The sequence below is a fragment of the Rhopilema esculentum genome, chromosome 3 (genome assembly GCF_057945365.1).
Source record: "Rhopilema esculentum isolate cy_ngs chromosome 3, ASM5794536v1, whole genome shotgun sequence".
Classification (NCBI taxonomy): Eukaryota; Metazoa; Cnidaria; class Scyphozoa; order Rhizostomeae; family Rhizostomatidae; genus Rhopilema; species Rhopilema esculentum.
In genome coordinates this window covers 3166626-4320058 of record NC_142817.1, presented here as the reverse complement: position 1 = coordinate 4320058, position 1153433 = coordinate 3166626, and the positions used below count along the sequence as shown (strand labels likewise).

The following is a 1153433-nucleotide window of genomic DNA, read 5'->3' as shown; positions in this document are numbered from 1 at the left end:
AACAAATCTTTTATATCTGTGAACAGAAACAATATACCTTTAATGCTTCATCGACTCCAGGTACCTCAGTTTTTGCCACGCCGATTGAATTCTTGAGGCGATTAGAAACAAGCCTATAGACAATCCCTGGAGCTTTAAGTGGGTTGAGAAGGGATCTAAAGAAAATGAAGGATACTGATTAAAGGATTAGGCACCAAATAAGAGGAAACTGTGGAAAAAATTGGATCTTGAAACGTAGTGTAGAGATTGCTATACAGTTTCCTCAAATCGAGCTGCGTTCTAAGGGGCACAGTTGTCAGATGGTTATTCATTGGGAAAATTGCAGCACAGTGTTTATATAGATCTTTTCATCTTATTCGCCTAGCTTACAATCGTATTTTTTCTTATGCCGAAATAGTGGAAAAGCAGTTTTTAAACCACATTGAATTGTATCCTACAGTATCTATCCTTATAAGGAAAGATCAAAAATGAGGGGTGTTGGCCCTCATTTATCGGGATTTGGCAACCAGACAGGTTTTATTCAACAGTCTTATTGCTATACCTGACCCATAAATGTCAACATTAGCAAAGCTACAAGGTTTTTCTATCAGCTGCAGGAAAACTTGGTTTTAAGTTATGAATCTACAGTGATCATTTAGCGTTAAAAATAACCATCAGACAGACCTCATCATCTTTTTAAGCTCCTTTCCAGCGTGTTGCATACCAGTCAGAGCAATAAACATCCTTAGAATTTCATTCGTTCCCTGTTGGTAAAAAAAGATAAATTCTTTGCATGGATCAATTTCTAACGAACCCAGGAAAATGCTGCTATGAAGATGTAGTTACGAGGATTATGTTAGAGAAGGTTGAATACCAAACCTCAGAAGCGAAGAAGTCAAATTACAAAATCAATTTACATTCAGCTTCTCCTTCCTGCCTGTAAACAATAACATTAGATTGGAAATTGATCTTATAGCAAAAACAGAGTAAGGCCATGGCGATTTCGAAATGAGGGCTTACACTGAAGGCAAGTAAAGTAAGCCAAAAGTGGAGATACTCGCGTATTTTCACCTCGCAATCTATTTTAATTGCAGTAGTCCTAATCGGTAAACCAGCTGTTACAATTGGAAATCAACGATTTATCAAAATTATTCCCACAAAGAGGGGTCCTTTAAAACCCCTACTGATTGGGGCCCATCGAGCTGCAGCCCGCCCCTGTCCCAGAATGTCGATTTTCTTTATGTTTATAGCTGCTTTGTAAATAAATCGAGCGCATGGGTTGTCAATTCTGCCAAAAAAGGAGCAGCATCCTAACGCCGTATTTATGCAACAACTTTTTAGGTAGAAAAGCAAAAACCCCTCAAGATCACTAGGTGTTTTTGTGTCGAATGCAAGCTCCGAGTGACATAAAACAATTGTCTCTGTGTCCGGTTACATACCTCGTAAATTAAAAGAATTCTGGTATCACGTAAAATTCTCTCATACGGATATGTCTTCATGTATCCCATCCCTTAAAATATAAACAGAGATGAGCAAATAATGCACAAAAAGAAGGTTTTTGTCAGAAAGTCACTGAGTCAAGTTTCCCCCTGGTGCAAATTTTAGAAAATATTTACCTGTTTACATCAAGTCATTAGATATTATGGGTTAAGACATTGGGAGGGGGGGCAATGGTTCCTTCCAAAAAACATAATAAAGATGAAGCTGAAGAAGATAGCTGTTAAGGACAAAAACGAAGGCAGAAGAAAAAGAAAGGATAAGAAGTAGAAGAAATAGAAGTAAAAGAAGGACAAGAAATAGTGGGACAAAAATGGAAGCTGAAGAATATTGTAGAAGCAATTTCACTTAAGTCTAAATAAAAATGGATTTATTCCTTTAGCATTCGAAACCTCATGTTAGGACAGGAAACCAAGATATCTGCTCCAATCCTTCAATATTTTTCTTAGCGAATCTTTTGGTGCTATCAATCAAGTAGCGAAAAACAAGGGATACAGAGAATTATTTAAGTTTCTTCGACTAGAAACGTCGTTATGCAAAAATGAAAATTGTTAACAACAAAAGACAAGCATCAACACAAGTGGCAACCATGACGCAGCCAAATAAGAACAAGTTGTTTGCCCCCTTCAAATTCATATCACTTTCGTTATAAACCATATTGAGCCCCATAGCCTACCTCCAAGAATTTGCAATGCCTCATTAACACCACTCCAAACGCCTTCTGATCCGTAGACCTATTTCAAAGAAGGATCATCAGCAAAGTGAAATGCAAAAAGAATAATAAAGGCATTTTTTTGGCTCAGAGCTAACAGAAAGTCCAATAATGACTTTGTAACAATTTTTGTAGGCCAAGAAAGTTTCCTCTTCAATGAGGATGGAATCAAATAATGTGTAGCAGTCGAAACAATGCCACAAAGAAGCACTGAAAAGTGACAAATATCTTGTGAGATGAAGATTACTAAAAACTTAATGAATCTTCTTTAGATTAGGCAACGAAAGCATAACAAGCTGTACAAAATTATACTTGTGTGTCAAAATCATTAAGAATAGTGCCAAAAGGAAAGCCTATAAAAGACAAAGGAAACGAGAAAATTCACTTTTGTTTAGGAGAGAGAGAGAAATAATCAGAGGTAAAAGAGTGGGGTTACTAGCAGACCGACGAGTCAAGATTAGATAATTTACACCGATTACCGATTGATGTTTATGCTCTAAATGAAAGAGAAAGGTAACTAAGAAATTTGCAGGTCTTTGCTTCACCTTGCACATAGCAGCTTCTATTGAGCAGTCGTTTTCACCCAAGTCTATCATTGATGACGTCATATAAGCCATTGACTCGATGGCATATGCAGAGAGAGACATTCTGGCAAACTTTTCCTAGAGGAAAAAGAAAATAGGGCTTTTTGGTAATATGAATTCCAGAATCATTTCGTGTGGAAAACTAGAAATCTATTCAAATAGAAATTATAACCAACACAAGATTAAAAGATTCGTACTTAAATGTCGATGGGACCAAAGGAACAAAAGGACGTCAAAATTTTCAGAATGTACGTACTTTGATTTGGCCGAATTCTGATAATGTTTTTCCAAACTGTTTTCTTGTTGTTGCATGTTCAGATGCCATAGCTAGGGAATGAATAATTTTCATCATCATTAGTGCAAAAGTATGCTAGTTCTAAGCTTGAAAATTTTGCATCTAAAACTATATTTGCTTACATGTAAAATGTGTAGAATTTATTCAAGCAGATAGTTGTTTGTGGATAGCAATAACGATAACAAAACGAGTTTTGATAAAAGATTATCTAGCAGTGCCAAACAACCATTGTAACTTGAATTATGATTTAAACTGGCAATATAATAAAAATGCCTTAAACGTATCAAATTAGCTTTTAGCGTGAATATGATTTTACAATGAACCTAGCATTATTCTTCGTTTTAGAATCTTTACAGTTCCTACAAACCAGTGCTTATGGGCAAGCCAGGAGGTTGCTGGAATATAAGATAAAGACTAGATTCAAAGTAAATGCATCACCTATTAACCTTCTGAGGCCACCGGCTGCTCCTGCTGCCATTCCAAAACGACCACTGTTCAGGATATTCATTGCTACCTATGAAATAGGAAATTGAAAACTCGAAACAAGATAGCCAATAAATAGACAATGGGCAATTAATGGTTTTATTTACAAACACTATGATAGATAAAACAGGGCAGCTCTAGTTTGCTATAAATGTTATTTATCACCTATTTCTATATTCATTCATTCATTCATTCATTCATTTATTTATTACTATCTAGTTCAGGACAATGAATAGCTGTGCTTATCCAGCAGTGCCCTGGTCTTTCCTCTTACTGTGGCCACAACTCGTAAGTCCTTAACCTAAAATTACAGAGAGCTGGCGACTCTCCTCATTCTAAGTGAATTTGCTCAAATCAGTGTTCTGAACAGCAGACCCATAGAGATCTATTTACTGCGACCTTTACCACTGAGCTATTCTTGGTACTTCAAGCTAGCTGTTTGACGTGATAATCGGATACGTCTACAGCCTGCCTATGTGGTGTTGAGAGGTTCTGAACAGAGTGGCTAACATAGTGTTCATTAATAAAAGATATTGCTGACATCGACTATATCCAATACCAACGACTTCGAACTGTCAATATATGGAAGGATTTCTCAATTCCCGTTCGTCTTAAGCATCAGAATAACTATATATATATAAGCTGCTCTCTATTTAGATCACTTGCTATCGCAAACAAAGAGCAAATATCGATTTCCTATCAGTGTTGGAGTGATATTAAATCTGTCGGTTATGAATGTCGTTAAGCTAGAAAATGGGGGTGGTTATCAAATGACATCGGGCATGATGGACGAGGTGTGTGGATGATGTCACAATTTTCTTCATATGTTTTTTGTTTGTTTGTTTGTTTGTTTGTTTGTTTGCTTGTTTGTTTTAGTGCCATATCATTTGAGATCTTTCCAAATCTAGCTAATACATATGTCTAAAGATAAATAATGTAATGTTATAAGGCAAAGAAAACTTAAATGTTTTAAATTGGAGGCTACATAGTAAAAAATTGATAATCGAACAGCTACCAGATTTCCATTAGGCCTGAAATTCGACAGTGATACTAAGAACCGTCCAGTTTTACATACCATGGTTTCTCTTGGCAGGTATTGCGATTACAGTTTAGACTGTCTCACTGTTTGATCAAGAGTTTGAAAATATCTATGTTAGGGAATTTATAAAGTCGTCCAGCAATGTCTTTGTAATGTAAATTCTACTTTACTACGTCTAGCAGGTCGAGATGGTTTTGCCACTTCATATATCGTCAATTCCTTTAATTCAGGCATGCTATGTTTGCCTATGTACAGTAGATTTTCGCTTTTTGCTAGGTTTCATCGATTGTGCTTTATTTGATATAAAAATTGGTAATTGAGGAAATAAGGCACCTGGATTTATATGCAGAGAAATGTATAAGGTAGCAGAAAGAAACCTACAGTTCTGAGTAAAATAGCTAATATATAAAACTTAAATTTCGAAAGTCATTTTTGCTGAACTTTAAATTCAAATTTACCTTAAATCCACCTCCAACTTCCCCAAGGACATTCTCAACAGGAACTGGGGTGTTATCAAAATAAAGTTCACATGTGTTTGATCCTCTTATGCCTAGTTTATCTTCAGGTTTTCCGCTTTCCAGCCCACCAAAAGCTCTTTCAACTATAAAAGCAGTCACTTTATCTTTTTTGTCCCCTTTCTTGTCAGTTACTTCTGTTTTTGCAAATACTGTGAAAACATCAGCCCATCCTCCATTTGAAATCCAAATCTTTGCGCCATTTAGAAGAAAGTGCTTTCCATCAGGACTTAAAGTAGCTCTTGTCTGAATTGAAGCTGCATCACTCCCACTCGAGGGCTCTGTAAGAGCAAAAGCAGCCATTTCCTCTCCAGTAGCAAGCTTTGGTAGATATTTTTGCTTTTGGGTATCCGTTCCAAAAAGCAGTATTCCTTTCAAGCCAATGGATTGGTGAGCCATTAGTGTTGTTGAAATCGCAGGGTCACTACAAATTGCTTCTACAACTCTTGCATATGCAGTATTGGAGAGGGCAAGTCCACCTAGCAATAAATTCTTTTGATAAGTTGGTTTATCACATTGCAGTGTAACAAACAAGAAAAAAGTGGAACACTGCATTTACTAGCTTCTTGCTTGATAGTAAAATCTAGTACATTCAGCTTCCTAGAAACAGGCCTTGCAAAAAGAGGGGCTTCAGCTCGATCAAGCGCCTCCACAGGTGCCTAGAAAGTTCTAGGAGCTTGATTGATCAAGCACCTAGCATGTTTATGCTGTCTAAAAACTAAATGCAAAAATCAAACTTTCTGATAGTTGGTGGCTCCATAGCTTCAAACAGAAAGAAAACAATGAGTACCACAGCGAGTACTGATTTAGAACAGAGAAATAGATTTAAAAAAATTTGCATACTGATATTTCAACCTGGCACACAGATTATCCATAACCTTGATAGTCTGATTTCTTTACTCACCAAACTTCAAAACACAGCAATGTAAAAAATCAACAAACTCTACTATGGTCACAAGAAGATACAATAGCAAAAGTGATTAGGAAATGATAGTTATCACTTTGAGATAACTCACCAAAATCTTCAGGGATCTGCAGTCCAAAAAGTCCCATTTCACGCATACCTTGCATTATATCTTCTGGAATTTTACTTTCTTGATCAATCTTTGTAGAGTCAACTGTTTAAAAAAGAGACAAAACTTAGTAAGTAAGTATGGCATAAAGATTTCTCAGTAAATGCAGAAACATAGATAGTATGTATAATTGAGAATGTCTCAAAAGACACACAGTTACTTGATGATCCCAATAGGCATGAAACTCTTAGTAGCAAGTAAAAAGGATTCTGATCTACATGCAAAAACCATCATTGATATTCCAAACTTGTGTTTCATGCCCTTTTCCCTCTTTGCTTAACAGTAAATGACACAATATATTATTGCTTAAAGAGATAAGAAGTGGTGTAATAACTATGAATGTAAGTTAATTGTACCAGGAAAAAATAATAGACTTAATGAATAATGACACTTCGAGCATAGCCTGTTATCAAGTGGAGCATATCATTAAATCTCTATAATTTATTCCTGGTACAATTTACTTACATTCATAGTTATCACATTAATATATTGTACCGCACGCAATCTAGTATATTTATAAAAATGTTGTCTTTACAAGCATCATGTTTCTTTTGGAACATGATACAGTAAAAGCCTGTGTAGCAGTAGCACCTCTTTTTCCTTATTTCATCAAATGAAATTTTAATAGTAGGAGGTGAATTTCAGGTTTTCATTTAGGGGGGCCGGGCCAATGATTTTCTGATATGGCCTTGGAGGGGCTGTTGGCCACTTTAATTATTGTCAAATATCCAACAAAAGCACAAGATTTCTGACAAGAATGTGATTGGTAGGGGACACAACCTGTTTAGGCCCCCACAATTTCTCCCATTGGAAAATCACAGGCCTTTTTGTTTGATGTGAGCGATCACTTGCAATCATGCACTCATGCAAACAAAACCAGGTGAGAGTTTGATCGCTCATGCAAAATGGTAAATTGTGGGGAATAAATGTCTCATCAATTAACACATCTCTAGTCATCTTTTGTTGCCCAAGTAAGCGACACAGCCAATACCAAGCCAGTAAATCAAAACTCAGGAAATATAAATAAGCTAAATTAACCATATCTCAACGGAAAAATGCAACAGGTTTGGAACAACATTTTGCAATCATCCAGCAATAACGAATATATGGCTTTTGTGATGTAGATAAAATTTAAAAAAACACATTTTTATTGAGTACTTCTTAGAGTGCATTAAAGATCATTTGTAACCATTTGTTTTCATTTGGTATTGCCTTCAACAAAAGAACCTTAAAACAAAATCATATGTTTTTATAAAAGTTATGGACGCTATAGCATTGTTGATTATTATTATGAGCTTTAGAGTGATCACTCCTACAAGAGAAATCATGCCAGCGCTGGGTAACTTGTGTGGGCTTCTTTTTATGAAAAGGCCTGCCATGAATATGAGTGAATATCCAATATTTACCTTTTTCAGTGAAAAACTTCTCTACTGGCTCAACCAATGACTCAAGCAATTTGCTCTGCTCCTCGTCTAGCGCTTTTGGGTATGGTATGACTTTTTCCTAGGAAAATTAAGTCTTTTTTTTAGAAATATAGCAAGTTTGAAAATGATCTATATTTGTTTTGACTTGGTTTTTGCAAATTTTAAAAAGTAGAAACTAAACAAACAACTTTTGTTTTTTGATAAAAAACTTGTGAACATTTGTTCTGACAAAAACACTGCTTAGGGTAGATTATGCGAGTAAGCATTTTGTCAACTGCATATTTTGACATTAATTAAATACACACTGTCCTTCATAGCTACACTGAGTAGTATCAGAAATGCAATGAATAATAATAGTAAAGAAATATAGTAGCACAGTAACCAATATCTTATCTTTCTCTAAATTGATAGCAAGAAATCTCTCTAACAACTATCATTGGAATAACTTAAATGGAATTGTAAGTGTCATACAAAGTGAGAGTTCACTGAAGTCCATTCCCACTAAGGATTGCACAAAGTTAAACTTACTTGCTAAGTAGTTTGTTTTAAATGAATAAAGGGAAGAAAATCTCAGAAAAAACTCTTCTGGCCAAGATAGGATGGTGAAGAGCCCAAGAAAATACCAGAGCCATATGATACCAAAATCCCAGAAAATAGCAGAAGTTTTCTAAACTAATTTTGATATTTGATCTTGGAATTGGTATAAACTATCAGCTGTACTTTAAGGTTAACAACATATTATCTTTATTTTCAAGAATAAAGATTGATCAAACCGCTTCTAAATCAAAACTAGGATCTACAAAAATATGTCAACATGAAATAAAGCATCATATGCAGTCAAAAATAAGTGGCAAACACTTAATTGACTGGGCATTGTACCTAAAAGCAATAAGTTACTGTTCAAATAATGAAAATCTGACTTAAATTCGGCAAGGAGAGAGAGCCCAACAATTTTCAGCCTCCAAGATTTCCAAGAGACAAAGCACAACTGCGCGACATATATCCGAGCTTGTTCTTCAAGGAGGGAGGAAACTGTCTCTAGCGGCAAAAGTTGCCATTGGGACGCGACAAGAAGCATGTGTGCCATGTCACAAACCAAAACATTTGGTCGAACTTTCAGACTCCTTAATATGTCTATATGATCACCAGGGCTTTCTGCTCTCAAAAGAAATTGTTCTGCATAGTTTACTCCAATCGTAAGATTAATGCTAGTTTCATCATTTCCAAGTGAAAATTTGAAAATTTTTAATTAATTGGAAAATTAATTTTCACTCTTAAAAATAAAGATAATATGTTAAACTAAAAGTACAGCTGGCAGCTTTTACCAATTCCAAGACCAATATAAAAAGAATTAGTTTAGAAAAAATTTCTGCTATTTTCTGGGATTCTGGAATTCTATGGCTCTAGTATTTTCTGGAGCTAGGTGTCAGGATGGTTGTTCTGACCCACCTAAAAGCTTCCCATTCTCAAATGTCTATGCAGCTAAAACAACAACTTAATATACAATGAAGCTTGCATGCCACAATAAAATGATGACAACAGTAACACATAACCAGATCTTCCCTTCATTTCAATGTGGCCATCAACAATTGTATACAAAACAGTAGAATTACGCAAAACTATGCAGCTCTGCTCTTTTGCTTAAATGTTGCTGTGACTACAGTGGCACAGTCTAGTCAGTTCTGAAAGTTCCAATGACAAAAACATACTTAAATAAAAAGGGTCCAAAAAAGCAAACACACTAAAACGTATTTTCTACACATTTGGCTATGCAAATTCATATTTGATGACAAAACTGATAATTCAATAGACATTAAATCTTATTTTGTCGTTGAGCATCAAAAGAAGCAAATACCTTGTTGAATTTCCCCAAAAAGAGGTCCTTTGCAAAAGCACTTTTTTGTACAGTCTGACTAAAATCCCGTTTTGAATTGCTAAAATTAGAATACAGGAAGGGTGTAGGTCCATTTTTATACGCTGAATTGCACTTAAGCAAAACTACTCTTGTTCTTCTTGCCAAAACTCCAGAACCACATCGTCCACAAGTTGCATAACTTCGGCTGTAAAACCTCCATGCACCCTCTTTCGGAACGCAGTCAATCAGTCTTGTATACAAAAAATCTAAATTTGAGATCCTGGAATACATTTCAGCTAGTCTTCTTTTTAATAAAAATGAACGAACGATCTTTTTAAAATCTTTTCTTCTGTTTTCTGATATTAGATTTTGACTGCACTTTGACCCTTGAATTTGCGCGAACTAAAATAACGTTGCTGTTGTTGTGAGCAAGCCTCGTATCTATTTTCAGTTTTGGCTCGAATTGAATCATGGGATAAGCGCACTGCTTTCTGGGAGTTTCTGCTTTCTGATCAGTCTTTCTATCCTCGTGTTCAAAATGGCTTCGGTAGGTCCCTGTAGAATCAGCGAAGTTTTTTCCATGTTTTGTAACGATAATCTCACATTTACTTAAAAATATGAAACAGAAAAGGATTTTCATAGTAAACGTAATGCACTTTTTCACTTTTGTGTAATTTGTTCCAAATAAATTTGCTACAGATCGAGCCTTAAAATTGGCAAACTTGTGTGGCACTTGGTTTTGTGGGATTTAGGCCGGTGGAACTTATATACTTGATGTAGGTCAATAAAAAGAATAAGTTGTCATTTTCATACACTACAGTTTATGTAAATTGACTGCATCATATAAGGTGCTTCTTTAACAATTTTTCCAGCCATCACTTCATTTCAATTCATGTATTTTTTCTGCAAGGCATTATTAAATTAAAATAATGTAAAAGGATGCTACCACAGCTAGATACAATTCTTAGAATAGGAATATATAATTTGCAATACAATTAGCACCAGTTAAAGCATTTTTGCTAAAGAGGTTAAGTCAAATGATGCTTCACATCCTTAAAGAATCTTTTGAAGTGTCTTTTCAATAGACTTGTATCAGAAATGTATCAAATGTTTAACTGTTGTTAAGCGATAAACATACTGTTAAACATATGCTAGATAAGCAAGGAGCTAAAAATAATTCAAAATTCTTTATAGAATGAAATGAAAAATCATTGAAAATCAAAATATGATTGCAATATGTGTGTTCAAGTATAAGTATTGAAAAATGCTTGCAAGGAATTTTTTTGGAAACTGAACTTAAAACAGCATGCATCTTCAGATGAATTGAATAAAGTTAAGCAAGTCAATTGGGCAGAGGACAGAATGTTTGTATCTGAGCCTCAATTATTGCTTGCAAAATTGATATCATCTAGATTTTGATGGGTCATCTCTGCAATGATTTGATCTTTTCTTGGATGATAACATTATTTATTGTTTTCTTAGACTGTTGATGATTTTATTATCCTGGACATGTCAAAAACTATCCTTAGATCTGTCATAGAACTTTTCATCAAACTCATCCCATTTTGTCTGATTTTCAATACCAAATTTTTCTTGTCTTTTAATTTTCAACCATCCTATTACAGCTCAAAGAGTACAAGATTGTTGGCCGCCATTTGCCAACTGATTCTGCCCCAAAGCCTGCTCTTTATAGAATGAGGATTTTTGCCAAAAACAAGACCATTGCTATTTCCCGATTTTGGTATTTCCTCTCCCAGGCTAAGAAGGTGAAGAAAGCAAGTGGGCAAATTGTTTGTTGTCAACAGGTAAATATGTGCTTTACAAAATCTTCCTGTTTGTCAAAAGCAAACAAAAGCAAAACAAATTTTTTTTAAATGAAGTAGATATATAGCAAGAAACAAGAAATATGCCATCTCACATTTTTTGCAGAGTCATTACACCTTTGTCAGAATTTCCCAAAAGCGGCATCAAGCACTTCAACCAGATTAACTTGCTCTTTAATTTGAGGGCTGTGTCCCAACACAATAGGCCAGATATGCATAATGTTTCCAGATATCATAATGAATCCAGATATGAAGATGTGCATTTTATGCATAATGTCTTACTGTTTCCTCCTGTTATTTCCATTTAGGACAAATAGCTTTCTTGTTGAAAAGCTTTAGGTAGAAATGATTTTTAATGATAAAATAGATGCAAGACAATTGGGCAGAGGTCAGTTTGGCATGTCATAGCTGAAACTCAATTATTGCTTGCAAAATCAATTTCTTATCTAGCAGAATGAAGAGTTTGTTTCCTTGCAAACTTAGTCTGCTGGATTGGGAACATTTTGTCAATGAATTGTTGTTTGCAAGTTGTCTCAGGCTATATTAGTAGGTTAAACAGTAGTTCTATTTTTATCCTCTCCACAGCATCCCTGCTGTACAGTCTTATAGATTTGTATGAAATATGTATATTTATTCTCCTACAAGCAAATAATTTTTATGTTATATACCGAATTTATTCGATTATAAGTCACCCTTGAAAAACACAATAGGATGTAAAGTTTTTCTCTGTTTTGAAAGGGAAATTACAAGTATACATACCTTGGTACTGCTTTTTATTCTGTCTACTTTTTTGTCCATTTTAGTTTTAAATATGTATATATATATATTTATTTAGAATATTTTAAGTCAGTTTTTTTCTTATCCATTGTATTGAAACTTTTTAGGTACATGAGAAAAACCCATCATCTGTGAAGAATTTTGGTGTTTGGCTCCGATATGATTCACGAAGTGGTACCCATAACATGTACAGAGAATACAGAGACACAACAGTTTGTGGAGCTGTTAGCCAGTGTTGTAAGTATATATAAATATATACAAAACTGTAAGACATTTTATGCATAATGTCTTACTGTTTCCTCCTGTTACTTCCATTTAGGACAAATAGCTTTCTTGTTGAAAAGCTTTAGGTAGAAATGATTGTTAATGATAAAATAGATGCAAGACAATTGGGCAGAGGTCAGTTTGGCATGTCATAGCTGAAACTCAATTATTGCTTGCAAAATCAATTTCTTATCTAGCAGAATGAAGAGTTTGTTTCCCTGCAAACTTAGTCTGCTGGATTGGGAACATTTTGTCAATGAATTGTTGTTTGCAAGTTGTTTCAGGCTATATTAGTAGGTTAAACAGAAGTTCTATTTTTATCCTCTCCACAGCATCCCTGCTGTACAGTCTTATAGATTTGTATGAAATATATAAAGATTTATTCTCCTGCAAGCAAAGAATTTTTATGTTATCTACCGAATTTATTCGATTATAAGTCACCCTTGATTATAAGCTGCAGCAAATTGGGTTCTTAAAAGATTTGAGCTGCTCTTGATTATAATCTGCATCAACCAAACCATACAGAGATACTTGGTTTAGAAAGGTGTACCGAAAACTGATAAAAACCTGAGTATGTACTTATACCAAAAAATTGCCCCCCATAAGTTCAAGCAAAAACAATATTGTCCAGAAGTATTTCTTCCTCATCTTGGACATTATCAACCTCAGCTTCAAGGAAGCAGGAAAGCTTGGCAGGATTTGGGCAAAGCACTGTAAGCCACCCTCTTTTATAAGCCCCCCCCCCCCCCCACTGATTATAAACCACAGCAAATTGAGCCTACACATAATTGAATAAATACAGCTTATATTTGAATGAATACGGTAAAGCCATTCAGAATTATTGAAATGTAAAATTATTAAATTTCAGATTTGGATATGGCTGCACGTCACAGGGCCCGTGCCTCATCAATTCAATTAATCAAAGTTGAGGTGATTCCAGCATCAAAATGCAAGAGACCAAGCATCACTCAATTCCATGTGAGTTGACACATTAAATGGTCATGTTTTGTCTGCAGTGTTTGCTTTGGATATGTGATAGAGGATGGTTGCGGTCATAATAACATTAAAAAATTTTAATATTTTTTACACAAGAGAGTTCAGCAGGCAATGTTTTTAAGTTAATTGTCTAGTTAAGTTAAGTTAATTAGTATATACAGCAGTTAATCTAACTGCATAATAATTGAATTTCCCTAGAGTGATTGCTCTTCAAATACGCCTGTGCTTGTATTCTCTACTGAACCACAAGGAACAGTTTTTATGGATCTGCTAGCCATACTGAACTGAATCCACAAACAAATTAGAACCTTGTGGAACTGTATATAGCTATAGTGTTAGGTTTATTGGTGCCCAATGGCTATTATTAGAGATTAAAACAATGTAATATCTTGCTTTTGCATTTTATAAGCTTGTATGGCGTGTGACTCCAGCTTAATCTTTGGCAAATCTTAATTTCAAGCAAAACAAGTTCTTTTGAAGGCCACATTGAAAAACCCCATTTTTAGAAGCTGCATTAAGGGATTGTCAATTGTTAAGCTATTTCAGTTGAATGTAAATAGTTGAATAACTGGCAATTTCCAAAATTATATTTTTTGTTACAATCTCCAAAAGTTCAGTATTGTACAAAAAGCACCAGCAAAGTTCAAGTTTTTATTTTGCTTTATTTATTCTGTCTGCTTTATGATGACTGATAACACAAGTTTTTACCCTGTTTTAATTTTGTATATTTGATCTTGCCTAGCTTTTTACACCACTTTTTTTCTTCATACAAAGTTTTGATATTTTTGTTCCACAGAACTCGAAGATCAGATTCCCACTGACTCACAGGGTTGTCAAATCGCAGTTCAAATCAACTTTTGTTGCCAAAAGACCTTCCACATTCATGTAAAAGATTCTGTGAATACAGAAGAATGTGCTTCAATATTCAAATTGCCTTTTTCTGTTGTTGATCTTCAATTGATTAATTCCTTTAAAATGACAACCAAGCAATTGTTCTAATGTTCCATGGATCAAGGTTAACAATATTCCTCAAAGAAGAATGAAAACTTCTTTAATTCGGTGACAGCATATGGGAAGCATATGGGAAATTGTCTCTTTGTTTTGGTAAGGGGAGTTCTTGTCATTCTTTTGTTTTGCAGAATTCTTGTCCATGTGTATTGATCTCAAGTAACAAACTAGGTAGTATTGTGTCATTTTTTAATATTAACTGATGGGAACAGCATTGTTAGAACAGTGGTACTGACCTTCTGCATAGAAAAAGACTATTGTCTTGACGATCCCCTGTTTGTCTAAGCTTATTAGGATTCAATCAGACAGAAAGTGGCGCAAAACACACTGCTGTGGTTGCCACTAGTCCTTGACTTCTGTTTTTGTCCATTACCAGAGATGTTATAGCTGAAATTGTCAGTACTGTCCAAATCTGGTTGTCTCTAAACCAAGTCATTTATGGTCTCTTGCCTCCGTCTTTTCCTGTTAGCAGTTCGCTTATTCTTATAGCGGAAACAATATGCTTCCTGGGGTCTTTAAGCAAAAGAACGCAATTATTTTTAATTCGCTAATGGATGTCCCAACCTTCTGCAGTATCTACTTCTTTGTTTGTATTTCTGTTGAGTTTATCCTTAGAAGGCTTATTCAGGCAGATGTTTAGAAGTAGGCCAAAATATCTGGTAAGGATTTTCCCATTACCTTATGACTTGGTGGTTATGGTCCTCTGTTCTTAAGCTAGAGTTTGTCGATGTCGCATGAATCAAGGCGACTAAACAGATATTTCAAACAAAGATATTTCAAACTCGTCTTGCCTATCAGATGACGTTAAGGATGTTTCAGAATGCTGATTAGCATACGAAAGTTCAATTGGGTTTTTGGTTGAGCATTCTGAACAATAAGTGTTGCATAGGCTCAGGGGCGGATCCAGAGCAAACTTGAAGGAGGCGCTGAAAAATTGGTGGTGGTGGGGGCGCTGAAGAATTTTAAAAAATTGATGACGAGAGTACGCTGTATGCAACATTTTAGATCCATTTTCGGAATAAACAACATAACTTTGAGGTAATCCTTGAAGCAAATTAACCTATCGGTCTCAGAAACTTTTTCACCTGATTCTCATTCTTCAAAAGGGGCGTACAATTTCTAAAAAGGGGGGCCAGACTTGCTTCAACTCGTCGAGGGAGGGGCAACTGCCCATAGTTGCCCCCTTAAATTCGCCACTGCATGGGCTGGTAATTTCGTCACTTTTTTGACGAATTTGATACACATTCAGTCCTAGGTAATAATCTTGGACAAGGTTCACGTACACTAGAAATGAAAAGGGGATACTGCTATTTGGACAAGAATCACTGCTTCCTAAAACACTTGCACCTTTCTTTTCTGGCTATAGAAACGAGTACTGGACAGTCATAAAAAATTGAGAAACTTCAGTACTCGATGCAAAAAAATTAAGAAACTATTAAATCGTGATAAAACTGAGAACAACGAAATTTTGTAAAATCCAAGAACAAGATTGCCCTGTTGGCCTGGAACTTAAGACACGAGGGATAAAAATACACTTCCCACATCTAAATTCAGCATCGGAACGGAAGCGAATCTCTTGACGTGATAAAAAGGTCAATAACATTTCATAACAACATTCATGACATCATAATTTAGAAAGTCTCAAGAAACAACGAGTATTAAAATTTCCAGAACATTAAGAAACTGGAGTACTCAACATCGACCTTTGTTTCTTATAAAAAATGAGTGTAAATGATGTAGTGCTGAAGTATATAATCAACTAATCTGCTCTCTCTTTAACGTTGGGATGATATCAGATTCCATTTCATAAAAAGTCCAATGTCCTAGTCATCATGTATCTCTTTCCTTCACCTCTGTAACTCTCCTTTTGTCATAAACACATAAGAAAAAATTCAAAAAAGGTTGAAAAGTTTAAATTATGATACAAGGTTCAGGGCACCTCTTCAGATCTATTTCTTGGCTGATGAGTTTTTGTGCTTTTAAGCACAGTTTAAAACAGGGTGGGGGTGGGTTGATGGGTTACACCTTTCAAAAGAAACCCCCGACAATTTAATTCCTGGTTATCTTTGGAATATTGTTGTAGCTTTGTTCAGCAAAACGTGTTTGCAAAAGCAAATACTTTCTTTTTTACTCACAACAATATCGGAGATAGCCAATCAGTTCTAACTATTTGTACCGCGTGACCTTGAATGCTCCTCCCATAATGTAAGCGTCGTTCAATGGGTATGAGTCATTTCATGGTTATGTAGGGAACGGAACCCAAAATAGCAAAATAACATTTGCTGTTCCAAACTTGTCCACCGATTGCATAGTTGGAAAAGTATTCTGCAGAAACTTTCAGGTACATGTCTTTTTGTTGGCTTTTAATTCCGTTTAAAGTGAGTATTGATGAGTAAGTAAAAGTTGAAATATTTGGCCTAACCATGCTGAAGGTGATTCCGATAAGAGGTAGATTAAGTTACTTTGCGTTTGCGAGATTTTCCTGGTTAACCAAGTCCAACGACCACGATGACATTGCAACCCAATCATAGTTGATTTCCACATATGAAATGTTTGGTTTGACCTACTGCCTAGAAGTATAGGCCTAGAAAGTGAAGCCATTGTTTGTAAAGTGGGGAATGTTGACACGGATCCGATCATGTATTTATAGTATCGTATAATTTCCAAGTGCATGCACAGGTACGTTAATCAGTTATATAGACTCTAAAAAGCTCCACTAAATTTTATATACATTATTGCTTTCTAATCGCATCTCGATTAAAACATTAACGGGGTATACAGGCAGAAGGCCGGAAGCGTAGCTAACTTAGAATTCAGCGCGCGTAAACAGATTTATATAGGAGGCCTAGCCGGCTATGACGATGCAAGTTCTTTATCGGTTCTGAATTGCCTTGGACGGGTCTAATTCAAATTTAATTGTCAGTATCCAAACAAACGTAGGTTTTTCGCAGTTTCTGTAAGTTTAGGAGGTTCAGGATAGCCCTGTTTCAAAACTCGACGGAATTATCACACTTAATTTTTAGGAGGTTCAGGATAGCCCTGTTTCAAAACTCGACGGAATTATCACACTTAATTTATTGTAATACACTCAATCAATCTTGTGTGGATTAGTTTTGAACCTAAACCTCCAAAACTATAAGCGTAGGGGCTGTGTGGCTTTGTACGTAGAAGAGATCTGGCATGTGATAAGCTGCTAGCATTTTAATGTCATTTCAATTCGAAAAACAAATTCATAGAAGCTGTAAACATAGTATTTTAAAAAGAATTATAAGTAATAGCTAATTTTGTAATTTTTGATCAAACGTTCTTGCTATAAAACATCAAGTGTATTTTCCCAGAGGTTTTTCCCTATTGACTGCATGAAAATTTTGCTGCAAAAAAGAGGAAAAAAGATGTTAGGCTGACCCACCCAACCCCTCCCCCATAATTTGTGTTGAAGCAGATAAAGTGATGAAAATTATAACTTCTCAAACAATCGCAGGAAGAGATCTAGGCTGTTTTGCCAATTCACCAAAATTTAAGTATACGCCATGCCAAGTAACAAAACCTACGCAAAAGATCTGCTACTCGGGCATGTAGGCAACATCACAAATGCAGGCTGCTGTTGCTCTAAGATACAAGTAGGCAAAATATGGTAATACTTCTCAGGCAGTTAGACACTCTAACCATCAGAATTTTGCTGTCTTGAAAAACAAGCAGAATTTTTCCTTAAATAAATCTCTTTGGATTGAAAAATGTGTCTTCTAACACTGACATTAAGATTGGATATGGCTCATGATCAAACATTGCAAACAGTACTTTTTACTGGATGGAAAAATTCTTCAATTCCTCCCTCTAGATTCCATAATAATGTGAAATGAATTTTGAAAATTGATATTAGCCTGGTTTTTATATTCTATGGTAATCCTTCAATGATACATATTCATCATCAAAATTAATTTTTTTTGCCACATTTCTTCCATAGAGTATATATATACCAGATGCAGGGTGACAATAAGATAATGATTTTTTATTAGTTCTAGCATAAATAGAAATGCATTTGTTTTGAAACACAATAGCTTTAAAGTGACAAATACTTGATTGGACATATTTGTACATTTCAACTTTGTTTTATTTCTTGTATCTGACAACAAGATTGAAGAAACCACAGTTATACATTTTCAAGTATACACGGTATTCCACACCATTGCAAAGACATTGTATACTTTTATTTCATGTTTTACAGTAGACCTTGGTTATATTCAAACAAAAGTTGCTGAAAGGACTGTAAGTGGAATGTGACTGTCAATGGCTCTTAATTTAACAGCTTTGAGTATTTGGGTCTAAATTCCATTTGACTTTAAACAGCAGTGTAATTTTTAGTGAAGTGATTATTATTGGAGTCAACTGTAGAAATGATCTAGTGGTCAATAGAAATGAAAATAATATTGACATAATCTTAATTGACATAAATATCAACCTTGACATTAACCAATTTGTCTAGTTTCTTGATTGTGAAAATCCAATCATGGAACTGTATTTATTCAAATATATAAATACTGTTCCATGATTGGATTTTTATATACATGCTTCCATAGTCAGAATCTTCATGAAAGCTCATTAAGGGCAAAATAATGTTCCTTTCAGTTCATATATCCACAATAAAATTAACAGAGCAGGACTCTCACTTTTAAAAATTCTCCATAAACTGAGGAAGTTTGGAGACTCTTAAATAATTTTTTGTGGACTTTTCATATTCAAATGTTTCTCTAGGAGTTATAAAGTTGATGAATAAAATGAAATGATGTTTATCCAAGACCTAAAAGGACACTTTCAAATACTAATGTTCAGTAATGCCAGTAAAGTCCTGTTGAATTCTTTCTTAAGCTTGACTGTCAATTGCAGTACTCTCTAGACACAGGTACACACTGTCTTGCTTTAGTTGTTGAGCATAAAATGCTCAAAAGACTATACTTTCTATGAGGGAATAATTCTCTATAAAAGAGTCAGACTCATACTAAAGCAGCTTTGGAGAGCTGTAATATTCTATTTTCTGACAGAATTTGCAAATTTAGAAATAAATGAGAGGAATTTTCATGAAATCTGAGGATTTTTCATGCACTTATTAGGATTTCTACAAGTTCAAAGTGAGAGCCCTGAAGGGGATTTTTCTTTCCAACATAATGCCATTTATTTCTTTTCAACATTGTGCCATATATCATATCCTGCTTTGTATCATTTTCTAGATGAAAAGCTTTGAATAACAATCACTAAACATGGAAGAGAACCTGCCAATGATGCACTGGATTCTGTTGATGGCCTTGACCTTGTCAGTTGTGGTAAAAGGTCGGTAACATGGGTGTATCTGCAAATGTGTATATTTAATAAAACATGCCTTTTAAAAGCAAGACAGAAGAAAAAAGCCCATGGCCATATCATGGCCTAAGACAGCAAAACCTGACCATGTTTAATAAATATATATTAACAGAAAAGTACAGTGTATGTGACAATCCAGACTGATTCCAGTGTAGATGACAATCCAGACTGAATTAAATGAAGAGTTAACCAACATTTTGTTTTTCAGGTACACCACCTCAAGTAGACGATTTTGTGATTCGAAAACCAATTCCAAGAATTGAAAGTGATCTCACCCCCGTAGTTATGTACCTTGATTGCAGTGGCTCTGGAGACCCACCTCCAACATTTTCATTCCAACGAAATGGTGTTGTCATCACCGATGCTTACCCAGATAAAAGAGTTACTTTCAAAGACAATACTCTTACAATAAAAAATCTTAACATATCTGATGGTGGCGTTTACATTTGCTCAGCATCAAACGCAGATGGCACAGTCATTAGAGAGTTGGATGTCAAGATACGAGGTAAAGTTTTTTTTATTTTCCTTACCCATACACATCAGCTGTTGGGACCGCTATTTCTAGCGGTGCCACTATCTTAAAATTTAATGATGGACGAAGTGTAAGATGCAGATTCAGAGAAAAATCACCATTTTGTATAAACCGTTTAGTATCAAATCCAAAAGTGTTTTATTTTACATATTCGTCGATCACAATCCTTACTTCAACTCTAACTCCAACCAACTCCTCAACTACTTTCGTGTTACCACATACATAATCATGATCACTGTTACTTGTTGATTGACATTTACCATGTGTATGTCCTTATTGGGTATGGAGAATCAAAACATGTAAGCTAGTACTGTTTTAAATCAGATATTAAATCAACATTTAAATTATAACGCTACATGATGGCGTGTACATCAACACGTATTACACTACTGAATGTAATAATAATAACCATGTGGTGTCTTATGAAGATACCAAGGAGGGTCTGGGCCCCAACAATCTCTTATTTCTATTCTATTTTTTCTTCTATTTCATTCCAATCAGATTCATCCTATGGTTTTGTAAATATCAATGTGTTATCAGAGATTATAGAGTCCTAAGGTGGTTAAGATTCTCAACCATTTGTTTGCTGACAATTTATCTTGTGGAGCTCATCCTAATTTCTTTGATATTATCCCAACTTTAGCCCTGTTGTGCCAATGTTAACCCCTTTGACCACCTATAATTTGGCTCCATACTTTTACCAAGAAGACCAAGGCTGTCATCACTTTTATGATATTTTTAATGTCTAGCATTTCTTGGTTTTCAGTGATTTTAGATGTTTCTTTCGTTTGTCTGAGAAGTTTTCCAGCGAGAGTTATACATATAAATTTACTGTTCTGTAGTGCAAATGGGTTTATCTTTGATTCATTTGAGCTTTTAAACCTTTGAACATGGTCTTCTTATCTCACATTTCTTGTCGCATTTTGCATATTGAAGATCAATATATTCAGTTACTGGATTATCTCATGTGTGCATAATTTTGCAATTACTTTTTAATAACACTTATCTATTTTTCTATCATTCAAAATATTTTCCATTGTTTGTTTAATTCAAGCCTTACCAAAAAAGGCTCTTTGAATTTTGGGTATTTTCAGACAAGAGCCTATCAATGCTCTAAATTTCATTTTTAGTTCTTGGTCAGTTTGTGCCCGAATCAAGAGCTGAGCGAGACTCTAGGAACCATCCAGTAACACTGTATTACCACACATCAATGAAATGCCCAAAACACAGCTATACATACCCATCTATCATTGAATGGGGCAGTGTACCAGGTGCAGATAACCCAAGGGCACGTATAAAACGTATTCCTATCAGCAATCGTGTCTTCTATGGAAACGATGGTAGCCTTAACTTTGCAAACGTGCTTCAAGAAGACTTGGAGTTAATAAACGATGATTATCGTGGTATTCAATGTCTCCTCAGTGTTGGTTTGGGAACAAGAGCTTCAAACAGATTCAAAATGAGAAAGGACAGAGATTTCGGTAACTATCTTTGTCGTTTATATCTTCTTTCTGAATAGCAGGAGTAGCCTTGAGGGAGTGGGTCGAGTGACAAATATACATTTTTAGCGAAGCTTAGAATAATTCAGAGGAGATGTAGGAGGATTTTAAAGATAAATTCAGTACTATGTTTAACAAGAATCATTTGTAGTATGGTAGAAATTGGAAATTGTATTTATATTAATGGCTGTTTGTTTTATTTTATCGAGATTTATTTCTGTTCTGTTTAGGATCCTCTTACACAAAGGAACCAAATTTTGCCTCTCACATGGTTGACAACACTGTCATTTTGAAAGACCAGGAATCAATTTTCACTTGTGGTGGATTTGGCACGTAAGGGAGCTTACTGCTTTGTTCGTGCCTTTCTTTGTCTATTTCCACATTGCAGGCCAATATGTCACGTTTGAATATTTTGCGTTGAATTGTAGGTATTTGACATGGTTTCAGTACAATGATGTCATTTCTCAAGCAGTTAATTTGATAGATTATTTTTTTTACGATGTTTGTAATACATTAGCAATTGGGTGGGGTGGGGGGGGGGGGGGGATTCAGCATGTATCTCGCCAAACTTAAATTCTTTAGCTTTCAAAATTTGAATCGCCACTTCACTTCATTTGCGGTCTGCATTTCGCAAGGAATTTGCAGATTGCGAGCAAGTGCAAATTCAAAGCATGCATCATTCGATCAAATTTGATGCGAATCCGATTTGTGAGAGCTGTTTTTGTTAAATTATACTGTAGATTTCCATAAGCCTTAGCGACTTGAATACCCTAGTATTTCTTTTTGGATTGTTGAGAAATTTGAATGTGTTCCTGTTGAAAAAATTTGATGCTTTTGGAGAAGATTGAATTTATTTGCTACATCCGCTGTCAAGAAATTTCTATACTTCCAAGCACTTTCTACAAATTTTAGTTGAATGAATTTCCACTTTTTTTCTGTAGCTGTTTCTTCGAATTTGCGAATTGCGAATTAAGTGGAAATGGACCTTAACTCGATTCATAACATATCGTGTATACGGCTAAATGCAGGCAATGGAATACATAACAACAGGATTGCAGTACTTTGAAAATTGATTTTTAACGGACAGCAAGAAGGAGTGTCCCAAAAACGTCCATATATGAAGGATCATAAGAATTGACGTAGACCTGAAAAATTCGCCTAGTCCTAAAAAATTCGCAAAGATGCATGCCAATTTTTTTTGTTCTTGAAGACACTTTCTCCTTTCTAATGATATTTGATCATTTCCTTTCAGCCCCACTCCGACTGTTGAATGGTATAAAGATGGTGTTAGAATACAGAATTTGGACAAAACTGGCCGTACAAATTTTATCGGGTACACTCTTAGCCACAATGACGTAGAACTTAGAATTGTGCGGCCTCGCAAGGAGGACGAGGGTGTTTACAGATGCTGGATAAGAAATTCTATGGGTGCTAAATATGTGGATTCAAATTTGCTAGTTCACTGTGAGTTTATTCGTCGGCTTCTTATTGGCTGAACTAAATACTGATAAATGCCTAGAGTTCAAAACGAATGCCTTTCACAAACAAATGAATGTGTTTTATTGTCAAAGGTTCTAATAAACTTCTTTTATCGTAAATTCATTTGCTTATCTTGCAACAAATGTCACGCAAGTTTGTAAAAGATATGTCCACTTTCTTATGCGATCTAAATTTTCTTAGAAGCAAAAGTATATATATTTTCTCATGCTACCTATATACGTATATGAATGCTGTGTAACGGGTATTTATTTTAATAAGTCTTCAGATAGTAGGTATTCTGTGATCAAGTCGTTTTTTTCTTTGATAGAATTGTATTCCCAATCGCACTTCCAAATTTCGCAGTGCTGCTGTAGCATTTCAATAACAGACCTGTGGGAGGTTATAATTCCGTCTTAATAATCAATGCTGGTGACACATTATAAAGTGCAAAATCTCCATTGAAATTTACATTGATCCTTTCAATTTGTCCTGGTCTAAAGAATTATCGTGTCGATACGATACGATTCGTTTTCTTTTTACTGTCGATTTGTTCGTCATTTTCCTGCTGGTTTAGACTTTCATTTTAAATTGTTTTAGTCCTGCCATATTGGGATAAAGAGATTAAAGACATCACGCTCCCTGTACAGTCATCGACGATGTTCAACTGCTCGGCAACAGGCAAACCTGTTCCAACATATGAGTGGTACAAGAATGGAACACGCTTGGTTGAGTCGTAAGTTATTTATTTCTTCTTCCTTGATTTGATATTTTATTGCTTCAGGCTCATGCAATAACTGGTGAAGATGTTTAAATTGAAAACCAACAAGATGACTGATCCAACAGTAATCTATAAAGACGAACTGGACAGGAGGGGGGAGGCAGACGTACCTTTTTAGAGGACATATTCAAGCATTTGAGTCTTGATTTATTAATCGTCTGTAATATAAGGTGCCTTTTTCAAACGCCAGTTAACACGTCTTGAATATTAGAATATTTTCAAGCCACTTGCAGTCTTCTTGCTCGTTAATCTCGTTGATATTAAGTGTGATGTTGTTTTAGTTTGTATAATATGTGGTATGATGTATTTAGATTTCTGGTGTTAATTGATATTTATATCAATTATTAATAATACTGCTCTATAATTATGTGGTAACCTTTGAATTTTCTATGTAATTGGTAAATTTTACAGTAAACTGGTCTCAACGACAATTGCTTGTCAATTGCAATTGAGATTTTTGTAGACAGAAAGTTACAATTTTCTTGCTTCATGCGAGCTTAGAGCGGGTTCGCTTCGACGAATTAGAATGTCTCTTGTTTTTGCTAACATTATTGCTCGTCAATTTCTTATTTTCTCGTGACCCCGAACGTGTTTTGCTTTTCCGTGATAGTTCAAATACGTTGATTGCATTTTTATTTGAAATTTTAGCAACTCATAATGTGGTGTTGTTTTATTTGAAATTCTAGTGATCACATCAAAATCGACCGTAGTGTTCTAAGGATTATAAATGCGAGGCTGATCGACAAAGGCATGTACATCTGCATGGCCAGGAACAAACATGGCACAATCACTACCCAATCTTTCATTGATGTTCAAGGTTCGTTCCCGTCCTTGCTAGGCTTTTGTGGCGTTCTATTTCTCACCAAACAACAGGATGTAAGAATTAATTAAAGCAATGCATAGTTTTCTGCCAGGCCAAACGTTCACTTCAAAGCACTCACCAAATATTGTATATAGGATGTGTCTCTTGATTTCTGGTTCGGCAATGCCTGCGATGGAATGGCTCTTGACTTTAACGTTCGTAGATATTTTGAGCAAGCCCTGCCCCCAGAAAGAGACGTCTTTGTAAGGCTAGAATAAAAACAGTAGATTTTTTGTAGAAAATAACATCTCGCTTTATCTTACAACAGCCGTAAAGCCTGAATTCTTGAAGCCACTGCCGGATCCTATGTTTATCTTCCGCGGCAGGGTTGGCCGCATACCGTGCAATCCGCGCGGCGGACCTATTCCAAAAAAGACTTGGTACAAGAACAATCAGATTGTCAACCTCAACACGGGGCGGATCTCTCAAGATGTGAACGGCACGCTCGTGATTAATAACGTGGAAGATAGCGATAAAGGCCGTTACAAATGTGTTGCTCAAAACATTAGAGGCAGTGCTGAAACTTCGGCAGATGTTCAAGTTGTCGGTAAGAGAGCACTTGATGCATGAATTTCGGCGCTGCATTGACACTTTTCTTTCTTTATTTGAGTATGAAATTAGTAAATTGAATTCTGCATATGGGTCAGAGTTAGTATCCGTTTTAGGTGCTGTCAGTCGTCTGAGAGCTTTTTTAAAAGACTTTGTCCATAAGAAAGAAATATGGGACAAAATTATTTGTCCTTTGCTGGAGGCGGACGTTTTCGGAAAATGCTTGTTAACTAGGGCTACGTTGCATATTGTTAGAGTGATATTTACGAACATAGACAATGCCATTTTTTGTACAATCAGTCCAATGGAGAAGACCAGGTGAAATATACTTTGATTTTCCCCTAATACACTGCAAACCACATTGCTGAAATTTTTGAAATGTATATAATATTTCCTTGTTACATTTTAGTTCCCACGACAATTGTTGTTCCCCCGGAAGCCCCAAATGGAGGTAGCACAATCAAAGAAGGCAGAGATTTAGTTCTTGTCTGTAACGCCACGTATGATCAGAGACTGCAATTGCGTATACATTGGGAGAAAGATGGGGAGCGTATAAAAGCATTTGATGGCCGTTTCATGCTAGAGCAGCGTGTTAGTGATGCCGCTCCAAGACTTCTTATAATCAAGAAATTGAAGTTCGAGGATAGAGGAAATTACACCTGCAAAGCATATACAATCCTAAGCACGACAGCCAACGTGAGGTCTGAAGATGTTGCAACCAGATATCTTTCTGTCTCAGGTAAAAAAATTGCCATTGAATCGCATTATTAAATGCAAAATATTGTGAAAACTACGCGGCTGTGTTTATTTTCATGCGGTTTTGATAAGGATTATAATAATAATAATAATAATAATTCATTTATTTGCAGTAGGCGTTCTTTACAGTAGTAGCTAAAACGATAAGCTAATTAAAGCCTACTATTTACAGGAATAAAAATGATAATATTATACAGTGATATAAAAGCTATTTAAAGAAATAAATCAAAATACCTAGGATTTAATTAGATAAATAGCTCGCCCAATCTTTAAAATGATCATTTTTGAGTGATTCTTTACTGTTGAGGGCAGTGGCGGCGCAAGCTACTAGACCTTTGAAAGAACAACATTAAAGATTCTAAGCCACGTCCTTTTTAGTGGCAGAGATCGCCTTTCACCAGCTGGAACGCTAATTTTACCACTTGCAAACGCCGTTGACTAAAGTTTGGATATGCAAAGGAAGTTTTAATAAATTCACGTCGCAAAAAATACCTTCAGTATTACCTCCAACCCCAACATTTTCTAATCGAATTAGACGAAATACAAAATCGTTCCTGATGACATTGTTTGAAGGTGATCAGTTCAATGGTTGCTTATTAACTTCTTTACCATCCTAAAGGTCGGTTTCTTATCTGCAGTTCCTTTTTAAAAGGGTACACTCCTTTTTATAAGAATATAGTCTATGAGAGCATTAAGGCTCAAAATCTCTGGAATTTAAGAATAACCCGAGGCTTAAGCTCCATCAAGAATTAATTTTTTTGTTTATTTGAGCTTTTTTGGAAACAAATTGCAAGTTTCACGCTATATGTCTTGAAAAAGGCGCATTCGGCCTTGAAGTCATTAACACTGTAATGCGACTCAGTTACACCCTGTGTCGCTAAAGAATAATTCAAGACTAATCTGAGGCTCTAAAGTAAAAAGAATTAAGAATATAGAGGCTCAGCAAAAAATTATGTATTCTTTTAAAAAAAGTGTGTATAAGCTTTTCATAAAATTTTGTTTGTTCTTGTCATAGCGGCACCAGATTCACCAACAAGTTTGACACTTCCTGTTAGCTGCGCAAATTACCGACCAACTGTAGAGTGGAGAGTTGGCGAGGCAAACAACGATCCAATGAAGTTTGTGAAAGTAGAGTATTCGTCTGATTATCCGGACGATACCAATATATGGTATGAAGCTGGTATTGTCAAGGGAGAGAGTGCTAATCAGTTTCAATTTGGTTCAAGTCTCAATCCAGTTGTGCTGCCCGGGAATGCAGCTATCAAATTCAGGGCGACAGCTGTCAATCAAGTGGGTGCAAGCCAACCCAGCAAGCCATCTCTCTCCTCATTGTGTGTAACTGCTTCAAAGCAACCGTCTACAAATCCTGAAAACTTAACATTGGTTGTGAAAAATAGACAGGACTCTGATATTGTCTGGAGTGTAAGTGGATAGGTTTTAAGATGGTTGTAATATGTTGTCTCTTCTTGTCAAAGTTATCCTTAGCTTTTTATCTGACATTCACAAATCGTAGAGGCTTCGAAGGTTTCTTGCTTTCTTTGCCATCGATAATCTTGTAGTGGAATTAATCGATTAGGAATGAGACATATCCCAATCTTTTGCACTTCTTAATTTGTTGCCCAGTCCTTATTTAAGCCTGGCTCTAGGTATTCTGAAGATTGATTGCGAAATGAACAGTCTGATAATTTTGTACACGAATCGCCTCAAAAAAGAATGCTCATAAGTATATAAAGATATATCTTCCATTGTGTGATTTTTCAGAGAATGAAGATTATTTTCCAAGAAGGCAAACAATTTCGGTATGAAGTCAGTTACAGAATTGTTGGTACGGCGAAGTGGACTTCAAGAAACTTCACAAATTCTACCCACAAATGGCCAATTAAACCTTCAGAATTTACGAATTACGAGATATGTGTACTTGCCTACAACGAAAGAGGACCCTCAACCGCCCCCAAAAAGTGCATCACAGCCTATTCCTATCAACAAAGTAAGTAGCTTTTTGCTATGAATTTACTGATTATTTCAACAGAAGGTTTTAACGTGCTTTGATATTCACAAATTGTCCTAGAACTGAATTTATTACGATTGCTTGAAAGCTTTTCATTACGTTCATCAACATGTAAAGTGTCATTTGTTTGTTTCCAAGCTCGTGCCAAGGAAAGGTTCATGTTAGATTAGAAAATGGCTGGATCGATGTTATCCAGAAAGAAAATTCAAAGTGACGTGGAAATAACTAAAAACTAAAGGGATATCTCTATTCAGGTGTTAATGTAACGTCAGAGGAGAAACGGTGCGTTAGAGAATGAAAGTCTTTCTACGAAGTGTTGTTGAGCTTTACTGATATCTGTAATAGTATTCTTTCGCTTCCAGAACTCACCATTGCACCAACGGGCCTTAGGCCAACAAAGATTGGATACACAGATGTTGATATTACTTGGAATCAAATCACCGCTCCTTCCCCTGGCAATATTGACGGTTATAGGGTAATCTCTTGTTTTAATTTATGCCTTAAACGAAATGTAAAATCAAAAGCATATTTTGTGGAGTCATTAGTACTAGTATTTATTGCGTCCCAATCTCGTTCAATGCGTGTAAAAACATTATTCTCCTTCTCTGAAGAAGTTCTCAAAGGTACTTTGTTTCGGTGAATTTCTGGAATCACCTGAAATCTCATTGGGTTGGTATTACAATAGGAACAATAGGATATTGTTAATGTCCCAATCGGTACCCCGCCTCTTGTTTCTCACTTCAAAACGCGCCGCATAGCTTACTGTTTACATGAACAGTAAACAAACAGAACGCTTGGCCATAGGATTATTTTTATAATCGTTGATTTGTTTCTATGATTTAAAATAATGTTGTTTTGAATTTTATAATAAATGGGAAAATCAATCTAGATATTTACCGAAATCTGGCTAGGAAAATTATACATTTGAAGATTTTTGTATTTTATGTTGTATGGGTTATTACACGAATTGACCATGAGCAAGATTTTTATATTAAGGTTTTAAATCCTGTACGGAATAGACAACCTATAATTCAACTGCATTTTCTGCCGATTTTCTTGCCTCAACCTGAATTATCAGTCATTGATCTGTTGATATTCATAGATATACTACTGGAATATCACCAAGCCGTATCGTCCAGAAATCAAGAGAGGCGTGGACCGCAGGCGGAAACGAAGATCTGTGGTGTTTGGACAATACCCTACTGAGCAAAAGCCGTATGTTGTAGAGTACCTTGTTGGTTCGGATACGAAGTTGTTGAGGAATGTGTCCGAACTGATACCGGCTTTAAGGTACCGGGCATATATAACTGCCTTCAATAGTGGCGGAGAGGGGCCAAAAAGTGATGCTATTGTGTTTGAAACCCGAGCTACAAGTGAGTAAAATTTACATTATTTTGATCGTATTTTTGTATTTGTAGTTTGGCTCAAAGGCCATTTACCATCAGATTCGTTTCTCATCGTTTTGTTAACACTGAAGAAAAGACATGGGTGCCAAAGGCGAAGAAACTGATAATGGAATTTTACTTTTGTTCGGTTGTAGAATCTGGCATCCCTGATAACATCAAGATGACGATATACGGTGATGTTCTACACGTGCAATGGGAGCCGCCACTAGAGCCGAACGGTGTCACGACAGGCTACATAATGCAGCTGAGACCAAAGAGAGACTTCCAGAAGAAGAAGAAACTCGATCATATTGTTGTCGACAAAATTGAGCGCGAATACTACATCAGGGGAATGACACCATGTGTGTTCTATGAGGTGTGGATCGCAGCGATGAATCAAGCAGGAGAAGGGCAATATTTTAGACGGCGAATGACCGTCAGTATTCCTGACAGTATGTGCATCACTTATTATTTGCCCATTTCAGTTCTTCCTTGTTAATAAAAAGTTATTGCTTTCTAGTTTATAAATAAGAGATTTTTTTCTGTAGAAAGTTTTCAAGCCTGACAGAAAAGAGGCCTGGGACATGGTCCCTATATATCATTTTCTTATTGGGACCCTGCCGTCATCTTTTTTTTGTTTCAAGAGCTTAATAAAAATAATTAAATCCTTTTTAATTCTTAGCATTCGTTCTGAACACTCAATCACCTCCTCCTTTAATCTAGTAAGCTATCTGGGGAGATGGTCGCTGTTCTGGATTATGCAGGTCTAGAAACGAGCTAGTAAGGGGTTTGGCTTCCTTTGTTACATTTTAAGCGCCAGTTACAACCTATGATGAATTTCTCATTTTTATTTCAGAACCTGGAAGGCCGAGTTTGCCAAGGGTTGTTCCTTACGATGCAAATGCTGTTAACATCACATACAAGCTGCCTGGCTATGGTGGCCTTCCAACGAGTTTTACAGTATACTACAAACACAAAGGTAACGAGGCAGCTCTAATTTAATTTGTTTCATCTGTTTACTTTTTGTACTATGGATATGTGCCCAGTCGAACTTTGAGAGGGCCTGATAATTTTTTATATGGATTAATGGTTGAACAGTTCAAGTTGTGTAGAAAATTGTGAAGAGAAGTGAAATTCAAACTAGATTTTAAAAGATATATATAAATGCACTGGGTTTCCACTATAAATGTTATATAATTGTTAACGCAATTTTTTTGCCACCATTGGTGCAATTAATTGCCTCTGTGCTGTTGGTATGCTTTTCCTGTGCTTTGTGATTTGTGAATAAATCTCTTTTTAAATAATCGATTTTTGCTCTGAACGTGAAATTCATGAACTGTCAGTTCATATTCTGTTAGTGAAATCCCTATTCGATTATTAATGTTCACTAATCGTGAGTCAATATTTAATTCGAAATGCGTTACCCCAGTTTGATACGTTATAATCTCTGCTTCTTCTGAAACAGAAACCGTAAGTGATTAAATCTTTTATTTAACAGATGGTTCCTATTATGACGCCGATCCCTACTTCAACTCGTTGACTGTAAAAGGCGACAACTTCAGGAAAAGGCCTTGGCAAACAGTTAAGGGATTGCCAGAATTGGAATATTACTTTTGGACAGTTGGTCATAACAGCATGGGCGACAGCATCAATAGTGACAGGGCTATTTCTCAGGTCATGCCATACACAAGTAAGTGTTTTGTATAAACAGGTAGCTTTGCATTGCTGCGGCCAGCAATGATAGAGAGAGACATCTGACCTGCATATTTTTCTTCATAGTTAAAGGCAGTGTGTCCACATACATTGCAGTTCCATGCATGGTCGTCAAAGTGCTGATGAAAAGCTATTCCTGTGCTATTCCTGTGATTTGAGCCTCGTGAATAAATTTCGTTGTTACGAATTGGTTTTCGCTCCAAAAGTTATTTTCATTAACTTCCCGGTTCACGGACCTACAGTGAAATTCACGATTTGTTTAGATTATACTCCTTGTTTGTGATAATTCTTCAATTATGGCTCCTTGTACTTTGTTTCTTCTGACCGAATCACACCCTTGTGAAGAATGCTACTTGTAAAGGCATACTGGCTTTGGAACTTCTAGCCACTGGTCACTGGTATGTTTTTTGGTAACTTTTTGTATACATACACGTTTATCCGGATATCTTGTCAAAATCTCTGAAAGAGGGCCTAAACGATCTAGATGAAAGCTGTTTTTTGAGGTGTGTCGCTTGAACCGTAGGTATATTTCAGACTTACAATAGTATAGTCTACACACTAGTTATGTCAGATCATTGCTTTAACTTGCACAACTGTTTTAAATTACAATTTATAAGAACACTGAGGCTTGATTTGCCAAAATTAAGAACAGCATAAAAACATGCCCAGCCTTCAAAGAGTTTGAAGAAGAAAGTAATGTTTTTGAAACACCAAGGCTCGATTGTTGAAAATTTGTTCTTATGTTAACAAATCAGATTTTGTCAGCTAGTCAGCCGTGCTACAAAAAGTATTATTCAAAACTGTCATTTCGTTGAATCAGAAACAATTTAAGACATTGTGTTGTTGAAAACTCAATATTGAATAGGGAACAACATTGAAAACGCTTAATCCTCAAAAGTATCCAAAAAATAGGAACAGAGTATGACAGGGGTTTGTAAAAAGAGTATGACAGGGGTTGTGCTATTGGATTCTATGAGAAGCCATTAGACATGTTTCGAGCACCAACTTATATGAAAAACCTTCAATGGTTAAGCCTCCAATAAAAGGTAAGCAAAGCATGGTAGAACTTGTGACCCCCGTCGTCCTTAGACATTAAAAATCTTATTATTGTCAAGAACCTGTAATTTGGCAAAGCTATCTCTGAATCATAGCGATATTCCTGCAGTATTCTAGTTTCAAATACACACAGTACCTCCACTGCTTTGCTTTTGTGCTTATGTATTTGTTAAAGACTATAATTTGGTTTTTTCTTGCCAGTATTCAAACACATCACATTGCACTTGCTTGTTCCATTAACCACACTTATTAACTGTCATGTCAACCTTTCTGCCTTCCTTTATGCACATAACCCATTCAATCTCTGCACTTACACATTAACAACTTAAAGCTAAGCTTGTCTGTGTCTACGCGACTACAAAATGCCGTGTAGAGTTTGGCACACTCTTGTTTCATTTTGCCTTAGCGCCATTAACAACAACTGGCAGTACCACGCTCCCTCGCAACATTACCAGCGTTGTGAACGTAACTACAGCTGCAATCTTGCCCAAAGGTAACGCTCTGTTTAGGTGTAATTGTACGATCATTGATCACAAGCCATATTTGATCGCTATTGATCAATGCTTTGCTTGGTTAGATCAATGCTATGCTTGGGTATATCAATGCTATGCTTGGGTGGCATTGTACGATCATTGATCAGTGATCGTGCAATATCGCCTGCAATTGTACGATCGTTGCGTTTTCTTGTTTCAAACTCCCGTATAATGTGATCAATTTGATGACAGACTGCTCAATAACATTCGAAAACAAAGTGAAACGACAAGCTAGAGAAGTTCTTTCTTGAGTAGGCAGACTGGTCTCTGGTTAAACCAAGACATAAGTTTAGTCTTGCTAAACGAAATAAAGGGCGTCCCCCATAAACGCTTGAATGCTCAACCTGAAAACAAGCGCTAAAAACACTCTTAGCTTGTAGCGAACAATTAATATGAATTTTTAATATTAGAACCAGCTTTAACTTTTATAACTTAAATTTACATTAAAATTTAAAACTTCAGTTATAAACCTTAAATTACTCATAACTTTTAAAGCTATAAACCAACCGTAAATTATAAGCCAACCATAAATTGTAAGCCCTAAATTCTTCTGTACACTAAAATGCACCGCACTCTTTCTTCACTTCTTCATCCACTGCATTCAATCTTCTTCCATCTCTTCCTGATATTATTTGTAGTTCTCAGAATAAGATTTATATGTAGTTCTTAGAATAGGATGGTGTAATTTTTTCTTAGGAAACTCGGTGAGGTGAGTATGTATTTTTTGTAGTTCGCTAAAATTGAATTTTTAGCTTAGTGTAAGTAGCAGATTAAATACTGTTCCGTTGTAATATAGTAATAAACACTGGACAATGTACAGTCCTTGCCAAAAATAACTGGAACGCCTTCCCATTGCAGCATGCAAATAAACAAAGCAAGTCTAAAACTACCTCACCAAAATATCACTGCCGCTTCAAAATATCGACCCTCTCCCCCCGTACAATGTTGATTTATTTTCTCAATACCTTCATACAGCTTTCAGTGAAGAAATTTTTACCTTCAGGATCAAACAGCCCAATTGAACAACATTGTTATGGGGGGTAGGGGGGATTTTTCAAAAAAAGCTTCAGCTTTGCGCAAGTGTTCCAATAATTTTGGCAAGGATTGTAGTTTCCGACAAGATTATGGTGGAACCGTTTATTTTGTTTTTCAGCAAGACAATTCAAAGCTAATTTTTTATGCATGCATTTTTTATTGTGAGAAAGGGGGTGGATGCAGAATTATATTTTATTATGATTGGAGGTGCAGAGGCTCTCACATCCCTAGATACTTAGCCATTTGTGCTTTATACACCAGACAAACAATATCCTGCGACGGACCACATCCTACAACGGACAACATTCTACAACAGACAACATCCTACAACGGACAACATCCTACAACATAAATTTGTGTACCAGACCAGTGTCCAACATTTGAATATTTGAATGAACATTTGAATATGTTGAGGTAGACCCGAGAAAGGACCCCTTTCTACTTGAAGTCATTTCGCTCTCTGGAATCTAGTAACGAACAGACTAATAGACCTGTGTAAACTATGATAAAATCGCCTCCTTTGATTCGTGCGTTTTTCGATACACTATAAAACAGTTTGTGTTGACTCATGCTGCTTTTACCGTCCGTTACCCATCCTGAACTAGGGTTCTTTTTTTTATTTTCACTTTATAGTCGTAAATGTTTAACTTATTATATATTTTGACAACTGCGTTTCTTTAACTTTGAATAACCTCTGCCAGTGTTTGATAGAAATCTGGTTACCAGCTTCAATCGCTTTCCAGGACCTGGTGCAAGAACAAACGAAGGGCCATGGTACTCTAGCAGATGGTTCGTCGGCGCCCTTGCTTGTACCATCTTCGTTTTAATACTCTTGCTTGTCATTCTTCTTCTGGTAAACAAGAAGGGCAGCAAATACAGTGGTAAGGAGCACCTTCAATATTGCTTTTTCTCTTTATTTGCCTTTTCACTACAGCTTCTTCATAATTTTGTAAATCCAATTTATTTGCTAGTCTCAAATGTTTATGCTGCCCTGTATGTAGATTTGTATATGCAAACGTCATCCGATTCTTGGAAGTATAGTGGAGGTTTCTCAAAGACGTGTCCAGATTTGCATACATTAAGTACCAAAAATTTCGAGGGATTTATTTTAGTAAAATTATTTACACTGTCGTTTTGCACTGATAGACTTTGAAAATAACAAAAAATTATTTTATATTGTTTGAATTTTACTACACATCCACAGCATATCAATTTGCAGTTTTTGATTCTCCATCGTCATCAACAAATAAAATATTCAGCTCATCTTCACTTTCTTCTCTTTCGCCCTCTACTTCCAAGAAATTTGAGTTAAATATGGGCTGAACTGATTCTTCCGCTCGTTCTTCATAATTTCTCTCAATTATTCTTTTTAACACTCCAGCGGTTTCATTTTGGACGCCTCAATTTTTAACCCACAATCAGTCAGAATTTCTAATCCCCTCCTTTCTTTATATTGAAGATAGAATAACTGACAGAGTGTTTCATTTCTTTACACACCAAATTTTTTTCTTTCCACCGAGATTTACACCGAAATTTCAAAAATGTGACTGAAAGTTTTTCCACCGAAAATTAATCCACCGAAATTTTTGGCACCGGGTTTTTCGGTACTTAATGTAGTAGGAAAAACGGACCATAAGGTCGTCAGAGTCAAAGTAAAGTACACTCCCCTGAAAAAAGTTTCCTCGTATTCCATGGCTTTTGAAATGTGTGTGAATAAAATTGCTAGTTTCCAGATAACACTCTGGGGTGCATAGATTAGTCTAAGAGATGTTCAGGGTAGCTTGAAATGTCACTGTAGATCGTGAATTGAAATAGGGTGTATGATTTGCTACACGTGTCGAACTCGACTGCATAAAGTCTAGAGTGCGTCATTTGAAAACGTAATATAGAAATCGGCAAATAAAGAAGCCTTCATCAAGTTATGATACTTAGATTTTCTCTAAAATGCAACACAGATCTCAATCTTTTTTTGCATATTTGTACTAAAGGGCCCATCACTAGACACTCAAGTTTCTCATACCTACCCAGAGGGTCTGAAAAGTAGTGTCTGTGCGCTGTGAGAAAGGTCGTTGAACGCAAAGTTTATAGCCATGCCCATGTCTTAGTTCCATTGTTGGTTGGTGCGGAAGGCGGGGATCTCTGAGAACAAGGCTTGTTTGTTGGAGGAAGTACAAAAAATTTGGTTTTGTGTAGTAAACAAGATGATATCAGAAATGCATTGACAACAACAGCAAGTTAAAAAGGTTATAAGAATACCATGGTATTTTAGCGCCCTCTGAAAACATTTCTCGACTTAAGTTCTTTTCAAGAGGTATCATCCCTTCTTTTCTTTGATTTGTTGTAATTTTTTGTGAAAGAGTTTTATTTTATTGTAATGCGGTGTATAATTGATATTTCGATAGAGTTTGCAAGTTTTCTATTACTACTTCCTACATATATCATCAAACAGATTTTGATTTTAGTTTGCCTTCATTCTTCAGCAATGCTGATTTTCAAGGGGCCCTCCCTTTAAATTAATACAAGTTGACTAACTAGTTATAAGAAATAAAATGAATTAATTGTAAGTGAGAGCTTAAGTATTAAATAGCTAACTACAATTTAAAAACCAAGTACTAAAAATTATGCGGGATGTGTTTTCTATTTGAAAACACAACATACTTTTTGAGTCCACAGAATGGTGGATTTTCGTGTGTGCAATTGATGATTTTTTTTGTCTCATAGTTTCGGCGAGAGAAAAAGATCTTGCGGGTTGGAATGGCCAGGCCTCTTCTGAGTTTCATCGTATCGAGAAAGAGCCATACCACGAACCCCAGGCGACTCCAATGGCGTAAGTGAAATGTTTAAAGCTAAAATGTAAAACCGTTTAATAGATAAGATCGGGTGAAATGATGCAAAATATGCTGTAAAACGTTAATCCTTATCACAGTATCTTTGCACATTTTTAAATTTGTTTTGTGGCGATGTTCATTTGATAAATCATCCCCTCTACTCTGATTCTTAAGGTTATCTTAGTAAGGTACGCCTTAAGAATATTTCGTTTGTTTGCATTTAATTAGCAGCGACTGTAGGTTCTCACTTTATTTTCAGAGAAGGGGTCTTCCAAAATTGCTGTTATATCATCTGACTTTAAAAACCTGGTAGCTTTCCAGAAATCATTAAGAATTTAGCATATCGCTGTTTAGCTTTGCAATGCTATCAAGTGTCTCAATATTCTCGGAATTTTTTGCTTAATCAGTGTTTCAGCTGCTGTTCTACAAAGCTTTAGCATAATGCAGAATTGTCTCCTCATTATTTAACAAGATGGCTTTTTGAATTTTATAAGCTGCCAAATTTATTCCCTACTTTCGTCTGGCCGATAATAGGATTTTATAAAAAGTGAAGAGTTTGCAAGCGATATTTAATGGTATTGATGTTATGAACTAATTAATGATTCAAAAACAGCGATCAAAATATTTTAAAAGCATCATGTCTTATGTCACAGTCCCGTCGTTTCCCTAGACTCAGCGGTTTCCTGCAGCCCCAGCTGCGAATCCCAAAGACAGTGTCCTTTTGCGACTGTTAATCGGATAGATTTTCTGGGCTACAAGTAATTTAAAGAGCAGCCCTTTTTGCAGTTTCTATGAAAACCAGCAGAAAACGATTTATAGCACATATCTCCAGGCAACAGGCAAACATTTCGCGTATGCGCCTGGTGAAAATGATCCCCAGACAACAAATACCGTCTTGTAATGGGCAGTAGAGCACTAGAACTACAACTGCCTGGAGCTTCTGTTGCATGTATACACCTTGACATCTTCATTGAGATGCTAAAATGGCCCAAGATAAGCGAGCTTAAGAGACGAGTAGATCCTTTGTTTCTTATTGAGACTTGACGATGTCCTACTCTATTTTTCTGACTTCTTTGATTTTTATCCTGTCAGATATCTATCTAGCGTAGAATAACCCTCAAGACTTAGGGGGTAGAGGAGTAAAATTTACCTACGAAAGCATCATCGTATCGAAAACATTACGTACGAAAACATCATCGATTTTGCTGACGAAGTAACGACTTTGTGTATTTACCGACCAATTCATAAAACACTGAGGGTCACACCCCTAAGCCCTTCGCTCTCTTGACCTTGGCCAAGTTTTCTAGGGCGGGGGGGGGGGGTGTTACAGAAAGAAGATGATTCCTTGAACAGCTCTTTTAATTCTTGTTGAGCGGCTTGAGCTTTTGGTCTCCATACATTTTAATCACAGAGTGAGATTTACAGATTAGTAGACAGATGTCGCTTTCTTTTCACCCATGTTTCTAGAGGTTTCTTCTAAAGTAGCGGTCTCCGTCAGTGGATTCCTCTTAAGAACTCGTATCGACATCTTTCGGTAATAGAAATTGGTTGCTGTTTGTGTGTGCGTTCTCACGCTCCAGGCTAGGGCAGAATAGCCTGTGAGAACATTTTTCCGTTGCCCATGCGCTTTTAGACGTTTGTCTCGCTGTTCAGAGCGACTTATCAGTTTTTCGCAAGACATTAATGACAGGGATTCGAAATTAAGACTATTGTCAGCAGAAACCAATTAATAACGATAAATATCTCCCTGGAAGCCACGTCGGCTTAATTTACTTTCATTAACCCGGTTCCTATTATCTCAGTGCCTCCCTCGTATCGCTATGAGCAGATTTAGAGCAAAAGTAGATATTTGCTCTATATCTACTCATAATAGCGCAGTGAAGGAGAGTCGTTGTAAAAAACGCAATTGAAATACTAAGAATGCCTTGCTCATCCCAGTTATAGGCGGAAAATATATCAGTCAGTATGTATCATATTTGTATCGCGTCGGGTTGGTTTTTCAGATGCTCATTGTCCTATATTTCCAATTTCGTCGTTTCTGCATAGAGCATAAATTTGATTATCATGTTAATTAGAATTTGAACGTTAAAGAGACAAGTTGCAATTTGGCTCCTTGTTCGTTATCGTTGATTTACAGTTTTTGTGCGCTAGATGGCCTTAGCCCTCCAGTATGAATGCAATATATATTTGCATGTGTTTATGATTGGTTAAATTATATCTTTCTATCGAAAATAGCCAATCAAAATGCTAATTGTTATTTTGCTCATCAGATCCACCTTTTGATTGACTGGACAAGAGCTGTTCACCCCATATATACATTGACTTAGCTTTATCTGTTTATTGGTACAGGTCTCTGCATATGCAGTTCGCTAACCCTTCTATTCTCACCCTAGTATGAACGACCTTGAGGATGCTCCTCTGCCGCCGCAGTATCAGAGCCAAGGGTCAATAGAAAAGAAACCACCCAGCGATGAGCCGGACCAGGATAGTTTTGATGAGTATGGAGAAGACAGCAGGTTCCAAGAAGACAGTTCGTTTATTGGTCAATATGGTGAAGAGAAGCGCCGCGAAGCAGAAGAAGAAGAGAGTGATGAAGACCCTAACATGTCAATGTTTGTATGATCATGTGATCAAGTTTCATTTCATACACACTCTTCAAGAGACTGCTAAAGAATGCCATTTGATCACATTCAAGCTATTGATTAAACTTGGAACACAAGTTCTTGTTGCGATATATTCACCGTGATTTTGACCACGGGACTTCATTTTGTGACTTACAGTCGCCCAGTTATTTAATCGACGATCTATTGTAATATTTTGATCAGACATGTAGATTTTAGCACAGCAGGTAACATGGTTTCGTTTAGCTTCCCATTTCGGCTTGTATTCAATAGCTGACTATGACTATAGAACCATCTGCCTTTGCGCAATTTGTATCTCTTTTTAGTCAATGGTAGTTAGGAATATATTATTTTGTCTGATATAAAAATGCTTGCTTGGTAAAGTTTACTTTGGTTCCTTGCTAGGCCTAATCGATTTTAAGTTTTAGAATATGGTCGTTTTGTCAGATTTTTCCCAATTATACATCCACTATTTCACCTATAATGACACTTTTTTACAACGAAGCAACCTTTCTTTACGCTTCTGAATTTGATTGTAAACCGCCCAAAGCGTACCATTTTATTACCTTTAATTATTTTGTCAAGCCACTTTTATAGCGAGACATTTTATACTCAATTTGATTTTGCCTTACAAGCAAGCACTCCAGGCTTTTTCATACATCTTATCATTTTGCACTCATTACTTTTTGCTTTAAAGGTGTTGCGTATAAGTGTAACCTCGTTGGGCGCCAATTGAGTTGTTAGAAGTTATAGAGTATATTTTATCACAGTTTGTAGGGGCAGTCGTTTTTCGGTAGGGTAGAAGAACTATCATGAAGGGTATGTTAGGGTAAATATTTGCACACTTTGTTTCGTTATTACGATTATTTATGTAGCGGATCATGGACTCGTTTACAGTGCTACATAGAAATTGAATCACGTTCCTTTCAGGTGATTCTCTGTAGCTGGATTTCAGACCTTGTGTTTATTTTGAATTTGCTATTGGTTCTCCTCAACTACCATGACAATTTTTGCTATATAGGGAACTATTACTGTCTTATTCACAGAGATTGTCCCTGCACTCCAAAATCTCCGACTTATTGTAGCTGAAAGCTAAAGCTAAAGAGCCGAGAATTGCTGAAAATGAGAGTTTCCACGCGAAGTCCTGAAAAAGTTGGACAAAACATCGCGATATGTTGGGAAAGGATTTTTTTATATATCGATTTTCATACGTCTTTGTAATTATTTATCATGGTGTGGTCTTCACTTTCACTTTTATTGCATATCTCTAACACAGAATGTGAATGTAAATCCGGGGAAGGAAAATGGGTTTACTATTTCTTTTCCTCCAGCGTCCCTGGATTGATTGCCCAGCATAGATGTAAACAATGTCGCCACATTATGATCTATGAAACAAATCTATGAATCTAAAACTCCCATTGAAAGCCGGTTTTAAGCACATGGTACTATCCATACATGGGAAATAGATTGTCTTGAAAGTTCACATTCGGCTTTGGGTTTACTCGGAGCAGCGTAAGCTTGTCTTTGTGTCTCATCTGTAGATCTTTGTTCATGCTTATATCGGTTTGAGAGTCTAGGCTGAGGAAGATAAACCTGCAAAAGATTTGTTTTCCTGAATTTTAGTATGTATCTATCGATTACATGTCATTTAAACATTACTTTTTTTCTAAAAGATTTCCATTGTTGCTCTTATAGTAATGTGTAAATTTAGCTTCATGATTAACTAGGTGTATTTTGATACTAGCCCTGTATTTCGTTGTCTCTTTTCCTGTTTATTTTCCAACTATAAAAGTATATTTGCTGAATGTTTGCAATTAGAATTATCAACGCCGCAGTCCGTTTTTGAGGTTTTCGTGCAATTTTTTCGTATATTTTTGATGTTTTTCCTTTAAAAACCCTACACTACGCTTTGAAACCATCGTTTATAAAACCCAATTGTTTATCAAACTAAATGGTCCTTCCGAGCTCTAAAATTTGAAGTCTTGTTCCATGATTGAATGCCTGGACTTTTAGGATCAACTTCGACCCACCCGAGTACCCAAGTCTTTTACAACGACGAGCTGTCGGTTGTTTTGTTGAAACTCAAACCGATTAGAATTCCATCAAAAGTATTTACAGACATTGCGACTGCTAATAAACTTTTTAAACACTCACTGCCACTTATATTCCTCCAAGTAGTGTACTTACTAACTTCGAGTGAATCAGCCATGTTAAGAAAAGTTGTTCAAATTGGCGCCGTCTAAGCATTTTGCTGTGTTGTTGTTGTTGCTGTTGTTGTTATCGTTTTCAAAAGTATCCGTTTTCGGTGTTCACACTGCGTTTTCGAAAGTCTCAGTTTTCAAAAGTATTCGTTTTCAAAGTGCGTTTTCAAGTCTCCGTTTTCGCAGCGGAGCAGTGCCTTATTATGAGCAAAACATGTTCAATGTTTGATCAAAATTTTTACTAGATCCAGGCATGGAGGGGTTTCCTCGCTCCACAAAACCGTCTAAAGAAAATGGTGTTGCTTGTAGAAATAAATGCAAGCATGCTTCGTTGGTAGCTTGTTAACACTTTTGCTTACGTTTCCTGGCCTACGCTGTGTGCCTATATTTGATTATGTTCGCTTTGAAGTTTACGTTATTATGTTTTCTCCAATGTTTGTATGGGTATGTTTGCTTCAATGTTTTCCTTGATTGTGTTTGCTTGAAAGTTTCCTTATGTTTGCTTCAATGTTTGTGTGTGTTTGCTGTCATGTTTGGTTGCTTGTTTGCAATGTACGCTTTTTGTTTTTGTTCAACGTGCGCCATCCGGCTTCTGTATATTTCAAATGCAAAGGCGGGGAAGATACAATTGGAGGCACTGTACGGCAATAGGAAACCATGGGATAATGCCAGTAAAAATAAGGAGGTTTTGCATTAAAAGTTGACTGCAGGGGTAATAAAAAATGTAAGGGGGTTAGAATAGGTGAGCGGCACTGATTGGTCAACCTCAACAGTCATGTGCTCGCGTTTCTGATTGGCCTATTTCGATCCACAACTGGGTATAAATATATTTCCTAGCGTAGAGTTTTTATCTATGTTCTGACGTTTTACACTCTGGAGAGTGTTAGACGAAAAGCTTATGTATGTTTCAAAATGTTTGCTTTTTCAACGCCATTATTAATTCATAGCAAGACCGCAAGCATTGTTTTCAAACTGGAGAAATAAAAAAATCAAGATTTTTATGACAAACTAAAAGGGTTGGTAGATGTCCTGCTATGAAGAATATACCACAAGCTCTTGGGAATGGTTTAGGAAAGAACACAGAAGTGATACTTCTTAACTTAGATCTTCATTTCAAAATCTGAAAGATCCAGCCTAGGGCGGTAGTTACAGAATGACCTTTTGCTGTCAGGTCGAGCTTTTTAAGGGTGATGTCATAAGATAAATCATCTTATATCCTGCGTTTATGCGTTTCAATTTCAAAATTCATACTCTAGTGCCAAACTTTGATAGCCTGTGTCCCAGACCCCTAGCTTGGAAGTAGAGTCTACTTTCAAGTTAGGGGTCTGGGGCACAGGCTGTGCTTTGAAAGTTCAACTGCTGCAGAAATGTTAGCACGTTGCAATTGTCGCAAAAGGTTTCAATTGTACTACAGGGTGAAAAAAAATTCCTTATTTTACCCGACAAAGATCCTTCATGTGTTGGGGTTACAGCGCCTCGTACCCCTCTTTGGCGACGCCCCTGTTTAAAGCCACTCTGTTTTTTAAATAATCCCATAAAAATTTTGCAATTACATATCACAAAATACTTTACATACAGGAAATTACTCTACAACATTACTAAGGACGATACCCTGGAGAGCAAAGTGCTATGTCTACCCCGGGGCCATTAAGCATAATAAAGAAAATAGTTTCGTGAAACTTTAACATACATCTAACTACATACATGTGTTATGCTAAATGAGTACAAAATTTAAGGTGGTGGCAAGTGACAAGTTAGGGACGATCTTAAGCAAGTCGACCAGTTTTACAGATAAACTGCAACGTTAATTGTAATATATTTCTTTTAATATAATTGGGTAAGTCTTTCTCGCCATACAGTAATAGCTCAAAAAAAATATTATTTGAAGGATTGGTATATCCATATGGTCGCAGTAGTGCAAATACTCCAACTTCGTTCGAGGGGCAAATCATTCTTGGGAAGTCTGTCCCCTTCGTGATGCTCAGGGAAATTAGACTATTGAGGTTCTTCATTCTGATTGTTTATTTGTGCATTGAATCAACGATGCATGAATATCGTGGCCATGAAAAGAGGCTCTGAGAACAATGGAGGACATACTGCCTATTTGTGATTAAATCAATTTTGTGTGTGATTAGTTTGATTTGTAATGATGAAAGTGATTAGTTTTTCATTAATTAGTGTTTTTTAGGAATTGAATCATAGATTCAAAAGTGCTCTCAAATGGATTCATGCGCAATAAACGTCGTTTGAACACATGACGGTAAACCAAATTATAAGCTAGATTAAACAACAATGTTTCATAAGTTAAATGACAAACTATCATGCCAGTTTGGCAACGATTTTGCAATTCACTATATGAAATTGAAAAAGAGAAATTAAGCACAGGGAGGATAAAGAAAAGAATTTGACCATTGCAGATTTGCAATAGAAAAAAGGTGCAAAAGTTTAATAACATTGACAACTAAAAACAGATATATCTTTTCCAAACAGCAGCATAAGCAAAATTTTACATCAATATTATAAGTTTTCTACATCATGGAAGCAGGGTGATAGTAGCCTGAAGTGACGAAACAGTGAAAAGTTGTTGATCACCTTGAATGAGACATTAAGATAAATGCATATCCTCTTTTCTACGGGCTGCTACTTTCGTCCTAAGAATTATATTATGCATCAAAAGAGCTATCTTTTCTGTACAGTAGCATGTATGCAAATAGCCTAGGATGAGAAACAGTGAACAGTTGTTGAACACCTTGTGCAAGACATTAAGGCAAATGCATGTTTTCTGTTATGTGGACCCTCTACGCTCTTTATCAGAATTTTAATATGTATCAAAAGAGCCATCTCTCCTGTAACAGTTGTTGAACACCTTGTGAAAGACATTAACGCAAATGCATGTTTTCTGTTATGTGGACCTCCTACGCTCCTTATCAAAATTTCATTATGCATCAAAAGAGCTATCTTTCCTGTAACAGTTGTTGAACACTTTGTGAAAGACATTAAGACAAATGCATGTACACTGTTCTCTGCCCCCGCAAGTGATGTCGCTATTGGGAAATCAAACTGTCCTTCCTGAAACTTTCAACGATATAAAAAACTACAAGTTCCAGAAATATGAAACTTGATTATCAAACTTTATCTGTGGAGATTACAAGAATCTGACTTAAATCATTTCCCATAAATGTAACAGTTGCAACATCCAGAACTGTCTGGATCCACCCCTGTAGCAATCAACGAGGAATGAGTGAAAAATGACTGCTATCAGGCGTGGTTCTCGGTCAGATCAACTTCAGTGGCATGTGAGCAACAAAAGCAGCAATGGCTTTTTCAGTGACCCCGGCATCATAACGAGGCCTTAATTTCTGCCCCATCGTAGAGTACTTATAAAAGCTTGTTGCAAGCCTGTAGCCAGGCCTGTGGAGTAGGAGTGGCAAACTCCCCGTGTCCAATGCAGGCGAAGTTTTTATAGGGGTGCTGGGGCGCTGAGCTGGTGGTAGAGTTAGTGGGGACAAAGAAGCAAACAAGTTTTGAAACGTCAGCAACCAAACAACTTTCTCCCTCTTAATTTCTTTTCAGATAAAAAGTTTTCAGTTGTTATCTCTTCCACAAGGATCTTATTTTCAAATGCCAGACATTCAGGATTGCACTCCCTCTCCGTCCGCAAAGAATTCTCCTTAGGGAAATCTACCCCTGTTAATGCACAAAAAACACTCTTCAAAGTCCCTATTGCAACTTATGTTTGGTGTGAAGCCAACTGCAACTTATGAAAATTAATAAAAATTTGCAAGTATCAGTGCGCTTCCTTTATGCAGACGCTAAATCTATCTTTCCAAAAGCCCTTTCTGACCATTTCACGTCTTTGAATACTCTAGATAAGATTTTGCACAGTGCTTGCAAAAAAACACCAGGCTTCTCCAACATTTTCTCCAGAACAGGAAACTATTCGCAGCTTTCAGGTCCTCTCTTGCAGCTTTCAGTACAAACAGCGTATGTGATTTTAAGCAGTGATTTGCCCCTCGACTTCGTTCTTTGTCAAAAGAGGGGCAGTTGAACAAAAAGTGCTCAGTATCGTCAATGCCATCATTTGTTGGGCACATTGGGTTTAATGTATCCCTAATATTGTGTTTGAATTTGTGAGATTTCAATTTACTAAGGCCAATCCTAAGTTGTGTAATATAAGATATTCCTAATGGGTCGTAGAGGCCAAAAACGGATTTCGCAGGAGGACGTATTATGGATCAGTGGCGTGCTGGCAGGAGGGCAATGGGGTAATTGCCCCCTCTGCCAATCAAATAACAGGGGCGCCAAAATGAATTTTGATTTTACAGGGGCACAAAAAACACTCTAGCCAAATAATAAAGAAACGAAGACCATTAAACCCGATTTACACAATCAATGCTTTCAGCTTGTGGATATTCATTTAAGAGAAAGCTTGAATTATTAAAATTGCTTCAAAAAGTGAATTTTCCTGCAAATTGGAAGCATCAAAATTCGAAAGTGTTGGCCTCGTAATGGCCCTTGGGCCATGTTTTTAAGAATATTTATGGGTATTGCCCAGGGTCTTTCATTGGTCTAGAGCGATATTGTAAATATTTAGATGAATTTTCAGACAATCACTAGAACGTCTTCCTTGCAATTTTTTTGCCGCCAACAGTGATGGATAATCTCAAGTGCTGAGAATAATCTCAGCACCCCCTTCATACCCCAACCCCCCTCAATAGTTACATTCTTGAATATGATTGTTGAGCAGTTCGATGATATAGCCGCTACAATAACACTTAAAAATACTGTTATGTTTGACAAATAAATACATATTCATACTCTATTAGAAAATTCTCTTTCACAACATGTCGGTAATTGACCCTCCCCCTCATTTGAAGATAAAGATCGACGTGCTTCCGAATTCTTCTACTTTACTGCGTATTTCTGAAAGATTGAATGAAATTTAAAGGAAAGCTAAATACGGGGCGGCATTATGACTCTTTGCCCCCCTGCAATACCATCCCCAGCACACCACTGTTATGGATAGCAAAGAAACTTTACTTTCTTTGGAGAGAAACTAAAGATTATACATAACGATGACGAACTGCATTTTCAAACTGCCTTGTTCAGTCATAGACAATTTTATCTTCTAGGTTAGGGGTTTAAATAATTACATGCGAGTGGAAAATTTTCTTTTGAGATCAAGGAAAACAGTATGTACCACGTCCTACGTTGCCTTGTAGCCCTGTGGTAGGATGAAGCGGGAAAATGATGTGATCTCATGAGCGTCTCTCTCAGGTTTGTTTACAGATTCATCGCTGAAATGGTTAACACTAAAGACAATTTTTTACTCTTAACAATATGCAGTAATATGGAAATCAAAGATTTTATCTCTGTAATGGGCTGGTAAGTTTATTTGATAAAGATTTGTGCATTCTTCTATTTGGATTTATGAAAAATAGTTTAGCTCGATCCTAGACCTAACTTGTAAACAAACGACCTGCACTAGGCCCGACCTGCAGTAAGATATCTTGTTGTATCCATGAATTTAAGCTAAAAGTTCTCCCTGACAAGCAATAAATATTGCCTTTTAAATATTTCCAGAGATATATCTTGAATAGTCGTGATTTCAGAGATTGAAACTCGCAAGGGCTGGCAAGCTTCGATTCGAGATAAAACCTGGCAAGGACCGAGATACCAGATGGCCTTGGCCCCCCCAAAAAACTTAAATATTATAAGTAAAATACTTTTTTGTTGTAAAATATGACTGTTACTCACTTATTAATTAGGGCTGCCCCCCCCCCCCGAAACAAAAAATTGTATCTCGGTTTTTGCAACCTGGCCTGGATCAAGCAGTCGAATTACCTGGCCTCGGCTGTTTATTGATATAGAATTGTACTGCTTCTTGGGTTCTAAAATTTGTCAAAAATTTACACTTTTCTTCAGTAACAGATAAATGTTCAAAAAGCTCTTACTTTCCCTAAGTATTCACCGAAAAATTATTTTTTGTCTGTTAATTGCGAATTCAGGGTAAAAATGATTGAAATTATTGAACTTTCATTCCTAATGACATTGAAAAGTAATCTTTATGATTTAGCAGCTTGTTAAATCATAAAGGTATCTTTTCAACTGTAGCTATAAAAACCACAGACCAGTTTTCCCTAGCTGTAGTATTTAGGCCTATTATGTGATGAAAGTGAAATCACCTGTTAAGAGAGGGGTATACATCATCAACCAGATTCTGTTTTCTTGGGTGAAAAGTTTAATTGATGACCCCTTAATACTTACCACTGTATAGCAAATTAGTTTTGCACATTCGCCATTGACAGATGGACAGTGATAACGAAACAGTTAGATATTGCGACAGGAGTTTATAGGAGATTGAAAATTTTACCCTTGCTTGAGATTGTTGAAGCATTTCTAATGTTATTTTACACTTATGTCTTATAAAAAATCAAATCAATAGTTCTGGAAAGTTTAAAAAGTTATTTAAGTCATCTACCATATAGATTAATGTTTAATGGCCCCAGTTTTTTTATGTTTAATGGCCCTGGGGTAGACATAGTACTTTGCTCTCTGGGGTATCATCCTCAGTAGCATTGTAGAGTAATTTCCTGTATGTAAAGTATTTTGTGATATGTACTTGTAAAACTTTTATTGGATTATATAGAAAAACCACATAGTACAGCTTTTTCCAATTCATACTGTTTTATAACTACTGTAATGTTTGAGATTTTATTTTCAGTTGTGTACATTGGATTTTGGATTAACACCAAATCAAGCTAGTTATTCAAATGATCCTAAGAATGAAGAAAATGGCAGAAAATAATAATGGCAGAAAATTATAATTTCATTATTAAAGGCTCTTGCGCAGCCAGAACGATTTGCATATAATTTAAAGAACCAGCCTTATATCGTATTGCATGAAAATTCAAGACACAGTCAATTTCTCAAGACAACTGCCGTAAGGCATGACAGTGGCACAAGAGCTTTTAATGTCAAATCTTTATCATCAGTTTGATATTTCTGATGGCCTTTCTATAGATTTTGCTACACATTCATTGCCAGGTCTCACAATAGATTTGAAAAATGTATAAGAGTTTTATGTTCACTATTTTTACTCTGCTAAAGTCCTATATGTGGAGCAGAATATTAAACTATTAAACTTTGTTTTTAAATTTTTTATTTTTAAATTCGGAATATTTATATTGGATTGGCCCTTGTTGTTTTGCATTTTCCCTGCCCATTGCTGCATCTCCAGATTCATATAGTTTGGCAGAAGGCTTCATGAAGTGTCAATTCCTTCTAGTATGTTCATGCTCATTCCAGGGATAAAGATGAACGCTGGAAATGTTTGAAATTAAAATATTTTTTTGAATTTTTGCTTTCAACTGATGGGATAAATTGCACATTTTCTTATCCTATGAACATTCAAATTCTTTTCAATAAGTACTGTTTTATTTCAATTTAGCTCTACATGAAATTTCTGTCTTGAAAGCTCTAGCTAAAAAACTGACTCTGAAATGAGGAGAACATTGCTTGAGGATGAAGGTATGAATTACAAATACATTATCTTTGATCTATTTATCAAACAATTAATTTCATGATATATACATAAACACCACTTGTAACTAGACTTCATCTCTTTTGAGCTGCTCAACAGATAAGATGATTAAGCGAAAGTTTATTTAATTTCTCTTCCATTTCTTAATATGTTTCAATTGTCAGCCTGATAATTTCAAATATCTAGCATCAAATTATTGTTGGCAAGGCTTATTGAAATTTTCTCGGTTCATGCCAAAAACACTTTTCAAAAACCTCAAATAATATTCAGGGCTATTACATGTTTTAAAAAATTCAAGAGAAGGCACAAATTTTCCATTTTTTGGAATGATCAATTTTGTAGTAAGTAAGCAGTATATCAACAAGTCATTTCTTTTATGATATATATTCATTTTCTATAGTGATATTCTGTTTTCATTATTAAGCCATGCAGATGGTGAAAGATTTTTGCTTCTTATTATGCATTCCACTCTGTGTTTTGGTGCCAATGAAATGACAGTCTGAATTATGCTTATTTGAGTGGTTAGGGATAATTTTTTTTGTCAGGCTAGGTATTTGAGCAGCTTATGTGAGCAACTTGTGAAATAACCTTTTTAAAGAACATATTGTTAGCAGAGATCAGTTTTTTTCACTGAATGCTGACATGCTACCAACAATTTAAATTTTTTTTCTGTTAATTTTGAGTCTTAACTGTGCAGTTTAAAACTATGCAGCTCTTAACTGCAAAGACTTGACAATATAAACTTGCAAGGTCTCATTGATCTCTCATATTATCTGCATCTATCTTTTATAAGGTTTACTATTTTCTCAGTTTACCCAGTTTTATTGGGCAAGGTAACCTTGAAAATTGGCATTTTCGACTAATATATGTATGAAAAACTCACCACTGCCTTGTTAGTCTTTACACTTCACATTTACTTTTCAGTTTTGCATACAAAACAGATCTCAGTTACCATAAAATAACTTTGATTATACCAAAATTGTACCATTTTCTAAATAGTTTATGGATAGCATGCATTATTATACCTTAATATATATTAACCTTTTTAGTATTAACCTTCAATATGTAAAATCTGAACTGATTTATCATGAACCTTTCTGAGTTTTAGTTATAAATGAAATTGGTTTTTTGAGCTCCCTTTTAAAGATCTTGGTATCAAAATCAAATAGCCTCATGTTGGAAGGACAAGATGCCAACATATTCTACTTCATTTATTATTATTTTGCTTTAACAAGAGTGTGTTTTTTTACAACTCAAAGACTAGACTGAATCCCATTTGCCACCTGATCACATCTACCTTCTTTTGCCCTAGCTAATCTCTTTTTTGATTAAGCAAATAACCTGATGTTGTATCTAGTTTATCCATTTGATGCATTCGTTTATCAGGAAAAAACCACGATGATCACTAATACTGTTGCTAATATATGACAAAACTTGAATATTTTATTTTGAGTTTTATTTGGCCATTTAGATCACCCACCAGATAACCTTTTAATTGAGAATGATAAATGCTCTTTAGTCATAATTAAAATTTAAAACTTATCATTTGCTTCGTTTTACTTCAAAGACACATTTATGCAAAAGCAATTGCATGGAAAATGGCACAAAGTTCGACACAACAATGGAACCCAGTAAGTAGCAGCTCTTTTATCAAAGAAAGATGATGTTGAAATAAGGAAGCTCAGAGAATATTACATATTGGCATGATGCTAAATACTTTTTAAAGGATTGCATGCTGTAGGCCAAGATCAATGTTCTTTATTGCATTGTTTTAAGTATATACATTTTGAGAATTAGAGGACAGGGTGTGCTGTTGCAGCCAGCCAGCTTGCTGTAAACGATGTTTTGAATGAGAACTCATTGTAATACTTTATGTTACCTGCCTCTTGCTAGTAAACAATATCATACTAGAGAATGACTGAGAACTGATAAGCAAATGATTAACTTAAGAGATAATTGTTTACCAGTCCGTTTTTAAGTGTTTGGTGCCACAAATACAAAGATGTAATCCGTATGTGTGTAGAACAACTTTGAAGTTTTACACTTTATGCCAACAGCAGTCTACTATCTGAAAAACATTGAGACAAATTGAAAATATGTATCTGACAAATGGAAATAAAAGTCAGCGTCTTCACTAAGATAACAGTTGAATCCCCTAAATTTCGACCTTCAAGGGATGTAAGGAAATTGTCTAACTTAGGGGATGCTCAACATATCCACAGTTTGACTTGATTTGAATAACATGGGAGAATACAACGTGAATCAAAATTCAATCCGACTTGGTGCCAGTCTAATTAACCTTAGTTTGGTATGACTTTGTTTACATAAAAGAGAGGAGGATTGTCTATTGCTGGACAGAATAGAAGGAAAATGGCCCCGTTTTTAGCATGCTAAAAACCTTGCCTTAGGCTAATTCGTTCAGTGATAAATCATTATTAGAAACAAAACTAGTGTCGCAATATTAGTGCTTTGTAGATGCTTCACTTTGCTATGCTAGTTTCAATTCTCATTCCATTCATTTTTTTGCTTCTTTGAGGTCCATGGCATTAATATTTCAAGACCTTGTATCAGTTGTCTCAAGGCTTGTGCTTGTCAAGGTGTCTTTGTACCTCTTCCTTCTTGTCAAAGCGTTTTCTTGATGGCCTGCTGAGATGGAACTCTGTTGGATTGCCTCTTATTGCGACATATATCATTTCTGCAAAAATACTTTTGCATTTTTGGTGATTTAACTAATGAGACGCTGTAGTGTAATTCTACATGAATGGGCATGTTTGTTTCTGCTTTGATTTAGGTCGAAACAAGGTTTTCTCTCTATGTACTGTTTAATTATTAACACAAGTCTAAAAAACGCAGCTTTGAAGCAGACATTTCCATTTCATTGTCTCTTAAGTTTTCTTTTAAACAGAAAGCTTGTACATGAAGGATATAGATAATCAAACTTCTAGCCTCTTTATAGCAAATTGAAAATGTTCAAAAATAGTCATTGAATAGATTTGTGTTGTTGATATTCCTTCCTGATTCCTTCCTGTCAATATTGCTCTAAAAATCTGAAAATCTATTCCTCTCATTTGCTTTTGGAAATTATTGAAATATCGTGCATTTAAGGTCATTAACGTTTAAATATATTGTTTTAAAAACTATATTTCATACTTTGGGTTTATTTTAGCTCATCAATAATCTAAAAACTATCTAGAAAGTGCAAGAGCTTGCTTTCTCCTCTGTTTCGGGCTTTCTCGTGAATTGGTTATTTTGTTGGACTCAACCAGTAACTTTATAGGACTTTAACAGTTGCCAAAAGAATTGACAGGACTTTAGCTTTGACGTTCTTTAAGGATTTTTTTCTAATGATACATTCCCTTCTGCTATGCTGTAATTTTGGTTCTCATTGACAAATGGTTTGGTTCCACTTTTTCATTAACTTTATGACTACACAACATAGAACTTTTTTGTTCCTGTTATCATGACCAATTCGAAGATGCTTTCAATGTTTCATTTCTAATTCAGCTATATGGCCGAATAGATTCAAGTTTCTCCCAGTGGTGCAGAAATTCTCATCTAAAAACTCGTAACGAGAAAGTGTTAATTAATTTTCCAAGATAGGTTTCTTGAAACCATAAAGAAACTATTTATAGAAGAAGCAACAAGGTAATGCGAATTAATTCCTTAGTGTACTCTGTTTAATATCGTGTTGAACTAGTTAGAAGCTGAAAAATATGCGAGAGGGAAGGAGATGGTTTAATTTAGGAGGCTAATAAGGTTTGAGGAAGGTTAAACTGAAAATGGTTATGAAAATAAGATAAAGGGTAAAAAGTAATGCTAAAAAACTGTGACAGGTTTGGGTATCTGATACCGTTGTCAAGTTCTCTCTGATTCTTTTTTCAGATTTGGCGAAACATACCATGAAGAAATACCTCTACTTTCAAAGTCTCGTGTTTTTCTCCTTAACATTTCCTGGTTTGGTATGAGCGTTATGTTTCTGGTTCTATCTGTCGAAGGTTCGTATTTGATTCAATATTTAAACATTCTAGCTGAAATTTACGTTTGATTCACATTTTACCATTTTTTCGCATTTTACCAAATTCTTTAAAACATTTTTGAACATTCACAGAATAATACATAACCACCACCTTTTTCTCTTTTAAGCAATTTATTTTGTTTTTTTACAAAGCAATGTATGAGGGTAAATGTTCTCTTGTATGATTTGGATCATGTTTACTTTACTTATTGGCGTTGTCTTTTTGGATGGGTAAAGCAGAAAAAGTAGTAAAATGAAGAACAGATCGAATTTCATGACGTAGGGAATGCTAGACACCATCTACTTAGTAATGAAATGAGGGTGTTTCCATGGAAATTTATCTTATAAAGCAGCAAAAAATGTTTGATTAAGGAGCTAGTCTATACAAAAACGTTTTAAAAGAAGGACTCCCATCAAAAAAGGAGCTTCAAACACTTCTTATGTGATTTTTCAAAACATAGACAGGTGTTCTCAATTTCCAACTGTATCTGCTAATACAGATCATTCCAAAGGAGCCCAGCAAAGTGCTCATTGTTTTTTCGGCCCATAAGCCAAATTTTTGCCAGCTATTCTTTATATATCAGCTGAATGATTTTATTCCGCTCATTCATAAAGGTAGAAAATATCCGCTACAGAAATGAATGACAAAACTAGTCAGCTTATCATATAGCAGCTTATTCTACACTACCTGATTTTAATCTAGTGAATTTAAACATATTTTAGTTGAAAGCTATTTGATAAAATCTTCTTCCTAGATCTACTTTGATTCAATATTCACTTAAATGCGCAGTTTTTCTTCTTATCTCATTTTTTTCCCAAAATCGTGGAAGTTAGAGTCAGAGGAAGAAGTTACCAGCAGTTGAAATCCACAATTATCTACATTCGTGTCGCCTCAGTTGTTTCAATTCTGTACTTCTGGGAAAACATTGGTTCGAAATATCGTTTGATGTTTGTTTTCCAAAGTTCGTATTTGATGAAGCTTGCTTGAAAATTTAAACAAAGATAAAACTTTAATTCAAACATTTTTACCTAGAAAATAGAAAAAAAATTGCAACACGAGGTTTTTTTCTAAGTACGCAGTTCATTTCAGTCTATTCATATGATTTCCTCATGTGCAATGCAAACCACACAACAAACAACAAAGTAATAACCTGTTCCCAAATACGTAAATTAGACTGCAAGGAGACTTTGGACCGATACTGAAACCCGAAACTGGATTTCATGTGTACTTTAAGTATCGTAGAGCTAAAATGCTCTTAAAGACCTCGTTGCCACTGTGGTGTCAATGCCCTGAGAATCTGTTTGAGCAACGGGAGTTGTGCAAGGGGACGTGGAGCCTGTTCCCCCTTGCATCATACTGTCTGAAAATTTTGTCCGGTATGAGTCGCAACACAAACTGTGTTAGTGTGGTTTTCGAATTTTTACTTTTATAGGTTGTCACTGAAAGTTTCCGCAAAGTTTTATCAAATGAACAATGGCTTTTTATAAAATATTAGTTTCATCCTCATGAAAGTAATTCCACGACTCTTCTGGTCTTGTCCAAACCAGCTTTGATAATCCTTCATCACCACATAAAATTATTTTCGTTTGTAGTGCTTCCTAGTCAAGTACATGCATTGGCAGGATCGCAGATGAAAGGGCAGGTCATGGGAGCAATGGTTGCTGGAGGGGCAAGTGCGTTTTTCATTAAAGATTTCAACATTATCTTAAAATTAGTTTTCGTTATCAACAGACTGTTGCTACTCGCCAACATTATGGTCCTAACCACCTCCAGTAGCGGCCTCCCTACTTTACGAGTTTGTATTTTGTCTAAATTCGACAAGAAGTTGTTGGGGGAGGGGTGCTTTTTGGAAAGGTATTTTTTATGGTGTTTGCAATTCGCAAATTAGCGTTCACTGTTGGTAAAAGTGCGTTTCCTGCCAGAACAAATGGCGTGGCCTAGATTAATTTTGTCCCCCCCCCAAAGCCTTTTGGTTGGCGCCGCCACTGACCACCTCCATTGACATTATGATCATCCCAAGTCAGGGTTTGAATTATATAAAATTATGATAGGGAACTATCAATTATATAAAACTATCAATAGAAAAACCAATCTTTATCTTTCCCACATTGGTGCAGCCAGTCGCCGCCATCGTTATTATCATTATTATCTTTTCACCCTCAATCATAATTATAATCAACCCATGCCGGATAGATCAACAAATCAGTTTTGCTCAAATTAAAGATTACCCCACAGGCTCTGCATTATCACAACCATAGTGCAATCAGTTGCCTTAATCATTGTTATCAATTACTACCTTCATAATTGTCACCAACTCACTGGTTCTGATAGACTTGAAATCGACAAACATCGTTAATACCCCTTGCTTCTTTCCGCAGAAGCGATGCATCATAACAATATTTTCTTCCTTCCTTAATTTCTGATGCTACGAAAGCTGTTCCCGCTGATACTAAGTTATTCAGAAAATCTAATGCAATTTATGTTTATATACACTGGCTAGTTTTTTCCTTTTAGTCTGCAATATTAAAAGAGATTGATTTAAGGAAAAAACTTCAATACTAGATATGTAATCTTAAAAGCAGTCTGTTCCCTGTTGTGCTTAATTCTATTTTCATTGGACTTAAAACTCATCCTTGCGTGACATTGATGAATAATTCACTATATCATCCAATCAGAGACTATGTTTGACAACATGATAATCCGGTATGTTACCCAATGAGTGAAGATGTTGGATGGTCCAAAGCTCATTGTTTGAATCTCATTGTTCAAATCAGCCAATCGCTGACTGAGAGGACATACTGCTTTTAAATTTCGTAAGGGAACCTGCCCCTGAAAGCTGAAATTACCAAATTTGGCAACCCTTGTATTAAACCCCAACAAATGAAAATTATTCTTGTAATACCTGAAAGAATGCATATTGAAGTAATCCGATTTCTTTTGTAGTTGTGACGCTGTTTTGTAGTCCATTGGTTGGTCTTAAAAGGTTGGGAAATGCTACGTAATAATAAATACAGAAAGAACTATGAATTAGGTTCACCCACCGAGTTATTGTCACTTTTTTCATATGTTTCCAAATATAGATAGGATTGCTAAGCGTTATATACAAGAATTTACAATTATCTAATAGAAGCCACATACAATATAAGTTGAAAATCATTTTATTTTAAAAATATCTTAAGTGGTATAGAAGAGCCTATTATAGGATATATCCTATAATAGATGTTATTCGCACAGAGGTAAATAATAGCTTCAAAAGTAAAATATTTCATGACTCAATGAAGGTATTTTATCGAAAAGCAGAAAAAATGATAAATGCCTTCTCTCTAGACCACATAAGAGATGCTACTAAGGCACATCTGTGCATGCTTTGCAAATATATCACGAATAAAGCATTCTCAACATTTTACTGAAACTTAATTATGAAGTTCGTTTATAAAATTTAGTCAACTGAAGGTCTGTCTTTCTAACTGATGTGTGCTTGTTGATTTTTTGTTTGCTAAGGTCTATTCGTCTCTTACTTTTAGTAAAATTATAGATGTTATTTGACCTAATTGTTCTGAGATGCTAGAAATCTTCCATTAAGATCCAGCAAAGATTTTTCACTTTGTGGCAATGAAGTAGGGCTGAAGTTGAGTTGTAACTTCAAAGAGTGCTTATGTGTAAAATATGTGTGACAGTCAGGTTATAATTCTAGTTCGAGTCAGTATATGTTTCTTGAGCTCTAACCTAAGGATCATTTTGATTTATCACCCCAATTTTTTGCTGGTAGGGGGCTGTTGCTAGCACAAAACTTGCAAGATAGTATTTTTGAAGGTTTCGGAGCACTGACCCGTATGCTCCAAAAAGCTATTTCCAGGCTAACTGAAGTAATAGTTAGACTAATGGTCTGATGCAAGGATGGCTCAGTGATCGCGGCATACAGATCCAAGAATCTGGGAGTCCCTGTGATGACCAATCTTTTACCCAGAGTGAAGTGAGTCGCTAAGTTCTCTGTAATTCCAAGCTTTGGAATCACGAGGTGTTGTCGCGCGAGAGCGAGGGACCAGGAAAGCACAACTTCTGAGTGTCCTGAGAACTTAGCTCACTTTAATTCCAAAGGTCGGAATTATGAGATGTAGTTACATCAAGAGAGAGAGCCAGGATACTGCTAGAAAAGAATAGCTACTAAGTGTTCTAAAAACTATATTCGGATGCTAGGTTGTAGCAAATACAGATGCAAAAAACGTGTTCTAAAAAAAATGAAGAAAACGATTTTGATTTATGTCTAATGCTATCTTTTATTGAATAGTGATCGCCTTGCTTCGCCATATGGCAAGCGGAGACCCCTTATGCTTGGAGGAACTGTCCTTCTTTGGTAAGCTTGCTTGGATTTATAATCGATTATCGAGTTCGTTAATGTTACCGTATTGTTTAAAATGATACATTTCTGTGTGACGAAGCCAAGTTGAAGTCAAACAGGTAGACATTTTTAAATCTAGCATCCATAAGACTATTTTTAAAAAGCCATATGCAGTTTAATTGATAAGGCTCCATTCTTTCTTGCAAGTTTTTAATTGTAATTATGGACTAAAAGACACGATGCTTCAGCTATCAATGTCTCCCCTTGTCGGTCAATTCACGACATAAGTACCCCTTGTCAGTCATGATTGTGTTTTATAGCTTAGCTACCTGAGTTTTTAGCAATCAAAATCTTATCATATTTCTAATTTATTACTGATTTTAAGAATCCTCATAGAATCCTTTTAGTATGATATGTTACATTTTTCATCATATCGATGATTTTATTTCATTCACAGTATTTCTTTGTTTGGAATGGCATTTAGTGCTCCTGATGTTGAGAGGTATTTTAATGCTGCTTAACTTGCAATATATCAGAGATATGCCTGTCTCAGATGCTTCTTACATCTCACAGTTGCTATCAAACAATATTTCATAATAATATTTCATGTGCTCATCAAGCAATATTTCACGTGCTCTCAAAACAATATTTCATGTGCTCATCAAGCAATATTTCACGTGCTAAACAAAAAAAAATTTAACATGCTCATTAGGCAATATTTCATAAGCTCATAAAACAATACTTCATATGCTTATCTAAAAATATTTCATATATCTATATTGCACTTGTTCATAAAACAATCTGATTCTTTGACTTAACTCATTCTGAACCTGAAAATGTAAAATTGAAAGCTACTTAAAAACATCTTTAATTAAATATAAGCAACTAATAAATTTGCACTTTTACGAAAGAATTAGATTTGGACCACGATCGATGAAATGATTTTGTTCCATCATAAAACAGATAATTTCAATATTCAGATATTAAACTCTAAACTGTACGTTTTCTTCGCCGACGGATGATCATAATCTTAAATCTATGTGTAGAATCGGATATGAGAAAATAAGCAATGAAAAATTATGAGCCACATACACGACCAGGTCAGGACTCAATCTCTGCTGGACGGGAAAGTTACTGTGTGGTGACGTACAGTTTCACTTGTCCATGTGGTTAAGCTCATTCCCTGGTCGTGTCGGTTGCTCAACTCTTTTCTCAGTATAATTAAATGATTATACTTGAAAAGTCTAAACAGTCACCTTGTCATCTTTACTGACAATCTAATCGTATATTATCGTGATAGTTAAAGGCTTAATATTTTAAAAATACTATAGCATAGCTATAATTTTTAATTGGTACACAAGATAAATCGCTTGCCATCGCGATCTTCGTTAAAACACCAGCCATTCCGATAATACTCGCGTCATTGCCAACAATTCCGATCAACATAAGTAGATCGAAATGGAATGAATATCAAATCTTTACAGAAACTGAATTAAAGTTCTATTATTTAATTTTCAGCTTTAGAGGAAACGCAACTGTGAGTAAATACCATACTTGCTTATAGGCTTTAAATAAGAACACTAGCTTGACATTCAAACTAAATTTTTCAAAATTATAATTAACCATTCTCTGTCGAATTAAATTAACATTTTAAACAACACTGATAAAATTTCAGCCGACTGGAAATTATTAACCGTCCTTAACAGTGCTTAAATCAAGTGCTAAATGAATCCATCTACTAAAACCAAAGCAACTCTTCTCCTGTGTACAGTTAATCATTAAAAACGAAAAAAAGTTTTGCATGGAGATATCGTTATAAATCTTTGAAATGTTATGGGTATTAAACGCCCCATCATATAGAAATCTACATCGTGCTTTCGCACCATATAGGGGTCTACATAATGCAGCATTCTTCATGCCTTTCACTACATTATGCAGCATCACGTCTTTCATTATGATCATACAGAATTAGCTATACACAGGCCGGTCGAGCACCAGCACTGGCCCTGGTGCTATTAACAACACGGGCTCTTGTGCAGGAGTAGTGGTGCAGGGGCAAAGTTGATAAAACATCAAATCAAACGCCAAACAAAGATTAAACTTGACAGACAAACAATCCTCAAAAGAGATAACCTATGAGCGTCAAACAAGCGGATTGTTTAAAAATGTTTTGCATAAGTAAAACTTTTCGCGGGCCCTTCTTGTGACCCGGGCTTCGGCAATTTACCCCGGCTACCCTCTCCTCTCTCGACAGTACTGGCTATTCATCCTACAGCCCTACTGTTGCAGAGGCATATGTATCGAATTCATGCCTCGTCTTTGTTCCGTCACCCTTGCAGCTATATCAGCAGTTTATTTATAATCGTAAATTTAGGCACCAATATTTTAACATAACAGCTCTGTTAAAAGCAGATAGGGTATTTGAGATTATTGAAAAGACTTTGAGGTAATCATTTCATTTTCCAGTGCTTCGTTGACCTGGAGCTTCGAAGGTGTGCCCCGTATGTGAACATTACTAGCCTGGAAAGTAATGCCAATGCCACGAATAAAGACGAGACAATATTTATCTTAAACTTATTGAAGCAGAAACCAAACTCAAGAGGAAGCTTATGTATGTGACAACATTCATTTATGTTTACATGAATTTATTAATAAATTTGGAAGTCCAATTTTTACCTTACCCCAGTTGCAACAAGAGAAGAGCGTTAAGAAGTCTACCAACAATCACGATAGGCCCCACCCAAACCCTTAAATACCCTCATCAGAGCCAAGGGACCAACAACTCCGTGTAGAAACCCAAAATACAGAACTCCTACTTCCCTATATCCCAAATGCATCGATAAAGGGCACATAAGAACCAACTACCAGAATGAAAGCATGATAATTGACACGTAAAGGGGATAAAATTTCATTTTATCCGCATGTTATTGCCTTCTGAAATATGTTTTGTATAGATCGGCATAGCTTTTTATATAGAAAAATCATCCCAAAGCCAGCCAACCTTCTATATCTAAGCGAGATGAAATTATTGATTGGAGAGCAGTATGCCCAAATCGTTTTACACATATTGACTGCCCTGTCCTCATTGGTATATATTTTCTAATTCGTATTTAGCGAGGATTAAACATTTAAGTAATAACATGCGGTGATATAGTGTTAGAATATGTAGCCTTTTCAGCAGGCTCCCTTTCTTTCAGGAATCTTGCAATATCAATAAAGGCATACACAGGTTCTGCCTATATCAGCAATATTTGTATATTCTTTTGGATTTCGCTATAATTGTTTCTGGAGCGAGGGCAAAGATAGTTAAATTTGTCCTGTTGATCCTGTCCGGATGAAATATTGTTTATAAAAACGAAGGAATTTTGCAATGGAATAAACGCAGGAATGTTACAGATATCGTCATTTTGAAATTTATCATATTTTAGAGAGCATTTCTCCTGCAAGGCATACAACATTTTCCATTTTACTGTCCCACATAGCCAGATTCAATAAAACTGTCTGTCACATATTTCTTATGTAATGTACCAGATCTGTCCTTCTTATGTAATATACTTTCTTATTTCCAACCTTGTAATTCTTAAGAACTGGATCAAGTTGAATAATTGATGTTTCATTTGTTTTAGGCATGTACAGCATATTTTATTTATGTGTTGTGGCCTGTTACGCGTTAATTAGCGTGCCTTATAATGGATTGATCGCTGACAAGACTCCTGCCGCACAGCGAGGTTCGTGCTTTTTCAGTCACAACTGTGCAGTCTCGTTACATGCTTCTTGATTACATGAAATATGGAAATTTCTTCTCAGAGGCAATAGAAAATATCATGCTTTTCTGAGGTCTAACTTAAATCAAGCAATTTAAGGTGAACGAATTTTTGCATCCAGACTCCTTGATACAGTGGCTTTGTGATGCATGACTCTTCATATGTGGTGTATAGCATCATGTATATTGACAGTAGAAGAAACAAAATCAATTTTATAAAGTACAATGGCAGTTTGTAGAAGACCGTCAAAAGGCAACTTGTGTGGCTATGGCTATGTTGGCTTTATCATTGTAAGCACACCGTCAGGATGATTTGTAAACATTTTTGGCTGTACAAAGGTTCGAAATAGATTTGAAAAAAGGAAACATTTGAAACATACTTGAGCTTTTCATTTGACACTCTTCAGAGCATAAAACGGTTAGAGAAAAACGAAATTTCTGGGTTAGGGAAAAAGGTTTATATCTGGAAATATTTAATTACATTGACACAGAATGTCATTGTAGAATGATATTGGCATTCACATTTCAAATAAGTAAAATAGTACTTGTCCCTTGCTCAGGAGATATTTATATACATGAATGCTCTGGATCCATATTTCCTGAGTTTATTCACCTTCAGTCAATGCCAATTCAGCTGCTTCTTGTGCATTGAAACTCAGCTTTTTATGCAACAGCCTTGAATGCGTGATGATTGCTCAGAAGTCGGGGTCATTGACTACAGAACCAAGGGTCGTAGAATCGAGTCCCTGTCGTGACTAATCTTTCACTTAATGTAAGGCCCAGGGGGGTGGGGTGGGATTCATCAGCATCGATTTTTTGTGTTCTTAGAACGATTTGTTATAAAATGAATTTCTGGGTTCTCAAAACTACAATATAAATTAAGTACCAAATTGAAAAAGATTGTAAAATCACGACGTTTCGAGCATCTACTCGTTATCAAGTGGCTCGAAAATAAACGAGCCATACAAAGAGAGGACAAGATTCGACAAATGCAAAGAATGCGGAATACGACGTAGCCAAAACCAGTATAGGAAATAGGAGGAACATAAGAATAGAGAAGAAAATAGAGTAGAAAAACACCTATTGTAGAAAATTGAAATGCATATTCAGTAAATTAGGATAAAGAGTTTTTGGGCTCAAAATTGAACATTTCTTGAAGGTCTTGCGTTTGGTTGTGTCTTGAGGTGCATGCAATAAGCCAAGGATTGACATCATATTGTCCTTATTAGGAAAAAGTACCATACACAACTTATATACTTTATTGGATTTTTTAAAAACTGCCTTCAAATGCTAAGAAGATACATGAGCAAAATGCAAATGGCATAATTAGTGGTGATATCGTCCATCAACATTTTTCATTTGACAGGATTCAGTTCAGGGGTGATTGGGGCAATGACCTTGCTTGGAAATGTCTCGGGTGCAACAATTGGCGTATTTTTTACAGTAAGGATAATTTTTCTTATTTTTTTGTTATAAAAGTTTTAATGTAAAGATTTTATCCCCCTTTTCACATAAACATTGAGCATCAAAGCAATATATGTCCCTTTATCTGGTTTCAAAGGTCTATATACCAGGATGTAAGTTTTTCCTAATTTCTTATGTGAGTAAACTCTTTTTTAAATTGCACTATTCTATTTTGCAGTCGTACATATTTCGCAAATTTTGCTTAGATTTAATAGCACAAAGTGGATCTATGCTCCGGTTTATTAAGTTCAAAAGGAGCCGTTTCTTTACACGTCAACTGTTTTTTGTAAGAGGGACATTTTGTATAGTCTCCTTGAAGATATAGTATCCTTGATCTGTCATGTTGGGCTATTTATAGCTATAAAGATATTCATAATTCTTTTTCTGTCCCGGCAGAGTCTTGGTGTTGTTTGGACCCATGTTGGGCTATTTATAGCTATAAAGATATTCATAATTCTTTTTCTGTCCCGGCAGAGTCTTGGTGTTGTTTGGACCCATGTTGGGCTATTTATAGCTATAAAGATATTCATAATTCTTTTTCTGTCCCTGCAGAGCCTTGGTGTTGTTTAGACCTAAAGCATTCATAGCTATAAAGATTTTTTGTAATTCTTTTTCTGTCCCTGCAGAGCCTTGGTGTTGTTTGGACCTATGCTATAATAGCTAGCTTAGTATTCATCTGTGTTCTTGCGACTATACTTTCATGTCCTGAGAGAGCAACTCATTACGAGAAGAGTCCTTCTATAGGTATGCTGTTTAATTTAACTTAATCATTAAATGATATCATTTGTTGGCATTAAGCGATTGATGGATAAGACTCTGGCTTCAGTACAACTTTATACCCCGTTAAGAAGAAACTATGTTAAATGAATCTATATTATATCATATAATTTGGGTCTCTGTTTAAGCGGAAACCTAATGACAACAGTATGATATCATATCGTATTGGTCCTTTTTTTATTCAAACATTACGATTTCCGCATGGTATCATAACATATTGGTCCTCTGTTCGTGGAAAGACCCTTTTGATCGATATCTCTAATCTCGAAGCATGTTGGCCCCCTTTTTGGGCAATACCTATTTTCAAGATATTTTTAATGTCGTTCAATATATTCTAGATCTGAAGACAATTTTCTTGGCCTACTGGGAACCTTTACGAGGTAAAACTTATCAACTGGTCATCGACTTTTTTCGCATTTGTAGCTTAAAACAAAAATTGACAGCTCGTTAATGCAGATAGCAATCTACTGACTCACCTACCAGTTTACTAACTTGCCTATTTTCCTGCAGAGTAAGATACATGCTGAATTGGTAAACCATCTAACCGATTAATCTACTTGTCTACTTTCTTATTAAGTTACCTACTTTCTAATTGACTTAGTCACTATGTTACTTACTAACTTACTAAAATACGTTCCTGTGTAGGAATAGTGGCGCTCTTTTTTAATCGAGTATTAAACTAACTATTTAATAAGTCATCCTACTTACCAGCTTTCTCACTTGCTTGCTTATTTATGTACTTTCTTTTATACTTATTCACTTTTCTTCCTGCTTGCTACAACTAACACCTAAATTCGACAGAGTAATATGGGTAGTATACTCAAAGAATTTTAAGTTGCGAAACAATCTCAATTGACATCGAATCCAACTTCGGGTGGTATTTCATTGGATCCTTCGCTTCCGTACGCGTTATTTCGAATCCACCTGGATACATCGACCCCATTCCTGAGTATATTTCTTCCAGTTTATTTGCATTCTTCTTTAAACGTCTTATTGACTTTATTTCTACGGCCTTTAAAGGCCCTGTTCCCAATTCTTCATTTCATATGCCTCCGTATGTCTTTTTACGAAAACGGAATAATTGAACAGGGCCAAACTTTGGATTTGAAGCAAGAAACCGTTTCCGTTTGAATAGCTCTCCAAGAAACAAGCTGCGTATTTGAGTCCCCGTTAACTAGTTTCTCTTTGCAAGTAAAGTTTCTTTTTTCTTTTAGAGCATGATTTTCGATGGGTGTTTATAACTCGATTTCTGATGCAACAAGGCCTTTCTACTGTCACTGGTTTCCTTGAGTTTTGGCTCGGTGACATGGTCTACCTTCCTAACTGCTGGCAACCAGAAAATGCTATCGCAATCATACTTCTCCCATTGCTTCTTGCTGCAGCAATCTTGTAAGCATTCTTTTTGAGATTTATCAATCATTTGATTGAGCGATGCACAGCATCGATTGCAATCAATACTAGGTGAAAGAAACATGATGATCGTTTTATAGTATTCTTTTTGCTTATTAACTAATCATTTAGAATGTGATTTAATGATGCACATTAGTGTTTAACATATTCATCATCAGTATATCTGGATGAAGTGGTTTGTATTACATGCCAAAGTGTCAGATGATGTATTAGGGTTTTTTCTGTATAGTGGTAGCGGGTATGAGTGGGAAGGGAAGGATTGGTATGGAACGTGGTTGATCAAAACAGTTACTGGGATGAGTTGCATTGCAGACATTTATTCGTTCTACAACCTCTTCAGTTCTACACAGAAAAGTGTCTTTTATTACATACCTAGTGTGTTTTTCTTTGTTTTCCTATTCATGAAATCCCCCCTTTTTTATTCAAAATTGCTAGGACTTAAACTAAGATTCTAGTCCCCTTGTAGACTTAACGGCGATTTTTCAGTTCTCACCTTCTTTATTCTAACCAAAAACCAGGTATTTTATACATATTACAAAAACGTAGATTTTTTGAGAAAAAGTACAGTCGTTACAAACATGTATTTGGAAGTTCTTTGTCACATGTACCTATGGCTACCGATATTTTATATTGCTAACTTTAAGTAGAAAATTGTTTCTTTTACTTTTGTCTCGTGCTTCATTCATCCTATTGCTGGCTGGTGCAATTTCTTGATTCCTAATGCTCCATTATTTGCTTAGTTTGTAATCAAATAGGCAAAACTACGATAATTGTTTGAAAGAATTCCTTCTTAAATATGCCAAAGTCATATATTTTAATGTGCTAAATTCGCCTTCCGTGCATTGCTTGTGTTACAAACCAATTTACAGCTGTTTGACTCAGAGTGAGTCAGTTTTAGTTAACTAGATTCTTAGTTTGCGCAAATACAACTCAAAAACTCGCCTTATCAACTGCGTACTTAAGAATATCCGCAATTCGGATCTCACTAATCTACTTTAAAAGTTCTCCTATTTCCTCTTCACCAACCTTTATCTTGTCATCAAAGGATTCTCAAATCTTTCCCCTAAACTTTTTTCATCAGACATCCATACATTCATTCATATAGTGATCAAATAATTCTCAAAAAAGGATAAGATTTCAATCGGAGCGGCAATGTAAAAGCCATGAAAACCCCATTTTCCTTCAATGCAGTCATTTTTAAACTCCAAGTCACTTGATATTCATCTATTTGTCTGACATGAAGTGATTTTTTTTCTGTTGTTCATTTTAAGTTTCATCTTGTCGATAGACAGTTCATGTATTTCATTATAATATCGATCGTAGTTCGGTCATCGGCGGCTTTCTGTCTGACAAACTACGAAGAAGAAAACCACTTGTGATTGGATCAGGTACGCTAATTTCTGTCAAATTGACGAATTTTTCTTTCCGGACATTCTTTATCAGTTTATCAGTCCATTTAAAATTCAATATTTCAATTTTGAACAATGAAAAATAGGAAATATTTGACTACTAGAACAAGTTTTATTTAATAAAACAAGGTATTACAACGAAATTTAATTTTCTCTTGACATAAGTGGGTAATCTTAGTTAGCCGCCACCCCAATTGCTCATTTTATCATTGCCTTATCCGAAAATTCCGTTGTCCTTTTTAAGCTAAACTCTGTTAGCAAGTCTGAGAATATACCAAAGCCTTTGTGGTGAACTGGACCTTTCTAGTAAATTTTTAATAATGCTAAATAAGTAGAACACGCTAGACAAGTTAACTAATAAGAAAATAATTCTAGAAACTTCTAGAGTTAGCCTTATGTAAGATGCTGTAACTTGCTTATTCAAGATTGTATTCCTCCAAACGTGATATTGTACGAGTTTATTCTAGAAATTTCTTGTTGAAGAGTGTAAAAGGGTAACGTAGCTTGCTGTAGGCATTCAGTTTTTAGTTGAGGATTCGATGGATACATAAACACGACGCATTGTTTATATCTTTGGAGAATAACTTTACGGGCCTAAGCTGGAAAACGTACCTTATCATAGCGTTGAAAGAGACGCACTTTTGTGAATCTATTCAGTGTGTCACAGGGAATAAACATTTACACCAACGCGGCCTTGGATTCTCCACACCTTCTCGTAGGGGAATCTTACCCAGACTCTACTCGTTTTGCAGCCGACCAAAGTACGATTTTATCAACCAACTATCACGTCCATAAACCTGTCAGCCGGGTATTTTTCGTCTTATTTGTCTAAAGCCTGATTTAGACGAGCCTAATTTTTCGTGCGAAGCGAATTTTTCGCGACGAATTTTTCAACTGCGAATTGTTCTCTCCAATTCGAAGTTCATTTGACACTGGCAGAAATTTTTATGCGAATTCGCTGCGAATATTACAAAAAATATAGCGACTGTCCGAAGAGTGATCTTATCAGAAAGCTTAAAATTTTAAATTTATCAAAAAAGCGAGCAAAACACCAAAAAGCGATACTGGATTAGAAAAATGTATTCAGGACGTCTTCAGAAGGGGGAATTCCATCTTTCGGTAAGAGAGGATCACGTTTACATTTATAAGACCAGTATAACTTCTTCAAATACTTTCAAAGGTCGCTATCGAAGCTTGCAAGAGCATGTGAGATCCTGTTAGTGCATCTTCTTAAAACTGTTGCTGTTGAGCAGGCCAAAAAGCAGCCGAAAAATCAGCAATTTGAAGAAATTCTTGCCTAATTATTTATTTCCGACATATTGGTAGAACGATGAAACTTTCAAGCCAATTTTCGTCAATTTGAAATTCAAATGTTTGAATAATAATCTGATATGAATCCACTTACATGGATTATGTACGAGGAACAGGAAATGAATAATTACCAACTAATTTTATTGACGTTTTAAAGGGGAGAGTGTCTGAGAAAAAGAATACGGAAAGACGTAGGCCATCTGAAAACAAAACAGAATTCAGGTGTCTTCAAATGCTGTTCTGATTGGTTTATTTTTCAAGGCGAAAAATTTTGCAGCGAAAAAGTAGGAATGGTTGCTACTTTTTCGCTGCGAATTTTCTAATCTCTACCTTTGAGCTTATTTTTTGCGCACTCGCGGCGAAAAATTTGCTTCGCACGAAAAAATTCGTCTCGTGTAAATCAGGCTTAAGAGATGATAGAATGAATCTTTATTGAATGAAGTATCCAGAAGCTATTGAATGGAGCCCTGATGAGCAAGAGGGTGCTTGTAATGTCTTGCAAGAGGGTCGTTTGTCTTTCTTTCCCCCAAAAATAACATAAAGGTTTCTTCTGCTTCCGGCGAAATTTGTGACATTTTATTGCGTTTCTGCAAATTAGCGCCTGTTTTTTCACAATATTTCTATTGATTCTGGCTGACCAGCCACCAAGGGTATTGTTAAACTTAAAGTGCTTTTGCTTATAAAAATAACGATTTTTTTCTTTATTAATTCCAGCTGTTCTGATGGCTATTTGTTCGCTCATACTCAGTGGGCTCAAAGGAAAATACGCTTTCTATGCAGCTGTACCCGTTTTCCTGACATTCGGTAAGGCTTTGATAATCTAAACAGGACCCCGAATAGAAGCTTTCAATGCCATATCTTACTTCATATTCTACTCCCTAAGCTATTTTGTTTTTTGCTTGTATATACGAATAAATCTATTCCAATTGTAATATTTGATATTCCACTCCCCGACGCTAGTTAGGAAGCTCACTCTGTGTAGAGACACTCAATTCCAACAGTGCTATTTAGGTCCTAAACTGACACATCTGTCAATTGGTTGCTCTGGTATTTAGCGTAGGATAAGTAGCAGTCGAACTTCAACAGTGGAACTGTTACAAATGAAGATTGATTGAACAAATCTCGTGATTGTGAAGAATTCAAAACTCTACGTCTCTGTTCTATTTTTTGCATTAAATTTCTCAACGTAGAATTATTTCATTCATTATTTCATTAAAGGGTCATTGAATGAGACATCATCTTAATTTGAAAGGATCCTCTGAAGCCTTCTTGTGTCTTTGTTGTTTTGTCTTTAGTCAAGCAGATGGTCTTGTTCTCAGTCAAGCCTCTTAAGTAGTTCTGTTTTTGCACCCCTCTAAAGTAGTTCTGATGCGGTATCCTTGAAAATATTTGCACCAGAAGTTGAAGCATGTCTTGTTCTATTAGCTTTTAAACTATTGTGATCTAGACATTTGTCCTTAATTTCCCTGACTTAAAAACCGACAAAGTAAAGAACGTTGATAAAATTCAGTTTAAATCTGTTTACTGCATAAATTTCTCTATCAACCTCCCTCGAAGATATTTTCATATAAATGCGCGGCGACCATGTTCCAGGAAGATACTGCCTGCATCTTTGAAGACATTTTCTCACCAACACTCTGTCCAGCTGCTCTTGGTTTTGTTGAAAAGTGCAGTAGCCTGCCATAGAAATTCCGAACAAGATTGAGCTCAAAGCCTAGTTTTGCTACAGAAATCTTGCTAGATCGGTTAAAAAAATAATATGAGTTAGAGGTAGATGTCTCCAAAGAACGAAATGTCAGGCAAATTTTGCCAGTGGAACTTAGAATTTCCATTCATAGAGACAAGTCAAACGTCATTCTGAGTTTTTGCAAGTATATTATTTTATATTGAGAAATTATAGCTTATATATAAACATCAAATCTAGCCCATGAATTGTATTTTTGTCATATATGAACATATGATAAATGCTGTTAAATTCACAATTTTAAACCCTATTCAGAATATATTTGATGTTTGTAACTCCACAGGTTTCCAATAGTAGTGATCTTATTGTACCGTAATTAAACATATAAATTGTTGCTACTATCATAATATGATCTGCTCTTCTCACTTTTTAGGTGTCGGCTTCGGAGCCTACTCTGCCGTTGATTTCGCTTTGGTTATGGATGTTCTACCCGAAGAGAAGGACAAAGCGAAAGATTTAGCAGTCTGGCACCAGGTATGTCAAAATGATCTCCTTGATAAGCATCCTTCCTCATGATTATATTCCAGTCGTAAAAACACATGCAATTTTCAGAAGATAAAAACTTTAGATAACACTTACTTAAATTCTACATTTCTGCACTCTTTATTATATAAACCAGATAATTTATGTAGAGGCTGGATGTTCTTATTTTTTGGATATTGGAATCTCTGTTCTTCCTGATATTGTCTTATTTCAACATTGATTTTTATACAGCTACATACTATCAAATGCTTCTAAGACCACTGAATAACAGTTTTGCCTGACATTTTTAGTAGCAAAGTTGATTTTTGAATAAAATCTAACAATTGGAGAAAATGTTTAATAAAATTGTTTTTTTTCCACATTTTTCATCATTTCTTATTTTTTTTGGAAATGGGGCTCCGGTGCTCTTATAAAGTATGTTCTTGTAAAAACGAGTGTTTTCTTCATGATAAAATGCAGCGTTAGTTCCTGGCTGTGTTGAGCCTTTGCTACTAATTTCTTTTAAAAGCTAGCCCAGATGTTACACGATTTGTCAAGCCCCAGTCATACACCCTCAAAGCTTCTCAATTGATGTAGACCTGATGGTGTTTGCTCTTTTCAAATTAAATGTTTTTTTCTAGGCACTGGTTCTGCCTCAAGCAATCGCAACACCGATTGGTGGAATCGTTTTGGACACTTTCGAACACTATGGTTGTCGTATTGGCCTCGGCTATATTGCTTTGTTCATCATTACATCGGTTTATTTTGCTGTGAGTGGCTACTTTGTAACGAAAATCAGACGCGCTAAATGATAATTGGAAGGTGAATGAAAGTGTAAATGTTAGCCATGTATTTTAACATGAATTTTATTCTATTTAAGGTCATGTTTTTATAACACGCAATAAATGATTTAAGTCTTTTGTAAAGGTATAAACACCAAATGAAGTTATAAATGGAGCAGAGAAAGTTTTTCTTTCAAGCGTGTGATTACGTCTTTGGAAATATGAAAAAGATACCGATCCAAGATTGTCGATTTTCCCAAGCCATGAGGCTCACATTTTGATAGTTTTTTGAAGAAAAACATTTGGAAAAATTTGATCATTTTTTAAGCCTATTGTCTTTCTTCTTTCACAATGATTGAAGCTTCCACAATGTCGCTGGTTTTTTTCGAAAAAAACGATATTTACTCCAAAATTAAATTTAATTTCTGTTTATTTTAAAGTTATGTATCCAAAATTAACTAGTTTCTACAATTTTGTTGTTGAAAAAATGATGATTTTCCAAAGCCTATAGTTTCACTTTTTTATCAAAACTGATCCATCCACGATATCGTTGTTTTTAAGGAAAAATGATATTTATTCAAGAACTAAAGTTAATTTCTGGTAATTCTAATTAGATCGAAGCAAATTAACTAATTTTTAGGAAAAATTTTTTTGAAGCATTTCCTTGTTTTTCCTAAGTCAATAAACCTTACTTTTTTACGAAGACTGATCCATCAATTATATCGTTGGTCTTTTCAAGAAAATGATATTCATTCAAGAACCAAAGTTAATTTCTTTCAATTCTAATTATATAAAAGCGAATAAACTAGTCTATAGGAAAAAGATTTATAGATAATTTTCATGATTTTCATAAACCTATAGCCCTACTTTTTTGCCAATACTGTTCCATGCATTATATCTATGTTTTCTCAAAACGATTATTTTCATTGAAGCACTTTATTTAATTTCTTTTTAGTCTAATGATCTTAGAGCAAATTGACTAGTTTTTTGTTACATTTTTACCGAAACTGATCTATCTATTTTATCGTTGCTTTTTCGAAAAAAGGATTTTATTCTAGAACCAAAGTTAATTTCTGTATATTCTAATTATGTTAATGAAAACTAACAACTTTCCAGGAATTTTTTTTTGGAAAAATTAGATGATTTTTTTAAGCCTATAGTCTTACTTTTTTACCGAAACTGACCTATGCATTTTATCGTTTTTTTTCTTCAAAAAAGCTATTTATCCAAGAACAAAAAACTAATTCCTGTTTATTCTAATTAGATTAAATCAAATTAACAAGATTATAAAAACAATTTGTTTGAAAATTTTTGTCCTACTTTTTTACCCAAACTGACCTACATTAACTACATAAAATTTCATCGTGACAAAATTTTGGAAAAATATTTTGATGAAATTTTCTTCGATGAAGTTTATCCGACGAAAATTTATTATATTTTTGTTGTTGATGTATGTTATATCGTTGTTTTCTCAGAAACAGGATACATGATAATTAGCTAATTCCTGTTTATTCTAATTAGATTAAATCAAATTAACAAGATTATAAAAACAATTTTTTTGAAAATTTTTGTCCTACTTTTTTACCCAAACTGACCTACATTAACTACATAAAATTTCGTCGTGACAAAATTTTGGAAAAATATTTTGATGAAATTTTCTTCGATGCAGTTTATCCGACGAAAATTTATTATATTTTTGTTGTTGATGTATGTTATATCGTTGTTTTCTCAGAAACAGGATACATGATAATTAGCTGTTTATTCTAATAATAAAAAAGCAAATTAGAAAGTTTTTAGAAAAAAAGATCTTTGGAGAAATTTGATGATTTTTCGAAGCTTTTAGCCTTACTTTTTTTACCGAAACTGACCTGTGTTATATCGTTGTTTTTTGAAAAAAAATGATATTTATTGAAGAGCTAAAGCTAATTTATTTTATTCTGATTATAGTTAAGCAAATAATTAAGTTTTTAGAAACAATTTCTTTTTAAATTTGATGGTTTTCCTTAGCCTATAGTCTTACTTTTTTACCGAAACTGACCTATGTGTTATATCATTGTTTTCTCGAGAACAGGATATTTATTCAACAACTAAAGTTATTTTCTGTTTATTCTAATCATAATAAAGCAAACTAAAAAGTTTTTTGAAAAAAGATTTTTGGAATAATTTGATGATTTTCCTGGGTCTATAGTTGCACTTTTTTGCCAAAACTAATCCATGCATAAAATCGTTTTTTCCAAAAAAGGTATTTATACAAGAACTAAAGATAATTTCTATTTATTCTAATTATATTAAAGTAAATTAACATGTTTTTAGAAAAAAATTTTTGGAAAAATTTGGTGATTTTCCTAAGCTTATGGCCTTATTTTTGTGCCAAAACTGATCCACCCACGATATCGTTGTTTTTTAGAAAAAATGATATTTATTCAAGAACTAAAGATAATTTCTGGTAATTCTAATTAGATCAAAGACTAAAGTTATTTTCTGTTTATTCTAATCATAATAACGCAAATAAAAAGTTTTTTGAAAAAACATTTTTGGAAAAATTTGATGATTTTCTGAAGTCTATCCATTATATCGTTGTTTTCAGGAAAAAAATTTTTTGGAGAACTCCATTTAATTTGTTTCTGTTCTAATGGTATTAAAGCAAATAAACTAGTTTCTATTACAAAAAAGTTTGAAAAATTGATCGATTTGCTTAATGATGTATCGTTACCAAGATTAATCCATCCAATTTTTTGTTGTTTTTTTCGAAAAAATTACTTTTATTGGAGATCTAAAAAGTAAATGTCTGGTTATTCTAATGACCAAAAAGCACATTAATTAGTTTCTAGGAATGCAGACTGATCCATCTATTATATCGTTCTAAAATACTGCTGTTTTCTAAGGAAAGTACTTCTTTTAAAAGGCTAAATACAGCCTCTAATGATATAAATTCTTAAAATTTCCTTGAAAACGATTTTTAGCCAATATCCTTACTTTTTGATCAATAATTGACCCGTCTAAAAGATAGTTGTTTTTCAAAAAATATCACTTCAATTCCTAAACAAAGTTAAATTCATGTTTTCTCTGATGATATTTAAAAGGCAAACTAAGCAGATTTTAAGTGAATAAAAATTTTGGAAAAATTTGACTATTTTTCTAAGCCTTTAGCCTTGCCTTTTCAGCAAAAATCACTCCTTTTAAAATGTCGTAGTTTCTTTAAAAAATACGACTTCTATTCTAGATGTAAATTCAACGAACCAGGAAAAAATCTTTATCAACATACTGCCACAGTAGTTGCATGCATCTTTTCTAGTCATCTATTTTCATTACTTTTGTTTGAAGGTGATTTGATTTTGATCAGCTTTTCAATTTGTTTCCATCCGAATTTTCGAGTTATTTTAAGACAAACGTTTCTCGAAAAAAATTGTTTAGAATTTTTCATGAAAATAGTTTCTGACGTCAAAATTGGTTCATTTTGTTTCTCTAGTGATCCATTTTGTTGTTTGTAACTTTAAAGTGAAATTGTGAAAGGTTTTATTCAGAAAAAAGGATCTAAAAGCTCATTAAATTAGCTATTTCTAGTCTCAAATTTGTTTGTTTTACCAAACCTAACGGCTCTCTTGCCAAAAAATCTTGAAGTTAATATTCTGATTTGATTTGTTTTACATAATAGCTGGCTTTTCCTAAAACCTACTTGTTTTTTTATGAGAACCAATTTGTTAGAGTACAAACCTCAATTTGGCAAAATTTTAGAGCAAGTAAAGAACGGTCTAATTGTGAACTACGCTTACACAGGTTTTTCAATTTTTTGCCATGACCTGTTAAACATTGTTTGTAAAATCATTGTAATGTAAATAATTATTGAGGCTATTATCTTGCAAAACATTCTAGTTCGGGATATACCTTTCATGGCAGGATATATCATTATCTTATGTTATCAAAAACAATAAATTTGTTATACTCTTTCTATATTGTTTCCCAGGAAAATATAATTTCTTTCCAAATTCTGCCCATTAATAGTTTAGAATCAAATTTAGACCAATCTAGCTTGAAATTTGGGCAGTTTCATGAACAGCTGGCCTAGTCATCACTGCTCGTTCTCACGTAGAAGAGATTAACATATGCGTCTGTTTTTCTACGTATTCAGTTCAGTTCAGTTCAGTTCAGATTTTAAATTCCATTACATACAATTCAAGAATATTATTGACAATACAGACAGAAAAAGAAAAAAAAACTACAAAGATATAAGTCATGTTACTGAATGAGGACAAGTTACTGTTACTGAAAGAGGAACAAATGAATTGTAAGCAATGAAATACTTAAAAGAGGAGCCTCCTCAATAGGTGAACTAATCGAGGAGGGAGCCCCACTATCCTAAAATGTTATTAAATGAGTAAGGGTGGATTTGAATAATCTGAAAAATAGACACTTAAGCAATTCCTACGTAAAATTGTACAATATATCAACATAGCTCATGTATAACTAAGTGGATACACATATCAACAGATGAAAAGTTTTCTTTGAAAATTGATAGCAACTTCAGCTACTGGTTTCTACTGGTTAGTATAAACGTCTTACCTTAGATTTTTACAAATTCTCATCTGACAATCCTAAGATAATCTTTGCAATGCATCTTTGAATTCGGTTTGCTTTCCTTCTCCGTGGCATCCGAAACAGGAGTTGCTTTGTACCAGGGAAATCAGAGAACGACAGGTCATTTCTTCTTTGAAATTTCTAAGACCCATTTTTAGATGAAAGCATTTACGGAAATTTTAGGCATGCGAGGGTATCGTGAAATCTCCTTGTTTCGACCACCGACAAAATCTCTGGAATATGAGTACATTCCTCCAGGTCAGACATCTTTAGGTCTAGTAGAGTCGATTTAAATATTTAAAAATTTAATCCTAACCTAGCCGATATCTAATTTGCAAGGGCAGCCCGGCAAAAAAGCACCTTTCTGCTGAGAATTGGTTGTCTCGGCAACCTGCTACTCCACACATCTCTCAACTTGTGGCAGAAAGTGATGCAACCAAAGGTCTTCAGCCCAGCTGCAAAGAAAAGGATACCTTATGTCATAATAGCGCAGGGTTTCTATTTTCAAACGAGGGAGGGGAGAAAGAAGGTAGTAGCAATTTACCAAATATGACATTAAGGCCGCATTAGACACAAGGGTAAGCAGTGGCGCAGTATTACCTAGGGTGCACCAAACATAGAGCCTATGGACCATAGGAACTTTTGCTTAGGCCTAGGTGCTTATTATGACACCTAATTTGCTTTATGTACAATATGTGTACAAAATTCACCACAATCAAGCGATTTCTCAGCATATTTCTACAGAAAGCACGGGGCCAAGCCGCCTTCTTTGAAAGGGAACAAACAACGCCAGAAAGATTGTGAATTCTTAAGTCTTCATTTCATCAGCATCAATAGTATCAACGTATTATATTACGAAAGTATGTAACATAAAATTATTACATTTAAATGTCGGCTGAATCACTGAAAGGAGCAGACAGAAACAGCCCAAGATCTGTGAAAAAAACAATGAAATTATGTAATATGAAGGGTCGCTAATCGGTTTTCAAAGGCTTAGATCATGTCTTGACACAAACGACCAGTGAACTTAAACAAATTTATGAAACACATTTTAGGCATATTGGCTTAACTGTCCATAAAATGATGGCTTTGTGTGTAACAATAAAAGGTTTCTTTCGAATCGGTTAATCTTCGAATTTAAGGGACTATGATATAAATGATTTGATCAAGAAGACACATTCTTAAATACACTCAATTCCTTAAAGCAAACTGGAAATCGTTCATTTGATGCCTAGAATTACAAAAAGTTTTGAAATTTTTTTGGTATATTTTTCAGTAAAAACCAAAATGGCACAGAAGATACTGAGAAAATTGAGTGTGACTTTATTTGGAGGGTTTAGCAACATTATCAAAACATGTTTTTGAGCACCTTAATGGCAGCACCAGGCAACTTTATAAAAAAGGTGTCATTGAGCCTAAGCAGATAGATGATGAAAAAACTCTTACCCACCCGTTAACGAATAACGAAATAAAGATACAAAATTGAATGGTTCGAACTTTGGCATCGACAAAAAATGAACTTCAAATTTTGAAAACAAAATGAACATGATTCACAATAACGACAAACCTGGCATATCCAATTTAATGTCTACCTTTTCAAGATCGATTCTAGATCTTCTGTAAACATCACTTATCCAGGAGCTTCAGTTTTCAATTTCCCTAAAAATGGATCAAGCAATATTCAGAAATTCGCCATTCTCTGTTTTTATTGTGAACTGAGAAGATCTTAAAACATTTCCGAAACTGTAAGTAATTTGACTATCAGCGTTACATAGGAGAGTGATTGGATTATAAGACAATGTATTCTATTTTAGGATTGACATTTGAGGTATAAAAATGCTAGATTTCGTATTAGTCACGTGCCAGATCAGGGAATTATTAGACAGAGCTCTCCAAAGATGATACAAAACAAAAGCTGAAAATCTTAAGGCTCTGTCAGATTGAGATTATGAGAGCACCTGTTCACAATGAGAATCTGTCCCATAGAAAATTAAAAACTAAATTGGAAAAAGTAGCTTGTAGAAGTGAGAGAGCCAATAACCCGGCTATTAAAAATCTCGCTGCCATAACACTCCTGTAAGTGTAAAAACTAAACTACAGAGATATTCACCTGAAGTTCAATCGGCTTTCTGAATTTCGTGTTGCCTTTTGTCGGAGCCAACGTTGCAGAAGAACAGGCATAGTTGGTGGGAGATCAATTAAATTGAAAAATCCACGAATTCCTTGCCCAAATCGATCCATGCTGGAATAAATCAAACACTTAAAACAAGTAGATATTCTTCTTAAACAAAAAAGTAGATGAGAATCTTATGGCTGAAAGAAAGGCTGCAGATAGGCAATAGACACTGATGAAAATCAGTACTGAAAAGTATAAAGACTGTTGCTTTACAAATAGTTTTAACACAAAAAAATCCTCATTAAATTCGATTAAACCAAAAAGTTCATATCCGAACTGAGACCAAGAACACTTGCACAATATGAAAGTGTTGAAATGTCTTTCTTTGGCAATCTAGATCTGAAACCAACGTTCTCTAAAAAATAAATCTGGAATCTATCGATGCTACCTTTCTTAGTCGCATGAGAAAGATTACACCACAGCCCATGTACGTTCTGAAGACAATTTTGGGTAGCTTCAGTGAATTTTATGCCTATATTTTGGAAAAAAGGCCTCAGTGATTTTTGAAAAAATCCATGACCCCAGACCAGAAAAAAGTTCAAAAATTTTGAAATTTTTTAAAAATTTTTTTTACTCGAAACAAACTAAAAAGCCTTAATGTACGTTCCAAACACCATTTCGGGTAGTTTCAGTGACTTTCACGCTCACATTTTGAAAATAAGGACGGAGTGATTTTTGAAATAATCAATGACCCTGGACCTGCAAAAAAAATTCAAAAACTTTCAAATTTTTCAAAATAACGTTTTTTACTCAAAAAGACCTATGAAGCCTTAATGTACGTTCCGAACACCATTTCGGGTAGCTTCGGTGAAACTTTTGCTTATATTTTGAAAATAAGGACTAAGTGATTTTGGAAAATTCCATGACCCCAAACCTGCAAAAAGTTCAAAGACCTTGAAATTTTTCAAAAAATTTCTTTACTCGAAAGGACCTAAAAAGGCTTAATGTACGTTCCAAACACCATTTCTGGTAGTTTCGGTGAAATTTTTACTTATATTTTGAAAATAAGGACTGAGTGATTTTTGGAAAAATCCATGACACAAGACCTTCAAAAAAGTTCAAAAATTTTGAAATTTTTTAAATTTTTTTTGCTTGAAACAAACTAAAAACTGCTTGAAAAAGTCTTAATGTACATTGCAAACACCATTTTGGGTAGTTAAAGTGAATTCTATGCTGATATTATAAAAATAAGGACTTAGTGATTTTTGAAAAAATCCATGACACCGGACTTACAAGAAAGCACAAATATTATGAAATTTTTTAAAAAAATTTTTTTGCTTGAAACAAACTAAAACCCTTAATGTACATTTCGAACACCATTTTGTGTAGTTACAGTGAATTCTATGCTGATATTTTGAAAATATAGACTTAGTGGTTTTTGAAAAAATCCATGACCATGGACCTACAAAAAAGTTCAAAAATTTTGCCAACAATTGTCAGGCTAAATATTCATAAAACCTTTCAAATTGAAAAAAAACTTAATCTTTTATGACTCAAGGAACAAGGAAATGTGTCCACAAAACAAAACTAGTGAAATTAAACTATTCAATGTGAGAGCTTTTTGCCATTTTGTGAAAAGTCAGTTGAGAAATGAACCAGGGTGGAATCCATGTGAAGCTCACACCCAACATAGCCAAGAAAACAATAGAAAGACAATAAAAATTGTTAGTCTATGCCGGATGTCTCCAGCATTAGCTACATGGATTCCACACTGGAACTAACCATGGTTCAGCAATGGGACAGCAATGGTCAGGCTTTGACCTAGTCATTCATGGTAAAATGATAACAAATACAGAAAATTGTTCTATTTTCTTTTTTTTTCTATTTAGGGTAACTTCTTACACAGTCCAGAATAATTATTCTCAAAGAACAAACAAGTTAAGTTCATTGCAGGCAAAATCTTTTTTCATTGATCAACCATTGTCACTAATCGTGGTCAGAACTTGTCAGAATCATGGCTCAACCATGGTAGGACCATTGCAAACTATGGTTAGGCCATGAACTATTGTTGGGTTTTTGTAGGGGTAAAAGTGTAACCTCAGTGAATTTGTTGTCTTTCAAGAATCAAACTGCTAGCCAATGACAAAATTTAGTTATTACAGCTAAATATATGCAAAATGTAACAAAATGTCTCTTAGTAACTAAAAACATAAATGTTACTGCTGATTTTAAGCTGCAAGGTAGGTTGTAACATTTGGTAGATAATTTTCTTACATTGGACATTCTATGTCAACCATTTCCAGCAACATAAAGTTTAGGACCAGTGCATGATGCAGTATAAGCAGAAATTTAATGTAAAGAACCGGCCTTCCTCAATTGCTATTCCAATTTTCCCTCTTAATGCAATAATAAAGGAACTGTTAGAAAAAAAGAGTCAGTCGAAATGTGATGCTGCTTCGCGCTTCTCAGTGAACTGGTTTGAACCTCGCACCCTGGCAACCTTAGCCACAAATGCCAGTTTGCAGGTTGCGTTTTGGGTTCCCTTTTCATAATCAACTACCGGCATTAAAAATACCATAATTTGCACAAATGCCACTTTGCCAAAAATAATAAGGTGAGAAAATAAGTTGGCAACATACCGCAACGAAATTGCTGAGATTTTCTTCATGATGATACCAAGCTCGTGTCGCAAGCGCCCTCTTTTAAATCCTTACCAGAGCAGCATTCTTCGTACTATATAGCATTTTGCGTTTAAGTTAATTGTGAATAGATGTGTCCAAGATTGGTCGATAAGAACAAGGGAATGAAACTGCAATCTCGACCTTCGTCCATGGCCGCCTCGTGCAATGGAACACCATGTTGTTAATTCCCGCCCTTTTCGTTGGCTGAAAGGCTGGAACCGAGGCTACAACAATTTAAAGGATATTCTAAGATATTTTTAAACTTAAAAAAGGTTCATATTCACGTAAGAAAAGTTTCTTCTTCTCTTAATCTTTATCTTCTTCTTAGTTTTCTTCTTCCGTAGACGCAGAATTTTTTAAAACAGATAAAAGTAATGGCGTTTTAAAAAAAATCCACCACCGTGTCCACTTATTTTAGTTCCTTGGTTTTGCTAACTTAGGGTACTATGATATTCTTCAATCGGTATAAACGATAAAAAGTGCTCACTTAATGTCACAGTAGCTGTTGTTGAATTCCTTACTTTATATCCTGAAAGAGGAAATAACTGGAAACAACTACAAATGACACTTTCATGCAACATGCTGACAGAGAATGTCGAAAATATTCACGTAGGGAATTACATGCAGCTGTTAATACTTTGTGGAATGAATTCCAAGCCCTTTTACCAAAGGCAGCATTGAAGATAGTGAGCACATAACTGCACATCAACATAATGGTGATCAAAGCCTACTTTCCACTGAGCGAAATATTGTAGTGGAATTAGATACAAAAACGGTCTAACCCGGATAAAAATAATATAAAGCTGTAATTTGGCACAGATGTTCTATACTAAGTTGGAAATGACCAGAAAAAAAGCTCTATCAATTGGACATTGGGAATCCCTTCTTTGGGCAAATACCATAATGGCGCACTGATCAGAAGTGGTTCAAAATTTTAATGTTGCTAGAACCACATAGTATTAACATCTTTTGAAAGATGATTTCATGCTGAATAACTTTTATTTAACATACGTACCCTTAGAATATGAAAATTTAGTGGTGATTGGGCAAAAACAGAAAGCGTGAGGAAAAAATGGCTGATCCTCTTGCTCGATATTTTCATTTGATATCGCAAATTCTATCGATGCAAAATCATTAAGTGTGTGAATAAGATAAAGTATGAAAATACCCACTCAGCCCGGGCTGATTCAACCCGGGCTGACTCAACCCGGGCTGACTCAACCCGGGCTGACTCAACCCGGGCCTACTCAGCCCTGGTCCACTCAGCCCGGGCTGACTCAATCCTGGTCCACTCAGCCCGGGCCCACTCAGCCCGGGCTGACTCAACCCAGGCCCACTCAGCCCGGGCTGACTCAACCCGGGCCCACTCAGCCCGGGCTGACTCAACCCGTGCCCACTCAGCCCGGGCTGACTCTAGTGAAATTGTTTCACTGCAGCAGCAAATTCCGATCAAATCTAATAAAAATATCTAAATATTCAAAACAAAGTAACTCGCGACCGAACCGTCCAAACAACATGATTTTTTCATTACAAACTAATTTAAAGATTAAGATTTCAATTCTGTTAGTTTTTCAAATTTTTTCATTGACATCCTCCATCTTAGTAATTTTTGTTACTAAGACGTAAAAAACACTGCCAAATTCAGTGCAAATTCAAAATGGCTGCACAAAACTACAGCTTGATGCTGGGCCAGTAATATTCCCTTTATGCCCTTCTTTACCAGAAAAAGAGATAACTTCCAAGTCGTAGATTGCGGAAATCTGGCAATTTATCAACGAAACGAGGGAATTCTACACACTTGCCGGACGCAGATTTTCTCAAAATAATACACGGATTGCAGAAATTTCAAAATGTTTAGCGGGATTCTTAACCTGATCCTTGTTGGATAGGATTTCATCATCGCATGTTTTGATTTTGTTAATATATAAGTTGTTCATAAATAAACTTATATACATTCAGAGGTGGCGCCAGAAATCTTCCGACAGAGGGGTTGGAGCTTCCAACAAGGGGGCTAAATTGACTATAATATGTAGTTTTCGTACGCTATTTTGTCAAATTTGCTCTGACAATAGCCTAAAATATCTTCCGATAGGGGGGCTAGATGCTTCCGATGGAGGGACTGTAGCGCCCTAGCCCCCTCTGGCGCCACCACTGTATACATTCTATTGCCCAGTTGCCCCCTTTCTGCTATTTTTACCAGAAAGTACTTATTTCCACATTGTAAGGGCATGTGTGTTGAATAAAAGTTGTTCAGCATGAAACTGTCTTTCAGAATGTGTACATACAATGTGGTTTTAGCGACATCAAAATTTGAACCCCTGCTGATCAGTGCGCCATATAGGATTTGCCCAAATCACGAATTCTCAATGTCCAATTTATGTGGTTTTTTCTGGTTATTCCCAGTATCGTATGGAACCTCTGTGCCAAATTACAGCTTTTTATTATTTTTGTCCGGGTAAAATCGCAATTCCACCACACTAGACGTGTAATGCACATTGAGCCAATCCCACCAGCATCTAGCCAGCACCATGTCCTTCAAAGTCAGTACTGCCTCCCTCGTTCCCTTCTGTCAGCCACCTTTCCAAGACTTACTTTCTGAAAATAAGCACACTGGAAAGATTTTATGAATAAAAAATAGTTGACCGGTCTATCTTTATCTCTAATAAAGCATGGTAACAATAAAATGAAAAATCATTGGCCCACGAAAAAATCTACATGTTTTTCTGGCCAGGCACTCGAAATACTTGAGAACCCCTGGTCTAGGGAATTCTCTGCGTGTTCGTGACTGATCTCCATACGACATTGAGTAGTTTGATTTGCGATACTACCCTCTCAAAATTCCCAGCTTCCAGACACTTTAACTATGTTTTTATTTCTGTGAATTTCATGTTACTTTGAATCTGTACCGAAGCCAACATATTGAAAGGCAACAAAATTAGTCACAAACAATTATCACCAAGCATTTTTAGATTACTAAAATTTCACTTCATTTTGATCTCAGGGTATTCACTTAGTACCCTGAATACCCGGACACTACGCCACTGATGTCGCAACAATCTGGGTCAAGCTAACTAATACTGGCCGAAGCAAAATTGGCTACTAGGGTTTCTTATTACCCATGTAGGACTTAAGATAGTGCTTTGAGCTGAAAATACCTGTTAGCTGACAAAAAACATGGCGCTCCTTTGGTGCTACTTTGGCGGTACTTTGGCGCTTTTCAGAACATTTCCTAAATTTCTGCCTGAAACACGTTGGTCAGAGCATTTCAAAATCACAAATAATGTCAATAACAATTTTGGGGGCAATATTGCAGTATCTAGACACGCACTCCTTTAATCAGGAGCTGTCGAAGTAGGAATGTTCTGTTATGTTTAAAACATGCAATTCTTGAGTGAGCCTACAGAAATATAGAATATTGCAAAAACAAGCGCTGAAAACTGATTCAAAGTCAAGATCATTGAGTCTTAAATGCGAATACAGCAACTTTGGCAAAGGATTGCTGTATTGGCTCGAAGAGGATGAGGAAAATAAGATGTTAAGTTTTGTAAATTGCTTGCTGGTGGACATTCTAAACCCAGTAAACAGTCGTGAAGCAGCTGCAATCTTCCAGTCAAAATCATGCCACAGTATTGTCTATAGTTTAAGCAGTGCGTGAGGAGCTCAAGGAACGATGTGTAAACTTGACTGAGGCCCGATGCATGGAAATGGTTGCAGCGCTCAGCGAAAAGGGGGCTTTGTTCCCCAGCGCTTTGATGATTTTGTCCCTAGTACTCTCCGTCAGAAAGTCAGTAATAAAGGCTGAAAGCTTCCAATATTTCTGAATCGTAAAAGGTCCTTATACCTCTATACAAATGTGCAGCGAAAGTTTCCTGTTCTGGCAAAATGTTGGAGGAGGTTGGTAAGCAAAATCTTCCCTTGAGTGCTAAATGACGAGAAGCGGCCAGAAGGTGGCAATCCTGGACAAAAATAGTTGAGACTTTTTACATTAAAAATACCTACTTACGATTCCCCTTAAATAGCGATATGGCAACTAAACGAAAATTATGTTAACTCTAAGCAACACAAGGCATGACCTATTCAAACACAAAGTTAAGAATGTGACAAACAAGCAAAAATTAATGAACTTCTAAACTAATGCTCACGAACTGCTTCTCCTTATTCACAACAAGTTTGTTGTCCATGCTTAAACTACGTATTGGCCTTCTTCTTACCTTTCCACTCGAAATCTTTACAATTTGAGCCACGTTAAAAACTGCTCTGTTGGAACTGCACCCTGCCATTCCTCAATTGTGAAAAACAGCACTTTTTATTCAACGGAACTCTCCAAGGACCAATGGCTGATCTGCAAAACACAGAAAAAGTAAAAAGTGCAGCAATACCTCCAATTGGCATGGTACGAGTACGAGTCAATTGTCCAAGGAGAAGTTTCCACGACACAACACCAAACATCAGTTTTTAGGCTTTATAAATACTGAATATTCTCGAAAAGGGGACTTTTTTAACAGCCATAAAAGCCTTCAAGTCCGGTCACATTCTGCCAGTTCTGGTCTAGTCCTTGGTCCCGGTCCAGAATTATCATACAACGTTAGGTGTCTCGAGGCAATTATAATTTGAACTGCCTAAGTAGAGTCCTTGTCTTTTACTTTATACTGTCTTGTAGGAATTGAGTGGCTCTAAAGCGAAAACAGGAGTCATCACCTATTAGCAATATATTTCATCACTTTCTGTGTCCCACCATTTTCTTTGTTTTGGCGCGTGGTAAGTTGATTTCAACAGCAGAAGAGACCACCTAAAGCCAGCACATCACTTCTTTTTCCATAATGATCTTAGAGCCAGAAAAAGGGGACAAGCAGAATAAATTTGGTAGAGAAAGACAAGTTAATTTTTGCAAAATAAAACGACAAGTTGTTTGTTGAAATTTTCAGCAGGGTAGCTTTTCTACAATAAACGATTAATAAACGTAAAAATAACAGAGTTTATAGGAAAATACCTGCAATGGGAGAGAAGGCAATTTTTCCTAGGCATAAGGCCTAAGGTAGTCCACAATCATCAGAGATGGTCATCATAATTCTTGGCACCACTCTCTTGGATCTGCTAGTATCCTCTCTTGATACAGCAAAGTTGCCAAAGCTAAGGATCTATCTGACAGGAATGGTCTTGAAATTTAAAAAAATATAGTATTGTGCTCTATCATCACAAAAATCTAGACAAATTTTTCTGTATGTTATAGGTCAAATAGATAAATTTTATAGGTCTTATTAACAGTATGTCAAGGTCTGACACTATGTTTTTTTCATTATTCATGTCTCCTGTTTCATCAGGAGTTTAGTAACTTATTCTTCCAAACCCACCCTTTTTATTACTTATTTTTCAGAAGCAACGCTGAATCTGGAATTTTTTGCAATTCCTGCCACCCCTAAAATACAATCAATCAGTTCATTATTGCTGCAATGGCTCAAAACTCATGTTTTAACCCTCTTACAAAATCTTGAACATCGAACTCAAAGAATCTCACAGGATAAACAAGCTATTTTTTATGTCTTGTAAAAGATTCAACACTCGAACCAACGATTCACTTACATACAAGAGGATTACTGTACGGATTGTAAAAATGTTTGCTGTGCAGAAATCACTGCCGATGTTAAAGGTGCTTAAGTGCTTTCTATTCATTCCCGTAAATGGCTTACCGGTTTTTCTTGTTGTCTAATAATCAAGATCCCTGTTATAATCACGCACCGTTCAAATGTTTCTAGGGTTTTGGATTTTAAAAATTGATGCACTGTATTGTAAGCAAATTGTGATCTTGTTTATGAGAGCAGGGAAATGGCTGTTTGTTTTGCAGAAGTAAAGGCAGTATTGTGGTAAAAACAAGACAGAGACTTGGATGAAACCTGTCCATAAGAAACTAACATGGATTACTGAACAAGAAGTCGCGATATCATGTTTAACAAAAGTCAAAGCCTTAATAGTGGAACCCAACAATTTGTAATGAAAGGAAAACATATTTTTTTGGAATAGGAGGGGGTTAGATTTTAGAACAGTTTCTGCAAAAAGAAAATTACTTGTGTTGTAGTTGTAGCTATAGGTATTATTTAGAGCTACTTTTGCAAAAATTTAGAGATAAGTTGCTAAGATTGTCAAACAGTGGTCAAGACTGAACACGATTTTAGTTCTCTCAACCTTTTGAAAAGGACGTCTTTTCCAAATTTGAATGTGTACTATCAAATAGAAAGAAATAATTAATAAGTCTGCCCTTGTTTGCTGATCATGATATCGACCATGAAAGTTTCTTTTACCTATTTGCACCTTAGGCTCAAGAGCACCTGCTCACAAGATTCTTAAAGACGCGGCAAAGTTTCGTTCTATCGATTGAAACACAATCGTATATTGTAAATCCTTTACAGTTTCTTGCAATGCAAAAAAGTATACATGCAGCAACAGAGATGCTTGCAGCAACGGAGACACTACCTAGGCACTGGGCATCGATGTGAAACAACTTACTATCGCATTTATGGATAAACTATTTTTCGTTACGCTTTGCAAATAATTTGCTTATATTTTACGATTCCCACAAAAACAAAACGTCCCAAAGTACAGATATTTTTTTGATAAAATACAATTTCTTAAAGAATTGGATTTTCCTTTGCCATAAATGAGTTTGTGATTGAATCAAATTCTTGATTTTCGTGGTATGTAAAGGCTCTTAGTGGGCTGAATTATAGCCTTATCAAAACAAGCACGATGTGCAAATCTGTGCCTAGGACATGACACCAGCACAGAAAATAACTGAATCTTGAGAGGTCTGGAGATCCTAAATAGTCAGGTAACGTGGAGATCCTAAATTGTCTCTGAAGCCTGCCGTTCAGTCTAGGTCCGGGCCCAGGCCACAAAGTTTAACGTAGGGGAGGGGGAGGCTAACAAACGTGGGGGGGGGGGGTCAAGGCTTCTTTCATCTTTTATTACAGCCTGGTAATCAATTGTTTCGGAAAAAAGTAGGGAGGCTATGGCCACCCTGCCCCTCTCTCGGTGGCGTGGGCCTGTTGTGTAAAGTATCTGCAGTGCATGTTCCCATTTTCTTAACCTTACTGGATTATTTTATGCTTGCTTGCTTCAATGCCTTTCGTATTTTGTACAGTACTTGCTAAAAACACCTGAAGCCTCCAATAATTGGAGCCATACAGCTTTTTCTATTTTTACGGAAATAATGGTAGCATTTCAGGCAAATATCATCATTGACTTTCTAATATACCACGCCATTTTGTAGTCAACTGACATTGCTTAATTAAAGGGGGTGGCTGAATTCTTCTTTGAAAGCCAACTTAGTCTACCCAGATTGCCTTGCGTAAACACAAGATCTATAATGCATAGAACTGCTGAGTGGATCCGTCTTGGTCCCATCCCAACGAGGTTTCGTGTTTATCCCCATTCAGTACATTGATCCGATTCTATTTGATATTAGATCATGTAAACGGCGTCTAAGATACACAATAAAATGCTGTTATTCCCTATTAAATGACACAGTCTTGATAAAAAACAAAGATTCATTCCCACAAGAGTTTTTATTCTCAGATACACCATTACCTTTATTTACAATCTGTTAGATAACTAAATCGAAAAACATAATAAGTTGAATCACTAACTATCACTAGCTATTATATAAAACGTAATATACACTGTACATGATCGGTGCGTCGATCTACGTGCGTTATTCTCTTGACTGGTTATGATATGCAATCGACGATCAAGAAAAAATGTACTGGCGTGATTGATTTCAGCAATCGAGCAATGATTCGGTTGATTATAATGATTTGATTAACCGATGACTGATCGCAATTCGCAATTGCCAAAGACCAGAGATATCTAGTGCTTCGTAAGGAGGAAGTGACAGCTAACTTTACAAGTAAAATGAGAGCCCGAAAAAACGGCTCACCACATCTGAATACAGAAAATTCTTAAAATGTATTTACTTTGCTTAAATGTTGCACTTTACTTATTAAGACATCGTCTTGAATAAACAGGTTTATGAAACATTCTTAGATGTATCTTCAAGTTCAAGAGGTTGGAATTGTTAGGAGGTATGCATGGACTCCTACGGCACAAAAAATTCAATGTATGCATATGAGTTATCAATGTATCAGATGTTGCGGCCTGAATCAATCCGAGCGACTGGTTAGTGTTTATGCATATCAGCTCCGCTCTGAAGATAAGCACACGTGGAAAAGACAAATAGGTCCTTTAAAATGTACAGTTAGCATGTATCAGGGGCTTGGTCGCCCACCGGGATTCGGGAAATTTCCCAATAGGCCCCTTAAAAAATTTCATATGGGCCTCTTGGATTTGTCTTTTTTTAAAGCTTTCATCATTTGTTACATCAGATTTGGGAAAAAGCAAGTGAAGTAAGGCCCCACGCTGCCTCCGCGACATTCATTTCCAACATATTATAAATGATGACAATCGGCATTAAAATTGATGTGTCCCTAAAAATCTTGATTTTCCCGGTCAATGAAAATTCCCATCACCCTCTTTGGGTGTATCGCGTTAAAATGGCAACTGTGAAATGAATCCTCGTTACATGGAAAATTTCAGCAATGTAGAAAAGGTTTCCAGCAATATAGGGCGAGGTAGGGTGAGGTTGGGCGAGGTTGGGCGCAGTTGTGCGAGGTTTGGCAAGGTTTGAAAAATTTGACGGAAGGTTTCCGAGATGTGCAGGCAATAAACCCACTGATCGTGATGGTTTTTATCTAATCATTAAAGATCTTAACTGTACATTACAACATGACAGAACATTTTTAATAACCAAGTATGTTATTTGGTCAGAAAAGCAAATGATGTTCTAGTCAATTTTGGTTTGCTTACAATCCATTCAAGTTTTGTTTTTTCGTTCATGTTATCAGCATGTTCACTGAATCACCTGATGCAACCTCTCTTCAGATCGCAACGAATCATGGAAGATAGAACATTAGGATTCTCAATAACCGATTGATAGCTATTGAGCAAGATTTTCGAAAGCCACTGGGTCCTCACATTGTAGACACGACTAAATTTATGACCTTGATCAAGATAGAATATTTTGCCACGATCTATGCGGCATCAAAGCACAGTTGTCATGGTAGATTAAAATGCTGCAAGCTACAGCTAGGCCTAGCTAAAGGCAGCGCTAAAACCACAGACAAGCTTTAACCTGGAATTATCTTGCAGATCAGTCGATTATCTACAGTTTCATTAGTTTTTCAGTCAATACAGGCTACCTCCACTTAAAATGGAGGGATTTGCCTAGCCAAAAATTTCTTAATTAAAGCCAAGAACCTTCGTTCCTACCCTGAAAGCTAACCCCTTAAAGATTATTTTGATAATAAGGATGCGACTAGATTAGTTATAAGTCCATGAATGCTTCACTTTTGAATCCCTAAATTACTGTCTTAGGGAAAATGGCGCCAAACCTCTTACGTCAATTCTTGATTTTTTTAAAAATGTGAAAATCAAGTTAGTTTACATTTTATTTCCCAAATCTGCAGAAGATCGGGACTATTTAAGGGAATTTGTGCTCCTCCATATTTCTATTTCAAATGGAAATCCTAGCTTACAATAAACATATGGTGTTTATAAGTAACAACCTCTATCCAGATGAGAAATTCTCCTTAAACAAACAGCGTGCATAATGCCTTTCCATCTGAAAAACATTCCAGTCTTTGTTTGGGTTTATGCAAACATGATAGAGCGGCTTAAAGCAAATTTCCAGCTTTGTAAATGAGCCCAAACGCCAAACACTATTTCTCTTTTGGTCTTGGATTAGGATTAAGGAAATCTACGAGGTGTGTTCTATAATCACAATGACCATTTGTGCTTTGATGAAATCACAAGCTGTATAAACGTCAATGCATATGATGATTGATGGTCTGGACTTCACTGTTTGTTTCTCTTACTTAGCAATGCCGTTCTGACATTAGGCAACGTATAAATCGGCGTGTAGCTCACTATGTCTCGTTAGTCAACTATGTACACAAACAATAGCTTTTGTGCACATTTACTGTAGAGAATGGCTTTTAAATAAGCAAACATTTTACAACATCCTAAAAGCTTTTTTGCCAGACACACTGAATAAGGGTCTGAACGCACAAGATGAAAAATATAATGAATGTATACTTTCATAACTGGGTCCGAAAACACAGCTGGGTACATCTTTTGCATTTTGTACTTTCGGGTACTTATTCTAACGGTTCATACTCCGAGGACTGCCAGAAGAAAAGGCTTTAAGTATATTGTATAGTGTTTGCTTTTTTCAAAGCCATTTGCCAATTTTGTACCGCCAAAATTTCTAAAAGTTGAGAAACTTTGAAGAATAAGTGCCACGTTGCCGATTAGAAGATAAACAATAGCCTGTTGATTAATGCAAGCAATGAGAATTCAAGTGACCACCGAAATTCAGCGAGAAAATGCATCACTGCATTCAACATACAACGCGCCCTTAAATAGTAGAACTAGCATAACTACATCAAGCCCACTATGATTTGTTTAAACAGTCTGAAATGAATCATACTTTATCATTATGGTGCTTATATAGAAGACTCTTTATTCCCAAAACTTTGGCCTTTATGTTCTTAGTCTGCAGTTCTTGCTCTGCAGGTTTAACTAATTAACGTTGAGCCCAGCAATATTACAAGTAAATATTTTATATGTACAATCAACAGAATGTTTAACATTCAAATTACAACCATTTTTGTTGGCCTAGCATTAAAAATGAAATACTCAAACGTTGCTTGAAACAGCAAAAAATCCTGAGCCCGTTTAATACATTTTAAATACAAGACAAGTTTTTGTTATCAAGTTAAGATTAATTACCCTAAAACTACCATAGATTATGAAACGCCGTGAAAGTAAATTTCGTATTTTACGATACAAAACCTAGTTAACTTGACGGAAAAATTGTCAATAAGATAAGTTAAATACAAATAGGAACAGATGTTGTGGCTGAACTAAGATTCCCACCATGATTTAGCAGTCGCGTTATTTTAATGTTTCTCTGTAATGGTGGCATAACTTTACTATGGAAATGTGATGTCCGATTAGCCGGAGACATTTACCGAAGCAGTAATGTTCGCAATTAATTTAGGCAACAGAGAAACGGCTTATCTCACAACGCAGAGAAACAATTTATCTCCGAACGCATGTCTTTCACAGTTCCTGTTTGATCAAATGATTGAATGCATCTTCGAAGGACTGAAAATGATCATTCATAGTGATGTCATCGTTCCAACCGTATAGATCAATCAAACAATTCTTTATTGTTTGAACATTGATGTCAATAAGTTGATCAACAGTTGGCTCATCAAATCAATACCCAACTGATCTTACAGAGTGAGCTTTGAATTTAAATTTCAAGTTATTATATTGTCATTTCTGAAAGTTTTGTCATAGGCCGTTGGACGAAATCAGCTCCGTTGCCCATAAAAGTGATGATTACCCAGTAACATCATCCTAATTGGTTAGTTTATTTTAGGCATTATCTTTTTATATTTTTTAGATTAAAACACGACATCGTAAATACAGTGAGTAATCCATAGGTTCAGCTAAATCATAGCCTTGTGGATTGGTGGACTGTTAGCCTATGGTTTCCATTAGTTGAAACGTGGTCTTTCTTAGCCAGAAATGGTTTAGTCTGTGGCGCCATATCAACTAGGCCAGTTTCGGAGCCAGCCTTCTTTAGCGTTGTCAGATGCGTTCCAAACGAGGCGAAGATCTCCTTGGTGCATGTTTCATTTCCTTCTCCATTTGGTACTTGAGCAGTGTCGTGACAATGCTTGCAAAAGAACGTAAAGAGGAAAGAAGCTCTGACAGTACGCCTGAAGTCTTGCTTATACAGGGTGTAGATGAACGGGTTAACACCGGAAGCAAGATAACGTGCTAGGACAAACGTTTCGATTACTTGGTTGGGAACATCAAGCACCATTTTCAGTCCGATCATCATTTTCAGATCCAACGCGAGCCGTATACTGAAGAAAGGCACACATAACACGATGAATACGAGATACATCATGAAATACATAAAAAGGATCTTCAATTCTTTGTTGACTGTGTTTCTTCTTGCCAGCAGATTGTCAGGTGCTTCACGAATCAGTTTCTTGCACATTAGAAACATTCTGACGTAGGCAACTGCAAGTAGAATGAGGGGAGCGAAAGCAAAAGTTACTGTGATTATAACCGTGTAGTAAAACAGGATTTTGTGATTTTTGCTCCAAATCCAAATAAACTGAACGACGGCTATGATGCATGATATTGACCAAGCTGAGATTATGAAATAACGAACCCTACGTGTTGTAACCAAACCTTTAAATTGAAGAGCGTAGAATATCGAAAGATAGCGCTCTGCTGCCAGCAAACAAAGATGAATAACACTGTTAACTGACAGTATGGTAATGGATACGTCTAGGCCTATGTTGTACTGTCTCATGAGCCCTCCGTAGAGGAAAACCTGTTGTTTCAAGTAAGGTAGCACCTGAAGCAGACTGGCTATGCCTGTAAGGAAATCATTTACAGCCAGGCTTAACAGCAAATTGTTAGCCGGCGTCCTCTTCAGTAGTTTCTTGTCGGACTTAAAAACGAAGAAAACCAACGTATTTGCAAGTATTATCCCACAAGCAAAACACAGCCATGTTACGTGATATTCAGGGTCAAATGTCAAGCCCCTTCGCCTTGGAATCGTGTTGTTGGTCAATGACATTGTATTGTTGATAATGCCACTCGAAATCAATCCGATAAGATCTGAATTATTCCAGGCAGCAGTGGTATTGCTCCATTTATGTAATGTGCTATTCAGGTTCATCACCATGCTTGATAAATCAGCTTGTGAGATGCTATCCTGGAGGTCCGACGTCTCTGTTCCGGCCATTTTCCACAATAACAATAGTCACCACAGAAATGCCCGATGCCTACAAAAATCTCTTAGGCAGAAAACGTTGAGATCTCGATCGTTTCTTTAAATCTAGCAAACAGCATGTCAGTTTTGAAAAGAATAACATTGAAACAGCAAATAGCGACGTGTTTAATGCATATTCTAAGTTTTATGCGCCGACAAAAGAATATTCTGCTAAAATATTAATGCGGGTCACAGTTTTGAAGAATCTGTTTCACAGTTTTTTCCACACATTTATCCTCATCGGTAACTGTTCTGATTCTCCACTTTGTCCTCCAGTTCGTAGGGAAATGCAAATTAATTTGATTTGCAGGCTAAGAACCGTGGCTTCACAAGGCAGATGTGTTATTATGATGTTTTTGATCCCTCCTTCACTCGTACCTGTCTTCCTTACCGTCTCGCAAATAATGACGACATAGAAAAAGTCAACACTTTCATGATTTGCTGCTTTCCGATATTGACATTTCAGTTGTCTTAGCACAACATGAGCAGCTTTGCGAAAGTTATCATCTAAATAAGCAGTATTTCGTCCGCAATCTAGTTTGTTATAGCTGTCGAATCTTCTTGTTGCGCTAAATGGAATTGATAAATAATCGAGTAATACAAAAATCTAAAAGAAGATTTGTCACGATTGAAGACAATTTTGTCAACAACTTTGCAGTCAGATTCTAGGCGGTTTATATCATGACCAAACGGTCTTCAGTTCGCACTGCCTCCAGTTTCTTCGCGCAGGAGTTTGCCCAGTTGAGAGATAAATATTAGTTCAGAGCGACAAGAATGCTGCGCTCTCCTTCCGTGCAGGCTGTGAGAAGCAGTCAAGGAGAATTATCTTTGCCAATCTTTAAAATCTCTGCTTTTTAGCACAAGTTGGCTCTGTATTTGGACAAACGGCCTTCGTTGCGCAAATCACCTGTTTTCGCTATTTGCAGATACAACAAAGCAGTAAGATTACTAAAATTGTACTTACATCGTTTGTATTTGATTTATAACCGTACTCAACAGGTTTGAAAAAGTAATGCTCCCATTTTTGCAATCACATCGCATTGATCCGGTGTATGTATCTTGGCTACTCTGATATTTGTTTTGGACCTTCCAGCACCTCATCAAGTTCAAGGACTACTGCATTTCATCCACACCCCCTTTTATCGGCAGCTGCCTTGCATTAATCCTTGAAATTACTGTTGCTGAAGAACATTATTCAAACTACAGCTCTATTGAATAATCAAATTAAAGAGCAAGCATTTTGCATACAGACTACGCAAAAGTGATGAACAATGACGACAAAATTCTTCTTAATTACACAGGCGATTGCAATGCCGACAGTACCCTTAACATATCGCTTACAATATTTTGAGGCACTGTTAATCCCTTTCAGAAGAAAATGTGTAATGCGTGTAGGATGTTTGTTCCATTCGTGCAGTATCACTTATCTGATAAAACTCATGCCTCTCATTTTTTATGAAAAATTAATACCAGATAATTAATTCTGCCCAGAAGCTATTTTGAGTCAGCAATGTTCGTTGAGGGATTACTGAAACTGGACAGACCAGCGGCGTTCTTTCAGATACCGGCCAATGTGATCCGCAAGTCTACTCAGCCATCAATTTATTCTATTTGGCGTTGGAACTGGGTCCTACAAAAAAAATAAAGTTACTTTTAATCCCTTGATTTTCCTTGCTAAAAAGCTTGAAGTATTTCAATAAATTCAACTTTCCTTTCGATTGTGAGCTATTTCCTCAGATCATAAATGCACACACATTCGAGCTATTTTCTAGAGGCCAACGCATTGACACTGTAAATGTCGGAAGCAGATACAATTTGGTTATTACTGCAACTGAATTAAGAAATTGTCAATGTGAGACGCTTTTTAAATTGTTTCACCATGTTGGTCGGAATGTACCAAACGGAACTCAGGTGTAATAAACATCATTGTAAAAATTAAACGGAATTGCAACCTTTTCCAAATGTGTAGCTGCTTGTGCTTGTTTTAAGAAGCGTCCCAACTTGATAAGTATTAGCTCAAAAACAGCCTGATCTGGCTGGGGTGCTTTGTTGGTCATTTACAGATATGTGACTTTCTTAAGTTTTGTCAGCTGACAAAATCCCAATTAACAATTGGAAAAATTCAAGCACTCAATCACACTTTCTCGAGTATCAATTATTTAAGGGGATAACGAGAATAAGTATGCAGTTGAAAAAGTTTTGACAGATGGTTGTTTCTTGAAATGTTCAAAATGAAACTCTGCCTCAAATTTTAATGAATTTTGGACAACATGAGGACAGAATGGTGCTTCCAAGAGCAGTCGGTGTTTGACATTCAGTGCAAAATTGACAGCTGCGTCAACCTTAAAACTTGCAGCTTATGCTTATAGCATGGTAAAAGCACGAACAGATAATTACGTCGCTGTGCCTCTGAAATACTAAGCTTTCCAAAAGCTGTGGCTCGGTCTCGCGCATTGCCTCGGTCCCGCGCATTGCCTCGGTCTCGCGCTTTGCCTCGTCATCAATCGATCAGCGACGTTCACTTTGATATTATACACACAGGCACAATGCGAAATTGAAGAAGATGCACAAATCGTTAAACTAGTCATTGAATAAGCATACTTATTTTGTAATTTTGCTGTTATATAGGTTTAATCAAGAATTTCATAAAGTTGCATTGCGGATTAGAAAATGGCGTATAACCTTCATCAATGGGTGGTGGCCTAAGATTCACTTTAAGAGCCAGGACGCATTGAAAGTTTCATGGTTCAGGTCCTAAAATTCCTCTAAAATAGCGCTTCTGTAAGCGCTGCTATGTCCTGCAATTATTTTGTGAATTACGTATTATAGAAATTTACAAGATTCACTTTTGAAATAAGCTGTAATAAGGAGCACTTTGCTCTTCAGTTCATCGTTATAATATATTTTTCACAGGTCTGACTTCACTTTAAGGGCAAGGCACAGGTTTTATGGATATATACACTTTTAAAACTGGATGATAATTCGTGATAATGCAAGGGGGCCTACAAAGACAACCAAATTCATATGCAAGCAAACACGGATATGATAAAGCCTCCACTTGAAAACCAGGGTAATAATAAAATGTAGTAAATAAGGAACACCGCAATGCGCCGAGAATAAACAACATCAAACACACGTAAATCAGTTATGGCTAATGTTTCATCCCGGCATACGGAGCTTCATCACTTATGCTTTGCTCTAGTGTTTTAAGCAAGATGGTGTTTTTGAGCTTCTATCGAAAAGGTAATGCAAATGAGGAAAAAAGGGGGTGTGTTCAAACCCACTAATTATCTTTCAACTGCGCTGGTTTAATGGAACAGAGCTTGTCAAAATAAACTTAGAAAAATAGGACGTTGGCAGAAAATTTTCTACAAACAGGAGGGTTTGAATGAATTTCAATTTGCTCAAAGAAGATTTCAAAAATTGCTTGAAGTCACCTTATAAATATATTATAACCAAATAAGCTTTTGGCATCGTAAAACTTGAAATGCAGGCATCCTAACGCAGGAACAAAAATCTTTATATCTCCTTTCGATTTATTTCGATTTATTTCTCTTGCAGTTTATTTAATCATAAAAGTCGTTTGTTAATATTGTGATTTTTGTATTTGTCTAGTGCTAGGAGGTAGTCATGATATATTGCTCCTCCTGGCCGTTCTTGTAATGTAGTATAGTGTTTTCCGTTCGGTATAGTTTTAGGTGATCATGTTTGTAACTTTTTATATCGAATAAAAAAAATTGAAATGTTTCCGGTAAATTTGGAAAGAAAAATGTTTCCGTAGTAGGGTCACTATTATTGCTTCGATGTGATACGGGTATCTAAAAAGTCGGAAAGATGACTATTGAAGGCGGACAAATCAGTTTGAATTTAGGTAAGTTTCAGGGCTCGGCTTCAGACGTTAAGGAATAGAACAATATGTAAGACTCGTGTTTTCAAATATCAGTATCTACCCAAGCAAGTGTCATGTTTATTGAGCGTCTGATTGCTCCATCATGGGCTCCACCGCAGGTTAGAAAAGGGGGACCTAGGGAGATTTAAAAAATCATAACAAAATATTTTTGAAAAAGATCTATTGTTTTGCAAAAAAGTGGGGGGAGGGGGGGGGGGCATTGCCCCGGCCCTTCTTTGTCGGGAGGTCCTGTCCATTCATTCTGTCATTACATTTGAGATGATTTTGCGCCTTTAAAAATCGAAGTATTTTTTTTTAGTGGAGAGGGGAAACCAACAGCAATTTGCAAAAACAAGAGTTAACAAAGCGAGGCTTTAACAGAAGGAAGCTTTAACAGGTGCTTTGCACGGTTACAGGAACAGCTTCAAACTACCTTGAGTACAAAGAGCCAATCAGTTGGAGATGTTTAGAGTCATTCAAGCCTCGTTAAGAGAAAAAACCTCCAAACCTCCTCTCTGGCATAGCGGAAGTCCAGTCAAGAAAAGCTATGTAGGATAACGATGGTTGTGGGATAGTTAGAAAAAACACTTCAATCTCAAATTTTAGGACATTTGTTGGGATGAAAGTTTATTATATATTATATCCTATTTATTATATTCATAAATAATAATTTCAAAATAGAAAGTGAGCAATAGGAACAAAAATTGAAGCAAGTTTAGAAAAATTATTAGCTTTTGATGTTCTTATTATCTTAGCAAGCAAAATTGGCGAAAAGTCTCCATATAGATTTCAACTTGAGAACGAACTTTACCCGCAAAAAGATCGTCCGCGGTCAGTCTGTATTGTGAAGTAGATAATACAAGAATCTGTTTGATCGGCAGAATTGATCTTTCTGTTATAAAGCGGCTTTTATCAATGACTTTAAAATAATTCGAATAAGCATTAATGAAACTGTACTTTAAAAATTTCCGACAGAAGGACAGCTTTCCTACGAGCGTGGCACCCCTTAGCACCGTTGTCGGCAAAACCTTGACTGGTCTATCTCCCCAATGATTTGAAATCCCTAAAGGACCAATGTGACGAGTATTCAAGCAGATTTTCTCCAGAATCTTTTAAAAAAACAATTAAAAACCGTCTCGTTTTTCCTCTATGATGGACAAAATTAAGACCCGGCCAAAATAGACTGCTATCACTCCAAACTACAATCTTTCAAATTTTAAAGAAAAAGCAGAAATCAACGATCTTGTTTCAAAATCTTTCAATCTTTCCAGGGTACAATAAAACGTAAGATAGGTGAACGGAAGGTTCATATCCAAGCGTGGATAAAAGAAGACGCAGGTGGAAGGAGGTGCGTTTGATTTGTGTCTTGCTTAGACTGACATGTTTGGTCTGTCCCTTTTTTGATTGACATGTTTGTATGGTTGCTTTTAACGATCATAAACAACTCAACCTCAACTAAGCTGAAGGCATAAACAATACGTATACGGATAACAAAGCTCTAAATGTGTAACGTCTATTGCTTGGAGGGTGACTTAAATATAATCAATAGAGAAAAGACAACACTTTTAGTTGTTTCAATTGACTATTGTCTACAAAAGTTCCAAACGAAAAACGAAATATTCAGACCAGTTTAGTTGTTCATAGCTTGCAAGTGTCCAGCAAAGTAAAAAGCCTGCAAGCCAGGATTCAAGCAAGTTTCAAACAACCACACAGGTGAGCAAGTCACAAGATGTCAATACTGCAAAGAACCAGCAAACAGGCCAGTAAACAAAACAAACACAAGGAAACACACCTGAAAGAATGTAATAAAAGGAAACATATAGGTATGCAAACCTAAATGTTGAGAACTGCGCGGATATTTGCAAGAACTCGACTAAATAAATTGAAATACGAGGGAATAAATCTGCAACGACGTAGTTGAAAAAGGAAGGTAGCAAACAAACTAGAAAACTTACAACATACCAACAGACATGTTTGCAAACATGCGATAGAAACAAAAAACAAGCGATTCTGAAAGGTTTTCCTGGCCAGAACAGGTTTTCAAACAAGCGCACAAGCAAGCAGGTTGCAAGCTGACAAAAATGGGAAGAAACATGTCTGCAAAGACACAGCGAAACGAGCATGTGCAGTGGAATAAGCAAACAGGCAAGCAAACCAGGAGGTGGACACCGATGCAAAGAAATAGGTTTGCACAAATGTAAGTTAATAAACTGAAACGCAAAAAAATCTGCAAGGAATTAACTTGCAAAAGAGAGGGTTCAAACAAACTGAGAAGCCTTCATCAATGCAAACAAACATGCTTTCAAATATGTAAGTAAATAGACACAAACACAAGCAAGCACATATACAAGAACGTAATTAGGAAAGGAAGAGGGCAAACAAATTGGGAAGCCTACAACAATGCAAACAAACATGCTTGCAAACATGCAAGTAAATAAACACAAACGCAAGGAAACACATCTACAAAGACGTCACTAGCAAAGGAAGAGGGATAATAAACTGAGAAGCCTGCAACAATGCAAACATTCATGTTTGCAAACACGCCAGTAAACAGACACAAACGCAAGGAAATACATCTGTAAGAATGTAATGGAAGAAGCACTTAGACAAGGAGACAAAGAGGCAAATAGCTACGGAGGTGAAATTGCTGCCAGACAAAGTAGAAATGCAAGAGAAGTTCAAAAGAAGCATAACTGGATAAAGCTATTCGAAGGTTGGAGCAGTAAGCAAGACAGCTGATACAGCCATGCAAACACAACTAAGCAAGCAGAAAATTTAGAACCAAAGAAATGTCCGTGTTACTGGCAAACGCATTTACTGTTACTTTCAGCAAAATATAATTGAGTGAACAAGGAGGCCGGCATGCGAGCATTTAGATAAGGAAGAATATTTAAGAGTAAACACAGACAACCACGGATAAAGTAACTAAACAGGTATCTTTGCAAACAGCAAACATCACCACAGCCACAAACGAAAGCTTGCAAATTGACATCTACGGAAGTAAGTGAGCAAGTTAGCCTTGCCTCAAGTGAACAAACGTGGATATTTACCTGAAGGGAAGCAAACAGACGCGGTAACGAACAAGCAAACATGCCACTATTTGGCAACATAATGATGCGGTAAACCAGTAAACAGGAGAACCATTAAAAGCTGGTGGCTTTAAACAGGTGGCAAGGGAGCTAGGTCGGAAGCTTTAAAATTTATTCAAGCACATTCGATGTCAGAAGAATATCGTTTTAGGAAACGACTTCAAACACATTGTCTGGTCAAGAACTTTCACACACGCCTACCTAGAGAAAAACAGAGTGTCTACCCAGAGGATTTTGTTAAACAGAACGTCTACCCAGAAGATTTCTTTTAACACAATGTCTATCAAGAAGATTAATTCAAATACCATATTGTCAGAAAACGTTCTAACACACAATGTTTATCTCTTGAAAAATAGAAAATTGGCTGCTAAAAAACTACTGACTGAGCTAGAGATAACTGCAATAAAACGATCTTTTTAATTACCATGATTTTATGGATGATGTCTATGCTTTATCATATTTCTATGTTCTATGGATTAATTCTGATCGTTGCAGATTTGCCAAAGAAAATTGGCGTGCTCAAGGATGTGCCCAGACATCAGAGCCACACCCTATTGTGATGCAATTAATCAGGTTTCCAAAGTTAAATCCCATAAACAACTAAAAACGGAGCTATTTTTCCTGAACTGCATGTGACAAAAGCATTAATTGTGCTTGCATGTATCATTAGACACATGGGTGCATGTGACAAAAGCTTGAAATAAAAGACAATGAACAGTTGAAGAACACCCTGTAAGAGACATAAAGACAAATGCATGTATCAGCATTTAAGTAGCCCATGCCGTCAGGATTTTTCAAGCCACTATAATGAATATGTAATGTCTACAACAATTTCAGTATCTTAGTATCCGGTTGTATCCTTGATTCGACTGGCTTACAACTCTGAAGGTATTTCTGGATGGCTTGCAACGGTCAGAACTTTTTTTATTAGCTTGCTTTCAACACGTCGAATGGCTGATTGCATCTAGCTTTCGCAAGAAATGTCGCTATTGACAATCGAGTCTAGGGATCAGAAGTTGCAGAAGGAACTGTCCTTGCTAAAATGATATTGATAGAAAAAAGTAAGTCGAGTTTACTAAATATGGAACATTGTTAAGCTTTAGTGTGGAAATGCAAAAAAATCTGACAGTTGCAACTACAGCGGTCACAGCAGTTTGGATCCGCCCCTGCTAACATATAATATTGTTCCAAAATAAATCAGCTTCTCCCTCTAACTGTTTGTCACATGGTCACCACATAAGTTTACAAGAAGAAAATAATACAAGCTCTCCGGCAAAAATACTATAAGACAAGCCATGCATTTTGCTCCAAAACAAAATATACATTGATGGCAGTTTCATCTAAACTTTCAATGCTTGCTACGTGAAAATAAGGCATATTTCCGAAGTTGCGTCAACAAAGGGGAAAATAGCAAAAACAATCTCATACAAATAGGTCATACCGCTTGGAAAAAGTTTCCTTGACAAGAAAACATAAATCAAAGTGTTTAAGAAGAATTCTCCTTGTCTTGAAAGGGTATGTTCCAGTGATTGGGATAAATTGACAATCTCCGTTGTGCTTATGTCTCAGTCTTTGCAAAAGCTGCGAATATCAGCGATTTTTGAATGCTGAACTTTGTCGTAATTGTTAGAAACAACTTTTGAAGGAGTGTTTACTATATTGAACTCGAGCAAAAGTTTTCGGTAGAAGCGTATTACATTGACGATTATCTATGAGACAAAAATGTGAGCACATTACTACTTTTCGTCAAAATGTTGCATTTTCCAAAGGAAAACTTGGTATATGTCATTGCGAAATTACTAAACATTGTTTTATCCTTCTCGATTGCTATAAACCTTACTCTCTGGAACAGAAGCTAAAGCGCTAGAAGGCGCTTAAGATGAGTTGCGCATCTGTGACCATAAGATAAAGCAATCAGCGATCTGGTTTGTTAAAGTAACACGAAAGAATTTCACAACAACTGGGATATTTGTGAATTCTACCAGCTCTTTCACAACTGCAATTGAGAGCACCTGCATCACGAATGCAAATGCTAATAGCATTTGAAGTCTGATGTAGCAAAAGATACTTGATGCCACGTGTCTGGTATGAAATTTGATCCAAATCATGAGAATGCTACATATGCCAACAAATCTCAAAATGAAGCCAAAATTACGTTATTGGAGCGTTTCGAAATGCACGTAAAACCTTGTCTATACCACAAGAGGCTGTGTTGATTATAAAACATCGAAAAAGTTTCAGAAGTTGCCTATTTTAGCAATTGATGTGTAAAGTAGCATGAAATAGCAATTAAAAAGGTATTTATTAAGAATATACTTAAGAGATGCATTGGGAAGGAATAAAAGAGTTAAAAAAAATGAAAAAAAACAACATACGATTTCACAAAGCTACTCAAAGCTACATACGATTTCAAGCTGTTATTCGAAGCTGCAAACTATCTTGAGTTACTGCTCTGAGTTTCAAAGCTAGTGTTATTGTTGGTTTGAGATCAATTGATATTTCCACTAAAATAGCAAGGTTTGAGCTTGAACTTGAGAAAGCATTTTTTGACAATTCAACAATTATCGAAATCTTTCTAGAAGCTTAGTTTTGAGAGTTATACTCCAATACCTGTCACCTATTCTCCAACCTTCTTCTGAGGGCCTATCCTTAACCGTGGAAATTAGAGAGTCTGACTAGCAGTCTCTCAAAGTCAAAGAGATCAAGCTACAAAGCAGGAGACTATCTTATCAAGATTCAGATTGTCAGGAAAGACGTAGTTTGGCGAAAACTAATTATGTAGTAGTGTTGATTCATTGAAAATTAAGAGTGTTTCAATACAGCATATTCCATAATCTTGTAAAGACTGTCAAACAACCTCATTCTACAGAGATTTTAGGTACTGATAGCAAAACTCCGGCAGAAAAAATTAGGTGGAAAATGCTACCAGGACAAATCCCATGATTTTCTGTAAGCTTCAAACACTGACGAATGCTGACCTTATGAGAAGATAAACCTACTTTTAAATAATGCAAAATGTGGTGCATGTGTTTTCGTGTACTAAAACTTTCTTTTCATCACAAAAGTAAGCTGGGAACATTTTCAACAAGTTGAAAGACGCAAAGCAGTTTGACCCGATGGATGTTTGCCAGGTGTGCATGTTTAGATATTTTCAATGAATGGTATTAGCCAGTGTTTGGTGGGCATGCAAAACTAAGCCCTAGCATAGAAAAACAGCCAACAGACAATGGAATTTAGCAATAAATGATAGTGTAGGATAAATGCTTATGATCGTGTTGTACTGACTGTTCTTGAATATGTATATAGCGTAGGTACATACAAAGTAGCCTTGAAAAGAAAAGCTTTGAACTGTGAATATTGAATAGCAATCAATGTATTTGAATCGGTTTTAATCCTATGTTTTTTAGCAACCAGCATGAATACGAGTAAACTGTAGTGCTGGCTAGCTATAGAAAACATTAAAGATGCAGCCTTTTTGAATTAAAGGAAAACACACAAGACAAGAAGAACATTTTCATTCCGTGTAAATACTCAAACTCAAGACGCTTTATCCTCTTTGTAGCTGAAGCATATTTAAAGTCGAAAAGATCATAAGCACCTAAAAAATCTGCATTTTACATTAAGGCACAACATGCATCACAAGCCAAGGGGATCCAAAGCATGTTGTTGGGTATGAGTTTACATGTTAAACAATGAATCTTTTATCGAATAAATCATGACAGCAGATTAACAAGATTCTCATCTCTCCCCTGGCTAGAATGACATAACCTCCTTGGCCAAAATCTGCCTTGAAAAAGTTAGATCAGAACATGGTCTAAATGCATTTTCACAAATTTTTCTAGACCCTGTCAAGAATAAAATAGACACTCATAGATTGCATTAAGTGAACCAGCATTAAGTGAACCATCAAGAGCATAGAATCAGCAAAGAGCAGGACCAGCACAAAATTAATCTTCACAAAAAGGACCAGTACACATTTTAAAAGCACAAAATAGACCTACAGACAATTGAACAGCACCCAAATGAATCAGTACACAATGGGGCACAGTGCCGTCGGAGCGAAATTCATATGGGGGGGGGGAGGCTGCCCATTGTATTCTTTTTAATTTATTATTCTGTTATAAAGGAAATATACTACAGTTTGAAAAGCATAGCCCCCCCCCCCCTCCAGCTCCTCCGGTTCCGATGGGCCTGGGACAGTAAAATGGTCCAGCAGAAAGTAAACAAGCACAAAAAAGGTCAAAAAACGGAGCAGCACAAAATGAAACAAAAAAATGGCGGAATACAAAATGAACTGGCAAAAAGCAGACCGCCACAAAATATCAGCACAAAATTGAATGGCCCACCAAAGGGACCAGCACAAAATGGACCAGGGTGAGCTAGCACAAATTGGAACAGCACAAAACGGAACAGCACAAAATGAAACAACAAAAAATGGCGGAACACAAAATGAACTGGCAGAAAGCAGACCGCCACAAAATATCAGCACAAAATTGAATGGCACACCAAAGGGACCAGCACAAAATGGACCAGAGTGAACTAGCACAAAATGAAACAGCACAAAACGGAACAGCACAAAATGAAACAACATAAAATGGCGGAACACAGAATGAACTGGCAGAAAGCAGACCGCCACAAAATATCAGCACAAAATTGAATGGCACACCAAAGGGTCCAGCAGAAAATGGACCAGGGCGAACAAGCACAAAATGGAACAGCACAAAATGGAACAGCACAAAATGGAACAGCACAAAACGGAACAGCACAAAACGGAGCAGCACAAATTTGACCAGCACAAAATTGACCAGCACAAAATTGACCAGCACAAAATTGACAAACAAATAATGTTCAATTTTGAAAGTATCTAGTTTATTTACATCAAATGTACATCACTATAGACTTTTCCAGCAAGACAATGAGGTTGTAAGATGAGGAGGGAATTTCAAATGATGCTATTTGCTCATAATCAATAGGCAAACAAAATTTGGGAAAAGCATAAAACTTCTAGCATATAGGGCATATTTCAGAAACCTTTTCTTCTACGAAGCAATACCCCTTTAATGTAGATAGAATATAATTATCAATTCTCGACGCATAGAATTGGTATAAATGAAATGCAAAAACTACGCAATTGCTGATTCATAATTTGTTTTCTAGATATATCACGATCCAACGATTGATTGGCAGTTAGCATGTTTTTACTAGAGTAAAAAAAAGTTTACAGAAAGATTAAAGCAGTTAACTTTTGTTTAATGTGTTTGTTGATAGATTTTTCCAGTGTGAACTTAAGGTTATCAACTAATCAATAGGTAGAAACAACAGAAAAGCCTATTTTAGCAAGTAGCGATATGGCAAAGCTCCATAGTAGAGGAAAACTCTACGTATCATTTCATGGTCTACAATTAATGAAGAGCAGAGACTAAAATGATGCATCGCATGGATAAAATTTATGGTGTTTGAAACCAAATCCAATCACACAAAGAGATTTTTCAAACCAGCAGTGCATAGAATCCAGGTGATTATCAATCTATATGCACACCAAGTAATGAAATGAAGATTTTGAACAAAATCCATTTACAGTTTCCATATTAAGAGCTTATTATTGGATGGACAATGGAATTCTACTACAATTATCAGATATTGTAATTGAGGTTAGTGAAGCTACTTTAATTATTTAGGTTTATTTAGGGAGGGGTCATGTTTGATATAAAACAACTTGAACTTAGTTGGTGAAAGAATGGTAATAAGCATCTGATCAGAACATTCGCAGATCAACAATAAAAAGTGCGAGACCAAATGTTGAAAAACTATATGTTGAAAACACTAGCTAAAATGGTTTAATAGCACGATTGGACATGTTGACTGCTTAAAGAATGCTTTCCATTGCATTTACTCGTTTAGATTACTTTGCAACACGCAATACTTTGAGTGTCATTCATTGTGAAAAGCATTGTTAAGCTATTAAGACTATTAAGTATTGTTCAACTGTGTACTTGCAAATTATGACCGATACAACGAATATTTTGATGGTTGTATAAGATTTAGACTTGACATAAAGTGCTTTAAAATTGCTTAGAAAATCAAGCTCACAATGACGTACCACAAGAGTCACGTATAAGACTATTTCTATTCATGTCATGCTTCACTGTTTTAAGAGGATTCTCAAGAACAGTGCCGCTGCCATCTTTGCTAGCAAATATAATACAACAGCTTCTTACCGTGACAATGAAGCTTAGGAAACCTGTTTAGCCGAATATCTTTACTGACAATAAAAACTGCCACAGACAAAATACGGTTATCTGATATGTATGTAGATCACCATAGAAAACAGTAAATAACGGATTATGTTTAATTCTAGTAGCGAGAGCTGGATAGGTGATAAGGGCTTTTACATTGATACAAACGCTTAGACGGGCAGAAAACGATTATTACGTCGAGAGATAGCATGGTACTGAGAAGGGTCACAAAGTCAGGTCGGTGCCGTGTTTAAGTACAAACGTGCGGGTTTAAGAAGGTCTATGACGATGCTGACTAAAGTTACAATAAAAATAAAATTTGTGTTTGTTAAAGATATGAGCTGTTGTGTGGAACATTGGTATTAATCGAATGTCCCAAAAAGTAGAGGATATCTTCTGGCAGGTATAGACTGGTTTTCGAATATACTTGAATTTTTAGCAAACATGTCATACCTTAGAATAGCTACAAATCCTTTCTTTCTATCTCTCTTGAACTTATAGAGGCAAATGTCACAGCGCAGTTGAAGAAAGCTATACAAAAGTACAGTTTTGCTCAAAACTAATTTTAAGTCCGAGGCTTTAGAAAAGTACGGAGGCGTAATTTCTCTGCTGAAGCCTCAAGCTTAGTTCATCATGTAGATGATCTTTTAATAGGATTTTTTGTGTCCCAAGTTAGCAGGCAAATTGATATAAGCAGCAAGGCGTGCACTGTACCCATTGTTAAACTGATGGAAGACAAATGCCATAATACACAATTTCAGATACTCAATTCACCATTTCGCAAAAAATTTATGGTATTCATAAAACCAAAAAACCACAGTAGAAACTTTGTTTGATATTTGAATAAATTAGCACAAATGCCGATGTAGGTAGATTATGGAAATTTTAGCAATGTTTTGTGACATTACGAGCACGATAAAATCAAGGAGCAGCTGTAGACACGACTCGCTGTTTGGCAGGTGCGAGAATGTTCGTTGCAAACTACTCAAAAGTCTCATCAAAAATACATAATTCACTGTGCGTCGATTATAAGATACAAGCAAATAAAGAATATGGGTTAGGCTGTGCTAATCTATGGGGACTCAACATTTTTGGTTTACGAGGATGAGAGCCAAATAAAAAGATACAAGCCAACACTGGGCTATCTGTTCTAGTATTGAATTAGATTCTTTACGTAGGAATTCTATATACGCTAAAAGAATGTCATCACTAGTCGCTAAAGCTGGCTAGATCTTGATAACATACAACCTAACTGTGCACCTACAATAACTATTGAAATTAGCAACAGTAAACAGGAGTTTTATGGAATAGTTTAAAGAGCCGGTCATCCGTTTGAGCCTAAATCTCCAAATGTTTAGTGAGGTAATTATAGCTCGGAATAATAAGAACAAAGAAAAGACCAATGTTAAAGAATGAAGGATATGACGTTAAGTGTTCGTTAAAAGTGCTCCGCTTCCATGTGTTTACAGAGCTAAGCGATCTTGTTTTATGGAAAAAATAATCACGCGATCAGATTATAGTCAATAAAAATGAAATTAATTACGGTCTTATTGATCAAGCTGTCTTTCATTGTATTCGATAATAAGACAGAGTGATTCCTTTTTTCGGTAAAAAGACAGATGGGCTAAGTAAAAGTACGTAGAATGCGTGGAAGATAAACAGTTTATCGAGTATTTATCGCAGTGCATTCGAGCTGGGTCCTGCTCACTGGCTTATACAAGATTATCATAGGGAATTCGGTGCCATTAAGAGAATTTGAGGAAAATATGGACTCATTCAAGATCTGTTTCAGTGTTTTCTGAGGCTGTTTTTTTTAATTAAAGGTCTTTATGTGTTGAAAAAACATGAACGATAAAGGAAAGCGGTAATATAGTCAGGCTAAGTTAGAGAAAGCTAGAACATTAAGTTTCGTTAAGATCTGTTATTCAAAATGCATGAATACACAGATATGTTGCTTTTGTCGGTAAATGATGAATCGTTGTAACTATTCCAAAAAGGACCTTGATCACAGTAGTGATTATCGCTTGCTTACTGTAGAGAAGACAACAGCTTTGAATTGGGAGTAGATAGTTTACTGTTCGCAGTAGATTTAAGTCTACAGATCAAACTGAGGCCCAATGACGAAGAGGTGATCATAAGCTTCCTAAACATCTAAACTTCCTTTCTCTTCTTATACAGCAAATGTATCGATATTGTCGATACGGACATTTGAAAGAGCTGGCACGTTCAAAAAGTTAGTGCTGCTGTTAAAAGCAACTTGCTATGCGATATTTGATGTTTAGCCAACAGAATCCTAGTCAAAAATTTGTATCGATGTGTCAGATATTCATTGCTGCAGGGAACCTTTTTTTGACTGATTAAAAGCAAGCAGACGTAGCTGGTTTGTATAAAACACCGATACACTGAGTTTGTTTGTCGGAATCAGTCACTTGACCCAATCCAAGATACAACCTCTAGAGCGTATTGTGCGCAGTTCAGGTATCAATTTTTGCGTATTTGCAACTAGAATTGATGAATGAATAGGGCTTTAAAAAGGAGACGCTAGAAAACGCCAGGAAGAATCGACAAGTTCCTTCGTAGGAGTCCAACCAAATCTTTCTAGGAGCATAATAACAAAATGAAGCAAATCTTTCATACCTGTTGTTTATAACAAATCTACTTACGAGGAAATAGAACGGGCTTTCAAATAAGGCAGAAGTGTTCGTATATCTGATTATAAAGAATACACAGAAAGCAAACTTTCACTGTGGAAGATGAAGTTATCAATTTTGGATTATCGACTACTTTCATTGGACTCACCGGGCTTGATCATTGTCACGTATTTCTTCATAACGAATGTTTGCATAGTCTATTGCGATTCCATGGCAAGAAATTTGAACCATTTGTGAATATCCGTATTCAAGCTAAGCGGAAATTGTACTATTTTGGGGATTATAAGATTTTCCAGGTGACTGCATTTTAACCAAAATAAATCAATTTAAGCCAAATGGAATGCTAAAGAAAGCTAGAAGTGACTGTTAAATGAATCGTAAGAAACACTTTTTCGAATCAGAAGATCATTCTGGCCAGGCAGCAACCTGAAGAAACCGACAAATAAACCTTGCAGATAAAAGGTTCAGGCCGGATCTTATTGATGGTCTTTTCTCAAACAAACAAATTGATTTATTGTTAAAAAGCCATTTCACAATCGTTTTCAGCTGATCTGGTACACAGGAAGCAAAATCTGATAGTTCGATTTCATAAATAACTTACCAGTGAAGCTCAAATGACCTCGTCTGTTCCGGCTACCATAGTATTCTTCTGAAAACATACAGTTTCGCCAAGATATCACCATCAATATTGCACAAAGCTTCCGGAAAAGCTTTAAAAGAAGAAACCTTCCATTAAGAAACAATTGGATAGATTTGGATACTTCTATGGAGCCTTCTTGTACCGCAGTTAGTGCCTTGTTGGCACATTTGCCAGCAAACTGTGTCTTTAAAGTTGTAGCAATGGTCACCTCAGAAGACAAGTCTCGTATGCAGCCGTTCCTGATACAGCACTCCTGCTACTGCCCGCTTTCTGAGCAAGTTCGATCATCTGTAGGTGACGGATGCAGTGCAGCTGACTGCAACGAGATTGGTCAATTCAGAAATATGCGTCATGAATAATTCAGGCCATGCAAATATCGATTGTGCAGTTAGCCAAGAATTCACCTGTGTTCGAAAAAAAAACTCTAAATTTTTGGTTCAGCTGGCCTCGTTTAGTTACAACCAAAACTGTCACCGAATATCAAATGATTCAGTATTCGCTACGCAGATAAAAAAGCTGCTCAATGTTTAATACAATGATATTATGCGATCAACTATTAGCCCTGAGATGAACTGCAAATCAAGGAAAGCGCACAGGCCCAAAACAATAGAGGAATTTAAAAAATAAGTTTTGTATTTAAGCAAAAGCGCACAATAATTAATTAACTGCTTAGTTCTTCAACTTATTTAATCCAATATGACAAAATATGCTTTCCCACGAAAACAAAGCTCCAAAAAGGATTTAAAGACTGAAATAGATTCAAATTATTGTAAGCATGTTATTTAAGCGCAATCATCAGTTTCTATCTATAGGATCGGGCGGTTTTGAGTTAAAAAATAAATGGTTTCGGCCGTACTTCAAAACGCTATTGACTTCAAAACACTGCAGACGAAACTTAGTGAATCTTTCATGCGGAAATTTGAGCTTATAAAGTAAACAAATGCACAATGAGTTTTAGAGTAACAGTTTCTTCTGTAACAAGACTAAAGATACTAACTTCCGTGTTTGCTGCGTCTAATTTCTTCATCTCCTATATGCAAAAAGGTGTAAAATAAGCAATTAGCCGCTGAAGGACACGATTCGATTCAACTGTTATGACGTATTTGATTACAGACGTTGACGATCAGTGACTTCCAGTTTTTGCTGTCATCAGCTTTTCGAATTAAAGTCCAAGCGTTCTTCCTTTTTGTCAGCAGCTTCAAACAATCCAAAAAGGTTTTTCTTTGCCTTCCCCTGCCTTTTTGAATTGAAGTCCCAGCGTTTTTCTTATTGTTCAGCAGCTTCAAACAATCCATGAGTGTTATTCTTTGCATTCCCCTGTGTCTTTTACCTTCAACTTTTCCCATCAAAAGCTGAAATTCTAAACGTTTCTTTCTTGAAGGACACGATAGAAACGTTAAAGAACATAAACTACATAGCAATATTACAGATGAACAGAAAATAAATCAAAGGTAAAAAATTATCGTTTTTATAAATCTTACGGGTTGGAAAGGAACGGCAGGGGTAGCAAAGGCAATGTGTTCAACCTTATCAGCAAAAGGGGTTTCTCATCGACGACAATTTAATTGTTTGGTTTTAGGCCGTATTAATTACATGGGGCTATTTTTGTCGAATGCATGTCTGTTTTTTGGAAATTAATCTTTATTAGTTGGTGTCCTTAAACGGACACTTGCTGTAAATAGCCTGAATTTTAGACATGTGAACTTAAGAACGTCAGTCTTAAACTTGTAAATGTCCTAAATAACTATCAGTCAAACAGCTGCAAATTGCTACAAGGCAATTACATACGGCTATACCATTTTTACGTAAAACTTTTACCTGGCCTCATACTTTGTAGCTTTTTGTTCGAGCATTAAAGTATTGCAAGTCTCTATATGACATTTTTGGTGTGCTCCTATTAGCTTTCATCTCTTTGGAAGGTGAGATTCAATGCTATTTTAATGCCTTCAACATAGCAACTAATTATGGGGAAAAAATTGAGCTAGATTTGTAAATATCGTGAAAAAGCTAATCAATTTTGACATAGCTTGTTGTCACTGTTTCATTAAAGATATTTTTGAAGGACTTGAGAAACAGTAACACATGTTCCATTGCATTACCAATCACACCAACAGTGATAGTGCAATACTTACATAATTTAGCATTAATCATCATTCGAATTTAGAGATGTTAGTGAAATCTTATCTGGAATTACACACGAAACCTGCAAAATATGAAAAAATCAAGTAATTATATTCGGCAAACAATACGAGTATTGATGTTGAAACAAAATGAATCAAAAAGATAGGTGCTTAATCTGTTATTACCTAAATTTTGTTAGTTCAAGCATAACTTTATAATGCCGATCTCTATCGTTATCTGACTGAATTTATAAAATCTCATTTTTGAAAATGCGCGTCACTAGCGTATTTAGTCTACCAAATTACAAACATCGATTGGTAGCAATTCTACGAATACGTAGTCTTTCTCATAGTCAAGCAAATTTATCAATTATGGTGTAAATTAAATAAATCTTGAATAGCTGTGGGTATAAGTGTCCTGTTAAAAATATGTCCAGACAGACAGAATACACCGAAAAAAGTGCTAGTTGGTGAAAAGCCTGGCTATAATATTGAAGAGATTGCAACGTCCCAGTTTTTGCCGGAACCCCCCCCCCCCCCGTTTTTAAAAATTCCTCCTGCTTTCCCTTCTTGAGGGCATGCTCTCCCGTCTCTCCTCAGCTTGACTTTGAGAAATTTGATTTATGACAGTTTGGTCATAAATCCTTCAAATAAGGTAACAAAAAGTACTATCCTGGGTCAAGGCTGTAGTGATAGGGGGGCATAGGGACTGAGCCCCAATTGCTAACGCCAATAAATACCAAATGTCTTCTTATGCTATTATTTTTAATTATGCTATTTTTCTTAAGCAACATTTTGCGCAAAAGCCCCCTTTTTTGACAACCCTTGATCCCATCGTTATTCTTTTCGATTTTTGGCTCACTTTGCTTCTAGTCTCCACTACCATTACAAACCTTTGCTAACAGTAACAGCAACTTGAAAGGTCGTCTGTTCCATTCAAAAGTGACACACAATGCTCTTGCCATTCATGCAGCATCGCTAAAAAGAAATGCAGCAAAACGAATGATAAATGATCACTAGTGATGTGTTTCTTACTACGAATCGAGTACAAAACGAAATGTCTACACTTGATATCTCAACTGGCGTTATTGCTGTTTTTGAGTTGGTTTCAAGGTATATATTACAAAAAAAGTCTCGTCTCGTCAAGATCCATGCTCTCAGGTTTTTACAACAGGCCTCCCCAATCATTCAACGGCTGTGATGTCACAGTTTCATGCACATCAAAGGACACGTAGTTTTTTTAAATCAATTAAGTACAAAGAAGTTATCAATAGATAGATAATATAAATAAATACAAGTTAGCAAACCAAAATTGAAAACATTTCCAAAGCCAAATACATTTTATCAATTAAGCCAGTGCGAAATTAAAGGCATATATAATTGGGACTGTTAAAATGTGGGGAAAGATAAACAGGAGGCAGCCCAAATAACGATTGAGTTATACTCTAGAAAAAATATACAATAACAAGCTACCAAAATGGTAAGATCTTACAAGAAGGAAAATAAAAAACGCTTGAAAGTTAAAATTATTAAAAATCGGTCGTAGCTAGCTGCTATAGCCCCCTAAATTGATGTAAATTCCTAGTTTCCAGTGAACAATCTCTTTTGCCCCTTTTGGTCCTCAGCAATGGTGTCCCTAATAAATCTATCCGTTTTCACGGTACTGCTAAAACCTAAAATCAAACACCAAAGTAAAGTATTGCTCAAATGTTTTGGTCAAATGAATTCCTTTGCCGACAGTCCTTAAATCAAATAATGTTTATACTATTTTTGATATTAGCCAACCAAAAAGATTTAACCTGTAAAGTGACTAGCTGCATCAATAAAAATAGGCGTCAATACGATTTCAGCTAAAGATAGCATTTCGATGAAAGGCGACAAGCAAAATTGTTTTTCATTGCAGTTACATGTTCTTTAGCACATTAAAAGCCTGTTGATGTTGTGAAAATCACACACGTGTAAATTCAGGTCATGTTGCAAGCTACAAAATATCACAGTCCTACTTTCGAATAGAAAAACAACGTGTTATGTTGAATGTGCAGGTGTTTACTCCTTGCTGGGTTTTTATATTTGGAAAAACAAAATATATGTTTATGGCTGCCATCCCTGCTAAACGTACACGTGCACCAAATTTCTACATATTTTCTGTTGCATCAGCTTTCTGATATTTATGATATTTAACTCTATCACACTCTTCTTTTTATAAGAAAAAGTAAATTTAAGTTCAGGCTGACTGTTCTTAATTTTTTCGAAATTCTGAGGCTGAATTGTTCTTAATTTGTTCTTAAATTACGAGGGTGTAAGCAGTGCTATTGCTAGCTTTTTGCTCTAAGGAGGTGTTCAGGCCTCATTTGCCAACAAAGTGAGTGAGACAGCCTTAATTTGCTGACAAATTTGAATATTCGCCGAAAAAGCACCCACACATCGCTAAAAATCCTCGATTTTGAGAAAAAGCGTTGTTCAAGATTGCATTTGGCAGAAGGTCAGCCTCAGCTTGTTCTTAATTTGGTCTTAACTTTTGACCAGTTTTGAGGCTCGTGTTCTTATAAAATTGTTCTTATAAAAAAAAGAGTGTATTTATGATAAATCAATATGTTTTTGGGGAAAAAGGGATGCGGTGTCAATCGTTTCTACCACAAACAGCAAATGTTTACAGCTAACACTTTGTTAGGGGTTGTTGCTTGAAATGTAATAGTAAGCAATGGTAATGATAGAGTCACATGAAATTTTTGACGAGGCTTATCGAGATTTCCTTGAGAATATCACTGACATCGCCGATTTTACATTGATAGTTTATTCATAAGTAATTAGCGATCAAGCGACTATTTCATGATAACTTACTTTATTTTGGATCAAACTTTTGGACAACAGCCTTATCATATAAATCCGGGTAAGCCGCTAATTATTTTGAAATGAAATCGGTTTATCCTACGAATATTTCCAGCCCAACTTTTATAGATAAATTGCGGTCATATTGTGTTTGCTTAAAAATTTTAGTGAATGATTGATCGATTCAAAGCTTGGTCAGGCAGGCTGAAACCTCTTTTCCGGGATCCTGGCTGAAGAAGATCAGAACCAATGCTTCCCGGCTAGCCCATATATCAAATGATAGCAAGTTGTGTTTCAATACAATTCGATAAGAAAGCCGAGATCCCGGTAAACCTGGCCCGCCCTTCGGGATTCGTCAAGCTGGGATTCTTTATACAATATGCCATCTGTTAAAAAAAATGTTCCAAATCACAACACGGAAAAATATTTGGCTCAATACTCAAGCAGGAATTGCGCAACCATTCAAAGATCTTAAAGCGCATAATCTGCAACTTTTTGTTTACAAGAATAAAACTGGTTTGTGGATCAAAATTATGTATAAGGATCCTTCCATGAGAATGGGTGTATGTTTGATTAAAGATACCGTGGTTGCTGGAGACAGGTAGAGAAAATTCATACTTGTGTTCTTTCTATTTTCAGTATCGTAATGCCATGTCAAAAATTGAAATGCAGCATTATGACGGATGTTCTATACAAAATTAAAGCCTTGGTTAGTAGGCGAAGCAAAAAAAGGTGATGAATGCGCGATGGTTTTGGAAATCTGTTCATGTACAGCGGGGAGTGTCACCATCGTGCGTAAAATCTGATTTCCAACAGATTAAAGAGAGAGTTAATGCACGTTTGACGCGCAGCTCCCTAAAATTCGATGAATTATTTAGCATTCTTTGAAAATCAAAAGATATTGTTTGCATGAAAATGGTTGCAAATGCAGTAGGTAGCTACTGTAGTTGAGAAAAAACCACATCTTGCCTCAAGTCCTTCAGAAAGAGTAAAAAATGGGCTGCGTGTTAATTTAAGGCGACGTTTATTCCCAAGATGATTTATACCGATGGACGAGGAGACATCAGCAAAAAAGTGAAGCTTAAGACGCCATAATCGAAATCATTGCCACTTTTGGGATAAAAAAGGATTTATATATATCTAAAAAAGACAGTTTCATAAACAAGAAGATCTTATTGTTATCAATGAAAGTTTTTCTTTTTGTAGACGACTTGATAGCTGCAGATATCCTTAAATTTTTAATCATTTATGCAAAGTGACACATAAGTTCCAAATCTTTTAGCAGATGCTATCGTGTTCCATTAACTTTATACGGCCCAGCGTCCCAGCACGGGGAGATGATTACGCGGGAGAAGTTGTCTGGGACGAGTGACAGATCACAAGTCGAGCCTACCCTCAATTTGACCATACATTCTTCAGCAGTGCGGCCAAAGTTGCTCTGAATACTTACCCACCCAACTCACCTATTGCGACTTAACATTTCGGAGTGATTGTTAAAGGAAAATATTTTACTTCTCGACCGAGGAACAGCTTTGTCGAATTTTGGTCTGAAATATTAAGAGTAATATTAAAAAAACTAGCGCTTTATAAAATCTACCTTGATTTCGTCCTAAATAAATTCTATTAAAAGCTATTTATTGCAAGACAATTTTAAACATGTGTGCGATAACTATTTTAAACTTGCATCTAACACCAAACGGTAGTAAGAATAGGAAGTCAGCCGCATTTTGATACTGCATCTTCTGCTTAAGTCACCGCAACTTCTGCCTAGTACCGCATTTCAATCAAAAACACTTTGGTCGTGAAAGATGCAATCATCTGCATTCATTTTGACAATAATTGAATTTGCGGAAACTAAGTTAAATTTGTCTTTAGGACTTTAAATAGACTGCACAGTTAACGTTAAATTATTGCCTCTGTGCCAAATTATCTCAACTTAGGAGTTTTCAAAATTAGTCTACCGGAATTGTAACCATTATCTTATCAGAAATATGACACGAGACATTGTCTCCATTGGCTGAGACACAATTGTCTTATCGCAACCTCTACCTAGTTATACAGCATGATATCATTGTAACTTAATAACTTAAATTGCGGATCTAACGTGAAAATAACATTTTCAAATAGATTAAGTAGCAGCAGGCTAAAAATACGCGCTTGTGGCAAACCAGTGACTAAGTTGTTTTACGATGATAGATTCATCTTGATATTTGTAGATAAATTAGATTAAAAAGGCGACTGTTTACCTGTCTGCTGAAGGGTAATAACTGCCGCCTGAGACTAAAAGTCGGTTCTACAAAATAACTCTCAGCTCATTGAAATTCAGGCATGAGCGCGTTAGCTGTGGCGATAATTGATGAAAGAGACTTTTTAATGAACGTCTGTTGACGCATTTTGATGGGATGATTATCACATCTATTTTTTGCAAACAGGAAATGATGGGGGTATCCTCTTTTAAACTACGGTCTTTGACATGCATAAGTACAGCGAATCCAAGAATAATTTAGGCCAAATTGATCAGAGCACGTGCGTCTGAAAGGAATTGGAAACTGCTCGAGTGAAACCACTGTGCGCTGCTCCAGGATTTCGCCGATTTGCAGGAAGGCGAAAAGTGTTCGCATGTTTTTCTCTGTGTATAATTTGATTGGTAAACCGCTGGTGATCAAGTGGCTATAAGGCTTTTTTTCCTGTGTGAAATGCCTTTAAACTACTTCCTTATGAAATGAATGCGCAAAATGAAGAAGCTATCTACATTGAATGGACTTCAAGCTAGATTTAATATTTTTTCATTAGCAAGTTTAGAACTAGAAAGAACGGTGATTGACAGGGAAAAAATTGGCTTAATTGGTGTGAAGTGTGTGCATCTGATCTTTTAGCATTACTCACTTCAACAGAAGTTTTTTCAAAAGAAATATTCTTACATTTTTGACGTTTCCGAAACAGCTGAATTCTTCTTTTCTTGGAGAAGCTTCTTCTTTATTGCACCATAAGGTTAAACTTGCTGCTGTTATCGCTAGCATCACAGCACGATTCAAGTTCACATGCAAAAACAAAATCGGTGTTACATGTCATTGCTATCATGCATTCTCAAACTCGGATTCTCGGTGAAACCATTTCTTTGGCTTACAAGTTGAAGAGCCCTATGGTCTATTGCTGCTTCAGCGTGAACACCATGTTTTAACTCCTTCAATGTTTTAATACTTTAAAGGAGTAGCTTTTGGCTTTTCGAAAAAACTGCCTGCTGGTCGCTCAAAGCCATCTTTGATTCTCTTTACTGAATATTTACTTGGGCTTTCTCGATTCTTTTTTGACGCGGTACTATAGCGCACCAGCTTCTATATAAAGCCATTAAAATCGCACTAAGAATCCAAAAAGGAGTCTATCTTCCAGTCTTTCTCATCTCAAGCTCATTTTCAAACAAGAAAGCAAAATCAGAGCAAAAATGGCCTTTTAATGTCGGAAGACAGAGGGTACAAAGCTGGTAGAAAGCATGTTGATCAAAGCCACTAAGGATCAATTTAATCACAGCTTTTCTGCTACGGAATAAATACATTCATTATTTTTGCTATAACTTATCTCTACCAACTTCCCTTTACAATCTACCTCTCGTGGTGGGCAAAAAAATTAATAGCCAATGATTTCGTTAAAGATGTAAAACAGCAACAACAACAGCAACAGCAACAACAATAGAAGCCAAAATTGGAAGAGAAACTTCATTGATTGTGAAGGACAGAAGTTATGGTTTTTGAATGTAGTAATGATTTACTTTCTAACGAGAATATCTTCAGGCAATGCTTTTATGTTCCTTTTACAAAAAGTCGCCAATAAGAAGATTTTATTACAAAGAAGATCAGCGCTCCATTGCTATTAGACAGCCTGCCCGCACGATAATCTTTGAACAAATCCGTGACCCCTCCTTCTTCTAACCACACCAATGAATCCAGGACGCTTCGCATCATTTCGCATCACGTGATAAAAAAAGAATAACCAGATCGATCTTAAACTGGCGGCTAAATAGTAGGACTGTGGAAACAGATACTGCATTTCGGACAATTGCACAGTTTTGGATAGAGGATTAAGACTATAGATCTTATGTTCGAGCAAAGTAATTTAGTTGTTCTCCATTCGATGAAAACATATGAAATAGTGTCATTATGAAATAGTGTAGATTCGATGAGATAGTGTTATTAAAAATGCCTTCCTCTCAATCTCTTCAGAAAATTATTTTCTGAACAATGGTTAGAAGCGAGTTCCGGGCATTATCTAAAACGTGCCAACAAAAGTTGTTTCAAAATACTAGCCTTTGGGATTTCATAGAGTCACTTTCGATAGAGTAATGTTTATGGAGTTTTTTAGTGGAATAGAAGTAGCTGTATGGCAAGCTGAAAAACAATGAATGAAAATTGTTTACAATATTACCCCGTTAGCTTTTGTAGGCCATAGTTCTGTTTCGCTACACACCACATGCGCATGTTGAATCCAAGACTACAAAAAATCACAAGACATTTTCCCTTTTAACAACGAAAGTTCATGATGCTCTCAAGTGAATAAAGTGCAATAAACCTATTTCCATAATTCTTCTTTAACCGAGAGAAGTTGACAATTAATCAGCCAGGAAGCACGTTTACAATTAATCAGCCAGGAAGCACGTTTACAATTAAACAGCCAGGAAGCACTGCGAATCAAGTGCGTTTGCCAGTGCTGTAAGAGGGCTCTACAGCTACTAAAGGGCCAGACCTACGTATATACCAGTAAACATAGGGGTACAACGGCTATGTACGAAAAAAATTTCTGGTGCGTAATATGAGCAGAAACCGTGTCATTTCGTTGGTTAGTTAGTTACTTACTTACAGGGTCCCCCACCACTGCTATATGTACTCATTCTTCGTACATAAAAATGAACATACACCGAGTCCTGTTATTAGGGTACCTAATTTTTGCACTAATCCTCTTCAAAGAGTTATTGAACTGCCCCTGACACGAAATAGAAAAATTGCTCTTCAAGCAAAAGAAGGTCGAGCTTTTCATATATCATGTTTAAATCATACTGCAGTGACAATTCTATAGCAACTGGGGACTTAAACCTTCCAAAATCTAACGACAAAATGGCCAGTGGCCTGGTAACTAAACCTATGGGAAGTAAGGCAAAGAGCAGAAAGGCAAGAGCATAACGTAGCTTTCATGAATATCTGGAGAGGGGGGGGGGGGGGTTTATACTTTTATGTTTCTGAAAATTTTTATGTCCGAGGCACTTTAAAATACTAATTTCAGCACGTGTTTGTGACTTTTGTGGAAGAGATTTCGAATCTTCTTCTGTATGCACTACAGATTAGACAGACAGGTAAACCTTTGAAAAAAGAAACATAGTACGCATTCTCCTTTAATTTGTACAAGAAGTGTCCTATATTTCCAATCTTTTCCTATCGCATTTTCTTCGCAGCTTCGTATTTTCTTATCATACCCTTTCTTAGGCCTCTAGCAGCAAACACGTACATCAAACAATCAACCGAACTAGAAAGAGAGCAAGGGGCGATAGCAGGAGAAAGGACGAGTATACATCGAGCAGTAATCAATGAAACCGTTTTTGCAGTCTTTCAGTTATTAAATGTCTCTCTCGAGAAAGAGGTAAACCTGCCTCTTTCACCTGAAAACTGTTTTTCCTTGTCTTTGTTCATTTCCGGCAGCATCAAATCATCTCAGGCCAATTTATGCGTGTACTTGCGATGATTTAATTTTCTACGCACCTGTAAAAACTTTAATTTGTCAAGCAGCAGAGGACAAGGCTTAAAGATTTCCGTGCACCAGAAACAGTGCACACCCACTTTCCTCCCGACTGGGACTGTGATTGAGAAAAAGGATTGCATGCAAATTTAGCGGAAATTCAACCTACGACAGATCACCAATCTTAAGGCTGATTTCCACTAGGCGAATTCTTTCGCGCGAATCGAATTTTTGCCAATGTGAGCATGCGTGGTGTCATGTTCTCAGATTTCGCAGCGAAAAAATTCGATTCGCAGAAAGTAGATCACGGTCCTACTCTATCGCTAGGAGAATTTATTCGATTCGCGCGAAAGAAGTCGCCTAGTGGAAATCGGCCTTTAACCATTCCTTACAAGACAGCAAGACAGCGTATTCCAGTTAGCCTGGCGAAACTTATACTGGGCATTGCCAAAGTTAATCAGCTTTGTGGAGACTGATATTGAAATAAGATGTGCTCTTTTTGGACTTGAAATGAAAAAGCGCCTAATAGGACCTGAGTTGAGATTTATGGTACCTAGCCCTTATAATTACGGGGAGTCACTGCTTTCTCCCTTGGTAAATAAACACTAATGTCCCAGAAATAATAAGGGATTTACTGTTAGTTTATACGCGCCACTATCAGCTGCTGAATTAAAAGTCGATAAAACCATTCTATAAGACAACTCTGACCAACATAATGATAATGAACCTCCAATACTAAGATCAGAAGTAGAAGAAGCGATCAAAGTTTCAAAAATTGGAAAGGCTCCGGGACTTGATAAAATTTCAGCTGAACTAATTAAAGCAGGAGGGGAAGATATGATAAACGTTATGCTTAAAAAACATGTAACGAATGCTTATTCAAACAAGGTTGGCCAACCCAATGGAAGGAAGCCTTTCTTCTGCACGAAGGGCAATATGAAATTGTGTGAAAACTACAGAACAATTAGCCTTATCAGTCATTCAAGGAGGGTATTGCTTCGAATACTTCAGAGGGCACTTGAGCCTCGCATTGAAAAAATATTAAAAGAGAAACAGGCTGGCTTCCGGAAAGACAGAAGTACAGCAGAGCAGATAGGAAACCTGAGAGCATTATGTGAGAAATACCGCAATCACCAGAAATATATTTTCCATTGACTTTAAAAAGCGTTGGGCCGGGAATGGCACGATGCTTGTGGCTCGCTATCGAAAAGTACAAAATTGGGAAAAGCATTACCACCTTGATCAGAACTTTTTATGAACGAGCAAAGAGCACGGTTCTGGTAAATAACGATTACAGCAGTTAGTTTACATCCAAATTAGGGGTAAGACAGGGCTGCATTCTTTCATCAATGCTGTTTAATCTCTTTCTTGAAAGAATAATAACTGGTGCACCGGGGAGCCGTGTAAGAGAAATCAAATGCGGGGGATTGTGACTTTGTAATTTGAGGTTTGCGGATGACATCGACATCATTGCCAGTTCTGAAGAAGAACTAAAAGAACTGACAGAGAGGATCAATAGTGCTGCCAACAGATATGGTAAGCATAATAATAATAACAGGACCAACACCAATAAATTTGAATGCACCAAGTAAATGGTGAAGATCTGGAACAGGATAGAATAGGTGCTTCAAATACGTTGGCTCAAAGATAACTGAAGAAGGAACACCAACAACAGAGGTAATGTCAAGAATTGGAATTGCAACAAGTGCATTATCTAATCTGATTAAATTTGGAGAGAAAGAAAGTTATCAATTGAAATCAAAGTGAATCTTCTACGTGCAATCGTTAGCTCAACAGCACTCTACGGATGTGAAACATGGACACTTAACAGAAAGTTAGAGAAACGAATTGATGCATTCGATATGGCATGTTTTCGGAGAATTCTCGTAATATCCTGGAGGGATCAGAAATCAATTGAATTGGTTAGAGATGAAGGTTAACGACAATATGGCAAAATTGAAAACCTTCTGGACATACGCAGAAACTGTAAAAAACGCAAAAACTTCAATGGCTTGAACACGTTACAAGGAAAAAGTCCGTCATGCACGGACAAGTAGAAGGAAGAAGGAAAGTGGGAAGACCCCAGGCGTGTGGAGCGACGATGGAGTAGTTTGGGCATAACGGAAGTATTGAGGAGAACTGAATAGAGGGTGAGATGGGAGACGGATGTCAATAAGTGGGTGCACCAACGACCTCCACAGGGGCTAGGGTCTCGACAATGATTATGATGATGATGACTATAAGTTGGCTTTTAACAGCTAATTTTAAACTTGCATTAATTACATTTTACTATCTTATCTATTTATGCCGACATGTACACAAAGTGATAATAAGAATGAAGAAAATAGTGTGTTTTTGTGTACCTATACTGATAAAGAAATTAAATAGGTGGATATCGAATACGAAATTTACGACTCCTTTGACGCAAAACCATCCAACAATGCAAAGCGCACAATCCTTATCCTTTTTTGCAGCGGTGACCCGCCACAACATGCGGCAAAGCATGAGAGAAAGCAAAAACTGTTAATCCTGATTCTTCTGAGTTTTATTAAAGAAAAAGCCTACGCAATTAATTTTGTCCACGTACAAATACAATTTCATGGAAGAAATGCAAGAGACCGTTTAGTTCAAAATTCGATGCAGAGACTGCCACAGCCGAGAAGAAATTCTAAATTATTAGGACCATAAGCAAGAAATTAAATGGTCTTTTATTTGCTTAAGGCCGATCCCTGGTGCCATGGCAAAAGGGTTTGCAAACTCAAACTGTGTTTTCTCCTTGCTTTCTTTCTGCAAAAGTACATGTACATTGCTACGAGTAGCAAACTTCGACTTGCTGCCGTTTTATTCTGTTTTGAATTTGCGCCAGAATTTTCGTAGATCTTTTCATTCGTCCGTGTCTACTCTAAACAATTGTTTTGATAAACGCGCACAGCAAAGATTTAACCACTGGGATTGCTATAAATTGTCTTAGAAGATTGGGAGAGTCTGAGAAACTATCTAGAGTTAACAAAGTCTTAGTGACTCTGATGGCCAGAGTGAGTATCTGCAGAAGCTTCAATCAAAATTTGAAATGTGAAAGTGCAGCATCTTCATAAAAACAGACATCAGAAAAGCAGAAGAAACATTTTGAAACTGTTACCAAAGATGCTGTTATGTCATCCAATGTCATCAATACGCTATATATATACTTTGTGTACGCACTAGCAAGACCGCCGAGAGGTTTTGAAGGCGCTTGGGCAAAACGGAAAAACGAGGCACAAAACTTTTTGCAACCACGTCCTTTAGAAAAGCATTAAATGCATTTCAGAATATTTCTTGCAGTCATTTTCTGCAATCGTTTAAAAGTAAAAGTTTTTTGATGTCTTCTTTAACGTGTTACCATTTTTAAGAATAATTAGGTGCGAGGATGGCTTAGTAGTCAGGGTCGCAAACTACTGATCCAAAGGTGGTTGTGCCCTTGGCATGAGAAGAGTTGTCAGATCTCTACAATTACAGGCGTAGGAATCACGAGGGATGGTCACATCGAGAAGAAGGACCAGGAAACTGCTCAATAAGCACAGCTTTTCGGGGTCCTAAAAACTACTTTCGGATGCTAGGTAGAAACAAATATATATTAAATTCTTTAAATGGAACTCAATACTTTAAGTGGCCTTCTAGATCTCGATGCCCTTGGGAAACTTGCCCACCTTGCCCCCTTTTGGCGGCCCTATATACTTGCAATTTGACCCCCTCCAGTTAACAGTGGTGGAAGTGAGAGCGAAATCGCAACTTCAGTTTCTTTCATCAAAGACTTCGTGGGGCTCGTAAGCAAGCATGTGTAGCGATAACGACAGAAGTACTTTAATGTATTCTTACAAAAGTGTAGAATCGACCCTTGCTATTGAAAAACGGTAATAATTGTCTAAGTTCATCCTTTGTAACAAATCTACCGCTACCTACGCTTTCCCTACAACCGCATCTGACCATTTTCATTTTCGTCACCCGCATCTTCACTCTCTTTGTAGCAGGCAAACACCAAAACAAAATAAATCGTCGAGGACAGCATCCTCGAGGTAGCAAAACGGTCCCTCATTCATACCTACTCTTCTTCTGCATATCCATTTAATCTGTTGATTCTTGCTAAAACATTAAGGCCCAAGGTCTTTTGCATTCGCACTCGCCGTGATCACGGAACCAACCATCACTTGGGTAGTCCTCAAGAATTCTGCGACGAACGGGATCTCAAGAAAGCACAAGCTTTTCAATATAGTAAAGCTATTTGTGCCACCGCCATCGACATGGTTGAAAATTCTCACAATATTAACGATCTCCGCAAACGTCAGAGCTGAGATATCTGATTGAAGGTTGCCAGGTTTTCTTGATTTCAAGAGGTAACAAATTGTCTAAAGTCTTTAATACCAGTATGTAGTTATCAAAACTAAATCTATAACTTTGGAAGTATATTCTACATTAGATAAACAATATGAGCAAACTTTCTTCACAAAGAAAAGCGTTCAAATAACACCTAATGCAAAACTGCACGTGAAGGCAATATCGTCATAATCTTGTTGCAAGGACACCATCGAACAAGAAACTTTTCTTTAATGAATATCTTTGTGCAGGTATTACCCTACCGCTGCTGAAGGCAGATCGAATTTCGCTTAACACCGGATAGCTTACTTGAAAAGTAGATGAAAAAAACCTAAAAACAATGAACATAAAAAACAAACAAAAAACATTAAAAGAAAGGGCGACGTAACAGATAATGGAGAAAGTACCACTGGGGAAAAAAGTTTTCGTTAACATGGGCTCCTTGGTGCCTCATTAGAGATGTTGCTACTGAAGATTGCATATGTTTTAGGAAATGATAGAAGGGACAGACTCTAGATTTTGTATCTCGCTGAAGACCAAGAAAGACAACCCAAAGAAAATCATGAAAAGTAGAGAGCGAGTGGACGACTGTTTGATACCAATTTATCGCTGTCTGTTTTTGTCGGCTTACAGAATATACTTGCAGTGGAAACCATGAATAGTTAAAAAGCCAACTGCACTCAAGTCTTATTAAAGGCTTTAGCTAGCAGGCAACAGCAGACACATTAGGTCAAATCATTCATTCTTAGCTAAAAAGCAGCTGCTTGCATTTTCATATAGGAAAAACATCTTTGCACAAGTTTTTTAGCATTCAAACAACTATGAATCAAGGGGATGGGTGGTTGGAAAAGACCAATAATGCCATGAAACAGAACAAAAAAACACAAAACACACACTTAAAGCTTGCTTTTCCGGCTAGGAATTCGACTGCCTTCTTTATTGCAGCGGTAGGAATTACCCTCAGCATCCAGCTACTTCTGTTTCCATCCCAGAGCTCTTCGTAGTTTCCATTGTTGTGAATACCTAAACGAAGAGCAAAGAAAATCAGTCCCGCAAACAAAGACTGACCCGCAATAGTTGCAATATTGCTTACTATTTCCATTAGATAAAATAGTATTGATTAGGAGGCAACAATACATCCAAACCCTAGTAGGAATTTCTTTCCGACGACACTTGGATCTTTTCAAAGACCCTATATATAAGAAAATAAAATCTGCCTCGAGTGTTCCAATTCTTTTGATTAAAAGTACCAATCAATTAACAATCCTCTATTCAATCAATTAACATGCTTCGAGTTCAAAGCTGTGCCCGTTGACAACTGTTGATAACATAAAAAATAACAGGAATAAGGTTTTTTTAATGGTCGGGTTAAAACTGAACATAAAAGAATTACGTCGCTCCTGAAATTAGGACATGTCCGTGCATTGGGAAAAGGTAGTTTTGTACTGTTTACAAGGAGGAATATACGGACGATACGACCATAATTAGAATGCGCGTTGCCGTAAGAGTGTCTGTGGTTGCTTATTCTTGACAAGCATCGTCTTTACAACGGCTTTTTTAATGTAAGAAAGCGTCAGCACAGCAACCTTCATACGAGGCCAGGTCATAATGACCAGCATTAAAATTTAGGGAGAAGAAACTGCGAAATTGCAAAATACTTCAGAGGCTTCACATACATGACATACCAAGGTTGATTCCCCGTTTAACTAAACGTGGACAACAGAAATAGACTAATTTCATAAAAGTGTACTTAGAATTAACTAAGAATACTGTTATGTGTTTTACTAGCGTATAGTATTATAATGAAATCCAGTATTTAAGCATTATCAAGAGTGAACTTGTTCCGATGACCTCAAGTATGTACCATACACAATCCATATAATTCTAACAAAATCCATATAATTCATTTTATCAAGCCAATATGTCCCTGTTAAAATCCAAGTTAATCCCCTCATTTGGTTGTGACTTGGACAGGACACCTTAACAGGACATCAATATGGCCGATTGTTCAGAGCGGAGAGATCAATACAACTTTCAAAGAGCAGAAATTCGATTTCAAATGAAACATGTTCGCTACAAGCTTTTATTGGCTTTATATCTGTCCGTTTAAATTGATTACTTTTACATTAAATAAGCTTTGCGGTATGCACAGATAGGTTCACTGAAATTGCACCAGAATGGAAGCATACGAGAACATCCGCCTATGAAACCAATCCTACACAGTCACAGCCATACGATTATGAAAAACTGGCCAAGTAATTTTGGGCGTAAAATTATTTTTGTATAGAAGTTGATCGGTTGTAGATGAAAGTTAAGTCGGTTGTACATCTATTTGGCACAAAACTCATTGTAGAACAATTTTAGCTAAAGGCAGTTCCAAAGTATCCGAAATTGCTCGCAATGTCATCCTTGGAATGCGTTTTAATATTTAGATAGCTTTTGGCAAAAAATATCCATTCCTAACGGCGAAGTAACTTGGGATTGCTTGAGTTTCACAGTTAAGTTTGTTTCACAGAAAATTTGTCATGACTTTAATCTTAGTATCATTTGCGTAGTTGCATTTTCTGTATCCTTTGGGAACACCAATACGTCGTTTAAAAAATACTGAAAAAGATCGGTCCCAAAACAAGGGCTGGCGGTACTCCAAATTCAGTCGCGATTGTGGAATTGAAGGTACTGTTCATAACAGCGCTTCCCTGCTGTAAACGTATTCTTTGACACGCCTCTATCATCCATTGTTTTTCCTAAGTTATTATCTCTGAAATAAACAAAGAAGCTGGGAGAAAAAGAAAGCCATTTGTTCCTCGCTGAGCTCTCATAAACGTGCTACTGAGCCCTCATGACTGTCCCTTACAAAGGTTATAATCTATTCAAGAAACTTCAGAGACATGACTCAACTTGAAAAGGAAAACGTTTTACGAAACAATAAATTGGAGGTTTTTTACTAGAGTCGGAGGTTTGTAGGCCCTACTGCGCCCCAAGCAGAAAATTTCGTCACTGGCACGAAATTTCATCAAGGTGAACGTGACAATTTAAGGGAGCAAAGGAAGTGCAAAAGCCAGGAAGGAGAATTCTAAGCTCGTAACTGACATTAAGAATGGATTTGGAGCACGGCAGTTGGCACGTACGCTGAAACCACGAAAAGAGTTCAAATGGCCTTAATCTCAATGAAGATTTGAAATAGATAGGTATTTCGTTCTTTCCTGGCTTAGATGGAGATAACGTAATATGATAAACTTCCAAGCACTGTTTCAGCACTGCAGATCAAATCGATGCGTGAGTTTGAGAATAAGGTTTGCGATTTCGCGTTGTTGTTGGTGGAAAGCGCGATAGAGTCAGCTTACGGAATCTCTTTGTACAAAACAGTTTCCGATCAGTTGCACAGATGAAAGAGATCATAAGCTATTGGAAAGGCAATGATCGAGTTATGTCTTCTTTGACTAGGAAACCGAAGCAGCGAGCTATAAAGTATAGGATGCCTTCATATTCATTATTCATAATTTTTGCAGGTAGAGCTTCGAGTGATGCGCCCGAAGCTAGTATGGCTGAACAAAATCGCCGAGTTTTTTACACTTATTTACTCCATTTGACCGAGAAAAAATAAGAGAACTAAGATAGCCTAACTAAAACCCCTCGATTTACCTCCTTTTCGCATTCTGATTCTCGGTTGAACGGAATCGGGATGCGAAAAGGGAGGTAAATCGCGGGGTTTTAGTTAGGCTATCTTAGTTCTCTTATTTATCTTGATTTGACAGGATCAAAGTGCGAAGCTAGGAAAAAGGAATTTTCAGGCACGTCACCAGCGCATCTCGAGGTTTCAAGCGACAGCCCTGCCAATTTCTCAGTTTTTTTAAGCGAGCTTAAAGTTTGGATGGGGGTGGTGTTTAAAACGATGTCCTTGTATAAGAGCATCACTATGCTCAAAAATGCATTTGCTTCATCTCGCGAACAAAGCAAACCCCCAGGAAGCCACATCAGCGCATTGCCATATACAGGGCATCCTGAGTGACAAGTGCAAGATAGATTGACTGAAATGATTGATTTATTTATTCATTTATCAATCTATTGGTTAAAAGCAGAGGGTACTAGATGAAACTATGTAATATATATACAATCAAATAATCTCCGAAAAGTATACATTCTAGCTGGTAATGTAAGGGAAAGGCACGGGGGATATCATGTTGATCTACATGGGGAAAGGGGGAGGGATTAGGAAGAAAGGCAGCGAAGATCAACTTATTGTTACATATCGTTACAATTTTTTGATAATTCAGAGAGAAATCAAAATACGTTAACAGATTAAGAAATTAACTAGTAAAACGAAATTAGGTCAGTTCTATTTCAGGAAACCACGAAAGCAACTAATGTGCGAGAATATTGCATAACACAAAACCGAAATTTCGCAATTGATATTTGTATTCTAGCGTATGATAGCGTAAACGATGTTGAAGAGGCAATGCTAGAAGGGAATTACTTCCTTGTTTTGTTGACTTGCTTATGAAAAGATACACGTTCACACGTGACTTGTCACTATAAAAAGTGGGAAACATTTTTAATCATGGTATAATATAGAATTTCTCTGTGTGTGTAAAATTAACTAGTCTTCCACATATAAAGACATGCCTGTGGGCAAATGTGGTCCAAAGATGCAGATCTTGAAAAAAGAAAAACCTTGTACTTCTGAACAATATAGATTTGAAAAGCTGCAAACTGACTTTAGATATAAAGACGTTCTTTTTCATTTCCTCGCTGTCTTGGCAAAATCTTGTTGCACTCACAATAACTCCGTAGCTATCTGTTATTTAGACGTTCTTGTGGCTCGGATACGTGTAACAGCCCGGAAACGTTTCCAACGTCAAAAACTAGTTAAGTAAAAAGTTAAGCGAAAGACAGTTGTGAAGACTTTTCTACAAGGCAAACTACAAAAGGTGACAATCAACTCTTTTAGTTTCAAGGATCGTTCAATCACACCCACTTTACGTTTAACCAGAGGTCTTTTAATGAAGATGTCAGAGGTACTTTGCGGAATCAGTTAGAATTCGGGCTGTTGTGATCACCAAAAGAACGAAAAAAATGCATTGCAAAGGTCCCCTTATCTATGCTAAACTAAACAAATAGGAGTGAAAAACAAAGTATAATTCCTCAACATACAGATTAGCAATCCGTACAAATGCTAGAATTCTTCGCAAGGTACCTGTCTAGGCTAGCCCTACGTAAAGTCATTAATATATTTACGAAGAGAGGAGATGATCGACTAAATTCTCTGGGAAAAATATAGACAATCCTCAAAAGATTCAGTAAAAACCTATTAAGGTCGCACTGATGATTAAGGAAGGTAGAGTTTTAAGAAAAGACGGACCTCTAACTATCGCTGGATTAGAATTTCTGATCATTTTTCGAGATAAACGCCTCAAGAAGCTTTTACATGCACAAAAAACCACTGTATTCATGCTTATACTAGTTGTTCTACAAACATTAGGCTAATTATGTAATTTTACTCATTCTTAGATTTCACGAAAGGCACTGTAAGCAAAAATCTGGAAAGCATCTTGCTTTACTATCGCAATAAATTCCAATTTAAAGATTCCACTTGTACAGTTTTATAGAAAGAAATGTCTGCTAAAGATGGATCTCTTGACCGGAGGTGTCTGCTTTAGGTGTATGGAGGTATTCAGGCCAACTTTTTTACAAAAGGTGTATACAAAAGAAATACATAATAATTACAAAAACCAAAAACATATATATAAGTTTTGCAAATCCTACAGTTGCAATGTTTGCATTTTGTTGTCTTAAAATGTTTTATAAAAACAGTCAAAGAGACTGAAGTTTTCACTTCTACAGGTAATTTTACCCATATTCGTTGACCCATGAACCTTACGGTATCTGTACCATAACATTTGGTTCTCACTTTTGGTTGGTTTTAATTGCTCGAGCTTCTTAGTTGATACAGTATTGCCTTTTTCTAAAAAAATTCCATCATAAACGAGGGATTCAAGTGATTCCTTGTTTTGTAAATTTCAACCATGAGCGACTGTAGGTTCTTCTGAAGCATAGATACCGAAATATCATTTTCTAACAATTTCTCGTAAGGAGAAGTGTTGTCTTTATATGCGATTCGAAGGGCTCTTTCCTGTATCCTGTTTATCTTTTTATTAATATTTTTGTCATGGAACATCCAGATTAATGGGCAGTAGCTGAATTGTAACATTATAAAAGTGTTCATCATCAGTTTTATTTTTTGGATTCCATGAAAATCGAAATGCGAGATAAAGCAAGCAGTTTTTGGCTTGCCTTTTTACAAAGAGTCTGAACATGAGTTTTGAAGTTAAGTTTGTAGGTGTCCGTGGTAGGTTGATGTCTGTTGAAAGGAGGTATTCGTAGTCTAGAGGGAAGTAACCTCTAGAAAAATTGATTTTTCTGCTGTCCGGGAGTGTCCGTTTTTGGGTGGTGTTCGTTAAGGAGGATTTCACTGAATTCATAAGCACCTTTACGTGCATCATGTTTCAAGCCCGCATATTTTACTGCTGGTTCGACAGCTTAGACTTTGTTTCTCAAATGTGAGATGTCTATAAGGCCCTTTTCTAAACCTACATGGAAAGCTTTCCTCTTTGTATTCTTCCTTTCGATTTAAGGCATTCTTGACGGGACCATTGGCAAATTATATAGCTTGAGCATGCATTTTCTTGAAATGCTCTTTTTCTAACGATAGATGTTTCTCACAATAGAGATAAATAGATGGCCTTCTTGTGATGTACCAAATGAATGACCTTTTTCTTTCAAACGACGCAGCCCTTGCAGAATCCCACACAAAATGCTTTAGAAATACCTGAAAATCCGTTTCAACGTAGCAACTGGCTCTGAGGACAACACTTTAAAAGCTTAAGTGCTGTGACACACGCCTTCTATTAAAATTTTCTCACGAAAGAAGAAGCATTGATTGCAGACAGGTTTTAAGAGAAGCGTTGACCATACCACCGTACAGGTTACGTCACGAGCAAACCGAGTCGGCGCTTTAGATAGGATATGTTTCAAATCAGACAAGACGAAGCGTCTCGGTGTTTTAGCATATCTTGTCCTACACAGTATTGCCCTGTTCGATCTATTCAGCTTCAATTCTCGTTCCCAAAAGTACAAAAAAGATCAACAGATAAGCCACATCTTTCGGAACTGTTCAGTACAGGAACAGAAAAGCTGTCCAACTAGACGAGCTTAAACACGGGAAAGCTTTTTGGGACAATCCTCGCACTGATTGAGGATCACTTCATTGGATCATTGCAATGCAGTCCAATCAGCTGTCACTTCAGAACCTTAATTTGAGCTTTAGCCTTTGTGCAATGGTCAAAGCCTGTTCTACGAGGCTCTGCTTTTTCAAACAAGCAGACAAATGGCATAAAAAGTTATTCGATAGAGCGGCATTGCATATGCATTGGATCTGAGAATTCGATACAAAATATTCCAAAAATTCCTGTGTGCTGTACGGACGGCCTTGAAACAAACCCAGGGAACGATTCTGAGCTGAAATTTAAATGTCGTACCCTTATCCAAAAAACCTTTGCCAGCAGTCAAATACAAAGCAGTTCTATCAATTTCAAAGACCGTGTCGAAACAATTTCCAAACAAGTTTCCAAAATGTTTACTTTGAAACCACTTCGGCGTCAGCGCTACCATGACCAAGGCTTTAAAAATTTTTTCCTGGTCTTAGCAGCAGGACAAGGCATTACGCTTTTCAGGAAAATGAATCATCCTTGGTTGGCGGCGATAAAACTTGAACATCTTGGAGAGCTGTTTGTTTTATACCTGAATATCATTTAAATGCTTTTTCACTCCAATTTCATTTTGGTATAAATTTGCGGCTATACTTTTTAAGGTTTCAGAGCAGCTGCAATATTTTAGCATATTCTATACAAGAAACAAGAGAAAGCCCTATTAAAGTAAAATTATTATCCCAGTTTAAGTATCAATTTTTGTAGTATTTCAATAAAACGCCAAAGGCAACCTCAGGGGAAAAATCAACAAATCGAGGGGGGCCAATTCGAAGATTTATGGTAACAGTGTGGGCTTATTGACAATTTGTAGTTCTATGGTGGGGGCTTATTCGAGGGGGAGGGCTTTTTTTTTGGGGGGGGGGGGCAATTCGAGAATTTACGCTAAGTTCTATGAGGGGAAGCAGTCACAATGTCATATGTTGAAATCCTAGGAATGACTTTAATATTCTGTTATGTTTTTAAAAGAAAGTTAACACACTGAGATGCACGAAAAAGTTTGCCTCTTCGTATTTAATCCAGTTACTATTTGTTGTTTTCTTGAAAAGCGAAACATTATTGGAAATAGCAGTACAATTTGCTATACTCCTGACAAAGTATGCAACGTCTGCCCTACTAGAAACGGAAAAGCAATTCCTTTACTGTTTCGCGCTTTGCCCCTGTACAACCAGTTTGCAGAGTATTCTAGATGCATGCACGTGGTCAGTTTAGTTAAACGCAAAAATTGGGCACGTATCTTTTGGTTCATTACACGTGAAGGGCAAAAAATTGACAACATGGTAGAGCAGTGACTTTTTTCCTAAACACAAATTGTTAATAAGTTATTTATTTGTTACTTTGTATTTTTCAAGCTCAAAGGTATTCGTGTGTAAATATTGATAAATAATCACACCGAATTAAAAATAGCACTTTTATAGTAAACCTCTGAAAGAGAAAAGATCCAAGCAGAAAACGTGCCTATAAAGATTGTGTACCCGCGATACGTGGATGTAAATTCCAACACACCTAAAGCTACGTTAGTTTCGAGGATAGTTATAACTAATAAATACTAACATTAAACTGGATCGGAGACTGTATGTCAGCCTGGTGCAGAAATAGCAGACAGATTCAGCTAGAAAACAAACCGTCTTTATCAAACTTCAAAATGCTTGTGAAAATAGATTGCGTAGATAAAATACAAACTTTTCGCCCCTTGACCAAAATTTCACTAGATTGGCTTTGATTTGTTGCTTTGAACGACATTAATTTTGAATTATTCATTAATTTTCAGTCAGAAGAAAAAATCATTTTCATCATCTTCAAAAAGCATCGGCTGATTTCGTTATCTTGCCCTCAACTTTTGGTTATACTGAGAATATGAAGCTGATTTGATAAGAAACTTCCTCAATGTAGCCAAGTCCTTTCATTTTAAAATTTCGTTGCAGGTTAGCATGTAGCTTTTGATCTCAGCAACATTTTCGACGTGCAAGCTTTTGTGCAAGGCTGTTTTTATAAAATAAAAAAGTGGTGATAATTTCCAACTGTTAGAAAAGTTCCAGTGTTTAAAAACCTTTCTTTAACTTTAAAGGCAACTGATTTTCACCATCTTTAAGAAAATATTCTATCTTTGTGAGGCTGTTCATCACTGGTGTGAAACCTGTAAGTGAGGCTCGGGCATTGCAAAATACAGCAATGTGAGGCTGGTATTCAAGAGAGGTATTTGGGTCATTGTAACGATTAACTGACAAGACGATTTCGTGTTATAGAAAAGTGTATCTTAGTGTCATAACTGAATGGTCGGAAGAGGACAGCCAGTAAAAATATCTTGTTGTTTAAAAAGTTATTGTTGTAAAAACATCACTGCATGACATATTTTTTAACCAGCTATTCTGTCCGAAAGTGTGACAGAGAAAGGTGCGGGCTGAACTATGTTGGAATTGGTAATCGCTGAAAATGACTGGCAGATTTGAGAAACACGGACAAATGGCCTTTCTTCTGCAAACAGACGCAGATTTTTGCTATGAAATGTGAAACCAATGGCGTCAAACTGACGCAGATTCTCTATATCGCTTGGAATTTATATAAAGGATTCACATCTATGCCATACCCTGCTTACTATAAGAATTATCATAAGAGCATGAGCTTATCTTTATTTGAATTAATTTAGGCATGTTGGCACGTAAACAATTGGCACGTACAAACATATGTCACCTTGTCACATAGAAAAAATTATAAGAGCATGTACAAACGTATGGGACGTTGGCATTCAACAAAAAATTGCACGCTTGAACAATTGCACGTTCTAAGCTTTGGCACGTTGACACCTCCAATCCTATGGCATGTTGGCACTAAAAAAATTATGCACGCTTGAACAAAGGCAAGTACCAAGCTTTGGCACATTGACACGCAAAGACCTATGGCACACACGCAAGTAGCAAAAAAGCACGTAGGAACTTACCAAGCTTAGGCGCGTTTGCACTTTTGGTATGTACGACGCGATATGTTTGGTAAGTTGGCAGACACTAAAGCTACGAAGAGTTAGCATAGGTTCCAAATCTTTGATTGGCTGAGCGACCAAAATTCTCAATACTCCATTAGCCAATCAGAATTCAAGAATATGACAACAAACGTGCCTCGCAGCTAGTTTTAGGCCTATTTTGCACGATGCTACCACTACCCAGTAAAAACAATAGCGTAAAATGTGCTGAAAGATAAACTAAATCTTTTTTGAAATATTGAATCTGTGGTAATTTTTTGAAAAAACTGCCCTTGTACTCAGACAAATCCGAGATCTTTCTATTCAAGTGATTATTAATACTTAACGATTTTCACTTCTCCATTGACCTGCACAACACGTTTACGTGCTTTAAGACCTTCTACTGCAAAAACAACCGAATACATGTCACATGACCTATAAAGTAGTTTGAATGATTAATTAATTATTGGCTGATTAAATAACATTTTAAAGCCGGACGAAAATCTGAAGTTGAATGCCAAACCAAAAGCACGTTGGCGCCAAATAAATATGCCTTTATTTTTCGATGGACCTCAAAATCGCAGCAGATGAAGTTTGCACTTTCGCTGTTTAGGGCTATTTAGGAGTCGGTTTCAATTGCATTCCAATCAACCATCTATGCTACTACAATTCGTTTAAGTGCACAATTGTATTAAAAAGCGAACAGCCTTTCGTCTAGGAAAAATATTCCATTTTTGATAAATAAAAACCTAAAAAATTTGATTTGCGCGACTTCGACAAACCCTTGCAACATCTGCCGTTAACTGATGACAACAGGGGAACGGCGTGAACCGAAACTTGAAGATACAGTCTTTTTTTCTGGCCTTCTCAAATAGGTGGCCAGGGGGAGTTGATAGGACTTCCACATTAGTGTAAACAAATGCCCAGAATTTATATTTGTTTTACTTCATAAGGATCAAAATGGGCCTTTCCGTGTTTTAAAACTACAAGTTGGTTATAATTGCAAAACAAAAGAGTATTGGCGGTGTGAATAGTTTGGTTAATGAATGGAAATAGGAGGGTGGAAGTAGATTGAATGTAAGTAGATAGGCGTTTAAAAATGGCTTTAATTCGAGATATGCGGCGTCTGGGGATACGGTGATAATCAGCCGCATAGTCACTCACGGCCAAACATTATAAAGTCAGGAGGCGTCATTTTCTACTATATCCTCATGCAGTCTATGACGTATCGATGTCCTATCTAGAATTTTCGAATGTGAAATGTAATTTGTGAGTCAAAGCATTTTACTGAGAAATGAGAACTTACCTCGGCGTTGGTAGGGTGAATGCCAATAAGATTGTTAAAATCCTTTTTCTTGGCACCAAGTTTCAAGCCAATTGCGAAACCTTGGGTAACTTCACCAGCGTTAGGCCCCAGCACATGGAAACCGACGACCCTTTCCTGAAAACAAACACACAATAATAAGCTTGCTACACCATATGCTAACTAACAAAAATGGACATGAATTTACCAGAAACCTCAGTTTGCCGCGTCTTTTTAGGCGGACATCGGAAGGCTTTGCTACTCTGAAGCTAAAAGGGGAAGACGCATTTGAGATTACCCCTGTCAGGCAGCCTCTAATTGGATTCATGCGATACTTGAATTAGAGGCGACGTAAGACCAGCTGTCTAAAACGATAATTTTGTTAAGCACTGTTCATGGTTTTGATTCTGTTAAAAACTGTTACTTCATGAAGAAGTGCGAGCAAAGAAGGAGGCGGTTCTAACAGGCCGAACCCAAAATATTAAGGCAGATTTCGCTAATAGCCAGATATTCGTAATTAATTGCTGGATGTGATAAACTTGCTTCAAGCCATGCGCTTGGCGACACTGAAGTCGTTGCCTTATCAGCTGACTTGCGACACTGTAGTCGTTGCCTTACCAAATATAACCCAAAGCAACGACGTATGTGTCGCTAGTCGCTGATTCGAACACGCCTGTCTAACAAGGCCAGTCAAGATAGCTTTTGAATTTCCAAGCCGAGATCCTTCTTCAAATGATCCGGGAATTTTCCATTTCCCCACGTCCTCTACAAGCTCATATAATCTATCCCAAGCCAGTCTCAAGTTCCCTTTCTGGCACGACATCCTATCTCCTGCCAGTCCGAGACACATTTCGCCGCACCTTCATAAAAATTGTCCTTGAAGAAAAAAGCTCGCCAGGTTCGTCACACAAGGCTGTATTCGAAACTTGTCTTGGTATTGTCACTTCTTCACATTTTCTGCTTGTATAATTTCCAAAACCCTGCTACACTCTATTCATATCTTACCGTATATTGTGTTGCAAGGTCGATGAGGCTATAGTGTTAAAATATGTATACACTTCATGTAGGTCTTTTAAACATAAAGCTGCCCCTTTATCAAGAATTCAATAGCTTTTACTAGGTGAAAAAGTTTCTCTGTTTCTTTAACTACCAGATTAGAATCATCAATGCCTCTGGCAATTCTTCGCAGAGTTCTAGCCAACACCTCGGCGACGCAGACGTGAGACAGCCATTGATATAATTGACATAAAGAATTATTGGTTTTCAAAGATATAAAGAATTTTGAAGATAACGCTTATTTCTCGAGCATTAAAAAACGTTAATGCCAGTAATCAGCAATTCATCTTCTTAGCAATCCAGCATTAATTATTTGAAATTGCAAAGTCTTCGAAATAAATTTGTTTGGTTTAAAGTCAGTCACAAAATGTTACAAATGGGATTGCATAAGTTGTGGTTGTAACTAGTTGTAGTATGGGCACTTGGCAAAGCCATGATCACGAACGTTGGAAAGTAAACAGCTTTATGCGAATCTTTTCTCTTTGAGTTTGTAAAATAGCCGAACTACAAGTGAAGGTGTTCCAATCCTTCAGACTGCGATCAAGATGTAAACAACGGTTTTGTGAAGACCACAGACTCAAATGAGCTGATCCGACCATCTGCTGTTAATTCAAACAAATGGTGTATGTGAACCAAAACGTGTCCTAACTTCCATGGACTACTCTTAACATTGCCTGCCAACTTTCATTATTGTACGTGTGCAGGGCACACGAAGCTGAGATAAGTCGGCGAACTTGATTGAAGAAGTTAAGAGTGTATGTACACTTACGTGATCAAAAATAAAATGGACGGAAAGGCTGAAATGATAGATGGAATGAGCAACGGAGAAACAAAAAGTGACAAATAGGGATCGTGAATACATGACATTGAGTGACGTAAAGAATATCAACGCTAGGGTGCGAAAATAAGAAAAAAGGAATAAGAGGGGAAAGAAGGGTATACAGACATATTGGAAAATGAAACTGCATCGACAAGAATACTAATATTTAAAGTCTATTGGAACCACTTTACAAGGAACCTACATTTAGAAGGCCGAAATATTTGAAGAACTTATACTACTAAAAAAAAAGGAACTTTTCGATTTGAAAATTTTTTATAATTGCAAGCATCAAAAACTAAAAAGCCGGTTCCATTCATTTGCAGTCAATACTCGCATAGATTGTTTGTTATTCATGTGTCAAGTGCTTCATTGAGTAGTTTCCGCATATGCTGTCTCGCCCCTCTCTCTCTATTTTCGATAAAAAGAGGTAGAGCAGTAACAATTTATTAGGATGAAGCCACAAAAAGCTGCAAGTAAATATGAGCAGGATCAAGGCACGGAGCCCATCGCAGGAACTTAAGCAAACGAAGAAAAAAAGCTTTTACTGAAATCATCAGTTTCAAATGAATCGCCATCAAGACGCAGGTGAAATTTAATCAAAACAGCAGAAAATCTTTCAAGGCCTGATGTGTTTTTGGAAAAAGCATCAAAAAATTCAAACTTTTTGGCTTATACCAGCTCTAAAAAAAGGTCATTAGAGAGAATTATCCAGCAAAAGTACTCGGTTCTCGTCTGTTCCCATCCCTTTCGGCTGTACTGACGTCATAGCTCTTTAGAAATCTCAGAACGAAGTTAAAGATACTTTAAAGACAACTTTGAAAAAATGCTTTTTGACTGATAAGTAGTTAAAACGTGACATCTGAGTAGGTCATCAATTACAAAATGTAGGGAATACGTTTCAAGAAGGCAATACTAGAATCTCAAATTTTGCGCGGTTGTGGCTAAAGCGAGCAAACAAAATTAGCAAGCCGGCCAACTGAGTGACTACTGATGACTACATACAAAAATATGACAGCGCATTCGATTAGTCGCGTAACCAGTGCAAATCTTGTAAACTCGCGGTCAAAGAAGCAGATAACAAGTTTAAATCTCCTCAAGTAAAATCTGTGAGTATGAGTTAGAACAAGTGAAAAACGACGAAGCTAACGAGCGACCTTTGCTACGAGCCTGTTTGGCGGTACCCGGCATTTCAATATGCTAACATAAAGCGACAAAACAGTAGGAGCAAAAAGCCTAGACAAAAAGCAACGGCGGATGACAACAAAGAGAATCTTCTGACCAATTAACAAATCCTGCTTCGCTTTGCCAGCATAAAGCTTCTTTCCTTGTTGGAGAGAAGAACAAGCGTAACCCTAAACAAATTGGAGAGAAGAACAAGCGATCACCCGTCCTTGTAATAAAAGAGTAGGAGCAAAACGGGGGGCATTCAATAAAAGATTCTCATTCACTCATCCTCAGAACTATTTCCTTCCTTGTCATGCCTGCTGAAAGCGACTAAAAGTCAATATCTCCTTCCATCCAGCCACAGCTGCTGCTCAGCCAGCCACAAATTCTGTTTCTTCAACCCGTCCATGAAACATAAGAGTAAAAAACATCAAAACATTGGCTAACAAGTAAATGCCAAAGAAGAGCAGCCAACAGAGAACTTCAAAAAATCAATACTTGCCTCGTCCGCCTTATTGCAGATAATTTTTGCATAACAGTCATTGTTATCTCTTTCTGCAACGGTAAATTCCAAAGGAAAGAAATTTGTATGGTAAACTTCAATATTGTCTTCACCAAATTTCGAAATGGCATCCTCTTCAGAGAAACCACAGCAGCCATACTCAAGTGGCGTGAAGACAGTCGTAGGCACATTGATGTAATCCGTCTAAAATTGAAATAAAGTTTTTAGCTTATACTTTCAATAAAAATACTTTTCTTTTTAAAGGAAAAGGGAAATTTTGTACATGAATTTCAGCTACCCGTTATGCTAGACATTGCAAAAACTATACCTGAAAATACAAAAAATGCAAAATCAACAGCAAGATTTGGGTCAAAATTACCCGAGATAAATGGAATGTAAGATTTTACAGTTGAAGTAAGAAATTCATAAATAATTATTCAAAGATTTCGAAAATGATATATTTCTATGAATTCTGTAAGGATATTTCACAGAAAAGCTTCGAAAACAAAACTAATTAAATGGGTATCAATAAAAAATACAGCTGGAGAGACATACTGGAGGCTGAGACTTTTTTGTGGTAATATATAAAACAAGCCATTCAGTGATTCCCGACGCCATTAGTCTATAAGGGGCAATACAGCACTAAACACAATGGCTGCCTATTTCACAAATGTTTTGACACTCGCATCCTGCCAAGGTATTCGATATATCTCCAGATAATTACAATTTGATAAAAAAAGTTTCAAGTATCATCACTATAAGGTTTCATACCAAATTAATCGCGCTTATCCTCTACTCACAATCAATCTTCATGAGTTAGTCCTTATTGACATCATCAAAGCGCAATAGAATTCAATGTGACGTCGATAACACTGAAATAGTCTACTAGCCTAGTGTTGTAGAGAATTTATTTGTGTAACCAAAAGTTTATGTAAAACTTTACAGAAACAAGAAGATTCAGATGGCCGAATGATGCAAGCAGGCTTATCACAACGCTTGTGAAAAACAACTCAAAAACAAGTGAAAAACAAGTGACTGCTGACCGATAACATTCACTCAAACAAGCTCCGTGAAAGCCGAGAACAAGCTGTCATGGTGTGGAAAATGTGATTTACACGAGGCCTAAGCTCTGGCATGATCTTCAAAACAACATTAATCAACCATCAAATCTCACAAGATTTAAGAATAGATTAAAAACTTAACGATGAAAAGAAGAACAAATTCAAGTTATGCAAACATCTACCAGCCCAGGTTGAATTTTTGACATAATTATCTATCTATCGAAGAACAACTTTGAGTTGTTTTGGAAAAATAATTTATCTTCCAGGAAATATTTTCTTTCAATTTTAGCATGGGTTTTGGAAAATTGTTTTTTATTCTTTGTTATACCTATAATTGATATCAGTACAGTAAATTGCAAATAGTAGGCTTAGATCGGCTTGTATTCTTACTATAATTATGTTAAGCTTGTTGCACAGAAATAATAGTGAAAAGTTTTTATTGCAATTCAATTTCATTATAATTAGAAATTCCCATTACGTAGAAAGTCTGCACTGGCCAGCCAGGGATAACAAGATAAGACTTTAAAAACTTTAAATAAACAGAATTAAAAAGGACCAAACTCCGGGAATTATTATATAAAAGCAACAAAATATGACGAGGAATCTTAAAAAATTGCAAAACAAGGTAAATTAATAAAAAAGAGCCTTTTTCAGATGCTGCAATTTGATGAAATCAGAACACAGCAATACAATCTGCTATCTAATTTAATCATGCTGCACGAAATGCAACAGAAACTTCTCTTCAGAGATAACTTATCGCAAAAATCAGGAGAAATCCGAGTTTGCTAAAAGGGTGGAAATTACGAACAGCCTATCCATTAACTGAAGCAAAAATTGGTCAAAAGATCCTGATGTCATTTCCTGTGTTTGACAAAGATGATTCTGAAGTTTAAAATATTAAAAAAAGCATTAGCCTGTCTTGCTTTGCAGACACAATGTTTTCAGAAGGCTCTCTGCTTAGCTTTGGTACCAAAAGATGACTAGAAAAGAGTGCAGATTAATGAACATTAAAAAAGATTCTGTATGGAAATGTAGTTTGAAACAGGTTGAATGCAAATAAAAATTTTCCAATTAAGTTTATGAAGGAGGAGAAATTATCCATACAATCATGGTTGACAATAACGTCTGATGAAAACTGATTTGAAAAGCTGAGGAGAGGATAGAGTTTTTACAATTTCTTTGTTTAAAAGAACATATTCGGCCAATTCTCAAATTCTGCAAAAATGGAACATCGGAATTCCATCAAAGTAATACGTTACATTGGTTTACATTGGGCAAACATTAGAAAAATTAAACGCTGATAAAAGCAAGATTGGTGAAAATATAAAAATCATATTATACGTAAAACAGAAGAAATAAAGAACAAAAAAATTAACTGGTAGCAATCTTCCGAAATTATCATTCTGTCTCCGCTGAAAACTTTTATGTCCATTGTTTTTTGGTTTGAAATTTGTATTGAAGACAACAGTGTCTTGTGAATCGTTCCGTCAAATTACAAAGAATATAAGGATTGATAAAAAACTATGCTCACTTTTTCTGTTCCTCCGCCAAACAATCGTCGTGCAAGCAATCTTCCTGCTTGGATGGCAACAGGTGTGAGCTGCAACTTGCCCTCTAAGATATCGCCTATCGCATGTATGTTCGGGATATTCGTTTGCTCGAAGTCATCAACAAAAACTCTGCCTCTAGGATACAAATAATGAAAATCAAATGAATTTTTGTCTCAAACATCACCCCTAAAAACATGTAAAAGTTAACAAGGAAATAATTATTTAACTCTGTCCCTGTGAATTCAACCACACTTTAACACTGAGATACAAACAATCTAAATCAAGTGACTATATGCCTGTAAATTAGTACCCATGAAAGTACAACATTTTTAGAGAAACTTTAATGAAAGTTGGAAATAGGAAAGGCAGTATTCAGTCAATTCAGCGCCAACAAATTCCATCAGACAATACTCTTAACATAAAAAGAAAATGGAGGGATTCCAGAAATGGGTAGAGACCAGATCCAAATGTGGACATATTGCTGTTCTTTCCATTCATATCGATTTTCAACTAATAGAGGTAACCTTATGAATGAACAGGTTATTTGAGTCCTGTGTAGCCTTGAGGAGTCATGGGAAACTCTGTAAGTAAAATAAATGCGTGACATTACTTACCTTTTGTAAATAAACCTACTTTATCACATAATAAAAAGCGAAGTGTAGATCTCGAATTAATGCTAGCATAAACTAGCATATTTGGGGTTCGATTTGAAGCGTTCAAGAAGATTCTACAGCAGAAAAGAAATACACTAGTAATGTTAATATTTAACATGGAATCTACGTCACAAGACTGTATAAAATAAAGGGAAAATGTCATACTTAGAGGTCAGCTTTACGCCAACTTTTTCCAACCCAATACCTGACGTGCAAGGATCTCGACCTATACCAATTAAAATCTATAAAAAAGCAAAAAACATACATTGCGTAAGGAGTAAAAAATCTAAATATTGCTCCAACATTCTAATAATTTGGATTTTCTCACGATCCCAAAATTATTGAAAAAGGGGCTTTGAAATAGAATTTTATCATCTATCATTAGCAAAGCACTGTATTGACGAAGATGCAGAGGGAAATTGATGAAGTACTATATTGACGAAGGAAAGCGATTTCTACACGATTAAGAATCAGAGTTACCTCAGCACATTACGTCACACACTTATGACGATCAAAGAAGTCGGATAATGACAAAAGTTAAACAGAAACCTTAAACCAGACGTGAACAAAAAATTACTTGCATTATTCCCTTCAGGTATAGATACCTGCTTATCGTAACTTATTATCTAGCATTTATACATTGAGAAAAATTTGATAAAAAGTTGAACAATTGGATCAAAAGTACTCAAAATGTTACATTTCCATTATTCTGTGTTATTTTAAAATTTACTTGATTAGGACATTGAAACAGCCAGCAGTTATATTAAAATTTAGTCTTTATGATGACACGTCAAGACCTATTTCTAATTTCGCTCATCACTCACGCAAATCATCTGAAACGTCAAAAACTCTCGATCAACGCCTAACTTCGCTTAACTCCGTTATTCAGAAAAACTATATAGCTGCCCTGCCCTACAGCTTTTTAAACTTCAGGTCTAATTCTAAACACAAGAACATTCCATAAAAATCGTAAATCATGAGGTATCCTAATTACAATGAAGGAACAACTACAACTGTAAATAAAATATGGGTTTTGATATCAGTATTGTAAATAGGGGCGGACACTTGGTCAAATATTGGGGGGGCAAGCCTATTGTTTTAATACGATGACGTCACATTTCCCATTGTTTTGGGAACAAAAGACCATTGTCCTCTAAAGTATTGGAGGGGCGGTCGCCCCCCTCGCCCCCCCCCCCACAGGTGTCCGCCGCTGATTGTAAAGGTCAGCAACTTGAAGGATAAGGACCTCCACCCGCGTCTAGAGAAAGAGAGCATCTCCAAGATGAAAAACTCAAACTTGCGTTAATACAGAAACAGCCCCAAAACTCGAATCACGCTGTGGCTACCGAATTGTTCACCATGGTAAAAAAGAAATTGTTGGGCCTCAGTTTAATTATTAACTACAGTCAACATGTTGTCAATCCAACTATGTCAAAACTCCTTTGATATCCTACAGTTTAAACGCTCTTTTGGAGAATTAACAGATCCCACTAATCGTAAAGTCACAGCAACCTTTATTCCAGAAAACAATGCTGGTTCAAGACATGGGGATATTCAGAAGTTGGTGGGTTGTAGGGAAAACCTAAGGGATAAATAAAAGAAGTGGATAGTTTTCTTGAAATTTTAGGGATTTATATTTTTTTGTAGCGAAATAATTAAATTTCTTGCTTTTTATAGCTTTGAACATCAATCACCATCGCAAATGCAAAAAGAAGTTATGAAAAAAATATTAAGCGAAAGAACCCGAAGCTGTAACACTTTTGTTTATATATCGTCAACGATTATTTTAACCAGAAACTGATGTAAACAAAAAATTCTAAAAAAACAATTACATACAATAAAAGTAAATCGTAACTCGTCATAATAACAACGGATCGCAACAAGAGAAGGTTTTACGATGACACATCTGAGCATTCGAGACAAAAACGCGAGATTGCTAAAATCAAACGGACTTTTAAGCATCATTTATCTGTTATGTGGTAGAACAAATACCGCAGAATAACTAGTCACGTGGAAATTTGGAGTTTATGTATGTGAGTGATGTCACTGTAAAATGTAGAATTTGGGGGTATGATGAAAACCGTGGCAATTGCTGTTCCAGTGTTAACTCTGAATTAGACAATCGATTCTCTAAAGCATTGCTGGTAACAGGAGACAGGCTCCCGGGCATAAATTGAAAAAATTTAGGTATTGGAACATTCGACTAACACTTACCGTATTGAATTCCTCCGATCGTACTTCTCCAGTTTCGATATGTTTGTAGGTAACTTTGTATCGTGGTGGAGTTCCATCTTCTAATTTCTCGATCTAAAAGTACAAAAACCGCAAAGTTCCTGAAAACTTACTATAGCAAAATTAGAACAGTGGAAAGATGATCAAATTTGGTGAGAAACATGCAACTAATAGCTATCCGGTTCTACACACGAGATTGTGTCGGCTCTGCCTTCCGGGTATCGAAAGTTATAGGGTAAATATAGAAACCGGCATCCTCATAATTTTGATGAATCAATTTCTAACAGTTCAACAATAAATATGAATTTTACACTAAATATGAATTTATAAATAGGACGTTTTACACTGAGTAGTCCTGCTTTTTGAAGCTGCGGTTATTCAAAAGCTCTTCCCGTTGGTTAAATACCCATTAAAATTTTATTTTTCTTTCAAATGACTAAAATTATTTTGTCACAACAAACATTCGTGTAGCTAATCCAACCACATGAAAACGACAGTTCCGTAAAAAAGTACTGAAAATACAATATGCAATCAAATAGACTTCGATCTAAAATATTCAAATGACAGGTTGGAAAAAACCGGTTCCCTGCCTACTGTATAAGGAGTAAGGAAATCTAGCATATTCCCCGACCATGCTGAAAAGTACACCATTCTCACTTTAAGAAGCTTTATTGTGTCGATGAAGGCGTTGCTTGACTTTTTCAGCATTCTGTTACCAATTTGAGCGACTTTAAAACATCGTTCAAACCTGCTTTACCATGGTGGTTGGTGATTTGTTGTTTTTTGGTGATTAAAGGCTGAATTCAACTTGATATTTTTTGTGCGCGCGGGCGTAGCGCCTAAATCTGAGCATGCGTAGTTGAAATCAAGTGGTCTCGATTTTGCGTCCGCTGTGAGCGCCAGAAAGTGATAGGGTCTCAACTTTTTTGTGAACTCGGCCACTTGACAGCATCACTTAACTAGGCATGCTCAGATTTGGGTGCTACCCCCGCGCGCACAAAAAATGTCAAATGGAAATGGGCCTTAAAGATGAGCTAGGAGAATGGCATTTACCCCCCACAATGGAGAAATCACAATTTACAAAGCCTTAATCTGATAGAAAATGAGACTCTCAACAATATGATACGAAAGTGTTCGTTCTCTTTAGGGTTGCACTATCATAACTGCAACTTGTTTGTTTCAACCTAATAATTTAAGTCTGCTTTATAAATTTGTTTTCAGCTATTTATTTTTCATATTTCATACTAATAATACTTATTTGTAGTCATCATTAAACTTTTGCTATACTTACGTTTGTTGGCAAAAATTGTCGAAGAAATTTCACACCATGCTTTTCCATATAATTTCCAACTTTGTTTGCCATATCCTAAAAAACAAGAAACTATCACTTACATAAGCATTTTTATAAAAAACCCTTGCTCAGCTTTGGCAATTTTATCGTCCCACAAATAGTCTGGAAATTCCATATTAATTGAATAAATACCTAATTTATAACGTTTTTACAATGGAAATTTGGTTAACATAATATTCCGGTTAAAATATATGATATTTAAGTATCCGGTCAAGGTCTCCAGGGTGTAAAAATTTTTAATAAAGTCCCCAGCAAACTACAAAGTGAAACATCTATACTGAAGTTCAAGAGTTGCTGCAAGGATATCGACTTTGATTTTTTAACTTTTTCTCTAGATTTAATTATTGTAAAAACTTTTTTAATTATTGTAAAAACTTTTTTAATTATTGTAAAAACTTTTTTAATTATTGTAAAAACTTTTTTAAACTATATTGTTGTAACATTTATATCGTAGGTACATTAGTTTCACAGGTCCTTGATTGATAGCAGCAAACTCATTTTTGCTGAACAAGTTTACCTGTATAAATATGGTCTTATTATTATTATTATTATTAAAATCAAAAGAGCACGAGTAAACAAATCAATCAGTATCGATCAGTCATTAGATCAAAAATGTAGAAATACCCATTTAATTGAAGCTAAAAGTTAATGCCTACACGATGCAAAAAACTCTGTAATTGAACACTTGCAAATCAATTACAAAAATATTGCAACGTCACCTAAGGGTTCTAAATGCGGTCAAAATTCCATACCAATAATTTGAACTCTCGAAGATTACCTTACAAATGCTATCAATTTGTACCTGAAAAAATTGATTCAAGGGTTCTTGGACTCTAGGGGAAGACATCTTTTAACCCCCTATCAAAATAAACAAATGAACACACCTGGTCAAAACCACGCAACAGAATTGACCTGACCATGACAGAGACATCCAGGCCGATTCCCTTGAGAAATCCTGCGCACTCCAAAGCAACGTAAGATGCGCCAACGACTAACGTCTTACCAGGGCAATAGGGCAACGAGAAAACATCGTCACTACAAGAAAGCAATTAGAAATCAAGTTGTTTCAACTAAGATTTGCCTAGAACCAAGCATCGCCTCAAATGGGGTTCTTTGGGAGCCCAAATTTTCTTGAGAAAGGGATATTTAGAAACATTTATATCTAGTTTAAAATTTCATGTCAAAATGTTAACATGGCATACTCAAGTATATTTTTCCCACATTTATAAGGTATGGACCATCAGATAATGTCCCTAAGATAAGCGATAATAAATACCAAAGTACGGATCGAAAGTAACTAAGAAAAAGAAGGGCGTGTTGATTTGTTCTTTGCTTTTAAATTTATAGGATTATTTGCACAATGCTTTTAAAAAAGCACGAATTGTGGAACAGGGAACTACCAAGTTGCTAAAATGGCTTTTATTTCTAATTTTCTCCCCGACAAGGTCAATGCCTTGTCTATACAACAACGATATTGGTTAAAATAAAGTTTTTCTCCAAAGAACAAACTATGGTCGAAGTTCATTCTTTTTTTAATAAAGCTATGACACAAAGCAGTAGTTTCATTTAATTTTATATTAAATTCTTTAGGGAGGGTGGCCCATCAGCGGCGAAGCTGATTTTCAAGGGGCCCTAATCTACATTACATACCTACTCAACTCCAATTTTTTAAAAAAAAGATTTCTCATTTACAATAAAAACAGTGTTTATAGTAGAACGTAAAATAAAGTAGAATAATTAGCTTGATATTACAAAACAAGAACAAAAAAACAACAAAAAGTAAAATTCCTTAAATAAGATTTTCAAAGATCCTTAGTAGAGCCATATTTAGCAACGTATGCCATTGAAGCATCAAAAATGGTGCCCGCGTTGTTTAATATATTTTTTCTTTTCAAACTTCAATTTCTTTCACAAATTTTTCTCTCCGAATGAATTTCTATAAAAATATTTTAACATCCAGACAAAGTCTTTAAATAAAGTCACATTTTGATACAAACCTTGTTATCCCATAGTCCTTTGCACACTTGACATCTGGATATCGAGGTCTTTCGCCTATGATGATAGCAAAAAAGCATAAAATTGACTATAAAATATATCAATTTAAGATCTTCAAAAGCTGTTTGATCCGAGCCTTGACAATTTAACAAGTTTCGCGGGCTATAATTTCACTACCTGGTGACCTTATTAAACATAATAGCTACCCTTGTGCAATATCAATAAAGATAAAAACATACAATTTACTACAAAACAAGAAAAGGAAGATTTGGCAAAAATACGTAAGAAACATTATACAAAGAATATTTAAGAAATATCTGAAAATTTTCTTAAAAAACATTTAGAAAAATGTCTGAGAAATATTTTACAATAAAATTTAAGAAATATCTTATGAACAAATTTTGGAAATATATTTAAAAAATAAAAGAAATATAAATGTATCCAAGAAATACATTACAAAAAATTGAGAAACACTTCATAATGTATAACAAATATTAAATACAAAAAATATATGACTATTTTACAAAAATGTTTAAAAATATTTTACTTAGATGTTTAGGAAATGGTTTACTAAAAAATTTAGGAAATATCTTTCTAAAATATTTGGGAACTATTAAGGAAGAATGTTACAAAAATATTTTGCTAATATTCTACAAAAATATTTTGCTAATATTCTACAAAAATATTTTGCTAATATTCTACAAAAATATTTTGCTAATATTCTACACAAATATTTTGCTAATATTCTACAAAAATATTTTGCTAATATTCTACAAAAATATTTTACTAATATTCTACAAAAATATTTTGCTAATATTCTACAAAAATATTTTGCTAATATTCTACAAAAATATTTTGCTAATATTCTACAAAAATATTTTGCTAATATTCTACAAAAAAATTTTCGTTCTATTTTACAAAAATATTTTAAGAAATGTTTAACGAATAATTAACAAAAACATCTAAGAAATACATATGAAAACATTTAAGAGTAATATTTACAAAAATATTTGCGAAATATTTCCACTTATAGTTATAAAAAATTTGCAAAAAGTCATAACTATTTCAAGGAAAAATTTTTTAAATGTTAAAAAAGTAATCTGGAAATATTTACACCAAACTTTTAAAAATATATACAAAACATACTTTAGAAAAGCAATAAATTATTTCCAAAATAAATGGAAAAAATTATAGAAACCTATAGAAAACATGCTAGAAATATTTGTAAAAAAAGATTTCGGAAATATTGTTAAGAAAATATTTGGCAAATATTGTAACATTACCCTCTGGCTTTTGAGAATCACATAACAAATGATTGTGGCATTAGCTCAAAAATTTTCAATAATTATTGATACTAAGAAAGAATAATCATCCTCCTACGAATTATTTGTCGAATTTTTAATGGAAAAACTAGACAGATTTAAATGAGATACATTAAAAACATGGCTGGTTTTTCTACAGAAAGAGAATCTCTTTTAAGAATTTGTCTAAATACAACCTATTCGATTGGCATTCGTCTTTTTTTTGTATTTTAACATTGTATTGATTTTCCGGTTTGATGTATCAATGTACTGCAATATAGTCTTACAACCTTGAATTTTTTTCAATTTCTTTGCAACGTTAGCCTTAAGAAATCATAGGTAATGGAAAATTAACACAAATGAAACTGAACTGGAACTAGACCGATCATGGTCATATGTAGAAACATATTTCCAACCTGTCGTTAAGGATGTTCAAAAAAGAAGCGAAAAAAGGAGTAAGTGGACAGTTCCGATTATTTCAAAGAATCATGGTAAGAAACATTGACGCAAAGAGAAGTTGTTTTAAAATCAAATGGAAGAAGATGTTTCAAAATCGAATGAAAATAAGTTAACATAAAGGCCAATAAAGCAAAGTTTAATGAAAATATTTTTTGTATAAACAGTCGATAATAAGAGTAAAAAATACTGAGACACACCTGTAGCAATTACAATTTTATTAGCAGTTGCAATCTGTTCCTTGCCTTTCTTGTCAACCATCTAAAAAGTATTTGAAGAAAAAGTCTTAAGCATACTTCGGCTCAAAATCCACTGAGAATTTTATAAAATTAGTGATACTAAATTTGATAAGAAACAGTTATAGATTGGATTTATAAACAAAAAAACTCATTTTTACAAGACAGGTCAAATAAATTAGCTCCTTGCATTTCTTGTCAACCATCGAAAAAGTATTTGAAGAAAAAGTCTTAAGCAATCTTCAGCTCAAAATCCACTGAGAATTTTATAAAATTTGTGATACTAAATTTGATAAGAAACAGTTATAGATTGGATCAATAAACAAAAAAACTCATTTTTACAAGACAGGTCAAATAAATTAGCTCCTTGCCTTTCTTGTCAACCATCGAAAAAGTATTTGAAGAAAAAGTCTTAAGCAATCTTCAGCTCAAAATCCACTGAGAATTTTATAAAATTTGTGATACCAATTTTGATAAGAAACAGTTATAGATTGGATCAATAAACAAAAACTCATTTTTACAAGACAAGTCAAATCATATTTGCCTTTGCCTTTCTTGTCAACCTTCTTAAAAGTATTTGAAGAAAAATTCTTCAGCAATCTTCAGCTCAAAATCCACTGAGAATTTTATAAAATTTTTGATACTAAATTTGATAAGAAACAGTTATAGATTGGATTTATAAACAAAAAAACTCATTTTTACAAGACAGATCAAATCAATTGGCTCCTTGCATTTCTTGTCAACCACCTTGGAAAAGTCTTAAAAGTAATTTTGGCTTAATATCCACTGAACCTTATCCCGAGAGAAACTTAGAACAATATAAAGGCGACATAGCTTAAGGCCCATTTCCACTTCGTTCGGATTTCGGATTTCGGATTTCGGATTTCGAATCCGATCTCCGACTTCCGAACGACGAACGTTTTCCGATTTCAATTCACACTTCCACAACGTTCGGACGAATCTTTTGTTAATGAGTCCAAAAATTGACAATTTTGCTGCGCTTTTCAATTGTTGTTTATCGAAATCGAAAATGGCTGCTTTTAATCGACGAAGACTGTTGATTTTGATGCTGATGAGAAGAAGACAGCTCAGAAGAAAAGACAAATACCGAAAGAGATTTTGGGTACGACCAATCCTTCAACAGAGGAAACAACAAGGAGAGTATTTCAACTTGGTGAGAGAAATGCAACTGGCAGATCACGAGAGCTTTTTTAAATATTTCCGTATGTCTCCACACTTCTTTGAGAATTTTCTGCGTTTGGTTGATCCTATGATCTTGAAGTCTGATCAAAAGAGCGAACCTATTAGCCCTGCTGAAAGACTGGCAGTTACGCTACGTTATTTAGCTACGGGAGATTCCCATCAAACAATTGCTTTCATTGGACTTCCCGTGTTCCAATTTCATTTTCGTGCACTTGCTCAATTAACGCACCAACTAAATCGCTATTCCAATTAGTTTTTGAAGACGCCATCTTTGAATCTGTGTGCACAGAAGTGGTGGTCGTCGAGAAGTGCAGTGTTCTGATTGGCTAGCAATATCCGGGACTTTTCTGTTCGCAATGCGAATTCGGATGAAAATCAAAACTTTCGAACGCGTCAAATTCGGATGCGAACGAAATCCTACAAGTTTGATATGATACCCTTTATGCTGTATTAGTTTGAAAATATCTTGGCTCGTATTTACAGCACACATGCTCAGGCTCCGGGATTTTCACTTATCTCTCTTGTCAGGTATCTCATCTTCTTACTAATCTTCTAAAACTATTACCGCCTATATACACATAAATAAACAAAAATAAAACAATAAATAAAAAAAGAAATAAATAAATAAATGAAAAAATAAATAAATAAATAAATCGAATTTTTATACAGGATAATCTATCAGTGCAAAATTGTACTGTTATCAATAGAGTCCTGTTCCTAAAGTTAAACAAAACGTAAAATCTTACAAAACAATAACAATAAAGTTATAAAGATAATTGAAACCAGTTAAAAGTATATGCCTATTTACAATAAATTGACATGGGTACGCAGCTCTTGGCGCCCATTCACAGACAGACACAGTGTCTTAGAATATGAAGACATAACTTGGCATTATTCATCACTTTATTTTGCCAGGCACAATAAGGCCAAAAAATTCCACAGTTTAAGCATGTTTAGGCAGCTTCGACATTTACTTAAACTATCAATTGAAACAAGACACAATTTTCAAACGATGAGCGGCCGATAGGAATTTTTAAATACTTTATTGACAACAACAGCAAGAATCGCCATTTCAATTTAGTAGGCAGACATTCATATTATGTCCACTCTATTCTCGAAGAACAAAATAATACCCGAAATTTATCACAACTACCTAAAAAGTTTGAAGTTTATTTTTCTATATTCATGGGATTTTAGAGTATACGGGATCAATCCAGCTGTTGCTTTTATTGCATGGTGCTGGCACCCTGACGGAAAAGATCCAGATGTGCCAGTTTGAAGGTGTTTGGTGCGTTGGCGAATGTTGAAGAAACTTGAAGTGGCTATTCTGAGCTTTTAATTAAGCACAAAAATTTAAATGATTTATGCCAAAAAAGGAATTCTTCATAAAAGGTGGGATAACTCCAGTATAATTACTTTCTTTGGCCCACACATTTCCAACATAGACGAAAACCAGATACAATAAGATACAGGGCCAAGCTGAAGTACAGCAACATCGCCTAACAGCAGGACTAATTCGAAGTGAAAAGAAAGCTAAGATATTACGGACTACCTTGACAGTGTGATTGTCAACCAATTCAGCGTAAGCATTCAAATACTTGACAGATTTCTCTCTCAACTGAACCCTGTAGTTCCAATTGAGAGAGCCAATGTGATTCTACAAAAGAAAATTTTCCTTCATTAACAAGAAAAAACAAAATGAAAAATCATTTATTGACATTAGAGACAAAATATATAAATACAAAAATAACAGGCAATTGTCAGACGACTGAATAAAATGGAGGTGCTCGTTACCAAACAAGAGTCAAAGATACATAGTCCTTGGAGCACCCTGCCTTATAGCTTAAAGGAGCACCCTGCCTTATAGCTTAAAGGAGCACCCTGCCTTATAACTTAAAGGAGCACCCTGCCTTATAGCTTAAAGGAGCACCCTGCCTTATAACTTAAAGGAGCACCCTGCCTTAGAGCTTGAAGGAGCACCCTGCCTTATAACTTAAAGAAGCACCCTGCCTTATAACTTAAAGGAGCAATTTATTTGTACAGATAAAAACGAGTGAAGAAGATGGCCCGTTTGATTTAACACCTTGTTTCAAGCGATCGATGACCAAAACCCTTCGTATCGTTGAAAACTTTAAATGAGAAACGAGCCTGGCCTGTTTTTACAAATCTGGATTTTGTCGTCATTAAGGTAGGCTCAAAAACTGGAAAGGCTACCTTGTATGGCCAATGATTCGAAATTCTCCCTACTATGTGTTAAGGTGACCCGCTTACCTATTAACGACACTGTACTATGACAGCAACTGCTACCAAATTGCTTTTAAGAAACTTAATTTTCCACAACAGCGCATTAGCCACATGGTTATCTGAAAATCTTAGCAAAGTCTCTTTTTTAAGATAAAAGATCATCAGCTTCCTATGGAGAGTAAAATATCCTCCGGCTGTTCGTATTGAAAACGAGCAGATCCCGTGCGTAGGATTATGCAAACAAGTCATTTGGATACATCACTTTAGAGTTGTTTTTAAACACATATTGACCAAGGCGTGTAGCTTATGCATTCGTTGACGTTATGAATTCGACTTGAGACATGTTTGTTTTAAAAAAGCTTAGAAACTATCAATATTTCCATGTTTCCTTCAGCGGTAAGTTTTTAAAAATTTGGAGGTTTTTGGCAAATAGCTGATTAGTGTGAAAACTCGGAATAGTGTTCCTGAGTGATGACGTCATAAAATTGTTCACCTTGAAATACTTTTAAATGTTGAATTGAATTTTTTAAATTGAATTGAATTTAATTAATTACGAATTGGCTGAGGTATGGCCTCGTGAGCACATGCTCTTTCCCCATCGAATCATTGTTCGTTAAACGCCAAAAACTTTTGAAGTTGATTTGTTTAATATCGTACGAGATTCGTGAAACAACGTACACAATTTTATTTCGAATACATTTTGTTCTAAATTTATTCGTCTGAAACTTTGGTGTTTAATGTAATTTGGTCTCTTTTCTAAACCTTATAAGCAAAATAACAATAATCTGTTTGCTAACTTCCAGTACGTGAATAGTTAGCAAACTAGCAGTTTGCCAAAACTCACCCGATTTCTGACATATTAAACGATTTGCAATTTCAGAGATACTTTAAGGTGTTCTGTCATACTCTTTCAAGGGAATAAAAGTGAAGAGCATCAAAAATACCTTGTTCCTACTGTCACATTCAAGAATACTTTTGCAAATAACATTTTAACGAACTCACCTGTACCGCTTCAGTCATTTTAGCCCAGCTGTGGTTCACTAAAAAGAAAATATTCAGTAAAAACGAATGATCACCATGGACAATCATCAGGAGGAGCTTTGGAGGATTACCGACACAAGTAGGGCTACAGAGATCAGATATTCCTATTCTTGATTCTGAATTCGCAGAAATGATTCGAAACGTAAAATTGGTGATACATTCCTCCAGAGAAACAAAGGGAGGCAGCGCTAAGAAAAATTCTAAATGCTACTCTACCGAAATCATTTTGTCTGTGCCATAATACTCATATATCTAAATATTTACATTAAATAAATGATAATCGAAAGCACTTGGAGAAACGTAGAAAGGATATTAAGAAAAACGGAATTTTTCTAGGACGTTTTTTCTTTCTATGAAAAAGAGCTATACAAGCTAATTGTTTGGTAAAAGTAAGGGATGGTAAAAAGGTCATTTGCTTTCGGCGTGATAGCTGTAGTTTCATGTAATATCGGCATCCGTTTTTGGCAATATTGCGATTGGCGGAAGCTGTTTTGTAAATCAGAATGTAGTGAGTTCATGTGATCAGTGTCAGACCCACCAACAGTATTGTAGCGGGAAAATAATGACTCGGCGTGTTTTGGTCTACCCTCTCCTTTATCATGACTCAATGCCTTTAAATTCAGTTCAAATGTGTTCATTTTCTCGGCAAAAGCATTGCAGATAGACATAATGATACCATGAAACGCATAGCAGACATAAATAAGGAAGAAAGTTTTATGACTTTCTTTGCGACTTTTTTCACCAACAACGTCAGAATATAATAAGAAATAATATATGGACTCACTGCATCTTGGGCCCAAAGATGGTAAGGAATGCATCACGGAGAGATTAAAGGTAGGAGGAGTTGGGAAGGGCTCTCAGTAGATATTATCAAAAGCATGTTCCTTCGGTAAAAATTTTCAATTACAGTTTAATTTTCTTTTGTGTAGCCAGATTGTGTAAGACTTTTTTACCTTGTTCTGAAAACTCCCAGCCAAATTTTCGAGCATCTTTGACAGCTTCACCTAAAAGCAAGAGAAATAGGATTGAAAGACGGAATATTTTTTAATAGCAACAAAATCTAAAAAATGCGAAAAGACTTTGCATAGCATTAAGTTACATACTAGAAGTGCACTCATTTATTCCAAAAAGGCAATAACTACGAGTCTATCATCTTTACCTATATAGGATAATTTTTAATCGACTTGCAGCTTTGTGGAGGGCCTGACGAACCATGCCTTGCCTTTAGCCAAATAGCATTCAATATGTATGACAAATTAACATCAATAAACCGGAACTTCCTAGCAAAAAGGCGCTGCAGTACTTATCTATAAAAAAGCAAAAATGTGCATAACGTAATATACACATATATATTAACATAAATTAACATAAATAAAAGATAGCAAGCTACCTAACAAAGCAGCCTGGTGCATCAACTTCTTGGGGATGCAGCCAACATTCACACAAGTTCCTCCAAGCCCTAGGTAAAGTAACATCAATTAATGAAAACAATTTTCTATTGTCAAAATTACAGATAAAAATTGGATGAAACCATGTTGCAGTGAAACAAATTTCCTGATTCGCCTAAAATAAGAATGTGAACCGATTGAGATACAGATTATGGGTGTAGAGGAGTTGACAGTAATCAAAAGAAACGAAAAAGATTATATTGGTGGGTGGGTCGAGATTAGGCAAAATTAGTGTTCTTTAAGGAATGTGTGAATGGAACAGATCAAAGGCGCAACAAGGGCGATGAAAATTGAACATGCAACAGAATATTCATGGCTGAAAATAGAATTCTTTAAACGGTTAAGGTAGAAAAAAGAAGTGACGGTAAATGCAATGCTGAAGGGAATTTGGAAAGGTGAGAAAATTAAGACCTACAATAAATCATGATTACAGGAATAAGACTGAGGAAATCGCAGAGGATCTTTGTTGTTACAGCATATTAGAATACGTCATCTACAGGGTTGGCAAAATTGTGCGAAGCTACTTCCTTGGAAGCTTAGTCATCTAAAGGGAAATGCGAATAGAGTGAGGGAAAACAAGAAGAAAGAAAGGGGGAGGGGGAGAAAATGACGAGTACTTTAAAGGACTGCAAGAAACTCTTTAGTTATGATCGTTAGTTACGGTTGCTTGGAATTGGCCGCTCTCAACTCTCCTAATATTTAGGGGGTTTGAGTATGAAAAACCTACACAGCCGAAAAGTTATAAACTATTCAATTTACATAATTCATAAATATGAGCTCAAGGCGACAAGTAAATGATAACATTATCACATGTTGATATTGGTGCTTGTGTGATTGATCTTAAAAACGCTACATGTCACTAAGATAAAATGCAGTCCTTCTCTCTCACAAAATAACTACCATGGTATCATTTCTTTCACATTCCAGATCTTGACAAGCTGATGTACACTGCCTGTCTACAACTTTCGCCTTACAAAGGCTGCAGTAATTGGTGAACGATAAAAAATGTTAGGATTGATTATGAATGAAAAGCACGATTGGAAGACGTCAGAGCAGAAAGAGCAGACTAACTTGGCAAAAATGAGATCATCTCAGATGACGTTAATGGTATTATATATGATAAGTGTATGTCCTTCCTTGCATAGATTGAATGCTAGCATCTGCAGGATAATCATTAGGCCAAAGTTAAAGTATGGTGCAGTAACCTGGAAGCTTAGAAGCAATAAAAGTTAGCTCTCAGACGATCTATGAAGTGAATGAGAGGCAAAAGCATTAGTCAGGAACTTGTACAGAGGGCAAAAGAGATATGATAAGGTTTGGAAAACATCTAAGGATGCCCAATAAGAAGTGGACAGACAATTTCCAAGCAGAAAATAGAGAAGTTGGGGTGAGAAATAAGGACTAAGCCACTAAATAAAAGAGTGAACATCAAAATAAACAGAGTTAAGCTTTATGGTACATAAAAACATATAAAACAGTCAAATTTGTAAAAATATTATGGTTAATAATATCTAAGAAACAAATTAATGATCTACAATTCATAGTTCAGTTTGTAAAGGTTCAGCTTGGTTTAGGAGATTTCAGTTCTGAAATGAATTCAAAGCTGTAAGTATTAGGAAGAGGCATCAAACTTTTCAATGCTTAACAGATCCATAAAAAGACCTTAACCAGGCATGTATAAGTCAGCTTCCACTGTAAATATACACATGAAAGGATAAAGATCCTGTCTACAAACAACCATCAACATGCTGTGTATAAACATCAGATGCATACCCCAAGAGGTTCCTTTAGGTGTTGGCTTCACAAAATCACAAACTGCAACTTTTGCTCCTAAGGCAGCAGCTTCCTGTAAAATTAGAAACGAACTGGCTATCAATTCGCAACTTTTGACATAACTGCGACAAATGATATACCTAACTTATCTTTCCACAAAACAAGAATGCGTTTTCAGCAATATAATTCATTTGAAAAATACTATACCACAACTTTCTAAAGGCCAATTTGTACACCAAAAGTGTGAGCAAGCAAGCATAAAAATCCATTGCTTAACTAGTGACCATAAAACTTCATGCTTTAACTGATGACCATTACATTAACTACTGATGATGATCATTATATTGTATATTTTAATACAATATATATAATTTGCCCAAAAAGCATTTTAAGCATAATACAATATAATTTGCCCAAAATTTGTTCAAAAACTAGCCAAAACTGGCTGCACAAGCAACTACTAGTGTATTAGGCATACCCACAGGATTCAGTGTACCATTGATTGCAGTTTTGTTATCAGTGTTAGTTCAAATATATTTTTGACAATTTTTTTTACTCATGGACACCGTCACTTTGCCGCTAGTTATAACATAAGTTTCTTTCAACTTTACCTCATTTCTAGCTTATTTTGTCCGGTATTTGTATCTATAATGTATTGTATATATTTTGTATTATTAGCTTAAAAATTTGTTTGTATTCTTAACAAATAAATTGTATGTTGAGAATTTAAAATGTGAAACTGAACTCAAACTGGACTGAGTTATTTAAGACAACTACATTGCCAATTAAAACCATAGCAATCAAGGTTTTTTTTAAAATTAACTTGGTACACAGTAGCAAGTGTCATAAACCAAATACCTATGATTACATTAGAGTCAAACATGTGAAGATGTTATGGAAGTTATAGGTTATAATGTGTAAGTTCAGTTGAAATCAAATCAAAGATAAATTTACACATATATATCAAAATATTGAGAATAATAGCATACCTTGGAGCAAGCTAAACCTCCTGACCCTCCACCAATGACAAGCAAATCATACTCATATTTGTCATCTCTAACCATTGGCCATAGTTGTCCTTGATTATGCATTGTTACAACATTGTCAGCCCCACCAATATGAGTTCCTTTGGCAAAAACATTTGGTACTGTTTTTTGGCCAGTCTTCTCTGCAAGAGCATTCTGTATTGCATCCCCATTGGCTGAAAAAAAGAAAAATTGATCGATTATATATTATACAATTAAATATAGAAATGGAAATAATTAAAGGCTTCTGATTTTTTGGCTTCAACCTGGGGGATTTTTCTCAAAAATTAAAAAAAAGACAAGTGCTGATAGCAAAAAACATATATAACTGGAGAAAGTTAAAAACAAATTCATACAATCAAAAGTTTGGAATCTTGTCATTATACAGCCCATTATTACCATTATACCAAATTGAAAACTTATAATGATAAAGATAAAAATGTTGTAAAACACCTGCTAAGTGATACACATATACGGAACAATTAATCAATGGCATATCATTGCTTATTAATAAATAATGACTCATGTGGCTCATTTTTTAAAGAACATCAGATGCTTTCCCAAGCACTTTGTGAATATTTCATGAGAACAGCCTCAGAAAGAGGCCGATATGTGCAAAATTAGCATATAAAATTGCAGGTTTCATGGTGAAGTATGGAGTGTGAACTGGAAAACTGAAATCTATCAATAAAAAAACATTTGAGGCTACCGCATGAATCATTAAACAGGAACTTTAATACAGTGTCAAGGTAGAAAAACTACTGGTAGCTTGCAAAAGAACAGCAATGATTTGAACAGCAACACATACCAAAAAAACTGACATTCTACCAGATCACGGAAATCATGACAGCAAAAAATACAAACTACAGATCATTCTTGCACTATTAAAACAGGTAACGGGTTGTAAGGTAACTATGTCAGATTATCCTTGAAGGAACAATGTCACCATGCTCATTGGTCATTTTGTAAGTTGTCTTTTGAATTAAAGCAATATTGAGAAAATGTGATGCATTGTTTTGTTTTGGTAGAGCAATACCATCCTTTTGTAAGGAAATACAATTGTAGTCATCATTGTTTAATTCATGCAATCACATGAGCAGGGATCAGCACACGCAAAGAGCAAATAATGCTAGCGATTTGTCACACACATGAGTCATATATTTGATTGTTGTTTTGATCTTTCTAGGACAGTAGTTCTTCAAAAAATGTTGGACATGGCTCAATGATGTTACGTTTTTTGCCTCCATCTCAACAATAATAACTGTTGAGTCCTGCATTTGTTTTTAGTGTTATAGATAAAAAAGCCAATGATTCTTTCAGATGATTTGAGACCTGCAACCGAAACTGAAAGTGAGTGTGATTTCCAATTCCCAAAAATACATGCAAAGCTGAAAACAGTTTTGAAAGTAACAGTTTCAAAAATAAAGCCAGATAGGTAGTATAAGCTCTGACACAACCTTGAAAGTGGGACAAGAGAAATTGAGAACTCATAGCAAAATATAGTGCAAAAAATAACTTTGAAAAGTAGGGGGCATGGTGCACTGGTCCCCTGTTGTTAAGGGGGCTGGGAAACAGTATCAACCCCACACATGAAAGATATAATGTATGTGATGTACCACAAACATGACAATATCTTTATGCTATTGATTTGGTAGATGAATACTGTTGCTTTGATAGACAAATAAACAGCATGACAATATGTCTTTAATATTCAGGCACTAATAAATTCAAAAAATACCTTCTTTGTCTAGCTCTAATGCAGTAAACTGTATTCCAAGGGATGTAAACAGTTCTTTAACCTAGAAAAAACACAACAATGTCTTTGAATTGCACATATACACAAAAAATTAAAATCAAGCACAGCTTTCATTATATCATTTTTTCAAAAGCAGTTTACAAAACTTCCAACCATGTTTACAGCTAGAAATTAATTTTTACTTATTATGTCAGATAAAATTATACCTAGAGAAAGCACAATTAAATAAACATACCATATAAGTAATTTTTCCATTCAGAAGGATAAGCAAATTTAGAAGGAAGAAACAATCAGCATTAAAACAGCAAAATAGCTGAAAATAGGGGACAAAAAATAAAACCAACTGACAAGATTGATCTAGCCTTTTTATCCAAAAACATGGAATGTGAGCACACAACACAACATGTACCTTCAAGACTTGGATGTACATTTCCCTAAACAAATTATTCTTGAATGTTAACAAAGCTTGACCAGTTTTAACTTCAGGCCTTCCTGGGAATAAATTAGTATAAGTGTGGCATTTTGCACCCCTAGACTGTTTTAGGTGTGTGATGGAGTGCTAATGATGCTTTGTCATATTTCTACAAAGGTACATTTCTACCAAATTTACAAGGGTAGGCCAGAAGAAATACAGCACAAATCTTGTCTAAACTGGAAGCCTTTTGTTTAAAAATTCAACTTAATGGACTGAACTGAACAAAACAGAACCGAACCAAACTGAGCCAAACTGGACTGAACTGCCTTGATGAGCTCTAATAAAAGCTGATTGAGAGAAAACTGTTACTACAGTGACAATTTACTTATTCTGTGCAAGCTTTGGCACTTTGGCACTTTGGCAGCTAGGAGATGGAAAAAAGGCAGTTCCAATGTGAAAAGCCTGAAAATTTCCCACTTCCCCACACCACTAAAAATGCTGACTCACATGCACTATAGTCATATTGTTTCAATTTTGTTACTATTGGTTTTCCATTAAAATCTCCTGTCTTTATGTATCCTTATGCAAAGGCAAATAACGGAAAAAAGATATATTCCACTTAAATGGTGCAAGAAAACTGTCTATTTGCACTTTCCAAACTGTTTGTTTTCACTCTATTTATACATCATATTTCTATTTTCATTTTGATCTATTTTCCAGGGATTTTATCAGAAGCTAGCAACAGATGAAAATCCATTGCTTACTCACAAGACCTTTGCTGTATGTTTTCACCCCCAGTTTAGTAGGACTGTACAAAATTTAGTAAACTTATAGACGCCTACTTTTAGATGAGATTTTTCTACTTGAATAAATAAATCAAAACCCTGATGATCCACTTTTCTCTGCTTTCAAACTTGTCTCCAATGCTTTAAATCCATGTGTTTTCACAGCAGGGCAACAACATAGTAAGTATAGTTAGTATAGTAAGTAAGTATAGGTGGTAGAAGATGGCCTAAACTATACTTGCTGTATATACCTTAACAGGTATAGCCTTCTTGAGTCATTTCATTCGATATGACATTTGAATATTATCAGTATTATCTAACTCTTCTCAAAATAAAGTTTTGAAAATCATGATGAATAAAGCTTTTTCAGTTCATTATTAATCATTAAAATCGTGACATGAAAGATTTGATTTCCTAACTTCATAACCACTGAGAATATTCTAAACCTGCACACCTCTTTGTCTAGGGTTTAGAAGACTAAAGGATACAATCCAGGTTGGAAAAGATATATGATTTTGCAGATACGCCAATCGGACCAACGGCACATTATCAGCTGAGACCTGCAAGCATGTGAGCTACAAGCAACAATGCCCATATATACATTTCTAAAGTAAAATATAAGACTTCCTTGATATTATGGGTTGCTAGAAGTGAGAATTCTGAGCTCAACACACATCTACTCTTGAGGAGCTGATGACTTTAACATTTGAAAGTACTTGAAAGCCCATGAAAGCTGCACAGAAAGATATGGAACAATTTGATAACATTAATTCTTGATAGAGTGCAGGTCCATCCAAGCTATTGTGCTCAAGGGGGGTTTCAAAGTAACTTGCAGATAGAGAGGGTGGGCAGTCTTTTATTTACTGACAAATTATGCAAATTGATGACTAAGCACCCCCAGATGGCAAGAATTGGATTTTTTTCAAGGGGGCGTCACACATCCCTTTATCTTACAGGCCTACTAGAGTGACCGAATTTTTCATAGAATAATTAGTATATAAATAGTTATAGTAGATGGCTTGCGAAATTACGCAATTGATGAACAGGATTTTGCAGCATTATGATACATTCAGTTTTTTGTTTTTTCTTTTATACTTATATGTAAGATGAAAACACTCTGTGATCTCAAATGTCTGTTTCAATTTTAGTGCCAAAAACTTCTTGATAAAATACCTGGCTGCTCTTGACAATTTGCACAGAGAAGTCATTACCAACATTTGATTATTAGTTGTAAACATTTTTTCAAGACCTGGCCGGGATTCTTAGGCAATCTGTAACAAACATAATGAAATGGGAAATTGAATTGTCACTGAAATCATTCAGTGAAATGAGCCGTATAAGCAGCAAGCTTTCGAGCCAGTAATTAGAAGAGGGCCTAAAATATCTTCGAGCCTTTAATTTGTAACATTGCGATTCGGTTTGGAACTGAATGACTGATTAATATAAAAAGTACTAACCTTTTTGCAAAAGGGACAGTAGCTTTTTGAGAATATCATAACCGCATTTTCGTGTATATACTTCTCTACCAAAGTGACAATATTTTCCGGAACTGGTGCCATGGTTAGGCCTCGGTTGTTGTCGGCAAACAAACCTTTAACTGATTATAATTTTTCCTAAACAGCTTTCCAAATTGCTTTATCAAGCAAATGATAACATTGCAGTTAACGTATGTGTGAGCAGGGGCGGCTGTATAACAGAAAATTCTGCAGCCTGTGGCTGTATTAAAAACCTATTCCAAGGCCTGTACTGTGTACACGCGCGACAAACATTGAGAACCCCACGTGATAAATATCACGTGATCCAAAGAATGCCGAGAAGAAATGCTGCGTCATGCAGTCGCAATCAGCATTGCATGAAAAAAGCACTTTGTTGTTTTTAGCGTCACGAAAATTAATGCAATCGTTAATTAACGCTTATATGATGCAGAAATTCTTACGCGATATTGAAATAATGTGAAACTTTGAAACGAAGCGCAAAAGTGTGTCCTGTACCATATAAACGCGATAAAAGGCAGGTCCTAAAATAAGAAATTTTTATAGATCCACATATTCTTTTGAAATGTAGGTGTGGTACTTCGTTTGCATTCACACAGTGGGAGTGGCAATACAATAAATATCCAGCAACTACTACCTTACAAAAAACACTTTTAGCAGTATTTTGTTGAAGTCTTTTTTACCAGAAATAAAATTTCATGCCACAGCACTGTCAAAATTGTCTTTTTCTTTTGCTTCGTTACTTATGCCCACCTAAAATTCAGCTGTTTCTTAGATTTGACTTTAGCGGTATTTTATTTTAACTCTTCCCGATTTAACTCTGATTTCTGATTTCTTATAGCAATCTTCTTAAAAATGATGAAATTCGTTAGGCTGCGATTTGGCTTTCATTTTGCATCGAGAAATATTTTCCAAATGCTATTATTCAATTTTCCAAAATTGTTCCTCCCTTTGGCAACACCCTTGCAACCAATGCTATTTCTGAAAGTAGCTTTTCCGGACTAGAAGGAATGAAAATATAGTTACGTATTACTAGCAGTCCAGGTTGAATCATTTAATCTCACTACACGCCCACAAGGAAATAACAGACACTGGGTTTGATATCGGTAGCAAATGAGTTGGTTTCTTAAAATGACAAATGAGATTATAATTTGATTGGATTTTCGCCCAGTTATTTGTCACATTTGCTGAAAAATTTTCACATTTATGTATAATATACATCTGTAGTACATATTAAACTCCCATTCATCAGGACCTCAAGGGGCCAAAGAAACTCTGTCCCACATAGCGAATGCCCCAGTTAAACAAAACTCCTGGTGAATGGGACAAAGACAGGCATTTGCTGTTTAAAACCTTCAGGGAATCAATTTTGACAGAAACATTGTTTGACAAAAGCGCTGCGAAAGTTTCACTTATCGAGGGTCTCACCATAGTCTCACTTATCGATTGCTATGTTGTTTGGGTACTTAAATTTAAAAAAAACCATTCACGAGAAAACATATCAACTCCAATCCTGAGAAAAATTCATTTAGGAGACTTTTAAGATCATTAAGACTAAAAAATCTTATGGCATTTCTTCATTTAATTTCTAATAATCCCAAGAAACTCTCAGTACAGAAGAAAATACCTGCTTTTGCCACATATATTGATAAAAAGTGTTTCAAAATTAACAAAAGATTTGTTGTTTGTTAAATTTTGCTTTGTTGAACCCGAAAAGGTAACTTATTCATCATCAGCCTTTTGTTGTTCTTTGTTAAAATAAAGTAAATAAAGTACTGCATATTCAAGGAGAGCGTCCCTTGGTGGCAAAAACTCCTCGCTTTGAAACATGGATTTTTCTCAAAGGAGGTGTAACACCCCTCACGCTCCAATTGTTCTGGCCCTGCTGCGCCCCCCCCCCCTCTCTCCAAGAAAAAAGTTGTATCTCGGTCCTTGGAGAAAGTGGGCTCTTTTCCAAAAGTTCCTTAATCGCGATAAAAGCCACTTTTCTGACAAACATCGAGACTTTTGTAAAGAGCGGCATTCTTTTGATTTCTAGTAAAGAGAGAGAGGCATACACCGCATCAATATATCTTGTTTACGATTTTTGCCAAATAGAACTTCCTTTTAATGGGAAGTAGGAGAGCACCCATTAGCACGTATTAGAATTAGGAATTTCGGCAACTTCAATAGTCGTTTTAAGGGGTCCAGTAGGGCAATGATCCCAGATCTGGGTTCATGGTTGCAAGATAGGGCCTTGCACCTAAGAAAGAAAAATATAAAAGTCCTAAAGATGAAGGGCCCGGCTTTCAAAACTGCAAGATTATATATTACCTGTAATTTGTAAACGCAGCTGCATAAAATCAAGTTTTAGTCATTCGAGCACAATCCAGAAGTCATCCATCTTGCCAGGCAGGGCATAAGACAATTGTCCCCAAATATTATAAAAATCATTAAGACAAAAATTGTTGGAAAAAATAAAAAATCTCGTTACAGCAGGTTTGATGCAAGATGTAAACTTAAGAAAAAAACGAGTCTTTCCAATACTACAATTTCTTACTCTTTAAAAAGAAATAACATACTTTATGCCCTTATTACACTTTTCTAGTTACCGCACTTAAAACTAACAATGCAATTGAAAAGTACAGTTCAAGTTCAGAGACAAAAAGCACTTTCAAATTATAATTCTATTAGGCTAAGAACTTTGGCAGTGTACACGAAAAAACTACACAATATCAGAAGCTTAAGCTGTTAGCTTGTGTTATATTGCTAGCGTTGTCTAATAGTGGCTGAACAAGAGCAGCGTGCTTTTTAAAAAAGAGATTGGGTCCTGATACGTCATCACATTTCTACTGCTACCTAGCACCTATACGAGCAAGCTTATATACTGTACAAAACTCAGATAGGTAAGCATTGTGGGTAACAATGCTTATGACTAATATCCAAACAATTGTCATATCATTCTAAATCCCAAAATTCCTTTCGTCGGAAAAAATCCTTGTGGGGGAGGTAGTGAAAAACTCTATACAGAACTGTCTGGTTCAACAGATTTCTGATTTGAGGAGCTTGTACTGTATTTTCGACCTTTAGCTATGGCTAAACTCGAATAACTGTAGGAAAGATGTGTCTAATTGGAAAGTGATTTTAGTCAGCTTTAAAGTCTCTGTAAAAACTCTTTTGTCTTGCCTTTCTCTTGCTGCACTGCAAATACAATCAAAAAATAACTTTTTTTAAGTCCTTCTCTGTGACTACTTAAAAATGGTAGCTGATTTTACTAAATGGGATATTTACAAGAGACTTTGTTTTCAAAGTTCTTTTGGCCTTTAAAATATTATCAAAAATTAAAAAATGTAACTTAAGCTTATAAAAAGAAGCTTGTGTTCAACACAGCACAAAATTGATAAATGATATGACTTTGCTAAACCCTTAAGGTGCAAAAAATTAAACATTACTAGAACTAGAGTACGAATTACATGATGAAACCTAAGCTATCTACGATTAGTGCAAAATCTTTTTACAACAGCTGCTTTGTGAGCAACTTTGAGAAATCCTTTGAGTTAGTAAAACTAAGCTAAAACAGAAATAAAAAAGATCAACAGATTACACCAACCTACAATATACCGTTGTAAATGAATACAGACAAAGTTGTCTTGCATGAAAGTCTTCAAAAAAGTGTTAAGCTTTCTCACACCTTTGCCTCTCCGCAAGGTTTGTGATTGGCTTTGCTTTCAATACGCTTGCGCCATTTTCGACACACTTGCTTGACGTCATCCACAAACGCAGCCTCCACTTCATCCATTGTCATTGCGTTATCCTTATCTTCTTTTCCATTGCAAAAGTCAAACCCCTTTGTAGCTGAAAATCATATATTCCTTATCTCATCAAAACTTCAAAATACCAAATTGCTACGTATTTTTTTCAAAAAATCGAAAAAGATGTAAAGCAAATATTAAATCTTCCCTCAGCATAAATTTTCGATATTTCCTTCGAAATAAAAAGTGGTTGTTCAAAAATTGACGGCTTGTTGTGCTTCAGATTGAGATAAATGAAAATTTACACTTTTGTAAAACTAATGAAACTTTTCTCAATAGGCGTAGACTTGCATTTTTCAGGGGGGGGGGGGGCTCAAAAAAATAAATGACAATTCCTAATGGCAGCTGCTGATGTCAATTTGTCCATAGCTATTATCACGTCAGCAAAGATCGCACGTTGCTTTTCTCTTAAGCTTCCAGCCTCTCTGAAGGATTGGCCTCGAGTTGGATCTGACCTTATGTTCGCAATAATTTCATATTCTATTTTGCTGTAAACGCAATTATCTAATGCAACCAATATTATGCGTGAAACCAATAATATAACAAACTTATCTAAAAATTGGTAAAGCACTTCCTTATTTTCCAGGGGGGCTCAGCCCTAGAGCCCCCCTGAGTTTATGCCTATGCTTCTCTCCATACTAGTCACAAACGATTACAGCTACACAATGACAATAGCAATATTTGTTTCCTCTTTTCAAGCTTATGAAACAGGTTTTAAGAACATAACATAAAGCATCTTACTCTTCGGCATTTCAATCAGATATCTTTCATCTGAAAAAAACGTCAAATGCGAGTATTAAGATTATTTGGCTTATTGTAGACTTTTTGAATTTTAAAGTTAAATTTCATAATTCGAAACAACTTCTCATAGAGCAATGCAGTGGAACCTCCATATAACGGACACCAGTGGGACCAATGTTATTGTCCGTTGTAAAGAGGTGTCCGCTGTATGGAGGTGTCATCTTTTTTTAACTTTTGTTTTGGGACTCAGAAATCTGTCCGTTATTTTGAGGTGTCCGTTGTATAGAGGTGTCCGTTGTATAGAGGTGTCCGTTGATGGAGGTTCCACTGTAAATGCTTTTAAAAACGGATGGAAAGCCTATTAATTCTTGTTTTTTTATTTATTTTTATTCGATAATAGCGTTTCATTCGAAGAATGAGTGTCGAAAAAAGAGTACACCGATAAAAAAGAATAGACGTTCCTCGAGCTTCATCCTAGGTTCATCCCACATGATGCGAGCAAGCTTTATACAGAGAACAATGACATAGAGAAATGGAGGGCAAAATGGAGAGCAAACGGATAATTACCAGAGGTAAAAGTGACTAACTCGTCACAAAGAAAGCTTTGCCAAGTTTTGTCATTGAGTTATTCGTAATATGAAGTGCTATTAGAAAGATAATATCGGGATTCATCAGTTCCTAGCCATGTGAATATTCGCTAGAAAGTGTTTAACTTTGCCGTGTTCAACAAATACACACGCCCAATTGAGAATGAAATGGTTACACCGTTTCTTGTTGCATTACCACAACCGACAGGAAATGTCACAAGCGATGGAAGCATTTTTACATATTTCATCTCAACCAGAACTATGTTTATTGACTTACCTTTGGGCTTCGGAGCTCTCTTCTTCTTTCGGAACACTATGAACTGGATGAACAACCCACCGACGAACAAACAGCCACCAATGCCAAGAAGACAGAACAATGTGACAATGAAGATTGGCGATTCATGGCTGAACACAGAGGTTGTTTCCTCGGTCTGCTTGCTTTCGATTTTCTTTAGGATGAAATTAAGAAATTTGTATTAGAAGACACAAGATTTTGAATTATATAAGCAAGTGGAGAGAGAAAGAGTGCCATTTGAAAACGTTTAGGGAACCTTTTTTTCTGGAGACCTAGACGAGCAATCCTTCTTGTTATAGTGCTTTCGTGCATTCTTTTGATAAATCAAATTCTTCATATTGTTTCGATAAAGTTTAAAGATAAAAATTATTCTTATCTTCTTAAAAATAATTTGTCATTTTTGAATTTTCATGCTTCGAGGTTCGAAGATAAAATATTGTTGTTTAATGAGTAATTTTTGTCTCCTTCATGTCTTCATAAATTTCTGTATTTTTTCCACACCAGCAGCCACAAAAAAGTCTTAGATACCAAACAACGGAATACAAAGGACATTGACAAGTAAATAAATGACGCAAAACCAAGTAAGGAAAAATATTAGGCGAAACTATTAGACTTTGTGGCTTATAGATAGAGAAGAATAGTTCTGTTATTTTCCTATCGACAATGTTTTCTTTTCGAGCATTGGGTATTCCGATGCCTGCTTGTTTAAAACAAAAACAAGTACAGCTTGTCAGAAAACTAAGAAAAAATGGTGTAATTAAACAAACCGAGCCTTAATGCACTTGAGCAGGTAGGGATCCAAGGTCCTGTTTGTTTTGAAGAAGAGTGCCCAATTTAAAGGGGTGTGTATCAGTACAGACACGCTATACTGTTCTATTTCTATAGCTCCATGTATCATTGCTAGCTCCTCAGTCAATCCACCTGTTAGAGTATTTTAGGGCTTACGATCGTATGCCCCCTTCGCCCCTTTAATCAGGGATGGTGCCAGCAAAATTATATTAGTGTGTTGTAGCGCTGTATATAAAACAAGAGAACTTCATACGAATGTGTGTCTGATTTACTGCTATAGGGCAGCCGTAGAGGTAATACGATACTTTATATATAGAGAAATCAATTCAAAAGGTTATGCCCCCCTCCCCCATGAAAAAGACAAAATTGGAGCTGGGTTTGATGCGATAGATCTATTTAATAAAGACATTTTGCAATGCCATGTGATGCTCAAGATTTGAATGCTCAATCTTCAAGATTTGAATGCTTCTTTAGGACTGGAACAGGAGTTCCGACCATTTGTTTGGCTTTACTTGTCTTTTGTAACATTTTCCCAGTTTTTTTCAAGAATTTGACTGTGTATGGTGCTATTGCCATATGGTATAATGAAGGGTAAGACAGGGACCATCGATGTAAACAGATCGCTGTCTTCTTTTATATTAGACTTGAGCAGCTGTGACTGCGAAAGTTTGACGACTTTCTTGAAATGTTTACTTATATCATTTATCTGATAATTTTGTTGTTTTGCAAATATTTAATTTTTAGATATAGTTATTGGTGATAACTCCTCTACAACGTAATGTCTTGCTGTAAATGATTCTGACAAGCTATGCTTGTTTTTGTATGAAAATAAAAAAATAAGTTAACATCTTGCTTAGGCCTGCTGGTTTTATTGAAGCGATGATAATAACTTAAATTCATAAACAATATTGTTGTAGTGAATGATTGGTAGAAGGAGTTAAAGGCAATCTGTCTCGTTGTGGATTGGTTAACGAGAACAATAGCTGGAACAATAGCCTAAACACAATTCCAGCGCTCCGCCATATTTTTCTCAATGCGATTAATTAAAGGACTGGAAACAATGAAAAAATCCCTTTGTTCTTATAATCAATCAACGTCGTGACAATTTGCCTTTAAGTTTAACTGTCGCGCAGGTAAGCCTGTAAGATAGAGATACACAGTAGAAGTGGAAGATTAGGGAGAGAATTGCTAATCGATTCATGAGCGTAGGAACTTTGGGTAGTAAAGGACCTTACAGACTAACTCTACTACCTTCACACCAGCCATCGCTTGGGCTATGATTGCCTCTCTCTGGTCCTCATTGTTGTCGAAAAAGGTCTTGAAGAAATACTTCATGGAGCCTTTGGGCAAACCAACATCCTTGATTGTTATTCCATACGCTGTACCAGACATCGCGACACGGTGACGGAACTCAAAGTCAGGCAGGGCTTTCTTTATTTTCGCTGAGAAAAAGTTAGCAACGTTGTCGTCAAAAGCAGCTCCTGAAAGAAAATAGACAGGATTGCTAGTAAACTGTACGCTTTAAGCTAAAAATAAACTATTGAAGAAACGCGTTAGAATATACAACGAACCTCGAGATCGTTCTTTCACAGTCGATTATGATTTTTTAAGTCCATAATTGTAATCAACAGCAACATTATTTTACGAATTTTAGCTTTGCAAAGAAGGTAAGAGCTTACATCTCTAAACAGGTTCAACATACAAGGAGAAAAGGTACATAAATAAAAAAAGGCAGCTTTGAAGGGGTCATTTTTAGATATAATTGTACTTTTAAATATTCTACAGGAATCAGTAATTTTTATTGGGAAGTTTTAGTGTTACTGTTTTACATGGGTCATAATAAAACATAAAATGAAAGGCATATTCCAATACCTTGAGGAGTGTTCCCTGGAAAAATTTCCTCAAAAATCAAATCGTTTGCAGACCAACGAAATCAATGAAATTTGTCAGTTAGTGTGTGTTTCAATATATTCGTATACATGAAAGAGTTGTTTTAAGTTTATTGTTCTTTTTATTTGATAACGTCTATCCTATTCCCAATCCCCTTTTCAATTTAACTTGCTTCAAAATCAAGAAGATTTGTTTTATCTCTAAATGTACGGCTGCTAAATTCTCCCCCCCCCCGTGCATAATAGAAAAACGTCTGTTTTCAAGGACCTTTTATAGAAAGAAGTTTCTCAAAAAAACATCCCTTCAAGACAACTATTGCATTCAGTGGATATTCAGAAGTAACTCATCAAAAGAAATTCATTTATGAAATTCAACAAACAAACCATCAGCTTCTCCTTTCTTTAAAGCACGGATGATCTCATCAATACCCCCATACCCTGATAAGAAAGGGAAATAATTATAGGAAAAATCTCACATTCATCTCACTAGCTGATGCAGTCTAAAATGCTATATTAGTGTTTAAAGACTCATTGCTAATAATGAGCCTTTGCGAGGGTGGCAAATATCCAGGCGACAATCCAAACAATGGCAGTAAACTTTTACGGATTAATCATAATTGATTTCAGACTGTCTGAAAATGCATTATGGGATGCTTGCGTAGCGCAATGGCTCATTGTTAGTAATGAGTCTTAAAGATCTCGAAAAAATAGCTTTTCTAGAAAGATATAGCACATATCCAACAGTAAATATCTCTAGAACGTTAATAGGTATAAATTTTATCACTTCCATTTGTTGTGGGGGAGGGGGTGAAAAACTTTGGTTGATAACAAGGACATATTGCATTCGATATGAAATGTCATACCAATACAAGACAAAGAGCATCATACTGCAGAAAATTATTTTAAATTTAGCGCAATCAACAGCTTTCAGATTTGTAGCCAATCTAGAGAGGACCAGTGATGAGCTTTTATAAGAACCAAACAGAACCAAATTCTTTCCTTAAATACGTATCACATGAAAAAAGAAAATAGGCAGTTGGTTTCAGGGAATTTTTCAATAACTAAAAGCCGTATTACACCCATTTTTAGAAGAACCAGGCGGCTAGATTGTTCTAAATACGTCCTTGAGTAATAGAATGAAAATGTCGAGTAAATTTAGACTGGAGAAAACAATTTACTTCAGAGCAACATTTTTTGTATAAAATGCAGGAATTTTTTTTCAATAACACGAGTAAAATATATACAATACGAGTAAGAAGATAAATTATTGACAAAAATGTTTTAACAGATAAACTTCCTCAAATATAATCTATGTAACAATTCTCAAAAAGCCATGTTCTTAACAATGTTTTGACAAGTCAGGTTCATAATCGGAAAAGCGTATGCAAGAAAACGTTTTTACAATTACGTTTTAAAGTACCTCAGCTTGTTTTTTTATCAACTACAATGAGGTAATTAGTCTACCTCCGATATTTACAAATATACAAAGTGACATTTTTGATAAATACTAAAGAAAATTGCTGAAAATTAAAGAATCTGCGTAGGTATGCACTGCATCTGCTGGCCCCGCCCAAATTAAAGTAAGACCTTTGTCAAACACGGCCCATGGAATCCAAGAGATTGCGTTTCAAAATTCTTGACTCAAAGCAAACTTTTATCGTGTTTTTGCAAAAAATGGAAGCTCAAAGCCGATGTTTCCTCTGGTTCCTGATTGCTTATAGCAATGTGCGAGGATGGCTCAGTTAATAGAGGCGCTGACTACAGACCCAAGGGTCCGTGGTGTGAGACCCTGGCATGACCAAACTCTCATCCAGAGTGAGGAGAGTAGGAATCACGAGGTGTGGTCACATCGAGAGGAAGGACCAGGACACTGCTCGTTAAGCATAGCTTCTCATTGTTCCAAAAAACTACCTTCGGATGTTTGGTAGAAGTAAATAAAGATACAAAAGTTGCAAAAGTGAATAAACAATATCAAAACTACAAAACTAATTATGAACTGAAATTATCTTTTGAGCACAGTTTTGACAAGAGATGAAGGCTTTTTCGCCAAAAGATTTATCTAGCTCGCAGAAAGTTGTGTTTGAAAAAAGGTTGCTTTCCCCGCTAGAAAATATTTCTTAGCTTACCTTTGATTTCAGCATTTTCTCTCCTGGCAGCAGCATGTGACGCTGCAGTGGTGTTGACAACTGCTATCTAAAATAAAAAGTTTTAATGCATATTAGAAACAATCTAAAAAAATACATAACCTAGAATTTCCGTAAAGAAAGAGAACATGGGGCTGTGGTCACTCACTTCCAAATTGCCATTGAAAAATGTTCATGCCATGTTATATTATCCAATTCAAAATATGAGGGGTGAGCGGGTTAGGATGCCTTTTTCCTGTGACAAACTTCCGGAATCTTTATTCTGTCTTTGGGTCAGTTTTGCTCCTGTAATATTCGATGCCTGCGTACGTGACTAAATACGTGGCAAAAGGGGTGTGTTATATTGGCAGTAAATTGCCATGTGCAATGGGTAATCTGTGGCAGAGAGACTGAGAAGGAACAGATTTCTAACAGTGGTTGGAATTCAATAAAAGAAGCTCACTGAAGTAATTTGCTGTGCTAGGTGTGATCTTCCGTGCTAGCTATTATTTGCGTTGTATTTAATAATATGCTGATATCTAATCGTTTTAATATGATTTTATCGCCATGGAACTGCCTATCATCATAGTACTGCCAGAATAGAAGGAAAATACTGGCAAGTGACTGCCAAATAGCTTTTTTCCAAATTCAAGGATCCTTAGAAATAGTCTTTTTGAATAGAAAAAAGGTTTTTTGCTAAATCTGTACAAGCACCTCTAACTGTCAGAATCCCAATTGAAGAATCTTAGGTACAAATTTTATATACAGTTTGTCTTTCGTGAAAGTCTTATATGAATAGCAATTTATTCCAAATGAAAAATTTAAACATATGGTAGAGAATTTCTATCAATTCACCTGGGTCAGGAAGAAATGGGGGCTAACAGTAGTTAACATAGCGAACTAACAATTCGCCAGCCAAATATTAGAAATTTGGAGACTGTCACACCCCTTCAAAATCTCTCATCAGATACGAAAAGATTGTTTCCCAGAACATTTTGTCATTCATTTTTATATAAACACTAATCTCGCAAAAGTAAGCCCCTTTCCTTGCTCAGGTTTGAATGAGAAGTCGCACTTTTACATTCATAATGTCTTTCACAAGGTCATCATTTCATCTCTTTTACTTGGCGAACTTAATTAAATCAACAGCTTTGTACAATATCATCAAAATTCAGCAATAGGCTCACAGTGAACGTGTATCTATGATGCCGCATTTGTGAGTTTCAAGGCAATAATTGAGATTCAGACATTAGCAAAGGGAAAACATCGTTTACTGTAGAAGTAAAAGTCGACCTGGGAATAATCTGCTTATCTGTTGAGATAATTATACGCTATATCTCGTTTATGCACTAATTTAATATAGATTGGGCCTGCCAAAGAAACTGGATATCTCAGCAAGGTCAAACCTGATCAACACTTTTTTCGAACATTGAATCCCTTCGAAGGTAAGCACCAGTATGACCCAAAGGGTTTATCTGGAGCACAAAAAACAGAGGTTGGTTTATTCCTTTCTATCCTCCATTTGAGTCATTTTTTAAACGGTTTAAAAGCTTATTGAGGTGCAAAAAGAACAACAAGGCGTTATTTGTTTGCCAGAGCTTTCGTTATATGGACTATATATACTTTATTGCCTTCTATTGCATCATTCAAAAAGATTGTCTGCTGTATTCTAAAAAATAGGAATCTCTTGCACGTGTAAAAGTTAAACATGTGCTCAAACGCAACACCTTTATCAAATTCACAGCAACAAAATTGCACCAAAACTTGCAGAACAAAGAAATGACATGGTACAGGATGCAATATCTCTTTCCTTCATCCTTTGCAATTAAATTGTTTATTACTTAGTATTACAATGCTTCGCCTGAGAGATAGAAAGAAGATTATGAAAGGTGATTGATTTCATTTGTTTTTTAAAGCGAGCCCTTGTAGATGGTTTGTCGAAAAGGGTATGCTCTAATGGAGAAAGACCTACCGATACAAGATGTGGTCTAATCTTAGCTATAACTAACTGCTCCATTGCTAAGAATTAATCAGCACATGAAGTAAATAGAGCCTTGATATGGAAGAATACCTTAAATCTGAATTTTTGGATGGGGGCTTATTCGAGGGAGGGGGGCTTTTTCGAGGGGGGGGGCTTATTTCAAAGTTTAGTATTTTCCACAAAGGTCAACATAGAAACGACATAATTTTTTCAATGAAGTAAAGTGAAAAATTACAAAAAGGCTTTTTTGCAAAGGAAGCTTAACAGTCAATGATGATTTCTGATATCATTAAAAGAGTTAAAAAGTGCTGTGTGAAGATCTAAAAAATATTCTAATTTTTCACCATCACATAAGTCGCTTATTTGCTTTTTGGTCTCCAATCAAAGGAAGTAATACTATAAAGCTATTGTCCTGTGGGGCTTTCTTGAAATAAGATATTATTCTGCAATTATGCTTTCCTCGAATAAGACTCAATGGAATAAGTAGCGAAAAGTAATTTTTTGTAGTTTATGCTTTAATCGATAACAAAATATAGGATTTAAACATTTATTGGAATGATGTAACTCTTTCTAGTTCCACCTTTCTCAAGCTAACCTCCCAATAATATTCAATGGTCATATAAAAATTACTTGAAATTCCTCAATTGGCAAAGATCTTCTTAATCACATTCTGTTTGTTTTGCACTCGAAAAACTACAGACCGCTATAAATCATATAAACATCAACGTACCTTTTTCCCTGAAAGGGAATCACGAGTGACGACAACCTTTTTGGTCAATGCTGAAGTGAGTGCAGCTGAATACATGGAGAAGATGGTCACGCCCAGGAAAATCCAAATAACAGCAAAGATTCTTGCGATGTATGACTTTGGCGCTCTATCACCGTAGCTACGAAAAAAATCGAGACCTCAGTCAATACTCATGGCATACATCTGACCAATCCCTGTCCTTAACAAAACGGTTATACAGAGGAATGGTGATCATAATTTAGAGAATTTGAGAGCATCAGTGTTCTTTGTTGTGACGTATATGAAAACATCATTAACCTCTTGAAATTGTACCACATAACCTTAAAAAGCAAGATAAACTACCAATAAATGTGCAATATCAGTCAAACATGTTATAAATTGGCTGAGGTCTTGCAACAAGAGTACAAGCTCGTTCCCCATCAATGCACGATAATTTGGTCTTGGTCCTAAAATCCATGAACGAGGTCAAAACAGCAGTAATTCATTAGCAAAATTCAGTTATTTGCTATATATCAGTCAATATAGACGAAATTGAAACATACTTTGAAGCTTCATGGTGTTTCTTTAAGTATGATGGTGATAAGTCAAAAATAGTGAAATTGGAATTTTCTTTACTTTAGAACCTTAAATGGTTACCTATCAGAAAGAAACTTGTTTTAAGATGTTAATAAGTCAGAAACTTTTCAGTTAGGATGGGTGGAAGGATGGATTGGCCTTTCGTGTCAATAAAGCATTTCTCTTTCTCTCCCTATCTCGCAATTTGATATACTGGCCGGAATTCATAATTTTGTTAACGTTTGCGACTCTAAGCTTGGTACAATCAATGTGTTCCATATCTGCCAGCATTCTTCAGTACATTCTCTATTCAAACAAAGAGAAATTCATTGAAATTCAGGAGTTAAAGTGACCTCATCAGGAAAAGATGCTTTATCAGTTTGGGCTTTTCAACCTAAGTTGTCTGGGACTCGAAATTTCAGAAATCAGAAGATCTATCGGTATTTTTCAGAGCCACGTGAAATGAGAATAAAAGCAAACTGGGCCTTTTCTATCTATGAATTCAAGATTCGTCTGAAGAAGGATTGTTTGTTAAAAGAGGAAATGTCACTTTGGTCAAAGGGAGCTAGAAGCTTCAGCTAGAAAAAAGAATCACTCAAACTGCTCCAGCAATAGGAAGTTGGGTTATGCTTAAGACTGAAAACGATGCTTTGTACAAGCAGCTTTTCTAATCACGCATTTGATCGTGGCGAAACCATAAGGAAAACTTAACCAAACAGAAAGCCTATCTAAGTGTGCATAAATATCAGTGAGGTTGAATACCTCTACGATGCAGTTGGTTGCAATATATTGACGTTGGTTTAGACAATGTTGGATAGCTAGTGTAAATAAAGTTTAAAATGCTAACCAAAAATTTCAACTTTTGCCATCAAAGCTTAATTGTGATAAAAAATTAGTTTGAAAATTTTGATTTTCGGTAAACAATGAACTTTTTTATCTTCAAAGCAAATTTTTTTTCGCAAAACTAAAACATGGTTAATATTATTTATTTAAAAGAGTAGTGTTTGGTTGCAAAGAAAAACAGACCTTTATTTTTATCAATAAAGACGATGAGAGGGATAGATTAAATATCATATAAAATTGCTGAAGTGGCGCCAAGAATTTATCAGCTTGCTTCTGCGGCTGCAGACATCTGAACAAAACGTGCATGCGACTCAGATAGAGTGAGGCAGAGTTGGGAAAGTTTGAGCTTGGGCGCCCTGAAAACGATGATTATCAAAATCAGTTACAATCTAAACCCTACTTTTATTGTACTAAGATTGAAAATATAGGGTATTCTTGTCAACTGAGCAGAAAATTTTTCATTTCTGTTTCGACTTGAGGACTGAACTTTCTCATCACATCAAAGAGGACTCAAAGCATCTTGAATAGAGCAGAATGGCTTAAATTTGAGATCAGTGCCAAAACCTAAACTAACGATCTGTCCACATGAATTCGTTTTTAAAAGAAAATACAATTTTTTCTTCGCGCTTTTACCTCCCGTCAAATGGCAACGATGCATATAAAACTTAAAACATAAACCGTGCCAATTTTTAATCTCTTTTCAAAAGGGTTTTCAAATTGATTATTATACGCTACCATGTCCCAAAATAAAGTTTTTTATCGTATTAAAGACCAGGATCGTATTAAAGGGTTTCTGCATTCCATAATTCTGATGGTAACCTTTGCTACAGGTAAAGATTTTTAACTCGGACGCTTTTTGTCCCATTGCTGACGAATGTCACTTTAGGTTAAGTATATTTGTTATTATTTTGCAAACTGGCGCAGGTTAGAGAGAGTGAAATCTTTGAAAAGGAATGATTTGAAAACAAACTATTTTCTTGTCAAAGCCAAAGATTGGGTTATTGATGTAGATAAACAACAGTCTTTGTAGAACGAGAATATATAGACAGTACCACAGGGCTCAATACTTGGACCTATCCTCTTTAATATTTTCCTAAAACTAGTTTTGCAATGATAGTAATGGACCTTAGTGTACGTTTACTGCTGACACACATTATCTGTATCCGCAAGCAATCCTTATTAACTACTGATCGATAAAATCTGTAAAAATCAGCCAAAAAGTAAATTCCTTTCAAGACTAGCGAGGCATGCAGGTCAAAGAAAAAACATAATTTTAAATTCCTTTGAACCATGTCATTTCAATTAGTCCATATTAATATGATGAGTAGCAAAGAAATCAACGAGAGGGCGTTACCACTAGCGTACACTGACTATTCACCTTCGTCACCTACCAAAGATTCAGTCTAGCTCGAAAGGAACTGCCAAGTATGAGTTGAATCTTAAAATGTTAGCACATAAGGAGGCATCAATAAGCTTTCAAACGAGGCTTTTGTACTTAAGAAATAACTCACCCCACTGTCGTCATGGAAACAAACGCCCACCAAAAGCCTTCAAATGGACCTCTTAGGAATGACCTCGGGAATTCAAGGACATTGAACCATGTATCCTGAAACACCAAATGAATAAACATATGAGAATAACATGCAATGACATATATCTTAGTCATGTATGATCCAAGTAGAATTTTCATTACCATAATTAAGTGACTAAAACATAAACGAGTTGATACCATATACTCATATCAATCCATTAGGACGCTTCAAGACGAGCTCGTAGGGGCCTCATACTGAAGTTTAAATTAAATATTGGGCTTTTTTCAAAATGACAATCACTATTTCAATGCCTCAAAATGGCTTTGAAAAAAGCCATCATTTTATGACATTCTAAAAGCTTTTTAGTCTGACTCCCCTTAGAGTATATTCCAAAGCCATTTTCAAATTTTGCACCGCCAAAAAACCATATTATAATTTACAATAGTATTTTGATAATTGAAAGTTGTAAGCAAATTGGAAATGGTTGCGATAATATTACTAGTAACGAAAGCATTAACGTTGTTCCACAAATCAAAATGATACAGGGAGAATTTTTAACTTTGTTTTCGAAAACTCAAGATAAATCCCACGTTCTTTGGGGCTCCACCTTCAGAGAATCTAGGGACAAAACATGCTCTTCATCGAATTCCTTGGACGATAATTCTTTCAATATAGAATTGATTTGTAATTAAGGGTTCAGTGTAGCCTACAGAGTTTTGGGGCATTTGCTACAAAGTTTGGTAAAGCAGATTTCAGGACGCAAACAAACTAAATAATTTGCAGGCCATAATACATGTAAGGCTGAGATTTAAAAGATCTTAAAGAACTTTCAGCAAATTCAATCAAAACAGGGGACGATTAATACCATATTTCCCTTATGTATGTAGAATTACAAGCAACCGGCAAAGGCAAGCAAAAGCAATGTCAATGATACACATATTGTAATATCTTGTTTTTACATCAAATCAGTAAAGACGATGTGTCAAAGTTAGGATGCATCTTACCATCATCCAAATTGCGATTCCAGCAATGATGGCCATGAGCAAGGCTGTGATAAAAAGCGGCCACGTTGATAGAACGGACTTGAATAAGTCAGCAGTCAACTCACTGGCACTGTGTCTCTGTGGCTTGAGCAAGAAACTTACAGCCGGGACTTCCAAGAAATAGATGAACTCCCTACTGAAGAACTGGGTGCTTGACTTCGAGGTTTCAATGGGCATGACAATAGAAGCATTTTTGTTGTGGAACTTTGTGAGGTAGGTAGCTGGGCCAACGAACTTTAGCTTGTTACAGCCAAGGCAGCATGTCGACATGATAGATCGAAGCATGTCTGAAAAATAATTTAAAAAAACATTTCATGATTTGAATCAATGTAACCAAAGAGTTTCAGTATTAAGGGAATATGTAGCCTATTGGATAATTCAGCTCGGTTTTTAGAGTAAAATGTTCACAGAAGTTTGAGATAGCCTAAACAAGCCCACCAAAGTTTCTCCCGGTTTAAACGAGAGAAAACAAGTGAAAAAAAAGAGAATGTCCGGAAAAGTTTACTAAAATTTTGATAGGAAATGTAGTATTCTCAGCGAAAAAGAAATCAAAAATCCATCTCAATTAGAGAAGCAAAAAATTAATAAAAAGTAAAACAATGAAAAATATGCAGCTACAGTTTTCAAGCATATATGTGTTATCGTTTCAAGTTAGATTTGAATCCATCCATGCGAAACACTTAATTAACTATGATTCAGACACGAGGCACAATCAAGACAAGAAAAACACTGATCAAAATAACTGAAATGTCATATGGTTAGATTAGTGGTCACTGCTTTAATTGGTGGTCCATTCCTTAGAATGAATTTGAAGCACTCGATCTAAATTAAATTCCTATCTTGCTGAATAAAAATCAACAATTTGGTTTTTTTAATCATATCGAAATAATAGAGTCGAGGCAACGAAAGGAAAAGTCACTTTGTTCCCGATTAAGTAGAAGGTTTGTGACAGGTTTTCTGAAATATATCCTACTCAGACAAAAGCTAGCAATAATAGCTACTCCAGAGGCTTTCTCAACTATAGGTTACTTAAAGAAGTTTTCACAACTGTTATTGAACTTCATATTTTGTTTTAAGTTGTTCAAAACTCATCACAGCCGGATCAAAAAAGAATTTAGGGCCTGTTTATATAAGCAAATTCATCCCACCTCACAGCCCATAATCTGGCAGGTGGGATGAAATCATCGAATGTTTACATGCAGATTCTAGCCCACCTTCTAGCTGTATATTGAGAAAATCACCCCACCTTCCAGCTTGTGTGCTGACAAGCTGGACGAAATTTGATCACGTTTATATGAACATTTCATCCCATCTTCTAGCTTCACCCCACCTTCCAGCGCTGATATGGAAAAAATTCATCCCACTTCAGTAAGGTCCCATCTCTCATGAAGTGGGACCTCACTTAACCGGGATCTCGCATGTTTTCCATATAGCTAAACGCAAAACACAAAGGATTCTATAGAAGAGTGGAATCTCACCTCTCAGCTCACAGGCTGAAGGGTGGGATGATTTTTCCACATAAACAGGCCTTTGGATGCTTGAAATTAGACTTTGCATATAAACGTCTCAAATTGTTTGCGGTATTCTGAAATTTCACAGTACAACCGGCTCATTTGTCTATTCTTATAAGATTAGAAGGTGCATTACCTATCTACAGAAAACACTTGAATTCGCTCTATGTATTTAAAGCCATACTTTCCACTATATGGCACTTTTAGAAATTTTGACGTTCATACGTTGTTTCTTATCGTCAACGCGTTACTCACAATGCTTACAGGTAACACGAGAATGTTAACACAAGATGAACAGTCGCTAAAACCAAGTTCCCAATTTTAAAGAGCTAGGAATAATTAGGAATAATTAGGTAAAGGCGCATACTTGATTAAATGTTCACTTGATTGATGCGAATTCAGACCGAAATTACGTTAGCTGGGTTTTGGTGCTAATTTAAAACACCTTGCCGACCATAGAAAGACTCCTGTGTTACTTTCTCATTTTCCAGTCATAACATAAATTTATATAATCAAAAGCTGTCTTCAATTTCATTAATCCATGACAGTCTAGACAAGAAAACTTAAATTATTCCAGGAATATCTAAAAACATTTAAGAACGAGTTACCCGTGTCTCGACTCTTGTTAAAATCCTTAACCTAGGAATTAATTATTTACCTCTCTAATTAACGCTCCTCTTCTATAAACTCCCCCATAAAATCAAAGTTTTTAAATAAAAATATTTTCTCTAATAAGCCCCCAGGAGTATCATTAGAAATATATCAAAAAAGCAAGTTAGTGTTTTTGTGTCGTTTTTACTGTATCGCCAATATCTAAAAAGACGTCATCATCATAAAATCATTTCGAAGTTGCGCATTGCTCTTGTCGACTTACCAGTTCAGATGAGTAAACAGACTACTGGGAAGGATTCTAGTATTTCAACAGGTGATGGGGGGGACGGGCATTGGCCTTCCACAAAACTTTGGTAGCATATGTAAATTACTTTCATTTTGTAAAATATGGCTGTTGTTAGACTAAGTTATCAGGGCTGCCCCCCCAAACAAAAGTTGTTTCTCGGTCTTTGCCATGTTATAAAAAACTAAAAAACAGCCACGCCCTGTGAAGAAAACGAGAAATAGAATCCATTTGAAATAGCAAATTTCCGAGGTAGAGGGATATAAAAAAGACTAAGATTGATTCAGATAAAAAGAAGATGATTTTTTAACAGTTGAATCGATATTATTCTTTTCAGATTTAGCATGGATTGACTTGCAAAAAAAAATTCGATAGACACCTCTCTATTAAAAACGCCCCGCCCTTATAGTTGACCCTCCTAAACCTCAAAATTCTCAATAAATACTAAGGCGTTAGATTAATAAATAAACATACGAAATTACCAGTGAAAAGCATGTGTTTGGCTAAAATATCATTGTTGTTTTTACCTGGTTCACAGATGTAAGAAACAGGACAAAATTACAAGACGCCGTGCTTATGTGACAATATCTCCGTCGATTTGTAACAGATATAACTGATTTTGCCCATCTAAAAGTATTTTGTGGTGTTCTCTTAGATTACTGAGACATAATTCTGAAACGCTAAAAATATGATTCTTTAATGACGTCAATTCTGCCACTGTGCCTTTCTGGAAGAGACTTGCAATGAACTTATATCAGTTAAGGTAATGAATAAGAGGCTGCTGATGACGTATTTTTACTTGTTTTCGCGAGGTATATCACTTTGACAATAGATATTTTAGTGTGACATTCCAAAATAAACTTTTGAAAAATGCGAACTGTTTTCCCTTAACAGGGGGGAACATAATAAAATATATTTTAAATTTGTGAATATCTCATAAGTTGGACAAGATATGGCTATATTAACATTTGAAGTCAGCTAACGGAGTTGGCTTGGTTGGCAAAGTGTAGAACAAAGTCTAAATTACAGTGATAGGCCTATGCTTACAATGCTCATGTAGGCTCATCTTGGCAAATTTGTGACACGCTTAACAGATTTGTCACATTTAGCTACTGGATAGGCCCATTCTAGTTATTCCCTACGTAGATTTGCAAAGACAAAGAACTTTATCTTGATTTTTGACAACAACAAAAATCGTGCAAAAAGGGACACAGAATGTCCTTTTCTGCCATTTTAATTTTTGATCATTAGTGTATGTATGTTGGTGTCCGAGAAGGTTTGTCAATCACAAAACAGAAAATGAACGTAACAAGCCAATGGAAACTCTGTCTCTAAAAATTGTTCTATAAAAAGAGAACATTAGTTTCGTGTTATATGTATACAGAAGCAAATTTGAGCTCATCAGAGAGGTAAAGCAACTTTTGTAGAGCAACTCCCTATGCACGCAGCATGGAAAATCGTGGATAATTGTAAAGACTGCTCTGCTCATGTTAAAATTAATTAAAATAATTTCAAATGCAAACTTTTTCAATATAACACTACAACAAGTTTCTACGACCTTCTCGTTGCTAGTCATGTAGGATTGCATTAATTACATAACTACCATAACATTCATTAACCAACTGTTTTCTATCACCAAATATTAAGCCTTCTACCAGATAACTCTAAATTGCAATCAAAATATTGCAATTGCTTTTAATAGGAAAAGGGATCATAGCAATGTAATATGAAAATTAATTTCATCGAGTTTGAATGTAGAGAAAAGTTCAGCGTTTTGAACAAAGTTTTGCTGTTATATGACCTTTAATGTACGCAGTTCTAGATGTTCATGGAATTTAATAACTTGCACTCTCCAACATAATAAATTTCAACAGTGTAGAAAGAACATTGTCTATCTAAGAGGTTGAAACAGTATGAAAGCCACAAGCAATAGATGTTGTACATTAAATAAAATGTTTTCGAATAATCTTAAATCAGCAAAAAAAGTCAACTGAAGGTTAAGGTATAAAGAGCTATCATTGGGGACCAGGAGCTGGGGGAGGGGGCTATAGCCCTGTCACCATTTCACTGAACTATAATATTCAGGTAATGACATGAAAGCTAATGTGTGAAAAACTAACATAAATGTTCCCAATTTGTCTCAACCAACATTCCCCCCCCCCCCCCACTCCAAAATGTGCCTAGGGACATGTAATTTATGGCCTTTTCCATCAATGCTGAAAGTATGATCAACGAACAAGAGGGAGGCAAGTCACTCTAAAGCACAGAACTTTTACCTAGGGTTGATCCCTTCCTGGACTTTCATTGAAGAGAGTTACCGTATCATTAGCAATTGAATGGTATTATCTCTGTAATTCATTTTCACCATTACTTCATTTAAAAATTAGGTGCTACGTGACGCAATCGTAGCCCAACAAAATGCTACACGTTGGTCAAGATCAGGACGTCTCTTTCAACAATTTGAGATCATTTTTAAAATTCTAGACACTGACTCGTTCTCTTCCATATTTTTAGCAATTATCAAGACGACATGACAACAATACAGAAATTTTTTAAGATCTTTCTCGGTTTTTATAATGTAAATAAAAAAGTACAACGCGTGCAAAAATTTAAAGCATTTTTAGTTCAACCTTATTTTGCGCTCCAGCAAGATAAAACTTTCCTTGGTCAAAAGATGGCGAGATATAAAGCTAAATTTCCTCATTCGTTCGCTGTTTTAACCACAAAATTACCCAAAAGACACGAAAATTCGATTCTCAAAGGAAGCAAAAGCGAATTTAGTAATCCTTTGACAAGGTGTTCAAGTTGAAAAAAGATATTAATCTGTGAGGAAAGTTCTAGTTTCCTCAACCTCTTCCATTGATAATTAAAAGAAGGTCCATTTATGGAAAAAAATCTTTGAAAATACCTTCTTATAAGATCTTTGACACATTGCTGTGGATTTGCAGAGCTAATGGGCAATCAGATTTCTTTCGTTCAAGCGATGTGGGATACGGGGAGCATTCAGAACCATTATAAGATGACGGGGGGTATTATTACCGTAAGCCCTCAAAAACACCCCCTAGAATATGACCCCACCAAATAAGCCCCCAACCTGGAAGTAAAATTTGTTAATAGGCCCACACCCTCTAATAAGCCGTCACCTTGCATGACACTTTTTGTTGCCTAATAAACCCCAGTATTGGTTTAATAGAGACAGCAGAAAAATATGCCACTTTATTCCATGATCAATCAATGCATCAGTGGAGAATGGAATAAAACTAAAGTAAAGTACGTTAGCAAAAAGACTGCTAAAAACCAATATTTTGGACTAAGACATCTTTTTCTGCATTGAAGTCTGACATGTTCTCGAATGTTAACTTTCAGGCTGAAGCTTAATCCTGGAACAAACTAACAGACCTTGCAGGGACACCAAATGATGTCACAATGCCTGTGAAAGCTATGCGAGTTATTTTTAGAATCTAAAGTCAAGAGAGTGCAACAGCGAAGAAATGTTTTTCCTTCTGCATTGAAACAAAAAGATCACGAATGGCCTTGTAATTACAAGTAAAAGCGTGATTAAAAGGTAAGGGGCCAAGGTTGAAATGTAGGGAGCCAGGGCTTCTTACCCCTTTTACTGCAGCTTCAAAACTACTTGCTTCGCAAAAAAGTGGGGGAGGGGGCATGGCCACCCCGGCCCCCCGGTTGCGCCTGCCCTGAAATAGGGTCCAGTAACTGATAGCTAGTCAGAGATCGTTATGCTAAATAAAATAAACTAGTTTTTTTATGAAAAAAAAAACAAATTTTGTGTGTTCTATATAAATTAGAAGAGCACTCCCAATGAAAGTCTCTAAAGCCTGTTCTGTTAGCCATCATGTCAAAAAGCGCACCTGCGAAGGCATGGAGACGCCAGGAGATGGAAAACAAAGATTGTTGCTACGGACGAACGATGAACATAAAGATTTTGCTATTCTAGTAACTCTTGCTTGATATAAAATATAAATTCATGAAATGAATTTTTATAGTGAAGCTCTCAGTACGGTGCGGTAATGAAGAGGGTCTACTCTATGTTATATGATAATTTCTCACGTTTATTTCTGTATAAAAGATAAGCAACATAGCATGGTAACAGAGAAAAAGACATAACCGAAAAGCATAGACTTGAAAACTGAATATAGGATAAAATAATGCGGTGCCGTTAGAAAACTGAACGAGAAAACAACAAATTTCAGAAAAGTGACGTCACCACCTGCAGCTTCAAACTTTTACCGACTCAAGATCTTTGGCGATCCTCTTACCCCAGCCGTGGTATATTGTCTTACAAAGCGGTAGGCGAATAACATACGTAAGTCTTAAGGCAAATTTCAACATTTAATTAGCAAAAGAGTTTGAGCAATGAGAAATTCAGCAGCACCAAACATACGGTTCTTTTCGGAAAAACAATCTGATTTTGAATAAGTCAAAAGCAGCTTTCCGGCTCAATGTCGTTAACAATGAATTATAGTACTATAGATTTATGCCATACAGGCACAAAGCAGGATGTTTCAGGTGACCCAACATGTTTTCAGCCGATAGAATAGTTGTGTTAAACAAATGAAAATAAAGAGGAATAAAACTTTACACAGATGGAAATCTCGATAAAGAAAAGCTGAGAAAGTTAATATGGTGCACATTGTGGTACAAACAAGGCCACTGAGGCGCTGAAGACATAGAGGTTGGAAGGGCTGTAACTTTTATTGCATGTCATGCTCCATTCCAACAGTTCTATCTCAATGAAGCACAAGTAATCGGGCAAGATCCGGACTTAGGCCCATACAGGTTTTGCATCCAAAAAAGACAGGATTGCAGGCATTTCAGCGCTCATGTTCAAACATTTCATATCCACGAAAGATCATGAAACACATTTTTCCCCGCCTGTTGAATTACAATACCCAAAATGAACGAGATTCAGACAAAATAGATTGATTAAAGTAAAGATTTACATAAAACGGTCACTTTTCATAGAGTACCGAAGTGTTACTTAATCGAAAATCTCTTTTTAAAATTTTAAAAATAAAATACCTCTCAATATGCAAAATCATTAGATATTTTCAAAACTGAGAAAGATATTGGCAATAGAAGATTTCAAGTTTGCTGACGGATTACAGCTGTTCATGCCTGATTCGTTAGAGTTATTTATAAAGCTTTTTTGGGTCATAAAGCAAGATAATACCAAAATGCTTGAAAGGAAACAGTATGGACATGATCATGTTAACAAAAATGTGCAGAAACATGGAGTCTCACCTGAAATCAAGAGAGAAGCTGACAGTGGCCCAGGTATTGAACGATCAATGCTGAATATCATCACAAAGGAAAAAGTTAGAAATGAAAGAATACGAGATAAAATCAACATAAAAGACATGATAGAAGTGGTCAATGAGAGGAAAGCATGAGGGGAAAGTGAGCATGACATCTGGCCAGCATGCAGAGCAGCAGATAGGCAAAGAGAGTAACAAAATGGACATCAAGACAAGGAAAGAGACTCAAAGAAAGACCCAGGAGAAGACGGATAGAAGAGATTAAGAGGAAAAATGGAAGCGTGTGGGTGTTGAAGGCAATTGATGAAGATGTTGGTGAAGTCTCTTTTCTTAGCTTTCAAAGTCATGATCTTACTCTGTGTTACTAGGAAACCCAAGAAGTCCCCGCCGACTCCATCCCTCCAATAGGATAATGGTATGACAAAGAAAATCCTTTTCATTAGCTGGCTTTCAATAGATGTATAAATGCTTTCAGCGTAACAATCACGTTACTGCAAGCAAGACAACCAGCCACAAGGTAAATGTACCCAGTAAAAAAATTAAGTTGGCGAGAAACAGATAATGACGAGAGATTCATGGAAAAGAAAGAGTCAAGGTGTGTCATTTTTACAAGGAAAAACTTTGAAAGAACTACAATTGTCCAGAAAATCCTTGCAATAAGCTCTCCTCTTGAATAAGCCCTTATTTTAGCAAAGAATATTGCACTGGACCCACTTTATAAACTTTCAATGTTTGAAAACATCAGCAATTTCAATAAAACTTCATGTGCATTAAAGCACATAATTTCATATAGGTTGACTTAATAGCTCGCTATTTCAGATTCTGTTCGAAAAAACGTGTTCTTTTAAAACTATATTCTGCCTGTTATAATGGAATAAGCCCCTCCCCGCCATTCATAAATAAGCCAACCTCTCGAATAAGCTCCCTTTTCAGTACCAACTTCATTCAAATTATTACGTAAATTTTTCACAAGAGAGGCTCCATCCATATCCCTTACATTTTTGAAAGGCGCACCGGGACGTAAGCCTATCAGAGAGTTACTTGAGTCAATTAAAGCGATAAATCACATTCAGGGCCATGGTCTTATCAATTAGTTAGATATCCTGTTTTTGCGACCATAACAGAACAACAAAGACTACCTCTTCTTCGCCTCCTCTCCGCATCGAGGCTCACACGGCACAGCACATTGCGCTGTAGCAAGATATGTACTCTTTTAATATACTCCAACTCGCCACTGACAGCAATAAATCAAAAAATAGTATATCTACCCCTTACATGCTCATTTTTTCATAATACTTTGGTTTGATTTCTGGCGATAATGACTTGTTATGAACGCTGAATTTCAGTTGGGAATTTATGGAGCGAAATCAGAAGAATTTGTGACTACACATGTCATCGAAAAAACATTTAACGATAAGTGTGTGAAATTCCCTCTTCTACTGACGTAAAATCCTCATGATTAATGTTATCTGACATAGACTAATGCCAACCACAAGTTGAGAAGAGTTTTGTTACTGGAAACGCTTTAATATGCAGATTGGCATTAAGATTAGATTCAGACATTGATCATTTGATTAAAAATATTTCGAAATGCAAAGTCTGTAGTACAATGTCAAACTTTGATATTTTAACAAGATGGCCACCGCACAGCCATAATATAACTGTTGCACCTTTAAATGCAATAACAAATATAGGTCAAAATGCTACCATAATGTGCTTCCGGAATATACAACCAAACGGCGCTATCTGATTCATTGAGCAATGTTGTATTTTTCCGTTGTAGAATATTTCTCCCAATGCCAGAAGAAAATTTAAATGTTAACCCCCGCAGACTAGCGATTTTAGTCGCCTGCGACAAAAAACGCCGTCGCCTGCGACAAAAATCGCCGTCGCTGACGACAAAAATCGCCGTCGCTGGCGACAAAAATCGCTAATGTGCGCTAGGTATAAGCCACTGAAAGTTGTATTATGTTGAGGAGGAGTTTGTTCAACTGTGCTCTTTTTTATAATTTTGCGGTACCAAGGGCTTACTATCTTATCCTTGATTGTTTGATCCTGATTTCCAAAATATAAATTTCCTGCGTAAAGTGGTAAGAAAGAAATACATTGTGTCGCAAACCGCTTGTATGTAGTTCCTGGTTACACATTTTTCACAACTTTGGATCCCGACCCCAAAAAAAATTTGTTGGATTTAACGATCTAAATCAGTTTGCTTTGGCACTGAGGCCAAGCTTGAACGTTTCCTTTAACTGCTTTCCCTGAAAGCTGAAAGCATCTTGATTTTAAATGCTGGAAGCGAGGCCATACTACTAACGATGGAACTGGGGGTTGTGCTGCATCTGGTTTTCATTTGAGAAATTTTGTTTTTCTATTTCTATTTTTCCTTTTTTACTGTTCTCGTGGTTAAGGATGGCAGTTCTATTTGAAACGGATCTAGCAAGCCCAATAGAAAAGGAAGTTTACATGTCCTCGTTAATAAAAACATATCTGTTTCGATCCGTGTAAGGGGGGGGGGTGTCTTACAAGGGGGTCTTACAAGGGAGGCTTTATGGTTTTAATGACAGATGTGGTGATTTAACAAAGATTTATTAGTTATGGTAGCACAAATCTAGATAAGCCAAGCTATAGAGGATTGATAAGATGAAAGTTAGAAAGTGTACTTTACTTAGCGTTCGTCAATAAAGGAAAATGCAAAACTAAGTTTTACTGAAAATTTATCGCAGGGGATAAAGGAAGATCTGGCAAGAGCAGCTAAAAATAAAATCTGCATATTACAATCATAAGAGCTGTCCCAGCATTTGAATAAGTGGTTCTGTGGAAATTTTTCATGGCGTCCTCTTCAAACAATGTTTAGACTGTTGTTACAATCTATTTCTTGCACTTCGAGCTTACTTCAGAATTTAGCAGCGAAAAAATATTACAGATTCAAGAAGTCTGTAAGATATCACAAAAATGGATCGATTTGAGGGGACAGAGAGGCTTTTAGAAATATGCACCCAATACATGTGACATAAACATCAGCTGACAAATTGAATAATTGTCTATCAGAAAAAAAATTTAATGAATTTACAAAAAAATGCATTGGCTATCAAAACTTAGCTTCTGACGGCAAAAGAAATTGAACCTTTGGTTTTGTACCTGAGAATATGTAAATATAGCATCTAGAAAATTGATAGGTGCATTTGAAAAGAAATTCTAGCGGGCATTTGTGAATTTGAAGAAACTTTCTAAAAACCTTCAAACCTAAGAATCTATTCTGGCAAAAATCATACTTTGATTGCTGAAAACACTGTACGCATTCAATCTGAACGCCTGCAGGAAACCTTGCTGTTTGTTTTTCTAAGATAACATCTTTGCTGTCAATTGTACTCTCAATTACAGCAACACGAAGATCGTGCGCAGAGCATGAGAGGTTGATGTCCCAATTGAAATTTCCGCATAATAGTTTCCGGGTTATAATGTCCGGTGCTCAAATCTTTGAAAGGAAAATTTTTTTCCTATAGTCATTAGAAGTTCACTTAACCGGGGATAATTTTGAAAATCAAAAACATTTTCCTCGTTTTAAGAAGAATTCGAGTAAGAAGATGCTAGAAGCATTGGACATTGGTCGTGTCCTGGGCTGGTGTACAAAGGAGCAGTAAAACAGCGGGTTAACTTCACTTACCTGGAAGAATTCCACGGACAGTGGTATTATCAAGGAAAACATATGGATATGCTTCCACATATGTCACTTCAAAGTTGTGTTTGCACATCTTATACTTATATGTCCACATGTTACATGCCCCTTCCTCTCGAAATATATCTGTCATTTCCATTCGCGATGCGCACCCGTCGTCTTCGGTAAAACGCTTCGTTTGCACCCTATCACCTCCAAAGAAGATGCCAAGAAATACAAATATAGTATTTCTCAATTTCATCTTCATGTTTTCTAGAGCCTATCTTGCCTCAACTGTGCAATTCCTGCTTTAAAGAAACTTCAGAGAGCCAATGCAAAGAAACTTCAGAGAGCCTTTGATGCTCAATCCTGTACCATAGCTGGGTTTAACAAGACCCTTGATCAGCTGCTATATATGTACTGAAACTGTCAACCATCTGTAGGTAGCTTGAGTTTTAGCTTGTTAGCAAATCTAAGTCATTAATGCGATATAAGTGACTGGTGTTCTTGACTGGCAGGAGCTTTAAGTTGGTAATTCTGCGAATTGTTTTATGTTCCCCGTCTCTGTGAGTGCGTAAAGTCAAGCAGAATTATATATTTAAAACGCTTGACTAAACGTTGTCGATTTATTACGAGCATTGACGAGCAAAGTAGCTATGAAACTCAGCGTCAGACTCCGCGTGATGGTATCTTTGCTGCAGTTGAGATTGTCGTATTGAAGCAAAAATATATATAGAACATGCTATGATCTTCCTCCACGAAGGAATAACCTACTTACGTATCTGAAAGTGTATGAATCAAGAAAACAATACGTGAACAATGAATTCAGCGAAAAACATTCATGATCGCTGTGGTTTAAAATGAATTTTCGGGGGGTCGGGTCTTGTTAAAACAGTTTAATATTCCAAAATGATCAACAAAGGAAATAAACAGCTTATCTGCCGTAAAATACTGAACTGCAAGTTTATGTTGCGTAGAACATCTCCCAATTACTTTATAAGAATTTGCTGTATATTATATACTGTAAGATAAATATATATATGTCAATAATAGGTGCGATGGGGGGCTAAAAGTCACAAACATCAGTAAAGTTGTGCTAAGTTAAATTTTTTCCAAGCAAATCACAATTTTGCGAGAATTGCACCTTAAAATCGCCAGTTTCACATTGGAAAATTGTAAACCCTCGATCGATTCAGTTTTGCAGATTGCTCGATTAAACACACTTACACAAATTGAAAGGGGAGGCACGTGCCAGCTATATTTTTCACCCCCTCCCGACCACCTTCCGTGAAAGTCTCATCAGCAAAATATTCTAATCATACCCTTTTGGATTTCAATTTATTAGTTAGTGAGATGCAGACAAATTACTTCTTAACAGGCGTTCAAATCAAACAGTGAAACTTTGAAAATAGTTAGGCTTATGTCAACAAGGCCAGAAACATCTTGATTTTCATTGAACAGCAAATATCTGTTGATTCAAACTGTGAACTCATTACATTACTTTCAGTGTTTTTGAAAGTTTAATAAACTACGTGACCACAAAAGCTTATTTTAGAACTTTCATAAAACTAATAGTTTTACAGCTGAAGTTGCTTTGGAATAGCTGAAATTTAAATTTTAACAATGCTAAAATATTCTGATTGCATTAGCGTAGTGTAATGCTGCCAAAATGTACTCAGTAGATAAAAACTTGCACACCCCCCCCCCTCCCTAGAAAAATTTCCTGAAACCGGGCTTGGGTGCATGACCACGTATGATAGTTCTTGAACGTCACCAAAGCACAGTTACTATGCTATGATGTTTCAATTTGCTATATGTGACGGTGTTTTGCTTGCCAACGCTTTCTATTAAGGCATTTTGTTCTACTGTATATACCGTAAATCCTCGAATCAGCCCCCTGGGGGCCTACTTATTTTTCGATATTTTTGGATAGAGGCTCATTCGAGGGGAGGGGGGGCTTATACGAGAGGGGATTATAATATTATTGAAGACATTAAAAGTTTCTTTATGGGCATTTAACTGATTATTACCTAAAGTATGAATTTGTTTTGTTAATTTAATAAAACGCCATAGGCAACCTCAGATGGCAAAAATCATCAAATGGAGGGGTCAATTAGAGGATTTACAGAAGAAGTGGGGCTTATTCGAAGGGGGGGGGCTTTTCGAGAGGGGGCCAATTCAAGAATTTACGGTAATGGTGTATGGCCATGTATGATGGTTTCTTGGACATCACCCAATATATTCGGGGTTTCATCATGTAAACTTACTTGGCTTGATACTAAACATTTTTTTGCAAATTTGACAATGTAGGAAACTATAGAGCTTTATCATCCATATTGCTAATGTATCAGAAATTGATATTTGGCCTAGGGGAATCATGATTTCAAGTCAACTGACAAGATATTTTCGCCTGCAATAAGTAATAATATGACGTCAGAGGATAAAAGGAAAATGACGTCAGAGGATCGAAAGAACCAAGCGATGCCTGCCACAAAGACATGTTTTTCTCATTGATTAACCCAATTTAGTCCTCAAGTCCATATTCCACCTTTTTTGGACACAGAAGTAACCCAAATCCTACCTTTACTTTCAGAGACAAAATCTTAAATTTTTCCAAAATCTTTAATTGGTGGATCTCTTGCTCCACCACACCCTACATTTTCCACTTCTGTAATTTATAATTTTATTACAGGTATTTTTTTATTTTCTAGATGCAGTAGCGTAGTCAGGGTGGTAAGATAGGAGCGGGGCAAAGACGAGTTGAACGAAGCAAAAAAAGAGGTCGACCCCCTTTGAAACGCCAGATAACACACTTTTCAAAGACACTCTTTTCCATTGAGGGCGCCGGTCCCATGTTCCTCCCCCCTAACTATGCTACCGACTAGATGGTGTGAACATAGAATAAATTACCCATAAGGAGCAAAGAATTAAGCTGAAAGAACAGTTAAACATAATTACAAGCTTGGACAATTATATAGATCATGATTTGTGGATTTAGGAACGCGTAATTTCTGTTTCTTCTGAAAGAAATTAAAAGCGAACTAACACACTTGTGGTTAGATTACGTTTTAAAACTATGTCTTTGAAACGCCCAAAACAGCAGGCTTTCAATGTTATATTTCTTGATCTATTCCTTAAGGTTAATCAGGCCATCAGTTTCCGTCACCAAATGAATTTAGATTTCGATATCTCTAAAAGGGTTTAAGCTGCCATATACCGCCAAACAGGTTGTTACCCAAGGCTCATTACTCAGTCCAATACTATCTGTGGCAACTCAAAGTCGTAGATACCTGCTATCATTTGTGCAAGTATGAATGTTTTTCAGAGACTGCTGAATCAAAGCAATTTAAATTTCTGCAGCAAGTTTAATTATTTAAAGACATTTCTTATAGCAGTTGTAGAATTTTTCGGCAGGCCCTTAGTACCTTTTGATTGGAAAATAATTGATGCGGCAATCTGGACAGCTAGAGCATCATTGAGATTAGATCAAAGAAAATACGAGAATCTTAGAAAAATTCATCTCCAATATATAGTTAATTACTAATAATACTTTTTCATTCCTTTATTAGCTTGATTAAGATATTTTCAAAATTTACTGGCGACTCAGTTAATAGGACCATGCCCACTCTATAGTTTTTGAAGTAGTTAATTTACAGAATTTGAAAAAGGTTGTTTAAATATGACCACCCAAATTCTGAATTTTAAACAAACTGGAATTCTATATGTTAAAATAGAAGTGAAAGTGCACATGCGACAATATTCTTACTGAATACAGTTTTTGACTTTACATATTTGTTTTCGATGCGAGTCTTATTGAAAACATCCTTACATTTCGTATTCGCTCAAAGAGCCAAAGACCTTGAGCTTTTTACCTTACATACTCTTGTTACTTGTTACTTGCATACTCAAAGTTTTTCGTTTTTCAGGACAAACGCCTTCCATGGATTTCATAGACCTTATGAACAAAATTTGTAACATTCTCATTGCTTTTTAAGTAGACTATGGTCCACAGAGACATATTTACGGTGCTTTCTTCAAATTTCTTTGATTTTCCAAATTTTGTCATTGATTCAAATCGTAAAGGATTTTTACTGATATTTACGACAACTCTGTATGAAAACGTCAAATATTTTCCTAGAAAAAAGCTGATGCATGTAAAGTTAATCACGGATAAGTAGGTCTTAAGCACCACCACCCAAAGACCGAGATGCAACTTTTCGTTTAAGGGAGGGGGGCAGCCCTGATAAATAAGTGTAACGACAGCTATATTTTACAAAGAAAAAGTATTTCATTTATGTCACTTAAGCTTTTGGGGGGCCAAAACTCCCTGCCCCCCCCGTATCTCTGTACACTAACACCACCAAACCAATCAGAAAATCTCACAAGTACATAAAAACTGTATGTCCAAGCCTTTGGAGTCCAAGCTACATTCGTAATAAAAATAAAGCACTTTCAAAATATTATTGCATCTATGTGAGTTTGTCATCAGCAGACAATAAGCATCTTGGGTGAGTGAAACAATAAGTTTTAAATCTCTGTTTCTAGCGTAATTAGGGAAGCCCTTAACTTTATACCTAAAGAATATTTTCTTTAAGCTTTCAGTCAGCACTGATTTGACAATACGCTATTCTCTGCCATTCTGCACACGCTAAAGCAGCTGCGTTTTAAGCTTCACATCAAATTAAAAGTTTGCGGGTAGCTATCCGAGCGACTGTGTCGAAAATTAGGTAGACTTTTTAACTGAGAAAATGGGTTGTTCGCCTTCAGCACCTGAAGGAGAATTTCTGTTCGCAGACAGCATAAAGTCTATCATACTCGCATGAAACCATGGCGTGGTGTTCCACCAAGATACTAATTAACGCTGAATTTGAAGAGTACACGATCATAAAATCATAATGACAGTTGTAGCTAGGGTTTCTTAAATTGACATATATTTAGCGAACACATGAAATATAGTCCGGACGCCAGTTTGACGTGAAAAATGTGGAAAAAATTCTGAATTTTACAAAGTCGTTGCATTACTTTCTTGATTTCAAATTTGGAGAAACCTTGAAATACAAAGAACTGAATTAAACGTAGAAAAGCTTTGGGCTTACTTCGGAAATTTCCAGATGCAATTCTAAGGCCATTTAAATTAACATTGGTTGGATATTAATAATATTAACAATGTTATGTAGCCAATCGGCAAAGTAAGACTAATTTTCGAAGTTATCTCAATCTTAAACGCAACACAGTGCTTATTGTCGCCCTTTAACTGTTGACTGACTGGAAAAAGTGCATGAAATGCAAACAATACACGATGCTAGCATTATCAACAAAAACTGCATTACCTACATACAACTTTTCTTTCAGCAATAAAATGTTCCTAAATTTCTGCTTGAACTTTGAGTTGTCTAGTTCAGCTAACAATACCATATAGGTCAAATCTTCAACACCATCTTTATGATAAATCGAGTAGAGATACAAATAAGTCGCCTCAATGACACACTTAATCTTAAAGTTAGTTGCTATTTTTGGGCAATGTGCACTGGCCTCTCTATTGGTTCTAAACGCAAACACTATTTTTTTCTTTATACAATCCTGGAAATAATCAAAAGCATATTAAGATTAAAATTTCCTTCAAAACAGTTTTTTGAATCAAACTTTTTGAATTATTTTTATTGAATAAAACTTTTCAAACAGATTCTTTACATTCTCTACATACTCTCAGAAAGCCTAACTTCCTAGTTTCCGAAAAATTGCTAAAAAATTAAAACAAACTTGAAAGAGCTGTCGTACGATCGAATCAAGAGCCTCGACAAGGCTCCATTCTCTGTTCTTTCCTGTTTAGCGTTTTTCGACTAACCGCATATTTCGAACGAAAATAGCATGTATTACATGCGTCATAATGTATTGCTTGAAGGGACTTCTGTGTCACGATAAATCAGTAGACAGTCAAGTCTATTTATCAGGGGTGACAAACCAGATATAAAATATCAAATTTATTACGGAAAGAAAACGCTGCTATTTAGGAACACGCTGGAAATGAATGGAAGAATTAAAGATAAATTAGAAGTAGTTAAGTAAATCAAACTTTAAAAACGTTTGGTGGCAAATCAGTTAAAATCTTAAAATATGTTTGAATTAGCATTGAAGGAGGGAGGATTAAAGTTGAATTAAAAATCAAAGGTAGAGGAGAGATCTGATGGAGATAAAGATGAGCGATCTGATGATACAGATGAAAGAGACATAAATTTACAACTTTGTACAATTATTTTGTCTCTAAATTTGTCAATGAATAGTATGAAATGGTTTTTTGGTCACAAGCAGCTGTTGTCACGTGTAAGGAAATCGTTCACAAGACACAACATCACACAGGTGCTTTTTAAATTTGACGAAGAGTTTCCTCCCAACTTGCAAACAAAATAAAGTCATTTTAAAACTTTCTCCTAGCTCTGCATCTCTAAAGACTGAAAGTCATAAACTCTGAATATGCTGCAGAGTTAATATTTTCAAGCTGTTGCTTATGAGAATATAAGAAGTACACAATCAATTAAAATCAGTTTCCTTACTCGCTGCTCTTTTTCTATGTTTATATTAGAAAAATTCACCCTTTTTACTTAGATCACAGGTGAAACAATAGGTCAATAAATAATTGATGACAAGTGCATTAAAGCATTATACCTCATTTCCTAGCATAAAGAGCAGTTTGAAAGTTAAGTGATGGAAAGAAATTATTTTTGTTTCGCATGCTCTCCCCACGAATCACTCTTCGCCTTAATTAATGACTTTATTGATGTGCTTTGACAACTGCTATAAATATTTTGACTTACTAATTCCTTGAAATAATAAGCAATATAAATATGGGATTTTTGTAAAATTATTAATGATAGGTAATGAGTTTAAATATTTAAATAATGAATGTGGAAAATATTTTATGCTTCAAAGAACCTCTTTCTATAAAATCTCAACATTCAATGTTTACTTAGAAAATGTAAACACTATAGATTCATGGACAAAATTACTTCCTAACAATAAATTGATTTTGGCATTACTAAATCAGAAAATTTCAAAACAAAATAAATGTTTGTTTTGAAAGGAAAAGCACATAAAACATAAAACAATACGAAAAACTGAATGCACCTGTTGAACTGTGGAGAAGAGAAAAATTAGGTTAACAGTAATCGAGATCAAAATACGTATGAACAGCCAAAGATACGAATGAGCGTACTTTATGGGATGTTTTCTTGGCGTTTGTTTGGGAGACGAACTAAAAGGTTTTCGAAAGTCCTTTAGCTTTCAAAATTTTGCATCATATAGATAGTAGAAACATTTGTGGCACTTATTGGAATACATTTAACTCCAAATGACTCGAGCCTTCCGATAACTTGAACATGAAATTTAAGTTGAGCTGATATTTCATTCCCCTTGAAAAATACCTCCATATAGCCCCACCCCCACCCTGGTGTCTCGAACATTCCCTATCTGGAGCCGTTTCATTGGTCCTTTGGAGGTTCGAGTTTATCATGAGTTTACTGTCTGCATGTCTTTGATCAAAAAATGAATAAAATTTAGATAAAAACGGTGTAAAAATATCAATGAAACTCTGGTTGATATAATATATAATATATAATATATAATATACTGTAAATATAATATATGATGGTTTTTATTGAATGCTTTGAAGTGTTATGAACAGGAAATTTTTTCTGCGAGCCCATCCCCAAATGCGCATGCGCATATGACGCACTTTCTCCTTGGTCCGGAGAATTGGATAAAACAATTAACCTAAACAATTGGAATCTAAATTCATCTCCCGAAAAAGTCTGGTTTCTCAGGACGAAGTTTTGTTAAAAAGTAATGGGAGGATTGTGGGTTTAACGTTCTATGGGACGAAAAATCGGTTGTGGTTGCAAATTCTTCATCGCCAGCTTGTTTTGAAACTGGCAGTTCTTCAGGATCAATTGACCAAAAAACACAGAACACAAGAATTGTGTTGGTTACAATCGTAGTTGTTGTGATCGAGCAAAAGCACCGAGAACGCTTTTAAGAGCTGAACTGTACAAAAGCAATAACAAGTAGTCCTTTATAACATATTTGAAAGCAGGCCTGCTTCGGGGAAGATCTAAATGGTAATTACTATTAACGATGATAACTTAATGGTGAATTGCAATGAGGACTTCATATTCCTACAATATTGTGAGAATCAGGCAAAAAATTTAATTTCTTCGTTCACGCTTAGAACGAATTTGAATGCCCCCCTCCCCCCAAAATGACAGGAAAGACTTGTATCTGATAGCAAAAGTTATTTCCAAAGGAAAATGTTGTAACACAAAATTTCTTCTTTTAGTGCCCTATCAGTCCCCCAGTCCCCCATTCTCCCACATTACTACCGTCCCTTTTTATCGGAAGGCTGCATAGCAGTGTGTCACCCAAATTAATAGTTAAATGGAAATATTTTAAATGTTTAACGTCACATTTCTATGAATGTGGCGGAGCCAAACGATTTAGACGATAAGAAATCGGACGATCAGAAAGGGCTGCGTTTGACCCCGTGTGGCACTCTTTCTCCACAGTTACGGATTATGGAAGTAAAGCTCTCTGTTATGCGATATATCAAGGGTTACCACAAAGGTCAATACATTTCTGTTACCTAAAAGTGCACCTTGTTTACTGAAGTTAGGAATTACAGTGGACTTTTACATGAATTTGAAACACGGCGTAGTTGAAATTGTAATTTGTGACTTGCAATCGTTAAAACTTTCGAAAATCTACTTTTAAGCTATACCATTGTACACTACGCTACACCATTGTACACTAAGCTACACCATTGTACTATTGTATTGTACACTATTGTACACCTTTTTGAAGATTCTTAAAGAACTAATGAGACAGTTAGAAATACTCGCATTTGAGCGGGCGTTGCTCGCATAGTAGTGTGTACGAATTTAAATAGTACGAGGTACCCTTTTAATGCCATCGATTTAATCTAAAGATCCCGACGTTGATAGCAGGGTTGCATAAATTATTTGAATGTCTAAATTGAGGTATCTAGCTTCAAAAATCTATTCTCAAAACAATTGAATTTCGTTCTCATATTCACAAGTAGCACTTTGAAATAACTCTCAAAATGCAAAATCTGTTCAAATTTGGTAAGATATCGTCAACGAAAGATTTCAGGTTTGATAGTTGATAGGTTTGACCTTGGCTTGCTTCATATAAGCCCGGAAAATATTCTGTGATTTAGGTTAGAACCAAGGGTAAGTAACAGTGATATGATGGGGAAGAACCTGTGTTCATTGTCTCTTAGCCAAAGATGCAAAGGAGTGCTCAACCCCCTTGTTAGAATCAAGAGAGATTTTTTGGGGGGGGGGGGAGGGAGCTCAGCTTCCTTAACAAAGCCAGTACATTTTCAAATTAACGCATTTCTTACCTGGCAATGTGATGTTAATCGAATGAGATTTTCAACGCTCAACCAGTTACATGTCCAGTTTTCCTTTAATTTAGCGCTTGGTCTTTACATCAAAACTCTTTTATGTTAACCTTTTATGGTAGCCCGCAAAATAACTTTCCTGGGAATATAAATGCTTTTTATTGTTTCTTGCTACCTATTTTTTTGCACATGATAATTTTTACCAAATAGAAAAATCTGCATGTAGGAGCAATACCTACAGCATGCCACATGCATGTTGCATTCTTCCACTTCTGATGAGAATCGTTAGAGATGATTTAACACTCTCTTTGAAACATCGGTCGAGCACCTATACATTTTCTCAAAAAAATTGAGAAGTATATTTCTGTCAATTTTTTTGCCTTAGGTAGCAACTGTCATCAAACAAATAATTAAAATTTCGAACTTTTCAATTTTGGACTTTTGATTTTCGGATAGAAACTTTCGGACAAAAAATTTTGATTTCGGACGATTTCGGCATAAAAATTTTCTAGCAAATGTAAAAGACACCAAGAAATTTGGGATAAGATTTTTAAGTTTATATCACAATATAAGAATAAGATATTGAACAAAACACTAACTATTGAGTATATAAAAGCAGTTTTAATTTGTTTCAAGATCGAGGGATGGTCATTTGGTTCACTTATTGATTCCAGACACATCGATATCTTTTTGATCAGATCTGATAGGTTTTTCAAATGGTCATACAAACAAACCAATCAACCGGATTTGGTAAATTGCAGGAACTGACTTGGTAGATATAATTCCGAACTCCTTGCCTACAGCAGTAACAGTTCTTAGTTTTATCGAAATAAGTAAAAACACCATCTTGAGATCTGAAAATGCAATCAAGCTTTCAGAAAGTTATTGTCTGCAAAGGCTGGCATGTATACATGGTAAAAGTGTGTTGATCAACGTACCCAAACAAGGAGAATTTCTCAATGAAATAAAGGAACCGGAGGCCTTGATGGTAGATCTATATTCAATGGCACAGATGCTCAAAGGGCTGGAAAAAATTGAACCCTACATTGCGGTCCATAACCCGACATTGCAGTACATAACCCGACATTGCAGTACATAACCCGACATTACGGTCCATAACCCAATATTACGGTCCATAACCCAACATTGCGGTCCATAACCCGACATTGCGGTCCATAACCCGACATTGCGATCCATAACCCGACATTGCGATGCATAACCCAACATTACGGTCCATATACCTCAGACGATCTCACCATTTGTATGGCTTTTTAATGGAGTATGGGGGAACGGTCAATGTTGAAGTTGTAGATGGGAAATGTCACAGGTCTCGATTGCTTACGGTGGTTTTGAAAAACATCTTGCCGGTTCAGCTACTTTTGAAGTAGCTAGTATGTAACGAAGATATTTAGAACAGCTTATGTGTTTGATCAACAAGAAAATAAAAATGACCTGCGATGTCAGCTGTATATTGGTACTGCAGTCTCGCATCATCTTTCTGCATTGCTTGGTCAATGCTTTTTAGGGAATCTTAGTGAAATATGAATTATGAATTACAATTTTCTTGAAATCATGCTGAAAATCTGAAACGACTTCGACACGACAACCAATAATAAAGATCTCAGTAAGGTGAACTGTTCCCTTCCACCTCAAATGATGATTTTTAATAAATTTCAAATTGAATAAAAAACACTCTTGAATTGTTCTTTAATTTACTTGATTGTATCAATGACACAGAAATACAGTTTCCTTTTTTGTTAAGTTGAGATCTGGGCTCATCTCTCCAGGACGAAAGAAAACTGCTGGATACAACCAAAAAACAACATAGTTTTTCGATCTCGCTGTTAAGCACAGCAATCACTAGCCATCAAAGCAAACATCAGCGATGATAGACTTATTAATACAGTGAATTGGGCAGACCTAAAATTAAAAATGTCCCTAGCTCTTTTCTTAAAATGGAGTAATACTTTAAAGATACCTTTCTCGGTTACGTTAAAAATAATGGTAATGGTAAAATAAAAATAATCTCTCGTCTCATTTTGACCGCCAAATATTTTGCTTTCTAAGTATAATTCTAAATAGAGATGTTCAAAAAATGTGATTGATTATGATTATTATTATGATTAAAAATGATTATGATTATGCTTAATTTTGTTAACGACCAAAATTACAAAGTGATGGTGAACCTAAAATATGTTTTAGCAAATTCTATGCTAGAAACTCAAATACTGATAGAGAAATTACAGTGGAAAAAGTCTGAAATATGAACACAGCAGTCGAGTATCTTGTCCTGCTGAAAATTTTGTCCAATGAAGTTGTTTGCGGCTAATATGCTGTCATCTATAGTAGCCTCCCTACCGGAAAACCTCCATACAACAGACGGTAAGTCTAGTGCTGCACGTAGTTAGATGTAATTATGAGCGAAAAGTTCAGTAATTATACGCGAAAAAATATCGAAATTTATCGTTCTATTATTCCTTGAGTTTCCAATTCATCTAAAGAGTTTAATAATTGAAAACGTGATCATCATTCTTTGTAGAGAAGTCTAAGATTTCACAAATTTCCAAGCTTGATATCAAAGGAAGCAGAATTAATTGGCAAACACCTTAGAGATATACGTAATTTTATTAGGAGAAGTATCACGAAAGCGGATGTGCACTGGCCCTACCCACGTTTATAAACAGCAGATAACCATTTCGGCACCGACGGAGTTTGTTCAGAGTGTTTTTAGTAAATAGCAGCACAGAAACTACAGTGATTTAGATCACAAAAGTGAAACACTATCACTAAAACAGAGGCGTTCGTGTTAAATTAACCTTGCAAGAAGATTCATGAGGATCTTGGAAAAAAATTTGTCTAATGTTTGATATTCCCCATCTACAAAATCCCACTACACCCCGTATACTGATTCTCAACCACATTGACATTATGGCTACGTGAAATTGGTTTGACATGACATTACTGTATCACAAAAGGATAAAGTATAGACAGAGAGGATAATCTACTACTAAGGAAGATGAAAGAACTACGGTGTTTAGAGAATACTTTGAAATGAGAGACACGACAGCTAAAGGGTTTTCTATCTTTGAGGCTATTAGAGCTATCACTGTAGGGTGATACACATTAATCTTGATAAGCAAAATCTTCACAAAGCCAAAAATCAGTGGGTAGACATATTAACACCACATTTTATATCTCAGTTTTTGACACTTCAGTGTAACATCGCATGCACTTTCTTACATAAAAAAGTCTGTAACAAATCATAATTGAGAAGCAAAGGCAGTTGTCATCGATAAATAGCAGCATGATCCTGATGTCTTAAATGAAAGAATGATTTACAAAATAAAGCTTGCCGGTACAATCGTGAAGAAGCTCAGATTAGAAAATTCATTGAAATTATAACTGTCTGTACTGATTATAAAAGAACGGTAAAGTAAAAGCAATAGAGTATGAGATAAGAGAAGAATGAATTTCAATTTAGACCAATTTAGACTGCCTTCCTATGTTTTCAATTGTCATTAACGCTGCCTTCCTATGTCCTTATTTTGCCCCCACTGTTCATAGTATTGTCTTTAAGTGTCATTAACGCTGTCTTCCATCCCCATTAACGCTGTCTTCCATCATCATTAAAGTTGTTTTCCATTCATTTTGTCGCCTTCCATTCGTCCATACGTTGCCTCTCATTTGTCAATTTGTCGCCTTCCATTCGTCAATACGTTGCCTTTCATTCGTCAATACGTTGCCTTCCATTCGTCAATACGTTGCCTTTCATTTGTCAATACGTTGTCTTCCATTCGTCAATACGTTGCCTTCCATTCTTCAATGCGTTGCCTTCCATTCGTCCATACGTTGCCTCTCATTCGTCAATTTGTCGCCTTCCATTCGTCCATACGTTGCCTCTCATTCGTCAATTTGTCGCCTTCCATTCGTCAATACGTTGCCTTCCATTCGTCAATACGTTGCCTTCCATTCGTCCATTAGTTGCCTCCCATTCATCAATTTGTCGCCTTCCATTCGTCAATACGTTGCCTTCCATTCGTCAATACGTTTCCTTCCATTCGTCAATGCGTTGCTTCCATTCGTCCATACGTTGCCTCCCATTCATCAATTTGTCGCCTTCCATTCGTCAATACGTTGCCCTCCATTCGTCAATACATTGCCTTCAATTCGTCCATACGTTACCTCCCATTCATCAATTTTTCGCCTTCCATTCGTCAATACGTTGCCTTCCATTCGTCAATACGTTGCCTTCCATTCGTCCATACGTTGCCTCCCATTCATCAATTTGTCGCCTTTCATTCCTCAATACGTTTCCTTCCATCAACCATGACAATTTCGTTTATTGCTATTAACGCTGTCTTCTATCGCCATTAAAGCTGTATACCATTTATTATGTTGCATTCCATTCATCATTACGTTGCCTTCCATCGTCTTTAACATTGTCTTCCATCATCAATTTTTACGAAAATTGTCCTTTATTGTCATAAACATGGCCCTTCAGTCGTCATGATCTATCGCCTTAAGTTCTATCGCCTTAAGTTCTATCGCCTTATCACAACGTTATCTTGCTCAGTCACGAGCGTTGTTGAGCCCTGAAACAAACGTTACCTTGGTATCGTCAATTGTCACTAAAATTCTATTGTATTGTCACAAACGTTTTCTTTCCTTGTCCCTTGCATTTTCTCGTCTGGTCACAAACGTTATCTTCCTCAGTCATGAACGCAGTCTTGCATAGTTATTAACATTTTCGTGTCTTGTCAATAACGTTATCTAACTTTAAGCTCTCTCTAACGTTGCTTTTAGTTGTCACTAAATTCGCCTGTCGTTGCTATCAACACCGCTTTGCTTCATTAACGAGGTTGTCTAGCATTGCCAGGTATGTTACTAGCCTTTAACTTAAATGGCATACAGCAGAATCTGATTTTTAGTGCCGTCTCTTATCTTCCTTGTCTACTACAAAGCAAGGGATTGATAATTTAATTTGCACGGTAGTAAAAATTCATGAAGCAGAACTCTAATGTCACCATACAGTTTGATTCCACTCTGAACGATTTACTGTAATAGCCATCTACTAAAGAGACATATGCCTTTGAACGTTGTCTTGCACTGCCATTTTTGTTGTCTTGCATAGTCTTTAACGTTGTCTTGACTGCACAAATGTTATTATTGTTTACATATCATTGGATGGTATTGAGAACTCTCTAGCCTTTTCAATACAGCCACATTTAATTCTCACTAGCATTGTATCGAAATGGTGCTTATGTTGAATTGGATTGTGGTCACATGATACCATACTTATTCCTTCAACTATCTCAGTAAAACCAACTAATTCGGACTATCTCAGTAAAACCAACTAATTCGGACTAGCTGAAGCAAAATCAATTGCAATGTAGATAGAAAACATAGTCAAGCATTTCCTGCAAATCTTAACTGTTGTCAAGGACTGACTGCTTGCAATTATTCATTGTTTGCGTTGTGCTTATAGCAATCACATATAAAATTGCGACACAATGTAATGCTGAATTGACTAGAGTCACGGTGACAGTTAACTTCACGATGGAAAATGAATACACAAAGTGAAGTTATGTTTGCAAAACTATCAACAGGTTCTTGGGACAGAGGCGGTAGTGGGGGCACTAAAAATTTTACAAAAATTGGTGACGAGAGTACGCTGTATACAACAATATAAGATCCATTTTAAGAATAACCAACATAACTTTGAGGTAATCCTTGAAAAAGATTAACCTATCGATCTCAGAAACTTTTCCCCCTGATTCTCATTCTTCAAAAGGGGCGCAAAATTTCCAAAAAGGGGCGCCAGACTTGCTTCAACTCGTCGAGGGGGTGGGGCAACCGCCACTGATTGCCCCCCCCTCCTTAAATCCGCCACTGGCTTTGGAGCTGGGACAACCGCAAGCAAAGAGTAAAACTGTAGAACAAGAATAATCAACACAAAAAATGTGCAGGTGTATTATACATTAACTTTAAACATTTATTTTGCCCATACCGAGCTTTGCATGGCTTAAATAGTATCAGTAGAGCCTGGAAGATTGCAGGTGCATTGGTTAAACATTGGAAAAGGAATAGAATTTATCGCTAGAGCTTTCGTTGCCACTTTAATTAATAAGAAGTGAGTAAATATTGCATTAAATTTTGAATGTGGTTAAGAAGCATAAAATCGATTTAAGAGGATAGTTTTTTTGCTAAGACGATTTCTGCGAGCAAGGCCAGGATAAAAAATGAAATTAATTATCAGACGGTTTATAACTGTATTTTCTTGCCTTTAAGTTGAAGACCAGAGCCCCAACCTTGGAAAATGAGTACCAGCTCACTAGCCTATTCATGGGCAAGAAGCATTCCAAATATCAATTTCAAGCAATCTGGATTGACCAATTTGAAAATTACACCAAATCACTTATTTTATAGATGGATAGCACTTCAAAATATGAGTAAAAAGTTTACGCAAGAGTACTGAGAAGCTATGTTGTACTTCCAAGTCAGGCGAGTTTTTCATTGCAGTCTTGATATACGATGCTCAGTTTAATTTTTAAGTATTTCACTGGAAAAAATATATTGAATAGCTGTTTTCAACCGTATTAAGCTGACAATTTTGCATATTCACATAAAAAGCGACTTTAAATCAGCTCAATGCATCTTATCCACCTTGGGGAGTCACCAAGCTCTTGAGTGAAGAGGCAAATAAACAGAGGGTCTTAGACGGGATTTGAAATAAACTACAACTGAAAAGACCCTAAGCCAAAAAAATTAGGCATGTCTGCTCTCTATTCCCTGATCATAATTTACATTATGTATATTAACTCCCATGTATTATCGATTCATACAAGTGTTTGTCGTCTGATGGCCAATATGAGCCTTGGAGTTTCAAATTTGTTAAAAAATTGTATAGAGATTAAATTTTTCCATTTACTGTCCAAGGAGCTAGAAATTATTAAAACTGTTTGTCTCTAAAATAACTGTTTGTTGGACTTGTTTGTCTTTTGTGGTAAAATTATCCATAATTCGCAGCGTCTGGTTGCGTAAGATTCTTATTCCAAACTAGAGTTTTTTTATTCTACACACCATTTTTAGATTTTCGTCTGACTACTGTCTTTTCCTTAAATCCTTAATTCTGCCCAGTTCTCGACTATCGTCTTTCATTCATTTCCAAGTAAAAAGTTACACAATATTGACTAAAACAGATTCTATAGAGCGCCATCCCTTATCAAGACCTTCAAATTTTCCCGCAAACAATCAGCGAATGCAGGGCGTGGTCTGGGTGGCAACTAAAATTCCTTTGTTTTCAATAACTTCTTGACGGTCATCAGCTGAAAAATCGCCCATTTTTCTAGACAACAGAGTAACAAATGATGGTACCGGTCGCTTAAGATTTGGAAGCTTCAAAACTTCTTTAACACACGTACGGTATCATTTTCTTGAATGGAACACCAAATTAGCTGACTCCGCTGAGACTTAAGGATCAATAGCTACCGGGGACTGATTGTTGGGGATTTAAAAAGGAAAAGTACTACCGCTTTAATGTAGTTATTAAGTCTTTAAACATTTCATAAAGATATAGAAGTATCAAACGGCGGATAACAAAATGATGTTGAACAAAAGTTAAAATCTATAGATACAAGGCGAAAGTAGACTTAATAGATTGCCAGGTTTTGAAAGACCCCATGTTTTTGACTTTCGGTAAAAATCCCTTGTTTAGAAGTTCCAGAAACAATTTAATAGAAAAGATATCGAGGCAGTCATAAATACACAGAAGGTATATAGCAAAACTCAGAATGATACGAAATAGCCGAAACATAGCAAGCAAAGCGAACACATGTTATGTTTCCGGTTTTGTGTACCATTTAAAAAATAAAAGACGCATTAACTGCTGTGATACGAATGATGAAAAGACAATAGCTTCTAAATTAGTATCAAAGTGGCCGTCTTTTTAGAAAAAATTCAAGGAATCTCAGTCTAAACTTAAATGATTGTATTGAGAACAATTACGGCTATCCTTACTGTATTTTTTTCAAAAATATCGCTACTTTCTGCTTAGGCGCACTCGCTATTGTCCAATAAATGCAATGCTATGGCTGAAACACATTTGTTTGGTATAATGAATTGAATAGAAACCAAGGTAGCCATTTTCTTATCTGTTTCTTGTACTTTTCTTGCCTGAGATTCACGAGAAAATACTGCATCATTTTTTTAAAGAATTACAACATCGACCCTGAAATAATACTATACGCTTTTATGATTTATAAGAAACTTGTTTATAAGAAGTTAATACTAAGATGCACATAAATTTAAGAAACTTTAGTACTAGTCCCAAGAAAAATTAAGAATTTATAATATTTTCATTTTTATTAAAAGAGTCCAAAAGATTATATCTATTCTTTTTTATTTGGAAAAGATTTTGGTTGATTCTTTTTCGCGACGATCTGCATTTTTATTCTTCCGAAAATGCTCAACTTCAAAACAAAAAGGCAATTTGGGTCCCTAAATAAGAAAGCAACTAAGAAAATTTTTAGTACTAAAATGCAAAAATTTGGATGCCAAATTAAGAATATAATAGTACTGATTCAAGAATCTTATGAAATTAAAACGTGTATATGACGAACCTCGCCTGTCTGTTGGGCCTAGCTAACATGTAGACAAAGGTGTATGCATTTAATTATTTTTTGCAGCAAAATGGCAATGTGACATAAATCTAAGGCACTGTGCTACAGATGACAAGTTACTTGACCCCGTCTACTGGGTACCCAAAATAAAACAAGAGATTCGCTTAGTCGTAACAGGAGAGAGGCTAAACCAACAAAAAGAGAGGTTGGCTATTCACACAAGGCGCTCTAAATAGAACTTTTCTGCTTATGAAACTTGAGTTGTTTCTATATAAGCAGTTAAGTTTACATGAATGCTTTACTTCAAAGAAAAGAGAGCAACTTTAAGTATATACGTTTGACCTAAACTGCTTAAGATACTTCGGGTATCGTTTTAAAGTGACAGTTTCAGAAACGTTTGCAATCAGTACTGTGCTTTCGTCAGCTGATCAAATACATTACATTGCCGATGCTTTTTTGCTGTATTTACAGGTCACGAGTAAAATGGTATTTAAAAAGAAGCTATTTCTACCAGATAGCAAATCAACAGATAGCGGTTCTCTTAGGTATTCTGTTCAGCAAGACGTGCCAAGCTTGCAATATTTAATTAATTAGCAACAGAAAAGGAAGAGTGAACGTTTATCACAAATCGTTTGTTCCATTTATTGCATCTAAGCTAGTGAGACAGCGTCTTTATTTCACGCTGCTATCTTCTACATCAATAAAAACACGATACAGCTGGGCAGAGGTCGTAGATTTAAATAATTTTTTCATCAAGTTTTTATCTAGATAACAAAATGAATAGCCGCATTTTTGTGAAAGCAGCATTTAGCACTCTATTCTTTAAAACGATCCTACTCTTTTGAATATTGTTTTCATTTCGTTGCAAATAAAATTTGAAATTTCCTGTAGCTGTTTGTCTGAAGTTTATCGAATAGATGTAGAGAGGTTGTCGGTGAAAGTAACTGTTCAGAATTGCTTCGCTTTTGAAAAGGCTTGCTCTTTACTGGGCTTCATTGCAATTTTCGAAGTCAAATGGGCACTGGTTTGTCAGGAACTGCTCCGATCATCCAGCTAGTTTTATGATAATTGAAAATAGCAATAAAATCACCCAACAAACAATAGCGGAGAGCATTATAAAACTAATTTTCAAAACTCTACCGATCTCCCGAAGAATATCTATTCTCCATCCTCATTCCCACTTAAATTCTGACTTTGATAACCAATAAATTGAAGCAATCTTGCATAGACACGTTTTGACATAGAAAGAAATTAAGGAATATGTAGAAGGAAGACTAGACTGACAAAGTTATAAAAATTCTGCAACCGATAGGAGCTTAATCAATGTAACCGAAAGATGTGCGCTTATCAAACCCTAAGGGTTAAGCAACTACTATCAACATGTACCTTTGCTGAAGTGATGGTTACCTTGCTTTAAACGAAAGGCCTCAGGAAATGGAGTGAACATGTCAAAATAGCTGTCTTTCAAGATACAAGAAACGATTACTCCCTTTTTAGACAATATCATACAATCTTTGGTCTTTAAACTCTGGGAGACTAAAGATCGGCATGTTCTGTAGAATATGAATGAAAAGCCAGATATTTTGCCATAAGACAAATTGACATTCGCACTGATGTGCCCTTCGCTCCGCTAAAGGTAGCAGACAAAACGGGCTTTATTGCTAAATAATTCACCCATTACTGGAAAAAAATTGTTTTTGCGTGGGATAATCGCCAGAGTAGAGACAGATGTTGACCTACTCCACGACAAGAAGTAAAGCATGGAAGTTCAAGATCGATTCGAGGAGCAGTTTTCTCTAACCAGTAGCACTAAGCCTCGACGGCTTTACATCTCTGCGTCAGAAAAAGCTAAAATCCAGCCTTAAATACAGCTGGTTAGATAGACATATGCAATGGAAAGATTGAAAGCAGGGACAAATAGACTTGGCTCAAGAGCATAAGTATTTACTCCTGGTGTGAAAGGAGCAAAGAACGTTGCCATGAGCACAAAAAGGACGACCCTATGCGATTTTTAGTCTTTCTTTGCAAGTCTTTGCGAGATTTGGTACTGTTTTGTAAAAACATCTTGATACTTTCCCTAGCCTGAGTCGTGATCTTCATAACTTCAAAGATTCACATGAATCTATTTGAAGTATACCCTGTAAAATATATCTTTACATCACCAACAGATGTCATGGGTCTCAGGTTTCTTAACCAACTTTATTTCATTTGAATGATATGCTTTTGTTCTTTGTGAGGCACAAACTTTCTACTCACATCGTAAAGGAGCTGTATAGAAAAAATCGAGTTATTCGATCAGCATTGTTTGCATCTTTCAAATCTTTCACACGTCAAAACAATTCTACCATCTAGCAGATATTCAAATATAATATGTGCATTTTGGAATTCCTGCTCTTCCCGGTATGTTCTTCAAATCTACATTAAGAATCAAGGGTCTTTGTTTCCACATTCAAAATAATCTCATCAACTAGTATATATTATCAGTGCAGTTGTTGACCTGTTACGTCATTCGCCTTCCAGAAGGTAAGCACAAGCAAGTACTATTTACTAATCAATCGTGGCAAAAGAAGCCTAAATCTCCAGATATACATTTTAGTTTTCAATTTTGAAGGGGCTCCCATAAGTTAATAAACAGCAATATAATAAATAGAAAATTCAAGTTCTTTTCTATCTATAAAATTCATCACTAGTTGGTGTCAAAATCTTAGCAGGAAAGAGTAATGTAGAACAGTGCAGGTAAATTATGATGTCTTGTGTTTCGAAGTTTTTTGAGCCTCAACTTCTCCTTTGGATATATAATTTTAGGTACTTCGATTATATTTTTGTTCTGCAGATACATAAACAGATCAAATTTACTTGCATTCACGCTGCAATTATAAGCTGCCAGCCCAAGAATGTTATTGATAGTGGCACTTAGTTTAGGGATTTAGGAAGCCAAATCTCCAAGTTGTGTGAAAGTTATGCATAGAATCTCAACTATAGCCCCTTATTAGTCCAAACGAATCATTCTAAACTTTTTCCCTCAAAATATTTCTTTTAGCCATCTTAACATCTTTTTGCTATTATATCTTCCTGAACCTAATTTTACGGAAGTATTGATGTTTATTTCTTCGGTTGTTCCAATTTCGATATCAGGTAATTCGTGCCGTCATTACCAGCCTATTGCCGGATGACGACGTCATCCAAGGTCTAAAGAACATTTCAGTTTGACGTTTTTCTGCATTTCTTTTATCAATTCAGTTATTTTTCATCATTTCGACAGTCCAGAGCTTGAAGCGTCAGCTGTCAAAAATTACCTTCAAGGCTGCTTTTCTTCTAGACAGAAGTAATTTACTTTCTTTGTGGCAATTTAAAGGTAGCATTGTGCACATGCCTTCCATTAGCGCAAAATTTTCGCTGATTCGTTGCATGACGTCTCGCTTATCATCCTTTTGTCAATATTCCAACCGGCTATTCGAGCGCAAAATTGTTTCATTTACAGAGCATAGTTATTTTTTGTTCACGGCTACTTTCGTGACTAAACTTTTTTTGAAATGGGAGAAAGAAGTCCAAATAGGATAAATTCCCATCTACAATCAAATCTAAAACAATCTTATCCCTTTCCATCAATTGATAGTAATGAAACATATTGAAACCGATATGAAAACCTACCAACAAAGCGTTTTTAACAAGTTTTTTTAAAGGTTGTTATCATGAAAAAATTACCAATATGCTTTGTGTGCACCTGAAATTCATAAAGTTGAGGCACTGACTTTTGGAAGCAACCAGTATACCACTGTTGACCTCTTCTTGCAAGCCCCTCAGCACTTATCAAGTTAACCCTGTTGGCTACATATTTGCACAGTTTGGGGGTAATTTTCGGTCATAAGAAATCTGGAATAGATCAGTAACGAGGAACAGAATAATCGAAACAATGTAATAATCTTGTCATTTGTCTAACAGCTAATGATAATGGTGTGTAATTTCTACAACCCATCATACCTTATTTTGACTTCAGCAATCATTTACAGTATAGAACGTGATGACGTCATGAAAGTTATCGTGCATAACTTTGTGAATAACCGTCTGTTCGAAAGCGATAATGACATAGACATGATAAAGATCTTCCGACTATTGCCGAAGATGTTAACATTTCTGAGATCTTGATTCTCAAGAACCTTCCTTTGGCTTCGAATTAATATTAATACTGTCAGCAGCAATTTCCTTCTTTTACTGTCTTGTATTTCAGAATGAGTTTGAGAACACATCACAGAGGTGATGTTTTTAAAACGAAGCTTGTCAAAAGCAATATAGCAAGAAAGCGCAAGAAACCACCTGTCTTTAGCAGACGAAAATATACTGTTTTGGATTTGTCCTAGGAAAGTAAAGATCGAATTATGTTGAATTTCTAAAGCTCTCTCTTGTCAAGAAGAATCTAGTTTCCTGGAAGGCAGAAGAAATAAATACGGATTCTGTTAGGAGAGCAGTCAAGGGCTAGACGCGCCAAGGCTCTCCGGGGATATCAAAACTATTCGAATGACAGCCAAACTAAAGGCCACAAAATTCTTAATTTTCTCAAGACAATGCTTCTTTAATAATAGACGTAGCAAAGCATTAAAAACACGAATATTTGCGTACTACGTAATGGAAGATAATTTGCCTTGCTATACATTAATGGTTATCAAATCATGCGGAAGATTAGTCTTAGTAAAAAGTTAGCAACGGGCCAAAGTAAAATTTGTAGAATCATCAAACATGAACTTGATAACAATTATTTTTTATTTTCGATGGAAGCAGCTAATCTTTTGAATTCGATTTGTGGTGAGTGTTCAGTTGCTAATTGAAGAGTTTTGATGGGTCAGTAGGTAAATACAAGCTTTAAATAGCCTTTAAATAGTTTTGAATCGAAAATATTGCCTAAACGCATCAGCCCAAATCACTAGACATGGAAAGCCTTAGTCAAAACACAGTGTATCAGCCCACTAAAAAGACAGAACTAAGCTCAAGTTTGTTGGTGCAAATTTATCTTCCTGTGAAAACTTCTATGAAAATCGAATCGCAATGAGCGAAAGTATATTGGGGTATTCTTGAAGTTGGAATGATAAATTCGTGGGCGTAGCAGATACAAAATGGTTAAGAGGAGGCTTAGTATAGATCTTGCCCGAATACTATTTCTTCATTGGAATAGAACAGCCCGAATGGAGCTGAAATGTGACAAAAATGTGCCTGATAGGGCTGCAGCTTGCCCGGCCCCCATGTCATCAACGCCTATGGGTGAATAACGATGCTTTAGCTTTAGTCGTGATATAAAAGACTGTTATGGGCATTTACACGGGTGAGTGCGTAGATTGTTACAATTGAAGACCTATTAGCAAAAATTTATAGTTTTTTCTTTGATTAGCTTATGTCAGTTGCATTAAGTGAGTCGGGCCATGTTGGCCTTGGATTTTAAGCATGAGCCCATATGTGCCTTAGATTCTATTATAGAAACATAAACAGATCATGGAAAACAATCCCCTATTAATTGATACTGACTTTTTCACATCTGTAACCAGTCCAAACGGAGATATCTAAGAACATACTTTAAAAATTTAAACTTATCCAAGCTTGAAAATCCCTGCAAATCAACCTTACATATAAATCTAGCTATATGCGGTTTCAATTTTTCTAGAAACGAAAAGACGGTGCTTACAAAAGAGGATAACTCCTAAAACAGCTTCGGGAACGTTTCGAGGATCAACACAGAGTACAGGGTATTATATAACACCGGCGGGCTCTACACCAATCACATGTAGAATAGACAGCACCTCGGAATATAGATTTAATTCTGTAGAAATTCCCGGTACATATGCTAAAGTTATACAAAAACATGTTGTTTTTTTGAATAGCTTAAAGCAGTCAGGCATGCGTGCAACTATGGGAAATCTTCTGTTGAATCTCAAAGATTTGCAGACGGCTTAAAATTCTTTAGCAAAACATACAGCTCCGCTGACACCAAGGATACTCTAGAAATGTTTCCTAGATTGCATAATGCCGAATCAAAACCAGAAAGAAAGTTCTTTTTGAAATATCTCAAACCGTGCTCTGTATTTATTTTGAAGGTAATCACCGACCAAGCAAAAGGATGAATTTTTCATCACCTAACTGTTCTACTTTGACTAGAATAAAAGCCCTAAACTGAGTTACCAGAGCTGAGTGTGGTTATCATGATTTTAATCCCTGAAATACGCTTGGGGTTACCTGCATCAAAGCACGAGAATGGGTCGTGACCCATTGAAAACGACAGAGTGATAAAATATCAGATTCGATTGCATCAGCAAAACCACCCTTTGACTTTCTATTAAAGAAAGAATATCAATTTAACGCTTGCTGACAATAGAATCATGAACATGTTTCTGAAATATCTTTCAATCCAGCCATGCCAGAATAGCCTGAATCGTTTTATGTATTGGCTCGACTAGACCTGTTTCTGGGCAATTTGGAATGTTATTGATTTTTTCATGATATTTTGATTTGACAAGAACCTCGGCTAATTCAGCAAAAATGTGTAGATATAAAGTGAAGTTAAACTGAGCTTTTATCTTGAATCTTCAACGCAAGTTGGCGTTTTCTTTTACTTGCAGAGAAGCTTTTGACCGAGTCATCTACATACAAATGAATAGCACATACATAGCCCGGATTACGGTGGGTTTTGCTTATAAGTGCGTGCTACCCTATAATTTTAATAAAAAGAATAGATAGAACGTATCCAAAAACGTTTCTTCACAGGAATTGATTCTCCTAGTGTCATTAACTTCAAGAAAATTCAAGACATTAAGGAATACCTGGTATTACTCCATGGACCTCGCCATCCTTGGAATGGACATATGGAGCAGCTTCGGAGTAAGCAACAACGATGTTTCTCTTGCAAAGAGGATGCAGCTCTGTCCATTGCGTGCAAACTCCTTCCCTCTTCAAGGCTGCCGCTAACTCATACCGGACACCGCATTTGAAGTTCTCTAAATTAGAACCCGAAGCTGCGATGCCACCGAAAATGTAGAAGAGAAACAGAACGGCAAATGCCATGTTCATCTAAAAGAAGAGAATCAAAATTTTTAGAACACGAGAGGCCTTTCATAACAGCACAGCAAACAAGCCAAAACATTTTGAAACAATCGCAAATTCTGCCAAAAAATTCCGATGTACTTCTACCTGTAAAACAGCGATATTCACAGACACTGCTCTAGATATGAGCACTTGCCCAACTGCTCAATGTGAACAAGACACAAAAAGCCAAATCATATATAAGCACTCTATCACCTGCTCACGTGTGCTTCGATATATCTGTGGTTTAAGCTGATAGATTATACGACGGCCGGAATCCAAAAAGCGCACTTTTTGCATCATTATCATTATCACCTTTATCATCATCAGCATCATTGTCAGAATCATTACAAATCGTATCATAACTTAAATCATTAAGTGCTCCCCTCTCGTATGAGCCCCATCCTAAAATATGACACCATCCTGACATGCCAACTTTTACAACAAACATATTCAACGGAAATGTAAAACAAAATATATATAAAGCCCGATAATGACTTGCGAAACATCTCGTTAAGGGTTTGAATGCTTTAGAAATGAGCCATGGCGACTTTCAGATTATTTTTGTCAGCCCCCACCCTCGTTTAAGCTAACTTTGAATTAGCCCCGAACCAAAGACGTCTCGAATCTGCAATATATCGTATTATGTCATATCATGTCATGTCATTTCATGTCATGTCATATCATGTCATATCACGTCATCTCATCTTAATTTTCATTAATTGCCATCATTTTGAGCACCTCCCCTCCCAATTATTATCATCTATCAACATCATCATTATAATAATCATCATCATCTAGAAACTTTTAAAAAATTCCTCTCAAATGGTAAACGCTGTCAAACAGCATATTTTTGATCACCTCCACAATAATCGAGGTAGATAAAAAGCAACTTATCGAAACCAGATTCAATTATTGCACACGGTCTACTGCCTACATTAGCCATGATTTATTCATTCCTTCCCATAAGAGCTGTGTAGCCTACATAAGCATTGCGAGAGTGTTAGATTAATTGAATATTTTGGATAATTGAATAGTAATTGTGGATTAGAGGTGGATAGAAACAGTGATATGATGAAGACAGGTATTTTGGCTGACTTACACATAACAGGATACTGCAAAATACAATATAATTTGCTAGACCGTATTCAAAAGCAAATTTCTGCGAATACGTCTAAAAAGGTGCTCTTATTGTAAACAATAGATTTCCTATCTCCAATCTAACAGCTTGAACCTAAAAACCAAACTTAAAGCAGTCTATTATTAGATGTACAGTTATCTTTGTAATACACACTAAATAAAAAATGTAATTTGAAATAGTTTATTTTGCTTAAAATGACGAACTCAAGGCATAACAAAATGAAAAACCATTTTGGGTAAAACTATAGAGTTGATATCGACAAAGATGTACAAACTAAATAAGATATATTTGTGACAGTTTATGAAAAGGGTTAAGAAAGTCGAATAAAAAAGCAAAACAAAAACGATGGTAACTGATCATTTGCCCTAAGAATATGATGATCACTGACAACTTCCCTAGAAACACTATTATTATTGGACATTTATGTAGAGAAGTGATCTTCATTGAACACTTCCCTGGAAACATGTTGACTGCTGACAACTTCTTTGCAAACATAATGATCACTGATAAATTACCAAAACACACGATGGTCACTGATCATTTGCCTAAAAATATGATGATCACTGACAACTTCCCTAGAAAAATACCCACTGCTTAATACTTCTCTGGAAAGATGGTCGTTACTTAACACCTCTCTAGAAAGATGATAGTCACAAATCGCTCTTCTGATCACTAATCGCTCTTCTGATCACTAATCGCTCTTCTGATCACTAATCGCTTTTCTGATCACTAATCGCTACAAGCATGATGACGAATGATCAGTTCTCTACAAACATGATGATCACATTTGAAGTCTCCAGAGCAAGGACAATCACTGATCACTTTCCTAGAAACATGATAGTCATTTACATTTCTTTTGAAAACGCGATGACCAGATAACAATGATAACTTCTCTAAAAACACGAAGATCATTGATCATTTCCCCAAGAAACAATTGCAAAATGATTTACAGTTGCAAAGAATCTCTTGAGCTTGCACGGAGGACATCTACTTTGGTCTTTAACCCACTTTGCACCTTAGTTGTTCAAAACACCTTTATAGGCAGAAAAACGTTCTGGAGGAAAAGCAAGCGCCTTTAAATTGAAGATTGTAGATTGAGCATTCAAATTGTAAATGATCGGTTTAACCGGTGCCAGGACCTAAGCATGAATGAATTAAAAGTATATTTTGAGCAAAAATAAATTACTGGAGAAAAATCCACAAAGCCTAAATCGGAGTCTTGTGGTACTTATTTTAAACAATGGAAGGGCATATGGACTGGAGGGGCAATTGCCTCCTGGTTCCTCATCAGCAAGAACGGAGAGCTCGGTTCCGAGGAGCCGTGGCTCTCTTCAAAAGCTGTTTCCATTAGTTCAGATCTTGTGCAAGTCTGTCAATCTCCAGCTGTGTCCATCTGCAAATTCCTTAATGTGGTCGCTCAGTCGAGTTTTTGGTCTTCTTCTTCTATCTCGCTTGCTGTGAACCATGCCAAAGATGAGAGTCTTGTGAGCTTGCCATGTCTCATTATATAGCCGATTAAAGTTAGCTGCCGAGTGTAGATCATGTTCAGCAGTTTGGTTTAATTTTTTGAAACATAACTTCGTTCGATTTCTTCTCTGTCCAACTGATGCAGAGGATTCGTCAATAACACCATAATTCAAAACTTTCTAACCTTTTCCTGTCTGATGACTTGAGGACTAAGGCAAAATGCGTCGATGTGGCATTTCCGATGATCCATAGATTGTAATAGGAAAGATGAATAAATGTTTAAAAGGGTCCTGGTAATCGAAATATTCATACAATGGCTTTTCGAAATCATCTTTACAATAAAATGCCCGCTTTATACTGTTGAAAAGTTTTCCTTTCCTTTCTATAAGATTTTGTTTGAGGCATCAGTGCCCATTGAGAAACGTAAGTCTTGCACGTTTTAAACACTTGAGCTCAATATGACTGTAAAATAAACAATTGAAATCGGCTTGAAAAAAGCAAACAATTACAGCACAACAAAAGGCAATCTGTCACGAAGTTGATTAATTATAAGAACAAAGGGTTTTTTATTGTTTCCAGTTCCCCTTATCGCATTGTAAAAAATATGGCGGAGCGCTGGAATCGTATTTAGGCTATTGTTCCAGCTATTGTTCTCGTTAACCAATCCACAACGTGACAGATTGCCTTTAAGCATTTCGTATGAGATTGTTTAGAGTATAAACCCTGGGTACCAGACCCACAAAATATTGAGCGCGGAAATTGAAGAAAGAAGCTCCTCCGCTTCTCTATTCCCCTCCTTTATTCCTGAGCTCGGATTTATGTGGCTCGAGTACTCAGGGTAATAAACCGTAAAAATACAGCGTTCAACATTTACCGCGCAAACGATGTTAAACATAGCAATAAAGTTTTATGCTCTGAAAAGTGTATGACGAAAATCTTAAGTATGCTGTAAAATGTTTGCCTTTTCGAAGCCATTTTCAAGTAGATTGGGACCTAGCTTTTGAAGCTGCTGCTGGTGACCCTAACATGATCTTTCAATGATCTTTTAGGCTCGATCCTTCAGGTGCATGCTCCACTAAAACGTAGGAAAGTTCCAAGTAACAACACACCCTGGATTTCACCCTTAATCAAAAAATCAATGAGAGAGAGTAAACAGGCAAAGAAAGAGCCGAAAAAGATCACAATTCATGGCCTAGGTATAAGAAATTAAGGAATAAGGTAACAAAAGTGAGCTACGAAACAGTGTGCAAGATTACTATCACAATTTAATCGAAAAAAACTCAGGTAATCTAAAGGCGATGTAGAAGACGATAAATAAACTGTTAAAAAAATGTAAAACTTTTGATCCTTTAAATTCAGTCACACTGAACAGTCGAAAGTATGTTCGTCCAGAAGAATCTTATGTCAAGCAAGAGATTAACAAAGTGAAGACCTCAAAATCGCAAGGTCCAGATAAACTACCTATTAAAATACGAAAAGATGTTGTCGATATTATAAGTGGGACTTTGTCAGCAATATTTAACAGATCCTTCGACACAAGTATTTTTCCAGATCTTTGGAAACTGGCAAGAGTGTCACCGATCTTTAAGGCAGGCCAAAAAATTAAAGTTAACAAACTACAGACCAATCTCTGTCGTTTCGATACTGTCAAAATTCCTTGAAAAGGTGGCCCATGATCTACTTATTGCTCATATGAAAGATTTTGGTCTTCTTTCAAACAGCCAATTCGCCTTCCGTAAACTACATAACACGCAAACATGAAAGAGACTTGGTTCAGGAACATCAATGAGCAAAAAACGAATTTAAGCGTATTTTTGGATCTAAAAAAGCATTTGATACTGTCGACCATGATGCTCTGTTAATGAAGTTATTAGCCTACGGAGTCACTGATTTTGCACACTGCTGGTTCATTTCATACCTTACCGGAAGAGAGCAGTATCCTTATATAGATGGTAAATCGTCAAACAAGCGTTTAGTTCAGTGCGGAATATCACAGGGGTCGTGTTTTGGTCCCTTACTTTTCATCATTTATATGAATGATTTTGAAAAATGTTTGAAAAAATCTAAACCAAATATGCACGCAGATGACACAAGGATTTCTCATGCCTCCATAGAGATCAACGAGCTCTTTAACGACATAAAGGGCGAACTTGATCTTGTATCATCCTTGGTGAGGCAAAACAAACTTAGCCTAAATGCTGAAAAAAGTGAATATAGGGCACCCAAAACAACTGAACAGAGTCAAAGACTTCCCTGACCTCGAGGTAGAAGATGAAAAATTATTCAGAGTTAAAAAAACAAAATAACTAGGTGTCATAATTGACAAAAGCATGAATTGGGAAGAGCAACTCAAAACCATAAAACGAAAGATGAAAAACGGTTTAGGGGCGATATGTAAACTCAAAAGTATCATTTCACAGAAGCAATTAAAACTATTTATCGAGCATTAATTGAAAGCCATGTGAGATATTGCAGCGCCATTTGGGGAAGTCTGTCAAACTCTAAAATGAAATCCTTGTAGAGGTCGGAAAACAGGACACGCAGACTGATTGAATGTGCAAAGCACAAAGATGGCTGGGTATGTGATTGGCTCAATGTACAAAATCTAATATAACATGACAGGCTAATAACTATATACAAAGTAAACAATGGACTCTGCTCAGAGAACCTCAAAAATAAATTCACTCCTGGGTCGAACATTTCGAAATATAACACAAGAAAAATTGATGATTTCGAAATTCCTTGGCTTCGTCCTGAATACAGCAAAAAGTCTTTTGGATACCAGGGAGCAAGTACCTGGAACAAGATCGCAAAACAAATACGAGATTCTGCCTCATTGTGCTCATTTAAAGTAAGATCTTTCCGTCTTAAATAGTTCTGTACAACATGGGCCTACAAGTGTTCGGACCTTCATGTTTTTACAATTCATTGAGTACACGTTCTCTAGATTTTTTGCACATTACCCAATCCTGGAAAAATTATGTAACAAGTTGACCCATACTTGGGTGAAATGAAAGATAAAGAAAAAGGCAAAGTTACCAAAATTTTAAACTTACAAATTAGCAAGAGTCTTTTAGGAGAAAGCGCTTAGAACTTGTCTTACCAGAACCCATATTATTTTCATATTTATCACTTAAAAACCAAAAAATAGCACGAATCTTCAATAACATTACATATTACTTCTTTTCGATCGCAATTATCTTGATAAATCACGAATCCTGGGCAAAGCCACTGTTGCAATCTTAATCTAACTTTTCATGTTCTGCTGCTCCGAATGTTTATCAAATAAAAGCATATTCTGCAATTTTTCGAATAAGGTACTGAAAACACTTAGGCTCAACTCAAAAAAAGCCATTCAACAGTGGCTTTTTTGGCGTTCTTGTTTGTAGAAAAGTTGAAGCATTGAATTATTAATGGATACAAAAAAGGCAAAATCTCTAAACAACAATCACCATATGTTTGCTAATTGCAATACCTTAGGGAGAATCATAAATGAGCTAATTATCTAGTAATGAATTAGATATGAGCTACCAATTGCACAAACAGTGACGTACAATCAAGTACAAAATAAACTTACATTGTTTGCTTCAAAAGCCACTTGCTTCAGGGTAATGTTTTAAGAGACTAAATTACCGAAAAAATTATTTTTATAGAGCAGATTGGTGCCAGGTTATGGCGATTAGAGGAGCAAGAAGAACTGAATTCCTAGTTCTAAATCATAACATGGTGCTTCTTCGGTTCAAAAAAGCTGCACCTGATTGCATTCGAAGCTATGAGCTTTGAGATACTTCAAAGGTGTGTTGGTCATTTGCATGTATCCTGAGAAAAAACCCGTGGAGAAAAATCTTTACAAAGCCCTAATGATCGTGTTACGTACCACCGATGGAGATATGACCTCAAGAATGTTAGACTACAAACAGTTTTTGATGATCAAGGAACATTTGGCAAAACGTAAACACAACGGACACTCAAAAAATTGCCAAGCTTGAAGCAGCACGAGCCTCAGACGATAATTTCCTTGCAGGACCTCGCAGCGTGGCCACAAAGAAACTAATTACAGTCACTGTCGAAAACGCTTGCAACAGCAGATGCTTCTTTTTAACGGACTACTTGATCAAGATAACCAAAGCCAGGTCAAGCGATTCACCCTGACACGAATCTCCGAAATTGACCGCAGAAGGCTTAGGCGTTATCTCAAACAGACCGCCAAACTATATCAGCTAGTATTATGACAACGTCTTGCACAAATGCTTAGAGAAGACTGTTGCTTACATGGAAAAAAGTTTAGGGCTTATCTGACGGTTTAAGGGCATATCACAGTTAGGTCATAAGAGCAGTGCTAGAAGTGTGCAGTTTACTTCAAAAGTAATGTCAAAAGAACCTAGAGAGCAATACAAGAAGCATATATCCTGAAGAATGATAAAGATTACTATGTATAGGTCTGTCATAGAGTGCTAGATGGCTTAGTTTGATAACCACATGCCTTCGATCAAAAGGGGGGCCCAAAAGTATTTGTAAATACATGTTCTTAAGACTTTGGTCAAGTTCACCTTATTTTCAAAAACTTTGATAGTTCGTTTACTGAAGCATATAACTCAGCTTCCTTAGATTACGAGGAATAACTCTCATTTCCGCATCTTGCTATTTTGTTTCACATGCTATACACCACTTGACGGGGACTCCTTGCAGGCCAAAGATAGGTGTATTGTTTCAATTTAATTTCTAAGGGCCCAAGATGCCTTTGTTACGCCCTGAGGCAGAGCTGTACAAAGCTTTGAATAAACAGAGGATAAACAAGACTATGATGTTTTTATGTTAATGTGCACAAAAAAGTTATTTATTGCTCCTTCAGTTTTCGAACAAAATCTACTTAGACTAAAATCTAGAAAATTAGCTATGAAACAAATAAAAGGATTGACAAACTATATATTTCATGAAACTGTTGCCTACGAGTTGATCTGAGGTCTAATTGTTTAAAAAACAGATTACTTTCTTCTTAAAAAGGTCGAGATATTAAAGCTTAAGAAATTATAAGACATTATCAAAAGATATAAACATAAAATTTTTTTGCAAGGAGTTGTGTACAAAGGCTACAAGTAGGAAGGAAATTAGTTGATCTTGCCATTTAAAACAAATATATTGCTGAAGCTATTAGATAACTGCTAAAATGATTAAATTTCTTACCCTTTTTGGTACATGTATTTTGATTTGTCTGTGGTACAGAGCTTAATATACATACAAGTGCATGATAAATGTTGCAATTGCAATAAAATCAGACAATGATTTCCACCAGAAACTTTCACGTATCCTACCATTCCCATTAAGTCTATCTATAATCGTTACTTTGATACCTCCGAGAAACCCATGATGATCCTTCCCTTCAAAAGGCCGGAAAAAATCAGCCTGAGGTATACCCGAAGAGCCCCCGATAAACTTACGATTGCACGCCTTGTAGTTATTAAACCTAAGCCTAAACAGCATGCAAGTGCTACCCACATACTGTACACCACAGACTTTACATTCCAAAAGATACACAACATTGGACGAATCACAGTTAAACGATAAATTTATCTTATATTCCTTATCAGTTATATGGAAAGTAAAAGTATCACTGTCACATATAACATTACACACTTGACATCGAGACTTGCCACATTGAGTACAACCCTCCCTATGCGAAACCCCTGCCCCCTCACTATGAAGTTTAGCCCTAACTAGTATATCTTTAAGATTCTTACACCTCTTAAATGATATCAAAGGTGGCTGAGGAAACACCTTCCTATGCTCTTTTGATACTGTAAGCATAGAATGAAGTCTCCTGGCCACCTTGCCCAAATTATTCAAGGCTGGATGGTATGTGGTAACAAACGGAACCCACCCATTCCCATTGTGTTCATGTTTCCCATTAGCCTTATCCAGTAGTGTAACCCTATCCTGCCTATGTGCCTTATTTATCTCTTCTGTTATAATTCATTCTTCATACCCCCTTGCCTTTAAACATCCATCATCAATGAATTTCATCCAGACAATGGGTGTGTCCACTGATTTCTTCAACAATCTTTCTTCCAACCAAGTAAACAATTTGGTTTTCTAAACAAGCTGATTCCTTCAACAATCTTTCTTCCAACCCAGTAAACAAGTAAACATAAACAAGTTGTTTTTTATTGAGCATCTATTTAATATTTCAAAAAACTTTAAAGTTAGGAGCTATGTAATATATATATATATATATATACAGTAAATCATTGAATTGCCCTCCCTCAAAAAAGCACCCCTCGAATAAGCCCCCACCCTATAGCTACAAATTGTCAATAAGCCCTCCCTTCGAATAAGCCCCCACTGCTTTCATAAATTCGCGAATTGGACCCCTCTATTTGATGATTTTTGCCAGGTGAGGTTGCCTGTGGCATTTTATTGAATTACCACAAACAAATTCATACTTTTGGTAGTAATCAATTAAATGCTCATAATGAAATTTCTACTAAAATAAACAAGATCTTTTAATAATGTCTTCTTAATGTTTACAATAATTTTATAAGCCCCTCCCCCCTCAAATAAGCCCCCATCCAAAAGTATCCAAAAAAGATAAGAGGATTTACGGTATATATATATTTATATGGGCTGTTTGGCTCAGTGAAATGAGCATGGGTTTTTGAAGCAGCAAACTGGAGTTCGATTCCGACCAACAGTGGTTTGATACAATTGGGCAGCACCCTTGTATATATTTATATATATATGACTATTTGGAAAAAATTGATTTTCCTAAAAAACAGATCATTAACAATACCACCATCTCCTAATCAACTGTCAGGATTATCAATTACTAACATTATAGATACTGGGCCTGGAGAACAACTGTAAATTGCAGTAAAGAGCTAAGTGGAGTTTAACAGAACCTAGCTTTTGATGGCCAAAGAAGAGCAATTATATTACATAAGCATGGTATTTATTTTCTCATTCATGAGATGCCGTAGAGAACAAAAGTTCAACAAGTAAGACAATATGTAACAGGCAAAAAGGATGCAGGGTGAATATTGTTGGCAGCTTTATTTAAAAAAGCTAAATTTTTGAATTTATCTTTCAACTGTCTAATTAGACGATAAGAAACATTTCAAGGTTATTCAAAAGCCAGGGGCTACCTCTAAATGCAGATTTCAACAAAGTTTACTTGATAAAATGAAGATGGAATTTTGCAATAGCTAGACCTTGCACCCTACCCAGGCCTCTAACTTAAAGGATACCCAATTAATCTCAGCTTGATTGCCTCAGTGTTCATCTGAGGATATTTGGGAGAGTTTTTTCCAAATTCTATTTTCCATATCGAAAATTGCAGATATCTGTGTTCTGTTTCATAGGAGATACCCTCCCCCGATGATGGTGAGAAGATTTGGATTATCTCATTAAACATTCTTTACAGCAGAAAGAATAGTATGGCGAGCTTAATGTGATTATAATAGCTTTCATCAATGTTTTTAATGTTTTGAGATAACAAGAAACAACATTTCCAGTAAAACGATTATTCTGATTATAGATGAAAATGGCGAAAATGACATATGAAGATCTCACGCATTGGGCATAAATATTAAAGTAAAAATATTAGTGCCAATCATTGAGTCAAGTCAATCAAGTCACCAGCAACAGCCTTTATCACGAGAAGCTATGGAATGTTGAACCCCTCCCCCCCCCCCTTTTCTATCTATTTACAACTGTACAGAACCCAAATCGAGGGCACTGCACATAAAATGCATAGTTAATTTTTAAATACTTTTAGTATTTCAGATAGCTTCCTAAAAATGAAAATTGTCAGAAAATACTAAATTATTGGCTAGACTATACGTGTCGCTTGTAAGAAAGTAAAAATAATCTAGAGAAAAACATTGCTGTCAATTATTGAAGTTAAACAAGTAATTTTGTGCAGTGAAGGAAACGTTTAAGCTGGCTATGATAAACTCGCACTTCACCTGTTGAATTAGCAACTTTGGGGAGATCTGATTTCGTTGTTTGGTAATTATCAGCATGCTGACGTACCTTATCCAATGCCAATCAAATTCCCCAAATATTTGTTGAGATTGCCTGGTTCTAAACGGCTTTTTTGCCTGATCCTGGTCCTGGAGGCGGCCATTTTAAAAAAACCTTCAAGGAGGTCGAGATGCAGTTCAAAAATCGCGGTTTTGCGCCAGTGCAGCGACAAAGTGACCTTGAGGCAACGCTATTTCGTTTGGGATCCACCGACCCAATTTGTGATTCCTACGCCTGGAATTACAGAGAGCTGGCGACTCTCACCACTCTGGGTGAAAGTTTGGTCATGCCAGAGACTCGAACCACGGACCCTTGGGTCTGTAGTCAGCGCCTCTAACATCTGAGCCATCCTCGCACATCAATCAATGTTAGATACCGTCAATCACAGGGCCCACGCCACCGGGGGGAGGGCATGGTCCCCCACTTATGGTCCCCACTTTCTTGGTAAACAATAATATTTTCAAAGAGGCCCTGTTTTGAAGCACTTAACTCAATTTCGACTTATAGAACTTGGCCCCTCCACCTTGAAATTCGTGGCGTGGGCCCTGAGTCATCGAGTCCTCGTATAAGCCCCCCCCTCCCCCATTCTATTTAGCCCCAATCTGAAATTGATACGTCTCGGGGATTCAAGGATTCATAATGGCCATCGTCAAACGCATTTTTGCAAGTACCGTACTATGGTTTAAAATCCAATGTTCGAAATCTGGTAATCACAAGGTTCCAGCATTCCTAACTAAACTAGCAAAACTAAATTTCATTCGGCTCTTTCAATCGACTATGGTTAAAGTGAATATCAAATTCGAGGGTGGAGTCATGCAAACAGAAGAGTCATCTGTATGAGAATTAAGCTGATATGAAACTAATTTAATGTCGTAGGAGCGAAGACTGTGCCCAAGGGCAAAGCATGAATGTTTTGATTATGGGAGGGGGCAAAATGACTTTTTGCATCCATAATGAATCCTGTAGGATTTGGCATAGCTATTGGCAATTTTACAAATTACAAAATTATTGGTGGCAACGCAACACCCCTAAGATATCTGGAAAATGTGTCGACCCTCATCTCAAACCTGCTACTCATATATCAGCGTATAAACAAATCGTTTTTAGCTGCTAACTATAATACAAATTGAGAATAATGTTATAGCTTAGGTCCTTGAGCAAGATATCCCGTTGACTCGCGATAAATCTTAATATCCTCGATGGCAATTGTTTGTTTCAATGCAATACCTGAAAATCGTTTTTTGAAAGTAACTTAGCCGATGTTTGCGATCCCTTAACAAGGTTTTCATTTTTCCAATAAAAAGAATCAGTCAAAAACGTTTTTAAGTGTAAAGCTCTTGCTTGCTGAGATAAGATACTTATTTCAAGATGAAATGATAACGCTTAAAACGCCAGCCAAGTTTGCAAGTTTACGATCAACAATATGCCAAAGAAGGAAAATTTTGACCACATGTAATCTCCGGAGCGAACGTGTAATCAAAAATATACCAGAGATTGTTAAGTTTTGCGAAAACACTGTTAAGGCTGTAATCCCTTTACCATTGGCTCTTGCACCATTAAATAAAATTACCTTCAATGTACATCGATGTATATGCATGATAAAAAGCATCGATTAAAACAATACAGCAAGGCTTTATGGTTTACTGATTAATGAAAACATATCATACCCTTATATTGTTTATTAGCTTTAAGATTACAGTGATTCAAATAAGCATAAGGTTGTCAGCACCCTTAAATCTGCTTTCATTTATATCATATTAATACTTTCATTTCTGCTGTATAATAATTGAACCAAGTAGAGGTACAGTCAAGAATTCTTCTTCATAGCCAGGCCTAAGTAGCCAATAATCAGCAAAAACTGCAGGTATAACCAGTAAGTTATGCCTCTTCGTACTCTCTATACTTCTCACAAACTTATTCATACACTTTAATACCGAGAGAAGGGTACTTATTACCATTTCTGATAGAATACAAAATAATTGTTTCAAACAATTTACAACAAAATCAGTTGCAACATTTGAGTTGGGGGACTGGACACTAGTGTAATGAAAATGCAAAGGACACAGGGGCGTCGTGGCCGGGGGGGTCGGGGGCCCGTGGCCCCCTCTGCTCTCAAACCTTGATGGATTTTCGGAAAAATCATTGTTTTGTCGGACTCAAACTTGAGCTGTGGGTAATTCTCAAACTTTTTGCAAAATGAATTACTTGGACTAAAGTACTTATCGTAAATTAGAGAGGCAATTCACTTTTGTAAAGAAAATACTAGATTTCCACAAAACAAAATGATTCCTCATGATTCACCGATACCCCCCATAGAGTGTTTTGCTGTTCGGATTTTGTCAGTTAAAATCCTAAAATTCAAGGGCCAAATTTGGTTATTGAGATTGGTCAAAATTGGTATAAATTATATCTTTATTTGATATTTAAGACCGGGACAGTACCAATTTTGTGCCTATCATCAGATTTTTGAAAATTGTGTCCCAAATTTGAAGATTTATGCACTCATGTTGCGTAAGGTAAAAAAGGTAGACGTCGATCAAAACCATCAATTTCCCCCAGTGGATATTCAATTTTAAGAATAAGATTTTATCATCAAAATTTGCTTCAAATAATGCGATTTCCGACGAATTTGCAGCATTAGATAAAGAAAATTTTTTCCTTCGGCGGCAACCATGGTGCAGCCTCAGGTAGTAACTTCATCTACCCTTGTGCTAATCTACGGATATCAGGGGCGTTCACTGTAAGTATGAAGAAACAGAGACAAGATAAAATGGGAATTTTAAATTTCTTTCCAGCTACGGCACAAGGTATGAGTTTTTCTGCCTCAGCCCCCTTTATATTTACATGAAATGCGTCTCATTGTGATGTGAATAGAATTATAATTGCATATCACGGTACAATTTTTGGCACTTTTCTCATGGACTAATTTTTCAAAAGAGGTTTTCCAAGAACTAGCATTCGCAGTTTTTGTCTATGTGATGCAAAATCAGTTGTTTTGAAAAAAACTGCTAGATATATACATATTGCATTGTTTTTGTTGCAAATGAAGATTAAAATTAAAGCACAATTAATGGACTCCAAAATTATGATGAAAACGCTGCGATATAACTTTCTTTTTAGGTCAAATTTTGAGTCAATCTTGACTGTAGCCAATAATGCTTTGCACTAGTATGACAATAGGTCACTGAGTAGCTCACAAAAACACGCAAGATTATGAGAGACCACTCAAATCTAAGCGTGAACAGTTGCAAATTTTTGGTTTCTGAACACCTGGTATACACAGAGGATTGCGCAGTTTTGGCTTCCTTTTACCCAGTTTCTTTCACCAATATTAGCAAGGATTAGAGATAAAACCATAGAATTGATAAAACCCACGTTTTATAAGTAACTTAAATTGGCCAGAACTGGTGGCTTCTTAATTTTATGCCTATTTACAAAGAAAATTATTTTTACAAATCACATTCTTACTATTAATATCAAGCAAGGTTAACATCGCGACCAAAAAACAGTGAAAATTACTGGGTCATGATAATAGCTGAAAGGTGTGTATGCTCTATACCGTAATCACAATGTGCGAAGCCGAAGCATAGGCCATAGATTTCTAATGTTTGGCTATGCCAAAATGCATCTGTATCAACTCCACTACAAGTATTAACAAAATTCTTTTGATTTTCATACTAAGTATGTGCATTTATAATCAAATATAACTTCATATTAAATCCTTTGACAAGCTAAATTCAAAACAACAATCCATTTTAATTTATTAATAAAAACGTGAGCACTCCATTGAATATAAACTTCCAATTTTAAGACAATAATCGCTCTAACAACCATTGGACTTATTTGAAACAATTAAATCAAAGAAGAAAGCAAATGTTTCTCCAGTTTCTTGGTGGCACAGATTTAATTTTACCCATGCAAACATGTCGAATAATATCAAGTGGCCTAATAAATTTAATCAAACTGTTCTGCATAAGTTGTTCTGTCTTTACACCATCATCTTCTACTCTATTTGTAAACTACGCCAGTCGTTTAGAATGTAGCTGGATCATAGAAGCTGAAAAATTGCATGTTCTGATTCAGGTAAAGCAAAAAGACGACTCCTTCAACTCAAACGCTTTCACAGTGGACTGTTATCGCTGCTGTCTTTCCAACTAATTGCATTTATGACAAAGTTTTTCAAACAATACGCACTTCTGAAGTTAGCAATCTTTAAAAGACTTTCTGAAACATTGGCCTTACTGAATAACGGAAATCAGTTTCAGTCCATTCTTCCTATTATTTTCTTTTTACCCAGATACTAAGAAACACACAGTTCTTTACAATGAATAATGGTTTGCCTGTTTTTCAGATCCAGACTTGAAAGTTCAATTTGATTGATTAGGCCTCTTGATATCATTCCACATGTTTGCATGGATAAAATAAAACGTGCGCAACCATTTAACAAACTGAAGAAACCTTTCATTGCGACATCAGCCTAAGACAGAAATACCGATTTTTAGGCAAGGGCACTTGGAGGAACGATGACATCATAACAACCACAACATAAACCATTGTACTACTAACTTTTACTACTATTTCCTGCGCAGCTTCACCCTGCTCTCTTTCCAATCCCCTTAGATTACACTGCCTTCATGATGAAGTAAGCGGAACGAGGTTGAGCCTCATTTTGTTGATTGTATGTCTTTGAGCTTGTTAGAATGAGGTAGTATCTCTGGCTATACTTTTCAATCCTTGTATTATCTGTTCAAAGTAGATTTCTAAAAACTACCAAACAGCCCCAAGATTTCCATCGCCCTCACATGGGGCTACGGTTTTGGACTTATATACATTACCATAGTGCTTTATAAAACCTTGCAAAGAAAAGTACGATTTTTTCGCGTTGTTATTTACTTTCACGGAGTCAAAAATTTCCAACATTGCCGCTATACTAAAGTTTTGCAAAATCTGATGAAAGAAAACAACACAAATTTACCTTATAAATATTTTGCGTCTGAAAGCAAAGTTTCATCTTTCTCTATGCGGGTGCTTGCTAAACGTAATTAAAAAATATATCGTTCAAATTTGATTCTGTGATGCCTCTACTGGAAGAAGCCGCTCGTAACTGATATGGGTGACTACAATCTTGAACAAGAAGGAGTTTCTTTGGATTTTTCAACAAAACATCGCATCAAGCTCAATTTCTTTTAACTAATGAAGCTGTTAAAAGTCGCGTCAAGTCGAGTAAAGGTTTTTCCATTACTACGAGGAAGCCCCGCGCTGTTTTAGTGAAGATATAAAGCGAGAATGACCCAATAACATAACCTTTCTGAACAAAGTTCTTTGGTGGGAAATTTTGTCGATTAATGATTTTTCATTCTAAACAGGGGTCGTTCGCTTGTGAAATTTATCTTTCAATGCGTTACTAGTGAGAACCATTAAGGCTCGTTTTCGGATCAGCCAAAAAACAAAAGTTTGCACTAAACCTTGTCGAACAACTAGAATTCATGCAAGACCCATGAACTCACCAGCAACAATATTTCCTCTTCCGTCCCCCTCCCCCCGCCATTCCTTATTAGGTTCTGTTATAAAGGGCAAGAGAAAACGAATAGAGCCAGAAACAAGCAAACTCAACTGTACCAACGCCCAAAATTGATTAATTAATTAATTAAATTAATTTTGTTCACATAACGTAAATTTTATGATGGTGGTACGTGTAATTTTTCTGAATTGAAATTCTAAGCAAAACTTCAGCATTCAAATAACCTCTACCTAGAAAACTAAAGCATATACCAGCTTGTGAAATAAATAATAAATACAAAAATAAAATTAAACCCTTAGCACCCTTAGCCCTAGTTTAAGCATATATACTTAATGTCAACACCAGTTAATTGTCATTGTCTAAAGAGGAGATTTCAAAATGTGTGAATTTTGTTTCAAAAATCTCCTATAAAAGAACAAGGCTTGTGCGCAATGACAAAATCTCCCAACATTATCACATCAATTCAACGTCGATTTCTCCAAAAAGGAGATTCATCTCATAAAACTTTTACCAACAAGGAATGCATTCTCTCAATTCAAAGAAGGCACTGTAGGTTCAATTAATTTTCCGGCAACGATAGGTTTGGAAATTCGAAAGGATTCAGTGGACAACATCCTGCAAATTCCCAGATCCAGACATTGAGATATAAAGAATCACGGCAAGGAGGCTACTTATCAGGTGACATCTAGAAACATCATGTGAAGAGAATAGCACGTGAGAAAATTTCAGTTGGATAGTGACAAGATGTACACGAAAAAACGCCCGCTCAGTTTTGAAATGTACTGGAGAAAACAATAGAGGGTGTAGATCCTTATCTCTACAGGTGCTATTTCAATAAAAAATCTGGTTTAACAAACGAGCCGAAGATTTTAAGATTAGTTTTATAATCTTTAGTAGTGTTTCCAGCTCCAAACGGAAAACACGGATAGATGCTTTTTGGCTGTTTTTTTAAAACACAATATTACTAAACATTTTCAAACGTGAAGCAAGCATAAAAATAAGCCAGAAAACATAATTATCATGGTTATGAGAAATGCACGAAAAATGGAATTCCATATTAAGCTATGCTACAAGTAATACATTGCAATGATCAAGAGTTATCTAAAAGTCATGTTTCCCAAGACATTGATTAAGTGTTATCTAAAAGTCGTGTTTCTCAAGACATGACTGTGATCGGCATTCTGTTAGTAGCTTCCATATTCTCTTTGCAATACATTCGGCAATCGCAGCTGTCAGTACAAACTGGATGCAACTTGGGAAGGCCAGCTTCTTGCCAAACTTCATCCAAAGATTCAACAAGTTCACCGATAAGAGCCATGCTATGCCACGGGGTTGGAGCAATTCGCAGCTTCTCACTGCCACGTGGCACAGTAGGGTAATTGATTGCTTGTATGTAAATGTTGTGCTTGTCTTGAAGCGCGTTTGAAACGTATGTACAAAGATCTGGGTCCCCTACCTAAAATCAACGATCAAACTTCATTTAGAAATTACAGTAACCGCCACAGTGTTTAGGTACTAAGTTTAAAAGAAAAGATCTTCGAGGTCCGTGTGGACCAGAATGTGGCAACATATCACAGCTAGTGGCAACAGGGAACGGGTCTTTGAGAGGAACGTGAATAATACTGTCGGCATTGGTGTAATATTTCCGATTTTAGGAATTAAAGAGCGAAAGAAACATTTAAGATTAACAACACAACACTTAAACAGTAACGATTGAAGAAACCTGAAAGAAACTTTAGATTAACAGCACAATATTTGCATCTTACGTGGCACAAAAGTGACAAAAACTACTTTTTCCGGCTCTGTCTTAAAGTTCTTGATATCGTTTAGAATGAAATGCACACTGAAGTGTTGTGGACATGTCATATAAGAAGACAAATTATGGATGTTGGACAAAAGAAAAGACAAAAATATTGTCTTGGGATCTGGTCTTTTTGTAACATATAGTCTGATCTCCATGAAATCGAATCTCAGCGAAAGGCAGCGAACAGCAAGCATGCGCACTTGATTATTTCAAGCTATACGCTGGCCGCCGCTTTTTGGTATGTTCTTCATTTTGGTTGAACTTTTCAGCGAGGGCCAGGAAAAGAGTAATGAAATTATGTGCACATTGCAAGGTGGCGAACTATCCTCGTTGCTCAGACAGTTTCGAGGCAAAATTGTCGACCGCATGGAGCAAACGTCAAGAGATCGAAATGATTGGTCTTTTACTTTATATAATATATGAAATATCGAAAGAATATTTACATGATCGTAAAGTTTCATCTTCAGACCAAGTTGAATTTCATTTTGATTTTTCTTTGCCTTAGCGCTACAAGGAACGCTAAATGGTGAAAATCTACGATGTTTGCCGTTGATTAGGCGCACCTGAAGGCGCCAAAATAAGGGTAAAACCTTTCTATGCGGTCGCTGGCGATCTGGCGAACGAACGGAGATTCAAATTCGAATTGATCACTGGCAGCTCGAAGTATCGCTTAGATTCGATCGTATGGAGATTGACCATGATAATTTTCAGCTATGACTGGAAAATTACGTATATAGGTGTATTTTAGATTGCATAAGTTGTATAAATTATAACTATTGTATTTCATATTAAAACTCGCGTGTTAAGAATTTTAAAAATGTGATGATAAGATTCGACAAGAAGACAAAGGTGCCGCATCTTCTCATCACAATGCAGTTTGTAACAAAGCAAAGTTCACTTACAGCAACTGGAATGATATGACTTGGTGCGAAGCAAACCGGAAGGCCACGCCGAAGAAGCTGATTTCTAACTGTAGCAACGGCCTTTTGATGACGTTCTCTGAGTTCCACTCCTTCTGCAGACTTTAGGATTTGAAGAGAGGTCAAAGCAGCGGCGGCCTTGTCTGGCGGCAACGCAGTGGTAAAAATGAACCCTGATCCATAACTAAAAAAATTCAAGGCTTGATGGGTCATGGCAAACAGAAGCTATGTTTCCTTCTTCTGTTAAAACTGGTACCAATTACCATAAAGCTAGCCAAGGTGGCTACCTTAGAATGTATATTTGTGTCAGACGACAAAGTTGGGAAAAAAATTTGAAAGTGCGGAAAAACAAGTGCGATAAATTTCGGGCAATACGATGTTGTCTAGTTTTCGCATGACAATGTTGTCTAGTTTAGACAGGCCTAAATTGGTGTTTTAAGATGATAATCACCCTTAAACTCCCCCTCCCCCTCAAGCTCCCCTTCCCCCTCCCCCTCCCCCTCCCCCTCCCCCTCCCCTTCCCCCTCTCCCTCCCCCTTCCCCTCTTTCCCAATTTCAGAGGCTCTGAACATTAGGCAGCGTATTGTCAATTCATAATCAAAATGACAAAGTACCTTCTGATAGTATCGACTAGTGCGGCGCTTCCGGCAATATATCCGCCAATAACTCCAACGGCCTTTCCAAGTGTCCCGCTTATGATGTCCATCTTATCCAACACACAGTCACGTTCACCGATTCCTGCACCACGTTCTCCATACAACCCGACGGCATGGACCTAGATAGATATAGACAAATTGGTAAATAAAGTAGAGCAAAACTCGGGTCCAGTAAAATGCTCGGTCCGAAAAGTCAGGGTCAAAAGGTCGGGTTGATAAGATTGGCTGGGAAGCTCGGGTCAGAAAAGTAATCACCTAAAAATTCATGTAGCCTTCCAGTAATAAATGCGTTAGGAAAATTTTCCTCATTCTTTTCTTTCGATTCAATTGGATTCTTTTAATGCCTTGAACTTATTCTGGTCACTACACAAGTAATCAAAATTGCGTGCAATGGCTTCTGGCTTTCATAGCTGCACGACCTTCTGACGACAAATCCTTGCATGAATAAGATAGCTCAAATGAAATGAATGAAAATAAAATTTAAATCTAAGATGGATACAGTTTTAGACCTTTTACGTTTTTATCAGCCATACTGTAGACACAAAATCAAGGGAGAAGCTATGTCAAAATGGATGTAAAGACATAACGAGGTATTATATAGAAATTCTTGACAAAGCGGGAGTCTTTGTAATAGATAGCCTGCTAGACAATTGCCCAAACCACGTGGTTTTTGTAAATTATGGGGTATGGCCCTGGGCGCACAGGTTTCTGACATAAAACTCATTATCTTTGTCAAAATGGAAAATCGATAATACTTTTCCAAGTTTGACAAAGATAATCCGATTTTCGCTTGGAAATTCGAGCGTAGTGCAGTTCGTGTGTGAAATGGTTGTTTGCTGTTTAGTTAATGGAAAGTGGTTTAAAACAAAGAATGACTTGACTTTGGGTATTGTGTGGCGCCAGAAAAATGCGTTAATTGCTTTTTTTCCAAAGTTCGTCCTGTTTTGGGGCAGGACGACGGAACCTTTGAGGGATTAGTGAATTTGGTTCAGTGGGAATTTGGGTGGGCGCACTGGAAAAACAGCATTTGTTTACTAACAAGCTTAATTCCTTTTGTCTATGATCAATAGAGATTAAGTTCGTCACAAGTTTTTCCTGAAATCTTGTTCAGTGCGCTAAGGGCCTATACCCAAGACGCATGCCCTCTTACTGTTGTTGTGTCAATCAATAAAATAACATCCCATCTCAACATGAGCAACTGAAATAAGCGAAATTAAGGTAAAAAGAAATGACAACTAAAACGGTGCGTGTACTTGAAATGACACATATAATATAAGCTCTACCTCATCCACGAAGGTCAGGGCACCATACTTGTGAGCAACATCACAAAGCTCCTCCACAGGGCAAACAGAGCCAGACATGGAATGCACACTTTCAAATGCAACAATTTTTGGTGCCTTCGGATCGGCTTTCTTCAAAAGGTCTTCAAGCGAGGCGGGATCGTTGTGCTTATATATTTGTTTCTCTGCTTTGCTTGTTCTAATACCTTACAAAATAAGAATTTTTGACATACAAACGTCAAACGTATAATTCAGGTAGGCGGAGTGGCGATAGGTTGCCCTTTATAATCAGGATACCTAGCATGTATATGGCACGTGTCTCACGAGCCTGGTCCCGGATTGTAGACTGCAAGGTCTGTGACACTGGATCTTGCTACCTGCACTTGAATACTCTAACGTATCAAAAGTTTAAAGAAAATTAAGGGATGCAATCATTTTTTACAAGAAACTTGAAGCAAAAACAATAATTTAAAATTGAATTTGACAAAAACCCAAAAATCAGAAGATTTTAGGCAGCAAATGGAAAAATACTTCCCTCATCTAAATACAGCATTAGAACGGAAGCGAATCTCCTGGATACTTATTGATAGATGCCAAGATCACCATTTCTATATCACAGGACATGAAAACCCACCCGACCATGTGACCGGGCGGTCGCAGGAAATTTTCCATGAATACAGTTCTACAGGAATTTTTTAAAATATACACTTTTGCAAGAAGCGCCTTTGTTTCTTTCATGTTCATCAAAAGAAAAATAAGAAGACAAAACAAATGTAGCTCCTATTCTCGCAAGAAAAATTTATGCATGTCTTTTATCTGGTCGCAAGATGGAAAAATTTTTTCGTGCCCTGCTATATCAATTGATTTTCTTTATCTTTGGCATTACTGGAAGTTGGTTTCGATTGGCACGTTGATAGGCACATTATTATCACTGTATATTTGATAGAAACAGTTTCTGATGTAAAAAGACGTACTGAAGCAGTACTTTAACGTAAATGAGGCCCATTCATTCACATCAATACGACATAATGTCACAATTAAACTCAAATTAAATGGTATTGACCTACAGACAACTCCGTAAAAGACATATCAGTCTGGACTAGCAATATCAAATTCGCGACATTTGACTTTTGGAAAATTGCTAAAATTCGCATTGGAAAAATGTGGACCTTCATTTGAACTCGACATAAGGGGTTGCCCGACAATCAGGAGTTCGACTTAAGCAGAGGTATAGTCAATGAAGCTAGCTTCTTAGGTGAAAACTGTTATGTCATCAGCATATCAAATTATTATGCCGAAACATGGCATTGGACGTGAAAAAGTACTTGTTGATGAGAAGAAAACAACGTACCATGTATCATAGAGGCATGGTTTCCCTCATCTGAGAAGATAATACATCCAGGCATCATACTGCCAATTGTAAACAAGGTAGTATCGTTGGCAACATAGCAGGATGTAAACAGAAGTGCTGATTCCTTGTTGTGCCAGTCAGCTAAAGACCTCTCGAGGGCATTATGGAATAAACTGGTGCCTGAGATGTTTCGAGTGCCCCCTGCACCAACACCATGATTATTAATAACATCCCTACAAAAAAATTAAAATATACTGTATATCTATACTGGTTTAACTGCAAACTGCAATTGTGTTGATTTTTTAACTGTGCAAAGAGGAAACAACTATGGCATGAGACTAAAACGACTTAAATTTAGAGGGATGTTATGTAAAAACATTACATAATATCTTAATATAAATATTATGTGTATCAAAGTTGTAGCAACATATTAGTACAACAAAATATGAGAATGTTTAATGATTTAAATCTATTCAAGATTTTGACAGAACTTGTTTATGTTCGGATGTTCGACTGAGAAAAAGACGAGTGACGTTAATCTCGCACCGTCTTAAAATTTTCCCCTTTCAACTTTTAATTGTTTGTTTATTCCGATATTGGGCGGCTTATGATATTTTCTCAAACTAAACAAACATGAAATTTGCAAATTATTTGCAAGTAATCAAAGGAACTACAAAATCTTGAAACAAGAAGGGGACATATACCAGACCTCTGAAAGGCTTCATTAAGTAGTTTTATAAATCTTCTCTCCTATGTAATTTGTCTTTCATTGTTCTTGTTTTGTTTTGTCAATGTAGTTTGTCCTTGTTTTTGTTTTAACATCCAAATTGTAAATGTTTTTGTTATTAGTAATCAGTAACATGTAATTTGCAACATTTAATGCAACTCTAATTTGAATCAAATATGTTTAATGTAATGGCCACAGGGTTGCTATGTATTTCCATGCTCCCTGTGGTATCGTCTTGTAGTTGTCTGTTTTGTAAAATTTTATGAGAATATAAAAAAAAACATATACCAGCAAAAAAAGGGAATTACGCCTTGCAAATATCATTGCGTATCACCAGGTATCAAAACAAATATATATATATAAATATAAATTTTGATACAACACATATTAATATATATATTTATATATATATATCATAGATAGAAGAAAGTAAAACTACATGGTTTATCTCTACAAGCCTGTTTCGTGAGTAACTCACTCTTCAGGAGATGTTGATATACTCTCCTGAAGACATATATCAACATCTCCTGAAGAGTGAGTTACTCACGAAACAGGCTTGTAGAGATAAACCATGTAGTTTTACTTTCTTCTATCTATGATATATCACGCTCTACGTGCTAACGTATTGAGCACTGTGCTACGGAAGTATCAAAAGACAAATTTCTATTTATATATATATATATATATATATATATATATATATATATATTACTAACACCGCAAGCGGTTTTTGTTACGAAGTTCGTATGGAAATGAGTTCAGCAGAAAGCGAGGGTGACGATGACAAACTCTGAACCATGTCGTAAAAGCCATACCGCAAACTTACAAAAAGTTCATTATCTGGAGACGAATAACATCAAGGATGTTATTTAAAAGCCATCAGCTAAATTACTACCGTCATAAACAGTGTTATCTTTACCGAAAAAATAGTGTGCCTTGTTTGAACAATGCGTGTCTTCTGCCAAACATCCAATAAAAAAACAACAAGGATAGACGTAAAGAGTTGAACAGCCTCAATAGACATCTAGCATTTCACACCTTGACAGCTATTATACGATGTAATTTTGAAGGCATATTTTCCACATCGTAATATTAACATATGCCACAGATTTCAATTTTTTTTTAAATTCAAACAATATTTTTCACTTTTGAATGCAGGGCGTTTAAACGTGCTCTCCAAAGCCCTTCTAAAGAATAATGTGGTGGTGGTGTAATACACACAAAAGGGAAACTAGCAATAATATCAGCTTTGGTAGACCCTTAAAACGAATATAATATAACGTATAATATAACGCACCACATACACTTTTTTACACTCTCATTACGAAAACTAATAAAGATATTTCATAGCCAGTCACTTAAGCAGAATTTTATTACATTCCCTTTCAAGGATTCCACTAAAGATCTGGTTCCTTTTCACATATTCTGATACCAGATAATTCATAGACCTCTCCCTTTAAATCTCGTTGAATCAGTTGAATCTTACTTGCACAATTGTTCAGATCTTGGTTAGATGTTTCTTCCCCCAAGAGGACGGGATATATGCGTCATGACATAAAGATGATATTCAAAATTCAACATTTTCGTCAAAGAATGTCAGTATTTGGCAGGCTATAGAGGGCCAATCGTAATTTTAAAGTTCGTTTGGCAGTTGCCTGGGTGCTTGGTATCTCGTTTTACATTGAAACCTTTTCACTCCTCTGCCTCAAGTCTATCGCACAACATACATGTCTCAACATGAGGCCTTTACGTGCTATCTATTTCGACATCAATCTTAGAAATACTTTCAAGGAATAATAAAAGAGAAAAAATTTGTGAAAGAAAAGATTTCTCAACCAATGGAAACAGTGGATTAGGAGCGTAAAGAAGACTTTCTTTGGAGAAGAACAACAGCCTCCAAGAAAACGAAAGTGATTGAAAAGGAAGTCAGTCAAATGATGACGAATTGAGAACGGTAACAAACATTTTTCATTGATTCTGATGTGAAAGAAATACCTTCTAATCTTTGCTGACACGAAAGGACAGTACTTTCAAAATAAATTACAAGGGAATTATTGTCCATCTCAGATTAGATGTCAGACAATGAAAATTCAAGAATAGGAAAATTGAAAATGACCAGAAAAATCAGTATATACAATGGCAAAAAGAACTGGCATTACCTGGCAGACTGGACAACATCTGGGTGCCGGCTCATGCCAAGGTAATCGTTGCTGCACCAGACTGCAACCTTTTTTGTTTCCTTTGAACTGAAGTCGTCTGCATAAGGAAACTGAGTAGCAAGGCGATTTACTTTCTTGAAAACTCTGTAGGAGTGGTCATCCTTTTTCTCTTTAATCTTCTCATTAAAGAATGCATTGTAATTAAAATGGGATGCAAGATACCCAAATCCATTCGAATCTGCAAATAACACACACATAATTAAATGCATATACTTAAACATGTGTTTTAACAACTTTGCAATGTGTACAGACATCTTCTGAGAAAATTTGCACCTAAAACTCACAATTATGACTGATTCCTACAGTTCTTACAGACTTTTTCCAACATATTAATCCCTGTATTTGTTTGACAAAATTCATAATGCAATATTGTAAAAAAATTGATTGCATTCTACGTTAGGAGCACAAACTTTTAGTGGGTTTAAGTCTTGTTTTTGCAAGTTTTGAAGACAAGGTTTATTTGAATTTGATATGGTTGAAATGTAAAGATATATATACAGTATAATCCGGTTATAACGTACTTTAAGGGACCAGCATATTAAGTATGTTATATCCAAAGTATGTTGTAACGAGGGTAAGTAAAAGTTGACTAAAACCAAGCACACCTTTTGCCAGGACCAAACACACCAGTACGTTATATCCGAAAGTACGTAATAACCGAGTACGTTATAACGGGATTCTACTGTATATATATACAAGTGTTAGACAAACGGAAGGAAAACTTGATTGGACAATGTCTTAGAAATATACTAAGACAGAAAAATGTATTGGGAAGCAAAAAATAAAATATTGCTGACAATATATACCTTGTTTATCTACCCTGTCCAAACTCTTGGTTTCATTCTCTACAACATTCTTTTTGCCATCAAATGCATTTTCGACGTCATCCAAGCTTTTAAGCACATATTTTCCACTTTTAAATGGACATGTCCCTACACAAATTAAAAGTGACTCAGAAATCATTATTAGCAAAATTGTAGATAAAACTTTCATTCATTCACAGGGTAGAATATTTTTCCTAAACCATACCTTTATACTCTATATTTACCCTTTAATTTAACATCTGATAAACCATAAGGAGTATTATTTGTCAATTGTTTATCTCAGTTCTAAGGTTTAATCGACAGCTAAGATAATAATCAGCTGAAGACTTTCCTAGCAGCTACATCAAAAAGGTGAAGATATATTACAATACATAAAATATCAAAGGTATTTGGAATACATCACAAAAATACATTCATAAAAATACTGGAATAAAAGGAAATTGTATTATCAATGTTATGGTTAAAAAAAGAGGTAATATTAACTATTTTATTTACGTTTTTCACATCTGCATTTCTTGTCTAATTTAATCAAATATAGATATATATATATATGGTTCTAATTTTCTAATTTTGAAATATTTTATATATACATGTCTAAAGGGGATCTGCAACCTAAACTTACAAGCCTCTTCATTTTATAGAGCTCAACCAGTTGATAATCAAAATGTCACTTTACAGTCAAAAACTTGAGAAATAAGCTGTAGTGCCTGGGCCAAAGCCCGTAGCTCAGCAGGTCAGATTTGTTACCAAAAAGAGCCTTCAGATGCATAATAACTTTAAAGCAAGCGAGGTGCTTTTTTGTAAACAAGAGCCAGACATTGCTATGTAAGAGTGTCACTAAATGGTACTGGAACTGGTTGACAACTGATATGCAGCAGAAACAAGCCTCAAAACCCAAAATTGAAACAATGTACATAATGCCAGGCAAGGAATAAATAGTTCTAAGCAACAAGATTCTTTCAAAGTTATCCTTCACAGTCTGTTCAAATTTATGTACAATTCTCAATTTTTGTGTAAAATTTTGCAATAAAAGTGGCAATTTTTTTTAAATTCGACATTTCAAAGAATTTCTATCTTGGACTAAAACGTGGCACTTTGTCAAAAAATCAAAAACATTTATACAAGGATTTCTAGCTTTGGATTAACAAGTGGAGATCTGTTGATCAATTTGAAAATTCATGTTAATTTTATGCTGAAATCATAAATCATAATCCAGCTAGAATACTTACTGGCATCTTTCCCATCTGCATGACCAGCATTTCCAGGCTTAATATTTGGATCATTTGATGATACAGCTATTTCTGGATTTATCAATGGTTTACCAGTATATGTTGACTTAAATGGGCACTCTGCAAATGACAGATCCCACTTTTAACATAGAAATGATTATAGAACATATCCTAATTCAACTGCCTTAAATTCAAATAATCCAGAAAAATAGAAAAGTTAAGAAAGCAGATACAGCAGTTTTGTTGATTACAATGATGAAACAAAATAATCAACTGAGACTGATTTTCTTTTGAAAGCAACTAGTAATTAATGTTCTTTACATGATAGGATAAGAACATTAAACAATAACAAACAAGTTGCTTTAGATTTGAAAAGGCAGTTTAGACACAACCTTGCCAATAATTATGCTTTGATTAAGAAAAATAAAGCTTTTATTTCCATACAATTTGGCAAAGTGAAACATCAGCTGTCACATATATGATCAGTTTCAAGACAGATGTTTAATAATTAATCATTTGAAGTGTTTGCAAACGTTTCTGAGCAGATGGATCTTGATAATAAGCTGGATGCTTCTTCTATTTTACATTAGGGATAAAAGAAAAACTTGCCATATCAATTCAACACCAAACATAAAAGTATCACAAAAAAACACTTTACGAACAAATGTCTCATTATTTATAAACATCTTCAAGCTGAAAGTGCCTGTTCTTTGCGAGTATTACAATGACTTAAATAATTGATGAATTTGCTCCCACTCAACAAGACATGGACAGCTTTTAAAAACAATGTGGGAGAATGCACATACATAAATTGGGCAATATGAATACAGAAAGAACTCCTCATAATTTTGCTTTTTCCCACTTATTTTGTTGATTACTTTTCCAAAGAATGTTTATTGAGATTAGAATTAAGCTTTAATCAAAATCTCACTGTATATTCCTTATAAAAGTAATTAATAAAACAAAACTAAAATAAAACGAAACCAAATAATGCAGAAACAATTTTTAATGACAAACATGATAAATCAATGAGAAACAACAGACAAAAAGGTTATACCTTTTACGAAGAATGTGACAAATCTATCGCGAAACATGGTCTAAGTGCATCTCAGCAGGTGCAAATACTTTACTGGAAAATGTGATTTGCTTTACAGCAAAATCAGGCAGCTGTGACACTGAATCAAAACAAATTCCACAGAGTTATAAAACATATGCTAATTTACCTTTGCCATTTTCAGTTGCTTTGCCAGATGTTTTGACACCTAGAATAATGAAAAATGTTTCACTGTGTCCTCGCCCGCCATCATATACAAAAATTATAAACACTTGATAGACACACTGTTTAAGTTGAATGCAGCTAAGACCATATGTACAAATATTGCCATGGTAACATACCTGTTGATAAAAATTAGTGTTCTTTTGTTTTATTTCAACACATTTATGGTACAATATTAGCTGCTCAAGATATTACCCAAAGAGAAGAAGACTATTGGCTTTGTTACGTTTGGAACTGCCTGCTCAGAGAACCTTCTATACATAAAAACAATTAAAAGAAGGTCTTAGGAACACAGTGAGGGCATAACAAACCTTTTTACCTAACATGATTATAGTTAGCAAGGAGCTTGCAAACACATTGGCTGTCCTATTTAGTTACCATAATTTTTTGAGAAACCCTTCAAAAATGAAGCAAGGCATTAAAATTTTGCAAAACACAGGCAATTTTCATCTGCTTAAATGAGTAACCTTTGCCGACAAGCCTTACGCAAATCAGCCAATGTCAAATCAACAAAGAATAGTAAAGTATTACTGGGACTCAGTTCAAATGGGTCAATGAAACATAGTAAATTTTTACATAGCATTCTTGAGACAAATATTTTCAAATAGTGGGAAATTCATGCTGTTTTCTTTGAGGTGGAAAAAATATTTGCATGTAGATGCCACCGATAAATTAAAAAACAAGCATAGCATTTGGCATTTTTCCAAATCCAAAACAGCATATAGAATTTGGCCACTGGTCATTATTTTTCTTTGCAACATTTACAGACAGCTTTTGAAAATTCAATTCTCTGTGAATATTTGTTGCAATTTTTTGTAATGATGCAAACCTGTTTTGATACAAATCAGCCATGGTTGAACATTTGGGGTTTAGTGTCACCAGTGTTCTTGCTCTTTCTGGCCATGACAATTCTTTATGCTTCTTGTTTTTTTAAAACTTTTCGCATATGTCAAAAAAACAGTCTTTGAGCATCCAGTTAGGTTAACAATTTAATGATAGCTTTCACCAACATTATGATAGAACATTATTTCATTTTGGTTGCTATCAACTTGACAAAAACGACATACACTTACATACATTTGACAAATATAAATTTCAAAGGCCAAAGAAACTTCAAGAAAGAGGAAATTTGTACAAAGGTTTTATTGAAATCAGCTTTAAATGTTGTAAAAAAACATTTTCTAATAACAGATTCGCAACTAAATTCAAAACTGTCTGGATAATTTCACGAGGGGAGTGTCTTTGGATTAAGTCAACAGCAGCTTGATGGTTGCATATCTTTATAAAGATCTGAGAAGCAGCTTTGAATAGTGCAGAAGTGCCTTTCCACATAATGCACTGAAAACATACTGATTGACAGCAATTATCATTGCAGTACACAGGTATATATATAACTTATTTTTATTTGGAAATAACCTGTAATTTGTGCTTTGGTGATTGAAGTTCTCTATAGATATCATCCATTTTGCTTGATTCTAAGCCATAAAGTCATGAAAATATTGTCTTGTAAATAACAAATTATTTTATTACTATACATCTAGTTCACATCCTATATTGAAAACACTGTAAAAAAATAAAAATTTATACTTTGCATGGATACAACTTATTACAAGAGAATTGTGACATCAAGGGAGTTTTAACTCAGGGTTTTGGACTTTGAAAAGTATTGACATTATATATATTTTATTGTTAATAAAGTGTATAATAATCACATTCACTATTGCACTGCACATATCTAATTCAATAGCCCACTCTATAATTTCCAACCCTGGATGACACTAATTAAGTTGCTGTTTCTATACATGATTAGGCTATACATCATCCCTCATGGGGAATTAACAAATTAAGAACTGATGTGTTAATTCAGTAATTAGTTCTTCTACTTCCTTGAGATTACATTACTTGCTATTGACTAATATACATATATCTAGGAATTCGAAGGAAGCTGGTAGAGCTAGCATTCATAGACGGGCTTCAAGACGTCCTTGGGTGAAATTTGTGATGATTTTAACAGCGAAATTAATTATATTCTCTCTTGTTTTCAAAACTGAAGTGAATGTAATACCAAAACATTGTGAGATTTGATAAAAAAAACAGTTTTACAATATATATAATGGAAGCTATTGACACTATTGAGCTGTTTTTTTGTTCAGTAAATAACTGGCTTTGTTAAGTTGCACTGGATTCAACGGAACTGTCCACCTAGGGAACTTTCCAAGGGTTATATAAGCAAGGCACCTCTCAGTTTGCGAACGATACCAGACGTAACCGATAAGTATTATTTATGTAGTCTTAGTCTGTCTTTAGAACTTAGCTTAGTCTGTAAAATATAATGAGAATTCGCTCCTGGCGCAGGTTCAATGATGTACGTGATTTCAAATGAAATACGTCAAAATTAGCTAAATTACAACGGGCCTAAGACAAACTTACCTTCTTCAGGCAGCTTTGGGCTAGCGACCTTGGACGTTAGAACCTGAGACATCACAGGACATTTCTCGGCATAAGCGATTATAGATGGCCCAGATTTCCGGAGAAACGATGAAGGAACTCGCTTCAAAAAAGGGCATTTCTTTGCGAGTTCCATCATCGACTGCGCTTTCCTCTTCAGTAGAACCCAAACAAATCCAACGCAATGAAGTGTTTAAATCTCCTCCTCCTGTCCTTATCTCGTTTTCGAACACTTGGAAAAAGAGCACGAAAGGGCTCATGCCTCGATTTCATCGGGCACTTTCCGGACGCTTTCGACGCTGTGGTTTCTGGGAGCTAAATTCCGAGACCTCCACATAAACTTGGCCTCTTCAGAAGGAAACTTCACAACAAAACCCAATATGATAACACAATGATTGTTAACCTTTTTTGGTTCACGGCACATCTTTTTCATTGAAAAAATCACGAGACTCACCACCAACATAAAATATTAAAAAATGAATCTCTGTTTACTATATTGACAAAATCGCTAATAAGATTGTCAATTTCCCTGCTTAATATAATTTTACATAAATAAATCAATTTTGTGTTTAAATTACAAATTTCTGGCTTTTAACTTTTATTTTATCGATAAATTCATTTTTATTGTTAAAATAAATTGCAAAATCTTTCTATTGTAAAACGACACTGTTTTACAGTTGCCCTGGTTAGTCCAGTACAAAAGAAACAACAGTTGATTCCAACAAGAACCAGAATATATGAATAGTTGGCGATATAAACCATAAGCAATAATTCAGCAATTTAATTTTCCAAGCAATATTCGTCGGCGGCAATAATGTTCGGCGGGTACACTGTACTGTATTTAACGGTTAACTGCAACTTCATAAAACGGAACGGCTTCGACACGACTTTCCTTGACGGCTTTAACTAACGACTGCCTCAACATAAAACAGCATGGCAATATAATGAGTAACACATAACCAAGAGACAATAGGACGCTGACAACAAGTGATGGCAACTAATGAGAAATGGCATGGTAACGGATTACAGATTAACAAGAGGAACACCACTGACACGCAACAGGAAAATCTATTATTTAACACTATTTAGAGGCTGGGAGCGAATTTCATCAGCGAACAAAATTCACATAATCGGGTATTACCGCCCCAAGATAAATGGAATGCCCTGCAAGCAACTCTAAAAATTTGATACTGTTATCCCCCTTCCAAATCTCCCAAGTTTTCCTGTGTCCCAAGTAAAAAGAAAGAGCTAGAATAATTTAGCAATTACGCTCTGTTTTATCTTGTATACCGAATGTTCTGTCTTCGCAACACAGCACCACGCAGCATTACACAGCATTCTGTTCTTTTGTGTAGGATTACCCCTCATTAGGATTACGTCATATTGTGTATTCATCTGCTTCTAGAATTATCTATCAGTCTATTCTTAAGCCCAATCTCCAGTGAGAAAAAGTCTTGCGAAATTTCGCTGCGAAATACTTCACGCGACAAATTCCTTTGAATGCTTTTGTTGACCTCACGACATTGGAATGTAAAGTTTGGAAGCGTGACAAAGGAATACGGAATATGATTGGCTGTTGAAGGATTTCGCAAGCGAAAAGCGAAAAAGTTAAGCCCAATCTCCAGTGAGAAAAAGTCTTGCGAAATTTCGCTGCGAAATACTTCACGCGACAAATTCCTTTGAATGCTTTTGTTGACCTCACGGCATTGGAATGTAAAGTTTGGAAGCGTGACAAAAGAATACGGAATATGATTGGCTGTTGAAGGATTTCGCAAGCGAAAAGCGAAAAAGTTAAGCCCAATCTCCAGTGAGAAAAAGTCTTGCGAAATTTCGCTGCGAAATACTTCACACGACAAATTCCTTTGAATGCTTTTGTTGACCTCACGACATTGGAATGTAAAGTTTGGAAGCGTGACAAAGGAATACGGAATATGATTGGCTGTTGAAGGATTTCGCAAGCGAAAAGCGAAAAAGTTAAGCCCAATCTCCAGTGAGAAAAAGTCTTGCGAAATTTCGCTGCGAAATACTTCACGCGACAAATTCCTTTGAATGCTTTTGTTGACCTCACGACATTGGAATGTAAAGTTTGGAAGCGTGACAAAGGAATACGGAATATGATTGGCTGTTGAAGGATTTCGCAAGCGAAAAGCGAAAAAGTTAAGCCCAATCTCCAGTGAGAAAAAGTCTTGCGAAATTTCGCTGCGAAATACTTCACGCGACAAATTCCTTTGAATGCTTTTGTTGACCTCACGGCATTGGAATGTAAAGTTTGGAAGCGTGACAAAAGAATACGGAATATGATTGGCTGTTGAAGGATTTCGCAAGCGAAAAGCGAAAAAGTTAAGCCCAATCTCCAGTGAGAAAAAGTCTTGCGAAATTTCGCTGCGAAATACTTCACACGACAAATTCCTTTGAATGCTTTTGTTGACCTCACGACATTGGAATGTAAAGTTTGGAAGCGTGACAAAGGGATACGGAATATGATTGGCTGTTGAAGGATTTCGCAAGCGAAAAGCGAAAAAAGTTAAACTCATTTTAACTTTTTTTCGCAGAGAAATTCTTCGCGAGAAATCCCAGCAAAAGATTACTGCGCATGCCTAGGACGTATTTCGCGAGAACTTTTTCGCATTTCGCAGTTTTCTTTCTCACTGGAGATTGGGCTTTAGTAACATTTTATGGTTAATAATCAGGACCTGCGCCACGAATTTGAAAATGGGGGTGCCAAGGCTAAAAATGTAGGGGGCCAAGGCTTTTTACCCTTTATACTACAGCTTTAAAACTACTGTTAGAACACAGGGTTCCCATTCATTGCAGGACATCACATGACAATTGCATCATTGCGCTGCAATTGCATCAGCTTCTGTAAATTGTATTATTCTTAGGGTATAAAAGGGGTGGCTTTATAGTTAGGTGGAGTCTTGCCGTAAGCTTTGTCGAACTCAGTGTACCTTGTCGCTAGCTTGAAGAATTGTGTTTGCCGTTACATTTTCGCCGTTAGCCATTTAAGATATTTTTAGTCGTTTGACGTGAACTGATGAATTAGAAGAAGTGTATAGAGAATTGGATAACAGTTTTTGCCGTATTTATCGTGTACGTTTCTGCGAACGACATACGAACTCACGTTTGTAAAACCCCCTTTTTAAGTGGTTTTACACTACTTGCTTCGCAAAAAAGTGGGGGGCCATGGCCACCCCGGCCCCCCGGTGGCGCGGGCTCTGCTAATGCTTTTCTGTTATTTTCTTTGTACATATAAATATACGTAGTAAGTTAGATTCAAGAGATTCGGAGAGAGATTTCAGAGTTATTAGAGTTCGCGAAGGACAGTCTGTTGTAAAGTCTAGGCCGGAGCATAGAGAAAATTCATTTGTGAGATTATGTATGTAATTTTCGTAATAAAAACGTGCTTACTACACACTCAGCCACAATAACCAACTAACTAACTCCTGAGGTCATGTGCCGAAGCGATTTATCACGAAAGACATGTCAACGCAGTGGTCGACGGGAGAAAGGCTGGGCACCACCCTATTCCCAAGACTACACAATCGTCGTTCATGTTACCCTGGATACCAGAGCCGCAAAAATGAGCTCTCATTATTTTTTAATTTTTGCGGCTCTGGTACCCAGGGTACGGTCATGTAAGCTGTTTTGATTAAAGTTTAGCCTTGGAATGTTAAAGGGTGGACTTGGAAAGAAATGCCAAGCCGCTCGCAGAAATCGTCATTTCTTTAAAGCTTCATTCTGTACAGGCTACAAGAACATCTTATGCTCAGGCTACCAAACAAAAAAAAGTAACTCGATGGCGAGGCGAATCAAATCAGTGTTCAGTGTTATTGGTTTTATTGCATGTTTTTGTCAGGTGATTGAAGGAACGAGGGGGCAGAAATTAAAGGAGTCCGAATTATTAATCAGCTTCCTGTTATTTTCTAAATTCTGTTTGGCAACGTCAAGCACGGTATGATAGAAAAATATTTTACCGGCGAATTTGGCAACGTGTTGTCTTCAAAGGCCCCTCTTCAGAAAATGTTCGCGGTTCAAATGGAAACGCTGTTAAACGCCGTGTTTTTTATAAAAAAAGATCATTTAAAAGAAAATAGAAAGCCATGGTTGCAGAAAAAATTGATTTTGTACTGATATATACTTTATTTTCGTTTGAGTATTATTTTGGTAAATTGCTTTGAAAAAACAAACATTTTAGAACATACGTCCGATACCAGGCACCGCGCAGCCATTTAGCTAGCAGGGGCTATAGCCCCCCCCCCCCCGCGCGCAATGTTTTGCGATAATAGGTTAGACATTTTTTAGAAGGTTTTTTCTAGCGCAACTTTAGAAAGTTTACTCTAACGGATTCTTAGAAGTAGCAGTTCGTCTTGGCTGGGAACCCATTTTTTTCATTTTCTTGGTGTTTGTCTTGGTTGAATCTGTTTTATAGTAATTGATATCTTCTCTGAATCGGGCTTTTTATAAAAAATCAGTGGAAAAAAGCAAATCAAACTAAAAGGGGCGTTTTACTAAAAAATTCTTGGTCACACCCTTTCCAACCCATCCACTTTTAGAATTGTGCGTGGTGCCATTAGGCCAATCGATCTACAACTGGGTATATGTGTTTTCTAGCGTGAAGCTTTCGATCTATGTTCTGACGTTTTATACTCCGTCAGACGGAAAGATTTAATGACATGTTGTTTTCAAATGTATTTTTTCAAAGTCACTCTGTACCATGGAAAGGTTATTGTCTTTATGTTTAACAAATTGTAATCTTTGTAATATTGTACACTGCTAAATTAATTATGTTTTAATTTCAATGTTTTAAGGTTTTTTACATGTAAAACAAACATAATTATAAGGTTTGAAGGGTATAAATGAATGTATTAGTCACATCTGTTAGACACCTTGTATAAATGTTTAAGACTAAAATTAAATGAAAAGTCTTCTTGTGCCGATGTTTGTTTTTATTATATAAAATACTGAGCCTGCTGTTATTCTCAACATTTCATCTTAGAATAAGTATATATTCAAATTTCGAAAACTTACAACAGCATCGTACGACGTCATCCGTCTGCAATGTTGCGATGCTGGCCTGCTCTCCTTTGGAAAATGGGCACCGTCTCAGCAGCTCAAGGCGTTGAGAGATCGACTTGGAAAGGAAAAGTCCTTTATTGAATTCCTTTATAAGCCAAGGGCACTTTTCCAAATTGCCCATAGTCTTCTAAGGCACAGCAGACAACCTGGTGTATGATGCCCTGCTTATGACCATCGAGATGCTAATGACTCTCCTTGGGAAGATTCGACAATTAAATATGAGAAAACAATGCTCTCTAGAAATGACGTAGGAAAATTGGTTCGTCGCATTAAACAACAAGCACTCACTGGCTTTCCCCTTCCATATAAACCAGGTTTTGGGCACCCCCAGTTTTTGCTAACTTATGTAAGAAGGAAGATATGCTGGATAGGCTGTCCTTCGGATCTGTAAATCTTGCAACGAGTTTTGATGAAATAAAAGCCCTGATAAAAATCTGTTTGAAGGGGCAAAACATTACATACACATTTTATTATTTCAAAGTTCGATCTTCCACGAATTAAATTCTCGTCGTAATTTTGCTTTGTTTCTTTTCTGTTGGCTTTGCTAAATTTTTGGTTAAAACACAGTTTTTAGCGCGTTTCGGTAAGTTTTGTCATTTGTCGGCAAAGCTTTTTTTGGTATGTTTTAAACCCCCCCCTCCCCCCACCGATATATTTGATGATTTCCGCCACTAATTAAAACATTAGAATAAGCGCTTCCATTTGAAAATACTGCAGAGAACAGTGAGGTACTATGTCAGAAAATTGGAGGAAATGCAAGATTGAAAAGTGTATAACAAGTTTCCATATATCATTTCTGATCCTCTTTTTTCTATTCAACTCCAGCACTTTTATTTTATGTTGATTATACATATGTACGTACGGGTGCTTAGAACATTGTGTAGAACTTGTTATCAATTGAGTATTCAAAACTTGATGCTCAAAAGAGGGCTTATTCCAAAATGGGGTTTTTTCGGGAAAAAAAGTCTTTTTGCCCTAAACGAAGCCGGAGGAAGTGAAGCGAAGCAAAGAGCTGGTGAAATAAACGGAGTCTTTGAAAATGAAGCCAGTTCTTCCAACTAAACCCTGTAATTAATCTCGAACAAAACTAAAACTGCCCCAACGTAGCAATGACCTAGTCTCAGTTTCATAACGAAGCACTTATGATTTTCCAGCCCGAGATCAATAGGTATTCAGTAATTCTTTCTGTAAACCTACATCAAAAATAATCTTCCGGTAGGTAACAAGATTGCGAGCCCAGACTACCAATTCTAAACTTGGGTGGCAGCAATGTAAATAAAATTGGCCTTTAACCATTCCCAACCCCCTGCGCCAAATGTTATACTGATGCTGTTTTACTTTTAGATTTTATTTTTGTTGTATTCTACAGGTTAAACTTTACAGAAATTTCCGCTAAAATTCAATCTTTTATTTACCAAAAAGACTAGGACCATCACCCCTCTGTGACGTGTGACTTGGCACTAATGTCAAACTAAAATGACTCGTTTTTAAATTCCGACTCCTTTTTGACCATACTGTTCTAATATCCCACGGCTGTTCACTCATAATAAGAAATTTTATTGCCTCAAATATGTCTATAATTTCCAAATAGAAGTGATATGAAATATTGTCGGGTGCGGTGTCTTATGGCACTGCGTCGTCCCATGCTTGCTATGCTGAATTAAAGCACTGAAATGTTTCCGTATCATATGCAATGATTAAGCCACCGCCATTCGTACCAAAAATACGTCTACTAGAATAAACCATGCAGCCTCTTTCTCGAAAAACAAAAGAGGCTCTAAACCCTAACTATATCTAAACAAAGTCACTATGTTGGACATATTCTTTTATAAGAATACCTAATTTTTTGCTGAGCTTCAATATTCTTAATTTTTCAAGATTTTGCGCCTAAGATTATTCTTGAAGTATTTTTAAACGACATAAGGTGTAACTATAAGTCGCATTATAGGGTTAATGACCGAAAAGGCGGATAATTGTATTCTAAAACATAGCGTGAAACTCGCATATGATTTGCTTTCCAAAAAACTCAAATAAACAAAAAATTAAACTCTTGATGAAACTTGAAAATTCCTTTATTTTTAAATTATTCTTAAATTATTCTTAAATTATTCTTAAATTTTAGCGATTTTGAGCCTTGATATTTTTATAGGCTATATTCTTATATAAAAAGTGTGAGGGTAGAGAAATTTGAGCACTGCATACATTCCAGCAATGTACAAATTTCTTTAAATGAATAAAATAATATACAAGAACTCTATTTTCTTTAGGCAAATGTTTTTGGATCAACTTTCAATGCAAGATCGGATCTTCCTCATCAAAACCCCTGTCATTATAATTTCACAGCCAGCCCAGACAGTTGAAGCAACAACACTAAGTTTGATTATCGTTAGATAATAATAATGGAAACTTTTCATTTTGAATTCCAGTTAAAACTACAATTACAAATCTCACTATTACAAGGTAATTTGTAACTGGCTAGCCTGATTTTACAAAATAAGACTATTACAATCGTAAGAAAAAAAAACGTTAAAAGGGAAGTAGCTCTGGGTTCGTCCATGTTTTCTTCCTACAGCAAAAAATGTAATAGGTGGTACGAATGGATATCGTAGAAAGCTTAGAAATGAGATATCGTTTGTGTTGATCATCGATGGAAAGAGAGTCACACATTTCAAGGAATGAGCTGCATGAGTCGCTGAAGATGCCAAGAGCTGATGGAGAGATTTACAAATATGACAGATTTGAACCTTGTTCTTAGATCTGAGACAAAGCGAGCATATTTTAAACGTTTCCTTTCTGCATTGCAGTTAAGGTTAGTTTCAAATCCTATCGTTAGTTCCAAAACATAAAGAATGTTTTCCTTTGTACGCAGAAGTAGATCTGGGCGCAGATTGTCTCCAGTTATGATGGAAGGTGAGGAGAAGCAGGGTATATCGGCAAAAAGAGAGGATCCCTCTATTGCTTTCAAGGAGGTTGCAAGAAAATTTAGAGCAGAATTATGACGCCAGGTATAACGACCTTGTTCGAGATAAACTTTGCAACCTGCAACGACATGGAGTAGAGTTTCAGGAAGAAGGCAGAATTCGCAATCAGATGACTGGTTTAGGTTCCAAAGGCTTAGATTTTTGCGCGTAGGGAGAGTATTGTTCAGGTATTTGATGGTGAAGTTGAAGATGTTCGTGGGTAGGTTGCTCAGCACAACAGACCAAACACCATTGAGCTTTTTAAGAGAGTGGTCCAACAGAAATGAAATGATAGCACCCTGGGATAGTAATTGGTGTGCCAAGCGCTCTCTACTGTCTGATTTTACTGCTTTCAGTACATCTTTGGTGTTACGGTAAATGTCGTATTGTAGATTCATCCGACTACTGGTGTTTTTCCATAAAGCTTGAATGTTTGTGTTAGGAAAAGTTTGGAGGGCATTGCGTGAAACAGTTTGGCATTGAGTGAATTTGACAGAAGGTAGCTGAAGATCGAGACCAAATTGATTTTTGGAAAGAACTATACTAGTTAAAATAGCACTTATGGGAAGATCAAGCCACTGGCGAATGTATTTAGAGACAAGATTATCGAGGTTCTCAATGAACCAGGTCTTCGATAGGTCTGCAACAGTGAAGTGCCAAGAAACTTTGGACAATAAATATCTGTGGTACAATAGAAGTTTATTTTTGGGATGCAGAGGCAAGTCATCAATTTCTTTCAGAAGGCTGGGAAACATTGATAGCAGTTTTTCTTTATGACTGCCATTGGTCATTTCGAAGTCAAAGAAGCGGCCGAGGTATTTGAAAGATTCTCCATTTTAACAACAGGCACGCTTTGGTTGTTCACGAAAAGCTTTGGCTGGAACTGAAGAGATCTTGTTGAGTATTTCTTAATGCCAAAGGTGACACATTTATCCACCCTTATTACAAAGTTTGCCCACTGACACCATCTTGTAAAGCAGTTTAACAGGAGCTGGTTCTCCTTTTCACCACTAGTAACAACCGCAGCATCGTCAGCAAATTGGAACCAATGCACTGGTTGGAACATGCGGTCGTTTTCGATAATAATAATGATAATAATAATAATAATGGAAACATTTCATTTTCAATTCAACTTAAACTACAACTACAAATCTCACTATTACAAGGTAATTTGCAATTGGCTAGCCTGGTTTTACAAGAAAAAACTATAACAATCGTGAGGTAAAAGGAAAAACTGAGAAAAATAAAGTAAAACAACTAAAGTTAAAAAGGATGTAATTCCGGATTTGTCCATGGCTTATTTTTGCAACAAAATATGTAGTACGTACTACGAATGGCAATGTTGGAAAGTTTAGAGATGAGATACCGTTTTTGTTGTTGATCGATGGAGAGAGAGTCACACATTTTGAAGAAAGAGATGCAGGAATTGCCAAAGATGCCAAGAGAGCTCATAGAAAGATTCACAAAAGAGACACATTTGAACTTTCGCTGTAAGTCAGTTAGGAGAGGAGCATACTTGCTGTGTTTTCTTGTTGCATTTGTGTCAAGATAATAATAATAATAATAATAATATATAATATATAATAATAATAATCAATTTATTTAAAGTTGGCGCTACATAGCTATTTACAGTGAAATGAGCTAATCCAAGCCAACTGATAGATGTATAACATAAAGAATCTATTCAACTTATGAAAATGAAAAACGGGTTTGACTCAAGTATCCATGCTAGTTTTCCTTGCAATCTTGTGTAGGAATTTACGCTACAAACTACAATCCTTGCCAAGAGTCCTTGGGGCGTCCAGTTGCTTAACTATTCCGACACCGCATCTTCTCTCTCCAAGAACAATGTTGGATAGACAAATTTATCATCAACATAATCTTGATAAGAACTACCCTGGGTACCAAACTCACTATATATATAGTGAGTCTTGTACCCAGGGTCGATAAGAACCAACTGGATGGCTCTTATTGAGGGCTCAGTGGCTAGGGTCGATGACTATTGATCCAAGGGTCCCTGACACGAACAAAATTTCTCTCAGAATCGTCAGCTCTCTGATATTCCAGGCGTAGGAACCACGAGGTGTGGTCACATCGAGAGAAAGGACCAAAATACTGCTCGATAAGCATAGCCTTTCTTACCCTGGGTACAGGGCCGTCGCTAGCAGGGGTGCGAGGGGTGCGGCACCCCCCCTAGAAAATTCTTGTCGGCAAATTTTCTAAAAGTAGAGTTTTGTCGGGTTTTGCTTTCAAAGTTCCCAAAGCAATAGCTTTAGTGAACAGTTGGGATAAGATGAGGATGTGAAGTTAAAAGTATTGCCCAAAAGCTCTCAGCAATTCAAAACAGGAAAAGATAGCGCCATGGGTGTCACGGAGGGGCAAATATCCCCCAAAAACTTCAAATGACTTCCTTTCGGCAGCCGGAGTCTAGAATCTAATGTCCAATATCCAGGGCGACCTAATTTCTACCTAAAGTTTGGGGTTTAGGTAAGGGTCAAAGTTTATTAAAAAATTCTGAACGTTGATCCTGGAGGTACTGGAAGCCACTGTAAGCAAGGAAAGGGGGCAAAGTGCCTCAGGGCCTTGAGGTCGAGGGGGCTTCAAGTAGTAATGAACTCCATTTTAAGAATGAAATCAATGAAACGTAGGTATGCCTAAAAATAGTTAAAAGTTCTAAACGATTGCAGAAAATGACTGCAAGAAATATTCTGAAATGCATTTTAAGTCAATCTGAAGGGCGTGGTCGCAAAAATTTCCTGCTCGCTCCGCTCGCACAGGGACCTCGTCTTTCGGTTTTGTTTCAAAGCGAGAACATCCTCTTTGTCTTTGTCTCATGATTGACTAACGAGAACATCCTCTTTGATAAACAAAATCAATTGCGTCAAAATGTCACACCCCACATGGAAATATCTTAGGCCACGCCCCATTTTGTCGGCAAATTGGTTACTGGCACCCCCCTAAGTGAAAGTGCTTAGCGACGGCCCTGCCTGGGTAGCAGTCTGGTAGGCCTTTCAGTGCTCCAAAACTACCTTCGGGTGCTAGGTAGCAAACGAACAATCACAATGAAATTCACTGGAGAAGAAGAAGCTCTTAAAATTATAAAAAACATAATTATTTAAAGATGAGAGGGCGATGCTCTTGGCAATTCGCAAAAACCAAGTGAAAAGTGAAATTTCGGCAGGCTTTGTGAGAGGCTGGGTTAGTAAGAAGGGTTTACGATCTTCCCAAGATTTTAGGTCTTAAAATTGCATTCGGAATTCATTGGTATCAAAATCGGCCTTGGCACGAAGAGGCTAAAACAATCATCAGTTCCCAACCAATTCCATCGAAATATGGAGTACGATTAACACTTGCACGATGAAAATATTGAGTACGATGAAAATTTCAGCTTTCGCCGTTAAAATAACATTAAATGGAATGAAGTTATATAATTTAGGAACAGGTATCAACTATCTATTATATCTGTTCTACACAATTTTCTATTGTCTAAGACAATTTTCTATTGTCTAAGACAATTTTCTATTGTCTAAGACAATTTTCTATTGTCTAAGACAATTTTCTATTGTCTAAGACAATTTTCTATTGTCTAAGACAATTTTCTATTGTCTAAGACAATTTTCTATTGTCTAAGACAATTTTCTATTGTCTAAGACAATTTTCTATTGTCTAAGACAATTTTCTATCTTATTATCTTACTATCTAAATTACTAGTTCAAAGTAACTTTTATCTCTCTAATAATAAAGAAATTTAGAATAGATACTTTTAAACCTCCATAAAAGGCAAACATATTATACAAGAGAAGCAGACATCTGTCAGTCGACTATTGGCCAATCAGTAAGTGGGATAGCAATAACACGCTCATCAAAATAAAGACCTTGGAGAGCGGCCCTGTGTAAAACAACACTGTTTTACAGTTGCCCTGGTTAGTCCAGTACAAAGGAAACAACAGTTGATTCCAACAAGAACCAGAATATATGTATAATCGGCGATATAAACCATAAGCAATAGTTCAGCAAATTAAAACTACAAGCAATATTCGTCGGCGGCAATAATGTTCGGCGGGTACACTGTACTGAATTTAACGGTTAACTGCAACTTCATAAAACGGAACGGCTTCGACACGACTTCACTTCTCGGCTCTCAATATAACGACTTTCCTTGACGGCTTTAAGGCCCCGTTTACATTGCTCCGGATTCAAATGAAAACGGATAAAAAAGTATCCGTTTGTGCCTTGCGTTCACACTGCTCCACCTTGAAAACGGAGACTTTTGAAAACGCACTTTGAAAACGGATACTTTTGAAAACGGAGTCTTTTGAAAAAGCAAAAACGCAGTGTGAACACCGAAAACGGGTACTTTTGAAAACGCCAACAACAACAACAATACAGCAAGCAGCTTAGACTGCGCCAATTTGAACAATATTTCTTAACATGGCTGATTCACTCGAAGTTAGTACACTACTCGGAGGAATGTTATTGGCAGTGAGTCGTTCAAAATGTTTTTTAGCAGTCGCGAGTGCTGTAAACCAGTTCGTGGCGTTTTCCTTTTTATACAGAGCAATGTGAACGCGTCATCGTTTTTATACCGTTTTCAAATGTACCCGGAGCAGTGTGAGCAGGCAAACTGGATCGATATGAAAACGCATAAAAACGAGTACGGAGCAATGTGAACATAGCCTAAGTAACGACTGACTCAACATAAAACAGCATGGCAATATAATGAATAACACATGGCCAAAAGACAATAGGACGCTGATAACAAGTGATGGCAACTAATGAGAAATGGCATGGCAACGGATTACAGATAAACAAGAGGAACACCACTGACACGCAACAGGAAAATCTATTGTTTAACACCTGAAAATATCTATATCGCAAAAATTGGTCTGTCGTGGTGAAAACTCGATCCCTTCAAAGAACACCCCCCTAAAAAAAATTTGCATTTGCGTCCCTGCGTCCATTATATAAAGGTTTAGCAGTTGTTTGATTGATCTTAACTTACAATAAATGTTTGACTATCACTAAATTCAGCCATTGATAATGTAACAGGATATTTCTTATATTGTATAACCTCGTTTTCATTTGTACCTCGTTTAGTTTTATGTCAATCATGTAATTAATCTATTGTATGCCGTTAGTATAAATATCATGAGATTTTGTAAATAAAGACTTTTTGATATGCACGATAACAAGAATGTAAGCAAAGAACAAGATCTCATTCCTTCGTTTCTCACATGGAATCCTCTCGCATAAGTCTGCGCAATACAGCGTAAAACCTTTACAATAAGAAGGGGGAGGGGGGGGGGGGTTCTCGATTACATAGCTATACGGGAGAAGTGTTGCATCCCCGAAAAGATTGGTTCATTTTGGAAAAATATTGCCTGGGAAGGGTTATTTGAAACAAATTAGGTATATAGACCTTACAAGTCTTTCATGGTTGATTAGCAAACTATGTGCATTGGATTTTTTATCTCATTCCAGTTTTTTCGGCATTTATAAGTAGTATAAATTTTTTGTTTTGTTTCATTATGTTTTATTTAGGAGCCCCGCCTTCCACTATAATTAAAAAGCGATCTTTCTTATTTGCCTTCAAGGGAACCCTTCGAAATACCGGCGCCTCAGTAAATATGCAAAAATATTCTTAAAATAAAGACCTGATTATTACTTCAATTTAAACAAAAAAAGAATAGCGTGGAATAAATGTGACAGAAATACATGTAAAAGATGGTTAACAAGGTATGAGGATAAAGTCAATTATGATACTCAATGTTCTTGCAGAAGAAATTTCAAGCAAATATATTTAATAGATCTGCCACTGATTGTGCGAGGGAATCGACAATCTGATCTGAATAGCTGCATCCTGTATATCCACCATTTGCAATACAGTAATCCAAGACCCTGGGAAACGAATGAGAATGGTTATCTTCATTGATGGATCAGCTGGCACAGTTCCTAGTAGTGCGTACTTCTTCAAAATTGTTTTTGCCCGCCCATTGGTTACTTATAACCAAGCGATAAAATGAGCTCCCAAAGATTGATGCTCTTGAAATTCACAAAGGCTTAATTAATGTAAAACAATTTTCAGCTCTCCTTAGATTCTGGTGAAAAAGGACACCTCTTGATCGCTGGCGCAACTAATGTGTGAATGGATGGACTTCAAGAAACGAGATATTTTACTCGACAAGCAAATAAATTTTCTTCACCTTATTGACCTCTTTTGAAACGAATTTTACTGAATATATAAGCAACAACTTTTAAGCTTCTTTTCAACAATTTATTTCGATTTCTCGGGAATACGCGCGTCTCGTAGCATTTCTTGTGAATCTCAAAAATCATAACCTCAAGAAACGAGATACCGGGGAGGCCAAAAAACGTAAGTAGCATAAGTAAAATGCTTTTATTTTGTAAAATATCCTTTGAAGGGGGGCTTATAAAAAAGAGGGGGCTAAATTGAGAGAAAGGGCTTAATAAAAATTTGTAATAAAAAAACAAGTGGTAAATTTCTTTATTATTTGCGAAATAAAAAACATCAAATCAGCCTTCTATATCAATAATATTGTCATCGTCATCATCATCAATTATTAATTCTAGAATATCTTCTTGGGCCATGTCGCCCTTCTGAAATCGAGCATTCGAAAAGGTCGACTTCATTCCTTGAAGTACCAATGGCCTGTAATTTTGGTAAAAGGCTCTCACATGGCCCGTGCTTAATGCAAATTAAATCTTTGTCTCCAAATCTGTCGTGACGTGACTGGAAGAGACATGGTGTGAATTTTGATTTGATGCGAAGTATTCAACAAAATGAAAATGAATAAAATGAAAATCACTGTTTTTTGTCAAGTTTACTTATTTCAGCATCAGTGAAAAGTTGGGGGGGGCTAAATTGAGAGGGGGGGGGGCTAATTAAACTTTTCCTTCTGAAAATGGGTGGGGGGCTAAAACGAGAGGGGGCTTAATTGAGAGAGGAGCTAAAAGGAGAATTTACGGTAAGTAAAATGCTTTTATTTTGTAATAAAATATGGCTTTTAATACACTTATTTATCAGGGCTGGCCCCCTCAAAAAAAAGTTGTATTTCGGTCTTTGTGTCTGATGGCTGTTTAAGTAAGGATAAACCAAATGTCAAAATTCTTACACTCAAGGCTGTTTAAAGGAGACTTCGAGTTTGAGAGCAACATTTTGAGTTTCTGGTGAACTGGTTACTGCTTACAAGCTTTTAAATGGCTTTTCATCGATAGGTGTTCTGCCTGGGTTGCTAAAACTGTATCAGTTATGGTTCTAGCAGCTTGGAATTTTTGTTAGTGGCGATTTAATGTCACAAATATCAAGTTCATGAGAATTCAGAGAACGAGGAACGGGAAACAGAAAAAGGAAAACGCTAATTGCCAGATATTTCATATAATTTTAGCAGGCATTGTATTGATAGCGAAACTCCAAAGAGCGGGCACCCTCAATGATGGATGCCCCCCAAAAGTTGACAAATGATTTTACACTTGAATTTCTATCATCTATTTATTCAAAATCACAGTAAACAATGGTTATACAGTAAGTCTTAAGGCAACAAAAACCTTACAATGGATTCAAATTAAAGTCCCAAAAATATGTAAGTTCTACTATAAGGCTAAAAAAGGAATATTGCCATGGCTAAGCTAATGGGCAAATACTGCAACGTGAAAATTTTTTCGAGAAATCACTTACCCTTTCCAATACTTATCTTTTGAAAGAACGAATGGATTTCCAATCATTACCAAAAGTGCTTGGGCACGAGTTATGGCCACATTGAATCGCTATAGGAGAAACACAGTAGTAACTCTATCATTATTCAACCAGTCTCCAGGCAATTCATCCACATTTCATACTGAAATCAGTTTTTAGTATAGTAGGATACAGCGCCAGGGCCTAACACAATGCAATCTTATCTATTGATATGGGAGTTGACAATACACAGTGGAAAAAAAACTAAACTTAGGCTATGTTCACATTGCTCCGTATTCGTTTTTATCCGTTTTCATATCGATCCGTTTTACCAGTTCACACTGCTCCGGATACGTTTGCTAACGGTATGAAAACGATAAAGCGTTCACATTGCTCCGCTCTGGATAAAAAGGAAAACGCCACGAACTGGTTTACAGACCTTGCGACTACTAATAAACTTTTCAAACACCTCACTGCCACTAATATTCCTCCAAGTAGTGTACTAACTTCGAGTGAATCAACCATGTTAAGAGAAGTTGTTCAAATTAGCGTGGTCTAAGCATTTTGCTGTGCTGTTGTTGTTGTTATCGTTTTCAAAAGAATTCGTTTTCGGTGTTCACACTGCGTTTTACGTTTTCGAAAGTCTCCGTTTTCAAAAGTTTCCGTTTTCAAAGTGCGTTTTCAAAAGTCTCCGTTTTCGCAGCGGAGCAAGAGGATACTTTTTTATCCGTTTTCATTCGAATCCGGAGCAATGTGAACGGGGTCTTAAGTATGTAAAAATTCAAATTGTTCATAAATGAAAATCAACTTAACAATACATTATCTTGAATGAACTCGAGAAAAGGGAAGTTCTTCGAAAAAAAACTGGGTTGCATCACGAGAAATTGAAAGCAGAAAATATTTTGATTTTTGAACGACTTTGCGAAAGCTGATAAGAAAAAAAAGAAGCTAAATGTTGAATCCTTCCTTTTTAAAAATGACTGAAAATAAAACAAATAATGTAGACCTGAAAAGTGAAAAGGAAAAATTATGATTGTTAAGTACTTTTTATTGCCGTAGACAACCAAATCAGATAAGGCCTGTGTTCCTCGCTTTAATGACAGAAGTATTTCAACATTTTCCGAAGTATTCCTTTGAATTATAAAAATCAAAATAAAATCTCAAAATTAATCAAAAGAAGATATATCCCAAAGGAAACACCCGATGCCAGCAGCAATTCAGTTTCTCAAAAGCAGGCTGTGTAGTGTTACGGGCAAAAATATCCTAAATATTTAGAGATTAAACTGGAAGAAAATTTCACCCATATCGCAAAGTGGAAAATAATTTACCGTGGCACGGTTATGGGGTTAAATGTAAGAGCTGTAAGGCTAACCAACCTTAGGGTTCTTTAAAAAGCCAAGTCGAAATGCGGAGTCAGTCTTAAGATATTCTTCGTTGCTTCGAACGGTTGAAATAATAATGATTCTTCGCTCCTGGCCTTGAAATTCTTCAACAGATCCGACTTTGATCTCGTCAATTCTTGGCGATTTAATCTTTTTCTCTAAAAGCTTGCGAATCTTCGAAACCTGTATGATTTATTGGTATTAATTACGCTTAAAGGTTAACTTAAATGTATGATTTAAAATATGGATGCATTTTCGGTGAAGATGGAAAGAGTCTAAAGCTAAGAGTCTTGATTTTTTGATGTTATTTAATGTTCAGGAAAGCGTTTCTAACGGCAATAAGTGTAGTGAATTTAGATTAAGAAATAAATTAAAATTCTTGTTGTGTTAGAAAGACACCATTAATTGGAGTAAAAGTCAATGTTAAAAATATCCCACTTGAAAAAACTGATAGAGTAGCAAATGCTTTCTAACAAGCTAGAACCTTTTTAAATTTCAGAAAAGTGTACTGGCCTGTTTATGGTAAGGTGAAATTATACCAATCTCATCTGGAGTGACACCAAGCTTTCGCTCTTCGAGTAGAGATTGTGCATACTTCACTACTACAGCTGCCTCCTGGGGATTGAAGAATGACGGACTATTGCCTTCTCGTTGATCTTCGCCAGTAACTCCATGAAATATGATGGGGAAATCCTTGGCAGGAAGCTCTGCCCATTTACAGAGAGTTGTCGTCTTGAAAGTGTCTGCCTCCGGAATCAGTTCGTTGTCATAAAAGTACTCATTTGGTTTCTAAGAAAATTGAAATCTCTTAGGCTTTTAAGATATGGATCATAATTACCTTGGAGGTACAGGTATACCACCTTAATCATGATTCCCATGAAATACGAAAGGGGGCTCAATTTTCAGGAAGTCGGTACCTACGGAACCCAGTATTTAGAAAATAGTGTTGCTCTTTCTTTTACAACATGGGTAGTATGCTCTTATCCATGGCGGGCTCGCGCCCCTTAAAAATATATCAAACCCCTTTGCTTCCCAACGGACAATTCCTCTTTTTTCTACTACTTTCAAACAATGGTCCCCTCTAATAATCCTTTCAACGGTGCTATTTTACATTTGCTGTATTAAGATCTACGAGGAAATTTTGAACAGTTTCCAAACATTTTTCGACAATGTTTATTCGCCGAAAATTTATACGACGCAATTTGTGGGCTATTTACTTAGGAATACAAATAAATTTGAGACTTAATGCAATTTCAACAGAGTGGTGGGTCCTGTCAGGGGACTCAGGAATGGTCCATTCAACAAATTGCAAAACAGAACTACTATCATTATTGGCTCTCTACACTTCACGGAAGTTTTTGTCTGTGACGCAGGCTAGATGATAACATATTTCTGAGAAGATATTAATCGGGATGAAAAACAAGTAATTAATACTGTAATTAGAGAGGCATCGCATTTGGGGTCCCTCATGACTCTGCTCCTGTAACTATTTTGTTCATATTAAAGGATGTTTTCATAGTTATAGCTACTAAAATATTCGAAAGTATGTTGGCAAAAGCCAGTGCTTACCTTGAGAATAGCAGGGTGTGAACGATAGTTCTTGATTAGTTTGGTGATGAATTTGGAATCATAACTTCCTTCTGCAGATTTTTGGTAAATAGGTCCCGAGGCCATCAATCTCTCGAGCATTGAAAGCGACAAACCATGCTAACAAGAAAACCACAACTCGTATGCAAGGAGGCAATTCAAGCAGTTTGAGGACGATGACATTAAAAACAGTGGAAAACCTTAAGCATAACACAATAATGAAAATGATCATAAAAGCTCAAATTCCCAACTGCCCGTGGCAAGTTGCTTCCATACATGATATTGTGGAAGCTACCTCTGCCTAAGAATTTTGTAGAATTCTTGTTGATTACAAGGGTTTCTTAATTCAAAATCAGCCCATGATAGGTGTGGAGGGCTGTCAATAAAAGTCACTTCGTGCAGCCTGGTTTACCTGGATAAGGAAAGAGTTCCATTGAAAAGACATGTGTCATAAGCGGCTACCTTAGACAAAGACCGAGATACAACTCTTTGTTTGGGGGGGGGGGCAGTTGGGAATCTCGGTCCTTGATCTTAGACATAAATTATGGAATGCTCTCACTTTACATTCACACCTATAATAAGAAACTATGTATCCTCTGCAAACAACACCACAACACCATAATCTACAAGTTTTACTTTTCACTGTTAAAAGTAGAATATCATACCTCAATGGCAATTGGTGACCGCAGAACAGGGCCAAGCTGCCGAGGGTCTCCCGCCAGCACAATTTGTCCTCCCTTCTCATTCTCTGGAGATAGCAGCCCAGCTAGTGGTATCAATGCTTCGGGTTCAACTGACTGGCCACATTCATCAAGGAAAATGTGGGTAAAGAACATTTTTCCGACACCCATACTGACAATTCTTTAGCAAAAAGGATAGAATAATTATAAAATTAGCACAGATTGCAGAATGAAAAAGATAACAAGAAATAATTGGCTCTAGAGGGAGCTGACAGTAATACTCCCTTCTAGATAAACATTGAAGTACCTTTTACAATGTCAAAAATTGCAAGAAGAAATGACTTAACCCTTAGAGATCCAGAGGGAAAGTACTGTCAAATTAATTTGTGATGATATAAAGGGTCCACCCCAGTAGTCTTTCCATCGACCTGCAAAATACGTCGGCTGGTCTGCTGGCAATCCTTTTAATGACAAGAAATGCATGTGCTAAAATAAACATTGAACAAAAACTGAAGCTGCAACGGGCAAGAGAATGACTTGGGGCATCGCACTAGGGTATTCCAAATTACAAGTTGAATAAACTAACATGTAAAGGAAGTAAAAATAGCGATTCACCTTCCTGCCGTTGTCATCGTACAAACAACAGCTCGATAATTGTCGATTTCTTCAAGTGAAGGCATTGCAAACAAGTTATTTTCGATTTTGCAGTAGCTCTGTGTATAATATCAGAAGAGAATGAATAATTGATCATCACCATAAAAATGAATGAAAATGACGATTGATGACCAATAAGTGTCGAGGGAGGTCGAAACAAGAAGATCAAATATCATGGCTTAATAGTAACGTTACAAAATCTACATATTTTTGAAGTTTTGAATTTCGACAACACAACCTCAAGAAACCATGACTTTACCTTAATAACCTTTAGAAAACGTTTTGATGAAATTTCAATTCTTGGGAACTTCTCGAAGAACGATTTATTGGAAAGTTGTCCTTCTTTACAAGAAAGATCTAAATCGCTTACAGAAAAGAATATCAAATATGATACCTGAAACCATTACCCTCTTATTCAAAATTAAATTAAAAATGGCAAGAGTTTACATGTATGCTTTTTAACTGCAAGAAAGCATTTGATTCTGCCTCTCACTTGATGGCAGCAAATGAAAGTGAATTTTAAAAATTCAAAGCAATGGTCTTTAAGACAATGCAAAGAGGATAACATGGCTTTTGAGAGATAAAGTAATAGAAGTGGGTGAATCCTTTGAATATCTTGGAGCAACAATCAGGTCAAATGCTCCTTCACAGAGGATGTTAATATTCAACAAAAATTGAACGAAGCTTACTACTCCAATAAGTAAGTGCAATGAATTTAACGGTTAACAACCAGGACTATTTCTATATTTTCTCAATCTATATTTGATCAAACGATTATTCCAATTCTTTATTATAAGTTCGAGATCTTTTTGGCCTAGAGAACTTAATTTATAAAAAAAAGGAAATACACGATTTGATCATATATCAAAATTGATTGCATGCTTTAGTGCAGAGGTGTCCAAATTATTTTTTGGGTTGGCCATGGACAAAAACTTACTGCACATGCGGGCCAAATGAATGATTACGTAAATCATCGGCAAATTTTGTATAGAACAGTAAATATATTATATATATAGTTACATGAAATATTACATGAAAAGTAACATAAACAGTTGCATTAAAAAGTTATCAATATGAAGTGTAACATTTATTGTTTGCAGAAAATTTATTCACATCAAACATTAAATGTGTAGTTGACGTGCAAAGAAAGTCATGAAAATGTTTCTCTGCATGCTTTGATTGTAGCTTTTACTTGCTCTGTTCAGCTTCGTAATAGAAACTTTTGCTTATAATTATAAGAATGTAATATTTCTTCATTGACTAAGCACGGGCCACAGTATAAAGTGGCCACATCTGGCCGGCGGACCGTACGTTGGACACACTGCTTTAGTGTGTAGAACACGACCGTTCTGACAACTCTAGATGCAGTGGATTCGTGTAGCACCGTCATTCAAACAGTTTCGGTCTAGCTTTTAAGCTTGTAGCATATGCAAGCTTATCATGTGAGTGAACGTTACAACAAGATAAATGTCATTTGGAAACTTCTTCTCAAAGGAACCTTCAAGCTTTATGGCAGACGGAAGTCTAGCAAGATACAATAATAAATACATTGATGATGACTAAAGCTCACCTTTAGGTCATACTCGTCAGGCAATGAGTCCACAGATCGTGAAATGGCGTTCAGGCGAAACATTTTCTTCTTCAAAATAGGACATGGGTTGAGAAGCCTGTGGAAAATCAAATCAGCGGCACTGTTGGATGGTGCACATGCCAGAATACGGCTATTTGGAATGAATCGTAAGACCTGTAAAAGCAAAACTGAATCTTGAACGGACAATACAGTGACAAAAAGGGACAGCTAAACTGGATATAGGTCAGTGGCATAGATAGAGTGGGTCAGAGGGTGCGAAAAAACCCCCTGTAAAGCTTATGAGTAATAGCTACTGCGGAAAAATAAAATGTTTGTCTATATTTTAATTGTGTTACATTTTGAGAGGAAAGATTTTAAAGCTGAATAAAACGATTTCCTACGTTGTCTTAAATCAGATGGGTAATCTCATTTGGTACTTAAAAATTCCCTATTCATTTGAAAAGAACGAATATCCACAAAGGTCCTTTTCTTTGCATGTAAGAAGTATTCAACAAGAGGCAAAAAGACAATAAGTTACCTGTCGCATTGCTTCGACCGATGTAACGGTTTTTCCAGTTCCGGGTGGTCCAAATATGATATATGGATAAGGCATCGAGACACCCCATAAGATATTTTTGACCGCAGTAAGCTGCTGTGGGTTTGATTCAATCTTTCTATCAAAAACTCTGAAAAAATAAAAATTCTCGTCTTCTTAGGAAAAATTAACCTAAAATCAAACTTAGGATAAAAGAGTGAATTCCCATATTCCTTTGCAAAAGTGGAAGGACTCGTGGCGACAGTGTAGGGCTATCCCATACTTTATGAGAATCGAATCGTTTTACTTCGAAATCTTTAAGAAGAGATGACACGCATGTTCACATGAGCAAAACTTCGATTGGCGCGAAAGATTTCGCCTAGTGGAAATCCAGCTACAGAACATCATGTCTGTTCTAGGCCAATCGATGTAAAGCAGACCCACGCACCGAGAGAGGGGGCAGGGGGTAGTTGCGCCCGGCCCCAGTAAGCAAAGAGGGACCCGCTGGTAATTAAAAATATGAACCTTGATAATATGGTGATTTCAAGTAAACAATGTTAAAAACATAATCCTTGAACAAAATGGTGATTTGGAGATAAAAAACCATATCTGTACTGGGAATATCTTTTAAATATGAATAGAAGTAAACAAGAATTCTATGCGTTATCCTTGCAAAAGTTATGTTAGGTTTATTGCTATTTTAGGTTTATGCTTTGGCTAAGACGGGGTCAGATGTTACCCTAGGTACCAGATGTGGATAATCTATAGAAAACCATACTAGAATTAAAGGAACACTAGAGTTACGCCACGGAGCCTAGATTTTCAGGGTTCATATGTCTCTGAGTTGCTAGAATTGCTAGAAACATTCACTGATTTCCAACGTTAGCTGTCACTATTGGCATGTAATGCCGGTACTTTGAAGTAATTCTCAAATAGAAGTCGAAAGAAAGAATATACATTTGATGAAGAGAAATTTTCAAAATATTTATTTGTCTCAACTTCAGTAATCAGCAGGCATCTTTAGCTATTGTTTATTGGTCCAATCAGAGTCGCCCAATCTATGAAAAATATGCTTAATCTTTGCTTCCTTTTCATATTTCATTTCCACTTCTTCAATATTTAAAACAAACAAAGCTTTGTTCTAAGACAGCGATAAAAATGGCCTAGCAATAGCACTAATGGAAATTACTGTCTACAGGTAAAAGTGTCCGATGTTGCATAGGCAGAGCTGTCCACGCTTTTGGTGTATAGAACATCACCGTCTAAGTTGATGCGGTCATCAGGCAACTCTTTTCCAAACGGTGGGGTGGTTTCCTATTTTGTCAGCACCCCCGTACTACATTCCTTAACCAATGACTAGCTATAATGTATTTCTTTTGTTGTCTTTAGCCAATCACTTTTCGTCTCGCAAATCAGGGTTGGGCGAAACATAAATATTTAACGGGGGAGCGCTGGAAACACTTTTTACTAGAAAGACCATAATGGTACACTCCGCGAATAAAAAATACATTTATCGTTGAATAAAAAGCTTTGCAAATCACAATGGATAAAAAGTCAACGAACGAAGAACAACACAAAATTATTAAAGTTTTAAACTGCAGAAAAGAAAGCCAAATAATATGTTGAAGAGACAAATGTCTCTGACATTCTAATAGCTCCTAAAGATTAATAAAAAAACTCCGCCCACGCAGTCAATGAGCACGCACATTCCAGTCAACCAGCATGTTCTTAGAATGTATTGGCGGGGGGTTTTCCCCTAAAAGAATTGGTCTTCAAAAGAATCGGTACCTTATATTAGAGACTGCTACCTCAGGAAGAAGAGGTTCAGATTGCATTTCCCATTTGCCTTCAATAAAAGGAAATTCATTTTCCTCCATCATATCGCTCGCTATGTCAACAGCACGGTGCTGAAGACGAATTGGTCCACGGTTGAACGAAAACCGGACATCGTGTAATCGGCCAGGGATGAAACTATCAAAAAAGAAGATATAACATGCAACGAAAACAAGACTATCTCGACATAATAAGTTTGGAATAAATTTTAATGTTCGTTGTTTATGGCATGGATAAAATTGCGTAAACTTAAAATCTTCAAGGTGATATGGCATATTCTCAGGCAATGGTAAAAACTTTCTACAGTCAAGAAGCCAAAATTCTGTAACTGGATTTCGGACAACATACTAGCAACAAACCATGAAGAAAAATTTGTGGTCGTAATCCCACTTCATTCTAATGCCAGCATCATCTGTACTGACATTAGAAAACGCAGTACTAATACCAATCTTAATAACCGGGCAGCAATATTTTTCAAACCAACATTTTCAAAGATCAAGACTCTTTTTCAAATCGATTTCCCAGCCAGAACTATGAAGCATAACTTATCCTCGGTGACCAAACCACATCAAGCACCCCCGACTTGCCTTCCTAATTTTGAGATTAACCGTTTATCTTCTGCATGTTTAAGACTACAGAGCCTATAATGCCAGGAGGTTCCTGAAGGTCACCATTCTGGTACAGAAGGAATTACCTGGCATGAAACTTCAACAGCACTCTGTCTCTTTCTACAACATGTACATAGCCTTCATACTCCTTTTTATTTGCACTTTCTTGTGACCCAGAGGATTTGTGGCGTGCATAGACTTTGTCCCCGATGATAAGAGAAGGCTTTCCTTCTGCAAGTCCAGGGACCTATGAAAGAAAACTATCATATGAGTCATACGAAAGACAATAGCCAGTATTAAACATGTCAAAATTATTACGTATCAGTTTATTGTTACCTCGAAGAAGTCAGGCGTGTGCCTTAATCGAATATGGCCCATATAGAGGACATATTAACTCAATACAGTAGAATCCCGTTATATCGTACTCGGTTATTACGTACTTTCGGATATAACGTACTGGTGTGCTTGCTCCCGGCAAAATATGTGCTTGGTTTTTACTTACCCTCGTTACAACGTACTTCGGATATAACGTACTCAATACACTGGTCCCTTAAAGTACGTTATAACCGGATTAAACTGTACATTAGAATAAGTTTGAAGCTATGAAATCGTCCACATAGCAGTTACTTTGAATTTCAGACATTCATTCTAGCTTAATTCCCCTTTGTTGATATAAGCACGGGTAGTCTACATAAGACATTGACATGTAGAGGCGTTTATTTCTCTCAAAACCCAGAAGCAGGAGAAATAGCGAATTTGAGGGTGTGCATTGCAGCTGTACAAAGCTCTCGTCTAATAAAAATTTATGTTTGGCTTAGAGTTATGTTTGGCTTTCTATCACATTGCATTAGTTTGTATGCTATCTTTAGGTCATTTATATGTTTTAAGAAGTCATTCATTCTAGCTTAATTCCCCAAAAATTCAACACAGACTGAGATTCACATGAAGGAGCGGAAGCGGTGAATTTTTGGGACACTTCTCAACATTTTTTTTCTTACTAGAGAGTTCTGAGATCATTTAACCTCTGGGCTCCGCTAAAGCGCGGCCCGTCAAGTGCATACCTCTAGTGCCACATTGGTCGAGCATTTTTTCATTCCAACATCATGCATGTCGTATCTTCGAATATCAACCTCCATTTGAAGCTCTTCAAGAAAAAGAAGATTATGGAAGCGTTTTCTGTAGCTGTCGGGACTGTCAGATTCTTTCAACAAAGCTTTGAGACCTGAAAATTCTTTGGACTTTTGGTTGTTGATAGCGTGATGAATGTATCGTGGAATTTTAAACTGATCCAGGCTGACTGTTGATCTCGAGCTTGAACCACTGAAAAATATCAATTAATCACCAATTAATCACCAAATTGTGATTCCATAGAAAAGTCCCTAAATTTAAGCGACAAATAATCTACTATTCAGAATAGGATACTAAACAAATTTGCAAAGAGGCCGTAAGCTTAAGGTTAGAGCATCGTTGAAAAATTTTCTTTGCCCAATCCCATGTTTAACAGTAGGAAATTTGAAATTGGATAGGACTGCAAGCAGAGGAAGGTCCTAGGAATCTTCCATTGTCCATTTTAGATTGAGTTTTAGAAACAATTCAATATTTACTGGGAAATTAGTTTGGCAATTTAAGTAGTAGGCATCAGTGTCTTGCATGGGTTGTGATAGGAACTGGTTATAATAAGCCTCACTACCAACTTTGATTGATAGGTCACATGGCTACAATAGGCTTCCGCTTTATACATGAATTAATTCTGTTTTGTTTTGTGAAAACTAAGTGAAAATTGAAAACATTCATTCCTGAGGATTTTAACATACCGTAAATCCTCGAATTAGCCCCCTGGGGGCTTGTTTATTCTTGGTATTTTTGGATGGGGGGTTTTTCAAGAGGGGGGAAGCTTATAAAATTATAGTGGACATCAAGAAGACATCATCAAAACACCAAATCGAGGGGGGGCAATTCGAAGATTTACGGTAGCAGTGGGGGCTTATTCGAAAGGGGGCTCATTGAAAATTTGTATTTCTATGGTGGGGGCTTATTCGAGGGGGGCCTTTTTCAAGGGTGGGGAGCGAATGCGAGGATTTACAGTATTGCCCCTGTGATTCCATAAGCCTTATGAAACCCCTGTGGGCAATTCACTAATGATTCGGCCACCGTGGGAAGCAATTTACATGGCGAAAAAAAGGCCAAAAAGTCCACCCCAAAAATCTTGACACACTGTCTAGTCTAAATAACTAAGTTTAAGCACAAAAAAGTGATTTATCAACATGATGGCTGATTGATTAAGCAAAAAACTTCTTCAGCATCTACCTGAACTATGAGCAAACAAAGCAAAACCAATTGCTTTCAGTCAGTGAGATTGAAACCCTGGCTTAATTCGAGAATACAAATCTGTATAAAGCTGTTACCTCTTACCTATCAGGAGGGATGCCAGGGATGATTTCCACAGCAGGATCATATATGGTCTGCCTTGAGCCTAAGGGCTGGTACTTGTCATTTGACCTCATTTCATCAATATCTGGATTTGTTGTCTCAGCATGCAAAAATATGCAATGTTTAAACTTTCCAGGTATATTATCGTTTTCAAAGTTTAAAACCAATGGGCATTTGCTCTTTCCAATTCGTTTGTTGTTATACCAGATGCTTAGCTGGTAACTTTCTCCAGGTGAGAGACATAAACTCTGAAGAAAACAGAAAAAAATTTTAGGGAGAAAAATATTGCATTTTGCAACTTTTAAAGAGATAACTGTACTGAAGCTTTAATTTTATTTCTGTAGTTAAGACAAGTCAAAAAGAAGACTTTGAAAGGCAAAACACCACTTGGACTTGCATAGTGGAACCCCCCACATTCCATTGAAATCCTCATTGATTAAATTTGTGGAAAATTTATTGAAAACCGGAATATTTGGGAAAATTTTTTTGATACCCCCCCCCCCAATACTTGAGGTGTTAGTACACTCCTGGTCTAGCCCCCATGCCCCCATGGTAAATTCCTAAACAGTTATATTCAGGGATAAAACAAAAGGTTGCTTGATTATTTGCTGAGATTATAAGTTGCTATACTTGAAGCTTTTCTGTACACTTCTGCAATTACCCCCTGGTCCCTCATTCATGAGGGTTACTGAAACACATATCCGTTAGAGGGAACACTTTTGCATGAGAGACCGTTAGAGGGGACACCTTTGCATGGGGGACTGATGAACATACTACACCTGCATATCATATCAGACTTTTTGGGTTTACGTTCTCCTAAACAAATACTATGTTAATTTCCATATGAAAAATTCGAAAAAATAAAAAAATTTCCTCTTTTTTGCTGTCGGTCTTTGTTAACGCAAAATTCTTTTTCAGAAGACAGTAAGAAACTTCAAAAACTAACTGCGTCTTATAAGATACTGACTATTTTGTCCATCATCAGAACGAGGATGTAAAGCTTATTTTATGTCAAAAAATTCTTTGATTTGCATTTTATTATTTTCCTTTTAACACTCTCAATGATTCTGCAACAATGGAGTATTGCCACAAAGCAGACAATCAAGGTTTTACCATCAGCCCATTTATAATTGCCATAATTTTAGTAAAACCAAACATTTTGATTAATGATAACGCCATTTAATACCCACTTGCATGGAGAATTTTGTCAACATTATGCTTAGGCATAGAGTCTTTGATTCCAAAATTCCCAGAAGTAGGGGTGGAACAGACCCATGCTAATATTTCATTTTGCATCCCCCCACTCCTCACAAATAATCAATAATAGTAGTGAAAAAATTCTACTATTTTGCCCTCAGCACCAACACTGCCCCTTTGCCCTAGTCTTTTGCAGACGTCCATGACAAATGCCAGATTAATAACTTACTTAAGGTAGGATTTCCACTAAATAAATAAAATCGTAGCTGCAGTTGACGTCTTTCCTACCAGTTTCTGCATATTTCATATGTTTCATACTTGCCTGTTCTTGTTTCCTACTTGCCTCTTCTTGTTTCCTACCGGATTCTACTCATTTACTGTTGAAAAAACTATGAATTGTGAAAGGAAAGTTAGTGACCTATTGGAGTAGCCTAGTTTGCAGGGAAAATATTATGTTTTTTATCCTATAATTTCAAAATATATAGATATATTACCGTCAGTTTCTCTGCTATGTTCATTTTATCTTTGACTGTAAATTCACCATCAAAGTTGTCCAGTAGCTTGTAACCAGTGAAGTAAATAATGTCAGACAGATTTTTCGAAGTAGCATTTTTCATAGTAACTACTACTTTTTGTCCCTCTGCCCCTTTGGAAAAAGTGATAACTCCTCCATTAGATATGACACCTTCATCATGGTCTGATGTTATCTGTATGCCATCATCTCTTTGAAGCTGGCTGAAATTGTGATAAAATTAATAAAAAATCAGCTTAAAAGCTTAGGGAGGTCTTTGAAACCATAATAAAAACTGCAAATAATAACTTTTGAGAGAAAAACTAAGTTAAAAAATAAACAACAAGTTGGGAGAAATCTAGAAAAACTCATAACAAATGTTAAGCATTTAAGAATTATACTATTACTAAAAATGATCTTGAAAAAAAGCCATTGGCCTGTGCGACAGTCTCTTGACTAGGTTCAGGTCTGCTCTTGTTATCCTAAGAGTAGGCAATTTAGTTCAGAATAGAAAACTGGTTGTACGATCCACTTTGAAGTGATACATTTTACTAGCATTTATCAATACAAAACCATATTATATGTAAATTTTCAGAGCTATATGGATCTTCAAGGTAACTGTAATTTACAGTAATTTAAGTAAATTAACCAGGTTAAATCAATAAAATTGTATCCCTTCAAAGATTTTGAATTTTTATATGCAAAGATGGTATTAAGTTACCTTCTGCTGCCAAAAATGCCGTTCATTTTCCTAATATCAAGACTGGAGATTGCAGGGGTTGGTGTTGACTGACTTCGTCCAGCTTTGGCAAAGTGCTGGTTTGTCGCTATCTTCTTGGCCTTCAAGTAAATTATTCTTGCATGCCCACTTGTGAACTTCAAAAACTTCTTATTTTTCATTTTTTGAACCACCCGGGTAAAGTCTTCGCTGTTATGGGGAAACATTCTATTGAATTCATCGAGCAGCTCTGCCCGGTCCTCTGGTTTACTGTCGCCCAAATCTTTCAGGTGCGCTGTAAACTTACCATATAACAAGTTAGGATTAAATCCAGGCATCTTTTTTTCTTCTTTCTTGTATCTCATTTCTAAGACACCGTGTTTGATTAACTTCACAATTACATCTTTCAGGGCAACTCCTTGATAGGTGTATTCATCCTTTCGTTTTAATGCTGCAAACATTTCTTCTAGCGTCTTAATAGAATGCCAGGATCTTGTTCGTGCAAAACGACAGAAAAACTCATTGCAGACTTTGTTGAAAACTCTTGTTTCTACCAATTCGAAATCTAAGTCGACCTTTGCTCTAAAAACTACCTTGCCTTCAAGTATCTCCTGGAACATACACACTAGATCCCTTGAAACACAGAAAAGCTCTTGATAATAAGACAGACTGTCATTTACGCAAAATCTTGTGGAGATTCTTTGAAAAAAATTCTCAATAAAGAGTTGGAACGAAGCTGGGTCGCAATATTTTTCCTCGTCCCATGCTGAACGCAATGTTCTAACAGCTTCATCGCGTGGCAAAAATGCTCTCATCGCCATTACTTCTGTTGCCAGAATAGCGTATTTTTGAGTATTTTCTCAACTGCTAATGAATATTTCGATCACCCAATTTAAACGTCTTCAGCAGGAAAGCATAATTAAATCTGATCTGGTAAGCTTCTTGAATAAGATTGATTCAAAGAGACAATTTACCAGTCTGAACAGGACTGGAGTGACTTCTACTCTTGCAAAATTTTATGCCATGCTCTGTAATAGGGTACTTATCAGGAACAGGACGGGGGGCTGTAGGAACTTCCTGTTGTCAAATACTCAAGGGACAGGACAGAGAAATAAAGTTCCAAATGTGTATGCTTGCGTACGTAGGTAGGTGAACGCAAATAAGTACGGTTAGACAGGTTTTGTGTAAACAGAATGCCTGAGTGAACTCAAATGGATACGGATCTTTTTGGAACCGGTTTGGGCTCGAACCAGTGGCGGCTCCAGCCTGGGATAAGTGGGGGGGGGGGGGGACAAAAGGTCTCCCAAGAAATGTCATTTACATGTGACGATCTAGATAACGTACATACCCCCCTCTGAAGTTTTCTCATCAGGTTTGCAAGAATCTCAAGGACCAACTCTCTGAAAAAGTGGGGGGGGGGACTAATCCCCCCCATTCCACTGGCTCGAATTTTGAAGTAGACAAATAACATAGAGATGACAAATACTCACAATGCTTTTTTGATAGCATTATTCGGGGGACGGACTTCACAAGTAATGAGAGAAGCCAGGGCCGCCGCTAGGTGGAACGGGCCCCGGGGCATAAGAGCCACGAGCCCCCACCTTCTTGGGTTTATAACTTGCCTAGGCTAGAATGGGCTTTATACCTCACTTTGTTGTTTCATTCATTCAGACCAACAGCTACGTGATCCGTAGGCCTCTAACCATTATATCCACCAAGCCGTATCCTTATCCCTTAGACTATCTTTTCAGCATACCATAACCCCAGACGTTCGCCCACTCTTTTACATCATCTATCCATAGCATTCTTAGTCTTTCACGAGATCTTCTACCTGGAATAAACCCCTCCATCATGTTACAAATTACTGTGCCACTTGATCCTCTCGCAACATGCCCACAAAGCGTAGCTTTCCTTTTTTTAATGGTGTCGTTCAGCTTAGGGAATGTATGCATTTTCTGCAATAATTCCTCATTTCTAATTCTATCTGTCCATTTGATTTTCAACGTTCTCCTGTAACACCATAGCTCAAATGCATGTATATATTCTTTTATCACTTTTCCTATAGTACATGCCTTGCATCTATGAGTAAAAACTGACCATATATTCGTTGTTAGGGTGTTCATTTTTGTGTTTATGTTTATATTACTGACTAACAATTCTTTATGGCGTTGGAATGCCAGTTTTGCTGTCGCGTTTCTTTTCCTTATTTCATCTAATCATTGCCCATCCTCGGCAATCAATGTTCCAAGATAACAGTAGCTTTTTACTTGTTCCAAGACTACTTTCTCAGGTATTATTTGAATCTTTGTTCAGGGCCCAAGCCACCAGGGGGCCGGAGGGGCCATGCCCCCCACTTTCCTCGAGAAGCAAGTAGTTTTAAAGTTGCAGTAAAAGGAGGAAAAGCCTTGGCCCCCCACTTTTTTTGCGAAGTAAGTAGTTATAAAGTTGCAGTAAAAGGGGTAAAAGCCTTGGCCCCCCTACTTTTGAAATCGTGGTGTAGGTTGTTTTCTTCGCGTTTAATTCCATTCCATAGATTTTGCATTCTTCATTAATAAGCCTTACTATCATAGATTGGAGCTCTTCTTCTGTTTCCGTAGTAATGATGGTGTTGTCTGCGTATCTGATGCTTGTCATTTTGATGTCATTTACTTTGATTCCTGCTGTGTCCTCTAGAGCTTCTTGTATAAGTTCTTTGCTGTACATATTGAACAGAATTGGTGATAGAATACAGCCCTGCTGGACCCCTTTCTTGATCTTAAAACATCTTGATTCACCATTTTTTGTTTTAACTATAGCTATTTGATTCCAATAAAGGTTATTGATTAGTCTTATTTCTTCCCGTAGTATTTCGTATTTCTCAAAGATTTCAATTAACTTGTTGTGTTTACCTCTGTCCAAGTCTTTCGTGTAGTCAACAAAGTATATAAACAATTTCTTCTCTTTTCAATCATCTTTTCGCTGAGTATTTGAAGCAGGCAGATACCGTCTCGAGTTCCTTTCCCTTTTCTGAAACCGAGTTGATTTTCATCCAGTTTTCACTCTGCTAAGGGTGAAGTTCGTCTCTTCATAATCTGTAATAATATTTTGGAGGCATGGGATATAAGACTGTGTTAACTACTTTTAGCTTGGTGATAAAGGTGAACTTTAAGAAATCTTCGAGCCAAGTACTTGTATTGTATGTAGCAATCATTTATGATGGTTTTAATGATTTTTAATCCGTCTTCTCTCATGTGTTGCAGTAGTTCTGCAGGGGTTTGGTCGACTCCAGTTGCTTTGTTTTTTGGTAGACGTTTGATAGTTTCAACCATTTCGCCATTCTCTATTTTGACTTTGATAATTATTGCCCTTTTCTATATAATCTGGTCGTTCATCTTTTTAGATATTTCTCCCTATCAGCCGGTCTGGGGTTATTTTATGCAAAATACCCTAGGCTCGGGGGGTAAACAAAGCGTAATTTTTGACGAGGACGTGCCATTTTGGTTGAAAAATTTGGACCCATAATTCCGCAAATGTCTGAAAAATGTGACCCATAATTCCGCAAACAAGATGAAAACTATGCCCATAATTCCGCAAAGCAAATAAAATCTTTAAAGCACATAAAAATTATTAAACAAATTTTGCATGTCCTTTTCCCCAAAATCTCAACATTACATTTAATCACAATAAATGTAAGTAAACTTCTGCGCCCCTCTCTATCCGATATGGTTTTTCAAAACTTTTTTAGTATCACTTTACGGGCTTTTTCAGGCAAAAGCGTTGATGAAATCACGAAAGTAAATCTTTTTAGCATTATTAGTTTCAATTAGCATTATTATTAGTCCGAAAATTGTACCATCTGCAAATTTTACAGTCCGAGACTTTTGACCTTCCAAAAATTTTACTGGAATAAAAAACGTAATACAATTTAATAAATCATCCAAACATCCATTGACCTACGGTATTTCCCATTATATACTTTCCACAATGTTTCCTCCACGTTCCATGAAAGAGCAGACAAGGCGCGAAAATTATTAAGGAACATGACCGATTAAATCTGGTGTACGCTTGTCTTTTTTTAGCATTACCGTAAATCCTCGAATTGGGCCCCCCTTCGAAAAAGCCCCACTCGAATAAGCCCCCCACCCCAGAACTACAAATTATCAATAAGCCCCCCCCCTCGAATAAGCTCCCACTGCTACCGTAAATTCTCGAATTGGAACCCCTCAATTTGATGATTCAATAAGGCCCCCTCCCTCGTATAAGCCCCTCTCTTGAATAAGCCCCCCTCTTGAATAAGCCCCCCTCTTGAATAAGCCCCCATCCAAAAATACCGAAAATAAATAAGCCCCTCTGGGGGCTAGTCCGAGGATTAATGGTAAGGCAATTCAATATGGATCAACAACCAGGGCCTCCAGATTCATTTTCTTCAATGCAAATAGGCAGTCCCCCTTTTTTGGATTTTACCACGCGCTTTTACCAAAATTATCTCAACCATAGTCATCAAGTGAAAAGGACAAAGATAGAGAGCGATTTTTTCCTAGAATCTTGACAGATATCGCTTCTTCATCATATCCTGCAAATATGTCCGAAATTTTGGCACGAATCACTGAACATGCCAGGAGAGCTATTGGAGAGATTTTGGAGAGATAGAAAGGATCCCTCTATTCCTATAATACTACTAATAACTAGAAATAGCTCTTGCTAGTACTGCCCGCAAACAATTAGTTCCTTGATAGTGATTGTTTTGAAAATGTAGGTCAGGATATTCGAAGAAGACACCATCTTGGGTTTTCACAATTCTATAAAAACAGCTGCTCTAGTTGAAGCTAAACTATTCTTTTTATCAAGAATTTTTGGTTTTCAGTTTGCCTTTGATTTGAGTCCAACGCCCTTTTGAAAATCATGAAGTTTTTCGAGGGTTTGACATTTATTTTTCGATAATCACGACAATCATAACTTTTGCTCGTACGGTCTCGAGTTTTTGGGAGAAAAGTGTGGCATTCGACTGGTTTTGATTCCCAAAACTTCGAATCAAAACTTCCATCCATTGCGGAGAACCGAGCTGTGATGCAGCACCGTTTTCGTGCCAAAAAAACCGAAGGCCTTTAACAGAGTCCTGGCAGAGCAACGCTCCGAAGATAATTCCCTTCCGCACAAAGAGGTGGCGGTTAACGACCTCCTCGACAAAGCCGATTGATTGACAATGAAATTGATTGACAGTTGTCATGGCAGCAGAAAAGTGACAAAATCTGCTGAAAAAGTGCTGACAACATGAACTGAAGCTTCCATATGCTACTTATACGCGGGGCAGACTATAAGCCCTTCACTCGCGCGCTATCGCGCGCGAGTTGCGGGCAATAATATTTGAAAGCACCCGCATACTGAGAAAAACGCTGTCCATCAAATGAATACTTTCCCAGAAAATATTTTGCGCAACCCCCTGAAAATTTCTTTTTCAATTTATAACACGTCACCAGACACTCCTCATTCTGGAGCATGTCATGATGTTTTTCCTAGAAAACAAATCTAAATTAGGCTGAGTGACATCATGTGATCACGTTGCATAGAGCAAAGATACTGGAATAGTGACTGGATAGGAAACTGCGCAGACAACAATAGGCGATTACGTTTATCTTCCAATCGCGTGTTTTGGAAAAGTTGTAGGGTATAGTCATTTCCGGTTTTAGTCTCACGACCAGGACATTCACCGAAAAAAGCAACATCCAAGAATGGATTTCACCTATTTTAATGGCCAAATCGACGAAGAATTACTTGAACTTGTTGTCGAGGTAATGTAGTCCGTTTCTTTGTGTACTTTAAAGGCGCTGCAGCCATTATCTCTGTCTCCGCGAATAAGAATTTAAGTCATGGCGATGTAGTCCCTTCTATCAAACTTCAATATTTCATTTTCTAACGAGTAATTGCAAGAATGCCGATTGAACATAATGTATGTTCGATGAACCAGGGATAATGCTAGTGAAAATGTTGATTTACATTATAATTAGGCCTAGGAAGATACTTGTTTTAAATTAATGATGTTGGCTTTGGCTTGATTTTTCATCGACACGGCAGCAGCACCAGTCAACATATAAACAAATCACGAAACAATAAAATGGAAAGTTTCTCGTCTAATCATGTTTCCCGTTTTTGTTATACTTTTGAGGGTACAGAGCTGTGCACCCCTGTAGCAGGTGTACGTCTGGTTAAATTATTATTGATGTTTTCCTTTTAGGAAACCACTATTAAATTTTGTGATGACAGTCAAATTTTGTTATTCACCAACAAACGAGGAGCAATGCAAAGAAAAGGAAAGTTAAAGAGCCATATCGTAAGAAAAAGGGGGTGACTTTAAAGGAGAAAGAACATGATGCCCCTCAGATTTGTATGAATTCAATCATTAAGGGTGCTTTAGAATCGATGGCCAACAAGACGGTTTTGATGGAAATGTATGGAAAGTTCTTCAGAGGCTACTGGAACTTGCAGGACCTGCTGATACAATAGGCTTCCCAAGAGGTCTTTTTAAGAACAAATTGGAAAGCAAAACCAATTATCTGGATTCCATGTGGGAAAATTTCCAGAAAGTATGGAGGATGAAAATGTTAGAACAAATGTGCAAGCCCACTTGAAATGCTCAGCTATCAGGCAAAAGTTAATATTTCTTAAAATACTTCAACAATTGAATATGGATGAAATATGAACTAAACAGCTTGAAATATAGCTAATATTACAAAAATAATTCTAATAGAGAAATATTCATTTTCTGGTCTTTTTAACAATATACAAAACTCGTTATGCCAAAATTGCTGGTATTCTAGTTTTTATTACTAGCCCCCTCTATTACTGAAGCATTGAAACACTTTCCTCGCTTTCCAAATAAGAGGAAAGCTACATCTCTTTCTTTTCTTCAGAGGATTTCTCAGAGAGAACAAAATTTGTATCATTCGAAAAGGGGTCCACAGAAACTTTGTTCCGAATATTACCAGTTTTGTCAGCAAGACCTAAGGGTACAGTCTCATCAGAGCTATGTAAAATGACCCAGGGCTGTTTTATTTTGCCAATGCTCTTTTTGAAATCTGTGAAACCTCTTCATTTGTAAAGCACTGGTAAGGGCACCTCTTGAAAAAGTCTTTCAAGCTCATGCCTTTGTTTCCCTTGGTTATTTTCATGACTTCTTTTATGTAAGAACTGTGTAGGCAAACTTCCAACAAGGAGGTCTTTTCTTCCAGTCTTTCCTACAAACAACATTATGAAATAATTTATTGTCAATATGAATACAAGATAAAGAAAATTTGAGTTGCCCCCCAACTTTGCTTCTAATTTTGTTAGATATTTTTGTCTCAATGACAGTTGATGATTTTGACACTTTTCTCAGGGGGACTTTCGTCCCATCAGACTATTGCCTGCTTTGTTTATTCAACGGTGACACTGTTGATATTCTCAGTCGACCTATCACCAGCAACTGATTGATAGGAGTTGTGGGGGTCGTGACAGCTCCCCCCAATAATAAGTCAAAAATCGATTGAATTCCTAAGTAATATTTATATAACCTATTTCGTAGCCCCCCTACCCCCGAAAGGATTTTTTAATGAGATCTGCATCCAATCTTAATAATAAAACTCTTATAAAATAATAGGCAAAAATAATAATCAATGAAAGAAGTAATGAAAGTTACAGTGACTTACCGATCCTAAAGCAATGTTGATCAAAATGCCTTGCGCAGATGTAGGCCCTCTCTGCGTTGAAACTCCTATCGCATCTTTTTACTTTACACAAAAGCTGCGTTCTCCACTCCTTTTTTCTTTCATTTTTCGTTGAAAACGTAACAAGGGACAAATTAGCTTATCTTGGTAAGTCTACAATAGTTAACTACCGTGCCGAATAGCTGCGAAGCTCGTCATTATCAGTCAAAACCAAACAAACCGGAAATGATCATTCCCTACAAGTTTGAATAAGCAGTGATGCGTAACATGTTCTATTGTCCGCTTCGCAGTTTCCTATCCAGTCACTATTCGAGTATCTTTGCATAGAGGACGTGGCGCTCAAGAAAGATCTTCCACCTGCACGCTCACGCCATAACGTTGCAAAATATCTACCCAAGTAATTTTTCAAAAAATTTGATTAACGGTATTTAAAATCTCAAGAGGCGTTGCAAAATGGCCTGAAGAAAGACTCAACCATACAAACCTAACGGGCGTGTTCTAAGGATACTAGCCCCTCAACTCCCTAGTTAGATTTTCCCTGGACCTGCTTCGGAAACATGGTTTACTGTCTAATTGACTTTCAAGCGCCGAAATCAGGGAATGCAAGTTTGGTTTGAGACATCGCATGCTTGACCGCTATGTTTGAAAGTAGCAGGTCATTAAATTAATAAAAAAACTCAAGGGATTATATGTGATTCAATCTTGACGCAAGGCGTGCGCCAAACAGAGCATGCAGGAGGGCATTTGGTCGACGCACTTTTCACCAGGGCCCCGTTACTTTGTGGTGCAGTGCAAGGTGAAGCAGCCCAGAGGCAGATTAAGAGTGTGGAAGTCCTAGGCACTCCCTGATCTTGATGGTCCCTTTCACGTTTTAACAATGAAACATTCTAATTATGTTGTTGACTTGCTTGTCAGATATACAATTTAGGTTGCAGCAATACAAACGATTTTTATATGAATACAAAATAAGTGGATTGCGGAATGTACTGCGGAACTGCAGTACCCTTTTCTGAGTAAACACCAGCCACTAAGCTCTGGGGGGGACAAACCAAAAAAATTTAGGCCACGCCCTTTTAACCACCAGAAAACGCCCTTTTATCAACAGGGAACGCCAATTTTATCCGAAGGGAACGCCTAAGACTAACTTTTGTTTGAAAATTGGCTGTTTAAAAATCATAGGATTACATCACAAAAAGTACGGTGTCAAAATATTACCCCTACCCCAACATTTTCTCATTGAATTTGGACGAAATACAAAATCGGTTCTGCTGAGAACTGGGGGGGGACGTGTCCCCCCAGTCCCCCCCACCCCCGTGGCGCCGCTACTGATGACAGCCCCTCTATCTTAATTGCAAATTCCTTCCGTCGCCCATGCAATATACTGTACAAACTAAGCCAAGCTTAGGCAACCAGGGGCATCCTGGCTGAGGGGCATCCTGGCTGGCGATAGGTATTACTAGATACAAGTGCGCCTTTTTGAAGCGCAAGTGTGTAAAAACAGGCTGCGATCAACAATGGACCAAGAGAGACAAAAGTGATGCTGCAAAAGATACATTTTAGTTGCCAGGCCATTCTGCCTTTAAAAACTGCGCATGCGCTTGACGTCATAATTTTAATGTAAAAACGTTGCCGGAAAATTTGCAAGCCGTAAGAGTCACTATCCACAACGCCTCTCTGGACAACATTAACAAATACAAAAAGGCATCTGACCTAATATTTGAAAGCTTGATGTATCAAAGTCAGTTAAATGTTTCCAATATTAATGATCTGAAAGGCATTTTTCTATATTTCATTCTCCCTGGGTCACTGATAACCGTGAGTATAGCCTTTCTTGAAGCATAACTGAGATCTTTTTGGGTTTTTGACATGTCTCAGTTGTGAAAAAGACTTCTCTGCTTACGCAGATGTTTACCATCAATTTTAAAAAAATTCAACAATTTCAACAACTGGAAAAGTACTCTCTTGTTTTCTTCTGTTATTGCAAAATTAATTTTAATGTGAGTAGCAGATGCTTATGAGAGACACGTGAATGAAATGGTTGGTTTTCAGATTTTGGCAGATGTAATCGAAAGCATGAAGTTCCATTCGATAAATGTCCAGTTTGATCAAGATCTTTGCTGGATGCTGATGTTCTCAATCGGTTGCATAATATTAATCAAATTTATGTAACAGGTATATAGATGCAAGTTGGGAAATGGGAGGGGGATGGCAAGGACAAATCTAATAATAATAACAAATAATTTTGCAAAAAGGCTCGATCTTTTTATTAGAAATAGCACTTAAAAATGTATTGTAAGTAATGATGTAACCCCCGTCTAGCCTCGTTCTAGGGTAGTTAGCAAAACACGTGGCGGTCAAGCTCTTACTCGTTAGCTTATGCAAACAATTTTTACTTTAATTTTTAATACTTTTTGCAAAAAAATTGGGGCCATGCCCTGAAACCTATTCACATTCTCATCAGAGGCCATGTGCTGTGAATAGCCAAAGCCTTTCTTCTATGATAGAGTTTTCGTCAGATAAGGCTACCGAAGGCTGTAACAAAAGCAAGTCCATCAAGAAGATCAAAGGTTGATCAAAACACCGAGGTGCTGGGAAATGTGACAACAGAGCAAATCGATAGGGGTCCTGGATCTCTTCATCTCTACAGCAGAATCCCAATCAATATAATAGGACCTTGGTAGGACCTCTATCACAGAGTATCTCAACTCAGACTCGAAATACGTTTACCCTAAAAAATTAACGTAGACTCAACCCAAGTATGCGAGTTTGTTGCTGGCCCAAAGAAATTAACCCTAGATCCATCAAGACATCAAATACCTTGGGCCTGACAAGGTCAACACAAATACCTTGGGCCTGACAAGGTCAACACAAACCAATATAAGGAGAATTAATAATGAGAGAGGGTGCACAAGCTTTTCCAAAATTTAAAAAAAAAAGTGCTATTCCATATCCTTATGTGTTATACCAGTTACTGACGATTAATTTTCAAAATATCTAGAATTTTTACATTTGAAAAATATTTTGGGGTATGACTTTGACAAATTTATCATATTTCTTGACTGATAATTTGGAATTTAGATTCAGACATATGAGCCCCCGTTTTATCATTATGAAGTACCCTGCCTCCTGGGGGTTGTAAATCCCAGAAATGTTGTGAAAAATTAAAAATATTTTGTGACAAGAATTATCTCCAACAGTTCCCAAGTCATAGACTTACATGCAAGTTAAAATATGCAGATAGAATATAAGCAAAAGAACTAAAACTGAGTGTATTTCTTTCTGCCAAAAAGCAATCCCCAAAGTTAGTAGCAGACATATAATTTTCACCACCTCATTATTCTGTGTCTTGATGCAATTAACATGGAGAAATACTGAAATTGGACTGGCAAAATTTTATAATGATCCCTTCAGAACCTCCCTTCTGTTTGGAAAATCAGAAATTATTTTGATGAAATTTTTTTACAAACTTGTCTGACAGCCAACTAAAAATAAAGTAGACTAATGTAATCTCAATCAAGCCTTTCCCATAGTGTTGGAAATCTTCAATAACCAATGATTATTGCAGAAAATATTATTCTAAGAAACAAAAGACACCTTTGAAATGACTGCATGAAATCTAAGAACATCAAACTACTAGTTCATGTCATACTTTCTTCGTATTATCTTATATTTTATACCGGGGCAGTCTTGAACTCTTCCCCCTTCAAACAAAACCACACCATGTTCTTGTAATGTACCTTTTTCGCCTGGTATATAAGCAGTTATCAATTTTCCATTACTAAGCCTGAGGATGGCACATTTTCTTTGTGCTGAGTTCGGTTTCTTTGGAGTGCGAACAACAAGTTTAACACAAACTCCCTTACGTTGGGGTCCTAACAAAATTTGCTTGTCCTTTGGAAGTTGAGCCTTTGGCCTCTTCTTTTTTGTTCTGGGCTTCTGTCTGCGAACTTGATTCAATGTAGGTAGATGTCTCACTTGAAAATTTGTCACACTTTTCATTAGCTTCAATTGCAAGACGGTTGCTTCATGTATTTTTGAAACAACAGAAATATTTCTTGTAGGCTGCAGAAGTGCTAATGTCTTTTCTAAGCTGGTTAAACAGCTATATGATGTCTTTGGAAAGAGTCCTACAATAAAAATACAAAAAACTTAAATTGATGCCTATCGACAGCAATGAAAGAAAAACAGAAATTACTATTTGAAAAGAGTCTTTATCGCTTGCTTTTAACCTGAACTTGCTAACTTAAAAAAGGAAAACCTAAAACCTTATCTATCAAAGAAATGTCAGAGAAAATTTATAATTTGCTAATGGAAATGGCAAAATGATAAGGGTAATTTCTCAATTTAGGGGATCTCAGTGCTTTCAAGTTATTAAAGCATTCATAAAATCAAAAATTGTTTGCTATAAAGTGGAACAAATCAAGGAATTATAGTACAAAAATTTTAAGTATGATTAGTTATGATAATATTGTGTAAAGCAACACCTTGGGTTCCTCTTGCATTTGAAAATCTAAATGGTGTAAGACAATGCCCATTAATTAATACAAGACATCTGCATCTGTTTTCACCTTTGCAATGAAAAAGTATTAAAGGATACAGATCATTCCTTGTTTTTATATGGAATCAGTGGCAGACACTTGGGGGGGGCAAGGGGGGGCGACCGCCCCCCAAATGCTTTAGAGGACAATGGTTTTTTGTTTTAAAACAATGGGAAATGTGACATCATCTTATTAAAACAATAGGCTTGCTCCCCCCAATATTTGATCAAGTGTCTGCCCCTGTATGGAATGTGGCAGGAACAAGCACAAAGGTGTTTGTTACAATTCAAAAGGAATTTGCTTTTTACAGAATTGAAATGGATAGAAACTTTTGTATAAGATTAAAAATGACAGTAACACGAAGAAGGGGTATTGTGGTTACAAATTACCTTCTTTAGGGATGCTTGGAAAATATGTTGTAGAATATTTCTGCAAAGAAAAACAAAATTTTCAAATACGGAACTTGTGAACCAGAGTGCAAAGTATTTTTTGTGCGCGGGGAATTATTTTCTGTCGCTTATGTGTGGCTATGTGCGGAATTCACGCGAAAGTCCATGCTCCAACTGCTCGGAACGCCTTCCCCGCACATACCCAAACTTTGCAGTCTGGCTTGTGAATGTTTAAATTGTGTTCCTCCCTTATTTTATTCCTACTTGTTCCGTTACTGAATAACATTTATCCAATGTAAGTAGCCTTTTAGCCTAAAATTTGCTCCTTTATATATTTATGCCTTCTGTACACCATCAAAAAGTGTTGCTGTGATTCCTAGCTTCAAAGCATTTTGACATTAAACATCTAACAAATTTCTTCATTAACTCGTTACTTTATCTAGCATTTTGAATACCCCCTAATATAAGACAAGCCGATAAATCCGCCCCACGATATGGTTCGCAAATTCGGCTATAGTCATGCAATATCAACATTTATTGAATATCTATATTCATTAACATATTTATTTAGCTGTAAACCATATATACTCTTGCAAATCGACTCTGCCACGTAAATTGCAAACTTCCCATCTGGATAGGGGCTATTCAGAAAATATCTCAGGAGAATAAAAAATAAACAGCAAATAACAAATTTTTACCATTCGAATATTTCTTGAAGCTACTGTAAATCCTTGATTTGTCAAATGGTGCACCTTTCCGAAACATATTTCTGCAAAACCTCCCATCAATCTGATCGCCATTTTGCCTTTGCCTTGCGTCCTGTTCCATTGACCTCGAGTTCATCGAACCCTCCTTTTGGAACAATGCAAGGAAAACTACAAGCCAAGGCAAGCTGATGTCTAGTTGTTGTTTTTTGACGATAAAGAGATCCTGGATAATAAAAAGATAGTATGGTTTGGTACAAAAGGTAAGAAAACATTGGGTTTATTGATATGGATTAAGTAATATATGATAGCCCTATACTCTTATCTTTAATCTTTGCACATCTGGTCCGTCCCCAAAATTAAACTGTACACCAAGCAAAATGGACGTGGAGAAAGGCATGGCAGTTAGCCTTTTGGGAAAAATTTGTCTGAGCAGCCAAGCCAAGTTTGGCATTGCATGTTTGTACAAACAATTGTTTAGTGCTGTAAATCCTTGAATAAGCATCCCCTTTGAATGAGCACCCATCTAAAATGAATGGTCCCTAAACAGTCAGAAATTTAAAGAGCAACTTAACGCCTATAAACCAGGCACCTATAAAAGTGAGGGGTCTAAAAAATGTCGGGGGGCTGAAACCGTATAAAAAGAGGCTTTACTGGTAGTTTATTACTTAGTACCTGGCATTTTTAGCAAAAAGGGGGGCTAAAGCCCCCCACCCCCTGCTCCGCTGTGCCTGTAAACAGAATACCCTGTTTCTCAACACTAAGACTAAGCCTTTGATAGACAAAGCATCTAATCGGACTGCAGAGTACAGCAGTTTCCAACTAGATCTTGGGTGTGCAAGTGTAACATTTCAAGTGTTCAAGTTTGCACTTCAGTTGTCTATATAGTTGGCAAAACATGAACAAATATCAGAAGATTGACATAATTTATAGTTCTTTTGTATCTATCAAACCAATGCAAGATTATGTCAATCTTGAAAACATTATTCTTCATTTGACCTTAGCAATTGTACACATCCATGTCACATCCAGATTTCAAAATGCCACACCCTCTACAAGGTTTGCAGGGACATTTTAGAAAAAATATCTTGAGTGTGCACTTACCATTCTCTGCAGTCTAGGTGTCTAACCTCTCTTCTACCTTTAGGATAATGGTGCTTCAATATCACTCTTCGCTAATCTAATGGCCAAAATAATTGCTGAAAGCTTCACAGAAACTGCTGTTTTGAAGAATATGATAGACTCTCACTTGGTAAGTGTAAATCCTTCTCCTAAGAAGGGGTCTGCCAAAAATCAAAATGAAGCACCATGCTTAAGGTCTTTTGATCCTGAAACTCATTATAAAGTCAGAAAAATAACAACAAAAATCAATGATTCCTTGCAAATGCTTGCAAATGAACCATCATTGGGACTTTACAGAATCCAAGAGCATATACACAGAACAACCCCTGCCCTTATTGACAGAAAAAGAGAATTAGAGGGCAACAAGAAGAAAATTGAAGGGGTTTCTTATGACATTGATTATTCAATCTCAGCTGTGGATACAATGGGCAATATAAAACAATTTACAAATATATCAGAGGCACTTAAATGTGCTATTGAAATGAAGAAGCAGTTAGACGAAAAAGAAAAACAAGAAGAAGAAGTCAAATTGAAAGAGTCTTCTGCAGCTAAGCAAGCAAACAAGTCAATTTCAGAGAATGAGATTGCAGAAGGATACATTTGCCCAATTTGCTATTTTGCCCATGAAAATCAAGATGCTCTGCTGCTGCATTGGAAAACAGAACATAGTTTAGAAACGTATGAAAATGAAGTCTTTGGAAGCATTGAGCTTACATCATCTTCAGCAGAAAGTGGTCAAGAAAATGGAAGAAACACCAAACTACCAAGTGAAGGTGAGGAAGCATCAGAGCAGTAAAATCCCCAATGCTTTAGGGAAAAGCAACCATTGCAATACAAATACATTTACTACACTTTTGAAGTATAGATTCAATTTGGATAGCTTTTTGTTAAATGGCTTTTGTTTGAGTAATAATGTATATTCACGAATATAAAAAGTAGCTATGCATAATATATAAAGTCTTTGTAGGTTCTGAAGACTTCCTCGCTATCTGAATGATCATCACATTTTTCTGAGGAAAATCTGCAAGGCTATAATCAGGCCTGGGCATTTGAGGAGAGCCATAGCTCTTGTTCCACTCCAGGCTCTCCACAAACACTAGAGGGGAGCTACAGATTTCTCTCCTAAATTGTTCTAAAAAGCGACACTTCTCTTTTTGAAATCAATTTTTCCTTTGCTTCTATTTATATAGCTCACCTGAATACTACTAGGAGAGCTGTTTACTTCTCCCCTGGTGAATGTTTTATGGCCAGGCCTGTATAATCTCATAAAATTCCATGATTAGGTCAACTAAATCAAGGTTGTTATATTGTCAACCAGAATGCCTAAAACAAAAGTTTACTCCCATGCCTGATTTTACACCACAATGACTATTGACAAATTGGCAATTTTTTAATTAGGAGATAGAAGAGGAATAATGAGCACTCAAAGTTTTAATGGAATCAAAATAAGTTAAGTTCATCCTAGGACGCAATGTACATTTAACAAACTTGCTGATAATTATTTACAAAAGAAGTTTGGTAACCAGCCCAAAAACGGAAAGATACAGCTTGCATTACAGACAGTTAAAGAAATGTAAAAAAGTATGGTGTCTGGGTAACCAGACTTTGGCTCTTTCATATCTTGAATTTAGAAAGTATAGCTAAACAATTGTTTCAAAGAATTAATAATTTTTTAGAAAGCATTATTTGGTAAATGAAATCATCTAGCAGCCATGTCACAATGCTGGTTCAGGTTGATCCATACACTCCAAGGTCTGATAAAGCTGGATGATAGTTCTTTAAGTGTGGTATTGTTAATGAAGCTGGTGGATAGTTCATGAGAGTGGAGCTCCTGCAAACTAGTCAAGTGAGCAAACAAGGGGGACCTCTGTAATTGCTTGTTTTTTAAATTTTCTGGAAATATATTGACAAATAAGTTTTTACAATAGGTCTTATTTGATCACCAATAAACTTTGCACTGATATCATTAGGCAGGGGCAAGGAGGGGGGGGGTGGTTAGAAAAGGGCAAAAGTTTTGGGGCCCGTGCTCTGATGGGCCCGTAATAAAGTAATAAGATGTATTTACAATGCAAAAAAGCTACTATTTCAGCTATTTATATGGAATCAATGTCCTGAAGTTTATTGCAGTGAAAAGCCCACATGTCCTTGATTGATGTAAGTTTTTGCACATTCTTGTAAAAATCCTTAAAAAACTTTTTCAACAATTGTACCTAATAAGGGTATTTCCCTTGTTCTCCAGGAGACTGAAGGGCATGGCCACATGAAATTTTCTTAAAGGGGTCCAGTTTTGTGAAATATGAATAGCCCCTGGGCCCGAGCTTCCTCTTGACAGCCCTGTCATTAGGTTATCTACCTTTATATACCAGCATCTAGATGCCTTTACCTTCAGGTTTCAATGTCACAAAGGTCTGTTTCTAACTGTCTGCTATACAGGCTGTATAAAAACTGTACACCTTATGTTTATGTTCATGATTATGTTGTCTCTTGCTCTTGTTCTCTGAGCTCTTGTGCATCAGTCTCTGCAATACCACCAGTTTTATTCTTTCTGAGTTTCTTTTTCTCTTTCTGTCGATCTTTCAGTTTTTGGATTTGCATCTTTTGGTCGAGCTTTCCTCCACCTTGCGGAGCTGATGCCTGATCTTCTTGCTCTTCAGTTTCATCAAATTCCATTTGCTTCTGAAAAATGATGTTTAAAGAAATGTTGCAGTTATTTGTGTGCTTTTAGTACTTTTGTTGCTGTTTTGTTTATTGGAAGACAGATCAGGGCACAGGTAATCAAGAAATATCGTGTTATATTTATCTGATAGTATGATAAAAATAACTTGCTAAAAATAGCCTTGTACTTGAAACATGTTGAACACTACATGTAAATAACTTTTAGAAATTGTGACAATGGTATATGGTTTGAAAGCCTAGTTCATAAATATATGGAAACCTCGCCTAACCTAGCAAAAACCCAATTTCTGGAATTTTAGAACAAAGCTAACAAAGTTTGTTGAATATAGACCCCTAGAATGGCTCCTAAGAGTTTTAAGATGTATATTTGATAAGAATAATGGGGCTTGTGCCTCTAGGGTGCTGCACCCCCCTCCCAATCTTCAAAAAAGCAGATTTTGTCAGGCAAATTTATGGCTGCCAGCATATCGGTCGGGCAAATAAGGAAATTTTGTTTAGGTCGCACATATATAAATTTCTGTCTTTTGTCTCGAGCTCGACGTGCACATGTTTATCTTCGCCTCGAGATGCAGAAGTAGAGTCTGAAGTATTGGTCGACAGCGAAAGTATAGATGGAAAGTAAAGTGTGTTTGATGCAAGAAGGAAATTAACACAGGGCATGCCCCCCCCCCACTTTTTGCAAAACAAGAGAGCTTTTTTCAAAATCTTTTGTTGTGATTGCTAAATTTTCCCTTGACCCGCCCCCCTTTCCATCCTGCCTCGGAGCCCATGGAACACTGACAATTTTAGAAGCATCATAAATCAAAGCATGAAGGATATGCCATCTCGGATTAAGTTTGAGAAAAATCAAGGAATACTTTCTTTTCCAAATGTATGAAAATTTCATTATTGGTTCATCATAACGGTCCGAAAGTATTGCACCCTTCGCCAAAAATGGCCGTACAGCTACCAAAGTTAATTAATTAAAAAAATTCAAATGGCTGTGACAAATAACAGAAAGTTTTAAGCCTAGAGTTCAAGCGGAAAATAATATAAAATTTATCAAGGAATTGTAATTAAGATATGAATTGCAAAAAAACTTTCGAGTTGCTTCTATTTCTGAACAATATCCATGATTATGAAAACACGAAAATTGAGCTTTGATGATAGGTGTACCTGTCAAATATTTCCAATAAAAAACTTTTCTTTGCTTGAAGGTTTTTGTTATGGTGAATTCAGAGATACTGACTTTGTGATTTGGTGTCTAAAATATTTTAAATTCCTTACGGAGCAACTGAAAGTTGAAAATCAAAATCAAAAAATGCAACCGAAGCTCTTTTTGGTTAAAACATTGTAGTCTGCGCAGCTGTTTCTAAATTTCGAAATTTCCAAGCTGTGTTTTGTTGTTCCACTTTGATAAAATTGAGACCCTACTTCAATCTCTTTTTGAAATTGCTTTCTTAATAGATAGGTGATTTAGAAAGTGAAAACTATTTTTCTTTTATAGAAAAGATAGGCCTTACAAATGCTTGCTTTTCGGAAACAAATGTTTATAGCCAATACCAGAAAAACTAGAAGCATATTTTTTGACTTTAAACAAATAGCCTGAGTCTAAAGGCCTTACATATTTAGTGACCCTCTCGAGGTCCCCGATGATTTCAGCCCTTGAGGCGATGTGCCCTAAAATGAAGTTAATACATGACACGCCCTTTCATCAAGCATGGCACGCCCTTTCGTCGGGCATCTAAGCTTCATACCCCCCAAAAGAAATAGTGAAGTTTCGCCTCTGATTGTTATTTACAGAAATGGTCTCGTTTTTGTATATTGTTCCATAGCTTCTAAACCTTTTCTGTCTTTGCTTGCTGCCTTCATCTTTGCACATGTTCTTGTGGGAAACAGACAAAAGTAAATAAATGCGGGAAGGGCCGAATAATGATATCATCGTTGGACTCTTCTGTAAAAGAATAAGTGTCCTGGGACGATTGTTAGATATTTCTGAAAAGCTTACAGATTCGGCTGGCTGGTTTCCTTCTTCTTTAAATTTCATTTCCATCTTCTTTGCGATCCGAGCCATCTTCTCATCCTCTGTCAGCCCTTCAATCTCTTCCTCATCTAACAGACTCTCAAATCCGGCTGCTGTCTGGTCCTCGGGCTCCTTCACAGTCATTGTTCTTTCATACTTAATTCGTTTAACCCTGTCTTTTATTGACTGGATCTGTCGTTCTCTTTCATTCTGTTGGGAATCAAAACTTAACAAATGAAAATTTTGCAAGAGCGACTTTCCTTTGAATAAGCAAACTTAAATTCATGAAGAAAAGCCCTTGAAGAGCACATCAATCCCATAACAAAGGCTAATAGAAAACAATTTACATCGAGTTAAAAAGTAAAACTGATCTTAACTCTGGAAGAGTTTTCACGTCTACAGTGATAATGGATGCTAGATAGCTATCAAAAGATGTTTTGGAAGGAAAACTAGCTTTGCAAGGGAGGTCATCGCCCTGCATACAATACATCTTTTGCAACTGAATGCTTTTTGAAAGATAATAAACAGAGACAAACTTTGGGCCCTGAGACCTGCCAAGTCAATCTACATCTGGAGGATGCTATGTATGGTACAAATTTCGAGCTATAAAGCATACACAGATGGGTATACCTTTGCCTGTGCAGCAACTATGGTTTTCTGTCTTTCACCAATACCTAAGATCTTTGCCGCTTCTTGTTCCCTTTGTTCTTGCTTTTGGCGTCGCTTTGAGCGGAGAGCTTTCACCTGGAATTTTCAAAATTAAGAAATTTAAAAACTAAGGCCTTCAAAGGACAATCAAGATTCTTAAGTCATAAAGTTTCACTAAAAAGTCAAGTTACAAGTAACACTTTTTAAGCCGAAAAGAAAGAATGGTAACAACGACGAAGTGCTTATAACTGCGAATTGTGTCCAAAAATAGTGAGATAGATAAAAGCATTCGAATGACAAAGTCATTATGACCAGGAAAAATTTTTGTCTTTATAAGTTTGCTATAAAGCATGAAAAACAAAGAAAATTTGCTCATGAAATAATGAAAGTTAGAAAATAACGAACCATTTCTTCTTGTCGTGTCTGTTCACGATTAAGCCTCATCGCCAAACTTGTTTGCTCCCTCATTAGCACACCAACAATTTCATTCTTTTCCGAATCATCCATCTCTGCAGCTTGTTCCACTACCGTTTTCTCTCGCCGCAAGCCACCGCCAGGCTGCAGGATACAAAACATTTCTCTTAAACTGTGATGAGTATATGGAATAACTATGGTCAAATTTGTAAATTAACAAAACAGTTTTTAGAAGTTCACACTGTGCTTTACACCTCAAGGTATCTGTTTAACAATTGCGTCATTTATAGACCATTGGCATGCCTTAATTGTTACTGCAATAGGGGGCTGAAACAGGGGGCTGCAACAGGGGTTAAAACAGGGGGCTTGTTCCAGCGAAATGTTTTAATATATAGTTCATAAACACCAAATAATATCTATCCATGGGTAACTCGATTTCACGAAAGAGGTCGATGACTAAAGAAAACAAAAATAATTTTTGGATGAAAAAGGAGAAGAATATGTCTGATAAATAAAACAAGATGACAAAGATACTGATAATGAAAGTGAGGAAAATATTACCCTGAATTTGGGAAGGATTTATTAAAGTTTTCAAATGAAGGGTTCATGCCTTGGAACATTTATTTTGTTTTCTCTTTACCAGCTGAGCCAACTAATCCCAGCTTTTCTTATTCATAATTTGTCTTCTTGTCTTCGATGAAGGGAATTATTCATAATTTGTCTTCGATGAAGGGAAGGTAGGTCAGCTCCAGACTTCTTCGTGTTCAAGAGAAGTATTGAAAAATTTTGCAAAACTTTTAGCGTTTTTCCAGTTACATGTGCCAGCAAACTAGTGGATGTCCCATCTAGAGAAGCGACAGAGCAAGCGTTGCAAAGGAGATTAGCGAAACTAATTACTTTCTGCATAACAGAATCTGCCCAATAAAGGACGTTTGCAGATGTTGCGAAGGGCGTGTCCAAAATATCCTGATTAGGCTGTCGGACCTGTTGGATTCCTAACACGTCACGGAATCAAGTATTGGACTTACCAGTGGCGGCATGATCTTCTTCTTCTCCTTCTCTTTCTCTTCTTCCAATTTTCTTTCCTCCGCCTCTTCTTCCTCTCTTTGCTCCCTCGCCTCCTCCTCAGCTTTCTTCTTCCTTTGTTCTCGTCGCTGCCGCAAACGATCTTCCAGCTAGGGGAAAATAGCGAGGCATTGTCACAAAACAGTGATGAAAATGTGAGCTCACTAATCTATGGGACTGTTCAATGTTTCATAACGCGTGAGAGACCCTTGCAACTTCCTCTTGGTAAAACCTGCATGCAGCCGGGTTCTGGGGTCTGCATTCTATCCATGATTAAGACTCAGGCGCTAAAAGTTGCATTGGTTGGCGGGGCTTCCATTCTATAAATTTAGTGTGTTCCAAAAACACAAACAATGAAAAATTGATTTGCTGCATTATTGAAAAACTGTTCTGTAATTGGAATCATTTCCTTTATAAATGCTTGCATCTCATTTTCCTCGGCTTTATATATGATTAAGTCATTTTCATACAATGCAATACCATGGTCAGGATGCCTGGGTAACCAGCAAATATCACTTTCAAGCTATGATTTTTTTTATCCCAGTAAACGGTATTATTATTAATCGCAGGCTCACTTTCAGTAGATTTATATTCAATATACAAATGCAATAGCCTGGCTGGGGCATAGAGGAAACGCACACGCAATTTATGAACAATTCTTTTTAGATTGTTTAGGGGCTTAAGTTTGTTTTCTTTGAGGAATAGCATGAAAATTTGTGTTACTTTGAAATAAGATGACAACACATCTATTGCAAAGCGAGATAAAGAAGCCGAAATTTATAAAAACATTCAGGTTATGAAATGTCTATACTTAATTCAAAGACAACTCACCGTATCTTGTTGCTTGCTTTTCTGGAGAGTTGATTTTTCTCTCATCATTTTGAAGTTCTGGTTCGCATCAGAAAGAATTGTAAGTGCAAGATCTTCTTCATATTGCTTCTCGTCTCGTTTTCGCCTTTTCTCTTCTATTCTTCTCTTTGCAGCCTCTCTTTGCCTTTCAATGGACATCTGAACAGCCTGTGTATAACAAGAGAAAACAATTCACATTACACTATGCAATCTCCCTGCATCGATTTTCTTGGAAGGTTGCTACCTGTCGGACAGCATCACGACAGCAATATGCAGTCCCGGATGTTCACTCAAATTGCAGGTACTCGGAAACAAATCTAATAATACATTTCACCAAGGAATGCTCGCTGTTGTCACCTAAGTAATACCATCTATAAATTTATCTTCAACTATAATACAATTTTCACTATGTTGTTATTCAGTACTTGGCGGAGCTAGAATACCCCACAGATAAGTTCCAATATGGGTCGATACCAACCCAGTCTTGTCGTTCATCAATTCCCAAAGGAATTTTTAAACTTGTATGCGAAACGCTAGCCCCTTGGGCTAAAATCCAAGATGTCGCATGCAAGAACACTGAACAATACACCAGTTAATAAACACACGTTCGCTGTACCTTTCTCTTTGCCTCTTGTTGCTGTTGCAGCTCAGCCATGACCCTCGTAATTTCATCCTCTGATAAGCCTTGCTTCTTCTTGTTTTCTTTTTCTTTTTCCAGTTCTTCTTCCAAAGCCGCCATCTCTTTATTTTCTTGTTCCTCAAGGCGTTCCTCTAGCTCCTCTGTTTCTTCTGAAATCTCAATCATGTCTGGTCGCTGCAGAGTGACAAAGAACCTTACCAATCGACATGTATCGAAATCGGCTTTCTCTACACAGTTTATATGTACGAAAACAGGCAAAGGAATGAAGACGCACAACCATATCAAGACATTCTAGGGTACCAATCTGGTGATTTATGTAAGATCCTTACCTTGCGATTGCATACATAATCTAATACTAACTAGTTTCATCCGATGAAATCAGAAGACCCGGAAGATACTGAAAACAACTATTCTGCTCTTGAATGCTAGTTTATGGTTGCAAATATGAATCACCAAAGACTCAAAGGTGTTCAAAATTGAAGAAAGTGTGTGATAGGATGTATCAAGCCAGGGAATAAAACATTTGTAAGAACGAAATGCTTAAGATAAACTTGCGACATATTGTTTTATTACAAGTGATTGCTGAGATGATAATGTTCAATAGTGATGGAATATCCTTATTTGCTCCTTTTAACGATACAAGTTGATTTTTTCACCATCTTCAGGGATGAAATAGTACATATTTGGCTATCCTTTCATGCTATTTGTCACAGGAGGAGAGGGGGAGAGACTATAAGTTCGGGCTAAAATCGAACCTTTATCAAACCTTTAAAGGTAATGTGTCCAGCTAAAGCAAGCGACTATGCGGGGGTTTTAGAAACACGTGATTTTTCATATCATCACCCCAATCATTACGGTCGTTCTGTTTATCTATCTTGCTGCGAAGTCAGCTTTTCATGTGAGCAGTTTTGCATCGCAAGAATACTAACCAATCGCAAACCGTTATTTTGATGGGTGGCTTGACAAGTTGGGTATACGCATTCCCTTAATATGGACACATTACCTTTAAAATAATAATTACAAGCTCTCTTATATTCTCCCTCAACGGTGATGCCCTACTTTCTAAAATTTTTCTTTTACATTATCTTATGCCTCAAGTGATTGGGTAAGCTTGTTGAGGAAAGCGTTCAGCCCTATGGAAGCGAATAATACCTTAGATGTGCTCCGTTTGCGTGACTGCGCAGCAGCAGCAGACCCAAGGATGGTGTTTGCTAAGTTCTCCATCCATGCCTCGCGGCGTGCCTTTCTTTGCTCTTGTTTGACCTTCATCAAGAAATCGTGTTTCTAAAAAAAGACATGATCGATTAGTGCTCAATCCTACATCACTTTGTGAAGAAATCAATTATCAATACAGTTGTAGATTTTTAGGAGGAAAGAATAAGTAGAGGAGGTTTGAAAAAAGGACAATGGTGGCTGTTTGCCAATGAAAGTATCCCATCTGGCTTTAGGCTAAAAAGAAAAGACATATAAGGGATAATGTAATAATAGTAAGAAGTTCATCGCAATAACCGTGTCAGTAATGTTACGGATAGATTTCTACGAAAACCGTTTTTAAATAGTAAAGTAACTTATAAGCAGCATTATAAGATTTTTACATTTCCCAGTTCAAGGTTCCGATCTGCAAATTAGGGTAGGTGTATTGAGGAGTGGAGTAGGGTGCGGTGGTGTAGGTTGACTTTGAATAGGGTGAGGTGGGTTGGGATGAAATATGGTGAAAATGGATAAATAGGAAAGGTGGTGGAGTAGAATGGAGTGGGGTGAGTAGGGGTGTGGTAGATGAGGTAGGCTGGGGTTGGTTAAGGTATGATGCGACTGTTTGCTCTAGGTGAGATTGGCATAGCTGAGTTGGGAAGGATGGAAGGAGGTACGGTGTGGTGAAGTGTGTTGAGGTGATGTGAATTGCGGTAAGATGGGTGGAGATGGGATTGGTCGAGGTGAGGCAGGTTTAGGTCAGTAAGGAAAGATTGGATAAAGTGTGGTAGAAGGTTCAGTTCCAAAGAGGCTGATATCTACCTTGTCACTGATAACAGTACACATCGCATTGGTTTCCGATGTTTGTTTCTCTTGTAAGTCAGCAAGCAAAATGATTGACATTTCTTCGGCAAGCTTCTCTGCTGGGTATCCTCTGCCTAACAAATCTTGCTTGATATTTTCAGATCGAATAACAAGTCCATCCATGAGAATTTTGCGGTAGGCCTCCCAGTTTTTGGAGATGCGATTTGCATTTTCTTTCTTCTCTTCCTAGAGGTTAAAGAAATGTTAAAAACAAAAAAGTTAAAGATGAAATCAACAAAGAAAGTTAGTTGAATGAATGGACAGGCAAAAGAAATTAGAGCATGAGTTTTAAACTTTAAATGAATGTTAAATTTAGCTTCTAATTTTTTCTGTTACTAAAAGACTAGAAATCTTAAAGTAATGAAGTAAATTCTTCTTCTTCTTCTTCTTCTTACTGGGTCTTCCGTCTTAATTCAAGACATTAGCCTTGCCACTGTTTTCTTCCATTCCTTTCGCTCATAATGAAGTAAATTGAAATTCATAAAAGAGGTGTAAATGATTTTGTAAGTGTGTATTAATGTCTGCCTTAACTATAAAAGCAAAATCCTTATCTGTATCAATGCCAAAGCGTCATGCTAGATTCCTTAATATGTTTCTTCGACCAATGGTTAACATGAGCTAAAAGCATTGTGCCAATGAAAACGGTTAAGTTCACCTCAGTAAGTTCAGATTCTGGTGGCGCTGCGTTGGCTGCACGTGCGGCCTCGTTCTTCCAATTATCTCGCTGCTTCCGTATTTCAGCCAATTTTTCGTTCCTTTGCACCTCAGAAAGATAGGCTGCAGCAGCAACAGCATCGGCGTCGGATTCCACAGTTGAAAGAAGTTCAACGAGAGACTGAAAAAAATGTCAACACATAAAACCATGGTTCTAAATGTTTCAGTGAAAATAATTTTTAAAATTGAGAACATTCTGTGTTTCAGTTACTGTAGGGCTCTACAATCTTGTTAAATAGCTATCAAACTTCGCGTTAATAAAATATTTGCATCAACGGTTACGTCATACCTCTTGCTCCGACCGATGTTTTTTCTCCATCTCGTCCAAAACAGAATTCTGCACCGCCATGCTCCCTTCACGTTCCATTTGATCTGAACTTCTGACGTCATCTTCAAGGTCTTTCTGTTGCTCTTCGAGGACTTTTTCTGCATGACTTTTAGATTTTGCTTGTCTTTTCTGACGTATCGCTGCTAGTCGATCACGGGCAAGCTGTTCTTGCCTAGCTCGTTCTGCTCCATAACTAAACAAAAAGCAAATGTTTATGTGAATGGACAGATAAGCTTTAAGAACAATCATCTAGGATGCCAGAGACACATAAACCCACAAAGGTTTCTGTGAATTAACAAACAAACGTCACGGTGAACATCTAGGTTGCAGGAGACACGCTAACCCACAAACGTACAAGCCTAGTTTAGAAAAAGGTTTTGGCCACAAATTTTGCAACAACAAAAATTTCATATTTACTATTGTCAATTCAAGTGTGGATAACAAATCATCAATGAATACCTATAAACATTAAAAATCATGTCAAATGAATGTTTGATTTGACCTGACAAAAGATCACAGCCCAGCTATTTCTTCAGTAATTTTACAGCGTGCAGAATGAGGAGATTCGAAGTCATGAAATTCTTGTTTGGAGGAAAATGACCAATTACTTGATACACTGTGAGATTCATCGACCCACGTAATTATGTGAATCGATAAAATCTCAAACAGATTCATTCCACAGAAAATTCATCAAATGAGGTTGAAAAAGCAGTAATGATTTTGGCGAAGATAGCAAAGTGCGCTACCGTCGTTTGCATTCTTCTTCTCGTTTACAAATCACCAAACGTGAAAAACTTTCAAATCTTTTACCCTGTTTTTACGAAAATTGATGTAAGAAAGGCAACACATACGGAACAACAGTAACAAGACCATGGTCGTCTAACTGACTTAATTCAAAGGAGTAGTAAAATTCTCTTGACTGGTGGTGTAGCCGTGAACGTTCAAGTGCAAAATGCTTTCTGTCTTGCATGAGCCAAGGCAATCTAACGGTTGTTCGTACTTTTGTTATAAACTGTAATACCAATACATCGAGGATTTGCTACTTAATACGTAATAAGTTGCACTAACACCAGTAACTGATCGATCAGTATATTGGCTGCATGATAAGCATCATAATTCATACCTTTCTTCCTGTTGCTTTTTGTTTTCTTTGGCCATGTTGAATATAATAGCAGCGCTATCAAACTTATCTTCCCTCTTGATCTTTTGTTTTTCTCTCCTTAGTTTTATGAGAGCTAGTTGTCTCTCTCGCTCGCTTGCCAGCTTAGCATTGGCTCCTTTGAGATTGGCTAGCAGTGCATCCTTCTCTGCCTCGTACTGGCTCTGTTGACAGAAAACAAATTCAGAACACTGAAACCAAACTCCGAAACCAATTTATTTACGGTGCAGCCATTTACAACCAGCATAAAAGTATATTATTCAGATATGACTGTAAAATGAAAACTGCATGTGGCTTGATACACATTGAATCTGATCAAATTTCTTAGATCTAATCTAATACTTGCATCACTTTATAAAAGCGAATGCATGATCACAAGTGTATAAACCGTACAAATAAACGCAATAAATGAGTGAAAATCTGAGGCAGGACACTCCCAGTGACCAGTGATCTCACAAGATGCCAGCATTCGTTACCTACAGCAGCGACACATTTACAAGCATTCTAGTGCCTAAATGAAATTGTTTGTTAATTTAGGCTCTTCACCTACCTGCAAGTCTTTCAACATGTCGGAAGTCGACACTGATTTCTCCTCTTCATCATCAGCTTCTTCCCCTTCTTGTTTTGCGAGTTCTTCCTCAGTAATCCCCAACTCTCTTGCCCTCTTCCTCCTCTCCATGCGCTTCTTCAGCTTCTGTTCTTTCTTTTGGCGCGAATTTTCCAAATAAGAGTCCATTTTCTTCATCGTTATCTCATTAAAAACACTATAGATGAAAAAAAAAATGTTAAAACGATAATAATTTCTTCTTCGAAAATTCATCATGATTTTAGCTTAGACTTCTAGCAAATTAAGCTATTGCACTAAAAATCATCGATGCACAAGCACGTCAAGTCTCCAAGATGTTTGTCTAGTTTTGGACCCTATATCATAAAAGAGGAACGGCTACAAAAGAAACACTCCTACTTTCTTAATATGTTATTCATCATTCCTTTATTGCTCCCAAAACATTCAACATTAAATGTTTTGCAAAAAATGGCTTTGGGCTCGGTTCAGGGTTAAGGTTGGCTGTAGGGTTAAGGTTGTAGTTAGGGTTAGGATAAGCGCCGAGAGTTTTATTACAGTTGAAGTGCTTATATGATAATTTGAGCCTAATAAAACTAGCTCATAATTAAAAACCAAATTCCAATTTTGTTTATTTTAACAATGTTCTGTTATCTTAACTTACTTGCTGCCAGGTTCTTCACCAGCTCTTATTTTGGCATCCTCTGCACGAAGGTTCTCCAGATGCTCTTGCTGTTCTTTGCGCGACATATTATTCAACTCTTCTTCCCCAAATTTCCTAAATTAAGCAAAATCGTCAACAGTGAGAAGACAAAGTAATAAGCTCCATAGTAAAGAGCAACGTAAATTGTTGAATATTTTTTTGGAAAAACATTTCTGACTTTCATTTTGATCTATTTATGCAAAGAGGTTCTACGTGCAGTGCAACGTTCGGTAGAAAAGTTAAAAACTCTTTCGTTTTACAAAAGGAATTATACGATTGCTTACATATAAAAAACGAATTAAGCTTTGTAATGGCTAAATACGACGACCAACGACGACCAACGACGACCAACGGCGACCAATGGCGACCAATGGCGACCAATGGCGACGAACGACGACCAACGGCGACGATTATGATAGAAAAACTAAATAATTTCTTGACTTAGTTTGACAAGACAACGACAATTCCATTGAAGCACCAGATATAAGCTTGAACATGAATGCAAGAAAAGCAACGAGTTCTAAAAACATTTCAAAAAAACTTACTTCTTCAATACTTCGATAAAGAGCTTCTCCTTCAGTTCGTTGTATTTTGAATCTAAAGCATCTACAAGATCGTCTCCCGATGTGTCACTTTGGCCGGCATGTTGTCTCTTGATGCCGAGAAGGCTGGCTGCCACGTTATCGTACCATTTCTCGTTTCTAGCCATGCTCTGCACCTTGCAAAGTTGCTTTAGTGTAGCAACGGCCTAAAGCAAGCAAAAAACGAGACGATATCTTATTTTGTTTCAATACCAGTTTAAAAGGTTTTCCCCAAATAGAATCCAGCTAAAACACTGGTTTACAACTGTCCTTGCAAAGAGAAATTTATTTCCACAATTTGCAAAAGATGGAGTGAAACTAAAAGTAAAATTAGTGCAAAGTGAACTTAAAATTTAAAGCTTTTAAGGATAATGACCGCATTATAAAGATATTGGGAAAAGAATAGCTATGAAAAAGAATAAAATTATTTAAATTTAATGTAAGATAATATCCGTTTTGATCAAACAAGCCCTTTCTATACCACAATGGGTCAATATCGAACCGAAAAGCAGTAGTATTTTGCTTTACAACACTGTAGCAGTTTTCGTCCGACACTCCTTCAATTATGCGCCCATATATCAGAACTCATTTGCCCTAATGATTGTGATTTAACGAGAGACTCATTTTAGCTAGAGTTTTAAGTAGTGGCTGAGTTGACGATGCAAACCTTATTAGACAGATCTTTCATAAGATACGAGGCCTCTGTGTCTTGGTTTTCTTGCAAATCGGCAAGAATCTTTACTGATGCGTTCTCGAACTTGTCGTTTCCCTCAGCCTCTCCAAACTCATCAATGAGCAGCTGCAATTTAAGACTGGCTGCTTCCTTGAAAATGTCGATTTGTTCATCGATGGTTTCCGCCATCTCGGCAGGGCCAGCTTCTCGCCAATGTGTTCTCAGTACCTAAGAACAATGCAAATCAACTTTATTACAGATAATCAGACCAATGGATTTTGTAAATTTAAAAGCGATTTCAAATTCGTTAATATATAAGACCTTCAGATCCCGACTGTGCACTTGAAATTTTACAGCAGTCAAGGTTAAAACTTTCACTGAGAACATCGTTTGAGCTTGTTACGAAATTTTACACAGGTTTTTTACAATCCACAAATAGAAAAATCCACACAATCACGTACAGTATTGAAGGAGATACAGAACAGTGTCTTTCGTGTTAGTTTCTAGGTAATCATAAGATGAAAAAATGTTGAATGCTGAAATATTTTCACACAATAATATCAATCACGTCTCACTTCAAATAATTTAACATCTCTCGTTTTATTCCATCCTCAATGGAATAATAGCAATAAGACATTGTGACTAAATATTGTAAGTCAAGTTGGGGCTTTTCAAATAAACACGCATTGAAATTGGGGGTCTATATATCAGAATTTGTGCCTCTATCACATACAAAAAGGCCTCGATACTGATAGTTTTGATTTAAATTCGTGTTAAAAAGTCTTGGACAAACACAAATAGGTTGGACATTGTTCCTGGTTCCCCCACAGTTTTGTAAACAGAATCACCTTTAACTCATCAAGCCTCCTTTGCTTGGAAATGACATCCATGTTTTTGGCTTTTTCCTCCCACTCACTTTTTGAATTTCCATGCAATATTTCAACGAGTAGATCTCTTTCAGCAGTGTGCTTCTTTTCCATCTCACTGAGGACAACCTCCTAAAAACATAACAAAATAGGTAGAAAAAATCTCAAGACAACGAGCTTAAAGGAAAGACAGTCATTATCTTTTTTTATGAAAACATTTGGCATGAAAGGTCTCTTCAGTTACGTTTGAAACAGGTCTATGGCAAAAGGGGTCGGAATTTCAAGGCTCCAGCAGGTGTTAGGCGCTAAATAAACTCATGCTAAAAAGAAAGTTGGGGGCCATACAGGGCCAATTTTAGAAGGTGACTCTATGTTTGGCTGGAAGCCAAATGTGTTAAAAGAGGTTAGAAGAGAAGTGAGGCTAATGCTCGAAGAGGGTTGAAGCAAGATATCTGGTGTGCATTCGGTCAAATCTTGTATGCATATGTCTTTATAAATTGATTATGATTAAATACAAACAAAAGATTTTGTTATCCAGAAGTTCCTAATTACAGTTTAAAACGCAGGATACCTGCAATTTGCTAGCATCATTTATCTCTTCCAGATTTTCTTCAGACTCCTCTGCATTCTTGGCCTGGTTGCGCTTGTTTCTCCTTGCTAATAAACGAGCTTTTGCAAGCTTCTCTTGCCGTTCACGGTCACTCTTGAGCCTTAGAAAGAGTGACAATAGTGAAACAGTTGCACATATAGCTACGTATGCTATTAATCACCAATGGCAATGAAGTATTCACAAACTTTTATAAAGCATTAGTAGACCCCTAAATATTATAAGAACACTTACTGGACAGAATCAGGGTTAACTTCTCAGGGAAGGGGCAACTGAGCAGGTATACTGAGAAAGGGGGAAAGAGAATGGTGTGTCCTGGAGCATTGTCATCTGTTAGTTTGAACTGAGATAGAAATTTTTAAATAGGAAAAAGAAATAATTATTTTACTAATCTGAGTTTCTTTTATTTTCAGTTCATTTCATTATTAGTTATCTATACAGTTAAGGATGTTTTTAGTTGAAACTGTTAGAAATATTTGGCCTAATAAATATCTAATAAAAGCGGGACCGTCATGCCTGAGCTTCCAAAGGGCCCATCGGGGCTCAATGGAACAAAGCAAACAAACCCGTTCTCTCAGGCTGCTATTAAGCTCACAGCTTATTCAGGCTGCTATTAAGCCCCATTCTCGCAGACTGCCTTGCAATACTTACTTGCTTTCTAATTCTGCTTGCTGTGTTTTTGCAACCGATAAAACCAGGGCTGCCGACTCAAATTTGTCTTCTTTGCGTGCTCTGCGTTGCTCGCGTTTTAACCGCGCGAGCTCGGCTTGCCGCTCTCGCTCGCTAAGAAACTTTGCATTAGCTCCTCTAAGGGTCGCAAGAAGAGCTTCTTTCTCAGCTTCAAAGTTGTGCTAAAATTGAAAACAAAACGTGAGTGAACAGTGCTTTAGATTTATGATTCGCTGCAGTCCTCTTCGGAGGAGGTGTGGGTTGGCATATACTTGATAAACAATCCAGGAGAATGTGTACAAATATGAAGTTGGTGTTGATAAGAGACCTAAAATCTCGCAAATTCCCTTTCAATGCGTCATTTTTTATTAGTTCTAAAGGATCAATACACAATTGGGATGAACTTTTGTCGCCAAAGTGTTTTGAGAACAGCTGTGCTTTCTTGTTTCTCTTGATACCAACTGATTTGCCAATAGTTATAGAAACATTTATAGTCATTTACGTTAGTCATCAGTTAAAGTAAACACAATATTCTTGAGCTGCACAAAAGTAGGAATGTTTACAAAATATAACGTTAGCATGCCAACACAAATTAAAAACTCTCTTATCATTCCAGTTTAAAGAATCTTTATTAAACGCACGAAAAACTTGATAGGATTTAGGTAGAACAATTTTTTTTAAATATGAAATATTTAGCTACCACTTTTTAAGTAAGGCCTATCTCGTATGTCTAAATTGTATAAACCCTTACGTCTAAATCCAACAATAGATTCTTTGTTGACTTCTTTTTCAGTTCTTCTTCAAACTCCCTGTCTTCCTCCTTCTCAAGGGCTTCAATCTCCTCCTCTCTCATCCCAGCGGCTCTTCTCTCCTCTCTCAGCCTTTCACGGTCCTTCATTCGCTTTTCTTGCTCCTCCACACTAGCACCCAACAGCACTTGAATATCCATACCATCCGGAAACAACTCAGCCATCAATTTTTGCAATTCCTCTGTTTTTCCTACAAACAAAACAAGTTATCATGCTACAAAAATAGAGAGAGATAATGTATGAAAATTTACTGGTTTTGAAAAACATCAATGACAGCAACTGAACTGCGAGCAAACATTACCTTCTTCTTGTAACTTCTGTATTCTTAGTTTTATTTCCATCATTTTCTCGTATTTTTCTTCATCAGTCAATTTGTTCCATTCTTCAGAACCAATATTTCTTTCCAACGCCTCATATATCAACTTCTCTTTTAAAGTATCATATTTGCTCCTAAGTGCGTCCACCAGCTCGTCGTCATCCGCATGCGCAGTGTCCTCGGGTGCTGATACAGTTATTGTTATGTTAGGCCATTTCTCTGTTTCCCGTACTTCCATTTCATGTTTCTGTTCATTAATCAACTGCTCCTTGCCCTGGAATTAAATTATCGTAATGCGTGTTTATTATATGCATCTGTTATCGTTTCTAGTGAAATTACTGTTTACGGGTAAGTGCTCGATGCCGTATAGTCAGAGTTGTCTGATGATCGCACCAAGCGTGAAACTCGAAGTAGCAATTTAGAACAGTCCTGTACTATACACCGAAAGCATGTGATGATTTCTAGGTATTGTTGGGTGACGACAGTATTCATGACGTCACAAAAACAAAATTATTAGCAATATGAAGTGTATCTAGATTCTAAATCATTCACAGTGTTGAATGCAGCAATATTTGACAGTTTCTTGCTTTTCATGTGCACCCAACATTAGTTTTATAAATCCAACCAACAATATCTTAAAAATCTGTCGATGAGTGCACAAGCATTGAACTAAGAGCAACAGTAAAAATGTTTGACCTTCAGTCTGCTGTACTTGAAAAGTCTCTAGGCAATGCCACCTTGAATGAGCAAGAGGTGTGAAAATCTGGCTGATTTTACACCATCATATAGGCTGAAAAATCTAAATAATCTTACTTTATTCAAAATAGTTTGATTATAAAACTCAATAGAAAGATTTAACAACTATTTGAGATGCATTTTGTCTCGCCATATCACAAAAATATGAATAACTCGCATTGAATTATTTCAAATGGATTTGTCTTTCCATAAATGAAAGCATCTCGACGTATGAGCAATGCACACAAAGGCAATTATTGAGGTCATGAACCGTATATGACCCGCTGTGCGAACGGGCGTCCTTGTAGTAGTGGGATAGCGAGAAAAAATTCACAATTTACCATTTCATTCATTTGTTTCATCCTCAGATCACTTTCTTTGTCTTGATATTGCTGCAAATCAGCAATTATGGAAATTATTACATCATTCTTCGATGCTTCTTTGCTATCGTTTGATTTGAGTTTAGATGAGCGATTGACAATTTTAAGCATTGTCATTTCTTGAAGAATTTTCGTCCATTGTTCGCGATCAACTGTTTCTTCGATATTCGTAATCTTTTCAGCAAGTTCCTTTAAACGCTCTTCACGATTTCCCATCGTCATGCACTGGGCTCTTTCAAAAACTGATGCATCTTCATATTGTAAAAGTTCCAACAAAGCCTGCAACCAAAGTTTAGGTGTTGAAAATATACAAGAAGACAAGAAAATAACAAGCAAAACAAGAAGATCATAATTTTTTCTAGGTTTCTTTATTCTCTGGATTGGAACAAAGCGTGCAAAAAATTGTAAACAATAAACAAAATGATGAGCTCGATGGGAAAAGTAGCCATCTAAATATAAAAATTGCTTTTTTTTATTTCGCACTTATGCATAGATAAAAGATATACATATGACCGTATTACAAACAAATTTCTTTGAGTGACTCAGTGCAGAATAGAAAAATCGATAGAAGGCGGTCACACCAAGAAAATCAGGGAAATTTTTTGGCCACGTCATAGGAAAGACACCTACTTACAGTCCAATAGAAACCAGAGAAGGGTTGTCGATAATTTGCACTACGATCCAATTTCCAACATCCAATTTCAAATTACTTACAGATTTACTCAAAAGCGTGCATAACATACCTCTCGCTCAAGAGAATGCCGGTGCTCGATGTGTTGTAACAACGCATCTCGTAATTTGACTTCATTGCCATCCGTTACAAGCTCAACCTTCTGGACTTTTGCCTTGCGTTTTTCTTTCATCCTCTCAAGTCGCTCCCGCGCAAGCTGCTCCTGCCGGGCACGGTCTGTTTTTAAACGGTTCTCAACCGCGGCCTGGTTCCGCTCAGCTAGCCCTAGAACCAAAGCAGCAGCCCCGAATTTCTCCTCTTGCTGTGCTTTCCGCTGCTCCCTTTTCAATCTGGTCAGTTCGGCCTGTCTCTCTTTTTCGCTCAGAAAGCGTGCATCTGCACCCTTAAGTTTGGCCATCAAGGCTTCTTTCTCATCTTCGTACCTATAAAAACACGGTTAAAGGTACTGTCCGAACTATCGTAGTGCAGCTGATACTCACAAAAAGGACCAAAGTGTCTTCTTGGTTAAGCACCTTGTATCTAAGGGCCTATTTAGGCGAAGAAATACATAATTTTCTCTATATAACAAAAGATTCAGGAAATTTAGCATGCTGACAATAGTCAGTTTGTAATATTATTCTGTGTGTTGACAGACAAACCTCTAAAAAGCTAAATCGTTTATTTCTAGCTATTTGTGTCTCGGAGAAAAAATTAAATCAAAATTCCGTATATTAGTTGTTTTGTCTTATCTCCCTTGGAATAAGAACCTTAGACCTTTTTCTAGCAATATTAATAACGCGAATATCATGCCTTTTCTGTAAATCCTCAAGTAGGCTTTTGGCGTCAACCGTTCCTTCTTCTCCGCCTTCTTCAAACTCTGCCAGAAGCTCATCATCTTCTTCCTCGTCGTCAGCCTGCAGGCCCATTTTAATTCTTTCCCGTCTCCTTGCCAATTTTTCTTTCATCATTTCTTCATATCGAGCGCGATTCTGGCCCATCAGCTTCTTTAAATTCGCATCCGCTGCGAAGCCTTCCCCGAGAACTCTAGCGGCTTCTTCTAGCTTCCCTTCGCGTAAAAGCCGCTTCTGCTCCAGCCTTCTGCGAAGGAGCTCTGCTTGTCGCTCCTTCTCAGACAAAGCCGCCCATTCTGCAGCCCCTACAAACAGACGACGAAAAAATCACACTTGTGATGAAATCATTAACGTGAGGGTATCTTTACGCCCAAAACCACGAACAATAATATTGATTACGATACAAAGTGTAAATGAAATATTATTTAACTTTTTGATAAACTTAAATGAGCTATATATTATACGAGGAATGACATTTTAGTACGACTGAAAACAGCATTAGACTAGTAGAAACACATTTGGTCTGAGCCAGCAACATTTAACAAGACAAATATTAACTGACTTTGCAATGAACCATGATAAAGACTGCAAATTAACTCGAAATACCAAGGATTTATAAGCAAGTGAATATCAAACAAATACGCAGAAAATGAGTGCTTTTTCCGTTTGGAACAACGTCATTTTAATGGAGGGCCAAAACACTCCGTAATCTAGCTCATACTAGGCCATTAGCCGTCAATTATCAAACGCATGAAAGCCTGAATACTCACCAAGTTGTTTTTTAAGTGAATCCAAAATAAGCTTATCAAGAAGCGTGTCATACTTCTTGTCAAGAGCTTTTGTGATTTCTTGATCTGTGCCAGCCCCTTCGTACGAGAAGACAACTTCAGCAACATTCGATAGCTCCTCGTATCGCCTCTGGTTAATCTGCCGGATGCGTAACTCTGCAAGTTCTTCTTGAGGCTGTTAAAGATTTGAAATGCATCAGTTACAAAAAAAATACCAGTTAATGAAAACAGTAGAGAGTATTTTTTCTTGAGATGTAAACTGTTTCATGGACTCACAAATTACATCAAACAGTCCCTGAATATTACTATTTACAAGTGTGGACGGGCGATGAGTGCAACTACTGATTATGGAAAACTTATGAAGCAGACAATGCCTACCAAAAATCATGGGACACTGACGTCAGTTTCCAAGGTCAAAATCAATCATCCCCCTCTCCCCCACGGAACAATGTTGGTTTACTATGAAACGGATTAGGATTTTAGGAAGCACTTCCTTTTGCGCTTCTTTTATGATATTTCTCTAAATTATCAATATTGTCTTAGGGGGAAGGGGGCATAAGAAGTAATTTTTTTTCGGATAAGGAATGAAAGATATAAAATGCAATGCAAATTGCTGGGTGTTCCAAGTACTTTTGACAGGCATCGGAGAGTGGACGTAGGCTGATCTTGCCTACTAGTGTTAAAAACTCATATGTAAAACTAAATCACAGTAAATCATAGTCTTCATCCATCGTAAATCTTATTAGAAATCTCTGTTATCAATAATAACTTGTTCATAAGTTTCGTTTTAGTAGGCATCATTTAAAGTAACTCAGTCATCTTTTTAACGCCTTCTATGAGCTATAACCTTAATAGCAAAAAGAATTAAGCGATTTTGTTATCAATCATGGTCTGTGAAATCCCAATTGCTGACTGAAAAATGCGAAGGAAGAGTTGCTTTTGGCTGTTGCAATGTCCTGTCCAATTCAGTTGCCATTTTTTCCCAGGGCACCAGAGCCTAAAAAAGTCGAGCGAGTCCAACAGTCCGAAGAGGAGGGTCAACCAATGAAAGTCACCCCCCCCCCTTACAGCATTCTACTGATCTACCCCATTTCTTAACAGAGGCTCTGGTACCCAGGATACAGCAAAACCAGAGCTACTGTTTTGTTCTTGAAAGGTATCTATTGTCTAGAGGCTACTACTACATGTTTTCACAGCGGAAATCAAATTGTGGAAATGATTTATTGGCGAATGTTTGGGTGTGTCAGCTATTGGAAGGTGTCCATTAATAGAGTTTTCACTGAACTCAAGGTACCTTTTCTTGGACTTTCTCTAGCATTGCCTCACTCTCTTTGTCTTGCACCTGCTGTAAGTCAGCCATCAGTGACACTATGACGTCATCAACATCAATGTTTTCAACTTCCGCTTCTTTTCCTTGTTTTTTAGCTAATGCCAGTTGTCTAATAGCCATCTTTACTGAAGCAGCCATTTCTAAAATAGCTCCGTGCTCTTCTTGATCAGCTGTCAACAAAAAAGCATAATCATCAACATTCTCTGACGTAATCTTCAAACTTTCTTCTATTAAACATAGATAATGAAAATATAATAAAGAAAGCCATTAGAGTGGAACTTCCTTTGAGTTGCTGATAGATCTCAACTCCAGGTCACAACCCACACCCCCCCCCCTCCCCTGAACGATTCAATCTAGGAAAAACGTAGAAATAAGAACTAGTATCTTGACAGATCCAGTTAACACTAAATTCCCAAAAACTTTAAACAGATTGATGAACATTCAACTTCATAAATTGACAATTATGCTTCGAGTAAAAAAGTCTATAAATTTAGACTACCAATACACTTGAAGATAGATTTACTAAACGTCGTCAGAAACTTACAACTGTCCTCAAAATCCAGTTCCTCTCTTTTATCCTTTAGTTGAGCTATTCTCTTGTGTCTATCGTCTTCAGACATCGACTTCGCTTCATCTCTCAAGTCCTCCATGTCTGGATCTTTTAAAAGGTCAACGAAGAAATCTCTTTCCTGGGCATGCCTCTTTTCGAGTTCTCTCATTACACTGTCTTGCCACCCAAGGATATCATCTAGCATTGGTAAATAAATCATTAGGATTGACACTCGAAAAAGATTCCATCTTTTTAGTGCTATGTTGTAATGTTGCATCATATAATTATAATTCACCAGTTAATTTGATTAATATGAATCACAAAATCGACAGAGAAGGGAAAAGGGACTAGTTTGTCTTAAATAAAAAAGTAAAAAGCGTCTTGATAAAACAATAAGGTATTTTTGTTAGAAAATAATACAGTAAAAACCCGCTTATAAGAACCTGGATTTCAAGAACCTGTTAAGCTAAAATTTCAAATTTAGGCCTCCTCCACATATGAATCTTTTCAGGCTAAAATTTAAAGTTAGGTTCTTAACAGTGGAGCTGCTGTAAAGGTTTCTAGATAGAAACTGTTGAAATGACTTGGCAAAACAAGTCAAAAGAAGCCGAATTACTGTGTCTTTGTTTTCAGCATTCAAATAAATCCTCTTGATATTCAGCATTTTCAAAGTACAAAATTTCAATTTTCATTTATTCAAAGTTTTCCACATATACACCTTGTCTTTAAATGACACTGCAGAGATTTTGTTCGAGTATATATTTCTGGACCGTCTTTAGGTATAATATTAGTGCATGATGTAAAAATTATGATTTTGCTACATAAATATAAGAACATATTTTAAGAACCTTAATAACCTAAATTCACTTTAAAAGCACCATTAATATAAGAACCTGTTCAGGCTAACTGAAACAACCAGGTTCTTATACGCGGGTTTTAACTGTATATTAGAAGACGTTTTATATAATTCTGGTCTCGAACAGAGATTTTTTTCTCAAATTATGAAATATTTTCCCGCTTTTAGAGCATCAAAAGGTTTTCCATAAAGGCGTTTTAAAAAGCAACAGGGTCATAGTGATGATTATATTCAGAAGCATTAAGCAAGGAGCCGAAAAAAATACAACACTGAAACGGATCTCTAAAAGACAGAACAAGAAACAAGAACAAGAAAATATAAAGAACAAGAAACACACACGTCACAAAAACAAAGGAAGCTTTCATAACAAAATTTCTGATGCTTGCAAACGTCTTAATTTGACAAAGTTATTTTCTAAATTGTAGTAAAAATGAAAAGGAAAACACGACGAAAAACCAATGATTACCTTTATCGGGTTCTGGTTCCTCCTCTATCTTCCCTTTCTTCTTTCTAGCATTCCTACGCGCTTCCAGCCTCTCCCGAGCAAGCTGTTCTTGCCTCTCTCTGTCTTTTTTAAGCCTATAAGAATCAGTTGATATCAGAAATTATGCTATAAGTAAATGATGCACATAAGTGTAAGACTGGCTTTAAATTAGAATTATTCACTTAGGACAAAACATTACCAATTTAAAAAAATGTTTTCAGAACTATTTTTTACCAAGCGTCAAAATGCAACAAAGATACAATAATGTGTATTACTAGTGACCAAGATATATTCTTGACAACGATATAAGGTTACAAACTTTGCAGAGACAAAGACTTAACCTTAATTGATCTGCTATACAAAATATCCTTACAATTTGGCAAAGTCATCACTAAACCGATAATAAAAGCATATCAAACATGAAAATGTGAATAATTTTTGGCGGTACAGAACTTGAAAATTGTCTTGAAAAAAGCAAATATTTTACAACATATTGGCTAAAAGCTTTTTCGTCTGACACTGCTCAGAGCATAAAACATCAGAATGAGGATCAGAAAGAACACGATGGAAAATATATACCCAGTGGTGGATCGAAATAGGCCAATCAGAAAGACGCAAGCACAAGACTGGTATAGTAGACCAATCAGTGCCGCGTGCCTAAAGAAAAATGACCACTGGAGTCCAAGAGAGAAAACGAACTCCTTCTGTCTACACAATGGTGGCTTCTTCGTTTGTATGTAGATCGATTCCAAAACTGCTAGATGGAAAGACGACCGGGCTCGGCCAATTATCCGAAACATGTCTTCATTATAGAGTTTTGCACAATCTGGGTTGCCTAAAAGATGCTGACCAATGGCAGAATCACTTGTTTTAACAGTATTTCTAGACCTACAAGATCGAAGAGGCTGTTCTCTTTGAGGGGCAGTTTTGTTTCTTATGTTAGAAGGAACATGCTGTTTTATCCTATCCCCCAATCTTTCGGTTGTGAGTCCTACGTAGCCAGAATCACACTGGCACGTAAATTCAAAAATAAGGGAACTTTTTTGGTTGGTAGGAGCGTAATCCTTTTGAATGGATGGAAGGGCTCTCCTAGTGCTGTAAACAATACGAGGATTGACAGGAAAGAAACATTTAGTTATGGCTTGCCTAATTTGTCTCTCGAATCGCAAGAAAGTGGTACCAATCCATGGTAGTTTCAAATAAACTGGGCACTTTTGTGGACCAAAGTTCTGAACAGCCGAAAAACTTGCGATCTTCTCTTTAGTATAAGATAAAATGACGTCTTCTGGATAGCTGTTGTCCAGAAAGATGGATTGGTAAAACCTTTTAGCCAATATGTTGTAAAATGTTTGCTTTTTTCAAAGCCATTTCCAAGCATGAAAATCTACTGTGCGCTAAACAGGTCAACGGTTACTTTGTGTGTGGGGCTTTAGAAAAATTCACGATTGGTGGTCACCTGAATTTGCTTTGCGGTAAGTTTCATGTAGCTTGAAATGCTTAAGGTCAAAGGAAGCTGATGATCAAAGCAACTGAAAGCAATAACATACTGTTCTTCCTTCGTAGCTTGATTTCTTTCGGCTAGGCCAAGAACAAGAGCAGCGCTTTCAAAGTTGCCTTCTCGCTCCGCTCTCCTTTTTTCAAGTTTTAACCTCATAAGCTCTGCCTGTCTCTCTCTTTCACTTTGAAATCTTCCTTCGCCTTCCTACAGTAACGCAAAGAATTGTCAATATAATACGATTTGTGGAGTGTTTCAGAACAATGTTAAAAAAAATTAAAAAAAAAACAGGTTTTTTAGCATATTTTCAATTTCTCATTCTCATTCACTCCACCTAAAACACTGTTTATTGTTAGGGCGAATTCCATGCTAATCACACGAAATAATATACTTCCAGACATTCTACGTTGTTCTGTAGTGAATCAAAATTGTTTCTAGGTGGATAAAGGGATGGCTAAATCAAATCCTGAAAATTGAAGTTATTGTTCCACGACTTTGGCAGTTATTGTCGTTACTGAAATATCCTTTACGCTCAAATTTAAATAAACCCTTAATATTTTGATTGTTTATCATTCAACCTTATGTTGATGGATCTCATTCGATTCCTGGCTTTTTAAATGGTGACGCGACGCTAGCTCTCGCTAGATGACGCACTGCGCCGTGACTGGTACTGCATCAGACCAGCTTTAGGGTAGTTTTAAACAAATATTCAATAATGCTAAGAGGCCGCTATCAATAATAAGGATGAAGAGTCATAAACAGCAAACAGTAAAGACGTTTATATAAATTGTAATTTAGTAGAACAAGAAGGAAAACATTTCAAACATTCGAGCGGACAGATAGTTGCAATTTCTGTTTTTTATTGTAAAGAGAATTTGTTTAACAAAACCAGACAAGAAAACTTGTAAAAAAAAGAAGGAATTGTCTTTAAATAATCTAAGAAAAAAAAGACTGAAAGCAAAAAAAAATTAGATAATGAAAATTTGAAAGGAAAACAAACTACCTGGAGTTTCCGTAGCAGAGCTTCTTTTTCTTGCTCGTATCGCAACTGTAGATCTTTCAGTATATTGCCAGTTGTTTTTGCTTCATCGTCATCCATTAAAATTTCTTCATCTTCATCAACCTCTTCGCCATCTTGAATTCGCTTCTTTCTAGCCTTTAGCCTCTCTTGCAATTTGTCAAGATATCGTTGACGGTTCTCTCCCATGAGTGACTAAAAGTAATTTTATAAAGATAGTGTCATGTGCAATAGCAAGTAGGCCGTGTTGATGTAGGAATAAAGAGCATATTAAAGAATAAAAGAATAATGAAACATATAGAAAGATACTAACAAAACAAAACACAAGCGATATTAGCAAGTTTGGTAGGTAAAAACTTAAGCAACGGTTAATATAAAACAAAAGTGCGACAATATATCTATAAAATAAAAGATTTCGACTGGCCACTGCTTGGGTTTTTGAGCCCTGGATCTCATGAAGTGCCAAGAGATGTTTACTTTCAACAGCTCGATTCTCGGAGAAATGTTGTCAATTAATGCTTAAAATAGCTACGTATGCAAGTTTTATCTGCATTTCCATATTATGTAAAATGAAAGGCTTCTAACAGATGGCTCATTGGCAAACATGCATGAATTTTAACAAGTTCGCAACTCTTCTCAACATAGCAAAATAACCTTTGATTAGAAGAAGCGCAGTAATTTCCAATGTTCATTCTGCTATTCAAATAAGTCTTTACATTCTTCTCCTTTCTCATCCCCGAGTTGCGACATTTCGTGGTCATTTTAAACAATAAAGGTTGAAGCATGGGTAGAAATCAATTCTCCTCTGCTTCAATGATGATTGTTTTAATTATATCCTCTATTAATAGCGTAACAAGTGGATCACTTAACAATATAACGATTAAGAAAAGTACATGGTTTATTTCAAAAATGTTGTTTGAAAACGGTTCAACCGCAGCTAAAACGATGACTTTACTTCTAATGTATTTACCTGGAGCAAATCAGAGTCTTTCATCATATCACCAAGAAGTGCAGCGGCCTCATCATATTTTCCTTCTTTCCTAAGCCTCCTTTCCATCAACTTCAGCTTGGTCAGCCTCGCTTGCCTTTCTTGCTCCGACAGTTTAGCCCATTCAGCGTCACTAAGCTGCTTCTTCAATGCCTCCAAAAGCAACTGATCGCGTAGTGCATCATATTTATCATTCAGCGCTTTTATAACTTCTTCCTCTTCATTTGACACTTCCCTTATTCCGAAAATCACAGCTGCAATGTTGTCAAACCACTCTTCTTCTTGTGCTCTTACTTCTCTACCAGACATTCGTATTATATCTGATTTGTCCTAAAACCAAGAAACATTCACTTCAGTGAAAAATTTCGTCTAGAAGCAACGATACTAACGTGAATATGAGGATAAAAGACTATCAAAATATCTTAAGCATTTAGAAGACCTTGTTTACTTGCTGCCCTATTGTATGGAACAATGTCTTTTTAAGGGCAGAGGCCTGGGAAAATCTATAACAGAAATCAAAGGAAGATTTGGTTGGAAATCAATTAATAAGCATTAAGAAGACCTTTTAGGTTTGACGGACAAGAAATAAGAAGCAAGATGGTGTTTATTACCAATAAGTTGGGTTTTCACTGCAAATGTAGCAAGTTTACGTGGATAAGAAAAATTTGCCTTTCTGGGCAGTAATGAGGATTTACAAACGATAGGTATTAAAATGTCTTATGTTTTAAGGGCAAGATAAAGGTCTACTGACTTATTCAAGTTCACGGGTAAACTGCTTAAGACCAGTGAAATATTTGACAGTAATTGACAAAGCTACCATCATTAGGTCTAAGCCAGTTAACTTTTCAGATATAGTCTTAATTCAATACATACATATCTTTCGGTTTTTTAAAGTGTTTGAGCGTGCGCTGAAAATTCTACCCCTGGTCGGAATTTTACGTACGCTGATAAATTCTAGATTATGAAACCAAGCTTTGAGCGGTAAGAATAGTAATGTCTTATTTGATAAAGTTCCTGGCTATCTGGGAACTTTTAGGCTCTTTAATCGTGTAAGTAATGGCTTTTGATAAAATTATGTCACAAAACCAAGAACAGTAACTCTTAAAAATCATTCCTTTTGTAGCAAAAATCTGATACTAGAAAAATTATAACTTACAAAGCAAAATGATACCTTGCCTCGTAAGTATTCGTGGAAATCTTGAAAACATGAGTTCAAATAGTTCTAAACGTAATGACTTAGAGACAGACTGAACATAGACAATGGCAATCATGAATAGCGATATACGGTCATTGAGAAATGCATTGCACTTCGAAATGAAAAAGCCAAAGCCTACCTTATCTAAGAAGTTAACAAGGTTTCTGCATTCACTATCTTGATACTTTTGCAATTCTGCCAACAGACTTGTCGCGATGCTCAAATCATCAAAGTTCATTGACATCAGCCTTGCCTCTTCCTTTTTGCTTTCAAAAACAATAGCAGTTGCCTCATGCAAAAGAGCACGGTGCTGTTCCAATGAGCCTAATTTGTCCTCGCTGTTTCGTTCTCGCCAGCCTTGCCATTGTGTCTTCAGAACAAGAGACTGGTTGGCTCTGCCATCTTCAAAACAAAGGCAGGGCGCTTTAAATAACTGTTTCTAACGCATTAGACTAGATATTTTGAGCATACATTTATGACCTATTGCATCCGTAACATGGTACTTTGGAATTGCCATATGAGCCAAGAGTACCTCTAGCCCATCCAACTTATAGGTGAAAAGCTATCCCACTGAACAGAGAATAGTAATCAACCGTAATAATTTTGAAGGCCTCCAAATTCATGATTAACAAAAACCTGAAAACAGTAGCCTAAAGTTCCCAGTTCTACTAAGTCAACTAAAGCTTCCTGTTCCATTGCATCAAATATTACGTCACCTAGGGGCTGGATGCAGCAAGCTTTCTCCAGGAATAGATAAAACGAACTACCAAGTTCAGAATAATTTACCTGTGCCAAGTTTCTTTGCATTTACACGGTGCTTTGTATCTCGACTCTGCAAAATGCCGATGAGCACCTCCCGCTCGATCATTAAACGCTTCTCCATGTTTTGAATGAACTCAAGCTCAACATCAACTTTTCCGGTGATCTTCTTAACACGTGACACAACCGGAACAAACAACTTGCTCTCTGCTCTTACCCTGTGACCCTTACGGAGCATTAGGCGATTTTTAGCCAGGCGCTCGTTCCGCTTCTTGTCTTTTTCAATGCTGAAACAAAATAATATAAAGTCATTGATGTCTAAAGGTTGTAAGTTTAAAAATAGCTGAATACGTAGATTTCAATGAAAAGGGTACATGAGCACATCCAGAATAAAGGGTACACAACCAGAATAAAAATGTTTTTAAGCAAGTTTCAATTATTCTAAAGCTTGAACATGAGCGAAATTTCACCTACAACACCACCAGTCTACAACGTAAGTGATTTAGTCTTCACTTCTTATCAAAAATGGATATAAATAACAAATTTAATTTCTCAACATTTGCTATATCTTTTAATGCAGTTCTGTTGTTAAAAACATCCAAACTTCACAGCAAGTATCAAGGCTATGTTGCTGCAGTGGTTGAAATTTGTAAATTTCTGAGCATTGGTGATTTTTATCTTGTCGAAGAACAGCATCCTGGAAGTTTCTGAACTAGGGCTTATTTCGATCTATTAAAAATTGTTTTCAGTTTCAAGAATAAGCATGACAAACCTCCCGACAACTACACTCCGGTGTAGCAAGCCTGGTAACCTTTTCTAAGGAGGATAGCAGGTAAACCGTAAAGGGGATGATAGGGGACTGCAAAAATTGTTTGAAACTTAGGGAATGGATCAAATTTGCAATGTTTGGCGCGCTCGGCGAAAATAGGTAAATCGGGGACAATCATTAGAAACTTTTTCGCAGGGGACGGTTTTCACGGGGCTTGTTACACAGTGATGTATATCTGGTTCAGATAAACTGCGCGCCTACAACTTGATTGAGTATAATCGCCAAGTCATAACAGTTCATCTATTGTCCAGAAATGACATCTGCTTATGAATTCCCAAGCCTTAATTCCTTTCAGGGATTCAAGTAGAAAGATCAGGTCTTAAAACAATAGAACCATTTTGATCAAGTGCTTTTTGAACACAGACTGATACATACATTTCGTGTGTATGATGATGCAGTCGCTCTGCTAGCCCTACACTCAATGCAGCGCTCTCAAAACTCATTTCATTTAATCCACGTATGTGCATCATTAACAGCAACGCAAGAAGGTTCTCTCTCTCTGCAGGAGTCATCGTCTTTAGGCCTCCGATCCCTTGTAATCTATTTGCAAGGTGTTCTCGTTCTGAAATCAATCGCTCATTCAACGTAATCAAATGCTGATCAGTTGTCAACTTGGTTTTTTCGGTGAACTCAAGTTTTTTCAAAAACTCCTGCTCAATTTCTTCATAGCTCAGTCCTAGAAAAGAAAATAAGTAAATGTAAACTTGTACGTTCAGGAAGCAAAAGATGCCACCACATTGCATGCCTTTTTCCATCTCTCAAGAAACGAAGGTACACAGGACGGAACTGTAAGGTTACTTAGTTTCGAAATTTCTTTAGCTAGCTCTGATGCAACGAAAGAAACAGCTGCACAGGCTGTACAAAACTGAGGGTTACCTTCCAGAATTCTGCACTTTTCATAACGATTGACTGCGTTACATAGGTAAAAGGATTGGAAATTTTTAGCCAACTTCATTAGGTTGTGCATCACTTTTTAATATCAATTAACTTCAATTATAATGATTCAGACTTATGAAGATCTTTGCTAGTTCAGGATTTTCAAAACTGAACTTAGTTGTTTCTTATAAATCAATAAAAATGGCTTTGGAAGGAAAGATTCGAGTTAACTGAAGCTTCTCGTCTGACACTCTTCAATGTTTAAAACTTGATTGAGATAGGCAAGCAGCACAGATTGGACAACCTCAACAGTCATGTGATCGCGTTTCTGATTGGCCTATTTCGATATATTCGACCACAACTGGGTATATATGCTTCCTAGGGTAGAGTTTTTTACCTATGTTCTGACGTCTTTAACTCTGAAAAGTGTCAGGCGAAAAGCTTTAATGTACTCAACTGTTTGCTTTTTTATAAATAAATGAATCAAAATCGACAAATAAATTCTGCACTAGGAGAAATTTACTTCTCAAAAAAACCTACCACTCTCTTTAATCTTCTCTGACATTTTCTGCTCCCTCAGTTCCATCTCTGCATGACTTTCATCCATGATATACAAAAGACTAAAACCAGTTTCATGTTTTGCACCTGGAAATCTTTTAGTTAGTTCCAGTTTCCCTTCCTTTCTCAGTCTTTCTTCTTCGACCTTCAGATGTGATAGTCTTTCATTCTGCTCTTTGCTGGACAATGCTGCCCACATGCCCTCTCCAACCTGAATTTTCAGCATTTTCAAAAGCAAATGCTCTCTTATTGAATCGTATCTAGGGCAGAATTGATATAATTGTTTTACACAAGTCTCCATAATAGAACTAAGTTTCATTATATGGACTTAGGGGAGCAATTCCCATGCAAAACAAGACAAAGAATATAGATATGGGGTTTCTCTGGACTCAAACACTAGGTATCTCATAAAATAAAAAAAATGATACTAACACTGACTATAAAACTAGCTTAAACAAGGAGTTTATGCCAAGGAGACCCTTTGCTGAAGAAACACTAGCTAAAGGCCAAAAACAAGTTTTGCAGCTATTTGTCTAAACACTGCAAATATAGGTAGCTCAAAGCTAAAACTTGAACTCTTGTTCTTCAAATCCAGTTATAGCAGCTACTTACATTACCATCTCCTGCAGAGAGGCGTGTAGCAAGGTTCCTTAAGAATTGAAATCAGATCCTTTTTATGATGCATAATACCTGAATTTCCCAAAGTTCTTTTAAGGAGGGTCATATTTTGGAAAATATGTCCCTCCTCATTCTATGTCATAAGGAGGGTCATATTTTGGAGATCAAAAGTTGCAAAAAATTCCAGTTTCAAAAAACCTGCTCAGAAAATAGGCTAAACTATGTACAGTCTTACCCTAAATGTTGCTGAAGATGTGTAGTTAGAGCCATAAATTCTAAGTTACTTCAGTTTTCAAAAAATCAACTAATAGCACAAATTTTAGGTTGACCCTTTCATCTATGTGTGAATCTGAACTAAACGCTGGACGATGCACAAAAAATAGAGGAAGGGCATCAATTTCAGGTAACCTGGCTATAGTTGAAATTGAAATATCCTACTTCACTACAATCCTTACTGGTAATTCAAAACTTCTTAAGAATTGAAAAGTTATTTGCATTGAATAATAGCTTTATGTTGTTAAACAAAGAGCAATGTGAAAGTAACATGAAAGTAAAAAATACTCTCAGTTGAGGCAAAAAACAGTTGAAGATAGCCTTTTCAGTAAAGATAATACTGCTATCACTAAGGGTCCTGTTAAAATAAAAGTTTATAAAGTAAAAGGTTCAAAATTATATCTTATCCTTTTATACTTACTTGTTTTTCATTGCATCTAGCAGGTCAGTGGCATTTACTCTTTCTATTGGCCGTTCCCAAGCATTACCTTGGAAGTCATCGTCTTCCTCAAGAAGTGCCTGAAAACTAATTTCGTCAAGCCTATCAATCAAGTGATCTGCTTTATTCTTCAATTTTTCCACTCGTGCTTTCTTATCCTTTTCCTTTTGCACAACAGCAGCTTCATCCTCCTACAAACAATCAAGTCTAAAAAATTTAGAAATTAACACATGGGGTTAAACTACTATTAGAGTTGTCAAATAACATATTACAGAGAGGTCTTTGGCTATTCAAGCTATGTTCTTAATAATATTTTAGCAACATCTTTATTAGAATTTTATATTTAGTTTTATTTTAAGGAAATTAAAATGATAAGCAGAAACTGTTTGTGCTGAGTTGTCTTTACCATCCTGCTCTCATGTGCGTAATTGATCATATGCAATCAGCTAAAGCAACTGACTTTTTTTTACTAATTTATTTAAACTGAAGGTCATTCTTTTTTAAAAGCAGCAATAAAATTTTTCTGCACAGACCTGCCAGGCAACTAAGCTTTGGTGAAGGTTATAATCCCTTTCTTTCTGATTTTCTCGAACTTGAATGCTATAATGAGTATACTCTCTCTCCTCAGATGGCTCAAATTCTGGAATGTTACAAAGAAACATTCTGATCTCATCAAATGCTACGTCATCTTCTGGCCTGTACCGTGAGCTTAGAAAGCTGTTCCAGAGTTTGAGTGAGAACCTTTTGTCGTGAACTGTTTTGCACAAAAATAGTGCAGATTGTAGTGAAATTCTGCCATCTTTGTCTAAGTCCAGGGCTTTGAAATCCCATAAAACCTTTGCTTCGAGCGAACGACGACGCTCCAATTCTTGCAGCAATGCTGCAAATTCACCCCTTGTGCACTTCCCATTTTCATTTCCACAAACTGTTTTGAAAGCTGCTGATATTTGCACTAAATCGAGTGCCTCAAAGAAAGTGCTTTCATCAAATAATTGGACTTCTTCGACAGTAAGGTGGCCCTTAAAGTCTGTATCAATTATATCAAATAATAAATCAAAATCCTGAACAACCATCCTGTCGATCCAAAGCTGGGCCTAGCCGAATCGGTTTGACCTTTTTATCGTAATATACATATTTTACATTTGCAAGTTAGAATTACTATTCTATATAATAGAATCCGTTTTCACAAGCACCAAATTTCTTGAAATCGAGAACAACGCTGGGTATTTTTTCTTTACGTGGGTTGCTCCTCCATGACTTTTTCGATGCCGCAAATATCGTTGTCAAAACAAATGAAATCCTTTGTCGACGATCATTTTCTATCAGCCTCGCTTCGGTGAAATTGCGATTCAATCAAAACTCAATCAAGGCTCACTCTGCTACAATTTTATAACCCCGGGGTGGGGGTGGGGGGATGGGTACTCCAATTAAGGCCTGACAGGGGGTCCAGTAAGTTTGAGGGTCTTACCAAATTTTCGATAGTAACTTAACTGCTCAGTTTAGCTTGCGATTTGTTATAGATAATGAACAAGATTTATCTTTCCCCAAACAACAAATTTGTCAAAAAAGGACCAGGAGAGTACAAAGAAATGGATGCTAGCAAGGAAATATTTTCGGTTTTTGTCAAAAAGTACTACCATTTGAGGGTAATTTTCTAAAATTTTAGCGTTGGCCCTCTTTGACCCTGACCGGACCCCCCTGTCAGGCAATAATGGGAGTACTCCCCCGGGTTTATAGCATATCCAAAACAATTGCTAAGCTCAGACTCTACCAGAGATTTTGCCTAAGATTTCCCGAATTTTCAGCAAAGGAAAGACTTAGCTTAGCGATAATACAACCTTTGCCTGAAGCTTCTGACATCTGACTTGTTTCCTCTTAAAAACAAGTTTTCCGTTTTGAAAGAGAACTGACCTCGGTTTCACCCCACGTTTAATAATTGGTTAAGAAGGAACATAGATTCAAAGTAAAAACTTTTAAGATGATCGAGGATCAACAGAAGCTTAAGTATTCTTATACAGTAAAGTTGTAATGAATAAGCAGGGAAGCTCAAATGTGGAGTTCAAATGCCAGAAGCTATTATTTGGAAGACATAAAAGCAGTTTTCAAAATTGCCACTGCTTAGACTGAAAGGGCATTTGCAAGTTTTGCAACGATGCTCACTCAAACAGCGAGCTAGGAAATATTGAAAGTCATTTGACTAGGAAACAATAATTGTGTTTTCCCACAATTGCATACCTCTTATCCTATGTTAAAGTTATGCTTCGGTCGAATGGAAGTGATGCGGATCTGGACTAAGATCTTACAGCCTCCTTGTTAAACTTTTATGGCTACATCCCAGGTAAAGCAGGAGGGCTAAAGCCTCTCTAAAGCCTCTTCTGAAGCCAAAATTGGTTGAACAACTTCGATAGCTTTGCTACTCTGTCGGAATTTTGGGGCAAAGTATTGTATCTAGCCCCTTTCCAGAAATCAAACTCCCACTGCGCGCCTGTAATCTAAACATAGTAAATCTAAACATAGAGGTAGAAATATTTCTATCTCTATGAATCTAAATTACTTTTGGTGCAGCAAAAAACGGTTTTTAAAAATTTGTCATTTTAAAACATGCTTAAGCTTATCGTCTGTCTCTTTTCATCAGAGTGTAAAACATCAGAATAATGATGGAAAACAACAAGCTACGAAATACAAATACCAATTTTTTGATACAAATAGGTCAATCAGCACTGCGAGTTTGTTATGGCTATTAAGGTTGACCAGATCACTGCCACTTGCCGAAAGAAAAAACACTAGAAATGGAGTCAAATGAACTTCTTTTGCATCCACAATACTAGAAAACACTAGAAATGGCGGTTTTTTCATTGTATGTACATGGGTTCTAAAACAGTTAGATGAAATGACGACCTGACTCTGCCTATGAATCAAAATAGCGTGAATTCCAAATTCCAATTAAATATACCCTTATTACATTTACAATGTCATAAATACACAAAGTAGCGCTTCAAAGTTATGCATAGAATGTATATGTTTTATGAAATCCTTGGGTAAATTTTATTCTGGAATGTTTAAAGCTTACACAAGAAATTTCTAAACGGTTCCAAATGGTACTTTTTTCTTAGGGATCCCGTTTTTTTACGGCTAGTAGTTCCATTTGGAACGGTTCCGACGGGTCCCGTGTAAACGGAAGGCCTAACCGTGCTCATTTTAGTACGGTTTCAAGTGGAACCGGTCTCGTGTTAACGCTGCCTAAAAGTGAGGAAGCTAAGTAAAGCTCTTTAGAAATGCATCTAAGCACGTAGATTCTTCGACTCTAACTGCATAATATTAACATGCCCAAAAGTGTGTGTTTTTCAACACAGGCCGTTCATTTTGATTTTTCATTCTTCATATCTCAAACCCTGTTTGTGACGTCAGAGGGCACATCTAGCTTGGCTTTTAGACCTTGAACGTGATTTTGATAAACTACCATCAGCATAAATGTCACAAAGGAAATATGATTCTCAACTGTGTTCATGATAGAAATGGACTGCTTTATCTTTGCCACCTGAACAAATTTTGACCCTCTTGAATTTTGAAAACCCTCGTTTGAATTAATAAAGCAAATAACAAGACCAGAACATTTGGAAGAAATTTTTATAATTGCATTGGTTATGCCAAATATATTTTTATTCAGGACTAAGCATAATCTTGTTTGAGGGAAAGCCTCTCCCTAAAATATTTTTTTAATAACGCCCTATTTTTAAAGAAACGCTTTAAAGATATTTGGATTATCTTTGGGATCTTTAGGAAAGTAATTAAGAGACGGATACCTCTGTGATCACTTTTGAAAAATTAACTTATTCTTTGTGCCATTGATAATGTTATGCTTTATTAATGCAAACTCAAAAAAGATCATTATGTGAAAAATGAGAAAAAATTGACGTCGAGGTGTTTTTTAGTAAGAAAGTTAGACTGCAACGCGACGAGAATGAACAACAACAAACACACATAAATCAGTAATGGCTGATATTTCGCCCCGGTAAACAGGGCCTCATCAGAGCAAAATTCGAGGTGTTTTTCTACTGACGAATGGTCAAATGTTCATCTCATCCATTCTCTATGTGAAAATTTATTGTAACATTGAATGGGTTTCTAGGATATATGGATATAAAATCCTTGTTAGTGAACAGATCCCCATTTGGTATTCTTTGGCCTCCAAATATTGAATGAAAAGACACTGGGTAACACTTGTCTTGTTGTCGAAGTGACACAGTAAACAAAGAATTTTTAAATTGAATTGGATGAAACTCTCTATTTTCGCTTGCATTTGCTTCAGAATTCTATCCAGTAGAAACTGAGAGAAACATCACGTGATTTGCTTTTATACTTTGCGCATTCGCAATCATCGTGAAGCAGTAAAGTAAGATGGCGTAGCCTTCACAAGTCAAACCGCTGTACGTAGGCCTGGCGTTTTCTCAAGAATATGTACTCGGAGGGAGAAAGAGTCACATTCATTCAACCACCGGAGGCTCCAGTATTCGAGCCAAATGAAGAAGAATTTAAAGATCCTTTGGCATTTATCGCAAAGATTCGTCCTTTTGCCGAAAAAATCGGAATATGCAAAATTAGACCACCACCGGTCAGCTGAGTGTTTCAATCTATTCATCCGGTCGTTTTTCGAGAAGTACTTTGCAGATTTTGTTAGATATGAATAAAGTACAAAGTTTGTTCCTTGCATTTTAGGAATGGCAGCCACCATTCTGTGTTGATGTAGAGAAATTCAAGTTCACCCCACGAATTCAGCGATTAAATGAGTTAGAGGTAACCAAAAATTCCCTTTGCCTTCATGGCTGTATGAACAATGCCCTGGCTTCGATGTCACAGCTTCTGGTCATGTGGCTGGTTTTTGTCTGCCTTTTATACCCATATTTCATGGATAAATAATAATTTCAAGACGAATAACAATAAGAATGGCTTGGCCCTAGTTTTTTACGGCAGTAAAGACTACATACGTTGCGAAAACTGAAAGCAAAGTAAGGTAGCTTTTTTGAAGGAAAGATCACTTCCATTGTGACGATCAGCGGATAAGATATAGGGTGGAGAGAAGCCGTTGGCATTGTTTTTACTATAGCTGTAAGATTTTCGATTTGTTTTCTTAAAAGCTTTCATTTTTTAAAGATGGGATAAACGACAAAGGTTCAGAATACAAGTTTTCGATCCTGGTATAATCAAGACATTACGTAAGAGAAAAACGTGCTATATATCGACGCCAGGGCTTTGTTGTTTGGGCAACTTTCGTGTCTCGTCGCGTTTCACACACGGAAGAATCGTGTTCTTCTTTCGATCGTTGTAGAATAAACTGTTAAAATAGAATGATATTTGCAATAAAAGGGTTAACAAATTTAAGAAATATTTCAAGGCAAATGATTGTGTTGCGATAAGAAACTCATTCCACCTATTTTGAAGTCATCTGCAATGACATGTCTGGAAATTTGCCAGAGAAATAAAATCAACTCACAACATTTGGTTGAAAATATCAGTTGTTACTAATAGGTCGATTCAGTTCTTTGGAAATGTGTTGATGTTTGAAGGATTCTGTGTTGAAATAGCCTATTTATTGATTAAAATGCAGTCACAGCACAACTGAAGTATAAAAAATGCTATGTGCATGTTTACAGCCAGTAGTAGTGCAAAAGTTGGCACATTAGCAAATAAATTTCATGAAAATATGATTTATGTTAAGGTCTAGTAGCAGGCCTAAGTTTTTCAAGTTTGAAAATAACAGGCTGTTATCAGCATGCAAAAGCTAATTTAAAGTAGTTTGACTCACTATTTCCCCTCTAAATTGACTTTATTAATGAACAAAAATCTAATTTATGAGTTGTTTACACTAAAGGAGATGTTTTCCTTCACTTTCTTTACTTAACTCTAAATTTCTAACACTGCAGTATATGTTGTTAGGGAACTGTAAGCCCTTCTTCTAGATAAGAAAGCTATACCAGAAATGGCTTGAGTAAATTTAGAAACTAAACCCTTTCCAATTTATCAAAAGTAAAGTTGAGATTTGAGCGACCCATGAGTATAAATGATAAAAAGGTGTCTGTTTCGGACTTTTACTTAATGACATTTTCTGATAAGGGTTCACAACTGTTGAATTGTTGTAGAGTAAAATATTTCTTTAGCCAGTCCTGTGAGGGAAAAAATAGGCAATCTCTGTTTCCGAGACTCCTTAAGAATTGTTAATATTGAAATTTTAGACCAGCGTTTAAGGCTCTTGTGCAACAGGTTTGCATTGTGACTATAATTCCAAATTCGACCTAATATTGTACTGCATAAAAATACAAAACACAGGCAACCATTTTATGCATGTGGGTTGTACAAGGACCTTTAATAAAATTTACTATGAAATGTTCTGGTTATAAGAATACTATGATCAAATTATCACATGTTGCTATTTTCAGAATCAATTTAGCCACATTTTAGAAAACAGTGTGGATAGTTTAGTGACTTCCAGTTATTGTTTATCCTATTGTATTTTTAGGTAAAGACCCGGGTAAAACTAAATTTTTTAGATTCAATTGCAAAGTTCTGGGAACTTCAGGTAAGTCTTTTTTAATTCACTTTTCAAGTCTGTACAAATGTAAAAATCATGGGCTTAGTTGATATCTTATGAATAAATTTCTGGGTTGTTTTTATTTTGTAAATAAGTTAAAAGCTACTAATAAGTAATCCTGTATTATGATGGGAACAAATAACATTTTTCACCTTTTTTTATTATTGCTTTTAAAGTAGTAAATCTTCATTTTTTAATATCTTTAATATCTTTTTTTAAATTAGGTAAGTATTGGTGATTTTTTTAATAAAGCTTGTAGAAGCTTGTGTACCATTGAAGCTTATGACAATTTAAATGCAAGACGTTCTTGTAGCAGACAATTTAAATGCAAGACCATGAATTTTTGTTATCACAATATCTGTTTGTGTTAGAATATATTATTAAGTTGGCTTTTTGCTATGTTTTATATCATAAAATCAATAGACTTCACAATAAGCTTCAGAAGCTGGACATTCCCAGTCAACCACTCAATTTGAGTGATTTCCTGGGTTAATTTATACACAACCATCCCTGATCTGTTTTTCCTCAATTGGTGTTGTTTTCCTATACAGTGAGCCTTTCTATTGTGTATGAATAAGATATAAGAATTTCTTTTGACTTGAATGATATTGTAATCTGTTTAGAAATGAGTCTGTCCAGTCTCTTTTGAATCCAAATGACAGTTTTCATCTATTATCATTTAAATATCATGGTCAGGAAAGAACATAAAGCTTATAATGTTAAGTTTGTACAGCTGATGTTTCCTCGGGGCCTACACAGCAAATAGCTGTTATTCTTTCATCAGGTGTATCCTAAATCAACTAACTACTAGGTGGCTAATTTATTAATCACTTTCTCAGGCAAATATAAAATTGCATTATTAAACAAATTCATCAGAAATACATTTAAGTAGATGCAATTTGTCTCATTCTGCCTTCGAAGCTGCCATGATTATTTTAGTGGTTGACATATGGTATATATGTAATCAATCTGCAAATTGAAGCTGGAGATAAAAGTTGTTTTTCTTTGTTTTCTCGTCAGTAGGTTTGTGTTTTACACTCGAGATACACAAATTATTCTTATTGTGTTTCTGTTTGTATTTGACACGCCTCACAATATCATTAAAGGTTAAAAAAACATTTGAATCTCAGCTACATTAACTGTTTCTATGAATCACTAAAAATTTGGTATTATTTTGATTATAACTTATTAGCAAATAAGAAAGTAATCAATTAATGTTTTTTCATATATATATAGAAAGAATAATCAGTCTGGTAATATTACCATGCCTAATTGTCCCGAGGCATACTTTTATATCACATACACAGTTCCATGTTTTGACTTGCTGTTCTTTTTCTCTTCTGTTTTTTTACTATTTCTTGTTTATTTTCTCGAAAGTAATTTTTTGTTTCTTAAAAGTAATTATCTTGATGGCATTTCCAGGGACATTTTAACTCGGTTTCCATATGCCTCCCTTTTATCATTCAGTTTTTATTTTTTCTTGAACTGTTCCCATTACTCCCCACAACTCCATTTCAGTCAAAACAATAAATGTGGGTGTCTCCATTACACCATTTTTATCTGTTCAGCATATTAATGTAACTCAACATCTAAAAGATTCATTCGAATTTGTCCTCATTTGAAGACAAAGTAATTGCAACAGGGCCTAAAAACCTGTATGCTGTTTGTTAAATTATTATGATTTCAAGAAACTTCTTCTGATTTCGGTAAAAATTATTTGGTACTACATACACCCCTTCAAACTCATATATGGCATTTAAAAGGCTATCAGTTCTTCACAAAATCATAAGGTCTCCAGTTTACAGATTGCAGGTCTAAACTTTTCAAGGCGTGCGATTACCAGCATGCCAACAAATTTCATATATCCAATATTGAGTAATAAAGATTAGGTAATGTTCTCCTCTATTTTCATTTTACAGCTCAAATCATCATGCCCTCCTCTATTTTCTTTAGGAGTAAGCTCATTGAATCTATTAGGTGCAATATATTATATAAACTTTTTATTAAATAATGTTAAATACTTTCAGTTTTGTACCGTCATTTCAAACAAATTTCTACTTTTTTTTATAAATCCTTGTTAGCCAAGGAGCTTGAGTGCTACGGAGTACTGATATAATATCATAACTTTGGCTAGATGTAACTGCACATGAAACAGTCACACAAAGTAAAAAGACACGAATTCACCAAAACATTTTTCCATCCTCTATTATGTTGTATCAACATATATTGCATCAACACAGTATTGATCAACTACCTATGCTAGCACTTGTCATGTAGCAAAATTATTTTCAATTCAGCTGCTTGTTTTTTGCCATAGTCTGATTTTAAGGTCATCTTTCATGTCATAATTACAGCGGGTTGTTCCCAAATAACATTCAAGTCAAAGATCTGTAACATGTACTGCAAACATGTTAAATGAAGTTGATTTTTTGGCCAATAAAAAACTGGATATGGTTCTATTGAAGATTTTTCATGCGAACTTGACATATCTATTAAAAGGAAAAAAAATTTTATTTAGCTAGTTTGTTGACAAAGTTACATTTTTTCAAAGTAAGGTAATCCTCAAACTTTTAAGTTATAGGCTGTAATTGCTAATGTTCTAAAGATTCTTCCACTTATATTTTTGCATTAGAAATCATAATTATTTTATGTTGGAATAGTGTAAGGTAACAGGTTTTTATGTTTTCAATTGTAAGATGAGTTTTTATCATGCTGTTATTTTTCAATTTACATTTTCATTGTAGGGCTCAGCTTTAAAGATCCCAAATGTAGATAAGAAACCTCTTGATTTGTATCTCCTCCACAAGGTTAGTATCTGCTTTTAAATGTTTTCAAATTCTTTGCCTTCATAGTTTTGCCTTCACTAGTTTGACTGCACTATAAATATTGCATCTACCTTGTGTCTTTGCCCTTTTATTCCCTGAAATTAGGAGCCTGTTCTATGTTTGTAGTGTACCTTTCCCAATAGCATTTTAGGCAGGCTATTGTTATCAGCAATTCCTCTTACTTTTTTTACACAGTGGAATCCTGCTTTGAGTGGGATTTGGTAATATCAAGGCTCATTATGCAGAAAGTGTTCCAAGGGATGAGATTTTTGTCCCTATTGCAAGACGTTTGTAGTAAATGGAGCTCTTCATAGCAGGGTTTCACTGTATTTTGTGGTATGAAGTAAGAACAAAACATTATAGGGAATATGAATGTTATCCATTAGGCAAGTCTTGAAATGCATTTTTGAAGCAGGCTGCTTGTAAAGTCAACAAAAGCTATCAGTTTGCCACTACTATATTGTTGACCTATGCTTATTTTCATTATGTAATACAATCAACATGTCTTCTGAAACTTCATACCTAATAAGATACACAGAATTTGATGAAATAACATTTTGATGAGCGATCAAATAATATATTTTTTTGGTTTTAGTTGTTCACTATAATGCCAGTCTAACTTTGTGATCTTTTAAATAGTTAATAAGTATTTGTATCAGAGCTGTATCAGAACACTTACATAGTTATATAGGCAAAAGAAATCACATAAAAATTTTGTAATAAAGGTTATTGTTGTCATTAATGCTGTTTCCATCAGTTTCGTTCCTAGTTTTATCATTTCCTTTGTTATAAATGAGTGTTTGATAATGTAAGGAACTTTCAGCTAACAAAGTGGGTATTTTTTAGGTGGTTCAGGAAGAGGGTGGATTTGAAGATGTCACAAGACAGCGTAAATGGAGCAAAGTTGCTCAGAAGGTAGACCTTATGTAATTATTAAGCCAAGTAAATTTAAAGGATTTAGTCATCCAATTTGTCTATACTAAGTTGCTCCATTGTTTGCATTGCCCTTTACAGATGTTTGCAAGCATAGATCTCTGGAGATTCCTGTTCTTTGCTATGTCAAAAATTTTACTTCCATTATTTGTATTGGTTGTTTTGTTTATTTGATTTGCTATCTGTTTTAAGAGATGCCGGTCTATGTCTTCCTTTATTTATTTACACATTTAGTAACTCTCTTTTTTTCAAAATATGTTTCTGAACATTTGGCTCATAACAGGCTTTTAGATGCATGAAGAAAGTTTCATTGATGATGATCAGGATCACTTTCTTGTTGAGCTCTTTTTGAGGTTGAAATTGTTATCACAGAACATTGTTGGTATAGACAGCAGGTGCTATAGAGAACTGCTGGTGCCATTAAATATCACAGAGAAAGCATGTTAATTGTTTGCTTCTTTGTTTGATCAAATATTGTTAACATTATAAAAGGCAACACATGGTTACACCACACATGATAGATAGCAAAACTCAAATAAAAGAACGAACCAACAAACAGCAACAGAAATTGCAAGTTCAGTGAAACAAAATTAATGATGCCACATGAATCCAAAACCAACAAATAGCAACAGAAATTGCAAGTTCAGTGAAACAAGATTGATGATGCCACATGAATCCAAAGTTTGGCATAATAATTATATCATACTCAGCAAACCAAATCCTGATGACTGCCATTATCTAAGTTACTCAGTGATTAGCAGGCAGTTGCAAACTTGGTCATCAAGCTGTTGCCTAGAATTAAAGCACGAAAGTTTTAACTGATATCATTTTAGGCTTTTACAAGATTTGGAAATGAAAATGGGTTCTTTAAGTTGCTTATATATATTTCTAATGTTGGTTTTTGAGTGATTTTAAAATGTTTGAGGCCTTGTAAATGCAATGGAGTGAAAAGTATTCTTTAGAAAGGTATTCATCACAGGCATCTTGATAATAGTCATCCAGGTGCGGATCTAGACCGGGTTGACAGGTTTCAATAGCCGGACAGATTTCTAGAAATTATTTATTTTATATATGTTTTAGTAAATATAGAGAGAAGAATGTTTATCAATATGATTATTATTATCACCTCTTTGGAGTAAGCCCCCACCCTAGAACTACAAATTTGCCCCCTTCGAATAAGCCACCCTCGAATAAGCCCCCACTGCTGCTACCGCAAATTCTCAATTTGGACCCCTCAATTTGAAGATTTTACCATCTGAGGTTGCTTATGACGTTTCATTGAATCCTCACAACAAATTCATACTTTTGGTAATGATTAATTAAATGCTCATATAGAAATTTCTACTAAAATAAACGAGGTCTTTTAATAATGTCTTCTTATTGTCTACAATAATTTTATAAGCCCTCCCCCCTCTAATAAGCCCCCATCCAAAAATATCAAAAATAAAGGGAGGCTAATTCGAGGATTTACGGTATTTGCCATTTACCAACAAACTAGCATCTTGATTGCATAAACAATGTGACTTTTTGTGAAGCAATCAAGTTATTGACAGTGCTCTTTGTGTCCCAGCGCTCGCTGTCAATGAAGCCAATCAAGCGTCGCCAATATTATCTTTTGAAATTCGAAGAGTTATCAAGGTTGCGTAGTAAATCCTTGAAAGAAGAAAATCCTAACCCGGTAACCCATTCATTCAAAACTATTTTTAGCCTTCAAACCGGTCAAAAACCGCTCAAGATTGCAAAATACGAAGATACGAAACTCCAACAGGTTCTAAAAGTTTCACCGGGTTCTGACCGGCTTGCGCGTTGTAGATCTGAATTGTGCAATGGAATCGAATGGTCTCCCTTTGAATTTTAGCGAAACCGATAGAGTATGAGAAAAAGAAAGATGAATTTTTTTAAAAATTAAAAAAATAGTAAATGAAGCAACAGATGCTAAAATCGAAGTAAGGTTGTTAAAGACTAAAAGAGACCCACAAGGGCAAAGAGCCAGAGAAACAGAAATGTATGAACAGAAAACAATTTTTTTTGTTGCCCTAAGTTTTGCGGCTCTGGTACCCAGGGTAAGTTCAGAGAGGCTTCTTATTCTGGATGGGGCTAATTTTTTCATCATTAATCACTATATTAAATAAATTTTCGAAAAGTTACCATTAACCATCTACCTAAATCATGCGTAATATTTTCCGACAAAATTTCGTATTTTGTGAATAGATGCAGCTTACTCTGAACTCTGGATTTCAACAAGGGGGACTGAGCTCCCAGAGCCCCTTCATAATCATAACACCCCTGAAATCCCTTTGTTGGCAATGCAAAATCTGCTATACAAAATTTGCTGATTGATATATGATGGTCGCAACTGACATTCTTTTTATAGCGAAGAGACGATGGTAGGTATTTTCGGGGAGTGAGAGACCTAAGGATGTACTGGATTATCCCATGGGCAAAATATGGTTCCTAATAACCCGGTCACAAATTTATCTGGATCCGCGCCTGGTCATCTGTCAACAATGTCCAATCTTCAGTTACCAGTTTTACAATAAATCTGCGTCAGTCATCATCAGTCCACATCAGTAATAGATCATTTTAACTTTTCTTTAAATCATTTGACATATAGGTGTGTTATGTTTTTACCACATGTTTCTACAGTGTAAAATTGTCAATGAGCTGTTGGACTGTTTCTAAGATATAGGCTTTCCAGACTGTTACAAACTGTAAGGAAATAAAGTAGAAAAAGCTTGTAAGAACTATGTTGATCCTCTCTGAGTTGAGTTCAATCCCCCAACCTTTAATTAATTTCTGAAACAATGTTCTGTATCCTTTGAGAAGAGATTTCTTTCTTTCCAACCCTTTAGCTTTCTACGTTTGTAGAAAAGGGTGACAGAGTCAACAAAGTTACCAGTGAAAGCCTTAGTCAGAATAAAAGAACTTTGAGTAGCATGATGGCAAATATTAATTGATTTATTTTCATAAACTTATCTGTAGATGGGATTCAAACAGACAGATGGAAGGGGATACCCAATGCTTCGAAGCCACTACGAGAAAATCTTGTTCCCATTTGATGTGTTTCGGTCTGGAGCGATGACTGGCGACTCTTTGGTAAGTTCATGAAAATAAAGTGAGTTGAATAGTAAAAAGAATTCAAATTTTGACCTAGCTTATGCAATGTATAACTAGAAAATGTAATTTTCCACAGAAGAGTGACAGCTAAGAGAAATAAAGATTTTCCAAAAGTATTCTGTCCCTTGATTTGTCATCAAGGATAGAATTTATGGGCTAAGAGAGTTGATTGTGTATCGAAAGAAAGAGCCTTGTTTCACTATGCCCATTTTCCAATCATTAAAAAGGGTGTGAAGAAGTTTTTTTATATTCATATTCCATGAGACAGTTATGGTAAGAAAGTAATTAAGTAATATCTTTGATTTTGTTTATTTTGATTTAGTTTCACATTATTGCGGTATTATTAACCATACTTTTTTGATAATTTCGATATTTTTTTTGTTTTGGCTTAAATTTCTCTATCTAACGTTTCAAGGACCCACCGATAAATATTGTTTCAGAATCTGCCGTTCAGTTGTCTTTTTAATCCTTTAGCGTTAAATCTTTAACAAACGTTAACTAGTTTTTTAGTTTATAAACACATCAATTAAACTGAAAATAGCATTTGGGATTAAGGTCATCAAAGGATTGTTTGATATGTATTTTTCTAACGTTTAAAGACTTAAAGAAGAGGATAGTGGACGCGAAGCAAGGGAGTGCTTTTCACGGGGGCAATTGTAGGGTAGGGTCAGGGATGCGATAAGACAGGGCAAGGAACAGATAGCAAGGGGAGTGAAAAGCAAAGGAGATGGCAAATGCATGATTTAGAAGGATAAGAAAGCGACCAGGGTAGGAGTAGGTAAGGCAAGGTTTGCCAAAGGAAGAACATGGAAAAATCAAGGAAGGATCAAGGAGGAAGGAGAAAGAGGGTGGAGTTGGCAGAAAGGCCATGGGAAGCAGAGGGCAATAGAAGATTTAATTTTTAAAGATTTTATTCAAAATGTTCGTCTTTTTTATAGTTTCCATTTTCAGATGCTTTCTATTCCAAAGTAGCTAAAAAATTCACTGAAAAATCAAAACACAAATACCCTAAGGCATCCCCCTTCAGTTATTAACGTAGAGTTGAATCGACTAATCATGAGCAAATCTGTCTTGTGTCGCAACCAGGAAGCCCAAGCTAGAAAAGCCAAGTCCGTCAAATACGAGGATGGAGAATACATCCCAAAGACCAAATCGAGAATGTCACGGAAGACCGAGCAAGATTTCTTCAATATAAACGTAAGCCCGGTAAATCACACAGCTTTACTGAATTTTTCAAATAAATAAATCAATGCTGACACTTCAGCTTTTTTCTTTTGAAAGCACTAGCGAAAAATTTTAGAACCTCTGTTAACAGAAAGGGGCTGTCTAACCGCAGTAACCAGCAATATTGTACTTTTTTGACACTGCTATGAGCTTGTATCAGTCTTGCAAAAAGTAGACAAGCCTTATGAAATGTACCCACACGCCATCTTATATCATCTAAAGATATATTTGTATGATCACGTAAAGAAAATAATTGCAGTCAACCGACGAAAGATAGTAAAAAAGATGCAATGTAAGGAAACTAAAGCAAGAAATAACATCTGCAAAAGAGAAAGATTTATAATTGGATTTTGTGATGCATGATAATATAGATAAAATTGCTGATAAACTAGTAATAACAATAATTGAATGATAGTGATAAAAGTATCGATACTGATATGAAATCTAATTTTAGCTTAATATAGCAATGATGATAGTAATAGATATAAAAAATAATGGTTATGATAGAAATAAATTTTACTAATTGTAGATATTAATAAAGCTAATATGAATAATTTATAGAATGATAAATCGACATGCACTTTTTTCAACTCCTTCATCGCCCATGTTTTAGCTCATGCAAACACTTCATTTTCTCTATTGAAGCATCTATAATTTTTCTTCCTTCTGCATCGTATTTTATTGCCACGTTTCTATCTCAAGTTTTTCTTGTAATTGAGACTTGAGATTAAGTATGGTAAAGCCTGGATATCGATATCGATTAAGTAAGTACAGACAGAAATCGCGATCAGGCTTTGATATTGTTGGTGCATATTGGCAACTGCCAATTCGACTTGCCATCGAAAATAGGAAATTAGAGAGAAAAGGCAGCCTAAGCAGCAAGGAACAAAAAAAGTTCAGTTGCACCCACTGTAACTGATTCAAAAACATTCTTCAAGTTTAGGCTCGTTAGGTTCGTTAGACGACTTTCCAGTGAATGCTTGGCGCGGGATGAAAATAGCGGGGCATAACGGACATGTACTTCTATTTTCAGTCCAAAATATCTTGCAAATGAACCACCTTAATGCAGCAGCATATTATAAAAAGAGGCTTTTCAAAATGAATGAGAGGCTTTTTCTTTGTCACAAAGCCGCCTCTGTACAGGGCACTTTGCAAGTTTCCTGAGGACTATGTACCGTTTGTCCCCCTTTCCTGGCTCCTAAATCCCTTGTCCAATGTTAATTTCTTCAGCTAAATCTGCTACTATGTCACATAACATTCAAACAAATTTTTAAGGATTGGATGATGTTTTAGGAACGTAATTTTAATGCAAGAAATGGTTAATGCCATATAATTTATATGGATCTGATATCGGCGATTGCTTGTCATTGATGCAGGATCTGGACTTAGAGAACAACAAAGAGTTTCAGAAATTAAGATTTGCTGCACCAGGTCCAAAGATGATTGATTCAAAGCAAATCAAACAAGAGCCAGGTACACCGTGTTTAATGATTCCAGGACTTTTAGTTTACGATATAACGGGATAGGCCTTTCCTTTAATAACAATGGTAGGAAATCCGCATCTTATTCACAACTAATTTTTCTCCGACACTCCCCAGAGTAGGAAGTGACAGATAATGACAAAATTATAGGAAAATCATTTAGATGTTCCTACAGAAAACACATTGTAACCAATACTTCAATTTGTTTCAAAATTAATATCTAATGGCATCATTGCTAAGAGTTTTATATATGAATTAAGCGAGTGCATATGTATATTTTCTGTGCTTTTTAACAAAAAAAATATTATTTACCAATAATGACAACATTTTCCTTAATGATGTTATTTACCAACAGATTTCGACAGTCGCCAGTCGTTGAAAATCAAGGGACATTATGATCCAAAGTCGGATCTTAAGGAGGTGCGGGAATTGACAAGACGGCGACCAGGAAGAACTACTCGAGAGAAGAAACAGGCCCAATCTTTTACTGTACGTGACAAGAATTCAATTGTTACCTACCCATCCATGCTATATAAACATATGTTCCATGTTGCTTTCCTTAAGCGAATGGAATTACAATTAGACCAAGCTTTCTAGCTATGTTGATGATTATGTGGGGGAGGGTGTTGATTAGGGATACGGCAGGGTGTAAATGTTCAGTATTTTTTCACAACATCAAGTTAGTAGCCCAGCATTTTACATAGTGCTAGGATACAGTTCGCTTTACCATTCAAATACCTCTCATACCCCCCCCCCCCCCCTACTTTTGGTCAATAATTGGAGAGCTTCAGAACACAAATTTTAAGCCTCGATCAAAGGACGAACTCATAGTAACCAATGTTGATTGTTTTTAATATCACGGCTCCTTTCATAGCTTTTACACCCTCGGATGTTTATCCACTCTTACATTTCCTGTTCGCGTGGCTTTATATATTTTTCTACTTACGAATTCGATTTAAACCAGTCACAATTGCGATTAAGATTGATTTCCGTAGTTTTGAAAATCTTAAAAAGGGGTTCAGCGTAGGAGTAATGTTTTTCAACCATCTGTCTTGAGGGTGTGGTGGACAAGGTCTATGTAAAAACTTCCCATTTATTTGGGGGCGTTTTCATTATTGAATGTGCTTTAAGAATCTGGGAGAAAAAATTCAAAGATATTTCTAAGTATGATATACATAATTCCTTGTTTCACTCTATTATTTAATATATCAGTAGTATCATTACTTTCTTTGTTGATCTTATTTCATCAAAGAGTCATTTTTAGTTGGTAAACACTTTCCATATATGACTCTCTAGGTTGATGACTACATGTGCCAAGTCTGTGACCGAGGAGACTCAGAAGAGAGCATGCTTCTTTGCGATGGGTGTGATGCGTCTTACCATACGTTCTGTCTGATACCACCCCTCTCATCTGTTCCACCTGGCGACTGGAGATGTCCCCGGTGTGTGGCACAGGTACGTGGATTTTTTCATGAGCATAACCTTTGTTTGAAAACCTGAAAACCTCAGGCTCAATATTGGCGAGCGTTCTGTCTACTGGCTCTAGAATAAAGAAAAAAACCTCCCTCGATGACGTCTTATAAACCACTGGTTCTTGGATCTTTTTTCATTCATGATTTGCCATTTTGAGTCAGTGGTATCCTTCAACAAATTAAATGGAGGGCAGATTAATCTGCGTTTGGAGCTATTATCATATGAACTTATGCCTGGAATTATTTTTTGTAAACAAGAGAACTGATAAAGGCAACACTTATAAGTTTGCAGATGAGCTCACCCCTTTCCTTCTCTTCAGGAGTGCAGCAAACCTCAAGAGGCCTATGGATTTGAACAGGCAAAGACAGTTTATTCATTGAGAGAATTCGGTGTTATGGCTGACAAATTCAAGGAAGAATACTTCGGAGTTCCTGCCCATGTATGTTTTAATGAGTCACTTGACAAACGATTTTCTAAGCTAGTACTTATATATATTAAATGTATTTTACATATGATATCGATCATTGGAGCCTAAAGCTACTTTTTCAATGGCTTATGGAGAGACTTTAGGGGTTGATTTTTTGAAAAGCCATGGGTTTGCCTTCTTTGGTAACTAAACCTTTTGCTTTTTTAATGCAATGCTCAAAACTGCACAGTTTCAAGAAGTCTATTTGTATTAAGATCTGTCATATAGTTCTCGATGTCGTATATGCAGGTCTGTTCTTGCTTTGATTAAAAAAACAGGACGGCTCTGAGTAAGTTTCACAGTTAATGTGACCATAAGGCAACAGTTGCAATTTGAATATACATCTAGAGGAATTCATGGAATGATTTTGAAATGTTTTCAAGCGTATTCTGCGATGCATTTTTATATATGCACACAAAGAAGTAGCGTAGGCAGGGCCAATCAATTCGATGTAGCTTTTCAACGTTTCGGTTCAATGACGTGCTATACATACTAAGGGCTGTCCACAGCCTAATGATAACTAGCTCAGTTTTGATTCAAGAACAATTACTCACTAACGGCTCCATTGTATAAGAACTTGTATATTTGTATAAGACTGAGATAATTTGGTAGGTGCTGTTTTGATTGCAGAAAATTCTATCGATTCTATGCGAAGCTTTATTTTTTTACCGAAATTGAATTTGATTACTTTGTACAATATTGATGAAAATCAAATTATCTCTCTAGGAGGTACCTACAGAAATTGTCGAAGACGAATTTTGGAGGCTTGTCAGTTCGCTAGATGACGAGGTTAGAGACGTTCTTGTTTATCGGTTTTTTTGCAATGTTTAATGTATGTTGAGTCCACGTATATTGCAGCAATTTGCTTCTTTTAGTGTTCTTCTTCTTAACTCTACCCCAGAAGAATTGAACCAAAAGCAAGAAAAATCCATTACTATTTAGATATATTCCTCAATCAATCACTTTCAATATGATTAAAACTGCTTCAGGTGCCTTCAAACGATTTCGAAATGGCGATCACGACAAGACAATTCGTGGTAGACAATGCCAAGCATCCCAACCAAATGCAGTGTTGATTGCCCAGTCACCATTAGTACACGGATAATCAAAAGTATTCAATGTAAAGCCCTTACCATGACAAACGTTAAAAACCTTCAATATAAACTGCTCTTTGATTAAGTTCCTAACTTTCTGCTCCTGTAGGTTGTCGTCGAGTATGGTGCTGATTTGCATACTTTCGATCACGGATCAGGATTTCCGACCCGGAGTAACACTGATGATCCGGATGATGAGGTATCAAGCTATATGAAGTGTTATTCACTATTCAGTTTTAATAGCAATGCTTTTAAATACAGTGAAGGCGCCACAGCTTTACAAGATACGCAGGAGGGTACTAGTACGGGGCTTTGCCTGTAGTTAATGAATACTGGGACAAAATTGTTTGTCCATTATTCGAAACTGTCCGTTATTATTAGCATCCATTAACTGAGGGTTTCTCTGCAGCATATGATGCAATCAGGAAAAATAAGCTGGCTTCTAATAAGTTTTAATCGGCCATCATTTATCGGAATTCAAATTAATGATAAATGTGTACATAAGCCATTGGGAATGTTTAAAAATTGATAATTATCAGTGTAACGCCCCATCTACCATGTTGCATTCGTTTAAGATAGCGTGAAGCCTAGTTGTTCAGAGCTTCATGTTTAATTTATGTTTATGGTTTTAGAAATACATCAAATCATGGTGGAATCTCAATAACCTTCCTGTACACGAAAAATCTGTTCTTGGCTTTATCAGTGCTGACATCTCTGGAATGAAGGTACGTTTGTGGTTGCTTTCATTACTTAATGCATATTGTTAGTGCCAGTATGTAATGTACTGCTACGTAATTAGCTCCCTTTCTTAAATGAATGCATATCTCATTGTTTGTTTTTTAGATTCCCTGGATTTATGTTGGCATGTGTTTCTCGAGCTTTTGCTGGCATATTGAAGACCACTGGAGCTATTCAATAAATTACATGCACTGGTACGTACCAGCGTTTACGTCACCTTAAAAACTCATTTCATTCAAAATTGTTTGCACTTATTGTTATTATTATTATTATTAGCACAAACTATCAAACTTCACCGTAATCTCATTCGTTGTCATCTTATTTGTCGTTTTTTATGTAGTCTTTATCGTTGTTGTTTGAAACATAAATATTGGAAAGCCAGTTTGCTTGACGTAAAGTGAATATCCAGATTGACACAGAAACTAAAATTGAATTTCCTTGAATGAAAATTATGCCTATGATTTCTATCTTTGGTTGTACATAGAGGAAGAAGCTAAATTTTTTTCTGCTTATCTCAATTCAAAACTATTTATGATAATAATGCGCTTTTGAAAAGTCCTGTGATTTTTATAGGGGAGAGCCAAAGACTTGGTATGGCGTTCCGAGCCATGCAGCTGAGAAATTCGAAGATTGCATGAAAAAAGCTGCACCTGAACTGTTCGAGGCGCAACCAGACCTGCTGCATCATCTGGTGACAATTATCAACCCAAATACACTGATGAATGCTGGTGTGCCAATTGTGAGGACAAATCAGTATGCTGGGGAGTTTGTCGTCACGTTCCCAAGGGCCTATCATGCTGGTTTCAATCAGGGATACAATTTTGCCGAAGCAGTTAATTTCTGTCCAGCTGATTGGGTAAGAATATCAAATTACCTTGCTACTTCGGTATTCTCTATATCCTTGAGAAAAATTTCTTGTTTTGTTATTCAAGTTTTGTTTTCTGGGAGATCTGTCGCTCAATGACTTTGGTCTCTCTGTGTTCAGCCGAAACAAACGATTTAAGACTGAAAAAATATATCTCTTTTGATATAGAATATTTGTTAAAAGTTAATAGGTCGTAAGGGCACGACTTTTTGGGCCATGGATTACCTCCCCTGAATTTTCCTGTAGCCAGCTCTATCGTTAAGTTAATACTGAAGTCATTTTAATAATGTTGACATTCTTTCAGTTTTCTTTCCAGAACATAAATTTGAAATTTTTAACTAAATTCTAAAAATTCAACTATCAAGAGAATTTCAAGGGTTTTAGAGCACCTTCTTGGTGTTTTCCCAGCTTTTATTGTCTAGAAGGCAGTGGCAGATATCTGGGGGGCGAGGGGGCGAGGGGGCGAGGGGGCGAGGGGCGAGGGGCGAGGGGGCGAGGGGGCGAGGGGCGAGGGGCGAGGGGGCGAGGGGGCGAGGGGGTGGGCAGTCACCCCCAGTCACCCCCAATATTCGACCAAGTGTCCGCCCCAGCTTGAAGGCGATCATAGATTGTCGGCCACATAGCGAAAACTTCCAAATTTCCAATAGTGAGAAATTGGCACAAATTTTGAAATGAAGACAATATACTAGTATATTGTTATGTTTTCCTTAGCTACCAATGGGGAGGAGATGCATTGATCATTACAGAAGCATGAACAGATGTCCTGTTTTCTCTCATGAAGAGCTTATATGCAAAATAGCCTCCAATCCAGATGACCTTGATTTAGATCTAGCCAAAGCAGTATATGACGATATGGAGGCTATGGTAAAGGAGGAGGTATATCTACGAGTTGAACTCAAGAGAAAGGGTGTCTCTGAGGCCGAACGTGAAGCGTTTGAGCTCCTACCTGATGATGAGCGACAGTGCTCCATTTGTAAAACGGCATTGTTTTTCTCGGCAATTGTCTGCTCTTGTCGCAAGGACCAGATGTCTTGCTTATATCATGCTGACGAACTTTGTCCTTGCGGTATTATGAAGAAATCGATCAAGTATCGGTATAACATCGATGAGCTGCCATCCATGTTAAGTCAATTGAAGAAGCGTGCAGATTCTTTTGATAATTGGTGTCAGGATGTAAAAACCATCTTAGAGTGTGCACAAGAAGAAAAGCATGGTAACTCACTTACTACTATGATACATTTTACATTGCATGGCCTTATCTAGCTAAGCTTCAACCCCAATAACGCCAAGGCACATTTTTTTACTGGAAATGTCCACCCCTGTCGCCAGAGTTCCGTTTTGGGTGACCACAGGCCATAATTTCCTGGTCTGCACAGCAATGCACAAACATTTGTCTACACCACGTCTACAAAGCATTGTGCAACACACTGGCTAGCAGTAATCTTAATAAGCATTCGAATTCTGTTTTTCGATTCAATTTCAGTTTTCAGCAAAGTTTAGTCAACTTGTTCTTGCTCAGTAGTTCTTCGTAAGCCTTTCTTACTACCTTGCGTCTTATCCATTTCAGAGGTGTCAGAACTGAAAGAGTTACTAGCAGAAGCAGAGCAGAACCAGTTTTCGTCCTGTGAATTGCTGGATCAGTTGAAATCCGCCGTAGCAGAGGCAGAGCAGTGTGCTCAAGTCGCCACGCAGCTGTTCGTCAAAAAACATAAAACCAGGTAAGTGTTTTGTAAAAAAATAAGGTTGCAGGAACAACCCAAATCGACGAAAAAGCAATCCAATGTGTTGATAATGATCTTTCAAGAATATTCATGAATTAGCTAATATGAATTGCTTGATGCTATTTACAATACTATCTTTGTTTTGAAAGTACTCCCACAGTTTAGGTAAGAGCCCAATTGCCCTTCCTCATTTTCCTTAAAATCCACCATAGATATTTTACTTTACTATTCAGTATCCCGGAATTTTTTCCACTTCCTGGAAGGTTTTGAATCTAGTATTATCTGTAGAAACTTTTTGACCCCGCTGACGTCACACTATCCTGTCCTTAGGCACAGTAGTGGTTTGAGTCCGGGACCGAAGCTTACGCTGAGCGAACTTAGAGAATTTGTGCAGCAAGTGGATAATCTGTCCTGCGTTATTAAAGAAGCAAGATTGGTCACTGTAAGTATATATAATATTATAACCTAGCCTTTTTTGTCAAGTCCTTTTAATGTAACGTCAATCGTCAGCGTTGAAAAGTGGCAGTGCGGATGTTAACATATTTTTTTGATGTTAGACTCTTAGACTATTTTCTAGCAAGAGGCATCAATATACAATGAGTCAGACATATTGCAAGTTTTTTATAAATTTGCTTTTAAAAACCTTTTTTGCTATGCATTATAACGCCTGTCTGACTTCACCTTTACATTTTCTAACGACCGCAGTGTAGTAAAGCATGTCTTCTCACAACTTCGTTTAACGTGATTTTATATGTTTGACATCATTTTCCCGTTATACTTTTACACCTATCTGTTTTATTGTTAACCAGTCTCGCTATCTTTGTTCCATTGTTAAGGGTCTGCTTAATCAAGTTGAAAATTTCCAGTATGAGGCAACCTGCATTCTTGAAGATTCCACTTGTGATATACAAAAGCTAACTGACCTCGTTGAACACGGACAGACTCTTGATATCGATCTACCAGAGCTGACTAGCTTAAAGCAAGTAAGTTGCTATTTTTTTCTCAAAATATACCTTTGTCGTCATTTTCTGATACCTTCAAGACTGTCATAGAATTTCAACTTCCTTTAATTTTATTGTGCATTTAAGCCAAAGGTTCTAAGATTGCGTCTTGAAATTTTAGGAGCTTCGTGGAGCTAGGTGGCTAGAAAAAGCAAAGGCAATTCAAAAGAGCAATAATGATATCACTCTTGATGACTTGCGTTCCCTCATCGACCAAGGAATGAAACTCCAGAAAAAACCAGGTGCGTTTTTGTTGTTGCTATTTCAAATCACTCTCGGAATCAAGATGCTGTCTGGCCATTTTTAGCATGGGAGCAGTAAACAGCTCTGCTAGTAATTTTCAGGTGAACTGTTTGTAGATAAATGTAATTAGAAACAAAGGAAAAATTGATTTCAAGGAGAGCAATTTGCTTTTTAGAGCAATTTAGGAGAGCTATCTGTAGCTCCCTTCCAGCATTTGAGGAGAGCTTGGAAGGGGAGCAAGAGCTAGGGTCTCCTCGAATGGCCAGGCCTGAAGATGGTTGCCCAACCTGCAATTAAACCAAAATATTTGTGTTTTAACAAATATAATTAAAGATGCATTCAACTTTCTCTTTTTACAATGTATTTCTCTCAAATTGTTCTCTGACAGCTGAAGCATGTTCTTACAAACTTCTTACAACCGATTTTTCAGTTATCGAGAAGCCCCTCAGAGAGCTTAAAGAGCTACTTTTCAAGAGCGATCGTTGGGAAGAAAAAGCAAAGCTATGTCTGCAAGCAAAGTAAGGCTTATTTTTTACTATTCATGTTGTTTATCGAATATCATTTCTAATATAAGCATATGTTTTTGAAATCACTTAGCTTAATTTGTGATTTATTTTCGAACACTTCTGCTTCTTTATATGCTGCTGCATTAACAGCTTGGGACTGTGCGGAGACTTTGTTTACAATATTTTAGTCTTAGCGGTTGAAATGCCTGGTAAAGTTACTACAATCCTTGCCAAAAGTCCTGGTAGACACTAAGCTAAAATTTTGCATAACTTCAGTAGCATCTCCCTCTCCCTCTCCCTCTTGAAACAATGTTAAATAGCAACAGTTTCAAAGCTTGAAATTCCTCCAATGTCACTAGGGTAAGTAATAGGTATTTCGACCAACATTGTTTTGGGGGAGAGGGGGGTATTTCTGTATCTTACAGCCGGAAACTTTATTTCATCAAAATCTTTCATTGGCCGCAGGGTGTTCTAAGGACTCTTGTCAAGGACTGTAGTTCATAGAAGATCTAGCCCCGGGCCTTACATAAGAAACTTATAGTTAAACTTCTTTGAACTCCTTGCAAAGATAAACTCCTTTACAGAATATTGGTAGAGTATGAAATGTGGCCTGCTTTTGTCAGTGTCAACATCAACTTAATTTTTCGTATTCTTTCAATAGACCGAAGCTTGCAGTAAGCACAATTGTTGCAATAGTGAGGGAAGCTACCAAATTTAAGGTTATTTTGCCGAATATAAACACATTAAAAGAGGCTCTGGAGAACGTGCGCGATTGGGCCCAAAAAGTTGAGCGAATACAGGTTTGTTTTCTTTGTAACTTAAGGCGCTTTTGCTCTGAAATGTGTCTCGTACGAAAGAGTTGTAAAAAGGATATGAGGAGCTAAACTGTAGCCTTCTGGAATCTATGACAGGGTCTTGGACAGCTCAGGCACGATAGGCCGCTTTTATTGGATGCTGTCGAAGAATCACAGAGAATCAATCAAGTTCGGTAAAAATGGAGAGACGTTTATAATAATAAAATAATAATAATAATAATAAAATAATAATAATAATAATAATAATATATAATAATCAATTTATTTACAGTAGGCTGGTATGATATAGGTATCTATGTACGATTTATGTACAAACTACAATGAAAAAGAAACTTCAACTACAAGTTTAGAATGAAAAAATTAAGAGTGAATAATAAATAATTACATGTATATAACAATTAGTCAATTAACAAAAGAAATGATATTGAAGATTAAAAACTTTTTTGAAATTTTACAACGAGTTTATAGTTAACAGATGTTTTAATATTTTCACACCAAGACGACAATTTTCTTTATTTTCTAGTCAAGGAATCCAACCTGAGCTACGTAGCATCTACATAATTTACAACAGCATTCTTCTCCTTTCCATTTTTTATCCGATTGTGGGGCAAAAACAGACTGGGGGGGAATTTGTGGGGAAAAACAGACTGGTATATGAATGTTCCCTTCGGCCTACACAAAATGTTTAGCTCATAGTCCTCCTGCTGACCACTTTTCTCAAATTTGGTTTTACAGAATGATGTGAACTACCCTTATCTGGACGTACTAGAGGAACTTGTCGCGCGTGGCAGGCCCCTTCCAGTGCGCCTAGATCTGTTGCCGCAGATGGAATCACAGGTTGCTGCTGCGCGGGCATGGAAAGACCGCACGTCAAAAATATTCGTGAAAAAAGGATCGGCACTGCCGCTTTTTGAGGTATTGCTATATCCATTTCAGTTTGTCATTGTACACTATTTGTGAAGCTCTTTTGTGTTAGATGTTTTTGTTCTTGTCTTTTATTAGCTCGAAAAGTCGTATTTACAAGAATCGTATTTCATGGACAGTTTGACTCACAATGAGACGCCATCACAACAAAACGTTATCTTATCAAAACAATAGGCTTACCCCCCCCCCCTAACTATTTGACAAAGTGTCCGCCCCCTGGTTTAACTTTTATTTCTCTGACTACTTTGAGTACCGAGGCAAGCGTGACTTGCTCGGAAAAAGTCTCAGGTACGCTTCACAATCTTATATTGCGCTAGTATAAGTCAATTCCAATTTTTTTATTCTAAAGAAACACCGTGGTAGAGATGTGAACTTTGGTTCTCAATTCTCACCAATTGCAAACGTTGTGTCGCTAAAGAGAGATTTACGAATAGTTTTGGCTCAGAGTCACAAATTTCTTGTTGTATAATTCTGATAGGAACTATTGCCAAGAAAGTTCTTCTACTGATAAATGCAAGCGTTTTTGTCATCTTGACCACTTTTATCCATGATTCAGCCTGTATGTTTTGAAGCAGGATCGATAATAGAGGATTGCAGTTGGTTTCGATTGGTCTCTCAACTCTAACGTTAAGACCTGTGCGCTGCCTTTTTTTTATAACTCTCCCTCCCCCTCCCCCTGTAAAATGGTGCGCAATAACTGTGCTTTTCCGTTCGTTGCTTTTGTTGCTTTCCCTCCCTCCTTTTGATTTTTGCCTTTTCGCTCACTTCCATTTTTGTTTCTGTCTTTTTCTTCTACACAGGCTTAGTCTAAAGCCATTTTCCAACGTTATTTGTGCTACACTCTGTGGCTCAAACTGTACGGTCCTGAATCTTAAAGACATGATTCGGCAGAACTTTAATCCCTAAAAAGTCCAATTGGTCCCTGACGTTTTTATGTTTTTATCCCGAAGATCATCGCCCCTCGCAAAGAAATCGTTAAATCAAGTTTAGCTGTTAAAAACAAAAAGAAGAAAGAGCGCGAGGATAAAGAGAAACAAGGAGAGACAGAAATGGAAAACGAACCAGAATTTATAAATCTTGATGATTATGTTGCGCCTGACCCAAGTACCAGACTGAAGGAATTGAAAGAAGAAGAAAGAATCGAAAAAGATTTGATTTCTAATTTAAGAAAAGTGAATCTACAACGAATTGAGAATGAATGCGTTGATGGACCTTTTTGTTTATGTGGTAAAGGCATAGATGGTCTGATGGTGCGTTGCTGTCTGTGTTATGACTGGTTCCATAGCTCTTGCATTTCGTTGCCTAAAGTAGTAAACGGCAAGCCTATTTTAAAGGGTCAGACGGCCTTTGATATTATGAAGGACTTAAAGTATATGTGTCCGTTATGTACCAGGTCTAGACGACCTAGGTTAGAGACAATTCTTGGTTTACTAGTGTCGCTGCAGAAACTGCCCGTCAGACTGCCGGAGGGAGACGCTTTGCAGTTTCTGATAGAGAGGATCATGAAATGGCAAGAAAAGGTCAAACCTGTTCTTGAAGACAAGGCAGTTGAACCATTGTTGCTAACTTTACTTCTGAAAAAAAAGCTCAGCACAGCTTCCATGTCAAATGGAAACAGTAAGCTAAGCACAACAAAAATCACCTTCAAACGTATTGTAAACGAAAATCTTGAATTCGGTCCGGGGATCTTCGAAAAGGGCATAGTCGGAGGTATTAAGAACGCGGAGGAAAAGAAACAAAGTGAGGATGAAGAGATGGAATCGTTGCCAGTTATAAGGCCAAGAGAGGTGAATTCATCAATTGCGATTGAAGGTAAGCAAGCCAAATTAGATGTCAGAAAAAGCGAGGTTAAAGAAGTGGACGATCCTTTGACTTTGGAATGTGAGGAGGAAATGACAGAAAGTCCGAAATCATCTGGATCTAGGGAAGATGGTGTAACAGAAACCGAGGGCAGTGATCATTCTGCATTGTCACAGAAGCCTTCGGGTGCCCAGAGCCCCGTAGATGTATGCTCTGTGTCTGCGGAAACGACTTCGAACAGTGTTGAAAAAAAACCTGTTGAAATTGGAGATCTACGTATAATTGAAGAGTTACTTATGGAAGGAGACTTGTTGGAAGTCACTATGGATGAGACCCAGCATTTGTGGATGATTCTAAATAGCCAGCGGCCCTTGCTTCTCGAGGACTGTAAAGTCATGGTAGGTCATTTACATTTTGTCATTTACAAGTGTAGCATAATTATGCATGCAATGAATATTATATGTAACATAATCATGCATGCAATGAATATTATATGTAGCATAATCATGCATTGAATGAATATTATGTGTAACATAATCATGCATTGAATGAATATTATGTGTAACATAATCATGCATTGAATGAATATTATGTGTAACATAATCATGCATGCAATGAATATTATATGTAGCATAATCATGCATGCAATGAATATTATATGTAGCATAATCATGCATTGAATGAATATTATGTGTAACATAATCATGTATGCAATGAATATTATATGTAGCATAATCATGCATACATCGGAATGTGTCCCTCGTAACAATATCAACGTTTTCATCTCTCATGAGCAGAACTTTGTTAATGTTATTCCATTCTCATATCTCATTGTGTAATTATAGCATAACGGTACTTAGGAACTTGTTGTGGTTGCCCCAGAACAGGAAACACAAATCCATTTGTAAAAGGGATCTAATTTTTGAGGCACACATTTTACTTCCGTTATAATATTTTCCAAGTATTAGCAACTTATAATCGAAGATACGAAGCTATGTATTTTGGGATATTTCTTTGTTGACAATCAATCTTTGTTGTGGAAAGGCCACTGCATGTAAGTCTTTACATATTAATAGGATACCACGGTGCTCATTATATATATTTTATGCCTATTCTTTGAAGGCGAAGATAGCGTTTATATTTTTATAATGCTTTAATCTGCTGCATTAAATAGCACATTTAAAACATGTTCTATTGCTTCATTTTCCTGTCAGGATCACGAATATCGCAGGATGCTGACGAAGAGCAACAAAAAGAAGAAAAGAAAAATTGAGGAAAGTACACAACGGCCCATTATTTCATCTGGGCTCAAAAAGGACACCAAAGAAGTCCCAAAGAAAAAGGTGAAGAAGCTAGCGGCAACAACAACGAAAGGTGACACGGAAGCAAAAGATGTTGATGTTGTTGAGACGGAAGACGTAGAAGATTCAGATGAGGACTGTGCTGCGAAGCCGTGTAGACAACCGACAGGTAAACGCCTGCGAAGCCTTTCAGTATCATTTCACACTTAGAAATTCAGATTAGACATTTAAGCATTTAGAAACAGTCGAATCCTGTATTTGTATGCAGTTGAAGTCCTACCACACTGGGAATGTTAAGATAGCTTTGGGAACTGTAAAGGTTATATAGACATCAGTATTTTGCAAGACCGGATTCGCGCAACATTTTGTGAGATGACCAAGGAAATAGACAGCGTAATAGCAGCTTCTCATTTGGCTATTGCGGAAGTACTGTGAAATATCTATTTAGGACACACTGGTGGAACTAGAGTGGCTGTTTTTCTAGGGAGATTTTTGTTATCTGGAGCTTACTTGCACAAGGGTTTATCTAAAGAAAACTGATTTTATCACAATGTTTTGGTGTCACTTTTTTGGAGGTCCGTTGTTAGTGTACAAAAAGTGCTAGAAAACATTCAGGCTCAGCCCTTCGAATACTTTTGAGCTCTTAAATATGAAATACCCTGTCAAACTTTTTCATTTTTCTTTCTCATAGGTGATGAAGTTGGTTGGGTACAGTGCGACCCATGCAGCAGTTGGTATCACGTGGCTTGCATTGGTATTACGGCAGAGGCTGCCGATGCTATGGAAACCTATGTCTGCCCGCCGTGTGAAGCGTCAGGCAAGGGATTCAGCGTTTCTTCAGCAGTTAGCCAAAATTGACACAACAGATGAGTGATAACACCAATCTCATCCTTGTGACTCTGTTTTTATCACGTGACCGAGCCATTTCATTATGGACAGTCTCCTCTCGGAAGCGCGGCTGAACAAGAGCTGCAGGCCCCATGTTGATTCCCAATAACAACAGCTGATATGGCCAATTCGAGATGGATGTTTTAGTAACAGACCTGATAGTCCTGGATAATTGAAACCTCCGCTACTTTATCCCTGGCACTCTGAAATGACGTTAGCTACTACCAGAAGTAGTTGAAGTGACTGAACCGAAAAAAATTATTTAAATACTTGTCAAGATAATTCCCCTAAGCATTATATAAGACCGATTTTTAAGATTTTTTCTCGTGAAGATTTAATGGCTCTAGTGATCGCGTAGAAGGCGATATAAGGAGTTCTTACAAGAAGTAGAAACAACACGTTGATATGGCGACTCGTGTGTTTATCAGTTTCCAATAAATTTTTGGTCCCAAACCTACCGAGATGCTAACAGTCGATTACATAACTGAGAAGCACCTAGTTTAATGGTAGTAATTATGTAATAGGTCAGATATTGTTGGTATACTTTTGAGTAATTTCAGCTAAAAATTTTGCTTTGTAAATAATGCATCACTCGACCCTTTGTTCGCATTGCCTTGCATCAATTATGCTTGAGCCCTGCCCTGAAGACCGAATATTTGTCCATTCCTAACAAAATTGCCCCTATTAAACCTGTGTAGTTGTTGGATGTGAGATTATATTAGGTGAGACGATGAGATGGGAATTAGCCTGTGTCCCAGACCTCTACTTTCAGGTTAGGGGTCTGGAGCACAGGCTAAAATAATGAGATGAGATGAGATGAGATGAGATGAGATGAGATGAGATGAGATGAGATGAGATGAGATGAGATGAGATGAGATGAGATGAGATCCGAGATGGGATAAAAAGAGGCGGGGTGAATGGAGACGAGGGCAGAGCCCCAAGTCTCCCCAGAAAAAGGAAGCAATACCTCCAATTTTTTATGTTTTGGTATGGAAGTTCTTAAAAACATATATTTATAAACGTAACCTGATTTCCTAACCCGCCCTGTAGGTTTCTGCACCTCTGATTCTTGCACCCGTCCAGGTCTCAAAATGGAAAGTTCGTACTCATTGACTTCCAAACTTGAACTGAAAGCCCTGGAGATCTTAGGGTATTAAAGGTTGCTTAGAATAAAGAATAGATGAAATGGATCGTCAATGTTGCGTTATCACACTCTGTAATGTTGTTTAGTGTTTTGTTAATGAGAATCCTCTTTGTGGGGTAACCAATATCATGTGCCTGGATCCATTAGTGTACCTCGTTATTTTCTTAAAATCAATTGAATTACCAAGGGCCTTTTATTTTGTTGTTGAATCAGTCCTGTTTCGGCTGTGATTGGATTAATTTGATATCACCCTCTTGCTTCGAAAAGTTGCCAAGAACATTGAAGGAATTTTGGCCAAAAAATTGTGGAGATAATAGATAGTTGTAAGGGTTCTTAAAATGTCATCCTTGCAGGGGCGGGCAACTATTTCCACATTTGAACCAAATTTATGACTGTACCTGGATCGGGCAGATAATGGTTAAGGAAAACGCTCTTATCAACTGAAAACTGCAACTCTCTAGGTTTACCAGGTAACCTCACTGAGAGAGATGTTTGTTCTAATCTTTCTAAAACAAATTTCTCCAGGTATACTGCAATTACAACTTCACCAGTGAATGGGATATCTTCCTTACTGTATTTGAGAATGAAACCTCCTTCGGTTGTTGTGTGATGAATTCCTAAAAAATTATATTTAAAAAAGGTTCAGTGTTATTTTTTCGTTTAGTAATGGATGTTATTGCCAAGACCAGCCACGAGAAAACGTGCAGCAAGGATGTTTGTGTGAACCCTATTTTTGATGAACTTCAGCTGCAAGAAATACTGCTTCTTGCGAGGGTTTTGTATTTTTATCTTATAAATGAAGTTCAATGTTCCAATAGCTAGACATACGAATACATCATCTAGATTGAAAATATATTTCAGCCAGTTATTTGATAAGAAATTCCTTGAATTATCAGTTCTGAAAGAGCTAGGACAACTAGGTATTTGCTGAAGTGCCGGATTTGGCCTGCTCGTTTTTGGTTCAAATGGTGATTTTGCAAGAACAAAAGAGCATTGGAAAACGAATGAAATCCCTAACACCAATGGAAATAACCTGACTGATCGTCAATATGCTTATCTCTGAGGTGATGGTGATCAGCGTGCTTATGACTGCTTGACGATTTTATAGACCAATGCAGTTCAGTTCAGATTTTAATTTGATTGACAAAATATAAGGATTATTTTACTAATCGCCCTCGCTTTCCCTTGAAGGATAATCATCTTAAAACAGCTCGTGGTTTTGTTCCACTTTATTTTCCAATGTTGAGAATTTAATGGAAATTTCAGGAAACATCGTTGGAGCCACCATTATTAGGCCCTGATATCAACGGTAAACGTGAAATATTTTTTGGATATTGAAATAAGGGATTAACCTAACGGCAGTGTCATATTTCCTAAGCTAAGAAATAGATTTATTGAAAATGTGGAGACAGGAATTACGGATTTTCAAATGGTAGCTTATACTAGTTTGGCAAAAGAAAAAAAGGAAAGCCAGCGTGGTGGATTGATTTCCAAATTCCTTTCGATGTTTCAGTGAATAATTTATATCTAAATCTTTATCTTGAATATGTACGAAAAGTTTTATTTGTATTTTTGAAAGCATTGAAATTAATCCTTTCAATAGCTGCTTTTGCGAAATTTTGATTTATTTCCTAGTATTTTTTTGTCATTAGATTTTATATTTATATTCTATGGCCTAAATTCTGACTGACCGGTAAGCCAGCTTGATCAGTTAGGAGTTATTCTCCGGTTGGCTTGGTTAAAGACTGGCCATATCAATGCGAGAATATTCATACAAGATTACCCAAAATATTGTCAAAACTATTATTGCTGTGGTAGCTATTAAATACCCATTGTGAGCCGATCTTTCCCGGCAATCGAGTCTTTAAACGACAATAGATGATAACACGTTTTGAGCACAAAATGGAGAAAAGTACTTCATATTTGTGAAAGTTATGGTAAATTATTACTATACTTCCTGGACAGCCTAGTTGAAACTTTGAGAAAAAAGTAAATAAATATGGCACGCATGCGCATTCTTTATCGTTTAGATATTCCCAAAAGATCACGGAAATGCATTGGTTTATTATAAACAGAATGACAAACAGAAAAAGACCAAGAGAGTATTCCTGTACCACATCAGAAATGTTTGGTATGCAGATAGATAACACATAAATCTAAATTTGTACTTATTAAGAATATTGAAATCAACAAAACTAACAACTGGAGTGATGAAATTTTGTCTTCCGTAAACATCTGAATGCTGTAAACATCGTGGAACAAAAAACACACGAGTAAATGGAAGCAAGAAAATCTAACCGACTATATAAACAAGACTACAGAAAAAATCAAGGATCTGTTCTTATTTGAAAACAATTCTCTATCGTTCATCAATTTAAAGATCTGAATGAACTTTGTTTTGCTCACTAAATATTTATCGTTTGCTCTCCACACATGGTTTTCTTTTCAGTAAATTAATCTGATTACATGCTTCCTTTAAACTGATCTTCCCGCCTGTGATTTTTTCCATTACATGAATAAAGTTTTTGACTGCCCATTCACATCTGGCATCACGTTATCCCAATATCTTTAGAAAATCAAGTAGGCTTAATTTTTCTATCAACTAGGGAGAAAATTTCTCGAAAAATTTATTAGGTTTAGGCAGGAATGTATGTTCTGCGTACTCTAAATGCTGTGAAGGGAAAGCTTGTCCGGTCCATTGTCTTTAATGGCAGCTCATAATGTACGATGTTGTTATTTCATAGGATGTAAATACAAAACCTAAGTTTGTGCTAGATAAATATCCCTTGTTAAACTAAACCCAGTTGTTACTCGTTAGACACACCGTAGCCATTTTAATCGCCAATCGTCATCGATGATTAAAAATTGAATCTCGATAAAGAAATTCTTCTCGTAACAGATGAGAGTGTAACCACAACGGCAAGAAAGGATGAACGTATCGTAAAACTTTTTTTGCTTCACCCTCTCATTAACGTAACGTTATTAAAAAGTGGTGCTTGATCACTTTCACACTTTGCATAACATTTCGTCAATGAAAATTACTTCTGCTTAATAACAGATGACAATTTAATAAACGTTGGCTCGAAAGAAGATAACTCATCGATTTTCAGAAGGCATTTTCACTTCGTGATTAATCGCTCTTGCTGGGATTAAGTTGTTTTGTCGTTCTAGGCAACGTAAACTGTATTCAGTCCTTCATAACATCTTTCCTTGGGCGAGAGTAGATTTTTTCTCTATACAATTATTTAGCATTCGTTCGAGATTTTAATCCAAGAACACAATCCAGGCAGGCTCTACCAAAAGAAGTTGCTGAGATCTAAAGCATTTCCCATGATTTGTTCTGCTTGCTTACGCGACAAAACACGCAAGAAGTGCGTGAAAAGAAAAACGCACATATCCTGGTTACACTGCGTGTGCTTAACTCTAATCCGAATCCATTTCTAATGTTTATGCGCAGTCTGGAGAATCTCTTTTAATATTACAGACACTCTTATATCAGTACAATGTACATAATATTTTGCTACATTATTGAGTTCTAAAGTGGCGACGGCGCAAAAATCTATTTTTAGAATTTTTTTATTTGGATCCCATCTGAAAGAGTATCACAAAATACCTCTAAATAGGAAAAATCAGGGTGTTTTGAATTGGCAGAGATATGGCCACATGTGTATTGGATCTTTCCCCATCAAACCTCTGTATTTTGGTCTCTGTTCATAACTTTATGAACAGAGCGAATATAACAGTGGTTCGTTAGCAAACTACAAACCTTTCATTGGGCATTGCTCAACCGATTTTAGACGTATTTGGCCAATTTTGGATGATTAAAAGTATTTTATGGTGATCTTTCATGTTAAGTGCTTAAAATTCATAAATCCAAAAAATAGGGTTTTGATGACGTCACACTTTAAAACTCTATTGCCTTTGTTAATAGCTGCTATACTCGCGCCGGTGTATAGTTGTTTAAGAGCTTTGATTGTTCCAAGGTTAGAAATTTAGTCTTCAAATAAGGCAAGTATGATTTCAAGGACAATTCAGTTTATACTCAACCTGTAAAAGGCAAGTATGTTTTCCGTTTCTTGGAGCTGTCTTGATCTACCAGCTGAAAGCAATATTCGCAAAAAACATTGCAGAATCAACTCAGCCCGACTTATGCAATATCCAATGAACATTATATAAATTGTCTGAGTCCAGTTTACAAATAGCAAGGTATTTAGAGAATGGCAGTCGGTTTATTAAGGTTTGGAATTTATTATTTTCCTACATTCCAAAGCGTTGGGAAGATGCTGTCGGCGGCTACAGTTGTAAATAAAACTATATACGCTAGTCAATACAGTGTCAGTCTAAAAATGCTTAATATTTATTTGGGATTACAAGGTTACTTCCAATATCTTCAAGATATTTTTGGAACTAAAATGGGAAATTGTCTGCCACGCTCACGGGTTTTTAGCCTGTGGGGTTGATGGGTCTAGTAAGCCTAAAGATATGCTTGAAATCTTCTCAAGTGTTAAGAGACCCCGATCCCAATTAGCTTTTATCTTTGTGATTCGAAAGACAGTACTCTCTTGTATACAGTTTATTGCTGTTCATTGTTCGTATTTTAGGCCACTTGACATCGCCTCTTTATCCGTTTTAGCAAAGTTTTAGCTGCATTCTTTCAAAACTTTCATTATATGACAAATTCCGTCTCATTCATATGCGTCCGTAGGTTTGGAAAAGTGCAAGCAAAAGTCTAAAAATCTCATAACTGGTGATTTTTTTTCCCACTAAACACAGTATTTTCCGTTGATAACAGTTCCCACTCGCCTTTGCCTGCGTCATACCCGACTCTTAATCATTCGCTAGCCAAACGAAACACCAACTACGTTCCATGCTTCAACAGAGCTGCCCATGGCGTGAACATTATTCCATTGCTTGTATTTCGTTAGCAGCTGCGAACAAGCTTGCTATGATAACAATAAATCGAGTTGTACGAAATCATGGGATATCTTTAATTATTAGCGATTTCGTTTTAATCAGCCTCACGATTACATTAACAGGTGGTTTTCCTTTAAGTCCTACAATCAAAAGCAGTTAATTTTCCAGCAAGCAGTGCATATTATACCTCGGGTGACATCTGGAGATGTAACGGAGGTACAAGGACAGATGAAGGCTACGGCCCTAGTCCACACGTGACAAGAAACCGGCTATCAATGAATCACGTGTAAGAATCAGCTAATCGACTGAAATCACACATGCTCCAAAAAATTGAAATGACACATTTTATTGTGACAGCCAGCTTCAATAAAACAATTTTAATCAAATTTTATCAAGATTTAAAGAATTATTTACAGCGCAGTAACGCTTAATTGATCACATGGTGATACTTTTAGAAATGACTGTCCTGTGCCATTCCGCCACTGGAGACAATCCAAGTATAAGAAGCTAAGACAAAAGGTCTCAAAAGACTTTTGATCATTTGCTCAAAATTTTAGGAAAGGGAATTCAAATCAGATCACACCGAATGTACCTACGCAGCCTATACCTTTATGCCATTTTTCGAAAAAGGGCGCTCGAAATAAAGCATGGTGATCCCACCCTTGCCAGAAAGTAATTCAAATTGTAGTTCAAAGAAGGGTCAGGCCCCTCTTTGAAGCATCTTTCATCTTTCCACAGCTCTCTTCAGGCAGTAACTCCAGGACGTCACCTGAATGATCCTCGGTTTGCGGTTGCGGTTGCGGTTGGCAGCCGTAAAGCCATGGCCAGTGTTTTGATAAAAGCCGGGGATGCTAGGAATCAGTATCATTCTGATGGAGAAAAAGCCTGGGAAATTTTGGTGTACAAATAAGATAACAATCCTTGCATTCGACCTAACGTTGGAAAAACACTAGTCGGCTATACTCATCAGAGATTGACAAGACTTTCATTAACAACCCCTCACAAGTTGGATTAGATCGGAAAAGAAGCTGAAACAATGAAGATTGATATCTTGGCGATTTTTATCATTCTCCAATCGTATTTGGGTTATGGTCACACATATATCAACGAAAAAGTACGAAGAACGAATCGTTAGTATTCTTGCCTATTTGTTTAAGCGTTTTATGAATTTGCTGGTGGTTTATTAGAATAACGAAAAATTCATTCGACAATGGTTAATTATTTTAATAAAAGATAACACCGTTTCTAACATCTGAGGTTTACACATATGAAATGTTTTCTGCAATTAATATATCAGCTTTGCTATGATTTGTAATTGATGTTGGATTTCTTGATTAAAAGGAATGTCGGAAAGGAAAGGAAACGTCAAGAAAAATCCAACATAAATAAATCACATCTTCCAAATTGGTTAGGGCAAATGACATATGTAATACTGACTGTTATTTATGAAACGTTGATATTGACAATGACAAAGACTGATAAACAACCAGTATTTTGATCTAATTTTTTCCCATATCGATGTTTCAGCACTGTGTCATTCATATTCGTCTAAAACATGTTTTTTATAAGGAAGCACGATATTAGAAACCTACATATAGAAGGCTGAACTTTTATGGAGCTCGTACTACAAAAGACAAAATCCTTAAGAAATTTCTCAATTTAAAATAGATTTATCACTGCAAACAATCGATAATTAGGGAGGCTTTTCCATTCATTGGCAATAATCTCGTATTCAATGTCGGTTATGCATGTGTTGAACTAAAGTTATATTTTCTAGCAGTTTTCCGAATTGCAATGTTTTTATTGTGTCTGTGCAGGCCCGTCGCTAGATATTGTGCTCAAGGGGGGGTTTCCATGTTCCATTTGCCGACAAAGTGGGTGAGCCATCATGTATTTGCCGACAGGTTTGGAAATTTGCCGACAAATTACCCAAAGATGGCAAAAAACTCCTCGTTTTTGCAACGGAATTATTTTTCAAGGGGGGTTTCACGCCCCACGCGCCCCCCTATAGTGACGGGCCTGCGTCTGTGTTACTTTCAGGGCAATAAATGTGCAGATAACAACAAATAAGGAACGTAAAGAGCCAGGCTATAGAAATGAACCAGCGCTTAGATTTGGTCCAATAATTGTTCGAAGTGGGGTAGGGAATGTATTGATATACATACAGAACACAGAGAAGTAGACGAGACGAGAGTTGAAGAGTGAGAGAAGCAATAACAAGCAGATTATTCTGGCTGTACGTTTTTATTTCTATTTTGATGCTTTCGCGAACATCGCTGTTCTTTTAGAGAACGAGGGAGACTAGCAGGATGGTTTACCAGTTGAGACAGAAGCCTTCAGAGGTTGAGCTACACAAATTGAACTTGCCCCTGGACACTGTTGTATCTCTCTAAGTGCTGCTCCCTCGTTCTTTAGGACTTTGACTTGAATCTCTGCATATCTATCTGCAATACGTATTTGTTAAGTCATATTGATACAGGTTGAATTACCCTTTATGTTCTTGCTAAATTTAGCTGTTTAAGCCAATCGAACGCATCAGCCTGCTGAATTACAAATTAAAGCAAGTAAAAGTTTGAATCCCGGCCATTCATATCCACCTGTCGTTGTCATCTCCTACCTACCTTCTTTGATATAATTGATCTCCATTCAATGGGACGTTCGCAAGGCGATGATATTTCCTTTGTATGAATAAAAGAATTCATATCATCCAGACATTCATATAAATGTCCGTCATCGATCCAATACCAAGGACATTGCAAAAGAATCATCAAATTTCTAGGCGACATAAGAGATGTCATGTACAATGACCACAATGGTGATTCTACATATAATATTCTGTTGATTCTATCCGTTCTTTTCAAGCTTCATAATCGCTACCAGAAGTCCTTTGAACGCCAAACTGTCAATGATTTATCTTTAAAAGTTAGGAGTTTCCAGGAGAAACGACCGTTGCCTCACGCCATATTCTCTTAACTAATATTGGGAAGAGGGGCGAGGGGCAAATCATACCAAGAAAACCTCCTACACCTTTCGTGAAAATCCAGTTGTTTTTACTGAAAATCCCCAAAAATCCTTGTGTTTTAGGGAAAATATCGTACGCTTTTTGCAAGAGTGAATTGCCCCTGGGGGGGGGGGGGGTAAGGGAAGTAGATACCTATTATTGTTTTGTAAAAGGGCATATAATAAGCCCTTAAATATTAATGGCCTAGATACCTTAGCCTACGTCTCTCAACGTTAGTAAAACCGTACACCGTAGGGTATTCTTGATAGCAGCTGTTGTACTTTATAGCTCTTGTACTTCCCAAATTCTAATATCTTAAAGACATGATGAGATTATCTACACCTCCTTAAACAACGTATAAGATATTTTGTGACATTTAGATCAAGATGTTCCATTCTCTTTAAATTCTCATATTTCATGTTACAATTTTTCAAATAAATTTTGATTTGCTTGGGCTGCTCTTGTTTTACCCCCACCGTTTTTGTATGCTCATTATTGTGTCCTTTTTAGAGGCATGCATTGATAGGCGTCCTGACTGCATGAGGCTGAAAACCATTGGATGGTGCGGTAGGCAATCGCAAATAATGACTAAAGTCTGCAAGAAGACTTGCCAAGCTTGTGATGGTGAGTCTGTTTCTTTTCTTGAATACCAAACCTGATTTAATGGCTATTTTTATTAAACTGCAAATCTGTAGCCTTTTGATATCATAATCTAGAATTGACTTAAATATCATAAAAAAATGACTTCGAGAGGGTGTTTCATTTGAAACTTTGCCACACGATATGACTCGAAGTGAAAATGGACAATACGACACAACGTCATACGACATGACAAAACTACATAGCGTGACTGGACACCGATTCAACAAATGGTTATCCCACTGATGAAGATCTAATCACTCAGTGAGTCAGGGAATCAGGAAAGGGCAAACGATATGTGATCTGTGACATCCGAAAATCCAATGTGAAACGGGTTCTAGTAGTTATCAGTAATTAATAGTATTTGTAGGTGTCCATAATTGTTGTTAAGCTGTTACCTGTTATATGTTTTTTTATGTTAATGGCCACAGGGTAGTCATTGTCTTTTGCTCCCTGTGAACCCGTCCCTGTAGTATTGTACACTTTGTAAAGTAATTAGGGAGTACAGTATAATGTAGACGTAAGCATGTATCGTAAAAAGTTTTTATACGATATAAAAAATATGTGATATATGCTCGAAAAAATAGGTTGAGGTATAGATGACAAATGTATGACAAATACATGAAAGATAGAATTGTTTCTTTATTGGGCCTTAATCCTTGTTTATCTCTCTAGGTTGCTTATTCTTTGTGTCTTCTCTCGCCTCCTGATTGCTCCTACAGCGTACTTCTCTATCACATGATTTACGATCTCCTTTGTTTAGCTCTTTCGTATTCAAGTTGTTCTTTTCTTGCCTGTAATTATACTGAAGATTAGTCTAGCCAGAGTCGAAACGTTTAATTTAAATTAATTTAGTGGACTTGTCGTTGTAATGGATTTGTCTAAATTGGAATTGTCTTAATGGATCTGTCTAAATTGGAATGGTCTACGATTGTAGCAAGAAGTTGACGAAAACATTTTGTCTTTTTTTGTCATTGTGCTGGCTATTAATTACATAAAGAATAGATGGCAAAACTTATCAATGTATGATAAAATGATATGAATTGACAAATGGTTATACCAAAAAGGACAAATTTGAAGTAAATGGCATCAACCACGGAATGCTTGCATAACTTACGCATTAAAATGTCTTATTTTAAATCGAAACATTTTCAAGCTCTCTATTATTTTAGGCCCCTTCTATATTCATCGTCGATGTTCATAAATACTGCAAATTATAGTCCTGTATCAGATGTGAAATACTCTCTTTCATATATAACTCATAGATTTTTCATAAATTTAAGATTTTAAAAAAATTCGATATAAAGAGAATTCATACATTAGCATGCTTTGAATACCTTTCATTAATACCTTTTCAAAATTTCCCAGCAGTCTATTATCCCTGTTATACCAGGCAGCCAATTTTAAACACGATTTTGTGCATATTGTATTCTTGAAAAGCTAGTTAATGCCTTCTCTAACATACTATATTTTGATTTCCATAAGTCATCTGCTTATGTAGTTTTCTTTGAGTATGTATGGCTATTAACAATTGTCACTTTCCTCGCTTTACAGAAAAATGCACCGACAAACGAAAAGACTGTCCCTACCTTCGCAAACGTGGGTACTGCAAATCACATCCAGGTGCTATGGAAAAGAGCTGTCCAAAAAGCTGTGGACTTTGCGGTAATTTTTGAAATTTCATATATGTTACAAATTAATAATTCGTAATCTGCTTACACTGAACTAGTAGAAGAAAACATACATTGTAATGTCAGCTCAGTTTCTTCATGTACAATTATCAGATGCTGTTTGATTCTCCTTTTTTAAAATTTATGTCAACTGTATCATCAGTTACCTATCATGTTTAAAATTTTTACTTGAGGGAGCATATATGTTGTTTATAAAGGTTTGAAAAGAAACTTTGATATTCTAGAACGTTGATAAACCATTTACTTCTGACTTTTTCATCTTAGACAAAATCAAAGCAGCTAAGCCAACTGAACCTCCACCAACAGAAGCATCGTCATACCGTCTAGCTGGTACGTGCACAGTCATTCCGATTTATTGCATGTTATTAAGTTCTGATACTTTTCTGATTCATGAGAAAATATTGGTACACTGGAAAGTAAGTAAGAGCTGCTTACTTACGTAGAACATCACAGTATCAGATGTTTAGATGGCTTAGGTTTCCTATAATCTTTTTGCTAACTGCTTTCTTTAGTTCCTCGATAGAACATGGCTGTTCTCCAGAGTCAGAAACTCTGAAACAAGATCGTTTTGCTTTTGATGACATGTTACAAACCCATACTTCTATTTAAACCTTTCCCTACAGTCCTGAATCATCTCTCTACCTTCCCATATGTGGTTCAAGTATCAAAGTGAAAATGCCCTTTCAAAAAGCTTATCGTTAGCTTTTAGATGTTGATCCATCTCAACTTAGAAAATATAACAATAAGTTCGCACCAAGATTTATCAGTGCTCTAAACCCCGTACTTTAAGGAACGGTCAGGATGGTGGTCTGGAGAACATGCTGCTTTGATTTGCCTTTTTCTTAATCAGAGGCATCATACTACTTTTTAATGTGCATTGAAAATATTTTCTTTATCCAAAAGCTGTCAAAGGGAGCTGATCACCCTTTTAAATATCTCTAGGAAAGCTCGGGCTCCTAAGTTCCCCCATAATTGGCACCAACGTACCTCACTTCTCGAGACGCTCTGCCCACATGAATTGCAAAATGTTTTTGTAACCACTTGCCTCCTTTGGATTTCAAATCAAGCCTCATATTTCAGGATCATGCAAAGATAGGATTGGAAAAACTCGATGCCAATATTACAAGTACATCGGCAGGTGTGATCGTTCTAACATGAAGTACTACTGCAAGAAAAGTTGCTTTTGTGGTTGGTTGAATTCCCTTTCAATGTATTACTACAGTAAAAGATAATTGTTTATAAATGCATTACTGAATAATTGACCGACTCCCTTATAACTTGTATCTTATTTTTAGTATTTATAATTATCTTATTTTGAGCATAGTTGTCTTCAAGATCTTGTGGTCCTTCATAGTCATTCTAGTTAAAGTCATCATTTGTAATTTGGATGGATTTCCCTGTTTCGAGTTTTCTCTTCTAATTGTTCTTATAATCTTGGCTGACTGTTTCACTATGAAACTGTTCCATTTGTCTCTAATATCATTGGCTGTTTGCAATATCGTCATCCGTTATTGATGATGATCCTCGTCAAAGCAAGAACATAGGACACCTAAGGGCAGCATCTACTTTTTGATGAATGTCTTTATTTGAACGCGTTAGGGCAAAGTAGCTAGTGGTTTTCATTTTTGATGTGTTACTTTACCCAACGTTTATACACCTGTTTACAGACCTGCACAACATTCTAGTAGTAGCTTGAGTAAGTACTTGATGTGTACTCTGATCTTTACATTGCTAGAGACAAGATTAAAATGCGCGATATATTCCTCTGTAGACCGCAAGCCAAGCACATCTGATTGTGAGAAATCAAGATACGGATGCTGTTGGGACAATAAGACCACTAAAATATCATCATCTGGTCGAGAATGTCCAGGTAAGAACAAATATTTTGATGTACTTAATTAGCTTCCACACAGATTCTTATAATAGCACTGGAGGAGAGCTCCAAGCCAGGGAAGGTATAAACCTTATGAAGATGCTAAAACTTTAATTAAGAGGACCGGATATGCTGAAGGACCTGGTTTCTCATTTAACTCTCTTTTATATTGGACAATATCAAAATCAGCGCAAAGAAAATGATATCTTTTTTGTTCTTCATTGTTAACGCGAAAAGTATGTACCACATTTCTATACGTAATACGTGACACAATAATATAATGTATTACGATGGCAATTTTAGTGCTGGTAAAGATTCAACCTTCAATAAGAGAATGCATTCAATTTTCAATAGCTGTGATTTTGCCCATCAGTGATTCTTCCTGGCTAAGCGGTAGAAACAACTTCTTAGTGGGGTTGGATTCGAGGCCTTCAATTTTCTATTTTTATCATTTAGCTTGTGAAGATGATGAAAGATTTGCCACTCTCTGCGGTCGTTTTAAAACTGGTTGTAATGGAAATGCAGGATTGGGACAAAGCCTCCGCAAATATTGCGCGAAAACCTGCAAATTATGCTGTAAGTTTGGATTTTTCATGCTTATTCAATGTAAATGTAGTTTTGTTTGAGTGATAAAATTTACTGACGAGGACATATTTGAAGATAAATTTTGGTGCTGTTTCACCTACCGATAGACGATTTTACCGACAAACCAGGGAATTGGGGATCTCGTCATTATACAAATTTATGTTTCAGAAAACATCCAGCTGTGAAATGAAACAGCATCAAACAATGTCAGGCAACAAAATAGGCCGTCTGCCCGCCATTATGAAACCCAAAAATGAGTATCTGAAGTGTATGATAATATGTTAACAAAGAGTGTTCTCGACAGGCTTGGTACTTGCAGTGATAGGGAGACAGGCTTTGAAAAATATTATTACACTGTCTTAGGCTGAAATCTGAATGGGCAATATAAGAGGAAGAAAATTCATCCAGGTTGTTTGTTTATCAAATAAACAGCAACGATTTTCTCACGGATGTCATTAAAAATTCAAAGTTTGGATGCTAAATATTGGCAATAAGTGTTCTATATATAGGAAGGATAACATCAATTTTTCAAGTATGGAGCCTCAATGTCAATGAACATGAAGGATTGCTAATGATGTGCAGTGATTTTGGAGGATAGGGCTTTCTTGTGTTATGGGCAAATCCAGTAAAATGCAGACCAAACAAAGAAGCCCTCACAAAACCAGAAGAGCTTCATCTTATCAATTATACTGATAGTAACTTTTTATATGAGAAATTTCTATAGAGAAGCAGCACCGTACTCAATTGCTTTACTGTCCCCAAATTACCTTTTTTAAAAGAAAAATTTTATAAGAACACGAGCCTCAAAATTGGTCAAAAGTTGAAAACAAACTAAGAACAAGCTGAGGCTGAGCTACTGTAAAATGCTATTTTGAACAACGTTTTATCCCAAAAAAGATGATTTTTAGCCATGTGTGGGTGCTTTTTCGGTGAATATTCAAACTTCGAACTTGTCAACAAATGAAGGTTGTCTCACTCACTTTGTTGGCAAATAAGAACTGAGCACTTCCCTAGAGCGAAAAAGCTAACAATCGCACTGCTTACATACACCCTGTTAGTTTAAGAACAAATGAAGAACAATCCAGCGTCAGATTTTCGAAAAAATTATGAACAGTCAGCTTGAACTTAAATTTACTGGTTTTTTAAAAAAGAGTGTATTCCATATTCCACAAAACCATTTATCTGGCATGTTCTTAATACATCATTGAGTGATCACATTCTATATATCACTTACATGTCTTCATAAGATATGGAAATGACAGCCTGGATACAAGCTTGACGTTTGTAATAGGTTTTTATTTCCTATATCACTCTACAACCTGACTCGATAGAAATCAAAGTTTTGCACTTTATCTACAATATCCTGAAAATCTACTCTGATAAAACCCCGTATACAGGCCTAAAATATCGATTACCTTTGTTCTTATACTTCCACTTGGAAAATCACTTGCCATTTTGTTTGCATCGCCCCATCGTCCTATTGCTATTGATATTCGCTGATTCAGGTGGATGGCCCATTTCTTCCTTCCTTGTTATCGATGATTTTTTACTGGAACCATTTTCAATATTGATCATTATATCAATGTTGGTATTATCTTTAAATGCAAGGATTAGGGAAACTACTTTTCAATATTTCAAATTTTTCAATTCTCCTACTTTTCATCTTTTTCAGAATCCGTTTTAATCGCTGCCCAAAGCTTTGACGTTTGGTGTTCCTGTCTGGCTCCTAACGATTGTAAATATCAAGATAATACTCACAGTGAAGAAAAATCGCAGAACATAACATTAACTGTTTTGTTTAGAATTTACTCGATATAAAATATATAGCGAAACTTATTTATTGCATTAGAATCATATTATACTTGTTTGTTTATTATTCCCAATAAGTTCTCCAACACAAAATTATCATGCCTAGTTAATCGAGACTTTACCAAGCAGATTCTATTTGACTGGCTTTGTGACAGATGGATACAAAATCTCTTCACATTCTGTACTACAACGCAGTAAACACTTCAATCTACTTAATCGAAAATTATTGAGCTATTCAGCATAAATTCAAAAGGCCACTCGCAATTAAAAACCCTTATGAATTAGAAATTCAGCAAGCACAAGATAGCTATGTGACAGACTAGTGACAAAAAGAGAGAGAGAGAAAAGACAAATGTGAAAGTTCCCAAGCACCTCAAATTAAGACATAAGATATTGAAAAAATTGAAATACCAATAAGGCTCATTAATAAAATGAAATGTGATCTAAAACTATTTGAATCAATCTAAAAAGTATTTTCAACCAAACTGAAGCGGTGACTACAGAACTTTTTCCTTGTGTTGCCTTGAAATGCCTGTGTTGCAATTCTCTCTGGAATTAGAATAATATTGAGAGATCCAGATCTTTAAAAGTAGGTGTCTGCATTATATAATGCAATCTAGAATTGTTTTTTCCTAGAACTCGGTTTCTGCCGATAATTCTGTACATCCTAAGGTGGCAGTTATGTAGAATACAATCGCCTGTACCTTTAACATCTCTTGTGCAATCCCAGACTATACGAAAAACACTTTAAGGACAAAAAATTTAAGGAGGCATAAACCTATGTCACCAAGTTTCAATTCTGCCCTACCAACTCTCTCAGATAAGACAATATGACCAACTTTCAACTTTCTGTGCCAATTTTTTACAGAGGGTCTTTGTCATCTTTTTCCCTTGCTTTCTTGCAATCCCTTAATGCAAGTGCTGTGTCACTCTTTTCAAACAGCACACGAGATTTTTCAAGCAATTGGATTGAGATCTTCTCGAGGTAATGAAGACCATGATGAAGACTCTGTTGCTAATGGTTTTGAATTAAGAAAACTCAATGCCCTTTTTTCTGCAATTTTCTTTCCTCTTTAGACAGTTAACGGGTATAAATTCTGATCCTCTCAAAAAACGTGAGTCATAAAGAGGAACAAATTGCATCAAAAGTCTAAGAAAGAGCAGGTTTCCTTCTTCCTTGAGATTAGTTGTGGCCATAAATATACACGATATTGTCGTCTGCCTTGAAAGTCACCAAGTAATATGAAAAAAATATTTTAAAGCGTTGAGAGTAAAAAAGGGTTTGAGATTGGGATGAAATGATGTTAAAAAATAAATTTTTGCTTTAAGAAATAGAGCCTTTACGTGATTTGACTTACCAGGGGGTAAAGCGAAATTCTTGGTACGAGTAATCATAAAGTATCTACAATTTTGGTTAGCTGTTTAGACAGAGCCTTAAACATTTGTCCCTTAGTAGCATGTCATGCACTACCCCTTCCCAATGTGAAGCTGGTGTGTTTGTATTTTAGTAGCAGAGATATCCAAATTGAAATAGGGGGGGGGGGGTAGTAATATCTTAAAACCATCTGACCAGATTTGTGGGTCTAGATTTTAGCAAGATCAGATATTTTTGTATTGCCCAGCGCCAGAAGCCTCCACCTCTTCATGGTAATCCCTTTTCAATCAATAAATATTCCATAAAGCGACTATTGTCAAAACTTTGATATCTGCACTATTCAAAATAGGGATGAATTATTATTCTAAAAGGTAGCCGTTGAAATCTAAACTGAATGATACAGCATTATGAAAATCCATCATCCTCAAAACCTTCTTTCTTCGATTGAATGTGTTTTTATTTCCTTTCCTCAGTCATGCTATAAAGGAGCAATTTTGTAAATTTACAATTGTGACGATAAGAAGAAACTCCTTCTCAGTTACCAACTTGGAAAAAATTGAGCTGCAGTAGAAGTGGTGACAGAATAGTTCTATCGTTTCAATATCAAGATATTTTGTACCGTGTATTATTAAAAATGCACGCCGTTCATCTAAATCAATCAATTTGAAGAAATCATTGCTATAAGTAAGTGTCAATTGTCATCGCTAGAGGTATAAGGAATTGTTTTCTTCTTAAAATTTTCCTTAAAAAATATCAATGCCCTGGTAAAGCTCCATCTCTTTTAATATGTGTTGTTGTCCTTTGGCAGTAGCACAGTCAAAGGAAACTTCAAACATAGAATACAGTTTGCACCGTCAATATTATAATGTCATCACAAAATGCGAGCATGCAACAGGAAACAAGCATTTTTCCCTTTACCAGCTCCTGTATAAAAAATCTTTCGTTTTAGGTAGATCAAAATTCACGGATGAAGAGCTAAATGGGGTCAGGGGGGCTGAGCCCCCCTTGTTGATGCCAAAAATTGGCAAATTTCTTCTTTTGCTATTGTTTTTGCAACATTTTGTGCAAAAGCCTTCCTTTTCATTTTGATAGCTCTACACCACTGCCAAAAACTTATTTATAATAGAAAAGTCTCTCTGCTCTAAAAACAAGAAACCCGGCAATTCACCACTGGTTATGCCTGTGATATTGATAATAATAATAATAATAAACATCTTGCAACGACCTCATTTTCGTACAAGCACCTTTGACATGTAAACAAGATCAGGTTAAACAGCTGCTTTGTTGTGCGTCGAAAATTGTAGCAGATTCTAGCCCAAGAAAAATCTTAGATGGAGAAATTTGCAGATTTATCTTCTCTCCTGTGGATATAGGTCAGCAGTAGTATTCTCGACATTGCTTTTGTTCTCATACGTTGAATTTTTACTGCAGCACTCAATCATTTTGAAGTTCATTTAGGCCCATTTTTTGGGGTCACTATATTTCTCGAAGATTCTTTTGCTTGGAAACTTGCCATGGTTGACTTAGTATTTTTTCTCCTTTTAGGTTGCTAGAAATCGAGAAAAAATCCGTGTAAAAGAAACCTTGTGGCTCAAAATTCAATCCTGCAGAAATTCAGCGCCAATTCAGTTCCATCTGAAAAAATGTCGAAGGAGAAGAATAACGTGAGCACTGTCAGGTGACTCATTTCGCCTGTTTCAAATTCCTGCTTGTCAAGTAGGCCTGTATCGAAAAATGGACTCAATCGCCTTAAATTGTACTCTTGTTTACAATGATAAAGATTATCGTGTTCTTTTGACAAACACGCACATCATCTGGTACCCAGACTGTAATGGAGAATTGCGTACGACACATGAAGGAACAGGTACGTAATATGTGCATGCAGTGGATGTTTACAGAGCATCATTAAGTGTAATTTATAAAGAAATAAACTCGTCACTCATCACAATCATGTTTGAAAATTATCCAGATAGTCATCCAGATAGTGTCTGTCATTGGAAATAATGCCCAGAACTTGTCTTTTTACTTCTTGTCTATCGTGTATCATTACATACACAATAAATGCCGTTTGCAATTTGCAATAGACCAAACTATAGGTCTGTGAAACCCAAGTTCTTGTATTTTTTCACTGAAATTTTCTTCCATTTTGTTAACCAGGAGCTTTGAGAGGGGGTGATGGCTAGTAGGGGGAAAAGGTCTTGCTCTTTACAGCCCTATGGTTAACCCTTGAGGCACTACCAGGGGGGGGGGATGAAATAATTTCATATTTCATGACGATATCTTGTGATTATTTCATATTTCAAAATTACCAAAGGGAAGCATTTCGAAATTGTAAAATGTTCCACTCCTGCTCCCAAAATAGAAATTTTTAAGGAGGTGTCAAGTCAAGTTGGAGCAACTCACACACAAAATGGACTGAGTCTTCAAAACCAATCTTTGCAGATAAAAATAATGAAAATGTATGAAGAATATGTTCAGGAATAGCCAACGTCCCCTGTACTTTGATAAAAATAGGGAATTCATTCTCTTTGGAACTGTGGTGATCATTTGGTACTTTTCAGGGGAATCTAAGGATACTGGATGAAATATTTATCTTTGTTTTGCTCAACTTATTTTTTGGGAACAGCTAAACAAATTCAAAACATACATGTACCAAAACTAATAGTCTTAAGTCTTGTGCGTGGAAGGTACAACCGGAAGGGGCCAACAGACATGTCTGGGAGACTTTAATGGATTCTCCATACTATATTCATACTGTTATTTCTGTTAGAATATATTATTATTATTATTATCTAAGGCTCTCTGTAGTCATGTGTTATGTTTTGTTAAAGCTTATTGGACAATGGACACTTATGTAACCTGCTAGCCATGCTCTTTTGATTTGAGTTTTGTTTTAACCATTGTACTAGGCCTGTTCTGTTCCATAAACGTTCTTAATTCATATTTATTCGTATTCATGTTTGATCACAGCTTAGGATAAATTTAGCAATTTCAAGTCACTTACAGTCTTAGGTGCATTAGATAGCAAGAAACATTGCTAGAATACACCAATTCGACTTACAGCTACATGTTGAAAAATTCTTCAAATTCTTTTGTACAAAATTGTGGACCTCAGATTTGGATTGAGAGCAATGATTTTAATCTACTTCAAAGTTTTCATAATGGTATTGCTCACAAAATTTATTTTATAACGACATAAAGATGAAAATTTTATAAGGGATTTGACCGTGATTGGCAACTAGGGGGGTAAAGTTTCTCCTCGCTAGGGGGTTTATCCCTGAAACTAGGGGGTTCTCAAACTTAATTTCTCCGTAAAATCTAAAATATAGGCTCAAACAATATGAAAAAATTGTATTCGGCCTAAAATTATGGTGATGAAACCATATCTGAGCTTGAAAAGTCGTATAATTAAGTTTGGAGAAATTTCTAAAGCAAGGTCGTAAGTCGAATTGGTGTATAAAGTCCATGCAAAGCTAAAACTAAGTGAAGTCAACTCTTTTAATGTTCTCAAGAAGAAATAATTAAAAATACTACAGATTGACTGCATAAACAACCAAAAATTTTGTCAGATAAATTTTCTTAGATAAACTTTGTCAATTTATAATAAAAAGTATATTTAAGTATAAATATGTATGTTTATGTATAAATAACCTTATGAATAGAGTATAATTAAAAGTATATTTATATATAAATATAAGTATAAGATTCAGAAATCATAAGGCCACCTCCAATAGGAAAAGTTGATCTGGAAATTTTGCTTTCTGTAGAGTTCAAAATTTGGGTTGAAAAGTGCAAAAATACTTTGAACGAATGATTTGATTTGGTTTTTGACCTCAATTATTAGTTGTTCTATGCATCTCTCAAAAATTTTAGATGCAAAAAATTTTATCATGACCAAATGTAGGTATTCATCCTTTTTTAAATTTAGTGGAAGAAAATTTTGCAGGCAATGTACATGTTTCTTAAGAGTAGAAATATTTTAGTCAGTCAGAATCAACATTTTCTGAACTTCTGAGAGGTTAGCTACATTCTTTTCTCAAGTAAAATGTCACAGACGCATCAAAAACTGTCTTCTAATTTGGTCAGTATCAGAATGTCTAGCCACAGATAAAAAAGTTGAAGAATAAGCAATGTCTATCTGGAGATTTCCTCTCATGTTCTAGTAAATAATGGCCTTGCATTAAGTATCATGGCATTTGATGCTGAGCTTATATAAAACTGGATAAATCTTTTCAATGCAGCCTCCCTCCACTGAAATCTCAGCTCACATCACTAGTTTTGATAGGTTGTTGTCCTAATCAAAGTTGAAAGCATGTTTACTTTGACTCTTTGAATTTCATAATCATTTCCTATTCATTTCACATTGCAGATAAATCATTTCACAAAGTTCTCTTGGAGGAGTTGGTTGCTATAACATACGAAGATACCCATGATAGAAATAAAAAAGACTCTCAAAGCAATGAGATTGAATTGTTCCCAAGAAGCAATTTTGCTATTCACTATGTTTCAAAATGCAAAAATCATAAGTGGAAGTGCAAAAAGACTGTGTTTCATTGCAATGATTCCACTGACTGTCAGAAATGGGTTGAAATTTTGAGGAAAATCATTGGAAGTGAGTGGACTTGAATTTTTTGACTCATGTGATGTTTGACACAGGTCTGGGGATAACTGAGTGTGTCACATTTTGTACATGTCTGTAGTCATACACCAATGAAAGAAACCAGTAGAGCCTTTTCATTTGAAAGATGATGTTAGAGAATCAACCAGTGTTTTTTTATGAAATTAAGGAACATAGCAACAGGCAAAGAATAAACAACACAAGCAAAATTAGATTATAGATATTTAATATTTTGCCCCTGGAAAAAGGGCTTCATCAGAGCAGAAAAAGTATTTGTTTGATAGATCTGCCTGATGTACAATTGAACTTGCTTGCTATCCACTAAAATGTGCTCAAATTCAGTCAATGTCAAAAAGGAAAGTAGCCATTTTTTGTCATTTCAATAATTAGTACCACACTTGCTTAATAAATGGACATTGAAATAAAGTCATTTAGTTTCTGTATCTTTCATGGATGAATATTTTCTTCTTTAGGTTTTGAGAGGCCAAGAAAACTGTTGATTTTTATCAACCCTGTTGGAGGCAAAAAACAGGCAAATAAAATCTTCAATGAAAGAGTTAGGCCATTGTTCACATTAGCAAACATCAAGCAAGATGTCATTGGTAAGTACTCTAGATTTTTATTTTTATTTTAGAACTCAGGATAGAATTAAAATTCAAAATGATGCATTAGAACTGAAAGCTTTTTTGTTAACAACTTATATGTATGTTTTTTGTTATTTGTTTGTTCCTACATAAGTTCTTTATTTGTCAGTGTTGTGGTAGATTATGACCTTCTTTAATGTGCAGAAATAAAAAGAGCCTGCAAGCGATGATGCTATGTTAGGGTTGCATTTGAATAATTTACTGACTGGATATGTTACAGGGAGAATACACATAAAACGAGAGAGTACTACGAAATATTTTTGGTTAAATTACTGGGGATAAGAATACAGTGCTAGGTGTTAATCACAGTGATACAATGGAAGACATGGTTACAGCTTAATGTTGGCCACTAAAAATTCTCCTTGACAATGTTAATTAAAACCATTCAGCTGAAAAGTTGCTCACAGAGCATTGTTTATCTGATTTTGATGAAAATATGTTACAGGGAGTATGCACATAAAACGAGGGAGCGCTACAAAAGTAATTTTGGTTACATTACCAGTGATAAAAATACGGTGCTAGGTGTTAATCACAGTGATACAATGGAAGACATGGTTACAGCTTAATGTTGGTCCCTAAAAATTCTCCTTGACAATGTTAATTAAAACCATTCAGCTGAAAAGTTGCTCACAGAGCATTGTTTATCTGATTTTGATGAAAATATGTTACAGGGAGTATGCACATAAAACGAGGGAGCGCTACAAAAGTAATTTTGGTTACATTACCGGTGATAAAAATACGGTGCTAGGTGTTAATCACAGTGATACAATGGAAGACATGTTAACAGTTTAATGTTGTTCACTAGAAATTCTCCTTGACAATGTTAATTAAAACCATTCAGCTGAAAATTTGCTCACAGAGCATTTGTTTATCTGATTTTAATGAGAATCAGCATTTCTAGTTGAGAACCTTTGCTTATTACTACTTCTTATGTTTTAGTTACCGAAAGGGCAAATCATGCACAAAGCTACATAATTTCAACAAATTTAAGTGACTATGATGGGTAAGTAATGACTTTGTTAATGACAGGAAGTTATGCTTCTTTTCATGCATTATCATAGTTGTATTCAAAATATCTTTTTTCTGATTTGTAATCTCCTTTCATCATGTGATTCATTAATTGAATAAAAAAAATTTAAATTAAAAAATATTTCTTATTCAAACCGTGTTAAAAAAATGTTTAGAATAGTTTCAGATTCATTTAAAATAAGTTTGTTAGAGTTGAAAGAATAGTATTGCATACATATTATAGAGGTGTTTAAAGTTCTTTGCATGAGAGAATTTCAATGACCATTTTTTAAAATATGACACTATAAAACTACTTGAAGAAATTGTTGACCATAACGAAGTTTGTCAATTAGAGATTAGTTGTTTAGCTATTCATAAAAGAAAAAGCTTTGGGCTGATGGATTTTAGGGCTACTATTTTGGTAGTGAACTCTCAAAAGCGTGATTTTAGTTGAATTTTTTCTACTACTGTTGAATTGTTTTTGCTAGCATCACTTCGAAAAGAGCAGATAATTCTAAATGACGACAAAAAATTTCAATAGGTGAAAAAGCGAAAACATAGCATGTAAAATTACAATCGAAGTTAGATATAAAATTACAATCAAGAAATGCGAATCATAAGTAATACGAGAGGGAAAAATGCCCATTAAACTTGTTCCTTTGTCTTTGGCAAACTCGAGTCTACTATCTTCTTCCATAAGTGAAGAGTCTAAGAGAGAAATCGAACTATTTCTGTTTTGGTGAATTGTTATTTCTGTACACATGGCAATTTGCTCAATTATATGATGTTTTATTGTAGAATAATTGCTGTTGGTGGCGATGGAATGTTTAGTGAAATTCTTAATGGAGTTCTTGCTGCCAGAAATCAAATATTTGAAAGTAGTGTTACTAACCAAGTTATAAAGCTTGGTATTATACCAGCTGGTTAGTTATTGATTTGTTTTATTTGTATAAATTAGTATTTAGGCCTGAAGATCTTTCTCTTATGTGGCAACCAGTTATCCTTATCGTGATTGACAGGTTGCAAGTACAACAGAACGATGTTTCTTTACCATCATTCCTGAGTTGCGTAAACAATGCGCATTTTACTTAAGATATCTGTAATTATCTATTCTTTTTTTTATTTCGTTCTTTTTGCTCCTTTGCAATAGCTGAGTGTATTTGATAGGCAAAAACTTAGAAGGTAGGAATTATTTCTTTTAACATGTTATGAAAGTCAACAATAAAAATTTTTCCAAAGTCAGATAGACACGAAAGTTTAAGGTAAAAATTTTGGAAACGGAGCTCAGCATGGTGTAGTGAACTAGCAGTTTTTAAAAAGTTTGTCTCAAAATATATTCTTTAAATATTTTGAATTTCTAAATCAATTTTATTTTCGCTATTAAGAAAATCGTGGGTTGTAATTTTTCTAACGAAACCTTTATTGTTTAAATTTAGTATTTTTTTAACAAAAGTGAATCTACACTAATTAAGACAAACAAAAACCAATTTCAAGGGTTACAGAATCCAGATTACTTACTGCAGAAAGAACATCCGCACTTGTTTTTAAGGAACCAAGTTTTAATCGAACTTTTGAATTGTGTAGTATTTTGGGCTGTCATTTTATTATTCGTCTATTATTAGAATTTATTTCGCAAAAATGCTCACATCTTTACTGTCTTTTGAAGTCTGTTGAGACTTCAAGGTGAGGAAAGAAGCATTTCCCTCCAAATTTCAAGGTCTGGTATCTTTGATTGTGTGGCTCCATGCATTCTACTTGTATTTTTGTTCCGAAATGTCTTCCCCCAGTCAAATCCTAAAGAAGTAATATATACTAAAACACTTTCCCACAATCGTAAGAATTCTGACCCCTCATTTTCCCGTCCTCAGAAGGTCTAAATATAAATTTTCTTTAGCATTGCCCGATGTTTGAACACCGTGTTAAGCGTGAAACTCAGAGTCGCAACTTTAAACCGTCCTGTTTTTTTCACTAAAGCCTTTTTTAGCTCTCCTTTCATGGCATTTAATTACAAACTGTTAAAACAGTAATTTTTATTATTTTCAAAAATATTTTTATATGTTGGAAAAAAGCCGCCAACAGATGTATGGAAAACAATGTTTCTTGTTGGTTGAACGAAATACTTCATACTAAGCATATGAGATTTCAATCCAAGCTTATCTTGTTTAATAATGCCCTTGTCCATAAAATTTTTTGGATTATCATAACATATGTTGGCGGCTTACGAGGAGGAGAGGGGGGAAGGGGAGGATACTCAAAATATTTTAGGACAGGGGTGCCCAGACTGTAGTACAAATCCTTAACCCAAAAAATTATTTCTAACAAAAAATTTGAGTATAAATTATTTGTAGCATTCTTCTTTGCTTGGTTTTTTGACAAAGCGGTTTGAATATTACAAGATTTTCATCCATGCTAATAATTATTTCAATGTTTATAGGCTCGACAGATACTATTGTCTTTTGCACTTCTGGTATCAACGACCCGACAACGTCAGCACTGCAAATAATTATAGGTTAGTACACACTTCTGCACTAGTGACTGAGTCTTCAATCGTCATTAGACTTTTTGCCATCTTTTAATGTAGCTCAAAACTACAAGTGTCACCTTTACACCTCTTGAGTTTTATAGTTCCTCAATGGGAACTTATTTTTGCTGTTCCTTACGAAAATAAATTATTGGTATGTGAAATTAGAAACTTTCAATGGTATCCCCTCTCTTCTTTCAAATAATTTTGCTTTAAGTTGACATTAAAGCTTCAATGTGGGAGAAGGGCTGCAATATCCTTATTTAAGCTAGAGACTGGCCAAAATCGCCCTATAGGGTGGTATATCTACAGACTATTCCATGGCTTCTTGTAGCTTATACTATCAACATACAAATCTCAATCGATCTTTAAATGAAGTTCTTATCCATGCGCTTGTGAATGATTCAATTCAAACATGCTATGTAAAATTGAGCGAGAAACCTTGAGTAACGGTTTGGGACAGTCTTGTTCTGCAAATTAAGTTGTAACAGCTCTATATATGTGTGGCACAGAATATTGTAAACCTGGCGTAGAAACGCTACTCACCTGTCCCATATTGTCTAAATGGTAACTGTATGATTAAGGACGAATCAAGTGTATGCTGTATAAAAGTTGGCGTATCAATGGAAAATATTCAAGCAAGGTGTAATGAAAGATAAGTTTTGCCCAAAGCTGGTGCAGAAAAAATAGAAAAAACTGGAAAAAGCCAATTTTGGCTCAAAATCATTTGTCATATGTCAGTTTTTATATGTGGAGGCATTGACTCAAAACGTATGACAACAAGATATCGCTAGTTTTGGGGTGATTACTTTATTTAAGAACCTTTTCGCAAAGACCTTTGGAAAAATGGTTTTTTATTGCTATCGAAAATTGATAGACTAATAATTGTTTGCCTCTAGGTGACCAGTTATCTCTCGACGTGTGCTCTGTATGGCATGAAAACAAATTCTTGAAATACTCAATATCGCTAATGGGTTATGGTTTCTTTGGTGACGTCATTAGAAATAGCGAGCAATTGCGGTGGATGGGGCCACGAAGATATGATCTTGCTGGCTTTCGGAGTTTCATGGCAAACAAGTAATGCAATAAGCATGTCATATTTATACTTAATGTTTTAAATTCAGGATCAAATATTGTTCTTCATCGAATGTTTCAATAAATTCAACTATCTCAGATTTTTTGAGGATAAGGGGCTTGGGTTCCAGTTTTGATTTTGTAACTCAAGTAGCGTAGGGGACATTGGTTCTAGTACTAATTTTGTAACTCAATGGGGTATTACAATTCTGATAATACCTTGATATCTGTATGGTAACTTGCAAATTAGCTTTGCAGTAGAGAAATGATTTTGTAGCAAAGGGGGTTAATTTAAGCCAAATTACCACATGAAAAGTTCCTTAAAATTTTCAAACAAACAGGCAAATCTTTCACAAATTGGACAGATATGTTGTCATTCTACAAATATATCTGCTAAACATATCAGATTCGGCTTTCTTGCCAGCATTATGAGAAACATTTTAATGATTTTCTCTGGATGTAATCAGTTTAGTTACCTGAAAATTGCCTGGCTTTGATCTGTCAACTTTTTACATTAATTGTCTAATCAATATTTTTTCTAAGATGAATGAAAATTAAAAATACTTTTCCGCGGCTCGAAGAAAAAATTAACATATTATTCATAGATCCATTGGTTAGTAGTGAAAGTCTATAAGATTTTTAAATTTTTATAGGTCATATGGAGGTGAAATTACTTATCTGCCAGCAGAAGATGCAGATCCATTAAAGAGGCAACGATGTTTAGCCGGGTATGGTTTTCATTAGTATCTATAATAATAATAATAATAATGATAATAATAATCGAATGTTTTAACAGGATAACCTATCAGTATAATATATACTGTTATCATTAGGTTCTGATACTTAATAAATTCATGGTAAAGGATCTAAAAACTGATTACAAGAGTTCAATACAGTCCAATCTAAAGATAAAATAATTTTACATCAAATAAAATGAGTTTCTAAAAATCGTCTAAAAATAGTTCTAGATTCAATCTTTCTGGCACTTTAATGACTTTCTGGCAAAGTCATTAAATTCCTTTCCTGCCTGATAGTAAAAACCTTTGCGTCCAAATTCTGTTTTCACTTGAGGCAACTTGACTAGATGTTTGTCCTTTCTAGTATTTTTCCCATGAGCATTAATTGTATTTTTATCATTGCAATATACAATTACTGTCTTTTTTGATAAAAAAACGTTGTGTTTGGAATATTCATTTTTGCTTTTGTCAATCACTACCACGTAATACTATCGCTAGGTATCATTTCAAAATATTTTCAAAACAGTTAAGTCATGATTAAACTGAGCTTATTTCATTCGACCAAATTATTGGTTAACCTTTTTTGGTGATTCTTATGCAAAGCATAGGTAGTTATATTTGAAAAGATCCTGAAGCCAGAAGTTTCGGGTTTTTGAAAATGGAGACATAAAGTGTTCATGCAACTGAAATATAAAGTAATTGCCTCTGTGCTCTGCTCTGTTATTAAGAGAGTGGAGGAGGACGTGAGGAGGAGAACGGTTTGGCAAAAGGTGGATTTGGAGAATGATGTAGAGAAAGGATGGATGAAGAGATGGCAGGGTTGTGGGGTCACTGAGAAGTGTCTGTAGAAGAGGGCATAGAAAAGGAAGGAAGGGGGGAAGAGAAGGGTGGGAAAGACAAGGTACTGAGAAGGGAGATATTGGTGCAACGGAAGAATGACTGAAGTTAATGGGGTGGAACGGAAGGAGGACAGAGGTTAATGGTAAATTGCTTGATAAGGCTGAAATTTAAGCGACGTGTATTGGGTACCCAGGGTATGCTTGGATTAGCAACGTTTGATGTTATTGATCGTCGATATGCCTATCTACCACTTTTTGAATTTCCATGATAAAAAAAATGGGTATTTTTTCTTTTTTAGGTGCACCAGGTGTGCCGAAAAAGATGTGAATAAAACAGATTCAAGTCCGAATTCATGGAAGACTGTTAAAGGACAGTTTATCAGCGTAATAGGAGCAAACATAACCTGCAGATGTGCAAAAAGTCTTGATGGAATATCTCCCTACGCTCACTTAGGAGATGGTTTATTCGATCTCATTCTTATTAGAAAGACTTCAAGAATGCAGTATTTAAGACATATGCTAAGGATTGCAAACAGAGGTGATCTGGTGGGTTAGCTACGTTCCCGTTAGCAAAAATTAACCGTATATATATATATATATATATATATATATATATATATATATATATATATATATATATATATATATATATAATATATGTATATATCTTTTTCTCTCTCTCTCTCTTTCTCTCTCTTTCTCTCTCTTTCTCTCTCTTTCTCTCTCTTTCTCTCTCTTTCTCTCTCTTTCTCTCTCTTTCCCTCTCTTTCCCTCTCTTTCTCTCTCCCTCTCTCTCCCTCTCTCTCCCTTAGGCACCGACGGTTTACAAAGTCCAACTATTTTTCTCCCTCAAATGAAGATTTTTATTTTGCTTTAGTAAAGTGATTGCTATTTTATGGCTTAATTTGGGACTTATTTTTAATGAAATTCCAAATTATATTTTGTGATTTATCATTCAGTCTTGATCATAAAAATTGTACGTCTAGCCACTCAACAAATTTCTTTTTCTGACTATTGATCAACTTTTGCCATGTATTGTCTCATGCTCTTATTTTTACGTCCTTCAAGGCATATTTTTAATTAGAATTATGTATTCTTTTTTCCAGTTTGGATTTGATTTTATAGACGTTTTTAGAGTTAAAGAATTCAAGTTTAGGCCAGTTAATTCTGTATCGGACGATTTGGCGAACTTCAGTCAAGATTTGTCTGACAACCAAAATGGCGAACTGGTGCAAAGCACGTCTGGTTCTGCTGAGAGCAGAAATAGCAGAAACAGAGAGAGTGTATGGAACATCGATGGGGAACTTGTTGAACAAGCAAATCTCCATGTAAAGTAAGAGCTTCCTTAAGGAGAGAATTTATTGTCATTTTGTGCGTTGAAATTGTATTTTATATTTCACTTTTTGCCTTACACAGTCTTGGACTTTGCTAAGATTTTGAATACTTGTAGAATTTTACAGCTGCAGATTTTGTGTTCTAGGCGGCGGCCACGGTTCTTGAAAAGAGTCGCAATGTATATTCATACCTGCGAAAATACTGTTATAATTCTGTTTTTAATTTTATTAGAAATATGGTCAAACAAACGACGGAAATTCCATTTTTCCTCATTCTATATAACAATTTATTATAGCTTGGCTTCCAACGCATGATATATTATGATTGGTTTTATTTGATGAAACCAAAAACCATCAATTTTGACGTCTTTAAATAGATTTTGTCCTGGTTATTTAGAATCCTTCACTATGTGTTTTTGCTAAATGTGGAATTTTACGATTTTTCCTTCAAACCTTTGTTTGAAGCTTTTAGAAAGTATTTTATGCATATGCTCAGACTTAGAGCGCCAAGTTCAATCCAAACATGACTATTAAATTAGCCTATGTTGACCCAGATAATTAACTTAAAAGCTCAACTCAGTTCTATCTTATTCTTTTTACCTTTTTTAGGAGTCATCGTAAACTTGTTACAATATTTGCAAGAGGAATAGAAGAGATTGAAGAAACTGTCACCTGTAGGTCGTGCAGAACAACGAGCCTTGTTGAATCTTGATAAACGAGTCAAGTTTTAGACTTAATAGGACAAATGTTTCCCAACGACAAGCGACAAAACACCTCAGGTGAATTGATTATTCAAAATTAATTTAAATATCGTCGTTTTAATGTACATCTCAGCTTACGAATATTTCCTCTAGTGTTATTCACAATATATATATTTCATTAAATGGAAGCTTAACCAAGAATAAAATCAAAATGCCTCAGGTGAATTCACTATTCGAAATTAATTTAAATATCGTCGTTTTAATGTACATCTCAGCTTACGAATATTTCCTCTAGTGTTATTCACAATATATATATTTCATTAAATGGAAGCTTAACCAAGAATAAAATCAAAATGCCTCAGGTGAATTCACTATTCGAAATTAATTTAAATATCGTCGTTTTAATGTACATCTCAGCTTACGAATATTTCCTCTAGTGTTATTCACAATATATATATTTCATTAAATGGAAGCTTAACCAAGAATAAAATCAAAATGCCTCAGGTGAATTCACTATTCGAAATTAATTTCAATATCGTCGTTTTAATGTACATCTCAGCTTACGAATATTTCCTCTAGTGTTATTCACAATACACATTTTATTAAATGCAAGCTTAACCAAGAATAAAATCAAAATGCCTAAGGTGAATTCACTATTCGAAATTAATTTAAATATCGTCGTTTTAATGTACATCTCAGCTTACGAATATTTCCTCTAGTGTTATTCACAATACATATTTCATTAAATGTAAACTTAACCAAGGATGAAGTCAAAAAACCTCAGGTGAATTCACTATTCAAAATTAATTTAAATATCATCGTTTTAATGTACATCTCAGCTTACGAATATTTCCTCTAGTGTTATTCACAATACATATTTCATTAAATGTAAACTTAACCAAGGATGAAGTCAAAAAACCTCAGGTGAATTCACTATTCAAAATCAATTTAAATATCGTCGTTTTAATGTACATCTCAGCTTACGAATATTTCCTCTAGTGTTATTCACAATATATATATTTCATTAAATGGAAGCTTAACCAAGAATAAAATCAAAATGCCTCAGGTGAATTCACTATTCGAAATTAATTTAAATATCGTCGTTTTAATGTACATCTCAGCTTACGAATATTTCCTCTAGTGTTATTCACAATATATATATTTCATTAAATGGAAGCTTAACCAAGAATAAAATCAAAATGCCTCAGGTGAATTCACTATTCGAAATTAATTTCACTATCGTCGTTTTAATGTACATCTCAGCTTACGAATATTTCCTCTAGTGTTATTCACAATACACATTTTATTAAATGCAAGCTTAACCAAGAATAAAATCAAAATGCCTCAGGTGAATTCACTATTCGAAATTAATTTCACTATCGTCGTTTCAATGTACATCTCAGCTTACGAATATTTCCTCTAGTGTTATTCACAATACACATTTTATTAAATGCAAGCTTAACCAAGAATAAAATCAAAATGCCTAAGGTGAATTCACTATTCGAAATTAATTTCAATACCGTCGTTTTAATGTACATCTCAGCTTACGAATATTTCCTCTAGTGTTATTCACAAATATTTTTAGTTTGAATGTATAGCAAGATTGGAGTTTAGTGAACCATAATCATCATCGCCGGATACGATGTTGAACCGAGTGTGTATGTTGTTTTCATATTACAGAGTATAGTGTGAGTAAAATATCATTAACAATTGTTTGTTTTGCATTGCTGTGACTGTTGCCTTAGAAATCCGTAATCTACAGAGCACTAGTTTCTAAGAAATCGCGAGTTTTCAAGGATTCTCTGGTTCAAGAACCTGTACGAAGAGTTTCAAACAGGCAATCAATAAATCTATAGTGAGAGGTGGGTGCTAAGGGAGTGGGGTGTCCTCAAATTGAACATTCAAAGCTTTTAAGTCCTTGAATAGCTGGGATCCTCCAAACTGTAAGACTGGCTTAGCATCAATATCAACTGTATGTACATGGATGTAGTTTAAGATATCAATGGTTGCTTGAAATATTATTATATCCGACCAGTTGATGAGCGCTAGCCTTGGGGCTTGTCAAGGATTCATCTGAGACACTGTGAGGCAGGAATTTTAAAATATAGGGATGCTCTTACAGTCATTTTTTATTGGTGGAAACGAGTCGGCTATAGACTGCCAATGTTAACAGATGTTATCACATGCAAGGGACTTTTAAAGATAAAGCATATTTTTATTGTCTGAGCTCTCTGATGATTACAAAGTCAGCACCGTTGCCTTGCCAGAGTCAGGGAGATGGTCCGTACGACCCCCAAGTTTTACTATTAACTACTATTAACTACTAAATATTACTACAATTACAAGTTTATTAATTCACTACTAAACTTGTTCAGCAAAATGACCTTAAGTTCATTTCATATGAAACGAATTTCATAAATGCATCAAAGTTTTAATCAACGCAATCATTGGCGCTAAAATGCGTCTTGTAATTATGTTCAGTCTATTCAGGCCCCCAACTTAGAGGGTGCAGGGGTTTCGGAGGTGCAGCACCTTTTAAGACTAAGGGCCTGTGTAATTTTAATCTTGTCTTTATATGAGAAACGCTCTCTTCAGGGCAAATGATATCATGCTGTCAGCTTGCCAGATTTCACCTCTTAGGAAGGCTAGAACGCAAAACTGCAAGGAAGGTGAGATAAAATTCTTACTTATGCGAGTGTGTTCGCATTCCATGAGAAAAATAAAGCAATTTGCAGTCAAAAAGCATAGCTGCAAGGTGGGATAACAAAGAAAACGGAAGCTGGGAGGTTGGGGTAGAAACATGCGATGATTTCATCCTACCTGCCAGCGTATAAGCTGAAAGGTAGGATCTATTTGCTAATATAAATAGGCCTTCAAAGTCGCGGCAATTTCAACAAAATCAGGCTTATTCGACAAAGCTAAAAAAGTAACTATAATCAAATGACGGACACAGAGATAGAGAGGTTTTTAGGATCTATCGAGAAACGTATTTAGAATAATTTGTTTCTTTGGAAATAGTTTGAAAGTACAGATGAAGAGAAATAAACCTGTTTTTAGGGAAAAAATTTCGGAAAAAAATTGAATAGATTTCTATGCCTACAGCCTTACTTTTTAAGAAAGTCGAGAAGTCTAGAATATTGTGATGCTATCAAAAATTGCTCTTTTTTTCACGGAGTCAATTCATTTCTTGCCTGCTCCAATCATACGAAGGCAAAGCCATCTGTTTTTAAAGAAATAAATTCTGGAAATAATTGACTAGATTTCTCTTCCTACAGCCTTACTTTTTAAGAAAGTCGAGAAGTCTAGAATATTGTGATGCTATCAAAAATTGCTCTTTTTTCACGGAGTCAATTCATTTCTTCCCTGCTCCAATAATACGAAGGCAAAGCCATCTCTTTTTACAAGAACATTTTTTTTCTTGGTAATGAATCTCAAGGTAACAGGGGTTTAGAAGAGAAAATTTCCAAAAAAATTGATCAATTTTATAAGGCTATAACCTTACGTTTTTCAATGAAAAAACACCAGTCTCGAAAGTTGTGATAATTCAAATAATTAACATTCTTAAAGGGGTTTTAAACTCTTGCTTTTTTCGTTCTTGAATCTCAAAATATACATGTGTTTAGAACAGAAAATTTCCGGAAATATTGATCAATCTTTTAACGCTATAACCTTACTTCTTTTAAAGAAAAAATGCCAGTCTTGAAAGTTGTGATTTTCAAAATAATTTACTTTCTTAAAAGGGGTAATTTAATTCCTTCCTTTTTCGGTTAGGAATCTCAAGGTAAAAAGGTTTTTAGAAGAGAAAATTTTCGGCAAAATTGATCAAGTTTATAAGGCCTTACTTTACCTTACTTTATAAGACCTTACCTTTTTAAAAAAAAATACCAGTCTTGAAAGTTGTGATTTTTCAAAAAATTAACTTTCTTAAAGTGGGTAATTTAATTCCTTCTTTTTTCGATTAGGAATCTCAAGGTAAAAATGTTTTTAGAAAAGGAAATCTCCGGCAAAATTGATCAATTTTATCAGGCTATAACCTTACTTTTTTCAGGAAAGAATACTAGTTTTGAAAGTTGTGATTTTCTAAGTAATTAGCCTTCTTAAAGGGGGTAATTTAATTCCTTCTTTTTTCGATTAGGAATCTCAAAGTAAAAATGTTTTTAGAAAAGAAAATTTCCGGCAAAATTGATCAATTTTACAACGCTATAACCTTATATTTTTGAAGAAAAAATACCAGTCTTGAAAGTTGTGATTTTCCAATTAATTGACTTTCTTAAAGGGGGTATTTTAATTCTTGTATTTTTGGTCATGAATTTTACAGTGAAAATGTTTTTAGAGAAAAAAATTTCCTGCAAAATTGATCAATTTTATAAGGCTACAACCTTACTTTTTTTGAAGAAAAAATACCAGTTTTGAAAGTTGTGATTTTCCAAAAAATTAACTTTCTTAAAGGGGGTATTTTAATTCTTGTATTTTTGGTCATGAATTTTACAGTGAAAATGTTTTTAGAGAAAAAATTTCCTGCAAAATTGATCAATTTTATGAGGCTATAACCTTCTATTTTTCAAAGAAAAAATACCAGTCTTGAAAGTTGTGATTTTCTAAGTAATTAGCCTTCTTAAAGGGGGTAATTTCATTCTTTCTTTTTTCGATTAGGAATCTCAAAGTAAAAATTATTTTAGAAAAGGAAATTTCCAGCAAAATTGATCAATTTTATAAGGCTATAACCTTACTTTTTTTGAAGAAAAAATACCAGTTTTGAAAGTTGTGATTTTTCAAATAATTAACTTTCTTAAAGGGGGTAATTTAATTCCTTCTCTTTTCGATGAGGAATCACAAGGTAAAAATGTTTTTAGAAAAGGAAATTTCCTGCCAAATTGATCAATTTTATAAGGCTATAACCTTACTTTTTTTGAAGAAAAAATACCAGTTTTGAAAGTTGTGATTTTTCAAATAATTAATTTTCTTAAAGGGGGTAATTTAATTCCTTCTTTTTTCGATTAGCAATCTCAAGGTAAAAATGTTTTTAGAAATGGAAATCTCCGGCAAAATTGATCAATTTTATCAGGCTATAACCTTACTTTTTTCAGGAAAGAACACCAGTCTTGAAAGTTGTGATTTTCTAAGTAATTAGCCTTCTTAAAGGGGGTAATTTAATTCCTTCTTTTTTCGATTAGGAATCTCAAGGTAAAAATGTTTTTAGAAACGGAAATCTCCGGCAAAATTGATCAATTTTATAAGGCTATAACCTTACTTCTTTCAGGAAAGAATACCAGTCTTAAAAGTTGTGATTTTCTAAGTAATTAGCCTTCTTAAAGGGGGTAATTTAATTCCTTCTTTTTTCGATTAGGAATCTCAAGGTAAAAATGTTTTTAGAAACGGAAATCTCCGGCAAAATTGATCAATTTTATAAGGCTATAACCTTACTTCTTTCAGGAAAGAATACCAGTCTTAAAAGTTGTGATTTTCTAAGTAATTAGCCTTCTTAAAGGGGGTAATTTAATTCCTTCTTTTTTCGATTAGGAATCTCAAGGTAAAAATGTTTTTAGAAACGGAAATCTCCGGCAAAATTGATCAATTTTATAAGGCTATAACCTTACTTTTTTTGAGGAAAAAATACCAGTTTTGAAAGTTGTGATTTTTCAAATAATTAGCCTTCTTAAAGGGGGTAATTTAATTCCTTCTTTTTTCGATGAGGAATCACAAGGTAAAAATGTTTTTAGAAAAGGAAATTTCCTGCAAAATTGATCAATTTTATAAGGCTATAACCTTACTTTTTTTGAGGAAAAAATACCAGTTTTGAAAGTTGTGATTTTTCAAATAATTAACTTTCTTAAAGGGGGTAATTTAATTCCTTCTTTTTTCGATGAGGAATCACAAGGTAAAAATGTTTTTAGAAAAGGAAATTTCCTGCAAAATTGATCAATTTTATAAGGCTATAACCTTACTTTTTTTAGAGAAAAAAAACCAGTCTTAAAAGTTGTGATTTTCTAAGTAATTAGCCTTCTTAAAGGGGGTAATTTAATTCCTTCTTTTTTCGATTAGGAATCTCAAGGTAAAAATGTTTTTAGAAACGGAAATCTCCGGCAAAATTGATCAATTTTATAAGGCTATAACCTTACTTCTTTCAGGAAAGAATACCAGTCTTAAAAGTTGTGATTTTCTAAGTAATTAGCCTTCTTAAAGGGGGTAATTTAATTCCTTCTTTTTTCGATTAGGAATCTCAAGGTAAAAATGTTTTTAGAAACGGAAATCTCCGGCAAAATTGATCAATTTTATAAGGCTATAACCTTACTTTTTTTAGAGAAAAAATACCAGTCTTGAAAGTTGTGATTTTCTAAGTAATTAGCCTTCTTAAAGGGGGTAATTTAATTCCTTCTTTTTTCGATTAGGAAACTCAAGGTAAAAATGTTTTTAGAAACGGAAATCTCCGGCAAAATTGATCAATTTTATAAGGCTATAACCTTACTTTTTTCAGGAAAGAATACCAGTCTTGAAAGTTGTGATTTTCTAAGTAATTAGCCTTCTTAAAGGGGGTAATTTAATTCTTTCTTTTTTCGATTAGGAATCTCAAGGTAAAAATGTTTTTAGAAACGGAAATCTCCGGCAAAATTGATCAATTTTATAAGGCTATAACCTTACTTCTTTCAGGAAAGAACACCAGTCTTAAAAGTTGTGATTTTCTAAGTAATTAGCCTTCTTAAAGGGGGTAATTTAATTCCTTCTTTTTTCGATTAGGAATCTCAAGGTAAAAATGTTTTTAGAAACGGAAATCTCCGGCAAAATTGATCAATTTTATAAGGCTATAACCTTACTTCTTTCAGGAAAGAATACCAGTCTTAAAAGTTGTGATTTTCTAAGTAATTAGCCTTCTTAAAGGGGGTAATTTAATTCCTTCTTTTTTCGATTAGGAATCTCAAGGTAAAAATGTTTTTAGAAACGGAAATCTCCGGCAAAATTGATCAATTTTATAAGGCTATAACCTTACTTCTTTCAGGAAAGAATACCAGTCTTAAAAGTTGTGATTTTCTAAGTAATTAGCCTTCTTAAAGGGGGTAATTTAATTCCTTCTTTTTTCGATTAGGAATCTCAAGGTAAAAATGTTTTTAGAAACGGAAATCTCCGGCAAAATTGATCAATTTTATAAGGCTATAACCTTACTTTTTTTGAGGAAAAAATACCAGTTTTGAAAGTTGTGATTTTTCAAATAATTAGCCTTCTTAAAGGGGGTAATTTAATTCCTTCTTTTTTCGATGAGGAATCACAAGGTAAAAATGTTTTTAGAAAAGGAAATTTCCTGCAAAATTGATCAATTTTATAAGGCTATAACCTTACTTTTTTTAGAGAAAAAAAACCAGTCTTAAAAGTTGTGATTTTCTAAGTAATTAGCCTTCTTAAAGGGGGTAATTTAATTCCTTCTTTTTTCGATTAGGAATCTCAAGGTAAAAATGTTTTTAGAAACGGAAATCTCCGGCAAAATTGATCAATTTTATAAGGCTATAACCTTACTTCTTTCAGGAAAGAATACCAGTCTTAAAAGTTGTGATTTTCTAAGTAATTAGCCTTCTTAAAGGGGGTAATTTAATTCCTTCTTTTTTCGATTAGGAATCTCAAGGTAAAAATGTTTTTAGAAACGGAAATCTCCGGCAAAATTGATCAATTTTATAAGGCTATAACCTTACTTTTTTTAGAGAAAAAATACCAGTCTTGAAAGTTGTGATTTTCTAAGTAATTAGCCTTCTTAAAGGGGGTAATTTAATTCCTTCTTTTTTCGATTAGGAATCTCAAGGTAAAAATGTTTTTAGAAACGGAAATCTCCGGCAAAATTGATCAATTTTATAAGGCTATAACCTTACTTTTTTCAGGAAAGAATACCAGTCTTGAAAGTTGTGATTTTCTAAGTAATTAGCCTTCTTAAAGGGGGTAATTTAATTCTTTCTTTTTTCGATTAGGAATCTCAAGGTAAAAATGTTTTTAGAAACGGAAATCTCCGGCAAAATTGATCAATTTTATAAGGCTATAACCTTACTTCTTTCAGGAAAGAATACCAGTCTTAAAAGTTGTGATTTTCTAAGTAATTAGCCTTCTTAAAGAGGGTAATTTAATTCCTTCTTTTTCTGATTAGGAATCTCAAGGTCAAAATGTTTTTAGAAACGGAAATCTCCGGCAAAATTGATTAATTTTATAAGGCTATAACCTTACTTTTTTTGAGGAAAAAATACCAGTTTTGAAAGTTGTGATTTTTCAAATAATTAACTTTCTTACAGGGGGTAATTTAATTCCTTCTCTTTTCGATGAGGAATCACAAGGTAAAAATGTTTTTAGAAAAGGAAATTTCCTGTAAAATTGATCAATTTTATAAGGCTATAACCTTACTTTTTTTAGAGAAAAAATACCAGTCTTAAAAGTTGTGATTTTCTAAGTAATTAGCCTTCTTAAAGGGGGTAATTTAATTCCTTCTTTTTTCGATTAGGAATCTCAAGGTAAAAATGTTTTTAGAAACGGAAATCTCCGGCAAAATTGATCAATTTTATAAGGCTATAACCTTACTTTTTTTGAAGAAAAAATACCAGTCTTGAAAGTTGTGATTTTCTAAGTAATTAGCCTTCTTAAAGTGGGTAATTTAATTCCTTCTTTTTTCGATTAGGAATCTCAAGGTAAAAATGTTTTTAGAAACGGAAATCTCCGGCAAAATTGATCAATTTCATAAGGCTATAACCTTACTTTTTTCAGGAAAGAATACCAATCTTGAAAGTTGTGATTTTCTAAGTAATTAGCCTTCTTAAAGGGGGTAATTTAATTCCTTCTTTTTTCGATTAGGAATCTCAAGGTAAAAATGATTTTAGAAACGGAAATCTCCGGCAAAATTGATCAATTTTATAAGGCTATAACCTTACTTCTTTCAGGAAAGAATACCAGTCTTAAAAGTTGTGATTTTCTAAGTAATTAGCCTTCTTAAAGGGGGTAATTTAATTCCTTCTTTTTTCGATTAGGAATCTCAAGTTCAAAATGTTTTTAGAAACGGAAATCTCCGGCAAAATTGATCAATTTTATAAGGCTATAGCCTTACTTCTTTCAGGAAAGAATACCAGTCTTAAAAGTTGTGATTTTCTAAGTAATTAGCCTTCTTAAAGAGGGTAATTTAATTCCTTCTTTTTTTGATTAGGAATCTCAAGGTAAAAATGTTTTTAGAAACGGAAATCTCCGGCAAAATTGATCAATTTTATAAGGCTATAACCTTACTTCTTTCAGGAAAGAATACCAGTCTTAAAAGTTGTGATTTTCTAAGTAATTAGCCTTCTTAAAGAGGGTAATTTAATTCCTTCTTTTTTCGATTAGGAATCTCAAGGTAAAAATGTTTTTAGAAACGGAAATCTCCGGCAAAATTGATCAATTTTATAAGGCTATAACCTTACTTTTTTCAGGAAAGAATACCAGTCTTGAAAGTTGTGATTTTTCAAATAAATAACTTTCTTAAAGGGGGTAATTTAATTCCTTCATTTTTCGATTAGGAATCTCAAAGTTTAAAAGGTTTTTAGAAAAGAAAATTTCCGACAAAATTGATCAATTTTACAAGGCTATAACCTTATATTTTTGAAGAAAAAAAACCACTCTTGAAAGTTGTGATTTTCCAATTAATTGACTTTCTTAAAGGGGGTATTTTGATTCTTGTATTTTTGGTCATGAATTTTACAGTGAAAATGTTTTTAGAAAAGAAAATTTCCGGCAAAATTGATCAATTTTACAAGGCTATAACCTCACTTTTTTTGAAAAAAAAATACCAGTTTTGAAAGTTGTGATTTTCCAATTAATTGACTTTCTTAAAGGGGGTATTTTAATTTTTGTATTTTTGGTCATGAATTTTACAGTGAAAATGTTTTTAGAAAAGAAAATTTCCGGCAAAATTGATCAATTTTACAAGGCTATAACCTCACTTTTTTTGAAAAAAAAATACCAGTTTTGAAAGTTGTGATTTTCCAATTAATTGACTTTCTTAAAGGGGGTATTTTAATTTTTGTATGTTTGGTCATGAATTTTAAAGTAAAAATGTTTTTAGAAAAGGAAATTTCCGGCAAAATTGATCAATTTCATAAGGCTATAACCTTACTTTTTTTGAAGAAAAAATACCAGTTTTGAAAGTTGTGATTTTTCAAATAATTAATTTTCTTAAAGGGGGTAATTTAATTCCTTCTTTTTTCGATTAGGAATCTCAAGGTAAAAATGTTTTTAGAAAAGGAAATCTCCGGCAAAATTGATCAATTTCATAAGGCTATAACCTTACTTTTTTTGAAGGAAAAATACCAGTTTTGAAAGTTGTGATTTTTCAAATAAATAACTTTCTTAAAGGGGGTAATTTAATTCCTTCATTTTTCGATTAGGAATCTCAAGGTAAAATGTTTTTGGAAAAGGAAATTTCCTGCAAAATTGATCAATTTTATAAGGCTATAACCTTACCTTTTTTGAAGAAAAAATACCAGTCTTGAAAGTTGTGTTTTTTCAAATAATCAATTTTTGTAAAGGGGTATTTAACTCTTGTATTTTTTGGTCATGAATCTCAAAATATACATGTTTTTAGAAGAGAAAAGTTCCTGGAAAATTGATCAATTGTATAAGGCTATAACTTTACTTTTTTGAAAAAATAATACCAGTCTTGAAAGTTGTGATTTTTCAAATAATTGATTTTTTTAAAGGGGTATTTAACTCTTGCTTTTTTGGTCATAAATCTCAAGGTAAGAGGGGTCTTGTCAAAAATAGCCAATAAAGTATGTGTTAGAAAGAAGAAAAATTCCGGAAAAAAATAATGAATTTTTTAAGCCTATAGCCTTACTTTTTTAGAGAATTTCGACAACTCAGAAAGTTATGATTCTTTCAAATATTCAACTTCATTTCAGAGGTTAATTCAATTTTTTGGCTTTTTTGCTGAAACTAAGAACCTTAAAAAATGTAAATTTTTTACCAAAATGTTCTTGTGCTCAGAACAACCTACAAATGTTCTCTTTTATTCACTACAAAATCTTGTTAGTTTTTGAACTCATTTTTTGAAAAAGATACAATTGCATGTGTCATTTTGGAGAGAATGCATGAAGTTAGACTTAGGAGACACATAAAAAAATTGTCAATTTTTTCAGAAAAGAAAATTGACTCAAAACAGCTAAAACGCCGAGATTCACGTTCACTACACAATCACAGTTTAAGCGAATATTTTAGCCTATAATATGAAAAAAGACTTTTTGAAAAAATTTTGAAAAAATATGTGAATCCTGGCCTGCAAAAATATTGTCAAACTTTCAAGAATATTTTTTGCTCGAAAAAATTTAAAATGTTAATTAAATACCTTTTTGTTATCCTTTAAGGACATTATGTTGAATTTCCAAGTCATATCTGAAAGAAAAGGAACGGACAAAGTACAAAAAGCTCAAACTTGAAGCGTGAGAAAAATTCAACAAATGATGTCAATTCAATGAAAATTTTTCTTGACCCGAAAGTATCTAACAAAATTTCGAATATATTTATAGCTCAAATTCATTTGGTTTCGGTGGATTTCTCGCTCATAATTTGAAAAATATGACTTAATCATTTTAACAAAACCTGCGACCCTGGAGTTGAAAGGAACTTGAAAAATAGTCAATACTTCTCTAAATTTTTTTGCTCAGAACAACCTGAAAGCATTGATTTGCATTCTAAAAACATTTTCAGGAAGTCTTGTTGATATTCTAGCTCTTTTCTTAAAACAAAGACTCGGTCAGTTTCGAAAAAATCATTTTTGGCTCAAAAAAATTGTCAAAAGCGTTAATTTACATTCAAAATACGATTTTATGTATTTTGGTGACACATTCATTTCAAACAAGATTTGCAATCCTAAAATTGCAGAAAACTTGGGAAATCGTAAATTTTTCCAAAAAGCTTTTTTTTGCCTCAGAGCAGCCTAAAATTTTTTACTTACGTTCACAACATAACTTTAGATAGTTGGGTGACTTTAAGGTCATATTTTGAAAAAGGGGGTCCTAGTAAGAATGAAAAATCAGTCACCATGAATCTTTAAAAGGCTTAACAAATTTCAAATTTCTAAAAATTTGATTTTGGTTCAAAAAACTAAAATGCCTTCTTTTGCATTCACAACACAATTACTGGTAGTTTCGTGAATGTTCTAGCTCATTGCTCAAAAAAAGAACTTAGTAAAGGTGGAAAATTTTTTTGACCCTGGTCCTGTAGGACTTTCAAAATTGTCAATTTGTTCAAAAAAATACTTTTCTCAAAACCACGTAAAATTGCCTCAATTTATATTCACAATATAATTTCAGGTAGATTTGGTGAGATTCCAGCTCACATTTTGGAAAAAAGGACAAAATCATTTTTGAGGAAATTTCTGACCCCGTACCTGCAAAAAACTTCTAAATATGTTAATTTTCTGAATTTTTTTCGCTAAAAATAGCCATAAAAAGCATTAATCAATGTTCGCATTAAATTCTCAGGTAGTTTTATATTTCGAGAATAGGTCATTTTTGTAAAACATCTGTGACCCTGTACTTGCAAAAAACTTAAAAATTATCTCAAAAAACCTAAAAAGCCTAAAGCCTTAATTTTCACTCAAAACACAACTTCAGGCAGCTTTGGTGAGCCTCTAGCTATTTTGCAATTTGAATTTGATAAACAAATGTTTATGTGCCAATTTCTTGGTTGCCTCCACAATCCGTAAGTCCTTCCGACGGTCCTGATACCAGATATTCTATAAACTATAAAAAGGTTCATCCTTATGTAAAGAGAGTTTCGTTTTCTGCAGAACCACTCCTTTTTCCTGGCGTGAACGCAGAGTCCAAAAGGGGGGCTAGGGGCTAGGTACTCTCCAAGATTGAGACATAGACCCCAACCAGATTCTGTTTCCCCTTCACATATTTTAGGTAGTCTTAACTGCCGTAGTCTGAGCATTCTTTGTTGCCTTCTAAGCCCTCCTTCCAAAATTAATGGAACCCATTTCAACTAACTATATGAAACAGCATTCTATTAAATGTTCGTATAGCATTGCATTGTTTCTGTGGCCAGCTGCTAATCTGCACAAAGACTCACTATGCCCTTTAAATGAAATGATCCTTTGACTTCTTAGAAATGGTAAAGGAATGCTGCAATTGTCGGAAAAAGCCTCATCTTATAAAGGTAGACATTATGAAATATAGTGTATCGCTTTGTTTGGTTCAGTTATACAGCACAACAGTTATCTGTTCAGTTTGTGATTAAAAAAGGTTATGACTGGGAACTGGTTTAATTGGTAAGTATTAGCAAGATAAAATAAGAGAACTAAGATAGCCTAACTAAAACCCCTCAATTTACCTCCCATTTCGCATCCCGATTCTCGCTGGAGCGGGCTCTGTTGCTCAAAAACAGACCATCTTTGACAAGAGCAAGCCTTGATGAGGCGAATGAGCCGTTGCTCTTACATTTCTATCATGTTTCAGTACGGTTTCTAGCTACTTTTCCTTCACCAACTTTCGTGTTTCTATTTTATTAGTTTCTTCGAAAAGAAGCAAGAATTCTTTTAGTGCATATATATCTTGCATTAACAAAGTCGTTTTCAAAAGCAATATTCTCATTCTATTCGAAAACTGCATTGATTGCACAACTATTGGATATCTTGATCTGTAGTCTATGAGTGCTATTAAGTAATTCTTTGTTGGACATGGTCCTTGAATGTCCAAAGCTGCTATGTGCCAATTTGTTGAGGGTATCTTTGTTGCCTCAAGTGGTTCAAAATTGACTTTATTGGATCCTGTTACTTGACAAGCATAGCAACCTTTATCAAATTTTTCACTTCTTGATCTATTCCTGGCCACCATGCTTTATCTCTCAATAATCCTTCAGTTTGCCAAAGTGACTTTGGTATGCTATGGCAAGTATTATTTGTCTTCAGTCTGTAGGAATTATTATTCTCGTCTTTATCCAGAGTTCATTCCGGTTGAAAAAATGGTTTGTATTTGTTAACTGTTCTCCTATAGCTTAATGTAATAGGATGTAAAATGTATTTGTTGATACTTGCTTATAGTGGGCAGTGAATTTGCATGGTTGCATAACCATGTCTGCAATGTTTGTGCAAGGCTTTCTCTTAGTGATAAACGTTTTTTCAAGCGGTTGTAGTCAGTTACTTTATATTGTGAATTTTCTGCCATACCAATAAAAATGAAACTTCTGTGTTGAACAAAATTCTGCTACACCTTCTCTTTCTGACTGAGAATATATTTGTTAGGTTGGACTTAATGCTTGTGATGCATAAGCAACTGGCTTGAATTGTCCATCTTGTTATTTATGAGTAAGGGCGGATCCAGAGCAAATTTGCAGGGGCAGGGGGCAGTTGGTAGTGGGGGCGCTGAAAAATTTTCAAAAATTGGTTACGAGAGTACGCTGTATACAACAATTTCAGATACCTTTAAGAATAAACAACACAACTTTGAGGTAATCCTTGAAGCAAATTAACCTATCGGTCCAAGAACCTTTTTCATCTGATTTTCATTCTCCACAAGGGGCGCACAATTTCCAAAAAGGGGCATCAGACTTGCTTCAACTCGTTGAGGGAGGGGCAACTGCCCCTAGTTGCCCCCCTTAAATCCACCACTGTGAGTAAGGATTGCCCCTAGTCCTAATGGTGAAGCATCCACAATGACTCGTATGTCTGTTTTGGGCTGGTAATAAAGTACACGCGTGCTTGCATTTGTCAGGCCTTCCCTTAGCTTTGTAAAACTTGCTTGCTGTTCATTGTTCCATGCAAAAGTGGTTTCTTTGCTGGTCAGTTCCCTCAGTTGCTCTGTAGGTGTCTTTTAGTGTGGTGGAATTACGATTTTACCCGGACAAAAATGATAAAAAGCTGTAATTTGGCACATAGGTTCCATGCGATACTGACTGCAGTGCTTTGAATAGCGTTTCAAGAAGCTCTGCCATTTCCTTTAAGCTTGATGCCCATAGCAAAATGTCACCTGATAGTGATCAAAGTGTAGTGATCTTGTGCATGGGCAACCTGCAATGCTTGCATACTCAAAGATTGAACTGACTCCATTCCCAAGACGTTTTGATTGAAAGCAACCTTTATTTGCAAGGATTTGCAAGGGGTTTCGACTTTTTTGAGTTTCGAAAAGATAGCGACTCTTAAACGCGGTCGATTTTTGATAAAAAATTAAGCCATATGTTAAGAAAATCATCGAACCTTTTTTGAATATTAAGTCTCTTAAAGACAGGCTAATTTGCTTGTGTGTGATGTGATATATAAGGACAACAATTGAGTTCACTCTCCGAATGTTCACTAAAAGTGATTTTTGTGTTCACTATAGAAAATGGCGACTTTTAAGAAGGGTTGACATTTGATAAAAGAATAAAGCCATGGGCTTTAAAAGTCGTGCAATTACTTTGAAAACCAATTCTCCTTAAAACAAATTAATTAGCTTCTATATGATTCAAAAGGACCGAATTCTGGATTGGTTTAAGAGGCCAAGCCATCTCTTTTCGGTGGGAAAAGCAACTTTTTAGAGTTGTCAATTTTTGATAAAAGCATTAAGGCTGTAGGCTTATAAAATCGTCGTTTTTGGAAAATAAATTCTTCTTTAACAAGTGAATTTTATTCTTCAGGATGAGAAAGAACTAGAACTAGATCTAGAGTTTAGTTGCTTTGTGAAAAAAATCGACTTTAGATCGAAAAATCAAAATCGAAGAATCGATTGTGCAATTATTTAAAATCAAATTTCCCTAAAAACGAGCTAACTTTTATCTTTATAACTACATAGAGATCCAATTTCGATGAAAGTAAGCTATTTTGACTTACAAAATCGTCAAAGGTTTTCAAAAAAAGTATTTCAAAAATAAGTTAATTTTCCTCTGCACGATTAAGAAGGATAAGGATTGAGTTAAGTATCTGAATCAAAGTCGTTTTTGCCAGAAAAATAGATTAAAAATATTCGAATTGTTTAGAAATCTAACTTTTCGAAAGCAAGTTCATGTTTAATGAAAAAAATAAGAATTCAATTTAGCTTCGGAAAAAGGGAATTTTTTCCAAATATTTAGCACCTTTTGATAGGGGTCAATTTTAGATAAAAACAAAGGGCAATAGGCTTGGAAAATTCGTCGATTTTTTGCGAAAACAAGTTGAGTTTCGTATGAATGATGTGAAAGAACTATATAGAACTGAGTTGAATCTGTTTAGTCTCCGGATTTAAGTCGTTTTGAAAACAAAATAGCCACAATTAGTAATTCGATTTTTGATAATCAATCAAAAAAACTTTTAAAACTGTGAATTTTTTAGAATATTTTTGCTTGTTCAGAACACTCTAAAAAGAGTTCGGCCTAATTTACATTCGCAAAACAATTTCCCAGTAGTTTTGCTGGATTTCTAGTTCATGTATTCAAAAAAATAACTCAATTATTTTTGACGAAGTTTGTGACCTTAGAGCTCTAAAATCTTCGTGATATGTATAGATTTTTTAAAAAAATTTCTTTTGCTCTAAACAATTTAATATGTTAATCAAATACCTTTCTGTCATCTTTTGAAGATAATATGTTGAATTTCCAAGTCATATCTGAAAGAAAAGTAACGACAAAAATACAAAAAAGCAAGACTATAAAACGTGAAAAAAATTCAACAAAAATGTAAATAATTTTGAGGAAATTTTTATAATCAAAAATACCTAAGAAGATTTGAATTACTTTTACAACCTAATTTTAGTTAGATTTGTTGACTTTTAAGCTCATGTTTATTTTCATGAATTGATTTTTTCACTTTTGACGTCTGCGAAAGTCTGTAAATTTGGAGCTTCAAGTTAGTCCTAGATATGTATAGGCCTAGATTTTTTAAGACATTTTTGCTCAAGATTTTTGCTCAAAACAACTTAAAAATCTAAATAAATTCCTTCCTATAATCCTTTAAAGACATTATGTTGAACTTTTAAGTCATATCTGAAAGAAAATTTACGGAGAAGCTACAAAAACGTTCGGCCATAGAGCATGAAAAAACGAAAAAACTTTTTTTAAAGAATGGTTTTTGCTCAAAACAACTTGAAAAGCTTAGAATCGCATTCAAAACACATTTTTATTGTAAAAGCAAAGGCTATAGACCTAGAAAATTCGTCAATTGTTTTCGGAGAAAAGATGAGTTACTTCTGTATGATTATGTTTATGTAAAAAAACTCGAACTGAGTTTAAACTAAACTGTTTGGTCTCCGAATATTGGTCGTTTTGAGAGGAAAATAACGACTATAAGAGAGTTAGAATTTTAATGATCTATGAAACTTTTTTAAAATAGCTACGTTCCTTGTTATAAGTGCCAGATTTCTAATAAGTATTTCCCATTTTACATCATATTTGAAATTTGGCGGGAATTCTAGCTGGGCCTACGACTATAACGTGGAGTTGAAGTAGCTGCAGCACCAACTTCCCTCGCATGCTGTTTACATTGACTGCGATGTTTAAATTATAAAAAGTCGAATACCATCACATATAATGTAAATAATGACGGGAAGACACTAAACTAGTTTGCTCACCGTATCCATAACGTGTGCATCTTTACCTTCGATGCTTTCTTGATGCTGCCATAGTAGGCCAATAACAGAACACCATCTCCACCGCCATTACCAAGACTAATACCATTTAGCACTCTGCTGAAACTGTAGCAACTCAACTCAGGAGTTCCAAAGTTAGGGCGTTACAACTAGATTTTGTTTTGGAGGAGCTACATCAATATTTTATAACTATATTTGGTTTATAAACAACATTTCGAATAACATTGCGAGGATCTCGTATCATGGCTTTATTCCGTAGACAGTCGAACAAAGGCGACTGTCTAGTTCCCAGGATAGGGTAAAAGCCTTATCAACAACAATACTACAATACTTTATCTTTAAATCTTCCAGTGTTTTTAACTCTCAGGGGATAGATAGTATTGTGCCTACATGTAATATGGAGATATTCTTGAGCATGATGCAACATCTAACCAATCCAATCTAGTCATGGCAGCCAGAAGTCTGTGAAACACTCGCTGACTGACTGTTTCCTTGCTTTAGGTTCACATAGAAAGAAGGCATAGAAAGGCAAACTTCGTTTCATTCTTTGTTGATATCATTACATTGATAATTGTACTTAAAAACTCTAGGCCATGCCCATATCTTAAACACACCCAGTAAAAAACTAAATAGATAAGAGAACAAAGCTTTGAGCTAGAAGGGTAAGGTAATGTAATCGAGAAGTTTTGGAAAAAGGGTGGCGCTAAACTCAGTCAACATAAGGTTAACAGGCAATCTGCTCTGCAGAGAAGTTACATAAAGTACATACGTATGTTCTTAACAATGACGTCATATAAATAAAAGAGGGCAGTCCATTAGGAAAGACGCTTGATACAGTTGACCTTATGAGCAAGAGTAGTAAACGATTTCAGTATGAACAGTTTTCTTGCTGAGACGTTGGACATTTCCAGTCCCCATACATATCTTCGATCTTTCTTCACTTTCTTCGCGTTGTTTCAAAAAGGCAGTGGCGGCGCCAAGGGGTGGCATGGGGGGTAATTACCCCTCACTATTCTGAAAACATGGTCTATATATTTCTTCTAAAAACAGATTGAAAAGCATTGGGCAGGGGTAGACCTAAGGAATGTTATCCTGATACAAAGTACTGAAACGAGGCAAAAGAAGCATGGTCTCATTGGCCACGCCCATTACCCTCCCACTTTGTAATAGCTGGCACCGCCACAGCAAAAGGGTGTGCATAATAACACTGGCGCCGCCACTGCAGAGGGGCGTTTCAAGGCTATGTTGTCTAAGGTTGTACGAAAAAAGTACTGAATGACAATACGTAATTACGTTACTTAGAACATACAATAACACCGAAATACCTAGGGCATTCCGAGAGATGACGAATCTTAAATCTACTTCATCCTTGGCCTCAGCATTAAAAGATAAAAACAGTTTTATATTATCATTAACACATGGGATTTTCCTATCTGATTCGAGGTTGGTAGGTTTTCTTATGGGAGGTCCTTATCGTTTGCAACCTTGGAGATTGCAGATGCTATCTTTTGGACAATAACATCCTTTGTGATTATGTTGAAAGAAATATAACACTGAAAAGATAAACCAGTACGTTAACGCTGTTGCAAAATTTTGCATTGTTTTAGGACATTCTAAGGGCAGAATTTATCTGTGAGAAAGGTCGTTATATTTTTCTTTTTTATTCATGCTGAGGGTTAAGGCTCTTCTAGAAATCAAACAAATGACTGAAGATTAATCTTAAATGCTACATCAAAAAAACACACGAATGGAAGAAAACCCTTATTTTAATAAGTTTTGTCTTCTCAATACATACACCTTAGTAACAAAGATTTTGGAACATTTTTATGGTGCTAAGCCATTCTTAGATTTAAAATATTTTGTTACACTCTACAACTACTGTTAGAACGCTGCATGAACGTAGATTAGGCCTCGTGGCGATGACGTCAGATCTTAGAGAAAACGTTTGGGATACATATTTTAATGATCACTTTAGAACAAATAATAAAACTTATACAAGTCAGTAGACTAGAATTAATATTTTCTGTGCCAGCTCCACAAAAATAATATAATCGAATTTTTAAGAGACAAGTGCTGTGGCAAATGCCGAATGTTTCCATGGTCCGTTGGCATTGAGATTCTCAACCCCCTTCTTAGAAACTCAAAGATATGCCGCAAGAAAATCTAATATAACCGTTGGTGGCTACGGATTTACTTTAACTTTGTCCAGTTTTCCACAATATTAACCTTGTAAATCATTTAAATCAATTTAGTCCTTAAACATTAATGAATTCAATAAAAATTTCAAAAGAAAACGCTAAACTCAGTCTTCAGTTGTCTGATTTCACAATAAATTTCACAAAAGGTGAAATGGGTAGCATTGCCACTGCAGCGGGGAACAGTGCGGAGGGTATCGTCGCTGAGAAGGCTTAAACTACGCCATGCAGCTGTCAATCACCCGAACATTTACAATGTTTTTAATCTAATCAACAGTGAATTACATACGGACTAGACCTTACAAATGGCAACATAGGCCGAATCGAAGCTTGACTCAATAATCAATAACGGTAGATTACAATTATGTGCAATTAAAGTCAAGTTGTTGCCATAAACAAACGATTTCAATCAATAATACTTTATAATTTGTTTCTAGTAAAATACTGACAATCAACATAATCATAATTATAAAGGAATACACAACTATCATACTATCAAAATATTCAGAACCTTGAAGGATAAGATACTCGGGATGCTTCACTTATCTTTGAAAGCGAATGCAATATTTTAAAAAGAAAGGTTTCTCAAAAATATCTAAAACAAAATGCTTTTGCGAACCGTCTGCGATTAATTAAAGTAGTCAAACTCCGAAGCTAGGAATTAGACTCATGGTTGCAATTTTGAACTGCATTTCATGGTGTTGACGCCTATTTAAAACGACTGGGTCCTTCTCCAAGAATTCTCGCGGACGAGGGCTGCAGAAGAAAGGCCTACATGTCTACGATAAACACCGTTGGTTCAAAGCGTGAAGTGGTTTTAGTAGAAAACAAAAGGAAATATTAAAAGGCGTATTAACCTTTATGTTCAGCATTTTGGGTTCAAATAGTTTTGATCAGAGAAATTAAAGGCTAAGCTATTATTATCTTCGATAATAAACAAAATCTGTAAAAGGTTGCTATACCATTTAATAGCGTGGAAAAGTATGACGTAAGCATATTTTCATCGACGGCAAAGACTGCAAGAAACTAAAGTCAAGAATCGCTTATATAGGTCCCATTACGGCCAACAATTTCAGTGACCCAACGAGCAGAACAAAATGCAATAAAATCATATACTTTTGTGCCATTTTAAATAGCTCTTATAACAACCAATTTTATAAGTACATTACGTGAAAAAGGGTTGTGACCGCGGGTCCTATAACAACCCTAAGAAAGGCTTGCTACAAACTACGAAGCTACAAACTGCTACTAAAATACTCATCGCTGATGCACGTATAAATTTCATCTTCTAATTCAAGATAGTTCTGTACAAAAATCCGGCCTAACCTTTTTTGCTACAAGTATTTGCTCTTTTCAAGATAACCTAGCAATGTTTTAAAACATAAACCGAAGCACCAACGCATTTCATGCGAGAAATAATTAAACACAACAGAAACAGTTCACCTTAACCCGCGAAGCTGTTCACCTTAACTGGTGATGCTGTTCACCTTAATTTGCATCCCTCTGCCTCAACTTTCAGATGAAATGACATTTGCCTCAGAGCTCTTCCTCAATGGACTGAAACAGAATTGTGAAGCTGATTAGCAACAAATGTGAAATAGAGAGTTATATGTCAAATATCAAGAAAATACCAATAAATGAGAATTAAATAGGTGTGGTATACGCAGTCAAGAAAAGTGAAGTTCCTTCCTCGGGTAAAGTTCCTCAAATATTTGAATCTATTCTCAGAAAACATATACAATGCGGCTGGGGTTGGGAGTGAAACATTGATTTCTTTTAACTTCAATGACCTTAGGAAGTCTCGGGGACTTCAATGTCTTGGGGGACATGTACCGTATGGCCACCATGTTTTTCAGGCTCTGGCGGTACACAGTGAATTTGGTGAAATAGGGAAGAACAAGTTCGATCCAACTTGTCAATACATGTAGCTCGCGTTTTGATTTACAATCACAAAATATGTCCAATTTAGAATCCTAATGGCTTAGATAAGACACCTGAACCAATCTTTTTTTAGCTGAACATTGTTAGGGAGACCGTTCTTTAGAGCTATTACTTTATCAATCTCTAAACCAGCAAGAAAAAGCCTCATATGCAAATGCGCATTAACGTAATGGGTTTGTGGACAAAATTTACACTCCATGGCATTTCAATGTTTTAGAAAAATATTTTATACTATAATTGCATAATACAAACTAGAGTTTTATTTTAACACTTCTCGTGACATCATTTGACTCGAGTTCAATGTGGCTCATTTCTCATAAGTGCCATGAATGTTTCTACCGTTCTAACATTAGATTGTGCTGTGTTACTTCCTTTTCTGCAAGCAGTTCGCTAATACAACGCCATCAATTATAATTGCGCGTGTGAATATGATGCAAAATTTGAAAGTCAACGGACCCTTAAAAAAATTTTGATTTGTCTTCCCAACAAAACACTTCTAGCATAGAGGTCTCAAATCTCGACACCACAAAATTTGAGATAACAGCCACTTCAATGGCCTAATGGTGTGAAATTTTCCTAGACAGTTCATCTTTCTATTGTTGAAAGATAAAACAGTGTTTCTCCATCTTATCCATGACTAAAAAGTAGGAAGCATCCAGTACCTGTGTATTCTGGGTGAATAATTCCTATCTTCTACCAGCGATTCACTAGTAAAACTAAACTGTCCGTTTGAACTTTCATGCTTATATGCTCTTTGTTCTGAATTGGGGTCTTCATCAGTTGGTTCCTCTTTAATAGGGACAATCTGAGATGGAAGTCCACTAAAATGATAATTGAATATCTCCTCAAAATGGTCATAAGATTTTAAAATTTATCAGAGGGAGAAAATCAAATATCATATGAGAAAAAGTTTAGGAGATGTAAAAACACTGGAAAAAATCAAATAATCTACCTTTAATCTAACAATTCTAAAGAATTCTGACTTTTTAAAAAAAGCATAGAGACATACTTGATATTTTCGCAGAATTTGACTAGTGGTGCTACAGTATCATCCCCAGTTTCATTTGGGGTATCGGCCGACTTTTTACATGAAGGACTGCCGTGTTCCCATGAATCATTGGAAATCTCATCCATGCCTCGTTTTCGCATCCCATTATCCATGACCATGCTGGGTGGTGGGTCTGCGTTCCATTCCTCTCCCTCGTATCCTTCAGCCATGTAATATTCCCGTTTTGGTCTAAAAAGATTGGGTTTAGAAAGTAGAAAACATGACAATTGCATTGGTGACCAGACCCCACGGCAATTGCTTGATAAAGCTACATATCTTGCCGCAACAACAATGGTTTTAATAAATTGTTTGCAGTGGTGGCGCCAGAGGGGGGGCAGGGGGGGCTACAGCCCCCCCGTCGGAGGAGGCTAGCCCCTCCGTCGGAAGATAAATTATGCTTGAATTTTTTTTGTCGGAGCGAATTTTTTAAGTTTTGGCGGAAATAGAAATTTCTAAAAGGACTGTTATCAGAATTCAGGAAGCTCATCCCAAAACAACTCATCGACACATCAATTTCATGGTAAATAATAATCTGTTATAAGAAGTTTGAATTGGTTGTTTAGATGTTCAGTACCAGGTGTTTTCCGCATGCTGTTAAATTTGATCTTATGTTATGGATAGTGCAGTTCGTCCAAATCTTGCTTGCTATAACCAACCTACAACATCGGAATATTTTTGTGCGATAGCGATATGGCAACAAATGTTACCCGTTTCAGTGTTAGATGTAGTATATGTAATGACGTATTTAACAATGATTACGCTGCCCGCCACACGAAGTCCAAGCACAAAGATTTGGCTGCAATGGGAAGGACTGCTCCTACGACGGCAATAGTTGAAACGGACTCGCAGCAGAGAAAAATAAAAACATTTTTTCAATCAAAAGGCGGTACTTTTCCAAAGAAACGAAAACGTAGTAAAAAACACGATTACACCATTTTGATAGCATTTTTAGCCAATCTAATGGGTGTAGCCACCAAAATTTTCCCGGGGGAGTACCCCCGGACCCCCCGAATTTTCGGCTCGCAACGCTCGCCTTCGGTCTCCAGTACCCTTACAATTCCTTGTCGCCCCCTAGCCCTATCGTTCTCTAAAAAAATTAGCCCCTCCGTCGGAAGTGCTAGCCCCTTTGTCGGAGGAAACCTAGCGCCACCACTGATTGTTTGTAATTACAGTGAAAGTAGAAAAAAACCAAGCGACGTTGATAAATCAATTGATCATTCCACTCCTTGATCAATCAATTAAGCCCAATAACAACACAACATAACCGATTAATTTGATTAATCACCAAAGTGATCTCATAATCCTTAGCAATAAACCAATGATGTAGGAGATATTTTTGCCAAACGTTTGAGATATTATGGGTATATTAATGTATTGAAATCAGCCCGAGTCATGCAATGCTTTCCAAGTGCGTTAAAAAACATCTGATGTATTTTACAGTTCTGCTTCGTTTGCATTCATTTCTTGCTTAAAATTTTTTGTACTGGTATAAGAATATTTGGGCCAGTTTACACAGGAAAAATACACTGCTATTATCAAAATCAGAGATAAAATAATACTTTCTTAGAATCAATACTTTAACACTGGAGTTAATTTCTCTAAGGGTAGAAGGAAAAGGTTGAGAAAAAGCAGCAATTCACGTTTGATTGGACAAATTTAGGCACGGATAAGTGTACAGAGAAACTTTGGGGACGCGCGAAGGCGAGTCCGAGATTCTCGATTTACTGAAGTGTGTTCTTAAATTATTCTATATTAGTGCATCCTGCACACTAGCTTTGGGCAAAGCCGGCTTCAAACATTGACTTATATTTGATGGTCATTAATTATAACTGTGTACGGAAAAAGGTTAGAATATTGAGGAAAATCGATGAGAAGACAGCAACAACAAAAACATTGTATAGAAACTTATTCTAAAATGACGAGCGTTCAACATTTTAGGTAGCCTTCACTATTCTGGTTAGAAGATTTTATTTCCAATCATTTTAAACAGAATTATTTACATAGAATTAAGAAACAGGTGTTCTTTCTAATCAAGTATATATGTACACAATGAAATAATCATATAAACTTCTTACAATCCTGGCTTTGTCATTCGTCTCCTAAAAAATTCTTCATCATCAACAGTCCATACTGCACCTTTGAAATTTTCTTTTCTGACAAAGCATTTATGCAGTGAAAGGTTATGTCGCACAGCATTCTGCAAAGATAAACACGAGAATTTATTCCAAAATAATTTTTTCAAACAATAAACAATAAACGCGATAAACTATGCAGAAACGCACCGAAACTATTTTCAGTTATTTTTCACTAATAATAGTACAGCAGGGCTGATTCTCTTTAATCTCGTTGTGTGTGTTAAAAATACGGACTCATTTGATTGATTGCAGTTTGTTTTGACTCGCGATTTGTTAAACTGTTTGCCGTCTCACCAAGAACGCCCACAATAGCAATACGTCTAAGCTTGCAGTTCCAATGAATTTAAGCAAAGTAAAAACAATAAACCTATCTGATTCTGACAGTTGTTGTACAAATCGGTGAACAACGTCAGTACAATATTTGCCTATTCTTTTCAAAACGAGCCAAGTTGTCTTCTCCTATAACCTTTTTGCCATCAAGTATTTACTCAAAATAGAATTCTAAAATGGCCAGGCAAACAGGGTTTGCTGTGTTTAATTCAAAATCATTTTAATCGCAAAAGCTGAAAAAAGTTTGAAATTACATGTCTAAAGAAAAAAAACTTAGAATGAAAGTTAAACAGTAGGGAAGATCCGTTTACGTTTGAAAATTGTATATATTTTGCATGTTAAGTTGCTTAAGCAATGGAGGTTAACTTAATAGCAAATATACCTTGCTCTTCAATGTGCAAAATTTTTAAAACCAAAAATCCGAAAATAGGGTGGATCACTAGTTCCAAACTGCGTACAAGATTTCTTCGAACACTAAAATTCTTAAGGATTTTTCCGGGATTTGTCTCGAAAACAAAGAAATTTTGCCAAAAGTGGGCTACATTTTCGTGGCGTGATATGCCCCACGTGAAAATCCAAACACGTATAAATTTCGGTTGATAGCATGTGCAATAATATTCTGGGCAATAGAGTTTTAGCCGAAAATTCATGGTAAAAAGCAGAAAAAATACAGGACTGAGAACATATTTGCCTAACAAGTAGTTTTCGGCTGGGATGAAGGAAAATTTGATCTGAAGTGTCTTTTTCCTGGCCACTTTTCTGTGGTACAGCTTAATCAACTTAATCATCATAGTCCAAAAATCAAGTTTGAATACAAAACGCAAAATATTGCATCTTTATGCACAAGTTGGTTTTGAACGCTAGGCATATTTTCATTACCTCAGCAAAATGGATCTCCGGACGAGTGGCAAGAAAAGCTGTTAAAATTCGTTATTTAGTTTAAGGTTAAGTTGCTTATAGTTTAGATAAACATTTGAATATATCCCTGCAGACAAAATCAGCTGCAACACCTTGCTTGAGTAAACAAATGTAACTTGATCTTAAACAGAAATGCATTGTGAAAATCACAGATCAGTTGAACATACAGCAACGGTCAAGCAAGCTTTTCAGAAAGGCCATGTGTTACTAACAAACAACCGAGTGATAGAATAAAACCACAAAGACACAATTTTCATACGAAAACGTTAAACTTTGTCAATTATGCGAACTCAGTGTTCGTACGATAAAGCAAAAACCTCCTAAATCACCAGCGAAGCTTAGCAGGAGTCCCTAATCTCCATTCGAAAATACACCAAGGCAGTGATTTTTATAAACTGAGGGCGTCACCCAGCTCTTAATCAATCCTATGACTCCTAAATGAGAAAAAGGTCTTCCTAAATCCTGTTTTCTGGCTTGTCAGACAATGATGATTATTGCCACAAAGCATGCTAGCAGACCGCGATTTTCTCTCCAAAAACTCACTTTTTCAAGCAAAAGTTTTCAAAGCTCCGTTTTAAAAAGGCAACATCTGTCCGACTAGAAAAAATATTTGAAAAAGCCGGTGTTTCGAAGCAGAGGAAATAAATAAATAAAACTATTTCACGTAAAGCTGACTAAAACACGGTACACTAGTATTGCAACCTTGAAAGTACAAGCGTGCAGAGCTCTGCCTAAAGGGCATAAAGCACTATATAACTCCTTAACTTAAACTTTGCAAGCATAAGGTTGAACATTTATCAAATATTCATGAACAAGTACTCATCTACAATCTAGCAACACGTGATTGCTTTAGTTTGGAGAAATGCTGTTCGATTTTTAGCAGGCCACTTGCTAAAAAGAGACATCAACACAGTACCCAAGTTCCGAAGATATCTAAATTTGTTTTCCACTAAGGGGAGTAAGTTCCTCGATTTCCAACAGAACGAAATCATAACCACAATTATATATTTTTAGTTTTCAAATCAATTGCCGAACAATATATTTGCATAATAATACACTGCAGGATAAAATATATCCAAAAAGTGTTACAAAGTTCAGTTGAGATCCATTGACACTAAAGTTGGTTTCAGAGCCAAATTATCAAAGAGAAGACTTTGCCTGTCTTGACCAACCAATAACAAATTAAAAAAGACTCTGATACTGATTTTGAAAACCGATCTAACGTTGTTATTATCAAGACTTTATTTATTGTGATAATTGACTAAAATAAGTGCTGTCAAAGTATAACAAAATATTCTTCTTCTGCGAATAGAAGCACAGAGAGAGAAGAATAATGAAATCTCAAAAAATATTTTAGATATGGAGCTACATAATTATGAAAATTATGAAGATTATGAAGATTATGACCATAATGGTGGCTTATGATGATAGTTTCAAATCCACCTGTGAGCTCTGAAGAGGTTCCATTTTCATACAGATGATTCAAATACGTCTTTTGACGAAGGAATCTTAATTGACGAGATGGAAACAATCACAGATGATCTTGTGCTGGATTCAAAATTATTATCATAGTTGAAATACTGCGAGAATAGCTTTGACATCTTTTATTCAAGACTATTCTCACAGTAATTCATGCTTTATAGTAGATTTGATACCTTGGTTATTCGAACCTCGTTTATCCGAACCTTGGTTATTCGAACCTCGTTTCACGTGTGATGTTTTCATTTGACAGAACACTGGTTTAACCTCATATCCAGTTAAATTCGAGCCCTAAAAGGAATCTTAGAAGTCACGAAGTCTATTAGCTTATCCGAGCGGCTCTTCTCACATTACATTCCAAGCTGTTCGGATAAACGAGGATGTACTGTATTCCAGTTTTTTGCTGGGACAAGGTGCATCTCCACCGGTAGGGGGGGGGGGGGGGGAGGGGGTTGGATAAAACTTTTGAACGTTAAAAATAAATTACTTCAACACCGGTCCCTGTCATACTAAATGGCTGCTCTCTAATTCTAAAAAGAAAACTTCTTTACATAATACCCCTTTTTATTCAAATGTAAAATTTAGTCCAAAAAAAGTTTTTGTAATTTTTGATTTAAAATGGCTTTCTCTACCACGAAAATGTTTTGATTTATCGAGCATGGAGCAAAACATGATAGCAGAAATGCAGGAAATTAAGTATCACATAACACTAACCTTCCACGTGCTGGTGTTCTTTCTGAAGTAGGCAAAATGCTTCATGAACCAATTGTAAATATCGTTTAGAGTCAGTTCACCATTAGCAGAGTCAAGAATTCCTTGTCGTATTAAGGATGCATACGTGTAAGGTGGTCTAACATCAGGGTCTTGAAAAATGTGTCCTTTAGTTTTCAGCTCTGAAATATGCAAAATAAGTACAGTGATCACAATTTTAGGGACATTTCCCAACTGCGAAGGCAATCGGAAACTCAAAGTGGTAGCAAAAACCTGTAGTCGAGTTGCTGTAAGGACGATTGGAGATGAAACGGTTATCGTATGAGAGGGGTGTGCCTTGGTCAAGCGACCTTAGCAAACTATTCTTCCTTGCCTGCTCTGCAACTCACGTGTCTTTCCAGTCCTACAAAAACTTCCGACGCACGACCTCTGCAATACAATTTTCGCTAAAAGTTTTGCTAGGAAAGCGACGCTGCTCCCTGAAATAGACAGGGTGACACCAAGAGGGTAATAGGGGGTGAGTAGGGAGATGTTAAAACAAAATGTAAGGAAATCATGAACATTACATAGTGTAACGTAGCAGTAGAAATAGACTGAAAATAACAAACGAATGCTTAAACCAGCATTCTCAAATAAATCCACTAGCTTCTGAATTTAGAATGCACCCCCATATCTATGTTAGTTTCATTAGTATTGCAACAAAAATAGTTTACAATATTTAGGCTACTAAGGTAAATAAAAATTCTAGCCGTGTATCTAAAAAATACTAGCCGATTCTACAATTACCTTCGCCTATGTCAACAACTGTTGTGCTTTCTCCCCTTCTTTTAGGCTTGGCTGCTTCACGCCCTTAAAAGAATTCAAGATTTTATTTACCTTTTTCAACGACTCAGTGATTCAAAATGCCGCGCTGAACATTATCAAAGGAAGGCTGAACAAAGAGCGTTTAGCTGAACCGCATACAAAAAGGCTGATGGTCTGCTTCAGCTTGCAGTTCTTAATTAAATGTTGTGACCAATTATTGGGACCAAAAATTGATGCACAATTGAACCTTGATCCTGTAGGGCAGTTGAATAAAGTTTTATAAGAGGTCTGAAAGGCCATTTGAATAATCAGAATATTGAAAAGCAAAAAGGAGGTTGACATCTAGAAATCCTTGGAAATCTCAAATCTGTCTATCTGTGATCACCGTGGCAAAAAATTGATCATCCTGTCACTAAAAAGTTTGCGACAAAAACCTTATCCAAAACCTTCTTGGGAACAGCTCACTTCTTCAGAAAATCTTTTTCTGAGACATAAAATCAACTTTAATTAAATTTTATTGACGTTGAACTTATGCATAAAAAAAGGCGTTTGCAAAAAACTAGAATTTATACTGTGATCAAGCCAAAATAAATCATACCAAAATTAAAAACAAGAATCACAGGTAGAGTTACTTTGTCCGCGACAATTTAGGCAGCATCTTTCCTGTAGTTAATTGATGCCTACTACTGTTTTCACAATTTAGGCTGCAAAGCTGTTTTATTTACTGTAAGTTTATTATGCAAAAAATTGGAAACTTGAAAGACCGCAGACATACTAGCAGTCTGTTCCTAATTTAGACCAAAAACCGAAAAGAGATCGAGACGTTTGTAACAAAATAGTATCAACATGGCTTTCCTTTTAAAATTTGATATGGAGCATCCATGACGGCGTATTGCGCACGCGTTTCTTCTGTTTAATTCTCAGGTTTTAAAACATCACTTCTAGTCCGTCCTTCGAAGAAGCCTGTGGACGCAGGGCTCCGAGGTAATAGAAAATCGACAACTCATGCAGAAAAACTCTTTACAATAACAAATTAAAGGTTGAAGTGGCTCCTAGCATTACAATTAATTACCTTCACCTATGTCAATCATAGCTGCCGCTTCACCCCGTCTTCTTACTGGATGATACGGCGATGATCGATTGACTGAAACATCATTCGGTGCTTGATTATGAATACCGGCATCAAGTGGCTGAAATTTGCGTTCTACATTCCGCTGGTCGTCTTTCATTGAAATAACTTTATCTTCACTCCCTGCAGCTCCATCAATACGCTCTTCTTTCATCGCAGACGTGTTTCCATGACCAGAAATATAGCTCCTCATTTGAAATGGAGGCCGAACGTGATAGTGAGGCGGCATATGATAATGAGGCTGTGGGTGGTGCACCGAGTGATGGTGTACATGAGGAGTATGCTGTTGTATTATGCCATGCGGAGACGCATGTAGGTGTGGGGGAGCACCTGTTGATGAGGATGGGGATACATGTTCGCTTCGGTGACCATGAGGTGATGTTAGAGCGGTTCTTGAGTGGTGGCTAGACGAATGGCGCTCAACATCCTCTCGTCTGTCTGAATGAAACGACCTCACGGATCCATGGTGAGACGGTTGATTATGAGGTAAGACCATCATCAGCGGATTTGAGCTTGAGGTCGGTGGTGAGATAATCCGTGGAACCGAGGCTGCCCTGATATCATCCTGGCAACAAACGTTTCCATCAATCAACATTCGATAAAAAGAAGTTTAAACCAAGACATTCTACATATACCAAGATCTCATTTCCATACACAATCAGGTTTAGCAATGCGTTTGTTGTATGACCCAGTATTCAATAAAAAAATTGATGATTGAATTAGCGCACATTCTGCATACACAGTTACAGCAAAAAAGCAACCAAGAACCCTTTTATTTAAAATGCTATCCCCACCAAAGGAAAAATTCCAAAACACCATAAAGTAGGTACTCGTTTTTATATCGAATACATCTGTAGAACTTATCCACTCTTACATAACGAAATAGCATGATTCCCTGCACAAAGCAAAACGATTTTTACCCTTACTAGTTTGAATCCGCAATATGATAAACTAAGAGGGGAAGGTTAATAACGAAAAATAAATTCAAAAAATGATTCAGTTATGTTCTGTGAGTTTCAGGGCTAATCAAATAAAATAGAAAAGTTAGGTTCTCTGTAAGCAAGGCAATAAGTAATGTCTTTCGTGCTTTTTTACATGGAGTTTTATAAGAAAATTACCTTGTCGTGAGCAAACTGTAAATGAGCCAAGATAGCAGATAATTTTCCCCGCTCGACAGCCAGCTAAGATAGAAAATTTCGCATTTTAGAAAAAGCAGCTTTAATATTAAAGAGAGTCTTTTACGACCAAAAATTCATTTGCGACTTGAAAAGGCATGACGTAAAAAGCAATTTTCTTGGTTCTAGGGATAAACGAGGCTTTGGGGACCTGAGAACCTGGGGTTCATGCAAACATATGTTTAGGGAAGTGGGTAAAATCATTACTTTCAATTTCAGATTATAGACCTAGGTATTGGTAAATGAGGAATTCTGAATTAGTATCCATGTCGATAAGATGAGATCCTCCTATCTCTGCAAGTGTACGCTCTTTTGAGAAATACTTGGATTTTTGAATTAAACTTTGCATAGCAAAGTAAAAGATGTTATAATGGGACAATCAGAAACATAAAAGATGTTAATAAGGAATAATCAGAAAACCAGAAAGGTACCAAGTGCAAATTTTCATCAAAAGTAAAACCAAAGCTCCATAAAAACAAAGTGCGTTTAACATGGAAACAAAGTACATACAACAGCATCAATCCTATATCCTCTTATGGCGAATATAAGTAAATGTGCAACAATAAATTTCTCCCGAGAATTTATGAGTAAAAAACGTGAAAAGGTATAGTCCAGTTACTCATACATTGAACAATAACTTTGGTACAACTCATGCTGGAAAAATAAAGGTTATTTTACACGATGGTCATCAAACAGTTTCATAAAAGTAATATTGCGCTGGAAAATAACTCAACGTTTCCATGTTAACTTAAACCTTGCATGATAGCATGGCTACAAAAGAAAAATAACATTTGTAAAGATAAAAATTGAATAAACCAGCAGCTGTGCTATGATTGTCTCTCAGCTTTGTTATTGGGAAAAAAATCTTTTGGCGAATGACAGTGTTTTGGTATTGCGCTACAAAAGAATCAGGCATTTTTGGCGTGTGGTTAGCAGACTACTGGTTGACATGTGGACTCAAAAAACCAAATAAACAAAAAACCTAATGCGTGTCAACGCATTTAAAAAATTGAAGAGGGTGAAATTGAGGTAGAGGCAAAGACAGCAGTTATCAGGATGCAGACAAAAACATAATACACACCCTCTCCTCCAGATCTTTTACAACGTAACCTTGAACTCGTGCTTGGGAAGCACCATTTTCGTCAAGCACATGGGTACCATTCAAATGCCTAGGAGATATGACATTTTTTCTTGAATGGTAATCTCATGTGTGATAACGTTTATTTCAATAATAATTTCATTATCATAAACCATGTCTTAGATAATCGATACAAAAACAAAAGGTTCAAATATAATTATGCTGGACAGAAATATAAGTAAAAAGATAAGGTCCGTGTTCACATGTTCCCTTAAAGTCGTCAAACAACGTCCCCTGTTGCCTCTCGCGATCTTGATAGAATGCTTTCTTTATACCCCTTAAAATTACGAAAAATTCCCATGTTTTTAAATCTTTTAGTTTATAATCTTTTCTTGAACACATGAAAAATAAGATAGAAAACATCAGAAAAAATACCAGATTCTTCCTTAAATCTTCTACAAAATGCATTGAATGTATGTCATAATACTGTATGTTTTGTACAGAGAAAATAAAGACGATTGAGGTTTCTATGGCTATATATGATCTTTAGAGCTATATGTCTTGAGCAACAGTGGAAAGGACTTGCCACATATAAGGGAACAAAGGGTGGGGGGGGGGGGGGGGTAAAACAACGGAAACTTACAGAATGAATTCTCTCTTGTCTTGGAATCTCTTGTCACAACTTGGCCATTGGCATTTCCCATCTTTAAACAGTCTGCTTATGACTAGAATTGACAAATAACTAGGATTATGTAAAGCAAACATCATAATAACAGTTTAGGAAATAAAAGCATTACTAGTCAGCAGCAAGGACTGACAGAGATCAAAACCAGGAAGGATAAAAAACCAGGAAGGATGCATTAGTCTTCAGTTCAACTGTTCATGTTTCCGATATTGCTGAGGTTCGCTGTAGAGTCTTGTAAGCGAAACCAGGTATGTTCGCATAAATTCTAAACTCAACATAGCTACACCTATTTAGTTTTGAAAGAATCCGTCCATGAGAAGCCAAGCCTTAAAATTGACCAAAAAAATCTAACTTTTATCAGATGACTAATCAAGTTCAACCATAGGAAACTCATTCTTTAAAGATGGGATGGGATTGTTTTTTCGACGATAAGGCCCCTATTTCTTGTAACCTTTACATATGTAGTAGAAAAAGAAACTCTGTGAAAATGTAATGGTACGTTTTGTGTTTCTAAAAAGTAGCTCTTTGGCACTTGGCATTTAATAACCTATCGGAAACTTTTAATCAACAATAAAAATAATCAAGAGTTTAGTCTCTCATAAAAATGCGCATACAGGGGCGTAGCGTGCGAAGGGCGTGGAATGGGCGTCATACCCCCAACTTTCAAAGAACTCGTCGGTAGAACTACATTTTTAGCAAGATAATTTTATGCAAAATGAAGAAAAAAAATTTCTGTCGGTAGCATCTATCACAACCCCCCCCCCCCTCCCCCAAGCGAGAAAGGTCACGCTACGTCACTGTGCGTATAATCAAATACAATTGGCTACTTTTGATCTACAGCCAACCAAAAGCAAGAGAAAAAAATATTGATTTCTTTGATGCGTTTTCCTGGCAGTATTAGAACGAGTTGCTGCTGAAAATCAAGGCAAAGGCAGCGATAAACCCTTTTCAAAATAAAGATAAACAAGACCTTGTTTGAGACTACAATTAGTTTGGAAGGAAAACCAACAGAATCCGCTCATGGCCGCTTTGATTTGTACGGGTCACTCACAAATAGATCCTTATTAGCAGCGATGTATGAAGGCTGCCGTAATGAGATTAATCAAGCTCATTTTCAAGAGAGATATGAATCAGTGTTAATCACTGGATTAACAGATGGCCAGAAAACCGCGTCCATGCACGAACATAGAGCTTACAAACAAGAACATCTGTCTCACACAATAGACTCGCCTCTCTTACAAAAAACATTTACAAGCAAAGCAAGATCTTTCTTTCAAAGAGTTCTGGAGACTTTATGTCTGGATAAACAAATTGTAATGAAAACTTCAATGAGTGAAAATTGCTTTTCATTGCAAACTGTCTGGCTATAACAAGAAGGAGTTAACTAAAAGTTAACGCGAACATCATCAGTTTTGGTTATTTTATAACCAAGAAATTTAATTTGGTTAACCGCAAGAAAACATTCTTAGAGGAGAACATGGGACAAAATAAAATATTTTTCCAGGCATTTTGGATCTTAATTTCAATAACTGGTCATTTGCGAGACAAGACATTATGAGACAATTGCAACATATCTGCGACTATTCGTGCTTATCCATATAGCACAAATTCGTCTCTATTCACTTATGTGCTAAATCAAGCTTTGGTGTGCTTTACTTTTTTAGAGCATGTACAATTTCTCATTGTTCGGCATATATAATCTTTTGAAGTGCATTTGTTTTTGGCAGAAAACGGAACGCGCGATGAAACTTAACGGAACTGATATTTTCTCTCTAGGTTATAACAAGCATAATTTACCCAGGTAATCCTTAGCTTTTTTGCCATCTTAAATCACGGCGCCGTTTAGCTACACTAAACATGCTAAGGTCTGGGATCGAGTTATGACTCATACGTCAACACGAAACAAGGAAAAAGGAACTGGAAACCCATAAAAGTAAAGAAAGTTGGTGGCACTGACTTTCGAACTATCTTCATGGCAGTAATGACATTATATAACTCTGAATCAATCAAATTTTGCCTCAAGCTAGGCACCCATCTGAAGTATCGCCACATACTTTGACAACTGACTCTTCTTCCATTCGTTTGATCAAAACCGAGCGCATGAAATGATGCACAACTCTTTTTGAAAACTTGGCACAAAGCTACAGTTCTTACATCGCCCCTTCACAATTCCATTTGCAGAGACCACTTTTATTTGAAATCGTTGAGCGCATGGAGAGTGCTAGAAAGCACTTTTCATTTTCCTCTATTTTGAACTTAGTAAGCAACTGTTTGGAAACCTTATTTACAAAAGTACAAAAAAACATCCGCAAATTTTGCATTATTAAGGAACTCTCGCCGTCTATTTTTTGTATCCGACATATTATTCCTGTAATAAATTCACATTGTTGTCCTATGAATTATAAATTGATAGGTTCTAGAGAACTTTGAACACAGATAACGTAGCTCTTTAAGATTCTAAAATGCATTAGAACTGCAACGAACTGTATCTTCATTCTGAAAATCCTTTTCGTCTTGAACTCATTTAAGTATGAAACATAAATAATCAAGAATAGAATTAATCAAGCAAGGCTTGAAAATGGGCAGGGCTCTTCCTTACAAATGAAAACAGATATTAAAGATGGCGCAAATATTGACTGGCCGAGACTTGTTAGTATCAAAATCTTGATGACGCTACCAAACACGAGAGAATAATCTGGAAAATTATTAACAAAACAAAAACAGGCAACACGTGGCTATTAAATTCAGTCTAAAGAAAGCGCGATGTGGCGAGGGAAGGATTAAAATTAAACTTGTGCAAACGAGTAGAACAAAAGACAAATATGTACTTTAACATCCGCAATACAAAATTTTTCTGATTAAACAAAGATGGTTCCCTTGGCGTCAAAACCAATTGCTCACAATCAAAGATTCTCGAGCTAGTTTGTATTATTTTGTTGCATTTAATTATAGATTCCTTGCTTTCAGAAATTACATGCGCATTCTTCTTTGGTGTTTTATTACAGTCAACGGTTGATGCAGTCCATACATTAAAAAACAGACGGTTTGGAATGAATAAATCTTTTATACTGTATAACAGTACACGCGCGATGAAAACACATTGACTTATTCCTTCCAAGTTTATTTAACGTCAGCCAGAGAAACAAAAACCTTATTGCATGGGAAATTAGGGCACAACAAAGCAAACAATTATCAGTTCTTTATTCCAATAAGTCTTGAACTTAAATAAATTAATGTCGCAGTTCCAAACGATTATTTAGGCTGCAGTTGCATCACAAACATTGTCAGAGGCGTCTGTAATCAAAGGCCTCTTTTCGAAACTTCTGTCAACAAAATATAAACTCGACTGCTAACAAGCCGCAGTATGCGCCCAATGAAACAATCCTTTGCGCAGTTAAGAGTGGTTGTTGTGACTAAATGCGAGCTTGCCTGTTTTTTCCTAAAACTAGCGGAGGTCAGAGCGCACTCAAAAACATGGGAAGTGATCGTGAGCCTATGGGATAGCCTTGGGTCAAGAAAAATAAGGGCGTATGTTTTTTAGCACACTGCTGTCATAAGTAACTTTAATTTGAAGCGCTGTAATTTATCCAAAACATTCCTGCAACACAAATATGCTTTCACAAATAACTTTAATTTGAAGCATTGTAATTTATCCAAAACATTCCTACAACCCAAGATAGCTTCATCGCGTTCCGGAAAGAAATTTTGGTTAACAGATGAATCCCATTAATGCGGACATTCAAGTGGCGTATATTAATGCTCTGAATTAGCCAATTCAACTTATTCGGGGTTAACTAATGAAAAGATATTGGAATTGAAAATCAGCCAGAACAAGTTAAAGTATGGATTATCCGGGGTACAACTTAACCGGCCGTAACTGTACTGCATAACTTACAAGCGCGGACGTGAACTTTCATAAATTTTTTAAACAAAAGATCAAGCTAGTTTTCAATATACCAGGTGGACACAAGAGTAGGTTTATCTCAAATTCTACCTAGAAAACTAGGCTAAAATACGCATGTTGCTTTGCAGGTTATTAATGCGTGGGTTCCTGGGGTCGGCTTGTTTGCAGCATCCATGAAGCGTTATCATTACTCGATTTCATATCAGCGCTCTCTACATATCGATCAATCAGATGTTGGCTATTTGAAGACGAAACGACTCGAAAGAGATAAAATTTTCCCAAAAGCGCAACGTGAATCGTGGTCATATCTGTAAGGTCAAACGCACCGAACATGCCTGATTAGAATAAGCATAAAAAGCAACAGTTGACCAAGAAACTTCAGTAATCAAATAAGTTATGGGTCTACGCCGCGTTAAGCGATTTCGATCACATGATGAAGTCGCACTACCGCTGACACGAGGGTCAGTGGGACAGATATCGTGGTATAACCTTTAAATCTTTCGATTGAAAAATGTTTCACTGTAAGAGAAACTTATGCAAACACGCATCATTTCATAAGAAACCCTAACCGTACAACAAGAAAAAAAAATTCCCGTATTGATTATCCACACGCGTAAGAGACAACTTGAAAACGATTAATTTAAAGTTGAGATGGAAACGATACTTTTAGAAGATCAGGAAACGACCTATCTCTGGCACAACTGAATGAGAGAATATCCTTGTGACTGATTAAGTATTCTGTTTGATGTTATGTCACCTTATGTTTTTGTTTGCTATATTTGTTAAGAAAGAACTATTGTTATTTTTTAAGAAACTTTCAGTACTAGAATCAACGAAAAAGTTAAGAAAGTGAATTTTTATCTTAAACCTATCTAGCTTCTTTTAAAAATATGCATTTATGAGAGTAAAAGTAGGATCCAAGTGGGACACTGCTGACTAGGAGCCCAATGATAGCATAACAAGTTGATAAATAGAAATTGCCATTTGGTTTTTTTTGTAAAGACTTGTTTATAAAGGAAGCATGAGATTTCGTTTAATAATGCGGAAAAGGTTGCCGTATCTTTCTGCCTAGTTTACCGACGGGAATATCTGTTTGTATTCAAAACATGAGTAAGGAAAACTCCAATTGTATCCACATACTTAACTCCGTTTGAATTAGATGCAATCCAATTTGCTTGTCTGGTATTTGTAACTGCATCAATTGTAGCACACAAGGGAACATTGTTGCATGCTTTCTCCATGTGCGCAAACAAGGTCTCAGTGGAATATTTAGACAAAGTAGAAAAGAAATTTTTTGTTTATGCTCCAGAAAACCAAAGTTTCCAGCGAATGATTCGTCAATAAAGTCGTGTCTTACGAGCATAAACAGAACGACACCCATGATACCAACAAAACGTTAACATACCTTGGGACTCTTCAGCTCCGTTTTTCATATCATGCCTAAAAAGGAACATAATCATTACCGCTATTTATCTTTCTTGTAGCTTAATGATATGCAAAAATTCGGTTTAGTTTTACAGTGTATTGGTGTACTTTATCATGGGTATGAATAACCAAAAAAGGTAGATATTATAGCAAGCCTTCGACATGGAAATGGTATATCATTTGAGTTACAGGATATAAAGACATGCTTACAATGCCTGTCAAAAGTACTTGGAACACCCAGCAATTTACGCTGCATTTGATATCTTTCATTCTTTTCATGAAAAAAATTGCTACTTCCGCCCCCTTCCCCCTAAAACAATTTCGATAATTTAGAGAAATATCATAAAAGAAGCGCAGAAGAAAGTGCTTCCTAAAATCCTAACCCGTTTGATAGTAAACCAACATTGTTCTGTAGGGGAGAGGAGGATGATTGATTTTGACCTTGGAAATTGATGTCAGTGTTCCAAGACTTTTGGCAGGCATTGTAAATGACAATTATTTCTTCAACACAGCTAAAGATGTCTGTAATCTAATTATACAACTTTGCATCGCCTTCTTACAAATAATTGTACTTCATGTCACATGCTGATAACACTATGCTATACCTTTTGCATTCTCAAATGTTATCCTTTATTTTAATCTTAGGCATTCCAAGGTTTCTAAATCTTTTTTAGAAAAAAATATGGCACATATTCAGTTATATGTTTACGAATTAAAAATTGGTGTCTTTATTATTCAAACTTCAAAGAAGCAGGGCGTGATGTAGTGATTTCAGTGTTTATCCATAACATTGTTGACGCATGATTCCATGATTTAAAGCAATTTTGTGATTCAGTAAATTCAATTCTAAAAGATGCGATGACTGCACAGGTAAAGTGACATTCTTCTTGCAACAAACTATCAAAACACAAAATTTTGCGCAGGAAGAATTTAACGAAACACTAAGCAGGTATGGTGAAATTAGCTAAATAAAACGCTGAAATTAAGACATTATTCCATTATCTCGCCCATCACGTGAAAATTGCTTAAATTCTATTGGCTGTATATCACTCTTACGTCATTAGCTATTGTCGTATTGTGAGGCTTAGATTATGTTTTGCTTCAATTTCAAAGTTTTTCTTACATACATACAACATATGCTGCGATTTGCGAGACTAAACTGCATAGAATACAGCCGTTTTCCAAACAATGGAAAATAATGTCTTGTCTTGAACAAATACTAACATAAGGGTAGGCTGAAAGAAAATCAAGATTATTAACTCCATTTTGGGATCACATGTTATAGATGCATTAATTGATGTTGGCTTTATGCTCTGTTATTGTCACTTTGATTGAAAAAGAAATGGTGTTGAGATGAGAAGTCAATTTTTTACGATCAAAAGAGTCTTGTGGAAATAAAAATTTGATGATGTGAAGTACCTTACCATAAATAAAACGTGAAAAAATTGTCATTATTTTGGCGAATTTGACTAAAAAGATTTTGGCGGCCTTTTGGCTCTTTCCGTATAATTTTTACTTCGTTGAAGTCTTTAATCATATGCAGGTGGAAACTAAATATAAGAGAGACTCTTTAACTTCTTCACCACAACCTCATTAAGCTAAACTGCATCACAAGAAGAATTTGTCGATTAAATGAGTAGCTCTACAAGACCATGAGCTTTGGAACACTAAACGTGCAATGATGAAAGGACACTGGCTCAACTGTTGGTGATTATTCTAACTTCTGTGAAAGCTGACAATGGTTCAAATGTAGAAGTTGTGAGAGCAACAGTAAAAATTAGTGAGACTTCGATTTAGCATGTTCTGTGAACCAGAGAGCCATTAGGCCACTATAACAATTCCGTGATCCGTCAAGGAAGGTATATCATGCTAATTCTGGAAGCCCAATTGCAATACGCTCATCGTGAATATATGGATAGCGCGTGTCACAGTCCTTGAAAAACTGGCAATTGCTCGTTTCTGCAATAATGGTCATTCACTTGTAGGAGCCTTCAATCAAAAAATCATTGCATGTCGTTTACCAAGAGGAGCCTTGAACTCCCACAAGTTGTGGTCCTCTCCATCGACACTGATTGCATGTCATTCACTAAAAGGAGCCTTGCAGGCGCAACAACCCCAAAAATGTCATGATTGCACAACGTATAACTAACATGATATCATCTTGTGTGTTGGGTCGCAGGGTTAGCTTTCTTCATTTCCACTTCGAATCAGGTTTCTAAGCCGAAGGTGTTTACCCGTGAAAAGAAAGGGCCTAAAAATCCACCGTTTGAAAGACTAAAGGTAAATAGACGAGATCTATGTTGACTTCAAGTCATAAACCAGCTTTGACTTATCAGATCAACATGCGAGAAGAAACACTTGCAAACCCCCAAAAAGATGGCAAAATCAAAGAAGATATCATCTAACATATATTCGAGCTCAGAAAACCTTGCGCAAGAACAAACGGCCTGCAGATGCAAAGAGTCAATAGATAAGATGAATAAACGTACACATAAGAATTCACCTCAGTGACTTCCTATCATAGAACCAAGGAGAGCAAAGAAAGTCATGTTGCCATCAATATCAGTGTGGTCTTATACAGTTAAGTGACCGGTTTAGCATTCGCAAGATCATTTCTAGCCACGTCAAGACATATTCTCGACATTCTCACAAATGGGTGTAAACATTTTATGACCCATACTTCACAGCTTTTTAGTAGTAAAAATTACTTTTAAATAACAAAGCACTTCTGACGAAGAATTAGTACTCCTGAATTTTAGGTCATCAAAGTTATTATGGATATCGCTCTTCCTTCGTCATTCTAAACTTCACCCAGATAAAACGTGAGGTTCACATAGATATGCAGGAGATTTTCACCGTGTAATGACGTCAGGAGAATTCAGCTACCACATGACGTCAGGAGAATACAGCTATCATACTCAAGTACAATCTTATCTGCGGCTTGTTGCTACTTTTTCAAGGTAACTTATAACTTCTAAAAACTTCGAGTATCGAAGTTTAGTTCTCAAAAGACTGTAGTTCTATCCTTTTATTCAGTTTAAAAGAGAATTACCAACGTTATATTTTGTTCCCTTGATCGATGAGTAATACAGAATTTTCTACTTTGTTTAAATACTTTTACTAGACCTATAATTTCGCGTTTGTAACAATCAGGTTGTGAAAAATGGAGCATCTGTGACCTACCTGAATATTTATAAATTTTGTCAGTTTTTATTCGAAATAGATGTGGTCATTCAACCCATGGTCTCCAATATTGACAGTGGGGAGAAGAAATACACAATCCATAACAACAAAGCAGCATTTGTAGAGCATTGTTAGTTTACTTAAAACATACGCCTACAGTCAAAGAAAAATAACACTTTTTCAAAAACAATTACAGTGGGCTTGGCTAACAAACAGCCGCGTTTGAATAAGTTAAATTCATTGTGAGTTGCTGCTCGTTTCTGTAAACATGTGGGTTATGGCTGACAAAGCTTTCGTTGCATTTCCATATGTGAAACCAGCAAAATCAGAAATAACTTTCCCAATGCTCGTATTTGACACTAGCAAAACATTAGCGAAAAATGACGCAATAACCAGACTAGGGTGCAAAAAGGGGCTAGCTGAAGAGCAAAGCGAAAGGAATGAACGAAATCGAGTTCTCAGTTGTCTCAGTTCAAATGAACATGTTCTCAGAATGAGCGAAAGGTTCACAGTGTAAACGCTGAAATTCCTAAATCTCCAGAGTAAACTCGACACAATCATCCCCAAACCAAACTTCATTCGTTATAGAATGAAAATGAAACTTTGAAAGTACAAATACTTCATTCTGTCGGAAGACGCAAATGTTGGATGATATTGGGGTGCTCGCAAAACCAGGTTGTCAAAGACTTTGGTTATCAATTTAGCATCAACAAACTTCTGTTTCAAATAAGCGAGCTCTCCCAACAATTAGAAAGTTATTAGATAGTCGACGAATCTTTTAAGAATCAAAACTAGCAAACTGTTGGAATAATTAAGGGCACATCAGAAGACTCGTTGAATCGGCCACACGAACAGAAATACCAAGAAATTTATAGCAACGATTTCAACTATTTACGAGCATTTTGATGACGTCTGGTAGACAACATTTATCGCAAAATTGTCTGTAACTCACATCAACCTGGCAGGATTTACAACGATTGCCCGTCATTTCACTAACCATCTCTATAAGGAACACCGGCAGATGTGTTTAAGTTACATAAGAATTATCAGGAATGGATTGTCTTAACGTGGAAGAAAAAATGTCTAGAAAATATAGAAAAATATAGAAAATAATTTTTTTCAAGGATTTCTAGCAACGTTGTTGATGACGTTTTGCTAATTGCTAAATTGAGGAACTTGTTCAACGTATTTTGAGAGTGATGAATCAAGATTCTGATCTTTACAGTTCACTGATGTTTGTAATAAGGACCTGGAATGATTATGATTCCGGTGTAACAAGAATCCGGAAAGCCGACCGGTCACTCAGCTTAACAACATTTTGCACTCCGAACCTACAATATCGATGACGTTTAGAAGAAGCACCCTCTACGATAATTTTCTAATCAAACTTACATTTATTGAATTAAAAAATGTGATTGTTTCTTCGGATCTAAATGAACAATTTTCCACTGAACATAAGTTCGAGCATCACAGCTTTTCAAAGCCGAAATTTCCCTAAAAACTTTCAACATACTGACATTTCTATCGAAAATTACAGCAAAAAGATGATTGAAAGTTGAATTATTTTTCGAGTCGAAAGCAATCCAGGAGAATTGAATGGCAAATTCTCCAGCATATAGGAAAAAGTTTGTAAAGTCTGGTATAATGTTTATGAAAGTTAATATTTCACTTAATAGCGGATTCATTAATCTAGTTAAAAATCTATGAGAAAATTCTATTGGTGCTCTTTTCAAGTCGGTTTATCTAAAAATGGATGCACATTTGGCAATCTACTGAAACTTTTATAGAACGAAAATGAAAACTTCAACAGGTTGAAGATCTGCATTACGGGATGTATAAATTTGGTAAGAAAACGGAAAACATTGCTAACATTTCATTTGGAGACAACAAATTTTTTTAGAATCAGCTTAATGGTTTTCTTAAAGAAAACCGGTTTACATCAGAACAAAAACTTGACATTCGCAATACCAAAAACGAATAGCTGCATCTGAAAGCACATATAATTTGCATTCTAAAGTTTCGCCTACATATTCGCTTTGCTTCAACTGCATATTTTATCTTAATTTGCATTTCATTGCATATGTAAGACGGATTTTCACAAAATCATCGCATATCTAGATCTCAATTTGCCTCAGATTGTCAACAAAAAATAGAAATTGATGTTAATCAAGGCTACAAAATCATAGTTCTGAAAATAAGAATCGAGTGACTGAGATATTTCGGATTTTCTGTTCTTGCAAGGGATATATTTTCTTCTGAAATTATCTGCGCCGAAGGAGTCAAACATAGAAGAAACAAAAGATAATCTTTTATACTTGGAAAAAAGGTGTTTCAATTATTTATCGTATATTTCCATCTTCCGTATGGAGAATGTTTGTTAATTTACTCGCACAATTTGCAAAGGAACCCGAAAACTATGATTGGCAAGAAAAATTGAATTTGCAACGCCAGCTGGCACAAAGCGAAATCTTCGACGATTCTACAAAACAGTATTTTCAAGAATTTTAGCAAAACTGCAAAAAGCCCAGATTTGATGATAATTAAGTGAAAATTTTGAACGGAGTTAAAAATATATGTCTTTGAAACATTATAAGGACGACAAGCAAACGCTTTAGGTGTCCTTTATGATTAGTAAAAATTAAAACCGTTTCATGTTTGCATGATCTTGAAAATTATTGATTTTATGGAAAAGTTGTGTTTATCGCTTTTAAGTAACGCCACACTTTTAAGTACACTTCTCTGACTGCATAGTTAAATTTCTATTTTGTAAACATTATTCACAAAATGGCGATTCTAGGATCTTATAATAAAACCTGAAAATGATTTTCATACATTTGGCATATATGAAGTTATGCATTTGAACCAATTTAATCTCAAATGGTACGAAAACAAAACCAATTCTGCTTTGCACTAATCATTAGCTTTTACTTTTCGACTAATTTCCCAAAAAATAAAATCTGCTAAAATTATTGAATTTTGAGCATGTATCCAACATTTGCGCTTTTGGTTGAAAAAATATGTTTGCTATCGGTGTAGCTATAATTGACATCGACAAAAATATTCAAATACGGTAAATTGAAAAAGAATGGAGACTCTAATATGTAGACAGGTATCTTGAGGTGAAAATAATGGCTTAGTCAGAGGTGAAAGCTTGACTATAATTATACTGGTGTTCTTTCCAGACGTAAAACGGCATTGTTAGCGTCTAAATATCTACACGACAATACAGAACATCGTCTGAGAAAATTCCAAGACAAAAGATGACAGCAGTGGGAATAGAGATTTTATAAAGAAGAATGTAGGACTCACCGTTTGGGCTTGCCGTCACTTGGACTTGTAACATGTTCTAAGTAGCCATTCGTGAGAGAGGAACTCCTTGTAGGGGACATCTGAAAACAAGCACAGTTCATCGCAATGTGAATAGGAATCGTGAAAAATCCAGTCAATCTATTGTCTTATGCTAGAAATCATTTAAGACAGTCCAGTATGCGAGCGCTAGCGATCTTCGCCCACCGTACGACGAAACATCAATCATTACCCAGCCAGATATACAACACACATTTGTAGGTCAACTGAATTAAAATTTAATGTTGCTGATTCGTAATTTACCGGTAAACCTTAGGTACAGCGCTAAGTAAACACAAGCTGTTATATCAAAGTAAGCACATGCTCTTTATCCTTGAATGACAATGAAACTATAAAAGCTCGAATGAGTTAAAGCAAAATACAACATGAAAATTCTCTACTTTGCAGACTCGAGAGACGTTATGGGCGATGTTTGAGCAGTTGTTTTTATGTACTTTAATTACTGTTTCCTTTGATAAAAGAACAATGCTACATCACCTGTCTGTTTATGATCTATCTGCTAGGTATGATTTCAAGATGAACTTGTATGAGTAAGCAAACTTACAAATGAAAACTGAAAGTTGTGCGGCCAAATCAAAACACTAACAAAAGTTCAAGAGCTATGATTCAGCATTATCGCTACATCGCCAGTTAATTACTGTTTCAGAGCAAACTTGAGAAAGCGATGGCTTTAGGCTTCCAGTTCCTTCACAACCCTCTATGGTGTCTTACTTCTTTACTCTTTCACGTCACTCTCTGTTTATTAACATGAATCTTTATTTACTCCGAAACGAATCTTTTTTAATCTTTGTTAATATCGCCCAGATTCCTTACAGGTTTCTATACCTAAGAGGAGAAGAGTCCCGCATACCCACAAGAATGGGAGCCAAACACGCGCTTTTTGAATCAACAATCTTCACGTGAAAGCAAGTTTTACTCGCATCCTTCTAACTGTGATAGAAATTCGTTGTTGTGGTTGCTTTGAATGAGAGCTCCCCAGTTATTGTAAAAAAATGTGTTAACACCACGCTGCTTTATTAAAAAATTTAAAATTTAGCCTAAATTTTTAGCTACACGGTTGGGTGTGGAATTACACACAGATCAAAACTGATAACACTTCCTTGCAAGTGCGCAACAAACGTCAAAATGTGAGGCATTTGAATCTGTTGACAATGCTTAACCATATCGCGTGCAAGCTTCTACTCGTGATGCTAATATAAAACAAACAGAGAATATTCTCACCTTCATACAATATATAGCATCTTTAACCAAAATTATCTAATACCAACTTCCACATCACAGTGTTCGGTTGATCTTATGTTATCTTTCAAAATAACAGGTTGGTAGGCCTCTCAATAGTAAATCGAAAGGTTTATTTAATGGAAACGTTACAAAAAGCGAGCCAAATTTGCGATTTTCCGCTAAATTTCTTTGCTAATGTATTTTCAGTTTTCCTATGTGCCTGCCAAAATCGAACTTATTATGTAACTGCTGTTAAAGTATCGTTCAGACATCAGCAAAAATAACAAACAAAAATTCTTAAGCACAACAAAAATCTCATTGGATCCCAAAAAATTCACAACAGATTAAAATACTTTCGAGCTAAAATTCTTAAAGATGGCGGACACCAAACACCAAAGAACACCAAAACAAAATCAACGAAGCAGCTAGGCCAGAGTTGCCAATAACATCACAAGAAAACAATATGAGGAAGCCATCAGTAGTGACACTCACTCTAGGGATTCCAGACCTCCATGGAGAGTTTGATGTATAGAGATAATCCATTTCTCTTTATATTATTCTTCAAGCTTCCAAATAAAAATTCAAACAACAGTTTGATAGCCATGTTCCAGACACAGTTTCCATCTTTCGTACCAGCTTTGCAGAGCATAAACAGCAACAAATAAACACAGGTAGAGTATTCAGAACTTGCACAATTTGTCAACAAATAATGCATAAATTATTACTGGATTCACGCGAATGTCACTGTTCTTGCAAATTAAAAAATTTTTTTAAACTATAAGGAAACGTAGAAAGAATTTGGGAGAAGATGTTTAAGTTATACCTGTACTTAATCGTAGCGCGTGCGCTGTTTGTAACGTCTAGGCCATTTATTTCTGAGACTGAATACCAGAATATTAAACATAAAGGTACCAAAATAGAAAGTTTTTGCAATGAAATATTTTAGCATTTCAAAGAAAACCTATTATCAGCCTTTACTTAAAAACTTAAACCATTTTCATTATTTCGAAATTGATATAATTGTTGACTAATTTAAGCTCATATTTTTTTTATTCTCAAAAATCTTTCTTTTATCGACCTTTGATGTTAAAATACTTTAGTTTTATTTCCATATTTGCAAAGCAAAAACATTGGTCATGCAGTAAAGACAACCCAATCCTTAGAAAACAAAACTGCTGGAGTACATTTGTTGTATTTTCAATTCTTTGCAATCGATGGAGCCCAGACTTTGCACTGCTTTAAATGCACATAAAAAGATACCCGAAAATCTTGGAATTCAAAGGATTTTTCGAAAACAGAACTATTGATTTCAAAGTTTTTTGACTGGATGCCCGACTCAGCTCATAATGAATACGGAAGAAGAGGAAGAAAATGAAGAAAAGAAGAAAATTGTAACGAAACTTTCCAAGTATTTGAAAAAGGATTGCTAATCAAGGGTAACACATTATATCATAGGCAACGAAGACGATAGGCTCCTGGCAGGAAGCTGTAGGGAATGTCAGGTTCGTGACTGAGAGTTTAATTAATTCTACAAACTCTACTAGTTTCAAACTGCAACTTTGTACTACAATAAATGCTAAATATCTTCAAAACAAGATAAAAACCAAATATAGTAATATAAATATAAAAACGGGAATCTCACAATCTAGGATTCGAAACGTGTTAAATCTATTTAGCGCTTGATTATGTCTTCGCATAAAACTGGAATATGGGCCCAATGGACACAACAAACATTTTTTTAATCAGCAAATAACAGACTGGGAACAAATATATTTCATAATCATTGAGAAAAAAGAAACCAATAGATCCTGCAATTTTCATAGATCTCTTTCATCTTGTATTTTAGAACTTCTGGGAAAAATTATCTGGCACTGTGCACCAAAACGTGATGCATGCTTTATGGCAGAAATTCAGGAAAACAGCAATTTGATATGTCAATTCGGACCTGAATGTGACATACTAGCAGGATTAATAAAAATTATTGTGCAAGGAAGTATGATTTGATGAAGATTTTGATGATGAAATGATTTAAGAACGATGAATTGAAAGATACCCAATATACATAATAATAATAATAACAATAATAATAATAATAATAATAATAATAATAATATTAATAATAATAGTAAGAGGAATATTTATAAAGGGTAAAACCTTGTCAATACTACGAGTATTGTTATCAATAAGGGCCCTGTTTGAAAGAAAAAAATATGTAACTAATCAAAAACACATAACACAAAGTAAAAGCCTTAAAATGTCTTTTAATATTTCTTCATAAAAACAGGTTTACTCTATCTTGCTATTCACACGGTTGGATTTACGATCATATTAGACGTGCATCTCAGAGTTGCAACTTAGAACCGAAATGCTTTATACACCAAAGCTTTGCTGACCATACAAATCTTTTACAATGAATACCTCAAAACCTATTAGCGTTGGATACTTCTAAGCTACTATATACAAAGCAGTCTGAAAAGAACATTAATATAGCTATCATTATAAAAGACTGATAATTAAACAGATAATAATAAACAGGAATATAAGAGCAAAATGAAGATATAGATTGGTGATTATAGCGTTTAGGCCGGTTATCCTAAATTTTGCATAATGTTTTAAGAATGAAAACTATCATCAACAAGTAGAGAACGTTTTCGTTTACATCGTTTACACTTTAGGTCTTATATCAAAAGCTTACGCAAAACAATATGGCAGGCAAAAAATTTTATAAAGGAAAGTGTAGTAGAAAACTAGCAAAACCTGATTTGGAAAACCGCAGAAACCACAGTCTAATGAAGTTCTCGCGATTGCAACTGGCGTGGTAAAGACGCTAATTGATAGACAAATAGCTAATAATGCCAAGATCCTTAAGGTAGGTACTTGAACAGAATTTGTGGACGGGACAAGTTTCTACGGCAAATGTTGATTAAGCTACTGGGCGGAGAACACCAGTGGAAACAAACTGAACCACCTGGTTTGACCAACGAAGGAAAATAAAAGCTTTGCTTATTTGAACAGAAACAGTTTGTTGACATAGTAGAAGAAAGTTTGGCAATATTCTATTAAGCCAAAGCATGGAATGATTACAAATTATATGTCGCCGAACAATACTATGACTGACCTCAACGTACCCAATAAGATAAATTAAACTTGTACGCACGAATTCCATCTGTTTTGCTTGCAACCGCTAAACTGTATATCAACAAAAATTAGACCGGGTGGTGAAAATAAACTTGGGGTCTGGAACGAGACAATACAAAAGATGATGCTACTTGTGTCCTGAAACAACGTAGCAAAAAGTATTGAGACTAAACAAACCACGAAAGATACCGGTATGTTAATTAGCAAATGGTTGCGAAAAGGTATTTAAAATTCAACGTGGAGAAATGAACCTATAGAAGTTAACTATGACTAGGTTAAAAGGCCTTCAGTTCTGATACATCGAGTACTTGAGGCAAATTTGATGCACCTATTGAAAACATCAGTTGAATCAGTTGGTCGTTGCATTGAAACACACATTATAATGGTAAACTGAAGGTACACCTGATTTGCATGATCGGCCAAGATACGGCTGTCTGCGAGGGATCATATCGGAAATTGAAGTTTATAATAACCAAAAATTTAGCCTTGTCCATCTTTCTCGCAAAACAGAGGTGCCTTAAAAGTAAATGCAACGCATTTCAGCTCAAAAGATTTGGATTCAACAACACATCGTCGGAACTTGACTTAGCTAGCCACCAATATCTTAACGTAGGAAAAAATCTATAGAAATAAACGAAGCAACAATACAAGGAGTGATTTAGCTTCTATCAAGCATGTTTTTGCATTTGGTAACAACTAAGGTCGCCTGTAACAAGGGGAAAAGTGGGAAGGGGGTTAGCAACAACACTTGTATTGGAAATTTTTCACAACTGCTTTGTACAACATTTTTAGCCCAGATTAGGACTGACCACTATACTTTTGATTTGGATACGATGTTTGTATATATATTCCGCTCGTATTGTAGATTTCATGCCTCAAAAGAAATTCGACTGCAGAATCAAATTCAGACATCTATCATGGTCAAATGGGTCAAATCCCATGGAAAAATCAAAATTTAATTTCGTCATATGATCAATATCACGAGCACTAACGACATGAAAACTTGCATATAGAATACTCTGGTCCTCAATCCGAATTTGAATGTTGTGAAAGGAAATTTGATGCTTTTATTTGAAGCGAGCCTGGAAGTTTAGTTGGTGCATGGGATGGTGGAATAAGTAGAATGACGGGGACAATGTGTGACAAACTTGACACATTTTCCTAGCCGCACCATCTTCTGAACACCTTCGCTCTGTTCTTTGCACTTTATCCTCTAAACCTTATACGTGTCCTGTCCTCGTTCTCAACCCTAACCTTACTTTTTTCAAGAGACTAAATCAGGAGAAAACTGTTTTTAGAACCAATAAATAATTAAGTTGCTGAGCAGAGGTACAAGCAGGTGGGTAATCTGCTAAAATGGAAAACGTTTTTTCTAGCAAAGGCTCAAAAATAAAGGCATCTTGAAACAAGAACCTAGCTTAATCTTTCTATATGAAACAAGAAAACAAGCATAAAAACAAAAATAAGCCTATGTCAAGAAATGTTAACCTTACTTGTGCTGGACGGACGTGGTGAAATTTGCCAGGAAGGTGAGGACGTGTAGAGGAGTGTGGAGGATAAAGGATGGCACATCATCTTTGTCGGCAAATAGGACCTGAGCACCCTCTTGAGCACAACAGATAGTGATGGCCCTGTTTAAAGTACAGCATCTCCTCCCCTGTCTTATTCAAAATAGACCCATTTAACATAAAAGAAGAGCTATAAGCCTTGACTCTGGGGCAGGGTGCAAAACCTAACACCGTCCGTCTATGACTCTATTTCTGACGGAGGTACATACGTAGGTTCCTTTTCAGTCACAGGGGTGTTTTTTCACATCTATGACATTCGGTGCAGATTTAAGGGGACAAAGATCAACAGTTAGTAATTGAAATTTTAACTGTTGCAGCAATCAAAGCTGCCGTGAACATAGAAAGTCTTGATTCCCAAAACAGAATGAGCTGGAGGCTGCAAAAACTCGTGGTTTCTTCAGTATAATAATTATTAAAAAGGGACGAGTTGAAATTAAATTGAAGATCAATTATGGTACGTTCCTCAGCATTCCGCTGTGGCTCTTTATACTAAATATTGAAACAAAAAGGGAAAAAGTGTTCACTTGTAGCTATCACGAGAACGCTGGGTCTCTGCGACACAAAAATAAACAGGGAAATGGAGTCCCTAAACTCCTAAGAAAATTGAAGTAGAAAGCTTTGCGGATTGTAAATTTGCTTTTTAATCAAATCAACGTGTCCATGGTATTTCATTTGAGGAAATCGAGATGGTTTTGAAGGCATTTTTATTAATCTTTTTTATAAAAGTTTTGGGTTTTCTTTGGAGTTATTCCATTTGAATCTTCTTGTAATGTGCGGTTTTCACCACACATTAAGATTTGCACGTATGGAATACAGTCAAATTTACTAAGAAACATGTAATCTAGCAGTATAGGGGCCTATGATAGTGATCCAGTTTTCTCTTTTGTCACCGTTAATGGGAAAATTGCATTGCTTCCAATCGGTGTAAGATCAGATCGTGGTTTGGCCAAAGAGAAAATTAAGCAAAAAGGTTGCTAGAATGAATTAGAATACTGTCTGAAAAAAAGAATCATCGAAAACAAAAAGGGTGCATATCGCAAACAGTTGATAGAAAAGACAGATCAATTCATTTTTAGGTGGAATATCAATAAGATAAAACCTCTGGGAAAGTAGCACTGACTGGATCAACGAATAAACTTTCCTAAATCTTACGTTCGGATCATAAAGGGGTTTAGCAACTATACTGAAACAACTCTGAAATAAATTTGAAATGTCTTATCATCATAACAATTCGCAATTCTTTTGGTATCATCTTTGTAAGTGCCTTTGTTGCTGTTGTTATTGTTGTTTGCTGTTGTTGTTTGTTGTTGTTTTTTGTTGTTGTTAATATCATTATTATGATCACTTCGCTAAAACAATTGTCTTCTATCTTTTTGTTATTTATGCATTACAGATAAAAACATACGGAAGTCAATGCTCTAGAAATAATGACAAATTTTAGGAGCTCTTATTGTCTGTTTCTCCTCAACCATTTCAAAGTTATTGAAATTTCTGTGGATAGAACTTGGTTATTGAATCCTTTTCGTTCTTACAAATTTCCAAGCAACTATCAGTTTTAAACTGAAATCGGTACTGTAACCTTTAAAAAGCCATAAAAGTCAGTCAAATTGGATAACACAAGCTTAAGGTTGTATAATAAGTGTGGACATTAATAGAAGATTCAATATGCTTCTTTATTTACGAAGCTTTCCTGTTGATAACAAATCAATGGTAAATGAAAGGCAAAGTGTAGCGAAAAGTCCGGACAACAGAGAGAGGAAGGAAATCTTGCCGGATTTTTTTGTGTGAATAAACTGAATAACGATATGAATGTAGCGTGAATTTATCTAAGGAAGGGATCTAAACATCACAGGAGAAAGGAAATGAGGAAATTTCTAGTTAACATTTAGCCAGATTGCAACTCGGAAGCGATGTCCAACTTGGTTTTCTTTTATTAAAATAAATTATGGTAAGGCAAACAATGACAGATGTAAACTAAAAATTTAAAGCAATTACCTCTAACAGCATGTTTTGAAGAACATGAATTGTCACCAAGATATTATATAAATACACTTATTTTCCATAATAAACTTGGCTCCAAACTAGCAGATGATTCTATCATGTTTTTGTATGTTTTGTGAGGAACATTCTTTGGAAGTCATGAGGCGTGTGAAGGTAAACAAAGATTTTTAAAGTCACTGACAACTTTTCTCTTTTGAAATAACAGCTTTAATTCATACCGGCACAGGATAACTTTTAGAATTAGAAATTCACTATTTCCATTAAAAAATCCATTGTTTTAAAACCATGCATTTCTAAGGCATCTAAATTGCTCGGGCTCCAAACAGGAACTTTTTTATAAATCTATTGGCCATTGGAAAAATTTAGCTGAAAAGATATATCACAATGTATATACCAACGATGTGAAATACTAAAAAGTTATAAAAATGCTATATAACCCCCCTCTTCCTACAAGCTTAGCTTCCTTAAGCAAATATGCTTTGCAAGCAAATATTTTGAAAAGACTTTCTAACCTATCAGAAAAGGGTAAAGGAAATCAAAGATATTGAGGGTATTAAGGCTGTGAAGAAATTTAGGGGGATAGTCGCGAATTTCTTTAGTTTTTCGTATTTCAAATGATCTTCTGGTATTTGGAAAATTGATGCCTGGTGAAAGTCAGGAAATTGATTGGTCAAAAATACAAGTACAAATACTAGATGTTTTTGCAAAAGTGCTTGCAGGAGCAGCTTCAAACTTTAATTGCATATTGTGTTGATTTTATGGCTGATCTTCTCTAAGTATTTTGTCTAAGGCTGATCTTCTCTAAGTTATTCCCTTCTATAGATCGATGATTATATCGATGAGTATTTCCTTCTTTACTCAGGCAGCTATTCTACGAGTATTTTGTATAGATGGAGCTGTGTTTTGGCGGGACTGCAGTTAAAGTGTATCGAGCTAGAGATTAGAGTTGTAGATCAACGGGTCATTTGTGCACTTCATTTAATTAATTTGTGGACACTAATAATTTCGAAGTTAGAAGTTTCAAACTCCATAGTTAGTTAGAACTTAGAACGAACTGTCAAGCTGAACTCCCAGATAATTGCAAGTGGTGGCAAAACAGAGTTCTTGCAGCATACAGGGAATTGGGGTGTTTCTCGGTAATTTAATCAACCTTTAAATGGTGCCAATTAACACAGCTTTGGGTATGTTTTTAACTCTTTATAGTTCCTCGTTTTCGATACACAAATCGCAACTTTTTAACTCGAGACGTTGCTTTCTACTCGGGGGGTAAAATATGACTAATGTTGGACGGGGGCGTGCCATTTTGGTTAAAATTTTGGACCCATAATTCCGCAAATGTCTGAAAAAATGTGACTCATAATTCCGCAAACATGATGAAAAATATACCCATAATTCTGCAGAGCATATAAAATCTTTATAGCACTTAAAAAATCATCAACCAAATTATGCATGCCCTATACCTCACAATCTCAATATTACAAATATTTCATACTTTTATTTCTAACTGGATATTCATTTTGTTAATGCTAAATCTCCATCCTAATAATTTTACAACATCCCCCAAAATGGTACCCATAATTCTGCATGTTTCTTCAAATGGTAACCATAGTTCCGCACAACTTTTCAGAAAAAAGGCAACCCTAAATAATGGCACGTCCCCGTACCTTCAAACATGTTTAGGTACCCCAACCCCCCCCCCCCCCCCCCCGAAGCTTCTTATCAGCATAGAGGACACGATATATCGCAAAAAGCGGACTATTTTGTCTTGCTATATGAGATCTGATGCGTAATGTGGGTAAGGCAGAAAAAGTGAAGGGCCCAGTATGGACCCTTGTGGTGCACCGTCTGTGAGAGATTAATAAAAAGAATATACAAATCAACTTTAAACAAGCTTCGAAGCTTGGATGGACCACAGCTCAAAAAGGGCCGGGTTGACAAGATTTTGGCAACCTTGGTGCGTTCATTTCATTTTGGTGACACACAAGACCCAATTTAAAACACTGAATTCATAAGACGGCAAAAACAAACCTTATCAAGAAGCCGCCCTAAGTTCAATTATATTCATAAGTTCAGCTCTTTTTAACCGTTACATTACGTGACATCACCAGTGTTTTAAATTGCCTAACACAATTTTCTATCTGTATCGAGGCGACAGTAACCTGAAAAATTAACTTATTGTTGTTTTTCAGCCTGCTAATCTTGTTATGGCGTCTCCTGGCCGAGATAAAGAAACTTCCAATATTAAGAACCAAGTTACACCAGTAATCCTCCCATAGTTTACGCTACCGCAGATTAAAACGATCTGAATCGCCTTCTCTGTGTTCAATTATTTTTGCTACCTCAGTAAATTATGGCATGAGGGAGGTCTATGAACACAAAAGCAATGGTGTGTACAAGACTGATACAATAAGCCCTCGGAAGAAATATAAAAAATGAGAAACTTGAATCTTTAAAGTTTCTGTCCGTTAACAAAGTGTTCTGTTGAAATCCTGATAATCACTACCTTCAGCAATAGCAAGTCCCTATTTGCCCAACTTTATGTCTACACTGTTTCCTGCGTCTATGAGGCAAGTCGTTTGGTGGATAGTCAGGCTGTGGCCGATCAGTGGTTGTGGCTAGCAGTAAAAATGAAGTGTTCAATACCAAAGCTCTATATATGAAAGGCTGGATTAAGGCTCATTCAAGGGCGCATTTCGAACTGTTAATTTTCGCAATAGCAGAGAATCATGATTGATTGATTTCATGTCAAACAACATTAAATTTGCTATTAGGTACATATTTTGCATGTTATCCAATCTAAATAACGCTAGAGGGGCACCAAAACGGGTAGAATCTAGTTAAGGTAACAAATAGATCTGCTGAAAAGGTATTTATCCTAGGATTACAAAACCATCTATTTCTAGACTAAAACTGAAATGATTTCATAGCAATTGGCAGCAAATCGTATATTGATAATTTTGCCTCTTTTACCCCCCGCAATGGACTTTTTCTAGGGAGCGCAAAAATCGCAGTAAGTTGTAACATTAATCAAAATCATAAGGTATTGCACACACCACCGCTACCTTAATTATCATCACTGTCCGACTTTGAGCGAATGAAAATGTCTTTCCAAACATCCATTGTACAAAATAGAAGAAATCATTTTAAGATTTTCAATATAAAAAAAGAGACTTTAAAATTTCGCTGTCAAATTGATTGTCCGACTGAGACGGAGAAAGATGTAAGTTACATTTTCAGACTTACTTAGTAGCTCTGACAAAAACACTATATTTCATATGAAACATCAGCAAAGAAACATTTGTTTATTCATACTTTCTCTTTTTTAACCTCAGTATGTCTTATATCTTTTTACTTAAACTTTAACAAAGTTAGCAGTCATTTCGTAAGATGCCTGTGGCAGCAGAGGCATACCCATATGAATTGACGCATAGATTTCACTTCTGCGTGGTTCTAAATAGCCCGCATTGAAATACCGCTCTAATGTATACGATCTTCCAACGGCACTGAGCTGCCAGTAACCTAAAAATACCGAGTGACGTCTCCAGATAGTGAAGATAAACGACACGAAATACACACCAAATATAGTTTTTAATAACTGTTTAAAACGACTTTGTCAGAGAACGCAATCTTCAAGCATAAAAGACAGGGCATGATTGTAATATGACTTTGTTTATCTTTACGAAATTGTTGGAAAAAGTCATGACATCGGCAAAAAGTGACGTAGGCTCTTCTAAACCACAAAACTACTCGGAGTCTATTTCCGGGTTTTCCAATCAACCCTGTTGACTAGCAGACTTAAGTATTAATTTCAATTGAGTTTTGATATCTAGATATCAAGGAACCTGGACTTTAACCTTTATTCTTAATTCCAAAAAATACATTATATAGCCTTTCGTCTAATTTCCTTTCGTCGTCACTTGACAGAGTAATCATCTAAATACATACACAGAGAAAAGCAAACCATTTTATTTCTATTCAATAACCAAAGGAAAGGAAGAAAATAAGAAATGCTATTTCGATGGCAGGAAAAACACTTTTGACTCTCGAATAAGGTAAAAAAGGATTTCTCAGGAATAACGTAACCATTCGAGGGTTGACAGAGGCACATCATTCCCTTTGTTAATGTCCCAATTACCTTTTGGTTATTTATGTTATTTATAGGAGGTATCTTCTTTCTGAAAGTTGGGTTTACCTAACCTCCAGATAAACCAAAAGTTCCTGAAATGTTAAGTGCTTTGCAGATATCAGATAGAAGAAAATAAGCAAAGGTGAACATCTTTGATAACATGTATCCTTTATTTACATTTTCAAGTAGTCTATGTTCTCCAACCAACAAATAACCTTGAAGTTGTTTGGTGGCAACTCTTGGCAAGCGTTGCAGCCATTGTTGATACAATAACAAAGATTTAAATCCTGTCTAATTTCAAGTAAACAACGAAGAAAGAACAGCATACATTGCTTATTTTACAAATCGCCATGTTTTGTCTTGATGATTAAGTACGACTTCATTTGGGGTTCGTTCAGAGTTGTGCAATGTTTGCTGTAGCTTACAGCTGGAATTCATTAGGAATTTTTTAATCCATACAACAGCTAACCAGAACCTCAACTACACTGCCTAAGGGGCATGTCACTATTTCAGAAGAGTTTCTTTATAAGGGTTAAATCTACTTGCTTCCTGTCCCACAGATGCAGCAAACCCCGTGCCTTTGGCTAGTTAAGCCAATTCCTACCAATCAAATGAACTCAGTTGCAAACTATTGGTCATCACCTATCCCCAAGAAGGTAGGACTTCACGATTTTTTACATAAGTCTTTAAGAAACAGACCCATCAGATGAAAAACATTAAGAAACTGTAACCGTAGTACCATTGGCGTAACGCAAATTACGGTACCTTGGTCCAATAACTAAGGGACTCCAATTAAAAGGGGCCCCGAAATTATTTGTATACCCATGTTCTTAGGTCTTTGGTCAAGTTCTCCTTATCCTCAAAAACTTTAAAAGCTCTTTAAAAACTCAGTTCTCCTGGTTTACGACAAAAATAAACTTTCTCGCAATATTCTTTAAACCACTGGATGGGACCTTGAGATGAAAAAGATTTTTAGGCGACTGAATACCTAATTTTAGTTAAACTTACATAGCAAAATGCACCTCTTTTGAGCTTAAAAAATAGGATTACATCTGTGTTTTAAGCACTTGGAACGTGGGAAACCTTTTGGGTCTAAAATTGACAAAAAATTGAGAAACTGAGTTTTTATCTAAAGCTTAGTCTTTGAGGTAAAATGCGTGTACACCCACATGGAGGCGTAGGGGGGGGGGAATACGAGGGGCGATGCCCTCTCGGTACTGTTAATTAATTTGCTACTCTTCCCCACCAAATGTGGCTCCCTCTGAGCTAGAGCCTACATGGTTTAGATCCTCCCCATGCTGGGGGAGGGGTGATAATTCGACAAAGTGATTTTTTGTGAAGTTATTCTATGATTTTGAAACTGCAATTACGTAACAAAAAGTCAGTCACTGGCGTTTCATATTTGCAAAAGTTGCGTTTCCTGTTGACAAAAGGACTTTTTCTGACAACAATAGGGCGTGGTCTGAATTTTATGACCCTCCCCCTCCCCCCCCCCCCCCACCCCCACAGCTCTGTAGCTGGCGCGACCACATGTTGTATTAGGTTGAGAGACGACTCTGATGACGCTAAACGTAAGACAACAACCAGAAAAATCGTTTTGCACAAATCCAGTATACTTCCTATCATATCAATCCGGGGTTTTCAAGAACTTGAAAATGTTGTTCAATAAAAACGCGAAAACAGCGTCCTTGCGCGGTGAAACAAATATCTTCTAACCTAGAGGCAATTCTTTACATATCAATTTCTTTCAAACACTTAAACAAGTATCACACATAATATCTTGCAAAGCATCTCACAAGTCCCTCTAAAGCTCTTGACGCTAATTAACTGAATATGATATAAACAGACTTGGTCTGAACTCCTGGCAGCCACCTTTCGGACGACGAAGCGCTGTAAAACTATTCGTACTCATTTAACAACATTACATACGACCACCATATGACCACCAATACGTTATTGGTTGTTCCATTCAACCAGCAGATTACAGTATCAACACATAGATATCATAGTAAGCTCGAACTAATCTTAGAACTTCAAACAGGTTTAACATAACCACTTCGGACTCAACCGCGTTTGTGAAATAATGTGGCTGACATGAGGCTATGTTTGTCGCCTCAATTAAAGAAGAACAGCAGTGTTGCGCTAAATCATTGAAATTTGAACTCGAGATAAAATATTGCCTTAATTCTGTGTTACAGCCTCTTTTTTACATTGGCATTTGATGATACGGTGTAAGATTTCAAGCCGTTGAAACTAGTTTTGATGCAGCCTTTCAACATACAGTCTTTTTGGTGGGAAGGCTGACAAATAAAATAAACAGATTTGCTAAAAAAGCTTTTTCTAAGTTTGCAATGTGTGCTTATCTGTGAAGTCTTAAATTATTCTATTCCGCCTTTGTGCCAAAAATTTCAGTGGCAAAAGTAGGGAAACCGAAAAAGGAAACCGAAATGGAAACCGAAAATGGAAACCGAAAATGATAAAGGAATTCCATGGGTCAGCACAAATATTATAAAGCATGACTGTAGCGTATCAAGACTTTCTGCAAAGATCTTTATAACTACAAACATTGCTTAGGCATTGCTAAAAGTTATGGTAAAATACATTGACACATTGTTATATAGTAATTGTTTAATTTGTTTGTTCTAATTTTGAAATGCTAACCAAATTGTGGCAAATTTACACCAAAATTTTGAAAGATTGGACTGGCATTATTTCTACCAAAAATCAATTGACCAAAATTGTTGGACTGGGCTTTTTGTACTCTAAAGGTATCAAAACATTAATGCATGGAGAAGCTAGACTTAAAACAAACTGAAGCTGAAACATTTTGCCTGGTTCTGAACTTGTCAGATTTGTAAGAAAATTTGCATGAAATTTTCAAGAACAAAAAGGAATGCCCAGATATTTTACTGTGTCTTTTACACAATACTTTAATTTGTTTTGAAATTGCCCACATAAGACATTAATTCCCCTGTACCCAGGCAAGGCAAATTGTTGCTGGTTCTAAACATTTCAATCAAAAAAAAAGGAAAAGAAATATGAATTGTATAATCTATAAACCATCTTTAACATTATGCAAAAAATAATGACAAAAAATGTTACCTTCAATAATCAAATGATAAAAAATTCAAAATAATCCATATTTTGGTCAGAAAAAAGGAATTAGAAGATTCCTCAGTAGTTTTGTAACCCCTCTAAAGCTTAGCTGGGCTAAATACTTGCTAGCAGGCAATTTCGTTATTGTGACATTCAACTTACAATAAATTTTTAAATGCTGACTGATGTTGTTCTTTTATCATTTCCCTTCCAATAAATAGTATATCAGCCCAGCCCATAGAAAGCTTTTTGTATTTGTTCCTGTATTTTGTATTAAAACAGATCTCAAAAAACACATCTAAAGCATTCCGTTAAGCTTCAAACACATCTAAAGCAAACCAAAATGGTACTCACCACACGGGGTACTGAGTCTGGAAGTAGTGACCTCAAAGAATCATTGCATGGCAGTTCTCTTCTAGCTTCTTTAACAATATGAGAATTACTTGATGGTATGCTTTCAACTCTTCCCTTCTGACAGGAGCTGCAGTTACAAGGATGTCTAACCTGATAATGGGAATTTCTATCATCTCCATCCACTGGAATATAAAAGACTTCATGGTGGCGGTCAGTTTCATAAGCAAGATGGTGACTGCCTGAAGACGTGTGATGCCTTGCTATTGCCTCTGACTGATGCCTATAATGAAGTGGTTCTGGATGGCAGCATTGACAAGGAGTCTTTTGGCTTTTAGGTGAAGGTGGTGGTTGGTGCTCATGAAATCTATGCTCCATAACAGATGATTCTAATGACTTCATGTTGGGACTTGACTTTGGGACAGACATTTCTGTATTTATAAAAACAATGGGAGGTTCCCACAATGTACCATGCTGCTTTGGCTTTCCATATCTATCTTTCAGTGTTGATTCGGAACCTTGCTCCATCAAATAATCATGCTCATGTCTCTTATCTAAAGGTGGTAAACTTTTGGAAGAGTCATCATCATGCCCAGCATGGCTGAGCTCTACACCATTCTGTTCTTCATATTTCTCTGGCTCGCTGCTGTGCTCAGCATAAGAATGTGAGATGTTTCCTTTCAAGCTCTCTGAGTGTGATCTATGATCATCTATTGTCATCTTTTCCATTTTTCCATTAAAAACAGATGATATATGTCTATTGATAAATGAATAAAAATATAAAAGACAGGATCTTAAGTTGATTTATCACTTAAAAATAATAAAACCTTATTGATTGAAATATCATAATATCAAAGAAATTGATCAAACACACAGACTATAATAAATCTACACAATATTAATAACTGCAATATACTCTGCATTATTTATTCTCTGAAGCACTCATTTTTCAACCATTGGACCATTTTGTTTATTAATTGCCCTTTTAACATTATAAAGTTACTTAAGGTTAATTTTTTGTACCCAAGAAAACAATTATTAGCCTGAAAATAATGAATAAATCTCATCAGTAATAATCAATTAACCTGAGAGGGTAATTCACTTTAATATCAACTAAGTATTTTATATCACAATTGTTAAGATCTTTATATCCCAATTATCTGCAGAGGATGGTCTTTGAAATGCAACCAGCTTTGACAAAAGTAAGGACAACGAAAGGCCTTAAGAAAAAGCTGAAACAGATAAATGAAACTTTGAAATCATTTGGTCTTCTAAATGTTTCACAAGTCATATAAAGAAATCCAATAAAATATGTAATAAGTTGCATAGCATACTTTATCAGAATAACTTTTGAATAAAATAAGTGGTTACAATTTTCTTTTTGATTATAGCATCTTTTCAACAATAATTTACTAATTTTTTTCTGGAATAACAGAAAAATTGCCAATTTTAATAAAAACAAAACCCTTTAGCCAAGGTTCCTTTTGAAGAGAAAACTCACAACCAATTTATACTTTATACTTAAAATTTATAGTTAAATGAAAGTTCATTTTCACTCTACAAATGATTTCCCTGATCCTCTTGCCTTCAAACTTAAATTTTAACTTTCTGAAGATTGAAAAATTTCATGGGGGTACAGAAGTTGAAATTGGCTTTAAAAAAGCAAATATTTCACAACATACTACTGAAAGCTTTTTGTCTGACACTCCTCAGAGTATAAAACATAAGAATAAAGGTCCAAAAGAACAAGGTGGAAAGTAAATACCCAGCTGTAGATCGAAAAAGGCCAATCAGAAAAACACAAGCACAAGACCACATGCCTACAAAAAATTACCACTGGAGCCCAAGAGAGAAATAAACTCCTTCTGTCTACAAAATGATGCAGATCGTTTGCATGTAGATCAATTCCAAAACTGCCAGATGGAAAGAAGTTTATTAGGCATAAATCATACCACAAATGTTATTGATTTGTGCACTTTGCAGCCCAAAAAGATCACTCTATATGTTTGGATGTGCTCTTAAATGCAACAAAAACCATGCCTATAATACTTGTTATTATTTAGAGTTTGGCTTGACATGAGTGGTCTGTCAGTAAAATGGTCTGTCGTCCAGCATGAAGTCACTCCAAAGATCTTTGACAGGCTCTTAGCCTTTAGCACAGTTATAGTTATAGTTATAGTTATAAAATGAACATCACAGACAGGAGTTGAAATTCATTCCAAGTCTTCTATACAACAAAATGAAAATCATGGATCAGAAAATTAGGACTAGATAAATCAGGTGAAAGGTACACCAATCTGCTGAAAAATTACAAGACAAAGACAGTACAAGAGATAGCGATGATAATTTTCCAGCTACAACATAAATGTTGGCACTAATGCACTAGTGTTCCTATCAGAAACTGATTCTGAGCAAAACCCTACCACCATCTGGTTCCAATGAGAGAGGAAATCCATGCAGAGGGGTACCATAGTGCATTAACAATAAATCAGTATCATCTCCAATTTTTAGAGAAACATTACAAATCATGTTTCGGTTAACACATATTTCCTTTAGCAAACTCCAGAAAAAGACAGAGATAAGCTTACAAAGAAAAAACTTAAAAAACTACTGGAAAATCTTTAACTCTACGCAATAATTGGCTCATCATGGCTTCTAAAAAAGCCTCTCGCTATAAAATTTATCTCCTAGCTTCACATTAGCCCTTAGACATAACTAACTTAAAAAATAGCTACTTTCTTGACATAAAAGCTACGAAAGACCGGCAGTTGTATTTTGCCGGTAAGGAATTGATGTTTACAGACAACAACACAAAGGATTGCAGGTTTTCAACACAGCAATCAGACGAACGCTAAGGATTACCTGTTTTTCTTGAAATTAACTGACGGGGCTCTTGATGCATAAAAGAAACCTACTGATCGTCATAACTGCCCATTGATATTCGCAATAAAACCAGATTTCACCGATAAGCCCTCAATTTTGGAAACCTTGCTTAGGCCAAACAAGGTACATTTTCATGAAACCACTACACAGCTCGACCTAGACCTCTTTGAATTCTATTGCGCAACCGGAAACCACAGACAATAAAAGTGCTGCGTAGCGGCAGACGTAAATAACAAACAAGACAATCGAGATATTATTCCTGCGCATAATTATCATAAACATACAATCTGACTAATCTCTTGTCTGGTTTGCAGCGGCCCGCCGTCAAGAATGTCTGAAAAGCAATGAGAAGAAAATCGGCCAGGCAAGACGCCGGTAAACCGGCGATCGGTTAGTGGAAGTCAATCGATTTTAGGCGCACGTGCGACCTGAGTACGTCGAGTGAATGAAAATAAATTGCAATGATTAACACCTAAAAAGTGCAGTGTAATAAAAATAAGGCTACGCTAACGAGTAAGAAAAATCAGACAGCACAGAAATGTGATTTTGAAACTAGCTGTAAAGAGGCAATTTGCAACAAAGAAACAACATCCTACCTGTTTCGAAACCGGGCGATTTGCTTAAAAAACTGGCCAAAAACCTCTCGTTTATTCCAGTTACGGTGTCCTAGCGCGTTGTTTCGCTGTGTTGTGCTTCAGCGAAGTGCTCACGAGTTTATTTAAAAGAAACATGTAAGCCGGCAACCCGATCCGATCGCGCTTGTAGAAACAATTCAACTATGGAACTGTATATTATGCCGTTGTTGTCTGAACCGTGGGTGAGGTTTTTGTTTACCGTGCAAAGACAATAGGGAATGCGCAGAGTATTTACTGCGCACTAATAACCCATCTGCTCCAGTAAACAAACGTTTACTGTATAAATATCGCAGAGAAACAGCACAGCGTGAAACGTGACCGAAAACAAAGCTTGTCAACTTAATATCAGGGGTTTTCCTCATTACAAAGTTTCAAGGCACTCGTGTTTTGTTTTGCTTAGCTACGCAAACAATAAATCAACAGATGAAAGTTCCGCGCTACTGTTAACACAATTTTTGACGGGCGTAGAAGTTTGATAAAGTTCAATTATATGGCTAGTCATCTGTCTTTAAGAAAAAATTAAGAAAATAGTTTGCATGACAAGTTCCAAAGACTTTAATCTAGCTTTGAATGGGATAGTAGCATATATTCACCTTCCGCGTCCTCGTGTTGCCTAACTCGGTTACCAGATTGCGGCCAGACAGATTCGAATATCCTTAGGTTGTGGGCAACGGCCATTTGCGTAAATACAAAGATTTGTATCGTTTTCTAATGAATATCTGTACAGCTCTTGGGGACTTTAACGTGGTAGTGAGAAACCACGACCGTTGTAGGCTAAATTTCTATGCTTGCTGTCCAGGAATAAAAGATAACTTTCATTATGTTATTTCCAAATAAATTCGCCATAATAACATTATTTCAATTGTAATTATTTCTCGAACAATAGTTGGTGGCTCTTGGTTTTGAAGGCTGCCAAAATGTTTTAAATCAGGGCGGAAAAGCCACCACTGAGCTAGAATGAACATGCCAAGTCATAAGATTGACCTTCAAATCTTTTTACTTCATTCAACGAGGAAGATAATTGTTTCATTGGTCACCATGATACCAGAACCCTCGCACGTTTACTGATGTGATGTCATTTTAAAAAGATTACATTGATTGCGTCATTCTTGGAGACAGAGGCGAAATGTAAGCGCGGAAATCAAATGTTTACTTTCAATTACTACACTGCAAATTGTAATATGCCTGCACTGATTGTACCTCTCCGAGGGCGAAAATTCATTTTGCTGTGGAGGAGCAAACACTGGACTCCATCATGTTTGCCCGATCTTGAAATCCCAGGTTCCATTACCGTTAATCATCAAATTAGCCCATTGAGGTCTTATATAAGGGCTTATTCGAGGGGGTGGGCTTATTGAAAATATGTAGTTCTAGGTTGGTCGCTTATTCGAGGGGCGTTTTTTCGAAGAGAGGACAATTCGAGGATTTACGGTATTTCAAAAAATGAACCGGCAACTTAGGAGGGCCTGTGAACTGGGTATGATAATCTCTACAATTAATTCTCAAAAAAAAGATGATGGGAATAGGATATATATCTATTCCAGCAACAAGCATTTGTTTGGGGATTTGAAAAAGACTCCTTCCTTCCACCACTACTACCACTAGATCTATATTCTCTTTTTTATAAGAAAAGACCATCCGAAAGGCTCAATTTCCTAGGAAAGCTGGGAAAATGTAAGAACATGCCAAGCTTCAGATGACCAATAAGAAAAAAATGTGTTTTTGAATATTTTCTCTAACTTTAGCAAAGCAGAAAAGATTTTATCAGCAAATCAGCCGCGCTAAGAAACATTTTCTGGCAAAACGGTTATTTAGTGGTCTTGGAAACAATTGAGCGCATGTAGTTCTTGAAAAAATAACAGCATCAAGCCTCGGAAAAAATTATCTGGTTTTTGCAAACAAATAAATGTAGCACTTATTCAGGGACACCGGAACACATTTTGGACTGAGGGGCTTCTAGACAAATAAGCAAACTTTTGATGTAGTTTTTCTAATATTATCCTTTACGACACAGCATCAACATCATAGCTACTTCGGCAAAAAACTCTGTTTAGAGTAAAAGGGGTCAACATTTTTGATTTTAGCCATACAAGATTTGTTTACTCCTTTTCCACACATCTGCTTCATTAAAGAGAGCAATTCTATTTTCATTGTCAACGTATTGACAACGTTTGTTTAGAATAAAATAAGCACAACGTTTTAAGCTAGATTTGCCATGATATTCTCTGAAATGCGTTTCCATCGGGCCTAAAGGGCTTGATGGTTTTATAGGACCCTCGCTCTGAATCCCACGTGGTTGACAGGGGCCAAACATCAGTCTGACTCTGGAGTCTGATTTTTGATCCTATCTGCCCTGTAAATTACGTTATGTTACATTGGTGACCACGCCGTGACGAACTCACGACCTTCTTTTTGGAGAACATGGTTTCGTTGGAGGAATTCAAACATCTGGTTCTTGAATTTGTGAGCACGATATGTGCTGAAATGGCTGAAAGGGTGCGGTTGGCAGAGGAAAAGGCCAGAAATCCCTTTGTCAACCGTACCAATGTTTACAGAGCAGAGGATGGCAGGCCAATCTGCTACTGTTGTTTACGCCTTGGCCACATCGCAAAGTATTGCAAGGATAGGAAATTTTCAGTAACAGCATCCAAGGAGCAGTACTATCAGAATACGCTTGTGATGGTGGCCTCATTTGCCGCGGAACATCGCCCTTACAAGGCAGATGTCATAAAAGAGATCGAGCTCTATTTGGATATACTTGAGGCTATGATACGCCGCGACCTAACGCTAGACCGAGAGAGCACACGAGACAAGACGCCATGTTTTCACTCCGACCCTGATCTAATCTCTAAACTCCAATCTGAGGCTATTATAAAATGGTTTATGCCTAATACATTACATTCTCCCTTTTCTTAAAATTGTCCTCTAGGGTTTATGTTAGAGTTTTGTAAACATAATCAAACAAACAATTAATATAAACAATGTTCTTCAGCTTTAGTCCTTCGGCGTAAATGATGATTCTTCATTGTCATCAACGAAACAAATAATCTTCAAAGTTCCAGCTTCTTGATTATAAGGAACATAACTAGTAGAATTCCAATGTGTTGCTCAATCAACTTGTGCAAAGTCAATCTATATATATATATATATATACAGCCTCCTGTCTGTCCTTTCAATTCAGTTTTTCTTCTTACGACTCCTATTCACTGGGAATTCCTTCATTTGTACTTGTTCTTGAATGGCTGTTGGAAGAGAATCTGGTACAAAAACTGGTGTTCTGTTACCAATATCTTCGTTGTTTTATTCATTCCAATGATCCTCAACAATTCCTTCATTCAACCTATTTTCACTATTTTGATGCATGTCAGCATTATCACTTTCATGCAACCTAGAATTATTGTTTTCATTTAAGTAGCGAGTGTTATTGGCATCAATAGCGTTAGTGATCGCTCTTTTCGGTCTGCGCTCGGAACGTGTTGGCCTTGCGACATTTTGCGCCTTGTCGGTTAACAGTTCCTCTGCTAAGATGTCTTCCTCTTCATCTGTGTTGTGTGTCTTCTCCTTTTGAAGTACTGAATGTCTGTTTGATTCACTCTCATTGCATTTCTTGAGATGAGCTTTGTTCCTGTAAAATTTGTTTCCTCTTTCCTTTTCTAGTAAAGTACTTTTCCTGTAAATTTTGATGACTTTGAATTTCTCATTTAACCAATTTGGAGATGATTTGTCATTTTTCCAGAGATTCTTTATTAGCACTGTGTCTTGTTCCTGAATTTCACTGTCTTTTGCATTCCTTTTGATGTCTGTGTAATGTTTCATTTTCCTTTTATTTTCTCTGTCTTTCCTATCTAATTTTGTGTCTTGTGATTCATCCTTTGCATATTCTGGTATGTCGTTCTTGATACCACGTCTGAAAAATACTGTAGCTGGGCAGTCCTGTTGTTGCATGTGAGGTTGTTCTGTAGAGAAGTAGAAATTTGTTCAGCTCTCCAGTCTTCTCCTTCGGCGTGTGCACATTGATTTGTCTTTTTGAGTGATCTGTTGAATCTTCCAACCTCACCGTTGACCCATGGTGAATACGGTGTCACATTCCTTAGTTTTATTCTCTGCTGTTTGAGATACTGTTTGAATTCGTCTAAAACGAACTGTTTCCATTGTCAGGAACTAATTTGTGCACGTAACCAAACATAGAAAATATCTTATCTAATGCTTTGATTACAGTCTTTGTGTTGATAGTTTTGACTTGTGCGACTACTGGATATCTTGATCTGTAGTTTATGAGTGCTACTAGGTAATCCTTTGTTGGATATGGTCCTTGAATGTCCAAAGCTGCTGTGTGCCGATTTGTTGAAGGTATCTTTGTTGCCTCAAGTGGTTCAAAATTGACTTTATTGGATCCTGTTACTTGACATGCATGGCAATGTTTTATCAATTTTTCCACTTCTTGGTCTATTTCTGGCCACCATTCTTTTTCTGTAAGTAATCCTCTAGTTTTCACAATGCCTAAGTGATGTTGGTGTGTTGTGGCAAATATTTTTTGTCTTAGATCTGTGGGAATTATTAGCTTTGTGCCTCTTAAAATGACATCATCTTTGATCTAGAGGTCTTTCCCGCTCAGAAAATATGGTTTGTATTGTGGACTTTTTGACCATTTCTCTGATTTGATCTGTTCTTTGATATTTCTCAATATTTCATCATTTCTTGACATTTCTTGAATTCCTCTTTTGTGACTGATTTAGGAATAGCATCATAAACAATTGCGTTGATGAAATATTCTGTTTCAACACTTAACTTTTCTCCTGTATCTGGTAAAGGTGAACGAGATAAAACATCAGATGTATGTCCTGGTTCATATCAAACAGTGAACTTGTATGGTTGCATATTTAGTAACCATCTTTGCAATCTTGATGTAGGGCTTCCTCTTGCTGATAATAGTTTCTCAAGTGGTTTGTGGTCAGTTACTATTGTAAATTCTCTGTCATACAAATAGTAATGAAACCTCTGTGTTAACCAAAATACTGCTAAGCCTTCTCTTTCTGTCCGGGAATATCTTTGGTCTGTGGGACTTAAAGCATGTGATGCATAAGCAACTGGCTTGAGTTGTCCATCTTGTTGCTTTTGAGTAAGGATTGCTCCTAGTCCTACTGGTGACGGGTCTACGATGACTTTTGTGTCTGTATGAGGCTGGTAATAAACCATTGTGTTTGCATTTGTTAGGCTTTCTTTTAACTTGGTGAAACTTACTTGCTGTTTCTTGTTTTATGCAAATGTAGTTTCCTTTCTAGTGAGTTTCCTCAGAGGTTCTGTAAGTGTGGTATAGTCTTAGATAATGTGTGAGCAAAAGTTGACTAGACCTCGAAAACGTCTTACTACTGTTGCATTTGTTGGGACTTTGGCATTGTTGACTGCATCCACTTTGGATTGGTCAGGATGATTTCCTTTGTCTGTAAGATAATATCTTGCAAGTGTGAGCTTTGTTGTTCTAAATACACATTTCTTTGGGTTGATCTTTAAGTTTCTGGCATGCAATGCTTTGAATAGCGTGTCAAGACGCTCCGCCATTTCATCTCACTCGATGACCAGATCAGAATGTCATCTGATATTGACCTAGTGCCTGGGCCACCTGCAATGCTTTGCTCAATGACTTTCTGAAACTGCTCAAAGGCTGAACTGAATCCGTACAAAAGACGTTTTGATTGAAAACAACCTTCATGTGTTAGAATTGTTGTTATGTGCCTTGATTCCTCTGCTAACTCTAGTTGATGGTGCTCTTCTTTTAAATCTATCTTTAAAAAGTATTTTGCATTATTCAGCTCTGGGAGGATTTCTTCAACTTTTGGAATCTTGTGTCTTTCTCTTGCTATGGTTTCACTTGCTCTTCTCATATCTAAAACAAACATAATCGTATGGTTCCATTTCCCCTTGGTACTATCGGGATTATCCAGGTACTCGGACCTTTAACTTTCTCTATGCAGTCATTTCTCACCAATCTTTTTAGTTCTACAGAAACTTTCTTTCTTGTACGATATGGTAATCTTCTGGCTGGATGTTGAACGGGAATGACATTTTCATCAATATGTAGTTTTAACTTGTAGTCTTTGAATTTACACATGCCTTCAAATACTTCTTTGTTGTTGTCCAAAATTTTCTGAATCTTAGGGTCTATTTTGTGTCCAGTTGGCTTTTCTTGACTGATTTCATATACTGATTTGTTAAATGAACTTAATGGATCTGCTTTAGAACCTAGGACTGGGCCTACTCTTAAAAGATCAAGCTTTTCTGCTGTGTTTTGTCCTAGCAATGCTCTTCCTGAACCTCTCGTGACATGTTTGGGTTTCTTTCCTAAATGCTTCAGCTTTTGCTCTGATGTTCCTTTTAGTTTCAGTGGTTCTTTGCCTAGACAAGTGAATATCTTAGTCTTGCTGCTTTCAGGTTGTGGTTTTCTTCTGCAATTTCTGAAATGATATCTCATCAATGATGTTCAATGTTGATCCACTGTCAATGAGCATATTTATTGGTGTGCCATCTATATAGACTGGATATACTGGTCTTTCTTTGCTTCCAATTTTAAATACTGATGTTTCATTATCACTTTAACTTTCTGTTGTTACGTCCCTTGCTCTCACTTGATGACTTTTTCCCTTTTGTCATTCTACAGTCTTTGCTGTTATGATTTTTCATTCCACATCTTCCACATTGTTCCCTTTGTTGGGTGTATCTTTGATTTCTGTTTGCTTGCCTACCTTTGTGCTGGTATTTATTTGGCCTTATTTTATTCAGGTCTTAAAGAGATTCTTTCATTGTGTCAGCTGTTGATCCTACACCATTTTGATGTTCTATTTTCTTTGTCTGATGATCTGGTTGTTCCATGAGCTTTTCTATTATTAGAACTTTATCTAATGTGAGATATGGCTCTTGTAGCAATCTTTTTCTAAGCTTACTTGATTTGCATTTTGCTATTACTTGATCTCTTATCTCATCTTGTGTTGCATCACCATATTCACAATGAATGATTAACTTTTTCAACCTAGTGACATATGAATCTATGTTCTCTCCTGTTTTTTAACCAGTTTCATGAAATACACATCTTTCAAATGGAATATTCTTCTTGATATCAAAATGACTATCTAGCTTATTTACTGCCTGGTCATATGCTGTGCCTACCTCACCTAATGTTTCAAATATATCTTGCACTTCATGTCCTACAAGATGCAAAAGTGCTGCCCTCTTTTGGCTATCATTTTGAATACCTGTTGCATTCAGAAAGTAAACGAACTATTTTTTCCATTTTTGTCACCTTTGGCTTACCGTAGATGGGTCTCCTTTTGGATCAAATTCCTTAACTGGAGGCAACTGAATCGATTCTAGTTGAGGTTGCTGCGCCTGGCCTATTTGATTCTCGTTTTCTTTCATACTTCGTATTCTCTTGTCGAAATTATCACTTCCTAATCCTTCTTTGGGTTCTTTAGATAGCTTGTCGCCATAATATGTTGTGTATGCGCGCGCGATGCCTAAGATTCGCTGCGACCTAACGCTAGACCGAGAAAGCACACGAGACAAGACGCAACGTTTTCACTCTGACCCTGATCTAATCTTTGAACTCCAATCTGAGGCTAGTATAAGAGAGTTTATGCCTAATACATTACAGGCCATCAGCAATAATTTGCCGTCAAGCGTCTTTCCACGACCAGCGATCATGAAAATGCGGACATTAAAACGAAATGAGGCTGACACAGAGAATCTTACGTCTAAAACGGAGGAAAACCCAGTAATGGAAAAAAGCTTATAAATTTTTTAAACTTGGACAGGGACATTTTTTCTAAGATGTGAGTCGATCTTTTTGATTTAGCATGCTGTGCTGCTTTAGAGTAATTTTCTGTTTCGTCCCTTTCGAGAGATCCGCTGGGCAAATCACTCTTGAAAATGTTGTACGAGATTAATAATCACAAGTGATTAATTTGTGATTAAATCAATTTTGTGTGTGATTCATTTGATTTTTAGTGATAAAAGTGATTAATTTTTTTACTAATTTTTGATTCTTTAGAAACTGAATTATAGATTCAAAAGTGTTCTAAAATAATGTCATGCTCAATAAACCTCGTCAACGATTTTGCAACATACTGTATGAAGTTGAAAAAGAAAAATTAGCAGTTCAGCACGGGAGTGGATCCAGAAAAAAATTTGACCGTTGCAGATTTGCAAACGAAAAAAGTGCAAAAGTTTAATAACATCAACAACGGAGGAAAAACATTGAACAGCTGTTGATCACCTTGCCAAAGACATTAAGGCAAATCCATGTTTTCCGTTCTGTGGACTGCTATTTTCGTCATAAGAATTTGAATATGCTTTGAGAAAGCTATTTTTTTTTGTACTTGGATGAAAAACAGTAACAGTGAACAGTTGTTGATCACTTTAAATGCGACATTAAGGCAAATGCATGTTTTCTGTTGTGTAGACTGTTACTTTTGTCATAAGAATTTGAATATGCGTCAAAAAAGCTATCTTTCCTAAAAAATTGCATTAGCAACATGGATCCAAATAGCCTGGAATGAAAAAAACGGCGAACAGTTGTTGAGCACCTTGTGAAAGGCATTAAGACAAATGCATGTGCTCTGTTCTCTGCCCTCGCAAGTGATGTCGCTATTGGGAAATTAAACTGAGCGCGGAGACATTATACAAAGCAGAGAATCGGTCAGACGCTCCTCCGCTTCTCCATTCCTATCTTCTGTTTCCGCTCTCGAAATTATGTGGCTCTGGTAACCAGGGTATGCATGCTGCTGATTATCTCTTGCCTCTGGCAGGACAAATCTTGGAAGGCTAGAGTGAGCCGTAATATAAGTGCAGGTCATATTTTGTGCATTTCATTGGCTATGATTCGGATCCCAGGCTGATTGTGTTTCGACTAATTTTCGAAATCCAGGGACTGTTCACATGTGATGCTCAGACAAATTCTTATCATGCTATGTCACTTCTGAATGGGATGGCATTGGATGACCAATCTTTAAAGGCAGTATGTCCCTCATTGCTCTCAGAACCTCTTTTCATGGCCACGATATTCATGCATCGTTGATTCAATGCACAAATAAACAATCAGAATGAAGAACCACAATAGCGTAATTTCCCTGAGCATCACGGAAATTTGAAAAGGGGATAGACTGCCTTTAAAGATAGAACTAAATGTTTATCAAGGAAATATTTTGTCAAAAGCAGCCAAAAGTTGTTTATCCACCTTTTCAAATAAGCACCCTTTTTCATCACAAAGTTTGATCAAAGATTGGAAAATCGACTATTTGAGAAACAATGTCTCCTGATGCTTGGGAACAGTTGGCTAACTCGGTGAGGCTAACTCGGTAGGGCTAACTCGGTGAGGCTAACTCGGTGGGGCTAACTCGGTGGGGCTAACTCGGTGGGGCTAACTCGGTGGGGCTAACTCGGTGGGGCTAACTCGGAGGGGCTAACTCGGTGGGGCTAACTCGGTGGGGCTAACTTGGTGGGGCTAACTCGGTGGGGCTAACTCGATGGGGCTAACTCGGTGGGGCTAACTCGGTGGGGCTAACTCGGTGAGGCTAACTCGGTGGGGCTAACTCGGTGTGGCTAACTCGGTGGGGCTAACTCGGTGGGGCTATTTTATACTCAACACTCCAATTTATCCATATAGCAATGGCACGCTGACGTTTAAAATCCTTTAACAAGATGCCTAAATAACCTTCTTTTCGTTATTACTATAAATGGCCGATCAAACGCTTAATATAAATGGGCGCTTATTTTCTTCTCAAGCTTTAGATGGCAATAATTCGAGCTGTGGGCGCTTATCAGAAACTTTTATACTATCAGTCTTTTTAGGGACACAATATCAACATTTTGGGAACCGAAAAATTATTATAATTTTACCATATACTAACTCCACTGTAAAAGAGACGAAAGTGAGGACGAATTGGATTACGAACATGCAAAAAAGGTTGACTTAACTGCATCTGCCAATCGGGATACCAGTTATGATAAATTTTTCTCAAGAGAAACAGACCAGGAATTCGTTGTTGCAGCAGTCATCGCAAAAAGAAAACGTGAACCTGGTCTGAATTTTGTAACGCTTTTGATATTTGATACTGCAGATAAATCAACTTTGCTTAGATTGCTTGAATAGCTTTAAAAAGCTTTGATATAATTGCATTTCGAATAGATAGCGATTAACCAAACAACAGTTTCTAATTCTTAATACAGTGATTTTACCTTGTTCAAAAAGCATCAAGTGCTCATTTGCACCCTGCGCATAGACGTAGGAGCCAGGGGGGCACGGGTCCCCCTTTTCCGAAAAAGTAGTAAAGTACCTACTTGTAGCTTACAGCGGCGCCTCTATTTTGACAACGTGCCCCCTATCACTTTTGAAATGCTTTCTCCGGCAATGGACCTGAGCGCGTAATTGGTCATTTACAGTATGCTAAGCAAATAATAAAAAATGCTTTGCGAGGTAACAAACTTAAATTACTTCTTTCGTAACTTTTCCCTGGCCTGTCTTAAATTTGCTCGGAACTCGCATATCCAGTTCTTTATAATTATAGAAATAATTATAGAACGATAAATCGACAACAACAATGATATCAAAATAAGCAAAAACAAGTGCTTGTCTGCTGAGGAGGTAGGCCCTAAACATGAGAGTAGACATGAGTGCCATATTTTGATAAGGGGGAGGTTGTCAAAAAACATGAAAATTAAAAAAAGAATATTTCTGCCATGTCCGTTTTAACAGAAAGTGTCAATAATAGTTGTTATAGAAGAAGAGCCAAAATCCATTTCTCTGATTTTTCAATAAAATCAAATGATAAAATGAAAAGTTTCACACCGAAAACCATTTTAAAGCCAGAAATTTTTATTCGAAGGAGGTTCGTTCCTCCTTGCTCCTTTTTCTGTTACCTGTTTGGCTATATGACCCAAAGGAAATTTATGGCAATAAGATTATCGTAAAACCATTGAAAAAAAATAGAAAGAAATTATATCGAAGACAATTTCTGTAAGAACACAATTAATATAAAGTATATAATGTTCTATGGTAATGGGTATCAGAATGAAATGATTTGACTGATTCTAAAAATCATCTAAGTAACACAAGAAGTTTACTCTTTTACTCACATTGGTTGTTGATGAAATGCTATCATGATCACTAGATGAGGCTTCTGAGTCAAAGTATTCACTTGCACTTGAAATAATGTGTTTTCTACCTAAACTTATGTAAGAATGATTGACGAAAGCGGAGATATTACCAAAAGAGTTTAACGTTTAAAAGTCACATGTCAATAAAGAACTTTCTTTTCACCTGTGAACTGTTCGAGTAAATTGAAATGACTACTGTATATTAGCATAAAAACGAGACAAATCTTTGAATTGCAATTAGTTAGAACAGCACAAAAGCATTGAAACGAGCCATCCAGACGGGATACATTTAAAACAGAAAACTTCTATTGAAGCTACGCAACCAGTGAATAACAACAACAAGTTGAAAGAGCAAAGATAATCCAATAGAGTGATAAAGTAATGATATCACAAACTTCTTTTCTAAGAATTCTTAATTTTTAACGAGAAAACCTAAAGAGCATATGAATTACCTCTTAATTTACCAAAGCAACTTTATCATCTGCAAATAGAAAGAGACATCGGAAAGGGGGCGGGGGTAATCGCCTCTCTTGCCCTTTGATAGGGGGGCAAGGGGCCTTTTGCCCATTTCATAAAGATTCCATTGACACTGGCCTTTTGTTTATTACTAGAAATATTTGGGAAAAATGGACACCAGTAGCATAAAACTATGATCCTTTTCGGGTACAATTGTAATTTTACGACTTTAAATTGTTTCAGCAACTATGTGTGTTTTATGGTAGAAGGGTACTTTGGTTGTTTACATTTTTTTTAAAAATACTGTAAATTATTTCCAGTCTCGATTTTCTTAGGAAATTTTTGTTTCTGTCTGAATATATTCTTAAAGTATTCTTAGTTTTTCAAATCTGATATGGTTTCAGGGGAAGATCGCCCGCTTCTGAATAAAATTCAGGCTTTTGATAAACGAGATCTGTCAGTGCTTCCATTCCCTTTAACGAAGATCGCAAAGCAGGCAACTGCTGAAAAGTGAGACACCAATATACGAGCTAAAGCTGAGCAATATTCTTATGATGTTCTTAAAAATAGGATGATTCTCAGCTTGAATTTTCTTAAAAACAATATTCTTATAAGAAAAAAGAGTGTAAAAAGTCAACTATAAATCCAAGTTGATTGTTAGCCTTTAGAATATGTTTAAACTTATGCATTTCTATTTGGTATCAAACTAATCAAAAGTCTGAATGGGGATGACCACATGCATGTTTCTGAACCCCTTCCCTGTACATGCTCCTACGCTTTGCAGCTGACAACTCTCTCACTATGTACTAAAGTACCAATGTAGCCCTATTGCCTAGGAAAAGAAAATGACAAGGAGGGAGGAACATGTGCAGCTTCTTAGCTCAAAGTCCTTTGTACCATACTCTCTATATCTTTTCATTATTTGTAGCATATGAAGTCTATATATTGTTTGTTTATATGAGGTGAGCTTGCTATTAGAAGATATTTTACGAATGTACCATAGTTTTCCTTAGAATCTCTCCCCCCACCTCTCTGCATACACAGTTCATTGATTCTCCCAAAATCGAGTTCTATCAATTGATAAAAGCTAATATCTGTATTTATGGAATCGTCCCCAAAATCACGAAATGATAAACTTTTGGGCGTCCGGTTATCGAGTTTAACTCTCTCCTTTCAGTGCCCTTATAACCATTTAGCTATCTAAAAACTCTCACGTGACCCAGTTCAGCCCTACCTCAACTTACTTGCACACTAATTATAACTTAAGCCCCTCCACCACCGAGAAATAATCAAAGGATTTTTGTAACCGCGAATTTCTACGTTTGTTTGGTGAACCAAAAATCACGCTCGAGGTTGACAATTGTGCAAAGATTGTGTGGCTTTCAAAGTGACATTGAAGTGTGTGGGGTGACGAGTCAGAAGACTGGGAAAATGACTGTTACCTCTGCCAGTGGCAGTGGAGTGAGGGGCGGTATCTCACTACATCGACTATGGTGAAACCCGTATGCAAATCGTCACCCGGCCAACAGAAAAACTTAACTTAACTGAACTGAACTGGAGCTGAACTGAACTGAATTGAATTGAACTGAACTGGAGCTGAACTGAACTGAACTGGAGCTGAGCTGAGCTGAACTGAACTGAACTGAACTGAACTGGAGCTGAACTGGAGCTGAGCTGAACTGAACTGGAGCTGAACTGAACTGGAGCTGAGCTGAACTGAACTGGAGCTGAACTGAACTGGAGCTGAACTGAACTGAACGTTGCTTGCACCCTTCTTGTTGTTATAGATCCATTGACAGACTTTTCAGTGTTACCCTAGTCTTCTAAACCAACGACCAAGGATGTCACGCAACAGTTTAGCCCATCCTTGAGATATGGGCACATAAGGACAGGCTCTTTCTCCATCAAATCGCTGTAATTTGGTCTTGTTTATCAAACCTTTCAGAAACCGTTAGCAAACTTCAAGTCTTACGTTTTCCAAACCTCAGTCAATTATCGAGGTATTGGGGCATTCCACGACCTTGTGATCAAAAGCCAAAAGTTTAAATATAACGTTTTTATGATGTCACACTTGTTGAGCACTCTATCAGCCTTTTATTACAGGAGCACCCCCCCCCCCCCTTAATTGGCACGTTAACAAGGCTCTGGCACGATCTGAACTTTCCTCAATAATAGATAGTAAAGGGACTGCCGTAGTTACCAAATATAAAAGCTAGGAAGAAAGCATTTGAGATAGAGTTATCTCTATGTAATCTTGGAAAGTAACAAACGACAAACGAGACAACGATACAGTCAGATCGAATCGTTCTGTTAATAATACCAATATAGGGAAAACGTACACTTTTTATTTTTGATGCCTCATAAAGCCTCCATCTTCCCTAGAAATCAATACGTGCATACCAATGAGCATAACCTTACAATTTTTGTTTAACACCATTTGCGTCTTTTTACTTTAACTACCCTCAACACCAAATTAAGATCTCTAAATTATACCTTCTGGTTTATTTGCATCCAAATACTTTGACAGGCATTCTAACGATCTTGCTTCTGGGCCTAACCAAAAATGGGCAGTTAAAACGATCCGTGACTTGATTTGATTCCCAATGTTTGTCAACTGCAAGGGGAACAGCGTGCTGTTTGTTTCTTACTCAAATGCAATTTGCATATACTTTGATTATTCATGCTAACATAAAACACGGGATAGATTGCGATGCGCTGTTCGTTTTGTTTCCACGATTGCCTGTTTTTAATGTATACAAACAGGAACGGCCCTCATATTCAAAGACGTAAATATCAAGCAACCAATATTTGTAACACAAGAGTCCTTTGGTTCAGCAAATGACACGAAGGTCACATAATGATGCATGTGAACATTTCGAATCAACAAGGGAGACAAAAGGCGTCAAAAGCGAGAGATTTTTTAGAGAACCCCCTTAAACCACCGGCTTTGTTAGGAACAAACTCGAATGTATAGTTGCCAAGCAAATGTCAGAAGTAAATGTAACAAGATAGTAAATAAATGTAATTTGTTCAGTTGAATGAAAGGGAGTAGGAAGTAACACGAATTATAATATGCCGGAGCTACAGGGACAGAGCAGCCATCAGGTAACCAACCACGTAGCTGTAGGTGTCGGCTAGGGGGCAAACTCGAGCAAGAACCATACCTGAGGGGGGCAGGCTTTAAAACAAGAAAACAGATATATAACCAATAAATATATTTGGACAAAATAAAGGTCATGGAATTATAATTATACAAAATTTTCAAAATATCATTTGGAAAAACTGTAGCCAGAGGGGCAAGCTGTTGTCAAAATTTTCATTTGGGGGGGGGGAGGGGGGGCTGTGCCCCCCGCCCCCTGCAGCTACGTGGCTGCAGGTAACAAAGGGCAAAATCACCAGAGGTCTACCTAGGGAAGGGGAGCTAGCATATTTTATATTTGATTCAGATCGCATGCGACAAAAATCTTCAAAACACCTCTCAAACATGAATTCCTGTCGCAGGAAAAAAATCGTTATCGCTGGCGACAAAGGCGTCAGTTTGCGCTGGGCTAAGATGTACGGCATGTTTTAAATCTTTTTGTCTCATTCAACAAAAATCGCACATTTAGGATCCTGCAGACCTATAATTTTTGCTACAGAAAAACATAAATCGATATGGCGTGTACCAAATTTCCAGTGTACCATAAGCTTTAGGGTGCAAAACATTACTAAATAATTGTCAAATTAATAAAAATCCGATCAAATTTTTCACAAATGGCCTACGACGTCTGCATAAATGATCAAACTTTTGTTTTACTGCATTTTACTTCAAATGTTTCTTTGAACAACTAACTAACAGGGATTTAGCAAACATAGCTAAATCTTTAAATTGCAAATGCGGTGGTTAGCTCTAGATATATATGGTACAATATAAGTGATTTTGACATCATAATCTTTATTAATCAATCGTTCTAACTATCTGGACGACAATGTTTCTTTTTATCCTGGTCAGTAAAGTTTATATATATAAGTATTGAAGAAATGATTGGAAAACAATGAAAAATGCATGCTAGCCATAATTCATTTGTTTTTAGTAGCCTTCTCGTAATTATCATTCATGCGACGGATATTCCTTCTCGACTCGCTGTTCGGAACTTCCGATCTAGCCATATTCGATAGAACGTGGATACGATATATCGTATCAAAAACAAATAAAGCCAATACGACATATAGTCTGAAACCAATCAAATCTCTACGGAGAAGCTACACAAGGGGGAGGGGGGGGGGAGTGCATTCTATCCAAAACATGTCGTCTAAAACCCGGGATCTCGTACGGATATTCGCGGAATGAATTGTCTTGTACAAGAATAAACAGGTTTCTATTTTACACATAACTAACCATAGGAATATGCAATTGCTTTTTGCTGCAGATTAATCTATACAAACATGCATATAAATCTTATAAAGAACAATTAGGAAAACAGAGAAAGATGAACATACTTCAGCTTTAATAACTGTTGTCGTCCGTGATCGCTAAAGACACTCATTTTCGCAAAACGACTGCCAACATTTTCAGACAGCCCCAAAGCTTCGTCTTATCTCAGCATTTGAAAGGGACCTTTTGCAAATGCAAGACTTGCTAAATAGACCAAACAAAACATATTATCAACTGGATAGCTATTGTCTACTTGCTGGAACATACAGGTGGTGAGTGTTGCCGAAAAATCAACAAAACAATACACCGAATAAATAACTGGTACTGAATATACAAATAGACGGGTGAAAAATTCGACTTGATAGTTACGGTTTGAAATGCAAAGTCAACCTCAGGTTGATAAATTTTGTTGAAAACAGCAAAGAAATTCTTGCGATATGCTTTATACTAAAGTAGTTCGATTATAAGTTATTTAGAGCAGATTTCTGTTCATAGGAAGCTTTTTAAGTCTCGGACAAAGAGAATTGATAAGGACTTTGTGAAAAGGGGATAGTTTTCCTAAAGTCAGTTTACAGGGGTTTGGGCTCTAGGGATCATTGTGACACGTTTAACGTGGTTTTATTGACGTCTTTAGTCCATTCATTTCAAAGTCTCCAATTCAGGAATGCAACCTAGAAAAAGGAAAGCACGGGCAAGGGGAATTTCAATAACGCTATTTTCAATAGAAAATTGATAAAGATAAGATCAAAGAATGAAACGGATGAAAAACTGATATCTAATAAAAGATTTAATTTTCTGTCATTAGGTAATAATCAGCGATGTGGCCCATTGACTTCACAAAAGAAAGCAAAGTAAACTGTTAAGGTCTCTAAAGAATGTTGAAAGTGAAATAAAGGTCTTTAGATGACCCTTAATTATCATTGATACAAAGATAAAAAATTATATATAAAAATCATTACATAAGCTTACAATACAACCCAAGCAAATGTTTAGTTTACGCACTTTCTTCAAACTTCCTCTCGACGAACGAGTACTTAAAGGGGTATATGTCAAAAAAGTTTTCCTAAACTTGATGTCTAAAATTTGACTGATTTTTTTCAGTTTTAAATACTGGCTACCTAAAACGTATTCAAAAAAAGCTAATTGACTTGACATCCAATCGGGTATTAATTGGCTAATTTGCTTGAAAGCTTACTATAAAACAATATCTAAAGTGAAAAACACATTTGAAAATGAAAACAAGATTGGACTAACAATTTGGCAATTTTTTAATGAAATTATCAAATTTACCTTATAATTATCTATCATGTTGCAGAATTATGAACTTTGCTTAGGCCAGGTTTCAAGCCTTTACACAAATTCCGCCTTGCTATTCTAAATTTTTACAGATAAGAACCAGGGAAGAATTTAAGCAACAATGATTGGGGTGGGTGTTAGATAATTATTGGTACCACACCCTTCAGGTCACTGGAAAATGACGGAAACGCCCGTATTTAACAGATAAGAAGATAAATAATGTTAAATCTTGGCGTTCATTTGTTTCTACAGACTACCAAAAAATGATTATTACCGAATGGAAGCAAATAACACAGAAATATTGGGAGGGGTGTCACACCCCCTACACCCCCTGCTAAATCAGTCCCTGATAAGAACACTTGCTATAGCAAAGGAAAATTTGATGTTTCTTTAACGATTATCAGAGAAGGTCATGATTGCAAGACCAGAGAGTGACAACGTTCTCTTTTCACTAACTTTCCAGCATGTCTGCTACCGTAGCTAATTGCATAAAATTGTCTATCAATCTTGCTTAAAATGCAACACATCTCAGCCTTAATGAATTTGAATATTCCAGTTCAAAGGAAAAGATCTAGTTTTGAATCCAGCTTTAAACCTATTTACATTGCAATATCATCTTCCATTCCTATGACCAAAAAAAACATGAGATCCCAATTATACTTTCCCTGGAACGCTAAAAAGCGATTAGCTTTCATTTATTCACCAAACTGCGCGGTCAAGGGAAGAAAAAGAGGTCATTTGATTGCTATGGTGCGCTCCAATAAGATCTTATTCAGGGCTGCCATTCTAAATCGGCTAAGTGGTTTCCTTATAAATGCGAACTGTTGCCTGTATGTTTACAAGCATTGATAGAATTTCACAATGGTACCAGTAAAAATCCCCCGAAGCAACACTGTTTGACGTCAGAGCGAACGTTTTTATTGTATGTTAAAACAGAAATAAGGCTTGTAAACATTAATATTTAGTTGTCTTTTGAAATACAGTGCGAGATGAATACAGGTTTTCTAAGATACACAGACAGTCGTCACTGTTTATTCAGTTCATTCGATCAATAGTAAGTGAATCTATAAATTCGATCAATAGTAAGTGCTAGGTGACAAGAGGACTGGGCTTTCCTTGTTAGAATCCCAAAGTGACTAATTTCAGCATCTTTCTACTTTTCTTTAAGACAGCTGCGAGAGGCTGTCTTCTTATTTTTATAACACTAACATATCAATTGGAAAATATAAAAATGTACGTTATCGAGTTGCAAAAATGTATTGGGCAACTTAAGATACTGAGATAGGCCTACAAGTCAAGATGATTTAATAAAGAGAGGGCCAGGCACATTTGAGCAGATCTCAAAAAGTGGGTGGGAGACATTTCGTTCTCAATTGACTCAAACTTTTGGTAAAGCTTGTTTAGATAGCTGTCCTAGCGATCAAAAGGCTCTGTGGTTGTAAAATTTGCGGTATTTCAACATATATATCCCTGTAAAGATCACAAAGCTTTTTGTGCTGACTGAAACCTTTGTACAACGTCACTCGTGTAATTAATCCACTTTCTGTCTATTAAATCCAAAGAATATTTAAGGGCCTTTAACGCAATACCGGATTCATTTCGTATCGGATTACTGTTGGAATGAAATCTGTCCGCTGCGAAAGAAGAATGGGAGCATAACCCGATACTCTACTGCTCCGGCCGGAGATTCATAGTTTTATGCCAGGTTTTGCTTAGCGGCTTTGTATGAAATGACTCCGGTATCGTATGAACAGGGTCTGAATCGTTTATCGGCTTACGTAAATCGTGTAATCACATGACATTTGGCAAGTGACAACCCAAAAAGGGACAATTCCCCCTTAACCATCCTCGCATGGATTAGAACCGTTGCTATGGGCTTGACTTGTGGATCTAGATTATTACACATAATGTAATTCACTGATGATAGGGTTATCGTGATCAGTTGCCTCGTAGAAGTGTATCTAAATCTAAATAAAAAATCTAAAAATTGAAATGCATTTAACTGCAATACGTGCCAAAAGTAGGAGTGGCTTTTTAATTATCTGGGGGTAGTGCTTAAGGAATGAGGGAAGCGATGGCCCCCGCAATTAGCTGTTATCGCGTGTTAGCTATTACTAGAGTCTAAGGGCAATCGGATAACAAACAAAGTTTTTCCAGAGTTACAGGGTCGCCTAGTCAACAACCTCGGTTTGGAATCAAAAGCGGATCATTCGCGCCAAACTTCCAGCCAAGATTCTAAGTCGTTGCCAAATTTTCAGCTAAATGGAAAACTATTTACATCGGAGAAGGTACCTATTACATTAAAGGATGGACGTTTCAAAAAAGATAAATCATATTATGTTGGTTTGGTGTTGCAACTAGAGTCGCTGATCAATTTCCACTGTTCAATTTACCTTAAGTGTAGTATTAAAAAATACTGTCTTCAAAATAGAGGCACTCTAAAGATTCTTTTGAATCCCAAGACCTGCTTATAAATATGTCTGCGAACTTCAATTAAACCATCACAGATATGATTCTGTATTCAGATATGATTTTTAACCAACAAAATGCGACATTTCCATTTGGCTTGTACACCAAAATGAGCTAATATTCATCGATAGGGGGGGGGGGGGGCATGAGTGAAGAGGCAAGAGGCAGGGGGCAAGCTTGTGGGCTCAGAAGAGTTAATGGTACAAGAGCCTGGAGTACTGAAGGGGATAGGGAAGTGAAGTTGGGGGGGCTTGTGAGTTTTAGCGGTTACCAGGGAGGACCTCAGGAGGTGGGGGGCTCAAGGAGGTAGATCCTTTACGAAGCAGAAGATATGAGGATTTGCTCATCCAAACTTGTTGAAATTAACGAGATTCGGACAGCTCAATTCAAATAAGAACCAGACACAAACATTTAGATAGCTTAAATGCTTTGTAGGTATTTTGAAGTTTTAAAAGCAACACTATCAATTTTTCATGACGTTGCAGACAGGTACCCAAACATTACTAAAGTTAGTCTATTACATAAATTAGCAATTCCTTTTAAAACAAATCAGGCTTTTGCGGATGGTATAGAGTTTTGCCGCAACTGGACGAGTTTTGCCTGTTTAAGAAAAGGTAAATCAGGCCCTCAAAAAACTCAAAAGAGATATCTGCTTATGAAAATGCCTAAAACCAAACAGTGTGTCGACTTTATTACAATAATAGGGGAATTTCTACAAAGAAAATGCTGTCTTCTTGCGATATGAAATTTTTGGCCTATTAAACAACGCCTTTTATAAAGTCATGGAAGATTACTTGGCCTAAAAAGCTAACCCAACCAATAGTACAAGGAGAAACGTTCTTTCGAGCGATTTTTTCCCAGGACGAGGGTCCAGAGTCAATGAATTTTGAATCCAGTACCTTATCGCATGCCCGTCTAAAATAAATTCTCATGTTGCCAGTTTGCAGACATCCTCGTATGAAAATCCGTCGATACTTTTACCTTTGTCTTTTCCCTGTGAAAACAAAAAAAATTGGAATCGCTATATTTTGAAAACTACAGATTAAAGCCAAACAATTAAGCATTTAGCATTCGGAATCAGCACCTGGTTTTATCTGATGAAGTATAATTACAAATAAAGATAAGAAGTGTGTATTGGATACAAAATATAAAACAGACTTGCAACCAACCAGACGAAAACTTTGATGTAAACACTGAATTATTCACAAGTAACATAAAAAGAATAGTCTGTTCATGCATACGTATTGATAGTTCTATTGATTAGCAATGATAAAAACTGTGTTAGTTAGTGGATTTAAAAATCGATTTTTAATGCTTTCGATGTCTGAAAAATATAAGTGCTTGTTTGTGAACGTGATAAGTGCATATATTAACAGGGCTTCATACACATACATTTCGTGAGGATGGCTCAGTGGTTTAAAGCGCGGACTACCGATTCAAGAGTCTAGAGTTTGAGCCACTGATATGACCAAACTTTCATTTAGAGTAAGGAGAGTCACCAGCTCTCTGCATTTCCATTTGTAGGAATCACGAGATGTGGTCATATCGAGAGAAAGGACCAGGACACTGCTTTATAAGCACAACTTCTCTGTGTCCTTAAAACTACCTTCAGATACAAGGTATTAACAAAATTCAAATACAAATAATTCATACACTCTCTATTCTTGCAGTGATTGAAAAGCGCCTTTCATCTAGTGACATCATGGTTGCAGTCTCTCCGCGATATACACCATTGAGAATCCTCAGCAGTCGCCCTTCAAGGGAAAAGGTGTTATCATCATCATCATCAACAAAAACCTATCTGACTATTCAAATGTCTATACTAAAAGTTATTCTGCAATTTCTGAGAATGTTAAAACAATGAAATTAATCTGTTAGTATGTCATATAAAAAAAATTGACTTTATTCATCTCCAAATAGGTTAAGTGATTAGGTATTCAGCTTTTTGGGGAAACGCGTCATAAAATGCAGTCTTAAATAAAAGGAAAAAAGTCTGCGTCATTCAGTGCTGTCGCTAGTGATTCTGCTCAAGGGGAATCCCTTCCCTACAAGATGACAAAATAATGCCCTATTAAACGAAATTATTTTCAAGAGGGGTGTCACACAGAGGTGCCTTTATAAAAAATAAGGAGGGGTTGTGCTGTAGGCAAATGGTAGAAGGCCACACCCATGTTCACACCCAATATTCCTGCATTTACTCAATATACTTGCATTTATGTTAAAGATTCGCTTTTGTGAATATGGAACTATTCAAGTACTCTAAAAGGCTAATAGAAAGAGCCTATATAGGAAAATCGATAGCAAAATAATGGGTTAGTTTATATTGCCAAGTAGGGAAATCGCCCGACCAGACATATACCGGCCTGTTAGGGGTACTGTGTCCCGCAAAAATCTCTCTGAGTTTTTACAAGAGGGTTAAGCCCTCGAGCCCCCTAGCCACCCATCCACGGAAGCCCTTGTATCATATCCCCTAGGCCACAATTATTGTGTGATTGAAGTTGCGTTACCGATATCTAGCGTAGTGAAAACCAGCTATTCTAAATGTCACTTAAGAGATCAAGATAAGCTAAAGAAACAGACCTGGTTGTGGTATGACAGTTTCTATGTGAGCCTGGTCAAGCTTCAGTTTATCTCCACTGTCCAGCATTTCAACTACAGCAACAAATTTATCTTTAACGGCCTAAAGAATAAGAAAATGTAGATTAAAATGCAACGAAACTTAATAACTGACCATGGGTAAAATAACTACATACAAAGCTATTTAGTTTGAGCAAAAAATTTGAAAATAGCCTTTTTGGCAATCTTTGATTAATCGTCGGTCGTTAAAGACATCGTATAGGGGTCGTATAGAATGAACATTTTTGTGTATTTCCATGACAAACTGAATCGATTTTATTTTGGGCTGGCAACGGCGATTACTATAGCCAGATAAAATAAACTTGTTTCACCAAAATGATTGGACAAAAATGTCACTATCACTCTCTTTATCGACGAACTAGAAATTTTCCCAGGTTAGTTGTTCGGATTTCTTGAACGAATTTGAGGCTTGGGGCGTTATAGTAATGTTATTATTTCAATAGTGATTTTTTTACAATTTATTACTTTAAATTTTTTCTATGAAACTAAAAACAATGTCACAAGTCAATTTGTTTTGTTAACATCAGGGAAAGTTATACATAGTCGTCACATAGTCATCTGAAGAAGAGCAAATTCATATGTTGCTCTCATTTCTTGGAAAATTCAAGCTCGAGGTCTTATTATAAAGTGTGTTATATAGTAAATAGTGATACGAAAAACTGAAACGAAGTCATTTTCTTGTTTAAAAGAGGATGAGAGTCCTGTCAGCTTATAAAAGGTTTAGCATACAAAGCTGGATATGATAATGAAAGCTCTAGATCAATCAGTACAATCAATTAACGTTTTGTATGTAACTCCAAATTTTTCTGAACGATTTTGAGTGGCTACTAGATTAACCATCGCAATATTAGTCTGGATATAATTTTTCTTACTGTTTGTGCTTGGAGTGTAGATAATATGGCAATATCAAGCATCAAAACTTATAAAAGGCACTGACTACAAAATTACCCTGATTAAACTTTTCACCCACAGCTGATAATCACGATCAAAACCATAATAAATTGTCAGCTTTAGGCTCTCGTAGGATCAGCAACATGAAAACATACATATAGAATGAAAATGATCTTTTATCCAAATCTTTAGCCAAAAAAATTGGTAAAAATGTTTAGCTGTTCTTTAAATTCAGGCATAAATTGAATTGACATACATAAATGCGGTGTTTTGCTTTATAAGTAGAATGCGCGTTAAACACGACTTTAAACTTTATGCAGAATGAATTTGCTTATTTATTCTCCAATCAAAATAATCAGCAATCCTCTAGGATTATCCATAAAAACCCATAAATGTCCAAAGGCTATTTGAAATTAGCTGCCAATGTGTACAAAACATACAATATGTATGGAGTAAAGAATTGTCTTTGTTATTGAATGTAAACGTAAACTAAAGTAAACAATAAAGCGATAAATGTTAAATGTATAGTTCAAATTGAAAGAAATAAACAATAAACAGCTCCATGTGCCCACTAATCTCAGACCAGGACGGGTATATCTCAAGGCAAAATTCAGTATTCAAAATTTTATGTCTTTTATGTCTTAAAACTTTTGCTCTTACAAAGCCATTTGGATTTAGTACTTTTAAACGTTAAGAGAGAAAGTCAAAAATGTAGTTTGGTCTATCGGTCTTTCATTCTCCGGAGTGCTCTTGTAAAAAAGTCTAAACTTTCCAGCTATTCTTATCAATGACAATTCATAAAATGTTGTTAAGTAACTGTATTCCTTTTATTGATTTTAAAGTTTTTGTCAAGTAAGCCATATAGCTAGTATGTATAACTTCACGATTGCGACCTAAGTTCTTTGGGAGACAAGCCTAGATTCATATTGACAAGGGCTATTTTTCTATCAATTTGTCTGAATCAACAAGAAAGTGCATTATATGCCCATGCAATTTATGAAAAAAAAGCAAGGTCAGGTAAAGATAGAAGGGTAAAGTAGCTCCCGCGAGAAAAGAAAACAGGCAAAGAGTAATTAGCTAGTGATATGGACATACGAGATTTTTTCTTGCATGTTGCAGACTACATTTCATATAAAGCTGCTGGAAATGAAAACTCTAAAGAAACAGGAAAGAATTGAAGATCATCGGATTTTGTTGAATAGGGTAATGCTTCTTGAACAGAGAACAGCTTACATTTACAGATCTTCAGACACGGTTTTGTTGAATAGGTCAATAGAAGAGCAGGATGGTTGAAAGATTTAGATGAGATCCAAGTTTTTGATGTTTGCAATCTGAGAAACCTTTAAATTGCGTGAGGAACATAAGCTTCTACGATGCCAAGCACGCATTTGGTTTGTACCGAAACAACAAAACCCAATCTACAAAAACATTTAAAAAATTCATGCAATATGATATTCAATATGACAGCTTATATTCAGATTCTAGATTCTGCTTCGGATCAAAAAGTGGCATTGCAAAGCAATACATCTAACGAAACAGCCCCATAGCATGCCAGAAATCATTGCATATCGTAAGTTTGAGAATATGTTTGGCCTGAGAATTTAAGATCCCTGCCAACAATTCGATTTCAGAAACAGACGTTCATATCAAGAACCAAAAAAGTACCCCAAAGGACTGTACTGGATTATTGAGATTTCCGTGCGAAAAGGATACTACAATCGTATTCTTCTCCCTTTCTTCGATATAAAACATATAAAATGTCCTCAGGGGTGTGACACATTTTCCATTTCACAAAAGGACCGGACAAAGACCATACCCATGATTTACACGGCGGCAGAGCTAAAGGCTAAGTGTTCTTTAGTTCATTTACTTCGTAATAATACCGATCGATAAATTCACTCGATAAGCTAAATTAGATTGCCATTCTACCGTTGGAAGTTGGTCTACTAAAGACATAGAGTGTATACTTGATCCTCCTCGGGAACCAGGTCTTTGCGCCTTATCTCAAGAATTAAACCCAACCTGATTCAAATCAGCCAACACTTAATGTGTGCTTCTTGAAAGGACTAATCTTATAAGATTCAAGTATGCACACACAAAGAATTCACACCTATCGGCAAATCTGTGGTTGGCAAATCTTTAAGGGTTCAATTAGGTAAGGCCTAGAGTTCAAATATGTCCACCTCTACCAGTGAATTGAATTTTAATCATATCAACACGATAAAATACTCGATTAATAAATAGATTTTGGAAATGATAGAGTAAGCTTACATACCGTTATTTCTCCTTTCTTTTTATAATATTTTTCTCCCAACTTTTTCGTGATAACCTTGACAATAATTCCCTGGGATGAAATAAACTTTTATTAGTGTCGCTAAAAGAAAATCCAACAAGAAAGCGTCGAAACCAATTATTTCTACAACTTGACCATGACGACAACGACCAGCAAAAGGAAGTTAGAGAGATCGATCATCAATTAAGGTTGTCCTGGTGGATCCTTAAGAACAACAAATAGATCAACTTTGACACAATGGCAATCCTTACTTTTCAGTACAATGGGGTGACTTGCTATGGTGAACTAGAATCATCACGCTGAACATTTGGATGACACTCCAGGTATCTTTCATCATCATTAGGTACCATATTCTATCAAAGGTTGGCTACCATGACCCTCTAACTATCCCAAAATCTGAGTTTGGTTTGTTGTCATGGTCATAGATAGGTATCTTTCAGGGTCAAGATTTATTCAAACATCACCGACAGGCTCACACTATCAAAGCATCTATTAACATGTGAGACTGTCAAGCTATCGAGAGAGGGGTAGCTGGGCATTGCAAAATCAAGGTGTTTTTATATGTGATGCTACGTGTCCAGTGTCTATCTCAAATTTCATACCGGGACATTTGCGGTTTTGGTACATTTTAATACATTTCCCTGCACTAATTGGTATTTTGGTTGACAGGTTCTCAATTTCAGAAAATAATTAAATGACATTGATAGGTCAGCTTCTCCATTCGCACCGTTCTGGTAATTCCGAATTACAGGTAACAGCGCAGCTAATATGCTTCTTGGCGAAATAATCGCAAAATCGCCAGTTACTTCACCCCATGGCAATTGCACAAATGATGAGAGAAAGACAGGCTAAATATACATTTTTGTATAACAACCATTAAATTGAAGTTCAGAGAGGCTGTTCTTACTTTTTTCGAAACTTTGAGGCTCGATTGTTCTTTACTTGTTCCTACACTTTTAGGGTGTATGCAGTGCAATTGCTAGCTAGTGTGCTCTAGGGGGGAGGGGGGGGGGGTGTTCATGCCCAACTGCCAACAAAGTGAGAGAGTGATACATCCTTTGTTTGCCAAAAAGTTTGAAAGTCACCAAATTAGATGACAAAAACCTCCTCGTTTTTGGAGATGAACAATTTTTAGGGGGGTTTCACAACTTTGTTTCAAATGAAATCTTACAGTAGCTCAGCCACAGCTTGCTCTTCCTTTGTTTTTAATTTTTGGCCAATTTCGAGGCTCGTTTTCTTATAAAATTATTCTTTATAAAAAAACTGAGGTAAAATTTTTCTCATAAAGAGTGTATTTTGTTAGAAAAGGTGACCAAAAAATAATGGACTTCGAGTGTCATATTTGCCTATGATCTCTATGGAAATCTTTGAATAAACATCTGCAAAATGCTTTTATTTTTCATGATTCTGTAAACTCGGATCAAGATTCTTTAAGCGAAGAAATAGTTGTCAAGTTATATGAGGTCTCAAATGTTAAACGATTGGCTACTCGAAACAAAACGACTTCTTCTGGAGCCGTTGGCCAAGTGTTGTGTACTTGTATGGCTGATCAAAACAGTGAACAGATCTGAGTCTTGTAAACATAGGCTGACCTACAACACACATTAGATCACTAGACGATGCAATACATAAAAGAACGCTATACAAATCAGAACCCTTGAGAAACGCATTTTCTCAACTTGGTAATCTTCTTCCTACCGAACTAAGATAGAATTTTCTCTCATATCTATTAAGTGCTCCCCATATTCCATTTTTTGATGACAAATTTTGCTTCCGTGCTTCATTTATTTCTCGTTTTTCATTGTTTCAAATAGCAATAATCTCTTGTTTGTGTCGGCTTGCAACAAGCAGCTAGTGACAGTGAAAAAGAGTAAAAACAGAATGATAAACAAGTGACGGATATTCGTTCATACCTTTGTAATCCAGTTTTCATGCCTTTTTATTTTAGAAGTCTTTGCTTTCTGTTCCTTAAAATAAAATGATAGAAATCAGTAAATCAAGGGAGATTTAGTTTTACTCAAGACACGATTCACGACAAAGAGCAATCATCAAATAGAAAATGAGAATTCACAAATCAAAACTTGCCTCGACGATTTCTTCTAGCGCAGATTTTCTTTTTTGACTTGGCTTACTGCAGAATAAGAACCAAGTTAGTCAAATACCGAGAGGTTAACTTTTGCTTACATACCCTGACACAGTCAAGCAAATAGCTTATTTCTGCACAGTATACAAAATGCACCAAAGTTCGTAGATAAGGGTTCATAGGAAAAAATCCCCTCCGAAACGAAACTAAATGTCTAGAAATGCGAAATTCGAAAATCAGCTTCTTGATTTAATTTTAAACAAATCTCAGTGAATCAACTGTATTTATTTCAAAATAACGACTGGAAATACCGTCGGGAGGATTGCCAATTTAGGAGGAAAGACTCCTTTAAAGGTTGTAGGGGTAAATTCGGTTAAAATACCATTTTGAAAAGGGATATAAAAAATTAGAGGTCACAAAAATCTGATTTACAATTCAGGGTAAAATTCAAGCAATCATGATGATTGGCTGAAGCGTAAAATATACCCAAGTGCACCAGCTGTATCATAAACATCGTTAGTTTATGTTCACTGCTTAGTTTATGTAAAGAGAACACAAAAGAAAATATTTTCGACATACATTGATTAGCAAAAGAATCAGTGATGGTAGCATAAGAATTGAGAAATAATAACTGACAATCTTGTGGAGCATCTAGGCATATAAATTTACGAAGCAGTTGTGAATAAAAACGGAAGCTATCGATTCACCTTTGCGAATAAGTTTATTAATTTTTAAAAAATTTGTCTTCCATTCCAAATCAATCTTATGCAAAAATCTATCATGTTATTACTTGAAATATGCAGATAAAATGAAAATGAAAATAGGCCTATACATTCAAGCTTCAGAAGTCTTACAAGCAACTATAAAAAAAGAAGTCAATGCAAACCTTCGACTTGCTTTTGAGGAAGAAGAAGGAGAAGAGGAAGCTGAGGGGAACACTTGGGGTTTTGCTTTGCCAAGGTCACTCAAGGGATTTGCACCAGCCGCAGCTATTGCCTGTCTGAGAGAGTGCAAAGAATTTGTACATCAATCACAGTAGAATTGAAAACCAATACAATCACAAGTGCCTTTGCATCACAAGCTATGTTTTTGAACATTTTCACAGTCTGGCTGAAGAAAATTCTTGAAAAGAAGTTATCACAATAATTTCTTCAAATTTTCGTTATATCAAGTATGGTAGAAGGAAATCGAATCTTCTCTTTAAAAGGAAACACAATTGTTAATTTTGTATGCCCCTTGAATCTTTTAGGTTTTTAGGCTAAATGAATTCCCTTAGGATTGTGGCAACGTCGGTGTACAACAAAGTCGTTGGAAGTTATACAAAACTTACTTTTCAGTTGACTCGTTGCTCACTAAAGAGGTCGCCCTTGAAAAGTTCAGGGAAACTAAAATTGGATGAAAAAATGCAAAATAAAACGATTTGTTGATATAGAATTATCCTACACAACGAAAATAATTAAAGTTAAACATTGATTTAGAATCAATAGGGATATTTATTGAAAATAATAGTGTAAAAACGATGACGATGATCGGCAGCTGATGATTGGTGATTTGATGATTACAAAGATAATGATGGTTACTATGCGAAATGATTGTTAACTGTTATTATTGATAACGATGCTGATGATATTGGTTACTATGAGAAATGATTATTATTTGTTATTATTGATAACGATGCTGATGATATTGGTTACTGTGAGAAAAATTGTTGATTATTATTATTGATAACGATGTTGATGATATTGGTTACTATGAGAAATGATTATTAATTGTTATTATTGATAACGATGTTGATGATATTGGTTACTGTGAGAAACATTGTTGATTATTATTATTGATAATGATGTTGATATTGGTTACTGTGAGAAACATTGTTGATTATTATTATTGATAACGATGCTGATGATATTGGTTACTGTGAGAAACATTGTTGATTATTATTATTGATAACGATGTTGATGATATTGGTTACTGTGAGAAACATTGTTGGTTATTATTATTGATAATGATGTTGATGATATTGGTTACTGTGAGAAACATTGTTGATTATTATTATTGATAATGATGTTGATGATATTGGTTACTGTGAGAAACATTGTTGATTATTATTATTGATAATGATGTTGATGATATTGGTTACTATGAGAAATGATTATTAATTGTTATTATTGATAACGATGCTGATGATATTGGTTACTGTGAGAAACATTGTTGATTATTATTATTGATAACGATGTTGATGATATTGGTTACTGTGAGAAACATTGTTGATTATTATTATTGATAATGATGTTGATATTGGTTACTGTGAGAAACATTGTTGATTATTATTATTGATAACGATGCTGATGATATTGGTTACTGTGAGAAACATTGTTGATTATTATTATTGATAATGATGTTGATGATATTGGTTACTGTGAGAAACATTGTTGATTATTATTATTGATAATGATGTTGATGATATTGGTTACAGTGAGAAACATTGTTGATTATTATTATTGATGATGATGTTGATGATATTGGTTACAGTGAGAAACATTGTTGATTATTATTATTGATAATGATGTTGATATTGGTAACTGTGAGAAACATTGTTGATTATTATTATTGATAACGATGCTGATGATATTGGTTACTGTGAGAAACATTGTTGATTATTATTATTGATAACGATGTTGATGATATTGGTTACTGTGAGAAACATTGTTGGTTATTATTATTGATAATGATGTTGATGATATTGGTTACTGTGAGAAACATTGTTGATTATTATTATTGATAATGATGTTGATGATATTGGTTACTGTGAGAAACATTGTTGATTATTATTATTGATAATGATGTTGATGATATTGGTTACTGTGAGAAACATTGTTGATTATTATTATTGATAATGATGTTGATGATATTGGTTACTATGAGAAATGATTATTAATTGTTATTATTGATAACGATGCTGATGATATTGGTTACAGTGAGAAACATTGTTGATTATTATTATTGATAATGATGTTGATATTGGTAACTGTGAGAAACATTGTTGATTATTATTATTGATAACGATGCTGATGATATTGGTTACTGTGAGAAACATTGTTGATTATTATTATTGATAACGATGTTGATGATATTGGTTACTGTGAGAAACATTGTTGGTTATTATTATTGATAATGATGTTGATGATATTGGTTACTGTGAGAAACATTGTTGATTATTATTATTGATAATGATGTTGATGATATTGGTTACTGTGAGAAACATTGTTGATTATTATTATTGATAATGATGTTGATGATATTGGTTACTGTGAGAAACATTGTTGATTATTATTATTGATAATGATGTTGATGATATTGGTTACTATGAGAAATGATTATTAATTGTTATTATTGATAACGATGCTGATGATATTGGTTACTGTGAGAAACATTGTTGATTATTATTATTGATAACGATGTTGATGATATTGGTTACTGTGAGAAACATTGTTGATTATTATTATTGATAATGATGTTGATATTGGTTACTGTGAGAAACATTGTTGATTATTATTATTGATAACGATGCTGATGATATTGGTTACTGTGAGAAACATTGTTGATTATTATTATTGATAATGATGTTGATGATATTGGTTACTGTGAGAAACATTGTTGATTATTATTATTGATAATGATGTTGATGATATTGGTTACAGTGAGAAACATTGTTGATTATTATTATTGATGATGATGTTGATGATATTGGTTACAGTGAGAAACATTGTTGATTATTATTATTGATAACTATGTTGATGATATTGGTTACAGTGAGAAACATTGTTGATTATTATTATTGATAATGATGTTGATGATATTGGTTACTGTGAGAAACATTGTTGATTATTATTATTGATAATGATGTTGATGATATTGGTTACAGTGAGAAACATTGTTGATTATTATTATTCATAATGATGTTGCTGATATTGGTTACTGTGAGAAACATTGTTGATTATTATTATTGATAATGATGTTGATGATATTGGTTACTGTGGGAAACATTGTTGATTATTATTATTGATAACGATGTTGATGATAATGGTTACTGTGGGAAACGATTGTTGTTTGTTATTATTGATAATGATGTTGATGATAATGGTTACTGTGAGAAACATTGTTGATTATTATTATTGATAATGATGTTGATGATATTGGTTACAGTGAGAAACATTGTTGATTATTATTATTGATAATGATGTTGATGATATTGGTTACAGTGAGAAACATTGTTGATTATTATTATTGATAACGATGTTGATGATAATGGTTACTGTGGGAAACGATTGTTGTTTGTTATTATTGATAATGATGTTGATGATAATGGTTACTGTGAGAAACATTGTTGATTATTATTATTGATAATGATGTTGATGATATTGGTTACAGTGAGAAACATTGTTGATTATTATTATTGATAATGATGTTGATGGTATTGGTTACAGTGAGAAACATTGTTGATTATTATTATTGATAACGATGTTGATGATAATGGTTACTGTGAGAAACATTGTTGATTATTATTGATAATGATGTTGATGATATTGGTTACTGTGAGAAACATTGTTGATTATTATTATTGATAATGATGTTGATGATATTGATTACTGTGAGAAACATTGTTGATTATTATTATTGATAATGATTTGATGATGAATCAATAATAGCTACTACAACTCACTGATGTCAAGGCCATTCAAACAGCTGTCATTTTCAATAACTTTTCAACTGTTCTCATGAAAAAGACAGCGACCATAAACATCTCATTCATATATGTTGAAAAACGTTTGAGACGCAGTACGTAGAGGCTCAAAAGTAGATTTTATCACATTTATCTTCCTTTGCATGTGATGAAATAGTTGAATCTTATTAAAAAGAGAATATGCTTAGCTGCCCTCTTAGACTGATAAATTGACGAAAACTGTCTGGACAATATTCATAAACAAAGGTACATATATTGTGAAAAACAACTGAGCAAAATATAAAAACACCATATTTTCCAATGTCAAAGGAATGCGAAGATCCAATGAAAATGTTGCCGAGATAAGAAAGACGAATTACTTGCATAGCGGTAACTGTTAAAACTTGCTTTCAAGAGGCACACATCCTGGCTTTTAAATCAGACGAATTAATGTTGATTATCCAGGAACGTAAAAGAGCCGAAGCTTTGAAAAACACTACATCATCATAATTTTCATCTGCACTGAGCATTACAAACCACAGTTGAAAAAAGCCTTATAACCAACCATGTGAGGCGGCAACAACGTGGCTCTCTAAGGTACTTGGGCATCATGGAACTTTGATTGTTCACAGAATCAGCAGTTTTGTGCGCTAAGCTTCAGCCAAGTTAAAACCATCCCCCCTTTAATATTTTAGTTTGTTAGTTCTTTGCACATGATCTATAACACGAATCTCTTCTTTTCCAACTAAACACAGTTGCTTGGATTCAAACTTTCAATCTCACCTTTCTCTTCTTCATTCAACCTCTGAAGCTCTGTAAACTCGCTTTTTGGCTAAAATTTGAAATCAAGAATGCGATCGAGAAAAAATGGCTTCGAAACAAATAAATATTATCTCAACTAGCAATCTTAACTTCCAGCTATGGAGGAAATAATGTCTTGACAACCCATTTTTTGGTTCGAGTGCATTATAATAAATTTGTGCTTTTGTGTATAGAACCTGACAGTTCTACTAGGTTCCAACTTAGAGCCGTCATGTTCTACCCACCCAAACGTGGCATCGAACCGATCGGTACAACACTACTGATTTTCACAATTTATGATTATTAGCTTATTTCTGATGATCCCTGGAAGCCAAGACAACCAAATCAACCCTTTTACTGCAAAAATTTACCAAAAAATCTGATAAAATAAAAAACTAGAAAAATGATAAGGATTCTTCTTGAGTCAGACTTAACTTTTCGACGGGTCCTGTGTTTTAAATAGAAACAGATTTTTTGGCCAGTTACTAGACAGTTAACTGCGCAAAGGATCCCCGAACAATTGCACAACAAAAGGCAACTGTAGCTTCCAGAATAAAACAACATAATTCAAAGGAAACAGAGAAAGGTTCCCTTCACATTACACTTTCTTGAATTCTCAACATCTTAGAAATTAGAAATTAGAAATTTTAATAAATCTAAATATCAAGATTGGATTACGATTTAGAAAAATTTCGGCTCTACTGGCTTGGATTCCAAGCAAAAAAATGTGTGTATCTTCAGAATATTCGTTGGAAGCTTTAAACAATAAATTAACCAGTACATTCCCAATTTTCTAGTACTGCACACGTAAAATACTTGTTTCTTGTTTCAGTTACTTGTTTCAAGCTGTCCTAAAAAGTCAGGCGTTGCAGAAAAAAAGCGAAAGATCTAAGTAGGGATATAAAATCAATGAATTCAATATTCCTGGATCTATCCTCTGCCAGATTATTCCACAAATGGGTTGTTTATAGGTCCTTATCTCAATCTGCTTTGGATATTAATACTTTTGTCCCTAATATGCTTGTAACCGAACCCATTATGGCCTTTGGTGAAATTAATTCTGTCGTTATCAGTCAATAAAGCAGGGTTTTAGCATTCAATATTCCAAATTTGTCGACATACAGGTGAAACGCAGGTGGTTCTTAGAACGATCCAGGAACATTGTGGTTATGTAATCTATCTCCAGTCAGGGAAAATCAGTTTTTTCAACAGATGCATTAGTGAAAGAAATAATGCATCAGACAAGGTACTCCTTCGTGAGCACGTGATGTTTCAGGACATAAAAACAAGCTTTTATTCGGGAAACAGAAATAGAGGGGACCATTCATTTTATGAGACTTTATTCTCTTGTGTCTGTACACGACACAAATAGTGAAGTATCATTGATAAGCTTAATTACACTGAAATCCTGATGAGATTGAAAACACCAAATTTCATATGTTGACCATCGTAAATAAGGAGTTGAAACGGTCGTTCATTGATACTTCCATTAAAATGACGATAAGAGCGGCAAAAATGCCTTTCTGAGCACAATAACTTTAATTTATAGCAGACAAATGTAATTCATATTTTACCAATTTTAGGTACTCTCAATTTCTTGCCCACGTCTAAAAATCGGTCATTAAGTTATGACCCAGTCTGGAAATTACTAGCATTACTGTCTGGAAAAGCATTACTGGTTTAAGCTGAATTTTTTGCAAACCTCTTCGTTAAATCTTAAATTTTCCAAAAATAACGTTTGGATGACAGAGCTCTCTAGGAATCTAATGATACCGAGGGATCACAAGAAACCGTTACCGAAAAAATGCATTGAAATATAAAATATGATATAAATCCTATGTTTCTCATTAAATACATCCCAGTTTACGTTTTTAGAGGCTTACCTTTTCTGTTTCTTTCTCCTTCGCTTTCTCGATTTGTTTTTCGAGAAATTTCGCTGCGAAAAAAGAATTATTTTTAAAACTGTCATTCATTTTTAAGTAAAAAAACAATAAAAAATCCGTTTGACCTTACGGGGTCTTCTCTCATCCGGCGTATGACAGTAAGGCTCTGCTTAAAAGAAACTCAAATTTCCATAACAGGCTTTCTAGTTTTCAATATAAAGGAAAGCAATTTTTAATGAGGCTGGCTGAATTGTTATATGTCCAATTCTGATTATCAATAGGCAAGCGGCACTGATTTGTCAACCTCAACAGTCATGTGCTCGTTTTTCTGATTGGCCTATTTCGATCCACAACTGGGTATATATATTTCCTAGCGTAGAACTTTGGATCTATGTTCTGACGTTTTAAACTTTGAAGAGTGTCTCCGAAAAGCTTTAGCTTACTCAAATGTTTGCTTTTTTCAAAGCCATTTTCAAGTTTGTCAAGTTTGTACCACCAAAAGATTGTTTATATGTCCATTTAGAAACTCTTTATTCATAATACTGCATAGTAAACAAACACGGCTACCCCAAGAAATGAATTAGGATTAATTAGGTATGAATTACTATTTTATATGAACTTCAATTCAAATTTTTAAGAAATTGGAGAAAACCCGGCAGTCTTGTTTTTTCTGTTGGAGAAAAAAGTCTCAATGCTGGTGGGCTGCAGTTTCTTTTATGTCCAATTCTTTTATTTGGGACATATTGCAACTCAACAAAGCAGAGTGACAAGAGTAAACCACAAATGAAATAATATGGAATAGTATACTTCCCCTAGCCTATGCTATCTGTATCTTATAATAACAATCTTTTAAAAGAAAATTACATTGACCAATTTAGATAATTTCTTTTGTATATTTAGAACTTCTCGGTCGCTCGTCAAGATCGCACAGCAAATATGGAAAACCCAAATTGAAAGAAAAGAGAGAAAAACCTTGCTTATTGATGGAAAAAAACGATGTTAGAGATACTAAAGCTACCGAGCCAACCAATAATGGGATTAATTAGGTTTGGAATACAGTATGAAATGTTATTTATATTTGACATTTGGTTAATTTTTTTTCAATTTTGCCCAATTTATAAGTAAATGGGGAAAAACCAGGCAGCCTTGTTTCCTTTAACAGAGCAATTTTATTTCTTTTATGTAGGGAAATAATGTAACGAGCATCGGTAATAAGACTGTAAACGAAAGACTTTTGAATTGGTATTCTTATTCACATAATTTTTATTCATTTGAAATAAATTCAAGAGTCTCCTTCCACTGGCTGCTTTTAAAGAGGCCCTCTAGCTCAAGAAATGCATGCAGTTACTATAAAAGGTTTTAGCTAATAGCAAAAATGAACTAAAAAGAAATTCCATCAACTAAAACACGATATTTTTATCTCATTTGAAAAGCTATTCCATATTCCACATTTTAGCTCCTCTGAAAAATGACTTTCTGTTCTTGCATAATTTATATCACAGGCAATCTAACATACGTTGCTTTAATCCTTAACCAAATTCAAATTCATGAAATTCAGCAAACATATTTACAACTTAACGAATACATGTTAACCAAAGGTATATTAATAAAAGATACTAAGCTAAAGATTGATGAATGCAATATGATCTATCTACTCAAGTTTGCAGTAAGCTGCCGAGAATACTGAGAGAACAAAAAAGAATTCGAGCCCAGTGCCCTGATACTTAGATTATGATTGGTTTTGGTGCAGACTACTTTACGAGTCTTTCAACTGGAAATTCATTGGTTTTAAGATGAAATTATGTAAACAGTATATTCTCAGAATAAAGCAAACAGTAAGAAAAATAACTCAAGTATGAAAGCACCATTCATTTACTTGAAAGTAAATGCATCAAATCCGTCTAGTTAAAAAAATTTAATTCTATTACTAACAAAGATATTTTAAGCAAATGCTCACTAGGAGCATCAAAGTAGTTATCTCTCAAAATTTAGACTTTTTGATTCAGAAAATAAATTCAAGAATAAATGATATATTTTACTGTATTTTTGAATTGTTTGATTTTAACATATACTTCTATTTGGAATCGATGTCACCCCCAAGAAATGTACAACTATGAATAGCCTTACCCATCCGTTCATCATCATCCATGTCCATCTTTTCTTTTTTGGCAGCAGACTGCAAAGAAAGGATTGCATGTTAATGACAATAAATTGATAATGTTACACCGAAGATATTCAAGAATTGTGATCTTACAATTCTATGGTAGACAGATTTTGATAGATATGTCAATCTAAGTAAGAGAATAAACGTTATTAAATCAATACCTACAGACAGTTCATACAGGTAAAGGAGGCTGGGAGGGGAGAGAGGCTAAGCACTAAATGAAAAATAGATCAACTTCGTTTAAACAATGCTGGCAAGGAAAGGAAATTTTACTGTAAGCAGGTATCATTTTCAGGGTGTGGGAGGAAGCTGTAAGAAACCCTGAAACCAACGATAATTTCTCTCCATAGCCATGTCATTATTTTATACATAATTTTTCCGCTTTTCAAGTGTAAGAAGGTACCGCCTGTGCATCACTCTTCAAGAATTGCCAGGGACTGATTGTCAGCTCAATTTGACTATTTACATGATTTCAGTGTCATTAATCACGCTGTATTTATTGTCAACAAAGATTATGACAAAAATATAACTAAATTTTCCAAGCTTTCAAGAAGGGTCTCACCAAAAAAACTCATCCTCACAATGACACATTCTTGATACTGGGTGAACAGACGCCCTCTCCCAAAAGAAAATACAGGCTTTTGGTGTAGAGAACAGGACGGCTCTAAGTTGTTACTTCGGGTTTCACGCACAATGTGATCAACAAGCAACTCTTAAAACTACTCTTTCTAGGGACGTTATCATATTTAGCTGTTATGTCCCTGGCAGTATCAGGGATAAAATCCAAGCACTTTGTGGCAGACTGTTTTACAGTAATTTTCATTACAATGAAATTACTAACGTTAAGTTTCACTTATACCGTTGAGAAAGCATCATTTTGTATCCTTTTAATTATTCCTAGGTAATGCTGAGTTACTCAAATACTGGTCTTTCACCCCCTTCCCAAACAAGCGTTTGCGAGCCCTAACCATTAACAGTTTTTCCAGCAAAAAAATTATCCTTTGTTGTTAAAATGATTGATTGATTGGAATGAATGACGTTGTATTGCTTGTTGAACGTTAATGAAAATGTTGGTCATTACCTCTTGCCTCTTGATTGCCTCTGGGTCTCTATCGACGTATGTGATGTACCAGCCTTTTGGGGTTTCATCAACAACGCAATGACCTGGCAAAAAACGAGTAAAGAATTGGCAAAATTTTTAAGGAGTGTATTTTATCAAAGTATGCGTTTAAACAGAGTACCAACTGAATATGATAGACGGCCCATTTTTCGAAAAAATCACAAAATTCTCTAGATTGATCTCTCTACTGTACGTTAATTCTGCAAAGAACTTTTCTTTTCCATTTCCTTAAACCCCAGATGGATCAAACCTATCAATACTTACTGCCCCTACCTTATAACAGAAAATCTATTACACTATTTGACTTAAATCTGATAATGAAGTATTCGTTTTCTTTAAAAAATTTAAACGTCTAACAGCTTATATAGAAAAAATAAAAAAGTGAGTATAAATTATTAAATCTAGATTAACAGATATTGTAGTTATGTACCTTCTCTCCCAAGCCACTTCACCAATTCTGTTAGTGTCTCCCACTACAAAAGAAACAGAAACTACACATAGCAAATACTGGCAGGATATTAAGAAAAAGACAGAAAAATATGATGCTTATTCTCAGATAGAGAAATTAGAATACAAGAAAAAAACAGAATAAGAAAACCAAACTATCATTGCCAATTTTTATTTTCTTACTCTTTCGATTCCTTACAGACCCTTTATTTTATCCTTATGAATTTTATCAGTCCTTATTGTATTGAAACGTCAAATCTCAATGTTCATTTGAAAAAGATCAGAAAGATGCAACATAAAAGAAAAAAAATTCACAAAATCAAAATAAGTCAGAACCTGTGTTGAGTTCATGTGTGTATGAAGTTTGTCAGCAATATACTCCTGATAGACAATATTACAATGGACTCTTTTTGTACCTGAAAGGAATAGAATAACTATTTTCAATAAACATCCAAGCTATTTTGGCTTCTGGCAGTGAATAGTCTTAGGTGCCAACTTTAAATTCAAGACATACATGCTGCTTTATGCATATCATAGGAGACCATCCTTTGATAGATTTAGACAGACTTGTGTCATGACATTTTGTTACCAAATCTGACTAGTGTTTGATGAAACACACATAAGGAAAAAGATGCTACATTGCAATGGAGCTATTATGAGAGACAGCATCAATCAAAAGGAGCATGTAGCTAGTTACTTCTTCATGGAATCTTTATGCTACCTACAATCCTGGCCAGACTCTGTTCCAATTTCACATCTCTTCTCCTAGTTCAATGTTTATATCTCTACTATCTATATATGGAAACCTCTTCTGCAAACTCATAGTTTGGAGTAAATCATGTTTCTAGATTTTTTAGACATCTAGTACATAAAGTTATTCCCTAGTTACTTTAAACCCTCTCCCATTGTACAAATACCAAATACTTTAGATTTTTGTTTATCTTTTTGCTTTCTTTTACATTCCAGGTACAGTAAGTTAAGCGTCTATATCAAGTTAAAATATCTGTTCGGTGAAAAATATCTTACAAAGGAGGTGGGGCAGAAGAGTTCATAACAAGAGCTGGGTTCAGAAAAGTAGATTTGCAATGCAACACCAGGATCTGTGCCACCAACTTAAAATTTAGGGGCCAGCAATGAAAGAATCGTTTTATCACCTCTAGCCCAGGCTGTTGTTAAAATTATCCTGACACTGTTCTAAGGTTTTGTTTTAATGTATTGATTTTAAATAAGAAGGGCACCTTTATGAAAATTTGGGCTAATTTGCATTTCTGTTAGCAAAAAGTGGTAGACATGGTCCATTGGCCTCCTACAGATCCTTAATACATTATCAGTGATTAGCAAACTGAAAAAGTGAACAAATATGTTGCTCTCAATGGGTTTTCCTGTTTAATAATTTCTGTAGAAAATGATTGATTGCTTAAGCATGCAAAGAGTGAGCAAACTTAAGCATAATATCCATTAAAGCGAAACTCGGTGAAAGCAAGCGACCAGCAAACAGAGAGCATGCGTACATGGTCGCTGCGCTTTGCTCAGTAGTTCAGTTTGGTTGAACTTTTCAGCGATCGCCAGTGAAAAGTTACGTAATTATATGCAGATTGCAAGATGGCAAGCTTTGAACAGTTGTTGTCTCAGGCAGATTAAGGCCGATCTGTGAACACAATAAAGCAAATGTGAAACGATGGAAATGATGGATCTCATATTTTAAATGATAGACGAAAATATCGAAAGAAGAACTCATGATCGTAAAGTTTCATCTCCAAAATGAGGTGATGAAATTCGTCTTTCTTTTAACGTTCACAAAATAGCTTTATCGGTTTCTGGAATCTATATTTACAACTTTCTCTCTGTCTTAAAGCTAAAAAGAACGCAAAACGCTGTCTATCCGCAATGTGTGTTGCTGATCAAGTGCACCCATAGTTAATAGAGGAGAACTCTGGTTATGAAACTTCAAAAGAAGAACTCTTTGTTCGATTTATTTCGAGTCACGTGACAATGACCATGATCAAGTCTTCGCATTGAAGCGATTAGGCTCGGTAGGACTTTTCGTGAAAGTTTGGATGTCCTGTTGATAAAAAGATCGTCTCGCCTTAGGTTTACGTCAATATTCCAGGAGATAATTGCTCGGTGTATGGTTGTGGAAAATCTCTGAGATCTAAAGGAATCGGGATCTTTAAAATCTCAAATTGTCCTTCGTACCAGGAGTGGCAGGCTGCATGGCTGAATGAACTGAAAAGGCACAGGTAACTGGATGCAAATTTTAAAAGGCAAATAGAACAGGACACAGCTCACACCTGCGAAGAACACTTCCACCCACATGAGATAGAAGTTTGAAAATGTTTTTCTTATATTATTATGTTTTATTTTATATTTATTGACCGCTTATCCTAAAGGGATAATACGATGTTCTTCGTTAGGCCAAACTGAGTTTATCGATATATTTGATCTTCCACTTCATTTAAGACGTAGTTATTTTCTTCGATTATTTCAAGTGGCTATACTAACAGATGAAGACGTTGCAAAGAAAAGAAAACATTTTTCTCAAAATAATAACTGTGCATGTATCCTCTTAAAAGGAAACCAGCGCATTTTATCTACTTAGGCCCGACGAGCTTCGGGGTAGGGTCATGTCATCGGTTATCGATGTAGTGTAGCAGTGTAAGAATGATTATTTAGGTATTATTCATGTGTTTCTCGTTACCTTCAGCTGTTGGAACAAAAATCACAACCAGGTTTCCATAGTTTGAAGCATTGCCAACTCTAAAGATGCCACAAAAGAGTCGCGAAACCCCAAAACCAAGAGAAAGAGAAGCAAGAACCATCGCGAAAGACCATGTTGCTGTAGCAAAACATTAATATAAAGATTTTTAAGATGTCGTCAGTAGAGTTTCAAGCCTAAAGGCTTTGGAGGGCTGGTCAGTAAACATTAAAGAAGATCGCGTTATTTTGAAAAAATCGAGGCGAGGAATTTACTCTCATCCCCAAATATGAAATCACAGTTGATGTTGGCTTGGCATTCTATATATCAGTCTATGGCCGGTTTTTGCCGGAAAACCATCCTATTTACACACGAATTATCGGTCACTGCGCAACATTTTCATATCAAACCTGATTAAAGATAAAGAGGGTTATCCAATTTGCAACGCAATTTTGCTGATAGATGATTTGGGTAATGTGGTGAATCATGTGATACCAACTTATCTAGTTCCATTATCTATGGATGAAAGCTCTAAGCAGTATGCAAGAAAAGAGTACTGGCGCTCCATCTTGTGCAGTATCATTTCTCCAGGTGAGCAATGTTTACCATGTGCACAGCAAGCTGCAAAAGCAAATAAACCACATGAAATAAGGGCAAAGAATCTTGCAAAGCCTGCACATCCAAATGCACCAGTGTCAAAGACAGCACCTGCGAGAATAAAACTGACACTTCAGGAACAAAGACTGAGATGTGCAGAACTTGAGAGGCAAATAGAGGAAATGAAAATTGAAATTGTACCAGTGTACCAGTAGAGTTGAGTGATGACTTTGTTAAAATTCTGAACAATTCTGAGAAGAGTTTATCTCAATTTATTACATTATTCTGGCAGCAGCAAAAGAAGCTTTTTCGCAGAAGCAGAAATGGAGTACGATATCATCCAATGTTGATTCGATTCTATCTTTCTTTGGCTGCGAAATCTCCTTCTTGTTATGAAGAGCTTCGTCAAAGTAATGTCTTGGTGTTGCCAAGTCAAAGGCGCTTGAAAGACTATAGGAACTGGATACGTCCAAAGCCAGGTTTCCGTGAGAAAGTCATCTGTACTTTAATTAAAGAGACAGAAAAATATTTTGCAGTACAAAGATTTGAAGTTTTGCTTATGGATGAGATGAAAGTAATGGCTAAACTTGTTTTTGATAAAATCACAGGGAAACTTATTGGGTATGTTGACCTAGGTGACCCAGATACCAATTATGCTACTTTAGACAAAGCTGATGACATGGCATCACATGCGTTGATTTTTTTCTATAAGAGGCATTTGCACTGAGCTTAAATTTAGCTTGGCTTACTTTGCAACAACCTCTGTCACTGCTGCACAAATGATGCCATTATTCTGGGATGCTGTTTGCATTCTTGAGGATACATACCAATTGATAGTCATTGAAGCTACTGCTGATGGTGCATCTCAAAACAGAAACTTTTTAATATGCACAAAAGTCTTGATGCTAATGCGGAAAAGGGTGTTTGCTATCGCACAGCCAACTTATATGCTCCTGAGAGGTATATATATTTTTTCTCAGATGCACCACATCTATTTAAGACAGCACGAAACTGTTTTTACCATTCAGGATCAGGTTCTTGCACCCCCCATATGTGGAGTGATGGCCTTTATTTGTCATGGGAGCATATCGCCAATTTGTACCACAGTGATATTGATAATGGCCTGAAGCTTTTGTCACGTCTCTCCTATGACCACATCAAGCTAACCTCATATTCAGTTATGAGGGTTAGCCTGGCAGCCCAAATCTTAAGTGCATCAGTTTCTTCAGTGCTATACGAATAATGCAGCCATGCAGAATCAAGAACTGCAAAATTCTGTGAAATGTTCGATAAGTTTTTCGACTGTCTGAATGTACGTAGCAGAGAAAAGCACCTGCTCAAGAGAAAACCTTACCTTACACCATACACCATGGAAGATGATTTTAGATTCAACTAGCTTGAGAATGAATTTCTAGCCTACTTATCTTCGTGGAAAGATAGTGTGGATCATAGGCCTGGGCAGTTTACAGAAAATGGTAAGGCAAAAATGTTTCTATCAAGACAAACTTACGAGGGATTGCAAAAAACAACATATTCAGCGATCGAGGTCACCAAATATGTCAAGAAGTTGATTTTGTTTTGACAGAAAGGTTTTGTCAGGATCCAGTAGAGGAATACTTGCAACCAGCGAAAACTTTGTAGGAGGAATGCTTATCCTGACATTCGGCAGGTTGGGCGCAATGCAAATACAATTTGCACACAAAGGTCCATTTCATGTGTTCATGGGAAAATGGTTTTTTGTGAATAAGGGAGAGAAGACTCATTAGTGGGATAGGATTCGTTTTTGCAGTTTGTTATTGTGGAAAATAAGTTTTGCGTATTTTGTGGAAATTGAAAAAGGAAGAGAAAAGAAATATAAATTCGAGTGTTATTATTGTGTAAACCCTCACCGCGCCACCTCACCGCGCCACAACCCAGTGCCCTGCCGAAAAATAAAACGCAGCTTCAATAAAAGGTTGACTATAAGACATTATCTGTCTTAGTTTGTACTGAGCATAAACAGTTTTTCAATAAGTGTGAACACCCTTGCCGTTAAGCCACTAAGCATCGTTATTCTTACAATTCCTATAAACAGTATTAATCAAGCTTTACTTTTATTTAACTTCATTCTTCATGAATATTCTAGATGCTGGCAACATAGACTGTCATTTTCTCTTCCAGAGATGGTTTCACAGCCAAAATGTTCATTTAGAAATGATAACTAGTTGCTTTAAGGATCGTGTAATTCTTAAATAAATGGCAACCTAAGTAGTTGTCAGTCTGCCCTTGCAGGGCGACCAAGAGCAAGACTGTGCCCTGGGCCAAGCAATGGGTCAAGCTTTAAGGTATCTCGGTGCCAAACTCTGAAATGAATTACCTTATAATATTAGAACGACTAACTCTAAACTTACTTTTAAATCAAAACTGAAAACGCATTTTCTAGAAAATTTATAACACTGGTCATCAAACAATCTCTTTTAATTCACAAAATTTCTAATCATTGTGCATTTGATTTGACCCAGTATTAAATTGGAATGAGCTCCATATTTTAGAACTATAGATCTGGTAGGGGGCTCTCTTCTCGTTAGTCTACCTACTTAGAGAGTTCCTCCTTAAGAAATTTCACACTTACAATTCAATATTTTTAATTTATTTTCTATCCAATTGCTCCCTTTTTTTATTCTTTAATAATATTAATTGTATTGTAATTTATTGCATTGTATTGTATGTGTGGAATTTTAAATAATGAAACTGAACTGAACTGAACTGAACCATAGTTCTTCTCTATTAACTATGGTGCACCTGAAGGCCCGAAAAATTAAGAGGGAAACATCTTTTCCTGCATTTGGCTAGCGATCGGAGGAGAGAATGGAGATTCAACTGCCAGCTGTTCGCTGGTGGCTGTGTGAAGCGATCGCCGGATTTCGCTTTAATGGAGATTGGCCTTTACAGGTTTCACTGTTGATAACTATTGTTAAACCAATTGTCTTAATAAGAAGAGATGTAAAGACCATGCCAAATGTAGACACACATAACTGAGTTAATTTCAGTTCAAAATCAGACTTAAAATAAATAACAATACATTTGAGGGAATACAGGCATGTTAATGTCACGATCCGTTATATTGAAAGTTTCAACATATACTTCGTTTCAACATATAGTAAAAAATTGCAAAAATGCTTACCCCACTGCCTTTTCAGAAGGTGCAAAAAGCTATCTAAAAATTCTCTAAAATGAAGAAAAAGAAACTAACTTTATTATTAGGTGAAAGGTCAATTCTTTATTTCTAAAAAATGCTCCTTGCAATGTCCAGAAAGCAAAAAAAGGCTAGATACATGCATTGAGTGATCAAAACATCTTTAGATCATGAGACAACAAAGGAAAAATAATCGAGATTGTGCCTTGAAATCTAAATTCTTACAATCAAAGATAAAATGAATGACATCATTTTTGGCAGCAACTATGTGTGCATTGATATAGAGCTTAGCATTGATGGTGAGATCCTTTGATGGTAGGATTCTTTGCTGTTTCAGGTTATCTTGTAAACAAATAAATATATATCTAACAAGCTGCATGACTTACTTTGAAAAAGAATCTAAAAATTTATCTGGGTTGTCTGCAAATAGAAGTAGCTGTCGCTGGTGAGACTCTGACATGCAATGGCATTTGAACCCATTCTGTAAGCAAAATAATTTCAAATATTACATCAGAAAATATTACTAAAAAATCAAAATAGCTATATTCATAACACTGTAAACTTACATTTTTAAAAAGTTTATCCGAATGGTAAGATCCAGCTTCCATTTTCATATCCAAAAAACACCAGAGGATCACATTAATCAATTGCCGAAGAAAACAATTAGAAATAAATGACAAAAAAATTACAAAAAATCTACATTTATTGATAGATAAAATGCCTTTACTTCAGAGTTATATGGCACTAGCAACAGAAACACCACAAAGTTGCTTAATTGGTGTGTTATGTTAAGCAATCTATCTAACATTTGCTATGGGCAAATTAAATATGGGCAAACTGTCAATCTTCACCTAGGCCCTCAAAGGTTCCATTGTCTTGCCTTAAAGCAGGAGAAATATATGACAACCTGAACTGTCCAGGCAAAAGAGCAGAGCAGAGTGGAGTAACTTTTACTCTTGAGTGATTTTTAGATAGAAGTTACACTATTACTTTGCATTTGCTCATACACTGCATTCCTCTGCATTTCTAATCCACATCAAGTGTGCTTTTGCAATCTTATGTCTAAAGTGCGCCTTATCTTATAACTAAGCGATCTGGACAAACCTATTTACTGCTATAAATCCATACTCAATAAAAACTATAAACAATTGCGAGAAAGAACCCTGTAAAATTAGAGAGGTGATCAAATTTGCCAGACAGAATGAGGCATTGCCATTAAATTTTAATTTTGTAGTTTTGCAGTGTGCCACATTCTATTTGTTGATGTGTTGAAAAGGAGAATCATTTTATCTATATTTATGTTCAAAAAGTATTAGAACACCTTCAAAATTTCAAAGATTTGTTTCTACTTTCTTATTAAATTTATGCATAAAATGTTTGAAACATGAAATTCCAACAGGATATTGCTTATGTTTTGAATACTGTTGGGTATATGAATAAATTTCAAAAATATCAATGTTAAAAATTTCGGAGGCCTTAAAACCAGAGTATTCAAAAATTAAAAAATTCCTAATAAGAAACGTTTGAAAATTGTTTTTTAGTGGAATAACATGGAATGTTATCAGAAACACATCCTGTTTGCTGCTCAAGGAATGGAGCTTTTGATGCATGCAAAACGTTTTTCCACACAAGAACAGTGAAAAAATGTACCTAATGTTGGTAGACCAAAGGCATTTGCAATGACAAAAAGTCCCTTCTGCATGGATCACAAAGTAGTAGGTTTGAATCACTTAAAGGTATGAAAAGCATTTAAAGAAAATAAAAATTCAATTTAGCACCTTTGCAATTTGTTTTTATACAAAGCTCAGGCCATGCTGGGAATGGCGTGCGATCGCATGCCCACGCCTTGGCACACGCCTTCCGTTGCTCAGGAGTGCAGTTTATCGCACGCCTTAAATAATCTGCAAATAACATTTTATTCTAAAGTGACCAATATGGCCCAATGTAATTTTTTTATCATAATTCAACTATGAACGAACGGTGATAATCACGCAATCGTTTCTATTTGATTTCTACTTGACGAAAAATTTGGCGAATATTATAATTTGCTTAAAGTTATGGTAAACGTTTTTTGAATGAAAACATCCACTTCTCGATTTCTTCAGATTCTAGTAGCCGGACTTTCAAGGCACACGATGATACCATGTTTAAAACTAACAGAAGTTCTGAAAGTGGCGAAAAATCCCTGTAAACGAAGGTTTCCATAATTTCTTTATCAACGTTTTGAGTTGAGGTCTGAAAATCGCTCGACCTTTTAGGCCGATAATCCTTGCTTTGCAGTTGTGGTCGCTTGTCTCATTTGCAATAACTGCAGTGGAATCACGATATAACGAACCCCGGATATAACAAACTTCCCGGTATAACGAACTAAATGCCTGGTCCCTTGGATTCTGCCTAACAAACTCCTTACAAATTCTCTCGGTATAACAAACCCCGGATATAACGAACTCTCGTTATCACGAACCATTTTTAGGTCCCTTCATCATAATTACCCTTGATATAACGAACTTTCATAAATTCTTCATCTGTTATTTTTGTTTATTTATTTTCGGTATTCATTTATCACTTTCTCTTGGGGAGAAATCATTTTTATAATCGGCAAAACATGCCGATGATACATTTCAAGTACTGGCTGATAGACTCAGACCACGAGATGAAAGTTCGATTGCGTCAGAAATTACTGCGAATGAGTACATTGACACTAACAAATAACTTCTTACATATAAGGCATTAGCAATAAGCGACGACAAAACTTTATTGAGAGACCCAGATGGAGAAGCAGAAAAAGACAAGTAAGAATGTGAAGTAATTGAAGACATCATTCAGGCACCAACTAGGAGCGAAGTGATACCAGCTTTGCCAATCTCTTGGTCCCAAGTTATAAAAGGAACATTAAGATTTTCATTTTCAATGACCAGCCAGTTGTATTATTTGAATTCAGATTGGTTTTTTTGAGTTAAATGGTACATGTATGGCTATACATGTGCACAGAGGTTTGAGATAGCCTAAACAAGCCCACCACAGGTTTTTTAGGCGTGAACTGCGAAAGGACCCCCAAAAAACATTATCTCTCGGTTTAACAAACTCCCGATATACGAACTATTTTGTGGTTCCCTTCAGAGTTCGTTATATCGGGATTCCACTGTAGTTACAACCCCATGGCACATGTAAGGCTTTCTTTATTTAAACAGGCTTATTGATCTTTAAGCTTTAAATGATTTGACCCAGATTACACTGTGGTTTACGAGTGTATCTTGCAAGTGCGATCAGTAAAATCCCGTTTTCTCAGGACTCACAATTCCTCTATATACAGTTTACTTTATATGCATTTTTCTTATCTGTATGCAAATACAAAACTCTTTAGAAACTTTTACTAATAAAATGTGGCCAAAAATGTTCCAAAATTAAGAGACTTTGAATTGTGAGGATTTAGCTACTGTAGCTTTCTTACAAAATATAAACGTGCAATTAACCATTTAATTCGTTCTAACACTAGTCAACAGATAAGTTTTCTTTATGGTGAAAACACAGTTAGAATTCTTAAATTTTGAGAACGAGATTGTCAGGAGAAGCAGACCAGAAGGGTTTATAAACTGCAGGATTACATAATAATTAACCTACCTTATTGTTAATGTTTTTCTCTTTAATATCTTGGGTTTGACGTTAATAAAGCTTGTTTGATAAAATGTATTGATTGGACTAGCCTTGCTTATGCTTTCTTATGATAAAGTTATGTAGTCTAGTCCATATACAGCTGACTGTATTATTAAGTACTTTGGTGCGATAGCACACCATTGCACGCCTTGGCACCACAAGGAGTGCGATTCATCGCACCCCTGCCATTTTATTCCCAGCATGGCCTGAAGCTTGAAAAATCATGAAAAATGTAAATATTCAAGCAACCTAAAAAAATATTTATTGATACCAAAATGATTGTTGCATTAATCTTTCCTTGTGTTCGGCAGTTAAAAATGTAGCTCAGGAAGGGGGCCTATTGTAGGGGGTTTAAAAGCAGCAAAACCATGCAAAAGGCAGCTAAAAACCACAATTGGCAAAACCAGGCCACTATGGCAAAACAGGCTGTGGCACAAAAAGCAAAATGCTCACATAAAGGTAAAAAGTAAACATTGCTAGAAGTAACAATATGAAGAGGTCTTGTGGTTCTCACTCTAATTCACAGTACAAGCTATTGTGTCAGTCCAAACTTTCATTGTATCATTTCTTCGAAATGCAACCAGATCCTAAAAGCTGTAAACTGTTGCCAATTACACCAAAATACTCAAGATGCATCTTATGCTGAAGCAAAAAAACCACAGAAAACCCATTGCTAAATCCATAGGCGGCATATGGAAATAGGGTCTAGGCTATGAAGGTGACCTCAGGTAATTGATTTGAATCAATGATATCACAATGTTTGTTGTTGGTTCAACAAACTTGGTCTGAATTTCAACAGTTTAATATAGTTATTTGTGTACAAATGTTTAAAATGCTATGCATATACATTTTTAAAATTATTGTGATTTGTTTCTTTATCTCTGAAAAATTTGACCATGACATTGCCATGCTAGGCAGTTCAACTAGTGATCTTACTTTGCTAAATATATGCAGTAGTTTGCGAGGTTCCTATGTTATTATGGTAATAACTCAAAAGTGTTTTTTATCAAATTACTTCTAAAGACAAAAACTACATGAAGAAAATATTGCAAGCATCTGACCAGTATTCTGTTGTGACACCTTATGTTAATGACATTACATGTGACATTACATAACAATAAATATGCTCAAAAACTTATATTACACACTAATCATACCCCATGTTAATTAATTATGACTTATGTGTTGGGGAAGTGCCTACTCCTCAAATTCAGAACCTATTCAAACCTCCCTATGCAAAGCAGTGAGGACAATAACTTTTGCAAAAAAAGCAATCATTCGGAACCAATCTTTGAAAAACTTAATTTGCTTGATTTTGATAATACATACAAATGCGAACTAGGAAAATTCATATTTGACATTAACTCAAAGAACACTCCTTCTCTCTTCAGTAGCCTGTTCAAAAAAAGCAGTGATGTACACCATCAAAAAACTCATCAATCCTCTTTGGATTTGTTCTCCCTTCCTTTTGGTGCTACTGACTATTGTCTAAAATTAATTTCTTATCAGGGTGTTAAATTCTGGAATTCTCTTCCTCTTGATTTGTGTAATAAAAAAATAAACAAACATTTAATAAGCACCTAAAAATATATCTCAAAAAAATTAACAGGCCTTCAAATAGCATCTTATGATCAAATTTTGAACTGCACTCCCCCTTCTTTCGTTATCTATTTTCTTTTTATCTTCTTTTATTTTTTGTTTTTACTTTCTTTAAGCTGTTTCCTTTTTTTTATCTATTCTTTCTGTTTATGTTATTGGCACAACTTAACATTTTTGTTTTTCCTTGAATCTGTTTCATTAAATATATACAATGTAACCTGTAGAATCACATAAGGGCGCGTACGTAGCTCGAAAGCACCTCTGAGTTATCTCTACGTGTCCTTCAATATTACATCTTTCCTTGCTGACAATTTCATGTAAAATATGCTTTTTAAATCTTTAAATCGTTTCTGTTAGCACTATCGTATCACTTGTAATTATTTAAAAGATACTGACAATAAAATGTTGAAGTTGAAGTGAGTGCTGAAGCGCATTGAAAACATACACTACCTCATCTCTGCATTGCTTTTGACACATCTGACAAAACCATCGCAGTTTTTGCAAACCTTTTGACTTGATACGGTTTGCTATAGCCTTTGGCGTGAGAAATCCACCCTTTTCTTTGCCCATCTTCGTAAAAATTTACAATAATTTCACTTATCTACTAGAATAACAAAATTGAAATCGGTGTTGTGTTTGAATGAGCTGCCATGTTAGCCTCGTATTACTCATTTGTAGGAAAGAGGCTTGTTCAATAGAGCTTTCATTTAAAAAGTTTTTTCTTAGAATCTGGGGGAAGGAATAAACAACATTTTTGGAAAATGAGAGCTTCGCTCACTAGATTTATACAAAGTTTTAAAAGCTATAAACCTCCTAAGAATCAAGCTATTGGCTTTGATCAGAAAATATTATCGTGTCTGCAGAAGAACCATAATTCAAGGTCGATTTCTAGTGTCGCTCTTCGTGATGACCACGTCAAAAGTCATCCCAATTCGCCTCGAACTTTGCAGGCTGTTTCAAAGAACTCTTTAGCTAGTCATTTGATTGGCAGGAGATATTACACCCCAACTGGAGACCATGCAAAGCATTTTAACTTCATTGCCGATGCTGTTGAGATCGCCTCACCCGCAGTTGTGTATGTAGAGGTAGCGATCCAGCAACAAGGTGGTTTGTTTGGCGGAGGGGGCGTGGCACAAGGAGCTGGATCTGGTTTTATTGTCACCGACTATGGTGTCATATTAACAAATGCCCACGTTGTGACCAACTCGAGAAGTGTATCTGTAAAGCTGGCATCTGGGGATGTACGTTTTTCATTTCCCCATATAGTTTGTACTTTATAGTTTAGGGGCTTTTGAGAAGACAGTACCATATCTGCGTGTTTATTGCGTACTTATTTTTGTTTAATCTAGTAATACTTTTAATGAATTTTCACCATCTTTTTCCACTGATTAAGCGTTTTTTGTTGTGGTCTACTAAATTTTTTGTTCTGCATACCCTTGAAACCAAATGAATAAGCTTGTGATTTTGATACCCATTTCTGTTTTGGTCTTTATCATTTATGATTTATATTTGCCTTACAGGTCCATGGAGCAGAGATCCTTGATATTGATCCAGTGGCTGATTTGGCAGTTTTGAAAATCAAACCTGAAAACAAACTGCCAACAATTAAACTTGGGAATTCTGCTACACTGAGGCCAGGTGAATGGGTTATTGCACTAGGAAGTCCGCTTAATCTCAGCAATACTGTTACAGCTGGAATTGTCAGCACAGTACACAGAGGTGGCAGAGATATTGGCCTTAGAAAAGGTAAGGTTATAAGTCACCTTGAAACAAAATCTTATTAAATGTTTCAACAATGCTCTCCAAATGTCTCCAGAGCTAGCATATGGCCCCCAGTTTCTTTGATCTTACTTTGTATCTTACAGCATATCAGAAACAATGTGAATTTATTTTGTTGATAACAATAGCAAGGCTTACCTTCATGTATACCTAAACTGCTCTTCCTAAAGATGCTCTTTGTACACAGGCTGTAACCCTGAATATCAAGCAGCAATTGGCAAAGGTTCGGCCATTTAAAATTGTTTTTGGGATATTTAAAAGTTGAAATCTTAACAATTGTATTTGTTTGATTAGCCAAGACAAGGAAGCAAGAGCAATAAAAATATCAGTTGTGAAACCTTCTGGATTATGTCTCTCAAGACTACGGAAGAATCTTTGCCTGATAAAGAAAAATTAACTTTTTAAACCTGACATTTTTGCCATTTTGGCAATAGATAACTCTCAGCCACTTAATACTCTGAATGCATTTTTAAAAGGGGACATGAAATACATCCAGACTGATGCTGCAATAAATAGAGGGAATTCCGGGGGTCCATTGATCAACCTGGATGCAGAAGTCATTGGTATTAATACAATGACATTGCTGAATACAACTGGTAAGTATGCTTCTTTAAAAAACATTTTCAAGAATTTTGACTGTCACACAATATAGGTTGATATTTTTTTTTGAAGATGCAAATTACTTAAGCTTTCTATAGAAACAAGTTATTTAGATTAAATAAAAGATTCTGGTTATCTTCGATAAGTAAATAACGGAAAAAAACAAGTTATTTAGTCATTAAATAAAATATTCTGGTTATCTTCAATAAGTAAATAACGAAAAAAGACCCAGGGTTGTTTTAGATTCTAAAATAATATTATAAGTATAACTCTAGCATAACTCCATAAGCAGACTTTGCACATTTTTTAATCAATTTCTTTACATTTTGCACATGTATGAGTATTACTTCCGCAAATAGAGACGTATTCCAAAAGGTACAGGTTTTCTCTTTCAATTAAAACAAACCAATTTTTTCAAGGGATATCTTTCGCTGTGCCAATTGACCGTGCAAAGGCTTTTCTGCTCCAAGCTTTGGAGAAACAAGACCGAGGTAAAACCCAAACATTAGTAAAAAAAGCACAAAGGCCATATATTGGAATAAAAATGATGTCTTTGTACCCTCAAATTGAGGGACAACTGCGTCAACAGATTCAAGGTTTTCCCGATGTTTCTCATGGGGTTCTTGTGGTTGAGGTCGTTCCTGGCTCACCTGCACAAAGGGGAGGTCTGCAGCCTTACGATGTAATAACTGAAGTTGATGATGTCATAGTGAGCAGTACAGAGCAGCTTCATGAGTTTGTTAGAAGGGGAAGAGAAATGAATATTAAAGTAACAAGACCTGGAAACAAGAGGGATATTTTGAGGATTTCACCCATATTGCAGTGAAAATTTTGAACAGATACATCTGCACTTCATCCTCCTCCACCAATATTAAGACCTTTTTCAGGCAAAAATCATTTTTGACTGCTGTTTATGTCTGGTAGAATAAAGATTTTGTAATGAGTATGATTGGTCAAACAAATAATCAATTAACTGTTCTGTACCCAAAAGTCTTAGATCCCGAAGACATCAATTAACCTCTTCCAACAAGGTTTAATATTAATTCTATATTAAATGTTTTTCCAGTAATTGACGATCTGCTACAAATATCTCCAAAGGGATATCTTGATTCTGACCTTCTTGCAAAGACAAATTATCCAATCCCGTCTAAAACCAATCCTTCCATTATTAGAGACCCATTAAACCAGTTGTAATCAAGAAACAATTTAAACACAAAACACCTACCAGACGTTTGGTATTATTATATTTGCTAATGCTAATGGATATGACAACTTTTAATTTTATTGATGATCAAGACTTAATATGATAACACGACCTAGAACAGAGTCTGTCCTGTTTAGAATACAATTCATTCAAATTTGTTTTTGTAACAGTTTTTATAAAAGATTCATGCATAATCCACTCATTCATCCTTGCTTAAAAATTCGTCATTTTGAATAAAAATAGAAGCTGGTGCCACATAACTGCCATTTGGCCAGACAATGGAATAATATTAATGCTTTGAAGAAATAGATTTGGAATTCCCTATAAAGGCAATTGATGCTTGGGTACCAAATCTTAGACCAAAGAAAAAAGAAATCCTTTTTTGTGTTTGATCGGAGGAACATATAACAAATTAATCATAACAGCTACCAAATAGTATAATGTTGCTGAAAAATTTCCCATGCATGATACAACAAAAATAGTTGGCTTTGTGTTTTGAATTTTACTGTTTTTACAATATATGCTTTACCAAAAGCTTTGCAAAATGTAACAGAATGGATAAAAGCGATACTGAGACTTGGAATTTGTGGATACCTTTTTAGATTTTGAGGCATAGAACTAAACCTTCTTTGAATATGATCTTTATTTTATGAACATTCAAGCAAACAATTAATCCACAAACATTTCAAATGTGAGCAAAATTCAACACTGCCTTTTTAAGAACTGCAAACCTTTCATTGTTCTTATTTTACCATTATTTTTAATTTGATTATCCAAGTTCAAAGTTAAGTAACAAAGATTACGTGCTACCAATTATTTTCAAGAAATTTTGTTTTTCTCTGTTTATCGAGGCGCCAGATCCCCTATAATATTTAGTGTGGATTTTCATATGATAGGAAATCCAAGTAATATTAAATAACAGATCTGGAATTTAGTTTGATAAATTTGAAATACTTATCAAAAGTTTATTTAGAACAACATAAAAACTGTTTGCAATAATCCTTCAAGTTGATGTTTTGCTCACTCACAAGATATTTAAAAAAACTTGGAAAATATTTTAGGCATATCTATAACTGTCTACTTGTCATGATTTTCAGTTTTGTTCTCAACAAACAAAAAAGAAATACTGTGAATGCTAAGATGTCTTTGTTTACATTCAACCAAACAAGCAAAAACTGTCTTTATAAACAATGTAATATAAACATTAACTGACATAAATGTGCCAAACAGCTTACAAATAAGAAGGTTGCAAATTTTAAGCCAGACCAAATCCTTCAGGGCATTCTTGAATTGCCTTTAGTAACATAGAATACAGCTTTTCGTATGTGTTGTAAGGTGGCAAATCCAGTTGGTTGAAACTACAAAAAACAGCATGTTGATTATATACTGAATAAAGCACTTATCAAAATTAATATCTAGATATATTCATGAAAGTTAATGGTCAAAAAGGTCAAAGCAACAGTTTTATATGCCTCCTGAAAGTAGTGGTATTCTACACATAAAATATGTGTAACATTTTTGTTTAAAGTTTTAAACATCAAAGTATTGTTTGTGCCTTAAGAAGCTTTTATATTTTCATTTATTTCAAGTTTCATTGTATTAGAAAGAAAAGAAAAGAAAGAAAGAAAGAATAACTGTTTTGGAATGAAAGGAAAAATCAACGGCCCTTATTTTTCCAACAAAAGTGCAAAAAATTAGAAAACAGTGGAGGAAATTATCAAGATTATATAAAAAACAGTAAACATTTCTGATGATTGCTAGATGAATAATGTTGGAGTTACTTGGTGAAAAAATGTTTATCCAGGATTTACGATTATGATTATTTTTATTATCAGAAAAAAGTCTAGAAAATATAACAACATAAGGGATATTTTTATTATCATGATTTTTATGATTATGATATCATTGAAAGTTAGGATGTTTCAGAACTTCCTAAAATCCAATTCTAGCTGGATATTTAAAGAAATTTACCGGGTTTTAACTTTAACTAGCTTTTTACCAAGATATCAGAAAAAGAGAATACTAGAAAATAAGCCCAAACATTACAAATAGCTAGAATAAAATTAGTGTCAATAATTGTTCTTGCACAATAACCTTAGAAAACTTTGAGCCCAATTGGTAGATAGATTTGACAGCAAAATTTGCAAAAAGTGGGAATGCTGCACAGTATTGTTCCCACCATAAAAAAACTTCATAAATGCAAATCACAGGCTTATTAAGAAAGGCTTCCATTTCCCAACAATGACTGACGGGTAACACCAAAACGTGCCTGGTAACATATCATCATTACCACTACCCTCCTTTGATTGTGAATTTGAATGGGTTTGGTTTTTATACAAATCCTCAGAACCCAAAAAAATCAAGATGGACTTCTTCTAAGGGGTTTCTGGTCTTGTTTCTTTGAACTCTAGCATTAAGTACTTCTATCGCTGTTTCCATTAGTTATCATTTGGTGTCTTAATTATCAAGATATTCTTTATAATTTCAAAGCATTGACCTCCTTGTGAATGCAGTCTACAGCATTGTTGAAACAAAATCATGCTTATTAAATATTCTTTGACAGAGAGAAGATTTATTTTATCTTCATCATTTGGGTTTGAGGAAATTCTTTTTGGTGAAATTTTTTTGAGCTCCTCTGGCAACGTGAGCTCTTTTCAACTAAATTTAGATAGATAAGATTCTAATGCAATAATATTTGGAATAACACACAAAAATGACTCTTTAATGGAACAAAGACTCGCTCCATTACTTGTCGAAAATTTGAAAAAAACTGAACATTCGATAAAGTTTTTTAAATATTGAATTAAAAATCCAGTTCCGGCCAGATTCTGAAACTTCTGAGCTGATACACCAGCTGATTGGATGTAATGATAACGTTAACTGAAGGTAAAGCCTGGTTCCCAAAAAATCGTGTTTCATCAAAGTCAATTGTGTTTCATCAAAAGGGATATGAAAACAGTTTTGAAAACGACATGATTTGAATATGGCACGATTTGAAAACGGCACAAAACGTTAGAGTGCAAACGCTTGAATCAGAACAATTCTATAGCAGATTTCACTCTCTTTGAATCCAGTGTTATCGTTCTGTTTCCAAGTGTAACACTTGAAAATCTCATGCCTTTATCACAACCTGCCGTTTTCCAAATGTTCCTGTTTTCATATGAAAATGGTACAAAGTTGAATAATTTGTGGCAGAACGGGGCATCCTCATTAAAAAAATATGCTATATTGCGTAAGGCCTTCTTGGGAGAGTTGTTTTTCGTTGCGTTGCACTCTGTTTATTTTGAACCCAGCTGACGGTAGGAACTGGATACTGAAACCACTGGCGTAAAAGCAATAGCGTACAGAAATCGAGCTTTTCTGCATAGGTCGTCGGCAAAGACTTTCACATGAAAACTGCAGCTCCTTTGAATGATGATCGGATATCGATATCTCACACACAACTTGCAACAAATCTTCATTATATATTTTTTTTGTCGTGGGCTTAACTAGTATAGCCTTAAATGTTATCGTTGCCCCATTTCAGGAATATGGCGAGTTCCTAAGTGATCCACATTCATTTCTTGCTGAAGATGCCCAATTTAGGAGTATATATCAGTAAAAAACGGCACAAATCTTATCTAAACTGGAAGCCTTTTGTTTGAAAATCTAACTCAATTTACCATTCGAAAACGGTATTTTAGAAACATGTGCATGCTAACACAGGTCTATGATAAAAGTACGACTTAGTTTTTATGAGCACTGGGCTAGAAGGTGATTGCAAATTGCCATATAATAATGGTTTCTGCAGCCTTAGATGTAAGGAATTTACCGGAACACTACTAGCCCTGACACTACGGTCATTTGGTACGTGTTTGATTGCATTAAAGTGTCGACACAACAGCTCTTCAAAATGATTACGGTGACCCAGTACGGTGTGGGGAGGCGTGTACCAGCGCGTGCAAGTGCGATCGCACGCCTTTCCCGGGAAGGCCTGACTGGTGAAGATGGTTGAAGATGATGATCAAATGCAATGATTGGCATGATGATGATTGATGCTGGTGAGTTCTTTACCCGTGCTTCTTTAGAACAACATTACATCGAAACATTTGAGAGTACCATATTTACTTGACTAAATGCCCCCGCCTTATCTTCCAAATGTTTACCCAACATTAATTCAAGACTGGCCTTTATTCGTTAGCTGGCGATTATATGACTTCACAAAATAAGACTTAATTGAGACTAAATTTTGTTTCATTATCTTAAGGTTATTCTCTGAAACAGTCATTGACTTACTTTGTGTCAGTTTTAAATCTTTCACTTGTTTTTGCTAGCGTCATCTTGATATTTGTTTCAAATTTTCAAGCAACAAGGTGGATTCTTTGTCTTATTAAAATACGATTAACAATGCGCCATTTGATATCAAGTCTTTTAAAACAAATCGAGTGAACACCAGACCTTTAATATATGTCCTGGAGTTTGTTTGAAGCTTGGAAAATTTGTCTAATGTTAATTTGAGACCAGCGTTTATTCAAGAACTGGTGTCACTTCGAGTGAATACAGTAGTAAGGATCTATACTATAGCTAACAGCATGTAGGTTTTTAACTATGCAGTATAGATTAGGTTTTCCAACATCAAATTTAAGTTTTTCCCACCGTTGTTTGATATTGGTTTTAAATATATCCAATGCAGACTTCACATAAGCTAGATTGTGTTGTCTGGTCCAAAGAGATTCAACCTATACCTATATTTGCATCTACATACCAGGTATGAGCCGATGGAAGTCTGTCCGTAGACCGTTCATCTTTATGTATTTGAAACTTCTGTGGTCCGTTCATGCCTTCAAGAGCTGCGAAACCTTGCAACGGAACCTTTGAAGTACCAGTGACAAACTGAAGGAACTTTGCACGATCTGCTTGGTCAAGTGAACGCAAAGCACGCCAGAACCATTGAATCTGAAAAGGACAACTTTTTATCATTATTTAATTTTTTACTCAATGTTGTTGTGTTTATTCCTTTGAGCTCTTTATTCAGAGTTTGCTTGAACTTCAGTGCCAAGGATAAGGGGAATTCCTGACTATGTTGTAACAGATAGGAAAGTTGTTACGACAATGTTATCTTTGCAACAATTAACACCAGTTTCTAGACATAGTTGAAATTAAAAAAAAGCCAGTTTCCATTTTGAACAATCAACGTTTACGTTAGTGTGGCCTTTGCTTGCTACTAGCCAGAAAAGGACTCTACTCTTTTAGATTTTGTGTACATGAAGCATTTTACAAAATCATTCCAGACAAAATAAACACAACTTCTAGGGGGCGTTTTACTCCCGTCTCCTCTTCCTAGATGCCATTGGAAACAGTGTATGGATCAGACATAAATCAGCATCACACTTATACATTAGACACCTTCAAACCAATGAAGGAGAAAAACTGTTTTTACCTGAATAGAATTAGCATCATATTTGTGGTATTCTGTGTTTGCTCTCAACTCTTCAATGTCTATTGTTGGCAATCCAGCGATTAATAATTCTAGTTCTTGCTCATCAAATATGGAAATTAATCTCTTAGGAATAATCTCATAGAAGCCTTCCAAGAAAGTGTCAATTTGTTGTCTTATCGAGCCAATCATTTTCTCTTGGCAAACGAGTTTCACATACTCCCTCTTGTTCTCTTCGCTGACAGGGATGTTGCGGCCGTTTGCCTTCAGATCATGTATTTCGTTCATGCCAAAAACTGGAACCTAAAAAATTGATAGAAGCACACATCAAGTATAACAGTTTAAATAATTTATAGAAAATTATGATACTATTGAAGATATAATGGAAGTCAAATATCATATATATCCAAAAGCAATTTTACAGATTTGTCTACACAAAAACGTTCTTTACGTTTCCGCCTTTTTGTACCACTCTCAATTTATTTTTATCTTCCAATTCTTTTGCTCGACACTTTTATCTTTAGATGAGCATATGACAAAAAGTAGCACTTTGACCTTATATGTTATGTTTCTGCTTTTTTGTGTAATTCTACTTAAACTAGCTAAATATCTGAAAGTGAAGACGTTCACATCATTTCAAGATATGCTAATCAAAGAAACAAGATGTTTTAGAACCTGAGAGTCGATTTTATTCTAAGGACAACCATGTTAATATTATTCGTATTGAGTTATAGCCCATGGGTTTCCTATTATTATTGTCTTGATAAAAAAATTAGGAAAATAACGGGAAACTATTAAAGAACAGATAGAAAGATACTAGAAAAGAATTATCTGAAATGTAAAGCATAAAAACTTAAATTGTAAGGCAAAATCAATGAACCATTATAAAACATTTCGAGAAAATGCTTAAGTTAAGTTAATCCATGACAAAAACCGCGAGAAAGCAAGACCTGATATGAGATTGGCAAATACAGACAAGCTAAGTCTAACTTTTTTAGTTTATATTTAAATAATGATAGCCCATTTCGAATTTCAAAACAGACAGGTCTAAACTATTCAAGTTAAATATAGCACAGGAGATCGAGTCACCATATATCTAAGAACAAGTTATGATATCAGTGAAGGTTGGTTAATATTACGGGTAGAAATGCGAAAAGCATGGGACATGCAGCGGCTACAATTATGGAGACACATTTAGTTAAATTCTCCATGAATAGACTAGAGTGAGATGACTGGTGCCATAAATTCAAGAGACATGATAACGAAATTCGCTTAAGTCCTGGAGAAATGACATTGATGAAGCAACATAAGAACGATTTGAGAAGGATGACAAATACCAACCTCAACACTAAAGGTGAGCTCATAACCAAGTTCTTTAACTTCATGTTCCAGCAAATACACCAGTCCTTGGTAGAAACTGTAATCTTCCACTTCCATATCTGTGTAATGCACTTTCTTGTCTAGAATATGCTTATAAAAGGATCTTGTGAAATAGCAATCAAGCAGCTTGTTATCATAGATAGCCTTAGCAACAATACGACCAACAAATTTGAAGTAGCTGAGATGGTTTGGGTTGCAATGAGAGTTCCTATTCGGAAGATATGTGTTCTTGTCACCTTGAGATGTTGTGAACAGCGCGTAATTCGGATTGAACATCTCTCTGGCTATTATTAGGTACCACTCACGTAATAATCCACCAGCATCCTGGCCTTCTTCTCCGTCAAACACAATGTACAAGCGGTTTTTCATTTCTTCTTTTGACTTGCGATGGAGTTCTCGGTAAGAGTCTTCAAAAACATGTTCCCTTCGTACATGCACAGCCATGTCTTCGCGCCTTACACCCTACAGACATCAGAGAAACATTGAAAAGTTGTGTAAGCTGTCACACGCATGCAGAAAATTGGCTCTAGCTGGAAACAAGGCAGCAGTCAGGGGCTTATTCGATGACTTAAGTTATCATCAGTTTATAAGATTGATAGGCATTTGAAAAATTCTTCACAAAAATATTTGCTTCTTCAAAGTGCCAAAACGTTTTATTCAAAATAAAGTTTCTATCAAAAGAAAAGAAGAGTTTAATAGATTATATCCATGAGTACTGCTAGCAACATATTACAACGCAAGAATTTGAGCTCACCTTGTCAAGCTTTTCCAGCTCTTGTCTGAAATACCTTCGTTTAACGTCGAAATCAAGTAGCCTTGTATGGTTGACAAGAACAGCAAATGGTCCATCTGATAAGGGAGTCGTAGACTGCCGCAGAATCTGGTTCAACACAACACGATGGGTCTCTGAAATAATTAAATAAAAATTTCAAGTCAAAAAAGGATTCTAGTTTTCGCACATCAGCTTAAATAGGCAATAAGAAACAACATGGTTTACTCATTTCAAAGCAGCATGATATGTAAAAAGTTGGAGACTAAATTTTCATTTTTGTTGCGTTTCTAAATCGTTACGTTTTAAATATAGCGTCAACGGCTCGCTCCACTTTTTTGGACAAATGTGCGATATAAAACTTGGCTATGTTTTGCTAGGTATGAAACTAGATTAAAACATATATTAATAACAGTGGATGTTTAAGGTTGAAATGGTAAACATAAAAAATTTCAGCTTAAACGGCTAACAAATATTAAAGAATTTTCAAGGAATAATTACTCAAATAATAATCAGCTTTGAAGGAACTTTGGCTATTATTTACACAATATCTAGCATTTATGAATATGACTAAGGACTGAAAAAAAACATTTTGCTTGAATTAAATAAAGATCGTGCCCCAACCCAGAAAATTAGACGGGAAATATCCTGATTTTGACAACATAAAATCTTAAAAATGTGGTATTTTAAGAACATTTTATAACGCATGCATTTCTTTATAACTGGTAATTTAGTTAAATAGTAAAACAAAGTACCTGCAAAACGCAAGAATTTCTGGGTATCTGGAGGTAAATCTGGAGATATACTTGACACGGATGACTGCCTTGAAGGACTGTTAGGTACTCCAGGTGAAAGAGGTCCTGGACTGAAAGGAGGCAGGTCCAGCGAGGCTACAGAGGATTGCTCCTGCGCATCAGACTTCTTCTCTTTTTCTTGAAGTTCATCTTTGTCAGATCCATGAACAAGGAAGAACGCTTCAACAGCCGGTTGCAAAACCAGGACGGCGTTCGTGTCTGAGGTTTCAGCTAATTCCGTCAAACATTCGCCTGCATAAGAAATTATCAAAGATTAATGCGATTTCCTTTTACATTCTTAGGTTCCTTGAAACTAGAAGCTATTTGTATTGTCTATTCTTTGCTTATTCCCTAAGTTTAAGATAGCATTTATATACTTCCTGTTCATAATTGATCTGGGCAAGCCCAAGCATCTAACTCGTTTTGCCTCTACAAGTTCTCTTACTTCAGAATAAGAAAAAGTTATCAACGTACCATAGATACATTTGAGATGCAATGTATTGATTTTACGGTCTGATGCCAAATTCAAATTGGCACCCAGACAGAGCAGTGTAAGCTGGGGTTACGATCGTCCAGCTCCACAACAAAAGACAGACATTGAAAGCAAACCATACCCCAGATAACTAGGAATTCACAGAATCGGACTGATTTTCGATTCCCATTGAATTTTCCTGCACTACAAAAGCCCTATCCATACCCAAAAAAACCGACCCTAGCTAAGTCGAATCATTTCTTCGCCTTGCGTACAGTGCTTCTTCAGAGCAATAGCACTGGATTACAGAGTATCGTTTTCAACGAGAGAGTGACTGCTGAAGAGAATTCTGAGGCCTTTTTAGGTAAACTTCTGACAGCCATAATACGGTTTCTAAGCATTTTAAACAAATACAATTGAATATAACAAGCCTACCAAGCATGTCCCATAATTCATCCAAAACAATTTGGCTGCTGAGACGTGGCAATTGTGGAACTGTATTGACAACATTAGACAACTCGTCTAAAAAGAAACGAATACAAAATGAAGACTGAGTAACACAGCAAAATGCTCAAAGTAAACTATGTATTGCATGGTATCTTTAAACTCTAAATTTAATTTTCCTTACTTAGCTGAAATAATTCTAACTTAAAGGTACTTATTAAGGTACTGAAGTAATTATTAAAACTGGATCAACCAATGAATGGCATTAGTGCAGGAAAAAATGTACTGTACTGTTCATCGGTAAATGTACTGTTCATAATAAATAGGCCTAAAGCCGTACTTTGTCTGGATGACTCTCCTTGTGATGACGAAGAGGCACCTTGACCCGCAGTGCTTGCGTTTCCTTCAGCCTAAAATCAAAGAAACAGTCCATAAGGTAATTAAAAAAATGATTGCAGAGTGTTTTTTACCACTGATTCTCTACAAGGAATTGCATTCTTGAATGATAACAGGTCCTTGAATGATAACAGGATACTTATTCTGACCAAGTAAACCTGTATAAATATTATTTATTATTATTATTATTATAATCATTATTTTTATTTCGTATACCAATAATCAGATCTCAAAATGGATTAAAAAACTTCTGAATGAAAAGGTGTTCTGAATTCACCATCTTAAAAGTCTGCACAGGAGGCTGAGGAGGGGCGATCAGAATACACCGACTGCCTTTTTCATTGTTGTAAAAGTTTAGACCAGATTTAAATAATGGAATAACCTTTGCATTTCCTTGACTGCTTGAATCATCAATCACAGACTGCATTTGACAGTCCCCAAATACACTCGGGAAACAGCCTATAGTCATCAAGATCTCAATTTGTCAAAGAATGTGCGTCTCTTTTTTTGAATAAGCCCACAGAGAACAACTATTTTCCAGGCCCCCTCGAAAAAACTCTTACCTGACTTGTGCTCGGTGCTTCTGGCTCTGCGTTGTTGCTGCTGCTTTGGCCACCACTTCTTTCGCCGTCGTACCTGTCAATCAATTCGTACATCGCCTCAACGTCGGCTTCAAGCGCAGCAACAACCTCACGAAGACTTTCTCTGCCGCTGCGGAGACCTTCTAATAGCCGCATCCCTGGATGGAAACAAAAAGTTGATATTACTTAAGGAACAACAGGATGAACAGACCGTCTATCAATTTACTTAGCGATTTTCTAATACTTGAACAGCGGTACGTTAAAAACAAACTGAAAGCCTCAAAAGTATGCAAAAACCCAAGCCAAAAAGACACCCTGATGACTCCCCAAACTACTTAAAGGCAACCAAACACATTCGCATTCCCACAAGAGCATAACTGGATCATCAGATATTCACTCAAGAAAAATTGATTTCTTTTACTAGGGAAAGGAAACTCGATGCTTTAAAAATACATCCGTTCAGGGGGTCTCAAGAGAGGCAAGGAATAGTTCCCCGGGGCTGCATTTTTTTCACCAAGGTATGCCACAAATAAAAGCTGTCAGAGTTAAAAATATGTTGTAGCTATAAGATAAAGACAAGGGTGGATCAAATGCAAGACGAGGCAAATTATTTATTACCTCTGGACAAACCAGTCCTTTGTTGCGTAGAGCCTTTTGTCATGGACTTTCTTGCTGCTTCCCGTAACTGAATCACGACCTTCAGAACTCTCAAAAGCAAGTTCTGACTTGACCTTTTACCAGTCAAACAGGCCATCGACGGCAAATGAAGATCAAAAATAACCTACAAACAGTATATAATAAAGTATAATTATCAGCAATGAAATTCTATAATTATGAAAGACCTGTATTGATTTAAATACACTGAAAATTCCAAGAGGGTAAGAGACGTGCAAGAGGCTGGTTTCAAAAATTTTCAGTAGGAAGAGAGACTGTTTCCAAAACAGAAACGACGACTTGTGTTGTCAATGCACATCAAATACTTGGATGATAGAAAGAAAATTGTCCAAGAAGCCAAGAGTATGTAAGAAGAAATCAAGAAAAACAGTATTAACTATAAACTTGAAACTTGGTATGAAACGAAAAGACGCGGTTTTCTTTCACTGTAAAGGCAGATTGTTGGGCAAATATCGAGGGACTGTGAAGGGTGGATAAAAAGCAAAAGAGGGAAGGAGGGCAAAAACAAAAGGAAGAAAAGAACAGGTTTTGGGGGTTCAGGGAGGACAAAATGAGAAAATAATGATGACATGGTTAAAATGATGGTTACCCAACAACGTCAAAGAGAGTTACTGAAACTTTGGTTTGAAGCAAGGAACATTTGAGAAAAGAAATGATTAAGGCAATTTATAAAGTTTCTAACCGGCTTTAAAGCTGGCCGTTGGCCGGGATTGTTTCCAAGTCTCCTTTGGATACCCTGTGCTCGTCCGCGTCCTCTCCATGGCTGAGATCTCGCAGCGGTTGGGTTTATGATAACACCGGTCCTTTTCTTGCCACCCTGTGAGCAAAAACGTAAAATTTGAATAAAAAAATGTATCACTTATTGGATACAGTGTGTTGAAAGAAGATTTTGGAAAAAATCTAACTTCTGCTCCATCCAGATTCATGTTTGCCAGAATTACTTGGAAGATCCAGCACAACACGTGTTTTTTATTTTTCATTTATTTCACCGAATACTACTACTTTCCCCCCAGAACAATGTTGATGGTTTACAAAAATATCATACAAGCCGAATGAAAAATTGTACTCCATAATATTTTTCTTTTTTTAACTTTAAATCAATGTTGTTTCTTGGGGGAGAGCGGAACGGCTGAAATTGCTTTTGAAAATTGTCATTAATGTTTCAAGACATTTTGGCAGGGATTTCAGGTTCGTACACACTTACTAAGAAATATGTCTCTCTATGCTTTACCTAAATGCAGGTCTGCAGACTTTAATACTCAAGTCAACAATCCTTTCTTACTTGTTTGCATGTTAATTTCTTATCGGTATTATGGAAATATGATACAACACATAATTTTAGTTTTATTCAACTACGGATAGCAATGAAATACTAAGCTATAAAATTCAATTTTTCTTTCTTAACTGCAAGCAGCATTGATCCCTGGATGGTCCAAGAACCTTGCTCTTAAATGGCACCCAACTTGTATACTTACTTTCGAGGCATCCTTGTCTTGCTTGTCACTTCCATGTAATAGATTATACTCGCGGATCTCTGCTAGCAGTTTTTTGCTCTCCCCACAAAGCGTATAAGCAATATCTCTGGCACCATCGAGAAGCAATGTCAAGACACTGTCCCTCGTGTCCTTGTCGATTTTGGATAACTGCAATAATAACGTTGTTGCATCTTCTAAACCATCTTCAGAGCAAACGCCGGATGTTAAGACATTAACCGCAAGCCGAAGCTGCAGTTCATTAACAATTGCCTCTTTTCCTGCTGGCCCCGAACTTTGAAATGACCCGCTGCTTAATGATAGCAATGGGATGTTTACTGGCGAGGCTCTTGTTCCTTGAAAGAAAATTCAATTTTATCAAATTTTATCAGATCAGTACCATTTTTATAGCCGATTCACCTGCAACATTAAAAATTAAATAGAAAGGTTGAACTAGAGATCAAAAGGCAAAATGACTACCATTTAATCAATATCAGGCTCCGTACACGATTCCCACCCAGAAGAGCAAGCATTTCATCCACAATGCTTACACAGATCCATTCAAAGAGTGCATATATGGCGTTCCCTCTACCATTTAAGACTATTAGCTAAAAAAGCAATTATCTCCCAATCACCCACCAAAAATGCTGCTTGGCGAATTTTCGTATTTTGTTGCATCATAACTTTGGACATAAACAGCCAGTTAACAACACATCAACCTAAAGTATCTAGCATTTTTTAGGGTGGGGACGGGGCTTGCAATGTTTCGGCAAGATTCCCATGTGTTTTGACAAAGATTGTTCGAGTACGGCAGACGTCTTGAGGGTGTTGCTAGACAGTGGTCTGGGGAGGGGGGGGGGGGGGCTCTTGCCCAATAGGGAGAATTATCCATTGGAGTATTTGCAATAAACTAAGCAATAAAAAATGTTTCGAACATCAAGTGACACCCTAGTATCAAGCTAATTGTTTCATCTTTCGGTTTTAATTTGACTTAAAATGATAAGGTGTGGAAAGCTTCACTACTCAGTTGGAATTAGGAAATGAGGGCCTACTCACCATTCGACGAAGTGTCACTAACAGCGTGTGATGCTCTGTCAATTTCCATTGGTTCTTCATGTGCCTCTTGAGCCATTCCGCTAATGTCACTATGTGCAGCGTAAGTGCCATCTGATAAACAAGAGACTACTGATTCAGCTCTAGGGGAGCGGGCAATTTCAACCGTATCTACCGGAGCTGGGGAGCCTTCCACAAACAGGGAAGACGTAATCGATGACGTCTCTGAAAAGTGCGAGGCACCCGGGAAAATATTATCATGATCTTCATCTTGAGAGTGGTCAGGGGGTATAACACTGTTTGCATCTTGAGATACCAAATCAGTCGAATCCACCAGGGGGCTTCTTTCAACAATCGTATCCTCTGATGCAAAAGTGACTGTCGGCTGTGTGGCTTCATGATGTGTAGTAGCAGGCTCCTCCACAGCTGCTGGTGCAGTCGCAGTGGGCTCGCTTGCTTTGGTTGCCTCGGGCAACGACATTGAAACAACTGCAAGGAGTCTCAAAAGTTTATCAATGAGAGCTGTATTCCTTTTAATGACTGGGTGTGACAACATTGTTAATATCTGTCCAATAGGCGACTCAGTGAAACTGTCTACATTATCTTCCTTAAACGTGTCTCTTAAAGTCTTTAAAGGCATTTTCCCTTTTCGCCCTGGTCCCATCGAATTCAACCGGTACAAAATTGTCCAAAAATCAGTGTCCGGTATCCGGTCACGTGACTTTTCTTCTGCAACTTCAACAGCAGATTCTTTTGTGTCATTAACCTTTCCTTTATCGTCAACTTTGTTTTCTTCCTCTTCCTTTTTAGAATTAAACGGAGTAAAACTTGTTGGGAAATTTTTGGCCAAAAACAACAACGCCTCTATCACATGTTTATTTACAAACGAGGCTGCATGAGGATGAATAGTGATTGAGGATCCTTTATCAGATGCCTTGCCAGTCGTAGGCCTGACTTCGAATAAATCGACCCTGTGTCCAAAAGACGAATCAAGAGTCCTGGAAAGCCAGTTATTGGAAGGGTTAGACTCTGACTGGCTTCGCTCAATATGGTGATCAACTTGTGGATGCATGCGTTGTTTTCCTACGTGCTTGTGACTTGAAAACTTTTCTGGTGACTTATGCGACTTGACTTCGGAGCTCATGCCACCAGTCTTACCAACTATTGATATCAAAGCTTTGATAATCCACAATCTGGAGCCTCTGTGAAAGGAGACATTCCGCAATACCCTATGTAGCCTGCCTACGTTTAATTTAGGCTCGCCTAAAAACAAAAGAACTAACAAACAAGCTAGACTCTCGTGATCAACCAGCTGCTTATTCAAAGCCTTCTTTACCGTACCGTTATTATCCACATGGCGAATCCCCCATCCACTCTGGCCACTTGCATGAAGTCTCCTGAACGGCGTTATATGGAAAGTTCCATCTGCTGCATGATGACGTGGTCTGGCGCCTGAATGACGTAACAATTGGGAAAACACATTACTCTGTTCAAAAGCACGCTCCTGGAAGAACTGTAGCTGTCGTTGCTCCAGCTCTCGGCGCAATCCCATCGCCTCAGTGCTGACATCAGGAGGCAACACAGCCAGGACTGTATCATCCATATCTGCAAGCACCTGTCGTCTCAGTGTTGGTGCCAGGTTGCGAATGAAAGCGGCTGGGTCCACAGGCTGATCTGGAGTTGTCTGCGCCGCCTGCATTCGAGCTCGTTCTAACCTCTGTTGTTCTAGAACCTAGAACAAGTCAACGACCAAATAGTGAATACATCTCAACTTTTTTGGGTTATGGGTTATAATTTCATTGATATAGCCAAATCAAGGAAGACAGGATTATATCTACCAGAGATGTAAACAAATAACAGTTAGTTACAGTAACACTTATTAACAAGGTCTCTCAGCAGTTATCTGATTCTTTTTTAAAAATACCAAAGTCCTTTATGAGCTAATTCGACTATCAACTTAAAAAATGTTTTATGCTGACCAATGTCGACGAAGTGGAAAGCTCCTAAATAAATCCAATCAGCCACAAGTGCCTAATTGCTATTTGAACCTATGGACATAGCGTTCCACTTAGAGCCCTAATGGGGCTGCAATTACGAAAGATCGCCTGCTTTTTATTGAACAGTTTTTGACAAAGAGGCGTTTTTCAGCTGCTTGCATCAGTTGAAACAAGCTTCTCCAAAGACGCTACAATCCCATCTCACACAGTTCAATGTTGATATCTCTGCTGCTAGATACAGACGCTTCAACTTTGGATGTGGTAAGGGGAGGGGATAGATATATACATGCATGCTATCAGGCATGTGTTTAGATGATTGTTATAACTGCCCTACCAAGATTGTAGATATGGCTCAATAAGAAACAAAAAACTTTTAAAAGCTTTGGCAACAGTACCCACCTCCTCTTGGATATCCGAGGGTAGTGCGGCCAAGAACTCTGGACTAACATCGACCAATGAAGCATCTGGAGCCACAGCAGCCGGGGATTCTGTTGTCCTTTGCTCACTGCCCTGCGAGCGAATACCCAAATGATCCCGCAAAACCTCCCGTCTAAAAAATAGAAGATCAAGCTTGAATAAAACACATACAAGAGCATTCATACAATGTAGAAGGTACCATGACAAGGGCCACGAATAGGGGGGACAATCAGCATATGCAATACATATTATAGTTTGAATTACGAGATAAATGATTCTGATGCATTCCACAAAGGCCTCAACGAGAAACCACAAAGGCCTCAAAAGTGATAATTGCTCCTCCGGTTTTATGAGCCAAGGCTTTCAAAACTTTCCTTAAGGAATCAATGAAACGTGTCTTGGTGTGGTAATCAAAATCTTCTTGTTTTTTACGATTTCAATCTCCCATACAGTTTTCAGCGGCCCGATTACCTTTTTTTCACTTCTGCCTTTGACATTACAATTTAAATATAAATTGATATTATCCGAATATCCTCTGGTATCCTCGATTGACTCACCGGATATCCTCTGGTAGAGCATCAAGAAAAGATTGATCAACGCCTTCTGGTATGCGCACACCATCAGCTTCGGCTGCGTTAGAGCTCTGCAGACCACTGGGGCCAGCTTGTTGTTGTGTTCCAGATTGGGCAGTATTCTGTTGCGCTGTGTCGCTTGCTTGCTCGTTGTCACCATTGACAGCTAAAGCAGCTGACGATGATGTCACTGGCACTTGTGTATCTACTGAATTTTGGGACAATCTGTCACTTAGAGAACTTAGTAGCTGAGACGTCGAGACTGTAGGACAAAAAATATATGGTATGAAAAGATATATGGTGTGAAAATCACTCCGATGGACCTTTGTCATTTTATTGTATATCTCTCATCAATATTTTGAAAGGAAAAGAATGAGGGCTAGATGACAACAGATTTAGAGGAGAAATAAAAAAATAATAAAATTCGCAAAATCTAAATTTTACTGAAAGGTACACATTTTGATTGTACTTGTTCAAATGCAACAATGAAGAACATTCTGAAGAAGCTTATAGCGAAACGTCAACCAAGTTGTTTTTTTATTGACTATATGTATATATCTATATATAGATTGCTGAGATTGCTAAGAGATTGGTGGCAGCAATAAAACAGTTTGTTTGCGAGAACATAGACAGAAAGTATAAATGTCCCATGCCATCAACTCGACCAGCTTATAATAAAAATCTTTTGATCCAAATCCAGAAAGACTGAGACAAAAAAAGCTATGGCGTGAAGTTTTCAACTCATGTTTCGAAGATAAAATCAAGGAATAATGCTGCCTAAGGCCTTTGAATAATGCTGCACAGCTGCGAGCGTAGCATGATCAAAATTTGATTTGAAGTAACAAAATATCAACACAATATTCTTATAATAAAAACTAACCGATTGGGGTTGCTACTGCTGCGTTGCTGGTTACAGCTGCGGTGGAGCCTGTAGTGAGCTGTGACAATATAGCGGATGCGAGGTCCACAGCCAACTCAGGAGCTTGCATCTGGGAACGATGCCGTGCAGGGGCCGGTGGAGCAAGAGGCGTGTCGGCATGCACGACAGAAATGGGCGTTGTTTCGTTCAAAACGGCAGAAATAGGTGGAGCTGTAGTGGATTGTCCTTGTGATATGGGGTGCGAGTTTGCTGGGGTCTGTGCGTTATTTGCCGGTGACGACTGAATTGGAGGTAATGTTTGCTCGTTGGCGACAACAGACGAAGTTAGCGAACCTTAATGAAGAAGAAAATAAACAAATCATGAAAAAGGTAAAAATCAATTCTATTTTGAGATTTGTTCTACGGTAACAAAGGAAATTAACAAGTTACTTCTGGGCAGCGTCCAGAAAAGATCTTTTCTCCGGACAATACCGAAAAGTTTGAAAAAATTTCTCTCAACACAATGAAAAAGCCAGTATCACGAGAGAAGTCAAAACCCTCCAAAGCAAAGAAAGTTCTAAAATTATTGTCTTGCTCATACTATCAGTAAAATGATAACTAGCTTAAAATGCTCTACAAAAGGTGAGCTGCTGTAACATTAACGTACGTCAAAGGTAAGCAAATATGTTTATCACTTTATCCTACAACCAACGACACTGGACAACTTTCTGACAAATAGCCTCTAGTATATATCATCCACACGGGGGTGAGTTTCTATCTCTGTTGCTACTAAATACCCAAGCTCCCATTTGCAATAACCCCCGTTGTACGAAAAGACTCACCTTGAGAGAAAGCACTTGCTATGTTAGTTGTCCCTTGTCTATTGGGCCTATTTGTAGATGACGTTAAAGCTGCTGCTTGCGAAGGTGTAGATACAGACGGAGTGATGTCGGGTATGGGAGGCAGTTCTCTCTCTGAGTTGAGCCCACTACCTTGTGACGCATTGCTTCTTAATGGGGTTGTGCTTGTACCCGATGACGTCACGCTTACTTCCGCGGTAGGCAAAGTTGATGCAGTTTGTGACTGTGAAACCTGAAGAAGATAAAACCAAATATGAAAAAAATGTATTGTGGCTAAGGTCTACCATGAAATGATCGACACTGAATCCAAATCATGTGACGCAACATACGATAAACGTTGGCTTTTACTTGAGTAGATTTGAGTTTTATACCGGATTGACTGACAGCGCAAGACATAAAGGGTTTTTCAATAGGGCAAATTGAAACTCAACCTAAGTCAACTCCTGTAATGAAAATGGCATTGAACATTGGGCATCGATGCTACGCTAGCATATAAGTTGATCTCTTCCACAAATACTGGCAATAAACACAAAACCCATTTTTAAAAATACCTGTGCTTTTTCCGACTTTTTGTCATCCGTCTTGTCCTTGTTTTCTTCACTCCTGGCGAGACTCTCTGCTGCTTCTTTCTTCTTCTTCCGTTCTTCTTCACGTTTTTTCTCTAACTCTTCCATCTGCAACTTCACCAAATGGTCGATGATCTCTGGTTTGATAGCATTGACACAATCGTGCACACTCATCCCATCTAACAGCCTGCTTTCAAAAGCCCATCGATTCAGCGCATTTGGAACAGAGTGCAATGGAATTGAAAATGAATCCATCGAGTCTCCGAAAAAATCAACCAATACGTCATCACTCACTTCATCTAAGTTGCGACTCAGTACTCGAATATTGTCGCCGACCAAAATTCTAGCAAAACTTGTCCCTATGAGAGAAAGCAAACACCAAAGGTTACGTATAGGCATGTGAGTAACAGGAAACTGTTTTATACATTATATCAATTCTAATACACGCCAACCTCTACCGTGAAATGAATATTAGGCGCTCTTACTTATACTGCGCTTGAAAAACACTTTAACGGGTTTTTAAAAAGACGATTAATTACAACAACTTTCTATTTTTCCTACACAATTCAGTTATCATTCTCACTGCCATGTTTGCAACTGTGTGCAAGATTTGTGTAAATGCTATAGAACACACAGCAATACAAAACCTTAACCAACTGTAACAGGGGGAAAGTTCTGAAAATAAAGCCCGTCACTGTGTAGGAACGAGATGCAACAGATCTAGAAAACACTCCTGACTTGTACCTTTGAGAATAATCTTACTAACAAGTATACACAAACAACGTAGCACATTGCAAAGGAAGTTACGTCTACGTGGATGAGGACAAAGGGGTAAACAACCAAAAAAGGGTTTACACACCTGTGGCCTGTGCGTTGTGGATATGTAGAGTGTGAGTCTGATGACCATGCCTTTGTCCCAAACGATCATTCCTCGAGCCACGCCCACGAGCCTGTCTACCGGAAACCCTGTTGTCTGTTCCAGATTGCCTTGTTAGAAGCGGGTGCTGCAAGATGGCGGCGCTGACTGAGGAGGAGCTGTCTAAGGCGTCTGTGTCCAGCAGCCGGGAGGACAGTGGAAAGTGGACGGCGTGTGGTCTTCTGGGGAAATTCAATTCAATGGTAGCACCTGAAACGTTTAAAAGATTGACAATTCAGTCTGTTTGACAATTGAAATATTCAGTCTGTTTTAAATCTAACTAATGAATCTTTTAATTCCAAACTGACTGCACGATAGCTTTCTCCTTATGCAACAAAGTGACCCTCTTTCCTAGGTCACCAAGCGCCTTTTCTGTGCAACAATTGATTAAAATTTGCTCGGTTCACTTAAACTGCGTGTGGCTGACTGCTCAGACACTCCATTAGGCTAGAAACTCAAAAAGTGACGTTCCTCGTTGATGAAAAATTGCTTGAAAGGAGATTGTAAAGTAATGTCGAGAAGCACTGAAGGCATTCTCGAAAGCAAAAAATGGGAAAATCTAGAAGAAGTCCCTTACTACTGTCATCGTTTTCTGCTGAGAATTGTCCAAAATCATCTTGGAAAAGATTAATAGAATCTTCAATTGCATCAGCATTAGCATCAGCGTCCATGTCTGATAGTTCCATGACGTCATCTTCATCTTCTTCATCGTCGTCATCTTCGCCGTCATCATCTTGATCATCATCATCATCCTCGTCTTCTTCTTCCTCATTTTCATCTGCAATTCAATTAGAATGTATATAAAAACTTAGCATATATACACAAATACAAGTAAACTTAGCAACAAAAAAGTATTGAGAAGAAAGAAAGCAGTAGGGCTAGATAAAAAGCTCGGTATTTCGGGAACCGATGATTACTTATTTATTCCAATGTTTGAAAGAAAAATTATTTAGCTATCAATGATAAACTAATAATTAAAGGTGACTGAAAAACCAATTCTTCAAATGAAAATCATCTTCCATTTCAAATATGGAAGGCAAAAAAGTCTATCGTCTCAGCAATGTACAATATAGATGGCCAAACAGAAAAAGGGTGACTCCACTAACCCAGTTCCCCTAGAATTATTGTTTCACTGTCTCCTTCATCGATTGTATTATTGCGCTCGTCCTCATTCTCCTCTTCTACGAGAACAAAACCAAATCGAAAGTTTAGAGGACAGAAGCAAATAATAAAGTTGCATTCAGTATTAAGTTTGGGAGACATCATTGCAGTCACAAATTTCTCATGGACATCTAATGTGAAATCAGAACGTTACACCCGAATTCATAAAATGATGAGGTCTCTAACTACAGGGGTTTTTAGAAAAAATTATAAGTGTTCAGTCATGCTCTGTTTAATGTTAAGTCAGAACCTTCCATCCAACTTTCTTGGTTTCTGATTGTTTTTTTAACCTGAGGAGTCTTCGAGCTGATGTTATTCAATCTAATGAGTTTGTACAGGTTTTTAAAAAGCATTTTAACGCGCTCTGTTTTTCTCTAGATGGCAGCAAATTAGAGCTTGAAAGGCCATCGTAAACGATACGAAGACTATAGTAAAAGAATATGAACAATACCTATAGCCTGGGAATCGTTTGGCTGTACTTCTGCCATGCCACTAAAGGTGATCATGAGTGTGTCCCCGTGCTGATGATTAGATTCCCGCTGATTTTGAATAGCATCGTCATCTGACTCGACAACTTCTTCTCCGGCACTGTTTGTTTCCTCTTCATTTGTCAAACTATCATCGTCATCATCATCATCATCGTCGTCGTCATCATCGTCATCATCGTCGTCGTCGCCACTATCATCCGTCCCATCCATCCCTTCGACGACCATTTCATGCGATGATTCCGAGGCTGCTGACAAACTATCTTCTCCAGGGTGTCGATCATCGCGAGCCTCGATTACAATCTGCTCTTCTACAATACCTTCACTTGCTCGGATATTTCGAATGGTTTCACTGATTACACGATTTTCTCCTAAATCAAATTAAATCAGATAATCATCAGATACTTATCAGATAATCAGAGATTTTAGATATCCAGCTCACGGTGTGCATGAGATTTTATATATCCAGTTTATGGTTGACAGCTTGGCTGATCATAATGTTCTGAAATAAGCAAATTTTGTCGCTTCTTTATTTTTAATATTAACTTTACTTCACTAGGTCAATGAAAAAGAGATATAGTTCTTAACATTTCAGCTTCCCTTAACCGCTAAACAAAGACTTTAGAAGCATTTGAAGACATGTTGATAATTTCAGTTTTAGTTACTAGTAAAGAAAATTATCCCGTAAGGCTTTATAATTTACATATATCTGCTCTAATGTTTGGAAATCAATAGTGTCACCTAAGTCAAGCTCCCTAGCAAAACATCACGGTAATAAAATCTCGACAAAGGGTTATAACATTTGCACTTGGAAAGACAGAAATCAAAGTATCTTAGCAACAAACTCCTACAGAAAAGATCCTTTTTCGAATTAGACTTTTACCTTCAACGGGCTGCAACAATTGCTCGATAATATTTTCAAGATTGCCATACTGTGAGCGCTCGTTCGTTGCCTGTTCATTTTGCCTGCTAACCTGGTTCGAAGCTTCGGCAGAATCAGCATTAGAGGCAGACTGATTCTCTGAAAATAGAGAGAAATAGGGACATCTTACAGAAAGTGATATAAGCTGCACTTTTGGACATTTTCGAACATTTTCAGACATTTTCGTAAGAGCGTCAGTCTGAGATACTGCCGGATTTCATTAACGGTACTTTAGGGTTATGAAACGGAAATTGATGATGTTTAGAACCGCCCTAAATGAAAAAATCTAGCTCATCTTACCATTAGTGTGACTGCCTCTTTCTGTTGGCACAGCTGGAGCACTTTCTCCGTTGGTGTTGTTCTGTGAAGATGCAGCTATAAGGAATATAGGATGGAACTTAAGTCAACAAAGATTGATTACAAGATGAATTTAATGATGGAATAATTGACATATAAAAGATAACAAACATCTATGCATGATGTCTAGCGTTTAAGGGTTGCCAAAAAATGGGAACTTAGTTTTTATCGATTTCGTAAAAGAACATAAAAAATTGGCATTTTCTAAACATTTGGGAAAAATCTTGAAAAGGGGGTGAGAAGACATTGAGGGGGGGGGGCTTAATTAAAACCGAGTTTTGAGAAGCAAAATTTTACAATAAACCTTAGCAGCTGCAAAGATACCGCATACACAGACATGATCAGTTTTGGCAATGCTTCTAGAAATCAAACATTAAAAAGAAAGCTCCCTATCTTCTGGATGGTCTTGCTTTACCCTTGGCACGTTTTTGCCTTCCCTCTGAGACAGCTTTGCATAAAAGAATAATTTTCAAATTGTTTGGTTTCAACAAGAGATGCTACAAATGTTGAATACAGATGTTAAAAAGCTAGGATGAAAAAAAACACAACCGGTAGAATGCAAAGCCCAGTGACTCACCATTTTGGTCACTCTCTTGGTCTGTTCTTCGCTCTTCACTGGGTTTCGCTTCCTCCTTGATCTCTGATTTGTTCGTCAGAACTTGGTGATGAGCCAAGCTGGTCAACTTTTCTAGCGGCTTAAGCATGCTGTTCACAGTACTAACTAAGTACGGGCTGGACAAATCTAGACTGTGCGGGGTCTTGGCCAAATCATTAATCATGCCTTTTCTGATCAGCAAACGAATAAAGCTGAGTTTTGCCGCATTACTGCCCGCGTTATTCGCCTGCGGTGACGTCGCCTCGATGATGGTTACAATCAGATTAAACAGCGCTTGCAAACGAGAATGCTTCAACTTGCTCTCCTGTAAACTCAGCGCACGTGCAAGCGACGCTTTAAGCTCAACTATAAGAGCAGTGTGGACCTCCGGGAGCTGTGAATAGGAGCCGATTACAGCTAGCAGCGTGCGAGCTAATGCGGGAACATTTGGTGTTTCGGTGCTTTCTTGGCCAACAGCAGGGAGAAGTGAGTCACAGATAAAGGCGAGAATAGAGCCATCAAACTGAAAGATGGTAATGTTTAACTCAATGTAAGTAATATACTATTCAGAAGAAGCTTGATTTAACATTTAGCGGTTGTTTTTATCTCCAACAGTTGAAAATTTAGTATATGGTAGCCAACCAATAGTCTAACAACCTCAGAAAAAGGTTAAACAATAACTCAACCTGACTGCATAATGAAAACAATCGTTCTATTGCGAAGTCAAGCCAACAACGGAACCCTGCTTCCCACTTCATAAAATAGCAGTAGATCCTTATTTCCTGCTTGAGTACTCCTGTTCGTTATTGCTTTTTTAGTGTTGCAGCAGGATATTCCAAACCTTTCCATTTTTGCTTTCCAAACAGACTAATGTAACATTAGCAAGTTAGACTTGTGTCAGAAGAAAACAAGATTCAACTTCAAGGTCACGGCACCAAACTGTATCCCAAGAAAGGAAAAGCACAGTCCATGCAGACAGTTCAGCAATTCACAAGTTTTATATACCACCCTTATCTTGAAAAGTATTTGAGAAGAAAAACTCTTGTATATTCTTGCAAACATGGTTTTGGCTTTAACAAAGAAGTTGTGCCGTACAAAACGTGAATGCTATAACATTGCAAGCTTTACAGCAAGAACACAAAATTTCTTAACTGTACAAGATTATTAACTGTACAAATGAAACAGACATTGAAGTTTCAAACCAGGCGTTCAATCAACAATGGCTGATTTTATTCTTTCAGGCAGGGAACTTGAATTTCTTTATTTTGACTTTTTACACGAAACCATCAACGAAAAAGTCAAGCGAAAAATACTAACCTTTGCCGTTTTCTCATTTCCCTTGGAAACATACACGTACTCTGCAATTATTTTTGCGATGACTGGGTAACTTTTCGTCAACTCTGCAAGTAACTTCAAGACAACAGGTTTAGAAAACAAACGCTTCTTTGACTTGTCAACTGAAGATGGCTTCTTTTTCTTTGCTTTAAGTGACTGCACCAAGTTTCCAACTTCATCTTGCGAGCCCGCCGAAGACAGCCTTTGTCTAGACTCTTCTACAAAAAAATAGGGTATGAACTATCATTCCATGTATATACAGAGATAATCATTAAAATAACGTAAGTCAAATATTCAATAAGACATTGTCAGTAAATGTAAAAGAATTCACACTTTTGAGGGTAACTAATGTAACACTGTAGTTAACATTTCATTGTAGCATTCTACTTAAAATATCAATACAACATGATAAAGGATTGCATTGTAGCAGCATTGTAGCAGCATTGTAGCAGCATTGTAGTAACATTGTAGCAGCATTGTAGCAGCATTGTAGCTTAATGACAGCCTTCTCTAACTCTTTATCATACCTTGCTTAAAACAGACATTTTAACTAAGTACGTGACACAAGTCAGTTGCTTGCAAAATAAATAATCATTGCAAGGAACTTACGATCAGCCTCTTCTTCATCCACTGGTTCTCCTGTCAACCTCCTTACCAAGTCTGCTTGCTGTACGATCCCTTCAGAAAGCTCTGGTACAGCAGTACTAATAGCATCAGCTTCCTTGATCTCCTCTGCATCAACATCCTTCTCTACTTTGCTCTTCTCTACTGGCTCCTTTGTTGCTTCCTTGTGTTCGGTTACATGCAACTCAACGAGTGAATCCAACAACACAATAATCAAATCTTTCATCGGCAAATGGCAATCTCGCCAAGGTGTAATTCGAACCGGTTGCACTAGCTTTAGGATTTGCGGTGAATTAGGAGGAATTGACAATTCATGCTCGTCAGTTTGCCCCCGTCGCAACTGAGATGGTAACTGTATTCTCAACAACCTTTTAACGGCTTCTTTGAAAAGAGACGGGCAACGACAAGCGGCTGGACCCAAAGTTCTTAATACATAATGCAGCTCTTTAGTTCCTACTGAGTTTTTGCCAACTCCGCTAATGATACTGCCAACGCCTAATGACTTGGCACAGATGACTGTCTCTAAAATCTGCTGCAGGGTTGTCATATCTTCTACAATGTGCCTTAGCAGCGACGTGGCGAGAGGAATCACCCCTGGGAAGGAGGACTTCTCAGTCAGCTTCAACAGGGCACGTGGTCCACCTTCTTCTGAGAAAATCGATGCCATTTTGAAATCACGTGTTAGTCTCAGCGTAAGGCGCATCACAGCATTTAGAGAAACTGCATCAACAGGCAGTGCGATTATTCTGGTGCATGTCCTAAGAGAAGGAGAAATCAGTAACAGGAGAGCATTTATTTCAGATATTTACATTCAAGATTTAATTCATCGATTCCTGGACACAAAATATGATTACATCGTCAGTGAAAGGCTTGAGGTACCCTCTCGCAAAAACAATACGAGCCACCCCTCTCAACTTGATTTCAGAAGATAATCCTATTAAGGAGTGTCGACCAATGTAACGCCATCATTCACCTGAACAATTAGTGCCTCGAAGGGACCAGAATAAAAGCTCCCTCCCATAAACCGTTAGGGCCTATTGAATCCAGTGGTTGAAACAACAATTTCTAACCTATCCCAAACTTTTCCACGGTTGTTTTTGATGCTCAATACCACATATTAAGAGATTTTCAAGTGGATACCATAAGTGAATGACTAGGAAAGGGAAAATATGCTCAAATCCCCCTATCATCGAATAAAAAAGAAATGGAACTTACCGGACCATTCTTTCAGTCTGAGACTTTTTGAAACCAGTAATTGTCGGCATATCCAGCTTTCCTTTCGACTCTAGATGAAAAATGTTTAGATTTCATAATAAGAAGTATTGGTTTTTGCAAGCAAAAGAGTACGGGAGCTGTTACCTTTAAAAAATAACGAGGAAATGGTTTGAAAAAATGACGTGCAAACATCAAAGGGAGAGCTTAATTAAAAAATAGATAGACTTTCTATAGGACTCTGTTTATATATAAATGGAGCCCTACCATCGTATCACAAGTTTGCATTTGAGGAAAAACGAGATCTTAGCTATAAACAAAAGATATCAGCTTAACTTCCCACTCGCCTCTCACCCCCGTTCTTATCCACCACCTAAATACTTTGACGGCCAAACACTACATACAAAAGCATTTTTACCTTGGCTTGTTGATACGGGGGTGTCTGTATCCATTAGCGTATCTGTCAATGATCGCTTTCGTTTACCCTTCTTTGGAGAACTAACAACTTCTTTATTCTTTGCTTCTGGAGTCTCTTGTTTTGTTGCAGGGTCTTTCTTCGCTTTGGACATAACATCTAGCATAATCGGCCTTCTGTTTCCTGTGTCTTCGTTCACCTAAGAGAAAAAGTTATATATCTGTTAAAGTATCCTTTCTCTGCTATAGTCCCTAGAGTTAAAGGAGTCTCTTTCTGTTAAATTGGAGAATACCTATTGACAAACTTCCGATATTTGAAGGACAGTATATTGAGTATGCCACGCTTCACAACGAGATTACTTTATTTAAAGGACAGTATCGTCCTGGCCCCAGCGGAGGAAGTGAAAAATGGACGAGAGAAGAAGGGTGGTTGATTCTACCTTAGCTCATTCTCTTTCCTATTTATCGGATCCACAAGTTTTCAAGACATCTTCGTACTATAGTATATTGTCATGATAATACTCTTAACAGCCCTATCGCCTTTGTATGAAAACAATTCAAATGTTACAAAAAGCAAAAAGTGCAATGATATTGAAATGAATTGCCGGTGATAGTTGCATACCTGGACCATGACTTTGAAAAGAACAATGTACCTCCTACGACCTGCAGTGAATCTATAAAAAAACAATAAATTCAAACATCAGTACATTTGTAGTTTGCATATACATGCAACTTCAACTCTCAATGCATCCTAAAAATATATCTAAATTTGCATTATATGTGACCTAGAAAAAGCAAGGTTATATATCGTGGACCGCATACAAGCATAGCGAATCGATAAAGTTGATTTAGTTGCATTTGGCTGGAAATAGAACTCTAAACAAGCAAAAAATGAATGAAAAAACAACCGTAACAACAGTGATATTTATATTTTCAAATTTGATTGTTTTAAGGAGGGATGCTCTTCAGAAAATGCTGAATTTCAAGGAGGCCTCCCATTAAAAAACAACTTGTAACTGAAGGAAAACATATCTGACTATTCAATGGATTACCTGACAGATGTCTCCCCTGCATGATATGCTGTGTCAATTGATGAGTTGTTACTTGTGCTGTAGTTACACCAGCGACCAGTGCGGTCATCGAACCATTTCCAAATATGAGAGCAATCCTAAGTAATAATTATACAAGGTAACATAGATCGCAAAGCGTAGAAGTTTGACGAATTTCACAACTCCGAAAGAGATACAAACAAAACAGGGAGCTTTCTACTGCAAAAACGATGATTTAACTCGGACCTTTTTGCCATCAAATATCATTTTTCAACGTTGTTTTCAAGTTAATAAAATTCATACATAGTACTTGTGTCACTCGGTAAAGGGCATACAAAACACGAACTTTGGCGAAGAAGCTAGAAAGCATACTAAAACATGATAGACATGTAAGAGCAACGGCTCATTCGCCTCGTCAAGTCTTGACAAGAGTGTCAAAGGTGGTCTTGTTTCGGACAACAGAGCCTGTTCAACCGAAAATTGGGATGCGAAAAGGGAGGTAAATCGAAGGGTTTTAGCAAGACTATTTATTTCAATTTCAGACTCTTCGGGTTCTCGGGCTTTAAGGTAACACGGGTCATTGCAAACAACTGGTTGACTAGAAAAGGGTATCTGCACTGGACTTTGTTAGCAGTTAGCAAATGAAGGTAATAAGTATTAGCACCATCAGGAAATTATAGTAGGATGTGGAGGGGGGGGGGGGGTAGAAATATAAAAACTGATAGTAAATTTGAATTGCTGTTAAATAATGCGTTTTGAATTTGAAGTTAAATAAATGAGAGTGACGTAAATTAAATTGTTCTGTGCGTGCTAACTCGAGCTAACTTTATGATAATTGTTGTAACTATAACCTTAAGAATATCTTATTACACTGGCGGCCGCCAAAAAACTAGAGCCTATGGCAGCTTTCTATGCCGAGAATAAAGATAAAGCGAGTAGGCGAATCAACGTAAGTCTCACATTGTGACTTTTTCTCTTCTGTGCGTCTGCTGATTTTTCGTATTGATCCAGTAGCAGGACGAGAGATGCAAGCCAACTAGTTAAAATAAAAGTCAAGTAATCTCGTAGGATAAAAAAAGCGCAGATACGATTCAAATTCATTACAAATGGATTGGTCGGACTGCATTTGCAAATATTTCAAAAATAATAAAAACTAAAAATTAAAGGCTCTTGCGCAACCGGCATGCTTTGCGACTATATTTTAAAAACCGGCCTAATATCGTACTTCATGAAAATCCGAAACACAATCAATTTCTCAAGACAGCTGCCGCTAAACATGCCGGTTGCGCAAGCATCTTTGAAGAACTGATGCCAAGAAATCGATGACAAAATTCAAAGCCAGAGCGTATGTATTTCGGGAAAATCTCAGAATGATGGCGGAGACGATAATCATATTTTCAAACTTAAGTACAGTGATGTATAGATATTGCTATAAACATAAAGGGGAAAGTTTGTAAGAAAATATGCAAAAATTAAGGTACTTCAGCATCAGAAAAATGATAAAAAAAATTTTAAAAAAAGAAAAAAGTGCTTCCGGGATTTTTTGGAACTATTTGGTTTGGGGAAGCCTGGATAATGACAGCTACAGAAAAAATGCTTACTGAAAGTTACACAAAGTACAAAAAAGAACTGAAATGGAAAATAAGGGAATACTACCTTGGAGTAGTAACTTCTTTGTTGTTTTGTCTGACTCCATTTAAAAGCTGCTGTGCACTTTCCATTAAGTTTATAAGAAGGCCAATGATGTCACATTTCTGTAGGGTAATTGCAACTGGAAATTGCATCTCCTGTTAAATTAACAAAATAAAATTTTTGCTTGGTGCTAGAACAACCACTAAATTGTAATACTGTTGTGATATTGTGATGTGCTTTGCTGGCTAAGCTGGCTAAGCTGGCTTGGTTATTCTGACTTATGTTTTAATGCATTTTTGTTACATTGTATTGTATGTTTTTACATTTAATGGCAAGACCCGATTCGTTCTCGCATGCTAGGATCGTATATTCTGCTAGCAAGAGCAAATCATAAAAAGATTTGTTTTCTTTGAAAAAAAAGGATGTAGAAAACATGATGTAATCATAGGGTGTAAAACATTCCAGCTTTATATTTCTATAACATTAACAAAGCTACTATCATGGTTCTGTTTTCCCCTTGGATTTCACAAGGATGTTGAATGCACAAAGTAGGACCCTAACCCACCAAAAATAGGGATTTTCACTATTACATCGATTTTTCACGACTTCTTTAAATTACAGTATCTTAGATATTCTTTGCAAAATAAAAATTGTGGGATATGCCAGCTGTATCAAATTCTCGTAAAGAAGACAGGCCGATAAAATGTTTTTTACCCTGGTAAGTCAAAAAGTTTTGAAGACTCCCCTCAACCAAAAATCAAGCAAAAATAGTTGCGGTGCTGACCCATGTTGACGAATCACTACATTTCCATTACAGGAAATGAGGAGGCAGTTTTACGTAGCCTGTCTACAACCTTGGATTTTTCGTATCAATTTACACAGTCTACTCTTGTTGATCTTGTTGAATAACATATCCTGCAGCTTTTTTCCTTCTTCAAAGTTTTCCTTGGAATACTGTTCCTATGTACCCAAACTTTATTAGCCTCTACAAGAAACCTATTTCTACGCCGCACATCAAATAGCTCTGGCTGTTAACCAACATGATCCGTCGATTATCTCTAGCAATATACGCACCTGTGCTAGCAATACCAACAAATGCAGCCTAGTTGAAAGCACCGACGTGTCTTGGTTCGTATTCAAGAACATCGATTCCCGCGTTTCTAGTGATGATGATTCTTCACTGACAAGCTTCTTTGCACTTTTTTGAACCTAACGACAATAGAGAATAAATAGCGACACAAGGCAAAAAGGTCACGAGAAGCATAGCAAGTTTTCGTCTGGGTCACTATAAATGAGAATCTTTAATGCGCAATGTTATGCAATAAAAATAACTTTACCTCTTTGCAAATGGTTTCAAGAACATTATTTCTCCATTTTTCTCCATTCCGGTTCGCCACAGCCACGATTAAATCATAAATGGTGTGCACAGTTTCTGGCATGTCAACGAGCAGCTGTAGACAGCCTGGTAATAAGCCTTCAGTGAACTTATCCAGAACCTCTTTTGAAATAGTCTCGAGTTTCTCTGACTTCTTGCGCGAATGAGGCTCGACTTTTTTAAGCTTCGATGGTTTCTTAGCGTCTGAAGCTGCGGTGTCCACGGAGGATGAAGGCTTGGGTTCAGGTTGCTGATAAAAGGAGTTACATTATGTTTTATTCCGTAAATATTTAAAACACTTATGAACATATCTGTGAACCAGTGTGAAGCAGAGTTCCTGACTCCAAATAGACTTCTAGATCCGTGGCTCACACATGTAAATTTACAAACTATACTCAATTATTCTTACCACATAGACACATACACGACAAGAAGGATTCTTTTTACGAAATCAAAAAATTGAGGACACTGACTCGAGAAAACTAAACGATTCAGGCCCAGCATGTTCCTTATCAATTCTTATTGAATCCTTATCTGGGGAAAGACACAGCCACAATGTGGTCATCAACAAAGGTAACAAACAAAAAGAACATTTAAGGCAAGTAAATAGATTGTTCAGTTTTGATTTCATACGATTTTAATAGGTCATTTACCATCTTGTCTTAGGATCATGTTCTAGTTCGTACACAAAGTACGCACCAAATCCAAAACGACTACATGAGAATGCGTACCTCTGTAATATTCTCTCCGAGTGAGAGCGCTATGGCTCTCCTCATCATGTCATCTTCGGACAAATCATCTTGCATTCCCAAATCCTGTGATGATAACAAAAGCTGCAAATGCCTTGCAAAATAAGCAAGATTTTGAGAAAACCTGCTAAAGATCATAACATGAATGAAGCACTTTCAATATTCCGAATCACACATTGGGCAGCTTCGTAGCATTTGTTGCAGGTCAGCTCAGTAGTAAAATAATCCCAGCTAGACTGAAACAATACAAAATTTCTCAGGATTCCGTGTTGCCTTGAGGCTCACCTTGTAGCAAGATATTAGAAAAAATCCAAAAATATATCTGAGACAGTACGGAGGTATTTACAAATAATATGTAGAGTTCATTACGCAATATCGTGGGGAAAGGAAAGAGAGGTCACAAAACTTTCGGAAACATAAGATCGAGGCCATAAAATAAATCAATACAATTGATTGAATTACTGAAAGAAAAGTGAGACTGACATTGAATTGAGGCTGAGCAGCGAGTGATAACACGTGATCAGTTGCTTGAACAAGGTTGTTTCTGCAATGTTGAAGGGCTTCTCTTGCCTGCGCCTCCGTGAACCCCATATCAACGATCTGAATAAAGAGGTATTATAGCTAATTCAAATTAAGCTATTAAAACACTACATAATGATTAAGGTTTCTGGGTAGTTTTAGCTTGTACCAAGAAAAATGAATGTTAAAGGCGATTTCTTAGAAATCTAGCAAAGGGATTCCAAATAACGAAGGGGCCTAGGGATTCAAAAAAATGAAGAAGTTTATTTGATAAAGAAAGTCATATATAAATAGCCTTTAATCATCGAAACATGATACCTTTACAAAATCTACTGTCCTTGTCTGTCATTTGTAAGGTTACTAATATATCATGTGACTTTGGGTGGGGTGGGGTGGGGGGTGTTCCAGTTTGCCAAACAACTAATAAGTTAAATGGTGGCGTAGGGTTGGAATGATTTTTAAAGACAATGTACATATTGTCATTCGTTTATAATTCTACAGTTTTTCAGAAGAGCAAAGTTAACAGAAACGTCCCACGATGTTTAATTCTTTACTCACTTAAAGTAGAAAATTCTACATTTTTATGTATGTTGTGTATGTCGGATATTGCTAAATATTCGCGCAATTATTCAAAGCTTCAAGTTTTGTACCTCATACATCTCATCTACAAATGAGTGATCTGGGAAGAAATTTGCAAGCTTAGTCTTAAATGAAAATTGCCTTCACCTGCTGGAAGGAGGGGTTTTAACTTAGCAAAACCGCATTGCTAATACATTTAAAAGTCCATGCTCAAAAAATTTTGCGAGATTATTCATCAAAACCTATGACACCAGTTCTATATAGATTGTGAGACCTGTGGGCTTCAACCGTAAAGCTTTATTAGCAGAACGATTGGGACGGAATGATCAGTCTTTTGTTTAGATATGTACGCTGTAAGGTAACGATTGTTATTGCAGATTGACTGCAGATTATACCTGTTGAACATATGCTGGACTGACAGGTATGCTTCGCTGTGTCCTTTCGATCAAACTCTGAGCAACAGATGCTGCAACTGATGATGATGTTGCAAGGGGTGTTCCTGAGCTACCAGCCTTGTCATCAGATTCTCCTGGTTGCTTCTTGTCGCCTTGTTTATGCAGTTTTTCTCGAATCGTCGCTTCACCTTTGAAAATATGGCATAGAATGCTCAAAACTTTCTCAGCTATGCTGTTTCCTGTTTGCTTCAGTATCTTGTGGCCCCAAAGCATCATGACGGCATCAAACGCAAGCTGCAATGAAGGGATTTTCATCTCTTTAGACTTCAATTATAGATGTTAACATATTGACTATAACTGCTTACCGGCCTGTCACAAAGTACTCGGTATCGTACAGGCAGAGCTGTACACGTTATTTGGTGTATAGAACAGGACGGTTCAAAGTTGCTGCTCCGGGTTTCACGCTTATTGCGAAAATCTAATCAATCGATCGCATTAAGCGTGAAACTCTGAGTAGCAACTTAGAACCGTCCTGTTCCTACACAAAATAGCGTAGATATTAACACAAGTTTAATATAAGGTCGAGTTTAATAGAACGTCCTTACAATAAATCTATTAGAGGTGTCCTATATAATCGAATACAAAGACTAGATATTACAACAGTTAACAATTGGTGCATCAACGACTTCGAGGATCTATAATGTATATCTTTAACTGGATCTGAAGTTCTGAAGGTTAAGTCCTGAAGGTAAAATTCTGAGATCAAGTCCTGAAATAGAGATCTCAGTGTTTGTGGCTATGGTAATCAGTTATTAGCACTTCCTATAAAATACGTATTACACAGAAACCATTTTGCACTTTCCAACATCATTGCCATCATCCACACTTAACAACAAATTATCCACATAGGTACTTTCCATAGTAAATTTAACTTGTGTGGAGAATGAAACATTGGTAGGTTTTGGTAAGTTATACGAAGATCAATTCGCGTAGGTCATAGAAGTAAGTGACAAGTAGTGTAAGAAGAGAAAATCACCTTTTGGGTTTTAGCGAGAAATTCAGCTGGCTCAAATTTGATGAAACCTGGTGTTGTCGCCTGAGTCGGCAGTGCATGTGATGATTCTAATACCGCCTTCACGTTCACCATCTTCTCAATCAATAGAAGCCAGCTTTCCAAGAATTCGTTTGTGCCATCTAAAAGAACAGAGTAGAAGTCAAGGTGAGATTAAGGACAGGCAGTTGCTGGAAAGACAATTTATAAAATGTTGCAAAACATTATTCATAAGTCAAGATGAGATCAAGGACAGACATGTGCTGGGAAGACAACACATAAAATGTTGCATAACGCTATTTACAGGTAAATTATGCCTATTAACCTTCTATTCGCTTAAGCAAGGTGACTGCTCAGGGGAGAGAAACACCATACGTTTTCATTTGACTACATAATTGCCTGTCATTTACGCGTGGTCTTTTTCAAAATAGACCGGGGTCACTCGGTCACTGGCAAACTGTAACTTTTGTACAAAGTGTACAGACACAAAAATCGTTAAAACAGCGGGGTATAAATTTTCTTTCTCTGTCACGTCCCTTGTTCTGACGTTTTATACTCTGAAGGGTGTCAAACGAAAAGCTTAAGCATGCTGTAAAATTTTTGCTGAATTCAAAGTCAAATAAAGAAAGCATTGACGAATTGCAAAGTTTAATCACACTCGATCTTAATACAAGTGCATATGATAAACTGCCTATATTCTATACAAACATTGATAATAGTATGACAAAAAGCCATACTACTGCGAATACATACCATGACTTCCTTCGGGTAGTTTCTCAGCGCCATCAAAATGATGATACTGCTCCAAAACCCACTGAAAACGTCTGAAAAGGGCAGAAATGTGCAAGATATTATCAATAACACTAAAATAAACTTCGCTAAATAGTATAGGAGAAATTAAGGCAACTGTGAAGCTCTTTAGAGCAGAAATCCCTTATAAATCTTAGAAAACAGACCCGCTCAACAATAGCTAGCTATCTGGAGATGGTTTCAGATGAGAGTTAAATAGCATTTTCCAATCACTATTAAGTTTAAGGCTCATTGCTAACAATAAGCCTTTGCGCGTGTGGCAAATCGTCCAGTCGACGATCCAAACAATAGCGGTAGACTTCTACGGATCGACCAAAATTAATTTAAGACTGTCTGAAAATGCATTATGGGATGCCTGGGCAGCATTGTTAGCAACGAGTCTTAATTGACATTGACACTAAATGGGCATTGTTTCGGAGCCTGTCTAGCAATACTTTCAATTCTAAAACGTGTATCAGACATTCATCAAAGGAAAAAAAACAACCTGCACTACGGGGGAATTCCAGACAGGCGTTGCCAGTTGTCACTTCTATCCGTATGTTTACAAACCCCGACTTTCTTTCAAGAAGTAAAACTCTTCCTCGTTTTTTATATAAGCATATCGACTTCACCCTTTACTTACACCCCTATACAATTTTAAAATGTCTATACCTATACCGTCTAGTAATTTATGTTATGTTATTCAACATAAATTAGACCTGTCAAATTAAATCATTTTAAAACACTCAAAAGGGCAATCTAACTGGAAATATTCATACACTCACTCAATTATGCAATCTAGGCCGCCTGTGAGATCAAACTGCTGAAGCATTAGATGGTAAGGACTTTCTTTCTCGTCAAAGAGCATCGGTGCGGCGAATCCAACAGAACAAATATAGAACGTTAACCTAAAACATGTAATAAGTAAGTAGAGAATTTTTTGTGTTGCAAAAACATATTGCTTGAAATTATGATTTTATGATAAACAAAAAAGACATTGTCTCCATTAACTCTCCAAGATCTGCATGGATGGGTAGGAGACGCAGATTCTAATTTCCTTTACATTCGCCAGTTTTTTTCCTGCTCTATTTGCTTCCGCGGTTATCCTTACCTCAATGCAAAGGCAGAATAATAATAGATTTGGGATAATATAGAGAAAGAGAAAAGTTATCTTGATCATAGAATGGCGTCGAAGAAATGTTCTTGGAAGGACGGAAGAGAAACAAATAAACGAAAGAGAATAGAATTCGAAAGAGAAGCTATAGTTAAAAACGATGTGAAAGTTAGGACATATCTATAATTCTGAGTGAAAGCAAAGCACGGAAAGGGTTTTCTTGGAAGGTGTCTACGAAAATGTATTACTCTCTGAAGACACGTATGGTCACAAAAGGAAATTGAAAAGAATATTAATCGATCTGCAATATTATCCCAAACAAACCTGATAAAAAACACATAAAAGAAATTTTCTTCCCATGCAAAATTGAAAACTCACGAACCAAACTGGCCTACCTCAACCTAGGTATAGAGACATCTTCAGGGCACACCCATGACAGTCCTTGGATGAGCACTTTAGTAAGCTGCTCAGCAACGAGCCTAGCAGGAAGCGAAGGAGGACTGACAGTATTCTGTCCTACGAGGTGACGTCGAATTCTTGGTTGCGGTGCTACACATTGATGAACAAGGAGCCCAAACAGCTCTGCTAAGGCCCTTCCGAGATGCGAAGAGGATGTCAGCAGCCATTTGATGAGCCTCAGCTGCGCTATTCGTGATGGTGGAAGCGAGGCTTTGTTGTTAGATGATGAAGATGAGGGCTGACTTGCAACGTCATGGGTTTCTTCAATTGAGATTATAAAATGACATTTAACATAGTAAAAGATAAATAGCAATAGGATATACAGTGATAAATATTGTTATTTTACGACATTGTTATTTTTCTCTTCCTTGGATGTGTAAAGATAGAAACAATAGGAATTTCAGGCCAATATAAAATTCAAGTGGGCAATTCATTGAAAAAACAGATAATGAGTTTTAACTCTGAGTTTTCTACTGGGGTGGTTGAACATGGAAAAATCTTGAGACTTGAGAGTTTCAACTTGGCCTTTCCTTGATTCACAACTCTAGTTGGGGTTGGATTTTGTAGATGACTGCATAAAAGACAAAATATATTGTTTTCTCGAAAACTGATGCCTCGTAGCGTAATCAACGAATTGTCAATAAGAATTGAGTGCAGCGTCACAATGGATTTGGGGCAAGAGGTCATAGCCCCTTATAAAGCATCAAATTTTTCCACCAATTGTCGCTACATTATCAGAATTCATTTTTAGTACCAAAAAACTTAAAACCTCCTGCCCTGATTAAAATTGGTAAACACTTAAAATAAATGTTCATAATCTTACGCTCAATACAAGAGGTATAAATTTGAAAATGACCAACCTTTTCCGTCTTTCATATCTTTAGGAATAAGCCTAGCAAGATCGTCACGTGCGAAATCAATCTGTTCATCATCCGCGAGATTTGGCGTGCAAAGAGTCAACAGAACACTGCTCTCCCAAACCAGGTAGGTATACAAACGGCTCAGTTTCCCAAGTACTCTTTTCCCGAGCTCAGATCCCCACTGGTTTAATGACATTGCTCGCACTTCGGACTAAAAATATATACTTAACAGTTGAAACATGGTATTGTGATAAAGATGAATTTGTTGATACTACACTCGATTTGTTACAAAAGCACATATAAGAAACTCTAGTAGATTTTTTGAGAATCAAGTAACCCTATTTAAAGAGATCGTTGGCTTAAACTTGTTTATAGTCTCAAAAGGCTAGACTCTACTGAACACTTAATCAAAAACTATAAAGCTCTTCTCACCTGAGAACCTCGACAGATATGCAAAAACATGTTTATGAATGCATGCGTAGCTGACATTGCGTGGAGGAGTGGCGTTTGAGACTTTCGGTGCATTGCCTGACCAGGTTGATCATTTGACGCTAACTCATGAAGTAGGACGGAGCCTCGTTTCTGTGTTGTCTGACAGAGAGGCGAGAGCTGATCAAGAAGCTGGTCCAGTTGGCCTAATGCTTCTTTGAAGACCTTGTTATCTTGTGCGAGCACCTGAAAACACGATGCACAAGTAAAGGTTTTGAAATTAGTTCAACCTTAAAAGATAGTGCAGAGCCTTATACTTCATGGGTACAATTTGCATTACGTCTGATAACTGTAATCTGTAACGCTATTAATTTGTAACGCTATCAATGAGATGACTGTACAAGCAACTCTCCGTAAAAAGCTTGTTAGTTTCACTCTACTGATATATTAAAAAAAAGTACACTCTACTGATATATTGGCCTTTTAAAGCACAATGAATTTGTGCACGGTGTCTGCAACACAGACCTCACCAAAAGACATTACTCTATCATGTAATAGGTATTTCCGTTGAAAGACCGTTGGAATGATATCGACAGTGAACAACAACCGACGCTTTAGGGTTTTGGTATCAAATTCTGCTTAATTTTTTCTTCAGTTTAGCCCATGTTGCAGAACCAGTTTTACATGCAATGTAGATGATATCCTCTATAGAAAAGTGGGCGTTTCAACTTATGACCAGATTAGAAATCGTAGTGTCAAACTAAATATTCCAACAATGTAGGTTTCCAAAATGTGAAGTTCATTGATGCACTGAAACTATAAAGCAAGTTCTCTAAAAGAACGAAAATTCAACTAAGAGCCCCGGAATAAACCCCGAAACTTACCACAATTGACTTGCACACGGCTGCAACTGACTGGCAAGCAGGAAGTAGAGGAAACTCGAGAGGCATGTTGGATAAATTTAACAAACCAAGCAAGGGAGTCAGGCCACCAAGAGAAACAAACTCAAAACAATGATCATTGGTCCCTTGGTTGCTGAGGATGTTCTCAAGAAACTTCATCTACAAAAGATACGACATTATATGTTCAAACATACATTTCAAGGCAAAACAGGGCATAAAAAGAAAATTCTAGATTATAGGATACCAGTTGGTGCTAAATGATGTGAATGGAAGTAACAAAGTAACTGTGCTTACCACATTCAGAAGATAGTCAAGCAACGGCACGTATTCTCGCTTTTCATTTGCTGGCCTATGGAAAATGAAGATAAAAAATGAAAATGAAAATGCATTTACTGAAAGAGAAAAGACTTCAATTAAACATAACTACAGACCAAAGCACAGTGAATTAAAATGGTTAAATGAATCGGCAGTAAGCTTCTGTATTTAGTATGAGCTGACTATGAATGACCAGCCTCGTTTACATATTCGATCATAACAACATAGCCCAAATTCTGAGAAAAGCATAAGAAACATAAAGTTTTTGTTGCACGCTTGGCACTTCCTGTGCAAACCACATTTCAATACTCATTGAAACGATTAACAACAAACACCTTCCAGTAAAAGAAACCTTCAAACAACAGACATGTGAATGATCTGCAGAATCTTCCCTCTGGTCAAAGCCCTTTACAAGTTATCCTAATAGAACAGGCACCTTCTGCAACGAATAGTGTCTGGTCACAGAATCGGAATTAGGCAGAAGGGGAACTCCTGCCTATCAGGTGAAGCGTGAAAAAACTTATACGAGGCTTAGCATGTATCTGTCGGGGAAATTTTAAAAAAGAATGAAAGTAGACAACTTTATCTGAGACGAAACGCCACATGATAGTGAACAAATTCAATTATGTATCAAAATTCGTTTATATCTGATTAATAAATGATAGTTTGTCATGGCTAAGTTCGTCTAATGAAATCGAGGTTAAAGAGGAATTAAGGAATTCTCTTGTTGACTCAGGTTTCAAAAACAACAAAGGAACCGACAAGAGTTACCCTTCTGCCTATTTCCTATTCTGTGGTCTGGTCTCACATGCATCTACTAAAAAGAGGCATCAGTTCTCTATTTCTTTAGATATTTCACTCAACACAGGGAACTCACCAGGTCCAGACATAGTGGTGGTGCATGGCCGTTCTTAGTTGGTGCATTTATTTGTCTTGTTAATTCCGTTAACGGACGAGAACTTATCCTGCTAAATAGTTACACAAATCGTGAATTGTGCTTTACTTAGAGGGACTGTTGGTGTTAACCATCGTAAGGAAGGCAATTACAAGTCTGCGATATCCTTAGATGTTCTAAGCCGCACTTGCGCTACACTGACGATGTCAATGAGTCTTAACCTTCGCTGATAGGTGTGGGTAATCTTATGAAACATCGTCATGACGGAAATAGATCAAGGCATACTATACTATTGCTTTTTTGTTTTACCCATACAAAGAATAAATAGGCCAGGGAAGCATTGCATACTTAGCCAGGTCGTCAATCTTTTCGGCAGACTTGTCTTGTTTTCTACTGACAATAGCACCAAAGTCCTCCTCCATGTCCTCGTCCGACATTGGATCGTCAACATTAACGGTCGGCTGGGGTGCGGTCTCCTGGGTTGGCTGTTTGCTAGCAGGCTTGCTTTTGTCGTATGGGTGAAATGCAATCATCTGTGAATCACCTCCCATTTCACACAGTTGGTTTAATAACTACAAATAAAGTGATTGACATTACTGAAACCTTATAACCAACTACGACAAACTGCCAGTCATTTTGAGTCTGGTTGAGAACTTAAGTGAGGCTTTTTAAGTAGTGTTTAAGATCTTAATCTTTTGGAAGTGTATATATGATAAAGTATGTATACATATGAAAAATATGACTAGACTGGGCAAACAGGATAGTCCTAACCTACACAACAAAACACGTATTAAGGTTGCGTTGAGCGAAAAAGTATTGGGCACTTGTTACTTCGATCTAAAGCCTCAACAACAACAACAACAACAATAACAGCAACAACAACAACAACAACAGGAACTATAAAGCGTTTAAGAAAAAAAGACAACAGCACTGTAGAAACACCAAATGAGGTGACCATACAAATATCCTGGTCAACTTTACAATGGCATGTCTCTATTTCTATTGCACAGCGATTGAACCATTAACTCACTGATAAGAGAACAGGCTTCAGTAAAACTGTGCTAAGCTCTTTCATGAAATAGATTATCAACAGTGTTTTGGGGTTACTTTCTAACTGGATGCCTTTAGTTTTTTCTCTGCCTCAAGGATAAAAGCCTTATGGAACTCAAACAAACGCCATTGTGTGTGGGCAAATGGAGAATACCAACAAAGAAAGAGCTAGAAAAACTTTGAGGATGAAAGCGACAGCAGTGACAGAGAATTTAAGAGAAACTGTAAAAAAGGCAACAACCGCAAAAGGACAAGCAAAGTCTTGACAATATGAGCTTGAAGATGTGAAATACCTTTATAATTGCTTTCATTGCATCAGTTTTCAAAGTTGGTTGGTGCCTCATCAACTCATCCATTGCAGTACCCAGATGCATAGCAGTATCCCCTAGAAACAGCCATAAACAACAATCAAACATTTCCAAATATACTTAACACTTATACAGTCACATTTATTAGGATACTAGTTTACCCTACAAGAGAATCTACAACCATTGCTTGAACAACACGCTAGCAATGGTTTAATTCCTAGGATCAGAAGATCTCATAGCGTCCATACTTTCAAAACAAGATTAAAAACATATATATTTATTTGATAATCATTTTAAAGTACGAATGATACTTTTAGCTTTCTTTGCTGTAATTTACGGTTCTTAACACTAATTTTTTCAGCACTTTAGAATATATGTACATAGATTTTAGCCACCTGGGGGGGGGGGGGGGGGCGATCACCCACAATATTTTGAAGTACAATGGTCTTTTTTTCTAAAACAATGGGGAAATGTGACGTCATCTTATCAAAATATGGCTTGCCAATCCCCCCTCCCACTCCCCCCCAAACATTGTCCGTCCCTGATTTTAGCTCTCTATAAATGCATTTTAAATTTGTTCTTATTATAATTATTCTCTTAATAGTAGTACCCTAATTAAATGAAGTTTACCTTGAGGATCCGAGCTTCGCCTTCTTTTCATCGCAGGAAGATATTCTGGTGTTATTAGTATTCGGAAAAGTCTTTCAAAGGGTTTGCAGGATATAAACGCACGCAAGCCAGCTGCATTTAGACACAGCGCACTCAGGGTGTTGGGAAGCGATGCTAGGTTCTCTCTCGTTGCAGGAACCTAAATAAAAATAAGGACAATGAACGGTCTTTTATAACTACATTGGGGACTGAGAAGCGTGCTTACATCTTACTGTATATTGTTAAACATTACATATCAAAAATTTCAATGTTAAACCTCAATATTGCAAAATAGCTATTCCAAACAACTGAAATTTGACAATGCCTTCTCGCAGCTAAAACACTTAAAAACCTCAGGCAGAGAGATGATTGTTCAAAAGGCATACAAATATTAAGATCAGACGGAATCGGTACTAATGCTATCACGATTGATTTTTCCATTCCAGAACATCCACCCCAATTTCTCAGGGCCTTTTCTCTTAATAGATTCGTAACTTTATAACAACTAAGAAATTTACAAGAATAAGCGTCTCCAGGAGATTTGTTGTCGTTTGGAATTTAATAAGTAACAAAATGCATATTGCACGATTGAAAAATAACTTAAAAGTGATTTTTTTGCTATCAGTTGGGAAGTGTTAATCCTAAGAAGATGTTTCTATTACAGGGATGGTTGCAAATTTCGTTGTAGACAAAGCAGGGTGGGTCCAAATTGACATTACAGCGTTGAAGCAAAAATTAGCAAACCTGGAATCTACTTTAAATGCGAAATATGATTATAAAGTCACAAAATTAACTAGTAAACAAAAAATCATCTCGTGAAAATCAAAGATATTGGTCTCGAAAAGAGGAAAATACATCGAAATTATAATTCATGAAAGGTGAAGAAAAAATGTAAACAAAATAATATTTTCTCGAATAAAAAGTAATTACTATATTCCATTGGCATTAAAAAGAGTTACCGCATTTCCTTGAAACGAAGCTGCTATTAATTAAAAGCCGCTCTAAATTAGAAGCCACCGCTTAATAGAAGCCGCCGTTTTTTGGAAGCCGCAGGGGTTTAGCCCTTCGCTTTCTTGTTTATTCGGGCAAGTCTTTAGTGTGCGAATAAAATAAAGGCCACTATAGCAGGCTGCTCAACGGACTCCGATAAAATTCTTGTGGCAAAAAATCGATTAAAATGCAGGAAATAAGGAGCACCGCAACGCACCGAGAAAAAAACAACAATAAAAACACGCATATCAGTTAATGCAACTCTATAGTGTCTTGAGAGAATTCAGGCATGTTTGTACCTGTAATTCTGAAAGATAGGAACGAAAACAGAAATATAAGACTATCATCTTATAGCCCGAAACAATTTCATACCAAGCCACCTTTAACTTTATGGTCCAATAATATTAAGCAATATTCAAATATACGAATCTTGTAACCAAAATGTTTTCAGAAAAAAAAGCCTACATTTCTCTGACAATAAAAGGAAAGCCGCTACTTTTACTGAATATAATTGATATATACGGTAAGACATAAATGATATAAAGCCGGTAGACCTTTGATGTAATGATGTGTACTTACATCTTTGACGATAAGAGACTTCAAAACGATTCCAGTGAGCCCGCTCTCTTGAAGTGATGATAACATTGATGGCTCGTGGAAAATGTACACAGTAACAACATCAGTGGCTGCAATTAAAACAGAGTTACGTATTTCTAAATAAAGATCTTTTATCCTTGCGGAATAATAACATTTTAAGTGATTACAGTTGCGTCACAGGATTAAAAATAACCTGCACTTCGCGCAACCAATATTTTAAAGGCCGGACAAAGCAACACGACGACGAGAATGCAATGTAGTGAAATGGAACTTTAAAAACAATTAAATTTTAAAAATACTAAAACTTCGCCCCAGCATACAGGGCTATACCAGAGCATGGAAGGACAAACCAGAAAAAATCAAAGATAATAATTTGTAAATATTTCCTTAACATACTAAGTGATTTCGTCAGTATAATTCAATGAAACTCCAAATAAACTTTTAATGTTTTAGGGTGGGTTTTCTAACCAGGCCATTTGTTTTTAGGTCTTTTAAAAGGGTATAGGTACTCAAAAAGCAAGTAACAGGTGCCCTGAGACAGCGTAAGTATAAAATCAAAATTCAAGAACAATATTACCAGAAACACGTCCTTTGCTATGGCTACGACCGATTTGAATGGGTAGTCTTACTAAGATCTCTAACTAGATAAATCAGTTCACGGCAAATCGAAAAAATTACTTCCAGTTGAAAATATCTAGTCATTGATTTCTATCTGGGTACGTAAATGTCTTAATGATTCATTCATTGACATGTGACCAGTTCTCAGTATGCTAAGCTGACGTGGTCCGGCTTCATATCACATGTTCAATCCACAAGATAGCTAATTGATTTGTTGCCTGCTGTGAAAATAAGCCAGCTTTATCAGCCGATTTCGCAATCAATTTTGAGATACTTGGGCCCTGTTCACACGATACCAGATTCATTTCATGTTGGATTCACTGACCCAATCCAATACGAATATCAAGCTCTGTTCACACGATACCGGATTCATTTCGTAACGGATTCACTCCTGTTCATAGGATGACGCTACGCTTCAACACTGCTCCAAAAAATCCATGGTCTTGAAGCAATTGAATAGCAACGTGGAATGTTGTTCGTTGTTTTGCTCTTTTTCTGATTGAATGCATTCTTTGACGTGATGGAACTGATACGCTGTTTTGTTTTGAAGAAGGAGTATTTCGACATCAATTTTCAAACAATCTAATTTTCTTTTGCATTAATTTTGTGAAGCTCATCATCATCGCAAGGAGCATATTTATTTTTTAACTGCGATCCACTGTGATTTTGTGTCTTGAAAAGAGTGCCAAACTGTTTTTAAAAACCCCGAAAACGAAGCTTTTTTTTCGAAACAGAGGTTCCGGAGCGAAACCGTATCGGATTCATGTGTTCACACTAGCTCAAAAGCGATCCGATATGATTCGATTCCACATTCACAGCAGCGTATCGGATTCAAGCATTATCGTGCGAACAGAAGGCCTATCCGATTTGAAAAGCGATCCGATACGAAATGAATCCTGTATCGTGTGAACAGGGCCTTGAAGTCCATACAGCAGACGTTTTTGTAACAATTTTAACTGCTTCGTTCATCGGAGAACAAGAAGAAAAGCTTTAACGAGCAATATTTTTTTTCTGAAACTCTAGTTTCGAAGGTTTCGAAACATCAATTTCGACGGTTCCGAAACTCCCGTTTCGAAGGTTTCGAAACTCCAGAGCCATTCAACATGACATTCAACAGAGGGTCACGACCACTGGTCCTATCTTATCTATTATGCCTTTAATACATATTCTACCAGAAGTGTATTGACTATGTACAATTTAAACAGTAACGCAAAACTATGAAAATAACTATCTAAATATACAGTTGCACTTCCAGAAATTTGTCCCCTTTTAAAACATGTAAAATAATCAAACACTTTTGTACATGGCAAATCAATCTTTCAATAGGATGACATACCTAAAAGAAACAGCAATGCTCCATAGTATTCCGCATTGCTTATGACAAGTTTCAGCGAGTATTGCAATGTATCATCCATCAATGATCTTGTGTGGTCAGAGAAGGCTGGATCAGGGATGGTCTTTTTCAAGAAGTTCAAAATTGACTTCAACAATGCCGCTCTTTGTGGCAGGCATTGATTCCTCTGAATAGCAACGCCGCCATCAGCAAAGCTACTCGAGCCTGTTGAATCTGGAACGAATGCAGGATTGCTCAAAGACGTGTAGATCGATGAAATACCAATTAATTTACCAAGGGGAATCCACATCAAACATTTGAGAGGAAAACTTAGTGAAAGTCATAAAGGTGGATACCCGAAATCATGTAAAGAAGCATCAGTTTTGCATTTAAATAAGCTGTAATTTGAACAGAATAAGCAGTCAGACAGACGTTGGGACAGCATGAGACAAAAAGAAGGACAGCACAGGACAATCGGTGGGACAGCAGACAAGAGGTGAGACAGCATAAGAAATAAGTGGGACAGGATCAGTTAAAAATTGAAAAATGTATATCAAAGTGGGACATTATCAGAGGGAAGGTGGTACGGTAATAGGCAGAGTTGCGGCCTACATTCTCCAGATATTTCCATAAGACGAGTGTTGTAAAATGTAAAAATTATGCTACATTTCAAAAACTTTCAAATAGTACAATAAACGAATGAATTTGGGCGATTCAGCGGCAGAATCTCAAATTGTAAGAAATGCTTCTGTCAAGAGAACAAAACGAATATGAACTTTTTGAATCTTTAATCAAAGATTTATCAAATAAAAGAAATCCTACAGATTAGGGAATGTACTCTGTACTTTTTTGTAGCAACTAAGATTTTCTGTAATACCGGCAGCGATTCATTGTGGATTTGAGGGTGCAAATTGCAGAGGAGTGAGATGCATGGGAAAGTTATCAAAAGAACAGAAAAAAAGCTAGCAACTTGACAGAGTATGTGTACATAATCAAGACATAAACATCTGTCCTATCATCTATATGCATATGAAATTATAATAATCGATAAACTGAGCCGATTATGGAGCAGAAAACCCATCCTACGTCACTAAATCACTTTAAATCAGCTGAGAATACAATGGATGAAACTTATTAGCTGTAAATTCAGGTGAAGACAACGAAGCCACTCTTGAACGTGATAATTATTAGAGTTTTTATACTTTGAAGAAGGCTAAAAGAAAATACTTCAGATAACTTCAGATAACCATTATCGATAACTGCTCCACTTGTCGTGCAGTTTTGAAATTTTGTAAAAGGAAAGGTTAAAGAAATTTTCCCATGCAATAACTGTCACTTTGATTGTCTGAGGACGGCCTTTGAAATGAACTTCTGTTTACTAATATATATCAAAGTAACATCAAAAGCAGTCTAGAGGCGTTGACACATTTCTGACCATTATTCTATTACTATATTAGTAGTTCTCAATAATTTAATCACAATCATTATATCTTCAACTCTTTTTTCAGGCTTTTTAATAATCCAATATAAGAAAGAATGATTCTACAGTGACGTCATTGGTTAAATAACTGTGTGCGGTACTCAAAATCTGTATTATGCAAACTACAAACACTTTCAAGTAACTGGCTATTAACTGCAAGCTGAACGTTATTAAATCTTCTATAGCACTAATACCTTTCATATCTACGTCACTGGTTCCCAGACTTCCTGATGCCTGAGTTTCCGCAGAGCCTTCAACGGTGTTACCCTCACTTTGGGCCGAATCAGAGGTGTCGGATATCTGTTGCGATGGGCCGGGTTCTTCCTCTTGTCCGGGAAGGTCGATTGGCAGTATAGGGCCATGATATTTGCTACAATTTTTTACTTCATTCTGCAATAAAAATAGCCTCCTTAAAATGCTCACGTTGATATTATCAACACCTTCATTGAGAATTGTACTTTTTCAGAAAAATGTTGTTACCATCATTTGGAAAATGAAAGCATTATTTTGGCCTAAGCTTTCAAAGAAAAAATGTGACTTTACTTCAATTGAAAGGTATGTTTCAGTTAAAAACAAACCTTATTTCAGAAAGACCATAAAATAAAGCCATACAAATATAAATTAGCGATGTACAATAAATACAATAAAAAAATATAAGTAGAAAGTTAACATGTATAATAGGGTGAAATTACAACGCATAGAATCTTTGTTTTGGATCTTTATCTCAAAAGGCTGCAGATAAATTTATTCCAGTAAATCTAAGGGATGATTTAGGTTAAGGTATTATCAATACCATAGCAATATTACAGAGGATTACAGTATCAGTATACTGGGTAAGAAGTACAGCTTTGCCCCGCTTGTGCGCTTAAAATGCAAAAAGGAGTAAGACACAACCAAACTTTATCGCAATTTCGTAACCAAGAATCCAAAATGTTATATATCATAATAATGAAACAATAATGATCCATTCACTTTTGGAAAGCTTGGGAACAGCAGACAGACGTTATAGCAATAGCAATACGCCGTTCTTATTCGCTGCAAACATATTCAAGTTAACTTTCAACCTCATTCCAGTGGAAAATACAAACCTTCAGCCTGTTGACAAGAATGCTCAAACCACTATGAGTTTGGAAGGAGGCCATGTCCAAATTTGTGATCAAATCGATGACTCTAACAGCTCTTGTGACAAACTAGAATAAAAATTACATACATAAATCAAAAATCATTAGCCCACTTAAAACGAAGGCATGGGTATTTAGAGGCGCCAATTATTAGTCTTCCCAAGAATGGCTCAAAATCCCTGTAATGAGTAAGTATTTCCTTCCAGCTTAGGCCCGTATATTCTCTACAAAGAAGTCAATAATATGTTGGGTTTCAAGATTCCATTAACTCTTACTACAAGAGTTTCCCAACTACAACCGAGTTTTTTACAGCAAGCTATTGTACCCTCATGTAGCATTTTGCAAGAAAATTTTGAAATATGATAATACAACATCACGTGTGAAGTAGCTGGAATGAATCCAGAAGTTTCGCCACATTGCCTCTAATTGAGCCATCACAGTTAAATGTACTTAGTCATCTTGTTCTAGCGTGTTCTACTTGCAAGCATTAGTAAGCAAAAGAAATTACTCGAAAAGCCCAGTTCACCAAAATATTTCCAACCATACCTTTTGCATTATATTGTTTTGTTTCAGGGACGGGGGTTGGGTTACTTCGGCTTGCAGATTATTGTCTTAGAAAAGAAACCCGGATTTCTTTACCTAGAAGAATTTTTCCAGTTTCATTTGTCCAAGAACCTTCGACAACCGCAAGGCCTCTTTACGAAAAATTACCAAAAGGCTGATTGAAACTGCCTTGTAGTTCATATTAGTACCAGTGGCACTTTACGTTGTTTTGTGGTAGCTTTAATAAATGTCTTGACTTTAGAAAAGACATTTTGGGAAAAGACATCGACTCACTATCCGGATAGGAATCATGTTTTTTCTAGATGTTACATTCATAGGAGAGCGTTTCTTGTCCCTAGGCGACACGTGATTCGTTAATGTAGTCAAAAACTCCTCGACGTGCATGACACGAGATTAATCGGATTATCCTAACCGGATTCTTCAGTTTCTCCTATTTGCACAGAATTTTGGCCACAGTAAAGCAATAATGGACACAACTATCTCTGTCATTGGGAGGCTCAAGGTCAATTAATGAAGCTCAAGGTATTTACAATAGGAATGTCGTGGTACGTTAGTATAAATGAACTGTGCAACTTTAGAAAAAACTTCCTTTTTGTGATAGAAATAACAAACATACCGTAATATGGTCATCCTCGCCAGGCCTGCGAACAACCTTCAACAGTGATTCCATGAGACCACATGAAACCAAAGCTTCACAGCCTTGAAAATATGTTTGAAAATGATGTAAGTCTTAGGTACATTTAGTGAAATAAATTTCTTTATAAAAACTGTACAAAGTAACTTGGCCATTTGATAAAATACTTGGGATTTTTTATACGAGACAGAAATGTGACAGATAACAAAACTTGGTTGCCTCGTGATTTCTAATTCATGGCTAAGAAAAACAGTGTTTTCTTTGTCCATTGGCTTGTTTTTTATCGTTGCGTTGTTGCGTTGCGTTGTTGTATTTTGGTTTTACCGCTTGTTAGTCATTGTGTGTTGTGTTGTGTTGTGTTGTGTTGTGTTGTGTTGTGTTGTGTTGTGTTGTGTTGTGTTGTGTTGTGTTGTGTTGTGTTGGGTTGTGTTGTGTTGTGTTGTGTTGTGTTGTGTTGTGTTGGGTTGTGTTATACTGTGTTGCTGTGTTGTTGTGTTGGGTTGTTGTGCTGCGTTATTGTGTTATCTTGTGTTGTGTTGTGCTTTACTGTGTTTAGTCGTGTTGGTTCATGTCGAGTTGTATCGTGTTACGTCGCAGCCGAATGTGTTGTGCTATTCTTTAAGAGTGTACTAGATCAATAAGATACTGAGAGTATACAAACAATAAGACGCATTAAGCTTCAGTAACATGATACCTGATTCATAACTTGCCAAGTGATACAAGAAAGAGAACAATGCAGTCGAAAACGGTTGCGGAAAATCGTCTTTGTTTGCATCTAAAAAACAAAACAGCAATTTATTTAATCAAGATAAAGTCGGATTAACAGATCTTGTGCTTGAAAACTATTGAAAGGCGCTTATCAAAATGCACTGTTTGGGGCCTTGTTGAATATGACTTGATATAAACATTACATTATAAGCATTTATTGTGATTCCATTTTATGTGCTAAACGCTTTTTAAGGAAAGCAAACCTTAACATATACCATTAGAAGCAAAGATTTAATTAAATTCGTAAAAAATTGATAGTAACATCTCATATGAATGGAGACAAATAATTAAAGGTGCAAAATGATAAAAAAAGTTCTAGAAGATGTAGGTGATGTTACAATAATAAACAATAAAATGACAAAATGCACACCTGTCATGTGGGAGATGCATTTTCTGACAAGCGTTGGCAAAAACCCGTGGTATGATGACGCTCCAGTGCATTCTATGATTGAATTCAGCCTTGGAAAAGCAAATAAAAACGTAAGAGTAACGCTTAGAATGACCTCGGTCACAAAACAACCGCAGTGTTGCATCTACTGTTAAAAGTAATGTATTTTGAGCATTCAAGGTAGTTTCGGCCATAGATAATCAGACTTTTGACTAAAGAGTTCCGAATCGAATGACAGAAAATTTAACTCAGAATCAGCTTGCTTGACTTGGCGTGGCTAAACATAGGCCGTGTATGAATGTGCAATGGACAAACAATATCTGTAATTTAAATATTAGAGACACTTAAATCTCCAAAAAGAATCTCTATCTGGAGTACCATTTTATGTGGATCAAGTGTTTCATTTAGGTGCCTGTTTATGGATGTTTCACTGTAAAGCATTAAGTAATTTTGTTTTTCCTAGCAGTCTTGAAATTTCGCAGTTTCGAAGAGCTTACAATGTATGCTTTTTGAAAGCTTTCTAGTAAAAAGACCTTTTCTAGCAAACTAAAAAAATTTCCATACCTGGGATTTCGATCCACATGAATAATGGCAGTGAGTGTTTTCAAACAAGATGCTTTCACCTCCTAGTTTTAAAAGAATAAAGATAAATTACCATGAACAGATAAAAGATAAATTAAATAAGCATATGAAAGAGACTTTAATTCATTTGCAGTTGATTAAGTTGAAGCCAGTTACTCAAGTACGCTTCAAGTACTTACTCAAATACTCAAATACGGTATAAGCAAATTCATATTTCTTCCGAATACACCAAAGAGGGCTAAAGAAAGCTTCCAAGAATCAAAGACACAGTACTGTTCCGTGCCATTTCGAGTTCTCAGACAAAACATTTACGTATTTGTTAAAGCAGTTATTTCATCTGGAAATAGTATCAACGGTTAAGAAAAGAAATGAATTTGTCCACCGCAGGCAGCCACTGTAAATAGAAGCCAAATAAATATGATAAGAAATATCCAGACCAGTAGCGGACACCTGGGGGGGCGAGGGGGGCCACCCCTCCAATACTTTAGAGTCCAATGGTCTTTGTTCCAAAACAATGGGAAATGTGACGTCATCTTATTAAAACAATAGACTTGCCCCCCCCCCCCAATATTTGACCAAGTATCCGCCTCTGATCCAGACATCGATTCGTTATACAACAAATTACCGATAGTTTGTTTCCATCGTCTGGAAGTTCCAATGTGTTGACAATCTCTTCCACAAAGCCATCATACACAAGCGAGTTCACTTGGTCGGTTGCATTCGAGTAGACTGAAAAAAAGGTGGAAAGGATGAAAATCACAATAAGAATTAAAGGCCATTACCAAAGATTGAAGATCTAAAACGATTTTACTTTACTTGATTAAAGCAGATTAGATATTTTCCTTAAACTACTACTTTAAGAACTACAAAAATAAATTCATTAAACATAATAGCACAATTATTGTGCAACAGGCAATTAGATGTTTCTGTAATATCTAGCCCCACTGACGAAGCAAAAATTGGGGACCAAAAGGATGGCTTGCTACTCATTAGAGAAGAAGAGAATAAATGTAGCTGAGAAAATACTAGAACCAAATGGTTTGAAGATAAATGGTTGATATAGCATACAAAAATTAACAATATATTTAGAAATATATAACTCATTAAAATATTCTTTTTTCTTTTAGCACCTAATGTGCCAGAGGATTTTCTCGAATGTTGAAAACCCTGAGAAAAAGCAACGTCAAAAGAGGCAAGCATTTTTATTACTTGCAAGCCGGCAGGTGGGGGAGAAGAAAGTTTCTCAAGTGGAACATATCTCCAGGATACTCAAACTATAAAAATGATATTCCTTACCGAGAATGGAAATGGCTTGCAGTCTTAACTGCACAAACTGTAGCCTTTTTTCTAACACTGGCATTGAATGAGCGAGACGAAGGCGATATAGCAATGAAATCTAAAATCAACGGGATAAATTATCAACTTCGAGTCTCAAAAGCCATCGACAAGTAAAACGCAAAAAGTCAAAGTCATATGCATTCACAGACTATGCTATTCATCTGAGGAAATGGCATAGATATTGGCAAAATGTCATGATACTTTTGCTAAACAAAAACTTAAAAGGCTAAGCCGTGAAATGATATCTTTCTAACCTGAACATCCTTAGGAACGTTGTGCTCTTCAAGAATTTGCTCCATAATTTGCCCAGGATGAGATGAAATCTGAAGGAAGAGAAAGGAATACATTTGCATTATTTCTTTCTAGCGTAGAATGCGCCTCTTCTTCCCCCGTGGTACTTATTCATATGCCGTTAAATATCATTGCATTAGCAAGTCTGGGATGCCCTAAAAAATTGAATTTGCAGTAAAAGCGCATCATATATAGATGGCTTTCATCAGGATTTTTGGCTTAGCGTGGTGGTTTGGGGCTTCTAAACGTTATATAAACACAATTATTGAGGTTATATAATAAAATATACTTATATAAACACAATGATAGGGCAAATATTCGATTTCAGCTTTCACGTTTCGCTCGAGAACCTTTTATTGTGCACAAATTCTAGCAAAAGGAACTGACAGTAAAATGTAGAATAAGAGAGACAATCGAAATGCGACTCCTGAGAAAGTACAAAATACTTAGTTGTGAAAAGCAGGAGCCTTTGAATATGAGTTGTTAACAGTTTTATTGTGGTGAAATTTATTGTCTTCACTTGAGCTCAGAAAATACTTGACCGAAATAAGAAGGGTAAGTTTGCAGTTGATCAGAAGTGTAGGGGAAAGGCGGTTTGAAAGGAAAAACAGTGGCCAGAAAGTAAGATACAAGGGGAAACCTGGTGGTCAAAATGGTGGGGATAAGGAAGGGCCGAAGGGTAAACAGAAGGGTGATTAGAAAAGTGAATAGAATGATAGGCAAGAGGGTGAGCAGAAGCACCCCTGTTAGAAAGAGTAACAAACTCATGACCTACGAAGTCAGATGGAATCAACTGTGATTGTCTGTGTTCTCACTGGAGAAAATTTTTAGAGAACTCCTTCTGCAGACATCGGCAGATCTCCAACTGTGTGTTAAGCTTATAATTCATTTTCTTGGCTAGGTTGTTCTGATCATTATGAAGTTAGACACACAGTCTAACTCAAGGTGGAGTTCCATTCTACACTCGATAAATGGGCTCAGTTCATGAAATCAATGTGCAAGTCCAATTAACAGAGCTGATTACAAGCAGTTATCACTAAGCGTTCACAACATATATATTTTTTGTACCATGAATGCATGTATGTATAATTTTGCCATCAAATGAATTACAATTCAAAATTAAGAAAAAGACAAAGATCTAATTATAGATATATAGAATTTACAGATAGAAGTTAAACACGTAGAATAAAAACACCCCAGGTTAAAAATGGAATTGATAGCATTAAAAAGGTTAGCACAACCTTGTTTCCATAATGGTCCCTCCAAAAGAAAGTTATAAAAAAGAAATATGTTCATGAAAAATGGATTTTGTATCCAAAACTTGGAAAAAGTAATTCTGGAAAAATGTTAACTAGAACCTTTTCGTTGGCTGAATTTGGGTTTTCAATAAAATATGTAGGGGCTATCCTCCTGATTTGTAGATCATCAAAGAATTTATCTTTGATCTTATGTTTGAAACTATTGATGTTCTTTGCAGATTTTAGTTTTGATGGTAGATTGTTCCAAATTTTGGGACCAAGATATGAGAGGCAATTTTGCCATATGTTTTTCTTTCGGAAAAGTTGATTCAGTTTGCTTTAGATCTTAGAGTGATTCTGCTCTGGTCAACTGGTAAGAACATCTCTGACATGTAGGGTGGGGCTGAATTATCAAAATATTGGAAACCTTTGCAGTCATACATTGTTCAAATCTATCTTTAGTGGGGAGCTAACTGATATTTTTGAATTCCTTGATTCCTATATGTGCTCTGTTATTCAGATTCAAACAAAACCTGATACATTTATTTTTAGCTGTCTGAATTCTTTTGGTTAATCTTTTTTTAAGTATGGTAACCAAGCACTGCTTGCATAGTCAAAATGGGACTGAATTAGTGCGTCTGCTAGTAATCTACGAAGGTAGAAGTCAAAATATTGTTGCTTTCTGTAAAGAAATCTGAGCCTGCCATTGATTTTGCCTTGGATTCTTGTAGCCATTGATTCGCCGGACAGGTCTTTGTCAAGAATACAGCCTAGATATGTAACTGAGGTGTATTGTTTAATCTTGATGTCGCCTCTTCTGATGTCCAGCTTCTTTCTGTCTGTATGTTTATTCTATCTACCAAAAAGTATCGATTTGGTTTTTTTCCTCTCCAAAATGAATGCTTAGTTTGTTATCAACAACCCAATCGCAAAGAGAAATGAAATTTCTGTTCAGTTATTTTTCTCTTTCATTCACGTTTTTGTTTCCAAATATACAAGACAGGAGTCATCTGCATACAGAAGTAAGTCACAGTTGACTGCCTGTGGCATGTCATTTACTTTATCATTTATTTACTTTGAAAATATATGCTTGATTTTCTTACTCACCTGTTGCAGGTTATTCAAATGTATTGAATGCATTCTGTTTGGTTGGGGGAAAGTCTACAACAAAAATGCAATTATTTATTACACACGTCAGGTTTAAAAAACCTAGCAAAATCAAAGCACCAAAATCAAGAAAAAAATCTCATCCATTGCTCCATTTTGTGAAAAACGGCTGAAGACAATATTAAGGTATTGAGATAAAGGAAATATATATAAAAAAACATTTCTCTATAAAAGCGTTCACATTTGACACTTCACATTAAGTGTCAGCTCTACAAAAATTGCTCTACAAAACAGGCTTTTAACTGTCGCCTAAAATAAATCCACCTTGCAAGGGAAGCTGGAAACATCCTTCAAACTAAATTTCTATGCAAGCACTTCTCCTTTTATAAAATCCTTGAAAAATGTTCCCGGCCAATCATTTTTATATATGGAGACTGGTCTAACAGAAGAAAATCAATGCTTTTTTATAAAGAAAATATTGGGGAATGTTGTGTATAAGCAATAAGCCAAACCTCAGAAACTGTATCATCTTCTGTTGGTGTCTCCTCAATGTAACATTCAAAGTAGAGGTTTCCACTGTCCTTGAAAAACTAAAATTAATAAAAACTTAAAATTCACCTGCGTGCAAAAATGGATGACATATTATAAATTCAGCTGTGAACTGTTTCAAACATTTAGCTTTAATACCATATTTTCATCATGGACTATTTCTGTAAAGTTTATCCCCTCGCCAGCTTGTAGAAACTAGCAGAATTAAGTCTTCATTGGGTAGGGCTGGCGCTGATTGTTGCCAATTAAAGTCACGTTTTTCTACATGTCTGTCAACCTTTGCTTTGTGACAAGCATTATAAACTCACTACAGAATAATAGCTGCTTCTATTTAAAGATGCTTAATCGAATAGATATCATTTATATATAATATCTGTTTGATTAAAAACTTAACAAAGTGGGTCCAATCATAATTGGGTATATTTCAGATAATTGAAGGTTTCCTGACATATAATCCTCAATTTCAAGGAAGCCCTGACTCCCTCTCCCCCCTTACAACCACTTTGAATATCATGAATTTGCTAATGATGTAATAAAACACAAACGTACCTCATCTTGCTTTGCACCACAACATTGATCTAGACCATATCCAGCCTCAACACCACCCCATGTCTTGAAAAAGAATGTTTTGATTGTAAAAACAGAGAATTTTTTAAAAACAACTGTCCATCTAATGATTGTCAAGTAATCAAGAATTCAAAATTCATAGAGAGACTGCTGTATCTAAACCTAAAACAATTATCATGCTTAAGTTGACTACATGTGTGAAAACAGTATAAAAGTATGCCCCATTTCATAAAGGCTCTCGCACAAAAGGGGTACAAAGCAAAAGGCAAAAAGCCTTGGTAAAAATTAAGCTGCATTTAATTAAGCCGATTTCTTATATGAGCTTAAATACACCTGCCTTTATCTGTAAAATTAGTTAGTAAGATTTGGACTTGAAAAATTGACAAACTATAGTCACTATTTGCTATAAATATGAAAGATTATCATAGCCAATAGGACAATAGAAAGTTAAAAATCACAAAAAAGAATAAATAAATATATATACTTTAAAAATCCTTAGACATCCATGCAAGAATTTTGATACCAAAAATTTGAAAATACAAAGGTTAATATGACCCTACTGACATAGCATTATGAAACAGATTTTTATACTGGTAACTGATTAAAATGTATATATATATATTTATATTCTTATCTGTGCTGAAAGGAAAATATATTTGAATATCTATAGATATATGATTAATAAATTTGGCAAACCTCTCCTAATGTGAAAAGTCTTTGCTGCAAACACTTTCTCTTCTCACTTGTCATCCTTGACAAATAATTTGATCTTTTGCTGTAACATGATCAAATAGCAAATTACCATATGTCGCTAACTAGTCTTTGACTGAAAAGAGATGTTGCAGATATCTATTGACTTCTCCTCAATGATTTAACATTCTTAGACCTTAGCATCTCTCTTGTTCAAGGAATAATTTATCATCTTCAAGCATTTTCAAGATTTAATAGATATACTCTTGATTATTGTTGTAAAATTTGTCTGCACATTTCCTTTTTTAAAGAATCTACTAATGAATCTCGTGTTCCTAACTTTGCTTGCAAATTAGAAATAAAACATCAACAGTACTGGATTATGTGATGGTCAAGAATCTATTGCTCTCCTTGCAAACTTTTAAATAGGCTAGTATGCTAGGATTAAAAGAACAGCTTGCTGTATTGAAAACAAGAGTTAAAATTGGCAAATGCATACCTGAATACATATATCAAATTGAGAACTGATAAGATAACTGAAGCATCACCACAATCCATCAAACTAACAAGGTGCTGTTGAATAAATCAAAAATCAATTAATGACTGTAATCTGTCAAAACATTACAGAGAATCATATAAAAAGCATATCATCAAATTCACTTTAGAAGATGGGTTTACTTAACAAAGATATCTTTTTTGTTGTTTGTCCACAGAATCAGCCTAGAGCTAACCATTAGAAAAAACTGTTGTGTCTGCAGAAGCTATAATAAGTTCACACCTAATCTCACTTAAATTTAACATTTTTAACAATAATGTTAATGTTTCACTAACCTCAATAGAATTATACAGATGCCTTGCATATGAATGCTCAATCAAAAGGGCAGTAAACTTGAGAACTTGATGAATCAATTCTCTTTTATTCACCTGAAACATAAGAGATAGGGTTTCGAGAATTGATAACACACATCCTAAATTGGAAATTAGAACTGTTTTATTCATCATCAACCTACAGTCCATATGGATGGGGGTTTTGCCAATGCAGCACGTTTGGGGGGTGCCTTTTATGATGTGGCCAGCTACAGCTGCATTATACTTTGTGTAAACTCATGACATTAGCCTCCTGTAGCAAGATCATCCACAACTACCTCTTCCAGGTTTCCAGAGTTGGCCCCATTCACTTTCATTAACTACAAGCATGATATGAGCCAGCTGAGGCCTCTTTACCCATATGCTGCGGTTGCTCCTTTCTGCATGCCTTAATCATTTAAGATACCCTTTTTGAGGATTGCAAGAGTTGGCTTAAAGGCAGCTCTGCTAGTATAGTTATACAGAAAGGACAGGGCATGACATAAACTGAAATCCAAGTTCACATGAGAATAGCCTTGGCATATGACATAAATACATGCCCTTTTTGTCAAATACAATTTCAAGAAGCACTTATGTATCAAATTGATAAAGAAATCTTACTTACCATATTACCCTCTTGGTTGGAAGGAAGGGTATCATACACAAACATCCAAGCTTTCCCTTCGACATTCTTTGCAGCACTTTCCAAGATTTCATCAAATCTGTCCAACACATCAATCCAATGGTACAGTTCACACTGTAAATAAACAAAAATGGTTAATGAAACATTTGCAAACGCTTCCCGTCATTGTATATTGACATACAAAGAAAGATAGGATTTGCACCTAGGAACCTTCCAAACAGTAAATAATATAGAAAGTAAGCAAAATATTATCAAAACTGCATTTTGCCAACTGCATTATAATCTATAAGCAAACTTTTGACTAAATAGGTATTTTACCAACACAAATTCAAAGTGATAAAATGAAAAAGAAACACTTTACACTTAAACTATGTGTACTATGTTTCCACTTGTGACTTTCATGCTGCAAAATATCTAGAATGAAAATTACCTTTCCAAAATACCATATGTTGATCTTTTTCAACTGCAACAGGAGTTCTCTCTCAGAACAGTCACGGAGATACTCTATTAGCTTCTGACAATCTGAAGGCTGGAAAATAAAATGGAGGGCTTACACAGGCTTTGATTCTCTGATATCTGTAAAACTAGTATGCAGAAATAGTTTAAGATGACACTGTTAGAGATGGCAATGACAACATGCCACACTTAGATACTGTTTTCTTATATTTTGGAATTTTTAAACTAACATGGAAAATTTTTCACTTTAATATCAATAACCAAAAAAGTCAAGATAAAACCAGATGATGAGGCACCATGAACATGGACTGCAAAATATGGACTGCAAAATATGCATGCAAAATATTTGAAGTTTTGTTTTTCATAAGCTGAGCAACATCAGCTCATTCTTTGAATAGTGCCTATTTTGTCTTCCTATTGTGATGTGCTGATTGGGTTGTTGAAACTGTTTTGTTTGAATAGGCTAATCATTTTGCTTTGTTCAAACAGAGATGTCAAGTGATGATGTCACAAAAATCTATTTTCAGAATTTTTGAAACTTTTTCCCATAACCTAAACAAGAATCATGAAATACCTCTAAATCTGCAGAATAAGTTAAAGGTATTATGAATTGGCTGAGATAAGACCAGATTAGCACAAGCTCTGGCCCCATCAAACCTCATATGTGAAAACAATTAGAAAATTTTAAAAATAGTTTTTTGTGACACTTGAGACCTCTTTTTTATGAACTCTATTCTCTCGGAAACATGGCATTTATAAGGTAGTGTCATGCTCATGGTAAAAATTGATGAAATTGCTCTTTCAATGCTGTGGCAGGGAAGGAATAGACCCACAAAAAGAAGATCTTCCGACGATCAAGGTTATTATCAATCCAGTGGTGTTTGTGGTTATCACCTATAGAAACATTTTTACGAGGGGTGAGCAATTTAGATTATTCAATAAAAATTTTTCAAAAACTTGGCATAACAAACAGATTTGGTACTGGAAGATTTTTCTTGTCTTTTCCTATGAAAAAAGGAATTTTTAAGTACAATAACCTAGTGAAAAAGATTGCTAATCTGGTTCAGAACATTAGAAGAGATCACCATATTCAGTTTTAAAAACTTTTCTCTCAAACTGTAACACTTAGATAAAAATAGACCAGAAGAAATGTCCGACAAGGCCAGAAGTTTTCTGACAAAACAGCAGTTAAGCTTTATAGGGGGGTTTCACCCCCTCTGAACCCCCTTCATCTAAGCCACTCTATCAACAAATATTTCCCTGTAGTTTCCTGTAACATCAACTGTTCTTGGAACATACACAGCGTAAACACTCAAGGCACTCTGTAAATCAAAAACCTAGCTTCACATGATATGACTTTACCAAACTATACCAAACTATATCAAAAACTATACCAAACGATGAAAAAACATTTTACAACATCTTGCCACATTGATTAAACATCAAGGACAAAGTTCAGGCAAAAAAACTTTTAGTGCCTTTTTGTCCCTTTCATAACGCATCTAAGAATCTAAAAAGTAAGGAAAATTTGCCGGAAAAAACAACAAATCTTCTGACAAATATGTTTCTGACATGAAAGCACAGTTGCACTGTGATATCAGTTGCTTTGAGCTTTCATACCCTCTATAATAGCTAATTGAGACCCTGTTTCCATTGTTATGTGCAAGCTTGGAACCATGACAAAAATTTTCCAGTTGGCCCTTCATTTTACACTAGCACTCTGGAACGGATAGAATCTTGCTCTGCTAGTTCTGTTTTTAAACAGGAAAGTGTAAATGGGGTCTGAAATAGTCAGATATGTTATATTGTGAATCACAGCCATGAAAGAAATAATGCGAGTGGTTTACCACACACATGGTGATTTCCTTATGACCAAGACTGATTGAGTGATAATTTTGTTTAGTCTGACTGATTGAGTGATAGTTTAGAATTGGTGGTCTTTGAGTATTTTTTGTCACTATTATTGAGAGACCTTTTTGGTTACCCTGTTGTTCCTTCTTGATGTAATCCCCTTGATGGAGAAATATTACTTATGGACAGCAAAATAACAAACTAGCAAATAGCCCGAACCTTGAACATTTTTTAAAACACATAAAAAAAACATAAACATGACAAATTATTTAGCAAACAATACAAATCTGCATTTTGCCAGCCTTTTTTTGCTTTTGCCAGCCATTCCCCCTTAAGATATTTTAGAAAGGCCAGCATACATTTATACTCTCTAAAAGGTTCAGCAAATCCTATTTTGTCTTTGACTTTTCTTTTTTCTAATCATCTAATGCACCTTTCTTACAAAATTAACAAAACCCTTCTTAAAAAATTCAAAAAACTTTACATGACTCATCAGCACTCTGACCACTGCACATTTAGGCAAACAAAATTGATAAAAAGACTGCACTTAATAATCAAACCACATAAAATAGCATTCAAAATCATAATTGTGCAGAAAGTTGTTCTAACACTACCAACCCCAAACTAAAATAGACTTGTCAAACATTCACTTAATTTAATGTTAACTTTTACCACAGTTAGTGGTGAAGTAATTCCTTAACATTTGGTGACTTCCCATTTCCCCTAGAATTGCAAAGTCCCTTGAAGAAAGTAATCCAGAAATATTAGACTCTGTGTCAATACAGAAAGTATACAGGCCTCCACAACAGAACTCTGGTCATGGCAACAATCTACAGGTATCATAAATGCAGAAACTTCAATTATGAATTCTTGGAATACATACTTACAAATTTGGTTCATTTCAATAATTTTATCTCGCTATAAAACTGTGTCTATTGATTCATATAGAACATGAGACTATCCTCATTATTTATGACCCTAGTTTCTAGCTACTAGTATCATTTTAGGCCCAAGTATTTACATAGGATTGAAAGAAACCCTTTTTATACCAGTGGGATACAGGGGTTTTCCCTTGGCATTCACTCCATTGATTTGCAAAGCTAGCCATCTTGCTTTCAACAATAAAAATGGTAGCAACAAAATGCAAAAACAATATTTTTCAGCTTCCGAATGCTTTTCTCGTACATTTTTGTTTTTGCCGAAAATGAAAGGGAGCATTTCCCCTCCGCCCATCCATTGAACAAGCCGTGGCGCGTTTCGATACAACTTACCAGCAAGCTTCCAGCAAAATACAAGGAATATGACTCTTTTGTGATAAAAGTATGAACAAATTTCCCATTTTGAAAAACAAAGTTAAACATTTATGGGCCTATAAAAATTGGCTTTGAGCTATTTGGCAAGATTAAACTCAAATTAGACTTCCCAATCGCTTACTTTATCGCGCGTCCTTACCAAGTCAGAAGAACTCTTCCGTATTTTACTCCTGTCAATTTTCATCTTCGTGCCTTTTGACTTCAGCCAAATTGATCACTGTTCGTTATCATAATCGTTGGTGTATGCAATAATAAATTCCCGTGACTTTGGCCGTTGTTTCGAATTATGAGCTTCTGCTAAACGGCTATAATAAGCGTTCGTCTCTCTCGCGAAGGCAGAGCTGGAAGCCTACGAGCTGCTGCCCAAAGGCTTCTAGAAGGCTTACAGTGAATATTTTAAGACCTAAGTTACACTTTAACAATAGCTTTGCTTTATAATTAACCGCTCAAGTCGCACGAGTTCGGTCCTGTAACACCGATGATGACGGTGCTTGGCCTTGACTTTTAAAAAACCGCTGACCACGATATAGCCTCGTGTTTCTAGCTAGCAACCTTGTTATCAAAAAGAACTTGTGACGTCATAACAAGAGAAGATTCTAGTTGGCACATGTTGCTCACAAGTACCACCGGTTCTTGAAAGGCACATCTCAATACTTTCTTCAATTGTTTCTAATTATCAAGCGATAGGTTTTTATTAAATACTTTTGATAGAAAATAAAACAGAGATGCAAGGATAAAGAGCGTCGCGAAAAAATCATCAACGAAACAGCAAGAATTAGAAATTGGTTACTTCTCAGCAGTGGTAAAATCCTCAATCCAAAAGCCCTCAAGCTGTGTTGCTCCTTCGGATCTATGACTTCGAGAACAAAAACCAAATGGAAATGTTCACTGAAGTAGAGCTGTAGTTCCACCTTCTAGCCCCCTCCTCTATATATGACAATCACATTGTTGCTTCATTGAAGATCACGAAAAAGAGATGAACGCTTCATGGCTTTAGCATCTGCGTTTATTTTACTCCATCCAGACAAACACACTTGAAAGCAATCTACAAAAGACTACGCTCACCAAAAGAAACATTAAAGCGAATCATTTCCGAGGCAACACGGTTTTCTTTTTAAAGCTAACGTATACAAGAAACAGCAAAACAACGTTTGAAAAAGACACTAGACATGTCAGCCAAACACATAACAACAACACTGTTTTACGCTAAAGAAAATTCACATCATTTTTGGGATTAGGCCAGATCTTTTTATGCGACATTAACCGGGCCAAGACATTATACAAAGAGGAGTTTGGGATGAAGGGCCACCCTTTGTAACTGGTACAATTAAGAAAGCTTCCATATTGTTCTTTTCCCATTTTTGAAAAAGAATTAATCATGTTAAGCAACGAGTCTAACTTCTCAATCATATTTCATTGAACCGAATTTGACATTTAAAACATCCTAGAATGGGATTACAGAAAGCACCTCTTTATATAAAGGAACAATTCTAGAGTATGGCTAATGAATGGGCTTATTATTAGAGCATACTTAAGATTCCATGGTTTACATAAGATTTAAAAGAACTAAATTTACTAATAGAAGCTTCAAAAAATTATATTGCTTATTACTTCGGATAACTTTACTTGGGATAATGTTACAATGGTGAGTCACTTGCTTGGGAGGACAAGTAAGAGGAGAATACTAAACATACAAATTAATTTTGCAATGATACTTCAAAAGGCAGACACTGGATAAAACATCCTGCGGTGCATATCCGTCAAATTTTTAACAAAAGTGACTATGTGACTAAATATAGGTAAAATTCTGTTGCAAAGGGAGAGTGAGAACGGGGTGCGAACGGACCCATTTTGAAATCAGATATCGTTTACCTTACTAGCCAATGATATACCATTTCCGAAGTACATGAACAGCCTTAATCGCCTTTCCTACGTCATCCAAAGTTTCATTCATCGATAGCTGGTAGATGAAAAAGCTACCATAGAATATGACATATACTTTATATTTTTAAGCCGGCATAAAGTCTTGTGGAATTACAACAATATTCAAGTATATTAAAAAAAATAAACTCCTATGGTCGAAATGAGAATAAAAATTATATATGAATGCGTTAGTTATTTAAAATGCGTTGCTAATATTGTCTTTTAGCGTGAGGATGGTTGCTTGGTAAAAAATGGTTTTATACACGACATAGTATCATTAAATTATAAAGAGTATAAATCGTGACTTGCATATTTTTAGGTGGGGCAAGAATTCTGATAATTTCGATGAAGGGCGTGTCAGCTGGGGTGGTTAAAATTGGCCTTACAAGTGGCCACGTTTCAACCGGACAAAAAAGCACCATAACTGTACAACTTTCAAAAGAAATGTTTAGAGGAAAGCTACCTAATCCTTTCATTCATAAAGGGAAAATATTTTTGAAAAGTTTTACTTTATCATATTTTGTTGCCCTTAACCTCTCTCATATCAGTGATGGTTGCCAAATGAATCGCTCTTGTCGCGCGACTAAACCATTGCACTTCTGAGCATGCCCAAGGTTTGCCTTATCTTGCACTACGATTGCCTGTCACTAACTGGTTCAACTGAGCGAGTGGTCACGGAACCAATTCACTGATACGTCGCTTGACTTTCACTGAAGTCACATGACACCGGCGATGGCTCCTGAACTACAATATCGATTAACCCCAGGCTTTGAGTTAAAAAGGAATTTCATGTATAGAGAGAAAACTGAACTTAAACTACAAAATTTAGTCGCAATATACAGTTCGCGTAGTAGTTATTCAATAAAACAAACTTTATCAAGCTGCACTCTGTAACAAAAGGTTCCACTCTAAAATTGCAGTTAACAAATGTAATATCTCTACAGCTTTATGTACAATGTATTAAACGACAACTCAACAAAAGCACAATCACAAAAAACAATACAATCACTACCATACATTAACTGGACAATTTTTAAACCTATACAGTCATCAGGTCTACTAAGTTTCCTTTAGGTTGGACCATATTTTCAGGAAAGTACGCTGTCAAACGATCGAAAAGCTACAAGGAAATAAAGGAAATGCTGAAGAGAAAAAAATAGACCGAAAGATAATAATGATTAAATTCATCTGGCTCACCATCAGCCATGCAAAATATCATAAGATTGCATTACAGCACTATGAAATATTATATCATTAATATTACATTATTCTCTCCAAGTTCGACTTGCTATGTCATGTAATGCGGTTGATAGCAGCATGTTGAAAGATAATTCCCTGGTTATGACATCATTTCTATTCTGGCTGTTCCAGATGGTTTTTGCAAGTTATTTATGCAAACGTCGCTTTCGTATGGCATTAACTCTTCAATAATTCACATTTTAATGAACAAAGACTTTCTTTTATGCTTGATCGACAATTTTTTAAGGGAATCGACAGAGTCCAACAAACAAATTATTTGCAACTCCCTCTTGAAAGTAACAAGAAATGAAATAATGAATTCTGAATAAATACATAAAAAGGGCGCAAACAAAGAGACTTGTGGCATCTTGTGAGGTTATCTTTCAATACTGGCATGCAGCATTGTCTTGACTGCTCTTGTTTCAAGTATGTCCCAAAACGAAAATAAACGCTATTGAAATATGGGCGAGAAAACGGTCATTGGCAAAATGTGCAAGAAACAGGCAATACAGATCATTTCAAGGTTGAGCATAAAAACAAATCAATTAAAAACTTAGAGATAAAATCGTCTGTTAATGCAAAATACCTCAACTCGATGTTTGTGTACAGAAGAAGAAACGACGGAAGATTCAAAATCTGTCGAGGAAAGATCATTTATCAAAAAAGATCGAAAGAGTTCGCAATGCACGAATGTTAGAGCTGGAAATTCTATACTTAAATACTCTAGTCTTGAATAACTGGCCGCCTTATTCTCAAAAGGCCACAAAGTGGTTAACATATTTATTATAGAACCTCCTACTTTCAATAGTTCAATCTAAAAGTCTGAATCTACATTTTTGATAACTGGATCAAAGCGTCTGCAAAAAAACAGGCTCTGAAATCACTGTCTCATCTGGATTCACTTCGAACTATTATTGCCAGAACCTGAATATTCCATGTTTGAAATTTCTTTGGTATCTTTAGGACCTATTCTATTTGGATAGTAGGTAAGCTTATTAATTTGCATGAATGAGAAGATAGATCGCAAAATTAAATACTTCCATAGTAAACATTACAAATTAAATTGCATTGATAGTTGCATTGTTAAAATATAAAGTATTTGAATACACAACTTAGCTGGTTATCCAGTTATTCACAAAAAATCATGTCATTAGTAGAAATGAACAATCATTACTTTACTTCAATAGTAGAAAGACAGTGAAAAGCAAAGTAACTTATAAATTAACAACTTGCTATGTTGAAAGCGCTCTTTTAACCTTTACCAAGTGGGTGTCAAATCGTTAGTTCCAATCATGACTTAATCTATTCTTTAGACACCCATCTTCTTTACACTAAGTAGTGAAAGGGTGGTACTAGGGTTCTAGGTGGCAATACTGAGGTTACATAAGGCTAAAAGTAGATGAACTGGCCACCCTACTTTAGCATACTTCGGCTAAGATCAGGTTCGTTCTTAAACAAGCTTCGTCAAGGTTTTTCGAGAACAAAGCAATTCTTCGTGGTAAACCAGTTAAAATACAGAAACACTTTCCTCTTATATTCTTAAGCGTGACAAATACAAAAATCACTAGATAAGGTACTTTGCAAATGGTTTGCTTGTTATAAATATTTAATAATTGTTACATGTAATATTAACAAAAAAGATTTAGTATGAGACAATAGAGGATGGCAAATAATTCGTTCAAAGGATAAAGCTTGGGCTGTCCCATATTTTGTTGACCTTATGATGTTTTTTGACAATAATAATCATGATAATTATAACTGAAAAGGTTGAGCAAATCACCTTCATCGTCACTTGATGCACTTGAATCAGATGAGGATATTTTTGGTGAGAATAACGTAGAGGCGAGCGATTCAAACTAAAAAAGAAATATAAAAGAGCTATAAAATAACTGTCCCCTAGCAGAACTGGCGTAGATATTTCGAAATAAATACAGCTGCGCTTCTCTTGCTTCTGATGAAAACAGATGCAGACTTAGGTCACACTCAAATAGCTTCTCAATTCTAAAATATCTTAGCTTTCTGTTGTTCACTCAAATTACGAGAACATTGGTGACTAAGACTTTCTCACTATCAAAATGTTTTAGGAATAAACATAACATTCCTAATAAAAGGACTTGGTGGCGATTACTCTTTTCAGACTGACTTTGTTTACAAAGAAAATCCATCTCAATTTTTCAATTTCTTTCTCAATATTTTTGTGGAGCAGATTTTAGCAAGCAATACACTTTATTTCAACCTGCATTTCAAAGCTGTAATGCTCAGTTGCCTAGCGACGCAAGAAGCGTTGGACCAAAAATGAAGCCACATGGATTTATGGAAACCGTGTATGAAATGTTGATAAAACGTTTCTCAATGATGACTTAATTGAAAATCAGAAAACAACAGCTGTCTGACGCCAAACAAGGAAAAAAGTGCGGCTTTTAGCGGGAACTGAAGTGGATAATTAGCGGGAGGTGTAAGGATCTAATCAACTATTAATCAGAGGCCTAATTATTCAAATTGAATTCAATGTCTTTGAATTGAAAAACATTTAGGCAAATAAACGACAAATTGCAAACCAAAATAATAATCATCATCATAAAACTTCAACAAAGGACTCAAAGCTCAATAGAATGTTTACATAAACCAACAATTTTAAATCACTAAGAGCCGTGTATTGCATAAACCCGATTAACACCTGAATTTGTTTGTTGGACTATGTTATCTGGTAAAATATTTCATAATTACACAACATAATAAAAGAATGAAGAGTTGATAATATCGAGAAGGGCAAGTTTCAAAGTAATTCTTTTTAATAGACTTTAAATATACCACTATTAGCATTTCTTTAAAATATCGAAGGCTTTAAAGCAAGTTGATTGTGAATCATTCTGTGGACATATTCTGATATATTTTGATCGATAATAGGGATAAAAACATTAGAGGCTTCAAACATTTTACCAATGAAACTTGAATAGCTTTTTGAAAAACATTAAAAGCATTATATGCATATAGATCGTAATTGCATGAGTAATCGCTAAAACTGCCGATTTAATGCAGGCATGAATTCAGCTATTCTGTAATTTGATTGGTTCAGACCAAGCTACTTGTACGTTGATTGGCTTTGCTCGAGCCTCTTGCACGTTGATTGGTTTAGACCAAGCTATTTGTAAGTTGATTGGTTTTCCCGAGCTACATGCGACTTGTACGGAAAAACTGCCTGTCTGCACGCAAAAACAAACAAACCTCCATTCTCTCTGCTGTATCCGTGTGATCAACTAGTTCCGAGACCTCGGTCTAAAAAGAAGCAAAATCTCTCAAAAAAGATCGGTGTTTATTTAATCATGATCACGCAGCGGTGTAAAGGAAGTATCAAAATAATAGAAGTGCTTGAAAAAAACTGGAGACGATATGTCGGCTGGGTCAGAGAGGCATTGCATGGTGGGGATCAAGCAGTTGCTAGGCCCAATTACTTTATATCAATATTCCATATATAAGGCTAAATTCGACAGTAAAGATGGTACGAAGCTGTAAGTCTGTGTATTTTACTTTTGGCCATTAAGCTGAATTTTATTCTCAGTTATATTTCACATTATTTTTTCTGCAATTTTGAAGTTTTTAACACTTAGAAAACTGTATCTTTATCATCATATCTTGAATAAATTAACAAAAAAAGAAAACAGTAAAAAGGCGCACAAGAGGAGACGTGTGTATGTTGGACTGAAGGGTTCTTGGACACAGGCAATAATTAATTACCCATTGAAGACTGATGGCATTTCATAGATTACCTGAACATTATAATATCTATACCTGTAGGTATGACAATGCTTTTATTTTGTTTTGCTGGGTTAACTCCCGATACCTGGAAATTAGAGAGAAGATGCTTAGAGGGATTGGTAATTGCCATCGTATGCAAAATTATATCAGCATATACAACCATGTCATACAACATAAATAGATAACTATGATCGTGAATGTAAGGAAATTGAAGACGCCCCCAAAAAGGGACAGTCAGTAAAGGTTCATAATATGAAAACAATACGGCTGTACTACAATGAACTAAAAAAATTAATAGACTGTAAATAACTAATATAAGAAAGATTGTCGTGAAAGATGACCTCCAATGAAATGCTTTACTACGGTAGGCAAAATTAATGAAACCAGAAGAATTGATACTATATATATTAACGAGTGTATGTGGTTCTTTAATGTCCGTCATTTACTTTTACAGAGTCATTCTCCCTGCATGTCTCTACATAAAAGTCTAATACCTGTGTTTTCTTATCATAAACTTGCAGCGTCGAACCAGATAATCGAGGTTAGGCCTTTGAAGCTAGCAAAATAAACAAAATAGACAATTTGCTTAAAATTGCGATCCTATATGACATAAATACAATCACAGTTTTACCAGTTTTATTTTATTTCAATTTGTCATTTAGGACATCACAACCATGATACAAAAGCTTTTTAAAAGGCCATACGAAAAAACTACAAAGAAACTTTTTGAGGACGGGAAGGAAAAATGCAAGAAAGATTGTGAACATACAAAAGACTATCTTTCGCCAAATACTCGTCGAAGATTTAGTCATGGAAAATCACGATCCAATAAGACTTTAAATGTTAAACAGATGTGGGTCAAAAAAGCAAGTAGGAAGGAAGGCACAACTCCAAACTTTCTTCCTGGTGGCTTGCTTTGAATTGGGTTGAATATCAAATCTAGGAGCATTTTCCTTATCAACCATGTACGTCTCAAGCTATAATAATGCTCAACATACTTTCCAACATGCTATTATAAAATTATCTTTGGAATAACCTACTTTCAACATCCAAAAGTCATCCAGTCGCATTTTTGGAAGACTAGACTTTCCAGGATTACCACCAAACAAGTAGTGTGTCTATCATCGAAAAAGAAAATGAAAGAAATAATCTATTAAAGTTGAGAAAAATGAATCTTAGTGACTGTTAAGAACTTAACAATGACTGAACGAGTGGCAATGGAGAAGAGTCCCATTTGGGAACAGGGGCTGCCCCCAAAGCCGGCTTCCCTATCAGTACTGCCATCTGTTATCATGCTTAAGTCTTCTAGCAAATTCAATATGGGTTTACTTTGTGTATTGCTCATACAAGCATAAATCCAATACAACTTTACCATGACTTTGAAAGAAATAAACTTCTAACATATAAAGAGTCTTGTTAAATATTTTCATTAGTGAAAAGAGTTGGAAAAAGAAATCTGAAAGAGAAAAGGCGATCGGAAAGGTGTTGTAGAAATAAAGCAGAAAAGGTACATCACGAAGCGAATATAGTGAAAAATATTTACTTTGTTAACGGAATCATAGACAAGTTGATGTGCGAAACGTGGACAAGGTTCAACATATTGCATCTTTGTCCAATAATGTTGTCCCATGTTTTCGTTCTGATAAACGCAGAACCTGAAAAAGAATAAAAATGGACTTAATCACTTTGCAATGTTGCCAGTATTTAAGCTTAGTAAAATCCTTTAATGGAACTAGGGGAGACACTTAAGGGAGTATGGAAGTCAGTTATGTAGAGGTTCAAATAAACCGACTAGGGGTGTCTCTCCTGGAAATGTGCTACAAAAAACTTAAATTACAGTAAATGTTTCAGAAAGATTACTTACATTTACTTACTTACATACAATGACATATAACTCGAAAATGTGCTAACAGAAGGTAACAAATAAAACAGGGATTAAACATTCCCGCATTCAAATTCACGTTTTTTTCAAGAAATTGAAAAGGGTATGAAGGAAATGTTCGAATTGCTAATTTTTTCTGCCAAAGACAGAAAGTGACAAAAAAGAAATAAAAGAATGTTCATTAAACTAAATACCTGAACTGTCATGAAGAAAAACTGAACATTAATGCAGGATAAACAGCTTAAAAAATTTCTTACCATTTCCCTCGTTTAATATCGTGCACCCAAAAAGAGTTTCGTACTGTTTCTTCCCTTTTTTCCTTATCTTTGCTTAAACCCTGAAGTAGAAACAACTATAAGAATCAGAAGATATATCGGAAAGGAAGATGCTACAATATCAAGCAAACGAAAAGAAACAGAAAGAGGGGGAGGGATTTCAGGTGGCGGCAGGCACTAAAGGTGGTAACAGGGATTTAAGGCGATTGCGGGGAATTAATTTAGCAACGATTTGATTGGTGACAGAAATTTAAGGTGGCATTGACTTTTAAGGAGGCGAGGATATGGCAATTTAGGATGCTTTGACATCACTGAATAAATGAGGTAATCAAAACGACAAATTTTACAGCGGTTAACACCTAATTGATTTTATTTTGTTGATAGCAGCAATTGAATAAGACAAGGATTACTAAATGAATATCCAGCAGCAAAATGATTTACATCAATACTTTATTACAACGAATGATCGAGTCACGCTTATGGGAAACGTGAACGAATTACCAAAAAATCAAATAAGCTTACAACCTCAATAACTGAAAAGAAACTGACAATTTCTAGTCTTCACAAATATTATCTTAAGTGTACGAGATCTTACCGATAAAACATAAATTTCGTTTAATTCTGAATCAATCGTCGACCTCTGTGTAAAACCAGCGGCTGGAACTATGAAATAATTTGAAATTAACGAAAACCAGAATCTTACATCCCATAAACAATATATATAAAATGAACTCATTTGGACCCTGCAAAGGAAATCATTCTTAATTTGTCTTGAAATTAAAAAAGTTCAAATTTTTTAAAAACACCTCACGTTATATTGCTCAATAGCTACCAGCTATAAACTCAAAAACATTGCTTCAGGAAACACCTTTTTTGGCACCGTATTGATTCGCATAACATTGAATTATCCTGCATTGTTGAATTGAATTAAACGGAATTGTTACGGCATTGAATTGAGTTCTACTCATTGTATTACATCAAACTGAACTCGTACTGCATTGAATTGCTTGCATTGCATGAAATTATATTGTATTATGCTGTATATTATATTCATTGTATTGTATTGTATTGTATTGTATTGTATTGTATTGTATTGTATTGTATTGTATTGTATTGTATTGTATTGTATTGCACCTTCCAGAATATTTTGTTGCTGAACTACACACTTCAGCCGTGCTATCATTTAATAGATCTCAAAGTGAACATCCCTTTCCAAACTGCGCTAAGAATAATCAACCGTCTGCCACATCATTTTCTAAAAAGATTTAAAATCACGAAAACATCTCTAATATTGCTATGATATTAAGCACTTACTCTGCCTGCTTTCCCCTTTTTCCAAAATATTACGAACTTCCCCCGTATCCACGCTGTACGTAAAGAAATCACTACAAAAACAAAGAATATTCATGCAGTGCTTGTTTACTCAAAAATAAGCATTGAACTTTCAAACTTTTTCACTTTCAGAGAAATCAGTGGAAAATAAATTGCTTTTGTCTCAAAAAAACATTGTCGTTGCTAGTGCTATTTCTAGAATGTTTGCAGTGTGAATGAATACGTCATACAGAGATCAATCTCAATACTGGAATCGCAGCAATTTCAGGATGAAAATTGTTTGACGTTCTAACCTGAGAAATTCTTTTCCTCGCTGCCCGGCAAAAATATACAGCAAGCGTTCTTCCTGTGAAAGGAATAAGCATTGCTGTATTTACTGGGATGTCAGAAGATTACGATGAAAATAATATCATTAATGAAATATTGCAAAACTTACAAAAATCTAACAAAAAAGTTCTTCGTCAAATCAACGATAGAAAACATCAACGAGGATTACTGTTTACCAGCTTGTCATAAAGTGCTCGATGCCATTTACGTTTTGATTCATAGAACAGGACGGTTCTAAGTTGCTACTCCGAGTTTCACGCTTGATGCAACCACCAGGCAACATAAATAGCTTTTATCAATACGATGAGAAAAGACTACTTGAGTACATCAAACAAACAAACTGAGAAGAAACTTTCTATTTTGAAAAGAGTTTTGAACTTTTGTCAGTTACAAGTGATCCAGTTTTCTCGCAATGACCTTGTGCAAGACAACTTTACAAATAAACGACCATTAAATTTCTCTTGGCATGATGTAAATAATTACAGCGTTTTAACCATATTTGGTGCAGAACAAAGCTGAAAATATGAGACTATGAGATGAAATTTTATTTTAGTCACTCGACAATGAATGAAAGTCTTACCGTGTGAAATAACATGGAATGGCCTATTCTGGACTTCATTTCACCTGCCTCACGTGAATTAGTGTCGTCTCTAGAGTGGAAAATGCAATTCTCAGCTGAATCCTGCTTTCTCAGGGGAAAATGTCAGATGCATATAATCATAAAAGATGGCGACCTTTCCATTTACCCTAACGTAGTAAGGCGGGAAGTGGCAAATGGCTAGAATGTTATGCAGAAGGCCGTGGGTTTGAGCACAGGTGTGAATGATTGGAGCCCCTAGCTTTTGTCCACCTCTTAAACTGTGAGCAAGAAATGGGAACGCACTAGAAGCACAAGAAGACGGCTAAAGGAAGCGAAGAAAGAAACCAGTTATCCTACCTTAAAATTCTGTTGGCTTCGAACACGTGCTCTATGTACTTCCGTTACGTGTATACGATTTACTTGACTGAACTTAACTGCTACCTTTTAATTATACAATAGTAAAGGTTTCTGCTATATAGAGTTACGTAGTCGTTCTTCCAATATAGACATACCTCAGCTTTTTCCATGTGTTTGTTGGTATATTATAGGAATATAGTCCGCTAAACTGGGGCTCAAACGACCGGTCATCTAATGAAGAGCTAAAACAAATTAAAATTACATGCTTCAAAATGCAGATTAAGATATGCTTGACGAGTAAAACCAAGGCCTGACAATTTGAATTTTTGATTGAGCAGCCCGACATGATTTTCAGTCTAATGTTGAATTCGGGACCCTAACCAAAGCCCTCAGTCACGTCGAGAATTGCTCAACCCTCGCTGCAGGATTGCAAAAATGTTCAAAGGATGATCAAATCTTTGTGATTTTCTAATTGATATGGAGCGGAGTGTTATTCAAGAAACAGGCTCGAGTCTTTAGCAGAAATAAGGTTAGGGGGCAGAAAGGCCTAAGTAAAACTCTTGAAATTGGTATGAACTACAAATTCATTTTTTTCGGGTGCTTCAAAAACAGCTTTAATTTAGGCCAACTTAAGATCAGATGACTAGCTTTATCAAAAGTTTATCCAAATGCATACTTACTTTGTGAGAATTCTCCCACCAAACACGAAGATGTTGTCAGTAATAGGGTCAAATATCATCTAGAAAAATTTGATATTTGATGAAAAGATTAGGGAAAATATATTGTTTTGGCGAGACACTTAATTACAAGCCATGCATATCAATCAATCATGAAATTGGTTTTGTTTTTCATTAATTTGAATAAAGTCACGTCAGTATAAGGCAAGAAATAATTATTACATCCTTCCAAAATCTTTCTCTAATTTTAATGCAGAAGAAACTGTGAAGCAGCAAGGAAAACAGGCCAACCCACTTCACTTATATTTTTCAAGCAAGCTTGTGGTTTTTACTTGGGGTTATCATCTTTAAAAATAATTTTTGGATAGTCTTATTACACAAATCTCCCTTGCAAAAAATGAACTAAAATGTGTCACTTTAAAAACCATACTTGTCGGCTTACTATAACTTATCGCCCTTCACCTAAAGCTTTTGATTCTTAAAGCTTCACCTAAAGGTCCATTGAAAAAATCCTATTTCATTGAAATTCATATTTTAACAAAATGAAAACAGGAGAAACAAATTGTTTCACTTCCTTCGCTCATAATATCAGAAGTGCAACAAGTCTATTTTAGTTGCTCAACCCTGACAATTTAAGGGTGCTTTAAGAGCTAGCCTTTACATAGAAGCTGAAAACAAGGATTTGGTCTCTTAAAATTTATAGATTTATTAAAAGCATGAAAGATGTTCACTTCAAAGATACCTGGTGATCAAAAACCAATTGTGGGCCACCTTCCTTGGCTGTGTCCTCTGTGATGCGTTCCCAATGGCCAGTTTGAAGGTCATAACGGTAAAAATCACTCTGTTATTGAGATAGAATGAGTTTATTCAAATAAATTCTTATCAGAAAGCAAAAGAACTGAAATGTTACTCAAATAGAAGGAAAGTCTTCTGAGAAGAAATTGCAAAGTGAAATTATAATTTGTTAATAAAGGACAATTCACAACAATTCTGAGTGAAACTTTGAGAATACTGAGGAGCATTAATGGGCTGTTTTTCAATAACTTTCAATGATATTGAACGAAAAAAAGTTACAAAAAAATGTTTGGTCTATTCCCTTGATACTTTTATTGCTTCGTTGTCATTCAGTGCATGTCTTTAATACCGGTGAAAATGTTTAGTTTAATAGTATCACGCATACTATCAAGTAAGAAGATAAATCCTATTCAATTCATTTCCTTACCAATCAACAAAGGTATGTGATGTCCTAAGAAATTTCCGTGAAATCTCAATGTGCTTAAATACCAATCACTGACCAGCACAACTTTATATATGAGATTGGTTCAAAAACTGACCAGTATATCCAAAAAAATAAAATAAATCTTACAAGGACATTAGATAATAATTTTTGCTTGTTTACCTTTAGATCAGCATTCGCTCTCGTTTCAGAATCAAGGTATCGTCCCAGCGTGTAAAGTGTGTGTCGTTTCGTATCAAGGCATATTTTGTGACAAGATCGTGCACTCGGTCCACCCTGCAGATACAAAATAAGATCAACAGCGAATTGATATGGAATTAAAATTTATAAGCGTCATTCTACTTCTGTACTACCGATGCTAGTAAGAAATAATTAGAAGCAAAACTAATGCATAAATTTCGTGATACCGCAACCTATCCACAACCAATCCAAACAGACATGCATTCGTAGGTTTTTGGAAAAAAAGGAAATGTATCGGTTTTCTTAAAAAGCATGCCTCGACGCTTCAGTGACTTTCAGTGCATTCTCTTCTTGAGAAACACCATTTTCAAGTGTACAAGAGGATACAACAGAGAAAAACTGCGACATTTTTACAATGGGTTTCTTGTACCAATGGCCTTTCAAATTTTAATAACAGACTTACATCGCTCGCAGTTTCAAGTGAGAGACATTCCCATTGCCCCCTATTGCAGTGATAGGCCCAGAAGTCTGACAGATCATGTATACCATCCCAGCCTCCGAGTAAATATATGACAGAGCCTTCCGCATTGATGCACATTTGATGGCCCCCACGCATCCCCGGGCGATGTGTGCTCTCTTCACCGTCTAAAATACAGGCATTAATTATCAGATACATGATTTGAAAGGGATTTTTGTTTATAGTCAAATCGGTCTAGGGAACTCAGCCTTGAGATGAACCATTCTACCGCGGACGCTTTGATATACCAAACTGCAGTAAAGGTTTAGAACAGTCTAGAACTGTTGTGCTTCCTTTCCGAAACATTTTGTGTTTTGAATACCCATACTTCATGAGCAGGCACGCTCAAGCCAGAGCGGAGGGGGCTTAGGACTGCAGTGCCCAACTCTTTAGCAGAAGAATTACATCAAGATTGTGGCATTAAAGATAATAGTTGCAAACTATCATAGGTATTGGCAAACTCGTTTAGAGCCCCTCCACTCCAAAACAAGCTCCAGTGTCCTTGATCAATGCTTTGGTGACCATCCCTGCAAAACACCTCTAGTTACTGCCGAACTTCCTATATTGAAGAATGGCAAAGTCCTAGCGAGATTCAATTTAGATAATGCTTGAACAACGCGCTTCTAAGAAACTTTCAAGCAAATTCGCAGGATTCAAAAAGTTTAGCTTCGTTCAAAGCAACAAACAAGTTGCTTTGGTCTTCTAAACTGTTAATGAGGGATGATATTATGATTTCAAAATATATGAAATCGTATAGAATTTAGATAGAAATGTACTAAATTTACCTTCATTTAAAGGAATAATAGGTATCCACTTGGGTTCGTATTCTTGTTGAGCGATGAAGGCATCAAACAAGCCATCTGAATGAAGATAAACAAGCCAGTTTCAAAGACTGGTGGTCCTTTTGATACCAATATCTACTTCATGTACATCTACTTCAATGTGAGCTTTTAGGGTCGTCAGAAACAGGGGGATGAGGTACTGAGAGTCTTTAATTATAAGAGGGCTGAAAACCAAAATATCGTTGTTCAAATAATATTCACTAATTTCCTTAACGCAATCTTGAATGGGAATGAGAGATCTCTCCCTCTTTTCGTAGATCCCTCGCACTACAGGACGGCAACAAATTAATTGCCGAAGCTCTGGATTTGTAATATTTAATATCAGCGTTATGACCTAAAAATACTGAATTACATTTCCGTTTGCAGCAAAAATATAGAATACTGACGATACCTGCACCAGCTTGCTCGATAATCCTCTCTGTGCCTTCAAATCTTCCATCTTTAACCTCAAAAAGCATAAAATAAGACCAAGCATTAATACATTAATATATTAGTTCAAAAACAGCTATACGTCGCCATTATACAGCTAGCTCGTAGCTGATATCTACCTGAAAGAACTATTAAGCCTAAATCTTAGTGAAAATTAAAAATACTACACAAAAACATAATTCTCATTAATCTGCTCCTTTTGAGCTCATTTCTACCGCCTGACCTCATTTCTACCGTTTTCCTGGCTACCCTACTGGAATATTACCCTTCGCACGTGGTTCTTGATGACGGTGCTTAACGACCAAAGTAGATTCAGGGACGTAAGAACAAAAAATATGAACGGAATTTCAAGATCCTATTGCAGATCAGTAGCTTATTGTTAGCTTCATTATCAATTTTGGTTTTCTTAGATAACAGGACTGTCTATGTAGTCTAATCCCTGTTACTGCCCCCAAAGTATTACTTACTAGATATGCATGGAGCTCTGTCAACATGGGGTGCTCTAAAGATATCTTCGTCCTCTTTTGAAGTGAATCAAATGCATCTATGTAGTTCTTTTGGCGAAAATGCTTGAGACACAGCCTGATTGCTTCCCTTTCCCTGTACTTTTATAGACAGCAAGTTTTGAGTTACAAGAAGAACTGCATACAGCGAAATAAAAAAGTGCATATTAAACTGTTGAATACACACCCATATTCTTTAAAACCATCTCCTTTGGTTGCAATAATCTTAATCATACAAGCATAGAAGTTAGCGGAATGTATAAGAAGAAGAGTTCCTTTGTTATGGTTTACTTCGCATCGCTTCTTTCTAATAAATCAAATTTGAAGAAAGCACAGGAAAGCAAAACATAGCATGCTAAAGTACTAGTCCGACACTCTTCAAAGCAGAAATTCAAATCCAGATGCGAATCGAAAGTAACGCTAGTTGAAGAATGGTGCATTTAACTTGACCTTTTTATTGACCAGTTGCTGACCGCCAACCTCTCCCCTAGTTAAATGCCACCTGGGCAAAAACATGCAAACATGCAAACAGTTAAACGCAACATTCTTTTTCTCACTCTGTACTCTTGACACCCTAACATTCTTTCGGTTTGAGAGCGAACTTAAAACATTTCTTGAAGTGAGCAAAAAAACAATAAAACTAAACCAAAGAAAATAGAAAGAAAATAGAATATCTAAACCATACTTATTTCAGCCCTCTACTATCCTTGATCCCTTCCATATCGCTACTCAATCTCTTGTTATATAAATAAATAAAGTAAAAATGTGTCTACATATAATGTAAAAATATAAACACCTACATTTTTGTACCACTTCAAACATGGCTTTATTGTCTCTGGGTCATCGATGCCTTTAAATGAAACATGCCAAATACTGAAATTGAAATTAGAGCCCCATGCCATGAGAGGTACTGAAACAAAAGAATTCAGAGTCAAGACAATGCCTGTTACCTTCTTGATGTTACAAGAAATTTTTTTAGCAAAAGCAAGTATTTAAAAAATGAACTGCACCATCACAAGTGACTAGAGATTTGGAAAATTGTAAATAAGAGGCAGACTATTGTGACAGCAAATTTGCAAAATACTCTTCAGATTTATTTGAAATGATGAGAACACTATTCTCTTATTTGAAAGGGGGAAAAGTTTTAAGACAGTAAACAATAGAAAGTGATTCTATACAAAATAGGAAGTAAAGGCATCTTTAGCTGTTTAAATTACTACAGAAAAAACATCACTCTTAGCTTCTGGCTCACTATAAGCATTTTTTATGATACTTTTTTCTCTAAATCTTTTTCGAAACAAATTATAGACAACCTTCATATAGAAATATGGTTTTAATTTTCATACCAATTTTGACAAACTTGCATGGGAACATCTTCTTTTCTAACTCGTGTTTTAGCGTGAATGTCTCTTTAAGACTGTCATTTTTCAGGCCCCTTAAATACAAAAAAGGTATAAAACTAATTAGTCTAAAATAATTTGGCACATATAGTGGAATATTGGATACCTTAAATGACAACACGTACTTAGAATTTCTTATGGATAATAAAGAAAGCAGCAAGGGATGACTTGAGCAAAATAACTCAGCTTCTGTGTGCTTTCTTCAATGACGTGTGAAAGTGGGGATATGATTGGAAAGATATTAAGTAAATAATCTTGTTTGGCTGAGCAGCTACTAACCACATACTAAATTGAAAATTGGGTTGAGATGCTCATTGTATTTTCAAAAGATAACAAACCTTTCAAAAAATTTCAAAGATTCAAATGACAAATCAGCTATTTTATCATTACAATTAAGATCTGGTAGATTATTTGGGTCATCTCCACTAGAAGTGATAATAGATAAGAAAGATTAATGCTGAAAAACACAGAAAAAAACAGTAAACATCTCACCCTGACATGATTTCAATCATGTGCTCAGTGTTTAATCCGCCATAGACCTTTAGTTTCTTCAAGTTGCAGACATGACTTTTCTCATATTTACCAAATGTGATTGTTGTGACAATTGCAGGTTTTGTTAATTTCAGAATCAAATACTAAAAGAATAACATAAACAATACAAATCAATTTTTCCATGTTTCAAAGTTTCATACAGCCAGTATAATGTAAATTCATTTCTATGGTCTTGTTAATAGCTTTTCTTAGTAATTAGTTAATTGCTAGACTATGTAATTGAGGTTTTGTCTAATATTACTATCTGTGTCTAATTCATTATGTTCTCGACATATTGCTATGTCTCTTTTAACTGTAATGATCGGTTGCAAAGTTGCACTTTATTTTAAATTAATAATTGAAGGTGAAGCAAGTGTTTAAGCAAGAATTGAATTAAGATCTGATACCATTAATGATATATAGGATGCTAATTCTTAGAGCTGCATCAACAGGCACTAGAAAGAATTTTAAAGTGCTAATAAGTGCTAATAATCCTACTTGAGACGTTATAGAATTGTCTAACCTGAGGAGGGAAGTTGCTATCTGAGGACCATCTTGAAGACTGATCATGTGGTTTATCATCAAGAATATTGCTGCATAGGGAAATAAATTGTCGACTTAACATCAATTTGGCTACATGTGCTTAACATTTCTTGTGCATAGAAAGAAGAAGCATGATACAGAACTTTGGAAAACATGCATGATACAGAACTTTGGTTTAGTGAAAGTATCACACTTAAGTGCCTGGAAATGATGAATAGCTCCTTCCTTACCCAAGTTAGTCTAAAACATGCAAATAAAAACATGATAAAACTTCCACCAAATTACAAATGAATCCTTCACAACATTGTCTCTTTTAAAGCACCACACTGTTGCTTGTTCACTCATTCCCAACTCCCTAAATCCCCAAGATTCCAAGGGTCAGAAAATACAAGGTATAATGACCTAATGGTGCAAATCACAACACAAAAGAGTAGTGTTAATCCAATCTGCACAAAAATAATTCAAAATTATATATAAGGCCTAAAATTTTGACTACTGTGAAAGTCTGATTACACAATTGCCTAGTAAATAAACTTTTTTAAAATTTACTGACAAACTGGTTTCCCTTATATATCACAGATCAACATATGATTATTCCAATATTTTGATAACATCAAAAAAGGTTATTGTTCCTTGAAAGTTTGATAACATGGGAGCTGATAAATAACTGAGTCAGATTTTTTATACTCCAGTAAGCTATGATTACAAAAATGAAAAGGTTGTTCCCCTGTGGGCCACTTAATCCAAGCAACTGGTTTGGTGAGCCTTGTCTAGTCACAACCAGTTTGCTCCAAGAGCCACCTGAAACAATCTATCTAAAGACACCTTTTAGCAAACACTCCAATTCCAGTTTTGTTCCAGTGTCTTGCCCAAATAATCTAACATTAACCAAATAATTTTCTGCAACAGTGATATATTGTTACTTCTGAGCAACGTGATACAACAAGTGAATTGGATTTGACATCACATAACTAAAAGCAGCTTATGTTTTGTGGTCAAGCTGCAAATAACCTGTGAGCAGACTGCTTTGGATTCTGTTGATTGAATGGAAAAATTTCTTGAAGTGCAAGTGAAGATTTGAGCAATGGGCTTGGATTCCGAAAAATGCATACAAATGAGAAAGAGTGGATATTTTCCAACCAAGCACTTAACCCCTTTGTTTCAAGAAAAATGTACAAAAGAAAAAACAATACCCTCTTAAGAGACAGTAATAAATATTAGATAGTAATGACCAGCTTTGGTAACTGTTTAATCCAAACTTATTTTTGAAATTAGCAAATAAAGCTATAAAGACATTAAACATATCCTTGAAGTGCAAGTGAAGAAGGAGAGACGCATTCACTAAATTGAGGAATGACCCATGGTGCTCCTGTAAAGGAATGCTTCTTCAGCAAATCTCAGACTTTTTGATAAATCATGAATGGCTCACAAACTTTGTCAGCAATTGGACATGAGCAACCCCAATGAGCATAATAACTAGTAATGGTCATGGGTGTCTATTTATAAAAGTAAAAGAAAAATAGCTGAGACCAGTAAAACATGCAAATTTGATCCATCAACCCAGAAACATGTCACTATCAATTTGATGTGCATGGGTGTGGCAGATGCTACACATTTAGGGGGAAAAATGATGTTGCCATATTACTGCCTCATTAAGATAGAGCTGCTAGAAAGGGAGCTTCAAAAGCGATAATACTCGCTTGATAAGGGGGTTGCAGCCCTTCCATCCCCCATTGTTTCTACGCCAATGATAACGTGACAAGAATATCAAAGACATTTTATAAGAAAATGGGGGCTATTGCAGTTTCGCACCTCTCAGCGTGTGGTTCCATACATAAGGATAGGGTTTGGGCAAGGATCAGTGTCCAAGAAGTGCAAAACTGCATTAGCGCCAGAAAATGCCCTACCACCTAAAAACATTGTTGGGACCCCAACTTAAAAACTAATATTAAATTATTGTCATTTCACGTCAAATTGGGAACATGGTTCTGATAGCTGCTTCAAGATTTTTTTTCCATGGTCCATCATCTGATCCTATATAATATCTTATGTTGTTCCTTGTAATGGAATCTTTATTGTTATTAATGATTGTATCTTAACACCTAAAATGAAGTTTCTTGTAGTTAATTGATTTTTTGCTGAAAAAAGGTTTTGATTTGGCTTTTTTCTATTTGATTTGTAAGGAAGTAAATTACTTGCGTGCTAGGTTTTACACCCCTCAGAAAATTAATGATTTGTACTAGCAAGACTAAAGAGGGCCTCCCCTCCACAATCTAAGATAGAAAACGCACAATTACGGAAAAGTATTTCTAAAGTAACCTACTTTGGATTGTAATTTGCAGAAAAACTTGACCACTGATGCACAATGTATGATAGATGCCCGTCTTTGGCAGCCATGATGCTGTCCCTCTTCCCATTCACAAGAACGCATGCGTAATCACCTTCCCGAATAAGATACTGGGAAGCTCATGTGACGTCATAAGTGCCTGCCTTGGTCCCGGTTCAACAGAGATTTGACAATATGGATGAATTGAAATGACTGTTCTCTATCAAGTCATGGATATGCACCGGGAAATTCAGAGGGAAAGGACTTGGCCTTTTTACGGGTCAGGAATCCACGGCGGATGCCTGCTTTAAAAGACAATCCCCTAAGCATAAATTGTATATATATATAACATTCCTTTGTCTCTTGCGCCATGATTACCTCTCAAACTAATACCGCAAATCCACGAATTAGCCCCCTTGGGAGCTTATTTATTTTTGAAATTTTTGAATGGGGGTTATTCAAGGGGGGGCTTATACGAGGGGGGGCTTGTAAAATTATTGAAGACATTAAGAAGACATTATTAAAAGACCTCGTTTATTCTAGTAGGAATTTATTTATGAGCATTTAACTAATTACTACCAAAAGTATGAATTTGTTGTTGTAATTCAATAAAACGCCATAGGCAACCTCAGATCGCGAAAATCATCAAATGGAGGGGTCCAATTCGAGAATTTACAGTAGCAGCGGGGGCTTATTCGAGGGGGGGGGCTTATTGACAATTTGTAGTTCTAGGGTGGGGGCTTATTCGAGGGGGGGGGCCAATTCGAGGATTTACGGTAATCCACTAAAAAGGCAGTAGAAGACATGCAAGACCAGTCCTAAAAATAACATACCAATCCGGATGGCAAACAATTCCTGGAAATATCAGTATTTTATAATTCTAAATACAATGAAAAATGGAGTATGACAAAATAAATATTACAAGTTGTGAATTTGTAACTAGCGGAAAAAGCATGATTCGTTTTAAAATATATAATTATTTCAAATGATAGTCAAACCCACGATTATCTATCAAAGGAGGATTTCATTTAATATACGCTAATTGCTCAAACACCGCTTTTTAGTCCAATCTAGCATATGCCAACAGCAAGGAACGTTTTAATCGGCTGATTGTTAAATTTCGGTTAAATCTATATTCCTCATATCTATAGAAACATATTACATATAGCTAGTGGTGAAGAAGCTAGGGTTATCAGTACTGCTTCTTAGTAGGCTCGTTGTGAAAACTGAAACATTTTTACACCTCCTTGCAGCTGTTTGCTGAATTTACTGTTGTTCAAAATGCACGAGAGCCTTTCGAAGGGGCATCTTTTTGAAACTGCTGGCAAACTAAAAGTCCTAGACTTGCTAGACTTACACAAAGCTGTTCGACTGACGTAAAGCTGTGGATAGTTGCTATTAGGGCCTACAAGAGCATTTGATAATACCAAATTTCTATTTTGCCACACTTAATGGTAGAAATTTATTTAAACTCTATCGTGTGATTGACAAAAATATGATCCCTAAGACAATGTTATAGAATGGTGAATTATCTATAAAAGAAATGTGATATTCTGAAAAACTAATTTCTGTTAGTCATTATTTGGCCGTCCCGTCCTCTTGCTGAAACATGAAAAATAATCAGGATCCTAAACAGGTACTTTTTAGTTTCTGTCTGCGAAGTAAATTATTATATAATTGCACTGCTAATAGCATCATATCTTCAGGCGATCCAACATTTTGCTTAAAAATAAATGACCCAAACACAGATGAATGCCTCTACTCTAACTTCAAAGTTTGGCGAAAATAATCCTGAAATTATTGGACGTGAAAGCGGGATTGGACCGATGAGTTAACTAAGCAACAAGAAAAAATATGGAAAACATCGAAATTATTCGAGGGCAAAAAAAACATGTCAACAATGTTGCGGGAAACCTCTGCGACTGAGCGAGTATTTGAAAAAGAGACGATTTTTATGACTTTGTGATGATTTCAGATCTTGGACGAAATTCGCGTAGCTTCCCCTGAATTTTGTAGAAGGATGGTATCACCGTTCCTTAATACTCTAGTAGCTTAACAGTAGTTTTGGAAAAACAATTCTAAAAGGGAATTCGCAAAATTAGGAAACATGGGATATGAGTTGTGAAAATTTAGCTTAATACTTAAATTTGAATTAAATAGATTCTCTATGAGCCTCGTCTCTGTCATTTCTGAAGTTTGTTTCCATTCGGATAAAGCAGTATACAAAAAGTATTAAGGGGAAAAACAGAAAAGTTAATGTAATGTTTCGTCCAATTTCTGCTTATAAACATTTATAATTTTCTGTGGTGGTTCAGTTGACTCCAGGCCAGCATAAAAGCGAGCTTGTCATAATTTTTCTCTCGCATGAAAGAGCTTCTGAAACTCCCAGAAGTATGGTAAAACACATTGAAATCGAGTTATTGTGGGCTGTCATCTCGAGATTTTCCAGAATCCGCTGGTTCGAGTTTTGGTGATTGGCAGTCCTTCAATACTCTTCTAACACTTTTCCAAACTTCATCTGGAGAACCCTGAAATGATACAGTTAAATATCAAGGTTTAAGAAAGAAATTTTCAAGCTTGAGAAGACGTTCCTGAGACAGTGATACTGGTCTCGTAAGCATTAGGTCAGTAAGGGGGCACATTAAGCAAGAGGTTAAAGTAACAATTTCTTTTTCTGGCTTTAACTATGCTACAAATACATTTCAGCACATTGTGAGAAATTCATCTATAATTACGGCTTTAAGACATTATTGAGGCAGAGACACGAAAAAATAATTTTATTATGCTAAATGCTGCTTTTCGATCAAACACAGGTCAGTACAAAAAACTTTGAAAGTTGACCAGAATGAAACAAATCTTCATACTCGGAAAGGTATCATGGGAACCCTGCACATTTACCATACGTCAAGATTACTCAGAAACACGTGTTGGGGCCCAGACCTTCCTTGGTATCCTAAGACCCCACACAGTTATTGTTATTACATTCGGTAGTGTAATACGTGCCGAGATACACGGCGGCATGTAGAGTTTTAATTATAATGTTGATTTTATATTTGATTTAAAGCAGTAGTAAATAACATGTTTTGAATCTCAATACCTAATAAGGACAAACGTATGGAAAATATCAATCGACAAGTCTCAGTGAACGTGATTATCTAAGTTGAAACTCGTAATAAGTTAGTTAGTTGGTAGGAGTAGAGTTGAAGTAATGATGGTGATCGGCGAAAATGTGAAACAGAATATTGATGGATTTGATACAAAATAGTTACACAAAATGGTGATATTTCTCTGAGTCTTCATCTTACACTTCGTTTATCATTAAATATTAAGATAGGGGCACCGCTAGAAATAGTGGTCCCAACAACACGTTCAATTAACTTCATTATAAAAATTCTTCATTAATCATATGTTTGAAAGCACTTTGTCCCGATGAATTTCGGTGGTCAGTTGATTTTATTTCCCGCTGATTGCAATAACAGGCTGTTCCATAACAGGCTATTGTTAATTTTCCATTAGGCGACGCAGAATTAAGTCTCGAAGATTTCGCAATTGCAAACGCACCACAGAGCATATATGGAAGCGTGCACATTTGACTAACTGGACATAGCGCCGTTAATAGCGCCAACAAAGCTCACGGTACACTTAAAATCATGAATAGGGGTTTCCAAAATACGCAACTTGATTTCATTAATCTTATCAAAAGATTGTCAGTGAAGTTGAGTTTCACTTGTTATTTGGGATTTGTACGGTTGATGCTATGAATAATTTCTATCAAATGTAAATACGATACTTTCCTGCTTGAATCAATCTGAGTTTTTGGTCAGATGAAAAATCTGTGACGGTGAATCAACAGGCAATTAAAATAGATCAATTCTTACTGCTTCGTGCAACTTCAAGCAACTTCTAAGGTCGTTTACACGATCACAATCTGCGATCACATAAAAAAATGTGATGGAAATTTTACCTGAATATGATCGTGTAAACCGGCCTTATGAAATAAGCATGAATGGATTCGCTATACAAACTTTCAAATACCTGCAAAAGTTTGTCAGTTCTGTTATCGTTATTAAGCAGCGAATTCAAGACTCCTTTCCATCCTGGCAAAGGTTCTTTGCCTCCTTCTGACGACTTTGTTTCTCCGTTGACCAACCATGGGCACCAATGCCGATGCTCCTCCACAACGTTGAATGTATGCAAACCTGGTTCCTATTTCAATAAAAACAGATTCGTTAGGCTGTTACTGATGCTAAGTCAGTGTTGCTAAGTAACTCAGGTAAGTGTTGTTATACAAAGTTTATTGTAAATATCGGTGTAGCATAATTATCCTTGCTGTTTTGTTATCATTAGTATTGTACTGTCCGTAGTCACTTTAGAAACGGGTATTAGTTTTCAAGCACGCATAGCTGCATCTTGTTGTTTTAAATTGATTTATTTTATTATTAAGCTCAGTTGGAGTTGGGAGAGTCGAGAGGAGAATGAGAGCGTATAGCTGGAGGAAGGAGTTTTCAAGTTGCTCTGAAAGCGTTTAATATCGTCTGTTTTCAAGAGTGGAGTTAAGTGAAAATAATCTTGAAGGTTAGGCAAGAAACTCTGGAATACACTATGGCACGGTAGTAAACTGAACCATTGTTAAATATTGTATATTTTGTGCCCGCTGAGTTGAATACAACTCGTAAGCTTATGATTGGGCGTTTCTATGAACATTACAATATAATCTTCCTAAACAAGAACTTCCTAAACCTAAACCTAAACACGTCCGCCATCCAGATCATAATCTGTGTAGCGCATGCGCTATGAAAGCATTTGTTTTGAAAGAGCCGAATGGGCAGAGATTTAAGTAAAGCTCCAACATGGTGGTCCTGAATGAGATATGATGTTATATCATTACACTAGAAATATGTTTAATTTGAAACAAAGGCTTACGTGAAATCGCATGCGCTTTACTCTTCCTTCAAGGCTACTCGTCCTGACTGGGCTCTCTTCTTCTTGAACCTGTGATCGATCTTTCATCGTGGGAGTTTCTGCACGTGGCGAGCAAACGGACCATGTTTCTAGCCTTTTATCAAACATTAACGAACCAACTTCGCTAAATATCGATTCAGAACCTCTAGGGCTGCCTTCGTGTGGTGCCGTGACCAAAAGGAGTTCTTTCATTAGATTTTCTTGGTTTGGTGGTGGAGGTGGTGGAGGGTCAGGATCTTGTGTATTTTCTTCGGCAGACATCTCTTCTCTCGCGATCTCAATCCTTTTCTCAAAGGCCTCTGACCCCACTTCGCTAATGACCGACTCACTATACGATGGATCAAACTGAAGATCTTTGGCAAAAAGAAGTGCCTTCATCAATTCCATTTTCCCAGTATCTGGAGCAGTTGGTTCCATAAAAATATGAGCGAAGGTTCTGTTTTCTTGTGAGCCTGAACGATGGAGTTTTCGTTCCGACTTTTGACTAACCAATTCGTCGCTACCTTCTTCAGCAGCCACTTCTGACGTGCTTCCCAGGCTGTCTCTCGGTCTCGCTTGTTCTCCCGCTTCACTACTAACGGATACTGTTGCCCTACTCTCGCCTTGTGGCGGGACTACATTTCGTCTATTGTCGCTTGCACCGGTGGCATTCATCCCGTTCTCGGACATTTGGCTGTCAGTCTCTGAATGCATGGAGACATTAGACGAGACGAATTCAGCCGATCGAAATGTGGACACATCACTCAAAAAGCTAGCATACATACTCCTGGTATCTACTCCCATCTTCCCCTGCTCAGTGGCAAATCTTTTGCCTGCTCGCACTGGATTGTTTTCCTCCGTAACAGAAACGAAGTTCCACAGACCGCATTCCTTTAAGCATGTGTCGCAGAGAAGTGTAGCATCGTCATTCACCTGTTCACTGAAATGAAAATGGCATGGGAACTACTAAAAACTGCAAAACACTTGTACAAAACTACCTGTGGCTCTAGTCATAACACAAACATGGTAAAAGTTAGCCCTGAGCTAAGACCTAATCTTTATCGAAGTAAAAGTATCTCCAATGGAGTATAATATTGAGATTTGAACTATACGATCTGAAAGAACAAGACAAAATACTTCTCAATGAGAAAGGTTGTTATGATGCTATAGATTAACGTTAAGTTCGGTGTTTACTAGTTAAAAACAAACTTGTGGATTCCCTTAAAACATCGTCCTGAAACATTGCATAACATTTTTGTTGTCACAGCAGATAGCACTCTGAAAGCGAAAAACCATTAGTACGTCGCCGTTAATTTAGGTTCCTTCGAGTTGGGAAAGAAGGACCGCTACCTTCAAGTTTTCGAACAGAAAATCTTTTTCTTCATAATTTCCTTTATGCTATTTATTTTAATGAGATAAAGATCCAAAGTGTTTCTGGCATTTCAGTTGGTAAATGGGTACAGAAAAAACCCTCGAAGTTTCCAATAGGCCGCGTCAAAAATAGCTTTTGAGTTTGACAGTAATGATAAATAATGAAAATTTTTAACAACGAGAGCAACTACACAAATGTAGAAAAATGTATCATGAAGTGGCAATTTGCGTAATGGCCTGCTTTTATCAAGGACAAGGCTTATTTGTTATAAAATGATGTATAACTTTAAAAAGGGTAAAATTTTAACAACGAGAGCAACTACCAAGTGTCTTTGGGCAGTAGTCTTGATTTTCATTAGAAAGAGCTCACAACAACTTTTCTTAAATGCCTGGCAAATTTCAATATATGTTATTCTTTATATAGGGAATATGTTCAGCTTTTAAAAAGCTATGGTGCAGTTGTTATTACTATTATCATACTTCAAAAATATATTGCTACGCGTAAGAAGAACAGGATTTCATTTACCATGTACCAATTAATACTGTCGAATAGAGAATAGAAAGGACGGCCTGCTTAGTGCTGAACAAACGTTTAATCGCTGTTCAACACCATTGTTTATATTTTAATGGTATCGAGTGCATTAGCTAAGAGTTTTTTATTAGTATATCGTGCTTACAGTTATACGTCTGGAAACTTTTCTGATTGTTCTTTTAGAACTGCATACCTTATAGAAGGAAACCTTGGCAATCAATTTAATTTAAAATAAACTTTTCCAGACTCCTTTGATGAAATCAGCAACCGATTCGCAAGGCCGTTGAGAGGAGCAGGAGGGCAAATCACCACTGGGCTTCCAGATCTAGGGGGCCTCATAAAGTAACAAATTCCATTTTAAAATCAGAATAAATCAATTTTAAAAAATCATGCCTTGAAACAATAGTTAAGCGTTATTATGAAATACATAGGGTGATCGCAATGAAAAGCGTCTTTCGGTTCTGCTCCAGGGCTTCCGAACCTCTCGGCGGCCCTGCCCATTCGTGTTAAACTTTCTTTCGGGGCAACTTCAAATTGCAGCGGTCAGCCGTGAATATTCGTGCAAGTAAGTCCATAAAAATTAACATTAATTTCACTTTACTAATCACACGAGAGAAACTTGGTATAAAAATTAAGAGTAAACAACACTTAATTTTACCTTGGCTTCCACCCACAAAGAGCTAGGGCAACGGCTGTTCTTGCGAATAAATTCTGTTCATCGTTAGTTGACTGGTGGTTGACGATATTCAGTAGTTCCTGGATAACACCTCTCTCTGCTATACCCTGAAAAGGTAACGACAGTAAAGAAATGTAAACGAGAACTACTGACAATGAGGTTTGTTCATTGATACAAATGGAAAGACGGCTTCAAACCACGTGATTTTTCAAAACACGGAAACTGTCCATTACTGGGTTGTGAAACTAGCTTGGTTATCACTCTTGCTAAAAAGTGTCCCCTGAAGGCTGGAAATTTGATATCTGAGCAAATCATCGCTGCCAATATTGTCAACTCTCCTCCTTTTTCAGATTTGCTCTGATTCTCCGTCTTTTCACGCAAAAAAGATAAACATTAGAATGGCATTTTGATTTTCAAACAGGGTCAAAATTTAACCCGACACACTACAGCCGATTTTTAAACCGTCAAAAAACATGCAACTCTTCTTTTAAATAACTGCATATGACAACGAGACCAACATGTGATATGGCACTGCAAATATCAATTTGCAATTTTCGCAGACGCTTACGTTTTCACGATCCACGATTAATACAGGTGCGTGGGATCCGCGCCAAGTAGAAAGAAAATTAAACAGAGGATCCACGTTCTGTAGTTGCCCACTCAAACGAAAATAGATCGCAGGTGCGGATCAAGCGAAAAAGCTGACTTGACCCGGTAAAGAAAGGGGGCTGGGACCAAGTTTTTGATCGAAATAGTCCAATCAAAAATACGAGCAAAATGCAGATATTGTTAAGGCTGCCTAATCACATGCGTAGGAAATGATTACTGGCGCAGATTGGTATTGCTAAGCGACCCCTCCTTTCCCATAAATTTTCCATATGATAACGAGACCAACATTACAACTCCTTAAAAGAGGTTGTTAGGAACCTCTAAGGGAGGCTAACAACCACACAGAATGAGAAAAGAGAGCTACCTTCAAGGTCCCCTAATAAATTATAGAAAATTAGAGGAAAAAAGAGAAGAAAATATAGTGGATCTTGGATTTATTCTTAAGAACACTCAGAAGTGAAATGTTAAAGAGCCATTAATAGGAATTGAAAGAATTTTTCACAGGGTTTAATCTTATCAATTTAGTTGTAAGATATAATTCCACTCTGTACAATTATGAGTCTTAGAATAGAGTTTGGGCAATTAAGAAATAGAGTTTGGACTAAGATATGATGAATCCAGAGCAATACAACAAAGTTATGAGAGAGATCGACTGATCTGCAGGTGACATTTACTGTATTTAAGAAACACAACAAACCATCTTATCAAGAACGTCTTCATCCAGTAATGGCATGTCTTTCCCCAGAGTGAGGAGCTTTTCAAATGCATTTCGGAGGTATGAGTGCCAGCCATCTCTTGAATGATTAGGAAGACTAAGGAAGGAAACCGGGCATGGGCTTGCTTGCCATGGACAAACATCTTTGTGCCCCTTCTTCAATTTCTCTTGAATTGTTTTGCACATTTCAGTATCTGAAGAAATAATATAGAGCCTGTCAAATATATAAACATTTTCAACGGATATACACGTATTATCTATGACCATGACAACAAATCAAAACTCATATTTTGGGATAGTTGGAGGGTCATGGTAGCCAACCTTCAGATAGAAGATGGTACCTGATGATGATGATACACGTATTGTTTCACAAAAACCTTTCTCAGTAGTGAAGGTGTCTTAAAATTGTGTAAAGATTGAGTACTCGAAACTCTAATTATTTCTTAAATTTTGAGATGACAAAAATTCGTAGAATGGAATTTGTGCAGCAAATTCACAAGAGCCGACAAAATTCCAAGGCCTGAAAATTCATGAAATATATAAGTTAACAAAAATATAAGGCAAAGACAATAAAAAATGGCATGCCTCTGCAACTATGTGTTCTCTCCCTATCACAAGAAAGAAGACGGTATATGTTCTTTCAAACGGGCTCACTATGAAAAACGTTTTTTATGAGCCAGTCAAAGAGTTTATAAACGGCCCGGAAATCCAAGTATTGAGTTCGTTATAAAAAGTTACTTCCAAAAATGTATATTCTTAGAAAAATACCAGGCATATGGACTCATTCTTTCTCCGTTTATACTAACAAAACAAGGAGTGAGCAGTACGATTCCTTGCCCAGATAGTCGACGATAAGCGTTTACAAAAAACAGTGACACCACGATATATGACTTAAAGACTCATTGCTAACAATGGGCCTTTGCGAGCGTGGTGGTGATCCAAACAATGGCAGTAAACTTCTACGAATTCACCAAAATTGATTTCAGACTGTCTAAAAATGCATTATGGGATGCTTGCGTAGCGCAATGGCTCATTGTTAGCAATGAGTCTTTAACTTTGGTTAACTTTCTGGTCCAGTTTGACTTAAGATTCGTACATCTGCAGAGACGGATTTAAGTGTCAAGGATTGGGGGTGGTTAAATAATGATTTGCAGTGCCGTCGGAACGAAATTCATATTGGAGGGGGGGCTTCCTATTGCTTTCCTTCCCGTTCAGTATACTGTTATAAAGGAAACATACTAAATTTTGTCTATTATTGAAGGGGGGCTCCAGCCGAAAGTGGAGAAAATTCAACAAAGGTGGTTCTATTTAAACTTATTCCTATCTAATTCATTTTCACTTGATTTGCATTCAAACTATTACAAAGCTATAATATGCCATGCCTACAGCTTAATGTGTGAAATGGAATAGGTGCTGTGTGGGACAATTATGTTCAACAATCAAAGGCCAATAAAGAACTTTAGTTTTGTCTATTTTGTAAACATTAAAAAAATTACGCCAATTTTGTTTTATATTAATGATTGATCTCATTGCCTTTAGTAAAGCCAATTGAAAAGCATTGGATAAACACTACCAGGTGTTCAAATCATTATTAAACGCAGTTTTAACAAGAAATGTCAGTGGGCTTAGACAACAGAGTTCCGGAGTTGGACATTTTCTTTCATAAGACCTATATACGAATCGTATTAATTAAGAGAAATAGCTGGTTCAACTTCATTTTGCAAGTTGCTTGACAATCGGTGTTGTTGCCATACCTTTATCGAACAATAATCCAGTAGCGGCGCCGGGGGGGGGGACTGGGGGGACACGTTTTTGGCAGGATCAGTTTTGCATTTCGTCTAAATCCTAAGAGAAAATGTTGGGGGAGGGGTCATATTTTGGCAACGTACTCTTTGTGATGTAATCCTATGATTTTCAAACTGCCTTTACATAGTCAAAAGTGAGTCATGGGCGTTCCCTTCAGGTAAAAATTGCGTTCCTTGTCAGTAAAAGGGCGTTTTCTGGTGCTAAAAGGGGCGTGGTCTAAAATATTTTGTTGTGTCCCCCCCCCCCCAGAGCGCAGTGGCTGGCGCCGCCATTGCATCGACAGTTCACATCCACAATTCATGTCATGCAGAGGCCTAGAACGCCTAAATCGAAGTTTTGATATGTGATGAGTTAAAAAGCTAAGGCGAAAGAGATCGGGTCAAGTCAGGTGATGTCAGTTTTGAAAGACGATAAATTTTAAGAATCAGGAAAACAAAAAACGAGCATGCCATTCTAAGAGTTACATATCCTGAGAAAAAATTCCGTGGATTTAGTGCTAAGAATTTATTCAACCCCTAAAGCAACAGCTAAAATATAATTTTGTTCTAAATGATTTTATGACCAGATTTCCAGTCTGGTAAAGGAAAAAGATAAAAATATTATTGATTTTGTATTTTTGTTTATGAATTACAGTTAACCCAAAATAAAAGTTTAATTGGATTATTAATTCTGTGAGACAAATGGAATTCAAGAAACAAGGCAAGCTGGACATTTGGAAAAACACAACTGCCATAATGTTGAAAAATAAAAATTTCCATGATTAAATATTCTGGGTCAAAAGCTTGATAACGTCAGCTGCCTTGTATTCAAGTAGCTAATGAAAAATGTACACCAGGCCTCAAGCATGACAAAGGCACCACTTAAAGCATATTTGTCAGCTGTTACATTACTAACTAATTGAAATATAAAGCCTGTGGGCACAAGACCGCCAAAAAAGGGGGTGGTCAGGGCAAGTACCCTGGGGGCTGTGCCTATTCTGGCACCTGTAAGTATGGAATCTATATTAATTTCATATTCTGGGATCTATATTCCTTGTCAAAAAGATGCCTACACGCATTGGGTGCCCTGGGGTCTGGACTCGCTCTCGGCAGCCCTGTATGAACATACACTGTGGAACATATTATTACATATGGTGGAACATAACACAAATTTGTAACATTGATTCTTTCGAAATCTACCTTACCAAAGACTTTCAACGAAGAATATAGATGTCCTTGGCAATTTGTAAAGTAAGTAAATTTACAAGGTGAGATGTAAAGGCTTTAAGCCTGATAAGATGCAATGCTTGTAATCCTTGGGAAAACAAAAATTAAATGACTTTTTGTAATTCAGGAAATCAAAAATAAATTCCAGATATGTTTCTTTGGCTATGAAGAATGGATAAGCAAGTATTCTAAGTAACTCACAAGTTTCATTGTCCCAGTTATCAGGCAAGCCAGCATTCAAGGCTGCTTTGCATGTGACACAAACAAGTTCATCATTGTCACCATTCATCCAGCCATATCTTGAGCAGTGCAATGGTGACAATTCAACAGGCTTGGCAGTCCATGTAGATGGCTGTAAAAACTTAGTCAAGGTGGCAAAATGACTATAAAGGGAAAGTTTAAACTAATGTTGCCCTAAACCAATGATTGCCAAACACAGCCTGTCTTGACTGATGACAGATCTTTGAAAATCCTTTTGGCTTGTAGGAAAAAGGAATTGTCTCGTATTACACTAATGCAAACTTTGAAATTCCATGTTTTTATATTCTATGTTATCATTTCACTTGAAAATTTTGATAAACTGGGTGCTGAATAAAATTGTTTATGAAAATAAGAAAATTTGTCATCAATTTTCTTGAAAATGTGGTTTTTGATTGATTATTAGGAGAAAACTCGAGATTCTTTCAAAAAGGTTGGAAAATATGGTTGCTACCTTTGATAGACTGGCATGCATAGACACAACAAACACTTTCTTTAAATTAAGAAATTTCGTTTTTTTGGATTCTTTCATTTAGTACACAACAAAATGTTCACAGAAAATGGAAATAAAAGACTTATATTATATGAAAATTCTGACTGAAAACAGCAAAGTCTTTCATTGCAAAAAAAATGTCCTATTTAAATAACCAGACAATTTAAAAAAATGATTGGACTGAAAGTCACTGGGTGTGGTTACATAACTGTGCATGTTTACTAAACAAATGAATCTAAAGAGACTTAAAACCATCACAGAACTAAAAGGGAAACTCCTTGGTATAGAGCAAAAGAAATTAGAAGAAACAGACAGCTTTTAGACTGATAATTCTGCATCACTGTTAGATAGATGAGCACTGTATCAAATAGAAAACAGTCAATATCTCAAGTAACACCAAACTTTGACATCACAACATTAATCTAACTAATAATTTTTAAAAAAAAGAAGTTTTCCTAGCCAGATTCTCTTAACTTAACAGATGTGTTATAACTTTCTTCTGAAAACAATATGTGATCATGGTTGCTTAAAAATGACCTGGGGGATAATCCTAGCTACAAAGGATAGCTACAAAGAGAATGTTATTGTTTGAAACACTTGACTGGTATTGACTATTGCTTGTTCCAAGTACGGGCTTTCAAATTTGTAAAAATTTTTTTAACTGATGCATATACCTCTTGAGTTTCAGGTAAATAGAACAAGAATCAAATTTCAAAAAGATTTCACATCAACATAAATCATCCTCCTTCATCGTTTATGACCATCATCCTATATGAAGAGAAATTATTGGATTATTCATATTGACCACTCTACCTCTCACAATACCTTAGATCTCAAAAACTTTGATGTGTAATCAGCAACTTCAAGTTTCCTGTTGAATGTTGTCATCAGGGAACTGGCATTAAAAGCTAATTTTAAATAACCCATGAAAGAAGAATGTACAATGAAGAAAAAATAAAATTTAGAAAAAACAAAAAGCACAGGCTTACATGTGACCCATGGCATTACTAGATGGAATTCTAGAATGCTACATCAAATAGATTGTCTGACAGAAAATGAAAATGTTCAATAAGACATCAGAATGCATTGTGTAGGACCATAAGAGCTGGGTGAATTGTTTCTTATCAAGAAACCCCTCAGTTTGTAAAATCTTATCTTTAAAGTGAAACTTAATCACCACAAAAATTCAAAAGATTAGTCTCTATCAAACATAAACTCTTGTGCAGAAACACTGAAAACCTAATTTAGATTAGACAGCTTCATAAACCAAAAAGAGATATGTTAGTTCAAGGATACAGAAAATGATTTGACTCTTTCAAGGAACATGTCTTTACTTCCTGGGTTACAAGTCATCTTCACATCTGATGATGAGGATGCAGTTGTCCTACAAAATAATTCCTCCAGATTAAAAATTATGTTACATAAACTCGCTATTTACATTGCTAAAACATTACCTGCCACTGCCATAATATCAGATACACTTTTATGGCTCTGTTTGATTAGCATTTTACAAGAACAAACTTTCAAGAGCAAAATTTATCTCAATAGCTACATAAAATAAATTGACTTCTTTTAAACTGAAGCCTGCCACAATAAGTTATAAATATCTTTTTAAAAGTGACCAGGTAATCAATGGTACAGTTACTGCCCAAAGCAACTGCTCTAACCTTTTGCAAATAAACTCTAATATTTATAAGTGTGTAAATAAAGGAAAAGTCAAAATAGCAAACTGCTCAATGGACTTCAATCGATGGAATTCTTGCGGTGAAAAGTTAATAGAAATGTAGCAAATAAGGCACAAAGCAATGAGCTGAGAACAAGAAACAATTAACTATGGCTAATATCTGACTCAGCATACAGGCCTCATCAGAGCAAATATTTAGGTGCTTCATATATAAGAGCAAATATATAAGTCTGTCAGAATGCTGATATGAAAGCTCATTGTTGTAAATTTCTATTGAAATCATTATTGAAAACCATAAATTTTTTTAATATAGACATAACTGATCAAGTGCTTCTATATAACTTAACTGAACAAATTAGCTAAAAAACATTGAAAATATTACAGAAAACACCTTCTTCATCCTTTGATACGAAATTTAATAAAGGAGGGGACACATATGGACAGAAACAACAGCATTTCACTACTCTAAGCTCAAAATATCACCACAACAGTGCTACAAATCAACATTGATTTATTATTCTTTATTCATATATATCTTTAATTGTTGTATAGCAGTATTGAGCATACAAATGTAGCCTTAATTGTATGTTGTGTCGAATTTTGAAATAAATTGAACTGATTGATTTGAACTTTTAAACTTTCTGACCATTTTCAAAACATTTAAGTTTAACAACCAAATTAATTTCTTGAAATAATTCATTAATTTTATAGTTAAATTTTGGTATGGCCGTTGTTTTTTTTGTTAAAGGTTAATTTACTAGTTAGGGCAGGCATGTGTTTGGACAAGAATACTTAAAATCAAAATTCAATACACCTGCAATTAACTGCTCGGCCATCATCAAAGCCTGATATTATTTGCATAATGCATCTATTCAAGTTTATTTAAATGACATTAAGATTAACTCCTTGGGGTTCCAACGGCACGCACGGAGTGCTTCCAAAACATGGCATAATTTCAAAAGATAATTTATTAATAATTCTAGTTCCAGACAATCTATTCTTTCTTGATTAAAATAATTTACTTTGCATCTAAATTAAATGTGCTTTTACTTCAAAGCTGAATGATAAGTAAGGCATAAACCATAAGATGAACAATGGAAAAACACTGCTTCTGATTAAAAATGGATGTGGATCATGATGTATAAAAATTGTGTTGTAAATGTGAATGGTATACAGAAAAGGAAGTAACGAAAGTTAATACTCACAATATTGAATTATTTTTCTCTTCGTTAGATCTCTCGGGAGTGTGGAGGAAACTGGCCAGCATTTCCTTCACCTTTCGTGGATTTCTATCCATGAAAGACGCCATTTTCTTGTCAATTCAAAATTTGATACGACAATGAAACAGAGGCTGTTGACATCATCGCCAAACTGACTGGTAAAGTTTTCTTGAGAATGAAGTTAAAGCCCAAAATTTTCTCACAAGCGCAAAACAACCTATCCTTGTGCGAAAAATAAAGTTCTTTCGCGTTCTTTAGATTCCTTTTGTTATGTGATTGTCGCTAAATGAAATAATCCCTCGTTCAAAGGGATCAATTTGGAAGATCCTTGCTAAACTCTTTCGTGTTGTATTGTCATTTGTTGACCAAAAGAAGTACCTGTTAATTTACTATGTACAATGCCTGTCAAAACAAAGTACTAGGAACACCCAGCAATTTGCGTTGCATTTGATATCTTTCATTCCTTCCCGGAAAAAATTTACTACTTCCGCCTCTTCCCCCTAAAACAATGTTGATAATTTAGAGAAATATCACAAAAGAAGCGCAAACGAATGTTTTTTCCTAAAATCCTTACCTGTTCTCCTAACCAATAAACCAACATTGTTCTGTAGGAAAGAGGAGGATGATTGATTTTGACCTTGGAAATTGACGTCAGTGTTCCAAGACTTTGGTAGGCATTGTAACTCCTTCCAGAAAAGAGGTTAGCGCTGGTAGAATTAAAAAGCAACCAATTTGTTATAGTGCAGCTCGAAAATGATGAAATACATATCATTTTGCAGTTAAATTTTCAAACACCAGTTGCTGTGGTCGTTCATCGTACGAGAAACAATTACTGCGCCAGCTTGATTTCTTTGGAACCCGATCACGAAATAGATATTTTTCTAATTTCAATTATGTGACAAGGTTATCAAATATCTTTAGTAAATTGTTCATTGCGCTCAGTGCCGTACCCAGGGTACCAGACTCACTATTTTATATACAGTGAGTCTGGTACCCAGGGTATCAGTGCCGCTGCCAACAACCAGGCGTTGGGGGATTAAAAAGACTTGGCCACGCCCTTTTAGCTGTCTGAGAATGCCCTTCTACCAGCAGGGAACGCCAATTTTACCAACTGCAAAGACCCATGACTTATGTTTGGGTATGTAAAGGCAGTTTGAAAATACTAACAAAAAATACTTTGTCGAAGTAATACCCTTACCCAAACATTTCTTACCCAATTCAGATCGCAATACAAGTAATGCTAGATCGTTCCTAGCGAGAAGTGGAGGTCGTATCCCCCAGTACCAGTGGTGTAATGCTATCAACATAACTCTTGCACAAAATTTTGCGAAAAACAATAGCAAAAGTAGAAATTTTGCCAATTTTCAGCTTAAACAAGGAGGCTCAGCTCCCCTGAGCCCTCTAGCACTACACTCCTGACAATCACTCCCTCCATGGCGCTGCCATTTATTGCATAAACCTTATATGAGTACAAATGATACTTAAACTGCACTAGAAGAAATACAGAAAGAATAACAGGCACTTCTATCCACCAAATACGTTTTGAATGCGAAAAAGCTTCATACCACGAAACTTTGATAAATAAACGAGTTGCGATAATCTTGGATGGTATATAAGCATTTTCGTTAAGTAATTAAAGTAAAACGATTATGAATCTAGAAACTGAATGAAAAAGGTCTATGCTACTTCTAGGTAATACATGTAACACATTGCGACATATCAATAGGTTGAGCTATGCTAATTGCATGTTGACAAAATCTAAGCAGTGCTAACTTTAACGATCAAGTATTGAAACCCTAAGGAAAAGTTTTAGACCTTGTTCTCTCCTTCGACCTTTAGCAATAGGATTTGCATTTCAGGTCTGGCGCAAAGTGCACCTTATTCAAATATTCATAATACGAAACATCTATGTTATAAATTTTTGCGTAAATTGTTGAAGATCATTGGTGTAGCGGATGCCTAACGTTTAGGGGGCTTAGTATGGAACTTGTCTGAATATTGTTGCTTCATTCAGATAGAATTGTCCTAATCGAGCTTGAAATCCGATTATTTTCGTCTGATTAGGGGGGCTGCGGCCTTTCCAGCTCGTATGTTTCCTACACCAGTGTTAAAGATCTAGCCATTATTAGCATCCAGAAGGGGAAATGGATATGGCCTTATAAGATAAGGTAAAATCAACGGTTATTTCCAAAAAACGGCAAAAGACGGGACTCAGCTAAGGCATAACGTGGAAGCAGAAAGCATTATTGGGTCATGACAAACTTTGCCATGACCCAACAATAGGGCTCATACCAGGTCAAAAACCACTTGCCCCCTTCAAAACACACCACATAACCGTAACCATCAAAAGATGGCTCGAAAGAAACCCTTTTGGTAGAACCACCCTTGATGATTGTCAAAGTAGCTGGCACTTTATCAACATTCTGTGAGTTTTTTCCTAAGACCTTCATCTATATATTCGTTTATTAAATGGGCAAATACATCCAGGCCTTTTGAGTTGCAAGGGGTTACAGGTCAACAAATGCACAATAGACCCTTCAATATGAGCATTTGTTTTTTGGATTAAGTAAGTGTTTTTGCTTTTGCAAAGGGGTATAGCAGCATTTTAGAACGTAACAGCCGCGTGAATATGGTTTAGATCCAAAGAGAGAACAAAGTTTATGTTCGGTTATCAACTTTTGCAAAATTTCAACACGACTTTGAATAATCCTTTAATTCCAAGATACCTAATAGCACCAAGCACTGCTACAAATTACTGGATACATAAGATTTGTTAAAATTCTTTGCTTTAAAATAAAAACTAAACTACAACAGCGTACCTATAAACTATTTACATTTTCTAAAAGTGAAAAGACTATACAAACACCAGATGTTTCAAGCAAATAAAGCAGGGACGCCAGCGCAAGGAAAAAGAGACCGTTACCCTCCTGCCCTTGCAAAAGCAACTTAGTATTGCTTTGCCCTTTTTCTTTGTGCTTTGTCTACTTCCCCTTTAGCCTGACCCCCAGACTTCAAATAGTCTTCTAGTTTGGGGTCTGTAACGCAAGCCACTTCCCCACCCCTCCCCTGCATCTCCTCCGGCGTTTCTGGAAAGAAACACCTCAGTATTAGCGAACAGGATCCCCCTGTACCCCCCTCTTTGGCAACACCCCTGATTGGTCCACTTTCATCAGAAACGATGACTTGACTAGACCATTGGAGTCCTTTAGAAAGGGTAGGCTAACGGATCTAGAGTACTGGAGTCCAGAAACCATAATTAAGCTGAACAAATTCTAACCGACAGGCAAAATCAATCCTAGGCCCATAAAGAAAAACATTCCATTGGTGGTTTGTGTTTAGACTTGAATCTTCTGCACTAGAACCAGTTGAGGAGTCAGCAACTACAGATGTCTAGGCTTATATCTAGTCCTTTACATCTTATACAGATAAAAGGGTGTCTGCTGTAACCAGAATGTTTCAAAGTTCTTAGTTATAAAAGCAGTTCAATTCCATCCGTATCATAAGTTTGCATCAAGTACTCCAGCACCCAAAGACACAGCAGAAATAACACAACTGCAGTCACAATTACCCAAGCACTTTTTCACGAAACAGCGTGTTTGGCAATGAAATCATTTTTTCTGATAACTTCAAGCTCGTATCGCTATTAATTGTAGCCACTGTTTATAACATAGCTATGGTCCAGCCCCTCCAGCATCAGATACCCCCATAGTTTTAAACTATCATTGTTGATTACTTCATGAACTAATAGTTGTAATGACTGGATTGGATTTTGAACTCAAAAACCACATGAAAAGAAGGCTACCGTGAAGAATATCGTTAAACTTTTCCAAATTCATGCACGTAGAATTGGATAAATTTGGACAACTCATAGAAGTCAATACAGTTATTAAGGAATGTAATTACTAGCTGAAAACCCATTTTTATAAGCCCTCTCTCCCTAAGATATCAGAACACGACGTCTGTTTTTAAAGTCTAATAGCCATGAGTTGTCTAATAAAAATTGATTGCGAATGAACTAACTATACTGTACAAAACAGCTCTTTCATGCCTAGCATGTTTTCAAGTTAAAAAGAGAGTCTTAAATTAAAAATATTGGATCTAGTAGTGGCTCAAAAAACTGTCCTAGGAATACCATCAGCAGGAGTTTGCCTAACTGCAAGAGAGTAGCAGAAACTATAGATTTGAAAAGTGTTTCTTGCTGCTAGCATTTTTAGATAACTTAGAAAAGTGTACGAGACATGACATTTTACAAGTGTGCAAAAAGTGTAACAAGAAATTGAAGAAGAGGAGTAGGTGTTGAACGAAAAGTTGCATTAACGATGTTAGAGGCTACCTGAATTAAATGCAAGTCAAAAGCTAGGTTATTGGTTAAAAGTAAATAAAGCTTTATTTGAAATAAAAAATTGGACATTAATATATGATAAGCAATAAATTTCGACTTAAAAATCTACTACGTATGATGTGAATTGTTACCCAAGGATTAAAAAAAAAGTTTCTTAAAACTGCTTTTAAACAAAAATGTACTCAACCATGCTTCAGGAGAGAGTGAGTGACTTCATTCTTCTTATTGCAGTCGTTGCATTAAATGCTTGCTAAAAATAAACATATGTAGTTATCAGTAATCAATAAAAGAATAGAAGAAGTATGGTATTCGGCTACAAAGTCTCACAACTACCAAAGTAAAGGATATTTCTCAGTGATTCTTTCTAGTATACTAACTCTTCAATCCTTGATGAGTTAAACCCGTCAATCCTCGATTAAATTTTAGGGCCCGTGTCAGGGGTGGCCAGGAGGACCATGACCTCCCCACTTTTTTGTGAAATTAAAGATTAAAATCAGCTCAAATTATTTTAGATAGATAAATCTGTTAATTATAGCAAATACATTGAACCAAAGCCAATAAGTAAAAAGGTTCCAGTAAGTCTTTTGCCACAATTGGGGCAAGAGATGGTAAGAGGAAACTTTCTTTATATTGCTGGCCTTTCCAGCCTAGGGTCAGTGGCGTGGGCCCTGCATTGTTTGCTTAAGGCAATAGACTCCTTTTCTACAGACACATCATTTGATTTTCTGCTGGTTGATAACTCATATAAGCAACAGTCCTCAGTTGAAAAAACTATATTGAAAAGCGAATCTAGGAGCCATTCGGATGAGAATTCCTGCTAATTCTAAACTAGATGAATTTGTAGAATGAGAAGTAGGCTAGTATGATTTAAGAAAATTTTTCATTCGATTCGCTCAGATAAAAAGATTATCGTATGGTCTAAGCCATTCACTGTTAAACAGATAAAAAACAAGGAGTATATTAACAGTAACTGATAACAAATTCTAAAACGAGAAGCTACTCGTATAGAAAGTAACATTGTTTCGAACTTGGTTGAGAATAAAGAAGGAAAAAGTACATTCTTAAAGGCATAATCTTACTTTCCATTTTCTTTTCACGAAGTTTTTTCTCATTTGCTCAGCAACAGACACAAGAATATCTTTGTCTGAAGCTAGGCCACCAGAAATCCTGTACAAAAGAAATACAATGTTAAAAATAAACAATTTAAATAAGGAGTTAAAATACAGCCGTTTTAAGAAGTGATAATTGATTAGCCGTGATAAAATAAAATAACATTGATGAAAATAACCAGAAATTAAAATTTGGTTTCAAGCTCATACAGAAAAAGACAGTTCATTAATGTTATATTCATCATTATGCATAAGAATAGCTCATAACATTACTCTGATCCTATTCGTCTATGCTAGAAGAAAAACCTGGTATATTTGATATTAAAGATAAGAAATAATGATGAAGTAATAATGAATTTTTCTCATAGAGATTATTAAAAAAACCAGACACGTAGGTTTAAAACCGCTATTTTATTCAATTAAGTGCAAGAATATGTCAGGATGATTACCTGCAATGCTACAGCAGGAAAAAAAGCAGTTCAAGTTATGATCAAAATATATCCACAACGTTGATTGAAAAAGAAACTCGATTAAACTGTTACTTGCAAAAAGCTATACTTTTGTCATGTCCTGCTAAATATTTTCGAATTTTTAGAGAAATATTGAATGCAAAACGTGAAATATGACCTGAGATGATTTTCTTAAAGAGGTGCAAAATTCTGGAGTAGTCTTTCAGCCGACTCAAAGCAGGCATCTATTCTGGATGGATTCAAAAGTACTTTGAAGGAACGGCGATAACTTTTTCTTAATTGTCAACTCTGATGTCATTTGGTTCTACAACAGGGTTGATATATCCCTAATTTTCTTATTACAGATTGTAATTAAAGATATTTTGGGAGGACTCCTTAAGAATCAGTTTATTTTGAAGGCCAACCCCCTTAAAAGAACACGAAATCGTATTAGATCCAACCATATACTATGAATAAGATATAAACATGAACATATGTTGTAAGACTGACACATGGAAGTATAGATAATTGAATAAACTAGAAGATTATTACCATGGGTCGTGCAAAGCTTGTTGACATGTATATCGTGCTTCTTGATCAGGATTCATAAGATTTCGTACAAACTTTTTGGCTAAGAATAAAAACAATGTGGCATTAAATGAAATGAAAACAATAAGATCTCTTGAAGATGGCACAGGAAGGTGGTGAAATTTTTACTTTTTTAATCAAAGATGTTGCCGTCCAGCCCTCCCCAGAGAACGAAACGTGGCTCCAATCAAATCCCATAAATAGCATTTTGCCCAGAAGGATTCTCAGTCCATATTTTCATAACAGTAAAACGCCCATATAGCGGGAACTTGATGAGCCTGTGCTCTATCCGTTGTAGGGGAATGGCCTTTCTCTTGAGATTTTTCTTCGTATTAGTACAAGGATATCACAGAGATAAAAGATTTGAGTTTTCACTTTTGAGAAAGAACTTCCAACGACCAAGACAAAAGGCTAACCAATAGTTTTATTCCAGAAACTTGATAGGCCATTGAAACTGCATTATGAAGAAAAGCAAAATATTGAAATCAAGCGAAAGAGCTTTGACACAAAAAGTTTGTAACAAAGTTCAAGCGAGATTGAAACAATAAAGAAAGATCAAAACAGATCAAGCTTCTTGCTAACAACAACAGCAGCAGTTTCCTCATAAACCGAATAGAGAGCAATTGTTACTTGTGAATTCGTTTCTATGAAGAAAAATCTTAATCAACATGTATACAAAATTTCATTGCGCTGTCCATATCTCAATTACTTAACTATTTTACTTACCGGAAGTCGATATCTCATCCCTGTTGGTAAAAATAAATGTGCATCAAATCAGGAAGATTATGAAAAATTTCTCCATACAGCGAAAAATTCAATTAAGTATCATTGACCTCAAGTTGTAGGTGCAGAAAGGCCTTTATCAAGCTATGTTTCAAAGAACTCAGAAGTACTGAGAACCGTGAAAAAAAAGTAAGTTCAGGAACGCAAGCAAAATAAAAGAAAGAAACATCAGCAAATACCCAGTGAGAAGGGATTGTAAATCTTTTCACTTAGAGATCGACGATGTACATTGCAGATTCATATAAATTCTCTTAGTTTACGTTTGTCTAATATTTGAGAGCTTTAGAGGTGAAAAGTACCTTGAAAGCAAATTTCAGGACAGTTATGAGATAGTTAACCCTTTGGCAAGTATTCTGAAAATGCAAGCATTGTAAAAACAAACCTAAAACCAGTAGGTTTTTCAGTTTTAGCATTATCATAAAAAACAGCATCCTACTAAAACAGTGGTGGCGCTAGGTTTCCTCCGACAAAGGGGCTAGCACTTCCGACGGAGGGGCTAATTTTTTTAGAGAACGATAGGGCTAGGGGGCGACAAGGAATTGTAAGGGTACTGGAGACCGAAGGCGAGCGTTGCGAGCCGAAAATTCGGGGGGTCCGGGGGTACTCCCCCGGGAAAATTTTGGTGGCTACACCCATTAGATTGGCTAAAAATGCTATCAAAATGGTGTAATCGTGTTTTTTACTACGTTTTTTGACATATTACTAAGGGCACGTTTGCCCCCTCCCTTGCCCCTCCTAGCAAAGGGCAGGAGGGGCGCTTGCCCCCCCGCGCCCCCCTTCTCCGGCGTCCCTGGAAATTTTTTTTGAAAGCTGCCTCTAGATAAGCTTAAAACTACTCTAAATCTTTACAACTCATCAAACGTTGCCAATTCAAGTAGGGCCTATCTTTGGAAAGTATGAATTGTCTTCCGACGGAGGGGCTAGCCTCCTCCGACGGGGGGGCTGTAGCCCCCCCTGCCCCCCCTCTGGCGCCACCACTGTACTAAAATTAATGTACCTAATTCGGCATGAGATACTGAATGAAGTCTGTTTTGAGAATCGATGTACTATGTTCGAAATTTCTTCATTGTAAAAGCTTTATTTTGTAAATTTATTGCGTTAGTTGATGTTGATTGTATGAGGTGGATTTGGAAAAAGAATGGACATGAACATGGACGGTTTTAAGTATAAGATAAACGTACCAATAAGGTGAATCAAACTCATATTCAGCTCGAATAATCTGCTGATAAAGTTGTGAATCATCATCGTCATAGAATGGCGGGTATCCACACAACCTATAAAGACACAATTTTTTTATAAAGAGCATTCGTTCGTCACCTCAAAGATACCAACAGTGAAGTTAATACAAAACTTTCTAGTTATGTTTTTGGGTTAAATTTACTGGTAATGGTATGACAATAATACTAAACACTAAGCACTTTTGGTCGATTCCAGTTGTCACGCGTTGATGTTCTAAAACATATTAGTATCTTACTGAGTAAATATAAGAATAATGTGGTATATCTAATTATATCTATGTGGTACATCAAAATTATTATAGTTTTAAGTATATCTAACTGAGTAAATATAAGAGTAAATATAGATTTACGTGGGGCTACATATTCTAAAAGCGGAGATCATGGCTTATTGCAAAGAATGTATAGGTCAGGATGGGAAAAACAATTTATGCTTCAAATGGGAATTAATCGTTTAATTCGAGTTAATACCCGCGGGGAAAGTGCGCAGATTCCCCTTTTCTAGAATCGGGTGGTCCCACACGTATATCCTTAGTAGGCTGTGGATATCATGTTACCTTAGCTATTTGCTAATCACCTTGTGGTATTTTCTAGGTGGTCTTTTCCTGGCATATTTCTTTAAGTACAGTGATGCAGCTAGGGTCATGTCATATTTTGCAGCAAGACTCACGCGTTGTTTGTACGCGTTTTCTCTGTAGAGAAGTGAACTATTCTGCGAAAGTGTAACTTATTTTGAACCCGCTAATAAAGGACATAGTCCTACCGTCAAATGGCCGGACGCTGATCATGGTCATGATTTCGACCGTTGCTTACTGTTGTCATAGCATGGCTGGAAAGTTGCAGGTACTGGTTGCTAGGCCTTGGCAGAGTTATCGAAAGTTATAGCAGTTCAGGTCAAGCGCTCAGTGGCTGCTGTCTACTGCTATTACAGTTTCAGTTACCCTGCATCTCGATTCTATCACGTGCTCCAGAGAAAAGGTTGTACCAGCATTTTTTTTCTACATTGGCTGTAGCATGGTTTGTAGGTTATTTGTTTTTTATTTTCGTTCCACTATTTCCTGCCGCTTTTCATCATACCAACCCTGGAGCTTCATATCTCCACCATAAATACAACAAAATAAGGGGGCAGTATTCAAAGACCACAGTGCTGCCTCTCGGTAAAGCCACATGCCAGGCCGCCCAATCAAACGCATCCACCACGAATACCTGCTTGTTGTTATTTGTTCTTATCCTTTCAACTAATTTACCCTGTCATGTTCTTGTTCAAGGCAAGGATGCCTGTACTCAGAGATGGCAACGGGGGCAAAGCGTAGAGAAAAAAGGGCAAAACAATGGCCCGTACAATAGTCAAACAAAGAAAAATGCTCAATTTCGCGAGGTCAGGGGCAACTGCTCTAGCTGCTCTCCTGGCGCAGGCGTCCTTGGTTCCATTCATCTGGGATTCAACAAACGCCGTCTCTAAAATCCCCTCAATAGCGAATAGTATCTTTGTTGTGTCATTGTTGGCGTAAGGGGTGTGTGGCAAACTGCCCCGTTATTTTATATTTACGTGGAGGAAATTAACACTAGCCTAAAATTATATAGTCATGCCAGCAAAATTTTCTGGACACGTTACATGGTCCATCTAGGATCAGTTGTTTTAGGCTTTTAAAAGTATCAAGATCCAATTAAATGACACCCATCGGCATTGCAAACAATTCAGCAGGCCCTTGCTTTGGCTGCATCACACTGCCGCCCTCCGTTCAAAGCAGTCATACTGTGGTTTAACAAACCTGCCAGTATGGTCATAGTAAGCGTTTAGCGATCCCAATATTGCTCCCAGTGTTCTAACCTTCATACTTTGGTTTCGCAAACACACCTGTAAAGTTCGAATATCAGTTTGATCTTGTTTCAACAAAAATCAATAATCAAATGAATCAATAAATTGACTAAGGATTGTTTTCATTGTTTTGGTAATATCACATTGCTTGCTTGGCTGTGGTTTAGTGGGCCCTCACGGTAGTGTTCACCTCAGTCTGGCACCAAAACTTCGCTCGAGTTACATAACATTTTTAACACTGAGGTCTCGGCAATGCCCCTTGGAACATCTTGATTGCCAGTTTACTGTTTTTAGATAACCCAAATTGGTCTATTCCTTTGATTACTCTTCCTAACAAAATGGAAATATTGCCTACAGCAAGATGATACCAAAAAGCAGGGCCGTCTTGAGCCGGCTTGTGCCCAGTGGTTATTGACAAAACAGGACCCCGTTCAGAAAATTCCTGCGGCCATGCCCTTCGGTTTCGGTTTCGGTGAACGTCCTTTTTGGTTACAATAATTAAAAAGATTTGTTAGGGATTTTTGCAAGAATGTGCAGGAACACTTAGAGTGGATCTGAGGCACGTGGACATTTCTCTGCACTTTGCTTTTTAATCCGTATACTTTCCGTATGCTGAAATAGTAGCTTTTGTTGCATTTTGAAGATATCTTTAAAAACTGTTAAAACAAGTGATTCTGCCATTGGTCAACATCTTTTAGACAACCCAGATTGTGCAAAACTCTATAACGACGACATGTTTCGGATAATTGGCAGAGCCCGGTCGTCCTTCCATCTAGCAGTTTTGGAGTCAATCTACATAAAAACGAAAAAGCCGCCATTGTGTAGACAAAAGGAGTTCGTTTTCTCTCTTGGACTCCATTGGTAATTTTTCTTTAGGCTCGCGGCACTGATTGGTCAACTATACCGGTCTTGTGCTTGCGTTTTTCTGATTGGCCTATTTCGATCCACAACTGGGTATATATTTTTCAAACATGTTTTTCGGAACCTATTCTGACGTTTTATGCTCTGAGGAGTGTCAGACGAAAAAGCTTTAAGTATGTTGTAAAATGTTTGCTTTTTTCAAAGCCATTTTCAAATTCTGTACCGCAAAAAAAATTGTTCATATCTTATTACATTATTATAAGTGTCACTAGTCACCATGGCAACAAACTTCCAACTAACTACACGCTATATTTTCAACCAAAAAAAAAAAAAAAAAAAAAAAAAAAAAACTGATTGTAATACAGGTATTTTGGTGTAATTTGTATAGCAGCAGAGCTAAACAATTTAGAAAAAATGCGCTGGCAACTTTGCTCTCTGTTTTCATCAATCATGATCGGCAAATGCATCAAATGTTTGTTGTTATTTATGAATGCATTGTGTGCCCCCTTTTGTTCTGGTGCAAATTTGATTGGTTTGAGCAAGCTGTATTTTGCTACTTTAGGCAAGCCTTTTTGTCGTGAGCGAACTTCTTGGTTCAATGTAAAACGTGCTATATTGTTAATACTAAACTTGCTCAATATATATATATATATATATAGAATTGATTTGCTGTAGTTATGCAAATCTATTTTACATTTTACAATGAATTTACTAACATTAGGCACACTTTGCTTGGTAAATGTAGAATAGTTTACTGTGGCTTTGCAACAAATTTGCAGAATCTAAAACATATAAGCTGAATCTGCAGAACCAATGTTTGCAATATAAATCGGTAAATACCTAGATAGCTTACTGTGGTGATGTTTCTTAATAAATGCAAATATGTCAATTGTTCTGTCATGCAAACTGCAATGGTAAATATAGTGGCAGTTTGCTGTGTTTATGCAAACTCAAATGGCAAATGCAAAATCTTCCTTGCCATGGTTCATAAATTCACATGAAATATGGAGATAGTGTGCTGCGTTTATGGAAATTCACATAGTAAATACGAAATGTTTTCTTGTTATGGTTTATATATTCAAATAAAATATGGAGATAGTTTTCCAGGGCTATACATACGTATACATACATAAAAAAGCGTCTGCTGTTGTCGCCATAACACGTCTAGTTATGCCTTTACTCTTGGTGGCAAACAGGCAAGGTGAACAAAAAACAAACAAACCAAATGTTTACAGTTGTTGGCAAGCATGCAAAACAAAACAAAACGTTTGCTGTTGTTTGGCAAACATGCGAATATATATATAAAAGAAAAGAAAAACCATTAAGCGTTTTCAGTTGTTGGGAAGCATGTAAATAAAAGAAAACATTTGCTGTTGATGGCAGAATGCAAATTTATAGGTTCAAACAAACAAACAAATATTAAGTGTTTGCAGTTGATGGCAAACATGTAAAATAAAAACAAAACGTTTGCTGTCGTTGGCAAGCATGAAAAATAAAACAGAACGCTTGCTGTCGTTGGCAAACAGGCAAAGAAAAGCGTTGTGCTGTTGTTGGCAAACATGCGGAAGAAAAGGGTTTGCTGTTGAAAATAAAAATAAAAAAAAAAAAAAAAAAAAAAAAAAAAAAAAAAAAAATATAAAGCGTTTGCAGTTGTTGGCATAGATGCAAAATAAAAAACAAAACGTTTGCTGTCGTTGGCAAACATGAAAAATAAAAAGCGTTTGCTGTTGTTTGCAAACATGCAGGAGAAAAGGGTTTGCTGTTGTTGGCAAACATGCAGGAGAAAAGGGTTTCTTGTTGTTGGCAAACACGCAAAAACAAGCGTTTGCTGTTGTTGGCAAACATGCAAAAAAAAAAAAAAAGCGTTTGCTATTGTTGACAAATATGCAGAAGAAAAGGGTTTGCTGTTGTTGGCAAACATATAAAAAAAAAAAAAAAAAAAAAAAACGCGTTTGCTGTTGTTGGCAAACATACAACGAAAAGCGTTTGCTGTCGTGGGCAAACATATGAAAAAAAAAAAAAAAAAAAAGAAAGTTTGCTGTTGTTGGCAAACATACAACGAAAAGCGTTTGCTGTCGTGGGCAAACATATAAAAAAAAAAAAAAGCGTTTGCTGTTGTTGGCAAACATACAACGAAAAGCGTTTGCTGTCGTGGGCAAACATACAAAGAAAAAAAAAAAAAAAAAGCGTTTGCTGTTGTTGGCAAACATACAACGAAAAGCGTTTGCTGTCGTGGGCAAACATACAAAGAAGAAAAAAAAAAAAGCGTTTGCTGTTGTTGGCAAACATACAACGAAAAGCGTTTGCTGTCGTGGGCAAACATACAAAGAAAAAAAAAAAGCGTTTGCTGTTGTTGGCAAACATAAAAAAAGAAAAAAAAAAAAAAAACTTTTCTCTTGCTTTCTCTCCCCGCTTCTCTTCACCAATAACTTCCTCCCTTAGTAAGGTTAGGGCAAGAGTCTCCCCCAGTTACAGGTTTTCTAAGTCAGTGTTTGATGGGTGTAAACATTATCATGTTTCTTGTGGCGGGGTAAAAAACTGAGGCAGTTTTTCCCTGGAATCAAACACCGACCATAAAATTGCGTCATTGCTCAGGCAAGACAAGGGCTGATGCACCAAAAGCCCAAAATGTTTTTCCTGAGATTAGGGTGTTGTTTATCATAACTAAGGGGCCCCCGCGATGGAATTAAATGGGAATTAATCGTTTAATTCGAGTTAATACCCGCGGGGAAAGTGCGCAGATTCCCCTTTTCTAGAATCGGGTGGTCCCACACGTATATCCTTAGTAGGCTGTGGATATCATGTTACCTTAGCTATTTGCTAATCACCTTGTGGTATTTTCTAGGTGGTCTTTTCCTGGCATATTTCTTTAAGTACAGTGATGCAGCTAGGGTCATGTCATATTTTGCAGCAAGACTCACGCGTTGTTTGTACGCGTTTTACCCTCCCATCCCTGTCCCCTTGTACTCACTTCTCCTCCTGCTTATATCCCGTCATATACTTCCTTCTGCCTTCTCCTGTCTCACTTCTTCTCACACAGTCATTCGATTGTGTGACAGGTGTATCAGTCTGATTATCGGGGTAAAAAACTGAGGCAGTTTTTTCCCTGGAATCAAACACCGACCATAAAATTGCGTCATTGCTCAGGCAAGACAAGGGCTGATGCACCAAAAGCCCAAAATGTTTTTCCTGAGATTAGGGTGTTGTTTATCATAACTAAGGGGCCCCCGCGATGGAATTAATGTTATTTTGGTAATAATATACAAAAGTGGTACTTATGTAGCGAGATTCTTCTTGTTTCAGACATAAAAAGTGAATAAAAATTTTGCAATCATCAGTAAAGCAAAGAAGCATGTTTCACAAAACAATGTTTTTGCGTTCTGATCCAAAAAGATTGGAGTCAGCAAGTCTTTCAAATCAATCCTTTTGCTGCTAATGTGTGATTTTGTACGGCAAGAATTTTTTTTAGGTTATCGTAACGGACTGCTCAAAAGCATAAAGAAGGTGAAAGTAGTCAGGTCTTCAAACTATTCACAGACGAACGAAGGCTATGGTGATGCCAAAAAACTTACAGTATATATGTAATTACTCCAATGGCCCAACAGTCTACTGGTTTCCCGTACTGCTTTTGAAGAAGCACCTCGGGAGCTGAATAGAAAAAAGCAAATACCAAAATCAGAGGCGGTACTAGGCTGTAGGAAGGGGGTGGCAAAATAAAAAAGCGCGTCCTTTTTACTGTCCTTTTGACTTTGTATGTTTATCTTTATCTATGCATCTCTATGTATGTTTGTATGTTTAACGCATATGTTTATCTTTTGGTTACATAAAAGCAGTTTCAAAATCATAGATTAAAGTGTCTAAATCCTGATTTATTCTGTAGATTAATGTGTCTTTTATACTTATTTCCTGTAATACACAAATAAAAATGAATAAGGCTAAGTCGACTTTCACTGAATGATTGAACAGACGTAAATTCAACATCATTATTGCAAGAATAACGCCAGTAATCGTGTTCTCAAAACACTCATAAGGAAGCTGCAAAAATTTGGCAGGGAACGCCTTTCTGAAAAGCCAACATTTTTGTAAAGAACCCCCAAGTCTCATTTGACCAATCATTTCACTCTGAACGACAAAAGTCTCTTTAATAACTGTTCCGTTTCCAGCAGCATTCGGGTGTAATATTACAATGCATCAAAAGCTTATTTGTATAATTCATTCAAACCATTGGTTGAAAGACACTAACCAACATAGCCCGGTGTTCCACAAGCAGTGTTTATAGGGCCTTCATCTGTGTTCTTAGCCAACCCAAAATCTGTTATCATTATCCTTGCATTTTCACTTGAGCTGGTGGCGATAATAGAAAAAAGAGAATTATAAATGAAATCCAATACAGATAAGTAAATATAGGGGTTATTCTAAGAGAGATTTGCAACACCCAAGTTAAAGTTCTGGTAATTTTGTAAAGTGTTAAAATTTTACTGAATAAAAAGACCTAAACAACGGTAGAACGAGAACCACTGATCTAAAAAAATAAGTCTTTCGTTTGACTTTATTGTTGGCATTGCCAGTGGAGACAGAAAATATTTACAGGAAATAGAGGGTGGTGTGATTTTACCTGATAAGGATGAAAAGAAGGTAAACAGCCAAGATCAAAGCTTAAGTGTTTTAGGTTGAGGACTGACTGACTATTTACTATAATTCTTCTTCAACGTTAAGCTTTTGTCTTGATCCAGGCCCGTCGGAACCGGGGAGGCTGGGGGGGGGGGGCTGGAGCCCCCCAATAATTGTCAAACTGTAGTATGTTTCCTTTATAACAGTGTACTAATTGAGAAGGAAAACAATGGGCAGCCCCCCCCCCCCAATATGAATTTCGTTCCGACGGCACTGTGATCACAACACAAAAATTGAAATCACAACACCGCAAATAGGATTCCCAATACCACAAAATGGCAACACAACCACATTAGAATCGGTTAGAATAACTCCTGAGAAAAGAAAGGTGTCGAAGTAAGTATAAAGGTAGAGTAGAAGTACTATTGACTACAGTTAGGCTATTTTAACATTTAGTTACATTTGCATCCTAAAGGTTGTAACATTTAGAATAAATGGATGCTGCTTACTCGTGGAAAAGAAGATTCTCTGGCTGAAAAGAGAATATACATTGATGTTAGGAAATAAACGAATGCAGGTGAAATGTCATAAAAGGAAAGCAAATTTATTGATTTGAGCGACATCGGCTGCTTTTGGTTTAAATTTGATGATTTGATTCGAGCAAAATGATGCAAAGCAGATTATCTTGAAAATTGAATAAGCGGCTGATTAATAAAATTATCTCGATTTCCGTTGTTTCTCATTAACCTAGCTAGTTTGAGAATTTTCCAAGTTAAGTAATAAATTTAAAAACTTAATAAATATTTTCAAGAAACGCATATTTTCCAATTATACGCCTTATATCTCAGATTTCTAAATTCAAATGACACAAAATTACATTATGAAATTGCCTGAAGTCAATAATTGAAACAATAGGAATAAATTAATTTAAGCACTCTTTGTTCCAACGAGTTGAAATTTTTAACCTTAATGTCAAACCTAGACATAATGGATTTAAATGTTTTCAACCCTTAAGTGAGTACAGCCGTAAAGTCATAAACATGTTCACCTCAGGTTAGAGGGCAGAAATCTGAGCTTATTGGAAAAAGTCCTATGTATGTCATTAGGCCCTTAAAAAGCTTGGTGTAAACCAGTCAAATGACAGCGCTTCTTAATTCTTGTCAGCATTTCATCAGCAGTTTTGTTTGCAACTGCAAGCTATATAAACACATTAACAATTGCCTTCAAGGCCTAATTTAGATAAACAATACTTTTCTGCTGTGATTAAAAGACGTACTGGAATGAATTTTTACCTAAAAAACCTTTTTCTCAACAACAGACAGGTCAATTTTACATATTCTAAAATTGCATTTAAGAAGGTTTTGGCTTTTAAAATTCAAATGACATAGCAATTTTCTAATCTTTCTGAACTAATGAAAAAATTGAAATATTGTTGTGGCCATCAGATTGTCTTTAAAGTGTTTGCAAGTGTCATCTCTAGCTTTGCGAAATTTCTATTCTAGAGATTCCTTACATTTAATTTATTGGAATTTTAATTTTTGCTCAAACAACTACTGGCTTAGGAAAGAAAATTATCATTTAATTGCAGATACTAGAAGAAGTGGCAGCTCAAACACTGTTGAAAAAAAGGTCAATAGAATGATCTTTCCTCGATTAGTTCATCTATTGAGAGGGCTCCTCCAAAGAATCTCTTCCGCAAGCAACACCTTGCGTAATTTTGAATTATTGTCTGTTTGCATAAGTTTGTTTACGTAACATGTAGTCATTCTATGCAGTTACAGTTATAATAAGATATTGTACGCAGAGGAATTTCAAAATTTTAATACTAAATAAAACTGAACCCACAGAAATGAAGTATAAGTACAGAATGCAGCATTGATTATGATGATGCCTCATACCTTTAGATCCCTGTGAACGATATCAATTGAATGCAAATAAAAGACGCCTTCTAGAACTTGCTTTATGATACCGCTTGCATCTTGTTCAGTATAACTTCCCTTTTCGACAATTCTGTCAAAAAGTTCCCCACCAGAGACCCTACAATAGTAAAGAGGCTGCTTTAGTGGAAACATCGTTTAACAAAAGATAAGAAGTTATTTTTGCTTTCATTTTTATTTCTTATGTAAAGGGAAACGAGGAAACGAGAAGCAGAGAAAATGCTTAAACTTTTTGCTGAGTCTCGACATTCCTAAATAGTTGTAATTCTGGTCGATGCATGCCAGAACAACACATTCTTCGTGGTTGTTCCTCCAACATTTTGCCTGTATGACACACTTGCAAAATGCACAAAAAGAGAAAAGTAAAACTTTCAATTAAATTAAAAACTGATTATTATTCTTGGATAATTCTCAAATTTCTCAAAATTTCAACACCACAAAGAAATATATCCATCTTTAAGCTATAAGTGTAATGAATAATGTGAGTACTTACAATTCCATTATTATGAAAAGAGCATCTTTGTTGTCATATAATTGCACCAGCTCCACAACATTTGGATGTTTGATTCTAAAATTAACATTGATAAAAGGTAAGCTTGGAATCGTTATGCACACGAAACGTGAATCACATCAAGTTCCTACTATGCGTCCAAAGTAGAGTGACATCATGGATGATTATTTGCTAGGGACAAGCATTTAAGAATCCTGGAAGACAGGCATATCTTTGTGCTCAAAGATACATTTGAACATTCTCTAGATCAGGGGCGGGAAATTCATTTTTACAAGGGGCCAAATGAAAAACGTGAGCTGGATTGAAGAGCTGAACCAACGATTACTTTATTCTGCGCAATACATTATCTTCCAATGTAAAAAGTTATAAATTATCAGGCCCGTCAGAGCCGGGGGATTTGAGGTGAGGGCTGGAGGTGGGGGCTAGAGCCCCCGCCCCCCAATAATTTCCAAACTGAGGTATGTTTTCTTTATAACAGTGTATTGAATGAGAAGGAAAACAACAGGCAATGTTGAGTTCAATTGCAAGTTGATTTCACATCATTGTTGAGTTGAATTAGAAAAAATTCTTATGTTATGGTCGGAGTGTCTCTTTTTTGTTGGCCAACCTTTAGCAAAGAGTTTAAGATCCGACCATATTAGAAAGTTCATATTGACAGTGAGAGACAGTCAAGAAAGACAACGTTCAGATTTTACAGATTGTGATTTATTTTTATAAAACCATTTTTCGATGTAAAGTCTCAATTTGAAAACGTCTTGAGAAAAAGCCCTCCCCCCAAAACGTCCAAACGACGTTGTTGGGGAAAAAATCGATATGTTTGCGGCACCTTAACAGGACCTTAACCGAAAATTTTTTTGTCGGCTAATTCAATTCAATGGTCGAAATGCAAGAGCTTATATCTCACAAACTATGGAAAATTTTGAAAAACGAATAATAAATTCGTGATCAGCGGGTTCGAGTCCTTTACATTAGTCAATAAAATGCAATTGAAAATTTGGGCTGGAGAGGCCCTTTAAGACAAGGCCAGCAGCATCTACCGAAAATGGTTCTCACAACAAAACTTTTATGAATTCCCGCTGTTGATGTTCAATTTTGTAAAAAACGAGTTGCTCTCAGTATTTTCATCAACAATGTCTAATATCATCAAAGGCTTGCATAATTAACAAGTAGCTTATCACGAATTTTAACTAAAAAGTTAAACTTGTTTGCTAAAGTGCTGGGAATTTTCATCAAATTAACCTTAGATCGTCCGTGTCAGCCAGAGGCTTTTCTGTTTTTTAAAACGACCAGGTGCAAGCCAGTTCGAAAATCTCGCAAATTTAGCAATGCTACCATGGTAAGCTCAGTTCGTAAAATTTTAACAGTGATCATTAGAAAAAAACGCAAATGTCTTTGTATTTTTAGCTCTTTGATTGACGTGAAGTTTTTTCTTAGGGCTTGGCCACGAAGTGCAGTTTAGGTATCAACCATAAACCGATAAACAAAAAACATCTATCTTGGCCTAGAGAGGCTTTAAACCAGAAAATGAGCAGTGTTCTAAAGTGATGACGTCACCCGTTACTTTGAATCACATAACCTGAAGAGCATCATGAAATATCTTTAAATGAGCGACATCAGCTAGCCTGCGTGCAGACTTTACTTTCCATTGCGCAGGAGAGCCAAAAGTGTCATATGCAACAGGATAAAGCTAGAAGTCAGCTAAATGTGTTAGTAACAGTCTAAGATATGGCTATTTAAGCACAGGTTCTTTTCTCGTAAAATCACTGTGGTTTGATCCAGGGGCGGAATTAGAGCAAATTTGAAGGAGGGGCAGTTGGTAGTGGGGGCGCTGAAAAAATTTCAAAAATTGGTGACGAGAGTACGCTGTATACAGCAATTTCAGATACATTTTCGGAATAAACAACATTGAGGTAATCCTTGAAGCAAATTAACCTATCGGTCTCAGAATCTTTTTCATCTGATTTTCATTCTTCAAAAGGGGCGTACAATTCCAAAAAGGGGCGCCAGACTTGCTTCAGCTAGTTGAGGGAGGGGCAACTGCCCCTTGCTGCCCCCCTTAAATCCGCCACTGGTTTGGTTTCTGTTCTTTACTTAATGAGCGAAGGATTCGTTAGCAATCTTCCAATCTTTTATTAGCCATGTTTTACCTAGCCTGCTTCTATTCTCAATAGCTTAGCCGTGTTTGAGAAAACCACCACCACTCTCCTCCTTGGTGGTGATGGTCTGTGACGCAGGTTTTGTTTTATCTAACTATTTAACTGATTTGCAATATTTAAAGGCTCACTATGAAGAATATAATAAAAGAAAATGTTGGGTCAACGCATGAGTCCAACAGCTTTCACAATTTTAAAAAAAAGGAATATAACATTTTGTGAAAATGGCTTTGAAAAAAGCAAACATTTTACGACATACTAAAAGCTTTTTCGTCTGACACTCCTCAGAGCAAAAACGTCAAAACATTTTTTGTATAAAACATTAAAAGCAATGACAATTTGTAGTTTGAGTCGCACGAGGCCAGACAGCATAAATGTGAAAAAAATGTTTAAAAAATTGGCTTTTTCTTTGAGTGAATGGTTGATAGCTACTCTGGCAACACAGTTTATAGATTTTATAAAACAGGTGTAAAGATTGGCAGCATTTTAACATTCCCTTCCCTCTTACAAGCTGAAAAGAATAAGTTCTGAAATATAGTTTTTCGCAGTAACATATGATAAAGAGGAAAGTTATAGATTTAAATTTAATGCTGCATAACATGATTTCTTTTGCAAATGTAATTCAATCGCTCTTTATGTGCGATTTCCAGCCTGATTATGATGCCATAAAATAATACATAAAGGTAAGTAAGTGTATACTTATAATATGCTCACTTTTTGTGTATTTCAATCTCGTTTTCAAGTGCGTCTTCTCTGCCCTCGATTTCCTTTCTTTTGATACATTTAACTGCATATTCCTTTCCACTGACTTTCTCGCGACATATGTGGACATCAGAGAATGCGCCGCTAGAGATAGAAAGGATGAAAAAGATTGAGTCAAATATTTAAAGATATTAATTCGTTTATGTTACCATTTGTAGCACCAGTTTTCTTTACGTGGGGATAAAACTAAGGTCCGAGGTGAAGCCCCCAAGGTAAAAGTCTTTAACGACTCCTTCACAGAATTGCCCTACTCTTGCATCTTTTCAGTGCCGTGATATTCCAATGAAAATGTATACTGCAAAGGTTTTGCTTTTTTCCTGCTTAGCAAATATTTACAAAGCATGATTTTCAAGAACAAAAAAAAGTTGTTATGAAAGACAAAATTTGAAATAATCTTGTTTAGTTTATAATGTTAGGGAAAGGCCCATGAGCCTATTAATAGGCAGCCAGTGGCAGTCCCAGCCTGGGATAAGTAGGGGGAGGGACAAAAGCTGTGTCCGGGACCCAGCCCTTTATAACAACGCATTTTTTGACCACGCCCTTTTTTCCCTGCTTGAATCATTTTCTTCCGGAGGAAACTCCTCTTGTCTCCCAAGAAATCTCATTTAAATGTGACGATCTAGATAACATACATACCTCCCCTCCAAGTTTTCTCATCGGGTTTGCAAGAATCTCAAGGACCAACTTTCTGAAAAAATGGAGAGACTAGTCCCCCCATCCCTCCCCCCACCCCGTAGTTGAATAAAGATTAAAAAGTGAATGTCCCCAATAGTCCTTCGGGTCGTCACTATTATTCAGATTGTGACTACAATTCGGAAGTATTCTTATGTAAGATGAATTCATTGAAAGCCAAGATTAGTTGAACAGAGGACAACCAACACTAGACTCAGCATTTTCACTTAAAGGTGAAATGTTTATCAAACTTTTTCGATAAAAACTACCAAAAGGTGGAGTTTGAACGAAAGCATAATAAAATTTTAGAAAAAAGAATTTTTTGAATTAAATTTTTTCGCTGTTTGCTGGTGTCCGTAATTGGGAGGTGTCCGTTTCTGAGAGGTGTCCGTAACTGGAAAGTGTCCGTAATTGGCAGGTGTCCGTAACTTGAAGGTGCCCGCAACTGGGAGGTGCCAGTGACTGGGGGTGCCCGTGACTTGGAGGTGCTCGTAACTGGGATATGTCCGTCACTAAGGACACCATCGAGAAAAGTGTGTTAGTATTGCAAAAACGCATTAATCGATTGATTGGATTGACTGAATGTGACTGGGCGATTGCTTGAATGCTTAATCACATTGATTTATCATTCTAGGGCTAAACTAGGATGTAATCACAGAAGACAAAAACACAGCGATAAATCAACATACATCTGAATACTGACAAACTATTAAAGGTGCCTGTGGTTACTTGAAAAGAGGTTTAAAGAGCAACACAGCAAAAATTTAACGGGCTGATGATAACCTCGTCAACTTTCCAATTAAAGATTTTCAGCGTTTCTGCGTCATGGGGTAGAGAAAAAAAGGAGATTTGAGCAACCCAGTAGCAGTCCTAGCCAACTGGACAAACCGCAAAATCCAGTTTATAATGATTATTATCGAAGGATATATAGGTGATTACAGTACAAGTATTTAAACTATAGTAAGATACTCTCAATCTTTCGAGTATGACTATTTTGCTACAAGATACAATTAAAACCAAGCCTAGTAGTTGCAAGTAGATGAATTCAAAAATGATTAATAGATAAGCTTTTCTTTTTGTGTGATATTTATATATAAATTGTATATCATTCAACAGCCAACTCACTATTTGAAAGGAAACTTATATTTCGCGACGAGATTCGCAGTTGCGTTTTAGAGTCTCATGCTTTTGCATGATATGACAATGTCTTAAAGATAATTTGTTCTTGTTTCCTGTCAAAATGAGCATAATTTTTCATCATGCAGCCAGCTCGAGTTCGTTCATTTGACTTTCAAACGATTTACTGCTCGTTTCGAAAGATCAAAGTAGTAGCAGATGATAGCAGATAATGTAGAAAAAATTCTCTTCATGTATCCTGTCGTCCTATTAAATTAAACATGCTGTAGGAAGATTGAAAGTGCTGATAATGCACTAGAACAGCTGTATTTAATGGGCTTTTTCGATTATCTCAGTTTGTGACGTATACAAATTTCCGAATGTAAATAGAAACTTGCATTTAGTGGTTTTAGGCAATTAATATACATATCAGCAAGCACTGAAAAGTTTTGGCAAGTGACTAGAATTGATGTTTACATGCCACGAAAATCGCAGGTCTGCAGGTGCTAAAAATATTAGATTTTTGTTACAAGCAACAAAAACACGTTTTCAGAACTTTTATTAGTTGATGCAACAAACACCTTATGGTTTGGCAAACGTAGACTAAAAGCCATCGATACAAAAGGGGCTTTATCCATCTTTGAATCAAGAATTGACCAATCAGCGAGTGTGATTCCACTAACACGGTTTTTGATTGGGTAATACTGATTGACAGATGGCTTAAGTCATTTCAGTATCTGTCGATTGCCTGGAAGTCTTTTCTCCAGTTTCCAACCATTCTCTAGATTCAGGTCAGATCACATTTCAAGTATTATTAGGAACCTCTTCACTCCTTTAGTGAGAGATTATTGGGCCAAGAAGACTACCCTTGGCACTAGAGACTCAGAAAGGCAAATGAAGTAAAAGTTAGGGAGGAAAATTACGAAGGAGGTGCGGTATAAAACCACTTGAGGACAATTGGCAATGCCAGCGTTCTCACTCCAAATGGCTAGCGTATTGTGTACAGATTTGGCAGAAAATGTTGGCGCAATCCTAATGGACCTCTCGAAAGCCTTCGATTGTATTAAACATGACCTGCTTATAGCAAAACTAAATGCTTACAGGTTCAGCCATGAAGCACTGTGTCTTGTTAACAGCTACTTGGAAAATAGGCATCAGAGAGTTAAGATTGATGGATCATTCAGTACCTACAAACAACTGTTCCTTGGTGTTCCGCAAGGATAAGTTCTTGGTCTCCTCTTCTTTAACATCTACATGAATGACTTACTTCTCTACTTAATGGATACGGATATCTGCAATTACGCGGATGATATAACTCTATATGCGTGCGATAAAAATCTCAATTATGTAATTGCAAGGCTAGAGAATGACTCAAGTATAACTATCCAATGGTTCGCTGATAACTCTATGAAGTTGAATACAAACAAATGTCATTTACTTATTCTTGGCAGCAGTTCTAATCAGCAGGTCATAGTTAATGTAGGAGATTCTATCATAGAAAACTCGGAAGAGGAAAAGCTATTAGGGGTTGTGATAGAATCAAAACAAAAGACTTAAAGACTCAAGACAAAAGACTCAGTTTTGAGACACATATCAGTAAGTTATGTAAGAAGTCTGGTAGCAAACTCACCGCCCTCGCTCGCATATCTGGATACATGCACACTAATAAACTTAAAATCTTAATGAGAGCTTTTGTAATTAGCAAATTTGAATACTGCCCACTGGTCTGGATGTTCCACAGTAGGCACTCGAATAGTAAGATTAATGAAATACACGAAAGAGCTCTGAGAATTGCATACAAAGACTATGGTTCTAGCTTCAACACTCTGCTAGAAAATGATGACTCGGTAAAAATTCATCTTAAGCACCTGCGAAATCTTATGATTGAAATGTTTAAAACAAAGGGAAATATCAACCCTCCTTTTATGAGGGAGATTTTCTGCGAGCGACATGCTGTTCATAATTTGAGAAATAATAATGAATTTATGGTACCAAGGGTAAGAACAACCATTTATGGAACCGAAACTATCAAATATAGAGGGCAGCATCTTTGACTCTCTTTACCTCAGTACATAAGGAATGCTCAATCTATTAATCAGTTTAAGAAAGAAATTAAAAGCTGGAATGGCACCGACTGTACATGCAAACTATGTAGGACGCTCGTGCCACAGCTTGGTTTTTTATTAATTCTTTCGTTTTAAATAGCTCAGATTTTTATAATACTACCCTCTAAATTCTATTTTTTATTGATTATTATGTACTTAAAATTTTGTGGATTTTATCTCGTATGTATTTATTTGATGTAGTAGTTTTAACATTTAATAACCCGAAACTTTACTCCATGTCGTTGCAGGCTGCAAAGTTTATCTCGAACAAGGTCGTTATACCTGGCGTCATAATTCTGCTCTAAATTTTCTTGCAACCTCCTTGAAAGCAATAGAGGGATCCTCTCTTTTTGCCGATATACCTGGCTTCTCCTCACCATCCATCATAACTGGAGACAATCTGCGCCCAGATCTACTTCTGCGTGCAAAGGAAAACATTCTTTACGTTTTGGAACTAAGGATAGGATTTGAAACTAACCTTAACTGCAATGCAGAAAGGAAACGTTCAAAATATGCTCGCCTTGTCTCAGATCTAAGACCAAGGTTCAAATCTGTCATATTTGTAAATCTCTCCATCAGCTCTCTTGGCATCTTCGGCGACTCATGCAGCTCATTCCTTGAAATGTGTGACTCTCTTTCCATCGATGATCAACACAAACGATATCTCATTTCTAAGCTTTCTACGATATCCATTCGTACCACCTATTACATTTTTTGCTGTAGGAACAAAACATGGACTAACCCAGAGCTACTCCCCTTTTAACGTTTTTTTTTCTTTTCTCTTTACTACGATTGTAATAGTCTTATTTTGTAAAAACAGGCTAGCCAGTTACAAATTACCTTGTAATAGTGAGATTTGTAATTGTAGTTTTAACAGGAATTCAAAATGAAAAGTTTCCCATTATTATTATTATTATTATTATTTTTAGACTTTTGAAAGGTGAGAAATCTTTAAGAACGCACCTGCAGAAACGACTTGGGGTCTGGCAATGCCCTTTTTATTTTCGGAACAGTGAGCAACACCCTTTTGAATACTAAAATTGAACATACTTTTGTTTTTATGTAGCTGTCAAACTTTTGGTGACGTCAAAATGTATTGTATTTACCTACCCTGACCCCCAAATGTAGGCAACTCTCAAGGTTCGCATTTTTAAAAAGCGGAGGGGGTGCATGGTTTTAGGGTACAGCTGCTTCCAGCGTCAATTGCAGTTTCTTTGCGGGCCTTTGCCGGGTAAACTGAGTGCTCCAAGTAGAATCTTCTTTACAAATTCTTTATTTACAATTATTCGGCAAGAACAACTAACAGCAATAGGAGGCTTTAGACTTCAAATGGTTCACATTCTTTCTATACGTAAGTATTTTTGAAAAGAGGAAAACTATTTGGGGCTGATGGGGTTATGGAGGAGCCAAAAAACCTAAACGCGGCTTGCTGTAGAAATACAGACATCTCTCCCTGTTAATGTCAAGTTTTCCTCTTTCGCCTAAGAGAGAATCGAGTTAAACTATCCTTTTAATAAGTTGGAGCTATGCTAGGGTTGATATATTTTTTCATTCAAGCCAAAATATAATAATAATAATAATAATAATAAAATAATATAATAATAAAACGAATATTTATACAGGATAAACACTTCAACAATTACAACATCGCTGTTATCACTGTATGTCCTGTGAAAGTTTCTGGGGGATTGTGGGTAAACTTGAAGGCGAAAATCTTTGAATCAACTCCTAGTAAAGAACTAAAGTACCGACTCCGAATTAGCATGTTCGTTGAGTAGGAGTGATGGAATGTAATGGGGGCTGATAACTGGCGATTGAAGGTCTCTTGACGTCTAGGTCACAAGTAGGTGCCTTGTGTAAAGGGGCTCAAAGGGGCTTTAAAGGAGGCTGGCACGAGAAGTATTCAATTTCTTTCTTTACTTCATAGTTTTACACAAGATTGTGCACGAGCGACTTTTTTGTTCATTTTATAGCATTACACCTGTCACGAGTTTTCTTCATGTCTTCTTGATTTTAAAATTGTTTTTAATTTCGCAAATTTTCCGATTGCTTTGTGGTTGCAGCTGCATTCTTGTCTACATCATAGGTATTTTTCGCACCTTTTCAACAGTTTACCGTATTGCGTAAAACACAAGTGCAAGATATCACAAGGTAGTGCTGTTATATATTCTTCCACTTCGGTCTTGCTATTTCAGTGCGCGTTGTGTCGACTGCTTTGGACAGAGAGGTGCCGCAGGAAAGAAACCTGTTACATTAGCAGGAGGTTAACCTGCAAAAGGGCCATCTATGAGATTTTTTCATGTCCAAATTCCCACGATAGACATACGCTGTTGGGGTCTAAATCAATCTAAGATTTTTCCTTTCGAAAGCTTTGACTCAAAAAACTTCAACAGACTTGATTGAAAATGTATAGCGAAATATCACAAAAAGGACATTAACCTCAGCTATGAGAAAAAGGTATATGATTTTTTATAACTGCCAACACGAGGAAGATACTAAAAAAATGTTCTGTAACTACCCTACCTTGTAAAGTAGTTTTGCGAGTTTGCTGAGAATATGAAAGAATTTTAGAAGATTTGAGGATACATACTTTGTTGGAAACATATACTGCGTTACAGGTATGACACAGATGATTATTATTTCTATATGCTGTTTGGGTAGACTAGAACATTGAACACATGATAAAATGCACCAAAGGAATGACATACAATTGGTGGCTATTTCTATTTGCAGTTCGAATCAGTTCGAGAATTGAATATAAAATGTCGAATTTGCGCGTCAAGTAATTCATAATACACGTAACTTACCTCCCGATTACTCCAAGAATGTCGAACTTCTTCGTAATCTTCTCGTCGAACTTCTTCTTCGAAAAGAGAGGCATGCTGTTGACAAAATTGTAATGTGAACTAAGACTGATGTTAAAGCAGAAGCGAAATTGTTGATATCTACTCAGAAACTGCCGCATCTAAAATTTGCAACTATGTGTCTGAAATCTATGCTCCATGAGTCTGTTTTCATTGGTAAGCCTGTGTGTCGTGGTTGCCCGGCTGTTCAGACTTGCGTATGTAACGTGCATTGCTGTTTGTGTTATAAGAGAAGACCATCTGCTTTCTTAACAAAAAGAACACGGCTTAGATATGGTACCTGCTATGAACAGGAGGCCCATTTACCTGTTATTCTCCGGCGCTTTGCTGATCCTAACCCTGCTAAAAAACAACTGAACTATCGTCAGCTGCGTGTCGATATGGAAATATTTATCGTATTCAAAACTCTATTAGTTAAAATAGAGTCAAGAGGAATTTGCGACCTAATGACAATTTTTTAAAGCAGGCACTCGTCTTCTCAGTGTTGTCATGTTTATTCGACAACGCTGGTACTTTTATGAAAAGGAATTGGCTAGGAAAATCAAGCCCGTAGCCAGGCCTGTGGAGTAGGGGTGGCAAACTCCCCGTGTTCAATGCAGGCGAAGTTTACAGTGAAGTTTTTGTGGGGGTGGTGGGGGGGGGCGTTGGGTAGAGTTAGTGGTAAAAAACACTGACACTGACAATATCATTGTCGGTACTGACAAAATCATCAAAGTGCTTGGGAACAAAGGCCCTTCTTTGCTGAATGTTGCTGACCACTGATTATTCTATTGGGTGTCTATTCTATAGAATATTGTCACACAAAATTTCTTGTTTACATAACTTGTGATTTTGAAATGCACTGTCCACTGTGTAGCAGGCAGTTGTTTCAGCAATTTTCTGAAAAGCGCCCAAGTAGCGCCAGGTTTTTGCTTGGCAGCGAAAGATTTTTTGAGCGCCAGACACAATCTTGGGGTGGCAAACAACTGGTTTTCTCTTGCCACGCCACCCCTTGGCTATGGGCCTGGGGAAAATTCTGTTAGAACGCAAGCACCGTTGAGTGCTATCAAGTGTAAGAAATATTCTATTATAGCAGCCACTAATGTCGTAGAAATTTCTTGTGGTATTAATTAATTTTGAAAATCCAACCAACTTTTGGATACCCGAACTTAATCAGCTTCTTGTATTCTAGATTGAAAGAGGCATTTTAGGGGTACCTCTGTCGGGAGGTTGTGTTCCCAAGTAACAACGTCGCTTGAGAGCAAGAGTGCTCTAAAATTGAAATAAGACAATAATTAGAAAATCTACCCTGCTGAACATGTGTTCTCCAACCAGCTCTTTATCGGCTTATTTTTGTCAAGGTTTCCAAGGGGTCAGTGTTGAATTGAATATTTGAATCTTTTGACCGACTGATTCATAATTAACAGTTTTTTTAATTTTAGTATAACGATTCTCTTTTGCAGCGTGTGATCAGTGCACCTAGAGGGATGATCTTTTCGAAACCACCTTTGACAGCGGGGAATAATAAAGCCACTTTGCTTTCACAGAAAAAACCAGACACGTGCATATCAGACTCTTTTTCTCCATTTTACAGTCTGAAAATGTATGAAAAAGCCTGATATTCATTTGTGTTAGAAACCTTTGGAAAATAACGAAGAAACTAAATCTGGCGATATTTAACAGGTATGATCTACTGGAGTTACTTGTTAACAATTGTATACAGAGAATTCGAGCGACAATGGGAATGGCAACTCTGAATAATATTTTGATAAGGTAAACACATAAAGGCGAGTAAAATGGTTCTTTTAAATAAATGAGTTTGATGAACCATCAACCAAGTCTACATCAACTACGTCATGTTTGCACTAAAGGAACAAATATTATAAAATAAATTGCATTGAAAAACTAATTCTTGGTTGGTCACTGCTCATAGGCGTAGTGGATGCTTGATACTTTGAGGGGGGAAGGGGGGGGACTAAGAATGGTTCTTCCCCGAATATTAAAGCTTTATTGAGATACAATTGCCCGTATGGAAGAAATGGGTGGCTTCAGCCTTCCCTACTGCCATGTTTCTAATGTCAAATGCCTATGTCGCTGCTCCTCTTACGAGACTCTACGTCCAATAGTATGGTAGCTACGGTATTGGGTTGATTTCACCATGATTGTAGCAGAACTGTATATTATAATTACGAATGATTGAAGTGATTGTTGATCTATGGTGATCGGTTTTTAACTTTAAGGTAAAGAAGATAAGAAGATAAATAGTTTTTTTACTTAATAGAAGTGAAATCTTTGCATTGTTTTGCTACTACTGACTACCAAAAAATGATTTTTGCCCAATGGAAGCAAAATTTTCCGAAGAACACAGAAATATTGGGGATGTCGCATCCCTCCTCCCCACTAAAGCCGTTTCTGCGTTACAGATACAAATCATACCAAGTGGCACCAATCAAACCATAATATGGAGCCTGGTACCGAAATAGTTATAGTAATAGATGAAGGTTACTGTGATAATGTTTCATAGCTTCACATTTTCCCACTTTTTTCGTATATCGATGATTCACCATTACGTCTTTACAAAAGTCTTGCGTTAATTTTGTATTGAATATCATTGAATACTTTTTTCATCCATCAAACAAAGTCTAGAACAGTCTTATCAAAATGGTGGGAGCATAACTTTCCTTCAACCTGTCAAGCATGAAAACTAGGGGGAAGAGAAGAGGGGGGGGGCGGTCATGTATGGATTCTAGTGACTGGAAGTTGCGAATGACGTAGAAATATTAATCAGATATAATCGACTGAACAGTCTATATATTACATTATGACATCATTTAATTATATTTCCTAAGGCTGTTAGCATAAACTGAGCGATTAGCTCTTGATCTAAGATTTTGCATATTAGATTTCTCTTTCAACAAAAAAAGCGAATATTTGTATTTGAATTAAAAATCTTCTTGACAAGCAGGTTAAAATTTATTGGTTCCGTTTGAAAACTTAGCAGATAATTTCACAGAATTTGTGAGGTCCACTCAAAGGGACAGTGGCGTTTGAATCATTTCAAACCTGGAAGGGACAGGTATGGAGGGGCAGAAAAGGGGGCTCTTTATCAAGGATATTTTTAGAAATGTTCGGTTGCAATGCCCCTGCTGCACCATACTGTGGAAAGGGTAAAGAAGGGGTCTCTGCGGAAGGGGTAAGAGAGAAAATAGTGAAATTTACTTAAGGTTTTCTTAAAGTTGTAAGTGTCTTTACTATAGGACATAGCGAAGAAGGTACTACTATGAACTAGGTAAACAAATGTTGCGAAAGGATTGTTTCTTACATTTTGGAACAGCAAAAGTCTATGTAACCAAATGATATTTCTGCGCAATCCTGTAAAGTCAGGGATGTGTGAATCTGAAAGTCAGGGATAGCAAGCAAAAAAAATGAAAGAGAAGATTTTCTGGTGCCAAGTGTTTCGATAAAAGGAGCTTTAAAACCAATCAAATGCATCATTCTTCCTCTTATATTACGTTAACGTCTGGATTAGAACCTCAATTCAATTTTCTGGTCATTTCCCTATCCAATGTTTATGCCCAGACGAAATTACTTTGATTTTTCTAGACCTACCCTGGTTCCTGCACAGTTTAATTAAAAAGCTTTGTGTGTTGTCTTTGTTGCCTATGCTTTGCTAGCAGCATCAGGATCAGCCTATTGACTGGCAAAAACAGCCCCATGGAAACAATCTTTTTGGAATGGTAAACCTTACAAGAATGAAAATCCAAAGAAGCATATAAAGGAGGTCTGCATGACATCCATTTAAATTTTAATTTACTCAACTGTGCATAAGATAACAACGATGTTCGTTCACATCCTTACACAGCTTTATTTTGGCTTTCGAATCTATTCCCATCAACGAATGAATAGAAATTCCCTCTTTAAGTTACTTAGGAACAGTAAGCAGTTTATGAGCTTTGTTTCGTGTCTGGCAAAGAAAAAATTGGACAATTTACACAGCGAATTGCTAAAGAAAACTTACGTTTCAGTTTCTTCGTCCGGGTCACAGATATAATGGTTCCCGTTCACGAGTCCTCTATGATTTGAAACATCCATCTTTGAAGCTCGCCTTGTCGAACATCAACATTAAATACGGAAGACTCAACACGACAGGCTGTTGTAGAACGGGTGTAGAATACCTAACCCAGTATTGAACAATAAGACATTAAAGTCAAACATTCTTATATTATCCCCTGTGAGTTATTTAAACAATAGGGATGTATTTAAGGTGTTAGAGCAAATCCGATCTGTGTGGCTCAGGCAAGATAACGTCAGAGACAATTTTTTTTAACTAAATAAGCTATGGTAAAGGAATTTTGCTAAACTAATCGTAATGGCAGTCCTTATTCACTAGAAATCATAGAGCTAAAGGACTTTTTTCTTCGCTCTGACCATGAAAGAAAAATTTGGGGTTGAGGCACCCTCGGTAAAGGGTATCGTCTAAAAAACTTTATGGGACAGTGTATTTTGAAGCAAAAAAATTAGGAAGAGCAGTGTAGTCTGTTTTTTAGAGTTTCTTTGAAAGATTTTGTTCCGATTTTCTTTGCTAGCAGCAAATACTACAAGGCAGGATATACCTTGGCATATTTTAACGGGACAGAGTTATGGTCCAAAGGAGTTTTCTTCATTTCGTCACTTTCATACTCAACTACCCCCTTTGGAAGGGAGGAGCATCTGCAAGGTGCAATCTAACATCCATTTAGAGTATCACACACTTCTGTTTGTGAGCACCCCTTACTTATCAAATTGTCTTCCAGACATTCAGTGAACCTACAACTGCTGTTGTCAATGGTCAATGTCGTTATCATCTGTTTCAAAAGGCAGCGGTGGATTACCTATGAGACCCAGGCCCCTGGCCCAGAAAAGATTCTGCATTTAGTTCTGAGACTAAAATATTTTTTTGTTATCTTCAGTCAAAGGCCGCATACTTATGGGAACTTATTGCAATCACGTTCGGCAACACAGATGCCTAATTCTAAGATCATTTGTAATCGGCAGTTTTTTAACTATATTCCCATGATATATTCGTAATTTGGGCAATGCGCAAATTTAATAGCCAAGAAATCTACAAAAATAAGTACTTGCAAAAATTAGTTCCCTTAAAAATTTGGGTAGGTGATGAATTCGATGTAAAACTTTATCTTTACATCTACAATACATTCATTTATTTCATCTTCATATATTGGATAAATTATTTGTTGGAAAGACGTTTTCGAAACGAATTAACATTCTATGAAAATGTTGAAACATCCACTATCAAGACGACTGAGATGACAAAAACATTTTGAATGAATTAGTTTAAACGCTCAAGTTGGACTTAATGTTCTCTGTTGTATCACATACATGCAGATTTACATTTTTTCGAAGCAATTCATTAGAAAAGTTTGTGTTGTTGTAAGGGATCAAGCATATTTTCATCGTTTAAAAATGTTTAGTTGTATTTTTCTTCTGTGGCCTGGTCATTTTTAATGACCAGAAGAACATCCTACTTTGCATGTAAGTGAACCAGTAACTTTTAGAAATTTTGTCGAAAAAATCAAGCTTAAAATGATACTTTCGAATTCTGTTCCAAAATATGGTAAAAATGTTGAAAACGTTTCTGTCTCTTATAATGACAAACTGCAGCGACGAGAGATTTTCCAGTGTTTTGAAACGCATAAAGATTTACTTGTGATGAATTATAGGTCAGACCCAATTGATTAGCCTGTCTCTTCTAGCATCAAGAATGATGTAATGGACGCGATTCCGATCGATGATAACATTTTATCTGACTTTGCAGCTATAAAAACACGAAGTTCCTGCGCAAACTTATTGTTTGACATATTTGTCATCATATTTTATCTTAATTAATAATTGTCGTACATCTAAACTTTTTACTTCAGGTTTTTGCAGCATACATTAATGACGCTAATATATGATATTATTTTTCTTGGCAGAAGTCGTCCTAAAATTTCCTAGGCCCCTGTCCGCTACTATCAAAGGCATTGGCCTAAATGGAAATTGTTTTCGTAAAAATAATCACCATACCTTTCGAATTCGACTAAGCTTATTGAAAACCAACGAGTGTAGATTAGTGTAAATTTATTTGCAAATCTAGATATGTTTTCTAAGATTTGCTTTGGATGATCTGGTCAACGCCTTTTATATATTTTCATACAGAACCGTAGCTGACAGTGCAGCTCAATATTCCAATGGTTTCTTGCACGAATAGACATCAGGTATTTTCAGAACAACCATCATTGCAATTAGTTTTAACAGAATTTTTCCTCTTTGATAGTCTTGATAAGCAAAGTTGACGTTGGATAAGAAAATGACTTTCATACTTGCCAAATTGGGCGATGTTGAAACACAGGACAAAATGGCCAAACTATAGCGAATATTCCAAAAACGTCTGTTGCAACTGGTCAACTCAAAAGTGTTGACCACAGAATTTTATGATAGGATATGACCCACGGGCACCACGACCACAATAGAATTGCCTCCCTACAATACACAAGCCGAATGTTCCCCTTAGAACCGTCCTGTCTATAATTGGCTCAGCACAACACGAACTGGCTAAGTGGCTTTCTCTTGTGACCTTGTTCTTAAAAAATGTTCAAAACTTTGCATCAAGAATTCTTTCACGTTTGCCGATTTCATGCAAAACTTGAACATCAAAAACGAAACATCTTTTGTGTGTTCTTTCGACATTAGTAGTCTTCTCACAAATGTCCCTTTGACTGAGACCATCAAAATATGTGCCAACGCTTTGTACCGGAGCGAGCTTGATAGCCCACCATTCCCAGAGGAAGAATTCATTGAACGGATAGAAGTGCGACTCGTTCAGTTCAGCTTTAACAGTGAAATGTGCAAAAAAGGGATGGTAACGTTTTGTGTAGCACTTTGGAACCTGCCTTGGCCAATATCGTTTTGGGCTTCCATGAAGAGCGTTTGTTCGACTGCGACCAAATGCCAGGTGTCCATTTTCAATATATGGACGACACACATGCCATCTTCAAAACAAAAGCTAGGTGTGATGTTTTTCTCAAATGCCTTAATGCCCTTCACCCGACCCTTCAGTTTACGTTTGAAAAGAGAGAAAATGATTCCTTGCCATTTCTAGACGATTTCATAGATTGGTAAAACTTCCTTGCGATTTGAAAGTGAGATTTAACAGGCCACCACAAAATGTTTTCTTGCTGTCAATCCTCGTAACGTTTTCAGTATTAGTAGACCCCTTCCATCCATTCAAAATGAATTGCGTCTCTACCACCCCTGTGATTCGTTTACGTGCCAGTGTGATTCTGGCTACGTAGGACGCACAGCCCAAAGATTGGGGAATAGGATAAAACAACATGGTCCTTCCAACATAAGAAATAAAACTGCCCCTCAAAGAGAACAGCCTCCTCGATCTTGTAGTTCTAGCAACACAGCAAAAACTAGTGATTCTGCCATCAGACAACACTTCTAGACAACAAAGATTGTTCAAAACTCTATAATGGCGACATGTTTCAGATAATTGGCAGAACCCGGTCGTCTTTCCATCTAGCAGTTTTGGCATCGATCTACATACAAACGAAAAAGCTGCTATTGTGTAGACAGAAGGAGTTCGTACCCTTCTGGACCTCAGTGGTAATTTTTCTATAGGCACACAGCACGGATTGGACAACTATGCCGGTCATGTGCTTGTGTTTTCCTGATTGGCCTATTTCGATCCACCACTGGGTATATATTTTCCATCGTGTTCTTTCGGACCCTCATTCTGATGTTTTATACTCTGAGAAATGGTAGGTGGAAAGCTTTTATTATGTTGTGAAATCTTTGCTTTTTCCAAAGCCACTTGGAATTTTAAAAATAAAAGCAATCATATTTTATCCTGTCAAAAAAATTGTTGCATTTCTCACATTTAACGTCTGCCTACAAAACTCAGCAAAAAACTGCAAGACTAGAAAAACTTAGAATTTTTAATACAGTCTGCTATATTATTTGATGAAGTGAGCTAGCTATTCTATTAGTCATTCGTTATTCTGTTCACTTCTAATTAACTGCTGTTAGATTTTCTGCAGACAATAATGGTTGGTCTCGACCGTCTGCAACTGACTACGTATTCTGCTGACTTGCCCTATAAGGATTCATAACATTGCTAAAACAGATAAGTCAGTTTTAACAGACGGAGTCTTAAGCAAACAGAGCCGTGGGAGAACAGTCATACGAGCAGAATGACTGGAGAGACATGCTTCTTAATGCATGTGTTGTTTCCTTATTCCAAGAATTACATTTCTGAGTGTTTCATCTGGAAATTCACTTTGGAATTACGTCGTCATATCATTGCATTCAGCTAATAACGGATTCGGGACTCCACCCGCTTAATCTACTTCTTATTTAGTTGATTCCTGACTAAATTGCTTGTTCAAGCTGAAAGCAATTGGTCTAGAAGGATATTTTAAGACTGATAAAAAGGTGATTTTCAAAAAGATGGGATTAGGCTTTCAGGGTTTTAGAGGAAGGAAAAGAGCAATAATAGGGAGTAAGTATAATTTAGAATGATCTATCCCATCCTAAATTGTTAAAAAAATTCTTCGATGTAACAAAATTGAAATGATGCAGTCTCAACAGTACACCCCTTAAAGGTAAAAATACTTACAGCATTATCGAAAATTGGTGATAATCCAGTGTACGAAAAGAACGGGATATGTTATCTTCAACTCAAAAATTTGTTATAGAAATGAATCTACGACCATGAGAAATAGTTGTCTGCGGACAGTCGAGCCAAACTTGTTTTGACAGCCCTGTTTCAAGCAAAATAAATATAAATTTAACTCTAAATCATAAAATTTAATTCTAGAAAGCAAGGGGAAGAGTTCATGCCCAAAGAACTAAAAGCAAAGATTAAAAAAATACCTGTCGTTATTCCGTGCCAAGTAGTAACGTCGTGTAATTTCATGAGGTATTGCTTTATGTCCAGTAAACAGAAACAACTTTATTTCAGACCATTTGTAAATACTCAGACAATTGATCTTTAGCAGTATTATTCACGATAGATAAGCTAGTAAACATAGCAAAACAAAAAGCATGTTCACAAGGTAACATACTTGTTTATAATCAGAACTGTTGAGTCCAACTTTAGGAACTACGAGATTAAAAACACTGAACAGTTTTCATGCCAGCGATAGCAGATAGCCGTGTGAAAATTTTATACTATGCAGACAGTGGTGGAAAGGGGGATTAAACTAGCCTGCGGCAGCATTTGTGGACTGGGGTGGAGGTTAGGCTAAGCGCGAAAAATTAGAAATTTTCTATCTAGCGCAAGTGCCTACTCTCTATTTCCCGTTAAAAAAGTTCTTAAGTGATGGCGCAATAATAGTATATCTTTAGAATTTTTAAATTAGGAGCAAATGATCTGATTAAGAAATATCTCTAAGTGCAGAAAATCAGCTAGAAGTGTTATAAATTGGCAGAAATTTGGCCACATGAGCATAGCTACTCTTTCGTCATCAACTCACTGTAGTTTGGTCTCGATTCTTAACTTTATGGACTACCGAAAGTTTATGCAGCAACCAAAAAAACAGTAATCCTTTTTAAAGTCTCAACTCTTTCATTGACAATATCTCACTCATTAACAGATATATTAATTGGGTATTTAATGGTTTTCTTTAAGGTTATACAGACAAATGCATAAATTCTAAAAGAGATTTTTATTGCGTCACATTTAAAAACTCTTTTGATAACTATCTCTCAAACAGCTTCGTGAATCAGAAACTGGACAAACATTTCTCAACAAAAATACTTCGAAGAACTTTTACATGCCTGTAAACTTCTATAACCATTCATCAAGGTTACTGATTTATTCCAAAAATGACAAAGTGCGTACCAGTTGTTGTCCGAAATTGACCAATATGTTTTTGAGCAGGTCTACAGAGTCGTGCCAGGGTAAGGCCCGGAAGCTTAAAGCAAAGCCCTGGCAATGGGAAAGAGGGAGAGGTCAGAAAGAAAGGGCGGTAAGAACGAAAAGTCTTGAATAAAGACAGGTTAACGTAAAAAGAAAGTGAGAAGCAGGAAGAGAGATCGTTCCAAATTTTACAACCGAGAATGTTCCAAAGTTGACAAAAACTTGGTAGAAACAGGTAAACTTAATGAGAAAGACCTAGAAGAGACTTTGTAAGGTTGCAGTTGTTGATGAGGCAAATTACGCTGATTTTGAATTTGTCAAAGAAGCACAGAGGAACACCACCCCAAATTTGAGATGATAATATTCTAATGGAGAACGGAATTGGGACTTTAGAATCGCCTGGAGTCGTGTTGGAGAGAAGAATCCTTTTGCTCTAGAGAGGAACCAAAGTTTTGATGAAGATATAAACAATTTGAGGGTTAAGGATGAGAAACAGCTATCTTTAAGTTCAAATACAAAAATTATCGTGTTAAAATTGATAGATATTTAGACCTCAGAAGGTTTAAATAAACTGTCATCAAAATTACTCTCTCTTTTGCAATTTTTCTTTTCTTACATTTGTTTTGTAAATGTAAACTTTTATTTTTAATTGTAATCTTTCTTTTCTTACATTTATTTTGTGTATGTGAAATTTTATTTTCAATATTGTTAAATACAAGTGTTCTTTGTTGTATGTGATTTGCAACATGTAGATGTGATATTAGTTTGAAATCTTTTTATACTTAATGTTGTTGCTCAAGAGGGTTGCAATCTACTTCCATGCTGCCTATGGCATCGTCTTGAAATAAGTTAATTGTAAATTTAATTGGAATATAGAAAAAAAGAAGCAATATACCAGAGAATCGAGGGAATTCAAATGTTTATCAACCAAGAATCAAACCATAAAATCCGAATACCTAATGTTTTCTTAAGCTGAATACTTATTTCGTTCTTATTGCATTATGTTTCATTACAAAGTCAGTGGGTGGGATGTAGCTTCTTAGAGGTTTTGTGGAAAGAACAGGGCGTGGCGCTCCCCACAATCGTTAACGTAAACAAGATTTTTGATTCCTAGAAACTTATGTTTACTGAGTGGTTGATTCAGGGGCGAGTACTAAGCGAAACCCCCCTCTAATTTTCGACATTCTTATCATTTAATGATTACCCGGGTTTTCGCCTTTGTTGTCAAAAGAACAGACAAGCCTTCAATTTTGACGATTGTACAAAAGCGTCAAATATCAAGATTCAGACACTATCCTCTTTTTGCAAAATAGCTAGACGAAGTGTTTCGAGCGATTCAGGGCTCAGATTTAATGGGCGCAAATCTGGAAAGCGATTCCGTAATCCGGAATTTAAAGGCCGTATCATATTGTTAAATTTATATTAATTTGTTTGGCAATTTATCCAGAAATCTTGTTGTCTTTTCTGACAATAAAAATATCAACCGATATTCTAGGGTCAAGCAAATATCATTTAGGTCTGCAAAAGCACTTTTTAAAAACAGCGCGAGGTGAATTTGGAATGGGCATAAATAAAAATTTCGGGAGCAAATATAAGGTGATCTTTCCATAAACTATTCTCTTACTTTGACTACATCCCCAACCAGCAGTTAACACATACAATATAAAATATTACATACTATCTTACAACATCTAAAAACTAATTAAAATTTCTCTTTGGAGGCCTAATGTTCATACTAGCACCTTAAAACTGAATCAAGTTCGTCTCAACCTGCTCTGGCTCTAAAATTCCCGCACTGAGTGGGGCAACCGGGGGCGTGCTGCCGGTCGCAAAAGGATCACAAAACGGATTTTCAGCGACGGGGGAGTCGAGTTTGAGAAGTGGGCTTCTTTGAACCATAGACACCTCCGGTACCAGAAGGTCAGTCTTGAACGAGTTTTGTTCCGGCTTTTCCTCGTTGCTGAAGTAATCAACAACTGGTGTAGGAACATCATCTACAAAGAAACAGAATAGAGTGCAATGTGGTGGTTCATGATAAAATCCAACATAAGAAATTGCGGAATAAATTCCTAATTGGCAACTTAACTTACGCAAATGGGATCTTAAAAAGTCTCTTTATCCGGGCTAAGCCAAATACTTGCCAAAAGTGCTTGGAGCACCAAAGCAGTTCAGTCAATTGCCTATCTATTTTTAATTCCTGCCTATAAAATAGTTGAGTTGCTCATGTTCTCCAAATAATGTCGGAATTGTACTTCCTAACATCCTACTTTCAAAATTAGAAGTTACATTCGAATAGTAAGTACATTTCTACGGATAATGATCCAAAATTGTTTGAAATGGGAGAGTGGAACTGCTATTGTGAAAGGCAGAGATGTTGCTGGTGCGTCAAGACTTTTGGCAAGCATTGTGGGTCCTCCGCTAAGCAGACAAGACAAGGTTTACTTTTTTGGTTGTTTAGACAGCATGAATAATATCAGTGAAATCAAAGAAGGCACTCACCAGGCAAAGGTTTTTTGGTTTTATTTGAGATCGGTGATGGCATGCTGATAAGAGCTTCCTTGGACGGACTCTTCTCTGTGAAAACAAAGATGGAAACTGGATAAGGACAGAAAGGAATACTCCAAGTGAAAAATAAATCTACTGAATGATTAAAGGTCGATAGATGTGAATGTTATTTCGACAAGAGAAGGGAACCGACTGCAGATACACTCTTTTTTCTATAAGAACAATTTTATAAGAACACGAGCCTCAAAACTGGTCAAAAGTTAAGAACAAATTAAGAACAAGCTGAGGCTGAGTTTGCAAAATGCAATTTTGAACAACGTTTTTTCTCAAAATCGAGGAGTTTTAGCGATGTATGGGTGTTTTCTCGGTGAATATTCAAATTTGTCAGCAAATTAAGGCTGTCTCACTCACTTTGTTGGCAAATAAGGCCTGAACACCACCTTAGAGTTAAAAAGCTAGCACTCGCACTGCTTACACCCTATTAAATTAAGAACCAATTAAGAACAATCTAGCCTCAGATTTTCGAAAAAATTAAGAACAGTCAGCCTGTACTTAAATTTACTGTTTCTTATAAAAAAAAGAGTATAATGCCTGTTAATAAGGATTGTTAAAAGAAGCCATATTGCAAGTTGGTTATAAATACTCTATTTTGCCAATCGAACATTTTAGTAGTAAATTGGAATAGATAGAATTGAACAAAAACAATGAATAATTGACAACATATCTTGAAAAGAGAGATGCAATGATTTCATGTTAACACTTGCAACTCACCGTTTAGCAAAGTTGCTTCTTTTTCGCTTTTTCTAATTTCGTCTTTTGAAATGCTTTTCCTTGACTTCGCTATACTTTTTGGAGTTTCAGAAAACTTTGCTCGAGGCGCAGAAATAAGGCTTTTATCTTGACTGGGTTTTAAAATACCAGAAACCGAAAGCCTACTCTTGGGACGGGGAATTCCTTGTCCTATGCTTCTCCTAGAGTTGGGAGTTTGCGCTGAAACAGGTCGTATAGGAGTGCTGTTATGACTTGGCTTCGTGAATGGTAGCTTTGAAATGGAAGAATTCAAGTTCGATTGTCTTCGTGGTGTTTGTCTTTCAGTTGTGCTGCTCAGCGACCGTCGATGCTCACCAGCTTTCTTTGGTGTTGTGAATAATCGAGAAGGCAAAGCCCCACTTACAGATTTTGTTCTTTCATTAACCTTAGCTTTTGAGTTTGATGCCTCGAGACACGAAACGCTTTTTGTCTCTAAGCCAGTGGCTTTCATTGGTTTTAGCTTTGATTCTTGTGTGGCAGTTGTTCGTGGTCTGGCTTTTGCTTGAAGCAGTCCAGGTTTTAACAAAGGGACTCCGGTTGGTTTTAAGCCTTTTGGCTGCATTTTGGGAATCCCAGTTGCCTTGAAATTATGAAAGCAATGATATAAACTGAAATTTCAAATGGGTTAACACTGAATGATGCAACATGACTTTATGAAGTTATCGTAATAGCCCCAACTCTATTGGCTATGTTTTGGTTTTGCTAATTGATATCTGAAAACATGGTTTTCTTCTGTGTGTTGATTTCATATGGAATTTTCAAACAGTTCTCTTTGAAAATATTTTATGCTGGGGAAGTGAAACAAATTCAATATTTGCTGATGAAAGGAAACAAGTTCTTGATTAGCATGTTAAAGGCAATCAACAGATATAAAGTGGCTTCAGTCACCAACTATTGCTAACTAACTATCAATATTGTTTACATTTTTCAATCAATATTAGCTAATCAATGAGCATGTGAGTGGAATCACACTCACTGATTGGTCAATATTTGGTTGAAAGGTGGCTAAAGCCCTTTAGTATCTGTCCATTGCCTTTAAAGACAGTGTGTTCTGCCAGTCAACCATCCAGATTTAAGAATAGGATGTTTACAATCCATTGAAGATTCCCAGATTGGCTCAGTAACAATAGGTTACATTGTTAAGTCTAACCAATGGGAATTTAATCAGCCAGTAAAATTAGTCAGGACACAGTGCTTTTAAGTGAAAGCATATTGTGTGCCTACTGAATGCTTTCATATTTTTGTGAATTGGAACAAGTATATTGATAATACCAATGGACTAAAGGTTTGCCTGATTGCCATAGCATGATGCAGTTATCAAATTTTGTGTAATTCTAAAAAGCACCAACAGCCTTACCACTGGTAGAGCAATCCTTGAGCTTGACCTTCTTGCAATGCCACTTTCACAGGAGAGTCTTCTGATAGGCTTTTTCTCTTTTGATTGAGTTTCATTCAAAGAGTTCTTTAACTTTTCAGGAACATGAAGTTTTGGTTTATCTTCTATCTTGGAAGTATCTTTTGATACACTAAGGTTTCCAAAGTTTTCAATATTCTCTTTGTTTGACATTTTTTCTCTTGCTGATTTCAGAGATAGGAGGTTGATGCCTGAAGAGTTTCTTTTAAAAGGTGGTACAACAGCAACTGGACTACTGCTATTAAAACTTGTTAGTGGCTTATACTTGAGCATGGCAGACACTTTAGCACATTCTTGCAACAACATCACTTGTTCTTTAGGCTCTAAAGGTTTCACTGGCTCAACTGTATTCTTCTGCACAACTGCAGCCGCACACCTCTCTAAGTGACCAACAGGGCCAAAAAATATCTCATCATCACTATCCTCATCAATGTTCTCATCATTATTGCCAACCTCCTTTTCATCAGGTCCATCTCTACAAAATGCAATGGAAATTTTACTGTTTTATCAGTCTATCATAAAGTGTTTGATGCCCTATAGGCCAAGCTGTACATGTTTTGGTCAATCAAAAAGAACAGTTATAGGTAGCAACTCTGAGTTCATGCTTTATGTGATCACCAGGCAGCTATTCCGTATGATCATCAGGCAACTTTATGCAAGTTGATCTTTAACTGCTGGTAGTAGCAGTGTGAATAGCAAATAATATCATTAACTTGCATTAAAAAAGCACCAAATATTAAAAGGCACCAGGTAACCTTATGAATTTCAGTCACCAACTGACATTTATTTGAATCAGGCATTTTGAGGAGCAAAAACCAGGTGCTTGACAATCTGAACACCTTCAACTTTCTAGGCGCTCGATTGAGCATCATCAAATATCATCAACAACAAAATTTTGTTTTTTGAATTTAACTTTCAGACAACATAAACAAGCTAGGTGATCCATTGATCAAGCTCCTATAACTTTCTAGGTGCATGTGGAGGTGTTCGATCGAGCTTGAGCGCCTCTTCTTGCAAGGATTGATTTGAATGCCAGTCAGCTTCTGACAGGCACCATGGAACCCACTTTTTTAAAAAAATGTTTTTATCAATGAACCACCAGTAAAGTCTCTTTTTATTTGGATTTTAACCCCTAGATTTTCTAAACCCCCACTTCCCTTAATGCTCCGCAATGCATGAATGATTAACTGTTGACTGAGAAATTGAGTTAGTGTCACAACTTACCCAAAAAGAGGTGATAATGGAATATCAAAGTCAAATTTCTCATTTTCCAACCAACAATCTAGAAAAATGAGCAGAAATGGAATGAAAGTTTTTGGATACGATGGCTGTAAAAGATAATGAAATTTTCAACCAAGAAGAAAGTTGAAGTAGTTTTCTCGTTTATTTCAAGCTCTACCATCAACAAGACAAAAGAATTTTAAGAAATTTTCATTATGAACAAACAATAAAGTCTTTAGTGCATTTCACTCCACGAGGTTCAGCAGCCTTTTCTTTTAGCCACGTGTGAAGCATAACAAAAGAAAATACCCGAATGTTTTTCCTTTTTCCTTAGCCTGTAACAGCTTGCAAAATAGTGCATTTTCTATATCTAGTATGTGAAAATGGCTTTGAAAAAAGCAAAAATTTAACAACATATTGCGTAAACCTTTTTCGTCTGACACCAGGGTGGAATAAATGTGAAACTCACGACAATGAGAAATCGTTAGTCTACATGGATTCGTTAGTTTATCCGGCGTAAGCTACATGGATTCCACACTGGGTCTGACACTCCTCAGAGCATAAAACGTCAGAATATCCAATGAAATTATGTAAAATTTAATATGAAAAAATTAAATAGCAAAGTAGTCTGATTCGGTGAAAAACTGGTAGCCAAAAAAACTAATTACGAGTTATCGTGTATTGGCTCGTGTCTTTCGTGTGACCCCTATCATAATTGCTATCTCACGTTAAACCGTTTCATGTAGGCCCTAGAGTTTGAAAAATGACACCAAAACACGACATATTAGGTGAATATTCAGAAATCATTTTTAATTTTTTTATGCTTTAAGCTATATACGACCACGAAGTAAAGAGATTTCATCACATACATAGGTGATATTCATTTTTTTGGCTTTTAGTTTGGTGAGGCCAGCGAATATCGCACAGCAAAAATAGAACTCAAATTCTCATCAAAATTGGTGACCTCACCTATGAAAATAAAGGAAGGAAAAGTTAAAGAATATTCAAATCATTCTTTATCGTACAAACCTTCCATTTCCAGTTCTTTTCCAAGGCAGAAATGACGACAATGTTGACAATTTGATAATCCGTTATTTTAGTTAAGCGCTGGTTTTTAAAATTGGTCAGGTGACCATAGCCTCTTTTTGATGTAAGAAAAAATGTGAATGCTGGTTGAAAAATTCTGTGTTATTTCTTAAACCCCTTCGAAAAAACTTTATATTAGTGATCTAGCTAGATAATTCCATATTACGATTTGCTCTAGTTTCTATTTAAAACTATTTCTTTGAGAAGCTCTTGATTATGATATCATTTAACTCTTGCTTCAAAATTAATTGCTGCTGTGGTGTATTTTACCTCGTTTCTGTAAAATTTGATTCTCAAGCGGGAAAGATGGCGAAAAGGTTTAAAAGTTTACGAACAGTCAACTATTAAATGAATAACGTTTTAATGAAAATGTCAAAAAACCTAAGAACCAACATAAAGAAACATGGTGGCATCGAAACGATTAGAGAAAATGCTCGTAACGAAGCTCAATACGATAGGCGGAATAAGCTTTTCAACCACCTGTTCTTGAAAAGGACGAAACTTCATTATGGCGATGACATTGAGCATAACGGAGATGAGATTTTTACAGCTGAAGACGTCAGGACGCTTACAAAGTCACTGAAGAAAAAGTCAGATAAAACTGAAGATATACTTAAAGGTCTGACTAAGGCGTTTATCTTCCTTCCCGCGCACGTGAACATTTTTTTAGAGGAGGAAAATTCTCTTTGGACATTGGTTAGTTATCTGACGGGAAAAGACAGCAAACTTCAAATATACGCGTGTTATTGTATCACGAATGTAACATCAGCGGATCATGGAAAAGGAGAAACAATAGCAAAAATGTGTGCACCGTATTTAATCGCTTACTTGTCCAGCTCAGATGCTTTAAAACAAGATTTATGTGCCACTGCTTTAGGCAATTTAGCAGCTGATGGGCAGCAGCTTAGAGATTTGCTGAAAACGCAAGGCATCTTAAAACCACTTGTTGAGTTATTCAGGGTCCGTATGAATTTGTGCTTTGCTTGTCTTGCCAAATATCTGCAAAGCCATAGTAACCATTGTCCATTTCGTACTGATTTATTTGTTGTTGTATTGTTAAAAACTTGCAGCTCTCAAAATCCCAGCTCAGCGCACAGTGGCTCAAAATGGGCTATCCATTAATGAAGGAAGCATGATCAGCAACCTTAAGTGTACCTGGCTCAGAACTTAGATCAGAATTGCTGAATACAATTATTTTGTAACCTTACATGTAGTTTTTGGTAATTTCAGATGCTCTAGGATTGACACTGTGCCTGCTTTAAAATGACAAACTGAATACACTGACAACCCTTGTAGAAATAATGATGACCAAATAAAAAACTGACATCTGCCCTATTATCCCTTAACTTTGTAGAAAGTATTAACCTCCTTTAATCACACTCTCCTTTAACTATTACTCTCTTTTTATAAGAGCCAATAAATTTTGGTTCTGGCTGACTGTTCTTAATTTTTTTGAAAATCTGAGGCTGGATTGTTCTTAATTTGTTCTTAAATTAAGCAGTGATATTGCTTGCTTTTTCACTCTAAGGAGTTGTTCAGGCCTCATTTGCCAACAAAGTGAGTGAGACAGCCTTAATTAGCTGACAAATTTGAATATTCGACGAAAAAGCACCCACACATCGCTAAAAATCCTTGATTTTCAGAAAAAACGTTGTTCAAAATTGCATTTTGCAGAAGCTCAGCCTCAGCTTGTTCTTAATTTGTTCTTAACTTTTGACCAGTTTTGAGGCTCGTGGTCTTATAAAATTGCTCTTATAAAAAAAAGAGTGTAATCGCCCAGAAGGAAAACATCACAAGGGCTTCCCCACTGGACATGTTTCTATTCCTTAACACCAGGAAACCAAGTTATTGGAAACATAAATAAGAACTGAAATGGAGGACACATTTTTATTTGATTGGATGGAACTGGCTAGTCAATAGTCTTCTTCAACAGCACATTTGATTGTCTGTTCCACGACAGCACCTAAAAAGTCTGTTCCTATGCTGAATTAATTCAAGGGAACCTTTTATCATTAAGCTTTTTAAAACTCAGTTTATTTTATGTTTGAAAATAAACAGGTTTTCTTTTAGTTTTGTCTTGTTTTAAGTATATTTGTTATATGAAGCCATTACCTGTTGTTTGTTCATTCAGGTACAATCTGCCGCAGTTATAGAATCTGCTTGCTTTGCTGCAATGCAGTTGGCTGCTGGGTCAGGTGACATTATAGCCGAGCTCCATACAATGGGGATTGGAGAGCTGCTTGTCAAATGTTTGAAAAGGCCTGATATACAAAAAGTACATGAGAACATTGCATGGTTGCTAGTATACATTGCACCTAACGAGACTCACACAAGGAGCCTTGTTGAATTTGGGCTCCTTGACATAGTCATCAATAAGCTTCAACACATATGCAATGCAATAAAAGAGAACTTGAATGGAGTGACAGCTTTTGTGAGATTACTTGGTATGAATGATATTAAAAATTTTAAGCTGTGTCTCTTCTCATGATGAAAAAAGTAGCATGTCTGATATTAGAAATAATTGGCAATACAAAAGGAAGTTAACCACGTGACTATTAAAATTTTTATAAACATAAAATGAAAAATCAGATAATCTCAATCTTACCTTAAAATCTTACCAGGCACACATAGCAGCAGCAGATATCTCCAATGTTTTAAAAGTCTATACTAGTTATTGTCATTGACTAACTGATTATGTTTTATGTGAAAAATTCTTTTTCATATTACATATTGCAGGAAACTGTGCAGCTGTTGTATCTGAACCTGCAATCATCAAGTCATTTGAAAGCGGAAATCTCTTCAAGGCATTGACACAGTTGGTTAGTTGCAACCACACACATATTGTGAAAGAATCCCTTTGGGTTTTATCAAACATAATGTCAATAAGAGAAGAAATGGCATTAGATGCAGTCGACAATGGTATTATCATGCATTTGAGCAGATGCCTGAACTATGGTGAAAACATTCAGCTACAGGTATGTGAATTTATATCCAAGGCTGGCATTTAAGGCTACTGAATACTGTGGCACTGATTATTTTATCTTTACCCATATTTTGTATTTTTCGAAAAGCAACTTTCTCACGCAGGATGTTTCCAAACAGGGGTTTTTTAAAATATTAACATCTAGAAAAACTGGGGTGGACAACCTGTGGCAACATCCCTGCAAATATCTCACAATTTAAATGGATATCAAAATACATTCTTTCCTTCCAACAGTTTTGAGTAAAAGATGGATAACTGATCTATTAAATTTCTTGCATGCCCAAAAAAGATTGCAGTTGTTTACTCATTCTTAGAAATATACACTTTGATTCATTAAAATTAACTCCAGTAAACTTTATGGTAATGATTCATCATATTGTTATTAGATTGATGGTTATGATGATGATGATAATAAGGATCTGATTTCAGCTGGTCCAATACATTTGTTTATTTTTCTAGGCAGTGAAATGTCTCTGTGCATTATCATCATATGGAGGTTCATGCATCAAGGCTGTGGCCAGCCTAAATGTTCTTGAGTTCTTTATAAAGTGTCTTCAAAGTGACAATATTGAGCTAAAACATTTGGCAGTACAGTTCATTGAAATGGTTCTTAGATTACATGACTATGGCCAAGAACTTTTGATGGAAAGAAATATAATTTCTGTGTTAGAGAAAATGATGGAAAGTGATACTTTTCCAAAAGTCAATGATGCAGTTAATGACTTACTTACCCTTTACTTCTACATAAAATAAATTTGTAAATACAGAGAAATAGTAAGATTTAAAGACATTTACTTTTTTAGCTTTTAGCAAAGGGAAATAGTTTTGATTTTATAGTACTTCTAGATTTGAAATGACAAGTACACATGATTTAGCCTGTTATTTTGACAACCTGCTGGAGAAAATAGTAACAATGTTAATCATTAGCAAGCATTTTTCAAGTCTTCTTGGCATATCTTGGCAGCTTTATGCAGCTTTGAAGTGCCATGTATTTAATACACAAAGTCAACTGTCAACTATAGCAATCTCTTTTGACAAGATTGGCCTTAGAAAACAAACATTTTACATGATCGACATCAATGGTAAGATCTTGCTTCCTGTTCAAAGGAATACTACTGGTTTAGAAATATGGAAAGTGCCACCATTCTCATGTACATTTTAGTAAAATTCATTGATTTAATGTTTAAAGTTAAAAATTTTATAAGAAATCTGACTGCAATAAAGGATTGAGGGTAAAAAGTTTCACTCAAATCGATTTTTGTAGAGCCAAATCCCTAATAAGATTCCAAACATCTTCACAAAATCTACAATATGGTATCCAGAAAAAATATGGTATCCAGAAAATTGTTATCTAGACTAAAAGTATAGTGTCTAATCCTGATCTAAGTTTGAAAAAGCTGTACAATGAAGTTTAGAGTGATATTGAAATCCAGTAATGTTGTTTATTTGTATGTTGCAAGACTGCATGGCAATTTTCTTCAGGCTTCTATTTATAAGGTTATCAAACTTAAGCAACAAAGCAAACAAAGAACAAAGAAAGTCAGAACCTACAAAGACAATATTACAAAACAGGTTCAGGATGTCAGTATGATACTTTACACAAAAAACTAGGAACTGTTAAAAGCATTATATTCCTTACTCATACATAAATTATTTCTATATATAATGATATATCATGCAAAATAGCAACAAACATCAATAAACAAATGATAATAACAGGCAAAACATATTATTATACTTAAAGCTCCCATATTTAATAGCAGTAAAATATATACCTATACATGCCTATCTTACCTAAACTGATTGAATAAATCAGCTTTGAGCAAATTGGAAAGTTATTTATAATTGTTGAAAACTTTGATAACTAAATCCTGTTATTCATCAGCAATAAGTACTGCACAACAAGAAAACTAGAAATGAGTTGAGTGTTTGGGGCATATGACATTCTGCCTTCATAAAATGGTAAAAATGCAGGCATATTTCTGAGCTTAGTAAAAAGGACCTGCTAGACACTTTTTAAAATTACGGGAATAAAAAATACAGTCAAATTCAATCTTCTTTGTTACTGAGGAGCTAAAACATCCATATAAAATCCAAAAATTGGAATAAAAAATATAAGAAATATAACAAATCCATAAAACACATAATAAAGAAGGAATAAAATTGCCAATCTGTATGAAATATTGAATTATATTTATTGATAAGACACCCCAATTTTTTAGAAAGGAATATGGAAAAGATTGGCTGTGGTATTATAGGGAATATTAAAGACTTTTCAAAGAAAAAAGTTAAAAAGAATGAAAGAATAAGGGTACATGCACCCTTTTCTAGCAAGGTATGCATTATGCAATTTTTACACAAAAGTCATTTCATGAAAAGATTAAAAAGTTTCACTTCTTAATGGCTTAAAAGTTTAAAACTCGACAACACATGAATAAAGAAACATGGTGCCCTGTAATTGACAAGAGCCTTGTTTCAGATGGAGAAGGTTGTATCCTTTAAAGTGTTTTGTAGGGAAATTTAAGAAGGAATGCAGCAATGTCGGTAACAATCCTGAAGAATTTTCCATGTGCAATACTATATACTGGTTGAATGATTTGACTCGGTTGAATGCATCATCACATGAACACTTGAAATAAAAGACTGTCCTGAAGTTCAGTGCAGTTATTGACCTAAGGTTTACTTGAAGTTCAGTACAGTTAATTAATTGAAGTCTTGGTCCATGAAATCTTATGTCATTTTTTGAGTTATAGTGGAGTTTCAGTTCCAGTTTTTGTAACAGCTCCATCAAGAAATTTGCATCAAGAAGATTAAAACCAGTCCTTGCCTGGAATGGTGCTCCATCAAGCATAAATGCTTAAAGTGCACCTTAAAAAAGCCATGGAAGGCCATTTTATGAGCATTCAAAAACGTTTTTGCTACTGTTTTTTGCAACATTTTGCACCCCTCCCAAAGGTACTCTCAAAGCAATAATATTAAGCAATTTGAAAAAGAGTGTCTTAATTTTCTTACAAGCAAATTCATGGTGTACCCTCATTTTGCTTAGAGCAAGGCCTGATTAAGGTGCATGTGTCTCTAAACAGGGAAGGTTGCTGTTAAGAAGGGTAGAAGGTATCAATCATGTAATTGCAATAACAATGTATTCGGGTTTATATCTCTATTAAAGAAGACGTAGGAACATTTCTTTTTTGGGTGCTGTTAAATGAAATAGCCATCTAGCTGAGCTGATAACTCTTCCAAAATTCTATGTATGAATTAAAACTGAAATCTATATCATGTCGAGAATGCCTGTTTGTGCCGCATTAATTCATAAAAGTTTACTCTGCTGTTCCACTTGAGAAAACATTTACCATTTAAATATAATATATGGATGCCTTTTTTTAGCGAAAAACATACTTTATCAAACCCTAGATACCTTATTCCCAGTGGCTTCATAGGATTCATGCCAAAGGATTGTTTGAATTCCTTTGTAAACATCTCAACAACAAAAGTCTTGCCTCAATTTTGTGTCATCCTTCTAAAAATGTCTGCCCCATAATCATGCCAGTCCTCTTTTGTGACAATATTTTGGCTGAAGGTTGGCTGTTCTGAGATGATATTTGCACCAAGGAAGGCAGCATTTGCTCGGTTATCTGCAGCATGTACCTTTTGAAAGTAGAAAATGTGTTTAAAATAAGGAGGTGGCAAACATCCAAGAAGAAAAAAAGGGAGAACAAAATTGGCATAATATCTTTAAATTGCAGTTCTTGGTGTGGTTCTTTTTTGAAAATGCTTAAAGAGACTGTTGAGTCTCTAAGACTCGTGCATACTTCTTTTTCTGTCTTTAAATAACTATTTGAAAGCTCTTGATAAGTAACCTGCTGCACAAAAAGCTGAATTAGTCCTGAACATGTCATCTAATATTCCCATTTCGATATTCCAGAGAAAGTTTTTGACAGCCAGGCACAATCTTAAGTCCTTCATGGATAATAAGAGACCCCAAAAAAGACTTTTCTTTTCGTCAGTATCAGCTTGACTCAAATTGTCATGGAAATCAGTGGCGGCCCCAGCTACTGCAAAGTGGGAGGGTGATGGGTGTGACCAGTATGGCCATGCCCTTTTGCCTCGTTTAAGTGCTTTGTATCAGGTGAATATTTTTAGGTGAAAATATGATTTGCCCTACACTATGCTCTTTTATCAATTTCTAGAAGAAATATGTGAACCCTGTTTTGATGAAAATGGGAGGGTAATTACCCCCACACTTCCTCTTGGCACTGCCACTAATGGCAATCCAATGAAAACAACAAAAACTCCCATTAAAGAATTTAGAAACAAAATTATTGGGTTGACAAACAGCTGGTATCCCCTTGCTCCAGGGTGGCATTGCCACTCCATGCCACCCCTTGGCTATGGGTCTGTCCCAAAGAGCATAACCTAAAAGCTGACATTTTTTAATATAGAAAAGGATCGGTCTACACCCAGTACCCAACCCGGATGCTGCAAGCACCACTGCCTACTTTAAGCCAAGCCAACTTCTTTAACCTAATTTGCCAATGAATAATTCTGTGCCTGTTGGCCACTATTTTAAATCAAATTTAAGATGAAACTCATCATACAAACCTGAATGTTCACTGCTTCTGGCATCAAAAATTTTAGCTCTTTTTGAAGCCTCTCTGCAAAACCTTGGAATAAATGAAATTGTTATCAGAGAAATAAAAAAACTCCAAACATATTAAAATTAGTGGTGTAGTGCTATCAAAATAACAAAAGGGCTCTTGCACAAAAGGCTACGAAAAACAATAGCAAAAGTAGAAATTTACCAATTTTTGGCATCAACAAGGGGGGCTCTACACCCCCTGATTAAAAAATAGTAGGCCTGACAGTCCCTTTCTGCATGCAGCGAAGTTAGTAAAGAGGAAATCTTTGTACTATAACCTCGAAATTCGGCTGCAATTTATTCTGGTTATTTGGCTATATAGGCAGGGGCTGTCTGGCCCGGGTGGCAAAGCGGCAATTATTCTGTGTAGGAAAATTTACGGGCCCTTCCTGCGTTTGAGAAATTTTTTAACTTAATGTCAAATACTTAATACCCTAGACTGATTACTTTGCGATTAAAGTCCCAAGCAAACACTTCAAACTACCCAAACCCTGGTTTCCATTTTTCAGTCATGTGTTCAATCAGACCTGTACCCTGGGTACCAGAGCCACAACATTTCGAACGCGTAAACAGAATGCCAAGCAGAGAAGCAGATGAGCGTATTGCTATCTTCAATTTCCGCTCTCGAATTTTTTGCTTGATCTAAAAACATCCATATTTTATTTATGAATTGATGTAAGTCACATTTTTAATCCATATTATGATAATATAAAACAGCAAAAGTCAGAGATAGCGCTGTGGGAACGAAATTAATATTGGGAGAGTGTTGGAATGGACAAGAAAACTTCGAGGTAGAATTTGAAGTAGATTAACGGATAGGTCTCAGAAACTTTAGACCTGATTCTCATTCTTCAAAAGAGGCAAACAATTTCGAAAAAGAAACACCAGACTTGCTTCAACTTGGTGAGGTAGGGGCAACTGCCCCTAGTTCCCCCTTAAATCCACCACTGCTACCAGCAGCATATCGTTCAAATAAAAACATCAATTAGTGCAAATGGAGATCCAGAAAAAAGAAGATGATTTCAAGGAACAGGCTCTTAGAGAAGAAACATATAGAGAAGAAAACTGTGCCTTTCAGGGTGGGGATTCGCAAAGAGAGAAAAGACCCCAAAGTCGACATCGACACCATCTATCAAAAGGGTAGAAGCTTGCCAACTGTGCATCAAAAGTTAAGAACCAATTTAGAACAAGCTAATGCTGAGATATCGTAAAATGCAATGTTGAACAACTTTTTATCCCAAAAAATGGATTTTTAGCCATGTGTGGGTGCCTTATGGTGAATATTCAAACTTGTCGGCAAATGATGGTTGTCTCACTCACTTTGTTGACAAGTGATGTCTGAACACCTCCCTAGAGTGAAAAAGCTAGCAATCGCACCTCTCACACCCTAATAATTTAAAAACAAATTAAGAAAAATTCAGCCTCAGATTTTGCAAAAATTAAGAACAGTCAGCCTGAGCCTAAATTCACTGGTTCTTATCAAAAGAAGCGTGAATACAACATGCACGTAGCAGCATACCCTTTCCTCAAAAAAACTTATAAATGTGTGATAACACTTAGCTGCACCCAAGTTTCCTGTGAAAGATTATTCAGCCAGGTTTATATTGTTAAGAAACTCTACATGAGATTTTAAACACTTTTTACACGAGAAGAAATGCATGGATTCAATTGGGTCCGAATTTACGGATTAAAATCGATATACTGCTGCTGTTTAGAACATTGTTTTATTATCAACTTTTATTGTATTTTAAGTCTAAATTTTTAGTGGGTGTGGTTTAATACTTTCTGCCACGCCCTAAACCGGGCCCTTTGAGCTTGCTAGCCACCCTGCGGTTTTGATGCCAGACCGCCCATGTATATAAGATTCACTGCAGCGCCGTTACTACCCAATATTTCTGGTTATTTGGCCCTGAAATGAAAAGCCCATTTAACATTCGTTCCAGTGTTATACCAAACAAAAACAGCTAGCAAATAAGGGTGAGATGGTCCTCAGAATATTTGATGATATTCAATCATAAGACTGAAGGTGGCGTTCTCTCGTCATTTGGATCATTTTTTGGTTTTCGGTTCGCCAATCGCAAAGACGGCCAAAAATAAAACTCCCAACCGTTTTTAGGGGGTTGAGACAAAAAACTAAGGCCTTCTTCCGCCGACCAGCAAAACTTTGTTCATGCAAAAGTCGCAAGCCATTCGGCCATTAACTAATGCACCTAGAAAAAAAGTAGGATGTTAACATTTATGTAAATGTTACAATTATCGTGCTATCTGTGCCAAAAACAAAAGATAAAGGGGCACCAAAAAGAGATACCCTGACACATATCAAACGTGGTTGTATTTCATTTAATCATGCTAAAAGTTATATTTTACAAAAACACACTACAAGAAACAAAATTTTCCAGCAGCTGAATATATATATATTGATGCTGCCTCAATGTTTTTACATTTTATGCGAGTCAATCAAACTTTTAATAAATCTTGTGATCTTACCTTCAATCAATGTTGTTCCTCCGCTTAGAAATATTTTCCTAAAAGAAGAAACAAATTACTTATTTTGAATCATTGATTCATCTACAGCCCTTGCATCTAAGAAATACAGCTCATTGTTTGCGAAAGATTTTTGGCCTATTTTATCAGGAAATTGAATATCAGATTTTCTTTGAAAAATTAGCAATTTTGCACTTGCGACAAATAAGAAAAAATGCCAAATTAGAAAAATTGACTGCTTTAGTACTTGACTGCAAAATTAAGTGAAAATTTACAGAAACAATGGGAAATGTGACGTCATCTTATTCAAACAATAGGCTTGCCCCATCAATACTTGACCAATTTCCGCCTTTGTATAAAAGCCGATGTTTTATCACAAACATGCCTACTAGAAACATTGGAAATTACCTGCACATCTCTTTTCTTTGATCAATCCCAGATTGTTTGATTGCTTTTGCAACGAGCTTGTGAATTCCTTCGTAATCCTTTCCCCAGGCATTCGGATCGAAGAGGCCCTCGGCACAGCGAAATCTTTCTGTTCCTACGTTAACTTTGCTGAAATGGAAATTGTAATATAATCCATGCTTATATGCCAACAGTGCTATTAGGATGTGTATAGTTGAGAGAATGTGGGTAAAAAGGAAGTCAAACAGCCTTTGTATACATGTTTCCTTTGCTTTATTTTTATGCAGAAAAGGCACAGAATCATTCACAACAAACGTCGATGGCCAACAAGGTAAACCATTGATTTAAGAAAATTTTCCAATCAGAACCCGCTTCTAATACTGTATAATAATTTCATGATATTCATCTTCCATAGTAACTTCAAAATCAATTATTAATGTTTACAAGACCAAATTACGTATTGCCAAAAAGTTTTTTAGCAAACAGTTAGAAAATCTTCATGATTTAGGGCTTTCAATGCCCAACCAGAATCCTTTCGCACCAAAATGAATTCTCTTAATCCCTTCTATCTGTATCACTTCTAATTCCACTGTATCAAATTTGATAGCTACCATTTTTCTTTTACCTTTATTGATTTACAGCTCAGACAGGATAAATAAAAGGTACACAAGTTGAAATGAACCCTTTCTGAAACCAAAAGGGCTACAGCACTTGCACAATACAAATCAAGTGCCTTAAATCTAGCGAGCTTACACCCGGTCTTTTTAAAGTTTGAGTCTAAAAAACCGATTTTTGGGGGGAGAATGACAATCAGTCAACTGCATTGTGATACTTTTTAGTTATAAAGGAGTACTTCTCTTACCAAAGTTAGTGTCCTTATATTAATACATGCAGAAGCCTACAGTCAAATTTTTCACTACACCAAAAATAGAGGCATCAAAATTTTACACCTCCGACCTCAAACCTCATAGATATGATCGTTTTGGGTTCATTTAATCAGGGAAATCATAGTTTTGGTTCTAAAGGATAGACTCCTCGTACACCAAATCTTTTTGTACCACCCGCCACCACTGAATGGGGAATTCAACTTTCTGCAAGGATTACAACAAGTTCATGAATTTGAATGAAATTCTGAGAAACATTTCCCACAGTTTTCTTTGCGCTTACCTTTGCTTTCCAGGTAAATCGTATCTTGCAACATCAACATCGAGACCTTTTAGTTCTGTTTCGAGCTCCCTTTGGCAATCAAGCGAAACATATGCGCTCTATAAAGAAAATGACACCCATGAAAATTGTGAAACCAGGGCCTACGTCACGAATTTGAAAGTGGGTGGCCAAGGCTAGCAAAGTTAAGGGGCCATGGTATTTCCCCTTTTACTGCAGCTTTAAATAACTTGCTTCTCAAAATAGTGGGAGGGGGCATGGCCCCTCCAGCCCCTCCCGGTGGCGTGGGTTCTGGAAACGCTTAATGGTATAAGGTTATTGGACTAATGGTCAATTGCAAAGAACTATCCGGTGACGGTCAACTTATAACTGTCCTGTTCTACAAATAAAACCAATTACAGCTTTAAATATGAAAAGTGATTTTTGAACATGAATAGGATTGCCCCTGCACTTAGGAAGAAAAGGGCAGGAAGAGGTAGAAACTGACTGTTCAGGCGAAGACAAACAAGATAGTTTGCTGCAAAACACAGAAGTTCCAAAAAAGAGATTAAATGCTGGTGATTGGGTGCCATTTTCAATAGTTCTCAAAAGCAAGCTGTGGCAGCAGACAAAGAGAGAGAAAGAGAGAGAGAGAGAGAGAGAGAGAGAGAGAGGGGGGGAGAGAGAGAGAGAGTCACAAAAAGTTATTAAGACGTGTATACTTTGTGTCCTAGCATTTGGGTACTGATCCTAGAAAACCTAAGGTCGTGAACCGACATCCATGCTTAGGAGCTACTTTCAGGTACACTTAAGTTCCAATATCGAAGGCAGCAAACGTATCCATCCAACGTCCAAGATTAAACTACAGGTCAAGTTACAGCATTGCTTGTGGTTCTGGCCTCAATCAATTTTTACCTTAACTTTGGATATTCCCAAAGGATGTGACAAAAATCGTTGTTGCATATAGAGTTTTTCATTCTTACACTAAGCTTCCTAAAACCTACCAACATGAAACTAAGGTTCTAAAAATATAGATATTACAAAAAATGGGTGTAGTACTTGTGTATGGGCCTTAAAATGTCTGTAAAACTCAACATTAATTAATTGACAATCGACACAAGCAGTTACTAGTTCCTAGACTTTAACGAACTATCTAGGATTAATCTTTTAGCTCTAAAGGAAGCTTGGTGTAAGAAAATAATTGATTTATAAATAATAATAAGAGGAATAACAAAAAAATTAAAAATAGAACACCGAAAGAGCACATACTAAATGGGAGCAATGCTAACAAAAAATAAACTGCATTTTGTTGTGGTTCTATGTCCTTTGAAGCAGTTTACAATGTCTGTATATTTGCAGGCGCTTGCATTGGTATTTTTCTGGCTATTAATCATAACCCAAGAAAACAAAGAAAGACTTTAAAGTTCTAAACGATTACGATAGTTGAATGTTCCTTTGTTGAAATTTAAAAATATCAATAAATAAATACAACGTTACCTTCTCTTTGATGTACCGTACAATGTACGATTCAACTTCAGAAAAAAACCTGGAAAGTAAAATTTATTTTTAAATTTTGGCATGCATTATTTGACCACGTTCTCTGATAATTACTTTCAGTTTTACAAATTTTGAATCACAAGCATGTTTAAGTTGTATATATTAAGCAAATACTAATGGCGATCCCTTTTTCTGACGAATCGTTCAACAAACATTCAAGGTGAGATTCCGAAAATTTCCATAATTGTTTTTTGTAGATTACATATCACTTTTTAACAAAAAGATGTATCATTTCATGTTTCATTAGCCAAGAAAACAAGCAAAGATATCTTCTAACTGATAGATTTCACCGAATACTTGTTACTAACTAACTGAGAATGTCCTTTTTCCCAGCCTTGAAAATCATAAGTACACATCATCGCTTATAGTTATCTGGCAGTAACATCTGATGCTACTTGGACAACTCAGGGAGTAGTGCTTTGCACCGTAAGCTGTACATAATCTGAAACAAAATATCTAAAAACTCCCCTTTCTTTGAAGAGTGTAACCATTTACCTATAGCCTCCTTCAGACAACAGTCTTGATAAATGTTCAGTAATAAGCTGGCCTCCTTGTGGCAGTGAAGATGAGCCATTTTCTATAATAACACCTAAAACATTGAGAGATAAGTCTGGTTAGGATCTTTTGCCTTGTCAGCAACTTGTTAAATTTTCAAGACTGCACAAAAAATGGAAGCAAAACTACGGCATACTGAAGTTGTACAAATGAGCGATCAAATGAAAGGAAATTCATATACTGATGTGGACAAAAATGTCCTCTCGCGTTGAACAATCGCTTCTCAGTGAAAATTCCCCGTTTCGTAACCCAAATCTCCTTCAGCATTACTCAGTTATCAATATCCAAAATTGCGATGCATGATTTTATACAAGTGAGCAATGGTCAATTTTAGTATGAAATGTAAATGGAAAATTTCGCGACACTTCTCACCTTCTATAACGGGGAACACGTCAACATGGTCACCAATATCGACTGAAAAACAAAACGGTATCGTGACTTACATCTGACTAGACAACTCAAGCTTCTTCAAGCTAGACATAAAGACGGCATTACAAAATCTTGTGAATCACGAACTTGTATTTTTCGACGAAAAATTAAATATTTACGATACTTATACAATAAAACACTAAATTTTTTTTGCATATAAAATAGGTCACACAGCTATTGTGCAAAGACATTAGTTCAAAGGCAAAAAGTGAGAGGCACGTTTATACCAAGGACAATTATAGTTGAACGCAAAGTTCAAAGAAATGCTCAGTCAAATGCAGTGTGATAACCGTATAAAGAAAAACCTCAAGTGTTATAGATCAATGGAAATAATTACACACGGCCTATTGGAAATGAAATGAAAACACATTGCAGTTAGTGCGTTACAACATGCGTGTTGCCTACGTCTCTTTCTCTTCTCTCCTCCTCCGCACCCTCTCGCAACGCCCTATTTCCCAACGCCCCACTTGACGCTCTGAAACCCAGGGCATGTGTTACCATGCCTATTTTATCCATTTCATGTTTATTTAAAATAAAGGGTTGTATAAATTAAAAGAAAGCAAAAAGTTCTCTATTTTCAAGTAAATGAACAAAAGAGTTATTATTAAGTGAATCAAAAGGCCCCACTAAATTATTGATCAAATATTTGTTGATTTCAAAGCTACCAAATTTTCGCACGTCTAATCTGAGAAATAAATCGACAACTGTTTGACCACTCTGCCCGATACGACTACGGGCTTTATGCTTGACCAATCTAAGGTGCAATTTTTTACCGAAACTTGAAAACCGCATAAAGTAAACCTTAGTACAATCTACATAAACGAAAAACTTAAAACTACCATCAACAACGAACTTGGCTCAGAGGAATTGAGTAAACGATGCTTTGAATGATAACTCACATTGGTACGAATATAAGAGAATTGCTTTTACAAACTTAACTACGAAACTACAAAATCAAAAAAGCAAGAAATGACGATATCAGTGCCTTTCTGCTTCAGCAAGAAATTACTTTATATGCTTGATTTAGCAATGATATACCTTAATATACCTGGTACATGCACTGATTTGAAAGTGCCTGATGTAGCAAGAAATGACGATATCCGTGCTATAAATGCACATAAAACAAGTAAACAGGAAGAGATTTTACGTAAAAACAGCTTGTATAATAATTGCTCACTTTTGTACCAATTTGTGACATCCCAAACGGAAATGAGGGAGAAAATTTAGCTTTTACATCTATTTAGCTCTACATCGGAATTTAGTTCAAGAACTGAAGAACGAAGTAGAAAAGAAGAGAATATTTGGCAAACAACAGAAAATGTGTTTAGTAGACTGATATGAACAAAGAAAGGAACACACGTGAAGAAGGAAGTCTCTTAAAGACTCATTGCTAACAACGAGCCACTGCGCTACGCAAGCATCCCATAATGCATTTTCAGACAGTCTGAAATTAATTATGGTTAATCCGTAGAAGTTTACTGCCATTGTTTAGATTGTCGCCTTGATAATTTGCCACCCTCACAATGGCTCATTGTTAGCAATGAGTCTTTAAAGAAGAAGAAAAATTAAGTCTCTTACCAATAACTCCAGTGGTGTCCTTATACGAAAAGAGGGACAACAGAGCTTGTTGCTGGGCGTAAACGGCAGAAACACCCAAATGGCCGAATAAATGATCAAATATAAATTCCTGAAACAAGAATATGTAAATATGATAGATAGCAATGGAATTAAAGAAAATCAGTTAATAATTTGTATCAAGGATTAGTCATTGAGAACGAAGCAAGTTACGATGATCACTACATAAATCTCCATGCTTACATTATTTGGAATTACATATTAAAATGATTGTTAAGTCCACGTGAGGTAAGCAGTTAAAGACATTTTCAGGTTTAAAACACTTAGTTAGTTAAGATGTTAGCACATTTCGTAATCATCAGCGAATCTGAATAACGATGAGTGGCAGTTTAACGAGATAAACAAGCGTGAGTTGCATTTCTAGACACAAGAGACACGAGGCCTAAGTCCGGGCAAACATACCTTGTCCTTGTCACTAAAATGTCTTTGGCAACAAAGAATAATCTAGAAGTATAAAGAAAATGAATATTAAGGAAAAAGAGTTTTGAACACCGGAATAATTTAAGAGGTTATTTAAAACTCGGTACTGAAGAGCGGTGCTCATTCGAGAGAGGGTTTAATCAAATCATTACGGCAACAGAATTACCGAATCTTTGAGATAGTAAGGACCAACGAAAAATGCAGTACACACATATTTTCTACAATAGTTTTTGAGACTGGATAGATTTATTTAAGATTTAAGTTTTACAAGCGAAGTCAGGAACATAATTTGTTGACTTTTATTGAAACATAAATTAGTTAGAACTAGTTAACTAATTGATAAACCAAACATAGTATCAAAATGCAAAAGACGATGAAAAATTTTGACTAGGCTTAGCTCAAAAATAAGATTATGATCAACGCATCTCATGACAAACCACATTTTCGAACAGACAAAACCCTGAGCAGTTTCGAACAAGACAGCTTAACAGCAGACGCCAAGATATGCTTTACAGCATTCAATAAACAAAGAGTTAAGAACAAACGTAAGAAAAATGCAATAATCAACATGAATTTTTAACTATACCGTATAATGCGAAGGATCGACTTTCAACTCTTGTATTACTTTGTCAATGAAGCCAGGAATATAACGTGATTTCACTGCAAACTGAAAAGCAAACAGAAAATCAAAAGCATTTTATTTAAAGCAAAACATGAAACGAGGTTTATAGCAGTATAAATGTTCTTCTAACTGGCATTAGAAAAAAGCAAGAAAGAAAAAACAAAGCAAGTAAGCAAAAGCAAAACTCGGTTTACAGCAAGCAATATACAAACCATATTGAATGGTACAATCAATCAAAACTTGAAACGAGATTTCTGGCAGGGTAATTGTTCTCCTTACTGGCATTAGAAAAAAGTAAACAGGCCAAGTCTAATGTTAAAAAAACGTTAAAAAGGAGGCTTGTATAAAAATTGTATAAGAATTAGGAAAGATTAGAATGAATAAGCAAATTCAAAGATTCGCATCCAAGGCCTAAGTAAAGTAAGATGTGGTGGACTTTGTCTAAAACACAAAGAGCTAAATATACATGAAAGTCCTGCCCTTGAACCCTACTCAGCCACTTACCTTGTCAACTTTCAGGGTTGGCCTTAAGGGGTAAATCAGTTTTGATTTTCGTCTTATCTCCGGCTTAAACGCATCGAATCCACACGTGCACGTTGCAGGATCGGGTATACCAGAATCAGTAAATCTGCGTCCATTTCTGACAAAGTAATGAGCAATAACAGGTATAAGTTACAAGACGTAAGAAAGTAACAGTCAAAATGTGACGATAATCGATTTTTTTGGTTTTCCTGAAAGTCTACTTCTGACAATTAAAACTTTTGGGAATATTCCTCTAAACAGTTCGAAATATCCGATATTTTCTTTGTGGTGTGCAGAGAAACATAGGCAGATAAGGGTAAGGCTATTCTACACGATAACAGAAAGTAAAACGATTCCATAGTTTATTAAAAGAATGCAGCTGGAGGTTTGATTTACCAAATATTCAAATTTCAAAATATCAAAGGGAAGTAAACATTGACAGTGGCTTTGAAAAAAGCAAACATTTTACGACATACTAAAAGCTTTTTCGTCTGACACCCCTCAGAGCATAAAAGGTCAGAATAAGGTTCCGAAAGAACACGATGAAAAATAAATACCCAGTTGTGGATCGAACGAAACATTGACAGAGAACACATAATTTAACACATAACTTCGCATACCGATTGGGATTTCACGTCTATACGTACGCCCATTCCTTAAAAAACACTTCTTCTCTAATTAACACTTAGTGTGTTTAATCGGCCCTACTTCATAGGTGACACAATAGACCAAAATAGGCGATTTATGCATTATCTAAATAAGCCGAATCATAGTTGGTCGCACAGAAACTAAAAGAACTTGTATTTCAATTCGACATGAAGGATTTTCGACTAAACAGTCAAAAACCAGGTCACTGCGATGAAGTAAGGCTAAGATACCAGCCTAACAATTTGAATCAGTAAACATTTAGAGATTGGCTCTTACTTGCGGTCTGTGTTGACAGCATAAACAGCCGGGAAAACTACTCGAGGTTTTTCTATAAAAGGCAAAAATTTCATTCAGTTACCATGGTTGTGATCAGCATAGGGCGTAAAGAAGTCGGATCGTTGGATAAGGCACCCCCTTGGATATCAAGAATTTGATTAAGATTATGAAATGGTAACGAAACTGTCTACAAAATTAACAGGAACATGTCCAGCCTTGACTAAGAGATACCCTTTCCTTTAAGGCAAACCTTCTAGGGGTGTTACGTGAACTTTTGATAGACGTCCATCCGAAAATTATGGGTAAGGATTTTCTTCGTCACCCGATACATTTTGGCATCTGCTTTTGAAAACGTACCGTTTCGATACTTATGGGCCTAAGTAGCTCAGGGTTATCTGTGTCGATAAAATTGACACTTCTATCATTAAAATCACTTTGTAAACCTAAGATTTGTAAACATTGTGTAAACAGTATGGATTAAAATGATGATTTTAGTATTGATATAAAAAAGAATCAATTTATTGTGCAAAGTATGACTAAATATTTTCATAAATAATTTAATGTTTTGCCAGAGCTACATCAGGTACACCGTTCCCGAACAAACAATTCCAATTTCTTTAAGCAAATGGTGCAAAACGGCGTCCACAGGGACGGGTTCAGCGGGGGAGGGGGTGCAGTGGGTGTGGCAGTGCGACAATTTTCAATTCGGCAAAATTTATTTTTTGGTAGTCAGCTGTAACAAAATTACGTCAAAACTTTACATTATTCATCTTCTTATCTTCTTTACGATAAAGTTAAAAACCGACAATTGACAAGGGGCATTTCCATCATTTCCCAGTTACCTAAAGGGTGTGGAAACAAAATCCAATTAATATCTAACCCCCCATCCAGTCATTGTTGCTTAAATACGTCACGTTTTAAATTTGATAAAAATCTATTAAGTTTAATTGAGGTTGGGGATTTTAATCGCTATAGAATATAGTGATACACTGCACCACGAGAAATATGGATACAGGATCTTCTTACCTTCGCCGGCAAAGCCTCCTTTTATAGTGCTTGCTCCAAGATCAATGATAATTACATGCGACTGTAAAAAAGGCAATTATATTAGAGTCAAGGTTAAAGATGTTTATTTGTCATAGTTCTGGGCCTGGGAATTACCTTCATAGGACATGCTGGAGATTCATTAAACAACCTTGGGTGGGACCAATGACATGTAATACTTCCACTAAAAAACGAAACTGCGATACTGCTATGACTATAAAATACAAGCAGTTCCAGGCCTGCAAGATTAGAATTAGTTTTCAAATAAAAATAAAGCTAAATTCACATGAACAAAAGTAGGCTACTGTTCTAAGATGTAATTTGCCATTGAGGTACCATCATCAGGATACATCTTCTGGCAGTTTCTTTGACTTTTTCTCATTAATAAAAAGCTCTTTAACGTTTTGAAGGTTTCATTACAGCTGTTTCAGTTTTTTTTTGAAAAAAATAGCTACTTTATGAAACATTACATCAAGTCATTGCCAGAAAGGTAGCCGAGTTGAGAATGTGTGTATTAAATACCAATTACCCCCTAACATGGGTGGCACCCTCTGAAAAACCTAGCAAAAGGAGCAATTGACAAGCGCATCGGTTGGGTATTTTGAGAACATATGGAAGGATTAAAATCAAATTTAATTCTATACATTGGATCCAGTTCTTCTACATTATCGGACAGGCACACAATCATGAATATATATTTCATTTCTTTATGTGATCACAGCTTCAACGGCGTGGCACTCTCATCATTGATCAAAATGAAAGGGCAATGAGTTCAACTTACTGTCGGCTGCTCAAGCTGTAGAGGTACTTTGACTGGGGCAGTTAGCGGGATGGAGATTGCAGACTCCTGTTTCAAAACGCGATACCAGTCGTTGCTTTCGTTCGATGTTGAGCATCTTAAGGTTATGATGTTTCGATTGCTCTGGGTGAATAAGAAAACATTAACATATCAAAAAAGGAAAAAAATTGAAATTTATGTCACTTCAAGTGAACGATCAAAAGCTGATCTCAAAAACTTTCACATTGGCACGAAAAATTGGAGTTTAATTGTTAACTAGTAAAAAAATATTTTGAATAAAAATATCAGTTTTTCAGACGCGAACAAAATTCAATTCACAAAGGGGAAACCAGTTATGAAAGGTAAAAAGAATAACCGATAAAACGATTTGAAATAGCTAGCCAACTGACCAACCACAGGAATTATACGATTTTTATGCAGTTGGTACTTAAGGACTGTCAAAAGATAAAGTGATTGGTCAAATTGGCACCAGTGGGTATTGGTACTAATGAGAAAATAAACATTATTTGAAAAACAATGTCCTTTGCTGGGACGTGTCCATCATTGGAAGATGAACGTCATTGGGAGGTGTCCGTTACTGGAAGGCCTTCGTAACTGGTAAGTATCCGTTGTCGGAAGATGACTGTTGTTGGAAGGTGTCCGTTACTGGAAGAAGACCATTTTTGGGAGGTTTCCGTTATTTGGAGGAGTCCGTTAATAGAAAGTTTTTGTTATTTGAAAGTGTCCGTTATTTGGTGGTGTCCGTTATTAGAAAGTGCCTTACATTTGAAAGTGTCCGTTATTTGAAGTTGTCCGTTATTGGGGTGGGTTTGTTAATGGAAGATGTCCTTTATTGGGAGGTGTTTGTTATTTGGAGGTGTCCGTAAATAGAAAGTTTCTGTTATTTAAAAGTGTCCGTTATTTTGATGTTTCCGCTGTTAAAAAGTGTCTGATATTTGAAAGTGTCCATTATTTGAAATGGTCTGTTATTTGGAACTGTCCGTTATCTTGCATTGCCAATGAGCTTTAGCTGGTTATTTGGCACTTCGAAGGAGCTTTTATGCTATAGCAAGCTTACGCATTCCAATAATAAATGGTGTCATTCATTTATTCATTCATTCCTTTCTTTATTATATTTACAGGAAATAAACATTAATGCAACAATAAAATGAGGAATTCACGCAAATACATGCCATCAACAATTTCAATTGCAAACTTACGCCGAAATGAGCGATCTGTGGTCTTAATGATTTCAACCCTGGAAACCAAAATGAAGAAGAAATACTGACCTGAGATTGGATCTGGATGGTTTTGTCACCAGTCACTTTCAGCTAGAATTGAAAAGATTTAAACATCACAATCAATAAACACAGAAACAAGGATTTGAAGATTAATGTTAACCGCCCTGTTGTAGCGTGCTCGTTGCTGTATAGATAGAAGAGTGAACGAGTTGGTACGTAGAACATCGTGACAATTCCACATTGATAGTCTGAGCATTAAACTTAACAAGTACATAGTGCAAATATTCAACATTTAGAAAATAATCTAAACAGCAGTCGCATAAGTGTGAAACTCGGAGTAGCAACTAAGAACCGTTTTGTTCTATACACCAAATAACGTAATAACTCATCTATTTGATTATCACCACATGACACGCTACCTAATAAAGGCAGATTACAAAGCATTTTGGATAGGAGAAGTAGGACACTGTAAGAACTGCCTTTGTGAAGTGATAAACTTTCTGCTTATTTACTAGCACTGGAAGAGCCCGGAATACATGACAAATTTTTCCGACGACAATGGAGGGTTGCCTCAGGCTGCTTTGAGCTCTCCTAAGAAGATACTACATGACGACTCGGGATCCAAGGCTGTTTCCATGTAAAGATATTCGAATTAGGCAAAATCTATACCGAATCATTTTAGAATTCCAGCCTATGAGAAACTTAGAAGCATTCTTTGGCGTGTTTTGACATGTCACAGATATCATATTTAACATACGGCAATTTTTGTAGCATGACTGAAAAATGCCTAGGAATATTCTCTGCATCACAACAAGGCATTGTAAATAAGTATTTCCCGATTCTGAACACGCTAAAAGCAAAATTGAAGTTCAACACAAACCTCAGACCCTGTTAAAGTAAGAGAGCCCAATGGAACAGTAGCCAGATGGTTCTATAAGAGAAAAGCATCTAAAAAAAGATGACAGTTTCTAATAAGAAGCTATCTGATCCTCTAGAAGTGATCAAGTTTGATGTTAGTTCAAACGCATTGGGGTCCTAAGAATCTAAAAGATTGGCTAAAAGGTCTGATTGAAAGGATATAATGCCATAATGCCATAAGATGAAATATTCTAGCCATAATGAAATATTTTACACAAACTCAACTTTTGTAAGAGCCAGGTTTGGGAATAAATTTTCGTTCTCAACATGCCAGAAACTGTTCTATACAAAAAGTTTTCTTTTACTCGGTCATTCCTCTCCCTAAATCAATCGCTGTGCGTTTCATATGTTGAGCATAGTTTATCACAGTAAAGGACGGTTTCTCATGATCTACTAAATTATAAAGTAATCATACATTTTTCTCAAATTCTGAAGACTCAGCTGGGAACACAAAACAGGGTTAACCTGCACAAAACTTACCTCAAAGTAGAAGAGTTTACCATGTGATACTTTGAAATACCTCTTTTTCCAGCCCTTCAGCAGTGTCGCCTAGATAGACGAGAAAAGATGGCGATAAGACTCGCAGAGAGATTGGCTTTATCGAGAGTGCCCGAAGACTTTGAATTAAAGGAAGTGGCAAGGGTGCCAAACCAAAATTCATTTTTTTAGTCATGGTACATCTTCTCTAATTCCAACCATACTAATCAAATTTCAGAACTTGGCAAAAATTTAATATTCAATTACAGTCCTTTCCTGCAACTATTATCAAACTAAAAGCCTTTTTAGCAAATGAGACATTACCTTTCAAAGTTGCATATATTCAGTTTCACAAAAAAGGCACAAACAAGATAAAAGATGCAAATGAGATTCTAGTTTTAAATGATCAAGTAAGAGCATCAAGTTGAAGAATGAAGAATGTACGGTGTGAACTATAAAAATATATATCATTTTCACATCGACACAAACAGGGAATAAATGAACTTCATTTATGGTAGCGACCCGTCATTGACAAAGACTCCTATCCAGTACAGAATAAATCTATTTCAGATCTTCCTGAGTGAAGGCGTTTTATAGTTTTGTTAGCTTTTAGGATGTTTGATATTTATATATAACTAATAGATATAACTAATAATAGAGAATCCTCGGTCATGGCAATTATGATTATTATGTTGGTTGTTGTGATCATAACCGTAATCATAATCATACCAAGTCCCCCCCCCCCCCCCCCCCGAAGCTAATAGTTCAAAATCCACTTAACAGACCTTTCTCCTTTTTCATATAAAAATACAATCATTCTTATGTGCATCTCCGCCTAATTTGGGAAGGAAATGCTCCGACCGGTCATCTATACGAAACCAAAAGAGTTTCCGCGACCAGCAAACTGCAGAAGCGTTGCATTTGAAGGCTTTCTGGGAACGAGTATCTTTTTTCAAGATCGGTTCTATCTGCCAAAAGCATTTCTACACAACCTAGACAAATTTCTTTCAGCATTATATGCAAATATTCAGTCAAATTGCTAAGCTTAATGCATTGAAATGGAAAAAAATATATACGGCTAAGGATAAAAATAAAATGTAAAGAAAATTGCAAACCTTTGTATGATTAACTGGTAGTTTCTCTAGATAGCCGTCCATTTTGCATCTGTCTGTGTTACTGGCCGCTTGTTGCTTGGCCTAAAATGGACGTTTACTAGCGCCATAGACTTACAGTAGGGCTTGATACGTTGTTATTTGATATGATTGGATGCAATGGGTTGTTATAGATTGTAATCGATTGTAACACTTTTAACAGGCTCTTGTAATAGTCTGTAACTGGCCGTAATTTGCCTTATGTTCTTTATAAATAAGGACTGTTTCTCTTTAAAATCTATATTGGGAAAGTCTTATTGACGAAGAACTATACTAGTTATTAAACACAAACAAGGCATGAGAATCAACAAATATGACAAAGTTACTCCCCGTCGTAGGGAGGTTCTTGTGACTGGGTACATACCGTAAGTCCTGGAAAAAGCCCCTGGGGGCTTATTCGAGGGATGCGAGCTTAATGTATATAGCAGCACCCAAAATATCATCAGGGTGAATTTTTTCCCTCTATTTGAGGCTGGTCAGTATTCTTCAAAATGCAGATATATTGGGAGAAACAAAATTTTCGCGGCAATACCACAGCCTATTTGGGCTTATTCGAAAGTAGGGACTTGTTTCACAAAAGTTATTCTAAGTTGGGGGCGTTTTCGAGAGGAGGGCTCTTTCTAGGGGGGGGGAGGGGGCTTGTTCGAGGACTTACGGTATAAAAAGCTTTGATAACGGTACAAAAAGCTTTGGAAGATATTTTGGGACAAATTGCCTGTCCACTGTTTAGAGGTTCAACTATTATTACCTGAGTTGTTGTGATGCTTGTTTCGTTAAGATCAAAGATCAACAATAGCGTAGGCAGGGTGTTCAGATTGGAAGGGGGGGGGGCAAAGGCAATTTGAGCAAAGAAAATTTGGGGTCCATAATCTTTTGGGGTGCAAAATCAAAGAGATGATTTGCCATTTGGGGGTGGGGGCGTCCGCCCCCTCATTCATCCCCCTCACAACGGCACTGAAAATAAAATACCTAAATCCAACTACCCCTTCGAATACAACTACAAATCCTTAATGGCTAACCTCCTTTTTCTCGAAGTTTACTGGCTCGCTTCTTTGCAGAACAAAGTAAAGGTCCCTCAGCAAACACCTCTGAAAAAACAAATCGAAAGGTGATTACTGTGATTACTAGATTACACAAAATTTTTATAGGGATAACTGTTGTTAGAATTTTTATGGGGATATCTGCAGCTCGAATCATAAGGGGGATAGCCGAAGTTCAAACTTTTTTGGGGATATCTGCAGCTCGAATAACTATGGGGATAGCCGGAGTTCAAATAATTATGGGAGTATCTGGAGCTCAAATCATCATGGGGATAACAGGAGTTCGAATTTCATGAGGATTTCTGTTCTGATCCAAACAACATAAAATGGGACATTATACCCATAGAACCAAATAATGAAGTTCAACTTTACAAAGCGTGCAAATAATTTTTTTACGGAATCGAAATCGCCGACCACTCGAAAGATGCTTGCTTTTATTCACTAGCTTACGAAGCTGAAAGTAAAACAAAAAAGACAAAGAATAATATAGAAAATAACCAGCTGTGCGCAGTTGTCGCGTTTTTCTATGCTTCTTTCTCATGCAAGAGAAATGGTATGAAAGATATTGCAAAGAGGACTACTCACAGGATCCCAGTCCATTACAGAGCCTTCTTCCCGTTTAGCCGATAAAAGGTCTTCCGGGTCTGATTCATAAGAGTCAGCTCTATCATTCAGAGACATTTTCTTCTCCATAGTCACTGAAATTCCGCCAGTGGCTTCACTTTCAAGGGAACCTTTTTCTTCCTGCTTCAATTCTGATTCGGGATTTGCTGAAGCAAGCGGTGGTTTAATATCACTTGCCTCCTCCTTTTCTAGTTTTTCAGCCAGATCTGTTATGGTAGAGGTAATAGGCCCGTCTCCAGTGCCTACCTCTGGTTTTTGTATTGTAGTGCTTTCAATGGTTTGCAATTCGTCCTTAGGCATTAAATCTGCACTTTCGTCTCCTTTGTTTTCTTTCGCATTCGATGAGCCAGTTTCAGAATCTTTAATCTTCAGAAAAAGAAAGGCTTTCTAATGGAAATATCACTTACACCACGGAAAAGAGTTTCACTTGCAAGCAGAGAGAAATAAAATTAGAATTATAAAACAATTTAGAATCATTCTAGGCCAGCAAGAGGTACTGTGTGGCAATATTTTAGGGTGGGCAAAAATTTTATTTTTCTACTAAACAGCAGAAAAAGGCATTAAATAACACTTGATTTCTCGAATTCCCCAAACAGGACAGGCACCTGCCCGCCCATACCAGGCACCTGGGAACCAGAGCCTCATTGATTGAAAACGTTCACAAGTCCCTGTTCTGCCTAAACGTGTTGTCATTACCCATGTCCTTACCTGAAATATCTTCGACATCTATCTCCTGTAACATTGACTTCTAAATCGCCTTGAATTTTTGGATAGCTTGGGGCGATTAACCAATGCAAATAAAGATAGAAAAAAAATTGGTTTTCTATACGAACCTCAATTAAAGAACAAAATACAAGACATAAACTCAAAGAGACTGAGCTGCCTGGATTGAAAAATCAGAGATGATATTTTGTGGTAAGCATACCAAATTATGAATATAGATTGGCGGCGCCATCCACTAAGCTCTGGGGGGGGGGGGGCCAACCAAAAAAATTTTAGCCACGCCCTTTTAACAACCAGAAAATGCCCTTTTACAAACAGAAAACGCCAATTTTATCCGAAGAGAACGCCTATGACTAACTTTTGATGAATGTACAATGGCGGCGCCAGCCACTAAGCTCTGGGGGGGGGGGGGCAAACCAAAAAAATTTAAGCCACGCCCTTTTAACAACCAGAAAATGCCCTTTTACAAACAGAAAACGCCAATTTTATCCGAAGAGAACGCCTATGACTAACTTTTGATGAATGTACAATGGCGGCGCCAGCCACTAAGCTCTGGGGGGGGGGGGCAAACCAAAAAAATTTAAGCCACGCCCTTTTAACAACCAGAAAATGCCCTTTTACAAACAGAAAACGCCAATTTTATCCGAAGAGAACGCCTATGACTAACTTTTGATGAATGTACAATGGCGGCGCCAGCCACTAAGCTCTGGGGGGGGGGGGGGAGCTCTATGGCAAACCAAAAAAATTTAAGCCACGCCCTTTTAACAACCAGAAAATGCCCTTTTACAAACAGAAAACGCCAATTTTATCCGAAGAGAACGCCTATGACTAACTTTTGTTTGAAAATTGGCAGTTTGAAAATCATAGGATTACATCACAAAAAGTACGGTGTCAAAATATCACCCCTCCCCCAACATTTTCTAATCGAATTTAGACGAACTACAAAATCGATTCTCCTGAGAACTGGGGGGGGGGACGTGTCCCCCCCGTGGCGCCGCTACTGGATATGTATTTTTGTTCCGGTCTTTGCATGAAGCTTGTTTACATTTGTCTAGAGTTGTGTTGCAATTCATACTGTTTTCAAGGCGCATAAAAATAATCGAGAAATTTATAACGAAATCTGATAACTAAAACTAACAACTTAAAGAAACTGACTACCAATTCTGTTCTATGTTATTTTGCACAAATAGGTGACCTTTATCGCGGATCAAAATCACAATTGTCGCAGTAAACTGTATTGATCTTTCTTGCCACCGGAAATTAGATCAAAGATTGGAATACCCTCAAACATAAATATTTGACGGAGGATGCGCGTAAACAAAATGCATTTTTAAACTCGTGCTTTTCCATGTTCTTCCTATTAGATATCGTGTCCTCATTTTCAACGCAAGAGTTTAAAATATCTCACCAGCTGCCTATCCCTAAAGGTAGAAGCATGAAATAAGTATTATTGAAAAACATCAAACGACAACTATAACAGCAGCGATGTAATAAACCAACTTTACATTGTATATTTATTACCTGACCAATTGCACAAGGCAGTTTTCTGTGTCCTCAGCCTCGAACAGTCATTCATCTTTCCATAGTCAATAGAATAGTGACTGGTCTGGAAGCCTATTGTTATACGCTTTTGTTTGCGCGTGGATGTTGATTCACTCTGAGATTGGTGGTCACGTGCCGAAGAGAGTGCAAACAATTTCGAACATGGCGGACGCAAACACCCCGGTTGCTAGCAATAATTTACACTTCGAAGAAACACTAGAGCTTGCTCTCGACATTTTGATAGATGACGAAGATTTTGGATCTGTATATGATGAAGAAGTGCTTTCGGTGGTGAAAGAGGTGAGTGAAAGTTGTAAGGACACGTTTTTCTTTTCCATGTTTGTTTTATTAGAATACTTCAATGACCAACTCGGCAAGATTTTGTTGTAATGAAAACTTTCATTTTAGAAGCATAAAATGTGTGTTTAAAGTTTTAAAACAGTGTTGTTTCTTTAGATTTCGCATGACGGCTCACTAACTTGTGAAAATTGCAGCAAGAAATACAAGACCGAAGCGGGCCTAAGAAGGCACATAAAATCGAAACACGTATCCCACAAGCAGACCAGACAATTCAGTGGTGAAGACATCGTTAAGTTGGTCAATGAAGCCAAGAATGAACTTGCAACTGATAAATGCTATCCAGTTGAACTTTGCAATGCTATTAAAATGTTTGTGTTTGACAAAGAAAGTGAAAACCTAAGAACGGAATTGTTGAAACATTGCAGCAGACTTTGGAAAAATTCAGATGCTGAGAAATTTTATTCTGAGTATTATGGTTCAGTTGTGATGAATGCTGAAAAGTTTTTCCCAAATTTACCCTTTCCTGGGTGCACACTGGTTGCAACTAAACTAGCAGACAAGATTGTCTCCCATTTCAAGACACCAGCAAAGCAAATAGCAGTCCCAAAGAAAATCACTGAACAGGAGATGTTCAGTTTACAATATCTGGCAGGATATGTTGTGCATTCTGTTGTTAAGAAACTGCACCAAGTCTCAAACGGCCAAAAATCAAAAAGCTCTATAGCTATGTTAACATTTTTGAATTCATTGAGACTGGAAGATATTTCAGCTCAACAGCAAATACAATGCCAAACAAGAGGAGGTTTATGGGGAGTGAACAATGATTGTGTTAGGTTTTTCAGCTATGTAGAAGAAGAGTTCGGCAAGGCAACAGAATCTGGACACATCACCAAGATCAACTGCAACAAGCTGACAGAAATCTTAGTTGAGAGAGTTGATGTGGTCAGTTCTTTCAGTGCCATGGAGGAAGGATCCCTGTGTGAAATGGACAAAGAGACAAAGAAGAATCTCCTTGAAAAACTTATTCAGCTGTACTTGCGAGTTAGGGCATTTTCATTTGCAAAAACCAACACACAACTTCATTGCAAAAAATCCAAAGCATTACGTAAATCTTTGAAATTACAGGGGTTGTAATAACTTCTAATCCAATATAATTTAATAACTTTTAATGCACTCCACTTTACATACATCCAATTAGAAAAAAATAGATCTCCAAAGGGCAATCATCAAATTATGATTTTTGTCAAAACATGTGATCCCTTGCACAGTTTTAAAGCACCAAAACATAATTGCAATGGCAGCCTTTGTCACTTGTGCAGTTTAAATACTTGGCGAAAGAGAATTTTAGTTACCTAATATGCCAAAAACTATTCAGTTGAAATAAGCCTAAATGTAGCTCCTTGAAGGAAATTTGCCAATGCTGTTACTGCAAAGTGTTTTGCAGGAAAATATATTGGTGTATCAAGATGCTTAAATGTTCAATGTTTTATATGTTACTTAGAATATTAATGTTATCTTATAATTCTCTTGGAGCCAAGTTTCATGTTGCAATGATAGGGGCAGGTCAAAGCAGAGAGAATTTTGAAATTATAACATTTTAAAATCGAATTGTTTCAGAAAATCTGATGATATGTGGTTTTTCAGAGCAATTCCCAACAAAATCTTTTAACAGTAAAAACTACATTATCTATTACTGGTGTATGTTAAACAAGACTAGTTGCATTTAACTGTGGTTTTGTTTTTTTGTTAATTTAAGTGTCATCATCTAGCTGGACTTACGTTTTCTTTTAGCTAATTTTGTTTCATCTACAATTGACCATGAGACTTGTCTTTTTTGGATATGTCCTCCTCTTGTGTTTCCTTTAACAGGTACAATTGACCTTTGTATTCTGATGGTGTTATCATTGTAACCCAACATTCGCATATCAGGATTGTCACTACGACGACCCAGAGAGCGTTGTCTACTGAAATATTCTTCAACAACATCTTGGTTAAAGCGGCTGCTGAGAACAAAATTCATTCCACTGGTTAAAAGGAACCTAGTGGCTTCAATGACTGAATACACAGTGATCTGCAAGCCTTCATATGTTTGCCAAGACAGAAACATTTTGTCCCTTGCGCTTCCACTGAAATTGCCATCTCTGGACATGGTGCTTGCTTTCCAATCTGACAAGTATTTCAAAAATACATTTTCAAGCCAGTGAAACCGCTCATCATTTAAACTGGTGTAAGGCTGTAGGAACTCCTTCCGCTTAAATTGACCTTCCTTAGTGCTTCGGACATTGAGTGCATCAAAGAACATGTCCATCATTTTGCAAAATTCTGCCGTCCCATGTGTGTCACTGTCATAAAATTGTTTAAGTGTGTTTGCTGTAGTTGCACTCAAAACTTGTGCAGCTAATGACACATTCATTACCCCAAAGGAGGTTAGCTGTGTGTGTGAACTTAACAACTTTGGACAAAGCTTCAAACCTTTGTCCATATCATCATTTACCAACTGGCATATGTGTTGCCAAAGAAGGTACTTTCCATTGTTCCACATGTAACGTGTAGATTTTCCTGTGCCAGAATGATACAGGCAGTTACGGGCGGTCTTGAGGAGGTGTGGGGCATCAGCAAAAAACCATAGAAATCGTTTGGGTGCAAAAATATTGATGGATCGATAAACCACTGGTTTCCCAGGGGTTTGGTCCATAGTGGCATGCATGCGGAAAAATTTTCTGTTTGGAGAAGCTCCATCTGATACTGAGGCAATTACTGGTAGCTTGCAGGCTAATTCCAAAACAGAAACAGCTTTCCAGAAAATAGGCATGAGCTGGTATGAGACTACACCACTTGTAGCAAAATATGCCAGGTTGTATTTGAGGTCAGATGCAAGGCCTCTGACATAAAATACCAAGGCATGAGTAGCTAGGTTATCTTGCTTCTCAACTGTGGCAAAATTGATCTCTGGATCACCAAGGTCCACATAACCAATCAGTTTTCCAGTATGTTTATCAAATACTAACTTTGACTGCACTTTCATTTCATCAAAACCCAGAACCACATACCTTTGAACCCCTTCAAGATTACGTGTTATTCTGGTAAGCTCGTCTATCACACTAGGATTGAATCCTGCTGTAGGAGTAATTGCATTCCTATAGTCTCGCAAAGTCCTCCTACTTGGCAAGGTCAGCACATTTGAATCCCTCAATTCATCATAGGCTGATGCTGATTTTGCTGCCAAGGACAGACAAAATCTTATTATCATTGGGTGATAGCGAATAGCATTGCTCTTACACTTGAAAGCTTCTTGTTGCTGCTCCTAAAAAAGCTTCATAAATGGTGAAAGCTTTGTCCCAGCATCTGACATAATAAGCTTCACATCTTGGTCCAATTCAGAATCAATTGACAAACTGTTTGATTCTATTGACAGCCTCATTTCATCAATTTGTTTTTGCAATTGACTGCATTTAAGTCTATGTTGCTGAAGGGTTAATTTGAGACGGCTTGGGTGAGTGATGGATACCGGAGCTTTAGCCTTTGCAGGGATACACAACTTAGTTGTTTTTTTGTCCAATACTTTGGTAAGCTTCCTTTCAACTGTTGAACATATCTTGCATTGGTCTGAAGATTCATTCAGAATGAAGCAATCTTTTGGCCTGTTGTATATGACTGTGTTCACTGGAATGTTGAATTTTTCTTGCAAACTGACTTTGTAAGGAATAGCATGAACCTGTAACTCGCTTGAAGGTTTTGCAATGCCTCCACATATCTTATGCTGCTCAATCTTTCGAATCAGCTCTGAGACAGTAATATTTTTTAGATTTTGGTCAGATTCAGTGTAAATTGGATGACTTTGTGGCAGCAGCCAACCATAGATGAATAATGTGTATGTCAAATTGTTGCCAATTACCAATTCAAATTTTGGAATCATACATTCTTCTTCAAAGAGCTTTAGTCTCAGCTGGTTACTCACTGACTCTTGTTGCCAAGCTGGAATCTTAAGTTTAGCAGCCCTTTTTACTACTTCTTCCAAACTCTGGTACAAATCAGTTTTTGCCTGTTCCACCACTCGGTCTTGAACTACACTCGTGTGTTTTCTTTCTTTGATGGGCTTTGATGGGTGGGACTTCTCTGGCAAGTTCTCTGTGGGTATAGCACCAAACCGGAGCACTTTCCTGCCAGTGTCTAATGGATTAAAAAGAATTTAACTTATTTTTTAGCCTACAAATAATGTGTTTTCTGTTTACATGAATTAAATACAGCAGAATCTAGCAAGTCTTTAGGAGATCAAATCCCACAATATAAGAGAATTACAAATGGTCATAAAAACCATCAAAATCTTCTTAAAAACCTTTTTGGGAAACAGAAAGACTTTCTCTTGAAAAAATTAAATAACTAAGCTTATCGTTACGTCGTATATATGGATAACTTACAAATTTTTTCAGTGGAAAATGATTTGAAAAATTAAATTGCTACGATCTAGTTTGGCCTTAGCAAAGCAGACGGGTTGTGCGTTGGTTTTTTGTCTAAGTAGAAGCGCCACACCAGACTTATTCTTAGTCACACCAGACTTACTTGTGAACTCAATATCCTCCAGTTTGTAGTGCCTCTCGCATGTCCATACATTTCCTGATGCCATCAACTGTTTGAAGTTGGAATCTTCTTCGCGGTACTTGGTTAATACATCAAACACAGCCTTCCTCCACAAAACATATCGCTCACTTGATCGCGTGCTGACTTGAAAAATCCCTAAACCACTATACTTTGCTGTCCTGCTGGCACCACATTGTGGAAAAGCACAATTCGCTCCCGGCATATCTTCGATTTTATGAAATATTAATTCATCACTCCCTTCTCGTCTCGATCAATTTCAAAAATGTGTACGCTGTTTCACTACGCGTTGCTATGTGCCCTGTGCGTTGCCTTGCACCCACATCGGCACGTGACCTGTGCGTTTTTGAACAATAAGATAATACAATAGGCTTCCAGACCAGTCACTATTCTATTGACTATGATCTTTCCGAAGCCTCATAAAGAACAAAACACTTCCTATTACACGGAATCTCCTTCGGCAACAGAGGGGGAATCACCGCGAACAGGAAACTAACTATGGCCTTTCCAAAGTTGTTGCAAAATATTTTGGAGCAAAGCAGGATTGGTGCCCAAAAATAAATTTTGAATAGCTTTTTCTTACTACGAGTATACTACATTTGATTTTCTTGCTTTTCTTCAAGTAGGCTCATGGCAATTCTATTGTCATTCTAAATTACAACACCTTGCCAGTATGTATCTAACCACAATGGGTCACTGTGACAAGCAGAATAATTTTAGGGCGAAGTTACAACATCAGCCAGCTGTTAATAGCAAAATCCAATATGGCCATACGAGGGGAGGGGAGGGGAGGGGAGGGGAGGGGAGGGGAGGGCCAGGGCCAGGGCCAGGGCCAGGGTCAGGATCAGGGCCAGGGTTATGGGCAGATCTAGGGCTAGGGGCAGGTCTAGGGTTAGTGGCCGGTCTAGAAGCAGAGTCAGGCGTGGGGGCAAGGGTAGAGGCAGGGTCAAGGGTAGGAACAGTTGCGGCTACCAAGAGCTGGTAAAAAAATAAAAACTAAAAGCCAGTCAGGCTAAAAGATCGCTAATACTTAGGCAATGCTTTATAATCACAAAAATCCATCAATTCCATTTTTTGTTGATCATAGTTCACTATGAATACAACTTTTGGAAAAATTAGGAAAAAGAACTATGTGTGACACACGAAGTTTCCATCAGAGGTGCAGCTAGAGACCCCCTTTTAAATTGACAGGAGTTCCTCTTTGATTCCATTTCAAGAAAAAGTGGGCGACATGTTGCAGAAAGAAGCCGCTGGAAATGTGCATTCTTAAGGAGTTTTTATGATTTATAAAGATCTTCTACGTTATAACAAATTTAAACTGAGAATTAGAGAAACGTTGACATTGAGTTTATGGGCTTTTAAGTTTGATTAACTAAGGTTACGATTTTATAATTCTTTAATTCTTAAATACGATTTATAACTAAAAACATCAATTCTGTAACTTAACGTTAAGTGTATGGAGAAAATTAAGTTTATGGCTTTCTAAAATTTGTGAATTATTTTAAAAATTAAAGAGAATATTTTAAATGCTGATTTTATCAAAATTTATAATTTGAAAAATGCAATTTTATCCACGTATAAAAAGATATTAGAAATTAAATGATCTTATTTTAGATTAAAAATTCTACTACTATTTCGGAAAATTCTAACATTTTTTTTATCTAAGTTTTAGGTATTTATCTACGATAATTTGTATAAATATTCATTATCTAATATTGTGTTGAAGAATCTTTGTAGTGTGACTTTTGACCATATCATTAGCGGCAACGCTCGGCTATGCTTTTTCAAAGATCTTCCTAAAAATCGAAACATCCAAAATATTAAAGGATAGCTTAGACGAGAGCACGAGGAACTGTTATATTAAAAACAATCTTAAATATGAAAGCAAACGAAAAGTCATTTAATGTGACCATATGTTTGAAATTAAAGAGCACAATAATTTGGTTATACAAGCAGAAAATTTGCCTTTCTTCTTTACAAAGTGGATTCAACAGAAGAGTAATTTCTTCGGTACAAAACAAAGGATATAACATAGCGTGTTCACAAATGATTCTTCCCAGTTTTTACAAGATAGCATCTGCTACCTTTATCACACAAAGAGTCCCTTTTATAAATGGTCCATGCCAAACAGGCAGTCTTCAATTCATATCCCATTTTATATTGATCGAAATTAGCTAATTCTTGATAAAGTTTGAACATCAAAAAGATACATTCTAAATAAGGTAGCTCCCTCTTTCTTGGCCAGTGCATGTGATCCCTTCTGCATTTTCTGGTTCAACCAGGGGTGAAATGGGAATTACAATAAGGAGAGGGATGCTAATACTCAATTTTACCTAAAAATTTCCGGAATGTTTTACTGAGTTTTGTGCTTTTAGAGGAACCCCCTGTCCTCAGCCACTTCAGTCCTGGGTGCAAAGCTAATATAGGAATTTTTCTAAACATTTTCAGAAAAAATTCAAAGTTTTAAGATAAATCTTTCCATCTCCGATTAACTCGCAATCTTTACAACTCAAGGGTAAAATTAGTCATTTGATTCATTAAAAAGTTATTGGAGAGCATGTCGTTTAGGACAATGATGTTTCTCGCAAATTTGAATGAAACATTTTTGCTTTATCCACTAACGCCCTATTTACATTTTACGTTTAGACCTAGATGGAGCAACAGGGGTGAAATAAATGATGACACAAAATTACAAAAGACGTGCTTGCCAATAGAAGCGATGAGATGTCAAGCGGATGCTGTGCAAACTATCAAAAAACTGTTACCTAATAAAACCAAAAAAATGAATACAATCGAAGTGTCGAATAAATGTAACCTCAAACATGCAGAGTGATATAGTTTTTTGGGTTTATTAAATCACAGAGAAGTCTTGTTGTGTCCTGGCTTAACATACCTCAGAATTATCAAATTTCAAAAGCTTGTTTTTATAATAAGTTTTACTAGTTCAGAGGATAGGAGATAAGAAAGATCAAATTGAGGTCCCAAAGCTTCAGTTACACATGAAAAACTTTCACGTAATGAAAAAAATTTGCCACCTGGTAAATCTGCCTGTTCTAGTGTCTAGCAACACTTGAAACAAGTTATCGTAATTTTAGAATTTCTTCTTCGAAAGATTAGGTCAATATAAAGAAGGGGGAACCTAACTATATTTAATTGCAAAAATACAAGAAACGTTGCCGTATAATTTTGCAGGAGGAAATAAGAAAGGAATAATGATGGAAAGGTTATACATTGATACAAAAATTTGGAAGAAAAAATGAAGAAAATAGAGAGAAAAAAAATAATAAGAAGTAAGAAATAATGACAGGAAAGGAACAAACATCGTATTATTGATTGGCCATTTGTGCTCAGAATCGAGTTTGGCGAAATTATAAACATGTCGGCTGGCATTCTACCTCAGATGCTATTTTGTTCCAACATTTGAAGGAAAAATTCTTCTTAACAGGGGGCAGGGTGAGGGGGGGCATGGCCTCCCCACCATTTCAAATCAGCTCAAATCATTTATATAGATAAGTGTGTAGATCATAAATACAAGATCATAACTGAGTAAAATAGAGCTAGCAACATGCTTGCCACAATAGGGGCTAGAGGGGGTAAAAAGGAACTTCCTTCACATTGATGGCCCCTCCAGTTTAGGATCAGTGGCGCAGGCCCTCTTTAAAGTCTACAAACACATATTTTGATAATTAATGGGTTACTTGTTACGTTGTAAGATTCTATGTTACGTTGGTAAATTTCGAGTCAAACCAGGTGATACATTGCGCCATAGACCTTGTTGTACAATGTGACTCAGGCCGTGTGGTACAATGTGTCTTGAATCAAGGTCTCTCAAATTCCGTGGCTCATTACGAAAGAACTCACATATCTAAGTCTACTTACAGCTGACTTCCAGTTGAATTCTTCATCCCCAGGTGGCTCCCAGTCATCCGAGAAGCCATCGTCATCATTATCTTCGAGCAAGCGAGCTTTAACAAGCTGTATCAAAGTTGCTTTGCTGTCATCTGGGTTGTAATTGAGACCATTGTAAAATAGCAGTGACTGGAATAAAGGAATACAAAATGCTCCCTTATTGAAAGATAAGAAACACTAAATGTTCAGATAGAAAGAACAGAAAAAAGAAGACGGAGGCAGTCCAGTCTGCTATTGCAACAACGTTTGGAAGTTATAGAGGCAAGGGGAGGTTGGTCACACCCCAAAGTTAATGAGACAGTCAGAATGCAGTAGAATTAAAGTACAGGAGAGTCTGCCCTAGATCCTGATAGACAGTAGATTCTAGTCTTCATACTAACGCTTTTTTAGAAAACCAAGTATGTTGCCATTAAAAGTTGGTGCCAGTTGACGTCACTTACCTTGAATAAATTTGTTATTTGCACTCCTGATTACAGTACAGCTAAATTTACAAGAAATGGCTCAAAGACCTAAGTATCGACCCCTTCGGAAAGGAACTGATATTTTTCAAGTGCACTTCCTCAACAAAGTAACACGAGGTTGGTCTTAAACAATCAACAGAAACTAAAGTTTCTTCTGCCGTCAATCGGCCAATCAATCAGCGTGATGCTACTCAGGCTGGACAAGAACTATTTGGCCACTAAAATTAAAGCCGTATATTTTGCTAGTTACAAGATACGTTTCTTCTACTGTTTAACCAATAATCCTTATTATTGAACTAAAGAATCATCAAATCTATGCTAACAGAAAACATTATATAATGCAAATGAATACAAAATCGTTGCGTTAGCGTTTGTTAGAAAAAATTCAGTAAGAAACAAAACAGGTTGCATAATGCATTCAAACAAGAGCTAACCTGCAATTCTGAAACGCTTAGGCTGTTAATGTCTTCAACTGCCTCTATGTTTCCATCTTGACTCGAATCCATTGAAGAGCTGCTTGCACTTTTTGAATTAGTTTTGGACAGATATTTATCTCCCTCAAATGGTCGTCCTTCACATTTGACCAGCTCGGCTTTCTGAGGAAATAAAAAAAATTATTTAGCCTAACAATATTGACGCCACGGAAAATATGCCGCCTGTTTGCTAAATGCGTGCAATCGCACGTGCACGCATCTGCACACGAATGGGGTAGCTAATTATTCCAATAAACAGCACGTATAGAACTACTGATGAACGCATATTACATAGAAAGATAGCAAACTTTATAAGCAAGAATATTCAAAGAGAACTTTAATGCAAGCTACTTTAATAACATCGTTATTCATATTTAGGTTCCTGAAAGCCAAACGACTCTAGGCCTTTAAGTCAGGTTTCAGTACTTTTCAGTACTTTCCATCTTCTCGCGTAAAAATGCAAATACGCAAAGAACATACCCAGAAAAAACAATAATTTGAACAAAGAGCATCTCAAAGAGTTGGAACAATATGGATTAACAGTGCAAAGCTTCTTTTAAGTAAGGACAAGAACAGCCTCCAAAAGTTACAAAGGCACGTTATTGAATAGTATAAAAGAGTTTGGGGGGGGGGAATATAGTACTTTCCTGGTTATATTCATTTAATTATAGTGATGTGGGCCATTTGCAATGATGGTTCATCCGCATTTTGTTTTGCTTACAAAACAGACTGCAGATTATATTTGCCTAAGATTAAGCAATAACTGATCATGCTAAAAACCTATTCATTCTTAAAAAGTGCACAATCGTTTTTAGAGGAGGAGAGTGCAACCTTATCATAAAATTCCAAACAAAACACTATACTTTTGTGTCATCAAATAATTGCTGATGTAGCAAGATAAGTACAAACCTTCATATAACATCTCGTTAGTCTTTCACGCATTTCAGTAAGTCTTTTCTTTGCACTAACATAAAGAAAAAGAGAAATTTTTTCATTAAATTGTAAATGAAAAAACTTCAATACAATAGCAATTCAGTCACATCAAATCCCATTATGTAGATTTTCTGCTAATAAATTCATCACTCAAAAACTAACACAACACATATCAAATTCCTGGAAACCAAACAAAAGTTATTAAGTAACATTTAACCATGCACAGGAGAAAGATGATAACACTTGAAAACAAACTGTGATTAGCATCTAAATCAGTGTTAGAAATAAGACAGTGAATTTTCATATCAATCAAAACAGCAACAATACTTTAAGCTACAAACAACAATAAGCTACAATAATCAGCATTAACAAATTGATTAATAATTTGTACAATATTGTAATCATGGGCAGGAAGAGGTAGCTTATTCACATGTGGTAGTGGAGTGGAGGGTGGGAATTACAAACTCTTGCATGTTTGTTTATTTAAGCTCGTGTATGTCTGCAAGTGAATGTAGGAGAAACCTTTAGGTAAAGCGCTAGTGAAAAAACCCTTATATGGCAAAAACCCTTATATGGATGCTAAACCCAAATGCACATGTATGCTGATAGGCTTAGAAGACTATGCATCATACCCTGACTTACTCTCACTAATAGAGGTATGACAAATACTTCACACCGTACTGTGAAGTATTTGTCTTAGTCAGGTAGAGATCACCACGTGTTGATTGCCTTGTGGCGTGACAATGAATAGATGCATTAGGAAAAAAGAACCATTCACCCTATACCCAACACTTCCTGATTTTGACTAACATTTAAAACTAAATGTGCACATTAATGCAATTTACAGAACATCACATGCATAAATGTTAGAGTTTGTGTTGTTTCTTTAGTGTTATATAATTTTACAGAACAAAATAATGTATTCACATGCATTTGTAAAATATGCTTCAAAACCATTGAATGAAATGTAAACTCTAGAACTGTTAGATCCCTCTTAGTCATCTTGGTACAGCTTAAGGTTATCTTTGGTTATAGGTCTGAAGAAGTTAACACTACCAGCAACTGACTTTTTTAAAAAAACACTTTTTAAAGTCTGGTGAAATTTCCCTAAATCAGGAAGACAATTTGAGATATGAATTCATTACATCAAAGAAAATTGTTTTAATCTGGAGCAAAATGGCTCAATCAGTGTACATGGCGCATAAGTTTCTACAGCAAGAGAGTTAGCTATATATGAACTTATTGGGGATTGCTGTAACATAGCTAAAATTAATTGATGATTTATAAAGATAATGCTTACCCTTGAATGTCTTCCCGTTTGAGTGCTTGCTCAATCTTAATTTGCTGCTCAAAGACAATTATGACCATGTCGAGATCCTGTTACATGATATTAAGGACATGTTTAGATAAAAACTTAAAACATCATCTTCATATTTGGTAATGTTTTATTAATTCCAACAAAATATTTGGAATTTCTAAAAAATAATATTTTAACTTTAATGGGTTAATTTAAAGGGAGACCAAGGTAATGTCAGTGTGGAAATTTTTTTTTGTTCCTATTTGCAAGCCATACGATGAAGGGAACAGGCGTAGCAGATGCAAAATGTTCAGTGGGCTTAGTGTTGTTCTTGCCTAAACATTACTGCTACATTGATATAGTATTACAGGAATGGATCCTTAAAATGAAAGCTTTTAAATCTTGCTTGAAAAGGAGTGGGGGTTCTTTAGCATAAGAAAATTAAAGATAGCAGAAATTTAAGGCAAATTCTGCATTGTGCTTTAATAGTTTCTCAGTCAAGTAGTTGCATCTTAACTCTGTTTTTGTAGATTGCATTTTCAATACTTCAATAAATAACTTTCTATCAAGAATTTTGGTAGTCTCATCAGAAACCTCCTCAAATAACCTTCTTAGGGCAAAAAAACGCCTTCACTTGCATCTAAGAAAAATCTTTTATTACACTTCTCATGCAATCAAAAGCATAGGAGTTAGGAGGGCTGCAGCCCCCTGATGAGAGAACATTTATCACACTTCACAGTACACAGCCCATATGTTTCCGACTGGTACCACCCCTGTCAGGCAGGATTCATACTAACCCCCTCAAACTTGCATCAACTGTAGACGCCCATGCTGGCAATCCCCATGCTAAGAATCATTTGAAGTTCAAGAAAGCTTAACATTATATGGTTGGCATAATATCTACCTAAAAAAAGTTTAAATAAAGTAGAGATGATCATAAAAATTCTTACCACAATTTTCATCTTCCTTATTTTTAGGGCAAAAGTATCTTCATTGCAGTCAAGCAGTGCATTTAAATCTTCACTGTTTGAGGGCTCGTCTTGATCTGGAAAAATAATATGATGCTTCAAGAAAGGGTGTTATTTGCATAGAATGGTAAGGCTCTATACATAAGTGAAAGCTCAGTTAAGAAGGGTATATGGAGAGGCATACAAAGGTTAATGTCAAAGGTAAGCAGATATTCAAAATGTAAATTTTAAATGATTGTGCACATTCACAGAAAAACATGTACAAAGAATAGAAACTGATGCTTTATAAACATTTTATAAAAAATGAAAAATGAAAAAGAATGAAAAAAACCTTGTAATTTGACATTGCAAATAGAAAACACACAGAAGTCAGTCAGAATTGAATATCTTTTTCCACGTTGAAAGAATATACTAATGCAAAATCTGATGCAAACTCTGAAAAAAGTTAGGTTTTTAACTAATTGCTGATACCTGATTTTTCCTGATTTGTGTTCTTGTTTGGTTCAGATAATTTTACATCAATATCATTTGAAATCCCCTGCAATGCTTGTTGAATTTTCTGTAGTAACAATTTGTCATAATATTAAGCTCTGCCTAGAATGGACTGTAAAAATAATGATAAGCTACTAGAGGCAAGGATCCAGGAACACAGGATGATGGGGCTGAATGGGGCTGAATGGGGCTGAATGGGGCTGATTGGGGCTGAATGGGGCTGAGGGGGGCTGAGGGGGGTTGAGGGGGGCTGAGGGGGACTGAGCATGAACCAGGCAAAGTTCCGGGCAGGGGTTCTTTGCCATTGCAATGACTATGGATTATTCCTTGGACAGTTAACAAATCTTATTTCATTTTAGAGGCTTTTTTAATCTTCTGATAGACAGGAGCCACGGTAAACAGGGACTAGGGGCCATCCCCTGCATATATCGATACGAAATGCTATTAAAAATCAACAACCAAACATTTGCGACTCTATGTCACCCAAACATTGCAGTTCAAGCCGGCTTGTGTGATAACTAAATAATCTTTCTTCGACATGCCCCGTAATAATAACATGCTATTCAAATAGAATTCTTCTACATGTCCCATAACAATAACACTCTATTCACATACAATTCATGAATTCAATAACTTTGTTTTTCTTCGGGTATTGTGGCTGGCTAATCAACGCGTCGAGAAATGGAGTCAATAGCATTGACTGACAACAACAATGCCTATTAATGAATTGGAAATGTTTGGTGTATGTTTAAACCACAGCGAAAAAACCGGTTGGGTAAACTTGTCGCCAGCATGGGTTTAACTCGATTGTTGTGCATGATTTCGTTTGCGATTGATAAAACAAAATATTAATTCCAAGCCTACCTCATGCCGGTATACCCCTAAGACAGACTGACAAAATACCAAAACGAAAACAAACCTCAAACTCTCTTTCACAAGTTCCGATTGAGAACGTCCTATCTTCAAGCTCCATCTCGAAATCTGTGCTTCAAATGAACTTCCTACTTCAACCAAGGTTAACCGAGCATCCAGCAATGTAATTGTGGATCCTTTGAAAACTAAAAGAATGCTAACACTGGTCAGAAGCCTCGGTTTCACTCAAAATTTACTTCCCGGATTCATGATTGACTGCCCACATCACATGTGACATGTTGTCGGCTACTGCTCGCTTTCCTATGTTACCAATTTTACGTTATAATCAGATTTGATGTCCCGAGAAGATATGATGTGGGTTGAATATGTTATTTACAAAAAAACTAGTTTTCTGTCTATGTTCTGACGTTTTTTACTCTGAAGAGTGTCAGACGAAAGCTTCAGTATACTAAAATATTTGTTTTTCTCAAACCCATATTTATGATATTTACAATGAGCAAAAACCATGCATTGTAAAATTGGCATGCCTTGTTGGAGGCTTATTCGAGGTTAGGGTTTTTTAAATGTTTTCACTTCAAGGTTCAGGGCATGCTGGGGGTTAGGTTTAAATAGATTCAGAACAAATGTTCCAACAGATGAAAACTTCCGTCTTTGGTAGAGCAGATATTAAAGCCCCTATACCTTTCTTTGCGGGGACGAGTAACGAATGGATGTCACTGAATTACTTGACCCGCATGTAGGTCCTTGAATCCCTAAAGAGCAGGCTGCAGACGTCTTGGAATTTGAGAACCCGTAATACTGAATGCAAAACACTCGGACCCTAAGACGCACAACAGGGGCAAGGAAAAAGCATAGTTTGTTCTTCTGGAGTAACTGAAAAGCATCATTTGTGGATTTGTTCTTCTTCTTAATGTAAGCTAAAGCTGATTTATTGAAACAATTTTGTGCTTCTGAATGAGAGCGGATTTAGGCAACTTTGTTTAGGTAAGGCTGGTGTATGTTACATCCAAAATGAAGCAATTTATAAGCTAAGGAATTTTTCAGCCATAAAGCAGTCTTTGTGTGAAACTTTGTGCGATTTTTTGGAGTTTACATAAGAGGTAGGAAACATAAAAAAGTTTTGCAGAAAAGGGCTAACTTATAATAGATTTATGCGTTCAGTGTCTTGAAATTTCATTGGATTCAAGTTGTAAGGGAACATGTTAGCAGTAAATTTTCTTTCCAATGATATGATACAATGAAATTGATTAGGGGCTATGATCGTTTGAGATTTCATGCACTTTAAGAAAATTCAAACACGAGTGAAAGTTCTTTGTTTCCGAAAATCATTTTGATGCAAACCTTCTAAAAAAGGTAAGAGCAAATAATAAGCATGGTCAAATTTGAAAAAAAATTTCTTCGATTCAAGGAAAAAAAATCCCATGAAAGAATTAACAAATTCTAGTACAAAATTTCATTGAAAAATATTAACAGCAAATTTATATGCATCAAAACTTTACCTTAAATTTTTCTAAACGGTTCACAAAACTGGCGAAAATATTTAAGATCAATAGAAAACTAGATTTAAATCTAATTCTTATCAATGCTCCTAAGTTTCAGATTTTACATTAGCATATAGAGAAATGTCTTGAATGTTTCAACATACTTAGTTAGAAGACAATGCTGGCAAAATTAAAGAGCATCGTTGGGACACTCAACATACTGAAAAAAGTGTTAACGTATTTAGGAGAAGTACATATTTCTGAAAAGTGCCTCGCCATTAATCATTAAAACTCGAGAAGGACAGAGTTTGTGCATACTTTGAGTCTGAAATCTAGAGACAAATAAAAAACTTATAATCTCATGGCGAACTTTAATTGACAAAATCATCTAAATTTGATACTATGGGATACATTAAGCATACTCCACGAACTGGGACATGCATAGCAAAAGGGTATTACTTCCGAGCGAAACTTCAGCTAAGACTATAGTAGGTATTACTTCGAGTAGCAGAGGGACACAATTGCCAGCAACTTTCAAAAAAAGAGGTCAAGAGGTATGTATGAACATTTCTGATGACACTTGGACATTTCTGATGACACAGAACCAGTACTTTTGTTTCAATATTTGATTAACAGTTTCTAAAAGAGCAGAAATATTTCACGGTGCTTATCCTTTAATCCTTGAACAAAAAACATATCATGTCTGAAAAAAGTACTGAAAGTTTTATGAAAAAGAAACTTTGAGAGAAGGTGTTAGAAATTCTTCTTGGTAAGTAAAATTAATTTATTTCAATATAAAGAGGAAGTCATACTATTCGCAATGGCTTTATCATTGTCTCGGCATCAATTTTCATCCTGTTTCCGAATTTTACCAATTGCTTTCTTAAAAAGATTGCAGTTCAGCTTGTGAATTATCAATGATTTTATTGAAGAAAATTTTAGAAACTACTCACTTAAAAACAAAGCACATTCAAACGTTGTGGCTCTGCTTATTTACAAAATAATATGAAAATAAAAGAAGAAATGGCATTATAGTAACTGAAAAAAATACGATCTGTACTTTAAAATAAGGAATTAATTGCAAACGAGCATCAGGTTACTTGATATCTAAATGCTGATAATTTCTCTAATGAACTGAAATTTTTAAAACCGAAATGAAAAATATACCCATAGGGTGTAAAAATTGTATGCTGAAAATTTTGTCCATTGTCCTGGTACTGGTAGCTACAAAAAATGGTGACAGAAACTGGGGCAAAGGTGGTACATTTCTCTTTTATGGTAGTATCGAGCAAGCTACCCATAGCATCGAGCCAGCTACTCAAAAAGACTCTTGGCGAATTCCGAGTATTAATTGGACTGGTTTTTAATGTATATACTGAGTGTGTTTTCAATATCTCCTAAGGAATATAAATGTGTGTACCAGAACAGTGAACTATATTCTATTGATTTAAATATCAATAAATGGGCGACCCTCTAATTCCCATGAAAATAAAAACTAATAAAAATATACTTTAGTATCAATATAAATTAATATTTGAATTAGTTATTGCATACGGTTTTCATCTTCATCTAAACGTCAGGTAATTGGGATGACTTTTTAAGAGCATTAACCCACCTGAAAAAATAATTTAATGCTTAAGGTTTGAACCATGAATTGGAAAATTTCTGACAATTCAACGTGAAAAAAACATGAAAATCAAATGCATGAAAATGATCTACGCTTAGAAATAGAGATGTGACACGGTTTAGTTTGTCAATATGAAACGCCCTGCAACTAGTGAAAGATGCTTCAAATAGTGAGACATGACTAAACAAGACGTTTTTTGCTTTGCTTTTGTAATGCTTTAACAAATGAATTAAACATATAAAAAATAAGCACCAAATTGGAGAAACATGTTTATACGAAGAGAAGGATAAGAGAAGCTAGATTGGGTCATATAGGTTCCTCTATTCTTCCAAAAGAGTTTTCCTTCCAAAATTTTAGCCTTTGGGAAAAATGAGATTGGAGAAATTCTTGTCACATTCAAAGGAGTTCTCGGAGGTGAAACTACACATCTCAATGCAGCATGAAGGGAGCACACTTTATTGCAGATTATACATAACTTTTTTATTTTGCTTGCCAAAATCTTTTTATTTGGCAAATCCTTGCCAAAATCTTTTGTAAAAAACGCAATACAGTGTTCATTATTTTCCTCCGGACAACACTGCATACTTTCCCCTTCCCCGTTTCGGGGAAAGGGGGCTCCGTCCAGAGTTTAGGAAAGTTTTTAAAGGGTTTGGAAAGGATTGTAATCATATCCTTTGATCGAAAGATGTTTTCAAGACTATCTTGGATATTTTTAGGCAACAACCAGTTTGATGATAAAATTGTTTAGAAATAAACGTCTTTTTAACAAAAGAATAACAAAACAGAATAAAGAATTCACGTACATTTCAGCAGATGCTTGGCTTTCGGCCTTGTAGACATAAGGTTCTTTAAGACCACTGTGCTCCAGCTGAAACACGTAGTCACCCAAAGCAAACTGAAATTCAAAAGAAATAAAAAATAACTGAAAAGTTCTTGATTCAATAAAACCGAATCCAAAATTAAATAAGACCATTTACTACCCATCTAATAACAACACTCGACGTAATCCTCGTGAAACTTATATAATTTTCAAAAAATGGTCTAAACAAACAATTTTTGTACCTTTACTAATCCAGCTATTATTATTCTATACTTAACCATCTTATCTTATCTATACGCCTTCTACCTTTCCTTCGCATATTTCAACCTCGTTTTACGTTCCACGTCGTATTCCTACCATGTTCCATATAGTTAATTTGTTGATTCTGTTGTTCTATTCTCTTATCAACCGTTCCTTCTATTCTTTTTACCTTATAAAGAGTTTGTTTTACAATACATCTATGTTGGGGAAACGTTTGTTGGGGAAATTATGGCGAATTTATGCCTTGATAGCTTGAAAACAAAAGTTTTTAAAGGAAAGTTTAGGTACTGATAACACTTTCATCTTTGTTACAATTTCAAAAATATTAGATCAAGATATTGGAATTATACTTTTCATTATCCCATAAGAAAGTCCAGGATTTAAATCCATAGATCTTAAGGAAGCAGCATGCAGATTTCCGGACTGCAGTTGTTAAAAAAATCAGTTGAAAAACTTAAAAAGCTTTTGAAAATGAGATGAACTTAAGTGAAGTCAATGTAAAGAGACGTGGCTTTTTTCGAGCAGTAAATGTTAAGCAAAGGTAAAAAACTCTTGAAACTCTAAAAAAACTCTAAAAAAGAAAAGACAAAACATCAAAAGTTTGTTCATACATTCCCTGTGACGTTTACATTGTAACCAAGAACTGCCAAAGTTGAATTAGCTGCCATATCCTAAAATGGAAAACAAAACTCACTGAACCAAAAATTTTTGTCAACATTTAATGGGTATAATTTATGCACAGATGATGTATATATTTATTTTTTTGCACTCTGGGTTGCCCACTCCCAAGTTATCTTATTTCCCAGTTCAATTTTTTCAGCCATCGTCTAAAATACAAGCCTATTGGTGTCAGCGGTGTATACGATACAGCGAATTTGAATAAAATGTTTGAAGAAATATGATAAAATATGATGAAATATGACTAAATATTATTAAATATGAAAGAAAAGGATGCAATATAATCAAAACCTCATGATTGATAGAAGAGGGGCAGGCATTCGTAAAAAAAATATAAAATTGATTTAGTTTAAAAAGTATTACTTATGGGTGTATATTTAAAAAACAATATATATATAGTTAGCTTTTGATAAAACGAAAACGTTTTCATTTAATATTTTACAGAGAATTTAATATGCGTAAATAACAATAATGGAAAACAAGAGACAGACAATGTAGGGAAGAGTTAATGGATAAAGAAAATATATGGACAACGCTCCTGAAACGAACAGAAATGGGAACATCATTATCACAGAAAGGGTAATATCGAAGAAGAGCTGCTTGTCACAAGCTGAACGCTTGTGAATAAAACTTCTAATGATAACAGAAATAAAAATTCGTTGATAAAGAAATTAAAGAATACGTAGTCATTATTACTTCATGAATGTAATTTCATCCATAATTTCAAGTTAAGAATTTTCTTCATTTTGCACTTTGCACTATATGCTCATCTCGGTTTGGGATGATTCTGGGGCACCTTAAAAATTTTATTCTTCCACTATTTGGTTACTTAAAAGGCATTTCTTATAGTACAGAACCAGGAACATGATGATGAGTTATTCATATTGAATCATGTTCAGACTGATGATTCTTCAAAATATCGGCGGAATACGGTATTACACAGAGGCGGAATAAGATATTTGAGGAATGTTTCAAGTGGGACAACATCTCGACAAATGACCGAAATTTGAAACATGAAAGGAAGGAGTGAAATTCTACCGTTGGCAGAAGACAGGACCAACTTTCATGTATTATCATTTCATTGCAGGTTTACTGTTTCAATCAAATATTCTGGGGGCCGTATACTGTATGGTTTGCGCCCCTTCGTTTCAAACACAATCGGGCTCCAATGTAGTTTATCATATGTTTTCCACTAAGTGTATACACCGATTTAGAAGCCAAAAAGGACGTACCGAAGGTGCTTTGTAAGAGTAAAGTGCATTGTCTTTCAGCACAAACCAACGTTTTTTAGTTTTCTTTTTCTTCACGATGAATAAATAACCAGAAATATTGCATTCTTGATCCTGCGCAGTAACCTTAAAAGAAAGGAAAATCTATCTAACATCCTCATAAAACGGTGGAATTCCTCATAGAAGAAATATGATTTTCTGCCACATGATAAAATTTTTTCTAAAGTTTTATATTGTGGTCCTTAAAGTGAAGTTAGTGTGGCAAAAAATTAGCCTGGATCTTCTTAATCTGCAGATTCTGTTATGCTGGCTCTAACAGTTGGTTTTCATTCATTAAGGATTGAATTACATTTGGAAGTAATAATACGCATGAAGACGGAACCACTCCAGCAAGATTGATCACTTATTTCGTACTTTCGAATAGTAAATCACTCAAAAAATAGTTAACTTATTGCACGATGTTGGGGCGAATTATTCTGTCTTTAGGTATTTCAGTACTGAGGCCATCCTCTCTTCATCCCTTTATTCATGCTTAGTCTTTTGGAAGACAAGTTTAAACCAGTAACTTGAGAACATTGAGAACCTTATGAAGGACTATTTGAGAAAGATTGTGTTGCGTTAGTTACAATACAGAACAATAATCAAAATAGGAATAAAAACATTTATCACAAAGGATCGTCTTTTTCCTCTGTTAAAAATTACGATATATTCGATGTTGGAAATGAAGTTAATCAAGACAAACTTTCAGTACCTCGGTGAGTTTCGAAGGCAAAGTTTTCCGTATAGTTCGGTCGATTTTTTTAGTTTTCCTAATAACCTTGAACTTTGACGACATTGCTGACTTGGATCGTTTCAGCTTTGATTCCTTTTTCTGCTCTTTCTCAGTCAGAGTATTCCCATCGACTTCTTCATCGATCAGCAAAGCTGTGAAGAAAGCATTGCATGAAGCAAATGTAAAGGAAAATTTTTAAGGGTCTGTTGCGGGGAACGTTTTCGGAAAGGCTTTGAAAAGACTGCGCAAAAACAAGAATGGAAAGAACTGAGCTACAAATTTACAAACATAGAAAAGTACAAGGCGTGTTGCTCAGCTCCAGAAAAAATTCCCCGTGATACTATTCCCGTATGACTCATTTCTATGGGAAATACTCATCTGATTTTCAGACAATAAAGTGAACTGCTACACAGAAATAGAATTAAGAGATTCTGATGTTTAAAGAAAAATAAATTCTTTCGCATCGAGGCATTCCCTTCATTCACAAATACAACATATAATAGGCATTTTTGTGCCGTCTTAATAAAAGACAGTGATGCCGATTATAACTATAACAGTTAATCTTCAACAATTCATGCTTAAACTTACTTTCATAAAGGTGTTTGTAACACTTCTCGCAAACTCTGGCGGCATCAAAGTTTAGGTAAGGTAGTGGTGCTTCATATGATGAACATGAGTTACAAACGATCTGCGAAATATATCAAATGTATTTGTAGCGAGGCAGAATGAGTGAGAGGCCTCTTGAAGAATTTCGTAATTTGGTGTAAGGGAGATGGGTGGGGGGGGGAGGGGCTGGTAAGGGGAAGTAGGAAAGGAAATTATCAACGGCAGGAGACTGCAGAAATTCAAATACCAGCATACGATGGTTTAACAAGAGTTCAGCTATAAGCATTTTATTTGTGATTAGCATGTATATAAAGATTTACCTAGGAGCGATTTATCTAGGCGAATCTAGGTCTACTATCGGTGGCGTAATTCAATATAGATAAAATATCACAAACCACATTCTTTCTAATTTTCATACAAAATTAAACCTTATACATATTTAACTAGAAATAGCTCTTGCTAGTACTGCCCGCAAACAATGAGTTCCTTGATAATGATTGTTTTAAAAATGTAGGTCAGGATATTCGAAGAAGACACCATCTTGGGTTTTCACAATTCTATAAAAACAGCTGCTCTAGTTGATGCTAAACTATTCTTTTTATCAAGAATTTTTGGTGTTCAGTTTGCCTTTGATTTAAGTCCAACGCCCTTTTGAAAATCATGAAGTTTTTCGAGGGTTTGACATTTATTTTTCGATAATCACGACAATCATAACTTTTGCTCGTACGGTCTCGAGTTTTTGGGAGAAAAGTGTGGCATTCGACTGGTTTTGATTCCCAAAACTTCGAATCAAAACTTCCATCCATTGCGGAGAACAGAGCTGTGATGCAGCACCGTTTTCGTGCCAAAAAACCGAAGGCCTTTAACAGAGTCTTGGCAGAGCAACGCTCCGAAGATAATTTCCTTCCGCACAAAGAGGTGGCGGTTAACGACCTCCTCGACAAAGCCGATTGATTGACAATGAAATTGATTGACAGTTGTCATGGCAGCAGAAAAGTGACAAAATCTGCTGAAAAAGTGCTGACAACATGAACTGAAGCTTCCATATGCTACTTATACGCGGGGCAGACTATAAGCCCTTCACTCGCGCGCTATCGCGCGCGAGTTGCGGGCAATTACTTATACAAGCTAAAAATCATTTTCTGTGGAAGTGCTAATATTCATACTCAATATTCGTGAGTTGGAGCTATAAAATTTCTGACGACATTACATAAATAATAGATATGTTTTTGATAAAAAGGCATAAAACAAAACATTCTTCAGAATCTCTAACAATTGTATCCTTCGTATTTAATTTTTTACAATTTTCACAAAAGCCTGCTAAACAAATTAATCAATTTTAATTGTTTAAAACATCATTCTCCACGTGTTTACAAAAGCTGCTTCCTCTATTGTACGACTGACCTCTCTTTACAAATGTACTCCTACAGTTCTCTTATTGCTTTTCCTACACCCCTCCCCCTACATATTCCAGCCCCTGTTACCAGAGATCAAAGAGTAATTGATATAAATAAGAATATATAGTTTTCAACAACTTCACACCTCACACATAACTTACACTTATAATGAAGTTGATAAGAGTCCTGGCTTCAGAAAACCTACCTCTCCACAAGCCCTGCAATGATGACGTCGATTATAGGTTGTAAACTTCGCCAGACATATACAACACATCGTAGCTCGGGAGTCTGGTACCCAGTTAGGAGCTATATGTCCAATTTCTTTCACCGGACTCTGTAAAATATCAATGTAAGAACGAACTTAGGATAAACTTAATCTTAAACTTAAAAATCAATAAATGGAATTTAACATGAATTAAAACCTAAACATTTAAAGATAGAAAAAATATGTAGTTTTTTAATCAAGGCTCTTCAACTACATCAGAAGTTATTGGCCTCCAACAAAACAAAAAGGCCCTGATTGGCTCAGTACATTCTTTCTCACAATTTATCATTTAATTCCTTTTCAAACTTCACTTTTCAAAGTTTCAGGGATCAAAGTTTGCCCATACTAAGAAATTCCATACCCTGAGAAGTGTTAAAATGACTATGACCTATTGAGTCAATAACAATTGTAAAAACCATTTCAAAGTCTAACATAAGGAAATATTTGAGTAGGTGAACAAAAATCGTAAGAAAAATCTGAAACATATGAAATATACGATATATGAAAAATCACACACTGTGTCAGTTCTACTTACCCCCAAGGAGGTTGGAAATTTTTCTCCATGCTCCAGTTTGATTGTAAAAGTACCAATTTTTCGTGAAACATCATCGATGGCAGATTGAATGGCCTATTCAAAAATACCGTTGCTAAAAGTAACAATTTATAGAGAACGGGATTTTCGAAACAAATTTTTTCAAAAGGGCCAAGAATTTATTAAAACTTAAAGGGTTACATTAATGGTCTTCTAAGCATTGCATTAGTAAGGATTCTTTCATTTTTCTCTCTAAAGGACGCAGCAAGCAATTTGATGATCCTGTACAACTCATCGGAGTACGGAGCAAATTTCGCTCAAACCTAAATAACAAACCCTCCGAATTCTCAATTAGAACAAAACCTTACTCTCCCTACACGTTAACGGAATCTGTGGCTGTGACGTCATGATCTAGATTATCAAAAAGACTTACCGCTACCCATTCATCTCGCTCCTCCTTAGAACTAGACAAGTAAGAAAAAATTGTATAAGAGGAAATCGCCAATCTTGGTAAATGTATAAAGTTCTATTAAAAACTGGGCAATAGATATGAAAAATTTTTGAAAGATTTTATTCTAAACGATTCTCATTTTCTGGTTGATATCAGTTTTATGTTCATGTATGGTATTTGATCATTTTTAATTACATGGAATATTCACCGCCTTAACTTCCCAAGTTACTTTCCCATATTTTTGGATATCATAAACTTTTTGCAATCTTCAACGATAAAGCCCAAAAATTCGCAAGACTTGCTAAACAGCAAAATACAAAATCAAAACTTTCATTCAAGATTGTTAGCTATACGGCATCTAAATCAACTGAAACAAACTGCCAAGTTTATAGGAAGTACTTAAAGTGAAGTTTCTAGGCTGTATGCTTTAATTGATGTAAATACACTCAGAAAGAATCGGAGTTTGAACAATTTACAAATGCAGTGCATCTAAGAGGCTCAAAGATCTTCGCCGAATTATTTCTTGACATAGCATACCTTGCAACAACAGTGAAAGACCGTTTTGGACTGATAATAGTTAGCTCCTTGTTGAAATCGATGCTTTCTGGAACATCGAGCTGAAACATAAAGCAGGCGTAAAGACTAGCTAACATCAGAAATTTCAGTCCTAAAATAGTTCAACACGGGCCGAGAATTTGATCCACCGCCTAATTTGCTATGAATTTACATTACAAACCACAATACCAGTCGAGATCACAATCCAGAGCTAGGGGGCAAATTTTTCATTTTCTAGTTCATTATTATCCCATGAACTCGACAAAGTCTTCATTGAAAGCCCCTTCTTCTCTAGTGGATTTACCGTGCTTCAAATCACTTAAGCACTTTCCAACAGTAACCGAACCCTTATAAAATATGCCGTGAAGTGAAAAGAGAGGTATCTCATTAATGTGATTTTGCTTGATTAATAGTCATAATAAAAATATTGCGATATATTTACCATCATTCCAGCGAGTGGCAATTCTTGCCTCAATTTGTATTGGTTACTGACTGCTGCGTGTTCACAGTACAACAAACAATCAGTAAGCTGCAAAGAGGTGTAAAGAATGATAAAAATTTCGAGGTCTTAAATCTGCTGATCAAGGATGACGAATGCAGAAAATGACATGTTTGCGCTAATCAAAAGCTACAGGAGCCCGAGTTTGCTAACATCCGAAATTGATAACACAAATTATCACTACGGGGCTGTACTCTCTTGTACAGCTGCATCGCCTTTTGGGTTCAATTTTGGGCCTAAATAAAAACCCAATGTTGAGACCTGATAATAGTTGAGACCTGATAAAGACAAAGGCATGCGAAACCACTAGCCAAATTTCGCAGCGAAGACGAATTTTGGATATGTGAACGCAATGTGACATAAGAAATAGACTGTAGCTCTGCTATGGCGATCGAAAACTTCAAAATGCAGTGTTTCATATATGCTTGTGCAAAGTAATACTTTTTATGCAATACTATAAAAACTTGCAAAGTAAAACTAAAAAAATACGATATCTTTCAAGTGCCACACTGGCCTAAGCTTAAGCAACATCAACAAGGGATTATAGCAACTACATACACAGTTAAAACTGTAAAAATATATCTTATTGTAAGAGCATTCCTGCCTCCATAATCCTTTGCAATAACCAAAGGCAAATAACGGCATTTCAAACAATAATCTGTTATAATACACAGAAAATATAGATCGTATATATAATGTATTGCATACCAGAAAAAACATTCTTTCTTGCGCTTCCTTCCGACTGAGTTTGTTGAGAATTCCTTCTTTAAGGAGGTACTAAGCAAAAAAATGAACATGTTAGTCAAACTGATTATGATATTCTACTCGGATTCAAAGAACAGTTAAAAATTTAGCTGAATTGGTCGAATTGATAGATGCTCTCATTTTATAAGAAAATTGATTCAAAAAGGAAATTGATTCTTTTAGTTCAAATAGGAATGGAATATAAAAAGATTGTTTAGAGCTAGGATAGCTGGTTTAATTGGTGCAGAAAATAGACTAGAATTCATCTCTTTTGTATTATTCGATAAAATTGGTTTAATAATTAGGCCGAATCGGTTTAATACCAGAGGGAGCCCTTCTACCAATTAGCTTATAGTGTCATAAATCTACGAATAAACCTAAACAAATTGGGTGATCATCTTTTTCTGACCTATGACTTTGGTTAGGCAGTAGATCAAACTAGAGTAAGCACCAAAAAATTTACTTACCCTTCCTGGCTTAACGATCTCTTTGCTGTTTATAATTCTCGTTTGAAGTTTTAACATGGTTTGAAACTTGTCCTTTAAAAGAATATCGATAAAAAAAACATCAGAATCCTAGCAATACTGAGCAAAGATAGCAATGATATATTATGATATCAAGCATCTAGCTGCTTTGTGGTAACTTGCAACCTAGCATCTAAATGCAACTAAATCTTATTGAGTAAATATTCGTCTTTCCGCATTTATGACGTCACAGTGATAAAGCAAAGCACAGTGATAGGAATTCTTACCCCTTCTTTCATACTCTCATTAATGTGATTTGCTACTTGTGAGACAATCTGCAATCCATCTATAACATAAGATAATCTCAATACGAACTGAGGATCAAAAGTTGAATTTTACATTCAGACTCTATATGATTTTTATTACTAACCAAGATATCTATATAAAGGTAAAAAGTAAATAAGACAGTGTTATACTTACGGTTGATATCTTTGTGGTCCTCACTCTCCTCTGGAAGGTGTTTGAGATAATCTGCAATGGAATTATAAATTTCAAACTCAAATAGATTCAAACTTTTAAAAAACATATTTTCACTGTTTGTGGTATGCAAACATCAGGCAAAGATATGAAACGAAAATTCTAAAGTCTAGTGCAGAACAATAGTTCAAGAAACAATGAGATAATTGAGCAAGAAACAATTAGAGATTAAAATAAGATATTGTTAAATAAAACATACTTACCAATAAGAAGGAGGCGATAGCTGGGTATCCGTTGAATCGGCTTAAGCATAAATGACGTAATTTTCAAGTTTAAGAAAGATGGTTTTCTCTGAAAAAGATTAAAATCTTGTGGTTAAATTCTTTGTTCGTGCATATGTTTCCACCAGCATGCTAAAGTGAAAAATTGCCGATGAGAAATAACCATGAGCCTAAAAACAGTTGCAAATCGAGCTCTAGTCTCGATTACAAAATAAACATGGAAAGTAGGCCAGAACAAAACAAGATAGAACATACCTCATATTCTTTGACAATGGAAGCAAATTTCGGAAACTTATGGCAGCATTCTTGGAACATGGTCATTGCTTTATCGTAGCCTTTAATGTAATTTGTATACATCTAAAACAAATAATATACATTTTAATCATATGTAACCATTTACAGGCTCCATGCACAGAGAATTTCTCCAGTACTACAGGGTAAAAAAGGGGTATTATATGTTGCTATATTATTTTGGTATCTGCAGGCAAATTGCAGCTTACCTTTAAAAAGTAGCTGTACTTTCTCACAATATCGCCAATTCTCTTATGTGAGTCCCTAAAATTGAACAGGAGATAATCAGAGACGTCGAAATCATAACATTGCCAATCGATTATCAATTCTCAGCGATATCTGCTCAAAATTTTCAGTGCTTTAAATGGATAATATTAATTTTTTCTTTATAAAAATTAATGTCATTAAGGTTAACAACCATGGGAGGAAGAGGTATTCACAATGCAAACTGAATAAAGAATTTCCATATTTTACCAATCAGTCATCCGGTTTTCGAGGTCTTGAAGGAAATTCTGGTCAAAATCATAGATCAACTCAATGTCATCAAACATTTGGGAAAATGAGCTTTTAGGCAAAGAGGCGGGGTCCTTTGCCATCATCTGCTTTACAGCGGCAGCAAACTCCTGCATCGTAAAGTTATTAAGTGATATCACAATTAGCCGGAGATTAATAATTATCGTGAGAAAACGGACATAACTCTACTTGACAGGACCAAAATAAAATCGTTATTAACGCTATACAACGACAATAAGCATAACAGCAAGTTATCGTATTATTCATTCCTACAAGTAAAATATCTTGGTAACATCAAAGATAAAACTGAAGGAAAATATTGAGAAATACCGAGAAAAAATCAATCGGGAGAGAATTTCTCATCTGGTAGGGTTGAAGAAATCTTACCGACTGCATTACAAAGACCCGATCGCTTTTCAAAAGGACAAACATGGGAGAAAACAATATTTTCCGTGAATGCGTTACATTTGACTTCTTTAGGGTACAATCTAAGAATCCATAGGGGATCAAAACCCAGGTTGTTACTGCGAATGCAATATTCACTAAATGATCTGTAAGCAAACATCCATGATCACTTCATCTGCCAGTTTACTTAATAATCCTGTCTAAACTTGTCTCGTTTATTTCAGGACCCCACTTTCCGTTGAACAAGTGACTCTTCATCAACCATAATCTTTCATTCTTCTCAAGTGTGCGGTTACACGAAAAATTGGCAAGCTAGGGTGGGGTCTTATCAGCAATTCACAATTCCATGGTGGGGGCAAATGCAAAGAAGAGTTGATACATAGGAGGGGGGCATTTTGAGCATTTGAAGAGGGGACTAAGCAATCTTCAAAACTTACAGAAAGTTATACTGGTGTGGGAAAAAATACTGAAATTATTCATCACAGAAATACTCACGCCACAAACCAATCTTAAAGCATTAACAAAAGTCCTCTCCGTGGTCAAAATTTCATTCGCGATGTGATAAAGCTTGCTGTATTGTTTGTTTTCTTCCTAATCAAAAGTAAGAATAATAAAAACGATAACATCTTGAAGAAACTGGGGTAAATTGATGACTGAACCTGTATCTACAAATTTTGAAAAAACGATTAGGAACAATTATACAATAATTTAAATACTTCACAGCTCTTAAATGAACTAAAAATCTAATGACCAACAATATTCTAATATATAAATGGAATGACGGCGAAATTTTACAATTTTAATATAATATATAATGTTTTAGTAAAACTTATCAATTGTAATTGAAAAAAGTGGGCGATCTTCAAAGGATTCGTCGGGGAATTTATTTCGGTAGATGTACCTTGTGGCATTTTGTAAACACTGGCACAGAAAAACTCTGATTCTTTTGGCAAAGCGTAAAAAATAAATGTCTTATGGCAAAAAACCATTTCCCCTCCTTTTATTACCCCTGTTTCGTAATGTGTTTACACCAGGGAGCTTTAGCCTCCCCCCAATAATTTCCAAAATATACCTTAATCCATACAAAAATCGCCCTGATCCTGGATTTTAGCATGCTTAGCCCCCCTAAAACGTTTTAACCCCCTCAATCTGTAATATGCTCCACGGTCCTTGCTTCACACTGATGATTTTGTTGAAAGTGGAAATCAAATAGCATCTATGAATTGAACTCATAACATAGACCAAATATTTCTGTTGGCAGAGTAAAAATCTTCCTGTCATTCAAACAAAATGGCTTTAAGCCCCCTATATGATACAAAAATTATACACAGTGATGCAGCAATATTGCAAGTAAATGGCTATCATACTGCGCCCAGTGGGCGGGAATGTCATAAAATATACACACTTAATAATATCAAACAAATATTACTGATGCTGACTATAGATGGTCGACAATGAAGACATCACAGGGCTTATCTTCCCTAACAAAAAACGACCGAAGATTTTTTATCGGAAACTGACTGTTGAGATCACAAGCATACCTCTTTTGAACTTTTTTTCTTTTCTTCATCTTCGTTTGGTTTCAGTTCTTCGTCTGATTCTGACTCAGAATCCAAAAACTCATCACCTAGGCAGTTGAAATGAAAACAATTTTCCAAGTGGTACGTGGCGATAGGCATAACCCTATTAATTTCTAAAGGGACTAAGAGCCTCTCTGTACCTGGTAGAGAGTGTGGCAAGTTGGATACTCTAGTTGGACGGCACTGGCTTTTTTCTGTTTTCCTTATTCTTTTCTCGGTAGGAGTGGTTCCGAGCGTAAACAGACGGAAGGACCTTCAATAAGTAACTTCTCGATTACAGAATCACGTCTCTTGAAAAACGAACTCTCATACACCAATTCGAGAAAACAACACTTTACTGAAACCCTTATTCTTTAAACAGGCCAGTAGCTATGATATTCTTTGAAGAGTGAAAGGTGCTATCTTTTAAACGTACAAGTCCTTTTATAATGTAGTCGTTGTTTTAGTCAAAAGGAGGAGGGGAATCAGATGCTAGTATCAATGCACCTTGTGGATATGGTATGGTTTCAAGGAAAATAACATGTTCTTGTTTCTGATCAAACAGTTATTCAGTTCAAGATACGATGACAGACTGTGAAAGAATAGTTCCTAAAGCTCGTTATATCGTGGTTAACATACCTTTGAGCATTAATGGGAGACCCATTTCACGGCGCAGTGATTGAATTCTTTGGTAGCGTCCATCAAGTGAATCAAATTTCTGGAAAAGTAAAAACTTTTTTCATCTTAAGTTTAAAAATTAAACAATAGTCTCCGCTTACAATAATAACGTTTATTACAAGGTGGGGTTTTGACAGTACAGAAGTAAGCATGACAATTTTCCTGTCTTTTGTGCACAATATACATATGTTTTGGTTACCATTTCTTGAAAGCGTTTCGCTTCCTTTTCCTTTTGGCTGCTATTATTTATATTTTTGGCTGCAGAGATACGCATGAAAGACTTATTCTTAAACTATTAAAGGCTTTGAAGCATCATTTCTGTGTTTTGGTGACTTCACAGCCTTGATTTCTGCGAATCTATGCTTAGGCCAGTTAATTATTCTAATTTTCATGTTAACTGTACGAATCTAAAAACGAAGGAAATGACAGTGTACTTACAGGATTGACAAGACTGACTGACCGGGTTGACACAAGAACTTGCAATAAAAACATGCAGCTGGAAATACTCAAACTGTTATCCTGCTCAAGAAACTTACCGATATCTCGTCATCTGGGACAGCTAGTGCTGGAACAGGAGGCGGTGCTGGGAAATTCTCTGGTCTTCTTGGTAGGCGATTTGGAGCTGGTGGGGCGGGTCTGCAGGGTTTTACTTTCTTTGGCGGAGGCTTATTTGGTGGTGTCAACGGCTGTAAATATTCGCCAGCTAGGAATCCAATTGGCGTACATATTAAAACGTTTTATGCATACATACGTATTAAGTGCTGAAATTTCATGGATTATGAGACAGAAAGAATGCAAGAATTCAGTTCTTTGTTGCAAGAAATCATACACAGATTTAGAAAACATTCTCGCCCCCTCTTGTCAATTTAATCCAAATTTCCACTGTAAATTTGATATGTTAACCACAATTTTAAGAAAGTTTAATGATATACAAAAAGAAAATAAAAATAAATATAATGTATTTATAACAAATTTAAGAATTAAAAAAACAAATATCAGTATCACTACGAGAATTTAGAATACAGCTACCGGCTTTACAGCCAAAAAACTTTGAAGATTCTTTAGCAGAACAATAGACAGTAACTACTATCCAATTTCTTCCCAAAATAAAATTACAGTAGCTTGGATAATGATATTTTCTTTTGTTTGTCAGTAAAATTTGATCTTATAGATAATACACAACAAGAGTTTTTCAATAGGAAAAGATCTGGAATGAAATGAAGGAGTGAACCAATACTTATTATTCTACGCCAATGCTAAAAACACATTTAAAAAACTACCATTGTGCCAGTCTATCATGAAGTGTCCGATACCGTAAAGGCACAACTGGTCATGATTTGAACAGGACGGTACAAAGTTGCAACTCCAAGATGCACGCTTAATGCATTCACCAGGCAACGGTTAAGCTGTTGTTTATCTTTTTTGTCATTTAGATCATCTGTATATGTACTTTAATATTAATGTAAGTGCTGTCGTAGTTGAAGCTCGATGACATCGTGTCTTTTATTTTTCAATGTAGTTAATTTCGAGTTGTTTTTATTTGTGATATAAAAAACAAGAAAACAACTGCTAAAGTACACTTTCTGTGCTTGTTGTTATGTACTAGCCACTTCGAAGGGAAACTGGCTGCGGGGCCAGCCTTTGTTATATAATGGGGACAATCGCTGGGGCTGGAGGGGCAATTGTCCCCCCCATCATAGTTAGTATATTAAAAAGGCCTGTTAGGAACTCTTGATTTACAACACATCGAGTACTATATGACAGACCAGTTATGCAGCAATTTTTATTACTAATCATGTTAAACAGAAATTCTGATATAAAATTTTCATTTTCATTTCAAATGTCCATGGAAATACAAGTTCCATGACAGAAATTCAAAATTAATGAACTAACAAACCTAAACTGGATCTCTTGTCATCTTTTGCTGGTGACATGTCAACATACTCTGGACCACTTTGGTACCCCAATGTATCTGCCAGAGATAATCAAAATTTGAAATAAACCTTTTTATTCCAGCGCTTTATTGGTGACCCAATTTTAAAATGATACAAAGAATTACCAAATTAACTTCATAAGCATTAGCGGCATTCCTTTCCTTATTTCATTTCGATACATGAAATTTGACAGACCAGACAATAATTCCCATAATCAAGCTCTCAAATGTAAAACTAGCCCAATAAGGAAGAGCTCGTGGAAGCGACATGTGGTAAGTAAACCCGGAATTTATTCTTAGGAAAACCTCTTCCGTTTTCTTAAATGATGCAGTGTTTATAATTTGAAAGGCTTTCATAAACTCTGTTGTGAAAGACACAATGAAAAAGAAGGCAATAAGGTTATATGTTCTCTGCATGGAAGTAACTTCATTGCGGAAAAAGATTTATGTACCACATGTTCCACAAGCACGTGTGTAGAAAGATGTAGGGGTGTACCAAAATTTATAAAAAAGGTTTATTGACCAACAACCTATAAAGACACTTAGGATAGTTATAAACAATCTTAAGCATAAATTGACTTATTTTCTTTTGTAGCTAAGCTTGTGTACTTGCTTGAATATGATTTGAACACAATCTTCAAGTGTAGCCAGTCATATTACTTTGAAAAGTTAATTTTTGAAATCTTTCAAATCTTGAAAAATTTATAGGTTTATGAATGTAGCCGACAATTGACCATGGTATGAAAAAAACCTTTGACAAACACAGCACAACATTATTTTTGTATGAAACTTGACAAAATACCTACCTTGAATAGGGCATTGTAGTTGCAGAGCAAGTCTTCCTCTGAACAATTTTTATAATTCCTTCAGAAAACATTGAAAACAAAGCGGGGTTTTAGTGTGGTTTTTGCTGTCAATGGCCTTTTTCAGGGCTTGTGCGATCACCATCTTTTCGGGCTTTGGTAGTTGTTATTAAGAATTTGAAAGGTAAAAAGAAAATTGTTCTTTCCAACAACGTTTTGATAAACACCCTCTAAAAAAGGAACTTCAATAGACACATGGAAGTTAACCGGACTAACCTTAACCATAAAAATATCAAAGACTTATTAATAAGATGTTTCTTTCTTACTTGCAGTTAAAGAAAAAAGAGGCCGATAAACAAGGTTATCATTTCAATGGTGCAAATGTAAACCACACAGTACAATTTCCATTTATAACAAACAAACCTCCATGGGATGTATTTTTCATTAGAGAAATCTTTTCGACGCACTCGTATCCGTCATCAGAGTGGCTCGTTTCTGTTTGAAGAAAGTAGATATAAATTTCTAAATAGAAAATTATGACCAACACATAATCTACTCGAAAAAGTAGCAAAACTTCCAAACTCAGGGGTAAAGTCAGAAGGCATCGTTAGGAGTGCAAAGAATACCTTTATTGCTGGAGTAATATTTAAAGGGTGAAGAAAAAATTAAAGGGTTTTGAAAATATTCTTTCAGCTAATTAAAAACAGCTGTAACAAGATTAGAGCATAAATACCTAGTTCGCTTCCAATATTCAGACCTGCGCTGCTCCTGGCACTACCAGCGGAATCGCTTTCACTAGTACTGCCAAGAAGATTGGCGCCTTGTGGCAACGAAATAGATCCGGATCGAAAATTGTCAGGATCGACGTAATCGTCCGGGCCATGGCCTGGTACGTTATAGGGTTGCCTATCGTTGTCTTCCTGGCTATCGCTCAAGTTCCCATATCCAGTACCCCCTCCAGATTCATTTGAATGGACACTCGGTTCTTTGTAAACGTGACTTGAAAAATCATCCGGATTAGATGATCGGGCGGATTGAAATGATTTTGTCGATTCAGTGTCCCCACCGGAACTGTTACTGTTTGATTCCGTTCTTGGGACGACATAGATATTATCGTCCGGAACACTTGAAGAAAACTCTTTCGAAACAGGCTTTGAAATTTCAGACAGGGGAGACGATCTGGCCTCGTTAGGCCTAGCCTTAGAGCGCAAGACATTGAAATTATTATCCAAATGTGGTGGTTGAGGGGGAGGGCGACGAAGTCTTTTTTGGGGGGAGTCTGAGGGGGTTGCTTCTGCAAACAGAGCACGTCTAGCTATTGGTTTAGGGGAGGAGGTCGGGCTTTGGTAGTAAGACTCCTGCGAAAGGGCCTCTACCCGAGGAGAGGACTGTGTGGGTAACTCGTTACTTGGAAGACTATTAAGAGAGCCTTTTCTCGGAACTTCGACATAAAGAGCATCATCAATTTTTTCTTCACCGTCAATTCTTAAATGTTTAAAATCCATCGGATTCTGATCTGTTGAAAAATTTGAATTTGGATCTTCAAGTGGTACAAAACCCTGATCAACCAAATCAGTGCTTAGAGCTTCTACATCAGCGTGAGATTCAACCAAGCTACGATTTTTATCTTCTAAATGAAGACTGGCGTTGATGTAATCATGTTCTTTATCTTCGTCTAGTCCTTTTTCATCTATAAATTGTTTATCTGTGTCTCCGTCTTCATTGTTCGTTCTTTGCCATGATCTATTTGAAGATGATTCGAAAGAAGGTTCTTTTTCTTCATCGAAAGAAGAATTCTCAACAGAAGAGTGGTCTAACTTGAAAGGACTTGGGACATTTTCGTATGGATTGGTTAAAGGTCTATTTTTGCGTTCACGAGAAGGGGATTCAGATGTATTTTTTACTTTAGGTTCTGTAGAGTTTTCAACTCTATCGATGATTGAAACGTTTTCATATGGATTACCTCTGACCGGCTTCGTATTGTTTACATTAGAATTTTGTTCCGTGGTAGCGATCTGCACGCCTACACCGTTAATTCCTGCAAACGATTCGATGCTTTCCTTGTTCACTTCTGCAGTAACAGCCTCTGTTATCTCAGCTATTGGTTGGTTTTCAGAAATAACTTGTTCTTGAGCATCATTAGAGAGCTTGACACTGTTTTCCAAATGATCTATCTTGCACTCCTGCCTTCTAGTCTCATTTTTACATTCTTCTCCTAGAAGCAATGTAGATTTTTCAGCATCTAAATTGGTTTTCGTGGTTTGATCCTGACTCCTCTCTTCTTGTTCACAAAGGATTGGTGTGCCATTTTTCTTTTTCCTTGGTGGAGGAACAGGTCTTGACATTTCCGGGCTGTTCGTGCTTTGACCCTTAGGCTTGGGCAATGGTTTTGGAACAATGTTCGCCTTCTCCTGAACAGAACTCGCTCGGAGTTTTTCAATATCATTTCTGACAGGCTTCTGAGGAACTGGCCCACTCATTCTTCTTGGAAATGACGGAGCTACTTTAACTGTCCCATTTTCAATGTCTCTTTTTGTCTCTCTATTTCCTAGAGGAGTGGTATCATTTCTTGTATCACTAATGGTTTTTTCTGTTATTAATGAATTCCTTTTTAAAGAGGGTGGTCTTGCAGGGAGTTTGGGTTTAGGTCCAGATATCTGTCTTTTCAGTGATGCCTTTTTGTCTGTGTCAGGCTTTGCAGTAATTTTTGAGGGCTTTTGAGGCACTGCTGGCTTGGGCCTAGTTGGTGGTGGTGGTTTCCTCATTGGCCTTTAAAAAAAGTTATTCAAATATCATAATTGCAAAGATAAGATTTAATAAGAAATAACTTTTCTTTTAAGCATTGAAGATCTTCCCAACAGATTGTGAAGATCATATATTATAAAATATTTCACAAAATGTATGGTTATCAAAAAATTAATAATCTTGATAATAGAGAAACTTATGTTGACATTCTTTTTATATATGTTACAGTCAAATCTGGGGAAAGAAACACGGAACTGAATGCTGCTTGATAGTTGGTGACTTTAACAGGAAGTTGACTGAATAGCTCTCCATGTCAAGATTTTCATTGGCTTAAACTGGAAATTTGACTGTTCAGTGACTATGACCAGCAGTTTGTATAATGTTTCTCATTTATGAAAATTTCTAATTCTTAGTAAGTCAGGTAAAAAGTCAAAGGCCAACCAGAAAGTCACTGAAAGTTTTCCAAATTTGCATTTTAAAATTATAAAATTGTTGAATTTAAAGAAAAAGAAACATTTTATAGGGATGGTAATAGAAAATTCAGTAGGGGTCCTTAATTACATTTTGTAATAAGTTAAACTGAATGTTGCTTATTTGTTTTTGCTATCAAACAGGAAAAGCACAGAACAAATCATTGACCATTTCATTTCCAAAGTCTACCAAATAGAAAGATGGTGATAGTAAAAAATGTTATGCCTTACTGCAGAATGAAAAATGAATATGGAAAAGAACAATGAATGTGGAAAAACAGGCTGAACAATCATAACCCCACACATTTTGCTCAAATTTTTGTTCCAGTTGATGGTTGGTTGCTTGACTTGCAAGCACAGAATTGCAGCTTTTTTGATAACATTATAGTTTTTTACAGTTGTTATCAATGCAGCAAAAATGGGAAATTTTTACTAAAGTATATTGTAATGTTTTGTTCAGCGAAAGGACGCAAGGGCCCAGACCCTATATATATTGTTATGTTGGTAGAGTTATAAAAGTTATGTTCGGAGCACATCGTTGTTTGAATCATCTACAATCTGCCTATCAGGCCACCGTAAACATAAATATAAGATATATTATACTCTGTGGTCTTACAATCAACATACTGTGAAAAAAATTCAAACTCAATAAAAAAATTGAGGGCCAGTCCAACAGTCAAAATCAAAGAATGATTCAAAGGTCCCCAGAAGGTCAAAGATCATCAAGACAAATTATAAGTCTATCAATTTTGATTTTTTCGTAAACTCTCAGATGAAATACTGTGAAAAACAGCTTGCCTTGTAGTGCCAGGAGATCCACCATGACCTTCTTTTTCTGCTGCATTGTTGTTTCCAACTGAGAAGAGAGTTTTGATAATAAATTACAAACTCAAGCAGAGAGATCATGATAAAGAAAAACAGATGGTAATTAGTCTATAGAATTATTTCTCAAGAAGAAAATTTTAAGGAAATAAGCAAATATTAAACACATAGACAAATATCAGTAGCCGATGGCCGACAATGAGGCACTGCTTCTTATTACTGGGTGCATTTAACTATCGATCTAAGGTGCCCTTGACTGCATTCCATCATTGCTAATGAACCAGTTGAAAAGCAAAGTATCAGTTGACACATAAAATTAACTATAGATCTTTGTAATCCAGAAAAAAACAATGGAAAATGCATTTATTTATGCTAATAACTTTTACAGTGCAGTCAATAAATTCTGTGAATACTCAAGTCAATAAAAAATAAAAATTGTAAAGAAGTAATGCATCTGATACGAACTTCCTTACAATTTACTAGAACTCAGATTGTCATGAACTGTAATGTCAAAATACTGCTATATTAGATTTCCCCATTGTACCACTGTTTCATTGACACAAGAAACATTGTAGAAACTCTCCTCAGTAAAAAAATACCACTAAGAAGATGGTGATTTAACTAGAACTCTAAACAATATTGTCCTCAGTATTGTGAGAAAACAGAGCCTCCAATTTTAATTGCTGACAAAATATTTTGAAATCCATTTTGAAAACATGTTTGTTATATTACCTCTATAGCACAGTACTGCATGAGAAATAACAGCTCCTGGAAGTAGGTTACATGAACAATATCTATCCTTCATACTGCAAATATTTTTTCACTTAACTAGCAGACAAAAGGTAGCATCCATTTTGTATGTTTAGGGATTTGGAAATAATGTCCTGCATCCTACAAGAAGTGCAACTGAATTTGCATTTTTATAAATATGTGCTTACATTATATAAATGAATAATACAAAATAAATCAATAAAAAAGTAATTTTGCCATGGCAGAATGTGAGGATTGGAGGAACCTTAGCATTAAAAACAACCTTCTTTGTACTGTTGTTTCCACAACAGGTCAAAAGTTCAAGTATTGTCTAGAATGCCAATGGCTATTTTGGCTTTGTTTTGCAACAGTGAGTAATAATTTTGACTGCACTATTTAAATTTTATAAGTTTTTGAACTCAAGTTTGTAATTCACATAAAATATTACCTTGTCAAGAAATTTGAAGTAGTTGCGATTGAGGTAAATAAACTTACACAAATTCTTGTAGAATCAATAAGAAGGTATGTAAATCAAAACACAACAATTTGACAAACCATTTCGTTTAGAAATTTCACCACTCTAAATGCTGCCATTTTGCAGTAATTCAAAATTGGGCGAACAGGAAATGAATAAACCACTGATTCACGACGAAGATAAAAGCAAGTCAAAATCAATTTCAAAAAACGCCAAAACACAAAATCTTTACCTCCGTCTCCTTGCTTGGATACAATCTGAGTATTGAATACGCAACAAGCAACATAAAAACCTAGAAACTTTCCGAAAATTTGTTTTATCTAAACACGTGATATTGCACGCAGTAATTAATTTGTTTCTATTCGAAATCAAAGTGATACAAAGACACATCAAAAGCTGTTGTCAACAAATAATCCACGTATAATTTTCTCTAAAAAAGCTATAGATTTTTTAAAGTTATTTTCAAAAATTTCAAGCCTTCTAAAAATAGAATAATACTTCTCTAACTATCAAAATGTATTTGCAACTTGGAATAAACAAGGAAACACTACCATTTCCGGAAAACAAACTAGAGGGCAACTTAGCCTTGTCAACAGAAATATTGATCGATATGATGCACATTATCTCCGAAAATTCAAAAATAACAAAGATGTAAAATGCACTTTCTCAGTTACCTTTGAAATCTTGCCTTTTATGCGTTGCCATTGCTGGGATTTCCATTATCCAGTCTGTGTTTCACAGCATGTTTTACTCTGTTTTTGTAGGCCTAAATTCTTCTCTCTTTGTAAGGCAGCTATCATTCATCAATATCATTTAGACTGAAACAATGATCCTCTCATTTAAGAGGAACTTCGATTCTAACATATGAAAATATCATATTCTCGTTTGCATTGACATGAAATTTGTTACAAACATTTTACCATGATGTTGTCCACCATATTGCAATGTGAAAGTCCAAATTAAAGGTATCACGTGACTTGTAGAAAATACCTTTTTGCTCTTCCGTCTCGACTTCCCTTTTCCTTGTCAGGCCCTATCTTGTCAACTTTGCACCGCATCAAGGATCATCATACACAAGAATGCGAAATTTTTCTCTTTCCAATCAAACCACAAACTGGATTCTCTTGTTGGCACAATAACACCTCTAACACCTCTCTGTGTTATAGAATAAACCTAGTGTTTGTTAGAATTTTCGCAGCTTCTAAAAAAGTTTTGGTCGTCTTCTTTGGAGCACGCCCGGAGCAAAGGGCTTAAATTTTACAACAGGGAATTTAAAAATGCAGCTTTTCAAAATTTACTTACAAATTCTAAATTTTTGCTAACGCTGTTTTACCGGTTGACTTTGTAACGACATTGTAATGAAATTGTAATTTGTAATGTAATGGGGACCATATCTTTGCAATATAATATTTTTAGGAGAAAAGAAACTGCATTGTGTTTTGTTGGCTTATTCTAACATATCATTGATTGTTCTTGCATGAATTGAATGTAAAATATCATTAACATACAAGGCAATATTTTAGTAATCTATAGGCTTCTGAATCAGTTGATTTAAGTTGCTAAAAGTGGTTTTATAGAACACTGTGTCTTTAAAAACGCGTTCCTTTTCCTGTAAAGTCTTTTTAATGTTGAAACTGCTCTGAAACAGCAAAAATCTCGGGCCGGCGAAACGTATCTGAAAGTGGAGGGGCCAAAATATCAAAGAATTGAAAGGGCTTAGGAAAGAGCTTGGCGGCAAGAAAAATTTAGAATTATAGTGTCTTAGGGATGGCCAGAAACTGTATCTAAAATGAATTTTGGCTTAAGGTGTCACATAGTCGCGTCTATTGTGATGTTGGCTTGAAATAGAAAAGTTTTGCAAAGTTCTAGAATAACCACTAACATATGGCTCGTAATGAAACCTTTTTTTAGATTTTAAAAGTACCCGGAATAAGATGAGGGAGAAAAATAAACGAAACACGGATTAATAGAAAACATTAACGTTGAAATATCAACAGAAGAACTATCAACTTTTGTACAGTTAAGATATAACTTTGTAAAATTTGATCTTAATTTTTTCGGAAATTAAGTGTTTTAACAAAAAATTGAAAAACCTTCCAACTGGGCTTGACAAAATGAGTTTAAATAGAATTCATAATTGAGTCGATATTTTCTCTTTCTTAGTACTAATTGATTATCCAAACGATCAAACTCTGAAGTTTTTCTTGATGATACTTTTTAAGAACAAATCTGCCCTTACTTTATTTCTCATATCCTCAGAAAAGTTCTTTCCAGCTGTTTCTTTTCCTTCAAAATCTTTTTGTAAAATTTCTTAGAATTTTATCATTTGTTAACAAATAGATCTTGTATGCCAAATTTAGGCAATGGAAAAAACGAAACTTCGTCAATTTATGCTGGCACCAAGTTATTCTGTACTAGGTTTCCCCGATCTATTTGCTAAGCCAAGCTGTTACTCGTTGTAAAACTTAGACAATGACCGATTTCTTCGATCTTATACCAATATTCAATTTTATGTTTGTCTTCTATGGCAAAGACATAGCAGCCACAGGGCCTCCGACGTAGAGGGGGGGGCCGGGGGGGCCTTGGCCCCCCACTTTTTGCAAAACAATAGAGTTTTTTTCAAAATATTTTGTTATGGGTGTCAAATTTTCCCTTGGCCCCCCACTTTTCAACCTTTGTCGGAGCCCATGAACCAAGGTAAAGCCAAGGACACATTTAGGAGAATACTAGGCAAAGTTACTTACAGAATCAAATACTACATTTATTTCCACTTTTGCTTAAAATTTTTCTTTAGCTCTGCAGAAAAGTGGGTGGGGGGGGGGGCATGCCGGCCCTGAAATCTTAGGAAATGATTCCTTCCCAGTATTTTCCTTTATTGAAGGTCATTTCCGAACATATATATGCTTCTTACAGACTAGCATAAATTTTGTTTTACTTTGATACACACCATGTATTTACTTGTATGTATAATAATCTTTAACGTGAATTACAAACTAAGTTTAAAAACTTGTTTTCAGTTTGGTTCACTTATCTAATGCAAATTGCAAATTTTACAAATTACTAACAGAAACGATTTTCAAACGTTCAGTGTTTCTTTTTTAATCTTTTTAAATGTCAAAAAATATGCTTGGTTAACGAGGAGTCTAGCTGAATGGTGTTTACAGGCCCATCAACGACAGGGGCCGGGACCATGCCTCCAATATTTTAACAAAGCAAAAATAAAAATTTTTTGCCATGAATCTTTATTTTGCCTTCATCCCCAACTTTCCGACTTGCATCGGAGTCCCTGGATTAAAAATGGCTGAGTCATCAAAATTTAACATAGCCTCCTTAAAACCGCAGTGCCACCTTGAAATACTCTTTACGAGAATGACAACATTAAAAGATGTCGGTAATAGTGGCGTAGATCATCAGGGGTCGTCAAATATATTCACTTGCAATTTGTGCGGATTCTCCTGTCGTTATGATTTTTATGGAGCGGAAAGCATAAAGGGTTCTTGCCATTTTTCGTAAGTTTGTTTTGTGATACAACTAAAGAGCAGGCTTAACTTATTATGGAATAGAGGGCCTCCCAAATATAATTTATAGATTGAACAAAAAACATTGTGAAGACAGCAGAAGAAAGATATGTAATCACTAGTTTAACATCTGGTCTTTACATTTGCAATCCACACTCAATCTTTAATCTTATTTTCGGAAATTTAGGGCATGCCTCAAATATGCCCTGCAGGAATAATAGGGGCACATGATGAACCTCTTCGTCTATAGGCACGTGTGTTATCTTTTGCATTCTGTTGGCTTCTATTTCATTTTCGTTTTCAGGATCAAAGAGCAAGCATTTGTGCTCCAAGACCCATTTTCAGGAAAGAAGCAAACACCTATAATTCTTGGGAGTCTCTGTTCCAAGTGCAACATTCATGTTTGTGTTGGTCAGGTGTGTAATTCTGGTTTGAAAACAGATAGTCTCATTTCTAGTATTTCCTATCTATCATGCGTCTATAACTTCTAGGCTGTTTAAAGTAAAACTTTGCTCTTCCACCATTAATGCAGGTGCAGTGCAACTTTATTGAAAATGCATCTTGTAAAAATACTATTAAAAACATGCATGGAGATAGGAAAATAAATTGTGTAATACAAATTAAATTTTTATCTAGCCAAAACATGGCAGGAGATCAGGTACCATGCAGTCATTGGGCATAGCCCCTGTCATTTTTTTTGCAATAATAGGTAAGAAAATCCTAAGTGATAGCAGTTCTTCATGACCCTTTCACTTTCCGGTATCTTATCTTGTTCAATCTATTTCATAGTAATTGATATTTTCTCTGAATCGGACTGCTTATAAAAAGTAAATGTTTGCTAAAGGGGGCATTTTCCAGGGCTCTAAATGGCATGGTCTCAAAAATATTCTGTACAGTACAGTCTCAAAAATACTTTTAGACTGGTGCACAGTGCCTGCAGGAGATACCCAATCTTCCTTTGCATATTGTGCATGCTGACTTTTGGCTTCCTTATCATAAATCTTTGGTTTCTTCATATCATGCCTATAGAACTATGGTTAGCCTGTCATGCTATCATCTTTGAGTGCTAACATTTATATTCACCCAAACAAAATTTAATTCTTTTTAGACCTGCAGCTACTTTTATGGTCAAAGGTTTTGCAGAAGTTGCATGTTTAGTAATATGCAAAGCTTCCCTGAAGAAATTCAAGAGGTAAGGTAACTCACTTGACAGTCAAGACAACTCACTTAACAGATTTATAAAATGATTAAGAGGCCTGGAAAATCACCATATCTAATAATATTATTATATATATTGGTTGGTTTTTGCATATTGCAGTATACTTGCGTTGATGTATACAACTCCAAAACAACAGACACAAATTTATCCTAAAATTTCTTTCTGATATCAATAGTTTTTTCATCTCAATGCAACAAAGGCTCTTTTGGTAATATTTTAGTTTCATCTTTATCTATGAAAATTGCTGTTTTACTTGCAAATTTTATCCAAACATGAAATGCTTGATGCAGTATAGTCAGAGTCATACATGCTTTGGTGTATAGAACAGGACAGTTCTAGATGACCACTCAGTTTCATATTTAATGCTTATCTCTATCAATATCTATATCTTTAGGAAGCAACAAAACGATTATCATTCAAATGACTTGAAGAAAAGTAGCACTGCCTGCTTCCTCACAACCAAAGGTATCAATCTCTTTTGTCTTCATCCCTTATTCTCTAATCTTCATTGCTATTTTCTACACTTTGTTTTACCTTGGGGCAGTTTAAATCAATTAATATCATGCACATCAGCTCTTTTCTACATAGCATCTATAAGCTCAGTAGCTTTAGACTTTCTACAACTAGTTCCCTTTGCACCAAAATTTCCCTCAAGCACAAGCTTATATTTTACATATTGTCTATCAAACCTTAATGACCATAACTTCACAATTTAAAATAAATTTCTTAAAAAATAAAAATTGTTCAAACATGACTGAGGTAGCCTAAAACACGACTTGTTCTAAGAATTTTAAAATCATTTGTTACCTAAAAATAATGAAACAAATGAATTTGTGTAATATGCTCATGAACAAAATATGATTAAGAATGTATAGCATTTTTGAAGCCACTTTTGTCAACCATAACCAGACCTCGTTAATTTATGCGAGCAGCGCTCGCAGGCACAAAAGTTCATGCTCTGAATTTCTGCAGGCATTTTTCTGAATCAAATTTTATTCACCTTTTTTAATTTACAATCATGCTTTTTCTTAATATCTTTCTTGGTATCAACTGAAAGGTCAAATAGAATTTTAATGGATAGAGTTGTAAGTCCCCATGCTCAAATAAGCCACCCCTTTGAATAAGCCCCCCCCCTTGAATAAGCCCCCACCTAAAAATCATTTTTGCAAGTAAGCCCCTGGGGGCTTATTCAAGGATTTACAGCAAGACTACTTGGATAACCCAAATCACCCGTAACTTGATCACTTCATTCTCTTTTGTATGTACTGATCAGTTTATATCGCTCATAGCAATTATTATTTGTTTAGTTTTACATGCAGTTAGGGGCGTAGCTTGTGGGGGCGTAGAGCATGTGATACCCCAAATACATCATTAGGTGGTTGTTTGTCAGTTGGTCCACAAAATCCTTGGTAGAATCGAGCACCTAAATTTTTCGTCTAGATGTCCTATTCTGGAGATGTTGCTTTTGAATAAGAAGATTTCAGTAAATATTCATCCATGGGTTATGCAAAATGAAATAAAAAAGAAAAGCAAATAAAAGTCCTGGTGTTATTTACACATCTTTTTTATTTCATTTTTAAAACCCATGGATGAGTATTTACTGAAAGCGTTTACAGTTCGTAATATTTTTGATCGGCAATCACAACGAGGGTTCAAAATGGAGGTGTCCAAATGGAACCGCTGAAACATTAGAAAGAAATAATTGGTGGAAATTATAAAAAGCCAGTAGAAGTATTATTCCAGCCCATAGGGCCAAAGGGAAAAAAGTAAAGATGTGCTGGATATCTTATTTGTTGATGATTAAGGTAAACCATAAACCTGCGATTCTGCTATCGGGCAGCATTTGCTAGAAAACCCAGATTGTGCAAAAAACTATAATGGCGACATGTTTCAGATTATTGGTAAAGCCCGATCGTCGTTCCATCTAGCAGTTTTAGAATCTATCTACATAAGCACGAAAAAACCGCTACTGTGTAGACAAAAGGAGTTCGTTTTCACCTTAGGACTCCATTGGTAACATTCTAATAGGCAAGCGGCACTGATTGGTCAACCTTTACAGTCATGTGCTCGTGTTTCTGATTGGCCTATTTCGATCCACAACTGGGTATATATATTTCTTAACGTAGAGTTTTCGATCTATGTTCTGACGTTTTAAACTCTGAATGTTTGCTTTTTTCAAAGCTATTTAAACCATAAACTGGAAATTGATATGTATTGGATGTAAAGTAAAACTAAAATGGTATCAAGGAAAATGCTTCTTGCTTTTTTGAAATTCCATTGGTGAAAAACAAGAATTTTCAAGCGTTTGAAAATTTGGGTGAGAAAAACTCTGTGGCATTAATTTAAGTTGGTGTAACAATACTGAGTGGAACTCAGTAGAAAGGAAGATTCACAATTTATCAACATCTGAACATATATTGCTCCCTACTTTACTTTTTTTACTCAGCTTTCCGCTCACTTTACTTTTTTTACTCAGCTTTCCGCTCGCAGGCACAAAATATTTTTAATGAGCCCTGACCACAACTTAAGAATGCCAAAGGGCTAACAGTGATTTTCATCTTTAACAGTCTGCGAATGGTGTTTATGCTGATAATGATGACACTTCCATCAAATTATGACTGATGAAACAAGTTGCAACATATCCAACCTTAGTTAAAAATCTTTAATATAATACTTTTAACTATTGATAAAAACAATACACATGCTAATTAAAATATTGAAAAAATAAGCATCATAAATTAATTAAAAAAGTTACAGAAAATGATTAAAACTTCTAGCTTTGTTTAATTGGGTAAAATGATAATCCCCTGTTTTGTTGTGATGTAATTCACACCACTGTCAGATTCTTAAATATCTACACACAAAAATAACCAGATTATTGGGAAAAACACCCTTCATACATATTCATTTGTTTATCTTTTATGGGAGCATGTATTTAAAGGCAAGGTCAATATTGACATTAAAGTTGCAATACTTAATCCTATTTAAGTTGTTTGGTCTAACATTTAAAAGATCCTTCAGATTGGTCATTGCCCTGTTTCTTCAAAATTTGTTTCTAGCTAGTAATTAAAAGTTAGTATAAAGACAGTGAGAAGCTTATGCTTATCGAGCAGTGTCCTGGTCCTTTCTCTCAATGTGCCCACATCTTGTGATTCATATGTCTGGAATTTCTTAGAGCTGGCAACTCCCCTCATTTGGGTAAAAGTTTGGTTCCTTGGATCTGTAGTCCACAACTCTAACCAAAGAGCTTTCCTTGCACCTTCTTCAAAATTTGTTTTACTAAAACTTTGCCCAATAAGAATTTTTCAGATCATATTCTCTTCCAAATGTTTTCCTTCTGTAGAAAGTCTTTCTTACGCACTGCGCAAAAACATTTATCATCTTATAATTATATCTACACATGGGGATAGATCTGAAGCCTGGCCATACCCAATGTCTTTATCATAGCAATAGAAAACAAAATTATCATATATACACATTATTCTTCTTCATTTGAACTTTTTAATTTAACATCAAAGTAAAAAATTAATTAGGGTATATTTTTCAGGTTTAGTGAGATGATGTTAGTGACATGGAAATGATGTTAGATGATGTTGAATTGATGATAACTGGTTGGGTGACAGAGATTAAATATTAGAAACAGACATTGCAGTGGAATGCCAAGATGAGTGGTTAGCAATTCTCCAACCAAATTTTCTTCCCAATAACATATATAAAAAACTTACGTACTAGACTAGTTCTCAAATAACTATTACTTGCATGTTACATTCATACACCTTAATCCAGTATTCTATCGTTAATTCATCTAGAAAAATAAAATTCAAGGCCCTTGTATTAAAATTCTACTATTAATTACAGAACAGACTTTGTTACAATGTTTTATAATTCTGTGGTGGTTTTTCGGCCTTTATTGAATACTTTATGACATCAATCCACCTACAAAAATGAAACAAGGAAAAGATTGATGATAAGAAATAACAGATAACAGACTCTGATGTTGGTGCTGGATCAAGGCTCCATAGAATCACCCAAGACAGTTGCAGAAATGAGCCTGTTTCATTTGCTGGCTCATTGAAATACATTTTTGATACAATTGGTTCTCTAAGCTGCTTGTTTGTCATATTTTGTTTGATTTTTCTTACCAGCATCATTAGATGTTTGTTAAAATTATCAACAGCCCTTTCTGAAATTATATAACCATTAAAAACTAGGATTTCATTATATGTTAATTATATGTGTTAATTATTATATTAATGAAAGAAACATTAAGTGTAAAAAATTCGTAATTTTGAAAAAAAATATGTTTCAGTTCAGTTTAAATTGCTGATTCTATGATTTATATAAACCATACCAATATTTTTGTTCCTAATAGTAATTTGAAGGGATTGGGGCCCTAAAAGTGACTGATTGGGTCTTGGCTGAATGGTTATAGTTAAACTGAGCAAACCAACTTTTTACTAGGAGAATAATGGAAAGGTTTTCAATCAGTCATTTCTTTTTTATTTATTTTTCAAGTTGAACTTTGCTTTCAAATACTAGTGAAGTCTGTGGTTCTTATCTTTTGAAACAGCATAGCTAATCATAACACTGGATAAGTTTTTATTTGGCTATGATTATGAACACCTTTTCTCGGAATCTTTTTATATCATCCCAATTACATTTGTCTATTTGTCATTAGAAACTTCACTGCTTCCAATATATTTCTGGTGTTGCAGAAAATACAATACCCATTCAACACAGAGCTAAAAGCTGTTTCCTCAAAACGGATTTTCCTTGGACACAAAAGGGAAAAGAAATTTCGTGTGTATGAGATTGATAAGTTTAAATGGGGTGCAAAACTTTAGCTATATATGCAGAAGTATCAGTGACCAGTTTATTTTGAAGCAAAGGTTAAGATTTTATACCAATGCAGTCCATCTAGGTAACCCTTGTGAAAATATTCAATATTTTGAGAACATAGTTGAACATCCTGTTGGTGGAAAATATTCAGTTAGGTTTGCTCCTTGAAAGCCTTTCTTGCTGAAATTTTCCTTTAGAAAAAAACATTTACCTTATAAAATTATACTCAACAATAATTTCTAGTCAAGCAAATAACACGATTTACCTTTGCATCATGTCCTCATTGTCTGCTTGGAAATAATAGGTCAACTCTTTCTTATTTCCAGAATGAAGTTTAAAAACAAATGGATACTTTGCTTCATCAATTTCATCTTCCTATGATATAACAAATAATTGCCAATCACATTTCAGTCCTTTAGGGACAAAATCACACCATAGAGTCGAATGATTTCAGTATATTTATTTAAGATTAATCAACTAATCAAATTTTCTAAGGCAAAGAGATTAAAAAATAGGGTTCTTAAATGTTGAAATCACAGAATTATTGTGTTGTCTATTTTCTAGAATTTCATCTTTGTTATGAATCTTTATTAAATAGAATTTCAAATCTATTTTATTATATTTTATTCATTCATTTTAATAACTGTTACCTGAAATTCAAAAATCTATTTTAGAATTTTTGAGTTTTAAAATTACAACTTAAAGAGCATCATTAGATAAGTCTAATGTAAAAAATCAGTTAAACATTTCTACGAATTGGCTGAGATTTGACTACATGAGCCCAGGCTCTTTCTCTTTCAAACCTCTGTCATTTGGTCTCTGATCATGACTACACAACAAACACCAAGAAGTTCTTGAATTTGAATGAGAGAAGGTAACACCTATTTGGTGGGAACTCGCTAAGCTACAGTTCAATAAGATGAGACTGAATTCTCAAGTAAATCTGCTACCTTTTCAAAGAGTGTATTCCAATATTGCTAAGTAGAAAGGACTGATGTGAGGGCTATCAACAATGAAAAAAGGGAGAGAGAGACAGTTAAAGGTTTCTTCACTGATCTTTTTTAATGCCTTTCTTTACCATGGCTGGGTAGGGAAATTTTACTGTGATGCTACCACCACCATCTTTTGTGCAGAAAAGCTTCTTGAAAGTCTTAATCAGAACAATTTAACATGCATATAAGCCAAGCTTCTGTTGAGCCCTACTTTTCTTTGTCTAAAGAAGTCAAGCTTATGCAAGTTAATATAATCCTGAAGAAGATTATTATGTCCATACTTACTGGACATGGTCTTGCTATAGCATACCCAGGTAATGCAATGGTCATCTGTGCTTTTGGATCCTGTTGGTAAAAGAAAACATGTTCAAACAAAAAGTCTTAAAACTCTCATAGTGATACTTGATTAAATCTTTGCATTGTATGTGGTATGAAATATTTTACAATATAAGAAACAATATATATTTTTGCCAATCAGATATTTGATCTCTGGCACAGTTGAACAAAGTAATGAAAAATGTGGACAGGAACAAAACAACAATAAACAATTAAAAAGAACAAGAAACGATCTTATAATGCAAATATGTAGTAACTGAAATAAAAGTAAACTAAGCTAATATTTTCACCAAAGTATACATGACATCATTCAAGTAACAGTTATGGATCTAATATTTTTGTCCAGATAGCAGTTGGAGGATTTCGGGTAAACTTGATGCCAGTGAAAAAGTGAGTCCCCTAGAATGACTGGGGGTAAATAGCAGTATTAATCCCTTATAAGTGTTAAATATACTTCGTCTGAACCAAGAACATACAGATTATGAACATCCATTGTATCTGATGACCCATTTTTTTGTTTCCTAGTGTCTGAAACTTCAAATATTTGGTGCTCTCCTTTGTGGGGAAACTCTGACTTTGATCTCAATTCTTCTAAGAATTACTAAGACCCATACGAAAAATACTGACCACAAGCCAACTCAATCAAGTATCAAAGCGATGACGTCACACAAATCTATTCTTAGACATTTTCAATTTTGACCATCGATCCCAAAAGAGCATTACGAAATACCTCTAAATGTGCAAAAAGGTATTGAATTGGCTGAGATGGGAAATTTGGAATTAAACAAGATGTCTAAAATGATGTCCTGACATTGACTCTGTGGAAGTGACTAGAAATGTAGAACAAAAATATGCATTGAAAAGGTTCTTTTGTATCAGCCCTTATCCCTTGTTAAAACGCTCTCAACATTCTATTGGCCATGGCTAAACATTTATACAACGCTGATCTGTTATGTTCAGTTGAAGGTCTCAATATCTTTATTCAAAATTTTTAAGAATAGGTTAATTAATATAAATGAATAATGTGTTAATCAACTGGAAGCAAAAAACAACTCGAGTGGGCTTTCGTGGACTTAACGTTGTTGAATAGAATGTTTAGTTTCTCTCAACAAATGCTGAAGAACCACTTGAACAAAAAAATATTGTATCAACTCACAGTACACTTCCTAATTGGTTCAGACTTGGCTGAACATCACAGAACATCGCTAAACAACACTGGAGTTTGATGTTAAGTGGTATGCAGTGAAGAATTGCGAGCTTTTTTACATAGATGCGTCATTGCAATTCTCTACGGTTGTCTTGGCTGATCAAATAGACACCCTTACCTTTTTACCTTTTTGTACGTATAAAACCATATCTGCAATACTAAAATATCCTTTCACCCAGCCTTTTCCAGGGGGTTTCCAGTGTAGTTCTCCTTGTACTTCACTAACGATTGTCGATCGGCGCCGCTTTGGATCCCTGTTAACTTGTGCTAAAGTGAAGCTTTTTTGTATAAACGAGTCTGTTTCTTGGAGCTTGCCAGCATTCAATTTGACATTACATACATAACAAACTCGTTTGATGGTGTTATTCATATATGCAAGCTGAGCTCTGTATTTCGAGCAATTATCGCAGACGATCTGGAAGAATATAAACACATGAAAATATAACTCTTTATTTCAAAATATATAGTATAAACACATAGAGACAAAATGAAAAAATAGACGCAGAAAGGTACTACTCCAAATTAGCTGCCCATTAAAACTACTTGACCGTAGTGGTATTCTAAAAAAAAAATTTTTTTATAGTATGTTTTACTTGTATGCACGCTTGGATAAATATATTGGCATCTGAAAAATGCCACAATCAAGGTCATCCAAGTTATAAAAACGCAGTCTGAGGTTGAGGCTTTTACAGTGGCATTATGAGGTACCCAAAATGTCTTATCAACATACCCTTCCACATGCTCTGCAGTGATGCCTTCTGCTTAGTAAAGAAAATCTAACCGCACACAGCATGCACATTGTGACTTCTTCGTCCTTTACCCAAACAGGTGCCGAATCTCCAACTCTTAAAGATCCGATCCCCTTGAACGTTTCTTTTTGAGCTTCCTCTTCCATATATTGTTTTAATAAGCTACCTCGTTTTGCTTCATAGTCTTTCATAACTCCCGATATAGCCTGTATCCACTCATGTTTCTCTTCTGGACTTGAGGCTGCTAAATCCAATACTCGCTGTCGACTTCGAATCCTAAATGTATGAACATCCCCGAGGTCGACCTCGTCCCCATCTTGAACTGACATGCCTGGTATTTCCATCATTTGACGTACTTTTAATTTCCCAGTGGCTGGGATTTTGTTACAGCACAAAACCAGATCATTAAACTGTACAGATAATAAAAGATAAAGTTTACAAAGAAAGCAGAAAGTAGTACACAAGGATGTTAACACATCAGGTAATTCTGAGTTTGAGCAGGCATAAGAATGGGGCGCGCTGTTTCAATGGCTTGCATCCTCCTTATATAAGGCAATTAAGGAATAAATTTGTGGAGGATTGGCTGAGAAAGCATTCAAAAATTCTGTATAAAAAAAAAGTTTTTAAGATAAGATCGTCTTAGAAATTAAAAAAGTTTTATTATCTGAACGAAGGGTGCCGTCCTAAAAAGTTTGGAAGGGGATGTGCTGTAAGGAACGTCCAGGAGCTACACCCAAGACCACACCCATTCTCACACCTTATATACTTGCATTTTTGAAAGATTCCCTATTGTATATGAAATCATTCAAAATACATATCGGCTCTGAGAGGCTAATTGAATGAATAAATCAATAACATAAAGGGTTAATTCACACCAAATTCATCCTGCCAAACATGGCAGGAATTCATCCTACCAAACATAAACTGGCTTAAATAAGGGGGCTGAGACCCCTAACCCCCCCCCAAACGGCACCACAGAACTGGACATCAAGACTCACTCGTCCTGAAGTCCTTTCCCTTGGTGAAAATTTCTCATCATTTGGCAATGTTATAAAAACAAGAATCAAATCCCAATAAAAACCTAGCAAATTGTTACATGTTCCATTAATAAGTAAAAAGAACACAAACGACATGGTTCTTACGAACTCACCAGCAAAAGTATTCTTGCTTGTTTTTGGTCGCTTCTTGCTGCAATTTTCACCAACTCACCCTCTCTGATAAAAACCTATAATAAAAATATTTATGACTAATTTCATTCAAAATAAGATTCTTAACAAATTATGTGAAAGCGCAGTGCAGTTAAGAGTTTCTGAAGATGACACTTTTCAATTCAAACAAGAAAAAATGACGATAATTTGGTAATTTCTCAACATTAGAATTAATTCAATTTTGAAACTTACCCTGCTTGCAGTGGCTAAACTTTCCCCCCGAAGACCTTCAACTATCCTCTCTTCAATTTCGACCAACTTTTTGAATTTATCCTGAAGGCGAATAAAACCGTTATAATATGATTCTGAACCTTTCTCAATTTCAAATACACACAAAGCGTTGGCGTTGTAAAAACCTTTCAAACATTCTATTTTGATAAGAACATCGAGTATTGGTTTGCCAATAGAATATGAACAATATAAAAACATAACCTGCCTGCGATGAAAAATTAGAAGAAAGAACAATGTTCTTTAAAAATGTTCTCTCTTGTTAACAAAACAGAGTAGATTTTATCAGCAAATTGGCCGCGCTAATACATGTCTGGCTAAGATGTTATTCAGTGGTCCTAGAAACAATTTAGAGTCTGTAGAAAGATCAATGATGAAAATTAGCAACGTTGAGAACACCTGAGCTTCAATTCTCCGAAAGTAAGAACATCAAGCCGCAGCAAAAACTGTCTGGTTCTTGCAAAAGATGACGAGCAAATAACAACGCTTTTAGAAACTCACCATTCCTTTCATGCTATTATTCGAATGATTAGCAGCCTCTGAGATGACAACCAGGGATTCTGAAACGACAATATCAAATTCTTGTACATTCATTCAAGTTTGATAACTGGCTACCTTAAAACAAGTATATATTAACTGCTTTTGAAAAAGTGAACCTACCAGTTTCTAAATATTTCTAAGCTTCACTTATAGGCGAAAAAAGGAATTCCATAGCTTGGTGTATTTAACCTGTTGACGGCCAATGACCTGGAAGACGTGCTAGTTCTATTACTCTCTATATGGCTTACTACCAAAGGCACTATAATATGTACTAAATGAACAAAACATTTCCTAAATGCCAGTACCTTCTGCTTCTGCTCGATCAGGTGAGTCTTTTGGCAACTTCTTCAAATAATCTAAATGTGAAATAATCAGGTTAATGAATATATATATGATAATTTCTTACGATCACAAGGATTGCTTGAAAAAGGAGATAGAGACAACAGAGTGAAGAAAAACATTTTGCAATGTAGTCTATCTGCTATGAAATCGCCAAAAACACAAACGACTCCTAAAGGCTAAAAGATATAGCACATAAAATTTAGAGTTCATGCTCAAATTGGTTGAAAAATCTAAAACGGCTGTCTAAAACAAGCCAAAATTACTGAATGTATTCCCTTTTCTGAACAAATAAAAAAGGTCAATCGATCACCTCCCCCTTGAATTTGGTACATTGCCCAAGCGGTATAATTAGGTAAGGAGTCAGGACATGTTTTGCTTACATTAATATCATACAGGGGCCCTATGCTACGAATGTAAGAAATAATCGCGATATTTTTGTGAGGAAGTTGTATTCACCAAAGTTTTAAAAAAATTTCTCTTGTTATTTCCGAGATAACTTTGTAACATAATAAAATGAGTATTTGGAACACAGTGCACAAGACAAATCTCGGAGTACTCTTGCAGGGAATAATACGCAATGTGTGTATCAGAATAAAGAAACATTACGATTCCACGGATGTGAGCCGGAGGCAGGTTTTCCAATGATGCAGCGGAATCGAGGACGACTTATACATAACTTGCATATTAAGTGAGAGCAATTTACTGTTGTGCTCGATTTTTCCTTTTTCCTGACAAGCGTCAAGACCAAACCATGGATTATGTTACTTGAATAATATTTCCAAGAAAGGTTTGTTGAAAAGATACAGAGAAATTCAAATTTGCAGGCAAATAGGGCAAAATTTCATCCCGAGGATGTCTGAGGAATTTTTCTGAAAACCCCCATATCTACACCTGCCCACTGAGCAGCCCCAAAATTATAAAAATATCAAGGGATATTTCTCAGCACAAGGACATTGTTATAAATAATGTTTTCCTTACTGGCTGTTTTTTATTGTGCATGTCTTTGCTACGTTTTCCCATAAAAAATGAAAATTTATTCATCACGGAACCCAACATATTGTCGAGCTGTTACAGCTTCGTTTATAATTTTAAGACATTTTAAAGAGAAAACCACAGCTAACCTTGAAGAAGGAGCTTATATCGAGGAACTCTTTGAATGGGCTCCAGCATGTGGTGTTGCAGTGTCAAGTTTTCGCATTCTGGAAGTTTCTGGAAAAAGAACACATCGTATACAGGCCTAGGATCATGAATGTGTTTAACATATATAAACTTTGATTCAAGCAAGGATAACAAATAGAGTATTATTGGTAGAGATTTTGTAAAAAGAAATGTGCAATTATAACTTCTCTTTGTGTCGTTACATCTGTTACGTTATGTTATATTATGTCATATGTTATGTCATATGCTATGTCATATGTTATGTCATATGTTATGTCATATGTTATGTCATATGTTATGTCATGTCATGTCATGTCATGTCATGTCATGTCATGTCATGTCATGTTTTGTTATGTTGTATGTTCGAAAAATCTGTCAGCTAACCTGTAATTCTTCGATAACAGATGCAAATTTAGGTGACTTTTTCATCCATTGAGTTAACGTGTTTGTTGCGTGTTCGAAGTTCTTCACATAATCTGTGTATAACTACAAGAAAAAAAACAAATAGATCTCATAACATCTTCGTTGGAAAAAGTTGAAAACCACTTAGAGAAATAATGGACATAACTCATGGTATTCAAAAAGTTATTTTCACGCTTTACGCAATCTTCAGAAAACGAATCTATAAACCAAAGCAGGTACAACTCTGCCTATATGGCATAAATAAAACACATTATGACCGTTAGAACAGTCATTCCAAGGACATTATTGTATTAAATGTTTTTTATGGTTAGTTTCAAAAAGTTAGCATCACTATCTATAGATGCGAGAGTGTGATCTGAATGAGAGGCAGTTTTCACAGTAAGTCAAAGAGTTGGGGAAGGAGGGGTACTTGTTCATTTAAGGTCAGTGGGTTCGTGTTATGCTTTTACAAAGTCAAAGTCAACGATGCCAAGGACTTTACCAAATGAAACAAAATGCGAGTAATAACACTGCTTATAAGACGTGTAGCAAAGGATGAACATTGCCACTGCAGTTAGACACTGATAACGTAGTATAAATAATGGCCTGAAACACCTGAAGGTGTGTGTAGTTAAAAACAAGCAACAAAACTGCAAATTACTGCAAAGGATTCTAAACCTTTGCATGGCAGTAATATAAACATGAAAATAAAACCTTAGCAATAAGGTAAAAAAGTAGATATTGTAAAATAAATTTTAGATAAAATAACGGGGACGTGTCTTTTGTCATAAAAAGAAAGGTTTATAAAGCATCTTAAACTGTCAATCTCGAAAGAAGATTCGTTAAGTGAACAGACAATGTTGGCGATCATGATGCAATAAAACGCTGGGAAATCCATTGCAATTCTGTGCAATAAGAAACCGCTTTTAATATGTGGGTACGCCTCTTGTTCTGATTGTATAGACGTGAGAAAATACCAGCTACGTGACAAAAGTTCAAAATTGAATACAGCCTATTTGTAGCAGGTAAATAAAACTATAAAAAAAGATGGCCGCAATTTTTGACATCTGCCGTTTAATCAATTGGCTTGTTCATATTTTGACTAATTTGAACAAAAGCAGGCTGGCTGTAGACTTCAAACAGTACAGACAGACGGAAGATTTCAAACAAATCTCTGCGAAAAACGAGCTTCAATAGGGCAGGGATGCCATGCTTTAAAAACCAGTTTTCAATATAACATTCAAAAACAAACCTTCGTTTTTCAGTTACAAGAAAAAATAGTCTATTTCGCTTGTAAAAAGCGGGAGAAAAAGGCAAAGTACCTTCAAACAGTGCCCTAATGTTTTGAAAATATCTCCAATCTTCTCATTAGATGACCTACAAAAAGGATGAAGTTCATTTGAATTTGTTATGAAAACAGTCATTCTTAAGAGAAGAACCGTCTTTAAGACATGCTGGCTCCTAAAAATCAGATTCTTTATTGTCTGATGAAAACACAGTCTTGAAAACCTCAAAAAAATACACAGTCACGATATATTGTTATCTTCATACTTCTGTGCACAATAAATATTCAGTTATATATCTTTCTTTAATTTGAATCTTCTGTTAATTGTAGCTTTCATTTGAATTAATAACTTAAAACGGCTTTATTCCATCGAGCTTTCTAATTCTAAGACATATTTACTGGTACTCTGGGTTGGCACTTGGATTCAGATATTGACAAGTCGGCAATCGGACAGAAATGCAATTGCCAAAAATTTAGTGAATAATGCCGAAAAATGATATTTTTGATATGAACTGACTCTCCAAACTCTAATTGGACTTGAAAAATTTACATATTATGAATAAAAAGTGGACAAAGACTTATTATTCCACGATGAAGTTTAAGCTGTTAACAATCGTTGTGTTGGAAATTGCAATTTATTTTGCTTGAGTATAACTTGATGCTGGTATAACCGGATCACATATAACGAAAAACATGCCATCACTACCAATGACACATAATTCATCTTAGGTCAGTGGGTAAAAAAACAAGAAAAAGAGAACTGGTTTGACTTCACCCCAAAGTACCCCTATCCCTGTACATGAATTAACGAGAGGATGTATCTTCGCAGAAAGTAAACAGTCATTCAGGAATGAACTCTCCCGTGAAACAGCCTATCCGCCCAGGTATCTACGGACATGTGTACAGAGATTTGGGCTTGGATGTAGGATTGGAATCGTTTAATCAGTCCGCATATCAAATTTTTGCATTTGCTAATGATTTTATTTACTTTTAATTTTTTACAGGGAATGTATAATGGAACTGTGTGAGGAACCCAGATATGACCCTTTCAAGCTTTCTATGGTCTTCATATATTCGAAGTAGTGTTCATTAAATCAATATAGCTGGATTATAGAGAATTGTTTGTGTCAAATCTCTGACACAGTACTGATTAACAACCTGGAGCTAATAGTAAATTCAATAAGCAGATATACAAAAATTGAGCATGGTCTCTAACTCGATTAAAAAGATACTTTTTGATCTTTGATGAAAAATCCTTAGACATTTGATGCTACTTTTTACTATTTCAAATGACTGGTCACTGGAAACTCACGTTTCTAATACTAACAAAGAACGGGATTCAAATGCAGATGGACAGCTGGCATAAATAAAGTCATGAGACTCACCAGTTCGTTATTCTTTTCTCCAAATCTGGAAGTAGTATTGTATTATGAAACGTGCATATCGAGGATAGATTTGAGAATATTTCTTGGACGACTTTCTCTGGTACAACCGCATTCTCTTTGGCCTCTTTCAAGAGTCTTGCTTGAAAAACCTTGTCAAGTAAGTTGAGCCTCTTGGCATACCTACAAAAAATGGCGAACACACGATGATTAAATACTTCTTTTGAGATAATGGATAGATCAAGATTAATTTGTTTTTCAGGTACAAAGCACTTGCAGATCAACAGGGGTTATACTTATGCATATAACTTGAATGATATTAGGTTAAGTTTCGTTCTCCACCGTAACGCGATACAGAATATACATACTAAATGATTGGCTGGACTACGATTAAAGGACAGAGTGAACCCCACATAGAAAGTCCGTAAACACAGGAAAGAGTCTTACAGCCAAACATGACGAAGGAGGGTGAACACCTATATTTTAGGGGGGTGACTGAAGGGTGCCTAGTTCCATTCCTACCTAGCGTTGGTGTAAGTACTCCTGAGTGTAAAGGAGGCCAGCCTTCTTTATCCTTTCACTGCAGCGTGCAAAGGAGGCTTACCTCCAAATGATATTTCAAGTGCCCCCTCCCCCTGCATGAAAACTTTATTGCTCGTATTTCTTTATAAAGGGCTGACATTAAAAGAAACAGACCGGAACTGGGAGAAGAAAAGACTCATAGGTCCATTATACTGCTGAGATCTTTTCTTCTTTAAATACTTTGTCAGTTGCAAGGTTTTATTTTCTTTTTCTTGAAAGTCTCGTTGACAAAAATAATGAATTTCAGCTAGATAAATCCGGTATGATTAATCTTAGTTAAATGAAATCGAAACAAAGCAAAACCCTCTATTTTCATAAAATGTTCAGCAAGCTTTACTTATTTCCGAAGAGCCCTTGTAAATCGCTTTTTTTCTCACTTTCACACAGGTGGTTTTTTCCTTTTCAGACACGGGGGAGGGAGCTCAATGGATGGGGGAGCTTGATTAAAAAAAGAGGCTTAACCTAAATATAAACAAGTATATCTGTGTTTACTATCCTTTTCTTATATAGACATTGCATTTTTATTCAAAATGTGATAAAATATTAAACAAACATGGAGTCAAGTTAACGAAAACATTTTTTCTTGTATTTTCAACGTGTTTGCATCTAAAATTTTCAAACAATCTTTTGGTGGTACAAAACTTGAAAATGGCTTTGAAAAAAGCAAACATTTAGTAAACTAAAGCTTTTCGTGTTTCTGAATGGCCTATTTCGATCCACAACTGGGTATAAACATTTCCTAGCTTGTTGGGGAGACGAGCGAGCGAAAATTTTCAAATGAGTGAGGCAACCCTCCGTCCTGGATTCAGAGAGCATGCGTAATAATAACTTCGTTCTGTGCGCATGCTCTTTGACTCCATGACGGAGGGTTGCCTCACTTTTTAAAAAACTTTCTCTTGCTCGTCTCCCCAACAATAGCGTAGAGTTTTCGATCTATGTTCTGACGTTTTAAACTCTGAAAAGTGTCAGACGAAAAGCTTTAGTTTACTAAATGTTTGCTTTTTTCAAATCTGAAATTTTATTCTCGTTATAGGAATCGTGTGTTCTATTCGAAAATGTCTAAATTCTCGTCAAAAGTGAGATAAAAAACAATCATTCGAACACCGTAAAGCTATAAAGCTTGCAACTTAAGCAAGAACTTTAGGCATGCTTGATGCACATCATCTGGTTATAATTTTCGATTAATGGAGGGAGGTTAAATAAAGAAGAGGGCTTACTTTTCCTGTATCCAAAAACGACAGCCTATTAGAGAAAGAGGCTTAAAAGAAATGAAGCTTTATATAGAATTTAAAGCATCTAATATACATTCCTTTTCAGGAACTATCTTTTTATCTCAAATAAAAACTCGAGATTTAAATTATAAATTTCCAATGGGCAAGCTACCAAGTTTTTTTCAAGTTCTTGGTTGTCTTCAAAACGAAGAAAGCATTTTAAAAGTGGGGGGGGGGCACATGTAGGCAAAGAAGGGGCACTTCCGTGAGCTACACTTACATATTTTCAAAGTGTGGGGGAGCGGGGACCAGATGGCGGTCCCTAGGTCGATGGCAGTCACATCATTAGAGTGGTTAAATGATTGTAAACCTGAATCTTAGCATGAATTACTTACGCTTTTTCAGTTGCAAGAATTTCATTGACTATATTCGATATCTTTTTCTTAGACGTATCACCATCAGTTGTCTGAAATTAATAAGATAATCTTCATTAACATACCAGTTTAAATAATAAAGAGATAAGTTTAATTAAAAACTTTTTCCATTTCAAAATCAGGGGCCAGTATTTGCTACTTTCTTGTAAGGGAAGTAACATTACAGACTTTACACACATTCAAGAAAGTTGCAATTCTACGCAGCCTCCCACTTCAACAGTGTGAAGCATTGAGGCATTAGCGAAATCCTGTTAAAGCCATGTACACCAAAGCAAGCATATCTGGTGAGATCGAAACCCAAAATAGATTGTTGTTTCCTCGTATGCCCTCAACTGAACGGCTGGAGAGGATTTATCAAGAGAATCGCACAAGATGTTATCGACAGTTGCAGTGTATTTAACCGTACTGGAAATCCACCACAGAGACAAATTATGCTTTCAGCTACTCGCTATCGATAAGCTTCTGTGTAACCAAACATGTAGGTCTTATCCACAGTAAATAACGATACACGCACAAAGGCCTAAATGTAACGGCTATTCATATTTGTTAATCTCATTTGCTCGTAACATAAACTATGGCAATGATGTCTCCATCTTCACAAAACACAGCACATTCTTACATCTGATCTTGCTCTGACCTCATAGCTGTGTTGAGGCCTAGAAGAAGTTCCAATCCAAGTAACAAGTTGCTTGAAGGTGGTCTTCATGCTTTGGTAAAACAAAATCTACCGCACCAAACAGCTAGATTCCGGGAAAAAGAACTAGCATATACTTAAAGATTCCCAAGCTTCCGTCTGCAACATTACAATAAATGCTGATATAGGCATTGTACACTGGCAGCTTTGTCAAGGTCTTTTGATGCCAAATCAACAGAATGTCAGCTACCAGCGAAATGTAATCGACAAACCAGTGACCTTCATGACATTTGAAAGATACAAAACATACCACGATAGAGCTGAATGTAAATCCCTTACATTTCCAGTACTGACGTTTGTAGAAACCAGTACCGAATCTGTGAACGCTTTAAAACTTAAACAAGCACACAAAACAGGTTATTACTTACGAGGTCATAATATATCACATTAATAAGTACGATACTGTTCAGAACTAAGTGGGAAAATGTGGATTCGCTTATATATTATGTGGATAATATATAAGCGAAAGTTCTGTTTAACATACCTGCCTACGGCCTACGTATTCGGCCGGCAGATTAGAAGGAAACTTGCGTTATCAGCTATTTCACGGAAAAGTGATCGAAATGGGTAAGTAACAAATCACTGAGAGAAGTAACAGACAGTCTGATTGAAAAACAGCGATGAAAAAAATTATCATGATGATGATAACTAATATAAAATTTTTTTGAAACGCTGATGATGATTATTATGATCATTTCAATATGTATGGTGATTTCAGTGATAATGAGAGTGAAGATTGAGTCAGTGACGTCGGAACGCTCGAGGGGCAAGGGGGCAAGCATCAGGAAAAAGGCATTTGAAACGTAACTTCTTCTAATTCTTTTATAACTTTTGTTTCTGTGGGCAACTTGAAAATGGGGCAATTGCTGTCATCAGAAATTTTTTACAAATTTTGAGAAAATTCTCCATGAAAAAAGGCCTTATAGCCCGAATTTCAAATGATTTTCTTCGATAATTACAAAAGGCCGGAGTCAAAGGGACCTTTATGAACACTCTATCAAAGGGCAAGGGGGGTGGTTGACCCCCTGCGCCCCCACCCCACTCTTCGGCGTCCCTGATTATGATAATGGTGACAAGGTTGTGAAAAATATCCTTTGAACACAAACAACACTACAGAACCGTTGCGTTGATATTAAAATACCCTTACCCGTGCACACCCAACTAAACATGCTCTACACGTTTCCATTTTAGCTCTAAGGGCTCGTATCTTTCTTGGACTATTTGTGTCTTTTCGCGGACTACCTGTCATTTCTGGCTCACTCAAGGACGGCTTATCAATGAAACCTTCCATATCGTTTGAACACTTCTAGTTTTCTTGCCAGTCGGTGCTATTCTAGCGGCAACTTGGGAACGCTGTACCAAACTTAACTCAAGAGTTTCTTTCCCACGTTATCAATCCTCGAAATTTCCTGGCCTACTGAAATGCGGCAGCATCGTTTATCAAACTTTTGATGAAATTATTTCTTCATCTACCGACAAACTAGCTTGGCAATAAGTTCTTCCTGTACTGCAAAAGCTCTGACAATACAAATCTGCGATGGCTGCGTATACAAGGTTTAAGAGCTGTGGCTTCCAATTTGGTATGGCTGATAGCGTTGAAGACGAATTACACTTTCAAGCCTCTTGCAAAACGACTCTTTTAAATGAGCGATTCACTTGTCACCTCGTCAAAGCAGATTCGTAAATCAAAACTCGCAAGATTAAACTTCGTTCTCTGCACATGGTCTCCAAATGTTTATTTAAATCCAGCATATTCCCGTACCATGCCAGAAAATAGAATCTCGCTGCACGACTTTTCAAACTTATTTTGCAAAATAGTTTTACGTACATCCTACTGTTATCAGCTTTAACACCTGCTCTTCTGCAAGCGATAAAATGTTGAACGGGCCTAGAAGAGCTTTCGTTGGCTGACCCACAAAACAAACCCACGCGTTCTCGTCGTTTGAGCTACGGATATTCATGTGAGATTTCGATCTTCGAGCAAGATAACAAGCAACAATTCAGAAATCTAAACAGCTTTAGTTTAGACTTTACTAAAATTAGGGTTTCCATAACCAGCATAAAATCAATTGAACATTTAGGATGCCTTGGCAGGCTCGTCAAGCTTTAAAACTGTTAGCTATTTGCAAATTTTCCAGACAATAAGAGCCTGGATGATAATAAAATGAAGATAAACTGAATACCCAGGAGATAACAAAAACTAGCAAATTGAGCAGAAGACTGGCTATGCTTGAAACGATATGTGTCATCGAAACAGGACAACAGGAACATCCTTAATTAGCCTGAATAACCTTAAACAGTCAAATACGACAATCTGAACAACCCGAACAGTCATATATGACAATCCGTCATAACCTTAAACTGTCATGTACGACAATCTGAACAAACTGAAAACGTCATTCACGACAATGTGAACAACCTCAAACAGTCGTTTATGACAATGTTAACAACTTTAAACAATCATATACAACAATCTAAAAAGCCTTAAACAGCCATACGCGACAGTCATAGCAAACTTGAGAAGACATACAAAACAATCTCAGCAGTCTTAAACATACAGACATATACGACAATCGGATATCTGGACAAACTGATCAACCTAAAAGCGATATATACGAAAAATTCTAGCAACAGTAATAAATAGCATTTGCTTCTTTGTGCCCCTGTAACCTGATTTCAACAGCAGTTCGTGAATAAACCTTTCTTTGGTTAACAATCTCCCAAGAAATTCGACTACTTATCAGCCAGCAATGTGAAATTGTCTTGATTCATTCATGTGCCATCTGTTTGATTATAATCATACATACCTTAATTTTTTCCTTAAAAACTATCAATAAAAATAGGTTCAACAGTGCTGTGATTTGAAAGCCAGCGGTAAACTAATCTCCGGGATAAAAACGCCAATTTAGAGAGAGAAGATCTTTATGTTTAAGCAATCTTGACTAACAAGGTCACAATAAAATTGGCATTTGGTGCAGGTAAACTATTTTGCATCAAGCACCGAGGATGAAATACTAACACGAAATGACAGGCATATCGTCGAGCAGGATAACCTTCGTGGACCGCGTCGAAGTCAGGCCAAGCAATCATGACCCCCACACGATACTTTATGTATATTTTTAACAGATATTCAAACGTTTCCTGCGCCGTTGTATACGCTTTGACTTTAAAGAGTTAGCCCCTAACACCCCTCCTTGCCCCTAAGGAAATTCTCTCTACGGATAGTAAAATTTGCCTTTTCGATAGTAAAAAAATGGCCCTATACTTGTTTTCTACCAACTGGATGGAGAAAATGTGTTTTCCCGCACTGCATTCCATTGTATCTGCACAACGAAGGTTTATCCATTGCATATCATCACACAAAGCTCAATCGATGATGATCCCTTTGCAGCTAAAACTGAGTTCAAGTTTACGAAAGGCTGAGGCATTGTGCTTAGGAAACGATTAATTTCGATCAACTTGATTAATCTTGTATTGATTGTACGGTTTGTACAAAATCCGTATTTTACAGCCAAGCTGATGCACTTTCAACGAATCCTTTTGCATTATGCATGGTATCCGATCTATTATAACATACATGTACGTAAAACTTTGAATATTTTATCAAGACTAAAATGCGGAATGGGATTGGTGTGCACCGCAAACTGCTATGGCTGTTGCATAAGATTACATATAAACATTTAGATTTTGCAGCTGAAAATTTTTCAAACAAAACTTATTCCCAGATAATTAACGCAAAATCCTCGCAATTTTGAATGTATTTTATGTAAAAAGCCCTCGCGTGTAAACTAACCTAATTTTTGACGGGGACGTGCCATTTTGGTTAAAAATTTGGACCCATAATTCCGCAAACATGATGAAAACTATACCCATAATTCCGTAAAGCAAATAAAATTTTTAAAGCACATAAAAATCATTAAAAAATTTTGCATGTCCTTTTCCCAAAAATCTCAATATTACACATATTTCATACTTTCATTTCTAACTGGACATTCATTTTGCCAATGCTAAATCTCCCTCCTAATAATTTTGCAATATTTTCCCAAAATATATAGTTCCTCACATATTTCAAAAAATGATACAGAAAATTTGGCACTTTTCAGAAAAAAGGTACCCCTTAATAATGGCACGTCCCTGTACCTTCGAATATGTTAAGGTACCCCCCACCCCCCAAGAAAAAACAATAACAAGTCTAAATCACGAGAAGGTGATAAAAAGAAGAAATAGTTACTACGGAAAGCCGGGAAGCCATTTCATTGTTACATAAAGATCGAGGAATTGTAGTTTTAAGGGAGAGGGTTACCCCCCCCCCCCCATATGAAAACTATCATTTGTATGCAATAACCTAACCACTTACTGCAGACTGGGCTTGTGGCTCGAAAACATCGTCTTCTAGATCATCATAATCATTATCTCGGTCAGCAAAAACATCATCATCACCTTCTGACAAATCATCAAATTCGTCCCAATCAAAATCCTCTAGCTCCGAATCGCCTCTCTCCATTTCGCACTCATTTCAGTCGCATATACAAATTCTACTCAAATAGCTATAAAATACGTTAATCAATGAATTTGCTATGTTTCTACGCGTTTCATACGATATAGCTCGCAAACAACTATCAAAATCGAATTCGATATTTCGAAGCGTTCAACCCAACTGTCGTGTCAAGGTTCTATTAAGTAAGGAGCTGATACCTCTTTTGTGGCCATTTTGTAAGCTAAGCGATGACCGATCAAAATACGGATTCAATTAAAGTAAACGTAAGCATTTGCTACGATTCACGATTTAGCACAAGAACATTTCAAAAATAAATTAAAAAGATCAAATCAAGAAAAAAATACGTCTAAACATAAACACGCACGTGAAACAAATTTAAACTAACGAATTAAGACTTCAACATTATTAGCCAGTGACACTGCATATAAAAATACTTAAGCCTAACATCGAAAATATTTCCTAGGAACAGGGATGTTTATCGATAAAACCTTGTCTTTTACGACGTTTCAATGTCTAACTTACCAATGGCTTTAAATTTAAGATTTCGACGTTCTTTTAGAGTCAGAAATGCAAACAAAACTTGAAATTATCATCATCACGAAATCTGACTCATCGGTACAGCTGAGTGATTTCAACTTGATACTGATGTAGTTAGAAAAAATCATTCATTTCAGTCATTTTGGAATTCTGAAATACTTTTTCAACTCATTGCACGCTGTAGTACTCAAAAGCTTATCTAATACGGCGACTGCAGTAATATTAAGCCCCTCTCTCCCCAAACTTGAAAACCCCTAACACTGGCTTTAATAAATTCAGTCAGTGCCAAGAAGTAAATCTCGATTGCCATCACACTTCCGTGAATTGTAAGGATCGTTAACGTTGTCTGTGTGAACATTCCTGGAATTGAATTAAGGCTTCTTGGAACTGCTTCGTTTCCGCGAATCAGATTCACTAAAATACCTGCCTCTTTTGTACTTATGCGTTTTAATTTCCAGCATTTGTGAAAAAAGCACTTTTCACAATTCACTGCCCTTAATCAAGATTGGCAATTTTAAAAGAAACCCTGAAATATATCTTTTTAAAATTAGCGCTTTGATTTCTGATTAAAGAAATGTTATCAAAACAGTTTCAAAACTTCATTGCTTATTCGCGAAAGTTTCAAGGGTCAGGGTTCATAGCTGCAAAACTTGGAGTGTAAATACTTACTCCGACTGTCAGTTGCTAACTCCCCCTTGATCCCTCATTCTACTACACCTCGTCTTCGTACCGAGGCTCTCTGTGCTGGGCAGAGTTTATTACGTTTCGGTATATAAAATCCAGCAGATATATCATATCAGAACAGTGACCTCGATGCCATGAGGAGGCTTGTTGAACTCAAATCCTTTAATAATGATTGCTTCTAACGACATAGGATTACAACCGGAATGTAATGCGACACCAATAGCCTGCCTCTAAGTCACGAAGAAATCACCATCGAAAGATTGCAACACTATAAACAAATGCAGTAATTGAACATACCTTTTTACGGTGTTTCAGCTCATCTAATATCTCATCATCAGTGTACTCATCAAACTCATCTGATTCCCAAGTTTCACTTATATCTTCGTGCATAGATAAAGCCGAAGAATCTAACGAACGACTCCTAAAATCTGCAATAGACGACGAATAGCTTTGGGTATCATCTGTCAGCTCGTCTTCATCGAAGGAGACAGCAAACACAGCTTTTGCGGGTATCTCTTCGTATTCATCGTTGTTGATGTGTCCTTGTGTGTTTCGTTCCTCTAACTGGCTAGTGAATCTTTCCTTCTCTTTCTGTTCGCCTGTAGAGGTCACTTCCTGGCTTTTAAAATCGAGATTTGAAAGATCAATTTCATCCGTGTCAACTTCGTCTATCTGCCTACCCTCTGGTTCGCTGTATTCTACAATTTCTTCATAACCATTTTCATCTTTCGCAAAGTTCTCTTTTGTGCTTTTCCCATCCAAATCTCCAAACGTCTGAACATACATCGACTCCATTTTCGACGATTTTTGTCTGCCGTAATCCTTAGCTTCATTCATGTTGTTGTTGCCTTTTTCAGGAGTGACTATGCTCACGATTTCATATGGCTTAATATCACCTCGACCGAGTGTTCTTTTTTTCATGGGCACTGTCTCAAGTTTTTCTGATGATTCAACAGAATTCTTTGCATCCTTTTCTGCTTTGCAAGTAGGCTCGATGTAAACTGATCCTATTGCCCCGATATCTTTCCGAGGGCTTGACACGCCTCCTTTATTCTCCTTCTCGCAAGTGAATTTAGAAGGTTTTACAGTCTCGTCGCGATTAGGAAGCTTTGGCAGTGGCTTTGAAGGAGGTAACCTGGAAGGAGGCGAGCAACTCTGAGAATCCTCTTTAGCTTTATGGCTGAGAAACGAAGGTTGATTTTTAGGTGGTAACGGTGGACCCCTTGCCTCTTTCTCATCCTTAATCTCGTTCTTGTCATTTGCTTCCTGTACTTTCCAATCAGATGATAGCGTCTTTGTGGTAAAGGGTTCGGGTTTAGAATCGCTGGCGGCTGGAAGCGTTTTTGCTGGCCTAGAATTCACAAAGTCCTTTGGTTGGGGAACTGGCTTTTTCTTAATAAGAGGCGACTGCTTTGGGCTTTCCGTCGACAATTCTGTTTTTTCATCTAACCCCTTCTTGTCTTGTTGGGTAACATCACTGTTGGTTAGATACTCAGCGTTGGGTGTTTCTGTCGTACGCTGACTGCCATTTGACACCAAATTTGGTGCCTCCTCCCCCAATGAGTTACGAGCAGTCAGGGGTACCGAACTACTCTCGAATATCCTTCGAAGCTGACGAACTGAAAAAGATGCGGTTATGACATCTTCTGTGCTACGAGGTTCACCTCCGCTTGAATTCTGACCCTTCTCGATTTTTTCCATGTTTTCATAAATTGGTTTATTATTCTCTAGGCCTTCAAAAAGTTCTTTCCGTGTGGGAGACTTCAATGTATTCACTTTCTGAAAATCTGACACAATCTCCTGGGAAATTCCTCTGTTGAAAATAAACTGGTCGCCTGTATACGCCTGTGGGCTGCCTGTGTCAGATCGAGGTCGTCCACTTTCCAAAGCATTAAACAAAGCCAATCTTTGAGCGACGATGGACTTCACATTTTTCTTTCTCAGTTCTTCCATAGCGCTAAATCTATACCGTGGATTCCAAGAAGAACCGTTGACATCTTGCTTGGTACTCCTGCAAGTAACAACAAAGAAGGACATTTCAGTTCCTATAAATTTATTTCCTTTAATATTTTAAAGATATATGATCACTTTCACGATGTAAACGCCAACTTTACTGGAGCACTGGAAATCGACGAATATGGCCTAAACCAAGTATCAGCCTCATAAACGAAAATTTTGGGACATACGAAACAAGAACAACGGCATTCGAAACTACGTCACTGCGAGCTGGTTGTACATCTAGAGCAGATAATCTACTTCCCCTTAGTGAACGAAACTCTTGAGACGTCATAACAAAAGCAAAACTACATCTAGCTTGGCTTTGTAACTTCTTTCAATTTCAGGTCTAGTGCAGAATAACACGACTACTCGACAACAAAAACCGGGGGCTATGACTGGCATAAAATCTTGACGAGGGCGGCCATAAAATTGAAGAAGAATGAAGCTAGTCCGTTGTTGCGTCGTATCTAAATGAAACTCGGTCCGCGAAAGACAAAAATATTCTACGATAATACTGTAGCGAGATTTATCATTGAGGTTTATGCCACTTATTTATATGAAATGAAAACAGAAATACTATATATAAAACGCCTTATAACGCGCCAGCAAATACTTCTAAGAAGTCAGAGGTGACACTGACGAATACTCAAAGGTCAAACAGAATATGAAACGTTTTAGCAAAACCCTCCTATTTTGAAGAGTCACCCTAATATCGATTACCATGTAAGGCCTTTCGATTGTTGTAAAACCCCCTGGTGCAACCTAATAGCAATTAAATGTATCGTTAACTACGCCAAATGTCTGTAGGCGTTATTGTACCCGTTCAGGCTTCAAAGATACTGAGCACAACCCTCCGGTTTGCGTTGACTTCCGTGAAGACCAAAGACAGGATGGATGGATTTTCTGCCTGTATTTTGGTCAGCTTATGACCTATAAATAACGGTTTTGGCAAAAAATGGTGGGACAATTAATAGTTTCTACTATGAATTGTATCAACAACATTAGTAAACCTCTAAAACAATTTATTTGATTAAAAAACACTCGAATGTTAAAAAATAAAATGGTGCTACCACTCCAAGGGTTATCTGGCCGGTGGGTGAATCGCATCGTTTAGGCAATATTTGACATGGCACTGACCGTAAATACGGTACCATATTGAGGATCATGATAAATCTAATTATCCGGAATCGTTTCCCAATCAAACAAAGGCTATACTGTTGAATTATGTGGCTCCTATCACAAGATTGAAGACTGAAATTAAAGAGCTTAATGACTGAAATTAATGAGTCATTTGACCTTTAAACATATCTTTACGTGGGAATTTAATACTTCAAACAGGGACTTCCCTAGGCTTATTTTCCTCACTTATTATGCTGAAAATTTACAACCAGAAAAGCGAATTTTCATTTTTCTCGTGCCCACTCGAAATTCCAGGAATTGTTTCACTTTCAGTTTCATTATTTGTCAAATGCCTACTTGCAATATATCCTGTTTATTTCAAGCTAGTGCCAGAAACACCTGACGACAAGACAAATGACAACAATGAAAATGAATGCTAATAATGAAAATACATAGCGGGAATGAAAACAACTTTTAACAGCAAAGAAGTAAAGTTTCATTTGTGAAATAAACCCAATAGAATAGGAATTTGTTTATCCTTTTGGTAAATAGCATTATTTTGAACAATTAGTAATTAAGAGGTATATGTCATAATTGCATGTTCGGCCTTTTTCTAGTAAATAAACGAGTTTGGTTACAATATGGTAAATAGTACTAGCATAAAGTGATATTTTTGAGAACAAATTCTCTCGTCCAGTTTCACTTATTTTGCATGTTATGAGACAGTGTGTTTCATCTTCTACTACCCCATCAGTATTACAAAGACGTATCACAGAGGCCTTTTTGGTTTAGTTTGATAATTTCATCACCATAATACACTATCTTTTGCTTGCTACCCTCCTACCTAATTTACTTTTTTAGGCATACTTTTGCTACCTTGATTGATTCTTTATTTCAAGAGGGTGGTCTATACCTTGAGGTCCTCAGGAATATTGCCCCCTCTTCCCCTTCTCGGTGCCCCTGGTCACTAATGCTTTTTGTGTGTCATGTCGTCAGATTTTCTTATCCTAGTGAGGTAGTTTTCTAGTTTAACCAGGGCCTCCGAAGAAGAGGGGCCGGGGGGGCCATGGCCCACTCACTTTTTTGCAAAACAATAGAGCTTTTTTTAAGAACCTTTGTTGTGATTGATATATTTTCTCTTGGCCCCTCCACTTTCCAACCTGCGTCGGAGCCCATGTTTGAATAAGCCATTTCTGCGCGTGTTTGGTAAGTTTTGAAATTTTCTCTAAGTGTTGTGCACACTAATGTCTATAACACATTGGGATCATAAAAGACTTCTTTTCCACATAAAGCACAGAAGAGTTTGATCTCTCAACATTCTTACGCTAGAAGGGGAATAATCTTGCAAAAGCCGTGCGAGATTTCCACGAGGACAAAAGGATTTCCATGGACTTTCAGCACTCTCCATCGCAGATACTTTTGTTGGCAACCAAGCTTTCAAAGACGTTTGTTGGCAACTGAGCTTTCAAAGGTATTTTTTGTCAACCGAGCTTTCAAATGAGTCGCGCTTCGTGCTCGCTCATCGCTTCTAGCCCTGACAAAAAGGTTGGTTGCTGCCATAGCCTCTGCGAGGGAGAGTGGACTTTCAGATGAAATATCTTACTTCCACCAAAGATGTACGATATTTTCATTGAATGATTTGCCCCTGGCAGATTTGATACAATGTGTATTGCAGATAAACTGAGTAGAACCTATTATACCAAAAAAATTCAGTCAGGAAGTCAGTATTGAAATTGACAAAACACAGCATGTGGTTAGTTTCGTGTTTGATGAAAGGCTATGTTTGATGACAATGTTTTGTTATTTCAATTTCTGAATGGGATACTACAGAAACAGGCCTCTCTAGGAAAGAACAACATGGGCAATAAAAAGCCATTGCCAGTTTGGCTGCATGGGCTATTCATCTCTTGCAGAAAAGTTATATATTAATTTTTTATATTGGAGTATTTTCAAAAATACACTACCTTGCCAATTCTCTAGTCAATATTCACATTAAGAAGGCACTGTTGTGTGTATTACTACCTTTGAATTCTGTATTACCACTCATTAAAACGAGAAAAAAGAGGATAATAAATTTTTTGGAATATAGCAACGTTTTAATATAGTTAGTATTAATCACGCTATATGTCATTCCTTTCATGTGAACACATATCTTATTCCATTGCAAGCTTTAGCAGATAATACAATAGTTTGTTAACATGTGCTATGTAAGAACATCATTTGATAAACACGTCAGACGTGTAAGACCACTTTCTCTTTAAACACCCTGATATTAAGTACAAACATCGGGAAGCTAAACTGCGGGCGGAAAAGCCATCACAAATTCATTTTGCAGGAGGTTTGCACAGGCATGGGCTATAGCCCCCGTCTCCAGGAAAGGCCTGTACAGAAACCTACAAGGTTGCACTCAGAATTAAATCAAATGTTGCAAGGTAAGAATTGATATAGGCTTGCTTCAGATAATCAAAAACCATTTTAACAAGAGATATTTCTTCCTTTTAAAAAGCCTCTTTTAAAGAGCAACTTAAACAATAAAATCCACATACCAAAGGTAGTGTAGAAAATAGAATGAAAACTTTAAAAAGGTTGGTAAGAATTGTAACTTTTAAACAAAACAACATCATTTTCTGACTGTTCTTGTTTTTAAGATTACTAACTCAGAATGAAAAACAGTTCCATCACAACAATTGCTTTGCTATGCTTAAGGCCACTTTTCATTTTTTTTGCATCCAACCCCAAAACAAGAGTTTAAACTTAGAAAGGCAAGAGGAAACATTTATAATCATGATTAAAAGGTTTATTGGACTAGACAAAAAACCTTTTAAATTCTAGCAAGGTATTTTTTTGCTATAAAATGATGATTCCAAAACTTCTCTGGAGCAATGTTGGCTATTTGGACAACACGTGTTGAGCCCTCAGAATGAGTTTGAATTAGCATATCAATGTGCGTGCAATGTGCAAATGGAGAAGAAAAAATTATGGAAGGTGTTGAAAAAATCTCTAGAAATCAATAGAAAGGTGGAATTAGGTGACAGCAAAGTAAAAACTGAGTAAGCCTAGATGAATAACAGCAACGGAGGAAAAAAGAATACGAGAATGACATAGATACAACCAAGGTGGGAACTGGTTTAGCATGCTGTTAAAATAGTTAAGATCAAGGTATTTAAGAATCATTGATTAAGAACCAAATGAAACAGATATTCTGTACATTTCAGACAAGTAGCAGAAATGATGAAGGCATTACAGGTAGTTGCCCCCATCCTTCCTTACTTATATTTCAATATCACAGACCATCCAAGCAATACCCAATAAAGCAACTTGGAGAAGTTATCACACTGAGCAGGGAAGTTCATAAGTGACAATCAGAACTCAAGTTAGATTGACTTGAGCTAGTAGAGGGGGGGGGGGAGCTACAGGGAGTGATCAATGACCGGGAATGCTAAGAGTACTAAAAGTCACGTTGTATCTTACAGCTCTGCTAATCATAAAGCCATTTGGTAAGACAGGTAATACTGTATAGCCAGGCTGGAAAACTTTCATATGCTCACAGCAACACTAGACTTCTTGTGCTCGCACCTCGCACCTCTAGTGACCCAAAATATCAAGAAATTAAAATATCAAACTATAGTAAGATATATATGGGCATCGTTGCTCGCAGCTCAAATGCTTCCGCTCACAGGTCGCAGCTAATAATGTGCCGTTGGTTGTATTGATGCATCGGCAAGATCATACATGTTTTCCAACCTGGCTGTATGGCCTAGAAACATGTGAGCTGACAAAGAAGATAGAAATGATCGCTCGTAACAAAAAAAAGCTAAATGATATGGGTACCAAACTACATGACAGGAAAAGGAGCGAGGAGATCTTAAAGGGACTGAAAGTATGTATCATCACTTAAATGGTCAGTGATATTATCTCCTGTTGAAGATAAGTGGAGTGAAAACCCTTTGAATAAAAACATTATTTTGAAGAAAGGCATTTCAAAGTTCTAAATTGAGCAATTACACCTATTGATGTTTCAAAATTAAACCAATTTATTTCAGATACCTTTATTATTACACTTGAAGATATGATCTTCCCAGAACAGAAGCCATCACAAGGTCTTCTGGGACTTGAACTTACAATGCCAAAAAACTCATTGTACACAAACTGCCCTCCCCAACAAAAACGAATTTCCAAAAAACTCAAAAGCTGGTTTTGTTTAACATTCCATACTGAAATCGAATTGTATTTCTTTCTTTCAAAAACAAACAGAAAAGCTTTGCTTGTCATAACTTGACATTAAGAGGCTAAACTAACAATCTCGCCGACTGTTTACCTACTAGACTTATTCTGACAAAAATGCCCAGCGATGCTGCTTGTTAACGATTACAGTAGCCATGAGGAACTCGTGTAGGCCACAAAAGGCCTTGATGATTTTCGCAATTAATAAGCAAAATTTGTTATATGATTAGTCAATTTCAAGATTATATTTAAATAAAGTATTACCTTTCGACGGTCAAGCTCGGGTGTGTAAATGAAACCGCAGACAGAGAGGATGAAGTTCTATAGGATAAAAACAATTGCTCACTTGCAGCACGACCTGAAATTCGTACAAGGCAAGAGCTTGTCTTTCTTTTAGACCCTAGGCTTCGTTCTAGCTGTTATCTTCAGCTTCTCCGACAATGTTATTTGCTGTTTACATTTATGTGTTAGGCCTATCTATATTTGCGACATTCCGCGTTGATTCCACCAAATGAGAACACGGAAGCTACCCTGCGCTCCAACGCAACAACCATACTTTAGATCACAGGGAACCAACTGCAGGGACCTTACACCCTTTGAAAACGTGTTCCTTTCCTTTGGGATACCTTATTTCAATAAATGAACAGCAAAGGGGGGCAATCTGTTCAGAAATTTGGCTGAATTGTCAGAAGATTCGGGTGAACATTTCTGAAAAAAAGTGATTTCTAAAATCAAGTAATAAATTCATGTTTCCACGCTGCTTCAAGCTGCCTGCTTGTTTGTTTTCACGCTACGGAATAGAATCACATAACATAGGCTGACATTGGCAACATAAGATTCAAGTTGTCAATGTTTGTTGGTGGGCGTGTAACTGGCATTTCCAAGAGATTGAGTCATCCTCCGTTAATGGTGTCACAACTCGCTACTACGCAAGCAATATGATTGCAGCGACGGGGTAAGACTCTGGTCCTGAAATTCTTATGGCTCCCCCACACTGGAAAGCATATATGCTTTGTGTGTTACGCCAAAAATCTTTGTTGTACAACGGCGGATTTCTTCGGTAAAATTTTGGCGTAATTGCTTTGGCGTGGCGTCAAGTGCAAGATTTGCATTCGAAAGGTTGCTGATGTGGCGTAGCACAGTGGCGTCACCAGCCCGAAAAACTAGGGTTGGCAAAAAAAATTGTTTCGACCACGTCTTTCAGACTCTCGAAAAACGTTGAAAACGCCTGTTTTAGTATTTTTATCTATTTCGAAATTTTTGCAAAAGCAATTTTTTCAATCAGCATTTTTGGTAACGTGGGCTTTTTGCAAGAACGAAGATCGACATCTATCTGATTATGCCCCCCAAATGTTTTTCAACAGATTTTGAGAAATTAGATAATCGACCTTTTGGAAAGCTGGAGTGAACAGGTCCATCCCATGGCGACGCCACTGGTGTAATATTTAAAAAGTTATCTAAAGCTTTTATACACTGCTTTATTTCATACACTGCATTAAATTACAAAAACTCCAAAACAGAGCAGCAAGAATAGTAACAAACAGTGATTTTGCGATACATCTGCAGCACCTTTGATTTAGGATGGTATACATTCGAGACACTTATTCACCGTGAAACTTCAACTATGGTCTTTAAATGTTTGAACAATCTAGCCCCAGAAGACCTTAGAGGGTGCTTTTTTAACTGTCAGATTGCCATAATCGCGGTCTTCGTAACTCGAAGACTGACCTGCTATTACCCCGAATGAAAACATCCTACGGACAAAAATCCTTCGCTTATCGTGGTGCAAAAGTTTGGAATGATCTTGACTTAGAATCTAAATTGTTATCCTTCATCCATTGCTTTAAATCGAGACTTAAAACTTACAAGAGTCTCTAACATGGACAAATCCGTCCTTCTTCCGTTCCTCTGTCTTTCTTTTTATTCTTTTGGCTTGTATTTTATTGTATTTATATACTTAATTAAAATGACTCGGTATTATTAGGTATTTTTTTCACAGGGCCAATTGTAAAACAGGCTTCTACACTGAATTGTTACTCTCTATAAATAAGCTTAAAATGCAATGAAAATTGCATGTTTAAGCGCGTTCACTTTGAACCACTTTGAGCCTGTGTTATTCTGTATTTACCTCCAGTTTATACTGTACAATGGAAAATCATACCGAATAAAGATACCTAACATAATGCATTAAAACTGAATGAATATATAAACAAACAGAAACGTTTGTTGGAATGCAAGAACACGTGTGCATGTCCTACCTTGTGTTACCTCTTACGTTGATCTGCCTTAGAAACACTCTTTCTTATAAGAACAATTTGATAAGAACACGAGCCTCGAAATTGGTCAAAAGTTAAGAACAAATTAAGAACAAGCTGAGGTTGAGCTCCTGTAAAATGTAACTTTAAGCAACGTTTCATCTCAAAGCGAGGATTTTAGCCATGTGTGGGTGCTTTATCGGTGAGTATTCAAACTTATCGGCAAACTTGTCTCAGTCACTTTGTTGGCAAATGAGGCGTGAACACCTCCCTAGAGCGAAAAAGCTAGTAACTGTTCTGCTTACACCCTAAAATTTTGAGAACATATCAAGAACAATACAGCCTCAGATTTTCGAAAGAATTATAAACAGTCAACCTGAACTTAAAATTCCTGGTTCTTATGAAAAAAGAGTGTAGCCCTCTCTTTACGCGAAACAACTTCTTTAGTAGTCATTAAAAGAAAATAGCTTTAAAAACGGCACGATTTGAGAACGGTATGATTAAATCAAAGGCAAACTGCTCTTTTGTCGCGTTTCGAATTCGGCCGCCCCCCTCCCCAATCCTTAGAAAGTTGGTCTCGGAGAAATGGGCGTTGTCGCAACATTTTTATTCTGTTCGGCTTAATCCAAGCGCCTCAGAAATGTCACGTGGCCCAGACTATTGGCATTTACAAATGGCAAATTTTATCTAAGATATATTTACTATAGACAGCGTCTTCCTGTACTCTTACGGATGTGGTCTGCAAAAAAAATCCTGTTAGTGAATGTTAGTAGCCTGGCTTTGCGTGGCGTGGCACTTGAGCTTCGTGTAGCTTAGGGAAGCTTGCGGTAAAAAATTGTTGAAAAAAAACCTGGCGGAAAATCTATGGCGTGCAAAAAGTGATCCAAGGATGAAAATCCAGGTTATCGTCTTAAGAAATCACGTTCTAAGCACGTTGAGTTCTCATGCTAGTAGATTTGCAAACTGATTGTCCACAGCCTGTCCTCTAACCTATCAACAATTTGTTGTAAAATTTCTGTTCTTTGTAAGATATTCACTGCTTGTGCAAGGCAAACCAAATGGGCTGTTTGACTAGTGCAAAGTTTTCTCGGCAAAAAGACGCTATCAAGGAAATATCAATATCACATTTTTATCAATTTTTAAAATACAAAAAGAACCTGATACAGGGACTCCGACGAAAGTTTGAAAATTGGAGGTCAAGTGCAAATTAGACCCATGACAAAGGATTTTGCAAAAAAAGTCGTTTCTAAAAAGTCGGGGCAAACCCCTCTTTTCGTCGGAGGCCCTGTGTTATATCTACAGTAAACAATTTAGATATACATTGCACATACAAATACAAAATCCTGAACAGAATTACTATTTCTAGAATTTAAAGCATATCAAAAGCAGAGACATCTTTTGGATTCAGCGTTGGAACACCTTAATTTTTACAGTTCGAAGACCACTAAGTATTGTTCACGTGCAGTGGAAGTCCTCATCTTCCTTGAAAGAAACAAGACATTTTCATATGCCCTGGCAATCAAAAACTGCACGTGTTAGCGATGACCCCCTTCTAACGAGATATTTATGAATTTTCATATTACTCCTTTAAATCTATGGACTTCTACCAATATTATCGAGTATTTAAACTAATGAATTACAATTTCTTTATACAATACATAACATACAATAATATTTTTATGGATGTTGTAAGATATCACAATTGCAATAAGCCCTTGCTATATCAGATTAAATAAGGGCACGCACAATCAGTAGCGGCGCCACGGGGGGGACTGGGGGGGACACGTTGGGGGAGGGGTAATATTTTGGCAACGTACTTTTTGTGATGTAATCCTATGATTTTCAAACTGCCTTTAAATCGCCAAAAGTGAGTAATGGGCGTTCCCTTCAGGTAAAAATTGCGTTCCTTGTTAGTAAAAGGGGGTTTTCTGGTGCTAAAAGGGGCGTAGTCCAAAATATTTTGTTTTGTCCCCCCCCCAGAGCGTAGTGGCTGGCGCCGCCATTGCGCACAATAACAACTGATACTCAATTTTTAACAATTCTGTCGCGAAGGCGAAATGCTGACTTTATTCTCAGCCAAGATAAAGAGTTTCTTAGAAGCTGTAGGCTGCAGGATTGGGGTTTAGATTTTAGGGTATGGTTAATTAGGTCATGGAGGCAATGTTCCCTTTGGTTCGATTTTGTAAAGTAGTCGAAAGTAGGTGAAGATTTCTTCTTTTAGAACACAAAATAGAGCTCTTACTAAAAGGACTTAAAGTTAATAAGCAATAGGCATGTTCTTATCTCGGTTTCAAGGATATTATTCAGTTCCATCAATAATGAAAGTAACAATTAACAAATTCTTTTCTCATGTACGAATAATTGATGCATTGTGACTGAGTCAGAAAACAGATTAATTCAGCGATTCATTCATAGAGAAACGAGCGTGATTATATCTGCGACACTCGGTATGAGGAACTAACTATACTTTCAGCTGGCCTCTTAGCGATCATACTTCTGGTTTTTCCAGTCATAAGACAGAGGTTGGTAAGTATTTTGCGTAGCTGCGTAATTCAACGGTTGATACATGCGCGGATCCCCAGCATCCGGGGCTGTGACAGCATTTGGTGCACTCGGATCTTTGTCCCAAGCTTGTGCATAAACCGGAGGACCTGCGTCAATTTCACGATAAACCGGGCTGGTTTGAGGTTGGGAATCGTCCAGTTCACGGTATACCGGCTGCTCGTTCAATTCTATATCACCTGGGCTCATATAAACTTGTTCACCGCCTTCAAGTTCCTTGTACACAGGCTGCTCTGCTGATTCAAGTTCCTTATAAACTGGGTCGGAGATTGGAATGTTCGTGTTATACAAAGGGTTACCAACATCATTCTTTCTCCCATTACCAACTGGTCGACCCATTGTGTCATATGTGTAATCATACACCGGACTTACAGGGCTATCTACTCCGTTCCTTCCATTTAGATCTAGAAATTTCATAGAGAAACATGAAACTGTCCATATCTTTTAAGACCATTAGAGCATATAATTTTGATACGAAAACTTAAAAACTCTAACAACGAATTGGTAACAATGTTTCAAGCATGATTAAGTATTAAAAAAGGCACAACAATGAGAGACTTCGATCTTTTAAAATTCACTTTGAATTAAATTTTGCCAGATGATAAATTTTATCAATATATTCCTATTTAAAAGACATTCTAGGATTTTACAGGAGCAGGCTGAAATTATCCAGAAAACTTCGCAGTACAGGAGGCAGGAGGGGGCTATCATGTCTGAAATGTCTACCACTTTGATAGGTATCTTCAAATGACTACAAGGAAAACTACTTTCGCAGTAACTTAACTACAAAATAGCCAAAAGTGAAGTAAGAGAATCAACATTGCAGGCATTCAGTCAAAGTATATATAGGCGTTCTCTGCAGGGGAGGGTGGTCCTTTGCTTTCCGCGTGATCGTAATAGCTTAATGTGACTTTGGCGCCCCTGGCTTACAACTGATCGTTGACGAAACCTGTTCAAGATCAATACGAGGTAGCATGTGACCAGTCTCAGGTACACCAAAAGTACTGAGGCCTGCATATCATGATTTGGTTGTATGGGTATACTATCTCCTTTTAGCATGGAATGATGCCTTTAAAAACTTACCTTGAAACTGCAAAGTTCGTGAGGAACTATTCTTTTCACTTGAATTTCTAAAAGAAAATACCCATAATTACCAAAAATGTCAATACAGTGGCAACGAGTAGTTCAAGATGCTATTGAAGTATCAAAGTGACACGGCATCAAAAATCTATAATTCATTTTATTTCTAATTTTGACCACGTTAACAAGCTAAATATTCTCAAAATTGATCGAGATAGGGCCAATGAAGACTCAAAGTTTGTTAATGGATCACAGTCATTTAGCCCTGTTTCTTAAAAATACGAACCAAGACGAAATTTTTGTGATTTGATGGGGAAAGATCCTGTGCTCCAGTGGCCACATCTCAGCCAATTTGTAGCAATTCTATTAATTGTGCAAATGTGGAGGCATTTCTCAGTGCTCGGGCTTTTTGGTCAAAATTGAAAAACATTAGAAATAGATTTCTGCGATGTCACCACTTAAGAACTCTATTGCTATGACTCATTTTAGGAGTCATCCATTTTACATGTTTAAACTTAGCTTCAGCCTTATCACATTGTGTAATGATCAAGAACTAATATCCGCTACTGTTTGTAGATCTACTTTTTAGATTTGTAGAAACTATACGTAATGCTAAACAAACATTTTTCTGTTTCATCAAAAAACATGAGTAAACTGGTAGGGTTTTAATTTAGCTTTAATACCTATGTGAACTTTTCAAGCCCGCTTGAAATCAGTGATACGGGAGGAGGGGGGGGGGGTATCCTTAAAGAAGGTAGGTGACAAACTTCTGGTTTCCCAAACCACCTACCCTATACGGGCTGATAGGCTTTGCGGCTGACTACCCGCCGCTTTTATTGAAACTTTATTATACCTCAAAGCGTTTAGAGATCTTTGGCTTTCAAGCCCAGCGTCTCACAGTTCTTTACCTTACCTTTCCCAACCAATATTTTTGAGAAAGAAGCAAGCAAGTCTTCTGTAAATTGTTCTGTTTTCATAGTAAACGAACCCTTTTAAACTAGTTGCACTAACATTTTCAATTTCATACTTTCGTACATTATATACTTATCGAAATATATTCATAAATAAATATATATCTAAATTGAAATACACTTAATTTGTAATTAAAGTTTTTTGCAGGTAAAGTCAATCAAATTTATTCCATGGTACCCCGGGCAAAGAATTTTATAATGAAAATGAAACCTGAAAAAATCTATCAAATGAGCAACCCCCGTCTTACATTCAAGAACTTTTGCATCAAACTCAATCATTACTGTGCATGTTCTTTGATTCTAAGAAGGGGGGGGGGGGGGGTGGGGGGCTCATTCGTCTCTCTTGCTTATCCCCCTTGCGAATTATTGTTACAAAAAAGCTAAAATTATCCAATCGCCTTCTCTGTAAGCATAGATGTAGGAGACCTATGAACGAAGAAAACTAAAGAAGACTCTTACTTTTTGTTCTGTCTTCGTTTCTTTAAATACAGAAACAGAACTATACATGTAATCAAAACAATGAATCCAACGCATAATCCTGCAATCAGTCCTGCTTGTGACTTCTTAGTCGCAGTTAACATTTTGTTTTCTCCCTTGAAAACTGCAGTCGTTGACGCCTGATTCCTTGTTGCCTATAAACAAAATACATAATGTTAAAAGGAGCAGAAACTTGACAAACTGTCTGCGTAACGCATCAAAACGTTTTTTCGAAGGGGATTACGACCCTTCTCATGACCCTTCGCATGAGTGTTAGAAGATAATTCTTACATCGAAAATTTCTTAAAACTAAATCGTTCATTCCGTTTCCGGTAACTCCGAAAAAAATGTCCGCTTCTTTATTATAATCATACCATTTAAAAACATATCTTTCTAGCTATCAAACTGATTTACATTGGCTCTGGGGTGCATTTTCTGTATGCCCTTTGTATTATTCTAGAACTAGAGTAATCTTCCCCTCTTCCAATGTATGAAGCAGAGAAGGGCAAGCTCTTGGTTAAGGGATGGGGTTTTCCACAGTTACGAAAGCCGTCACTCAAAGAAAGGCACACATTCGAAGACAATAGATAGATGACTGCAAAATTTTTCAAGATTGTTTTTGTTAGAGGCATCCTGCAGAAGGTGACAAAGGGAAATAGAAACATGGCTGAAGCAGCTGCATGATATTAAAATTACGTCATCATGAGCCAGTCCCAGACCCCTCAAAAGATTAGTCCTTTGAAAATGTCTAGTCAATTGAGTGGTGATAAACACTAATTAAGCAGCCGTATAATGAAGTTAGTGCATTTGGCTTTGCACTGGTATATATTAAAATGCTGAATTCTTTATAGCAGTGTAGTATAAATAAGGAGATTGAGTCTATTTCAGGAACGGAACAGCTGGTTTTATAAAAGCTTTTCATAGACATAGTTCGGTAAATATCCGGTACTGTTAATTACAGGTATTGAATCATCAATTGAGAAATCATTAAACGAATGGCTTGATAGGCAAAGTTGCTGCACAAGTATGGGGAAAGTATGATAGAAACAGAACCCACAATCCTAACACCAGACACAATCATAAAGCATTCAATTGTGTACTTGTGCAGAAAGTTTATTACGAATTTACGAAAAGCAATAAAATTGCCCGTGCAATAATGCACTGCCGTTTATAAGTTGAATCATATACTTTTCGAGAATCATATCACTCGTTCGTTTCATTTACTCTGATAAAGCCCTGTATGCCGGGGCGAAATATTAGTATATTCCTTTAAATTCAATTTATTTTGAATATTTTATCTCGTGACATTGGATTCTCGTCGTCGTTTTGCTTTGTTCCTGTATATCCCCCGTAACAACACTTATTGCAAGATTCACAGAATCCGGCGGACAGCCTATCCTGCGGTTCTTCCTTCTTACACATTACTTCTCATAGATGACAGGCATTTCTGAGTATATTTAAATCAAAACTCTAGTAGGTACATGGCATCTCGAAGATATCGACTTCTACCTTATACTCTGTCAGTAGACGGCCGTTTGCGTCTTTATTATTTGCTGTCAATTTCGGATACATACGCTAACTGCAAGGCCTCTTGCAATTGTTTTTAATCGTACCTCGGGGAGCTGAGCTCAGTAACCTAAACAGAGTATAGTTTGCGGGACAACCTGCGTGTTAGCGGGAAACTGTTTACAACTCCTGAAAGTCACGTTTAAAAATTGCAAAATGTGAATAAGCGAATTCACATTCTAAACCTTTTCTAATCTCTCAAGACAATTTAACAATGGTCCTTGAAAGCCCTCAATAAGACAGACTCTAGATAAAGTGGTCAGGCCAGGACATGATCACTAAACAGTCAACCAGAAAAAGAGAAAAACAGAATAGCTCATTGGCGGCACAAAGTTTGCACCTTCCGGTATGCTATGAAGACAGGGTTCCCCATGATGAGCTGGTTCTTCTTTATAGGATACGTTTGAGCAAGCCCCTTTTCCAGGCGATATCAAGTATTCAACCCCTCTCCCCCTCCCAGAAAAATTTCAGAGTCAAAAAAAGGGTTCAGTTTTCTACTGGAAAATCAGCCCAAGCCTTAGAAAAAGGGATATTAATTGAATCAAAAAAGGGCGCGGTATTGGTGTACGAAATTCTTTTGTTTTAATGACTTTCCACAATATCTCAAGCTTTGGAAAATATTTTTGGAAAAAAGAAGAAGAACACGGTGCAATGTTTTGAATAAATTAACATAATATGACGTAACAGTACTTAGAGTTGGTTTTAGAGCACGAGGCCATGGAGTAGAACGTGTAATATGTGAGCACATGATTAGGCCCTTTTTAACAACACACGGGGGTTTACAAATGATATTTTAATTTCTTTGGTCTGTCAATTGCCTTTCTTGCGTTCAACTATATGCAAGCAATCTTTCTAGAATCAAAGACCACCATTTCGCCCGACACTAAAGATTTGCTTGGCTCTTCTCGTGGTCTCCTTCGCCGCTGAGCCAATCACAGCCACGAAAGGTGCAAACAAACTTAGCCCAAAACCGAAAATTGGGCATTTTGATCACCCTCCGGTGAAAAAATAACGTGTAAAATCTGCTGTGATAAATTTTTTTAACCATAACTCTGGCAAATAAAAAACTAGAATTAAATGCTGAAGAGTTACCTGAGTCGTGTATGGTTGATGACTTGTTGACTGCTTCGTGGTGGCTAAAAAAAATCGAATTATCAGTCAATATTCATTTTTTTTAAAAAAAGCTGGTTTAAAGTAGGCGACAAATATCTTATGTAGGCCCCCGGTTCCCCTCCGTCAGATGCCCTGTCTCACATTGCTGACATTACGTACATGGGAAAGCCGACGGCAAAATATTACTTCTAGCTTTGTGTATCGTTATTAAGTATTTCACAAACGTGTTAGTGAAAAGTGATAGCTTTAGGGACACGGGGGCGACTTATTGCAACATAAAGGGGGAAATCGCATATGGGGGATAGGGAAAAATAATCAACATCTGTAACTAACTAGATAAAGAAGAAAAAAAGTGAGGGAAAAAAGAGATCATGCTGTAATAAAATGTCAGTAGCTTGAGCGTCGATATGTCGCGTAAAAGTAGAATAAAGTCACAGACCCCAGATATAACAAAATTAAACGTAAACCTAAGTCAGAGCGTATCTTCGTTCTGACACAAGCACCACATGAAAAGACGATTGCAGGTCCTACATTAAGTACCAAGAAAACCAGTGCCAAAAAATGTTGGTGGGTGAATTTTCGGTGGAAAGAAGAAATTTCGGTGAGTAGGGAAATGAAACATTTTCAGTAAGTTCTATTTTCAATATATAATTATCTGGAATGCAATCATAAAAGTTACAAAAAACGAAAATTTTAATGTCAGCCCAATAAATGGACCTAAAGAGCAGGCAAGAATATCAAATACGCTTACTTAGAGGGGTCTTTTTTATTTCATTTGTTGTCACCGATGGAGTGAAATAAATTGCAAGCGTTTACATTTCGCAACATTTTCGATAGTCAATCACAGCAAAGTGATTAGAAATTCTGATAGATTGTGAGTTAAATTGAGAGAAATCATGAAGAGCCAGTAGGAGCAACGGTTCAGCTAATAGAGAACTCAAATGTCTTGGATATAGATCTATATATTGCCCTCTATAGAGGGCGAAAACGAAGAAAGTGAAGATGCGCTGGATATCTTATTTGTTGATGACGAAGGAGAACAAGAAACTGCAAAAAAATTATATGTAAAATTATACGCGAAAAATATCAAGGATTAGCGTTTTATAATTTCGGTTTCCAAAAACTTTGGTTTCAAAAAATTCGGTAGGAGTAATTTCCGGTTGTCCTGCTTCACTGAAAATACATCACCCCCGAAATTTTCGGTACTTAATGTATGAGCAGTAAAAAAAGTCAAGCGGTGAGATGCTATAAAAATAAAAATGAAACCCTTGAAAAAGTATCTCATTAAGCAATAAAAATTGCTCATTTTTCAACATAAACAAGGGCTGCGTAAAATAGGCCCCAACCGTAAGCATTTAACATTTTGGCATGCCAGGAGGCTACATAAATGATTTTGCTGACGTTTCGCATGCACCATACATTTCCAGTGTGTGAGGATACAGAAGTTCCATTATCCGAGTAGGTATTTACAAAACCAATTATTTTCTTTTTATCAATTAACAAGGACATGATAAGTATTTCAAAGTTGAAGGTGTACAGACAGGTGAAAAAAGGACCCATGTCTCAAATTTGGCAAAAAATTCAAGGTGCTACTTCTTGGAAATTGAAATTTTTTCTGATTTTAGGAGGCATAAGCACCTGGTGCACCCCCTATTCCGAATTGGACGTCCCTGGTTGAAAAATACGTCTATGTTTCTATCATACTACGCTCGCCTTTACCTTGGTATTTATCGTTTCTTTATAATCTCACGCGAAGTCCTTCAGCTCAGTGAACATGGTAATTATCAATGCTTTAATCAATTTCACAATCATTGAAATTTTTATCAACCAATGTAATGTAACGAATAATGTCGAAATGCGCGCCATTTTTGAAAGTAACTTCATTTTAGGCCAAATAGAAGCAATAGAGTTCAACAAATCCCAGCTCATACCTTAATCCTAGCCTAAATCCTACCTAGCCCTATCAATCATTCCCAAATGCTTATTGTTGAATATTTAAGTGAGATATTTTATATTTTAGTGTAGAATATAGCGAAATACATGTCCATCCGGATATCCGCCTGCCTCGGTTTCTTCAACAACGTGCAATACATAATACGCAAAAGGACACTTCCCCGAAACCATATTCCTTTTTCTGTTTGATAATATAAACAAAATGCTTTACTTGTGTATGTCCATGCTTCTGAATTTCGTATGCATTTATCCAACACCTCGACGTACAGTAAACCTGGGTTACAGATGCATCTTGTACAGAAGTCGCCTGCCTTCTTTATGCACCGAGCTTTTCGTTGCCCACAGTAAATGGCTCTTAGCCCTTCTACAGGTGCTTTATTGGTTAAAGTCTTAGACATCCTGTAATAATTTAGTCACCAAAAGACCGTTCACGGCCTACTTATTTAAAAAAAGTCCCGTTGAAGAATAGGCAGCACTTGCAAGTAGCGTTGGACAAACATGTCATACGTCAGGTGATTATCACCGTGACTTTCACAGAAGCTGTCAAATGCTATTTCCGCAGTATGAAACACTTGGGGTCAAAATCAACAGAAGAACATTAATCAACTGATCGAGAGGGACAAAACAATTTTTGGGGGGTACAAAAATTTGAAAGGATTTGAAAAAAGCAAATATTTGAACACGTTAAGAGTAATGACCGAAAGTGAAAATTTTTAGCTAAAGGATACAGAACCGCGAGTACATGATTCTTTCCTTTCCCATTCTCCTTCGCAATTCCCCTCCCCTGTTTTACTTCCTTCGCTTTTTGGTAACCCTTAAAATCTAGACGTAGATCCAGGGAACCCCAGATATTGATACCCCAGAAATTACAGAAATATGATTGTGAAATAATTGGGATTGCTTTTACAAATGTCTTTTAAATTCACAGTACCAAAGTCTCGAACATTTATCAATTTTCCACGAGGGAACGAGGAAGGGGCAGAAATCCTTTTGTTTTACCTGAAAATCCCTAGAGATCCTTTTTCGATGGAAATCTTGAAGTTTTTTCGCAACAGTAAATTGTCCCTCATAAACATTAGCACTTTGACAATACAGACATTAGAGGCGGAACTTTAAGAGAAAAGTTGATACCAAGGCTGGTTTTTTCATGGGGAAGACACTAGTTCTGCTTTGATTGTTGTTGTTATCGGAGGGGAATACCCATTCAAAAAATGATTTCTTTTCAAAATTTAGAAAACGATTTTCGTACGAACAGAAACTGATCCTCGTCCTCGACAGTTTGCAGGATACCGGAAAAGTCTAAATTTTTGCGTGCGATGGGAGTGTCGGTCACGTCATTAACCACCGTTGCACATTCAAAGTGCGACAAAATTACCTTATATACGATATATAGTACGAGCCCGGCGGGTCCACTCTCATTGTCAAGTGTAAGCACCAGTGTCTTCAATATCTCTGAGAAAGGTGTTCAATTTTGTCATATATCTAGGACAAAGAAAATAGAAAAAAGGTGTATGATATGGGAATCTTAATACAGTATCTAATTTTTCATTGTTTGGCCTAATTTCAATTACTTGATTTTAATAGGAAAAAGGGTATAAATTTTATTTGGTTTCAAATAAAAGGGGAATCAAATTGGAATCAAATATCAGAGATAAGGGTAAGTTTTCTGGACCCTCAGACACGGGCGCTTACACTTGATAGTGTGAGATGACCATACGAGAAACTTAAAAGTTGTATGGCAATTAAATGGTTGCTAATGTTGAACCAAAGATAAGGTCTTTGCTAATATATAAACCTTGTATTTACTTGGAATAGAAGCTGTTATAGGTGATGTAGGTTTGGCTGTTGATATCTGGGTTGTTTTATCCGTTGATGCAACCGTTGGAAAGCTTTTCTCTGGTGTCCATGTCGATGTTGATGTGGACTTCACTTCTGTTCTACGTGCCTTCATCGAAGACTCAAGTGTTGTGCTTGGGGAAGAAGTCGATGTGACGATTGGTGGTGTAGTTGGTGGCGGTACCTCACAGTAATCCAAGTCTCGATAATAAACTAGGCCGATATTGCAAACACAGGTTGTGCATTGATCGTCCCAGCAAGTCGCATCTCGAGCGCTACAAAAACGAAATTTGCGGCGTTTACGCGATTCAATATTTGGGAACTTGACTGGATAAGTAACCATCTTCATGCAACTTCTCTGGTTGTCGTTTGGCCTAAATCAGTTCAAAAACAGAACAATATTCGACCGTCTTCTACTTTCGCAACTCCTTGTGCTCAGTACGTTCCAAAACTAAATTTGTTCTAGCTCTTCAAGTTTCACTTTGTTGAATACACCAAATATGTGCAATAATCTGGACATTCGAGCTAAATTTTTTCTGCATGATATGAAATAATAGGAATTTCCTTTGACACGCGTGGTTGCGATTCACTGCTGATTCACAAAACACAATTTTAATTACACCGCCCATTCTTCTAACCACAATGACGCGAATAAGATTGAACATAGGACACTATCTCGCCAGCCCTGGTTGTTATATAGGTTGCCTTGACCGATGAATTCTATTGTGTTTAATTATATTTACGTTTATGTTTAAAGTAATTTTTTCTAAGATACTTTCATCTACATTTCTACAAGATTTGGCGGAAATACCAGCCGTTGTTTTCAATGGCGGCGCCAGCCACTAAGCTCTGGGGGGGACAAACCAAAAAAATTTAAGCAACCAGCAGAAAACGCCCTTTTATCAACAGGGAACGCCAATTTTATCCGAAGGGAACGCCTAAGACTAACTTTTGTTTGAAAATTGGCAGTTTAAAATTCATAGGATTACATCACAAAAAGTACGGTGTCAAAATATTACCCCTACCCCAACATTTTCTCATTGAATTTGGACGAAATACAAAATCGGTTCTGCTGAGAACTGGGGGGGGACGTGTCCCCCCCAGTCCCCCCCGTGGCGCCGCTACTGGTTGTTTTATAAAATTAAAATTACAAAAACCTTTCTATAAAAAACGATTACTTGCATTTAAAAAGAGAATTCGAAATGCTCCGTACGATTCAAATCACGATTCACCATCAACTTGAGTAATAAAAAAAATTCTTATAAAAATTCACAAAGTAAGAAATTTCCCATCACGATCAGTTTTCAAAAGATACAGTCGACTCCGCTTGTAGTCACTTCGCTTAAAGTAACACTACTGGTTACAGTCACATAAAATTTAAACCCAAATATACAAAACTATCAAATTTAGCTCCCCTTTACAGTCACGCATCGTTTACAGTCACAAGTCTTCAAGTAACATTTGGTGTCACTGAAACCGGAGTCTACTGTCCATATAGGGTGAGGTACACAATGGGAAACTAAAGTATTCCTTATATCTTATTAGTAAATTGATGTATTGTATAAAGTAAAGGTGCTTGTAGAAAAACTAAAATTGTGCTCAGAAACTGATTTTTTGTTATTATTCAGTTTAGAGTCAATGGACTTCAAAATAATTGAAGTATTAACAGAGAGAGGGAAAACAGAGAAAGTTGGATGGAGATAAAGAGGGAAAGAGTAAAAAAGGGAAGAGAGAAAGAGGAATAGAGGGGAAAGGGAGAGAGGGAAAGTGGGAAAGAGGAAAGGAGGAGAGGAGGGGAAAAAAGGAGAAGAGGGAAGGAGGGAAAAGGGAAAAGAGGGGAAGAAGAAAAGAAGGGAAGGAGGGAAGGAGGGAAAGAGGAAAAGAGGAAAAGAAGGGATGAAGAAAAGGAGGGAAAGAAGGAAAGAAGGAAAAAAGGAAAAGAGAAAAGGAGGAAAATGGAAAGAGGGGAAAAGGGAAAGAGGGAAAGAGGAGAAGAGGAAAAGGAGGGAAAGTGGAAAAGAGGGAAAGAGGGGAAGAAGGGAAAGAGGAAAAGAGGAAAAGAGGGGAAGAACAAAAGGAGGGAAGGAGGGAAGGAGGGAAAGAGGAAAAGAGGAAAAGAAGGGATGAAGAAAAGGAGGGAAAGAAGGAAAGAAGGAAAAAAGGAAAAGAGAAAAGGAGGAAAATGGAAAGAGGGGAAAAGGGAAAGAGGGAAAGAGGAGAAGAGGACAAGGAGGGAAAGTGGAAAAGAGGGAAAGAGGGGAAGAAGGGAAAGAGGAAAAGAGGAAAAGAGGAAAAGAGGGGAAGAAGAAAAGGAGGGAAGGAGGGAAGGAGGGAAAGAGGAAAAGAGGAAAAGAAGGGATGAACAAAAGGAGGGAAGAGGAGAAGTGGAAAAGAGGGGAAGAAGAAAAGGAGGGAAAGAAGGAAAGTGGAAAAGAGGGAATGAAGAAAAGGAAGGAAAAAGGGAAAGAGGAAAGGAGGAAAATGGAAAGAGGGAAAATGGAAAGAGGGGAAAAGGGAAAGAGGGAGTGTTGGAATAGAGTAAAAGGGGGAAGAAGAAAAGGAGGGAAAGTGGAAAAAAGGGAAAAGGGAAAGAAGGGAAAAGGGAAAGAGGGCGAGTTGGAAAGAGGGAAGAGGAGAAATGGTAAAGTGAAAGGGAAGAAAGGGCTACGGAGAAAAGGGCACGGCAGAATGAGGGGAAGAGGGAGAGTGTTTAAGAGGGGAAGAGGTTTAAAAGGAGGAGGGGCAAAATGAAATATAGAAAACAAGGGAAGAGGGGAAAGGGGAGGACGGAATTCAAAGGAGGAATGAAAAAAGGAAAGAGGGGAAGAGGAGAAACGCAAACTGAGAAGTAGGGAAGGAAGGGAAGAGAGAAAAGGAGAAAGGTCACTAAAACAGTTTGAACAAAATAGGTAAAGAAATAGTGTCAACGAATAAATCAAGAATCATTAGTGAAATTGCAAAACGCAGAAACAAAAAAGACATATTTGTATTGCATTAATGTTATTTGTTTCGAAAATGGCTTCATCTAAAACCACGATGCGGGTTTAGTGTAACCATTGTAAATTTTTTCGACGCTTAGAAAGGACGTCGCCACAAAATTCGGGACCCTACTCTTCAAATGTGAAACCCAACGAACATCCTACTCTTCAAATATGAAACTAAACGAACAGAGAAACAAATTAAATTGTCTTTGTCAGAAGATATTTCTGTAAGACAAACTCCAACTGCCCATAGCTTAGTGTTGGGGAAGTTTCAGTGCAATTTCTAAAAGCTTTTATCCCATTTAAAAAAGTCAAATCTTTTTCTTAGCTCTTCATGACAATCTGGCTTGTACTCGTATTGTTTTAAGAGTATTCTGCCTCCAGGCACCGCGGAGCTTTGAGAAAAGTAGGGGGGGTCTAAAAAAGTGGGGAGGCTAAAACCGTATAAAAAGAGGCTTTTCTGGTAGTTTGATACTTAATATTTGGCATTTTTTTGCAAAAAGTGGGGGGGGGCTAAAGCGGTGCCTGGTCTCTGTGCATTTATTTAATGCATATATCAATTTTTTGGATTACACTCTTCTTTCAAGAACAATTTTATAAGAACACGAGCCTCAAAATTAGTCAATAGTTAAGAACAAATTAAGAACAAGCTGAGGCTGTGCTTCTGCAAAATGCAATTTTGAACAACGTTTTTTTCTCAAAATCGAGGATTTTTAGCGATGTGTGGGTGCTTTTTCGTCGAATATTCAAACGTTTCGGCAAATGAAGGTTGTCTCACTCACTTTGTTGGCAAATGAGGCCTGAACACCTCCCTAGAGCGAAAAATCTAGCACTCGCACTGCTTACAACCTATTAGATTAGGAACAAATTAAGAACAATCCAGCCTCAGATTTTCGAAAAAATTAAGAACAGTCAGCCTGAACTTAAATTTACTGGTTCTTATAAAAAAAGAGTGTATAGCTATAGTTGTGACCTAAAAAAGCTTGCTATTCTGCATTTTGCTAAGGGGCCGCTAAGAATTCAATGAAAAGTTGAAGCATGTTTCTCTGGATAAACTTTCTTGAAAATTTGAAAATTTACCTCGATCTTGAAAATTTAATGAAAATAAACAACTCACTTGTCTGATGTGATTTTCTGCTTGGTATTTTCCTCGTTTTAATCGATCGAGTTGTGGTTGCCTTGTTCGTACCAACATGGTTGGAACTTGCTTGAGTTGATTGTGCTGTTGATACTGTAGACTTTATTGTTGCTGGGCGATGTGTTGTCGTTGGGAGCGTTCTTCCGGAAGTTGTTGAGAGCTTTCTGGAAGTTGTTGGGGGCTTTGGGGTAGTTGTTGGGGTATTTCTGGTAGTTGTGGTTTGCCGGGTAGTCACTTTGGTTGTTGGCGGTGTTCTACATGTGTCCGCTATGTAAAATGTTCCTTGTGTGCATCGGCAGCGGCAGCACCCAGAGGAATTCGGTTCACAAATAGCATCTCTGTCTGTACAGAAATATGAATGACACTGACCGCTGTTACCCTTTGAAGCACCATTTTCAAACTCAGTAATTAATGCCATCAGGCTTATCTCTTGATTCGAAAACGTATTTTAACTGCTTTCCACCAAAACATCCGATTTTTCTGAAGCAAATTGAACTGAAACACAACCTTTCCTATCACGTGTTTATCGTCACAAGGGACGCTGACTTCGTGACTGTCAGGAAACCAATCCTCTACGTCATGACGCCATTGCAAATGATGAAACCATTAAAAATCTTATCTGTTGGCTCTCCTCGGCACTTCAAGGTTTGTCAACGAAGGCTTGCAAATGTAAACATTGTCCTCCTTTTATTCAGAGCGACACACAACAGTTAAAATGCTTATGAAACTCTCATTCCAGTTTATTGATTTTCCGATCATCACAAGACATGATGTCGCAAGTCAGTAAAGAGAGGGTTTTGGCTGTTTTTAATGCTGAAGGAAATAGCTTTAGCAGAAATAAAATATTTAACTTACTTTAGCGAAAAGTAAAAAACGGGCCACGAGTAATTTTTCTGAAGCGTGGGTGGATTGGAAGCAATGCTAGAAGTTTTACGTTTTTTTCTTTATAGGAAACCGTCTATGAGAAACTGAGCCATGCGATCAGGCTGGCGGGGAGCAGGGGCAGATTGTCCCAGGCCCCGAGCTGAGAGGGGCCTCAAAAACCTATACCAAAATTCCTAGCAATATATCAACAACACTGTGTATTTAGTTGATGTAGTAGTTTTAACAGTTGGCTTGGATTAGCTCATTTCTTTGTAAATAGCTATGTAGCGCCAACTTTAAATAAATTGATTATTATTATTATTATTATTATTAATATTACTGACACTAGCAATCATAGCTTTAATGACGTCATCACTAGCCTATCCTTTTTAATGCCCTAGGCCCTTCAAGCTTTCGGCCGGACTACCTATGATATCAGAAAAACTAATAACTCTTAAAGTGAAGAAAATGCTCGAAAGTAAGGTTTTTTCAAATATCGGATTAAAATTATTCTTCTCGGCGGTCAGGCACCTATATCATGTTCAATTGCCATAGATAAATAGAAGGAAGAGCCCGTTCCAATTTTCTAGTTCCGCTTGCTCGAGTTTTTGTGGTTCTCGTACCCAGGACATTATTAGGCGTTTTATTTCATGTCATGCTTATCTAATGTTACTGGTCTGCGTTTCTAAAATCTTGAAAAACCTTTTAGCAATAAAGTAGTTAAAGAATAATCAAATAAGATTGCATCAGCCTCTGTAAATATGTTTTTTTGATTACGTAGGTCTAGACTTGTCGAAACTTTTGACGTACTGCTACTAGAAGCTCTGTCGCTAGTTTTGTCGTGCCTGTTAAACCATGCTGTTATTTTTCGAACTTGTTGTTTTCAGTCGTTAGTCGTAAAAATAAGAATTTTAATTTTATCCGCCGTTGCCATATTTTTTAGCATTCCAGCCTACAACGACCTCTCGTTGGTAAAACCCCTCTTATAAGTGGTTTTACATAAGGCCTAAGTAAAACGTCGCTCTTTTCATGTGCCGAACCGATGCGACAGTACTGTAGGCAACTTTTAGAAGCCATACCCAATAACAGCCCCATGACTGCCCCCTACATTTGTGTTAAGGATTTTCTGTTGTGTAAATGCATCATTCAAACTGTTCACCGACTCTAAAAGGCTAACAGAAATTGCTCTTTCGTCTAAGATCAGTATCATAGTGAAAGGATTGTTCACATTGCAAAGGAAGGATTTCACCCAACCAAGCATAAACTGGCTTGTTAGGGGAACTGAGCCCCAAAAAATTATCTGAATTTTAACAAGGTGGCTGAGCCCCCCTCCTCTAAGCCTCAGAGCTCCCGAGCCCTCGATCAACCCGATCCCCTCGAATCCCCGATCTCCCTCAAAACCCCAATCCTCCAAATCCCCGAGCTCCCGAGTCTCTGAGTCCCCCAAATCCCCGAGTTCCCAAAACCCACTCCACGGTAACCCTGTAGAGAGGTAGCCCGTTAGTGATGGTTCCATTGTTCTCCTTGTACCTGCATTTAAGAACTCACGTTTACAAGTACCTGTAAGCGATGAAGAGGTATTAAAGGCGACTTTGATAAGCACCTTGATTGCGCTTATTTTCATAAAAGGTTCCTGTGTAAACGATTTAGATAAGCTTCAATTTATATTTCGATGTTGATAAGAGGAGAGCAACGTTATCATCACCGAATTAAGATAATGGTATAGAAGACAACTTTAAAGTTTAATTAAAATATCTTGACCTTTTGCGAACTCAAATCCCGTATTACTTAAAGATGCATGTTGAAAAGTAAAACCTGCCTAGGCAAAACTGAGAGTAGTAGGTTCTTAATAGCGGATTTCTACAGTATGAGTTTTGTGAGAGGCTCTTGAGGCACCGACTCTTTATAGGCAATTTTTTTCGTTTTTAGGATGGCCCTTAATTACAGCTCCCAGCTATGTTTTAGGCAAGCGCTATTCAAAGACAGCGTTGCTCAAACCTCCTTCGCAGTGTGATCACAAAAGCTCACTCAATCCAATTTCATCGCAGTCAAAGAAACATTTTCCTAGGCTAAATTGCTAAGTACCAATTCTAAGTTTACCCCTCCAAGACTCTCACCTAAGGCATTCGGGTAAAATAGACCGTTTCTTATTCACTCTAAACACAAGCTTCGATTCCACAAATGCTACCGTATGCAATTTCAAGTGACAAGCATATTCATATGTTAATGTTGAGTCTATATGATTGATGATTAATGTAGTTGATAAACTTATCGTGTATGCAGCAAGTCAGCAAGTTACGTTCTAAATAATTAACAATAATCTGCGGGTAAAAGCATGTGGGGCTAATTCAACTTGGGCTACAAATGAATAGCGATTCATGCAGGCACCGACTTTAGAATAGTAGATAATTTCTTCAAATCTTCCATGCAAACACTGCTTTGGCAAAACAACTTTTAACTCAACGTCGGATAAAGACTGTGGCAAGAAATTACCTTTGGCGATGAAAAGCTTCATGAAAATGCTTGGTTGGTATCTAGCAGAGGAAATTAAAGGTAAAATTATAGCTTCATGTTTACAACTTTTCCACCAAATGAATCTTTATCTAACATTTTGTAATTAGCTAGATGCGTTTTTGTTTTGATTTGCACTCGTCTGATTTCTTGATAGTTTCATAGATGCACATTACGGAATTACAACTTCCAATCTCATACACCCTTTTCTTCTCAAATCGATGAAAGTATTCCAAAATTCCTTTATCCAGGCATTCTATTTATCAAAACAATTAAATCTAGAATTCACATCGCGAATTCTACATAAGGAGTAAATCTTCGTGCCTCTAATATATCTTACTTCTAAACTTTTCCGTTCTCTTTTACCTAGTTCACTGAAATATTGTCTCTGCATTTGAAGTATGTTTCTTGAAAAATGATTTGCTATGAGGGTTTATGGAAATGGTAATTAAAGGTGTTTCACAAGGCTTGCTTCTCGGACTTAATTTAGCTGCATTGTTAAAAGATCTACCTCATTCACTTCTCATACTGCCTTTTTAAGATTCGTCTGATTTCCTTCTTTAACCATGTATCACGAAATTATCGCAAAGATAGCAAAGATAGCATGGGGGCAGGAGGGTATATATACAATCCTGACAACTTCCAGATGCCCCTTTCATAAACGATTATAATCAAGATTTGGGCATGAATGAGAAATATAGTTCTTGGTTGAATATTCGCAAATGGAATTGAGCATATAAGTTTTGGCGCAATAAAGGGTATGGCTTTGATAAGAGGATGTAAAATGTTTACTTCAAAATAAGAAAACGGTAAGATTTTACAAGCAAAGGAATGATGAATATAAAGGTACAGTTTCTGAATTTGGAAAATTTAGAATATTGGTTCGGCAGTGACGTCATTTTGCATTCAATAACCGCAGGGTTTTGGAGACGTCAAAAAAGTCGAAAATAGAAAATGCGGAGAAGTGATGAAAAGTGAACCGGAAATTCCTGAGTATCGCGAATATGTATAGGATAAGATGTTTTCTGGATTCTGATAGCTTCTCAGAGAAAGTCATATCTTATATGATTTTGAGAGAAGGTGAGAATCTCCTCGTAAAAAAGACACAAAACAGATGAAAGTTCCCAACGATTGAAAACACATTCGAAGAAGCTCTAGTGTATTTAGCAGATGTGACAGAAAAGAACGAAACTTACTGAAAACCTGATCTTGCAACATTCTTAAGGCTGTTGAGAATAAAAGGGTCCACCATCAACAAATACATTCTTAAATACAAATATGTTTAAGATCGAAATTGACTTAGCTCTAAGCCCCTTTCATTGCGTGGCCCCATCAGCGTTCAAGCTTTTCTGACTGAACATGGTTGAATTTCGACTACAACCGTGCTTCCTTGCCTGACAATTTTTGGAACTGGCGACCATGATAAGGTACCCTTCCATTAGTTGCTCGCTTAAAATATTTCTTCTCAAACACCCTACTAAATCGAAGAGAAAAGCAAAAGCGTTTAGTTGCTAGATTCAAAATATAAGAGATCTAAAAACGTCAGTAGACTTTAATTCTATTGTGCAAAGTGAATCACGCAAGCAACGCTAAGAAACAGCCGGAGTATGGGAAGCAAGGATGAGAAGAGCTTTTTAAGGTGAAGAAACTAAAGTTGAGTCTTTCAAATGGTTGCTTCTTTTGTAGCAGAATTATTCGCAAAAGATGTTGGCTATGCATCCGTATGGAGTTTGTTTTCTTCTATGGTCTTTCTCAGGGCTTGATAAGATCTTGAGTAAAATGAAAATCCCAACTATATTTTCCTTTTTCCCAAATTTTTGAATCTGAAGCTAGACCTTTATCGTTTATGCAGCACAAAAGCAGACTGTTCCGGTACCTTCTTCAAACCTCACCCATATGCAGTAGAAAGTTCTTCACAAAAATTATTCAGCCAAGATGTGCCGCATTGTTGTACACCATAAAGGCAGCGCACGCCTTAGAAGGTAGCAAAGGATTGTGTTGTGTCAGTCCCATATCTGCTGTGCTTTCTTGGCTCTGGTTTCTTTATCTTTAATGCTAATATTTCACTGATTCATTTCATAGTCACCTGCAAAAAGGGACCTGGGACTGAATGACGTTTTTTCTGAAATTATTTTACTATACTTACCTTACGCCTACCTTACCGCTCAGTTTTAAAGACGGAAATGTTGTTTCGAAGCTACACACACTCGATACGTTTGCAGTTTGACCACAAATGTATGTGGGCTTAGCGGTTGCCGATTGGTAAAAACAAAGAACAAAAGCTAATAGCAGTTGATTTACCTGTTAAAACAACTGTAAGAGGAATTGTGAGCCAAAAAACACGTTGGCCGCCATATTTGCTCACTTTACTCACCAATGCAGAGATGTTGGAAAACAGCATGGTAGGGGGAGGGGGGGGGCTAAGTGCCAAGAAAAGGGCAAAACAAAAGCAGCGTTAAGAAAATTGCATAATATTGCAAATGCATGGGGCAGCCTTTCCCAATATTTCCGTGCCCATGCCCTAAGTTGATCATGAACTCAAATTGCCTTTACCTCGAGCCAGTGTCATCAAAAAGATCTCAGGAGGTATTGAGATTCTGAAATGTGTCATATTTAAAAAGTTTTGTGAAAATTATCATATGCATCTGCTAAAGAAAGATGAAGAAAACTACACTTTCCCTATTACTTATGTATATGCATGTATAATTTTGCCATAAAAAAATAACAATTTAAAATTAAGAAAAAGAAAAAGATCTAAGTACAGATATATAAAATTTACAGATAGAAGTTAAAAACATAGTCTGAAAACACCCCAGGCTAAAAATGGCAGGGATAGCATTAAAAAGGTCAATACGATCTTGTTTCCATAATGGTCCCTCGACTTTAAGTTGAATTATAGATTTACTTTTATATGATTCTTTTAATTGTAATTTCTTTAAGATTTAGTTCAATTTTTAAGCAGTATTTTAATTTATAGTTTTTTATATTTTAGCATGACCTTCTGTAAACCATTCTTTTAAACAAGGGGTTACCGTGGGTAAAATAGATAGAAATGAAAAACTTAAATGTTACCCAACTATCAACTTCAAAAACAACGGTGGAAATTCTTGAAATTCAAACATTGTAATCCAACAAATGTTGATTTATTTTCCGTTAATATTATAAAATATTTCAAGAATAGTACAATATGGCAATAAGCATCACACTCTTGTTGTGATTGTCCCCTGAAACGTCAAATTTCAAACTCATGTAACTGTATCGCCATGTACTTTAAAAATAATACAATTTCTAGAATCTTGAAGGAATTCTTCTACTTTTTAGGACCGAACTATGAAAGATTGCCACATTCAAGTGAATGAAAACGAGTTGGAAAATTTTCCAATATGGAGAGAAAGAAAAGTGTCGCGACACCAAATGGAACGGCCACAAACGGCAAAGTTCCTAATGGGAATGCTGCCGCGGCCGACGCTGAGGAGCATCGGAAGGGAACTACAATTGAAGATCTGGAACCGATTAAAGCAACTTATTCTAGTTTGTTTGTTTTATCAGAGAATAACCCAGTGCGGAGGTTCACGCGCTACATTTCAACTTCAAAAGGATTTGAGTATTTCATTCTTGTCGCTATTATTGTGAATTGTATTCTTATGGCAATAAACACACAGCTCCCAGAAGACGATGCGAATCAAATGAACAGAATGGTCGAGCAAGCTGAGACCTATCTTCTAGGAATATTTTGTCTTGAAATGGTTTTGAACATAGTCACAATGGGGTTTATTTTGCATCCTGGCTCATACATCAGGAACCCCTGGAATATATTAGATTTTGTTGTTGTAGTTACCGGGATTCTGAGTTTGCCACAATTGGGTATAATGAAAGGCGGCTCCGTGAAGGCCTTGCGAGCAATGAGGGTCCTGAGGCCACTCAAACTTGTCTCGGGAGTGCCAAGTCTGCAAGTTGTGATGACTTCTATAGCTAAATCGTTGATTCCGCTATCAAATGTGTGTCTACTTGTCGTGTTTGTTATAATTATCTACGCAGTCATAGGGCTGGAGATGCTCCAGGGCCTCTTTCATTATACATGCAAAAACGAAACCACCGGAGCGGTATTAGAAGAAGGGCGCCTCTGCTCATCCAAAAACGGCCGCCCCTGTCCGACTGGATACAAGTGTATGAGGTATTGGTCCGGTCCCAATGACGGCATGACCAGTTTTGATAACATATTCATAAGTATGTTGACTGTTTTTACTTGCATTACTTGCGAAGGCTGGACATCTACCATGTATGCCTCGTTTGATGTTCTAGACAAAAGTGGCCTTGGATTTTGGGTCTATTACTACACACTGAATATTATTGGGGCCCAGTTCATGTTGAACCTTGTACTTGGAGTTCTAAGTGGAGAATTTGGAAAAGAAGGAGAGAGACTTAAGAACCGCGCAGAATTTCTTGCACAAATGGAAGCCGCGCGTGAAGAACGCGCTGTTGAAAACTATGAAGAATGGGTTGATGAAGGAAAAGTAGCCGCGATAGCGGAAAAACAGAAAAATGTAAAGCCTCCAGGGGAAATGAGTGAAGAAGAAAAAGTAGCGGCAAGTGAAGAGCAAGGCACTTTAGCGCAATTGCGAATGCGTAAATTGGTAAAACATCCCGTGTTTTTCTGGTTTGTAATGATTTGCGTGTTTTTGAATACGGCATCGGTTGCAACTCAGCACTACCAACAATCATCTATGCTGACAAAGATACAAGATTTGGCTGGCCTCATATTCATTTCGATATTTTTCATAGAAATGTGCTTGAAGTTCTACGCGCTCGGATGGAGAGGCTACGTCAAATCTTCATTCAACGTTTTCGACGCCCTTGTCGTATGCGGTGGGATCATTGAGATGATATTGTATTACACTATGAACGTTACGCTTGGAATATCCGTTCTGAGAGCATTAAAGCTGCTTAAATTATTCAAATTTACTCGCTACTGGAACTCACTGAAAAACTTAATAGGTGCACTGATGTCGAGTATACAGGCCATCTTGAGTTTGATGGTTTTACTTTTGCTCTTTCTTATCATATTTGCATTGCTCGGCATGACTTTATTTGGTGGAAAATTTCAATACAAACAGACACCATCGCGGACGAATTTTGATGACTTCTGGAATTCTTTTCTTGCTGTCTTTCAAATTCTTACCGGAGAGGATTGGAATGCCGTGATGTACGAAGGAGTTCACGCGAACGGAGGACCGAAAGATCCAAGCGGTCTCGTCATGTCATTGTATTTTGTTGGTTTAGTTATAATCGGGAATTATGTGCTACTGAACGTTTTCTTGGCTATTGCTGTCGATAATTTGACGGAAGCTGACTTAATGGGTGGTGACGAAGACAAAGAGGAAGAGGAGAGACAAGAGCATATAGCGGAAGTGAAAGAAAAGTACGCGCCAAAAAGCGCCAATGGGGATAGCAAACTCGAATTGTCTAACGGCGGAACTACGCCGCGCGGTAAAGATGAACCGGATGCGATAGTTATTGCGAATGAGTTTGCAACCAAGAGTGAAACTGTAGAAGGGGGCACAGCCAAACCAGGTGACAATTTCCTTGAAAATCTCAAAAACCCTGGTAGAATGACGGGGAACATAGAAGGGGGTCCAGGTACTGAGATGCTCCAAGTAAATACCCTTTTCATCTTGAAACCGACAAACCCGATCCGCAAGGGCTTACATAAGCTTGTGAATTCGTCTTGGTTTGACCCTTTTATCTTAGCGTGCATCTTGATCAGCAGCGCTCTGCTCGCAGTCGAGGATACCGTAAATGAAGATGCGACTATTAATAAAGTTCTTGGATATGTCGATTTTGTATTCACACCGATATTCGCCGTTGAAGTTGTGTTGAAAATTTTGAACTATGGAGTGGTATTGCATAAAGGAGCCTATTTTCGCGACGGTTGGAATTTCATGGATGCGCTTGTCGTCAGTTCAGCGATAGCCTCTCTCGTTCTAAGCAACGACGAAACAGCCTCGCCGCAATCGCAGAAAGTCGTAAAAGTCCTGCGAGTCCTTCGCGTTCTCAGGCCACTTAAAGCAGTGAACAAGTCTAAAAAACTGAAAGCTGTTTTTAATTGCATGATTTACTCCCTTAAAAATGTCATAAATATCCTTGTCATTACAATTATGTTTCTCTTCGTATTTTCCGCCATGGGTGTTCAGCTCTTCGCAGGAAAATTCTTCTATTGCACAGATGTTTCCAAGCTTACACCTCATGAGTGCCGTGGTGATTACGTCATTTTCGAGAATTACGATTATTCAAAGCCAAAAATAGAGCAACGCCAGTGGCTTAAATATGACTGGAACTTTGACAACCTAGCAACAGCTATGGCTACTTTGTTTACATCTTCGACAGGCGAAGGTTGGCCCTCTGTGATGTTCGCAGCAATCGATGCAACAGATATTGACAAAGGCCCAATAGTTGATAACAGGCCAGAAATATCTTTATTCTTTATCTTTTTTGTTGTTATCATGTCCTTCTTCTTCCTGAATATATTCGTTGCTTTGATCATTTTAACATTTCAAGAAGAAGGCGCTAAGGAAGAAGGAGACTGTGAATTGGATCGGGGCCAGCGTGACACATTGATGGCTGCTATAACCGCACAACCGCTTCAGCTTTACGTTCCTGAAGACCAGACTTCATTACAGTTTAAAGTCTACCGTCTTGTCCGATCAAAACCATTTGATTCATTAATCATGGGGCTGATAATGGGCAACACAGTTTTATTAATGATAAGCTTTCACGACCAGCCAACCAAATACGGAAAATGGCTTGACGAGTTGAATAACATTTTCAACTACTTGTTTACAGCCGAACTTTTCCTCAAACTGATTGCATTGAAAATGAATTACTTCAAAGACGGCTGGAATGTATTCGACCTCGTTATCATACTTGGTAGCTGGGCTGATTTCATCATCAGTAGGACGATGGATACCTCACAACTGCCAATTGATACAAGTATCTTTCGGCTTTTTAGAGCAGCACGTCTTGTAAAACTTCTTAACCGCAGTAAAACAATCAAAGTTCTGCTATATACATTCTTGCAATCTTTCAAGGCATTGCCGTACGTCGGTGCGTTGATATTTTTGCTTTTCTTCATCTTCTGCATCGTCGGTATGCAGATATTCTCGCACATCAGCCTAGAGCAAACAGACGACCCTTACAGCGAAATAAACCGCCATAACCATTTCCGCGCGTTTTTCCCCGCCTTTCAAGTACTATTTCGCTGTGCCACAGGCGAAAATTGGCCTAATATTATGCTTGCATGTACAAGTCCTGCGAAGTGTGACTTGAACATCAAAGGAATAAAACCAGGAGATACTTGCGGCAGTCCAATTGCCTATCCATACTTTATTCTTTTCATTTTCCTCTGTTCCTTTCTGATGTTGAATTTATTTGTCGCCGTCATCATGGACAATTTTGCTTTCCTTTGTCAAGATGAAAGCATACTTGGAGCCCATCATCTTGATGATTTTATTGAGGCATGGTCTGAATACGACCCGACTGCCACGGGTCGTATCCGACACACAGAAGTTTGTAATTTGCTGCGACAGCTGGACCCACCATTAGGACTTGGAACCAAATGTCCGCGTGTCGTTGTCTACAAGCGAATGGTGCGAATGAACCAGGTGCTCTACGATAATGACACTGTCGATTTCAACGGCACTTTGTTTCACCTCGTGAGGACCGGTATGAATATATGCACAGACGACAACAATTTAAAAACGAACGACATTAAGATCCGACAGTTGATGAAACGGGTCTGGCCGTTCATCACCAAGAAGACCATGGATAGGGTAGTGCCTAAACGCAAAAAGGAATGGGAGAAAAGAACATTAGCACGTGTTTACGGTGCAAAGCTGATATATGAGAACTATAAACATCTCAAAAAGACTAGAAAATAGAAAAGCAGTTTCAAACATGCATCTTACTTTTTTTAATTTTAGATATATACTTCAGCTGTTTTAAACAATCAGGGTAAAGTATCAATAAAGCTTCGTTCGACAGAATTCTCTTCGTACGTCATAATTATAAATGATCAATAGAGACAAATATTCGTTTATAAGCATCAAAATTGCTTCGGCCTAAACGATAAAAGACAGCAATGTGAAACAAGTTTAGGAAAAGTAATCACTTTCTCGCTGTTTTTGTTGATTTTCTAACTAAAAGGTTAAGAAAAATAGCACATAAATACGTTACAAGTCACAACATGAAGTAGGATACGTAATCCAACTGAACCAGAATTAAGTACCTAATCGTCTTAAAGAGTACTTCACAACCCATCTTTAAAAGAATCATTTTCGAGCAATTTCGTAAGGTAGAGGGTGATCAGTACTACGGTTTCGTAATTTCTTTATTCATCTCAGAGGCCGTTCATTATGGACGGTTTTTATGATAAAAAAAGTTTGTAGACCGTCGTAATATACAGAGTAAGAACCTAGGCCCTTAACCTCCGTGTTTAAGAAAGGATCCAACCTTATTTACGTGGGTAAAGTTATTGAATGCATCACTGTAGAACGATGTGTAGCTACTATCCACAAAGGCCAGAGCTTAGTTTATATCAGGGATTCCACCTTGTATACAAACTCTTATTGCAAATTGGATTTAATTCCATCTTAGGAGCATCTGTTGCTTTTTCGCAAACGTGAACGCTCTTTGTTTTGGTTCACAAAGAATCACCTTTGTGAATGCGCTACCCCATGACGTTTCACGCTAGCATCACCTGATTTTGTCCACGAAACTTCACTTTTGTTTAATTCAAGTAAGCGTGAATACTCTTTGTTTTGGTTCACAAAGAATCACCTTTGTGAATGCGCTACCCCATGACGTTTCACGCTAGCATCACCTGATTTTGTCCACGAAACTTCACTTTTGTTTAATTCAAGTAAGCGTGAAAAATATTTCTGCAAACCGGTCTGTTGCTTAGTGTCAGAAAGAGGTGGGCACTTTATGGTGTGTCGAATAGGGGGGCAGCTGCTATAAAAAGCTTCAGGCGATCGTCACGCAGCTGTTCTAAACATGTAGTATTAATAACATAGGACATTCCTATTTTACCAACCCAAGCATAGGTATGTGATAATAATGACGTATCCGATATATAGGAATCTGGTATCGAGTTAGCAACAGACGCTCCCTATGTATCCCTATGTACCCCTGTGTAGCTGTGTCGCTCATTTCTCAATAGCCACTTCTATTCCTAACCAGGCTCACGTGCAGGGCAAGGTCGTATTCGAAGACTATCCATTAATAGTGTGATTATTACTACATGAATTTTTCTATGTTAATTGACTTACTGCGAATGTTGATTTTAAATGTTGTAGCGAAGATAACATAAAATTGATTTTGATTTATTGCCCGCAACTCGCGCGCGATAGCGCGCGAGTGAAGGGCTTATAGTCTGCCCCGCGTATAAGTAGCATATGGAAGCTTCAGTTCATAATGTCAGCACTTTGTCAGCAGATTTTGTCACTTTTCTGCTGCCATGACAACTGTCAATCAATTTCATTGTCAATCAATCGGCTTTGTCGAGGAGGTCGTTAACCGCCACCTCTTTTTGCGGAAGGGAATTATCTTCGGAGCGTTGCTCTGCCAAGACTCTGTTAAAGGCCTTCGGTTTTTTTGGCACGAAAACGGTGCTGCATCACAGCTCGGTTCTCCGCAATGGATGGAAGTTTTGATTCGAAGTTTTGGGAATCAAAACCAGTCGAATGCCACACCTTTCTCCCAAAAACTCGACACCGTACGAGCAAAAGTTATGATTGTCGTGATTATCGCCTGTACATCGCTGTACGAATCCTTTATCACAATCTATTTTAGCTGTACCCGTTCTATCACGTGTCCATTTTCATACGTCTTTGCTTCACGAAAACGAAAAATAAATGTCAAACCCTAGAAAAACTTCATGATTTTCAAAAGGGCGTTGGACTTAAATCAAAGGCAAACTGAACACCAAAAATTCTTGATAAAAAGAATAGTTTAGCATCAACTAGAGCAGCCGTTTTTATAAAATTGTGAAAACCCAAGATGGAATCTTCTTCGAATATCCTGACCTAAATTTTCAAAACAATCATTATCAAGGAACTAATTGTTTGCGGGCAGTACTAGCAAGAGCTATTTCTAGTATACAAGATTTTTTGGCTCTTTAGTGTAGAAACAAATTTTATCAAGGATGTATAGAGAACGCCTAGAGTCTAGTCTCCACCGCTGTGCTCTATTCACAGCTGCTCTATAAAAAGCCATGTGGAACTCTATCTTTTTAAGAAGGCGCGAAACGTTTGTTCTTTAAAATACTTATAAAGCGTAGATCAATTCATACGCACGAAGAAAGTTTTTCTACAAAGTAAGCCTTTGACAGCTGCGATGACTCCGGTTGAGAATAATCTCAGGACGGGGGTACTGCTAAACAATGAGCATCAATAGAGTGAATAAGGAAATATTGAAAACCAATAATTGCAGTTTATCAATTATAGCCTTCCGCCCTTCACACACAGCCTTCACGACCATAGCAGCCTCCACCCTCCCTAACCTCCCCCCCTCTCGGCTCCTTTTTGAAATTGCTACTCAGCATTCGAAGGTAGTTTTTAGGACTCTGAGAAGCCGTGCTCATCCAGCAGTTTCCTCTCGTCTCGTTTTTCCTCTCGATGTGGCCACACCTTGTAATTCCTACGCCTGTAAATAAAGAGAGCTGGCGACTTTTCTCACTCTAATTGAAAGTTTGGTCATGTCAATTCACAGACCTTTGGGTTTGTAGTTAACGCATCTAGCCACTGAGCCATTCTCGAGCCAGCCTCAGCCCTCCACAACCATTCAAGCCTCAGCCCTTCACAGCAGGCCCAGTCCGCCATGAATCCCACCCTCAGCCCCTTTGTAAAAAACCCTTTGTAGCAGGGGATTTAAAAAGGGTTTTGGCCGCTTCTTAAAAACTAATTTGCCCACTTTCTAACTACCGTATATGTTATAATGAACGCCTTTTTTCTAATAAACGTCCCTCTCCCCTAAAAGCCAAAATGGTTGGTAGCGCTCCGGTGTTTAATAAATGGAATACGGTACGATCTATTCATTATCTTGATTCATTCAAAGTAGACTGATGCATAAGTAGGTACAGAACAAAACCTAATAAAGCTTGCTTAAAAGTAAAATTGCTTAATAAATAAATATATAAAATCTATACAAATATGTTTTTATAGAGATGAACCCTAGCTCGCGGAACCGCCTTTTTCTCTATACCAAAAGCGAGTATAGCTCTGCCTAAACGGCATCGAAGTTTTTGTAACAGACGGGTAAACAGAAATGTTCATATATTGTATAAGAAATATTTACAAATTTTACAATGTCTGTAATATTTCCTATTTGGTATTTACCATCGAACACACTTGATCCGGTCAAGACATATTTAATGGTATCCATAGATAAATCTGTTCTGTTACTGAGGGATTATTGTAGGAACCTGAAAAGAAATGAATCTTAAAGTAGAAAACCAGCGGCTACACCCAAATCCAGTGTTGTTGCTTTCAATGAAAAATTAATTCTCTTTCTTAAGTCTTGTTTGTCCACAGAGATTTTTCTAGTTTTCGAACATCAGTTATTTTCGCAGTTGTTCACGTTACGTCGACAGAGAAAAAAGAACTAAATTTAATCCTAAAATTACTTTGAGGCTTATCAAATGAGGGAGCTCTTTTAAAATAGTCCGAAAGATAAAACTAAACACCACACAAATGTTTGAAGAATAACAGTCTGCATGCGAAATGCTGTCTAGAACATGGGCTCCTACACAAGTTTAAAAGTTCGGGGGCCAAGGAAAAATTTAACACCCATAGCAAAAGATTATGAAGAATTATAGGGGGCATCTTAAAGCAAGAAATTCAAATTTAAGAACTTAATTTTAACGAAATGCAAAGTGTGCCATAAAGTTGTAAAACGTGGTAAACGGCTGCAAAAAAACTTTCTGAAATATATTTCAAGCTGATCTAAAGGGCGTGGCCGCAAACATTTTCCTTCGCTCGCAGTGCACGTGACTGGCTATCCTGTCGTGTTTGCGTTTGTATAGAGTGTGCACTACAGAATTGGATTTGTTCCACATTTTTTGCAGTCTTATAGAGATAATGGTTAGAGAAAGTGGGATACACCCCAACAAATATAGTAAATTAACCTTTGAAGATGACAAAAAACTGGCATTTTTTATATTTTTCGTAGGTGCATGGTTTCCAGGTACGTACCATCTTTGACGAGCTGTGGTTTGTGATTGGAGATGTCACACAAACGAGCGGGCCCCCTTATGATAATTGTCTCCCGGCTCTTTTCTAGGAGCCACAACAACCCTGTGCTTGGGCACCCCGAAGCGGAGGAGCATGCTCCTTGCTACCCTGAGTACCAGAGCCACCCACTGATCTTTATAGAGATCAGTGGAGCCACCAAAGTTCGAGCGCGTAAACAAAATGCCAAGCACGATGACGCTAGATAGATGCTCCTCCGCTTCTCCACTTCTATCTTCTATATCCGCTCTCGAATTTACGTGGCTCTGGTACCCAGGATAGCTCCTTGCCTTCTCCTTTTATTTCTGTGCTAGAATTTTGATGGCTTTGGTACCCAGGGTACAGCCCAAAAAGCTTCAATCATTTGGTTCTTTAAAGGGCTCCTTTTTTGAAAGAATTCCATTGATAAATCGTTGATTTAAGATAGTAGTAGTAGGATTGTAATTTGTAAAAGCTGTAAAAAAGAAATTTTGTTTCTTAAAATATTTGCGGACCCCTATTTTTACCCCACTTCACTTACCTCCAGTTTTAGGCCCCCATTTCAAAATCGCCGGGGTCCTAACTTAGGTCCTAGTCCGTCCCTGTTTGGGCATTTTAGGCAGAGTAGGAACGCTGTAGAATTATCACAAAGAACCCTTCCAGTTCGGCTTGAATTGAATTGAAGAGTATAATTTTTTGGAATTTGAAACAGCCCACACTAGTGCCTCAATATATAATCGCCATACACGATTGTATTAACAACTACATGATGGCGGGCCTTTAGATAGTGCTTCGCTCTTAGGAATTCCAGATTCCAAACTTACGGGGGAAGAAATGTTATTTTTGGAATAGGGCCTTTACTTGTTTGATTCACACTGACGACCTTTCACGTGACAGACTGGGAGTTCATCTATAACAGCAGCAAAGTGATTTCGTCATTACAATTTTTTTAACAATCTTAATCTTTCCACCTCGAAAGCAGATTTTATAAGTTCTGGTCAGTGAAAGGCCAAAGTTTTACTATGGATTATTTCTCTCATACATTTTGAAAATTCTAAAGTAGAACCAAAGCCAAGTTACAATGACTAGCAGGAGCGTCGTGGGTCGTGACTCTGGGGAGCACAGCTTGCAAATTTTCCGACAATGGGTTTGAATTAGAATTATGACGTCATCAAACGCGTGCGCTATTTTTAAATAAAGAAAGACATGGCAAACAACATGCATCTTCTGCAGAATCACTTTTACTGATTTCAATTAGTTGGTCAGAGAAAAGCCAGCATCCGCATTCAGTGGCGGCGCCAGCTACTGGCGAGTGGGAGGGTAGTGGGCGTGGCCAGTGAGACCACGCCCTAATCACATTGTTTCAGTGCATTGTACCAGGTACAAATTTCCTTAGGAAATATGATCTACCCCTACCTAGTGCTTTTTAACCCGTTTTTAAACGAAATATGTAGACCATATTTCGAAAAAAGTGGGGGGTAATTACCCCCATACCACCCCCTGGCGCCTCCACTGTCCGCATTCGAATATTGGATAATCATAATTATCAGTAACTGTATCTGATGAAAAGTGAAACTCGCAATGGAACTGATAATTAATATTTCAAGAATCTAAAGAAAAGAAATGGACAATTTTCAGTCCATGAAAAGTCTCCTTAGCTATGGTGTGTGAGCAAACTTGCAGAAGTCTTCATCATAACCGAGTGTCAAATTAGTCATACTCAACATTCATGGAACCACTCTTTGCCCATTCTGTTGATCGCAGCCTGCTTTTTACACACTTCAGCTTTAAAGGTAGGTATCCTGTCGCTGTGTATGAAGAATACTGGTACTCTTAAGATGCTGTTGAAGACAGTTATAAATACGTTGAAATAAGTAAATTTTCTTCGTACACAAAAAGTCATTTATTTATTGCAAAAAAAATAGAGATGCGATGAATTTCTTCATCGACAGGTCCGTCTAAAGTTAATGATGAGATTTATCCGCCTGCTTTGTATTTTTCTCAAGCATAGACTCGGGCAAAACCCCCAGCTCGGGAAGTTGATGTTTGCAAAGCCAGGCAGGGGAGAGCTAGGTAGGGAAACTGGTTCCTAGAAAATAGGGGTCCCCTGTACAAGTTCTTAGGAGGGAACCAGTTAAACAATGAGCCCTTTACTAAAAAGAGGACGTACCTCCCTTGACTCCGGTTCGCTAACCCCTACGTTTCATGTGCTACAGTCGACGTTTTTTTGAATAATTTCTTTTCTGCTGGCTATTTTTCAGTTTGTTAGGCTATTAGCCTTAGTTCCAGACCCCTGACTATAACTATCGGTAGTAAGTAAGGCTCGGGCTATTAAACTATTAGATATCTTGTCTGTAAAAGTCCTAGACAGAGCTTTCATGTTACCATATCTCAGAAAAATGTAACAGATTTCATTGATTGTGGACATTCAGTCACTATATGGACCAAAATAAATCAAGGATACTGATGACATCATTCATCAATAGCCAGTTTCAATACTGTCCTTTGACATGGATGTTCAATAGTAAAAAACTAAATTCTAAAATCAACAAACGAGCACGAGCGAGCCCTTTGGATAACGTATAGAGATCAGAAATCTGGCTTTCAAGATCTCTTGAGATATGATAACAGTGTATCTTTTCATCAGAATAACTTAATGCTCGAAATAAAGCATTATTCTGCCCACAAACCAACCACTATAGTCTCAGAAATAAGCGCGATTTTAACTTAGCGAGGGTGAGATCAGTCATGCATGGCCCAGAAACTGTTCGATATAGGGGTCCAAAGTTATGGTGTACACTCCTTGTGTCTCAATTATACACTCGACTAACTTGTTTGAATTTAAGACCAAAATCAAATCTTGAAAGGGGAATGAGTGCCAGTGTAGGCTCTACTGACGCTTTGTACCATATTTAGGTTTCATGTAAAATTTTCATTCAGTCTGTTTTTTTTGTAATTTGAAGTAGTTGGCTTTTATCAGTTATGCTTGAAAATATTTTATCTTATACATGTTTAGTTATTTAATACCTTTTTTATAAAAACATTGTAAATAAAGAGTTAATAACAATAATAATAATTAAAATAATCAAATGTATTTCATGATCTTATTTCAAGTCATTTAGTTAAAAACATTCTAAAAATATTTGTTCGATAGTGCCACGTGCTGGTTTTCTTTTCTTTCTAGCTCAGCACTCGGGAAGTCAAGGGCTATCAGTCTTTCTTACTTTTTATAATCATTGCTACATTAGGATAATTCAGGCGTTTCTTTAGCCTGCGCCACAGACCAAAAACTTCACGGAAGCTTTAGGTCTGTAACACAGGCTAGTATTTCTTTAGCGACATGTGTCTTTAGCTTTGGCTAAAAATGTGATATAAACCTTTCTTAACTTGCTCCTTTGGAGTATTTGAGGCTCTGGCACCTAGAGTAGACTTCGGTGCGGTTTTTGGAGTAGGGGTGAAACGAAACCGTTGAAGAAAATTCATGTTGATTCTTTTTTTTTGGGGGGGGGGGGACGTTTTTGTCACCGTCCTTGTCATTAGTTTGATTATCCAGCTGCGTTACCCAAATTCAGAATCTTTTAAAGTCTGCATCATGTGAAAAGTGATTGTAAAGTCCAAGAATTCAGTATTAATTTGCCAATTAAAACTCTTCATGATGATGGTCTTCTAGAGTAAACACAAAAAAGGTACAGAAAGCTATCTATACTTTCCCGTTATCTTCTTTTCATGGAACAGAATATGAACATGACTTTGAAAAGAACAAACATTTTGAAACATGTTACTAAAGTTTTTCTGACACTTTTCAGAGCATAAAACTTCAGAACATAAATCAAAACTTTTTATCTTTCAAAGCAACTTTCCTTTTCTCGTTTCATTTAAGCTTCAGAACCTCTTGTTCTAAGTTTATTCGAAATTTTTTGTCCATTGATTCTTACGATATACGGCATGAACTTTGTATCGTCCTCTTTTCTCAATTTCATTTTTGATAAAAGGGCTAAAGTTGTTGGAGCGGTCGAGATCGAGTCCTGGGAAAGGAATGATCTCACAAATGGACTTTCTTTATGCACCGGCCTAGACTTTACAACAAAAGTGGCCTAATTAAAAAGCTACAAAGGTGCAAAAATGTAAACAAAAGCTTTATATATTATGTCAAGTCAGGGTTTCAAAAAGACTTTATTTCATACGAAATTGCGTGTATTGCGAAGGAAACCAACACTGAAGGTAGAAAAAGGGAGGACTTGTGTAATTCTTGTTTTCCAGATTGAATGTTGTAGTTTTGAATAACACATTTATGAGATTGAATAACACATCCTTTGATTAGATTTGGTCCAATAATTGCTATAAAATTACTGACTATCCAGTTTAAGATTGCTTGGCAACTTCTGAAAATTAGATATTATTGCATTTCAATCTGCTGCATGCAAAGAGTTCTTTCAAGTGTCGGTAAAGTTAATGTTTATAAAGGTCGGGAGGTTTTTATTACTGATCAGGCCCTTCGAAACCGGGAAGGGGATGGCTGGGGGGCTGGAGACCCCCAATAATTGTCAAACCGTAGTATGTTTCCTTTACAACATTGTACTGAATGAGAAGGAATACGATGGGCAGCCCTCCAATATGAATTTCGTTTCGATGACACTGCCGATAATGTTTGTTTAAATAATTCTAACTTTAATTCTTATTTCAATAAATTTTTATTAAAATTTTACTTAAAAACTTTTAATAAAAGGAGGCTTGTAAAGGTTTGCAGTCCATTCATCTAGAATAATATAAAGAGTTTTTGGAAATGACCCTTAAGCCTGAATCCCTCTAAGCGAATTCTTTCGCGCGAATCGAATAAAGAATCGTAGTGATAAAGTAGGGCCGTGGTCTAATTTCTGCGAATCGAAATACTTTCTGCGAAATTTGAGAACATGACACCACGCATGCTCACATTGGAAAAAATTCGATTCGCGCGAAAGAATCCGCCTAGAATCAGCTTTTTTGACGTTTAATGGTTTCCGGTAAAAAATTCCTCTTGACTTCAGGACGAAATTTTTAAGTTCTTGGGAAGGTTGTTGGAGTATTCAAACAGTTTCTTATGAATATAAAAACTTGGTGTGTGTTTGAAGACCGCAAAACTGCGAAACCCCCGGAGCAAACATCGACTCCTTGGGTGCAGGTTGTCGCAGCCAATTAAATTCTATCCAAAGCTGCGGATTTGCAGCCTCGCCGAAAACTTTCTTTTGTTTTTGTTAGTCGCGTTTCAGTTTTGTACTTGATTACACCTGCTGCTCAGAGAGTCGTGTTCTCAGGCAGGTGAATGTTCCCGATTCATGCCAGCACGGGGGTAATTACTAAAGAGAAAAATAAGTAGTGCTGTTGTGATTCCAATCGAAGTAAGATCACTACAGTCATGGGCTATTGCAATCAGGCAATCATCGCAGCTGCGTACAAACATATGAACAAATGGGAGGGGCTAAAAGGAGAGTACGCTCTTTTTCTTCTACAAGAATGATTTCTATAAGATTATTCAAGATTAAAAATCATCTAATTTTTAAGAATATTATAAGAATATTGTTCAGTCCTGCTCGCATATCTGTGTCTCATTATTCAACAGTTGTTCATGACGTTTTGGGGTGTTCATAACAGCGAATCGCAGAACCAAGCTTAAAGCGTGATTTTTCCAAAAAGCGTAATTTTTATTTAAAAGCGGCCGATGTTCCTCTAAAACCATATCAGATTTCAAAAACTAAGAATACTTTAAGAATATATTCAGGCACAAACAGAAATTTCTTAAGAATATCGAGACTCGAAAAATTCATAGTATTAAAAAGTAGTGCATCAGAATATTCATTTTCAAAAAGAAGCAGGTCAGATATCTTTTTATAATTGCACAGTTCATATGTATTTAGATAATGTCAATCACTCCCTGGCATTTTCTATGGCTTTTCTGAGGACATTCAAAGGACTTTTACCAATTTCTACAATTCAAACCTTATCGCTTTCAATTTTCTCCAATAAACTATATTAGATTTGAAGAGATCAGAATAATTTTGAGATAACAATTTCAAATGAAAAATTTCTTAAAAATATCGAGGCTGGAAATTTTTTCTAGTATTCTTATTAAAAAAAGAGTTATGGCGCTGAGCAAGAAGCCTATATACCCCACCCAAGAGGCTGATATCTACATAATGAAACAACCCGCCATTATTGATCTTCCACGCCCACCTCCATTTCTTGCTACGGATGGCCCCAAAATGTTGTACCCTTTTTCAACATAGTGCAAAAATGTTTTTTATGCGCGCGCATGCTGACGTGATTTACCTGCCCGCGAAAATTGTGTCGTTCTGTCCCGGATGCGATTGATATAAAAATATATGAGAAAACAAACTTTGAATTTTAACCTTACCTCTGCTTTATTTTTATGGAGTCAAATAGATAAATTATCTACTTAAGATACATTTATATCATTAAATTATGGCTTTAAAACCTTATTAATCTCTTCGTGGCCTATGCTTTACTGCCAAACTAAAGTATCCTATGCCTAGGCCTACTATTAGGCAAGAAGGGAAATATGAACAATTTAAAAAGTAAATTTTCAAGCGTTACCCAATTTTCCGCCTCTGAAGGAGACAATATACAAAAAAATTGAACTTTTGACTACAAGTATACAAAAATTCAGGATGCGGCATGGTGGAAATTTTTCACGATCGTTAATTCAAATATCGAACAAAACGTCCCATGTTGACCTTTCAAAATTTCGCTTTTGTTTGGTTTCCTACTCTTATAGAAAAATACCGAAGCGATTTCAAAATCGCGTTAAAAAACAGCTACTTACATTCGTGACCAATCTATTTTAATGAAAAACTTCCATGAATATACCGCATATCCCAAAAAGTATGGCGGTTTTAAATCATCATTCAATCGCACCCATAAATTGACAATCCTTAAGTTAGGTATCTTTGCGGTGAAATTATGAACGTGACCCAATTTTCCAAATATGCCAACCAATATAATCTTATTTTGCGGGGCATGAAGATGAATCAATAAAAAAATCAGCGTGCGGCATGGTGCCGTTTTTGAGATAAAATAAATTTGAATTTTGAACTTTTTCTCCGTGGAACTGACAATATTTGAGGCATACTCACATGGTAAAATTTTGTATATAAAATGAGCCGATCAGGCTTTAAGTTCACTCCGCCATGCTCAGGTCTTTTGTGGTTGTGGTGACACAAAACCCTATAACATTGCACCTCCCAGGAGGCCTGGATCGGAATCAAAGTGTCACATGGTCGGTTGGCGGGAAAAATTTTGCGCGTCGCCATTTGGCCGCAGCTTGCAGGCGCAAAAGCTCTTTGCACAGCGGCTGCAAACATTTTTGCTCTATGTTCCCTTTTTCAGGTTTCTGGACATCGCTTAACTTTTTTTGTGATGACTATTGGACATAAAGTTTAAAAAATAGGATAGCATCCTATTTGAAAATTTTGATATGCATAGTCTGCTGTTCAAAGCTCAATGCATCAAGTAAAAAGTTTAAAGAAAATTTTGCGTCCTGATACCGCAATTTTTAAACAAAGCAAAATAATTATTTCTACACCGTTGATTAAGAAAAAATTCGCTGCCTGAGCTTACTGTATTTCCATGGTAATGTAAACATAATATTTAGGCATTCTTTTAATTTGTTTCATCACATACATTAATTAGAAACTGAGTTCGGGATTAGCATTCAGTCTTTTAAATTATTTTGTTGATTTTTATTGATAAAATTGTCTTACTTTTTAGAAAGACATAAACGTGACATGAGTTAACACTTAAATTGTCACAAACAGCTCTTCCTCCTATTGGTTTATGTCAATTAAGCAAGAAAATTTTCAAAAAAGAAATATTTCCAACCCATCTTGACAGAATCCTTTTTTAGCAGCTTCTTAAGGTTGAGGGTGATCTGTAGTGTAGTTTATTAATACTCTAGTCACCTTAGGGCGCGGTTTTCAACTGGCAGTTTCTTTTAAATTGACTGTGTTCAGAAAGGAAGAAAAGATACCCATGTGGCCAGAGTTGAATGCATTATTCATAATGGATGAGACCTTTCCTGCTAATTCAATTTGTATTGAACTAATGTTAATTTTTCATGTTTAAATTAGTTATAAGGTCATGTTTTATAATAGAACACCAGTACTGAGAGACATGGTAAAGCAACTTTGACACTGGCGTTAAAGATAAATATTCTCCGGTTAAGTAAAGGTGAATGAATTTTAACGTGTTTTTACATTTCAACATGTAGGTTTCGATCATATCTTTTCTCCAATTAACATTACTATGGCAATTTCTACTTATGGACGACAATCTCCGCCTAAAAGAACCTATAAACCCCCTGAGTAGGACCGGTTTATCCGATTTTTGGCAACGGTGATGGAATAATACCGACCTCGTTTCATGCCATAAAGGATAAGTAATTTCAATAAGAGGCCTAAGGCCACGACACGTGGTCCTTTGTTGATGAAAACAATGGTCGTTAGACGTTTGATCGATCGTATGATTTCGTGCTAAATCCTTCCAGCAGTGGAGCGTTTCCCCTGACGGATGAATTGATTATACGAACAAGAAAGATCGAAGGCGTGACAGAGAAAGAAACAGTTGAAAGATGGAGAATCTTGCATGGCGGAAGGTTTCTTTAACGACTATTTTGTTGGTTGGGATCGCATGGCCTTCGTTTTTCCACTGGTGGTTTAGGCTACCATGGTATGTCTATCCATTAGAACTTTGTCTCTTGGACGTACTATCTTTTGTAGTCCTTATGGTTTTGTGGAATTACTTTTCAGTGCTCCGGACTGAAAGAAGTAAAATAGGCGAGTTCATCGAGTTTAAGGATGAAGATTTACGAAATAAATACGCTGGTTCATTTATTCCACTTCAAATTCTTTACGAAGCTTATGCGGACGATAGACTTGTTTTCAAATCGGACACCCTGAACGCTTTGGAAGCGAGAGAGAAATACTCGACTAACCGACTTCTGTGGTGGCATGTGAAGTTCTTCTTCTGCAATTTCATACCAGAGATGCTCTTTCATACGAAAGTTCAAGACACTGACCAGGTAAGAGATCATTATGACAGGGGCAACGATTTTTATGAAAGTTTTCTCGGCCCAATGATGATTTATACATCTGGTATCATGAGAAAGCCGAACGATTCCTTAGAAGACATGCAACTCAACAAATTAGAAAGAGTATGTGAGAAGCTTCAGTTGAGTGAAAAAGATAATCTGCTCGACATTGGATGCGGGTGGGGAAGCTTGGTGAACCACGCAGTAGAAACACATAACGTCAAAGGCATCGGCGTAACACTGGCTAAAAATCAAGTACAATGGGCTGAAACATCTGCCGAGGAGAAAGGAGTTTCCGATGGGGCATCTTTTCTCTGCATGGATTATCGTGATATCCCAAGAACAAAGTTTAGCAAAATCTCATGTCTGGAGATGGCAGAGCATGTTGGCGTGAAGAATTTTGGTGGTTTTATGAGCCAGGTCTACGACATGCTTCAGGATGATGGCATCTTTTTTCTCCAGATAGCAGGGTTGAGGAGAGCTTGGCAGTGGGAGGATTTTGTTTGGGGTCTGTTTATGGATAAATACATATTTCCTGGCGCTGATGCTAGTTGTCCACTTGGCTTTGTCATCGCACACCTGGAAGCGGCAGGTTTCGAAGTGCAGTCATCCGAAACCATTGGTATTCACTACTCACATACTATTAATCATTGGTATAACAACTGGATTAAGGAAGAAACAAAGGCTAAGATGGTTGCAAAATATGGTCAAAGATTGTATCGCATCTGGGAAATCTTTCTGGCTTGGTCAACAATCATAGCAAGACAAGGGAACTCAACCTGCTTCCAAATTGTGTGCCACAAAAATCTGAACAAATTCAACAGAAACAGATTCATCAAACATCAAGCTAAAAACTCCATTTTTGGGTAAGATTTTCAAGCTTCTTTGGTGCATAACACTCGAATTACACTAATGAAGAAACAGAAAGACCCGTTTTTGAAATAATTGTGTCATTGAACTAACTGAAAATGTTTTTCTTGATTCTGTATTTAACTAGTTACGATAACCTAAATATCCAAATAAATTATTTACATTAGAAAATGGTAAAAATGGCAACTGGGTTTACGATTAAGGGTCAGAAGATAATTCACAAGAAATAAGAATTCGAAGTACGAGACTGGTTATAAAGTTAAGTTATAAAATGTTTGTGACTCCAAATCCCCTTTAGGTCCTTATCTAGTGATGTATATCTAACTTCATGACCCTGTTTCTGAGGGAACTTTCTTCAGACCTAAACACAAAAGGGCTGAAAAATCTTTCCGTCACTGAAGTCAACCGGCAAATGTCATTATGAATAACGAAAACCACAATCTCCAAAAATCGTCAAAATCGCCAAAACCACGTTTCGTAGAGGATTGCGCCACCGTAGAAGCCGTTGTTTGCATAGGGTAAGACATGCTCCTATCGCTATGAACGGAAAAATAATAGCCCGTTTTCTATAACCATATACAACAGAAAGAAGAGGGGCGTTTGGCGGAAGCGTTGTTCATGCAAAGATCAGGTTATTAAAGTGATTCTAAATCTGCACGACTTTTTGCGATGTGCTTGCAGAAGAAACGTAATGATTGTAGGAATTAGCGAAATTAGAATACAGTTCATGCTGTTTAAGTGCATAGGCTGGTCTTATGCCGTTCTTTTTTCTCATTCTACGTGAAAAAGTCAGTCAAAAACAGGAAAAGCCCTCGATTTTGAGCACAGAGTTATGAATTAATGATGAGACGATCTAGTGTTACGTGAAGTTCGTGTCTATAAAGTATTCTGAATAGGTGGGATTTCAAAAAAAGTGGCAGCTGACATAAAAAAGGTGGGTATTAAATCTTTTGCCGATACCATCAAAACAGAGAATTTCCATCGACCAAATCATGCAGCAGATCTAACTTCTTTATTCATAGTTCCAACTTTTTAAGTTGCCATCACAATTGGAATAGGACAGTTACTCGCTGAATGTAGATAAGGATATTTTGAATAAGTAATCATCCGTGACGGCGCAATGACTTGACGGTTCACAAAAGAACATGTTCTTTCAAGAAAAATCAATTACACATTGCGGTTAGCTTGATCTTGATCTACTCAGGTAAAAACATTGCGATAGTTAGCCTGCCCAAGCATACAGCTGGATAATCTTGACCTCCCTGATTTTGTGTCTGTAAAAAACAAATCTATACATGAAAACAGTGTTGTTCCTTTTTTACCTACGGTCATGGTACCACTAAACTACGGTTATTGACAACTTGTCACCAGGAAAGGGTTTGGGGTGGCTATGTTACATTCAATATTGAGCATTTATAGCGAAATCTAAGCAGTAATTGAATGTTTTTTAGACAGCTAGTGAGACACAGGGTTGAAAAAACATCCATCGCGTCTAAGTAGCTAGCTAGGAAATCTTTAAGAGAAACGCCAAGCCCCTCACCCCTCTCCCCAACTCCACCTCCTTACATCTTTGAATACTTTATCCTGGACCAGTTTATGAATTTGACTGACACCTGAATCGTAAACCAAGAAGAAACGATGCCTTTTCTAATAAATGTTTTGAATTTTATAGTATTAATTACTTATTTTAATACATCTTTTGCTATTTTACGTTCTTTTTACCCCATTTAAGAGCATGGGAATTGCCTTGTATCAAAAACGTTCCTTGATTGAAGCTATAATTAATAGAGTAGCGAGAGTTACGTCACTAGAGTCGTCTTCGTAAGCTCCTAAATCGGATAATATAAAACTGTTCTAAACATATCATTGTTGCTTCATTCATTTTTAAGATACTATCGTGCAAACGTCTTTCCTTTCTAATCAGGTCTTTAAAATTCGTTTTCAAAAGAACCAATGATGACACCAAGGAAAAGCTTTCGGATTAGCCGAGACACAGTAGTTTTACAGGTGAATTAACGCATAATCCTTGAGAATAGCAAGTCAGCTCATGCATGAAGCACGGTTCGCCAATGTATCAGGAAGCATTGTTAGGATTAACAGTAGAGTTTACGGTAACAATAAATAACGATTAGTGGCTGGCTATTCATGCTTAGTTTTTTGGATACTTGCGATTAACAACACAGTCAACATAGATGTTTAGTCAAAGTGGTTCAAGCACGAGTCATCGCAGAAAGTGATTTCGCCATTTTATTGAAGGCAGATATGATAAGAAGATACATAATTTTCAACAATAAGCTTTGCTGTCTGATTAGAAATCTCTAGTGTGCCCGGATTGAAATCTCTAGTTTTGCAAACACCCCTTTTACATAAATTCCTAACAACTAGTATCAAGTATTAGCTTTAAGCCTAGTAGACGTTCGTCACAATGTCAAACACCAAGAGGAAAGCCAATGGACATTATAAAGTGCCACACTCAAACCCTGCCCCTTTCCATTCTGTTTCTGAGGAATGGTTATCAGGGTTTAAAGAGTATTGTCTGGAGACTTTGTTTGGTCTGTTTCAATATCCATTGGTCCATATAATGGTCCATTGAAGATTGGTACAAGTTTTCAAACCCCAAACTGTACTCTTTTCATAGGGATTCACAAGTAGGCTAAAAGAAGGTGAATATTTGTTGTATAAGATAGTGTTTAATTAATAACTTTACTAGTCTATAGCTAGATTTTTTGCTGTCATTATTAATAACGGTTTCCATACATCGACAATCTTTATCGTATATTCATTTTACGTAAATCTAATTTGATACTGCTAGTTCTCCTAGATGTTGTAGCAGATTAAGGTTTTCGTCTTTTAAAGTATAATGTGCAGATGATGAAGCCCTAGCATAATTTAAAATGGTAAACGTTTAACGGACAAATTTAACGTATTGTAGTGGTTATAGTACAAAATTGTTTCATGAAAATGCAAAAATCTTTATTCATTCTCTTGTATCGTTCATTCTCATTCTCATTCTCGTTCTCGTTCTCGTTCTTATTCTTATTCTTATTCTCATTCACCTCATTTATAAGAATGGAATGGGTCACGGGTACGTCGAGAGTTTGGGCGGGAGAGGGTAAACCGAAGTAGCAAAATTTCCGCCATTGACAAATTTGTCAATGACTTTGGTGCCATAGGAGGGGAATGTAATCCTTGCCCCTAGCCACTGCATCCTTAGGGTAGGTATCAGACCCAAACCTACAATTCCAGATAAAAGTAGTTGAGACCTTTCAAGAACTGTTGATGTTTTCTCTTTCCTATTAAAAAATCTCCCCTCCTCCCCCCCATTCAATGTTAATTGCATGTGTCAAAGCACAAATTATAGAACTACTAATTCAACATTGATTCGTGGGAAAAGGGGGAGATTCGAAGTTACAAGGGAAACATGTAATAGGAAGTTGTAAAAATTACATTTTGTCTTAACAGTTTTGGCAGGGATTATAGGTGCTCATTAAGGTGGTTTAAAAGTCAAGTAAATCTGTATCAGTCTTATTTTGCCTGTCATTTTCAAAATTTGAGGCTAGAATACCCTGATAATATGTCCATTCATACCCAAAAAAGATGCCCGTAACATTCTGACTATGCCTGTCATAGTTAGGACATCGTTAGAATTTTGATTAAAGGAACTAAAAAAATACCAGAGTATTTCTATCGCCCTTACAAAGATAGCAGATATCAGGGCAGAAAACTAGATATGTTTTACCCAAGCAAAAGTTTTACATTATTTGAATTCAAGAACCTATATAATGCCCGGAGGGGGGGGGTTACTTGGATACCAAAACGACGGGGGTGTGCACTCCTAAGAATGTTTTGGTGAACCGGCTTAGAGAAAAAGCTAAAAATGACACCCGGTTTTAGAATTTTTGGATAAAAAAGAACAAAGGAAAACAAAAGCTTTGGTGCCAGTTGCCATGATTGCCAGAACATCACTAAAACAATGAACGGGCAGCCTCTTTGCTGTTATATTTGAATAGAAAAAATTATGATTAAATGAACTTTAATCAGGGTTAATTTCACGAGGGGCTTTTAAGCGTTAACTAAATTGCATGAGATTGTTGTTATTACTATTTCGTTATGTTGTGCCACGCTTCCTCGCGTTTTTCTTGTATCTGCTCTACTAGTTTATGGGCAAGGGCAATGCGGGAGAGTCTTTTGGCCTCCTGAGGATTCGATTTGTATAACTAGGGTAAGATGTGTGTTTCGTGGCGTTTTCATTCCCTTGGTTAATCTAGGGGTATTTAAGGTTTTGGCATAGCGTGGGTCTCATCTTGCTTGGTGAAGTCACAATACAACTGGGCTGTTTTATTGTATTTTCCCAGCCCTCCCTCTTTCATTTTGTTTCTTTATGCAGATACCTTTTCAATATAACTTTGCGTGTTGAGTTTCTTTTATGGCATCGTTAAAACCTCCCATACCTTTAGGAATCTTTTGTGCTTCTTAGAGTTTTCTGATGCTATTAGGTAGGACTGGTGCATCGGCTATTAGTGGCGAAAAGAGGCTTTTCCTTTCCATTCCCTTCCAATGATCAATCATATTTGGGGGTTATTGTGTAACTTCCCTTAGTAACCCCTTTATGGCAGGTTGAGCGATTGGCGCCGATGCACTAACGGCCCAACTCGCTCTCGATGATGTGGGAACGTAGACTCATGACTGACTTTTATGATGTCTATGGCAGTTTTTCTGAGGGAGCTTTATGCCCTTTATATTGCATTGGTATTTCATTCCCGAGTAAGAAAATTAAAGCGTCAATTAGGCAACCGGCTTTAGATTAAATCCTTTAAACAGATACCCGGCCTTAGAATTAATTGCTGAAAATGATACCCGGAAAGACGTGCACATCCCCCCCCCCCGGGATATGATTTGAGCAAGTGTCAAGTTTGCTAGCTGCAAATACATGACTTTTGTCAAATTTCATTAATATAAAACCTGTGGGAACAAACATGGATCCGATATGCTACTTAAAAATTTATATGCTACTTAAGTAGTAAATGTACTACATTAAGGCCGATTTCATTTGATATTTTTTGTGCGCGCGGGCGTAGCGCCCAAATCTGAGCATACGTAGCTAAGTTCTGCTGTCAAGTGGCCGAGCGCACAAAAAAGTTGAGACCCTATCAACTTTCTGGCGCTCACAGCGGACGCAAAATCGAGACCACTTGATTTTAACTACGCATGCTCAGATTTGGTTTCGTTAGAGCCGCAAAAAGCTCTCATTATTTTTTGCTGCCGTTAAATTTTTGCGGCTCTGGTACCCAGGGTAGGTTTCGTTAGATTTTCATCTGTTATCCCTCTCTGAACAGCGTTTTAGACTCCGTCCACACGTATCATTAACGTTTGTAAGCTTGGTTTTCTCTACATTACCTCTCCTTGTTCTTACGTAACAGAGTTTTAGGATACCAGAGACACACTTTTGAAGACGCTCTCCAAATTGGATACTTTCAAAGCGCGTTTCTTTGAAACGGCGGTGAAGGGATAATTGTGTAAACAGTGAGATATAAGAGAAATCTACCTATGTTGAATAAGAGGCTGAAATGACAGGAGGCGTCAAGGTGAACAAATCATCTCGCTAGGTCAGTCACGGCAGTTGCATAACATTACTCTGTTGCTTGACTTAATTTCCGCGTCAACTTTAAGCATCGGAATCAAAATTTCCTTAATATATTGGCACACTGGCTTAATCTTGAGCAAAAGTTAATCTTGATGAGAAAATATAATCTTGCTCGACAAAGTTCAATTCTCATAAACCATCGCAATGGTATAGTTGTAGACGAGGCCTAAGACATTTACTTCACAGCAATCTGTAAAAAATTAATTTTTTTCCCATGCTAACTATAGCCTTATAAACTAGGATGGGGTTTATGCAGCATCTAATATGCAGAAGCGCTTTTAGAGAGCTGCAAAACTTATGCTGTTCTAGCAGCCACAGCCTAGGGAATTAAGCTGTGGGGTTATATAAAGAGGAGGACAATAGCCTTTTATTTGAAACAAAGGAAAAAGTCACCGGGGCTGGAGGAACAAATGCTGCCTTAGTTAGTATGTTGAAAAAGAAGCTACTGACAGCAGATTGTGAACTTTATGCCACATTTCAAATGTTAAAACTCTCTAGACCCAATGTTAGCATACATCTGAGAAGTATGTGATGGAAACCAAAGGAAATGAATATCTTAAGGCCTTGTTTAACCAGCATTTAACTGGTAGAAAATACAGGCATAGAGTCAGGTATCATCTAATGAATTTTTGCTTTCTAGAGCTAAAACCGCATCGAACCATCCTTGTCTACCTCAAACAATGTTGCTGGAACTGAAAGCTCTTAATTTTCACAGAATGGCGCAGTCAAGGTTTTTTAAATCAAAGAGAAAGCAGAGAACTGTCGCGTTTGATACAGACATTATTTCTTGCCGAAAGTACTAAGGAGCGCCATGGCTGATTTTCTTACAGTATTTTATCAAACAAAAAGTTTCCTAATTGTTTTCCCAATTCAACGTAACTTTTTTGGGATAAAGGGGAGAGGAAGTGACAGTATTCAGAAAAGAAATGGCAAATATAACAACGAGGCAATTTCGTCGTGTGTTCAAAGGAATATCGGCAGGCAGTTCAGGCTCTTACTAGGGAAAAAACACGTAAGAAGGCAGGCTACTCTGTTGGAGGCAGCAACGAAAGTTTCTGTACAACTGAATAACTAAATTTATAAAGAAAACTCACGTGCGGACTTCTCTTTAGGCCTTTTTGATGCCACCTTGAAAAATCTAGTAATAATTTGACTATCGAAGGAATGCCTTGGCTCGTCGCAAAATAATTCCCTAGTGAAACGTCAATTCAAAGTAGGGATGATTGAAATTGCTAGAGATTGACGAAAATACGTGTTACTTGCTCGATTTTCTACCATGGAGAGTTACAATCACGAAAACGGGTAGTGAATTGACAAAAGATTTTGGAGAGCAGTATCTGCAGAACTCCCAAGCTACGGAAATGTTTTGAATTATTGAAAAAGACTTGTCAAGGTGCTTGGTTTCAATGCCAATATGCAAGTTGCTGGCTGGGAAGCTCAATCAAAATTCCTATTACAGTGCTTAAAACTCAAATGAAAATTTATATTCATTATGCTATGACGTCTTTTCTGTTTTTATGTGTTGTAATGGTCCTCTTATAGTCACCCATCAGCAGTCCCTCTCAAACTTGTCAAACCCTATTGCACCCACGACCCCCTGGTTCAAAAGTCTATACAAATAGGCCGTTTGAGAGCATTGCAGGGCCTACGATACCCAATTTGAATCCCCTCCCTTCCACTCTTTCACCTTGAGGAAGATTGGATGAAAGCAGAGCCTAATCATCAACAAAGCTTACAATATTTTCACAAACAGAATACAAAAATGTGATATAACTGCCATACTCCTCTAAACTGTGTTGAATCTGATGTCGAGATGACATGGACGTAGAGGGTAAGCATAGAATGCTGCCAAATTATAAGAAGGGATTAACACTTTTTAAGCTTGGAGCAAGCTTTCATATATAGGGCTAAGACAGCTGTGCTCTCCGGGCAGCCTTGCTCAAATGTGACCACAATTTCGTTACGCCTACCAAAGTCAAGTTAAATCTTACAAAGGGCATTTAACAAGTAAGAAACACAATTAATTATCTAGCTTTTTTTAAATTACCAACTGTAAATTCTAAATCCTTTGGTCTGGACTCAGTTTCACTCAGAGGCAGTTTGCCTTCTGAGACTAAATCTATCCGTCAACCGTGGTTGCAGCTTTCAAAAAGAAAAATTAAGTAGTCCACTTTCTACAAGCTGTTCTTCTTTTTTAGCCGGATAAACAGGCAGTTGGCTTCAATTAGTTATTCAATTATTCATACAATATGAATATAAGCTGTATATATATTTAAGTTAATTTATCGCTAAATTATTTATATTAATGCCTCTTTATTCTGGAACAAATGCAGAAAAGTCAGATAAACTTCAATAGGGTGTGATGACGATTCACACTAGCAGCAATCGATTGGTCTCATCAATGTCTTCCAAAGGAAGCAATCACATCTATGCGAGATATATTTGAAATTTTTTTTCATTTTATCAAGTTTTTGATAACCAAATTTTAGGATCTCTTTTGTTCCGAATTTCATTGTATTGTAATGACGACTAAGCTATTTCTTAATCTGCACTTTAGCTTGATTTATAATGATGTGCTGCGTTTTGAGGTTCCTTTTTTCTTCGACCTAAGTTTGACGCTTAGCACTAACAGATGCATAAGAGCATATGCAATCGAAATCGAATAAACGAAGCGTAATTGACACGTTAAACACAATGAAACCTAAAATAGAACCTTGAGGTTGTCATCTCATCGTTGAACATTATTCGTTTTGAATTATTGACGTCCACGTCTAAACATTGTCACTAAAGCTGCAACGCAGACAAAAGAACTAATTGATATCGCCATTCTATTGAAAACTTCTTGTCTTTGTAAAGGTCCTGCGACAATTTTGTAGCAAAAGATGATAATAGTTTGTGGTTTAACCTCTTTGTTAGAATATATTCGGTCCTTATCTTGGCCAATAGGCTTCAACTTTCTCACTGAAACAATGCATGCTTGAGCATGTTAAAACTATGTAAACTACAAGTTATGTAAGCTGTAGACAAATGTCAAATATTATACAGTGGAATTTCGCTATAACGAACTCTGAGGGTAACCAGAAAAAGTTCGTTGCATCGGGAATTCGTTAAATCGAGAGAAAACGTTTTTTCAAGTCTTTTCGCAGTACACGCCTAAAAAACATTCGGTGGGCTTGTTTAGGCTATCTCAAACTTCTGTGCACATTTTACTCCAAAATCCAAGCTGAATTGAATATTACCATAAGCTGAATTGAATGGCTAGTCATCGAAAATGAAAATCCTGTTCCTTTCGTGATTTGGGACCCAGACATTGGCAAAGCTCGCATCACTTCAACGAGCACTACACTTCTCGTTGGCGGCACAATGACGTCTTCGATTACTTCTCATTCTTATTTATCTTTTTTTGCTTCTCCATCTGAGTCTCTCAATAAAATTTTGTAGTCGCTTGTCGCTGATGTCTTATATGTAAGAAGGTATTCGTTAGTAGGCTCGTCTCTGGCCCTGGGGCTATAAACAACACGGGCCCTTAGCAGGAGAAGTGGCGCAGGGGCAAAACTTTTCGTGGGCCCTTCTTGAGAGCCCGGCCTCGGAAATTCTCCCCAGCTACATCCCCCCCCCCCCGACGGTACTGTTCGTTAGTGTCAATGTACTTTTTCGAAGTAATTTTTGATCCGATCAAACTTTCATCTCGTGGTCTGAGTCTATTACCCTGGGCACCAGACTCTATATGAAATAAAATAGAGAGTCTGGTTTAGTGCGCCCCATTCTCGTTCTGGTGTGCTGATATTAACCAATCAGGAGCGAGTGTACAGACTTCTGTACGTTCAAAGGTCACAGCGAAACGATGAACGTAACTCTAGACCAGGCGGAGAATGGGGGTAGGGTCCCCCCCTCGGGGAAGTAATTCTAATTAGGTGGGTTTGAGTAATTTTGGGGTGCTGATTCCGAAAATCGATGTTATACGGGCAAGTTGGGGGCCTTCAGCCTCTATTTCATACCAAAGTCTCGTTTTCAATCAAAATAGAGCAAGTTGCTTTTTAAGGGTCCACCCTTCGGGGAAGTATCTAAAATTCATTGGATCTAGATAATTTTAGAATGCTGATTCCAAAATTCGATATTATAAGTACGTATAAGGAGGCGTTTGGCCTCAATTCCTTGTTTAAATCTAGTTTTCACGCAAAAGGGCAGAAGTGGCTTGATAAGATTCCTCCCAATTAAGAAATTTTTCCAAATTTAGCGCAATAGGGTTATTGTGGTGTACTGATTCTAAAAAATAATGTTTTGAGGCCTTTTGGGGGTCTTTTTGGCTCCACTTCTAACAAAGTATCGTACATTGCATCACATTACAGTACACCAAATTGTAACACCTAATCTGAAAGCAAATGAAACTGCAATGCCTGTGATTCATGTTTGTTGTTGGTATGTCTCAAGATCCTCAGATGGTTTTGTGAAATGGTGATTGCGATCAACATTTCAGCTAAATGACATCTAAAAGAACTTTGTATCGTTTACTATGAATCAATAAGCAAGTCCGAAAATCTCGTTAAAGGAAGCTTTTTAATCTTAATCATTGATTGGGTAAAGCGTAATTCACCAAAACCTTAGTGAAGAGAATTATCACAGAGAACAATGCGAGAACCTTGCACAACATTTTGAACAGGATGAGTTATTCTACGACCAAGGATGCTATCAGAGATTCACTTATGCAAAAGCATTGATGAGGAGAAAGTTAATGGAAGGCGAAGAGACTGAAACAAGAAGCGAAGTTTACACGTGGAGAAGGCCGGGCCAAGGAGGCTTTTTCCAGACATTTGTATGATATGTAAGAAGAAGGTTTCAAAAGTGAATGCTATTCCACAGTCGCTATCTAAGATTGTAACAGAAGCTGGTGAGAGTACTTTGAAATAATCTGCCAAGGTTAGAGACGACTATGACATGATTATTGCAGTTTCAGAAACCAATAAAAAAATGCTATTTAGATTACACCAAGATTATTCGACAAAAAGCCTCTACAGTAACATCTAGATCTACTGACGACGACGATGAAACATTTGGTAACTTTGATGCAGTACCGTCGTTGATTGAAAATGATATTCTTGAAGGTCAGCAGTGCTTGTCAATTGAGACCATCATTGTAGAGAGCAATGAAACAATTGAAAAGCAAACAGACCCGATATAAGCTAAAAGAGCTTTCGAAGCTATATGGAGATAATAAGTTTTTTTCCAGGTGCAGCTCCAAATACCGCAAGTTGTTATAAGTAAGGTATGTCTTCATGCTCCAATACTATCCAAAAAATCCGGCTTCTTTCAAGAGTTCATGGTAAAAAGAGCTGCTTTTATCTTGTGTGAACTGATATTGATATTCATCAATGATAGATTGCCTCTTTCTTGGCCTCCAACTGTTGAAAGCTTTGGATCTAGAGAAGCATCACCAAGTCCCAAATTGTTGGAAGTGTTTTTTAAAGCGTTACTTTCATTAAAAGAAAGCCATCACAATTCTAGTGAAAGAGTTAATCGTTTTGCTGGTTCACTTAACCAAGATGTTGTGCATACGGTATCAAAGGGAAAGTTCTTGACTCCAAAGCATGCTTCACATTCTTACTGGTCAAAAGCAGCCAATCACAGTTTTGGCCAGATTGAGCCATTGCATAACGTTGCAGTCCAGACATGATAGTTCCTCGCAATTTTATTAATTTTCTACAGAATGGAGAAAACAGAACCATGCACATTAATTCAAAGAGCGATAAAAGAAGCCAAAAGTTAGTTACAAGGAAAGACCGTCCTCTTTTCGAACGAAAACAATTGCACTAAAGTGACGGAAGATGAAGTTGTCATAGATGAAAGAATGAAGAGCAATCACGAAGAAGCATATACAGAGCTGATTGCTTTAGTGAAAGCAGCAAACCTAAGGAATGGGGATTCTGTCAGATCACCTTCCTTCCGGGGATATCAATGTCCTATCCCTCTTTGTTGACCTTGATTTTGCGGGAATTCAAGTATTGATTGATAACGGAACAGGTCTAAATAGGAAAATTGTAATTGTAGCGTCTTCAACACTGTGACATTAAGAAACGAGGAGAGAACTAATCGGTCTTCTTGCTTTTTCAGGAAAAGACTATCTTTCTATTTTTTTGAAAAGGGAAAATAGCTTTTTAGAGACAAATGGCAAAAAGATAGATTACATAAATATATTTACGAATCTGGGGACCACGCTTCAAGTACCCGAAAAAGTTGAGAAGGGATTGGAAAAGTTTATATACGTATTTTATGGAAACGAAAGGATGCAAACGGTAAACGACGTGAGGAAGAAATGTTTTTGCAGAGTTTACGAATGAAAAGAAAATAACCGATTTAAGCTTGCTGCCACCTTGAATTTAAAGCTCAAAATCAGCGATCAAGTCGCTTAACGGTGGATATGGACAACCCAGCTAATCATGGATGGGATGAAAGCTGATCAGTTGTTTGGAGTGATGTATGCTACCCAGCTGATGTTGCAGAGCTGCTGAATAACGAAATTGTGTCTACCGATGATAACGACAGGGCAAATCTAATTGACGGCAATGGTAGAGAAAGCGATTTTAATGAAGATATCATTGATTTGTACAATGCATCATCATAATAAATTCACAAAATATACATTTTCTATACATAGATTGGAGGAAACTGGTTTGATAGATTGATAGATGATTTATAGTGTAGTTGAATTTTATAGCGGCTAATGCTCAAAAGTGTTTTTTGAATACGAGACTTTGTTATGAATTGGAGCCAAAAAGACCCCCAAAAGACCTTAAAACATTATTTTTAGAATCAGTACACCGTAATTACCCTATTGCGCTAAATTTGGAAAACTTTCTTTATTGGGAGGAATCTTATCAAGCCGCTTCTGTCCTTTTGCGTGAAAACGAGATTTAAACAAGGAATTGAGGCCAAACGCCTCCTTATACGTACTTATAATATCGAATTTTGGAATCAGCATTCTAAAATTATCTAGATCCAGTGAATTTTAGATACTTCACCGAAGGGTTGGCCCTTAAAAAGCAACTTGCTCTATTTTGATTGAAAACGAGACTTTGGTATGAAATAGAGGCTGAAGGCCCCCCAACTTGCCCGTATAACATCGATTTTCGTAATCAGCACCCCAAAATTACTCAAACCCACCTAATTAGAATTACTTCCCCGAGGGGGGACCCTACCCCCATTCTCCGCCTGGTCTACTCTGGTGTAAAACATTGAACAGAACACAACATAAATAAATGCTAGCGACCGTAACGATTTAGTTTGAAGATGCTGTTATAACTGTACTCAAAGAATATTTTCCGCATGTTGTGGAACTTAACACAGAACAGCATTGAAAGCCTTGTTTGCAGAGAGAAGAGACACCTTCCCCATATTGCCAACTGGCTTTGGAAAGTCCCTGATATTTCAGGCAGTGCCTCTCATCGCAAAGATATTAGGCCTCGTAATGAAATGCAGTAAATAGGAAACACCGCAAGGCGCCGAGAACAAACAACAACAAACACAAGTAAATCAGTTATGGCTAATATTTCGCCCGGCATACGGGGCTCCGCTTGTCGTATTGGCCATATTTGCTGTGGTGAACTTCCAACGTGATGATTCTAACTGCCGCGGTGTCCAAGCGCGCAGTCTTCACAGTGAGGAAGTAGACTTTAAAAGTACACACAAGTTATGAGGAAAATTACAAAAGACTTATTTTAAGTTGTATACGAAATTTAATAATGATTAACATTTAATAACTGCATTGTGCTAACTTTAATTTCATGCTTCGCACATGTTTTTTGCTGCCAAATGGCGTTTTAAAACTTGATTTGATTGATATCTTGATTCTTGAGGCAGAAAAGTCTATTACCGCTGTATTAAAAATGTCGACTTTAAAGAACTTAATAAAACACATTTGCTTTAAGATTTTCCAAAACTCCTCTGACTACTGAGTTTCTTTGTTATTTATCTGACAGTCTTGTTTCACAGGCCTAGTCTGTTAAATAGACTTCAGTTCTTTCAAGTAAGTTCACCATAACGAGAATGGGGCGCACTAGACCAGACTCTATTATTTTATATAGTGAGTCTGGTACCCAGGGTATGAGTCTATCAGCCAGTGCTTGAAATGAATCGTCAGCATGTTTTCCGAAGACAGTAATTATTTACCCCAAGAGAAAGTGGTAAAGGAACACCGGAATAAAGAAAAAGTACAGATGAAAAATTCATGAAAAGTTCGTTATATCGAGGGTAATTATGATAAATTTCATTTTAATTTCATTTTAATTTCTTTAAGCACGGTAAACCCCGTCAATCGATAGATTGCTTTTCAGGGGGCCATGCATAAAACGTTACAAATTAAGTTAAAAATAAATACGAAGTAAACCCCTAATTTAATTACAATAATGAACAAATGAATAAATAAACTATTTTTTAAAGCTTCTTTTAATGCTTTCAATGAGGATGCCTGCTTGACTTCACAACCCAAGAGGTTCCAAACTCCAGCACCACGATATGAGAAAGCTCGCTGACCATTACTTGTTCTCATTAGTGGGACTTGAAGATCAGTTGCGGTGTTTCTCAAATTTTTCCTACTGCATGTCGAATTTTTAATGAACATTTCTGACAGTTAATCAGGAGCAAGGTCATTTATCGATTTGTAAACCATGCAAGCTGTCTCGGTTTTTATCATATCTGCTTCAGTAGGCCAATTCAAACTTTTAATCAAAGCACTAGCAGAAGAATCATAACTGCTGTTGGTCACAATTCTAGCTGCGCGGTTTTGAAGTTTTTGCAGCACCTGCAACCCTGTCCCCCCACATGCCCCCCAGACTGAGCAGCGGTAGCGGAGATGCGGTTCAACGATACCACAATACATTTTAGAGAGAGTGTTTTTTGGAAGTAACTTCTTGGCATATTTAAGAAATCTAATAGCACGAGAAACCTTAGATCATACAAAATGGATATGTTCATCCCAAGCTAAATGTTTATCAATTTGCATTCCTAAATACTTGACCTTATCAACCACCGTAATAAAGGCACCGTAATAACGAGAGTTGGTTTCATCCGGGCTTCGTTATACTGAGAGAATTTGAAAGGAGTTTGTTAGGCAGAATCCATGGGACCAGACATTTATTTCGTTATACCCGAAAGTTCGTTATATCCGGGGTTCGTTATACCGAGAGAATTTGTAAGGAGTTTGTTAGGCAGAATCCAAAGAACTAGACTGTTAGTTCGTTATATCTGGGGTTCGTTATATCGGGATTCCACTGTATAACCTACAGAGCCTTACGTTATATACAGCCTTACAAAAACTCGTTTTAACTCTTTAGCTCCATTATTTAACCCATTCCAAACACGACGGTTTATTTTTGTAAATCTTGAACATGTCGTAATATCGTTTAAAATGTCCGTCTTTTAGACACTAACATCCAAATTTACCTTACTGATACCCTGGGTACCAGAGCCACATAAATTTGAGCGTGGAAACACAAGCTAGCTGCTCCCCCGCATCTTCGCTTGGTTTTCTGTTACGCGCTCGAAATTTGTGGCTCTGAGACCCAGGGTACTTTTCCGACTAAATGGATTTTGAGATTATTTTCAACTTTTGATCTAACATCATCAATAAAATCAGATTATCTAAATTCAATTGCTTTCAGAGATGATTTTTGTTGGAGTACATACGAAACAGTTATTTTAAAAACCGTTCTTGATCTATGTAATTTTATTTGCTATTATTGTTCAAAATCTCTCGCATGTCTTCGCGTGGATCAAACCACGTCAAGGTGATCAATAACATCTGATAAAAAGTAATATTATACTGGAAATTAGTATGCAGATTTATGTTGATTATTCTAACGACCCATGATTGTGTGTAGCAGTGTTATTGTAATGTTAGGGACATTAAAAACTCTTGGACTATGGACTCTTGTAATACACTCTTGGACTATAGACTCTTGGACTATAGACCCATTATAGACTCTTGTAAAAATCGATCGAGGTGATAGAACTCTGATATTTTGATGATTTTTAATATTTTTTTACCATTTCGGAAGAAATATCTGGCCGATTAACAGCCATGCAAAAACCCCTAACAAAAAATGCGAATTGAAACAATGCGACTCGTATTCGTTCGGTATCAAGTCAAATGATACTCAGGTTCATCAATTTTTATATTAAAGGCATTTGACACAGGTAAAAGCCACTCGACCACGAGTGGTTGATCAATCAAATTGCGCATAGAAAAAACACGTGAACAGTTCCCGCCTTTCTGCAAATCGTTGAAAACCTAAAGCAGCGTGCAGTGGGTTTCACGCGAGCAGTTTCCGATTCTCTTCTTGTGCGCGTGCTCTTAGGCCTAAGTTTGTCTGGATTCGCCGTACTTATGCATGTCAAATGCCTATAACTTTGTTCACTCAAAGTAGCATCCCAACAGAGTCCAATATCAGTGACAACTTACTGTGGAAAGATGCAATTTGAGCGAAAACAATACGAACAGAAAAGTACTTTCGCTTCCTAGAGAGAACTTAATATCATCAAATTTTTAAAGGTAGTTTCAATAATCCTTCAGATGAACACAATTTGGATAATTAACTTTACAGGTAAGTGGCTTAGAGTAAAAAAAAGAAACTATAATTCATGCTGTCAGCGATATTATAAATAGACGGAAACGCCACAGAATCCTTTCAAAAGTCAATTATTGAATCGACTAATAAATAATGCTATGAATCAAAGCCAACTTATTGGAGGTTTAGTATTTCTTAGCACCAAACTTCGAAATTTTAGAAGCAAGAAATTTATCACAATTGCTATTTGCGTCATTGGACCATATTTTCAAAATTGGATTTGTTTGTAATCGTATAATTTGGATAAAAGCATCAAGAATGACTGTCACATATAAATTAGCTATCTTCAATATTAGGTGAAAAATCCCATAACTTGACAGTTTTGTCATACGAACCAGAAACAATCATATGGTCATTGAATTGCAAGCAAGTCACACCATCAGAGTGATTTCGTAGCGTGACAAATCGTTTCCCAGTTTCTAAACTCCATATCTGAAAAGGTGAAAAGAAAAAAACTTGTTGAGTAAGACAGTAGCGAAAAACAACGTCTGACAGAAGATCCACTAGGCTGGGGGAAAAGCTGGAGCTTCTTCAAAACAAAATAGACCTGATTAAATTCAATCTGCCGCTCTAGGGTTATAGAGCTAGACTGGGGCTATGTTTTAAATTCTACGATGTTTTTGCTGTTTTGTTGTTGTTGTTTTTGTTTTGATGTCATCGTCGTTACGGTCATTGTTGTTGTTGTTGTTGCTGTTGTTGTTGTTGATGATAATGATGATGACAATTAAGATAAATTTTTCATAGAGATAAACGCTGGGCTTAAAGTGTGGCAACGCCATGCCATCGGCTTGAATGTCAACGGCGAAAGATATCTTCCTGAAACCAGTGGCGTGAATAGAGGGGTATCAGAGGGGACGAACCCCCCCCCCTCTGTAAAGCTAAACCGTTGTTTTGTTGAGAAAATTCTGATCTTGTCGGAAATCAACATGGCTGTCTTTTTTATCTAAGTGTTAAAATTTGAGAGGAACGGTTTTAAAGCTAAATAAAATGAATTTTTTCGTTGTTCTTTATCAGATTGGCCTTCTCTTTTAAAAAGACAGGATGCCTTTTTTAAAGCGGAAGACCAGGAAAATCTTTAAGTAGAAGAATTTGTGACAGCAGATTTCAAAAATGATAAGAATATTTCCCCTGTTTTATTTCAGTACCAATGTCGTTATGTTTGCTCAAATTTATGAAAAAATAAAATGCTTATTAGATTTTTGTCTGAAACTTTAAATTTCTCGCCCTTCCTATGAATTTCCCTATCTACGCTACTACCTGAAACTGAATTTCAGATACATTTGTCCATAAATCGATCAACATTATACGACTTTCTACCTATAATTTAATATATTTCATGTTCATAAATGAATTTTTAACGGAGGAGGAAATTAATCTTCCTCAGATAACATAAACTTAGTTATTCCATAGATAAAATGCATAATTAACTTTTTAAGACAATTAGCTAATTTTCCGCTTCCCTCGCTGCTAGTGAGAAGCATGATCAAAGTTCTCAAAAAAGCCACACGTTAAACAATGTTTTTATTAAAAAATGACATAAAATTATAAAGATTTGCTCTCGGGTTGTCGGGGTCTGGAATTATATGTAGAGCTGTTTGCTAAGAACGAATACACCATTCTGTTTTCAATTCAATACACAATGACCCTTATGAAGGTGTACATCAACAGCCAATGGGAGCACATGCAATCGAATATGCGAAGAAAGTCTATTTCAGATAAATGAGAAAGCCGCTTAATGATCTCCTTGATAAAGACGAAACTTTTACATTCAAAATCTTATAAAATGAGCTGATCGAGCATTTTTATTTGATGGCTGTTTGGGAATCTAAAGCAAAACATTGATTTATGAAATTAGCGTTAAGATGCAAAATGTTTTTTGAATAAAAAAAGTCGTCTTAAATAGGAATCAATTTGAAGAAATTAGAAAAGCTTAATACTTTTCGCGAAGAAGACGGCATTTTGATGAATTCAGACATAACATGTTCGTAATTCAGTTGTATGATTTTGCAGAAACTTTGATGAGATTCTTAGATCAGAGTCACTATAATCAAGCATTTATAAGAATATTAATGACCAAAGATGATTTAAACTCAAAAAGTTGGATTATCATTGAAAAAGCCATGTAAGTAGATTAATTAAAAAAAATCTATTGAAAAGGTGAATCTTAAGAGCTGAAAAACTTCCTCATTAAAATAAACTTAATGTATTTCAGAGTCCTTAAGTCCTTAAGAGCTTTGCATTTTGTCTCTAACCGCTCTGACATCGTCTAAAGGATATAACAATCCCCTCAAACCGAGGCAGCCAAAACATGCTGCCTTTGATGCCTCGAGTTGGCCATTTGTTAAAATTTTCACAATTCAGTTCAACACTATAAGGGACGAAGGGTGACGTTTCTTGTCGAAATTACTCTTTTCTGATAAATTACCACACGCTTCAGAATTTTTGGTTTGCGAAATGATTTACCAGTGACAGAAAGTTTTTTTGCTAGATTTTTCAAGTAAAGGAACAAGAGAAAACGAGTAGATTTTCAAATAAAGGACAGGAGTAAGGATAGGAAAGGCAATAGATATGAAGGACCAGACATAGGGTTTTTCCTGGAAACAAAGCTTAACAGTAGAAAATACGATGTGGATGTTGGAATCTGTGTACAAAAAGACGATTTATCTGATTTGGTGAACAAAAAAATCAGTTCTATTTTATTACCACTCTAAAAACAGACACAGCTCACGAGACTGAAGGACACTGGTCGGTCAAAAAAGCTAATATGGCTCGCTTAGACACCAACCATAGTTTTTAAGCATTCAGACAAAAATATTTTTTCTTTTAAATTAAACTTTTGTCATGCCCGGACTTTTTAATGTTAATGAAACGTACCTTCAAGGTTTTGTCGTCACCAGCGCTCACTATTTTCCAATTATCAGCCTGAAGGCATCTATTGAAAAAAAGGAATTCTTATAATATAAACTTAGCATGCAACTTAAGATTAAAATATCATAAATAATAAATGTGCCAAGATATTGATAAAAAATACTGGTAAAAAGTAGGAAGCAGTTCCTTGCAGCTGCTAAACAATTTAAGAACAAAGAAAGATTAAAAACTTTGAATAAAATCATTGAAAACAAAGGAGTATTGACTGCAACTCCTTATCTTGCCTTGATTTCATAGTTTTTTCAAGCAGCTTTTGAGGGTTCACCAAATAGTGGAGATGTTTTTTAAGACTGGATGGGTCGCTTGAAACTTACCAATTATTCCCTAAGCACTTCTCTGGACATAGTCTACTGAACCACAGAATAGCTGAACGCTGTTATTTCTAGTTTTCAAGAAATTAGAGATAACTTGCAGCCTAGCGAATATTGGATATATTTTTTCATTATATGAAAAACTTCCGTTGTTGCATGAATTAGGCGCACATCGGAAAAAAGCGTTTTAGAGAAGGGGGCGTCTACAAAAAGTGTCCACTTCCTCGGGGCCTATACGAAGAACTATGTTTGTAAGAATACGATATTTAAAGATTTGGCTTTGAAAGAAAAAGACTTAAGAAGGTTGGTTTGTAAGAAAGATTTTCAAAAGATATTAAAATTTCCCAGTAAAGGTGCCTGTTTGAGATTTACACAAATCTTTTTTCAAGCAGCCGTTTCAAAATAGGCTTAGAATCAAATAAAATTGGATGTAAGGTAATGTAGAGGTTCAAACACACAAAACAATATATTTATGTTATTATCTGGTTTATTTGCTATCTGGTTGATACTTAATATGCATAAAATATCGCAATAAACTCTGGGAAGACAAGAAAAATTCAATCATATTTAAGACATTGAATTGAGGTAGAGCTTTTTTTAGCTAAATAATCAGATAATTATCGGAAGCTTTAAACATTTGGCGGTAAGTTCAGATTGATTTTTTGCCAAATTAAAAAAAAGGATCAAAGATAACCGGCAAATTTTCGAAATGAACGAAGTAAAAAAGAAATAGGGTCCGATAAAGCCGAAACTGAGCGTGATGCTTGAGCAAAAAAGAAATATTATTGGACCTGTTCAGCTTCAGGAAAACTGTCGTCTGTTTTCACCTGGGCCCACTTCAGGCATGGGCCTAATGCCGCAGCGCTATTAGCACCTACCTTTATCCGGCCCAGTTTGGGAAAACGCAATAAAACAGGGGCACTTGAAGCACAAAAGGCATGCCCAACACAATAATAAGATACTGCTCGATGCCTTATCACATCTATCACATTCTCACATTCTTGATAAATGGAATATATGTAGATAATTCGGTCTTGTTATCTACGCCCTAGTTCATACGTCGAACTTGTGTCAATTTTGTTTAAATCTACGAGAAATCTTCGATAAATCTATCGTCTGTATCCATGTGTCTCTTTTAACTTCTGCATCGTCTGTATCCATGTGTCTCTTTTAACTTAAACTTAACTCAAGTTTATTATGCTCTAAATCAGGAGCGGGCAATCTTTTTAGAGACTGGGCTGAATCCTTCAAACCTTTTCTTCAAGCGGGTCAAAGTTAAAAAGAAAAATGAATAGGATAGTTGTGATAAAATGGAAATAATAATAATGAAATTTGCAGATAAGACTGTCACAATCATAAGTGCAAAAGAGAAAAATGTAAAAAACAACCAAAATTAAAAAGGATGTGACTCAGGGTTTGGAGAAATCACCCTAGGAAGGAAATACAGAATTATCCACTAATCAACGTTTAGCATTGGCCTGTTCATTCACTTTAGATCATTCACTTTAACATTGCTCAGATCATTCACTAGGTTGCTCAGATCATTCTTGCAACAACTGATCTCAGTTGCTAGGTTGCTCAGATCATTCACTTTAATATACGTAAACAACAATTTATCCAATAAAGGCCCCTCGACACACTAGCAACTGAGACATGACAAAATAGGGACAACGGCGATCCCTGCCCAACAACTATGAGTGCGCCCAGTAAGATTCGTTCTGCTTGCATTTCTTAACTTTCACCCAGTCCCTCACAGACTGCTGTCCTGTCTTTACGCCGGATTAATTCATGACAACGGAAAGCGAGAAAATCTTTCCATGATTCCGATAAATGAATCGATATCTTTCATGCATTATTTGCGACCCCTCGGAACATAGTCCTTGCTAAAGCAGATTGTTGAAGCAAAATATTGATTCTGTCTGCGCGCTTCGAAGGGTATACCATTTGGCTTACACACCAAGTCAATATCCTGTACAAGTGTGTTGATTTTGTTATTTTAATATTTCTGGTAGTATACGATTTATCAAAAGCAACGCACAAAACACTCCTTAGATATTGTCGGTGTGATCCACTGATCTCAAAAAAGACTGGATCGAGCTTCTCCAGCCCAGCGTTGATTCCATATTGCAGCGCCCATCTTGAGACCTCGCCGTGTTGTATGAGTCTAGAGTGCAATCATGTTGGTTTCAGTTCAACTTGCTTTTTCATAGCAAAACTCAAAGTAACCGTTGAAACAAAAACTTCCATCATTCGCAAGTGACGTTAAACATTTTTGCCGTGGTATTATGCTTATGTAATGGAGAATCCAATGTTCAATAATTTTCCTAGGCTTGTTGTTTCTTAGAATATTTAAGAATTTAATGATTAATGCACAATGTAAAGCGCAGCACGGTGTGTGCACCATTTTAACAAATGGTAGCCCAAAGCTTTGGGCGCAAGAGGTCTCAAGATGGAGAGATTAGATCGCTTCCTCGTGCTGATGTAGGAGGACAACAGGTTGTTCGATTCGGTCGTTTTTTGGGATCAATGGTGTGATCACTTAAAGCTCCTTTGTAGCCAACAAATCGATAAATAACTCTACAGCATTGCGCATATTCTTGCACAATGGTTACAGGTAAAACGAAAAGAAGAGCGTGACAAGAGGCCATGATGAATAGCACAGGGTAAGTTATGTTTTTAAAGGGGCAGGGCCGCCAGGAGAGGGGGGGGAAGGGGCAAATTTCCCCATGGCTTCGAGTTCTAGTGGGCCTCATAAAGTAATGTATTCCACTATAAGAGAATTTATTAATCAATTTAGCAAAAGTATGCCTAAAAATAGTAAAATATTTAAAACAGATGCAAAAAGTTACTATATTCTGAAATGCATTTTAAGCTTTGCATCTGAAGGGCGTTGTCGCCAGAATTTTCAGCTTGCTACGCTCGCAGGGAGCCACGTCTTTTTCGGTTTTACTCCAGCGCCTCACAAATCTCTCAACGGTCCTAAGCGTAGGTCTCACTTTGCTTGGTCAAGCCTTATTACAAGAGTGTTTTTTGCATTTCTCTAACCCACCCAGCCTTAGTTTGTTTCCTCACATGAAAACTTGCTTATCTCAGTAAACCCCTAACAGTTTTAATCTCTTTTTTTCTAGCATCATAAAAATTTTCTTTAAAAGGAAAACTTTCTTCAGATCGTTACGACTATGCCAGCTGTGATCGCAAGGATCGGTAGAGCTGATCTAAGTTCAACTTACGACTCTTACGACTCTTCTTGTGAATAAAAAGATTAATGGGAAAATGGGTCATTGTCGTCGCCGATCCATTATTATTGCTTAAAAAGTAGTCACTTGGATGCAATTAACCAATCATAGGAAAGTCATTTAGCGAATTTTTTGCTAGCTATTGTTTTCTTGTCCGGATATTTATCGTTCTCCGACAGTTATCAACTTACCCTCAATCAACTGGACCAAATCTTCTTTGAACGTTTTGGAAGATGGAAGAAGGGATCGGAGTCACGTTCCCGAGTTATACGGTTTTATAAAGCCTGGAACCTGGAACCAGGCTTTATAATGCTGTGCGATGTAAGCTGCTGCCGAACCAAAACATTCAGTATCTAGATACATTGACTTGTGCAGGGCCACAGAAACATCTACTGTTCAAGCAAAAATAATGGTTGGCCAAGCTGATGATAATAATCTTATGGCAAATAATATTGAAAAGATGTACCAAGGTTCATTGGCATTGTAAAATACCTGGCCAAGTTTCTCTCTAGATTATCCAAGGTATGCGAACCTCTTAGAAATTTGACCCACACAGTGCGCCATGGATATGGGTAAAAAAATCATGACAAGTCTTTCGCTGACATATAAAAAGCGATTTGCGAGGCACCAGTTCTAAAGTATTTTAACCATAGGGCAGCGAACGAAGGTGAGGCTGATGCGTCATCGAAGGAGCTTGGTTTTGTGCTCATACAAGAGGAACGTCCAGTCTCCAATGCAAGCAGAGCCCCCACCCTTGCAGAGCAAACTTACAGCCAAATAAAGAAGGAACTGCTCGCACAAGTTTTTGAAGTGGAACATTACCATACCTATGCATATGGCAAAGAGATTACACTTTGGACAGATCACAAATCACTTGTCTCAATCGTCAGCAAGCCACTTGCCTCTGCTCCTAAGAGACTACAAAGGTTGCTACTAAGATGGAAAAAAGAATGTTAAAATCTGCTATAAACCTGGCAAAGAAATTGTTCAAGCAGATGCACTCTCTCGTGAAAATTTGCCGACAAGTGAGAGACAAAAGTCCGAAACTGAAGAAGAAGTCGAAACTATTTATATGACACCTTCCCATCTCTGAGCCACAGCTGAAAGATATCCAACGAGCAAATCAAATGTGACAGCACTCTGCAATCAAATGAAGGAAATAATTTTGTATGGATGGCCAGAAAGCAAAGAGACTCTCCCTCAATGTATACACCCAAACTTCTCAATTAGAGACGAGCTAGCAACGCAAGATGACGTAATATTTAAGTTCAGAGAGCAGTTGTTCCAGAAACACTACGCCAAGAGATCCCGGAGAAACTGCATGTAGCACACACAGGATAACAAGGGTCCCAGATGGGCCAGAGAAGCAGTCTATTGGCCTGGCATGAACATGAATCTTATCGGCTTCATTTGGATTTAAATGTGAAATCTGAGCACATTCCAAAACAACCAACCAGTGAGAAACCCCAAGCCACCTCCTCCTGGCAAATAATTGCTGTTGTCATTGTCACAATCAACAACACAAACTTCCTCTGTACTGTGGATTGCTTTTCCAGCTACTTTGAGACAGATCGTCTATTTTAAAAAACGGCTGTAGGAAACTAAGACGAAGCTCAAGAGACACTTCTCTACTCATGGTATACCAGATACATTTTTTAATGACAAGGTACCTTTCTCCTCTAGAGAACTTCAGGATTTTGACAAGGAATACGAATTCACCACCGAGCTAAGTCTGTCAGAGTTTGCGCAGTAATGGCAAGGCAGAGAATGCGGTCAAAACAGCAAAGATGTTAATGAAAAAAGCATCTGAATCTGGCATTGACTTCTATCTTGTGCTGCTTGAATGGAGGGAAACAGGCCGTCCTATTCTTCGTTGTTATCTACTGGATACTTTTACAATGGGAACCAGTCTTAAGATTCTTTCTGACACAAATATTTGGACAAACACTCCGGTATAATTAATCGTCAACCCACATTTTAATAGTTTCCCTGATAAATCAAAATCTCTGCTGCTATCAAAAGCAATTTTTTCTATTGTTTTTAAGGTATCAGTTAAGGGTTGGGGGGGGGGGGGTTGGTTTAGGTCGCTTATGAGTATCACCGATGCCTCCATAAATTTTAACAGAGGTTCAATATGAACCTAACCAAAAGAAGCTCTTTTTCAATTTTAACAGAGGTTCAATGTGAACCTAACCAAATAAAGCTCTTTTTAAACTTAATATGTACCATATCAGATGTTTAGATGCTAGGTTTTAGAAGACCAGTTGTTGTTTGAGTTTTTATTGAATGTATTTTCAAAGAAGACCTTAGAGAAATCAAACGGTGTTACCTGACGACTCTGGTATGACCTTCTGAACGTATCCAGTCGATCGTTCCTATGCACTGTGAACAAAATGCAAAAAGAATGTCAATTGTTTATTCAATAAATTTTTATTAGAAGTACACAGATGATGCAATATAGTCTTTAATTTTACGTAAATCAATATTTCATTAAAATTCAGTAAATTCGCTGGTTTTCAAATCCCCATTCCTTATCTCTAAAAGAAACTCTCCATCAGTGCTGGTGTCACAAACAAAGAGTCGTCTATTTAGAAAATAGGCATCCATACGAACTCAAGATGAATCATGGATACATCTTTTTCATAAATGAAATGAAAGTAAAGATCTTTTAGCTAACTAATATGAAGACGGGCATTGTGACAAACATAAAGAAGGGGGAACAAAACTTCGCATTTGTTGGTTGGATCGGTAAAAATTGCCTTCTTCTACCTCTCTACTACCCGAAATTTTAATTACATCAAAAGTTAGCTGTATTCATTTTTGACCACAAATACAAAATCCGACAATTATACTGCTTTTTCTGTCCCTACTGCTTCAACGACCTCTACTCCCCGAAAAGTTCCATTTTCTAAATTCAAATAAAACTGCGATAGTTTCGGTAAGAAAATAAAAGATCGAAGAAGACGGGCGTTTTTAATAAAGATGAGTTATAGGCAGGCGGAGCTGACAAATTTAGAGAGAGGTCACAAAAACGCAGAAGATGCGACATGTGGTACCATGTTGATACATTATAGATCATATTTTTAAGGCTTTGTGGTGGGCACCTTGCCTCCTGGATAAAGTGACCACTAGACCACTCGCTATATTTGACTTTAGTCCACCCGTTACTTAAAGACTTTAAACAGCCGTACCAGGAAGTGTTGCATTCTTATACCAGGGTGTAAGCGTTGTTTATGTGGTCCTGGCAAGGCAGTCTCTTAGAAAAGTGTTCATAGGCTAAGTGGGTAACAGGAGATCGCCCCTAATCTAAAGAGAATTTACTCCACGGGGACGGGGGGTGATACATAGCAAATTGAATTCAAGGGCGTGGTTTATTTTTTGGTACCTACTAAAGGTTCAGAATTAACTTTAAAGATCTGATTTTAATTTCTTTCATTGGTATAATAGCCTATTAAAAAAACAAGCGTAATAGTTTGCTACAACAGTGTAGGTGACGCTTTCCAAAAAAACCCTTTTCGAGGTCCACCCTTAAACGGGCGTAAATCCGTACTTTAAGTAGGATAGACAACCAAAGCATTTTCACATAGCCGGGTGCACACTAGCGATTTTTATACGCACACTAGCGTATTTTTCGTAAAAAGCATGTAGTTTTTACCGTTTCTCAATGTTATAATTTTTTGGATAACTTGAAATGCGTATGTTTAATGTTGTTCTTGTGTCTTCGTTGACATTTTTAAGACTACATTCTATAAATTAAATTTAAATACAATCGATTCTATAAACAAACTGGGAGCCGGATGTATCTACTTTTCGTCGCATGCAAAAAAACGGCTACAATGCGTAGGCATATTGAAATATGCAGCAATAACGTGGTGATGTATACAAAGTTGATAATATAATTTGGCTGTCAAGTACTGATATGAATGAACTAACTGACGAAAACCGTTTGGTGCTCAATGGCGATAAAAGCAAACTTATAACATTTAAAGCCAATCGATCCAATTTTAAGGAATCTAAAATTCAAATAAATGGTTCTACTATAATAGAATGTAAGAATATTAAACTTTTGGGAGTAACACTAGACCATCAACTTAGATTAGAAGAACATATTAAAGTTTTTTGTAAAGAAGCTGGGAAAAAGGTAAACGCTCTAGCCAGGATTGCTTCGTATATGGACAAATCTAAGCGAATTCTTTTAATGAAAACGTTCATACTATCATATTTTAATTATTGTTCTCTTATTTGGATGTTTTGCAGTAGGAAAAGTAACAACCGGATAAACCGGATTTATAAAAGAGCAATGAGAATAGCTCATGATGATTATGAATCAACTTTTGAACAACAACTTAACAACAAATCAAGAATAAAACAATATCTTCTCATAAGAAAAATTTGCAATATCTTGCGATAGAAATTTACAAAACATTTAACGGATTGAATCCACCTTTTATGGATGAAATATTTTCCATAAATGAATGCCCATATTACTTAAGAAACCCCCAATTCAAAGCAGCGGAGCCACATTACAAAATATATGGATTAAATACCGTATCATACAGATGTAGCCAAATATGGAACTCAGTTCCAAATAAGATAAAGTACTCCCCTACTTTACAAATATTCAAGAAAAAAACCTCAGAATTTACATCGTTTAATTGTACTTGTAATCTTAACAAGGAATACGTTAGCAACATCGATTATATTTGATTTATATTATATTTAGCGTTGGTAATTTAAATTAGTTGGTTTTAATTAGCTTGAGTATGCATAGCTAGAAATTGTACCAACTTTAAATAAAGAAAGAAAAACAAAGGTTATTGACGAGGTTAACAGCACTGCGACTATTTGCAAAAGGAAGAAGGCTATGTAAGCAAAAAGACACTGAAAGAAATTTTCTGTTGTATGAAAGCGAACGAACTGATGTGGAAGACATAAAATTGAAATCTAGGCTAATTGACATGACACTAAACACACAACACTACAATACACTTAGCGCTCATTGAAACTACAAGAAACAATCGCGATAAATGTAGGACTGCAAAAATTTGCAAGTGCATATGTACTCTCGCTCGTAAGCTTCACAGAAGAATGAAGCTTCAAATTATTGATAACAAATTTCATAAAACAATCTTGGAATCAAGTGTTCAGAGTGACTGGTTAACGTTATATATGTAATTGGTTCCCATAATGGTTACCAGTGCGATATTACAAAAAGAGGGCACATTTTTTTTGTCAGTGATGTTAGAGAGAGGCCTAAGAAAAATCCTATAGCAAAGACTTATAAAGAGAAGGGGGAAGGGGGGGGGGTTGTAGCGGGAAAGAGAGTTATAACCGGTTATAACCCCCTCGCCCCCTTTCCAGGTGTCCACCACTGCTGAAAAGCGAGAAGAGGATGAGTCATGGGACAGAGTTCGTGAGTTTGGCAATGGGTTTTGGAAAAGGCTGGGCACTGGAAGTGAATCTAGTATCAAAATGTGCACTTCTACTCACAGTGGGCACCAATGCAAAACATTTCAGAGTGGGCATAGGCGCAATATTTCCCACAGCGAATTCAAACGCAATATCTGCTATGGATTTTCCTTAGCCTCTTTGTGGCTTCGAATACGAAATATGTGATTATTAACTTTACTGAAAACTGTCAAAAATTGTCAAATCAAACAAACTAGTTGAAGGACATTAAAAAAATGCGGTAACTAAGATCTCATTAACAAGATATCAAACGCTAGCTCAATCTTTAGTGCATATAATTTATACAATTCGAATCTCTTCATTTACCTCCTGAGAAGAGTACCTCAACATAAATGCTAACAATATCAAGTTTTTAATTTATTCATTTGATGAAAGAACTTGAATTGTGAGTATAAATTAACTTTAATGCGTTCATATCTAGCGAACAATCTTTTTCATCAACTAATCAATTGAAAGGCTGGAAATCTGAGCACCTTATGATTACGTTATTTTGCCAAAAAAATTCTCCTTTTTCTGATTCCAAGACAGATGGGACAATACTGAAGAGCCTTTATCAGCTGCTTAAAAATTGTAGTGTTATCAAAATGTACAAGCAGTGGCCAATAAAGAATTATTTTGAAACTTCTTCCGAAAGTTGGTGCAGGTTTTGTTCGTAGCATTGCTCCACTGCAAAGAAGCATGGAAAAGCAGAAATATACCTTACTAAAACACATTTTGTACGAAATTCCTCAGAAATTCCATCATCGGGCAATGAGCAAAGGCACAAGATAACGAAAATAGCCAATGAACTAATTAAACGAGCTTATCGTTTGATCACTACCCAATGTTTGATCATTATCCAACAAGGAAGAGAAATACTTTAGAATGCATGTTTATTGTGGTTGTGTAAACCTTTCCAGTACTTCAAGGACCATCCCAAGATATTGTGCAAACCAGGGGTATCAAGGTGCCATTTGCCAAAAAGAAGGTAAGCCATCCTTAATTGCCAACAACATCAAAATGTTCGCCGACTAAGCACACCTTTTGGGGTTTTGAAACTGAATCTTTTTCAATGGGGGTGTCAAACGCCCGAACACCCCCCTATAGCTTCCTCCCAGTTCAGGGGCTTTATTGACTTTGATTCAAGTCGATTGACATTTAACCTAACTAAAAAACTCACTGAGCAACATTTAACGATCCCTTGAATCTTTTGTGACGTTGTGATTGCAATTGTGGTAAGTTATTAAATTTTGATACTCTAAATATTAGTTAAAGGCACTATGTCCCGTCAGTCGACCGTCCAGAGTTAGGCACTGTGTACCGTCAGCCGATTGGATACACAACAATAGGCATATTGTGTAGTCCTTCCAATGGGAATTTAAATTGCCATCAAAATGCGTCGGGACGTAGTGCCTTTGAGACAACACTAAGCATCGAATGATCAAAATTGCAAGACTTCATAGTCAAATCTGTAACTAGTTCTCCATGAAAAGTTCTCGGTTGCCAATACAGTTAACATCTTTAATGAATTTTCATGGACAATTGCACTAAATAACCGTTTACCGGATACTTTCATGAAGGTTGGATGTAGCTGAATCCGGACAAGAAAAGATTGATTCGGGCAAATGTTCAAGGCCTCAAGAATAGCTCCGCCAATGCTTGTTTCGTCTATTTTCCCCTTGCTGGAAACTACATAATAATCTCTTGAAATTATGTATATACAGTTGTCTTTTTTCTTATTAAATAATGTTTTCTTGGAAGGTATTCCAGAAAGATTCGGCATGTACTGCCAAAGGTTTGAAATTGACTTCTGTCCGATGTATGATAATCCATTTTTTGCCACCCGGCTTTTCATGGAGCATACACAAAGTAATGGTCGTATTCCTTTGTCACCACATGCTTCGTAAGGACCATACGGTGATATTCTATCAAAGCTGAGCATCTTTAAATAGTTTTCAGTAACGCCAGGTCTAATGTTTGATTGCGTTTCCACATGAAATGTATCCTCTTTATGATCGACGCCTTCGCCAGCAGCAACAACGAAATCAAAGCTAGTTATAAGTGTTTCCCCCGAGTTTCTCTCGTGGACGTTTTCGAAGCGGATTGGCACTAAATGATGACATTTCCGCGCGACAGGAATGTTATCCTCGGCGTCAAAGCTTGTTTCTAAGATTGAATCTCTGTGTTGGCGCCACTGACGATCAATCTCTGCATTCAGGTAGCCCACGCCAAATTCTAGGACCGCCATTTGGGTGCTATCATTACTAACAACATTATCCCAGCCCTCGCAAACGCAAAAATTTGGCAGTTTAAGAGGCAAATCATTGCACGTTCTCCCCGGAGGAATCTCTCCGAATATTCCCCGATTTTCCGACCACTTTAGGTTTGCCGCCAATTCTGCAATCCATCGAAACCCAGCATTCAAATCCAACATGGTAACTAAACGGTTTTGGTTTCCCCTTAGGGTGTCCATAATCTCTTCACCGAGTATATCCTTCACTCCATCGGGTATCAGCATAAACAAGGAAGGGTGATACATTTCATATCGTCCCTCGAGGATCTTTCTTACATACGATGTGTATGTATTACCATGATCAGCTAAGAACACAGTTATAGTCTTATCCGATTGCAACATTTCCTGGACGTGAGAAACAAGCCCCAAATTCAGGGTTTGCGTCCTAATGCCACGAGAGTCGTGAGCCACGTTGAGAGCAGTGTAGCTGATAGTGGCGCCACGTGCGTACTTGTGCCACATCTCAGCGTAACGTAACCAGAAATCGTGCTGGAACTGACCATTGAAGCAAATTTGATTGCCTTCCGTTTTACCGAAAGGGTTTTCAAGTCCAAGGCTTTTTAAGATATTACAGCTTGCGACAGAAAGGCCTGCAATTGAATAAAAAACATTTGAAGTCACCGTAATGGTATATAAGAGCATTGGAAAATAAATATTATGATTACAGTTCTTATGATTATCATCGTAATCAATCAATCAATCAATCAATAATCATCGTAATCAATCATCGTCATCAGGGAGCAACAACCACAAACAGCATCCAGCAACAACAACCATCAACAACAAAACCAAAAATAACTATTGATCTCGAAAAAAGATTTTTCCAGCCTAGCGTTGATTCCACATTGTAGCTTGTGACTAGAGAGAAGTTTGTTTTAGTTTAACTTGCTTTTCATGGCAAAATTCAAAATAACCATTAAAACAATAATTTTTAGCATTAGTAAGTGCCTTTGAAAAAATGCTTTCCGTGGTAATTAGTTAATACGAGGGAGATTCCACTATTCACTAAATTTCCATTCCATTTTTTCTTTTTTTCCTTTTCTATATTTTTCAGATAACTAAATGGATAGTGAGAGACTTGTAGCAAGTCCAGGGTCATGTACGCGATCAATAACGCATTTTCCTCCCGGTATGCTAGACGGAGTAATCATATGTTGAAATTTTCAGCCAGCTTATCGAGATCTCACTCAGCTAATCCGTTCTCTGACATTCAATTAATATTAGATTCCTTGTCTTCGACTAAACATGAAACAAAAGCATCTAGGAGAAGGTCACTTGATATTTAAAACAATGAACGCAAACATATAAATAGATAGAAATTGCAGATATGAAGAAAAAACAGATCTACAAAAGAAAAACTTAAAGTGCCTATGCAGCGAAATTTACCATTACAATATTTTAAAGGAAATCTTTAGAACTCTTCACCCTTGTTCTTACACAAAGAACAGAATTCAGATTAGTTAAATGGTTCTTTTTTTATTGAGTGTCAAAGTATGCATATTTTGCAGTTGCGTTGCGAAATTTTATTTCCCGCTGTGACGTCACGGTGATGAGTCGAGGCGAAACTATTTAGTCAGGCCTGTTAAATCACTTACTAGGTCGAATTGTGCAAATTGTGATACTAGCATGAAACTTTGAAATAAGGGGCAGATTAATACGCTGAAAAAAGGATATGGATCCCAACTGAAAATTGCCCCCTTCAGCTATTGTTAGCTGGGGTACTTTGCTGCATAGACACTTAATCTTGTATTTGAAGTCCTTTCATGTAAGAAACTTTATTCGATACTGGACATTGAAAACAATGCACAAGGGCCGAAAAGGAAAAGACAAGTAAGGCATATAAGACATCTTTACCTTTTATAAGGAATCTAGCTCAAGGCCTAGTTCCTAAAGTTCCTTTTATGGACCTCTTTTGATCACTTTGTAGTTTGAGAAGATTCACCTGCACATTCAGTGCAATCAAAGACCGAGATACAACATTTTGTTTGGAGGGGGCCAGCCCTGATAAATAGGTGTAAAAACAGCCATATTTCACAAAACAAAAGTAATTTACTTATACCAGCTACGTTTTTGGGGGGGGGGGGGGGGTGGCAAAGCCCCAGGCCCGCCTGGTATCTCGGTTTTTGAGTGCAATTAATGCCAGTTTGACTAAACTGATTGCACTGGTCTCCTAAAGCCCTGCACACACTATAAACTAGCCCGAGTTCGGCCCAGGTTAATCGTACAACTCGGCCTGGTCCAAGTTATTGCAGTGTCGACAGAAGCCTGGGCAAGGCCTCAATTTAAATTTTCTACAGCCTATGCGCAAAATAGAGCAATGATGTGCCATATTTTGTTGTTTTTAACAAATAATGCAAGGAGAACGCTTTACCGCAAAAAATCAGGCATAACACCGTTATGAAAAATCTCCAAGTCCATTTTAGTCCATATTGTAAGGTGAAAGATATGTTACCCATACTGCTCTTGTGCCAAAACAAAAGATGGTCGGCACTAGATCATAGTCAGCTAACGTACATGACGTCATACATCTTTGAAACCGAGGACTAAGTGCAATGGCGGAACTCGCCTGTGGTTTGCTGTGGCATTAACAGGGCTCATGTATCCCTACAGAACAGTTAAGTGTTTTAGGCAAATGCAGGAAAATGACCGCAGGAGATCATTCTGTAGTTTGTTTAATCTACAGGGACGTGTATGTCAGATTTTCTGCTTACTTCGTTCGGGGAATTTTCTTCTAAAGCTGGAGTTTAGCTTTTTTCAAGGGTTTCAATTCATAGCACACACAAAAATGAGAAACACGGAAAAAGTGTCTATTCTACTCTAAAGCTTTAAAAAGGCCCTGTTTTGAAGCACTTTCTTACATTTGAATCTAAAGAAATCGTTTTAGTGCGTGTGCAGCTAAAAAAACTCTCTCTTACGTTTTCGCCTGAGTCAGAGTAACTGCCATTGATAATTATGTATGAAGCCGTTGCTAAAATTTCAGATAACTAGTTTTGCCGCATAAGAACATTATCAAGCATTTAAAAGAGAGTTCCCCCGACAAAATTTGCTGTAATCAAGCCTAAAGCTCCTTTTAAAAGCATTGCGTCAGTCTTCATTTTCCATAGTTTAGTGTTCAGAACATTGACTGAGCGGAGGTATTGGCAGTTGACATAGGAATTGAATTTCATGCCGCTTGCAATAAAGTCTTTCATCAAATGGTTGGAATGCGATGAGGTCATACTACCACTTATGCACCAGGTTGCCATAGTTTGTATGACGTCATGTACGTTAGCTGACTATGATCTACTGCCAAAACAAAAGATTGGGGACCGGCACAGGTTTATTTATGTCCACATTAATTTGGCCCGGACCGAGCCTGACCTAGCCTGGGCTAGTGTTCGTAGTGTAAACCACTCAGCAGTAGTGTCAGCAGTGATAAAAGTTTTAAAATCTTCATTTTTTACGGATTTTTCTTTAATATAGTCTAATCTTTTTAAATCTTTCGGCTTCTACGTATAGGTTCCTTATAAAGCGCTTATAAAATCGTGCACAAAGAGAAAAACGATCTTGAATCTTGTGTCTACTCTAATTGTTTGACATGAATCTTGGATCCTAAATACTCATGAAAAAATATGAAGTAGAAAGGAGCAGTTTGAGAATCTCGAAGTTAGAGAAAAGTTTCTTATTATCACTTCCATTATCTTTGTTATCACCCAACGGTCTTACCAAAATGATAACTAGGGAGAGCTGTCAGGTTTCAAAAGTTGATGACCAAAAGACGGATCAGGCTACAAATCCATGGTAATTTCAACGCCAGGACAGTAGAGCATATAACGTTTTGGTGGTCTACATTTTGATAAACAAGCCTAGGCTTCCATGCTTCAATGGTCCTTACCGTACTTCCTCGAATAACCCCCCGGGGTTTATTTTTGGATAGGTGCTTATTCGAATGGGCGGGGGAGTTATTCAAGAATGGGGGCTTAATTCACAATAAATACTTTCGAGTGGGGGCATTTTCGAGGGAGGGACATATTCGAAGGAAGGTGCTCATTCGAAGACTAAGTTATCTCAAAGTGACAATATTTTTAGCGTGATCATCCGAAATCATCCGATGCGAATGAAAACGTACAAAACGTACTTCCACATCAATCAAAAAAGAGACGTCAACAACTTACAGAATGGAGTTCAACAAGAGTCAAAATACAATCCTTTTCTAAAGAACCAGATAATTCTCGGGGAAGCGGGGGTACCTTAATAGATTTTGAGGTACGGGGACGTTTCATTATTTAGCGATACTTTCTTTAGGTTTTGAGAATTTTAAATGTACCGAAAAAAAACAAAAAGCGGTTTTGCATATGGATCATGTACAGTAATAAATCAGTCATCGAAGTCTTCTACATCGATTCAGTCATACATAGATCATCTCCAAGAAAGCATTCTGGTGATTTTATATGACGTCATACGATTTTTATCTCTAGCTCACCCCCCGAAATCAATAGAAACCGGCACCCCTTCTGAACATTTTCTCTATGCCCATAGGTATCACCATGAAAAGTTTAGTGCTTTGTTCCATTCTGTCACGATTTAAGCGACTGGACTATAATGCTTATTCACTGGTCACGGGTGAATGTCTTTTCACACGTTCACGGATAATATAAATTTATTTCACGAATCCACGCATCGAAAATACGCCGATCACGCCAAAATACCTGGTACACCCACCAACGGTATCATTTTTTCAAAAATGTGAGGAATTAAGGGTACCATTTAAAGAAACATACAGAATTATGGGCATAATTTGGGCAAAACATTGCAAAATTATAAGGAGGAAAATTTAGCCTTAATAAAATGAATATCCAGTTAGAAATGGGCTATTCCATTTGATATCTGTACATGGGGATGGAAGTAAAATTCCAGGGGGGTCTGGCACGAAGGATATTTCAGGGGGTATCAGACAAATGTATGTTTTTCCAGGGGGTTGAAAGAAAAAAATATATGAAGTTTTTCAAGGGGTATTAAAAATGTACGATGTTTTCTCAAATGGGTTAAGGAAATTCATTAAAAAGAATGACATGGATTTTCCGGGGGTTGAAAGAATCAAAATCAGAGTGGTCATGATCTTCAAATTCATTTCCCGGGGGATATATGATTAACAGAAATCTTACTTCCATCCCCCTGTATGGAGTAAAAATGGAATAGCCCAATGAGAGTATGGAATATTTGTGATATTGAGATTTTGGGAAAAGGGCATACAAAATTAGCTTCATGATTTTGTTGTGTTTTGAAAAATCCTTTTTGCCTTGCGGAATTATGGGTATAGTTTTCATCATGTTTGCAGAATTATGGGTCACATTTTTTCGAACATTGCGGGATTATTGGTCCAACTTTTGAACCAAAATAGCATCTCCCCGTCCAAAACTAGACTCAGTCCCCCCTCCCGAGCGTGCTCTAAATTTTTGATAATCTGTGTTCTTAATGTTGTATTCATCTCTACATTAATCTTGCTGATTAAAATAGTTTAATAGCTTCATTAGCTGATAAAATCTGAACTGTTCTGTTAACTCACGAGAATATTTTCAAAAACACTCTTCAGATTTTTCAGATTCTTCCAATTTAGTTTGCTTATTTTTGGAAAACCAAGCCTCGATGTTCTCAAAGAGTACACGCTTTTTTTTTTATAAGGAACCGTTTATAAGGAACCTACATGTAGAAGGTCAAAAAACTTAAGGAACTTTTACTACTAAAGGCCAAATCCCTAAGGAACTTTTTAATTTTGAATATATTTATATTTCCGCACAATTTACAATTAGGAAGCCGGTTCCATTGATTTTCAGTAAAACCGGCCATGCTCATGGGGCCAAGATACAACATGAGAAATTTCCGTTTTAACTCACCTCACATGCAGCTGTGCTTTGTTGTGAATTCACACTTTAGGTGTTTTAGTTTTAGTCAAATAGGTTAGTCACAACAAAATAGAATTCTTATTCTGTGTGTGTGGCTGAGTATTACAGTAGTTGCAATATGGGAGATAAGAAAAAGCAGTCAACGTTGTTCAAGTTCGGTTTTTCTAAAAAGATACCTCATCGAAATGAGTTACAAGAAGTCCCTGGTCGTTCGTTTGTTGAGGATGATGATGTAAGTTTGTATCGTTGTGACACATGCAACAAGCATTTCAAAAGTAAGTCTGGCCTTACGATGCACGTGTCTTGGTGCACTTCGAAAAAAGACAGTGAGAGAGAAAAAGAACAACCAACTAAAAAAATCGATGAAATTCCATTGATCTTGGAAAGTAGCGCCGAGGCTGTTGAGCCACAAAAAGAACCAACTGCTATTGATGTGGATGAGAACATCGAAGAAACTGTAGAGGAATGTCAAGAGATAGAGAAAAGTGCTAGAGCGTCAGAAGCAGGAGAAAGCAGTCAGCACCATCGAGAGAAGAAGAACAGACTATCTTATGACACCGAATTTAAGCTAAAAGTTATCGAGGAAGCAAAGAAAAACCAAAAGAATGACGTTGCATTCAAATACAACATCTCTAAATCGATGGTATCGACCTGGGTTAAAAATGAGAAGAAAATTACTGATGCAGCCGCCGATAGCCACAGGAAAATGATGAAAAAGATCAGACCCAGCACAAGGCATAAGCAAGTCTTCGTGATGCTTCACGAAAAGTTCCTACAAGCAAGATCAAAGGGGATGCGAATATCTTTTGCATGGCTGTACGCAAATGCTAGGAAGATTAACCCCGAATTCGACCAAAGTGCCCAATCAGATATTAAAGCTATCCCGAAATCTGCAGTCTTCAACTTTATCAGGAAGTACAAAATCAAGTTGAGGAGAATTCAGCGTAAGAAAAGGGCTGAGAAAACGAGCTTCTTGCCAGGCATGATTGGTTGGCACACAACTTTGCGCGAAGGCTTGATCAAGACAGGAAACGCAAAGCCTTCCTATGACAGCAAATGGGGGAGATTCCGACCATCTAAACGCTTCAACGTTGATCAAGTTCCTATGCCGTTTGCGGTCGATTGTAAAACAACATACGAAAAACACTTTCCGCGCGGAGAACAAAGAAACCATCGAACCTGGGTCAGGTAAACCGCTTTCTGCTTTTTGTTTAAACTCTTTCCAGACTGGGCCTTTTAAAAAATTAATTTGGAAATATTATAAAAATTGGGGGGCTGCTCATTTGTCCACTCCTTCTAAAATTGCTATCTTTAATTCTTTTTCAGCACACCGGGACCGGGACTTGATAAGCGGCAGTGCACGTTACAAATCTGCTTTGCAGCCGAAGGACCGCCAGTCAAAATTGCAATTATTTTCCGTGGAACAGGGAAAAGAATCAGCCAGGATGAAATACAGGCATACCACAAAGACGTGGATGTTTACTGGCAGACAAACGCCTGGGCAGACATCAATTTCAGCATCGACTGGGTGAAGAGAACTCTGAAACCAGCTGTCCAAAATTCTTCCGAAACAGGTGAAAATGAAGAATTCGTTCTTTTCTGCGACAACTTAAGTGCGCAAACTAATGATCTGTTTCTGAGTGAGGTCAGAAAATTAAATGGTGTTGTTTGGTTCGGTTTGGCCGGTGCGACAGACATCTGGCAACCTGTAGATTGTGGCTTTGGAAACATGCTGAAGTCTTTGGTTCGAACCCTCCAAGATGAGTGGCTGCAAAGTGACGAAAATATAGATCTTTGGCTTGGGAACAGTGTTGAAAAACTGGATGTCAAGAAGCGAAGAATTCTAATTACACACTGGGTTGGTGAGGCATACAATAGGCTTTCCAGTGAGAGCTATGCCTCATCACGGTACAGATGCTTTGAAAAGACAGGCTGCTTAATAACGGCTGATGGGTCGGAGGACAAGAAAATTCAGCCTGAAGGTCTGATTGGGTACTCAATACCACCACCATTGCCTGTGACTGGCCCCGAAAATCCACTGTCTGTACAAATACCAGAGGCCTCAGCAGCCTGTGAGGAAGATGTAAGTGATGAAGAAGATGAAGGGGATGAAGAACTTGAGCCTGACGAGCTTGAGCATGAAAGAGTAGACCATGTAAAAGATCGTGTCTACGAACATGAGTTGATTAATAAAAAAATACGCGCATTCTACGACGAATGGCACACTGGACAAGTGAAGTGGTTCAACACCAAGCTGGGAGAGTTTAGAGTTCTTTTCGAAGACGGTACTGAAGACTACATTGTGTCAGACGACATCAATGGAGTGGATATGCAACTTCTTTAATGACTATTATTATTAATTTTATATTATATGAAGCTTCTTTGTGTTTTAACTTGTTATCTTTTCTTAAGTTTATAGCAAAACGCTGAATTTGATTGTTTTTCTTGCGTCTGTACTAATTATTGTCCACTAAATGCCAACTTAAAATTAAGGAACTATTAAGGAACTTTTAGAACTACAAAGTGGTCAAAACAGGTCTCAAAATAAGGAATTTAAAGAACTAGGCCCGAGCTAGGTTCCTTATAAAAAAAAAAGCGTGTATATTATTAATAAAAAAAAAGGGGTAACGTAAAATTGCATACTTGCATCTCACTTACCAGTATTGTCAATGAATGAATCTTTAACTTTTCTCCAAAATCCCTTCCACGTCTTGGGCAGACCAAGCTCCATTCGCAAACCCCAGATGCCCGACCAACATAGATCGTCCTGGTACATCGTGACGTAACCAGCATCTTTGAATTGCTTATAGAGAACATCGATGCCGATGGGGGCTCTCTCTCGTTGATAATTCGTAATGTTGTTTGGAAAAACCGATCCAGAAAATAAGGCGTGTGCGTTTTCTGCGCTGTGACCGTGTAACGATTGGAAAGAGATGAAGTCAAGTACTTCACCACCAGAGTCTTTATCGGAATTTATTCTTTTAAACTCGTCTATCAGTTTGGGAAGCGAGCGATAAAAATGGGATCGAGATACCGAATCTAACAAAACGATATTCATATTAATCGCTGGGCGCTTCAGATGCTTTTGGGTAATAGGGGTGAACCACGTAAACAACTGTTGAGGGGAATCAACCGTCCCGTTGTGAGGAACACAAGAGATAAACAGAAAGTTTAACCCGCTCTCAGCAGTGGTGTGAAGAATTTTCAATAATCCTTTCTCAAGCCTCTTTCTACTTGAAAAGGCACCTCTAATCCTGATTTTTCCAGTCCCTAAATCCACGCCATGAACTTCAATCGATTTGCACATCGTTGGAAAAATGCAAGATATCCCCCCACTTCGTTTGAATTTGCAAAACTCAACAGTCTGTGAGTTTTTGCATTTAAGTAAGCTCGGGTCAAAAGGATATTGCTTTTCAGCAAAAACACAAGCCTCTGACGAAGGCCTATGTGGCTTGCAAGAAACTTTCTGTTGGCTTCCATGCCGCAAGTATTTATTATTCAACTGATATACGGGGCAGTCGTCGTTTGAAACCAACTCTGTGAATTTATATCCAACTTCCGCTCGGTCCAATTGTTTACCTACCGTTGAGATTGTTGTATGCGAGGGAGACTCATTATTTGAATCATCTATATCGTTCACAATTACTGGAGAGAACGAATTTTCACCGCTGTTGGTCTTCACTGAAGCTCGATCACTAGACAGTTTTGAATCCTTCGCTTTACCACATGGCACACCACACGGTTTGTCACCAAACATCACATCAAAGCCGTCAACTCCTCCGTTCATAGGTGATTCTAGATATCTTTTCCCCAATCTTTGACTCTTGCTTCGTTTATCATAAATGTTAATCGTTATAATTACGTTCAGCACAAGGAATATGGCGATTCCCAGGACGATGAAGACCGGCATAAACCGATGCAATCTTCTCATGGCGCTCGTGGCAAAGAAAAGAATTCCAAAGCTCATTTAGGTTCACAAGTATATCATGGAGGGCGGTCTTTTGTTTTGGTCTAGAATAAACAGCCTCCTGGTGGCTTACGACACTTCTACAACTGATTCATAGCAGATCTCCCATATCTAACTGTAGCCAGATATCGCAAACAACTAACAGTTTGTCTCCAACACTTTTCCCCGTCAGAAAAACCTGAGCTGCGTTCCGTGATTGAATGTTTCTATTTTGCTCGGTTGATGTTTATTCAGCTCCAAGGAGGGGAAGAGATACAAGCTGATGCTGATGATTTTTCACAAAGAAGAAACGCCAGGGGGTCATTGTCACCACAGGGAGTTTTCAGTGCATACATATTGGCTAAAGTAAAGAACCTCGGATGCAAAGTTTTTTGTGATAAGTGGGCCACTCAAATTTCGCTAACAGGGTAAAAATGTAATACGTAGCACATTTACCCCTGGTTTAAAACTCAATCCTCCTCAACTAATATGTTAAAACAATCGATCTGCAGGGGGGGGGACTTGGAAGGATAAGTCCCCCAGTTCTCGGCAGGCTAGATAGAACTTGCCTTGTTTCTTTTCATTGGAGGACTTGCAAATAAGAATAAGAATAAATCGACGTTTTCCAAGATGACGGTTTCAAATCTGAAGTCCATTTTTTAAAAAGGTCTGTAGATTGCGAGATGCAAGATCGATCACGTCAACCCGGAACAGAGAATTGCTAGGTTTAACAATTTCGACAGAAATTGCTACTTTAAATGATTGTTTGGCAACGTTACCTATCTAAGGGTGCATGCTCACAATTTCGTACAAAATACGGGAGTTGATGATGATGTTGATGGAGCGTACTACACAACTGACGACTGTTATGGTTATGATGATGATGTTTATGAGCATGTTGATAATAATCAACATTACGCTGATGCTGTTGATTGATGATGGTACGAAATTCATAATTGGAGGAGGGGAGGGGGTGGCGGAGAGGTTGCCTATAACCAAGGGGCAAACCAAAGAAATCGAGAGAAATCTCAAAAGGCTTTGGTGGAAATCCTACTGTCATATCTAATTCCTAGAAATCCTTTTGTCTTGGTAGAAATCTTGTACGTTATTTCCACCGGCGAAATGCGCCATGCATATTACTTTACTTGCCATGCAGTGCTGTGTTAAAATGAAAGCCAAGCTCAACTATTGGGAGCCTCCTCCCCCCCCCCCCCGCCACTCCCCACTTCCGAAGGCCCCAAGGAAGGAGCTGTCAAAAAAGATAATCATATATTAGAGTACCGAAGTGATGACGTCATAAAAATCTATTTTTAGAATTTCTGAATTTTGATCCCGGAACCTAAAAGAGCATCATGAAATAGCTCGTAATATGCAAAATCAGTTAAAGGCATCACGAATTGGCTTAGATGTGGCCACATAAGGACAAGCTCTTGCCTCATCAAACCTCTGTTATTTGGTCTTGGTTCATAACTTTATGAACCAGGCCAGAATAACAGTACCCTGGGTACCAGACTCACTATATATAAAATAAAATAGAACATTATTTTATATAGTGAGTCTGGTACCCAGGGTAGAATAACAGTGATCCGTGTGCAAACTTGAAATCTCTCATTGGCCATATCTCGCCCAGTTTGGAACATATCCAACTAATTTTGCACAATAAATAAGAGGTATTTTTATGCCGTTCTTTCAGATTATGAGGCCAAATTTTAGAAATTCTAAAAATAGATTTTTGGTGACGTCACACTTCGGTACTGTATGAGAATCATCTTATGAAATATCTGTCATCTTGACATTTGATTTTGACCTTGATAGGCCGCAGATTTTGATAAGACCAGAAAAAGTCTGCGGTTGCATGCCTCATTGAAAAGTTCCTACAAGACGGTTACCGTTTACAAGATGTTGGTACCAAAGGTCCTCTTGGTGCGATGATGACAGTCAACTGCGATCAACTACTGTCTTATCGAGGTGAGGACCCTTCTGGTGTTAAGGGTCCTTTTTGATGTTAATACTTAAGGGTCCTGGGTCTCAGGGTCTGGTTTTTACGGTATGCCACCAAAGGGCACGGTATCGTCATGGTTTAAGTCCAGATTAACACCTTTTCATGTGTAAAAAAATGGCTAGGAAACAAAAGATATCATGGTAGTGCCACGCCACCTCATGCCGGTTTTATTAAATGCCTGTGTCCTTTCTTACCGGCGCCATTTCACGCCAGTGAGGTGTGGTACCGACATCGTGTAAAGTCAAAGGTTCATTCACACAAACTACTATTTCAGAAATCTGGAAACGTGATCCCAAAGGAAGTTTGGACCTTGTCATGGCTACGTCGAGTGAGCGTTAATGGGATATGCAAAGGCGGTGTCACTAAGTGGGGAGGACGAAACACGCTTTAGTAAAAAACATAAACATTGAAAAATCAACAAAAGAACTATTAACTAAAAATTAAAGAAAATGCAATTTTTTACAGTTAAGAGATTGTTCTGTTAAAGTGCTTTTAAAAAAGAACTCTGGACTGGAAAAATTTCCAAACTGTGCTGGTCAAAATGAGTTTTTAAAGAATTTATATATACGTCTACATTTTCTCTTTCTTGGAAGGAACGGATAATCGATACAATCAACCTTTGGAGATTCCTTGATGACATTTTTAAAGACAGATCTGTCGAATCTTCCTTTTTCATATCCTGAAAAATTCTCTTTTCAGGAGTTTCTTTTCCTTCAAAAACTGATTTCTCTCTTTTTGCGACGTTTTTGGGAAATTTTCCGTTAACAAATAGACCTTGCAAACCAAGTTTTGAAACAAAACTCCTTCATTTGTTGCTGGCACCAAGTTATTCTGGATCTTTTTTCGATCTATTTCCTAAGTCAAGCTGTAACTCGTTGTACAACTTAGACAATGACAAATTTTTTTGATCATTTTTGTGTGCCTGCTATGGTTGTTGTATAGTAACCAAGCTAGAGGTTAAGGCATATTTAAGGGAATACAAAACAGTTTCTCACTGAATCATCTATATCGATAAGAAACTGTGCCTTGCATAAAAAATTTTGCTCTGCAGAAAAGTGGAGGGGCATGGCCCCCGATTTCTCCAGCCCTGTTGTTAATAAAGGCAAGGCTCATCAACATATAGAGGCATTATGGCACCATCCCTCTGGCATCGCAATCATTGGTGTAGTGCTATCAAAATTACAAAATGGGGGAGGGCTGGAGTCTTGCACAAAATGTTGTTAAAAACGATAGCAAAAAAGAAATTTGCTTATTTTCGGCATTTTCAGCTCAGCTCCCCTAGGCCCCCTAGCATTGCACCCCCTGATCGCATTGTTTGAAGACTTCGCGTTGGATTTGCTTCACTAGGATGACGGCTTTCAGGGAAACTGTTTTTAGGGGGCCGGATTGACTCCGTAAATAAAATAGTTTAGTAACCTATAGCGGTATAGAAAATGTAAATGAACTAAAGGGCTACCTTTTGAAAACACATGAAAATGAATGGAATAGGTTTCGTTGGCTGTGTGAGTAGCTTTTTACAAGGGGTCTTCGCAACATTCGCAAGGGTTTTGCATTTTTCATTAAATAACATAATAAGAAAGAAGTAGCGATGGGGCAGAGGGGTGTGGTGAGAGATTTTAAGCTAGAGTTTGAAGTCTCTTTGAAAATGGAACAGCAAGACAATTTCTTAATTTAGGTTTCTAGATGACAGAGATTAGCGAATGAGAACATGCTTTTTCAGAACTGATGGGCATTGCGATGAACTATATTTGGTTTTGCTATCTCGAATTCTCAGGCACTGACCTTTTCTCCCAACAAAGAACACATTGTTTACGTCAACAACAACAACAAAATAAACTGTCTATGAGCATATTTTTTGTTTATAAAAAACAGGTTGTTGAGATTCTAATATCCTTTTTGTGGAAATAAGACGGTCTTTCCGTATTGTTATTCGGAAATTGAGATGCTCCTTCCAAATTATTATTCTGCAGTCAACTGTAGGAAATGTTCTTATATAACAGTTCTTAAATAGACAAGTCCCTACGAGTTTTATAGCAACACTTCTTACAAGAATTGTGTGCAGTTTATTTTTGCCCTGTTCTGTTAAACCTACTTTAGTTGTACAGACCTTTGTTTATTTTTAATCAGTTGTCGTATGTGCGTAAACTTTTTAAACGGTTATATGTATCATTACCTGAAGTACTTCTAATACCAGCCTTCGTATTATCAAGGGAAATTGCTGCATCTTTAAGGGCAAGGAAGCAGAATTTTTAAAGGGTATTTGAAAGTCACCAGCATATGATGTTCATGGAATCGAAAAAAATTAGAATCACATCCACACACCATTTTCACCCGCGTATGTTGTATTTACATCATTTAACGCTATCTTGTATACCTAGTATAAGTCAAACTTTAGCCATTTGGGCTTCGTTGAGTTCTTTAGCTAAGTGTTGCGTTCTAATAGGCTATGTTCTATGTAAAAAAAATTTGTTTTAGCCCCGATGTTTCTCATACGAGGAGACTAGAATTTCTCCTTATCTAAGGTATTGGGACCTCATAACTGCCAACTTCTATGAAGAGACTTCGAAACAAAATGTTGGCAACGAAAAAACCCCAAATATTTCTGAAATTCAACATTACAGTATCCCATATTAAATCTTCATCGGAACTGATAACGAAAAAGATAACAAAACAAATAGATTAGTTATTAGTTATTAGAATTAGTTTTTAGTGATATGTATTATTAATATTAGTATTAATATTAGTTGAAAGTATGGATTCAAGAAATTAAGATTGCTTCGATATCCTAACGAGACAGGTACGGGAGAGTTAAGGTATACAAACATAAAGAAAATATATTTCAGCTCTAAAAAGACGCATAAATGGTTTGAAAGAGCATATCGTTGCTAGAGGCATAACATTTCTTGGCTTTCAATTTGAGAGATGCCTATATAACAGATTCATTACAATGTTTTCGTTCTCTATAAAACTCTCGTCAGATTTGATGAAATTATAGTCAGCTTCTCTATCATTCAGTTGGATCCTTGAACCTTGATCGGGCGATCCTTGAAATATGATACTAAAAACGGGAATGCGACAATGACGGAGAAGAGAGTGAGAAAAAATATGGAAGGAAAAGAGGAAAGGAAAGACGGAGAGGAGATAAAGAAGAAAAAGGTGGAATGTGAAGTGAAATAGGTGAGAGAAAGGGAGAAAAAAGGGGAAGGTGAAGGCGATGGAGGGGGTCAAAGAATTTTGAAGGAAAAGGAAAAGGGGTGGAAGGAGGGAGGGACTGGGAGAAAAAAAATAGAATGAAACAGGGAAAAAGGGAAGAAAAGGGAGACAAAATTGATAGGTGTAAAGCGAGGGGTAAAAAGAGTGGGAGAACGGTGAAGGCAATAGAATTGGCAATAGAAAGGGATTCGCATCGAGGGCGTGTTGTCCTTTGCTTGATACTGTCGCTACATCAAGTGAACCAAGAACCAAATAATATTAGGTGTTAATTGTTCTTAGGTGTAATTGTGATAAAATGCACTTTAAAGAAGACTCGGGTTACACCGATAAATTTTTCAAAATGGCTTTGAAGAAAAATAAACATTTTACAACATACTGAAAGCTTTTACGTCTGACACTCTTCAGAGTGTGAAACATCGCAGGATCAATTTCCAATTTTCACTTTTTGAAATGATGAAGTTTTGGTTTTTGTTAACAGATAGACGAAGATCGCTGCTACGTCTCTACATCTGCCGTTAAACAGCAAAGAAGCATAGAAAATGTATTTTTGATTTTTGATGCTAAACATCACCTACTGACGTCCAGCACTGATGTGGCTTTGAAATTAGAGGAACAGAGACTTGAAGCTTTGATGACTTAAAAGAGTGCCTTAAAGGCACATAATTATATGGACTCATTAAGGGCTGAAATAATACAGCCATTGGATAATGTCCTTTTTCTCTAAGGCACTATGCCCTTGGCAAAATGTATAAAACAAACCTGGCCGTTGCAGAGGTCCCAAAATTTCAAGGTGCAATCAAGTGATCCACTAAATATCCGATGAAAATTGAACTGAAGACAGGTGACTGCATCACTGTGGCCTTCCAAGGTTGTAAGACATGTTCCAGCTTTGATATTCCATACCTTTGACAGATATAAATAAAATGATAGGAAGGAAAAAACAAGGAGGATTCTTGGAGTCTACAGATTTAGAAGAAATAGGAAATAAAGTTGAGTCATATCGTACAGCAGCAATGCTATCGTAGAATTTAAATGTTTAAATGACAGGCTTTTCCTGGAAATCAGTGTTTTAAACTAATTAAGGGCAAGCAAAAGGCTTTATTAGTTAAATGATTCATGACTGCAAAATCGTACAGCTAGAGTGTAATGGAGAGAAAGAGCTGGAAATGCAAGGAACAGATTCTGAGGGGTAAGGAGACGATGGGCAAGGGACAATAGGCGAGGGACAAGAGGCAATGGACAATTGGCAAGGGACAATGGGCAAGGGACGATGGACAAGGGACGATGGACAAGGGACGATGGACAAGGGACGATGAGCAAGGGACGATGGGCAAGCGACTGACGTTGTAGGTATGAAGACAGAAAGGTAGGGAAATGACCAAGCTGGAGAAGAAGAAGGACAGGAGTTGTAGAGACAGGAATATTGTAGGCAGGAATAGATATTTTTGTGCAACAGAAACATTGCTACTATAAACCTGGGCCCGGTCTGTAAGGATCTGACCATGCTTAGGAGTGATAGAAACAAAATAGCTATAGCCTAGAGTATTGAAGATAGGGACATAGACAGAAAGAGGTAGAGGCCATAAACAGGGTTGTCATGAACTTGTGTCACTTTGGTTAGGTGCAGGACCCTAATGACGCGTTAATGTAATAGATCTGATAAAAATGTTACAATAAAAATTGATGAGTGAAATTAACAAAGCATTCACCTTAATGGTTCTGTCAGCTGAACCAGAAACAATTTTTTCGTCATCAAATTGAACGCATAAAACTGCAGCACAGTGCCCCCTGGAATACGAGTATAGAAATAGCAATCACGAATGGGGCAAACGGGGGGGGGGTAGAATAAGGTTTAATCAGAAGGAATTAGAATTAGTAATCTTAAGGTTATGACCGCAGTAACTCTGATCGAATCTGATCTCTACTAAAGTACTATCCACAGAAATCTTAGCCATTTCCAAAACAGGCAAGAATCCATTACGAGCCTCTAGGCAACCATGAAAAGTAAAGTTGCCACCCTAATAAAGCAAGTGAGATCTTAGTCAAAAAGAGACATTGCTTGTAAATCAACCAGGGTATAAAATATAATCACCTTTCTTAAATCAGCCTCATAAAACATGCGGTATTTGGTATGCAGTATAAAAACAATTTACCATACTTAAAATGGTTCGAATTAACTTTTTATGTGTGATATACTTGTTATGAGTTTATTTACATCCGTGGTCTAGTAACTTTCACATGAATTGCAAAACCAGAATTATTATCGGAAAATGATGACACGATAAAGTAAGAATCAAAACATTTGAGGTTGACTGAAAGGAGTAGTATGTTCTAGTCAAATGCGCAATTTTAATTAGGATACGTAATTTGTGGTAGGATGAAGGAAAGCACTTGAAAAACCAACCAGAATAAAACCACCGATTGCATTATAGATGCGAAAATGATTTGCCTAATGGACTTAATACTGTTGTTTTCTGTATTAAAGAAAAATTTAGTCTGTCGTTTCCTGTTGATACATCCCCATACAATAATTACAAAGTAATGATTTCCTGTTTAATAATGCTTCAATTTAAATTGAAAATTTTGAACGACCATAGAAACAGTTTATGACTTGAGACCTAGGCTACAAACCTGAAAGTAACCTTACAGTCTCCGGTTTTAATGTCCCACATCTTCAGAGTTTTGTCGTAAGAACCACTAACTACTTTATTTTGGTAAACCTAAAAGAGACAAGGTTTATTAATTCCTTCAGTGAAATAGGTATGCCTGTTTTTTAAGAAACATTCACAGAGGCAGCCCAAAGGCAAGGGGGTATCCTTGGGGTATTTACCAGATTTACACTACATATTCGTCAGACAGGTCCGTTTAATTCTTCTAAAAATGTACAGGGTGAGGGTAGGTCGTACGTTCTAAATATTTGCCAAATAGACACAGCACTGCCAGAAGTAGATAACACCGATATTTTGCAAAAGAACGTGGCCTTGAAGGCAATCGACAGATCCTAAAGGGGCTTGAACCATCTTTCAATCAAACATTGACCAATCGGTGAGCGTGATTCCACTAACACGCTCATCGATTGGCTAATATCTATTGACAGATGGCTTAAGTCACTTTTATATCTGTCGATTTCCTTTAAAAAAATTATCATTGGCAACATACGTCACTCAATAGGATTTCGGCGGAAATTGTATTTTTCATTAATGCAGATTTGTTCATATAAATAGAATGCATACAGGAAATTATGGTATAACAGAATTTTGGATTTGTTATCCTTTTTGAAAAGTCTTTGTTGTTATTACCATAATAATATTATCGAAATGAAACGAAAAGAACCTGCAGACAGCGAACGGTATCAGAATGGCCAACCATGGTGACTTTGCATGCGGCACTACTCCAGTCACAACCAACCACAAGGTCCCAGACCTAAAAAAAGATAAAAAAGATGTTACCCGCAAATTCACATGAATATCAAATTTGATTCAATAAGAATGCTAAAATAGACGCAGAATGGAAATAGGCTTCACTCCTTTAGCTCTTCTGGTCAGGGTGCCGTCCTGAAAAGTTAGGAAGAGGGGCTCTACTATAGGCATGTTTCAAATGCCACACCCACGACCACACCCTTACTACACCCATTATACTTGTATTTGTCTTTAAGACTCGCTGTTGCATGTAGAAGTCGTTCAAACTATTCTATGAAACAAAAGATTGATAAGAAATTGCTCATTAATGAGGAATCTATAGTATTATAAAGGGTTGCCAACAAGGAATTCGCCCAACCAAATATGAAATCGCTTGTTTAGGGGGGCTGAGCCTCCAAAATCTTTCTGAACTTTAATAAGGGGGGGTGAGTCCTCTGAGAGCCCCCCATCCGACAGCACCATTGCTTCTTGTAGAGAAAAGTATTTTAGGTCCTTTCTCAGGAGCCTTGAACGGGACTAGTACAATAACAAATAAACGATAGATAAAACTCTTGCATCCTTCAAGCAACATTCATCTTTTGTGAGATAACACAACCTGCATTATTGTAAATGGTCAAAAGCCGAATCTCTTTAATTTATTGCTTATAAAACATCGTTATGTTCTAAAATGGATCTCAGTACACAAAGGACATGGTCTGCTAAGCTCTTTATATTCGCTTGGTGCAAGCAGTTTTCTTATCATCTGAACACAAGCGCCTTTGAGAGGACGTATATCTGTGTTTTTAGGAAAAAACACGGTAATCGGGTTAGTTTCTTTATACTACTGAGCTCATAACAGTGGCTAACTATAAGGGGGTCACTGACAAAGGAATTCCTGTTTATAGGAATATATTTATAAACCCTTGTCTGGCAGATATATAGACGTAGGTGCCCCCCTCCACCAATTGAAATGCTTCCTACGTTTATCGACAGACATCTTTTCCGATAAAATTTACCAGGTAATCTACAAGCAACCTCTTACAATTTCCAAGCAGTTTCAATAGCTCAATTTGCACCTCTCCTCAGGTAGCCCTATATAATTGATCAATTCAAATATTTTGTCCAATAGGTTATATTTGCCTGAACTGTCTTGAGACACATTCTCCTCTTTCATATCTCCACATAAGACATTAAAACAGTAATCGTATGAAACAGGATAGGAGGATATGTCTGCGAAGGAGACGGTTTAAGCCTGTCAGAAATATTGCGGGTATCTTTGCGCCCCAATCTTTATCCAAACATTTGCTCCGTTTTTAAGCGTCGAATGCATATGCCTCCATTATTCTATCAATTCTGCAGAAAGCAAAATCCTCAGACTCCAAAAAGGCCGACCAACACTTCAATCCCTTCGTTCGCTCACGCATGTGTATTTTGAGAGCAGAGAGCACACAGGGCAAGCTTAGCTTGTCTTAGTAGTTGACAATGATTTAGCGTAAACACGAGCAAAAAAAAAAGATTAAAGCATATCACAAAGAAATCTACCATAATTTCGTCTGGCTTAACCAAAAGTAAGTTTGTAAGTAGAAGACGATATTGGGCCATGATATATGGTAACAGAATTTGCGGTTTTTATTTCATTTCAATTGTAGAATGTCATCTCAATTGTATATACGATAAAGCACAGTGTCTTTATCAGCTTGGGTCATAGATAGGTCATAGTCCATATTTTTTGAATTTTTACTATGTATTAACACCGGGGTTACTGTCCATACAGTAGAGACAGTTGGCTGTGAAACGATCTAAGTGCTACGCCCTTAAAAACACCCTATAAAGTTTCAACTCCAATTCCTAATAATCTGCGCTGAGAAGGAATGAAAGTGAAAAAAGGAGTTCGTTTGACAAAAACAGGTTATTTTAAATCAATTAGGGGGATAGACCCTCCTCTACGCCTTCTCTGATCTACCGATAGAGAAACCAATTGACAGAATCCCAGTTATCACTCTCATTTACGCTTTGATTATACCACCTTCTTGTGATTTGCATCAACCTGTAGACCAGGAAAACAATGACGCTCGTACTGTCTATAAATAGAGAAGCGAGAACATTTTCCCTGAGTGAAATGAGAGGGCAGTTAGCTCTTTTCTTGAGACCAACGGAAAGCGTTCATATGAATAGTCGAGTTTGCATTTGGATTCACGATTTCATGCGCAGGGTTCGTTCATTAATACCCATGGAACTCGGTGCTAAGGCCAATTTGTCACACAAAATTTTAAATATTTTTTGAAACACAAGTTCCGTGAAAGCTGGGGGCTGAGAAGGCATGGCACCCCCAAGTAATGCTCCATTGTGCTAGAAACCTTACACCTAATTTAATGATAACAACAAGAAAACTTTCAGCTTTTAACATGAATAGAAAAAAGTGATACTTTCAATAGAAAACCGGAAAACTAACCGGAAAATTTTCATCCAGAACAACTTTTGTGGTCAATTTTTTTATATATTTTAGTACATGAGCAAACAATACCAAAAGATGGTGTGCTGAATAATCAAATAAGCAAATAAAGGTGGAAAATCTTCGCTAGCACATGTACAACCTACGTCAGCAGCAGTTTTGTACACCCTACGCCAGCAGCTTTGTAGAATATAAAAGCTAAATCATTTGTCTCTACCGTCGCCGCTGTCTCTACCGTCGCCGCTGTCCCTACCGTCGCCGCTGTCTCTACCGTCGCCGCTCTCTCTACTGTCGCCGCTCCCTCTACCGTCGCCGTTCTCTCTACCGTCGCCGCTGTCTCTACCGTCGCCGCTCTCTCTACTGTCGCCGCTGTCTCTACCGTCGCCGCTGTCCCTACCGTCGCCGCTGTCATTACCGTCGCCGCTCTCTCTACCGTCACCGCTCTCTCTACCGTCGCCGCTCTCTCTACCTTTACTGCTGTTCTAACGAATATGAGTTTACAGTCTGATTGAAATCCAGCCCGTGTCCGAATGGACTGGACGAGTGAGAACATATTTGTCGATTATTATCATTCAATCAACTCTTTGATCTTAATTTGGTAAAACATAGCTTTACTTGTTAATTAAGACCAAACATCTGAAATGTTCTCTCTGATTATAGAAAAACATGCGCTTTTGATTGAAATGCGGGCTTCTGGGAAATATTGTCCCTGGATTGACAAAGATCTTAAGGATTTGATGCACTCAAGAGACAAACTGAAAAAATCAGCAGCTAAAGGTAAATCCCCAATACTTATGGACGCTTACAGAAAGATCCGTAATAAGGTCAATGCCTCTTAAGTTCGGTTGAAGAAGCAGCATTATACCAATAGGATCTCTGCATGTAAAGGTAATATGAAAGAATCTGGGAAAGCAATTAATGAACTTCTCAACAAGAGATCAAAGTCAAGTATCTGGTACAGAAACACGGTACAGAAACATTTATTGTCTCATAGAATCTGGTACAGAAACACGGAACAAAAAGGATGTTTCTAATGCAATGAACCATTTCTTTTGCACTATAGGTAGTGATCTAGCACATAAAATACAACCTGCCGCTAATCCCCTTCTAACAGGTGAATATGAAGTTAACAAAGATAAGGCTAAGTTTAACTTCAAGATAATTGAGCTGAAAGGTATCAGGGATGCATTTGCCAAGGTTAAAACAACAAAGACCTTTGGGATTGACAATATCTCTAGTTGCTTTTTAAAGCTTGCTTTGCCCTATATTGGGAACTCTCTGGCTTTCCTGTTTAACACATCCATTGAAACTAGCCAGTTCCCAGATGCATGGAAAGTAGCAAGAATTACTCCAATACTCCAAGATGGAGATGAGACTGAAAAATCTAATTATCGTCCCATATCAGTCTTGCCTGTCATCTCTAAGCTCGTTGAATAACTTGTTTTCAACCAGATGTACCAGTATATGAGAGAAAAAATTGTTTCTTAACATCTGACATCTGACAAATCAGGTTTTTTGCGGCTACATTCCACATTAACTTGTTGGTTTAAAATGAGTGATGACTGGTACAACGGGCTCGATCTCGGTAAGATCGTGGGATTGGTATCTTTTGACCTGAAAAAGGCATTTGATACGGTCGACCATGATATTTTCTGTAAGAAGCTCGAACTTTATGGCGTTCAGCAGCGAGAGCTGTCTTGGTTTAGGTTCTTCTTATCCAACCGCAAACAATTCTGTAGGGTTAATGGTGTTGATTCGAATGTCAGAGAAATAGAAGTGGGTGTCCCACAGGGTTCATGCCTTGGCCCTCTTCTATTCTTCATCTATATCAATGATCTTTCACAGGCCATTCAAGATTCCTCTGTGACTATGTATGCTAATGATACCGGTCTTTGTCATCACTCTCACGAGCTGAATGAGGCTATAAATAGCGATCTCAAGAAATTGGAGACTTGGTTGCGAGGCCATAAGCTTTCATTGAATGAGGCAAAAACTCATTTAATGCTCATATCTTTCATCATGTTTTTTCGGACCCTTATTCAGACGTTTTATGTATCAGACGAAAAATCTTGTAGACAATATGTTGTAAAATGTTTGCTTTTTTCAAAGCCATTTTTCAAAGCAAGATTATTGTGGTCGCATAAAAACAGATAAAGTTTTCTATGAACGGATTAAGCGCTTGTGTATTAGAAATCCAAACTTAGAAGGTATTGTGGTAGTTTGCATAAAGGTTAGGCGATAAAATGATCAGCTCAAACATTGCCTATGGTAAAATAGAAATATGAAAATATGAAATATGAAAATATGAAACATTTATGAAAATATACACAATATACTAATAGATGAATACAGCTTGTGAAAAACCTAAACTATGACAAACTATTTTACACAGCCTCGGTTGCAAGTCTGTCATTCATCTCATTTATAAGCTCTTTGAATAATCATAGGGAGTCGGGAATTTTTTAGTTTGGTGACAGTGTCTCCCAAATCTCTTCTTAAATATTCGGTGCCTCGTCAATTTTCCCTACAAAATTTGACCCAATTGATTCCAAGGTATTGTTAGGGAGACGAATAAGAGAAAGTTTTTATTGGTGAGGTAACTGGAGTCAGAGAGCATGCGCACGGACGGTTGCCTAACTCATTTCAAGATTCTCTTTTGGTCGTCTCCCCCAACAAGGCAAATTTTTCACCTTCGGTAGTTTTAGTTTATCGGAATTCTTTAGACGCTAAGGCATTTTTCCTTCAAGGGCTGTATTTATAGGTAAACTACAGGTGTGCCAATTTCTAAACAAACCTTGAGAAGATGCAACGAAGTCTTTTTGTTTCGGAGGCCCTTGGACAAAACCGAAGATTTTTTCGACCACGCGTTTGAGATTAGCTTAGAATGCATTTCAGAACCTTTCTTACAGTGCAGATTACAGTGCCATAACCAAACAGTGCAGAGTAAATCAGCCAATCAAACGTGCTCCTAGAAATGCCATGCAAAAGCATTGCTTGACTTGAGCGACCTCAGAAACAAATTATACTACGTATTTGTAGAAAAATCAATGCTGAAATGAGATCAACATTTAGAATATGGCTACCGAGAGAAGGTTTGTTAATCAACAAATTATGTTGTATTATATACCCAAACGGTCTTACTGCCAAGCAACAAGGTGTCAGCCTACCTTAAACTACAATTTTCTTAGGGGGCCTTAGGGGATTTCGTGCTGCTATAAAAATAATAACAATACATTTTGTTCAACGTTGTTCTCAAACAATGTTGACCCAATAAAGACATCCTTCCTACGGTACTGCAGGCACTTTCCCTATGTCCATATCTTATACAGGACTCGCCAATACCGGTGTAGTATGCTAATCGGTCCCCCATGCAAAAGTGTCCCCTTTGAGGCGATACGTATATGCGTTTCAGTAACCTTCGTGAAACGGGTAGCGTTTCAGTGACCAAGTGGTAATGGCGGAAGTGTATAGCGAAGCTTCGAGAAAAAGTTCAAGATGCTGATATATTCTAAAGTTCAAGATGACTGTTAAATTTACTGGAAATCCAAAAATATATTATTTATAATGCAAAGATTGCTTAGATTTCTTGCGGTAGATGATAATAGTAAGCCGAAATAGAAAGTTGATACGGTGAGTTTAGGCCCATCAGCTTCATTAGTGAAATCGTGGCAAAAACTGATGGTTTATTCACAAGAGACGCTCCCTTGTGTTTAAAATCAATTTTTTTTACTCGTGCATACTTGATTGTAAAGAAAAGCTATGTACAAATCTAACATTAATTGCATATGAAAGGCGTGAATGTTGACATATAATTTATTCGTCTCTGCTCTGTTTGGCCTAAGCCTTGCTACAATTTGAATATATAGTAAACTTTATCGTGAATATCGACATTGTCTTTAATCATGCCCATTTAATAGTATTTTTTCCAAGATGCTGCTACTGAAAAGATATGGGGCTAGTGCCCCCTTGAAGCATGCATACATTAGACGGGGAAGATATTCTACCCCATGTTAAAAGGGACAGCCCCTCCATCAAACTTTATGACACCTCTGAAAAAAGTTATCAAAGTCTCTAGAATCAAGGCGGAATTTTTGCATCCTTGCTTTTCAACTAAGAGACAAGGTAGGCAAAGTATTTAGATGTGTCTATAAACCGTATACTTTTCAAGTTTAGGATATCAATAAATGATCCAAATCCCCCTATTAATTTTTTAAATTGAGGAAATTTTTGTCTGAAAACATTTTATCTTGAATATTCTGTACTGATATTTACAAGTATAAACATAAAATATTGCTAATTCTGTTTTGTTTAAGAGGTAATATTGTTCAGAATGTCTGCTTTTCAATTTGGATGTTCTTGACATTGACAATTATTGTTCTTGGTTTTTCAAACACTCTCTATTGATGCTGAGCTGAGCATTTTCTTTTTCAAATAATACATCTTCTGAAAACTCTTACTCAATAAACTTAAACAAAACAACAATGGATGAGATGTTTCTTGTATAGTGTGAATTTGATATGACGATGTCATCATCATTAATAATATTTAAACACTACAACTGTCTTAGGGTTCACATTACTTTGATAGATGGAAAGAATACATTATTTTTGTTTCTTAAAATTTTTATATGGTTTAAACAATTGACAATCATGAAAAAATTTTCTTATTTGTTTTGTACAATTGTGGGGTCATAATGTTTACTGTATTATACCATGAGATTGTACTTTTTTGCTAGAATAAGCCTGACATGATCTCTGACTTAGCCCTCATATACTAAGGGGTTTATTGCACAGCTCTTACACAATAGACATTTGTGTTCAGATTTTTTTGCATAAGAATGAGAAATAATAATTGAGAAAAAACAATAAAATCAGAGCTGTTTTTCTCAAAATGGATGTATTTATTGTCAGATTTATCAGACATATAAAGATTTTATGTAATATAAACTTTTAATGCTTTTCTTATTAATGCTTTCAGGTATTTGGCAGACCTTTTTCAGACCTTTTTTCAGACCTTTTTTCAGACCTTTGGGAGATCTTTGGTAAACCTTCTGACCAGTTCAGAGACTACAATGTTAGTTTAATTTTGTGGTTCTTAACTTTCATTAGCAAGACCTATTAAAAAAAACATATCAATAATATTACTTATGGATATGATAAGAATAAATGCATATGAATATAAAATGCACAAAATCAACTGTGTTAGCCACATCAGGGGTGGGTAGTACCTAGGCATTTCCCTGTTTGGCAAACAAATAACAGATTTCAATGCAAATAGGGGCATTACAAAGTTCAATATGGCTACTTAGCCTTTCATTTTATCTTTCAGAAGAGGTAAAGGAAATTGTGGTGGTTTTGAAAAAAATAAAGGAAGTGAAGAGGTTTACAACTGATATTTCATACAAAATCTCAATATAAAAAGATTAGTTACTAATTGGAGTGGATACCATCCTACTGTAGGCATGGGGGCTGCAAATTTTTTATTTGGCACAAGGACCTTTGGAAGCTGTTCTGACTTTCTGGAGACAAGATGTTTCAGTAACAGATGTCTATAAATTGCAATTTTCCCTCAAATTTCAAGGGGGGGGGGGGGGTGGCTCTTTGGGTGAGATCAGATACCAGGATTCCGCATAGAAAATTTCCTATTAACGCAATTCTGCAAGGAAATTTTCGTTTTACCGCAATACCGAGCTTTCAAATTGAAAACTACCAAATATATCGTAGTCTGAGTTTAGATTCAGGCAAGTGAATTTCGATTAATTCTAAAGATCAAATTTTATGTAAAACTGTTTTATGCACGATACAAGCATGCATAATATTGCCCCTAAATTGGAAAATTTGCAATATGTACACAACTCTTCTAATCACCATATATGAAGCTCGACCCTTTTTTATCAAACTATCTAGCATTAGCATGTATTAATGGCGAATTGTATCTTGCAATTGCCCAATCAGAGACTCCTTACTGAAAGGTTTTATGTAAAGGTACAACTAGAATATCAACGACAAAGTTGGGTAGCAAAGGAGGGGACATATAAACTTCTTTGACAAAGAATTACATTCTTCCTTCTGATATCAAAGAGTCTGAGTAAAATGGGATTATTTTTCAACGTTAAAGTTGAAAACATTATTTCGCTATTGCTTACAAAGAATCAACGGAGATAAAGCTGGACACCTTCGCGCCTATAAATAGGCAACTGAAAACTCATCATAATGAAACTTCTTTTCGCTACGAGAAATTCCATACAATGGTGTATTTTGGTACAGGTCAATTCAAATACAAATTGGATGAGATTTGATTTTTTCCAGAACAACAAGACTAATGTTTGTTGATTGTCTTTAAAAGAAATCACAGTAATCATTTAAGATAGCCCTCGTCGAATTTTATCAATTTTTCTTCATTTCAGAATTGAAGACAGATACTCCACTTTTTTCCCTTTAGAAAGAATCGGAGTATTAGCAATAAATCGAAGTTTAACCAAAAACGGAATACAAAAATGGAAACACAAAAACAAATTAATATTCAAGTCCAAAGTTTCAATTTCCAAATCTATCAAAACCTTGAAATAGCTTTCCGCCCTTGAATATCCATTTGAAGAGAAAAGTTGTATAAGTCACAGAATGTCGCCTCGTGTCGCAAGTAAATCGAGGAGGCATTATTAAGGAGATATATTTATCTATTAAAATTTGAGAAATAACTTCTTTTTGTTCATATACATAATAATGAAATGTTTTTATTCGACTCATAAAATGCCTTTTTGTAACTACAGAGACAAAAATTCAGCATTCAATGATTATTCAAATTTCATTAGATTTCATTTTCACATTAGTTCATAGAGAGGCTCATCTATGCTTGGGACTAATTATGCTATTGCGGCTCTGTTATTAACCAGTGTAAGGAGTTAATAAAATAATACTAATATATAATCATATGGTAATTTACTTTATAGTTGTTCTTGTACAACCCAGGTTAAGACTTGAAAAAAACCCACCTTTTCTCCTTTTTTTAACAAAAAAGGCCTTTGAGAATGATGGATCAGAAACTTAAATTAATTTGTTTAAAGTATATGACATGATTAAAGTATATGACAAGAGAGTGTTATGGAACTGGTTGGGACAGAATGAAAAAATTTCCACACCTTTTTGCAGTGAAAAAGCGCCTTTTTAACCCCAAAAAGTAACTATTTTACAAGTAGGATGCCCTCAAGACTAATTTTTTTGGTTACACAGAATAAAGTATAATAATTTCCTAAAGTATTACCCGTTCCCAAAATTTTCTCATCAGAATTCGGCGAAATACAAAATCAATTACACCGAGATGTCCCACCCACTCTTTCTCTGTCTCTGCCATTGGGAACTTTGCAGTGGAATGTATACCCAGGCTAAAGTTTTTGTGCACCTTGAATCGCATTATAAGACCATACGTCTGCTTACGGTAGCCAAGACCTAGATAGTGGATAGCATGGTCTCACACGAATATGAAACAATATATTGGTTTTACCTATTGATTTCGTTTGACATAACAAATACAGTGGAATCCCGATATAACGATTTCTGAAGGGAACCAGAAAATAGTTTGTTATATCGGGAGTTCGTTTAACCAGGGGTTCATTGTATCAGGATTCCACTATATGCTATGTTCATGTGTCAATAGTCCTACCTCTTCAGCTGTAATTTCCTCTCTTTATAAGATCTAAATAAAGTTTTCTACGTTTCCCTTAAATTTTTGCCATACAGTTATGAATAAAGGTTACTTTGTTTCCATTCAATTTCCACGATATTTTCTACAATTCTTAATGTCGAAATTGCAAACTACAATTCTTAAGAATTTGATGGTAATTTCACTGAAGCAATAGTTATACCATTACAAATTTGAAGAAAGTCAATCATATTTTATTGATCCTATCAATAAGACATTTTGATGAATAATCTAACCAGAGCGATATTTCAATTATTGACCTCTTCCATAGATGTTTTGGATAGGGCAATCAGTTTTTAGGTAAATGTCCCCCTATTGTTTTATAGTGTTCTATAGAGGGGACACTTTTGCATAGTGTCGTTTTGCTATGCGTTTCGGTCCCCCCCCCGGACACTTTCACATACAGTTTTGTTATGCAAAAGTGTCCCCTATTGTTTTGTAGAGGGGACACTTTTGCATAGTGTCGTTTTGCTATGCGTTTCGGTCCCCCCGGACACTTTCGCATACAGTTTTGTTATGCAAAAGTGTCCCCCTATTGTTTTACAGAGGGGACACTTTTGCATAGTGTCGTTTTGCTATGCATTTCGGTCCCCCCGGACACTTTCGCATACAGTTTTGTTATGCAAAAGTGTCCCCCTATTGTTTTGTAGAGGGGACACTTTTGCATAGTGTCGTTTTGCTATGCGTTTCGGTCCCCCCGGACACTTTCGCATACAGTTTTGTTATGCAAAAGTGTCCCCCTATTGTTTTGTAGAGGGGACACTTTTGCATAGTGTCGTTTTGCTATGCGTTTCGGTCCCCCCGGACACTTTCGCATACAGTTTTGTTATGCAAAAGTGTCCCCCTATTGTTTTATAGAGGGGACACTTTTGCATAGTGTCGTTTTGCTATGCGTTTCGGTCCCCCCGGACACTTTCGCATGGGGGGACCGAAACGCATATTACACCGGCACCTTCCTAGGCAAATAGGATGGATTCTGCTTCCAAGTGATTCTTGACTCAAAATGTCACAGAGGGCCCTTCCCTTGCACCATAATTTTTAATGAGGCATTGGAACAAATTTGCTATAGTTAATGTCTATTACACTCACGGAAACCCATTTGGTGAATAGCGTGGCATATTGCAGCATTTCTCAAAAAGTTATGCTCACTTTCTAGATTATTGTACTTTTTGATACAAGATCAAGCTTATTGAGAGAATTGTGATCAATTTTTTGGCGGTACATAATTTGAAAATAGCTTAAGTATGGATTTCTAATCCACAAGCGCTTAATCCGTTCATAGAAAACTTTATTTGTTTTTATGCGACCAGAATAATCTTGCTTTGAAAAATGGCTTTGAAAAAGGCAAACACTGTACCAGGAGCGGATCCAGACTATAGCAACTGTAGCTGGAGCTAGAGTCAAATTCTCAGTGTTTGATTTTCGAAATACAAAGTTTCCTTGCAGTCCCTAAAAATGTTTTTATGCCCACAAGTGTCTAATATCAACATTTGAAAGCAGAGGTATAGGTTATCAAATGCGATTAACAAACATGCAATGCTGGCAATGTGTCATCACAATGCCTCTCCAGATAAGATATAAAACACTGAGCGCAGAATGGTCTAATATTAAAACTTAGACGAATCAGAAGTTTCGTTCTTTGTTGACAGTAGCCAACCAGAATTGAGCTACAGTGGATATTCCGAGCTATAGTCGGTCTGGGGATTTGCTCTGGAAAAGGCAACGAAGACAATGAAACCCGTACTATAATTTTTGGCGCGAGCTATAGTGAAGCTATAGTCAGGTTTGAAAATGGCCTTTTAACCAATAGAATATGAGTATCCACGTTACTTCTCCGCTCTCTGTCCCCTGTAAAGTAACAGTGGACTATAGCTCGTTTTCACATCCTGGGTCCCCTGTAATGTAGCTTCAAAGGCAAGGACCTACTAGGGAATAGACAGGGACGGCGGAACGACCAAGCGGCGAGAGGGAGGGGGCAGGCTTGAGTAAAAGGGCTTTTGATTCACACGTAACTGCAATTTCATTTCGATCTTCTGTAGGTATCTTCAACATTGGCTAACTTTCGGCATATAGAACTATTTTACATGTTTTGAGAAGTTCAGAATTTTATATGAATCTCTCTGATTATTACAATTGGCCAGTTTCAAGGCAACTTTATTAAAAACAACCCTTGCACCTTCTGCCAAAGGGCAACAGAGGCGATTGTACCCCCACACCCCCACACCCCCTTCTATATTTATTAATACGAAGCAACTATAAACACACATGGTTATATCATTTGCCCATATAGTGGGCGTGTCCCACAAGCAAGGAGGGCGTGGTCTCGATCCCAAAAGATTTGAGCTATAGTCACCAAAAATCCTGGATCCGCCCCTGACTGTACAACATATTTGCTGAAAGCTTTTTCGTCTGACACTCCTCAGAGCATAAAACGTCAAAATAAGGGTCCGAAAGAACACGATGAAAAATATATACCCAGTTGTGGATCGAAATGGGCCCATCAGAAAAACGCCGCGTTCATCACAAATGCTTGCTTTTTTCAAAGCCATTTTTCAAAGCAAGATTATTGTGGTCGCATAAAAACAAATAAAGTTTTCTATGAACAGATTAAGCGCTTGTGGATCAGAAATCCATACTTAAAGGTATTGTGGTAGTTTGCATAAAGGTGAGGCAATAAAATGATCAGCTCAAACACTGCCCGAAATGTTGTGGTATGGAATTAGGCTAAATTCATGACCTGGATGGTCGCCTACAGTCCATTTATCGGTGAGAGGAAGCTAGGTCACTATCAGGGGGAAGTGGGGGGGGGGAGTACAAAAACGGCTGTTGAACAAAACGTCTATCCTGTACACCCTTCCACCTCTGTGTTTTAGTAATATTGTTCAAGGTCAAGTTTTCCATCCGAACAAATAATTATCAATTTTGGGAAAAGCAGAGGTTTTGTAGAAATAAACAGTTGAGAGTTTAGGAAGAGACTAGGAATTAGATACGACATTGGGCGGGGCAGTTGTTGGTGAGAAATATCCAAACATACCTTGATGGTAGTATCTGCTGAACCACTGACGAGTTGGTTGCCATTTAAGTGTAAACAACGGACTGTACCAGAGTGGCCTACCAAAGTCAAAATTGGATACGTTCTCAGGCAGCTGATATCCCATACCTGCAAACGCGCAATGAAAATGATGTTGAGATACTATTTAGGATAGGGTTTAAGAACAACATTGAAAGACGTTGGTGATAGTCGAAGGATGTGAGAAGACTATAACAATGCGACTGTGATTATCATTATAGTTTTAAACAGGATTACAAAATTACAAGATAACAAGATTATGATTATGATGACGATAATGGTGACAATGACTTGTTCATGATTGTGGTGATGACGTTGACGATTATAATGATATGATGACTTGAGGACTATACATTTACATTACATTTTTATTTATTTAGGCACGGTAGCCCCGTCAGTCCACGATAACTGCTTTTCAGGGGGCCGTGACAAGAACATTAATAAGTAAAAAAATATTACGAAATAAGAATGGTCGTTCATAGTTAGTTTTTTATTCTTCTTTTAAAGGTGGCAAGGGAAGGTGCCTGTTTGGCATCAGGTTGAAGTTGGTTCCAAAGCTTAGGTCCACGAAAAGAAATAGCTCTCTGGCCATTGTTTGTTTTCCGTAAGGGTGTGATAGACTATATCGGTAATGATGATGGTAATATATTAATTAACTAATTTCGTTATGGCAAGTTAAAGTTGCTAAAGAATAATACCTTGATAGTTTTGTCTGATGACCCACTGACTATTCTTGTCTCATCAAACTGAACACATGAAACACCTTCAAAAATAAAACATTAAAATTTGAAAAAATTTCCGCCAATAAAATGCCATGCCTTATCAATAATCTTGGCAAAAAATGGCTGAGACTTTTGAACGAAAAAGCAATTCACGTGCTATATCCTTATATTATACGCACTGGTGACTTAAACCCCCCTTCCCCCGGGGTCAATGTTGGTTGAGTTGGTTATAGAATAAGTGGAGAATACATTTGTTACCGGTCCAATCACAAAATCTATTTCAGTGAAAGGGGGGCAGATGATTTGTTAGTAGCTTCTTTTTTTACTTGTCTCAGCAACTTTTGGCCAAGACTGTGGTTCGACACGAGTCTAAATTTCAGAAGGCTGTTTTGCAAAGGTTATAAAAAATGGTATTCTTTTTACTGATCTATAAGAAAGACTGGATGGAGCTTTTACTCAGTGTGTCGCCTTTCGAGAAAAGGGCTCCAGAACTGCCCATGAGAGAAGAGGGCCTACATAATCACCCCTAACAACGCTTTCATCCTATTTTGGCCTCTTTTCTTCTTCGGTCCTCATCTGCACGACACCCTGCCAATCATACGATTCAAACATTGGTTTTAAAGGATGGCTTTTCCTTTCTGCTTGGGATTCTCATTCTTTGAAACAAGGCGGGCTTCAACCTTTGCTTGTTCATGACGAAGCTGGATCAGTTGAAAGTAACACACGTGGCATGTATTGAGAGGTCTTCTCGTGGCTATGGTTTGTAAGCTTGTTTAAAAAAATGCAGTTTTACAATTTCAGGGTTCAAAAATGGGGACTAGCATTACTAATAATCCATGATTCAACAGCAAGCCAATTGAAGTGTCAACCTGGTAAGAATGGCAGCAAAAACGTCGATAATTATTGAAAAATTATACTTAAACGTATCGAAATCATTTATAAAGATATGGTCACACCTATTATGCCTTATGGTACCTCCTACTGCTGTCCAGGGTAACAGATGGTTCATATTTGGGGTGTGACATCGCTAGCATCACTACGTAACGACAATCACTAAGAGGAATGGCGAATCAAAAGACTTATTGATAAATACATCTATTAACCAAACGAGCTTCAATGCTTTACTTCTGTAAAATCTTTTCCTTATATTCGCTGATGATGTGACATGCGCAGTTAACGCGATTAACTAATCAAAGGCATATGAGAAATCAGTCTACAAATCTGACTAATATTGGATATCATTTGAGGTATAAGAAAATAAAAGCCTATTGTGGTCAATCAAGAATTTTGAAGAGTGAAAATGATTAAGGTAAGCCCTAAGTTAAGATCATATCAATATCAATCATAAAAAAGATCATATCAATATAAAAATCATCTTAGGTTTTGGTCGAGGCATTTTGAAACTATACTTAAAAAACAAGGGAGCAAATTGGGATTCCCGTTAAGGTCTACTCCGGATAAATCTCACTTTCACTAAGTCAGGTACAAGTCAAATGTCATGCATAGATAGGTCGGACGTTCGGTAGGTCAGATCGCTTCCCTATTCCCCCATCGAAGGTCCAATTCAACGGGATTCAACGGTAGTTCGAAACCTGGGGTGTTAGACACAATTACATAGGGGGCCAAAATCCAAAAGGCTACCTTTAAAACATGGAATCCGGAATCCAGAATACGGAATCCGGAATCCTATATTTGTGTTGCTCGATGAAATACAAGCTGGACAATACAATATAAACATGGTAACCACACTGAGTAACCACGTGTCTACTTTACGGCATTACAAACTAATAAGTAATGGACACTTTCAAAACATGGACGAAGACAATCCATCTTTCATTTTACGTTTAGATTTTCGTACAGTTGGTTCCCTGTCTGGTTTTGTCGACCGTTACCCCTAGCTACTATCCTCTTTACTGCCCTCCCTTACCTCTAACTCCACAGGTCCGTTGTAGCCTGTGCTCCAGACCCCTAACTTGAAAGTAGGAACCTCCAGACCTCTACTTTGAAGTTAGGGGTCTGGAACACAGGCTAGTCCGTTGACGTTGCAGGTTCTCCGAGTCATCGAAAGCTTTGCGCCAGGGCCGTCGCTAGCTATTGTGCTAAAGAGGGGGGAGGCGTAGGATCCCATTTGCTTACAGTTTGGGTGAGCCATCCTTTATTTGCCTTTATTTGACAAATCAGACATTTTGACGATGAAGCACTCCAGACGGCAAAACCCCTTGATTTTACAATAATTTTTTTGAAAGTTGGTGTCACATAAGTACAAGTGTATAAGTTGCTATATTTTCTGACACGTGAAATTTGACACCAGGGCTGAACCCACTGAGGTCCCAGAGGATTGCCTTTATCCAAGCTTAAATTGAAATTATGAAATAGGTGATGACTATGTAAATGTTCTAATTATTATTTTCATAGCAATTGGATTCCATATACTTCGTCTTCTAAATATAGGATTTCGGATTCTAGATTCTGGATTCTAAATTGCGGATTCCGGGTTTTGTATACCGGATTTCGGATTCCGTGTTTTAAAAGAAGCCCCCGGATAACTCTGACTTTTACTAAGTAGGACTAATTTTCAATTCCCATTGTTTTTCGCTAACTTGTTCAAGTCAAATTTCATGTCCAACAAGTCAAATGTCAGATCATTTCCCTATTTCCTCATTGAAGGTCCAACTCAACGGGATTCAACGGTTGTTCTAAACCATGGTTGTCAAACCCAATTACTCAGGGGGCCAAAACCCAAAACACGCTTTATGTCGCGGGCCGAATAGTATATAAAATCATATAAAATGATCTCACGGGCCACACGGGCCGGATTTAATTACAGGCCGGGCCGGAGGTGGCCTGCGTTTAAAAAATACATGTTCGAAACCAAAAGCAAAGAAAAACTCCCGCGATGCACTAGAGTATTCTGGAGGCGCGGGGCCTAGACCCCAGATTATTGAACTTGGCACATTGCTTGATCTCAAAAAAAGACTGAATCGAACAACCTATTGTTCTCCGACATCAGCATGAGGAAACCGATGGAGTCTTTCCATCTTGAGACCTCTCGCACCTAAAGCTTTGGGCTGTCATTTGTTAAAACGGCGCACGCACAGTGCTGCGCCTAAAATTGTGCATTAATAATTAAATTCTTAAATATTCTAAGATACAACAGGCCTAGGAAAATTATTGAACATTGGATTCTCTATTACATGAGCTTAATAACACGGCAAAAATGTTTAACATCACTTACGAATGATGCAAGTTTTTGTTTCAACGTTTAGTTTGAATTTTGCTATTAAAAAGTAACTTGAACTGAAACCAACTGAACTGAACTGAACTAATAATTGCTCTCTAAAACGGCGAGGTCTCAAGATGGACGCTGCAATGTGGAATCAATGCTGGCCTGGAGAAGCTCGATCCAGTATTTTTTGAGATCAGTGGAAGTACACGGTCTGTTGCTGAGGGATCGACTCCATATAGAGCTTTGCACGCTTTTGCGTGTTTAGGAGAACGATCCTTAGTTGCTAACAACTGTTCAGTTTAGTACATTATTGCAACATAAGTCGAGACTGATCGCTTTTCCAGTTATGCATAATTGATTTATTGGGGAAGGAGTTCCAAAAACAAGCACTCAGAAAGGAACAGAGCGGGCTGAAGACATGCACATCTAAGTGCGAAATTTGCAGATAATCTCGAGGTCTTCATCCAAGAAATACTGAGGCTAAAGTTTCTTTTTTAAGTTGCTTTTATGCGGGTGCTTACGGCGCCAGTGTTAAATTTTAGGATACCACTCATTCAGTAATTGTCATTTACCTCGAGCAGTCACTTAGCGATTAGAAAGAAGGAAGCAACGAGAATAATCAGTCGAGATTACCTTGAGTATGGCCGTGAAATGTTCTGATCTTGCATTTCGCATTCAACCAGTTGCGTCGTAGACAGTATCGTTCTTTGAAAACCTTTTTCCACTGAAAAGACGAAATTTAGAGGCGTTGTAAGTTGGCACCTAAAGGACCAAGCACATTTAGGGCACAAAAGGGAACTGAGGCTAGAATAACAGTCAGTTCTATTATAACAGCGAGCTCGAAATAATAGAGCCAAGTATAAATCCCTGTCACACACCCGTTCTTCTATATCCAACTTCTCTCTCTGAACTTTCACGCACAGTTTATTAGCCATGTTTCTATTCGTATCGCAGAGTGGTTTCTTACTTTGTGAATAAATAATTCAATACCAGTCTTCCAGTAGCCTTTAACAACGCAGAGTTAGTAAAACATTTCTATAAATCACAAGAATGTTACGATCGTGATATTTATCATCGTGTGATGCTGAGCTCTTACGTGTTCTTGAAGCAATACAAGAGTCACGAATGAGCACTGCATACAGCAGCCACAACAGTACCTGGATGCTTATTAAGAACCATTCCTACTAGTAAAGAACAAAAACCGTGATAAAACTTTAGGAATTAGTTCCTTGTATTAATCTGTAAACATACCTGTACTTCACCCGTTGTTTTTGTATACTTAATTGTCTGCTCCCTTTCTCTAGTAGGTGAGAGTTGCATGTCAGGATAGCTACAATATGAAAACGATTCAATTTATATAATTCAAAATTCAAATTCGAAAAAAAATTCTGAGAAAACCAAGAAACAAAAGTTACAAATTGGAATAATGTCAAAGTTCAACCGGTAAACAACAAAACAATTATCAATCGCGATGAAATTACTAGCAACCGTGAAATATAAAACCTATCTGTTGGCTGATATATGGAAAAACACCATAATAGTGCTATCTTAGTCCCGCAGTTTCAGTTTCAAAGCAGCAGTTGTAGGCAGGATGGCTTCAAAGAGGACCTTTTCCAGTAAAAATAATTAAGGAGAAATAGGAAATATGAAGGGGGAGAAAAACAAGATATATGGGAATCGCTAGGAGGAATCAAGCCAGCTAATCAGACGAAGCCTTTTAAGCGGAAGAGGGGGGGGGGGGGCAAAATATTTTCAATTGAAGAAATTTACAAATCTAGCAAAATCATTTTTACACATACTTGACTCTACTTTCTCGATCTTTGCTGTTTTTGCTTAGTACTGTTTTTGTGCATTCTACTGGGCAATTTTTAAAAATTCAACCTACAGCCTATTGCAATGTACTTTTAATCTGCCAAACAGCAAAAGAACGCAAAGATGACACAAAGACAGCAAACATACAAAGAAGCCTGGCTGACCAGAAAGTTGAGCTTTAGGTGAGAAAATGTGGAGATGGATCGTTTCTTTAAAAAAGATATAACTTACATGCAAAATGTTTGCCATAACCGCTCGTCAGAACAATAACCCAACCATGCTCTGTTCACTTGACTTGCTCTTGCCAAACTTACTAGCAGAAATAGAAAAAGCAATTCAGAAACAAACAATTCCTGAACAGAGATTTTGGTTCAAAAGCCCTTTGGCTCAAAAAATGTCAGACAGATGAAGTTAACAAAATACCCCAGTTTATTAATTCACATATTCAAGGTAATATTCTTGCAGAGACTTTAGGTTAATGATTAAGATAGGTGCATTGACACCAAAATAAACATTTTACACTATAAATAAATTTTCTTCCTTAAAAAAGTGATATTAACAAATGAATTTACAATTTCAGTTACAGGTCATAACAACCATGAAAAGCTGGAATTCTCTTTAAATACAAGTTTGATTTGTAAAAGTTTCATTTCTGTTGAATACCAGTACCTAGAATATTAATACTATTTTGGATTTGAGAGCTGCAATACTTTTGCGAGGGGAGTGTAGTTTAGGCATATAGAGTAGCATGTTTTTAGCTTCTGTCTACTAGAAGTTGAGAATTTAGATGCTGATACCTGGATCCAGGTATTTCAAAATATGATAAATAACAGCAGCTGGTAGCCATGTCAACAGATCTTGACAATTTGGTGGACAGTCTTTATGTAAAATTGGTGCCATTATTTCTGAAAGCATATGCATTTGTGCCAAGCCACTGTTACTCTAAAAGCAAAAAATAAATCTATATCACTTTAAAGAGACAAGGCATACTGAAAAAAAGTGATCATGAAAAAATTTATTAGACTTTTTCAGTTGAGAGTGTATCAAGTAGAATATCTATGTCAATGTTAAAAATTACTGTTTACCAGTCTGTGATAAAGTGCTTTATACCAGATAGGCAGAGCTATACATGTTAGATGTAGGAGCATAGTTTGAAGGTGATGGTTTGAAGTTGCTACTCTGAGTTTCTTGAGTCTCAGAGATGAGCTGAGGAATAGCAACTTGGAATTGTCTTGCTCTATACACAAAAAGCACATATGCATTTATGACTTTGAAAAAAAAAATTGCTGAAACTGGTGAAGAAAACAATAGATTTATATAAGATATAAAAAGGTTAACACCTTTTTTACTTACCAAGAGCATTTTTAAAGTGATATTTCTTTGCTCATCATCAAATTGCAAGTACCAATGCTTTAATATCTACAAAGAGTCATATGACAATGTTTAAAGCAGCAAAAATAATCAATAAAAAAACTGAGGGTATTTAAATTTCAGCTCTCACAAATTTCTGATCTGGAGGCAGCATTCTGATGGAGCCTGCACCCTTGAATAAACCTCAAAATAATCACAATATAAAAACTTCTTTTTACTTGCTAGTGATCTGAACATATTGAACCCAAAATTTGAGTCTTGGCTAAGTGTTTTCTCAAGCATGGGATTTTCTTACTGAGATTCTTAAGAATGTTTACCTGCAGTGGCATCCTCACGAGGTGGACTGGGGTGGGCATAGCAACAGGGTGGACTGAGGTGGACAAAAAAACCACTGTTATGAAATATGCTGCTCGAGAAAGCTTTTTGTTCAAAAATTTCAAAATAGATAACAATACTAAAAAAGGATTTTCCAAAAGTGTGAAAGGGCATGGCTGAGGCATGGCTGAGAGAATTTGCTTTTGATCTAGCTGGTGACGCCACTGTTCACCGGGTCACCAGATCAACACACAACCATGTACACTTAGTGAGCAAAAGTATTGCACAGGTTTGAAAATTCAGTAATGGCAACCGAGTTGTCAACAACAAAGCAATCAAAATTCAAACCGCTTTTGTGAAGTCTTTTCATGGTTAAAATCTAATAAAACCAAACTTCAAACCGTTGACAACATTTTTAATTTAAAAGTTGGAAAAAGTTACTTTTTAAAAAATAAAAAATTCTAACTTTTTATTGGACAGTCTACCAGCTTTGCAATCTTTATGAGACTTGCAAAAACTTTCTCGAAAAATTAAGTAACAGGTTCTGTTAATTGCAACATGATAAGTTCAGAAAAACATTTGCAAGATCACATTTAGGTGTTGAAGTATCAAGTTGATCATAAATGGCCTTGTATTTGGTGGAAAGTGGCATATTTTAAGTCATTTTATCATGCCTACTCTATTACAGCTATTGAGGCACTTGAGTGAACCTGTTTATCGCGGGAACTTTGGTATTTTCATCTAATAAGAAGACGAAATGTTGTTTTATGCAATTTTCAGCATCATTTGTTCCCAATACAAAATCTCATCAGTTGGAAAAGATGGACTTGACGAATTGTGATAAATATCATTAATTGAATTTTGCTACAACATATCACGAAGTGTCTGCTGCAATTAGGCTCATTGCAGCTCAAAAAGTTTCTGGCTAAAACATTTGGCAGATTCTCCAACAAAAGTGAGGGAAATAAGCAGTTCTAGACACCCAAGCATAAAGAAAGTACCCCTAAGTTCATTGCAATAAGATATCGTACATTGGTGCAAAGATGAACCCTTTATTGCGAATGTTTCACAGGAACTTGATAAATTTTCCAACATATTCCAGTTAAAAAGTCATCTAATAACTTTTATGAAACTTGCTGTGGCCAATTGAATTCTGGCTCACTAAAATGTTTTTCTGCGGTGTGGCCATTTCTGTTTCAGCTTGCACAATACTTTTGCTCACTAAGTGTACGTGCATTGCTAACATCTTTCAACTTTTGAAGAATCCATGACATACAAACAGCTTAATTTGATCAATCGTCTCTTTGAACAAAAACTAATTAGCATGTTTATAAAAGTCAATAAAAATTACCTCTGATCTCTTTTTGAACAGGGGTCCACTCACATTTTGCTCATTCCAATTCTTTGTCAAAATGTCATATCTCACATTTCCAACACCTGAATCAGAACTTTCACTGCCTTCATCTTCAAAATAATGATGTATACGATGACTACATTGAGAAATATCTGGCTCATTCTCTTTTGAACTTGATATAATTTGACGTCTCTCTAAGTTTTTACATCCAGAGTTTACATCACTTCTTGATATTTCAACTTTCACTTTCTGTTTACCAATCTGCCTCTCTTTTTTATTTTCTTGCTTGCACTGTAAACTACTACTTCTTTTTGAAATACAACCTGCATCTGCTTCCCAAGGAGAGTATCTTAAAGCACCAGGTTCAAATTTCCTGCTTTCTCTCAAATCTAAATGTAATTCTTTGTTGTCATCCTCATCCTTTTCTACAAATAACAAAATTTGACTAGCACTCTGATTATCACAGCTACAAGACAAATCTTGTTTACTTTCTTCCACTTTTGGCAAACTTTTTAGTTCTCTAGGGATGTCATATCTGCGTATCAAATTATTTTTTGCTTTGATCGAAACAGCAGCATCAAGATTAGGTATTTCAAAACTTTCACCATTTACAACAACTGATTTAATTCCTTTTTTGTTCAAAATTGGCCAGTCTTGTTGGATTCTAGAAACAGAATCAGTCCCTTTGCTTTGAGTATCATAAAATGGACTTGCTGTAAACTGACAACTTTCCAGATTAGCACAAACCTTCCCAGCTGTTTTGCTATAAACCAGATCACTCCCTAGATGTTCCCGTTTCTGTGCTTGCCCATTAATCACCAAATTTGCTGGCATAAGGCTCTCATTACCATTGTCTTTGCATGAATTTCTTCTATATTTTTTCTTCCTAAAACTTGCTTTTGGCCAGCTATGATAACAATTTTTCAGGGTTGCACTTTCTGGATTTTTTAAACTCAGACTCAAAAAACTGTCAAGAAATTTTCTCTTGCAGCCTTCATCTGCGTGGTAAAATGGTTCTCTTGTTCTGGGTGAATAAATTTCACGGGCAATTGATGAAAGTTCTTCCATACTTAAGCTTCTTATATAATGAACTGGTCTTGTAAAATCCTCTTTTAATCTTTCCATCTTGGATGGTGTATTTCTAGGCATTAAAAATTGTAATGAACTTCAACTATTCAACAAAGATTACCCAGTCCTTTTCATTTGTTTCTTGGCAGTCAGGGCTCTATAACAAATCAGAGAACATTTGACGAACTTTTTAAAAGGCATTTGGCGACAGTCAAAATAATAAATTCTTCACCTTTACAACATCTAAGTGCCTTGCATCTTACTGATCCTAATTCACAAAGTTAGCAAATCCTATAAATTATATATAATTATTCAATATGTTATTTAGGACTATGTGCATGGAAGGATGTTTTATAATTTTGTATAAGTGTGAAATTACTTTTTCGGTACAATCTAGAGCATAAATTTTGTCGTGATTCATGTTGGCGTTGCTAATCGTTACCCGGGACTTAGGCCCTTTCTGGTCTGTAACGAAACTGTCTCGTACAGTAGTCATCTGAATCAGAAACCAAGAGACACATAATTGTATTAAAACGATTTCTTCTTCACTTTTTTACAAAATGTATCATTACCCACATTGTAGAAATCTTAAAAAAGTTTTTCTCACCTTAGTACCTTGACCATCTTGGAAACCATTAGCGCGACCAAAATAATAACATCGAAACGAGACTGCAACTCGATTGGGACATGAAAAATAATTTTCAAGTTGTGTGCAACCATCGTAAGGAATTGGAAATAATTAATTTCTGCAAAGAAATTGAGTTTCATTTGCATTAATCAGGGAATTTATTCCGCTCAAATGTATTTCAGTTACATTAATTAGGGATTTTTCTACTTAATTTTTGTTTTGAGGATTGATCATACAGAGGCTTTCTTAAGGAAATATCACATTTTGAATGATATTAGCCTCAAAGTTAGCCCATCACGCGTCCTGCGTGAGTCAATATTTTTAATGAAAGCAATGACATTATCAAGTGCCTCAGTTTGGAGGAAGAAGAAGAAGAGGAAAAAGAGGAAGATGATGAATGTGAAGAATGTTAGACTTGTAAAAAATTTTTAAAGCTTAAAGTGAAAATGAATTTACTTTATATACATTAAAAATACTGGTTTTGTCTTAATTCTATATCCACTGTTTAAACATACAAAGATTAAGAAATCGTAAATTTAGGGTTATCAAAAAATAAGGCATGATAAATTAAGGATATCCAAATTTTAACGTTTGGTCCTTTTAAGGAATGTTTAAAGAAGCATTCCTTAATAAAATCGATTTTCGTCTTTTCGTAATTTCGTTTAATAAGGTAGTGCTTTCTCTTACAGGTATAGATTCCTTTATTGTTTAGGGGCAAAGCTTTGAATCAGGGATGTGCTGATTGGGGGCGTCAGGCCCCCCCCCCCCCCCTCAATGTCTGCAAAACTCCAAGAACGTTTGTCATGTAGCGAGGACCTTAGCATTATCTAGGAGTTTGACCAAATTTCCACCTGCGGGCAATTGAACATTTCAGACTTGTAACTAACTATAGCGTCATTGTAGTGGAATTATATATCGAGCTTGGAACGAGCCTAGCAAGTCTTAAATTGTGGCAATGTAATGACGTCATCAAAGTATATTTCAGACCTTTTGGGTTTTGAACAAATGACATCAAAGAGCATTATAAAAAAGCTAGATCTGTTACAGGTTGGCCACATAAGTATAGGCTTTTCTCTTACAAACCAATATACACTGCAAATTCATTGATTTCATAACATTAATTACAGTAATAAATTCTACAAGAAATGCTAGAAGATGGAATTTTAAATAATCTTTTCAATTTACATAAAAGTATAAGACACTAGGTATCGTGTTTGGGCCATAAGTTTTCTGTGTCAGTTTACAACTTAACTTTGTATTAAAGCTTATTAGTATTTTGATTATTAGAATTAATGAGCTGAAAGAAAACGAAAGTAAAAGATGAAGAAAGATAAAACAAAATAAAATATTAAGCCAACAAGAATATAGGATGAAGACAATACGATATTTTTGGTTTACAATACGATAAGTGAGTTTTTATCAGGATTTTTTAGCAATGTCCTCTCAAATTTGCAACATGTGTTGCTCTAAATCTTTACGCTTAAAAGACAAATTTTTTTCCTGTAGTTCGTTCTTACGGTTGATAGAGCAAAGTAATTATTTTTTGCCAATGTTGAGTGCCTTTTCCCACCCCTCCCTCCCTCTTTTTTTCTCTTTACCCTTCTCAGAAAATTTTTGCCGAGACATGTTGTTCTGAACATTTTGATAATTTTAGGCTTAAATGTTTTTAAAATTGTTCTTATTTTACGAGTGATTTTTTGTAAATATTTGAGAAATTACATGATGTATATAGTTTCTAAGACGTTTTACTGGGTAAAGTTAAAAAATAAAGCAATGATTGCTAGCGTTTATGGACAAACTTGCATAGTTTTGTCCTGTTGACATGACAAAAATTTCGAAATGCGAATTGTTTTTTTTTTAAATTTCTCATCTACAGCTGAGCATGTTCTAGCCTTGTTCTTATTTTTTGGGCAAAGCGAGCCTCAGTGTTCTTATAAAATGTGTTCTTATAAGAAAAAGAGTGTATGTGAAATTCCTCTTCAGAAAAGCAAGCTTTGCGTGCTACGTTTCTTTTACGCAATTGTTAAAATTTCTCATACCTTCAGGCATCTTTCATGCTGTTCAGCATTTTTTATACTATTAGGTAGGACTCGTGCATCGGCTTTTAGTGGGAGAAAAGGCTATTCCTGTCCATTTTCTCCTAATTATCAATCAGATTTGGAGGCTATTGTTTAACCTTCCTTTAGTAACCCCTTCCTTTTAGAGATTTATGGTAAGTTGAGCGATTTGCGCCGACGCACCAACGGTCCAACTCGCTCTCGATGACGTGGGAGCTTTATGCTCTTTATTTTGTATTGTTATTTCATTCTCGAGTTAGAAAATTGATTAAAACCAATCCTTTTTTTCCAATTGTCCTTAGCAATATTTTTGGTAAACCAATAATCGGTGCTGCTATGAAATACCTCCCATATGTTGTAGAAGATTCAAAAGCGGCTTTGGAGGTCACAATTAAAGCTAATGCTTGGAAAAGAAAAGAAGATCAAGATACCACACTACCCTAGGGCCTCTTAAAGCATCTTGAATTGATGGAAATCCCCCGTTCACTTGATTGATATTATCATTTTAACTTGCATCCAACCTGATGTACACACAAGTCCTGGGGCCGACAATATTTCCAAACTTCGCGATAATGTTGCTTGCTAAAATTTGGAAGTAAAAGATGTTTTAAACATGCTCTTGTCCATTAATTTCGTTATAAAAATGTCCTACAAATGTTCTCAAATACTTTGCTATCAGCTTCGAAAATTTAATTAATCAATTATAAGCTCCTCATCTTCCACGGCATCACCTGGATCAATTGATAACCCTGGGACACCTTTGAAACAAATTTCTACGGCGCACAAGTAAGTCTTTACAAGGGCCGTATTAATGTACACGATCTTATCATCATCACACCTGTCAAGAGCCCCACTAAAACAACAACAAGGGGGCTTAATAGAGAGGGGGGCTTAATAGAGCTTTTAAGGTGTATGAAATAAGGCTCATGCCATGGCCTGCGTATGAACGATAATCTTAGCACCCCAAAGGTGAAAACTACCAGCTACGGTATTACAACATTGGGGGTAGTTAGGACATTAGAGGGGAGGGGTGAGGCAAAATTCTTTTACCAACAAACAGAAATGACTATACTGAAAATAACGTACAGAGACCATGCACAAACGTGTACAAACAAACACATCATGGGAGAGAGGGTTAAGAGGCAACATGTGCACATTTTAAAACTCAGTACGATTTGCAAAATTTTTGGTTTGGGGACCCTCTAGAATATTTGGGGGCTCGGGCCCCTCCTCCCTCTTGTTACCCCCAGTAATACGATACTTTGTTACTTCGATCCAAAGACTTTGAATTCACTTCCAAATGGAATCAAATCATCCACAAACATAAATTCAAAAATCTTATCAAGAGTTGGTTTTCTGGTAAAAAATGCTGCTGCTAAGCCTGTCCTAACTATTGGCAATTCTGTCCATAATGCAATTGCTTAGATGCATAATGCTTTAATGATGAAAAGAAGAACATCAACATCATCATTGCTTCAAACGCCTTAAAAATTCAAGACCATAAAAACAACCTAACCACATCTGCAATCAATCAATATTTTAAACACGACAATTTTCAATACTGATCCAAAGTTCTTAATATTGTACATACGTTAAAATGGATTCTCGAAGATACCTTGCAAGTATCTAGTGCAACTAACCGAAAGGCAATTTTGCAGAGATAATAGATGGCCTGGATCGAGAGGATACAGGGTCTATTAAAAAAGGTCCCGAAACAGTGAAAAAGAAACTGGCACATAAAAGTGTGAGTCAATCAAGGTTTGCCTTTAAGAGGTTGTGATTCTCATAAATAAAGGTTTTATTAGAAGCGATTTGGTGAAAATTTTTGCACAGCCTGCATTCGAGGCATAGTCTGGCCTCACTATCATGCGATAACAGCCGGGGATTACGCCTTTCTTTCGTAGTTGCTCAGTACAGCAAGATCCTTTCACTTTATCATAAATATAAAACTGTTCATAACAGCATAACACATAAGCATTAACTGAAAAATATTTGTTTTGAAATATGTGAAACGGGTATTTCATACTTGATAAACATACATTTAATAAAAAGTAGTATTACATACCGTGAAAACTATAAAAACAAAGTGGCTTGATGAAGCAACCAAAATTGGGGTAAACTGAAGCAATAAAGAACATTCGAAACACTAAACGCAGTTTCAAAATATCGAATAATTGCCAAAAACAAATTGACTTCTATATGGAGATCTCTGTATGAAGCATCTTCATTTTGGACAACGATTTCACTTGAAATTTAACATAAATTTGGTTGCGCCTACTGTATCAAGATGCTACATTGATAGGGTGCTTCAAACCTCCTTTTCAAGGTAGAATGAATTAGTATACTCTGTTGATCTTTTAGCTGAACACACTGAGGAGAAAATTTGATTTAGCAGTCACTACAACATTGCTAACTTTAGAGCTAGTTTCTCTCTCACGTGTCGAACAGAAGATTTTTTTTGCAAGAGGGAATCAGCTGCCTTTTGGTATTTCCATTCATACTTGTCAATGTAGTTTTTCGCATCCACTTTTAGTTGATCTAATGCTTTCGGATCACTTTCATCCAGAAAGGCATCGATCGATAGATTGGGGTTGAATCTGAAGTACACCGTTGATGGAAGGAGATCTTCGAGTGTGATATGCATGGCTAAGAAAAAAATGAGCCAAAGTTATTCAAACGAGCTTTGAAAGCCATTCATTCGTATCTTCTGCATATTGTGGGCCAGGTCACATTACATGGTCATTTGAGGGTGTTCCTGGCAAAAATTGCAACAGGGGACTTGTAACGCACCAAGTAACAAAAAGAGGCTGTTTCAACTGTCAATATACTCGCTCATCTTATTATGCCAAGGATGGAGGCGATGGACCAGGCCTATTTTATTATTATAGAGCATAGACATTATTCAGGAACTAGCCCGAATTTCAAAGAGCGTATACATAGTTGCTTGAATTCTTTACTTTGCGAATTGTATGAGAATCAAACCCCTAATAAATTTGGAATCATTTTAAAGCATAAAATTTTCAATGACGATTAACATAGAATATATGTCCTTTTCGGTATAATTGAAAGAGCAGCTATCACAAAAGCAAAATTGTGGCCCCTAAGATAGGGCCAACTTTTCCTTTGATCAATGACAGCGCATTTGTTCCAAAGTTGACCCTCAGGTTCTATACAGGCTCAATTAACTTTAAAGACACATTGCAAGCTGGGACAATATCGGAAGCCAGCCCGATGGAGGCTAAAGTCGTTAAGTTACAAAAATAAAACATAATTAACTGGTTATTCTTCAAGCCTCCATGAGCGTATACAATAAACTTCACTAAATGTAATCATTGTTACCTTCGACATCGGTGGCACCTGCAACCAACTTCATGAGCTTCTCTCTAAGGCTTGAAAACGAGGCTGTATTAGGGCCTGAGCGGCCGTGGTATACGCCGTTGCCAATGGAAACAACGGTCTGCAACGGAGTATCAGGCCAGAGTCTCTTTGACTCGTGAACTGCAAGGGCGCATGGATTATTTGTTAGGAGTCCACCATCCTATAGGCAAAAACATCTTGAACACAAAATTTTGAAAAGAATCGCAAGCTTGGCGCTCACTCGCGTACCAAAATAATGAATAACTAATTCTTTTTCAGAAAGAATCGGATCAGACACGGTATTTTGTGATCAAGATTAAGTAATGAGACATCATTTCAAGAAAGCCCTGCAGTATGTTAAAAAGCAGTGGCGATTATTTTAGAATTTGTGTACATCAGAAGAAAACATTTCGTATAATCATTTGAATAATATGTAAATGGTCATGTTGGTTATATCGGATGAAGAAGAGGAATCATTTACAATAATAAGGTTAATCGTCTTTTGTGTAATGTACAAGCTACAGTTGAATCCGGTTAAGTCGGACCTCTAAGGGGAGTAAGGTGATAGTCTGATTTGGCGAATTTCTTACTTATCCCGGGTAGGACTTTTGATTTGAATAAGGTAAGAATATCCAATGGGAATTGAAAGTCAGTCCGACATAGTCAAAGTCTGAGTTATTCGGGGATCATTGGACCTTCTTCTCGGATATGTCTGCCAGCGCACAGTAAAAGGCATCTTTGAGGCCTGCCATTCTTATACAAGATTTGAGAATTATACCCATTTTAAAATTCAAACCTGATGAATATCTGAGCCCAGCTTGCACTCTTCAAAGTATCCAGGGGCTGCAGTAGACGCTTGCAGGGCCTCCCACAGTTTATGCCTGCTGCTTCCCAGATAATTATGTGGCACAAGCGGGGGAATGTAATAGTTCCTAAACACGTATGGTTGCAAAACTTGGTGGTTCACCAATGTCGAAACAGCAGCAACCTTTGGAAATGAAATGATAGGCAACACGTGAAGCTAAACTTATGTATAACTCTAAGCAAGAGAAATAACAGTCGAAGTTGTAAGTAAGCAAGGTGCTTGAAAAATACAGTATACCACAAACGAGAAAAACATAAACAGGCAAACATAATGATAGACAGCATATTAAGTAGCATTGTAAGTAAATGTTTAAACTGTTAGTTCTAAACGATATTAAACGAATTAACCATGCAGTAACAAAATGCTTAGCAAAACAAGAAAGCAGTTAAATGGCGACTGGGAACTGATTATACAGCTTTTTAACAAAATGGCAAAAAGTCACAAACAAGGTGCTAAATAGAAAGATAGCAAAAATGGAGGCAAGAAGTTAATTATTTGAATGTAAAATAAGCAAAGAATATTTGTGAAATAAGGAAACAGATAAGAAATAGACAATCTGAAAAGGGAAAACTTTGACAGGATGGTGCATTTAACAAAATGGAAAGCATGAAGTATTAAACATGTGTTGCAGAAATTTTAAAGAAGGTTTCCAATGATGCAGTTTATCAGCACAAGCGGCCAGGTAACACTGCGGGTTATCTCCAACAAGACAGTGTTCGGAATTCTTGAGAAGCCAGCCAGTCTCGCGGACTGTAAATTTGCAGTCTCATGTGAACAGAAAAGTCATCATTATGTAGATGACTCTGTTACAAAGTATCAAGATCATGCATTTGACGAGGTCAAAGCGCTCAAACTTCAAAATAATAAGAAATACAGAAACAATGGGAATTCTGTGACAATAAGCTGCCTCTTTACATTTCGTCTGATGTGAGCAGTAAGGTCACAACTATGTAGATGACACTGTTACAAAGTACTAGGATCATGGATTTGAGAAGGTTCCATTGTCCAAATTTAAAAACAACAAAGGATGGCAGGAACAATGTGCCGCCTCATTACACTTGGTCTGATTTTAACAGTAGGGTTACAGTTATGTAGATGATACTGTTATAAAATTCCAGGAGCATTTGCTATGGCTAAAGTGTCCAAATCCTATAACAATAAAGATTTGCAGCTACAATGTACTGCCTCTTTATATCTGATCTGCCGTTTGGTATGCCCTTTACCTTCACACGATAAAATGTAAGAGCAATCTCATTGCCTCGTCAAGGCTTGCTCTTGTCAAAGGTGGTCTTGTTTCCAACAACAGAGGACGTTCCACCAAAAAATCAAGATGCAAAAAGGGAGGTAAATTGAGGGGTTTTAGTTAGACTATCTTATCTCTTTATTTATCTTGGTACAATTGAGTCATGAATATTTATGTTACAAAATTGAAAGCATATTGTTAAAAACTTTTGTTGAAAATCAATTTGAATGCTGTAGATGAAATAAAAATTTGTTAAATTTGCAGAAGATGCCCAGATGAACTTACTTTTGGTAATCCTTCCTCAAAGGAGGTATCAATCATACATCTGTCTGAGCCCATAATGTCCCTAGAAGGAGAAAACTGTATTTCAGATTTGATGCCAGGTGTTATAATGAGAAAATACACCAATAGTTATTTTAAGCTTGTATTAAAATGATCTTGTTTTTTCTTGATACGCTGAAGCTCTTCTAGCAACAAAGTGTCAAGAAATATTTAGACATCAGACATCAATATTAAGCATGGCCTTTTAGGTAGATATCTTGCACTAATATATAGGTAATAGACTTCAGCTCATCCATGCAAAACATTTTCAATAACAGATACCTGAAAAAGTTTGAAAGCCAATGCCAAGCAACATGAATCATGACAACAAGGATAATTTTTGACAAGCAGTCTTTCAACAATCAAGATAAAATTAAATTGCTAAAACATAACAGGCTTCAGAAAAAAGCACAGTTAAAGAAACAGCAATGCACAAGTAAGATTAGAAACTTAAATATTATACCTCAAGACTTTTACAAATGATTCTGTATCATAGAATGCATGGGTAAAGAACAGCTTTCCAGTTTCAAAAACTGTTGGCTTCTTGAAAACCTCTGCACTTAGTCTATCATAAAAACACATTGCTTCCTCCAGTGTTGCTCTTTGAATTCCCAATAAAAATGCCAATAATGCACCAGTGCTTGTGCCGACAATTAAATCAAACATCTCATGAACTCTTTGCCCTGTCAATTCTTCCAGCTTCATAAGGATTTGGATGGTTATCACCCCTCTAGAATCACAACAAAATTATGAAATTTGGCAAATTACATGAATGTTGGCAATGCATCAATAAGGCCAAATCAGCAAGGCTAACACAGTTTAGGGCACCTTAGTTCGATAACTAAGGGCCCTGATCAAAAGGAGCCCCCAAGACATCAATGTTTTCAAGACTTGGCTCAAGTTGTATCAAAAGTACAACTAACCATTGCTTAACTTGAGCATATATCTCAGCTCCTCCCTAGTTAACATAAAAAAATATCATTCTTACATTTTGCTATTGTGTTTGACATCCTCTACTTCCTTGAATAGGACTTTTGTGTCATCCATGGAAAGGGGCCTGTTTCCGTTTTTTCACAAGGGCCAAAGGTTCCTCTGTTACACCACTGGGTGGTGGGTTTTCTAGCATTAGATATTTAAACAAATCAAACAGTTGCTTTGTAAAATATTGGATGGGCCTAAAAAAGTCAAATCAAAGGGATTTCATTTCCCTGGGATTGCCCCCTGCATATGAAATATGGTATGACACACAAAGATCACTATACTTGATTTGCATGCCAATTGCATCAAAATTGATCAAAAAGTAACTCTATGTGCATAAAAAACAATTTATGAATCAAAATCAACCATGAAGAGGTGTCACTCACCTTGTTCCACCACCATCTAAAGACAGTATCCTTATACCATTTTCTTTAACTGGGTCAGCATAACCAAGAATAGTCAATGCAGCTTTCGCATACATGCGAATATCACCATCTTTAGTTTGATGTCTTAGGCTAAGTAAAGTTTGAATACCTCCCACCCGTTTAACCAAGGCTCTTGTCACAGGATATTCTCTCATATGATGCACAAGTTGGTTCAATTTCTGTAGTTGACTTTCTTCGGTCTTTGTTTTTTTTATTTGATATAAGAGTTTTACAGCCCTGTTTTGGATGCTTGCAACAGTTTTTTGTGAAGCTATATACACATGCTTTTTTGAAGTTTCGTTTTCTTCAAGTTCCTCATCTTCATAATCAATCAATGAGTTGTTGTTTCTAGGACCAAATATTCCTGAGATCACTGAAGAAACTTTAACTCTTTGCAGTATATCAATTACGCCCCAATTAGTTGTTGTTGTTTTTTGCCTCAATTGTGAACTCTTTGATAAATTTCTCAAAAATAACGACAAGTGCATCCCTCTGTAAAAGAAATAAGGTAAGAAAAATTATTTTACACAACTTTACTCTGTCATTGAATAACATTATTTCACAACAAGTGCTACATCCTGATATATGAAATTGCATGGCAAGTCTTAAGAACAAAGGGGCCATGCCATCAAATTTTTGTGTGTGCTTTTCAAAAAGAGAAATTCTGCCTTTAGGTTGATTGCTTTTACTGTCAGAGTAACCTTCTTGCAAAATTTCTTGATGATTGATGGTCATTGTGACTACCCTTCCTAAAGCTGTTCTTCTAAGTCATAAATGTTTTCTACTTCCCTAAGAACAAAGAGTCTCCAAGCCAAGTTCTGTTGCAAAATAAGATTTTTGGTTACTTTAAATAAGATTTATTGTTCCTAAATAAGATCTAAAATTAAGCATAAATGGTTTCTTTTAAAACTTGGATCGTGTACTTTGATAGAAGAGGCAAAGGGGGCAAACATCAGGCTTTGCCCAGAAAAGCACTCAATCGAGTGCGGGAGCCTACAGCGCACTCAAAAAAAGCCTTAGAGAGCGGTTTAAAGAGGAGCAATATTATGATTTGTGTAAGGTTACCCATTGAGAAAAAAATTCAGCAAATTTAGCGTTGGCTTTTTGATACCATTTTTAATCTAATGACCCTCTTATTACCACCAAGGACAAAGGTCATCAAGGGTACTCTCCGGCAGATTTATTTGATTTTCAAGCAAGCGTTAATCTTCTGTTGAAATATTATTTTCTGTTTTTCTTAATAACTTAAAATCACCTGTGCCAATCAAATAGACTATTAGATTTCCGCCCAAAATATCACATTGCTTTTCAGTTTTCATTTGCTTTCGCGAGTAGTAGATCTGTCTTAAAAATGGACAGCAGAAAAAGGAAACAAATTTACATGTTCGACTTAAAGTCATGCTGGCAGTAACAAAAGCCCATCAAATGATGGCAACTTACATATCTAGTAAAATCTTAACAATTTTGATACTTTGTTTTAATATTTCTATAATTATATTAACATACTGTTTGTTGCATGTTTTGTTATTTCACATTGTGGTGCTTTCTGCTATCATCATTGAATTTCTTATTTAACACTTTTTCAAAGCTTTCGATATGAAGCTCTCAAACTTCCAAAGCTCTCGAAGGATGCTCTCAAGAACATTTCATTTAGAGATGCAAAATAGAGTGCCTAGAGATTCTAAGGGATTCTTTTTATAGAGCACCTTCATTTTGCTTAGAGCAAGGCCTGCAAAAATGCCATTTTCATGAAAGTGCCCTTGACATCAGCCTTTGTAATTATCAAAGAGATTCATATGAAATCTTGGCTGTGGTTGTAGTGCCTTATTAATGACAAAATTTCTCAAAACTGGTAAAAAAATTTATTTTGGCTGTAGCTAGCCCATTTTCAAGATGCCTACAGAAAATCCAAATAAAATGACAGTTACAAAAGTATAAGTAGAAGTTGTGAATTGATTTTCAAATGCCATTGTACTGAAACCTGCCTCCCATCGCCCTTTGGATGTTCCAACATGCTGGTTATCATTATTTTTAAAAACAAGGAGTACATCCATGTTTTTATTTTAAAAGAAACTTGGATCAGCACTAAGTACAAAAAATTTCTTAATTTGGTATCCAAATCTTGGTGTTGTAGTTCTTATTGGTTTCCTATTTTATGACTTATATGCCTCATTCTTTTTTAAGCTGAGCATTTTTGGAAGAATATATATGCAAATCATCACGAAAAGAACAAAATGCATATCAAATTATAAAGTATGCTTTCCTTTCCAAAGAAGAATCAACAGTAATAAAAAACTTCTGGATTTTTTTTGAATGGTTATTTAAAATTTCTTAATAAGCAAACAAAAATGTATCTTGTAAACAAAGCATGTTAAAGACCAAGAAAATAAACGACTTCACGCATTTAAGTTACGAGGAAATGCTTTACATTGAAGGGGGGACTAAGATAGATAATATATGGAATTTGCAGTATTGGATGGGAAACTGCTAAGAAAATAAATCTTGAATACAGGTGCTTTGCATAAAAGATTCAGTTGCAAGTTTAATTATAACTAAATAATTTTGTTGTTTTATCCTTGGTAGGTATAAAAGTGCAATTTTCGTCAATAATTTTCAATTATTCATGTTTAACTTGTATCCTGGTATCGTTACACTATATTTCCTTGTCCCTAGTTTTATTTAAAACACGGAGGAAGTATCAAGGAATCGCTTAGAAAATCCAAGTACTCGAATTTGACCGTTAGTTAAGGAGGAAAAAAATGCGTTGCAAACCTGCAACAAAAAAGTAGGAATGAACCGAATAACATACAATGACCTTACCTTAGTCTTCGATGACATTCAAGGTTGTGGGCCGAATAGATTTTCATTAAGCAAAACAAAACAGTTTAGATTTTGAACTGCACTCATGACTGAACATTTGTGACGGCTTGGTTTATAATGAGGAGTTTATCCACTGGGCTTATCCTACTTTTCATTAGTAATTATTCTCTATATGAAGACGAGGTTTCGCGCCATAATACGTTGAAACCTGATAAAAATATTGTAGCAGAAATGTGAAGGTGGAGAGGTTATATGTTGTCGAAGCTGACACCGTCTTCGCGATGTGATTCTAAATTTTTAAACTGCTTGCTCAAAAATTATTCATTGGTGCTCCCTTTTGATAAAATGGGCGTTCCTTATTGGTAAAATGGACAATGTTTTGTTGGTTTAAAGTGCTCTCTTTTGGAACAACTAGAAAGGAAGGTTTTTCAAATGTGAGTTCCCTGTAATAGACAGAAACAATAAAATATTACGGCAACTGCAATGAATTCAAAATAATTTTTTAAACAACAACGATTCGATACGTCAATATAAGAGCGAGGTCGACTAAATTAGCAGCAAGACTCTTAGGAGCTCGACCAGGCCTGTATCCAAGGGGAACAAGAACAAGAGAATACCAGCTGTTTGCCACCCCGAGAATTTTGTCTGCAATTTTTAATGGGTTTTTTGTCGTTTTCATTGGATTGCCATGGCAATTGAGTCCAGATAATACTGATGGAAGAAAAAATGTTTATTGGGGTCGCTTTTATCCATGAAGAACTTAAGGATGTGATTGGCACTCATAAAACAAAAAAACCTTTCGCTGCTAAGCAAAAAGTTGAAAAGGAAAATTGCTGAAACGTTTGCCTGCAACAGTTGTGGGGAGTTACTCCACTGGCCTGGCTACAGGCTTGTGCTCGACCAATCTAACAACAAGACTAAAACTAACTTACAAAACCACTTTTTTATACTTTAACAACATAAACCTAAGACAATAATTACGCAATGCACAAAACACAGATTTACAATTGATGATGCAATGATAGTGCAGAATGCTACTGTCACGTGATACTGTTCAAATGACAACCCTGTGTCCTCACACTTTGACAGTTCAAAGAGTACCAATGGAAAGAGTGACAACAACATTCTATATATACATACAAGGTAAAATTTTCAAAAAGAAAGAAAAGTAAAAAACAGGGTTAAATTTCCAGACACGATTCTAAGGCTGCTAAAATAATAAGGAAAATAAGAGAAACAAGTTGCCCCCCCCCCCCCCAGCTCAGCCTCAATAATTTCCTTAATCCCAGCAGCAACTTTTCCATACTCTTTATGCAAAAATTTTGCAAATCTATGGACTGATAGCCTGATCCTCCTCAGAAACGTCTTTAGCTCAAATGTTGCATTCACTCTTGCCCAGGCTAACTCTTGCCTGACACGGTTGCTTCAGTTGTTTCCATCGCTTCTGCTGTTATTTCAACTTTCTTGTTCATTTATCCAGGACCCTCGATAATGGGCGCTATGCCCCGTACCTTTTCAAAATAGTTTTTCTACTGAATCTCTTTGTACCTGCCACCTCTCGCCACTTTCCAACTTGTGTTGGAACCTATGGACCTAGACTAATTTTGATGCGTTATATTTGCATTTCTCTTCATATTGTAAGTATTTTTAATTAAAATTGCCTTACACCCTACATTTTTTAAAGCGTTGCCATAGAAAACGACATAAATATGGCGATACCAATCACTGATCATGGATACCGATTTGCCAATTAGCCTCATTGCGCGATGCCTGTGATTACTGATTACATGTACATGGGTGCTTACGTCATTATATATGTTGGTGTTGGTGTTGATGTTGCTGGAAGCTTCAATTTGTTTCGCTTTGAAAATAGAGAAAATGGCGACGTTTCATGCAATCCAGATGGATGACCCTCTCGATAAAATGAGTGGCCCTTCAGCACACGATGATTTGTTTCGTTCGGCTACAGTAGCACAGTCACAACTACAAGTCAGACTTGGTAATATCTTGATTTTCAATAAATCTGTTTTGATATAATGATTTGTTATGTAAAGCACGAACACGGACAGACAGATTGAGTTTTTTAAGGCACGGGTCGAGTTTTTTTTCATGCATTCACTAGCAACATGAAGCAGCTGACCGAAATAGCAAAAAGATCAGTACCGACTTAACGAAAATAATGCAAAAGTGAATTCGTTTTGAAGCACCCATCTTGGCCTAAGAATACAATTACCCGCAACATTTCGTGATTTTTCTCATTTTGTAATTTTTTCGCAAGCACGACAAACATGTGTTTCGTTAGCTATTCAACCATGCAACCATTCAACCTGTGTCCTTCAAACCCGCCTGATAGTGGTCTTAGAAACGATATTTTATGAAGTTGCAGAAAATCAATTTTGAAATTTAAGAATAATATTAAGTACACTTGATCCTCGTGTTGCCAAAAAATAAGAGCAAGAAGCCTTGGACAAATAATCTTCTTATGAAAAAAGTGTATTTCAATTTATTATGCATCCATATTATTTGATGATCACACAGATTATATCACAAAGTACACACAAGTAGACTTTTAATCATGCTTGATGCCAGTTATAAATGCAGCTTTGCATCACTGTTTTTGTGTTGCAATGCCACCAGGCAAAGGTTTGCAAAGCATACACCTCTAAAGGTGAATTTTAGTCAGCTTTTACTAACCTTTTAATTTGACATTTAATACTAGCATTTAGTATGTCATTTGAATAACTGACAGGTGTTGTAATGTTCTAGGCTTCATCAGAAAGGTCTATGGAATCCTGACAGCACAGCTGCTCCTGACAACAATCACTGCTGGAGTGTTTATGTACACAGAGTCAATAAAAGACTTTGTTCAACAAAGGTATTCTAATTTTCCTACTATGAGCAGGGGCGGATCCAGGAAATTTTCTGACTGGTGCTCAGTTTATTGGACCACAACCAAAAAATTTCCCTTTCCCTTTTTTTGTTGGTGATGTTATGTAAATAAGATGGGCTTTATTAACAAGGAAATTATTGTACAAAATAGAAGCATGTTTTTCCATGAAAATTTAGAAAATGTTCTACATTGGTTGAAATGTATCGTTCAGCTTGGAATGTGTTGAAAACAGAATTTTACTTCTCTTTCATTGATTAATTTTTTTGGTTTTCCAAGACCTTTGACAGGCATTTACACACCCTCTTGTACTCCAAAAGTCGTGCTAAAGTTCTAAGCTATTCTTCCTAGTCTACAAAAATCACAATGGGGGATAGCTGATTTTTATTTTTAGCAAATAGAAAAAAAACCAAATATCACAACATTTCAAGTACCGCTTTGTCACAACTACCCCAACTCAAACAACAGTGATTTGTGTTTGCAAAACTCAAAACAACTAGTAATATGGCCTAATTAAATGCATCTTGGCATGTCACCCTATTTTTTTATGAAAGATTATGTCACCGCCTTACCTGATAGATTCTGTTCGAAATTTTGAGAAAAGAGCTGTGAATAAGCGATTGAGTCAAAGCAATTCGGGCCCCAGTAAAACACAAAAACATCCACAATGTCCCTTCGGAAAAACAAACACAGAAACAGGAGGAGAAGAAACAGTACTTTCAAAATCTGACCAGTTCCCAAGCACTCTTTGAGCCCCCTGGATCTGCCACTGATGAGCAGCATATAGACAGTATGATCAGGATTCTTGTGATTCCTGCAAGTATTCTTAGGGGCTGGCAAATACCTTCTTTAGTGATGTGTTTGTGAAATGGTTCCTCTTAATGGAAATAGCTTACTGAAGTATTGATCTTTTCAAGATAACCTATAATGACAGGTTAATCTCCATCAAAAACTGTACTCAGACATTCAAATAAAGTTGCTTTGAGATTAAGAATCATTTTGTTCTTTTTGAAGCATCAGACAACAAGAACTACAAGCTGGCTGGAAAATACATTCCATATTGTACGGTGCTTGTACCAGTACTAATAGTTATGAATTGCAAGATTTTGTGGCCAAGCAAAAAATGTAGCAATTTTTCTCTAACACTACTCATTTCTGGCACAACTCAATATGAACAATAATCAAAAGATAAACAAACTGTATCCTTGCTTGATATGGAGGTAGCTGATGCAAAAGCAATTTTAGAGAAGGGGGCCTCTGTCACCCAAATACAGTGGTGGCACCAGGGGAGGGCTAGGGGATGCCCCTCCGTCAGAAGCATCTAGCCCCCCCCCATCGGAGGAAATTTTAGGTTATTGTTGGAGCAAATTTGACAAAAAACCTACGAAAACTGCTTATTTTAGTCATTTTAGCCTCCTTGTCGGAAGCTCCAACCCCTCTGTTGAAAGATTTCTGGCGCCACCTCTGCCCAAATAATCATTTTTTTAAGTGCATTTTGACTGTATTGTGCTTGATGTGTTCTCATTTTTAAAATCTCTTTGCAATCCAACACAGTCCTGGACTTCTTATGGTTGGCATGATCATGTCTCTGATCCTAGTCATTGCTTTGATGGTCAAAAGAAGAGAAGCACCAACCAATTTCTACTTACTTGCTGCTTTTGTGAGTTTTTTTATTTTTTCTTTAGTTTAAACATATAATACTTTTGGAACCGTAATTTATCATGAAGTGTGTTTATCAAGAAGTGTGTTTATCAGTCGTCTAGTGACATTTATCTAATCAATCCTACCTGCTACTTTTTCTAGACACTTTGTGAAGCATACACCATTGGAACTGTTGGTAAGTACCCAGTTTCCTTTAGGCTTTCTATTCTCTGATTTCAATGATCGCATGCCTTTCAAAGAGATTCTTGTTATTACCAACCAAATGCAAACTTGAATAAAAACTATGCAATATGTTTCTATTAAGCTTGTTACATTTATATTGCCTTATGTTCGCAAGCCATTGTCCAAATTCAAGGTATAATTAAATGTTAGTATATTTGAAAAAATTTCAGTTCACACATAGGATTCCTACCATTGCATCAAGACTAATGATTACAAAATAATTCATCGACTGACCCAGTTTTCCAAATTACATATTCAAAACACAGGAAATACAGAAATATAGAAGAAGTAATCATTTATTTGGAAGTCTACTTTCAACTTTTTAAAAAATCTTAGTCTTCTTGAATTCTATGACATCTTCTAATTAAAACTACTAACTATTGTTTTTTTCAAGTCTTTAACTAAATGTTACCCAGCTGCTTCCACAATTTCATCTTGTTAAGGTCACATGTTCCCCATAATTCTACAAGACATGCTGATAGGCATAATTTTCATGTAATTCAGATGGTCTAAAATATGGTCTAAAGTCATTATCATGTTATCTAGGAGCTTAGCTTTAGGACGATATAATTTAGAACGAGATAATTTTTGTCTAAATAATGATACTCTGGTGTTATATTTTATTTTATATCTCTGCTTAATTTATTATAACTAATCAAATAATTTAGTTTGCTGTAATATTATGGTCTTCAAAACTGTTTAACAATAACAAAATAAATTCATTTTTTCTGTACAGTGACATTCTTTGACCAATTTGTTGTCCTGCAAGCCTTCATGCTTACTGTTGGGACCACCATGGCATTAACTGTGTATACTTTCCAAAGCAAAAAAGATTTCAGCAACTGGGGAGCTGGGTATGAATTTGGAATTTGTTTCTTAATTTCTTGATAGGAAAGAAAATCGAATGTCCAGCATGGCACTTCTAAAATAGTTGTAATTCTGAAATTGAATATTGCCTCTCTGCAAAATTGATTTTAAATTTTTGAAAAAAGCACATGATAAATTGGAGCCTTATCTAGAGGTAGTAACTCTAGATTGAATCTTTATTATGAACTTGACATGCAGAAATATGTGAACAGTACAAATAATTTCTGGAATAATGTCACTGTTATTTTGTTTTTTCTTGTTATCCAAAGTTAGAAGTTTAAATGGTGGAATATTTCCCGTGAACATGACCAGATAAACAAACATTATGCGCTAAATCTACGGCAGATTTTTAATAATGTGCTGGCAGAATGAAGGATAAAATAATTGCACGGGGAAAGCGCTTTAAGTCTAGCATACTTTTCAATCTGGTATACTTGCATTAAAACACTTTTCAAATTTGTCTTTATTTTTAGGCTTTTCAACATTTTGTGGATTTTCATAGTGGCTGGATTCATGCAGGTCAGTTGTGTACATTAAACTTTTGCTAGAATAACAGAAACTGTATGCTCAGCTACTTTCAATATAGAAAGCCATACCTGATCTAAGAAAGCTTAGAAATATTAATGGATCTGTTTCCTCCTGAAGATTACCATATATTTATTGATTTCTGCAGCAGAAACTTTCAACACTTTCAAAACTACAGGTTTCTTGTCAAAAAATTCCAAAACTGCAGGCTTCAGGATGCTATTTATCCACAAGTTGGTAGAGCTATCTATCTCGTTATCCTTGTTTCTCTTCTTCCTTGGTTAAAAAAGTCAAAATCTTTAGCAACAGAAAAGTTTGAAGCATTATTTTATGGATTTGTAGATGTCAAAAAACTCACCTAGATATGTACTATTTCATTTTATGTTATAGCTTGCAAATTAGTTTTTGTAGATCTTCTATATGCAGTTATGTATGACATATAGAGCAGTTTTACTCTAACCCGACTCATGAGTTCTTGTTGAATCTTTTTACAATGTTTTATGTTTTTTTTACAATTTTTTAAGAGCTTCCTACTATTGATGACAAACTTTTAAAATTGATTATTATTATCAATTTGTTGTTTAATTTCTTTAACAGATTCTTATGCCAAGTGACATCCTGTATCTTGGTATGGCGGTTGCTGGAGCAATAATCTTTTCCTGTTTTATTGTGTTTGATACACATTTGTTACTCCACAAATTGTCTCCTGAAGAATACATTGTTGCAGCAATCAACCTCTACTTGGACATTATCAACCTGTTTTTGGAGATCCTCAAGATTCTTGATGCAATGAAGAAAAATTGACATCTATTACACTACCATAATTTAGTTATTAATTCTGGAGTTGGGGCTAAGTAAGATAACTTCAATGTTTTGCTGTTTGATTTTGTTAAATGGCTTAACATAACATACACACATTTCAAAGCTTTCAGAGGAATTTGGACTTAATAAAGAAAGTCTGTCCATTTAAGTTGAATGTTTCCTTGTGGCAGTTGGTTGGTTGCATGCCAATTGTCAACAGAGGCAGCTACCTAGAGTGTAGGATTTTATGCAAAAATAAGCATGAAATCCTATGACGGGTTTGCAAAAGCAGGTAGCCAGCAATACTTGTCCTATTCACAAAATAGAAAAGCATTTATTAATAGCCTGTGCTACAGGTGGTTAGGTTTTAGAGCGCTGAATAATGTCTACACTTGAAAATATTTTTATTTTCTGGTCTTTAACAAAACATTTAAGTCTCCTAATTATATGAACTTGTTATAGTCTTTATTCGCTGGAGAAAACTTTTTAATCAGTAAGTTTTCACACGTGGTACTATCCAGAGTACTGCAACACAGTATGACACTGCTTTGCTGTAATCCTAACTTGAAAGATATTTGACAAGTATGTGAAAATTACATTATAATGTTTAAAAAGTTGTCTTTTCCTAGTTATGTCTTAATAATACCTCTTTGATTATGGCTAGTGGTGGTGATGGCAGTAAAAAGTGGGTGGAGGGAGCAGGCCTCATTCTCCCCAAGGCTCTCCTCAAACGCTGGAGTGGAGCTACATATTGCTCTCCTAAACTGCTCTAAAAAGAAAATAGCTCTCCTTGAAATAAAGTTTTTTTATTCTTATTTTTACAAATAGCTCACCTGGAAGTTAATAGGAGAGCTGTTTACTGCTCCTCGGCTAAAAGTCTTATGGCCAGGCCTAGGAGGGAGGTTAATTGGCATAGCCCATAGAAACCACAACTCCCTTTTTCTTGCAGTTATGGCTATAATTTTCAACAAAATTATCTGCATCATGTCAGGAAAACACATTTCTGAAAGTACAGTTGAAAATTAAAATATGACATACCCCTAACAAAAAACATTTTGGCAGACCATATTCTGATAAAATTCAGGGGAGGAATCGTGCACTTTTAAGGGAAGGCAAATAGCAAAATGGCCAAACAAATATATCACAAAGCATGCCTTGTTTAATGTTGTGGGTTTAAACCCAGGTTTAAGTCTTCCTTTTCTAACAATTCATTTTCCTCCCCCCCCCCAGATGAAATATACAGCCACAAGTTCTCCCCCCCCCAAGACCATTTATACAGCTATATAGATGAAATACACCTTATCCACAAAGTAACATGTCCCGAATGTACACAAAAGGCCTCAATTAAGCATTACAATTGAGATGCAATGGGCAGCAACTGAAGTTTGCAGCATAGCACATGTCTTTCAAACTCAAACGGCTTTTATAAAAAAATTATCATGCATCCATATTTTATATCATTTTCACAGGACATGTGACATTGGGCAACATAAGCCAACTTTACAACTTTCTTAGACTGTTTACAGCTCAATATGCTAAAGGTTTATGCTACCTGTAAACTAAGTCCAGTCTGACAATTTGGAAAAATGGCATCTAACAGATTTGATGTATGCGAATAACACCGCTAAGGTACGGAAAACAAAATTTGGAAATTAATAACCACCCAAAAACTGGATGAGGGGAGAATATATCTTTCAAATTAGTGAATTAAAGTGGAAATAAAAAGTGATTTAAAAAGGCTAGTTCCTTAGAATACAGTGGTGCATTAAAGCATATCAGGAGGGGCATTTCTTCTTTACCCTTCTGTTTGTGGAATATGACAATTTAAATGGAATCCAGACTAACTAGTCAGTATTCTGGCAAAGCCCCCTGAGGGTGAGGGGGTGACACCCCAAAAAATTTAGGAAACAATGGTATTTTGTTCCAATACAATGGGAAATGTGACATCATCTTAATAAAACAATAGGCTTGTCCCTCGATATTTGACCAAGTGTCTGCCCCTGCCCCCTACAAACAGGCGAATAAGCATTTCTGAAGCAATTAGTTAACCCTAACAAGTACTAAAGAGTGATCAATTAAGTTCTATTTTTTTTAATGTTCGTGACCTCAAATACTATATCACTAAAAAACAAAACCCTTAAATGTTTATATACTAAAACAAAGCAAACATTGCACGAAAACAACTACCAGTTACCTAATTCCTCTAAGTATATATAAGTGATATTTTTACATGAAGTACCTACAATATGATAAAACCATGTAAACAACGTGGGGTCATACCTTTAAGATTCAAGCTTATAAAAAAGAAATGGTCCTGGTCTGACCTTGTTTCTCTGGATCGTGACTTTATTGAATTCTTGGTTTCATAAAGGTGTGTCAGGTACAGTCACGTTGGTTTTTGATTCAGACTTCTGCTCAGTATTGTCTCCAGTGTTTATGTCTGTTTGTCCGGTTTCATAACTTTCCTCGCTTGATGATTTCGTTATGCATGTTGTCCCTTGTTCTGAAAATTAAAACATTCTAATGACACTCTGCAATAAACATAACAGAATGAGACAAGAAAAAGTGCAAATGCGTGTGAAAAACAGTGGTAATTTTCTAGTCAATAGCAGGGAGGTATGTCAGTAGAAACGTTGAGCAATCAGGGGGGATGTAGATGTAGGAAGCATTTGGAAAAGAGAGGGAAAGGGCACATGTAGGCAAAAAGGGACACTCTTGTAAGCTGCAAATAAGAAATGGTAGTATGCGAAATGTTCCTCTGATGTGATGGATACGGAAATTCATTAGCCGAGGGAATGCTTTGTATTGCATTAATGACAACATTTTTCTCTAAGTAAATGAGGATCTTCCATAATCTGCTTTCGTTTGACTTTTTATGGAGAGGGAGGGAGAATCAAGCTAAAAGTGAGCTATCAGGTAATACAATGATCTATCTAACTTCCAGCTACTCAACAAAACATTTTGTTTGATTGGACTGGCAATCTATAGTTTGTTTGTCAATAAACAACATTCCAATAAAATGATTAGAGGATAACAGAACGTCGAAAATCGGGTTTCATTCTCTGTCATTGGATGCAAAGGTTTGTGGGATTGGGTCCCGGACAGTATGCGCCTTTCACTCAAATTTGGTGTAGCGATTCGTTAATTGTAATGTAACGATGGTCTTTGTAAACACTGTTGGCTAGGCAAGGGTACATCCGGTCTATGTTGCAATTACCCCCATATGAACATTCCGGATGCATATCCTTCAGGAATACAAGGTACTAGCTTACCTTGGTCGTAAGTCTGTGCAGGCGGATTCATATCTGGAACTGTCTCCGTAGGCGAATTTTCGCTTTTGGCATCCCCCTGCGAAGCCAGTCCCTCCACAACCTCAGGTAATTGGTCATGTGGTGGCAGAGTTTGCTCAGTTACGGCATCAAGTTTCCTTTCCTCAGAAATTCCATTGGTCATCGACATTTTTTCTTCGTTTGGGCTACAGTTTCCATTGTCCGGCCTTGACTCTTCTTCATTATCTAACTTGATTTTTCTACAACGAAGGTTCGGGCAATCAAATATTTAGAAAATGCAAACATCAAACTTAAGACGAATACAATTTTGCAGAGCTGCCAAATGTAAATTGAGGATTCTTTTAGCTATGTCAGTCAGACTCTGTGTTTCCGAAATTTGTAAGAGCCAAGTCTAAACAACGTGAGGTGATAGTTAACAGTATAGAATATTGGTAATCGATACAGCCGCACTCAATATATTATTGTTTGATCATAAGAATCCAAACACGTTTTTGGTACCGCAAAATTTGAAGCTAGCACGAAAGCGGAAACATAGCATACTAAAGCATTTTTCGTCCATAAACTTCAGAGTATAAACGTCGGATAATAACGATGTGTGGATCGAAAATAACGTGAGAAGAAAAATGATTCGTTTTATCTGCATGCCCGTTTTATCTGTCTGGATTGGGGAGCAATGCGGAATCACATGAATCCCTTTATCGAATCTACTAATATTGGACCCACAAGTTGTTATAGCGGTAGAAAATCAGATTGGAAACTTTGTAGCGCGGCAGCAATAATTTGCCCGCGTACTCTAATTTTCAATCCGCGCGATTTTGCATATTGACCGCGCAAAGTCAATAATTAATAACATTATATACTATTAACAATACAAATTTCTAAATGTGCGTGATTTGGGGCTCGCAGTAGCAAATTTTCAAAATGAACTTGTCCGCGCAAGAATTTTCCAGTCTATTGAGTAGAAAATCGTACTTTAGAAAATCTTAAGCAAGATTTGTCAGGCTAATCTGTTATTTGGGTTTGGGCAGTACTTTAATACATCATATATGGCTAAATCTTTGAATACAAAGTTTCTTTTCGCAGTCTTAAATACTGAAAAACTGCACTATTTTGACTTTCTAGCTCAATTTGAAAAATTAAAATTTATTTGAGTCTGAAAAAGTCATTTTGCAAGAGAACAATCAGTTTTCATAAATAAATGTCAGGTTCAAATGCACAAAAGTCAGAGCATAATATTGATATGATGAAAAACAAAACTGCCTATAAATATGGTTAAAACTTAACTTATATTTCTTAATAAATGTATGGTTATAACACAAGAGGGACAAAGTGGTTACTCTCCCCTTGACATGTTGCAAACATGAATGAATCCTCATTATTGGGTACACTGTTAATTAGCAAAACAAGATCGAGAGATGTTGAATCTTTTTGTCAAACAGGAAAATAAACTGGCCAGAAGTATGAATCAATTAAAGTAAATGCTTTGGGAGAGCATTCACAGGGGTTGTTTTTAAGAGCTAGCCAAATTTCCATTCATTTCAACAGCTGTCTACTGTTAATAGCATTCACAAACTTACTTTGGAGGGATGTCATCATGATCTGAATCTATTGGGTCTACTGTGCTTGTTTCTGACTCTTCTGGGTCCACAGTGCTGACAACTGAAAGGTTCTACAAGAAAAACCCGCCATGATTTTAATCAAGTGTCATGAGGGATTACAACAGATCATCAAACACCCTTACATTTATGTTGGCTTGTATGATTATGAATTTGAATACATGATTTCAAAAAAACATTGGCAACAGAATTGAGCAAAACACCACAAAAACAATGAATGGCAACCGTTTATCATATACCTTATTAAGGCCTCTTAAGAATTTGGCACAAGTCTTGTAATGTTTTCGTGGTTGAATTAGGAGTTCAGAAACCCTTTGTATAGTAAATGGTGCACTGCAAAAAAGAAGGATCAACACATACATATATATGAGGTGATTATGCAATAGATATATATTGATAGGTGTTGGTTATTAACAGAAACTTTAATATGTTTACTGATGAAAGGGTATGGCTTTGGGCATGTTTCTGTGACAAAAAAGAAAGATATAGTTAGTTAGAGGCTATCTCTTGATAAAAAACTTCTTCATTTCTTATCTGTTACTTTTAACTTTCTTTTGCGACAACCCCCTTCTTGATAGTTCCAAAAAAGTACTTTAAATGAAACACTAAACAATTGTTCATATTAATTAGCCCCCTCTCCCATCTGCAACCAAATAATAACTCCCTGTGGGCAGCAAAGATAATTCTTAGGCCAGATAGTTATTGCTCCAATAATGGATGTTAACTGTTGTATTGATAAAAGGATCATCTGACTTTGAGTAACAATATTAAATGTGCCTTGCCCTTTATTTTTTTTAATATGACCTGGGAATGTGTAAACTTTAATAAGAATACAACAGAGTTTCAGTTAAACATAGGTTGGTTGACTTCTTGCAGTTCATGTCCATTGAACCGAATTCAAATTTTTATTTCTTACTATAACAAGATTAACTGTGAATGAATGAAAACACTGAATAAGTGTGATGAAAATTACCCAATAGTCTTATCTGAATAACAATCTAACAGAAAATCATTAATAAGATAGAAAATGTGATGTATTAAAATACAAAAAGCACATGGACTAGACTGATTAATAAGATTTTGTTGAATTATCAAATGATAAAATCAAGTTCAGAGAAAAAAAGCAACTGACCTGGAAAAATTATTAAATATTTTTAAAATGGAGCTTCTTTCATTTTTCAGCTCGTTGACCTTGTCTATATCAACACCACTTGCACTCTTTGGTGGGAAATTTTCAATGAAATGGTCCATCACCTTGAAAAGCACACAAATTAACAACACTATTACACTGTTTGTATTTTGTATAAACTAAAACTGATCACTATGTATTGGTGTTTAGAAAAGGAGGGTTCTATTATGCTACTCTGTTGAGCTGTGTGCTCTATTACGCTACTTTCTGTTCTAGAAAACAAAGTGTGTTCAACTCTGTCCATAATCCATGAAGCATTTGGATAACAGACAGGATAGCAACAGTCTACAAATTTGTGGGTTAGATATATTGAAATAACAATTTTTAGACATTTTGTGCAAATTCATAAGATAAAGATTTCAGGGACTATTTTCATGATGATTCCATTTAGTGCATGCATAATGAAGAAGATTGATGAATGGCTCAGGAAGCTCTAGTGACAATTCCCATTCTTTAAAAATACAAGCTATTTCCCTTAGATATAGCTTGTGTGTAAAACAGCTATGAAATAAAGCAAATATAGTTCATCCATGGCTTAAAGACTTATCATGAAAACATTACTGCTGTAACACAAGTAAAAATTGATGATTATTTCATACAAATAAACCCAGTCATTAATGGTTGCTATTACACTCTCCGAGCAAGGACAGACTAAGCAAGGGATGTGGGATGCAACATTTCCCCAATATTATTGTGTTATTTGGTTGATTCTGCTTTGATTAGGGGAAAATATATTTTGGTAGTAAGTAGTAATTTAGTATTGCCAATACTTTCAATTTTTTTTTCTCATTTTCTTTATCTCACAGTTAAAAGTGTAATATTGTAAAAAATGACATTTCATCAGTGGTGTAGTGCTATCAAAATAATAAGGGGGCTCTTGCACAAAACATTGCAAAAACAATAGCAAAAGTAAAAATTGGCCAATTTTGGGCATCAACGAGGGGGACTCAGTCCTACACCCCTGATTATATCCATTTCTAGGGACCTGATGGATTTGGCACTAAAATCCTATCATTATTATCTAACACACCCTCAATGCTTGCATTTATAAACCATTCTTGTCTCCAAAAATAAACATGCCTGACATTTACATAAATTAATTTTTATTTAAAACATGCATGAAACACATCAGTCATTAATGTTGATTTCCTAAAGTTACTTGTTCTTGAATTATTTAGCTAATAAGTAAATCCAAAAATAAGAAGAAAATTCACACCTGTTCTAGTTCATGAGCGTACAAAGGCTTCAAATATTCCCACTGGTATCTGATTAGTAAAAAACAAAATGTTACATCTTTGACATGTGGAGTCAATTAAAAAGTGATGCAATCTAACACTAAAAATAAGATGAATAATGTGATACAACTTGCAAGCTTAGCATTGCTAATGATTAAAATATAACCTGGATGTACCTGTTACTTATATTTGAAATGGCAAAAAACATCAAAGTTTTATTTGTTATAAACTCCTGAGTGTAACATTTATGAATGTCCTAATTATTTCAAAATGAACATTACAGGCTTTATGCCTAGATGGGTATTATACAAGAATGCAAAAACATGAAGCAACCACTTCAATATTCTGTTGTGAAGCATCCTTTACAAATAAAAATAAAATATCTTGACTTTAAAATAGGAAACTGACATTTGGAAAAAGATTATTCAAAAACATGTAATTTGGTTCTTTCAAAAAATACAACTGCTTGATATTTTTTTCAAAATAATGTTGAAAAAAAGTTTCAATGAATGTCACACTCTAATGCAGTAAAAAAATTAGCAAAAAGGAAGGATTGAAAGGGACATCGCATGGTTTTTATACTGACTTGAACTGAAAAGCAATTAGAATCTAAAAACATCTGTATTTGGCCAAATTGATTTTAAAGTAACATCTTTTTGTCTTAAATCATAAAATGGCTAAGGATCATCATGCAGAACCTATGAAAAGAAACACCTAGTAAAAATTCAATATGAAAACACAGTTCTTAAATAATGGCAAAATTGTTTGAAATTATTTCTTACATGTATCTTCCATTTTTGGCAATCCCTCGTATAATTTCTCTCAGTTCCTGTGTGACAACTTTTTTCTCTTGTTTGATAAAACCTTTGAAAAAAATTAAAACATTTCTATCAGTTGAAAGTATAATGCTCTACATCTATGTTCTAAATTTTTTAAAAGTTTGTTCCCAAAAGTTTATTTTCTCAAAACAACCCTACGATTATCAGGGGGCGCGTGATAGCGCGCGAGAGTGCAGGCCTGCGCCTAAGGTTACCTTTGAGAGTGATTAGTCGCACATCCAGTGATAAATATTTCCCGTGAAGAGCGCGATTGCCGGATGCTGATAGGTCAAACCACTTAAGAAACTCTTTTTAGAAACAGAAGTTTGACATCGAATCCTTGTTTCAACTGCTCTGTTTTCGTATGTCTTCCGATCATTCAGTTTCTGTTATTTTTGAGCCGTTCCCATTGCTCCGGCCCACACTGTTTTGGCCAAAACGGAAATGAAGGTTTTCCCATTACTCTGTCTTGTTTGTTTTCGTATCCTTTGTTTAAGCTCATCTTGAAACTGAAGATGAACAAATTTGTTTTTAAATGACTCCGTTTTCGATTTTCTCATTAAAACAATTCGTTTCTAAATGACTCTGTTCTCCGACGACTTCTTTTTCGCTGTGTCCATTAAAATGATTCGTTTTCAAACGTTTTTGGTTGATAACTTGGAAAATCATTATAAATGTCTCTGTTTTTGAGCGATTCATTCAGCTCTGTTTTCCTATAAAAGCGGAGTAATAGGAACAGGGCCTGATTTCCAACGGATGTTGCTCAAACGGGGCCTTCTTTTTGTTTTATTTGCTAAAGCTATTTTTGTCTGTTCTTTTCTTTAACTTTGCTGAACAGAATTGAAACTTCGTCACATTTCTTAAGTCACTGAAACCTCTCTATACCAAAGAGTACCGTTCACAATAACTCGTGAGGGAAACACGAACATGCTTTACAATGCGTAGAATTCAGTCCATTTCAAAAGTTTTGTCATGTTTAATGTTTCAATAGAAAATCTTTAATGCTCTGTGTTAACAAATAAATTTGATTCGCGCGCCTTATCTTATCATGCGAGTTTTTTAGTGCGCACATTATTTTTTTAACGTGAAAGCCCTGATTATATCAGATGCTGGATATTATTACATTGCAGACTCCTAATTGAAATATATTGCAAAGTAGCTTTGACCTGCTATTGGAAATCTCACTGTTACTCATTTAGTGTTTGCTCGAATTTTTGCCAGTTCCAGGGTTTTCCTTCCAATTCTGGATGGTTCTTGCCTGTTTCTGGCTATTTTGTTTGACCCTGCTTTTAGTATCTGTGCTTATATTTGCTGATGCTCTAATAAGCATCAAAGGGATCAGCCCTTAAGTGTCCCATTGAGAGTTTTGTTTTTGAAGCCTATCAATTGGCTTTTCTGTTCATTTCAGTTATAGCTTTTTTGTAATTTGGCTTTTTCCCGAGAATTCTTAAGGAGTTTGATTCAAAACTGAAATGAAGTAAGAAACATATTCTAGCAGTAATGCGGTTAAGTTTGTTATTTTGGACACATTAGTATCAGATATAGCATCTTATCAATGTCTTGTATTCTTTTCTGTTATCAATGATTGAAATTTCTCTAAATCCTAGAACACCAGATACTAACAGGATACTCGTATTTTGAAATGTTATAAAATATCTTTTTTGTGGAACTATAGTCTCATAAGTGTATCGTTGCTATGTGCGCTATTGCACATACCGTTCTTAGGCCCACAAAGGTACGGTGCGCTTTGAAAGCACATTTTCCCTATTAAGTGCCCTTCTATAAAAAAGAGACATAAGACTTGAACGCTCACCAAACAAGGCTTCTAGTCGTTTATCCACATCATTCTCCATGATATTGGCAGGCAAACTGTTGACTAAATCAGATCAACTTCTCCGTTTTCCTTTTCCCACCTGACAAGAATGAATTTTTTAATTTGATAACAGGGGCCATTTAACAAGAGCCTCATTTCTTTGACCTCTTTCTCAAATCGATTTTTAGTTGGAAGCGATGTTACTTTTTCACACATGCATCAAGTTTGCAATAACACTTCAAAAAACAACATCAAATACTTTAGAAATTTAAACTGAACTGAAACATAAGTAATAGAAATGCTTGATAATTCCATCACCTTGCCAAAAAAGTACCCCATTCAATTTTTCTTTCTTCCAGTTAATGAAAGATGACATACTGTATCCTTGGAAATGCATCCTTCACTCTTAACAGGACGTGTTCAAATAGAACTACAGGATCATATCAGGGGGCGGACTGGAATCGGCCTTCCTTACCGGGAAATCAAAATTGGGGGCCCAAAAAGTCTGCCTTCTGGAAAACTTCAGTAGGACGTCGCTGTTTGTTTGGTGAAGGGTTTTGGTGAAGGTCGATTCCATGGTTGGCGGCAAGAAAGTTTTTGTGGGGATATAGCCGGAAATATGATCTAGCATATTAAAGAATCAAATTAGAACCGATGATTTTAACAAGACAGTAGGAAAAGTCTTGCAAAATATAGAATAAATCTTTGACCACAAATCATTGAACAACATAAGAGTGAATAAGATTAAAAAATTCTGTTGCTACATTGCCAATTCAGATCCAACCTCCTTGCATTCAAGCCTGTTGAATCCATCTCTTTTCAATAGGCACGCCAAACTATACCCACTCATACACAGAAATGTAAGGGATCCCACGCCATTTCCTTCTCCAAAGCCCTCAGAGCAAATGGAGCAACTCCTTCTGTAGCGACGCCTAACCTTCGTCAAGCGCCATTTATTTCATCTTGGTACTTCTACATACTTTTCAATGCTGCAATGAGTACTTTGTGACGATTGCTACTTTTTGTGATATAATTTATTTTTATATTTGTCTTGTCACGCCTGTTATGTATTCTTCAACACTGAATTGCGTTGGGGGCCAATGAGAAACGGGAATACTGAATTAACACTTCGAAATGTCTCTCAGGGCTTCTGGCCGATGAGTTGCTTGTTTATTGATACCTTCATTTCAAATGTTCAGTCTTCAATTGGCAGTGGCAGCATCAACCACTAGGCTCTGGGGGCCATTTTGTCATAAAAAAACATCGTAAAAGCAGATTCAGAATCATAGGAGTACATCACAAAAAGAACATTGCCAAAACACTAACCATCTCACAACATTTTCTCATTGAGTTTTAATAAAACACAAAATTGATTCTGCAAAAAACAGGGGAGACGTGCCCCCCCCCCCCCCCCCCAATGGCACTGCTCTTGTCAGTGAGCATCTAGGAAAACTTCCTTTCTGGGTTTATGACTGTCACCAACGGTAGTTATCACTTCCTTTTTTGTTTTCTCTTTACATTTTATCTTTCATTTAATATTTAATTGTTGTTTAGTTTTGCCTTATACACCTAAGAAGATGTTCAACCCAATATTCCAGAGACTTTGGTACCAAGGATGGTTTAATTCAAAATAGAACCTTTCATGCTGCATTAACAGGTGCATTCTGGTAATTGCATGGTGTCCTCTGAGCAGAAAAGTCCATTAAAGTAATAGGGTACTCAATAGTTCCCCTAATTTCTATATTCCTGCTGGCCTGATTCCTAACCATCAATTCCTGGACACTAGTGTTATCGATTCCCGAATCTCATTCAAAAAAATTTACTATTTCCTGATGATGATTCACGCTTCCCTGAAAAACATATTAGGTACTAAATGTATATATGAAAACAAGTATACCAAGTAATCTTTAAGTTGATAACAGTTGATTGGCATACTGGCAGAATTTGAAATGCAGTTTTTACGCATATTCAGAACTTTTCAAAAGCAATTTGGATTCAATTTGGTTACCTAAACTATGAAACTTGGGAGTTTAAAACTCATTATTTGAAAGGTGTTGCGAGATATCCAGATCAAAATACAGAGAAACATCGTTTTTGACAAACAATGCAAGAACATTCAAGAGTATTCAAGAACAAAATGAATGTTTAGCTATAAGAGTTTTGTGAAAATGATCTGTAAACTTGCAGACACACAATTGCTTAAAAGAGCATCCATTTCAAATACTGATCAGCTGCATTACAAAAGAACAAAGGGGTAACTCAGACATAAAGATACAACAGTGTTAAAAAAAATTGTGTATGTTTAACCTACAACCATTTAAATTATCCAACTATGTGAATAAACTGCTGTCAAAATAGAGCCAACAATGTGCTTATCTGTCATCGGTACTGAAATTTGAGTCATTTTGTTTCAAGAGAGCAGATTTTGAATTTTGCAAAATCATGTTTCTGAACTTATTGACACCTTTTGCTTTACTCTACTTATTTGACAAAATATCTGAATAAAACATCCCTTTTGAACTTTTGACCAAGAAAATATGTGACATGTCTTGAAGTCTTCTAACATCAACTTGCACCTGGACTAATGTTGGTAGACATGTAACATGAGATTTGAAGGCGTCTTCCTACTGCTTTAGTGATCTCTCCACAAAAATCAGCTTATGACCGGTGTGGAATCCATGTAGCTTACGCCGGAGATATCCGGCGTAGACTAAAGATTTCTCATGTCTTTCTATTGTTTATTTGCGTATTTCCGGCATGAGCTTTACATGGATTCCACCCTGGGCTTATGAACCTGCTAAAATGTGTTACAATGCTTCATTTTCATCTGAAAGATTCTCCCCTTCAACTTTTAATGGTTTAGCTTTACATTTTTGTCTATGTCTCTCTAAGAAGTCAGGAGTGTACCATTTTCTGCACTTTGGGCAGGGCTGTGGCCTTTCTTTTCCAAAGTATTCCATTATCTCAACGATGCCAATAACAACACAAATGACATTTTTCATAAGAAGGACAGAAACATCTGTGTTGTATTTATGCCAAAGAACAGACCTGATAATGAGATTTGGCACGTTAACAAGGAACACAAATGCACAGGAATATAAAACTTTGGAAGATAATGAGCTGACTTGTCCTGTAAAACTGTTTATTTTGAGCTCAAATAAGGCAAGCGTTGGCAAGAAGAAGTTCAAACATGCAAACACAAGCACAGCTGTTGTCAATGCTCGAGGAAACTTGTGCTCTTCTCTGTCCAAAAACAAAAACTCCAGCAAGTCTAGGCTATCAAAAAGGTCAAATGCGATGCTTCCAGTCAAACTTTGGATGTAATACTTTCTGATTGTATGTGGTTTTGAGTCGTGATGCGCATAGACAAGGAGTATGAAAATGAGTGGCGTACAGGCTGCACCAGCTTTCAGAGTGTTAGGCCCAAAAAAGTCCTTCTCCTTCAATCTGCTTGCACCGGAGCCACCAAATAGTATCGCAATTCTAGGTGTTAAAAGGGCTGCATATACTAGCCATGCTGCAAATGCAAGTGGAAGCTCATCTGGATATTCTTCAGGGTCCTTCCCGGCATCTACCTCGTCCTGCTTAAATTTAAAAAATCTGTGCGCGGTGATGAGACACACAACCCAAACACAGATTACTGTGACGTCGGCTATGACGAAGGATGCCCAACGAGTGTCATGTTCCTTCACTAGGTATAAATCTAGTATTGCTCCTTGAAAAATTAGCAAAATGATGCAAGAAATTTTAGCCGCGAGTTCTAGAGCAGCGAACATCCTGATCTCACACCTCTTCCTTCCTTTGAGGAAGGAATTTTGATCACATTTCCGCTGTCCTGGCCCTGGCCTCCTTTACACAGTTAGGCAAGAACCTCTTTTCAAACATTAATCAGGGAATGCAATGACAAAGTCGCTTCTATATCATTGACGGAATCAACTGCTCAAACCCGATTTCGTTTAAGAAGCAAATAAAAAGTAGAATAGTGCATGGCAAATACTTGGAAAAATTTTCTGGGTAATAGGTTATTGGTTTCCTTGCATTAATTTTCTCTGTTTACTTAAAGGCAGTCTGTCCCCTTCGTGATGCTCAGGGAAATTACGCTATTGTGGTTCTTTGTTCTGATTGTTTATTTGTGCATTGAATCAACGATGCATGAATATCGTGGCCACGAAAAGAAGTTCTGAGAACAATCTAGAGTGCAGCTGATTAACAATCGTACAACCTTAAAAATATTTGCTGTTCTGGGAATCACACCCAAAGCCACACCCAGATCCACACTTTTCATAGGCAAACAAAAAACGATATTCACAATAGCCAATATGACAAGCTTTTAGTTGCTTGTTATCACTGATGCGAGCCTAAGTTGATTTCCTTGAAAACTTAAAAAACCTGCAAGCAAATTATTTACAAAAAAACGAGTAAAATTTTTTATATTGATGCAAGAAATTTAAATTGCTTGGCGATACTAACTAAAAGTTGTAGTTATTTCAAAGGTTTTGCGTAATTTTTCGTTAGGAAATATCCACCCAAGAACAGTGAGCAAGTCTTAAAACCTCCTAATTATATATTTTTTTATCTATTAAATGTGAACAGTCGCTTAAAATGAAACAGAAACGGAAAAATGATTTCAGGGTAAAAAAAGCAAATTAAGTTCAAATTTGACTTTTACAACTTGGTTCATAAGGCTTAATATGTAATGCCTTTTCCTTCTAAAATCCGGTAATCTGAAATGCTCTTCGCATTTGTAAAGCTGACAGGCTCCTCTCTCTCACATAAAACTAATAAAAATAAATTACGCTTTCCTGAAAATTTTTCGTTTATTACCAACTACGAAGCTTTAGTTTTCGGCTGGGGTGGGTAAACTCGAGTAAGAGCCATACCTGAGGGGGCAGGCTTTTGACAGAAAAAATAAATAAATAACAACAAATCAAGCTTACAAGGGTTACAAAGCAACTTTGAGTCAAAAATAGAACAATGAATCAATTATAAAATGTCAAAATAGCAAAAAGCAAGTTTTTCGTAGCCACTCATTTGAAAATTCCACGAAAGATATCCAGTAGCTCTAGTTAGGCGTTTTCGAAACAAGGTGAGTCAGGGCACTCTGACGAAAAGGTGTGCTGCACTCGTTTTATATAAGAATCAGTAAATTTAAGTTCAGGCCAACTGTTCTTGGTTTTTTCGAAAATGTGAGACTGGATTGTTCTTAATTTGTTCTTAAATTATTAGGGTGTAAGCAGCACGGTTGCTTGCTTTTCCGCTCTAGGGAAGTATTTAGGCCTTATTTGCAAAAAAGTTAGTGGAACGAGAAAACCTTCATTTGCCGAGAAGTTTGAACATTCAACGAAAAAGAAGCTACACATGTCTAAAATTTCTCGCTTTTGAGATAAAATGTTGTAAAAAATTGCATTTTACAGTAGCTCAGCCTCAGCTTTCTCTTAATTTGTTCTTAACTTTTGACTAATTTTGGCTAATCGTGTTCTTATAAAGTTGTTCTTATAAAGAGTGCAATGTCGCTTTCTTTGGGCAACAATGTACGTCATAGATGAAGAAAGGCATCCACCCCTTGCCGTAATCGCACGCCATTGCTGCACTGTGTATCATAATCAGAAATGGAGCAGCGACTTCATAATTCTCCAGCAAAAACTTGTTTCTAATGTCGTTGTTGTATTTGAACTTGCAGTGGCTCTACATGCAACCTCTCGCTATTCTGTGACGCCGCTGCACACACCACATTTGAATATTTCAAGACATGGAATATTTTGAAATTAAACAGGTTTAGTGTTGCTTACTTTTCAGAAATGAAGTATCCCCCTTGCCAAAGCAATAACCTAGCGAAATTTTTATTATGCCAATTTTTCAAAATATTATTTGGAAAAACTGTACCCAGAAGGGGCAGGTTTTTGTCAAAATTTTCATTTAGGGGGCACATGAGGCTGCAGCTACGTGGCTGTTTGATACTGTGCTGTTATTTGAAGACATTTGAGAGCACAAAGCTGAGAATTAACATCTTTTACAAAATCTCGAAATCCAAGAAGTAAAAGAAAAGGCAGAAGAAGACGAGGAAGAGATTAAAGGCGAGGAAGAGATAAAACATAAACATTGATAACTGGATGAATCAGAAAAAGGCCAGAGATGAAAAAGAAAAAAGAATTGATAGAATAAGAAAGGAAAAGGAGTAGAAAAGGAAAGAGAAAGAGAAGAAGAAAACGGTAAACATGAACCATCAGAAGAACAAAAGAATGCAGATGCAGACAAAAATTAAGAAGAATAGGCCACAAGTAAATGCAAGAAGACGAAGAAGGAGAAGCAGAAAAAGAAGAAAGATTACTCTCGAAAAAATTCATACAGTAAAATTTACTCTTATGACTTTAGCAATAATACATATCATTCTTCATAATTTTTAAAATTTTGATGTCATACCAAATAGAATGATACCACCTTACTTATGCTCATACCTGCAACCTGGCTGTTTCATATGACAACCACAGCCGCAGACAGATATGAAGATTTGTGCAGACAACTACCTTATACATTAGCTTCGACACCAGAAAAAGAGAACAGGGCACCAGAAAAAGATCACAGGGCAATTGAAGTCAACTTTCATGATACTATGCCAATTTATACTAATTCTTAGTGCGAACAAAAAGTTGCTTGTCACTGATCCCTAATATCCAAAAGTTTTATTTACACGTGTTCCAGTCCAATGCTGGGTTCACCGTTGAACGAAATGTCTAAGCCAGAATCCTAAAAAAACAAAGAAAATAAACTGTCTGTAAAAGAGTGATATGCAAAAGAAGGTTGTTTGGCTAAGATTCTCTTTGAATAACATATTTTGAAAAACAATCTTCCAAAGAATGACTGCATAAAACATCATACATAATTCGTACTTTTACTTAATAGCCTATATAGTTAGACCCAGCCAGCTTGCAGGCGAATGTACAGTAAACTCTCAACAACTCGAGCCCCTGATAACTCGAACATACGCTAAGTCGAACAGATATAGATTCCCCTTGTCTAATACTTCCATTTGAAAATCCCCCGATAACTCGAAAAATCGCTATCTCGAGCCATTTAATTGCCCCTATGGATTTTTGAGTTATAGGGAATTTACTGTAGTTTAATTCTGGCTAAAAAGACACTTTGCTAAACAACAATTTTCTGGTAAAATAACTGAATTACAAGGTAAGATACCTAGATTTTATAAATAAACCCTGGTCGTAAATCTAAAACTATGCATCTAGATTATTAGACTAGATCCTTAGATTTTTAGACAAAATCATTAAAGCAGACTGATCGGCTAATGAAGATTTAATCAGCATAGTCCATTTGATTTACTGAAATTGAGGTCTGGGTATTAGCTTTGTCGGTTTCCTAGAAATCTGCATTGCATTACGTCACCGTAGAAGATAAACGTCAATAGCAAAATTTCTTTTTTAATATATTCCACTTTTATTTCTTGGTAGCCTCACTGTAGGTGCAGATAAGTTATGAATAATCGTTATAGAATGCTATCGTACTTGGAAATCCATTAAAAGAGACTTGGAGTTTTAACGTAACATGTTTTAGATACTGGTACATACCTCAAAGCTTGTAGCCCTTTGTGTGAGTCCAGCTCGCTCTCTATTTAGCTCGTCTAGAAATCTTTTAACACGAACGATGATTTCAGAATTTTCTTCTCTAGCCATGTTGCTATTGTAGCCATAATTCTGGTCCAGATCTATTCTATGCTTCTTCATGAGATAACGTTTCACTAACTTTTTAACGGTTTCCTGGGGAAAAAATTGTCTCGATTTCTCTTATATCTATCAGTCTATGAATAAATTTAGCTAAGTTAGCGAGCTTAAGTTCTCTGTTCAGTTATTAAATTTAATGCTCCTACTGGAATAAGTCAACATTCTTATGATACTATCATATAAACATACAAAGGAAAACCAATTAAAAGCACATGCAGTCTAAAGCCTGGTTTCCATTAAATTTTATTTTGCTCTTTATTGCTCGTTATGGCTGCAAGTTGCTGCAAAGAACCATAACAAGCATAAAATCAATTTTCCCCAAAAACTATTCCGAGCAACGAAGAGCAACAACGAGAAACAAAAAACATTTGCTCGTTGTTGCTCTAGAGATATTTTCGATTATATCTCTAAAATCAAAACGAGCCATGACGAGCGCCTGTTTTTCAATGGAAACATGAAAACCAACAACGACGGACAAAGACGAACATAAAAGAGCAGTAATAATAACCCATAAGCCCCCGCGTGGCCGTATCCATAAAAGTTTTGTAGCACGTTTCCATAAAATTGATTTTGTGCTTGTATTGGTTTTGAGCAGTAGCTTGCAGCCATAACGAGCAATGAAGAGCAAAATAAAGTTTAATGGAAACCAGGCTTAAGCATTTCTACAATTTAAAAAATAGATTAGCAATCTTCTTAAAACTCAAGAAACTCAAAGAAGCCAATTAATCTAGCCTAAAAAATATAAAGATATTGAAGAATACCTCGTAATTTGTAGGAACATCTTCTTCTCTGTTTTGCTAAAATTAACCCACCGCAGCATGATGATTATGTAGATCAAGGCATTAAAGCATGTTAGCATAAGAACAATTTACCAGTCAAACGGACCTATTTAATTTTTTAAGGATAAGCAGATTTAGCCTCTAAAATATCACCTTCACTAAATTCTTACCCACTTAAACATAAAAAGAACAACAAATTAATTAATGTGCAAAGCCATAATGAACGTGCGCTTAGAGATTGGGTCTTGCATCTACCAAGGCGTATGATTTTGTTCAAGGCAATCTGTCACGACGTTGATTGGTTATAAGAACAAAGGAATTATTGTTTCCAGTCCCCTTTTAATTTATCGCATTGTATAAAATATGGCGGAGCGCTGCAATCGTGTTTAGGCTATTGTTCCGGCTATTGTTCTCGTTAACCAATCCACAACGAGACAGATTGCCTTTAAGGGAAATTTGCAAGGAAAAAACTATGCACATACAAATAAATTTACACTTCGTATCACATTTATTTTGATTTACTAATCATCAATGCATATAAAGAATGTCATTGAACATTCTATCTAGAAGGCTGTGAAGCCTGCTTTCTCTCTGTCCATGTCATTCTTTTACACGTTACAGTAGGAGAAAGTACACATGGAGAAAGGGAAGTCAGCCGTGATGCATACGAGGCGGAACAAGAGGACAGAAGGATAAGGAAATCACGACTTTAACGTGCAATGCCAAAACATCCTAATTTGTGTTACACAGTATACTCTCGTTAAGTGGGACCCTGGATAAGTAGGACGCCCGCTATGAAGTACAGATTTTCCCGGTCCCTTGAGCTGGCTTACCCTTATGAGAAGATTCGGAGAAGTAGGACGCCCGCTTACAAGTACTACACTTTTGGTCGGTCCCTTGAGTGTCCCACTTAACGAGAGTATACTGTACCTGTTGCTAACTGGTAGAATTGGAAAAAATAACTAATTGCTGCTACCGTCAACTTATTTACCATCACCAAATGTTTATTGTCGCTAGTTTCGAAAAAAAACAAGATTTTCTACCCTAAATAACTTACCGTTGATTTTCTATCATCATTTCTGCAAATTTTGGTAAAAACATCTTTGAGGAATTTCCATGTTGGAATAAGGTTAAAAGGACATGGAAGAAAATTTTCATAGCCAATATAATCAATCCACAATTGCGTCTTTGCATATTTGTGTTCAACTTCAATGTTATTCTGAAAAGAAATGATGAAAAGAATCAATAGATAATCTCTTGTAATTGGAAACAAAAAAGTTTACTATCTGAAAACACCTACTCTGGACTAACACCTCGTTTTCCAATACAAAACCATTTTTTTCACAAACTCAAAACTTCCAGTGTGTTGATAGAATCACATTTTGAAAAAGTATTGTACCAATAGAGAGGTAAAGCACTAGTGAATCAATGCACTTGCATCAATTCTAAATCAATTCCCATAAATAATGTCTTAGAGAAATAATTAGTTATTGGTGATCCCGACTAAGCCATCTTCTTCAAAGCTGAAAGACAGAAACTATGACAATATCTTTTATCAAATAGTTTCTATCAGCAGGACAAGGCATAAAAAGGTTAGCCCCTGGATCTTTAAAATGTATGGGTATTGAATAGAAAAAGTGGTTATAAATTATTAAAAATATATCTTGCTGAAATAATGTGAAGTCCATCACTCTAGGATAAATGAACAAAATTGTTCACGTTCGGATTTGAATATAATAGAATTTACCTTAATTTGTTGGTAAGAATTGCTCATCATTGCTATCAGCATGTTTAATAAGACTATCATTGATACTCCGTAGTAAAGAGTAAAAAGCATGGCGCTCCAGAGATAAACAACACCCCCATCGTTGAATTCTTCCAAGCTTTGGAGCCCGACCATGTTTAAACTTGCCCAGGCAAGGGTTACAACAGTTGCTGGTAGTCTATGAGCAAGATAATATTGTAATGCATATTAAAATTGATACATTACTTGTTACTAAGCATATATAAATTATGCAGATTTATGCAGGAGGCACAGAAAAGTCCTATCAATCAGGGGGCGTATTGCAAGCAAATATCATGGAAAACCATACATTGATGCAGGAAGTCACTATAAAAAAGCCAAAGAATCACAAAACATTCCTTACTCACCCTGTAAATCCTTTGCTCAATACAACTTGTACTTCAGATTTGTTCGCAAAGGTCATCGTGTCACTGCTTTTAGGCACCTCAACGTGCAATGAATTGTGAAGGAATACCATACCAACAGAAAACGACCAAAGAACGACAAAGCTTATAAAAGCAAATTGAAAGATCACCTAAAAAGAAGGGGCAGTGCTAGTAACAATTGATGACGATTAGTGTGATTTTGCCAGTGATCAGAATTGATAAGGATCATTACACCTGTGATCAAAGTTGATGATAATCATTCTGTTTACACACTTGCATAAAAAACATTTTAGTTTCAGATCAAAAGGAAATGAAGGCTATGATCATAGAGGTTGCAATACAAAGCTGTATACACAAGAACAAACGTAAAAAGATATAATTATAAATTTTGAACGGATAGGCTGATACTATAATGATCTGTGACTAAAACTATACCAACTATACTAGATCTTTAATCAAACCCGTTAAATATGTTAAAAGTCACTAAGGACAGTTGGGAAGAGATTTGAAGATTCATTCAGGAAAATAGCTCTTGTCATGTTACAGCGATGATACTAAAGGCTACATTGTTGAGCACAACGAGCGTTTTTAAAAAGCAAACGTTTCAAGACACAATGAAATTATGTCTGTCTGAGTATTTCTTGAATTTTTGGTTTATTTATGGCTATCTTTAAATTTGATACTAACAATAAAGTGTTTACAGCAAGCATTCTGCGCAAAGATATTTCTTTAAAGACTAGGAAAAGTGCCTTACATACAGGGAAAGTTCATCCTGTTTGGGAGATCGCAGCTTATATATGCTAAAATTACGTGGAAATACCTACTTCTATCATTTTCCCCAAACACAGCTGCAATAACCCAAGGAACCTTGCTATCTGGCATAAATAAACCAGTCTGAAAAAGCTCATAATGGTGGCACATGTAAAAATTCCGTTGGATATACTTCTGGCCGTTTTAGCAAGATTTCTGTTGGCTGGTGTCTCCACAAAATACAAAATGGCCCAAATGCAGAACGACGTGAGCATGAAAAATATCATCGACATATCCATCAAATTCCAGCCACTGGAGAGGTATCTCTTATATCCAGCTTGATATAGCTACGAGAGAAATTCAAGAAACAAGATTTGTGCGGGCTATTTCTTTAGTGGTATTTTACAGACTATTTAATATTCATTCTAGAAATTTTCCATTGCTTTGAAAGATGCCTTCGTAAACCATTACGGCAACGTGGGCCTCCTGCCTAATAAGTGTTTTACAAATATCAAAGCAACACGCTTACTGTTTTTCTAGCTTAGAAAAGGAACTACCGATAGAAAGACAATAAGCTGCACTAGTTTACCTTACTTAATCACATCTTTTGCTTCTGAGAAATACTGATAAAAATTTAGCTACTTTTCTAAAAGCTGTCTGTGAAGTAAAGCAAATAAAAGAACAACAAAGTCTTGAGTATACTAAAAAATTTTCCCTAAAATGTTTTTTAAAGTTTGGGCCATTCACCAGAAGAACGATGGACAATCATCTATTTAAGATATCTAAGGGAAACTAAAGAAAAAAAACCTGGTTGATTTCCGCAACAAGAAGGCTTATAAGCCATATGAATATAACGCATTCTAGGAACGATGGAGTTTTGCCAATCCTCAGACCAGATGCTGGTAGAGCAGATATCAGGGCAAGCAGACCTACAAGACGAATCAAGCACACATAACTTAGCAATGCAAGTTGAATTTCAATACGCAAGGCTGAAATGAAGCGAATGACATGATTGCAAAGGTACAAAGATTGTCACTGCCGTTTGTGACGATTACCTTCGTTAGGCGCTTTCTTATTGAATTTTTACTTTCAGTTGATACTCACCGTTGTTTGCTGGCTTTTTTAGCTAAAAACAAATCTTTATATATTTCGTTTTGCAATTTTATCTATTTTTTGCCAACATGTGAATAAAGTGTTTATAAAGATAATAATGGTTGCAAAACTAGCTGCCACGAATTGATGTACGTTGATAAGAGACTCTATGACAATGTTAAAACGACGCATCATCCGGGATTTTGCATTGAAAGAGCAGATTTTGATAAAAAAGATATTTTTCAGTAAATCGCCTCAGCATTTTCCATTTAACCCTAAATTATACCAGGGACTGCGGATGCGGGAAAGGGCTATGGTGGCTTTTGCCCCCCCCCAATATTTTTCAAAAATGTACCTAAAACCATACAAGAAAACGCCCTGCTTTTAGTTTTTTGCATGTTTAGTCCACCCCAAAACTTTTAAGCCCCCTTAGTCTGTAATATTCTCCGCTGTCCTTGAATTATGGACTGTGGCTGTTTCATTAAAGACAATGCAGTTTCTCGGAATTTGAATGTCCTTCCCAGGATTCAAAGTGTGGGCATTGCAAAATTTGGAATTTCGTGAAGCATCCTGGAAAGGCCATTGAAAAGTCAAGCTGGGTCTGCCTTGAATTAAAGTAGAAACTTAGTTTTTCAAAGTAGATTTGTTAAAGTTTATTTTTCTGCTCAGAAAGGATTCAAAACTGTCGAAATCAATCTACTACGGCTGAAAAATTGACCGTCGCTACCCTCTAATTACAGCAGTCTTGGCAACTGGATCCGTGCTGATTGTGCGACTGTGCGATCACACTTCATGGAAGTCGTACAAACGAAATCGCTTGATTGAAATCTTATATTTTAATTACAATGCTAATATTAATTAAAAATAAAACTATTACTTATCTTCGGCGCTTTCAAACATATGTTGCTAAATATACCCTTTATATAAGATTATCCAAAATATTTTGGAATTCATTAAAAGCAGGTTTAAAATAATGTGTTTTTAAGACGCATTTTTATTATAAACCTTTGCCATTATTGATCAAATATATTCTGCCTAAATCTAAACAATGTTTGCTATATCCAAAAAGCTTTAATTAACGTCCAATGCCGATAATTTGATAAATTCTTTGTGCAACAGAAAAGATTGTGAAATGTCAACGTGGAAAACCATTTTATTGAATATGCAAGTCATCTACCCAAATAATAAGACAAAGCCTACGATAAAGTAATCACATCAGCACATGGCTGTTTTAATTAAAACGCTGCTTTGCAAACAAACATTTCAAACATTCTATTTATACTTTCTATCCCTAGAACAGAAAATTGGTATATAATACAACCTGTTGATTTGAGAACTCTTTTATAACGGTCCTTTGCTGTTAGAAATTATGAATCGTGTGAGGCTTGTCACGCTAATGCAAATTAATATGACTAGCTCACGACAAAAGTAAAGTAAGCCAAGTTAAACAATCGAAAAGTGGTCATGGCAAGCATCTGTAGAATATTCTAGTATTAAGTAACAGAGTACCAAGAATGGGAACTTGTGGTGACCCCTATTATTTTCATAAAATGCTTCTAAATAGTTTACTGTATTCATTTCTGTGGAACATAGCTTCAAACATCAAATCTGCTTAAATAGAGACTACCATGATTATGGCTAAACGTTTTGTAGTCTAGGATAAATGCTTAAAGCCTGGTTTTCACTAGACGATTATCACGATTATCACGATAACGATTAGGCTGTAATCGTCTTTATCCATAGTGAGTACATCAAATGTAATCGTGTTATGCCCTCTAATCGTTATAAAACCATCACGATTATCGCGAAAGGATATCAACAATTTTTGATATCTTTTCGCGGTAATCGTGATCTGATGACGTCAGTCTTTTTGTTCAAAATAATGTGAAGAATTAATAATGAAGGGAAAGGAGTGTCCAAGGCACTGTGTCCAATGCAAACGAAATGTAGAGAAACTGTCATTTTAGTCATTCGGTGTGCGTTATGTTAAGCATATCTCATCAAACATTCTGATTTCAAAATGGAGAGTGAGAACTAGCAATTCGACGAGAAACTTTCTGAAACTGTGAGAAAATATCTGTAATGAAATTCGCGGTCGTTCAGTCGTTGTTCTCGAACCAATCCATGATGTTCGCTAGAAGTTTTATTTTTGAAAATATCTCTGACCTACAACCTTCTCTTCTTTTTCTCTCAATCTTTTACCTATTTTCTCCTCTGTCTACGTTTTCTTAAGATATATACAGCGCTCATCATTGTAAGCAGTTTTTTTTATTCCTGTGAACAGTCATTTTGAGTATACGATTAACGCGCCAGTGAGTACATGATTTAGCTGAGCATCCTACTGTCAAGAAAATATTTTATCGCGATAATCGTTATCGTGGTAATCGTGGTAATCGTGATAATCGTCCGGTGAATACCAGGCTTAAGAATTTTTAATGGGGTGCTAACTTGTTTGAAAGTTTTAAAATAATTTGTTCTTCGAATTAAAATCTGTTCATTAGATTACTAACTTACCCAGAAATGTCACAAAGGAAGATGCTCCGTTGATGAATTTTACAACTGGCTCTTGCGAAGACCTTCCAAAGCTTGTACAAGGAAAGAAAAGATAGGCCAATGATGTAAATGGGTACAAGATAGATTTGGTGACGACATACATGAAGCGATAGACTGATCCACCAACACGCCATCTTGGAATGTTGTTAAAAACCAAGGTAGCGATTGCATGCTGTGGTATTGGGTGAGCTACGATCTAATAAGAAAAATAGAGGTCAAAGACATAATACAAAACAATCAACAGTATTCTTGCGGCTGGAAAATATAACGACCAAAAAGTGGGACAGTGGAACAAAATAATTTGAGAAAAAAATTAGGCATCAGCGTTTTAGATATGAAGCCTCGCAGAGGTAAATAAAAACTATACACCTGATGTTTTTCAATGATGTGAGATAATACTGAGGATTGATCTACAACAACGTTGGAAATATGCGCATCTCAGATTTTGAGGTAAGGGTATGTGTTGGTTGAAAATATAAGCTATTTTGCTCTAGAAAACTGCATGTTTAACGACAAATGAGAAAATTTAGAAACAGGCAGGAGTTTTATTCTGATGTGCTTTAGCGAGTTGAATACTTTTCAAAAAGAACATGTAAAAGAACAAGCTTCGTTCCTATACACGATCGTTTCTTTCCCATATTCCAACATAGCGGAAGCCAAAGGAAAGAATATAGCAAGTTTTAATCATAAACCATGTTTTGCGCGGCCTTGCAAAAAGCTGGGGCAAACATTGTTATGGAAATAATGAGCGTCAAAGAACACGGTTGGTAAGGCATCCATGCGAGGATTTTCCACGAGAAGCAAGGAACTAATGAGTTTGAGTAAATATGAAACGTTGTGATAGCATGTGAGCAAATGTTATCACGCCATGACAAGGGAAAATTTTCAATGCTTTGACAATTAGCAACAGATGTTGTGACTTGACTAGTCATTGTTGTCTAAAACTAGAAAGAGGAAACTTCTGAACTTTTTGCCTGCTCTCATAAATATAATGTCATGTTTTGGATGACAGATTCTACGTAATAATCAGATTTTTTATTTGATTAAACCTATATCATGTAAGAATTAGGAATTTCTTTCACATACATTAATCACAACGTTTTACTAAAAATTCGAAGAGCAATCCTTGCTTGCAAAGTATCTTCTGACATTACTTCTGATGTCATTTGTCAATGACATTACCCCTTTCGAATGTTCTATGGAAATCTCTATCCACGAGCTTCGATTGTATCTACCAAATATTCTGCGACTAGGACTCTTGCGTTTGGCTTTGATTTGTCGAATTCTAGCTATGGGGATTTCGATTAAGTTTGGTTCTGATATGAATTTCCAACTATAGCTCATTTGATTTGAATGCTGATATTCCTTGCATAGGAAGGATACTGTCCCTTCAAAAAGCTCTATGCTTTCTTAAAAAGGATAGCGTGAGGCCAAAAAGATATGTTACCCTAAGGTACCCTCACTTTGTAACAAAATGTGTTCCTTTTCCATTGAGAGAGAACAGACTAATTTCATTTATCGGCGTATTCGCTACGGTGAGGATAAAAAAGGAATTCGGTTAGAGGATAGTGCAAAGTCGCGACGAAGGAGATTATCGCAGGGCCTTTTTGGTGGGTGATTTGTGCATCGACTTAAAAGGGATGACAGAACTATTTGATAGATGATGAACAGGATAGTTTAAGAAAATGATTATGAATGGTTCTTCTCATAAACAGTTGAAATTACTTGATGTGCACCGGGCTTGGAACTCACAAAACAGATTTTAAGAAAAATGCAAGGCATTAAAAGAGTAGACTTACTCAATGAGCCTCTGCTTTACCATTGTCTCACTTTATGGGCGCTACAACAGACATAGCGTCTACCAATTCATGGGGTAAGCATATTGAAAGGGGCATGGTAGGGCCCCTTCCTCTCCTCAGTAGCTTATACAGCCTAGTAGCTTTAAACAGACCAGAAACAATGTTTCAAATTTTAGGCGCAAACTTGGAAAATGTAACATGACGTAAATGGATGCGAAAACTTATGGACCAGCTAAAACATTCAAATCTCTTATCTTATCAGTATGTAATTTGAAAACGGACAATGTATTTCCACCCGTTATGCATAGAATACGTTATAAAAATGCTTACATTTTGGTAGCATAAGAGAAAGAACTGAATTCAGTGCGTTGATTTTCTTTTGGTTTTAGATCACTTCTTTTCAAATGCTCGCATCGGTGCAAAGGAAATTGATAGTACATCTTTTAAACAGTTGTCAAGATTCTTTGTTACGTCAAACAGGTTTTCAAAAAAGCTTCAATAATTTGGAAAGCAGCTTGTTGTTCTCGCGATTGTGCAACGAAAAAAAGCTGATATAGTTCGCAGCTGCCTTGTGTGCTTAAACAAGCATATTGTTTCTAAAATCTTCCTTGCAGCATTCGAGTTGCAGAGTGAGTTAATGGAAGACAGGTCAACGTGCCAAGGGTTCCATTGACAGCTATTAAAATTACGTGGTCTATGGATTCTGTTCACTTCAGCTGAAAGAGGTTACGCTGGCCTCGGTTTAATGATACCATGACAATATGCTAATCACCTCCTGAAAGGAACGACGTTTCCAAACCATTGAGGATATTTCATAGGGGGAACAGAGGACAACTTGGATATATTTCGGAGGTTTAGGGCTTTTAGAAACATAAGATGATTATGGTCCAAATGTGGCTAGATACTTAGGCCCTAATTTGACTCGATGATTGATTACCCTTCTTACCCCAGTGACCTCTTTTCAAGAATATCAAGAATGTGATTCAACATTGTGTTTGAATTCACGCATAAAAACAATCTTTGGAATGATGCTCTCATGTAGACTGCCTATCAGGTCTGGTCTATTGTGTCTCCAGACCATGAATGTCTCTAATTGTGTCTCCAATGTCTCTAAATGTCTCCAATGCAGAGGGGGGGGGGGGGGGCAAATATGAAAATCACATATCTCAGAGTCACATAAACATGTAAATGCAATTTCTATTGAATTGAATTGGTAGACAATTCAGTATGTTGTAGTGTCCGAAGTGAGGCAATAGCAAAACAGAGGCTCGTGGAATAAGTCCATTTCAATATCTTTCCAAATCGTATATCTTCTCAAATAGGTTTTGCAGTTTCAAATTACCAAAACAATTCTCACTTTCCTAAACAATCATTTTCATAAGATCTTAAATAAAAGCTTACTTTGCATTAACATAATGAAAAGACCCGAATTAATCAGAATTAATACCAATTATTTCACAAGAATGTATTAAAAAGTGCGCTCACCTTTTTCAATTTAAACTTGACAGCGAGCTTAACAAGCTTTAGTGACCATTTTCGCTTAAAAACGTCTTTTTCGCTATTAACATCATATTCAGTCATGTTAATTAAACTGAACTGTTCTTGGGACGTTTCAACACAGTCAAGAAGGTCCATGCAGTAAGTCTGGACTTGCGCATTCAACTTCGTAAAGACGCTTTCGTATGAATCCTCTATACGTTCGAGACGCCCCAATGCATGACTCATCGTAAATGCTGTCGTAAACGGGTCCGTGCTCGTTATCGATAACCACACGGGGTTGCTCAACGCACTGTAAATAGCCATACGGCTTTTCGTGCGTTCGAGAGCGTCATCTTTACACAGCCAGCACTTACATGCAACGTCATGCGGTCTTGAGATAGTAAAGCCGCGCGATAAGAATACCTTTATCAACGCATAGTTGCCCATCTTCGCAGCAAGAATCAAAGCACGGACGTTAGTCCTTGTCCTCCACTTGAAACAAACACTAGATGACAGAAAATCTTCGTTACTCCCCGATTCCATCATTAAATTCTGCCTCCCTGCAATTTCTTTACAGCCTTCAACTGCTTTATCGAGCAGCAAAGCAACTGCATTGACAGATTGGTGCTCGACAGCTTTCACCAGCAGTTCGTCTATCTTCTTCTGCTTTTCATCGGTTGTTGTCATACTTTCGAGCACGTAAGAAGCTTTGTTCGTCATAATTTACAAATTTTTTGTCTTATTTGATATCTCACAACATTCTCAAACTGTAAAACAAGCAGAGATTTAGTGAATACACAACTTTTTACTAACAATAACTTTTTTCACTGCAGAATAACCCAAAACTAACCCAATTTTCACTGCAAAATAACCCAAAACTTGCCCAGCTCTAATCCAGGCAAAATTTTATAATTCATAAAATGTATAATTTATATTTTACAAGATACAAATTAACCTTTTAAAATTCTCTTTCATTCAGATCATTTTTATAAATCTTTAGAAAACCTTTTAATTATAGAAGATAATATCTAGACTCGTCGATCCGGGCAAAAACTTTTTTCCTGTTCATTGTTGTCAGAGAATAATACATCAAAACATATCAAATTATACAATTCATTCAGAGATAAAATATTATACCCTTAAGAAGAAAGTTTGGAATCAATTTATTGCCGAAGAGAAGGTAAAATCTGTGTGACGAGAAGGTAAAATCTTTTTTACTCACTCTTCCATTCATTCAGCCAAACAGAACAAATACGCCATTGTTTTCCTGTAACGTTCTGCAGTCATTTATCATTGAAAATCCTCTCTATCCCACACAAACGTCCATTAAGTAAGTTGCCGTTAAACTGAAACTGTCCTTGAGCGTTTGTTGAATACCAACGAGAAAGAGATGATCAACGGCTCCTCTTCCTGCATGACAAATGCAAGAACAACGACAGGTATTTATTTGCGTACCTAGTTTATAAATTATTCACAGATGTCAATATCATTGAAGAATTATTGGTCTGCAAAGTCCATGAAATTAAATTTCTAATATTAAAAACTTGAAAAATAGTGAAAGATCGGGAATATGACTGAGTGGATTGTAGAAATTTGATGAATATTTTTTAGCCTGTTAAACAAGACACGTGGGATGATAACACTGTTTTGCAGATGACATGTCTTTAGCGGGAAAACAAATTCAGGAGAGGTTCGAAACTGTCAAAGTTCGAATGCAATTTATTAAAGTCTATAGAGCCTAGGCGTGTGTCATTTGGTAGAAAATGAAAGTTTAAAAAAAGCGCAAACTTCTGGGAGCAAAGTTTATGCATGTTGTAAGGTGTCACGCAGTAAGCTACATAAAGAAGTCACAAACAACTGAAAACAGTCTTTCTATTAAGTCTTTTACGCTTGTAGTTGTAAAAGTCCCTTGCTAAAGCGGAGATATCTATTAAAAGGTGTCCGCTACTTTGTGCGGCATCCTCTTTTAGGAAATGACCGGGAGAAGTCTGATATTTGGAGGTTACCGTTATTACCGTCAAAAGGAGGTGGTTGTTATTGGGAGGAGGGATTCGCTTTCTGAAGGTGTCTGTTATTAGGAACTTGACGTTATTTAGAAGCGTACGTTGTTTGGACGTAGCCACAATTAGGTGACTAAAGTAGGTGACTAATATTTGGAAGTGCCCGTAGTTTGGAGATGGTCGTTATTAGGATGTGTCTGTTATTTGGAGGTGTGTTTGTTATTTGGAGATGGCCGTTATTAGGAGGTGGTCGCTATTGGGAGCTGTCCGTTATCTAGAGTTGGTCGATATAGGAAGGTATTATTTGGAGGTGGTCGCTATAAATTGGTGACTGGCCTTTGGAGGTGCCCGTTATTTGAAGTTGTCCGTTATTATGAGGTGGTCGCTATTGGGAGCTGTGCGTTATCTGGAGCTTGTCTTTATTGTGAGGTGTCCATTACTTGGAACTAGTTGTTATTGGAAGATAAGGAGGACGTCGAATGCATACTTATTCAAATCACTGGACAGAGGCGGATCCAGAGTGAGTTCCTTGGTGCACAGAACTCGGTCAGTTTTCCAACATATATCTAGAAATAGTGTTGCCTGAAACAAGTAACCTAAAAATTATAAGTTTTATCACAGTCTCTTCAAAAGCTTAGAATTGCCAGTTTGATGTAATCCGTTCTCCTTTTTCCTTCCTTCTTCTCTGTCGGTCATGATTTGGAAACGATTTTCCAGACGCTGTGGAGGACAACAGCAGTCAATCCTAGAACTCGGAAATAAACGTTTTGTGCCTCGGAAGTGAATGAATTGAAACAATAAACTTTTGTTTGGAACACGGATGGAACTCAGTCAAAACAGCATCTGAAACTCAGAAATGATACCATATTTGCAAGAGATCTGTACAACAGCCAGTAAATGATTGGCTACCTATAGTTTCTGTTCTGTTGTGGAACTGCAAAACATTGAATTCGAAATGGCGACTGCAGATGTCTTATACTCACGAATACCGCAGCATTCTAGCAGATTATTAAGCATTTGAGATAAAACCAGAAAATATCGTTAATTTTCCAGGATTATCAACTATTTTTTCTTTATATTGCAGTCTTTGATGGCACGGAGGACCTCTGCCCAGACGGAACACCATATTTTGATGAATAGGCTGGTGTCTACTGAGGCAAAACAACAAATTGCGAGCAAAACAAAAGGGAAAAACTTTGCTATAGCATCCAAAACAAACAAAGGGTATTGAGAAAGGGAGGGGGTTGAAAATTTTTCTCACAGAGGCACTGTTTTTTGTCAGAAAAAAATCTAGAATCTAGATTTAGTGAGCAGATAGCACCTACCCCCCCCCCCCCCTCAATGGTACCAAAATGCATAAATATGAATAATAATGTTGTCTTATGCACAATCATCAATGCATTATCTGAAAGTCCCTAGCCTTGGCCTGGAACTCAGTCAGGTTTTTTGCTGGATCCGCCCTTGCTGGAGGCCATTCAAGTCAATTTTGAATTCTGTGCTGCCAGCACAACTCAAGTCAAGTTTTTAAAGCTAACTTTCCTTAAATTCGTTCATTCTTACCCATATTCTTATCTTACTCTTTTTCGTGAAGATGTTATTCGTACTAATTTTTAGATGTTTAGATGTCGTGTTCAATAGGAACATAACTTTATTCATTTCATCAAGATTTTTTAATTAATTTGACATTAAAGTAGGAAAAGCTCAACGAGAATACGTTAATTAAAAATAATCGCTTTTCACCATCGTTCTTCATCACTAGAAAATGTAAAATTTACAAGCTCAACTGTCATCTTTTTCTTAAGACAAAAAAATTATCTCAGATTGTGTAATGCTCTTAGCACAGCATACACTAGATTTAAGCTCAAAATGTAATGAAGTTTAAAAGCAAGTATTGTAATATGGCTAGATCCCTTTAAACTAGTGAAACATTTTAAAAGAAAAACAAATGCTGAAATTTTCAAATGTTAAACATATCCCGATGATTGTTTTGTGAGGCTCCTTCAGTTATAAGATTGTAACGCTAAAAACAATCTAAATCTGTCTTGGGATATTTCATCTGCGTTGGTGTTTGGCTTTTAATCTTCACATTGTCAAAAGATTGACGAACAAAAGTGGTGCAAGGTTAGCGATGAAGTTCCAGTATCAATGATGGCAAGGATGGGCAGTATCGTATTTAGATAATCTTCAAGATAATAATTGCCATTAAGGTAGCCATTTTTTTAATCAAGACAGGCTAACCTTTTATGCAAGTAACTGTGTCATAAGATTTGAAACAGTAACAAATTCTTTGAGGTCGAGCTACAATCCAATCAAAACTTTGCAGTTGCGAAATATTATTAAAACTTGAGCTGTAATTCTTCACAACTCAAGTTTCATTCATTAATTTCTTGAACTGTTCAGCGAAAGGCAGTTCACTCTTGCAAATCGCAAAAACAAGATTTTTAGGAAAACAAAAGGATTTTCAGGGAATTTGCTATAAAACAATGGAATTTCCACCAAAGGTATACGAGATTTGCTCCTCGCTGTTCAGCTTGTTTCTTATTCCTTTCACGATCAATTTGAATCAGTGTTTTGCCTTCTACATTGAGTTTTTGTAATAGAGCCAGTAAATTTAGGTTCGGGGTGGTTGTTCTTCACTTTGCAAAAATTCCTAGCCTGGATCGTTCTTAATTTTTATCGTAACACTTAATAACATTAACAAAAGGAATACCCTGTGACGAAGAACAATTACATTCTTTTATATTCTTGCATTTTAATCAGCTTGTTCTTAATTCGTTCTTAATTTGAGACTAGCCTTCCGATTCGTACTCTTAAAAATTGTATATCTTAGCTATCATTGTTTGCTAGACTACCTCTTCAGAATTCCCGGTTTTGGTTTTTTTTGGAAAAGCAGCCTAGTTACTAACACTTAGATAAATTCATGCTTGGTAGCTTTTATAAATAAACCAATATTTAAACCCCCTTCAAGCTTTTTCCCAATCAAAGTGGGGCGCATGCACTTTATCAGCAGAAATATAAATATTGTATAGGGGGAGAGGGGGCCTAGCCATTATACCAAAACCCCGTCCCATATAACACCGTTCCAACCACATAATCATTGGTGTTCGATTCTAGATCCATCAAGCAACCAATGTCCCTAGACGTAGATGTCCCAATGCTCGAAGGTGTTTATTGGGGGGCAATTTGTAAATAATGGTCTCTAAACTTGAAAAGGACATAGTGAAAAGAGTTATGGACATATGGATATAAGTTATATTTTAATATACCCACCTGTAATACGAATGTGCTTTTTTGAACAAATTTTTACTAAGGGAAGTAAATGTTTTGAAAAAACATACAGAATAGTAACTTGCTTATGAAAAATTAAGAAGTAGTAGCTTAATTGCATTGAGAGAAAAACAGCATAGAAAGCATCCTTGGAGTCCATTGTTTGCTCAAAAACTCCAAGTACATTAATTTTAAATACCAACGACGTATTACTTATGTACTCACAGGCTTCCCACCCAATAAACAGTGATCAATGGAGTTGAGAAAGCATTTGCCATATAAAATTATTCTTGAGAAGATAAAGGAAGCATACAGGTGCTAGTAAATTCAAGAACAACATCGATATCTGACTGCTTGAAATAACCTCAAATCTCTCGGTATTTGACAGTGGCATAAGTTTTCCTACTGCTCGCAAAATCAAACAAGCCCAACAAACCTAGAGTTACTTGGAAGACTTAATCATCAGGATCGGAAATTGCAAGGCTCTCCAACTTGTCGATGTTAGACGGATCTTTTATCTTATTCAACTGGTAAAATGTTTAAGCCACAAAATTAACTCTTGGATTTACTTGAAAACAGCATACGACACGACATCCACGATGCACCGATGATTTAAAATGCACCTTTCGAAAGTGAAAAGTTAATAATATTGACTGCTGATTGTCTGAATTTTCTTTGCTCACAATTATTAACAGTTGCCTTATTAAAACACCAGCCTGCATTTTGTCTTATATGTCAAAAAGAAAAACGCAAAGCCATGATTTGCATAAGAGCATCCAATACAATTTTTGTCAATAGTACCTTCCTGTTCGAGCTGAAGGTTTTGGGCGGTAAGGACGAAAAGAGTGATGCCCTAGAAGGTTTTGAGCTGACCTGAATTGTAATTTTTCCACATATTATCAGATATGCTCGATTAAAGGGTCAATGTAAGTAAAAAGGCCATGTCCCAACATAGTTGGTGAACCATCATTTATTTGCCGACAAGTTTGGAAATTTGCTGACTAAGCAACTCTATATGGCAAAAAATCCTTGTTATTGAAATGGAATTGTTTCAAGGGGGCGTCACACCAGGGGCCTCATTTTACCTAATATTTATAATGACTTTTGAAGCCTTGGCTGTTCCGCGATCGAAGTGGCGTATTAGCTTTAACTCTAGAAAATCTAGAATGCCCTAGCCTGTTTAAGACCTGGAGTAACAAGTAAGTGAAGGCAGGGAAATTGAATGAAGGAAAAAAATCGGAAATAGGGAACGAAAGGAAACCGGTAGAAAAGGAAACAGGCCAAAAAATGGAGAGCAGAAAAACATTGCGGCATATTGCAAATGACTTCTTGAAGCATCCTTGATTTTCTAAAGCAAAATCAGGATTGGGATTTTCCAGCTATTGGAAAAAGTTTTGGGTACCTAATGATCTGTTTGTGACAAACACATGCGATGAAAAATAGGGTTAAAACAGTGCTTGAAGAAAAAAGAGTTTTTTTATTGTAAAATTAATTTTATGCTTCTTCTCGTACTGTTAACTCCCGCTCAACTGGTCGGTTATTCATGGTTACCTGAATGGTATTATAACATGTTTCCCCTTACCTTTTAGATATTCTTCAAGCAAACAAATATAAGGGAAAAAATACCTGTCAAGATAAGACAGGACAATAAAGCTTTGCGGAAACTAATATTGTTCATATTTGCAGATAAGCCAAAATCTTCTAGTTGAATGCAATGACTGCACATTGCGATATGCAATCTTTTCGTTTCTGCGTTCTTTACAACGTCACAGATGGTACTAGAACGATTGAATTATGCCACTGCGAAATCAGGCGGTAACCAACAGCAGGGCGCTGTCATATCTCTCTTGCTTATCAGTAAAAACTAACAACATAAACTTCAGTAATCAATAATGCAAGAATATGCACACAATTTCATTAAACCAAAGGCATCTCAGACTTACTCCATAAGCCTCTGTTTCGCTACTGCCTCACTTAACTGGCGCAAGCGTCCGTCAAGTGAGGCAGTAGCGAAACAGAGGCTCGTGGAGTAAGCCTGAGATGCCTCCTCACAGATGCCAAGAAAATGTAGTGCAGTGAAAATTTTGCAGAGGAATGTGGACAACTTTCCATTGCAACGTTATGCTAACAAATGTATCCAATAAAGTAGGGCATTAAATATCAACGTTTCTTTTTACCTTGCTTGTTTTTCGAATGGGAATATGAAAAAGAATATCATATAAACGAACTACATGATGTTCTTCAAAATAAAACTGCTTTGAACAACATGACCGTCACTTGCACAACCGGCATGCTTTGCGATTATATTCTCAAAACCGTACTGCATGCAAATACTAAATCTTAAAAGCAGCTACCGCAAAGCATGCTGGTGCGCAAGAGGATTTAATGATTATGTGTTGACATTAAGGCATGAGCTCTACAAGGCTTAGTCTTGGGACCCATTCTTTTTAATTTGTTCACGTGTGGCATGGTGCTTCTAAGGGTTTCAATAAAGATGGCGTATCAATCAAATTGATAAAACCAGCTTTTTGAATGAAATTTCCTCGATAAAGTGTTTTTTAATCTTTCTTTTACAAAATAACATTGAAATACATTTCCTCACTGAGCTGTAATTTAGGATTTGAATTTGGTACCCTATCAATAGTGCTTATTGGGGTATGTAAAATCATCTGCATGCAATGATATGTGTGCATTAACTTTCTGTGGCCAATACCGAATCGAGCAAAACTAATGTGACGGATTGTATACAATATCATTGTTATTCTCTAATGCCATAAACAAACTCATACGTAAATATGACGGTCTTGTTGTACTAAAAAGGTCAGACAGAAGATTAGCTGGTATGTAGGCCTAGAAGAAATTATACGGTTTGGGTACTCAGGGTAATCTGTGATCCCTTTCGCATCCTTCATTGTTTATTTCATTTCATTTCATTATATATTTGTTACAGGGGCGGATCCAGAGCAAATTTGAAGGAGGGGCAGTCGGTAGTGGGGGCGCTGAAAAATTCCCAAGAATTGTTGACGAGACTACGCTGTAAACACAATTTCAGATCCATTTTCAGAATAAACAACTTAACTTTGAGGCAATCCTTGAAGCAAATTAACCTATCGGTCTCAGAAACTTTCTACCTGATTCTTATTCTACAAAAGTGGCGCACAATTTCCAAAAAAGGGGCGCCAGACTTGCTTCAACTTGTCGAGGCAGGGGCAACTGGCCCTAGTTGCCACTGATTTGTTAAAGCAGGTTAGAATCTACGTGTCAGCTGAAGCTGATGTGGACCTGCTACTACTCTAAATGTCGTACGAAAAAGCTTTCTTTGGGAAATATTGAAACCAATCGCCAAATATACTGCCTCAGCAAATTTCAGATTCTTCTTGTTATCTCTGCCAAGGTCCTTTCTCATTTACTTCTCATTACAATTCAAATCTTTATTCAAAATACTAGATTAAATCTATCAAAATTATTGCTAATACTTTATCTTGTTACAAATAAAGATTACCCATAATTCTTTACGTCTGCACCATTTGGAAAGTTAGTAAAACAAGTTAGCAAAAATTGAACTAGAATCATGCAGAAACATTTTCAATCGATAGTACAGACATATTGCTAGTGTGGGGCTAATGCTAAAGATTGAAGGAAACACGTGTAAAGATTTATTTTATGAAAGTCATTTGCTACGCAACTGAGCAGTAGATATCTAAAGCTGGAACGATATGCAGAATCTGAAAATCATCATTCTAGTGTTTTGCTTTAAATGAACCCACCCCTTTGCTATTCAAGAAAGTTATTCGTATCAGCAGTCCCCACATCTTCAAGGGTGATATTACACCCCTACAAGAATGGGAGCTGTAAGCATAAAGTACTAAATGGGCATTCCTTGTAGAGTTTCGCGGTAGATAAGCTAAGTCAATGGTTTTTTCTCACGTATATTAAGTTACAGAGACCCTGGCAGACTGTAATGAGCTGTTACGTTATAGTAAGACACAAACCTCACTGACCGTTCCACAATGGGACAGTGCGCTATGTGTGGAATAAATATGCACGAAACATACCATAGACTCTGAGCACTGACAAACTATTTGCTCAACCGAAGTAGTTCTCAGGGCTCCGCCCTAGAAAATTGGGAATGGTGACTGTGGTGTAGGGAACGTGTAGAAGCCACACGCAAACCACACCCATTCTCACACCTTATATACTTGCATTTTTGAAAGATACCCTGTTGTGTATATGAAATCATTCAAACTACACATCGATTCTAAGAGGCTAATTGAATGAATAAATCAATAACATAATAAAGGGTTAACTCACACCAAGGAAGGAATTCACCCTTCCAAACATATACTGGCTTGTTAAAGGGAGGCGCAGCCCCCAAAAATCTTCATTTACTGCAACAAGGGGTTTGAGCCCAACCCATCCCCCCACCTCGAGCCCCCCCCCCCACCTCGAGCTCCCCCCACCTCGAGTCCCCCACCCTATCCACGAAACTACTTGATCTCACTCATAAGAAGACCAATTCTTAATGATGCGGATAGGATTTCACTTAGGAATTCTCTTTGTGTCTTTATCCTTCGGAGCCCTAACGAGACATGGTCTTAGGGGTGACCCAGAAGATCGAATTTGATAAGTCAGATCCGTGCGCTCTATCATTCGGGCAAGGCCTGCCTGTTTCAGTAGAACTCTATGCGACCATAGTCGTGAGGAAATTTTTTTCTAACCATGATGCGACAAACCATTGTCGCTTAAAGTGCCTATGCAGCGAAATTTACCATTTCAATATTAAAAGAAATCTATTGCAATAATAGAAAGTTTGATACGCTGAAAAGACAGGATATGGACCCGAACTGAAAATTGCCCCTTTCAGCTATTTTTAGCTGGGGTACTTTGCCCCAAGACTCTACTGGCGATATTGCGATATCTCTGCTGTAAGTGAGTACAATAACATGAAACTTTGTAACAAGTGACAATCTGATACGCTAAAAGTGAAAGGATAAAGATCCCGACTAAAAATTGCCCCCCTGTTTTGTTTTTAGACTGGGGTACTTTGCCTTATCATTGTATCTCAGTCTCACTTTGGTAGAATAGCATGAAACTGTGCAATAAGGGGCAGTTTGATACGCTTTAAAAGATAGGATATGGACCTCGGCTGAAAATTGTCCCCTTGTTCTATTTTTAGACTGGGGTACTTCGCCGTAGACTTTTATTGACAGTATTATCGTATCTCAGTCTCACTTTGGTAGGGTAGCATGAAACCTTTCAATAAGGGGCAGTTTGATACGCTTATAAAGAAAGGATATGGACCCCGACTGAAAATTGCTCCCCGAGTGGAAGATATGAATAGGAACTATATCACATCTTTCTCACCGTATCAAACTGCCTTTATATTGAGAATTTCCGTTCTCCGTTTATGGCCAATGGTATAATCAGGGGTCTGAATCAGAGCAGCCCAGTCTAAAAATAGAACTTAGGGGCAAGGTATGATTTGGTTCGATATCCAATCTTTTTCTGCATGTCAAACTGCCCTTATATCGAGAATTCCAAGTTTCTATGACCTGGCGTTCCCCGTTTGTTGCCAGGGGTCTGGACCAGAGTACCCCAGTCTAAAAATAGAATTTAGGGGGCATCATATGATTTGGGTTCATTTTACATCTTTTTCGGCTCGTTAAACTGCCTATATATTGCGAATTTCAACTTTCTATGAACTGGAATTCTCTGTTTATGGCCAATTGTACAATTATGGGTTTGGACCAGAGTACCCCAGTCTAAAAATAGAATTTAGGGGCAAATTATGAATCGGGTCTAAAGCATACCTTTTTGTCTTGTTAAACTGTCTTTTTATTGTGAATTTCAACTTTCTATGACCTGGCGTTTTCCGTTTATGACCAAAGGTACAATTAGGGGTCTTGCCTGGAGTACCCCAGTCTAAAAATAGATCTTATGGGCAAGATATGATTTGGGTCTTTATCACATCTTTTTCAGCGTATCAAACTTGGTGTGTTCTGAAATTTTGGTGCTTGTATCACAATTTGCACAATTTTTCCCTCACCAATCTCCCTCACTAAAACCTATTCTGTACAACCGCAGTTTCCACGTCACAAACTGGCCTTGATTTTCGCAAGTACCACCTAAATTCAAACTCTGATTAAACACACTTTCGTGGTCAAATTATGACAATTTTGGTGTCAAACGTATCGGAAAGGTTAGGAAAACATAACTCTTAAAAAAAATCAGGACATAAAATTTCGCTGCATAGACACTTTAAAATAGCACTATCACTTTAGCAGACAGGGACCACAGGCTAAGGTGCTTTAGGAAGTAGCATTTAAGTCTCATGAGGAACTCATATAGACGGATATCTATTGTTTGGAGTGTCTCAGTGGACAACTGTAACTCGATAAAGTTTAATCATGTCTTCAATTACTTTTCCGCGAAAGAGATTAACAGGAACAAAGAAAAAACTACAATTGAAAGAGTAAAGATTACTTGGGTTTAAGCCGAAGCTGAAAACAATTGCAATCTAATCCACGAGAACATCGTGTTTAATAAAGCCACAATTGCTACTTGCTTTAAATTGCACCAGCATCAACTGGTTGACGCAGAAAGTGCATTGAAAATTACGATAAACTGCATTAGTGCGATTCACAAGCAACAACATATTCTGCACTTCCTTAGTTGCAAGAACCCTGAAGAGGTGAGTCTTTACCTTTATAGAAGGATATCAAACAGCTCTGAGCTCAGTTAGGTTCTTTAACTTTTTGACGGCGTTATTCGGTTTTAAATTCACAAGTCCTGAAAACTGCATCGTTAAAACGGAGATGACAGTTGACGGTAACGACATAGAACCATCAATAGTGGAAAATACCAGAATCTTTGAAATTTTCTAAAATTTCCCCCTGATTTTGTAAGATTGTAGCATGTGTTTCACCCAAGACTGAGACTTTCTCTTGTTTGCAAGCAGGACAACTATGGTAACGGGGTGATTCCCTCAATCAACGATTCAGCGTTGAAGGGTGGTAGAATTACTTAGCAACTTAGAAATTGTAGGTTTTTGAAGAAAATCAGCTGAAGTCAAGAAGGTTAGTAGAAGGGGTGCGATGATTATTCTTTGGCGCTGTAGGGGCATTCCTCTGCATTGTATGTTTTGTTAATTCTACTTTATATGTTCTAAATATATGACTGTGCGTTCTTAGGTAACTGTAGTAGCTTTATTTACACTCGTTCTTCCAGCCTTGCAGTTTGCATATGTCTACATTACATACTGTTGTGATGAAAAAACTACACGCTCATTAAATACTGCAGATCATATTCTTTTCTGATAAACCTGACCACCCCACCCCAACCCCAACCCAACTCAACTCAACCCACCCCACCATCCGGCATCTTGTGACGTCACCATCAGAACCTTCGCCACAACCTTTTGCCAACGAAACACCAAGAGCCAGTAAGGAAATTAAATCCGACATAAAATTTATACAAATAGAATAAAATAAACAATTCACAGGTAGCTGTATTGTTCCCACAATTTTTCAATCTTATTATTTTAAAATACAGTGTTTCAATTATTCTTACATTTATGATAAGCAACGTATTTTGACAACATTATATTTTTTCAAGCTCTTTGATGATTGCCAGTCAAAAACTCGTTAACATATTTATCAATGATTGATGTCACTGAAAATTTTATGCAAAACATAAAACTCATTATAAAGCTCTTGCTTAATGTTGAAACAATCAAAGAGAATTAAAAAATTTCAACAGTAATTAATATTTAAAAGTTCTCCCTCTGAAAACAATACTCCTCTTATAATCGTAATCTTTCTCTACTTCATTGGTTTAAATCTAATGAAATGATTGCAAATCCTTCTAAATTTCAAGCTATCAAAATCGACAGCAAAGATGAATGCATAAATGAGTTTGAAATTGACCAAAAATTTGCAATTAAAATAGAAAAAAACGTTACTTGGTGTTCAGATCGATGAAAATTTAAAGTTTGATGTTCATATCGATAAGATCTGTAAAAAGCAGCTAAGCAGTTAAATTCTTTAAAAAGATTGGCAAGATTTATGGGCGAAGGAGAAAAAAAGATAATTATGAATTCGTTTATACTATGTCACTTCAATTATTGTCCATTGATATGGATGCTGTGTGGTAAAGGAAGTCAGGATAAGCTAGAGAAAATTAACGAGAGGGGATTAAGACTAGCCTATTCGGACTATTCATCTACGTACAAAGATTTACTTGCTATCTCAAAAGAAATCATGTCCAATCAGTTAGAATTTTAGCGCTTGAAGTTTATAAAACACTTAACAACCTTAATCCTGTTTTCGTGAAAGACTATTTTGTACCCAAAACAACAGGTCATACCTTCGACTCAAGAGCCTCCTTGACATTCCAAAGGCCAGCACTACCATTAATGGTATCAGATCATTAAATTTTCGAGGGCCTAAAATCTGGAATTCACTCCCGGAATCAATAAAGACAACACAAAATACTAGACACTTCAAGAATTTGATCAAAACTTGGTTCATTTTGCAGTAAATGTACTGTTTTTTGCAATCCTTGAATTGTATATTCACAATTGTAAAAACTAACATTAAATAATCTACAATACAATAAAATAAATAACATACAATACAATACAATACAATACAATACAATACAATACAATACAATACAATACAATACAAAACAATACAATACAACACAATACAACACAATACTTGTTAAGGCCATAATTTTGATCAAACGCTATAGCACCAAAAAATACTAAAATCATATATACAAAACTCCTAATGCTGTTAATTTTCCAGAACTTTTATCATTACCAAAAGTTGGCAGAGTTATACCCTGGGTGCCAGAGCCTCAGTGAAAGAGTGGGTCGGTCCGACTATCTTTTCTACTGTGGCATTGGTACTTAGAGTCTTAGCAGTAGAAAACACTGTCCCCTTTTTCGGTCAATGATAGCATATTTACCTGTGGCACCATGTCAAAATGAAAAACCAAACTTAATCCAAGCTGACGAGGTATCAAGTAACATCTAAAGTCAAGTACTAAATTATAAATTTATATGAATATATATTTGCTCCATTTTGGTACTCCTCAGTTATAAATCTTTCTTTAGCATGTAGCACTCTAACCATAAATAAAATTTTCACTGAAAATAATATCAAAATGTTTCTCGATAAATAGATGAAAAAAAACAGAATAAAAAGTTGGTATTAGTTCACCAAAGCGCATTGCAGACGGGGTACACACAGAGTTGCCTTAGATGAGAGTTGGGGGGCTCAATCCCATTGTTAAAATCCATAAAGATTTCGGGGGGCTCAGCACCATTCTAACAATTAGCACCTGTTTTGTTGGACGATTTCTGAACTAGCAACCCTTTATTTTGCTATAGATATTCCTCGAATGAGCGATTAACCATCAGTCTTTTTCAGTTGTTGGATAATTAGAATGATTTCGTGCACACAATAGACAACATAGAATCTTTGACAAAATGCAAGTATATTTAGTGTGGTCATGGGTGTGTCTTCTTGACGTTGCTTACCGCACAGCCCCTCCTAACTTTCTTGGATGGCATCCCTGGGTACACAGAAGTTGTATTCCCTTATCATAACGTCTGCAAATTGATGACCTTAATCTAACTCTGGATGCTGCAGCAATAAAAGACATTTTTTTTTCGGCATGTTTCATTAAGACCAAGGCAGTTAAGATTGCAGTTGTATGCGCGATTGTTCAAATCACTGATCAAATGCTGACACGAGTCTATCTGTGGCTCAGACCTACCACCTTATTTGTTGATTGGCTTGGACCAGGCTACACCCCATTCAAAGCATGCGGCTTTTGCGGGCACCTGCTTTTAATAGAATAGATAGAAATTGGGAAAAGGCTATTGAGGAACTAAAAATTTTCCTGCAAGAAGCACTTAAATAGTCACCCTTAACACTCAATTCTTTTCAACCCCTATGCGAAAAGAAGAAACGACCAAGGGTAAAAATTACCCCATAAGAACGGCCTATGAAGATGGGCCAGATGTTCACCCTGTGCTATTCACGATTTTCCAAAAAACCAAATCTGACGAAACATTTTCAATTTCAGTGTGAATCGAGAAAGCCCAAAAATGTCACAGAGAAGTGAATCCGAAGAGATCTTAGACCGAATCCAAAATCAAAAAGGCGTGACTGGATTAATCGTCGTTAACCCAGAAGGTATGCTTGCATAAGCTTTATACGCTAACGAACACATTAAGGTATTATTCAATCTAACGTACAATCAAAATAAGGATTTGCTCAATCTAATGTTCAATCTTCAAGATTCAGGTTTTCCTAGAAGCAACCAAAATCATATCTCCGTAATTATACAGTAAACTTTCCCGTGGAACTAGAATTATTGTCCGCTTCAAGGACGCATTCATTACTAGGAGATACCCTGTACTTACAGACACAAAATAGAGTACTCGAGACTGGAATCTAAGACATTAGCAGGGTTTGCATCGCACACTGAAAATTATCCTGTCTAGTTAAAACCAATACATAGGTACAATTATCAGTCACATCCCAGTGATGTAGTTTTTTGACCGTAGGTGTACCAGTTCGATCCAGTATGGACAACGGAACAACCCAACAGTACATCGCCCTGTCAAAAACGATGGCAAAGCTCGCAAGAGGTCTTGTGCGTGACGTTGATCCCATGAATGACCTTCAGTTTCTTAGAATCAAGACGCGGCGATCAGAGATCATGATTGCTCCAGAGGTCCAATCAAAAGACAAAGTAAGCTATCTGATAGTTGTCCAGAACGAGGATTGATTTTCGTGAAAACGAGGTGCAGGTATCAAGTGGAGGACCGATGAATTGTACATAGACTTCTTAAAATCGATAGAGGGTAACATTAACCAAAACACGTTCTGTATGATAGTTCTGTATGATATACATTATACAGAGATTTTACTTCGATGATTTTAATCACCTATGAATACCAGATGCTTGATTTCAAGTCATCTGCATTTATTTGACAGTGTTTTAAATTCGTTTATGACGATGTTAATTAGGAACTGTAAACTAAAAATTTGAACATAAAAAATTCATTTGTGAATCTTCCATTTCATTTCGCTGTAATTCTTTGTTTTGGAAGCAATGAAAGGATCTTAATTCTGTGATAAGCAAGAAGAAACCTATCGCAAAATATCCGTCATTTCATAAGATTATGTCACCATGGTAAAACAGAAACATGCTTTATCCTTAATCCAGTGAAAAAAGAGGGGGTAGGGTAACCCCATCAAACAATTCGCGGAGAAGGGTAGGGTAACCCCATCAAACAATTCGCGGAGAAGGGTAGGGTAACCCCATCAAAGCAAAAGTTTCTTACAGCTAGCGGTAACCCAATAAAAAGGTTCCGTTCCTTTTGTCCTTGTTATTTAGGACCTTTTTATAACAAAAGCCAGGCCTCAATCCTGACACCTGTTATGCTTTTTGTTGACAACTAAATTCGCAAATTTACATAAATTTAAAAATCTTTATTTGTTCCAAAAATTATTCGTAACGGAAGGCAACCCCTTCATCAACAATTTGCGTTTCTCGTTAATCGAATACAAAAGTTGTCTCCAGTTTGCATCCAATAGTATTTAATTAAAATATAAAAAAATCCTTACTTTACATCTGTGAGGGTGGGTTTATGCCAATTAATTTGAAAGCGTTCAGCATTACCTGGAATAAATCAAGAAGTCATACAAGTAATATAAAACACGGACCGTTAATTAGCATCAAGGGGCGAAAGTTCACTTTTCTACTTTCATTTAACCGAAAAATAAAGGGAAAAGCAGAAAAAAGTTTAAGAATTAAATTTTTAAAGAAGGGCGATTGTGTAAATTTAAAGGTTCCCCGCTGTCTGTTGTTATACTTGTGTTTCTGCAGGGTTCCCTAAAACTTTGCGGTGACATGACAAATGATCGGGAGAAATGTTACTAAAAGCAGCAGAGTTTCAGCTACCGTACTAAGAACCTGCCTTGATTTAAATGTTCTCTCTCAGTTTTTGACTATCAGAATGTTGAAAACATAACTGGACTCGGGACTCAAGGTTCCAATGATGTTCTGATATTTAACCGCTTTTAGGCACGTTTAGACGGTTTAGAAAACACTTCAAAAACAAGTTCTGTTTGACGATCCTACTGTTCATCATTTCTTAAATATTACAAACGTTTGACAGTTTTTTGAATATCTGTCATTGTTATTCTCATTAATTGATTAAGATGTGCATCTGTCAGGCGACTCCGGGTTTTATTCTTGATAAAGTTCATTCGAGAAAACCCCAACTCGCATAAATATGTGCTGCCAAACATAGACAGAATTCGGATGGCAACATTTTTTATCTGGGGGTACCTCTCGAGGCTTTCCCAAAAGAAAACAGGATCAGATGGATTGAAATTTGAAGCAACGTCTTCCTTTATGTCGATCACATGGGTTACAATGGTAGCAATATCCAAATTATTGAAAATACCATGCACATGGTCTGCAAAGACGAGTGGATTTTGAATTGATGACGGGTAGGCAATGCCTGCAAGCAAATCCTTGCTCAGTTTAAAATCACCAAATCTCATCTCAAAATTTTCCTGCAGTCGCTTAAGGAAAACTAGATGGCTAATGGGGTCCACTGAGAGGGATTCCTGAAAGGCTTTGAGGGTGGGAAAAATATCATCTGTCCTTCGATGTCAGCAATGTACATGGCAATTTTACTTCTGAAGCTGTTGATCTCAGACATCAAGTTGCAGATGGTATGATTTCTCCCTTGTAGACTGAGATTGAGATGGTTCAGATGCTTTGTAATATCCACTAAGAATGCAACGATTTGCATTTTTTCTGGGTTGATAAGGAACGGACTGAATTCAGCTGCCTTTGTTGACGGGTCTAACTCAAGAAATTGCTTCAGCTCTGTGTGCATCTGCCAGAATCTCGCAAGCACCTTCCCCTGGCTAAGCCCCTGCAAAAATTCTCTCAATTGTCGATGGCGTAGAGACAATGCTGCACGGAAATAGTTGACCAATTTCATAATGGTAGTCATGCACTCCTTGTACTGATCACCAAGTTTAGCGCAGTGGACACTCTGATGTATTATGCATTGGTAATTTAGAATGTGTGGAGAATCATTCTTGTGACAAAACCCTGTTTGGGACCAATCATAGCTGGTGCTCTATCTGTGGCAACTGATGTCAACTTAAAGGCAATCTGTCACGACGTTGATTGGTTATAAGAACAAAGATATTTTTATTGTTTCCAGTCCCCCTTTAATTTATCGCATTGTAAAAAAAATGGCGGAGCGCTGGAATCGTATTTAGGCTATTGTTCCAGCTATTGTTCTCGTTAACCAATCCACAACGAGACAGATTGCCTTTAACCATGTCAAGTTTGATATCATCCATCATGGACCGAACCCCCTCATAAATATCTGCACCTGTTGTCTTCCCCTTCAATGTTCGCACACCAAGCAGGTCTTCATGAAATGTCTCATTCCAATGATATCTAATACAATAGATGAAAAATAGAATAAATTCGGTATCATAAAAATGTCTCTTGCATGGTAACAAACTACACTCATTTTTTTATAAGAAACTGGCTATAAGAAACGAGTACTGGACAGTCAGAAAAAATTAAGAAACTTCAGTGCTCGAAGCAAAAAATTAAGAAACTATTAAATCGTGATAAAACAGAGAACAACGAAATTTTGTAAAATCCAAGAACCAGATTGCCCTGTTGGCCTAGAACTTAAGACAGAAGTGATAAAGATATACTTCCCACATCTAAATACAGCATCGGAACGGAAGCGAAACTCTTGACGTGATAAAAAATGTCACGAACATTTCATTAAATCATTCATGACATCATAATTAGGAAACTCTTAAGAAACAATGAGCATTGAAATTTCCAGAACATTAAGAAACTGGAGTACTCAACATCGACCTTTGTTTCTTATAAAAAAAATGAGTGTATTGCAATAAAAGTTTGAATATTATTTTATAATGTAAACTTTTACGAAATATTTGCAAAACACATAATTTATTTTATCTATACATGGCCAGGTAAAGTATACCTTGTGAAGCTGATAGGTTTTATAGTTATGACTCACATGTCAGCACCTTTATGTAAAAAACATTAAAATATAATGTCCTTTGGGACAGTTTTGTAAAAATGAAAGTGAAACACCAACGAGTGTATACACAGAAAGACACAACAAACAAAATAATGAGAGGAAACAAACTTGCCTTATAGATATTAACAGCTGGGCATCTTCTTTTTTATCTGCCTCTGATTCTCCGTCAAAAAAGATGGTTCCTCGTCAAGGTGGTTCCTCGCGTTGCAGATCTTTGGAGTCTCGACAATTCATTTTTTCTAACGTCCGGAAATTTTTCATTGAAATGGCTATGTACTAGGGTGTGATGTCGCTGTATGTTCCATTTCTTAAAAACTGGGACAGTTGCTAGGCAAATTAAACATTTTGGCAGCTTTGAGGATGGACATTCATAAAAAGCAAATTCTTGAGTCCAAGCGTCATTAAATTTCCTATTTTCGCGGTCAACTTTTCTTTTCTTGCTTTCCGACATGTTGTGTGGCATCAAATGGTATCTGTGGCTGGATGATGACTTCAACACTACATGTTTCAATTTCATACCTGGCATCAAATCGCTGAAGCCGCCCTGTTTGGCAGTCGGCGCCAATGTGTTTGGTATCAATTCATCATAGACCACACTTAACCTTATCATACTTTTATAACTATAAACAAGATACGTGCTTCAAAAACAAATTTAGTTGAATCCTTTTTAAAGAACAATTTTAAAAGTACAGTGGAACCTCCATATAACGGACACCAGTGGGACCAATGTTATTGTCCGTTGTAGAAAGGTGTCCGCTGTATGGAGGTGTCATCTTTTTATAACTTTTGTTTTGGGACTCAAATGTCTGTCTGTTGTTTGGAGGTGTCCGTTGTTTGGAGGTGTCCGTTGTATAGAGGTGTCTGCTGATGGAGGTTCCACTGTATACAAGCCAGGATTTAGCCCAGAATGTATAAACAAAATGAGAACAAAATGATGCTGGTAGAGGAGCACCTTCTGGCCCTTCTTTGATATCAGCGCCCTGTCGTCACTCCTATCAGTATCAGTTTGATTAAAGTCTGCTACATCTTCTAACTGTTCGCCTGGCATGTGACAGCCGGAGATGTACGTTCAAACCCTATTTCGATTATATAAACAATGATACCATCAAACGTGGGCTCTATTAACAGCAGTTTCGCCTGAAAATTGGCAAGAGTTCAAAAACCGCCAGCTTCAGATCAAATTTTACGGCTTCTTAAAAAAAGTAAAGAGGTAAATTTTGTGGCGGGCCGGAGTTTAAGAATGGCTGCCCTGGTTACTAGTAACATTTGCGGAGACACTTAGTCAAAGAGCGTTTTTAGTGACTAGTGTCCATCTGAAACCCTATTATTAACGTAATCAAACGCTTATTCATAGCATCCAATTGTTTTATGTGTATATGCCCTGCTTTGTACTAAGTCAGTAAATTCATAAAGACGCAATGATCACACAACAAGATCATCTCTTACTGGCTCCGTGTTTCTACACGTTGAATCAGATCTAAAAATGACCCCCAGAAGAAGAAAAACATAAGAACCAACATAATATCAAGAAAGTTCCATTTACGTTGATAAAGAAGCTATGAACCTCACAAAGAATTGAAAGGGTTTAGCAAGAAATCTAATTACCAACCTTTTCCACTGCCTTGATAAAGTATACTCTAGCATACATCAATGGCAGCAAGTGTGTTCTTGGTTCCTAATAAAACAGTTGAAGTCATGAATTATTAATGCAGTAAGATACAGAATGAAATATTAATGTTTCAGTAGAAGAATTCAAGTATGTTAACAAATTTCTTGCATCCACTTACAACGGACAGCTTTATCGACAAACAAAACAGATCTTATTTTCAGTTCTCAAAAGATCTTTGTTGACATATCAAATATGCTGCAATCACTGCCAAGGTTTTGAAAAACTTCCGTCAGTTTTCTAGGTCAAATCCTCCCCTCACCTATCATTGGAATAGGTTGAAGGCTTTTATATGTATATTTTCTCGTAAAATCTTCACAAAACATACACAAATACATAGCAACCCTGTGGCAATTTACGATCAACATATAAAACTAAATTAACTACAATTAGAAGATGCACAATGAACGGAAAAGAATAAAATGAAACTACTTCTAGAAAGAGGAGAGAGGAAATATGTTGTTTGTATCACCAATGTGGTCGAAAAGTTTATAGGTTGAAGGTGAAGTGAATAGAACCATTGGGTGTTATCATCTAAACCATGTTTTTATCCATTGTCCTGGTTTGATTGTTAGTATAACGACTCTCTAGATTACAGCTGTCAAGACAGCTAGATTACACCCCAAGGCAAAACATTTAGACAAAAAGCTTGGCAACATGCATGTATTTTCCAACATCTAATTTTTCTGCTATCAATATGGTTTTCTTTAATATCCACTGATACAAAACTGCTTTCAGTAACTCTTTCAAATTGCCGATTCATTGAATTTTGTCTACAATTCGTTTTTTTAGAAGCAGCTTTTGAAGAAGAAAAGAAAGAAAAGTTCCTTGTAATCATACACGTTTTCTCAATACATCAAAATATATTGCTAAAATGAATACCCGAGGAATCTTTGCCGTCAATAGAATTTTTACATGAAAAATGGTTTTGAAAACAGCTTCAAAAATCAAATACCACTTGATGTATACCGCTAAGATAAGATAAGATTTGCCAAATTCTATTATAAGTTTGCAATTGTTGACGAGCCTCTCCACTAGCTAAAGAATTGACAGATCTAAGCTATCAAGTTCTTTGCTTTTTCAGCGAATCAAGGATGGAAAGAAAATCGTTATATACATATAATTGAGGTTAATGTTCATAGATATACAATAATCTAATGGAAGGAATCTTGATCATCATACAAAACCAACTCACCAATAGCACTTTCGTCTGGTGATAATATGAGCTGAGATCACGCGATAGATTTGACAAAAAACCACATATCTGCCAAAAATTGAAAATGAGATAAAAAATATTTGGGAAGTGTCTTTATGGCAAAAGTCAACTCATGAGCCAAACGGTTTGGTTTCAGAACACCAAAACCCATTTATGTGTTTGGCTTCTACAAAAAATGCGGCGTTCTTTTAGCCGGGGCAAAATTATGGAATGGCTAAGATGCAAATTGAAAAGACATTTACAGAAACACAAAAACACTTTAAATCTTGTCTTGAAAACTCCAGAAAATGGACGAAATCTATTTGATTGTTCTACCACTCAAACTGCTCTAAGCTTGTTATTTTTACATTGTAGAATAATTTATAGTTTATTTCTCTTTTATATAGGGCTATTTTAAAAAACAAATTCTGTACTTGATGGTAAACTTTACCCAGTTTAAATTCTTTAAAAGGAATTGAATCAACGAAATAAATGAGAACTGTTGCAGAATAACGTTGTTTGGAGAGAACGAACAAAATCAAGAGCGAGAATTGAATGCTTCAATGGGAAGTCCACGTGTAGAACATAAATAAACCAATGATGGTCATGAGTTAACTGTTACCTCCGCGAAAAAGCGACAAAATTTGTGAAGTGCTTAGGTTCTCCTAAACAGATGTTTCCTGTTAAGCAATTCCAAATACAAAAAATAGTTCTCAAACTACCATGTTCTCTCTTTCAATCCCTCATTCCTCTAAATAATTCATGCATAATTATGCAATTTTTGCTATAACTTAGAATCTATTTTCAAACAAACCAAAAAAACCAACAGGCACTTTCATGAAACATGAATAAGTAACAAACCAAACATTGAAAAGCGTAACACAAAAGTTATTTTCCCAGGACAGAGAACAAAGGAGGGAGCATGGCACAGAGCATCCCCCATTTCCAGATAAGTTTATGTGCAAGGAAATTTCAGCCAAGCTATCAGGAATTATCTATAGTGGACTCGAATGTAAGATGCTGATGACACCCGTTTATTGTTGAAGAGCTCCTGTTACAAATTTTATTAGTCATCTATACCGGAATCTAAAAATTGCAGTCTTTAGAATCATACCTTGTTTGTTGAAGGACGAATTTGGAAAGTTGATACTTCTGATAACGATCTCTTTAGCTCATCCACAAGAATTGGATAAAACATAACATACTTTACAAAAATTCTCCACTCTTGCTGAAAAAATTAAAGATTGTTGATATCATAAGATTCGAATCATTTGAAAAGTGTATAATTTTCAGATTAAACAAACCGATTTTGTTGGTCAAACAAACCGAAACCGATTTTGATAATCAAATTTGGAATTCAGAATATTATGTATTCATAAATCATTAATTCGGAATAACCTTAAATGATCCAATTATTCATAACCATAGTCATCAAAGTAGGTATCCGTAATCAGTAGTCATTTTTTAAATTGTTAATAATCATTTATTATTGACAAAACAAAGAAATAACCAAAAAAGCCCATCATAGTTTATTTGAAAGTCTCTAATACAAAATCAATTTACTCGTAAAAAACCTTCGTTTCAAATATCCTTACTAATTCATGTCTGGATATTTTCAATATTTTGCTGGCCTACGCAATGTACAAAAGAACCAAGAAACCAAGTAACTGAAAATCCAAGACCACTTTGGGCATGGCAATGAAATTATTGATATTTTAAGATATCTATGGGCAAAATCAAAGTTAAGTTTCTTCATCAAATATAAACCATATATAGCAGTACCATATCAATATTTCTTTACCAAGAATTGCACTACTATATATATTTATTGCATAAATAGTAGTTCAATACTTCAAAGAACCTTTAAAAAATGCAGTTATAACATCGTTGTCATATCATTTTGTCATTTTAATGCAGCGTTTAAATTTATTGAGCAAAATTAGAAGACAGGTATCTTTCTTGAATGTCAATCTTGATGCCACCAACCATTTTCTCGAGATCCATTATTTCTTCACTTACTTCAAAACCTGATGCCCTAAGCAACGAATGAAGAAGAATTTCAACAACAGTTACCTCTTCGCGGAGAAGTGCAAAGTCGACGTCATCTATGCTTGGTAGCGCAGGAAATGTGCCTTGGGAAATCGAAATTATGTGATAAAGGATGGTTGATGTGATAGATTGAAAGAAGATATTTTTATGAAAGGTGAAAGGGGGGCGAAACAAAGAGGATAGAGGGCAATTAGGCAAGACGGCAAAAGAGCGGAGGGAAGAAGGCAGGGGCAAGACAAGGCAGAGCTGTCACGTGCTATTACCTCAAGAGATGTTTCCAGCTTCTATTTGCCGACAATGTTTATGGTAATTGGCGGTTTTAGGGGATCTAGGGGGCCACGGCCCCAGGCCTCATGCTAATGGGAAACAGAAGGGGGCCAAGCATCTAAAAAAAATGAAAATTGTAAGGAGCAAGGGCCTCGCAGATGTGTTCAACTCCGGGCCCCGCAGTCCCTAAAACCACTTTTGTGGATGGTCGATTCTCTACTTGTCGATAAGCTTAAGGTACAAACTTTCAAAAGAATAATTAACAAATGAAAACAGAATCCAGCGACTAAGATGCTTAAAATTCGAAAAAGTAAAAACCGTATCAATTATCTGAAAGCAGCTTGAAAGAAATCCATCAGCTGGATAGCATTCAAAAATGATTACTTGAAATCCTTTGACTGAAAAGATTACTTGAAAACTACATGAACTATCAAAGTCAGGTGACTCACTTATTTTAGTAGTGTGAATAATAAATCTACATAATAAAACCTAAAACCCTCACGCTGAAATTGCTGATTGTTTGAAAGACATCTAATCTAGATTTAGATTCACAAAAACAAGAGGTCTTTAGTTAAGGATCATACGGACCCGTGGTTCATGCAATGCTAATCGGTACTTTTGGATTGCAGATCTAATTTTTGGATTACAGATCTAATTCAATAGGAACTTGTTCTACTATGAATCCAGATATATAGGCCGCTCTTACCAAAAAATGTTAGCGGCCGCTGATTGGAAAAGCAAGATCCAATCAAAAGCCAGCTCTCCACTTGGGTTTATTCGATCCACTCTAAGATTAATCTAAGATTTTTTTACATTTTCTCCCAATCGAAAATGTTATACAATAGAGTTCTAAAGTGATGACGTCATAAAAATCTTATTTTAGAATTTTTTAATTTGGATCCCATAACCTGAAAGAGCATCATGAAATACCTCTAAATTTGCAAAATCAGGCAAGTGTATTACGAAATGGCAGAGATATGGCCACATGTTTATTGATTCTCTCTCCATCAAACCTCTGTATTTTGGTCTCTGTTCATAACTTTATGAACAGAGCCAAAATAACAGTGATTCGTTAGCAATCTTCAAATCTTTCAATGGCCATATCTCAACCGATTTTAGACATATTTGGCCAATTTTGCGTATTTGAAAGTTTTTCATGGTGATCTTTTACGCTATGTGGTTAAAATTCAAAAATTCTAAAAAAGGTTTTTGATGACGTCACACTTTAGAACTCTATAAAGAGTGTGGGACGAGACGGATTATGAAAAGTGGCAAGAAATATATAATCTTGAATCAGTTGTGTAGTTAGATATATTGCAAATTATGATACAATTTCTTAGGGGGACAGACAGATTGAAAAACAGACATATATTTTCTGCAGAACATTTGCATTTCTCGTGGACAAACTCTCTGAAGGCATTATTGCATCAAAGAATAATTATTGAATGAAGGAAAAAATTGTCGTTCATTTAAAAAGAAGCACTGATACCTCTTCTTACTTCTTCCTCAAATCTGGATAGCAGAGTTGCCAATCTCGAGTAATTGTACAGAACAAATATGCTTTGTCTGGAAGAGGCCGTCTCACCGTCAAAATCATTGACATTTAACAAAACCTGTTTAAAAAACAAATGATTTTAGAAAATGCTAGAAAATCAAATCAAATAAGAAAATTTTAACTAAGTGAATGGTAAAAAAGACAGGAATCGAAAAGGTTGTTTGATCAAACGCAAATTGTTCTTGCAGGTCTGGTCAATTTCTTCAAAGCCGGGCTTATGTAAATGGAGGAATGATTAAAAGAGGACAGAACTTTTATGAAAAAGGTCAATGCAAACAAAGTGACAACAAAAAAACCACGCCTTGTTTTATTGCTTTTTTGGAAGGATATATTGAAAATTTTGACTCATAGGCACTGCCGAGAAAGGATGGACATCTTTTCTGGCTATGGATAAATGGGACAAACGTGAAAATTGAAGGACCCTTATCCAATAAACGAAAGAGCAACCACAAGGACATTTTGTCTCAAAGGTTTTTTTGTATCTTACATCGAATTCCAAGCAACCCTTGTTAAAATATATCACATTCAAGTGCCAAATCACGTTCCTTTTCCATTTAGTGTTAAAAGCCAAGTACAACCGAGAGATGGATAATTCTTGGAAGATCTAATCTTTCAACAATCTTTTAAAAACATCAATAATTTATACAAATATAGATTAAGAATTTTCGAGCGAATCCTACTGATCAAATATGCAGTAAATTGAGAATTAAATTGCGGACAATTTATCTTCATCTAAGTTAGCATCATATTCCACCGGTTGAAAATATTTTGCTAATAATAATCACAAATGTATAAAAAGTTTAAACGGTATAATGTGGAATATTAATAATAATGTGGAAGTTCCGTGCCATCTTCAAAATTGTAAAAAAATTGAATTGTAATATTGTAATTTTTTTAATTCATCTAGCAGTTTTGGAATCGATCTACATTCAAACGAAAAAGCCGCCATTGTGTTTACAGGAGGAGTTCGTTTTCTCCCTTGGACTCCAGTGGTAATTTTTATATAGACACGCAGCATTGATTGGACAACTATGCCGGTCATGTGCTTGCGTTTTTCTTATTTTTCCAACTTCGATCCACAACTGGGTATATATTTACCATCGTGTTCTTTCGGACCCTTATTCTAACGTTTCATACTCTGAGGAGTGTCAAACAAAAAAAATCTTTAGTAGTATGTTGCGAAATGTTTTTTTTCAAAGCCAGTTTCAATTATTGTAATTGTATAACAAACTTCTTATTATAAAAAAATTAACCCCCTGCCTCTCATCTATTGGTGCTGAGTAAATGGATGTTTCCGATTTAACCTAACAGGTAACAAAGAACAAGGGAATACAGACCTTGCTTTGGAGTGGAGAGGAAAGGAGATCGAACCGTATGCAAGCTGCTGTAACATCCGATATGACGCTTTCCCACATTCCTCCTATTAAAAAATCGGGGAATTACTACCTCTGCTATCACAGAAAATTCTATACGACACAGAGTATAAAAAAACACTAGTAGCCAGGAGCTTACATGAAGAATAATCAATAATTACTGATTAGTTTTCCTAAAATTAAGCAAAAAATGATGTGAGCCGGGAGAGATTCAAGGGGAAGGGGACAAGCTGAAAGCTGGGGTAAAAATAGCTAAAACGAAGGATGTTTACCAGGAATTTCGGGGCCCCTCGAGCTCCTCTTTTGATGAGGGATGCTTATTTATCGAGCTAAGGTGTGCCCTAAACTGCAATGCAAGCATAATACAAAATGTTGATAGTAAAGTACACTCTGACACAAATGCTAAGTATCATCATAATCAGTTTGGTTATCATTAATTTTTTCAGAGAAGCCTCACACGAAAAACAGTTTGGTGTCATATGTGATATGGTTCCGATTGTTCCTGCCACATTGAATTTCTATTTGAAGGCTTCTCTCCCAATCACTATGCATATATCCAATGATAAATATGATGGTATTCCAAAATCAATATGATTGACACTGAACTTCACGTTTATACACCAATTCAACTTACGGCCTCGTTTTGGAAATTTCTCCAAAATTAATTACATTCATCTTTTTATTATAAAAAAAACAAAGGTCGATGTTGAGTATACTAGTTTCTTAATGTTCTGGAAATTTCAATACTCACTGTTTCTTAAAATTTTCTTAATTATGATGTCATGAATGATGTTATGAAATGTTCGTGCCTTTTTTTCATGTCACGAGATTCGCTTCCGTTTTGACGCTGTATTTAGACGTGGGAAGTATGTTTTTATCCCTTGTGTCTTAATTTCTAGGCCATCAGGGCAATCTTGTTCTTGGATTTTACAAAATTTCGTTGTTCTCGATTTTCTCATGATTTAATAGTTTCTTAATTTTTTTGCTTCGAGTACTGAAGTTTCTTAATTTTTTCTGACTATCCAGTACTCGTTTCTTATAGCCAGATTTTTATAAAAAATATGAGTGTATACGAATTTTAGGCTGGGTACAATTTTTGATATTGTTTGCGTTTGTATTTTAGATTTTGCGGAGAAATGAAGTGTGAAAATTTGTAAGGGATTTGACCGCAAAAAGTCATTCCGGGTGGCACTTTACCCCCCCAGTCGCCAATTACAGTCAAATCCCTTATAAATTTTTTATCTATATATCGTCATAAAATCAATATCGTGAGCAATACCAGGATGACAACTTCCGAAAAGACTAGACCATTCCTCTCAATCCGAACCTGAGGTCAAAAATTTTGTAAGAATTTTTCAAAATGAGGCCGTAGGTCGAATTTGTTCATTCATTTATAATCTATTAATCCATCAAAATTTTAAATACAATCATCTTAGTTTTGTATTTATATTCACACTAAGCTATGGTTTTGTTCTGCTGCTAATGACCTAGGCTCAACAGGCACTGTCTCTTTATAGATACACAGCCATAAAAAGCAAGCCTCTTCTTGCATCCACTGTGACATATGAGAGCAGAGTTAATAAATATAACTGCTTACCGGTCTGTAATAAAGTACGCGATGTCATAAAGACAAAGCTGTACACGCTATATGGTGTATAGAACAGGACGGTCATAAGTTGGTGATTTGAGTTTCACGCTAAATGCGATCAGCAGGCAACTGCTGGTGCAGAGTTAAATGGTTGTTTGTCTTTAATTTGAAGAAGAACTGAACAATAATTTTGATAGTTATCAATAACTAGCACATCAAAATATTACAAACTATCTTGAAGAAATATTACCTTCAACTTCAGGACCATATCTGCTAATATAGGAGTTTCTAATTTCCTTTGACTTTAACCTAAAATTAGATCAATCAAAGACTCATACATTGATTTTGTGAACATTTAAAGTCTTTTGGCCGGATTCAGCTTGCATAGTGCCTCGTACTCGAAATGTTACTGAAGTCCTTAGATTAAATTGAAGATAAGCAAATATGGAAACAAAAACACGTAAAAGACAGCCACAGAATAAATTTGAATATCAATTTAACTGGTTTTTCAGGAAAGAAGTTATTTTATAAACACCCAAGATAAAAGGGATTTTCATCTGATAAAATGAAAGGAAACGAAACCTTTGAAGGATAAAATTGGAGGTTTTTAATGACCGGTAAGAAAATCTAGGATATTATCATGTCAATATCGTGGCGGCAAGGTTGCAACTCCTCAAGACATGAACAAGATTAGGCATCAAGTCCAAACACGGAATGAATGGCAATGGTAGAGAATGTTCCATCAAGGAACGTTAGTACATAATAATTTTGCCACAATTCTTCAGCACTTTCCCAAAGTCATTTTTATCTTTTCCCAAAGCATTTAAAGATTGTGGCAAATATTCGAAGACATAAAAGTAATTAGATCGATTAATGAAAGCATGCCCTCCGTGAACTGCGAAGGGATGTCCATCTTGGACGTTGCACTTTGAAATAAAGTTTTAACTTTACCTTACATAATCCTTGAAACTGAGAACTTCTGGTTCAATTGCGAGGTTCTCTTCTACCTTTTTGTGAAGGTTAACTGAGCATGGCCCACAACTGCATAATGTCTGCAAAAAATTTTTTTACAAAAAATGATAAAAATACTAAGGGCTCAATGATATCTCTTGAGCATCTTAGATTGAGTATTAAGTCCTAACTATGAAGAACATCCTCAGAAATAATCATTTAATTTGTAAAAAATCACGGAGAAATGCAGAATCAATATTCCGATAAACCATCATTGCTAAAAATTTCCATAAATAGTAAAAGAGGACTCAGCACTTTGTCGAGCTAAGTCTAATTCAGGGCCAAAATGAGAAAAAGAAGACGTTAGCATGATTGAAAGTAGACTGGTAATTTTCAGAAGTTGCAGAAATAAAGTGAGTTTTGTTTAAAAAAGATCGCCTAGTTCTCATTTATTTAGTAAAGTTAAACTGGTTTCAAGATGCTTATGACAAAATGAAGAATTTTACTGAATTTAAGGTAAGGCTAGAAACGATAATTTTCCGAGACATTCTGAGAAAATAGAAACATAAGGAAATTTTGATGGAGAGAGTTCTACCAATAGCCTTGACTTAACAAAGAGATACCCGTTATAAATTTCCAAAATTCGTCAGATTTCAAATCCTTGTAGGAAATTTTCGAAAAATAGAACAAAACAACATTCTACTTCTTTTAGCTTGGAGGAATGTCTCGGGAGCAGTGGCTAAACAATTATAATATGCATACGCCATTTTGATCGACTTTGTAGAATCAAAGATTTTGATAGGCCTATATACTACTATTTTGAACGCAAGAAGAATAAACACCAAATTCACCATTTTATCTATATTTTGACTGTTTCTTGACAGCATATTCACAGAAATGCAAGAAATCTGTGATTCATAAGCTTGGCTTGAATTTGTTACTGTAAACAACCATACCTGTAATGAAACATCGACTCTTGAACATATTTAGCAGTCAATTTTATAATTAGATAAGCAATCTTAAAACCTATAGGTAATGTTAACATATACTTAATTAAAATCAAAATAAATAGGTTTTACACTAAAATTTTATTTTACAAGACAGGGAATGAATTGGCAAAAGTTATGGAACCTAACTTCAACATAAAATTAAAGCAATGAATAATTTACCATTTCCAGATCATATAAGAAACAAAATCAGGCTGCAAAGCAAAAGCAATTTTTTTGTCTGACACCTTTTCAGACTTCGAATAACGACCAAAATGTGAACAAAAAAGGCGGAATGAATTTTGACTGGCCACTTATTTTGCTAAATAACCGTCCATCAATTTTTCAAATTTGAAGAGCCCAAGAGAGAGTCTGTTTGGATTTCGAAATTTTCCCAAATATGTTTCAAATTTTACAAAAATAGGCCCTTGCATCTTATGTCACCTGCTACCAGAAATTCTAGCGATATCATCCGGCCCCCATATTAGTTATCTCCCGCAGGCCAGAGAAAGCTTATCTTTAGTCAAGGTAAGAAAAATGTTCATTACAAGATTCTGATCGAAGTAATGGTACTATCATAAGCACAATCAAAAGCCCTAATTTTATAACCCCCCATTTGTACAGGCTCTTTGCGGACAACTACCTCCTCCCCTTTTCCCCCTTTGTGGAGCCCCTCCTTTATCCCTCTAGGCAAACATACATTCTAGAGGGCCCCTTAGACACAATGGGCCTAACGCGTTAGCAAACAATTCCAGTTATCACTCAATTGGATCTCTTGAACCCATCTACCAAAATTTTTCAAAAATCTAAATAAAAAGATAAGTTTGTTTATCCCATCATCTAAAACATGCCATCAATGCACGTTTGACACATTCTGGGTTCGCTTGTAGCTCCATCGGATCACATTATGGCAGGAAGCAGCAAACATTACATATTATTTTCCATGACAATGGATGGCGGGATTGCCCAGCAAATGTCAAAGCAATGTCAAAGCAATGTCAAATAAACTTACTTTATCGTTCTTCTTTTCTATAACAGCATTGAGACCTTGTTCAATTGCAGCTGTTTTCCATAGACAATTTGATGCACAATTATTTGCATTGACAACTTGAAAGACAGAAGGGATAATAATATTGTACTTATAAACATAGTTTTGAATAAAAATATCAACAATCACGAAATAGATATAAACCTAGGCAAAGAATTGAGAATAAATGATATATTAAAAATAATATAAATCATTATAGCTTAAATCAACAATTGTATTTTCTGGAGCCGTAAATGCATAAAACATTCAGGGAATTGTTAAATTGATTGTCTCTGAACGAGATAGATTATTGTCAAAATGAAAGAATCTAGCAGGAGATGCTTCAAGGCCATCTACTTTCTACAAACATGGAGAGAGTTTCATTGAAGACCGAATTAATATCTAGATTATAACTGAGCAATTCTCTAGATACTGAAAATTTAGCTGAATAAATTCTGGGCTCATTAGGACTTTGAGACAGCACGAAAAAGAACACATATTTTAAACATACATAAAAACTTCTTTGTTTCAAAGGTAAAGCCCCGGCCAAACGATGGAGGTTTTGGTGCAAATGTAATGTTGAATCGTTTTGCCACCAATGTTGCACCGTCTAACATTTAGTGCACAAAGTTTGAAAATTGAAAGAATTGCTGCACCGTGCAACAAATGTTCCACCGTTTGGCCGTGTCGTGCAACATTTATTGCATCCACGCATGGCATGCCCAAAGTGCTAGTTGCGTGCCAACTTTCGATTCGTGTATTCGACCCCAGTTTGCTTTCAAATACCCATACAAATGTTGCACAAAATGCTTCATCGCTTAGTCAACCATCAAAATTCGGCGAGTAAATCCGTGCAACAAAATTTGCACCAAACGTCGCAACGTTTGGCCAAGGCTTAAGAAATTTCATGCAATTACAGATATGTTTTTGGGTTACCCACACTTTTGCCAGGGCCAATACGAGAAATGAAAAAAAACAAAATTTGAAAGCTGTTATTTGGATTCTGTTTCTTGTGTAATTTCGGGAAAGCTTTAGGTAATTATGTTGTTATTTCTCTAAGATCCTATTTCGAACAAATGTAAGTTTCTTTCGTTCTTTCGGTAGTAGAAAAAAGGGACAAAAATAGAGGAGTCCTTGTCACTCTGACCATTACAACAATTGCAAAAAAGGAGTGCATGGGTAAAAGTTTCTGTTTGGCTTAATTGTCAAACCGTAAACAAATCATTTGACTTTACGGTAACTGTCCTCGATGACATGGGGCATTGATAAAAATGCTTTATTTTCCATAAGATATGTTTTATTAATGAATCTTTTACTGAAATGACGGTGAAAATGACGGTGAAGATAAATCCCTTTCTTAGTTATAATTCAAGGAAAGCCATTGGCAAATCTTCCCTTTTCTTGTCATCATACATCATTTCAATTATCACCATCTCCGTAAATACAGTGCGCAGTTTGATAGGACTGTAACCAAATATAACTACTAAAAACTTTACACGCATGTATTCACAAGGAATGGGTTTTGATTCTTATGAAATTGATAATTTGTTCTTGGGGGTTTTGTTTGATGTAACATTTGTTTATATTGAACTAGCCATCGGGGACGCCGCAAACTAGAAGTTTCCTTCTTAGTACAGGGTATGTATTTTCAAGGTGCAGGCGTTTTATCATCTACTTAACCGCCGATGAATGAAATACAGAACTGTCTACAGACAAATATAAACATAATTGCATTCATCTTAAGGGTTTTTGGGGAATGTGTCAACCATAAAAAATTTTATGACCCAAAAATGCTAGCTGTTAATTTTTTTTTACTTATCAACTTTACTAAGAAAAAAGAGACGTTTTTATAAATCCAAGAAATGGCTACATTGTTACGGAATCTGAAAGAGACTGGCTGCAGACAAGGGGACTTGATAGTATCTTTTTGGGAGCCATAAACCCCCTTGCCAATTTGCTCCCAGTTCTGCCCCTGTGTTCAATGTGCCTGGCTAATTGCAAATTTATCCCGTTTTTATTGTTACTTAAGCATAGCCTTTTTCAAAGGAAATCAGCTGTAGGGGGCAACACTTTGTACATATATATAGAGAGGACAGCAATAGCCTTTAGTTTAAAACAATGGAAAGTCACTGGGGCTGCAGGGACCATTGTCCCCTTGGTTAGTATGTTAAAAAAGGTCCTGAGTTGAGGAGACAACTAAAGCTCAATAGCTGAAGTTTGGATGCAATTGAATAGTGTACATACCTACTGAAGTTTTCAAATTCACATCAAAACCATCTTTACCTGAAGCAAAATGCAAATTGTAAATGAAAAAAGTAAAAATATACTTATATTTGCCCAGCACTATTGCCAATAACTTTTCTATATCCCAAATCAAGAAGGACAACTCAATTTAAAAAATTGACAGGGGTGTGATGGGACAACTCAATTTTAAGGATGATGGTGGGAGCTGTTGTCTCAATGACTACCCACACCCCTGTGAACATTGCTATTGGTGAAGAATTAAAGCAAGCCATAATGAAAGGTTTTTTTACATTACCTTCTACTTTGCATTGACAGTTTCTAGGATTTCTCCTATAGAACTGTTAATTGGTTATGTGAACAATTTTTTTGCAGTACATAATTTGAAAATGGCTTTGAAAAAAGCAAACATTCTACAACATACTAAAAGCTTTTCGTCTGACACTCCTCAGAGCATAAAACGTCAGAATCAGGGTCCAAAAAAACAAGATGAAAATTATATACCCAGTTGTGGATCAAAATAGGCCAATCAGAAAATTGATTATGTCTAAAAAATTGCACTAGAAGTACCTTGCTTTATTCCATTTTCTTTGAGATATCTCCCAAAATCAAGTTCAACTGGAAATATTTCATCACCTCCTTTGTTGTCTTTTTTATATAGGCTTACTTTTGCATCTTCAACAAGTCTGCCTTTTATTTTTTCAATGATTTCTTTTTGTGAATGCAGATCTTCCAGTTTTGATTCAAAAATTTCTTTGAATAGTTCACCATACACATCAATATGTGATTCTGTACATTGATTTAATAGTAAATGGCACCTTTGACTGCAAATAAAAATTGTATAGAGCAGTAATAGAAATGTATTTCTTCAAATAAAATAAATTTAAGCAGAGTTATGTACAATAAAAAATTTCTTCGAATTTGGTAAGAAAAAGTGTCGGGTGAACAATAAATCTTATGTTATGTCATAAACCCCAAGTACATTTGTCCGTTGTGAATGACACATGATAGCATTTACAATCCAAAAAAACTAAATGAAATGTGATATCTAAAATATCCATGACAATATATGTTGGCACAAGTGCACAATAAATTACGGGAAAAGCAAAATTGCCTGGACAGCAAAATCTTCTCACCACTTCTGAAAAAGATTTTGTTCTAATAATCTATTCATTTTTCAGATTCTTTTAAACAGATAATTATAGGAGGGAGGCTAATAAAAAAACTGATGTTTGCAATTTTATAGGAATGTTGTAGAACAAAGTTAATAGAGGAGAACTAGCATCGAAATAGGATCAAAATCGTCTTCGAATACAAATTCTCCACTGACAACCACCATGTTTTGATAAAACTTGTGCACGGTCATGGTCATGTGACACGCAAGTTCAACCTCCAATGCAGAACAATAAGGTGGGCCTTTGAAGTGCACCGTGTTTTATAACCAGAGTTTTCCTCTATTAACTATGTGTAGACCTGACAAAAGCAACACAGTTTTTCATCAAACTGCAAAAAAAAATTTACAAAAAGTTAGTTCATTGAAATCAATTTGAACAGCACACAAGATGAATGCTTTTATCGTAAGAAAATACAGACCCATTTTGCTCCAGAATCTTTTGGAGATGAGATGCTATTGCCAATGTCCGTGCTGTTTTAAAATGTTCCTCAGATGTTGAACCATGATCAATGTTTGGATAGATAATACAAATTTGATTGGATTCAGCACAACTTAACATTGAAGTAGACCTCAAAGTCTCTGTTATAAAAGCTTTTATTGCCATTTTCCTGTTGAGTATAACACTGACTGTGGTACAAGCATCATTCAAAATTAAAGAACTGATAAATCTGTCTTTTGGAAGACCTTTTGTTAGGAAGCCATTTTCCTTCAGTTCTGCTCCATTAATCTAGAAAATCACAGAGAGCAAAAATAATTAGAAAATTGGGCTTGAAGTAGCATAAAACGAAACAAAATGTGTTGGTAAATGAATAATTTGTTCATTGTACTTTGTACTTGACACAAACAAATGAAAATATGTAACATTTTATTGCATCTGCAGTAATATAAAACAAATTGCTTGATTTTGAATAGTTATTCTTGAAATGAAAAGCCTACATACTTTAGCTTCACGGAGATCTACAAAGATGTCACAGTTGCTATTCTTTACTTTCCTATCGTTTGCGATTCTGAACATAAAATATTTCTTCCCATTTTCCACAGACGATAGGCCTACTCCTTCAATCTTTTCTTCATGTTGGTGACACTTGGGATCGTCAACACCCAATTCATTACGATAATTGCAAAATGAAAAGAATTCTTGCTGTATTTTAGCTAATGCTTCCATTTAAAGCTCTGATTCTGTAATCGTTGCAACATTTATGTTTTTTTATGTTAAAATGAGCGTGGCTAGAAAATTTTGAAATAACCTCGCTTTTAGTTTGAAAACGAGGTTTAATTAACAGGGAGGGAAGATCACAATCGCAAGAACAACAAGAAGGCTGCACTTGTTGCATATATTTTTCAAGGAAGCGTCGAGACATTTTGTTTAGATAACGCTTGATTGTATCAACGATGAATAACAAACTCATAATAAGACACGCAAAGCAAATTGTGAATGTCTGTTTGAATTCAGAGACGCTTCTTCGTGGAAGCCAAATGGCACACGTGGCATCCCGTGAAGACGATAACGGTCTGTCTCTTGTTGTTGGAAATGATGGATGCATCAAAGACTTTGGTGCAGACGATGAAATCGAAAAAAAATACAAAGGCTGCGTTTTTGATAAAGAAATAGATGCCAGTGGAAAAACTGTTATGCCAGGTTAGTGTTTTGCTAAAAAAGCCCGTTAAGTTAAGTTAAGTTCTGTCGATACATTTAAAATTTTCCTCCACAAAATACAAAATAAACGTACTGTAATTAGAATCAAAGCTGAAAACTATCGAATCAACACTAAAACTAAGTGATATAAAAAGAAATGACATGTAGGTGAATATCTTGAAGAGCAGTTTTAGCCAAACCATGGTGGTACCACTACCAATCGAGGAGATGGTATTGGAAATACAAACTAATATCAAAGATATACGATATATTGGTTTTTTAGAAGCTTTAAATTAGTGTGTTTAGGTCTTTTAAAAGGAGACCATAAATTGATGATGGCTAATGACTTCTTCAGTTCTTGACAATGTTATGTCTCTTTTAAGGTCTTATTGATGGACATACACATCCAGTGTGGGTTGGAGACAGAGTTCATGAATTTGCAATGAAGGTAGGTATTCTCAGGTTTATGACCCTTCAAAAAAGAAGTGCAGGGTAATCAGAAAAATCAAGAAACTCTGGTACTCTCAGCAAAATGAATAAGAAATAATTTATGTTGAACAATTCTAAAACTCAGAAATTTTGTAAAATCCATCAACATCAGAACAGAAGCAAATCTCTTGAATGAAATGTCACAAGCATTTGAAACAATATAATCACGGATGAGACTTACTGATACATTTGCGAAAAACCTTCCCCATCAAGATCCTGTTTGAAAATTTCCTAGTGTAAAAACTGACTTTAGGAATCTAATGCAGGCCTGTCTGTTTGAGGCGAGCCATAGCTCGCGCTCGCCTCCATGCTCTCCTCGCAACCTGAGGCGAGCTATGAATTGCTCTCCTAAACAGAACATGAAAGGAGAATCGCTCCCCTAAAATTTCCTATTCAGAGAATTATGAAAACGCACAAGGGTTAATTGGTTTATTTTTGTAACAGAGATTTCTCCCGTCATTGCATTTTTTGCAATTGCTTGTTGGGAGGTTTTTGTTATGATAGGCATAAACTTCGATCTATTCGGAAAAGGATAGTTAAGCGCAAGGTACGTTTGTAGCGATTAGAACCTTTCAATCTTAAGAAAACAGGAATATTTTTGGAAGAAAAGTCGAAGAAATTGGTAGGAATTGTAGATTGAGGATATAATAAGACAGCAGGTCCCTTCCAGCAATAGAAACAAAACTATGCCTCAAAGAGAACAGGGTACTCTGTCTTGCAGATCAAAAACGACAACCAAAACATGGAATTCCACTATCCAGCAGCATTTATTGAAAAACTCAGATTGGATGAAAAACTATAACGACAACATGTTTGGCATTAATGGCAAAGTCTGATCATCGTTCCATCTAGCTGTTTGTGAATCTATCTACTATATAAACATGACCGACCGCTTCTGTGTAGACATAAGTGAGTTTGTTTTCACCTTAGGACTCCGTTGGTAACATTTTCAATACGAAAGCGGCACTGATTGGACAACCTCAACAGTCATGTGCGCGCGTTTTCTGATTGGCCTATTTCGATCCAAAACTGGGTATTTTAGCGTGGATTTTTCCATCTATGTTCAAGTAAAGGGGTGCCTAAGTCACGGTTAAAGCAAATAAAAATTGAAAGAAGTAAAACATCACACTCCTGACTGAGGCTATTACATTAAGGCAACCGACAGATACTAAAGGGGCCTATTAAGTCATCTGTCGATTGTCTTTGAAGTACATTCTTTGTGTTACTGATTTAGCTCGCCTCAGCAAATGAGGGGAGCGATTCACAGCTCACCTATAAAAATACAAACGGCCAGGCCTGTAATGTTAAGATTAATGACATCAGGAACCCAAAGCATTAAGAAACTGGGTTACTCAATGTCAACCTTTCCTTTCTAAAAAAACTTTGATAAATAACCTACACATTGGGATAAAAGGTTTCTTTGCTTTACTCATGGATTAGCCAAGGTGGCTCAGCTTGGTTAAAAACATAATTGCTGTTTTGCCACAAGTCCAGCAATTACAGTTTCTTACACCAGAATACAATATATTTGCTATGAAGGACTTTTCAAGTTAGACACGTTGGTTCTGCAAGCTCTCTTTTTGTGTTTTTGTTCAAATGCCTCTCTGGTGTCAGCTCCATCCTTGCTTTGCTAACCAAAAGCAAAGCAAAGCACAAAAAGCCAATTGTTCAAAGAGTGACACTTGATTCTTCAACTAAACAACTCCTTTGTCTTTGTACACATTAGCTAGCTGGTGCAAGTTACATGGACATTCATAAAGCTGGTGGTGGTATTCATCTTACTGTTCAGCATGTCAGAGATGCAACTGAAGATGAGCTTTATGTGAGCCTTTTAGAAAGACTGAAGAGGATGGTCAAGTGTGGTACCACTCTTGTTGAAGCTAAAAGTGGTTATGGTCTTGATGTAGATTCTGAAGTGAAAATGCTCAAAGCACTTGAAAGAGCAAAAAAGGAATTTATGAGTATTGAGATTTCAAACACCTTTTGTGGTGCTCATGCTGTCCCAAGGTTAGATTTGTGGATTTAGCCACACAGAATAATTTGTTTGTGTTTTGAATTGGTTTTGAATTGAATTGAATTGTAATAGCCATAATAGTTACAATAGTTAAACTATATCAGTATTCTCATCCTATACAATCTTACGTTAAGAAATCTGTGCTGTCTGTCATTTCCTAGTCCTTCTTTTGTTAACTGGGGATCACTCTTCTTTGGGGTATGCTTCTCCCTTGACTGTGGGAAATACTAGTAAGTATTTACTGGTCAACAGAAGGGATACTGTCAGTGTGCTTTTTTTAGGAAATATGAAAATCCTCAGGTTTTTAATGTTAGGCACATACATGTTTCATAAAAGATTCGGGTAGTCATTATTTGCATTCTTCTGAGTCTGTACAATTATTAATATTTCCTAATTTGGGTTTTTTACTTTTTAGGGGGAAAACAATGGAAGAGGCAACTGATGATGTGATTAATGTTCAAATACCCAGGATTAAAGAGTTGAATCAAAAGAAGGAATTAAGTGTTGAAAATATTGATGTATTTTGTGAAAAGGGAGTTTTTGATACTGATTCAACACGCAAGATCTTACAAGCAGGCATAGAGGCTGGCCTAGCTATAAATTTCCATGGTGATGAATTGCACCCAATGCAGTCAGGAGAGGTATAAATTTATAAACCTCTTTAAAGAGAGAAATCATGTTTTCCTTATGATTCATTCTGTCTTTTGCTAATGCGATATTTGTCTATTTCTACAAATACATCAATCTGAGTCACATAAATTTTGATCAGGTCATACCCCTCTGACACTTTTGACTTGTCATGCCTACACACAAAGTAAGAGAAATAGTTAATATATTTTATTATGACTCATTGCAGACATTATCCCTGATTTCAAGTGACCAATCAATTGCAGCTTATCACATCCTAAGGAAGTTTATGATTATTTGGCACAAAAGTAATCCTCCTTACAGTAGTTGCAAGAAATCATGGCCCATGCAGTAGGTTATTTTAAAAAAGGATGTTTTCAGGTAATAGGCTTTGCCTTGTAATAAATTTCTAATGCTGCAGCACCAATACCCCCAACAAGCTGGGCCACGCAGATGTGGGCCTCTTTAGAATAAGAGCACTAAATACTGAAGAAAGGGGGCATTTTTGACCATTTATAATCTTCCTAACAAAATGGGACTCATTTTCTGAAAAAGGACCAACTTTTAGATTTTTTGACAATGTGCAACACCATGCATTCGATTATTTACAAAATATATGAATTAAAACAACAATTTTTAATAGTTTTAAATGCAAATTTACAATTAAATAATTTAGTTTTGCATATGTTGCATGTGCAGGCTGTCCGTCCCATTTTTTTATTAATTTTCTGCAGATTTTATTTCCTGTGGTAAGCCATTCTAAGTGGTCCGAGGGACCTGAGGCTGTTTGAACCAAAAGTTGTTTGTTGGGGCCTGTAGTGCTGCAAGTCTTATGGACTGTGTGACGATCGATCAGAGGTTCTTAGTTCGCAAATATTTTGCATGTTTTAAGGATTTGACCTTTTTACAGTTCAAGTTTTGAAAATTTCAATGCAGAGGTTCCTTTGCCCACCTACATGCATTGTGCATTTTTGTGATTTGCAAAGCAGTTGCGTAGGGCTTGTTCCTGTATTTTTCGATCTTCTCCATAGACCTAGTTGAGGAGGAAAACCCCACACTAAAGGGCAGTAGTTAAAGTTAGAGAAGACAAAGCTTTGGACCAAATAGTGTTTTGCTATCATTAAATAGGCACAGTCTTGCATAAAGGTCTCTTAAATCTTATGCTGTGTCTTTTTTCTTTACTTTTCATGTTCAGATCAAACTTATTATCTGATTTGATGATTGAAAGGTTGTTTTGTCATGTTGTACTTTTGCCTGTTTATCTTGACAATATTTTTTTGTTCTCCGTTAACACTCTCCCTAATACCTGCTGTCCAAATAACCAATTTTCACCTATTCTAACAACTATTCTAACTAGCCTTTTCTTTTTTCAGCTCGGTGCAGAACTTAATGCTAGAGCTATCAGCCATCTTGAAGAAATCAGTGATGATGGAATCAAAGCCATGAGTGAAAAATCAGTTGTTGCTGTTGTGCTTCCAACCACTGCATACATTTTGAGATTAAAACCTCCACCTGTTCGCAAAATGATTGAGGCAGGTAAGCAGACTCTTTTTATTAGGCAATTGCATCTAGTAACTATTCTAGTTGGAAGTTGCCATTCCTGAAATAGTCATTATAAGAAGCAATCTCCACTCTACCCTTGAGGATGCAGATTGCCTTGTGTTTGCTACCCTAATTTTCACGAGATTTCAAGTTGCAAATGCCATATCTTCCTGACATCATAAGTTTTTTTTTCACCCCGTATTGAGCTGTGCATGTTAGTACATGAATAAACAATTCGACTGAGCCTTGTTATTTTTCTCTAGGTGTAGCAGTTGCACTTGGCTCAGATTTTAATCCTAATGCTTTTTGCTTGTCAATGGTGAGTCTGCCCGATATTTGTTCAGAAACCCGATAGATATTTCAAAAAGATTTCTTTGTGTGTGTCAGAACGAGCAATATATCTTTTTTATGGAGATCTTTTTATGGGTTTAGAACTCATTAAACAAGGTATTGATAATCGAAGGTAGCGATATGCCTATTTTGAATGGTATGCTTATTCTTTTTCAAAAGCTTGTCCTAACAATCTTTAGTAATATTTTGTCTTGAGAAGTTCCACGAATCTGGCAGCTTTATGCATGTTTAGCTTGCATAAACTAATCATCATTTGCCTCCCCGGAAGATTTATCAAACATGTATTTTTGGTTATATTTGACAGCGAGTTCTGAAAATTCTTCAGACTTTGACCAAGTAACTATAGCATATTCATAGACAGCATATGCTCTTGCTTAATTTCTTCTTGATGAAACACATGCATCATTGATGTTTTTGCGAGAATCTTTATTCACGTTTACCGAAAATGCAAATGAGATTGTAAAAAACTGCAGCATATCAAGCTCTATCGTGCAATGCTTCTTGACTTTCGAACATAACAGTAGGTGTCCATTACGTTAAGCAGGATTTATGCCTTGAATCGCACACCAAGATAGATATCTATTATTATCTTTGTCATGGTTGCAATAAACACGAGCTCTAGTTCTTAAGGTATTTCTTAATTTCTAGTGCATTGAAGCTTAACGTTGTTTCGCTCCTATAATTCTTTAAAAGGGGCTGTTCTTAAATTTTCCCAGAATTTGCCCCTTCGGAAACCTCAGCTTATAATAGGATAATACATTGATATATATTTTTAGTTCTTTATACTACAATTTGTCTGTATTTCTCCACTTGCAATCCAATCCTTAGAATCTTATTTGTCATTTCATTCGTCATCATTAATAATTTGTTGTTGTTCTTCCTCCCAAGCCACTTACAATGCATTTAGCATGTATTGTCCTCCATATGTCCATGAACGAGGCTCTTTCTGCTGCTACAATCAATGCTGCGGCCTCTCTTGGACGATCAAAGACCCACGGTTCAATCGAAGTTGGGAAAGTGGCTGATCTTCTAGTTGTCAATGCACCCAGGTAACTTAGTAAACACCTTTAGTTTATACAAGTTTATATTTCCTTTTATGGTTTGAACGAATACATGATCTACGTCACCTTGCAAAGAAAACATGAATTAAACATATCTTTTGGGGGTTCAAAAGTTAAAAAATGGCTTTGAAAAAGCAAACATTTTGACTCATACTTAAGCTTTTTGTCTGGCACTCTTCAGAGCATCAATCGTCAGAACATAGATCAAAACACTGAGCTAGGAGATATGCACTATGCTATAAGCTAGGTAATATATAGCAAGCTATAAGCTAGAAAATATAAACCAGGAAACATTAAGCCAGGAAAACATTGGAAAATATTGTACTCAATAGTTGCGTTGTGAACATAATTAGGTGATTGATATAATTTCAGCAATCGTTATTTTGATTTTATAAGTCAATTGAAAATCTATTCAAAGCTGAGACACCGTTAATATTCGTTTCAAAGCTGAAGTTTTGAGAAAAATAAAGACTTTTATTCTCCTTTTAAGTACTCTCTTGTTTTGTTCGTTTCGTGTTGGTACTTTTTTGTTTGTGTTTGTAGGTGGCAGCACCTGATCTACCAAATGGCAAGTCATAACGAGCTTATTAGCTACGTCATCAAAAGTGGCAGGATCGTCCACAGTATCTCGTGAAGACGTGTAAATGTTTTCCTAGTTTTAGATGAATTGCATTATTGAAACTTGTTAGCGATCGTGCATAGTAACATTCCTATGTCGAAATTAATGTAATGTAGAATAGAGGTACGGGCCATTTTCAAAGTAAAATCGATCGGATTGGAGGACTTTAGCTCAGAGTCGCGGTAAAAGGGTATACTAACGTGCTAACGGTAGAACCGAGACTGATCACTTGGTGTGGCCTCGTACTGATTTGTAAACAAGTTCTGCTAACGGACATGCAAAAAACAGATCAACCCTAACAAAAAGCCTGTTTTTTACGGCTTGGTGCTTTTATATAGTTTTTAAATGGTTGGGAATGGGAAAAGGTTGCTATCCTCATTTAACGATAATAGTTTTCCTGAATACTGATATTTTGAAGATTTGAAGTTTGGAATGGAATAGGGACTTGCTCGAGCGGCCCCTTCATGACCCTTTTGTTCCAGATTGGAACTTACAACAGCAAATTAGCTGTTTTGTTTTGCTACTTCATCATAAATTCATTTTACTTGTCAATTATTTATTAAACTGATTATCCAAAAAAATTATTATTTAACCTGAGGATCGACGCCTGAAGGTTTATGCTCAGACTGTAATGCCTGAAGGTTTATGCTCGGTTAAGACCTCCGTATAATTATAATCTAGATTAATATCCCAAAATTTAAATATAACTCTTAAGCATTCCATTTGTACTCTTAATAATTGCTTTAGCAGCTGGCGGCCTAGTTCTGAAATTTAGATACAACAGAGCAACTTTTCCTTCCTCTCAGCCTAGACGCTCTTGCACTTTCCGCCCCTAGTCCTGATTTCTATTTCCGCGCTCGAATTTATATGGTTGTGGTACCCAGAGTACAGGATAAATTTTGGCATCGTTTGATAAAGATAGGTGACAATTAGCATTCATGTTTTAAGTATTATCCAGATGAGCTGGTTTTATAATATTTTATTGTTTCCTTTAGTGATATTTAAATTTGGATTTTTATATTTATTCATGTTGGTTTAGTAGATGTGGCTTGGTCAAAGTATCTTGAAATATTTTCTAAAAACGTGTTGGTAAGTGAATGATATATTTGTGGATGTATAATGATTTGTTTGTTTATTTAGTAAGATTGGCTGTTATCATCGGTTTACCACAGTCTCTAGCTTAATAGTCTTCCAAGTGATCAAGATATCCAACTATGAAGTTAGATAAGTGGCGTAACGCTGTTTATGGCACCTTAGTTAGATGACAAAGGCCCCCCACCCAAAATGGGCCCCCAAATTTTTTTATCTGTGTTTTTTAAACTTCGCTCCAGTTCACCTCATTTTCAAGAACTTTTAAATTTCGTCAACTAACGTTTTCTATCACTTAAGCTCTCCCTAGTTAACAAGAAAATGTTCTTATGATTACATTTTGCTAAGGTGTTTGTATTGCGATGAGATGCGTTGGATGGGATATTCTTGCAGTCCTCCATAAATAGGGTCCCCGTCTCAGCGTTTTTTTCCTGAGGGCTCCTAGATGCCTCCGCTACGCAATTAAGTCAGATGAAAGCTACAACGACGTGGTTAATCAGAGCCCACTGTTCCTGACTTCCTTTCCTCGTTGATACACGCTTTTAAGTCTGTTGTCTCAGTACCTGCTATTAACCTCAAAGGAAACAGTTTCAAATGAAGAAGAGAATATTAATGCCTTTTTAGAATTTTAGAATGTTTTTAAATGAGGGGGAGACACCTTATCCTATGATTGCCATTTCAAAAACTCGATTATATTTGGAGAATTGTTGAGGTTGCCATCTTATTCTCTTCGATAAGCCTGAATCAAACGTTATTATCTTTCATGGCGGTACCAACGACACAGTGGTGGCTAACCGCCAACGACCTTCAAACAGAAAGTTTTCGGGCTCCAGGAAGTAGATGAAAGCGATTATACAGCAAAGTGATATTTTGCTTTCAGTTACGTGTTTTGTTAGGAATTGTCCTTCTGTTTTCCAACTTACTGCTTTGTAAGTGCCCATCCGCGGCAAATAATGAAAAACCTTTCGGCTATCTTAAGTATATAAGAATTTTGCCTATTCAAATTAGAATTTTCAGTTATTTAAAAGAAGGACAATCTTGCGTTGACGATCTCCTTGCGGTTTTGCGTTGTTTTGTGCGGCACAAATCGTGCAAAGAAACTTAGGAAACGTCATGTTTGAAACCCGGACTGTAGTGTACCAGGACCCGAAAGAGAGCACAGTAGCTCGATTTTTAACTTCGCTCTTTGTAGGATATTTTAATTTTATAACATTGTCTTTCAAGGAGTGTCAGCTGGGGGTTTCAATTCTTCTTTCTTATAAAAGGGGGTAATGACGAATGTTTTAATCAAAAAATTTTCACCATAGCAGGAAGGGTAAGTGCCTCCTGGTCAGCGCGTTGAAAATGCCCCTTTTAGTATGTGCTCGTGCAGAAAGTTCAAATTCTCTTTCGAAACGCACTGAAGCCGATTGCTTCCCATTCTGTGCTCTTTCAGTGTTGTTGGGGGCCAATCCGTGTGTGAAAATACGGTCACGGGGGAGCAGGGGGCCAAATTTCCCACTTTTTTGCAGGGGATCAAATCCCAACTTTTACTACGAGTCTTTCATTTTCCCACCCCACCATCCTTTCCTTCTCTCACTTTCCAACTAACGATTTTTAATGGAGAAACAGTGCAAGCACGATGAAACCCAGGGGGTTCCCTGGTATATTGGGGACAGGGTTGCTCATGAAATTTTTTCGGGTGAAGACTTTGGGTAAGCAATACTTTTTGGGTAGGCCGCTTGTTAAAATAGTCTTTTGGTTCATTCAATGCAAGAACAGTCCTGGATCTCTAATGCTAAGGAATTAAGAAAAATTTGGCCAACAGGCAAAATCGAAAAAAGCAAGAATGACAAGAGTGAGTATTAGAGCATGAACTATAGTTAATACTATCGTCGAATCAAAAAGCTTATAATTGGGTATGTAAGTTACGAAAAAATTCTCTTTTGGTTTAAAAATTCCTCACCCAATTATCTTTCATGGGTGTACTAGAAATGCCCCCTGGGCAATAAAATCATGGTGTGCATCCCTTGGGAACAGATAACAAAGTCATACATTGCCTTCTTAAATTTTTGGCTGAACTTGGAATGTTATTCCTCTAAGTGCCAAAAAATGCCGGAAAAACTTTGTAAAATATGTATATATGTATTTATACTTAATTATTTCTCATGTTAGATATATTTGTATTTTTGTTTTTTTTATTTTTAAACAATTTCATCTATGTAGTAGGCTTGAATTAGCTTTCATTTTGTAGCTATTTTTATAGGCCTACTTAAATAAACAGATGACAATAATAATGGAAACTTTTCATTTTGAATTACAGTTAAAACTACAATTACAAATCTCACTATTACAAGATAATTTGTAACTGGCTAGCCTGTTTTTACAAAATAGGACTATTACAATCATAATAATAATAAAAATAATAATAATAATGATAATGAAAACATTTTTTATTTTATATTCTTCTACTTACAACAGTAACCTCACTTTACAGGTAGTTACTATCGGCTAGCCTGGTGACAAGTTTACTAATTTTACAAAAGTTATAACATTTAAATAAATCATATGAGTGCAAAGAATCTTTAGAAGGAGAGCAGTTCAGGGTTTGTCCAAGTCTTATTGCGCATACAGAATATATAATAGGATGTGCGTATAATTATTGCTGACAGTTTTTTAATTATAAAATTACGGTGTTGGTAGTCAAGTTTTAGTTCATCACACATATCGATGAAAGAATCACAGGAGTTACCAAAGATACCGAGACAGCTGATAGATAGATTAACAAAGTTTACTTTTTTGAACTTAGGGCGTAGTTCCTTTAGAAGGGAACGGTACCTCTCAGCTTTACGCGAAGCGTTATTGTCCAGGTTAGTCTCGAACCCAACAGTTAATTCGATGACATACAGACAGTTAGAAGCAGTTTTAATTAGCATGTCGGGACGGAACGAATCGCCAGTTATGATACATGGTGATAAATAATAATAATAGTAATAATAATAATAATAACAATATTAACAATAACAATAATAATTATAGGTCCCAGAACGAAATTCTGCCAACATCATTTGGTCCGTGTTTTACGGCGTTCCAGCCCCCTTTGTTGGTATCAGGCCGAAGTCGATTAGAGAGGGGCATGCACGCGAAAGAAAGAAGAAAGCTAGGACATAAAATTGATCCTGGCCCAGCAGTCACACAGAGTGTATCTCAGTTCAGATTGAAATGAGTGTTTATTGCGGATATGGTGAATGAATGTCGCAGCTTGATCCTAAGCGACAAGCAAGAGTTTTATGGGGTGAGCCACCTTAGGCCCAGGCTGGTCACGACATTAATAGGGTGCAAATGAACCAAGAGTATTTAAATCGTCATGAATAGCATGCCAACATACAACTTGAAATCCTGACGAAAGAATATCGTGCTCGGGTGTGACTTGTCCAGGGAATTATGAATAAATTTCTTACATGTGCTCCAAAACTCGGTAAGTCCAGATTATTTTTCAACGTTTGTAGCACACGTATTGTCCTCGATGTTTGTTCATGGTCTTGCTATGAATCCCACTTGGATACATATTTAGATAGCGATAACTGTCTTGATGTTCCATGAGATAATGAACACTTTTGATCCATGGATACATATTTAAAGGCAAATAACATTGTCGAATTTTCTGAATCAAACCATCAACACTAACACATGCCGTGACTGGGATCGGGAAAGCTTGAAGTTGCAATAACACAATTTTGTCCCCTACATGCCGAAGTTTTTAGAGAAAAACGATACAAAATTCTTTAAATGTTTATTATGTTGGCATTGATTATCAAGAAGCCGCAGATTAATTTGGAAATAACGTTGTGTTTACAAAGCTATTAAATGATCAATCAACGACGTCACCTAACAGGCATTTTTAAGTGGTTGCCTGTTTTGTTTATAATGAACGTAAAGAACATATATTGTACTCCCTATTACAAGGATACTTTCCGCAAAAAAATCTCAAACTAAATTTGAATGGATTAAGGAAGCACAAGAGTGTATATTTAAAGCTTTTTTAAGTGGGCATTATTGGAAGTTGGGAGAACTATTAGATTTTTAAATTTTGTTTTTTGTCAAGGAAAGTTATTGACTTAGCAATCATGGGGCAATGAGGAACTTTAAATAAATCCTTGTACTCCCAGCCACTATGTTTATATACCCAGTGGGACCTATTTTTTAGAGTAGACAAATACTTTGAACTTCCTGCCAAAATTCTGTAATTGCTGTAACAATCATGACAGTCAACTGCTAGGCTAAACCCTTCCCATTTTATAAATTATGTTTTAATATTACTCAGTGGTGGCAATTTAGGCTATTTTTTTGGGGGGGGGAGCTCAGGCCTACAATTTTCTGACAAAATAACATCTTGGATGGGCTTTCGGCACAATCACATTTGTCAATTATCTAACAAAAGTCTGATTTTCTGACGAGAATGCTGATGGTGGAGGGGGGGGGGGGGCTGAGCCTCCCCATACCCAAATAATTTCTACCACTGATATAACTTTTTAATAACTCTGCTTTATCTTGACTTTGTCTTATGATTATTAATCAAACTTCCTTTAGAGCGACTGTTTATCTGGACAAGAGGCCAGAGCAGTGGAGGAACTGAAAGGTATAATATCATATTTTGTTCATATGCTCTAGATTGTTTTTGCATACATTTTGTTGCATCTCATCCACTTTTTTGATAAGATTGAATTTACTTAAAAGGCAATTGCTATTTTGCACCCATGCAGTATCATGTTAAATTACTTTTTTCAGGTGGGAATTGAAAGAAAATGATGAAGAAAAAGGTAATGTTGAAGAACATTTCTGAGTAATATTTTGGAAGTTTAACACCAAATATTATTACTTTAGGACAACAACTGAATCTGATGATAGACTAACACTCCAGAAGAAAATTGATTCTGTCACATCCAGAATAAACAGCCAAAAATGCTAATCATTTTTTATGAAAATTGAACCTTGAACATTCTCCCAGAAGGAAGTGAAAACAATAACAAATTCTGTTGTTAATTGTGACCATGGACAGTTTCTTGTTGTGTTTGAATCAGTGGCAGTTTTAAGGGGGAAGGGTCCAGGGAGCCATGGCCCCAGGCCCCTTGCTTATTGTAGCCAAAAAGGGGCCCTACACATAAGAAAAAAGATAGAAATTGTAAAGAAAAAGTGCAGTCACTAAAACCACCACTGGTTTGAATCTATTTTTGCTGATCATATTTAAGCTTGTTGACTTAATTTTTTTACTCTTTGGACAAACAGAACAATTGCCTTTAAGGGGAACACCACAGGTATAAAATCTCTTCCCTTCTTTTTCTTAATTTCTGCTTAAAAGTGAACCAACCTGCTTTTTACATTGCAAGAACTTTTCACCCACCCAGTCAACACGTCTATTGTGGACACAAGGACTAGACTAGTTGAAACAAGATAAACTGAGTCTAGCTGTATGACATGAAAGAACTTCAAAATCTTATGGCAAACTAGGAACTAGCTTAGTGATTAAAGGCAAGCACCCTGTCTACAGTGGACACAAAGACTAGACTAGTTGAAACAAGATAAACTGAGTCTAGCTGTATGACATGAAAGAACTTCAAAATCTTATGGCAAACTAGGAACTAGTTAGTGATTAAAGGCAAGCATTTAAAGAAGCAGTTTAAAAGAGAGCTTAGAAGTTCATCACACCTTTTCTCAGAGACAAGCTTTTCAAGTGTTTATTGAAGGTCACATGAGAAGCTCTAATGTCTTAACAAGAGAAGTGCAACATGGCAAAGTTGTGACTATATACATATATGACATAAGCTCCTTAACCACTAAATGGAATTTCCCAGCCTGAATATGCCACTATATTACCAATTGCTTTCAATTTTATGTCTTTAGGGAGGGTGACTACTAAGGCTCTAAGTTTTTCAACACCCTGGTAATCAAAGAAGATCAGCCAGCCTGGTGCCTCGCTAAAGTCAAAGGGCAAGCCCTCTTCTTGAGAGGCCTTTTGCCCTTGCCATTCACATTTTATGTCACTACTGATAACTGAAAAGGAGATTTCAAGTAGTGAAGCCACACACATTGCTAGGTTGGCTATTGGACTGGTTTAGATCTTGAATTCCCTTCAAAGTTGTCATAAATGTACATTGTTTGTATTTCTAAAGGTATCGTCATTGTTGAACTTGTCAAAGGGAAAAACCAGGGTCTTGGCCTCACTATTTCAGGTAAAATTATGTCAATGTCATAAATTCTATCTTAAAATTAAACCATAATATAAGTGAAAATGTTGATAGCAATCAATAAAGATACACAGGCAATTTTGAAAAATTTGACCCTTGTTAAATCTTCAGGACAATTTATGTATGAAGAGAGCAAATGAACCAGTTTATATGTTACACATACACATACTCCATATATTATATTTAAAGATTTAGATCTTATACTTACACAAGCTGGGAACAATTTTAAAGATCCCTTGTGTCAAGTATAGAGTTCAGGTTATTTATTGTAGAGAAAGTGACAATAAAGTTCAGCCCCATGATGGTAGCTTTGAACAGCTGACAACTTTGTAACCATTTTTTAATTTGTTTTTGAAAGAATTTCAGTGGTATTTCCTAAGAGTTCCTTTTAAAAATACTAGGTGGTATTCCTTTTTTACAGGAGGCACAGACAAGCCAAAGCCACCTTATGTTGCAAATATCAGATCTGGAGGACTTGCAGATCAGTAAGTAAACAATTAAGGTTTAATTTTGTCAGAGATATTTCGTTGTTTGTTCAGGCTTTTGTAAGTCAAACAATGTTATAGCAAAGTTCCTGTGGTTTCTATGGCAATCAGGATCTTCTTTGTTTTGCAAGTTTCAAGGAAAAAAACTGAAGTTCCCTTAGGCTATGACTTTCTAAGATTTCTTTTAGTCTTTTTAAATTTGGAACAATAAAACATTGCTTTTGTCTTTAAAAGGAAGCAAATTAATCTGTTTCATTTCCTTGTTACTTAAATTGTTATTGTTAAAATCGTTATACATGTCAAGCTCCCAGTGGCAATAAACTGGTATAAAGCTATGAAATCCAAAGGTTCTCAAGTTTTTCATAGATTCCAAAGATTGAAGGGTCTTCTATGTTTTTCATTCATAAGTATTTAGTAAATAGAAAATCATGCTTTTTATAGTGTTTTATAGTTTTTAAAGTTTTTGGAAGAACTGCTATTTCTTATTGAATGGAATCAAAAGTATACCCTGCTCATCATATCAACCCTATCCTTTGTTAGCTCTTTGACACCTATCCAGGGTACTCTTTGTGTGTGTGTAGTCCTTGCTTTATTGCCTTGAATCAAATTCTATTTAATATAGAACAAAACCATAAAAGGAGTTGATCTTGTTTTGATATTAATTAGAAATTGTTTTGTAATTCAAGTGGATGAAACTAGTTAAACTTTGTAACTAACTAAACATAACAGATTTCATAAGTGCAAAAGAAGTTTTCAAAAAAATTTCAAAGTCACAAAAACTTACAGAAAATGAGCATAAGTTTGAGTTTAGAAGGTTCTTTTGATTGTCCACCAAGGTCAACTACAGATCTTTTTGACAGCTGTGATTCCTCCAGAAACTCATAGGTAAGGTAACTGTGAAGATGTGTAGTTTTGTGGATGGATAAATTTCTTGCAGTATGCACATTATGGGGCAGAAGAATTTTGAATCAGTTTTATCATAACAACTTGGTTGGGTAACTAGAATATTTTTTTAAGTGAGTCCAGCTATTGTTTTGATTTTCCTTACACTAAGAAAATGTCAAGTTATCAAGGAGAAATGACAGAAAGATGATATATGCGGTTAGATATAACGAATTTAAGAGTTACCTGGGGCTTGAGTTAACCAGTATTTTTATAAGAAGGTATTGAGAAAGATTCAAGGGCAATGTGAAAGCAGTTTGAGGTAATTAAAGTTAGTGTTATTGGGTGCTCACGGTATCCAGATTATTTCTTGTACAACTTTATATCTGCCTGATTTCCATAAGAGTTTGAGTATTTTGTTTTATGTTCTGGTTTTCATGTTTACATTTTTCAGGTCGGACTACTTCTGTGTTGGTGACCTAATCTTGGAAATTAACGAGAAGGATGTGACGAAGTTGAAGCACAGTGAACTGATAAAGTTCATCCAAGAGGCAGGAAAGCGCCTCTGTTTCAAGATGCAATATAAGAGGCCATCTGCAGGTAATACTAACTGTGATATACAAGATTCACATTGTTTATTTTTAAGATAAAATAAAGTTCTGTATTTTATTTTGCTATTATGGATGCCATTGGGTTTTAACAATGCCAATTTATCCTTATTAAACTCTGAACTTGATATTATTGTTAACGCACTGTCTATCTTTGAATTGCATCTTTTTATGCATATTGTCTATTTATGTTTAAGTAATAATAAGATTGGGCATCATTAAACTTTAAGGTTGTTTACAGTGGAACCCCGCTATACAGCCACTTCGTTAATACGACCACCTCGTTACTACGGCCACCTCGTTATTACGGCCACATTTTGTTTGGCCCGGATAAACGGCCATACATAGTCTCACAAGAAACCCCGTTAATGCGGCCTCCCGTTAATACAGCCAGCGGCCAATTTTGCGATCCCAAACAGCTGGATTCTTTATAATTTCACCCCGTTAATACGGCCATTTGTATCGTGAGGCAACATCTTGCCTTGAAGATGTATTATGTTTCCTCGAGTCAAAAAGAAAACAATGACACGGCAGACGCCCTTTCAAGTGTGATTGCCCATACTTAAAGTGATTGGCTGGAACGCAGAACGGACCAGTCACAAGTTACCAATTTTTTGCAAAATCGTGGACATGATTTGGTGATTAAGGCCCAAAAACCCAGATTTTTTATAATTCTATCTACATTTCTAGATGTCCATTAAAGAGAACAGTTCCTCAGGATGTTATTATTAATTTCTACCCCTAAAGCTCCAAAATTTGACCCTTCCTCGTTAATACGACCACCCTGTTAATACGGCCAATTTTTGGTGGCCCGTTGGTGGCCGTATTAACTTGGGTTCCACTGTATCTAACAGTAATCAAACTTCGGCAGATGCAGCAAATCTTAAGGTAGGATGTGAGTTTTTTCACTGCTTGTTTGAATAAAAATATGCTTTTGTTTCCCATAGAAGGCGCGGTCAGCAAAACCACAACCCTTGACCTATGCAAAGAGAACGGTGAATTGAAATTCACCTTGCGAGGTAAATAGCCTTAAAAATGATGTACACTTTTTCAAAAAGATTTATATCTAAATTTTCCAAATCGAATTGAAGTTTTGTTCCATAATCTACCTTAGTAAACCTCAAATCGTTTTATCTGGGCGTCAGGATGTCAATATCTTTTTTTTACATGTCAGGTATTTATATCCAATCAGCTAATGCCATTCCTAAAGCCGGGTATTGAATAGCTAGATATGATCAAAAGGTTCTTGTGCGATTCATCTTGTATACCTGTGTAACTCTCTTATTCAAATAAATCGTAGCGAGTCTATTAAGTTGCATTTCGCTACGTAAATTAAACTGGGTGTTCACTCCAAGGCAGAGGGGAAAACATGGTTGATAATATAATGTTTTGAAGGTTTTTTTCGATGCGAAGATCTATTAAATCAAGGAACCTATTGAATATCTCTTCGGAGACAATCTCCATTAAAGAACGGAAATCACTTCTCTATGGTTAAGGTATAAATAGTAGAGCTTTTAAATCAGATTTTTCTCGCAGATAAATTTTTCGGTAAGGATTCTAAATTGCTTTAAAGTGACGATGATTATACTACCCAATGTGTATTTTTACCGTAATCCCTCCATCCCAAACGAATTCGGGCGTTTTCCCTTTAAATGTGAAGACCTAACGAATGTCCGACACAATGTTTCAAATTAACTGCTGAATCTTAGTTAGAATCGAATATTTTCGCAAGCTAGAACCTTCTTTAAGGACATCACTAGGAAATGTCATGGGAGATCGGTTTGGTTAAAGGCAATCTGTCTCTTTGTGGATTGGTTAACGAGAACGATAGCTGGAACAATAGTCTAAACACGATTCCAGCGCTCCGCCATATTTTTTACAATGCGATAATTAAAGGGGGACTGGAAAATATAAAAAATCCCGTTGTTCTTATAATCAATCAACGTCGTGTCAGATTGCCTTTAAGTGCTGGAAACATTTTTGTGTCCAAAAAGCCTTGATTTTTAGCTAAATGTAGCACATAAAATGATTTAAAAGTGCATGTTCAAGGGTCGTGTCTCCAATCTCTCGGCCATAGCAACAGTGCTTTGGAGAAATTGAAGATCTTATTAAGTTTCCCCGCTTATAGCTTTACGGACCGGAATCCCCCTTTTACTTTTTAATACCCAGTGCAGTAATTGAAGAAGTTCTCTTCAAAATCACGGGCTGTTCAAAATCGGATACGTTCAGTTTAAGAGCTAATATAAGTCATAATTTTGTCGCCACCCAACAGCCAAATGGATTTCATTTTTGCCTTAACAACTCTTCTATGGTGGATATATGGTTAACCCACTGTCAACAAATCAAATTGAAAATGCTGCCATGATAATTTGTTCTTGATAGCTAGGTAATTTTATCCAGCCAAACAGGACAAGATAAGGTTACCCAGGTATCTATTTCTTTTGTTGGAGAGACTGGTCAGTGAAACCATTCTGTCGACCTTGATGGCCCTGTCCTCGCAGTCTAAAGAGCTTGAAAGCTATGCTCGAGTTCTTTGATTGTACTCTTAAGCCCCTGTAGGGGTCCAGTACTCATTAATATAATGTAAGGTTGAGATACCAGGCAAAATCCGTTGTTAAAAGGAAGGGGATGGAGACGCCAACAAATGTTTTTTAAATTGAGAGTCGGTTATGAGTAGGAATGGTTACTGAGGTGTTGGTGAAATATTTGTATGAATATCATGGTTAGATTTGCTCATTTGAAAAAGTTTTGTAATGCCTGTTTTTAGCAATTAGAATCCTGCTTTTATGCTACTTAGATTGTATTTTGTACAACAAAATGTTCTTCATTGAACAAATGAACTTTTATAAACAAGGTAACGCATTAAAATTACTAGCAGATTGAAAGCTTATTTATTCGTCTAGAGTTCTCCTAAAGCATTTGCCAGTCATTTAAGGCTTTTAAAATTACTCTATACCAACGTATAAGATTATTTTACTATTCTGATTAAGTCTGAACAACGTTCTTTCTTCGTACAGGGGGTCGAAGCAAGGATGGTCGCGTGAATAGGCCGTTTGTTGTTTCTGATCTCAAACAAGAAAGTGAAGTTGCAAGGTAATGATTTCTTTTGTCCCGTCTTTAGCAGCCAGTCGTACAGTAGGTTTATAATTCAAACGATAAGTGCATTATGTCTGGCACACTGTACATCATACATAAACTGAGGTTTTCACAAGGTACTTCTTAATTGCCAAATTCATGACTTTGCTTCGTTGCAGGATAATTGTACAATTCCTTTATATAAGGACAATTTTGACGAAGACACTACTATGATGGCCAAAAATCGCAAAATCATGATATTAGTCATCATTTACGAACATCAAAAGTTTTTTCACTTATTCAATCAAGCATGTCTCAGTCCTAGGAACTTTGAAAAAAAACTGTGTAGAGATGTCAAACTATTTCTATCAGTTTCCCATTCAGCAAGAGCTCTATTTCTCTCCACAAAGCTTTCTGTATTTTAGCAGCCTCTAATTTTTTATATACCTTCTACTGCTTTAAATCTGATAAACTTTTTTCTAGTTGTGGAGATCTCTTCGAAGGAGATATAGTTTTGGCAATAGACAACAAAAGCATTGACAACCTGCACGCCTCTGAAGTCAAGTCAATCGTTAAAGAACTGAAAACACAGTATTCGTTAAAGATCCAATTCAATGTTGTAAGCCCAGGTAATGATAATTTCGTTACAATGTTACGACAGACAGACATTCGAACGCCAGACGATCTTCAGTAGCTGTTATCTCTGCTTGCTCTATCGACCTAAATGAAATTTGTTTTGATGTAATTAGTTGTTTTTAGATTTGAAAGAAACACCTCGAGGCAGTGTCATGATGGAAATTTCAAGACCACACGAAAGCATTCAGCCCGGAATGAATTTGGATGGTTTGTATTTGTTTTCAACAGTAGCTTTTCAATGGATTTCCTCTAAATTGTATTTTAGTCTGAAAGTGCCTGGGGGACGGACGTAGGGGATAAAGATGTCAAGCAAAATTTATCACAATAAACTTAAATACGGCCTAACCAGAAAATGCACTGGTAGGCTTCCATTTGTATCTTTTTTCGTCTTAAGTTTTATTATTTATAGTATTAAGTATTAAGTATTAAGTTTTATGCATCATAGAAATCAATAAACTTTTGCGCTCTTTTTCTCTATGATGATCTTCATTGAGATTCGTTCTGAAATACAAGAAAATTTATTTTTGATGTTGTTTCCATTTGATAAATTTTTTTGGTAAAATTTCGAAAATGTCGCTTGTCTCCATTACTTCAATTACTACTATCAACCCATAGTTCAGCCATACACTTATTTTTTCCTCTTTGGTCGAAAATTTCATTTTTATTTGGAGTACAATGATTGCTTAAATTGCTCTCTTTTTAATTAATAAGCGTGACTCACCAACATCCCCCACACCCCCTCCATCCCGAATGGCGCTTACTTTTCGATTCATTTTCATCAGTTGAGCGGACTTGATCGACTAGCAGGGCAATCTTAGAAATTCTCAGATATTTTTCCATGCTAATAATTCGACCAAAAATTTGCCTTTAAGTTGAGTTTATGCCCTAAAAAAGTTTACACTAGGGTATAATCTTTTAGGGCTTGTGAAATTACCTCTCCGCATGTTTCTTTTCTAACTGAATTTCGCTACCCATTAAAGTTGTAAGATTCTATTTCATCAACAGTAGTACTAAGATTTCATGACTTAAAACTCCCCCCTTCCCAACTACCCCTCTTGTCCCCTACTTTCTCGATGTACCTCTACGTTAGTGGTCTTACTCGCGTTATTCATATTTCAGTGTCCCTTGATCACGAGCAACAAGGAAGTATTGTGGTGATCTCCAAACTGACGTCATCAGGATTGGCGACTCGGTAAGACAAAAGTCCTGTGGAAGTGAAAGGTTGTAAGATATAGTGCGAGTCCATCTGAAATTGCTTAAGCGCTGGTAGCAAAGGGATGGGATTCCATCAGTAAACACAATAAAAATATATTAACAGAAACATAGCAAATTAAAAAATTAATTGGCCGTTAAAAGGAATTGCTGCCCTGCAATATTTTTCTTCTGTTGTTGTGACCTGTGCCAAAAGTATTAAGCTATTGGGAGATCTTCCTAAAGAACAAAAAAAGAACAGCTAATAGCAGTCAGAAAGGTGTCTCCACTGAAGAAGGGAAAATTTGAGAAAGGAGGAACTCATTCTGTAAAGGGTTGCAGAAAAAATAGGGCGGCTTTGACTAGCGAGATGGAAAGGAAACAGTGTGTTTCACAATGTCAGTGAGTTTGGAGTTTCACAAAACACTGACATCTTTTTTCAAATACGAAATTTTTCTTCTTTACAATTTTACAAATTCCTATGCAACAACTGGCCATATGTCATACCTTGGGTGTTATTTATTTATTTTACAGAATTCAACGTTATTTTCAAAGATGCTATTGATGCCTAAACCATGTTGAATCCTTTGGGCGTCTTAGATAATTTTTATTGTTTGTTCACCATAAAACTTTTTTTGAAATGCATAGCGTAGAATAACATAAGGGCCAATGCTTATTTAAACAACCTTGAAATGCAAACTGGTGCTTTAATGTGAAAACCATGCAGTGGTGGCGTTGTCATATGAATTGAAGTAGATAGACACGGTCCTTGATCTTTAACTGCTGCACTTAACTGACCAAACAATCCCGTTTGAATATTGATATATGATGTGTTTTATTCTATCAAATACCTGTTGAATTGTTTTAGTAAACAAACAGCAATCTTTTTTTGAATCACAAGATACTATTTCTCTGACGCAACGATTCTTAGTTCTTAAGAACATAAGTGCTGCAAAAAGATAGTAATGATCCAAAGAGTTGTGTTCCTTTGAAGACTTGTGCAACCGACATGCTTTGCGACTATATTCTCAAAACCGGCTTAATATCGTATTGCATGAAAAAACCAAATACAGTCATTTTCTCCCAGCGTAAAAAACAGCCACAGCAGTGCGTTTCGGTTGTGCAAGGGCCTTGAACCAATCAACTGTACCTTAAAAGTATTCGCTGGATAGCTCGAGGAAACGGGACTCTCTTTAAGTGGGAATTGTTTTTAAGTGATTTTGCATTGATAATGGAGCCACCACTGTCTTACACCTGTAGAATGGATTGTTTGCCTGGGACCTATCACAATTTCGCATTTCCTCGATGCAAGTTAGTAAGCATTTTTATCTTTGTCTTTTAATCATTTTTATCTAAAGCCTGTGATCATTTTCTAGAACGGGTGCGATTTCTGTTGGGGATCTTGTGCTGTCAATTAATGGCATTAGTCTTGATGGTATGTCGGTAGACCAGGCTCGTAAAATGATGGATACATCTGGAAAAGTCATTCAGCTAGAGATTCTGCCAACGGAACAACCAGCTGTTGCAAGCGCACCCTCACATGGAAGCATGAACGAATTTCTGCAATTTCTTGCCAAGGATAAACCACTGGAAAGCGACTTAAGGATAAGAACACCTACACTACCCTTGGCGAAGCCAGCTCTTAGGCAGTATCCTTCAAAGACTTCGCTTTCGTCGCTCAAAAGACTAAACAGTATGGACCGTAATTTAAGCAATCCGAAACCGCAGGAGCTGATGGCATCGTATCAGTTGAATTACCGTAGTCTGAAACGCAATGTACTGCCAAATACCAGATTTGCATCGTTCGATGATACCCGATCTGTTATGTCGGCTTCCAGTACATTGTCACAATGTAATGTTGGTAACATGTTAGCACGGACAGAGGTAACAGGCCTCGTGTTAATTGCTGAAGATGGTGATTTTGGTATCGAGGTTCAAGATGGCCTAAGTGGATTTGATATGAATTGCATTGTGGTCCGCGCTGTTTTGGCGGGAAAGGCTGCTGACAGGTAAACCTCTTCATATTGATTTACTAATAATTTTTGGCTTCGAAGCTTTAATAAAGGACGTTTGGGGTTAAATAAAGTAGAGTCGAAAAGTAGAAAGAACATAAAAAAGGGAAAAAGCTTTAAAAAAGCACCTTCCAGTGAATTATCCACTGGACAAATAATATCAAGAATTTTTTAAAAATCACGTAGAATATACAGAACGTCACCAACTCTAAAACACCTTTTCCTCCAGCCATTGCTTTTTCGTACAAAGCCTGTCAAGTGAAACCCTCGCCTAGTCAAATGGTAGAATTTACTGGGCTCGTGCTTTTCAACGATTGTTTCTCTACTTGTAAACGATGGAGGTCAAAAGCCTCTGCCCCAGATAAATCAAATCCTTGCTGCTTTGCATGAAATTATGGTTCATAGTGTTTGTTTTTGTTATATTGCTAGGGGAGTACCTTTCCTCGTGCTCGTTGCCTGGGCTTCAAACTTAAAGCCTTGGTTGAAATAAAAAGAATTCATTCGAGCTACCTCTATTCCTAGGAGTGGAGTCCTTCAAGCTGGAGACAGAATTCTTTCCATAAGCGGCATTAGGACTGAATTTATGTCAAGCGAAGATTTCCAACGAGCTCTTTGTGAAAGCGGCACTTCTGTGAGAATGGAAATCGAATTTGACGTAACAGGTAGGTAGGACCCCTATCAATGATGACCTTACTTTGTGGGGAAGGGTAAATTACCATTCTTGAAAACTGAGAGTTTGGATTTATCTTAATATCATGAAATTACTAGATTTGTTGAAGTAAAACTATAATGGCTTTGAAAACACTATACAATACCATACCATACAATATTTAGCTATGTCTCAAGCTATGTCTAAAAATTTTTGCTTATTCAAAGCCATTGTGCAATTTTGTACCGCTGAAATTGAATTTGTTGCTCTCCTCGGAGCCAGAGTGCATGAAACCTTGACAACTGGTTTATTGAATCAGATTATAATGTAAATCAAAACCACACCCCTCCCCCCCAACTCTCTTAATTTTCTAAGAAATGCCCCTAAATTTCCTTAAACGCTCTTTAGCATGAAATTTCCTTGAATGTTTTTTAGGCTTTGAATGGCCTACATTGTGCACTGCATTATCTTGTTATATTGTTGCTGAAATAATTTTCAGGACGTCGTTTTAGCAAGTAAGACCGTCAACAGTGTTGCTTTTACCTGTTTTGCAGATTCGATAGTGCCGAGCTCCGGAACGTTCACCGTGAAAATACCGAGATCCGAAAATAGCGGAATAATCTTGGCAGGTAAGGAACTCATATCTCGTACTTAAAGTAAGTTTTGCAATTAAGTGCACGTGTGACAAGTTTTCAACTTCGGTCCATTAAGGCAGTTCATAAAAGAGTAGGAAATGGACACGTATGGCATCCTTGAAAAAAGATGTGGCGGATCCACACCACAGACCAAAAATTGGAGAACAAAATCTGCTCTGTTTGGAAATAATTTATTTGGTTCAGTCATACTGGTATGCCTGACAATAGATTCAAACGTTTTTCACCGATTCTTTATCATATGGATTCTTGACGCTTTTTATTGTGGATTGATTTTTTGGCTGATAAACTGTACAGCATATTCGAACTTTATAGGGCTCTCTCCTGTTACACTGATCGATTTGAAGAAGCTTTTTATTACAGAGAGTGCTTGGCTCATCCTCTTCACGACACCTTTTTCGTTTTTTCACTGATAATTCTAAGCCATTCCGTAATATAGTATACCACCATTCAGTTGGTTTCGTTTTCAAGTTTTCCAATATTTTCCTCATTTCCCTGAAATATTTTCTCAAAGTTGTCGAATTGGTTGCTTGACAAAGTGCTGAGGATTGCTAATGCCTGCTTCCAGTAAACAGCTAATTGCTACCCGTTGAGAAAGAATTATTTCTAGGCGACTGTCTACTCTATCTCATCATGCTTGGCTCAGGAGAACAGTTATCTCCTTCAAATCATCTGTTATGTGCAGATCGCCCTAAAACTTATTTCCCTTCAATATGTTTTTTCTTTTTAAAGACTTCTCCATATCATGTTTTCATGTGAAGCCTAAGTAATCGTCTGTGGTTTCTAACCATATGGAAGACAACCAATTTTTTTAATTGGATACATATTATTAACTTCATACCCGCAAGAAAATCTGGTCGTAACCAAAGCATCACATGCATTTTAGGCAACTTTCTCCAAACAGCAGAATTTTAAACACTTCAACGATTCACTGTTTACCAGCTAGATAAACTTCCATTGCTGGCCAATATAAAAGGCTTTTTGTGAGCAATGAAAGTAGGAGTCTATTGTTTGAAGTAATTAAAATAAATGTGAAATATTTTAAATCGATGCATAGAATGAAGGCAGGTGTGGAATTGAAGGACTGCTAGGAACCGCTCCTGGGGCCCAGGGGCGAAGCTTTTTGCGCTCTAACCATTTCGCACCTACTTATAGCAAAGAATCCTTCAATTTCGTTTATTTTTAAAGCAAACTACCTAATGTACAGAAGGGAAAGGGGGGAGTTTTCGAAAGGGGGCTTTTTGCCCCTAATGACCCATCTTTACTTCTCTGTATATTTTCTACCTTTTTCTAGCCCTTCTGTTTATGTTTTGCAAGCCCTTTGACAAAACTTGCTCCAGGGCCACATAAAGATTCTGTGTTACCAATCAACTTGAACGAATGAGTGGCACATGGGGCGAAGAGTGCACAGTTGTTAATTTATTTAATTTTTGCCTGCACCACAGATTATTTCCCGGACATATTCGCAGCATTGTCATAGATTGTCTTGAAGCGATGACGCAACGTGTTGAAGGCTGCAGATGGGCAAAGAATAAAATTTGGTTTCCAAAAGATTAGATTTTGATCTATGTTATAAATCTCCTTTCCGAAAAAGTTCTGATCATTCTAGGAAAATGGGGCCCTGAAATTCCAGGTGCCCCGGACACAGTGCCCAGTGTGCCCTGTGGTCGATGCGGCATTTACTTTGCTTTACTATGATTTTTTTCATAAATACGTTGCCATGTGTTTTAATCCTCCTCCGACGCATTGTATATGCAATCAACTTCCTTAGTATTTGCCGAATCTCGGAATTTCCCAACAGTGAAATGGAAGTAAAAATGCTTGCAAATTAAGCAAATCAAATTGTGCTTTATCGTGTTATGCTAATCATGTCAGACCAGCTACCCATTAAACTTGCATATGTATGTCCATTTTGTTTCCGAATATATTATGCAACATTGCATAGTTTATGCATTTAAATTATCATGATTAAAAGGCAGAATGCTTAGTCTTGTAAACATGATATTTGTAGGCATTGACGTCATTTCTCATCTCAGTAAATAACAGATGTTCCGATATCTAATTTATTCTGTTGTCTCGTGAATTTTTAAGTTATTAATAAGCAAAAGATCTGTTTGTGTTGAAACTTATCTCATTCGAAGGAAATGCCCTTTTGGCGTGAAATACGAATAGGCAAATTATATTCAATGTTACTTTCCTTGCACGGTCTTCGCGTTCTCCTCGAACGTTGAGATTACAATCATGAAAGAATCATAGAACTCCCTAGGTTCCTGTAGCCTGGCTGGAGAAGACGTTTACGGCCAACTCATGGTAATAGAATACACTCTTTTTATAAGAATAAGTTTAAGTTCAGGCCGACTGTTCTTAATTTTTTCGAAAATCTGCGGCTAGATTGTTCTAAATTTTTTTTAAAATTAATTGGGTGTGAGCAGGGCGATTGCTAGCTTTGTCAGGCCTCATTTGCCAAAAGAATGAGCGAGAAAATTTGCTTAATTTGCCGACAAGTTTGAATTTTTCCCGAAAAGCAACCACATATGGCTAAAAATCCACGTTTTTGAGATAGAACGTTGTTCAAAATTGCATTTTAGAGTAGATTAGCTCCAGCTTGTTCTTAATTTGTTCTTAACTTTTGACCAATTTTGAGGCTCATGTTCTTTTAAAAATTGTTCGTATAAAAAGAGTGTATTTGGCAACTCGTGATCCGTTTTATCTATGAATGCAAATAACACACCTAATGTGAACAGGATTCGTAGAACCAAGAGGCCTGCAACGGCTTAAGCTTCCTCAAAAATTCCTTAAATTAGTTTTTCCCAATAAACTGTGTGATTTTTCTATAAGCTCGTGGCAAATTAAAAACGTTTCTTTGCATAATTTATTGTCGGTAATCAGATAATTTTGTATCTAAAGGGGGCGTACTTGAAACTTTCCCTGCCTGCTTTAAGTATTCTCCAAGATATCTTCTTTGGGGAAATAAACAAAAATACTACCCAGTGTTTGCAACACTCATTTTGACATATGCTACTTTTTCAGAAAGACGAGTTGCTAGTTATTGGTTGTGAAATGTCAAAGTTGTATCTACTAATTCTTTGACAACTATTACTTATGTCTAGATTTATTCCCGCCTGTATTGTAGAACAGGTGACAGTCGTAAAATGACCTGTTTTTCAATAAAATGACATGATGCCGTTTTCTTGGAGTACAACCAACCATAACCAACGTAAGCATATTCAATCAGGGCAAAAATGGGCTAAACGTTTCATCGCTTTTATCTGGAAAAAAGCGTTTGATTAGTCCTATCCCAGTAGGATTCGTACCAGTGCCCCTCATATTACGGACGCAGTGGTCATACCACTACACTTCAGAACAGGCACTGCAGACTGACTTCCCTAAAAGTTCCTTAGCAGGGCTGAAGCAATGATAGTCAATCCTCATTTCATTGGCTGCAACAAACAATTGCAGAGGTCCACTTGAAACAATTGTATAGGTCAACTCTGATTCCTATTGGTTGGCTGTACAGCTGCAGAGGCAAGCTCAACTTCTGATTTGATAAATCAAATCTCACCTATGCTCCCGTTAAAGATTGCAGAGGTGAAGAACACTCTGATTGGCTCACAAGACGTTTCCATAGGTCAAACAAGCGATGATTGGCTCTCGAGGGACAAACAAGTTTCTGGATTCAGAAAATACGGACCAGATAAATGTCTAGAATCGCCTCTCGACTTTTCTGTGCAGAGGCCGAAAGATAGTCAGCAAAATATATGCCCTGCCTTCTGCAGGTTGTTGGTATTAACGGGGGCAGATCTAGGACGGACGTCGCTAAAGAATTTGCCAAAGAAACTATTGATTAATAATTTTGATAGTTTCCATTTTATTTTTTGTCGTAAAAATCTGACTTATGCTTCTGCATAGGTTGCTGTAGTCTGGATCCGCCTCGGCATCGACAGCCTTTTTTTAGATATTTATACAACATTTAATCTTAATTTGTTGTTCGTTTCTATTGCTGTTCTATTGCTGTTCTTGTGCAACAGGCTCTCCTCCGTTGTTGAATCCAAAATGAGATTGTTTTCACAGTTGATTCAAATATATATCTTTGAGTTTTGTAAACTCACCTTGCCAACAAAATAAGCTATTGCCAGGCTACTGCCCAGTCTATAGTTACTCTTAATCGCATAAAGCGTATCCGGATCAAAGTTTTCAAGATATTTCATTGTCAATTGGTCGAAAAAGAATCTTTATTTACCCTCCCTTTTTTGTTTTATTTATCCATATAAATCCAGTCACTGAACCCTGCTTGCTTCCAGGGGTCTAGTGCTAGGGGGGCTCAGGGAGGCTGAGCCCTCTTTGTTAATGCCGAAAATTGGCAAATTTCTACTCTTGCTATTGTTTTTCGCAACATTTTATGCAAGAGCCCCCTTGTTATTTAGATAGCACTACACCACTAATGGCTTCCTTGCATTCACGTAACCTTTTTTGCTCTTACGCCATCTTGATAGTCAGCAAATCTTTTACAGAGACAAACAGAGAAGACACTGACAAATATCCCAGAGTTGTTGACATCAAAAAAGCAAGTATTGCCTACAGGTATGTTTGCCTATGGCTTTCAATGTTTTAAATGTTTCATAAAAACTGCTGGTAGTAATAGTAATGATGCAGGTAGTAAGTTATATAAGGAAAACAATATATTTTGTAAGTGTGTAATTGCAGAATATTCATAAGGATGACAGTATTTCACAATTGATTATGATACAGATGAACTGGCTTTTTAGAGAATAGAGTTCTCAAATTTGACGTCCCAAAAAAGCTATTTTAGAATTTAGGAATTTGTCCACTTAATATAAAAGAACTTTATGATATACTTCTAAACATGCAAAGTCAGTTAAAAATGCCAAAAACCGGATGAGATTTACACTCTTATTTATAACAACAATTTTATAAGAACTCGAGCCTCAAAGTTGGTCAAAAGTTAAGAACAAATTAAGAGCCAGTCGAGTCTGAGCTACTGTAAAATGCAATTTTGAACAACGTTTTATCTTAATAACGAGGATATTTAGCCAAGCGTGAGTGCTTTTTCGGTGAATATTCAAACTTGTCGGCAAATCAAGATTGTCTCATTCACTTTGTAGGTGAATGAGCGAAAATACTAGCAATGGCACTCCTTATACCCTATTCATTTAAGAACAAATTAAGTGCAATCGAGCCTCAGATTTTCTAATAAACTAGGAACAGTCAGCCTGAACTTAAATTTATTGATTCTTATAAAGAAAAAGTGTAGCCAATAAAAGATTTGAAATTTGCAAACGGTTCACTTTTCATTTGGCCCTGTGAAGAATGTTGTTAACAGAGTGGAGACCAAATTACAGAAGTTTAGTGGAGCAGGAACCTGCGCTCATCTGGCCGTATCTCAGCCAATTCATAACACCTTTATTTGATGTGGCACATTTGCAATCAGCTTTAGATTAATTTAAAACCCAGCAAGTTTCAATACCCTCTAAAAAATAATAAAGTCAAAAATTGTTAACTCGGTTGCCTGATTACTCGATTTTTCATTATGCGAGCCTTAAGAATTCCCTCTTCGTGATTCTTCCTTCTTAGACTCTTGGTGATTTAAACATCTGTTGATGTGAACAAATTTTTTCTCACCGTAAGAAGCTCGAATCATTATCCATTAAGTGTTTCATTTTATTTATTTACATAGATTCTTGATTGTGTCATGCTTAGCATTGTGTCTTTGAGCTAATGCCAGTTTTGCCAAATATCGATCCTAGCGTATGATTCAATCGTTTCTATTTCTGATAGAATGGGTATTCTTGTTCCCGGCGATCAAATCATCCACATAAATGGCGCTTCTACAAGCGGATATTCTTTATATGAAGCAAATGAATTGATAAGAAAATGTTATGATGTTATGAGAATCACTGTGAAGAAAGACGAAGAAATTCAAGGTCAGCTATAGCATATTATATCGAAAAGGTCAATTTCTAGTTTTTATGAGTTTTATCAAGTGTATATAGCAGATTTTTATCGGCCATGAGTGCAAACTGTGTCTTTGGAGAGAAACTTCATTTGAAATTTTAAAACTAGTTTTGGCGACAGTCTAAATAGTTTTTGCAGCATCTTGTAAAACATGTTTCTATTTAAATCTCCTCTGGTTTGTACTTGCAAAGACCCTCGATGATTTTATCCTTAAACATGTACCTAACACTGTTTTGTCGTCAGCTACGAAGAAAAAATATCAAACATGTTTTATCAACAAGCCTTTATGAAAACAACCAACCTGAATAACTATTTAGACTTTGTTTTCTCTTGCTTTAAGTTCCACCACCCACTTTAAATGAGCTATTAATAGAAGTGCTTAGGTGTTTTTGCTGCTATCCTGTCCTTTCAGCTCTTCGTTCTTCATTTAGCTCCAGCAACCAACTTTTCTTTATTTGCTTCTTTGATATCTGCTTAATCTGTCTTATCCAAATCTGGTAGTATTCGCTTTTTTATGAAGAGTCGATTTGAAAGCTGTACCTTATCTTCAATGTGGCCACACACAAACCTATTCTTTTTCGCAAAACGTCATATGGGGGTGCCTGTATAGAAGGACCAGGTTTTTCCCCTGTTTTTCCAAACTCTTTTCCCCATTTCTTTACCATTTTCTTGCATTATCAAAGCGAAAGGTTCACAACTTCAGCTGAACTACTGTCATGCGTAGCATCTGATAAAATTTATCGGATTAGGCCAAGGAAACAACGAGGAACAATCTTTTGGTGGTGGTATGAAAAGATCCATGATTTGTGACTTGAAGTGTTCATGAAAGAATAGATTTGTGTGTGGCCCCAAAGGAGGCTACCTCTCTTAGATAATGTTGCGTCAATGGGAAAGTGAGTTCTGCTATTTTCAACCTATGCCAAAATGATGCGTATCTAGGCTCGGAACAGCTGGAAAAACTTATGTGAAAACATGAAAACCGCATTGATAACAAGATTTGTTCCCATTGACTTATAGTCCCAATGTAAAATAAGTTAAATGGCCCTATTCAATCGCGAAGGAAGACTGTCACGGGAACCAATTATTCGTTCAACTATGGAGACTGCCTTATTTGAATGTTACAATATTTATCTCCCAGTTTTATATTATTTGCTTATCGGTGTTTTATTCATCAAATCATGCGGATAAGAAAATTAGACTCCATTTACATTAACAGCCAGACGGTTCTTTTAGCAAAAAAGAATTGCGTTTATTAAGCTGACAGAGAATGCTTCATATGACCTACTTATAAGACTACATTTTGACAAAGAATCAATAAACCGCAAAAAGTTATAAGTACATTTCTTGGGAGGGAAGGACCACCTTCCATATCTTTAAAAAATGTTAACAATGTTACATACCAGTTTTTTAATAGGTATTTTGAAGAAGCAAAAACGGATTCTTCCCATTTCTTGCAGGTAACACTTTTGGAGTAGAGTTCAATCGGCGAGGCGAACCATTAGGAATTACAATATCAGGTATCTTGTTACATGATTCTTTTTCAAGCAGCCATTTTAAAGTCAAACCCTGCAGCTTTGCTTTCATTGCAGAAACGAGGCCTTTTAATGAATCTGTCTTAATTTTTATGTTACACGAAAAAGGGAGGAAGGTTGCACAGTTTATTTTCTGCATTCTGATTACATAAAAAAGGCTAAAGATAATTATGTAACCAATCTGTGAAGCCATTTGTCGTTCTCTTTCTTCTTATATGCTAAAACTTTAGCCAATCACTGTAATACTTGGCTTTTAAATCGTGATTATAGTTTTCTTTTTAAACCCATTTAGGATCCGAGGAGCCATTTGACCCAATTTACATCACTTCGATTGCAGAAGAAAGTATTGCTGGCAGGTCAGTTTTCTAAAACCAATATAATAGGAAAGATGCTCTTTGAATTTTTGTTTATTTGCATTGCCTAAATGTTTTTCAGCCGTGTTCTCGCTGCCTAGCTCTGAAAGCAGTCCCCGATTGAGTCGGCGGATTGTTAGGAAAAGATCCCAGCCAGTTTTTTCTTACATAATCCCATCTGAAAGAAAAGGCTGGCTTTTAGGGGTTTTTTTCTCTACCACAGAGGAATTGGAAGCAGAAGCCTACGTTGGGGACAATTCTAAAATTTTTAGATGTTTGAGAGTCGGTCTATTTTAAAGCACGTACCATTTATGTAAACAGAAAGTTAGTTTACTCACTGATGCTCTTCGGCTATGTGAGGAATTAGAGATTGCCGAATAGTAAAAAAAGAACACCATGCAATTTAGTATAATTTAATTATTCTTAGGTTGTTGATAAAAAGCGCCTCGAAATCTCATGTGAAGCACCGACCAATCGCTCTCGACTTTTGATTATACAGCTAATCGTTCTCCTAAGGCAGGTTGCAAATGCTCTTGGCTTTTTGCTAAATGTATTCGAGTGATGTATAGGAATTTTAAAGAGGGTCGGCCAAACTCAATATTTCATTCGACTTCAAATTTTGATAGCATTTGCAACCTGTATTAGGAGAAGGTTTAGCCTATGTCTCAAAACTTAACGGCAAGACCGGCAAATTAAAAAGGTAGATCGATCTCAAGTAAATTGATGATGACAATCGAACATGAGGCAGCTGCTCTTTTTCTTATGGAGTTCATTGAAAATTCAGAAAAGGAAAGTTGCTAGAGTAAAAAATGTTGAATAAAAAGAAGAGGAGGGCTTTATTAATACTATAATCAGGAAATGAAGTGTAGAAGATACGGTGGACTACAAAGTGGATAGAAAGCATCATGCAGGTCCAGTGAAACAAGGAAGTAAAACAAAGAAAGCTACGGATATCAGAATGTTCACGTTCATTATTGGAGTGAGAAAAAGAGATTGGGTCTGTACAGACGTTTTCGAAGACTCTTTGATTCTAAAGCTGTGAAGGTACCTTTCCTTTTATCGTCAAAATCACCAAAGAAAACCAAGTACTGCAGTGCGTTGAATGTGATGTGCTTTCATTTCCCTAGCATACCAATCGATGAATTTTTCATTATGCAAAAACCCGGATAAATCAGAATATAGGTTACGTCACTTTGTTCTTTGACTGTTTAATTTTTCCATTTTTCACCACGGCCTTATTCGCGATTGGTGCTGAAAATAAATGAGCACTTATTTATTTTCTTCAAAGATTAGGAAAGGATGTTACAAACAGTGTCTCGAACATGGGCTTCATCGATGTTTGACTTAGTCAGTTCGATTTGTTGTAGAAAATGCATTAACTACACTAACGAACAGTGAAAAAGCTCAATAAGAGGCAATAGGTACCCAAAGGTGGGGGGGGGGCGTCTCTATCCGATTTTTCGGGACATGCAGGAAGTAAACCTTTTAGATACCCGAAGTTCTGAAAGATTCTAAGATGAAATTCTGATATATTTGTAATCTGATCATTCAGGATCATTTTGAAAATGGCAATAAATTTTAATTGACAACAAATTTAAGGCATCTTGATGTGATGAAATGAATTTTTTTTTCTGGAAAGCAATCAAACTTCACAAATTGTGTACTTTACACCAATTTATCATTCAGTCCTTGAGAAAGGTATCTTAACGTAGGTATCATCTTTTGAACTAGTTTAGCCGTATGCTACAGAAGCACTTGACACTTTCTTAGTAATACTGATGAACTTATAGTCAAGTTTTGTTTCTTATTGTATTCATATTTCTTAAATCATTAATTAGGTATTGACATAAATATTTATGTACTGTTATTGCGACTTTCATCGAATTTAAAGCTAAAGTTCAGTTCATTAGGATTGTCGAGCTCGCAGACAAAACAGAAGGCCGCACTTTCAAAAATGGTGTGATTCTGTCGTATTATATGATTATTTGTGGCATTTCATTTCGATTTAAATTGCATTGCTTAGTCTGATTATAAAACGATGTTTAGCCATGCCTTCATATTTAACTACTAGAAGCTACAATAAAGTCTCTAAATGCAATTTACGACTATTGCAATTATAGTTAAAGAGCGTTTTCTGTAGTTAATCTCACTAAAGTCTTCATCTAAAGAGCAGCAAATCTCTTTTGGTCTGCTCAACATAAAACTGAAGGTTGTTTTTAAAGCTTTTAAGGTAACAACAGATCGTATAAACTTTTTCCTTTGCTCTTTAGGCTGGTGTTAGGCCTATCCGTCTGCTTCGGTTTTTCCCTTTTTTTTATCAAAGATATATTATGCTAATAAGATATATCTGGGGAGCAGAATAAGTTCATCTTTATGTTATGTATGTTATGTTCTATATCTTATGTTTTATGTTATATGTTATGTTATATGTTTTTTTTGTCATGTTACATGTTGTGTTTGTTATGTTATGTTATGTTATGTTATGTTATGTTATGTTATGTTATGTTATGTTATGTTATGTTATGTTATGTTATGTTATGTTATGTTATGTTATGTTATGTTATGTTATGTTATGTTGTATGTTATGTTATGTTATATGTTATGTTATGTTATGATTTTTTATGAATTTTTTATTCAATCGAGCTCATTATGAATTTAAATGGAACCGAATTTTCACCCCTAGGAGTGGTGCGGTGTTGGTTGGGGACAGGCTGTTGGCAATAAACGAAGTTACGCTGCGAGGGAAACCTCTTTGGAAGGCGTTTGAATCCTTAAGAATGGCCGGTGATATTGTCAAATTGCTGATTAAAAGAACCACTGCAGCCTCAGTTCCTAGACATTCGTATGGTAAGATTAAACTAAAGTATCGACTATTTCCATAAACTGAACGCCTATTCATTGTATTTCTTCAGACACCGTTCATTAGAAAACGGCTAATGAAACTAATTTTAATACACAACTTGCAAGTGCTATTGTCTTATCTTTAGCTTTTCATATAGGATTCATCCATGATTAAAATAATTAGAAAACTTATATCGTCTAGGCTTTATTTATCGTCTTTGTGGCACTGTGCATCGTCTGCTGTGCATCTTAAGACGCTCGTTGGCATTTTTCGCAATAAATTTTGACAATTTATCGAATTAGGCCGATCTGGATATATTCTACTTTAGAATGGATAGTAATACTCTTTCGGGTATGAGATCCGGTTGTGAATTCCGTGGATTAACTTTAAACCATAGCTGCTAGATAAAGATGGTATGCTGGTGTAATGCTGAGCTACTCCGGGGTGTAACTACGGTAAAGCCCTGGCAAAACGACTAAACATTTCACTCAACATTTCACACAACTTTTGTTTAGTGAAAAGTTTAGTGGAAAGTTTACTCGTTTTGCTACCCTTTTTAGTGTTGTTTAGTCGTGTTGAGTGTTGTTGAGCAAAGTTTGGTTCTGGTCAAATATGTTTAGCGTTGTTTGGAGTTGTTTATCAGATGTTTAGTCGCTTTGCCACCAATTACACATTTGTTGTGCTAGCGCAGGCGCCGTAGGTGTGGGAATCCAAAGATTTTCCAGGGTTTTTCTCAGTTTTCCTGTCTCTACGTGACCCAAAATCTCTAACATGCCTTCGAAAGACATTTGCTTCGTCTCCTTGTAGGCTACGGTGTCTTCTTCGACAGTCAACTTTGTTATCGATGTGCTACAAATTATTTTATTTTTCCCTTTCTTTTATAAAACTCTTATTTTTACCCACTTCTTGCACTTGAAGTCTTTTATGCCAACATACAACAAAACAAACAGAAAGCAAATTCCTATGCAAGATCCCCACAGCGTCCTACGCACGCAGGTCGCAGTTCAAGAATGTTTAGCAAAGTTTAGTGAAAAGTTTAGTCACGTTTTGCCAGCCTCGCTAAACTTCACTCAACTTCACTAAACAAATGTTTAGTGAAATGTTTAGTGAAATGTTTAGTGAAATGTTTAGTGAAATGTTTAGTCGTTTTGCCAGGGCTTAACATGGAAGGATTCTTATCTGCTACTTTGCAAGGACATTCCGGACTGTTTTCGAATTCCGGATATGAAATATAAATGTTGCATTTTGGGATACCCTGCAAGAAGATAATATTGAACACACGTGGCAATGTAATAAATTTACACCAAGAAGCCCAAAAATTAAAAATGTACTGAAATTTGCCTGTAAACTGTTGTCGATTGGAAAAATGATTGAATTATTGGTTCAGTTATGTAAATATTATGGGGTCAATGCCTGTGGTACTGCTTCAATAATTAAAAGAGCATGTAGCTGCTACCGAATTGAAAAATTAGGACCTGTTATTATTATTTTTATTACGATGAAACTGACTGGATAAACATAGTTTTGATTTCTTGTTTTGTGAAATGAGCCCTCTCTATTTTGGTTCTTTTATTTCTCGTAAACTGCTGCACTCTGATATATATAGCATTTCATAATTTTGTGTTTTTGTTTGTCCAGAAAAAAATCCTGCTGTTGACAGCTGCGAAATGACGTCAGCTTCTATATCGAGAGATGTTCAACAGTGGGTTATGAATAGCAACAATCTTGAGGATATAGTCGAAAAGGTAGCTTTTTTGTTTATTTCGACTCTCATGAAAAAATAACTCTCAACCCAGCTGGACTGTGGCCAAAACAGAACAAGGGCAATTCGGTTGGGTTTGTGACAAGGTTTCTTGAAGCCCTTTTATTTGCTTTTTCTTAAATCCAGATGAAATTCATCGTTATATTTCCCGGTAATTTGTTCTGCATCAAGAGGCTGTCGGAGTTCTTTCTGAGAAATTCCGTGTTGGGGTTTGAACCCCAAGATTCAGGTAGTTTATAACAATGACTGAAAGTAAAAATTGATGATTGTGATGGTTTTTGTTAAGCAATTATGGTTAAAACGTTTCCCGTAAGTTCTAGTGTTCACGTAAGTTACCGTAATTTAAACTTCGTATTTTCAACGTAATTTATAAGAATTCTTCTGTTTTTTATTAAATATTTTTTAATTAATTTAGGAACGATGTCCCACATCCCAAGGCTCAGCAAGTACCGAGAGTTATTGTGACATAAGCGACAATGTTGATACTCAAAGCAGTGCAAGTGACCGGCCTAGCAGCACCAAAAAGCGTGTTGCAAAGAGACCTATGCTTCCTGCTTGGCAACGAGAATGCCTAAAAAATTACGACGATTGTGCAAGTAGCGAAGACCGATACCAAGAATTCACAAAAAGCGAAAATTTCTCGCGGGCATTTGATTCCGACATGCCTAGACCACTGTTTGAGACCGACGGGCGTTCAGCCTGTGACGTCAGGCTCAAGAACGCTTTTCAGCCTATCGATGACAATGATAGTGGATTGCAGTTCAGCTGGAATCGTGCGTTGTCGTCAAGTCGCAAAGAAGTTGTCGTGTACGACTCTTCAGAGGCGGATTGCGATGTCTCACCGAATGTTGCCGGGTACCCCGGTGCCGACGTTTTCCAAAAGGATACGGATAATCTTCATCGAATTCTTGATAATCCGAAAAGATCCCTTCCATTCTACGAGGATAATGAAATATCCGAGAAGAACACACGCTACCTATCGCCAGAATTTCAAAACGACTTTCGTGTCGATGAAATAGTCGATGGCGGGCGGTCACAGTGTTACGAGGATTCTCAAACAGCTGAAACCTATCTTAGTAAACGAAAGTTAAAGTCCAGTATCGGAAAAGAAAACATGGGCCTCCCTAAATCAAGTACTACTCGCAAGGCGAATCTTGATTATAATAAGTCAAAATCGAGATTGCCAAATCAAGGTTCAGTAAGAGGCCTTTCGCAAGCTGTCGCATTTTTTGAAAATTTGGAGAAAATTAAATTGCCGGAAAGAAAATCAAATCGTAGTAGCTCTTTGAAGAGCTTTAAAAATCGGGATGCAAAGTTTTCCGACAGCGAAAAATCGCATACGTCGTTAACAAAATCGCCCTTTCAGTTAGGCATGACAAAAAGCGAAAGATATTTGCGAGAATTCGAGCGCAAAACTGAAGCAGAATATAAGGAAATAAAGGAGAAGTTAGGAGAATCTTCTGTGGAATCAATCGCTGATAAAGCACCAAACTTAGGCCCGTCGTTCAAACTTGATAAGTTTTCGCGGTTTGACAGTGGATATTCAACAGCCGACGCGAAAATTGAAAGTCCATCAGCGCCAAGTCATAGCAAACTCGGAAAGAAATTAGAACACGGCATTGAATCAACCAATGATGACAAGCTTCGGACCTCAACGCACCGAATCGTCCTGACAAAAAACGAGTTTGATAAAGACTTTGGATTTAGTATTTCCGAGCGAATCGACGGCAAAGGTATATACGTAAACTCTATTCAGTCAAATACTGGAAAATCAGGCAAACTGAAGAAATATGACAGGATTATGCAGGTTTGAAAATAAATTTTACTCTTTTACTTATTGTAGCTGAGCTGCGGCTTCAGAAACCGAATTATTGAAATACATCGTAGTTCAGAACATGGTTGGGAAAAGAAAGGGTGTATATTGCGTAATTCAACTCTCACAATAAATGAAAGCTTTCCCACTCTTTTATAACAAGCTCACCAACGTCCTCTGTGGATCTTCAACATTTGTGGTGAAGAAGCAGTGGCGGCTTTAGGGGGTCCAAGGGGGCAATGGCCACAGGCCCCGTGCTTAAGGTAGCCTAAAGGGGCCCCGCACCAAAGAAAAGCAATTGTAAAGAGCAATGGCTCTGCAGATTTTGTTCAGTCCCTGGCCCATCAGTCCCTGAAACTGCCGCCCCGTCGGAAAATGTTGGTGGCACCCGTTGGTCTCAGTGGCGTTTCTGTACCGCTGAATTGCTGTCTACAAGTTCCTTATTTTAATTGTTGCATATATGATTTTCCAGGTCAATGGTATCAATACACGCGAACTAACATGTGACCAAGTGGTCCCGCTTTTACAACGGGCTGGCAGGAGACTGCAACTGGTTGTTCAAAGAGTGCAGCGTGATTATGTTTGATGTACTTTATAATTCATTTTTATATTTGTAGTATAAATCAATTTTATAATATCTATTTATTGAGAATTTCAAGAATGTTTTATCATTTACAGATAGGTAGCTTATATTTTTAATTAATGACGAGTAACTTTATATTTAGGCTCTACAACCGTTTTTATGTTAGGCCATGTGTATTTGTAAAAATTTAAACATCTTTTGTTATTTGACGAATACAGGCAAAGTCTAATACAATTTAAATGGAGCATTTCATGCAGCTGTGAGATGATTTGTTTAGAAAAGTTAATATAAATAATTATCTTCTCAGTGATCCACAAGACCGATAGACAGCCAATCGAATATTTCTGTATATTCATGACTTGCGATATGCCTGTTTGCTATCCGGGATACTTCGAGGTTGGAAATAATGGCCTTCCAAACCCTCCTCCATGGAATGAACGGGGATGTGCTTGCAAAGACATTTTGAATTGCGTAATTTCTGTCGAACGTTTTTCTCAGTGGTGGAGATTCAAACCCTCTGTAGCTTGAGCATAATACATTATTTACTTGAAGTGACGTAATAGTACAATACAGAAAACATACCCCTTTTTGAAATTTTTGAGAGGCACAGAATCACACCATAGTGACTCTATTTCAACCAGTGGCGGATACCTGGGGGGCGAAGGGAGCGGTTGCCCCCCGAATATTTTGGAAGACAATGGTCTTTTGTTCTAAAACATTGTGAAAATGGGACATCATCTTATCAAAACAATAGGCTTGCCCCCCCCCCCCAATATTTTATCAAGTGTCCGCCTCTGATTTCAACAATAGGCAATGCTCTGTTATACCTCTCAGAATCATTCCTTCCATTCGCCGCTACTTTTGCCTTGTACTTTATTGTGACAGTGAACTGTCATTAACCTCTATGAAGAGAGGTCCTGTTTTTTACCAATGCAGCGCTAGTTTTTTGCCTAGATGCCACATATTTTTATAAAACCACGCACGAGTTTATTATCAGCATGTATAATTATTCTTAAAAAGGCCACAGAAATGTGATGTCAATGTGGAGAAGAGCAAAAGAAGCACAGGCTTTAAGGATATCTATCCTATTACAGCCACTGATCGTTATGCTGCAATAGGCCAAACCACAACTATTTAAGCGCTGTTTCGTTTGACAAGCTTGTGGTTGCATTTCTCGTTATGTCAACCCAATTCTTCTGGATTGATATTCTTGTGGCAGTATTTTCATCCCTTCAAAGGCAGACTCGCATTCCATTCCAATTGTGTGGTTTTTTCAGTTATGAAGGGTGATGTTTTCGAGACTCTTGCAATGCATCTGCCTAAACATAATAATTTTGTTACAATTTTTGAGGATCCACTTTGCTATTTTATTTTACGAACATAGAAACTCATGAATCTAGTAACAGTCGTGAAAAATTCACCCTTAAATGAGTATTTTGGTTGTCTGTTGTCTTTTCCTTTCACAGAGGATGGCGTTAAGCAGCCCATTGATAGACTTCATTTTTGCGTACTACTTTGGTGTGGTTTGTTAGTGTTCAGTCATATGCATACGAAAACAATGCCTGAACATGTTTGAAAACTTTCCGATACATTTTGTAAGCTAATTTTGTGTTATTAGCTGTAAATAACAATAGGAAAGTAATATTTTTTTGAGCTTTTCTTGTCAAATAAACCCATAGAAGAGATTTATTGCGTTATTAGATTTGCACGTCCACGCCTATTCACCCAACACCCCCTCCCCCTCACTCCCTCAAAATTACCAGTGTTAATTATGTTCCAAGGGGCCACCGTTCTTCTGGGTTGTTGAATAAAACCCTCTTCACAACGACATTATTTGATAATAAGTACTCACTTTTTAATATCAATTCTGTTTTATTCAATCAACTCCAAGTAGTGACACTTCCTTTATATCTAAAAGATTTTCCTTATCTTTTCACAACATTACAAAAGTTTATGAACGCTCGTATAAAATTTTGTGGTCAATTCTCTTAAAGGTTGTTAGGGCATTGAATGTCTCTTTATTAGTTTTTTGCATAACATTTACTACCATATTGTTTGTATTGTCTGAAATTTATGCTAATCTTTTTATTAAATGATATATTTTACAAACATGTTTGCTTCTTTGTGTCTTCTGTTTGACGTCATAGGTTTCAAAACCTGCTTTATTCTGAAGCAAAACAACACTGTTTTAGCTTTTTCCTCTTCGAGTGTCATGAGAAAAACCACATAAAGCCAGTTTATTGTCTGCCGAAGCCTCTGCGGAGGACTGGAACAGAGTACCCTTGTCTTGTGATCGAACAAGGGTAATTCACAAGCTAGGGTCTGTGTGATATATGCAACGCAAAGACTCTCTCGTGGTCAGTACGTTGATGATAATCAGCACAAACGTTACTTCTACATAATCACATAGGTCTAAACGAAGCTTATCTAGTAGTATGATGGGATTAGACTGGGGATACCGTTAGTAAGTATCAAGTGTCGGCCCCCCGCATCTGCATCCTGTCTTTTTCAGCATCTTGAATTGTGAATTCTTCCTTCTTTTGTAGCAGTTACATTTAAGAACTAGTAACCTCAGTTGTTTCAATTTCATTAACTTAATCACTTGGTATCATAGATTATGGTAAACCTAGTCCAATTCATGTACTCGTTTTTTTGTTTTTTTATTATTCATAACTTAAATTGTAATTCTTGTTGGTTGAAATGAAAGCTCTTATGTCTTATGTTTATGTCTTATGTCTTATGTCTTATGTCTTATGAATGTTAACCTTTTTTGTCATTTTTAACTGACACGCGTAGATGTAGTGCTGAACAGAACAGAGGTGCCGTCTTTAAAAATTTGGAAGGGGCTGTGCTTTTGGAAGCTTCTAGAAGCCACACACACACAAACACAAGACCACACCCATGACCGCACCCTATATACTTGCAGTTGTGTTGCCTTTTTGCGATTGCAAAATAAAAGGTATTCGCAAAACCAAACATATACTGGCTTGCTAAGGGTTCGTTGACCCCCAAAATCTCCCTTTCAACATAGGGGGCTGTCAGGGAACTTCACAGGCGCACATTATTTTGACGTCATGTTTTGGTTTATCGTTCAGTAACTTGCTAAGAGATGATGTATTCGCACTAGAGTCATTAATATTTTCACCTTTTAAGTTTTTGACGCACATCTATTGTCACATTTGTAAGGATTAAACGCACTACACCCATTTTGTAAGATCTTGCATTTTCATTGGTCAAGCAGTGATAATCTTGTGATAAACGGTTTTTCGTGGGAATATTTAAGTTCGGTAGTTTTAGATTGGAAATAAGTTGAAGAAAATGATACACAGAAAATGTTGAGTTATTCGTGTCTTCTGGTCTATTGCATCCTCGAAAACTAGCGAGAATTTGATATCGCTGCGGTGATATTCAGGAAAGGGGCTAACCCCTCGGCACTGAAAATCATGTTTCTCATTTTTATTTCATTTGAAACCAATACAGATAATCCTCCATTTACAGTATAAACCGTTAATGGGAATCAATATTTTCAGGCAGTCTTTGGTCATTTTTTTAAGTTAAGTTATGTTTTGCAAAAATAATGTTAATGGTGTGAGGTAAAGGTCTTGTTTATTGTTTGTTATTGTGTTGAGAACATGAATTAAGTGGAATATTTTCATAAAGCAAGTATCGTCATTTTTAATTGACTGGCTCGCATTCGCGGGTTTTTACTGCGGGGACACCCTGAGTACAAGAGCCGCGCGTGTATAGAAGAGTGGAGCGGAGAGGATTTTAGCAGTGATTCGTATTATGTATGATCAATATAGTTACAGTAGTTGAAATTAACCCAATTTCCTGTAAAAGTGTTGGTCACCCAATATTTCCATGAGCAGGTGAACTTAACCTCGAAAATTCACACAGAGTTTCGCACCTTGGCATTAAAAATGATTCTGCAAGTAAACAACAAAACTCGCGAAGGTAGAATTCTAACCATAATAAAGATGGGTTTGGAACGTATACATCTATTAGACATATATTTATACTGAATTTTTTGTGTATAGAATGGTTCTGAGTTGCAACTCCGATTTATCTCTGAAAGCTACACCAGGTTACTGTAAGCTTGAAGCTCAGTGTTTCATTTTGGAACCCTCCTGGTCTGTACATGAAAATGTGTACATATCTCGACATTATAAGGTATACATTTTCATCAATATGATACAGATATCTATTTAGATTTAAATCCGATTGTTTCAAGTTAACATTAGGTCTGATGTGGGCCAGTCCACCCCTTGGACTCAGTATTCATTGTGATATACTTTTATGCAGAAATAGGGGTTTGAAAAAACTTTATTCTGTCCCAAGCTACCTCAAAACATCAGGAAAACATCACGGCCACTAGCTGGCGGAAGGAAGATTGTAGCCAAAAATAAATTGAGGAAGGTGACCAAAAATTTGGAAATTTGAGGAAGTTGCAGAAGTCGTATTGCCTTTTGCCTTTCAAAATACATTGAGACAAAAATAAATAAAATCAAACAGTATTTATAACCCCCTGTTTTTTTAATAGTGAATGTGCTTGTGGAACTGCTTTGCTCTGTCCAATTAAGACATAAGCTTTTTATTATTTATCTAATTAAATTATGATGCGCTTTTGTTTTTAATTGACATTTAGCATGATAAGCATTTAGCTTTGCATCTGTCTCAAAGAAGTATCTACTTTTAAAAACAAGCCACAATTTCTAATTTTTTTTAAGAACAGTGTTGCAAGGAGAGGGGATCAAGACTAGTTGAGTACCCCCAATTTCCTGACCACACCCATTAACAGGTGTTTAAAACCTAAGTGAAGAAGGTTTTAAAGTAGGATTTGCTTGGCCGGAGGAGGGTTGACAAGTTTTCTGGGCCCTGTTGTTTTATTGAGGGTGTTCGCTTTGAGCTGATGAAAGGTTTTCCTGGACGAAACTACTGTTATTGCATGTAATTATTGCAAGTACGTCATTTCTTATGATATCCCTATACACCAGTGCGACTTTTTCAAGCTCAGTTTTGGTTTTATCACCATGAATTAGGTGGATACAATTGTTCATATTGTTTGTGCTTGTATTTTAGATTTTAGGGAAAAGGGAAGTTCGAAATTTTGTGAGGAATTGGACCGCAAAAAAAGTATCGAAATCTTTAAGAAAAATAACCAAACACTTTTATAAGATGGTGTATACATAGTGCTGTTTGGCAGGCTTAAATTAAATATTCTGTATCACAATAATAGAGGTCCTATCTGAGTAGTTAATCGACAGTACATGTTTTTTCAGATAAGAAACTTTACCCGTGATATGAAGTTTATCTCGTTTATAGAAAACAAATCAGACCTGAAATTAAAAACGTTCTTTCTTATATGCGGGTACCACAGTACTTAAAATTCTCATTCGTATCATGGCGTTCGTCAAGCGCTTTTAAATACTTGTCTCAGGACCCCAGTAAACCCTGTAGAAATGACATGGATCGCCTTAGATAAAATGTAAAAAAGGGTAGAAAGAGTTCAAAATTAAGACACATATTGATGTCAGATATACTTTGCATATTTTTGTCACTGCAACATCACTGTGATGCCTCTAGGCTGGCACATGCACATTCTGGCACAAAAGCTAGCACAAAAATTAATATAATTAAAGTTTGGTCATGTTTGATTGGCTAGTGCGGCCATGGAAGCGTTTGGCAACTGACATCCCCTTAAAAACCCAATTTAAAAACGAGTACTATCCAAGGGTGCTTCGTCAGCAAACTTTAAAATTGTTCGGCAAATAAAGGATGGTTCAATCTCTTTGTCGACAAACGGGATCTGGACACCCCTCTTGACAAAAAGCTAGCGACGGCCCTGGGTGGGTATGAGCATGTGTGGCTTGTTGGTCATATTAATATGATTTGGCGGTAAAATTAATAGATTGTGAAAGTACAGTTCCCGCTTCCGATGTCCGATGTCCTAAAAATAGATGTAACCCCACCAGCCATAGTTTTCAATGAACCCATTATATTTTCATTAAAAATCCTTGTTACTAGGGGTTGCTTTTCATGCTGAAATTTTGTAAAATCCAAGAACATGCTTGCCCTGATGGCCTAGAAATTAAGACACAGGCGATAAAAATGTACTTAGCGAGTCTAAATACAGCGTCAGAACGGAAGCGAATCTCTTGATGTGAAAAAAAGGGTCACGAACATTTCATAACATCATTCATGACATCATAATTAAGAAATTTCCAGAACAGTAAGAAACTGAAGTACTCAACATCGACATTTATTTCTTATAAAAAAATGAATGTAACGAAAGATTTAATATTCCTTCCATGCTTTTTTCCCGATTCCAAAAGCAGTTTCTGACAGTAAGCTATGTAAGTTTGAAGTTAGGAGCCCTAAGGATGGACATATTCCACTAGTGGTATGATTGAAATATTCCATATGACATAACTTTTCATCCTATGGTGCCCTTCTCATGAAATTTTGTACACTATTGACCAGGGGCGGATCTAGAGCAAACTTGAAGGAGGGGCAGTTGGTAGTGGGGGCGCTGAAAAATTTTCAAGAATTGATGACAAGAGTACGCTGTATACAACAATTTCAGATCCATTTTTGGAATAAACAACATAACTTTGAGGTAATCCTTGAAGCGAATTAACCTATCGGTCTCAACGCATTCTTCAAAAGGGGCGCACAATTTCTAAAAAAAGGGCGCCAGACTTGCTGCAACTCGTCGAGGAAGGGGCAACTGCCTGCCCCCCCCCCCTAAATCCACCACTGCTATTGACGGAAGCAGTTGACCACATCTTGACGCAAATTTTTTTTGGATTGGAGCACATAATCAAGACCTATTCCACTTAACGCGTTATATTTATCTGTACCAAAAGCACCCAGCCCATGAGGGCCATGAGATTCATTTGTATTGGAAGTCACAAGAGTGGAAAATTTTGTTTTAGTAAGACGTATCAAACCATTTGAATACCATATAAAGCTACACTATTGCACGAGGAAACTAAACAAGCGGCTTTTGGAATCTTTTGTCAAAAATCACTCTCAAACGTAATTATAAGCCTCAAGTCACTTAAGTTCAGTTTACAAGCATTTTTATCATCTTATATTTGCAACATAGTTTTCTTAAAAAGTTCTTTAACTGATTGTGATAAAAATCAACAAGGCTTCTTAAAGAAATGAGCTTTTTATTTTATGCTCCAATAGTTTTCATGCTCCAATAGTTTTCAATATATGCTTTTTGGACTTTTCACGGTACACTCATTTTTTTTATAAGAAACAAAGGTCAATGTTGAGTACTCCAGTTTCTTAATGTTCTGGAAATTTCAATACTCACTGTTTTTAAGAGTTTCTTAATTATGATGTCATGAATGATGTTATGAAATGTTCGTGACCTTTCTTCTACGTCAAAAGATTCGCTTCCGTTCCGATGCTGTATTTAGATATGGGAAGTATATTTTTATCCCTTGTGTCTTAAGTTCTAGGCCATCAGGGCAATCATGTTCTTGGATTTTACAAAATTTTGTTGTTCTCAGCTTTCTCACGATTCAATAGTTTCTAAATTTTTTTGCTTCGAGTAATGAAGTTTCTTAATTTTTTCTGACTGTCCAGTACTCGTTTCTTATAGCCAGTTTCTTATAAAAAATGAGTGTATTACAACAATATAATTATCTTTTTAAATATTTCAAAGACATATTTTAATGATAACCGCCTGGCTAAAATTTCTTTGTTTTTCATTGTTATTTCCAAAGGAATCGTTCATCCTTTGGTGCTCCTCGGACCAGGTCTTGAAAATTCAGGTATCTTAGATATTATTTCAAAGATAAAACATTATCAAAACAGTTTTGAGAGGTCCATAATTGAAATTTTGTAAACTAAGGTATTTTAGAATACAGAATCCAAATACACTTCTCCTAATGACGTAATATCCCAAAGTGCCGCTACACCTGTCGTTGTCCGGAGATATTGATAAAGTCAAAATTGATCTTTTTAGGACAAAAAAACTGATTTTCAGAATCTTTGAATGAACACTTTTTGCCAAGTTGAAAAAAAACAATGACTGAAGAGGTCACTTCTTAGAATATTTTACGAACGTTGGGGGCTTTTTCCCTTGGCGCATCCCCGGTTCTGACGTCCCTGTACCATTTTTTCAGCCTGTTAAAAAATAATCCTGCCCTAGAAGCATAAGACTTTCTAATCAAATGACGTTGGTGATGAAGAATGAGTTTTTAAATGGCTTTGAGACGATTAGTTTCTAATAATAGTGTTTAGTAACAAGACAGCAAAGAGTCAGGACGTGATAACATTTCCTGACGTAGTTACCTTACAAAATCGTAAGAAAATATCTTTCAATCAGAAACTGATAGGAGTTGCGTTAATGTTATGAGAATGATATCATGAATGAATGGGTGTATAGAGTAATCGATAACGTAGCTGTAGAAAGCATAGAATATTACACACATTTTTTAACAAGACAGCGTCTATAAGTAACCGAGATAAGAAACCATAGTACATACTACCTTCAACCAAAAGTTCCTTGAAAATGATTTTATAGATAGGATGGCAACGAAACTTTTTGACAATTAGGCCTATTTCTGTTCAATTGAATAGATGATAGAAAAAGAGTTTTCAAATATCTTTGGTGGTACAAAACCTAAAAATGGCTTTGAAAAAATAAAAACATTTTGAGTCATACTAAAGTTTTTCGTCTGACACTCTTCAGGGTATAAAACGTCAGAACATTGATCGAAAACCCCACGCTAGGAAATATATATACCCAGTTGTGTAAAATGAAATCAGAAACGGCTGGGCAAGCGGCACTGATTGGGCAGCCTCAACAGTCGTGTGTTCGCGTTTCTAATCGGCCTATTTCGATCCATAACTGGGTAAATATTTCCTAGCGTAGTGTCTTCTTCTATGTTATGGCGTTTCATACTCTGAAGAGTGTCAGGTGAAAAGCCTCAGTATGACTCAAAATGTTTGCTTTTTGCAAAGAAATTTAAATAGAATTTATTGAGACTTGTTAGGAACTCTACATCATGATATCATGATCAATAGGAAAAACACATAATATCCTAAAGTTTCTTCTATTTCTATTAAGTATCTATTCACAAGCATTTGGTATTTAAAAAACCTTTCGGAAACTTTAAGTACCAGAATAAATAAAGAGCCTGAGAACTAACCCCAGACTTCTTCACTTACATGAAAGTGTGTATAGAAAATCCTCTCGCCAGTCACTGTGGCTTTGGGATGTTCATGCCGAATATCTTACCATTCAAGGCGGAAATTGAATTATACGGTGAAGAAAAAAGACCACGCTTCAAGGTAAAGATATAATACGTTTCTTTGTAGGCGAACGTACACTTTATTACGCTTTGCTTAATCCTATTACCAGATCCAAACTGGCCTATATGATTGAAAAGATTTTCCCACCTTCCTTCAACTTGTTATTAATTAATAGCAAATAGTGTGAAGTTTCCGTGTCTTGGTCAAACAGTACTTATGTCGATGCGTGTTGCCACCAGCGCCACCGAGAAGCAGCTATAATTTCGTTAGCTAATACCTTTTTCACAGTATTGCCTAACTACAAAGAAAGCGGCCGCACCCCTTGCCCCCTCGCTTCGCTCAAAGAGGATCCTCGTCTGTACCTCTTCAGAATGTTTGAAATTTTCCCTCGTTTTAGAGTTAATATAGAAAAGTCCTTCACCTTCTTTAGACAATCCTGAAAAGAAAGAAACTAAAAGGCTAAAGCGCTTCAATCTTTAAAGAAACTGGATTCTAAAATGCTTGTCGGGGATTTTGCAGACTTGGTGGTAATTCTTGGACTCCAATGATAATTCTTTTTTAGGCACGGGGCACTGATTGGTCAACTATAGCGGTCTTGTGTTTGCGTTTTTCTGATTGGCCTATTTCGATCCACAACTGGGGATATATTTTTCATCGTGTTCTTTCGGACCATTAATCTGACGTTTTATGCTCTGAGGAGTGTCAGACGAAAAAGCTTTTAGCCAATATGATGTATAATGTTTGCTTTTTTCAAAGCAATTTTCAAGAATGAACTTAGTTCGAAACATTTGAATACTGTGTATTATTTCTAGATATTTTCCTGCAACTTTGGAAAACCGGCTTTACACTTAGTGTTTCCTCGCCTGACACAATTCAGAAGATAAACGTGAGAGGAATTGTGAAGGAAAAAGACAGTTGTAGACCTGGGTCAGCAACACAAAACTACATATGATGGTTATTGTGTTTGATTGGCCAACCATTGCCTAATAAAAAAGCCATAGCTTTTCCAAACGCATTTACAAAATGGGGTTGTTTTCCCAAATTCTTCAGGGTGTGGTCAGAAAAAAAAATTTCTGTTGCACTCCTCTTCCCCCACCAATCTTTCAATCCTGGCAACGCCACTGCTTAGGCACTATTTGGGCAGTCATTGAAAAAAATTATGATGAGAACCAGTATATCGAAAATTTGAGGCTGGACTGTTTTTTTTAATTTGTTCTTAAACTACTAGGGTATTGTTAGCAGTAAAGTTGCTAGCTAGTGCGTTCAGGGGGTGTGATCAGGACCTTATTTATCAATAAAATGAGCGATGCTTCCTTTTTCGCCGAAAAGTTTGAAAATTCACCGAAAAGGCCCCCCCTAGATGGCATGATTTGTTCTTAACTTTTGACCAGTTTTGAGGCTCGTGTTCTTGTGAAATTGTTCTTATAAAAATGAGTGTTACCAAGGCAGAGCAATGTAAGCGGTAACACAAGGTAGGACATGCACATGTGTTCTTACATCCCAACAAACGTTTCGGTTGTTTATATATTCATTCAGTTTTAATGCATTATTTAAGTATTTTTCTTAGTTAAGTATTCTGCCTTAGTTAAGTATTTTTATTCTTAGTACTTCTGAATTTAGTTTCTTTAATGATTCAGCAATGTATCACATTTGGCTGGATGAATTAGTCAGGAAGTCAAGATTTGGCTCTGGTTTCCATTGCCATACCACTTAGCCACTGCACATGTTACAAGAAGCAAGACAAATTGGTTTTGGTGTGGTTAATGCTCGTAGATTATATAAAAAATTACCACGCGGGAAATTGAAGACATATATTCGAACATAGAATACCCTAAAAAAAATTCAAGACAAAGAATGAACCAATGGAAATTACTTGACAATGAAAGAAAATTTCAACTACATTTTGAGAAAGCAGATATGTTGGATAAAAGGAAGTTTTGGCACCAAATCTACACATTAAATATCTACTGTTATTTGCAAAAACAATGTATCAGTACCTCCCTCATATCTATCTACTTTATATGATGCTACACTCTTTTTATAAGAACCAGTAAATTGAATTCCAGGCTGGCTGTTCTTAATTTGTTTGAAAATTTGAGGTTGAATTGCTTTTAACTTGTTCTTAAATTATTAGGGTCTAAGCAGCTCAATTGCTAGTTAGTTTGCTCTAGGGGAGTCTCCAGGCCCCATTTGCTAACAAAGTGAGTGAGACATTCCTTTTTTGTCGAACAGTTTGACACTCACCAAAAAAGCATCCCTAGATGACAAGAAACTCTTCGTTTTAGAGATGGAATATATCAAGTTGATTTCACAACATTGTTTTCAAAATCACGTTTTACAGAAGCTCAGCCTCAGCTGGTTCGTGATTTGTTCCTAACTTTTGATCAATCATGAGGCATGTGTTCTTATAAAATTGTACATGATAATTTTTACAAAGTCTGTTTCCAATATTTCTTAAAAATGTTTTCATAAATATTTTCACCTTTTAAGTTTTTGACGCACATCTATTGTCACATTTGTAAGGATTAAACGCACTACACCCATTTTGTAAGATCTTGCATTTTCATTGGTCAAGCAGTGATAATCTTGTGATAAACGGTTTTTCGTGGGAATATTTAAGTTCGGTAGTTTTAGATTGGAAATAAGTTGAAGAAAATGATACACAAAAAATGTTGAGTTATTCGTGTCTTCTGGTCTATTGCATCCTCAAAAACTAGCGAGAATTTGATATCGCTGCGGTGATATTCAGGAAAGGGGCTAACCCCTCGGCACTGAAAATCATGTTTCTCATTTTTATTTCATTTGAAACCAATACAGATAACCCTCCATTTACAGTATAAACCGTTAAAGGGAATCAATATTTTCAGGCAGTCTTTGGTCATTTTTTTAAATTAAGTTATGTTTTGCAAAAAGAATGTTAACGGTGTGAGATAAAGGTCTTAGTTTCTGTTTGTTATTGTGTTGAGAACATGAATTAAGTGGAATATTTTCATAAAGCAAGTATTGTCATTTTTAATTGACTGGCTCGCATTCGCGAGTTTTTACTGCGGGGACACCCTGAGTACAAGAGCCGCGCGTGTATAGAAGAGTGGAGCGGAGAGGATTTTAGCAGTGATTCGTATTATGTATGATCAATATAGTTACAGAATTTGAAATTAACCCAATTTCCTGTAAAAGTGTTGGTCACCTAATATTTCCATGAGCAGGTGAACTTAACCTCGAAAATTCACACAGAGTTTCGCACCTAGGCATTAAAAATGATTCTGCAAGTAAACAACAAAACTCATGAAGGTAGAATTCTAACCATAATAAAGATGGGGTTGGGACGTATACATCTATTAAACATATATTTATACTGAATTTTTTGTGTATAGAATGGTTCTGGGTTGCAACTCCGATTTATATCTGAAAGCTACACCAGGCTACTGTAAGCATTCATGACTATGCTGTAAGCTTGAAGCTCAGTGTTTCATTTTGGAACCCTCCCGGTCTGTACATGAAAATGTGTACATATCTCAACATTATAAGGTATAACACTAAGGTATACATTTTCATCAATATGATACAGATATCTATTTAGATTTAAATCCGACTGTTTCAAGTTAACATTAGGTCTGATGTGGGCCAGTCCACCCCTTGGACTCAGTATTCATTGTGATATACTTTTATGCAGAAATAGGGGTTTGAAAAAACTTTATTCTGTCCCAAGCTACCTCAAAACATCAGGAAAACATCACGGCCACTAGCTGGCGGAAGGAAGATTGTAGCCAAAAATAAATTGAGGAAGGTGACCAAAAATTTGGAAATTTGAGGAAGTTGCAGAAGTCGTATTGCCTTTTGCCTTTCAAAATACATTGAGACAAAAATAAATAAAATCAAACAGTATTTATAACCCCCTGTTTTTTTAATAGTGAATGTGCTTGTGGAACTGCTTTGCTCTGTCCAATTAAGACATAAGCTTTTTATTATTTATCTAATTAAATTATGATGCGCTTTTGTTTTTAATTGACATTTAGCATGATAAGCATTTAGCTTTGCATCTGTCTCAAAGAAGTATCTACTTTTAAAAACAAGCCACAATTTCTAATTTTTTTTTAAGAACAGTGTTGCAAGGAGAGGGGATCAAGACTAGTTGAGTACCCCCAATTTCCTGACCACGCCCATTAACAGATGTTTAAAACCTAAGTGAAGAAGGTTTTAAAGTAAGATTTGCTTGGCCGGAGGAAGGTTGACAAGTTTTCTGGGCCCTGTTGTTTTATTGAGGGTGTTCGCTTTGAGCTGATGAAAGGTTTTCCTGGACGAAACTACTGTTATTGCATGTAATTATTGCAAGTACGTCATTTCTTATGATTTTCCTATACACCAGTGCGACTTTTTTAAGCTCAGTTTTGGTTTTATCACCATGAATTAGGTGGATACAATTGTTCATATTGTTTGTGCTTGTATTTTAGATTTTAGGGAAAAGGGAAGTTCGAAATTTTGTGAGGAATTGGACCGCAAAAAAAGTATCGAAATCTTTAAGAAACATAACCAAACACTTTTATAAGATGGTGTATACATAGTGCTGTTTGGCAGGCTTAAATTAAATATTCTGTATCACAATAATAGAGGTCCTATCTGAGTAGTTAATCGACAGTACATGTTTTTCAGATAAGAAACTTTACCCGTGATATGAAGTTTATCTCGTTTATAGAAAACAAATCAGACCTGAAATTAAAAACGTTCTTTCTTATATGCGGGTACCACAGTACTTAAAATTCTCATTCATATCATGGCGTTCGTCAAGCGCTTTTAAATACTTGTCTCAGGACCCCAGTAAATCCTGTAGAAATGACATGGATCGCCTTAGATAAAATGTAAAAAAAGGTAGAAAGAGTTCAAAATTAAGACACATATTGATGTCAGATATACTTTGCATATTTTTGTCATTGCAACATCACTGTGATGCCTCTAGGCTGGCACATGCACATTCTGGCACAAAAGCTAGCACAAAAATTAATATAATTAAAGATTGGTCATGTTTGATTGGCTAGTGCGGCCATGGAAGCGTTTGGCAACTGACATCCCCTTAAAAACCCAATTTAAAAACGAGTACTATCCAAGGGTGCTTCGTCAGCAAACTTTAAAATTGTTCGGCAAATAAAGGATGGTTCAATCACTTTGTCGACAAACGGGATCTGGACACCCCTCTTGACAAAAAGCTAGCGACGGCCCTGGGTGGGTATGAACATGTGTGGCTTGTTGGTCATATTAATATGATTTGGCGGTAGAATTTATAGATTGTGAAAAAGTACAGTTCCCGCTTCCGATGTCCGATGTCCTAAAAATAGATGTAACCCCACCAGCCATAGTTTTCAATGGACCCATTATATTTCAGGCATAAATTTTCATTAAAAATCCTTGTTACTAGGGGTTGCTTTTCATGCTGAAATTTTGTAAAATCCGAGAACATGCTTGCCCAGATGGCCTAGAAATTAAGACACAGGCGATAAAAATGTACTTCCCAGGTCTAAATACAGCGTCAGAACGGAAGCGAATCTCTTGATGTGAAAAAAAGGTCACGAACATTTCATAACATCATTCATGACATCATAAGTAAGAAATTTCCAGAACAGTAAGAAACTGAAGTACTCAACATCGACATTTATTTCTTATAAAAAATGAGTGTAACGAAAGATTTAATATTCCTTCCATGCTTTTTTCCCGATTCCAAAAGCAGTTTCTGACCGTAAGCTATGTAGGTTTGAAGTTAGAAGCCCTAAGGATGGACATATTCCACTAGTGGTATGATTGAAATATTCCATATGACATAACTTTTCATCCTGTGGTGCCCTTCTCATGAAATTTTGTACACTCTTGACCAGGGGCGGATCCAGCGCAAACTTGAAGGAGGGGCAGTTGGTAGTGGGGGCGCTGGAAAATTTTCAAGAATTGGTGACGAGAGTACGCTGTATACAACAATTTCAGATCCATTTTTGGAATAAACAACATAACTTTGAGGTAATCCTTGAAGCAAATTAACCTATCGGTCTCAGAAACTTTTTCACCTGATTCGCATTCTTCAAAAGGGGCGCACAATTTCTAAAAAAGGGGCGCCAGACTTGCTGCAACTCGTCGAGGAAGGGGCAACTGCCTGCCCCCCCTAAATCCACCACTGCTATTGACGGAAGCAGTTGACCACATCTTGACGCAAAATTTTTTTGGATTGGAGCACATAATCAAGACCTATTCCACTTAACGCGTTATATTTATCTGTACCAAAAGCACCCAGCCCATGAGGGCCATGAGATTCATTTGTATTGGAAGTCACAAGAGTGGAAATTTTTGTTTTAGTAAGACGTATCAAACCAGAAAAATATTGATTTATTCCTTTTAGAGCCATCAAGGATGCATTTGAATACCATATAAAGCTACACTATTGCATGAGGAAACTAAACAAGCGGCTTTTGGAATCTTTTGTCAAAAATCACTCTCAAACGTAATCATAAGCCTCAAGTCACTTAAGTTCAGTTTAAAAGCATTTTTATCATCTTATATTTGCAACATAGTTTTCTTAAAAAGTTCTTTAACTGATTGTGATAAAAATCAACAAGGCTTCTTAAAGAAATGAGCTTTTTATTTTATGCTCCAATAGTTTTCATGCTCCAATAGTTTTCAATATATGCTTTTTGGACTTTTCACGGTACACTCATTTTTTTTATAAGAAACAAAGGTCAATGTTGAGTACTCCAGTTTCTTAATGTTCTGGAAATTTCAATACTCACTGTTTTTAAGAGTTTCTTAATTATGATGTCATGAATGTTGTTATGAAATGTTCGTGACCTTTTTTCCACGTCAAGAGATTCGCTTCCGTTCCGATGCTGTATTGTGGGAAGTATATTTTTATCCCTTGTGTCTTAAGTTCTAGGCCATCAGGGCAATCATGTTCTTGGATTTTACAAAATTTTGTTGTTCTCAGCTTTCTCACGATTCAATAGTTTCTAAATTTTTTTGCTTCGAGTAATGAAGTTTCTTAATTTTTTCTGACTGTCCAGTACTCGTTTCTTATAGCCAGTTTCTTATAAAAAATGAGTGTATTACAACAATATAATTATCTTTTTAAATATTTCAAAGACATATTTTAATGATAACCGCCTGGCTAAAATTTCTTTGTTTTTCATTGTTATTTCCAAAGGAATCGTTCATCCTTTGGTGCTCCTCGGACCAGATCTTGAAAATTCAGGTATCTTAGATATTATTTCAAAGATAAAACATTATCAAAACAGTTTTGAGAGGTCCATAATTGAAATTTTGTAAACTAAGGTATTTTAGAATACAGAATCCAAATACGCTTCTCCTAATGACGTAATATCCCAAAGTGCCGCTACACCTGTCGTTGTCCGGAAATATAGTCTGTTAAAGTCAAAATTGATATTTTTAGGACAAAAAAACTGATTTTTAGATTTTTTTAATGGACACTTTTTGCCAAGTTGAAAAAAAGAATGACTAAAGATTTCACGAAAGTTGGGGGCTTTTGCTCTTGGGGCATCCCCGGTTCTGACGTCCCTGTACCATTTTTTCAGCCTGTTAAAGAAGAATCCTGCCCTATAAGCATAAGACTTTCTAATCAAATGACGTTGGTGATGAAGAATGAGTTTTTAAATGGCTTTGAGACGATTAGTTTCTAATAATAGTGTTTAGTAACAAGACAGCAAAGAGTCAGGACGTGATAACATTTCCTGACGTAGTTACCTTACAAAATCGTAAGAAAATATCTTTCAATCAGAAACTGATAGGAGTTGCGTTAATGTTATGAGAATGATATCATGAATGAATGGGTGTATAGAGTAATCGATAACGTAGCTGTAGAAAGCATAGAATATTACACACATTTTTTAACAAGACAACGTCTATAAGTAACCGAGATAAGAAACCATAGTACATACTACCTTAAACCAAAAGTTCCTTGAAAATGATTTTATAGATAGGATGGCAAAGAAACTTTTTGACAATTAGGCCTATTTCTGTTCAATTGAATAGACGATAGAAAAAGAGTTTGCAAATATCTTTGGTGGTACAAAACCTAAAAATGGCTTTGAAAAAATAAAAACATTTTGAGTCATACTAAAGTTTTTCGTCTGACACTCTTCAGGGTATAAAACGTCAGAACATTGATCGAAAACCCCACGCTAAGAAATATATATACCCATTTGTGTAAAATGAAATCAGAAACGGCTGGGCAAGCGGCACTGATTGGGCAGCCTCAACAGTCGTGTGTTCGCGTTTCTAATCGGCCTATTTCGATCCATAACTGGGTATATATTTCCTAGCGTAGTGTCTTCTTCTATGTTCTGGCGTTTCATACTCTGAAGAGTGTCAGGTGAAAAGCCTCAGTATGACTCAAAATGTTTGCTTTTTGCAAAGAAATTTAAAAAGAATTTCTTGAGACTTGTTAGGAACTCTACATCATGATATCACGATCAATAGGAAAAACACATAATATCCTAAAGTTTCTTCTATTTCTATTAAGTATCTATTCACAAGCATTTGGTATTTAAAAAACCTTTCGGAAACTTTAAGTACCAGAATAAATAAAGAGCCTGAGAACTAACCCCAGACTTCTTCACTTACATGAAAGTGTGTATAGAAAATCCTCTCGCCAGTCACTGTGGCTTTGGGATGTTCATGCCGAATATCTTACCATTCAAGGCGGAAATTGAATTATACGGTGAAGAAAAAAGACCACGCTTCAAGGTAAAGATATAATACGTTTCTTTGTAGGCGAACGTACACTTTATTACGCTTTGCTTAATCCTATTACCAGATCCAAACTGGCCTATATGATTGAAAAGATTTTCCCACCTTCCTTCAACTTTTTATTAATTAATAGCAAATAGTGCGAAGTTTCCGTGTCTTGGTCAAACAGTATTTATGTCGATGCGTGTTGCCACCAGCGCCACCGAGAAGCAGCTATAATTTCGTTAGCTAATAGCTTTTTCACAGTATTTCCTAACTACAAAGAAAGCGGCCGCACCCCTTGCCCCCTCGCTTCGCTCAAAAGGGACCCTCGTCTGTACCTCTTCAGAATGTTTAATATTTCCCCTCGTTTTAGAGTTTATATAGAAAAGTCCTTCACCTTCTTTAGACATTCCTGAAAAAATAGAAACTAAAAGGCTAAAGCGCTTCAATCTTTAAAGAAACTGGATTCTAAAATGCTTGTCGGGGATTTTGCAGACTTGATGGTAATTCTTGGACTCCAATGATAATTCTTTTTTAGGCACAGGGCACTGATTGGTCAACTATACCGGTCTTGTGTTTGCGTTTTTCTGATTGGCCTATTACTATCCACAACTGGGGATATATTTTTTATCGTGTTCTTTCGGACCATTAATCTGACGTTTTATGCTCTGAGGAGTGTCAGACGAAAAAGCTTTTAGCCATTATGATGTATAATGTTTGCTTTTTCAAAGCAATTTTCAAGAATGAACTTAGTTCGAAACATTTGAAAACTGTTTACTATTTTTAGATATTTTCTTGCAACTTTGGAAAACCAGTTTTTACACACAATTCAGAACATAGACGTGAGAGGAATTGTGAAGGAAAAAGACAGTTGTAGACTGGGGTCAGCAATACAAAACTACATATGATGGTTATTGTGTTTGATTGGCCAACCATTGTCAAGTAAAAAAGCCATAGCTTTTCCAAACGCATTTACAAAATGGGGTTGTTTTCCCAATTTTTTTAGATTATGGTCAGCAAAAATATTTTCTGTCGCACTCCTCTTTCCCCCACCAATCTTTCAATCCTGGCCACGCCACTGCTTAGGCACTATTTGGGCAGTAATTGAAAAAAATTATGATGAGAATTTTCATGAGTAAAATTATGGTAAGAACCAGTATTTCGAAAATTTGAGGCTGGACTGTTCTTAATTTGTTCTTGAACTACTAGGGTATTGTTAGCAGTGAAGTTGCTAGCTAGTCCGTTCAGCGGGTGTGACCAGGACTTATTTATCAATAAAATGAGCGATGCTTCCTTTTTTGCCGAAAAGTTCGCCGAATCTTTTTTGTCCAAAAGTTTGAAAATTCACTGAAATAGCCCCCCTATATGGCATGCTTTGTTCTTAACTTTTGACCAGTTTTGATGCTCGTGTTCTTGTGAAATTGTTCTTATAAAAAAGAGTGTTACTAAGGCAGAACAATGTAAGCGGTAACACAAGGTAGGACATGCACACGTGTTCTTGTATCCCAACAAACGTTTCTGTTTTTTTATATATTCATTCAGTTTTAATGCATTGTGTTTAAGTGTCTTTATTCTTAGTACTTCTGAATATTTTAGTTTCTTTTATGATTCAGCAATGTATCACATTTGGCCGGATGAATTAGTCAGGAAGCCAAGATTTGGCTCTGGTCTCCATTGCCATGCCACTTAGCCACTGCACATGTTACAAGAAGCAAGACAAATTGGTTTCGGTGTGGTTAATGCTCGTAGATAATATAAAAAATTACCACGCGGGAAATTGAAGACTTATATTCGAACATAGAATACCCTAAAAAAAATTCAAGCCAAAGAATGGACCAATGGAAATTACTTGACAATGAAAAGAAATTCAACTACATTTTGAGAAAGCAGATATGCTGGATAAAAGGAAGTTTTGGCACCAGATCTACACATTAAATATCTACTGTTATTTGCAAAAACAATGTATCAGTACCTTCTTCATATTTATCTACTTTATATGATGCTACATTTTCTATAAGAACCAGTAAATTGAATTCCAGGCTGGCTGTTCTTAATTTGTTTGAAAATTTGAGTTTGATTTGCTCTTAACTTGTTCGTAAATTATTAGGGTCTAAGCAGTTCAATTGCTAGTTAGTTTGCTCTAGGGGAGTCTCCAGGCCCCATTTGCTAACAAGGTGAGTGAGACATTCCTTTTTTGTCGTCCAGTTTGAAAACTCACCGAAAAAGCATCCCTAGATGACAAGAAACTTTCGTTTTAGAGATGGAGTATATCAAGTTGATTTCACAACATTGTTTTCAAAATCACGTTTTACAGAAGCTCAGCCTCTGCTGGTTCTTGATTTGTTTCTAAATTTTGATCAATCATGAGGCATGTGTTCTTATAAAATTGTACATGATAATTTTTACAAAGTCTGTTTCGAATTTGGCTCCAAATGATTCTTTTTATCCTGAAAACAGATTGGATGAATTTAGATTTGGGACATTAGATTGTATCGATATGCTTGATTCTCTCCAAATACATTGATGTCTTTGAAATTGTTTACAATTTTCAAAAATCCAAGTTCGTTTATTCAAAGTCCAGACTCTTTGAAGAAGTGTTTACCAACAAGACAATAAACAATGAGATTGTTTGATTTTTCATCGCCTCCTCTCCGCATCGAGGCTCGCTATGTAGAGCACAGTTTATAAAGTTCTGGTTAGAGATGAAAAAAACTGGTTAAGATTTGTATAGAATTTGAAGGCAAAGCAACTCCCCAGTCAAAGGTCATAATCGATAAAGTTTTCCGATGATGTAAATCCTTTTGTTGTTTTTTCAAACAGAAATATCTTTTTTATCTGTAATTACATCGATTTTGCTTTCAAACCGCAGAACAATTTCAGGCCCCGAATTTGCTTACTTTCTAGCTTAAGGCCGGGGGCGTAAAGCTGGTAAAATATTCCTGCAAAATTGTTTTTGCACAGGTTCTCAGCTATTAAAACTACAAAGAAGAAATATTTTGGCCACCTGTGCCCTGACAACCTGAATGCGAATTGGTAGACCAGTTGATTTTTCTCATTCATACTAAGGTTGTCTCTGAATCCTAGCACACAAAACACTGTAAGGAATGGAAAATTGGCAAAATTACATGTGCAAACAAAAGTAAACAGAAATCATGAAGTGTATTGCTGCCTCCTCTCTGTTGTTCTTAGTGTTTATACGTTCTTCCTCTTCAGACATCCTTGATCAGAGTCCTGATGCACAAAACGGAAATTCCAAAGAGCATATTCCTTTTAAAGAATAACTGAGACCTGTCAAGTGATTCGATTTAGCCTTCGCGACCTTTGTTCTGTGTTTTTCTTCTACCATTCAATGGCTAATTTTGTTGCTGGTACCGGGTCACTCGCCAAAATCCAGACAAACAAATTAATTATTTGTCAAACAATAGCTGATTAGAGCCCAGGCCTAAAAAACAAGGTTTTTACAACTTAGGCTTAATGGTACATAATTGTACATTCTAATTTTCACTTCTAGCTCTATAAAACGAACGAAATGCACTTAAACAACACAAAATTGCATCATTGTAGGCCCTGTATCTAAAAATTCACTTATCACCGACAGTCAAATATCAACTGAGTAATGTGACAATTTTGCGTGTTTATTATTCGCTTTAAACGAATAATTATGCAAGAGTCTAAGAATAGAGCCCAAGGGCCCAATCACAAATGATATGATGAGGCCCAAGGGCGCCAAGTAAATTAAAATGCAAGAAACTGGCGAGCCTTGTTCATTAAGCAAATAATTTCGCAAGGCCTACATAAATGTTTGCTGACACTGGTAAGATTTTCTATTGTGAATAAACGAGAGGCCACGATAGCAGGACTCAGTGGACTTTGCATTTAAGATTTGCTTCCTCGTTCTCGCCTTGGTTGGGTTGATTAAGGGAAACATACAAAGTATTTTGTTGAAAGTTTTCAAGCTTTGTTCGAAATTACCCTGGGTACCAGACTCACTCTATACATAATAAGTCTGGTACCCAGGGTAATTCTTGAGCAAGAACTTTATGTTTCAGGAGATTGAAAATCGTGAGGAAGATTTCCGAAATAAATCAGTCAAAGTACAACCGCCTTGATTTTAGGAGGTAAAAAGTTGAAAAGGTCTAACTTGTTTCACCGAGTCCCTTGAGCCACCCTCCCCCCCCCCCCCCGAGCTATAACTCTGCTTGGTTTCATGGGATGGACGTCGAAAGCATACAAAGTTGGAGGAGTACAGGTTGGAGGCAACTCAGAAAAAAGGTCTCAGGAAAGCACTTTTTTAAAAGCTCTTACAAGGACATTCCTAGGTAATGGGGACATTTTCAAAAATTTTAAGAGATTATCCGGTTTCCGATATTCCTGCCCACCCTATGGTATCGCTTGCCCTAAGATGTTTAAGCAGCGTATTCACTAATTGTAAGACCGATGTTATACCAATCCAAGCTAAAAGCCATTTAAATAAGTTTGCAATCTTTACAGGCAATCTTCGCAGTCCTTTTGGTCAATCGATATTCAATTGAAATTGTCGATGTCAATCAAGTAGAGACTTTTGTTTAACAGATCTTCACAGAGAGGGGACAAGTTGGTGTTAATGGGATCGCAGTGTTGTCATGAATGAATTAATAATTAATATGTAGCTTTTTTGTTTTTACATTTAGCTTAAATCTAGATCCATGTTCTTTGCATTCAAGGCACACTTAATGTCACGGGGTTGTCATTGTCTTTTGCTCGCCTTCGTAGCGTCTTTGTGTTGTCGTAAAGTGGTTCATATGTAATGTTTCAGTAATTTCGTATTGTAAAATTGTTGGTTGAATCGGAAAGAAACTATTTACGATATCATTGTATTTTGCCTATTACACAGACATGAAAGGAAACGGACATTAAGGATTTCCCACAATTCACACAACCACAAAGCTCTGGGGGGACAAACCATAAAAATTTAAGCCACGCCCTTTTAACCACCAGAAAACGCCCTTTTACCAACAGGGAACGCCAATTTTATCCGAAGGGAACGCCCATGACTAACTTTTGTTTGAAAATTGGCAGTTTGAAAATCATAGGATTACATCACAAAAAGCACGGTGTCAAAATATCACCCCTCCCCCAACATTTTCTAATCGAATTTAGACGAAATACAAAATCGATTCTGCTGAGAACTGGGGGGACATGTCCCCCCAGTCCCCCCCCCCCCCCCCCGATGGATTTCGATGGCAAATCGTAGATTTTTGGTGTGGTAAAGATACTGTACATAAAAGGCCATAAAACGGTATAATCTCCTCCTAATAAAAGTTTCATGCTCAAACTGATGCAAAATGTTGGAGAATAAACAATAATAACAATACTTTGACTATGATTAAAACGTTCTTCTTTCTTTTATGGTTTTTATCAATATGTAGTTAAAATTTGTACGCCATAGACCTAATCATGCGGGTCCCGATCACGTGACAATCAGACACGTCTTAATTTATGTTTGCATATATTACTGTCCACTAGTGCGTGTGCTCTGCCCGTTTGAACCCAGTCACTGAGTTTCGCAATGATCGAGGATGTAATGGTGGAAGAAAGAGCGAAGTTTCAGTTGAATTTGGCCAAGATACTTGAGACTGAAGCCCTCTAGTATCGAACTTTTCGTTGGCTGTTCGCTGGGATTTCGCTTATTTTAAATTGGTTGTCAGTTACATTAATGTAGACGGGAGAAGAAGGACGTTGTCACCAGTACTCGACGAGGCTCGTATAAGCCAACTACACTGTTGTTACAGCTAGGCCCGAAATGATTTGCCTTTGAATTTATTCGTTACAACAAATTCGTGGCTATTATGTGGATTTAACAGATTTAATCAAATGAGCTTGGTGATAGCTGCCGTCAAATGTAATATTTAAGTCCTCGTTTGACCGTGGAGAGTTTAATTTTCATTTCATCGAAAACGACTAGAGAACAGTGACTTGGTTAGCCATTCTTTACCCATCTTTGTCATTTATTGTATGCGAAGGGAGCGAGACAACACAGGAAGGCAAAAATAAAGATACATAAGCTTTGTGGCCGGGTTACTTGCATCTGCAAGCTTCTTAATCATTCTCATTCATTCGAAGAATTATATTCTTGTTAAAGCGCAAGTTACACCAAGGCTCACCCACAAAGTCAGTGATATATGCGTTCTGAAGTATTCTGAATCTCAAACGAATTCGTAACCTTTGGCAGAGAAATAACAAACCTTGGATTTCTACAAATAATAATCATCGTCATTTATGGATTCTACCGTGAATATATGGCATATCCATCTCGGATTTGTATGTAAGTAAAAGAAAAGATTCAGGAAGACCTGTTGTTAGTTCATCCTTGATAATTGGCGCCTCTCCATAACGTCAACTTCAAAGTATGGGGATCCGTTTTGGTATTTCCTATCAATTTGCATTCGCTACACACCTATTCAAAACTACAAAGGAAAGATAGATAGTTTATCTCTCTGTGTTTTGTAAAATTATTGTCAGGTTCCTTGTGAAAAAACCTCTCCTATTTTTGTGGGAAATCGTCATCCAATCGCTCTGAAGATCGTACATATCTCAATTACAGTGTATTGAACACAATTTATCGCACTACTCACGAGTTTCTTTCGATTTAGGATTTATCAGTGAGTTTTCTGGCAAAATCATCGTGTTTTGGCAAGCGATAACAGTTCTTGCAAATCAAATTAAGAGCTGTCAAAAGAGCCATGATTGTATCGCTTGGTCGCTTGTGGAAGATGTTCAGTGTTATGTCGGTGGTGGTTCTGTTCTAACAAAGAGATTTCCATGCTAGCAAGTTAGTGTGGAAAATGGCTCAGAAATTGGATAACATTGATACTGAAAAGCCAATGGTTAATGGACATGTTCCATCTGTACCAAAGTCATTGACAGGTTAGTTGATCAACTTTATGTACAAAAGAAAATATTATAAGTTGTAAACAAAATTTTATTTCTTATTAAAAGGTGGAAAGCAATACGACAAACCGTTAACTATAAACACGGAAATGCGGTTCTCTCTTGTTTGAAAACGACACCATCGATTTTATCCTCAGTAACAAATGAAACTTTACTCCTTCCTTGTGGCAGTTTTGACCGAAAAAGTAATTAGCACGAGTAATTGAACTTTAACAAAGAAACAAGTATTTCAAATTGTTTCTTTTATCAGACAACATATTATTGGAAGAATAAGTTTTGGTAAAATTCTTTGTATTACAAAGATAATAACACTGTTGTTTACAGAGGGCACCTTGTGCACTTAGGAGTAATTACTCTCACGTGTTGTATGTTTTTATTCTAAAAGTCAATTGGACAATCATTTGTTTAAAGGATAAATGATAATCCAAAATGCAACTAGTTGCAAGTAATTAAAGTCTCTGCTGTCCATGAATGTTGAGTGGGTGGTTCACAGTCAATAGCTACCACTTCCTGGTTCTCAGGAAGTGATGGCTGTTATTTTAATATTTCTTTAAGGTCCAGTTGATAATTAAGCCTAATTTCTCAAATAAAAACTTGAATTTTGGATCCAAAATTTGTGATTGATTGTTAAGAGGAAATTAGAGTTTATCCTTTTGCTGTTAGACCTGTTTATACTTGATGATCGTTCTGAAGCTTTGTTCCTAGTTTTAACAAACATTCCTTACAAGTCCTTTGAACAACCAAAAGAGTGTTTACATTATATATTGTGTTTAAACTGGCATTCTTTTCACAAAACTGTGCCAGTTCCCCATTTCTATAAACAGCCACTAAATTATTGCCAGTCCAGTAGTCAAAGCCTCCCATAATTTGACTTAGTCAACCTCACCTTACACTCGTTCAGTATCACTGAATATTTATCATCAACATATCCATATGCACAACAAGCCCTAGGGGCTCTCAAGGGGTATTTTTCAAAGGACCCTGTGTTGCTCTGTCAGACAACTGGGTTTTTCACAGTATTTTACTTTCAGTCAGACATACAATATCAATTATTGCTTTCAAGTAGATGGGCCTAGCATTGTTGCTGTCTTTGACAAAAATTTATCACTAATCAGCTCAAGCCACAATATCAATAAAACATCACAGTTGGTGCTATTGGGAAGTTCTGGCCCATGCTTGATATACATATTTACTAAACCTACTTATGCTATATCTTTCTTTATCTTGTAATGTTTGATGGTTTGCATAATTGAAATTCTTCAATTAGTGAAGTTTAGTCTTGGTTGGATAATATAGTTATGATTCAGTCAATCATGGGTTCTTTTAGAGATAGTTGAAAAACCACAATTTGGAAAGATGTGTCAGTTTCCTATTACTTAAACTGTTGTAGAATTGATATTTTTATGAAAATCATACACATTTCATTTTTCTGGGTTACTAAGCCATTCTTTACATTCAAACCAACTATAAAATTTGAGAATGTGTGTTTGTAGAAAGTATAGCCCTCTTTTAGAATATTCATACTTTAAGAAAATTGATAGATTTGATAGCAGTCAAGAACAGTGGCGGACACTTTGGAGGACAATGGTCTTGTTCTAAAACAATGTGAAAATGTGACATCATTTTATTAAAACAAAGGGCTTGCCCCCCCCCCCCACCCTCCAATATTTGACCAAGTGTCTGTCCCTGGTCAAGAAGACCATCAATTATAATTCTGCTGCTTAAGTTTCATTTTTTAAAAGTACCAATCCTTATTCCATGTGTCTCTATCTGCCAATCAATTCCTAGTTCTGATGTTATATTTTTGATTTGGTTCTACGTCACTTGATTAACTAAATTCTTATCATTACCTAGATGATAATATAAGCATAAAAGATGAGAACTCTAAAGAAATCGAATCACTGTCACAAGAAGAATCACAAAATGATAAAAACGAAGGAGATCTGATAGCGGAAGGTGCCAAAGATAAACCACCAGTTGTAACGCTTTCTGGAAAAGAAGAACATGACAAGTATAGAGATGGTGATGCTGAAGAGAAGGCTGTCGATAGCAGTCCTGATGGAAGGTTCCTCAAATTTGCTGAGGAAATTGGAAGGGGCTCATTCAAGACTGTCTACAAAGGTCTGGACACTGAAACTGGAGTGGCTGTTGCCTGGTGCGAGTTGCAGGTTAGTGACAAATCGTTTGTTGTTGCTTCTTTTAGAAATGAAATCTGCTTTACTTATCCTGCATTCAGCCTAGTAATGATATGGATGTCAGAAAGGTGACATGACTAGCAGGGTTGTTAGTTATCAACAGGTTTTGGTATAATCTTGTGTCACATGTTATGCTTTAACTTTCAGTTCAAAGGTTATTCAAATATAGATCAAGAGTATCGAGCTGTGAGTGAAAGCATGTTGATTTGGTTTTTGGCTTTTTTGAGCTGTTTCAGTTTGAAACATTTGTTTCGGTAAAGAAACAAAACATATTGCAGGAATTTCAATTTGAACATTTTGTCTGTTGCATTTTCTCAAATGTATATAGTCAAAATATATTATTGAAACAAAGTCTTTGGTGTAAGAAAATTTGAAATTTGATTCAGAGCAGGCCTTTCCCTACCAATGTCAGCTTGAACTTACCAAAAGTTGGGTCGATGTTTGCTTATTATCACTCTTGTTGGGCTGCCCATTTTGATAGCTATGCAAACCAACACATCAAGTTGGATTTTTTTCCTTTATTCGAAAGATTTCATAATAGTTCTTCATCCTGTTAGTGTTTTGAATTGTTTGGATGGTCTTAGATGAGAACTGGTGAAATATCGAAATATTTTGGGTAGAAATTGTTGTCAAAGTTCAAACTGTCTATACTATTTCATATCCAAGAAAAAATTGAAGATCAAAAGTATTCAAAAATTTTTGTTTTTAATGTTAGCTTAACATAGACATTTCCTTTAGTTGCACTGTTATAAGTAGGGACCAAAAACTTAGGTGACGTTCTTAAAATCAGAAAGGGGGGCTGTGCTGTAAGCAACTTCAAGAGGCCATATCAATGACCAGACCCCTTTCTACACTCAATATTGTAACATTTGTGTTAAAGATTCTCTTGTGTTACAGAATCGCTCCAACTATTCACCGATTAAAAAAGACTAATAGGAAATTGCTCATTCATGGAAAATCTGTAGTGGTCACCAACATAATTCTTCCAACCAAACATAAAGCTACATGAGGCTTGTGTTCTTATGAAATTGTTCTTTTGAAAATAAGAGTACTCTGTATCGATGGGCAAACTATACCATGTGGTGTTATCGGCTTAAAAGAGGAGAAATTATGAAGGTAATTTTAAGTAGATCTGGAAGCTTTGGAATGCAGATAAGAACTTGATAGTCTGAGCTGTGTGCTTGCGACAGACGCTAGTCTTTGCATTGCCTTTTCGAAGGAGAATCTGCTGAGGGCAAGCCCTTTTTTATTAAAGGAGGAGGACAATAGCCTATTTTTTAAACAATTTGAAGGTCACCAGGGCTGAAGGGGCAATTGGCCTCCTAGCTAGTATGTCGAAAAGACTTTTAAGTCTTTGTCCCGATAATACAGTGGAGTAGCAACGGTTGCGATGTTAGTCATGGCTACCATTTTTGTTGTCAGTTTAAGCTGATTATCGTTTCAAATAAGTTCGTAATTTGCACCGTAGGTAAAATATGAAGTATTACTTTGGTTGACAATATCGACCCAAATTTACATAATCTCCGGTTCGCTAGCCTTCATTTCGGTTGCTTCGTTTTTGGTTGTAAAAGCAAGACGATGTACAAGTTGTGCAGCTCCCTGTACAGATCTTTTCCGACAGTATAGTTCAAGCCTAGGCCACTGTCAGGAAACAAAGGTGTCTTGAGATGCCTGATTAAATCCGGATTTAGAACTTTTCGATGACATTGCATAGCTCAATGTATAGCACCTAATGTTTGAGTGAGTTTTTGAATGAGTAATAAATTCACAGTTGAAACCGTTTATTCTCGTGTTGGTTGTTTTGTTTCGCGATTGGTGAATAATCGAGTTTTTAGTTTAATTGCTGTGGTACACCAGGTAGCATGCGAGGAATTATAGGGAAATTCAAACGAGCAGTTAATGGAGATGCTGTGAATACCAAGCGCAGTGGCTGCGACTTGCTGCTGTATTGAAACAAACACATTCCTGAAACAAGATGCCTGCTATGAATCCTTGATCATTTGGGTAACCATGATTTCATTCACAGAATATTATGGCTGTAGTACATTGGCTGCGTGAAATGTACTTGAAGCTCTTTGCAATTTAATAGAATCTGAGGATAGAAATGGCATTATTTAACAATATGAACACTGTTTTCACCTACGTGAAAGGCAGATTATAGATCAACGAAGCTCTAAATTCCTAGTTATCAACTCGGCCATGAAGATAAGGGGAAGGGGAGGGGTTTTAAGGAGAGCTTGATATCTTTGGCGGTGGTGGAGAAGGTGGGGATGGGGGCGGTGGAGATGGTGGGGCGAAGGGAGGGGCACCTAAGGACAAGCCGGCATAGATAGGTGTGGGTGATGAAAAAGAGAGGCGGACGTGAAATATAACAGGTTTTGTTCTTTTTAGTCGTCAGATGCCTGTAAGAATCTATTTGTGACCAGGCAGCATTAATCTCTTGATGATTCCCTTTAGGCATTGTTTAAAATTCAACACAAATTTAGAAATCTGTATCTGTAAGTGTATGTTCATATGTATGAGGCAACCCTCCGTCTTTGAATCAGAACGCATTCGCAATAATGACTTGCTTAATGCGCATGCTCTTTGACTTCAGGACGGAGGGCTGCTTTACTCAATGAAAGACTCGCGTTCGTCTCCCCAACAAGTAAATTGTGTTAACTGTTTAGGTTGTAGTTTAAAAGATTGCTTCCACCGTCCTGAGTATACCGCCGCTAAGCCCGTAACTTTTCTCCACCACTCCCCCTTTTTGTCTTCTCATCCTACTGGCGTTTCTGTAAGTGCTAAGCCTTGTAGAAATTCCTAAATCGTCTGTGTGCATATTTAGAAAAGGCTCTATTGACATAAATCTTGGAATTAGCTTTTAAAACAAACTGGCCCAAAGTCAGCTTAGAAACATGTGTTGAGAGCAGTAGAATCATATATAGATAGCATTTATGTAGGTGTTTGTTATGTCGGGCACTGGGGAGAAGGAATCATTTTAACGTGCTATATAAAGAACTGTTTATTAGAAACTGCTATGTAGACATTTAAAGGCATTTTGCAAGGAGAGGCATATCAATTAAGAATTTTTGTAGGAGAGGCGCGTTTATTGATTTTGAAAGACAAACCGGTTAATTTCATGAAATTCGCGAATTTAACGTAGATATCCATTGCAATTATTTGGAATATTTTGTACTGTATTACGGAATATAGATTTCCAAAGTGCCGTAAATTGGTAAGAAACTCTGGCTGAAGAAACTGTGGAAACATATATTGAAAAATTGACAGTGTTTAAATGTCTTGACATATTCAAAGTACAGGGTAACTTATATGCATGCAACGACTTTGTGCTTTTTGCATTGCTTGTTGTTCAGTTCAATATCTCAAAGGTTTTTGCTCATAGGAGCCCTAGAATCTCCTTAGACTAAATGTTATATTCTTTCCTGTAGTCTATCTACAATAAATTCTATATATATCCAAGCACTTTTCAAATTCGAAAGTCGGCTGAAAGATGTCTACTTATTGAAGACTCGAGGTTTTTAGTGCAATTTAATGATTGCGAAGTTGAAACATGGTCAAGACGGTAAAGAATTCGGCATGTTCCTGAGAAGTTAACTGTGTACACTGGAATCCATTTAGTCGTTATGCAACATTACAGAATCAACGGGAAAATCATCCCTAAGCTGATAGTGGTGTCAGAAATATAATTATGCTGGTCTGTGCGGTGTAGAATACAGAATTTTTGTGGTTATCTGGTGTGCTAGGCTAGTTGCATCACACTATTGACTGAAACTTTCATTACTTACTTTGCTAAATAATGCTCTACGCAAATATTTTAAAAGGAGTCCTTGTAGGCATTTCTTTGGTTCGCATTTCGATAACGCAATGTTAAAGGTGAAGTGAATATAAAGTAAGATCCTTTTACTTGCGCCCCAGGAATACACTCTTCTTTTATATGAGCCACTAAATTGAATTTCAGGCTGGCTGTTGTTAACTTTCCATTTGAAATTCCTGCGTTAGTCGCAGTGGTTTCAAATTCAGTCGCAGTTATACAGACTTTTGCCACCCAACGCACCCCATTTACCAGTAGATTTCCCCTTATTTCTTGAAACCACTACTTCATTATCCTCTTTCCCTTCCTGGTCCTCCTCTCCTCATTATAGTATCCTTCTCTCCCCTTGATTTCTCCTTCATTCTCCTCCTCTCCTCCTCTATTTTACTCCCCACCTTCTCCATTGCCTGCATCTCCTCCTTCATTATTTATCTCTCCCCAATCATTGTCCTCCTCTCCCTCTTCATAACCCTCACTGCCTCACCGTCCAGCCCTTCTTGCTTAGCCTACCTTGGCGGCTTCGTTTGGTTCTTATCGGATTTTTTTAATTGATTGTGGTTCGTTGTAGTTTTTATTTCCCAGCAACAGTAAATTAGAAATGCCTCGAGTGATTCAAAAAATTCTTTCCATCAATCGCTTTGTATTAGAAATGCCAACAGAATGCAAACAAGATATTCTATTTAGCTTTTTCTATCGCAAATGTTTAGCATGAGAGTTCTCTAAACATTGAACGGCTTTGTTCAAATAGTAATTGCCTTTTAGCTGCTTTACATTCGTGTACTTTGTTTACTGTTGTTTGTGGTTTGTGGTCCTCTCTTCAAAATTGAAGGGTTAGTTGCAAGAGCTAGCGATGAATTTAGAGTGTCACACCGCCGATGCTGTTTCCTTTAAAAACCAAATGATATTGCAACCGTTGATATGCAAGCTTTCAGTCTTGATAATATACAAACATCCAAGCCCCCTATAGCCTGAGATGTAGAATCTGCCATACCAGTAAATCTCTTGTGAGTTCAAAGAAAGATGATAAATTTAGGCTGAGTACCAAAACAAGCTGTATCTCAGTGCCACGGTTGTGGGTTCGGCTGCTTTGATCGTTAGAATTTTCTGAAGGTAGCTTTTGATGGAGCAAATTGTCCTAAAGAAGGGAGAAAACTGTCCTATCTGCGATCCAATAAGAGCATACATTTCCACTGTTTGGTGTAACGATTGATAAAGCTTTCATTTAATTGGAATGTGTATAGGAAAAGCACACTGAAAAATTTTTTTACTACTACAACCTTACTCTTAAAGACTCATTGCTAACAATGGTCCTTTGCGAGCGTGGCGACGGTCCAAACAATGGCAGTAAACTTCTACGGATTAACCAAAATTGATTTCAGACTGTCTAAAAATGCATTATGGGATGCTTGGGTAGCGCAATGGCTCATTGTTAGCAATGAGTCTTTAACATGAGTACCCTCAGGCGTCGACTATTCTAAAACGTTAGAAACGATTACCTGGTGTTGTCATGTGTTTTAGGTTTTTTAACAAAATTGGACGGATTTTTTTCAGATCGAGACAAATTCTCGAAAATCGGGTAGCCGGGACAAAGTCTTAAAATCAGAACTGTCTTCAGGATGGTTGGAAGTTAAAGAAAAATTTCATTTATTATTATAATTACAATTAACTTCCAAGGTTGGTCGCTCTTAAATAATTCATTTTATTTTGTTTCCAGGACAGGAAATTGTCAAAAGGGGACAGAGGGAGATTTAAAGAAGAGTCGGAAATGCTGAAAACCCTTCAACATCCAAACATAGTCAAGTTCCACGATTATTGGGAAAGTCAGTCGGGAAAAGCTGGAAAAGATCGAAAGCTGATTTTGGTCACTGAATTGATGACATCTGGCACCCTTAAAACGTACGTCTCTTGATTTTCTACTAATAAAAGTTCGGGATAAGTCGAACCATTTGGGGACTAGCGATACATTCATTTTTTTATAGGAAACAGGTTATAAGAAACGTTAGGCTCAATTTTTCGAAAGTTAAGAAACAACCCTACCCAAATTGAAAAAAGCTAAGAAACTTTTATATATAATTTGCAGTTTTAATTTTCCGAGTTGACACTCGAAACAGTCTTGACATTCACTGTATATTAAGACACTACAATTGACATGCAGTTTGCATTCATTCTCAGTAAATTGCACACTCAAGAAGTTTCCATTAGAAAATTTGTTTTGACTTAAACCTGACATTGATGAAGTTCAATGAGCTTAACTGTTTATAGATCTCAACAGAGTTAGTCATTCTAGGAAAACAAAATTTCTTGACACTTTGTTAGTTTATCTCTGAATGCGAGTGAAATATTTACTCTACCTTGGAAGCACGTTTAAAAAATTCATTACCTACGAAATTCAAGAAACATGTAAGAAACTTTTGATAGCAAAATGGCCAGAAAATTTAAAAAACTGCCTACCAGCACCGGACCTTAGTTTCTTATAAAAAATTACGTGTATGCCTGTGACTTTTTGGACTCGTACACTCCCTCTTTATAAGAACCTAGAAATTTTGGTTCAGATTGTCTGTTCTTAATTATTCCAAAACTTTGTGGTTGGATTATTCGTAATTTGGTCTATAATTATTAAGACATATGTTAAGAAGTTTAGATACGAGACAATTTTTACTGCATAAAAGAATTAGATGTGTTTAATGCCAGTGTTGTTTTTTGATAATATCGACAACAGATTTATATTTAACAAATGTTCTCACTGATATATGTCTTTGGTAAGAAGTTCTATTGAAATTTTCTTAAAACACTGTTCTTTATAACACTGTTTTGACAGGTCATGTCAATAGAGAAGTATTTATAAAGAAACCCTATCCAAAATTTGTTTACTTTACCTCTCCTTCGATTTGTTCTCAATATGTGGGTATTTTTATCAGTGTAAAGTCTCCCACTATCATGAAAGTGTTCTAATAAAAGCAGGATGTAGTGATATTTTATTGGCAAAATTATGACTGAACGGGGCCTTGTCTGTCATGTAAATTTTTATGGTTATGTTTGTACTATTGATGTCTAAACGATTTCTGATCATTACGATCATGATTGTTTTGCAACCCAGTTACTCATTATTCCAATCTTATAGCGATTGCAGCATTGATTAACTTTCATCAGAGAGTCATTATTATTATTATTATTATCGCGCGAATAATTTTGAGCAGCGGCGACAGCACATTTGTGGGTATGCGAACACTGGTGATATATTTCTTTCATTTAATCAGTTCTTGGGATCCAATCATCCTCGATTACTTAAAGCGTCTTATTTTTGTAATCCTGTTTATGTAAGTTTTCCAATTAATTTTCTTTTCCAAAATACCTAGGTCATATCAAAGAAGAATCTTTTCAATTGGTATTGCCTCTTAAGTAATCTTTTAACGACCAGACTATGGATTGTCTGATGTAGTACGCTTGCAAAGTTGAATAAGCATTAAGGCTTAATTCAGGAGATACTGACTCTTCTGAGCCACTATTTCTAGCAAGTGATTTCATGGTCTTTTTTTCTATTCCGCGCACAGTATAAAAATGTGTTCTGTATTCTGGCTTTTACCTAAACAATAGCCTATTGTTCAGAGGCAGCTGTCCTTTGTATAAAATGCCTGGAAGTCAGACAGAATGAATAGGAGGCTGCCGTGTTTGATTAATATTTATGCTGCATGAAAGTCATTTGTGTTTTCGGAGCGTCGCATAATTATGCGTGATCCTCATTTTGTATTGTTGTTGTAAGCATTTATTATCATTTATTATTCATGGAACGTGGGTTACGGCCAATGATTTTCTAAACCGCATGTTCTTTTATCATGTTTAATGACATCGTACATTACTGCGTATCGTGTTGAACGTTTCCCTTGAAAAAGTTTTGCTTTTATTTGGCCAACTGTTTGCAAAACTAAAGAGTAGAGAAGCTGTAAAGCTCGCATGCTTAGGTTTCCTTTTTGACAGCTGTTTTCCCCGTCTCGCCGTTCTTTGTATTGGAATGAGGGAACCCGACGCATATCTTAACAGCTTTTCTCACTAGTGAACTGAGATACAAGAACTTCTGTAGCATTATTGGTTACCCCCTCAAAACCCTAAAACGCACCAGGGCACAGCTATTTCGCGTGTCTGAGACCTTGAATTTCGTAAATCGTCTATTGATACTCACGAGATTTGGATGTTCTATAGAAAACACCCTCATTGAATGCCATAGTTGATATGATTCATTTAATCAATCATGACATTTCCCTATGGAGTTTTGTCCGCACATGTTTTATCTATAAATATTGTAGAATAATGCGTAGGTATGAAAATTTGATCTCTTTTGGGATCTCTATTCTGATTTATGGAAATTCGTGTCCTCCAAACCTGTATCAAAACAAGTGAATCCACCCTATGCCTATTATTTAAGCCTGGTGGATACGTGTAGAAGACTACGGTTTGATGTTATCTCTCACTATGGCAACTAAGCATAGCATAATTTCTCAATCAAGCTGCTTGAGTTTTTTTGTCTACAATGAAAATATTTGCCCTTACAAGAAACTCGAGCCTGAAGGTCGAAAGTTTAGGTCAAAAATGTTCTTGAAACAATCGTCCCACAGCCCTTTACCTTCTAGCCTAGTACTTGTTGGGGAGACGAGCGAGCAAACGTCTTCAAATGAGATAGGCAGCCCCCGCCGTGGAATTAGAGAGCTTGCGTAATAGTAGCTCCGTTCCATGTGCATGCTCTTTGGCTCCAGGACAGAGGGTTGCCTCACTCATTAAATAATTTCTTTTGCTCATCTCCCCAAGAAAATACTCATCTATTCTTACGACTTGCGTCACCGATCACTCTTCAGAACTCTAATCTTTTTCTACCTTTTCCTGCATTTCTGATCCATAAATGTAGTCATAAGCTTTGATGATGTTTAGTTAGTGAGCATTTCCTCTCTATTGCCTTGTTACAGGTATCTGAAACGTTTCAAGCTTGTAAAAGAGAAGATTTTAAAGAACTGGTGTAAGCAGATTTTGAAGGGGCTGAATTTTCTGCACAATCGTACTCCAGCCATAATCCATCGAGATCTGAAATGTGACAACATCTTCATAAATGGCACAACTGGACTCATTAAAATTGGAGATTTAGGCCTTGCTACTTTTAAGAAAGCTTCGTTCGCGAAGAGTGTTATTGGTAAGTTTATTTTTTAATGTCAGATTGTTTCAAAAAATACTTACTGTTTTTGCTAGTTCTGTTTTAGAATTTGGTGCTTGACTAAAGCTGTGTTGTATGGAAATCAAAACACATTTTTCCTTTTAAGATGAAAAGCTCTTTGCAGTTTATCATTTGAACCTTTTGGTAATTTAGAGCCATGAAACCAGGCTTATAGAAAAGATTCTGAGCTTAAAGACATTATCAATTGTAAAAGGTTATTAAGATTTTTTTCCTTCTGACCAACTTCATCCAGAGGCAGTGTGAACAAAATGCACTTCTGTTTCGAAAATACCTGAATTTTTAGACAAGTAGGAACCTCTCGAGTGTAATGAACTGAAACAATTAAAGGAATTCTTCTACTCCATAGGAACACCAGAATTTATGGCACCAGAGATGTACGAAGAAAAGTATGACGAATCAGTCGATGTCTACGCTTTTGGGATGTGTATGTTGGAAATGGCAACGGGAGAATACCCCTACATGGAATGTGAAAATCCTGCGCAAATATTTCGTAGAGTAACAAGCGTAAGTGTTTAAGCCTCTTTTCAGCCTTGTCTCGCAGTCACGAAGTGAGGTGGGAGGCTTTTTTTATTACATACTCGAAGCTATCGTTTACCGTTTTACTACTTATGCAGCTGCTAAAATGTGATTAAGTCGTAGGTGACATCGTGGTAGGTGATTCCATCCTAGGTGCTTCCATCGTAGGTGATTCCGTCGTAGGTTTTTCTGTCGTAGGTGATTCCATCCTAGGTGATTCCATCCTAGGCGATTCCATCCTAGGTGCTACTGTCGAAGGTGATCCCATCGTAGGTGATTCCATCGTAGGTGATTCCATCGTAGGCGATTCCACCGTAGGCGTTTCTGTTGTAGGTGATCCCGTCCTAGGCTTTCTTTCACAGATGATCCCGTAATGATCAGCTGTGATAGGTTTGACATAAGCAGTCACATTATTTCCCTTGTGCTTCAGGGCATTCCTCCAGAGTCAATCAAAAGAGTGACATCACCGCTTGTCAGTGACGTAATAGAAAAGTGCACTAAAAGAGGGAAAGAACAGAGGTGAGGAACACTGCAGCGAATGTTTTTACTTGTGTCTTCATGGGTAGTGGTCCAGGATTAGTAGCGTTGTTAATCTCTTCTTTCCAGCTTATTAGCTCCTTCCCGACATAGGTTAACACGGGTCTCCATAAATGTTACTGCAATTAAGTTTGCGGTTTCTACAAGATGTAAGGTAAGTTGTTGGGTCGCCATTTCTCGGCACAAAATGTGAAAGGATTCGGATAGACTTTACGTACCAAATCTTAGACTTGAATTTATGGCTGTTCTGTTCCCTTTTAGGTACACGATCAAAGATCTGTTAGAGCATGAGCTTTTCCAGGATGAAATCGGCATGAAAGTCGAGCTAGCCAAGCCTATGAACGAGATACCTAAAGGCACCCAGGTAATACCAATGCAGTTATACCTCGATGATCGCAAGAAAAGAGACTTGCATAAAGGCGACGAGGCAATTGCTTTTGAATTTATGGCTGGTAACGATGACCCGGAAGAAATCGCTAAGGAAATGGTGAGAGAGTTTTTAAAATTATTTTGGAAATTTGTGTTATCCTGTTATCCTTTATTCTCTCTTTTTAGATATTTATTTGATCGTAATTAGTTCATATCCAGTTATCAGTTTCTCATCAACCACTGCTTTTGAACCTGCGATAATTGTTGCTTTGCTTTCAATTTGCCAGCCAATCAGGTAAACAGAACCAAAAAGATTCGATAACAAGAACCAGAAGTAGGGTCACAAGACGAAAGTGATTACGTCATGAATTAGTATTTCTTACTTTCGGGTGTTTGAGGAGACTTCAAGAGCTTACGAGTTTACCGTGAATAAATTTTTTTATCACTGAATGAGAATTTGTAAATAAGATATACACTAATTTTCACATCTTCTGTTAATTTTCCTATGAATTGATAACAAAGTGCACGGCCAGACTCAAGCTACATAGAATAAAGCGCAGTTAAACATCCCCAGCGACCAAATTTTTCGCCTCGTGCCATTTTTCTTCAATGCGAGGCATTCCTTACCGGCGGCTGCATTTCTTCCAATTATATTTTCATGGTATCTGCATCCGCTTTTTAACTGCATCCGTTTTTATCAAATATCAAAACATAAGCGCTAATTCAACCGCTTATACTTTGTTCCTAACGAAGAACTCGATGAAGAAGTTTCGTTTCAGTTTCTGATAAATTTACCTTTTCCTGTTTCTGCTAAACTAGTTTATTGATCAATGTTTTTCGATGATTTTTTTGTTGAATTAAGTCCAATTTGTTCATGGACTCAGCTGAGAGACTTTCACAACATATCAAATTCTTCTATTGTTTCAGTACAACGGGGTTTTATCGCCCAGGCGCAAGAGGGTTTTCCATTATATATTACTCGATTGTTGTCCATTATTATTTTTTATCCCAAAATTCTAAGAAGACATAACATTGTTAGCATATATGTCATATACTTTTTTGCGGTTTTTTAATTTTACTGTACACTTTCTGCTTGAGTAACCTGTTTATACAATTGATGGAGGCAACTGTGAATAATGTTTGATATGATAGGGTAATTTTTTTAGCAAGCCAATCATAGGTATAATTTGTTGTAAGTGCTTTGAGTTTTTTCATATATTTTTGCTTTACTGCTCATCACTTGTTTAGTTATTTACAGGTAAAATTTTATATTGGCTCTAATCTTGTGGTTTCTGCGTTCACGAGATTCTGCTAAACCCTCGCCGTAAAACAGCATTTTGGTGAAGCCGCTCATTTTTTTAGATCTGCTAACAACATTTTTCTTTAAATTCGTTTACGCTTCGATGAATGATTGGTGCATCTTTTCATGGTTTGCTCCTACAAACCTCATCTTTTTCAAACTAATTGACGCCGCCATCTAATTGGTTTCACCTGTTTCGTGTTCAGGTGAGAAGGCGGTCGGTCTGCCAGGGCTGATCAACCTCATCTGTATGATTCTAGGTTCGGCAAGGATTGCTGTACGAAGACGATGTCAAATCGGTCACCAAAGTTGTAAGGGCTTGCATCATGAAACTGACGAAAGAGTGGGATAAAGCATCTGATCCAAAGCTATCAGAAACAGCAGATGTGGATGCATTAGTAACAGGGAACAACCAACTCCAAGATGCTCAAAGAAGGGCTGGTACTATGACGAACAGCGAACTGGTTTATCAGAGATCTGACAGTACTAGCAGTGGAAATGGAATGCAACACGGTGCATCATGTCCTCCAGCATGTCCCCAACCGTTTGAACAACAGCAAAACACACACAGGTCGCAGTCAGGGAATGACCTTGTGAGCCATGGGGATAGCCAGGTATGTCTCTTTACAATCTTTTTAGCATTTGAAATGCTTTGCTGGAACAACTTGTTTAAGCCTTCGAAGAATTTCTTTCTTTTCTTTGCTCAGCTGTCTTTGTCTATAATTAAAGACAAAAATGCTGCAGTTGTTTTCTAATGAATTTGTTTGCAGAATCAACCCCAGCACCTCAGCCAACCAATTGTTTTCTGTTGCAGCTTCTCTTCCGTTTCTAGTTTCCCATTTAATATTTTTGTTCTTTTTTCGAAACCTTTTTGGTAGTGTTATTTTTATATCTTCTGTAATTGTTTAGTTTCTTCAGTCAATGTTTTAACATATTCACTGACTCTGCATTTACTAGCACCAAAGAAAAAGAGCATCAAGAAACTCTCTACTTTATTCGATTTTCGCTTTAATCCTTCACATTTTTACAGTTAGGAATCTCCTGTTAATATTTTGCTTTTTCTGTGTTGCAGTTTTTTCAAATTGTTGTTTGATTCGCAAAAATTTTACATGATATTTATGACATTCTTTTCCCACATTAAACAGAGGACACTACTTAATTAGAAAATCTTTCTGTTTGAAAATTTGAGTATTTACTTATCATTGTTTCAATTCTGATGGTCCGTGCTTTAAATCTGCGTTTTCAACGATAGCTTATTATAGGTTGTTCCCTCTGTCTTCATGCGGTACAATTCTTCTCTCTTTATTCCTAATTTCCGCACAGTGATTTTCATCCATTTATTAACTCTTTTCTTAGTTGTATGAATATTGTATTGTACAAACATTGTATTCTACAAATGACTTAAAGCGTGTTGTCAGAATGATATGTTGCCTAGTAATCTTCATGTTCAATATTTTTACCAGGTAGCAGATGCTGTCGGCTGCTCCAGGGTTTGCATTCGTAAAAATACCCATTAAAATGCTCAATTTAAAGACATTTTATGTTCAAATGCTGTTTTACTTTGACTAGGTCTTTGATGGTGAAGGAGCGTCAGCTCCACCGCCTGCGCGGCCAAGGGCAGTTAAATCTTCGGTGTCCGATTTAAGCACTATTAGTGAATCCGATCCACTGGTATGAATCTGTTATTTTCTTATATTATATTATGTTATATTATATTATATTATATTATATTATATTATATTATATTATATTATATTATATTATATTATATTATATTATATTATATTATATTATATTATATTATATCATATTATATTATATTATATTTTATCAAATTTTATCGTATTGTATGGTATTGTATTGTATTGTATTGCATTGCATTGTATTGCATTGCATTGCATTGCATTGCATTGCATTGCATTGCATTGTATTGTATTGTAATTATATTGTGATTATATGGTATAGTTATGTTTTAATCGTATTAGTGCTATTTCTACATGTCATTTCTATATTGCTTGAATCTTTCTATCTTTCCTCTGAAGAAAAACGACGCGGCAGTTGTACGGAAGGAAAGTGGTGGCCAAGATGTTTTAGAGAAGTCTCTGCCAAGACCCCCTTCTGGAAGCATTCACCAATCATTCTCTCAGACCTCACTTTCGTCGATGGATAGTGTCTCAAGCGATGCTTCCAAAGCAGAAGGCCAATCCCAGCAGTCGAGACCAAAGGAAAAAACGAAAGTAAAAAAAGACAGAATGCCCAAGGTGACGTTGCAGATGGTGTCTACAGATGAAAATGTTGCTGTCTGTTTGTTTGATACTTTTAAAGGAGTGAAGATCACGTTCAAGTTTGGAATCCATGACGATGAGCCAGAAGAAGTAGCCGAAAAAATGGTGAGCATGATCCTACTTCTTGGTCAGATTTTGCTTCACCACTTTTTGATTTTCTCAGTTAGGAAAATGCTTTCTTTCAGGATCAGTGAACTATTCTACAGAGGACTTTTTAATTTACATTGACGTCATTGCCAGAACAGGCCAGTAGTTATCACTGGTTGGTTTTTCCATTGCCCTTTTTAATGTCCTTCAAATATTTCCCCCAATTGCCTAGCATTTTGAAAATATTCATTTGTTTCTCAAGGATATGAATTTTTTGTGTGACATGGGAAAGTTTTGGATCCCTGTAACATTGAGCCGCTTGAAGCTCACTGTAGATTTTGGTTGTTTTTAGATCGAGGCTGGCCACCTTAGGCAGGAGAACACTATGATTTTTACAGAGCAGATCAAGCGAATTGTGAAAGAGGCAGAGAAAATGATTCTTGAAGAAAATTCCAAAGGCTCAAATGAAGCCAGCCAAACGAAACTCGAAGAGCCGAAAATAAACGACCAGGTCAAACAGGGGTTGGAAGGAGAGAAGGAAAGGTCAGCTAGTGTTTCATCAGAGGCTAGTGCCGATGTTGATAAAACACCTGTGGAGGAGAACTCGGCTACAGCAAATAAAGACCCCCTGAAGACAAGTCAGGAAGAAAGTGTGAAATTAGACAACGAAAATAGTGCTGCGGAATCATCTTCAAGCGAGTCCCAAACCCAGAAGGCAACGCTTGGAAGATTTGCAGTTTCAAAAATAAACCGAGAACAATCAACTCAGCTTTCAAAAGACCAAACTTTTGAAGAAGAAACTGATAAGGCATCGAACAGCGTTGAAAGTAATTTAGAGAAGCGTAACATAGATCTAGGAAATCTCGCACAACACGAACCAACGACTGTTAAAACAGAAATTCATAAAAACGGCGACAGGTCACCAGAAATTCATGCAACTGTTTCTTGTGATTTTAACAAGGTTCAACTTGTTCGAGCTGAAAGCAGGTCATCGGAAATGCCGGATGGCAAGATAAACACTGATGATTCATCTCAAGAAAAGTGTGTGCCGCGGGAGGCAGTTGATACCTCTGGGGATAAAGCAGTTAAAGGCCGTTTTCTTGTAAAGCAAGTAACAAAACCTGAAGAGCCTGAAAAGGAAGCTGAGAAGGAGCCATTAGAGGTTCAAAAGGCTACAGAAAGTGTACAAAGACCAATGGAGTTAGCTCGGAGAAATTCAGACGAATTGCAAAAGGGCAAAGAGGCAACACAAAAAGTCGTCGATCTTCAGCCATCTGTTGAGGATCAAGGACCCCGTACACAACAACAGCTTGTAGCTAGTACTGAAGTAAGTAAGACGGTTGTGAAGAGAACAAAGTCACTTGAAGACAAACTCCCGAAAAAAGCTGACAAGGGACCTGAAAATTCGCAACAAAAATCAGTTGTTGAGAATCAAGGAAAACCCACAAATCAAACTCCGGTTAAGTCTCAAAACGATTCGAAAGCTACCCGGCCAGCGCAGCCTTTGTTTAGAGTTGGCAGTGGAGAAGAGGTCGATGAGGCCAAGGTAACGCTTAAAAAGGATTCGCCGAGGGAAAGTCCTCGCAAGTGTTTGTCACCGGTAAATGACAGTGGAAGGGCAGGATTTTTAGACTGTGGTGACGTTCTGAAGGCGTCCGACCCTTCCATTTTCACTTACAATGCAGATATTGTGAATGATAAATCAGTTGCTCCTGATTTGATATCTGATACAAGCAGTGTAGCAAGTAGTTGTCTGGATTCACCAGGAATTACTCCGTGGAGTTCCTTCGAGAATTTGTTAAACAGCGACGCGATGAAGCTCACACGACCCCCGACTGAAAAAGTGCTCTTCGAGCGAAGTACAAGTTACACAAACGTGAGTTATTTTGTCAATAAAAAGGGGATTTAATTTCGGAAGACAGGCCAAGGGGATTGTAGATCTTTTAAGGATGCAGAACTCGCTCAGTGGACACTTTTCAAACAACTCTTACAATATATACTATCTGTATTTTTATACCGTGGTTTTTGCAGGTAAAATGTTGAAATCTTTTTTGTTGACCCTTCAATGAATGGGTCGCATCGGAAAAAACTGGGAAATTAAAATGAGAAAAACCTTATTTCAAATTCAATTAAGTATACGTTACTTTTTAAAAGAGCTGCATAGTCTCCAGTAAAACATTGCCAGAGTTTTTATAAACTGTTTTGTTATTCAAAGTGAGTATGGTAGGAACCATAGCAGTTCAAAAAGTCATTGCACTACATTGAAATTGTAATTTCGACTTTATTTATCAAAGCCCCAAATAACCATTGTCCACAATATTGTCACATATTGTATGTCTTTCATATTTATAAAGTTCGCATATCCGTTATAATTGTTTTAAATTCTAGGTCATTTATACAAAGAAAACCCAATTTTTAAAATCTCTATGTTTCAACTCATATTCGTGTAAATTAACTCATGCAACTTACCCCCGGGGTCATGTGACGAAAAAATTGTTCCAAATGCCTGCCAACACATACACCAATTCGACTTACGGCCTCGTTTTGAAAATTTCTCCTAACCTAATTATACGACTTTTTAAAGCTCAAATTTGGTTTTATCACCATAATTTTAGGCCGGATACAATTTTTCATATTGTTTGTGCTTATTTTTTGATTTTACGGAGAGATGAAGTTTGAAAACTTGTAAGGGATTTGACCGCAAAAATAATTCGGGGGGAAACTTTACCCCCCTAGTCGCAAATCACGGTCAAATCCCTTATAAAATTTTTATCTTTTTGTCGTCATAAAATCAATATCGTGAGCAATACCATAATGAAAACTTCCAAGTATACTAAAATCATTGCTCGCAATCCGAATCTGCGGTCAAAAATTTTGTACAAAATAATTTGAAGAATTTTTCAAAATGAGGCCGTAAGTCGAATTGGTCTATTGGTTGACGGGAAAAAGACTAGGCAGCACCATATTCCCGTGACTCGATGATTTTGACAATTATATTGCTGCTAGGCCCTTTCGCTAGAGCCTATGAGTCCTTTAGACGAATAAATGGCTTATGAGAACTAATTGTTTTTGTTTTACAGGTTGTGAATGAATTTTTAGCTGACAAGACACCCGAAGATGCTGGCGCTTTAAAAGCCTTCCTGTCCTGCAGTGATGATTGGAAGAAACTCATTAACAAGTAAATACAACTTTAAATCTTTGGCGATTGATTGCGTTTACTACCACATGATGAACCTCTTCACAAGGCTACACAAGAATAGTTATTATCATCGTTAATCATCGATATCTTAGTCATAATCATTGTGTTATCATAAATCATTATCGCTTCATCTCCCTAACCATAGCATAAATCACCTAAATCAATCATCATCGCAATCTTCATGATAATCACGATATCAGTCAGCTTCACAATCATTAATCATCGACATCTCAGTCATAATCATTGTGTTACCATAACTCATTATCGCTTCATCTCCCTAACCATAGCATAAATCACCTAAATCAATCATCATCGCAATCTTCATGATAATCACGATATCAGTCAGCTTCACAATCATTAATCATCGACATCTCAGTCATAATCATTGTGTTATCATAAATCATTATCGCTTCATCTCCCTAACCATAGCATAAATCACCTAAATCAATCATCATCGCAATCTTCATGATAATCACGATATCAGTCAGCTTCACAATCATTAATCATCGACATCTCAGTCATAATCATTGTGTTATCATAAATCATTATCGCTTCATCTCCCTAACCATAGCATAAATCACCTAAATCAATCATCATCGCAATCTTCATGATAATCACGATATCAGTCAGCTTCACAATCATTAATCATCGACATCTCAGTCATAATAATTGTGTTACCATAACTCATTATCGCTTCATCTCCCTAACCATAGCATAAATCACCTAAATCAATCATCTTCACAATCTTCATGATAATCACGATATCAGTCAGCTTCACAATCATTAATCATCGACATCTCAGTCATAATAATTGTGTTACCATAACTCATTATCGCTTCATCTCCCTAACCATAGCATAAATCACCTAAATCAATCATCATCGCAATCTTCATGATAATCACGATATCAGTCAGCTTCACAATCATTAATCATCGACATCTCAGTCATAATCATTGTGTTATCATAAATCATTATCGCTTCATCACTCTAGCCATAGCATAAATCATCTTAATCGATCATCTTCACGAGTCTTTTCAGCCTGATAATTTTGTGTTATATTTTGAAGTCTTTCCCCAATGCACCGTGTTTAGCATTTATTTTGTGGCCCTCTTCATACTTATGCTTCAATTTTTTCAATCTATATCCCACGATTGTAGGATGACTCCTCTATATTCCAAGTATCCATGTCGCCTTTTTGTTAGGAGGTTATGTAACTTAGTTGTAAAGAATAGCTGGGTTTTAAATATAAGTTCCATTGTTTGAATTTGTTGATCTCTTTCGACAACCCCTGTAAAGTTTGCTTGATTTGAAAATTTTCCTGACGGAAAATTCCTGCAAATGAAAATGTATCTCTTATATAGTTACTGATAAAACATATAGAAGAGTTTTGTTACCAAATGGCACCACATCGTGATTTTGCGTAGATGTTGTTGTCGGATCTTGCTTCTTCTCCCCTTACCCATTGCCTTTTTTTCTCTGTAGACAAATGAGAGATATGCAAGAACTTCGCAGAAGGCAGCGAGAGGAACGTGACTCATTCTTGGAAAAGGCGGTCCGTCAATTACAAAAAACGAACATCGCAGGGGAAACCCCCCATTCGCTATCGGCTTATGATATTAGTCGTCACACGTATGATCTCAGCAAAGGGGCGGAAAGTAGTCGTTCGACGCCTGATCTCATTAAAGAATCTCAGTTTTCGAATTCAACTGGTTCTGGACCTGTAACTGCTAAGCAGTCGTCATTAGAATCCTCTCAGGGGGACCAGATTGAAAAGCGACCATCGAAAATAAGTGGTGATTCGAAACTAAACGAACTTACTATGAGGCAAATCGACTCCATGGCGTGGACACGGACCAAGAGTACGATGATGAATACGAAAACAGACGCTAAAGGAGCTAGGCCGTCGCTTAACCAGCTCAAATTGAACCAACAGCAACAGATGGCAATGGTGTCTGCAGGACAACAGGGCCAGAAAAGTAGTACTGGCCTAGTTAACAGCAATTACCCAGCGAACAGTATGACTGAAGCGAATCAAATGCAACAGAAAAAGCGACAGCAAGATACCAACTCGTCATCGGGTCAAAAGGAACCTAAAACTGGGTATACGTCTGCGAGTCAACAACCAGTAACATCCTCAGTCGTACCATACACTCACTCCAATCAAAATTCGGCGCCACAGCTTACAGGGAGTCAAGGCTCTGTTGCCCAAAACCCTGTGACACATTTGCCAGTCACATGTGGCACTCAATCGCTTATGTCGGTGGCTACTGGACATGAATCGTCTTCAACGATGACAACCTCCGGGTTTGCGTCATCACAAAACTCGAATAAGATTGACCAATGGTACAAAAGTAGTAATATGAAATAGTAATGGTTACAACCGAAGCGGTTAAAAAATTATTAAGATATATTTCTCAACCTTCAGAATTCGTGTACACTTTTTGGAATCATTTGTTAATGGAATAATTTTGTACTTGGCATGCATAAGTTCTTGGTTGACTGCAGTTTCAGAGTCAAGAATCGGTCAAGAGCATCTCCTCTGTATTTGCCCGTCAGTGTCTATGCAAAGTTTTTCTTTTATCTTTTCTGAGGTAATGCCATAGTGCTGTTTTTCTCAGAATTAAAACGATGTATTGCGGTCCAGTTATAAAAGCATTTTTTTTCTAATCTACTGATGTATTCGCATGTACGAAGGAGCTGTTCATTGTTAAAGAAATTGGGCAGAAATTGGATGTTTGTTCAAGCTGGGCCGTTAGCTCAGTCTGATTTAACGCCGTTAATTTTCGTAAAATATTCCTTTTCAATTAGAAGACAGTAATAATTTACTCTATTTTATTGAGATATTTCCAAGAATATTAATGTTAGTCGATGATTGAAATTTTATTGTAAACAATTATCGCTGCAGAAACGAAGGATAAGTGCCCCAAATTAGTATGTGTTTAATTCTGGGGAAAAAAGTTAGTCTTTATATCCAATTCAGTCGCTTTTATCCACAAGGTGGCATAAAATGGCATTTTAAGATGAAAAACATTCAGTCTTTTTTAAGTTATCGGTGCTATTCAAGAGGTTTTTTAACAAGCCAACAATCTGCTTGAATATGTAGCCAATTCTAATATGCAATAATGCATTCTCAAGAATCAGATCGCTCACAGACAGGTTGGAAAGCCTCTTTACTAGCAATGGTATTCTTTCTATTCATCTTTCGGTTACCCGACCCCTGAATCATTTATACATCTAATGATCATATTAAGATCAGATTCAATTCGCAAAATCGATGGGCGTTAGAGCTCATTGCAGGTTCGGTAGGGAGCTTTTGCTTGCTCAGAGTTTTAAAAGAACGGTTTTCTACAGCATCGTTGTGTTTATGTCTTGTTTTAAAATTTATCATCATTTTAATTGTTTCCTTTATTTTATTCCCACTCGAATGTGCCTAGAATGATCTTCTCGATGTGTTATCCAAGATACTTGTTAAGAATAAGCTTTGCTTTAATTTGTGATCAAAGTACTAGGGTTTTCAACGTATTCCATTTAGAAAAAGTTTTAAAGACATCCCTCAACCACACATAAACCAATCTGTACTGAAACATCACTTGAGAACCTATGGAAATGAATTATTTTACTTACACCACGGGCAACGGATACTAGTCAACATGTATACTGCTCTAGTTTATCATATGAAGGTTTTTGATACTTCAGTTCTAAGTTTACCTTTTTTTCTCCCCATCAATACATGGGTGTCACCACACCCACTGCGCATGACCGTCAATTTGTCTAACCTTTGACATCCCTAGCTTTAGCCTGCAAAAACCGTATATATTTATATGTAAAACGAAATTTCGTACAACGTGCTTTGATGTTCGAGAGACTTTTAAAGATTTCCTGTACCACAGATATATTACCCTGTCAGTCTTTAGATGCTTTCAAATCAAAATTTAGTACCCCAGAATAAGTTAACATATTTAATTCATCTATCTTTTTGTATTTTGTACGAACTCGTCCAGATATTTGTTGGATTTATCGTGGCAAATACCGTTTTTGCCCTGATCTGTTGACCGAAGTAATTTCTATTTCTGCATGCAATGAGAATTAGCAACTCCAATCGACTTATGTTGTTCTCCTTCCTCTTCTAATACTGGCAACGTAAAACAAAATATCTGCAAAAATTAACTGTATTAGAACCCGTTCCTGATTTGTCATGTGGTTGTAGAGGGTTGTAGAGGATAGAGAGACGTGCTGATTTTGTGGACATTGTCACTGAGATCAAGTCAGTGGGTGGGAGCCATCGTCCCTAGAATAATATCGCTGGAAAATTCACAGTGAAATGTCTTCCATAGCAGACTTGACGCGAGTAAAGCAGAGACGGATTTAGTGGGGGTGTAGGGGTGCGATACCCCCCCCCCCCAATATTTCTGTGTTCAGTAAATTTTGCTTCCATTCGGTAACAATCATTTTTGGTAGTCAGTAGTAACAAAACAATGCAAATATTTTACTTGTATTAAGTAACAGAACCATTTTTCTTCTTTACCTTGAAACTAAAATCTGAATTTTGAAAATAGGCGTTTCTATCATTTTCCAGTGGCTTGAAGCTTGTGGTACCAAAATCAAATTTGTGTACCAAAATCAAACACCCAACACTCTTTCTTTTCTAGAAAGCATAAGGATCGTGTGCATTTACTGGCGGTATGGCTGAAGTGGTATTTTAAGCTTTTGACAGTTCACTCCCAACTATCAAATGAAAATTCGTGTTTGTTTCTTGTTCAAATGATAATTTGACATTACTATGAACGAAATTCTACTTGAAATTCTCTCCCTATTGCGTTAGCTTTTAAGGTCATTTTGAAAGTACATCAAATCTATGTCAGAAGCAATTGCTAGGTAAACTATTGTGTCATTAGTTAGGACTCGCTATAAGATTAATTATTTCAGGAAGGTCATTGATGTAAAAGAGGAAATAGATAAGGAGCAAGCTTTAAAACTTTAGGGATCCCAACAAATCGCTTTATCTGGATCCATTGTAATTCCGCTTCTCTACCAACTTTTAGTACATCTCCTCAAAACTCTAAGGCCTGGTTCAAACGTCGCACTTCTCATGTGCCGAACCTAACTCTGTTTGGAGCGACACTTGAGCATGTCGCGCCAAATGGGTTTTAGGATTGTTACATGAAGTATCTTGGACAATCTCAAATATTTGTTTGAAACGCATGCGCCCTCCAAGTAAGAAATTAATTCTGTGAAGGAAAATAAATGTTGTTTAGAACCCGGTTTTAAACAGAGTTAATCACCCCTTTGATGCTATCATTTAACCTCGCTTTCACTTTCTGTCACGTGCAGGCTATCCTAGGACATCCGGGACATTTGTAGGTTTATAAGGGATGCACGAGTGCTACGCCCCCTCTGCAAGTTTTATGCATGCTGCAAACGGTTGTTTGCCGCTGCAGCAATGTTCAATTTTTGAGTCCCCTCCCACCCGCCTCTTTTTCTGTGTCTGCTTATTCTTCCAATCTGGCTATCATTCTTTTCCCGAAGACCTTTTCGTCTTACGGGCAGGTGCATCAGTCGGGAAAATGTTCCCAGTGGTGACACCGACCTTAAAAATCGGTATTCTCCAGGCAGTACAAGGGCTGGTGCACCTAGCAAGCCCACTTCCTGGAATAAGGTTTTTCTACATAGTTAGCCACTATCAGGCACTAAGTAATATTTCATTTCTTGGCAACCGTCTTTGGGGCAAATTGTTAATAATTTGAGATTGTAATTTAACTACATTACTATTCAAAAGGGTAGGGATTAAACTGAATATAATTATGCATTGAGTTCGGTACATGACAAGTTCGACGCTTGAAACCGTGCCGTGCTGGAGCCGTGCAGCTCGGCAAGCTCTGCTGATCCAAACTAGTCTGCCGCTCCTAACTAAATCTGCCGTACCAAATTGATTCAAACGTCGCGCCCCTCATGTACTTAATTCTCGAGTCGGCACATGAGAAGCGCGACGTTTGAACCAGGTTTCTCCCAAACACAGATCCCTGAAACCGTGGAGGCAACGCAAGGCATGATGTTTCTGATGATGTATCATCTCTATAGAGATGTGTATACTTCACTGTGAAGGAGCCAAATTGTATAACAGGCACAGGGAATCGAGCTGTTGTTGTGACAACACCTATCAAAATGGCGGAAGAAAAATCTTGCATCCCATGCAAGATTGAGAAGCCTTTTCTTTTGAAAATAGGAGCACCTGATGTAGAATTTCATAGTGGATGCTCCATTATTGATGTAATCTTACCAATGAATGAGGGATGCAAGGTAAGTTGTTAGACTTAATGATTTCGAGATGTATATCGTTAAACCATGTTGGGGGACAGGAACACAAGGTGCAGGACGGCAGGACGTAAATTACTTTAAAAAGGTTGTGTGCAAACCAATTTGTCGAATGAGGAACGTAATTTGGCAGTGCTAAGAAGTTATCGATAAATAATTTTAGTTGTCAATGCACTAGCCTAAAGTCGCTGCAAGTGCAAGAGCGCGAGAAGCTCCAAGGAAAACAATTGCAAAATAAAGTAGGTTGCTTAAATTTGCGAGGGCAAGGAGGACCAATGCGCTGAAAATGACCCTAACTGGTTTTGTAATGCAAACAGATGCTACTTGTAGACACAATTGCCACCGGGAATAATGAGAATGTTTTTCTCTGGTGAGAAAGGTATAATTCTGCAATAGGATAATTGCCTCACAAGTCACCAGGGGATGGAAGCTGTGCTGTACTACCTTTGACATGATTCACTGCCACGAGGAATTTTCGAAAACATACCATATAAGCTCTTATTTATTTCTTTCAGTCCAAGATGGGAGGGCTTAAAAGAGAAGGGGGCTTATTAGAGAGAGGGGGCTTATTAAAAATTTGAAGCAGAAAAAGTTTTAGATATACCCTTGGCCATTTTTGTTGTAAAAATGTCATACAAATGTTCTGAAAAAACTTTGCTAGCAGCTTCGAAAGTTTAATCAATCAATTATAAAGTTTTCATCTTCATCAACGTCACCAGGATAAATTGATAGCCCTTGGACATCTTCTAAACAAATTTCAACTGACTATTAAGTCACACAAGTTAATCTTTACATAGGCTGACATCAAAGGCTAAAGAGGGGGGCGTAAGAGAGAGGGGGGCTTAATGGAGAAGGGGCTTAATTGGGCTTTTTTGATAATAGAGTTGATAAAAGCTTGACCAGATTCCCAATGAGACAAAGAAAGACTCCATATGCGGATGGCTCTCAATTTGGATAATATTCTTTTAAAACTTGATGCTGAAATGCTTGTTAAGGATTTCACAGAATTTGCTCTAAAGAAAATGAGCTTAGTCTGAAAATTTAGAATATGATTTATTTTTTTTCATATTAAGTACTTACAGTTTTATCCAGGATTTGGTCAATCTTTTAGGGCATGTTGCAGAGAAATTTCTCATGTAAACGAATCCATGACATGAAACTGTAGGCTATTGAATGGGTTCTTAATTTGTCATGAAATATTCTTTCCAAACTTTAATCTTGGTTTAAAGCCATTAAATTTTCAAAATTGTAGAGCTATTAGGCATATTTTCTAGACGAAGCCAACTCAAGAAATATATTAAATATTTCAACTGTAAGCTGTAGTCTGAGGAAGGTTCTTTTCAAGGGGTTTCTGCTGGAGGTTTTAAAATAAACTTCTTTTTTTAAGTGTTCATTGATATGCTCAATGCAACATCTTCTTGGCATTTGTATAATGTCAAGTTGCCTTTCAAATCTTTGGTCAACTTGTTGTTTTTGATAAAGCTATTGTACTCAGCATAAGTTTGATTTCTTGTGTTAAGTTGTATTTAAACACAAACAAATTAGTTAAAAAGGGTTGTCCATGAAAGAGTTCTGCTAAGATGGTGTTGATTAACGTATTTATTTTCAGATTGATTGCATCAAGTTCAGAAATAACTATGTGGCTTCACTTTCTATCAGACTAAAGCTTAAAAATGAAAGTAAGTATTCAATAGAACTACTTTTTCTCTCATATTATCCACAATTGAAATATAGTCATTGTCATTCGGTTGGTCTGTCTGTTATCATTGTCATTCGGTTGGTCTGTCATAAACCTCTTTGGCTTACTTTATGATACCAAGAAAACCTGTATCCCTCTCCCCATTTCCTCAAGATGATGATATGTAATTTATTTGTTCAAATAAATTGCTTATTTTGATGGATCTGTTTGGCCTATGGATAAAAAGGTCTGAAAATTTGTTAAACAAATTTATTATAAAACTGATAGAGCCATTTTCATTTGTTGATGAATTTTTCTAGTTTATTGACTCCAGATTTTTCAGATCTTGAAGTTGGTCTAATATCTTGATAATTTGCTAGCCCCAAGTGACATTCTCTTAATTTTTAAACCACTTTGAAACCATTATAAGCCATGTTAAAGCCTTTGACATTTCACTTTTCCCTTCTTTAAATCATGTCTGGTTTTTTTGTTGCTCACTGGCTTGAGATAGCTTTTGATTTCATGTTTTGTAACATTTCTAATGGCAACATTTAGCAACATTTTGTCACAAGTTTATCTCTGATCTTATTTCAAGATGGTGATATTAGTTGGATAACAGTATTAAGAGATTTTATCTTGATGAAAAATCCTTATCACGAGGAAGGAAGCCAAGATCGATTTACCATCAATGAGGTATTCTAATTCATACTTAGTTTTCTGCTTGAATTAAACTTAAATGTATTTAAAAGTGGACCCTGTTTCAGCTACAACTTTTGAGGAAGGTATTGCATTTGAAACTGTACAAGTAGTTTATTTACCATACATAATAGCTAAAAGATAATCATAGAATTGACAACTGAGAGAAATTTTAATTTAAAAAAAAATATTGAACGATTAAAGATTTTTTGGTACTAAACTGCTATAAACTGTTTAGTTCTGCTTGTTATATAAGGGCATGTGCTTTTCAAAGTATGAACCAAAATACTTTTTGTGTCATCTTTTTTTGCTTGAATGTCAGGGTAGGATGTAATATTTGTTGTCTTAAAAATTGCTAAAATGATTTGAAAAAGCAACAAAGAAATTTATGACAACCATTTCAAAACAAACCTGAGACAGTACCAAGTTATTTGCATGAAAGAACATTTTTTTGGCAATTTTCAGAATTGAAGGTAGGTGGTGTATGCCAGGGTATTGAAAGTAGGACAAGGCAGCCAAATTAAGTCAAGGATAAAACCATTTCAAGGGCTTTGCACATTTGTAACCCTCTATATAATCTGTAAATTGTGATTTTTTACACTCCAGGGTAGCTGGAAAATATTATATGGACAAACAACAATTAAATAACACAAAATTCACCACCCATTTGTCTGCCTGAAAGACCAGCAAATTGCCGCACCAAGCCTATATAGGGCTAATCTCTCTAATACTGGCAAGATTTTGTTTTTAATAAAGAAATGCAAACTTTGTTCAAATGATGTTTCATTCAGAAATGTATTGACTTTTTTCCTGGACCTGATATCTTTTACAAGTGGATTGGCAGGAGTGGCACAGGCATTATGCTTCATACTCGTCAATGACGCTACCAAAAATTGATAGGACAATATTATTAAAATCAAACAAAGAGTGAAAATATAGCATAAAATGAAAAGCTCCATGAAATTGGTTGTCCAGAGAAAATCTTTTCTGATTGTGCACTATGTAATTGATAAAAGTCTTTCATTCCATTTACCTACCATACAAGGAACCTATAACTACAAGTCATTCCAAAAATTATTGATAAACCCATCAACTGCCACCAGTATATTTTAAGACAAGCTTATCTGTTTTTAAACAGATTTGAATGATGATTTAATTAACTTTGCCAGTAATGATGCTTTCTAAGTCCATTACAGCTTGTGCTGCCCGGTAGTATTCCTTTTTTGTACTAAATATTTGGCATGATACTCTACACCACAATGCGTCATTCACTGCAGACACCATCATGTAAACATTGTACTCTTTCATTAATGTGACTTTACATTCCTCTGCACCCTGTGGTGTGACACCATAGTAACTAATAATGGCTTCTGGCATTTTGACTATCTCCATGTAGGGTGCCTGCATTGTAGATGGGATGGTTGGTGACTCTGTGCCCCACATTTTTCTGAAATGCTGTGCTGCCCATTGCCTCATAGGAACCATTGTTTGATAAAGATGTTCCTAGAAAGTTACACAATTTCAATTATTTCCTGGATATATGGTTCTCATGTTTTGTTCTTTTAATAATGCTAGCTGAAAGAAACTTCAAGTTCCTAGCTTTTAGCCCTATTGGTAAAAAGAATTCAAGTTAGACAATTATTCCACTTGTCTTCTGTTAAACTCCGAGTGCCAAGACCCAATGTTAAATAAAAACTAGAATAAGAAAAATACAGAGCTGCCTAACCCTGTGAATAACTAGCTAAATGTTAAAGAGTTTGAGAAAAGTCCTTTAAATTACTGCAATTCAATGGCAGAGAATCATCCAAAAATATTTTGCTGTCAGTTTATAAAATTCATATTTGTAGAAAATTAAAAATGGAAAGGTTGAAAATTCTGAAAACTGCTGACCCAGTTCTGAATATCTACTTTGCTTATTGGCTCCAAAGCTCTGTATGACAATATTCATTAATTTTCACAGTATGGCTTCAATGACAAGTTACTAAGCGGCAACATTTTTTTTAAAAAGTATTTGTCAAGGAAACTCTTCATGTGCTTGATTAAATCAAACAATCAAACAGTACATGGCAGTAATTTTTGAAAATGGTGGAACAGTTGGTTAAACAGTGAAAACTGTACTTTTTGACCATACCATGACATATCTGCGTAACTAGCTTTACATAAAAACCCAAATGACAAACAGTAAAAATTATAATTACCAAACCACCAATAGAGGGGTAGTATTGGCTGACCGCATAACCTCCAGCCAAATAATTTGTGTAGTCGTCAGTGCCTTGTTTGTAAAACTTGTCTTGGAACCCTTTGTTATAATTATGAGAAACAAGACTTGGATCCAGGGTTGACAGAAATTCTGTTTTTGCCCATATAAAACCACATCCTCTTGGTGCATAATGCCACTTGTGTAAATTGCCTTCAGAACAAAAAAAGGATGAAGTATTGGATAATGGCTTTTAAGGAAGATAATAAATGAGAAATGTATCATGTGTATCTGATTCAACTTTGGTCTTCATCAATAAAAATGTATTTCTAATATTTCATAATGTAGTTTAAAGATATATACATATAAGCTTAAAAACAATAGCTAAATTGAACTATTACTGAATCAATAACAAAACAACATATCAAGAAATCAATTTTTGTAAAGTACACAGTTAGGCATATGCAAGCCAATTGATGACACCAATTTCTTCTTATTTGTTCTGTTCAGTTTTGAAGCTCAATTGAACTTAGGAATGTGTTTACAGGCTCTAAAGCTTGTAATGTCTCAGATGTTGTGGCAGTCACTGCATTGGGATGGGAAAAGGGTACTTAAAATGTTGATAGTGATTACAGATGTAGATGTTAAGATGCCATACTATTTTCCAAGCATTGGAATAGATTTCTACTCACAATTTGGGCAACTTCAAATCAAGACTTAGTGAAAATAATATTTTTTAATTTTTCCTGTCTGTGACACCTGTTGCAGACACTTGGGGGGGGGGCAAGGAAGCAGTTACCTTCCAATATTTTGGAGGAAAATTGTCTTTTGTTCTAAAACAATGGGAAAATGTGATGTCATCTTATCAAAACAATAGGCTTGCCCCCAATATTTGACCATGTATCTACCCCTGTGTGACACTCCCAGTAGTAAAAAAGCTACTAACATCACTGAATTCAATTTGTCTTCCTTCATTTATAACTTACCGGCATAAAAGTCAGCATCAATCTTTTCTATTTCCAGAGCTAACTGGCCTGGTGCATGTGCACCATCAATCAAAGTTAATATACCATGCTTCTTGCAGATCTTTACCAGTTTCTTAATTGGCATAATCAAAGCACTAGAGCTAGTAATGTGATCAATGATAGCCAATTTTATGTCAGGATTTTTATTTATGATTTTTCTATACAAATCACAGATACTCTCTTCATCTTTAATTGGAAATGGAATATCTAGAACCACAATTCTTGCACCTCCCTTTGAAGTGTAATAGTCAACTGTATTTTTTATGGCTCCATAGGTGTGATTTGTAATCAGCACAGCATCTGTAAAGCCCAATGGAGTTGATCTAATAACAGAGTTTATGGCATCTGTTACATTGTGAACATAAGCAATATTATGCACGTTGCATCCAACAGCATCAGCAAGCTCTTGGCAACTTTTGTCCCATCTTTCTCTTAATTTGAGAAAGAACCATTCATCGGGGCACAGTTCCATTTCAACCTAGTGAAAAAAATTGAAGTGGTTATTACTTTCTTACAAATAATTATATGAATATAGATTTTTAAGATTTTGGAATAAAAAACAGCCAAAAAATAATTGACGTAGTTTCTCATGAAAAATTTGATTCTTTCTGCAAACATTTGTCTATCATTTGATTGATGGCACAGAGGTTTGTTTTAACACAGTACCTGCAATTTTCGTTTAAATTCCAACACTGGCTTTGGTAATACACCATAGGAGCCATAATTCACAACAAATGCGCTGGGATCGTAATAAAAGTGTCTAAGTTTCATCAAATATCCACTGTTGTAAAATCCCCTGACTTTGTCATGCATCTGAATCAGTAGAGTGTTATTACTTTTTCCGGACATGCTTAGGTACTCTAAAGCTTGATAGGCCGCGTAAGAGCCAACAGCACATCCTACAATAGCTAAAACCTTCTTATCAGCATTTGAGATTGCCGTTTTGAGGCTTTCGAATGCTTCGCTGAACTCGACTTTGAATAATGCGGCGTCCATGTTTTTTGCATGCCAAGCTGTTGTTGTTGCTGTACTTGTTATTGTTTCAAATAAATAGACCATCCGGTTTCAATGCGGAGTGGACTGGACCGTTAATAATTCAACTTCACTATTTCACTACGCAACAGTTTCATATTTTAAATTCTCAACATACAATTTGTTATTAATAGCTAACAGAAACAAATGATTAAACTAAAATACAACAAAAATAGCACTATTACAGAAAAATTGAAATAAATAAACGATAAATTAGTATCATGCAAGTACAAAACTTATCCATAACAATGAAATAGACTATTATTGATACAATACAATTCAATGCAATATATAAACACAAGCTCATGAACAAAATAAATTGAATGAAGGGAATTACTTAACAGGCTCCCTTACCAGACTCACTCCCATTTACGACACATAAGCATATTAACACGAATAACACGTGACATCTTCTTAATATTTACAGCCATTAAGTTAAATTTAACCTTTTCTCTTACAACGATGCAAGCCAAATACGTCGTCTAAATTTCTACTTCAATTTGATTTTCACTAGGAAGACAATTTTTAAAGTATTCTTTTAACCCTCACATTTTTTGGTCTTTTTTGGGTCAGAAAGGCTTTTATTTTAATTTTTTGTTCATTTGTGTAATTTTTTCGCTTATTTGCTTTTTTAGTTTACTGCTCAGCCAGAGAATGTTGTGGGAGCTAGACTTATTTTGCAGCAACCGTCACCACATTGGTCATATTTCAGCTTAGAAGATATTCAAATCTATTTACCACCACAAGACATCTTATTAGTGAGTATTTCGCTATCCTTTGACAATAAGAGCGAATATCTTCTCTGTGGGTCTCCTCATTAGAATTCCCTTTTAACTGATGTTTTATTGTCGCTTGAACGGAATATACTCTCGTGGCATGTAAACATTGTCTGCTATTTGTTATGAACTATTGCACGTTGAACTAAAGTCAGCTTTCGGTGATGTAGACCTGCTTATGCTAATGAATTGAAGTTTACCCGAAAATGTAGAGAACTTGTCAACAGGGGCGAAACCAAGAAAATTGTTTGGAGCGGTAAATAGGTGATTATGGCGACAAAAAGGACGTGTCTCACTCTTTATGGGTGTGGTCAAAAGATAAATACTCTTGCATGCTCCTTTTATGCGTTTCTATTTCAAATTTCATACTTAGTGTCATACTTTGAAAGTTCAATTACACAGAAATGTTAATATAATACACTTGTAGCAAAAAGGCCGGGCAAAAATCCTTAATGTGCCGACGAACAAAATGTTGAGGGGGTACCGCACCCCCTCCGCCGAACTCTGACAATAAGATCGAATATCTTCTCTGTAGGTCTCCTCATTAGAATTCCCTTTTCACTGATGTTTTATTGTCGCTTTGGCGACGCCACTGTCTGTCAAATATTGCCTAGTCATATAAACCCTAAGCCTATTTCTTAAACCGTAGTCCGTTGGATAAATTCAGGCCATATCTCATATAAAACATGTACTGACTTTGAGTTTTGAGTGCTATTTCGCAGGGTTCTTCTAAGATCAATCGTAATTCTAAGATCAGATTTATGACGTCATCAATGAGCCACTCTTTTAAAACAACTGGAAGTTTACACCTGCGCCTACGTAGCGCATGGGGTGCTTTTGAAAAGTTTTCATGCTATCTTGCTTTCGATATGACGGGTCATGGCAAGTTCTTATTGCATTCGAAGTCTGTTGTCATTGTTTGCCATTAAAAAGCAATATTGAGGTGTGGATAATTGATGTTCAATGGCTGCTATCATATGACTGTTGTCGCCAACTTTTTAAGATAAAGGTTGAAAAATCTCTGAACGACACCTGCAGCCAAGAGGTGTAATGCAAAGAAAAAGGGCAAAGATAGCAAAATGAAGCAAATTTCCTAATTTTCGCATGCTCTGAGAAGGGTCATTTTGAATCTTGTAACAAACAAGCTTTCCATATAATGAAACGTTTGTCTTCTGTTTTATTACAATATTACAGCATTTGTGAATCTGGTTTATTAAAAATGAGTTATAAATAACATTTTGAATTCAAAGACTTTGCTTTGAGTATGCAGCTGTCTCATTGTAGAGGGAGAAGGGTTGGGGAGGTTACTTCCTACTTTTCCATAAGGGTTCCTTGCCAATAAAGTAGAGGAACCCAAAATATTGAATCATGTGTTTTGGTTAACGCTAGAAATGACAGTACAATGGAGACATTTAATTTATCAGTTACGTTTTTTACTGTCTTCAAATGTTGTGTTAGCGTGAAATTTCAGACCACAGCTACGTGCATTGAACGAAGCTATATTAAGGATAGTGAGTACTCTTGGACTGTCTTCAAAGTACGCTGCGATGCCTACATCTAACGAATGCTCCTGGGACCAGAGCTAGTGTGTCAAACCCAGTGGCCAAACCGGAGAAAGAAATTATGGAATGCTCATTAAGATCTTAGTGTCCGTTATATGTTGGTGTCCGTTATATGGTGGTGTCCTTTATATGATCGTGTCCGTTATATGGTGATGTCCGTTCTTTGTTGGTGTCCGATATATGGTGGTGTCCTGTATATGATTGTGTCCGTTATATGCTGGTATCCGTTATATGCTGGTGTCCGTTATGTGGTGGTTTCCGTTATTGAACGAGGCAATGACCCTTGGTGCTTGATGAAAGCTAGAGAACCTAATGATTGATTCTGAAATGAGCCAGAAACCTTTTCGGTTTGTGGTTTTATAGTATTTTTCCTATGAGAAAATGTGTAAACAGGGAATTATCAAAGTCATATTCCAGCATCATTCATCCCACGCAATGCAACAATATTTCAAGACTTCAATGTTTCATTTCATTTCGCTGCTTACGTATCGATAATTTATCTGTGCTAGTAGCTACCAATGCAAATTTTCTTATCAAAAGAATAGGCACCAGGGTCTCAAAGAAAGAGTGGGGTCGAAGAGTTTTCCAGGGTAGTTTTATCAATGCCAAATATTTTTCAAGGGTATAAAAGACATTGACACCAACAATTTCATATGTATTTCTTTATCGATCAACAGAATCAATCTTCTTTGCTGCAATATAAATTTATGTTCTTTTGTCTTTGTAATAAGCAATGGAAATTATATGTTTGAACGTAGCTTATGTGTAAACCCCTTTATCAAATTTTCCGCAAGTTTTTTGGAAGTGGTAGGCCACTGTTCCAAATTTTTCGAAACAGAAGTCTCAGCAAACGTTTTTGAAGTGCCCTGTGTTGTTAAAAGGTAAACATTTTCTGAAAGAAAACCGACACTGCACCCAACCCCCAAATATGTAATATTGGTTGTAGAGTTTAATATTATAGGTGTCTGATAAAGTTTGATCACACTGAGCATCTAAATATTAAAAAAGCAGCATTAATGGGGGGGGGGGGGGGAGGGTGCATTAGAAAATGTTCCAAATTTATTGTAACATACCCAGACCTTTGACGGGGATTGTAAAGACAAGAGAAGACGGGCAAACATGGCGATACTAAGACTAATATTCTTTAAATAAAAAAATTTCACAAATCAGCAAATTTATCAATTCTATTAAACCGCAAAAGGTACTTTAAGCATATTTTTGACATGTTTACGTTGACAAAGGTACGTTAACTCGTTAAAAACTCTTATTTCTGCTCATCAATGAACCGAAAGATCCATGTGGTAATATTTGTTTTTGTCTGAATATTGACTTACATTGATACAAAGAATTTTTAGCAAAGGAATAATTAATTGTCAGTGGTGCTATGGTACATAAATTTTTGGGGAATGCAAGGCTAAACTTACGACCAATTGCTAAGCCAGGCCTTTTTGTAAATGATGAATTCATCAAGGAATACAATAATTGGAAAGTATTGCATGCCCGTAAATATATTTCTTCTTTATCGTTGCAGGATAAAAATTCTACTCGGTCTCTAAATGAAACAGAAATTGAAAGAGAGGTTATCCCTAATGACGAGCTTCCGCATGCTGATGTAAGTTCAATTTGCCTTGTTTCCAATATCTTTTTTGCTTTTTTTGCAGTAAAACTCATTTTGCAATTTTTTTTCATTTAAAAGAATAACCTTGAACTTATTACTTACCCTTTTTACCTCAAATACGAGGTTCAAAGAGAAGGTTTAAATGGGGTTAAAACGTAGAGATTTATTTGAACTGTAAGAAGACTTTAGAGCGTTTCCAGCATAAACTAACCCTCAACCTCAACTTCACCCTCGAACCCAAGCTCGCTCTCAATTTTTCTGTGATTATCAATTTGAGAATAAATATTCATCTTGGTCCTACAGCTATTTTTCTACTAATAGTTTCTTCTAACATTTTAATCTAAAGTTGATATTTTACAACCATTACACGCGACGAAATGATAAATATTCAGTTTGAAAATTAATCTTTTCAAATAGGCTTCCTCACTTGATACTAATGTAAAAAGCACCTATCTAAATTCAACTCAGGAGCTTAGTAAGGTTGTTTGGTTTGAACGACTCTCCTTTTGCCTATTACATTGGTCAATTCAGACGGAGCTCCTCAAAAATTCTTTAAATTGGAAGGACATTTTTATTCTAACTTAGCTAAAAGTCGTGAGAGTTTCAGGGGCTGTATCTCGTTGTAAATCTCTGACCGCACTTTCAAGCTCATCTCTGGGAATTCATTGCGTACTGCGCCCCAATCTTCTGATACCTTGCCCATCGATTCTGCCCAATAGCGGTTTTACGGACTGTGTCCCAAGAAACATCTGCGGGGCACTTGTTCTTTACAATTTGTACCTTTTTTCTTGGGTGTGGGGCCACCTTTGGCTATCATAAGCGCGGGGCCTGGGGGCATGGCCACACTGGACCCCCTTAGAACCGCCACTGATTTTGCCCCCTACCCTTAAAGCTCCTACCATTTAAAAGCGAACAGCAATGAGCATTTTTTAAATGGTTCCTTGCTTTTAGATCGACGTGGACGTTAATGAGCTATCGACTAAATTCAATGGTCTGGTATCGATTGCCAGTGACAGTAGAGTGGTGAATTCATTGAAGAAAACGGCAGCCTTGAGATTTGATGTGAGTAGCAGATTGTTATTTTTCTAATGTTATCGCAAGTTGGCCTCTTTTTCTGATCTTCTCCTGTATGTATTTATCATGTGAACACTTTTTTATGATAAACAGTCGTTAAGACGCTAAGTACTCAGGCAGCCTAATAAAAGAAACTTTTAGCACTGGCCCTGAAATGTTGAGTTCAGATTCTCAGAGTTCAGTGCTGAGGATATAATGCGGGTATTTTTATCGCCATTAAAAGCAGTTTATTCCAGGACATGAGTATTTTTTAAGAATCACTGATATAAATACAACAGGAAAAATAGCATTAAAGTTAATTTTATGTACTTTACAGTTCTCTACCATCTATAATTTTAGAAATGTATAGAATTTTAGTACTCTTTTTCTCATGAAACCACCGAAACGTTGCAACGATTTTACCAAAAAGCACATTCAATGGCATAAGGTTTTAGGTAGAGTTGGAGTTATTACGCAGTCAAACACGGGGCTTTAATCTAATAATGCTATTTTTCCAGCTTTTATTGTTGCTCTTCTTAAAAAGAGTTTTAAGAGTAATAATTTTATTAATTTTGCTTTTACAGTTTCAATGGTAGCAGAAATTGTAGAAAAATTGATTTAAGTTTGATTTTTATTTATTTCCCAACGCAACCTTGGATTTCTAGCAACTAGTCAATTTGTGTAGGCCTGAGACTTTCACTTCAGCTCGCACCCTTTTTGATTTACCCAAAGTTCTTACCTATTCACTGTCAAGGTACGTATGGATGAGGCTTTACTCCCTTTATTTTTAGGTTTATTATAAACACTGATGATTTTCGCCAATTTTCTATATACAGGTTGATGGAAGTTATGATTTGAACCTCTTATCGTACACATAACGCCCTGGGCGTGGACGAAGAGTTCCTGAAACTAAAAGTAGGCTGTTTGTGATGATACTTGTTTTAGCTTCCGTTCGATTGATTTCAACTTGGTGCACCCTGATTTATCAGAACTTTTAGAAGAAGCTACTCCACAGAACCCAGAGGATGGGTCAAAACAACTTTGTAATGTTTCGGAAAGCAATGCTGGTGCTTTACCTGAAGCAAACTTCAACATCAAGAATGCTGTGTGGGGCTATCTGGTTTGTTACAGCTACGCCAAATCCTTGACAACGTCGGAAAACGTTTCTCCAAATAACTTTATTTAGATCTGGTATGTGAAATGGTGAAAGTATATGTAATGTGCGCAATGATAAACAATAGAAACTTGGAAAACCTTGTTGCAATGATGTGATTACAGTACAGGAAATTGGTCTGTGACGACCTGGAAGTCAGTGAGAACAAAAACTAGGTTTTATTCTCTACCCTATCTTTCAGATAATTGTGTACAGATCCTGATAGTTCACTTGCTGCACGGGTTTTGTCAGTGCTCATTTAACCTGCTTTAATTTAAGAGAGCTGAGGGATTGCTACATGCTGCCTTCATGGGTGGCAGGTTTATGATTTCAAGAAAATTAGACGAGAAAAGCTCCTGGGGCATTAATCATATTATAAGAATTAAGTTTAATGTAATTTTAATGTTTAAAGTTTAATGTAAGAATACAAAACACTATCCACATCGGTGGGTGTCTTAAAATTCAAATGTTGAAATTTGATTTTCATTGGCGTCCCCTGAAATTGTTTGAAGAACTGGCTATAAGATAGGGTCGCAAAGTGCTAGAAAAGATAAGATCGCAAAGGGCAAGAAAATTGGAACTGGGTTATGGGAGCACCATAATTTCTTTACTGAGGCCTAGGGCACATGCCTGAAACATCTATTAATGGTATTTGAAAACTGCCCCATTTTCAAGAGTCTCTTGAAATGTTACTGCTTTCTATAATCAATATTTGAAATCAGTTTTCTTTTGTTATTAACTATTTATTATTAACTAAATATATTTAATTAATTGCTCAAAAATTATACCTTATCTTAAAAATGGGCACTGGCCTAGTTTTCAAACAATGCAATTTTTTGTTTCCTTTAAGCCGGTCAGTCTCGTGTCATTTGTAAAATAAAGTATTTTACAAGACAGGTAAAGCTCATAAATCAGACTCCAGTTCGCAATAACGTTTTTTAAAAAAACCAAGATTCTTCAATAATGAATGTATAAATTAGTAGCAACCAACGATTACAACATAACGACTTCTTTCAACGACAACTTCGACTCGACTGGACTTGCACTCAAAGAACATACGCTTTTAACAACATGAGTGACGCACACAAAACCCTAATGACACAAATTAACGGCAAATGGACTAATAACAACTAAAATAGAGATGGCACGATGACAAACAAAATGACTGACGCAAACATCGGAAGACATTCTCATTAACAATAACGAACCACAAACACGATGCACGACAGACAAAACTAGTTGTATAACATTACTCCCTCCTTCAAAGACAAGCCTCCTGGCTTGAATTATTCAGAGAGAGAAATGCAAATAGAACAACAAACAAAACAAGAAATTTAAAATACAGTTAGTTCACAATACAGCTACTTCATGTAATATCTCTAAGCGGTTCTCCGTAGTCTGTTTTCAAATGTCCATGTTTCCAATCAAGTTTGTGTTTCTCTTGGAGGGATTCCCTTTTATCAGCCATTTGTTGTCTTTCATGACAAATCTCTTTTCCAAGCGAAGAAACGTGCTCGTAAGATTCCATTTGATTCTGCCCTTGCGTTTCATAAGAATGATTAGGCACTGATGGAACAACATCAAACTGGTAGGGCATTGTCCAATCCTTGAGTTGTCGATTTAATTCCCTCAAGTCCCTCATTTTGGCTTCCAGTCCATCTAGTGCGTTCTGAAAATTTGATACATACTGCGGGATCCCAAACTTGATACTGACTTTGACGTCACTAGCCTGGGCATATCGCCTGTCCCAGCAGTATTTTGAAACGTGGCCTATTCGTAAGCAGCTGTAACAAATAGGCCGTCCGTCCTCCCCTCTGTATACGTTTGTGCGGTTGGCGAAGGGGTTTCTTGCTTTTTCTTCAGCCAGCCTTATCTTTTCAGCCATATAAGCGATTACTTCTGTGACGATCTCTAATAAAATATCTTTCGATTGCTCCAACGACATCATTTTTTTCAGCTCCAAATGAAGGTCGCGAGTTGTCACGTCGTGGTCACCAATGTAAAATAAAGTATTTTACAGGACAGGTAAAGCTCATAAATCAGACTCCAGTTCGCAATAACGTTTTTTAAAAAAACCAAGATTTTTCAATAATGAATGTATAAATTAGTAGCAACCAACGATTACAACATAACGACTTCTTTCAACGACAACTTCGACTCGACTGGACTTGCACTCAAAGAACATACGCTTTTAACAACATGAGTGACGCACACAAAACCCTAATGACACAAATTAACGGCAAATGGACTAATAACAACTAAAATAGAGATGGCACGATGACAAACAAAATGACTGACGCAAACATCGGAAGACATTCTCATTAACAATAACGAACCACAAACACGATGCACGACAGACAAAACTAGTTGTATAACACATTTCTCTGTGTTCAGCAAGCATGAAATTCTTTCTTAGGCAAATGTTATTTCGTGTGTTCCAAAGTTGAATATTAAAATGGCTTGAAGAAGCAAACATTTGAGTAAACTGAAGCTTTACGTCTGACAATCTTCTGACACTCTTCAGAGTTAAATCGTCAGAATAAGATAACTCTGAAGAGTGTCAGACGAAAAGCTTTAGTTTATTCAAATGTTTGCTTTTTTCAAAGCAGTTTTCAAGTTTTGCACCACCAAAAGATTGTTAGTAGAAAATTATGTTTATATTTCTTTGTGTGTATATGTATGCTTATAAAGTATATTTCTGCTTTCCATTTCAAGGAAAAACCTACAGTATCTTGATTTGTCTTAATAAAATTAATCATTGAAGGCATTAGTATTAAACACAGTGTTTTCAATCATGAAAAATTTCCCCTGTTTAGAATTCAGTTACTTCAAATAGTTTTCAATATGAATCGTTGGTGAATTATCTACATGTTTTAACATTTACAGTTTTCGCCATACAAGCAAGCTTTGAAAATTGTCAACATTGAGTGAAACTAATACATTGTAATATGAACTCAATTGTAATATGACTAGAAAAAAGGGTTGGCATTTTTAGGACCGAAAAATAGAGCAGAAAGGTTGAGCAAAGTTTAGAACAAAACATTTTAAGATGAAACTTTCAGGAAAGCGTGCACTTTGCAAGACCTTTTTATTGCGATTTTTTATAAAAGAAGCACGCAATGTTTAGAAAAACGATGAGCAATAGGAGTTCTGTTTTTGTTCAGTAGGAACAAGGAACATCTTAAAAACCTTAGGGCATGTTCTAATTTTTGTTTTGATTTATCAATTTTCAAAGCTCTAGGTTTTCAATAGACACACCGATTTATTAATTTCTCGATTTTGCCATAGTCACCTGCTTTCATCTGACGTCTTCTGGTCTTTCTTGCAAACGGAGGTGCTTTAAGTGTAGCTAAGGTTGTTTACGAAAAGAATTATTTTCTGGCCATAAAAGTTCAGGAATTGCAGTAACTGGCGTTTGCAGCTCCTGAAAAGTGTTGGATCCGGGGATGTAGCCCCGAGGAAAGCTGTATGGAGCCACGCCTGACGTTTCATGGAAAAGGGGGCAATATCCTTTAGAAATTATTGCAATCGATCTTTCCTATTATTGTTTCAATAGCAAGTAAACATCTTTCAATGACATCAAAACATGAAATATCTTTACCCCCGATGGCTACTTTTAGCAATCATTAAGACTAAGAGAGTTTACGTTGGTGGATGTCATGGCACCCATTTGTTTCGAAATCGCGATCTCTGTCTCTAATGATGCAGTTAGTCATGCATATCAACAGCAACACATCTGCATTTCAATCAGGATTCCTGACAAGAGTTCAAAATCTAGACTTAAGTACTTGAGCTTTTGATTGCTGGGATTTCAATTTATTTTTCCGATTCTCAAATCTCAAATCTCAGAAATTATTCTCAGATTCATCCTATTACGCGTTACGTGCACAGCTAATTCAATCAGTCGAATACATATACCGTATCGCTGCACCAGAGATAAGCGATTGTGCGATTGTACTCCCAATTCAAAAAGAAATTATCTAACACAGAGAGGCAATATAATGGTGTTTTTAAGGAAAAACCTGCGAAGCTACAACCTCGATAATTTGAGAGCAAGAAAGCACAATGGCTAGGATAACGAAGAAATCAGAACCTTGGAAAGAAATAGATTGGAATTTTAAAATGAAAGGTAGACGCGTTTGTCGATCGTTCGACAATCTGGATCGTATTGAAGATGAGGAAAATGCGAACGGGGAAGTTAATGGCGCTGATGATGGCACGGCAGTTAAGAAGCCGGGATTTATGCGTCGTATTTTCTTGAAAAGATACAAGAAATTACAGCGATCAAAAAGCGATGAAAATATACCAACGGAAGCAGTGAATATATCGATGAAGGACACGACAGATCAACGGTTAAGAGACAGAAGCAGAACGGTGCCGTCAGAACTTTGGGATGAAAGTACAGAAAAGGGGAAACGTCGGGGGGCGGTGAGTGAAGATGATGATGAAAAGAAGGAGCAATTCACGAAAATTCTACAGACGTTCATGGTTAGGAAGCATATGGACGACTATGGATTTTGATCTATTTGGCTGTCTAAGAAAGAAAGGTTTTCAAGATTCTTTGATGATTAGAATTTATCGTAGGAAGTTCGCTAGCAACCTTGAAGAAGTAGGTGATAATCGACTGTGCGACGTGAAATTCGAGAAAATTCATACTACCTGTATGTTAATAATAGAAGCTAGTTATTTTAATTTTGAGTTGATCGCAAGTTGCTGTTGCCCATCAGCCTAAATCATTGTAAACAGGATATCAGCACGAGAGTCGTTGGCATTGAAAATTGAAAGCAATAACAATAGATCGGTTTGGTTTTTTATCTTATAAACATTGGGGTCATTTGTTCTGAATAGTTATAGGTGGGTGGATTGTTCCAGGGAGAATCAATTTGTCTACGTCATTCAATCGTGACGTTTGGAGTAAGTGTTAGCAACCAGTTAGATTAATTTTGGATTGAAAAATTTCCAATTTCAATGTTATTTTGACGTTGATGCCAGGAATACTGGAAGCAATTTTTACTGAGAACAAACACATAAGACAGATACTAGTTCTATACCCCTGTTAAGAAGACTTTACATTCAAGCAACATGACTTACATGTGTTCTGATAAAAACTTTTGCTTTTTTCATACAAAACTTGAGCTACGGCTAATCTATTCAGAGCTTTTTTGGAGGAATCCATGGGTATGATCGGTCTAGGTGCAGCAAGTTAGATCGTAGATGGGCACTCGTGTTTGTTGTCCTTGCCTCTTCTTGGCGAAATTTTTCTCGAATTGTAGTGTATTATATGCTTCATCAATTCATCCAGAGTTGATGGTTTCTTGGCTTAATTGTACTTTGCGCTGTACATGCCTGCTGAGAGAGGGGACATGAAGCAGGGGGCTGAGGGGAACCCCAAGAAGTTATAACACAGTTCATAACAATAACAATCTCAGTTTTAATGACGTCATCAATGGCCCGATGTATCTTTTTTCTTAGACCCAAGAAAAGCTCTCGGCTGTAGCAGACGTAGGAGATTAATTACTCTTAAACGCGTCGTAATTTATTATTATTATATATACGCTGTGATTCTTAATGATAAAAATATGACGATGTTGATCTACAACTGACAGTTCTTATCTTATATATTCCATTTCTGTTCTTCATTCTTGCAAACAGTACGCTTCAAGTATGTTTCTGCTAGCAAAAATTGTGAAATATTAACCTTTCAAAGAAATTATATGCCAAATATTGAAATTAGAAATTTGGAAAGACGGGCATGAGCAAAGAGGTCATGATTCTTAAGGGCACTGGTCTGAAAAGAAAGAGGGGGACATTCCTTGAGTTAAAGTTTATAGTGAAAGTAATAGCTAATTTTTTTAAGGTGGGCTTATATGATAAAACTAACTATTTAATATTCGTTTTTCGGCCTAGTACAAATACCGCTAGAAGACCCAACCTGAGTCACATATCTTTAGCATAGACTACTGTTGGGTTGTTTTGAACTCTACATACGAGCAGATTGTAGACTTTTATTTAAATAGCAGTTGATATCATAATTTTCTCCAGGGTTAGTACTAAAGGCAACAATTTAGTGTGCCAATTAAAGATATACAAAACCGCCGACAGAAAATATAAATGAAATTGCATGCAAGGGTTTATATACCCAGAAAGAAACCAGAGGTTGCCAGGCCGTTCACTAGTGGGCCTAACTGAAATGTGCCTCAACCCCTAACACAATAAAGTCAATTTACCCACACTTCGCAAACCTATTACTTTGGTGGGATTTATTTTAAATACCACCGTACCTGACGAAATTAGCGATGAATATTGCGATGAACTTCTTTTCGCTGAATATGTACTGCTGAAAAGCACAGTGAACCCTTTTTTAAATACGCATGGATTTATTGGAAATAGCTCAAGTAAACTTCTACGTCACAAGGCTGACCCGAGACTTGTCCGTGGTTACAGCATAGAAAATCACGCAGACCACGCAAAATAAAACAAAACATTAAATACACAATAAATACGAAAACATCGCAAAACATGAGATAATGCGTCAATTTCGCTGGCCTAAATATATTTGTTTGGTTTCAAATATTTATAGATAACAAGAATACCGCTAGATGAAGGTTCAAATATTATAACAATTTTTCTGCCCATTCTTTAGTCATCACTGGCTGCTGTACACTGATGTCATGAAACCGCGGTGCATCAAAGTAAAGCATAAAAATAAATAAATTTACAAATATAAATAACATATTCTTTTCTTGCCTTTCTCCCGCGTTCCAAAATTGCCGATAGGTGCTGCTGGCCTGAAAAACTAAGATTAAGAGTTTCTTAACTATGATGTTCTGATGCTGTATTTAGACGTGGGAAGTATATTTTTATCCCTTGTGTCTAAATTTCTAGGCCATCAGGGCAATCTTGTTCTTGGATTTTACAAAATTTCGTTGTTCTCAGTTTTATCACGATTTAATAGTTTCTTGATTTTTTTGCTTCGAGTACTGAAGTTTCTTAATCTTTTCTGACTGTCCTGTACTGGTTTTTTATAGCCAGTTTCTTATAGAAAAATGAGTGTATCCAAAGAACGAGATACAACTTTTATTTGGGGGGTAGCCCCAATAAAAAAGTGCAACAATAACCATATTTCACAAAATAGAAGTATTTCACTTATGCTATTTAAGTTTTTGTATGCCACCCACCCCCTCCCCCCCCTGGTATCTCGATCCTTGAGTATTTTGGGTGTGGCAAAGGTTTTGGGTAAGTCATGAGTGTGGCCTTTGAACTTGCTAACAGCACAGCCCCCTTCCTAACTTTCCTGCAAATATTGGAAAGGGCTAGGCATTGCGTTGTGCCACCAAGAAATTTCCAGATTTCCGTAAACCACGACAAATAATATTAAATCCCAGCAATCCACGAAAACCTTGTGATTCTCTCCAGAAAAACCTTTGATTCCACTGCAGAAACATTCCGTAACTCGCCTAAGCCAAGGTCGGTCTTCTTTGATTTAGAGCCACTTCTCATTTACACGTAATTTTTACAAAAAAACTTAGATCAACACCAAGTACTAAGGGTTTCTGAATTGGGTATCTAAATTTTGGCGTTTTTGAACTAAAAGTTTCTTAGTTGGTGTCTTATTTCATGACCTAAAATTACTTTATTGTTTTGAAGTTGAGCATTTTTGGAAGATCGTCACGGAAAAACCAAAGTATGCTATCTATTCCAAGGGCTCTGATACAGGCTGGAAAGTTGGGGGGGGGCAAGGAAAAATTTAGCACCCACAACAAAATATTTTGGAAAAAGCTCTATTGTTGTGCAAAAAAGTGGGGGAAGGGCCATGGCTCCCAGTCTCCCTTCGCCGGAGGACCTGTACTCCAAATAAAATCCGACAAAATAACAACTTTTGGACTTCTTTTCAAAAATGGAAATTTTACAGTTTCTTAATTTTTTTAGCCTTGAACTGAAGTTTGTTAAATTGTTGGCCATCCTAGTACTAGTTTCCTATAAACCAGTTTCTTATATATAAAAAACGTGTGAGTAAAATTGTGAGAGGAACAATTTTTGGACTCTACATTCTCTTAATTCAATCTGCTCAAATTTTGACGTTGTTCCCGTTGTTTTGCAAGTAGAATTTATCATATGTTACGTCATGATTTTTAAGTGCGGGATTACCTCGAGAAACCTCGAGAGAGTGGAAGTAGCAAAACAACTCTAAACGAAAGTAGGCCACTTACTTTTTTGTAAGCTTTGTTATCAAGTGGGTGGTATTTACGGTAAGATCGTTGAAATGGGCTCTCAGAGCTTCACAGTAATGGCAGCCTCTTTACTTTTTATGGCCGCAGTAGTATTATTAAGTACAGATTTTGTCCAAGCAACGACAGACTATGATTGCAAGCAGCGGAATGCTAGCTGTTATGTATGTACGGAGATGTCAGCTTGCTACTGGTGCTCGCCTTCGAAGGAGTGCAGAAAATATCCACTAAAATCTGTGGTGCCCAGTGGATGTACCAAGCACCAGTGGTACTATAAACAGTGCACTGTAGCAGGTTATTGGTTGATCATTGTAATACCGTGCGTTGGAATTTTCTTACTGCTTTGCCTCGGTTGCTGCATCTGGTGCTGTTGTTGTAGGGAATCAAGAGCGAAGAAGGAAGAACGTTTCAGGTTGGAAGATGCCAGACTAAACAAGGACAAAGATCGCAGAAAAGCAGCGCAAGCTCAAAGGAAGTCAGACAGGCAGGAAAAAGTTGATGAAATACGGAAAAAATATGGATTGTATCAACATGAGCCAACCTACACGAAACTGCAGGAGATGGAATAGAAGTATGACGACGACAAACAAACGGAACATTCTAAAAGAAAATCCTAGGGGATGCGTTTTCGACACACAGTAATTTTGTAAGATTTTTCCATCCATTACATGATATTGTATACATAAATTTGTCTTATATTTGATTTATAACATAGTTAGCACCAAATTTCTGACCAATACTACTTAACCTCTTACTAGTACCCCGTGTCTTATATCTGAAATCCTCAAAGTGTGTTAATAACAACCTAATTTCGCACAGTTGTTTGTATCAATCATAAAACTACTAAATCTTAAATGCAAAGCTGATGATAAGTATTCACGATAGAAATAGTTATAGATAGGATAAATTATCTTTTCAGCAAAAAGAACTTTCAACTTTGATTCCCAAAAGAACAATTGCAGATCAGGTTTCTATGTTTATTTTGTGCAGGAGTGGTAAGCAGGTGCAGAAAAACTTTCTTGGTGCTCATAAAGCCAAATGTAAACATGCTATTATCTACTTTTTGTTATTATGATTTGTTATAGACATTAATCTATATAAACCTTCATGCTCTAACAAATTTTCTTCTTGTTGAATTTTAGTTATAATTTTGAGTATAGTCAATATTTAACTTTAACCATGTTGAAATGGCCAAAATGCTTGATGTCAAAAGATAATATAATGGTTATTTAGAAAGGAATTTTTTGACAAATGCTGTGTCTTTTTTCAAGAAGTTATTTTGTCCAAAAAGTACTTGTCACATTTTCACTCCCTTTTGTATTTCTCACCCATAGTTTCCATATCATTTATGTTATAGTCATAATAATTTTAGCTGATACCTTGCCAACTATTACTTTACAACAAGGGGTATTCAACAATAAAATTTCTGTAATAAACTCACTGTAAACCCCAATATCAGTACAACAACAACAAGATTCCAAATGCTCAGCTAGTCTTGATTTCTCAAGCTTTAATGTTCATGTTTGGCTCATTTTCTTAAATTCTTTTACATACAGTGAACAAGAAAGTAAATGCTATCTTAAAGCACTTGTGTAATACTGGTCTAGTGAAAAATTCTAATTGCACAACCTGTAGCAAAGACCACTTGTACTCAACCCAAGATAATCCAACCTGGGCTATTCTAGCAGTCAATCCTGTTCTAATTATTGGAGGGATGATAGAAAATTTCCATTAAATACTATAGTATGCAGTATACAAAACAATAATAAGCAATATTTATTACAATTTTGCTGCAAAAGGTTGCTCCAGTCAATCTTGTAGGTATTTATACAGGCCTGACCATAAGACTTTTAGCAGGGGAGCTGTAAACACCTCTCCTTGTAATCTACAGGTGAGCAATATCTAGATACAAAAAGAATATAAACAAAAGAAAATTTGATTACAAGGAGAGCAATTTGGTTTGTAGAGCAATTAAGGAGAGCCTGGAGGGGAGCAAGAGCTATGGCTCTCCTCAAATGGCCAGGCCTGATTTATATCTATAAAGGATTTTGTTTTTACACACTTTGTTCACTGTGCTGAGCATTCTACTCTTTCTCTTGGAATAAGCTTGTCTAGCCCTGCCCATACAACTTTTCAACCCCCTCTCAAATCTGTAATATGCATCATAGTCCCAGGTGGGCAACAGGCACCATGGAAGAGAAAAACAGTGCACTATACTGGCTGATTTATCGCGCATACCAGATACTCAAAAATATATCCACCCTTTACAATTTATTGACAATCTTGACATCAAGATAAATTATTGAAAATAATAAAAATGTCCATATGATGCTGAAATGTTTTTATCGATATGAGGAAGGACTTGCTTTAATCTTTTCTTTATGTATCAGAACATCGGAATAGAACTAGATGCCCTTTGTGCATCATATGCCAAAAATTGAGGTCACAAAAAAAAATTTTGGAACCCTTTTTCTTTTAAGAAAATTTTCACAGAACATCCTTCAATTTGTTCCTAATTATAGTTCAGCTGGACTGGATTTTGCAAGAAATAAGTTTTTCCTTTATTGGTACTTGAACATACCTTTCTCCTGAAAAATTAGGGAGAGCAAAAAGATTTTGCTACAAGATAAGGTTTTTGGAACTTCAAAAATTGTTTTTTGAACTTTGTTACTTTTTTCTCATTTTCTTTATTAATTTATTTATGTATATAAAAAGGACACATGTTGATAGCAGTCTACTATAGAACTGCAATCAATATATTTTTAAAATACTATTTATACATATAAACAAACATGCTCAATCTTTAAAATTTTTCGAAGAACTCTGTATTTGTTATGTTACGTTTATATTATTTAACTTCCTTTTACATTGTTTATACTTTTAAGCTTGGAATATTTCTAATTTGTAACAAGTGTATGTATCCAGTGGAATTTAAAATAATACTGAACTGAACTGAGTTTATTGACAGGCTTTCATCGATATTCCTTCCCATCATTTTCGTTTGTTCGTTTTTCCAATTTTTTTGGGTGTATGATAATGACCGCAAAAGTTTTAGCTCATATCGAAAAAAACCGATCTTATGGGATATTTGTATGCAAAGGGAACGTGAGTGCCATGTGGGGGGGGGGTATAGAGAGACATTTAATCCATTAAGGATCCCGCAGCTGCGGAAGCATGCAGCCCCTATTTTTTATGCATGAATAGTGAGTACCCTATTAATTTGGAAATAAGGTTTTCTAATTTGTTAAATGCGGTCTTTATTAGTTTAGGCAGTTTTTATAGTCTTAATGTTAAGAAATTAAGAACCAATGCGGAAATGTTTTAAAACCACAAACGTCACAAGGAAGTGATTTCTCATGGATTTCGAGGTCTTGTGGAATTTCCAATAAGCAATAATGAACTACTTACACTGTAAGTACATTTGGAGAAACTGTACTGCATTAACCACTGGGCATCGGGGATTACATGGGATACCTTCTCAATGCCCCCCTCCCCCTGTATGAGGCACCCAAGATCACTGGCTTCAAGTTTCAGAAGCAATGTTAAAGGCAGGTTTAGGCCGGTTGCTAAAATAGGCAGCACAAGTAAATAGCGTGGGAAAAAATTTATTGCAATCTTGTTATTTATTTTATGCGAGGAATGGGTCGAGAATTAATTTATGCTTGGACGTCCCCGTAGCTGCCCTGGAATTCCTATCGCGGCACTGGCGAGAGATATATGTTCTATCTATAAAGATTAAAGAGAAATTCGCTCTTTCAAAAACAATTCTCAGCTGCATAAGACTAAGTTTCGTTTATGAAAATGACAAGAGAGGCATCTGTTATTCTGAAAGCTTTATTGAATTTTACTAAATTTGCTACAAACTGTTATTAATTGAAAACGTTTTCGAAAAATTATAAAAAAGACTTGGAACACTTTGTAAACTGGCCCTTAAGTTGAAAGCAGTTTTACAGAAACTAGAACCAGTTCTCCAAAGCTACCTTGTACTTTTTTTCAAGTAAGTTAATAGCCGGTTTATAGGAGAAAGCAACGACCAGCCAGTTTTCTTGGTTTGCTTGCCAAGGCGTTGATCTTGCATCTCTCTCAGTTCCTTAAGGTAGGAAACTTCGTCTTTTGTCATTCGGTCGCACATAGTCCTCGCAATAAATGGAATGTCTTTTCTTAACTTTAAAAGTTTAACATCAGCTGCATCACTAATTGTTTTGGTGTAGTTGCCTTTTCTAAGACAAATATCTCTCATTATCGTATTTTTGTATCGAAGTAACTGAACCTCTTCCTGAAAATCCGGACCCATACTTTTAAGTACCTTCCAGAAAGTCTTGTTGAAATGATTGTACAGCTGCACATCAGCGTAACTCCATCTCCGAATTTTCGACTGCAAGGTACTTGGTATTTTCCGATGAAAGTTCGTGTGTCTCTCATTTTGATTGAAGTATACTAAGTCATCTATATCCCAGCATGCCAAGCGCTTTAGCAAAATAAGTGACTCGTCAAAATGCTCCTTCATCATCACAAGATCAAATTCGCCGTCAAGTTGAGAAATAGCTTCACGAATACGGTGTCTATTGTCGAAATCTTTCGATTCTAGGCCTAAATCGTAAAACATCCCGTTACGAATCAATTTTAGACGATCGCTGTTGATTCGCAAATCCTGTGTTAGGACATAGTTCACAAGCACACTTTGCGGATCAACGAAAAACTTTTCCAAAGGATCAGATGAATTATCCATTCCAAGAATTTTGTCTAGTGTCATATACGAAAACGTACTTTCGAACTGTGTTACGGGATCTCGCAAAATCGTAACAAAAAGCGTATCGTTAGGCATGAGACTATGCATTATCTTGCTGTTGTATCGAGCGTGATTGGCTAGAATGTTTGGTACACTTCCGTTAATTGGGTGAAACGAATCCATCTGAAAGGACCAAGGCCATGCAAGGCGGTTTTGTCCTATCTTTGGTAACACAAAGTTCAGTCCTCTAGATTCTCCATATCTGTTCAAGATGTTTGTTATTGTACTGCTTCCAGTCTTGTGTGTTTTGAGAAATACGATGTTATTTTTTGGCTTGCAACGGCGTCTAAAAACAATGAGATACTATTCTATCAAAACATTGTTAAGTCGAAATTAAAGTGGGTAAGAAATAGTCTGTAACGGAGTTCAATAGTGTAATAAAGAATTATCAAGGGTATAACAACTAACTGTAGCAATCATTGCGTATAAAATACTTATAATAACAATTAATAAACGGGTTATAATAATAACTACATGATGCCTTAGAAAGTGTTGCTACTAGCTGTGTGATGATGGCTTTATGAATGAAAATCGCAGTAACAACTAAAATCTACCCTGCTCTACACGCTAATGCATGGCATTGGCCATTTTCAACCTCAGCGTTGAAAAAAAACCTCAATTGATAAAGAAAATATTATGGCTTGTACACACATATGCAGTCTTGCTCATATGAGAGTGAGGAAGATATTATTTAAATAACTGTTGCATTTACATAAGCAATATTCCAACACTGACTTTTGTTTTTTATCGTTGAAAGTTTTTACACAGTCAGAAGTCAAACTATGTAGAGCTGAACGGTTTTAAGTGTGTTTGCTTTTCTTGCAAAAAAAGAATCTATCTTTCTTTTAAAAGCTTGCTAATATTTCTTTTTAGATATCAACGTTTACTAAATCATAATCGATGCAAAATTCTGAGCAAAGTTTTATCAAAACTCTGGTTCCTACAAGATGTCATGAACTACTCAAACTTTCCTAAGAAGCAAAGATTTATGAAGCTGGAATTCTTTCGCATAATCTGCTTTGTTTCTCTTTGATATTCTCCTTACCTTACTAAAAGAAATATGATAATCATGTCATAATTTATACAAATATACAAAGGTTTTTCAAGAGGTTCCTTACTTTTCACTGCGACGGAGAATGTCAGACTTAGGCTTTCGCGCATCTCCTAAACTGTTGTCGGTTGCAATACGTTTTTCAAAATTGCAAGTATAGTAGCGCAGAAATATTGATACCAGAATGCAATTCAAGAGTGCAATTCCAAAGAAGTAACGAAGTTTGAATGTGAAATGCCTCATTCTTTGATGATTGAGCCCTTTTATTGAGATCCGATGTTTTTTATCGTTACTTCTCCAAGAGTTGCAATTAGGCCTTTCTGAGTGACGTTGCATCAATTCAGGGAAGTGTATCTGGTCGGAGAACCAAAGAAGGCAACTTAGTCTAGTTTCTGTCTTAATTTTAGTTTCTGTCGGCCATCTTCAGGTTTATGATATCACAATGTCTTCTCTCAGATTTGAAAAAATATTTAAGATTTTTGCTCGTTAGAATTGGTTTAGCCATCTTTGTCTCACTTGTCTCACTGCAAGCAAGGATTCAATGTTCAATCTTCTTATTCGTCTTTATTTGAAGAAAACATGACTCGAGGCTCTTCTTTGAGTTGATCAGCTACAAACTACTGCAAAACAAAACGAAAGTAACCAACGATTTATACATCCTTCAACATTATCGTCACCGGTAAAGATGCTGAAGAAACAATTTTGTTATTGTTTCCCTGCAGATAAATCCATCACAATCTTAAACATATGTAAATGATATCTGGCGAAAGAAAGCATCCGTGTGGTACACCATTATCTTGAAACTGATTTAACTTTCAGGCTTTGCAATCAAAACTTGAATACAAACGGTTTGTTGTTCTTTATCTGAGGTGCATGGGCCTAGACATTAAAGCCATGCCCCGTGACTTGCATAAGCCGTTGTTCTTTTGATCTGGTGCAAATGTACCTGCAACGCTCCAAACAGGTTAATGAAGTGACCGACAACACAGCTTTAAAAACTTTTGAAACTGTGAATGAAGTCAACTACCAAAACCGTTTGCTTGAATGAAAATTACTTTTTCATCAGACATAAAGTGCTTCATACCTTATTGACAGAGCTGTTGAGTGTACAAACAAAGCGGTTTTATGTTACTATTCCGAGTTTAAAGCTTTAAGCGATCGCCAGGCTTCAGGCAAATGCTAGGAGGTGCAACTTTTAACCGTCCTGTTTTATACACCATAACGTTAGTTGAAATATAAGATTTATTTAAAACTACTGTCATGTTGAATTGAGATTCATTGATACAATTCGGACTGATAAAATCTTTGTTTTAAGCATTTTTAGAGATTAATCTTTCTAAATCAAGCCTATTTTTCATTTTGGATTTATAGGATAACTTCAAAAAAATACAACCTCCGGTATCAGTTTTTCGCTATTTCTGCGTAAGCTTGGGGCGAGTATCAAAAGAACATCTCTTTATAAATACTCGATTGATTGATTTGATAATTTTTTTTTGCAAATTACTTCACTTACAAGGTAACGAATATTTGTGAAGCATTCATGAAATAGTTATCATTTCCTATGAAAAAGATACCTTAGAGAGAAACAGTTCATAAACTTTGAAACTCAGCAAAAAGCAACTGATCAATTTAAATAATGCTTTTTAGTGTGGTGAACTGGACCTTTCCAGTAAATTCTTAATAATGCTAACAAGAAGAACACGCTAGACAAGTTGACTAAAATAATAGTAGAAACTTCTAGAGTTAGCCTCACGTAAGATGCTACAGCATCTGCTTTTTCAAGAGTGTATTCCTCCAAACGTGATATTGTACGAGTTTATTCTAGAAATTTCTTGTTGAAGAGTATATAAGGGTAACGTGGCTTGCTGTAGGCATTCAGTTTTTAGTTGAGAATTCGATGGATACATAAACACGACGCACTGTTGATATCTTTGGAGAATAACTATACGGGCCTAAGCTGGAAAACGTACCTTATCATAGCGTTGAAAGAGACGCACTTTTGTGAATCTATTCAGTGTGTCACAGGGAATAAACATTTACACCAACGCGGCCTTGGATTCCCCACATTAGCACTCTCTTTCTTTTTGTCTAGTCGTATTGTCTATGGCGATAGGGAAAGAAAAATCGTTACAACACTATGCATTTTCTCAACCTTCTTTCATTCACATCTTCCCTCGAGTGGCCCAAATGAATTGAGCGATGTTCTTGAAGATTGCATTTGAGACAGTGGAATCTGGACCTTTCCGTTGCAAACCGTTGTCCCCATGTCACTTTTCATAAGCTTCATCTTCAGTTTCATTTATTTATCAAGCTTCTAAATACATTCCTATACAAACTGCAAATGCATTACAATACAACTGCCAAATTGTAAAGATCAGTAAACTGACAAATAAAAGTAGCACAGAGATCAATTAAATTGAAAAATAATTCTATATAGAAAAATAACTTAACAAGGTGAAAGGAAGTACATCGAGAAATAGTGAGTTGGCATCTTCGACAATGCCACGGCCAATTACCCAAATTCTAAACAGGGTTTTGGTTTGGTGGAGGGTGAGCCATTTTATCAGCTCCCTATACCTATAGACCAGTTATTAATAAACAAGACAGGCTAAATAGGTCTTTCCTGAGGTCGCGATGTGCAGAAAATGGCAACATTAACTAAACATATGAATAATTAAACAAATAGCAAAAATTATTGTTGTTGTTGTTCGTTTGTTCCCTGTGTTCAGCTCCTCCATGTTGATTTCAATTTTTTACATGGAGATATTCGACGATCAAAAAGAACAAATTGCTATCTTTATTGGGAATGGAAGTGGCACTGTGGACAAGGCAATGGGTTTATTACATCTGTTATTAGCTCGTCGACTTTGCTTTGCTCGCTGTATATGAAAATATTTTAGTACAATGGTTGCCATCCTCAGGAGCTCGTTAATGCTTACAGCACGTTCTGTTATTGTTGAAGAATAGGATCGCTCAGGGTATTAACATATCTAACTACGCAGCCCAAAGTCACTTTGCTCTAGACCGTCTGGAAATCAAAAAATGGCTGAAAATGGAGGCATATCGGTAGATGAATTCACTAGATTGCAGGTGAGGCATCCCTATTTTCTTCAAATTCATGCTGTTTCCCAAACAAGAAAAATTTTTAGGCCTACGTTTTTGATATGTATTAATTCCATGTCCATCCCGGTTTAACTGCAATAAAAAAGTCAGGATAATGCCCTTCGTTGTAAAGATCAATTTGTACAATTTCGAAATCAGCAGAATAAAGGAAATGCGAGTTTTTTTATTTTCACTAGGCCTAGCTTCCGATAGAATCCTGATCTTCACCAAAATTCAGTATTTCGTTTATAAGCAACAAGGAATTGAAATTAACGAAATGATTTTTACACCCTTGATGCTTTCTTTTTTATGTATTTAGAATCAATTGATTGAGCTAAGGACAGAGAACTATGACATTGCTGAAAGATACAGAAAAACCAAAGATGGTAAAATTGAAATCGTTATCTACCTTTTTCCCTTTTGGTTAGCTGCTTATCATAGAATTTTGCTGTAGCTGTGGCCCCCTGTGTAGCTTATTAGTCCTACTCCTATTTAAAAAGGATCTCAATTTCGTCGGAGCACATGGGGCTGTTTACATCAAGAATCCACCATCAAACAAAAATTAAGGCCCCTTAATGGAATGATGAACATTTTTGTCAGATAATTTTTGGCACCACCTTTTGCTGGAGACACTGGGAGTTACAGGTGCTAAACAGGTATCACCTTATGCTCTTGCAGGATCTAGACCTTGATGGTTTTTTTGTCCAGCTACCCCCCAGTGGCCAGTCTGCAGAGTATAGTATGGCAAATGCCCACACGAGATCATTTTAGAATGGCTACCTTTGCATGCCAATCAGACTGTTTGTTTACATTTTCTACCAGCCAATGGTATAGCATAAAAGACAATAGAAATCTGAAGAGAAAATAGCATCAAATCAGATGCAACAGTAATGTCGCATTTCCTATCAAAAGCTGTTGGGAAAAACTGGCACTACAAAAAGGTAACGCTAAATGCGAAGATTGTCATTATTGAAGTGCTTTGTCGTCCCTATTTTTAAAATTTGGTCGTTAACCAGAGATAACTGATGAAACATTTAGCCCATTTTTGCCCTAGGAGCACACAGCCCAAATGACAGTGCATGCCAGGGTATTGACAAGAACTGCCATATTCTGCAGACTGGCCCAGTGGTTTACCTTCCTTCCATGATATGGTTGTGGAGTGTCATGAAAGTGAAATTTATCAGCAAGACCTAATTGAGGACACTTGTGCTTCCATGTTACCTACTGTCAAGTCATTTTGCTTACCAACTAACAATTTTGCTGACCAAATGAAGATTTTACCAATAAACTCATGAAAAACAACTTTTTCACCGTCGGGTACACCTTTATATGCTCCAGCCCCTATCTCAACTTTCTTATGGACCTGTAAATTTTTGATAACTTTTTTCTACTACTTTTTTGTAACTTTGAATAACTTTTTTTACTATTTTTTTGTGACTTTGAATTGTATTGTACTTTGTTTTTCAAACTCAGACATTATTCTTCGTTTGCTTGTCTAAGCACAAGTTAACCTACCAGTAAATGTGTTTAAATGTTCGATACTTTGGTTTAAAAAAACCTTTATATCTCTGTGCCATTTCCTTGTTTAGAGAACAGCTCATTGCATGAAAGAATTGAAAGCAAAGAAAAGGAACTGCAGAGATTTGGCAAGATAATGAAACTTCCTGGTCTTCAGGTAGAAATAATGGTATTCCTAATGCCATGTACTGATCTTCTAAACTTTTTGAATGATATATAATATGATTTTGAGGGAAAGTTTAAACAATATGTATTTTAGATTATTTGCTTCGTTATTGATAGAATGATAATCTTTTGTGAAGAAAAGGTTTTTGAGAATTTAATCAGGAAATCATAATTAAGAAAGTCATTATTTCCAAGCCATTCAGTATATACTACTCCATGGCTGTATTCAATAAACTTTGGTTACAATTCCATTAGCTACTGAAAATGCAAAAATAATCCAGTTTGAGTCAAGCAACCTGTGGCTAGAGGTGATTTAAAGACCCCTTTGAATTGCCAAAAAGGTTTTTCTCATTGGGCAGTTTTCTGATGGCTTGCCCATTAGTCTAGCTTGCTGAGAAACTATTGACTCTACTTAGGCCTGTTTACATTAATTTATCCTTTTTTTCATTCCGTCACATTCTCACATCGCAGCACAGGCATCCTCTATGTCACTTTCATATCACGCATTCACTAATCCAAATTGTTGATGGATGGTTTATTTTAGTGTACATTGAAATGGTGATCAATGTAAGCCCTAAGTAAACCATTCCTCAAATAACATGCTGTTTCCAAACCCAGCGAGTCCTATTTAATGTGTGGAGAATACGGAGCCAGAGAAGAGATGATATGCCTATTGCATGTTTTGATTTTAACTGAACTAAAATTCCTTATAAATTTACATACTTAAATACAGAAAGGGACATCTAAAATTATGTGGTGATGTGAGAAAAACAATGCTCAGAAGGGTAAGTGAATGTGATGAGTAAATTGAATAGGATGGCAAAGTTTAAGTAAACAATATAGATTAGTGAATGTGTGACACAAGAGTGATGTAGAGGATGCCTGTGCTGGGATATGAGAATCTGATGGAATGAATGAGAAGGAAAAATTAATGTAAACAGGCCTAAGTAGAGGCACTACAAAAGCGTCACCTTTAAATGGCAAAATTAAGATTAGAGTTGCATTGTTCAGTACCAAAGAGTGACAAAAAAATTCAAAAGCACTGAATTTTTTTTTGATCAATCCACATTTGTTATCAAATTGTTAGCTTTCTTTGGCAAATGGTACAAGAAAATTTTATATCATCTGCCCTGTGTCTTTAAATTTGTCTTTTGAATTTAACCAAATTCCTTTTACATTGATGGCGGTAAGATATTTTTAGGCAAATTGTGTTTGTTGAAGGCTTTATGTGCCAAAGTAAATGATAAAAGCTTATATATATTTATTTCTTTAAACTAGGCATTTTCAAAGAATAGAGGAAAAAGGGTGAGTTTTAATTTTTTTGTCTTGATTATGAACTTGTTTAGCATTATTCAAACAATGTTTTTTTATGTTTTTTAATCTTGCTCATCAAATGATACATAAATCTGAGTCTTTTTCATATGCTTCTCAAGTTGAGAAAATGCAAGCATTGATGTTTTTCTATGGTTAGCATTTGTGGGTCAAGAAGACCAGTTACAGGATAACTTAGTTGTGAAGAATTATTATCGTAGTCAAAAAAAGTTATTATAGGTTATCTTGCTAGTTTTATAATTATATTAAATTAAATAATTTACAGCAAACTTATTAAAACTACAAAAATTGCAGGATAAAAATGACTTATTGAAGAAATAAATTTCAGTGCTTAAAAAAATAATATAGTTTCTATTTCCATAATACGAATTATTTCAGTGCCTTTCTTTTTTAGCCCTATGAAGAGGTTGTAGAGGAAAATGAGAGGCTCATGCATCAAATGCAGGTATAATTTATTCTATATAGAACTGAAGTAGAGCTACAAAAACACAAGAAAATTGCTATTCCTTCCAAAAATGTTGGCAATCTTCTCTAGATTTTTTTAGCTTACCCATCTTCCCTTATTATCATAGCTTAGATTGTCTACCTGTTTTTACAAATAGGGAGTGTGGTATTTCTTATTTTTACTGGAAACAGTTGATTTTGAAAATGATTTTTTGAATAGGGGATACAAAGGACTTTTTGAAGGGTGTTTTGAGAGGCCCATCTGATGATACTCAAGAGTCTGTTAGCTGGCAACTAGAACAAATTATTGATGAACAATTAACTAATTTGTTTTTACTTGCCTGACAGTGCAATTTCATGTTATTTGGTCTGTGAGGTTATGCCGTATATATACAATTTAGAATGAAAAAATCAAATTTGTTTATAAGAATAGTGTATGAAATTGGTCTTTCCCTCACATTGTTGTTGTGACAGATAAACTTTTCTTCTAGAGACACGAGGAAGATTTCAAATTGCAGAACAAAACCCTTCTGGAAGAAGTATCAAGGGTATGATGTTATTTTATTTTGTTTTCTTGAGGCAAAGCAGTACTTTTGTCGTTGAAAATGCTGATTAACAGAATTAATGAACTTGCTTGCTTGCTTGATTTAAACTCAAGTTAAAAGAGGTCTATTGATGTGAAATAGAAATCTAAAATTCTTATGTACTCATATGTACAAATTGTAATTGTTATGTTATGTTATGTACAAATCGTAATTGTTATGGGAAAAGGAAGGGAAGGAAAAAAGAAGGGAAGGAAAAAAGGGGAAATTAAATAACGGGAAGGAAAGAAGTTTTAGTATGAGAAAAAGATAGGGAACCAGAAAAGCACGCTGAATGCAAAAGGGAGGCCGAAGAATGGAAGAGGCGAAATAAGAAAATGGCTGAAAATGAAAATGAAATTTAGGATTGGTGATATAAAGTTGTAGAAAAGAGGGTAATTTTTTCTCCTCTGTCTTCTAAGGGTTTTAAATTATCTTTTCTATCAGAAGCTGTAAGAGATTTTGTTTCTTAGCTTTCCGTGGAAAGGGACGATTTGGAGAATGAATTAAAAAAGGTGAGGGATACCCGGAGCCGCGAGTTGGATGAAAATGATGAAATGCGACGGATCAAGGCAGAAAATACGGTACTCCACAAGAAGCTGCAAGGTAAGAAAAGCTCGTCACAACAAAAAAGATTTATTTTTTTATTTTTATCTGCATTAACATTCATGGAGTGTGAGTTAAAATTGTAGTCATCCCTTCGAAAACAAAGAAAAAAGCCAGGGTTTTGGCACTTGAGTGTATGACGTCATGTCTTCTGGTTTCTGATTCTTACAATATTAGAAAGCATAATGTAATGGCCACCAGCCCGACTACATTTATTTGTAGCTCACAACAGACATGAATTTTTTTACCAAACATTAGCAAAACCGTAAACTCTCGATAATTCGAACTCTCGCAAACTCGAGTATTCGCTAAGTCGAACTGGTATTTCATCACCCTTGCCCAATACATTCATATAAGAAAGATCCTGACAACTCGAGCATTCGCTAAGTCGAACTGATATTTCATCACCCTTGCCCAATACATTCATATAAGAAAGATCCTGACAACTCGAGCATTCGCTAAGTCGAACTGATATTACATCACCCTTGCCCAATACATTCATATAAGAAAGATCCTGACAACTCGAGCATTCGCTAAGTCGAACTGATATTTCATCACCCTTGCCCAATACATTCTTATAAGAAAGCTTCTGACAACTCGAGCATTTGCTAAGTCGAACTGATATTTCATCACCCTTGCCCAATACATTCTTATAAGAAAGATCCTGACAACTCGAGCATTCGCTAAGTCGAACTGATATTTCATCACCCTTGCCCAATACATTCATATAAGAAAGATCCTGACAACTCGAGCATTCGCTAAGTCGAACTGATATTACATCACCCTTGCCCAATACATTCATATAAGAAAGATCCTGACAACTCGAGCATTCGCTAAGTCGAACTGATATTTCATCACCCTTGCCCAATACATTCTTATAAGAAAGCACCTGATAGCTCGAACATTCGCTTTCTCGGACCATTGAAGGTTCCAGTTATTGGGTTTTTACTGTATGAATAATGATGAGAAATCGCATGTTACTCAAAACATATTCAAGTCTTCTTTAAAGCCTTTTTTGTTTAATGATGCAGTGGATAGAAGTGAAACTAACAACCTTGACATAAACAAATGCATTTTTACGATCTTTTCATTTTCCAATTTTAGATTATGATGGTAGGCCCCAAGTCAGTGAGGACAATGACCAATGTACTTTAGAAAATATACCTAAAGACAACAGTGAAGATGGGGCTGTTTCAAAGGATTTCGAAGATGGCGAACTTAGTAATCGAAAACTCATTGAGGATGCATTGAAAGGTTTTTTAAAAGAAGCAGTTGGAGCTGTTGGAGGTGATACGACAAATGAAGAGTTAAATGAGAGAGAGAAAAAACTGATAGAGGGCCTCGTGACGGAGCTTGAATCTCTGTCCTCAAAGGTATAGGGTTACAACGTTATTGACGAATTTATTTAACGAACCAGATTTTTGAGATATTGTTTTTTAAAGGCCAGTGCCGTCGGAAGAACATTCATGAGGGGGGGGGGGGGGGGTTAATTTCTTTCCTTTCAGTACACTGTTATAAAGGAAATATAGTACAGCTTCACAATTTTTAGGGCGTCACAGCCCCTGGCCTCCCTCCATGCTTCCGACGGCCCTGAACACTTGAAGTTTGCTTGCATGGATTCAAAAGAGCTGTCTTGACAAAGAAAATGTTGCTTGCAATTAAAGCTTCAATATCTGTCTCTGAACTTTTAAGGGCTCATGACGTCTAGTCATTTCTCGGCAAAGCAGCACGGCCTCTAGTTTTAATGCATAGGAAACGACGATTAACACCTGTTTAACCTATCTGCTGCTGCTCTGCTTTGTAAAGGGAAACCTGTTGACAAAAGACAATCCTAATACGAAACTTTCTTTTAAGTCTTAATATATTTTTAAAAATGCTTGCATAAGTTTGCATACATTTGCATACACTAATTCAACCAGCTATCTCTGTAGAATCTTTCCTCTCTCTCGTCATTATTTCATTATTTTATCGTTATTATCACTGAAAAGCATCATCCTTGTGACAAACTTTCTTTTTTTTTCTTTTTCCTATTTTTTAAAGTTCACCTTTTTTCTGCAATTAGGAATGGGTTTTTTTTCAAAATTGGAAGGAAAAGCAGAAACATTGCATATTATAAAATTTTGTCTGACGCTTTTCATTGTATCAAATATCTGATAATAATGAATAAATGCACAGGGCAATAATGATTGGCAATTTACCAACAAGACCATCCATTATGAATTGTCACTATCGCACTGATGCTTTGTTGCTCTTTTGTGTTTTTTTACCATATATACTAAGCTCATTCACCCGTTCATCTTTGTAATGAATATTCCTTGTATCATTCTAGCAGCCTAACTTCATTTCTTACTGCTATGTTTTTTCTAAATAAGCAATCAAATGCATTACATGCATTGAAATTTGAAATGTGACTGTTATCTGTTAAATTTGAAACATGCTTCGGTCGTTAAATTTGAAATATGCCTGTTATTCGTTTCAGAATAAAAGCCCCAGAGAATCAAGTCAAAAGACAAATGGTATTGCCAATTTTTAACCTATATTATTATCACCTTGGATATCTCTTTTGTTATCACGAACATCATGTACTAATGATTACCCAAAAAGCTGTTATCATTTGCTGTTATAATGATTGCCTGCTATCATTTCAATTCATTTAAAAAAGAATATCTTTTTAAACTTCAAAAATCTTCATTGGAACTGTTAGAGCTTGTTACAAGGTCGTGGCAAATCGTAGATTTCCATCGGGAATTTGTATTCTTTTTCAAAGGGAAGACCATTCATAAAGAATGCAGGTTCCTCTTTCAATTTTTGTTAGAAGCTTTGGATACTAAGGTAGAAACCGTCACAGAAGAAACTCGTTCAATTTCTTATAAAAACGAGTTTCTTTTAAGATGAAGAAAATAGCAGGACAAGCCTCGAAATTAATTACAATTGTAAATTTTGACAGAATGACTTTTTACAGAGCAGTTCAATTCACCATGTTAAAGGACAGTTTGTTTCTGGAAAACTGCTTCTCATATTCGTTGCATTTGCTTTTGTTCAAATAAGTTCTTATGAAAACCTGAGATTCAAGCTCAACTGTTTCTTATATTTGGATACATAACTTTGAAAAAGTCAGCCAGCAGCTTCATATGAGTGAGTTTCTTATAAGGTGTCTTTTTTAATGTATTTTTCAATATCAGCCTTTGCTATCATTAACTTCGTGAAACATGTCAGCTGTTTCTGGTAATGCTATTACTTTTATACTATGAATGAAGATTACTTCTGTAATCAGGAGCAGCTCTTAGAGACACCTGCTTTTGCTATACGCTAGGCTTTCCTTTCAATGTGTTCGTTAAAGGTCCTTTGTATGCAGAGGTTTGAATATAAGTTCTATGAAATAAGACCTTTGAATGCACTTTTCAGATATGAAGGTTAAATTGGAAACTGAGGAGGCAGAAAATCAACTTCTGCGGGACCAGATCAAGGAGGAGCGAGTAAGTGGCTTCTAAAAGTGTTTTTTACTGGCATCTCAAAGAGTAACAGAACTGCAGTGTTTGTAGCAAAACATTTTAGATTTTAGAAATGTAATCAAAGAGGATATGAGAAGATTGAACCTTGTTTCAGGATGCTTAGGGCTTCGCAACTCGTTATGAGGATGCTTACCTTTAATTCATGCCTTCATTTTTTCAGTTCAGTTTTAGTTTTTTATTTTAAATTTCACTGTATCAAAATTTAACAATTTAAAAAGGAAGTTTAATAATATAAACATAACAAAACACAAACATAAAAAAAAACAACCTAGTATGGGAATTGTTTAAAAGAGGAATTTCTCTCAGTAGTTTATAAACTAATCGCGGAGAAAGCATCCCCTATTAAGTAAGGTGCGTTTTGCTTAATTTGTAGTGCCAAAAGTAAGAAACTTTCTGTATGTTGTTTTGAATCATCCACAGAAAAATCATAGTCATAATACTCAATGGCAGTACTGTGGGTATTATGATAATGATCACGAGTTTTCCTGGAGCTGGCCTGTGTTTCTCTTGTGGGTTTCTTCCCCGCTGGCAGTTTGAAAATTGCTAAAATGCTTCATTTTTCTTAGGATAAGGGTAACTTGGAATCGGCGAACTGACCTGAGCGTTATCCACTACCAATCACCTAATGTGCTATTTACCTTCCCCATTTCTAACGATTAAGTGTTGATAATTAATTGTTTTGCCATATTTTGCAAAGATTTTCTTATCATTTTTCTCCTGTTATTGTCCTTGTGTCTCAATGAGTCTTGAATTACTCCTAATTCAGGAGAAGACAAGAACTGAAATTGAGAATTTGAAATTAGAAGTTGCAAAGCTAACAGAGAAAATGAAAAGAAAACAAGAGAGGTAAGTGTAATTGTCGATTATATTATATATCGGAGAAGTGAAGATAGTATGTTTTATATATAGCAAAATTTATATGAATTTATATATATAAATTCGAGATTTATCTTGCTATTGTAGAGCAGACCTGTTTATAATATTGAAAATTAATAATTTCAAGATTAGAATTCTAAGCTTAATTTTGATGATTGTATGTCGAATTTACAGAGCTCATAATCTCATAATATTTGTTTATCTTAGGGCACAGAAATATGATAGATTATCTAAAAGGTTATTGGTTATTGAAAGTATTCCACAGGTCTCATTAAAAATGGCTCATTATTCCAAAGAATGGCAATAAAACCCAAACCTACATAGTATCACACGAATATACTTTGTGTTTTATGTAGCGTACTTGTGTAAGTTATCTGTAAGTTGTTTTTTTGTTAATAGTTATATACACTTGCAAGAAGAAAAGGAGTTGCTCCATAAAGAGAAAAGGTACTCTTGAATATTCTAATTATAGATGAACATATGTATTAGAAATTTCTTTGCATTAATAATAATCCTTGGCAACATGAGTACCTGATGATTTAATCTACTTGCTGCAAATCCTTTTTGCCTCTGAACAAATTGCATTCTATGATGCTACATTTCTATACGCTGTCATCCTATTGCAGAGACTCTAAACGTTTAAGTTTATCCATCCTGTTTTTATGCTATCCCCAATAAGCTTGTGTGTTCCCAATTAGCTTGTGTGTCCCCAATTAGCTTGTAAGCTAAATATTTTTTGACACATTAATAAAGTTTTGGATTGATTGATTGATTGATTGATTTTTTTTTTGAACAAATAAATTCTCATCAATGATTCAACATTTGGCGCTGTTTATATACCGAAAGGCCGCCGGTTCACACATTTTTAGAACAAAACTTGAAATTGTATTCTTATTATCTATGCTTGGCCAATAATTGAATTTAAAGTAACAAGCTGTGGTGCACTGAAACTTGAATAGGTTAGGCCAATGCAATTTACTTGAAAACAAAATTGAATTGCAAAGACTCTAAATGTTTCAATTTATCTATCCTGTTATGAGGCTGATTCGTAATTCTTTGCCTGTTTCATTAGCAATCTTCCGTTAATTAGAAGAGGGCTAATGTCTATGTATTGACCTGTAATTTTTTGATCTTCTTGAACAGTCGCTTGGAAGAAGAGTGGATTAAAACCAAGGAACTACTTGTACAGGTTTGGAGTTTCATTATTTTTACGTACTTAGTTTCTGTAAATAAGCTTTGTTTGTAGAGTACTGTAAATCTTAAAAGTTCATCAAAAATAGAGGACTACATGGTTTGTAAGTTGATCAAAGGAAGTTTTTTTCATTGTTGATCGCGGTAGGACAGTGAACCTTTCGCTGTTGCTAAAACGCTGAACATTTTTTTATTCGAATGTATTTAATAAATTTTCACCATTTGCACCATTTTTCAAATTGAAAGTATGACAGAAGTGATAATACGGGCAACAGTAAGAAAATGGAAGAGGGCTTACATCGCTAAACGGTAAACACACGATAGAATAACGACTCGGATTCTCAAATCTTAGTTTTATGTGAAGAGAAGCTCTGGTTCAACTTGGTGAGACAGTGTAAGATATAATACCAGTGTCGAGAAGGTTTAACCAATGGATAAAGGACACTGCATTAGAGAAAAACAACCAGCATATTCTTAAACAGGGTTTTACGCCGAATTTCAGTGCTTTGCGCCGAATGTACATTGAGCTGCTTTCTAGTTCACAGTTGTAGCCAAACCTTGATAAAAAACCGCGAGTTTATGCAGTCCATAATGGAAACTCCGCTTTGGAAACTCATCAATTGGATCTTTTCAGTTTCAGGATACATCTGCAGAACTCGAAGAACAGGTTCAGCAACTGAAGTATGCCATTTTTATCATCTCGCTTTAGACGGCAGACGAAGCATATTGTGAGCCATTTGTCCTGAAATCGTTAAAATAATTGAATTTTGGATTGGGTGGCATCCAACCTGCTTGCTTAAAATGTTTTTGTTTTGAGAAGGAATTTTCTGGGCAGATTGAAGTTCTAAATGAACCTTTTCGCAAACTACCTGTATCAAGAGCCACATTTTTCCATATCATCAACATAGACAAAAAGGATTTTAACAAAAAATTATAAATTCACATTCAAGATTGAAACCATTCGTGAAGTTTGCATTGAGTAGCAACTTGAGTATATTTTATGTCTTTTTCAAAGGATAGAAAATGAGAATTTTAAATCTGAAGTAGCTGGACTACAAGAGGTAAGATGTCATATCTTGTTAATTTTTTTAAAGTTCCAAATCATTCATCGTCTCAGTACGAGGGGTGAAGGGGGGGGGGGGGATTGCTCTTTCCTCCGATTTGATATGACCCTGGATATTGATCTCTAAATTCGAATTTTTTTTGCATAGGAAATAGAAAGGAAAGGACTGATCGAACAAAACATTCGGAAACTTCATTGCAGTTACCAGTTGTTGCTTTTTAATTATATATTTGGATACTAGCGTTTAGTTTAAATTACAGTTTAGTCTAGTTTAGTTTAGTTTTATTTAATTCGAATTCCAGGTAAAGATTTATAAAAAAGGAAATATTCATGATCAATGAAGATTTTATAGAAATGTATATTTGACCTTATTTTATTAGTTTGGTTTTTTTCTAGACACTTGATCAATGTTCTCCGGAGAAAGTTTCAGAGTTGGAACACACCCTTAAGACAAAGAATGAAGAATTAACATCGTTAAAAACCCAGTTCGAAGTTAGTTAACTTTGATAACATATACTTGCATTTTTCTTTATTCAAATTGTCCTTAAACGTCTGTGAATTCCTAGTCGCGGAAATTCTTAGCGGCCGGTTGTAATAATGGTAAGAAAAAATCTATTTACTACTTATGTCTAAAATCTAAACCATTTTCTACTTATTTATAAAATCTAATTCTTAAATCATTTTGACGTGCTTTCAGGACAGCTCGTCTTTGAATCAAGATTTGATGTCCGAAGTCCAAAAATTGTCCGAGGAAAAAAACAAGGTCGACACAGAAGCAGGACAGAACTTAGAGGTATGTAGCGAGCACCTTGTACATATCATGGTATTTCCAGTGTTACCTAGAGGCAGCCTAGTGATCTACATATCTTTCACTAGTGAACCACTAACATTGGTGCAAAGTTTTTCTAAGACATATAAAGCTGTTATTAGGGGGGGAGGGGGGCAAAATGGCAATGGTCTAAAGTTTGCAAAAATCTACTCAGTTCAACATGTTGATAAAAGTTACAACAAAAACCTGAAATACAAAATTGATACTATCTGAATCACGCTTGATAATCCAGTTATTGTGTTTAAATGCAATCCTACTAGCTCCTATACTTTCTGTCGCTTTGCCAGTCTGGTTATAACAGAGCCCTGTCGATTTGAATTGGGCTGGAGGCAAGAGCTGAAGAAGAAAATTCTGTTTTGTATTTAGCGTGGCTGACACATGATATTACGAAACAAAATATTAATAATATTAATATCATGTACTGGACATAATGTTACGAAATAAACAATTACTTATACTTGACATTGAGGCTACATCAATCCTTTTACACAATTTAGGGACATCACCCTCATGATTTACAGAAGCTTAGCCCTTTGCAAAGGTTGTAAAAGGGGGATTCCTGAAGGGGATGTCTACAGTTTGCAGGGACCCCTGTTGTTAGGTCTTTTTTGTTTAAATAATGAAGATCTGCTTTGCTAATAATTTTAGGATTTTTTGCTTGAAACACATTTATATTAATGACATTGTATTTTTATTTTATGAATTATAGCTAGCTAACAAGAGAAAGAAACTTCTTGATGAACTATCAGTTGAAAGGCAACACGAACTGGAAAACCACAAGAAGAAACTAGAGGAAATAAAAAATGACAATGAGGCACGTTCATTTGCTTGTATTATTTTATTATTATTTATGTTTGTAATTGATCCAAATAATCAGCAAGATTTTATGTTTCTCCTGCTCTTATTAATTTATAAGACTTTCTTCTATTACGGCACAATGCTTAAGCCGTAAGATTTTAATTGTGGATTTATTATGAATTATGAAAATATATGCCAAGGCCTTGAGACTTTATAGTTGGTGAATAATCTCAATGCACTTCTTAATCTCATTGGCACAAGTTGAACTATCTTGTCATATAAGAATATGCCATAGCTCAAGATCTCATTCTCATACTCCTCGAGAAGCATTATGAATAGAGTATTAATAAGACATTGATTTGTGTGAATGGGGGGGGGGGGGGGTTGCGTAGGGGTGTTGCGTGGGGGTCTTTGCGTGGGGGGGGGGTCTGTTGCGCGGGATCAACTCACAAAGATAATTGACTGAAGACAATATTTTCAAATTGAGCTCACAATTAGATGGGTTTTAGCGTTAGCAGTAGTAAGGGTAACTCTCCTGCAATATGATTTCGTTTGTTTTGGTGGGGGGGGGGGGGACTGTCATAATTGCTTTTTGGAGGGGTGTTGTGCTCCCTACCTTGCCATAATTTACATCCCTGGCTGTAAAACAGACTGGAAACAGCCGTTAATGTCACTCGAGGTGTAATAGAAAGTACATCTTTCAAAGTATTTAAAATGTCGAGGTCTAAGCACAGCCCAGTTGAACTTCCTATTTTTATATTCTTACTTGTTCTTTAGGAAAATAAGAAACATTTGGAAACGACACTGTCAGATCTAGAGGTAAGGAATGTATTTGAATGCCATCTATATTTGTTTTGATTCTCGAACGACAAGCTTATCGTATTACTAAAGTGAATGAACTGGGCCAAATGAGTTTCAATTCAGGTATGTACGCTTGAGCCTTAATGTGCCACATTTAACCCCATTCAAGTGCCACTTCAAGTAAAGCTTAAGTAAAGTTAAGTAAAGCGGATCTATCAGGCCGGCTAAAGATATTAGTTTATGAGTGCAAAAAGACACCCTGTTTCGGACAGAAAATATGAATTTATGTACACAGTTCTTAAGATTCCTCGAAGAATTTGATAAAATGTAAGCACAGTTTGGGCGAACTGCAAAGTGCCTTCACCCTATTGCGAGTATGGTCTTAGAGTACTAAGTGTATGGTCAAAACTGTTCCTGAAATAATTAGTCTCTTTAAAATTTCATTATGCTGTACATTTATAAGAAAATATTTGCTCGTATTATCTGCATTTTTGTAGAAAGCAAAACGGGAGGTTACATTGGCCAACGATAGACATTCAGAGCTCTTGAAAAGGTTCACCTCCATCGAGAAAAAATCAGGCTGGCTTGAAAGAACTCTCAAAGAGACAGAGGTAAGGCTGCATTTTAAGAAAACACAGGACAGCAGAAGCAAAGCATAGTACAGTACCGGGAAATCATGATAAAACATCAGATGATCAAATAATGTAAGAAAAAATTTATGCCTCGGTAAGATGGAAAGTAACGTGAGAGGCAAAATGATGCGTTTGATTGGTTAATTGGCCATAATGGTTACATGAGTGGTTTATCATTAGAGGTTTTGTTGTTATCTAATGTTTTTATCCCTGAGTAGTGAGTAGTTTCCCTGAGTAGAGAAGTATTTTAATATGTTTCTGCTTTTCCTTGCTTTTTTTAATTCATGCTGTACTTTTTTTATAGAATCTGTTATTTTGGTAATTGTTAATAGTTTAACAGAAAGCCAAAACGTATAAAACATGAATTTTTTGAAAGATCAATGTACGTAATATTCTAGAATCTAGATCATAGGTATAAGATCAAGACGTTATTGACAGGTCTAACGAACTGGCCATGTAGCAAGGCTCTGTTAACTTTTAGGAACAACAGGAGACTGAACGAAAGACTCACCAAGATTTAATTGATAAAAAGGAAGAGGAGTTCCAGGAAAAACTTGCGGAAGTCGAAAGCAAGCATCATGACGAAATTGAAGTGAGTATAATCTAAAATTAGAGTTTTCAATTTGTTTTTATTTATTTTCCACCTTTAATATCTGAAGGACTCTGGTTATTAATGATTAATTCCCCCAGCTCACTGTGTTTTTTTGTGGTCTTGCAAGGGAAGTATTTCTGTAGTTGAACGGGGAACTCAATCGTAGTTGTATTTTTGAAATCTTCGATTCCTTAAGGGAAATGAAACAACGTATTGTTTTCATCATTTTTAACAAATCTCTAAGTCGTTTCAGTTTGTGGAAATATTTTCGACCTGCTATTTTTTATTACCGTATGCTAGAATGGGTGCCCAGATCACTCATTTTGACATCGGATGGCACGGAAAGTAGAGATATTTCATCATTCTTTATATAAGGACACGCCAACTTATAGCTTCAAATAGCAGCTCAGCAAAGAGATAATAAACCTAGAAATTTGTTTGAATAAATCAGTCAGAAAAGCAGCAAAACACTGTCTTGAAGCACGACAGTAAAGAAAATAGGTGCGAAGGGAAAAAGTCAGTGAAATTTGTACTGGGAAAATCATAGACCCCATCAGTCATTGCTTTTTTTCGAACAAGTACCTCTTTTGTAGTCGAAATCGCTCTTAAAGAAGGGGGACTAATTTTACTTAATGAGGTCGGTTGAGGGGGTCTTCTTTCAAGAGGGACGCTCATTTAAAAAAATTCAGTAATTTATTATTCTTAAACAGCAACCGATAGAATATTGCTTTGGGAATTTTTACCTTTTCGGTAAAATGTTGATTATATCGCGAATAGAAACAGTTTGAATGCAAAAAAGATAATTTTTGTCATCATGAAAGAGTCGATGTTTGACGACAGATTTTTTTTAGGAATTCAATTTTACCATAAATCGCTGACTTACTGTTTTTGTTTTTAAGGCGTTGAATGAAAGTAAAGCAGAAGTAGAAAGGGAAAGAGATGAGAAAATATCAGTTATCGAGAAATTGAACCAGAAAGTAAAAGACAAAGAAGTCGAATTTCGAATCAGTGTAAAGAAGAACGACCAGCTAGTAATTTCTATTCATCTTTCTTATAATTGTAGAAGGGTTGTTCTGCACCCCTTCTTTTTCTTATTTTTAACCTTTTTTGTTTAGGTTTTCATTTTGTGTTTATACGAGAAAAGACGTAAATGTTGTTTTTAACAAGATCAGTATTTTAGCAAAATTTTCGATCTTTCGAATTATTTGTTCCTTCTTATATTGAAGTAATTTTTGATTTTTTTCTTCAAACATGAAATTGTTTAAAGTTCATTTTGAAAAAAAACATTTTTCAATTTTTTTTTAAAAAAGGTTTTTTCAAATCTTGAAATCTAATTCCATCTCATTTTTGATTCAAAAACACAGCAGATTATTTCATTCTCAGCTCTTAAGACATAGCAACCATGCAAGTCATTCTTTTCCTAAGCAGTATCATCCTTTGGCTGCTATTTTATATATCTAAAATACTCTCTAAAGTTTACTGAAGATAATACATGTTAAAATATGCATACATATCAAATTTATCTTTACAGTTGAAAGACTTAAAGCGACAACTCAAGTCTGAGAGAAAGCGAGCTGATCAGATCCAACAGAGGCTCCAGGAATTTTTGTCAGAAACAAAAACGAGGCAAAGTAGGCTATACTTAAGATGTTGTCAAACTTTCAAATGCTAAGAAATTGTATAATTTGATCAATTTATTGCCTTCCTATGTTTGTCTTTTGTTAAGAAGATATAGTATATTTAAACAATTTACTTTTATTCCAAGTGACATGTCAATATAATTTGTTATAAACTGCGCTTATTTAAAATTATCAGTTAATAACGATCTTTATAGAAGTGTTTCTGAAAAACTCGCTTACTCGTAGCTCAGTATATTAAAATTTATTCATTACTTCGAATTTATCGAAAACACATATTCCCACGCCTTTAGTTCCCCTGTCATCCATCAAACAACAAGGGAGTAAACATTTCAGAGTGATTTTATGACTTTGATTAAAAATTCTAGATTTTAACATTTCAAATGCCTTTTTCTTTTTAAATGTGATGTCCAACTTCAGTTTTAGTTTTTGCAGCCTTTTGTCACCTTTGTTGAAATTGAATAATTGATATTTAAGATGCAAGTACTAGACACCCATCGTGGCTTGAGCTGTGGCTAATCGTTAATAACTCATTCATTGCAAAGATTCATTTTGTCAGTATCTGTAACCCTTTTGATTTAATAATTTTCTTCCTTTTTTCTAGCCTTTGATGAAATATTCAAACACGATTCATCGTTCAGTAAGGGACACCGACGCCAAGATAGTGGGTACGTCATAATCAGATCTTATTTTCTTGTGAAAAGATGAGCGACTGGTTTTATGTTGACATTGGACTATGCAATACCGTTGGACTGGTTTCCATAAGTTCATTTACAGGCACAATGTTCCGACGCATTTTGCTGGCTATCTGAATTTCCTATTGGTTGGACTACACAATAGACCTATTGTTACGTATCCACTTAGTGACGTAAGGCCCATTCTCAAGGTTTTCCTGATTCTAAACGCGCTGCAAAGACTATCGTTAACTCTAAATGGTTGACTAGCGTGGCAAAGTGCCTTTAAAGAGTGACATGAAATAAAAATTAAAGTTTTGCTGGACATTTCGAAACTCGAATCTCAATTATTATAATTTAATCAGAATTTGATAAATCAATAAATTATAACATTATTGAAAAATAGAATATCAAATAATCAGTTATTTAGTAGTTTAAGTGGAAATTAAAAAAACTACGTCCATTCAGGTTAAAGTTATTTGCACAAACACTGGCATAGTGTGCGATTACAGTTTCTTAAAGCAAAGTATTCAAAGAGGCACTAACGCAAAAAACATTTAATCATAAATGCTTGGTCTATGTAGAGATTATGTGCTTGGTGGGGGCAAATTTTTTGTGTTAAGCGAAACGGGACAGAAATATGGGGGTATGATTTCGGTGAAAGCTATGGTGCGAGAAATGGTGCCAATGTGCGAAGGTGTTGCAACACAGGAACAAGATTTGCTCGTTAATACCGAAGACGAAAAACACCGAAGATATTTCTTTTACTTCCACCTCAACTACAATACAACGGTCCATTGCATCCTCCATCTACCTTTGCAAGCGAAAGAAAAGAAATGCCCAAGCCGAGAACTGCTAGGTGACTTCAAACCCATTGTTTCCACGTAGCAGACCAAAAAGGAAGTGGGATATCAAAAATGTATATACCATTTTTCAATGTCTCGAGACTTTACTTTCCCAGCGAGTACAGACAAACAAAATATATTTCCGGGGATACCATGAGCCCTCAATCTGTGGCTCATGAATTATCGTTGAAATCTACGGACGCAAAAATTCGCGGCAGTGCCTATAGCCTCCAGTCTTCCCATTCCAGATGTGGATGGCTCTAAGGGTCATCCTGTATTATAGGGGATGACCACGTATTTTTGCTGATGTTATCATGGTATCGAATGGGAGTTGAGTGTATTAGAATAAGTTGTAGCTGAGATTGCCCCCATTGTAGTTCAAAAATCATACCTAAAGTTTTTTGTAGCTCTTAACACTGTTACCGATGACTATTCTACTATCAGCAAAAGCCTCTTCGCCTATTTTAGGAATTTTGCAAGTAGGGGTCGGTGTGACAACTTTTCGTTTTTCAGGAGTCATTTGTCGACTGTTTCATCAGGAAGTGGCTTGGAGATGAGTGTTGACGCTGACGCGAACAAAGTTAGTTTTTAGTTTATTTTTTCATCTATTTATTCAGGTTGCAACAATTTCATAGATCTGGTCATTTCAATTTCCAGCGAATGCATCTCAAGACACTTATTTTTTGGCTTTCTCCCGACACGAATTGAGATTGTCAATATTCCTGTCAATTATAGATCTTGATGTTGTTAAGTTTCATCTTTCAATTTGAAAATTTTTATAGCAATTCTTCGTTAATGCAGACCCCTTGGTTGTACGAGGCCCCATGCCCCTTTGCCTTCCCCATTGCCCCCAGCCATTTTCTCCCTTGCCCTTTTCCCTCTTGACCCTTCCCCCTTGCCCTTTCTCTCTCGACCCCTTTTAGTGAGACGGTTGAAGGGGTACTTACTTGAGTTTTGATTCAAATTATAAACTGCCTGAAGAAGAACACGAATTGCTATATTAACTTTATTGCAAAAAGTATTATCCATTTCTTAAAACTGTTGGTTTTTTGTCGAAAAAGTAGATTTCGCTTGTTTCTGTGGGTTTGCAGGCGAGTTTTTAGTGATTTGAAGTGATTATCTCTGACGCTTCTTCAATTTTTGTAGACTTTTATATCAGGGAAGTGGCTTTTAACTGTATATAAATTTTATTTGTATAACTTAACATGTGTGTTTGAATTGCATGTAGTCATTCTAAAAGCGTCCTGGCATCAGCTTGGTCAATTCAGATTTCTCTGCTGCAACAATTATATGTATGCAACAAGCCCTGCTTCACCTATCTCTCTGCACGCATGCTTGTCGCTGCCTAGAACCCAGTCTTTTTTCATTTCAGACAAGCACTCCGTTGTCCGGGACACCATTAAGCAGTGGCAGCGGAGGAGATGGGGTCAAACTGACGAATGAAACCGTTGAGTTGATATCGAAAGTAGCAGATCTCCAACTCGAGAAGAACATTTTAGAAGAGAAGGTTTGCAATGCCTTGCTATTTGCTTAGTGGCTTAATGAAAACGCCAATAATTATTTGCATGGAAAATGTAATTTTGTTATGTATTGTATTATCTGAAATTTTAAAAGTCTTCTCTCATAGTAAGAATTTGTGTTACGCTAGGTAATTTCTTCCGTTTACCGTCCTTTAAAGGCTTTTGCCAATTGTCAATAGTTTCTTCTCTTCTTCCCGAAGCAATCCATCTTATTTTGAGAGTGTCGGTCTTCTCTAATTAATTCCTTATCTTTATGAATGGTTGGTGTGTGGGCTCTGTCTAGCGGGTAAAGTTCTTTTTGGAAAAAAGTACGTCCCAATATTTTTAGAAACAGCGATAATTGTATAGTATTAGGAACATCGAATTTCGAAACACTCGATGAGTTTGTGGTACATTTTTTTTTTCAGCGTTTGTTTCTCTCCTTTTCAAGCTTTTCCTTGAAGCTTTTTGCTTAGCAATTTTTATCTATTTTATACATTAATTCACTGTCATCATGCTGTCATGACGAGAGGGCAATCATAATATTTTTAACATAAAAATTGCTAAAACCTAGGAAGCCCGTACAAATTTTGAGGTGTTCATATTTTCTCTTTTCTATAGGTGCGTTTCTTGGAAGAAAATTCCTCGGTGATGGTTGACGATATAATGAGAAAAACAGAGATTATTCAAAATTATGTGAGGGAAACAAAACCAGGTACTGATTAAAATTGTTTTGTGATTCTCTTTGTCTGTGTACATGCTGAACACTGAAAGTCTTTAATTCCAGTCCACAGGATTACGTCACTTTGTTTTCAAGAATGTTTTATAGCAATTAAAGACCGGGTGTTTATATTTGGACCGGGGGGGGGGGGGTGCGGGGAGGTAGCCGTAGTTTCCATGCTCTTTTGATAATTATCTTAGACTTGTTTCGTAATCTTTCATCTGGGCCATTCAAATGAATTCCAGTATTCGAGAGAAGTATTGTTCTGTCGTTTTTTATGGTAGAACAGGACACCCCTAAGCTGCAACTCCAAGTTTCAGGCTTAATGCGATCATCAGAAAACTGTTCTGCATGTACAGCCTGGCTACACTGCATCAAACACTATATCTACGCACAGAAATTTCCACAAATATGTTGTCATATACAATCTATTTGCATGAAACCAAGTTTATATAGAGACTCATCACTGCCCTTGATTATCTAATAGACAGATGATATTATTTTGTTTTTAAGAAATGCACGCTGATTCAAATAGAAGGAGAAGCATGACACTCAAGGAGAAAATGAAAGACTCTTTAAGTATTGGTAAACATGGTAAATCGGAAGATATGCTTAAAGAAATGAACGCAAAAATGCAACGATTGTTGGAAGAGACACTCGAAAGAAACATCCAACTGCAAAAGGTACTTTAAATGAATGAAAGCTACGCAGTTGGTTCCGGTAGAGCTACTCTGATATAGTCCTACCAAACGATTACATAGCTTGTTGGCTGGACCTTAGATGTAGAGCTCTAAGATGAGGGGATCCAGATCCCAAATGCTGACAATTGGCTGAGCAAACTGTTATTTGCCGACAAGTTTGAAAATTCGCCAATGCGGCGCCCCTAGCTGGTAGAACAATCTTCCTTTTTGAAAGGGATTTTTTTTTGAAGGAGGGTGTCATACGCCCTGCAAATATGACCCTGTTTATAAGTATTGGTATAGTTTGAAGTGAACATGCAAGCTGCGGTGTGACTATAACAGGATTCGGTTGTGTTTTTTAAGAGCCAGAAAATGGCTTTGAAAAAAGCAAACATTTAGTAAACTAGAGCTTTTCGTCTGACACTCTTCAGAGTTTAAAACGTCAGAACATAGATCGAAAACACGAGCACATGACTGTATAGGTTAACCAATCAGGACATGACTGTATAGAGGTAGAAAAGTGTTTCGATCATACAGAAGCGTAACATGAATGGAGTGCATGGGTATGGACTCAGCCCAGGAACACTCAAATTGTAAATTGATTTCGCAGCCCTTAGCAAAAAATTTGGTTACTCTGGCTGTTAACGAGCTTTCAAAAGATTGAATCAACAAAAACTTTTATCCGTAATAAAGGAATCTATCCGGAAAACTTTTTCCCATAAACGTTTTCAAAATAAGTCCAGGAAAAAATTATTGTTTTATGCAGAGTTGGCAATTTTGAATGGAATTTTTATATGCTTGGTGTTCTGTTTGGTTTGTAAATATCTTGATTTGATGTCACTTTTTTTTGCAGGATGTTGACCACTTAACAAGAGAATTAGAGATGAAATCAACAGCTGAGTCAGCATGACGTAAGAGTAAGTTTCTGTACATTTGACTCTTTCTAGAGTCAAACAATCACATAGTCAAGTGGTTTGGAAACTAGAAAACGGTCATCTAGAAAACGGTGATGGTTGTAGTTTAGATTAGAGTATGGTTTCAATTTAATCAAAAGTGCCTCAAGAATAATCGAGATGGCGCTACGTCGTATATGTAAATACAAGATTTAAACTTTTAACTGATCCTTTCCATGATATTCTGGGGGCTTTTTCCCTGATAATTGTTGTGACCATATCCTTTGGATGCTAGAAAGCTTCCAATTTGGAAAAGTGATTTGAAATTTGTTCCCAGGTTGGAGGACAGGGTCGCGATATTGTTTCTACCGGAAAAGGGACACTTGTGAGAAGGGGGCTTGTCCAGACGTATAAACCCCTACAATTCGGCAAGTGAGATTCGACAGATTCTCACTAAATCTTGTTTGTCTCTAACAACGCTTCATCCAGGGGTGTAGTGCTAAGGGGGCTCAGGGGGCTGAAAAGTAGCCAATTTCTACTTTTGCTATTGTTTTCCACATTTTGTGCAAGTGCCCCCTTGTTATTTTGATGGCACTACACCCCTTGCTATCCTGATATCTAATCTTACTTCATACACTCAGGTAACTAAGAAAGAACAATCAAATATAAAATAGAATGTTTCAAATAGCATTATTCCTCACAATATCCGCATATATTCAGTAAAAATAAGAATCGTAGCAATTAACTTATATTGTAATTTTTTTCAGCAAAAATTGTGATCCATTTGTTGTCAGTAGGTTTGCTTCCAAAATTAATCGCCTTTCAATGTACAAATGGGAATTTTAAATGACATCTTTTGACCAGAAAAACAAGGAAATTTAGTAGTCTTGCATAGCACATTTAGCCGTTCAATTTGTATGGCCAGGAGACATATATTAGTTTTATCCCACTCCAGACGTTAATGCCAGTATTACTATCCGGGCCAGTTTTATTCTCATTGGTCCTTGGATTTTGCCACAAAGCCCACGCATGAACCGCTACGACGCTGTGACGTCATCAGTTGATGATGCTTTATTTTCCATCCATCTTAGAATAAGAATAATTGTTTGAGTATCCGTGTATGTTAGACGCGTGCATTGTTTGTAGGCCCACAGACCAGCACAACCGAACCCATTTAACAGGGGCCAACGATTGTATCTTAAGGTAGTTCCTTTCAATTTGTAATTATGAGATTTTAATTTTGTGTCAGTATTGATTGAATTTGTAAATTTATCGCAGTATCTTGGAAATAGCAAAATTATCTGTTTTTGTTTAGAGGTAATTTTCTTTTTCTGATGACTTATCCTTGCTACTTAATAAATTGACTCAGTTTAACAGCTCTGTTGGGGAAATACTAAGTTTTAGCATAGCTTCATAATTATTCAATAAAAATCCATAGCTATGAGACGTGCGAAGGGTAAATGTTTGACGGCCATGAAAAAACGCAGCTAATAGGATGGTGGAAACTAAGACCGGGAATTTCCAATGTTTCCAGTTTTCACTTCTGTTGACAGCAGTAGGGGTGTCTCTCTAAAACGAGATTCATCCTAAAAAAGGTTTCACGAAGTCCTGTCATAAAGAACATCTTTTCTGGTACGTACTCTTCCCAATTCATTGTTTGGGTTTCCGTTGTAGCAATAATAATGTAAGAGAGAATAGAAAGAAAAAATATTCATTCCAATTTCTTTTGATTGCGATTCAATTATGAACAATTTTGTGGCTCGCACATTCCCTGAAATTTAGTGAGATCAAAATGCCCTTTTATTGGAAATTTTTTGTGACACAAACCCATGTATAAAAAGGTTTGAAAGTCTCGTCATGGATCAGTCCCTAATGTTATGATTGATTGATCATTTTGAATTTGCCTAAAATTGTTTCCATTGTTTCCAAGGTTCATTCATTTATTATAATAATAATAAAATGATAGTAATAATTATTTTAAACTAGTTGTCATTTCATTTTGCAACAGCATATAACACTTACAAACCTCGCTACTACAAGGTAGTTTCTAGGTGGCACACTTAAAATGAACAGCTATCAAAAATGAAAAAGCAGTTGTACACAGCAGACATATAAGCACGATGATGTCATAATGACGATGGTGAAGATGTCATAACGACGATGGTACAGTTATGATGAAAGCTAAATTTTGGATTATCAAAATTTCAAAATGTCAGAGCTGAACTGAGCATGAATTTCAAAAAATGAACTAAGAACAAAGGAAAGATTCGAATATTAAAAATTTGGAATAATTTCTGATATGTGTTGCCAAATCAAGGATTTGTGAACCGGAGCGAAGTTTGGAAACGAGGCCATTATCAAGACGATAGGCCAATAGGCTAGAACAGGGCGCCAAAACAAATAGATATGGAACGAAGGATAACGCGAGAAACTAACTTTTAGAAGTGAAAGAGCAAGCTGTTTGTGTCGAGGAAAGATGTCTGATCAAGATGTCTTACTTGCGACTGCATCTGGCGAAAATGTCAAGTTTTGGAGCACCCCAAATATCGAGCTGCAAAGCGTTAGATTGTTCGGTGGAATGGTTAATTGCACTTGCTGGAGCTTAAACAGTATCCTTAATTTTCTTTTGGATAACTGAGGTATAACTAATCATTGGTTTCAATGTTGGTTTCCATCCCAGGAGCAGGCCTGGTCGTTTATATTTTTGCAGGTGAGCTGCGAATCGCTCGCCGCCTCTGTTGCTAAGGCGAGCTATAAATCAAGAACGCATAAAATGTACTTCAAAAGGTCTAAGTCAAGGAAATTCTAGAAATCAATAAACTAAGCTCTGATATACTTATACCACTATATTACAAACGTGTTAGAAAATATGTTTAAAGGATTCCGCAACACAATATTTGTTGCGTTTTGTCATTGTTCATTGTTCAGAGTTCTAGCATTTGTCATTGGCTGGACTTAGTGGCTGTTTCAGATTGATCTTTATCTTCAAAGTTTATGATTTCAACTTGCCCACCTTCCACCACAGGGCATATCGTATATTTTACTGGGTGGCTCCCTTTTAATCTCTGATCTTAAAATGTTTGTTTTGCACCCCTTCTTGAGATACATCTCAACTTAATGTGCCAAGATATCTTCTCTTTCTCCGTCAAATTTTAACCATTATATTTCCCTACAACAGAGTTTTCCCATGGTTTAATGGCTCGTGCCTAGGCAACAGTCATTAAGCAAAATGTTCAAGACACTGAATGCCCTTTCCACAGCAGAATTTGAGCCTGCAATAGTTATCATAAAATTGCACATTGCACAAATTTGTGTATTGGAGCCCTTTACAACTGACAAAATTTGAAGCCACAGAACTTAACCTGTTAGTTGTCTTCTTGAAAAGGTCTGTCAGTGGTTGTTGGGCAAAATTTTTAAATCTTTTCTATTTAACAAAAACATCTTCAGTTAACAATTTAGCTTCCAAAAGTGGAAGTGAATCTTTCTTGAGTGATCTTTCGACTTTCTACAGCAAAGTCTTTATCATTATCATAGTATTGTTGGTGATAAATTTTTATAGTATTATAATGTTTGTTGTTTTCTTCAGGAAAACTTTCTTGAAAGCAAATTATTAAATTCGTTTTTAATGGCCTTCTTTGCTGTTGCAACATCTTCTTGTGACTTTGTTGAGAACTCCATTGCTGGTATTATTTCCATAATACATTCTTTGTTCACTGGCTATGTTCTTTTATTTCCCTCTTTCAAGTACACCTCAACAATTTCACCGTTCTCTTCTACCTTGAACCATGCAACTTGACTATCTAGGGTTTTTTCATCTTTCCTAGTGTTTTTCTCCAACTCATTTAGGTCTCATGTAGTATAAACGCAAAAATGCATCATTTTAAGCAAACTTTCAATTTTTTTATTTGTTACTGTTGCTCCTTAACTGTCTGCTAAGGTATTTTCGATGTTAGTTATCATTTTTGGATATATACATGTCGGTATTGATAAATGCTTTTGATACTGGCACTAAAATGACGCTGAAATCGATTTTACAAATATAAAACAATTAACACTTGAAAGGTTGTCAAGATTCTGAGACAAAGGAAGAGAAAAAGAATGAAATTTCGATGGGAACGATTTTCTCTTAATGTTTACTTTAGGGAGCAATTCACAGCTCGTCTTGGGTTCTGAGGTAAGTGAGAGATCACTCGCGTCAAAAGGCCAGGCCTACAGGAGTTACTGAATTTATCATTCAAACTACAAACTAAGGCATGAGGGTGCTGGCACGCAAACTCTAGCCTAATATACAGTTATGGATAAGTGACCACGATGAGAGGTACATTAGTGCATTAGGGTCTGCAAACTGTGTCCCACACAATATTATTATATTTGGCTGATGATAAAGATTTATATAAAAGGCTTATGATAAATATATGAAAATAGGAGAACAATGTTACAATTAAAGGCTGTTGTGCAACTGTCACCCTTTGTGACTATATTTTCAAAACCGGCCTAATATCGTACTTCATGAAAATACAAAACACAGTCAATTCTCAAGACAGCTGAGGCTAATCATGCTGGTTGTGCAAGAGCCTTTAACAGTCAGCATATTAATGATGGTTGGTCAGACAATTCTAAAGGGCATTTTAAAATCACTGCTAATTCAGGCCTGGCCATAAGACTTTTAGCAGGGGAGCAGTTAAAAGCTCTTCTAGTAATCTGCAGGTGAACAATTTCTAGATGAATAAGAATATAAACAAAGGAAAATTGATCTCAAGGAGAGCAATTTGCTTTTAGAGAAATTTAGGAGAGCAATCTGTAGCTCCCCTCCAGCATCGAGGAGAGCCTGCAGGGGAGCAAGATCTATAGCTCGCCTCAGACAGCCAGGCCTGGCTAATTCTGTGGCTTTTATACAAACCTCAAATTATTACTTCCTTAAATCAGAACAGATACACTGTTAGCAACTGCAGTAGAAGAAAATGTCATAAATGTTGCGAGTTTTAAAGGTGATTCAACAATAGATATTGCAACAGGGGTAAGTCAAATAGTTTTCCTATCTGTCAATCTATCAAAATGCTACTCTTATGAAAACCCAGGATCCCAAGCCAAGGATGATGATTAAGCAAATCTATGGCCCAGACAAAAAGACGTACCCCTTCTCTGTAATGCTAGGACTTCACATCAAAATTTGTAAAGAAACTTAATATCTGCCCTAAAACACATTTGTAATGTTGGGTAGAAGTAATGCAAAATAGTGTTAAATTAGATCTGTTCTGAATTATGTGTGATTTGTAGCAATTTGTAGACATGGAATACTCGAGGAGTGTAATTTAAAGCATGACGTTTGTTTTATTTCTATAAAGCAAGGAATATATTTGACAAAATGATAAGTTTTTGTATTATGTTAGAGAAAATAAAAAGGTATTCACTGAATAATATGAATACCTCTCTCTTTTGCCCTTAGAAGTAGCTACCCCAACCAACCAAAGAACAACATGTATGATATTTATGTTCTTTGGTTGGTTGCCTGTAGGCCTATTTTTGAACCCTGTCAATTCAACAAAGCATATCAGTTGCTGAATAGATCTTTTTCTAAATGTCCTTTTTATTTTTTCATATACCTAATAGTCAAAAGGCTGTACAATATTAATAAATTGCAACAACCTTTAAATGAGTACTTCTTCAAAGAATCAATCAAATCATACTTTATTTTATCTATTTGAGAAAATTTTTTGTTCAATGGTTTGACAAATGCTGAATTTGCATTTGTAGGAAGAGCAAGTCTGTCTATGCTTCAGCTCAAATTCAAGATACTTGCTCTCAGGAAGCAGAAATGGGGTTGCTCAGATTTGGGATTTGAAACATAAAACATCAAGAAAGTTATTTGTCAAGGTTTTATCTAAAGTTCATTTATTGTTTGTTGAGATGACATGTTTCTATCTGTCCTATTTAAGTGTTTTTTTTATCAAAATATCTGTGTATGTCTAAACTATTTATTTGTCAAATATTTTAACTTGGTGAAAGCTGCATCTATATAAGTTTATAATCATTATCAATAAATCTTTTCATATATCCAGATCAAAATAGTCATGAATTGTTAATTTTGCAGAAACATTTGACTCTTCCTGTAACTTTTTACTACTGAGTGTCTCATCATTTACTGTCACATTTTTATGTTTTAACTGCCTTGCCAACAATTAAGATACCAGAATTAACTTTCATTCAGTAAAGCATGAGGCACCATGTGTATTTGTAAATATGTTATCCTCAGACCGATACATATTGTGAAAAAGCAGCTACAATCCTTGCCAAAAGCCTTTGAGTTGCCCTGTTGCTTTAAGGTTCTTTTGAAAACTTAGCTGGCTTCGATGGGAAGGGCTGACACTCTATCCCCTCTCCCCTAAAACAATGCTGCTTATTAAATTAAACAATTATAAACAAAATCATCTTTCGTAGTGGGAATGCAATAGAAAATGTTTAAGAAGCTTGTGTACTGTTGTGTACCAAGTCTTTGTACGTTTCATACGTTTTGGTGAAAATGACTGCATTCTCGTAACCAACATATATAATTATTTTCATTTCTCTGTCTTTTACTACAGGATCAGAGGTCTAGCATACTCTGTACAACGTTTAATTACAATGATACAACAATAGCATCTGGATGCGCAGATGGCGATGTTCTTCTTCACAATGTTGTCAGCGGATCTGCTTCTGGGCCACTTAGAAGACCAAAAACACAGGTATTGTTTCACGATAATGTTATCGTAACAACATGATCTCGTTCTGATTCCTTTAGAAGCATCAAAGTGTAACCCGACCTGAGCTAAAATGATGTACGCTTTCTTTTGTTCCCAGGCAGTTCGCGGTATTCAATTTTCAAATTTCCAGAAAAACCTTTTGGCAACAGCTAGCGACGATTCTGCTATAAATCTCTGGGATGTCAGCACAAAGCAGTTAGTTGCGGAATTCAAGGATGAGCATAAGCTGCCATCAAACGGAGTATGCTTTTCACCTGCAAATGATATGCTGATGTGCAGTATTGGTATCGACAAAAAGATTGTTTTTTATGACGTTGTAGGCAAAAAGTAAGTATTCATCTTAAGTACTGGTATCGACAAAAAGATTGTTTTTAAAGATTTTGTAGGCAAAAAGTAAGTATTCATCCTAAGTTCTGGTATCGACAAAAATATTGTTTTGTATGATGTTGTTGGCAAAAAGTAAGTATTAATCTTAAGTTCAGGTATCGACAAAAAGATTGTTGTAGTGAATAACGCTGTTGCCCCTCGCTACATTGGGTAGACACGTACCGGCTTTAGCTTCATCGAAACGTATCTAGCACATCACATGCAACTGAAATCAGGTTAGGGAAATGAAAGACCCAAGACCATGAAACAAAAAAGCATACCAACACAATCCAAAGAAATTTTACGAAACTGGGTGATATCTAGTTAACCTCTCTGTATCATTATCCTTTTTTCATTTTGCTCCTTGATATAAGATTGATTATATTGCAACCTGATGCCAGATCCCCGAAATTCCTATCTTTTAAATACAATTTTATCTTTTTAGAACCATTAAATCTATCAATACGGATGCACCATTGACGAGTGTAGATTTCTTCCATAATGGATCAAGTCTCATTGTTGGCACTGCCACAGGTTGGAATCATTCAAAAATCATCGATTTTCTGCCATTTTTCTAACCAAACATTTTCACATTTATATAGCAAGTAGAATCACTTATGTTCCAATTCTTACTAATGTGCTAAAGGGGTTTTCAGGTCCCATTTGCTGACAATGCAGGTGGGCAATCCTTTATTTGACGACAAGAGTAAATTTTTTATAAAAAGGTCGTCACACGCCTCACGGCCCCCATCCCCAATAGCGACGGCCACGACCATTGATCACTTTTACTTACCTGGAAAACTAGTGAATCTTCCATCGGACAACACCTTTTAGACAACCCAGATTATGCAAAACTCTATAATTACGACAAGTTCCAGATAATTGGCAGAACCCGTTCGTCTTTTCATATAGCAGTTTTCATATAACAAACAAAAAATCCGCCATTGTTTAGACAGAAGGAGTTCGTTTTCTCTCTTGGACTCAGTGGCCAATTTTCTTTGGGCATGCGGCACTGATTGGACAACTATATTGGTCTTGTGCTTGCGTTTTTCAGATTGGCCTATTTCGATCCACAGCTGGGTATATATTTTTCAAACGTGTTTTTTCGCACCTATATTTTGACGTTTTATACTCTGAGGGGTGTCAGACGAAAGAGCTTTTAGTATGTTGTGAAATGTTTGCGTTTTTCAAAGCCATATTTTAAAATTGCTTGAAAGGTGGCAATATTGCGCGTAATATTCTATAACTTCAGTTTAGACGTTTGAAAACGCCCAAAAAGAAGATTTGAATTCAGATGCGGATCGAAAATAACATGATTTGGAGATGGTTTAATTGTTTGATTGTTTCAACCAATCAACAAACGATAACCCTTCACATAATGGAAATTGAATCCAATTTAACTGGTATCTATACTTATTGAATTATATTTATACTGTATCACTTCTTAGTGGTGTTAGTTTATATTGTTGTATATTGCAGGAAAATTGCAGTTGTATGACCTGAGATCTGGATCTGTACCTATCAAATCAGCAGTTGCCGATAAAGTCGCCATCAAAACAGTGTCTTTTCAAAAAGCTCTAATTCGGACTTCCTCAAAGGTACCTCATTCAGTGGCGTAACGGAGGCATCTGGGGCCTTTGGGAAAAAATGAGACGGGAACCCTTTTTATGGGACGGGACCCCTATTTACGTACAGCCAAAAGGTTCCGTCGCATGGTGTAGAGCATGTCAAACACAATAGCAAGATGCAAAACTGACAATTTTTCACTTTAACGAGGAGAATTTGAGATCCTCGAATTAGCCCCCTGGGGGCTTATTTATTTTTGATATTTTTGGATGGGGACTTATTCGGGGGGGCTTATACGAGGGGGGGCTTATAAAATTATTGTAGACATTAAGAAGACATTATTAAAAGACTTCGTTTATTTTAGTAGGAATTTCTTTATGAGCATTTAATTAATTACTACCAAAAATATGAATTTGTTGTGGTAATTCAATAAAATGCCATAGGCAACCTCAGGTGGCAAAAATCATCAAATTGAGGGTTCCAATTCGAGAATTTACGGTAGCAGTAGGGGCTTATTCGAGGGGGGAGGGGCTTTTTCGAGGGGTGGGGCCAATTCGAGGACTTACGGTATATGCTTTAAAACATGGGTACAGTTTGGGCCCCTTTTGGTCGGTGATACTTGATTATCGGACCAGAGTGCACTAAACTGCGTTACACCACTGACATTATTCCTATTTGATTTAGCATTGCTATACTTTTGGCGTCAGCTTTAACTCTTGAATTTTCATGTCGCACGTGCAACCCTTGTACTTTTTGCATAGATGAATTCATTGGCATTATAAATAATCGTTCGCTAAAGTGCATATTACCTTAGCGTGACAAGAAAGTACTGTTTTAAATATGGAAAAGTTAGATTTCAATTTTTTTTGCGTTTAAGCCAAATGATTTGAAGTAATCAAACCGGCCCGATCGGTTCAATTTCCCGTCATTCGTTTTCAAACCGGGCAGTTTTGAAAGCTTTGCAACTAGCGAATTGTTTGGTGTTTCATTTTGCCCACACCTAACTTCATGAAATAAGAGCAAACATACTAAAACAGTACGACCGTGTTTAACATTGTTAATTTTCTGATTCGGAACAGAAGAGTCTGGTTTTATCATTAAATGAGATACCCATTGATCAACATAACCTGATACCGTTTGTTATCCACAGGACCTTACAAGGAAAGGTAGCAATTCATCGATCAGTTCAACGTCATCAACCAAATCACGAGAAAGTACCAACGATATAAAAGAGCCCAAGACAGTGCCCAGTGAGGAAAAGAAGAAAACTTGGGTTGATGGGATTGCTAGCGAGTCAGAAACTGCCAAGCAGCCAGTCTCATTGTTCTCACCGCTACGAGGAGGTAGGATAAGAAATGAAAGAAATTGTTTTAAATGTTTTTTAGGCAATGCTTCTGTTCTCTAACGGATCTTTGTTGATAGCAGTAAATCTTTTCTAAAAGGTTATCCTGTATAAATATGGTATTTTATTTTTTATTGTTATTATTATTATTATTATTATTATTATTTTTAAGCAATCATGTTGTCTTTATAATGGAAAGGCTGATACCGTTCTTGTTTCAACTGTTCGAAACGACAAACACCCTGGAGAGGACGTTGTTGATTTGCTTATACTTTTCACACTAGTTCAGTTTGTTCTTCATCTAGAAGTTAACGAACAGAATGAGACTTGCGGGCTCTGGGGGCAGTGTCATCGGGCGCAAGCCTCCATTTATATGGAAATACTTTTGTTTTTGTCATAAGCATATATCTATATAAATTTTTGGTAGATTTAACACCTGCGGTTGATGCAAGAAATGAAGACTCAGACATCGTGCCGATGGAAATAATGCGGAAGGAGCTTCTTAAGAAGAGCTCGCTTTTGTCGTCTCTACATGCAGAGGTACGTGGTCATTTGTGCAAATTTTTCAAGATTTAGTATTGTTTTATGTTGGCACCAGAAAAGAATTCAAAAGCCCATCCTAGAAAGTGTCTGGGTTTGCTTTGAAAAATCTTATTAGTCAATTCTAGTTATTTTTATAATTGTAGGGCCAGAAAGTCAGTGACACACCCAAACCAACTCGCAGCGAATTATCTGATCAAAGCTTACCCCGGAATGCGTTGGAAAAGGAGGGGAAAACCGAAACGAGGCCTGAAAAAACCAAAACGAGAATAATGTTATCGAAAACACCGAGCGATTCTCAACTTTTACATCGAACTGAATCTTCTCCTGAAAGAAGAAGTGTGGAGTCATCAAAATCATTAGTCAATGGACAAAACGAAACGTCGCCATCTCTCGGAGCTACAAGTTCGGATGAGAAACCACCAAATGGGCTGCATGAGTTCCAAATTGAATTCATCAGGAATATGATTGAAGACGCGATTGAAGATACAAGGTAAAAATCATAAAGCATTTAAGGCAGGCGTGAAAAAATTACCCCCTCCTGGGGGTCTAACCCTCTCCTGGGGTATAACACCCTCTGTTCAATACAGGCAGAGGCTTGATGTTAATGTCTAGCAGACCTCATAAATCTGCCGCCCGAGCGGCGCTCGCAGACAAAAAAGCTCATTCTCAGGAATTTCTGCAGGCACATTTCTAAATTTATTTTCATTAACCTTTGTTGTATTAGAGTCATGCTTTTTCACACACCTTTCTTGGTATTGAAATTGAACGGTCAAATAGAATATAAAAGGTAGTAGTTGCAAGTCTTTATTACCAAAATGACAGAAGGTCCTTACTCTAAAGGTGCCATTTGATTCTCAAAATCAAGTTGGCTGTTTGTCTCTTTTCCTCTATTATCTCTTGGTGGAAGAGATCATTTGCAATTATTGTTTCATTTTTTTCAGAGAAACGCTCGCAGGCGCAAAATTATTAATGAGCCCTGGTGTCTAGATGTAAAATGTGAAAAATATCTATGTGGTATAATGTGGTTACTTTCAATGTTGAGAAAGGCCTTAGGTGGACATCTCAAATGTTAAAAAATCCCCAAGGTGGATGCCTCTAACGTTTACAATTTCTGAAGGGGAATTATTCATGAATTACCATTTTAGCAGCCATTAGCTTTTGAAGAAAATGTTTGTCAGCGATTTATTTAGTCAAAGTTGTTGTTACCAGTCAAAGGAACACAGATGTTGCTAGTCGAAGGAGCGGCTAACAGATCCAAATATTGTACTTTTTCATTGATATGAAAAAATATTTAGGCTCAATACTAAAACAATCCAATACAATCAAAATTGCTGTGTAACTGGCAAGGATATGCCAGCACCGTTTCAAGTACACACGAGATTTGGCGAAAAATGTCCGGTTGTTACTCGGCGGTTTTCTAAGTTACTTTGTACATACTGCGCATGTCAGCTCTCTGCCACTTACATATGGCCCACAAGGAATCGAACCACAGGTTGATTGTATGACATACCAGAGGTTTCCGTTCTCATCTTGTTCAGATCCAACCAAACCTTCAGCATCATTGTCAACACAGACTGCAGACGCACGGCCCTGGTTTGAGTAATATTCTGACATTAGGTAGCCTTTGTATTCTAGTGTCCACCCTTTCGGACAGTCATCTCTTCCCGGTATCATTAGCTGTGTACCACGTGCCACTACCTCACAAACAGCACAAGGTGCGTCTTGATTTTGCAAAGCTGCTAAGTGACTGAAAGGTCCTGTTTCATATTCCACTCTATAAATGTATTGTGACGTATCTGCAGAAGAGTGTTTGGCAAAGATTGGCTTCGAATGTAGACAAACAGTATTCGACATCCCTCCTGTGTACTGGTAATAGTTGCCAGCAGCAAAACCTTAAAAAATACAAAGGAATAAGTGGAAATGTGTATAAAGCTTGTGATAACGCATGATGAACATCAGACAAAGAAGTTCCCTAATGATAGCGTTAAGAGCGAAACTCGGACTTAGAACCTAGAATAGTCCAGTTCTATACACAAAGAATAATGATAACTAAAGATGCCAAGTGCATTAAAAGTTCTCTTAATATTTTTATCCTTTGTATACTTACAAACTTTCGTAATGCCATTTTGCTTAAGCATCGCCTATATATTGCTTTTTAAGAACCCTTCTTACAGAACCTTGAGGCCAGGCAGATTCACTAAGCATTTCCCTTTGTTACATACCATCTTAAAGACTCATGGCTAACAATGAGCCTTTGCGCCCGTGGCAAATCGTCCAGGCCACGATACAAACAATGGCGGTCTGAAAATGCATTATGGGAGGCCTACGCAGCGCAATGGCTCTTTCTTAGCAATGAGTCTTGAAATAGTCTTCTGAAAATTCCTTATTTTCGTCAATTGCATAGGCCTATATATAAGCGGGGCTAAGATTTTTATGTCATATATTCTTTGAAAAGTCGAATAAAAGATTGAAGTATTTATATTTAAATTTTCACTTCATGCCTAGCAGACGAAGGTTTAAGAAGGTTTTCGTAAACATTTTACAAAACAACACTAATGAGAAGGAAATTCTTCTTGAAATAACAAACCTTTATATAAAAGTTTCGTTCCTGCAACACCTGGGCAAGTTTCTCGCCCCCAACGTGTGTAAACGCTATTTCCAGTTCCATTTATATAATGGTGGTAGTCCTCCCCTTTAGTACCACGCGGGCCTTTTTTCCCTGGAAGGCCAGGTATACCTGCAAATAAATACGCATTACATCAATTTTGCGCTTAAGGCGACAGTCCCGCGTTAGGAAACATTAATACTCTGAAAGCCTAAATAAACATGGCGGTCAAACGGTCAACGACATATGTGAGACTGAGAAGGCGAATGAAGACAAAAGAAACTCAAGTGCGTCACCTAAACCCTAACTTGTTTCATTGTTTCTATGAGTGTTACTTTAAATCACTCTGTATCCAACCCATTTCTACTCATTCCAACGCCCCTTTATTCCAGCCCCCCCCCCTCACTGCCTATTAGCGATTTCCAGCGTAGCTGTTAACCAAAGTAAGGTCTTTATTAGGCAAAAAACCTGCACCTCGTGAAATTTAACCTTGACGGGCTGCGTATTCTCAGTCGTTTTTCTGAGCTTGTGAAAAGATACTTTCAAGAACTTTTCTGTTTTGAAGTGGGTGGTATGCTTATTTTTCCCACAAGGAATTTTACATTCAAGATGCTCAAGTTGCAAGAGGCCATCTGCTTTGTTACAATACTGTTCGCACATACAGTCAAGATTTAGAATGCCTTGGCATTGATGCAGCCAACTTGCAGCTGTAATGTTCGTAGCTAGCAACATATTACTTTTTATTTCTTGTGAGTATTTTATTTAGACATTCGATTTACATCAAACTCTAGTAGAAGCTAAAATTAAATTGAATTAGAAACAGATCACAGACAATTTAAGAAACAAACAAACTAAAAGACAAGCTAACAAACAAATGTAGGCATGTATTTGAAAACAGGTTAGTTTGAAAAAGGATGTTTTGATAAACGCCTAACCCGAAAGTGGATCAGTTTTCAATGCAACTGGTCACACGTCCAGGTAGAAATGAATTTGTGTCCGGCCCCCTCCCCCGGTCTCTCTCAGCAGACAAAGCAAAGGTCTCTCTCATTTAAGGCCGATTTCCATTTGACATTTTTTGTGCGCGCAGGCGTAGCGCCCAAATCTGAGCATGCGTAGTTAAGATCAAGTGGTCTCAATTTTGCGTCCGCTGTGAGCGCTAGAAAGTTGATAGGGATCAACTTTTATATGCGCTCGGCCACTTGACAGCAGCACTAACTACGCATGCTCAGATTTGGGCGCTACGCTCGCGCGCACAAAAAATGTCAAATGGAAATCGGCCTTTACACTATCTATAGCTATAGTTTTTCTGATTTGCCAGATTGTAATTCCAAAAGAAGTTGAAAACACATAAGTACCTTTTTCTCCTGTTTCTCCTTTAGCTCCCGGTAATCCTGGGAGACCAACAGGCCCTCTGAGATGCGCCAATAACAGGGCCAGATTAATATTTGGAATGGACGTTAACGCTTCGGATTTCTTTATTCTGAAAAAGTGTTAAATATTTTCATATAAAGTGGAAAACTTCTTTGATGCTAGCGTGCGAAGCCCCTGGAAAGCGACGGGGTTTGGGAGTGTAGCCTCCTTAGATATTTACCATTATTTGATTGTAATTGAATCATGCATCTCATTGTTTACATTGCAATAAAACATCTTTTAATGAGGTTAAAATGTAGCGGATCGGCCTGCCCTACACCCTTCCCCAGGTCTTTGCGATTTTGGGCAAATTCTCGATGGAAATGTTTTGCAAGGGGGGGGGGGGGGGTACTGTCCCATTCCCCCTCGCATACGCATGTGTTTCATAGAATTTCGGGGGGTCGTTATCCTGCTTTGTCGAGCGAGTTTTACATGGATAATTAAGATATGATCAAGTGAAATCTATGTACCTATGTAAGAGGGTGGCATTTGAAAAAGCAAATGTAAAAGGGTCTGGTCAGGTCAATTGGTGTAGTACATAGAAGGAACCGACAGCATAGCCTCTCTCTGCAGGAGATTCACAGTACAAAATGCACGTATTCAACATCCTTGGCCAAGGGGCAATTCACTCTTGCAAATAGCGTATGAGATTTTCTCGAAAAACAAAAGGATTTCCAGGGATTTTTAGATAAAACAATTGGATTTTCACAAAAAGTGTACGAGATTTTCTTGGAGTGATTTCCCCCTCGTCTTTGGCATCCCGGTTGCATGAAAGAATGTTAATTCTACCTCTAGAAACAGTAGATCGTCATAATTACTGTTATTATTATCATCAGACCATACCTGGTCTCGAGCAAGTCTGCCCTTCGTTGTAACTTTTGGAGCTCATACTCTGCTGGAGTAATTACACCTTTAGAAACATCGCGCTTGCTTCTAATCCCGAGCTGTTCTCTACTAGCGCTGGCTTTATGAAGAAGGTTTCTTGCTTCGTCTTGTAGTAATTTCTCTGTTTCTGCGATTTTTGTATACCTGCTCCTCAGATCTGTGAATGCTATTGCAAGAAACAACATGTAGGAGATGTAGGCACCGTAATAAACACAGTCAACTGCTTTGCTTGCCATGTTTGAGCTTTTGTCATCACAGTGTTGGAACGCACTGATATGCTTGCAGTTCAAGTCTGGGCATGTTTTTTGATCGAAACTTCCTAAAGCGGTTCGAGTTCCTCGTCTTTTGTTTTCTTGGTTTCTCGTGGTTAAAGTGGTTATATATATATATATGTATTTATACTAGAAATAGCTCTTGCTAGTACTGCCCGCAAACAATAAGTTCCTTGATAATGATTGTTTTGAAGATTTAGGACAGGACATTCGAAGAAGACACCATCTTGGGTTGTCACAATTTTATAAAAACAGCTGCTCTAGTCGATGCTAAACTGTTTTTTTATCAAGAATTTTTGGTGTTCAGTTTGCTTTTGATTTAAGTCCAACGCCCTTTTGGGGAGGTCGTTAACCACCACCTTTTTACTTCACCTTTTCGTGAAGTAAACAAAGACGTATGAAAATGGACACGTGATAGAACGGGTACAGCTAAAATCGAGCATAATAACCATGAGCGCCTATTTCAAACAATGAGTTTGATTTCTTAGTACTTATCAGGGTCGATCAAAATTTTGACCAATCAGGGTCGAGCCAGAGCTCAAACACAAAGGATTCGTACAGCGATGTACTGGCGATAATCATAACAATCATAACTTTTGCTCGTACGGTCTCGAGTTTTTTGGCTATCGCGCGCGAGTTGCGGGCAATGACGAAACTTGCAAGACAACATTGCGGTAATACTTCATAGAAAAATTATATACTTCCAAGACAACATTGACCAACTGTCTGAACGAAGAACAGTCTAAAAACAGTTAGTGAAGAAAGTTGTACCTAATCAACACGGTTCCCCTCAGTAAAAAGTATATTTTTGACTGAATATTTTTTGTCCTAGGGAATCGATCCATCGAGGCTTTGTCCATATTCAAGGTGAAATGCTACGTCAATTCCATATGCAGCAGGTAATACTAGCTGTTTATCAAATAATTGCGGCAGATATTCTATTGAACGTGTCTGGACGCACCCTGCTTGTCTTCACTTCTGATCTTTGTAGAGATTACAGATTCCTAAATTAGTAGTTCGTAGTTCGGTTTTTCCAGGGATGTCCCCAAGTACGAGTACGAGTCCCGAAGTTTTAAAGAAAATGCCCCTACAGACAGTGGCGGTGCCAAGGGGTGGTATGGGGGGTAATTACCTCCCCACTTTTCTCAAAATATGGTCTATATATTTCTTCTAAAAATGGATTAAAAAGCGCTGGGTAGGGGTAGATCAAATTTCCCAAGGAAAGGGGACGAATCACTGGAACGAGGCAAAAGGGGCGTGGTCACACTGGCCACGCCCATTACCCTTCCACTCTGTGACAGCTGGTGCCGCCACTGCCTACAGAACAAGGTAGCCTCTTTATTTCTTCTGGAAAAGGGTATTTCATAATGCTTCCGCCGTCCTTAAGTTTTTCCCCAAACCAAACGTATATTTTCGACTGCACAGGGCAAAATAAAAAGGATCTCCATTTTTTGGCTGTCGAAGGAAGTCGAGTTGAATTTCCTTAAACGGCTGGCTGAAACTTAGGTCCATAAACGATTGACTGAAACTTAATCATCTTCATTTTGTGATCATATCTACTTATTGCGGCTTCTTCCTAAATGAACAGCCTTCAGTTAGCTTGCTCTATTTAATTATTTTAAGGAGGGTTGCCCTTTAACAGAAGCTCATTTTCAAGGGGCCCTCTAATAAAAAACATCAACTACGATCTAACAAAATAAATTAAAAAGCTATTGCAATATCGGACTATAAAACTTATAGCTCAAGTCTCAGAATTTGTTTATTATTCTTCTAGCAGTGTGCTGATAAATTGCAACACACAAAGATCGTACAAAGAGCAATCACTCCTTTTTTTAATTTTTTTTCAACCAGCTATTTGCTAATTTTTAACCGGACGAGGAAGACGGAAGAGGCACTGAAAGTGCCCAGTACTTAAAGGGCTGTATTTTCGTAAAGACAAATGTAATCCTGCTAATTCTTTGCAAAAAATTAATTATGACTGGAGTTTAGTGTTTAGAAAATTTGAAATTTATGACGGGTGTGCAATATGACAAAAATTTGCATGAAATCTTGACAATCTGTAGCTATGACAGCAACCTCGCCTTATTAATTAGTAAATTAATTAATTAGTTAATTACTGAGTCTGGGTGTGTCTGACAGATTTAAGCTATTTTTGAATTCCTGATTCTTGGATTAGCCAAATCATACAATTATTACACAAAAATGCTAAATGTAGGTAGTTTTTAAGTACATTAAAACTCATGATTAAATTCAAAATGGCGGACATTAGGAAAACTGCTGAGAATCAGCAAAAATTCAAATTGCTCTATTTTTAGAACAACTAAATATTTTGAAGTAAAATTTTTAATGTGTGTTTATCTCATGATTATCCACTTTTTCACAAAAACTGAGTGAATTCTGAGACTTTGGGTTACAAAATTAAGAACGTTGCCCCATTTTGAAATGGGATGAACCTTTTGGAAGAAAGGACTTGTAGTAAGGAAAAATTGCTCAGGACCCGTGACCAAATTGCCGGGACTTTTTCGTTTCAATATCAACTTTTTTTGAGGTCCCGCTTGAAAATGCCAGGAACACCTCCGCATCGGTGCAAATAGATGGTTGCGGCTCCAAAAGCGGCAAATGCTCATTTTGAAGCTATTTCAACAAATAGTGGGGTAAATCATATAATTTACGCTGTGATTGATGTCAGGGATTCAAATGGCGTTATAGCGACCCTTTTAGTTTCAAGCTCCACTTGCATGTTTCAAAAATCATATTGGCATGCTTGAAAAATCAAACTTCTCAGAAACTGTCTTTATCTGTTCTTTCCAATCTAGAGAGCAGTCAATTTGCAAACCGACATATTGTGTTTTTTAACCACCTCCAGGTTGTTATTGTGTATTATCGGTTTCAAACCTTCGTGATCTGATGGAATCCTGTCAAAGAGTATTTGATGCAAGTAAAAGTCGTGTGTCTTGATAGTTGATTGGAGAAGGGTACCAAACTGTTAAGGCAAAGGTTTGCCGAGAGAGGGCCTGAACTATTTATTTTCTGCTGTCTTATGAGCATGAATAGCTAAAAGCAAGAGTTTGTTATAGATTCGAAACGTACAGTTAACCTTAATTCGTTAACTAAGGGCCCCCTAATCTAAAGGCGCCCAAAAGGATTCATATTTGAAAGACATCGCTCAAGACAATTCTAAGAAAGTTTGAAAGCTCTTTAACGGAAGCAAGTGACTCACCTTACCCTAATTAACGACAACATTTTCATAAGTTCATCTTGCAATGGTGTTTGATATGCTCTACCCCTTCGATTGGACTTGCTTGCCGTCCATAAATTGGGCCCCTTCTCAGTTTTTTCTTAGGGCCCTAGCTACTTCCGTTACTAGATTACCTATCAAAATTATTATATGCCCCTGGTCAAAGTTGTTTCTAGACCAGGTTAGTCAGTTTAATAGACATCTTTTAAAGTTAAGCTTAAAGGGTTTTTACTAAATTACCAATAACGGCTGGTATCACTCTACAACTATCAGGGCCTCCGACGAAGGGGAGGCCGGGGGGCCTTGGCCCCCCACTTTTTTGCAAAACAATAGAGTTTTTTTCAAAATCTTTTGTTATGGGTATTAAATTTTTCCGTGGCCCCCCCCTTTTCAACCTTTGTCGGAGCCCATGACTATTGGTTTCACAAGTAATTTTATTTTGTATGTTGATATAAAGAAGTTTACATGTTTGTGCTGATCTTTGAAATAAGTGTCAATAATCTGATTGTCTTTAGTTATTGAATGTTATTAGCTTTAAGGCTGATTTCCACTAGGCGAATTCTTTCGCGCGAATCGAATTTTTGCCAATGTGAGCATGCGTGGTGTCATGTTCTCAGATTTCGCAGCGAAAAAATTCGATTCGCAGAAAGTAGATCACGGTCCTACTCTATCGCTACGAGAATTTATTCGATTCGCGCGAAAGAATTCACCTAGTGGAAATCGGCCTTTACATACACGCCTGCTATTGGGTTTCAAAGGACTTTCGCGTACTTTTTGCTGCTTTGGATCATTCAAATTCAGTGCTTCGTGTGTTTTTTCTTAGGATGAAATACGGAGGCTGGTTGAACAACTTTCCCCGAATCAACAACTAATTGAAGAAAATGCAAGGTTGAAAGAGGAAATCAGACGACTAAAGACAAACTTTTGAACTCCTGGTTAGTTTAATGGTGGTCTGTGCTTAGAAATGTCTCACAATTAGAAAATATAGTAAGGGCATGGACAACGTAAGCGTTTCAAAGTTGGAGGGGCACTTTCAAAGTTGGAGGGGCACTTTCAAAGTTGGAGGGGCACTTTCAAAGTTGGAGGGGCACTTTCAAAGTTGGAGGGGCACAGGTAGGAAGGGGCATTGTCTCAGGAAATGTAGCACTATTCTCAAAGTTAAAAGGAAGGACTTCTAAAAAAGGGTCCTTTTAAACAAATGGGGTGGGGACACGTATCCCTGATGCCCGCAGTCCTAAAGTCCTTGAAAAGGAATGTTTCAAATGAAGAGATGCTACTATCAACACGCAGTTGGAGTGACAAAACAACTGGATATACTATTTGCTTAGATTTCGCACACGTTTCGCAGAGGTAGAATGTTTCACTACAAACAACATCAGCCAGCATCACCAAGCTACACCAATAAAGACAGTTAAATATATTTTCCGATTGAGAGTAAATTGTATTTTCTAACTATTTTTCTGAGTTTGAGAATTATGGAAATGTTGTTGTAATGACGTTTCTAATCATGTAGAAGGTATCTCTTTAATCAAATAATTGATTATGTCCAGATAGGTAGTTACGAGGCTGTTGGACCTTAGGGGGTGTGACATCCAGGCGAATAGAGTCTCGTTTCAAAAGCGACGTGTTTTTTGCCATATTGGTGTGTTTAATGGTCGAATTGTAAGTAAAAAGGGATGGCTTACCCACCTTGTTTAGAAGTTGGACCGGGACATCCTCTTTAGAATAATCGCAGGCGACGGCCTTAACTGTCACACATGACATACAGCCTAAACACAATAGAGAATCTTTATCACAAATGCAAGTTTATTTGGTGTCACCATGGGCGTGGTCTTAGGTTTCGCTTCTAGAAGTTGCCTACGGGAAAGCCCCCTCCTAACTTTTTAGAACGACCGGGGCGAAATATTAGTTCTACATTTAACTTATTTCAAAATTTGATTTTACAACGTATTGGAATCTCGTCGTCGTGTTGCTTTGTTCCTGACTATTTCCTATATATTTCTACTCATTGCAAGATTCACAAAATCCGACGGACAGCCTATCCTGCGTTTCTTCCTTCTTCTAAAATCATAGTCCGGGTTAGGCTGCCTTATTGATCTCAGCTCATGTTGAGACTAGGTAAGACGTAATTTCATATACCTTGCATCAGTCTTTTTTCTAGGAATTTTTGTTGTTTGACTTGGGATTAGGCACAGTGAAAATTCATGGTTGTTTAATTAACCGTTACTTAGTTCAACTTGTAAAATTATTTATGAAGGATAGATTGGTGTTTAACCGCATGTTTATAAGTTTTGCAAATAAACAGATGGTCGTCTTTGTCCTGTTATTTTCCTGATGGATAAAATTCACTCTTCCCTTAAAATTTCATTCTAGAAGTTCCCTACAGCACAGCCCCCTTTCCTAACTTTTTAGGACGGCACCCCTGTGCTCAGTTCAGTTCAGTTCATATATTTTAAAATTCCTCTACATACAATATCTTAATAAAAGCACTACTTACATACAATGACTACAAATTACATAAACATACTAAGAATAATACACAAAAAATAACAATTTACATAAGATGTTGCATGCAGGGGGATTTCTTTAGGAGGAGCTCTCTCAATAGATAAACTAATCGAGGAGAGAGCACCCCCCTTTTTAAGATGTTTCTGACAGAACAATATTTATCACTTTAGGATCAACTTTGATTATATTTCATAAATAAAAAGGCTCGAAGCTTTTGTTTTGGTTTTGCTTGTGCTTTGGGGCACCAGTGCCCCGTTGCTTTGAGCGCCCTTTTCTGGTCACAGCGCATGCTCAATGCTATTTGGCGCCATGAATTGAATTTTCTGGTTTCAAAATGGCGGATGACAGTGTAGCATCGAATAAGTCTATTGGGTCTCCTTTGCCTCCGGTTAACGAGCGGCTTGCACAGCTAAGGCCATCAAAAGAGCTTCTCGAATATTATAGAAGAAAAATTGCTGAGTTTGACAATGAACATCAAGAAATGGTTGCAAAACTTGAAAAATATCGATGCACTTACGAGGAGCAGGTAAGAATCATCCTCTCTCTCTGGGAAAGAAGCTAACCTCTTTGCAAGGATTATCAATGGCGGAAATTGTGGGGGGGGGGGCACATAGCATAGCTGTTAAAATATTAGCCAGTACTAAATAATCAAACAAACAATATATGACAAAAATCGAAACTGCTTGTGAATTGTATATTTAGTTTCAATTCCGTGCGTAAAGATTAGCAGAAATTTCCATTGAATTCTTCCAAATAAAATCACTTTCAAGCGTATTTCCCACTGAAGAAAGCAATATCAAATGCAGAAAATTGATATTACAATTACAATCATGTTGTTATCATGAACGACTTGTAAATCTGTCGACCTCTTGTATCATCAATTGTCTTAGGTGAGATATCGATCTTGATATCAAAATTCATAAATGGATTGTTCTTCTTGCTGCTTAATTATGGCGTGGTCAGCAAAGATTTCTAAGTGGGCCCGCCAAAAATTACCTATTTTCATCAAAATGTGCAGTTTCCTTAAAATTAGAAATGATCCAAGATGATATCTTGTCAGAAAATCGTAGGCCTGCCCCCCCCCCCCCCCAAATGAAAGCCTGAATTTCCGCCACTGAGGATTATTGTACTTTAATGCACATAATCTCTTGCTTTATCTAGTTAGTTTTATTGTCTTTGTCTATCTTTGCTCCTCCACTCGATATTGCTTAAAAATTGGTAGATCTACTGAGAAATTGATGGTGGCTATCGATATATCCCTACACAATGACAAAACCTAAATGTATCTGTTTTACAGTTTGTGTATGGTGCATAAAATATCATATTGGTACCAATGGTTTCCTGGTTTAACAAAGGTTTTAGGGATATATATATCAAGGAATGTTATCAGTTATCCCAGTCTGCAGAATGTGGCTTGTACACACACAAGATTTTTGCAGAGGCTTGTCTAATGCACAAAAAATTGAAGGGCTGCACACACATTTTTCAGGGTACTGGAAAAATTTTAAGGATCACCCTTTTTGAAACTTTGGAAGACCTTGCACACATTGTACCAAAACTGAATAGTATGCACCCAATGCACACTTTGTCAGTACTTGTGCTACTTGTGGACACATGTAAACATTTATATTTGGTCTTGCACACACAAGATTTTGTCAAGAACTGCAATGCTCTGCAGACTAAAGTCTCTAGAACTATTTCACAACTGTTGATGTTTTTTCCAATTAAGGATCCTAAACAGTGCATAAATATTCGTGAACTGACCTGAGTTTTATAGCATGCTTAATTTCACATCTCCAGGGCAGCCAATACATTCATTTTTCTCTACTAACAATCTTGATCCTCTCACAACTACTGTTTTTATATTATAACTTGCACAATGCATTGAAGTCTGAGCACATAGGTGTAGCTTAAGATAAAAGACAATGTTTGATCTATACCTTGGTATGCATGGTATGAAGAAATTTTTTTGTTTTACACAATCATTTTTTTCTTACTCCAATTAAATGTCAGGTAAAAAACAATTTTAAGTACTTTTAAAAGGCATGCAGGCGTTGGTGGAAAAAATATAGCAGGCATGCTAACCACTGCCTGCCTGAAAACATCCAGGTGTGTAGTGGCGTGTGACATTTTTTGCAAAATATGGTAATCATGATAGATCTATGTGGAAATTGCCAACATGACAATGATGACAGCAATAGTTTTGATGAAATTTACTTGGCTGAATTCTAAGCAAAACTACCTACATTTGAACAAAAAAGTTGTCTTTTTCTGAAGACTTGAGCAAGTTTCTGCACAAGTATAAACTAGGCTTATTTAATATACCATCAAAAAGCGGCACTACAAGTACAGAAAAATGTTTCCCATGTCACAAATCGTTTTCACCATCTTCAATAATGAATCCTTAACAGAGTCATAGAGGGCTTGGCGTTCATCTGGTTGTAATGGCTGTTTTGGCATGTAAACCCGTGCCCCCAAAGGTCCTTGGTCAACAAGCATGACAGCTATTTTGTTTACCTCACTGGCCAGATGTTGATAATCCATAAAGATAATGTATAAAAGATAATGTTTTCTGCAACTTTTCATTAAATTAAATGCTGCCGAAATCTAGATTTAAAGCATGGCGAAGTCTAAAAAGGGGCTGTATGGGGAGGGGGGGGGGGGGGTAGCAAAGTCTGCAAATCTGCTACCTTTTATCTCCCACAATTAGACCTATAATTAGGTTCATAATAATGAGAGTTCATTATATACAGGATTTGTTATACTAAGGGAATTAGTTAGACAGAATCCAAAGGGCCAGACATTTTTTGTCATACTGGAAAATTAGATATATCCGGGTTTTATAAAATCGGGATTCCACTATTGATTAGTCCTTTGATTATTTCAAAAAATCTTATTTAATCCACACTCCTAAAAAGGTGTTAAGCCTTTTTAAAACGCCATAGAGTAATAGTACCAAAGAAAGATAAACATTTAAACCCTTCTCAAAAACCAAAAAAACCAATCATTAATAAAGAATTTTGCTCTCGAAATAAAAGAAAGCATGTGATATTTTGCACTCCTCAGAATCAGTAGGCGTGTGCCAGGGCATGGGCATGCGATTGCACGCCTTTAAGACAAAAGCCTGGCATGCCCAAACCTGGGGAGCTCAGGGGCAGTAGCCCCCTCAAGTTTTTGCTGAAGTGTGGTATTAATATTGTGGCATCAAGGTAATGGTTGAAAAACTATACCATAAAAGTTTGGCAATTTGTCTAGAGTCCTCCCACCCCAAAATTTGCCCGATGTCTCTGTTGATGCCAGATAGACAGAGCTGTTCATGCTTCCAGTATATAGAACAGGATAGCTCTGAGTTTAATTTTTCTTGATTCAGCCTTTAAGCTAGTTAGGTTCCATGTATGACAGGCTATGGCAAAAGTTTTTGCTTTAAATTTTAACACTGAATTCAAATTTTAATCCTATATATAATGAAAATCTTTAACAATCAAAAAATTATATGATCATATATTTAGCATTTAGATTTTAGCATTAATTGTTTAAGTTTTGGGATTTTAGCAGCTTTTTGTTCACCCAATTACTGTGCTGAATGTAAGTAAAACCCCTTTTTTTCAAGCAGTCAAAAATATACATAATTATTGGTTTATTGCCATTTATCTTTTTGCATTCTTTCCAGCATAAATTACAATGGGAACAGAGACAACGAGAAGAAGAAATAGCAGAGCTTCAAAAAGCTTTAAGTGATATGCAAGTGTATTTATTCCAAGAGAGGGAAAATGTATTAAGGCTGTTTGCAGAAAATGATAGGCTAAAGATAAGAGAGCTAGAGGACAGGAAAAAGATCCAGCATTTGCTTTCACTAACCAAGCCAACAGACACTGAAGTAACATATTTCATAAAAAGCCACCCTCCTAAAGGCAGAGCCGGAGTAAAGGTGAATAAACAAGAAGAAGATGACAGAACCTTTGGCAGAGGCCCTGGAGGACACAAGCCAAATAGTATGCAGTTGTTTAATTCCTCTGAAATTTTTATGTTTTATAGACGGGGTCTACCTATTAGAATGTGGAGCTTCCGTTTTAAAATCTTATATGACTATGTCATCTTGAAAATAGCTCGTTTATGTTGTCCTGATCATATTGTATATCTGAGAATGTAGTTTATATGAACTTGATCTTATTTTGTTTCAAAGTTATGAAACTGGTATTATCTTTATTTCAGATATTAAAATTTCGAATCAAGTTGGTAAACAAAACAATGATAAAAAGCAAATAAAAACTGGAGGAGCGAATGAAAAATCAAGTGATACACAGCTTTTAGTGTTGCAAGTTGAGTCATTGCAAGCACAATTAGAAGATCACGCAAAACTGGCAAAGCAACAGGAGGAGTCTTTATTAGAAGATAGAAGAGTGAGGATTGAGGAACAGGCTGCGCAACGTCAACGAGATGGTGACAAAATAAAAGCACTAACTGAGCATTTGCACAAGACTCAAACGCTGCTATATGAAAGCACAAAAGATTTCCTTGAACTGAAGTATGAAGGCAGGAGAAAAGAAAGAAGGTGGATGATGGAGAGGGACAAAATCATGCAGGAACTTGATTACATAAAAGAACAGATGGAAATGAGCAAAGGAGACGACACCCAGGTAATGCAACCAAATTTAGAGACAGTTCAAACGGTATCATCAATTTTCTATGCTTTACTTTTTCTAAACTTTTATGATATAACTGATCACGTAAACACAATAAACAAGTTCTGTTATTTGTTCTTGCTTGAGGTATTGCTGAAAAGTAGAGCTTCTGTTTTAAACCTAGTCGGTCAAATAAGATATCTAAGTAGCATCAGAGCACTAAATCCTTATTTTTATCCTTAAGAAATTATTGAATTTTCTTGATTGGGTACCAAAACACAATGCAGCTGAGATACAGGTGTAACATTAGACAATCTACTATACAGGATGATTTTTAGTGACGTGTTACGCAAAAGATCATTTGAATCCTTGCGATTTTAGCAACGTCTAGGATGTTATTCGAAGTAATTCTTAGCGTTCTAGGGAGTCTTTGAACCCCCGAACAAGAAAAAAGAGTACAACGTAACTCTTTGAACTTTGAAAATGTCTTTTTTATCAATGAAGTCTGGAAGACATCCACGTGGAGAGAGACGGGTACATTCAGTCGCTCATTTTGAAATTGCTGTACATGTCTGTATATTTAACACGGAGCATACTCAACATGCTCCAACAAATGTTTTGCAAGAGCTTTTGTGAATTTGAGCAGTCCTCTAAAACCGAATGGTTTTCCTTCTAGTTGCATCACTCTATTCAGTATGTGGATGCGGCAACAGCACCTGACCCTTTACCCCCGGAAATGAGACCAACAAATAGCATGATAATAACCTCGTTGAAATCGAGCCTCGTACAGGCACAGCGACTTGCTGAAATGTATCGTGAACAAGTCATAGGCCTCGAGGATGAATTGGCGAGAATACGCGAAGAAAATGATGTAGGGAAAGATATTTTCCAAGATCGTACCGAGAAGATGACACAGCGTCTCCAGTTGATGAACCAAAGATACGAAGCGTTGGAGAAACGAAGGGGTTTGGAGGTGGAAGGGTTTAAGAATGATATCAAGATGTTAAGATCAAAGTTAAAAGAAGTGGAAAAGCAGTTATTTAAGGTATGGATCATACGACATCTTAACGTCTATTTCCTATACATTTGCATCCACATTAAGTAAGAAGTGTAATAGTTGATTTAGGATTCATGAGGCATGTGCTTTACTTCGTCTTATAAAGCATGCAGAAAGTACCCTTTCAAGTCAACACGTGCCTCTGTTTTTTAGAAAAAGACCAATTTCTCTTTTTCTAGACTATTTTGGTAAACACTTCTTCATTGTAGGTTGTGATACTATTGTAGTCAAATTAATTATCTTTGGTTAATCGTCAATTGATGAGACCTTTGATAAGGATATCTGATCACACCTGTTTTAAAGGGGCGTTGTCATATTTAATCCTTTTTAAAAATTTGCTTGATCGATTCATTTCAATTTAAAACAGGTGTGATCAGATATCCTTAGTATGCTTTCGCCATACAATTTTCAAATACTGCCTACCTCACTGTTTGCCCCCATAAATAAAAAAATTTAGTCAAGAAATGAATGTACGTGATAAGCCTAGTCTGTACTGGAAGTGAGCTTATCAATACAAAGCTAAGATCAACTTTTTGCAATTGTAGGCAGTGTTAGCTTTTTTCGTCTTCATTTGTCTAAGGAATTCTCGAAAGCTGAAACAAACCAGTTTGTCTCTATCTGTGTCCACTCAGTCAACTTATCTCTTAAGCATTTAGCATTTAGCTCGCAAGCTTTTGTTTTGATAGATCTTAGCCAAAATTGTTTGTCTTCAGCCAAGCAAAGTTGAAAGAAAATATTTAAACACGGCAGCGAAACAGTACTTTGGTTATTTCGCTTGTTGCAAGCAACGTACTGGGTATTTTATAGTACGGGCCGATTAAATTACTTATTTTCTTGCTCTGTCTTTCTGAAAAATAATTGTACTTCGTTACAGGTGACTGTCAACCTTGGCGATGATTTCGACTTTGAAATCTTGCAGCAGACAAAAAGAACTTCAAACAGATCAAAGAAAATCGTAGATGAACTTCGCAGCCTAAAAGGAAAGATTTATTCTTTAGAAAATGACATGAAAAATTTGTAAGTCATTCTATTCTATCTAAACCTGGCATAATGTGCCTAGACTTCGCCTTGTTATCACCTTGTGTAACATTGTTAAAGCCAATCTTTTCATCGTAAATTTTGTGAATATCATGTAAATACTTCAGATGTTTTGATTGCTTGTGAAATTGGCCATCTTTTTTTCAATTGGAAATTTTTACCTTCTTCAAGTAGTTAAGAGAAACTGGTTTATAAAATTCATGTAAAAATGGGACCATACAGCTCGTTGTTATGTTAAGGAATACCTTCTAATATGTCTACCGAGTTTTCGACGAACCTCAAAACAAGCCTCTTTCTATACCCCACCGTGTTTTTCCAGTTTTTCCCGATACTCTCTTCCTTGCCTACAACAATACCTCAGACCTACATTTCACCTTTTCATTTTTTTATGATATCTAAACATTTAACATGCTTTGGTACATGTGCTGTTTTTCAATCCGACGTGTTAAAAGCAAAATTAACAGAATAAACAAAATTACAATTGTACTTAATAAAAGTTTTAAGTTAAACAAAAAAATAGTGAAAACTCCTTAACCGTTGCCCCTCAGCTTTCTCCTATTGCTCTTCTAGCTTTCCATTTGAAACCTCTATTTGGCGCGTACCTCTGAATTTTAATCCCCCAGGTTGTTAAATTGCATCGACCTTTGCCATTAGCTTATGTCTGGCCCACTTGATCATAACCATTGACCCTTCTTGCTATAGCGTCACAGCAGTCATAACAAAATCACAGATTTGCACAAATGCAACGCTAATCAATTCCCAGCGCAAGGTGGACAGTCTGTGTAGTCGTTGGACTTCTAGCAAAGAGCAATGCACTATAGACTCAGTAGTTTCTACTTACTTTTAGTTATTGTGTCATCAATCTATATTTTTTTTTACGTGGCAGTCACGAAAAGACAGTTTCTAAGTTTTATGCTTGTTTACACGCGAAGACGCACGAATTATGCAGATCGCTATTCTTCGCTTGCGATTTCGACCGACTACGGACAATCAAATGCTAGTTTTGTGTCACAGAAACTTTTGCGTGAAAATAAGCAGGACACCGTTTCGGACACAAACGGAAGTTTGTCAGTTATTGCAGCTGGAGCTGTTAAAAGAAAGGTCGCGTGCAAGATTCCGCAGATCGACCCGTTTCACAATCTTGCACTCAAAGAGCTAAAAGACGTCGGCAAAATCACTTGCTCCAAAAAGAGATTAGCATCTGTCCAAAGCGGTACTTTGGTTTTAGGGGTTAGCAGTATTCGGTACGCCCACTATCAGTTTATCCAAAGACCCAAAGATAACGATCTAGAGTACATGCTTTCCGATCCTGTCCAGCTGGTGGAGCCTGTTGTGGTTTTCGTTACCCCAGGTAAGCCCTTCTTCACATTGAGATTTCAAATGAGAGCTCATGCGTAAAGTTATTCCACGCATGTCTTGTCAGATTTTTGGTAAAGCAAGGGTTACACTATTCGAAATGTATAACAGATCAACAGGTACCGTCTCAAGAAGATCTGTTTACAGCTTTGCCTACATTTCATCCACTTTGCCTAACAAGAATTTTAGAAAAAATACTTGAAAAAGAAAGGTTTAAAACGCCTCATCTAGGGGCTTAGCCAAAGAGATAGCCAAGCACAGGAATAGCCTATGGCTAAAGATCTTATTTTTGCTATTTAAGCTATTGTCATAGCGACCTGATTCAAGTCTAATTTTCTCGTTTATGTTACTGCAGGAAGCACTGGTTGTCTTGTCACAAAAGACAACAAAGTCATATTATTTGAAGGAGGTGAGCACATCTCTGTATCCAGCAACTGCACACCTGAAGGGTTCCTCGATGTTGGCCATGATGGTAGAATTCGTGATCTCAATGGGAACTTTCTCACTGCCCGGCGTAAGTTGAAATCAGTGATGGATACCCGGTGGACGAGCGGGGGTTGCCCTCACTATTTTAGCGGACAATGGTCTTTTGCTCTAAATTTGAGCGCCCGCCCACCCCCAATATTTGACCGCGCGTCCGCCCCTGGTTGAGATTTTTCAAGATAATTCTCTTTTTCAATCTACAATCCCCGGACAAAAATGTTGAGACAAAATGCAATTTTTGTAATTTTCTACTTCAACTTGCCCCTGTAAATTCGAATTGGGGGAGGGGGACAAGCTATTTTTCAAAGGAAAGAGAAAACATAAAGTTTTCTTTAAAAGTCTCAACTACTTTTGTCCGGGATTGTAGCCTCCTACCTTAAGTCTCGTTAGCCTTATTACAGAGTCATCCATCTTGAAGCTTAATAAACTAAACAGAAATTTATTCATTTGCATTAACTTTTGGACAACCAATTCTTCCCAGATAGTGAAGAATGGGTAAAGAGAGTGAAAGCGAGTTGATGGTTTCTTGTGTGATATCTAGGCGATTTTCTCGCATGCAGCCATTTATTAGTTTTTCCTCATTTTTCTAAAATTTCTTGACAAAAGTAACTGGTTGGAGACGGGTGGTTTTCCAGTCTTTTAGATTATCTTCATTTTCACATCAGAAAATGAGCTTTAGTTTTAAGCGAAACCGGCACAATCGAGGGCAGGCCATTAACTTTGTCGTTGACAAATTTCTGTCTACCTCATCGTAATTGTTCTTCAGAGAATCCGACAAGAGAACCTCTGGGTCCTTTTTTAAACACTTTCGTTTTTGTAATTTAGGTTGTGACCAGGAGAGATGCCTGTCTGAGTTTACGCGTGAACCCCCTTCAATGCCTTTCGAATTTCGCGAAGACGGTGTCATTGTCTTGTCTGGTACATCTATGTGTCTCAGTCTGGTGAATGATGTCTTTGGGGACTATGACGAACTTGTCTTTGAAAAAAACTGCAGTGTGCAAGCAACCAAGTGGCTAATGCACCACTTTCCAGAAAAGGGTAAGTCTGTTACGCTTTGGTTAATGGGGAAAGCGGGGCATCGACGACAAGGCATTTCGAAACATCGGCACCTACAACATATGGCGGCTAGCTTGCTTATGTAATTTCGACTTTTTATCTTAATTAAAAATTGGGGCGTAAGCGTTTCGTCCGCACAGAGATAAAAGTAAAGCTCGAGATGAGATACAAAAACAAGGGCTGTACGTAGAGTATAAACTTGTAAAAAAGGGACAGAGTGTTTTTTTTATAAATGAGGGTTGAAAAAGGCCTCTAAAACAAGTTTTGTGTGGTACTCTCCTATGGTCTTTGAGCAAACAAATTTCCAAGAACCTAGAATATTTAAAGATTAAAACGGCCTTTTCTGCTTCTTGTTTAAAGAAAAGAGTGAATTTTTCTAGTAATTAATTTCAACTTATCTTAGGCTACTTCTCTTTCTAGATATTATTGCCACAGCAGACTTAAAAGAGGATTTTTTGAAGCTGGTTGTCATTCAGCAGAGGGTGGTTCATACAGAATACCATGCAAATGTTATTCCAAAGTCAAATGAACCAGAAAGCCACCAGAGCAGTGACATGTTAATGCATGAATATAACGTGGCTTTAATAATGCTTGAATCACAATCAGCTGCCAATGTACAACGAAAAATGCCGAAAACTTTCAAGTATCTACAGGGGACTGACAATGCTTTTATTTTCAATAGTCACACGATCGTAGGAGATGGCACGACTGATCAGCTTTGTGCCATGCTCATTGGGAAGCTGGAACTGAATCTTCCCAGTGCCTTGAAGAATCTGCGAAATGCTGTGACCGTTGATAAATGGCCATTTATATTCGCTGATTTTCATGACAAAAACTATACAACTTTCTATAGTGAAGATGACATTCGCTTTTCAGCGTTTAATTACAGGCTGATCGGCTTCAAACGCGCTCCAGCTGATCACTACGCACGTGTTTTCTGGCTTTCTACCGCAGCAGCTAACGACGATTGGCAATGCGTAGGCGATTCACCGGTGCATAAAGTCAACCTCGCCTATACTGAAAGTTTTTTTGATGCATATCCTAAAAAACCCAAGTTTTCAGTTACTGTCATGTCAGCAATTTCCCACAATAACCTAAATAATATTCAGTTTGTTGACGAGGACCTTTTCAACTTCATTAAGAGTATGAAAGTGAAAGGTCACCTCAAAGATACCTTTTTGTTTATTGTCGGAGACCATGGCCTAAGGGCTTCGAGTTTTAGAGCCTCATTTGCAGGATGGCTTGAAGAGAGGCTACCCTTTTTCGCGCTCTTGGTCCCCGATTCATTTCTTAGCAAAAGCCCACTAAAACGGTGGAAAATTCGCAAAAATACCGACGTTTTAACATCGCATTTTGATATTTACGCAACATTTCATGAAATTCTGTGGCCAAATCAACAGCAAAACAACACAATTGGAAAAAGTTTACTCTCTAAAATTGATCGCGAATCGCGGACATGTGAAATGGCGGGAGTTGGTCATCACTGGTGTCCTTGCAATAATCTGAAGCCTCTTGAATACATTAGTGAAAGACATATAAAAGTCGCAGAAGCTGTTGTGCAGATTATTAACGCTAAGAAAAACAGTGTCCCGGCAGGTAAGGCGAAATGTGCCGAGCTCCAGTTGGACCAAGTCAAGAGGATATCTTACAAAGACATGGATAGAGAGTTGGTTGAGAAAGATTTCAACCAAACAGAGTACGTAGTTGTTTTTATGGCAAAACCAAGCGGTGCAATCTATGAAGCAAGCGTTCTACGTAGACACCCTGATAAATTCATTGTCAGTCCAGACATAAGTAGACTGGATTTGTACGGCGACCAACCGAAATGTATAGTTAATAAGTATCCAAATTTGAGGAAGTTTTGCTATTGCATAGAAAGCACTAACATGTAATTAATGTCTGAGGGTGCGTTTACTAGTACATGCTCGATGATGAACTTTTGTCAAATTTTCATGGCTGTTCTTGTTAAAAACGTCTTATTTGCATTATGGGTTCAAAGCCTGAAGCGATACAACAACTAAAAAGTTAAGTAACAACGTTTTAGAACTAGAGCAAATTTTTCCTCAGTTTTTCCTTTCATTTTTCTTTTAAGAAAGGTTTATAGTTATCTTGTGGCCTCTTTTCCGTGTTGTGTGTTGGCTTTTATAATTTAATGATGACGTCATCTATTTCGTGATGATGTCATCTATTTGGGGCCCATTCTCAGACGGTTCGCTTACTCAGTTATGTTAAGTGTATTTACGGCCATAAGAAAAACTTTAGTTACGGGGAGACAAATCTTTAAGAACGGCAATATCTAGAACACGAAAGGGAGTTTTCAAAGATCAGCCTTTAGTGATCTCCAAAGAACACTAGAGAGAAAACTTTGAAAATTTCAAGGAATCAGGGTAATATTTTCTTCACAGCTAACAAGAACCTTTAGACAAAAAAATGTATAAGGATGAAGTCTCTTATCGTTATTTATGTTTAACCCTTTCTTCTATGGCACCATAAAGGGGTACTCTGTTTCAAATTGACAGTATCGGGAGTTATCAGTGTGGAAAGACCTCTTCAAAAATGGAGAAAGGAACATAAATATATCGCAAAAGGAAAGGAAAGAAAGAGAAGCCGGTAGCCCATCGGGGCTGTGACAAAAAACAGTAGCGAAGCTATTAAACAGACCAGGCCAGGAAACCCCGTAGCTTCGAAGGGGTAGCATGCTAGCCATTTGGGGGGGGGGGGGGGGCGAGGAAGCGACCCCTGAAACATAAGGCTGAAATAAGTTTGTAAATAAGTTCCCTAATGCAAGAGCATGTACCAACTGAGAACCGTCCAGTTGAATACACCAAAGCGTATGCAACTTCTCAACAGACAAAAGCGTTTCCTAATCGTTAGAACGCAAGAGTCTAACTCAATTCTTACTGAGGAGGCTGCCGGAGGGCAGCAAAAATTCTAAGAAAAATTTTTGATCGTGTGTTTGTATATTTTAATTATGGTTTATAAATGTACCGAGTTACCTAAATATAATTTGTCATACATCACACGGGATCTCTTAAAATCCTTGGCCCAAATAGCCAGTGACCGAAAACATAACAAATTTTTGTTTTGAGCCTATATATATTCTTAACGTATTGTTGATCTTTTAAAATCTGATATTTCTTCGCGGGAACATAGTTATAAAAAATTCAAAGGTTTTAGAAGAATATCCGCCCTGGAATAGATATCGCATTTTTTGAAAAAACGAAATATTTCAGTCAGGCACTAATCTGTCGCAACTGCTAAAAAATGAGACACAAATATGCGAGCTGAGACTGAGCTATATACTTATAATATTCTCAAAAAATGGATGATTCTGAGCATGAATACTCTTATAAACAATATTTTTACAAGAAAAGATTGTAAGCAATATCGGAAATTAAGTTTGTGTCTAAGGGAAAACTGCCGAAAAAACGTTCTTGTTTCTACGCGGCAAAGGCTAGCCTGTGCCCCAGTCCACAAATGATGCCATATAGATGCTACCACGGTGAACTGGGGCGAAGGCTACCAAATTCACACTACCTTATTTTTTTCTGTTGGTAGTTTGATGCATTCTTTGTCGGCAGTTTCGTTGAATGTAAATGTTGGCATCTTGAATGTTTGTCTCTAGCGCCACCCCAGCACATAAATTCAACAGTGGATATAGCAGATAAGCGTGGAGAAGGAGATTCTCACATAGACGCTCCTCTATTTCCGCTTTCGAATTTATGCTTCTTCTCAGAAAGACGCTCCCCCGCTTCTCCACTCTCATCTTCTATTGTTCCTGCGAATTTGTGTCTCTTCTACCCAGGGTAGGTAATCGAGCACCCGACAGTAGATCGGATAACATTATTGTTTATTAAATGTGTTGTGATTGAACATTATATTGCTGAAATTGTTAAACCACCTGTTAAAATGTAAAACACCCCGATGGACAACATTAAATAGAATTTGTTTAAGAATTATTATGCAGTGGAAAAGTCTCACTTCAAAAACATACTGATGTTTGTAGTTATAAGCTCAATATCATAATTCAAATAGAATAATTTAAAACATCACAATGCAACATTAATTCTATAAATAAATTCGATTTACACGTATTTTGAGTCAACACGAATTCCAAAAATTAGCAGATGAATTAGAAACCACCATAAAATTCCAATTTGATAACGTCACAAATCTATTTTTAGAATTGCTCAATTTTGGCTACACAACCTGAACAGCATAACAGAGCATCGTGAAATGCTCTACATATGCAAAATCAGTTGAATGGGTTACGGATTGGCTTAGGTATGATCACATGTGTACAGGTTCTTTCCCTATTAGCAAACTTGAAATTTTTAATTGGCCATATGGTGTTTAATATATTTAACTGATTTTGCACAATGATTCCAAGTGGTTTGGTCAAAACTGAAATATTCTAAAAACATATTTTTGATGATGACATACAGGCACCCCATTGGCCTTTACAGCTAGGAGGTGATTGTTCTTGGGGACCTACGATAATAGGCAAATACTTTTGGGTCCCATTTTTTACCAAGTGTTATGGCCTCTCAACAGAAAAAGGAGTTCATTGAATGTAAAAATTCTCCATGTAGTTTATCACTAGCTTAGTTAAAGATTTTACAATAAAAAGCATTAAGAAAGCACCTTCTGGATTTGCCAATTTTCTAACTTAACTCTCACTCCAAGAACAAGTGAATGGCTAAAATGTTACTATAACGTAACTAATTCCATAGAGGCACCTTATGTTTGAGGCAGCATGCACCTTCAGTTTAGGGCATCTATTTTCCTTTTACACTAAGTTGCAGAACTTGTCACATTGCAAAATACAAAAACAATCATAAATTCACAGTCTTTACCATCCAACCCCAACCCAACCAACCCTACTCTATCCCAAATCCCATCCCATCCAATCCAATTGATTCACAATCACAATGATTAATGGCTACCTCTAGATTAATGTTCAGCACAAAAGCTTGTCTGGAAATAAATCAGATCAATGTATTGCCAAATTTTCACAAACTTCACACATTGTAAACAAAATTTTCAAGCCACATATATCAATCATCAATCAAGCTTTTTTTCTTTACGTTTTTTAATTGTTTCATCTGAACATTTGTTTGGAGCTCAGATAGGGATTTACTATTGTGTGATTCTAATGCCCATGAAGTTGGAAAAATTTTAAAGGATTTTGATTTAGGGTGAAAATTTTACCCTCAGTTGCTATTTCTGGTCAAATTCCTTCAAATACAAAATTTATAAATTGTTATCATCATAGATAAATATTACAAGTGCAAGCATCATGAAAACTTAAATGTAGACTAAAATTCTAATCAACCAAAATTTGAAGTCAAAAATATTTTTCAAAGCAAGGCTCTTAGTTGAATTGGTGTATTAACAAAACTTTTGCCTGCATTTGTGGGGAATTGAAATGTTAAGATCAAGTAAATCAGCCACTGAATCTAGAAGCACATATTTTAGAGGACATGGTGGGTGGGGGATATTCTGGCAGACTGAGCAGATGGGGGTTGTTATGTGGACCTAATGGGCATGAGAAAATTTTTGTGGGCATATTAGATGGGGTACATGTTGGTAGACCCAGTGGGTAGGGGATAAGCTGGGGAACATAGTGGGTAGGGGACGTGTTTGTGGACCTTGTAGATGGGGGGTATGGAAGTGGACCCAGTTGGTGGGGGATGTGCTTGTAGATTTAGTAGGTGGGAGGGGGTATGTAATAGGATCTACTGGCTAGGGGAATGTATTTTTGTGGAGCTAGTGGAAGGGGTGGTGGAGAGTGCAAGAGCCTTAGTGTCTACGGGGTTTGTTAATTTGCTTGCCTTTGTTAGAATTACTTCAACTCAGCTGCTATCAAAAATCAATAACTAATCAACCATTCAGAAGCAACAGTCTCAAACCTCTCAACTCCAGTCACTCTAGTCATTCATAATGACAACAGACCAATTATGAACAGCAACCCCACCGGCCAACACTTCTAGATCCTAAAATGACTTTATTTTCATTTGGATAATCTGATAAAGAGCTCTGTTCATAATTATTCTTAAGAAGTTCTGCAGTGCGAATGAAAGCCTCTTCCACATTTGTACTGTCCTGTCAATGAAACAAATTGTTGTTTATAAGCAATAAGTTCAGTATCAGAAATGTTGCTTTATATCAGTATACTAACAAAAGGTTGATTCATGCTAATCAAACTATCATGTTAAAGTCCCATTTAAATATTCCAAAAAAAGAAAGTTTGAAGATGTGAAATGAAGAATGACTGTTGATTTCTTAGAATCTTACTTGGCACTAAACCATTGTAAGAAACTCCTGGACTCTTACATTTACAAATTATTTACCAGATTACATATATTTTTCTACCCTGCTGTAACTTTATTCAATAAGCCCACCAAGAACCTTAAAGTAAAAGGGAAAAACCACTTTAGATAGGCTGTGATAGATATAAGAAATAATCTTAAAGAAGGTTTAAGAAAAGAGCTGCAAGTAAGAAATGTCAGGAGCAAAGTTAATGAGAACACACAACAGTTTTGTGAACATGGGCAAAAACCAAGAAGTGATCATCTGGCAACAGAGAAATGGACATCAATTTATGAGGACAAAAAGACAAACAGAAAATGAGATGTGAAGAGAGATCTGCAAATGACCTAGCTGAGGACAGAAAAAGTTGGAGGAAGTGAGAAGCCCACCATACCAAGTATAGGAAACACCATCAGAGAAGGAAGAAGAAAATGACAAAGAGGGTTATCAACTTACTTTTGCTGATGTTTCTAAAACTTGATTTATTGAATAATTCTTTGCAAAAAGTTCTTCTTCTTCTCTTGTAACCTCTCTTTCTTCTTCCAAGTCAACTTTGTTTCCAACAAGCACTTGGATCCTGCATTCACTAGCATACTTCTCAATGTCTTTTAACCACCTTGCAATATTCTTGAAAGTGTCTGATTTTGTTATATCAAATACAACCATTACTGCATGTGCTGCACGGTAGTAGCTTTGTGTGATTGTCCGAAATCTTTCTTGACCAGCTGTGTCCCATATTTGAAGCTATATGTATAAAATATCAATAAAGCAACTCTAAAAAATAAAGGGAAAATAATGGGATAGGCTTTCTCTAGACTGCATTTCAACTTTTTCAAGTTCATTATCCTGTCATGACTCCGACTGATTATATGTGCAATGTGATTCCCCACCAGTGCCCTCCCTCAGTCCAGGGTGCATTCCATGTACTTAGGCCTGAAAATCTTCAGCCATCTTCATCTCAGGTTTAGTTGGCTTTCAGCATAAGTGCAAACCAATAAAAATGTTTTGGCATACGTAAAAAAAGCCACATACATAGTCTACAGGAAAAAGAATAAAATAAAGCCTCATACACCACAGTTTTTATATTAATAAGATTTCTTTGTATGGCATACAATTTTTACAGCCTTACAAACTGCTCATATTTTTGGCTTACCTAAAAAGATGCCCAGTAGACTTTTGGTGTACAGTTGACATGAATTGCACCCTGGTTTTCAGTGTCCCTGAATGTCATTATACAAGTTAAACCTCAGACAGAATTGCCTAATCCTATATATTCCTCTGCTGCCTAATGTTGTATCGATTTACCTACTATTACATTGTATGTATCGAAAAAAAAACTTGTAGGAAATATAAACAGCATATAAGCATGTTTGAAATGAAATGTTTTGCTTCACAAGCTTATTAAGGCAAAAAAATTTCTACCTCCCATTCATTAATTTACTTCTTGAAGGCTGATCATTACCCAAACCTACGTACGGTCTTGAATGAGTGACCACGTACCAGATTGCAAAGTTCCCCGTGCAACAATTTTTTCTTCAAATCCCGCTGGTGCATTTTTGCAAATCAATCCATGCATGCAGTTGCAGCACGGATTCTTCACCACGAACCTTACAAATGCTATTTATAAATAAAACCCCGCAGCTTTTAACCTGCTCTTTTGCTGTGATATGTTTATTTTGATATTACCTAAGAAACTTTGAAAGTACTTACCTTAACCTTTTTGCCTCCGATGATTAGAGACTTGATTACAAAGTCGACACCAATGGTACTAGCGAGTCGATCAACGTATGTATTGTACTTAAAACGGTGCACCAGTGCAGATTTTCCAACACCAGGATCACCAATAAGGACTATTTTAAACAGATAGTCAAAATCGTTCTCAGAATCAAGCTCTGAATCTCTTCTCATGCCTGGAAAATTGTAACATTGAACTATAGTTTGTGTGTGTCTATTTAGGCAAATGAACCATCGACGCCATTTACATATAGCCTCCTTCTCGGACTAAATACACATTTAGCCGTCGCCGTGGGGCAGTCGGTGATTGCCTAATTACCACCTGCGAGACAATAATTCAATCTTCCGCAACTGTTTGACAAAGTTTGCAAATTTGGAATGACTAGGAAGCTTGAAATATAGAGAGTCTACCAGACGTTTAATTACTTACCTCTCACTGTAATAATATAATGCACAGGACATAATAAAGCTCCGAGTTATTAATTTCGGTGTGAGCAACCACGTGTATTTTACAGATGTCTATAATATTTAATGAGCACATAGGTGGATGGGTGTCCAATAAATTAACTGTTTGGCGTCTAAATACGTAGCTTTGGGGTCTAGCAGCGAAAGATAAATTTTGCCCTCGTAGCTACGCCTTGAGAAATCGTATTCCAGACAATTTTATTTTTAAAACTAGGATCAATCTAGTAGGATCTAGGGTCAGATATGGGGTTAATATTTTGTTAAACATATGATTAGAAGTTATGCGCACAGCTTAATTGCAAAAAAGATATTTGCACGAAGATTGGGTATCATTTTGAACGTGCCCTGTTGAATTGATGGGAACGGGGCTAATTTGAGTGGGCTGATGGGTGAAGAATTAACGTGCCACATATATTTTAATATGAAAATATTTTGAAAAATAGACTGTGATTTGTTTTTTTGGAAAATGATCAGCCTGGTGATCAAAGAAGTTTTAAAACGAAAATTAAGGATTGGCATAAAATTCGACTCGATGAAATATTATTAAAATATACAAAAAAGTATTCTATATATGCAAAGTAAAGTTTCCATTTTTTAGTCATGGCCCTCAGGCACAATTAGGCATGGCTTGTCATTTGTTCGCCTATATTTTTAACCGTACTTATAACTAGAAAACTGAACTGAGTAATCCTTAGAGCGCCCGGCTACTTCGGCTTCGTCACTGGGCAATAGTCTCCGACTTGATTTATAATGATTTGATTTTATTATTATTGATTTGATTTACTAACGCTTTTAAGATCGCTAAGAGATTATTAACAACGTCTTCTCGAGCAGCATCTACTCTGTAAGGTTTCTCGAGGTCCTATCATTATTATCATTCTTTTTATTAAATTTTAAATTCTAAAAAGTCTCTGTGCACACATCATTCAGCTTCGCATCATTCAATCAAGAGATTAGCACATCATAAATTTGAGGAAAAAGCAAAAAGGAGCAAAGCGCGGACCCTGAGGAACAGCGCTTAAAGATTTGCATAAGCCTTATTGAAAATCGAAGTCTGGTCAAGCGGAATAAGGTTACAGGTTTAATTTTGTTTTAAATTTCCATTTCATGTTTGTTTGAAACTTTTCTAATCATGTTAGAAAAATTTCTGCAAGTGTTTCTTCCTTTTTTATGCAACTTCATTTCATATCTTAAATACGTGATGTTTAAAAAACAATGAAATGCAGAGCCGACACCAGCATTGATACATAGAGGGGCGGAGACCATATTATTTCTGACGACATATCTACTTCAGTGACAAATTTAATACTACGCATGCGTCTCATTTGCCATTTCCCATTTGCTAGGTATAGGTCTAGTAGCCCAACCCAATTTGCTATGTTTTAGATGCAGATATATTTTTTCAAGATGTAGTTGCCTTCATGGTGAAGTGACTAGTCAAGGCAAAGGACCACTAAATTATTCCATATGGACCAACTTTGGCTTTTTCAGTCAATGCAACATAAAATAATCGATTAAAAGTAAAGTTACTAATAATAAAATATGTAAAGCTAAGAAGAATATCATCAACCAGTCGTTGGAATGCGACTTGTGACTGGGGAGAATCCAAAAATTTTCCGACAAGCATTCAGATTTTCCGACAAACAGCCTTTTAGGGGGGTGACGCGCCCTCCCATGCACCCTATTGACATCGGCTTTGATGAAATGGAAAATTAACATACGCGTTAGCAAAAAGACGTTCTTCAAGAATTCAAACAGTTTTAGCAATGAAAAAAAATTGAATAAAGCACCTAGACCTCTTGGTTTGATTGTTTCAAAAAAAATCAACCCGGCAACAGGAATGATCGAGGGGTATATTATATCATTCTTTGCGTTCATCGTACAACATCATATCAATAGGATTTTTAGTGATTTTTAGAGGATTTTTCTTGAAAACAAATTTGAAAGCAAGAAGCTTCTTGTTGGTGTCGTATGAGATTCACATGGAGTTCTTTGCCCCTCTGGAAGGGTGAATATTTTCTGCCCTCTGATTATATTGATAAGCATTGATCTAAACTATCTTTAGATCAAGTCCCAACGCTTTTCAGCATCCAAGTGTGTATGGAAGTCCATTGGCAATGCAACCAATTTCACAGGAAAAAACAAATCCACCTCAACCGAAAGATTCTTTTCAAATTATTTCTTAGAAATAGGCTTTTGGTATGAGAATCAACTCTACAGTTTTGTTGCAGCAGCATATGCACGTTTTCCAACTGTGCTATAGAAGAATCGAAATACACACGAAGAACAGTACAATTCGACTTCAAACACGCCTAAGGAATTCGAGCAATTTTCCTGGAATATCTTTGATCGGAGGAAGGCGAATTGCGTCTGGAATGTTGCCCTTAATGCCTCTTCTGAATGCTCGTATCTTCCTTTCTGGCCAGCAGTCAATAATGATTGAATGTACGATAAATACAGAATAATAGATTCAGGAAGGATGGGCCCGCCCATTCGGAGATATTTCATCGCCTATTTCTTGGCCCCCTTGTTATTTCAATTCATAATGGTTAAAACAAGGCATGATAGTTGACATCTTGGCCGAGAAGTGGGAGGCGACGATGCATTATCAATCAATGCTCTAGGGTCATTTACCTGCCTATGTGACAGCTTCAGAAAAATGTGAATTATAGTGACACATAAAAATACTAACGAACAATTAGCGACTATAAATTGCTACGTTCCAACATAACACTAATTAGACCCAGCACCTAACGTGTGGAATAGACAATCACAACGCACACATATTGTCATTACTGCTGCAATCAAACCACAAGTAGCTGTCTTTTGCAACGCTGCACTGCAGAAAACACCATTTCAAGTAGATTAACAATACAGAAAAGTGTGTCGAAAATTCATCCAACACGATGACAACTGGAATCTATCTGTTACAAGTTGCACTTTTTCTCACGTGGAAGATTTTGCCGGGTACAGGACTCGTGGCGAACCGGTGGGTTTCCTTATTTGCCTCTTGTTCTTAACAGTATCGAGATGATAACATGTTTACAAGTTGTTTTAAATTTGTAATGCTGTACTCAATCTACGAAAGTAACATTTCCAAGATTGGATTTCTCTAAATAAAACTTCGTTGTTATATTGCTCAGAAGCGTCTTGAGGGACAAAGTAGAAATTGTTAGAAACTGAGACATAGATGGAAGTTGGAATCAAGACAGAAGCTTTTGCTTGATTTTTGCATGATGTTCTAATTTCAAGAGTTTCTATGAGAGTATGGAGCGAAAGGAGGTATAATGAGTTTTTTCAAACACTAACTACTAATTTTCATAAAAATAAATTTTAGAAGAACAGATCTTTGAATTATACGTTCCAAAAGACGAAAATTACCTGTCTTACTTGTTGTTTTCTGAGGTTTTTAAACGAATGAATATTTTGATAGTTTTGGTAATATTATGCTGAAAGTTTTATCTTTCGTAAAACATCTTTAATGCTGAAATTATTTAGAAGTTTCTTGTAGTCGGTGCACATAAGACTTCTCTACGTTAGTTTCCAGTGCGCCTAAGTTTTTTTACTTTCGGAAACTCAATGCCATGTGCTACTGCCAGAAGACAAATATTTTATTAGTCATTTTGAAGTCCCATAGTAATTATAGAAATGCATAAATCAGATCTATCGAGACTTTTTAGCTTTGTCTTCAAATGAAAAAGGAACGAAATTTTCTGGCAAATTTTCTTATCCTACTAACGTTTATCCGTTATCAATCGAAAATGTGATTGTTGTTTGCCAATTCGAAAATAATTTTCTCAAGCGTCTCTAAAATAGCCTCATTTTTTACTGAATTTTCAACTGAAAATCACACATAATCCTTAAAAAAGAATGATCAAAACACTTCAAAGAGCCTCATTCCTTCAAGCCCTAAAATGTTCTAGAGTTAAGCAGTGTCTTAACTTGAACTTCAAAATTGAGGCAGTAATTGAAACCTAGGGGGGAGGGGGTTGTATAAAGTAAGATAATTGAGTGTTTCAATTGCATTTCAAAGTTGGTGGGCCACCAGTAGGAAGGGATACCGTGTCAAAAAATAGAAAATTGTATCTAAAAATTGTCGAAGAAATAGAGAATTGTTCTAAAATCTAGCAGGCACTTTTCTAAGGGGGAACCTCCAAGAAAAGTTTTTTGGAAAAGCTGAGAGTGCATGCTTCTGGTTCCCTGGCTCCGATGTTCATGAAGTGTATAGGCGTGAAAACAAAACATGCCATCAATCAACCTACATCACCTCAGCTCTGGCTAGAACCACTCTCGTACTAGCCATTGTACCAGTGCTTTCGTATTCGTAATCCAGTTGAAAATTGGAAGTGCCACTGCTTAATATTATGCACTGATTATCATGCACTTTAAATTACATGTTTAATTGCTTGTGTTCAATTGCAATTGAGGTGTGCTCCACCTCTAAATGGTCTAGCACGCCTTCTGGATAATTTTCCCAACAACCCCGATTAATGTTAATATCATTAGCCATTTACCAAGACCCTCAGCTGGCAAGCAAGAAGTTGCGAAATTATTTGTGGAGGTGTTTGAAGTGGCAGTTTATTGATCTTATTAGCATTTAAGCCAATTTATGAAGCTCGTTAGTATCTTCAGTGGCTTCTTGTAGTTTATACAATCATATAAGACAAATAAGGCCTTTTTGCCTGAGCCCCTAGAGTTCAGGATAATTAAAGTCGATTCGCTAGACAATGTTATGAAAAAGCAGCATTTAGCGCTAGTACCTTGTTCGACCATTTTATATAAAGCCCCTTATCTTTTGCTTCTAAGCTTACAGCTTCTAGTAGACCTTAGTTGGCGTCTGCAGATTTTAACGAGGGCACTTTTTATACGAAGACCGAGGCTCCTTTTGCCAAAAAATAAAAACAGCGAATGAACAGGTCCAGTCTTAGAAGAAAATACGAGAGAATTAGAAGAAAATACGATGTCTTTTTTGAAAATTTCATTTATTTTTAACAAAGCAGAGGAGTTTTTATCAAAAAATCAACCGTGTACTAAAAATGTCGTGAAAAACTGCTAGTAAGTGGTCATAGCAACAATTGATAATATGTAGAACGCTCAACGTTGAAATAAGGACAACATTAAGAGCACTCGAGCCTCGTATTATAAGGACGACATTGAGAGCACTCGAGCCTCGTATTATCAAGAAAAATAGCAAATCGAGCCTTGTCAAAAGTATCTGGGGTTTATAAAAAAACCTTCTAAGATCAAAGATTGTCAAAGAAACCCACTTTTAAACATCTAGAAAAACATAAGAATTTTCACGTAAGAGGATAACAGATTGGAGACGCCACGGAAGTTTACAACCTTCCTAAACTAAAACAATAAGAAACAGGCGTTTTCGTTGCCATGACCTCCTGGTTATCGTCAGCCGTCCAACGTCAGCCATTTTACTGGATTCTGAAAAGTTTATCAATGTTACTGCATATTTGGAATTTCGAGAGAATCAAAGCTTCGTGATTCACAGATATGACGTAAAAGAGATGTAAGGAATCCCATAATACAAAGCGATAACCGTGAGAAATATAAGGATAAATGTTAACTATCCAGTGTTGACGCCTCTTTGCGCAAGAGAATGTGGGTATTGGGCGCTCAAGTTCATTGGAGCACCATGGAATACAATTTTCCCATTCTTTATTCTTTTATTACGCTACATTACCGATAATGAAAATGATTCCTTGTCTCTTAATTTGGCTATGATTAAGCCACTAATTGACAAGTAATGGAAGTTATAGATCGTTCATTGATATAGGAAATGTTGCTTCTGTCTCCGAAGACGATAGCTGTCTGTGAAGAGTCGCCTGGTTTTCACGTATCATCCATTTAAGAATATTTTAACATCCTTGATAAGGTACAGGATATATTTGTTATGGATAGCCTTCCAAAGAGATGTTCATCTAGGTTTTTGTCTTGAAGCAATGCATCGAAGTTACAAGAGGTATTGGTTTCTGCCGCCAAACATCATCACCACCCATTTATAATGCATCTTAAAATACATCACGCACATTTTGACAGTGCTTCAGAACGGTGGCTTTAGCATGTAGACTACTTCATAATTCAGTTTATCCCTGCAAAGAAGAACTAAAAACTTACAGGCTGTTTTTCATTGATTAATCTATGAAAGCACCTTGCCCTTAGCAATCTTTTTTGCCTTACAGATTGCCGGAGTCTTATTTTAAAGTTGAATGTTCCTTGAACCGCTTTTGCAACAAACCGTTGCTTTTTTCAGGCATCTTTGAACAAGAAAACCTTTCAGATAAAACCTTTTTTAAAGCATTTTGTTTGAATCTAATGCATGCCCGTTTAAAAGGAAAGGGCCAGACTCTTGAAAAAGTTAGTTCTTCTTTGCAGGAAATTATTGTAAAACCTTCAGAGTCAAAAAGCTAAAGCTAGAACATCTTTAAGCATCTTAATATATAATCGTTATATATAATCGATTCACTCGCATGCCAAAAGCATGATTATGCATCCAAACATTTCCTACGTGGGATTATATGAAAGGGGCTCTTGGGGGAGGGAGGAATCGGGAAATCGGTGAATCGGTGGAATAGACAAACATTGTTAAGAACAGAATAGGCCTAGTGTTTTGTAGTCCATCTTTTTTCTAGCTACCTCACCTTCCTATCGCATCATATCTACCTTCAATATTTTCAGATGATTACCCGAAGCATTTCAAGCCTCAATTCATGTTGGAACAACTCACTCTTCAGAAAAGGGAGAGGCCTAGTAAACTGCAAGATCTCTTCAGACTGACCCTTCTCGCAATTGACTCGCTTGTGTTTAATGCATAAAAAGGACCAGCAGATTGCACACAGGAGAATCAAGTATCTGTGCTAAATCTTTGGTAATATTTAACACGATCTTTCGATTTATTTTAGACAAGCCCGGCTTTTCAGCAGCAACAGTTTCGATGTCAAGGATGCAACATCGTATTGTAGAGGCCTATCCAAGTTGAATCGTCGTCAAGCTGTTTTCTGCGTTCAGAAACCCAGTGTCGTCAAAGTATTGGAGAAAGGTTTTAAAGAGGGAATCAGTGCCTGTGTGGAAAAGTTTAAGAACAACTCGTACACGAGGTGGAATTGTACGAATACCGCAAAGCAGAGCAAGAGCAATGTGTTCTTTGGGATTCCCATGGCTGTTGGTATGTGACTAGATCTTTGATTATTTCGATCTAAATTTTGGTATACTACAAGCAACTAAATAGTTTTCAAGTATCTGGGTTTAAAAAAGTAGTAGTAAAATAATATAAAGCAATATATATAATCAAATTTGCTGCTTAAGATAGAACTCAAAAGAGCAGCTTTTGAGTCTAGTGCTCTAAGCTTAACCAAGTGTTACAAACTTCAACTGTAAAAAAGAAATTTCAAAGATATTTTTCAGCAGATACAAGAGAAAAACTGTGTCTCTGTCGATGCAGGAAATGACGGGAAGTATAGCAGGCACCGCGGAGCAGAGGGGGCTGGGGGGCTTTAGTCCTCCCACTTTTTGCAAAAAATGCCAAATATCAAGTATCAAACTACCAGAAAAGCCTCTTTTTATACGGTTTTAGCACCCCCCCCCCCACTTTTTTTAGACCCCCCACTTTTCTCAACGCTCCGCGGTGCCTGTATAGGGGTTACAAGGTCAAATGCCGGCCCCCACCCTCTATTTCAATATGACACGGAAAATTTGCTTCAAAAATAGGATGTCTTGGCATAAGGAATAGGAGACTGAGACAAGTAGCTCAGATAATTTACGGTACTTGGTCAATTATCATTCATTAGACAATCATCAACCATCATTCAGCAACGTCATCAGTATCATAATTTTTAGAATATTTAAGCCTTTTTTAATGTTGCTTGTTTTAGTTTAAATACAAGCCCTAATCTTTGACGTTTAAATCTTCACGTGTAATTAATTTTGTTTATGCCATAATGTTGTTGATGTCCATTTTGACATAATAGCAACATCAAGGATCTGACACCATACTATACTCTTAATACTTTTGCTGGGACTAATATAGCAACCTCTTTTAACCAGGAACGAAAGAGGCAGCTGTAATGCAAGCCTTTGGTGCTGTTGGGATGTTTTTGACTCTAACACAAGAGTGTATCCGAGGGAACATACCTGATTGCCCAAGCGGACAAATGTACCGAATGTGTCAAGGTAACGGAAGAGGAAAATCATGCTCCGTCATAAACTGGGAGATACCAAAGAAGCTGTTTTTTTCCTTCATGCTATCTGGTAATGGAGGTAAATACTGGAGAAGCCCAAACAGGTTCATGGCAAGATTCAACACGGCAATAGGAGTAGTTGTGAGTAATCTTTAATGAATAAACCCAAAAATGATTCCACTTGATTGATTCATGATCAATGAGGAAATATAAGATCGTTTAACTTTAAATCGAGCAATGAAATAATCTTTCTATATTGTATGTTGGATAGGTTTAACAAGGAGGATTTCTCTCCACTGAATAGTTAATTGAGAGACCTCTCCCACAAAGCACAAAGGCCTAGATTCTAGAACAATATAGAAAGAATCCCAATACCAGATTGACATGAATAAATTATTCCATGCTCTCAGAATCCCTTATATTTGCACTTTAAACAGAACTCCAAAAGAAATGAACTGTTTTCATATACACTTTTATGATAAATAGACGGTCTTGTGTGAATAATGTCAAAAGAATCGTTTTTGAATTTTGCGTTACACGTATTTGCATTTTGTCACACGCACTTACAAATTTACTTCTTCTCTATACTAGGCTGTAATGGAAAGTACGATCAAGGCATGTGACTGCTCACGACACGGGGCTATAACATCGCCTTGCTTGGCCAGCTCAACTTGTGCAGAACAGTTGCCGGTTTTAGAAGACATATCAACATACCTGGTTGATAAATATTTGAAATCAAAATCTTTCAGCCCAGTAAAGCCAAGAAGTGCCATAATTAGGGCGACATATCCCCCTGAGATATCTGGAGGCAAAACTGTTTTTATACCAGAACCCAAGATTCCGCCGGAGGTCAATGGGAAAGAGCTGGTATACTACATGGCAAGTCCATTGCACTGCGAACCGCAGAAAGCATACCACTGGGGAGGAATCGGAGGACGGCCGTGTCGACCAGATGCAAAAGCGTTTGACAGTTGCAATATACTTTGCTGCGGGTTTGGATACATGATAATACCAGAAATCGATAAAAAGAACTGCAAAATCACACTTATGCCCAGGTTGTCTATCAAGTGTGAGACGCGTGAAATCTACAAGTACTACTGTAAATACGTTTGGATGGTGCGACGAAGACAAAAAAGAGGGAAATTTGCCGTACCATTGTCATCACTGCGAGATAAAAATTCTCATTTGCTCGATCAGCTGACGTCACACCAAAAACCGTGAACATCCTCGAATAGACGAGTTTGGCCGAAGAGTTGAGAAACCATTTAAGGCATTGGTAGTCCTTGACGGCTGCTGCTGAGGACCCCATTTCAAATCTGTAGGCGGTACAGTTGCTAAAGTCTCGCGAAATTAATGGGAGTCTTGGTTATGTGCAGGTTCCATGTAAGGAAAATACTGTAAAATCCGTTGGACTGCCTCCATTAATAGCTTATAGATGCAATACGGTCGTTGTTAAGCGCAAACATGCAGCTAATAGTCGAATTAAAAGGCTATATTGAAGTTGTTGTGCTGTATGTAATAGTTCTAAGTTATCATTTTTTGTGGAACCAAAGGGGATAAGGCGATAGGGGTGAAACGCTAAGGGCCTTACAATCCAACGAAATTTTCACTCTAACCTCAACAGTGGGTTATGGTACAATTTTTGAACTTGAAATGTGAGCCAAAGAATTAAGAATAGAAAGCATATGAAATTGATAGTTAAAGCGTAATAACATTTGTGATCGCACCATTTGCGAAGCCCACGAAAAAACTCAGTTGGCTAAAGAATTTGTGAGTTGAGTGCTAAAAAGGGAATGTGACTGAGGTTGGATACCTCGAAAACCAAGCTGAAACATCTACTGGTGAGAGTGAAAAAATTTTTAATCTCGTAGATTTTATTCTCAGCTTTAAAGCTTCCTTCACCATCCGAGCAATGGGCTTAACGAAAATATGTAATATCCAGGCCCGAGAAGTGGCCAGAATGATATTTTGCTAATAACTAATAGCAAAAACATAAGACCCTTTTTGGCCAATGCTTTGTATCACCCAAAGGCTAGGTTTAGAAGGCCTGTTATGCAATTTAAATGCTTTAGCCGAGGGCCGTAGTTATAGCAACGTCATATTGTCAAAAGCGTAAGGTAGAACATTGCAAATATGTATTTTTAGTCGATATTACGTCACTGTAAATAGCACATGCCTCAGAATGTTAAACTGTTAGTAATTTAGTATTGCCTGAATAATTAATTTATAGACATTTATCTATCGATGTTTTTAAGTAAATATCACTTTTGTCTCAAAATCTCGGAAATGATCTTAGCATGTAAATTACACTTATTTATCTTATAAAAACCAAACATCAATAGTGAGTTTCTTGTGAATGCTTCCTAGTCAAGCTCGAATCAGTGCTCGGGAAAAAGTCAACGTACAGACAAATTCGTTTTGAACGAAAAAAATTATAGTGTGTCGTTTCAAAAATGAGTTTTGGGACCACGAAGCTATCCTTGTTAATATTTTATCCTGGAGTCTTTGTTTCACGAAATTTGTTATGTTAAAGTGAACACAAAGTCTAAACTTCAATGTGCCTGCAAAAAAATGTATTTTGTACCGCCAAAAATGGCAAACCTCAATGTGTGTGACGTCTTATTATGGAAAGAGTCATCTTCATTTTTGGGCCTAAAGAGAAAGCGTTTATATGACGGAGAGGTTTATTTGAGAAAAACGGTTGTAGGCTTCCAAGGTGGCACAAATAACTCGACGCACTTTGTATACGGGTTAACAGGAGTTTCTAGTAGCAGAACTTTATATACGATACGCAACATTGGAATAATTAAGATTAAATAAGGTCATTTCAAACAAGAATGCATTCTTACGATTTGAGAATTTAGCAAAGGTTAGCCCAGTATAAACATCGCCATATTCAAGTCATCACAGGGCCATCTGAGTAAAGCTTTCATTAGAGGAATGTGTTGTCTAGGCCTCACTACTGCTGAAAATTGCTAAATTGTTTGGTTTTCACAACTATTATTCCCTGCCCAGCCTTGATTAATTGTTCTTGATGAAATATGCCGTGTAGGATACATCGTTATAAAATCGTTTAAGTAAACTAACTTCTACATTTTTAGCCCGTTTACTTTTGCTCTGATGAAGCCCCGTATGCCGGGGCAAAATATTAGCCATACTTGTGTTTGTTGCTGTTTATTCTCGGTGCGTTGTGGTGTTCCTCATTCACTACATTTTAAACTAACTTGGTTGCCTGGTCAAGCGAAAATAAATCAAACCAGAATTGTATCTTTAGTTCTGTGTCAGTCAGATGCACTTGAGAAAATTTTTAGCTACATGCCCATCACCTAACAAAAAATATGTTGCATATTAGAAAGTTTATACATGGTTTGTTCCTTAGTTGTATATTTTTGGAGAAAACCTCTCATTTCCTGAAAAAGATGTTGTTTGAAATATTATGTCTTGGAGGAAACGTGCCACAGGTTAAGAGAGAAGGGACCACATGATGAATCTAGAAAAGGCGTATTACATAACCACCTTTCCTTGTTAGGTGTGTTCCAACTAGAATTAGATTTTGAACGACTACATTAAGAAAATTATCTTGAGTTCCATTGAAAGATTATATTATTTCTCACGATTAAAAAGAAATAATAAAAAGATAATTATAAAACGATGATTAAAACTAATTAAAGCTGTGCAAGACTTTCTGAACACCTGCTTTTGTATGTCGGCAGGGCGCGCCCCACTTACTCTGAACTGGTGGGGGCAGCAATGCAAAGAAAGTTTCCTCTCACAATCTTTTGCTCCAATTGCGAGAAAAATTTTGATGGCGTCATTTTATTTATGGGACTTTGGTTCAATGTATTCGTTGTAATCTACAGATTTATCCATTTAAAAAAATTTGAGCTGATTTTAATCCTTCATTCACAAAAAGGTGGGAAGGCCATGGTCTCCTGGCCCTCCTGTCGCGTGGGCCCTGGTCTGAAGCATTTCAAAATGCCAACATTCTAACGAATTTTAGCAGTTTCTTCGAGTCAGCAAGTCAATCTTTGTATAAAGTCGAAAATGAAAAGAGCGAGTAGGCTAGTTTTTATTTCCTAACGTAAATTTTCTCTAGTTTTTTTAGCTTCTATTGCCACATAACTTCCTACGGTGGCCCACAGGTGCCACGGCAAAACTTTCTTTTTTCGCAGCAAAACTTTCTTTTTTCACGGCAAAACTTTCTTTCTCACGGCAAAACTTTCTTTCTCACGGCAAAACTTTCTTTTTCACGGCAAAACTTTCTTTACGTGATGTTGTGTACGTGATACTTGGATCTAATCAATGCTTTAGACGTTTTAAACTTCGCAGATTTGCGAATACCTACATCTTCTCTTGATAATTCTTGCAGAAAGACAGCCCAGAAATGGTCTAAATTTATCTAGGTTGGGCTAGGCTAGGCCTATATGCCTATCTCAACGAAACAGTACCTCATGCAAGGTCTCTGATTCCTTTGTTTTGAAAGCAGTGAAAAAGATCAATTCGTTGAAAATTGGCGTGCACATAAAATTTGTGCAAAAAAATCTCGTACGTGCACTTGGCACGCTCGATTGTGGCTTGTAAAAAACCTATAAATTGGGTATTGTGTTTAATATAATATCATATCGTATTACTCACAGGGTGGGTTGATGGCTAGGTACTTAATTTTTCGAATAATAGTAATAACAATGAATGAAGAAATGAAATAATAAGCATGGGCATAATATAAGGGGAGAAAAAAATCGAAGTGGTTGCCCAACAAACTACATCCATTGTTTATGAAAATTTTGCCTGACTGACTCATGGTAGATTTCTGCCTGATTATCGCTTTTTTGGAAACTTTTCAAAGTTGGGAAACTACAGTTGCCGCTGCAGCCCCCTTATCTCCCCAGACCCTTGTCTACTACACCTATGTTAGAAAAGCAACAGGAACAAAGCAATACGACGACGAGAATCCAATGTCACGAGATAAAATATTCAAAATAAATTAAATTTGAGGAATCAATTAAATTCAAAGAAAGTTTTGCCGTGAGAAAGAAAGTTTTGCCGTGAGAAGTAACGTTTTGCCATGAGAAATAAAGTTTTGCCGTGAGAAAGAAAGTTTTGCCGTGAGAAAGTAAGTTTTGCCGTGGCACCTGTGGGCCACCGTAACTTCCACATTAATGGGCAATAGCTAATTTTTCTATCTTTCACCTATTTGTCTTGCTACCCTTTTAGGATTTTAACTATTTTTTACAGATCTGATCGACATGATCCTCGAATTTTAATTATCATTAATCTGAATTGCAAGCCTGATGATAAGTTGGTTGATGACAATACTGTATCAAGCCAAAAATTTGTCTTGACACGTAAACCGACCGGGAACACACATCGCATGTTCTTCCCCATTCTGAAACAGAGGCTCACACTTGTTTCTTCTCAGAAATGGCGGAAGAGATGAGAGAGTTTGTACCTGAAGAACATGGCTTGAAAAGTGATTTCAGATTGACTAATTACACAAAGCTTAAAGGATGAGGTTGCAAAGTCCCTCAAGAGCAGTTGAAAAAGCTACTCGAGGGACTTGGATCCGACCATACGACAGAAAATGGGCTAAATGCTGGACTGACCGGGCCTAAGAAACCCAAACTGGATGTCGTTTTGGGCATTGGTCTTGATAGCTGTATGGTGGCAACCCGTCACAAAGGCATACATCTCGTACAAACAACAGATTTTTTCTATCCACTTGTCGATGATCCATATGTTCAAGGGAAGATTGCGTGTGCGAATGTTTTAAGTGACTTGTATGCAATGGGTGTTTCAGAATGTGATAACATGTTGATGCTTCTCGGTGTATGCACAGATTTAACGGCAAAGGAAAGAGAAGTGGTAACCAAACTGATAATACAAGGCTTTAGTGACCTAGCTAGAGAAGCAGGCACGACAGTTAATGGTGGGCAGACTGTGTTAAACCCATGGTATATTATTGGTGGAGTGGCTAGCAGCGTTGTAACAGAAAATGAAGTTATTTTGTAAGTTGAAAATGTTGTTTCAGATTTAAGGCTACTGAGCCCCAAATTTTGCTTTAGATTCTTTGTGCCCTTATTCAAGTTCCATCCAACTCATTTCTATGCTTTAAAGAGGGTGAAATTTTGAAATTTTACAGCATACTCTGTCCTGAATTGGAAACTTTGATATTTGCACAGAAAAAACCAGTTAGTGAATTTTTGTGCAGTTGTAGCAAAAAATAACAGTAATTAGTGCTTCCCTTGTAAGATGTATATATTAATATATAGCAGGCCTTCCGGGGAATAAATTAGCACAAGTGTGGCATTTCGCACTCCTTGGCTGTTTTAGGCGTGTAATTTAGTGCTATTGGTATTTTGTCTTATTTCTACAAAGGTTTAATTACATAGTGTATGGAGCCTTCAAAAACACCCATTCTTAAGTCATTTCTTCAGTTTTCACACAACTTTAGCAATAAATATTTCTGGTGGCAAAACGATAAAGGAAGGGTTTGGATATTGCCAGAGATCTTTACTAAATTTTATGCTGAAAGTATTTTAGATGCAGTAACCAGCAATCCCTCTTGCCACCAACCATGGTGGCAGTCTTCATGAAACCCTTGAAAGAAGTTAAAATTTTGGCCCCAACTTTCAATCGTGTCCTATCAAAAGGTATATGAAAACAGCTTTGAAAATGGTATGATTTGAAAACGGCACGATACGGTTGAAACAGAACAATTCTATTGCAGATGTCTCCATGTGTAATAATAATATAAAAATAAAAATACCTTCTTTACTGTTGGTTTGACAATAGTGTGAACACTAATAAACACTAACATGAAGCAATTTAAGAGATTGCATTATGGAAGTCATTGACTGCAAGCGTTACAGGCGCATTTGTTTTCGAAATAACAATCTTTTATATATAGCTAAGAACTTTCAATTGCTTTGCATTTTTGGATGATTTTATTTCATTTGGACGAGAATTCCAAATCTTTGGACCCAAAACTGCTGTTTTCCAATGTTTCCGCTTTCATATGAAAGCGATACATCATTGAATAATTTATGGAAGAACGGGACATAATCGTTGGACAATTATGCCATAGTGCGCAAGCCCTTCTGGGGAGGGTTGTTTAGCGATACATCGCGCTCCGTTTATGTTTAACCCAGCTGGCGGTAGCAACTGGTACAAAACCACTGGCGTAAAAGAATAGCATACAGAAAGCGAGCTTTCAAGCAAGGGGCCATTGGCAAAGGCTTTCAAAAAAACAGCAGCTCCTTAAAATGATGGATGCGTGACGATCTGATATTTCTTTGCACACAACTTGCTCCAAATCTTTGTTACATATTGCTTATTGTCGTGGACCCCTTTACATTTCTTGCTGAAGTTACATTTCTTTACATAACATTTCAAATTTACGAGTATAGAGCAGAAGAAATACGGCACAAAACTTTTGCTTGAAAATTCAACTTAATTTGCCAATTGAAAAAGGTATTTTAGAATCATGTGCATGCTAACACAAGTCTATAATGAAAATGTGAGTTAGTTTTTACAAGCACTGGGCTAAAAGATGATTGCAAATTGTCGTATAATCATGGTTTATGCAGCCTAAGATGTAAGAATGAAGTTTACCGGACCACTACTAGCCCCGATACTATGATGATTTGGTCCGTGTTTAGTTGCATTAAAGTGTCGTCACAACAGCTCTTCAAAATGATTACGATGACCCAGGACGGTACTCGTGACGGTAGGCAGGACCGGCGAAACACATCAAAATTAAAAACACAAAACAATTTCTTGTTTTTTTGTCACCTAATTAGTTTCCAGTGCTTTGGTTAAAAAACAAATGAATGATTACAAAAATAGGTGTGCGGTTAAACACACTCCTCGGTATGGGGAGGCGTGTATCAGCGTGTGCAAGTGCGATCACACGCCTTTCCGTGGAAGGCCTGTATAACAAACACAAAACTAGGCAAAAAATTGAATTACGCAACAGCAGCAAATTATAATTTCTTGTTCAAATCTGTAGGATGCACTAAAAATTATAGGGGCAATATCTGGTATGTACAGAGCAAGTTTTCCGGTCTAGGTACTGTCTAGAAAATTTGGTGTATTACTGGCAAAAATGCGATATTCACAAGAGAAGTTTCATTCTGTTTTCAATTGAAGACTCAGAATTGATACTCAAATTTTTCTTGTTACCCTACACCTGTGTTTTGACTTAAGAATGACTTTAGAGTCTTAGTGTGCAGAGGAAAAATTGCTTTCCAGTGCAATTTTTCCAGGGCACAGCACCACGCCTACCATGTAGCTGTAAATGTTGGCTAGGGTGGGCAAACTGTAGCTAGAGGGGTCAAGTTGTTGTCAAAATTTTCATTTAGGGGGCACAGCCCCTCGTGCCTTCCTGCAGCTACATGGCTGCCTCACTCATGCGGTTTATCAATGACTTCAGTCCCTAAGATTTCTGCCTCTAGGCTAACAAGGCGTGCATGGTGTTAGCCAATATTATGACAGGGGGAGAGCTTATCAAAATTACAAATAGTTTAAAATTCATCTGTGAATCATTTTTTTCAAAAGAGAAGAACACATTTCCCTCTCTTCAGATTCATATGCTGTCTTCACAGACAAAACTTGAAATTAAATGATACCTTGCTTGAAGAACAGTCACTATGTTTTCACCAATAATATATCTTGCCAAATCTCCGTTTTGGAGCAGTTACTGTAGCACAAACACAGAATTGCCATGAAAGACGTTATGTGCAGTATAGTACGACAGGCTAATTTTCACTTAGGTTTGGAAAAGTTCAACCAATCCCTCAATTTCTATCAGGCCTTTTGCGTTGCTTTTTAGAATTTGTTCCATTCCTTTGACTTTTGAATTTTTCACATTGCCATAATTGTTCTAAGTTTTCTTCATGTAATCCACACCTTCTGCAACTTATATTATCATACTTTCCTTTGTAATTGGCTTTTAAATCGGTCATGTTTAGTTTCAATTTTAGTAACGTTGGTCCCTTTTAATGTTTTATATATTCTTTTATTCCAAAATTGCCTTTTTTAATCAACGTCACCTGTGATTTTGCTTTTTACTATTTTTTTCAATCTTTCCTTGATAGATCTGAAATTTGGTTTTCTGAATATTGTATATTTAGTTCAATCAAGTCATTCATTATTTCATCATACCAACAATTTCTTAGGTTAAGGTGCTTTTGTTTTTGGTATACTTCTTTTGTTAAACATGTTTCTTCCATGTTTATTAGTTTATGTAAGTACAATAGTCTTCTTAGTTTTTTTGATAAACCATTGGCATAAGTCCACATTCATATCAAAAGCCTTGAAAGGGTGTTGATTTTGGTTTTGAAGTTGTTAGGGTTATCACATCTTTTTCTAATAAAAAATATTCTTAGACCTTGGCAGCTGTAGATGTAAACACCTAACAAAATAATGACAAACACAATCACCAATTGTCTTCTAAATATGTTTATTTTACAATCACTTATGCTATTGGTGTGGCGAGCGTAACTTACAGTTGGACTGGTTGATTGGATTTTTTGAATCACTTTTTAGATCGTTACTAACATTTACACTGTTGCAGATCATTGCTAGTTTGCAAGAAGTAATATTGATTCGTATTACCATTGATGATAAATTGCATAAGAAGAGATTTTTTTTCATCTTAATGTTTGAATGAATGTTTTCAAGCTTTATGAAAATTTTAAGTGAGTTAACTATTACAAAATTTTTCTATTTCAAACATGGATTTTGTCTTGAAGCTTATCACAAAACTTTTTTGTGACTTTTAGGCCAGAGAATGCTGTTGCAGGTGATGTAATAGTATTAACCAAGCCACTAGGAACTCAAATAGCAGTTAATGCACACCAATGGATAGAACAGGTAAAAATTTTTCTCAACAACTGAATTTCCAGTCTTTTATTTAATGGTTGTTTTTTAAAAGCAGCATAATTCTGTGAAATAAATTGAAAAACCTATTGTGCATATTTAATTTAAAATCTGTGAAAGAATGCATTTGCAAATATACAATTTGATCTTGCAATGTAAAAAGGCTCCAATACTATTATATTTAAAGATTCAGAAGCATTTGTTTAGAAGCTAAGTTTCTTTGTAAGCACATTACCAAGAAATGTGTCATTGTTAGAGTGTTAAGCCAGGCATAGCATTTGAACACACTCATCTGTATGCTCATTGAAAAATTTTTCTAGCTATACACAAGTCATCCTTGTTTCTGATTATGATTATGATTTTTTAATGCTTCAATTTGTAACATGTTAGGTTTTGTATTGAGTTATCTAATGTTATTATCTTATTATGCTAGGTATATAATTATGTTTATTTCAGCATTGAGTTATCTATTACAAAAAGCAATTCCTTTTAGTGTGTGAGTTGTAAATATTTGTACTCTAGCAATGCATTTTGTGTAGCTTGTGGGAAAAAGCTTGTTTATTTCTGTTATCAAAAGAACCCATAAACTTAACAAACTGACTTGCTTTGAAGACAAGTTAGATTTTATTGCAATGAAAAATTTCCTTTTTCAAAGCCTGAGATGTGGAAGAAAATTGAACATACAGTGTCTGTTTCTGAAGTGAAAACTGCCTACAAGAAGGCCATGCACTCTATGGCCTGTTTAAATAAAAATGCAGCAAAACTTATGCACAAGTACAATGCACATTGTTCCACTGATGTAACTGGATTTGGAATATTGGGTCATGCTAAGAATCTTGTTTTGAATCAAAAGGAGAAAGTTTCGTTTATTATCAACAAACTCCCTATTCTTGCAAACATGACAGCTGTTTATAAAGCTTGTGGAATCAACTTCAAATTACTGGAAGGATATTCTGCAGAAACATCTGGTATCTTAACACTTCTTTCATATTTTTCAGCTTTAAATTTTGTATTTTGTTGGGGTACTGAATAAAATGCTAGCTTTTTAGCCTTAAGTATGAAGACTTATTCAGTAATTTTGGCTGGTATTTTCAATTTCAAATACACTTTGCATTATATCATTTTAAAAAATGGCACCATAACTGTTAATGTCCTGTTACATGGTCAGATTTTTTCATCATATATCTATTTGATATTTGTGCTGTTGAATATTCTATAGGTAAAAATACCATACACACTTTTTTATAAGAATATACATAAGAGTAATAATAGTACATAAGAATAATAAAGCTCAGTCACTGAAATTAAAGAATAATTTAAGGATAATGCAAGGCTCAAGCTTCACCAAGAATTAAATTTGAGTTTTTTGGAAAGCAATAATTTGCTTCACACCATAGTTTCACACTATATGTCTTCATATAGAGGCATGCAGCTTGGGAATTATTAACACTATAATGTAATTCACCTTGTGTTGCTTAAGGGTTATTTAACAATAATCTTAGGCTCAACATCAAAAAATTTTGGAATTTATGGGCTTAGCAAAAAATAGGTATTCTTATAGAAAAATGTGTATACTTCATTTTCATGCGTGGCTGAAACACAAGTCACAATAGTTATGCAGAGAATTTCTTCTTTCCTTAGATAATTATTAATATTGGTGAACAAATATGGTCCTTTAACTGGGCCTTTAAAATAGTCAGAAGTAAATCAAGAGTCATTCTCTAGATAACACTGGACTGGTTTGTCGTGTTGCTATATTGATAACTCCATTTGCCAGCTTCTTTCATTGTAATGATCCAGAAGTTCTAATAGCCTTTTCTGTTTTGTTATCTGATTGCCATTCAGGATTTTGAAGAAAATGGCAGACACCTAAGGGGGAGAGGGATCTGTCCCCCAAATATTTTGGAAGACAATGGTCATTTGTTCTACAACAGTGGGAGAATGTGATGTCATCTTATCAAAACAATAGGCTTGCCCCCAGTATTGACAGAGTGTCTGCCACTCTTTGAAGGGTTGTTGGGTATTAGTTGCCACTTTTTTATGATTTTAAAAAACAAATCAATTATTTCATGTTTGAGCGTAGTATGTTGAAAATTGTGTCTTAATACAGCTCTTAAAAAGCAGTATTTTCAAGATAGCTACTTTGTATTTGTAGGTGGGCTTCTTGTTTGTATGGCCCCTTCTGATGCAGTGGAATATTGTAATGAGTTGGAGAATATTGATGGAAGTAAAGCATGGATAATTGGTGAAGTGATTCAAGGTGAACGGGAAGCAAAACTTTCAGAAAACTTTGAGATAATTGAGGTTTAGTGTTATTTGGTCTTGTTTTGATAGTCTAAAAGATTAATTTCATTACTATATTATTAAAATCAATGGCAGTTAAGAATTGCCCCCATATTACTATTATTTGGACATATTTTGTACTTTTACATGAAATGGTTGGTCTTGAATGAACTGTTTCAGTATTTGTTGATAATTAAGGTTATAATCAAGTTATCATGTAACAGCTTTTTATGAAGTTTTTCCAGAAACATTGAACAATTGTTGGTTAGACTGATGGAAATAAAGTTGTTCATGAAGTGATTAAGCTTTTGTGCTTTTTGGATGGGCTCTGCTTTAATAGTCATATAGTTGCAATGTCAAAGAACTTGGTTGAGAAACTCATCCAATTCTAAAGGATATTTTTAGTATTGTTGTTTGGTAGTGAAAATACTGAATCCAATGGGAAGATACTGAACTGTATAGGTGTTAATAGTTAGATGTCTGATAGTTCAAACTTTGACTGGCAATCAGAATTTTAATTATCTAAAGTTCTATAGTTAAGATACGTTTCTAACACAATTTTTTCTATGGGACAGGTTTTTGTAAATGTAAATGTAAATTTGTTTGGTACCCGGAGGTGCTAGGTCAATCATGGCACATTTCTCACTACCCAAAGCTCCCAATAATTTGTAATTTTGGAAATTTATATAGTATGCAATGAGAGCACAAGAATGGTGAAAAATATGCGACAATTGACAATAAACCGTTATATACAAACAAGCAGTATCGGACACAAACTGAATATTCACAAATATACATAAACATAATTCACTAATCACACCTCAAACCTTTCGCTACCCCACTACTCAAAAATCAATTTAAAAGTATGTTTGTATAATTTGCATTGTATGCAGTGCATGCAACAGGCTATTTTACAAGGTCTCTTGTGTTTCTAGCTATCCATCCAGAGGGTGCTTTGTTTGACAATGTGTTTATTATTGTGGCCTCTGCAATTTCACTGGCGAATAATTATTACATGGTAGACAAGCTGTAAACATCCAGCAGTGGTCTCTCTTTTAGGATTTGTCGACTGTGTTTAAACTTTAAGGCAATCTCCTCAGCGTCTTTTTCTCATCCCTTTTGTTTTTTGTCGAACCTCTTTTTGCTTGGGCTTCTCGGCAATAGAATACTCGGCATGATGTTCCTCTAATTCATGAACCTTTTTCGATGGAATGAAAATAACAGCTAGTATACAAATCATTTGGAAAACGGCCCCAAGCCACAACCCACAACGCATTAATGTGTCGCCCAAGCTTTCTTCATGCGCCATTTTTTCTACCATTCTAGGACTGCAACAACAACGCGGCAAAGTACCTTGTAGGCGGGGACAGTAGGCGGGGAGAATGGGCGTGGACAGGGGCGGGGACAGTGGGCGGGGGCAATGTCGCTTAGGGCTTCCAGAGAGCACGCAGAAAGTATAAAGGGAACAGCGGAGCATGAAAGGAATCTTAAGGGGGTGCTTTTATCTCGGTTGAGATAGCCTTCGCGCAATCTTTTGTTGCTGTTGCTGAACGGCGACTGTAAACATTTGTCCATTTCCAAGACAGCAACAGCAAAAAGATTGCGCACAGGCTAGGTTGAGAGAGATCTTCCTTTAAGCAGGGGTGTAGTGCTATCAAAATAAAGAGGAGGGGCTCCTACAAACATTTTTGCAAAAGCAAAAGTAGAAATTGGCCGCATTTCGGCATTAAAACGTTGGATCCAGCTCCCCTCTGAGCCCCCTAGCACTACACCCATGCCTTAAAGAATTTACTATGCAGAATATACTTAACTATCTCCATGAT

The 1153433-nt window shown here is 36.3% G+C and overlaps 57 protein-coding genes and 2 long non-coding RNA genes across 94 annotated transcripts in view; 27 read left to right on the top strand and 32 right to left on the bottom strand.

The window, feature by feature from the left end:
• Positions 1–9864, bottom strand: part of LOC135692878 (complex I assembly factor ACAD9, mitochondrial) — an 18343-nt gene extending 8479 nt beyond the window's left edge. The window contains exons 1-11 of the mRNA XM_065211214.2: positions 9457–9864; positions 7584–7680; positions 6121–6222; positions 5048–5583; positions 3506–3581; positions 3029–3099; positions 2734–2850; positions 2153–2210; positions 1419–1489; positions 664–743; positions 38–155 (exon numbers count right to left, since the gene is read on the bottom strand). Coding sequence (XP_065067286.2) covers positions 38–155; positions 664–743; positions 1419–1489; positions 2153–2210; positions 2734–2850; positions 3029–3099; positions 3506–3581; positions 5048–5583; positions 6121–6222; positions 7584–7680; positions 9457–9747 — 1617 coding nt within the window. The 5' untranslated portion in view covers positions 9748–9864. The remainder of the gene's footprint in view (positions 1–37; positions 156–663; positions 744–1418; positions 1490–2152; positions 2211–2733; positions 2851–3028; positions 3100–3505; positions 3582–5047; positions 5584–6120; positions 6223–7583; positions 7681–9456) is intronic.
• A 55-nt stretch (positions 9865–9919) lies between these two features.
• Positions 9920–14246, top strand: LOC135692883 (large ribosomal subunit protein eL20). Its single transcript, XM_065211220.2, has 5 exons — positions 9920–10003; positions 11082–11261; positions 12164–12293; positions 13189–13298; positions 14113–14246. Exons 1-5 carry the CDS (start codon positions 9995–9997, stop codon positions 14203–14205), a joined length of 522 nt encoding a protein of 173 aa, XP_065067292.1. The 5' UTR covers positions 9920–9994; the 3' UTR covers positions 14206–14246.
• Positions 14247–16510: 2264 nt separating this feature from the next.
• LOC135692876 (fibronectin type III domain-containing protein) lies at positions 16511–41064 on the top strand. 3 transcript variants are annotated; one of them, XM_065211212.2, is made up of 22 exons: positions 16564–16665; positions 18550–18590; positions 19550–19649; positions 19888–20184; positions 21342–21692; positions 21941–22043; positions 22963–23174; positions 23787–23922; positions 24654–24784; positions 25098–25376; positions 25788–26117; positions 27150–27556; positions 27896–28121; positions 28505–28617; positions 29245–29515; positions 29683–29979; positions 30384–30506; positions 31026–31217; positions 32703–32789; positions 34608–34745; positions 36586–36691; positions 39086–41064. In XM_065211212.2, the coding sequence occupies exons 3-22, from the start codon at positions 19580–19582 to the stop codon at positions 39312–39314; spliced, it is 4098 nt and encodes a 1365-aa protein (XP_065067284.2). In that variant the 5' UTR covers positions 16564–16665; positions 18550–18590; positions 19550–19579; the 3' UTR covers positions 39315–41064. The 3 variants fall into 3 exon arrangements, with proteins under 3 accessions (XP_065067283.2, XP_065067285.2, XP_065067284.2); XM_065211211.2 differs by lacking the exon at positions 18550–18590 and having other exon boundaries at positions 16511–16665; XM_065211213.2 differs by lacking the exons at positions 18550–18590; positions 32703–32789 and having other exon boundaries at positions 16511–16665.
• A 5673-nt stretch (positions 41065–46737) lies between these two features.
• On the top strand, positions 46738–71039 carry LOC135692684 (uncharacterized). The gene is made up of 19 exons (XM_065210932.2): positions 46738–46899; positions 48965–49044; positions 50625–50688; positions 52940–53052; positions 54666–54746; positions 56017–56056; positions 57362–57427; positions 57870–57914; positions 58931–58949; positions 59879–60023; positions 61039–61140; positions 62542–62618; positions 63266–63383; positions 63755–63796; positions 64631–64805; positions 66150–66214; positions 68261–68350; positions 69664–69764; positions 70394–71039. The coding sequence occupies exons 2-19, from the start codon at positions 49017–49019 to the stop codon at positions 70562–70564; spliced, it is 1542 nt and encodes a 513-aa protein (XP_065067004.1). The 5' UTR covers positions 46738–46899; positions 48965–49016; the 3' UTR covers positions 70565–71039.
• A 720-nt stretch (positions 71040–71759) lies between these two features.
• LOC135692685 (uncharacterized) lies at positions 71760–80173 on the bottom strand. Of its 3 annotated transcripts, none has more exons than XR_016144454.1 (4): positions 79865–80173; positions 77220–77984; positions 76677–76768; positions 71760–75564 (listed from the first exon to the last, which is right to left on the bottom strand). It is a non-coding gene; the product is annotated as an uncharacterized LOC135692685 (long non-coding RNA). The 3 variants fall into 3 exon arrangements; XR_010516883.2 differs by having other exon boundaries at positions 77220–77351; XR_016144453.1 differs by lacking the exon at positions 71760–75564 and having other exon boundaries at positions 75586–76768; positions 77220–77351.
• A 7273-nt stretch (positions 80174–87446) lies between these two features.
• LOC135692952 (melanocyte-stimulating hormone receptor) lies at positions 87447–116155 on the bottom strand. 2 transcript variants are annotated; one of them, XM_065211312.2, is made up of 2 exons: positions 109286–116155; positions 87447–94449 (listed from the first exon to the last, which is right to left on the bottom strand). In XM_065211312.2, the coding sequence occupies exon 2, from the start codon at positions 92790–92792 to the stop codon at positions 91479–91481; it is 1314 nt and encodes a 437-aa protein (XP_065067384.1). In that variant the 5' UTR covers positions 92793–94449; positions 109286–116155; the 3' UTR covers positions 87447–91478. The 2 variants fall into 2 exon arrangements, with proteins under 2 accessions (XP_065067384.1, XP_065067388.1); XM_065211316.2 differs by lacking the exon at positions 109286–116155 and adding an exon at positions 108833–109276.
• An 8229-nt stretch (positions 116156–124384) lies between these two features.
• LOC135692950 (thioredoxin reductase 1, cytoplasmic) lies at positions 124385–163710 on the bottom strand. Its single transcript, XM_065211311.2, has 18 exons — positions 163390–163710; positions 160715–160775; positions 158941–159152; positions 157952–158024; positions 156121–156189; positions 155684–155734; positions 154692–154729; positions 152998–153102; positions 150207–150267; positions 148252–148306; positions 147139–147289; positions 146195–146269; positions 144886–144978; positions 142837–142913; positions 142000–142153; positions 139408–139611; positions 135869–136003; positions 124385–125367 (listed from the first exon to the last, which is right to left on the bottom strand). The coding sequence occupies exons 1-18, from the start codon at positions 163489–163491 to the stop codon at positions 125305–125307; spliced, it is 1779 nt and encodes a 592-aa protein (XP_065067383.1). The 5' UTR covers positions 163492–163710; the 3' UTR covers positions 124385–125304.
• Positions 163711–165941: 2231 nt separating this feature from the next.
• LOC135692560 (uncharacterized) lies at positions 165942–227488 on the bottom strand. Of its 4 annotated transcripts, none has more exons than XM_065210732.2 (12): positions 227341–227486; positions 216513–216759; positions 180304–180629; positions 179279–179373; positions 176352–176508; positions 173644–173710; positions 171902–171955; positions 170880–171109; positions 168822–168993; positions 167958–167987; positions 167096–167259; positions 165942–166605 (listed from the first exon to the last, which is right to left on the bottom strand). In XM_065210732.2, the coding sequence occupies exons 1-12, from the start codon at positions 227395–227397 to the stop codon at positions 166549–166551; spliced, it is 1656 nt and encodes a 551-aa protein (XP_065066804.2). In that variant the 5' UTR covers positions 227398–227486; the 3' UTR covers positions 165942–166548. The 4 variants fall into 4 exon arrangements, with proteins under 4 accessions (XP_065066804.2, XP_065066808.1, XP_065066806.2 ...); XM_065210736.2 differs by lacking the exon at positions 227341–227486 and adding an exon at positions 216880–217021; XM_065210734.2 differs by lacking the exon at positions 167958–167987 and having other exon boundaries at positions 227341–227488.
• Positions 227489–233014: 5526 nt separating this feature from the next.
• On the bottom strand, positions 233015–247880 carry LOC135692681 (uncharacterized). Its single transcript, XM_065210928.2, has 10 exons — positions 247636–247880; positions 245153–245191; positions 243930–244049; positions 242683–242808; positions 241817–242054; positions 238931–239163; positions 237583–237785; positions 236258–236418; positions 235626–235827; positions 233015–234375 (listed from the first exon to the last, which is right to left on the bottom strand). The coding sequence occupies exons 1-10, from the start codon at positions 247790–247792 to the stop codon at positions 234076–234078; spliced, it is 1779 nt and encodes a 592-aa protein (XP_065067000.2). The 5' UTR covers positions 247793–247880; the 3' UTR covers positions 233015–234075.
• Positions 247881–259643: 11763 nt separating this feature from the next.
• LOC135692668 (RNA helicase MOV-10) lies at positions 259644–278113 on the bottom strand. Its single transcript, XM_065210909.2, has 15 exons — positions 277091–278113; positions 276353–276593; positions 274644–274909; positions 273293–273551; positions 272318–272478; positions 271579–271761; positions 269794–269941; positions 269256–269429; positions 267647–267744; positions 267017–267212; positions 266334–266471; positions 265278–265553; positions 264759–264947; positions 263386–263474; positions 259644–261587 (listed from the first exon to the last, which is right to left on the bottom strand). Exons 1-15 carry the CDS (start codon positions 277906–277908, stop codon positions 261476–261478), a joined length of 3348 nt encoding a protein of 1115 aa, XP_065066981.2. The 5' UTR covers positions 277909–278113; the 3' UTR covers positions 259644–261475.
• Positions 278114–282619: 4506 nt separating this feature from the next.
• On the top strand, positions 282620–283995 carry LOC148960501 (uncharacterized). The gene is made up of 2 exons (XR_016144580.1): positions 282620–282855; positions 283299–283995. It is a non-coding gene; the product is annotated as an uncharacterized LOC148960501 (long non-coding RNA).
• A 147-nt stretch (positions 283996–284142) lies between these two features.
• On the bottom strand, positions 284143–290525 carry LOC135692468 (uncharacterized). Of its 2 annotated transcripts, XR_010516872.2 has the most exons (4): positions 290392–290525; positions 289694–289733; positions 284749–288893; positions 284143–284298 (listed from the first exon to the last, which is right to left on the bottom strand). XR_010516872.2 is itself a non-coding variant. In XM_065210594.2 (3 exons), exons 1-3 carry the CDS (start codon positions 290491–290493, stop codon positions 288400–288402), a joined length of 636 nt encoding a protein of 211 aa, XP_065066666.1. In that variant the 5' UTR covers positions 290494–290525; the 3' UTR covers positions 284143–288399. The 2 variants fall into 2 exon arrangements, 1 of the variants encoding a protein (XP_065066666.1); XM_065210594.2 differs by having other exon boundaries at positions 284143–288893.
• A 14-nt stretch (positions 290526–290539) lies between these two features.
• On the top strand, positions 290540–292779 carry LOC148960500 (BLOC-1-related complex subunit 8 homolog). Its single transcript, XM_089112390.1, has 2 exons — positions 290540–290660; positions 291545–292779. Exon 2 carries the CDS (start codon positions 291581–291583, stop codon positions 292313–292315), a length of 735 nt encoding a protein of 244 aa, XP_088968516.1. The 5' UTR covers positions 290540–290660; positions 291545–291580; the 3' UTR covers positions 292316–292779.
• A 156-nt stretch (positions 292780–292935) lies between these two features.
• LOC135692467 (uncharacterized) lies at positions 292936–326856 on the bottom strand. Its single transcript, XM_065210593.2, has 37 exons — positions 326081–326856; positions 325530–325738; positions 324200–324477; positions 323159–323459; positions 321982–322241; positions 321335–321597; positions 319983–320330; positions 318998–319207; positions 318047–318201; positions 316482–316594; positions 315154–315357; positions 314574–314779; positions 313262–313454; positions 312451–312796; positions 311714–312083; positions 310932–311249; positions 309841–310129; positions 309482–309729; positions 308713–308912; positions 308026–308164; positions 307437–307586; positions 306583–306816; positions 305880–306082; positions 305296–305409; positions 304620–304833; positions 304034–304233; positions 302872–303103; positions 302524–302703; positions 301827–302054; positions 300966–301097; positions 299790–299987; positions 299156–299341; positions 298288–298434; positions 297251–297403; positions 296828–296941; positions 296183–296407; positions 292936–294195 (listed from the first exon to the last, which is right to left on the bottom strand). The coding sequence occupies exons 1-37, from the start codon at positions 326618–326620 to the stop codon at positions 293992–293994; spliced, it is 8304 nt and encodes a 2767-aa protein (XP_065066665.2). The 5' UTR covers positions 326621–326856; the 3' UTR covers positions 292936–293991.
• Positions 326857–329910: 3054 nt separating this feature from the next.
• LOC135692536 (lysine-specific demethylase 5A) lies at positions 329911–365231 on the top strand. 4 transcript variants are annotated; one of them, XM_065210694.2, is made up of 28 exons: positions 329911–330159; positions 330264–330341; positions 332062–332121; positions 334878–334940; positions 335805–335873; positions 338874–338987; positions 340095–340205; positions 341609–341705; positions 342069–342202; positions 343010–343168; positions 343506–343625; positions 344379–344441; positions 344856–344945; positions 345379–345471; positions 345590–345678; positions 346058–346340; positions 347061–347562; positions 347917–348067; positions 348401–348512; positions 348907–349053; positions 349193–349313; positions 349703–349832; positions 350482–350620; positions 351371–351550; positions 352510–353757; positions 354574–354829; positions 355352–362720; positions 365118–365231. In XM_065210694.2, exons 1-27 carry the CDS (start codon positions 330004–330006, stop codon positions 355516–355518), a joined length of 4932 nt encoding a protein of 1643 aa, XP_065066766.2. In that variant the 5' UTR covers positions 329911–330003; the 3' UTR covers positions 355519–362720; positions 365118–365231. The 4 variants fall into 4 exon arrangements, with proteins under 4 accessions (XP_065066766.2, XP_065066767.2, XP_065066765.2 ...); XM_065210695.2 differs by having other exon boundaries at positions 340095–340214; positions 349745–349832; XM_065210693.2 differs by having other exon boundaries at positions 340095–340214.
• Positions 365232–373799: 8568 nt separating this feature from the next.
• On the top strand, positions 373800–387781 carry LOC135692706 (ceramide kinase). Its single transcript, XM_065210957.2, has 12 exons — positions 373800–373952; positions 374125–374443; positions 376949–377191; positions 377671–377799; positions 378781–378844; positions 379648–379772; positions 381284–381358; positions 382270–382447; positions 383098–383172; positions 384320–384566; positions 385127–385353; positions 385964–387781. The coding sequence occupies exons 2-12, from the start codon at positions 374314–374316 to the stop codon at positions 386064–386066; spliced, it is 1596 nt and encodes a 531-aa protein (XP_065067029.2). The 5' UTR covers positions 373800–373952; positions 374125–374313; the 3' UTR covers positions 386067–387781.
• A 16333-nt stretch (positions 387782–404114) lies between these two features.
• On the bottom strand, positions 404115–469218 carry LOC135692645 (uncharacterized). 8 transcript variants are annotated; one of them, XM_065210854.2, is made up of 15 exons: positions 466186–466204; positions 464200–464320; positions 446591–447344; positions 431030–431109; positions 424518–424552; positions 419167–419248; positions 418527–418614; positions 417389–417451; positions 416214–416835; positions 415124–415186; positions 414341–414519; positions 410840–410961; positions 408726–408953; positions 408379–408537; positions 404115–407332 (listed from the first exon to the last, which is right to left on the bottom strand). In XM_065210854.2, exons 3-15 carry the CDS (start codon positions 447314–447316, stop codon positions 407284–407286), a joined length of 2496 nt encoding a protein of 831 aa, XP_065066926.1. In that variant the 5' UTR covers positions 447317–447344; positions 464200–464320; positions 466186–466204; the 3' UTR covers positions 404115–407283. The 8 variants fall into 8 exon arrangements, with proteins under 8 accessions (XP_065066926.1, XP_065066917.1, XP_065066918.1 ...); XM_065210845.2 differs by lacking the exon at positions 464200–464320 and having other exon boundaries at positions 466186–469218; XM_065210846.2 differs by lacking the exon at positions 464200–464320 and having other exon boundaries at positions 416220–416835; positions 466186–469218.
• A 150-nt stretch (positions 469219–469368) lies between these two features.
• LOC135692653 (DNA/RNA-binding protein KIN17) lies at positions 469369–501323 on the bottom strand. The gene is made up of 17 exons (XM_065210863.2): positions 501098–501323; positions 495781–495875; positions 495383–495426; positions 489264–489343; positions 488911–488953; positions 488442–488524; positions 487324–487372; positions 485197–485249; positions 483296–483344; positions 479120–479174; positions 478676–478789; positions 477792–477837; positions 477620–477673; positions 475689–475757; positions 472466–472565; positions 471539–471639; positions 469369–470879 (listed from the first exon to the last, which is right to left on the bottom strand). Exons 1-17 carry the CDS (start codon positions 501215–501217, stop codon positions 470814–470816), a joined length of 1221 nt encoding a protein of 406 aa, XP_065066935.2. The 5' UTR covers positions 501218–501323; the 3' UTR covers positions 469369–470813.
• On the top strand, positions 492141–493462 carry LOC148960499 (uncharacterized). Its single transcript, XM_089112927.1, has 3 exons — positions 492141–492388; positions 492424–492939; positions 493117–493462. The coding sequence occupies exons 1-3, from the start codon at positions 492141–492143 to the stop codon at positions 493460–493462; spliced, it is 1110 nt and encodes a 369-aa protein (XP_088969053.1).
• Positions 501324–501339: 16 nt separating the features above from the next.
• LOC135692652 (serine protease HTRA1B) lies at positions 501340–504719 on the top strand. The gene is made up of 4 exons (XM_065210862.2): positions 501340–501888; positions 502168–502393; positions 502903–503022; positions 503446–504719. Exons 1-4 carry the CDS (start codon positions 501409–501411, stop codon positions 503850–503852), a joined length of 1233 nt encoding a protein of 410 aa, XP_065066934.2. The 5' UTR covers positions 501340–501408; the 3' UTR covers positions 503853–504719.
• A 644-nt stretch (positions 504720–505363) lies between these two features.
• LOC135692872 (E3 ubiquitin-protein ligase HUWE1) lies at positions 505364–566576 on the bottom strand. 3 transcript variants are annotated; one of them, XM_089112536.1, is made up of 69 exons: positions 566178–566576; positions 562867–562965; positions 562419–562550; positions 561779–561871; positions 561447–561520; positions 560954–561032; positions 560240–560302; positions 559654–559731; positions 559142–559195; positions 556760–556828; positions 556464–556563; positions 555793–555896; positions 555150–555211; positions 554568–554656; positions 554124–554204; positions 553412–553494; positions 552199–552300; positions 551305–551500; positions 549634–549864; positions 547662–547768; positions 546075–546252; positions 545430–545521; positions 544435–544658; positions 543171–543225; positions 542859–543035; positions 541978–542220; positions 541546–541756; positions 540622–540946; positions 539898–540020; positions 539077–539147; positions 538309–538466; positions 537273–537566; positions 536263–536379; positions 535762–535845; positions 534993–535280; positions 534730–534864; positions 533680–533810; positions 532984–533059; positions 532027–532142; positions 531597–531648; positions 530979–531174; positions 530564–530633; positions 529334–530106; positions 528707–528942; positions 527372–527912; positions 526738–526812; positions 526399–526536; positions 525482–525886; positions 524976–525050; positions 524447–524647; positions 523813–524079; positions 522939–523312; positions 522370–522619; positions 521549–521881; positions 520654–520930; positions 520079–520229; positions 517686–519414; positions 516633–516985; positions 515840–515974; positions 515101–515263; positions 514465–514640; positions 513846–513915; positions 513497–513583; positions 512551–512841; positions 511781–511932; positions 510988–511488; positions 509650–509949; positions 508975–509165; positions 505364–505588 (listed from the first exon to the last, which is right to left on the bottom strand). In XM_089112536.1, the coding sequence occupies exons 1-69, from the start codon at positions 566238–566240 to the stop codon at positions 505486–505488; spliced, it is 13722 nt and encodes a 4573-aa protein (XP_088968662.1). In that variant the 5' UTR covers positions 566241–566576; the 3' UTR covers positions 505364–505485. The 3 variants fall into 3 exon arrangements, with proteins under 3 accessions (XP_088968662.1, XP_088968670.1, XP_088968673.1); XM_089112544.1 differs by having other exon boundaries at positions 566196–566576; XM_089112547.1 differs by lacking the exon at positions 524976–525050.
• Positions 566577–567044: 468 nt separating this feature from the next.
• Positions 567045–587156, bottom strand: LOC135692647 (muskelin). Of its 2 annotated transcripts, XM_065210855.2 has the most exons (26): positions 586910–587053; positions 584567–584636; positions 584005–584147; positions 583459–583547; positions 582913–583022; positions 582077–582214; positions 581572–581626; positions 581124–581198; positions 580285–580466; positions 579804–579917; positions 579147–579245; positions 578408–578466; positions 577883–577969; positions 577371–577440; positions 576757–576809; positions 576446–576516; positions 575727–575794; positions 575114–575193; positions 574518–574629; positions 574015–574092; positions 573469–573530; positions 573008–573059; positions 572444–572494; positions 570999–571074; positions 569805–569854; positions 567045–569099 (listed from the first exon to the last, which is right to left on the bottom strand). In XM_065210855.2, exons 1-26 carry the CDS (start codon positions 586981–586983, stop codon positions 569019–569021), a joined length of 2199 nt encoding a protein of 732 aa, XP_065066927.2. In that variant the 5' UTR covers positions 586984–587053; the 3' UTR covers positions 567045–569018. The 2 variants fall into 2 exon arrangements, with proteins under 2 accessions (XP_065066927.2, XP_065066928.2); XM_065210856.2 differs by lacking the exon at positions 584567–584636 and having other exon boundaries at positions 586910–587156.
• Positions 587157–587748: 592 nt separating this feature from the next.
• LOC135692648 (uncharacterized) lies at positions 587749–603307 on the bottom strand. Of its 2 annotated transcripts, XR_016144614.1 has the most exons (9): positions 602408–603307; positions 600815–600902; positions 598969–599119; positions 595739–595950; positions 594415–594539; positions 591836–592793; positions 590948–591118; positions 587967–589440; positions 587749–587920 (listed from the first exon to the last, which is right to left on the bottom strand). XR_016144614.1 is itself a non-coding variant. In XM_065210857.2 (8 exons), exons 1-8 carry the CDS (start codon positions 602509–602511, stop codon positions 589330–589332), a joined length of 1920 nt encoding a protein of 639 aa, XP_065066929.2. In that variant the 5' UTR covers positions 602512–603307; the 3' UTR covers positions 587749–589329. The 2 variants fall into 2 exon arrangements, 1 of the variants encoding a protein (XP_065066929.2); XM_065210857.2 differs by having other exon boundaries at positions 587749–589440.
• Positions 603308–604017: 710 nt separating this feature from the next.
• Positions 604018–639492, bottom strand: LOC135692655 (calcium/calmodulin-dependent protein kinase type 1D). 4 transcript variants are annotated; one of them, XM_065210872.2, is made up of 13 exons: positions 639235–639492; positions 630283–630357; positions 623535–623666; positions 620650–620724; positions 620118–620256; positions 618729–618751; positions 617852–617952; positions 617181–617256; positions 610875–610967; positions 609637–609656; positions 608875–608953; positions 607844–607931; positions 604018–607014 (listed from the first exon to the last, which is right to left on the bottom strand). In XM_065210872.2, exons 2-13 carry the CDS (start codon positions 630354–630356, stop codon positions 606958–606960), a joined length of 957 nt encoding a protein of 318 aa, XP_065066944.1. In that variant the 5' UTR covers position 630357; positions 639235–639492; the 3' UTR covers positions 604018–606957. The 4 variants fall into 4 exon arrangements, with proteins under 4 accessions (XP_065066944.1, XP_088968782.1, XP_065066941.1 ...); XM_089112656.1 differs by lacking the exon at positions 639235–639492 and adding an exon at positions 638978–639150; XM_065210869.2 differs by lacking the exon at positions 639235–639492 and adding an exon at positions 634337–634733.
• Positions 636507–651111, top strand: LOC135692650 (uncharacterized). 2 transcript variants are annotated; one of them, XM_065210861.2, is made up of 4 exons: positions 636507–636572; positions 649390–649702; positions 649995–650233; positions 650701–651111. In XM_065210861.2, exons 1-4 carry the CDS (start codon positions 636546–636548, stop codon positions 650992–650994), a joined length of 873 nt encoding a protein of 290 aa, XP_065066933.2. In that variant the 5' UTR covers positions 636507–636545; the 3' UTR covers positions 650995–651111. The 2 variants fall into 2 exon arrangements, with proteins under 2 accessions (XP_065066933.2, XP_065066932.2); XM_065210860.2 differs by lacking the exon at positions 636507–636572 and adding an exon at positions 647527–648218.
• Positions 641125–647295, bottom strand: LOC135692649 (uncharacterized). The gene is made up of 6 exons (XM_065210859.2): positions 647202–647295; positions 646176–646233; positions 644895–645426; positions 643499–644117; positions 642722–642796; positions 641125–642216 (listed from the first exon to the last, which is right to left on the bottom strand). The coding sequence occupies exons 1-6, from the start codon at positions 647206–647208 to the stop codon at positions 641966–641968; spliced, it is 1542 nt and encodes a 513-aa protein (XP_065066931.2). The 5' UTR covers positions 647209–647295; the 3' UTR covers positions 641125–641965.
• Positions 651112–651781: 670 nt separating the features above from the next.
• Positions 651782–690680, bottom strand: LOC135692644 (uncharacterized). Its single transcript, XM_065210844.2, has 28 exons — positions 689460–690680; positions 688520–688607; positions 688031–688125; positions 687084–687160; positions 685760–685814; positions 684812–684973; positions 683887–684045; positions 672808–673212; positions 672202–672270; positions 671147–671227; positions 670035–670103; positions 669517–669567; positions 668685–668726; positions 667399–667539; positions 666600–666660; positions 665574–665625; positions 664632–664767; positions 664092–664172; positions 663488–663529; positions 663029–663137; positions 661394–661435; positions 660962–661055; positions 660407–660455; positions 658934–659031; positions 657770–657916; positions 657365–657402; positions 654841–654902; positions 651782–653886 (listed from the first exon to the last, which is right to left on the bottom strand). The coding sequence occupies exons 1-28, from the start codon at positions 689511–689513 to the stop codon at positions 653740–653742; spliced, it is 2706 nt and encodes a 901-aa protein (XP_065066916.2). The 5' UTR covers positions 689514–690680; the 3' UTR covers positions 651782–653739.
• LOC135683750 (transposable element P transposase) lies at positions 675100–681795 on the bottom strand. Of its 2 annotated transcripts, none has more exons than XM_065199099.2 (2): positions 679972–681795; positions 675100–679581 (listed from the first exon to the last, which is right to left on the bottom strand). In XM_065199099.2, the coding sequence occupies exon 2, from the start codon at positions 678659–678661 to the stop codon at positions 677177–677179; it is 1485 nt and encodes a 494-aa protein (XP_065055171.2). In that variant the 5' UTR covers positions 678662–679581; positions 679972–681795; the 3' UTR covers positions 675100–677176. The 2 variants fall into 2 exon arrangements, with proteins under 2 accessions (XP_065055171.2, XP_088968695.1); XM_089112569.1 differs by having other exon boundaries at positions 678577–679581.
• Positions 690681–691251: 571 nt separating the features above from the next.
• Positions 691252–715550, bottom strand: LOC135692642 (uncharacterized). Its single transcript, XM_065210842.2, has 28 exons — positions 714671–715550; positions 712748–712805; positions 709468–711503; positions 709158–709229; positions 707896–707970; positions 706535–706701; positions 705960–706038; positions 705303–705388; positions 704257–704352; positions 703318–703466; positions 703053–703107; positions 702808–702909; positions 702535–702622; positions 702275–702325; positions 702082–702140; positions 701798–701869; positions 701295–701363; positions 700530–700616; positions 700070–700149; positions 699515–699545; positions 699085–699177; positions 698490–698618; positions 696870–696969; positions 696261–696433; positions 695513–695635; positions 694214–694273; positions 693325–693416; positions 691252–692509 (listed from the first exon to the last, which is right to left on the bottom strand). The coding sequence occupies exons 1-28, from the start codon at positions 714714–714716 to the stop codon at positions 692464–692466; spliced, it is 4374 nt and encodes a 1457-aa protein (XP_065066914.2). The 5' UTR covers positions 714717–715550; the 3' UTR covers positions 691252–692463.
• Positions 715551–717278: 1728 nt separating this feature from the next.
• On the top strand, positions 717279–722618 carry LOC135692656 (cysteine-rich DPF motif domain-containing protein 1). The gene is made up of 5 exons (XM_065210873.2): positions 717279–717505; positions 717819–717930; positions 718623–718706; positions 719128–719198; positions 722281–722618. The coding sequence occupies exons 1-4, from the start codon at positions 717294–717296 to the stop codon at positions 719155–719157; spliced, it is 438 nt and encodes a 145-aa protein (XP_065066945.2). The 5' UTR covers positions 717279–717293; the 3' UTR covers positions 719158–719198; positions 722281–722618.
• LOC135692643 (uncharacterized) lies at positions 722531–749934 on the bottom strand. The gene is made up of 16 exons (XM_065210843.2): positions 749647–749934; positions 742339–744052; positions 735590–735660; positions 733405–733584; positions 732057–732111; positions 730717–730818; positions 730296–730383; positions 729138–729188; positions 728794–728852; positions 728257–728337; positions 728007–728081; positions 726838–727266; positions 726226–726522; positions 724850–724909; positions 723838–723947; positions 722531–722669 (listed from the first exon to the last, which is right to left on the bottom strand). Exons 2-16 carry the CDS (start codon positions 743992–743994, stop codon positions 722603–722605), a joined length of 3381 nt encoding a protein of 1126 aa, XP_065066915.2. The 5' UTR covers positions 743995–744052; positions 749647–749934; the 3' UTR covers positions 722531–722602.
• A 2492-nt stretch (positions 749935–752426) lies between these two features.
• LOC135692654 (uncharacterized) lies at positions 752427–767996 on the bottom strand. Of its 3 annotated transcripts, none has more exons than XM_065210865.2 (5): positions 767294–767996; positions 759386–759429; positions 756710–756882; positions 755283–755329; positions 752427–754603 (listed from the first exon to the last, which is right to left on the bottom strand). In XM_065210865.2, exons 1-5 carry the CDS (start codon positions 767730–767732, stop codon positions 754119–754121), a joined length of 1188 nt encoding a protein of 395 aa, XP_065066937.2. In that variant the 5' UTR covers positions 767733–767996; the 3' UTR covers positions 752427–754118. The 3 variants fall into 3 exon arrangements, with proteins under 3 accessions (XP_065066937.2, XP_065066939.2, XP_065066938.2); XM_065210867.2 differs by lacking the exon at positions 767294–767996 and adding an exon at positions 761571–763129 and having other exon boundaries at positions 752429–754603; XM_065210866.2 differs by lacking the exon at positions 767294–767996 and adding an exon at positions 763166–764024 and having other exon boundaries at positions 752434–754603.
• A 1818-nt stretch (positions 767997–769814) lies between these two features.
• On the top strand, positions 769815–780070 carry LOC135692641 (voltage-dependent calcium channel type A subunit alpha-1). The gene is made up of 2 exons (XM_065210841.2): positions 769815–770731; positions 774011–780070. Exon 2 carries the CDS (start codon positions 774073–774075, stop codon positions 778621–778623), a length of 4551 nt encoding a protein of 1516 aa, XP_065066913.2. The 5' UTR covers positions 769815–770731; positions 774011–774072; the 3' UTR covers positions 778624–780070.
• Positions 780071–791412: 11342 nt separating this feature from the next.
• LOC135692379 (uncharacterized) lies at positions 791413–795878 on the top strand. Its single transcript, XM_065210464.2, has one exon. It carries the CDS (start codon positions 791570–791572, stop codon positions 792896–792898), a length of 1329 nt encoding a protein of 442 aa, XP_065066536.2. The 5' UTR covers positions 791413–791569; the 3' UTR covers positions 792899–795878.
• Positions 795879–809171: 13293 nt separating this feature from the next.
• On the bottom strand, positions 809172–865591 carry LOC135692378 (uncharacterized). Its single transcript, XM_065210463.2, has 16 exons — positions 865514–865591; positions 863836–865063; positions 862152–862217; positions 861596–861740; positions 861030–861111; positions 860238–860316; positions 859620–859710; positions 855737–855801; positions 855003–855128; positions 841754–841843; positions 841052–841140; positions 840130–840208; positions 839180–839323; positions 817966–818018; positions 812036–812093; positions 809172–809593 (listed from the first exon to the last, which is right to left on the bottom strand). Exons 2-16 carry the CDS (start codon positions 864985–864987, stop codon positions 809438–809440), a joined length of 2475 nt encoding a protein of 824 aa, XP_065066535.2. The 5' UTR covers positions 864988–865063; positions 865514–865591; the 3' UTR covers positions 809172–809437.
• On the bottom strand, positions 820738–834385 carry LOC135692376 (uncharacterized). Its single transcript, XM_065210462.2, has 2 exons — positions 831918–834385; positions 820738–823967 (listed from the first exon to the last, which is right to left on the bottom strand). Exons 1-2 carry the CDS (start codon positions 833224–833226, stop codon positions 822526–822528), a joined length of 2751 nt encoding a protein of 916 aa, XP_065066534.2. The 5' UTR covers positions 833227–834385; the 3' UTR covers positions 820738–822525.
• Positions 829010–831690, top strand: LOC135682874 (uncharacterized). The gene is made up of 2 exons (XM_065197954.2): positions 829010–830447; positions 830586–831690. Exons 1-2 carry the CDS (start codon positions 829378–829380, stop codon positions 831601–831603), a joined length of 2088 nt encoding a protein of 695 aa, XP_065054026.2. The 5' UTR covers positions 829010–829377; the 3' UTR covers positions 831604–831690.
• Positions 865592–869107: 3516 nt separating the features above from the next.
• Positions 869108–877761, bottom strand: LOC135692584 (calcium-independent phospholipase A2-gamma). Its single transcript, XM_065210768.2, has 7 exons — positions 877601–877761; positions 874742–875272; positions 873841–874107; positions 873342–873402; positions 871745–871936; positions 870931–871129; positions 869108–870237 (listed from the first exon to the last, which is right to left on the bottom strand). The coding sequence occupies exons 1-7, from the start codon at positions 877645–877647 to the stop codon at positions 869990–869992; spliced, it is 1545 nt and encodes a 514-aa protein (XP_065066840.2). The 5' UTR covers positions 877648–877761; the 3' UTR covers positions 869108–869989.
• Positions 877762–879414: 1653 nt separating this feature from the next.
• Positions 879415–885178, top strand: LOC135692587 (protein lifeguard 4). The gene is made up of 7 exons (XM_065210772.2): positions 879415–879599; positions 880367–880475; positions 882042–882147; positions 882291–882324; positions 883108–883225; positions 883712–883757; positions 884361–885178. Exons 1-7 carry the CDS (start codon positions 879416–879418, stop codon positions 884565–884567), a joined length of 804 nt encoding a protein of 267 aa, XP_065066844.2. The 5' UTR covers position 879415; the 3' UTR covers positions 884568–885178.
• On the bottom strand, positions 882034–894682 carry LOC135692586 (uncharacterized). Its single transcript, XM_065210770.2, has 8 exons — positions 894526–894682; positions 892677–892758; positions 891876–891924; positions 890603–890724; positions 889710–889803; positions 889432–889523; positions 887837–888093; positions 882034–887067 (listed from the first exon to the last, which is right to left on the bottom strand). The coding sequence occupies exons 1-8, from the start codon at positions 894563–894565 to the stop codon at positions 886928–886930; spliced, it is 876 nt and encodes a 291-aa protein (XP_065066842.1). The 5' UTR covers positions 894566–894682; the 3' UTR covers positions 882034–886927.
• A 2128-nt stretch (positions 894683–896810) lies between these two features.
• LOC135692585 (transmembrane protein 121B) lies at positions 896811–898367 on the bottom strand. Its single transcript, XM_065210769.2, has one exon. It carries the CDS (start codon positions 898299–898301, stop codon positions 897333–897335), a length of 969 nt encoding a protein of 322 aa, XP_065066841.2. The 5' UTR covers positions 898302–898367; the 3' UTR covers positions 896811–897332.
• A 1476-nt stretch (positions 898368–899843) lies between these two features.
• On the bottom strand, positions 899844–914240 carry LOC135692743 (transient receptor potential-gamma protein). Its single transcript, XM_089113316.1, has 11 exons — positions 914102–914240; positions 912886–913646; positions 909563–909797; positions 906764–906885; positions 906031–906303; positions 905189–905355; positions 904785–904980; positions 904095–904256; positions 903020–903055; positions 902106–902294; positions 899844–901269 (listed from the first exon to the last, which is right to left on the bottom strand). The coding sequence occupies exons 2-11, from the start codon at positions 913597–913599 to the stop codon at positions 901210–901212; spliced, it is 2154 nt and encodes a 717-aa protein (XP_088969442.1). The 5' UTR covers positions 913600–913646; positions 914102–914240; the 3' UTR covers positions 899844–901209.
• On the bottom strand, positions 914152–949618 carry LOC148960498 (uncharacterized). 3 transcript variants are annotated; one of them, XM_089113324.1, is made up of 16 exons: positions 949299–949618; positions 948778–949085; positions 947755–948008; positions 947188–947226; positions 944929–945023; positions 943782–943886; positions 942931–943031; positions 942230–942288; positions 940356–940438; positions 938953–939076; positions 937221–937279; positions 936262–936375; positions 935148–935216; positions 933896–933961; positions 929795–929849; positions 914152–914289 (listed from the first exon to the last, which is right to left on the bottom strand). In XM_089113324.1, exons 1-15 carry the CDS (start codon positions 949521–949523, stop codon positions 929796–929798), a joined length of 1755 nt encoding a protein of 584 aa, XP_088969450.1. In that variant the 5' UTR covers positions 949524–949618; the 3' UTR covers positions 914152–914289; position 929795. The 3 variants fall into 3 exon arrangements, with proteins under 3 accessions (XP_088969450.1, XP_088969454.1, XP_088969446.1); XM_089113328.1 differs by having other exon boundaries at positions 914221–914334; XM_089113320.1 differs by lacking the exon at positions 914152–914289 and having other exon boundaries at positions 923711–929849.
• On the top strand, positions 924456–929213 carry LOC135692871 (dynein light chain roadblock-type 1-like). 2 transcript variants are annotated; one of them, XM_089113351.1, is made up of 3 exons: positions 924456–924837; positions 928245–928354; positions 928729–929206. In XM_089113351.1, exons 2-3 carry the CDS (start codon positions 928267–928269, stop codon positions 928950–928952), a joined length of 312 nt encoding a protein of 103 aa, XP_088969477.1. In that variant the 5' UTR covers positions 924456–924837; positions 928245–928266; the 3' UTR covers positions 928953–929206. The 2 variants fall into 2 exon arrangements, with proteins under 2 accessions (XP_088969477.1, XP_088969485.1); XM_089113359.1 differs by lacking the exon at positions 924456–924837 and adding an exon at positions 925125–925222 and having other exon boundaries at positions 928729–929213.
• Positions 949619–949640: 22 nt separating the features above from the next.
• Positions 949641–957840, top strand: LOC135692744 (putative imidazolonepropionase). Its single transcript, XM_065211029.2, has 8 exons — positions 949641–949997; positions 950378–950442; positions 952210–952490; positions 952913–953138; positions 954498–954660; positions 954930–954985; positions 955906–956066; positions 956622–957840. Exons 1-8 carry the CDS (start codon positions 949751–949753, stop codon positions 956710–956712), a joined length of 1290 nt encoding a protein of 429 aa, XP_065067101.2. The 5' UTR covers positions 949641–949750; the 3' UTR covers positions 956713–957840.
• A 2985-nt stretch (positions 957841–960825) lies between these two features.
• Positions 960826–991168, top strand: LOC135692742 (glutamate receptor-interacting protein 2). Of its 2 annotated transcripts, none has more exons than XM_065211025.2 (22): positions 960826–961243; positions 962356–962404; positions 962554–962585; positions 963936–963995; positions 964432–964495; positions 965832–965977; positions 966936–967004; positions 969003–969078; positions 969544–969689; positions 969820–969903; positions 970816–970888; positions 972264–972896; positions 973422–973561; positions 974103–974177; positions 978713–978782; positions 979998–980143; positions 981632–981691; positions 981999–982062; positions 984743–984906; positions 986540–986646; positions 987079–988470; positions 988949–991168. In XM_065211025.2, the coding sequence occupies exons 1-22, from the start codon at positions 961210–961212 to the stop codon at positions 989060–989062; spliced, it is 3798 nt and encodes a 1265-aa protein (XP_065067097.2). In that variant the 5' UTR covers positions 960826–961209; the 3' UTR covers positions 989063–991168. The 2 variants fall into 2 exon arrangements, with proteins under 2 accessions (XP_065067097.2, XP_065067096.2); XM_065211024.2 differs by having other exon boundaries at positions 960827–961243; positions 966933–967004.
• A 21394-nt stretch (positions 991169–1012562) lies between these two features.
• On the top strand, positions 1012563–1037603 carry LOC135692739 (uncharacterized). 2 transcript variants are annotated; one of them, XM_065211019.2, is made up of 14 exons: positions 1012563–1013354; positions 1013683–1013956; positions 1015835–1016148; positions 1021704–1021885; positions 1024945–1025165; positions 1025554–1025711; positions 1026154–1026242; positions 1026522–1026747; positions 1028190–1028543; positions 1029499–1029600; positions 1029972–1030319; positions 1030654–1032177; positions 1033382–1033479; positions 1034983–1037603. In XM_065211019.2, exons 2-14 carry the CDS (start codon positions 1013875–1013877, stop codon positions 1035866–1035868), a joined length of 4584 nt encoding a protein of 1527 aa, XP_065067091.2. In that variant the 5' UTR covers positions 1012563–1013354; positions 1013683–1013874; the 3' UTR covers positions 1035869–1037603. The 2 variants fall into 2 exon arrangements, with proteins under 2 accessions (XP_065067091.2, XP_065067092.2); XM_065211020.2 differs by having other exon boundaries at positions 1012563–1013956.
• Positions 1037604–1039504: 1901 nt separating this feature from the next.
• Positions 1039505–1058201, top strand: LOC135692741 (nicolin-1). The gene is made up of 7 exons (XM_065211023.2): positions 1039505–1039797; positions 1041422–1041491; positions 1042086–1042183; positions 1047076–1047198; positions 1050310–1050390; positions 1051348–1051458; positions 1052286–1058201. Exons 1-7 carry the CDS (start codon positions 1039663–1039665, stop codon positions 1052325–1052327), a joined length of 660 nt encoding a protein of 219 aa, XP_065067095.2. The 5' UTR covers positions 1039505–1039662; the 3' UTR covers positions 1052328–1058201.
• Positions 1043150–1046440, bottom strand: LOC135692740 (uncharacterized). Its single transcript, XM_065211022.2, has 4 exons — positions 1046075–1046440; positions 1045370–1045886; positions 1044385–1044596; positions 1043150–1043689 (listed from the first exon to the last, which is right to left on the bottom strand). Exons 1-4 carry the CDS (start codon positions 1046402–1046404, stop codon positions 1043339–1043341), a joined length of 1410 nt encoding a protein of 469 aa, XP_065067094.2. The 5' UTR covers positions 1046405–1046440; the 3' UTR covers positions 1043150–1043338.
• A 2561-nt stretch (positions 1058202–1060762) lies between the features above and the next one.
• On the top strand, positions 1060763–1062066 carry LOC135692737 (pituitary tumor-transforming gene 1 protein-interacting protein). Its single transcript, XM_065211018.2, has one exon. The coding sequence runs from the start codon at positions 1060866–1060868 to the stop codon at positions 1061397–1061399; it is 534 nt and encodes a 177-aa protein (XP_065067090.1). The 5' UTR covers positions 1060763–1060865; the 3' UTR covers positions 1061400–1062066.
• A 1803-nt stretch (positions 1062067–1063869) lies between these two features.
• LOC135692732 (galactosylceramide sulfotransferase) lies at positions 1063870–1067817 on the bottom strand. Its single transcript, XM_065211014.2, has 2 exons — positions 1066738–1067817; positions 1063870–1065905 (listed from the first exon to the last, which is right to left on the bottom strand). Exons 1-2 carry the CDS (start codon positions 1067004–1067006, stop codon positions 1064807–1064809), a joined length of 1368 nt encoding a protein of 455 aa, XP_065067086.2. The 5' UTR covers positions 1067007–1067817; the 3' UTR covers positions 1063870–1064806.
• Positions 1067818–1069344: 1527 nt separating this feature from the next.
• LOC135692728 (uncharacterized) lies at positions 1069345–1092977 on the top strand. Its single transcript, XM_065211009.2, has 29 exons — positions 1069345–1069760; positions 1070092–1070158; positions 1071362–1071447; positions 1072734–1072760; positions 1073182–1073232; positions 1073723–1073779; positions 1074286–1074418; positions 1075523–1075791; positions 1076898–1076934; positions 1077824–1077894; positions 1078697–1078776; positions 1079206–1079253; positions 1079950–1079995; positions 1080632–1080678; positions 1081013–1081058; positions 1081457–1081552; positions 1081758–1081853; positions 1082599–1082703; positions 1083465–1083506; positions 1083986–1084099; positions 1084602–1084712; positions 1085612–1085743; positions 1086244–1086343; positions 1086954–1087017; positions 1088382–1088448; positions 1089241–1089375; positions 1089989–1090082; positions 1090602–1090771; positions 1091622–1092977. Exons 1-29 carry the CDS (start codon positions 1069713–1069715, stop codon positions 1091676–1091678), a joined length of 2496 nt encoding a protein of 831 aa, XP_065067081.2. The 5' UTR covers positions 1069345–1069712; the 3' UTR covers positions 1091679–1092977.
• A 1028-nt stretch (positions 1092978–1094005) lies between these two features.
• LOC135692730 (protein NEDD1) lies at positions 1094006–1112945 on the top strand. Its single transcript, XM_065211012.2, has 12 exons — positions 1094006–1094270; positions 1096593–1096678; positions 1097416–1097535; positions 1098243–1098383; positions 1098499–1098728; positions 1099213–1099301; positions 1100247–1100365; positions 1101484–1101676; positions 1102103–1102215; positions 1102362–1102708; positions 1108223–1108289; positions 1111452–1112945. Exons 1-12 carry the CDS (start codon positions 1094138–1094140, stop codon positions 1111554–1111556), a joined length of 1743 nt encoding a protein of 580 aa, XP_065067084.2. The 5' UTR covers positions 1094006–1094137; the 3' UTR covers positions 1111557–1112945.
• Positions 1103472–1107404, bottom strand: LOC135692734 (uncharacterized). The gene is made up of 4 exons (XM_065211016.2): positions 1107077–1107404; positions 1106179–1106303; positions 1104806–1104955; positions 1103472–1104110 (listed from the first exon to the last, which is right to left on the bottom strand). The coding sequence occupies exons 1-4, from the start codon at positions 1107352–1107354 to the stop codon at positions 1103641–1103643; spliced, it is 1023 nt and encodes a 340-aa protein (XP_065067088.2). The 5' UTR covers positions 1107355–1107404; the 3' UTR covers positions 1103472–1103640.
• Positions 1112946–1113063: 118 nt separating the features above from the next.
• On the top strand, positions 1113064–1119981 carry LOC135692731 (coiled-coil domain-containing protein 77). Its single transcript, XM_065211013.2, has 5 exons — positions 1113064–1113662; positions 1116807–1117128; positions 1117349–1117773; positions 1118435–1118803; positions 1119690–1119981. The coding sequence occupies exons 1-5, from the start codon at positions 1113471–1113473 to the stop codon at positions 1119834–1119836; spliced, it is 1455 nt and encodes a 484-aa protein (XP_065067085.2). The 5' UTR covers positions 1113064–1113470; the 3' UTR covers positions 1119837–1119981.
• A 147-nt stretch (positions 1119982–1120128) lies between these two features.
• Positions 1120129–1125319, top strand: LOC135692729 (uncharacterized). The gene is made up of 4 exons (XM_065211011.2): positions 1120129–1121204; positions 1121565–1121723; positions 1122518–1122730; positions 1123169–1125319. The coding sequence occupies exons 1-4, from the start codon at positions 1120664–1120666 to the stop codon at positions 1124638–1124640; spliced, it is 2385 nt and encodes a 794-aa protein (XP_065067083.2). The 5' UTR covers positions 1120129–1120663; the 3' UTR covers positions 1124641–1125319.
• Positions 1125320–1126747: 1428 nt separating this feature from the next.
• Positions 1126748–1131054, bottom strand: LOC135692735 (ras-related protein Rab-43). Its single transcript, XM_065211017.2, has 3 exons — positions 1130771–1131054; positions 1129517–1129804; positions 1126748–1128853 (listed from the first exon to the last, which is right to left on the bottom strand). The coding sequence occupies exons 1-3, from the start codon at positions 1130966–1130968 to the stop codon at positions 1128707–1128709; spliced, it is 633 nt and encodes a 210-aa protein (XP_065067089.1). The 5' UTR covers positions 1130969–1131054; the 3' UTR covers positions 1126748–1128706.
• A 1848-nt stretch (positions 1131055–1132902) lies between these two features.
• LOC135692733 (protein Wnt-16) lies at positions 1132903–1141907 on the top strand. Its single transcript, XM_065211015.2, has 4 exons — positions 1132903–1134248; positions 1138174–1138436; positions 1139315–1139589; positions 1140040–1141907. Exons 1-4 carry the CDS (start codon positions 1134166–1134168, stop codon positions 1140667–1140669), a joined length of 1251 nt encoding a protein of 416 aa, XP_065067087.2. The 5' UTR covers positions 1132903–1134165; the 3' UTR covers positions 1140670–1141907.
• A 2928-nt stretch (positions 1141908–1144835) lies between these two features.
• LOC135692724 (inactive selenide, water dikinase-like protein) lies at positions 1144836–1151914 on the top strand. The gene is made up of 4 exons (XM_065211005.2): positions 1144836–1145453; positions 1149231–1149321; positions 1149983–1150295; positions 1151483–1151914. Exons 1-4 carry the CDS (start codon positions 1144870–1144872, stop codon positions 1151635–1151637), a joined length of 1143 nt encoding a protein of 380 aa, XP_065067077.2. The 5' UTR covers positions 1144836–1144869; the 3' UTR covers positions 1151638–1151914.
• The last annotated feature ends 1519 nt before the right edge of the window (positions 1151915–1153433 follow it).

Excerpts from the sequence above, each read along its gene's own strand:
- LOC135692648 (XM_065210857.2), bottom strand. The coding sequence starts at position 602,511 with ATGGCGTCTTTCATGGATAGAAATCCACGAAAGGTGAAGGAAATGCTG. Across the intron at positions 599,120-600,814 it reads AAAGAGTCAAATCATTTTCT|CCATCTACATGGACTGCCAA; the intron begins GTATCCTTGAAC and ends AAGTTTTTACAG. Across the intron at positions 591,119-591,835 it reads TAAAGCGCATGCGATTTCAC|GAACCAGGTTTGCATACATT; the intron begins GTAAGCCTTTGT and ends TTATTGAAATAG.
- LOC135692731 (XM_065211013.2), top strand. The coding sequence starts at position 1,113,471 with ATGGCGGATGACAGTGTAGCATCGAATAAGTCTATTGGGTCTCCTTTG. Across the intron at positions 1,113,663-1,116,806 it reads GATGCACTTACGAGGAGCAG|CATAAATTACAATGGGAACA; the intron begins GTAAGAATCATC and ends CATTCTTTCCAG. Across the intron at positions 1,117,129-1,117,348 it reads TGGAGGACACAAGCCAAATA|ATATTAAAATTTCGAATCAA; the intron begins GTATGCAGTTGT and ends TCTTTATTTCAG.
- LOC135692655 (XM_065210868.2), bottom strand. The coding sequence starts at position 630,440 with ATGCGGCAGTTTCTGAGTAGATATCAACAATTTCGCTTCTGCTTTAAC. Across the intron at positions 620,725-623,534 it reads GAGATTGAAATACACAAAAA|AATCAAACATCCAAATGTTG; the intron begins GTGAGCATATTA and ends TGTTAATTTTAG. Across the intron at positions 620,257-620,649 it reads CTTTTCATAATAATGGAATT|GGTCTCTGGTGGGGAACTTT; the intron begins GTAAGTACTCAC and ends TTACTATTGTAG.
- LOC135682874 (XM_065197954.2), top strand. The coding sequence starts at position 829,378 with ATGGGAGATAAGAAAAAGCAGTCAACGTTGTTCAAGTTCGGTTTTTCT. Across the intron at positions 830,448-830,585 it reads AACCATCGAACCTGGGTCAG|CACACCGGGACCGGGACTTG; the intron begins GTAAACCGCTTT and ends ATTCTTTTTCAG.
- LOC135692378 (XM_065210463.2), bottom strand. The coding sequence starts at position 864,987 with ATGCCTAGAAATACACCATCCAAGATGGAAAGATTAAAAGAGGATTTT. Across the intron at positions 861,741-862,151 it reads TCACTTTAAAAATGCTCTTG|AGTAACAGTGGCTTGGCACA; the intron begins GTAAGTAAAAAA and ends TTTTGCTTTTAG. Across the intron at positions 812,094-817,965 it reads GGTCATACCAGAGTCGTCAG|ATGCCTTCAGGCTGATAATT; the intron begins GTAACACCGTTT and ends TTTTTTCAATAG.
- LOC135692730 (XM_065211012.2), top strand. The coding sequence starts at position 1,094,138 with ATGTCTGATCAAGATGTCTTACTTGCGACTGCATCTGGCGAAAATGTC. Across the intron at positions 1,099,302-1,100,246 it reads CATTGTTGGCACTGCCACAG|GAAAATTGCAGTTGTATGAC; the intron begins GTTGGAATCATT and ends TGTATATTGCAG. Across the intron at positions 1,108,290-1,111,451 it reads GTCAATTCCATATGCAGCAG|GATGAAATACGGAGGCTGGT; the intron begins GTAATACTAGCT and ends GTTTTTTCTTAG.
- LOC135692737 (XM_065211018.2), top strand. The coding sequence starts at position 1,060,866 with ATGGGCTCTCAGAGCTTCACAGTAATGGCAGCCTCTTTACTTTTTATG.
- LOC135692379 (XM_065210464.2), top strand. The coding sequence starts at position 791,570 with ATGGAGAATCTTGCATGGCGGAAGGTTTCTTTAACGACTATTTTGTTG.
- LOC148960499 (XM_089112927.1), top strand. The coding sequence starts at position 492,141 with ATGGATGAAAGCTCTAAGCAGTATGCAAGAAAAGAGTACTGGCGCTCC. Across the intron at positions 492,389-492,423 it reads AGATGTGCAGAACTTGAGAG|TGTACCAGTAGAGTTGAGTG; the intron begins GCAAATAGAGGA and ends AAATTGTACCAG. Across the intron at positions 492,940-493,116 it reads TTTTTCTATAAGAGGCATTT|TCTTGATGCTAATGCGGAAA; the intron begins GCACTGAGCTTA and ends TATGCACAAAAG.
- LOC148960500 (XM_089112390.1), top strand. The coding sequence starts at position 291,581 with ATGGCCAAAATAATTGCTGAAAGCTTCACAGAAACTGCTGTTTTGAAG.
- LOC135692883 (XM_065211220.2), top strand. Across the intron at positions 12,294-13,188 it reads TGGAGCTGTTAGCCAGTGTT|ATTTGGATATGGCTGCACGT; the intron begins GTAAGTATATAT and ends ATTAAATTTCAG. Across the intron at positions 13,299-14,112 it reads CAAGCATCACTCAATTCCAT|AACTCGAAGATCAGATTCCC; the intron begins GTGAGTTGACAC and ends TTTGTTCCACAG.
- LOC135692952 (XM_065211312.2), bottom strand. The coding sequence starts at position 92,792 with ATGGCCGGAACAGAGACGTCGGACCTCCAGGATAGCATCTCACAAGCT.
- LOC135692587 (XM_065210772.2), top strand. The coding sequence starts at position 879,416 with ATGTTGGTGTTGGTGTTGATGTTGCTGGAAGCTTCAATTTGTTTCGCT. Across the intron at positions 880,476-882,041 it reads AAAGACTTTGTTCAACAAAG|TCCTGGACTTCTTATGGTTG; the intron begins GTATTCTAATTT and ends AATCCAACACAG. Across the intron at positions 882,325-883,107 it reads ATACACCATTGGAACTGTTG|TGACATTCTTTGACCAATTT; the intron begins GTAAGTACCCAG and ends TTTTCTGTACAG.
- LOC135692743 (XM_089113316.1), bottom strand. The coding sequence starts at position 913,599 with ATGACGAACAAAGCTTCTTACGTGCTCGAAAGTATGACAACAACCGAT. Across the intron at positions 904,257-904,784 it reads ATTCTTACCAACAAATTAAG|AATAACATTGAAGTTGAACA; the intron begins GTAAATTCTATT and ends ATTTCTTTTCAG. Across the intron at positions 902,295-903,019 it reads ATGTTCCTACAAATTACGAG|GAAACCGTTAAAAAGTTAGT; the intron begins GTATTCTTCAAT and ends TTTTTTCCCCAG.
- LOC135692681 (XM_065210928.2), bottom strand. The coding sequence starts at position 247,792 with ATGATGGAACTCGCAAAGAAATGCCCTTTTTTGAAGCGAGTTCCTTCA. Across the intron at positions 235,828-236,257 it reads CTAGTCGATACTATCAGAAG|TTATGGATCAGGGTTCATTT; the intron begins GTACTTTGTCAT and ends GAATTTTTTTAG. Across the intron at positions 234,376-235,625 it reads GTCATATCATTCCAGTTGCT|GTAGGGGACCCAGATCTTTG; the intron begins GTAAGTGAACTT and ends CGTTGATTTTAG.
- LOC135692536 (XM_065210693.2), top strand. The coding sequence starts at position 330,004 with ATGTACTCGGAGGGAGAAAGAGTCACATTCATTCAACCACCGGAGGCT. Across the intron at positions 346,341-347,060 it reads ATTTCTGTCCAGCTGATTGG|CTACCAATGGGGAGGAGATG; the intron begins GTAAGAATATCA and ends TGTTTTCCTTAG. Across the intron at positions 349,833-350,481 it reads AAGCTATGTCTGCAAGCAAA|ACCGAAGCTTGCAGTAAGCA; the intron begins GTAAGGCTTATT and ends TTCTTTCAATAG.
- LOC135692652 (XM_065210862.2), top strand. The coding sequence starts at position 501,409 with ATGAGAGCTTCGCTCACTAGATTTATACAAAGTTTTAAAAGCTATAAA. Across the intron at positions 502,394-502,902 it reads AGATATTGGCCTTAGAAAAG|GGGACATGAAATACATCCAG; the intron begins GTAAGGTTATAA and ends CATTTTTAAAAG. Across the intron at positions 503,023-503,445 it reads GACATTGCTGAATACAACTG|GGATATCTTTCGCTGTGCCA; the intron begins GTAAGTATGCTT and ends AATTTTTTCAAG.
- LOC135692645 (XM_065210845.2), bottom strand. The coding sequence starts at position 466,232 with ATGAGTGTCTTTAGCGATCACGGACGACAACAGTTATTAAAGCTGAA. Across the intron at positions 410,962-414,340 it reads AGAACACCAGCACGTGGAAG|AATGCTGTGCGACATAACCT; the intron begins GTTAGTGTTATG and ends TTATCTTTGCAG. Across the intron at positions 408,538-408,725 it reads AAATTCTGCGAAAATATCAA|TGGACTTCCATCTCAGATTG; the intron begins GTATGTCTCTAT and ends TTATCATTTTAG.
- LOC135683750 (XM_065199099.2), bottom strand. The coding sequence starts at position 678,661 with ATGATAATAAGATTTTGTCTGTCCTTGGCAGCAAAATCAGCATCAGCC.
- LOC135692647 (XM_065210855.2), bottom strand. The coding sequence starts at position 586,983 with ATGGCTGCCAAAGACGGGCATCTATCATACATTGTGCATCAGTGGTCA. Across the intron at positions 580,467-581,123 it reads TATTATTCCTTTAAATGAAG|ACGGTGAAGAGAGCACACAT; the intron begins GTAAATTTAGTA and ends CCTGTATTTTAG. Across the intron at positions 575,795-576,445 it reads AAAAGGGGAAAGCAGGCAGA|TTCCAGCCGCTGGTTTTACA; the intron begins GTAAGTGCTTAA and ends ATTATTTCATAG.
- LOC135692467 (XM_065210593.2), bottom strand. The coding sequence starts at position 326,620 with ATGGTTGTTCAGGATTTTGATTTATTATTTGATATAATTGATACAGAC. Across the intron at positions 319,208-319,982 it reads AAGACTCTGATTTGCTCCAG|TCACTCATGGGAGAGAACCG; the intron begins GTAAATACATTA and ends AATTACTTTTAG. Across the intron at positions 312,084-312,450 it reads CTTGAGGATTTACAGAAAAG|GTACGAAGATGAGAAAGAAG; the intron begins GCATGATATTCG and ends GTGTTTTTATAG.
- LOC135692584 (XM_065210768.2), bottom strand. The coding sequence starts at position 877,647 with ATGAAAATCTATTCGGCCCACAACCTTGAATGTCATCGAAGACTAAG. Across the intron at positions 873,403-873,840 it reads TCATTTGTAAAAGTCTTGAG|GGACATTATGGGCTCAGACA; the intron begins GTATAATATTTA and ends TTCTCCTTCTAG. Across the intron at positions 871,937-873,341 it reads TTGAGGAAGGATTACCAAAA|GTTGCTGCTGTTTCGACATT; the intron begins GTAAGTTCATCT and ends TCATTTCCAAAG.
- LOC135692641 (XM_065210841.2), top strand. The coding sequence starts at position 774,073 with ATGGAGAGAAAGAAAAGTGTCGCGACACCAAATGGAACGGCCACAAAC.
- LOC135692740 (XM_065211022.2), bottom strand. The coding sequence starts at position 1,046,404 with ATGGACGCCGCATTATTCAAAGTCGAGTTCAGCGAAGCATTCGAAAGC. Across the intron at positions 1,044,597-1,045,369 it reads TGATGCTGACTTTTATGCCG|GCAATTTACACAAGTGGCAT; the intron begins GTAAGTTATAAA and ends TTTGTTCTGAAG. Across the intron at positions 1,043,690-1,044,384 it reads ACCCCTCTATTGGTGGTTTG|GAACATCTTTATCAAACAAT; the intron begins GTAATTATAATT and ends GTAACTTTCTAG.
- LOC135692733 (XM_065211015.2), top strand. The coding sequence starts at position 1,134,166 with ATGACAACTGGAATCTATCTGTTACAAGTTGCACTTTTTCTCACGTGG. Across the intron at positions 1,134,249-1,138,173 it reads ACAGGACTCGTGGCGAACCG|ACAAGCCCGGCTTTTCAGCA; the intron begins GTGGGTTTCCTT and ends GATTTATTTTAG. Across the intron at positions 1,139,590-1,140,039 it reads ACACGGCAATAGGAGTAGTT|GCTGTAATGGAAAGTACGAT; the intron begins GTGAGTAATCTT and ends TCTCTATACTAG.
- LOC135692560 (XM_065210732.2), bottom strand. The coding sequence starts at position 227,397 with ATGCTGATAATTACCAAACAACGAAATCAGATCTCCCCAAAGTTGCTA. Across the intron at positions 173,711-176,351 it reads ATTCCCTTTCAGGGAAAAAG|ATAGCAGTTGTCAACACCAC; the intron begins GTACGTTGATGT and ends TTTTTATTTTAG. Across the intron at positions 171,956-173,643 it reads AGAAAATGCTGAAATCAAAG|GGTATGGGGGTATTGATGAG; the intron begins GTAAGCTAAGAA and ends CTTTCTTATCAG.
- LOC148960498 (XM_089113324.1), bottom strand. The coding sequence starts at position 949,523 with ATGGAAGCATTAGCTAAAATACAGCAAGAATTCTTTTCATTTTGCAAT. Across the intron at positions 937,280-938,952 it reads TGAGGAAGAAGTAAGAAGAG|GCACATTTCCTGCGCTACCA; the intron begins GTATCAGTGCTT and ends CGATTTCCCAAG. Across the intron at positions 933,962-935,147 it reads ACCAGACGAAAGTGCTATTG|GAACCAAGAACACACTTGCT; the intron begins GTGAGTTGGTTT and ends CTGTTTTATTAG.
- LOC135692735 (XM_065211017.2), bottom strand. The coding sequence starts at position 1,130,968 with ATGAGAAGAGATTCAGAGCTTGATTCTGAGAACGATTTTGACTATCTG. Across the intron at positions 1,129,805-1,130,770 it reads TCGGAGGCAAAAAGGTTAAG|CTTCAAATATGGGACACAGC; the intron begins GTAAGTACTTTC and ends TTATACATATAG. Across the intron at positions 1,128,854-1,129,516 it reads TTTTAGAAACATCAGCAAAA|GACAGTACAAATGTGGAAGA; the intron begins GTAAGTTGATAA and ends TTTCATTGACAG.
- LOC135692644 (XM_065210844.2), bottom strand. The coding sequence starts at position 689,513 with ATGGAGCTTGAAGATAGGACGTTCTCAATCGGAACTTGTGAAAGAGAG. Across the intron at positions 669,568-670,034 it reads GTAAACTCTTCTACTTTGAG|AACCATCTGGCTACTGTTCC; the intron begins GTAAGTTTTGTG and ends TTTCTCTTATAG. Across the intron at positions 657,917-658,933 it reads GATTTACCTGGAAAGCAAAG|CAAAGTTAACGTAGGAACAG; the intron begins GTAAGCGCAAAG and ends TTTCCATTTCAG.
- LOC135692706 (XM_065210957.2), top strand. The coding sequence starts at position 374,314 with ATGGACTCAATCGCCTTAAATTGTACTCTTGTTTACAATGATAAAGAT. Across the intron at positions 377,192-377,670 it reads TTTGAGGAAAATCATTGGAA|GTTTTGAGAGGCCAAGAAAA; the intron begins GTGAGTGGACTT and ends TTTCTTCTTTAG. Across the intron at positions 377,800-378,780 it reads CATCAAGCAAGATGTCATTG|TTACCGAAAGGGCAAATCAT; the intron begins GTAAGTACTCTA and ends CTTATGTTTTAG.
- LOC135692741 (XM_065211023.2), top strand. The coding sequence starts at position 1,039,663 with ATGGCGGAAGAAAAATCTTGCATCCCATGCAAGATTGAGAAGCCTTTT. Across the intron at positions 1,039,798-1,041,421 it reads CAATGAATGAGGGATGCAAG|ATTGATTGCATCAAGTTCAG; the intron begins GTAAGTTGTTAG and ends ATTTATTTTCAG. Across the intron at positions 1,050,391-1,051,347 it reads ACGAGCTTCCGCATGCTGAT|ATCGACGTGGACGTTAATGA; the intron begins GTAAGTTCAATT and ends CCTTGCTTTTAG.
- LOC135692468 (XM_065210594.2), bottom strand. The coding sequence starts at position 290,493 with ATGGCGATCAGATTGATGGGAGGTTTTGCAGAAATATGTTTCGGAAAG. Across the intron at positions 289,734-290,391 it reads CTTCAAGAAATATTCGAATG|AAATATTCTACAACATATTT; the intron begins GTAAAAATTTGT and ends TTTTCTTTGCAG. Across the intron at positions 288,894-289,693 it reads TCCAAGCATCCCTAAAGAAG|GACTCTTTCCAAAGACATCA; the intron begins GTAATTTGTAAC and ends TTTTTATTGTAG.
- LOC135692654 (XM_065210865.2), bottom strand. The coding sequence starts at position 767,732 with ATGGCATTAATTACTGAGTTTGAAAATGGTGCTTCAAAGGGTAACAGC. Across the intron at positions 759,430-767,293 it reads CAGAAAATCACATCAGACAA|CCACCACGAAGCAGTCAACA; the intron begins GTGAGTTGTTTA and ends GATTTTTTTTAG. Across the intron at positions 756,883-759,385 it reads ATCAACCATACACGACTCAG|GCAACAAGGAATCAGGCGTC; the intron begins GTAACTCTTCAG and ends TTTTGTTTATAG.
- LOC135692742 (XM_065211024.2), top strand. The coding sequence starts at position 961,210 with ATGAATAAATTTCTTACATGTGCTCCAAAACTCG. Across the intron at positions 965,978-966,932 it reads ATATAAGAGGCCATCTGCAG|AAGGCGCGGTCAGCAAAACC; the intron begins GTAATACTAACT and ends TGTTTCCCATAG. Across the intron at positions 981,692-981,998 it reads ATTAGGAATTACAATATCAG|GATCCGAGGAGCCATTTGAC; the intron begins GTATCTTGTTAC and ends AAACCCATTTAG.
- LOC135692872 (XM_089112536.1), bottom strand. The coding sequence starts at position 566,240 with ATGAAAATTGACAGGAGTAAAATACGGAAGAGTTCTTCTGACTTGGTA. Across the intron at positions 560,303-560,953 it reads GACTTTTCACATTAGGAGAG|ACATGGGGTGGTGTTGAGGC; the intron begins GTTTGCCAAATT and ends TTCTTTTTCAAG. Across the intron at positions 526,537-526,737 it reads AAGAGGCAGTCACACTAATG|AGAATCAGTCTGCCTCTAAT; the intron begins GTAAGATGAGCT and ends CTCTATTTTCAG.
- LOC135692744 (XM_065211029.2), top strand. The coding sequence starts at position 949,751 with ATGAATAACAAACTCATAATAAGACACGCAAAGCAAATTGTGAATGTC. Across the intron at positions 950,443-952,209 it reads TTCATGAATTTGCAATGAAG|CTAGCTGGTGCAAGTTACAT; the intron begins GTAGGTATTCTC and ends TGTACACATTAG. Across the intron at positions 956,067-956,621 it reads CTAGTTGTCAATGCACCCAG|GTGGCAGCACCTGATCTACC; the intron begins GTAACTTAGTAA and ends TTGTGTTTGTAG.
- LOC135692656 (XM_065210873.2), top strand. The coding sequence starts at position 717,294 with ATGGCTGAGTCATCAAAATTTAACATAGCCTCCTTAAAACCGCAGTGC. Across the intron at positions 717,506-717,818 it reads AAGGGTTCTTGCCATTTTTC|GATCAAAGAGCAAGCATTTG; the intron begins GTAAGTTTGTTT and ends TTTCGTTTTCAG. Across the intron at positions 718,707-719,127 it reads TCCCTGAAGAAATTCAAGAG|GAAGCAACAAAACGATTATC; the intron begins GTAAGGTAACTC and ends CTATATCTTTAG.
- LOC135692668 (XM_065210909.2), bottom strand. The coding sequence starts at position 277,908 with ATGGCGATGAGAGCATTTTTGCCACGCGATGAAGCTGTTAGAACATTG. Across the intron at positions 276,594-277,090 it reads GGCATTTTTGGCAGCAGAAG|CCAGCTTCAAAGAGATGATG; the intron begins GTAACTTAATAC and ends TCACAATTTCAG. Across the intron at positions 261,588-263,385 it reads AAAGATAAGTATTGGAAAGG|GGTCTTGGATTACTGTATTG; the intron begins GTAAGTGATTTC and ends TTCGTTTCCCAG.
- LOC135692376 (XM_065210462.2), bottom strand. The coding sequence starts at position 833,226 with ATGAGCTTTGGAATTCTTTTCTTTGCCACGAGCGCCATGAGAAGATTG. Across the intron at positions 823,968-831,917 it reads TTCATTCATTGACAATACTG|GCCTTTCTGTCGCAAGCTGT; the intron begins GTAAGTGAGATG and ends ATTCAATTGCAG.
- LOC135692876 (XM_065211211.2), top strand. The coding sequence starts at position 19,580 with ATGGAAGAGAACCTGCCAATGATGCACTGGATTCTGTTGATGGCCTTG. Across the intron at positions 21,693-21,940 it reads GAGAAAGGACAGAGATTTCG|GATCCTCTTACACAAAGGAA; the intron begins GTAACTATCTTT and ends TGTTCTGTTTAG. Across the intron at positions 27,557-27,895 it reads ACTCTGATATTGTCTGGAGT|AGAATGAAGATTATTTTCCA; the intron begins GTAAGTGGATAG and ends GTGATTTTTCAG.
- LOC135692643 (XM_065210843.2), bottom strand. The coding sequence starts at position 743,994 with ATGGAAGAACTGAGAAAGAAAAATGTGAAGTCCATCGTCGCTCAAAGA. Across the intron at positions 735,661-742,338 it reads AGCTGAAACACCGTAAAAAG|ACAACTGATGGTGATACGTC; the intron begins GTATGTTCAATT and ends TATTAATTTCAG. Across the intron at positions 732,112-733,404 it reads GAGAAAAGAATAACGAACTG|GTCATCTAATGAGAAGATTG; the intron begins GTGAGTCTCATG and ends TCCTTTTTGTAG.
- LOC135692732 (XM_065211014.2), bottom strand. The coding sequence starts at position 1,067,006 with ATGCAACGTCACTCAGAAAGGCCTAATTGCAACTCTTGGAGAAGTAAC. Across the intron at positions 1,065,906-1,066,737 it reads ATTCTCCGTCGCAGTGAAAA|ACGCCGTTGCAAGCCAAAAA; the intron begins GTAAGGAACCTC and ends CATTGTTTTTAG.
- LOC135692653 (XM_065210863.2), bottom strand. The coding sequence starts at position 501,217 with ATGGGCAAAGAAAAGGGTGGATTTCTCACGCCAAAGGCTATAGCAAAC. Across the intron at positions 489,344-495,382 it reads CCTTCTGAAAAGGCAGTGGG|GTACAAAAAGAGTCCATTGT; the intron begins GTAAGCATTTTT and ends TATTCCTTTCAG. Across the intron at positions 478,790-479,119 it reads AGCAACGAGTCAACTGAAAA|ACAGGCAATAGCTGCGGCTG; the intron begins GTAAGTTTTGTA and ends GCACTCTCTCAG.
- LOC135692871 (XM_089113359.1), top strand. The coding sequence starts at position 928,267 with ATGTCACAGAGAAGTGAATCCGAAGAGATCTTAGACCGAATCCAAAAT. Across the intron at positions 928,355-928,728 it reads AATCGTCGTTAACCCAGAAG|GTGTACCAGTTCGATCCAGT; the intron begins GTATGCTTGCAT and ends TTTTGACCGTAG.
- LOC135692728 (XM_065211009.2), top strand. The coding sequence starts at position 1,069,713 with ATGGCTGAAAATGGAGGCATATCGGTAGATGAATTCACTAGATTGCAG. Across the intron at positions 1,071,448-1,072,733 it reads TGAAACTTCCTGGTCTTCAG|GCATTTTCAAAGAATAGAGG; the intron begins GTAGAAATAATG and ends TCTTTAAACTAG. Across the intron at positions 1,073,780-1,074,285 it reads TTCTGGAAGAAGTATCAAGG|CTTTCCGTGGAAAGGGACGA; the intron begins GTATGATGTTAT and ends TTTGTTTCTTAG.
- LOC135692950 (XM_065211311.2), bottom strand. The coding sequence starts at position 163,491 with ATGGCACCAGTTCCGGAAAATATTGTCACTTTGGTAGAGAAGTATATA. Across the intron at positions 142,914-144,885 it reads GATCGGAGGAATTCAATACG|ATTTTAATTGGTATAGGTCG; the intron begins GTAAGTGTTAGT and ends GCTTTTTTATAG. Across the intron at positions 142,154-142,836 it reads GGCGTAAAGCTGACCTCTAA|AGGCAGAGTTTTTGTTGATG; the intron begins GTATGACATTTT and ends TTTGTATCCTAG.
- LOC135692684 (XM_065210932.2), top strand. The coding sequence starts at position 49,017 with ATGAGGAGAACATTGCTTGAGGATGAAG. Across the intron at positions 54,747-56,016 it reads AATGGTTGCTGGAGGGGCAA|TTGTGACGCTGTTTTGTAGT; the intron begins GTGCGTTTTTCA and ends TTTCTTTTGTAG. Across the intron at positions 69,765-70,393 it reads ATTTAGCAGTCTGGCACCAG|GCACTGGTTCTGCCTCAAGC; the intron begins GTATGTCAAAAT and ends GTTTTTTTCTAG.
- LOC135692739 (XM_065211019.2), top strand. The coding sequence starts at position 1,013,875 with ATGGCTCAGAAATTGGATAACATTGATACTGAAAAGCCAATGGTTAAT. Across the intron at positions 1,028,544-1,029,498 it reads TGAGCCATGGGGATAGCCAG|GTCTTTGATGGTGAAGGAGC; the intron begins GTATGTCTCTTT and ends TACTTTGACTAG. Across the intron at positions 1,029,601-1,029,971 it reads TTAGTGAATCCGATCCACTG|AAAAACGACGCGGCAGTTGT; the intron begins GTATGAATCTGT and ends TTTCCTCTGAAG.
- LOC135692585 (XM_065210769.2), bottom strand. The coding sequence starts at position 898,301 with ATGTTCGCTGCTCTAGAACTCGCGGCTAAAATTTCTTGCATCATTTTG.
- LOC135692642 (XM_065210842.2), bottom strand. The coding sequence starts at position 714,716 with ATGGAAATCCCAGCAATGGCAACGCATAAAAGGCAAGATTTCAAAG. Across the intron at positions 706,702-707,895 it reads TGACAAGAGATCCAGTTTAG|CTGGCGAATATTTACAGCCG; the intron begins GTTTGTTAGTTC and ends TTGGATTCCTAG. Across the intron at positions 704,353-705,302 it reads AGAAAAAAAGTTCAAAAGAG|GAAGAAAACAAACAATACAG; the intron begins GTATGCTTGTGA and ends ACTTTTGATTAG.
- LOC135692586 (XM_065210770.2), bottom strand. The coding sequence starts at position 894,565 with ATGGAGAATGATGTGGATAAACGACTAGAAGCCTTGTTTG. Across the intron at positions 892,759-894,525 it reads ACGACTAGAAGCCTTGTTTG|GTTTTATCAAACAAGAGAAA; the intron begins GTGAGCGTTCAA and ends TTTTTTTCAAAG. Across the intron at positions 890,725-891,875 it reads ACGCTCATGAACTAGAACAG|GTGATGGACCATTTCATTGA; the intron begins GTGTGAATTTTC and ends GTGCTTTTCAAG.
- LOC135692649 (XM_065210859.2), bottom strand. Across the intron at positions 645,427-646,175 it reads CCATTATCACCTCTTTTTGG|AGATGGACCTGATGAAAAGG; the intron begins GTAAGTTGTGAC and ends TGCATTTTGTAG. Across the intron at positions 642,217-642,721 it reads AACCAAAAAACCTTTGCCTG|ATGATGTTCCTACACCAGTT; the intron begins GTGAGTGCCTTC and ends GTTTCTTTGTAG.
- LOC135692729 (XM_065211011.2), top strand. The coding sequence starts at position 1,120,664 with ATGCACTATAGACTCAGTAGTTTCTACTTACTTTTAGTTATTGTGTCA. Across the intron at positions 1,121,724-1,122,517 it reads GAACTTTCTCACTGCCCGGC|GTTGTGACCAGGAGAGATGC; the intron begins GTAAGTTGAAAT and ends TTTGTAATTTAG. Across the intron at positions 1,122,731-1,123,168 it reads GCACCACTTTCCAGAAAAGG|ATATTATTGCCACAGCAGAC; the intron begins GTAAGTCTGTTA and ends TTCTCTTTCTAG.
- LOC135692734 (XM_065211016.2), bottom strand. The coding sequence starts at position 1,107,354 with ATGGCAAGCAAAGCAGTTGACTGTGTTTATTACGGTGCCTACATCTCC. Across the intron at positions 1,106,304-1,107,076 it reads GCAGACTTGCTCGAGACCAG|AATAAAGAAATCCGAAGCGT; the intron begins GTATGGTCTGAT and ends ACACTTTTTCAG. Across the intron at positions 1,104,956-1,106,178 it reads AGGAGAAACAGGAGAAAAAG|GTATACCTGGCCTTCCAGGG; the intron begins GTACTTATGTGT and ends ATTTATTTGCAG.
- LOC135692650 (XM_065210860.2), top strand. The coding sequence starts at position 647,607 with ATGAATAACGTTTTAATGAAAATGTCAAAAAACCTAAGAACCAACATA. Across the intron at positions 649,703-649,994 it reads AGCTTTTGTGAGATTACTTG|GAAACTGTGCAGCTGTTGTA; the intron begins GTATGAATGATA and ends TACATATTGCAG. Across the intron at positions 650,234-650,700 it reads GTGAAAACATTCAGCTACAG|GCAGTGAAATGTCTCTGTGC; the intron begins GTATGTGAATTT and ends TTATTTTTCTAG.